General features: G+C 34.0%; 8 protein-coding genes and 2 long non-coding RNA genes across 15 annotated transcripts; 6 read left to right on the top strand and 4 right to left on the bottom strand.

The window, feature by feature from the left end:
• Positions 1-27,355: 27,355 nt before the first annotated feature.
• On the top strand, positions 27,356-30,720 carry robl (dynein light chain roadblock). Its single transcript, XM_089648801.1, has 4 exons — positions 27,356-27,540; positions 27,618-27,696; positions 28,281-28,381; positions 29,637-30,720. Exons 1-4 carry the CDS (start codon positions 27,538-27,540, stop codon positions 29,745-29,747), a joined length of 294 nt encoding a protein of 97 aa, XP_089504927.1. The 5' UTR covers positions 27,356-27,537; the 3' UTR covers positions 29,748-30,720.
• Positions 30,721-33,771: 3,051 nt separating this feature from the next.
• Positions 33,772-50,514, bottom strand: LOC149410398 (uncharacterized). Of its 3 annotated transcripts, none has more exons than XM_089648798.1 (9): positions 50,162-50,514; positions 47,581-47,705; positions 44,102-44,211; positions 43,241-43,373; positions 42,773-42,930; positions 40,877-41,029; positions 38,232-38,485; positions 36,618-36,776; positions 33,772-35,738 (listed from the first exon to the last, which is right to left on the bottom strand). In XM_089648798.1, exons 1-8 carry the CDS (start codon positions 50,385-50,387, stop codon positions 36,622-36,624), a joined length of 1,314 nt encoding a protein of 437 aa, XP_089504924.1. In that variant the 5' UTR covers positions 50,388-50,514; the 3' UTR covers positions 33,772-35,738; positions 36,618-36,621. The 3 variants fall into 3 exon arrangements, with proteins under 3 accessions (XP_089504924.1, XP_089504923.1, XP_089504926.1); XM_089648797.1 differs by having other exon boundaries at positions 33,773-35,725; XM_089648800.1 differs by having other exon boundaries at positions 33,774-35,725; positions 36,618-36,755.
• A 13,769-nt stretch (positions 50,515-64,283) lies between these two features.
• Positions 64,284-956,888, bottom strand: LOC149410399 (uncharacterized). The gene is given in 13 exon segments (XM_089648756.1): positions 64,284-69,553; positions 164,281-164,443; positions 203,710-203,796; positions 204,315-204,396; positions 239,979-240,095; positions 240,825-240,955; positions 240,958-241,072; positions 251,078-251,224; positions 252,989-253,105; positions 389,511-389,674; positions 514,666-514,704; positions 829,031-829,278; positions 956,591-956,888. Coding segments are annotated over 12 exon segments (1,344 nt in total). The 5' UTR covers positions 829,143-829,278; positions 956,591-956,888; the 3' UTR covers positions 64,284-69,483.
• On the bottom strand, positions 83,497-84,839 carry LOC149410400 (uncharacterized). Its single transcript, XR_016305030.1, has 3 exons — positions 84,557-84,839; positions 83,627-83,696; positions 83,497-83,525 (listed from the first exon to the last, which is right to left on the bottom strand). It is a non-coding gene; the product is annotated as an uncharacterized LOC149410400 (long non-coding RNA).
• LOC149410401 (solute carrier family 25 member 35-like) lies at positions 85,856-91,315 on the top strand. Its single transcript, XM_089648621.1, has 4 exons — positions 85,856-86,523; positions 87,330-87,656; positions 90,014-90,156; positions 91,092-91,315. Exons 1-4 carry the CDS (start codon positions 86,285-86,287, stop codon positions 91,277-91,279), a joined length of 897 nt encoding a protein of 298 aa, XP_089504747.1. The 5' UTR covers positions 85,856-86,284; the 3' UTR covers positions 91,280-91,315.
• Positions 137,212-138,585, top strand: LOC149410402 (52 kDa repressor of the inhibitor of the protein kinase-like; the record flags this gene model as incomplete). Its single annotated transcript, XM_089648917.1, has 2 exons — positions 137,212-137,833; positions 138,041-138,585. Coding segments are annotated over 2 exons (1,167 nt in total), but the record flags the coding sequence as incomplete, so codon positions are not given.
• Positions 664,146-670,602, top strand: LOC149410403 (serine protease gd-like). Its single transcript, XM_089648918.1, has 2 exons — positions 664,146-664,872; positions 670,506-670,602. Exon 1 carries the CDS (start codon positions 664,161-664,163, stop codon positions 664,851-664,853), a length of 693 nt encoding a protein of 230 aa, XP_089505044.1. The 5' UTR covers positions 664,146-664,160; the 3' UTR covers positions 664,854-664,872; positions 670,506-670,602.
• On the top strand, positions 673,555-674,669 carry LOC149410404 (uncharacterized). The gene is made up of 3 exons (XR_016305046.1): positions 673,555-673,987; positions 674,183-674,253; positions 674,338-674,669. It is a non-coding gene; the product is annotated as an uncharacterized LOC149410404 (long non-coding RNA).
• On the bottom strand, positions 806,408-812,913 carry LOC149410405 (uncharacterized). 4 transcript variants are annotated; one of them, XR_016305040.1, is made up of 3 exons: positions 808,982-812,913; positions 807,856-808,005; positions 806,408-807,272 (listed from the first exon to the last, which is right to left on the bottom strand). XR_016305040.1 is itself a non-coding variant. In XM_089648578.1 (3 exons), exons 1-3 carry the CDS (start codon positions 812,112-812,114, stop codon positions 806,963-806,965), a joined length of 2,217 nt encoding a protein of 738 aa, XP_089504704.1. In that variant the 5' UTR covers positions 812,115-812,913; the 3' UTR covers positions 806,408-806,962. The 4 variants fall into 4 exon arrangements, 2 of the variants coding, with proteins under 2 accessions (XP_089504704.1, XP_089504703.1); XM_089648578.1 differs by having other exon boundaries at positions 810,358-812,913; XR_016305041.1 differs by having other exon boundaries at positions 806,408-809,832; positions 810,358-812,913.
• Positions 937,647-939,713, top strand: LOC149410406 (uncharacterized). Its single transcript, XM_089648471.1, has one exon. The coding sequence runs from the start codon at positions 937,811-937,813 to the stop codon at positions 939,440-939,442; it is 1,632 nt and encodes a 543-aa protein (XP_089504597.1). The 5' UTR covers positions 937,647-937,810; the 3' UTR covers positions 939,443-939,713.
• Positions 956,889-1,139,457: the final 182,569 nt, after the last annotated feature.

Raw genomic sequence — 1,139,457 nt, forward strand, 5'->3', positions numbered from 1 at the left:
TACCACCAAGGACCCACATTCCACCTTCATCACCCTCCGGCAGGAGGCAAAACATGTCATTATCTCATCTGTCGCTGAGCGATATTCAATTCATTTCTGGAGGTGTTGGGATTGGACCATCAACTTGGCTGCTCTCGAGCTGGTCACGTTGATGGATGGGATTTGGACGGAGACCAATCGAAAGCAACACATGTTTTGTCTCTAGCTATTCCCGAAAATACCTACTCATAGAAATAACTCACAAAACTAACGATCCATAGTCAAATCATTAACTTAGAATCTTGTGCATCTTGAATTGAATAGTCTATAGTGAATTTCATGTACTTAATTTGTAATTAATTGTCTCATTATATTAGCACATTATCAACTGCAGCAACCGGAAACGTTTGGGCGAGCAAACAAGGTAGGAAAAGGTAGTTAAAATCAGGGTAGTCGGTCATTGTCTTATTTTCAAACCATACAGAATGTAACACGCCTCATCTAAAAAGAACCAAAGTTACCACAACCAATTAAAAGGATCCTTCAATGAATTAATCCCTGTCGAAACAAAAAATTGACACAACGTGACATATTAATTCGTTAAGATTGAAGGGTTGATAAACCGCGGGAAGTTGTAAATAAAACCAAACGAACAAAATATTAATCCGTTAACGAGAATAAGGGGAGACGGGAAAACATTACAGTGATGCCGTTGGACCAGGAGGTGGGGTTTTAAAATGTTTTACATTCTGTTTGGTTCAAGACAATGAAAAAAATATATATAAAAAGCTAGGGCTAATAGTTCAGTATTTTAAATACAAAACTGCGAAAAGTAGTGAATTTCTACAGTAATAGTTGAGCTATACGTAAATTTATCGGTAGGGTAAAAATCAGTTTATTTAAAATTCCAAATAAAAATATCCGAGCGAAATTTTATGATGTTATCCAACCTCCGATAAGACACAGTGAGTAAAGGTATTACATTGTGGAGGGAGAAAATAGTTCCTTCAGTAGTAGACCTAACACCAGCGCATTAGTTTATTTGCTTTAAATGCTAAATATCCGAAATAAAAATATCCGTGAATTATAAGCCGAGAATAAATTAGGTTATTTAAACTTCAAATAAAATTGTATCCGTAATAAAAATATCCGTGAATTTATCAGTAGGGAATAAATTAGATTATTTAAATTTTAAATAAAATTGTCAAAGAAAAAAATTTTGTATTGTCATCCAACCTCCGATAAGACATATTTATTAAGGCCGAGTGTAGACCTGTCAAAATCAACTATTTTCGACACACAAGAACTCTGTTGTTCATTTCCAAAACAATATTTTTTCTAACTAGAATTTATTTTAAAAACGTTTGCCTGAAAACAGTAAGATGGCGGTAATGTAAATCTTCGTTATCATCGTTATAAAAGTTATGAATTTCAGTTACCAGATGGCACTATTTTTTTGTATTATTACGCATTGTAAAAAATATACCTACATTCCTCTTCCTAGCATCCCATGTTTGTATTGACATAAAAAAGATAGTGCTATTTATTTGTCTTTGAGAAAGGAATGAAGCAACCGCAAACAACGCATAACGCTGCTTGCGGTTGCTTCTTTCCTTTCGTTTCAATGTGTTTATAAATTAATACTGTCACTTTTTCATACAACATTTTACATTTTATCTTTGGTGACACCTATAGCGGAGCGGGTGGGACTTCAACACTTCTCATTTTAAGCAGCCATATAATGTTGGAGATTTATTGCTTTCCCTACTTGAGATAGACAATAGATAAGCCGCCACCATTCTCGCCTTTACCGCCGCCGTTATAGACATCTGTGGGCCATATAGCCTGTCCGTGTTTCCGTCACTGAATCGCCAAAGACCATCGCCCTTACAAGAGAATCATCTGGCGATTCCTGCAACCCCGCTGCACAACCCCCGCGTCCCTACGCCCTTGGAAGTAAGAAATCCAACTGAAGCCGCGCCCTTTGTCTTCTGTCGATACGCAGTAATATTTTCAACAGTGAAATGACGATGAAATTAAAAACCGATTTACTTAGAAAATCATCGAGTGAAGAGTGCCTCACGTACCGTTAATTTACCCCCCCCCTTCCTTTAATCATAGCTGGTTGATTTTAATTTCTTTGTAATATACAATTACATTTTTACAGCATAACATCCCTTTACTACTTTGTTTTATTGCAAATCATCGATCTTTTACCATGTTCACCAATTCATTACTACGCGGATGACAAAACAGTTCATGATAGATTTTTGTTTTACAAGCCCCCGAAGGGCACGAGGGAAGAGTTTTTTTTATTAAATCTATTTTTTTAATTGTTTTATCTACCTATTCTTAATCAAGGTGTCAGATGTTTGTTTAAATAGGCAGAGCTTGGTATGTTTATTTAATTTTTAAATTTGTTTTAAACACTCGAGAATTTTTTGGCATACAAATATGGCGTGTTTGCAAAACATCTTAGTAATACTATTAGGTACTACCTAGAGTACTTATAGAACCTGAAAATACAGACGAGCCAATTTTGTAGAAAAAACTCCAAGTTAGGACAAATAACGGTAAAAGGTCTGTGAATGTTTTTTTTTCATGACCAGATTTTTTCATTATTACTTCGACGGTCTCCGTGGTCGAGGGGTAAGGCTCTCGAAAAGCAATCCGAAGGACGCGGGTTCAAATTCCGGAATATGCAAATAAATTTTATTGATTATTTGGTTTTATTTCACAATTTAATTAAATATAATATATAGAATATTTGTGGCACGTTCCATAGTGCAAGATACTCTCAGTATCGCCCTGGTGTAACACCACCATTCAGAATATTAAGCTAGCTTGGAATGGCTTTGGCCGTGTTTGGTGACCAGAACTGAATATCCTGGTACTTCCCCACCTTCCTCTTCCTCGTCTCATTCCCCTCACCTACCTTCAGTCTCGCAACATTCTCCAATTGGGGATAGGCCATAGTCTCACTCACTCCAGACGGGAGCGATTGAGACTCTTGTGTGGTATTCAATTCAAAAATGTACTGCTAGACGTAAAAAGTAGAAGAAAAAAATAATATAACTGGAAGTGGGTGTACAAGCGTGTCTCCTGGGCCACGGAAAAAATATCATTGTGGTCCTGCCCCATGGTTGACCTTGGTTAATCTCGGTAAACCATGGTTATCGTAATAAATATTTAGAAAAAAAAATCTACTTATTTAGCCCTGAGGGGTTTTACATGTAGGTAGTACAATTTTAACATCATTATTTAAATTTAGACCGCAGAACGGGTATTATTTATTGAATAAGTGAATCTACCTGGCTATTTGCAGATTTGGTCACCAAACACGGCTAAAGCCATTTCAAGCAACGTTTCAACGAAAGATCTGTTTTTGAAAAAATAATAAAATACACAGATTTGGGAAATGAGTTCAAAAGAATTTGGCATTCTCACTATAAAAATATTACCATTTGTAATTTCGGCTACTGGCATTATACCTAGCTCTCTTATAAAAAATTTAGGCGTATTAGATCTATCAAAAAATTTATATATAAAAATGCAAAAGTCAGTCATTTTAAATACATGTAGGATTACAAAATATTATCATATATGGCTTGTAGAGCATTGACAACATGGTCAGGTTCTCTAATTTTCATACCGCGTTGAATTCGGCTATCCGCTAACTCTGGCAAAAGTGATTCGTTGAAAAACTTTGTCAGGCGTGGTAACACTTTTAGCTCAAATTCATTGTCAGGATATATTCTTATTACTTCTACTCCACTTTCAGAATAAATTAAAATGTCACAGAAGTCCTTTCTTGTAATGAATAATTGTCCTTGAACTTGAAATGAATAATTATGTGACTTCTTCAACACAAGTATTCCATTCTCCACGGCAACGAAGATATTATCTTCCAGAGCTGCGTCAAAAATAGTTTTGTTTCCGATTGAGGGCAGGCATTTTACTTCCGCTATACCATTTTCTCCAACCAATCCATCTGGACTTGCCCCCAAGTATGGCCATTCCTTTCTCACAAAAATACCACATGGCGACACTTTTACCTTGTATCTTTCCTCGTACAAGTCAATCGCAGTCTTTTCTTTGATTCCAAAATATTATCATATTATTAATATTTAATTTTTAAAAATATGGTATAATATCATATAATTTAATAATAATAATATTTTAATATAATTAAAATTATAATATATATTTTAATAATTATCATATATTATTTATTAAATTACATGATAATTATTTAAATATATATTATAATTTTAATTATAATATATATTTTAATAATTATCATATAATTTAATAAATAATAACTTAATAATATAATCTGTTTGAAAAATAAACAATAACCAAGACTCCGACCATGATAGCGCCATCTGTTGGGATATTTAAAAGAAGCTTTTAGTTCGATGTTCTACCGTATTAAAATTTTCAAATAGGCGCCACCAGACGGCCTATTTTAAAAGTCATTTAAAAATCTAGTATTCTTTCTTAAATTATAGTATAAAAAATATTAAATTAACTTTAAAAAATGGAAAAATATAATACCAATAATTTATCGTTTAGTTTTGTTAAATAAACGTATCCAAAGTTTTATAATCTGCATTTTAAAAACAAGAACAATTAGTGTTTATGAAAAAATTAAACTACGAACCTATTTTATTTATTTTTTAGTTTTTTTTTTCGTACGTTTAAAAAAAACCCCTTCAGGTATTTTTTGACGATATTCAGCCTTTAATAGTATTTTTTAAAACGCACGTATTACGGTCTGAAAAAGGTCATATTTTCGATTTGATTTTGATAATTACTAAGCCTATGTTAATTTAAAAAATGTATAAAAAAAAATTTACTTGTTGAAAACACTATCATTATCGATTTGCTTAATAATATTATCATTATTTTAAATTAATAAACAACTACACTCGGCCTTAAAGGTATTACATTGTGGAGGGAGAAAATAGTTTCTTCAAGTAGTAGACACAAACCCAGTTCATTCTAGAGGCTGATGTCCAACCTCCGATAAGGACTGAATTAACAGATAAAACTTTTTTTATGTTTCCTTATTCATTGAAATTATTTATTAAATGCATTTAGGATTTTTTCGACCACTATGCTAGGCACATGCCCGTGTCACTTTGGGGGTAGAAAACCAGGGACAACAAAAAAAGAAATCACTTATGATAACAGTTTTTTTCAAGTTCAACTTTGAAATGAGACGGAAGGGAGAGTGCAATTTAAACAAAACATTTTATAGTCAATAATACGTACGGTGAGAAAGTTAAGACGGTTGTAAAATCTAAACAAAGATGTATTGTACTACTAGACCGGAGCCTCTTCCCGGGGGGGACAAAACCAAATAATAGCTTATTACGTCACTTACTATGAACTTGACCATTTATAAGTGGGTCGACGGAACAGATTTATATTATCTTAAAATGTTAGAAAAGATTCAGTGAACAATAAAAGTGGGCACTGGTAGAGTATTTATGTTTCGTTACCTAACGGGTATTCTTCCGTGAGAAGAAGGCCGTGTCCTTGTGCAGTGAATATCTACAATAAATTGATTCAATTTTGATATAACCTAACTTGCTAATTGAATAAAGTGATGATGAGGACATTACGGCGTGAATCAGTGATAAAGTTTTGTAAATAAAACAATTAAATTCCTCTCAAATTAAACAAAATACATGTACTACAATAATAAACGGGGGGATCAACATAATTAATAAAAATAATAATCTAACTCATCTTAAGCACAGTTCAAATGTAAAATCGATCGGGGCCTTCAATTCAAAACGGTTGAATAATAATAGGATTCCTGAAACGTAATAGAAACACGAGTGTTAACATTCTAATAAAAGTTGCGTATTATGAATAAAGGGTTCGTGGAAAAAAAAATATGTATACATATAAACATATTTATACCTAGGGTTTCCCTGATAATTTTCAGACTCCCCATCGAATCAACATTAATTACCTCGGTAGTGTCATCAACATTACTAAACCTTTCCCTGTCCCGATTTTCGACCAACGATTAAACTTCATAATTGGAGAATTAGATAGTTTCGCTGTAATAATATCACACAAATATTAGCAAGCAGAAATGGTTTTTTTTTCCTGCGCTATCGCGTGGACGAAGACGCCAGCGTGAACTGAGCGGATCAGCGCGGCATACTGAAAGCTTCACTCTTTCGCGGTTTTATGCAATGTAAAAAGGAATGACAGACAGGGTGAGAAGACATGAGAGACTCTGGGATGAAAAGAGTGTAATTCGCTGTTGGAGGCGTCTAGCTGAAGGTAACCTGCGAGGTTCCTGTAAGGTTATGTGGAAGAGATGTTCGCGCGATATTCCGTAGGAATAAACCCGTTAAAGTTCTATCAAATACTCCAATGGCGTCGACCTGGAACCTGATGTAAGCCAACGCAATCTTGGCTTAATTACAACAGATTCTAAGAGGTGAAGTGTAGGTCTGACAGCACGTGGAAGAAGGGCTTCATCAGACGAAACTTACATGACACATTTTCGCGGCAGCATCGTGATATGGGATGCAATTACTTTCCCCATTTAGAGACAGTAAAGTAGGTTCACAGAAGTGAATACGCTGGAACAATATCTGGAAGTGTTGGGAAGTCTCAATTCGTTTTCCTTCAGGCGTGGTGGGTTCTGGTAGGTCACGGTACCTTTGAGAAGTGGGTCGCCAGCTATTAGAGTATAGCCTAAGACACTCTGAGGTCAATGTTTGAGTTCTGATCACCATTCACCGTTATTGTTTGGCTAATGTAAGACAGCGTAGTTTGAAAGAGATTTCATTTGTATAGTTTACCCCTTTTTCCTTCCCCTCCCCCTCCACACTTCTTTTTCCTATAATACGACATAGTTGTTCAACAAAACTCTTATCAAAATATTAGTAGCTACTACAATATTAGGCTCCTTGAGTTAGCTTTTCACGAAAGCGGCGCTATATAAATTATTCAATAATAATAATTATTATTATCAGGCGTCCTGTAAGGAGGAATAGGAAATAAGGCACACGGTTTTACGAGAAATAATTTATCAAATAAATTGGTAAAGAGATTATCCACTCTAATTAGACGGAACTGAATTACCGTAAAACATATAGGTACACTAATAGATTTTTCATATAGAAGGAGTCCTATTCACATGAATTAAAACATCAAAACAAATTACCCAACGCTTAAAAATGCGAAATAACTCTCAAGATCTCGGTTACTGTATGCTCAGTCATAAAACAATTAACAACGGCAGGAACACACAAAAAGTTAACAAAAGGGCCCCATAACGGACCTACCAGAGGTTTAACTGATAGCGTGCGGCCAAGGAAAAAAAAAAAAAATAAGAACGTCAAGTGAGACAGGGGCGGATTGGGAAATCTTTCGTAGAAAAAAAAATAAATATATATAAAAAAAAATATAAAAATAAAAAGTAAAAGGGATTAGGAATTTTAACAATTTTAGCAACAAGAACAGGGCAGTGGGGAGCAAGTGAAACCTAGGAAGGTTTGAAAAAAAAAAAGTATTATTGGCGAGTTCAAACGTGTTCTGCTGCTAAGTTGATGGAACAATAATAGCTGACAATAGCTTATCTCCGTATCTACTCCCACTATTATTTTTCCAGAAGGGAGCTGTGATGGACTCGCCCTGGGATAAATTTTTTTTATTGTTGATTTATTATGGTGGGAAAGAAATTTTCAGTTGGTCTCACGACATAGGAGATTACCAGATGTTGGACAACTGATTTTAAAACAAGTGTTTAGATTTATTAGGGTAGAGAAAAAAAATAGGAACATGACTGTATCGTCAGAGACCTCCGTGATGGTGGTTAATAATAGTAAGCCGAGCTAAAATGCTGGTGGGCCAACACGCCACTGGACTGGGGGTAGTCAAGTTTCATCCTTTGAACAAAGAGTTAGACATTTCACTGGAGGAGTAACAATTTATTGGTTTTGAGACGATTTAAAATTAATGTGACAGGTTCTAGGGCCATAATTGATGTGTTCCTTTAGTGCATTTCTGTCTTTTGAAAACAAAAAGCTTAGAAATCGCATATGGTGATTTGGGGGGTTGGTTTGAGAAGGGGGAGTCTGGATTTGAAAGCGCGGGGAGACGGTCAAGGCAGTCAGCGTTGAAGGTCGGAAGAAGCAAGTCGATAGTCGTGGTTAAGGAGCGCGGGCGGGTAGTCAGTTTTTGGGAGTCTGGATTTGAAAGCGCGGGGAGACGGTCGGGACAGTTAGCGTTGAAGATCGGAAGGAGGAAGTCGATAGTCGTGGTTAATGAGACGGTCGAGACAGTTAGCGTTGAAGATCGGAAGGAGGAAGTCGATAGTCGTGGTTAGAAAAAGCGGTTCAAGACAGTTAGCGTTGAAGATCGGAAGGAGGAAGTCGATAGTCGTGGTTAATGAGACGGTCGAGACAGTTAGCGTTGAAGATCGGAAGGAGGAAGTCGATAGTCGTGGTTAATGAGACGGTCGAGACAGTTAGCGTTGAAGAACGGAAGAAGGAAGTCGATAGTCGGTGGTTAGAAAAAGCGGTTCAAGATAGTCAGTTTGAAAACGTTGGGAGGCGGGAAATACAGTCAAGGGGGCCAGAGTTTCAAGGTCTGGGAGACGGTCAGGAATAATCAGGATCGGTCAGCGTTTTAAGATAGTCGAGTTAGTAAAACCTAAGAAGCGCGTCAACAAGAATTAATCGTCGGGACGCGAACACGGCTAAAATCATTTAGTGTAGAAGGTGCGGTTTTCTAACAGCATGAGTTTTTTCTGCATGTGACTGTGTTTGTTTTTTTTATAATTATTTGGATTGTTGACACTAAGATGTATCGGTAAGTCTATTATAATCTAATTATTAACACTTATTTCCTTAATGTAAACCGAATAATCCAATTGTATTTTGAAGTAAGGGTATTTAACTTGAGCACTATAGGTCCGGACCTGTTAGCAAGGGAGGCCATAAATCACCTAATGCGTTGAAGTGACCGGGTCTTGGCGATTACAAAAGGACTAAGAGCGGTTACCCTGAAGCCGCTTAAGATCATTCAACAATAGACATTGTTTATGAGCTAGACAATTTTGTTTTCTGCAATTTAAGATGATTTAATAATTCTCCAGTAATAATATTTAACGATTAGGTTATACGGAATTCATAAAATATATTTAATTAAATATAACTTATTCAAACATCACTCTTTTCATTCATTTTGAATCGGGATAACGCAGCGGGTTACAGCTAGCCGCCGGGAGAATTCATCTGTCTGGCATTCCTATTCTATGAAGTGAGATTTTCATTTTTCATAAGTTTGACGGGGACGGAGTGTACGAATTTTCCGTAGGCTGTCCTATCTTACCAAAGCGACAAAAGCGAAGGGAACGAAATTTGTAATTTGGCTTGCCTAATAGGGACTTTTTGTGTTAGCAAAGTCGATAACCCTGGATACCGAGATAACGTCTATTTTAGTATAGCAGCGCCGGCTTTTTCCCCTGCTATTGGTGTGGTTGAGTTATTCCCGTAAAAGCACCGGTTTCTGTCGAAGGTGTTGGCGGACCAGCCTTAGATAGTCACCCGGAATAGACCCCTGTTTCGAGTATTTTCAGCTGGTGAGAGGACGCTTTCACTGAGTTCAGATCGAAGGGAACGAAAATTGCTAATGGGCTTTCCTACTTGAGTTAGCTGGTAGACGAAGGAACAAAGCGGATAAGGGCTATGCTATTCTTGGCTGGCGTGTGAGGAGGATTTTCTCGCTGACAGAACGAAGGGATCGTGACGAATATGAAGTTGTTTCGGCGCTTTCTGACGTCCTTCCTGTCAAATTCAATAAGTACTTACCCCACTATAGGAGGAGAAGTCATCCAGAATTAGGTTGGAAATTGACTCCGACTGAAACCGTTTGAGCTGACGGAGATCGGATGATTTCAGATTCACGACCTGATGATTCCAGTATCCCTGATCCTTAGCGCCGGAAGTCGAGGATATCAATTTCTACCATTCTTTGATATTTGAAGCGAACGGAGGGTAACCAACGATAGAGCGAATGACCATGACTTTGAAGTGGGGTAAAATCTCCCGTCTAGGAAACATTCGTTATGTCGGATGGACGCCCTCATCCAAATTAAATATTGACATGACTATTTTGAGTGTGGACGAAAGACTTGAAGTATGTTCTGTATTGTACATATGATAAATATGTGTCATTACCTCTACTGGAACGAGAAGCTGTATAGACTGGAGCCAGGAGCTATTTGGAGTAGCGTGACTGCAGAGGCGAAGTCGAACAAACTGAAGCTGAATTCATCATTATCCTTACGAGCGTAAACCAGAGGGGTGTTCACGGGACTCCCGAACTCCTGACGTTGCTGATGCAAACCACTTCAGTATATGTTTATGTTTGAGGTTAGTAGAGTGGACTCCTAATTTTCGGCATGCTGGCGAAGCTCAACTCATCATCGATTTGGGGGAGGTTGACGCGACCTAAACCTCGCGCTACCCACGTGGCCCAAATGGTTCCTGACACCAGGCTATCATGCCACCAGACCGGAGCAGCTCCTTGTACCTAACGGTATAAGATGAATCTTCATCATTCATCATCAACATCAACATCAACAGCTACCACCAAGGACCCACATTCCACCTTCATCACCCTCCGGCAGGAGGCAAAACATGTCATTATCTCATCTGTCGCTGAGCGATATTCAATTCATTTCTGGAGGTGTTGGGATTGGACCATCAACTTGGCTGCTCTCGAGCTGGTCACGTTGATGGATGGGATTTGGACGGAGACCAATCGAAAGCAACACATGTTTTGTCTCTAGCTATTCCCGAAAATACCTACTCATAGAAATAACTCACAAAACTAACGATCCATAGTCAAATCATTAACTTAGAATCTTGTGCATCTTGAATTGAATAGTCTATAGTGAATTTCATGTACTTAATTTGTAATTAATTGTCTCATTATATTAGCACATTATCAACTGCAGCAACCGGAAACGTTTGGGCGAGCAAACAAGGTAGGAAAAGGTAGTTAAAATCAGGGTAGTCGGTCATTGTCTTATTTTCAAACCATACAGAATGTAACACGCCTCATCTAAAAAGAACCAAAGTTACCACAACCAATTAAAAGGATCCTTCAATGAATTAATCCCTGTCGAAACAAAAAATTGACACAACGTGACATATTAATTCGTTAAGATTGAAGGGTTGATAAACCGCGGGAAGTTGTAAATAAAACCAAACGAACAAAATATTAATCCGTTAACGAGAACGTTGAGGGAGGGGGAAAACATTACAGTATTTATTTTGCACTTGCACATTCTACACTACTACAATATGAAATCGTGGTTTGCGGGGGGGGGTGCGTATAAATCATACCTACGTCCACTTGTGACAATTCAAAAAATATTAATAAAAATCATATTTAAAAAAGCCATATAACTATCCAACAATAAATGTTTTCCAAGGTTTCCCGGTTCCCCTTCTCACAAAAATTTATGACAAAAATACTCGTACATTAAGAACTTCAATTACATAAAGATTTATTTGATAAAAATAATATTCCATAATTAATTTTAAGCTAAATAATTATTTATATTGGAGGACTAACCGTACCACTAGTTCGAACTACAACAGCAAAACATCATTATTTATTTAACGGTATAAAATTCTTCAATAAATTACTCCTGGATATATCTGAGGAAAATTATGACAGTTACAAAGAAAAACAATTTAAAATTCTCTAATACCAACTTATAAATTTTCTTATTGTTTTAAATTATTTATTTATTTATTTTATTTCAGGGAAATCAACAGTTTACAATGTGGTTCATTTATACACGTGTAATTTACCTAACTGAGAAACCAATTGCAGATTTCCGCAATATTCTATTCTATTATGTATGTAAAAATTTAAAAACTATACTTACAAGAACTAAAAAATATTAAATTTATCGAAGAAAGCAAACACTTAGTGGCTTGACATTATACAAAATGAAACAAATACTTTGTTTTAAACCACTTTATTTTTATTTATATTTCGTTGACCGGTTTGGATTGAACCCAAATATTGTATAAAATAAATATTAAGTGGTTTAAAACATAGTATTGTTTCATTTTGTAAAAAATATAAAGTTATTCAAGAGGGAGATTATTATAACATGAGATTATTTTAACTGGAGATTATTATAACAGGAGATTATTAAAACAGAAGATTATTATAACGTAATACTACATAATATATGTCATTACATAATATAATAACATTTTATGCAGTTTGGTACACGTTTAATACATTTTTAATATAGTTTTTATATTTATTTTGGTTACATTGAAGATAGAATCAGAGAGAATGTTATTATACATATGTTGAACATATTCTTCTAAGACAAGCATTTTTATTTTACTAGATTACATGAGCGTGTGTGCCGTGTAGGTACTTTCAAATCAATTCTGCTTAATAAACTCCACATATTATGTTTCTGCTTATCATTCCTTGGTATTATTTATAACTAACCTGTTTTTATTACTTTTATTGTATTTTCTTGTAAGGCTATTAATAGTTTTTGTAATAATATTTGCAATATAAATATGTAAAAATATATTGTTGTCCTCTCCTAAGCACAAGCATCTTACTTATCAGAAAATTGATTTAAATATTATTTAATATTATGTTGTAAATATTGTAACACTAAAGATGTTAAGAAATAAAAATAAAAATTTTTATTTTGAACTTAATGGTATTAATAAGTTTAACTCATTAATTAAAATATTGCAATTTGAGGTTGAACTAATTAAGTTATATATAAAAACAGATATTATTATATTGAATACGTAACGACAGAAGTTCTGCGTCGATGGTATTGTATCCTCGTGACCAATCACGAGTAGATATTATTTTGTATACATAACGATGGCCGTGCTGCGTCCACGCATTTCGTCGATAGTATTGCGTCCCCATGGCCGTTGGCGAATTTGTACATTTTTATGTATTGTTTGAGTCCTTGGTGAAGCAAAACGCCAGATTTGGCAACATTCAGTTCATTTACAACGTTGCCACTTAGCACTCAGAACTAAAAAGCGCCTTGCGCGGGTGGACATTTTTGTAAGATGGTTTACAGTGGACGGTAAATTGATATCCCGACCTAAAAATGTCCGACCGCCCTCTGCAATGGAGCGAACTGGCGCGTTATGAAATGATACATTTTTACTAAGGATATCGTTGTAAAAAAAATTGTCGCACGCCTGCGCCCAGTAGGTACGTTTGTATACAAGGTGCAACAAGATATTCATTCAAACTTCTCACTATCAATAGACAGTTTGTTGTCAGGTCTGGTGTGTTTCTGGATGTCAAAAAAGTAAAACATAAATATATATACATATATTTTTTATATACCGCACAAGAGTCTCAACCGCTCCCGTCTGGAACAGCGAGACTGTGGCATCCCCAATCTGAGTACTAGGGTGAAGGTATTGGGGAGGGGAAGAGGATGAGGAAGAGAAATGTAGAAAAGTACCTGGCTATTTATATCTGGTCACCAAACACGGCAAAAGCTTGGAAATAACGTTTCCATTCGGAATGGTGGTCATACACCAGGGCGATACTGAGAGTATATTTCACTCTAGAACGTGCTGCAAACACACTTTATATTATGTTTAATGTATTAATTGTGAAATAACACAAACAAATAAAAATTTATTTGCGCACGCCGGGTTTGACCGTCAGATTACGGGCTTCGGATTGCGAGTCGAGAGTCTTATCTCTCAATCACAGATGCTGTAATTAATTAATTAATTAATTAATTCACTATGAACGTGAAAACTTCACTAGAAAAGTAAGAAATATTTTGTGTTGTTTATTTATTTGTTAATTTATTTATTACACCTAATAGACGTTTACATTCTTGTTTAATAGTTGAGTATCGCAGTTATTATAAATTCTTCAAAATTAAAACAATAGAGAAAACAAAATAGAATGAAAAAAAATAAAATGTTACAACAAAAGCGTATAATAAAATAAGATACATTGGTAAAAATGATAAGAAGTCTCACATAAGTAGATATTCAAAATAAACAAAAGATTGCAAAAATTATAGATGTCTATTTGTCTCGATATATAAAAGAATTAAAATAAACAATATTTATATTGATTATTTTTAAGGTGAAATATATCTCCCATATCAGAATAAGTCATGTAATCCTAAGGGGTTTAATAATATAAGGGGCATAACAACGGCCTAAATTTACCTTTTGAAACTCTCAAAACAAATCCAAGAGTCTTAAGGGCCTTATATACGGAAGACGTAAAAATTAAATCGACCTTCAAAACGCCATGTAACAAACAAATAATATACACTCGGACGCAAGAATATATTATTCAGTATGGACGTGAAACCTTTATTAGAATAGTCAGCAACATACGGCAGACGTAACAATTAAATTAGAGTGAACGGATGTGAAACCTATATTAAAAGGAACCTTCAATATACAAAAAATATACACCCGGACGTGAGTATGTACGTGACGCTAGAAATGTATGAAAGTGTAATAAACATCAAAACCTGCATTATTATGAATATTAAAAAAATATGATTTTAGCGATTATCGTGAGTAAAACATAGTGCAATATTCACAAAAACAATCTAAAAAAAAGAACTAGAAGTGCTGGACGCCCAAAGACGGATTTACGCACGGACGCAATAAATGTTGTGGGACCTATATATATATCCGCACGTTTTTTTTTTTTTTTAATTCTTTATTTTGGCTTTCACCCATTAAGAGTGATCTTGGCCATACATTACAACATTTTTCTTATTAATAAATACAACAAATTACAGGATAAAATTGACATGATTGACAAAACAACATTGATAAAACAACATAACATAACATAACGTAACATAAATAAACCAAACATAACATAAACATAACATAACATAACATAAACATAACATAAGCATAACATAACATAAACATAACATACTTAACATAAACGGTACAGAGCTGGTAACAGTAGATTATCACAAAATTATAAAAATAGGAACTTGTGTACAATATAAGTGGGCGCTTTTCGTTATTAAACCAAAGATTTTTCTAAAATTAGTAGCGTTTTTTAAAAATAGAATTATGAAATTGGCAATCTTATAAACCAACACAGCATATGGGAGTAAACAAATGTGATTATAAAACATAAAGATAAACATAACACAAACATACTATGAACATAACATAAACATATCATAACATAACATGCACATAACATGAACATAACATATCATAAACATAAACCTACCATAAACATAACATGGGTGTAACATAAACATAACTTAACAAAAACAATACAGAGCTGGTAATAATGGGTAATTACAAAATTATAAAAATAGGAACTGGTGTACAATATAAGTGGGCGCTTTTCGTTATTAAACCAAAGATTTTTCTAAAATTAGTAGTGTTTTTTAAAAATAGAATTATGAAATTGGCAATCTTATAAACAAACACAGCATATGGGAGTAAACAAATGTGATTATAAAACATAAAGATAAACATAACACAAACATACTATGAACATAACATAAACATATCATAACATAACATGCACATAACATGAACATAACATATCATAAACATAAACCTACCATAAACATAACATGGGTGTAACATAAACATAACTTAACAAAAACAATACAGAGCTGGTAATAATGGGTAATTACAAAATTATAAAAATAGGAACCTGTGCACAATAGTAGTGGGCATGTTTTGTTATTTAAAAGAACAGATTTTTCCAAAATTAGAAGCATTATTTTTTTTAAAACAGTTCTATGATATGAATATAAACAAATACAATAAAAGAATCAAGAAAAATATACAAATGCATAAAGAATAGTGTTTTAACAAAAATATGCAGAGTTGGGATTAGTAAAAATAGATGAAAATAGGAACCTGAACAAGTGAATACAAATGAAAGTGAAAGAAATTTGGTTTATATTTATTATTATGGTCAGATATTAAGGCCATTTTTATAAATAAATTTTGCCAACAAATGGTAAATTTCAGGAGTGTTTAAACTAAGAAGGCAGGGAATACTGGTAGGCAATTTAATATCAAGTTTTACCAATTCATGCATGAAGTTTGGAAATTGGTCATTGATAGGACACTCAAAAAAATTATGGTCCAGAGTATCCTCTGACCCACAATCACAGTACGGCGAACTGACTATGTGGAACCTGGCAAGATGGCTAAGACAACAAGTGTGACCCAGCCGCATTCGGGTTAAGGAAGAAATATATTTTTTAGGCATGGTAGTGTATTTGTGAAACCAGGGCTTAACAGGAATAGAAGGTTGAATTAATGAGTACTGGTGACCTTTTATCAGAGAAGATTTTTTCCATTCAGAAGACCATTGGAGTTGGTACTTAATTTTTAGAATAGGGAAATGGTCTCTAACCGGAATAGGGATATCACTTAACGGACCATGGGCAGTGGCTTCCTTAGCAATATGATCAGCCATGTCATTCCCAGTAATACCGAGGTGTCCCGGTATCCAGGCTAGGACCACTGATGCATGAACCAGTGACATGGAATGCAGTAGGTTCCTGATCGAGCAGATTAGAGAGTCGCTACTGGAATTGAGTGGGGATGCGCTTATTTTTTGTAGTGAGCTAAGCGAGTCTGAAAGGATGAGTGCGTTTTTAATATTTAATGATTTGACGAGTTGAAGAGCTTCTATGATAGCTATGCATTCAGCAGAGAAAATGGAGCATTCTTTGGGAAGTTTGTGTGGGAAACACAATTTTCTGTGAGGAACATAGACACTGGCCCCGCAATGGGAGTCCTGACTGAGTTTGGAGCCATCTGTGAAAAATTTTATGTAATTTGGCCAGTTGTTTTCAATAATTGTGTTAAATTCTGCATTATTTAATTGAGTTGAGTTTTTAATGTTTTTTTTACTTATTCCTATAAATTGATGGACTTTCGGATAGAAAGTAAGGCTTTCATAGGGGTATGAGTATAAGGGAAGAGATTCATTGAGATAGGTGTTTGTAGATAAATCCAGGAAAGAGTTGTAGCAATCATAAAAAAGGGGAGGGGTATGATTTTTCCAAAAGTGATTTGAATTAACCTCATACTTTAAGGATTGAAGTATAGGAATCAAGGGATGGGATGTTATTGAACATGTTTTGTAAACATATTTTTCTGCTAGGCATCGCCTTCTTATATGTAAGGGAGGTTCGCAACATTCCACTTGCATTGCGTTGATTGGAGAAGATTTCATGGCTCCTAAGACAAGGCGAAGTGATTTTGACTGGATTTTATCTAATTTATAAGAATTTGAAGTGGACATTGGATCAAACAGACAAGATCCGTAATCGAGATGGCTTCGGATGAGGGCATTGTATAGAAGTTTTAATGAAGCTGGGTGGGATCCCCACCACACTCCTGCTAGAAATCTGAGGGGATTGATGTTGCTTTCACATTTTGTAACAACGTGATTTATATGAGAGTTCCAAGTAAGCTTGGAGTCCAAAAAAATTCCAAGGAATTTAACTTCCTTCGAGATAGGGATCACTTCATCGCCAAATATTACCTGAATATCCGGAAGCTTTCGTCGACGAGTGAAGATGACAACTTTGCTTTTGGCAGGGGAAAGTTCAAGACCATTACTATTTAACCAAGCCAAGAGTTTTCTAAGAGCGTTGTTAATTGCTGATGCTGCCATGAAAAGATTGGCAGATATTTTGTAAAACGTTAAGTCGTCAGCATATTGGAGTATGTTGCACATAAAATTAATAGATTTTTCCAGATCGTATGTGTAAATATTATACAGAATCGGGCTTAAGACAGACCCTTGCGGGAGTCCTTTGAATATTTGTCTTATGTGGGGAGAGGATTCGGATCCATCTACAAAAACAGTTCTTTCGGAGAGCAAATTGATAATGAATTGAACTAATTTAGGAGGAATGCCAATCGCCAGTAACTTTTCTTTAAGAATGGGTATATTTACATTGTCGTATGCTCCACAGATGTCTAAAAATACTGCAATACAATATTCGTTTTTAGATAACGCTAATTTGACATCTGTAACAAGAGAGGAAAGGTTGTCAAGGGTACTTTTACCCTTTCTAAATCCAAACTGGGAAGGGGGAAGAATATGATTTTTCTCTACAAACCAGTCTAATCTATTCTTAATCATTCTTTCAGCTACTTTGCAAAGTGTTGAAGAGAGAGCAATCGGTCTGTAACTTGAGCCTAGACTTGGATCTTTGGTACTTTTGCAAATGGGAATGATTTTTTGAATTTTCCAGTCCGGGGGAATAATACCAGAGTCCAGAAAGATATTGATGAGAGAGAGAAAGTAGGAAAGGGAATCGTCATCTGTGTGGCGGATGAATATGTTCAAGATTTCGTCATTGCCCGGAGCTGAGTCTTTTAGGTCTTCCGTGGCTCTTTTTAACTCGTCTATGGAAAATGGAGCATCTAGCCAAGATGAAGAATTTGGGGAGTAAGATAAAACAGGCACTTCGTCAAGATTAGGTACATAAGGGGGAGCAATTTTGTTAAGAAAGTCAGAAATCCAAATACCAGAATTGTGAGATGACTTCGGCAGGGAAAAGGAAGACCTAAACCTGCGAATCATGGACCAAACCTCCCCCGCCGGAGTAGCAGGGGATATATTAGTGCAGAAATTACGCCAGCTGTTTTTTTTTTAAAACGGAATGTACGTTTAGCAACAGCTTGGGCATTCTTGGCTTTCAAGAAATTTTCCATTGTCATCTGTTGGCAGTATATCTTATTGGCCGCTTTCCTCTCCTTCAGCACTCGAAGGCATTCTTCATCCCACCAGGGGGGAGGGTGAGCCTTCGTGCTTACAGGGGATGATTTGGGAATAGACTTGTCTGCAGATTTTAGAATGGAATCAGACCAAGATTTGTAAGAGGAGGTGCAGTTATCTGAAGAAGGGGTAGGCAGGGAAAGGGTGTGACCCTGGACAGATTCTCTAAAATGGCACCAGTCGGCTTTTTTTGTGATAAATTTTGGCTTTCTTTTAAAGAGGTTAGTATTTAACCCTTGAGCCAGATTTATAATAATTGGATAGTGGTCACTGCCGCAGGGGTCTGATGAAGTTCTCCAGGAAATTATTGGATATATACTTGGGGAACAAAGAGTTATATCCACCGCACTAGGGCTCTGCCCAGGTAGACTTAACCTTGTTGGGGATCCGTCATTTAGAAGGCACATGTTCAAGGAGTCCATAAGGTCAATTATTTTGATTCCTGAGGGATCCGTTGATGAAGAACCCCAGAGAGGGGAGTGGGCATTGAAGTCACCCAGAATGACCAGGGGAGAAGATATTTTTCTAAACATGTGGATCCATAATGAAATGTCAAATGGGGTAGAAGGGGGAATGTAGAGGGATACAAACGTAATATTAGAGACAGTAGCTGCCACTAACTGGAAGGATGAATCTGGGGGTTTAATGGAAATAGGGGTGAAGGACAGGGAGTTTTTGATTAGAAGGGCTGCACCACCCTTCCCATCAATGCGGTCGTCCCGCAGACATTGGTAGCCACTCACCTTGAAGAGCTGAGATGGTTTAAACCAAGTCTCAGAGATGGCAGCAATAGAAATTGTGTGTAATTGTAGAAGGCGGATGAGGTCAGCCTTATTGGAGAGGGCGCTTCTACTATTCCACTGAAGAATCCCTGCTGTCAGGGCAGCCATTGAAAACAAGAGAATTTAAGGAGGAGAGTATAGAGGCAGCGTTGGACGGAAGGGAATTATTGTTATTAATTATAGAAATAAGTAACATGATGAGAGTTTGAATAATATTAGAATTGTCATTAGAAATAAAATAAAATAAAAAGACTAATGCAAACTGTATTATTATAAGACTGAGCATTAATAATAAACTACCTATACAAATAATATCAATATACAGGACACACTCTGCTGTTATATCCACTTTTATTGGAGAATTGAATAATATTATTTTAAATAATAAATGTACAAATAATTTTCTAATTGGCGATATTAATATTAACATTGCTGAAAATAATCACACTATTGAAAAGGACAATTATATTAACATGATGACCGCTTTAAATTTTAAACCCTGTATTAATAAATATACTAGAGAATTTAATAATCAAATACCATCATGTATTGATCACATATGGTGTAATTCCAACTACATTGATAATCTTCAAACAATAATATGGAGAAACAACATAACGGACCATCATACATGTATTCTTAACCTTAACATAGAAAAACAAAACATTAATAATAGTAATAAATCTAACATGCCTAAAATATCGATAAACCAACAAATACTTCATGAAAAACTGTCTCACGAAACATGGGAATCTATATTCTGCACAGAAGATGTAAATAATAGTGCTTTAAAATTTCATGACACCTTACAAAAGCATATAAAAGATTCAAGCTGTGAAATACACAAAAAAATATATAAAAAAAAAATTCAAAAAAATTAAACCATGGATTACCCATGGTCTAGTGGTTTCCATTAGAGAAAAAGAAAAATTATTTAAACTTACAAAAAAATTCCCACTAAATAATTCGATTATTTTACACTTTAAAAAATACAGAAATAAACTAACGGCACTAATTAAAATGACCAAAGAAGAATTCTACAAACAAAAGATGTTAAATTCAGGTAACAGTGGTAAAAAAATTTGGAAAACAATAAATGAAATAATTGATAAAAAAAGAAAGACAAGTGACATTTTAAAGCTGCACATTAACAATAATATGATGCAAGTTTCTGATAACCCAAAACTATGTGCGAATGCTTTCAATAATTTTTTTTCAAATGTCGGAAAAAATCTCGCAAACGAAATTACTAACAACATAGATAATACCACCACATCAGGAATTCCAGTAGCTTCATTAAATAAAACGGTAAAAACATTCGAAACGATAACCGAACAAGAAACTGTTGTTATAATACAAAACCTAAAAACTGAGTCCGCACCAGGTTTTGATGGGATAACCGTTGAAATTCTGAAAAAAAATCTTAACTTTTTGAAAAAACCCATTACACATATCATAAATAATAGTCTTAAAAAAGGAATCTTTCCATCTATTTACAAAAAAACTATTATTTCACCGATTTTTAAATCAGGTGATACTAAAGAAATTAATAACTACCGACCTATATCAGTATTATCAAATATCTCAAAAATTTTTGAAAAGGTAGCAAAAAAGCAACTGCTAAAATTTATTGAAACTAATAATATATTGAGTGACCAACAATTTGGATTTCGCGAAAAAATAAGCACACGGGACGCAATCATAGATTTAACAACAAAAATACATCAAGCACTAGACAAAGGCAAAAAATCTCTTGCAATATTCATAGACCTAAAGAAAGCCTTCGACAGCATAAGTCACAAAAAATTACTCTACAAGCTTAACAAAATAGGAATTATAGATAATGCCAAAATGTGGATAGAAAGTTTCCTGAACTCTAGAAGTCAATATGTAAAAATAAATAACACTCTCAGTGAACCGGACACAAGTGACTTTGGAATACCACAAGGCACCATATTGGGCCCTCTTCTATTCATATTATATGTTAATAATATCTTTAAATTACCATTAACAGGAAAACTCATTTCATATGCAGATGATACTGCAATTATATTTCAAGCGAATTCATTGAATGAACTTGAAATAATTGCTAACAATGATATCAATACGTTAAAAGAATGGTTTGATAAAAACTTATTAACATTAAATATTGAAAAAACATATTATATAATTTTTAGTATAAACAAAATAAACCCTTTTATTACATTAAATATTAAAATACATTCAAAAAAATGCATATCAAAAAAATCTACTTGCCAAAATAATGACTGTTTATCCATAGGAAATAAAAATGAAATTAAATATTTAGGTGTAATAATAGATAGTCAACTTAAGTGGAAAACTCATATAAACAATATCATAAATAGATTAAGAAAACTCATTTACATATTTATTAGTCTAAGAAATATACTTAACTTAAAAATTCTTAAAAATATTTACTACGCTCTAGCCCATTCAATAATACAGTATGGTATCGTTGCGTGGGGGGGAGCTTACAAATCATCACTTTTACCGCTGGAAATCACTCAAAGGCTGTTAATAAAAATTTTAATAAAAAAACCACCAGACTACCCAACCTTACAACTTTTCCAAGATTTTCAAGTCCCATCACTAAAAAATACATATACGAAAAATACGCTACTTCAAATCCACAAAGATCTGTATAAGAAGTCACACCATGCCATGGTTCGTGTCGAGAGCAATAGGCAAAATACAATGGGTCGCTTATGGACTCCATTAATGCATACCAGTTTTGCACAACACTATTACACGTACACTGGAGTGGTATGGTTTAATAAATTAACGACTGAGATGAGATTAGAACCGGATTTTAATAAATTTAAAAATAAAATTAACTTCACTACAATAAATAATTTAACGAATTAGAATGACGATGATATCTCACTAAATTATTTTATAAATTATTATATAAAAAAACCAAAATCTCTTCACTTTATATGTTTTTATGATTCTTTTTTTCTTCTATTTACATATGTATGTTAAGTTTTTATTATTTTCCCTTTACACACGAGTTTTAGACTCTTGTAAAGGTAAACATGTTAATTTTTATTGAAATATGTTCTTACTATGTAAATTTAAACATTATACTGTATTTTATAAAATAAATAAAAATATTAAAAAAAAATAAAAAAATAATAATGTTGTTTGAGGAATTGGGATTTGAATCAGGGATAAAGGAATTGCAGTTCAAAGAATTGGTGTTAGGAAAGACGGTATTTTGTGGAAATGGGGAGCTGATGTTACCATTTGGGAACAAGAGCTGGGAGTTATGGCCAAGATGATCATATCCGGGGGATTTAAGAGGACGAGAAGCAGATTTTTTTTTATTTTTATTTTTTTTTTATTTATTTATTTAGACGCCGTAAAAGGCTTTTACAATATACATGAGTTATGTTTACAGTGGTTCACAGGAGCGAAACAGTATTATGTTAAACAGAATAATTACTGAGAAATTATGTTGAAAATTAAACAAGAATAACATCTGGTATACATAGGTACAATAGCATTTTTATTTTCAATCCGTACAGTAGTTTAGTATTGAGGTTATTGTTACCTTCAATATTGGATTTGGTTGAATTTGCTGAGAACTAAGAGTTAGCTCTATTGAAACAGGGCTGTCAGTAAGACATCTCATAACAATTTTGGGAAAAATTATAGTTTTGATTAAGTATATAAAATTATTAGATAACACTCTTCTGTCTGATATCTGATGTAAGTGCATAGTTTAGGTTCTGTGATAACTTATGAATAGAATGGTATTATGCCTAATAACTTTGATAATTACGACAGAGGTATGTTATTATAGCCTTCTTATAACTATATTCCGTGCAGTTGAACACACCTACTACTTCTGAGAAAGCATTGCCAACTGCATGCAATCTAGGTATAAGCGAGTTTCTAAATGACTCAGTCCTGATATTGTTATTGAAATTAAAAAGAATTTTGGATCGAGTGGTTCTAGTGGGTATATGGAAGGTAATTAGGCTTAATATATCAGGGCTGTCTATAATACCATTGACAATTTTAAAAATAAAAGTCAAATCGGAAATAAGTCTTCTATCTGAGAGTTTAAGTAAGTTTAATTCTTTCATCAAGTGATTGTAATTTATTGATTCTATAGGTAGACCGAGTTTATAATTAATGTATCTTAGGAATTTATGCTGAATTTTTTCAATAGAGTCGGAGTGGATTTTAAAGTAAGGACACCAAATAGGAGAATTATATTCGATTTGACTTCGAACAAGTGAGGAATATAAGATTTTTAGTGTTGAAATATTTTTAAAGTCTCTGCCATTTCGGAGAATGAAGCCGAGCATTTTTAGTCCTTTGTTGGTGACTGTTTCTACATGTGAAAGAAAGTTAAATTTTGAATCGAAAATAATGCCGAGATCGTTAATTTCACTTACAGAGGCGAGAGAAACATTATTAATTTTGTATTGATAGTTAAGGGGTTGTGTTGTTCTAAAAAATCTTATAATGTGGCATTTACTAATATTGAGATAAAGTTTGTTAGTTTTGCACCAATCTTGAAGTTTATTTAAATTTAATTGAATTTGAATACAGTCATTTATTGTTTTTATAATTTTAAATAGTTTAAGGTCATCGGCAAAAAGTAGCACTTCAACATTTTTATCAAATACAGTAACAATATCGTTTATGAAAAGGAGAAACAGTATTGGGCCTAAATGTGACCCTTGGGGTACACCGCTAGTAGCTATGAATTTGTGTGAAAGGTTAGAATTATTTTTTACTTGTAGATTTCTATTTGTTAAGTAGCTTTTTATCCATTCCAATAGTTTACCCTCAATTCCGATTTGACTAAGTTTATTAAGAAGAATTTTATGGTTAACTTTGTCAAACGCTTTTACAAAGTCTGTATATATTGAGTCGACTTGGGTTTTGTTTTCGAGTGAACATGCTATAAAATTTTCATATAAGGAGAGATTTGTTAGTGTGGATCTGCCTGGCATAAATCCATGTTGATTAGTTACAATGATGTTGTTAATATGTATGGAGATTTTATCGAGGATAAGTTTTTCAAACAGCTTGGGGATAGTTGAGAGCATGCAGATGGGTCGGTAATTAGTGACATCATGAATATCGCCTTTTTTAAATACAGGTGTTAGATAGCAATTTTTCCATAGGTCGGGGAAGCATCCAGAATTTAATGATTGGTTAAATATATGACATAGTGGATTGGCTATTATTGATGCACAGTTAATTAGAAAGGCAGGACTAATTTTGTCATTACAGTCTTCCTGTATGACGAGTTTGGAGGAATAATGTTTTGAGTTAACTGGGGTTGAGAGGCGACTTCAGCAAAAGATTTTTTAGAGGGAGCTATTATTTTAGAAGCGTGGAAGTATGATACGCTATTGGAAGCCATATAACTTTTAATGTTTTTTTGGCGTGAAAGTTCTGGGCAGGATGGATTTATGGCTGTGTGAGAGCCTGAGCAGTTGATGCAAGTAGGGGGGTTGGAAGGGGAGGGGCATTGCTCTGCTAAATGACTTTCTGCACATTTAAAGCAGCGAGGAGAAGAACGACATGATTGCTTGGAATGGCCGAACCGACAACAGTTAAAGCACTGAATTGTCGGGTATGAATAAATTTCCACTGGGAGAGAGTTGTGGAAAAGGTACACATGAGAGGGAAGAGATTGACCTTCAAATGTAAGAACTACAGTTTGGGAGGGTTTCCAAACTATAGAATCGGAAGTTCTATCTTTATAATTCAGCCGCCTAGTCTTTAAAACTTTCCCCGAAGATACTGGGATAATAAGTTCCGTGATGAGTTCTTCCTCGGATAGGTCTGTGGGGATACCTCTCACTAGACCCATGCGGGAGACATTAAATGAAGGGATGTAAGCCTTGTATTTTTTGGCAGAGAGATAGTCAATGGAATTTATAAATTTATTGGCATTGAGTGCAGTTGTGAACTCTACACAAATGCGGAATCTTCCTTCGGATCTGATACCACCTGGGGAAATGCCAAGTGGTTTTTTTCCAACAAATTTACCGAAATCAAGGGGATGCAGTGAGTGGCCTTGTGTGTTGTTTTGCACATACACGATGAAGGGGGCTTTTGCTGAAGTTGGGTACAGTGAAGCGAGTGGAGGAGCGACAGTCTCTACAGGAACTGTAACCTGAGAAGATTCCTTTTTCGGAAGGACGCTAACTTTTCGTTTTTTGGGAGTAGAGGAATCAGTAATTATTTCAACCTCGCTAGCAATGTCATTATCAAAATTAACAGGGTCAGGATCAGGGGGGACGGGATCTGGTGGTTTTTTACCCATGGCAAAGGCCATTGGGGCAAAAGGAATGTATATTAATATAAAATAACACTTACTGGACTTGGTCAGCAATAAAGGCACTCAAAGAGGACAAAAAATATAGTTTTAACCGAAAAAAGGCAATAAAATTAGGTTTTTTCGTATTCGAACGGAAAAAAGACAAGTGAGTTCTTCAACTGTCAAAGTTCGAATCTATCCGCACGTTACGCAACTTCTTATAAACCACCTTTTAACGCCGATGCAACCAGTATCTCGCAGTGAGTAGATTATTTATGCTCTCGCAACATTTCATGCTAGTTGCCAGTTGCGCCTCACAAGCTGTCAGTTTTCAAGAAAATAGCGATAATGATATGTCAAATTTATTTAGGAGGTTGAAAAATTCCATTGCATTCGTAACTATAAGCTTCCTGATGGACGAAAAGACATAACAAAAAATTTTGGAGCGAAGTAGGGAACAAAATAGAAACTAGAGGCAAACCCCTCTCACGATCATAAAACCAGAGCCAAGCAAACAGACATGCTAAATATATTCCTAAATGTTATTCTACCTTTGGAAAAAGAAACTCTGAATTTTTAGCAATTAAATTATATAATAAACTCCCTCTCAACATCAAACAAAGGAAAACGAAAAATAACTACATTAAATCAAATCTTGGCTTAAGGAAATATCGGAAGAAGAACTAGCTAATATATTTAAAACATCATTTTAGTTGCTGAAAACGTATACTAACATATATAGTCCCCCTCAGCACAGGATCTCCTAGTGAGGAGGACTTCAATGATCTGTTTTAATTTTTTATATATATATATTTTATTTCATGTGCCATACAAAAATGTACCTAATTATTTAAAAAAGTAACTAAATAAAAAAATAAATTATTATTATTATTTGAGTAGAGCCGCGTCGGGAGAAGCTTGGCCGCCAACCAATTTGCAACCTGCTGTCTTAGTTTGGTTTTAGTTTCCTCCTAAGTTAAGGGCCTAAAAGTTACAAAGTATGTTAAAAAAATATATGTGATGCGTGGTAGATGATTTTGATCAGTGAATTAATTTCGATCTACATTCTTTGTGGACGGTGCAGGCAATCATGAAATTAGAAGATTTTTCGTTAATGTGGAATTTATATAGTATTTCCTTAATTTAATTTTGTTATTTCTTCATTTTAACCATTTCATGCTTTTAAACGAGTCACGCTCGCGCGCTAAATGCGTTCCAATTTCTGCTAGCCCGAGTGACGTTCGCCGGTTTCGACTTGCAGCGTTCTATTTTTAGCTAACACAAGTAACGCTCGTGAAAGTTAGCTATGTATTTTACTCAGTGTGGCTGCAGTTGAGATCGGTCGTGTTTTTGAGCTGCTTATTTCGTTCTTATTTATACTTTAATTAAACAAATGCAAAATACTTTTTATTAAAAAAACCCTACTATTAAGTTACAAAACACTTTTTATCCCTATTACAGTAAATTTTTAGCACTCTGGTATACTCCTTCCTAAAAGTGGTTTTTAAAAAACATGCTTCGTCTCTGGTCCAATATTATTGTTTGTGGTCTGTGATTCAAGTTTGACAGTGACAGCTTGCGTCACGAAATCCCTAGTCTGTGAAACATTGTGCAGAAAAATTAAAAATGGCAAGTAATAATCCTAAACAGCACTCAACATACGGTTTCCTAATGATATTATTATAATTCCGACGTATTTCTTACAGGCTACTGAAATAGAAGATACCTTAAAGCGAATTCACGCCCATAAAGGAGTTGTCGGTACAATCATCGTCAATTCGGAAGGTTTGTTCGATATTAAATGTTTTTTTACACTGTCCGTTGCCATGGGTGTTGAATGCATCGATATTTTTTCCAAATGCTTCTTAGAACCAATGTCTTATATCGGTATGCACTCTTTTTAGGGAACAAAATAAGAGCTTCGTTTAAACTCATTTACATACAAAAAAAGGTTATAATTTTTTCCAATTTTCAAACTAGAGTAAACAAATTGACCCCTTCTGAGATGCTTATAAAATCTTATATAGTTATAATAGTATGTATCAGATAGGACTTTGACAAGAATCATAACCTCAATCAAAATTTACTCCTACATTACCAGGTTGCAAATAACCTGACAATATTTGAATCACTCCTACCATCAATATAGTGAGAAAATGTTGCTTGTACAATGATTGGGTGCTAGCTAGCAGATGATTGAACTCGTGCAGCCTGAAAATCAAAGAATTTTGACCCCTGAGCTACCCAGCAGAACGATAAATAAATGCTACCTGTCTTACAAAAACTCTTAAACTTAGCTTAGAATTTGAATGCTCAGCTTACTTACAGTTTTTGATTCTCTTTTAATTGATTATTTTAAACATTTCCAGGAATACCAATAAAGACTTCTCTGGATAATGCCACAACTGTTCAGTACGCTGGCCTAATTAGTCAACTGTCAGACAAGGCCAGGAGTGTCGTGAGAGATCTGGTGAGTTATGAGAATGATTCTCCAGAATTGTCAATATTTCGCCTTGTGTGACCTGAGTTATAAAGGTTTCTTTTGCATTAACCCAAACATGACTTGGTCAGGGGGTGTTGTTTCGATAGCAATATTCCCAACGAGATGGATGAGGAGCTCTGTAAGGCTGAATTACACCTGCCGAGTGCTCGGCCAAGCAACTTACGGAAGAGCAGAGGTGATCGCATGTAGAAGAGACAGCGGTCGAGTGAGTTCATTGAGATAAGTTTCAACTGCTGTTCACATGGTTTCGCGATGGAGGAAAAGAGAAAAATTAAGAGTTATACAACAAATGTCACGCATTCCTAAAAAACTCAACTTTTTCTTTCACTGAGTAAGTGGAGTCAGTGCCGAGTTGAGTATGCATTGGAGGGGGTACTTACTTTAGAGCCTTGCTTTTATCTACTCTCACCTAAATCACTCGCCCACTACTAGACCGAGTACTAATCACATCAGCCGATGTAATTCAGGCATTACCATTGGGCAAATTTATTACAATTATTGTTATAAGATAAATTTTTACAGGTATTTCCCGTGCAAAGGGATACATTGGTTAGGATCATAGACAAACAAATTAATGGAAGAGACAATCATTGAAAGGGGAACAAACTGACTTGTGCAGAGCGCGGCATGACCGTCCTACTCTCGGTGATTAGTCAATAAATGAATTTGACAGTATACAGGCAACTGACATTGTAATATAACCATTCAGTCCTCAAAAATAAAATGTGCTTATAAATTACTAGTTCTTTTTACAATGGTGCACAAATTGCTGGCTGTGTAAAAACATAATCAGGCGCTCTTCAGTGGTCAATGTACAATTGATGTCATTGTTTATTCAAAGCATTCTCGACTTGTGCCAAAGATAGGGTCACATTGTTTGTCTCCAGCTCTTCGAAATGATACCCAGATTTCAAATTACGACAAGTCTATGCTTAGGATTTAAAAGGCTAAGATGGGAGTGGTTTATTTTTATTTGTCTGCATCGTGGTAATGTTTAATCAGCACTCTCTGTCCAAGATCCATTTTTTATGTGGAGATGTTTTTTAGGAGAGAGGAAATAATCTATTATAAAGTTTTATGGAATTTCTTTGTCCAAATGTAGTTATTATTTTTTTAGTATGCTTTGCAACAGCTTCCGGGCTGCAGCCTGCCTTGATGATATTTAACCTCCGATAGGAAGCCAAAAAAGCTTGCAATATAAAAGCGTATTATTTGTTCACAGGACCCGACCAACGATCTGACCTTTCTGAGAGTGAGAAGTAAAAAACACGAAATCCTCGTTGCTCCAGATAGAGAATTCATACTCATGGTAATACAGAATCCAACGGATTAGCAGCAAGCACCAAGCACCGAGGCTTTAGGATATACTATATTATCAAATAATTAATTATTATTACAATGTATGCACTTTACTAAAAAATATATTCTGATTCAAATCATTCTTAGGTTGGAGTGTTTCAAATATGACCGTTACGCAAGGCAGCTGAAATTGACATTAGCAGGTACCGTTCAGTTGTCGAAATGACGCTGATTTAATGGTCATCAATCCTCAACCTAAATTTCCTTAGAATGATTATGAAATTTACAGAAATCAAAAGCTTTTTTATGTTTCCATTCATGAAATGTAGGTACTCTTCGCACTAATGGCTATTTCTTAATATTAATTTTATGCTACACTAATAGTTTATGAAAATTATATTGGAAGATGTCATCATACATTTTGTTTGTTGTGATTTGTTACAACTTTACATAACAAATAAAATTGTTTACTTTTCTTCTAAAAAATATAGTATCAGAAATTTGGACAGAAAATCTACGACACCATTTCTTTTTTTAGATATCAGCATTGTTGATGAAAGTTGACAGCTTAATTAATGGAGTCAGCATATTTTTGTAATGTTTTAAAATTCCATTGCTGTATAATTTTTTTTTTAAATATTTTAGCAGACCTAATCAAAAGATTTTGAAAACACTATACTCATTTAACCAGAACTTTTTTTACTTCTCTCATTCATACATGTATTCTAAATTCTTCGGTTATTTTACTTGGTCATTTATTGTGCATTAAAAGTAGTGCACAATTGATTTATATACGGTGTTCGAATGACACTATAATTTAAAAGCTGTCATTGTTTGTGATAACGTCGAAAAATTTAATTATAATTTATGTTAATTTTAAACTAATAAATAATATTTTTTGTCATATTTATTTAATTCTTGATTTATTAGTAAAATAATATTATTTGTGCAAAGAACATTAAAATCTCAATTTGATTTTGTTTGCACAAAAAATTTCAAGTTCTGTCAGATAATTGAGGAATAAATATAATATTATTACTAAAATAAATTATAATAAAACAAAGTTTTTTTAAAAATAATATGCATTTATTTTATTGAAGTTTTTACACAAGAGAAAATACCCACAACCCAAATCATGCTGGAACCAGAAAACGTCATCATTACCTTCAGCGTAAAAAACTGCAAAAAACGAGTCATTGTCTTCTTTCGTCGGTATCGCCCTGTTAACGCCATTTGAGCAATGAACAGAGATCTGCAGAAAGGCATTTTTAAATGACGACTATAACTGGAAGGAAGATCACCATTTTTTTTGTGAAACTGCCTCTGTGAAAATAGTATCTTACATACACACACTAAGCCAATTATTGAAAAAAATAAAAAAAACTTTTGAAATGTAAAATTATAGTATGAAAAACCACAGAAATTAGCAATAATAGCCGTTGTATATTTTTTAGATGATTTGTAATCTGAAAACAAAGAACATCTAACTTTTTTAATCAGCATGCTGGTGTTTGATGATTGCTTTATTTCTGTTAAATTTTAAATACAAATATAATATACAGTGAAACCTTATGTATCGTTTTGAAAGGACATATCCACTCGAGCGATTTTTGGCATATTATGGCTAGTTTGCAAAATATCTTGAGCTATAGCTTGCCATATTATGTCTGGTTTGCAAAATATCTTGAGCGATAGCTTGCCATATTATGGCTAGTTTGCAAAATATCTTTAGCGATAGCTTGCCGTAATGTGCTAAATTTATCTACCTTTAGTAGAACATTAGCTTGCCATATTATGGCTAGTTTGCAAAATATCTTGAGCGATAGCTTGCCGTAATGTGCTAAATTTATCTACCTTTAGTAGAACATTAAAAAAAATTCTAACCTCGCCATCTACAGTTTTCATTAGTAGAAACCTGATACAATAATTAACCCATTTTTCCAATATATTTATCAAATCGATGTCTAAATCGCCGATTCTATACGCAATCAAATTTTAATATTGTTTATTCTCAAGTTGACGAAAGTTTGTTCTCAAAAGTGCGCTTGCCAAAATGACGTGTTTTCTTCGATTTTTATATACCAGTGTATTCGTAGTTGAATTGTCTATCCCTTTAACAAGTTTTCAACTCATTAAAAATAGTGTGTTTTGATTTTTCCGCCTCATGTATTTTACATTGTGAAAAGGGCTTTCTGTGTAAAACGATTTATTGAACTAAATAAAGCAAGAATTGATATTATTCTTATTGATAATTGTAGACAGTGAATGTATCTTTCAAATATATTATCAGTTCTTTGTGGTAAATGTATTAAATATCCTAATTTAGTGCATTCAATTTTGACAGTTCGCGAACACAAATTCCATTAAATATTTTTCATGGAAAACTTTCGAACATTTTATCTGTGATTATCAAGTAGGCCATACAACATACAGAAATAGAAAATATCCTATGTTGACATGAATAAGTACCTCGTACTGCAATTTCAAAGAAAGTGATATGCCAAATCCGCAAATTTATAATTTTTTTATAAATCTTCAATATATAGGATGAACGGAAAAATATAAGTGGATTCACTGGCTACACATAGCACTATATGTAATCAGTTTATATCTCTCCATATTAAAATTCAGAGGTATGATTTTTTTAATGTGGGTGTAAAATTTCCAAATCTAACGCTCTAGCTGAACTCGTTTTTCAATTATTAACACGATCGCTCGAGTGGATATATATATGTATTTTCAAAAATAAAACAGTAAAACATGTACGTTGGGTTAGGTGAATCAGAGTGTGTAATATGAGTGAGTTCATAAGAATAATTTTTGCGAAAATTCTGCAGTTCAAGCGCAAAATTAAATATTTTTTAAAAGTTCATTGTTACAATTTGGATAAATAGCATTTTTTGTCATTTTGAGGCAAATCAACAACTGTCAAAAGCATGAAGGGAACATCCCTCTGGTAAAATTCACAGACAAAAAGAAATACTGGTAAAACTTTATGAAGGTTTTTTTTTCTATGGTTTAAATTGAACTTCCAAAGTATAAACATGCACAGGTAATTTAGCAGCTAAAAGCTATTTTTCAATGAATATTTTATGACAACGCTAATGATTGTAAAACCTATCTACCACGAGGCAGAATGGAACAAGTCATATTTGATTTGAGATGTTCTTAGCCAAAAGTACGATTGTGATTAATTTTTGGGTTATTATCCCATGTTACGCTTCATCCTTTTGCCAAGATCCATCATCAATGTGTGGATTGTGGTGAAGTGTGTATGTAGAAGGGATGCATATTGCACGAGTCAATCCTCGTACAGCTGGTATTTCAGTATAACAATCAGTTATAAATTAATGTGATTTTCGGCATTTAGTTTTGGTGTAGCAGTGACATGTTACAAGTTTCCCCTTCTGCCATTCAACAGTCAATTTGTTATAAAGAATGAAAGCATGGAAAAAAGCAATAAATGAAAAAGATAATGCTGAAAAAAAAGATTTTCATTAGACACATTGAAATATTCTTTTACATAAAATATTTAGTAAGAAAAGTTATATTTGAAGTTTTATTATCAGCATCACTAGCGTTTTTAGTTGTTTATATTTCTTTTCACCTCCAACGTAAACTTACCTGATTTTGTCATTTTAGATGGGCATCTATTTTTAAATTATTTTTGCATACTTCGCAGACCCTTTTTACACTTTTAAATTATTTTCATCGAGGTTTACTCAAAATTATGAATATATGTGTATTGAAACTTTGCTGACGATTCGAAGATCAAATGTTGAACTTTCACATTACAGAAGACAATCAAATACGTTTTTAGAAAATGGTTTAGATTAATTAATTCAGTAATTTTTAGATTCCATAGATAACGCTCAGTTGTTTGTCTTTAGTAAAAAAGCAAAGAAAAACGGGTAAAAAAATATATTCAGGAAGACGAAAATGCGCAGTAAATAAAATTGTAAATTTGGTTAGATTACTTTTATTAGTGAATAAATTCTTATACATTATTTGATTTAGAGAAAATTACACTTATTATTTTTTATAAAAGCGTTGAAACAAATTATTTAAAACATTTGAAAAAAAAAGAAGAGAAAACACATTTTGTTCATTCATAAAAGGGGTTTTAAATGCTGACTTTTATCAACTAAGTTTTATATAATATTATTAAATATAGACTAATTTACCATTGGTGTACAAAGAAATACTGAGAGATGTTTATTTTAACGCTGGAACTGTTTATTACCTATAATTAATTTATTTAACAATGTACCTCGCTATAAAAGCCAGTTAGGTCTAAAATTAAATGATAGATGCCTTATTAGTAAAAAGTAGCTTAAAAATGTTTATTCTTTAAGACTGTTTTTTTTTCTTTGCATATTTAACTTACGTTTGATGAGTTAGTTACAGGAGACAATTTAAAACTTTTAATGACGATGTTTAATTAATTTTCGACAATAATTTGAATTTGTAATGTAATTTAAGACCAAGTCATTTTATCAGGCATTGTTTTTGAAAATGTTTGGTATTTTAGATCAAAAAAGCAAGTTTACATTATATTTTTAGAGTCACTACACTTATGTCTAAACATTTTCACTGTCCGATCGAAGCTCTGAAATGATTTGTACATTTCGTTCCACTTTAAACTAAGTCATATTTTTATAAACAATTTAATTTGTCCATTGGTAAAAGATTGGTAGTTTCAACACTTCATACAACCTCTGCGATCAAAACTTTCAGAAAAAACTACAGTTTAATTATATGTTGCAATATTAAGACAAATTTCTATAATTCAAAGTTTAAAATTCGTCGAGGTTGCACGGCATTTCTTACTAAAAACAGTTTTTTTTTATAGACATCAATGGTTTACAAGATAAACATTCTAAGACAATCTAATTTGGAGTCACACATTTTATAAAAACCTCAAAGTTATTATTTATTTTAAAGAAAACATGTAATGGTTTAATTATGAACTACGCTCAGGGAAGCTTATGTAATCCACAATATTGACTCAAGATTTCATTATTATTAACAAATACGAATGTTATTTAAAAGATAACATCTAAAAATAAAAAAAAACCTTCTTTCAAGATTTTTTTTAGATTTTAAATTATTAAAACCATCATTAGTTTTTTTTCCATTTGAACATTAATTCTATTTGATGCAATGTTTATAGTTTAAATTCCGTTTAGGATTACAAAGTGCTGCTTATATGAAATAACGTTTTTTTAAACACAGATTGCACTTTTTTTTATTTTTAATCATCTTTGGTGTTTTGTCGTGTTTTACTATGTATGTACTTCAATAATTTTAATTAAAAACTTTTGCCAAATTGGCAACATTCATATTATTATAAAGAGAACATTATTTCTAACACATAGAAACATTTAAAAGTGAAAATTTTATTTAATACTTAGAATTAAAAAGCTCTAAGATAGAATTTTTTTTAAACGTCAGATGAAAATAGTTGTTATGTATTATTAAAAAGTTGAGAACTATAAAAGGAGACATTGTTATAGAATACGATAGATCAACCTCCGAGGCAATGAGAATTACCCTATTATAACCAGCGGCTTATCAATGACAAACTCTAGGGCAGGGGCAGTTCACACATGAACATTATTACAGCACACAATAAAAAGAAATGAGTTATTTTAAATGCTATTCAAAGGGCTTATCCTATGCATTCTATACCAATGAATAAAATATAAAGTAGTCTAACACTGATCAAGACATGACTACTCTAGGGAACTTGAATAAAAGCGCCACAATGTTAAGTAGATTTTCTTATACAAGGGTTATTACTTGTGGCCATTCCAGTCCCTAGAGCGTGTATGTTCATTGGTGGAGTTACCCCTTAGTGTGGATAAAGAAATGGTGGTAGTAAATTGATTACCACGCCACGGGCACGGCAAAAATACTCACCCGATCAAGGTGTTGTCCAGGCGCAAAACTTACTTGTACCACTTGTCACGCGAGTCCTTTAGTCAGAGGGTTGGATGCCTAAACGTCTGCCTGTCGAAGGAAACTAGAATTATAACAAACCAATGGCAATAATTGTTAGTGTTGTTCTTCTCGCACTTCTTCTTACTTACTACTACACTTAGTGGATTATCTCTAGTATTATAAATAATAGGTAGACGAATAGCAATAATAGTGTCGCCTAATCGCTGGAGCCAGTGAGACTATGGCATCCACAATTGGGGTACGTTGTGAGGCTGAAGGTAGTGGGGAGGGAAGTACCTGGCTATTCAGATTTGGTCACCAAACACGGCCAAAGCCATTTCAAGCAATGATTCAATCTTGAATGGTGGTCTTACTCCAGGGCGACAATGAGAATATCTTCCACTCTAGAAGGTGCTGCAAGTATACTATGTATTATTTTAAATGAATAAATAAATTGTGAATTAACACAAATTCAACACATAGAATTTTCTTGCGCATGCCGAGATTTGAACCACTAACCTCCAGCTTGCTAGTCGAGAGCCTTACCCCTTGACCACGGATGCCGTTAAAGTTAATCTAGTTACTGTTTACTGATGCACTAATTGTACAAGTTACTTGAAGGAAGGTTGCTGGTAAAAAGACACAATAAGAAAGCAGACATATCCATATATACCTCGGCATAATCATGCCATCTCTTTCATACATAAGCACAAGATTCCCAACTGCCAGTGGAACTAGGCATCCCCAATTGGGGCCAAATATGGTCACCCGACATTACATGCCTCATCTTCAGAAAGGGAAACCAAAGGCACTGGTGCACAGTCAGGAAACATGTCAACCGCGTGCCCAATATTTGTACACACTGTTACTATGACTTGTTCTTGAGTGTGGAATGATTTATCAGCCTCTGTGTTTCCTCCCTCCTACAGCAATTTTAGTTAGCAGTAGTATGAGTACTTACTCGGCTATTTATTGGGGCGCGAATACGGGCTGGAGCGGTAGCGCACGTCACGCGACACGGAGGGCGGGCGGCGCAAGGACTCGCCGCGCGAAGCCGATAGCCCCTTGTAGGAGCGATGGTGAGACGAAGAGGTGCTGCCTGGTAGAGGAAACAAACAAACTGTCAAATTAAATGGTAACATAGAACCAGGATTAAACAAGAGGTCGCCTTTTCAATTTTTAAGCCTACGGGTCCTAGCACAGCCATATATTATCAATGATTTTATTAATAATTTTAGGTTATAGTAGCAATATCATAACTCTCTTGTTCCAAGTTGAAAATCTGTCGACGTTTATTAAAAAGCATCCAATAAATTTGATTTTAAAATTTTTATGTTTAAAAACTTTATCTACTAGCGAGCAGGCTCGATAGCCTAACCATATTTTGGTCGGTTTCGATGTCATGTAAATGCGCTTGCGGTCAACGATAATATTGATAAAAACCTTAACCCTTCAAGCCTCGGAAGGACATTAATAGCCACAAATATATTCCATTAGAGCCCGCTTAGGAACAGATCTGACCCAGGGCTTTTTCTATAATGCGGAGCTATTTGATCTGTTCCCCTTTATAAAGATAAATAATTATTCTGTTCAGTTTGTCTCAAATATTTATTGTATAAACGGTGTCTAAAAGTACAGCTGGATGTTAAACAAAATGTCAATAATAATTATTATTCATACCATCAGTATTATAAGTATAAAAAGAGAAGTGACAGTTTATTATTACTTCCCGAAACAAAGGAATATGCTTTCTGCACAAATGCTTTCTAAATATCGAATTCTCTCAAAATTATGGATATTTTGAGTCAAAATGTTTCAGTAAGGGTTAAGTAGAATGTTGGGTCGGTAAGGGTATGGAATCGACGTAAACTGAAGACCCTTTGCAGAAAAGTAAAATTCGCTTTGCAAAGCAGCAACTGTGGGACTTTTCTGTGCAGAGTCTTCGGTTTCTGTAGATGACTTATCCTTACCCACCCAATGTTACAACAACTTCAAAAATAAGAAATGTGCAGCACATTTGAAATACCTCTGAAGCGTTGCAAAAATCCATGAGAAATTCAATTGTCGTTCGGACTACTTTTAAAAATATTTAAAATCCTGAAGAGTTGAAAAATTTAAGGCGTTAGTGCTAGATCTCCTGACGTATATGCATAATAAATAAAAAGATTGATAAAAGATGTATGTAGGTCTTGACACAACAATATGCATCTATCTCCCTCTAACATGATTCTGGATTTCCCCACCCAACCTGTTACCCAATTAGATGTCCCTATCTGACAGTGTGGAGTACCTACAACAGTGAAATTTAAAATAATTTATTTATACATAGTCATTCTGTTAAGAAAACTGGTACAGTGAACATGTTCTCTCAGTGTGTATAATATAATATCGATTCGCAATAAGACGTGTTTAAGAAGACCGGGGGTAAGTCAGAATCCCTTCCCAATTCTAACTAACTGTTAACCAGCTATCACAAGTAGTTGTCAATTTGAAAAGTTAAAATTATTGATTACAAACTGATTCACATACAATATTGCGACCACAGCAGGTATCTTTGCAAGTAATTGAAACATACCTCCATATTCATGCTCTGGGGGCGGGTGGGCATGGTGCCTGGACGGAGGCTGGTAGTGATAGGAGTCCTGCGGAGCCATGCCCTGAGGCGGGGCGTGCTGCGGGGCCCCTTCGCCGCGGTGGCGGTGGTGGGGCGGCGGGTAGTGGTGCGGCTGGTACTCGCCGGGGTGGATGTGCGGGGGTGGGGGTGCCTCCTCGTAGTAGTAAGGATCCTCGTCTCGGCCGCCGGGGGAGCCCTCGTAGCCTTCTTCATAGCTGGGGACAAACCAAAGAGATAATGCACAACTTTCCTTTAACAAGTAGTTTGAAAGAAATCTTTAGTGGGAATCTGTGTTTCGGATATAACACCAAAAACATACTAACTTACCTCTTCAAAGACAATGTCCAAACTGCTCATGATACTAGAACCAAAGGGCATAATTTCTCACTTACCTTTTGTTAAAACAACTTTTGGCCAAAGTAATTTTAGATAATTTGCAACAAAACTATACAATACATTGAATTTTCAACGGTATGATGCTAATTGTATTTTATTTTAAACTTAATATTGTGTTATTAATTTTGTTACAAACTTCTTACATTATAAAAGGCGCCTGCTCCATCACTAATATAATAAATAAATAAAAGCTCAACGAAAAAAAACAATAACAATGAAAAATCATTGAGCCATTAGAAATTTATAAAAATTTTAGTAGATCAATTAGTTGATGAGTATATAAAGCCTGGAAGTAGACCATCTACTTCCACTCCATCAGAGACCAGGCTCAATGGAAAATTCCAAGTCTGGTCTGCTCGAAAAGGGCAGCAAGAGGTGGCCGACGGGAAACTAGTGAATACTGTGACACAGTTCCTAACAAGCCACGTATGCATTTGGGCAACTGTTTACTAAAATACCACACATTAAAAATTACAAAGATAAGAATATGCCAATTTTTCTTTTATTAACATTCTTACATGATAATAAATATATATTTCGTAACACATTTCGGCTGGGTATTTTTTGCGCTGGCGCTATGCTGAGTCCGGGCGAAAATAAAGGTCCAGTGCGAATTACTTTAATTTGTTTTAAATCGCTATATCTTCGAAAATAATTAAAATATTTTAATAAAAATTTCTACATAGCAACTGAGCATACCCAAGCTATAAAAGTACTAAACGAAAATCGATTATTATTTGAAATGCTCAATTAACCTTGTAATATGTTCATTACAGTCTGCCTATCGGTATTTGCTCGTACCTGCTTTCTTTAAATACGCCTAAAACTTTTGGACGCGAGGCCTACTGCTCACAGAACTACTAGTTTGATGGATACAGTACAATAAAAAAGATAACAGAATAATATATACTGGCATTTTGTTAATTAAATTACTATACGACAGATTGCAGTACAAGATATCTTAACATTTGAATACGATGAGGGGTTATTTTTATTTCAAATTTCTTTCAAGCTTTTCGGTAGACAGTCACAAAAAAAAACAATATATACGATCTGACAATTAAAAGTGGACGCTACAATTGTTTAAATGGCAATACCAAGATGCTAATAGAAAAATTTGAAGCACACTATGAAGAAATAATTGAGCACTTAGAACTGATAGCACCCGAAGAATGGGGTGAGTTTAGTATAGGGTCGTTCTTGAACGAGCCGCACAACTGAACAACTCTTTTTGATGAACTGTATTCTTACGACTCCCGGTAAACGGTACCGCGTCTCAATATTCAGTTACTTTTTTTTTATCAGGAGACACTATAAAGTATTAATTGTTATTACATACTCAGACAAGTGAACGGCGACTTGAATAAATATACCTACACCCACTAACTACCTGCATCTTATTTTTCTCGTGGTACGAAGACGAAGGCGTACGACAAAGAGTCGTATAATCATTCATACGCTGGGAGCTGTATCGGGCGAGTCGTATCAGACGAGCATAGTATTCTTCCGTTCAATTGAGTCAACTCTTTGAGCCGTACTGAAAATGCGGTTCTAAATTAGATAAGCAGGTAACTACCACCTGTAGCCGCTCTTGATTTTTGGATTTCATTTCAACGAGTGCTGAAAAACCAAATGTAAAGATACGACGATCCAAACAACAACAGAGATTTAATTGCTGTTGTAGCCAATCGAGGATATTGACTCCAAAGTGCTATCCAAAATGCTGACAACTCTTATCTCAGAAAATGAGGCTGTGTGCGAGGTCGTTTTTAGATCTATTAAAATTTCCTCCTCTGTCAATGTCAGGTGTGTACCTTGGAATCTGGCTTAAAGTGGATTAATGACCCACTGCTACATTTGATAATCAAGTGATGGAAAATGATGCGGAAAGCAGTTCTAATGTCCCTTTTCCTGCAATTGCAATGATATTTTTAAATTAGGTTTAAAATGATAAACTTTTAAAAAGGATCACTTACTCATACTCAGTACGCTGCGTTACTGTATACCAGCATATCACTGTATCCCTATGTCGCATCGACCACTATGTACGAATGCGACTAATATTTATTTGAATGTGTAGACAGGAATTATTTAAAGTGCAGTTATAAAACAGTTTTGGGGCTGGTTTCTTCACAGCACACCTGAGACTTCTTGCGACCCACAGTTTGGCAAACACTGGAATAGAGTGTAGAAGTATGTTTGTTTGTTACCCGTAAGTTTCCTCCATAGCGACCCTAGCCTTGTCCAGGATGCTCATGATCTTGGTCTTGGCGGGCATGACACGTGGGGAAGGTTGCGGATTACGCACGCTGCTCACTCCGCGCACGCCGCCACCCCCGCGATGCGTCACGTGTGCAGGAGGCCTGCAAACAAACACGCATCGCGTTAGTTCCACATTACACTCGCAGTCAGAATTCTAACGGAAGTCACAATTCAACTAATGGCATTTAAAAAAACGCAAAAGGCAGCTGGAAAAAAAGGATTTGGGTTAATGAAATTCTAATAAAATCATACAAATTGGAGTCTGCAGGGCTAAGATTGCCCCGATGCAATCTCTCTCAATAGCCAACCTCCGATAGGAGAGAGCTTTAGCAGAAGAAAACCACTAAAGATGGTCATATAAATTTGCATTACGGCTGTTGTTTCCAATCCTACTGATCAACTAACTGAGGAGCCGAAATTTCGGCTCAACACTCCTCAACTGCACAACTCCGCTCTTCCCAACGCAACTCTCCGATCAAGCTGGAAGAACCAAACAACTGGACTAACTTCTGGCTCAGTAAAAGGATTTTGCGTAAAAAGTGTGAAAAATTACAGATTAGCACTATCAAATGTCATTCTGTTCAGGTGCTATTTTTCATATTGCGTATTACCAATTTTACTACCATTTTTAGTATGAAATTAATATGGACAGCGAAGATGAAGATATTAATCATATTAATATACCGTAATGGACAATAATATAGAGTTACACAGGTGGTGACAACCAAATATTGAATGATTTCAACAGTTTTCGAATGTCGAAAATGTCGGATGATGTTGTAAACATCACAATATTCATTTTCTCATTCTGCGTGAAGTTCTCGATACAATTTGGTTTGTATTTTGTCCTTCTTGCTTTGTTTCATGTTAACATATGAAGGAGAAATGTCAAATTAATATATTAAAAAATTAAATTAGTGTATTAATAATAAGCACAATATTAACACGTCGATATTAAATTAGCGTTGAAAGTTTTTACTTTGACATCATTTTATTGTTTATGAAAGTGGGCGGGGCCACTCAAGATTATCAATGATAAAGATGTTTGGAAACAGACGAATCGAGCGTTACTGAACAAACCGCTTGGCTCAGATTGATCAATCGAAAAGTTGGGAACAACGGCCGTTAGTTTCCATTCATGACACAAGAAAAACTCACTTTCATTTACTATCTATGGAACCTTTTCTGTTTCTCATTCGCAGGATGGCTTTACGAGGTTTAACAACTTGAGCGATAGCTATCCAAATTTTGCAATCAGCTAATTAATATGTTTAGCCACTAGCTTGTTAACACGTTCCTCTCATGGAATATTCCAGATAATCTTCTGTACTGCGAAGACTGCATGTAGACGCCATTTTAAATTGTTTTCTAAATATTGAACATATGTTAATAATAATAATAAAAATGGCATTTGGTGTGTGACTACAGACATGAGTAATATTCAATATTCCCACAAGTAAGTATAAATCTGGTAACTAACATATAATTCACAAGTTTATAAATTTTCCTAGTTTATTTTTAAATTTTTATCAAAATAAAATCATGGGATAAACGCAGGGCCGGCTCAGAGACAAATGGCGCCTTGGCAAGTTCGCGCCAGGAGCGGACTGCTCCTATTGCGCCTGAGCAGAACCGGACCTAGATTCAAACCACAGTAAGCAGTTCATATATTTCCGGATTACATGCGGAGGTATTTTAGAAGTTGCGGTTGAAACCCAAACTGAACGTTCGGAAATCTTTATTTAAATACGCTATCGCTCGAGTGGTTAACTAGTAATAATAATAAAAGCGCTGGGGTTTGCCTTTCAATTTACCAAGTCTTTAATAGAACGGTGTATACTTACAGTGAGTGAGGTGCATTATAGCGGGTCTGCGGGGCGTTGAATCGCGGGGGCATGGGGGGCTTGGGGGGCGCCGGAGGGGGCAGCGCGGGGTCCAGCATCATACGCAGCTGTTCTTGACGAATTATGTCATTGCTGTCCGGTATCAGATACTTGCGCACCTAGTTAGAAGAAGAACACATTCACGTTCAGCGTTATTATCCTAATAGGGAGAAACATTGAGGACACTGCAATACTTTTAATTACTTTTATGGCAGCACCAAGGGTGTTACTTTTAATAGTATTGTGGGGCTCCAGCCCAGAGGTGGCTCCCAATACTTGAGCCAGTCTGATATACTCGTACTTACTCCAAGCATTTCAAACTACTGTCATATTTAATATTTTAAATGATTCATTTTTTTAAATTTGAGAATTCTTTTTTTACTATGAAAAAAAAAAAAGATTTTTAGGCAAGGTAGTTGGTTGATTTACCTCAGCCAGGGCAAAGGCGATGCGGGCGTGGGCTTCAGCCGGGGGCCCCAGGGCACTGATCTCCACGTGCAGGTCATCCGAGAGATGGGCATACTTGGGGTCCAGGGCCTGCCGCAGTTCCTCTTCCTTCTGCCTGGAGAAATAAACAATATGTTCATTACATTACATTGAAAGTAGTTAGTTTCATTGATATGTTTGATTCAAGGCCAATAGTAAAGTCAGATAGAGACAAACAAGCCAGCGAAATCAAGAGAAGATTAGAATGGGCCGTTTAGTTTCAGAAAACTTAGCCATGTCCTGAAAACAGGAATATCACAAGTTTATTTGTGTTGTTCACAATTAATTCACTCAAATTAACATATTATATTTAAAGCATGTTCCAGCGTGAAAGATACTCATAGTATCGTCCCGGTGAAAGACCGCCATTCAGAATTGTAACGTTGTTTAAATAGCTTTAGCCGTGTTTGGTGACCAGACCTGAATAGCCAGGTACTTCCCCACCTTCCTCTTCCTATTCCCACTACCTTCAGCCTCACAACATACCCCAATTAGGGATGCCATGGTCTCACTAGCTCCAGACACTTTGTAAAAAAAGTCATGTATTTGCGGCATGTTCCTGAGTATATTTTTCAGTGCCGCGCTGGTGAAAGACCAACATTCAGAAGTGAAACGTTGCTTGAAATGGCTTTAGCCGTGTTTGGTGGACATATCTGAATAACCAGGTACTTCCACACCTTCCTCTTTCCTCCCCGCTACCTTCAGCCTCACAATATACCCCCATTGAGTTGGGACTCCTGTGTGGTATTCACATAAAAATAAAAAAACCACCATCGCAAAGATTTAACATGTTGTTTGTCTTACCTATCCTTCATGGACCCTCTGCCCAGCACTGCCATTTTGCACATTGTCTCTTCTTGCAGGCGCTTCATGGAGTTACCCTTGGGACCCAACAGCTTGCCAACAAAGTTGAACTGCAACAAACAACAATAATTAATTTATGTCCCTGACGAACTTGTGACTCTGTGATGTAAAACAAAATAAAAAAATTATAATATCACATCAAAGTATTTGCTTCGTAAAATGAAAATATGCACAAGCGGGAAACCCTAGAATCTACAGCACTTTTGGAGTCAATTTTGTGGTATAACTTGAAATTAACCTTTCCCTTACTGTGCTAAAAAAATCCACGCGTTCCGGTGCTGTGTAGTCAAAATAAGCGAAATATCAAAATAAGCGAAATATCAAAATAAGCGATTTAATATAGGAAAAATATGCATATTAATAGCTAATCGCTTATGTGAAAAGTGATAAAAATTGTAATTTAATTGCTGAAAACATGAAAAAACCATCGGCAGATGCTAAACAAACGTGCGAGGAGTCCTTATCTAACGATGGCCCGCGACCGACTGGCTGCAGGTGCTGGATTGATGGGCCATGGGCGCTGGACTCACACACACAGCTATGCGGTCGTAGGTATCGATGGTCTAAAAACAACTGCGGACGTGTGGATTTCTCATGTTCCCGCGTAGCGAACTAAAGCGGGACATCAATAGCGTGTCATTTCCTCGCACACTCTTCGCGTAGCAGTGTCACACGGTTGATAGTATTGGTGTATTTGTTCCCGATTTTTAGCAAAACACTCTGATTTTAATTGAATTTGAAAACAATGTAAAATATAATTTTTTAATTCGGTGCATAAATGTATAACAGAGGAATACGTAAAATCTGAACCCAGAATTTATTAAAGATATATCTAAATAGAGTTATTAAAGTTATTAGAAGCAATGTGTAGTAAATACACACCAAAGATAAGGAAAGGTTAAAATGAAGTTTTGCTACCCTATCACTATGACATTTTTCGACCAATTGAGTATGGAATTTCTGGGAGCATCTTACCATCCTTATCCTAAATTCCTATTTCCTTTACCAATTAGTTTTGAAACACAATAAAACTCTAAGCTACTTTAGTGTGAGAATTTTTTTTTGGCTTATTTAAATTAACTTCATATTTACATTCAATCTTTGTATTGTATAAGCCGTTTGTTTCTTACAAATAAATAAATGAACTATTTGACAACATCTGCGTACTTACACTAAACTTATCAACAATAATAATAATATATTATGGTGTGTTAAATCTATTGGCACAACCGGTAGTTTTTATCAACTAAAAGTAAACAGTGTTGTGCACATTTATAAACATAACGCAAATGATGGGCTTTTCAACTTCTAAGACAGGCAGACGAAATTGAGCATTTTTTTATATTAATAATTTTTCTGGTACATTCATTGGTTTAATTTTACAATAAAGGAAACACTTTTTAAAAGAATAATACATTTAGCAGATTAACCAAAAAATCCCACATAGGCAACGCCAGTTGGTCTTGCACTATTTTACTTGGCCATGCCGCGTCTTCCTCGTGCGTCCAATAATAAATTATTATTCCGGTTTCTTATATCTCGGTAATCCAAAATACATAAAGTGAGAACATGATTTATGTATCAATATGCGCCGGCAATAAGGCAGGTAATAAATTATAAATCGTTTACTTGTTCCTTTAACGGTTTAATTTTATATGAATTTTATTACATCCTTATTGTGTTCATATTTTATACACCCAAACATTAAAATACCTTTAGGGCAATTCGTACACGGAGATCCTTATAAGTGACTTGAGTTGTGTGCGCGTAGCTTGTGAGTATCCGACGTACTATTTTACTGGTGTTCGTACACGATACTAAGCGACGACTATGGGTTTGATGTAGCGTGCTACTCAAATTGCATTCGCATCTACTGCTCGTTTCACAGAAAAGACGCCTGAACATGATTTGAATGTTAAATTTGTTCTGGAGGTGGGAAAATATCTATAATTTACCGGAAAACATTGGAAAGGTTTTAGCGGAGAAAGCGTGAATTACAGTTGGAAAGAAAAAATCAATTTGACAATATTCTCATGTAGTTTTCGTTGTATGGATGAACCCAAAATCTTCTTTTAGATTGTTTTTTTATGCTTTTAAATATAAAGAAGAACAATATCTTCATCGCTAGTCACTTGACATTGTATTTATTCTACGGCTGCACTTGAACAAATTATCAAAATTCGGGTAGCGCCGTGTACGGAAATCAGCTTAAAAGAGTAGCATGTCGGTAGAATACTTGTGGTTGCGTGCCAGAAGTAGGTTGCAAATATCTCTTTGTACAAAGGGCCTTACTGTGAAAATTAAATTATAATAATACATTTTATGATTCAACATGGCAAGCGAATTAATAATTGTAACTAGCTGAAGTCCCCCGCGATGCCCAGTCTTTACAGAGTTTTTCAATATCAGATGTAGAAAGTAATTTTCCTCTTATTTCGAACGTCAGGTGTGGGGCCGTTCAAGTATTACGTAAGCAGATTTATTACAATTATTTACCCCCTCTTCCCCCTTGTCACCCAAAGTAAGCAAAGCTCTTACCCCCCCCTCCCATGCTTACGTAAAAATAGGTACCTATATGCATTTTTCTGTTAATGTATTCTGTTTTTTAAGCGAGTACCTAAACATATTAATTATTTGTGGGAATCCCCGGATATGTATTCGGTTTTCAAACATAGACAATGTGTGGGTTGCCAATGTGTAAAAAAAAAATAACTACTGCTGAGTGCTGACGTAATCACTATCTCGACCCCCTCACCCCCCATGTCATCAAAAATAAGCAAAGCAAAGACCCCCCTGCCCCCCTTTAGTGCTTACATAATACTTGAACGGCCCCTGTGCAAAATTTCATCAAGTACCAAAATTCTGCTTTGGGGTGGAAAAAGGAGTGGTTTTTCGAAATCTCATGTAGACAACAATTTTCCTTCTTTTCGAAGGTCAAGAGTGCAAAATTTCATAAATCTCACAGTAAAATTGTAGATTTTTTTTTAAAAACAAAGCCACACAGGGACACTTCTTTATACAGCACTAGTGGACCCCACAATACTTCACTATTGCTAATTTTCCTTGCCTGAAAAAGCACTCCACACAGCATCCACAAAGATGACTAGGTACTGAGGAAAATAATTTTCCTCGGGGCCTCCTGTGTGGGGTTAATGAAAAAAATAAAATTATGTGTCCCTGTTGTAATTTTATTTTACTTCTGGTAAGATTGATCAAAGATTGCAATTCGTTCTTGAACAGTCATTTTACTTGTGTGTGTTAGAATCGGAAAGATTTCTTCAAATCTGGAAAGAAATATATAAATTATGACAACACGTTGATTCCTCAACCTGTCTCGTAACTTTACCGGTGCTGAACAGTCCTGTCTGTTAAAGGAAGAATAGGGATATCTTGCGAGGAGTAACATAATATGTGCTTACCTTGGGGTGTTCCCGCACAGGCACCAGGACCTTGACGGAAACCTTGATGGGCTTCTCCCTGTAGATGTCCACATAGCGGAACTCCTTCGTCGGGACGCGGCCTAGGGATTGAACCCTGGACACCTCTGCAAAGGACAAAACACACTGTTATACCACACCGAATTTTGGGAATAATTTAAAGGGACTGGGCTACCTATAAGGAATAAGATGAAACATGGGAGATTTTATTTTGCAAAAACAGTTAAAACCATGTATGATCTTGTGAGAAATGTGGAGATCCGCAAAGAGTGCAAGGCTGATGTAAGCGTAATGAGTAAGATCAAGAAAGGGACGCTTAGATGGTTTGGGCATGTAGAGCGAATGAGCGAAGAAAGGAGTGTAAGGAGAATATAAGATGCAAATGTGAATGGTAGCAGACGTCGGGGACGCCCGAGGAAGACATGGCACGACCAAGTGAATAAGATACTTGAGTCGGGCCATGTCAAGAGTCAGAATAATAGAAGAGTATGTATGAGACGATTTATGAATGCGAATGAGGCAAGGAGTGTGTGCCAAGACCGAGTTGTTTAGCGGTCCGTCTTCTGCCTACCCCTGCAGAGAAACGTCGCGATGGTTAGTTAGTATACAAACCACGACACATGGGAAAAAGGGTTACATGTAGGTACACACAGTTAAAAATTACTTCATGCTCGAATTTGTTGCAGGACATATGTAAGATATCCACATTTCCTGCGAGGCATTTAATTAACCTAGAGTCTTCCCAGGGGCATCACCATCGGTAAGTTAGTTCTGTACCTGGGAAGAATGGAATTATCCAGGACATAGAATCCTAAATTAGCCACAGTGTCTTGTATTCATAATATAACGTTCAGAAGCTCATAAGCCATCAGCAGTAATGCGACATCCCTCCTAGAACTAAGGCTGCAGATGCCCAACATTCCTGAGATAGATGCTGTAGAAACCATGGGTAAAAACCAAACTATCTCATGTATTTGAAAAAATTCCTTCGTATTATTCAACTATTAGTACATAGACGGTGCCCTCTGGCCCCCATACTTGAGATCCACTCTTGAGAATGCTACGCACTAAGCGAAAGTAGCCCTATAACTGCAAGGTTGGTCAACTTCTTTGAATTGTGTATGACAAAACCCAACCCAGCCCAAGATGCATCAGGCACCATGGACCTATGTCGTGAGTGCTTACCAGAGCCATGAACAACAGAAATAAAAGTATTTTTACGATAATTATTGTTAGTGTAGGTTTGGCCATTCGTACACGGATATATTGACAAGCGACTCGGAGTTTTGCGGGCATAGATATGTGCCGCTTGTGAGTCCGCCGTACTATTTTGCTAGTGTTAGTACACAATGCTTCAACTACAAGTTTGATAGAAATGACGTCCGAACATGATTTGAATGTTAAGTTTGTTTTGAAGGTAGGAAAATATCTGTTTACATAATTGCAATTTACAGGAATATGTCAGAAAGGATTTAGCGGAGAAGGCGCGGATTGAGGTTGGAAAGAAAAGTCAATTTGACATTATTCTCATGTAGTTCCTTGGCGGCAGCGAAAGTCCTCCAATTAAAATTTATTTTATTGTATAGTGAATCCAAAATCTTCTTTTAGATCGTTTTTATGCTTGTAAATATAAAGTATAACTATATTATTGTTTTCGTCGCTATTAATTTAATTAAAAATTATCAAGTTTAATATAATTCGAGTAGCGTCGTCTACGGAAATCAGCTTTGAAGAGTAGCATATCAGTAGGCTACTTGTTAGTTGTGTCACAGTCATCTAGCTTGCAAATATCTTTTTGTGAGAAGGGCCAAAAGCTAAGAAAGCATTTTATCAGAATATTTATTGTCTCGGAATGGAGCAAGGATATTCTTTATAAATAGATTTAAAAGACAGAAAAGATTTAGATCATTACATTATTTCAACATGGGAGTCAAACCACCAAAGTTAAATGTGTGGATTGCGGCTTTTTATGTTTAGCAGGTGTTAGTTAAGACTTGTTTCAAGGCAACAGTTGGCACTGCTATTTCACACATTTCAGAGTGTGTAAATAGAATTTCAAGCCAAAAACCAAGATCAAACAGAAAATTGAAATTCTAATAATAGAAAATGAAATCTCTAGTGCTGCGCGCTAGCACTTATTGAAATAATGTTTTTGTAAATATTGAAGCTAATATGGAAGAACAATTGATTACTAACAAATATGTGACAAATTTATTATAAAAATGCAAATTATAAACACGCAGTATGAATGATAATCATTATTATTAGCGGGCGGGAAGTGAAATAATGAAAATAGCTTTGATAAGAGAAGCTTTGAAGCAAAAATTTGATATTTTAAGTTACAGCGAACGCAGTGCTGAGGATGGTGGTTAGATATTAGGCCTTAAAAAGTAATATCCAAAACAATTATTCTATTACATCTTTCGTCAGTTCGCCTTCGTTCCGCCAGCAGGCGTCGTTAAATATGATGCATGGGAATTCACGATACCTTCGCGCGTTTGGGTCGAAATGACAACATGATAACGCTGATAAATCTATGAAGATGAGGTTTACGGCCACTTACCTTGGTCTATAAGTTTGATGGAGATCGGGAATTTCTGCTGGTCTATCTTAAGCTTCTCTCCCAACAGCTCGCGCATGTATTCGCCGGCTTTGTCGGCGACCACATTAATATCGTCGCCATCTTGCTCGAGGTCTTCATGTTCGACTTTATGGACATGTTCTAGGGGAGCGTTTCTTTTGAAATCGCTGCCGGCGTACCCGTTCTTGTCGTACTTTTCAGCCATCATGAGACCGCTTGAGATCACTCGCTTATGTTTGTCACAGAATTTAGAGAAAATTCAATTACAATCGAGCGACGAGCCGGCTTCTCGACCAAACGCCAAAAAATTACAAATGCGTAGGCGGCTCGGTTGGTGAACCTGTATTTTCTGGAATAGACAATAATATTGTTGAAAGGAGAGCATAGACACCGGAATACATTACAAAATAATGTAGGAACCTAAGCGGAAAACAAGAACGTAGCTAGTACCTACTCCATTAGTGATCCACTATGACGATAATGTTAAATACACTTTGAATTACCAATTTATAACTGTTTTCATTATTATTGCTAAAACACATATCAACAATAATACACCTATATTATATTTGAAAATTAATGGAAACCATTAAAAAATTATAGACAACTAACATTTAACAATTTTACACTAAACACAAAAAATGATGAAAAAAAAAAAATCACAAATAAAATTAGGAAATAGATTGAACAACCAAAAAGGATCTATTACAATATATATTTTTCTTAAATTATAAAATTTTATCTTCACAGTACACATATAATACACAACCGGACAAATTTCTTTTTTTTAATTTCCGACTTTATGTCCGGGTTAAATCTTCCCCGTAGGAAAAACTAAACCCTTCCATACACTTTTCCACAAATGATCATCTAGTCAATCAACATTATGCAAATGCATTATATAAGCAAAATAAATACAAAACAATACAAAAACAACATGTCAACTCACCAGAAATCAAATGGGAAAATAATTCACCGACTCCAAATATTTTCATATCAGAGGGTTCGGCTCGGTAGAACTCCTAACAGGGCCTATAAATCCTACTGATCCCTCAGCATAAATATTTTAAAAATTCTTCGTTATCCTACATGTATTTAAAATGACTGATTTTTGCATTTTTATATATAATTTTTTTGATAGATCTAATATGCCTAAATATTTAATGAGAGAGCTAGGTATAATGCCAGTAGACGAAATAACAAATGGTAATATTTTTATAGTCTGAGAATGCCAAATTCTTTTTATCTCATTTCCTAAATCTATGTATTTTCTTATTTTTTCATTAACAATGATATAAGTTATTTTTTAAATGTTGTCATGTAAAACTATATCGGGTCTATTATGACTAATCGTTCGGTCTGTTAGTATAGTTTTATCTTAATATATTTTATAAAATTTGTTTTCTAAAAATGAATTTAGTTCGTATTCATAGTATATTCATATTCATTATGTTCGTATTCATAGTATAGTATGGGACTTTTTTTGTCGGGCTCTCGGAGCAGCCTGACGCGTTTTGGTCGGTCTCGTCTTTCTTCGACAATTACAAGTGAAATTTCATATATTCCGCCCTTAAAAGTGTCAATAAATGTTCCTTACTGTATTTAAGTTGCTTAAGTGTACTAAAAACTAATTTTACTGTGACCAGTGTGGACGTATAACGACTTTAAGAAAAGGTGACAAATAATTTTGTTAATCCTAAGATGTGTGAATTCCTGTGCCTATAATACGAGATCAGTGCTTTGAACATTCACCAGATGTGATCATCCCTTCGGCCCTTGCCCCTTGCCCCTCGTCCACCCGCACCAATACTGCAAACCCCGCTGTCCGACGCATACAGTGCTTATTCAGTGCCGTTATAGAATGTGGGCCATATGACATTGCTTAGGCCACAGAATCATCGTTTCTCGGAATCTACCCTGAACCCGCACAAGAAAAGAGTCATTTGGCGACTCATGCAACCCCTGCCGCAACCTCCGCTCCCCACCGCTCGTGCCCTTCCGCGCGTGGAATAATGACATCGGAAATGAAGGATGAAATCGGAATGAACCCGCGCTCTTTGGTTTGCTGTCTACATGGAGTGTTTTAAAACAATTATATAGTGATAAAATAACTATTTTTAGTGGTAGTTTATTTGTTAAGTTAAATGTTATATTAAGCGTATAAATATGTATTATTTGTTTTATGTGTGTAACGATATGATAAGTTGTATAATTAAGATGTTTAAGTAGTACTTGGAAGGGAATGGCCGACAAAGATGTCGATGAGGTTCGCTATCCATCACATCGCCAACCCTTCGGTGGCGCAAAGAGGAGGACGGAACGTGATCAATGTCGAATTGGTACATGGAACATTAGAGGAGGAATGGAAAGAAAGATGAACGAACTGTGTGATACTATGGTGAGCAAATGTTTGGACGTACTTTGTATAACAGAGAGTATGAAAAAAGGTAGCGGTACAATGCAGCATAATGATAGGCTCGTCATTTGGTCTGGGAGACCAGATACGGAGAGGGCTTGTCAAGGTGTTGCAGCGCTACTGTCTCCCAGAATGATTGAATGTATGTTGCAGTATGAATGTGTAAGTCCGAGAATAATGTGGATCAGATTTAAAATCGGTTTGACAAGGGTGTTTCTTGTTATTTGCTACGCCCCTGTTAATTCTGAAAGCGATGAAGTGAAAGATGATTTTTGGACTGGTGTGAATGTTGTAATGAGACTAAAAAATATGAACGAAAGGATTATAATGGCAGGCGATTTGAATGGGTGGGTGGGAATTAGACGTGACGGATTTGATTCGGTCTTAGGTATGTTTGGGGATAAAAGAACGAATGACAACGGGAACAGAATGCTTGAAGTATGTTTAGAGTGGAACCTGTTTGTGTCGAATACTTTCTTCGATCATAAAGGTATCCACCAATATACGTGGGAAAGAGGAAATGAGAGGTCAATTATTGATTTTGTAGTAATTGACTCTAGGTTGAGAGCTGTTACCGAGGACACAAGAGTTTTCAGAGGGGCTGAGGTCGAAACTGACCACTTTCTTGTAGTGTCGAGAGTAAACCTCTTTCGCGGTTGGCGCTCTAAAGTGAAAACGGTACCAGCTCCGACAAGAGTCAAAATAGAAAAACTGCAAAACGATAATGTGAGAAGTAAGTATGTGAATTGTGCAGAGATAAGATTGAATGCGAAGGAAATGGATGGTCTAAGCATAGACGAAACATGGAACCACATAAAAGTATGTCTTTGTGAATCTGCTAGGGAGGTTTGTGGAATAAGTACGCAAGGTAGGAAGAAAGGTGATGCATGGTGGGATGATGAGATTAAAGCACTGGTCTCAGAAAAGAAGAAAGCATGGTTGTGTCTGATTGCGGCTGGCAGTGCTTCCAGCGAAGAGAAGTATCGAGCGAAAGAAGTATATAAGGAATGTAAGAAAAAAGTAAGAGTTGGAGTGAAAGAACGAAAGAAACGCCTGGAAGAGGAAGAAGGAATGAAAATGACAAACCATTTCCAAGAAAACATTAAGTTGTTTTGGAAAGAAGTCAAAAGGTCCCGGAGTGGCCCAGAAAACGGAAGCATGAAAGTGATAAAATCAAAAGATGGAAAAATGTTGACGAATGAGGAAAAAATAAAAGAGAGATGGATGAATTATTTCGAGGAAGTCTTCGAAAGCGAAGTGAATGACAGTGATTCCAGTGGCGAATCAGATATGAATGACGATGGAGTGAATGTTACCGAAATTAGCATGGATGAGATAGAAAGCTCGATTAAATGTATGAAGAATGGTAAGGCTGTTGGGTTTGACAATATTGCTGCTGAATATTTTAAAGGAGGTAGCCGTGTAATTCTCACATGGTTGTGCAATCTTTTTAACCAATGTTTAAAGGAAGGTTACACGCCTTTAGATTGGAGAAGGGCTGTGATCATGCCATTATACAAAGGTAAAGGGTCACGTATGGAATGTGGGAATCATAGGGCTATTAGCCTGCTTAGTTCAGTTGGCAAGCTGTATGGTAGAATTTTGATTGAAAGAGTAAGAAAGGAAACAAAGGATAAAATATGGGATGTGCAAGGTGCTTTCATGAGTGGAAGGGGGTGCATGGACCAGATCTTCTCATTGCGTATGCTCACTGAGAAGTTTCTGGCAAAAAACCAGAAACTTTTCTGTGCCTTTGTAGATTTACAAAAAGCATACGACCGAGTCGACAGGAAAAAGCTATGGAAGGTGTTGTCCAAGTATGGAGTGAATACGAATCTGATTCAGGCAATTGCGTCTCTGTATGAGGGAAGCGTTGCATGTGTTAGGGTAAACGGTGGTTTTACGGGGTGGTTTGATATCACAAAAGGTGTTAAACAAGGCTGCGTAATGTCACCGTGGTTATTCAATCTATACATGGATAATTGTATGCAAGAATTGAAAGAGGTGGGATTGGGCGCGAATTTGAATAATTTTAAAGTATGTTGCCTGTTGTATGCTGATGATGCGGTGCTGATTGCTAATAGTATAGATGATCTACAGTCTCTCGTGTCTAGGATGAACGAAGTATGCATGAAGAATGAGTTAATGATGAATGTAAGTAAGTCTAAAGTAATGGTGTTTGAAAGAGAGAGTACGAAAACAGTGTGCAATATAATTGTGAATGGGGAATACTTGGAGCAGGTGGATGAGTTTGTGTATTTAGGAAGTATGTTTACGAGAGATGGGAAGGCTGACAGAGATATCGAAAGAAGGGTAAATGCAGGTAATTCCGTTAATGGAGGACTAAACGCCGTAGGCGCTAACAAAAAATTGTCCAAAGAAGCGAAGTTAGCAGTCCACAACGGAGTGCTGGTACCTACCTTGATGTATGGAAGTGAGGCATGGAACTGGCAAAGAAAGGATGAAAGTAGATTAAATGCTGTTGAAATGAGATCCCTGAGGCGTATGTGTGGTAAAACCATGTTTGATCGTGTGAGGAATGTGGAGATCCGCAAAGAGTGCAAGGCTGATGTAAGCGTAATGAGTAAGATTAAGAAAGGGACGCTTAGATGGTTTGGGCATGTAGAGCGAATGAGCGAAGATAGGAGTGTAAGGAGGATATATGATGCAAATGTGAATGGTAGCAGAAGTCGGGGACGCCCGAGGAAGACATGGCACGATCAAGTGAATCAGATACTCGAGTCGGGCCATGTCAAGAGTCAGAATAATAGAAGAGTATGTATGAGACGATGTATGAATGTGAATGAGGCAAGGAGTGTGTGCCAAGACCGAGTTGTTTGGCGGTCCGTCCTCTCTGCCTACCCCTGCGGGGAAACGGCGTGATGGTTAGTTAGTTAGTTAGTATTACAGTGGGTTGCCATATTAATAGGGACAGTTCCAATATTTCCTGATTTTTATGTTTACGTTGTCTCTACTTCTAAATAACTTGGATATGATGTCCATTCCTTCGTCATTTTTGTTACTGGTATCACCACTGACACTTTTAAGAAGTGGCAACACTCGCAAAGTGCCACATCCCTCGAAAATTTAAGGTTTTTTCCACGTGGCCAGCGTTTTTGTGAAAATGCGTTATTGAAGTTCTGGTAAATAAATATACATAATAATTATATTTACGAGTTTTAACAGTTTAGTTGTACAAAAATGTAAGTAATTATTAGTTATCTATTAATTTTGTAATTTTTTTTTTCATATCTTATTTCAGTGAATAGTTTTTCCATATTGAGTCCAATGTTCTGTTTTTTCAGTATGGCTCGGTCTTCAGACACGTCCCCAAGAAAATGTCCGGAAGTAAAGACACTAGAGGTGGGTGAGTTCTGCATTTTTCCGGAGGCATCCGAGGACTGCTTCCTTTTAAAAGAACTCGAGTTCTTGGAGTGGGTCCCGGGTCCGAGTTCTTGGGTGCGGACTGGGTACTGGGCGACTACCGGGACGCACGGGTCCGGCCAAGGACTCGGCACTCGGACTCGGATAGAACCCGCGAAAGAACTCGGACCCGTAGCAGGACAAGGACCCGCACAAGAACTCGGACCCACACGAGAACACGGAGTCAATCCCGTCACCCATCGCACCCGAGTCGCGAGTTGTGCAGTTTACATTTTGGCGAAGTTCAACGAAATCCATTCGTGTCTTGTCGTGTTCCAGCTGATTGGGCTACGGCTAATGCGAGGCCGTAACGGATGTAGTATTAGGTTCCAAGTTCCAGATGATAATTTTAGCACACGCGTAAGCAGTAATAAATCAAATGTAGTAACATAAATTTCGGTTGTCGTTGAGAATTTGTCGTTTTCATAATCTCTGTCCATCGATATAGATAAAGGTACTTGGTCGAAGCCTCTATCAAATGAAACTCAGTAAAGGCGAGATGTTTTAAAAACAAAGTCAGGAAGTAGTTAGGTACAGCATTGAACTATTAAAATTTTAACAATTAACAACATGTTTTAATATCTATTTATTCCAGTCCATTTTTTTTTACTTTTACAATACATACACACTTTGTTCAATATATTATTGTAGGATTTGTGTATATTATATACTTGATTTGTATATTTTTCCTTTTGGTTTCACAAATATATACATATATATGTCTCAGGATCATTAAAAATAAACATTTGCCAGAAATTTGCCTTTCGAATGAACACTATTACGACATAGCTAAAAAAATTTAACAAAAGATAGCCATTTTAAATAAACAATTATTGAATAAAATAATCTTGGTACCTAATTTATCGCTTGTCTGAATCTTTCCAATACCAGTTGACAATCAGTTCCAATTTTTAAAATCAAAGCAAATCCATATTCTAGAGTTCATTGAACCAGAGTTACGGATACACAGACAGACACCACTGAAATTTGTATTTTTAATAACACAAAAAATAAAAATAGTGAACGATAATTAAAATAAAACTTTAAAATAATGTCAGTCGATATTATTATTTAACTAATTAGCTCATCGGTTTAGAAAAGCAACTCATAACCCCAAATAACTCCAATAAGTACTAGATATTAAACAATAAACAAAACATCCACTTACTGTAAAGCAGGTAAACAGAAGATGTCTTCACCACCAGAACTTACCACTCACTGCAGGACTCGCGAGGCCGGTGGTGGAGGGAGGCATTCGGGTTCGAGACCCCGAGTCCGAGTTTTCTGGGAGTTGTTGATTAGAGGCATTCGGGTCCGAGTCCAAGTCCTTAGAGGCATTCTCGGGTCCGGGTTCTCTGGGAGTCGTTGATTGGAGGCATTCGGGTCCGAGTCCCAGACCGAGTTCTCTGGGAGTGGTTGATTACGAAAAGGAGTGGGAGTAGGACCCGCTTCCCGCAAAGGACTCGGGCTCAAGGACTCAATCCGGCTGAACCTACACATCGCTAAAAGACACTACTGTTAAACAATCAGCATTTCCAAAGGGAAATAGCAGCCAATACAGGTATTTTGAAGTCTGTGGTTAACAGAATAAATTAGAAAATCAATCAAAACCTGCCCCTTGAATTGAATCATAGTGGGAAATGTGGCAGAAAACGAATCACTACACCTCGTACTGACCGCAAAATCAAAGACGTCTGTCTCCAAAACCGCAAAAAGAGTGTGGCTCGTCTGACTTTGATGATCAACAAAGAAGATATCGAAGTCTCCCAAAGGAGAGTCCAGAGGAGATTGGTTGAGGAGAACCTCATTGGTCATTGGCCAGCTAAAAAACCTCGCCTCACAGTAGACATGAGGAAAAAACTACTGGAATGAGCCAACGCACACCAAAACATGACTATAGAGACCTGGAATATGGTAATTAACATTTTTGTGCTTTTCAAGCTTTAAAAAAATTCCATTAGTCTGATTATGGCCTTTTTTAGGTGTGCTTCTCTGACGAGTCAATATTCCAAATTTTGTTGGACAAATCATCGTTCGTCCGACGAAGTCCAGGAGAGAAATTTCATTCGGACTGCCTTGTAGAGATAATCAAACACCCTACCAGTATCATGGTGTGGTCAGTCATCTCTTCCAAAGGGATGGGGCGCCTCCACATCGTGCAAGGGACTATGAGGCAGGATCAGTACAGACAAATACTGGAAAATCGATTACTGCCTCAAGTCGGAGAATGGTTCCCTGGTGACCAGGAATACGTCTTTATGCACAACTCCGCACCCTGTCATAAAGCCAGGACTGTCACTGCATTCCTTGCTGAAAAAAATGTGCAGGTTTTACCTTGACCGGGGAATTCCCCTAACATGAACCTTATTGAAAACCTGTAGGAGCTCACCAAGAGGAAGATTGCCAAGGAGGTGATCACAACGAAGCAACAGCTCATCGAAACCCTCATCCGGGTGTGGCATCATTGTCCTGACCTAAATATAGAATACTGAAAAATTGTGTATTAAGAGTATTCCACGGCGTGTACAAGTTGTTATTGCGGCTAAAGGCGAAATTACGAAATATTAACTTTTTGTTCGATAATGTTTAAAAATAATAAAAAAAAATAATAATTGCAGATTAAGGACAAAAACGATTTATAAATTTTCAAAATTCAATATCCTTGTTAATAAATAATAATAACCGCACCTAAAATCATAAACATCTGTGTTTTATGAAGACAAAGTGTGAAAAACACATTTTCCGTAGGTGTCCCTATTAATATGGCAACCCACTGTATATTACGGCAGTCAATCAAGTTATGTTTCATTACCAAACTTTGGTGAATTATTTTTAAAACTTGATTGTGCCTAAATGTATACTCGGTGGGTGCTAATATAGAACATTCCGATATAATATGTTCTATAGTTTCCGGAAAAGCCAAACATTTTCTACATAAATCATCAATTTGATTTGTATCTTTGATTATATGCTTCCTATAATTTTTAGTATTAATGACTCTATCCTGAATGGCAAGCATAAATCTTTCTATTTCTGCGCTCAACTCTCCAATACTCATCCATTTGTTTGACGAAAATTTGTCAACATACGTTTGGTTGAGGTAATTGAAGTGTTTTGCGTGTAAAATTTTATTTGACCAGGAATCTAATAATTCCTGGTTGGGATTTATAAAAATGTTGGCATTCTCGTCGTATAAATTTAAAGGTGTAATGTTTCTATCTGCCTTGCAAATTATTTTGTGCATTTCTGAGCTATGAGTTTTCTTATGGAAAAAAGTTCTTAGCATTTCTGATTATGTTTCAAAGAAGTTATTTTGACTATACCTCTACCTCCTTAATTTCTAGGTAAATTAATTCATTCTAATGGTGAATTTGGATAATGGCAATTAAACTTTGTTAGCGTAGTTCTAATTAATCGTTCTAAGTTATCTAAATCTGTATTGGACCATTTAACTATGCTAAATGAGTGCGTCGATAGAGGTATTGCCCAAGTATTTATTGCTTTTACTAAATTTTTAGCAGATAAATTGCATTTTAAAATTTTCCTGATCCTAGTTTGAAATTTAATCATAATATCATTTTTAATACTAGTATAGTCTAATCTATTTCATTGTGGGTATCCCAAATACGGTTCCATGATAACTCAACACAGTGACAATTCAACGATGTCATTAGAAACGATGAATTTTTTTTAACCTAACCTAACCTTACCTACTTAAGCCAGTTAATAAAGTTTTTGTTTCATCACTTTCCATGACTTTTTAAAGATGTGATGAATTATAATTCATGATAATTATCATTGTGATGATTTATCCGGTCACCCCTAAATACATACATCATCCCTTTTCACACTAGTAATTTGTAATTTTCTAAATATACTCTCGTCCCCATCTACAATTTTGCCTTTCTCCAAATGGATCGCTTTACATTTATCTAAACCAAAAGTCATTTTGATATCATCTGAACAGTTTTTAACTACCTCGATCATTTTCTCTAAATTTTTTTCAGAATTCGAAAACAATTTTATAACATCCATAAATAATAAATAGTATTACCCTTAATTTTTATTCCAAACTTGCTTTTAATTAATATTTTAGATAGAGGATTCAATGCCAAAACCAAAGAGGACTCAATGAGTCTCCTTAAAAAATTCCTCTTTTAATTTTAAATGCCCGGTATTACTATGTTTTTACCTTTTAAATTGATAAGTTACTTGGTATTCGAAAAGGACATAATATTTTCCAAAAAGCTAATAATAATGGGGTTAATTTTATATATATTTAATACTTTGACCAGCCACGAGTGTGGGACACTATTGAAAGCCTTTTGGTAGTCTATATGACAAGTATGTAAATTACGTTTTCGAGTTTAAATCTGTTTTAGAATTACAGAATCAATAACTAATTGTTCTTTATATACCTGTATATATTATATATTATGTTTTCTGCGACAACCTTTTTGTTGTTCAGATAAAATATTTTTTTCATCTAAATGAGTAAATATTAAATCTCTCAAGCAAGAGTAATAATAATAATAATGATAGTTTTTGTAATTACCTTTAATTTTAATTTCATTACTTTACTTTACAATATTTCTTTTAATTTATTTTATTTTGTTTCTTTTATTTTGTTTCTTTTATTTTATTTCTTAATATTTCATTTAACATTTCAATAAAATTAATTTTATTTGCAAATAATTTGTAGCATAAAATTTTAAAATGGGGGCTCAGCACGTGTAACCATCCAGTGCGGCTCGCATTGCCAAATAATATTGTTTAAAAAATTCTAATACATCGATATAAAAAATAAATTGGGTTGGTACCTAACCTAAGGCGTCACCCTTGAGATAATTTTTCACCCTTCACGGCAGTCGGACGCGTCCCCCAACGCGTCCTTCAACCGTTCTGTTTTTATTTAGTATTTTCTAGGGAAATGTAGTAACATCCCTTGAAATTATTTAAAAAAAATCACTTAAAACATTTTAAATAAACTTAACAACCAGTTATTAGAACTTTACAGTAATGTGATTTGAGTGCAGTGTGGATAAAAGTGAATAATTGAAAATCTTGTTAAAAAATATTCGACTCGCGGTGAACGAACGTGGGACGAGGGTCGGTAACTGTACGCCAGATGTTTTCAACGGAATTCTACGCAGCTTCGTCCGAGCAAGTGTTTCGCTATGCCCAGGGTAATTTATTACCCCAACCGTCGCTTTTTATTGCAATCACCATGAACAGGATTATAGATTATATGGAGACGAATGATGGATTCGCCGAACGTAACAGCGGTGCTGCCATGGTCTGGTATCTATGTGAGGATATTGTGTCAGCTCTTTATTAGCAGCAGACACATACCTGGAGGGATGACGAACCTCGTGCTCGTGGACGCGGTGGACTCTCTCGCAGCAGCAGCTGGTCCAGTTTCTTCACCAGCTAGGATTCTTGCTGCAGAGTCTCTATCTTATATCTTCGTGTCACCTGTTCCTGTACTTCATTTTACTTAACTTTCTTTTCGTAAAATTTATATTTTTGTAATACCTGCATCAACTGTAAAGCGCCCCTGAGGGGTGCATCTCACAAAAGCGGCGCTATACAAAATATCCAAGAAATAAATGATTAGAACAGCGCTACACAAAAATACAAATCACTAGAATATTATTAATAGCAGTGGTTTTGACAAGCGGCGCCAAAATTAGTATTAGACCTACTCCTGGTTCTGGTACCCTGATTATAAATTACAGCAAAGAATACTCTTGGAAGTGATTTTTTTAAAGATTAATACTCTATTTACCTACCCTTTAGTTTATTATAGAAAAATTATTATATGTTTTACTATTTACTTTAAATACACTGCGGTTATAAAATTACGCTAAATAATATTAATTGTTAAAATATTATATCATAGTACTCCGTTATTTATTTTTTAAATAAGTAAGGGTGGAATTGTTGTTCACTTTACCCTTGTATGATTTCGAAGTGTGGCCAGACGTATTTTTTATTTAAAAAAAACATATGAGATGTCACGACCTAGCACAGTCTCCTTTCTTCGTTGTCTAGTAAGCTACTCCAGTCCAGTGTTATCATATTTACAAAAAAAAATTAACTTTTTCACAACACACACGGTGTTCGGAAACTCATAGAACAAGCGGAACATTAGTTAATCCAGATTACATACAGTTTGGGACGCGGGTTTGGGTACAGCCGCCCCGCTAACCATGTTTTGGATAACCAACACCTCTGCCATAAGTCACCCCAAGTGGTTTGCTAGGTTTGGTAATTTAGCAGGGGTACTCAGGTTCATCGGTTGAGGTGTGTTCAGGATGCGCCTGCCTTGAGATGCTGGTTTGGGGAGACCCTTTAATAGATCATTCGTTCGTCACTCCTGGACAAACTGATCCCTAGATTCCTACCCACCCCTCACACCTTTTTTCCTTCCCAGAAATCCCTCTTTTTCAATTCCTTAAAAGAACCCTCCACGCAGAATCTCCAAAGATGAAACAGGACATGAAGACACTTATGTAATAATTTCTCCAAAACTGAAAAAAGATACCTACATAAACAAAATCGACAAATGAAAGTTGCTATGCTTACAAAACCAGAACAAATAATATTAATAATATTTGGATGATTTGTATGGCGCCGTTTTTGTGCACAGTCATCTTAATGAACTACTCGCGTATATTCCGAATGCTCCATATGTCGCCAGAAATGCCCTACTCACAATCTGATTTTCAGAATAACTTGCAGTAGAACATGTTGAACCGCCAACTGAATTATTATTATTCCGACGACCCGACAAAGGGAATAAATATAATTCGGCTGGCGATTTTGCCTACGCACCATCCAATTTTCAGAACCCCAGCATGCTGTTCTGCGAGTTGTTCTGCAAATCGGATGGTGAGTAGGGGCTTCTAAAGCCGCCAACCACACATATATATTCAGAATCGGCTTTTGTTCATCTACATGAATATAGGTATGTATATTGTAAGCCATAATATTTTTTACTGAAGTTCCTTACTCTAAAACCACATAGGTCCAGTATAATCAGTTACGGCCGTTGTTCCCAATCCTACTGTTCATCTGTCGAGCCGAAATTTTGGCTCAACACTGCTCAAACGCGCAACACCAAGCTATTTCCAACGGAAAGGTGATGACTGAGCGATCAACCAATTTAAGAAAGCCAAACTACTGGATTAAACTTACCTCAGTAAATGACTAGTTATAAAAAATGTCGACAGAGTGAACACTATTAGCGAAGCCAAGACACGGTGGCATTTAAGTCAAGGTAACACTTTTTAACATAATACATATGTTTTTTTTAAATACGGGTTTATGTATTACAGTATTTAAGATAATCAACCGTAAAGATGTTTGGAAACAGGCGAATCGAACGTTACTGCACAAATCACTTGGTTGATCGGAGCCTGAGATTGATTGTTCGAAAAGTTGGGAACAACGGCCGTTAAATCTGCCGCTCAAGCCTCGATAAGCCACCGAATAGTTTATTTTTTAGACGCTGAGGCGCTAGCATGACTTTAAATCAAATTTTTAAAGTAAGGTAATAATTGAATACTTCCATATCTCCGAAATTTCCGTAAATTGCTAAATTTATATGTATGGACTATTATATTCGTCGAGCGATGAGGAATATTGACTTTATGTTTTGATTATCAATCTAAAATAGTCTGGTAAAGGATGTTAAAAGTTTCAACGTCATAATAGTTTGTTTTCAGCGGTTAATTTCACGAATAATGCACAACCCTATCAAAACAAATACTATTTAAAATTAGTATCAGCAACAAGTTGATATTTTCGGTTCATAAAATAAACTGCCGTCGTCGTTGACATTTTTAAAGATCGCGTTGATTTCCCGATGAGAGTAGAAAGCATAGATATACCTACTGCTCACGTAGATAGTATTTTGGTTTTAGAAAGAAAAAAGAAACAGGTTCCTTTATTAAAAGCGTAGACAATCCATGCAATACTGGTGATATACAGTCTTGCGATCTCGACTTTCCAACCAAGCCGACCTTAAAATCAACTGATATTTCGGGCCATAGCTGTCTACATTCACATAACGATTATATGGAAAGTTGTCCCTTTTCTAGATTTTCTTGTATTATTCTGCGTTACATCGTTCCACGTCAACAAATACAGCAACCTGAGCTGTTGAAGTGACAAAGACTGGGACTGGGTTTGTAGTCAAAATGTCGTTTTTGTGTCTTATGTTTTTTATTTTACAAATAATAAGATTTACATTTTGTCACATTGAGAAAAAAGGTACATCAATTCTTAACATGTTATTTTTTACATACCCTACCGACTTCCTTTCATAAGTTAATAATCGTTTACTCACACGATATTTTTCAAATATGTACTTGTACATTTAAAAGTATTTATGTACTTGTACATTTAAAAATAAACAGTTCTTGTGCAAGTATAATAATTTATTGGCTAAAAAGGTGCATAAACTTTTAGAAAATTTATTTATTTTATTATTACGATGCTTAATGGTATCTTAATTGTACAAAACGAGGCCATTATTTTTTATGGCGTGTTGAGATTTCGTGCAAAATGGCGTCCTAAAAAAATTACAAAAAACATATATTATGTGGTGTAAATATAATTTGTATGCATTTACAGCATGCGTTCAAATGTAGTTTTTTTAAATCATTGAAAGCTCTTAGATCTTATGTGTAAGTAGGTTTGAAGTAAATATTTATCAACCATTGTTACAATTTAACTTTTTCTCGTTTTGATAGATGTCTTCTTAAATTTTTTTTCATATTTAAATATAAGATTATTATGAAAAAAATTAAAATAATTTTTATTTTATTTTGTGTTTCTTTTAGAGCAATGCAAATTTTAGCGTACTTAGATCTACATATATGATGTAATATTAATAAATTGTATCTACATTAAAGTTAGTAGGTTTACAGAAAAAAAAACATTCAAATATTCGATATACACAAGTAAAAATAATTTTTCACAAACAAATAACAAAAATTCGTGGTGTTTAGTATGAATCGTGTCACTTATCGGTTTCATACCTACCAAATTTGAAAAGCGTGTATACAGGCAGCGTTGTACAAAAGCAGATTTTAGTTGTGATTTATCAAAAATGAAAGAACCAACTAAACACAGCGGCTTTGCGCACGAGTCTAGCAGCCACTAAGATGAGTGCCAGCTATACTCTCGGCAGAAGCATTCAAAAGATACAGGTAGATTTAAATTTGATGCACGTCATTTTGACGAACATTAGCTATCCACGGTTAAATAAAAACAATTAGAACTTGAAACGTGAAACGGATCAACGGACAAATTTTAGTAAACACAACATATTCGTTGTATCCGCAGTTACAAATACAAATTGTTGACAGCAGTTTTACAAGTATGCGCAATATTATATTTTGTTGGACATTTGCGATACCTTACCCTCTCCATACGATGGTAGATGTGAAACTAATGAGATCCTACACCACTAATAATCGATGTGTAAGTTTTAAAGTTAACAATAGGATTTTTATTTTTTTTACAACACAAAGCATTTGGTCCCGCATTATTTTTGGGACAACCCTTTAAGTGTTTAGTTTTTATTTTTGCCAAAAATTATTCGAAGAATTTTTACTTTACTTGATAAAATGACGTTTTTGAAAATCGTATTACATCTTTCACTGTAATTTTCAAGTCATATTTTTACAAGTAAATAATGCATTTACTATTATATTATTGTAAGTTTAAATCTCGGGAGTGCGTGTTAGTAATTATGAGCATTATGAGCATTGTGCACAATGTAAAATAAATCAATATACTTAGATCGACATATTTAGTAGTATGCCAGAAACCATTGCAAGATAAACCCAGCCCATATAAAACAGTGTCAAAATCAAATTAAATCTCAAACGTGCGATATAAATATAAAACCATTTAAAAAAAGAAAGAAAAAGAGAAAACCCAGAACTTTTACCTAACTGTCAAATTGTAAAAAAACTTGGTAGCCAGTTATTCGAAACGTTGTAGATTTGGTACCTACCCACATATTTTCCAATAATTATTTTCATGTTGGTAAACTGGTAAATTAGTGTAAAAGGGATGGTACAAACTTTCAAATTGATTCGAATTTTGCTTTAATTCTTTCAAATTCGAAGTAGATTCTTACATGGCATTATTCACTTTTATAAATAAATCGTTGATTTTCAATAATTACAAGGATGCTGATTAATGGTGACGTAAAAATCAATATTCACAAATTAAGCCATTTTTGATTTACTAAAAATGTACTTTGAATGCGGTCTTCGATTCTGCATATTAGTGATTAATTTTATTATTATTCATGAAATAGCTAAGTTAATATTTATTTAATAGTGACTTATAATGAATTTAATTTAATTTTTTAAATTGTCATCTTACTTTAAGAATTGACTCATTTTACCAACTAGTTACTTTTCATAATTACAATGTACCAACTATTTTATGGTGTGACAGATACTCGCATAAATATTATTAGAATAAAATACATCGATGATTTGATAACATTAAACATAAAGTTAGCAATTCAAATTTCACTGACAAAGTAATAACAATCAAATAGATAATTTTGTGATTATTTTAAACTCAAGAATTTCTTTACACATTATGGTGCATTATTAACGTAATATAAAAATATGCACATATTATCATCTAACTTAATTAATATTATATTCATAACAGTAACTAATTACTTGATGTATTGTTTTAATCTCAATTAAAACCACTGATAAGCTAATTTAAAATTTCGACATCAAGTGTTATTTACATCGTTTTTTCACTATAAATCGTACGCCATTTAAAAATAAACAAATCAATTTAGGCATCTATATTAAATATATTGTCAATAAAAATGGCAAAAAAGATAAAATTATTTTTATATACAAAAATCTAAAACACATTTTTTGCTGTTGTTTTTGGCTACTAATCGTAAAAGCTCGTTTAAAATGAATATATTATTTAAAGACAACATTCAGCTACATTATAATGTAATGTAAAAAAAATTTAAAATGTATTTTTTATTTTTTTTTGAAACACCTAAATTTACAGTTTCTTTGGCAACATAATCACAAACAGTATGCACACTAAAACAATACAATGGTTTAAACTGTTTACAATCTAATCATATGCATTACATAGGCCCGGTATATCAGTTGGTCCGTATCCCTCCCCATCATTCCCCGCTCAAATTTGAGCGGGCTAAATCGGTCGTCAAGCCTTGGTAAGCCGCAGAATAGTTCCCTTTTTAGATGTCGAAGCGCTAGCAGTATCAAATATCAAATATGACGTTTACGTGAGAAATTTATATGAATTGCCTAATTTTATCAGGGACTGTTATATTCATAGAACGATGAGAGATATTGACTTATCGGAAAATCAACTCTTAAATTAAACCAGCCTAAAACATTTGACATTTTGAAAGCTCTTGATCTCTATGATAGTAGAGAGCATAAATATACCACTCACGTAGACAGTAATTTGATTTTACAAAGAGAAAGAAGCATGTTCCTCTATTAAAATCATAGACAATACATGTAATATTGCTGACTTACGACCTATATACGGATTATGCTCTAAGCCACGTTACGCTTGACATTCCAATCGAGCTTAAAATCAACTGATATACCTGGCCATAATAAAATATGTACCTTCTTGGAAACTTGTAAAAGCTGAGCTTGTAAAAACATCGAATTAGGATTATATTAATTTTCATTCCACCTTCAACTCAGTTTACTTCAAGTAAAAAAAGTTTGATTCCTTTTTACTGCAATGTTTGTATTTTTTGTTGTAAAATATCTTTTTTGTCGCTTTCACAACGAGTTTCAATGTAAAATATTTGTGTTTTTGATACTCTATAAATTTGTTGCACTTATTATCCGGTTTGACCCTGCTACAGGCAACTTTTTTCACTCCAAATTAACTCAGGGAACACAATTTAAAGTTTGTTGGGTACCTGTGACCTGATACGTAGCATTTTCACAAAAAAATAAATGGAACATTTAATGTTAAGTTTTCTAATTCTGGTCATCGTTCTAAAAAATGTGCAATAATTTCGTTTTTTCATTTACAATTATTGATTATAAAACGATCTAAAACAGCACATTCCTAAACGGTTGAAAATGGCTACAACATCATCACTACGTAGAAAACACTACTGACTCCATTTTCACAAAAAAACGAACATGTTACTTTGGCGGAAAATCAAAAAGGACACATTAAAATTATTCTTAAAACATTAAAAAAAATACAATCATTACGGTAATTTTTTTCGACAGTAAAAAATCTGTGAGTTTCCCTCAAATTTTTGTAATTTATTATTGTTTTAATGTTTTACATAACCGCTTTAATCTGTTATGTAACAAATTGTTTAAATGGAAATATACATCATACATATGGGGATGTGTGGTAGGCATGAATATAGAGGGGAAGGGAAGGAGACGGATTAGGAAGTATTGCTAAAAGTATTTCTTTTTAACTTAGCATACGCTCAATTTCGATTAGTGAAAGCGACTGTAAATTAATACCTATTATAATCGCTATCGCATATGCACCTACATCTTGGGTTAAGTATTTATTTATTTGGCAAAAGTAGTAGGTCTAGGAAACATAGATGTAACAAAACTTCAAATGCAACATTGTCTTCATATTGTCAATCAGCGCCATTTAGTTTTTTGTACATTTTTGAAAGGTTGAACGCTGATTCTATGTCTGTTTCAGCTTTGAATAGAAAAGTACAACTGTACGGAGACGATCAATAATGTAAATTTTCCATGTGTTTTTACTTTATTGAAAATGTGCTTTGAAGTACCTACGATTGACGGAATTTCAATTGACCCGTTATTATTTCCATCCTTACATTAACTACTTAATGCGAATACAGTGATAATCTTTTGATTTTACTTTCCATAAATTGGACTATAGCGATGTAATGCATTTATAAGTAAAACAAATTTCGTTTCGCGATGAAACTCAATTCCAAAGTGACCGATAAACCGCAAAACCATCACTCAGCTTTGTCAATGGCGCTCGCTTCTTCAATCAAAATACACACCATTCCCCCCGCCAATGGGAAGACTCAATTGATTGTCAATCGCTTCAAATGTCTCAGTAAAAAAACAATTAGCAATCGTCAATCGCATCAATGACGTAAGTATTGATAACTAAGCATTGCAAATGCTCAATATGGAAAGCGCACTCACTGAGTGCAGATGTTGTCAGTTGATCACAATTTGTTATAAAATTGAAACGAACATAGAATAGGCGTTCAACGGGGATCTTTCAAATGTCAAAGAAACAAAATGGTGCAGATTGCCCATTTGAAGACAATGTTACATATGATTTTTTTCGAAACACATTAAAATTAGTTCTGGACAATCGCAGTGAAAGGGTTAAAGTGTCTGGTAGTTGTAAGGACACTGTTGAATGAAGTTTCGCAGGAGATTTACGCCAAGTTGATGTTCACCCCCACACCTGTGACGTAGTCCTCTCTCAGAAGAGGAACGAGGGTCTGTCTGTAACAAATAGAAACAGTTTTAATAAATAATCAGACAAAAATATTTATTTATATGTTTTAGGTACAAATAATACTAAAACATGATCGGAAGTCTCAATTTTACTGGTCCCCTTATTTGGAGAAAAAATCTATCTAAATTGTCAGAGCGTTTGGTTCTGAGAATTGATTTATGCCTGCATATAATATATCAATTTATTGTATAACCAAAACCCCTGCTATCATAGGTCACCGTGGTTCGTTATGCTTGGTGGTTTAGCACTTTTAGCAGGGGTTCAAGGCGTGAACTTTGTCTACACGGAGAAAAATAAGTATTGATGATTTATTAAGAATCTCTTTTAATTATTGGTAATCCGGTTTTAAACTGGATTGCAGGCATTTAACGAATGAATTAACAGGATTCCTAAACATGTGTTCCGACATCGTGACAATGTATTCGAAATTTACAAGAATTTTATCAGGAAACCTGTTATTTTATTCGTTAAAGGCCTGCACCCCTATTTTAACCGGATTATCAACAATTTGAAGAGATTTTTAATAAATTAGCAATACTCACTTTTCTTCGTGTAGGTTTTGGCGGCACCATATTGTTTCGGTTCAAAATTTAAAAGATTCAAAATTCAGGTGAAGCCGGTTAATGAGTACCTAACTTGTGGTATAAAATAAGGCTGGTATTTTAGGCATATGAGATATTTAAGTTCGTCAAGTTGCTCTCTGGTAGAAGCCCTGGCACATGGACCTAAAAAGCCCTGGACAGAGCGTCTGTGCGATTTTGTATGAATGGAATTGAAGCCAAAATCTAGGGTAAGGGGAAATTGCCTGGTAGCCATCTTGAATGACTAACTTTTGAACTGATTTGTATACAAAGTGGTGCATATTGAACTGTTATTATTTTATTTATGTGTTGTTAATGCAGTTATAATTTCTTATGTTTTTTTGCTATTTTCATACATCTTCCCCCTCACGTCCAGGGCTTGTTAAGTCCATGCCCTGGAATGATATTCCTAGTGATAGCATTACTAAAATGAATAATACGTCGGCCACTGAAAAGAGATTTGTGGCAACACTGACAACCAGGAAAACATAATAATATTATTCCATATGTTAAAACCATGGTTAAAACACAGCCGTATAAAGCGCACACCACACATTTCCAGGTCTTGTATCCAATAACCTTCTAGTATATTTTTCCTTCAATGGGATATTTATTCATGCACGCCTTCTCGATGCTTCATGACTGACGCTGAGGGATTCGCCGATCGCAGCTACGGCGCCATTTTGTTTTATTATTTCTCGTTCTCGTACTATGTTATATTTTCGTGTGAACATTTCGTTACGAGGGGCTACATGCGCCGGCAGGTCCGAGCAGCCGGCGCTCGAATATATGTAGGTACAACATGCATTTGTAAATAGGTACTTTAATTTTTATCTGAAATGTAGGGAAGCCATCCATTGTGGAGAATTATTTAATAAAAAATTAACCTTTATAAGTTAATACTCAAACAATATTGTTTTTTGTGAAAACATGCCTAATTAGTTGACAAGGCATGCCAACACGTTCAAAAATTATCCAAGCGTATTTCAAGCACGAGGGGAAAACTTAAAATGTATGAATTATATGGAGCACTGGAGGATATATGTGATTATCAGTGGATAACAGTGGTACAGCTGTTCACAGCAAAACAGCTGTAGAAGTTCATATCGGTAGCATGGTAACGGGTTGTTTCGTTGGTTCGTTCATGTATAATAAAGCATTAATATTTTGTCTTCCTTTTTATTTATTAAATCTCTTCAAGAACTCAAAAGAAAGAAATTCTTCTTATAACCATTTCCTTATGATTCTTATTTTTATTTTTGTGTAGCGCCGTCTTTGTAAAAAATAACCTCAAAGTCGATGAGAACTGAGGTGTTAGGTATTATTAGTGCCTTGGCACCTTAAAAATTCAGCAAATAACATTTACAAAACATATGAAATGTTTCACGGTCAAGAAGGTTAATGGATGATCGTTTAAAAATATATATTTATGCTAACGCAGACCCGGTAGATAGTCTAAATTCTGGATACATGGGTTCTAATTTTGAAAATGACAATTAAAATAATTTTCTATCGAAATTTTACATTATAGATAGGTACTGGGTCGCTTGTTTGAAATCTTTACAAAATCAGTTCCATTCTGAAAATGACACTCAAATTCAAAAACAAATTCGAGTTAATTGAACTAAAGTTACAATCACTGACAGAGTGACAGACCCACAACCGAAATTAGTGCGATGGACGCTGTAAACTTTGGCCATAGAAGGAGGAAGCGCAACACGGCGTGATACCCCAAAAATAAAACACGGTAATACATTTGGCCGCGAAAATCTCTAAATATTCGTGATATTAGAATTATACCTAAGTAGGTACTATCTTAAAAAAATAACACGAAAAAAACAAAGTTATTTTACTATTATACTTATGTATACAGGATTTTCCACTAAGAGGTGAAGGCAGTGGCGGCCAGCTAATATGTGCTCCCGAGCGCCGAACAACCAACAAGATTTCCGACATGGCTAATCACAATACGAAACTCGGTTCGGTTATAATATCTCATTCAAAAGGTACCTACTTATTAAGCGCGCTTAACTTGCAGACCGACTTTGACTTGTGCCTATGTTCGTAGCAGTTCGTTTTCGATTGCGATCCAAAATTTAACTGCTTTGTCGCATATTCTGTGGAACAGTCGAAAGCGTGGGTCCATACCATTACATACTATTCTTTGCAAATAATACCATATCAAGAACGGCGTTCGGAGTTTTACCACCACATCAGAAGGAACGGTTTATTCAGTAGAAAGTTAAACTAAAACGCGTATGTTTGATATTATTGTCGATATCGTTGTTTCAATTTACCATCTGCTATTTTTCAGCGAATGTTACGCTTCTTCGATACAAGCATACAGGATAAAACTTGTCATTAAGAGATGAGTGATGGTCAGATTACTTATTATCAGTTCAGTCAGTACTCGCCGTTGCCAGGCATTGTCTCTTGAATTTAAAACTTTTCTTACTCTGAGAAAGTTTTGAAGTTTAATTGCAGGTTATATCGATCTTGTATATCAATTATTAATAAGGCATATCAATTGCATGTTATACTAATTTATGATTACTTTTGTGTTTGTTCAACGTATAAATTAAGAATGAGTTTGAATGTGGAATACATTAAGAATAATAGGTCGAGTTTTGAAAACAAAGTGATAATAAAAAATGCCGGTCCACCTAAAACCCGAACTGATAATAAAATAAGAGTGCAAATCTGGATCGAAGAAGTTTACTCGATCATTTAACAAAACAATGTATAACAAAGCTTGTAGCTCTGTGCATGTGATCAATTGAATAGTTTATTTTGTTTTACGTGTTTAATTTACGATGTTGATTCAGTTTGGACAATCAGCGGTGTTACTGATGTAACTCACCTTTCTGAAAAAATCAAAAAACATAATTCTTATCATTTACATTTACAAAAAGTTTTGAGCTTAAAGGTTTTAGGAAAAGTTGACATCAGAATGCAATTGGATTCAGGCTACCGTGCCTAAGGTAAACACCATAATGAGCCATTTAATAAAAATCGATACAGGTCAAATTTCCCAGAACATGATTTCAATGTGACGCTTAAAACGTATGACTTCCTAAATAAAGTTCAGTACCTAAAAGGTAAACTCTGTGCAATTTACGCCCGCGACGATTTTTCAAAAGCTAACGGCGCTTTATCAATTTTACAACTTTTTTATAGTACTTGTTTATTAGAAGACTTTCCCGAGACTGTGAAATTACTAAAACTTTTGTGCACCATTCGTGACCTTTGGAATGACCTCAGTTGAAAGCTAAAGATGTTTCTCAACGTTAAAAAGAATAAAATCTTTTAACACGTTGAGCCAGGACAGACTGAACGCACTATCAGTGTTAAGCATTGATAGAGGTCTTTGCTAAACAAAATGAACAGAGAATAGAACTTCTTTATAAATAGGTATGTACCTTTATTTAATTTATTTTATGACTTAATGTTGTAATCCGGTGAACCCCCACATATTTTGACCACCGGCCGCCACTGGGTGAAGGTACTTTTGAAGCTGTCATTTTTTGACATTTGACAAGTAGAAACTACGCACTTAATAAAAATGGAACGATACACGCTTCAACAACGCATTGAAATTATTAAAATTCACTTGAGTGAATCAAATGCAAATCATCTTGAGTGATGAGGCCCATTTCTACCTCGGTGGCTTCGTCAGCAATCAAAATTGTCGCATCTGGGGCTCGGAAAACCTAAGTGTTATTGTTGAAAAGCCTTTCTATCCTCAACGTGTGACTGTTTGGTGCGGTTTATGGTCCGGCGGAGTCATTGGACCTTACTTTTTCGAAAATGAGGCTGGAGCAACAGTTACGGTGAATGGATTGCGCTATCGAGAGATGATTAATGATTTTTTAAGGCCGGAATTGGATGGTATTGATCAGGAAATCCTAAATAGATGGAACTGAGTTTTATTTCGTATGTTAACTGCTGTAATTTTTTTCAATGTCATCCAATTTCAGAGATATGCGTGTGCGTGCGCGTGTGTATGCGTGAGTGCCACTAAAAGTTGAAAGAATGCATTTCCATCGACAACGAGTATATTTACCGAGTTTCAGCTTGATTTGATGTCGGGAAGTGAGTGGGTTAATTTCCACATCCAAGATTACATTTCATTAATTCATTTTATTTAATCATTCATTACAGAAAACAAAATCTAAATTCAAATGGACGTAGGTATTTAAATATCATTTGAAATTAGGTACCCATTATTATAATATTTTAGGTTCACAAGAGCAGAGGCGTATCTAGCCGCTTGAAATTTTCGCGGGAGATTGCAATGCATAGCGTAAACATTTTATAGTTTCCCGCCGTTTTCTATATTCCACAGATTGGAAGCTGCAAAACGTCCCGTCACGCGCCGGGTATTATGTCTGCGGATGTGTCAAGGATTTAATATTTCCCGGAATTGAAAATATTGTAAGGATTGTTTTATATAAACGCGTGTTCAAATACACCCAAACGTGCTGTAGCATTTGAAACTTTTCGCAAACAAACGAATAAAGATGGCGACGATTGAACGGCTTACGGAATATGAACGTTTGTTTTAGATAGATTTTTTTCAAATTGATAATATTATTTTTATATTTTTATCGTTAGATTAGATTGAACTGTAAAATGACACTAGAAATCATGCCAACTTGGAGTGTATCACTGAACAGTGCCCTTATAATACCGACACATAAATTATAATAATTGGAATAAAATAACATTGTTTTTAATACCATTTTATTGTATATATTTTCAATATAACCTTAATAAAGATTTCGGTTCGGTATTGCAAAGTTTCTATAGCGAAACAACAAAATATAATCAGAATGTAATGGATTATGCACCAATTTTCATACAGACCAGTTCAAAAGTTAGTCATAGAAGATGGCTGCCAGGCAATTTTCTCTCCCCCTTGATTTGGCTTCAATTCCATTCATACAAAATCGCAGCAATGTCCAGGGCTTTTCGCGCCTACGCTAAATGTGGGTATTTTCATAGATACAAAAAAATCACGCTTTAAATATAGTATGCATTGTCGTAATTGTCTATGGTTTTGCCCAGTATGACCAACCTTCAGAAATCTAAATTTATCGATATTTACTCAACCGCCAAAAATAAAATTGAAAAGATCTGTTCCTGAATCTGACAACAAACATCCTATCTTAAAATAATTACAAATCGTAAATAATAATTCAATTCGTGTTCTTTTGTGCTTTTGTGGGGGGATTTGCCCAATTTGAATTTTCGAAAGAGAAATCTCAAATAATATAATCCTTTGTCTATTGGTCTTGTTAAATCGGACGAAAATTTCTTTATTTCGCGCTGAAATTCGAACCCTTTCATTTTGCGTAATGAGGCGAGCCTTTGAAGAAAAATGGCGAACGTCAGGCAAAAAAAGAACGGCGTGACGTCACGGTTAGAGAAAAAATACTTTAATCGAAAATCAAATTAAGAGATTTTTAAAAGTAATTTATAAGTGAGTCATTTCTTGGCGTTATTGAGAGATTTTTTGAAGTAATTTATAAGTGAGTCATTTCGTGGCGTTATTGAGAGATTTTTTTAAGTAATTTATAAGTGAGTCATTTCGTGGCGTTATTGAGAGATTTTTTTAAGTAATTTATAAGTGAGTCATTTCGTGGCGTTATTGAGAGATTTTTTGATTTTTCATTTAGGAACGAGATGCGTAGTATAATTATTTTTTTAATTAAAAATAATGATTTCTTATGTCTCATGTGTCTGTGTGTAACTCTTGTTCAATGAACTCTAGAGCTGGGTTTTGCTTTATTTTCATAACTGCAACTGACTTTGGGAACAACGACACCCAACCAGCATAGCTTTATTAATTGATAACTCCGGACTTAAAATGTGTATTTCTTTTGTTTACATTTATGACCGATGCCGTAATTTTTCAAGTTTACACACTTTTGAAAGGTAAATTTCTGATCGTAATATATTTTAATAAAACTTTCAGCTTCACAAATCCTGCAATTATAATATCCAAGGCTTTAAAAATATATTACAATTTTTTTTAAATGTGAACACCGCACAAGAGCCGGTGAGACTATGACATCCCCAATTGGGGTAGATATTTTGCAAGGCTGAAGGCAGTGAGGAGGGGAAGGAGATGTGGAAGTACCTGGCTATTCAGATCTGGTCACAAAACACGACTTTAGCAATTTCAAGCAACGTTTCAATTATGAATAGTGATCTTACACCAGGGTGATACTGAGAGTATCTTCCACTCTGGAACGTGCTGCAAATATACTATTTATTATTTCGAATGATTTTACCCGGGACCTCCGGATTACTAGTCGAGAGTAATCGACCACGGAGGCCGTCAAAATATAAACTCAAAAAACGCCCACACTGCATTTCTTTTAGTCTTATATCCATGGCTAATAATTTACTGATAACTCGTGGCGGAGAGATTCTGGAAATTTAATTTATTTACATATTCTATTTTTATTTGGCTCTTCCGAGGAAATAAAATTTTGTTGTTAAGCTGTTACGTTTGTTATTTTTCAATTTAAAGACGCCCATGAATTTTTTGAGCTTTGAAAAATATAATTTACACTGAAAGTTTTTTCCATAAAAATATAATTAAATATTAAATACACCCCCTTTTACAAATGGAGCATAATTTAAATTTATTATATATTTTTGAACACTAACTCCACACCTCAGGGCCTTTGTAATCTTTGGGATGCTATGTGGAGGGTCTTTATGGAATATAGCTACAAGAAGGGTATAATAGCATATTTCTTTAATAATTACTAGGTAGACACATTATTATTCTAACTAATTAAAACTCGAAAAACCATAATGAAAATTGTGATCTAAATTAATAAACGTTAAAGAATACTCTTTCGTATTCATAAATAAAAAATACAAGAAATATAAAACTTACACATTATATTAGAAACACTAGATCTCAAGGTCAAAAACATGTCCAAATAGCAACTACAAATTCAACATTTGGGCAAAAAAGCTTCCTGTACTATGGTACTAAGCTCTACAGCAAAATCCCACTCTTATTCAAAGCTCACCATATTATAACGTTTAAATCTCAAATAAAAAGCTGGATGCAAAACATGAGGAAATTAGAAATAGATAATATTCTGACTGAAATGTAATACATTTATATATTTTTTAGAAAAAAACATTGCTTAATATAGAGGGTATCCGGGGGTAAAGTGTGCTAACTTTGGGGGGCACATGATAGTACAAGTAAAAAAAAAATTTTTTTTCGAGATTCCAATTTTTTATGGTAGTTTTTCGATTTGTATGGGAAAAAAATGGAAAAATATTTTTGTATGGGAAACAGAACATTGGACATTTAGAACTACCACCCAGGACCGGTCAGTAGCTGAGTTGACATCACGTTTGGCTACCACCCAGGCGTCGCATGTTCGGTTCCTCGGCTGGCTAAGTCCTCCATCACAACACAAGCAATATTTTCCGCTTACTGTGGTGGTAGTAGGAGAATTTCAAATATTGTCAGGTTATTTGTAACCCGGGAATGTTCGTCTATCTTTAAAAAAAAAAAAAAGTTATCGCACTTTATTCCTTTTACCTGTATATATATGTGGGAACGTGTTTGGCGTATTCCCGGCATCCACCGGTACCGAAAGGCATTGAAACTAGTTCCTTAGAGCATCTTCAATTGAAACTCCAGTATAAGAGTTTAGTAAGGACGAATTAAAGTAGATAAAAATGCTTTTAAAATGTGACTATACAGGTGCAGAGTAGTGGAGAGTCTCTCAGTATCCCAATATCCATTAAGGTGAAGGAACGTCATTCAGTAATTATTTGAACATTGTTTGAAATAGCTTTAGCCATATTTGGTAAGCAGATCTGCACAGCCAGGTAGGTACTTCCAAGATTTCTTCCCCTCTCGCTCCATCCAGTTTCACAAACCACTGAATACACTCAAGGAATGCCTTCCGCGCAGATTTGAATGGAAACCAATGTAGCAACTGACTTAGAACCTTTTGGTTTTAGCCATTTATAACGCGTTCTATTTCTCTTACACTTGCACGACTTCGGATATCGCCTTCCCATTTAGATTTAATAATGGATTTCGTAAAAGAAACACACACTTCTTCTGATTCTATGCTTACAATATTAAGCTTCAACTGTAATGTATTGGGGTTACCATAGTACCACTGGTACCGGGTAGTTAGGTTAGGTTAGGTTACACAAAATTAATAAAAAACATTAACATTAATCTCAATAGGAACGATGGCGCTAAGTTTGATAGTACTTGTTATTCGGTACATGGCGCTTACACCAAAACAAAACGCCGAAAACCACATTAATATCACAAATTATTTCACACCTGCCCTGTTGAGCTAAGACCCTTACCTTTTTAATTATCTATGTTTGGTTCTGTTTCATGTTTCGTTTACATTTATCACTATTTATTATCTTCTTCTTCTATAATAATGAATTAATTAATCACGATTATGCTAAAACGATTGTTGAACACTAGATTAAGTCACAAATACTATTTGGAGAACTTTTGAGATAAAGAAAGTTCCGCAAAAAAATCTCAGAGAGTTACTGGTTATTTTTATGGGGAAGAACGTTCTGAAAAATCTGCTAGCGAAGTGTTGAAAATAATTGAAGACCGACCAAGAAACGTCTCGGAAAAGAAGAGAGAAAATTGAAAAAGAAAAATAATCATTTTATTCGGTTTGAGAAAGCTTTCTGCACAAAAGAAGGTAATAAATTTAATCAGTTGTTCCTCAGGTAGTGTTTTCATTAAAAATGTGCAGTGAATAGTGCAGCTTCTGAGTGCACTTCGCATTGATTTCAACTAACTCGAATCGGGACTTTTATATTGAAAGTGTGACGGTATTAAAATGTAAAAGAATAATTAAAATTGGAACTTCAAGGTGGAAAATTTTACAACGTCTTCAAAGAATGATATGTTATGATTTGCAACTTTTTATTATGTATTCAAGAATGATGTGCGATTTCCACCTTTTTATAATATATTCAAAGAATGATGTGTAATTTGCATCTTCTTATAACGATTTGCAACTTTTTAAGATGTATTCAAAGAATGATGTGTGATTTGAAAACTTTTTATAATGTTTTCAAAGAATGATGTGTGATTTGCAACTTTTTTATAATATATTAAAAGAATTATGTGTAATTTGCAACTTTTTAAGATTGTATTCAAAGAATGATGTGTGATTTGAAAACTTTTTATAATGTTTTCAAAGAATGATGTGTGATTTGCAACTTTTTATAAAATATTAAAAGAATAACGTTTGATTTTTATAACGTATTAAAAGAATAACTTGTGATTTTCAACTTTTTACAAAGTATCGAACTATAAGTTGTGATTTGCAGCATTTTACAATGTGTTCAAAGAATGATTTATGATTTGCAACATCTTTTAATTCTCTCCGTGTGTAATTCCGTCCGTGAGTAATTCCAGCTGTGTAAAATTGGCGATATGTGAAATTCGCGACTGTGTAATTTCGTAACGACTCCCAGTTAAAGTTGTTAAAGCGACATAAGACTCTAATAATAGGGGTTTGCTCGAATTATTTCTGATGAACGTATTACTAAAATCTTAAATGTTTCTAGAGGAATCCCTACGGACGTAAGCTCTATATATTGAAGATTAATAAAAATAGGACCTTTAGGTTAAAATATTTTATTTAAAACTTTATAAAACGTTTTTCAACTAAAAAATTAGCGGTAAGCACCAGATTTAATTTTTAAAAACGATGAACTAGTAACTTCCCGAGGTATCCCTCTAGAAACATTTGAGATTTTAGTAATACGTTCATCAGAAATAGTTAAAATAAACCCTACGAAAATATCGCTTTGGCCTGCTAGGGCAAAGTCGACCGTAGATCAATCCATTACAGAGGACCACGCGCTGAATATTGTTTTTACAGAGTTCATCAGTTATGTCGTTGAGATTCCCACTTAATTTTAAAGATTTGATGGGGCAGATTCAACCGCAGAATGTCCAATTAACGCTGTCCACTTAAGTCGTTAAGGTTCTGGATTTATTTTATGGTATTGTCTCGTCTTAAGCAACGATTCGATTTTGGATGGTGGTTTTTCAACAGGGCGTTGCTGAGAGTATCTAAGACGCTAAATGAGAATATAGGAGTTTCATTAAATGTGTGAAAAGGTGGTGTTATTGTCAAAGAATGGTTTATTTATTTATTTTTATTTATTAATCTTAAGTTAGCTCACATCTTCGTGTGTGCTAATAGTTTTATAAACATATAAACATGTACATTGTTTGGCAAACATAATCTTTCTTTAAATATTTCAATAAAGTCACAAAAAAAGAAACATTAATAATTGAGATAGACATATTTTCTTAATTCATTTTTGAACTTATTAATATTTTCTATCACAGCAATTTCCTTCGGGATTTTGTTATAGAGTTGAACGGCCTGGTACATAAGAGATTTTTGGGTGCTGGTTTTTTTTCTTGTTGGCAATCTAATTTGCTTAGAATTTCTCGTCCCGTGTCCGTGTATCTCGTTATTGTAATTTATTTTTCTTTTCAGTTCCTTAGACATCATCCCTAAGTTAATTTTATGTATAAAAATAAGTACATTCAAAAACACAGTTTGCTTCACCGTCAAAATATTCAGCTCCTTTAACATGTCTCTTATCCGTGTGTATATGTTGCGCTTAAGAATTATTTGCATTGCTTTATTTTGCAGTATTTGCATTTTTTTGTAACTGGTTGATATTATTTATTTGTGTAGATGACCAATTAAACCCCAGACCTATGAAAAGCATGTCATATTTTGTAACTTTTCTGTAGGGAAACATATCTGTACAATTCATTGAAAAAATTGTGTAAGTTGTAATGGTTTCTAAATATTAAATCAAAACAACACTTTAATTTGGTAATAAAAATGAGATTCTAAAATGTTCTTTTTAATTTCAACAAAACATAAAAAAACTTTCCACGTCAGTTTTTGCACACCCTACATAAAATAAAATACGTAAAATACACTTTATTTACCCAAGCGCGCTAAGAAGGTAACGTATGGCCCAAGAAAAAGTGAACTTCCTGTTTTTAAGAAACTTTCCCACTACTTACTTAAGAAATACTTAAGTAGTTCTATTTACGGGGTAAACTACTAAAGCACAATAAACATCTTGATGGATGTACCTCTGTAATTATCTCGCCTAGTTTGGCAAAGAGGGAGTTAAGTTTGAGCATTAGGGGGTCTTGTTAATAGACTTTAAAAACATGTAAAAATGGTACTACCAGTGCACTCGAGTTTATAATTCTTTGAAAATTAATGGCTAAAGTTTAGAAATCTAGGAAACTACACTAGGAAACTTTAAAGAAGCCAATTTAATATAGGACACGCAAGGGTATGCATGTACAGGGTTTTCCAATAAGAGGTGTTATTTTGATATTCAACCGTAAAAGATCAATGGTTTCGTTGCTTGTGTGGCACGTAGCGCCGTCCTGTTGAAAGTAAACGTTGTCCAAATCAATAATATCCAATTCCGGCCATAAAAAATCGTTAATCATTTCTCGATAGCGCAATTCATTCACCGTAACTGTTGCTCCAGCCTCATTTTCGAAAAAGTAAGGTCCAATGACTCCGCTGGACCATAAACCGCACCAAACAGTCAAACGTTGAGGAAAGAGAGGCTTTTCAACAATAACTCTTGGGTTTTGCCCCAGATGCAACAATTTTGCTTGTTGACGAAGCCACCGAGGTGGAAATGGGCCTCATCACTCAAGATGATTTGCATTTGAGTGAATTCTCAAGTGAATTTTAATAATTTCAATGCGTTGTTGAAGCGTGTATTGTTCGATTTTTTTTAATAACGTAGTTTCTACTTGTCAAATGTCAAAAAATGACAGTTTCAAAAGTAACATCTACCGAAATAGCGGGCTATTCAAAATAACACCTCTTATTGGAAAACCCTGTATATATTTTATATATACTTAATCCACTTACGTTGAAAGAGGTTAACTTGTATGTGCTTAACGAGATCCCATGCACTTCTGCCTATCAGAACGTGCCAACAGAGCGACTCAATTCTGCTTTGACCATCGACGTTTTCAACGTCACTTACAGACAGTTCAGGAACTATATTTTGACGTATGCCACAAAATAGTAAAATTACATCCACGAACTTTTATACTTACATAACATTTGCGATCTTTTCCGTAATATATTGGTGCAAAACTATTTTATGGAGAACATTAACCTGTTGAATGTGGGACGAAATTTCGGAAACGGCGCGAAAATTACCTCGATGTGTTCTGCTCAAATATCTTAATGAAAACTAAGTATTTGCTTTTTTTTCGATTGTTTTCTGTTTACCAGATAATGTAGCTAATTATTCAAATATAGTTCATGATTATATCGTAAGACGTTTTCCCAGAATAGCTAACTTTATCTGAAAAATTAATAAAAAATTCCCCCGTTCGGGAAACAATTGTCAAAAAAATTATGTATATGAATATAAACGGATTTTATTATTTCTACACAAACCTGAATAAATAGCCTATATGAAAAAAAAACAAACCAAAAGTGTTTTCAAAGAAATAATGGCATTTACGTTGTTTTGAAAATGTAAAATATTTTAGGCTTTTCAAAAAAAAATGTCAAGCCAAGCGTGCACTTTAGAATTTTTTTGTGTCGTATTGTATAAAGTTATGAAAGCAATTCTTTCAGTTTTTGGTAGTTCATACTATTGTTGTTACTAATAATATTTTTTTATACTAGAAACCTGTAAATAAATAATGCTAAAAATATATTTATGCACTATGATGTAAATTTTCGCTGTCACTTTACTAACCTGGTTTTTGACACAATTATATTGCGAAATATTATAAAAATTACATCAAAATAAACTAGATAGAATTACCTTTCTAATGGAACCTCACACCTATTATTTCGATAATGAATTTATATCCAAAACAATGCTAATATATACAATATTTACCTCAGACAGTTGACCAACTTCAATACATCGATATCCAAAATGGCCGCCATTTTTGTATACAGATATTTATCGAAATACAGAGTGGTGCAAAGAATCATGATTCAATGAGAATAAAAATAAATTTTAGTGATATTTTTTTTCATAATATTTATTTCAATTTTATATAACATAAAATGCATTTTTTCAATTTCAAGTAACTGGGTGGTTCAATAAAAATAAAAGTCGGAGATTTATGTTTCATCATATTTATTTCAATTTTATATTACATGAAATACATTTTTTTATTCAAGTGCTGTGGGGTTCAATAAAAAAATGTTTAGTAAAAAAAGTTTTTTTTCATCGTATTTATTTCAGTTCCTCTTATATTATGTTCTCTTATGTTCCTCTTATGTGGCCGATTTGAAACCTGAAACAGTAAACATTTATTGTTACACTAATGTCTTTCAATTCTGGAAAAGATGAAGCGTACAATCAACCTAATATAACTACTACTAATACAAAACATACCGTCATGGCGATCGATGCGGTGTCTTTGGTGGTTCTGCCCCCTGCATCATGTTGTATTGTGGTCTCCATTCTGCAAAGCGATAGAAGCAATCAGACATATACTTGTATTTATATAATTTTTAAAAAGATATTTATAATTGCATACTGTTTTTTTTATCATATATAAAAAAAAATCTTATAATTTTTTTTAGCACATCCTGTACACCTGATCTAATTTTGTGATATTTATTACGATTTTTCATAAAACAATAAATAACAAAAAAAATATTTCCGTAAATAAAACAATAGTTTTACATTTTCTAGTACACCCTGCTGTGGTGGATTCTTTTGTATGGAGATTGCAATATTCACATATCACTACAGGTGGCGACACTAGTCATTTTTCAAAGCTTTCGTAAAATTCCGTAAACACATACATTCAAACAAATTGGAAATCTTGATTGTATTGGTGTCAATTGCTGAGATGCAAAACTTATTTTTTTATAATATTTTAACTAAATATTGACTAAACAATGATTTTGAAACACAATGCCAATAGTTTTACCTACATAATGACATATGAATCTCTACAAATAATATAATATTACGATGTCAATAATGATAAACAAAAACGAACTTTTTATAAGCAAGTTTTTTTTGACATTTTCGGCCAGTAATTCATTTTTCATAAAATAAACACTAAATATTGACAAAACAAAAGCTTTTATATATTCTCTCAAATGGTTTTTCTACACAATAACATGTAAATCATTCCAAATAATGTAATATATGACATAAATAACTTGATTCAAACACAATAAATTTTCAGAGCGAAAACACTTCCAGTTTTTGACAGGAATTTTACGTATTTGTCTTTTGCAAAAATGAATTATATTTATGAAAAACACATGACTTGTTCAATGAACTATGCATAAAATCATGTTTACTTACGTTTCTTTGGGAAATTCGTCGTATAATACAGTCTTTACTGTAGCAGTCCGTCCACCAGCGAACGTTGAAAAAGATGCACAAAAAAGATGACAACGGCTTTTCATAGAGAAGTCAATTTGAAAGCTACCAAAGAGGCTACACTAATAAAATAAAAGGTATCTTCTAGACTGATATTAGCGCAAGCGATTTTGACCTTGTTCTTCATACAGTTTCTCTATAGATAAGGGTTAAAATAGCACTTAAAAAAAAAAAACCAAGCAAAAATATTTCTCGGATGCCGGCGTCCGACTCACAGTCGAGAGGTTAATAAATAAATAATTTTAATATTAAAATATTGCAAATAATATTAGCGATTTTTAAACGAAAATTGGAAACCGAAAAATCAGAAAAAAATAGACGGTCACATGAGACTTGAACTCAGGACCTTCGCCTTGAAGGGGGCACCGCTCTACCAACTGCGCTGATGCGAACCTATTTCCTTCATCCATAATTAACTGTGTCATACTTCGAAAAATAATCACCAACAACATCTTCAATTTTCTCACTGCAAATTTTTCTTGGCTGCTATCTTTATGTATCAAATCGAACTAAATGCCATCTAGATAGTGTCTTGGATTTAAAAATTTGCGTTGAGAAAATTGAAGGTTTTACCCAAATAAATTAGATACACGGAGAAAAATGATGAAAAATGCACAATTTCACGATAAAATAATTGGTCATTTAGAATATATCGCGAACACGTGTTCATTTGCTAATAAATATCATGACAGAATGCGACAGTATAAGTATTTGCATGAACACGTGCTCCGCCGTCCTCACAAAACATTCGATTTCAACTGTTAGAAATTCATTCGTTAAAGGCCAATAGTCCCATTTTTTCATACCAGTATTTTAAATCAGTAAGTATTCTCCGTGTATTCAAATACATTGCATTGTTCAAATGCATTGTTCATTTATTACCCACGACTCTCTAATTTTGTCGCTGATACTAAATACATCATCATACAATGTCGCAATTCGATGTATTCAATTCGATCACAACTAAAACTTAACATTGGCGATAAATTTCGTTCAGTTATATTATTGGAACCAAATAAACATTAAGTCACATGGCCAGCATACTTTGACGGTGCAAAAATGACAAAAACATTAATTTTATCTCAATTTCACGTAATAAGACGATGATAATAACGCGTCGTTTATTTGTACGTCATTTAATTGTACAAAAATGGAATCTTTTAGCTGTTACGAAAGATAACGAAGTATGTGTTATTTACAATAATCAGTTGGTAAAGAGATTATTTGTTGTGTAGGCGTGTGTTTACGTGCGATCAATTCTGTTCGTTATGAAACTAATTTTACATCAGTTTATGAGTTGAATTCAAGTTATGCAGTGAATTAATTAAAATTAGTGATACGATGTACATTTTATGATTAAAATATTTCTGATTATCTAACCGTAGTGTTTGGTGTCTTCCTTTGGTGATGACATTCAGTTACAGTACATTTGATTACAAGATAATGTATACGGTTTTGTTTTCTAAGTTTAGGTGAATAATTTGATGTTGTCAAGTGGCACAGAATATTGTTTAACAGTGGTATTTAAGTTGCACTTACATTAGTATAATAATAATAAATGCTGTGCACCGCAGTGGGATCAAATTTAAAAAAAAAACGTGAAAATTTACCAAAAATCCAATTTCATAAGTACAGAATTGAAAGCGCACTATGGATTTCCTCATAGGCGGTACGGCGGCCATGAGCGCAGTACTATTCAGCAACCCCCTGGACGTGGTGAAGACTCGCATGCAACTGCAGGGAGAACTCAAAAGTCGGGGCAAGTACGCGGTGCATTACCGCAGCGTCCCTCATGCCATTTACATGATAGCCAAGAATGATGGTCTACTCGCGCTGCAGAAGGGTCTGGTGCCTGCGTTAGGATTTCAACTTGTTTGTAATAGCACAAGGTAGGCATTGCTTATTGCTTATTCCTCTTCATGAACTATTTGGAAACCAACCCCAGTAGAGACTGACTTCCTGAAGGTCAAGCGCGATCAAATCGATAACATAACAATATCGGATTGATAGGCTTAACTGACTATTTTATATGGATTTTTCGAACACAGTTACGCTCTTTAGGCTTGTCGATAGCCAAGCCAATATTAATATATTAAGACTTAAATTAGAAACGGTGGCAATCGCCTACGAAAAGTCGAATAAAGTGACAATTTGGAATTGAAATTAACTCACTTTAATATACGTTGAGTCTTCATGTACTTTTTGGCACTAAAAGGGAGTTATTTGGTCAACGAGGTCATTTAGGTCATCGAGGATAAATATATTGTGAACAAATTTCTGAGTTCCTTCTCTATAAGTTCGAATGGATTCAATTGCTCTCTTTTTTTCATAAAATTATGAGCTTCTTTAGTCTGCCTCTGTTCATTAATAAGTCAGTTATTTTGCGTGACAAACGACATTATTAAAATAAGATGTATATATTGACAGAAACTCAGTGACAGCCAAGACACCACGCTTCATAAAGCTGATTTTGTCTACTGGCTGTAGAAGAATTTTCTAATAATTGATGACCGTGCCTGCACGTACTACCCAACGCCGGCTTATAACTATAGATTATGAATTAAGTGAATATAGATATAGGGTTTTATCGATTGATCGCGCTAGATCCTCTGAAAAGATTTTCAACCACCTTCTTTCTCTTAATGTCCACGAAGCCACAGTCCCACTGACAAATCAACATATTTTTTCTGTCCAGATTAGGTCTTTACCAAACCGCAGAAACCAATAACCTAACCAAGGGTCCCTCCGGAGAGACTGACTTCCTGAAAAGCATATTCTATGGGTCCATCGCTGGCGTGATCGGTGCATTTCTCGCCAGTCCCTTCAACCTGGTGAAGACCCACATCCAGTCTTCCTCCAGCGAGTCCATCGCGGTGGGCCACCAGCACCACTACTCCGGTACCAGAGGTGCCTTCAGAGAGATCTACAGAAGCAATGGGGTTTGGGGGTTGATGAGGGGGTGGCAGTGCTCTGTGTTGAGGGCTGGGGTGGGGAGTGCCATTCAGTTGTCGACGTTTTCAAGGTAATTATAATGATAATTAGTCAACTTTAGTAGCAGCGAGAAACTGGGGAACCTAAATCACATAGAGAAACTAGAACCCAATAGAAATTTAAAAAGACAACACACATTTGATAGTAACCCCCCATTGCGATCGTTTTTTTTTTTAAATTTTACATAAAAAAATCAATTATGGAAAGCTCAAATACATAAAAGTTATTTTACCAAATCTACTCCGAATTATCTCAACCCCGTGTAATCAGCAGGAGGAATCCCAGTGTGGAAGACATTAAAACATGCACTTCTAATTAATGCTTTAAGTATTATGACAAAAATGAAATTATAAATCTTTTAAGAGTCTAATTTAGACAACTACTATTTTGTTTAACTCTTAAACCCTACCTGGGGTACTGGAGTACCCCCCTGGTGTTTAAAATATCAACAATTTTGACAATATTGCACTGTTGCAAAAATCGCTCTAGCTAATCTACTCTCAATAATTGGTGCGTAAGTACGTCGGTAAGCCGTGACTGCCCGGCAAGTGCAGTCGCGTCCACAGGTGTTCCGGGGTACCCCAGTACCCCGTGGTAGGAATAGTGTTAGTTCTTTCTTTCAGTTATACTTGAATTACTGAAGTTGTTTTTCGACATCTCTCTGGTAAGTTTACACATTATTTATTATTTACTTTACTTTTTGATAATGGTTAGAGTACAGTGTTGATTGGGAGGGCCTGCGCCCAATAACGAGACATTCATGGACTAATAATGTGTTATGAATGTAATGACAGTGTATGCAGTGTAATGAGGTGTCTGCATTGTTTTCAGATATGGTATCCCAGACTCGAAGTCTTGGGGGGGGGGGTGAAATTGCAGCTGCTTTGTTGGTTTCTGACGACGAAAAGCTAAACCTAGGAGAAGATTCAGAAGATGAGCCCGAAGGTGTTATCGAGGAATTCCGGGACCATTCTGAAGTCGCATCTCATGAAAACGGTGATCAAGATAGTGTGGAAGGAGATCCAGAGTATTTAGTGCCTGACAATGATGGGGCAGGTATAAATGAAGAAGATAGGCGCTTGGTTCGTGTGCTAGATTCTCCATTAGTTCTGTACAGAAAAGGTCATAATAATGTCATGGAACTGACTGCTCCCTTACAAAGTCTTAACAGAAACCTGACATGTAACAGTTGGTTCACGTTTATACCTACGGCCAAGAAGTTACTGGAAAAAAGGATAAAATTAGTTGGAACTGTAAAGAAGAATAAACGAGAAATTCCTCCTGTCTTCTTGGACACAAAAATCGAGAGCGATGCACCTCAATGTTTGCCTACGACGGACCTCTCACACTTTTGTCGTATTGTCCTCTGAAGTCAGCAAAGAAGAAAGTTGTAACCATGCTGTCCATCATGCATGACAGCCCTGACAAGGATAATGAAGTGTATTTTCCAGAAATAATACATTTTATAGTAAAACCAAATGCGGGGTGGATGTGTTCGACCAACTTTGTAAGAAGTACTCTACGTCCAGGAAGACCAAAAGGTGGCCCATGTGTCTTTTATACGGGTTGCTAAATGCCGTTGGTGTCAACTCTTGGGTCTTATTCAAGCTGCCAACTAACATTGATAAAGAGAAAATAACCAAGCGGCGTGAATTTCTTAAGAGTTTGTCGATGGCACTCATAAAGCCTCATATGAGAGCAAAATTACAATAGCCAAATTTACCCCGGGATATCAGAGAAACTATACATGCAGTATTGAATATTCATAGTGAAGATCATAGGCCGGTCCCTGATAATCCCAAATCTGGTCGTTGCTGCTTTTGTCCGCGCACAAAGGACAGAAAATCTCGATCTGTCTGTAACACTTGTCGAAGCCATATTTGTGCTGAGCATCAATACAAAATCTGTCCTTCATGTAACGACAAAAATGTATGTTAGTTTTTATTAATAAATTTTACTGTCTTTTCTTATTACTTTGCCATAATAAAAATAATATTTAAAAAAATATCAAAGACTTTTATTTTATAATTTTTTTTTTGCGCGGGGTACTTCAGTACCCCGTGGTAGGAATAATTACATTCCCAGAGTGGTAGGGTTTAAGAGTTAAACAAGAATTTTTTCAATCTTCATACGGAATTTATCTGAGCAGAATTATAGTCAAAAACGTATACGACTTCCTACAACGTAAACATTTCTTGCTAAAATCTATTATATTTACTTTGGTAAAAGAATAACATCAAATGAAAGCCAACGAGCAATTAATCCCCTCTGAATAGTCCGTTCAAAGACCACTTTCAAGCCCATATAAAACTTCTAAAAGAAAAACGAACATAAAATATTTGCCATCATATTAATAACTTTTCAAAAGCCGTTTAATGTCCTTTGCAGATCTAAGGATTTACTGAAAAGTCACGGCGTCCTGCTGAATTCTCCCATAGCCTCCGCTTTTGTCGCCAGCAATGTAAGCGGTTTGGCGTTGGCTATGTTTATGTGCCCCTTTGACTGTATGTCTACTAGGCTTTATAATCAAGGTAAATCGTTATATTTTTATCAGTTTGTCTTTATTTATATATTTTAAATTGAAATGATTTACATACAACTTTTTATTTAAATTGTTTAAAGGTTATACCCATCAATAAAGAAGAAGATAGTTTTTATTAGATGCAGTTGCAAAGTTTGTAAATGATGTAGGTATAAAGTATAAATTTAAAAAATCACAGACCTCCTCACTAGGGTTTCCTGTTCTGAGGCGGTCTGTAGTTTTTAAACTTTTGTATTTAGTTTCAAGTTGTCTTCACATCGTCTTCGTAATGTTTGTAAGTTGAATATCACTTTGTTCTCTCAGCCATGTATTTACTTTTGTTTTAAATATATACATTTGCGTTATTTTTTTTGTTTGTCTGGTAAAGCATTGTATAATTTTGTAGGATAGAATTTAATATTTATCTGTCCAAAAGATGTGTTCAAATTGGGAGTAACCAATATATTTTGGCTTATTGCTCTTGTTGAGTATTTATGTTGGGCAGTGGAGTATTTAGATATACTGTATTTAGTAGTTATTTATTTTTATATTAAACCTGAATATTCATTTAACTTAAAAAAAAGTCAACAGGTATCCCATATAAATAAAAGTCAAATTTATTAATCTGAGACACTATCTAGGTTGCAAACAAATTTATTAGAACTTTGTGATCATTTTAAAATGTAGCTGCCAAAAATACGGGGAAAATTATTTGCAAGATGATATTGTTAATTTTGAATTTGAAATATGACGTTTAATGACCAGATCCCAATGGACTAATAATTGTAATATCATAGATATTAGTATAAGAACTCACCAATAGATGGCGCTATATTTGAGTCAATATAGCTATAGATGGCGTTGGATCTTGAGTATTATAGAGACTGAGTGTATGATGGATAAGATGCGAACCTCAAAATTTAAATAATTTTGATTTTTTTTCAGATACTGATGCATTAGGACGGGGTAAGACTTACAGCGGAATTATCGACTGTGGGATTAAAATAGTCAAATCTGAGGGGGTGTACGGCCTCTACAAGGGGGTGGGGCCCTTGTACCTCAGAGCCGCCCCCCACACTGTGCTGTGTCTCATATTCTGGGACTATCTTAAGAAACTATATGAGAATGTTTAGAGAAAACACATTTTTATTGTTTTTATTTAGTAGATGATTTTTATTTAATATAATAAATATTAATTTGAATCCAAACCAATGCTGCCGCCGACTTACCTTTTGGTACCTTTTGGTTCTGACCAATTTAAAACAAGCTTTATCTCTCTTACGTTTGCCTGACATAATATAAAAAAAGAATGTAAAAATATCATTGTAACCTAGTAGTCCAAAACTTCCGGCAACGAACAAAAAAACATTGGCAAAAGTACTTAAAAGCTATTTCCTCAGCAGTTTTATTAATGACTGACACATTCTTTCTTTGGAACTCCAAAATAACTTCTGCGTTTATTTATTTTAATGTATTTATGTTGTCTTGTCTTTAATTTAATGTTGTCTTTCCCGAAATGAGTTTTGTAAACTCACTGGGAATAATACATTATAACTTATTATTTTGTGATGTATTATTTTGTAATTAATAAAAATAAATAAATATGTGAATAATGATGGTGAAAGACAGTTCCGCATTTGAAATTTAAGCAGAGAACGGGTCAAACTTTTGGATTCACTAAATGCATTTTTGTCAATATCGTATTGACATAGGGCTTTAAGAATCAGTATAAAAACATCGGTATTTAAGCTTATCGATCCAATATTGCAAAGTTATCGATTTAACTGTGTTAGACCCCCTGAAGTTCCTAGCTGATATATAAGACTGATTATATTTTATCATCCTTTGGTGGAAATCTATATTTCCTGCCAATAGCACCCACTGTAGTAGCATGATTCGGGACATACTTAGAAAAAGCCCTTAGAATTTTACTAAATATCTCGAAACTTTGACTTCTTGTCCTAAATTTCGCTATCCTTACATAGATTCCATACCTAATGCATTTATTTTTTTACGTATTAGGAATGTATACCGTTATTGAACAGTTGATATATTTTTATTTCTTTGTAATTTTTTTTTGTTAACCTTCTGTCTGTCGTGCACAAGTGTACATTATATTAAAAAATTAGGTAATTAAGAGACGAGAACTGAATAGATCTAAGAGCTATCGAACCTTTCTCTTCCCCGTCTCCTTTCCATCCCATACCCCAGTTGACATAAAAAACTCGTCGAAGTGGAAGTCCGAGAAAACATGGAACGATTAAGTTAATGAACGAGTGTGTGCATTGGCATAAATGTGACGTGTTCAATCTTTTTGTCATAATCCTGTGGGGAAATAATTGACAGATTGGAAGTAATATATAACTTAATATGTATTAGTTTCTCGGAAAGTTAATAAAACCACGCTAAAATAATAATAAGTGTTTTAGTATCTTTCCCTTCTTTTGTAACAAATAAAGATAATGATATCTTCACTGGGATCTCACGTGCGGAGGATTTAATTTGGATATTATTAAAATTTTGTAATATAGATATTACGAAGCAATTTAAAATATATTAAGAAGTGTTTTTTCTGAATTAATAATAAATATATTACATGGTGTTTTTAGTGCAGTTGACTGATTTCAGTTTCAGTCTGTAATTAATGTCAGTATATTATCTATTTATGTTCTCCCAAGTATTCAGCTTTTTATTTGAGATTTAAATGTTATAATTTTGTTGTGAATTTTGAATGAGAGTGGGTTTTTTTTGTAGAGTTTAGTACCATAGTATGGGAAGCTTTTTTGCCCAAATGGTTTTAACTAGTGTTTTTTAATGTGTTTTTTGAAATGTTTTTTTAGCTGTCGTGAGCTGATGAATAAATAAGCAACGTGAGGTTGTGTACGCCACAAAAACACCTTAAATCCGAGATGCTAAATCCTTTTTCTCCAGTAATAAGTTTCAACCCTTTTTGGTATGGCAGCCAGGTTGTTCAACGCATAAATAAATTATGGCTTACGCATTCCAATATCTATGGACTGCGAATGCCAAATATAAAAAAGGTATTCAAAATAGTGATAAATAAAATATATACTTTACCCTAATACAATATACCTACATTTATGTGTGGCAGCTGAGATTTTTGGATTTGAATAAGTTACGGATATCAAAAATATTACGTATTTTAACAGTATTTGTTATCTGCACCTTACCTCAATGCGATTTTAAAAAGGTCTCAGATCGTAGAGCTAAATGAAGGACAATCGTTCAAAAAATTAATTTTATTTAGTTCCATGCGACAATGTTATTACCAAAAAAGCGAACCCGGGAAGGAACTATGTAAGAAATATGACGTCTGGAATGTTCATCGGTTCGCCGTGCCAGATGATGGGGGCTACGTGTCGTTTCGGTGTTGCAAGCTAGTAGATCTTGCCAGAAACTAAAAATTAAATAAGCAAGCATTTTCTACCTTACTAATGTAATCAGAAATCTTAATGTTAAAAATGAGGGATATCTTACAATCAAACTGACATGTTTTGTAAGATTTAATTAAAATACAATATTATTCGACGGCCGGCATAGTCCAGTGGTAACGCATTGGACTGCCATTCCGAAGGTCGCGGGTTCGAACCCGGCGTGCGCAAATAAATTTTATTTGATTAATTTGTGTTATTTCACAATTAATTAATTAAAATAATATATAGTATATTTGCGGCACGTTCCAGAGTGGAAGATACTACCAGTATCGCCCTGGTGTAAGACCACCATTCAGAATTGAAACGTTGCTCCAAATGGCTTTAGCCGTGTTTAGTGACTAGATCTGAATAGCCAGGTACTTCCCCACCTTCCTCTTTCCCTTCCCCACTTACCTTCAGCCTCACAACATCCCCCAATTGGGGATGCCATAGTCTCACTGGCTCCAGACGGGAGCAGTTGGGACTCTTGTGAGGTATTCACTATAAAAAAAAAAAAATAACTGAACAAACTTATGTACACAAAAACATAGTTGGGCATTAAAAAAAACAGCGATGATGGAAAAAATATTTCCAATATTATATTTACATGTAGAGAAAAATAATTTCCTAAGGGCCTGTGTCATCTTTGGGGATGCTGTGTGGAGGGTTGATTTGGGGAAAGGAAGGGGAGGAAGTTATAGCAAGGAAAAGGTTACGAGGGGTGGGTAGGAACCTGGAGGTCAATGTGTGTTGCCAGAATTGGTGTAGTAGTTGCCACTACGGTGCAAAATGATCGAGAGAAGAGTATTTCATTTCTTAATATTTAATTTAAATACGTTTAATTTAACTTAAATTCAATACAGTCCATTTGATTAACATACATATTTTGTCTTACAAAATTGTAAAATGGCAGCCACAGCACGGGTAAGTACCTACCCAGTGAGGGTCACCTTACCAAATGATCTTATTCTATATTTAAAAATTGTGGGTCAGCAAAAAGCGAAAAGTAGTCAACCGATATCGCTGAAAATTAAAAATATTGTTCTTATTAGTGCCAAGAGTGTTTAGAGAGTGGTTTGAATGGTAAAAAAGTGGGTGTGTCAAGCCTACGCAAGACAGAAGTGAAACTTCTAGTATTCCTCTCTCTCTATTTTCAAATTTAATTTATTCCTCTCTCTCTATTTTCAAATTAACCGTATGAACCACAATCAATTACGTATTTCACTCGTATTACACTCACGACGCAGTATACTAACCAAGCAGCTGATGCTTGGCGTGGCGCAGTTCGCTGGTGTCTGAGAGAGAGGAAAGAAGAGAAGAGAGAGAACGTTCGTGAGCGGCTCCCCCACCTCAACAAGCGCATATGGTGAGAGAGGGACAGTGAACGGTGAGCGGTGGTGGGGGTACCCGCATTTTCGTGTCGATCCTGACTCGGTTTTACTCCGTCCCCGAATCCATTACGCGCCTAAAGAAGTTTCACTTCAAAAAAGTCGGGGACGCCCGAGGAATACTTAACGCAATAACTCTGCACCGAAATGAGATACGGAGTCAAATAAAATTCGATGTGATGTAGTTTTTTAACAGTAACATTGTGGTATACACTAGTGAATGGTGAAAGAAGTCGGAGACGCCTAAGAAAGACAATAGCAATCATAGACAGTCATAGTTCTCTCATATCTGTGGTAAGTTGTGTAGTGACTGAAATAATAAACTTATTTTTTGCCAGAGCCCAATTTTTCTGACTATCAGTTATAAAAATATATTGTTGAGACCCTTCAAGCCTTGGAAGGATATTACTAACCACCTTATTATATTCCATTAAAGGCTGTGAAGGACAGATCTGACCAGGGCGTCCATCCACGATAAAAGTAGGTTTATCTTTTTTTCTTTAATGCATATTAAAGATACTCATATATGTGATTTGTTCACATTGGGAAGATAAATAATTATTCCTCTCAGTTTGTCTTTAATATTTATACATGATAACATGGATAAAATCCAAAAAATATCAAAGCGTAATTTCGGTAATACAAATTGGCGGTTTTTTCATTGCTAGTTTTTTTATTTTTATTTTTTTTATTATTTTTTTTTATTTAAGTACATAAAACAGGCATGGTGCCCAAGAATTTACATACGTGGATGTTTAAATACATAATAAAAACAAAATGATAATAACAAAAACAGTAACAAAATGAATAAGTTAAATATGCAGAAGTAAATAACAAATTAATAAGAATGGGTAAAAGGTAAATACAAATATGTTCATAAACGATTTGTTATTGTCACACCTGTACTGGTGAGACACTGATTAGGTAGGTACAATGTTGCTTCTCTTTAAATAAAGGGCTTCATCACAATATCAGCTTAATATGATTAAAGGTAATACATTTTTTTTAAGTGTTTTAAAATTTGTCATTAAAAATGTCTATTTCATTATTAGAGCCATGTATAATGTTATAATTTCTTAATGTTCGCGGTACAGGGGAAAAAATATCCTGTATTTGTATGATAGGCTTTAATATAGAAAATGTCTTTCATCCTCCTTGTTTATTTTCTTGATGGAATATTGATGTTAATTTGGGATAAAATGTTTGGTGTATCAACTGATGCATGTATAATTTTGTATAGGAGCAGTACGTCAGAAAGTTTACGTCTGACCGTCAGTGAGTGAAGTTTGTAGTGCGAAATTCGGTCAAATAATTATTTATGTTTTTTTACTGTATAAATGGCATAAAAACTGAAGTGAATGTTTTCTTACTAATTTCCTACAAAAAGGGAATGTGTTTTGTTAACATATTCATGTAGGGTATTAGAATTATTCCTTTAGAAATATCAATGTTTAGTTCAAATACAGACACTTCAAAGATAATTTAAATACTAGTTTCTTAAATATTATTTCTTTTTACGACAACTTCAAAAGTAAGCAATATGAAGTACATTTTAAATACTTCGGGAGTATTTCGAAATTAAATGAAATTTCACCGTGTTATTGAGACTTGTAGGTTATTTGAAAACCTGCTGATTTTAAACGTGATTTATTTTTTGGGGTATTATGCCGTGTTGCGCTTTCTTTTTCTAAGCATGTTTATTAAAAAAAAAATAACATTCTCGCCCTATAAATGCTCCTGTCAAAATAGAAATCATGAGCACCATACAAAAAGCATATCGTGCGTATTTTAGCTTCTCTTTCATTATAAAGTATTGACAAATCTGAACTCATTCAATAGCACGTGCCATACGTAAATACTATGCTATGTTGGTTTAATCTGTTTGAACAGTCAAGTATTTGAAAGGTAAGTAATAGGGTTCGTATTTGAGGTAGTAAAACCATATTTTTCAGTGGCGTGTCGTGAAAGAGGATAATTTATGATTAATTTAATTCCAATATCACTTTTTATCTGTTCAATGATTGAAGCCGACAAAATAAAAAGGATTTTTCAAGGATCGTTTAATTTTGCCGTGATTTCATGAATTTAGTTTATTGGATTAAACTTACAACTGTGTATCTATATATCTATATACTATATAAAGAAGACATATAAAAATATATATGTTTAGTATTGAAACAGTTTTGGATAATATCTACCATTTTTCCCATCATATACCTACTGTCATACCTACTATCCATTTCCTTCCTTAAAAACAGCATTACCCACACTTGAAACGAAGAAGATGATTTGTTGCATTGTAAATTGTCGCTAGTACAGCATTCGAATTCGTGTCGTGTAGCAAGAAGGTGCAATCGTAGTGTCCTCGTTGTATTATTCACATGCTTTGTGCTAAATATCAAAATCACATCTCCTTTATCTCGTTGTGGAGGAAATTTCACCCGAACAGTGCAAGTGCCCTATTGCCCGGATTCATGGGAATTCCAGGTAGGCTGTTTCCTTCATTCCACTTTCTCGTGATTTATTCAAAACCAATTGAATGAGCTCTTTACTGTCGTTTTTATTGTGGATGTGATTTACGGTTCATTTTACGTGTAATAGAACACGTTACACTTCTGGAGCCAGAAAGAGTATGTTCTGAGGCTTAAGGATAATTGTCTTTCAAAAACAAACATTTGTCAATTTTAAATTTATTTATTGGGCACGGGAAAAGTAGAGAAATACTTTGGCTACTAATATTTGGCCACCAAATACGGCTAAAGCCATTTAAAGCAATGTTTCAATTCTGAATGTTGGTTTTACACCACGGCTGAGGTATTTTCCACTCTGGAACGTACCGCAAGTATACAATAATTATTTTTATTGAATAAGTTGTGAATTATCACAAATTCATCAAATAAAATTAACTTGAAGACGCCGGGATTTGAACCAGTGACCTCCGGCTTGATAGTCGAGAGCAAGCTGCCCCTCGACCATGAAAGACGTTAAATAAATATGTATCAGCTAATGACGGACGATTTTCACAACCGAATCAGCGAATTCCAACCCTTCAGCAGTAAATAAATACAGATCTCGTGGCGCAGATCAGAGATTCAACCCTGATTGATAGATACAAGGCGAGAAGTCTCAAATCATCCCTTAAGCCTCTTTTCCAAGCAGAAGAAAATATCATAAGATTGGACTATCTGCAAATTGAATCTGTGAGTCATCAATACTCCAGTAAATAATATTATCTCTTCCATCTGTTGCCACTTTCCGGGGGTAATGTCGATTGGAAAATTGGCAGGGAGGGTTGGGGGGAAGGGTAAGGGGTTGTATGTTGGTGGAGGAATCCTCCCCAAAGAGGTTGGGTGGGGGATTATCGATTGAGCAATCACGACGGATTGAAATATAATATTTGTGCATTGGAATTTTTGTGATGTTTTTTCAGAGCGTTGTACCTGAACTTTTGATTTAAGATGAGAAATTATTTCTACATGTTAAAAAGAAATGTGAAATTGGGAAGATTAGCATTTTTTGGTGTCGGTTTAAGGTATTCATAATCACCACCGAAATTACTATTTTTAATGATAATAATTTCTAATTATTGACGACAATATAAGCGATTCCTAAACGAAAATTTGAAACAGAAAAATTAAAAAAAGATAGGAATCAAACCCAGGACCTTTGCCTTTCCTTGCTCTACCATCTGAGCTAATGGGACCCTATCTCCCTCGGTCATATTTAACTGTATCATACTGCGAATAAAAACTACCAACATTGCAATAATTTTTATTGGCCGCTATCTTTATGTATGATCGCAAGATTCAATCCGAACTAAATGCAATATAGACGGTGTCTTAGATAAATATATCTTATTTTGGTGTTAATGTGCGACATCTGTTAATTTTTTGCAAGTCTAAGATGAATACTTTATTTTTTGGAATAAATTTATAAGTAAAACCTCAAATTATTATTTTTTATTATTGAAGACAATATTAGCGATTCCTAAACGAAAATTTGAAACAGTAAAATCAGAAATGTCAAATCAGTCATGCACCTAATAAAGTCAATTAAAAACATTTTCCCACATTTAATACTTCTATATATTTCGCACTCTGTCAATCGATTGTTACATATTATGGCATACTGGCTTGGGGAAGCGCTACAAACACTGCAATCGACCCAATACAAAAAATTCAAAAGGCAATAATTAAAATCATCTTTCAAGTACCATTCTACACAAATTCAAGCGAAATTTTCGAAACATTAGACGTCATGTCAATAAGACAACTTTATGCCAAATCTGCACTACTAAATTTCCTCCAACAGAAACTACACATTCCAATGCCACCTCAAACAACAATAAAAACAAGGTCGACAACAAACAATACCCTGAACATACCGATAACATACACCACACACGGACAAAGACACTTCCAGTATTACGCTACAAATATTTTTAATTGTATGCCCACCACTCTGAAACAACTACTATTGGGAAATACATACATAAACATTCACAAAAAACTGATTACAGCCTGGATCAAAAAACAAGATATCCATTTTATACAAAACATTATAACACCAAACCAAACATAATCATGGATGAATGTGTATGTATGTATGTATGCATGTGTTTACTTATATGTGTGTATGCATGCATATATGTGTATTTATCATATTATATATTTCTGACCGGTCAGTGGTTGAGTGGGCATAGCGCTTGGGTCTCATCCGAGCGTCGCGTGTTCGATTCCTCGGCTGGCTAAGTCCTCCATCACAACACAAGCAACATTTTCGGCTTTCTGTGGTGGTAGTAGGAGATTTTCAAACATTGTTGGGTTATTCGTAACCCGGGAATGTTTGTCTTTCTTTTAATTAAAAAAAAAAGTATGTATACATGGGTGTATGTATAAATGTGCATATAAATAAATAATTTTTTCCTTTTTCTTTGAATAACAATGTACAATAACAATTTAAAAAAAAAAAATTTAAAATCCCAACTTACACTTATATAAGAAAATTTAACCAATGCACATAAATGCACGTACCATTTAATCGTAACTACCTAAACACCTCAGCACAGGCTCTCCCAGTGAGGTGTTCACGAAACATATAATATTACCCACCACAGTGTCACCTACTCAAACCTACCTCACACCCAGCATAAAACACCATATTAACAACAGTTCTAAATTTATGTATTATATACAAATGTTAATATTTGGTAGACACTGTAATGTATGTATAGAAATAAATAAAATAGAAAATAGAAAAAGATACGGTCACATCTTTTTCTGATTTTTCTGTTTCAATTTTTCGTTTAGGAATCCCTAATATTGTCCCCAAATTTGAGGTATTACTCATTAAGTTATTCCAAAAAATAAAATAATAATTTCCTTCGATTGTCAATATCTGCAAAATCCTCATGATCAATATTCTACCTTTCAGGTCTGTCGATGATTTACATTTTAGAATATTACAAAATTATTCCTGAAATCTAGTAAGTCTGCTGCTCTTACGTGCATAAAATTATGATAATTAAACTTTACAGTGCACCCTTCAGAGGCGATAGAATGAGCAAAAGATATTCTAAGCTACTTCCTTGTATATTATATTCTCGAAGTTGGCAGGTAAAGTAAAGTAACCCCTCAGAGCTTTGAGCAGAGCTTTCTCTAATGAAATATTGGAAAAAAATGCAGCCTCCAAGGAATTGGAGACGCGAGTGTAATTATAGGAAATGTTATTCAGCAACCAATAACATTTCCTTATTTCTTTAACTCCACTGAGAAATATTACGGCTTAAACATATATTCAAGTAGATCATTAAACGCTGATTCGTAATGTATAAATAACTTTAACTATTATTTTACGTATTATTTATAAATCGTCATTTAATCCATTGGAATCCAAATTATTGTGCTAAAAAATTAACCGAATTAATTTTGTACCATTTTTTTTAAATCCGTAGTATTGTAATAAATCTAATATTACTTTTAAAACCTACTTTTAATCGTTATAATTTATTTCTGTATTGGATCAAGTTATATAAAAAAATTATCAATATTTTTTATATAACTTGATCCAATATATAATTTATTTCTGTTATATAAAAAATATTGATATATACCTACTTACTGTAACTTGATCCAATACATAATTTATTTCTGTATTGGATCAAGTTATATAAAAAATATATCAATATTTTTAACAATGGCCATTCTTTCTGACTAGTAATTATTAAGTTCTGATTTTGGATATGGGAATTTTACGCAGTTTTGGGAATATTTATCACTTTTTACAGGTAATTTTTTTGTTACGTCCTTAAATAAGCGTTTTCTGAAAGGAATAATATCGTATTTTCAACCCCCTTCGTCGTAGGTACGTACATACGTGAGTACCAAAAGGGATGATACATAGAAAAGGTATCCTTTTCAAGTAGCGGGCATACGCGACAAAAATGCCAAAAAGATTTTTAAAGTCAAAATATACATAATATAAAATAATAGGAACACTGTAACAGAATTAAATCCTAAATTAAATTCGAATTAGTTACGTAATGTTTTAGGTCTCAGGTCACGGGTTTAAATTTCCGTGTGTGCAAGTAAATTTTATTTGATTTATTTGTGTTTTTCACAATTTAATCATTTAAAATAACATATATTATACTTGCGGCATGTTTTAGAGTGGAAGATACTTTCAGTATCGCCCTGATGTAAGACCACCAATCAGAATAGAAACTTTGCTCAAAATGGCTTTAGCTATGCTTGATGACCATAACTGAATAGCTAGGTACTCTCCCACCTTCCTCTTCTCTATCTCTTTACTCTTCCCACTAATTTCAGCTTCAAAACATATCCCTATTGAGGATGTCATAGTTTCACTGGCTCCAGACGGTTGAGAGCAGTTGGGACTCTTGTGTGATATTCATATTAAAAAAGGTTAATAAAGAAGATAGGAATTGAGATTTTATAAATAATTTAAGTTTTAAAAAGTAGATATAAAATATTTTTCATCGCATTGATTTAACTTCGATGATCTTTATAAACTTGGGCGTCAGACTGTAAGTTTTTAAAATAACAGAGGGCACCACTTCCGTTTACAAAATACCAAACTGTGCAGTCAACAAGCTAATAATACTAGATGTTCGAGAAAACTTGACATGCATTCAAATAATTATTTCTCACCAGTCGAAATTTCCTATTGATTTTTTTTCGTCCAATTTTAAAGCGACCGTAATTCCGTTATTTTTTGCTTCCCCGACTCCAAATAAATTGCTCAATCGATTCTAAAGATAAAATACAGTAATCAGTCCAAGCATCCCTTCGTGGGATTTGAACGCCAAAGAAGTCCTTTGAAAGAAATACTAAATAAGCCGAATATTCCATTACAATGAAGGTTAATAATGATAATCAAATTATTCAGCAAATGGTGGCTATTTTTTTAGCAACAAGAGTCCAAACTGATCCCTGCTTGACAGCCAGACGTTTGGGAGCAGCATCAGAGACTGGCATCATTCATTGGGGTATGTTGAAAAGCTGAAGGTAGAAAGAGATGCGTAAAAAGAAAGTTGGGAATGTACTTGACTATTTAGATTTGGTCACCAAACACGACTAAAGCCATTTGAAGCAACTAAATAGAAATCTTTCACCTGGGCGATATTGAAAGTTTCTAATTCGACGGAACAGTCATTGTGAAATAACACAAATTAATCAAATAAATGTACTTGGGATTTGAGCCTGTGACCTCCAGATTCGTAGTCAATAGACTTACTCTAGACCACAAAGGACTACACGGAGAAAAATTGTTATGGCTAATTTATTTAGGACGGGTTGTTTAGGAGAATTTGAAAAGTTCATCAAATTTCAGCGTTCATTTTCAAGTTCTGTGAAAGATTTTTTCAAGTTCTGTTTTTATTTCAGTTTTGTCAAGCAACTAGCCTACAATGATATAATAACAGAACTTGAATAGGACTTTCACAGAACCCGAAAATGAACGTTGAAATTTGATGAATTGTTCAAATTCTTCGAAACAACCCGTCCTAAGAATCTCTTTCAATTTTTGTTAATTCGATTAAAAACAGGATTTCAGGCCATAAAAATGAATTTACAGGTTTCTTGATAACTTTATTTCTTGATTTACAGGTACATGAAAATCTGAATATTTTTGCATTACAACGATTTTTTTTGCAAAGTAATGATATATTATCAAGGCAAATCGATGAAACACTCTAAAATTGATGTTTCACCTTCGCATTTGATATAATACGTACGCGCTGCAGGACTGAAGCTTCGTTTACACGAGAAGTAAATTTTTCCCCGGCCTAGACGTTTTACGTTAGTGTCGTCACATCGACGGTCGTCTTTCACTATAAACAAGATGACAATAATGTTAGAATAGCATGTATATACTTCCTTGTGAAAACTTAATGTCCGTTTTAATCGTTTCGCATTCAAATAATGGAATATGATATGTATTAAAAGCGGAAGCTTAAACTCTCTATAAGCACACAAAATGCATGTTTTTTCACTGTATATCACCCATAAAATCGCAGATTTAAAAAAAATGATGCAACACCTGTATATCGAATTCGATCTGTCCGACCACTAACCGAGTATTTTAAGATTTCCTTTGATTTGACGGTACAGAACATCCTTGAAGTTGTGAAAAACGAACACATAAAGAAAATATGCGTTGACTATATACAACTAGCGCACTATATATCTGATTTTTTGTCAAATAATCAGTTCCAATTTTAAAACATTTGGGGAAATTCTTGAAGACTAATTTAAATTACTTAAAATCAGTGCAAAATTCTATGATTAAATTACTGGTTTAAAAAAATATTTTTCACGGAAATTCACATTTCATTTTTGTATCGAAACATAAATATCTTGCCTGTGCCAAATAGAAACAAAATGGGGCAAAATATTGATTCAGCATTTATCTTACGCTGAATATAAAAAAGAAATTGGAACATGAACACAACACTAGGTTCACAAAGAATGAAGGCATGCTTGTTCCAAAATATATGAATAAATACGGACAGCGAACCTTAGAATATAATGAGCCGAAAATGTTCAACATTTTGTCAAGTAACATCGAAAATTGTAAATTCCCAAATAGATTCAGATATATGCTGAAAACATGGCTCAAAAAAACATCATTATCAATCAATAGTTGCTATTTAATTGCATATAGATTTAGTGTTGTTTTAGACTATTTGCGCCAATAATAATAATCTGATTATCTTGTAAGTAGCATCAATTTAATGAAATTTATAATTAGTAAAAATGTTATGTATACATATTTACACTGTAATTTAACATGTATATCCCATTGATTGAAGTTTAATGGGATAATACTTTAAAGAACAATTAATAGAAAATACTTATCGCTTATTACAGTCATTTAAAACCGAAAAAATATCAGTCCAGGAATAAAAAATAAAGAAAAACACAAGAAATGCGATAGGGGCTTGTTTCGTGACCAAAAAGTCTGGAAAATTTGGCCTCAAATTTCCAATACAAAACCGTTTCTCATCATCGTTATAAAATTCAAATGGGTTAACGTCTGGTGATAATTCAATGTCAAACATATATAAAAGAGACAGAGTGGGTGCTATTTAAAAAAAAAATATAATAAAGAAAAGATATAAATTAGTAATATTTTACATTGCATTCTGAATTAGTTAATTTAATTACCCAGTTAGGAGAGGAATATTCTCGGGTTTAACTGGAGAGTGGGGAGCTAGTTTATTTACTTATACAATATTTAAATTTATAAATATTATTTAATATTTTTTAATGATAAACTAAAATTTATGATAAAAGGTTTTTATGCATAGCATAAAGGATAATATATTATTTTCAAGCCATAATTAGTGGCCTGAAACATATACAGAAGTTGAAAAAATCTTCCGAGAAAATAAACATTTATTTGTACGACACAATTGCTTCAAAATAGTAGCTTTGTCTAGTTACAATAAATATCCAGTAATTATCTAAAACACTGTACATTAAATTAAATAGTGAAAATACATAGAAAATAGCAACAGAATGGTAAAGGAAATAGAAAAATAATATATGTGAAAACCATTGGTAAAATATCAATCAGTCTGTTGGTTTTGGATAAAAATGTAATATTAATATTTTGCAGGTAAATCGTTTAGTAATTGTAATGCGTTTAGGTACATACATATTCCCTGATTATATAGATCTTACATTCGCGTTGAGGACAGTTCGGATTCTTTAAAAACAATTTAAGATATCATTTTCATAATACGTCCCCGATTGGACCTTAAATGGGTTAGTTTCGACATTAGTTTCCTTTTAAATCTACAGGAAAAGCATTTTTTGTTTGTTTTATTCAATGCAGAATAAAAACCGCTACGCTAATTACAGTTTTAGCGCGTTAAATCGCATCGCGCTAAAAACCCCTTATGAGAAAAAGGCTTGAAGATCTCGAGAGCATCTACGTAGATATTGGCAGTGTCGAGGGCCAGGCTAATTTTTTTATTAAATTCCCCTCACGAAATTATACGGCCCATTCGCCTTTTCAATAACGCTTATCTTTTCGCCTGAGTTAATTGGGTTACCAGCCGAGAGAAAAGTTACAGCGAAAATAATATTTTTTGATAATTTCCATCGACATTATTTTTAAATAATGGTGGAGTATTTTAAAAGCGTCACTTAATTCTGAATTTTTTGAAAATTTGGGGTTGTTTTTAAAAAGAAAAAAAGGACGGCCAATTATATTAAAATAAAGCAGTTTTAAAATGGAAGTTTGTCACAAATATTATTATGTCTGGATTAACCTGTCACAAGAATTAGTTATCCAAAGCAAAAGGTAACACAATCCAAAGTCTGAATAAGGACAATTTTTTCTCCATGTTTTTAAATGGAAATATTATAAATAGTATAAATATTAAAGTAAATAAATAAAATAAAAATTTTAATAAACAAATATTTTTTTTTCTTTATAAATTTTTATGAAGTCATTTTCAATTCATGTAGGATTACGAAAGATTTTTAAAATATTCATGTTGAGGGATCAGTAAGATTTATAGGCCCTGTTAGGAGTTCTACCGAGCCAAACCCTCTGATATGAAAATATCTGGAGTCAGTGAATTATTTTCACATTTGATCTCTGGTTAGTTGACGTGTTGTTCTAATATTATTTTCTATTTATTTTGCTTATACAATGCACTTGCATAATTTGGATTTACTAGATGATCATTTGTGGAAAAGTGTGTGGAAGGGTTAAGTTTTTCCTATGGGGAAGATTTAACCCGGACATAAAGTCGGAAAATTAGAAATAAAGATTTAATAACGAGAGTAAAAATATTCTATATCTCTAAAAATGACGAAGTTATGAAATTTCAATGTGAACTTAGATAAAATGAATGCAATGATGTCTCGTGACGTCACGATTACAAGATTCAGTAAAATTCATAATTCGAATAGTAAAAGTTTTTCGGCCGGTTGCAAACATCAACATTTTGACGTCTTATATCTTTGGTGCTCTTCGGTATTTTTCAAAAATTCATATGAGTTTTATACTCAGCCTGCTTGAATTATTTTAACATATTAGTAAAAAACTTGAATTTTAGCTGAGCAGGAGACGACCTCATTTTCTAAAAATTAGTTCCATTTTTGAAAATGGCAATAAAGAACTCCAGTCCTTTTTATTTTTTTTAATCGATAGTGACATGAAGTTAGCTAAATTATTAAATTTATTTAATTAAAATAATTTAAAAAAATTAATTTACTCCCCCAAAACGAATCAAATCTGTGGTGAGTCTATGTGACGTCACCATTTAAAAAAAGACCACGTTTTATTTCAACAGGCACTGCATGTGTATGGTGGTGTCGAGAGCCGAGACGTTTTTTATTCTTAAGTTTAACCACTAGGATAAATGTCAGCATCTCGTCATTACTTTTATTGTATTGTACATGTTCAAACGATTAAAAATACACACATGACCGCACCTGACAAACAATTCATCAGTGTTGCAAAACTCGCATTACTATGAAATAATGGCGTGAGGTCATCAAGCTAACCAATAAGAAAAATTCTTCCAATTTTGAAAATGATGGCTCAATTCAAAGCAAAAGTTTTAGAGATTATTGAAACCGAATTACGCAGAACAGACTCACAGCCAAAATTAGCATTTTCAATTTAATTTGCGTTACGTATCAGTATTAAATTAATCAGTGTTGATTAACTATTATGTAGCATAAATAAAATTAACCGTAAAAAGCTGTATATCTATTTGGTGGTGTTCAATAACTCTCTGTCATAAAAATGTTACCAGTGGAAAATAAATGCATTTATTTGAACCCAACGTCCTTAAAAAAGTTTTAAAGTCATTCCCGGTCATTACCTACCAAAGAAACACTTCTTTTTTATTCCCAAAGCCAGCAATCTAACTTTCTCCATATTTATCTTTCTTCACTGACAAAGGTAAATCTTCATTGTTTTTTCCTTCTCTTCCCTTTCCTTCGTCATTGCACTTCTTGGAACTCCTGCCACAAATTGTGCTCATTTTAGCAAAGTTGATAAAAATTCGTACAAACTTTCAACATAATCCCAGATTTTGGAACATTTAAAATGATTTTGAAAATAATTTAAATGTCATTTATATTCACATTGTGATTTAGTAAACATTTACGCGAAATCAGTCAATTTACCTGTTGAAATTCAATCAGTGAAGACAATACAAGCGTTTCTCAAACAAAAATTTGAAACAGAAAAATTATAAAAATATACGGTAGCATCGAGAAATTAAACTCATGATCTTAGCCTAACCGGAACTCTGCTCTAATTGCTAATACGTCCCTATTTAAATGCATTACCAACATAATCTTCATTTTCTTAAAGCATATTTTTGTTGGTAGCTATCTTTATGTATTATCACAAGATTCTTCTCGAACCAAATACAATATAGTTAGTGTCTTGGATAAATATAGCCATTAGTAGTTTGATGTGCGACATCTATTGACTTTTCTACATTTCTAGGATGTCGCACAATAGAAAAACCTGTAATTATAATATTTAATCAATGAAAACAATAATAGCGATTCTCAAACGAAAATTTCAAACAGAATATTATATATATATGGATTTTTACAGATGAGCTGACTTACGTAAGAAAAATTCAGTTATATAAACTCAGTTAATTCACAAACAGATACATACAATTACAAAAAATCTACTCAGAAAAAGGATACAATAATTTGCTTACTTTTAAATAAATATTAAAAAACCAAACAGATAAAAAAATAAAAATAAATAAAGTTACAAATTTATATAAAAGCTCACTCAAATGACAATTAATAAAAAGAGAGGCAACATAAAAAGGAGAAACAGAAAATAGATTTTATTACTAGCCCAAAATATTTTTTCTGAATCCGTATAAATTATCTCAGAAAATGTCTACTTTAGAACACTCAATTTTATTATATAATCGGCACATTTGGGTCAGAGGGCAAAAATAGGCGATATTATTTTTAAATGTAGGTGAAACATGCGCTATAGCGTTAATTTCAATATTGCTAAGACATAATGTGTTATCAAGATTTATTATGAATTATTTTGTGTAAACATATTAGAGTAGTCAGTTTCCTTCTAATTTAAGTGCATTGATCTCTAAGTATTCACGACGTACGCCGTATGATCTAAGATGGTAATGTAGACTACATTTCAAAGATAAGTCTTTTTTTAAATGATTCTACAATGTTTTCATATTTGCAGTAATGTGAATTTATGTTGATGTTTAAAATTGCGTATTCTATCTCCTTATTTATTACTGATCTAATTTATGAAGATGACAGTCGATCAGATTTAGGTTAAGATGACAGTCGGATATATAATTCTGGAATTCCAGAAACTGAGATAAGACGTGGCAGAGATGAAATCACGGGAACTAATTAACATCCCTAACTCGGATATCAAAGGGACAGATGTTTTACTAGACACTGTGCTACCTTCCCCCAACTCTAATGCTAAGGGCGGAAAGGTAAAGGGTACTGTTGAAGGGGTGATGAAAACTTCACAAGGGTTGAACAGATTTTTGGAATATTTGTTTGCGAACTAGACATTTTATAAGTAATGTTAATTTATTTGTTTAGTCCGATATAACCATAGACATTTACATTCATAGACCAGCAAATCAGGGAAAGCGGAACAAACGAAGTTGCGCGGAGCGAGGGAGACTGCGTGACCGTCCCCCTCTCTGTGATTTGTCAATAACTGAATCTGACAGTACACAGGCAACTATAATATCACCATTCAGTCATTTTCAAAATGGCGAGCAAATCAGGTAATCAAAAGTTCGGACTTGTATCCAAAATTGATTATTTTGTTACATTATTTAAATAGACACTTTTAAAAATGTGTTATAATTTACCTCACTAATTTTTAGCGTCGTTTCGCAAGGCGTTTCGTTTAAAAACGAACATAAAGATTCTGCGTAGAAAAGTCACACACCGAACTGCGCTGCAAATCTTTGTCTTATTTTACTTTTTGCTCAGTAAATAATTATATTTTTAAATTTCAATGTGATTGAAATATTTGACGATCATTGTACGACTGATATCATAGTTTCAAAGCATCCTAGAACCCTCCTGGTGCCAAAAATATGGTCACGTGGTTTGCCTCCAGCTCGTCGAAATGATAACCAGATTTCATATTAGGGCAAGTCTATTAATTTGGATGTCTACGGATTTAATCGATCAAATAAACCTTCAAATTTCCTATCTCTTTTCCTTCTCCCGCTTTTTTTAGCCTTACAACAAACACAAATATTCTTGCTAACACAGTACAGTTGGGAGCAGTTGGGACACTTGTGCAGTATTCATATTGAAAAGTACAGGAATGTTTGTATTTATGTATTCAACTCCAGTAATAAATTTAAGTCTGGATTATATTGAAAAATCCGTGGTCGAGGGATTAGGCTCTCGACTAGCAAGCCGGAGGTCGCGGGTTCTTATCCCGGCGTGCATTTTATTTGATTAACTTAGTGTTATTTTATAATTTATCCATTTAAAATAATTTATAGTATGTTTGCAGCACGTTCAAGAGTGGAAAATACTCTCAGTATCGCCCTGCTGTAAGACCACCATTCAGAATTAAAAAGTTGCTTGAAATGGCTTTGAAACAAATCTGAATAGCCAGGTACTTCCCCAATGTCTTCTCCCCCATCTCCTTCCCTTCCCCATCTCCTTCCTTCCCCACAACCTTCAGCTGAATTATGTGCTAAAATTTAATATTTCTCTCGTTATCCATTTATTTATTACATTACGTAGATACATACATACGTATAGTTAATGCACAAAATAAATGTCAGTCCTACCCAATCGGGATTTGGCTCAGTTGTTAGCGTTGTTAAATCTAGTTCCTGGGGAGGAAGGTTCAATCCTCAAGAAAAAATAACAATCTCTTCATAAATTTAAGGCTTGATTTTTTTTTCTTTTTTCAAGTTTTAAGTTGTCAATGAGTTGAATATTGAAAACACCCATTACTTCTTTAAATAAAAAAAAAACGCTGCGTAAATTATGATGTTTGTATTTAAAAATGTTTTTTGTAGCTTATATTATACTTAACTGATTTCGATAAACTAGCTTGAACCATATTTAGATCGTCTAACTAACTCCCCTTTTATCACAGTTCCAGACTTGCTCGACATTTTCATCCCTTCATTACTCGTTTTCCTTCCCTTCCCTATCCCCTGGCCGGTTGCGGTAGGGTCCTCAGAGCGCGATCATCCCTCTTGTCTCGCTGATGGATCGCTTGAGCTGCCACCAACCACCCTCAGTCGGGTGCTAAGTCGTTTACAAACACTCCGGCTGTTTTTCTAGGTCGGTGATAAACTACCGCGCAAGTTTAAGGACTGGGCTTAAAACTTTAAAGCAATACAAAATACTGAAATCTATTTGTATACAGAATCTAAGCATTGGTTTTATAACACTATCCCTTACATTATTTGTCACCAGTGGTTATCAGGTTTAAAAAAATAATTTTACAAACTGAAATGCTTCGTTAGATGTTTTGTAAAATCATGTGAGTTTGATTTGAGCAGAACACATCTTGGCCTTTAAAACTATAGATAATTTAAGATATGTCTTTTCCAGAAAAAAATAAAGTTTCAGACCAATGATGTTAGAATATATATAGACGCGCTCTAGTAATCTCAAAAAGGCAAGCAAAAAGTATGTCAATTGGAGTACTTTCGTAGTTTTAGTACTAAATTGTAAAGCGTCGCATAAGGTTGTGTGCTACCTCTATATAAATTGCCTTAAAAAGTGCCAAGAGGCCCTCGAGTGTGATTAGAAAGCGTTTTAATTAATTGGCAAACACTAGTAAATGCCAAGGAACAACATTTTATTTATAAATACAAGCATGTTACTAATGTTTTTCGATTATTATAAAAAATACAATTGTTTTTGTTAGAAGATTTTATGCGTCGTAGAGAAAATGCAAGACTAATTAGAGTCAGTGCTGTCGCCCACTAAACATCACTGTTTAAAATACTCTAATCACTCTGTTTATTTATATGTTTGCGGTAAAAAAAAATACAATTGCTCTATTATGGCACTTGACACCTCAAAATCCGTCAGGCGCCTAGGCCCTATACATTAGTCGGCCTTGGCGTAGTATTCCAAGCAACTTTTAAATACAAAAATGCCGCCCGGTCCTATAATTTATTCCGTACATACACATATATTTTGATAGTTGCGTGAGAAATGTTTGAGTTAAAAATTTACTGGAAACAATGTTCTTGCTTGCCACATTTTATCTTAATTTTGTGAGACCATAGATAGTCTATTATAATTGTATGTTAACCTCACTTATCATGATAATATATATAAACGCATTGCAGTGCGAAATATCCAACTTACAAACTCCTTTTCAGATATGGTTTTACTGTAATGTGGCTAATTGACGTCGTTAGATTAGGATCGATAATCTTTCAATGATAGGTATGCTTTCTCGATTAAGTGCGATAATATCCTTAATTATAAATGCAATATTCTCTTGCAACATTTGTAAACTAACATTTGAACGAAACCCAATCAACCGATAACTCATCCAACTTCAATTAAACTAACCTAACCTAACCAAATCTGACCGATAATAGCGTAAACTAACTAGCATTATTAATCCCTGCAAACCAAAGCATGACACAGCGGTTTAGGAAATTCCTCATGATAAATGATTGCAGATTCCTGCTATACCGACTGTCGCCCATTCATCTAGGTACCTGAAAGCCGCGCAATATAGTGGTGACCGAAACCCAATATCCAACTGCGCTATGCCAATGTGTATCCAATAATTACTATCTAATTAAGATACTGGAATCGATTGAAATTTATTTATGGTAATTTGTTAAATAAAGGCATTCTTTGGTGTCAATCATATTCATTACCCACTTCCTTTCCTTTAATAAAAATAAAACAAAGAGATGCTTCGGTCAAAATCTGTTATTTGTTGAGTTTGAAAATTTGAAGAAAAAGAAAAATCAGAAAACAAAAGAACAATGGTACGGTAAAATAGGAATCTACTAATGTCGCTCTATTGACAAATAAAATAAACTGGTTACTATGGTAAAAGAGGAATCTTCTGTTATCATTATATCGATAAATTAAAGCTGAAGAAACAACTATTGTAACATGTTCTATTACACGTAAATGAACTGTAAATCAAATCCACAATGATAATACGATAATGTAAAGCTCATTCAATTAGTTTTGAAAAATCACGGGAAAAGTGGAATGAAGGAACAGCCTACCTTGAATTCCCAAGAATCCCGGCAATAGGGCTTTTGACGAACTTGCACCGTTCACGGGGTGAAATTTCCTCCAAAACGAGGTAATCTTTAATATGATTTTGATATTTGCAAACAGGGCAAAAAGCATGTGAATAATACCACGAGGATACAACGATTGCGCCTTCTTGCTACACGACACGAATTCGAATGCTGTACTAGCGACAATTTACAATGCAACAAATCATCTTCTTCGTTTCAAGTGTGGGTAAGGCTGTTTTTAAGGAAGGAAATGGATAGTAGGTATGACAGTAAGTATTTGTCTTTCCTTCCATCGAAATATAATGAAGGAATTTCTGTTTCTCTTTCTTCGGTTAAAATTTGCTCGCATCTCATTCTGTCTTATTGTTCTTAGTTTCATCCTATCTATTATGCCTCATTTCTTGTTTGAGAGTACGTAATCTTCTATTCAGAAATTTTTTACTATGGATAAGATCCGTTTTTCCTAAAGCCATTAGTCAGTTAGTCTTTCTCAGTGTGTTGGTCTTCTAAAAACATTTGTTCCTCTTTTGGCACATTTTTTTCTCTCAAACAAGTACAGCTTACAAATTCTTGACATTTACTTGCAGCTATGTCAAAAATCTTTCTACTCTGTACTCTGAACTCTTCTAACTTTTCTTCCTTAAGTTTCTTCAAAGACTTTTTCAAATTATAACACTTCGAGAGATAACTTTTTAGTAACTGTAAGAATCTTTTGTGTGTGACAATTGGAATAGAAGATTTTATCCACAATTCTTCAATTTTCGTTCAAACTACTTCGGCAATTTCCAAATACGTAGGTTTTTTTGTTGTGTTATTCCTTACTTTTAAGTCTTGTCTAACCCATTCGTAGAATTTCATCACATTTCCATACGTAGGTAGGATATTCTCTTTCAACTCTGCACTTACACCAAATATCGGACATTTTAAATTTTGTCTTCTAGAAATCAGTTTAATTCTCTTAAAAAACGTTTATCAATAAGTACTCGTGAATATAATTGACGCGCGACCTTTCACCTGAGACAATTAAGGTGGAAACACATTATTAAAACCCGACGCGACCCGATGAAACGCGATGCGTGTTGAGTCGAATCAAATGTATTGTTTTCTTATGACCAGAAACACACTATGAACATCCGACATGGCGTCGCGTCGGATTCATCGCGTCGTTTCCACCTTTATCCACAGTAGTTTAAACAAACAAAAAACAAAACAAAACCCTGCATTTCATAGATTTTCAAGTGCCGCCCCCCGCTTCGTCCCGCACTTTGCACCTCTGTCACAGCGCCAAAGTATATTAAAATAAATAAATATTTGATTGCAATAGCTATTTAACTATATTTAAATATGTTTTTAAATAAAATAAACCTATTTTAATAAATTCTGTACTATTTTCCAGGCCGCGCAAATATCCCCTAAACTGTCGTTTCTGAAACAAAATATTGATTCAGCATTTATCTGATTCTGAATATAAAAATAAATTGGAACATGAACACAACACTAGGTTCATAAAGAATGAAGGCTGCGTGTTCCAAAATATACTAATAAATACAGACAGCGAACTCTAGAATATAATGTGCCCAAAATGTTGCAAAGTAACATACAAATTGTAGATTCCCAAATGGATTCAGAGATATGCTAAAAACATGGCTCATAAGTAGAAATACTTTATACTAATCATTACTATCAATCAATAGTGATTATTTACTAGCATGTAGATTTTAGTGTTATTTTAGACTGTGTGACAACAATAATAATCTGAATATTTGATACTTAATAAGTATCAACAAAATTACGTATATTTATAATTAGTATTAATATTATGCATACATATTTACAGTGTAATTGAACATGTACATCCTGTTGATAAACTGCTTAAGAGGTAGCTAGCTACAAGCCAAAAAATGTGTATATTCTTGGCATACCTTATATTGTAGGTATTAGGCATTAAAATCGCTTGAAAAACGGAGTCTAGAAACGTTAAATTTCAAGCACAAAACTGGTTTTTATTTATTTTGAAAATAATTTTATTACAAAGCAAAAAGTTAATCAAGTGAAACTGTCACGGATAATCTTAGCCAGGGGTGCTCAAACATGAACTGCTGGCGATCTACCTCAATATTATTAGATTCCGATCGATCGACTCTGAGAGGCTGCAAGTATGTGTGATGCAGGATTGTCGTCTATGTAGGTAGGGTGTATCGTGGCGCAGGTATAAGTGTATATATAGGGACGTTGCATAATTGCATGGCCACGGATCCACATAGAATTTGAAGGAACGACAGAAATTAGTTCGCAATATGTATTTTTTTTAGTCAAGGTATGTGGAGGTCTGCACTAAAAAGTCAATGAAAAAACTTATATTTATTCAAAAAGTCGTATCGCCTTCAAGTTACAACTCGGACTGACTTGGACTGACTGACTACTGACTCCCACTATTCTGCTCCCACGGCGCAGTTTATATATCGGCACTCAGTGGAAAGGTCCAGAGACAGTGCATACCCGCGCTCCACAGCACGTGGAACTTTCTCAGCTCACAGCGAATACGAAATTTGCCAGCTGTTCCAGAACACTCCGTTCAGTAACTCAGTCCGCTACAAGCTACAAATAAATAATAAAAAAGAAGGCATGAAAAATAAGAAATTTTTCTCGAGATCGACTCAAAAAGCACTCGCGATCGACCGTTTGAGCACCCCTGATCTTAGCTATAATACTGTATTTTTTAAAAGTTGTTTCCTTTACGCGTTCATACATTTCTATTGAAAAAATTTTTTTTTAGTATTTGACATTTATATTTTTTAATGAGTAATTTTTTATTTTATTTGTATTTTACTCAAGCGAAACGATAGGAAAACCTTCAATTTATCTAAAGCATATTTTTTGGTATTCATAATGTACACCAATTCTTTATAAAGATTAATCAAAATAGTGAATTACCATTAAGCTTCGCCTTAATTGTGCTTTAACGGGAAGAAACTTCATGAAAAATAAAAAATAAATTGGTTGTTGGTTGAGCAATAATTATTTTGTTTAGATATTTAAAATTAAATATAATTATTAACTAAAATGGAGGTTGGGTTGAAGGGATTGATTACTCACGGACACACTGACCGCAGATTCCTGATCATCCTTCATACCATTTTCCTTCTCAGAACTTAATTTATTTATTTTACCTTAAAAATACTTTTGTATCATCACAATTTATAAAATTTAAAAGTGTCGGCACGTAAGCCACATATAAAAGGTGTTGAAAAACAATCAGCGACCACATTAAATAATACTTAAGCATCAGCTATCTGAGGCAGTTTAGGAGTAATGATGTAACCCCCTTTTGAGCACGTGTGGCGGTTTAGGGGTGCCCCCCCCCCCCTTACACACGGAGTCAGTCAGGCGGCGAGTGTTTTACCTGGAACGTAATTTCCGGTTTCGCCTAAAAATCCTATCTTCTCCCTGTGGAAGGAACCTACCTGTATGATTAATGATACTGGCGTAATATTATGGCACCAGCGATGTAAATTGAGCTAGATGAATTTTATACTAACATTAACTAAATTGTTTCAGAACATAGTTACATGAGAATTCCACTTTCTGGGAATCAGGTACATACTCGTACCTCCTCTAAACATAGCTTTACTTCGAAAAATAAATAAACTGGTCCAATGTTTGAAATTACCGCGACTGTTTTTCTCTAGCTCGAATTTTGGACGTTTTGCTCGAATTTTGGACTTTATAACTGATTCGACTAAAGTGTTGTTTAATTTTTTCTCAGACCTTTTCGTTTAACAATGTTATTTTGAAAAGACAAAATTATATTGTCTTTAATTCGACCCTGTTTCTCATTCCTTTTGCTGAGGTAATGCGTAATAATGAATCAAAATTAATAAACTATCAAGGATGTAGGGGTAAGACATGTGGAAGACAACGGTTGGGAAATATCCGGTTATTCAGAGTTGGAGATGGAAACCTCGCTTGAAATGAATTTAGCAGTGTTTAGTGACCATAACTGTATAGCGAGATACTTTCTTATCGCCCTCTTCTTTTTACTTTTCCTCACCACTATCTTCAACCACAAAATATACTCCCAAAAGAGGTGCCATTGTCTCACTGGCTCCGGATGGTCAAGAGCAGTTGGGACCTTTGTACGGTATTCACATTTAAAATAACACAAGAGGGTAACCAAAATAACTACATATTTTGTGGACCTATGTACCCGAAGAAAGGTAAATTATATGTTCCTTCGAATGAAATGATGAAACACATTCCAATATTGTAAATCTTTCCTGAAAATTTTTTTAATTTCATTGGCTTATCTGGGGCCCAGGAGTCTAAAAGTCTTAAGTTTATTGGCGAAATACGTTTAATTTCAAATCGAAATAAAACACACTCCTACTAATTTTTCGTTCAATGTTTCAATCTCATATTTTTAAATGTCAAGGTACTTGTTCTGCAAACGACCGACCATGACGTGTGAAAATATAAATTTATTTGATGTACATTTAATATAAGAGATTCGGATATTTTTTTATTTTTCAGTGTACGGAGAGGAGATTTTTTCAATATATATTAATGTCACTAAATGGTATATTTTAAAATTTTTATATTTAATTAAGTTTATTTGAACAACAAACAGTGTTACAATTTTTATGTAAATAATTAAACTTTACATGTTTGCATTAACCAGTGAAGTTTCCACATAAAATTCACGTTACATACAGAAAAAACATAAATAAACAGAATAACATAAAACACCTTAGTGAAAATAACTGAGATAACTTACATAACAACATTATGATTATGGCAATGTCATCAGTATAAGATATTTTATTTCCGTTTACCTTTTGTATGATTGCGTAATTTATGCATACAGATGATAAATAGTAAAGGTCCCCGGACAGTACCCTGAGGTATCCCGAAATAAGTTTTTTTTTTGTTTTAATTAATCGTTTTAGGTTTTTATTTTTGATACACTACTGGGACAATCTTAAATATTATAGATCATTGGTTTGGAGCAACTACGAAGGGTTCGAAGCTCGACTAACTGACGGGGGAAAATTCAAGTTCGGAGTCGAAACTAGAAAACGGAAATGTGTTTTCGCATTGACGAGTGACAAGTTCAGGAGTTGGATCTGATTAAGTATCAAGTATCGAGTGATTTGTTGGAGTTTATGCTTTACTTTTAATATTCAATGGATCCGGGAATCGCGAATCGTGTTACGTTTGTAAGCTAACTGTGTAAGTATAGGCAAGTCGATATCATATTATTAATAAAACATTCAACAACAGGGGACGTGATGTAAAATTTTCATCTAGTAAACACAATTAAACAACCTAGTGTGAAAGCGAGAAGAAAGGGAAAAGTTGGAATAACATGTACATCGCGTTAATTAATAAAGTCTATTGAAAATTATTAAGACTTTCCGAAACTTTCCACGTCGGTTTCAGAAAAAAACAACTTAACCTTCTCTCAACCTCCTACGTAAAAATATAACATCCACTGTAGGGGCAGATACCGGGCATATTTAGCGATAGCACTTTTGTTAATCTCTTATTTTAACTTGACCCAAACAATTTATCTCATTTTTTTTCGTTGTAGTTGTTGTTATTGTTGTTTATATATGTTTGTGAACGTTACTGGACAGCTCGTATCTATTTTTTGTTGTTTTTATTTCTTTTGTAAACATTAATAATATAAAATGTAATCACACAGTCTAAATATTAATTTCATAGAGTGGGATCGCAATATTGTACGCGAATCAGTTTGTGGTTATATTGTGTACTATAATCAATATTTGACACAGCTATTGGGGTAGTCATAGTTAAAAGTTAGAATTGGAAAGGATTCTGACTTACCCTTGGTCTTCTCGATCGATATTTTGGACTTGAGGGACACTGCTTGGTCATTACTGCACAAGCTTGCGTAATATACTTGAATTAAACGCACAAAAATAACATGTTCACTGCACCGGTTTTCTTAACAGACTGGTCATAAATAAATATAATCTATCAATTTTAAATTTATCAAATTTGTAAAATTTCTCCTTGCATTAACTTTGTGTAGTATGTAATGTGTTCTAAATGGACACGGTCCGTTCAAAATGACCTGATATATTATTTTGTCTGGACCGGAGGCGTTATAGAATTGAAAAGTTTTTGTTGAAGATCAATGAAATAATTATCAAGAAACACCATCACGATATTTAGAAATTGATGCATTGCGTGTTCACAGGTGATTGTAGACGATCATACTATGTTCCTGGGCAATGTGGTTAATAGTAACACCTAAGTAGTGAACGTAGTTAGAAACTATTGGGAAAAATTCAATTTAAAGTTCGAGCGAGCTTTACACGTCGTTCTTGTAAACACGCACCTGATTATCTATAAGTATATTATTATTATTATTATTATTTTTTTTTTTTTTTTTTTTTTTAATTATTGTACGACAGACAGGTAAGTCCAATTATGGTACAATTTTATTAAAACTAACAATACATGTACATATATTTTTTAAAACATGGTATAGTGATATTAAACACATCTATATCCGCTGGTAGGGCATTTAGTAAGGTCATACCTCTTGTCATGCTATGTCGGGCAATGACATCTGTCCGACCCTGCGGTATACAGAATAGGTCGTGGCTACGATTTCGACAGTATTTATCAGGAACGAATAATCCACAGCATGACAGGAGATATGGGCAATCGATAAGGTTTTTTAGTAACTTTAATTCAAATACCATGAGTCCGGCATTACGCCTAGTCTCCAGGCTTTGGTAATTTGTCTCCTTTAGCAGTTCCACGTGATGCATGAATTTCGGATATATTCCGTATGATCGCATGTAGGAATTTTTACCTTAGGAATAAGTATATACCTTAGGAATTTTTTTTGAATTTGTTCAATCATATTTATGTATTTAAGTTGATAAGGTATCCAGACAGTACTGGCGTACTCCAGCTTGCTTCTGACCACTCCGTTGAACATGGAGGTCATTGCTTCTTTGTTATTGAATTGTTTGCAAGTTCTAATTACAAAACCAAGAGTTTTGGAGCAAGCCGAGGTAAGCTGGACTATGTGGTTTGAAAATGTCAGCTTGGGATCAAAGATCACCCCAAGGTCCTTGATGATGTTTACGCGTGTAAGTACTTCACCATTCATTCTATACTGGCAGAATACCGGATTTCGTGAACGACTATAAGTCATAACAACGCATTTTTTAATATTGAAGTTAAGTTTATTTTCTACCGACCATATCATGATTGAATCGAGGTCGGCCTGCAGTTTCGAATAATCATAATCTGATTCGATTTCCTTCATCAGTTTCATGTCATCTGCGAATAGTACACATGAGCTGTGACGTATGCAATCCTGAATGTCATCAATCAGAATGAGGAATAACATGGGACCGAGATTCGATCCTTGAGGAATTCCTGACAGAGCTGCGAACTTATGGGAGTCGTATCCATTTATATTTACATACTGACTTCTATCTTTTAAATACGACGCAAAAAATGTCAGTAAGGGTTGATTAAAACCTATTTTATGCATCTTTTTTATAAGAATATCGTGATCTACTCGGTCAAATGCCTTTGCGAAGTCCGTGTAAATTACGTCCGTCTGATGCCTACAGTCTAGGCCTTGTGCTACCCGTCGAGAGAAAGAGAGTAAGTTGGTTACCGTTGATTTCTTCGGTAAAAAGCCATGTTGATTACCTCTTAAGAAAGGCGTGATTTGTGGACTGATTTTATCACAGATAATCATTTCAAAAATTTTTGGAATTGTTGACAGTACTGCAACTGGTCTATAATTTCTGACGTCAGTCTTTTCATCAGCTTTGTGAATGGGGCTGACCCTCGTTAGTTTCCAACACTGTGGAAATGTGGAAGACATGATGCAGAGATTAAATATGTACGCAAGGGGAACACAGATATTTGGAGAGATTTTTATAATTATTGAAGGAGGAATACCGTCCGGACCAGTAGCCTTATCAGGTCGGAGATTCCGGATACAAGTTTCTATTTCCTGGATGTTGGTCAATCCTCTATTTGTCTATCTGTACGTCTATCTAATCTATTTGTACGGTAAAAGCATTTTCTTTCAGAAAATAAAACTTTCTAGTCAAAAAGCTTGTTGTTCAAACCAATATTATATTATTATGGTTTATTATTTTTTTTAAATACCTGCCTTTATCATTTCATTTCAATGAAGTTAATTTAATTATATTTTATTACATAATTTTTCATAAATTGTGAAATGGGGGCTTCACCACGGTGCGGCCCACATTATCAAATAATGTCCGAAAATAATATCTTTAAGGCGATGCCATACGTAGTAATGCAAAATCATGTGTTTTTGGTTTGAAAATTTGGTCATTTTTTAGATACATCTTTTTATAAGCCCAGAAAAAAATAATGTATAAGGCTTATGAAAACTGCTTTAAAGTTCAAAATCTCCTACTTACAAACCCATTTTCGGTTATATTTTTTTGTATAATGTGGCAAATTAAGTTATTTATAAAATGATCGAAAAAAAATAAATATTTATGCCTGAACATCCACAAAATAAAATAAAAGGCACTTTTTGGCCATGTTTTTTTCTTGCATAAATCAAAACAGGCGGATGGTGTCAAGCGAGAATTTAAACCTTATCGTCATCTACGTAAGGGTTGTTATTGATAGCTGCTCAATTTAAAATATTACACGACGTAGTGCATCGCCTTAATATAATAGAGACGGAAATATTGTATGCGAATGAGTTTGTGGTTTTATTGTGGACTGTAATCAATATTTGACACAACTATCGGGGTAGGTGTGGTTAAAAGTTTGAATTGGAAAAGGATTCTGACTTTCCTTTGGTCTTTTCGATCGAAATTGACTGCTGGTTTACTGCACAAGCATTCGGAATAGACTCGAACATGTTCACTGCACCGGATTTTTTGACAGTCTACTGATGTATAGTAAATTGTTGCCATGTCACTGAATATTACTCCACACTGTCAGACAGGGAAAGGTAATTGGGCTGAGAACTGCAGGAATATGTGTTTATTTTTTTATTTTTTATTATTTTTTTATTTTATTTTTTTTTTATTTTTTTTTTATTGTACAACAGAACATTCGTTCCAGTTACAGTACAATTTTACAAACAGTATAATTTTACATCATATCAGCATTTGGGTAAGTGACTCTTCAATAATTGTTTTAGGTCGTTTAAAGAACAGTCATTTACATCCAAATTCTTTGCTAGTTCGTTCAACAGCACCACTCCCCTCGTCATGCTATGCTTTGCCAGGACGTCGGTTTTGCCTTTTGGTACTCTAAATAAGTCATGGTATCGACTTCGGCTGTAGTGGTCTGGTACATATAAATCATAGCATCCCAAGAGGAATGGGCTATCAATAAAATTGTTCCAAATTTTGAAAGATATAGTGGATAGGCTTGCTTTCCGCCTAGTTTCCAGACTCACAGAATTGGTTTCCTCAAGTAAGTCGATATGGTGCATGAACCTGGGATAGGTTCCATGCGTCCGCATATAGACATACCTGAGGAATTTCTTCTGGATTTGCTCTATCATTTCAATGTACTTCTGGTGGTACGGTGCCCAAACATCGCTCGCATACTCCAGCTTGCTTCTCAGTATGCCATCGAACAATGCTAACATAGCATCTTGGTTATTGAACTGCTTGCATGTCCTAATGACGAATCCAAGAAGTTTGTAGCAAGACTGAGTGAGCTGCGATATATGGCCAGAGAATTTCAGTTCGGGATCAAAGACGACACCGAGATCCTTTACGGAATTTACACGTGATAGTGTTTCGCCCTTTATCTTATAATCGTAAAGTATAGTGTTTAAAGAGCGAGTGTAAGACATAGTGACACATTTTTTTGTATTGAAATCTAATTTGTTTATCAACGACCATTCAGATAGTGCATCCAGATCAGCTTGCATTTTAAGACAGTCTTGTTGGGAGCTTATTTCCATTGGAATTTTAAGGTCATCTGCAAACAGTAGACATTTACTATTCTTAACATAGTTTTGGATGTCATTTATTAGTATTAGAAACAACAGCGGTCCGAGGTTAGACCCTTGAGGAATTCCAGATTTCGCTGAGAATTTTTTTGAATTATGTCCATTTACCGAAACAAATTGTTTTCTGGATTTTAAATATGATGAGAAAAAGTTTAGTGTTGGTAGGTCGAAGCCTAGTTTAAACATTTTCCTCAGTAAGATATCATGGTTAACACGGTCAAATGCTTTGGCAAAGTCGGTGTAAACTACATCTGTTTGGTGCCTTGAGTCTAAACCGGTGGCTACCAATCTCGAGAAAGTAAGCAGATTTGTGACTGTTGATTTCTTTGGAAGGAAACCGTGTTGATTTTCTCCAATGAATGGCATAATCTGGAGACTTAATTTACAATCATTTTTTCAAATAGTTTTGGTAGCACTGATAATACGGCTACCGGTCTGTAGTTTTTGACGTCTGTCTTGTCACCAGCCTTGAAAATGGGACTGACTCGGGTCAGTTTCCATATCTGGGGGAAAGTAGAAGTCAAAATACTGGTATTAAATATATGACAAAGAGCTTCACTTATCATTGGCGCTATGCTAATGAGAGTACTGGAAGGGATTCCATCCGGTCCTGTAGCCTTGTCAGTCTTCTTGTTAAAGGGAGTTGCTTAAAATGCGTCAACGTGTAATGATGATTAAAAATTGACTCAAAGGGTAATGTACGGTTTAATTGCCTTGTTACAGAACTTACCGCCAAACTAATAACACTTGCCAACTAGTTCAGTATGTTTATCACAAGTTACACGATAGGCCATTTTAATGAGTGTAACTTTGTTATGAGTTATCAGCGTTATAGCTATTCAATTAAGCCAATGTTACATTCACAAGTTTGGAAGTTAAGAACTCCATGTGCGGTGGGCGGTCTCGGTGTGCCGCCTAATAATCCCATTACTTAATAAACCTACTTTATGCCGCACAAACTATATGGAAAAATGCAGGGCCGGAATTACCCAATTACACCCAAATAATTATACACAATTAAGAGGAAGCTATAAGCCAAAAATGTCCATATTCTTGCTTTGCCTATTATTGTCATGCACAGGCATTAAAATCGCTTGGAAAACGCAGTCAAGAAAAGCTCGATTTCAAGCGTAAAGTCAGTTTGAATGTATTTTGTAAATAATTTGATAAGAAAGCAAAAGAGTTAATCAAAGTAAACTGTCACAGATAATCTCAGCCATAATATTTTATTTTTTAAAGTTATTTTTTATTTTATTTTATGCGTTCATACATTTCAATTGAAAAAATGCATATTTTAGTAGTTGTATTTGTATTTTAAATTGAGTAAATAAAAAGTTTATTTGATTTGTCCTCAAGGGGAACGATAGGAAAAACTTCAATTTATCTAAAGCATATTTTTTGGTATTCATAATGTAAACCAATTCATTATAAAGATTAATCGAAAATAAGCATTTAGCACTTAGCTTCGCCGAACAAAAACAAAAAAAATCGCCGAATATTTTATTTTTTAAATTGGCTATACTTTGGCAGAAATATTGATGTATTCAACTGCACGGAATTTAGTTACAAGAATGCCAATGACATTAGGGACACACTACAATACATAAATGTATTCTTTATAGTATTTAGGCATTATCCACAAAAAGCAGCAAGGCTTTTAGCTTCTTTAACATCTGTCGGTAATTTATTAAAAATGTTAAATCCTTTAAAATTTAAGAATTAAAAATTTTAAAATTTAAGAATTTTACTTTTAGAAGTCTAAAATCTCCACAGTTTCTTATGGGCGTTGAATGTAGTAAATAAATGAATGTGTAAAAAATTATGAAGTCCCGAAAGCCCTTCTGGGCGGAAGGAGAGAGGCTCCTCTGATTACCTCTCACCCCAGAAGATAGGTGGAAACTTGAGTGGCAACCGGCCAACGTGGGAAATGCCAACCTCATACAGGACCCCACCGAGAGACAGCCTGGGTTCTCATTGCCTCGCAAAACCTGCTCCGCCATCAATAGGTTTAGGTGCTCCCATATCCGCTGTGCCCACATAATGCACAGATGGGGCCTTAAAGAGTCGGTGATGTGTGAATGTGGTGCAGTGCAGACCACCGAACATGTGGTCAATGAATGCTCGCTTCATTTATTCCCCGGTGGGATTGATGAGGTCCACGTGGCGACGCCTGAGGTCCTAGACTGGCTCGCAGACCTAGATGTCCCCCTCTGACCTTTCCACCATACAAAAGAAGACCACAGTCTTAAAAAGGCCTTGAATCCCGATTCATACAAATATTGAATAATAATTAATAGATCTGTAAATAAGGACGACATAATTAGCTATTCTACTTTCAAGTCTATCACTTCTTTGGTCTGCGGTCGATACAGTGAATAATTTCATTTGGGCTTTTAACAGTGGGCCTAGAAAAAGCTTGAGGCAGTCCAGCTCTGGACATTGGGCGATGGCGGAGCCGCCCAGAACTAACTTTCAGCCGGAGTTGTGAAACTTTGACAATATGACAGAATAGTTTTAGCCTCAGTTCGCAGAACCCGGGGGTGTTACCTTAATTGAATTGGTCTTGTTTATTTGCTTATTTTTGGACAAACATATCATTTACACGTACATGTTCGCTTATATACGACAAGTATCACCTTCGAAAGAGCTTAAAATCTGTGTTAAAAATTAATTAAAAGACACAAAAAAATTTAATATAAAAATATCTAGCAGTACCACCCGGTTTGACTCGTGATTTAGGAACACGTACTCCGAATTTATAGCTAGATAACGGTGACCGGGTATGTTATCAAAATGACTATTCAACACACCTCCAAAAAGTGGTATGAAGTCATGAAAAGTGATGAAACAAAAACTTAAGTTAAATAAGTTACATAGGTAACTATTAAATAAAATAAGTTACATAGGTAACTATTAAACCTAGTTTTTGTTTCATCACTTTTAATGACCTTTGTTTCATCACTTTTTAAGATGTGTTGAATTTTCATTTTGATGTAATATCACGGAACCCTACATAACATACTTCCCTTGAACACTAAGTTTTTATGCTTTTAAAAAAAAGTGTGTGTTTTTGAAACATTTTTGAATTTTTTATTTATTTTTTTATTACACATTTTTTTTTTTTAAACATTTTTTCCAATCATTTTAGCCGAGTTGAAAAATAAATTACATGAAATTCCCTCGATAGAAATAATCTAAAAAAATATTCTCCGAAATGTGTAAAAAACACATCTAGTTCTGTTATTTAACATGTTATAGGTGTAAAAAAATTCACAGTGTTTCTTTAAATGCTGCTTAACACATTTTGCTTTATTTTAAATAAGTCGTTTTTTATTAAATATTTTCACAGCAGTCGCTTACGAGTATTGATTATAATCGTTTATTTTTTATGAGCGCACTCCCTCTATTATTAGAATTTACTTATATCCCTTTCACACCATCATCAGTCATCTTCTTTTTCTTTTTGAATGCTTATATCGAAGGCTTAAAGTTCGGTTAAAAAACCTGTTGACCATATATTTAGTGATATTTTAGACAACCATATGGATATTTCAAAGCTCCATAAACTAATGGTATAAATAATAATAATACACTTATCGTCATCTACTTACATGACTAAATTTGGAACCAACCACTCTATTAGTGGTTGTTGCTGGGATATGCCCCATATAGCACACTCGAAGGACCAGTCCAAAACTATGTTAACCACAACGATACAGGACAATTCATTTTTAATGCATCCGTTAAACTTGATAGACAGTATTCCTCAATGTTTAAACCAGGGTATCGATTTTCCAATCCAGGCCGTACGCATCGAAAGTTCGTACATTGGACGATATTTTTATTCTTGAGTCTCGTCGAAGGTATATATTTATAAACGCCGAACATTAGAGTCATTCTACTCGAACTCGAACTCGAATTCATCGAGAATCGAGGCCCTGGGCTTCTGGAATACAAAAAAAGCCCAGATTGGATTATAGTATAAAAAAGAACTCACCCTTCGACAGTGCCAATTTCTGGATGCATATTCGCAATAATTAAATCCACAATTGTGGTTATCTTATACTTCGATCCTTCCTGTCTGAGATACTATTTTATACTAAGCTCTGCAGAGATCCAAATGAGCATAATGTTACTTTATTGACATCTTGCAACAGAACCGGTCTTGGTGACAGTTGCAGAATTTCACATTACTTATCCACCAAGTCTTTGCGAATGCATACCTACCAATTCCATCTATATCGCGTGAACTAACTTCTCACAATACAACCCATTATCTAGTAACCTACAACTTCCAGTAACAAACAAAAACACATTGGCAAAAACTCTTCGAGGATATTTTATCAGCAGTTTTATTAACCAGTGACACAATCTTTCTCTGGAACTCTTGAAATACTTTTTAACTGTCTGTGCTAAGTCCCTCTTTAGCGTATTTTAAAATCCATCTACACTCTTCTTAGAATTCCCTTTTAAATTCGTATTCTTAAATAAAAATAATTTCCTACTATTTGTATAACGTTGTCTTTCACGAAAGGAGTTTTATTAAATTCAGTAGCTGACGTTTACCCGGCGTTGCTCGGGGTTGTGAATGATTTGGAGTACGGTTTTGAGTTATCGAATTCAAGCGAACATTTTAAAATGGTAATACTTGCATTCTCCGTTGCATACTCAATTCAGTGTATGGGTAAAGCGTTTTTCCCGGACGTCCCTTACTTTTTCTACCATTCACTTCTGTATAACATGTTGTTACTATTAAAAAACCATTATATCGACTTTATTTCGACTACGAATCTCATTCCAATGCAGAGATAATGCGTCCAGACTTCAGACCAAATTCTGAGACCATTTGATTCACTTACTTCTGGCACTAACAAAAAAAAACGTAGAACGTACGTAAAGTATAGGGTTTTCCAATAAGAGGTGTTATTTTGAATAGCCCGCTATTTCGGTAGATGTTACTTTTGAAGCTGTCTTTTTTTGACATTTGACAAGTAAAAACTACGTCATTAATAAAAATGGAACGATACACGCTTCAACAATGCATTGAAATTATTAAAATTCACTTGAGTGAATCAAATGCAAATCATTTTGAGTGATGAGGCCCATTTCCACCTCGGTAGCTTCGTCAACATGCAAAATTGTCGCATTTGGGGCTCGTAAAACCCAAGGGTTATTGTTGAAAAGCCTCTCTATCCTCAACGTTTGACTGTTCGGTGCGGTTTATGGTCCGGCGGAGTCATTAGACCTTACTTTTTCGAAAATGTGGCCGGAGCAACAGTTACGGTGAATGGATTACGCTATCGAGAGATGATTAATGATTTTTTATGGCCGGAATCGGATGATATTGATCTGGATAACGTTTACCTTCAATAAGACGGCGCTAACGAAACCATTGATCTTTTACGGGAAAAAGTTTCTTTGAATATCAAAATAACACCTCTTATTGAAAATCCTTGTAGATTTTGAGTCCATATGGGACAAATAAAAAACATTCATGTTTATGTATAATTAAGTGAGGTTGAAGCCAATGGATACCTAGTTGCATTTACTTACAAATCCAGGACAGTCCGTGCAATTTGTGCATAGTTTGATAATAGTCGGCATACTTCATTGTTATACCTCCCATTGATTTTATTATCTATGGAACTATCAATACACAATTGGGCTGGGTGTCTACTATATTGAAAGTATCATTTCGTTTTTTCACTAACAGGCTTAGTACTCTGACTATTAATTTCTCCAACCCTTGTGTGGGAATGTGACATACGGTATAGGGTAGATAGGTACCTTTGTAAAATTATTGAGAATTGTTGAAATTCCAGTCCGCACCCATATCAGTAGCGGGTCGGGCCCGTATGTGAAATGGCTTATTAGGTTTATATTGAAAACGTTAATAAGGGATGATGAGATGCTTAATTAATTGCCTCCCTTAACAAGGATTATTTTAATTAAATCATTTGGTAATGAAACGATGCGTTTTATTAAAATGCTAATGCAACAAAAATGCTTGTAATTCAGGATGATTAATGTGTTTTTTTTTTATTACTGTATTGTTGTTATTTCACAGAGAAAAATTCCTGATAAAATATTGCAAATTTTTTAAAAACGTCTTTGTATTCGTGTTAAGAATGGAATTGTAAGTCATTGACGAATGAATTGATAGGTATCCTATAAAACTTTGATAAGAATACCAATATTTTGTCACGATATCCAAAACACGTGTTCATAGAAGTCCTCAAAATTTTGCATCTCGTCTTGAAATATTATCAAGACCAATGCAGGTGGATGAGCACGTGTTACGATATTATTACGAATTTATTAGGAAGCAGCAAACAGTGTTTTTAACTGAATGACTATTAATTTGAATACATTTCCAATAAATTAGCATTACCTATTTTTCTCAGTGTTGGATATAATTTCAATACCGCTCACAAAATATCGGTAGAATGAGTACATCTAAGTTTTTATTATCCAGTTAATTTGTTTTAAGATATTTACGTAGGTGTTGGTACTTACGCCGCATGACAGAGATAACATGTCGGCTGTACCCGAACGATTACGAGTACAGCCGATGTTTGCCGAACCCTAGGTAGAGAGCTCAGTTCCTGTTGCTTCCCTTATCAGAATAACCCTTAGAACGGACTATGTACTGCAAGATATTCATTGTAATTAACTTAAAATAATAAAGTAACTCGTAATATTTGACGACCCGAAATAAATTATTGAAACCACCGACCTGGAGTATATTCCATGCTAAGAAGACAATTAAAAATATTCCAGCACACAACAATTAACTACTGCAAATTGAACAATGTATTACAAAAAGCGATGTAAAAAATTAAAAGGTAAGATAAAACAACGTATCCCGTGATTTTAGAAGAGTCTCAACTGCATCTAGAGCCAGTAAGAATATGGCATCCCCAATTGAGATATGTTGTTGGGTTGACGGTTTTAGTAAGGGGTAGGAGATGGGAAAAAAGGAAGGTTGCAAAAAACCTGGATATTAAGATCTGGTCACCAAATGGCTAAAGCCATTTCAAGCAATTTTACGATTCTGATACCACTTTGCAATGTGCCGCAAATACGCTGTTTATGATTTAAAATGAATAGATTGTTAAATAAACACAAAATAATACAATATAATTTACTTGCACTCACCGGGATTTGAACCGACTACATCCGGTTTCGTAGGCGTGAATCGTAATCGTAATCACGGATAAAAATGATTAAGCCGATTTATTAAAAATCTCTTCAAATTTTAAATTCTGGTTAAAAACGTGATTGCAGGCCTAACTTATGAATTAACAGGTTTTCTGATATACTTTTAGTAAATTACATTAATTATCATGATGTCAAAACGTATGAACACACGTTAATACTGTACCAGCCAAAATGATTTTGCTTATAATACTGTAAAACTAAACAAATACATTTGGCCAAATGTTTCACTGAATTGAGTCACTAAATAATTCGGAATGAATTGAGTGAATGTCAATTACGAGTATAATGAAAATTGATTGAACGAGGAAGAATTGATTCATTTGCTTCCATTTTACACAAAGTATTCCGTGGAAAGTGTCTCCTTTAAAATTGATTCTAACAATTCCATTTTGCAGAATAATACAATAAAAACAACGCAAATTTTAGCCCAGTGTAATAGACTTGAATTAAATATAATAGCCCATGAGTGAATCTAAAACTTATTTAGATTACAGTTGTTAATTACTTTGAAATGCCATAATTATCAAAAAAGATTTGTTTGCCGCGAGAAATCCAAGCGAATATAAGCGCTGGAAAAAACTTGTAAATCTAAGCTGTTTTGATAAATACATTTTAAGAATATTTTTTCCATTTTGTTTCACTTACTTTATTTGTAGTTTTTAGAGATATTTCAAAGCTCCATAGATCATATTGTGAAATGGGTTGCAAGCTGAATATGTTGACATAAATAAATAAAAAAATATTTTTAAATTTTATGATGCCAGGGCTCACCGTTCACGATTTTTACTGGTTCAGATATTTAAATTTAATAAATTTATAAATACTGGCTGTTAAATGAATATATCAAAGCTCCGTAGCTCACGATGGAAATAACGTTTGGAGATGAAAATAGTTGCATTGAGTTAGAAATTCGACACTGCAAAGGCTGTGACAAATTTTGTGACTTCAATGTTCCCCGTCGATTAGTTCTTACTGATAAGAAAAATATTTTCCGCTTTAAAGTACAGATAAAAATTATTTTAAGATTAGTTATGGGACTAACTACCACACATATTCCTCACTGCCCAGAATACTTACGGAGGGAAATAATTAAACCGAGTCAGTGAACATCTTTAATTTATCACTTAAACATTGTTAATAAGGCAATTTAGTTCTGTATAATAAATTCTGTATAATTCTTACTTTTACAATTCATATGTAAAAGCTCCTAAAAAGGGAGGTTATAAATAAATAAATATCACCTGCGGACAAAGAACCTTAAAATTTTAGCTATTAAGTTATACAATAAACTCCCACCCAGTATCAAAAAATCTAGATCAATTAGCAAATACTCTAAATGTATATGAAAGCCAAAAATATTTTTGTTCTTACTCCTTCCATAATTGTAGTCAAGCAACTTCTATCGTGCAGATTGTTTATCTTGTCTGCGCGAGGCAAGTAATTAAAAGTTGTTTCCTATACAAGTTCATAGTAAACTCACGAAAAAACAAATTATTTAGTGGTTTACGCTTATATTTTTCATGACGTAATTAACAATTTAATTTAATTTTTGATCAAGAGAAACGATAGAAAAAGTCTTCATATATAAATAGCATATTTTTTGGTATTTGTAACCTATACGAATTCGTGGTAAAGATTAATCTAAATATTGATTTTACTAATAGCTTCACCTTAAGGCGATGCCATACATAGTAATGCAAAATCATGTGTTTTTGGTCGCCTAGAAATGTTCAAATACTTTAATTAAATACTGCGAGTAGAATACATCTTGACCTTTGAAATTATCGAGTATTTTTTACATAAGTCTTTTTATAAGCCCAGAAAAAAATTATGTATAGGCCTATGAAAACTGCTTTAAAGTTCAAAATCTCCTACTTACGAACCCATTTTCGGTTATGATTTTATCGTATAATGTGGAAAATTAAGTTATTTATAAAATGATCGGATAAAAATTAAATATTTATGCCTGAACATCAACAAAATAAAATAAAAGGCACTTTTTGGCCATGTTTTTTTCTTGCATAAATCAAAACGGGCGGATGGTGTTAAGCGGGAATTTAAACCATATCGCCATCTACGTAAGGGTTGTTATTGATAGCGGCTCAATTTAAAATATTACACGACGTAGTGCATCGCTATAAGACGAGACGATACCCTAAATACGACGTAAATGAAGAAACATGAAAAATTAAAAACTCTCAGCCGTGTGTATTGGACAGAACTACGATTGAATTTTCTCTTGCAAATCTCTAAAATGAAGTGGGAATCATTTTAAATTCTTTATAATAATATTATTTGCACCTGAAAAAAGCACCCAGTTTTCAAGTACATTATAATTCGCAGCTTCAAAACCTTCCATAACCCCGAGAAATGCCAGGTACACGTAAGCTAGTAAAAAAACTAAAAAAGATACAAACCAAAATTGATGAACTTCAAAATAATGGCTTTACAGCCTGCTGTCGTAAGGTCTATGACAACTTATTATTAGAAACATCGCTCAGAGCTGAGGATCCAATGAACCCTTAATAATGAGGTCTTGTTCAGTTTTTAAGCAAGTTTCAATTCCAAATATTGAGGCCCGAGGCGATTAAGACTAACACACTTTAATTTAATTCAATTATATTTTTCTTTGAATCTGAAACTATTCGTGGTATGCTTCTTTATATGTATATGCCTTCTGGCATATAGTTTTGGACAAGTGCCGATCAAATATGTACAATTTTTTAAATTCTTGTTAGTTTTACTTTTTACCGATCTAGAGTGGTAGATACTTTCAGTATCGCAAGATTCTGGAGAAAGACTACTATTCAGAATTAAAACGTTACTTGAAATGGCAGGAGCCGTCTTTTGAAGCTAGATCTGAATAGCTGGGTACTTCCCTAATTTCCTCTTCTCTATCTCGTTCCCTTCCCCAAGGAGACAAGACCTAAATAAACCTCATAAACCTCAAACGACAAAACCGAGATACGTATGACGTCACACGTAGCCCGTCAGATTTCTATCGCTTTTGCGGGTTATTTCAGTTAGAAGGTGAACATTCATAATGATAAAAACTTGAATTCTTTATTGGGGATGACATAGTTCCACTTGCTCTAGAAGGTTGGAAGTAGTTCTGAATTTTGTGCGATCAAAAAAATATTATTTGACCTCCCCATTATAAGGTGATAAATATTAATTACATAAAGAATTTCACGATATCGTTCTGTGTCTAAGATGCATATAATATTTTTACAAAGGTACTCGTTTCAAAGCATTGAATCTCTTTCTCTATATTATTTATAACTAGCTGTACCCTGCCATATTGCTGTGGCTCAGTCTATCTGTGCAGATAGGGAAACAATACCGCGAGTTGTTTTTACATCCCACATACGGCGCTGTTCTTTAAAAAAAGCACGTTTATACTACGGATAAAGGATATATTAAAAAAAACATGTTTTTATCTGTCACAGGTGACATTTATATAATATAGGTATATAAAAACACAAGTTTATTTGAATGATACATTTTGTCAAAATTTCAAAGTAATCGAAGAAGAACTTTCGGAGATTTAAGATTTTGAACTAACGAACATTTACATTTTTATTTATATTGATATAAATAAAAATGACAAAAAATACAACTGACAGAGGGTTCAATTAAACAAAAAGTACAAACAATTAATACCAAACGTCCAACAATGGCGTTCAACAATTTGTAAACATAAAACTAAAAGTAAGTATGTAATACAACAACAACAATAAAACAAAAAAAGTACAGCTTGGGTCAAGTGAAAACAAAGGATTCTAGAAATTGATATTGGTAAATACGTTGAGAAACTTGCTACTACAGTGGATGATATAACATAATCGACACATAAGAGTAATAGTTCCATGGTCGACACATTCAAACAAGAGGTTGGGAGGAGGTTAAGTTGCTTCTTTGGAAAGGAATATGGAAAGTTTCGAGGTTTCTTTGTAGACGTAGTAAGTGATTGACATTGATTTTGACTGTGGCCAAGAGAGAATTTATAATTCTAATTTTAAATGTTCTATGCATTTCTTGTAATCGGTAAGCAGTATGGACAAGGTAAAACGTAAATTTTCACATTCCATTTATTATTTCTTATATCGTTGCTGTCTTCTTACAGTTTCTCAGACTTATAACTTTTCTTCCGAATAATTTCACGACACTCACTTGGCATTCATTCATCTCTATTATTTACGGATGAGATTTTCGCAGACGGAATTTCTCTAACTTTGTGATATATCTTGTTCTGTCATTTGCAGTTGAATGCGAGAAGCGAGGGATCCTGGTTGTTTCGTAAACGATGACACGTTTCAATAGTATACTTTTTGATATAAACTTACTAAACATAAGAAAGTTTTCCTCACAGGAACTGTCTTTCGCCTTGTTTTTCAAAGAGCCAAAGGAATAATTCAAGGGATTGGAATTCACTACAGAGGTACAGAAATGTTATTAATCAATAACATTTAATTAAATAATTTAAACAAATGGTATATTTACAACACGGTTCCAAAGGGGTAAGGTTATTCCAAACAGCCCTAAAGTGAAAACATTATTCAGAATCGACTCGTTGCTTGATGTGGTTTTTGTTATTAAATAACTAAAACCCATATACAGAAGCGTAAATTTAACGTACCAATAAAGTGAACTTCCAGATTTACCCACCGATGAAATTACACACGGAAAGAATAACACCTATCTAAATTAAAGCCACTGGAATAATACACGTCAAAAAAACGTAACATAATGTTTTTTTTGTTTTAAATATGATTTTTTTTAGCGTAAATATATATACAAATATATATACTTACGTTTAATAATTAGTTATCATTTGTGCTATGCATAAAAACCTTGTCTTCTAAACATTAATTTATCATTAAAAAAAATATATATATTTGACAGTCAAAATATTTCACCAACAAATGTAGTTTTAATATGTCTCGACGCCATCTAGTGGGAACTTTAGCACTAACAAAGCCATTCCTACAAAAATATGTTGATTGTTTACAGGTGAAAAAATATAATAAGCAGTAATTGTTGATTGAAGTACTAGGACATATTGAATTATTTGGCTGTTGGGAATAAGCCGACGTAGCTCAGTGGTCCAGAGCACCTGACCGGACATTAGAAGGTGCGGGTTCAATTCCCGTTGGCGGCATTTATTTTTACTCGGGAGATATTTTCAATTTGTATGGATATTTCAGACGACTAATTATTGCTTATAATTATTTATTAAATATATATACATTTTTTTTGAAACATGTTGGTTTAAATTGTAAATGAAGCTCTAACATTTATTATAATAAATTTTATTTTAGAAAAACAAAGTATCAATTGAAATTTTACGGGTAATTTAGTTCTATCTGCAAAAGATAAAACACTAAATAAGCAATATGATTTCATTTGCGTTTTACTTCGAGCCCGAATCCCGTGGGAAAAAAAGTTCCATTTCCAAAACAGGTGAAATCAGGAAAACAAATATAAAATAACATTACATGCAAAAACAAATAATCAGATGGAATACTGTTGCTATGAGTTTAGCAAATTTTCAAAGCAACAATGTTTTTTTCCCAAATGTTTCTGACTTTCATCTTTCAAAGGTGAGGCTTCAAGCTAGGCCATCGTTTCAATTTATGGAGAGAGGGAAAATGAATTTATGTATCGATTTAGTTTAAATTGGCAAATTTAAAAATTATACGCATGATTGGAGTCGAATTTATACTCAGAAGAGATGAGATGTTGAATGGAGGAAGCAATTTTAGATAAGGCTTGATAGAAGAGAGGATATTTGTTTAGAGAGGGACAACCAAAAAATATGTGATATAAAGTTCCCACATCTAGACAACAGAATGCATAATCTGAGGAATCAAGCACGTGAATTTTAAAATGGTGAAAAGGAATGGAGTAGTGTTCAATCTTCATTAAAATCTTCTTCTTCTTTATGTGCCGTATCAGGTCCCCCCGACGTTGGCGATCACTCTAGAAAATGTCTCTTTGTCTTGCGCTGCCCGGAATAGCTCCTCCACACTTCTAATGCCGGTCCACTCTCGTATATTTCGCAGCCAAGACATTTGTCTCCTACCAGGCCCTCTGTGACCCTCTATCTTGCCTTTCAATATTAACTGGAGCAAGTGATACTTCTCCCCTCGAAGTACATGACCCAGATATGAAATTTTCTTGATTTTTATTAATTTAAGCAGTTCTCTCTCTGCTCTAGCCCGCCTGAGAATTTCTGTGTTGGTGATCATGTCGGTCCCAAGGGCGGATCCAGCTTTGGCGCCAGGGGGGGGTCACGTAGTCGTGGTCAAGTTTTTTTTTTTTTTTTTTAAAGAAAGACAAACATTCCCGGGTTACGAATAACCCAACAATAACTCCTACCACCACCTCAGAAAGCCGAAAATACTTGCTTGTGTTGTGATGGGGGACTTAGGTCCGGTCAGTTACAGTTACAAGAAGTTATAATTTAATTTTGATAATAATATATACAAGTAAACAGTAGGTATTGTTGAATATGGTAACACTAGGTATATCATTAAGATTGTCTTTTGCTCCGCAAGCCCGGGCGGCGTAGGCTCGTGTAATGTCAATTAATAATTGTCAACCAATTGTCAACTAATTGTCAACCAATACAGTACAGATTACAATTATTAATCGTGTTCTTATTTCACCACAATATAACATGGTGTCAGGTGTGTCTTCAACATAGTATTGTGTGTAGGAATCTTGCAACTTTTTGAATTTCCTTTTCCTCGTTGTAGTTATTCGCCATCATATATAAAAGAAATGATTGCTTAAAACGTTTCCACTCGCCAACCATATCCGTAGCATTCTGCATTTGCAGAATTTGACTCGACATTATTATTGTAACATTTTGCTTGTCACGACAAAATAGACAAATAATAACAGCTTGTTGACCGTTATTTCTTTGCTTCCTGGTAAAGAATTTGAATCGTTCCACTGTAATATTCACTGTAGGTATGAAGTGTCTATCCAGTCTATCGAAGAGTAGAATAATGCCTTCCAGCGTGCTCTTCTTAATAGTGAGGCCGAATGAATTAAAAATTTGAACTCCTTTAGGACCAATCGTGTGCAGCAAATGTTATTAATAAATGTAAGTACTGTACTTCCATATTTAAGAGGAATATAAACGCTGGAAATATTTCGATTCTTGTACTTTTTCTTGTGCTCTTGTACTGATTCTTGTACTCATAATGGTATTATAAAGGAACATTTTGTGACTTTCTGTGATACTTACGATGCTCTTAGACGTGAAGAAAACAATTCAGGTGATATAGAGCCTCGATTGACAGGTGTAGCATTGGCGAAAATTGTTGAAAATCTGTGTACTAAATTTAATTTAGATTTAACTAGGTGTGTGGGTATTGGAACTGACAGCTGCTCGGTTATGGCATCAGATACGAAAGGTGCAGTGCAAGAATTGAAGAAAATAGCCATTCACGCCAAACGTTGCCCATGCAACAACCATGTACTTAATAACTCGTTGGCTAGATCATCCCAAGTAGTTTCTTGTCGCAATACTTCTGGCACAATGAGAAAAGTTGTAGCTTTTGCCAATGCATCCGCTAAGAGGCATGAAATTTTTAAAAAAGGATTCGGAGTTTCCTTGCAAGGTATCTGTGAGACACGTTGGGTAGAGAGGCATGATGGGCATCTTCAATTTCAAGGAGACAACTTGGTCAAAATTTGTCGCGCTTTGGAGAAGATTTCTACTTGGCAAGACAGTAAAACCGCTACTGATGCGCATTGCTTGCTGCAAGCATTGCGCAGTTCTGACTTTATTATATCCTCCATCTGTTTAAGTGATATATTAGGTGGGTACTTGCCTATATTATTTTGTTTCTTATTGTTTGGATAATGAACATACGTACTATACCTACTTGAATATTATATTGTTATTTTGTTAATTTTTTTGTGTTTCAACAAAAACAATTTTAACTACCATTTATATTAAGTCATAGATCCTTAATTTATTCACCCATAACTCACAAACAGTCACATACTAACTTTTTATTTTTCAGGTACTACTGTATCTTTAAGCAGAATACTGCAATCGAACTCCATTGATTTAAAAAAAGCTGCGGACGCTATTAACGATACTTTAAGTGTTCTACAAAATAAAAGAGAAAATGTGGACATAATTTACCGACAGCTTTTTGAAGAGGCTAAAGAAGTAGCTGAGCAGCTAGATGTAGAAATTAAATGTCCCAGAATAGTGTCAAGACAAATACATAGGGCCAATAATCAACCTGCTCAATCTGCTGAAGAGTATTTCCGCAGATCCATATACATCCCTCTTCTGGATTCAATAATAAGTGACCTACAGGACCGTCTGTCTCCTGAAATCCTTAATTTTTTTCAGCTAAGCGTTTTCATGCCAAAAAGCGAATACAGTAATCAAGACATTGAAACTGTGAAACAACTAGCATCCGATTATACATTGTTATTAGATAATACTCCAGTTTCTATCATTGTAAATGAATATCGGCTGTGGATGATGAAGTGGCAGCGTAGCCAGGACATACCGCAGTCGATTTCTGACATTATTTTAAATTGCGATATTTAAGAACACTATTACTTATATTGGAACTTATTTTTTTTAACTTAGTAAACAAATAAAAGTAAACACTTTATTAATAAAGTTTAGTCGTTCCGATTGAGGTTAGGTTTTGCTAGACGCTAGACGTTAGTCGAAACAAAGCGCGCGCAAGCGTCACACGTGGTTACACGAAATGTGTCATAATAATATGAAAGGTGGCGGCCGAAGCGCGCGCCGGTGGCGGTGCGCGGTGACGCGGTAACATTCAAATTTTCAATGCGTTCGTTCCCGAATAATGCGTTTGCCGTCAAACAAAGTATTATATTAAATTAATTAAATATTGAAAGTATTTAAATAAAATTTATATTGTGACAAAAAATATATAAAAACATTATGTTTAACAATTTTAATTAGTGGTCCACCTAGGTCCTGGATGGGCCCAGGACCTAGGTCATGACCCCCCCTGGGCTGGGGCCCAGGGGGGGGGGGTCATGACCACCGTGACCCCCCCCCTGGATCCGCCACTGGTCGGTCCATGGGACTTTGAGTATTCTCCGGTGAAGCCACATTTCAAAAGCCTCTAACCTGTTCATGGTATTTACTTTCAAGGTCCATGTTTCACATCCATACAACAAGACCGACCACACATAACATTAAAATAAGTAAGAAAATTTATTTTTTGTATAAATGGGGGAGTTGTTGAAAGCTAGGTTTTGATGGGATAGTACTTTGTGTTGAGGCGTAGCAGAATCCCTTGAATTCACTAGCGATGTGCCAATACTCTGACCAAACATTGCGGGATCTATCTTTCAAGATGGAAAAAAATGTTAGATAAAGGTATGTGGTTTACGAGGGTAACAAAAAGATTAGGTGCTCCTTGTTTTGCCAAGCAACATAGTTCTGTTTTTTATTTTACTTAGTTGTTTTCCTAAATGCCACATGTTATTTGAATTTTCTGTTTTTTACGGAAATGAATGAATGCTAATCTTGAAAGTGGAAATTAACCCACTTCCCGTCATCCGATCGAGCTGAAACTCGACAGATAGACTCATTGTTGATAACAATGCATTACATATTTTTATGGCATTCTTTGGTAGTAATCACAAACACACGCGGACTTATATGCATTTCTCTGCAATCGGATTATATTACTGCAATTAATGTAAGAAATAATTGTCGGTTCTACCCGATCGGCATTTGGCAAAATTTCTAGAGTTATTGACTTCAGTTCCTCTGTAGAAAGGTTCGATACTGAGTCACACTATTTATTTTAAATTTTAAAATACATCTAATAAAATGTTTTTTTTAACAAGGAGAAAAATCAATGAAAATACGTTTTTCAAGTAATTTTTTTATAAATTTCAAATTTTAGTATTTTATTTGTGATTCAAACTCTGAACCGATTTAATATGACAGCTTCATACAATGTAAATGGAATGGTAAATGGAACATTGTTGTTCCAAGGTAATGCAATTTAAACCATCAACTCGAAAGGACATACGAAATTCCAAAGTTGTGTCTGGAGGAACTTTAGCCAGAAAGGGAGAGATAATGAATGTCCACTGTGTAGGTATATATACATTACGGCACGTGCATGTAAACCAGTGTCAACACGTGCAAACCAAATCATGTCACATTAGCAAATAACACGTGAAACGCAAAAGTTCCGTTCCAATTATTCCTTTCCTAACTAACCACAACTTATTTTGTTTTGGACGACAGTTGCTGTTTGCAGGTGGGATGTTCATTCATGTAACTTTTTGATTAAAACTTGTGTTGAAAATTTCAGCATTGTTGGTGAATGTTAGATTTTTGTTTTTAACGTAATTTTTTTATTCATCACCATTCATAATTGTTTTAAAAATCACCGCACGCATCTGGTACGTAATCAAATCCAGATATTATACAAATAAGAAACATAAATAAAATTCTGAATAGTTAATATTTACCCTTTGCTTAGAGTTAAAGATTAACTGGAACCTTGCAGCGTCTGAACTTCATAACTCATAAACCTGTGGAAGTAAAAAGAAAAATAAAGATTAAGTTATGCGTTCCATCCTCTTCCCTGATCAATCCAACCGAAAAATATACACATATCATAGACAAGTACAATACTCAACAAATTTTTAAAATTTATCCATCCAAAAAATCCGTGATCCACTCCAACCCACTTAATAAGGAAAATAATGTTGTGTGTATAAAACAGCTGTCGATCACTCAAATATTTGGTAGAGTTTTTATCAACATCAAATTTGCAGAAAGAATACAAAAAATCCGTACCACTAGAATTGGCGCTACACTGTACTTGGTGGTGATACATACTAAAACAACTTTTGGTCAAATACATAATTTGTATCTTTCTTTAATGTTCCACTAGTTTTAGATCTAGTCTTTCACTTTCTTAGATAAACTTGAAATATTATTAAAATGTTTTTGTCGAAAGAAGATTGCCAATCATCCTTTGTCCTTCCTTAAATAATAAGATTTTGTGTTAAAAATAGGGTGTGACACTAGTTGACTTTACATTTACTTTGTTTTGTTCTTGGGAATAGTTATTTATTTATGGTTCAAATATTATCAGAATGCATTCTCAAAGTACCCAACTGGATTCATGTAACGTGTTGTTTTCCTTTTCTTTGTTCTCCTTGTAATCTTTTGTGTTTGTGTATGAAGTGATTATTTTATGTTGCTTCGCTCAAATGTGTAAAGTGTCAACCTCGATACAGGCTATTAGTCCTAGGCTTTGTGTTCTGTGAGAAGCAATAAATAAATAAACTGTTACACTTAGAATATAAAACTACAAAGAAAACCTAAAAGAAAACACTCTACTGCAAACTAAAACTTAATGGAAAATCTTCAATGGATTTTCTTCATTCTTTTTAAATTTGGTTATGTTTGTTTTCTTCCTATTTGTATTTTTGATGTCCGGGGTGTTGTTATTTTTAAAAATATGAAATATAAAGGCAATATTTTATATCGTGCTTTTTCCATTATTTTACCTCAAAGCTTCTGAAGAAAGAAGAAAGAACGAGTAGGCGGTGCCAGTCAATATTGCGAGGGGAATGTTTCTAATATCGTTTCTCTCCACTGGTGCTCAACTATTTTTGCAATTTTTTTACAAAAAAGGAACTCAAAACATACCTATACACAATTAAACATGTAACAAAACACTCTGTGATAGCTCATGTACCATTTAAATCAAACAACTGAAATAAAGTACCTCGGTGTAATTATAGACCAACATATGAAATGGAACTAACACATGTGTGAACTTGTTAAGCGCATTAAGTTGAGAAATATTTTTAAGTAAGATAATTTAAAAATATATATATATATATATATATATATATATATATATATATATATCCCGCTACATTTGTTGCGTCCGACCCCTAAAAACTCCATAGCATTGCAGCGTCCACCGACTTACAGCGTCCGATATACGGACGCTGCAATGTTTTGACCTCAAAATTGGCCAGAACGATGCTTACCCCATGTAGAATCGTATGGCAAAAATTTTTGTGGAAGCAAAAAATGTCTCAGAATGTCTGGAAACGAATATTGAACGTTTGACATTTTGCCGACAGGTTCGCTACACGATGTATATATCGAGCAGTGTATGTTTTTATTCATTTCTACGATCTTGCCGCGTCCACGAAGTAATATAATTTTCGATACATAACGACGATCATGCTGCGTCTACGCATTACATCGTTAGTATTGCGTCCTCAAGACCGATTACGAGTAGATATTATTTTATATACATAACGACGGTCATGCTGCGTCCACGCATTACGTCGATAGTACTGCGTCCCCGTAGCCGCTCATGAGAATATACTATTTTTAACTCATAATGACAATCATGATGCTTCCATGCATCACGTCGATAGTATTGCGTCCCAGTGAACGATCACGAGTAGATATTATTTTGAATATACAACGACGGTCATGCTGCATCCACGCATTACTTTGATAGTATTGCGTCCCCCTGGCCGATCACGTTGAAAAATTATTATGAATACATAACGACGGTCTTGCTGCGTCTACGCATTACGTCGATAGTACTGCGTCCTCGTGGCCATTCGGAGTACATTGTTAAATATTATTTGAGCGTTTGGTTGAGTAAATCATCAGATTTGGCAACATTTGGTTAATTTACAACGATGCCGCTTGATACTCAGAACTAAGAATCGTCTTGCGTGGTTTTTAATGCATAACGACGATTTTGCTGCGTCCACGCATTACTTCGATAGTACTGCGTCCCCATGGCCATTCACGAGTACATTTTTATAAATTATTTGAGCGTTTGGTTGAGTAAATCATCAGATTTGGCAACGTTGGGTTAATTTACAACGATGCCGCTTGACACTAAGAACTAAGAAGCATCCTGCGTAGTTTTTAATGCATAGCGACGATCGTGATGCGTTTACGCATTACGTTGGTAGTATTGCGTCCGTTGTTGTTTTTTTTAAAAGAAAAAGCGTTTTTTTGGGAGCGAAACCCGGTCGGCACAAAGTATAAAAAATAAAAGTGGTGTTTACAAAGTTATTGTTTTATTTTAAATTAAATATTGTTGTCAATTAAACAAACAATTTATAAGTTCCCGAATATTATCTGAATATAAAATAAATCTTATAGAATAAAATAAAAACCTCAAGATATGAATTGAAATCTAGCAAGAATATCGTAACACAAATTGTGAGGATTATTATTAATATATTCATAGAATTATAACTATATATTTTATCACACCTTCATAAATGCAATGAAAACTTTAACTTAAATGAAATCAACAAAAAATCAAAATATAGAAGAATACGTATGTGAAACATACAGCGAATGCACTAAAATCTAGAACAATATAATAAATCTACTAACAATCTTGCACTTAAACATAAGGAGTATAATTTGAAACATGGACGAACTTCTGGTATACCTATGTTTTTAACATTATGTCCACAACCAGATTTTTTAATACTATCTGAGGCACACTCGCATGCAATACATAAAAATATACCAAGTATTCCAAACTACAAACAATATGTCACAAATTATCACAAAAATAAAAGTAGTGGAATTGTAGTCTATGCTAAAGAAAAATTTACTGATATCAATAATAACGAAATACCAATATGTAACGCAAACTGTTTGTCAATTAATGAATCTAAATAATTAGCCAATTAATATAATCGCATGTATCGAATACATAGCTCGTTATACCCTTATAATCCAGTAGGTACCCAAGCGATTCCTTCAGAAACTTGATCAGGGTGCTTAGGCTGTGAACATCTTGGAATAATTATCGATAATAACATCAAATGGAAAAGTCAAATAAACTCCACAGTAGACAGAATGAGAAAACTCATCTTTATGTTTTTTAGACTTAGAAATACTGTATCATTAAAAATACTTAAAGGTATTTATTTTGCACTTGCACATTCTACACTACTACAATATGAAATCGTGGTTTGCGGGGGGGGGGTGCGTATAAATCATACCTACGTCCACTTGTGACAATTCAAAAAATATTAATAAAAATCATATTTAAAAAAGCCATATAACTATCCAACAATAAATGTTTTCCAAGGTTTCCCGGTTCCCTTTCTCACAAAAATTTATGACAAAAATACTCGTACATTAAGAACTTCAATTAGATAAAGATTTATTTGATAAAAATAATATTCCATAATTAATTTTAAGCTAAATAATTATTTATATTGGAGGACTAACCGTACCACTAGTTCGAACTACAACAGCAAAACATCATTATTTATTTAACGGTATAAAATTATTCAATAAATTACTCCTGGATATATCTAAGGAAAATTATGACAGTTACAAAAAAAACAATTTAAAATTCTCTAATACCACCTAATAAATTTTCTTATTGTTTTAAATTATTTATTTATTTATTTTATTTCACGGAAATCAACAGTTTACAATGTGGTTCATTTATACACGTGTAATTTACCTAACTGAGAAACCAATTGCAGATTTCCGCAATATTCTATTCTATTATGTATGTAAAAATTTAAAAACTATACTTACAAGAACTAAAAAATATTAAATTTATCGAAGAAAGCAAACGCTTAGTGGCTTGACATTATACAAAATGAAACAAATACTTTGTTTTAAACCACTTTATTTTTATTTATATTTATTTATTTATTTTTTATTTATTTATTTCTATACATACATTACAGTGTCTACCAAATATTTACATTTGTATATAATACATAAATTTAGAACTGTTGTTAATTTGGTGTTTTATGCTGGGTGTGAGGTAGGTTTGAGTAGGTGACACTGTGGTGTGTAATGTTATATGTTTCGTGAACACCTCACTAGGAGAACCTGTGCTGAGGTGTTTGCGTGGTTTTGATTTAATGGTACATGTATTTATGTGTATTGGTTAAATTTTCTTATATAAGTGTAAGTTGAGATTTTAAATTATTTTTTTTTTTAAAATGGTTATTGTACATTGTTATTTAAAGAAAAAAAGGAAAAAAATATATTTATACGCACATATATATATACACCCATGTATACATACATATATATATATATGCATGCATACACACATATAGTAAACACATGCATAAATAGATAAATACACATTCATCAATGATTATGTTTGGTTTGGTGTTATAATGTTTTGTATAAAATGGATATCTTGTTTTTTGATCCAGGCTGTGATAAGTTTTTTGTGAATGTTTGTGTATGTATTTCCCATTAGTAGTAGTTTCAGAGTGGTGGGCATACAATTAAAAAGTTTTGTAGCGTAATACTGGAAGTGTCTTTGTCCGTGTGTGGTGTATGTTATCGGTATGTTCAGGGTATTGTTTGTTGTCGACCTTGTTTTTATTGTTGTTTGAGTTGGCATTGGAATGTGTAGTTTCTGTTGGAGGAAATTTAGTAGTGCAGATTTGGCATAAAGTTGTCTTATTGACATGACGTCTAATGTTTTGAAAATTTCGCTTGAATTTGTGTAGAATGGTACTTGTAAGATGATTTTAATTATTGCCTTTTGAATTTTTTGTATTGGGTCGATTGCAGTGTTTGTAGCGCTTCCCCAAGCCAGTATGCCATATGTAACAATCGATTGACAGATTGCGAAATATATAGATCTAAGTATTGAATGTGGGAAAATGTTTTTGATTGACTTTATTAGGTGCATGACTCTTTTTAGTTTATTAGTAATGAAAGTTATGTGGTCAGTCCAGCGTAAGTGTGAATCAATAATGACCCCTAGGTATTTTGTTTGGTTTACCCTTTCTATACGCTTGCACTGGCAATTGGGTGAAGTTTGTTCACAGTCATGTAGAAACAGGTCTATGTTAGGTGGAGGTTGACCTCTTTGTGTAATACTGTGTGTGATGTATTTTGTTTTTATTGTATTAACGGTAAGAGTATTCAAGTTTAGCCATTTTTTGACAACTGATAGACTTTTTTCGGCAATTATAAATACATCTTTCCATGTGGCTGCTTGACAGAGAAGTACTGTGTCGTCAGCGAAGGTCACGATTTTACCTTCAATTTCTATGTCACATAGTTCGTTTATGTAGATGAGGAACAATAAAGGGCCGAGTACACTCCCTTGTGGGACTCCGTACGTGATCAAAAGTGGATGACTTGTCTTGCTGTCAATTTTTACTTGTTGCGTTCTGTCAGACATGAAGCTTTTAATTAGATCGAATTCTATTCCATTAATGCCCATGTTTTTTAGCTTTTTGAATAGTTTTTCGTGTGAAATTGTGTCGAAGGCTTTACAAAGATCTAAGTAAATAGATACAACTTTTTTCTTTGTGTCTAGATTTTTTGTAATGAAGTCCGTTACAGTAGCTATTGCATGTTCTGTGCTTATGTTTTTCCTGAAACCATGTTGGTTGATCGAGAGTATGTGATTTGATTCTAGATAGTGTTGAAGCTGTATTTTAATAGTTTTTTCAAGAATTTTCGAAATGGTATTTAGTAGCGTTATGGGTCTGTAGTTGTTTACATTATTTTTTGGTCCTGATTTGTAAATTGGAATAATAAGACCTTTTTTTAGTAAGCTAGGGAAGATTCCTTCTTTTAGACTAAGATTAATTAGGTATGTGAGTGGTTTTAGTAGTTGTTGACTTAGTGTTATGATAGTTTTAGAGTCAACACCATCCGGTCCTGTAGTTGTGTTATTCTTTAATGATTGAATTATTTTATTAGTATCTTCTAGCGTAACGTTATGTAATTTGAAATGTCTGTTGTAATTATCATTACTGATGTTTGTTGTATTGTTTTGAGGTTCCTGGATATCTCTGAGAGGGAACGTAGTTTTTATATTTTCAGCTAGGCTAACACCAATATTAGTGTAGTGTTTGTTTATAAAATTGAGGATACGTGTAGAATTCTCGTGGAAGTGGAGTTCTTCATCATCAATTAGTAATTTTTTTATGGTATCGTCTTTGTTATTCTGTGAATGCGTACTTTCCCTCAATATTGACCATACGGTTTTAGGGTCATAATTAGCTGTTATCAGTTTGTTTCGGTAGTATAATTCTTTGGCTTTACGTATTGTAAGGGAACAAATATTTCTGTACCTTTTATAGAAGAAATAAAGTGAGGTATCATAAGGATTCAGTTTAACTTGTTTGTGTAGTTTGTCCCTTTTTTTAATGCTGTTTATGATGCTTTGAGTAATCCATTTTTTTAGTCTAACTTTGCGGTGTGGAATAGATGTGGATGTTTTTATGGTATTTTGTATAATGAGAGTTTGTAGATATGTTAAAAAATAATTCCAGGCTTCTTCTGTTGAGTTAATTTTTGTAAGATGTTCCCATGTCTGTTTTTCTAAACATTGTTTTAGGTTTTCGTAGTTAATTATTTTTTTTGCAGTGTTATTTTGGAAAGTTGATTTCATAGTTGGGGAAGTCAGGCCTATCATTGTTGTGTAGTGATCTGTGATTGTTGATTCGTATACTGCACTACTTATTGGTCTTTTTGATTTAACCATAATGTGGTCTATACATGATTCTGAGTCTTTGGTTACCCTGGTAGGAGTATTAATGGTGCTTATAATGCCATGTTCCAGGAGCATCAGTTGGTATTCAATGTTTTGAGGGTGACCATTTGGAAGTATGTTTATGTTTAGATCACCAGCTATGATGATGTTTTTGAATGAAGTTAATTTTTTTAGGTGAGAATCCAGAGCCATTATAAATGGTGTAATATTGGGTATGGATGGTGATCTGTATAGGGCGAGGATACATGTATTACAGTCGGTGATTATTTGTAGACAGTTTGAATTTACTAAGTCAATTTCTGAAACAGAAGCGTTAATACTATCATTTATGTATACAACAATGCCATCATTTTGATTTTTATTATTTAATGTGTGAAATGAAGTATAATTATTTTTGTGTTTTTTTGTAAAAGTTGTTGAAATCCAACATTCTGTTAGGATTATAATTTTGAAATCTGTTTTAAAGTTACTTAAGAGTATGTCAAGTTCATCATAGTTTTTGTTCAGGGATCTTATATTTTGGTTAAATATTGTAAGAGAACCTGGGGTGTTAATAATAGAATCACATAGTTTTGTATCATTGGTTGTGTGATGTTGGTGTGTGCTATTTAAGTTCATTGTGAGTAGATCAGCCATGGTGGTATGTTAAATAAGAAAAATGTTATTATGAGGTCTGAGTGACCTACAATAGTTACATCATTTTTTTTAAATCATTTTCATTTTTAATTTGCATAATTTGGTCGACCGGTTTGGATTGAACCCAAATATTGTATAAAATAAATATAAAGTGGTTTAAAACATAGTATTGTTTCATTTTGTAAAAAATATAACGTTATTCAAGAGGGAGATTATTATAACATGAGATTATTTTAACTGGAGATTATTATAACAGAAGATTATTAAAACAGAAGATTATTATAACGTAATACTACATAATATATGTCATTACATAATATAATAACATTTTATGCAGTTTGGTACACGTTTAGTACATTTTTAATATAGTTTTTATATTTATTTTGGTTACATTGAAGATAGAATCAGAGAGAATGTTATTATACATATGTTGAACATATTCTTCTAAGACAAGCATTTTTATTTTACTAGATTACATGAGCGTGTGTGCCGTGTAGGTACTTTCAAATCAATTCTGCAATAAACTCCACATATTATGTTTCTGCTTATCATTCCTTGGTATTATTTATAACTAACCTGTTTTTATTACTTTTATTGTATTTTCTTGTAAGGTTATTAATAGTTTTTGTAATAATATTTGCAATATAAATATGTAAAAATATATTGTTGTCCTCTCCTTAGCACAAGCATCTTATTTATCAGAAAAGTGATTGAAATATTATTTAATCTCTCTCTGGTTTCAATCCTGGGATTGGTTTGCAGCAATTTTATCTAATCTCCTCTTCCATTCTTCCCTGTCTTGTGTGGCTCTTTTGACTTCTGCATATGATGAGCAGCGCACGTCCACCAGCAGGTCCTCCAGGTACTCTCGGCGTGGTCGTCCCCTAGAGTTGATCCCCTCGGTCATACCCTCTATTATGACATGCAAGAGGCCTTCTTATCGTATAACATGGCCGATCCATCTTGCACGCCTTTCGGACAAGGTCCTGAGCAGGTGCCTTCCTCTTTCGATTCTTTGGAGAACCTCCTTATTTGTAACATGGTCTCTCCAGGAAATTCCTAACAGTCTTCTATAGGACCACATCTCAAAAGCCTCTAGTCTCCGTTTATCTCTTTCGGATAGGGACCATGTTTCGCAGCCGTACATCAAGATACTCCATACATAGGTCTTGATGAGGAGTATTCTCAGTTTTTTGTCTATATTATTGGATTCTATTATTTTCGGCCTTTTATTGAATGAAAGCCTAGCCTGATGTATACGGCTGTTGACCTCGCTCTTAGACCGACCGTCCCATGTTATTTTGCTCCCGAGGTAGACAAACTCCTTGGTGTTCTTTAGTGGAACTCCTGCCATCTCTACTCTCATCTGATCTTGCGTTGGCCTACAGTCAGCAGCTTTGTTTTGTCTTTATTTATCATCATTATTATCAATTATTTAATATTATGTTGTAAATATTGTAACACTAAAGATGTTAAGAAATAAAAATAAAAAATATTTTTATTTTTAACTTAATGGTATTAATAAGTTTAACTCATTAGTTAAAATATTGCAATTTGAGGTTGAACTAATTAAGTTAAATATAAAAACAGATATTATTATATTGAATACGTAATGACAAAAGTGCTGCGTCGATGGTATTGTATCCTCATGACCAATCACGAGTAGATATTATTTTGTATACATAACGACGGCCGTGCTGCGTCCACGCATTTCGTCGATAGTATTGCGTCCCCATGGCCGTTGGCGAATTTGTACATTTTTATGTATTGTTTGAGTCCTTGGTGAAGCAAAACGCCAGATTTGGCAACATTCAGTTCATTTACAACGTTGCCACTTAGCACTCAGAACTAAAAAGCGCCTTGCGCGGGTGGACATTTTTGTAAGATAGTTTACAGTGGACGGTAAATTGATATCCCGACCTAAAAATGTCCAACCGCCCTCTGCAATGGAGCAAACTGGCGCGTTATGAAATGATTTATCAATCATGGTATGAAATCATTTTTACTAAGGATATCGTTGTAAAAAAATTGTCGCACGCCTGCGCCCAGTAGGTAAGTTTGTATACAAGATGCAATAAGATATTCATTTGTTGTCAGGTCTGGTGTGTTTCTGGATGTCAAAAAAATAAAACACATATATATATATATACATATATTTTTTATATACCGCACAAGAGTCTCAACCGCTCCCGTCTGGAACAGCGAGACTGTGGCATCCCCAATCTGAGTACAAGGGTGAAGGTATTGGGGAGGGGAAGAAGATGGGGAAGATAAATGTAGAAAAGTACCTGGCTATTTATATCTGATCACCAAACACGGCAAAAGCTTAGAAATAACGTTTCCATTCGGAATGGTGGTCTCACACCAGGGCGATACTGAGAGTATATTTCACTCTGGAACGTGATGCAAACACACTTTATATTATGTTTAATGTATTAATTGTGAAATAACACAAACAAATAAACATTTATTTTGCGCACGCCGGGTTTGACCGTCAGATTACGGGCTTCGGATTGCGAGTCGAGAGTCTTACCTCTCAACCACAGATGCTGTAATTAATTAATTAATTCACTATGAACGTGAAAACTTCACTAGAAAAGTAAGAAATATTTTGTGTTGTTTATTTATTTGTTAATTTATTTATTACACCTAATAGACGTTTACATTCTAGTTTAATAGTTGAGTATCGCAGTCATTATAAATTCTTCAAAATTAAAACAATAGAGAAAACAAAATTAAATGAAAAAAAAATGTTACAACAAAAGCGTATAATAAAATAAGATACATTGGTAAAAATGATAAGAAGTCTCACATAAGTAGATATTCAAAATAAACAAAAGATTGCAAAAATTATAGATGTCTATTTGTCTCGATATATAAAAGAATTAAAATAAACAATATTTATATTGATTATTTTTAAGGTGAAATATATCCCCCATATCAGAATGTCATGTAATCCTAAGGGGTTTTATAATATAAGGGGCATAACAACGGCCTAAATGTACCTTTTGAAACTCTCAAAACAAATCCAAGAGTCTTAAGGGCCTTATATACGGAAGACGCAAAAATTAAATCGACCTTCAAAACGCCATGTAACAAACAAATAATATACACTCGGACGCAAGAATAAATTATACAGTATGGACGTGAAACCTTTATTAGAATAGTCAGCAATATACGGAAGACGTAACAATTGAATTAGAGTGAGCGGACGTGAAACCTATATTAAAAGGAACCTTCAATATATAAAAAATATACACCCGGACGTGAGTATGTACGTGACGCTAGAAATGTATGAAAGTGTAATAAACATCAAAACCTGCATTATTATGAATATTAAAAAAATATGATATTAGCGATTATTGTGAGTAAAACATAGTGCAATATTCACAAAAACAATCTAAAAAAAAGAACTAGAAGTGCTGGACGCCCAAAGACGGATTTACGCACGGACGCAATAAATGTTGTGGGACCTATATATATATATATATATATTACTCGCAAGTCCAGTCATTAATTCAGTATGGAATTGTAGGATGGGGAGGTGTATATGAAAAAAAAGTAATTTTGATAAAAAAATTGCAACATTGTTCAAAATTTTCCAAGTGCCAAAAATTGAAGACATCTATAAAAAAAACTCAATATTATAAGAATTAAAACTTAATCCATCATTAAGACATAAATATAGTATCGAAATTTTTACACCACTAATTATATTTAAAAAGAGATAAAAATATTTTGATAGTCTTCCCGAAAAATAAAAAAATAAATAACAGAATTGATATTATTCAAGAAAAAATGTAAAATTATTTTTAAAAAACTGAACACTCGTAATATCATTAACAAAACGCAGTAACCTAATTTCGAATCATATTTATATTTTTAAATGTTATCACACCCTGTATTATCATAGACTTTATGATATTACTTTTTACTCCTTCACCAAACTCAAGAGCTAGGTCTCTTCATTGGTGTAGAAATTTAAAAAAACATGTATTTCTCCATTTGTTTTCTTATGCCATTCACTATGCATTATTGTAACAATATTATAAATTGGAATGTTTTATATGCCATGTATTTAAAATGAATACATTGTGAAAATACTTTATGTAGTAATAATTATTGTGGAGATATACATTAAGTACCTACCAAAACACCTGCTATCGATAATATATATTTATAATTTTTCTGTAATATTTTTAAAGACACTGTTAGATAAGACATTTGCTTATAAATATTCTCGCTTAGTATTCGATTTCAAATATATTTGTTTTTCGATTTTTGGGGTAAACTATTAAATAAAAAGAGAAAACGTGATGTTCTGTCTTTCTGAAACTGTTAATATCATAGGTCTGACAAGTATCATTTGGTTACATATACGGCGCAATGTGACTCGACGGCCATTAGTGTTTAGTGGCGAAATAACACAACATGACTCGTTGGGAAGTTAAAAAAATATATTGGAAGAATTAAAAAGAAAAACAACTTCATACTGGTGTAAAAAATATAACTTTTTGAAAGGTTGATTCCCACCTAACACAAAAAAGCTTGTTAAATCTTCATAGTATAGTAGTTGAGATCATTTAATTTTATTAAGATGTGGTCGGGCCAATGGGGTAATTTAATTGATTTTTAACAATAAGACTAATCGGTAAGTGCATTACATATATTTTTTATATATATTTTTTAATTATAACAAGTAATTCAGAAGCTTTGTAGTTAGTGATATCAATTTAATAAGAATATATAGGATCTTTCAATCAAAATGATACCTTTTATCAATATTTATCATTGACAAGTTTGTCCTAGAGGCTGAAAGCTTATACAATAAGTGTAAAGTGTTCTCCAATAGTATCAGGAGCATAATATTCATTTTTGCTTTTATTTATGATCGTCTGCAAAAATTCAATCCCGCAACGTCAAAATTGAAAACAGAAGTGGACCTAAGATGGAGCCTTGCGGTACGCCAGAAATTATGTGAAAAGTCGTCGGATCGAAATATAATTTTCGAAAAATTTGTGTAAGAAAATACTAAAAAGCTTATTATTCTGAAACTCACATATAAAGTATTGTTTATTAATGTATTATTCTGCCCATAAAATAATAAAAATATCATTTGAGAGACGCTGGCGTGGCACAAACAATCTTGGGAACGACTGAAGCGAGGTGAATCATAATCAGTCACGTGTGCACGTGGATACGATGCAGACCTACATTTATTCATTTAATATGACACGTATTACATTATTATCCATATCAGGACAGAGAAACGGGAAGAAAGAGAGTTGTCAATGTGGAGAAAAAGCTCTTCAGATAATGTCATTTCTTTTTTGACAAATCGCATAGCTTTCGAGACAGTATTTACTGAACTGTCAAATGAATGACAAATTGCAGGGTGAGGTTCATTGAGCAGATGCTAAGACAGGATTTTGGCGGTCCATTTTCTCTGCCTACGCTTCAAGCGAACGACATTAAATTCAGTTTTTTCCCCAACGATTCTAGCTCTCACCCTTTAGGAGTATTCAAGGCCATCATTTAAAGTTATGGAGAGAGGGAAGGTGAATTTATATATGAATTTTAATGAAATAATAGGCAAATTTCCTAATTATTTGAAAGATTTGAGTCTTATTTAGACTCAGTTCAGAAGAGATGAGATGTTGAACGGAGGGGAGGCAATTTTAGATAAGGCTTGATAGAAGAAAGGATATTTGTTTAAAGTTATCTAAAACATATACAATCTAAAGTTCCTACTTCTAGACCATCACTAGGGGAGTTAAGCAAGTGAATTTTGAAAAATTTATTAAAATTAGATAAGTATTAAAAAATATAAATATAAATATGTATTTGAAAATATGTGTAAGATGATGTGTAAATAAAGTATTATTATAAATAATAATCTCAGTGGTGTGTCTCTATGTAGCTTTGGTTCAACAACCTCAAAACTGAGATTTGCTTGATTTATATAATTGGAACTGATAAAGAAGTAACTTTTTTTTATAAATTAATAATTCTGTATTTGAAATGTTTTATTTTGATTTGTGTTATGTGAAACTGCAAAACAAGTCCTAAGTGCTGCCAAACGTCTGGAGGCAGTGAGACTATGGCATCCCTAATTTGGATATGTTGTTACATGTTATTATGTGAAAATAGTGGGGAGGGAAAGGATATGGGGAAGAGGAAGATGGGAAATTACCTTGCTATTTCTAAATACCACCTGGATTTCTGGTCACCAAAAACGACCAAAGTCATCCAAAGAAACGTTTCAATTCTTGATTATGAGAGTATCTACCACTCTGGAACGTGCCGCAAATATACATATGAAATGACACAAATTAATTAAATAATATCCATTTGTGCACGCCGGGATTTGAATCCGCGACCTACGGCTTACCAGTTGAGAACCATAATTCCTAAGCCATGCTTAGGTTGTCAAATGTGTACATATTTTGTTAAGTTTTTTGACAGATGTCCTAATTTTTTAGGTTTACTATCGGTGATCATATAAAATGTAATTTTCTGATCGTCATTTGAAAGGTAATGATCCTGAGGCAAATACATGGTGTCCGGGGATATAAAGCGCTAACTTCTCTGCTGTTTTTATGATGAAAAACTTTTTTCGAAATTCCAATGTTCATTTTCCATAGAAAAATATTTTTTTTCCTTATAAAAATTTCAACTTTTCTTGCCTTAAAGCGTTGGAATTTCAAAAAAGTTAAACCCCCCAAAGTTAGCGAACTTTATTCCCAGACACCATACATATATTTTGAACCCTTCATTTTAACAAATACTACAATTATAAATTCCGAGATTTTCACGGGTCTGTGCTAGATATAAATATTCAGAGACAGGTAAGGAACACCTTTGCCGTCCATGGCCCATAATAATTAATGTTATTCTGCTGTGCACGTTGAGATGATCGTTATCTTGTTCTCTAATTAATTGGGGACTTTTTCTACAGAAAGCTTTCAAAATTAACATTTAGCAAATATTTAAGTACAGCTTTTCATTATTTATTTTAATTCGTTCCACTTTGTTCTTTAACTGAGAAACAGAGCATAATTAACCTTATTATCTAAATATTTTAATATTTGGTAGCTTTGAACAGCGTTCCTGAGGGGAAATATATAATAACCGCACATGAAGATCTTTAACGAATAAATTGACAGAGTTTATAACAAAGTATCAGTTAAACGCAAGTGTTTTTTGAGGACAGCGGAAAACGTGTTCATAAGAATAATACTGATATTGTCGCATTCCGTCATGATATTCATTAGAAAAAGAACAGGTGTGGTCGATATATTCTGAATGACTAATATTTTATCAGAAAATTGGCATGCTATCACTTTTTTAACAGGATCATTCCGTGTATGGCATCCCCATTGGGGGGATGCTAAACTTAGTGAAGAAGGGCGGAGGAAGGTGGGGAAATACCTGGCTATTCAGATTTTGTCACCGAATTTAGCTAAAGCCATTTCAAACAACGCTTCGACTTTAGTTTAAGATTCGAAAAAAGTGGCGCAAGCGAGAAATTGTTGAATCTGAATCACGTAGAGAAACATAAAAAAATTGGATTTTTTCACATCAAAATTTGAAGGTTGAACAAATTTTGGAGCCGGAGTCAAAATAAATACAAAGAACCACGCCGATGAGACGCACAACAAATGTCAGAAATTCTAATTATTGATTATTTTACCGTAACTACCCAGGCCGACTTCTTGTCTGAATCAATTAATTTATTTTGAAGCTTTAGAATTCTCGCAATAAACTCTACAATATTTCTAATCTATAAAGCCATTGTTCTCCAGGATTCCTGAGACGTTGCTGCCGTCTGGTCGGCGTCGCTAAGTCCCGCATAAATCTCTTTAAAAACTCAAAATATAGCCTCCAAGTAAAGCCTACCCCAGGTGGATGACAGTGAAAACCTTCCCCCGGTAGGGAAAATTTTAAGCCGGCTGTTCTTTCGTACAAATCCCACCCCCAAGTAACGATTCGATAAACACTCTCGCTTGTTGGAAGGAAAGTGAAACTTTTAAATACAATAAACTTCAAATAATAAGGGACTCTTTCTAATGCGAATACCTACACAAAAATACATTTTCAACATTTGAAGAAAATTAAAATATTTTTGTATTTTTTGTTTCGAGTCATTGGGACTATATGGCTTTTTCACTTTGTGGGGCCTAAGGAAAGGGGAAATGGAGGGAGATGGGCTAGAGGAAGGTTAGGAAGTGTTTAGTCACAAAATAAGGTTAAAAAGATAACAAAAAAAAAGATTTTGAGTTAATGTCACTCACAAGGACGAAACGGAGTATTTTTAAATTGTTGCCATTTTGCGCAATTTTACTTCTAGAGCGTTTTACACTTAGAAACTGAGCGCAAACCTTAAAAATTTGATTTATAGCGCTATAGAGTAGTTACTAAGTTATTCTACTTAGATTTTTAGATGAACTGTCCAAATAAAAACAAATTTGTAAAAATGTAGCAAGTCATTGCACTGACGTTCTACAGCCTAGATCTGATATAATATGATCCTCAACTGTCTTTTTGCATGTGACTCTTTGAAGAGATGAGTTTTGAGTTCGTTCAAACGCTAGTCTATTCCAAGCTGCTCCTTATTTTAGGAAGCACAATTTTCAAAATTCTTAACTACTGGCGATGACGATTTTATTTCATTTTCAATGCATACAATATAATGCAAATACAAATAAAAACAATTTACAAAGAATACAACACCAACGGTGTACCAAAAATTGCAAGAATAGTACTAGGCGTATGTCAGACATAAAACAAAAGACAATAAAGTATGGGTCAAGTGAAGTCAAGCGACAACAAGAGATTCGCTAAATTTATAGAAAAGTTCTTTAAAGAAAAGTTCTTTAAAAAAGTTCTTTGAAGAATTTAAAGAAAAAAAGGTTAGGAACAGAAAGACAATTGAACATGTTCTTAAACTTTTTAAATAAAATACACAAAAATATTCAATTTACATTAGAAATAGGTATAGATAAGAGTTTAAATTTCTTAGATTTAAATTTAACAATACTAGGTAATAAAATAGATTTTAATATTTTCCGTAAAGATACGTACACTGATATTGTCATTCATAATTCATCAAATCATCCCTTTTCTAAAAAGGTCGCAGCTTTCCATTCTATGCTTAATAGATTAATTTCGATTCCTTTGTCGGATCCTAATTATATCTCAGAATTAAATATCATAAAACAAATAGCATCTAATAACGGCTATCCTAATAAATTGATAGATGAAATACTAAATAAAAAAATTAAACATAAATTCTTTAAACTTTATATTTATCCTATTTATAAAGATACAAACAAACAATGGCGTAGAATTCTATTTGTAGATAATGATACTTCCAAAATTATAAATAAAAACATCCCCTTCACTATTCAACCGGCGTTTTATACGAATAACAAATTAAAAAAATATATTCTTAATAATAAAGATATTGATAGTCAAACTAAAAAATCAGGTGTTTATAAACTCAACTGTAATGATTGTAATTCCTTTTACATAGGAAAAACTAATAGAAACTTTAAGATCAGAATTAAAGAACATCTTAGGGCTTTAAAGGGAAACTGCGAATCAGAATTTGCGGACCATTTATTAAATAACGACCATACTTTCAATATTAATTCAGGTTTTAAAATACTACATTCTGGTTACAAGGTATCTCAAATCAATAATTTTGAAATCCTAGAAATAAGAAAACACGTGAATATGAAAGCAGATATTATTAATAAACAAAAAAATTTTATAAACCCCATTTTAAATATTTTCCCAATTACCCGGTCTTTCCCGTCTAATGACATTTTAATTCCTACTTTGAATAACCCTCCCCCACTCTTACTCCTCCCCGCTCCTTCTACCTCTTCTTTCTAGACCTAATTTTAATTATAACTTTAGTATACTTGTGCTCCTGATGAAGTGAACTTGGTTCATGAAACATGTTGAGATTTTGTATCGAAATAAAGTGATGTAAACAATGTTATTTGTGTTTTAATAAAAAAAAAGAAAAGTTCTGTAGACTATTGCTTAATATGTAGGGAATTTCACACAGAACAGATTGGGAGAAGGTTAAGTTGGTTCGTCGGTAAGGAATATAGACGGTGATTGATATTGATTTTGATTATGGCCAAGAGGGACGATTCTATATGGTTATTTATAATTTTGAAAATATTTTATATAACATGTAATTTTTGTCACAAAGATTCATTTGATGTTTTTAATTTTAAATATTCTAGTCGGTAAAAATTGTAGATAATTTGGTTCTATTGGATAATGCCCGAGTTAGTCTTTTTTTAACTGACTTAACCCTTATTTTTTGATTGTTCTTAATTGATGCTGACACGTAAGAGTGGATATTCGGTAATTGTTGTTTAAGGATATTTTGTTATTAGTAAAATAGTAATGATGGAGGATTCGTTTGAAATAAATTGTCAATAGGGTAACACGTGTTGAAAGACGAAACCATATAGTCACTGGTGGACTCCAAATGTAGGTCAATTGCCCATCATTTGTCCTGTGTTAAGCACAAAGATTTTTAGTAAAATAACCCTCTCTCCTATAATCTAAAACTAATAACGTGCCGTCAGTATGAAACTAAATGAGGTATTTGTCATTAACCCAGTCTCCTCTATTCAACGCGTTTCAGAATGCTTAATTGGGTTATGTTATTGGGAGCGGTTATTATTTGTTTAGTCGTATAATTATTATGGGATTAATAATGTTGCAAATACATGAGGGAAGTGATTAAAATTATACAGGTTGACTGCTACAAAATTGATCTAAATTGTGGATGAAAATAATCGTTATTGGTTGAACCGCCAACAAGACTGATCACAGACTGCAGATTGCTTAATTTTTTATTTGATACGATAACTTTACATATTTTAAAACATTAAATATAATAAATAAATAAAACTGGGATGAAATAAAATTACGACAAACAGAAAAGACGAAAATATAATTTTTTGAAAAATCGGCCTAAATGATGAGTTACAATTAAATAAATAAATTTAATAAATGACAATTATTTTATAATTAAAAGTGCATTGAAATGGTATGTGTATTATGAATCTGTCTTTTATTATTCAACGTTATAAAAACTTTGTTCTTTAATCCAACTTTTGATTTTGTATCTGATATATTTTTCGCGAGATATTCGAGATGGTTGAATGCTTTTATTGCCTGTGTTGTGTCTTTGTTGTTAAGTTACCGGTCTGTTAAACAAAATGATGAGGTTAAAATGGGGACTACGACCACCACAAAACTACCACTCACATTCTTTGAAATTGAAAGTTTTTTGCGTGATATATCTGACATTATTTACTTTCAATAGTTTAATTTTAAAGCCTGCAAATAAATATATTTTTAATTTGAAATATCAAAGCATAGCGAGACCAGATAATAATAATAAATAAAATGTATATAAATATTTCATGTACATTAGATGAGATGTCCGGGGTAAAGTGCACTAACTTCGAGAGGTGATTCTAAATGATAGTTCAAGTGAAAAGTTTTTTTGACTATAATACATATGTTTTAAATTTTCAACCTAGTTGCGCCATCTCTTTGGCCTGGCTTCCCATCTTCATATTCCTCCCAAGGATTGTTTCTTAAACTGCTGTAAATTTTAAAAATGTCCTATAAAATTGGTTTGACTGAGGATTGAACCTTCCTCCCCAGGGACTGGAGTCAACTGCGCTAACAACTGCACCAAATCCCAATTGGGTAGCACTGACATTAATTTCGAATACTGCTGTGTCACCCAACTTCAGAGAAATGCTTAAATGACCGTGTGTGTTTACTAAGATATGGCTTGGCATCACGTTTATAACAGGATTTCAACAAATCTTTCATGCTAATTTTTCTCCGTGTATAAACATTAAACGTAAATAAACACTAGGGGATTATTGATTCAACGTGTCCACACACGTAGAATATATAGTTGGCGTGGGATTGTTTTTATACTAGAATATCTGCTACATCACAATATAGATCTCATAACTTTGTTCTGATTTCCATTCTTTTAACTTGCGTTTCATTGCTAAAAAAATTACACACAACAGATAATATTTTCCAATTCAGTAGCCGTTGCATTAAAATATTTTTATAAGCCAAATATTCATTCGTTGTGCACCAAATAAAATTATTAAAAAAATATCGCAACAAAAATTAAAAATACGTTGCTCGAAGCCCCTACCGACAAAATATAATTCATTTTTAAAGTGCCAGTCACTCTCTTTTATAGAAGTGTTTTATTTTTGGGCAATTCCCAGAGTAATTATGCCGCGTTTGCGTAATTTTTAATGACATGGCACTTAAAAGGACTTTCCGATTCAGTGCTAAAAAAAGGATGTTTCGTTTTGGCATTTTTTGAAATGCGTTTTTAATGCGAAAATGTATAAATTTGCCTAATGTGATTACATTAAATAATCATATTCGTTGACAAATTTGATGAAGTGAAATTCTTCCTAATTATGACACGTGTCATTTTAAATTTTTACGAAAATTTTGCGATACATGTAAATTTATCGAAAATTTTATTCGAATTGTCAATATTTTTATCGACCTGATTCAAACTGTATGTACAAAACATACATGTCGAAAAGAAAGATAAAAAGTAAGGATTCTGTTACAAGAAGAATTAAATGTTCAGCGCTCATACCGCGAAACTTTGATAATAATAATAAACTGTAATATTTAAAAAAATCAACCTGTAAAAAAGAAAAGTTTATATTATAAATTAAATCTATTTTAAAACTTTTTTTTGTAAGACGGACGATTGAACCATCCTTGTTGGGAACCCAAGATCTGGAGTCAACCTCGCCAAATGCCGATCGGGTAGGACTATAGGTGAGGCGTATTTATCGTACCCAGTAAAAGTACCGGGTATTTCCATGCGATACTTTGTACTTGTGACAGATCTCTAAAATACCTGGTTCCAAAATACTCATGAGTATTTTATACCGGGACCAAATATTTTTTATAGGTATTTTTGGTAGGTATTTTTGATGGGTATTTTCAGTAGGTATTTTTGATAGGTATTTTCGATGGGCATTTTTGATGGGTATTTGAAAAAATAATTTTGGGGAATCACATAATATATGATGATTTTGCCTGTGCGGATTTTTTTTTAGCGAAGTTCTGTCACAACCCCCCCCCCCAATGGATTTCAAAATTTTGTGGGGAGTACTTATTTGAAATTTTTTTGTGGGGAATAATGTTTTTCATAAATTCTGTAACAACCCCCCCCCACGGATTTCGAATAATAAAACGGGGAATCAAGCTCCCGTAGAATATTTGTGGGGAATATGTGGGCAGAATTTATGCGAGTTCATTAGAATTACTTATTCTGAATCAATAATTTTGAGTATTTTGTCACCGGTATTTTTTTGTACCTGTACTCATTGTACCCAGTAACGAAAAGTACTTATAGGATCCACCTCTAGGTAGGACTGACATTTACCATATTGGTATATTTTCATAATTTAGGAGGAGGGCTTGGGTACCGCCGCCCCGGGAATCATTTATTGGATAACCAACACCTCTGCCATAGGTGGCCTGAAGCCTGGTGGTTCTCTACCTTTGGTGATTTGAGATGTGTTCAGGATGCGCCTGCCCACCAGCTGCATGGCGGGCCAGATCGGGAGAGGCTGGTTTTTGTAGACCCTGTGACCTCTCCAACTGGTCTTTCGACCCATCGGTCCCCAGATTCCTACCTACTTCTCATACTTTTTTCTTTCCCGGAACTTTTTCTCCTTCCTTTCCTTAAAAAAGACCCCCAATACAGCATCCCCAAAATGATATAAGGCCTGAGGATAATTATTTTTCTCTGGGCCTCTTGTGTTGGGTTAATGTAAAAAAATACTGCTGTAATGTAATCCGATTTCAGAGAAATGCATATATGTTCGCGTGTGTATGTGATTCCCATCACAATTAATAGAATGGATAATTATCGACAGTGATTCTATCTGTCGAGTTTCAGCTCGATCGGATTTTTAAAAAGTGTTTTAACTTCCTTTTCAAAAATTTGTGTTAAAAAGTGTGTTCAATTCCTTTTCCAAAATTTGTATTAAAAAGTGTGTTCAATTCCTTTTCCAAAATTTGTATTAAAAAGTGGTTTAACTTCCTTTTCCAAAATTTGTATTAAAAAGTGGTTTAACTTCCTTTTCCAAAATTTGCATTAAAAAGTGGTTTAACTTCCTTTTCCAAAATTTGTATTAAAAAGTGGGTTAACTTCCTTTTCCAAAACTTGTATTAAAAAGTGGATTAACTTCCTTTTCCAAAATTTGTATTCAAAAGTGGGTTAACTTCCTTTTCCAAAATTTGTATTAAATCATTCAATTCATTTCTGAAAACAAGATTGAAAAGAGATACATTAAAAAAAATCAATTAATTTAAAAAAATAAGGTTTTCCTAAAATTTTATTTAATCGTTAATCACTGTATGTAAATTATCGCGCTATGAAAGACAGTCAATTTTTTTACATCAGTTCAGACTTGTATTAGAAATTCAACAATAGGTCATTGGACAATTAGTTGGGACTGATAGCGATTTAGCTTACTTACTCCCCACTGCGTGTAATTTCGATTAAGTGGACCAATATTAATGATTGTACATTAAGTTTTCTCCCGACCGCCTTCAAACTTTGGCCAGGCATTAGTTCTACCCGACAAAACACAAATTTACCTGTAATAATTCATAAAATGACAGCGGTGAGTAATGGCACTTTGTTTCTTTGAGGTTTTAGGTTCTTCCGCTGGATGGGGCATCGTGTGTTTTACACAATAACAATACATACAGATCTTTCAATTTGTTCCGCAGATGCCAGTAGACGAAAGCGGACCAAATCCCTACATAAATTCTACCCAGTCAGGCGATATCCCGGTCGTATCTCGGGAATACCCGGGAAAATCCGGTCAGATTCTAAAACAGAAGCAGTAACTGTTGAATTATATCTGTGGAACCTTTGCAGCACATGGCCGGCACTAAATCAGCCGGGATTTATCCGCGCAGGAATTACAGAATCGATCTGCCAAGCGACGGAGTAACGTGCCACAACGCATAGCCAACTGTAGCTCGCGCGGGGTGAAATGTATGGCACCGTAGTAGCACGTTACCGCAGATGATGGCAAATCGATGCGAGCGTATTCATCATTGGGGATACGTGGTCAACTCCGGATTTGCAGTTTGCGGCGGCAATTATTTCCAACAATGACGTCCTTATAGCTGGTTGCGCAATGTTCAAGCTCGGAACGTGGAGATTGATTTTCAGCTCTCAAAAGTTTACAAAAACATAAAAGGTACTAGTAAATACCTACCTATGCATTTATTGTATGGCACGAGCTAGTGAAATGTTATTTAATTCAATCTCCAACTTATTCATTCGCAATGAGAACCGATGTTGTCATATTAGTTCTGCAGTAAAGCAAAACACTTAATATTTTTCAATAAAAAGTAAAATGAAACTGTAATTTGGATTGTACCTCGAAAAAAATGATAACTCTGGGCACGGGCCTGGTTTATTATGAACGCGACTTAAAATAGTCAATAACATTTTTATAAACAATATTATCGGTGATAAGTCGACATTCCTAGAACGACCGCAAATAACTAATGAAATTTATAATCAAACTATTCGGGTTCAGTAGGGTTGTAACAATCTTTCCCAATATTTTTAGGTTAAATTGACAATGTGAATTAGTCCTTAAAAACATACAGTGATATTGTTAAGTGTAAAACTGCGCTATGTTTAAAACTGTGCCAAGCACGTAGCGTACATTAACATACTTGTAAATATTACATTTCTCTCCTGTTTTTTTGTGTAAAGTTATCCTATTTTGGTATTTGGTACTGTTTTACATTCAATCACTCGATTGTGATTACCTTACTACTTTTATTATTTTTTTTATACATTAACTCCACACGGGAGACCCTGAGATTTGATAGTTAACATTGATTATTGATAAACGTGGTTGGCAAAAAGTTTTATAATTTCACTACAACATAGATGAAAAAAACGTGTGTTAATTGAAATGTATAACGATGAAAAAAAGGTAGGTACTCACTCTGGTGCGGGCCTGAAGGCGGGCTGAGGCAGGTGCTTCGCCTGCGCGGCCCGGGCCCTCGCCAGCAGCCCCATGACAGTGCGCTTGGTGGGACTCATGGAGGACCGCGGGCCCGAGCCGGCCAGGAGCGCCGGCCTCTTGCGGCCCATCACAGCGCCAGGAACTGCAAAAAACCAACAAAATTATTTGTAAGCCATCTTGTTTTGTGAGGTAGAGAGAGGCGTGACACACCGGCGCATGCGCAGAAGGTGAATTGACGATATTAGTGTGTGATATCTGCGATTAGTATTGCTGATGAATGATTAATGTTTGAATACTAGTTATTACTTTCAGGAGTGTTTAGAAGGTGATTTGAATGGTACCAGAAGTCGGGGACATCCGAGGAAGACTAGGAACCGAGGAAGATACTACATGAGTTAAGTGAAATAAATACTAAAAATGTGGAATGTTTCAAGTCTTTACAATAATAGTATTTCCACCTTAAAAATGCACTCAATTTTCAGTTACATTAAAATTCACAATCTCTAAACTTTACTCCAAGCTATTAAAAACCCCGCACAATGCCGGGCACACGTCAGCTAGTTCATAATAAAATTCCATTATTTTTAAACTTTATGATATTTCTGAAAAAATAAATGGATTCCATTCTCAGAATTTTTTATTTTAATAGGAAAACCTTGCTCCTGGTGTACTGTAAAAGTCCATTGATGTGAATCATTCATTCTTGACACGTGATTCTTCGTACGAAGCGCGTGTTTTTTATTGCACTTAATTAAAGGGCTATCGTCCGTTGTCTCATGACCTTAGAATTTCTCAGATTCTAGAATCCTTACTTCTCCTCGTACCTCGGCACTCACCATGGAAGGGCGAACCTATACACTAATGACATCTATTGGAGAACTCTATAAACAAAGAACACAACAGCCATCTGTGCCACGTAGCTTGAACTATCACATGCAGCAAAAAGTTTTTCAATCGCACTGAGGCTGTAAAACAGTTCTAGACCATAGAAATACACATATAATAAAATATTCCATGAAATAGTCGTTCAGAAAATAAATGTTGAAATCATTCTTGTTAAAGACTATTCATCAACTTTAAAACGCGCTGCTGTCTGAAATGGCTAAAGTTTCTTGAAAAGATCTTTTTAAAGAAATTTTCTTCACGCTATCTTCTGTCCTTCTTTCTTCGTGGACAGAAAAACAATTTGGAAAATGTTTAATGAATTCCGATTTGAAAAAAAGCTGATGCCGATAGTTAGTATTAGACCTTCCGGCTCCTGCGTCCCAGATAGACCAGATTTTAATTTATTTTTTATTTTTTACATTAACTCGACACGAAGGAGAAACAAATCCCTCAGGGCCTATGTAGTCTTTGGGGATGCTGTGTGGAGGGTCTTTTTAGGGAAAAGAAGGAGACGAAGTTCTGGGAAGGAAAATGGTATTTAATTTTTTATTAATGTAAAACTGCCCAACTACTCCCAACCGTCTGGAGCCTGTGAGACTATGGCATCCACAATGACAACCCCAGGGTATTTTGTGAGGCTGAAGGTAGCGGAGAGGGGAAGGATATAGGGGAGAGGAAGGTGGGGAAGTTGCAGGCTATTCAGATTTGGTCACCAAACACGTACAAAGCCAACGTTTGCAACGTTTCAATTCTGAATGGTGGTCTTACACCAGGGCGATATTGAGAGCACAAAGTAATCATTTTTTTCTCAACCCCCTAAACTCCCACTCCCCCCTGCTGGAGAACCTTCGTTTAGGTAAACCCCAATCTTACATATCCAATATCAATGATTGAAATACACAAATCTATTATTATTTATTTATTTGTTTACCCGGTTCTCCTTGAAAAACACTCGTAAATCTCCGGAAAATCCCAAAATATTGTACGGCCACGCAGTTTAACCTTTCCCTCAGAATAAATCTGCGGAAATTTTAAGTAATTTTCCGAGAAATTGATATGTTTTCTTTCATTTTCGGTGATAGCTGGTATCCGAGGAAATACAAGAAAGAAGTATTTTATTGATAATTCATTCTCATAGATATTTCTTATTTTAGGTGTATGAAATCAACAAACGATTTTCTTCTATCCACAGACCAAATAAAGAATGGACGTGACCAAATCCTTTGTCCTATCACAACAAATAAGTTGATTTCAAGTAGATTTCGAGACATATAGGACTGAGGCAGACAACTCTTAGATCAGCAACATCATCAGCTGTAGGCAGACTGATGGAACCTAAGCGCAAGCCAAATACTAAGTTTGGTGATCGCGCTTTCGGAGTATCTGGGCCGAAGGCTTGGAATAAACTCCTTCCGGAACTAAGATCCATAACAAGTCCAACAGAATTCAGGTCTAAACTAAAAACTTACATTTTTAAGCTGTCATACCCTTAAATTAAATATTCCATTCCTGAGAGAAAGTTCAGTTATATCCAATTTTGTCCTAAATCCTGTATATAAATTTCGCTAATAAACAATTAGTTAATGTAATAATAATATGTGACCTACCAGGTAAGTACTGTGGTACTGTATATTATCTCCATATATAGTAAGTAATAACATAAATCATTGTAGAAATGTATTATATATTTGTACACGGAAAATAAAATAAAATAGCGGTCACAGCTAGAAATCGAACTCAGGATCTCTTGTCTTAACCACTCGACAGCAGGCTCAGTTTATAAAAGTTTACAGCAGTTTATAACAGTTTACAGTAGTTTATAACATAAGCCGTTTCAAACAATTTACAACACTTTATAACAGTTAACAGCAGTTTATAACATATATACAAATAACCAGAGATGTGCTTTATTTCAAATAAATCCATTTCAAATGGAAATGCAAAATGTGTATTTTCCATTTTGCATTTTAAATGCTTTTCTAAAAACCATTTGCATTTTGCATTTTAAATGCTTTTCTCAGTACATTTTCCATTTTAAATGCATTTTTTGCAACATTCTTCCTACTATCTCCACTCATCTTTTTTTCATAAGCCCCAAATATCAGTCAGTCCTCAACCTCGCTATAAGAGATAATTTACATTTGTCAAGTTGCTCCCTGGTAGGAGCCCTGACAATTGAGTGATACCATTACAAAAAATACTGATTCAAATAGTGAACATGGCTGACGCTGTAATATTAAATGTTAGATAGCAGTTTCTATGTTTTTACGTCGGCAACATTAGTCCCGCGCAAATTTTTTGTGGTTTCATAATCTGTAGTCGTGGTGTTTTTGGATTTACCATCATGTAATATGTTTGTTCTAGATTGATGTCCATTATTAAATGACAAAATTGTTTAAAAATTCTATTATTTTAATTGTTTGACCTGAGAAACCATTTTGCATTTTCAATGCATTTTGAAAATAGGTATTTTGCATTTTGCATTTGAAATGCTTTTCTAAAAACCATTTCGCATTTTGCATTTTCAAATGGAAAAGTTTTGACCCATTTCCATTTTGCATTTCAAATGGTTTTGGGTACCCATTTTGCACATCTCTGCAAATAACAACACAATATTAAACTTAAGTTAAAAAACAATCAGTATCGTACCATTGGAAATGCGTACTTATAAATTTGTATTAATAAAATCTTTCATATTAGGTTTGTCTTGGTTGCTGATCCATATCTGAATAATATTTAAAGTAAGTTGAGTTCTGTCTATTGGCATGTGGAAGAGCATTGTATAGCTTTGGTGGGATAAGGACCTAGTTATTTAACGTCTTATTTGTCGATATCATATTCCAAATTCAGAATTGACAATTCCATATTGCAACTAATTCCTTCCAGTTACCTTTTGGCAGCTACCTTTGTAACCTAGATAGTATCAAGGATAAACACATTAATCATATTGTTGAATATAAATTAATATTGTTGCATGAGAATGTCCAAAAATATTTCAATAAACGCTGATTTATCGGAATTGATTGGAATAATGAAAGTGATTGACCTGTTATAACAGTGCCTTTAATTAACATTGTCAGAATCGGAATTACAGGAGGATTTTTTTCTTTTTCTCCGATGTTTCCGTAGCTGTCTGGTCTGTGCTTGTATATTGTGTATCTGATGCCACCTAGCGCCGGACATAAAACTAATGAGACGTCTCAGGATCTATAAAGTACTGGGAATAAAACGAGCGACATTAAATACGGAGATGAACGGCAACGCTATTCTATTAGCCTAGGGCTGGAGGTAGGACACTCGGGGGAAATATATATATAACGGAAGATAGTTTGAAGTCATTTTAAAACTATTGTATATAAATTAAAGAAAACGGTAATTGACAACCTGCGTAAAAGAGTGTTCTTCTGATTGTATTCTCCCACAGCGTAAAAATGTGCATTAATGCAATGTATGTTATTAACTGTTATATCTGCCTTACTTTGCAGATTTAAGTGTTGGGAACTCTTTGTTTGAAAGTTAAAAGTTCTACTTAAAATTGTGTTTATTTACGTTATAGTTGCGATAATAGTTCTACGCTGTTCACTACCCGAGGGTTGGTAATTCTCTGGTTCGAGAAGCTTGTTCCCTGTCAATCTCAAGTCACAAGTATTTGTTACACTCTAGTGACATCTGTCGGACTCTGGAGTAAGCTTTCTGACTAGCGCCATCTATCGCTTAAATACTCAACTTATTACCATACATAAATTTTGATCGATATGGATAGAGGTAATTAATGGTAGAAGAAGTAGGGCCATGTCCCGGCCAGGGGCTCTATTCCTGAATCGAGGGCGCTCGTAATCGCCGTCGAAAGTACGTACGTTGGTCGTCGTTGCTATTCCCGAAATTGGTCGAAGGTACATACTTTGACGCCAAACGTCAAAAGTCATTCCACACAACATCTACTGGGTGCAACCAGTAGAAACAGGGCAGCGAGTGGTAGGTTGTTGGCGTTTCTATGGAATTGGCTGTCAAAATATAGTCTAGCTGTCAATTTTTGTTTTACCGCGCGGATTCCGCAAATGTAAAAGTGGGTGAAAATTTCCCACTTACTAAGTCTTTATCGGAGCTTACAAGCTAAATTAAGAGTTGCTTTTGGCAATTTGTAATATGACCCGCAGCCATTTCTGTTTTGAATAACGAATAACTGTTGTCTGTTTGACAGTCACACCATAGAAATCCCAAAAACATCAGGAACATAGACAATATTCACAGGGGTGCCAATATAATCATCTCTTCTACCAACTTCGACCGTTCGACGCTCAAGAATACGTAAAATTGAAACATTCGAAAAAGTTAGTCGCGACGACTAGTAGTTTTTCACTCGAAGACGGCGCATACGAAAACGATTGATCGTTTAACTCCAGAATAGCAGGCCAGGTTGGCGTTCAACATCGGCGCGTGAGATTTTTACCAAAATCCATTCCTAAAATTAGATTCAAATTTCATTATAATTGGTTTACTTATATTGTATTTTAAATTCGTTTCATCTTCTTTATAAAACTGGCACCCTAAGCAATTAAATTACCTTGATCTGCATTCTTTCAATTTTTAGTATTCAGTATATCTACCTGCATTTTGACTCACCATCTAATCATCACGAGAATTATTTTTACCGACTTACTAATTGTTCTTAGAAATTAGTTGCATCTTGAGTATATTTCTTTTATTTGCATACTTAGTCTCATGCTAATATAAGTAATTAAACAATAAATTACATTTCTAAAATATGAATCTTTTATTTAAGATTACTACCCTTTTAATTTATACACTTAATAGCATAAGTTCATCTTTGTTACATTGGCGCACAGCGTGGTTTGGTTGCCATCATTTAAAATAAATCCATCATAAGTGCATTTATGCTTTTTTTGGCGCCTCAACGTGTTTTAAAATGTTACGTATGGCTAACTTATATTTATTAACATTTTTTAAATGTTTCAAGGTTAGGTTAGGTTAGGTTCGTTATTTTCAAATCTGAAACCATTGTCATCCGTTCCATCTTTTATACGAAGGGAAGTTATAAATTTTACATGAACAAACACCTGACCCCACAATTCCATGGTCAGAATCTCTGTTAGGTTACAACCACAAAACCTCAAAACAAATTTCAACTTTATCGCAAAAAGGTTTCGGCAAAATTTATTTTTATTTTTAAATCATATTTCATTCTATATTTGACTCGTAAACCTTTTACAAAGACAAGCAAAGCCTAAATAAAAATAATATGTAGGAATGTAGGTGTGGAGTTGAGGCGCGGAACAAAAACACTTTGTTTTTAAAAAAATGTGGCGAAATAAGGTAAAAAGCAAAAAGCTTCCGTGAACGATGACGGCAATGGAAGATAATGTGATGTAAAATTTGGAGCATCGCAGCGAGATGAAATTTTCCACTGAAATAATTTAACACCACTGATAAAGAAATCACAAGATTGGTGTAAGATCAGTAGGTAAAACAACAACAAAAAATGGCTTTTCGTTGACAATTGTGGGTGCTTAACACACATTGACAATGAAAAAAAATAACGTTTGTGATGTTGAGCACCAAACACTTTTGAATTATTATAATTAGAACTATTTATGCTTATGTATTGTTTACCAACGTGTGTTTGTATAAACACACACGAATTAAACACATTTTTTGGCTACTTTATAATATAACTAGTAGCCTATGTCATTTTGCAGTTCTCCAACTATTCCTATGCAAAAAATCACGCCGATCGGTCACTCTGTTGTAACGTAAAAGCAGGACAACCAAACACACTTTCGCATTTATAGTATTTAGTTTAGGTATGATTCTTTCTGAACTCTTTTCTACCAATAGTCTCGCTGCTTTAATTTTCAAAACACCTACTTGCATCCTACCTCTATGCTGTATATTCTTATGTTTTCAACAATTATTGTATTTGTTTTATAAATTCCTACCTTGGGCTTAAATATTATACTATTTTAAGGTATCTTTATTGACTGTACTTTTTTCGAGTTGTTTATTTCCGCTTAAGTTTGTATATTTGCTTTATATTTATTAATTTTTATACTGATACTTGTAATTTTGATTCCATTTGAAAGAAGTATAATTTTTAATACCTTCGACTTATGTTTTGTAAATTCCCACCGTTCCAAAATTACTTTTATAACTAATTGGAATTGTTACATAGATAAATATACAAAGAATAAAAATAGATTGGATTTGGCTTTACGAATTTTTTACAGTATGTCAATTTTCTAAGCCATTGAAAATAATTTTGAAAACACAACCTAAATTCTACCACGAGCAGTGGAGTTTTTGTATTATACATCCATAATAAATAAGAAAAAATGCCATCTCTATGCTTTTCAAATGTTCAATAAGAATAAAGATTACGATAAAAGGATTCTTGTAGTAAAAAAAGTTGTACGCAGATAAAAAAGACAATTGCTAATTTATTGAGAATTTTTTCAAATTATTGGTAATTCCAGTTAAAAACGGGATTGCAGGCCTTACGAATGAATTGACAGGTTTCCTGATAAACTTTTACAGTGTTACTGAAAACGTAGTGTAAATATTACGCAGCGCGTCGAAACAGTGAAAAACTTGACTTATTATCATAGCGTTTGTTGGGTTAAAACGGTGTTAAACCATGATCGAGGCCGGCTTTGCTACATCAGGGTTGAACAGGCGTGTAAGAATCTTATTAGTAAGACAGTTAGTAAATTATTAATACATTATTATGATTTCGGAACGCGTGTTCATGAAAATCCAAATATTTTTGCATTACGTATTATATCGTCGTTATATATTATCGAGGAAAATCACAGTGATGGCAAAAATCTTTGTCTGTCGTTCTGTCGTGTAACCACATAAAAATCTTTGTTTATCGTTCTGTCATGTAGCTACATAAAAATCTTTGTCTGTCGTTCTGTCATGTAGCCACATAAAAATCTTTGTGTGTCGTTCTGTCATGTAGCCACATAAAAATCTTTGTCTCTAGTTCTGTCGTGTAGCCACATAAAAATCTTTGTCTGCAGTTCTGTCGTGTAGCTACATAAAAATCTTTGTCCATCGTTCTGTCGTGTAGCCAATAAAAACTTTGTCTGTCGTTCCGTCGTGTAGCCACATATTAATCTTTGTCTGCAGTTCTGTGTAGCTACATAAAAATCTTTGTCTGTCGTTCTGTCGTGTAGCCACATAAAAATATTTGTCTGTCGTTCTGTTGTGTAGCCACATAAAAATCTTTGTCTATCGTTCTGTCGTGTAGCCACATAAAAATCTTTCTCTATCGTTTTGTCGTGTAGACACATAAAAATCTTCGTCTGTCGTTCTGTCGTGAAGCCAATAAAAACTTTGTCTGTCGTTCCGTCGTGTAGCCACATAAAAATCTTTGTCTGTCGTTCTGTCGTGTAGCCACATTTTTTTTTATTTATTTTTTTTTTATAGTGAATACCTCACAAGAGTCCCAACTGCTCCCGTCTGGAGCCAGTGAGACTATGGCATCCCCAATTGGGGGATGTTGTGAGGCTGAAGGTAAGTGAAGAAGGGAAAGAGGAAGGTGGGGAAGTACCTGGCTATTCAGATCTAGTCACTAAACACGGCTAAAGCCATTTGGAGCAACGTTTCAATTCTGAATGGTGGTCTTACACCAGGGCGATACTGGTAGTATCTTCCACTCTGGAACGTGCCGCAAATATACCTACTATATATTATTTTTAGTAATTAATTGTGAAATAACACAAATTAATCAAATAAAATTTATTTGCGCACGCCGGGTTCGAACCCGCGACCTTCGGAATGGCAGTCCAATGCGTTACCACTGGACTATGCCGGCCGTCAATAAAACTCATTATACTGAATAGAGAGCTAATCTCGTCCATTCTGTGACTTTGGTTTTCCCCATTTAACAACGAGAAGAAGCTTTCTACGATTAGGTAAATTTGCTTAAATTATACAGAACTCTGTATAATTATAGCATTTTACTTTACCACCAGTACCTGCCCTATATTCTGTAGGTATGAAAATGTGGCATACATATTGTAAATTTATAAATCAGCTTTTTTCGTGGTTTGCAAGCATCACATCTCAAACGTGACATCAAGCGTTTGCCTATATTACATTTTAACTAGCCATCCTTGATTCATTGCAGAGTGAACCATTTTACGCCTTTACGTGCTAGGTGATTTTAAATCCTTCCTCTTGAATACATGCAATGAATAAAGTCAAATTATCATTAATTTTACAGATTCATTGCAGGATGAACCATTTTACGCCTTTAAGTGATAGGTGATTTTAAATCCTTCCTCTTGAATAAATGCAATGAATAAAGTCAAGTTATCATTAATTTTACAGATTCATTGCAGGATGAACCATTTTACGCCTTTACGTGCTAGGTGATTTTAAATCCTTCCTCTTGAATACATGCAATGAATAAAGTCAAGTTATCATTAATTTTACAGATTCATTGCAGGATGAACCATTTTACGCCTTTACGTGATAGGTGATTTTAAATCCTTCCTCTTGAATAAATGCAATGAATAAAGTCAAGTTATCATTAATTTTACAGATTCATTGCAGGATGAACCATTTTACGCCTTTACGTGCTAGGTGATTTTAAATCCTTCCTCTTGAATAAATGCAATGAATAAAGTTCAATTATCATTAATTTTAAGGGAAAAAACCATTAATATTATTATTTATTTATTTATACCCATTATTTTAAAGGTTTCAGATTGTTCAAATTCTCCGAAACAACCGGTCCTTAGAATATGATTACATAAAATTATTCATGTTAAGCTTGAAACTACTCATTGTTTGAGCAATATTCACATTAAATAGACGCAATTTAAGAAGCCATAATGCATTCCATCTTGAATTAGGTAATAACAAAATTGCCTACTTTAACTCACTTTCTCGAACGTGTCGGTTGTAAGGGAAGTCGGGGCGGAACGGGGAAGATAAGCTTTCTTACATTCTTTGTACATTTATTCACTTGTTTTTGTTAATAGAAATTAAAGCTGAACTTATGTAAATGATAATTTACCCATTCTGTCTTACTCCTGGGGTTTATGGATTGGTTCATACCAGGGGCAGAATGGGGTACTAATTATTGGCACAGTTTACTGATTAGAAAGCTGTCACCGTCACTGTTTAGAATGACATGTGCCACTAGAACACCAATCTTCACTGGACTTGGAGTAGGTAAGTTAGGTACAGGATACAGTGCAGCATAGCAAACGTCACGAAGTTGTGAGCGAAGGTTCCGCCTCTTAAGAAACAAATACTTTAAATTTTTTTTCGCCATTTACTAACATGACGCCATTTTGTAAATTGCGAATTTCTAAATTCTTTAATCAAAATTGTGTAATGTTTTTAAAATAATAATAAATAATTGATTTGAAATATCATGGACACTAGTGGTGTTATTAGAGATGTTGTTATTTGTTTTATCTTTTCTTCTTTTTCTACATCTTACATAATTTCCTATTAGGCTGTACGTATTTTTTTATTTTTCTAATGTTTAGCATCTCTACCTAGTAACCATACCCATAATAGCTAAACCATCTGCACGTTCTTGCTGCTACATAAATTACCCCGCAAATTAAACTGTTTCCCATTGAAGCCTCCAACCTTCACCTTTACATTCCCCCCTACCACAAACCTAACTAAAACCCCCCAACCACAAACCTAAGAGCAGGGTTGACAAAATAAGTAAACATACCAATTTTGGTTATCGTTGCGTGGGTGCGTGCGTGATTTGAAGTAGTATTACTGCGTAGTTCGAAAAATTATTTAAGTTAAATGAACTTTTAATTTTCTTGATTGAAACTGATAAATATAAATCATATCAGACACACGATGAAGTAGGAAAAAGCGTTATTCTAGTAATTAATAATTATTTATTTTAAAAGTGAATTATTTGTTTTGTTCAATTTTTTGTCAGATTTACTCAGGTAAATTCAGATTAACACAATTTTAATAGAAAGCTTAGATAAGATGCGACGTTGTACGAATAGAACACTGAAAACACTCTTGTCCAGGCCGTCGCCCAGTGGCAGGGCGCGCCCCTACACAATAGATGGAGAATTTCCCTCAAGCTACCGTAGTACAAGTGCTAAATTTGTTATATTTCATTTGGTTTTAAACTTCATATCATGTTATTTATTTATTTATTTAGATGAACGCTTTTATATAGCAGAAAGATTATTGCATTCACCGCTCTGTTCAGCTGAAATAAACCAACGATTTACAGTTGCTATATTATCTCCTTTTAATATTCTTAGTATTATTACAATTGTAGTGGTACGCCACTAGTTGATTCGAATGTTATTCTAGAAGTATCGGCCTTTATTTTTTTAATATTTATTACTGTAGGAACTGGAATGTTCGCGATTGTTTTATTTTCCACCTATATATTGGCGACAACGTGAACGAAATGGTCAGTACATTACCAGAAACCGTGACATCAAGATTGAATTGTTTTGCCTACGTGACGCGCTAGGAAATATTCTCGAACCTTCCTTTCGCAAATCATTCCGTTGTATTTTCTACGTTTATTTATTTTTCGGATATGTTATAATATACCGCTTAAGCCAAATGAGTAGTTATACATTAATATATAGAATACCGAATATAAGTACACAATTATTAGGTCTCTATAATTTGTCAACAAAAAAACTTAATTGTATTTTAAAGAAAATTGACAGTATTTGTTTCATGGGTTTGCGCTAGACTACAATAATATGAAAATTTAGTTTAGTACACGGAGAAAAATGAATAATTCTAATTTTATCCTAATCTTTTTAAATAATTTGTTATTCCAGTTAAAAATGGGATTGCAGGCCTTAAGAATGAATTAACAGGTTTCCTGATAAACTTTTAGTAAATGACTAATATATTATCAAGATGTCGGAACACGTGTTCATAAAAATCAGACGGACACCCCTGCTAATAAGTCACCAAACGTAGCAAACCACTTGGAATGACCTATGACAGTGGTGTTGGATATGCAATAAATGGTTCATGCCCAGGGCGGCGACACCCAAACCCGCCTCCCAAATTGTGCATTGTCTTTGGGGGATCAACTGTATGGATCTTGCTCATCTTGGCAAAGAGAATGTCGGGGAACCAAGAGTAATCATTATTTTATAACACCACCAAGCACGTTCAGACTATGTTATTATGCTAACTAATACGAAACATTTATATTTTAGCATGCCCATATTTCAGAGCCTTTTTAGCAACCCTATTCCGGCGAAAGGGTAGCGATAAACCGCCCTCAAGGTGAATATTTTCCCTCCAGGGGAGCAGAAACGTGTGGAAGGAAATCTTGAAGGGTTGTTATTTATCGAGCGTGTCACTCAACAGGGCCCCAGAGGCGAATAAAACCTCGTGCATTCAGCCTTCCAACTACCAGCCCATTTGCCTCTTCTACACGCTGCTCAGGAGTTCGTTTATTTATTTAAGGATGCCTTAATGCAAAATAGAAAGCCTCTTTTCAACGGTTTGTCCGAATAAAATAATCCTTAATAATTATGCAGTAATACACTAACCTAAAGTTGCTACTCGTAAAAACACACACGTCTTTGTCTCTGTATAATTATGCGAGTTTGTTTTTAATTTTTTGTTGAAAATTGTGTTTTTACTACACAACCAATTAAAATTATTTCATTTTATTAATGCTTATATTGCAGATACTATGCATACATTGAATTTTTGACATTATTATATTACATTGACATATTTGCAGATACACCATCAGAAAAATTGATTTCAAATATTCGTGAATAAGTGTTGTCTTTCTTATCTTCTATGTTGGTGTAGTACTTAAATGTATCTTTCTTATCTTGAATGTAAATTTATGGTATGGTGTGGTACTTAAATTTGTCTTTCTCATCTCTAATGAAGTTGTAGTTAAATTTATGGTATGGTGTGGTACTTAAATTTGTATTTCTTATCTTTATATAATTTGTAGTTAATTTTGTGGTATGGTGTGGTATGGTTTTGTATGGTGTGCAATGGTGTGGTTATGGTGTGGTACGGTGTAGTATAGTGCGGTTTGGTTTGGTATAGTGTGGTATGGTGTGGTATTGTGCGGTATGGTATGGTGTAGTCATGGTGTGGTATGGTGTGGTATGGTGTTTTTTTTTTTTTTTTTTTACAGTATTACCGCACAAGAGTCCCAACTGCTCCCGTCTGGAGCCAGTGAGACTATGGCATCCCCAATTGGGGTATGTTGTGAGGCTGAGGGTATTGGGGAGGGGAGGGAGATGGAGAAGCGGAAGGTGGGGAAGTACCTGGCTATTCAGATCTGGTCACCAAACACGGCTAAAGCCATTTCAAGCAACGTTTCAATTCTGAATGGTGGTCTTACACCAGGGCGATACTGAGAGTATCTTCCACTCTGGAACGTGCCGCAAATATACTATATATTATTTTTAAATTAATTAATTGTGAAATAACACAAATTAATCAAATAAAATTTATTTGCGCACGCCGGGTTCGAACCCGCGACCTTCGGATCTGTAGTCAAAAGCGTATACCACTAGACCACGCCGGCCGTGTGATATGGTGCGGAATGGTTAGGTATGGTGTGGTATGGTATGGTATGGTATTTTGTGGTATTGTGTGGCATAGTGTGGAATGGTGTGGTATGGTGTGGTATGGTGAGGTATGGTGTGGTGTGGTATGGAGTGGTACTCAAATTGGTCTTTCTTACTTTAATGTAAGTTGTAGTTAAATTTATGGTATGGTGTGGTACTCAACTTGTCTTTCTTATATTTCATATATTTCTCAGTTAAATTTGTGGTATGGTGTGGTATTTAAAGTGTAGTATGTATGGTGTGGTATGGTGTGGCATAGTTTGTATGGTGTGCTATGGTGTGGTTATGGTGTGGTATGGTGTGGTATGGTTTGGTATGGTGTGGTATGGTGTGGTTATGGTGTGGTGTGGTATGGTGCGATATTGTGCGGTGTAGTATGGTGTGGTATGGTGTGGTATGGTGCGCTATGGTGCGGTATGGTGCAGTATGGTGTAGTATGGTATGGTAATGACTGGTATTGTGTGGTATGGTATGGTGTGGAATGGTGTGGTATAGTGTGGAGTTGTGTGGTATGGTGTGGTATTTAAAGTGTAGTATGTATGGTGTGGTATGGTGTGGCATAGTTTGTATGGTGTGCTATGGTGTGGTTATGGTGTGGTATGGTGTGGTAAGGTTTGGTATGGTGTGGTATGGTGTGGTTATGGTGTGGTGTGGTATGGTTTGGTATGGTGTGGTATGGTGTGGTTATGGTGTGGTGTGGTATGGTGCGATATTGTGCGGTGTAGTATGGTGTGGATTGGTGTGGTATGGTGCGCTATGGTGCGGTATGGTGCAGTATGGTGTAGTATGGTATGGTAATGACTGGTATTGTGTGGTATGGTATGGTGTGGAATGGTGTGGTATAGTGTGGAGTTGTGTGGTATGGTGTGGTATTTTGAGGTATTGTGTGGTGTGGTACGGAGTGGTAATAAAATTGGTCTTTCTTATATTTTATGTAATTGTATTTAAATTTGTGGAATAGTGTGGTACTTAAATTACTATTACTTAAATGTTCCTTTCTTATTTTTTATATAAGTAGTATACAAATTTATGGTATGATGTGGTAATTAAATGACTAGTACTTAAATTTGTATATCTTGTCTTTTACGCAAGTTTGTGGTAGCTACGAAGTTTTGACACAATCTTGAAAATTTCAAACGAATTTCACAGAGCGTAAATTGAGCTCTGTGACATTCAAGCAAACAATACAATCGTTGTACATGACGTATTGTTAAAAACAGACCTAGAAACATATAGAAAGACGACATATTTTACGACAAAACTACTTGTCGAAGGTCCTACGTATAAAAAATTCTCTCTACTTTCTATTCAAACTTACCAGAAATTCCTTAATTTTCACTAACCCAGTCGGTGTTCGTTCACGTGTATTAAATGCCATCTATCCCTTTTGATCTAGTGATGTCTCTCCTAACCTAACCAAGAAACCAATTTACCAACTCACCGCCTTTTGATTTTCCGACACGCGTCACCGCGAAAGACGCTTTTGGATACAACCCTTTTTTATCTTAATCTTGTCTAAAGTATCTTGTAGGATCATGGTTGACCACTATACCGTCACTTTTAGAAATATATTATATACTGGGTTGTCCGTCATAATATTTGGTCCACTTAGACCGGATCAGGCCGGGTCGTTTTACCCTAAAGCCAAAGCTGGACCAAACTTCTTAACCCCGTCCAATAATTTAATTGAAAAATGGGGTCTAATCTTATTTTATGGCAGTTAAAGCTTCGCTTAGCGCTTAATTCGTTAAAGGGACGATTATATGGTTTGGAAATGTAGAGCGAATGAGCGTAGAAAGAAGTGTATCCACTCGAAAGGTGTTGTGTTATTGTTAGGTGCAGTTAATAATATATAATAATAATAAAACTTAACATTTACATAGCGCAGTTTTGTGTTATTTAACTTCAAGTGAGCTTTACTATAACAAACTTTAAAAATAATAATTTAGTATTCAGTGGTCATGTTCTTAAGATTACTCCTACAGTGCGCCTTACCCATACAGTTCAAATAATATAACACAAACATGTATAGTACTATATACAAAGCAATGACAAGAGAACAAAAAATAACAAAAACAGTGCTATTATAGCACAGAAAAAAAACTAACATGACAAAAAAAAATGTACTGTATCTAGTTAAAATATGTTTTATACACAGACATAGGAATTAATCATATGTCTATGGTTTTATATATAGTCTTAGATGGAGGTGCTTTCATCCGAATGGTTCCGACTGCACCCGGTCGTAGCCGATCATAGGTCGGCAGCTCATCAGTATTTCTATGTTGCAGCAGCATAACCAGGGGCATTTAACTAAGCTTTGGCCATGAAACTCATTTGAAAACGCCACGCCCACCTCAAAATTCTTATAGAAAACGAATAATATGGCTAAAAGCTCAGATCTCATTGGTGAGAACAGAAGGATTGGTTTGATCTCTCGCTCTCTACCATAATGACTCGTGTAACAGAAAGAGATGACGGAATTATGCCGTTTGACAGTTTTCAAATCATTCAAACAAAATGACAGTGGTTTATTTATACACGCGGGTTGTCATTTGCTGCCGAAATACTATCATTTCCGTCGAAAATATTGCGTGTTAAAGTTGTTCGTGATAAAAATACAATATAAGCCAGTATAGTGTTGGCGAGTTATAAACATATTATATTCAACCTACCTACGTAAGTTCAAGTTTAAAGTGAATTAACAGTTTTAGGTTATTCGTTCGGTTTTTTGAACAATGCTTGATACTTGACATATGTCTTCCTCCACAACGTATAAATGTTATTTATTATATCGATAAACTTATTCATGTTATTGATTAGTGTTATCCTGTATTATCTTATTGTTTTGGTGAAATTAAAGATTTTTAAACATATGTAACCATGAGTTCATTAGGCTGAAAAATGTCGGAATTTTTCGTCGTACTGTCGGACAATCATGTTTTGGAAATTTTCTTCAGTGTTTTTGCAAATTTCTTGTCATTTTGGGTGTCTTCTTCTCAGATTAACAAGTTTCATCTTAAGGAAATGCACTGTAAAAGTTTATTTTCTTAGTCAAGTGAACCTTGCCCTTGGAAAACATTTCGACATTTTTCTGCTTCAAGGACATTTTTATTTTTATAATAGTTTTTTTGGGCTAGTGAGTGAATAGAGTAGGCTGAGAGCAATTATGTTGTCTATGGTCGCATCTTTTTTTAAATGGCCTTGAGTTTCCTCTACCTTGTCTACTGCTCTGCTCCGCACGGTAGGTACTGCTTGTATATCTGTGGTTAAGTACTGTATAATTCTGTTGGATACAAAAAGCCGGAAGATATCGATCTAGAGAGTGGTATATTTATGAGCATAACTTATAGACTCAAACAGAACTGACGTGTGTCCAGTAAGATTTTAATTATCTATGATAGTAAACTTCTCGTAATCTTGAAAGAATCAAGCTTTATTGAAAACTCCCATACGCTGTATACTTTATACCTAGTAAGACATTACAAAAGTTCACCTAAAAACTAAAAACTAACGTAAAAGATGTAAATCTGATGGACATCATCACAAACAATAGATACAAGAGTTTTTTTTTCAAAATTAAAATCTTCGGAAAACATTGCGCAAGTATTTGAAGCCACTGTGGCTTTGGTACAATAATTAGGCCTATCCGATTTGCAAAACCCAACATGTCGGGTTCCTGCAAGTCGGATCGTGTGTAAACAAAACCGCTGACTGAATTTTTTGCTGCTTCATTCTGACCACAGATTTCTTATTATGAAATATAATTAAAAAATATATGGGTCTAATAATAGAGTGTCTAATAGTCTTTTAAGTCGATGCTGCAAAGTTGTTGGCTGTAAAAAACGTAGACAGAAGTGTTTTCAAATCCTCAACAATCTTTTCAAACAAATGAAATCAACTATGTAAATTTCTGAAGTAAACTTAATTTATCGAAATTATCTGAAAGGTGAAAGCTATTTGATATCCTTTTATTGTATAAAAATGTTAATTCAAGATTTGACTGCATTGACGCTATAAATTTTTTGTCCTCGTGCCTCCGAAGTAAACTAGATGAAATATACATTCCATTAAAGTCCATTAAATTATACATTAAATCCGATTCTGATGGAGAGAATACATGGACTGGGCAATGAACTAATATAACAATCTTTTTATTAATGATATACTGCTGTTTTCAAATTTATTTATAATCGTCACTTAAAAGACCAATGGACCTTAATAAATAAATAAATCTGTAAAACAAAAGGCTTAATTTGAATCAACTTTTCACAAAGGACGAGTAATCTGGCTTTAATTTCTGCAATTTATATTCTATCGAATAAAATAACACAATTCTACACAATCTACAAAGCACGAGGTTAACACAGGGCCAAACCTTTCTGTAATTCGATTGCGTACTAAAATAATGGCCTTTAACGCGAGGTACACATTTCAAAAGGTTTGTAGATAATTTACATCTCAATAACGTCAATGAACCCCCTACGTTTGATGATTTCCTGGTACCATTATTGGGGTATAATTGGATTTTCCAAAAGGATGACGCGTTGGTTAATTTCGAAATCGAATTTATTATGATAGCACATTGTGAACTGGCCAAATTGTTCGTCGAAGATTAAAAATATTATTACACGGAGAAAAGTGACTATTATTTAAAATCAATTTTGGTTAAAAACGGGATTGCATGCCTTGCAAATAAATTTACAGGAAAACTACGAATACATGATTATAATATCGAAACACGTGTTTTTGCATTACAACGAAAATTCTTTGTGTTGACAATATATATTATTAAGGCAAATCGTAAAACATTCTTAAGAGGAAGCTACAAGCCAAAAATGTGTATTTTCTTGGTATACCTTATATTGTAGGTAATAGGAATTAAAATCGCTTGAAAAACGGAGTCAAACTAGTTTTTATTCATTTTGTAAATAATTTTATAAGAAAGCAAAAAAGTTAATCATGTGAAACTGCCACAGATAATCTTAGCTATAATACTGTATTTTTTAAAGTTGTTTCCTTTACGCGTTCATACATTTCTATGAAAAAAAAAAAATTAATACTTAAAATTAATATTTTTTATTTAGTCATTTATTTTTTATTTATATTCTTCTCTAGCGAAACGATAGGAGAACCTTCAATCTATCTCAAGCATATTTTTTGGTATTCATAATGTACACCAATTCGTTATAAAGATTAATCAAAATAGTGATTTAACATTAAGCATTTAGCATAATAAAACTATTGAATACTAATTATTTCCTTAGTTATAAATAATTGAATTCCTTTGTACAACAGAACTCTCTATGATAACTTTTATTGTAACTGCTTTTATTGTTCATACTCAGTTTTTATGTTATGTACTTTACACTTATTATTGTACTCCTGAACAACTTACCCATAACAATGTATACATGTAAAAGCCTTCAAGGCGTAAATAAGTAAATAAAACAGATTGTACTGAAGCATACATTTTCGACAACAATTAAAACAGTTTCAGCAATAATGTCCTGCTTTGCTAAAAAACAAGTAACATAATAATGTTGAGATACTATTATATTTGTATTACTTGTGTCTATCTTTGCGTCTTGTCTTGTTTCCTTCTTTTTTTTGTATTGTCTGTCATTTGAGTAAGTATTTATAATTAATTTAAAATAAACAACTATGTTTAGATCACTATTTTAAGTAAGAATGATCAACGTGTTTCAAAATAAAAGGTTTGGTTTGGTTTCACGATGGAAACAAAGTTGGTTATTTTCATTTAATTTAAAAGGTCACTGCAAATCTACTTTGATTCTAATCCGTTTCTCACCACGGTGCGAGTACTTCTTGGGCGTACTCAATTTCTTCTACCATTTAAAAACTCCTGACACTAAATAAAATTAACTTTGAAATTTTCAACGATATCTGTCGACTACTTTTCGAGTTTTGCGAGCACAAACATAACAGGCTGATTTTTATATATTAAGATGAGAAAACAGTTAGAATTTAACTCAACCATTTGGAATAAATTTTATAATATGAGATGTTGTCCTGCCAAAGACCGCCCTCTATGTAGTGAAGTTAAAATCTGAAGTTGTATGTATTTTTGGATCGGAATAATGAAAAAAATAATTGAAGAATTGAAAATTTTCACAAATAACTGATTTAAAATAATATATTAATATTTGAAACTGTTATTTTGTGGTGGAATTCCATTATAAATATATTATAAGAAAACAATTTTAAACTTTTTCCACTTGTTTTTATTTGACCGTGACCGGTTTCAGCCTGTTAGGGCCATCTTTAGACTGGTACAATTTTTGTCTTAAACTAGGGTTTATATACATAGGCAAATTACACTGAGGGGAGGGGTTAACATATTAGGTTGGTTTGAATTATGAGGGGTTTTTTAGTGAAATATGATATTTCCCAAATAAGTATTATACTATCAATTTAAGGATTTACCCAACATAAGGTTACCAGCTAATTGTTAACTATTAAAATCAAATGAATTTATTTATAGAACTATGATAATTATGCCTATTAGGAATCTATTGTGTGGTTAGGTAAAAATATTTTAATGGATTTTATATAATTCAAATACATATTTAGGATAGGTGACATACTGATTATAATGGATATAGCAGCGGAGATTTAGCAACTGATTCTAATTTTGTGTTCATAACATTGTTGGCGTTTACTTTTTTAGTTAGGCGGGTTATCTCTAATGACTCTAGCCTATCTAATTTATGACCTTTGTCGCAGGTATGTAAAAATTTTACATTTCTATCCTTGTCAAACGAGTGTTTATTCTCAAGTAAGAGAATCTCTCATTTCCACTTGTACATACTGCGTTCAATGAAAAGTTAACATTATTAAGGTCAGTCTAGAAATTACAAGTCCTAGGGACTCTAATCAAATCTGGATGTTGTGCACTCCAATATGATCCCTACTGTTAAGGGGATGATGATATCAACATACTTGTAGGGGGAGGGTAACGGGCAGTGCAGGAACACCCATTAGGTCGGGTTTTGCGCGAGTTAACCACCCAAGACGACCCTCACCTACAGGAAGACATCGCAGCACGCCCATTACAACCAGCACTTCATCTCGCCTAAAATAAACTATTAAACCTTAATAGTTTATGGATAGCAGTTGCATCCGGACAAGGACAATCACCGGGACGATATACTCTAATCACAATCCCTGAAACGACATATCAACACGTACCCTTCTACGGCTACTTGGAGAAGACCATTAATAAACAAACGAACATTTAGATGAACTTAAAACAACACGCGGCCACACGCGCAGCAATCCCAAAACAAAGGATCGATTTAAGAAAGACCACGTGTTCCACGTGCACTGGTACAATAACCCCATTATCGGAATGACACATTGACACTTTGACACGCAGCCCGAAAATAGGAAGATGACGCCCCACTCCACCGCACCAGCATGGACTATATAAACCCCAACTCCAGCTTCCAGACGACTCTATTCCGTGTATCGAATCCAAGCACTTGCTTGTCGTATTGTTCACTTAATAGTTTCCCTTTGAAATTGTACTTACATATTTTAAGTTGTACTGTTTAAATTAATTAATAAAGGATAAATCATCCACAAGTTATATTCTTTTTTTTTAACACTAAGAAGACAACAAAAGTTAACTGGCGCCCAGTACGTGGGTCATTTCGAAGAAGCTGTTAAACTTGGCCGTAGCCAGGACTTCTTAGATATTCTTTAATATCTCGACGCGAAGAGGACCACACACCAAACAAATTCGTTAACTAGGCAATGAAGATCATCGCATCAATACTTCTGTGAGTACATTTTTCAATTGATCGTCTATCCCATACGTACGATAGATCCCTTCCCTTCCTTATCCAAAAGGTTAGAGAGAAAACTATTTTTTTTTAAATTAAAAGTCACTTCGTATATTTCTAATTTATTAAAATGGCACAGCCAAATGAGAGGCCCGCTCCCCAATACTCGGAATCGATATTGGAGTACAGTGGCTCTCCCCAAGATATTAATTTATTTATAAAATCAGCCAGGGGGTATATTACTCGAAACGGCAATACGCCAAATAATGTTGAGAAAATAATCTCAAGATTACGTGGGAAAGCACTTCACGTAATTCTCATGAGCGATCATGATAACAATATTGAAACAATATTAGAAACATTGAAAAATGAATGTGGGGACAATAAGTCTGTGACGTTATTACAAACAGAATTGATAAACTTCAACCGCGGTCAGAAGGATTTCTCCTCAACGATCCATGAGATCAACAAAATTCTCTTTTCGATTAAAATTAAAATTTCCGATCAATATGGAGGGCCTAGTGCTCACATATTGATGGAACCATACAAAGATACGGCTCGAAATACTTTATTAAACCTCATGCCAACGCACATTAAATGCGCAAACTTAACAAAAAATTATGATGCCCTGTGCACAGAAATAAGAATGTTGGAGGCCCATGGCGAGCTCCACCAGCGGTCTAAACAAAATCTTGTGTTTCCACAAGCAGGACCATCTAATTTTATGCGGCCAGGACAACAATCAAATAAACCTTTTACTCCGCAAACGCAAAGCTCGTTCAAACCACATAATAATTTTAATCACAATAATTATAATAATAAACCGTGGCATAATAATAACCAAACGCATAATAATAAGTTCGGACAAAACCGCCCGTGGCACGGAAATAACAACAACAATTTTAATACGCACCAGACACGTGCCGGTGATGTCAGTATGAGAACGGCCCCAATGTCCCGACCTCCTAAAGGCCCGGTCATCGACCTCGGCAACGGACGTACGGCGCAGGAGCTATTCTATACCGACAGCAATGATCAGGAACGGCCGGATTTTTGGGAAGACCAAGAATCTCCCCGAGAAACCTAATCCACCTGAATCATATCAATAATGGCCTACCATATATAGTAGCGCCATTAAATATGAAAATTCTGATTGATACGGGAAGCTCCAAATCATTCATGACTAAAAATGTATATAATAGATTGTTTCGTGACTGTAGATATATAAATGAAGAGTTTACTGTACAAACAGCGCACTCTACGACCGCCCATAGAGGTACAGTCGTGACGCCATTTTGGAGAAAAGTATTCGGCAATAATAATGCTGAAATGCGTTTTTATATTTTTGACTTTTCCCATAAATACGATGTGTTAATGGGAATAGATATGTTAAAATTAATGAATGCAACATTAATTTTAAACAACTCAAATAATATTTTAAAAACTCCAACCAAACAAGTTCAGTTGTTCCATGTAATGGATATGAGTAAACTTGATGAGTTATTGGAGAAAAATAGGGATTTATTCTCTGAAGAACTGGTAGTTAATTGCTCACCTCATGTAAAACATGAAATAAAATTACTTAAAGAAGAGCCCGTGTACCAACGCGCTTATCGATTACCGTACGAACAGAGGCTTGAAGTTGAAAGACAAGTCGCTCAACTTCTGAAGGATGGAATCATCCGACCAAGCGATTCGCCTTGGGCAAGCCCTGTCCACATCGTCGAGAAAAAACTCGACCAATCGGGTATAAAAAAGTGGAGGATGGTCATAGACTATCGGAAACTCAACGAACAGACACGTAGTGATAAGTTTCCGCTCCCAAACATCGAAGACATTTTTTCACAGTTACATGGTAATAAATACTTTTCAACTTTAGATCTGACAAGTGGGTACCACCAGATCAAAATGTCCGATCAAGACATAGAAAAGACAGCATTCACTATTCCTAATCAACACTACGAATTTGTTAGAATGCCATTCGGATTAAAAAATGCTCCTGCTTCATTTCAGCGTATGATGAATAATGTATTACGTAAATACATAGGGAAAATATGTTTGGTATACTTAGATGACGTTATAGTATATGCCAACGACGAAGAAGAACACCTCAGGCGCTTAGAAATAGTTTTCAACGCCCTGCGGGAAGCAAATTTAAAAATAAATATCAATAAATGTGAATTTGTCAAGGAAGAAATTAAATTCTTAGGCCATATTCTTAATGGTGATGGACTGCAACCTGATCCCGCAAAACTTGATGCTATAAGAAAATTTCCCTTACCAAAGACAGTCAGGGATATAAAATCTTTTCTAGGACTAATCGGTTACTACCGTAAATTCGCCCCAAATTTAAGCAGAGTGACGAAACCACTCACAGAATGTACCCGAAAAAACGTAAAAATAAATAACCAAGACGAAAAGTTTTTAAATGCATTTAGGCTATGTAAAGAATTACTGATGAATGCCCCAATATTAAAATATCCCGACTTTAACGAAGAATTCACTGTAACCACAGATGCAAGTAACATTGCTCTGGGGGCTGTGTTGAGCCAAAAATCTCAACCTATTGCCTATATTTCTAGGACACTGTCGAAAACGGAAACCAAGTATAATACGACGGAAAAAGAATTGCTTGGTATACTATGGTCCCTCCAGCAATTCCGTCCGTATATTTATGGTAAACATTTTATTATAGAAACGGATCATCAACCGTTAGTATGGTTAACCAAATTGAAAGAACCCAATGCTAAACTTACTAGGTGGAGACTTAAACTCCAAGAATATGATTATACAATTAGACATAAGCGAGGTTGTAATAATCATGTAGCCGACGCACTTTCAAGGGTCGAAATTCATTATAGTGAGGACGGTGAGGAGCACGATTCATTACGAGTAGAAGCCACCTCGGGTGCCCAGAGTGTCACTGACACCGTGCATAGCAATGTGGATGACCATGAGGGTGGAATCCCAATTCGTAACGAACACCCACCCCCGCGTATGAATAGGATTTTTATCGAATTAAGCGATATTGAGAAGAATAGTTTAAGAGCTAAAGAAAAAGGTACGGACCTTGTATGGTGCATTCCTTTAGCAAATGCGGAAGCGGTATTTTTAAAATTGATTAAAACATGTTTAGATAAGGATAAATACGCAGTAATTATAAATAATGATAGACTATATGAGTGTTTAAGCGAATGCTATAGAAAAAATATTGATAAGAACTCGTTAAAATTAATACGTTTCACAAATGTTAAGATTGAACCCATAAATTTAGAAGAACAAAAAGAAGTAATTCGTTCGACGCATATCGAGAACCAACGTCATATGGGCCTAGATGCCTTACTTAGTAAAATAAAACGGACGCACTATTTCAATAACATGCGGACCAAAATAAAAGATTTTTTAAAAACATGTATAATATGTCAAAACTCTAAATACGAAAGACACCCAAAGTCTGCCCCATTAGAGGCTACCGTTACCCCCAATTTTCCAATGGAAATATGGCAGATTGATACTTACCATTTCGGACGTCAAAAATTCTTAACCATTGTAGATAGATTCTCTAAATGGGCATCTTGTACTTTAATCACTGTCGACAACAATGTCGCCATATGTGAAATACTTGTTAAAATATTTTCGTTAATCGGTATACCGAAAGAAATACATTTAGATCGTGAAACCACGTTCACGTCCACTACGACACGAGAGTTATTAGAAACGTACAATATTAAAACACATGTGACTACTACTGGTCATTCACAATCAAAAGCTGATATAGAACGCTTTCACTCCACTCTGACAGAAATATTGAGATTAATACGCACGGCAATACCGAACGTAACATCCGAAACCCAAATTAATTTAGCCTTGAATGCTTATAATAATAACATACACGGTGTAACTAAACATACACCAAACGAGGTACACTTTTGTCATGGGAACAGAGTACCACAACCTAATGGTGTGATTACCCAAAGCTACGTAGCCGACCACGCAAATCAATGTAAAGAACTCAAAAAATTGATACATGATTTACAGCATAAAACAAAAAATAAAACACGCGAACGAGTAAACAAAACACGTACGCAGCAAGAAATGTCCGTGGGACAACAGATACTTATAAAGGTTACCGCACGGGGTAAACATAAAAATAAATTTAAAGGACCGTTCACTATTACTAAAATACTACCACATAATGTACTTGAATATAAAAGTCTGAGAGGCCTAACAACAATTCACAAAGACAGTGTTAAATTGTTTCAGGCTGACGGCCATGACGCAAGCGCTACGGATCCGCCAATTAGCAGACAATGAGCACTTCATCGTCGCGCCCCTGGGAAATGCACGAGCCGTCGAAGGACAGTGGCACGTCATTCATACCCTAGATTTATCTAAACTAATTGAACAATCGCAACAACTAGGAATTAATTACGATAAACTTATAAAATGTAACAATGTAACCTTACCACACGTAGGATTAGAACGTTTGAAATATTTAATAGATCATAATAATCAGATAATTGATAATTTAGTTATAAATAGGAATAAAAGAGGCCTAATAAACGGACTCGGTTCAATAATTAAAGGAATTACGGGAAACTTAGATGATAATGATTTGGATAAATTAGTGCAACGAATTGAAACTAACCAAAATATAAATGAAAAGAGAATCTCGTTGAGTTCAAGAACATTGGAGGATTATTACGGCAAACTAAAAAATATTTCACATAATCAATTGGTACTTTGGTCTCAAATGAGCCATGACCATTATGAAGATAAAACAGACTTGTTGATTACACATTTGATTTATCAGACGGAAACTATTACCGAGTTAATAACTAGAATTACGGAAGCTATCACGTTTGCCTGTCATGGAATGTACCACCCTAGCATTATAAAACCGAAGGTATTTATGGAATCTATTTCACATGTAAATCCTGAACAACTACCTTCTAAAGATTTTGATATTATTCAACGCTTTTTGCAAGTTAAATTCGTTAAAGTTAAACAAACTTTACACTTTATTCTCTCTCTAACTTTAGTAGAACGCACCGTTTATATGTATAACGAAATAATTCCCATCATTTCCAAAACTAACAATAAATGTTTCCAACCCCACCTCCTACCGAGACGATTATTGAGAGATGGAAAGCAGATGTATAATGCACACAAGTGCCAAGTTATTACAGACAGCCTCAGCATATGCAACAAGGAACTCAACTCTATTGATGACTGCACAACTACCGTACTAGAAAACCACAGCGAACAAAACTGTAGTCTACGCCAGATTATATGTCCAGAAGAATATACACATGTCATTGGAGATAATATGATGTACCTGTTTCGCAACGAACCAACAGCATTACAAGCACAATGCCCTCAACACCAACAAAATATAGTAATTTCCAAATCTGTACTTGTAACAAATGACGAGTGCAGTATACAAGGCAAAACCTTCACTATGGGAAGAATCGTTAACCAAGAAACATTACTCATCACATATTCAAAGGAAGAATTACATGTACTAAAACTACCCATCCTACATGTAGATGAAATACAAGAACCACGCAGAGAATTCGATATCCCTACCACCACGACGGGATTTGAAGGAACTATACACATCACACTTACCAGCTGCTTGATAATTACGGCCATCGGATATATCCTTTGGAGAAGATATAAACCCTTCACAGTGCGAAGGAGTTTCAATTTTAGGGGGGGAGAGTTAACCACCCAAGACGACCCTCACCTACAGGAAGACATCGCAGCACGCCCATTACAACCAGCACTTCATCTCGCCTAAAATAAACTATTAAACCTTAATAGTTTATGGATAGCAGTTGCATCCGGACAAGGACAATCACCGGGACGATATACTCTAATCACAATCCCTGAAACGACATATCAACACGTACCCTTCTACGGCTACTTGGAGAAGACCATTAATAAACAAACGAACATTTAGATGAACTTAAAACAACACGCGGCCACACGCGCAGCAATCCCAAAACAAAGGATCGATTTAAGAAAGACCACGTGTTCCACGTGCACTGGTACAATAACCCCATTATCGGAATGACACATTGACACTTTGACACGCAGCCCGAAAATAGGAAGATGACGCCCCACTCCACCGCACCAGCATGGACTATATAAACCCCAACTCCAGCTTCCAGACGACTCTATTCCGTGTATCGAATCCAAGCACTTGCTTGTCGTATTGTTCACTTAATAGTTTCCCTTTGAAATTGTACTTACATATTTTAAGTTGTACTGTTTAAATTAATTAATAAAGGATAAATCATCCACAAGTTATATTCTTTTTTTTTAACACTAAGAAGACAACAAAAGTTAACTCGCGCAATGCTTTCGCCTTACAAATCTTTGACGAGATAAATAGTGATGGACGATCTTTCGACAGTATTATTCGACATTCGGCAGATCATTTTTGAAAACAATTTCAATCGATTTTCTTGGTTGAATCTGGCCATGACTATTGAATAAATAATAGTAGTTTTGTGAACGTAGACCTCGCGTTCAAATGTGTTCTTGTAATTTTATCTTGTATTTAAATCAAATACAAAATTTCAACCAAAGAAAAAAAAAATTAAATCGTAAGTATTTAAATACTTACCCACATAATTATAAACACGTAGATTTAACATTTCAAAAAAAAAATCTTTACTGGAGCGTTAAAACGGTTACCATCTTGAACCGGAAGCTAAACGTAACTAATAAATTTACAGAAAGATTAAATACCAAATGGTAGAGTTGAAAAGTTTAAAAATTACATGTGTTCCGTAACGCCAATTGCTTTTGACAGGCCGTGTACTAACCAATCGTATCGTCAGGATTTGAACTGTTTAGTTTAAGTTCGCACAAGTCAGCTAAAACGACGGAAAGCCGTGAGCCCAGCCAGTTGCACAAAAACGGTTCGACCTGTCAATTATCGATCCCCGGTTGTGTTATCGGAATAATCATAATACGTATTTATTATCGCAATTTAATCTAAAATAACGAGTGATAACGAACGACAGTTCAGTTCCAGTGCTGACAGATGAGGCTGATGCAGATTTCACCATCATTTCACCGGTAAGTTGCTTGTGAAGTAACGTTACGCATTGTGTTTCCGCATTCGCCTGTCAAAAACCGTATAATTAATTGATTTGTTATCTGTGTGGAATAGCCCTTGAGTCGGCTATTCCAACCCCTGTTCGTTTTTCGAACATTTTTGGTGCCGAAACTAGGGAACTTTAAGATTATAATCTATCTATGCCAAAACGGATATATGCTGTGGAATGTTTCTTAAATTTTGAATAATAATCAATTCGAACAGTAATTAGGTAGGTACCTAGCTCTTGAGTATTTACGACCTACCGCGCATATAATTATAATAGATTAAATTATTATCATTTATTTCGTTTATTTACGACCATAGTATTTACGATTTCATAGTATTTACGACCTACCGCGTATATAATTATAATAGATTAAATTATTATCATTTATTTCGTTTCGTTTTTAGGTACGTTTCCAATCGCGTTTATTCAACATGGCCCCAGCCATTCAAACATTGCGCCGGAAACGGACATTAGCGAATAATAGGTTAGTCAAGACACATGAAATAGCAAAAAGCGCTTTGCACGATGCAACTAAGTGCAACTTATTGTTAGCGCATTATACTACTCTGGAAAAGATAGTTCTTGAATTTGAAACGTCTCACGCGGAAATATTAGCTTTAGATGACACAAACGAAATTGATGAGGATAAAATTCGTGAAACCTTTGACGAGATGTATTATCAAATTGTCGAAATTTACCAGGAGTTAACCAGTCAGCCTCTCGATTGTAAGACCGCGAATGCGTGCACAAACGTTAAATTACCAAAAATAAACATTCCAATATTTTCTGGAAATGTCAAGCAATGGCCCGAATTTTACGACATGTTTAACGCTCTGATTCATGAAAACAAATCTTTATCCAACATCGAACGCATGCAGTATTTGTTCTCATGTTTATCTGGAGAAGCTTTAGGGTTAATTCGGACATTTCCAGTACAAGGAGCTCACTACGTTGAAGCATATCAAAGATTAATCGCGCGCTATCGTAACGCGCGTGAACTCGCCTTTACGTGTTGGCGGGAAATGCTAAATTTAAATTTTCCGCCTAACGATCCTTTTGAATTTCGTCGCGTGTTCGATGTATTTAATGAGGATTTAACAATTTTAAAAGAATTGGATCTCCCAATAGATAATTGGGACTTCGTGCTTTGTTATTTAATTCTGTCGAAATTAGATTCACCTACAAGATGCGCATTCGAACAACTGCAGTCTCCTACCGACCTGCCTTCATATTTGAAACTCAAAGAGTTTCTTTATAACAAATGCGAAGCTCTTGTACGAGACTTACATTTTTCGACTCGCGATAGCAGTACTATTGACAAACCTCTTGCACGGAACTTTAATCAGGCTGCCAAAAAACGCACTTCAGCGCTTCTTTGCGATCTTAAGAAAGGACAGCCTAAAACAAATAGGTCCTCGAACTCCACCACTTATCTGAAATGCTCCTGTTGCGGGGAAGACCACTCCATTTCCAAGTGCAAGGTATTTGCACTCAAGTCAGTTCAGGATCGCCTACAGTTTGTTCAATCACACCGTTGGTGTTTCAATTGTCTTCATTCTTCTCATTATCTTAAAGATTGTAAATCTTTGTTTACATGTCAAAAATGTCAGCAAAAACATCATACTTTGCTCCATCGAGACGAAAACGCTTCTTTGGAAGATCAGTATCAACACTCCACGGCGTCTACGGACCAGGAGCCTTCTTCCGACTCTAAAATTCAGGTCCTCACCAACTTAGGAGACAAGTCCATAGTACTATTGTCAACCGCCAATGTTGGCATTCGCGATTCATCCGGCCGTTTCCAAACCTTTCGCGCATTGATCGATTCGGGCAGTCAAGCTCACTTCATCACCGATCGTGCTGCGGAGCTCGTAGGCATCCCTCGTCAAGCCAGTTCTCAGAGAGTTAGCGGCTTAGGCCAATCTTCCGCAACCACGTCAGGAGTCATTCAATTAGAGATCGGTGTTAAGGGACGGGTTCTCTTCAACATCAAGGCACTTACGCTGCCAAGTATCTGTGGCAACATGCCAACTGTTCGTCTAGATAAGTCATCGTGGCATCAGTTGAGAGACTTGCCTCTTGCCGATCCTGACTGTCACAAACCGGGACCGATTGATCTTCTTCTGGGTGCTGAGGTTTTCTCTTGTCTTCTGAGACCTGGTAATGTGAATGGTGGTCCACGTCAGCCATCAGCTTTCAATTCTGCATTTGGTTGGCTTCTTCTAGGTTCAATTGGTTCGGACACTGCTCACGAAACGAAATCTTTCATCGTTACTAACGAGGACCGGCTCCACGAAGAGGTCCAGCGACTGTGGGAGTTAGACACCATTCCCCAGTCTTCACACCTCACTCATGAGGAACAACTTTGTGAACAAATGTACTGCACTGACCACTCACGGGACGGATCTTCGGGAAGATACATCGTATCCTTGCCTTTCCGAGAAAGTGGAAGGGATATCTCTTTTCCAGGGTCGCGTGAGATCGCTTTACGTAGATTCCATTCACTCGAGCGCAAACTCATAGCAAATCCAACCTTACGTGAACAATATTCTGCTTTCATGACTGATTATTTACACAGTGGTCACATGACTCGTGTTCCTGGAAAAGATTTGCACAAGGGAAAGTATCACATACCTCATCATTGCATTCTTCGTCCAGGCGGCACTAGCATTTACTTAAGAGTCGTTTTCGACGCCTCAGCGACGGATGTTAACGGATCCTTGTTAAATGATACCTTGCTTATCGGTCAAAAGCTTCAAAAGAACCTGCTGGAGCTTTTGCTAAAATTCCGTATACCATCGGTAGTGTTTACTGCTGATGTACGACAAATGTATCGCCAAATATTGGTTCTAGAACCAGATCGCGCTTTCCAAAGAATATTTTGGCGTTTTCATTCGTCGGAACCCTTCCACGAGTACCAACTAAACACTGTAACCTATGGTGTCTCCTCCGCCCCATTTTTGGCCTGTCGTACTGTCAAACAGTTGACCAAAGATGAAGGTTATGATTTACCGCTAGCGCGTCGTGTGCTAACTTCGGATATTTACATAGATGACATCGTTACCGGTTGTAACAGCTTAGAACAAGCTCAACAAACGAAAACCGAAGTTATCGAGCTGTTTAAACGAGGTCAATTCGAATTGCGGAAGTGGGCTAGTAACAAACCAGAATTACTCGCCGATCTGCCTCCGGAATACTGCCTCAATGACTTGGTGTCCATGGATGTTGATAACTCTCACATTCTCAAGGTATTGGGATTAAAGTGGGAGCCACGACATGATACATTTTCATTCGAAGTCCTATGCCTCGATCGCGAGTGCACTAAACGCACTATCCTCAGTGAAGTCGCTCGGGTTTTTGACCCTCTCGTTTTTCTATGCCCTTTGACGTTTTTCGCCAAATCCCTAGTACCAAAGTTGTGGGTTCTAAAGGTTGGGTGGGATGACACCCCCCCTGTTAAAATTGTTCGTCAATGGGATCGTTATACTAAACAATTACCGCTCTTGAAGTCGTTCAAAATCCCTCGATGGGTGTCATTCCCTCACATGGAGTCGTGTCAACTTCATGGCTTCTCAGATAGTTCGGAACTTGGATATGGCGCGGTAGTTTACTTGCAAATCATGGATGTTAACGATAAAGTCCAAATATATTTGGTTTGCGCCAAGTCTCGAGTCACCCCCACAAAAAAGATTTCATTGCCTCGCCTTGAACTGTGTGCGGCAGTTCTTCTAGCAGATCTATTAAAATTCGTCAAAGATTTATACGTACCATTGCTTCAGATCTCCAATACCTTTGCGTGGTCGGATTCAACCATCGTGCTCGCCTGGTTACGTTCTCTTTCGTGTCGCTGGAAGACTTTCGTGGCTAACCGTGTCAGTCACATTCAAGATGCCCTCGAAGGGACTTCCTGGCATCACGTGTCATCTGGAGATAATCCAGCGGATGTCGCTTCTCGTGGTCAATCTCCAGCCGATCTGATCGATAACACGTTATGGTGGGCGGGGCCTTCGTGGCTGATCCAGTCATCCGATTCTTGGCCGTTGTTCGATGGCAATTTCGACGAAATTGAACTTCACTCTGAGGAACGAGTTCGATCTTTATTTGTCCAACAGGACGAAAATCTGGTGGACCTATTATTAGTTAAATTTTCTTCGATTCGGAAGATCCAACGCATTCTCGGTTACTGTCTTAGATTCATATACAACCTACAGAATAAAGAATCTCGTCGTTTGTATCTTCCATTAAACCGTGCCGAAATTCACACTTCACTTTTGACAGTAGTTAAACGCACTCATCATGTACATTTTAATAATGATATCACACGTTTGAAAGAGGGCAACCTTATGTCGAAACAAATGCGGAAGCATAATCCCTTCATTGACGACCACGGTGTGCTCAGGGTGGGTGGCAGGTTATCTCAATCTGGGCTCGAATTCGAGTATAAACATCCTGCCCTATTTCCTCGCGAATCTAAGCTTACTTCTCTTGTGATAGACGCTCTACATCGAGAACATTGTCATCCAGGCCCCGACGGCGTTGTTCGTATCGCTACGGTTCGTACATCGAATGGTTCTCTTCTCACGAGACCATTACCCAAATTGTGTCCATTGCCTAGTCAATGTGACTAATCATTTTCGCTTCCGCGGCGCATTCTTTCTTATCATTTTCATTATTATTATTAATATATATTTTTTTCTTTTTCTTCTCTCTTTTCACTGTTTCTTCGTTCACGCAACGTTCCACAGCATTGCCCGTTTTGTTTCTAAATTTTATTTAAAATACACGTTGTTGTATTTTGGTGGGCGGAATGTTCCGTAACGCCAATTGCTTTTGACAGGCCGTGTACTAACCAATCGTATCGTCAGGATTTGAACTGTTTAGTTTAAGTTCGCACAAGTCAGCTAAAACGACGGAAAGCCGTGAGCCCAGCCAGTTGCACAAAAACGGTTCGACCTGTCAATTATCGATCCCCGGTTGTGTTATCGGAATAATCATAATACGTATTTATTATCGCAATTTAATCTAAAATAACGAGTGATAACGAACGACAGTTCAGTTCCAGTGCTGACAGATGAGGCTGATGCAGATTTCACCATCATTTCACCGGTAAGTTGCTTGTGAAGTAACGTTACGCATTGTGTTTCCGCATTCGCCTGTCAAAAACCGTATAATTAATTGATTTGTTATCTGTGTGGAATAGCCCTTGAGTCGGCTATTCCAACCCCTGTTCGTTTTTCGAACAACATGTTTGGTGATTTTTTTAAATACTGTACTGTTAGCTCATGCCAGTATTATGGTTATCGTGCATGATTTATATAAGAATAAAAAATAAATATTTTGTAGAACAAATTAATAATAAAACATGAGGGAAAAAGACATGTTATGGTAAAGAAAAATATTAAAAAAACACACATTATTATAGAAAATATATAAGAAATTAAAATAAAGATTAAACTGATTGATAAAAAGATACTTTAAAGAAAATAAAAATACAAATTAAAATTTTAAAAGTAAGATTAAAATAATACAAAATTATAAGAATTATTTTTAATATATAGTTATTTTTTAACGCAGTTTAAGCATGGTACGTGCTTATCTAGAAATGTAGCTATTTAGTACCCTACCTACGACAGGATAAGGGGTTGGAACATTTACGGAGCGTCGTAATCACGCGACTGTCATCTGTCAAAGTGACAGATCCCGTACATAGAAATGATATTCCGCGGCAGTCCCCCAAATGATCTGATCCTCTCTCTTGAAGAAAATTATAACGTAATGAGTACATTCCACGCCCAATTTATGCGCGCATAATATAGCGTAATGTGTCTGGCCTAAAGCTGCTGAGAAAATATCCTCTTAGAATTTTTGCCAATATTTTTTTGTGTTGTGTTGGGTATATGCGTGTATGGTGAGGATGAATTCCAAATTTAGTCATGTGAGTAGATGAAGATAGGTGTATTTGATTTAGAGATCGTGTTTTGTGCTGGTGTTTGTCGGAATAAGGCAGGTTTAGTGTAGAATGGCAGTTGTGTTGTCATATTTTGGCAGAATCGTAAAGGTAAGTATTAGTGTCTGTGAGTATATATCTTTGATATATGTATCCCAAGGTAGATGATATACATTCCTTACAGTTCTATTTTGTTGTCTATTGAGATTGTTATTAAATATGATTCAGAAAATTCGGCACTCGTAGCCCCTTCTCTACCCAGTTTACCGTAATATCGTCTAGTTTGGATATTTCCGATCTAACGAAGTCACTGTGACCAGCTGAATGGTGTAGCTCTAGCAATCCTAACTTACAGTTCGATTGCAATGATAATAATCATGGCATGTATGTATTGTTAGCTTGCATTACGTCAGTAAATTCGACAGATTGAGTTTCGTCCCATTTGGGTCACATCCTTGCGTTGTGTATATGGGAGATCGACAACTGTTGGAAATTACGTCAAATTTAATAAGATTTTCAATCTAAACATAATAACAGTTGTTTTTGAGAGCGGAAAAACGCATTGAAAGGTTATCTGGAATATTCTCAAAAAGTCGCAATTTCATGATATGTTTTGTAAAATTTCACCTCATGGGCGCTTATCAAAGCAATAAAATATCCATTAAACCTAACATAGCCCAAGCTAACCTCACCTAACCTAACCTAACCTTACCTAACCTAACCTAAAATTGCACGAACTTTGAATTACGCATATCTTAAAAAAATATATATTTGGCCTCAAATCATAACCATGAAATGTTTAATCTATCGAACTTTTACTCGAAAATAATTTCGAAAATTCACAATAATGAAGGAACTGAATAGACCCTTCAGTGGCTAAGTCGGCATCGCGTCTGGTTCCCACCCAGGCGTGGTGAGTTCAATTCCTCGGCTTGCTAAATTCTCCATCACAACACACGTGGGAGATTTTTAAATATTGTCAGATTATTCTTAAACCGGGAATGTTTGTCTTTTTTATAATTTTTTTTTTACGTTAGCTCCACACAGGAGGCCCTGAGGAAAATAACTCAGCCCCAAGGCTTATATCATCTTTAGGGATACTGTGAGGAGGGTATTTTTAATAAAGGAAGGGGAGGACGTTTTGGGAAGAAAAAGGTATGGCAGGAGTGACAGACGTTTGAATCCATCGGTCAATGCAGTGATCCGAGAGTGTCCTGCTGTAGAGGTCAAAGGCTCCCCCCCAACCAGTCTCTCCCGATCCGACCTGCCGAACAGTACAATTCCTGCAGGCACCCCTGTTAAGTCACCAAAAACGTAATGAACCACGGGGGGGGGGTGACCTATGACAGAGGTGTTGGTTAACCCACCCCAAAATTGAATATTTGATTATAAAATATTGTCAGATTATGTTATGCTTTTTTAAGTTGTATTTTCTGCTCTTCCTCGTTCTGGTAATCACATTCCTGAAAATCTAGAAATAAAACAAGGTTTTACACCCCTTTACCAAATTATCATCCCTTCTGCGAACTATTCCCACTGTTTGCTTTGCTTCTTGCCTCAAAATCATATGAGGCACAGCTACTAAAACAATATTATTCCAAGGCCCGCAATGTCAGGCCTACCACCCTTGCGCTAGTCGGAAGTTGAATAGAAAATGATTAATAATTAGGTTTTCTATAGAATGGGGACTGTAATGGAGTATGGTGAGGAACTGGAAGTGATATTATGATGTATCAAGGACTTTGAATGGAAATGTTGGCTTTTGTTTGATGCTTCACAAGTCGTTTGTTCGTGTTTAAATGAACAATAGTGAATTGTTTAATTATTTGATTTAATGAGTTAGTTGCAAACAGTTGTTGGCATTTCACACGATACTTTATATCGTACAGATCCCCATATGGAAAGTATGTTGGAACCCATATGAAAAATATATATTTTTATTATAATGTAATTTAATTATCCTGTTACAAAAATATCTATAATTTGACAGTTAAAATAAAATCAATAGCCAAAAAACCAGGGATTCAGGAAGGCGCTTGGGGACTTTCTGAGTGAATGTTGTAGTGTTCGTAGCCTGTAAAATATATTGCATAATTTTTACTATCAATACGATAATTTTAAATAAAATATATTTAAAAATTTGTTTGATGAACAAATCAAGCTAGTTTCTTATAATAATCTCTTAACCCAACCCTAAGACTAGCTAAGGTTTACGGAGGCTTGAGGTAAATATAAGGGATGGTAGTGGAGCTTCATTAATGCATCATCCCCAGTTTCCCTCGTAATCGCTAACGAGCCCACAAAGGAATGTCTAATCAATCCGGCCATGCAGGGTAAGGTGCTCATGCATGGGATGGTCTTAATCCAAGGGTGTTACGGAATGGAGGCAACCGGTCTGAGAATTGAGGTGTTCATAATGTAGAGTAAATTTATATTAACGAATAGGAGATATAAGCCAGTCTGCTTGCTGGCTGAGGTGAGATTTTTGGTTGCATGATAACTGTAATGTTGTTATTTGCTTCAGTTAAGATTGTTTTGAGAGTTAATCATAGATGGCGGTGCTTGCTCTGTTGAAAAACGAATGGTTCCGACTGCATCCGAGGATAGCCGATTCATAGGTTGGGAGCTCATTAGTGTTTATAGTCCCCGGCAGAATAACTCATAGGACGTGTGCCCAATAAGACTTTTATTGTAATTATCAACGATAGTAAACTTCTTGTATTCTTGAACGAATCGAATATTTATTGACGACTCCCGTTCTCAAGAATATTTAATACCGAGTGGCATTAGAATAGCTCAACACAATGACAATTCAACGCGCCTTTTGTGGTGTTTGTATGAATGCGTGTAAGTGCAAGCAAGATACTATAAAAGGCGATGCATATTAAATATCCTTACTAATCTTTTGTAAATAGCAGCTCCCCAATATATATCACTACAAGATCACGTATCATTATTTTGTACGACCTTCACCCGTTACAATAATACTCCAGCCACTATACTACATTGGCATACATTACACCTTTAAAAAGTTATTAAAAAACTAACCTATAAACTTACGAGGAAGCTACAAGCCAAAAATGTGTATATTCTTGGTATATCTTATATTGTAGGCTTTAAAATCACTTGAAAAACGGAGTCTAGAAACGTTCGATTTCAAACAAAGTTTTTAAAAAGTTGTTTCCTTAATGCGTTCATACATTACCATTAAAAAAAAATTGTTAACATTTATATATTTTATTGAGTAATTTATTATTTTATTTGTATTCTACTGAAACGAAACGATAGGAAAACCTTCAATTTATCTAAAGCATATTTTTTGTTATTATTTATGTTCACCAATTCGTTATAAAAATTAAACAAAACAGTGATTTGGCATTAAGCTTCGCCCTAGTTTTTCGTGACTTTATATCACTCGGCCGCCGTGGCAAGTACATTGATTTTGATTAATTTGTGTTATTTCATAATTTATTCATCAAATATAACATGCAGTATACGTGCGGCACATTATAGAGTGGAAGATACTCTCAGTAAAGCCCTGGTGTTCGACCATTACCCAGAATTGAAACGTTGCTTGAAATAGCTTCAACCATGTTTGGTGACCAGATATAAATAGCCAGGTACTCCCCCACCTTATTCTTCCCATTTCCTTCCCCTCATCATAAAATTGAACCTCACAACATACTTCAATCGTGGATGGCATAATCTCACCTGCTCTAGACGGTTAGTAGGAGTTGGGGACTCTTTTGCGGTATTCATATTAAAAAATAAGTTTTTAAAGGTGTTACGTTTCAGAGAAGGTCGAATATGAGAATAAAATTAGAGGATCTGGGTTAAAGTCCTTCCCGTTTCCTTTTTTCTTTGTCTTTGTCTGTTTCTTATTTTCATTAAGATATGTTGATATAATCTTCTTTAATGATTGAATATTACAATGAAGTTCATGAGCCGAATAAAGTTTTGCCTAATAAATTGAATATTCTTACTAAATAGAATAGACTTATCGAAAAAGTCAATAGATGTCTCGTATAAATAAAATCGGATAGGTATTTCTAAGACACCATCTAGATTGTAAATATGTGATACTTTGCAATAATAATCGAATTTGGGATTTAATTGAGGATAATAGTAATTAAGTACTTAATTCTTAAATTAAAATGTCAGATTGATAAAAAATACTGATATTAAAAATAATGATGTTTGTTTATTTCCGCTGAACAGCGGTGAATGCAATACTCTATTTGCCATATAAATAATTATATGATATTAAATTCAAATTATATAAATGGTAAGCATATTTAGCACTTTTAATACAGTGACTTGAGGGAAATTCTCCATCTATGGTGCAGGAACGGGCTCTGCCTTTGGGCAACGACCTGGACAAGAGTATTTTCCGATCTCCGGTAGCTCCTGACTCGTTTAGGGTCATCAAGGCAGCAAATCCACGCACCTTTCCCTTTGCGAACAGCTGTGAGACGCTGCATCGCCAAGGGAGGCCGAACAGCGCCCTGTGTGCGTGGTTATACTGTACTCGGTTTTTAAGACGCCTTCTGGTGTACCTTGTCCATAGTTGGCTAGTGTAAAAGCTCATGCAATACGTCTGGAGTAGTTGCTTCTTCACCGGAAGACTGGACTTGTTGAAACTCCTGACGAGCATGTTGGCTCAATACTCTTCTTTGGCGTTCTATGCCAGTTTTATTATTGAGGTCATCAGTGACAACATGCCCCAAACATTTTATTTCGATGCAGATTTTGATATTGGCTCCGTCGAGACAAATGGGTGAAATGACAGCTGGACCAATACTTGCTTTAAATATCAGCAGTAATCATTTTTTATCATTGTACATTAGACCATGACTCATTAGGTCAATTGGTAGAGATGCCAGTCCCGGTAAAACTACAATATCTGTGTTCAAATTTCAGATGCGACCGTTACCTTTTAAAAATTATGTGTTTCTTTTATATTTTCACTGGGAGATGTTCAATTAATGATTCAATAATAATATCCAAACAAGAAAAGGGTAACTATGTTTATGTTTACTAACCTGATGGAACAGAATGAAGGGCAGACGGTTTGAGCCCGCGCAGGGCCGGGTGTAGGGCGCCGCTTACCACTTGGTCACCAGGGCCGCCTGGAAAATATTAACGATGCATTAAGAAAAAGTAGAAAATGATAAGGTTAATATAAAAAAAATAGGGACACGCTTAATTGTTTTGTTTTAAAAATACTTTGTTGTAGTTACACAATAATAATAAATAAATATAATAATGCCGTAATAATACTGCATTAATTATTATAAATTATAACTAAATAAACTATAAAAATTATAACAACTGCATTATAAATATTAAAAATGAACCTATAAATTGTTTCTTATATTGCCAGTTTATACTTAACTAAGACATAAATAAAAAACTAACATAAAAAAACAAAATTTAATTATTATGACGAAAAATGGTGTGAAGAAAAGACTAAAATGAATTATTTTCCATTTTCGGAAACTGAAATACTTACTTCTAATTGTAACCTAACTGATAGAAAGTGTTTTTTTTTAATATTAAAGGTGCTAAGCGTGTTCCTATTTCCTGTATATTTACCAATACTTTAAGTCTAGCTTTAAAATGAATTAAACAAGGGGTGTTTCCTTACCAATGAGATGCGCTTGGCCACCATTTTGCGCCAAGAGATGCGCATGCGCCGCTCCTGTCACTACCACGCCGTGAGCTGACATCTGTTGGTAAAACAAATAACATTAAACGGAAAAATGTCAATTTAATTTATTTGTCTATACAGCGTGAATACAGGGGAACTATATCACCACCCGGTTGGGCATTGTTGTGTAGTGGGTGTAAAGGAGGAAAAACGGATGCCGGTAGCTCGCTCCACAAAAACGAATCGAAAAACCGATCTGTTATCATGAAGCCTACATCAACTAAGAACGGATGTTTCTGTTATTTAAATACAGTGATTGAAGTAAAACGAGACGCTCGTTATGTTCTACGTGTTCATAGATGGCGCTATTTAATTATTTTTTTTAAATATGATTTTTGCAAGGTATTGCTTAGCAATGTTAAGAAAAATTATTTGTTTGCGCCCGTAATTACGCAAAATGAATATAAAAAAAACAGTTTTGTCAGTAAAAAAACTCAATACTTTCAAGAAAGGCATACAAATACAATATTTTATTTTATTTTATAAATATAAAAAAATTAACAATTTTGATGACTTTCTTAACTACCACACTAGGCTAATTCCCGTATTCTGGCAGTCGCACATGATTTATGAAATAATAACAATAATAAAATATAACGCATAAGGAAATGGTTATGGTAAAACAAAAACTAAAAAAGGAACTTCATTCTAGAAACCATATTAGAAATTCAATAATGTATTGAATCATCGATACAATATTGTAATTGAATGTCATTCTTGAAAGAATTGAGTTTTTAATAAACACAAAACTATTTATTTATACTCATACTACGTATGTAGGTACGCCATCTACAAACGCGTAAATTATAACGTACGTTCTTGGTTCCGCAAATTCAGATCAGAATTCTTACAAGGCCTCTTCTAGGATATGGAAACATGATAAATAAGATTCAATTCAATGTACCTGCGCGTTCAACACGCTCTTCTGTCCTGTTCAGGGTGGATCAATGCAAAACGAACTCTAAGCAGAATTCTTGCCTGAACAGACAATGCAATAATTACAATAGTGTTTTATCCAAGGTGGATATTTTCAGTTGCAAACTTACCAAATACAAGAGGTCCATAAAAGAATATTTCTCTGATGGTTTGTGAATAATGTTACGTCTCTGTTGTTTATATTTCTATTATGATTTGATTTATATCTACAAACTCTTTCCATGGCTATAAATGTATTGATAGATGTTTTGTTTTGTAATTTTTTCGTTTTATATAATCTTTTGTTTTGTATAAATTTTTGTCGATTGAATTGAACTGTCGATTTCCCGAAAATTAATAAATAAATAAATGACTTGGTATTCAAATTTATAAAATAAGTAAAATTTACGTCAAGAATATACAGTTGAAAGACCCTTTGAAAAAAATAGTTGAATTACTTATCTAAAATCATTTTTCGCATAAAACGCTGCTGGGGCCTATGTGGGATTACGGATCCCGAAAAGTTAATTAAGTTTCATAGTTCATCAAACAATCTTCAGTATGGCATATCACTAGCTTATTTTTTGGCAAAATTGAGGTTTGAATATCATTATATTACATAGAAAAAGTAAAGCTGCTTGACTGGAAAAAGTCACTTTCTTCAGTTACTGAGATTTTTATATCAGATATTTTCTATCAAGAATTTATAGCTGATTGAAGTATAAAAAAACACAATACAGTGATTATCTCAGAACTGAGTTTTTGTGAGTATAAACAATGTGAAATGATGGAAATAAATAAGAAATAACAAAATTGGTTTTTCCAAATTTAAGAAATAACTTTTTTTTAAATACAGGTATCTAACTTATTATTTTCTAACCAATATCAGGGTACAATAAACTGTGGGAGTCTTTCAAATGAGTTTTGATAGGCATGTAAGCATATATTTAGAGTACCTAACCAAAAAAACTTTTTAAAAATGTTTTCTTATGCATTCGGGACTATTTTATTATTTTAGAATTCTACTATAGCCTTTAAGTGGGAATACAGCAGCTTCTGTCCGGTAAAATAAATGCTTAATGTAATGTGGGAAGTATTTGTCCAGTACCTACCTGGTTAATGGTTAATGTCGTCTGGAAAACAATTTTGTAAATTACCTCCCTCGTAGCTAATGGATTGCTTGCCATATCGTGTACAAATATATTGTGTTTATGTAGTATGTTTTCATGTCTTGTTAAATGTGTAGACTTGTAATGTGCTCGCAAATATCGATAACTGATGACAGATATAGTCAATATCGTGTTGATCTTCATAAATTCAATAATATTTGTTTTAATTTTAACATCGGCTTTTTTTCGGATTTACTGCCTAAATTTATAAGTAGCATCATGTCAATAATATTATTAACGGTTCAATACGAATACATATACACACTACTCACACATACGAACGAACACCTATACACTGCACACGTCACTCGGAAATTATTGAATATTCGTACATACCACATATTTATCTGAAATTACAAAGAAACATATCATAAGTACCCACCAAGAAATATTTAATATCTGTAAATTGTTTCATCGCTGTAACCAATTTACTGTTTGTTTCTATAATATAAAATAGGTAAAAAAATAATAAATGTAGGGTTATGTTAGGGTTTTATCGATCGACTGTGGTTAAAAATATGTTGGTAAGTTTTAAATGTACGTAGTTAAAGGGATCTACACATCTAGGGATTTTCAGTTCATTGGCTTTAGAAATACACACGAATGACAGCCGCCATCTCGTTGACAGAAAGTGCGGAGTAAGTGACAGGAAACATGAACAACTAGTGACTGGCTACACTGGGGTCCTTGCAGTGACAGGCACAGTGGCGGGATAGGGATGGGGTGCGACAATGTCACAGCGTTACAGGCGGTGACTGTAAGTGGGTAGTAATTAGTTGCGCCACGGAGACACTTATTAGTTTGCTTGTACGTGGCAGGGGGGAGGCAGGGGTATTGAATGGAAAACATTTAAGTTAATAAATACATTGTTTAAATTATTTACTTTTGTAGTCAATTGTAATAGATTTTTTTAAACACGATTTATATCTCTTTTGTGATAACGTTCTTGATTCTCTTATTAATGCCATACAAGACAGAAAGAAAACATTACACTAAAAAATGAACAAATCAAAAACACAGAATTTGGTATTTTCAACTGTTTAAAATATGTGAAAGATAAAGTTTATTTTTCTGAATATGATGATTCCATTGTGAATGTTTAATTGTAGTATTTTCATTCTTCTATTTATTTATTTACTAACGCCCTTTTTCGGGGAATTCATGAGAATATTAAGAAGTATACATTGTTTAATGTAGAAAACTGTATTGCTTCTACAACATTTATATTTGTTTAAACATACTTTGAAGATGTCCACTGACTTCGTTCATTTAGAATTTTACATAGAAATACCAAGTCAGGAACAGTTCTTCTGTCTGACAATTTGAGCATATTCATATAATTTAACAGAGTGTTGTAGTTCAACATAATTGCTGGAATACCCATTTTAAAATTCATAAAACTTAAGAATTTGTTTTGTATTCTTTCAACTGCTTGTACATGTATATTATAATGTGGGTTCCAGACAGGAGAATTGTACTCAAGTTGACTTCTTACATAGGCAAAATTTAAAAATTTAATACACTTTATATTGTTAAAATTTCTGGTTATCTTATTAATTTGTCTACACTGTATAATTGTTTGTAATCCTTTATTTTTGCAAAATATGTTTTATTGGGTATTTAAAGGTAATTGTACCGTAAATAAACAAATTAATAAATAATTGATTTTAAAAACAGCCAAAACTAATTTATCTGTATTTATAACATAAGAGATTTTTGTTTTTTATAAATATTCAATTCTTTCAAAATTAGGGACTTGTGAAAATGTTTAAGTAAGTTTTTTTTAATATTTTCATGTTTATTACTAAGCTTTTACAATTTTGTCTAGTTTCTAAAAAAGTACCTATTTGTTTTTATGACAAATCCAAAAATAAGAAATTCGTAGCACATTTAAAATACCTCTGAAGGATTCCGAAATTTCTTGAGAAATTCCATGTTGAATTGTGGCAATTATTTAAAAAAAATCTGTTTGCAATAAGTAAAGTATATTACATCTTACCGTGTAGATACTGCTAACTTATTGAATAATATTTCTCATTAAATCATATGTTTAGATCAAATTTTTAATAACGAGTGTTCGATGGTAAGGTTGGTCTCCCCTGGCTTTAACTGCCATTGCGGGAATACAATTAAAGTTGTAAACAACTGTCTTTCTGTTGCTTATTAAACCGCCTGAGAAATAGTCCGTGTTGAGTATAATATATGTAATTATTACATTATTAGTCGTACCAGTTGTCCTGTTAGCAGTACTCCTTGCACAGGTACAAAAAAACATGATTCGGAAATCACAACATTTGTAAATAGGTAGATACTTTACCTTTAAAGTCTCTGGCATATTGTACGTTATATTTCTTAAAAATGCTGTCGGGAAGTCGGATAATTTGTATGTATTTTGTATTTGTATTGACGAAATTTTATGAAATTACATGGTACATTTAAAACGGTATATAGGTGTAGTAATAATAATGATAATATATTTTAATTTTTAGAATAAATTATTGAGTAACACCTCAAATTGTAATATTCAATTATTAAAGACAATTTTAGTGATTCTTAAACGAAAATTTGAAAAGAAAAATCGAATCGGTTCTAGATAATGATATGTTAAATTAACAGATTGGTATAAATATAAATAGCAGTATAAGCATTAAATAACAACCAAGTTCTAATAAACAGTCAGATCAATAGTTTAACAGATATAGGTAGGTATATGATGTATTACACAACTACAATTCTTAGCAAAACAAGAGCTTCAGTAGGGCATCAATATAAATCAACAGTATCGAATAGCCATTTTCTTAGATTGTATTTCACTTTAGCAGTACAAATGATATTATTTTGAATTGTCATTGGCAGTTTATTAAATATATTGGGTACAAAAGAGTTTAGGGTTCTTTCACTTTTGATTTAAAATATTTCTCCAATAGTGCTGTAAACAAGTATTACTGCTTTTTTACATTTTCATTGTGCGACGGATTGTTTTTTTTCATCAAATCAACCAGATTGTTAACAAAGTCCACGTACTACGATCATAATATGTTGGATATTGGGCTGTTTAAACATCTATCAACCAGTAATACTGTCGTATTATGGCTGGTGTACACAGTACGCATGCAAGTTATTGTAAGTAACGTTTTCAACAAACCCATTCTTATCTCCCGTATTATATATTATGAGCAAGAAGGTAAAATTCCAAGAAATCATGGTAAAATCAATTTCTCACCCGTGTCTAATAGCAGACCAATTGTAAGACTGAATCAAAGTTTGAAAATGGAAACAAGTACTCATTAAAACTATTTTTATTTTGCTTTTTGCGAAACATAACATTTCTCTTGAAAGACTTTCTTTGTAAGAAACACTAAGGACGGGTTGTTTCGGAGAATTTGAACAATTCATCAAATTTCAACGTTCATTTTCGGGTTCTGTAAAAGACTTATTCAAGTTCTGTTTTTATATCATTGTAGGCTAGTTGCTCGACAAAACTGAAATAAAAACAGAACTTGAAAAAATCTTTCACAGAACTTGAAAATGAACGTTGAAATTTGATGAATTGTTCAGATTCTCCGAAACAACCCGTCCTAAACTATTTTATTTGATATTATTTGACCTTTTGGTTTTAAAATTGTTTACACTTGTTTTAAAATCATTTTTTGTTATTCCGGGGCCTCGATTCTCGACCAAGTCATTCGACTCGAACAACGAGTGTTTCAACCCACTCACTGTTCGAGTGGAACGACTTTTGACGTTTGGCATTTGAAATTATATAATTAGAACTTCGACCAATGTATGTAAATTTGACAGCGATTACGAGCTGCCTGATTTAAAGAATCGATACGTAGAGAGCGAACATTTACCTGTTAAGTCTGTACAACATTATAAATAATTAATTATTTTTAAAAATAAATAAATACATTCCCGGGTTACGAATAACCTGACAATATTTGAAAATCTCCTACTACCACCACAGTCAACGGAAAATGTTGCTTATGTTGTTATGGAGGATTTAGCCAGTCGAGAAATTGAACACACTACGCCTGAGTGGGACCCAAACGCGATGTCAACTCAGCCACCGACCGGTCAACATATTAAACCTGCAGCATAAAGAGAAATTGGAACATATTTATAAAGTATGTATTTTAAAAATCAACCCATAAAAACATTCAGTACATCTATTTTAAAACGTCTTTTAAAACTTCTTTTAAAACTTCTTTTAAAACTTCGAAACCAAAAAAAAGACACTTGGTTTGACTGAGGAATAAACTTTCCTACCCAGGAACTGGAGTCGACATCTCTAACAACCTCGACAAACGCCGATCGGGTAGGACCGAAATTTATTTCGTATATTAACTTCTGTAATGTTATCAGATTCCAGAGAAATGAGTAAAAGTCTGCGTGTGTGTACATGATTGCCACCAAAGATAGAAAGCATTGTCATCACATCAACAACGAGTATATCTGCCGAGTTTCAGCTCGATCAGATGTCGGGAAGTGGGTAATTTTCACTTCCAAGATTACATTTTGTTAATTCAAACAAGAAAAGAAAATAAAATTTAAATAGATGTATTAAAAAAAATCCTCATTATGTTTCACTCTATTTTCAGTGCTAGCTATTTCTTATCAAATCAATAATCCTGGATAAAATACACAACTCTTCAAAATAAGTCTGTTCAATCCCTACGATACTCAACCAATCGAGAAAAATACAAATACAGAGGGCGCTCGGTTGTGGATTTCCTCCATAATTAAGATGGCGGAAGGTCTCTCCGGCACCGGAGCAAACAGCCTTTCCACCAGGCCCTCCTCTGGTCTCCGGGAAAACATCACCACCACACCCAGGAGGCTCTTAGTTTGTAGGGTAGTTTACGCTGTCCCTTAGGGTGGTATAACCTATACCAACTGGTAGGGGTAGATATTGTTGTGGAAAAGTTTAAGACATCTTTACAAAAATATATTGTTAGCTATAAAATTTAGCGTTTTATAACTAGTGTTTATCTACCTATTCTAAAACTACTAAAATTATATTGAACTAATGTAAACCTGCGTACTAATATTTGGACTTCTCGACATTGGGACGTAACACATGAAAAACTGCAAGACCTTCTTTCATATTTGAAGTTAGTTTATTGACCATTTTAAAACCTTTATAATAAATATTGTTTTGGTTGCCGATAAATTTGTCTTAGGAAGCCTGAAGTGTTGCAGCTTCTCGTAGTTTATCCACAGACAGTGCTTTTGTTTGTTTGTTTCAACTGGTAATTAATACCAACCCTTTTGAATTTGGCAATTTTTTTTCTTTTTTAAATAAAGATAAATACAACGATTTTACGGAGTAAACCTTGCCACACACTTACGGTCTTACTAAAAGACGAGGTAAAATTTTTATTCAATTGATAAATGACCGTGTATGTTGTTGTTTATCTATTGTGTAAACTTGAAATAATAATAATTTTGCATCTAATTTTGTAATTTTAAATGTTCTATCTATTTCTTCATTTTGAAACTACATAAAATTACCTGTTAGATTTTTGTATTTGAAATCTATTTTAATATTTAAAAATTGCATTATTTTAATTTTAAGTATTAAAAAAGTTTAAGAAAATTTAAAACAGACATTTAGATTCACAAGGTAGAGAAATTTCAGCGAATTAAAAATAACAGTTATTTTATTTAAAAAAATAGCAACATTGTCTCTTCACTTTTTGTCTCGATCATATTATTCAAAATTATTATAATAAATACCAGAGAATATAAAAAAAACTGACATATAAATATGAAATAAAATAAAATAAAAAATTGTGTATAACTACATATGCAGAAGGCATTTACGTTATAAAACAGCATCTCTTTCGCGGAATAAATAAATAAAAATAATAATTTAAATTCACGCCATAAACGTTAATTAAAAAAATAATATGTCAGAAAAAAAATCGCTTTTCCGATGACTAAAACATTATTTCCAAAATTACATTATTAATAGATTAAAACTGCCAAAAACACAAATAATAGTAAAAATATTAAATTATACTAATATAATAGTGAATTGGTTATTAGAATAAGTATTAACAAAAACGTAATATCAATCTTACATAACTCATTCGCGTTTCATGAACAATGTTGTTTTGTCAACAGAGTACATTTTAAAACCAATTATTAGAAAAGTGCGTTTAAAAAAACCGGGTAAATCATTTGGTTCTAAACAAACTTATTTAAACACAATTTACGAGGATTCGAACAATGTTTTTAACTAACACAATAAAATTTCTGATGACTTGACAAAAGACAATATTTTTGGGAAAATATTGTGTAAAATAAAAAGTACGACGAAAAAAGTTGTGTTAGGAATGTCCAAATTTTACTTTTTTCATACAGAAACATTGAAATATAAATTTGTCTATTAGAAAATACAATTCCCTGAAACCGTTTTGTCATTTCACCCCATCGCGCATCGATCCACAGACTTCCCTTCACAAACCAACTCGAGGCAAGCTTAACCAAACATTGTTCATTATTATTTTCCTGACAGATCTGTTGAACTTTTCACTTTCAACTTTTTAAACAGAGATTTAAACAAACTGAATGTGGGGACAAATGCAAAGGGAGAGACAATTTATTAAATGTAAGTATTGTTGTTACAGATTTGTTGAGTTGAGATATTCTGAGTTTTGACACGCATGAATAATGAATTCAGGTGAAGTAACCCAAAATGATGTGTTTGGTTTGAAAATTTGATCATCTGGAAATATTATACATGCTGTCAATACTGGGAGTATAACACAGCTTGCCATTTGAAACAGTAGTACATTTTTTCTTTTCTGTCAAATTAAGTTCTTTAGATTATGATAAGAAAACTTGTATATATTTGTGTTTGAACATCACAAAATAAAATAAGACATGCATTTTGGCGATATTTCTGAGTTGATTTTAAATTAATTATACTTTAAAATTAGTCTCATTGCTTTATTCTGGATTATTTGGAGCTTTTTAAGCCACCTACATTACAACGAGAGAGAGAATCCTAAAACAGTAGTCTAAGGAAGGGTTTCTTCATCAAATTTCAACGTTCTGTGAAAGTCCTATTCAAGTTCTGTTATCATGTCATTATAGACAAGTTGCTTGACATAACCGAAATAATAACAGAACTTGAAAATTATCTTCGAAATTTGAAGAATTGTTCAAATTCTCCGAATAAACCCGTACTAAGTGTGGTTCGACAATTGTTCTATGCGCTTTCAGAATAATTTCTTTATTGACATAGTGTAGATTTCACTTCAGATATATTTTTTTAATAAGAATCCCTTTTGTGTTAACTATTCCTTCTCAAATAGCGCATTGCCTTTGTCCTTAATGATTTATCCGGGGTAATCTTGGCTAAAGAGGCCAGACTCCATAAGAAGTGTAACTAGGTAGAAGTACGGGGAGAGGAGAAAATGAAGGCGGCCTCCATTATTCAAAGACAAAATCATATTAGACGAACAAAGGACGTAGATTAGGGAGGAAACGCTTCAAGAATAGCCGAGTGATTTATATATGGTCTGAGAAAGGGGTCGGGAATCTTTTAAATACATAGAAGATCAACACTTCAGGCAGTGGCGGCTGCTGTAAAGGAGCACACAAACATGTGCATTGTGGAGTGAATTGCATACATTAAAATCAACAAACATGCTTTAAGCGTGTAAACTCGGCCAACCGGACAAATTGGCAACTATTGCAGAGCACTACATTAGACTCTAATAACGGCGGTTTGCTCAAGGTTCACATTATTAATTAATTTCAACAAATTCGTAACGATGATGCATATTTTTTAAATCGATACCTACGGATTAAGTTATTTAAATTTAAGATTAATAAAAACAGTACTTTAAATTTTATTTTTCTAGACGATGAATCGGTAACTTCCCGCGGTTTTCGTCTAGAAACATCTAAGATTTTGTTAATGCATTCATCAGAAATTATGAAAATAAACCCCACGGATAGATCAATTTTATAGGCCTGCTAGGGCAAGTTCAACTATAGGTCCATCCATTAGGCCGGGCCGTGCTCCAAATATTTGTAGCGCGGTCTTATAATTAGCTGTACTAATAAAATATTTTAGCAGTGCATATTTTAACGTTGTTATTGCTTAACAGGTTTTGTATCGATGTATTTTCTTTCTTTTCTAGTCTCATAAGGTGTAAGGCACGTGCCTTTCTATGATTAGAGTTTAAAAATCGTACACGTGACAATAAAGTAAAACTGTTACAACTCGGATCGCTTAATATTTCAGACTAAAGCAATGCAAAGTGAATGCACATGCATTATTGATATGGAATTTAAGTTTTTGCTCTTTTGCACCACATGTTAGCATTTGCAAATCTAATAAACAACGATAGAAAAGTCAATGATATTGAATGTTCTCCATAAAATGACGGAGAAGATCACACATTTGAAGTACCTGTAAGTATAAAAGGTCTTGGAGCATTTGTACTATTCTGTGACATACGTCAAAAGAAAGTTGCTGATTTGTCTGTAAGCGAAGATGGAAAAGTCGATGGTCAACGCAGAATCCTTAAGGCGAAGCTTAATGCCAAATCACTATTTTGATTAATCTTCATAACGAATTGTTGTACATTATGAAAACCAAAAAATATGCATTTAGTTTAATTGAAGATTTTCCTAATGTTTTGCTTGAGTAGAACACAAATAAAAAAATAAATTACTTAATTCAAAATATAAATGCAAACTACTAAAAAATATATTTTTTCTATAAAAATGTATGAACGCATAAAGGAAACAACTTTTAAAAATTCAGTATTATAGCTAAGATTATCTGTGACAGTTTCACTTGATTAATTTTTTTGCTTTCTTATAAAATTATTTACAAAATAAATAAAAACCAGTTATGTGCTTGAAATCGAACGTTTCTAGAGTCCGTTTGTCAAGCGATTTTAATGCCTATTACCTACGATATAAGGTATACCAAGAATATACAAATTTTTGGCTTGTAGCTTCCTCTTAAGCAGTTGAATCGCTATGTTGATTGGCGAGTTCTAATAGGCAGAAGTCCTTGCTTTGGGAGTATGAAAGTGCACGTGATCACCTACGAGTGTAGTTGTTGGGCACATATAAGTAAACCTCTTTCAAGATAAGTGGATTAACCTGGTTTACCTAAAAAATATTTTTCAGCGGGCTTCTAAGGTGTTGAAATCGATCATTCCTGTTATTAACAAGGATGGATATAGGAATTGATCAAAGTTATGAATAATACGTAAATTCTCTCATATATAGATAACCTCTCTTGTACTTTTTCTAATTCTAAGATATGATTTTGTTTAGAAGGGGCCCAAATAATATTCCAGAATATTGCGAACAAGGGCTTCATAATATATGTTATCGTATTGCGATTCCGTTAGTAAATGGTCTCGCATTTCGAAGAACAAATCCAAGCATTTTGTTGGCGCGGGAGACAATGTTAGATTTTATTGAGAGATTTGCTTCGAAAATCACGCCAAGGTGATGAATCTCATTTTTGCGTGCTCCTATATATTAACTAATGTGGTAAGGGAACATCAATGTAGCTTTGGATCGTGTATATGTGTCGTGTGTTATCGATTCTTTCAACTCTGATCGAATTCACATTTAAGAACGACCACGAACCACTACTGACTTAGAGCTTTGATCAATCTGTAGTGCCTTTTTCAGACACCTTTCGAATAAATTCACAAAAATCATAAAATTAAATCATAAATTCATAAAATGATTGCATAAATCATATTGTTCGATCTTACTGTCTATAAGAAATTGCAGAAATTTCTTTGTGTATTATAATTATTAACTTTTTACAACGGTTGATAGTGAAAGAAGTGAAAAACTCAATTTTATTTACGAAATTGAAAGTAAGAATTATGAATCTTTTCGTAATTAAATTGCAAGATTTGTGAATCAGAACTTATTTACAAAATCCTCTTTATTTTTCAAAAGAAGACGTTTACATGCACCGACAACTAAAATTATTAGGTTTAATGCGAAAGGTGACTTTGACACCGTTGAATGCATCTCCCGTTAACATATGTATCTGTATTCCTTCACCTAATTACCTGTTTCTGTCTGACAGTGTGGAGTACATACCTACATCAGTGACATTGCAACAATTTAGAGTAAATTACCAGTCTGTTAAGAAAACCTGTGCGGTGAACATGTTCCCTCAGTGAAGCTTGTGAAGTCATCACATATAATATCGATTTGCAGCAATACTTACACCAAAATCTAAGGGTAAGTCAGAATCTCGTTCCAATTCTAAGTGTTAACCACAGCAACCCAATATTTGTGTAAAGTATTCATTACATTACTTTGTGAATAAAACCACAAACGGATTCGCGTACATTATTTACGACTCCAGTGACATTTAAAACACCTCTCGAGAAGAACTTCACCATTATGAACTATAATTTTATGTGGTAACACCCACAGCGTTATATTTTTGAAATGTCACACGTTGGCGTTGTTCAAAACAAAGAAAATATTATTTTAAAACAAAACAAAACTAGCGAAATTTACTACAATTCGGCGTTCATTATAAATACGAATTACGGTATTTGAATATTTACAAATTAATGTCGAAGCATTTGTTGGAAACAAGTTTTTATACTGTGAGATAAAAGCACGAACACTTAAAAATGTTATCTGAATTAACTTTATAAAATTAACGCAAAACACTTTTACCCTTTTGAAAATTTGATGTTTTATCTAATGGTTGGAGAACCTTGACCTTATAAGCCAGATGTCATAGTTGATATGTATGCTTTTTGATTGTAATCGTTTTATAATTTTTTGTGTTAAATTTTTCGTTAGTACATGTACCTTCGAAGCATACAAGATGGAATATATTATTTCACAGCAATAACTTCGTTTAAAATATGATGCATAGACTGGACAATGAACTTATAGATGTGGCGGATATTTTTGATTTAAATTTTGACACGTTTAAATCCAAATTAGTTTAGCACTTTTTAATTGATGAAAATAAAGAGTAATCATATATTACTCATTATATAAATTTCAAGGGTTCTTTAAAGTGGAATTTACTTAATAATAACATAACATGTATATTTTTTTATGCTTTATTTTTTAAATATTTCATTATGTTTGTTTTACTGTCATTTTCATTTTAGTTTATAATCGTTCTGTAAAAGTCCAACAGGGCCTTTATAAAATAATACCGCAAAAGAGTCCCAATTACTCCTCCCTAACCAGAGCTAGTGAGCCCGTGGCTTCCCCGATTGTTGTATGTTGTGATGGTATGAGGAGGGGAAGAGAAAGGTAGGGAAGTAACTGGTTATTCAATATGGTCAACAAACACCCCTAAAGCCATTTCAAGCAACTTTTCAATTCTTAATGGAGGTTCTTAATCGGGGCGATACTGAGAGTATCTGCCGCTCTGGAACGTGCAACAACTATATTATGTATTATTTTACATGAGTTCAATGTGAAGTAAGATAATTCAGTTGAATCAAATTTACTTGCGCGCGCCGGAATTCGGACCCGAGATTCGAGTGCTTTACTCCTTTAGAATCGAATGGTAGTAACTAGTAACCTGGATGTCCTTAGAAGAGAATGTATTTTTCTCACTATTTTGCTTGTTACGTGGCAGATCTTCCCAACATTCTTCTTCCCCGTCTCCTTCCCATTCCCACTTCCTTTAGCCTCACAATATACCAAAATTGGAGATGTTATAGTCTGACTAATTCCAGACGGTCGGAACTTGCCCGGCATTCAAAATTACATTTTTTTAATATTTACTGGAGGCCATGGGGGTCTATGTAATATTTGGGATGCTGTATAGAGCATATTTTTGAGGACAGAAAGGAGTAAACATGGATCTTGAAGAAGCATATGTTACAAGAAGAAGGAAACAAAGAGGCCGACATATCGTTTCACAGCCGAGCTGTTGATCTCAAGAACGAGTCGAAGAAGCGACCGAAGAAAAAGCGACAAGTCGTAGACGCTAGTTCGTCGGAGCATCTTCCATTGTTATACCAATGGAACAAGTACAGCATACCTGCCTGACGCTTGTGCTCTAAATATAAAAATCCATTTGCTATGACAGAGGAATCTACCAAACGGACCGTACGAGTCAAGGGTTTTTTCAGGAATTTTTATGCTCCAGACCAGAAGAAAAATTCAAAAATGGGGCGCATTTGCAAATTGTATTTGCAGGGTCTGCAGTTGTTAAGTATCAAAATGTGTGCGAGTCCTGTACAGTGCGCCCAGCTTCTGAGAGGCTTGACTATGTCTTCGATGGAGTCCCTATGCATATAGCTACAATTAGAGACTAATATCTCGTCGAAACGTTCCACTATTAGAACGCCATAAACCGTGCTCGTAGACCGGATTCGGTAGTTTTAGTTATAGCGTTGGGAGAATTGGATGTCAATTGGAGGTAAAAACGCTAAACCTATTTTTTGCTTCTTGTCTCATCTAAATATAATACATCAATGCCTCCATGCACATTTTCATCAAACAAGTTCTCAATCGCTGATAAAAGGCTGCCAGGTACATGTTATTGCGACCCTTTATTGTTGAATGGAGGCGCATGGATCGCAGGTTGAGTATTCCTAAGTTTACAGGTAGAGTTAATTAGAAAGGGATTTACTGTGCGGATAAGGGACGGAATTATGATACAGCAATCCAACCGCCATTAACATCTAAGTGTTTATACTTCCCTGATTGTCACCAGCTTAATTATGCAATTAAAACAAGAATAACGGCGTTAATAGATATTCCTGACTGTTGTAACATTCTACACTCTCTAATAGAATATTTAAGTACCAAGCAATTCAAAATGATAGTGATAGAGCTGTTTGTCACATTATAACATAATTATGTGAACTCATAAATGGTTCAACGTTTAGTAAGAAACAATTTATACGGGGTGCAGCAAAACAGACAGTGCTGTTTTGAAGGGCCGGTACATTCCGTGTGGTGGGGGTCTCATTGTGTCGGGAGGGTCGTGCCGTTTTCAGTCGTTACCATAGTTTGGTCGCCATCCGAAAGTTTCTTGAAAATGGCCGTATTTTTGTCGCCTTCACTTCGTCACTTCTATCTCTGTGGATTTCAGTGAATCAACAAATGTTTCAGTACTGGGCTGAAAATAACCCAAGGCAACTTTACGATTGACCTCTTCACTCTCCAAAAATGACCGTGTGTAATTTCAAAATTTGGGGTTTTTGGGCTTTATTTTTTTGAGGATAATAAGCCTACCGTGCTTGTCAATGCTCAATGTTATGTTTCCATATTGGAAAAAATTCATTGAACCTCAATTGCAAGAATTAACGGAAGAAACAGATCTGGGAGACATCTGGTTTCAGTGAAGAAACTGCGAAAGATATTCCCTGCACACATCCTCTCTCTCGCTGACCTGATTTGAGAATCAGGGGGCTACCTGAAGGAATCCAATTCGGGAGAAAATCGCCGCTATACCAGGTTAGATGTACCAAAATTCGTCCTTTACCAATGTATCGCTGCTTTGGGCACTGCCATCATCTGTCTGATGTTATCTTTAGGACTTGATGTATAAAACGCCATGATTTTCCGAATAAAATAAAATAAACCTCATTTTTGTGAGTTGCTCCGTTTTTTAATAGCCCTTCAAAACTGCACTGTCTGTTTTGATGCACACTATATCTCATTCAAAAAGAAATGAGAACAACACAAATATATTTATAAACTCCCTTATACCACGCGTACTTTGCAGAAGCAAAAGATTTAATATCACTGAAAGAACTTACAAAAAAGCTTTTGACATATTTTATTTTTTTTATTTTTTTATTTATTGGTAAAGGTAAGAGACAAACAGCTTATACATAAAATATAAATATAAATATATACATGTTAAAAACAGTCAAGCCAAAAAAGTCTCCTATATTAATATTGATTGGAGATGGAGTTTTATTGCATAAAAATATATATATATAGGTCCCACAACATTTATTGCGTCCGTGCGTAAATCCGTCTTTGGGCGTCCAGCACTTCTAGTTCTTTTTTTTAGATTGTTTTTGTGAATATTGCACTATGTTTTACTCACGATAATCGCTAATATCATATTTTTTTAATATTCATAATAATGCAGGTTTTGATGTTTATTACACTTTCATACATTTCTAGCGTCACGTACATACTCACGTCCGGGTGTATATTTTTTGTATATTGAAGGTTCCTTTTAATATAGGTTTCACGTCCGTTCACTCTAATTCAATTGTTACGTCTGCCGTATATTGCTGACTATTCTAATAAAGGTTTCACGTCCATACTAAATAATATATTCTTGCGTCCGAGTGTATATTATTTGTTTGTTACATGGCGTTTTGAAGGTCGATTTCATTTTTACGTCTTCCGTATATAAGGCCCTTAAGACTCTTGGATTTGTTTTGAGAGTTTCAAAAGGTAAATTTAGGCCGTTGATATGCCCCTTATATTATAAAACCCCTTAGGATTACATGACTTATTCTGATATGGGAGATATATTTCACCTTAAAAATAATCAATATAAATATTGTTTATTTTAATTCTTTTATATATCGAGACAAATAGACATCTATAATTTTTGCAATCTTTTGTTTATTTTGAATATCTACTTATGTGAGACTTCTTATCATTTTTACCAATGTATCTTATTTTATTATACGCTTTTGTTGTAACATTTTATTTTTTTTCATTGTATTTTGTTTTCTCTATTGTTTTAATTTTGAAGATTTTAAATTAACTGCGATACTCAACTATTAAAATAGAATGTAAACGTATATTAGATGTAATAAATAAATTAACAAATAAATAAACAACACAAAATATTTCTTACTTTTCTAGTGAAGTTTTCACCTTCATAGTGAATTAATTAATTACCTACAGCATCTGTGGTTGAGAGATAAGACTCTCGACTCGCAATCCGAAGCCCGTAATCTGACGGTCAAACCCGGCGTGCGCAAATAAATTTTTATTTGTTTGTGTTATTTCACAATTAATACATTAAACATAATATAAAGTTTGTTTGCAGCACGTTCCAGAGTGAAATATACTCTCAGTATCGCCCTGGTGTGTGACCACCATTCCGAATGGAAACGTTATTTCCAAGCTTTTGCCGTGTTTGGTGATCAGATATAAATAGCCAGGTACTTTTCTACATTTCTCTTCCTCATCTTCTTCCCCTCCCCAATACCTTCACCCTAGTACTCAGATTGGGGATGCCACAGTCTCGCTGTTCCAGACGGGAGCGGTTGAGACTCTTGTGCGGTATATAAAAAATATATGTATATATATTTATGTTTTATTTTTTTGACATCCAGAAACACACCAGACCTGACAACAAACTGTCTATTGATAGTGAGAAGTTTGAATGAATATCTTTTTGCACCTTGTATACAAACGTACCTACTGGGCGCAGGCGTGCTACAATTTATTTTGCAACGATATCCTTAGTAAAAATGTATCATTTCATAACGCGCCAGTTCGCTCCATTGCAGAGGACGGTCGGACATTTTTAGGTCGGGATATCAATTTACCGTCCACTGTAAACCATCTTACAAAAATGTCCACCCGCGCAAGGCGCTTTTTAGTTCTGAGTGCTAAGTGGCAACGTTGTAAATGAACTGAATGTTGCCAAATCTGGGGTTTTGCTTCACCAAGGACTCAAACAATACATAAAAATGTACAAATTCGCCAACGGCCATGGGGACGCAATACTATCGACGAAATGCGTGGACGCAGCACGGCCGTCGTTATATATACACAATAATATCTACTCGTGATTGGTCACGAGGATACAATACCATCGACGCAGAACTTCTGTCGTTACGTATTCAATATAATAATATCTGTTTTTATATTTAACTTAATTAGTTCAACCTCAAATTGCAATATTTTAATTAATGAGTTAAACTTATTAATACCATTAAGTTCAAAATAAAAATATTTTTATTATTTTTATTTCTTAACATCTTTAGTGTTGCAATATTTACAACATAATATAAATAATAATATTTAAATCACTTTTCTGATAAGTAAGATGCTTGTGCTTAGGAGAGGACAACAATATATTTTTACATATTTATATTGCAAATTTTATTACAAAAACTATTAATAGCTTTACAAGAAAATACAATAAAAGTAATAAAAACAGGTTAGTTATAAATAATACCAAGGAATGATAAGCAGAAACATAATATGTGGAGTTTATTAAGCAGAATTGATTTGAAAGTACACGGCACACACGCTCATGTAATCTAGTAAAATAAAAATGCTTGTCTTAGAAGAATATGTTCAACATATGTATAATAACATTCTCTCTGATTCTATCTTCAATGTAACCAAAATAAATATAAAAACTATATTAAAAATGTATTAAACGTGTACCAAACTGCATAAAACGTTATTATATTATGTAATGACATATATTATGTAGTATTACGTTATAATAATCTTCTGTTTTAATAATCTCCTGTTATAATAATCTCCAGTTAAAATAATCTCATGTTATAATAATCTCCCTCTTGAATAACGTTATATTTTTTACAAAATGAAACAATACTATGTTTTAAACCACTTTATATTTATTTTATACAATATTTGGGTTCAATCCAAACCGGTCGACGAAATATAAATAAAAATAAAGTGGCTTAAAACAAAGTATTTGTTTCATTTTGTATAATGTCAAGCCACTAAGTGTTTGCTTTCTTCGATAAATTTAATATTTTTTAGTTCTTGTAAGTAAAGTTTTTAAATTTTTACATACATAATAGAATAGAATATTGCGGAAATCTGTAATTAGTTTCTCAGTTAGGTAAATTACACGTGTATAAATGAACCACATTGTAAACTGTTGATTTCCCTGAAATAAAATAAATAAATAAATAATTTAAAACAATAAGAAAATTTATTAGGTGGTATTAGAGAATTTTAAAATGTTTTTTTTTTGTAACTGTCATAATTTTCCTCAGATATATCCAGGAGTAATTTATTGAATAATTTTATACCGTTAAATAAATAATGATGTTTTGCTGTTGTAGTTCGAACTTCGAACTAGTGGTACGGTTAGTCCTCCAATATAAATAATTATTTAGCTTAAAATTAATTATGGAATATTATTTTTATCAAATAAATCTTTATGTAATTGAAGTTCTTAATGTACGAGTATTTTTGTCATAAATTTTTGTGAGAAGGGGAACCGGGAAACCTTGGAAAACATTTATTGTTGGATAGTTATATGGCTTTTTAAATATGATTTTTATTAATATTTTTTGAATTGTCACAAGTGGACGTAGGTATGATTTATACGCACCCCCCCCCCCCGCAAACCACGATTTCATATTGTAGTAGTGTAGAATGTGCAAGTGCAAAATAAATACCTTTAAGTATTTTTAATGATACAGTATTTCTAGTCTAAAAAACATAAAGATGAGTTTTCTCATTCTGTCTACTGTGGAGTTTATTTGACTTTTCCATTTGATGTTATTATCGATAATTATTCCAAGATGTTCACAGCCTAAGCACTCTGATCAAGTTTCTGAAGGAATCGCTTGGGTACCTACTCACGCACTCTACACCTCCTTCATTGACTGAACTATAAGGGTATAATAGAGCTATGTGTTCGATACATGCGATTATATTAAATGGCTTATTATTTAGATTCATTAATTGACAAACAGTTTGCGTTACATATTGGTATTTCGTTAACATTGATATCAGTAAAAATTTTTTTAGCATAGACTACAATTCCACTACTTTTATTTTTGTGATAATTTGTGACATATTGTTTGTAGTTTGGAATACTTGGTATATTTTTATGTATTGCATGTGAGTGTGCCTCGGATAGTATTAAAAAATCTGGTTGTGGATATAATGTTAAATACATAGGTATACCAGAAGTTCGTCCATGTTTCAAATTATACTCCTTATGTTTAAGTGCAAGATTGTTAGTAGATTTATAATATTGTTCTAGATTTTAGTGCATTCGCTGTATGTTTCACATACGTATTCTTCTATATTTTGATTTTATTTAAGTTAAAGTTTTCATTGCATTTATGAAGGTGTGATAAAATATAAAGTTATAATTCTATAAATATATTAATAATAATCCTCACAATTTGTGTTACGATATTCTTGCTAGATTTCAATTCATATCTTGAGGTTTTTATTTTATTCTATAAGATTTATTTTATATTCAGATAATATTCGGGAACTTATAAATTGTTTGTTTAATTGACAACAATATTTAATTTAAAATAAAACAATAATTTTCTAAACACCGCTTTTTCTTTTTAAAAAAACAACAACGGACGCAATACTACCAACGTAATGCGTAAACGCATCACGATCGTCGTTATGCATTAAAAACTACGCAGGATGCTTCTTAGTTCTTAGTGTCAAGCGGCATCGTTGTAAATAAACCCAACGTTGCCAAATCTGATGATTTACTCAACCAAACGCTCAAATAATTTATGAAAATATACTCGTGAATGGCCACGAGGACGCAGTACTATCGAAGTAATGCGTGGACGCAGCAAAATCGTCGTTATGCATTAAAAACCACGCAAGACGATTCTTAGTTCTGAGTATCAAGCGGCATCGTTGTAAATTAACCAAATGTTGCCAAATCTGATGATTTACTCAACCCAACGCTCAAATAATATTTAACAATGTACTCCGAATGGCCACGAGGACGCAGTACTATCGACGTAATGCGTAGACGCAGCAAGACCGTCGTTTTGTATTCATAATAATATCTACTCGTGATCGTTCACTGGGACGCAATACTATCGACGTGATGCATGGAAGCATCATGATTGTCATTATGAGTTAAAAATAGTATATTCTCATGAGCGGCTACGGGGACGCAGTACTATCGACGTAATGCGTGGACGCAGTACGACCGTCGTTATGTATATAAAATAATATCTACTCGTAATCGGTCTCGAGGACGCAATACTAACGATGTAATGCATAGACGCAGCACGATCGTCGTTATGTATCGAAAATTATATTACTTCGTGGACGCGGCAAGATCGTAGAAATGAATAAAAACATACACTGCTCGATATATACATCGTGTAGCGAACCTGTCGGCAAAATGTCAAACGTTCAATATTCGTTTCCAGACATTCTGAGACATTTTTTACTTCCACAAAAATTTTTGCCATACGATTCTACATGGGGTAAGCATCGTTCTGGCCAATTTTGAGGTCAAAACATTGTAGCGTCCGTATATCGGACGCTGTAAGTCGGTGGACGCTGCAATGCTATGGAGTTTTTAGGGGTCGGACGCAACAAATGTAGCGGGATATATATAAATATATATATATATTTTTTAGGTGAGGAGGGGAGGAATAGGAATTTAGGATGAGGATAGGAGATGCTCTGGATACATTCCATACTATAGTATTAATTTTCGATCGTACGAGTTACTTCTAATCGATATTTGTGAAGTGTATTGCTAAAAATATCTATGTTTTGAAATTTAGTATTATACTGGGCACATATACGTGGAATTGGTGAATTTTTTCTAAAGTTAGTTCTATATGTAGGTAAATGAAACAAATGGGATTGCCGTGTTGATCTTGTTGGAATATGAATATTTATTAAATTCATTAGCTCTGGTGAGTCGAGGCCATTGTTAAGAATTTTAAATAATAAAATTTGGTCAAAAACCAAACGTCGTGTATGAAGTGAGTTGAAGTTGTGGTAATTAATAGAATCGGCGTAATTTGAGAAATGTAAGTTTTGTTTATAATTAATGTGTTTAAAATTTTTTTTTTGAAATCTTTCGATTCTTTCAATGTGGGCTTGGTAAAAAAGAGTCCAGATCGGTGTGCAGTGTTCTATGTGGGGACGGATGAACGCTGTGTAAAGGGAATATAAAGTCTTAAGGTTGCGGAAAGGTTTCGTTAAACGTATTATAAATCCTAGCATTTTGTTGGCTTTGTTGATGATTGCATTAATGTGTTGAATGAAGTTTAATTTCACATCCAGTATTACCCCAAGGTCTCTGATAGAATCTACTTCTTTGATTTGTGTCCCGTTTAATGTATAATCAAAGGAAATTTTATTTTTGTTACGTGTAAATGATAATTTATTGCACTTTGAGGTATTTACTACAAGTTTATTTGATTCACAGTAGTTAAAAAGACGATTGAGATCCTCTTGAAGTTTAATGCAATCTTCGATTGATTTGATAACTAAGTAGATTTTTTTATCGTCTGCATATGCTAGGTAATTGGCGTGTAAAAAACATTTGTGAATATCATAAATATACACATTAAATAATAATGGCCCTAAATGACAACCTTGAGGTACACCAGAGGGCACGGAAAAGAAACTGGACTTAGTTCCCGCAACTGATACACATTGAAGTCTGCTCCGAAGGTATGAAGTGAGCCACCGAAGTTAATCACCATGGATTACTTTATCGAAGGCCTTAGAGTAATCAGTGTAGATTACATCAACTTGGTTTCTATTGTCCATATTGCTCCTTAAATATTCCGTGAAATTTACCAAATTTGTTTTTAAAAATCTTTGTTGATTTACTTTTTCTTTCTTATTTCCCGATTGTAAATTTTAATTTATTTGAATCTCATTGACATCTCCCTTTTTTACGTGAAACCTCACAAGAGTCCCAACTGCTCCCAACCATCTGGAGCCAGTGAGACTTGACATCCCCGATTGGGGTATGTTGCGAGGGTAGTGGGGAGGGGAGGGAGATGGGAAAGACGAAGTTGGGAAAGTGCCTGGCTATTCAGATCTGGTCACCAAACACGGCTAAAACTATTTCAACAACGTTTCAATTCTGAATGGTAGTCTTACATCAGGGCAATATTGAGAGTATCTTCCCATCTGGAACTTGCCCCAAATATATTATATATTAAGTATTAGTAATTTTAAAATAAATAAAAATATATTTTTTTATAAAATTTACTTGCGCACGTAGGGATTTCAACTTCCGACCTCCGGCTTGCTAGTCGAGTGCCTCACGGAAGCCGTCTGATAAACACCGTATAACTGCTTTGTAATCTTTTTTGGTAAAAATGTTTTATTCTGTGTGAAATTAAAATTACCATGAAAAACTTCTTTTGTTTGAATATGAAAAAATCAAAAGATACGTATTAACATTTTTTACAAATTTGATAATTTTCAAATGGCGAAAGGTTTTTGAATTTTTGTATAACAGTACGGTATTTTGAATTGATTAATCGGTTATTTTTATTAAAAAAATATGTTACTTAAATTTGATAGTGTTATTATTAAATTCTTGCAAATATTGTAGTTTTTGTTATTATTGTGATAGTTGTTTCGGCGTTCAAGGTCATTTTAAAACTGTGGTCACGGCCACGTTGAGATGACTTATTTACATGATTCTATTTACCTGCGCCAAATCAAAAATTTTGTGAAGTCTAAAATGATTTATTACCGGATAATTGTGACAGTAGATTCTCTATTCTATGACGTACTTTGAAATCTGTTTTCCCCACATGAAATGGTAATGCTTTCGTAATTGATAAATAAATTAAAAATAAATAAATAAATGGAGGTGTACAAATTAAATTTCAACAATTTATGGATATATGATTGTCTAAAAGAATAGTTTGAAGTTTAGATTTATTAAATCCCCCTTTATATCTTCTACAGTTTACTTCTAAATATTCCCTAATACGCCGCTGCAGCGTTGATGTAAGGTTTTTTTTAGACTAGCATCATTTTGTTTCAATCCTTAAAAACACGGTCATTCTTGCGTTTCGCGTTTAGTTGCCAACTTCTCGTTTCTTCGGATAACATTTTCCATATCATAGACCCGGTTGATTTGATTATGCATTCCGTATATGCTTTGGTAAATCGATTTAAAGTATTACTCTGATAATGCTGCAATAGGGTTTTACTGCTTTTTTCTACATTTTACGTCGCGCGGCCCCTTCTATATATGTCAAATCAACCAGATTGATAATAAAGTCCGCGATCGCCGTTTTAATACGATCGTAATACGTCCCTAATCCTGGGGGTCGGGCAGTTTAAAATATGTCAGCCACTAATACGATTTATGACCGGTCTACGCGTGATTATGAGTAACGTTTTCTACTAACCCGTTTTTATCCCTTCGTACATTATCTATTGTGAGTAAGACGGAAAGAGTTGATAGTTAGGCAGAAAACGAAAGTATAACGTCAGTTTGGTCCTTTCAATCTTAACTTCACAGCAATTCATGTTTCCCCCAGTTCGTAGGTATCATGATGTTATATTCTCTTCGAACAAACTAACTTCGTATTCATTGAATCATCTCGGTTACACAGACAAACGAACAGAAGTCCTGGTTCACATTACAAACAACATGCCACGACAACAAATTTATTATACTTTGTCTTTGTAGCAAACACTAACAGTTGAGACTTGCAACAGAACAATGCTGGAACAAGTCATGATATTCCAGGAACAGGAAACCTAACGTGTTCAATACGAGTCATAGAACAATAGAGTACATTACAACGGTCTGCATTATCAAATTAATATTGCACGATTTCTTGGTAAGTTGCTGAAAGAACTATGCATTTTTTGAATTTGTGCCTACATCTGCGAATACGAACAATGTATTAACATATGCACATTTTTTGAGAGATTAGAACCATTATACATCTACAGTAAAAAAATCATGTTTTTACCTGTCACAGGTGACACCTACATTGACACCTACATAAAATGTAGGTAGGTATATATATAAATAAAAATACACGCATATTCGAATGCAACGTTTTGTCAATATTTTAAAGCAATCGGTGAAGATCTAAGAAGAAGAAGGAGATTTAACATTTGATATTTTCGAAAACGAATATTTACATTTTTATTTATTTAGATTAGCTCAACACAAGGGAAATTAAAAATTATAAATTAATGTCACCAGTAAAATATTATGTATCTGAATCATCGATGTAGCTACTTATTGGTAAAAGGTTATTAATATATATTATATTGTAAATGCTTCGTCAATTATAGAAAAATGGTCACAGTCACCGATCAATATTATAAGAAGCAAGTTGATTCTGTCGAATGCTCCATGATGATGAGTTCTTCCTGGGAAAACAATATTTGTTTAAGCCAACATAATTCAATACAAACAGCACGTGAAACAACAAAACAAAACAACGTGTACAACTCTACAACGCAGAGTAAACGGGACAAGACGCTATTTGAGACTACACGACTCCTACTCTAAGCACGACTCACGCTGCTAGCCCAAGGCGAAACCTCGTATACGATATCCTACCGATACATCCTTTGATGTAAGGATACCACCTTACCAATCAACTGAACCAAGTCACATAATGCCTCAAAACATCCTGTGCACTAAGGTTTAGAGATTAGATCATTATTAGTTCTAAAGTTACCTACCAGGTAAGTATGGTACTGTATATTATCTCCATATATAGTTAGTAATAACATAGATTAAGTTACTTTGGCAATGAGTTTTATTAAGGTAGAAGGTACTTACAGAGGTTGATGAACATTCACTTGTTGGGATGCTACTTTCACTATAGTTTTGGTTTAACAAATTTTATTTATTGCGTTGCGTTTGTGATGATTTTCTGATTGATATGCGATGCGTTATAGGCACAGACATAGGAATTAATAGACGAGAAGATAATGGCGAGGGGTAAAATCAACTGTTGAAGAACGAAGGGAGTAAGGCTGACTGTGATTCGTCAATAAATCAATCTGACAGTAAATAGGCATCTCGCATTATAATATCACCATTTACTTCTTAAAAGTAAAATCTGCTTTAGAATGAATAGACATTTTTACATGGGAGCGCAAATTACTCGCCACGTTATGAACAAATTTGCGAAGTCCAAATTCGGCAAACAAAATTCGGTTGCATTTTCACAGTCGAATATTTCGTTTAAGTATTTAGTTAAGACACTTTTATAAATGTTCATAATTTACTTCCCAGCAACCAACCAGCTTTGTGTTTCGCGTCCAGACGTTTCTCGATGTGATAGTATATGTTTCTAAAACTGATCTATATTATACGATGTGAATATGCTTAAAATAAAGTAAAATAATGCTTATATATGGAATGTAATACGACAATTGGGTTTATTCTCTTTTTCAAATCTATTTTTACAAGTTTTCATAGTACAAGTCAACATTTTGCCGTGTTATTTCGTAAAATGAACCGATGATGCCTCGACCATAGTTCGCACAAGAATGATGACGTCACGTTTTCAAATTTCACTTGAGGCCATATGCGAGCCCAGCCGGCTCAATGGAACCGGTATGGGGAGTGGGGATAATACGCTTTTAATCACTTAGGGCAGGTCTACTAATATTCATATGTCTATGGTTATAGGTAATATAATGTTCCATTCGCGTCACGGCTATTGGTTTTGGACTGAATGCCCGGGAACGGGGGAGATGTATCAATGAGAAGAGAAAGGGGGGTCTGGAACAAAATTCATTTCCAGTAAACCAATTCTCTATGAATCAACAATTAGCCATTATTGGCGTAACCATTATTTTTATTTCTTGTAAAGCAATCCCGATGAGTTACAAAACTCATTGTAGGACGAGAGGAACTTACAATACATGGGTAGGAGTTAATAAGTACAATTTTACATTGGTATTTTGATATCAAAATTATTAGTTTCACATTAACAGTAAAAAAATAGAAAACAATCATAATTATAAGTTTCACGAACCAAACAGTACACAAATAGAAAAAGGGAGGTTAAGTAGAAAAAAACAAGAAAAAACATAAACAGCCAGGGATGTATACAATACACACAAGCACAAAGCCAAGGTAGGAACACACTAATACATTGGAATAAATAGATTATTTATTTATTTATTGACGCCCTATTGGGATTTTAAGTACATAAAAATTACAAATTTCATTTTTAACAACAGTATAAAACATACAATAGAAAATCGAAATAAAATATAATGATTTCTCATACATTATTTACATTTAAAAAATGGTGGACTAATTTGGCTATGTATTGAATATATCAGCGACATCACTTAGTTCATTGCCCAACCTATGTATTCTTTCTAACACAGAATTCGTAGCGAAGTTATTGTTGTAGAATAAAATATTCCGTCTAGTATATTTTGGAGGTATATGTAAAGATAGCAAGTTTATAGTGTCAGGGCAGTTTAACCTTGAATGAACAATTTTATATAATAAAAGGAGATCAAATATTTTTCGCCTTTCAGATAATTTCGATAAGTTAAGTTTACTGCGTAAATTGACATAATTGATTTCAATAATAGGAATACCAATTTTGAAATTAATAAAACGTAAAAATTTATTTTGAATTTTTTCAATTTGTAAACAATGAGAGTTGAAATGAGGACACCAAATGGTTGCATTGTATTCAACCTGACTTCTAACCAGAGACGTGTATAGTAATTTTATAGTTTTAATGTTATTAAAGTCTTGAGCGATTCTGAGAATATATAACAATTATACTCGATTGCAAACACAGGGAACAGGAAAGGAGAGAGAAAGAAACAAGACAAAATACAACACGACAAGAATTAGGTATTTTCGTTTTTATATGTTTTTAAAAAATATTCTCTCAAAGCATTACTTTGAAATTTTTGTATATTACTATGCTGGCTGTTTTTATACATATCAGGAAGAGAGTTATAGAGTGTGTAGGCAATATAGTCAAGAGATTTTATCCCATATTTTGTAGTGCTATTCCGAGGAATGTGATTATGGATGTCTTGATTGTAAAGTAACTCGATGTTAGTATGGGTTGATTGTTGAGTAATTATTAGGATAGTGCTTGTGATTCAATGTTTGGTAAGGACTGTGATTGGAGGGATCACATTGTATCTGGTACTTGTCGGCTACACCAAAACTAAACGCCGAAAACCACATAAATTGAACTAATTATCTTACAGAATTACTGCTGAAAAATATGAATGCTTGCAACATTATCGGCAACAGGGCATTGCTCTTGCATACATAATAATATTTTACATTCATTGAGGAATGAGGTAGGAAGTGGAACAAGGCATAATAATCTAAAAAATAACCGTGATTATAAGGTCGTTAAAATGTCAAATTATATCTCGGTGGTTTTTATGTGAATACATGCACAAGAGCTCCAACTGCTCACGAATGATCACCATCTGAGGAATATTTTGGAGCAGAAGAGAGTTGGGAAGGAAATAAGATGGGGTAAAGGAAGTTTGGTACGTATCTGGCTATTCAGATCTGATAACCGAACACGGCTAAAGCCCATTAAAGCAATATTTCGATACTAAATTGTTTGACCAGTAGGTCCAGCACGGATGATCGATAAAGGCCTGTGTCAATACGATATTGACAAAATCCGTCATCTATGGCCGATATTTGCGAGCACGGTCAACGATTGATAAGAAATATTCGGACCGACGATAGAAACATTTTAGGGCAGCCTCCATAGTATCAGATAAACTTCGGTTAACTGTCAACATACAAAAATAGAAAATAAAACATTTTTTAACTTATTTCCACTTTTTTATTTTACCACTACCGGTTTCATCCTATTATGGACATCTTCAGGCTGGCAATATATTATAATGTCCATAATAGGATGAAACCGGTAGTGGTAAAATAAAAAAGTGGAAATAAGTTAAAAAATGTTTTATTTTCTATTTTAATAATATATAATTCCACCAAGTATAACAGTATAATAAATAAAGTCATGTCAACATACACATCTTTTTTAATAATTCGACCGGTCAGTGGCTGAATCGGCATCGCGTTTGAGTACCACCCAGGTGTAGTGTATTCAATTCTTTGGCTGGCTAAGTCCTCCATCACAACACAAGCAAAATTTTCCGCTTCCTGTAGTGGTTGTATAAGATTTACAAATATTGTCAGATTATTCGTAATCCGGGAATGTTTGTCTTTCTTTAAAAAATAAGTAAATACAAAAAAAAATAACGTTGTTCGTTACGCAAAATTACGGGCCTATTAACGAACGAAGTTGAACTAACGAAGCTCTTAGAATTGAAATAATTTATATTATTATTGATATTGTAAATACATAAATAATTAGATATTATAATGGTTGTGTGTGGTGGGGGTGGAGATTTCGAGGGGAGGAGTGGGAGGTATCAAAATAAATATATATATGGAGTCTTACAGGGTGCTATTATTTTATTATTTTTTTGGTAAATTAATGTTTTAAGACAAGATTTTTTATGCATAGCACAAAGGGTAACAATTATTTTTATAAGCAATAATTATTAGTCTGAAACACTCATCCACATTGAAAAATCTCCTGATAAAAGATACATGACGCCAACGGGACTTGAACCCGTATCCTTTTGTATTTTTTATCAGGAGATTTTTCAATGTGGATGAGTGTTTCAGGCTAATAATTATTGCTTATAAAAATAATTGCTATAATTTTTTTTAACATATTGATATGAGAGGTCGCCAGAAGAAGAAGAAGTAAAAAAGATCTATTCTTGTGGGTTGGGGTGGGTGAAGTGTTGCCACTCCGGTCTTAGCCCCTTTAGTAACTAAGAGAGGCTCACAGATAAAGTTTAACAGTTCACAATTACAGAGCACGTCTGCGTCGGGTCGGTGCCTAATTAGAAGGAGAATAAATTAGTTAAATTCGTTTTCAATGTCTTCATGACAGGCCGCTGTTGATCGCGGTCAGTTACTTTTCTGGTAAAAGCAAATGGTAGTTACTCAAAATATCCCCCGGGGGTCTAGAACAGCGAATATCGGATCGATAGGCCTAACTACCGATGATTTAGTTCAGTTGGTAGATCGGCGAGGGTCATGGGTTCAAGTCCTAGATCTTTTTCTGATTTTCAGCTATTCCGAGTACAATTAATTTTGTGGGTAGCAATAACTCACCTCACCTCACCTCATACTTATGACAGGTCTTATACAAACCTAGTATAAAGTAGCTCAACTATTGTTATTTTACTGACAGCCCTGAATTATTAATGCCAAGTTGCGATGCCTACTCAGCTATTACAAATACAATTAATTTTGTGGGTAACAATAACTCACCTCACCTCATACTTCGACTATGACAGGTCTTATACAAACCTAGTATAAAGTTGCTCAACTATTGTAACACTGGCATATATTTCTTTTGAATTATGCATTGTCTTACTGCACTTATATTTATAACTGCATCACTTGCAATAGTGTTTTTGTTTACGCATAATTGTTTAATTTTTTGCCATTATTATGCTGTTTACTTACTGTACACTTTTAATTCGATTATCACTGTATTGTAAAAGCCATTATATGGCGTTTGAATAAATAAATATAAAGTGATATGTATCAATTCCATGAATGTATATGTATTGCTTGTAACTTAGTTATTTTGTCCCGAAGATGTTCTGATCCCAGACGCATAAAACATCAAATGATGCAACATCGTAAACATGTTGGTAGATGCATTGTTCTAAGCAAATTTAGATAATACGATAACTGACATGTCTGCAGTCCGTAGGACGCATTGTCTCATCACAATATCGATATGTGTTATTTACTAATCCCCGGTATATTGACGTCCCCTGCATCTAGTTAACAGGATGCTATTCTGCTGCTGAATATGCATGGAGATGTAACATCAAATCACATCAGTGCATTCTGGCTAACTAAATATCTGGAATTATACAATCCACCTATATTGAAAAGTGTAAACTTATTTGTGCTTAACAATTTTACTCGTGGAAAATTCCATTTAGTTTTGTATACCCTGAGAGCGAGGAGTGATCATATCCTTTCATATCAGGTCTGAATCAACAGAACGACTCATCTGTTTAATGATTCTGAATTGATCATTAACATTTTCAATGTCACGGACTACGTACATTTCGTAAACTTTCTTTTGATGGATGTCACAAAACAGTAAGATTGCCCCCATGACCTTTTTTACTTACATGTACCCAAAATTTATGATTCTCTCCGTATATTGGTGCTTAACCGTTTTGTGTAGAACATGAAAACAAAAAATAAATAAACATGCTTTAATGACATCATTTGTATGAAAAATGTTCTTGAAGATACATAAAAATAAATAAACACACTTTTACGACGTTATTTGTTTGAGACGTGTTTCAACTCCCATAAAAATTGTAAAATATGTTTGGGTCCACTTTAGAATATTGATCATTCAGAGTTAAAATAAACCATAAACCCGAATCTAATAGAAAATGTAATTTTTTAAAGGTTCAAAGGGCTGGAAATAGAATGGAAAGGTGTTGAAAACAAAGTACAAGCCGTAGATGAACTTATAAGTTCATACAATAGTACAGGCTAACAATTTTAAAGATAACATTTGAATGTATGTGTACCGTATACCGAAAGTATCGAAAGCTTAAAAAAAAGTTGATGTTAGCAAGAAAACATTAAATGGAGGATAAAAATAGTGTTGTAATTGTCACAAATTTCTAAAGAGAGCGAAATTATTAAGGAAATCCCAATCACAGTCATGGTCCATACGAGAGTTATGATACCAACCCTGTGGCTAGTAACTGGCGACTGACAATTTGACGGAAGCACCCTCCCCAATAAAGACTCTTTACTCTCTATAGAAGCCTGAGTAAATCTGGCTTCCAAGAAACTGGGTGTCTTGTATAGGGCTAGCATATTTTTCAATGGTAACCAGCTGCTAACCCTAAACAAATACAAATAATGCCCAACAATTGAACTTGGGAGCCACCTCTGGGCTGGAGCCCCACAATACTTGATAAACCTACTTGATTTTGTGCAAAGCAGGGCGGTCCGTCTGACTGATCCCATTGGTGCACCAGTGCATGTGCGTGAAACTCGACGTACACATTTGATGTTGACTTTTTTTTTTTTTTTTTTTTATGTGACACCTCACAAGAGTGTCCCTGCCTGTGCAGTGCACAGACAGGGGAACTATGTCACCACCCGGTTGGGCGGCGTTGTGAGGCGGAGTAAGGTAGGGGCTGTAGGAAGGGATTTGTTAATGCGGGCCTTGAAGAGGCTCGGATTATAGGAGGGAGGAAAAACAGATGCCGGCAGCTCGTTCCACATACGAGCCGACTTACACAAAAACGAGTCGTAAAAACGGCCCGTTCTCATGAAGCCAACGTCAACCGTGAACGGGTGTTCAGTTCGTGTCCGTCGAGTTTCGCGCACGTGCACCGGTGCATCAGGAATCAATGCTGCTAGCTCCTTGGAGCAGGCTCCATTGAAATACCTGTAGAACAGACACAGCATGCCTACATTGCGTCTATGCATCAGAGAAGGCAATCGGTCTGTTAACAACGGATTGTCAATCAGACGGATCGCTCTCCTTTGCACAGATTCAAGCAGGTTTATCAAGTATTTTGGGGCACCAGCCCAAAGGTGGCTCCCAAATTCAATAGTTGGGCGGACTTGAGACTTGTACAGGGTCAGCAGCTGGTCACTGTTGAAGAATCTCCTAGCCCTGTACAAGACGCCCAACTTTTTGGAGGCCTGATTTACTCGGGCTTCTATGGATCCCCGATACTTGAGCTGGTCTGATATAGTAACTCCAAGCATTTCAATGGAGTCTTTATTGGGGAGAGTGCTCCCATCAAATTGCACCAGACAGTCATTGATCTCCCTCTTTGCCGAAATCAGACACGCTTGGGTTTTTGAGACGTTGAAACTGACCAAGTTGGCCTTACCCCAGGCACGAACCATCTCTAGGTGGTGGTCAATTTTTCGCTTCAAAACTTCCCGAGCTGTTCGGACATCATAGGTGGAAGGGGGCCTGTCAAAAAGATAACCCCCGTGAACGGTGCTGTCATCAGCGTAGCAGTGAATTGGTGCACATTCAACGAGATCGTTGATGTGCAATAAAAACAGCGTCGGAGACAGCACAGATCCTTGTGGCACCCCCGCATTGATTTGGTGCGGTGAGGAAGAAGAGCCGTCAACCACGGTTTGAATTGTTCTTCCCCTCAGAAAGTCCGCAATCCAACTATGCAGGGTTGGGTGGATCCCATACGATGGTAATTTCCCGATAAGCGCCCGGTGCCAGACTCTGTCAAAGGCTTTGGAGATATCCAACCCAACGGTTTGGGTTTCACCAAAACGTTCCATGTACCGCCCCCAAATATGCGTTACATATCCGAGTAGATCGCCACACGATAGGTTTTGACGAAATCCATATTGCCGATCGCTTAGGATATTGTTATTCTCGAGATATGTGAGCAATTTGTTGTTAACCACCCTTTCTAATACCTTCGAGAGTATGGAAGTGATGGCTATGGGGCGGTAGTTAGAAGGGTCGGAACGGTCCCCCTTTTTTGGGATTGGGTGGACGATTGCCTTTTTCCAAAGATCTGGCACCTTTCCACCTTTGAGAGAGAGCCTAAATAATTTCGCGAGCACTGGAGTCATTTCTGCAGAACACCTCTTGAGGACCAAGGCAGGTATTCCGTCCGGCCCACTGGCTTTGTCGACTTTCAGCTCGTTCAAGACTCGGAGAACCACTCTGTTCCGGATCTTCGGTTCCTCCATTTGAAAACCGCAGTGCGGAATGGAAGGGGGAGTCTCTCCGTTATCTTGAAGAGTTGAGTTTTCCGCGAAAATTTTGCCTAATAATTCAGCTTTCTCGCGGGCCGAGTTAGCCAGCCGACCATCAGGCTTGGTCAGAGGTGGGAAAGTGGTTCTGCAGAAATTTCTTCCGATCGAGCTAGCGAGTGACCAGAAAGCACGGCTACCAGTGGGGCAGTCAGCCAGCTTTTTCGCAATTCTCTGGTCGTGATCGCTCTTAGCTCTATTTAGAACTCTCTTACAATCCCTTGCCCGTTTTCGGTATTCCGAAAGGTTATGCATGGAGCTAATCTTCCGGAGTGCATTAAAAGCCGTATTTTTGAGTCTGACAGCTTCAGCACAGCGATGGTCAAACCACGGTTTTGTGCCCGCTCCAGAGGATTTGACGGAGAAGGGAATGTAGCAATCCATTGCTGATGTGATTACTTCTTCTACCTCGCGTGCACAAATTGATGGGTCCTCGGAGCTAAAGCATACAGTACTCCAAGGAAAGGCGCCGAAGAAAGACCGCATGCCGTCCCATTTTGCTGCCCTGTAGTGCCATACCTTCCTCTTTACATGTTTGTCGGGTTGACGGTTCATGGAGGATGGGACAGAGGTGGTAATCAGGCAGTGGTCAGAGGATCCTAAGGGCGCTGTCACCTCCACTCTGTACCCGAGTGGCTCACTAGTGAGAAACAAATCGAGTAGGTTGGCTCGATGTGATGGGATGTCTGGTATTCTGGTCGGAGATTCTACGAGTTGGCTTAGTCCATGGATAAGGGCAAAGGAATCCGCTGATCTACCGGCAGAGTTTGTTGGGCCCGAGAACTTCAGCCATTGTTCATTATGAACATTGAAGTCCCCCAGGATTACAAACTCGGCCGATGGGTAACGGGGCAAGAGAATATCTACAGTGTCACTCAAGTATTTAAACAACTCAACAGTGTCTGATTCGGCAAGGTTTGGTGAGCGATATAGGCACGCATAAATTCTCATCATACCGGTGAGATCCACACGTACCCATAACACTTCGTGTTTTGCGCTCTCGATATTTGCGAGACGAGCGCAGCTGATGTCAGCACGGCTGTAAAGGCAGACACCTCCTTTGGGCCTGAAAAGGCTTTCCAGATGATATCCTGGGCAGTTCAGATAGGAGGTATCTGGGGGCTCGGCAATCTGTGTTTCCGTAAGGAAGAGGAGATGGGGATTTTGTGAGAGAAGGTGGTGGTGGATGGGAGTTAGGTTGGTGTGCAGACCGCGAATGTTAGCGAAATTCACCTTCATCCTCGGTCCACACTGAGGACTCCTACTGTTCGCTGTCGCTGAGTTTATATTAATTTGTTGTGAGTTCATAGTTTTTAAGTTTGTTTTATTTGTTTGTGGGATTTAGGATGGGTTGGAAAGGATTAGTTTAAAAAGGTTGGGTGGGGAGTTGGAGAGTGGAGCAACTGGATACACCAAATGTAAGGTATGTTCTTCTGACTGCGGTTCTAGGCAATGGGCAGGAGAGTCCGGCTGTGGAGGTCACCCAGTGCGCCCCAAACGCTAGATGCTGGGTCCTCACCGGTCACGAACCGGCACAACATCAGCGGAAGGGTTTTTTCGCTGACTGATGGGGCAGCCCACCCTTGGTCGTGAGCCCAAGGGTCGGGCCCCTGTACTATCCAGCGGCCCGGACAGCGATAACCGGTTTACTGGATCTCCCTCAACCGGCCTCTCCCAGCCCGGCCCGCCCCGCAGTGAGTAGGCCGACCCATTCATCAGTGTGATCCAGAACGCACAACCCTCCATGAGCCCGGGCACCCCTGCTAAGTCACCAAACGTAGCGAACCACTTCAGGTGACCTGTGGCAGAGGTGTTGGTAACCCAGAGTATGGTTCCCGGGGCGGCGGTACCCATTGACCACCTCCCAAATTAAGTACTTGACGAGAACGGCCGCTTCTTCTACTGGTTTTTGTGTAAGACAACTATTTATGTATATATATATTTTTTGAAGCCTACCTGTTGTTGATTAGCCACCATAGCTTGATGATGCACCGCTTCTTGTTCTATGGCCGCCATGGTGGCCGCTGTGTCATGTCCGTTTTGGTGGATCTGCACTTGGTGGTGGGTCTGTTGCTGGTGGTTTGTCTGCAACCCCTGGTGGTTCTGCTGTAGCTGTTGCGTCTGGTGGTTTGTCGTCTGCATGGCCTGATGGTTTGTCTGAATGCCCTGGTGGTTCGTTTGCAGGCCTTGATGGTTCGTCTGTAGGCCCTGGTGATTTGTCTGTAATAATGAAAGTTGAATAAATAATATATTGAGTTGATTCAAGTGGAAATGTTAAAAGTCCTTTTTTCTATATTTCTTGAATAACATATAATCCTTTAAAAATGTCCTTTATAACAACATTCTATTATTTAGGAGTTCCTCAAGGATGGATCCCAGAATCACCTTTATTTATTTATTTAATTTATAATCTACATATGTTACAGACAGAGGGTTAATATTAAAAAAATAATAACGAAAAATAAATAATACCTACACCGTTATTTGGACAGCATTAATCGGTATAATATGTTAGAATAAAACCATAAGTTTTGTAAAACAACAAAATCCAGGAGATAGTGAAGTTTGTGTCAACAATTGGAGTCGTGTGCAAACAAAATATTATCGATAAATACTTCCACTTTATAAAAAGCTATTGTATTATATTATTTATGTAAAATGACACTAAACTGCGCTACATAAATGCCATGTCACTATTATTATTGATTTTCAACTAGTCTGCTGGGAAAGTTGTTAAAGTAACAACGATGTTAGTGTGTCTATACCTGGTGGTTTGCCTGTAGTCCCTGATGATTCGTCTGCAAATGGTTGGTTTGTATCGCTTGATGGCTTTGCTGCAGCGTTTGGTGGCTTTGCTGAAGGGTCTGGTGGTTTGGCTGTTGCGTGGTCTGCTGTTGCTGCTGTGACTGCCTCTGTTCCACGGGTGCCAGAAGGGGGAGTGTCTCTTCACTGCCGCTCTGGGAGGAGTCAGGTGGAGTCATGTGCTGGCGCTGGGTAGACAGGATCTGCATTTCCCACATCTGCTCCTGTCGTATGTCGTCATTATAATCCTGTGAACAATAATGAAGTTTTGATGTTAAACCTAAATTCAGAATTTTTTTTTTTCAATGCTACTATTAATCTTTTTTAAGAAACCGCCAGGTTTCTATTGGACTTTTGAAAATATTCCGCATAAACTAATTGAAGCCATTGAAATTATCATATCCCCAATAATTGGGGATTGCTTAAAGGAGTGGGAAAAGAAATGAGATGATGGAGAGAAAAGTTGGGATAAATCAAAGGTAGACTACAGCCATTTCTAGTAACGCTTCCATTCTGAATCTTCAATCCGAATTAATCATTTCACAAGGGCGCTGCTGAAAGTATCTACTACCCTGGTCTCCTATCGTCATTAGTTTCAAGTGTTTCAATTATACCCAACATTAATGTTGAAACTTGCGTAAAAGCGAAACCATGTCAACGTTGCTGAAATATTAATCAATGCTGTTGTAAATACAAATTAACATTTTTTAGTTTCCCAAACACAAGGGGTTATTTCTGTGAAAACAAAAGAAATATCGCAGCAAAAATGTTTTATCAAATATTCGTTTCATTTAAAATATGTTTGAATGTACGGAAAACAACAATACGCTGAAATCCATTAAAACGATATTCATTGCTTGGGACATAAAAAATGACGAGAAATTCAATAGAGAGCATAGAAGCTCTAAAAATTCATATCCGTCAATAAAATGGTTTCATATTCTCGCGTTAAAATATGAAATACAATGCACTCACATAAACAAATATAATAAATCCTGAAAAACGAATAAAAATACATTCAAAACAATGCCGACTTATCATATTTTACGCAATAACGCACCAGGAGCGCAGAAGAGGAAAAAAGTGATATAAATATAAAAGAGACAATGATAACAGTACAACCGGCTAGGGAGCAAAATCCTCTCTTTACGACCTACAAAGGCTGGTGTATAAGTCATTAGCTAATTGGTGCTTTATCATTCGCTAGAGGGGTGAAATGTCGACTTGTTGAAATATTTCATACAGGGGATGAGAAATAAATTAAGTCTGTGTGTTGAGTAATTGCGTTTTTCAATTATTAAGCAAATTTTTGCTGGGTTTTTTTGATTCCATTAATTACGGATTTCTTTTCTGTCAACAAGCAAAGGACCACGCGATAATGCTACAGTGATAATGAATGACACAGTAAAATTGTAAATATTGAAATAAAAAAAATACTCCGAACTATAGCGCTACGTTGTAGCCTTCGTGGCAGCCAGACGAGTCCTAAAACGCAGCCTCCAACCGCTCAGTTTTTTTTTTGTATTTTCAAGGGAAATGTGGCAACATCCCTTTGAAATTATTTTTAAAATCAAAATTTTAAATAAACTTAATAACCAGTTATTAAAACTCAATAGTAATTAGATTTGAGTGCAGTGTGTTCAAAGTGAATATTCGAAAATTTTGCTCAAAAGTAGTCGAAATTCGATCGCGATAAACGAACGTCGATCGGTAAATGCACCAAACCACAATCTAAAAACTCCTAGCACTAGTAAGAATTTCATCGCAATCGGAAGAATGGTATAGAAACGCGTACGGGACAAACAAAGAGACATTCAATTTATACATAATATACATATTAGTTAGTACTACTTTGAAGACTGTAGAATCCATAAGACTTTTATGAAGGCATATTATTTTACAGCTTTATAGTGCAAACCTGACTTATGAACGAGCTATTTTGTTAATAAAACTAAATGGCCAACGACCTTCCTCCATTTGCAAGAGCTTTAAAAATAAGAATCTCGTAAGAAGCAATGTCACGTACCGAGTTCCCCCTACCAACCAAGTCACGCATACCTAAGGCGATAACGTCTTCATGAAAAGACAAAATCACGCACTTATGTTAATAGGTAAGCCTGGAGTGATACTTCCTCCAAGGAATGTAGTAAAATGTTTGATTTAATTAATAATGGAAAGATTTGACGAACGCTTAAACAAAATAGAAGCACAAAATAAAACGTAGAAAGTTCTGCCATATTGCGATTAGTTGAAAATCGAGTGTTTTGATTTTATTTTTATTTTACATCAACCCCTCGTAGAAGTCCTGATGATAATAATTTTTCTCAGGGCCTCTGTCATAGAGAGAAAGATCTGCGAAGATAAAAGGTACGAGGGTTAGGTAGGAATCTAGGGATCAGTGTGACCATGAGGGACATACATAATATGAATATATCCCTCCCACTGCAGTGCAAGGCGGGTTAGACTAGTTGGAGTTGGAGAGGTTAAAAGGTCTCTCCAAACCAGCCATTACCGATCTGGCATGCCCGCAGCTTGTGGAAAGGCGCATCCTGCAATACACCGCATAAACCCGGGCACCGCTTCTAAATCACCAAACGTAGCGAAACACTTGGGGATGACCTATAGCAGAATTATCCAATAAATGGTTCCCAGGGTACTCAAAACCGTCTTACAAATTCTAATAAGTTAAGTAGGCTTTGATGTTTGATGGTATTCCACCAAAATAATTTACAGAAAAAATACCACATTTTAATCGTACATGGATACTAAAATAAATGAACACCAATCCCTCGCGTCTGGACAATATAATACAGGTATTATTATAGTTGCAAAATCTGTTGGATTTTTTTAGAAATATTCTCGCTTGACATAAAATTTCATGTTTTTGAACTTTGAAATGCAAAAAGAATGCTTGTTGTTTTCTCTTTCTGAAATCATGTCTGACTACGATCAAGATATATAAAAAGAAGAGTGACACGTGTGGGTCTGTGGACTTGTTTTTTAAGTAAATCTACAATTTTATTCCGAGATTGTTGAAATTTGTCACACTTGACCAACAAAACATGAGAAAGGTCACTGTGCACTGTCTACATGAGATTTCTAAAAACCACCCGCAGCTCTCTTTCACATCCCTTAAAGCAGAAATTTGATACTTCTTGATGATATTTTGCACACTTGACGTTAAAAAATGAGCAAATTACTATCTACGTCTGATTCCGGGCAACGCTGGAAACTTCAGTGAGTAGAAAAAAATATGTGACGAGTTTTGTGAGGACGTGTCACTTGGTGGCAGATATGGCACAACGTGACACAACAGCTATTAATGTTGTTTTAATTGAGTATTGTTAATTGATTGCTTGTTCTCTACGTTGTTTTAATTGTTTTTTTTTATGAAATCTGCAAGACAAAAGCATAACGACCACGCTGTTATGCGTGACGGCTGAATCGATCAAGAGTTAAAACAAGTCAAAAATCGGCTTTTAAACTGAGACTATTCAGATGTCAAAAAATTAAAATGGTTCTTAAATAATTAAATGTGATAATTTTGAAGCACCCCAACCAAAGATCTCACCGGCAAGCTTTCAAATATTTGACACAAATTCAAAACGCTTTGATTTTGACACGAATATTCCATACAATCACAATATTAGGTATTACCTCTCAAATTATTCATGGCGTCGTTTGCCTCCACACCTCGTCCGATTGAATCTAGATTAACTGATACAACTCGAGTTATGTCAACACTCGCAGAACTAATACGACAACACACAGTAGTAGAGACAAAGACCATAATACAGAGACAGTTACCATAAAATAGAGACAGATACCTTAATATATAGAGACAGATATCAAAGAGACAAAGTTAGCAGTAGGGGAGAAAATAAATACACATTCGTGGAGACATAACTCATACATTTAGAGACAAACAGTAGCCACACAGTGGCGTCATTTTTTAGCCACACAGTGGCGGAAAATTATTTATCAAGTCATGGATGTATTTTTGCACTTTAGTTCAATACAATTACATTAGTGACGAGATGCTCACATTATACCTAGTGTTCTTCAATGTTATAAGCGGGTAATTTTAAGAATAAAAAACGTCTCGACTCCCATACAAAATAAAGCTCCGGTTGAAAAAAAACGTAGGCTCTTTGGAATTCCATAGGCTTGATGGAATTTTGGGAGTGCCGAATAATTAAAACTTTGAAAAATATTTTTAACCATGAAATCGAAATTTTTAAATAAAAAAAATCGTAGTATTTAAGTTAGAACTTCATTTTTGATAAAAAATAAATAAAAAAGAGACTAGAGTTCCTCATTGCTAAGCCCATCGACTATATATCAAATTTGTTTTAAACAACGAAATAAACACAGATAAGATTTTGAAAGAAAGTGTTCTCGATGTGTTATTATAATTTCGTTATGAAAGTGGTACTAAATAATAGATGTACCAACAGATGGCACTGATTAAATTTTTGAAAAGCGCTGCTTTTAAGTCACAAACACAAACGAGTCGTCTCTTGTTGAACATTACGCATACATGTACGTTTGAATGTATAAAATAGAGTCAATATTTCAATTTGACGTGTACATCATTTTGCATACTTAGTTCCCGCTTTTGACACGTTATAGTGCTGCAATTGGTGTTTGCGTTTTATGGTTGGTACATTGTGCGTATTTTTGAAAGTGAAGATTGATTTATTGCAATAATTTCATTCACTTTAATAACATTTAAATTTCTATGCAAGTTAGTGGTACGCCACTACTTGAGTCGGACGTCATTCTAGAAGTTTCGGCCTTTACCAAACAAGCTTCTTGGATTTTCTTTTATTTTTTAATATTTGTTACTGTACCAACTGGAATGTTCGAGAACGTTTTATTTTTCACCTATATAAGCGACAGCGGGAAGGAAATCGGCAGTACAGTACCAGCAACCTTGACATCGAGATTGAATCATTTGCCTACGTGACGCGCTTGGAAAACATTCTCGAACCTTCCTTTCGTAAAACATTCTGTTATATTTTCTACGTTTATTTATTTTTCAGATGTGTTATAATAAACCATTTCAGCCAAATTCGGTAGTTATTTATTAATATTTAGAATACGAAATATAACTTCACAAGTAAGGAAGATTAGTCAGTGCTTATTTACCTATATGGATGGCACGCCTCTGATACACAGTAAGTACTGCGCTCTCTAAACTACGTACTAAGTTCAATATTGCTCTCATAACAAACAAAGTTACTTTACAACCAACTTTCATTGTTACACTTTATAGCGTAGCTCACCTCCTAAGTTAAGCATTGACATAAAGTACACAAAGTAACCCCGTAATTGGAACAACGTAGCGCAAAATGTTATGACAATAATAAATTTGATGAATACTTAATATTCGTATGCATTTATTATATCACGCCTGGTTTTATATGGCATAGAACATAATGAGATGCATAGCAAGCCCAACAGAATTCAGGTCTAAATTACAAACTTGCTATCGCTTTCATATACGATTGTCTCTTTCATACTTTTAGACATACGTTCATCACACTACATTTTTGATATGGCTACATGGTTGACATTTGTTACATACAAACGGGGCGTTTCTACGACACGTCATACATATAGGCGAATAAACACTGCCCACTCTTCCTTACTTGTGTGGTTATATTTCGTTTTCTAAATATTAATAAATAACTACTGAATTTGGCTGAAACGGTTTATTATAACACATCCGAAAAATAAATAAACGTAGAAAATACAACAGAATTTTTAACTAAGAAAATGTTTTCAAAAAGGTTCAAGAATGTTTTCCATGCGCGTCACGTAGGCAAATAATCAATGTTGATGTCAAGGTTGCTGGTACTGTACTATCGATTTCCTTCCCGCTGTTGCTTATATAGGTGAAAAATAAAAGTGTTTCCTCGCTCATACAACACGGGTCTCTTCAAGATTCTCGTTCACTCTTTCCTCTCCTAAAAAAGACCCTCCAAAGATCGTCCCCATAGATAACATAGCCGATATCTGAGAGTATCACGAGATTAATTTTACACAGGATTCCACACGTGGATGTTTACTGACATCATTGCGCGAGTAGATCGGGTAAAAGTCTTCTGCAGTTTTTGCACGGAGGGCGCTTCTAGTTGTAATTCAGCCGTTGCATTACTCGAAACGACCAATTTTCAAGGAAGACGTGAAATTCGTAATAATATTCGGTACTATCATGATTGTTAGCATTCGCAACAAAACAATTTAATACCTTAACCCTCCGAAAAGGTCTGCGAGTGTTGTAAGATTCATAGAAGATGAGTAACAATGGTTGTATTTATAATGTATGGTGTATGTATAACGTTGATGCAAAAGTACTCAGGCAGATACCATTGCATGCGTACAACATATTTAGAACAGTTATTCGACTAATTATGCTGACGTCAGTAGTTGACTGGCTATCGCGACAACACGTCATTGATGTTGAAGAAATAATATCAACTGCTCAAGAAATTACTGAATTATATTAGCTTAAATAACGCCTTATGTAGTAAAAAATCCTTATCCCATTACCACTGCTGACGAGTTTTGTCCTCCGTTGAACCCCAATATTTTGGTATAGAATTTTTATCATCCGTCTTCTGTTGAACTCGATCATTTAAGTAATGTTCCGCCATCCAGGTGATAGGCAGCCACCGATCGTCACCCAGTGAATTCTATAAATCAGCATATTGGTGGACATTGGATTCTTTATTTCAATGAATTCGGTACAACTTTTCACTAATAATAACAACATGTTTTGTGTTATTTCACTTCAAGTGCACTTTAAATGTAGCAATAGTGCGTGTGAAAGCAAGTTACTCAGTTTTTTACTGCTATGTAGTTATGTCATTCATTACACAGATCGTTATTGGCCATTTATTTTTTATGCGTTTCGTTGTTCGCTTTGCATCAAGAAACAGGAACATTCTATACTTTTGTACGATTAGTATGAACATAAGAGTTCTTCGTTTTTATATTAACATTTCTAAGTGACGTATAGTGAGAACAAACATGGGAAATTAATACATGTTCACCAATTCACATAATTCTGTATATGTATGTAACCAAGGTAACTTGTCCATCAGACCTTAATTTCGATTAGATCGAAAGATTATTTCTTATATCTAAGAGCTCGCACTCTAGGTTCTAGCTAGCTATACAGATTATTTTAATAATAAGCGTGAAATTGTTTGTAAGCCAGCCTAAATTCATATTTATCCAAGTAATTTTTAATAGTTCGTCTGCATCCTGAACAGTTTTATTTCTAATATCCGGGATGAAAAAATAGGTTTTATGGCAAAAGGCTCCATAAAACTACCCCTTTATATCAGAATATCGAGGGCTGTTACGAATGAAATAAAGGGTTGCAGATTTATCGATAGCACCAGCAAAATAGTTTCAGGTTTTATTAATACTCAGTTCAAAAGATTCAATTCAAACGCCAGATCACATGTAAGCGATATTTTATTCAAATCTTTTCTGATATTCAAGTTATACGTGATAAATTCATTTAATGGAAGTTATAAAAAATATCAAAGACATCTGTATTTTGAAGTAAACATTTTTTATACGTCCAAGCTTTCTTAATAACGAATGGGAGATTTTAGAAATCAGGTGTAGAAGTGTTTTAAAGCGAAAAAAAGAGATCAATTCGATATCCCTTGCTTTCATGTGATATTGCACCTTCGGACAACAACATAAAAAAAAACAAAGCAGAATCGATACCATAAACAAGGCTAAATCGCCCTACGATTATAATTTTGACACATTTTATTTATGCCATGTCATCAAAAATAAAACTAATTTCGGTAATCAGGGCTGTCTATTTAGTTGTTATGACCATTTATGGTCAATATATCGGAGTTATGCTTATATTATTAATATATGTATTTATTGGTTAGTAAGTATGTCTGATAGTTGGTTGGGCATGTATTGCAGAATAATGTTACATTTTGTCTGTTTCTAGTCGGTACATGGAATTAAGTAGTGGCGACGATGGCAGGGCAGTCAATTACGTTGTTAATGACTTTGTGTAATATGGCCAATGTATCAGTGTTTTCTTCTTTATACATAACAAACATACATACACACATACATATTGGTATGAATCACGCAATTTATCCACGGAAAATTGAATTTTTACTGAAATGTTTGCAGACACGATTGTACGTTTTGTGTTTTTTTTTTCCGAAATAAATAATTTAAAAAAAAACATTTTGCATCCAGTTGATCGATTTCCTAAAATGTGTATTATTTCTTATAGCCTGCGGAGGTTTACGGATTGAGATGGATTTGAGGACGAGCCCTTCGAGAGGGTTGTAGGTATTACCTAAATCCACCCCCAGTCTGCACCCACCCTTATCCCTATACCCTACGGAGGGACAGTGTTTACTCGGATATATATAATAAGACACTCAGCCGAGGGTTGGTGATCTCCGTGAACATTGGACATGTGGATCAATTGTTTGGAAAATTCCGGGAATTCTGAGAGAAATGCGAATCACATCAATATATATATATATTCTGGATATATATCCAGAAGTACCCAAATTGTTTGGAAAATGCGAATCTTCTAAACAAATGCAGTAAACGGACGGAAACATGGAAACTTTAGCGGCAGTATTGTACATTACAGCACTGTGACCATATTGTACATTACAGAAATGTGACCATATTGTAAATTACACTACTTTGACCATATTGTACATTACAGCACTGTGACCATATTGTACATTAAAGAAATGTGACCATATTGTACATTACACTGCTGTGACCATATTGTACATTACAGCACTGTGACCATATTGTGCACTACAGAACTGACCATATTGTACATTACCGCACTGTGACCAAATGTACATAAAGTTATTTATATGAACAAAACAAATGGTTTTGGCACAATTGTGCCTTCGAAAGGGGTTGAAATAAACAAGGCATTATTATATAAATGAAAGCACGGTTAGGTTATTCGGAGACCTGTTGTCGTGTACGCTTACAAAATGATATATAAATTACGAGTAGAAAAAAATGAGAGCAGAGAATTAAAATAAGGTGAAAGCACACATTTTCACAACATGGATACATAATTATGTTGTGTTAAAAAATTAGTATTACTTTCCGAAAGCAGGAGGTCAAATTTCGTCACACAATAACTGACGTGTACTCAGCGTTGTTGGGGGTTATCCTTAGGAAATAGACATAACATCGCGAAATTGTCTGTACGCTTTTTTAAGATATACAATTCCAGAGTACCTTATTTTGATGATTCCCGTAAGGTTAGCAATGTTAGCCCAAGAAAAAAATATTTTTATCGACTTTACAAAACATCGTCTTTTCTCTACTTTCTATAAATATAATATACACGTAAATAAAATATCTAAATCATATAGAAAACTCTATCAAAATCAGTCGCTTAGTTTAGAAGAACTAATCGCACAAACAGATATACGCAGATAGCTTTAGTATTTAGAGAAGAGTTGGTGGAAAAAAATACTTTTAAGAAGAATGCACAAGCCAAAGATGTGTATATTTTTATTCGGTGTATTCGGCATGCGGCCCTCGGGGATACTACAAACATCCAAATGGCCGCCTACGGTGAAAAGGTTCCCCATCCCTGGTCCAGAGTAAAGAGGTCTACAGATTCTGGCAATTACTAATTAGATTCTTACAAACCCGTTAAATGTTGGTGTGGTAAAGCTGGCCTTGAGCCTAGTTTAAGACCGTTTTAACCAAACAAACACATTGTTAAGTCAAGTTTTTCTCGGCTCTGACCTTAAGCACCGCGGAATATTTACACCTCGTAGGTGAGAGATGTAATTATTACGTTAATATTAACGTTAATAGGTGAGAGGGTTATGTATTTACAAAGAGACGAATTGCGATAACTGACTAAATATAACTAGGAACCCAACACTTTGGAAATAGTGTTAAGTATTCCATTATTTAAAGATATCATTTAAAAACAAAAATTACACAACGGCAAATTTTTGGGGCTTTAGAACATGTTGCGCATCCTCATATCAACATTTCATAAAGCCTTGCACTACACATCTTCAGGCAATCAGTAAAGAGAGAATGTAAGAAAGTGAAATACTGATTATATTATATCTCATCAAAATAAAGGAAACCTTTTTAATTTTGAGAAAAATCGGTTCGTGTAAGTCTTCGCTGATAATTTACAGTTTTTTTGACAATTAGACCCCAATATTGCAGAATTTTGAACTCACCGGTACTAGAAACCTCCTGACTTCAGCCAGTGCGTATGCAATCCTGGCGTGCGCTTCTGCAGGAGTGGCGAACGCGCTGATCTCCACGTGCAAGTCCTCCGACAAGTGCGAGAATTTGGCGTCTCCGCTGGTTCGCAATTCTTCTTCCTAAAAGGACAAACATCAATACCATATTAAAAAAATGGGATTTTGCTACAACCTTAGGCTTCTTATAAATAAATCAATAATCTAATCTTCTGTATTTGTTTCCTCATTGGTTCTTTTGCTAGGAAAATAACAAAATGTCCGAAAAAATTTAAAGTATAAAAGTTTTAAGTCCGAAAGAGTAAATACACACGTAAAAAATAAGAATATTCTTAGGACGGGTTGTTTCGGAGAATTTGAAAAATTCTTCGAATTTCAAAGTAAATTTTCAAGTTCTGTGAAAGATTTTTTCAAGTCCTGTAATTAATTCCATTCTGTCAAGCAACTAACCTATAATGATATTACAGAATTCCAACAGCACTTTCACAGAACCCGAAAATGAACGTTGAAATTTGATGAATTGTTCAAATTATGCGAAACAACCTTAGTATGCTTTATATCACCACAAATAAAGGTTATAGGCATACACATTTATTAGCAAACGGAGTCTAAAACCGGTCTATTTCAGCCCAAAGGTTGTTTTTATTTATTTTGTGAATAATTTTAAAAGAAAACTTGATCAATGGAAACTATCACATATCCTCATAATCATTGAATTGTATTTTTTAAAAGTTCTTTCTTTAATGCATTCACACATTTCTATTGAAAAAATATTTTGCTAGTAGTTTACTCCTATATTTTTAATAAAGCAAATGACATTTTTATTTACTCAAACAAAACTATAGGAAAAGCTTTAATTTATTCAATACATATTTTATTATTAATAATGTAAATTTGTTCGTAGTAAAGATGAATCGAAAACAATGATTTTTCAAGATCTGCAAGTCATTTATCTCAAAACTAGCTTCCTGGAGTTACAGTTACTGGAGCACATTTATTTATTTCACATTTCGGCACAACATGTGCCATTCACATACTAATTTAACAGATAATAGTACAGCAACATAAGGAATGCAACAATATAAATGTAAGTATAATGGTATAATCAGTAAATAGTAAGTAAGGTTAAAAGTATGAAAAAACAAAGAGATATTAATATAATATAAGTAGCAATCTGTACTATAGTAATAAGTCAAAGTAAGAAATTATATGTAATAATATACAATGAAGTAGTATAAGGAAGAATGAATTGCTTATAAAATGTCTAAAAGGCATTAAGAGTTTGTAAAAAATAAAATAAAATATATTAGGTATATACTGTTAGAAAATAAAAGGAATAAAATATGTACTATTATAATATGAAAAAGAAACAAAAGTAATAAATTACGTAAATCTACCGGGAGACTTGCGTGTATAATAATAATGTGCGACACTGCTTGACAGTCCGATAAAGTTTTACATAGTACCTATGATGACTATGATATATAATGTACTGATATCAGCTTCTACCTATCGAGTACTAGTAGTTTTTAATCTGAAGTACATAATCATTATGATGGTATGGTATTAATCGACTATTTTTGTTTTATGCATCTTTTATATGATAATAGACAATCAGCATGATCCATGTTGGAATATTCATTGCCTAATCTGTGCAAGCGATGGATTATTGAATTGCCATAAACACAGAATAGGAGCATTATTCAAATATTGTCAAATTATTCGTTACCTTGAAATGTTTGTGTATCTTTTTTTCAAATTGACCAATAATATTCACAAATTTAGGGTAAGGTCTCTGTTACAAAAGGGTTCCCAGCATTTTAAGGGCTTTGGTAGCAATCTCGGAACTATAATAAAAGGTTTCGTTGGATAACTGATTGAACCAACCTTTTGTCTGTCCTTCATAGATCCTCTGCCTAAGACTGCCATTTTGCACATGGTGTCTTCCTGTAGTCTCTTTAAGGAGTTTCCTTTGGGTCCCAGGAGCTTGCCCACGAAGTTGAACTGGAAAAAACGAAACAGAATTGTTAATTCACTTGCCTGTTTTGATTTACACAAAACCTCCTACCAGAGTAGATACAATACAAAAAAACTTCAAAAATATCTTTTAAGAAGGACCTCATCGCCGCGCCGTGGCGATTGTAGGAAGGGACCAAGATTTCTTTTACGGGTTATGACATCTTACCACCCGGAGAGCAATATATAAAATTTCAAAATGATCATAGAGTACTCGTAGTAATCAAATGTATAAACACAAAATAATTTAAAATCTCCATAGGTATGTACCAATATATAACTTATGAGAAATGAATGTTTACTAGTAAACTAGTAAACGATAGTAAACTTCAGGACATATGCGGTTTCCTGTCACATTCGTATTTTACCTTAATTCGAGCTTGAAAATGATCCGAAATAGTTTTTTAATGTTGAAAAGTTGTTTATGTTTCTGCAAATGTTATTTTTTTAAATTAGCTCCACGCAAAAGGCCCTGATGAAAATAATTTCCCTAAAGGTATTTTCTGGATGCTGTGTGGAGATTCCTTTTAAGGAAAGGAAGGGGAGAAAGGTCTGGAAAGAAAAAAGGTATGAGTAAGAATCTGGGGGTCAATGTCTCCAGGATTGACGAACGTATAAATCCATCCCTTCCACTGTGGTGCAAAGCATTGGGTCGAGAGAGAGAGTCCTCGGAGAGGTCTAAAGGTCTCCTTTAACCAGTCTTTCTCGTAGGCGGGCAAACGCGTCCGCCGCCAAGACCTAGACAAACCTCACCCCACGAACCCGGGTACCCTTGCTAAGTCATCAGACTTAGCGAACCACTTAGGGTGACCTATGACAGGGATGTTGGTTATCCAATAAATACCAGTGGTACCAATACCCGACACTCAAATTGCCATCGTGCTTAAAGAATTCATTCGTTTCGGCGAAGACAAAGCATCGATATTTTTTCTTTTGTTAGGTTTCAGCAATATCTGGTGGGGACCGTTCCCATTATCCCCCGACGAAGAACCGTCACTGCCTCATTGTATGGCAGTGCAAGTAAGGAATATTATGCTACCTACCAAATATAATAAACATAAAATAAAATTCATTTAATTGAGTTTATAAAATAATTAAAAAGCTTTGTACATTGTACAAATCCACCGAAAAATTATTACAAACTCAACTTTAATGTTCTATTCTAATTGTTCTTTATTTTTAACAAATTTGTTTTTGTCCTTTAAAGTCTTTGTCTCGTAACGTAATTAATTTTTTCTGCGAGTATAATTTATAGTAAACACATTTTATTTCAATAAAATGATATCCATGGCAGAACTTTTTGTAGAGGATTTTATCTTAGCTTTTGTGAATATTTAATTTTGTAACAGTTTTGTGATTATTCCACATCCTAATGTCCTTTTCACATTGTTATTTCCTTTGTCCTCTTCGTTCTTAAGGAATTAACAAGAAAATAAGAAAAAAGAAATAAGCAAGTGATATTTAATTGTCATAAACACACATATTCGTAATTTTGTCGTCGTTGATATTGCTTCTTATCTAGCTACTCTGATAATTATTCTCGTGAAAACACCATTAAATCGTTTTAAGTTACATCCTGTTACCAATCCTGTCTGATTACGTCTAAAAGGGATCCAAATGATAATCTAGTCTCCTTCAACGGAAGCAATCTTCCGAACAGGCCTTCCATTGATATGCTTGGTGTAACTATAAGTGACCAGCTCAGGTACGGGGGCTCCATCGAAGCTAGAGTAAAGTTGGCCTCTCAGAAGCTGGGCGTACTGTACAGGGCCCGCAGATACTTTAATAGTACACAACTGCTCACCCTGTACAAATCGCAAGTGCGCCCTACTGTCGAATTTGGCAGCCATCTCTGGTCTGGAGCCCCAAAATACCTGAAAAAAACCCTTGACTCTGTGCAGAAACGGGCGGTCCGTTTGATAGATTCCCCAATCTTAACAAACGGACTGCAATCTTTAGAGCACAGGCGTCAGGTAGGTATGCTGTCCTTGTTCTATCGGTATTACAATGGAAGATGCTCTGAGGAACTAGCGTCATTGATCCCTTCGGCACCGGTGCGTAGTCGGGATACACGCCAAACGCGCGCCCAACATTTGTACACAGTTGACACTTGTCACATGAGAACGGGTCGCTTCTACGATTCGTTCTTAAGTTCAACAGCTCGGCTGTGGAACGAACTGCCGGCCTCTGTGTTTCCTCCCTCCTACAACATGGGACTCTTCAAGACCCATGTTCACTCCTTCCTCTCCACAAAGAGACCCTCCACACAGCATACCCAAAGATGACATAGGCCCTGAGGGAAGTTATTTTCTTCAGGGCCTCCTGTGTGGAGTAAATATAAAAAAAAAAAAAAAAATCCCTAAATTAAAGATTATCGTGTGATAAAAGTAAACATAGTCGTGATGTAAAAATATAACATTAATTGTGATTGTATGAGGTGTACATCTATAAACTGTAAGTGATCCAAGTGATGCAAGGCGTTGTTCGAGAGAGATTTCTTGGAGAGGTCAAAAAGGTGTATGAGGTGAACACCTATAAACTGCAAGTGATCCAATTGATGCAAATCGTTGTTCGAGAGAGATTTCTTGGAGAGGTCAAAAAGGTGTATGAGGTGAACACCTATAAACTACAAGTGATCCAAGTGATGCAAAGCGTTGTTTGAGAGAGATTTCTTGGAGAGGTAAAAAGGTGTATGAGGTGAACACCTATAAACTACAAGTGATCCAAGTGATGCAAAGCGTTGTTCGAGAGAGATTTCTTGGAGAGGTCAAAAAGGTGTATGAGGGGTGTATAAGTGATCCATGTGACAGAATTAAAAAAAAAAATCATCAGGTATGGCTTTTTTTCATCTCACAGCGTATTCCCAGTGATTCACGTCTGAATGAACTTTTTTTCCAATTACATACAGTCAATTTTAAAAGCCATTTGGCATCAAACAGCGAACAATGGAGAGATGAAGTTTTTATTAAATTATGCGTTAGATAACCATTGCCAGACTCTATCTTTAATATAAAGTCGTCCAGGCGAACAAAATATGATTATTCCATGTTTTTAGGAAATGGGTTGTTTCTTATTTTGCATAAGTAAACATATACAATTACCAACTTGAGTAAAATTAAAATATCTTTACATTTTATTAAACGTAATAAGGCGCGTAGAAGTGTCATTATGATAATGCGTGCATGAAAAGCGCAATTTCCCAACAAAATAATAATATATTGCCTCACAAACGGTTGTGTCCCAAATATATGACGTCGTAGATAAGGTAAATGGGAAGTTTACGACGCGAATCTTTGTCTTAAACAAGGAATTTTCCTCCAGGGCTGCTTTAAACCAAGATTTGTTCGCTTTTGTCGAGAATTCGCGTGCAATGTTTTGTTTTTCAGGAATTTTCAACACCTCCGTATGTATTTAACGCTAAACATTATTATTTGAGCCGCCTTTCAGCGTATATTTCCCGAAAAGGCTATGAAATAGAATATTCCGGGTCCTGTTAAATCTTGAATGATTCCTGAAAACGTTTTCAGCTGGAATTTGAAATGCTGACTGAATTTTAACAATTTTCAGCGGCACCTCTTATCGTTAACGTTCTTTCCAGGCGTGTTAATGTCCTCTGGAGACAGGGTAGGTCCACAGGGTATCAAATAACTAGAAAGACTCATATTGATTAGTATCATCTCCAATGCGTGAATATAATTAAAAGAAATAACTTATTTACTTGCTGAGGTCCCCGGTGTTGCCCGGGCTTTGCGCAGAGTTTTTTGTACTCAAATTTAGCCAGCTTTGAATGTGATAATTTTCGTCTAGAATTTTTCTTTGTTTCAAGATTCTGCTTTAGAGGCGGGAAAAGAGAATGGGGGTGGTTTTTACAAATCTCACGAAGACGGTCAAGTATATAAAATTTCAACAATCTCGGAATAAAACTATAGATTTTTATATAAATCAATTCACTCAGCCCTCCACAGCAAATTTTATGCATGCCTACATTTTTTGATTATTGCATTGTTAACATCATTGGGTTTTTTATATAGGCACAGTAAAATTATAAGATTATTATTTTTTCTTCTATTATTTAAATTTATCTACATGAAATTTCATTTTCATTTTCGGTAATAAATGATGGAAAATCTTGAAAAAAATGTCCCACTTCTCGACATCCGATCGAACTCGGAAACTCAGCAGATAAACTCGTTGTCAATGACAATGCATTTTATCAACTTTTGGTGTCAATCACGCACACACACGTGGACATTCACGCATTTAATTTAATTCATTAATTTATTTTCAGTAGTTAATACACGAAATAAATGTTCGTACTAACCAATAAGGTTTAGGTGTTAGCGGTGGGTTCCTCCTGTGGGAGAAGGTTCAATTCTTAGGACGGGTTGTTTCGGAGAATTTGAACAATTCATCAAATTTGAACGCTCATTTTCCAGTTATGCGAAAGATTTTTTCAAGTTCTGTTTTTATTTCAGTTCTGTCAAGCAACTAGCCTATAATGATATAATAACAGAATTTGAATAGAACTTTCACAGAACCCGGAAATGGACGTTGAAATTTGATGAATTGTTCAAATTCTCCGAAACAACCCGTCCTTAGTTAACGAAATAAATAAAATACATTTCAAAAGTTTACAGTACTTAAGAACCAGTCTCTGGGGAGAAAGGTTCAATTCTCAGTCAAAAAAAAGATTTCTTTTATAGTATTTTCTATAATGGTAAAAAACTTTGTTTTCACGGGTGATTTTTTACATAACTAAAATTCCCCGGTAAAAACCTTTTGCTTTTGTTTACTGATACATTTATTAACGGAAAAAATACGTAATTTTTAACACCTTGGAGTTAATATATTATCCCTTTCAAAAGTATTTTTTTCAACGTTATTATTACACACGAGATGCAAATTTCCGGAGCAAGATTTAAGGCTTTTAGGTAAAATTGCGAAGCTAGAGAAAGTTAAGAAAGGAAGTAGATGAGTTGAAGAAAAGTTTTAATGTATTGCAGAAATGTTCCAACTAGCCAAATTCAGCTGCGCGAAAACGAGGAAATAAAGAAAAAAAAACAACATTTAACTAGGCTAAAAAGTTAGTGGAAAGATAAGAGATGGCAAAGAGCACGGTTAGGAAGTATTTTCTTATGAAGTTCTTTTCATAAAAACATTACTTAAACATTTTAACAATTTTATCATACCTTTTTCAGATTGTAATTACCGCGCGAAGATTACTGTAATATTGGTAAAAAGTTATTGTTTTGATACTGCCTAACAGATTTCGGTACAATGTGTAATAGTGTTATTGGTATTTAGTTTGGGTAGTCTTAAGATATTTCTCTAGATGGCGGTAGTAATGAAAGACGACAGAGACAACATGTCGGCTGTACCCGAATGATTACAGGCCGGCAGCTCAGTTCGCGTTCCTTCCCTCGCTAGAATAACTCAGAGTCTGCCAAAGATATTAGAAGAACGAGATGTGCTATGCGCAGTTCGTACTGAGTGGAATTGTTTTGCCGAGTGTCGCCGATTTTGTTCACCAATACTACTGCACACCTTCGCTTGCGCTAAGGTATCCGCACTAATACATAGAACAGATTTCTGTGCGTACACGTCCCGATACCGTTCAAAGTACCCTAATTAGGTAGTACTCCGGCTACGGTCCGGCGGCCAACATAGCATATCTCGTTCTTCTAATATCTTTGGAGTCTGCTGAAGAATTGACGTTTTTCCTGTGAGATATTCATTGTAATTATCTCTCGATAATAAAGTAACTGGTACTTTCCGAAAATTTTATAAGATAATTTGATCTTTTTATGATTTAGTTTTTGAATTTTTAGTCAGATCATAAAACCTTCTAGCTCTTTCAAAATTCTACGGTTAGAATCCAAAGTTGAAATGGTACCCGAGTTTCCCTGCCTTACTCCAGAATAAGGCAGAAAGGGATGTACGTACTTACAATTTTAATGCCTCCTGCCTATCTACCCCCATCTCCTATCCAGGATATAGCAGCCACAGTAGGTAACCAGGAGCTGGCTGCAGAGTGCGAGCATTACGAATTCATCGAGAAGGGATGATGAGGTGTTTTATTCCTTGATTTTATTTTCGGGGATGTTTTTTGGTTTCGATCGCGAGAGGTGGTTGGAATTTTAAGATAATGTTAATAGTTGGAAGCGAAGGATTTTTAAATACGTGATAAATAATGTAGGATTGAATGAGAATACATAATATGAGTAAAGGACCTCACGTGTCAAAAAAGTAAGTCTCTTCTTTCAAATCGAAACCAAAATTTCCTCTGAAATCGTAAAATTTGCTAGTAGGTACCAAACGTCAATAATAAACGCAAAGATATCATCTTTTAATAAAGAATATTTACTGAACCATTAAAACAGCCACCATCTTGAATTGGAACCGGAACGCAACAAACAAATTTATGGACAGATGCAACGCCAAATGGCCTAGTTATAACAAGACTTAAACAGTCAATGAATAATTTAAAAAGCTGGAATCGATAAACAAATAGATTTATGTTAGGGTAGGAAGGTTGTATTTTTTTTTTTTTAATTTCAGATATTTTTTTGGTTTGAATGTGGATTAAACCGGTCCTACCCAGTATCTGGAGTCGAGAACTCTACAAACCTCGCCAAATGCATAACGGGTAGGGTTTTATAGAAATGCGTAAATGTCTGAGTGCGTGTACGTGTTTTTGCCACCAAAATTTGATAGAATGCATTGTCATCAACAACGAGTCCATCCGCCGGGTTTCTGCTCGATCAGATGTCGGGAAGGGGGTTAGTTTCTGTTTCAAAGCATTAATTCATTACCGAAAACAAAGTAAAATTCAAATAGATATATTTAAAAATGCGTTACTAATCAACTTATTCCAAAGATTTACAGTGAATTAATATGCACAGTATTTTCTTGTTTTCAAATTTTTTTATTCTATTTAAAAACCTTTATAACTTGCTTCATGTTTATTTTAACCGGATCGGCTTCACTTTACAACGGGCTTCTTCAGACTGGTAAAGGTTTTTTATAAAACAAATACATTGTATATAAATATATGTACAACATCTATATCAGAAATGAGAGTTTTTAGATTTATACAATACTATATGTCTGAACAGATAGAGAAACAATGGCGGGTTTTGCTTTTAAGTCCCCATGTTTTACCACCCATGTTTTTACTTGTCACAGTTGAAATTTTTATAATGTAGGTAAATAAAACACGCGCGTATTCGTGTGCAACGTTGTGTCAAAAGTTCAAAGCAATTGGTGAAGAACTTTCCGAGATTTAAGATTTTGAAAAAACGAACATTTTAGTACGGGTTGTTTCAGAAAATTTTAACAATGCTTCAAAAGTTAATTTTCAAGTTCTGTGAAAGTCCTGTTATTATATCAACATGGGCCAGTTGCTTCACAGAACTAAAATAATGATATAACTTAAATAGAGCTTTCACAGTCCTTGAAAATTAACTGTGAAATTTGATTATTTGTTCAAATTTCAAAGTTAACTTTAAAGTTCTGTGAAATTCCTAGTCAAGTTCTGTCACTAATTCCGTGCTGTGAATCAACTGGCCAATAATTATATGATAACAGAACATGAATAAGACTTTCATAGAACTTGAAAATTAACTTTAATTAAATTTGATGTATTGTCAAAATTCTTTTTATTTATATAGATCGTGCTTGAATGACTTTGTGGATAATGGTAGTTAGAGACAATGAAAGATGTTAATGTAGGATGGTATCACTGTCTCTTTATTATGTAGACAGTATTGGTGTATATATCACGTTGGGCTGCATGTCAGCTAGGTCACACCACGTTGGGATGTGGATTTGTACTCAGGATGCTGTGGTCAGCTGGTGGTGAAGATCTATTGTTATTTCAAAGTTTACCGCTACCTGTCTTGACGTGTTGCTTCGCTAAGGTGTAAATTTGGCGACTGGACATTACTTTCGACACAGGGTGAAATAAGAAAGACGAACGTCGTCGTTATTTTTTTTAATGTGTAAACATTACTCAATTTACTAAGATTAACTTATTGTAGCTTGAGAACCTCATTGTAATATTGAAGAAGATAAAAATTAGTTTACTTCAAGGTAATGAAAAAAAAAACAACAATCTTATATGCATCATCTCTGGAGAAGCAGTAGACTTAAAATTAGTTAACTTAATATTTGAAAAAAAAATTTAAAAAATAGTGGACAGGATAGACATCTTTGGTCAGTTATTGTATAGATTTTGCTCTGCAGGAAAGTGACAATGAAATTCAGTTATCTGTGCATTAAACAGCTGGATTCATTTGAATTAAGTTGTTTGACAAAAGGAGGGCACCACTATTTCTGTTTGGCTGATTTACGACTAAGCGATTAAAATATTTTTTTCACAAGACAGTGACAGTACTTTTTGAATTACAATGCGTTAATTCAATTGATTCTAAATTCTACTCTCTTGAGAGCTTGTCGTGACAGATCATTATTTCATGGTGCGAATGCAAGTGTTATTGTGCCGATTGCCATCCGCTGCCGAATTTGGAGATTAAGGAATCGCTGCCAATCTCAATGCGAGTGATATATTCGGTGAGTTTTTTGTTTTTTTTTTTATATTTGGTGGCTGGATGATAATTTGTTACGTTTCCTGTAGAGTGAATTTTACTATCAACCCATTTTTTCATAGGGAATTAATTATTCTGGCTAACAAGCCAGATCATCACCAATCTCTTTTATCAATGTGATGTAAACAATAAGTTGTGTTAAGCAGAGCTCACAAAACAAATTAATATACATTTTCGAACCATCCTCCTTCTCCCTTGTCCCCCCCCCCAGGGTTGAACCTCCCCCCTTAGGGTGGAACCTACATGGGGGAATCCTATAGCTATGCCACTGTCAACAAACCTTAATGAACATACGAAAGAGACAAATCACACCAAAAAGATGGCATTTGATATTGATAAAAATTGAATGAATAAAACATATTTTTTCAATGCATTAAATTTTAATTTTATGTTGAAGGTAATTAAGCTCTGTAAATCAGGACTGTCTATAATTCCATTAATATTACACTTTTATCAATGATAGTTAACATAATCGACATGTTTACAAACCAATGGTTTCTTCGTACATGACGTGTTTACCCTGACGATGAAACAACTGGTTTCGAAACATGTCGCTTATTTTTATTATATACTAAAAGTAATTTATTTTTAATCAATTAAAATGACGCCAGAAAAATGAGATTTCGGGCAACAATTAATTCAGTTCAAACATATTATGTATCAAATCACTTCACATGCCTAAGCTAATTTCCTTCCTTTTATGCCGGCGCCAGACATGTCTTCAAATAAGTGAACACTTATTTGAAGACTTTGCTCACACATTTGGTCACTTATGTGTGTCTCTGCCAGATATGTGTTCAAAGATTTGATCACTTCTTTGAGCTCACAGTTTTCAAATAGACCTCACATAACATGGACGACGATTTGGTCGACACAGTTTGCTTATATTATTATATGTAACCGTGCTAAGAATTTTGTATCAGGTGTTTGTATCGATTATTAATAAATTACATAAAGAATTATGTAGCAAAAATGATTATTTATTTTATTATTGTAGAAAGCAATCACTTTGTGGTTTGACATATTTAATAAAATAAAATACTTTTTTCTTTTAAAACCACGATATTTATTAATTTAAGAACCGACCGGTTTCGCTTTACTTAAGCATCATCAGGGTACAAATTAATACTAAACTAGTTGTAAGTTTAGTATTAATTTGTACCCTGATGATGCTTAAGTAAAGCGAAACCGGTCGGTTCTTAAATTAATAAATATCGTGGTTTTAAAAGAAAAAAATATTTTATTTTATTTATGATTATTTATTTACTTAACACAGCTAACAACCCCCCATAAACGTATGGAGGGCATCAAATGCAAACCATGAAGGTTTGTAAATATCCTGAACACTAGATCCAGTTTTGGTAGATTCTTTTACTTTCTTCAAGCAATCTCTGTACTGGGTTAGTAAAGTGTTTCTTTTGCGCTTTAATTCCTCGATAGCGCAAGGTATTGAGAATTTCCGTTGAATACGGCTCCAGGCGTCATTAATGTTATTTTTGTTTTTATGCCCTTTTCGTTTTGTACGCACGCGGCACGACAACTCTCCACGGCGACGTTCACGCTACTGGCCTTCGCGCCTGTGTGGCAGGTTTGCAAACATTTTGACTTTGATCCCTTTGATGTGCGGCAAAGAAACCGACACGGAACGGCAAAGCGCACTTAAGTGCGCAAATAAGTGAACACAGTATCAAATGCCCGTGCCACACATGTGAACACTTATGTGAACACTTCTTTGAACACATGTCTGGCGCCGGCATTATAACAATCTCAGGCGAAATTACGTAATGACATTTTATGGACATACGTAATAGGTACTACAACTATGTAATAACTAAAAAAAATCTAACTGTATCTTATTGTACTGTGTATGTCTTAACAAATAAATAAATAAATAAAAACAACCCATCTTCATGACATCTTCAATAAATACAAAAAACTTTTTTGGGGATATATTTTTAAAAAGTCCGCAACATGGTAGACTAAATTTATTTATCAAGACTATTGCATTATTTGTTACTCCATACCTTATTTTATTCCAGCCGAGTTGTAAAAGTTATATAAATAAACAAGACAGAATTAATTCGGACCACACAGTGCGCTAAAACATTCAGCAGTCGTAAATAGTCTGACACTTTTTACATCCCCCATTTCCCCTATCCATCCCGTCCACCCCACCCATATACCCCGAGGTAAAAAGGCATGAATCATTCAGCAGTAAGAGGCTGTATTTCCCGTTTAGACAGGGCGCAAGAACGGCCAGGAACTGTAAGGTGGTATGTAATATAGAAACATGGTTGTTCATGTCCAGTTACTAGGTATTGAATTTGAGAATTTACAAGTAGCAGTGACGGTTCTTTACCTGGGGACGATAGGGATCATCCCCACCAGGAGGTCTAGCACGGACGATCGATAAACCCTATGTCAATACAGTATTGACGAAATCCGTCATCATTTGGTCAGTTAGCAATATTTGCGAACGCAAAAAAATTTAGGTAATGTCATTTGTTACGCAAAATATTTTGATTATTAATGAATGGGGGGTGAAGCTCTTAGAGTTGAAAGAAATGTAATAAATAATATTAATTAATTCATGTAAAACGCGATGAAACGATTTCGTTCTAGTTTCGAGAAACAATTTTTTTTTAGATGTTATGACCTCATGAACTAATTACCTCCCTTTTAGTGTCAAAAAATACACGTTGACTGCTAACGTATATTAAAGTTAATATTACAATCCGACATTGCCAATTTATTAGTATTTTTAACTTTTACATAGCCGTCTCATGTTTAGGAATGACAATTTATAGAGAGATGCGCCAGTGTTGCCAGCGTTCATCGATTTCGATGTATTGCATTATCAAGATCTGTCCGGATATCATTAATCGCTACCGAGCTCGGGAAATCGATATAAAATCTTCGGTAATTAGTAACTTTTGCAGAAATATAATTTAAAACTTATTTCAGATCGATTTCATGTTTAATCTCTTCCAGAGCAAGTTATTGCCGCTTTAAATTGTATGCTTTACAGTTTAGATAAGAGTGAGCTAATTTATCATTTAATGTAACTTAAATGAAATTCTAGATGCAAACTGCGGTAAAACTATATAAAGCTAAATAAAAATCACGGAGATCGAAAAGGAGACAAGACCGGGTTGGGCGTTAGTTTTAAATACGTATATTTTAATATAGATTTGTTTTCTTGATTGAATGGAATTTTGGAAATGAAAATTAACCCACTTTCCGACATCCGATCGAGCTGAAACTCAGCATATAGAATTGTTGTCGATGACTATAGATTGGTGGCAATCACGCATGCACACGAAGACATATACGTCCCCGAGGAAAAAGGTTCAATCTTCAGTCAAACCAAAAAAATATATCTTAAAATTGTCAAGCAAGAGATGACAAAACCAGGTCGAAAATTAAAAATAACTGTATTCTTGTAAAAAAAAACTTTAAAATATTGTTTAATTGAAATGATTGTACGTCAGATTAATCATATATTTAAATTACACTTTGAGAAAGGTTTTCAAAAAAGTTATTAAATATATCTACATTCCTCTTGTCATGACATGCTGTACTAGAACAACTGTTCTGCCATGTGGTATCTTGAACAAATCAAGCTGACGACTACGGCTGAAGTTTTCAGATACGTTTAAGCCATAACATTATTAGAGGAATGGGCTATCAATAATAATTAAAAGTAAATTAAAAGTGCAAGATTTGCAAAACGTCTCTTTTCCAGGCTAAATCTATTTGTTGCCTCAAGTAAGTCCATATGGTGAATGAACCTCGAATAAGTTTCAGGCGGAGTCCGTACTAAGATAGCATAACAAGAAAGTAAAGCTTAAATGAATAGACATTACGGACGGAAAACTTTGGAAAACACTTAAATCTAGTTATTCACCAGAGAAACCATTTAATCTAACATTCTAAATTTTACTGAATATTTTCGTACTTTCATTACCTTTAACCAATTGTCATTTATTAAAAAAATATGAATTATTTATTTAACCCTTCAGGCTGTAAAATATTTTTACCTACAAGTTTTAACGACACGGTGAAATATCATAAAATTTCGAAATAATGCTTCCGCGGCATTATTAACATTTTTAAGTGGTCCTAAAAAGAAACTCCTTTTTAAAAGGTAGATTAAATTATCTTTGAGATGTTTTTTTTTTGAAATAAACGTTGATATTTTTAAATAATAACATTTTAATAAATAACACGAAAATGTTAACAAAAAATTTTACCGAAACATTTTGACTCAAAACGTCCATAAATTTGAAGGATTTCAATATTTAGAAATCAGTAAGAAAGAGAATCAGTAAAAAAACTATCACTTCACTTTTTATAGCGTTAATACAATTAAAAAAAAACGTTTCAACTATCTCGCCCATTTGTAATTATACACTTTGGCAATTTTTTATTTTATTTGTATATTTTTTTATATTATAGAAACAAACATTACATGATTTACAGAGATGAAACAATATACAGGAATAAAATACTTCATGTTGGGTACTTATGATATGTTTCCTTGTAATGTCTGCTAAGTGGTATGTTTATTCCTTAATTAACAGGTGACGTGTGTAGTATATAGGTGTGTGTGACGTTTGAAATGTATGTGTGAGTGTTTGTTTGTGTGTGTCTGTGGTGTCGCGAAGCTGCGACTCCACTATATATTTTAGAGGTGGTGTGATATGCCACACGCCCAAAGGACCAGTCCCAAACTACTCCGAATGATAGGTTATGGGACGATTTATGCATCCGACAAACTCGATGGACAGTGCAATAATCAAAGGTATAAATCTGGGCTTCTGGAGCACAAGATAAGCCCAGATTGGAAAGCAGGAAAGATGGACTCACCCGTTGATGACTATCACACGTCTCCAGGAGTTTTGGTTGATTTCACTTCACAAAATATATGTACAATCGTCCTGTCTGATATTAATTATCACTCCGAACTCTGATAAGCAACTTTTTTTTTTTTTTTGTATATATTTACTCCACACAGGAGGCCCTGAAGAAAATAATTTCCCTCAGGGCCTATGTCATCTTTGGGGATGCTGTGTGGAGGGTCTTTTTGTGGAGAGGAAGGAGTGAACATGGGTCTTGAAGAGTCCCATGTTGTAGGAGGGAGGAAACACAGAGGCCGGCAGTTCGTTCCACAGCCGAGCTGTTGAACTTAAGAACGAATCGTAGAAGCGACCCGTTCTCATGTGACAAGTGTCAACTGTGTACAAATGTTGGGCGCGCGTTTGGCGTGTATCCCGACTACGCACCGGTGCCGAAGGGATCAATGACGCTAGTTCTTCAGAGCATCTTCCATTGTAATACCGATAGAACAAGGACAGCGTACCTACCTGACGCCTGTGCTCTAAAGATTGCAGTCCATTTGTTAAGATTGGGGAATCTATCAAACGGACCGCCCGTTTCTGCACAGAGTCAAGGGTTTTTTTCAGGTATTTTGGGGCTCCAGACCAGAGATGGCTGCCAAATTCGACAGTAGGGCGCACTTGCGATTTGTACAGGGTGAGCAGTTGTGTACTATTAAAGTATCTGCGGGCCCTGTACAGTACGCCCAGCTTCTGAGAGGCCAACTTTACTCTAGCTTCGATGGAGCCCCCGTACCTGAGCTGGTCACTTATAGTTACACCAAGCATATCAATGGAAGGCCTGTTCGGAAGATTGCTTCCGTTGAAGGAGACTAGATTATCATTTGGATCCCTTTTAGACGTAATCAGACAGGATTGGGTCTTTGAAACATTAAATTCGACGAGATTATTTTTACCCCAGGAGGAAATACTCTCGAGATAACCGTCCATTCTCTGCTTCAAAGCCCTCCGAGCCGTTGGAGTTTGTGTGCCCTTTGGGGGCTTGTCAAACAAAAAGCTATCATGAACTGTACTGTCATCCGCGTAACAATGAATCGGTGCACATGTCAAAAGGTCATTGATGTGCAACAAAAACAAAGTTGGAAACAGAACCGATCCCTGTGGGACGCCAGCATTTATGGAGTGCGAGGAAGAGGTGAAACCGTCAGCAACCGCCTGAATCGACCTATCCCTTAAAAAGTCAGCAATTCACGTACACAGGGATGCGGGAAGTCCGTAAGAATGCAATTTGTTGACAAGTCCTCGGTGCCAGACCCGGTCAAAGGCCTTGGATATGTCTAGTGCGACCGTTTGGGTCTCACCGTGACGTTCCAGGCACCGCCCCCAAACATGCGTCACATACGCGAGAAGATCACCGCACGAGCGGTTCCGCCGGAATCCGTATTGACGGTCGTTGATAATTTTGTTCTTCTCGAGGTATGTGAGCAGTTTGTCGTTGATCACACGTTCCATCACTTTGGACAGAACTGATGTGATCGCTATTTATTTATTTATTTTATTTATTATTTTATTTACGCCCTAATGGGCTTTTACATGAAAATATACATTTACATTGATTACAATAATTGAACATAAGAAGATAAATGGAGTTAATTGTAAGAAAGCAACACATATAATAAAATTTTGTGCAAATTAGCAAAACACTAATAAGATGGATTCAATATAAAATATACCCAAGCATGAAATAGTAAGTAAAAGAAAGTTCAACATAAAAAGTAAGTAAGTGGGTGTGTTTAAACCCAGTATTAATTGTGAGTTTAACAAATCGATAAACCAATATAAATTAGAGTGTAACTTACTCGTGAGGTAAAGAACATTATAACAGAGATTTAAAAAAAAAAAAAAAAATAACAAAATAAGAGTTGCACCTGTAAAAAGCAAAAACTAATAGAATTTAGCAATATCGACATGAATAAGAAATAATAAGATCTGAGATGGAACATAGTGTTATGTATAAAAAGTAGTTAGTAGGTATATGCATACAATTATAAGTGTATAGTAGAGCAAATAAAAAACAAACAAATATGGATATAATTTACTTGAAAGGTTTCGAATGGGAGAAGATGTAATAAAATTATTAAAGCTATAAAAGTTAATTATTAGCCGATAGAATCGAAATAAGTTGCCTTTTAAAGCTCACAAAATTGTCAAAACCAAACATATCTATAAGTTCACAGTATTTATTCGCAAGGTTGTGAATTCTAGGAATTGGTGAAAAAATAGAATAATTAGTGTTGAGGTTCTTGTTAAATTTAAAAGTATCTTTACTGCGAGTTTGCCTAGCAGGAACATTAATGCAAATAAGTTCCAACAAATTAGGGCTGTCAATTAAAGATTTAATAATTTTGAATAAAAATAGCAAATCAATTAACACTCTTCTATCAGATAATTTAAGAAGTTTAGTTTCAGCAAGCAAGTTATTGTAATTTATAAATTCGATTGGAATTTTCATTTTAAAATTAATGTACCGAAGGAATTTATTTTGTACCTTTTCTAATGATTGAGAATGGACCTTGTAGTACGGTGACCATACGGTGGAATTGTATTCTAATTTGCTTCGTACTAACGAGCAATACAGATGTTTTAATGTTGACATACTTTTAAAATTTGCTCCCATTCTCAAAATAAAACCTAGTATTCTCATCGCATCGCTTGTTATTTCATCGATGTGTTCGTTAAACTGTAGACTCTCGTGGAATATAACACCAAGATCACGAATCTGTGATACACGAAGAAGATTAGCACCATTCATAAAATAGGAAAAATTAAGTGGATTTTTGCCTTTGTAAAAACTGATAATCTGGCATTTACCTAAATTTAGTTGCAAATCATTGACAGAACACCACGCACATAGTTTATTAAGGTTCAACTGCAAAATTGCGCGATCGTCATCGTCTTTGATTATTCTGTATATCTTCAGATCGTCGGCAAATAACAGGACTTTAACATTAGTAAAAATATTAACAATATCATTGATAAACAAACAAAATAATATTGGGCCCAAGTGAGATCCCTGTGGTACTCCGCTCGAGGCAGCAAATGTATAAGAAGTAAACGAATCTATCTTGACTGCTAAGTACCTTCCTAATAGATAACTCTTAAACCATTCCAACATGCTCCCTCTTATTCCCAACAATTTTAGTTTACGTAATAATATTTTGTGGTTTACTTTATCAAATGCCTTACTGAAGTCAGTATATATGGAATCAGTTTGATGTGATGCATTAAGGGCATTAACAATATCATTCGTGTACAATATCAAATTGGTAAGAGTAGATCTACCTTTAATGAATCCATGTTGAAGGGGAGAGATGGTTCGATTGATTCGGGATATCAACTTATCTAGTACTAGGCTTTCAAAAAGTTTGGGTAAAGTAGACATTATACATATTGGCCTATAATTTGTTACTTCGCTCTTATTACCTTTTTTGAAAATGGGCGTTAAAAGACTAAACTTCCAAAGGTCCGGGAATACACCTGATGAGAGTGACTTTGTAAATAACTTATGAATAGGATATGACAATGTATGCATACAATTTACTAAAAACCTGGGCGGAACATTATCAGGTCCTGCGGATTTTCGGGAATCAAGACTCTTCAGCTTAGATATAATATCGTCTATGGTTACATTACAGTCAGATATATCAAGAGTTTCAACCAAATCAAAGCACGAAATATTGCTGTCTTCACTTGCATTAATGTAAACGCCGCTAAAAAAATCAGCAAAAAGATTAACAGTTTCCTGAAGATTTTGGGATAATTTAGAATCGAATGACACACTACTAGGTATGTAAGTACCATTTTCTTTTTGGGATTTAACATATTTCCAAAAGAAATTTGAGTCGTCCATGATAGAGCCTTCGACATCACTAATGTAATTTTTGTAACATTTTGCGGAGAGCTTATTGCACTCTGCCCTCAATTTTTGAAACGCAGTATAATCGATGGCCAGGCGACTTTGTTTGAATCTCTTATGAGATAATTTTTTGAGGTAAATTAAGTCTATCAGGTCTTTTGAGAACCATTTTGGGTATAGAGTTTCTCTGTAAGTCGTTAAAGGAACAAATTGTTCAATTGCAGAATTAACGATGAAGTAAAATTTTTTAAGGTGTACATTAATATCATCGTCGCTATCAAAGAATGACCAGTCAGTCTGTTTAAGGAAATTTGAAATTTTAACATAGTCAGCTTTTTTGAAATTTCGAGTTTCTACTACCTTTTTTACGATAGGAATTGGTTTAAGATTGGACATGCATATTTCTAGTGGTGGATGGTAAACATCGACAGGTAATAGAATTTCGGTACTTCTCACAACACAGATGTCAGACACATTTGACAGTGCCAAATCCAACGTACGACCTCCTATATTAAGAACATTATTACACTGTGTTAGACCTAAGAACAGTGCCATATCTCTAATAACACGAATATTAACATTAGAACAAGAATTGACAGAATTCATATTACACCAATCATAATGTGGCAGATTGTAATCACCAACTAGAAGTAGTTTAGTATTAGGATATTTAGCACAAATTGATTCAACCTCGTCGCAGTGATTGCTGTAGCTTTGGACATCAGAATTCGGAGGTAAGTATGCACATCCCACTATTATTTTACCTCTAGAAGTGTTCACATTGACAAATAGTTGCTCGATGGATGTGTTTTTTGTGGATATTTTTGAAGAACTGAGATTTTTTGAGATAGCAATGGCTACACCACCTCCTCTCGTTTTGGCACTTGTTTTAGAATTCCTATCCATACGGTAGATGTTGAAATTAGGGAAGCCTAATTCGGCGGAATTGATTCCTGAGTCGAGCCATGTTTCGGTTAAAATGAAGATATCACTGCTGATAGTTGCCGCCGAAGTCAGCAACATGGGAAGTTTAGTGCGGATCCCTCTCACATTTTGGTAGTAGCATTTTATTTTTTGTTGTTTCAGTTTTTTGGCGCACATTCAATAATTTTAGGTACAGAGTTCACATATTTGATAGTTATATTGGTTTCACCGTTGTTCTTCCTCGTCTCGAGTTGTTGGCGTAAATCTAGAAGTTGAGTCCTCTGCAATGGTGTTTGGTCGTTACTGGCCTTTATACCGTTTTTCAGTTTTGCGTTCCTGGTCAAAACCTCACGAGCCGAGACAGAGTCATTGAATTCGACCTTAATCGGTCTAATTTTGTTGGACTTTTTTAGGACTATGGGGCGGTAGTTGGCCGGGTTGGAGCGGTCACCTTTCTTGGGAATAGGGTGAATTACCGCTTTTTTCCAACCAGAGGGCACAGTGCCACACTTCAGGGACATTTTGAAAAGCTTTGTCAAAACTGGAACTATTTCCGCAGCACACCTCTGCAATACCAGGGCAGGTATTCCATCAGGTCCACTAGCTTTGTTAACATCGAGCCCCCGTATGACGTGGAGTACATCCCAATGCCGGATCCTCAGCTTTTTAATATAGAAGCCGCAGTGAGGAACCGACGGCGGAACAGCACCCCCGTCGTCGAAGGTCGAGTTTTCCGCAAACATTTTCCCTAAAAGGTTTGCCTTTTTGGTGGCGGTGTTTGCTAGTGAGCCGTCAGGTCTGGTAAGAGGTGGCAAACTGGGTTTGCAAAAATTTCGACCTATTGAGCCCGCAAGCGACCAGAATGCTCTGCTGCCATGCGGGCAGGCAGCCAGCTTTTTGCTGATCTGCAGGTCGTGTTCGAATTTTGACCTATTGATGATTCTCTTGCATTCCTTTGCCGATTTGTTGTATGCTGATCTGCTTTCGGGCGTTCGAGATGTGTTGTAGGCTCGGTAAGCCGCGTTTTTTCGTCGAACTGCTTCGGAGCATTGTCGACTGAACCACGGCTTTGAGCCCACACCAGTTTCTTTAGTAGTCGATTGTATGAAGCCATCCATCGCCGAATTGATGACTTCACCAATCTCCTGGGCACATCTTGAAGGGTCCGAAGTCCGAAAACAAACAGCTGACCACGGAAAAGCATTGAAATGGGCCCGCATACCAAACCAATCTGCTGACCTATAGTGCCACACTTTTCTCCTCAGCCTCTCATTGGTTGGTCTGAGGCTAACGGGGATTGATGTCGTCACTAGGCAGTGGTCAGATGATCCCAGAGGCGCTGTGACGTCAATCTTATAACCGTGTGGCACAGTAGTTAAGAATAGGTCTAACAGATTGGAGCGGTGAGTCTGGACATCAGGAACCCTTGTAGGCTCCTGAACCAATTGCTCTAATCCGTAGCAAATGGCAAAGGATTCCGCCTGTCGGCCAGCCGAGTCCGTTGGGCCTGAGAACTTCAACCATGGTTTGTTATGAACGTTGAAGTCCCCCAGAACAACAAACTCGGCCGAAGGGTAGCGGGGCAAGAGATCATCAATAGTATCGCTCAAATTTTTGAAGAGCTCGGAAGTGTCTGATTCGCTATGGTTCGGTGAGCGGTATAGACATGCGTAGAATCTTGCCGTACTGGCAAGATTGACGCGCACCCACATTACGTCGAATCTGGAGTTTTCCTTACTCAATAGTCGCACACAGTTGACGTCAGCTCGACTATAGAGGCAGACTCCTCCTTTCAGTCGGAATTTGCTTGTGAGGGTAAAGCCCGGGCAGCCCAGATAGGAGGAGTCTGGCGGCTCGGCTATCTGAGTTTCGGATAGGAAAAGAAGGTTGGGACGTTGGGACAAAAGATGGTGATGGACGGAATTTAAATTTGTGTGCAGGCCGCGAATGTTGGCAAAATTTACCAACAGTTTTGGCCCGCACCGGGGACGCCTGCTACTCGCCGCTGTAAAGATGTTAAGTTTGTTTTTATGTATATTCATGATTTTAATTTTTTTTTTGTTTTTTTTGTTTTTAAGGGTATGAAGTGAAAGGAAGGTCTGGAATGGAAAGGTATGAGGGGTGGGTAGGAATATGGGGTTCAGGCTGTCCAGGAGTGATGAGCGTTTGGTTGACTGACCCCACTTGTCTGATTTTACATGTGTCGCAACAATATTTTTACTATGGTGACATTTTTGGGATAGGTAAAAGGGTAGGTAGGACATTTGCAGGATTTTGTATTGATATTACACTTGTCCATTAAGCCTGTGGATGCATACCTAATAATCCCCTATATATTGCGCGAACAGTCTGTATGTATGCGCATTGAACAGTTTATATTATTGACAAGATGCCACGTTTGAATTTGGGCAGTGAATCCGAAAACATGTCAATGTTAGAGTTAAGACAAATATCGATCTTATATTTTACACAGGTTCCTATTTTTATAATTCTGTGATAACCTACTGTTACCAGCTCTATACCGTTTATGTTAAGTATGTTATGTTATGTTTATGTTATGTTTGATATATTTATGTTACGTTATGTTATGTTTATGATGTGTAATCAATTTTATTCTGTAATTTGTTGTATTTATTAATAAGAAAAATGTTAATTTTGTATGGCCAAGATCACCCCTAATGGGTGAAAGCCAAAACAAAGAATAATAAAAAAAAAATATATGGCATCAAGTAAAAATATTTGAGACAAACTGAGTAAGTCTGAGAATAATAATTATTTCTCTTTCCAACGACGAACAAATTACATATCTCCCCATTACAGAAAATAACTTTTATAATGTATTTACGCATCGGTCAGATGTGTCCTTTAGATGCTCTGAGGTCAAAATGAACAAAAAAAATACAATTGGAATATAATTTTACTCAAATGTCACTATAAGAGCATTAATGTTAAAATTCCATAATAATACATTTACCTCTTTTAACTGCAACAAGAGGACAAACCACCCCCTTCCCTACTTGTCTAACCATCTTTACACCCAATTAAACAATACACCTTTCTCCACAACCCACCCACATTTCTACCCTTCTCTGATTCTGACTTGATACATTACATATTGAAAACTATAAATTACGTGAAGACATTCGCCCTGGCTACCTGGCGTTTCAGCCAAAAGGGAAAAAAACTTCCCTTAACATTATCCTAAGGTTTTAGTACTTGATAGTTTGGGAATAAATGGCACTGCGCATTTTCACAAATTGAAAAGTAGAAAATACATTAAAATTTCATGTGAGTGATATACACTCTAGGAGTCGTGCTACCTTGGGTTTTCTAAATGATGCGTTACTTAGGAGGGTTCTAAAACAGACTTTAATAAGTTGGGGATGATTGTTTTTTAATGATATGTTTTATTATTTGATTCAATTTTGGGTTATTATGCTTTGTTGCGCCGCTTCCCCCTTCTTTAGTCAACGCTTTGAACAGCGTTACATTGTCTGTTGTGAGGAAGTTTGTTTTGTTGTGTCTCGGTCTCAAACAGATATCTGAACATGGAGTTGGAGAGCTTCTTCCGGGAACATCAATAGATGTCTTTAAGTGTCTGATTTACACTTCAACTTCACTCAAATTAATATGTACGTACATATATATATATAATCTGGTTGGGACCTTTGGAGTTTTTCCGGCACACCTTTCAGAATCTTAATAATTGCCGCCAGTAACGTTCGGAATTGCACGCATTTTCCTGTTCGCTATACGCTATTTGCTGTTCGCTGTTTGCTGATCGCGTTTGGCTGATCGCTGTTGGTTGATCACTGTATGCTGCTCGCCATTCGCGCCGCTCGCAGTGACAAGACATTAACCTTTCCATTAAATTTTTTTATTAACCTTTCCATTACTGTGCTAAAAAAATCCACGCGTTCCGGTGCTGTGTAGTCAATACATATCTCAAAATAAGCAATATAATTTCGGAAAAATATGAATATTCATAGCTATTCGCTTATATTTATTATATTTGTATCAAAAGTGATAATAATTGTAATTTAATTGCTGAAAACATGAAATAACCATCGGCAGATGCTAAAAAAACGTACGAGAAGACCATATCTAACGACGGCCCGCGACCGACGGGCTGTCGGCTGGCACAACAGGCGCTGGTTGGGCGCTGGACGCACACACACAGCTATGCGGTCGTAGGTATCGATGGTCTAAATCAAAATAAAACTGCGGACGTGTGGATTTCTCATGTTCCCGCATAGCGAACTAAAGCGTGACATCAGTTGCGTGTCATTTCCTCGCACACTCTTCGCGTAGCAGTGTCACATGGTTGATTGTATTGTTGTATTTGTTCCAAATTTTTAAGAAAAATCTCTGTATTTTAATTGAATTTGTAAACTATGTAAAATATTATTATTTTTTGAATTCAGTGCATAAATAACGGAGGAATACCTATAATATGAACCCTGAATTTATTATATTTATAGAGTTATTAAAGTTATTAGTAGCGATGTGTAGTAAATACACACCACAGATGAGGAAAGTTAAACGAAAATGTGCATAAGGGAGTTGATTGGATCGAGACCAATATAACAAATATCCATTAGTAACCATTTTCATGTTTATGGTGGAGGTCGGGTCTTGGAGTTTCGCATTACGATTCTTCTTGTGTAATTCATACCCTCTAGCATTTCTTTTTCTTGAATAATTATATATATCAGTTGACTATTTACACGTCGAATGTTTATATATCATACAGTGTCCAAGATCATGACAGATGTGTAGATTGTCTCATAAAGCGGTTGTCTATGTATGTATCTATTATTCAAGCTTTTTTATTTGATTTTTGACCTTTATGTTTAATATTTCTGCCTACTAAATCAACGAGATATCTCATTCTTCTACCAAAAACTTCAAAGGACTTCACCTGTTGTTTAGCACTCAATATTTCAAGTTTGTATAATTATATTCAATATTCTACTTGGCGTTGAGAATGCTGAGAATTGTGCTAAAGAATTCCGAGAATTTTTGTTGTACCCTGAAGTTCATTTAGCTGTAATGTAGATTGGGCATAGCAATATGCAGAGTGACTCAGTCACTTGGGACAATGAAATTTTACATAAATATTTTAAAGACGAGGCTGCGCAATACGCTCGATTTCAAAAGTCACGAAACATTATCTCTATTTAATGTTTCCAAGGATAGTAAATAGAAGACGGGTTAAGGCAGGGGCTGTGGGAAGAGGGTCTTGAAGAGGTGAACGAAGAAAAAAAAGATGCCGGTAGCTCTTTTATATATGAGCCGTCTTACACAAGAACGAGTCAAAGAAGCGGCCCGTTCTCGTAAGGCCAACTTCAACTGTACGGAGATAAATGATCCCGTTAAAAAAGTGATAGCATACCAACTAACCAATAAAATAATAGTTATTCAGAATTTATCGCGAACACGTATTCTTTTCCTAATATATATCATGACGGAATGCGACAATATCAGTACGTCAATATCAATATCAGTATTTGTATGAATAAGTCTTCTGATAAAACCTTCGCTTTTGATTGATTCTCTGTTGGGGAATCTCTCAATTCATTCTTTATTGGCCTGCAGTCCCATTTTTAACAGGAAAACGAATAATTTATAATAACATAATATTGTTAGTATTTTTATGAACACGTGTCCTGACATCGTGACAAAACATTGTTATATTACTAATATTACTAATACACACTGACCCCTAGATTCCTACCCACCCCTCATACCTTTTTCCTTCTCAGAACTTACTCTCCTTTCTTTTTTATTTATTTATTGGACAATATGTATAGCGCCGCTTTTGAGAGATATCACCTAAGGGGCGCTTTACAGTTGATGCAGGTATTACAAAAAATATAAATATTACAAAAATAAATTAAAATAAGTTAAATAAAATGAAGTACAGGACCAGGTGATGCAGTACAGAAACAAGTGACACGAAGGTGGAGACTCTTCAGCAAGAATCCTAGTTGGTGAGGAAACTGGACCAGCTGCTGCAGCAAGAGAGTGCACCTCGTCCACCAACAGTGCCAGCACGAGGTTCGTCATCCGTCCAGGTATGTGTCTGCTGCTAATAGAGCGCAATATCCTCTCATAGATACCAGACCTTGGCAGCACCGCTGTGACATTCGACGAAGATAGACGATGGAGACTCTGCAGCAAAAATCCTAGGTGGTGAGGAAACTGGACCAGCTGCTGCAGCGAGAGAGTCCACCGCGTCCACCAACAGTACCAGCACGAGGTTTGTCATCCGTCCAGGTATGTGTCTGCTGCTAATAGAGCGCTGAAACAATACCAGACCTTGGCAGCACCGCTGTGACGTTCAGCAAGTCCATCATTCATCTCAATGTTATCTTGTTCCTGGTGATTGTGTTAGTGGTGCAATATGCCTGCAATAAAAGGTGACGGTCGGGATAATAAATTACCCTGGGCACTTGTTAGGGCCTTCAGAGTTTCCAAAAATTCCGTTGAAAACATCTGGCGTACCTACAGTTACCGATTCTCGTCCCAAGTTCAACTTCAGCGAATGTCGAATATTCTTTAGCACAATTTTCGATTATTCATTTTTAACACACTGCACTCTAATCACGTTAGTATAAAGTTCTGATTACTAATTGGTAAGTTAATTTAAAATGTTGATTGAGTGATTTTAAAAATAATTTCAATGGGATGTGTCCTGATTTCCCATGAAAATACTAAAAAACAAAGCGGTTGGAGAACGGCATGGCGCGCCCGGCTGCCACGAAGGGCGCTACAAAAGATCCTCCACACAGCATCCCCAAAGATGAAATATGTTCTGAGGTAAATTATTGTCTTCAGGGCCTCCTGTGAGGGGTTAACGTAAAAAAAATCCAACCTCTCGGCCATTGGGACCTACTTATTCTATAATTTTTTTCGATCTCATATTTCAAATTCAGAATTAACGATGATATCTCCATATATTTGACTTCTATCTCTTTGAATGATTACAAATCTGAAGAATTTGTTTGTTACCTAGATCGTGTCTCGGATAAACATATCGATTTTTATTTATAAATTACATAGAGATCCTGGGTTCGGATTCATAGTTGAAACCGCTACCTTTATATTTTTCTACGTCTTGTTCTGTTTCATGTTTCGTTTAGATTTATTAGTGTTATCATTTTCATCAATGATGGGTATAGCAAAAACGTTATTCCAATAAAATTAAAAATTTATTTAACTTTTATAAAAACTCAATAGGTGTCATATAAAATAAAAATTGGAAATGTTTATCCTAGACACTATCTAGGTTATCAACAAATTCATTAGAATTTTGTATGTAACCATTCAAAAATAATAAATTTATTTTATTTGAAATAACTTTAAATTTTAATTCTAATGGAACAGTGCATTGGTTTGCGATACGGGGTTGAGCATCGAAGCGATGGAATTTGTGGATAGCATACCAACCCTTACTCCATAGCCAATATACTCATTAATGAAGCCCGCTAGCGGTGTTTAATTGCAATTTTGGAATAGATTAAATTGATTGACGGGGTAATTATTTTGATGTATGCCGAGTTTGACATGTGCCATTCCGGTGTGGATGGTGGGGGTGTATAGGAGAAGTGATTATCGTGTTTAGGGGGTGAGATAGCGTCATTGAAAATAACTGAAAAGGTCGTTGAACTTATTTATTTATTATTTATATATTTATTACTAGCTGTAGATAAATATATAAATAATAGCACGTGTTTCTTTTACGACCAGCAGATGGCGCTGTTTTTAAAAAAGCACGTTTTTATTTTTTACCTGTCGCAGGTTACATCTACATAATCTAGGTATGCGTATGAACACTTAAATTTTTATTTCATTTAGATAGTTATATCAATTAATTGATACATATGAATAGTACAAATTATATATTAATATAGTACATATTTATAATACTTAGCTACTAAACTACCTCAGAAATAATCTTTTGTATTTGTATTGTTATAAATTTAAGATGTCCACTGACCCGGTACAATTGTTTCCCTACATAAGTATTCTGGGAAATGAGGAATACATATGGTAGTTAGTACCAGAATTTCTGCATATCAAAACATCGAGGTGGCGGAATCAAATTAAAAAGTTATTTTTATTTGATTATTTAAAGTTGTTTCACAATGAATTAATTTAAAACTATATATTGTAGGGTGTTTGTGGCACGTTTGAAATTGGTATCGTATGCAATATCAACACCCCTGCCATGGGTCACCCTAGGTGGTTCGCTACATTTGGTGACTTAGCAGGGGTGGCCGGGTTCATGGGGTGAGGTTTGTCTAGGTCTTGGCGGCGGATGCGTTTTCTCACTTACTGCGTGGCGGGTAGGATCGGGAAAGACTGGTTGAGGGAGACCTTTAGACCTCTCCATCCGGACTCACTCTCAATACATAGCCTTACATTGCAGTGGGAGGGAAGGAATCAAACGTCCGTCACTCCTGGACACATTGTACCCCAGATTCCTATCAAACCCTTATGTACATTTTTCTTTCCCGGAGCTTTCTCTCCTTCCTTTCCCTAAAAAGGACCTGAGGGATAATTTTCTTTAGGGCTTCCTGTGTCAAGTTAATGTAAAAATAAAAATAAAAACGTTTATAACTCCCAAAAATTTTTTATAAAAATTTAATATATTATTATAAAGCTTAAAAGGCTTGAGGCATTTGAAACCAAACCACAATCTATATACAGAGAGAATCCTCCCAAATAGAGTTTAAATTTAGCGTATTTTCTGGCAAGTGTAGTTGAATCTGGCTACTAAGACTCTAAGAAATACAGATTACGGGGAAAGTGGAAACGAAAAGAGATTAACGTAGAAGATCAGAGAAGTTGAGACGTTAATGCAGGTTGGCTTAATTACTTATGAAAAACCTTGTGATAGATTATCGTGGTTAATTAAAACCATCTAAAACAAATATTTTATTAAAAAAAATAGGTACAATCTTCAATCGAAAATATCTTCAAAAGCACTTATTTATTTTCTTTTGGATTTTCATTTTATATTACCCAGTTTCTTTGTAAAAAAATAAATACATTCATAAAAACCGTCATGCATCATTAACCACCCCCTTAAGGGGGGGTGGTAGATCCCCGTCCCTGCTTCAATACAGGCCGCTTTTGATCATCGTTATGTTTCCCATTAAACTTTTTAGAATATTGATGTTTTTGTTTTTTCGACATATTATTCCAACTATTAATGTGATTTTGTTCTAAGTTATCGTCTGTTTTCGGCAGAAATGTCATTACTGTATAAAATAATAATCCATCATCCACATAAATAATATGTTTTTAATTCCCAGTGTACACTTGAGAGTCTAGAGTCGTTTTAACATAAATGAAGCATAAAGTTAGTTACATAGTTAAAACTATTTGAGTCTTAAAAGGAGTAACCATTTGTTACTTATAGCAGGGCGGGAAAGTGTTGGATAGTCTCAACTAAGCGAAGCGAAATCCTGTTTTAACTCGAAGATTTAGCATTTAATTTGTAAATTTGTTTGTTACATTCCAGATCCAATTTCAAGATTATGGCATTTTAATAGCTCAGCAAAGATTCTTTTTTCAAATGTGGACACGTTATGTTTTTTTAAAATTATATTGGTATATATCTCTTGCAATTCTTTCGATATAAGATGTAATTTTGGTTTTCATTTAAAATAACAGAAAATTTTAACATCTATAGTTCACTTTCCTTCCTTACTTTGTTCCTTTTAATATATTATAATAAAACAAATAAAAAAATTTATTCCAATTAATTTTATTTTGACCGTAACCGGTTTCAGCTCGTCAAATATTTTTTTTATTTTTTTTTTAAATTTTTTTTATTATTTTTTTTATTTTTTTATTTGTTTTATTATAATATATTATAATGGAATTCCACCACGAATTATCGGTCTCAAAAAAATAAATATTAAAAAAATACTTTGTTCCTTGTTTCCTTTGTCGATGAGTCTAACGTAATAAAAACTTTATTTGATTTTAAATAAAACCTGCTATTTTGATGGAGCCACGCATGTGATATAGTATGTAGTTTGCTCGAATTAATTTAAGAGTTGAAAAATATTTTACTTTTGAAAATATTTTCACAGATTTAGGAAGGGCGTTTATGTTGTTATGATATTATGGAAAATATATAAATGAGTGCAGTTCTACGTTTCTACTAATCTTTTAATTTCCTGAGCAAAATCAAGTCGTACGAATTAATATCGGTTAAATTTATTGAATTATCAACAAATATATCTACATTGTTAACTAAATACATAAATAAATCCTGTGATACCACCTTACCAGTTTCTATAAACGTCAGATAATAGAAATATGTCAAAAGGTTTATACTAGATATAAAAATGTAATTTTATAAATAAAGAAACGTATTCAAAAAAAGATAGAAGTACTCTTTCCAATTTAATTATCTATGAAAATTTTATCACCAATGTTTTTAAAGAAAAAAAAACAAGTAGTCATTGTTTGCACTGATTTTAGAAAAGCCTTAGATAGAATTTGCAATAAAATTCTTATTTGGGAATAAGAAAATCTTGGTAAAAGCGGCAACATATAAGTCTGATTTATGAGCTCTCTTACTGATAGACAGCAAATTGTTAAAAAAAATCTTCGCAGTAAGAAAAAAAAGTTTAGTGGAGTCCCACAGGGTTCACACCTTGGTCCAATCTTGTTTAAAAATAATATTACAAAAATATTTCATGATGTATTTATTTCACTTTTTGCTGATGACCTAATTTCTTTAGAATTATTCATAATTTTTATCATTGTTATATTCTTCAAGATAATATCAACAAATTGTTAATTTGGTGCAATGAAAATAGAATTTACTTAAATACTCAAATTTTTAAATAAAAAAAGTCTGATTTTTTTCAAATAAAAAATCCAATGATCTTTAATTACAACATTGATAACAATGCTCTTGAGACAAAAACACAAATTAAAGACTTAGCATCACTTTTCAATCAAATCTTTCTTTCGCTAACCACACAACGGTAATCTCTAACAAGGGCTTACAAATTTTGGGATTTATAAGCATGTTAACTACAAATATCAACTGCATTGAATATATAAAACAGTTACAATTTGCCATAAGTCAAATTGATTATAATTTTTCAGTCTGAACCCATCTTACAATATTCATGTACAAGGTGTTGAAAGAATATAAAATAAACTATTACGTTTTCTAACTACAGCACTCTGTTAAATTAAATGAATATGGTAAATTTTCGAACAGAAGGATTATTACTGACTTAGTACGACTTGTATTTCTATATATAATTGTAAATTATGCATTTGATAGTCCAGAATTGCTTTCATTGATAAGCTTTCGGATTTAACTACAATTAACTAGGAGTCAGGAATTATTTCAGTGCGGAAATTCTGGGACTAACTACCGTATGTATTTCTCATTGCCCAGAATACTTATAGAGATAAATAATCAAACCTAGTAGACGTTTTTCACTTAACAAATACAAAATATTGTTACTGAGACATTTGAGTTATTTATAATAAATATGTACTGTATTAATACACATTTTTTTACTATTCATATGTAAAAGCCACAGTAAATAACTTGTTCATATGTACGCCTACATGATTTGGAAATGAAGATCAGATGTATAAAGCAAAGAGTTCGCACGTGAATGAATTTTAATAAAGTAAATAGAATATTGTGATTACAACAACTTTTATTACCGACTTCATTAATTCAATATCCTTAATTCACCCTTTCATCTATGTTATTATACGTTCCTACATAAATATCTAACATCACCAACTAATTTTGACACAAGTAAAGCTCGTCTTAGATGATTCAACAACTATCTTTACAAGAATCTTGTAATAACTTATCCGTGGAACTAAATACGTTAACTGGGGATCGGGGTCAGGCTATCAAGCACGTCTTGCTGTAGTGAATAAAGGACAAGTTTGAACGGTAAGTTTGTACTGGTGTAATCTAGTGATGGTCACAGAAGCAGTTCTGAGATAAGCCTGGTTTTGTAAAGTCAACAAAGGCCTAGCGGCGAAGCTTTGCCTCAGATATCAGGGAATATCTGGGAAACTGTGTCACAGGTGAGGACTGACATCAAAGGTTACCACAGGTTAGTTTGCAAAAACCTCTTGAGCGATCGTTTGTCATAATGTTTCAACTTTATAGAACCAATAAAAATATTGGATTAAGGGTAAAATCAAGATGCAATCATTGTCTTTAAACCGCAGTAACAATTCATAGGTTTCCATATCAATATTTTGAAATTAATTAAATAAAATAGCCTAATTGAAAACCTAAAACCCATCGCTCGAGTAGATATACGTGCTAGATACAAGCATGCTTGCTAATCACATCTCCTGTTACTGTTAGCTGGCTGATATGGAGGTCCCAGAGAAATAAGAATTGAACTGCATTTTTTTCGCTCTGCAAGCTACTGGCAGAGCTCGTTCAGATATGCTGCTGTCCCTTTCACTCAACTCACCATACACCACGTGCCGCTTGCACTCAAACACCGTGCAATTGAATGGCATATGAGTTACTAACATACTAGTTACTAGTAGCGATACGATACACATACACATGCCACCGACACGCTGAAGACCGCTATTGGCATGCTTTTTAGCGATTTACTAGCATGTGTATGCAGCTTAGTGAACATTCTATTTTTTGTCAACCAATTCGAAGAACCAATAAAGTTAATTATTATATTTAAATAATTTATTAATTAATAAAAATATTAAAATTAAATAAGTTTCTGTATTTGTTATTTTCGTTCAAAACTTACGGGATCAAAGAGAATGCCAAAACACTTTCCTCATTGTACTTCTTGCCCGCATAACCCAAACTAAAATCAAAATATGTTGACGGCCTCTGTGGTCGAGGGATAAGGCTCTCGACTAGCATTCCGGAGGTCGTGGATTCAAATACCGGCATGCGCAAGTAAATATTATTTAATTAATTTGTGTTATTTCGCAAATTATTCATTTAAAATAATATATGGTATATTTGCGGCACGTTCCAGAGTACAAACGCACTGGTGTAAGGCTACCATTCATAATTGAAATTGCTTTAGCCGTGTTTCTTCTTCAACAATACTCTTTTATTTAAATTGAGTCTAATAATAACACTCAGAATGAATCATTGTTAGTTTAACTAGTTGAGATCAATATTTACTATAGTGTCTAAAAGCAAATTACGTATTACCAACAAAGCATTTGTATTCACCTTAATTGGTTCAGTAAGGGCTGCTTGCCAACGATATTTGAACCAAATTAATATTATACTGTTCGTTTTGTGTTATGTCAGTAACAAAGAGAATAATAATTAGTTATGTAGATGTTACGATAACAACTGTGCTATAAATATTTTACGCGTATCTCGTGACGTTTCGTTAACATTTAGAAATCTGCGATTGATAAAGTAAATTATTTTGATATTTTTAAAAACCTTTTTTGACCAATCTAATTTATTTTTTTTGGAACTGCTATTTATTTCAAGGATAAAAATAATTTCACAGCGAAAGATTAAAAAAAAAATTGCCTTGTGTTTTTTGTATTTATGTAAACATATAATACCAATAATATCAACAATTCACAATGAAATTATAAAACAGAAAATAAACCTTTACATATTTTCGTGTAGAGTTGTTGATATAATGGCACTTAATCATTTGCGTACTGAAACGCAAGCCGAGCTACGAATCACGGGAAAGGAACGAATCAACTGCAAGCCATTTGCGGTTGCTTCGTTCCTATCCCATAAGCCGAGGTTCGGCTCGCCAGTTCAGCTCAATGTGAGTATTGTGAATACCGTTTATAACCGAAATATTAATAATTTGAAGAGATTCTTAATAAATTAGCTATACTCATAATTCAGTTTGAATCTATTAATTGGTCCAGACTTAATAATAATATTGGATTCAAAGGAATTTAATTAAATTATTAATTTAAAATAGTTTACTGTAGAAAGATACAGTAAACTGGTTTGTGTATTGGCTTTGTCCGTTTTTGGTAGACTATTTTCACTACACCATCTTGTGATATGTCTGTGAATGTACTTGCTGTATGTAATTTACTTGAGAAATAATTTTGGTAATACGTTGTTGATTATTTTATTCATAAATATCATCGTATTCAAGGTCCATTACTATGTCGCCATCCGGTTAGGCAGCGTTGTAAGGCGGGTTAAGGAAGGTGCTATTATTATTGTTCATGCAGGTCTTGACGATGCCAGAATAAAAGAAGGAGGAAAAACAGACGCCGGTAGCTAGTTCCATTTCACAAGAGCATCCCTGTCTGTACAGTTTTGGGATTTTGTTTCATGATTTTGGGAGACCCGAAAAATTCTAACTTCGCAAATTATTAATTTTAACCACAAAACCGGCATTTAAAAAAAGCCTCATTACTGATAAACATATATAAAAAGGAGAGTGAAGTTCCTTATTCTAAAGCTTTTATATTCCATGCTTATGCTCGATTTATATATGTAAGTAAGTAATTAGCAATTAAATTAAATAGAAGTAAGTAATATTACAATTAACCAAGATATTACTGATAAAATAATTCTACCGTAAGACGGAAAATTAAATGATTTAAGATGTAAGAAATGAATGGTGATATTTCGTGAATAAACCTTTACAGTATTATTTATGAATACGAATTCAGAAGCTCGGTAAAGGCTTCTCCGCTGTTTTTAAGGCTGCTGTACTTTGAAGCTCCTTTTTTCAATTCGTGATAAATTGAGAAGGAATTGAAACCACGGTATGCTGATAAATTACTTGGACTTTGAATATATTATCTAACCTCTCTAAGCATTCAATGATAAATTGGTTGTCTTGGGGTGAAAAAACATCCGAGTGTCGACTTGTCAGATTTTTTTAAAGCATTTTTTCTCTCTGGTTTTGAAAACTTAATAATTTTATAAGGTTTTACGCCCAGCCGGGCTTTTACATGCATTTTAAGAGGAAGCTAAAAGCCAAAAATGTGTTTATTCTTGGTATGCCTTATATTGACACAAATGTAGGTAATAGGCATTTAAATCGCTTGAAAAACGTAGTCTAGAAACGTTCGATTTCAAGCACAAAAGTGTTTAAAAAAAAAAAAAATTGTAAATAATTTTATAAGAAAGCTAAAAAATTAATCAAGGGAAACTGTCTCAGATAATCTTATCTATAATACTGAATTTTTTTAAAGTTTTATAGTGATTTGTTTTTGGGATATTATGCCGTGTTACGCTACCTCATTCTTTAGCCAACGTTTCGGACAGCATTGCAGTGTCCATCACCAGTTCAGATGTGTAATCAGATTATACATCTGCCCTGATGATGGACACTGCAATGATGTCCGAAACGTTGGCTAAAGAAAGAGGTAGCGCAACGCGGCATAATATCCCAAAAACAAATCACTATAATACTTGTGTGAATATAAAATAATATTAGTAAAACATGTAACGGTAACATAAAATATTATAGAGACTAGAACAATACTACATCTAAGACAAATCATTAAAACTACATTACCAACGCTACTGTAATTTGTAGGATTCAACAAAGTGCTGGCATAACTAAACTTGTTGCCCAGATCATGCATCCTATTGGTCAGTGAGGGTGTGTGATAGTTGGTTGTGTATGTATTGCAGAAGAATGTTATATTTTGTCTTGTATTCCTAGTCGGCACATGGAATTTGATAGTGGCAACGATGTCAGGACTGTCAATTAAGTTGGTAATGAGTATGTGTAACACATCCAGGTCTGACATAATTCTATAATTTATTTTAAATATTTCGTATCCACGAATATTTGATCAAAAAGGATCGACCAATGGTTTCTTCATTGACTTTTGATTGAGTGAAAACGACTCAACGTTTCAGTCCAAAAAGTTTACTTCATTAGTGTTTCAATCGTTAGCACATTATTGCCACAAATGTAACGTTTTTTGTCTTCATCCAACAGTAAGTATAACTATTTTCTCCCAGTTAATAGGCTATCTTTGGGATCATTACGAATATTTTACGCAAGAGTTTATAGTTGTTAGGTTTATCGGTAATAATAACATAATAAACTTATATATAATTTGAAAGAATATTGCGAAGTACGTATGCAGAAGGAGTTAATGTAGAATGCAATCAAGTCTAAAGTCATAGCGTTGAAAGAGAGAGTACGAAAAGTGCAATATGGTGGTGAATGATAAATACTTGGAGCAGGTGGACGAGTTCATATAGTTGTGAATGATGAATAATTGGAGCAGATGGAAGAGTTCATGTATTTGGGAAATATCTTAACGAGATCAAATTTAATAATATAATTATTAATATTATAAGTTCTGCAAGTATTTTTAGGTTTTTGTTATTGTTACAGCTGTTTCGGCTGTCAAGGCCATTTTCAAACTGTGGTTATAACCACATTTAGACGACGTATTTATATGATTCTGTTTTACCTCCTCGTAATTAAAAAAAAAATAATAATTAAAAAACTCCTGTGCTTTCTGATTGTTATAGAAAATTTCCAACCTGACGGACGTTGCTGTATCATATTTGAGATTTTAATTTGTTAACGGGAAAGGTTAAAAAGCACGACTCTAGTCGTATTTTGAAGGAGAGATATCCGATGAATGTTTACGATTGTATTAATATTCTCAGCCGCCATTTGGCGACCACTGGATGGGGTGTTACGTTTTACTGCCGCACTTAAACAAGACGCAACCGCTTGGAAAGGTAGCAGCGATCGTCAAACTACACCCCATTTATGGAAGTGCACAGATGTTAAACTATGAATAAACCTTCGTATTCGAAACCATTAACATTTTAAATTGCGACCTTATTCTTTTGTGCGGAGTGCTCAGTAAAATATGTTTGTAATAGGAATGATAATAATATAGAGGTTTGATACGCAGTTGCATGTTTAGGTTATGACACATTTTTTATTTTTAAATCTGAAATAACTAACTAACCATTATACTAATCATTTTCTACAAAAATAGACAAATAAAACAGGCCATGAAACCGATAACTTTAGAATATCGGTTCACGGTTGCGCTGTTGATAGCTAGACAGATATTTATAAACCAAATCGATATGCGCTGGCTACACCGACGCATCTGTCTATGTATTGACATTCCTAAACGTCAGACCGCTATATAAAGTAAAAAATACAAAAAAAAATGACAATTTCGAAATAAAATATTGCCCGCATGTACTCTTTGACACCAAAGGGGAATTAATTAATTAGGTCTTTAATCAAAACTAACAATCTTTGTTTCTCCAAGCTCGAACGGAATCAATTGATAGTATCTTAAATAATTAATTAAATTCATGTATTATGTATACAACTTTTTATCAATTCTAAGAGCTCAGTTAGTTAACCTCCATTTATTAATACACTGGATATTATGCACAACGAAAAACATTATCCAAAAAAGTCTTTCATTTTGACAGCTTATCCGAGACCTTTTTGGAAACGTAAGTAAAATATCATAAACATCATTTAAAAAATAAATTAATTAAGTTACACTTTTCACTCAAAATCACCCTCAATATCGCTCTTGTGAAAGACCATCATTCAGAATGTGGTTGGAGACGATATCTGAATAACCAGGTAATTTACCACCTTCCCTTTTACATCTCTTTTTCTTCCCTAGTCCAGTCTCATGACATATATCAATACGGACATAAGGACATCACTGTCTTCAAGTGTATGAATTTATTATTGTGAACGGATACTTACAAAAATAATTGCTTCTTCATAACAAAACACGTTCTCCTTACTAATAAATGTTTTTTTAACTTTAAAACAATATACGTGATAAAAAACCAAACATTATTGGTTGTTTATCAGTTGTGTGAAATTTAAAACTCGTTTATTAGTAAGGCCCATATCTTTATACTAAAATCTATTTTAATCACGAAGTAGTGCATAGGACGGCCTGGAGGCCAACGCCTTCTCTATTATGATCACAAAATCTATCTGATTCTCGAAACCTAACGATTCTCGGTACTATGGAGGGGCGAACCTATATACTAACGACATCTGTCTGATAAGTGTATAACCCCTAAGATCCTTCTGACATATTGTACTAACATACACAATTTGCAAGAGTGATTTTTGTTGGAATTTAAAAATCCCTTTAAATGATAAAACATACAGTGATTTTGAAATTCTAAAAACAAAACAAAAAAATACTCAGTCCTATTGAATTTACAGGGTTTTCCAATAAAGGGTGTTACTTTGAATAGCCCGCTATTTCGGTAAATGTTACTATTAAAGCTGTCATTTTTTAACATTTGACAAGTAAAAACTAAGCCATTAATAAAAATGGAACGCTACACGCTTCAACAACGCATTGAAATTATTAAAATTCATTTGAGTGAATCAAATGCAAATCATCTTGAGTGATGAGGCCCATTTCCACCTCGGCGGCTTCGTCAACAAGCAAAATTGTTGCATCTGGGGCTCGGAAAACCGAAGAATTATTGTTGAAAAGCCTCTCTATCTTCAACGTGTGACTGTTTGGTGCGGTTTATGGTCCGGCGGAGTCATTGGACCTTACTTTTTCGAAAATGAGGCTTCAGCAACAGTTACGGTGAATTGATTGCGCTACTGAGAGATGATTACTGATTTTTTATGGCCGAAATTGAATGGTATTGATCTGAACAACGTTTGTTTTCAACAAAACGACGCTACATGCCACACAAGCAACGAAACCATTGATCTTTTACGATTGAATATCAAAATAACACCTCTTATTGGAAAACCCTGTACAATCCTAAGTTTGCTGTTATGGTCAACTCTTTTTGAGAGACCTGTGGTGATCACATACAACAAGAAAAACAATCACAACAAAGCTTGTAATGTATTTATTTCAGTATTTACGATCAATTACCAGTGTAGCTTGTTTTACAGATATTGAGAAGGCCAGAGAAGTGAAAACCAATAAGAAGACTCGTTGTCTCTGCCGCTAGCTTTTACGACCATCGTTAAAGGTACTATTTCGATTTTTCGCACTGAACTGGATGTTACGATGGAGCTTTTATAGCCCTGAATACTTCTAAAGAGGCCTTCCATGGAGATATTACTAGTTATTTTATAGAAGTATGGACAATTGTCTGTTTTAGAATATTGAAAATGTAATTTAGGAAAAACATCAACTTGTTAAGGCGAAGCTTAATGCCAAAGCATTATTTTGATTAATCTTTATTACGAATTGGTGTACATTATGAATACGAAAAATAAGCTTTAAATAAATTGATGATTTTCCTATTGCTTCGCTTGAGTAGAATACACATAAATATATAAATTACTCAATAAAAAATATAAATGCAAACTACTAAAAATTTTTTGTTTCAATAGAAATAGAAAACAACTTAAAAAATACAGTTTTATAGCTAAGATTATCTGTGACAGCTTAACTTGATTAACTTTTTTATTTTCTCATAAAATTATTCACAAAATAAATAAAAACCAGTTTTTGCTTGAAATCGAACGTTTCTAGACTCCGTTTGTCAAGCGATTTTAATGCCTATTACCTACGATATAAGGTGTACCAAGGATATACACATTTTTGGCTTGTAGCTTCTTCTTAAAACACAATATATTTTTACTATAATAGAAGTATTTTGTATTTATGTATTCAAAAAATATTTTTTATTTTTGTTTTGACTGGGGATTGAACCTTCCTCCCCAAAGGACTGACTAAAATAAGTGAACAGCGCTAAGTACGCCAACAAATAAGCCAAATCCCAATTGGATAGGACCGACATTTATTTCGTATTTCAGAAAAATATGTTAAAACCCGCCATAGATTTTATGCATTGTCATTGACAACGAGTGTATTTTCTGAGTTACAGCTCGGCTGGATTTCGGGAAGTGGGTTAATTTCCACTTCTAAGATTCCATTTCAATCATTGTCTTTTAATTTCATAAATTTATCTTTTAAAGCTTAAAAAAATAATTGGTTTGACTGAGGATTGAAGCTTCCTCCCCAGGTACTGACTAAAATGAGTGAACCGCGCTATAACTTAGGTCAAATCCTAATTGGATGATACAGAGATTTATTTCGTATTTTAACTGTTTTATTTTTTTTAACTTCATCCAATTTCAGAGAAATACGCGTGTGTGTATGCTTAAATGCCACCAAAAGTGGATAGAATGCATTGTCAAAGTAATTTATAACTTTTTGGAGTAAAGTCTTGAGGTTGTTAATTCAAGTATACTGGAAAACTGGATGCATTTTTAAGATAGAAATTAATAATATTGAAATTAATTAAAAAATAGTTTACGGGGGTCCTCGACTTTTCTACCATTCTCTTCCATGTCATACATTCTCCTTACTCCCCTTTCTTCTTTCATCTCGTACGTCATATTTTACAAGAAAAGAATATTTGATTAATTTCACCATTCCATGGCTTCCTCGGATGTCCCCGACATTGTCTACCCTTCAAATTAAACACTCCTGTCACTAACAGAAACAAAATTTGAAATTTTCATTGAAATCGGTCCAGTAGTTTGGGAGTCCATAGGGAACAAACAAATAAACATTCTAATATTGAAGACAATATTAGTGATTTTTAAACGAAAATCTGAAACAGAAAAATCAGAAAAGGAAACGGTCACATCTGGGACTCGAACCCAGGACCCTTGTCTTTCCGGGACAATGCTCCACCTACTGCGCTAATGGGACCCTATCCTCTTCGGTCACTTTTAACTGTATCATACTTTTCTGATTTTTCTGTTTCAGATTTTCGTTTAAAAATCACTAATATTGTCTTCAATATTAAAATATTATAATTTGAGGTTTTACTCAATAAGTTATTCCGAAAAAATAATAAATAAACATTCATTTTTATTATTTTTTTAACGATAAACTAATGTTTATAAGACAAGGTTTTTACTCATAGCACAAAGGATAATAAATTATTATATAATAAGCAGTAATTATTGATTGAAGTACTAGTACATATTGATTTATTTAGCGTGTTGGAAATAAGCCGACGTGGCTCAGTGGTCCAGAGCGTCTGACCGGACATCAGGAAGGCGCGGGTTCAATTCCCGTCGGTGGCATTTATTTTTAATCGGGAGATATTTTCAATTTGTAATGAAATTACAGGCGACTAATTGTTGCTTATAATAATTCATTCATTTTTATATTTATTTATTTTATTTACTGCTAAAAGCAATTGCTGGACTTACAACCAAGATTTATAACTAGTATCCTACAACTATGACTTATTATTTAGCTATCAACTACGTAGGTAATGAGACGTATAATTAGCGACTAACATCTGAGATTTATGGGCAGTAACTTACCACTTAAAACTAATACTGACGGTTCTGACTTACTACTACATATTTATAACCAAGTAGGCCGTATTACATAACACCTACTGCCATATGACTTATAACTGGAGACTTATAACTAACGCACTTAAAAACACGTTATGTTTACATATAGTTCTACTGTTCCCCAGTTCTACAGCCTCCTTCAGGAAGGCTTTAGCGACAACATCATTAGCTGTGTTGTTGTCAGAGCCTTCTCGCATCTCACAGTGGAGGATTACGCTACAGTTAATTAAAATCATCAGATACACACCATTAAATGTGATACCTTTGGAAAAGGCACCGAAGGGTAGGAAGGTGAAGATGTTAATGTTTTATTTTGGCAACAACAGAAACACTTTGTTGGAGAATCCTGCATTTTTTGTCTATGTATTCACGATGATCACAATGTGAGTCAATACGATTCATCCAAATCGTTGCGGAAAACCATTTTGATGGTAGACACTAGATCCGCCATCAGAATCCATTTACTTGTAGTATTTTTAGACCAATCAAAACGAATATTTCACAATCTTTTCTGAACATCAGAAGTCAATGGACGGTTGTCACATTTTTAAAATTGTTTAGGAGAGAGCAAATAGTATTTTTTTCCTTTGAATATTGTATGGATATCAGTTCTTTTATGTTGGTCTAACTTAGTTTTACATTGTCGTAGGACAACCGTCTTTATACCTCTGTGTAGATACTGAAAAAAACTGAAAAGGTCTCATACATAACTCATTTTCACAAAAAACTAGATAACCGACCTTTGACTTCTGAGGTACAGTATTTTGCTTCTTTTGTCTCCCCAATTGATTTTTGACACCTTTCGAACGATTAATGTCATACATACATTTCTCATATAATTTAATTAGTTCCATTCCTCAATATATTAATAGGAAAACATATAAAACTGCTTACTGCGATTTAAATTCAGTGAATTCATATAGATTTCACCGTTTATCCCATATTTTTAGGTTATATAAATTTGGCACATTATAGCAAGCGATTGCTCAAACATTTTAGCAAACTTGACATAATATGCCAAAAATCGCTCTATTCGCTCACAAAATTTTGTAAGAATTAAAAACTTAATTGATGTAAGAGCAAGAAATACAATATAGTTAAGGAATTTTAGAACAAAATGCTAAATATTCTCGATGTATAAAAAATAAATGTAGTATACGAACTTGTCGTGCCTTTATTGTGGCGTGACGGGTAGTATACAGTAAAGTATATACGTAATCAAGTACTGGTATTTATTGGGGAGCTGCTTGTAACAAAAGATGGACTCTACTAGCATGCGTCGCCTTTTATAGAATCTTGCAAGCATACTATATCGCTTGCACTTATACACCTTAACACAAACATCACAATAAATAAGTATCAAATAGAATTAATAACATTATTAATGCCGTAGAAATGAGATCCCTGAGGTACATGTGTGCTAAAACCGTGTATGATCGTGTGAGAAATGTTGGGATACGCAAATAATGCAAGGCAATATGGCTGATGTAAGCGTAATGAATAAGATTAAGACAGGGAAGCTTAGATGATTTGGGCAAGCTGAGTGAAAAAACGAAGAAAGGAGTGTAAGGAAAATATATGACGGAAATGTAAATGGTTTCAGAAGTCGGGGACGCCCGAGGAATACATGGCACGATCAAGTGAATCAAATACTTGAGTCGGGCCATGTCAAGAGTCAGAATAATAGAAGAGTATGTATGAGACGATGTATGAATGAGAATGAGTCATGAAGTGTGTGCCAAGACCGAGTTGTTTCTGCCTAACCATGCGGGGAAACGGCGTGATGGTTAGTTGGGTAGTCAAATAAAGAAAAAGAGGAGCAAATAAATAACTGGCGTTCTTATATGGAAAACAAAAAACTTTTAAATAATTCAATTTAAAATTATTTTTTTGACTGTTCGTAACGAAATCCTTTTTATCTTGACCATTTTGCATTACATCTGTCTGTAATTTTGTTTGCATGTGCGGTTTCCGGTTTAAAATGGTGGCTTTAAAGATTCAGTAAATATTATTTTTCAAATGTTGTATTTATTTGGACTTTCTTTTTCGCAATTTTTTAATACCAAGTTTGAATATAGATTTCTCATTAAGATAGTAACGTTTCTTCCGAAAATTTGTAAAATTCCTTATTTTAAATTGAAAACATATATTTTGTAAAATAATTTTTTTATAATTAAGTAGGTGGGTATTTAAGTACCTACTTACAAATTTTATGATAAATAAATAAGAGAAAATTTTAAACACAGGTACTTTTTTGAAATGCTAATTTGCCACAGAACTATCTAGTTACTAGTACATACTAGGACAAAGTACTCGTACTATAATATATCATACATCAAATAATAACGTATAATGAACTCTAACTTTGAATTTGGGAACCAACACCTCTGCCATAGGTCAGCTCAAGTGATTCGCTACGTTTGATGACATAGCAGGGGTGCCAGGTTTTACGGGGTGATGTTTCTCCGGTTTTAGGCGACAGAAGCGTCTACCCATTAACTGCCTGGCAGGTCAGATCGGGGGAGACTGGATGATGGAGACCTTACGACTTCTTCAGAAGGATACACTGACCCCCTGATTCCTACCCAACTCTCATACTTCCTCATATGTCCTTCCCAGAACTTTCTCCCCTTCCTTTCCTAAAAAGAACCTCCACACAGCATCTCCAAATATGACTCCTGTGTGAAGTTAATGAAAAAATACAAAATGACATCCTCTCAAAACAAACCTATTTCCCTAAACTCTCATTTCTCCACGAAATATATAAATATATTTATTTTTTTACACCCTCAATATAATAATCATTTCATTGGACTTCAGAACTTGCACCACATAGATCTCTAAAAATATCACATTATTAATGAAAAAAAAACATAAAAAGTGGCGGAAGTCCCCTCGCTAATCTCCCTCTGTTTCCGCTTCGTCTTATTTACACTCGTACCTCCACTACATCCGCATCCGGCAAACATCATTACAGCGTCATTAGTGCGGCCCTACACGACGTGACTTAAGAATTAACCGTGGCTGCTGCAGGTTCAAGTAAAACCGGCCTCACATGGAAAGCCCTTACTGCCTTTGGATGAAAAGCAGCAATTAAAAACTGGGCCACTAAGCGGGATTTGTCGCTGAAATTCAGTGCAGTGTTCAGCGCACAAAAACGTGATGCATGTGTGACACAAAACAAAATCTAGTTTGCTCTTGATCAGAAGCGTTTATTACGTTGTCAGTACGCTTGACCTCAACCTTCCTGTTATCATGGTCGAAACCTTTCTTAGGATTCCAAGATGACACGCCGCGTTACCGTCATACTTGAAGTATTTTTGAACAAATTATCTTCATATATATATGGTTTTCCAATAGGAGGTGTTATTTTGATATTCAAAGAAAATTTTCCCGTAAAAGATCAATGGTTTCGTTGCTTGTGTGGCACGTAGTGCCGTCTTGTTGAAAGTAGGCGTTGTCCAGATCAATACCATTTAAATACTGAAGACAATATTAGTGATTTTTTCAAACGAAAATCTGAAACAGAAAAATCAGAAAAGGAAACGGTCACATCTGGGACTCGAACCCAGGACCCTTGTCTTTCCGGGACAATGCTCTACCAACTGCGCTAATGGGACCCTATCCTATTCGGTCACTTTTAACTGTATCATACTTCGAATAAGAACTACCAACGTTGTCTTCATTTTTTCACCGCACATTTTTATTGGCAACTATCTTTTATGTATGATCGCAAGATTCAACCCGAACTAAATGCAATCCTAGACAGCGTCTTATAGATAAACCTATCTTATTGTTTTTATTTTTAATGTGCGACATTTTTTTTATTTTTTTTATTATTATTTTAATATAGATCATAGTTACATTAATACATACATATTTTGCAATATATCATATTTAGGTACATAGTTGGTCATGTATACCTTATCAGAAAAGAGGAGCTCTTGTGCCTGATAAGGGAGCCACGATTCTTACTTAGATTCAATGTTATGTGTAAAATATAAATATATATATATATATACATATTTATATATATACATATTTTTTTTAATATAAGTTTTTTTGGAAAAAAAGTTTGATTTTATTTATTTGTTCTTGTTGGTTCGTAATACAGCGCAATTCGGAAGGGAGATTATTGTAGTTTTTTATGGCTTGGTAAATATAATGGTTTTGCGTTTGAGTTGTTTTAAAGATTGGCGTAATAAATTGATTTCCATTTCTCATCAGTTTGTAAAATTCTTGATATTCTGTGTTATTTTTTTCTTTAAACATTTTTATAATTGAAGTTTGCTTAAATATATCATCAATATTTGGTACTGGAAACAATTTAAAAAGCAATTTTGTTGGGAAAGTAGAGTTTTTTTTAAGTATTACCTTTATAATAATTTTTTGTGAGACTTTTACTGAGTGTAGGTTGTTTTTATAAGATCCTCCCCAACCTATGATTCCGTAAATAAGTAGGGAGTGGACAAGAGCATAATATACATTTTTGAGTATTTTCACATTTAAAATATTTCTTAACCTAACAAATATATATATACATTTCCTTATTCTCTTTACTAACTCCGTAATATGGCTTTTCCATTTCAAATTTTCATCGATGATCACACCAAGATATTTAATTTCAGAAGAAGAGTTGATTACAGTACAAATAGGATTAAGTAGTTTACATTTGACATTGTCACAATTTTCATTATGGATTATGATATTTACTTTGTGTTTAGGTATTTTTTGTAGTGAAAATAATACATATGTTGTTTTTTTGGCATTAAGTGTGAGTAGGTTATTATCAAACCATGATTTTAAGATATTAATAAATTCATTTGCAAGTTTGTTAACTAGTTCCCATGTTTGACCTTTTATTAATAAGACAGTATCATCAGCATAAGAGATTAATTCACCTTTGATTTTCTGTTGGAAAATGTCATTTACATACATTAGAAATAGTAATGGTCCGAGGACCGTGCCTTGAGGAATGCCAAATGTACTTGTTAGTGGTGTACTAAAGGTTTGGTTTAATTTTACAATTTGAGGTCTCTCTGTTAAGTAGCTTTCTATCCATTTAAGAGCTAAGTGGTCAATGCCATTTTCTTTTAATTTTAATATAAGTCTTTCATGGGAAATGCTGTCAAATGCTTTCTTTAAGTCAATAAAAATTCCTATACATTTATTTGATTTGTCCAGGGCACTCTGAATACTAGATGAAATTTTCGCAATGGCATCTTGGGTACTTTTTCCCTCTGTGAAACCGAATTGATTTTATTGACATCTATTGACTTTTTCTGCAAGTCTAGAAAATGAATTATTATTTTTCGGAATAACTTATTGAGTAAAACCTCAAATTATAATATTTAAATACTGAAGACAATATTAGTGATTTTTTCAAACGAAAATCTGAAACAGAAAAATCAGAAAAGGAAACGGTCACATCTGGGACTCGAACCCAGGACCCTTGTCTTTCCGGGACAATGCTCTACCAACTGCGCTAATGGGACCCTATCCTATTCGGAATAACTTATTGAGTAAAACCTCAAATTATAATATTTAAATACTGAAGACAATATTAGTGATTTTTTCAAACGAAAATCTGAAACAGAAAAATCAGAAAAGGAAACGGTCATATCTGGGACTCGAACCCAGGACCCTTGTCTTTCCGGGACAATGCTCTACCAACTGCGCTAATGGGACCCTATCCTATTCGGTCACTTTTAACTGTATCATACTTAGATGTGACCGTTTCCTTTTCTGATTTTTCTGTTTCAGATTTTCGTTTGAAAAAATCACTAATATTGTCTTCAGTATTTAAATATTATAATTTGAGGTTTTACTCAATAAGTTATTCCGAAAAATAATAATTCATTTTCTAGACTTGCAGAAAAAGTCAATAGATGTCGCACATTAAAAATAAAAACAATAAGATAGGTTTATCTATAAGACGCTGTCTAGGATTGCATTTAGTTCGGGTTGAATCTTGCGATCATACATAAAAGATAGTTGCCAATAAAAATGTGCGGTGAAAAAATGAAGACAACGTTGGTAGTTCTTATTCGATATGATACAGTTAAAAGTGACCGAATAGGATAGGGTCCCATTAGCGCAGTTGGTAGAGCATTGTCCCGGAAAGACAAGGGTCCTGGGTTCGAGTCCCAGATGTGACCGTTTCCTTTTCTGATTTTTCTGTTTCAGATTTTCGTTTGAAAAAATCACTAATATTGTCTTCAGTATTTAAATATTATAATTTGAGGTTTTACTCAATAAGTTATTCCGAAAAATAACAATACCATTTAATTCCGGCCATAAAAAATCATTAATCATCTCTCGATAGCGCAATCCATTCACCGTAACTGTTGCTCCAGCCTCATTTTCGAAAAAGTAAGGTCCAATGACTCCGCCAGATCATAAACCGTACCAAACAGTCACGCGTTGAGGAAAGAGAGGCTTTTCAACAAAAACTCTTGGGTTTTCCGAGCCCCAGATGTGACAATTTTGCTTGTTGACGAAGCCACCGAGGTGGAAATGGGCCTCATCACTCAAGATGATTTTTCGATGGAATTCTAATAATTAATAATAGTGAATTTTAATAATTTCAATGCATTGTTGAAGCGTGTATCGTTCCATTTTTATTAATGGCGTAGTTTTTACTTGTCAAAAAATGACAGCTTCAAAAGTAACATCTACCGAAATAACGGGCTATTCAAAATAACACCTCTTATTGGAAAACCCTATATTTCAGAGCCATCGAAAGGAAAACGGTCATATTCCCACAAAAGTACGGTGATAGAGAAGAACGCTCAGGATTCCATAGAATGCTGAATTTGGTTGGCCAGTATGGGTGCCACCGCCCCGGTAACTATTTATTGAAAAACACTTCTGCAATAGATCAGTCCTAGTGGTTCATCACCTTTGGTGACTTAGCAGAGCAGCCTGGGTTTATGGCGTGAGGTTTGTCCAGGTCTTGTCGGTGGTTGCGTCAGCATCTCTAATGCCTGGCGGTCCCATCTACCTTATAGAAAATGCCAGTTGACGAAAACCCTGTGACCTCTCCAGCTGGAATCTATCAACCAATCGCCTTACACATAAGTCCATAACTCATGGAAACGCATACCCCCACATTCCTACCCACGGACGTTGGAAGAAACATCTAATTTTGGAAAATATTTCATAAAATTTAGCGTAAGGAAAATGGCGACTTTTTAATTTTAACGAAAACCTTCAAACTTATTAAGAGCGTAATCCAAATATTCCAAAAATGTGTAACTACATATTGCCACACCCTATTTCATAATGTTTTTCTTTTTCTGCATTTTAAAATATTTTCATATGAAGCTGTGCATAACTCGAGTGCAGGATGAAGTGTGCACTTGGCCAAAGTCAAAAGCTGAAAACATGATGTTTGTATGGAGATGTCTGCTTTGAAAAATAATGTTTTTTTTTTCGCGTTTTGTCGCAGGACGTTAATATGCAATGGATCCTTAAATATACAGTCACCGTAATGAAGAACATACGAAGAATTTTTGTGCATTTAAAACGTAATTTATACATGAAATTTTGATGGGAAATAAATAAGTTTGACTTTACTATTTGTTTTATTTAAAAAGAGGGAATTTCACCAATAATTTTTGAGAGATATTTTGAAATAAGGGATTTAATAATTTATGAGTTCATTATCAATAAACAAAAAACATTATCATCCAGTCCCATCTTAAGCATGTTACCTTTCACCCTCCGTTATCTCTCCTCCTCCCACTCTAATCCTTAATCACGTCTCCACCCCCACTTCAACACTTAGTAATATATTATATGTCGAGTTAGTACATTTTGCCCTGCGGATGGATTATTTGTTCCGAAACCGGTGGGCGTACACAAACAAATATAGTGGTTTAAACAAAGTAAGTTTGTTTAATTTATTTATAATGGATAACCACAAAGTTATAGCTAAATTTAAAAGCATGTTATGGATACCTCATATTGGGGGTAAGTTAAGGGGTGGGGAGGGAAAAAGGTCGGAATGGGAAGGTTAGGCTGTTAATGAACTTAAATAACTTACTGGTCACCTTATCTTTCGAGTCTGAAAGGTGGTCTTTCATAATAGTGACCATTAAACGTGTACAAATCTCAAGTATGCGCAACAATTGAATTTGGGAGCCACCTCTGGGCTGGAGCCCCTACTATACCTGATAAACCAACTTAATTCTATGCAAATGAGGACGGTCCCTCTGCTTGACAACATGTGTTGATAGACCGATTTTGATCAATGCACGGAAAAAATGAGTATTTTGCTAATTTATTAAAAATCTCTTCAAATTATTGTTAATCTGGTTAAGAACGAGAATACAGTCAGTTTCCTGAAAAACTTTTAGTAATTTCCTAATACATCGGACATTTGTTCGTGCACCTAAATTTACCTCGAAAATATATAAAGACGAAATGCCAAAATATTAGGATTTTTATGAACACGTGATCCGAAATCTTAAAAAACATTTATATTTTACTAAAAGTTTAGCAGGAATCAATTCATTAGTTAGTGCCTGCAATCCCGGTTTTAAACGGATAACAAATAATATGAAAAGTTTCTTAATTAATTAGCAATACTCACTTTTCTCCATGTGTCTGTTCTACAGATATTTTAATGAAGCCTTTTTTTTTTATAGTGAATACCTCACAAGAGTCCCAACTGCTCCCGTCTGGAGCCAGTGAGACTATGGCATCCCCAATTGGGGGATGTTGTGAGGCTGAAGGTAAGTGGGGAAGGGAAAGAGGAAGGTGGGGAAGTACCTGGCTATTCAGATCTAGTCACTAAACACGGCTAAAGCCATTTAGAGCAACGTTTCAATTCTGAATGGTGGTCTTACACCAGGGCGATACTGGTAGTATCTTCCACTCTGGAACGTGCCTCAAATATACTATATATTATTGTAATTAATTAATTGTGAAATAACACAAATTAATCAAATAAAATTTATTTGCGCACGCCGGGTTCGAACCCGCGACCTTCGGAATGGCAGTCTAATGCGTTACCACTGGACTATGCCGGCCGTCTAAGCCTACTCCAAGTAAATAAAATAATATTTTATTTTATGTATTTCTTCTCTTTGTTATTCATATTTATAGTTGGGCAGTCAAAACATTTCTTAAATAATGTATATAAATGTATAATCTTTTATAAATAAAAAAAAAAAAGAAATAAAAAAAAAGTGCTCCCGTGCATAAAACTCAGCGGTCACGAGAGGAACACCCGTTCACAGTTGACGTTGACTTCATGAGAACGGGACTCGTATTTGTTTTAGACGGACGTGGAACGTGCTATCGGCATCTGTTTTTCCTCCTTCATATAATCCTGGCCTCTTCAAGACCCACATTAATAAATCCCTTCTTACAGCCCCTACCTCATCCCGCCTCATCCAGCATCCGCTTTGATGATTATTCATGCCAAAATGCGTATTTCCAAACGTGTCCCAATTTCTCATTAATCCCTACAAAGGCAGGTTGAACGTATCCATTTCAACTGATACATTCAGTTTTGAAGGAGGTTGTTAAGTTAATCTTTGTTTTAAAATCTGTCAATACGGCTTAAATATAACTGACGTAATACTATAGCATAGATGATATTGTTTACATTAGATGAGCCTGCCACTATAAATATAAATAAAATTATTTTACATACCGCTGGGTGCTTTGTTACCAAATTTATTAAATACTAGCTGACATGTACCTGGTGTTGCTAGGGGTGTTATACTATAATTACGTAGTACATTTTTTAATTTAAATTTATTTTTTTTAATTTTTTTTTTTTCATTATATATATTTTGTTTAATTATAATTCCGTAGTACATTATTTTGATGTATCTCATATGTTTTTATTTATTTATTTTTTTTATTTATATATAATTTGTACATTTATTTATAACAATTACAGGTAATAAAGCCTAAGACGTTATAATTGTACCATTTATGCAGTGTATATGCAATGCCAAAAATCTCGCAAATGCGCTATAGGACACAAAAAAAAAATCTAATTTTTTATCTACCGCATTCAAAAAGTACGTAGCTCTCCCTACAGGTGAGTTCATTAATAAATTAGTGCGGCTTGCTCTACTATATAGAAGATTGTGATGACGTCCTCGAGAGTGAGACTCTGGTACAAAAAAATTTAATTGGGCCAGTATCTCATTATTAGATAAGTGACCGTTTATTAGTTGGAAAAAATATTTAAGCAAAGCAATACCTCTACGTGTCTCTAGGGAGTGGTAATTGGTCATGCCTAATATATAAATCGATGGGTAAAGCCAAGGGTAACGTCCATAGAGCCGCGAGAATAAAAACCTTAAAAAATTTTTATGGACTCTTTCAATGCGTAAAGTGTATGTTAATTCATGTGGAGCCCAGATGATCGAGTTTGATTCAAGTACACTTAGGACTAGTGTGTTATATAATAACGTCAGTGTTTTTGTGTTACGAAACGGATATGAGTTTCTAATTACGAAGCCGAGAAGCCTGTATGCTCTGCTTATTAAATCATCGATGTGTTGGTGAAAAGTTAGTTTGCTGTCGTAAATAACTCCTAGGTCTTTGATTTGGTTTAGGTGTTGGAGAATAATTTCATTGATTGTATATTCAAATACATGCGGTTTCTTTGATCTTGTATACGAGACGATATTGCACTTGGGTGTACTGAAGTTCAAGCCATTTATTTTGGCCCAGTTTGAGACGCAGTCAATATCACATTGAAGGAGAATACAGTCAAGATGATTTTTTATTGAGCGATATAGTTTCAAGTCATCTGCAAATAGTAAATACAGCGAATGTGTGATGACTGAACCAATATCGTTAATAAAAATCAGAAACAGAAGTGGTCCAAGGATGGACCCCTGAGGAACTCCAGAAAAAACTATGAATTCCAAAGAACTGGAACCATTATAATAAACAAACTGTCTACGATTTCGAAAATATGAAGCAAAAAAACAGAGTAGTCTTTTGGAAAAACCAAATGAAGCTAGCTTATTTAGAAGAATGTCGATGTCAACCTTGTCGAATGCTTTTTCCAGGTCAAAATAAGCAACATCCACCTGTCCCCGATTGTCGAGAGTTTGTGATAAGAAATCTGAGATGCATAAGAGGTTTGATGTTACTGACATCTGGGGTCTAAAACCATATTGACGGTCATCAAGAATTGGATTAACGTGATTAAGTATATATTTATGTAGAATTTTCTCGAATATTTTCATGATGGAACATAGAACGGCAACTGGTCGATAATTCCGGATATCGCGTTTGTCTCCCTTCTTGTAGATAGGGGTTATTTTAGTTAATCTCCAGATGTCTGGGAGAATCCCGTTTTTTACCAGCGTTAGCAATGTAAGCGCCCGAAAATATTTTTTTTACGACTTGTTTACAAAACATCGATTTTTGTATTCTTTTTACAAACATAATATGCATGTATTATAATATATAAACCTTCCGAATGAAAATTTCTAAATGATAGTAAAAACCTTATCGAAATCCGTTGCGTAGTTTATAACAGACATATAGAGATTTATGACAGACGCGGATAGCAACTTTATTTTATATTATTTAGATACTTAAGGCGATGCACTACGTCGTGTAAAATTTTAAATCGAGCCGCCGTCTATCAAAAACACGCGAAATTCACGGTACCGTACCATTGAAGAAGTACTTGAACGAAAATTACAACAAGGATCAATCTAGTGTTTTTTTATCATAGCTAAACAAGAGTTTTCATGATTAGTTAATCCCTACCAGCTGGGGTTTGAGCTATATATTGACATATATTCATTTATTTATTCTAATCACACGAATAGTGATAAATACGCCATAATATATAAGGTTAAAAGTAGCACTTGCAAGGTTTTAGCAGTGGCAAATGTCATATTTTTGAAAGGGGTAACATGGGTGACAAATGTCGTGATGGGGTTTAGTAATAAGAAACGTGGGATGAATCAAAAAATAAATTATTAGTACTGATGAATTTAGATGCTTGTTTTAGATAATTATTCATATATGTATCGGAAAAGTTGGACCTCCCCATCCTTTATCAAATCTCTTCTACTTCGACTCTAGTTTTATCTGATAAGCCATTTCAAATGGTATTTGGATGGAATGAAAGTGTTTCTCTGAGGGTCACTAACACGTATCAATGGCATAAGCAGAACACCTGAAATTCCCATGTGTGTCGGAAAATGAAAATATTTCTGTGTAATTAATTGTCTATGTTCAAATATTAATCCGATATGACAGGAAATTTATTTGCTTAGCGTATCAAATTAGAGAAATAATTCGGGTACTTCTGTTTCGGGGGTTTTGAGTTAAGCTTGGTTTAAATGATTTGAGATTTTCTGATGTACTATGACGCTATCCGAAACTTTGGCTAAAGAAAAAAAAGCGTAATGCGGCACAATAATTCACAAATGAATCAAGATAGTAATATAGTTCAATAAAAAAATAATAATATTTGGATGATTTGTGTAGCGCCGTTTTCGTGCAAAATCACCTCAAGGGCGCTAAAGAATAATAAAAAAAGTAATCAAAAACAAAATTTGAACTGAAGAAAAGTAAAATTTTACTCATTCAAATCATTGATTTACACGACAACTCACCCGAAACCCAACAAAATGTTTCTCTACAAAAATAATATATTATATTTTCTTTTTGCTACTTTTGGTAATAAACCATATTTTCTTCCTTTTTGTTACCAAAAATAACATATAATTTTCCGTTTTGTTACCAAAAAACACATAAACTACTAGAAGGTCTACATAAATATTTCAAGAAGCCACACAAGTGACATTTATCTGAGGTCTCAGCCGTTTAAGGTCTCCAAAGTATTAACGCCCCGGGTCTAAGCATGACAAGTCTTTCTGTTGGAGAGGTCCCATAGGACCTCATCTAGGAACTCCACTGAACAGTTCAACAGAAAGAAATGTGTTATGAGTGTGTTTATATGTCCAAAATAAGCGCAATTTTTTCTCACTGATGAAATATATATTTTTTATTGTATGTTTTGATACAAATCTTTATAATGATTTCAAAAATATAAACAGGAGTATCTACCAAAAATTTTATAAATCGTAATTCGAGGGTTTAGAATCCACGAAACTTAGTTTTTAGATAAAAGCAAATAATGATTGGCTTGCTCATATGCCCAAATGTATCTCTTTAATGTGTTTTATATGTACAAAATAGAGTTTTGTGTCACTAATAAAAATGATTATAACTACATAAAACATGAAATTCCCAGTGGAATTTTAAAATCAAAGAAATCATAAAAATATGGTACCAGATCTATAAAAATTAATTGATCGAAAATTCCCAAAGCTAATAAAAATACGCGAAGAAAATGAAATGATGTTGGTAGTTCTACTCGTACTTATGAAATACGTTATAGTTAAATATGACCAAAGGGTATAGGGTTAGATTAGCTCAGTGGTATAGCAAATCCCCGGCAAGGCTAAGGTTCTGGTTTCAAATTGCTATATGCGACCGAAACTTTTCCTGATTTTTCTGTTTCAAAATTTGAGTTTGAGATTTTGTCTTTTCAATGATCATTACATGTTTGGGATCAAAAAGTCGAATTAGCGAAATCAGTGTTCATCAGTACAGATAACATTTCTAGGCATTGAGAAATCTACCACATTCCAGTCAAGGAACTACGCAAATCAAAAACGTGTGTCAAAACCCATAAATTAACCCACCTAAAATGCCACGTTTTGGAACTGAGCCTAAAATAAATCATTTTTAAAAGCGGTCTTTTGGGACTAAGCGCTTTTTACTTGACTTATTCATTTATTATCATCATAATAATTTCATTCATCTTTTCCTTGCGGGTAGGGAAACCATTGATTCAGAAAACAGACTTCAGGGTATCTAACACGGTCATATTATTTATCGATTGTGTCAATAACTTGTCACCGTTACCGAGTACGATTGCAGATAGTTAACGCTCAAACAACAGTTCACGTCAAAGAAATTATATACACTCAGTAGTTATAATCTATTGTTTCATTGGCGATATGCAGTCGAGCTCGGGAACGAAGACAAGTTACCGACATTATCGATAAAAACTTTATCGATCGATCGTGCTAGATACCCATACGTAGAAAAAATGTGTATTGCTAATTAAATATAAAATCCATCATTGAAAATAATATAAAGATAATATTAATAAATCTAAATGAAACATGAAACAGAAAAGACACAGAAAAAAAATAATACACAATTTATTTTATCTGTTTTAAATTCTGTAAAACAACCCGTACTTTATAAATGTTTGACAATAAATGAACACATTATCACTGAATTGTGCTATTTAAATGAATTTTTATTTTCGTTATTAGGGTTCATAGAACCACGAAGTACTTTTCCTTACAGTTTATAACATATTTATACGTGTTCGCTTACTGAACGTAGTTTCGTTATGCAGTCTCTATTTTAGGAAAATCTCACGTAAAAACATCCAACGTTCGCCAAAAAAAATCCATATTATTTCAGCATAATTATAGACGGCCCTGATTTATTAAATCTAATCACCTTCAACATACCAACTAGAACTAGTCGATCAAAATTTATTTTAAGTTGCAACAACTTGTCACTGCGCAAGTTTCCATAATAATCTCGAATGTGTTCACTTCACCGGTTTTCTAATCAAACTGGTCATGTATAAATAAATTTTTTGTTATGTCACTGAATGTTGGTACTCCACACAGTCAGACAGGGACAGGTTATTGGGTGGATGAATTCAGTAACATGTGTTAAAGGGAGATGCATATAGTTGTGTCAGCAAGTCCATTGCCCACTGGAAATTAATAGTAGTAAAAATAAAAGCAATTCAACTGGGAATTAACGGTTTCACAAAATTAATATAAATACCATTACCATATTTCTCTCTTTGTCGCATTAGAATAGGTTTGGGTTGAACTAAGTTGGGAAAGGGTCGAAAAGGTTCTGTTTTAGCAGGTGTTAAGGCTGTTTGTTGTTTGTGTTTCGGATAAAGCTACTGTTTTATGGGAATAGTATAATTCTAGTGATAATAGTTATGAAATCACATTGCTGAAAGTAATTGATACTTGTGTAGCACTACTAGAGGGGTGGCGTATTTAGTATTTTAGTGGATGTATACCACATTTATAAGTGTTTATCATTTGTTTCCTGGTGACTGATTGAATAAACAAACAGCATCGTAAAATAGTGAACAGTATTATTTGATATTTCCGTACGTACGTAGGAAACAAGGGTAGTAGCTTACAAAGAAGTTCTGATAGGAATCGAAACATTTGAAAAAAATTATAAAATAAATTAAAATAAACTTTTGATCGTGAGATTCGCTTCCATGACGCTTAATCCCCAACAATTTATCCACTTCATTTATTTTAAGTATATTTTATTTAGCTTTAAATTTTCTATATTTTATATTTATTCTAAAACTATGTACATCAACAATATTCTATTACCTACTTACTCAAATTTGGACTTCACAACATTGAGACATTACCCACCAAAAGACTTTTAGCTTTCTTAAAATTTAAAGGGATTTCATTGATTATTTTAAAACCTTTATAATAAATATTGTTTTGTGTCCCCGATAAATTTGTCTCACGAAGCCTAAAATCGTTGCAGCTTCTCGAGGGACAGCCGTGAACTGCACCATTAATTAGTACCAACACTTTTTAACAAATAAATTGCTAACATTTTAATTATAACTTATAATACAACAACAACAGTGACACGGTGAGCACATCAAATATTCGCTCTATACAAATTAAAAGAAAACCAGTGAATTTCTATACTCAAAAGCAGCGAAAAGTATATTAAAACGTGGCTTCAATTGCCCACAAGTGTAACTGGTCTTACATCTTTTAAAAAAGTGATTTTAAAGTGTCAAAAGTGAAAACAAAATAATAATTAAAAGTGACTCAGTGCGCATATCTGGAAGATTATTATTGCTACCTGCCTTGTCAAACTTACTGTCTCGCAGTGTATTGCCTACATAAGTACTCATAGAAATATTGCATAGGTACTCGGAGTAAACCAACTTTCAGGGGAGTGAAACCATTGCAGTTAAATAATTAAATAATAATAATAACTTTTTTCTACTTGCAATCCAATTTTTACCATAATGGATGTCGAAGCATTGATAACAAATGTAGAAAATGCTGTGGCTGCATTTAATACCTGTTTAACGGATCCAGCAAATAAGTTCACGAAAGACCAAATAACAAAACTAACCCCAATTACAAGTCATTTCTTAATAGCTATTGGTAGATTGGCGCAAACGGTGTCTAATAAAACTGCTAGTCTAGAGGGTGAATTACGGGCTTATAAGGAAATCGGAATAAATATCCCAGCCCCACAAAACAACCTCGACATTTGCGAGGTAATTTCTGAAATTAATGAGCGTAGCGAAAGAGCTAAAAACATCATTCTTTGTAATATACCCGAAAGCACTGAAACGACTGCGGCCAACAAATTAATAGATGACAAAAACAAGGTAACGGTTTTAATCTCTGCTCTCGATGATACCGCAAACCGTGATATGCTACGTGTTTACCGCATTGGAAAACCAAGTGTTGAAAAACCAAGGTCCCTTAAAATAGAATTCAATAACTCCACAACATCCAGAACATTACTAAGTAAACGTCATCTTTTAAAAAACAACACAAGGATATACCCCGATGCTACAATTTTTCAACAAAAACATCTAAAAAATCTAAGAAAAGAACTGGAAAAACGAAAGTCAAATGGCGAATATGATATTACTATAAAATGTGTAAACGGAAACCCTAAAATAGTGCAAACACCGCCAAAAAACGATGCAAACTCAAGATATACTACCAGAACGCGCAGGGACTACGCACCAAATTAAATGAACTACGTTCTACAATATCGCTACACCATTACGACGTATATGTGCTGACAGAAACTTGGCTCGACTCGGAAATAAAATCAACAGAACTCGGACTTAACAACTACAAAATTTTTCGCTGCGATAGAAACTCTAAATCCAGTTCCAAAACAAGGGGAGGCGGAGTACTAATTGCAATAAAGAAGAAATTGATGTCAAGAAAACTCAAAACAAAAAATAATACACTCGAACAACTATTTGTACAAATTGATACCACTGTAGAAAAGATAATAATTGCAACTTTATACACACCGCCACTATCTGATGCCGGAAACTATCGAAGCCACAGCGAAGACGTTGAAAATCTACTCTACAAATACCCTTACTCTAAAATTATTATTCTCGGGGATTAAAACCTCCCTAACCTAAAATGGAAAACAAGTGATAGTGGTTTCATTGTTAATGAAAGTCAAAATGATCGTGCACGTGAGATATTAGATATGACAATTTTTTTAAATCTTTTACAACATAACTTTATATACAACATAAATGATCGTTTACTAGATCTAGCAATATCAAATTATCCTAAATTGTTCATTGAGAAATGTAATGATCCTCTGTTACCTGTTGATAATCATCACCCCCCTCTTTATATTAAGTTAAATATATGTGGCGTCGAGCCGAAACCCGTTGAAAAAACTCTCAACTACAAAAAAGCAGATTTTGAATCTATAAATTCTCATCTTTCGCATGTTGACTGGTCTTTTTTGTCTGACGTTAATACCGACGATTCCTTAGAAAATCTATATTCAATATTCTCCACCACTATCAAATCATATGTACCACTATTTACTCCTAAAAAACATACATATCCAACTTACTTCTCATCAGAACTAATAGCCTCACTACAACAAAAAAAAATACTTCATAAAAAATTCAAAAAAACTCTGAAGAAAATCGACTATACAAATTTCAGTGAAAGTAGGAAAAAATGCAAAGATCTCTCTAAAATCTGTTATAAAACATATATAAATTCTATCGAGAACTCAGCCTTAAACTCGAACAATCTCTGGAAATTTGTTAAAAAAATAAACAACGACAGCACAGACTATCCTCCAGAAATGCACATGGACGACAAATACGCCAACAATACGCAAGACATTGTAAATCTTTTTTCTGATTTCTTTAAAAATGTTTATGATGATGAAACACTAGAAGAAAATATTCCTTCATACACATTAAAAAAAACCACACATTTAACAGACTGCTACATCACCGAAGAATCTTGCAAAAAAAAATTAAGTTCCTTAGACATAAACAAATCTGCAGGCCCGGACTCCATCCCGCCAATTTTTCTAAAACAGTGCTCCTCCGTATTGTCTAAACCACTAACCATTTTATTTAACCACCTACTATCCTCTGGATATTTTCCCGTCTACTGGAAATCCAGCTATATTATTCCAATATTTAAAAAAGGTGACGAGACTGACATTTTAAACTATCGACCAATATGCATACAATCTGTATTACCCAAAATCTTTGAATCTTTAGTTTTGGAAGAAATATATCCCACACTAACAAAGTTAATAAATGACAAACAGCATGGCTTCATTAGAGGTAGATAAACTACAACAAATTTACTACTGTTTCAAAACTATATATTGGAGTCTTTTTCTAAAAATAAACAAGTTGTCTGTATATATACTGATTTTTCGAAAGCCTTTGATAAAGTGTCTCACAAAGTACTGATCCAAAAACTTCATGCTATAGGAATCAGAGCAAATATGTTAAGCTGGTTAAGTAGCTACATATCTGGTAGAACTTTACTTGTTAAAATAAAATCTTTTTTATCTAAACCATTTTTGGCCACTAGTGGCGTACCGCAAGGTAGTCATCTTGGCCCAATTTTATTTATTGTTTTTATAAATGACATAGTCAACTGCTTTAAAAATGTCAATGTACTGCTATTCGCCGACGATATTAAATTATATAAAGAAATAACTTCCTAAAACGACTGTCAAGTTCTTCAATCTAATATAGACATGCTAAATAACTGGTGTTCACAAAACAATTTATATTTAAATGTAGAAAAATGCAAAATTTTGACCTTTTCCAGAAAAAAAACATCACAATTTTTTGGCTATTCAATAAATAAAACAAATTTAGAAAGAGTAAAGGAAATGCGAGATCTTGGCATAATAATGGATGAGAAACTAGACTTCACGGCCCACATTCAACAAACTGTGAATAAGGGTATGAAAGCATTAGGTTTTATATTAAGAACAATTAAAAACTTTGAATCTTTACAAATCATAAAACTATTGTACATATCCCTTGTTAGAAGCCTGATAGAACATAACTCCATAGTTTGGTCGCCCTTCTACAATGTACATATTCATAATGTTGAAAGAATTCAAAGAAAATTTCTACGCTTCGTCAATTTTAAACTTAACATCCCTTTAGAACACATAAATTACCAGTCATTATTGAATCATTTAAATATTCCGACATTAGAAAACAGAAGAAAAATAAACGACCTAACCTTTTTATTAAAATTATTGAACTCTAAATTCGATTGTTGTGAACTCCTGCATTTAATAAATCTACACATACCTACACGAACAACTAGGCAAATATCAACATTTTACATACATACATCTCATTCCAACTATAGTTTTCACTCTCCAATACAACGTTTACACAGTCTTGGTAACAAATACTTAAATAATATAAATGTATTTGACAATAATTTGAACTTGGCCAACTTTAAACGGAGTATGTGCGAACTATTTTTACCTAATTTGTAAACTATTGTTATACTTTCTTATTATCATTATGGTTGATTTTGTGGATTTTGGAAGATTTTATATTTTTCGTCTCACTTACTCTATCCATACCTATATTTTTAAAATTCTTATATTTTATGTAACATATTTTGTCAACTCTGATATTTTTTTATGTAACCTGTATTTTGCTAACACTGATTTTTTTATTTTTTTTAAATTTTTTATATGTAATCTGTATAACTAAAAAATAAAGATGTACATTATTATAGGTAAAAGCCCTATGGGCGTTTAAATAAATAAATAAATAAAATAAATAAATAATTAAATTGAGTTATTATAGATTAAATTTTACCGCACAATATTGAGTTGGATTGTAGAATTGTTATATCCTAGTATATCTGCCACAGCACAATATAGACCTTACGCCTCCATTCTGAATTATATCCATTATTTTTATGCTACAGTTGGGTTTTAAACCAAATTCCTTATTTAGCTCTATTTTTACCTTTATCTAACTGAAGAATTAAACTAATGTAAGGTTTTAATTTGCTATCGATAATAATTCTTCTTCTACAATATTTAGATAGTCATTGTTTAGATTTTTAAGTATGTTTAGTTTTAACCCAACACCGTGAAATTTCATTAAAATTGATTAAATTTCATTAAATTTCAGTTTATTAAGTGGAATAAAGTTTTTTATTTGTTTTATTATAATATATTATAAATTTATCCATTTAGATATTTCACGAAGTTCACTTAAGACGGGCTGTTTCGAAGAATTTGAACAATTCGTCAACTTTCAAAGTTGATTTTCAAGTTCTGTGAAGATTTTATTCAAGTTTTGTTGTAATTTCAATTTTGTGGCCAGTTCACAGAATTTGAAAATCATCTTTGAAATTTGATGAATTCTTCAAATTCCATGAAACAACCCGTTCTTAGTATGTTTGACTTTGCGTCTTCAATATTATTTGCGTATAAAAGTATGTATATATGTATAAAAGTTTCTCAATTGCAAAAAATAGATTAAATAGTACTTTAGGCACTTCACTTTATCTATAATGTATTTTATTAAAAGGATCGGACCCAAAATAGATCCTTGAGGAACTCCTTGTAAAATACTTGCTGTTCTTCAGAGATAAGATCTCTAATTTTGGTTCTTTTTTAATATTTTTTGGGTTCTTTTTTATAATCAATAAAACACTACAGCCACTAATTTATATATTCTTCAATTTAATCATCAGTCTTTCTCTGTTTATTGTTTAAAAGCACGTCTAAAATCAACTGTCGGGGGATCAAGAATCGGGTCTCATAAGATTCAAATGAAGAAAAGAAAGCCCTAGATTCAGTGGAGAACAATAAAAATATACAGACTATTAAAAAGGGATCTCCAAATACATTTAAGTTTATTTTTAATGTTCTATACTCAGTTGTGTTAAAAGATCCACATAAACAGAAAGCTAAAGATCCTCTATTAGCCTTTGTCGAACTAATGCTTCCACTTTGTTCTAAATCACTTAGCAGAAAACTTAAGTTGTAACATTAATGCTGAGATCTGGCTAGCATAAATAGTACAAGGAGGCTGCCGAATATAGGGGACCCGACCCTCTGGATATAATGGCTCAATGGCTGGACCTTAAATACACTACTCTACGATATACAGTGCATAAGACTGGTCTAATCACTATAAATAAATACAGAAATTGATTGTAATGATATTATTTATTTAAGTTATCATTATCCAGTGAAGCTAGTTTTAATAGTTTTTTTTATACATGGTTGTACTTGGACCATCTGACAGAGATAGTACGTCGGTTATACCAGAATTTTTCTGAGTGCAGCTTGAAGCTAGCCGATTCCTACGAAGGGAGCTCACTTAGTGTAGCGGATTCCGTTAGAATAACTGATAGTCTCTGACGGACGTATGTCCTTCTAGAGATTCATTATAGTTATCCACAATAATAAAGTACTCGTAATCTTTGACAAACCAACGCACTTATTGAATACTCCCGATCTCAAGTGCATTTTATACCAAGACAAAAATTATACGGTACACCAGTACATTACGTTGATTAATTAAACTTAGGTATTTTCAATTGCATTTAGCTGCATTTCATGCTCGTTAAAAATTAAGTTTGGCCGTGAATTGAAGGCATTTTCTTTCATCATTTTAAACCTATGACTAAGGATGGGTTGTTTCAAAGGATTTGAACAATTCATGAAATTTAAAAGTTCTGTTAACATTTTAGTTTCGTAAAACAATTGGTCTATAATGAAGTACTAACAGAATATAATAGACTTTTCAGAGTACTTTGAAATTGCTTTGATATTTGATGAATTGTTCAAATTTTGTGAAACAACCTTTTCCAACAGAATGATCGCTCAGTTCAAATATTGCTCATGTTTTACTAATGAAACTTAGCGCAACTTTTGCCCTAGTGATGGGGCAGAGTTTTTTTATATAGTGTATATTATTGCTGCATCTAGTTTATTAATTAATGTTTTACAGTGGAATAACTTAATAATTAAAACCTCAAATTGTAATATTTAATTCCCGAAGACAGCATTAACGACAGATGTGAAATAGAAATGACAGAATAAGATTTACTCGCATCTAGGAATCGAACCAGGATATATAATTTTCATCCCAGACTCGAAGAAAAGTCAATAGATGTTGCACATTAAAATAAAAATAGAAATATTAATTATGTATCACTATCTGGATTAGCATTTTAATATTGCGGGTAAAATCTTGAAATTATTCACATAATATAATCTATGAGGCAAAAATATGCGTTACGAAAGTGAAGATAAAATTGGCAGCTCTTGGTCAAAGTATGAAACAAGTGATGACGTAAGATGATGTAATTGAATTAACTCAGTGGTCAGAGCAAATCTCCGGCAAGGAAGAGGTCCTGTCGTCGGTTTTGTCTCTAGTGATCTAATATATGCGTTAATACGCCTTTCACCCCGCATGCCACTTGAAGTCCCGAAAACCCTTCTGGATGGAAGCAGAGAGGCTCCTCCATTTAGCTATCACTCCAGGAGATGGAAAATATGAAAACTTGATTGGCAATCGGATGACGTAAGATATGCACATCTCATACACGTTTACTTTGGTCCTCCATCAAAATGGTAAGTTGCTCCCACCGCCATTGTGCCCACATGGCATAGATGGGGCTTTAAAGCTTCTCGATATGAATGCGGTGGGAGCAGAACACCGAACATGTGGTCAATGAATGTCCACTCCATTAATTCCCCAGAAGGATTCATAAGGTCCAGAGGGCAACTCTTGAGGCCATCGTCTGACTCGTAGACCCAAATGTCTCCCTCACCATGCGAAAGAAGAATAATCTTTCCAGCCTCTATGCAATGCAAGTCCTCTGATATTTATCAACTTTGGTCATTCTCTTCTTCACCACCTCACAAGCCTACAGCACTCCGAAATTTCTGAGTGTCATAATTTCACTTGCTCTTGGCAGTTAAGATTTTTCCTTTAAAACAGCAATTAATAATATTTGAACAAAGGATTATCTAGTGACTTCTATGTCTGAGATAAAACATATGTACCATCGCTAAGAGGTCCACCAGCGTCCAGGTAGGTATTAGCCATAACTCTTAGTTTTAATGACAGGTAAAGGAGATGAATCTCCCGATTCGGTAATCGGAGTTTAACTCGAGAGGAAGTTTAGTTTACAGCAGTATTTGGTGGCATCTTAGAGCGAATCTGTCCGGTGTCATGTTGTAGGTTGAAGGAAGGTTTGGGAGATTAGCTAATTGTGATAGGTGCCTGAGATGCCCAAATCACTAATCGTCATCATTATCATAAGGCCTTCACAGCGGAATGGTGTGACCATTTAAATATTAGTTTGAAAGTAATAAGTGTATACTGACATCGGAATACGTGCATTTGCCCTGATTTTTAGGAACAAGTGTTCCCACATCGTGATAATATATTCGTAATTTACTAAAAGTAAACATTTTAATTCATTAGTTAAGGCCTGCAATCCAATTTAATACGTAACGGTAACACCAATAATTTGAAGAGATTCTCAATAAATTAGCAATACTCAAAGCAACAATTTTTCAATATACAGGATGCCCGCGGGTAAAGTACACAAACTTTGGAAGGTGATTCTACATGATAGTACAAGAAAAAATATACTAGCTTTTTAGTAATTTCAACGTAGTAGTAAAGGTAGTTTTCCGGTACAAGAGTTGAATTGTTTGTATGAGAAAAAACGTAATTTATCTTTTTTACTTCTACCATCATGTAGAATCACCTCCCAAAGTTTGTTCCCTTTCCCCCCGGACCCCATGCGTAAGTACACAATATATATGTTGGCATTCCAATATTTTATTTGGTTCTTAAACAGGATCTCATTTTGCTTTGTTATTTACACATTATGTTCTTAAAATTACTTTCCTTTGCTGTTGCACACGCTCATAAGGCTATTTATTACTTAATAAAATTATGATTTGTCAGAGTTACAGTTTATGTCTTATTTATTTTATAAATAATGGTATAAAGTATAATTTAAGTACACTTTTTTTCCCAGTCCTCTTCACTAGGGTTTCCTGTTTTTTTTCTGTAGTTTAAAAAAAAAAATGTATATACTTTCAAGTCGTCTTTACATCGTCTTCATAATGTTTGTAACTCGAATATCACTTTGATCTTTCAGCCATGTTTTTACTTTTGTTTCAAATATATTCATTTCCGATATTTTTGTTTGATTTGGTAGAGCATTGTATAATTTCGTAGCATAGAATTTAATATTTCTCTGTCTAAAAGATTTATTCAAACTGGAAGTAACCAGTATATTTTGGGTTATTGCTCTGGTTGAGTAAATAAAAATACAAAAATATTAAAGATTGCTTAAAATATTTAATAAATCATTTTGTTCCCCTGACGAAATGTATCTCAAAGTAAATAATAAAATTTCATGCTTCAGTGAATAATTTAAACCTTTGATGTCCTGTTTTAATTTTCTAATAGTGATATTACTGCCTGATCAAAGAATGCAAATATTATTTTAAGCCGTCTCTTGTGTTGGCTTCGAAACGTATCAGAACAATCGCTTGTTTTAATACGTTTCGAATAATGAAGTTACTGTAGGTGTAGGTACTTATATGATTTGAGATTTTCACGGCCAAAAGTGTGGCGCTACTTCCTTCTCTAGCCAACGTTTCTGACAGCGTATTTTACATCATCAGGGCAGACGTGTAATAAAAAATAACCCAAAAATAAATCATTATAATTTCGGTTGTCTATCCTACAGCTAAAATAAAGTATTTTAACAGAAAATTATTTTAATTGTCATTTTAAAAATTGGAACTAATGATGATGTCAAGAATTTATACCATCATTTTACAAGGGTCTGCGTTAGTATATTATATTAGTTAAAAATACCAATCAATTGACATTGTCGAATTAAAATATTATTTTATGTTTAAATTGGCAGTCTGCAATCTGCATGAGTTAATCACTTCATAAGGTCTTGAGTCATAACTAGCAACATTTGTTTCTCGAAGCTTAAACGGAATGAATTGATTGGATCTTAGATGACATATTTAAGTCTACGGATCTTTTTTACGATTTCTTACAGTTCTAAGAGCTTAGTTAGTTCACCCCGTTTATTAATAAGCTAGTTATTTTGAATAACGCACGCCATTTTCCAAAAAAAGTTGTGCAGATTAAGCTTAACCGACACCTTGGAGGCCGCGTTATAATGCGGCTTTTGTAAACGGACTGTCGGAATCACATTCCGATCGTGCTCGCAAATATCGCTATCTGACCATAAAATCATATTGACAAAGGGCTTTATCAATCGTCCGTGATTCTAAATAAATATAAGCATTAATTAGTCTCCTGAAATATCAATACAAATTGAAAATATCTCCCGAGTAAAAATAAATGCCGCTAACAGGAATTGAACCCGTACCTTCTGATGTCCGGTCAGGTGCTCTAAACCACTGAGCTATGTCGGCTTATTTCCAACCTGCCAATTAATTCAATATGTACTAGTACCTCAATCAACAATTACTGCTTATTATTTTTTTTTTCCTGTAAACAACCAACTTTATTTTTGTAGGAAAGGCTTTGTTAGTGCTAAATTTCCCACTAGATGTCGTCGAGACATATTATATCTACATTTGTAGGTTTGTTTGATTAATTGATTGATTGATTTGTTGTTTTGATTGTGGTACTAGTACATATTGAATTATTGCTCATAATTATTTGTTATCCTTTATGCTATGCATAAAACCTTGTCTTATAAACATTAGTTTATCACAAAAAATAATAAGTCCGTGATTCTGGTCTATTTTTCAATGATATTGAATAATTATTTTTAGGTTAATTATTTAACATCATTCAGAAACACAGTTGTTTATCTCGTGAAATCACAAAATAAACACATCCATTTAATCAGGATAGTACAGAAGAGGCTTTGTCCACCGCAGTACAGTTTTAGCACGTGCTTATCCCGGAAATAGCCGGATTTCGCGGGCGGAAACAGTTAACATCATACAACAACCTACATACAAAGTACCTCGCGAATTGCAACAAAGTATTATATATTGTACTTTATAGGGTTAGTACACAAGCCTGTAACCAGCGGCTAGCGTATCGGGGTTGAGAGTTCCATTTCTTCAGGCAGCTAGCGGGGGTTTTATTGGTAACCATCCACCCCTAACTATTCAGCCATAATAACAAAGTATAGCCAGTGGCGTAGCAAATTCAATAAAAAAAATATATATAGATATATTATTTTAAAACTAAAAAAATAAATTAATTTGACTGAGGATTACCAACCTTGCCAAATGCCGAATGAGTAGGACCGATATTTATTTCGTATATTAACAGATGTAATGTCATCCGATTTCATAGAAATGCGTAAGTCCGCGCAAGAATACTTACTGATAATAAAATATTGCAAATTTATTAAAAATCTCTTCAAATTATTCATAATCCTCTAAAAATTGTACGGCAGGCCCCTAATTTATGAAATGACAGGTTTCATATTAAAATTTTTGATTTTTTTAATTATTTTTTTTTATTCATAACAATATTTTTTGAATACAGTTTTTTACATGCTTTTCGACTACCACACTAGACACATGTCCGTATTATGGTAGTAAATAATGTACTAACCATTATATATTAACAGGACAAACGTAGGTGCATGAACACGTGTTCCTTTTTGTACTCATTTTTCTCGAGTGCATACATGATTGCCACCAAAAGTAGATTGAATGCATTGTCATCGACAACGAGTCTATCTGCTGAGTTTCAGTTAGATCGAGAAGTGGTTCAATTTCCGCTCTCAAGATTTGCATTCTTTCACTACCGAAAAAAAAGTAAAATTCAAATAAATGTTTATAAATCTTACCACAGACAAATACTACTTTCTTGCAAATTTTCGCTGAGAATAGCTAAATGACTATTGCGAATTCGCTCGGGATTTCATAAGCCAAGTCATTAATCTATGCATATTATAAGCCTTTTAATGGATAAAAACAGACGACGTGTTTTCAAGAAATCCAACATGTAATATTATCATTATTTCTTTAGTAAAGTTGTACTTATTAATAGGGGTACCGACAGATGGCACTATATTTGCTGGCCTCAATTTGTTCTAAAAAGCTCTGCATATTTAAACACTAACACAAACAAATCTTCTCCTAAATGCGCACACAGCACATATGTTCATATTTTCTAAGGTGTAAAGAAAATATTGAATACTCTGGAGTGAGAGTGAAGAGCTTCTCCGAAGGTGGAAAGTTGAGTGGTAATCGGCCGACGCGACCACTGAGAGACCCTGCCTCGTAAATTCTGGTTCGCCATCTATAGGATAAGGCTCTCCCACAGCCGCTGTGCTCATAGTTGCTAAATAAGATTCAATTCAATGTATCTGCGCGTTCAACACGCTCTTCTGTCCTGTTCAGGGTGGATCAGTGCAAAACTAACTCTTAGCAGAATTCTTGCAGACTATGCAATAATTAAAATAGCGTATTATCCAAGGTGGATATTTCCAGTTGCAAACTTACCGAATACAAGAGGTCCCTAAAAGAATATTTCTCTGATGGTTTGTGAATTGTCTCTATTTTTTTATATTTCTATTATGATTTGATTTATATCTTCAACCTCTCTCCATGGCTATAAATATATTGATAAATGTTTTGTTTTCAAAATTTTTCGTTTTAAATGATCTTTGTTTTGTATAAATTTTGATTTCATATTCCTTTCTTACAAAATTTTAAATTTGTTATTCCTTACTATGCACTCTCTGTAGAGGTAAAGTCAGAAGGAGGAAATTCATATTTGGTTTTATTTTGGGTATATATAATACTTATGTAAAAACTAAAATAAATGTAAAATTAAAAATAAAATTAATTAATAAATAAATATGACGCATATATGGGGCGTAAAGAGTCGGCTCTGTGTGAGTGCAGACTAATGAACCATTCCTTCCCCAGCGGGATTGATGAGGTTCACAAGACGATGTCTGAGACGTAAGACTGGCTCACAGACCTAGATGTTCCGCTTTGACCCATTACCGAGCGATATAAGAATTGAATAATCTGACGTAAGCTACATTTGGAGTACTTAGTTTCTGCTTTTGACACTTTATATTATTCTGCGCACGGCGCTGTAATTTGTAGCTGGATCTTCGCGCCTATTTTTGATAATTTGGAATGGTTTTTTACAAATAGTTTAAAAAATATTTTTATGTGAGTAACTTAGGGTTGGCAGTTATGTTTATATGGAATCCACGCCTTTGAGTGTAACCATGCTATTATTTGGTTTTACACAGAGCACAGGTGTTTGACAATGATTGCGCGTTACATAGAGTTGCGGTAAGGCTATTTCGAAACACAAAGCAGAAAACGTGATATGACATAGGAAATTAGGCTGCTGCAAAATGTTTGTTATTGTTCTATGACATGTGGCTTCGTTATTGTCACATAAACTAACCAAAAATTCAGTTTATTAGAATATTGTAACAGAACTACATTATCCAAATATAAAAACATATTATTTACATATTAACTTTTCTGTAAAACACCCAATCGGGCGTGATAAAGGTTTGCTAAATACAAACCACAAAATCTACAAAAAACCTTATATGTATCCATCGACACCCTTATTTAAGGAAACAAAATTAATAGACGTTAAACAGATTTATATACATGCACTCATGATGTACTATACCAGATGTTCCCAAAGTGGTCTATATGGACCCCCAGGGGTCGATATCGGCTTGCTGGGGGTCTATGTCAGCGAGAAAAAAATTTGGGGGTCCACAAGATTCAAATGGGGGTACATACGAGCGGACCCCCATTTACCTCAAGTCAAAATTTAGGAGTTCTGTAAATGACACAATGGACCTAACACACATATAATAGACTGCGAAATTACTTATTTGATATTTGCATTTTATATTTCGTAAAGTTGTTAATTGAGGTATATAAATAGAGTCTACATTCGTTTTCTCGTCAGAATTAATACATTCAAGCAAAACATTGCGCATTGGAAGCCGCGAATTTTCCTAGTTCCCCAACTTGTTTTTGAAAAACGTCCAGGATAATAATGACGTTTAACATTTAAATGTACTTTACACAGACTTCAAAACTAAGTTTAAGGACATTTTGATTATCGGAATGGAACGTTGAAGTAACGGAAAACATGTGACAAGAAGAAATGACCGGAATAAGCACTGACAAAGGACTTAAGGGGCAGTTCCTGTAGGGCCAGCTACAGAAAGAAATTCCCGTTGCTTATCCTGCTTCATTTTCATTTGGTGTAATACCTCACAAGGGTGTCCCTGTCTGCACAATTTAAATACAGAGCAACTATACCGCCACCCGGTTGTTGGGCAGGCAAGGGAAGGGAATCTTTTTACTAAAAAAATAAATGATTATCACATGGGACGTTAATAGTTTTAGGAAAATTCAATATTTGGCAGGCAGGGGGTCTACGGAAAAAAAATATTTGGCAAGTGGTCTACGGGGAAAAAAAGTTTGGGAACCTCTGTACTATACGAACAATCTCAAGCTTCATAGTCTTGTAGATCACAGTTAAACACCGAGACTAAGATCAGAACAAAGGATGATAGTACCAAAAATGAACACATCGTTTGGACAACGTTTCCATGTATTTCTGGCTCCTAGGTGTATAATGGGTTTAGCAGTAATGCAGTAAGATTAAAACAGGCCCTCTTCAAAATCAAATTACCATATGGCTCATAGAATGTGGCAGAATGAAATCGGAAAGCTTCCTGAAAGAAATTATTGTCTGACTGAAGAAAGACCATTATGTGATTCATTCCGACTTGATCCATATTAGACAATTTGTACAACATTGTATAGTTGTTTTTATACTTTATTTTATATGTTTTTATATTTTCTTATTTATTACCACCATAATACGGGCATTTGCCTAGTTTGAGGTATTAATAAAAAAATAAAATAAATCATGCCTTACTACAAACTGTTCATGTTGATTTTATAAATTTCAACAAAGTTACAACACATTGCATTGTAACTACTTTTAAATTACATTTAGTGCTTATTTTATACTCTTGTTATTGTATACAATTAATTTTTGAATTTATTTGAAGAACAGAACTCCCTATGACATTTTGTATTGTACTTGCTTATATGGTTCACACTCAGTTTGTTATATTATGTATTATACAAATATTATTGTATTCCTGAACAACTTATTTATAAAAATGTATAGGTGTAAACTGTTGTAAAATGAAATAATTATTAAAAATAGAGGAAAAAACTTTAAAAACTTGTGAGTTTCCCTCAACTCTGAAGCGAGAAAATCTTCCTCTCGCATGCTCTTAGATTATAAACACATTATATATTTTCAACAGCAGGAAGAAAAACAACTATTCCTTGTTCACAACTATTCTCCATACTAAGTGAAGTTTGGTAGTTATATTTTGAATTTAAGTGCAGTTTCTGAAATCTGTAATCCCGCTGCTGCAGAATTTTCTCCTGGGAGATTTCACGAGATCGTGTTTGAAATTTTTGAGAGAAGGTATTTCGATACGATGTAAGAAACAGTAGGAAAAATTATGGTTTTTCGAATTCGTCACTAATATAACAACTACGCAATTTAAGAAAGAATGCAATAAGCTGAGATCCTTGAGGCGTACGTGTTGTACGTCTCATGGAACTGGTAGCCAATATAGGTGGGATATGTGGAGAGACTTAAGAGAGCGAGGAAGGTAAAGAGATGGAAAGAGGAAGATGGGAAGTTCTTTTCTATTCAGATCTGATCCACAGCTAAAGCCATTTCAAGCAAAGTTACGATTTTGAATATTGGTCTTTCACTAGGGCAATACTGAGAGTATTTTCCACTTGGAATATGCTGCAAAATGTGTCATATATTATTTTAAATGAATAAATTGTGAAATGACACAAATTAAACAAATAAATTACAGTGATTCATTTTTGGGGTATTATGCCATGTTGCTCTACCACCTTCTTTCCAACGTTTCGGACATAATTAAAGCTTCTATTGTCTGAAACGTTGGATAAAAGAGGTAGCGCAACGAGGCACAATACCCCCAAAATAAATAAATTTAATGATTTTGTATTTAAATATGTTCAAATAAAATTTACTTCCTCCTACGTCCTCTTGAAAAATCTTAATATTTGAAATTTTTTATCAATTTTACCCGAAGTATTGTAATATATTGAGCTTACTTTTGTCATATCGAAAGCAGCTAAGTTAGATGTCGAGCACGTCTCTAAAGTATTCTTTATCTCATCATCATCATACTAATTAATAACATTATATTATGATTAGAACCTACTTACCTCCTTAAAAGGCTTAATAACATGAAATTGAAGGCTGCTTGAATTTAAGGCCTTGAAAGCCTCTGATCTGCATATTAGATCTGCTGAAAACACTGAAGAGACGACTAGATAGAAATGTATATGGTCTTGCCCGTGTGACCGAAATAAGCTCAATTTTTCCTTACATCTGCTTGTTGAAATTGTCAAGCGCGCTAACTGAGCCAAATCCTGATATTTATTATTTTTTATTTTTATTGAATATACAAACACATTACAATAATTTATAAATGTAGATATTTCGAGGCTGATTGCGAAAAAAATTGAATTTTTTAAGGAAAACTGCCCAACTCAATTGAGAAATTATATCTCGTGTTTGAGTTGGGGAGTGTTGAGAGTCATTATGGTTTATAAGTTGTAAAAATTCACTAGTTGATGTAGCTAAAAATTAACAAATAGTTATAAAACTAGATGATAAATTTGATAACACAATATAATTAAGAAAATAAGAAATTTAATTACAAACTAGAAAATATAACTTAAATAATATAATAGTTATTAAATTTTTAATTTTAAATTTAAATTTTTAATTTTAAATTTAATTAAATTAGTTGTAAATTTTTCAAAGACCGAGCTGGCAATCTTGTATGAAATGGGTACTTAATAAAATGCAACAACAATAAACGCATATTAGGAAGCGCATAATATAACTTTAGAGGATATGTAAAAAAAATATATATGTAGTTTTTTTTTTAAAATATTAAATCTTGTTTATATATATTTTTTTATTGATCATTAATCAATTTTCCTAAATTCATAACGTGAATTTAGGAAAATTTAATCAATAAAAATTACAAATGAGTTCATATAAACAATTATTTGAAAAATGTATCCAATGAAATTAAAACTTGTGATTACCGTTGGGTTTATCTAAAAGTTTTTTGATTTGTGATTTGAAAGTTTTGTAATTTTTTTCAGTTTTAATTTTGTCCGGAAGGGCATTAAACAATTTTATACCTTGATAAGTATAATGGTGTTGACCAGCACTAGTTTTACATTTAGGAATTTCTAAGTTACCACGTGATCTAGATCGGTTACTTATTTTTGAAGAAATTGTTGAATTGAAATGGTCTTTATGAATTTGTAACAGTGCATTCTTTTTAAAAATTTTGCTTAAGCTAAGAACCCTAAACGAGTCAAACAGCTGCTTTCAAAAGGGGGACTTGAGGGACTTTCAAAACTAACCTTTCACCTGTAGAAAAGGTTTAGAGGTTAATTTTGAAAGTCCCTCCCCAACCGATTATACCATATTGTAATATGGATTGAGCAAGAGAAAAATATATCATTTTAATCATACTGGATGATAGGATTGTTCTTAATCTAATAAATATATATATTAGTTTTCTTACTCTAGTTACAGTATTTTTAATTTGCTCGCTCCATTTTAATTGACTGTCAACTATAACACCCAGATACTTAATGCTATTTTTTCCCGTTATGGGTGAACATTTCACATGATTACATTCTTTTTTATTTTCACACTCGGCAGAGTGGATTTTAATTCGAACATTATTTTCGACGTTTTTTTCTTTCAATGAGAATGGGATAAAATATGTTTTCTCAGTGTTTAGTGACAGGCAATTTTGGTCAAACCATATTTTTAGAGTGTTTATGTTGGAATTTGCTATCCTCGTTGTTTCCTCCCATGTTTTTCCCTTTGTTATCAGTACAGTGTCTTCTGCATACGATATGATATCTCCAACTATTGGGAGTGTGAACATATTATTTACATAAATCGTAAAAAGGATTGGACCGATGACAGTTCCTTGCGGAATGCCAAAAGAGGTGGTTTCAGGTTCACTTAAGGTATTATTTATTTTAACGTATTGGAGTCTCTCATTTAAATAACTTTGGAACCATGATAGCGCTATTCCATCTATTCCAATTTGCTTTAGTTTTTCTATTAGTTTGGAATGTGATATGCTATCGAATGCCTTGCGGAGGTCAATGAAGATACCGAGGCACTTTTCTCCATTATCTAACTTTTGCATGATTGTCGATGTTAGTTTAGCAATTGTACTTAAATCCCAATTATACTTAACTGATATTTATTTCGTTTACTAGCTATACCCCGCCAAGAGTTTCTGTGGCTCAGTCTGTGTGTGCAGATAGTGAAACAATAGCGCATTTGCTTACTTACAACAAATGGCGCTGTTTTAAAAAAAACCTGTTTTTGCCTGTCACAGGTAATATTTCTACAATATAGTTATATAAAAACACACGCGTATTCAAATGCAATATTGTGTCAAAATTTCATAGCAATCGATGAAAAACTTTCGGAGATTTAAGATTTTGAACAAACGAACATTTACAATTGTATTTAAATAGATTGTCAATTTTGGTGATGCTGTATGAAGAGTCTTTTAAGGAAAGGAACGAGAGAAAGTTCTGGGTAGGGTACATTTTTTTTGGTGGGGGGGATATGAACCTGGAGATCTGTGTGTCAGGAGTAACGGATGTATGAGTCCACCTCTCCTGCCGCGGTGCAAGGCGATGGCTCAAGAGAGTCCTGCTGGAGAGGTCAAGAGGTCAGTAGGTGGGCAGATACATCTGCCGCCAAGACCTAGACAAACCTCACCCCAGTGTAGCCATCGACTTTTAGTGACATAATATAACAGAGGTGTTGGATATCAAATAAATCGAGCCATAATCGGCAGAACAGCGTAAGCGACAATTTGTAAATTATACAGGAGAAGGTTTTTTTTAATTAACTTTCTTAATTGATTCCAAAAAGGATTTAGGTTAATGAAGATTAATAATCTTTGGTTACTGCCTGTATGAAATGAAAATACTTTTTATTTGAATGCTTCCAGTTGTCGAGATAGTGGCGGTAACGCTGTTTTGCCTGTAACCCTAACAGATTTTTTTCCCTCTGAAATGTCGCTTACGCTATTTGGAGTAGATTTTTTTTAAATTTTTTATCATGCAATAGGCCATAAGTAACTACTAATAAAAAACATATATGTTTTTAAAGTAATATTTTTTTAATTATCTTGCTTGTACTTTACAGGGAAAATTAAGATTAAATGTTATTTTCTAAAAACAATAAAAATAAAAATGTTATTTCCAAAACAATAAAAATAAAACAAAAACATTTTAACAAATAATAAACATAATAGATACAACGTATATATTTTTTTAATAATAGCCCTTATATCGGCAATTTTTCAAAACTTTGTTAGTTTGAGCCACATTTTTCAAAACTATTCACATGTCTTCCTGGTCGGATTCAGGTAAGGTATCTTCCACTGTGGATCCATGTGGCAGTTCCAAAAATTCATGCCTCATCCTCTCAGGAATAATACCTTTCTCGCAGAGACCTTTAAGATCCCTATACTTGATCTCCGTATTTTCGACTATAACACAAATTTACGCTTTCTCCATGGGGAGTGGTTAGCACCTTCTCGAGGTCAAAACTTGCGCACAAAATATCACTATCATTTTTGCTTTTAGCCTGATCATTAATGAAGATCTCTTTGCATTTTTCCTTTTCGCTGAGGTGACTTTTGTAAATATCCATTTCAGTTTGCTAAAGCTTCTCGTCACCGGACAAATTTTTCACTTTCTCACATAAAGAACACTTGTCCTTTTTAGGTAAATAAAAACCCAAGTTGAAATTAGTATTAAATATTTTTCTAAAAATATTCATACTCACAATGTTACTATGCCCAGATTCATCTAATGAATTAACATTTTCAATGTATATTTTATACACGGTTTTCACATTACGCAAATCGGCAGGAAGATATCTTTTCGAAGATTTATTTCGACATTAGTGAGATGGAACAGCGGGCAATTGTGTAGTAAACTTTATTACCATGTCCTTTTTTTCTTGGTCCGTTTTATTGGATGGATCGTGCTTTCCTCTCAAATCGGCCTTAGAAAAATTATTTTCTAAAATATTATTGCATGCATGCCTGATAGTCATTTGCCCGATGTCAAGAGTTTTCAAAATAAATTGCTGACAGACTTGAACTCTTTTCCTGTTCCAATTTATGAAATATTTATATGATGTATTTCTTCTGCTATCATTTTTAGCCCTTTTTCTTTTGATTGGCTGTTTGTTTATATACAAAAGAAGCCAGTCCCTCTGCCGCTGGTTGCTGGCCATGCCCCAATAAAATGCATGTATGTTAAGGCGATCTTCTTCACTGAATTGAATGGCACAGTTGTTGCCACATTTTTTATTTAGACACGGATTTGGTTTAACACTTTTGTGCTGTCCATTACATTTTAGTCCTCTCCTTCGCACTCTCTTTGGGACTAATTTTGATTTCCTTAACCCAGCATATCCAACAGATAAATGTGGATCACTAACACTGCCAATAAGTAAGCTTTCATCGCTCATTTCTGCATCTGCATCATCTGAATCAGGCTTCCAATACTCTTCAGATGGTTCGAAATCTAAACATAATTCAGTATCGGAGAATTGAACAATTGGACTTAAATGTGCTGTTGCTGAAGTGTTCCCATCACAAACATCTATTTTCTGATTATGGGGCTCCTCGTCAATACATAAAATTGTTCTTAAATTATTATCGGGGGGTTCCAGAATGTCCATCGAATCACTTTCGCTATCAGTGTAATCTACTAGACGGACAGTAGTCAAAGGTTTCGGTAATGTAGGTGACATTCTTGAATCACTATCTATCTTTGGCAGAATAATCGGTAAACCTGAAGAGGTATTGGCTATAGACTGTAATGCTATTTCTACCATCTTAGGCGTTCGAGTTTGTGGAGCCATCTGCACAAGAAAAGTATTTTGTATTAGTTTACTTCATAACACAATGACATTTTACCCCTTAAACGCACAGTGCGTAGTAGGTAACAGTAATTATACTAATATTATTTAACTAATTATACTAATATTTAAATACGTAACGTTAAATTAAACAGATTTACCTTGTAGAAATTCTGCTGACACGTTCGCACTGGTCATCCGATGGACGCTAACTGACAAAACTGGAACATTCTCTACCGTTCGGCGTAAGAACGTAACCGACCATATTGTCGCTTACGCTATCAAATGACGTCGGTTGCGCTGTTTTGCTCGCCTACAAGATTTGTAAGGAAGTTCATACGCTAAAAGGCACAGGTACCAAAAAAGCGTCAGGCGTATAAGATAGAACTGTTATATTTTTGTCGCAAACTTATTAGGTAACATTGAACTGCTTTTGTTAAAAATCGTAATTTGACAAAAAACGTCGCTTACGCTGTTCTGCCGATTATGGCTCGAAATGGTTCCGGGGGCGGCGGTATCCACACACGCCTCACAATTTAATATTTGATGACTTCAGTTTTCTTTCAAATCGGTATAGATGTCATTTCTAGTGTTAATTTGTTCAGTGTGTGAAGGCATTTAGCGATGGTGCCAAGGGCTGTGGGCTGTATAAAGAAGAGCCTTCACCCCCCACTTTGGGGTCTGAGGGCTAATTAATCATAAAACATCCCTTCAATAATAAGGTCGAGTAGAGAATATCAAAAGGTCGAAAAAGGTGAAATATGAAGGAGATTCAGAAATATAATGGTTGAAGTATTAAAAATAGTTTTGAACAATTTATCACATGAGATAATTTTAAATACATCTATTTGAAGTTCACTTTTGTTTTCTGTGTTAAATTAATGCAAATGTTAAAGGCGGAAATTAACTCACTTACCGACATCCGATCGAGCTGAAATTAGGCAGGTAGACTCGTTGTCGATGACAATGAATTTTGTACAATTGGTGACATTTAGGCATTTCTCTGAAATAGAATCACATTACAGCAATGCGAAATAAATGGTTCAATCCAGAATCAAACTGTTGGGAAGTAAGAGCTTCAAAGATGCACTCATAGAGGGCAGTGCATAGAGCTTACTTGGAAGTCCGCAAGATGGCAGCTAGTAGCCAGTAGTCGCCAGGACCAGTTAGAATGCTCCCAAACAAACTTAGGACGGGTTGTTTCGGAGAATTTGAACAATTCATCAAATTTCAACGTTCATTTTCAAGTTCTGTGAAAGATTTTTTAAAGTTCTGTTTTAATTTCAGTTTTGTCAAGCAACTAGCCTATAATGATATAATAACAGAACTTTAATAGGACTTTCACAGAACCCGGAAATGAACATTGAAATTTGATGAATTGTTCAAATTCTCAGAAACAACCCGTCCTTAGTGTCTCAGATCTCAATTAGCCAGCTTCTAATTAGGTTGACTATCGAGTCACCATTGTAATACATAACGTATTAATAAATCACTGATTTATCACAAAGAACCAATTATTTATAATCTCCTTCCACGACGAGTTGAAAAACTGTTTGTGGGAACACAACACAAACCATTTTATTTTTTATTTTAGAATACATTTAAAATAGATGTATTCAATAAAAATTATTCAATAAAAAACCTTGCTTTTCACAGGTTGATATTTTAAAAGCTGTACTTAAGTAGATAATAAAGTTTTTTTAATTTACGGAGTTCTACACACGAGTCCCAACTGCTTTCATCCATCTAGACCCAATGACACTATTGCATCCACTATTTTAATAATTCTATTGGGTTATGTTGTGAGGTTAAAGGTAAAAGGTAGTTGAAAGGGGAAGGAGATATGGTAGAAGAAGATAGGGTTGTAAGTAACTATTTAGATTTGATTATCAAATACGGCTTAATTCATTTCAAGCTACTTTTCAATTCTGAATGGTTGTACTATTATCCTGAAAGTATCTACCACTTTGATGACTCTTATTAAATCTATATTTATGCTCTTATAACTTGTATATATAAACTCGACTCCTATTAACTTTTATATGACTTATTTATGTTTGATTTCAATACAACTATTTTTTATACTGACAATTCGTGATGGAATACCAAGTCCTGTGTTCAATATCTAGATGCGACCGTATCTTTTTCTGATTTTTCTTTTTCAAATTTTAGTTTGAGAATCGCCATTATTGTCTTGTCGGTGCACGGGTGCATGCGTGAAGTAATGCGTATTCCCGCGTGATGCGTAAAATTATTCGAGTTCAATGACCACTTAATTTTCAAAATAGGAACTTATAAATAGTATAAATCATATTAGACAGGCGGTAAAAGTAAGTAAGTACCAATGTTATTTTATTGATCAATAATTCTTTATTTAAAATATTTATTTTAATTATAGTTGACAAATACTTATATGAATTGACTGGGTGTCCGGGGGTAAGCTGCTCTAACTTCGGGAGTGATGATGGTAGAAGTAAAAAAACTTTTACGAAATTTCATTATTTATTTTTCTTGCCTAAAAACTATCTTAAATCATTAGAATTTCCAAAAAAAAGGTATATCCCTTTTTTACTTGCACTATAATTTAGAAGTTAGCGCATTTTACCCCCGGTCACACTGTATAGTAAAAAAACAACGCCCGCGGTTTCACTGAATTAGGGCTTGTGAGCATACTTTAGCGGGTCGTTCATATAGCTTTTCGTTCGTACTCACACATTATTTTAATGGCTGTCCTTTTAATTTAGCTTATTTATAGGAATTTTATTAAAATTTAAAATTCAATGACCTCCGTGGTCGAGGGGTTAGGCTATCGACTAGCAAGCTGGAGGTCACGGGTTCAAATCCCAGTGTGTTAAACTAAATTTTATTTGATTAATTTTTGTAATCAATTTGGGAGGCGGGTATGGGTACCGACTCCCCTGCCATAGTTCACCCCAAGCAGTTTGCAACGTTTGGTGTATGTTTGGTGACCAGATCTGAATAGCCAGGTACTTCCCCAACTTCCTCACCCCCATCTCCTTCTCTTCTTCACTTCCTTCAGTCTCACTACATAACCCGATTGGATATGCCTTAGTCTCATTGTGTGCGGAACAAAGTTAAAAAAAAAAATACTTGCTTCGCTATAATCCAAAACATTTTTTTACAAAATATAGATCTTATATAATTATAACGTTACTGAAAAATAGAGAGGTTAGAATTAATTATGCATTAACATAATAAATTGCGATATTTAAATGAAAATCCACAAAAGCCGTCCCATTGAACCGATTTGGGGTGATAACGTATTACTGACATTAATTAAATCATTCTGCCTAATGGATTTTAATTGAAAACATAATTTATAATACGATTTTGTTGATACTTGATACAATTACTCGATTGCATGATTAATTATGTTCAGTTTAATGCAAAACTCCGTGGCTGAGAAGGTAAGATACCTGCTTACACGTTACAAATCCAGATGTCACGGGTTCAAAATAATTTAAATTAAAATAAATAAATGTCGAAAGAAGGGAAGTCAGCAGTTCAAAGTGAAGTGCTGGTACCTATCCGATTGTTACTAGCAGATGAATGGTGAAAGAAGTAATTTTTTTATGCGAAACCGCACAAGAGTCCCAACTGCTCTAAACCTTAAAAATAATTTTAAGTCATTCTTAATAAATTAGCAATACTCATTGTTCTCCATGTAATTTCGTTTGTCTGTCTGTACACTAGGCTTTGTTTGTACCATTTTCAAAATTTGAACTGATTGCATTAAGATTTCAGACGAGTGATAAAGTAACAACCCACTAACAGTTTTTTACAGCAAAATTCTAAATTGGAAGTAATGTGAGGAGAATTCAGATTATCACGTGATTTTTCACGGTTCTACGCTACAATGCAATATTTGATATATTATCACCGAGAAAAAAGAGTAGGAATTAAGATTGTAAACCACGCAACTAGGTTTTTTTAAATTCTTAGCCTTGAAAATGAAACAGAACAAAAAAGCCTACCACATAAAATATCATTAGCTGAAAATTATAGCAAAATATTTTTTTATGGTTAGTGTTTGGTGTTACTTCAGTTAAAAAACGTAACTGTCGGATAAGTCAGGATGTAAGGGTTATTTTTCCTTCATAAAAGCCTTCTTTTTATGGTCTCAATTGGCTTGGAATCCTTATAGAATCCACTAATTCGAACTTAATTCCTTTACCCCTGGATGATCACTGTTTTTCTTCTAAAAGGGCGTATGAAAAAATGCGCGAAATTGTGGAAAAGGCGCGAAAAAACTGAAAAAGCAGTGAAATGTCGACCTAATAGCGGCGTGTGGGGTTATATTTCAGTTTTTATGTTAATTTCGCGGTGTTTTGGGTAATTTTATGACCTGTGAAGTCTCATTGGATGCGGCCATCTCTCGAAGATACAGAGTGAAAATTTGAATTTTTAATAGACGTATTTGTAATTCACGCATCGTAGGCGATACCAAGATTACAATATATTTTATATACATTACTTGAAAACTCCAGCACAAGAATTAAAAACGTTTTCCTTTCCCTTTAATGTTGGCAGGTTTTTCCTTAAGAGGAAGCTACAAGCCAAAAATGTCTTTATTCTTGGTATACCTTATATTGTAGGTAATAGGCATTAAAATCGCTTGACAAACGGAGTCTAGAAACGTTCGATTTGAAGAAAAAAGTGGTTTTTATTTATTTTGTAAATAATTTTGTAAGAAAGCAAAAAAGTTAATCAAATGAAACTGTCACAGGTAATTTTAGCTATAATACTGAATTTTTAAAAAGTTGTTTCTTTTAAGCGTTCATACATTTCTATTGAAAATATATGTTTTTTCGTAGTTTATATTTATATTTTTTATTGAGTCATTTATTTTTTGATTTGTATTTGACTCAAGGGAAACGATACAAAAACCTTTGATTTATATAAAACATATTTTTTGGTATTCATAATGTATACCAATTCGTTATGAAGATTAATCAAAATAGTGATTAAGAACTAAGCTTCGCCGCAATTGCTTTATATCGTCCTCGGTTTGTCCCCATCTTGAATATGCTGTGTATTTTGTTTCCTTTTTATTCTGTCCATATTGGTTCTCTAAAGGAATTGCTAGGAGGCTTAGATTAAAAAGAGGAAATTACTCATATGGTCAAATTGACCTAACTCCAAGGACGGGTTATTTCATAGAATTTGAACAATTCATCAGATTTTATCATGAATTTTCAAGTTCTCTAAAGATTCCATTCATGTTTTGTCATTATATCAATATTGCATAGTAGTTCCAAATAAGTGAAATGAAAACAGAACTTGTTTAAAAATTTACAGAACCTGAATTTCAGCTTTGAATTGTTCAAATCCTGTTAAACAACCCGTCCTAAGCCATTCTACTTTAAAAGATCATCGGAAAAAGTGATCTAATTTGTTTCATCAAAATTGTACAATATTATTTATTCACCTACTTTACTACAACTCATCCCTTACTACAACTCAACTGATCATGGTTATAATTCACCACTGTCCAGAATACCTAGAACGGGTTGTTTCGGAGAATTTGAACAATTTGAAGAAATTTCTAAGTTAATTTTCAAGTTTGTGAAGGTTCTAGAGCAGTGGTTTTTGACCTTTTTGGATGTACCGAACCCCACCAGTTACATATGCGCATTTACCGAACCCCTCCTAATTTGAAAAATTAAATTAGATTTTTACAAATTCAAAACATGGTATTTTTTTTATATAAAGGTTCAAATTGAAAAAAAAAACAAAGATCAAAACATTAAATTTTAATGGTTAAATCAAAAAATGAAACATATTAATTACTATTTACATTAAATCAGTGTGACTTTTGCTGTTGCCTTTCAGAAACCAATTCAGAAATTCGCGGCTTTACCTTGGCAAGTGCCAGTCTCATGTCATTTTCACAACAAAGTTTGGTATTCCTCTTCTTCGTCTTTATATCCAGCATCTTCGAAAAGGATTGCTCGCAAAGATCTGTTGTAACAAACGGTATAAAAATCTCCAAAGCTTTCTTAGCAATAACAGGGTATGTTTCCATTTATTGACACCAAAACGTTGAGAGCGATGTTGCTCTGAAGAGTTGCTGTTAAACCTGGCTCTGCTGAATTTCAATGATTTCATCAAATATAAGTCGGGGGTCTTGACCTCCACCGAACCCCCGAGACTGACTCACCGAACCCCTGAGGTTCGATCGAACCAAGGTTAAGAACCACTGTTCTAGAGTAAAATTCTTTGAATAGAAGTGCTGTGAAAGTTCTTTAAAAGTTCTTTAAAAGTTCTGTTATTATTTCAGTTCTGTGAAGTAACTGGCCTACAATGATTTAATAACAGAAATTGAAAAGGATAATCAAATTCTATGAAACAGCCCGTTCTTAGACTTGTCAACTCAAGTCAAGACCATGATTTTTTCGGTAAAAGTCTAAATGATTTTTGTCGTTCACTAAACAAGTGAAGAAATATTATGTATATAAATATTCTGACTCTTGACTTGACTGGTCACTTCAAATTTTTTCTTTGATTATAGATACCATTGTTTACTCTTTGATTAAGATTTTTTAAATAAAATTTCGTGTTATTGTTTTGTAAATCGGATCCGTTAATAAATATGATCTTAATACTACGTAATCCTTTCATGACAACTAATTAGTAAGTGTACATAAACCTTTCACTATTTTAAGGAATTTTGTTGTTTCGGTGTCTTGAAAATACGGAAAAAATACAAAAATATCACATCAATTTAACTATGAAATATAATATTTTACTACATTGGTCTAAAAATGTGGCTAAGCCGTGCGCGAAACATGAGAAGCAACTAATGTGTCTAGAATGAACGAACTATGGAATGTGATTTGAGATTTTAGTCATGTATTTTTGGAAATAATTTTTCTGCCTCCCTCGTTAGCCATCGTTTCGGACAGCATTTGTATCCATCATCAGGGCTAATGTGACAGATCTGCTTATTCTTTGTTTATTCGCCGAAAACAAAATATTTAATTCATTCATTACACTGTCTGACAGAAGAATTATCTCAAACCTGGTTGTGATGTACAGAATCATTAACATCTTAATTGACAGCCCTGCCATCATTGCCACTTTGAAATTCCATGTGCCGACTGGGAACACAAGAAAAAAGTAACATTATTCTGCAATACATACACAACCAAATATCAGACATACTCATTAACCAATAGCACGCATGATTTGGGTAACAATTTTGGGGGTAATATTGAGGGCATTATCACTTTGAAGATTTCTCAAAACCATGGTTGAATCCTGACTGTCAAGTTGCTACTCATTAACCAAGTGACATAAGCCGAATTCTAAAAAAATTACCAAGTAAATTGTATTTAATCTTTATCTTCCTTTTCCATTTCGCGGTTAGTTAAATTTAAAGAAAAAATATTTTAATTAAATTGTAACCCCTTTTACGCCTGTCTTCATTCGTAAATAAACCTTTGAAGTCACATTTATTATTTTTTGTGCGGGATTTTTTTAAATAGGGTGTTTTGTTTTGTTTCTCGTTTTCTTTTTTATTTTATCTCCAGAAAAAAACCCTTAGGGCCAATGTCATCTTAGAGGAAGCTGTGTGGTAGGGCTTTTTAGGGAAAAGAAGGAGAAGAAGTTCGGGGAAGGAAAAAAGTATGAGGGTAAGAATCTGTCTGTTAAGGAGTGACAGACGTTTGAATCCATCCTTTCCGCTGCGGTTCAAGGCGATGGGTCGAGAGAGTCCGGCTGGAGAGGTCAAAAGCAGTGCTAATATTAAAAAGAAACGTGAAATCATATGTTGTTGTAGCCGAAAACTTTTTGTTTTTAGAATATTTTGCCTTTGTCGAATTTTTCAAACTTTGCCTCTACTTAAAAGTCACGAACCGCCAGTGATCAAAAGGTCTCCCTCAACCAATCTCTCCAGATCTGGCACACCACTCAGAGATGGGCCAACGCATCCGGCGCATAGACCTAGACAAACCTCAGACCACGAACCACACGGTACCCCTGCTAAGTCACGAAACGTCGCAAACCACTTGGTAACCTATGGCAGTGGTGAAGGTCATACAGAAAATGGTTTCCGGGGCGGCGGTATCCATACCTGCCTCTCAATATCACAAATCGTAAGGACGAGCAGTAGGTACCTAATGATGAATAGATAATCAATAATTATCCGGCGTAAGCAAGATAAACGGCTGTTTTTCAGTGACGTTTCAAAGACATCACTGTTGGAAATGCATATATGCACCACTACATACACAAAAACTGATATTTGAGTCAAAAATTGCGCATCATATTTAGTGGGCTATAGCATAGCTTCATTCACTAATTAATTAATTTATTTATTCATTCATTCACGAAAAACAAAATTAAAATTCAAATAAATGTTGATAATTAAAATCGTCAACATCTGGCATAAATTTGAACGAAAGAATACACATTTCAAAAACAGAAATATTAATTAATTCATTTAAATAAAACAATTTTGGTGACTGCATCTTCTGTTGTCTGAATTGTCACAGAAATTAGTTCCAATTTAGAAAATGACTTTTTAATTCAAAGCTAATCCAAGTTCCAGAGTGACTGGACCATTGGACCGGAGTTACAGATAGAATCACAACCAAAATTAGTGTGTTTAATGCCTTGGTTTAGGTACTGAAAAATAACACAAATAATGACCAATTAAAAACAGAACTACGCTCAAAAAAATTGGATTTAAAATATTACCCGATTACCATCTTCTATATTAGTTTGGAATTTCGAGGTAGAAAATTTATCTGCACAAAATTTCCTGAAGGAAAATAAATAATTCCGTTTGTTTAACAATCTGTGCATAATGCGTGGGGGAGGAGAGTTGCAAAGCCAGTCACCCGTACCACTAACTTCTGAGAGAAGGGGATATTTACACCCGCCAAAGTTCTATTATTGCTGGCGGCCCTCTAAACCTGTCCTAAACCGAGCTCATTAATGTCTGGAATATTCAAATAACTCCAAATAATTCTTCAAAAATACGTTTTTTATTGGCAAATTAATTTGTTCAACGGAAAGGAGTGAAATTAGTTTTAGGAAAGGAGTGAAATTAATAATAATAATAAGCATTTTATTCTGAACTTCTGTTAGGTACATTAATATTAGAAATGTTTTGTTTATTATAATATATCCCGAAGCTCAGTTTGCCTCTTAGAATAGGCCTCCTCTAACAATTTCCATTGGGACCTGTCACGCGCTACTCTTCTCCATTGATGTCCAGCCGTGAGTTTTAGGTCGTCTTCCCATCTCATGTGTTGACGTCCTCTACTTCTCTTGCCATCTCTGGGATACCAGTCAGTGACATTTTTACACCATTTCTCTTGTGGGTCTCGGATCATATGACCTGTCCATCTCCATTTTTGGTGGTCTATTCGGGTAACTATATCGGCAACATTAGTTATCTCCCTTATTTTGCTACATCTCACTCTGTCCTGTTTTCTTATTCCTGTCAAACTTCTCTCCATGACTCTCATGGCTTCTCTCATGGAGTGAAATTAGTTGCAAGTTGATATTTTTAGTTCTACTTTTGAAATATGAGATCGACAAAAATTACGTATAATATGTATAATAATTAGGTCCCAATGGCCTAGTTGTTAAAGGCTTTGTCCCGGTAAGACAGAGAGATCGTAGGTTTGATTCCCAGTTGTGATCGTTAACTTTTTATTTTTTTGTGTCTTGTTCTGTTTCATATTTAATTAAGATTTATTATTATAATCAGTTTCATTTAGATTTAATATTATAATTTTTCTCGAACGGGAATGTTTTTAAGTAAAACTTTTATGCGAAGTAAAAAAAAAAGTGGAGATAGAAATACCGGCCTAACTATTAAAATATCTTCAAAAAGTCTTATCGAAGTTAGTAGATTTTATGGGAAAAACTAATAGCTTTTTTGTGTGGAGAAATACAAAGAAAATCTTATAAAATGTTCGTGAGTAAGGTGATTTCTATTATCCACTAATAACAAAGCACGGAACAAATTATTTCTAGCAGTGAAGTTTCTTGCAAAAGAAAACTGATAAACGTTGAATGGAAAACGCTAATTGACTTTTTCACTCCCAGGAACCAGAAAGATATGGAACAACTTTTGAAAGGGGGGGGGGGGTGACTTTAGAGCGGATATCAGCCATTTTCTCGCTGCCACTTAGAAATTTTTTAATGATTTTTTTCGAGCAATAATGTTTCGAAAATAACTGTTAAATTAGTTGGTTTCTTTCAATAATCATACATATTCATGGTACTTCTCCACTTCACCGTCTCTTTCCCCTACTCACTACCTTAAGCCTCACAGCATACCCCAAATTAAGGATGACATAGTCTCACTGGTTCCAGAATATAGTTCGACAACTACCGTACGCAGAGGTCGTGTCCGCCGCGCTATTTGCAATGTCGCCAGAACGTCTAATATTACTGCGTATAAGTGGGCCTCCGACTTCAAATTATGTCGCTACATAAGGTGCCGACAGGTCTCCTGGCCAATGGCTAAATACCGGGGAACTATTAAAAATATTATCCCTGAATATTGAAAGAACATCTCTTTTTTTCACTGACCTACATGTTCCCCTCTGACCCTCCCTACCATATAAAAGAAGAAGAAAACTGGCTCCAGATGGGAGCAGTTGGGATGGTATTAACATAAAAAGTATCGATCGATATAAACATTACTACTTGAATATTCCAACTCTTTGTTTGAAAATGGCATATTAAAGTCGCATTTACTCCGAAATGTGACGTCGATCACCACGTTTTAATTTTTTTTGTTGTATCGCCTAACATATGTAAATAAAAAAATATATATATTTGGATATTTTTCATATGTGCAATAAAAGCGACCATTTTTTTTCCGATACAGTCAAAAACAATCCGGCTCCGAAGGACCACAAAACTGTTTACGTCTGAGTGGCGGTAAAACGGTAATGTACTTTAAAATGGAATGTTAATTGTATTTGAGATGTGAAGCTTATTATACGTAAGCTTATTGATATAAATTTTTAACAACTCTATTTATATTATAGAGTTGTTAAAAAGTTATATCAACATGTGGTGTGATCAAACTAAAAAATTGTTTCGAAGACGAAAATTGATCAAAGTCATTCCATTTTACGGTATTTTAAAAGTTTAATATAATAAGATAATTTTCACAAGAAGTGAGAATATTTTTTGCTTACTTTGGCACACAGGCGCGCCCACAAAACATTTCTATCGGTTTATCTCTTCAGTGCCAAAAATGAAAATCCACTTCAAACAAATTTAATAATATTACATCGAAAACAATATCTAACTATAAAATATAACATCCTTTGTAAGTTCACCTTTCGACGTTGACCTCAGTTGTTCGCTTTGACCCCTATTTTACCTTTCGAAATACCCTCAGACCCGATATTGTACCATTACCTTAATTATCTATAATACCTGTGGTAGTTTGTACCCCATTTTGCAATAGGACCTACAAATCCCCAGTAGTGGGGTAACTTTAGTTTGGAACAAGGTGGTTAAACCTCGACAAAGTGAACTTAACTTCAATAATTGCCTCAAAGTTGTTTAGTATTCTGATTTACGCTTGGAATTTGATTACGTACCTCAGGATTTTGTAAAGAAAATCAGTAATTTAGTACCGAAATACATACAAAACACGATGATATCGTAATGTAAGTAATCAAAAATAATATTTAATTATTGAAGACAATACTACAGATTCCTGAACGAAAATTTGATGTGATTCGATGTGACCGTAACATTTTCTGATTTTTCTGTTTTAAATTGTCGCTTAGGAATCTCTAATATTTATTAAAATACTTCTGTTACTCTTTAAAAAATAAAGTTTAATTTTAACAGTTTTGAGCACAAAAAAAACTAAACTGACATTCTTTTTCCAAAAATTTCGCATGTAAAAAACAAATAAACATCATTTAAATTAAGTCAATTTCGTTTTGTGATTTATTTCAACAATATATATTCTTTTGGTTACTTCCATCCTTTGATTATATAAATGTTTCCATTATGTAAAAATCTGACGCAATATCTCCATCTTGGTTGGCGTTCTGTTTAATCTTCCACGTCTTACATCATATGTCTGTTTTGATGTAGGCGTTCTAACCGTGAAACACTGCTTTATCAATAACGCAGAACGCAGTTAAATTGAAAATTTAAGGTAATAAATTTCAATTACGAACATTTACTAAGAACAATAAACAGAGTGATAACCGATGAAACATATTGATAGATGTAAGATTCTCAGTAGGAATACAGCAGACAGAGGGTTAAAATTCAGAAAATTACCAAGTAATGACAAACCATACCTATATACAAACCATCCAATAATGGTGTACAATAGTATGTTATTTCAATCGATCTGCATAGGGGTAAATATATAATAAATGATTCGTGCTGTTAATTAATACATCGCTTATAGAGAAAAACTCATGTTTAGGGAAGGAGTTAATTAGATAGAGAGATAGAGAGAGAGAGAGAGAATTAATATATTCTTTACTAATCTAAGCTGGTGCTTGTGTTGTGAAAAGAAGTACTTTGGCGAAAACTGTGCTTATGGTGATTACAAAATATAAAACGTTTAATTAAAGTAAGCATACAGAGACTGTGCTTTAAATTATAAAAATACGTTAACAAAAAAATAAATATGTTTTAATTTAAAAGTTCTTAAGGCAAAGCTTAATGCCAAATCACTATTATGATTAATCTTTATTGGTGAATAAGAATAATAATAGACACTAAAATCGCTTGAAAAACGGAGTCTAGAAACGTTCGATTTCAAGCAAAAAACTGGTTTTTACTTATTTTGTAAATAATTTTATAAGAAAGCAAAAAAGATAATCAAATGAAACTGTCACAGATAATTTTAGCTATAAAACTGTATTTTTCAAAAGTTGTTTCAATTATGCGTTCATACATTTCTACTGAATTTTTTTTGTAGTAGTGTATATTGAGTAATTTATTTATTTATTTGTATCCCACTCAAGCGAAGCAATAGGAAAACCTTCAATTTAACTAAAGCATATTTTTTGGTTTTCAAAATGTACACCAATTCGTTATAAAGAATAATCAAAATAGTGATTTGGCATTAAGCTTCACCTTAATGTTAGTAAGCTTGGAATGCTATATACCTACTTGTTAGTATGATTAAAATAAGAAGAAGAAACTTAAAGAAAAATACTTTTGTACCTTTTTCAAGTTTGATAAGTCAAATAAATAATATAAAATTATAAATAAATAAATAAATCCTCTCTAAATACATACGTGCCGACAACGATTTACATGAGACCATATGACCATGGGAGGGTTTTAATATCACCATGTTTCTCTTGATCACGGATATGCGAACAATTGTTCGAAAGGTGCAAATTGGGAGGACTGAACGCCGTACCATATTAGTTTCAATAGTTAATGTAACTAGGTTCGAAAGACAACAACAAACGAACCACTGTTATGTTCGTAGTTGTGAACATTAAATCCTTGGTACAAGTCGGTGAGTTTGTGTACTTTGCAAGTTTGTTCACGAACGACGGAAGGCTGATAAAGACATTGACAGACATAACACGAATGCAGGCAATGCAATTATTAGTAGAGAACTGAATGCAATAGTCACTTATAATAAGTTCTCAAAGGAAGCGAGGCTGTGAGCCTGTGAGTCTGAGCGGATGCCGATTGCGGTGAGGCGTGAGATTGGCAGAGGAAGGACGAAATGCGAATGGATGCAGTTGAAATGCATTCAGCAAAGCGTGTGGGTACAACCGTACGTGACTAATTTGTGATTGAATACATTTAAAAGAATGCAAGAATCTACGTTATTTATGTTCATTTATTTAACATCCCGTGAATTTTTGCTTATTGTATTATATACAATGAAATAAGATTATACAATTTAGAAGCCATCGCAATCAAGAATGACGTTAATATTAATTCTTGCACAATTTATAAAAAAACGATTGATTCTATAGTATTTAATTTGTTCTGTTAACCCCCGCTGAAGGTTTTTCTCCTTCCCTTACACACCCTTTCTTCTAATACGCTGTCTCGTTCTATACTACTTGCATCTCTTTCATTTGTTGTATTATTTTCCTATGTGTATTTAATAACCCTTCTGGGCGGAAGGAGAGAGGCTCCTCCGATTACCTCTCACCCCAGAAGATAGGTGGAAATGTCCACCTCATACAGGACCCCACCAAGAGACAGCCTAGGTTCTCATTGCCTATTTTCATGTTCTATTTTCCTATGTGTATTTAATACCGCTTCTGGGCGGAAGGAGAGAGGCTCCTCCGATTACCTCTCACCCCAGAAGATAGGTGGAAATGTCCACCTCATACAGGACCCCACCAAGAGACAGCCTAGGTTCTCATTGCCTATTTTCATGTTCTATTTTCCTATGTGTATTTAATACCGCTTCTGGGCGGAAGGAGAGAGGCTCCTCCGATTACCTCTCACCCCAGAAGATAGGTGGAAATGTCCACCTCATACAGGACCCCACCAAGAGACAGCCTAGGTTCTCATTGCCTATTTTCATGTTCTATTTTCCTATGTGTATTTAATAACCCTTCTGGGCGGAACGAGAGAGGCTCCTCCAATTACCTCTCACCCCAGAAGATAGGTGGAAATGCCCACCTCATACAGGACCCCACCGAGAGACAGGCTGGGTTCTCAATGCCTCGCAAAACCTTGTCTGCCATCAATAGGTTAAGGTGCTCCCATAGCCGCTGTGCCCACATGATGCACAGATGGGGCCTTAAAGAGTCGGAAATGTGTGAATGTGGTGCGGTGCAGACTACCGAACATGTGGTCAATGAATGCCCGCTCCATTAATTCCCCAGCGGGATTGATGAGGTTCACATGGCGACGCCCGAGACCCTAGAATGGCTCGCAGACTTAGATGTCCCCCTCTGACCCCCCCACCATAAGAAAAAAGAAGAATGTGTATTTAATTGTATTAAGTTGATATTCAAGCCCTGACGAAGCCTTGTTGGCTGTTTACATTTTAAATTCAAAGTGATGCATTGAAAAATGTGTTTTTTTAATATATTAAGTTTAAAAATGACGTCACGGGACACCTGACAGATGTGAAATAAGGAAATTGATTTCTATCGAAAGAAGTGAAATTAAAGTTAACAATTCTTTATATTTTCGATAATAATTTATTTTTTATTTTAATATAAAATTACTACCTACACAATAATTTTTTTAACATTTAGATAGTTATACTATGCGGTAAAGTCGTATCGTCAGTTGCATCGTAAATTCAATAAAAAAAATATCACAGATAACTAAAAATATTAATATTGAAAAAAGCCTTACAGCACAAGAACAAACTTTTGGAATGAAGAAAAAAATTGAGATTATCTCCAGAACAACAAAACACCCGATAAAGTTTACTCTTCGATGAGCATTCCCGCACAGAGTTTTGGCGGCCGACAAGTCACGAAGCTGGCCGAATGAGCGTCGTTCCGTTCAATGAAGAGTCGGTTTTACCTCAACATCAAAAAGTGTTTGAATAGTGTGTAAAAATGCACTCAACTATTTTTTACTCACCAATATTTGTATTACGGACTTTTAAACCCAAATACGAAGAAGCTCTAACCGGACTCAGCTGAATACGGTCAATAAGTAATAACAGCTCACATTTCTTCTATTCTAACAGTGGTTCAAAATTCATTGCTCCACATTAATATCTCAATAAACACGGCCTTAAATCACACCGAGCCAAACCCTCCCTGCAAAGATGGCTGCATTAAAAAAGTTTTGAATTACGACGCGACGTTAATAAAACGAAAGCACGCATAATTTTTGTAGGTTTGGAGGATTCTTCCCCTATTTACGTTCACTATTTGGGAGGCGGGAGAGGTAAGCTACTTTTGGTGACTTCACAGGGGTGCATGGGTTCACGGGGTAAGGTTTGTCCAGACAAAACCTTAATCGAATCGATAGACGTAATTAACGATTTCCGAGCACGGTTGCGCTGTTGATACCCAGACTGATATTGATAGCGCAATAAATTATAAATCGACATACGCTAGCAACACCGGAAGTATTATTATCTATGAATTGTCAAACATCGTACAGTTCCTTATAATTATTAATAAAATGGAAATGTTGAGTTGAAATACTAACCTGTGCATTTTTTGACACTTCAAATGGGGTTAAATTAAATTTAAGTTAATGTGGTCTTTATCGAAAACTTGTTATGTGTACAAATTTTGTTTCTGCAAGCGCGATCCAATAACTCGCCGCGTATTCGAATTCTTCCAATTCTAAGAGCTTCGTTTTCATTCTTGCATAGCGAACGATACTATTCAAATTCAAATTCAAATTCAAAAAAATATTTATTGCACAAAAAGAGTACAAAGGGTATAACTTATAGGTTACATCCTATTTCTTCCAGAGATAGAGATGATATATAATATTAATATATGATATATAATATTAATATAGACAAAATATATAATATTCTATATTGAAAAAGATGTGTATATTGACAGTTAACCGAAGCATATCTGATGCTATGGAGGAAGCGCAATTTTTTTTCATTCATCATCTGTCTGGATATTTCTTATCAATCTTTAACCGTGTTCGCAAATATCGCTAACTGACCAAATATTATAAAATTTGTCAATGTCCTTTTGACATAGGGTTTTATCGATCGTCATTGCTAGACCTCCTGGTCTTGGCGGCGGATGAGTCCTCCCACGAACTACGTGGCGGGCCTGATTGAGAGAGGCTGGATGGAGACCCTTGCACCGATTCAAGTAAATTACAATATACGCCCTATGACACGAGATCAGCGGCAAACAGTTCATTGTTTAGGAGGCGGAAATTTTAAATTTTCGTTATAATTTGCATCAATATTTTTGTCAATGTGAAACGCGGGCCTCTCTCAAAGTGCCAGCGGGCCGCGGCTTGGGCATCCCTGCTCTAGACACTCATTTCCTTTCATTTGAATATTGCATTTTTTATTTTATTTCTACCTCATCCTCTAACTTTCTTCAAAAACCATTAACCATACAACACCCCACAATATGTGCGATAGTCCCACTGTGTTTAAACAGTTGCCACCCTTGTGTTACAAAAAATGAACAAAGAACTTCAGAAAATATTATTACGCGCCTGAAAAGATGGGAAAAACACCTAGCACTACACTGTACGTAAACTTCATAGACGTGTGATCTATTATACCGAAAAGAAAACAGAACATCGAAATTACATTAAGGCCTTTTGATATATAGGCCCAAACAAAGCAATGAAAATTTTTGTCTGTGAGCAGACTTCAATATTTTTTTTATTCCACCAAATTCGGAATAGTATATATTCTGATTTGTATTATTTAAAATTTTCAGGGGCGTCTATGGCAATTTTTAAACAAAAATACAAAGCGTGATCTTCTCGCTTTCTAACACTGTTAGAATCATATATCTCACTGTAATACAAAATTAGTATCACTTTTATGAGTCCGTATCACGCTAGAGAAATATTTCCCAAAAAGACTCTAGGGAGACTCTCTAACTCTTGGAAGACGGCTAATATTTTGTAAATATCTCAAAGCTAAATATAATATTGAAAATTGAGTTTGAAATAATTGACAGCCATCTACAACGTCAACGTTTTCATGGACAATATTTCTTTTTACGCTGCACATTGTAGTGCACCTAAAGGTAGTCATGATTCAACTGCTATTGTAGTTGGTCGTACCCTAAGGGTTAAATATCTTTGTCTATGATTTTAAATAATAATGTAATATAATGTACGGAGATATAAAATTTAATAATCGATTGACTTACTGTAGTTATGTAAATTAATTAAAAAGGTTTCTTCGACACTAAAAAAAAAAATAATTGTACTTCATCTTGAATTTTGTTGAATTGCTCAAAAAGTGGGATAATATTGATATTAGACACGCCCACAATAAACTTCTATCGATTCATCTTTTCAGTGTCGTGAACCCTTTTGTGAAAATGAAATGACACTGAACAAGATATTTAATATCAAGATTTTTATGACTTCACCATAAAAAAATTCAAATTCAGAGAAAACCATTTTTCAATAAGAGTCATATCTAGTACCGTTAGACTATTCCCTTATCAAAAACATGTTTTTTTGTTATCGCTCAATGCAGAAAAAAACCTTTCGAAATTGTTTTCTACTATTCTTCAAGTCCCTTTTCTTAGTCCTTCTTTACATATTTTCACCCTTAGAATTCATGCTGACCCGGTGGAATTCCCTAGGGGTTGGTCGGTTGGCGAAGAGCTGAAGAATAATAATAAAAAGGGGTATGCAATGCCTCCCTATAACTTTAGCACTAATTCAGCATCCCTTATTTTATATCCTCGTCCATCCGTAAACAAAAAGGTTTTCTTCACATTTGCACAAAAAGAAAAAAACATTTGAATATTTAGACAAATTTTCCTTGTTTATCAATTTTCTGTTTTTCTTTAATTTTAAACTAACGGTTAAAAGTTCATTAAAATAAATAACATATCACGTTAACAACACATGAACTGAACTTTTGAATCATTAAGGAAGATGATAATACAAATAAATCTAAATGAAACAGAACAAGACACAGAAATGTAAAAAAGGGAACAGTCTCATTTGGGAATCGAAAGCAGCATCTCTATCTTACTGAGACAACACCTCTAACTACAATATTAATATAATAAAAATCAGATGTGTTCTGAGACACAATATTTAAGTAAGGTTATGTTAGACACTATCTAGGTTACGGTTTCATGCTAACTCAACACAGTGACTATTCAACACACCTTTAAAAAGTGATATAAAGTCATTAAAAACGACGAAAATTAACCTAACCTAACCTAACCTAATCTACCTAACCCAGTTAATAAAGTTTTTGTTTCATCACTTTCCATGACTTTATATAACTTTTTAAAGATGTGATGAATTATCATTTTGATGATTTATCCAGTCACCCTAGGTTACGAAGAAGTTACTTAGAACTTAGTAATCATTCGAAAAGATATCAATTAATATAAATAAAAAAGCTGATATGCTTATCCAAGACATTATCTAGGTTAGGTTAGGATAGGTTAGATACTATATAGGTTACAAATAAATTCTTTAAAACTTAGTAATCATTCGAAAAGATAGAAATTAATTTGAATAAAAATAGGATATGCTTATTCGATACACTATCTAGGTTAGGTTAGGTTAGACAATATCTAGGTTACAAAGTAATTCTTTAGAACCTAGTAAATATTCGAAAAGATAGAAATGAAAATAAATTAAAATCGGATATGCTTATCCGATACATTGTCTTGGTTAGGTTAGGTTAGGTTAGTTAGTTAGATAGACATTATTTAGGTTCAAAATAAATTCTCAATAATCTAGTAAATATTCGAATAGATAGCAATTAATATAAATTAACAATGGATATGCTTATTTGATACACTATCTAGGTGAGGTTAGGTTAGGTAAGGTTAGATTAGGTTAAGTTAGACACTATCTAGTTTAGAAAGAAATTATTTAGAACTTTGTAATCATTCAAAAAGACAGCAGCCAAAAATATGTAAAAAAAATGTTGAAGATAGTATTTTTAACTCTGAATCTCAAATAAGGGATCGACAAAAATGACGTAATGAGATCTCAATGGCGGAGTGGTTGGAGGTTGTTTCGGTAAGACAGAGATTCTGGGATCAATTTCAAGTTGAGACCCTCACCTTTATATGGAAAAGCTAAAAACCAAATTAACTAGATATAACTCCGATCTACCCACTGTAACGACATTTGGTGAGCGGAATCGAAACAGCAGCCAAATAAAAGCACTACATAAATGAAACAAAAATAAGCAATTCTCAACTAAGAGTTAAATTAATATTTCCTCATCAATAATCCTAAAAAAATTTACAAAATCCCGGGCCTGAACGCGTAATTTACGCAATTTTCCTAATATTACTTCCAACAGGACGCAATGAAATTTGACTTAGTTACAGAGATAGCAGAAATGCCGGAATTCTGCGTAAATTCAAAATAAACCATCTTTTACTGGAACAAATGGTCGCACAGCGGAGGTATTAGCTGGGATTTATAAATATTTCAATCAACAATATTTTAACGCTATCGAAGAAGTAATCACTTTGTGGCTTTGACATTATAGTTAAATGAAAAGTTTTTTTGTGATTTGTTTTTGGGGTGTTATGCCGTGTTGCGCTAACTCCTTCTTTAGCCAAAAGGTCTCCTTAAACCAGCTATAACCGAAAAGTCATGGTGAGTGGTAAAAACGAAATAACTTTTCATTTATGATTTAAGATTTTCACGGCCAAAAGTATTTTTGTGATTTGTTTTTGGGGTGTTATGCCGTGTTGCGCTAACTACTTCTTTAGCCAACGTTTCGGACAGCATTGCAGTGTCCATCATCAGGGCAGATGTGTTATTGAATAACACATCTGCCCTGATGATGGACACTGCAATGCTGTCCGAAACGTTGGCTAAAGAAGTAGTTAGCGCAACACGGCATAACACCCCAAAAACAAATCACAAAAATACTTTTGGCCGTGAAAATCTTAAATCATAAATGAAAAGTTATTTCGTTTTTACCACTCACCATGACTTTTCGGTTATAGCTGGTTTAAGGAGACCTTTTGACCTCTCAAACTGATAGGAGGTGGGAACCATTTATTGGATAACGAACAGCTCAGGTAGTTTGCTACGATTGGTGATTTAGTAGGGGTTCCCGGGTTCATCGGGTGAGGTGTGTTCAGGATGAGTCTGCCCAGTTTGGGAGACGCAATGTTTGGGGAGACCCTTTTACCTCTCCTACTGGTTGGTCTATATTCTCCTTACACTCCTTTCTTCGCTCATTCGCTCTACGTGCCCAAACCATCTAAGCGTCCCTTTCTTGATCTTACTCATTACGTTTACAGCAGCCTTGCACTCTTTTCAAAGAGTACTTCAACTGAGATGTCTAAAAAACAAAAAATTAACAAAGATATTGTCAATAAGGTATCAATTTGAAAATAAATGTGTTGATATATTTAAAAAAAATGAATATTTGAAAAATATTGTTTAATTGGCTCTAACGCTTTTTATAATTTTTAAAATTGTCATGAAAAAGTTTCAGAGGTTAAAAAAAATGTCTTGCCACCTTTGTAACAGTATTTTCTAATTCTGAGAACTAATTCACAATTAATCATAATTTAAAAAAATCAGACAATGAACACTGATCCGATGCAGTAATTCCAAAAGCTGATCCGATAAGAAAATATACAAATATATTATCAGAATTTCCAAAAAAATGTTAAAAGTTATTCTGAACGTGGTTAAATTCAATTTATTCAAACCTATTATCGCGGGACCTCAAAAAATGACGGAGGAAAGAAAAATAATGAAATAAATCTGACATTTGAAACCACCTCTCATAATGTAATTTTATTCTCGCATTTTCCTACAGCCATATTTAACTTATCTCCATATTATCTCTAAATACATTAAACTTTTCTTCTCAAAAGTCAAACACATTTTGGAAAAAGTACGAACAAATTTGCAAACCATTTTTCTCGAAAGAAAAAATTCAAATGAATTTGTTAAGAGTTCCTCAGAGCATTGACACAAATAACACTAGATGGGACCCTCGCCTCGATTCATTCTGTAACAGAAGAACGATAAAATTATCATGGAATCATTGATATGCAGCGGTTCCTACTCTCCAGCAAATACAATAATTATTTCCTGAACTGTTCATATTACGTCCTGCGTTAACAGTCCTAGTCATTTAATATCATTCTGAAAATTGTTTGTTTATAGTTAACTTTGTATATTATCTTGCAGGGCAATGTTTTGGCCATTAACATTGCTGCAGTTTATTAGAGGGTAGGTGGCGAGAGGTAAGATAGACGAACATGTGTAACAGGGTGGGAAGGAAATAGATGTATGCCTAGCAATATTGTCGTAATATTGTTAGCCGAGTGAAATCACTGCCTAGACAGGGCAACACGTCGGCAAGAATAGGCAATACATGTCAATCTTGTGCAATTTTGATCGACAGTAAATTGTTCGTTATAATAATCATAATAGTAATTATTAATTATTATCCCTTGTTTTTATTATGAAGGAGATGTTATATTTTCGGGAGTTCAAACCATTATTTATTTATTTATTATAATATTGATTACATGTTATGCTTTTGACTGTCCAACTAGGAAGGATTCCCGTTTTGGGACAGTTAAATTTACAGGTTTCAAGTTATCCTAGACGAATACAGGATTTAAGACTATATAAAGTAAGTATGTTAAAACGAAGATACATAAAAGATACATAAAAAGATACATAAAAAAAGATACATAGAGGCGTTCGTGATAAATTAATTACGATATTATTTGATCGCATTTTCAAAAAAATACATATTTTTTACATTAATTAAGTTTATTGCTAGCATACAGCAATTTTCAAATATGTTGGAAGTATTGATAAAAAAACTTTAATTATAAATAATAATAAAAACACTGTAAAACATTTTGAATATTCCACTTCGACTTGCCGTCCCGCTACAAATTAAGCAAACAAAAGCAGGACTAATAATTGATGTTTATCAGTGACGTTTTGCAATTACATCACTATAAGAAGTACGCACATATATGTCAAACATACAAATTAGTAGAAGATCGAAGTCCTCCATCCCAATCGAATTTCGAAAACCCGATTTTTATCGGAAACTTAAGCCCCGATTAGGCTAAAATTTAGATGACAAAACACACCCCCATGACATTTCTTGTATTCTTCTTTGTACTATGGCACAGTATATAGAAGAACCGTCGTACGTCACTTCTTTTCCCAGTTCCTATAACAACATCTAGAATCAAATGGAAATCTAGGTTAAAAAAACGACATTTGAAATGTTCCACTGTGCGTAACAAGGGCCAATCTTGCGTGATATTTACCATCGGAACTACGGATAAAAGTTTTTGTATTTACGACTTTTCACTCAGGAGCGGCTCACTCCTCCAGGTCGCACTACATCCCGCCGGGGAATGGCCGAGGAAAGAGAAATCATGTATTTCGTAATAAGAAAACTTCTTTCCGATACGATAGCTTTTCACTCATAAGTATTAACGAGACGTACACCCATGCGAACAAATCTGAAAACTTTGCTTTGGGAAACTTTTAAAAATATCTCATTTGTGATAAACTTTAACAAATATAGTATAGATTATATTAGTGATTCCTAAATCGAAAAAATGAAATAGAAAAATCAGAAAAAGACAACTTAAATATTACAATTTGAGGTTTTAATCACTAAAATAATAATAAAAAAAATTCATCCTGTACTTGCAGAGAAGTCAATAGATGTCGCACATTAAAATTAAAATGAGATATGTTTATCTAAAGACGCTGTCTAGATTGCATTTAGTTCGGGTTGAATCTTGCGATCATACATAAAGATAGCATCTAATAAAAAATGTGCGGTGAGAAAAATGAAGACAATATCGGTAGTTCTTATTCGAATATATATGATAAAGTTAAATATGACCGAAAGAGATAGGGTCCCATTAGCTCAGTTGGTAGAGCGGTGTCCTGGGTTCGCGTCCTAGATGTGACCGTACCTTTTTCTGGGTGACCGGATAAATCATCACATTCATAACATCTTTAAAAAGTTATATAAAGTCATGGAAAGTGATGAAACAAAAACTTTATTAACTGGGTTAAGTAGGTTAGGTTAGGTTAGGTAAGGTTAATTTTTTTTTCATCGTTTCTATTGGAACCTATTTTCTGATTTTTATGTTTGAGATTTTCGTTTATGAATCACTGATATTGTCTATTGTAATAATTTGAGGTTTTACTCATTAAGTTATTCCAAAAATTAAATATTCATCCTAGACTTGCAGAAAAGTTAAAAGAGGTTGCACATTAAAATAAAAATGATATATAAATAAATGTGGTTCGGGAAGAATCTTGCGATCATGAATAAAGATAGCAGCCAATAAAAATAAAAAAGAAAATGAAAATATTGTTGGTAGTTCTTAGTAGTTAAATATGACCGAAGGAAATGGGGTCAGATTAGCTTAGTGGTAGAGCAGCGCCCCGGCAAGGCTGAGGTCGTCGGTTCAATTCCTAAAAGCGACCGCATCGTAATTGTCTTGAATCATTGAATTTATTTACCTATGATAGCTCCTCGTTCTAAAATCTTATATAACAATACCAGGACTGTGCTTCAAACACTCGTTTGTACATAAATTACACGTTAGCAATACTTGCAGATGCAGAGGTGTCAGATCTGTTTTACTCTATGGGAGGTAGGTAGGTACAAGAAGGATATATAATGATATATTTTTAATCAATATTAATTTAACTTACGTCTACTTATATATTTTGCAAATACTTGTATCTCTTACCTATTTGTGTTCTTACTTTCTGTGTTATTTTAAATTTTTGTATTTAACTGTGACATGCAATAATTGTTACTTATGGCATATTCATTTAGTATCAGTCGATATTAAGGCGATGCCATACGTAGTAATGCAAAATCATCTGTTTTTGGTTTGAAAATTTGGTCGCCTAGAAATGTTTCAGATGCTTTAATTAAATACTGCGAGTAAAATACATCTTGGCCTTTGAAATGATCGAGTATTTTTTAGATAAGTCTTTTTATAAGCCCAGAAAAAATAATGGAAAGGCCTTTGAAAACTGCTTTAAAGTTCAAATCTCCTACTTACAAACCCATTTTCGTTTATGATTTTATTGTATAGTGTGGCAAATTAAGTTATTTATAAAATGATCGAAAAAAAAAAATATTTATGCATGAACATCCACAAAATAAAATAAAAGGCACTTTTCGGCCATGTTTTTTTCTTGCATAGTGGGAATTTAAACCTTATCGCCATTTACGTAAGGGTTGTTATTGATAGCGGCTCAATTTAAAATATTACACGACGTTGTGCATCGCCTTAAATAAATAAATTATATATTACATGTTTTTAACTAAAATCAACTTAAAGATTTATTTTATCCTGTTTAGAAGACCTTCCTGGTTGAGTATATACGATCCTCGGCTACAAAGCTGGAGGTCGCGTGTTGAAAATCCTGGCCTGCGCCATTAAATTTTATTTGATCAACTTGTATTATTTAAAATTTAATGTTTTAATTCAAAATAATACATAGTGTGTGTTTGGGGCACGTTCCAGAGTGTAAGATACCCTCAATATCTCCCTGATCTCCACTCAGAATCGAAATTTTGCTTGGAATGGCTTTAGCCATGTTTAGATATGAATAGTCAGGTACTTCCCCCTTCTTTTTGCCTCAGAACATACCTCCAGTCAGTCAGTAGCTCTTGTGTGGTACTCGTTGTGTATTCGTTCATCCGATTATGCTTGTAATCTGTGACATTATTGTGTATGGTATATTGACAAATCATCGTGTATTGTATATTAATAACGTGGATATTAAATAAATAAACATTAGCTAGTATTTTCAGTATTCATTTTATTTAAACATTTACCACCTAATTCCGCGGTAACACGGAAATAATTACATAATACTTTTGATTGGAATGAATAAAAAAATATATTATAATTATATCCGCGCCTCACAGATGTTTACCGAACCCATGCACCCCATGAGTTCGCAGCTTTAATGCGCCACAGAATAGCCGGGACGAGTCAGCGCTACCAGAGGTCGGACAAAACTCTTGTCCAGGCCGTTGCCCAGTGGCAGGGAGCACCTCTACACCAGAGATGGAGAATTTCACTCAAGCCACCATAAAGTCCTAATGTGCTCATCAATGTATTCATTTTGTATTATTCTTATTTTTATTCATTTCTTTATTGATTTTCTTTTTATGTATTAACTTTAGGCGATGCACTACGTCGTGTAATATTTTAAATTGAGCCGCTATCAATAACAACCCTTACGTAGATGGCGATAAGGTTTAAATTCCCGCTTAACACTATCCGCCTGTTTTGATTTATGCAAGAAGAAAACATGGCCAAAAAGTGCCTTTTATTTTATTTTGTGGATGTTCAGGCATAAATTTTTTTTTTTTTTCGATCATTTTATAAATAACTTAATTTGCCACATAATGCAATAAAATTATAACCGAAAATGGGTTTGTAAGTGGGAGATTTTGAACTTTAAAGCAGTTTTCATAGGCATTATACATTATTTTTTTCTGGGCTTATAAAAAGACTTTTCTTAAAAGTAGTCGATTATTTCAAAGGCCAAGATGTATTCTACTTGCAGTATTTAATTAAAGCATCTGAAACATTTCTAGGCTACCAAGTTTTCAAACCAAAAACACTTGATTTTGCATTACTACGTATGGCATCGCCTTAAATGTAAACTTTTATGGCAGGCAGAGCATTGCACACACCGCTCTGTCCAGCTGAAATAAACATTATTATTATTATATAAAAATTGTATAAAGTAAACTTTTCTGTAAAACTTAAGATTTCGCAAGCAAAATAAGAAAAAGTTTTCGTGGAAAACCTTCAAGAGAAAGAAAAGTCAAGCGCGCCATTCATTACGCCTGGAAATCTTCAAAACGAGATTAAATCATTCCTCCCTTCCAAGCACTTACCTACTTACAAACAATGCCATAAATTCTGCCAAGCACTTCACTCTCTATCAAGATTACAAAACTCACAAATTTTACATTTCTTCTGACAGTAATATAATAAAACTTATAATTTTTGATGTTGGTAAATATGTACTTATCTCTTTGAATTGAATCCTTCGAAATTTTTTTATCTCGTAAAGTTTAAGACTTCATTTTATTTTACAATTTGTCTTATTTTTCCGGACACCCGTTTGCTTTTAAGTACCCATGCAAAATTGTAAGAAAAATAAAAACTATATTACCCTTGTACAGAAACTTTCATACAAAAAAAGTAAGTACAGTGTCCGTAAAAAAAACTTTACGCAATCCCTGAAAAATCTTTTATATTTCTGATCAGTCGGATTTTGCGTAAAAATAAAAGAAATATACTTTTTGTCGCGAAAATCCTCATACAGATTTTATTACGTCCCATAAAAAAATTACGGCCCTAAAAAGAAAAGTGAATTCATTCCTTCGCGATTTTCAATGTTTTTTTTGTTGTACTCTGTAGAGGGAGATTACATTTCAACCTTTTGATAACTTTGTTTTGGTTCGGGCGTAAATTAAAAAAAAGTTTTTTCTTGACTTATTGGAGATGGTATGATTTACTCACTGCCATTTTTGGCAGTAGTTAGACAATTAGACCTTTGACATGGTTCGACTTACGTGTTTGATTCACTTGGTCGTGCCATGTTTTTTTGACTTCTGCTACCAATCACATTTGCACCTTATATTCTCCTTACACTCCTTTCTTTGCTCATTCGCTCCACACGCCCAAACCATCTAAGCCTCCCTTTCTTTATCTTACTCACTACGCTTACATCAACTTTGCTCTTTCTTCTTTCTTATCTTCCCCTCCCGACTCATCCTTACGACATGAGTCTTATGTGATGCATTACGATACACTGGCTCTAGGTATGTGGATTTCTTAGATGGTATTGAAATGATATGAAAAATTGAGAATTTCACAGATATGAAAATTTAATCAGAATTATTTTTCCATTTACCTTTTTTATTTTATTTTGTATAATTAAAGCAAATACAGGAATATTTTAATTATACACGATATTCATTGAACATTTCAATTACCCAGTTAGTTGAGAAATCTCCGATTCCGTAATTCGCCATTTCATAATTGAGTTTATTTTTGTTACATCGTAGATCTGATGATAGTAAGGCTATAAACAATAGAAGTTAGATCCATAGTTAAAAATTTGGCAAAGTGCACGTAGCGTATTTAAAAAAATATAATACAATGTTTTGTCATGTGTCATAATTATATTAATTATCACTAGTTAGATAGATATTAGTTCTTAGCTAGGCAGAATTTCAGTTTCAGCGAAAAGATATTTACGATAAAATGCGTTGAGCCCTGGAGATTTTTGTTCGTTTGGTTTAGAATCCACCCGCGCTCATTCTACAAATCATACCTCCAAATATTGATACAAAAACAGATAAACTGTCAACTGTAGTTTAAAGCCAATTAATTTACCTATATTTCTTAATTTATCTTAAGTTTGTAGTTTTGTAGATCGCGTGAAATTTGATGGTTTAAAATTGTTCTTATTAAAATGTATTTACAGTTCGATAAAACTAAAAATAAGGTAAAAAAATATATATATGAAAATATTATGCATTACTAAAAATATTAATTTAAATTATATAAATATCTAAAAACAACAACAATGTATTTATTATTTGTCACGAATCACTTTAACTGAATAAGTATTAAAAATCACATAAGTTACGATATTAAATCCTTCATTTAACGATAATGCACATACCGTACCAAAAATACATTTTTGCCACGTGCAAATTAAACATCACTTTCACATCTCATTTTTAAATTAATGTCTCAGGCTGGCCGCATACATACGTTTTCCGTATTCGATTTCCGAATTCGTTTTCCGTATTCGGAATTCCGTGAGACTAGCGCAAACGTTCGTTTTTCTTCATTCGGAATGTATAAACGTCAGTACCAGTGTTGCCAACAAGGGCGATATATCGCCATTTAGGCTACTCAGAGCGAGAATCGGCGCCGAAAAAATCTAAAAGGCGACTGGTCGCCAATTAAGCTACTTCAAAAACATCAATTTTTAACATGTCCCGAAATTCTCTAGCCACACCCCCCCCATGAAATTTATTTTTCTGGGGACAAATTTTATTTTCACGTAAAAACATCAATTTTAAACATGTCCCACCTAACAGCAAATTCGGCTACTTTACGCTACCTTATGTATGAGAAACGGCGATATTAGGTCAAGATCCGTTGGCAACACTGAATTACTGAACGGAAATTTCCGAACGTTTGCGTCGGCACAAACAAAATGTATGCAAGAGCTGCGTTCCACATGACGTCATTAGGTTTTTTCCATTCGGTTTCTCCGAACGCGCCGGTTTGCATTCGGAACGTGCGTAAGAAATTTGTTCCGTTCGGAACTAAAACGAACGTGTGCGGCAGTTAATGTATTTTCTACTGATTCCGTGCATTCGGATGTCCGAACACGGAAAACGAATTCGGAAATCGAATACGGAAAACGTATGTATGCGGCCAGCCTTAATACACGATAATTAATGGAATTTGTGTAAAATAAACATTCAAAAAATGCATCAATGAATTTCCCCGCCAAAACATGTTTGTTATAAATCAAAAAACATACAACACATTTTTGTATCTCAACTTAATATATTTTAAATCTCATTGATTTATCTGTAAGCAAGTAAAAGAAATGCATAGATTTATTTAAGCTGATTAAATTTTCATTTTATTTTCTAGTCCAACGAAACAAATCAGCAATATTTGTGCCACTCGAGACAATATCTTCATCGTGAAATATGGTTCCATTGATCTTCCTAGAAAGTGAAACCTTTGATGTTACATCACAATGGATGACGAATGTACCTACTGTTCATTTAAACCACCTGGACGCAATGGGCTAATGCCCTGAGGCATGTTATATTTACACCGATGATCATTTATTACATATTAAAATTTAAGGTCTAGCGCATTTAGTTATTCCAAAAATTAAATATTCATCCTAGCTTGCAGAAAGAGTCAATAGATGTCACACATTTACATAAAAATAAGTTATAATTATCTAAGACGCTGTCTAGATTGCATTTACTTCAAGTTGAATTTTGCGATCATACATAAAGATAGCAACCAATAAAAATTTGCCGTGATAAAATGAAAGATAATGTCGGTAGTTCTTATTCGAAGGATACAGTTAAATATGACCGACGGAGATAGGGTCCAATTATCTTAGTTAGTAGAGCGGTGTCCCGGAAAGGTAAGGATCCTGGGTTTACGCTGGGTTTCCAAGTTTTACGCATATAATAAGTACATATTATTATTTCGATAATGTAATTTTTTTTCAAAATTCGGTGTCACGTATTTATTTATTTATAACATAACACCAAGTAAGAAACTTATAAAATTGAAAAGATTGTAATTCAGATAATAAAGTTTGTGGATAAATACAAAAAAATATATTTATTTTGATGAAATAATTAAATCTTCAATACTTCAAATGCATTTTTCTTTTGTTTAAATTTTTGACTGAAGATTTTCAAGTAACTAACGGTTTTATTCGAAGTTAAATTTCTGATTTCTCTCTTATTTGTCAACAAATATTTCATAAATCCTAGATTTTTCACGGGTTTAGGCTACTTTTATAATACCAAATAATAATTGGGAATTGATAAATTAAGTGAAATAATTAAAAAAATGTGTGAATAAATAAACAGGATTGGTTTAATATTAGCGCGATGCTCACCTTTCCAACAAGCTGCATTATCATGTATTGATCTTTGTTCTATGTTCCGGCACTAATAGTAAACTCGGCTCCGGTAAGTGGATTACTTTAAGCCGGCAATCTGGACAAACAGCGCAGCAGTAAGGATACACTATTATACACTAAATACTACACCGTACACTAGAAACTGGGAGAGGAGAGTGAACAACGGTCATGATAGACGTTAAACGGTCTAATGGAACAGAAGAGAGGAGATTGATACATGGTCAAGATGAATACAAAACCGTACACAGAGAGAGGAGAGTGACATGCGGTCAAGATGAACACTAAACGGTTCACTGAGACAGGAGAAAGAATAGTGACACACGGTCAAGATAAACACAAAACGGTACACTGAGACAGGAGAGAGGAGAGTGATACATGGTCAAGATGAATACAAAATGGTACACATGGAGAGGAGAATTACATGCGGTCAAAATGAGCACTAAACGTTACACTGAGACAGTATAGAGAAGAGTGACACATGGTCAAGATAAACACTAAACGCCACACTAGGAGAAGTTATAGGAGCGTAATACACGGTCAAGATGAGCACTAAACAATACACTGGAAAAGATGAGAAGATAATGACACAAGTTCAAGATGAACAGTAAACGGTAAACTGGAAAAGTGGATGTAGAGTGACAAGACTGCAAACTTTTGTCTTACTTTAGCGAACTTTAATTTCCTGCGCATGATCAGGTTCAATGTGTTCTTCGGTGGTCAATGCACGACTGATGTCATAGTTTATTCAATGCGTTCTTGAATCCTCCAGGTGCCAAAAATATGGTCAAGTGGTTTGCCACCAGCTCGTCGAAATGATGCCCAGAATTCATGCTAGGACAAGTCTATTAATTTAATGAATGTGGTTCACAGCTGCATTGCACTGTATTTCCATAATCTCGTTTTCAAATACCGTGAATTTAGATTTATTACATTCCTAATACGTATATTTACTGTGTAATGTCTATTATACACATGTACAGCAGATGGCCATGCAAATTTGTCAACATATATCATAAAGCCGACATGATTCCGTATTGTCGACTGTGCTTTAATTTGCTTCTCATTAGTGTGTCTCCTTCCTCAGAGATACATCGAGAATTCCACTATTTTCTCATAAATTTATTTAATCTGTCAGTAATATAATTCAGAATTACCAAGGCAATACGATTGCAAATTCTTTTATCATAATGTCTGCTTGTTATTTCAGAAATATTTGAGTGTAAAATTGAAACATTAAATCACTTAGGAAACAACTCACTACGCATTAAGTACTTAGCAAATTTTAACACGTTAAAATTAAAAATGAACGAAGTTCAGAAATTTCTCATTTTTTAATAGAATTTTAACATTGTTGGGTTAAGTTGGGACGACATTCGCGGTGGAGGGAAAAACATTATCAATATGATACGAAATATTGTGAACCTCGTATTATATAAATAAAAAAATATTGAAAATATAAACTCATTCATCTGGTAAAGTGTGTTCAGGGTGCGCCTGCCCACCAGCTGCGTGGCGTGCCAGATCAGGAGAGGCTGGTTTAGTTGCTCCAACTGGTCTCTCGACCCATATCCTTGTGCAGCAGTTGGAGAGATATATTCAAATGTCCGTCACTTCTCGATATACTGATCCCCTAGATTCCTACCCAACACTCATACCCTTTACCTTCCTAGAACTGTATCTCCTTCCTTACCTTAAAAAGACAGACCACACAGCATCCCAAAATATGACATAGGCGGGAAATTATTTTTCTTAGGGCCTTCTGTGCGGGGTTAATGTAAAAAAAACTACTGTCAAATGAAAAATCTAATATTAATAAAGCAGTCTGACAAAAGATTGGTATCTGATGTTAATTTTCTTAAAAGATGTACAAGTAACGAAATATTTGGAGTTACTCGTAGACTCTAACCTCTCGTGGAACTCCTGTGCTGAGAATGTAAAATCCAAAATTCACCCTTTAACCGGTGTACTCTGTATCTGGGACAGCATTACCAAGAAAAAATAACCAAAATACAAGTGATTAAAAATAGAACCGTAATGAATATAGGTATATCATTTACCATGGGATATACATGTCAAAGACACAAGTACTTCCTTTTACGATTCGGCCAAAATATAACATCATAACTCCCACTCTACAAATAATTCAACACTTCTCACACACCAACACTAAACCAGTTTCTAATTCTGACATACACCAGTACAAAATACGATCACAAAGTCAAATACACTTATCGTCATCTACTTACACGACTTTTAGAACTGACTCCTTACAATACATCGTATATAAGCAATACAACGCATTACCTAGTAACCTAAAACTTACAGCAACGAACAAAAAATAATAGCAAAAGCTCTTAAAAGCTATTTCCTCAGCATTTTTATTAATGAGTGACACATTCTTTCCTTGGAACTACAAAAAAACTTCTGTGTTTATTTCTTTTAATATATTTTTAAAATATTTTTCATTTAAATGTGTTAAGTCGGTCTAGTCTGTTTTAAAATCTACGTACACTGTTGATTAAAATAAAATTAACTCCCATTTAAATTCGGTTTCTTATGTAAAAATAAGTTTATTTTCTTATTAATGTTAATTAATGTTATCTTTGCAAAAAAAAAAATTTTTTTAAACTTACTGGGAATAAAATATTATAAATTTTATTGTCATTATTAATATACCATCACTAAATAAATAAAATCATCTACACCTCTGCATTGGTGCAATTGATTTCATGTCATGTTCTTAATACAGTCAAACTTACCTAATAAAAGTACCTTTCACTGCAACAATAATGTCAATACCAATTCGTTTATAAACTTCCTTATAAGAATGCTTAGAAAACCAACAAGCGAATTTGTAGATATTTTTAAAATCATCGAAAGAACTAACAAAAAAGCTTTCCACAAATCTTTTGACAATAGTTATTAGTTAACATTTTATTTCCTACAGCATGATTGCAAACTTTAGTTATGAAATTTATTTATCATATTATATGTTCACACTACATAATTGTTTCGTAATCTTTTTGTTATTGCATCTCCATTTGGAGTATGCTATGAGACTTAAGGGAGTGGAGGAGCGTGGAAGAGTATGGTTGGGAAGTGCCTGGATATTTAGAGCTGGTCATAAAACACGGCTAAAGCTATTTCAAGTAACGCTTCTAATTTTAAATTTGGTCCCAGGGCGATACTGAGAGTATTTACCACTCTGAAATGTACCGCAAATACACTAAAAAGATACATAATATTACACGCGAAAAGTTTCGTATCTACGACCTCTGAATTCGCATTTTTAACGGTTGTGTAAATTTAGCAATCCACAAATTAACGCTTGGTTAGATGAGGCAAGGTAAGATTAGGTAAGGTTAGGTCAGGTTAGGTTAGGTAAGGAGCAGTAAGGTAAGGTTAGGTAGGATTTAGTAGAATTAGGTTAGATTTGACACCACCCCAATTAACATAGTATAATTCCAACACTAGAAAAAAATAATTAAAATGGACAGAGACATACATTGATAAAATGTCTGAAATTAATATTCCCTAAGCTGCCCTGATAAAAAGCAATTAAAGGTTGCCATAAAACCTCCCCCGCAGCACAAAACGTAATGAGGTCGTAAAATATTTAATATCGGTCCGGCTCGAAGGACCGATTTCGGAAGAACACTTAATGCTCAAGAAGAACTTCAAAAGGATTTCCTTCGCACACAACGTGTTTGGAAAATGGCCTTATTGAAATAGGGTGAAATCCGAGAATTTTTTTATGACATTTCATATGGAAAGCCTTAGGCTGTGTAGGATTTACTGTCATAAACGTATATTCATACAAGTGTGGTAGGAGTTTCATATTTTAGATATTATACTGAAAAACTTTATTCCTAATTTCGAAATAGACAATTAAAATAATTTTATTTTAGGAATAACTTTAAGAGTAAAACCATAAATTGTAATACTTTAATCATTGAAGACAATATTGGCAACGTTCAAACGAATATTTGAATAAGTTATGGTTGCATCTAAGGACTGAACCAAAAACTGAATATAATGTTGGTAGTTCTCAATCGGAGTAATCTATGATATAATTAAAAATGACTGATGGGGTCAAATTAGCTAAGTGGTTAGAGCAAAGGTCTTGGGTTCAATTACTGGTTGCAACCAATTTTTTAAATTTTTTTTTGTTTCAAATTTGCGTTTGAGAATGCTAATATTTACTTCAATGATTAAAATATTATATTATAGGATGAAATTTTTCACATAATGAGTTATCATTTTGAAAATGAGACTTAAATTCAAATTCAAGATGAACCAGAGATACAGAAAAACAATCCAAATTAATGTTTTTACAAACAGAAATAACTACTACTCAAATAATGTTTACTTGTTGCATTTCGGTATGTTTTAAAATCTACATATAACCTTATCAAACCACACCTGAACCAGTTGTTTAATACAGTTTTATTATGTTATAAATAAATCAAGTAAGACTGGGTTCGACGGTTAAATGTATATGTTTTGATGTGAAACTGCACAGGGGTCTTAATTATTCCCAACTGTATGGTGCCAGTGAGATTATGGCATTAACAATTGGAGATGCCATAATCTCACTGGCTCCAGACGGTTGGGAACAGTTGGGACTCTTATGCGGTATTCACATAAGATCTCAAACATAGACATATGAATATTAGTAGACTTGCCCTAAGTGATTAAAAGCGTATTATTCCCCACTCCTCATACCGGTTCCATTGGAGCCGGCTGGGCTCGCGTATGGCCTCAAGTGAATTTAGAAAACGTGACGTCATCATTCTTGTGCGAACTATGGTCAAGGCATCATCGGTTCATTTTACGAAATAACACGGCAAAATGGTGGCTTGTGGTATGAAAACTTGTAAAAATAGATGTGAAAAAGAGAATAAACCCAATTGTCGTATTACATTCCATATATATAAGCATTATTTTACTTTATTTTAAGCATATTCAAATCGTATAATATGGATCAGTTGTAGAAACATATACTATCACATCGACATACGTCTGGACGCGAAACACAAAGCTGGTTGGTTGCTGGGAAGTAAATTATGAACATTTATAAAAGTTTCTTAACTAAATACGTAAACGAAATATTCGACTCTGAAAATAGAAGAAATTTATTTTGCCGAATTTGGACAAATTTGTTCATAACGTGGCGAGTAATTTGCGCTCCCGTGTAAAAATGTCTATGCATTCAAAAGCAGATTTTACCTTAAGAACTAAATGGTGATATTATAATGCGAGATGCCTATATACTGTCAGATTGATTTATTGACGAATCACAGTCAGCTTTACCCCCTTCGTTCTTCAACAGTTTATTTTACCCCTCATCTTTAATTTCTAGTCTATATATTCATATGTCTGTGATCTCAAAGTATCGCCCTGGTGTAAAACCACCATTCAGATTCGAAATGTTGTTTGAAATAGATTAAGCCGTATTTTGTGACCAGATCTGAATAGTCAGGCACTCCCCCACCTTCTTCCTCCCCATCTCATTCCCCTCCCCATACTCACAACATTCCGCTATTGGGGATGCCATAGTCTTTTAAGGGAAATTTACCAACTTCCTGATGTCCGATAGAGCTGAAACTCGGCAATTAGTCTCGATGGCAATCACGTACACACGGGGACATAAACGCATTTCTCTGAAATCGGATGATATTTCAGCATTTAATATACGAAATCGGTCCCACTCATTGGGCATTAGGCGAGGTTACAATCCTTGGTCAAACCGTTTTTTTTTAGTTTTCGAAAAAAAAATTAATTTGTTTTTAGGTGGTTGTTTTTTTTGTTAAAAATATGTTTTTTACGGCCAATTTCGTAATTTAATTGACGGACCTAGTATTTATTTTCAGTGAAAACTTCAAAAAACAATAACATAAAGGAGATAAGAACTACTTGCTGGAGTATTTACACGCCAGTGAGAAACATGTGAACTCGCCCTCTCGTAATCGACCTTAACTTTTCAAACTTTCCCCGCCTTGATTTGGTTAAGTTGTCCTCTGAGCTATCTCGCGAGGCCATGTAATACGGGCTCCACGGCCGAGTGAAGTAAGTAAGTTAGTAGTTCCGAGGCACCGTGTCACAGTGTCAGGCGTTCCGGCGTTCCGGAACGACACATACCGGAACCACGTTACCCTCTACATTAATTTTAACCCTTTTGAGTTTCACGGGGTTGTTTTTTATTACAAATTTTCTTTGACAGATGCGGAATTATATGTGGAATGAAATTCAATACTAGTATATGAATTTTTATCATAGTTTTTAGTTATTTTCTAGCATCACCAGCAATGATTTTCACCATATTTACTGTGTGACTCGTATTTTTTTATGTAATTAGGACCGAAAGAGTATCCTGGAACCGGTGGAATAATGTCATCCTAATTTGGGAAATGGCGCGAGGATGAAAAAATAAGGAATTGAAGGAAACGCGATAGAAAAAAGGATGGCTGGGAAGTAATTGATTATTCAGGACACCATGCTTATCTAAATATACTTCGAGAAACACGGAAATACTGAAAGTACATATAATAATGTAAATTAGAAGTGCCTTACATTTAAATTTAAAAAGAAACTGTATATCGCTATCCCATTTGAATTTCACGTGATTATTTACGTGTCATAATAATATTATTTCGTTTAGATGTTACATTGTGAGAATGAATTTAAATTATAAAAACATATTTACGCTCATGTTAGGTTTGAAACCAATAACCTCCTCCGGCTCCGCCGCAAAACAACATTCATTTAAGTGATAATTAGAATAAAAATATTAAAATAAGCGCAATTGAGTTTTACAATTTATTCTTACCAAGCATTTATATAAAGGATTCAATTGAATAAGGTTCTTTTTAGATAATTGTTGTGAGCTCAACAATGCTTTGTATTCTTTGTTTTCTCAATCATAAATAAGTTAATGTCTTCATCATCAAAAATCTTATTACGTGAACGCTGTCGATCTACTGTCTGTTAATTATAAACGTTACAAAGCGTCACTCCCTAATTCGCTTCTGCGCATAATTTCAACATCCATCCCAAACTCGTCGCTTTTGCTGGAATTCATTGTGAGGCGGTTACTGATGCAATCACACCATTTATTATTTAAAACTCGAGGCAGAAGGGAATTCACGCGTAGGCGTTGGAACAATAGACGAGTACGAAGAAAGAGAAGGTAGAAGGAAGGGAAAAGGGTTTTGCTGTGTATACAGATCTATACAGACCCCAGCTCCGGGCCCTGTGGGACTCCCATACTTGTTTAAGAAGGTTCTTATTAAAGCGAAATTGGAACATAGAAAGCCTCCGGCTGGAAAGAAACACAGAAAAGTACTTACAGATGAGATTGGAATGTTCTGGATAAATAACTGAACTTGACGGATCAAGTCTCAACATAAAAAATGATTTTAAATCAATTTTGTGATAAAAGTCAGATAAAGTCAAATTAAATTTCATCTTGGAATAAATTTTATGTATCGTTTTTATGTTATTTCAATAATTGAAAGGAGCTTCTCAGTATTGGGTGCTATTAAGACAGTAGGTTTCGTTTTTTTCCGAATTCGTAGAAGGAAATGTTTTTATTTTATTTTTTATTTAACATTATTACTTAAGAATTTTTTAAACAGACGAACTCGAAATGTTTGCAGATTATAATAGGAGGCATGCGATTAACATTTATAAATTCAACAATACCTAAAGTTGCTTTTTGTTAAATCTTCCTTACTTTGCAGATTTAAGTGTTGTGAACTCTTTGTTAAAAAGTAAAAGGTTCTACTTATAATCGTGTTTATTTACGTTACAAATAATCGGTCTGGATTTAGATACACTGTTCATTACCCGAGGGTTGGTAATTCTCTTGTTCGAGAACCTTGTTCCCTGTCAATCTCATCTCCCAAGTAATTGTTATACTCTAGCCACATCTGTCGAATTCTGGAGTAAGCGTTATGACTAACGCAATCTATCGCTTAAATACTCAACTTTATTACCATACATCACACTTTTATATGTGATTACCGCACAACAGTCCCCACTGCTCTTTTCTAATCGGAGCAATGATTAATATGGCCCAATCGGGGTATGTTGTGAGGCTGGTGGGAAGGAGGAAGGGAAGGAGATGGGGAAGAGGAAGATGCCCTTGAATATTCAGATATTGTCACTATACATGGTTTAAGCTATTAAAATCAACGTTTGGTTCTGAAGCATAATATTTCATCATCGAAGAAAGCAAACCCTTTGTGGCTTGACATTATACAAAATGAAAAAGTTTTTTGTTTTAAACCACTTTATTTTATTATATACCTATACGTCGACCGGTTTTGGTTGTTCTCAACCTTCTTCAGGACAATAAAAATTTAATTTTAATTTTTCTGTCTGTCGGGAGAATTATGTCAGACCTGGTTGAGTTACACAGAGTCATTAACAACTTAATTGATAGCCCTGCAATCGTCGCCACTATTAAATTCAATGATTTTTTGTATTTCTTTGGCATTCAAATTTGGCTTTGCAAATCACCTCTTTTGACAATGTTCCCCGTTATTTTGACTCCTCCCTCCGTTTCCCTCTCAACCCCTTCCCCCTCCCTCAAATCCCTCCCACCAAAGAACCAAACTAAATAAAACCCCATATTTCTGCACTTAAAAGTTAGTTTTTAAAATAGCTAGTTAATGACACGGACGTGTCGAAACCGTTCGCTAATTTTATAAAAAAATTTATACGTAAAAAATGTACATTGTGAATAATAAAAAATCATTAAAAACAAAAAAATCCATGAACTAGAAATATAAGAAAAAATGTAATATTTTTCTGCAATACATACACAGTCAACTATCAGACACCCTCACTAACCAATAGAATGCATGATCTTGTTAACAAGTTTAGGGGTGATATATTTACTGACTCCATTTATAGAATTAAGCGTAATCTATACCAGCACATTGTTGAATTAAACAAGTTGTAGTGATTTGTCTTATGTGTGGTATTATTCTAATTTCTATTTTATTTTAGGTTACTTTTGCATGTTATACTAATATTTTTTCATATTTAGTTTATCAATTTAACGTTATTTCATGATTTTAAAACTTGGTATATTATTTTCGATAGCTCACTAGGTATATTCTGTTCTAACAATCCATTTGAAAGCCCAGCCGGGCGTAAAACCAAATAAAATAATAAAATAAAAAAATAATTTTCAATTTTTTTGCATTATTAATCCACTCGTGTTCCTTATAATTTAATACGGTGCCTTCAGTAGTAATAATAATTTCAACAGCTTTCTCTCGTCTTCAGCAGAGTGTGTACTTAATAATCAGAGCCTACTTCCGCCCTTACAACTTCCTATATTTAACTTCCGGCGAAACCTCGCGCTGGAGCCTTACGGGACCCTATCGACGCGAGACGGGGCTAATTTGCCGCACTAAATAAATCCATCTCGTTTCACTGTTGCTCAACCCCTAACCTCCCCTTGTCTACAATAGTCTTTATAGTGCGGTAATGAAGGGTTACTATCAGTAGCGTGCCCTAAGAAATGATTAATGTAGAAAAAAAATGTGATTAAAGATTTTCATGGCCAAAAAAGAATTATCGTGATTTTTTTTTTAATATGTTGTGATGTACTTCCTCATTCTTTAGCTAACATAATGCTTTGGATAGCGTTTCAGTGTCTATCATCAGGAAGATATAGTAGTATTCACTATAAAAAAAAAAAAAAAAAAAAAAAAAAAGTAGTATATGATATAAGAGTGATACTATATATTATCTTAAGAGTGATACTATATATATTAACTTCAACTCCCTTCATACACGACGTTTAATTTTTGACCAAATCTTATTATTTAAAATTCTTAACAATGGCCTCGACTCACCAGAGCTAACCAATTTAATAAATATTCATATTCCAACAAGATCAACACGGCAATCCCATTTGTTTCATTTACTTACATATAGAACTAACTTTAGAAAAAAATCATCAATTCCACGTATATGTGCCCAATATAATACTAAATTTCAAAACATAGACATTTTTAGCAATACACTACACAAATATCGATTAGAAGTAACACGTACGATCGAAAATTAATACAATAGTATGGAATGTATCCAGAGCATCTCATATCCTCATCCTAAATTCCTATTCCTCCCCTCCTCACCCAAAATATATATATATATATTTTTTTTTATGCATAAAACTCCATCTCCAATCAATTTTAATAAAGGATACTTTTTTGGCTCGACTGTATTTAACATGTATATATTTATATTTATATTTTATGTATAAGCTGTTTGTCTCTTACCTTTACCAATAAATAAATAAATTATAATGTAATTTTATATAATATCAAAAATAATAATTTATGTTATGGATCTCTCTGTAATTCTGGTTTAATGTATTTTAGAATTTGGATTTGCTATGAATTTGACCGATCAGTGGCTGAGTTCGTATTGCGTTTAGGTCCCACCCAGGCGTCGCGCATTTAATTCCCCGGCTAGCTAAGTCCCCCATCACGACACAAGCAACATTTTCCACTTAATTTAGTACAACGTTCTTCTCAATATTCTTTGTGTAATAGTAAAAAAAAATTAAAATAACTTAAATGTCATTTTCAAAATTGAATCTAATTGTACTAAAGCGTGAAGTACCTACCCATAATAAAACAAATCCATATATTTTTGGCATAAATCTTTTAAGTACTTCCTTAGTGTCTACCTACCAATTTTATTTCTTATCCAAAAAATATTTTTATAATTAATTCTATATGTATTTTATATACAGATTTCATTTTTTAAATAACTTTTCAGTGTTTAAGTGATTTTTGCGTGTATGCGCCTTTTCAATTTTTAGAGTCACAATATAAAACAAAACTTATAAATCTAAATAAGTCATGAAACAAAACACAACACAGAAAACGAAAAAGGTTTCTGTCGCAAATGGATATTGATAGTTTGATTTCCAGTTGCGATCGTTGCTTTTTTATTTTCTGTGTTTTGTTCTGTTTCGTCTTTCAATAAGATTTGTACTTTTACTTTATTGAATAAAAAAATAATTTTGCTATGCGTATCCATTTTTGTTATTGGTCGAATAGTTATGTAAAAATCATTACATAGGACGCCACTGTTTGTAAATCTGCCTGGGGTGGTTTATATGGGTGGGTTACACCTTTCTACCGGTTTAACGTACTACACCTGAGATTTCTTTAGTAAGGGGACTTTGTGAATTTACGAAATAAGTAATGCGTCAATTATAAAGTAGGCTGTTCCATATATTAACCCTCTTCCTAAACATAAAGTTGATAGCTGTTCTAGATAGAAATAGTTAACTATTTCGACGTAGGGGTAGGCAGATATGGTGGGAAGACACCAAATAAAATTAATAACTATTTTTATAAAATTCTACATGATTTAGTCCGGTATTGCTAGAATAAGGAAGTTGAGTCCATTTTTTTTATTTTTTTTATCAATGTTCGCATTCAAACTTAAATACTATTATTATTATTAAGTTTGTTTTCATAGTTAAATTAATTCTCAAAGTTTAAATTTTATAAAGCCCACCAAAACGAGCGGAATCCGAGCGGTAAGAGGCGGGGTGTGGGTGTGACGTCATTCAAACTGTCCAAACCACGTCGTTTAAACATTTTGTAAGGAAAAAAATTTAATTCTTCAATAAGGAATTCCAGTAATTTTTTTACCAATGTTAACCGTCTATTAAAATTGATGTTATTAAAAAAAAAAGAAAATTGATGAAGATTTCGTAGTTAAATTAATATTTTAAGTTAGAATATTTGCTTTTCCCGCCCAGCACGGTATTGAAGACGCTATTTGTTGACCGCCGCGCAGAAAAATAACGGTTTACAGCCCAGTTCACTGTGAGACTTATCTGCGAGGCGCGGCGGCCTGAAGTGTAATCACATGTAATGTGACATGTATAATAATAAAAACTTCTGAGCGATGCAATAAACAACATATTATTATAAAGCACTATACGAATATGTATCTGTAGAAATCCATTTCATATAATAATAACAACAAATACCTACATATATTTGACAATAGATGGGAACTATTTTTTTTCACATAGATCCTATTGATAAAGCGGTTTCTCCGGGAATGCAGCTGGTTTTCAGCAGTGCCTTATTAAATGGTAAACAAAAGATGAAATATTTAAAAGCCATCACCACATTATAATATATATTATAATGAGTAGAGAATAATTATCATGTCATGCGAAATCAATAAATATACCTGCACAAAACTAGTTAGGTTATGGCGAAATGTCAGATGGGTAGAATACGCAATTATTATTATACTGTAAAAATGTATTATATTTATCGTAACGTATAAATGAACACAATTAGGTAATAATTTGATATACTTACTTGGAAGCTTTAACTTGATTTGACCCAAACAAACGTTTGGCCTATACACCTCTCTCATCTAAACCGACCATCTCTCATGTAATAGAAAGAGATGCACCATACACACAGCGGTGACCCGTTCTACAAGCAACGACACATGTGACGTCAGAATTCTTTCGACCAATCGTGGAGCGTATACAGTTTATTGCTATTTAATGCTTTTTCAAGAACGTTTAACTAATTCTAAGAATAATAATATAGAAATATATTGTAGACCGAGGCTATTCGGATCATTTTTTATGTTTTCTTGAACAAAATTAAAACTAATGCATTTTCGAAAAAAAAATTTATTTAATAATAAGCATTTGACATTTTTATATGTTTTTATTTTAATGATCATAACATAAAGTAACTTTAAAAAAACATACGACTATTACTGTAGACCTCTCCACTGATCCGAATCACCACATATATATGTGGTGATTCGGATCAGTGGTGGGGCTACTCGGATCAAAACCGGAAAAATAGTTAAGTATGAAAAAAAAACAAAAACCAAAAATAGGTTTTAGAACCCATAACTTATATGAAAGTATCATGACACTTATTACACTCTTATTGGCTTACACACCGCAGAAATAAAAACTTTCTTGTCGTAACATTTTTCGTGGCACCATTCTTCGCAAGAAGAACATTGAATCCAATCTTCCTTTGGAGGATGTACAAAAACTTCATTGCAATAAATGCAAAACCACTTTCTTGAAGCCCCAGCCGATGAAGAAGCTGTTTTTGGAAGATTTTTTAACTTTGAGTCCCGGGGTACCTTTTCCTTGAACTGTAATTTTGTGCGGTTTTTGGCGAGAGATCTTTTGTTTTCCTTTGCGTTCGAGGCTTTTATTTTTTCTTCAGTATCTTTACGCAATTTGGAAACGTTTACTGGAGATGTAATATGAAAAATTGGCACCTTTTCAGGAGGATGTGCCAACTAAAATTGTCGTGTATGGGATTCCGTAGTTCACAGCAGCACTGCGTAATCCCATTTCACCGGATTTTACTTTCCTAACGGTTTCATCCATTCCAATTTTCGACCATGATTGATTAGTCGTCTTTTTCACATAGTTGCGCACCATCTGTTTCAAATAAAAAAAATAAAACAATTAACGCATCGAATTTTAAAAGCATTAAAATATGATCCAAATAGCCCCCCCACCGTCGGTATGTTTAACCTCACATTTATTAATATGATATTTACTCAAAGTAAAGTACAAAAACATACAAAATGCAATTTATTGCGCTTTGATTCTGTTTACTGTGCATTTGATTGATACATATATAACATATGAACATGACTGAATAGCTTACCTTTTCAGAAAAAACACTAAGAACGCAGAGAACAATATTACGTCAGGCATTTATTTGAGATTTAACTTGGATGATCTTCACACATATCGATTTTTAGCAGTCAACCCACGCAATCTGTAATATCGGTAATTTTACTATTATGACATACGGTAGATGGGGACGCTGTGTCCAATTTTTTTCTTTGTCATTTGATTACAATAGCCGAGATATATCCATATTGCTTAGCTTGATCCGAATAACTCACCCGATCCGAATAGCCTCGGTCTACTATTTAGAATCGATATTTTTTGATCTACATGAACATATTTTTTATCAGTCAAAATATTTTTCACTCAACTTTCTTATTGATAAGCTTCCAGATTCCACAACGTAATAGAAGAACTAGAAGTCAGGATTTCTTTAAGTGAAGAAATTCTGGGACTAACTACCATATATATTCCTTTTTGCCCAGAATACTAATGGAGGGAAACTATTATGCCAAGTCAGTGGACATCTTCAATTTATCTTTAAACAAATATAAAATTTTATTAATGAAGCAATTCAGTTATGTACAATAAATAATGTATATTTCTTAATATTCATATGTAAAAGCCCCGAAAAAGGGCGTTAATTAATAAATTCATAAATTCTGTTTTGACTGGTGCCTCTGGCTTTATTCATATCTCACCGTCGTTAGACCTCTGTTTTACTGTCAAAACACTCTAACCACTGAGCTAATGCGACCTGATTATTTTCCTTCGTTTTTATCGATCGCATATCGTAAATAGATTAAGCTCAGTAGTTAGAATGTTGTCCTAGTAAATGTGAGGTTCTGGTTTCGATCCCCAGTTGCGAGCTTTAACCACTGAGCTTTTGAGACCTGATTATTTTTAGTCATTTTTATCTCATATCGTCATTAGATTGAGCTCAGTTGTTACAGTGTGGTCCTGGCAAGATAGAAGTGCTGGGTTCAGCCTCGAGTTGCGACCGTTAGGTACCTTTTTTATTTTCTGTTTCATGTTTGGTTTAAATTTACTAATTTTATCTTCTTCTTTAAAGTTTACATAGTAAATTGATGCGTTCAACCTTCAAAAGAACTTCCAGTTAACTAATCGAACACTTTTTTTCGAATAAATCTCATATGAGTATTATTGTATTAATGACTGTATAGTTGAGGATTATTATATACGGAAGTGTCGCCCTCTGTTATTTTTAAAAACGCATCAGTTTTAAACTGCGGCAGCAGGTTTTTATCTGCTAGTTTTAAGGTATGAAATAATTAGGCTTGGAAATCTCTACCGAATGTTACCTTAATCCTCCAGAATGAATTTAAGTTAGACTGCTATATTGTAAAATCTCTGTGGGCTTTAAAGGGTTAAGGAATAAGCACTAATAATCTAGTTGGAGTTATTCGCTAGGACGGCGGACTTGAGTTATAATGGAGTTCAAATACTATAATTTATTAAATGTTGCCTCTTGAAAGGGTGATTTATTTTTGGTAAGGCTCATAATATATCGCCACTCTATTTGTACTTTCTGGATGACCTTCGCATATGGAAGATGTAATTTAGAGTTAGTGACTTTAAAAAATATGTGTTATCTTTATCATCTAATAAAATTATGAATGAAATAATTAAAAGCACTTTGTTTTTACCACGAAAATTTTTATTAAAAAATCAACATGTTTCGAGAACGATGTTTTCTTCATCAGGACATTAAATGTACTAAAAACTAAATTATCTTGTATAGAAAGACAGGCGTGGGTTGAAATGGAAGTAGGTGGGGGAGGGGGAGAGAGGTGGAAATGTGAGGTGCTTAGAAGATCAAAGACAAAAAATTACAATGGAAATATGTTTAAGATAGGGTTATTCACAAAATTAATTTGATAATTAATAATATTTAAATTTCTTTTGATATTTTTCCTAATTTCTAATATTTCTAAAAGATCCAATGTAAACCACTAAAGTAAGTGGGTACAAGTTTTGAACCAGTATTTATATCAAATGAATGGTTAAATTCAATTAGATGGTTAGCAAATTCCTGATAATTATTGTCTCGTTTCAAAATTTCTGCAAGTTTTACCGATGTAAAAATGGTTGCAATCATTACAATTCGATTGGTAAACTCCGGATTTTTTAATTTTTAGGTCTTTGTCATTGTTTTTTAAAATATAATGTTTCAATTTATTATTTGTATAAAAAGCTGGCTGTTTTGTATTAGGAATTTTTTTCATTATTAAATTGGAGATTTGATGATTTACAGACAGTATTTTTCTACATTTTTCTACTTTCACCAAGCAAATAATAAAATGATGTGTTTTCTTCATCGACTAATTATCAAATATGTTTTAATTTGGGTGCCGCCTCTGTCATAAGTTACCCCAAGTGGTTCGTTACGTTTGTTGATTTAAGAGGAGTGGCTAGGTTCATCTGTTTACAGGATGTGCCTGCCGACCAGCGGCGTGGCGTGCCAGATTTGGGAGAGGGTGGTTTGGGGAGACCCTTTGACCTCTCCTACTGGTCTCTCAACCCATCGCCTTGCGCCACAGCGAGAGGGGTATATTAATTCGTCCGTCACTCCTGGACAAGCTGATCCCTAGATTTCTACCCACCCCTCATACCTTTTAACTTCCCAGAACTTCCTCTCCTTCCTTTCCCTCCACACAGCATTTGTACTTTCTTCTTCCGATTTCTGTTCTGATGAAATGGTAAACAAATTAGCTAATATCACTATCTAAGCCTAATTTTTAAATACATCTCTTTGAATTTCACTATTTTTTTCGATAATGAATACATGCAAATCATAAAATCGGAAATTAACCTATCTCAATCCGATTGAGCTGAAACTCGGCCGATAGACCCGTTATCAATGAGAAAGCATTCAATTTTTGGTAAAATCCAAGTATACACACGCTAATATATACGAATTTCTATGTAATCAGATGACATTACAGCAGTTAATGTGTGAAATAAATGTCATTTGGCGTGATTTGTATAGTTGTTGACTCCAGTTCCTGGGTAGAAAGATTCAATCCAATGTAATAGATGTATTATGATAAAAAAATAAAATAGGTTATTTAAATTATTAAGCAACATGTTATCACTCGTTTACAGGACTTCTCATTTTAACATTTTAGTACCTAAACTTGGGTAGCTGTAGGTTGCTGAAGTTATAGGTGTTATATAGCATTTAAGAGAAAACTACAAGCCAAAAATGTGTTTATTCTTGGTACACCTTATATTGTAGGTAAAAGGCATTCAAATCGCTTGACAAACGGATTCTAGAAACGTTCCATTTCAAGCACAAAACTGCTTTTTATTTATTTTCTAAATAATTTTATAAGAAAGCAAAAAAGATAATCAAGTGAAACTGTCACAGATAATCTTAGCTATAATACTGAATTTTTTTAAAGTTGTTTCCTTTACGCGTTCATACATTTCTATGAAAAAATATATTTTTTGGTAGAATATATTTATATTTTTTATTGAGTAATTTTTTTAAATTTGTATTCTCTTCAAGCGAAACGGTAGAAAAACCTTCAATTTATCTAAATCATATTTTTTAGTATTCACAATGTACACCAATTCGTTATAAATATTAATCAAAATAGTGATTAAGCATTAAGCTTCACCTTAAATTACACAGTAAGAAGTATATGTTTTCTTATTTGTATTTGGAGGTAATTTTGTTTATAACTAGAAAGATTTTTTTAAACAAAAAACTATTAGTTTTTATAAAGAAGCGGTTTTGATTTTACATGTATTGTAGGGAAGCACTATTGTATACTGTTTTCCTCGACCCTTTTCAATGTATAACTAATGTATATTACACAATGGGTATACATGTATACAACTTCCTAACCCTTGTTAAGGAACATCTTTCAATCCGCGTACATAACTAATTACTGTATTCAACTAATAAGCCCCAGGATAATCTCCGAAACGTCCCCTTCATTATTTATAACATAAATCTGAATCATTGGTAATTTTTTTCAGTCTTTTTCCCCACTTTCCCCCAACAGGGATTTTTCAACCCTCGTTTCCAGGTTATATTTTGTCCCGCGTCGTAAACTTGAAACAAATGGGTTATATTTAAATAAAAATGGGATAAATTGCGCAATGGATTTTGAGAGAATATTTTTAATGGTGTTGATGCGTAATGCATAAACCCTGAGTGTAATTATAAAAAATGTATAATCATTTCAAGAGTTCGAATTTACGAAATTACGAAATAGCTTAGGACGGATTGTTTCAGAGAATTTCAATAATTCATCAACTTTGAGATTTGATGAATTGTTCAAATTCTGTGAAACAATCCATTATGCAGGTTAACAAATTATTATAAGCATTAATTACTCGCCTGAAATATCCATACAAATTGAAAATTTGCTCTGGACCACTGAACTACGTCAGCTTATTTCCAACCCATCAAATACTTCAATAATATGCAGTAATTGTCGATTGAAATACAATTATTTGATGGGTTGGTGATAAGCCGACGTGGCTCAATGGTCCAGAGCACCTGACAGGACGTCAGAAGATGCGGGTTCAATTTCCGTCAGCGGCATTTATTTTTACTCGGGAGATATTTTCAATTTCTATAGATATTCCAGGCGAGTAATTAATGCTTATAATATTTTTTTATCCTTTGTGCTATGCATAAAAACCTTGTCATATAAACATTAGTTTATCATTAAAAAATAATAACATTCTGCAGGTGATTACATTCTTAAAAGGTTTCTCATTTGCATTTTTTTCATTGAATTTAACTTCAGTCCAGAATTGTATTATGCTATTATTAATAAGTTTGTACAATTATTAATTTTCCATTGGTTTTCAATAAGAGAAATTTGACTATCGGAATGTTTAAATAATGCTATCTCTTTGTTCACTCTTAACGTATTAATGACGCTAAAAACATTTGGGAAGTCTCTGATGAATTTCTATTATACCTAAGTATATGTACGAGAGGAGGTATGAGCGTGAATAGAGCAAGGAGCTTGTATCTGGACAGAGTTGTATGGTGGTCCAAATCATTTCAGGTAAACACTTTTCCTTAGTAAACACCACTTTTATTTTTAATACATAATGCCGACCGGGTTTTACTACAACTGTAGCTTCTTCAGGGTATTAAAATGATAATCTACAAGTAACATGTGTTATCAATATATTAAGCTTTCACACATTTCCTGTGGAAAAGGTGGTAGTAGTAGGTGGAGGATTGGCAAATTGATTTTCAAGTATTACGTGACAATTAAATACGTTGTTGATTACACTTATTGCGTGGACATGGCATTAGATACGAATTCACAACCAAAACAATACATAAATGAATGCTATATACTGCAACATTTTTGTTTGTTTTATCATTGATTAGCGATAATACTATCATAAATTCGCTAACAACTAAAACGTTTAACCGCTCATTATACACGTAAAACTATTAAAGTCCCATCGATTTTAATCTGCGACTAAAAAGTCGTATATTTAGCTGAACATTACCAGTACCGTGTCGCCGGCGCGCAATCTGCATCCCCTTCAGACTCACTCTACATTACGGCAGATACTTAGGTGCTATCTCCCTCGACCGACGCTTCCTGCTTCAGAGGCATCCGGCTTATACAACCTTTGTAGGTTCGTGATATCGGATAGAAGGGTGGCTGGATGCATTATGGATATTTGAGATTTGAAATATGGTTCTAAAAGAAGCGATGGAATTTTCGATTGGGAAGAAAGATTATTTCTACCGAAAATTAAATATCTTATTTTTTTCCGTCACCATCTTCGTCATCAAAAACATCTCAAAGGCGGTGCGAGGAAAAGCTGGGTCTGAAATGAACGTAGTGCGCAAAAAAAGGACCCAAAGCGCATTATCGAAGCGATGGATTCTCGAACTGAATAAGAGAGAAGATTTTGAAATTTTAAGCAATTTTAATGTTCTTCTAATGCTCATAGCTTTTCAGCATAATATTGTTGTTGTTGTTTTTAATTGAAATTTTCTTCAATGTTAAGAAACTTCTAATACTTGTAGCTTTTCAGCAAGACATTGTTGATGTTGTTTTTAATTGAAATTTTCTTCAATGTTAAGAAACTTATAATACTTGTAGCTTTTCAGCAATATATTGTTGTTGTTGTTTTTAATTGAAATTTTATTCAATGTTAAGAAACTTCTAATACTTGTAGCTTTTCAGCAAGATATTGTTGATGTTGTTTGTAATTGAAATTTTCTTCAATGTTAAGAAACTTATAATACTTGTAGCTTTTCAGCAAGATATTGTTGATGTTGTTTTTAATTTGATGTTGATGTTGTTTTTAATTTTCTTCAATGTTAAGAAACTTCTAATACTAGTAGCTTCTCAGCATGACATTGTTCTTAATGTTTTAAATTTTCTGCAATTTTAAGAAACTCTTAGATTTTTTTTGCAGTTTTTTATTTTTAATAATGCACAATATTTGTTTAATGAACTGAATTCGCTTTGAATTTAAGTGTCTTTTAAAAAATATAAAAGCTGCTATGAAGAATATAAACGACCACTACACAAAAACATACTACTTTCGGTTGTCTATACTGTGCGTTAGTTAGTTCTGCGTGAAATCTGGTTCAATAAACTCAAATTTGTATTGAATATAAATGTAATTTTCAAAATTAGAATCAGTTTTGTGAAGAATTCAGACAAACCACAATGTACCTCCCTTAAATAAAATATTAAATTATTTAAAAAAAATTTCGTCTGACTTGTCAAGAATATAGACAATTAAGACAACAAGTACACTAATAATACTTTATTAGTATGTATACATAAGTCTAATATTACCTTACTCGTCTACTTTATTCAATTGTATTCAGAAAAAAGTTTATTTTATTCCTTCCTTAAATCCAAAGTCTACAAAAATGTTCGTCTTCCTGAATTTTTGCTATATTATGATTTCAAAAAGCTATTTTTTGGTAATTTATAGTTTACGGCGTGGTTTCGTCAGTAAATTACCCAGTATCTCCACCCTTGCCTATAACCGGGACCTTATCCACCGTGACTCGAAACTAGCCACCTTCTACCGCCACAGCCTTATACCAAATATCCTTTGAAGAGTTAGTCGTAAAGATAATAACGGGACTACTTCCCAAAAGCTGTCAGATATGACAGGGAATATGACTGCTAAATTATAGGACGAATTTAAAGGATGTTGTGAAACTAGTGAAGAAAAAAAAACCTATATTTTTTAACAGTTTATTTTATTTAAATAAATAAATCCACAAAATGAATCTTATTTACATAAATTTAAATACGAAATTAAACTTTGTTTAATATTGAATGTAGAAATTTTGACTGTCTCTGTGGTCGAGAGGTAAGGCTCTCGACTAGCTAGCTGAAGGTCGAGGGTTCAAATGCGTGCGTGCGCAAGTAAATTTGCGTTATTTCACAAATTACTCATTCAAACTAATAAATAGTGTATTTGCAGCACGTTCCAGTGTGGAAGATACTCTCAGTATCGCCCTGGTGTAAAACCAACATTCTGAATTGAAACGTTGCTTGAAATGGCTTTAGCCGTATATGGTGAACCGATCTGAATAGTTAAGTACTTCCCCACCCTCTTCTTCCTGGTATCCATCCACTGTCTACTATCTTCAGCTTCACAACATACCCCGAAGGGGGATACCATGTTCTCACTGGCATTAATCATACAGGTTCGACAGCCGTATTTAACAAACTAAATAAGGTGAAATTATAAATTTGCAATCGGGGTAGATATGGTTAACAGTTAAAATCGGAAAGGAATTCTGACTTACATTTTCTTTTTGTTCGAAATTATGGCCTCGAAAGACGCTGCGGTGATCACTGCACAAGCTTCCGTAATAGACTCGAATTAAACGCGCTGAAGGAACACTTAACGTATACACTTCACAGGATTTCTAAACAGAATCGTGATGCATATATGATAAATTGTTGCAACGTCAGTCATCTAGGTATGAAGGTACTTCATACTGTCAGACAGGGACAGGTAGCTGGGTGGAGGAATGCAGTAACATATGTCAAAGGGAAATTGATATAGTTGCGTCAAAACGAATGTTAAAAATGTATAACTTTCCAATATTATTCAATGGAAAAACTAATCAAAATCGTGGAAAATGACAAAAGCATTGTACAAACATTGGCGAGAACGCCCAATAGCTATTTAGAAGATCTTGAATTCTTTTTGAACACTCTGAATAAGGGTTTAAAAAGTGTTCCTGAGGTCGGACGTTAAACGAGTAATCTAAAATAGTAATAAAAAAATACTTCACTGTCACTTGCGCGTTGTACACGCTCATCCTGCTTCCTGATGTATTTCATAAACAAAGCCATAAACATGTCACAATCGTAAACATAAGATCGAAATGGCTAAAGCAAATCGAATTCAAAGGAAATCTAAGGTTGTAGTATCATCAGTAAAGCACAAAAGGTTGAAAAGGACAGGGTTTGATTTAGGTTTTACGGGTAATTAGTTTTACTACCCGTTTCCCACGCGTTTTGGAATGAATCTTGTATTTCTTCATTTTCTGTTGCCACGTAATAATGTTTTACAGTCAAACAATTTAGTTTTAAACTTCACTGAGAATCTAATCAGAAATAACAAATGTATGCATAACCTATTTAACCTACTCCTTACATTATTCACATTCACACATCATCTCATAAATAATATTTATTACTAGCGTGGTCCATCCCGTTAAAAATCACGAGATATTATAATTGCAGCCTTTCAAAAAGAAATGTCGTTAATGTTATTGTTTCTACTGTCGTGGTACGAAAACACCCAATGGTAGGCAGGAAAACTTCAATTTATTTAAATAAAATATAAAAGGATATTTACTATCGGCCGCGGCTAAATTTGTGTACTGGTAGGTACTTCTATACCAATTAGTTCTACCATACTCCTCTGTGATTTTCAAGATCACAGACTTAGATCAAGGGCATTTTTCCTCATTCTGCAGGTATTCCAGTATCTACCACTTCTCACAATTACAAAAATTTACTCACATATAAGATACATTGATTTTCACATATAAATAATTATTAAAATATACAACAAATAAAAATAAAATTATATGAAAGACAAATATTAAAAAAGTAGAAGACAAAAGAGACACAAAAATACATAATATTTTTTTAGCAATAGCAAAACATTTTTTTTTGAAAACGTATGAATTATCAACGAAAATGTCTACTTCAGCACACTCTCTCTTACTATATAGTGACAAATTTGGGTCAGAAAATAACAGATATAATTTTTTTACTGCATTCAAATGAAACATGCAATGGCGTCTTGAACAATTGGAATTGGGAACATTTATTTTAATATTGCTAAAACATAATGCAGTATCAAGATCACCGTGAATTATTTAGTGTAGATCAGTCAGTTGCCTTTTAATTTTAAGTATTTTCATCTTGAAGCATTCAAGACGTATGTCGTATGATTTACGTATGATGTAGACCACATTTTAAAGATAACAGTCTCCGGATTTTTTTGAACTGTTATCAAATTATTATAAGCAATTATTCAATTGAAAAAATCTTCCGAGTAAAAACACATTTCACAGACGGGTATTGAACCTATTCCCCATGCCTTCTGATTGCCGGTAAGCTGTTCTATCACTAAGCTACGTCAGCTTATTCAAAACTGCAAAAATCAATTTGTACTAGTATTTTTCATTCAACCTCAGTTTTCATCTGAAAAACAACCGGCTTTATTCAGTTTCTGGCTAATAATTATTTCTAATAATAATTTGATAACTTTTGTGCTATGCATAAAAAACACTGTCCTGTAAACATTAATTTATCATAAAAAAATTATAGTAACTAAAGTTGTTCGAAACGTTGTCTCAAAACGAAGGAAGAGAAACACGCGTAATTACGCAAAAAAATAATCAACATAACATAGTGTTTTGTTTAAAAAAGTTCCCTTCGATTAAATATTTCATCATTTTTATATTATCTTCTTGGTTCTAACGATTTTTTAAATTTACTTCCAGGTCGCCATCAAAATCTTCCTAAACGCCAACTTTATTCGAAAACAAAAGCTCCCCTCGAGTACTTTAGCGGAGCAGGTTCCATTCAGGATTCCAGACCATTAAATCGAAACGAACAAGCTGTTTAAATAGATATAAAGCCGTGTAAATTACTTTGCCATTTTTCATAAGCCATAAACAAAAGAACCTTACCATTTTGCTACGAGAAAACATCGTAAAAAATTCAATTAATTTGGAGACGGATCGGCCTGAAGCAATCTAAATAATTCTTCGCTGTTTTTTTCACCTTTACGGAAAGATAATGTGAAAATTATTAAATGTTGCATAAATTAATTTGTTCGTATCGCCGGGAAAGAGAAACTCAATAAACAAATTAGTGATAAATTGTGTTAAAAAGCATCTTAAAAAACAAACTTTGATCTTGGAATGCTTATATCTTATATTTTTGTGTATTCCTTATTTTTACTTACTATTTTATATCATATTGGGATATAAAGAAAGTACCTACCATAGATAAACTTTTTTTGGTAAAAGAAACTATTTATATCAGGCACCACTTATGTTTAATATTCTTCCAAATGATATTAAGTGTACCAATTCCTTAGTTAAATTTAAAAAGTTAATTAAGATTTTTGTATTGACAGACGATTGTCTTAATATTTTTTCATCCTTGTCCTTTCTTAAATAATAAAATTTTATAAAGTCCCATTTGCTAAAAACTGAATGTCACCCTAGCTATCATTATTATCTACTTTGCTTCTTTTTTAGAATAATGATTAGTTATGATTCAAATATTGTTACAATATACTGTCAAATCTGATAACACATCTAATACATATTTTTTCTTTAATTTTGAAATATTTTGTGTTTGTATGTAAAGTTACTTTATGGTTGTGATTACTCTTATGTTTGCTTCACTCAAATGTAAATTGTTAACATTGATATAGGCTTAATCCTAGTGAGGTTGATTTTTATGTGAAAAAAACGTGTTTTATGAATAGTGAGATGCAATAAACAAATAAATATATAGATATACAATTAGAGACGCTACTGCGTACTAATATATCGAAACATGTTCCACTGTTATCCACTATTAGATTCGGTGATAGAGTTGGAGGTCAGTTGGAAGTAAAAATTCGCTTCATGTCTTATCTAAATATAATACATCAATGGTAGTATACAGAAGGGATAAATCAATAGATGTTTCGTAAGACATGATTTGAATTTCAAATAAGTATGGAGGCCGTACTCTTGAATACTTGGTACCTGTGATCTTCAACAAACTAAATAAAAACATACAAATTGTGAATAATGAGAGACCCTGCCCTAAAATCATAAAGCTGTGGTTAATAAATGATCAATCCATGTACCTTTTAACACCTTAATGTAAATTCCCAAACTTTTTGTTTTTAGTGAGGTGCATTAGATATATTATGTATTTACAAATTACTCTGCAATAAAATAAAATCTGTGAAATGTACCTACTTAGAAATAAGACTTACTCATGTACACATAATCATACAATGTTATAGACATAGACTTAAGATATTTTGATTCGGTGGATCCTGCAGACAAGCTGGCATGTGACAGCTTTGTTGGTCTACCTATTTTGTTAAATAAAAAAAATAAAAAAATAAAAAATAAAAAAAAATCAGAAAAGTATTTTAATTGTTCTTGAAATTTGTATTTCTTTTGTTTAAATTTCTTAGGGTTGTAAATTCAATTTTCAAGTGGCTGTGCTAGTTTCAGTATAACATCATATTATTTTAATGTGACTTGTGATGGCCCAGCATTGTCTTAAATAATATCATTATAGCGTCATTTTCTGTTCCACGTCGAATAATCCCGCTATTCTACTCCATTGTCTAATAGTTGGCTCCGAACCAACAAAACACTTAAAAGTTTGACCATGATTAATGACTTTATAAACGATTAGCTCGGTGAGCGAGCGGTGTAGGGGGATTAGCATTCTCCTTAAGTGTTCCACCTCCAGACGTCTAGAGTTCAATTACTGCAACCTATAAACCTAACACAGTAGTCTTAACTGGCAGATAAAACCCTCGCCCGTCAGCCTGAAAACTTCAATAATTGTTTTTGAAAATAATAGAGGGCACCACTTCCGTTTACAACAATCCTAAACTGTACAGTTACTAAGATAATAATATTATCAGATGTGCGAATATACTTGTCTTGTTTGTTTGGGAAGGTAAATATATACAGGCAAGGCTTGAGAAAAACGTAGGAAGGACTTTAATCTCTTCTGCATTTCCTAAATTATTAACAGTATGATTGACTTATCTACTTTGTTGCAACCCATCCCTTTCAATATCCCTTCCCGTAGACTCCCGAAAAATAATGATTTGCTTTTCTTCAACCAACACTCCATAAATTATGGATACCATTTGTCAACTCAAGTCAGGACTTTGAATTGTTTGGTATAAGACTAAGGACGGGTTGTTTTGGAGAATTTGAACAATTCATCAAATTTCAACGTTCAATTTCGGGTTCTGTGAAGTAATATACAAATTCTGTCATTAGATCATTATAGGCTAGTTGTTTGAGAAAACTGAAATAATAACAGAACTTGAAAAAATCTTTCAGAGAACTTGAAAAATAACTTTGAATTTTGAAGAATTTTTTTAATTCTCCGAAACAACCCGTCCTAAATGATTTTCGTCAGTCATTGCGCAAGCAATATTTTATATTGATATGGTTCAATCAAACCCTTGTTCCTGTCCAGACTTGATATTATTTATGTTGTTTTTGTGCTCTATTTTTGTAATTTTTTTAGTTATCCTGCATTCTAACACTTCTCCTTGTACTGATTTCGTGTAATATGTGATATATTGTAATTGGACATGATTTGTTAGTAAATATATAAATATATTTAATAATATAGGATTGAAACATAAAGATTGGTAACGGCAGGATGAATTGCATTTATAATCATATACATATTTTGTAGACCAGAATAATAAAAAATATGAAATGAGTCCTACATACATGTTTTGTAGAACAAAAGAACAAAATTAGTCCTACATACATATTTTGTAGAACAAAATAACCAAAAAGAACAAAAATTAGTCCTACATGCATATTATGTAGAACAAAAGAACAAAAAAGAACAAAAATTAGTCCTACATACATATTATATAGAACAAAAGAACAAAAAAGAACAAAAATTAGTCCTACATACAAATTTTGTAGAACAAAAAAAAAATTAGTCCTACATACATATTTTGTAAAATTTGACATAAAACATCAATTTCGGTGTTTTTTTGCCACAAACAATTTTGTAAATAATGTACAAACATAGAAAAGAAGAGAAAAACTAAAATAATACGTTAGCACGTAAAGTTAAATGCCCTTTGTACAGCATACTTATGAAAAAATAGGTTGGTAAATTTACGTAAAAATCAAGGATTAAAACCTGCAATACATAAAAAATAAAAACATCTTAGTAAGTGATGTTTTTTTGTTTTAGTTTTAATATTGTTCTTAATTTGTTTTTTTGGTTTTTCGTTTGTTTTTGTATTGTTGTTTGTTGTTTCCGCAAAATGATTGAATCTCATATTGAGTAATATTTTATGTGGCTAGTATTGAGTTATGGAGGGTCACTGAATCAAGTAACTTTAGACGCTTTAATAGCGATTAATCAACCCATCTCACACTGGGGAGACCGAGTATGTAGCGCTGATTAAATAGTTACACGTGCTCACGAAATCCACGAAAACCACTTGCATCGTGTTAAGTGGTAAGTTGGGACATGGGCGTATCAATAACAAGAGGATTAGCGTGTGCTGTGATTAAAGCTAAGCCGGCGAACATGCACTTTGCTAAGTAATTATACAGGGTGTCCGGAAACTCGTAGTACAAGCGGGAAACTGGTGAATCTACATCACATTTGGAGTCGATTTGGTAGTATTTTTTTTTTATTTGAGCTTTCGTTATCGAGTAAATCGAGTTTGAAGTTGATTTTTTTTTTTTTTTTTTTAATCAAATTCTTATAAATTATTACTGAAGATCAAAGTACCCAACTAATTAAAACTATTTGAAAGTAAAACAAATGAAGAAACTCGGATTTGAAGCATTATTTTGAAATTACCCTTCATTTAACCCGGTGTAATCATAAAATATTTCTGCTCTGCAGGGTTAAAACGTCTGTTATTCAACCCTAAACACCAGAAAAAACTTTAACCCTAAAATAGCCGAAAAATATTTTTTTTTGGTTTTTTTTTTTTTTTTTTGAAAATGCTCAAATCAAAACACTTTATGTTTTTTTGGGTTCCCCTTGTGGTGTAGATTCTCCAGTTTCCCGCTTGTACTACGAGTTTCCGGACACCGTGTATAAGCGAACGCTCAGTCTTGCTTAGAACCTAGAACGTCTGAGAACAACACTTCGTGATTAGATAATTTATTACAAATTATTTTAAGCGATCATTTTTATACCATACAAATTGAATAAACCTCCCAAGATAAAATAAAGGAATTAAACCTGCAGCCTTCTGATTGCCGGTCATGTTTAAATCACTATACTTTACAATTATTTTACAAGCAATAATTGTTCGCCTGAAACACTCATCCACATTGAAAAATCTCCTCATAAAAGATACATGACGCCAACGGGACTCGAACCCGTGTCCCTTCGATTTCCGGTCGACAGCTCTGACCACTGAGCTATGGCGGCTTATCTCTTATCCGCGAAATAATTCAATATATACTAGTGTTTCATTCAACAATTACTGCTTGTTACATTTTTTCACCTACAATTGTCTACATTTTTAGGTGTAAAATTTGTCTCGACGCCATCTAGTGAGAGAGTTAGCACTTACAATGCCTTTCTCATATAAAATAAAGTTGGTTGTTTTTTTTGTTGCATAAAAAAATCTTGTCTTAAAAACATTAGTTGACCGGAAAAATAATAACTATACTTAACGTTTGGTTTGGAATTATAATCTTTTGAATAAAGTGAATATTTTGATTTTTTATCCAGGCTACGATATGTTTTATGAGAAAGTTTGTAGTCAATATTGTTTCAAAGTAATGGGCATACCGTTAAAAAGTTTGGTTGCGTAGTATTGAAAGTGTCTTTGTCCGTGTGTGGTGTGTGTTATCGGAATTTTCAGTTTTTTATTTGTTGAGGAAATATATGCTATAAAACTGTATTTTTTAAAAGTTGTTTCCTTTTACGCGTTCATATATTTCTATTGAAAAAATACTTTTGTAGTAGTTTGCATTTATATTTTTTATTGAGTAATTTATTTTTTTATTTGTATTTTACTCAAGCTAAGCGATAGGAAAATCTTGAATTTATCTATAGCATATTTTTTAGTATTTATAATGTACACCAATTCCTTATAAAGATTAATCAAAATAGTGATTTGGCATTTAGCTTCGCCTTAAGGACAAGTTTTTCTTTCAACTTATTTTTAATTTTATACGCATCAATATTATATATCATTGAAGAAAAAGATCATACTTATAAATCTAAAGGAAACATGAAACAGAACAAGACACAGAATAATACAAAGATAACGGTCCCAACTAGGAATCGAACTCAGGATCTTTTGTCTTACCGGGACAGGCGTCTTAAACCACGCGACCATTGGGACCTATTTATTAAAAGTCATATTTGTTGATATCATATTTCAAATTCAGAATTACCAATATCATCTTGCAAATAATTTATATTTTTTTGTGTCTTGTTCTTTCTCATGTTTCGTTTAGATATCTTAGTATTATATTCCAATATTGATTAAATTCAATCAATTAATTTTGATTGTAGAGAAAGTTCGGTCCATTCGAGCGATTTTTTGGCATATTATGCCAAGTTTGCAAAAGCGTTTTGAGCGATCACTTTGTGCCCATAAATATGGGATGAGATGGGAAAATCTAGGTGGATTTGTGGAATTTAAACCGCAGTAAGCAGTTTCATATGTTTTATTTAATATTTTGACTAATGGTATAAATTAAATAATATGGTAAATGAATGACACCAATCGTTCGAATGGTTAATCGTAACGCGATGTGTAACGGTTTAATGTGATTAACCGTTATATATTCAAAAGTGATTATTTGCTGAAAAAAAATATTAAAAAATGTTGTGAATGGATTCTTGAAATAATAACTACTTCTTTACAACAAAACACTGGGACTTTATCAAGACAAAAACTATTATAATCTGTATTGCGTAGGACGGCCTTGAGTCCAGCGTGCTGTCAATTGTGTTATCAAAATCTAGCTCATTCTTGAAACTTTACTGATCCCCCTACCTTGGTACCCACCATTGAGGGGCAGCCACGTATACTACCGACATCTTTCGGATAAGTCTTTAACCACTATAGCCATCTATATCTTGTAGCATGAACTATGCCCAAAATGGAGATTAGTTCAAAATCAATTACCAATTATTTAATAATTTTATGATGTTTTGTTTCCTACCTTGGGATGATCTCTGACCGGTACCACCACCCTGACGGCCACTTTTATGGGCTTGTCTCTCGTGATGTCCACCATCCTCCTCTCGCAGGACCCGCCGCCCCCTCCACCGCCCCCAGCGCTGCCACCACCGCCCCCTCCGCCGTTACCGCCCCCGCGACCGTTGTCTGCAACAAGAACACACAGGAATATTAGGGATATTAGTTATTGGGAAGTGTATAAACATGATGAAAAATGACGCAGATAAATATACATCTAAAAATTAACTAGAATAAATAAAATTGACGAATTCAGAGCACCATGTATGTCTAATTCTAAAGGAAAACTATAATTATTGGCGAAACGACAATATGAACAATTCAACTAATTTTAAATCTTGAATTCAAGTTCTGTGGAAGTTCTATAGAGGCTTGTTATTATTTCATCATGGGTCGGTTATTTCACAGTACTTGGAGAATAACAGAACTTGAATAGAACTATCACTGAACTTGAATATTAAGGACGGGTTGTTTCAGAGCATTTGAACAATTCATCAAAATTGGACATTAAAACAAGGATATTAGTCTACAATACCACTGTAGCATCCCATCTGAATTATTGTAAAAGTGTAATCTTTCTGAGTAACAAAACCAAAATGAAGAGAATGGAAATAATCCAGAACAGAGGCATGAGGTCAATACTGTGTTGTAGCAGGTACACCAGGATAAAAAACATGCAACGTCAACTCAATCTTTTAAGTGTGTGGCAACGATTAGTTTATAATACCTTAGTGTTTATTTATAAGTTATAAAATAAAATGTTACCTGACTATATGTCAAAGAATGTTAGAATTAATAGTACAGTTCATTTATATCCTACGAGAAACTGCAACGATTTTAGGCTTCCTAACACACATTTATCGGGAATACAAAACAATATTTATTATAAAGATTTTAATGTTCAATGAACTCCCGGTAATTTTTAAGGAAGCTAAAAGTCTTGCAGTTTTTTGTGGATTATGTCTCAATGTTGTGAAGTCCAAATTTTAGTATGTAAGTAGTAAATAATATTATAGTAGTCCTAGAAAATAATAAATTAGGTGTAAGATGTAAAATTTTATAACTAAATAAAATGTACACTAAAAAAATTTTTTTCAAAGTTAATTTCCACTTTCTGTGAAAGTCCTATTGAAGTATATCGACATGTGCTAATTGCTTCACAGAACTGAAATAATCATAGAACTTTCACAGTTCTTGATAATTAACTGTGAAATTTTGTGAATTGTGCAAATTCTCTGAAACAATTCGTCCTTGCTTTATAATTTGATGAGTGGTTCAAATTCTAGGAATCAACTCGTTGTTCGAAAGTTCAATGTTTTGACTTTTAGTTAAGAAGTCTCCTCTCGCTACTTTAAAAAGTTTGGTTAATTTGATGATCCCATATTTTTCAGAGGCATTCTCTATATCTTCTACCTTAATTTTGCTATTTAAATATTATCTTCTTATTTCATGACCTATAAGGTCCAAACCACCCATTTTCCATTTTCTTACCATTTATCCTGCACTCTACAACGTTTTTATTTCATTTTCATTCCAATTTCCTCATTCGTAGTGTTACGGCAATTTTAGATTTTACTGCATTTATGCCAAAGTTCTTTTACCCTTCTCTGCATTCACCCAGTGCATTGAAAGCACTTTTTTAGTTAAAAAAATACATCCTCCAAAAAAAATATTTTTAATGGACTTCGATTTGTTTTCCGTAAACTGTCGAGTCACTGTATTGATCAACAAAAAAATCAACCCATAGAACTTTTTTATTATGTGTAAAATAGGATCTATCTACAAATGTATTTTAAAACTACAACTTAACCAAGGTTTTAACTGGATTCGAAAATTCTTTCAACTTTGCCAAATGACATTTATTATCTGCTGTAATATTTATTTATTTATATATAATTTGTACATTTATTTATAACAATTACAGGTAATATAGCCTATGACGTTATAATTGTACCATTTATGCAGTGTATATGCAATGCCAAAAATCTCGTAAATGCGCTATAGGACATAAAAAATAAATCTATTTTTTTATCTACTGCATTCAAAAAGCACGTAGCTCTCCCCACAGGAGAGTTCATAAATAAATTAGTGCGGCTTGCTCTACTATATAGAAGATTGTGATGACGTCCTCGAGAGTGAGACTCTGGTACAAAAAAATTTAGTTGGGCCAGTATTTCATTATTAGATAAGTGACCGTTTATTAGTTGAAAAAAATATTTAAGCAAAGCAATACCTCTACGTGTCTCTAGGTAGTGGTAATTGGTCATGCCTAATATATAAATCGATGGGTAAAGCCAAGGGTAACGTCCATAGAGCCGCGAGAATAAAAACCTTAAAAAAAATTTATGGACTCTTTCAATGCGTAAAGTGTATGTTAATTCATGTGAAGCCCAGATGATCGAGTTTGATTCAAGTACACTTAGGACTAGTGTGTTATATAATAACGTCAGTGTTTTTGTGTTACGAAACGGATATGAGTTTCTAATTACGAAGCCGAGAAGCCTGTATGCTCTGCTTATTAAATCATCGATGTGTTGGTGAAAAGTTAGTTTGCTGTCGTAAATAACTCCTAGATCTTTGATTTGGTTTAATTGTCGGAGAGTAATTTCATTGATTGTATATTCAAATACATGCGGTTTCTTTGATCTTGTATACGAGACGATATTGGACTTGGGTGTACTGAAGTTCAAGCCATTTATTTTGTCCCAGTTTGAGACGCAGTCAATGTCACGTTGAAGGAGAATACAGTCAAGATGGGTTTTTATTGAGCGGTATAGTTTCAAGTCATCTGAAAATAGTAAATACAGCGAATGTGTGATGACTGAACCAATATCGTTAGTAAAAATCAGAAACAGAAGTGGTCCAAGGATAGACCCCTGAGGAACTCCAGAAAAAACTATGAATTCAAAAGAACTGAAACCCTTATAATAAACAAACTGTCTATGATTTCGAAAATATGAAGCAAAAAAACAGAGTAGTCTTTTGGAAAAACCAAATGAAGCTAGCTTATTTAGAAGAATGTCGATGACAACCTTGTCGAATGCTTTTTCCAGGTCGAAATAAGCAACATCCACCTGTTCCCGATTGTCAAGAGTTTGTGATTATTGAAAAATATGATTGCCAAAAAGGTTGATAGAATGTGTAAATTATGGATGTCGAGAAATTGGTCAATTTTCACTGCCAAGATATTCACTAATTCTTACCGGAAAAAAAATCTAAAGCATTCTTCAACAAAATATGAGGACATCAAAAGTTAACGCCGTTTGAACTTCTATCAAATCAAACTAGAGAGATTTTATCTCAAAACCCTTCCATATAATACAACAACTCACACTCTGTTCATTTAATACAGTGTTCCATCAAAACTCCCTCATATATAAATATCTTAGTATAAAAGGAGGGCGCAGAATCACAGGGGTCTATTTACAAAAACATAGTTCTGAGATAAACGCAAATAAAAACTATGCCCACTATCTCGTATAACGCAAGCTCTATCTGGTATAACGGCTGTATACAAGAGATAGATATACAAGAAGAAAACATGGCCAAAAGTGCATTTTATTTTATTTTGTTGATGTTCAGACACAAATATTGAAGTATTTTTCGATCGTTTTATAAATAACTCAATTCGCCATATTATACAATAAAACAATAACCGAAAATGGGTTCGTAAGTAGGAGATTTTGAACTTAAAGCAGTTTTCGTAGGCCTTATAAATTTTTTTTTTTGGGCTTATAAAAAGACTTATCTAAAAAATACTCGATTATTTCAAAGACCAGGATGTATTCTACTCGTAGTATTTAATTAAAGCATCTGAAACATTTCTAGGCGACCAAATATTCAAATCAAAAACAAATGCTTTTGCATTACTACGTAGTGCATCGCCTTAAGTTGAGCCCCTGTGATCCAAAACCCCAGAAAATAAAACCAAGAAACTTCGCGTTTCCAAATATTCGATACTCATTTCGTCACATGAATCGCGCAGTTTGCTACGTTCGTTCATTCTCCCGGTCGTAAAGCATGATCCTTTTGTCCAGAAACGATTTCTGAAAATGTGAAAAGTTTTCGTATTTATTATATGGATTGAACGGTCTGAGAACTGAGCCGGGAAAGAGCAAAGAAAAGTACTTAGAATTGAGTAGGTTACTTTAACTTAGTTTCATGTGATAAAGACGGTGGAACGACGTTATGAATTCATTAAGTTTTATTGTTTGTTTTATTTTATACACGAGTATACATCACATTAGGAGCCGAGTGTAGGGGTACCAAAGGCGACGAACGGCTTAAAAATAATCAATTTTCAAACATACTTATTTCAAATTATTATAAGCAATAATTAGTCGCCTGTTATATCAATACAAATTGAAAATATCTGCCCGCGCCTTCTGATGTCCGGTCAGACGCTCTGGACCACTGAGCCACGTCGGTTTATTTAAAATATTGATGATATTACAGGCGACTAATTATTGCTTATAATAATGTATTATCGTTTGTGCTATGCATAAAAACATTGTCTCATAAACATTAGTTTATCATTAAAAAAATACAAATTTCAGTTGTGGGTTTGTCTATTAATGATAACTGGATAATAAGATTATAAGATTCAAAAAACTCGATTTTTTTTAAAATTTAAATATTGTCATTTTTTTAATGATAAACTAATGTTTGTAAGAGAAGGTTCTTTATGCATAGCACAAAGGATAACAAATTATTATAAGCAATAATTAGTCGCTTGAAATGTCCAAACAAATTGAAAATATCTCCCGATTAAAAATGAATGTCGTATAAAGTTGGTTATTTACAGGTGAAAAAATAAAATAAACAGTAATTGTTGATTGAAATACTAGTAAATATTGATTTGGCGTGATGAAAATAAGCCGACGTAGCTCAGTGGTGTCAGAGCACCTGACCGGACAACAGAAGGCGCGGGTTCAATTCGCTTTAGATTTACTCGGGAGATATTTTCAATTTGTATGGATATTTCCAGCGACTAATTATTATTGCTTATAAAAATTTGTTATTTTTAAAAATGGAACTGATTTTATCATAGATAAGCGATAATGTACCTACATATAATTTAATATATTACTGACTGTCATCAACAGAATTAGTACCCACATGGCGCACACATTGCTGTAATCTTTTTAAAATCAGAAAGGCTTGTCTTATAAGGCTGTGTTCAACATTTAATAACATTCTCTCTGATGTAGATATCTTCAATTGTAACGAAAACAAATAAAAAATATCCATCAAAAATGCTTTCATATTACAACTTAATCAAATAACATAAAATTTTATTAAAAAATATTATATACTGAAATATTACATATGTTGAGCCCTCTCGCAATATTCGACATACCACCAATTTGGGAGGCCATAGTAAACGGCGCTGTACAAACCATTCAAATATTATTATTATTGTTCACATTACGAAACATTATTTTGAAGTCAATATTATTTTTAAAAGATGTCAGTAAGTTAAGTTAAGATATTTATTTTACGTAGTTTTATGGTGTCTCCATAGATGTTTCCATAGGTGTCTCCATAGTTGTAAGAAGTAGTACCACATGATGGAGACAACTGTCTGTAGTTCCAAGTTAAGATATTTAGTTTACGTAGTTTTAAGGTGTCTCCATAGATGTTTCCATAGGTGTCACCATAGGTGTCTCCATAGTTGTAAGTAGTAGTACCACATGATGGAGACAACTGTCTGTAGTTCCAAGTTAAGATATTTAGTTTACGTAGTTTTAAGGTGTCTCCATAGATGTTTCCATAGGTGTCACCATAGGTGTCTCCATAGTTGTAAGAAGTAGTACCACATGATGGAGACAACTGTCTGTAGTTCCAAGTTAAGATATTTAGTTTACGTAGTTTTAAGGTGTCTCCATAGATGTTTCCATAGGTGTCACCATAGGTGTCTCCATAGTTGTAAGAAATAGTACCACATGATGGAGACAACTGTCTGTAGTTCCAAGTTAAGATATTTAGTTTACATAGTTTTAAGGTGTATCCATAGATGTTTCCATAAGTGTCTCCATAGTTGTAAGAAGTAGTACCACATGATGGAGACAACTGTCTGTAGTTCCAAGTTAAGATATTTAGTTTACGTAGTTTTAAGGTGTCTCCATAGATGTTTCCATAGGTGTCACCATAGGTGTCTCCATAGTTGTAAGTAGTAGTACCACATGATGGAGACAACTGTCTGTAGTTCCAAGTTAAGATATTTAGTTTACGTAGTTTTAAGGTGTCTCCATAGATGTTTCCATAGGTGTCACCATAGGTGTCTCCATAGTTGTAAGAAGTAGTACCACATGATGGAGACAACTGTCTGTAGTTCCAATTTAAGATATTTAGTTTACATAGTTTTAAGGTGTATCCATAGATGTTTCCATAGGTGTCACCATAGGTGTCTCCATAGTTGTAAGTAGTAGTACCACATGATGAAGACAACTGTCTGTAGTTCCAAGTTAAGATATTTAGTTTACATAGTTTTAAAGTGTCTCCATAGATGTTTCCATAGGTGTCCCTAAAATGTAAATGTATGGTTACCCTAAAACCCCTGGTTTTAGGGTAACCATATATTTGGTAGGCAAATGTTAGGTGATGTCTTAATATCAGAATCGCTTTCATTATATTCATGGGCACTTTGCATAACAATTTGAACTACTGAAGCTATCTTCTAAGAACTACATTATTTATTATATGGCACCAAAGCAGGGTACGGTAACTGTCATAACAAGGTTTATGGGTAAATTTGTAATTGTGGTTATAGAATATTACGATGCTAACTTTATGAGAAATTCACGAAAATAATAAATAATAAAGCTGCCTCGATCACGGTTGATAGAATATGTAGATTAATTGTGTTCGTGAAGGTATTTCTGAAAGAAGGTTAAATTCAGTAAACTCCATTAATGGAGGATCAAAGGCGGTTGGCTAGAGCTAAATTTAGTAAATTTTAATGTTTTCCGCTTCATGGCAAATGAGGATCTAAAGAAAATGACGCTGACAGCAAATTGTCCAAAGAAGAGAAGCAAGCAGTCTACGATGCAGTGCTGGTACCTATTCTGAAGCATGACAGTGAGACATGAAGTACATGAAAAGTAGACTAAATGCTGCACAAAAAAATCTTACTAATCTAAAATTTGTTCAATTATTCGTAATCCAGTTAAAAACGGAATTGCAGGCATTTAACGAATGAATTGATAGGTTTTATAACAAACTTTCGAAATATTTTATCGTGTTGTTTTGCATTTCTTTATTATATATTATTAGAACAAACGGAGATACATTTTTTTATATTAACTCCACACAGGAGGCCCTGAAGAAAATAATTAATAATTAAATAATCTTTGGGGATGCTGTGTGGAGGGTCTTTTTGTGGAGAGGAAGGAGTGAACATGGGTCTTGAAGAGTCCCACGTTGTAGGAGGGAGGAAACACAGAGGCCGGCAGTTCGTTCCACAGCCGAGCTGTTGAACTTAAGAACGAATCGTAGAGCGACCCGTTCTCATGTGACAAGTGTCAACCGTGTACAAATGTTGGGCGCGCGTTTGGCGTGTATCCCGACTACGCACCGGTGCCGAAGGGATCATTGACGCTAGTTCCTCAGAGCATCTTCCATTGTAATACCGATAGAACAAGGACAGCATACCTACCTGACGCCTGTGCTCTAAAGATTGCAGTCCGTTTGTTAAGATTGGGGAATCTATCAAACGGACCGCCCGTTTCTGCACAGAGTCAAGGTTTTTTTCAGGTATTTAGGGGCTCTGGACCAGAGATGGCTGCCAAATTCGACAGTAGGGCGCACTTGCGATTTGTACAGGGTCAGCAGTTGTGTACTATTAAAGTATCTGCGGGCCCTGTACAGTACGCCCAGCTTCTGAGAGGCCAACTTTACTCTGGCTTCGATGGAGCCCCCGTACCTGAGCTGGTCACTTATAGTTACACCAAGCATATCAATGGAAGGCCTGTTCGGAAGATTGCTTCCGTTAAAGGAGACTAGATTATTATATGGATCCCCTTTAGACGTAATCAGAACACGTGTTTTGTTACATTATGAATGTACTCAAAGTTTATTAGGAATCTGTCGGCAATACTAATTTTCTCCGAGTGTAGAAATAAGATCCCTAAGGCATGTGTATGTGTGTGATGAGTAAGATTGAGAATTGACGCTTAGATGGTTTGGGCATGTAGCGCGAATGAACGTAGAAAGTAGTATAAGGAAAATACATGACATGGATGTGAATGGTAGAAGGAATGTCGAATGTCGAGGAAGTATGTCGCTCTCCCGGCGAAGTTTAATGTCAAATCACTATTTTGATTAATCTTTATAACCAATTTGTGTACATTATGAATACCAAAAAATATGCTTTAGATAAATTAAAGGTTTTCCTATCATTTCGCTTGAGTAGAATACAAATAAAAAATTAAATTACTCAATAAATAATATAAATGTAAACTACTATAATATATATTTTTTCAATAGAAATGTATGAACGCATAAATGAAACAACTTTAAAAAATACAGTATTATGGCCAAGATTATCTGTGACAGTTTCACTTGATTAACTTTTTTGCTTTGTTATAAAATTATTTACAAAATGAATAAAAAACAGTTTTTGGCTTGAAATTGAAAGTTTCTAGACTCCATTTGTCAAGCGATTTTAATGTCTATTACCCACAATATAAGGTATACTAAGAATATACACATTTTTGGCTTGCAGCTTCCTCTTAAGTTGCTTTTAAAAATACACTGTGTTTTTTTTTATCATACCTATAATATAATAATAACAGAACAAAACATATTTTTAATAATTTTCGTAGCATATTTTGTGATAATTAGGAGTAATTTGGGTAAATGCAGGTAACTCCATTAACGGAGGACCGTATGCAGTTGGAGCTAACAAAAAAATGTCCAAAGAAGCGAAGCTAACAGTTGACAATGGAGTGGCACCTACACTGATGTATGGCAGTGAGGCATGTAACTGGCAGAGCAAAGATGAAGTAGATTGAATGCTGTAGAAAGGAGATATCTGAGGCGTGTGTGTGGTAATGAAATGTAGACGTCCGCAGAGAATGCAAGGCTGATGTAAGTGAATGAGTGAGATTGATAAAGAGACGCATAGATGGCATGAAGATATGACACGATCAAGTAAAGAAAACGTCATAAAAGAAATAGGTCATAAATCGGTAGAAATTCAGAATGCGGTGGCTTGAATTTTAGTTAAATAAAATTAGTATTATAATGGTAGGTACGAAAGCGGAGCCATACAAATGATCCAATAAATAAATAGGTAAGTGGAGTATGTGAACAGTGTGAAGAGTGTGATGAAAGGCTTTAAATCACAGTGAGAGAAAAACAGATAAACCATAGCTGCAAGAAAATATGCAAATTATTTATGAAAACGGACATGCTAACGACATCTGGCGGAGAAAGAATTGATCCAGCTTGCTTGCGGTAGGCTCCTGTAATAGTTGAAATTATATCGAGGTTCTAAGACGAAAGCAGAGAGGTCGTAAAATCGTCTAGGACTAGACAGGGCTTCCCCTTTTCTAGGCCTAAAAATAAACAATGAAGGTTGTCAACCAATAGATCTAAACAAAGAGCTATAAAAATTTTGAGTAACCAATCAGTGAACGAAGGGGGGTGTGTCTACGAAAGACAAAGGATTGAACCTTGGACCCGACATTAAAAAAGATAATTAATTGCATTTCCGTTCCCACAAAAATTAGAGGTGAACGCACTATGGCATAAACACTGACGTTCAAGGCGACAAACTCTAGGAAATGTTTACAATAACCGAGACATTTAGGTGATGGCGAACCGTTGAAATCGAGTGCTTTGAAGATTTTACAAATTGAAAAACACACGCACGAAAATGCAATGGAAAATTTATAAACGTGATAGTATAAAAAAGGGACGGGAAAAGCGAAGGAAAATCACTGGCAGAATTTTCAACTGTAGTACAATTATTTATGATAGAAGGAGGGTGTCATGTTCGATAAAAATCGTACTAAAGAGAGGAGTGAGTGTTGGAAACAATGGAAATTAATCGTTATCAATTTAAGATGAAACGGACATATTGGTAAATCAATCTTGAATGAAAATCTCGCAAAAAAAATACACATTTTAGAAAAGTGCGGCGATCGAATGGAAGGTTAATACAGATATTTTGGACTGCCACGAAGGTCCTAGGGACGTGAAAATCGAGTAGCAGAAGAAGACAGTAAAACTAAACATAATATCGATAGATTAGATTCAGGAAAAGTAGACATTTTCATAATTATTAGGTTAGATATATATTAGAGTTACCCAATATTACGGAGGGATCGAAACAAGACAAAAGGTTGGCGGTCTCATGTATATTTTGAAGGGTAAACAATCGAAATCCGAACATGATTTTTATTTACGTTAAGGTAATAAACGATTGGAAAAGCGATTAACTTTAACGTTGGTCTTATGAAGTATTTAGATTAGTCAAAAGAGATAAAAATTAATAGGTTTGAAATTAAACTAAATTTACGAGTCTGGTACCAAAATTTTAAACGTAAACAGGTGTCCAGACATATAATTTATGTGAAATCTTGTAAGTGAGGGATGGAGGATGGGGCGGAGATTGGATCAGGCAATAAAAGTGACAGATATCCCAGAGTCAAATTAGGTATATCTCCCATAGAAGTGTGGAAAACTATATATTAATTAATAATAGATGAAGTATGAAATGTTCCTGGAGACCACACACATCGGGAAAAGTGGAGAAAAGATAAAAGGTAGGGTAAAGAACGGAGATAAAGAATAATCCAAGTGGAAAAAAGTGATACAATTCGAATTTATCCGTGAAATTAATAAATACGACTTGGAAAATGAGTAATTATAAGAGTTATGAGAAATGACATAAGAATCAAGAAGAATTTGTGCAAGAAAACGTCGCGGATAAAAATAAAATTCAAAGATAAAGGAAAAACTCAAATCTGCGTCATGGAGATAGAAAGTACGAGTGGAAATGGAAAAGCTCATATAAGTAACAATAAAATTGAGTAGAATTCAGACGAATCGAAATTCAAAAATGCGTAGTAAAGATTTCAGCATGGATTTAAACAATTCCGCACGAGATGCATAAAATTGAGATCTATATATATGTTATTGAGGACGGACCTATCGCGAATTGAGAAAAAAAAAGGAACGCAAAATCATGAGATTCTAACTACATTTTTGTATGAACAGAGGACAAAGGGAGCTTGGGCGATTAACACAGACTTACCTGATTCGGACCCTATCGATTTAGAATTGTGAGATGGAAACTGAACACCGCCTTGAGCCGGAAAGCAGAACATCTTATGTAGGAACGATCGATATTGATGGAAGGGGTGTTTGGATTTACGAGTTGATAGGAGATAGAATTAAGCATCAAGAGAAATTCAGATACGTCTTTTGGAACCTGAGAGGGGTATAAAAGATGGAACTCATCAGTCAGGAGGGCAGTCGCGCCGAGGGTTTGAAAAGTTGTTACATGGCAGTACTACGTCTATTGGTAAAATTCTAGTGAAATAATCTAAGTGTTAAATTCTGAACAAGTCCCTGGATTTAGAAAGTTTTGTAAAAAGTCTTAAATTCAGTTTCTAAATTCTGAAAACCCCACCAGTGAAGTTTTGTTAAATCAGTTTAATTTGGTTAAACAGTGAAAATAAATATAATTTAAACTCAGTGCTTAAAAGTGTTAAGTGAAGTGCAAAAAGTGAATTGTGAATTAATTAAAAATTTAAAAATAATTATTTAATTCAAAGTGAAAACATTCAAATTAAATTTAAGAGTTTGTTATCGTTAATCTAAAGTGAACGTGATCGCGTATTGATATTTAAAAATAGATTATAATTTAACGTCAATTTGGTTAAAAAATAATAATAATAGTAATAAATACTTCATCTTAGGTTAAAAGAAACACAAAAACAAAAAAAAAGGATTCGATAATAATAAACGTTTAAATCTTTGTTCTAAAATTAACAGTTAGAAAAAAATTTAATTTATTAATAGTCGAGTAAATTAAAAGTTTGCACAATTTGGAATAAATTTTCTTATCAATTTATATAAAAAGAAGTTTAGAATTAATAAATTGTTCAATTAAAATCCATCGTGCGTATAGCGACAGTGTTAAAAGTGTTTGTCGTTTTAACCGGAATTGTAATCATCAGTCTATCATTTCGAAAAAGAATTTGAAACAGCTATCATTGAAAAGCCTAAACTAGAAAGGTGTTATTAAATCAACGGGTTTTCTGAATTAGGATTTCGTTCGGAAGAAAATTTAAATATCAGCTAATTTATACGATTCAAGCGAGAATAAAATATTAAATAGGAATAAATAGTCGAAAAGATTTATTTTGAAATTAGTTGGAAAATACAATTAATTAGGTAGGATTTCTTCATCAAGGTTGTTGTGTACTACCCGACCGGAAATACCTTGACGTGGGTGAGTTTTCCTTTTATAAATAATTTTCAGGTCCCAGGAGACACAGAAGGGCTGTGAAGTGGAAGTATATCAATTGAATATTAAATTAAAACAACAAAACAAAGAATTACACATTAATATATGTATATTGTATATTTGTATATATATTTATAAATATAAAATAAAATATTGTATATAAAGAATATATATATGAGTATTGTAATTATATATATGTATTTTATTTATTAATCGAAGCATCGAAATGGTAGCGATTTTTAATACCTACCCGAGGACATATCTATATTATTGAAAAAGAAAATATGTATTTATTAATATTCCAGACTATGTAGAATCATATATTTTATATTTATTTATTAATATATGTACTCTTAGTTAACATATTTTGATAATCGAGATATGTGTACTTATATATGTATATTTATTCTTCAATTAAACCTAGTAAATTTACTAAATTCGGGAAATGAAATAAATAGTTTAACTTCAATAAAGGAATTAAAAATATTTAAATTAACTATGCACAATAAACGGTATCATAACTGAATCAGTAAAGAGGCACAAATGACTTCTAAGGAATTTTAAAATAAACAAATCTCACATTTAGGTTAGTGTGTCAGGAGATGTTTATATTATTTGTTTACAAAACAAAGGATCACTGGAGAATTGGGTCAACCGCATAGTTTGAAAACGACCTTGGCCATAATTAGTTAGTCACAAAGGATTTTATAAATTACCCGAAACAGCTGGAAGATGCGTGTTCTCAAATGCTTATCAATCACAAACGACAATTGAGAAATCACGGGTTAGCCAGATTTATATCAAAAAATTACATGAAACATTTGAATACCATTGATTAGATAATCGCACAGTTTTTATTAGTTACCTGAAATAGCTGGAAGCTGCGTGCTTACAAATACTTATCATTCACAATCGACAATTGAAAAATCACGGGTTAGCCAGATTTATATCGAATAATTATACAAAACAATTGAATATTATTGATTGGGTGCTCATACAAAACCCCATCAGTTGCCTGAGATATTTGAGGGTCGAGTACTCTCTAATGTGGCAATCAACCACTTGAAACAATTGGAAAATCACGGGATAGGATGAACAAAAATTAATGTTGAACCCTGGAGGTAAAATTTAAAACAAATACAGTTCATCAATAGGAGGCAGTGGTCGCTCCTACAACAAGACCATTAACCAAACCAAATAGAGATGACGATTCTCTTAAATAAAAACGTCAAAACCAAACAAACAAAAGCTTGGAGTTCGATAGCTCTCCAAAACAAACTATCAAATATGACCTTATTCTACTAGTATTTATTAGTATCACCTTATTAGTACGTATATATTCGGTTACCAAGCTAAGAATTGTGCAGAATTCTTTGTGCGAGATCCGAGCTTGGGATGCGAGGTAAATAGCCTTGTATTGCAAGTTATAAACCTTTCCCAAACTGTATGTATACATATATTTATTCGTATGTACTGTCTATTGGAGGATGCGGACCTGCATACAGCTTGCATTTAGGTCGGTAGACCACTCTCGCATCTTCTCTTAGACGTGGAATGAGGATTCACGACCCGTAAGTCCACACAAACCGTGAGTATATGATTGTATGTAGGACGAAACCGGTTCGCCCTAAGTAAATTGTAGTCCAAGGAGGTGTCGGAATTTGGGGGTATCGGGACCCGGGGGGAAACTTGAATGCAGTACATGATGACGTGGAAGGCTTCTTGGGACACGATAACTTAGGTATCAATCAAGGAGCCGTGTCAAAGGATTGTGCAAATTTCTAGTCCACTCCCGATCATCTCGTTTACTTGATGGAGGATTGGAGCCAAATTATGCCAGCAAATGGGCTATTCCGAGTTCGTCAAATATGCAATTAACTAATTACATTAACCTACTAAATCAATCTTTACATGTACCTTATAGCAGCAGAATCATAAAGGAGTGGTGCCACACAGACACAAAAGTTCACCAAAATCAAATTTACTAACAATTAACCATTTGAGTTATATTAAATTACCTGTCCAAATAAACATGTATAATATCTTTTATCAGCGTTTAACTACGATTTTGTTAGGGTGCAGGGAATCAGAATAATTACAATAGGAAAGTTAGCTCATTCAGAAAATTCATTTAAGTCTAGGTTTGCAATAGAAAGACTAATTCAACTTTGAACTCAACACCTCGATCAGAACCAAGAGGGTTACCACAAAAATGAAAGTAATTAAAATCCTATATCATAAATCAAAAAAATTACACAACGTTTGATGGAATTTAATTACAATATAAATACGGGTATATTTGCGTTCAAGATCGTAAATAACGTATTAATTAGTTAAGTACATATGTCTATAAAGATATATAGTACAAGAGAGCTTTAAGTAGCTTTCTGTAGATATCAAAGAAGAGGGTCCAATTTTCATGGAGGCTTATGTGTTGTAGGGGAGGAATTTTCCATCCCTGCGAACACATATGCAAAGCCTTAGAAAAAAAAAAAAAATTTAAACATCGGTCATAGCCAAGAGAGAAGAAAATTCTATATTGTTTGAAACAAAATAAAAGAATGGCGAAAAGGAGAAAACATTACAAGAGGGAGGGAAGCTAATTTCAATAAATTTTTAGAAAATCCTTATTAAAACATCAAACTACAATAAAACACTGTTCAAATAAAAACAATAAAACCCTCTTTCAGCCACGATTTTTTGTTGACTTAATCCGCTTTCATTTTGAGCTACGAGTTCACGTTCCACAATAAATAAATAAAGTGGGAATTCCGTAGTAAATTCCGAAATATTATGAGCGTCCGTTGCACTGACGGAGCAATGTTCCACTGCACCGTTTCCACAAAACAAACATTCCAAAGATCATAAAGTGTTGAAAACGAAGCTAAAAGTAAATTTAAAGCTGTAGTTGATATTAAAAATATATTTTATAAATACAAAAATAATTACACGAATGTTACAATAGTAAATAATAGTGTTTAATTTTGAAACAGCTTAGGGACTATTCCATATTTCACCTCGCTTGTTCTTCTCTTTCCTTCAAAGTCTTACCTACCATCAAGAAAGAAGAAGATTGAAAAAAAACTACCTAATTAATGTTGTCAATGTTGGTTCATCTTGTCTTGCTACCTACAATCGGATCATTAATCTCGAAATTTGGCCATTTAGGACGGGTTGTTTCTTAGAATTTGATCAATTCATCAAATTTCAACGTTCATTTTCTGGTTCTGAGAAAGTCCCATTCAAGTTTTGTGGTTATATCATTATTGGCTAGTTGCTTGACAGAACTGAAATTATAACAAAACTTGAAAATTATCTTCAAAATTTGAAAAATTGTTCAAATTCTTGTTCTTCTCTTTCCTTCAAAGTCTTACCTACAATCAAGAAAGAACAAAATTGCTATAAACTACCTACTCGGTAGTGTGATGGAAAGTGTTCTACTTTTATAACGTCGTCGTTGTCAATGTTGGTTCATCTTGTCTTGTTACCTACAATTGAATCATTAATCTCGAAAATTGGCCATTTAGAATCGGTAAATTCCATCCCTAAATTCAGTATCGTCAAAAGTAAAAGGTTCTTCTTATAATTGTGTTTATTTTACGTCATAAATATTAGGTCTGGATTTAGCTACACTGTTCATTACATGAGGGTTGGTAATTCTCTGGTTCGAGAAGCTTGTTCCCTGTCTCTATAACCTCACAATCATCTGTTACACTCTAGCGACATCTGACGGACTCTGGAGTAAGCTTTATGACTTGCGCCATCTATTGCTTAAATACTCAACTTATTACCATACATCACACATTTTAAAATACATTTGTCGTTAAACTGCTGCTCCCGTTAACGTGCGTAAACAGCTAGTCATACACATGAAATGACAGCTTGTCTATTGGTTCTACCACATCCGGTTTTAAGTATTTACATTTCTTCGTAAATCTAGATACATTAGTAACAGCTACATTTTACTTAATTGAACACATTTAGATTTTCAAATATATATAGATTGTTGATTTATTAACCACAGCATTGCCATTTTTTGTCACTTTGGCGCAGAGTTAATTGTAGAGACGGTTTATGTTCGTTCCGTCTTTTTTTAAAAGATTTTCAGTTTCAGAGCAATTTAAATCAGTACAAATATGAAAACGATGACAACCAACCTCTGAGAGGGCAAAAGACAAAGTGCAAGCACAAGCACACAAATGAGATGAGTAAAAGAAATGCAGCAAGACTCCGCTTACAAAAAAACCTAGAGTCAAAAGTTGTTAATTTAATGAAGAAATTTTGCTAATAAAATTTGAAAACGATAATCACAAATAAAATATTAATTAATTTATAATTTGGACATAGGTAAGTATCTATTCATACAATATATGAAGAAAGTAAACAGTAGATCATGTAATTTCTGTTTTAGTAAATGAGTCACTCAGTCGTATTGACGTTATCATAATAAATTAAACTGAGCGTATGTACCCTCACCCCTTAATTTGCATAATAATAATATATTTGAATGTTATTGAAATCTTGTTTTGGTCGTAACTTTAAAATAATTTATGTGCAATAAAATTTAATTTGTGTTGATTCACAATTAATTCACATAATGTTATATGGTATATTTGCGGCAAGTTCCAGAGTGGAAGATATCCTAAGTATGAAAAACAATAATTCAGAATTGAAACTTTATTTTAAATAACTTGAGCCGTGTTTGGTGACCATATCTGATAAGGTACTTACTCTTTCCTACCTTCTTCATAGTCTCACTGGCTCCTGAAGGTTGAGAACAATTAGGATTCTAGTACGGAACTCACAAGAGTAAATATTGGTGACTTGCTGTTTCTAAGAACAACGAGTGCAAGTAATGACTCGTTCAAGCACTGTCGATAAGTGACCCCCCATCATTATTATCTACTTAGATAAACGGGAGTTCTATGCCATCAAGTGCAAATTCTGTCTGTGACTGCTGCAAACAATTTCCACACAATTCCACTACTTCTGGTTCCCTTTCCTCAGATGTTGTCTTTCATCTGGGACAATCCATTAATGCTTTATTCTACCTTGAACCACCACCAAAATTCCACATAAATACAATAATGGAAAATTAAAATGATTTTTTTCTTAAACACCACTTTTCTTTTCTAAACTGCCGACCAGGTTTAGCTTCTTGAGGGTAGTACAATACTCTACTAAAATCTTAAATCTACAACGTGTGGTCTGTTTCAATGAGGCGGTAAGTAAATTCGGAGAAGCCATTTTTATTTTTTCCTCTCTATCTATTTCATCAAATTTGTATCCCGGTCCGCAAAACAGTGGGAAGTGTGGAATTTTTCTGTGGAACAGGTTTCCCGCAAATAGCCTGTCAACCACGTACTCGTGGGACTGTAGGACTTTAGGTACAAACTGCCATCGTAAGTGAAATGTGGAACTGAAAACAATTTTCAGAAAATTTGATCAATTTGTTATATTATATCATCATTGTTGTATTTCATCGAAAAAAATTGCGGAAAGGGATGTACAGATAATCAGTTAATTGGATCAATTTAATTTGTGCTCACTTCCGAGAGCAATATCCTTGCGAAAAGGCACTGAGAAACAGCCTTTTGTCATGCTTACGTTTACATAATAATAAGAAATCACTAGCGAAAAAGGGACCTTATTTTTGTTGTAAGAGGTGCTCGATTTTGAATATTCAAATGTTTTTCGTAAAACGCTGAAATATCTAAAATATTTTTTTTTTTTAAATCACAATATTTTTTTATTCTGAAGTATGCTTAATGATATTTGCCAGCAATCTGTGTAAGTATCGAACAGGGTTAAGATTTCCATAATGAACCAGCCAACCTCCGATAAAGAGAAACATTCAACTTAAATTTTTTTTTTTACTTGTTTATTCCAGATCTCGGGAGGGTGGTGCAATCCCACGAGCTCCATATTATACATAGAATATATAAAAAAATATTGTAAGATAATACATACACAGTAAACGAAAACAAAATAGAATGATAATAATAATAATACAAAAAAATAATGAGACTAAAGTTTTTTAAAAAGAAAAAATATTGAAAAAAAAAATATATGCATGAATAATTTTTTTTATCTATGACATCAGGATTTGGCTCCATCGCTTGTAAATAGGTCCCTGCCAGAAGTGCAGTGCTGCCATCACAAGACCGTTTTCACTCGCGGCTAGTCGTGTTCGAAAGCTGGTGATCCGTTTTTTCATTAGTGCTCGGAATCCGGGAGCACGCCCTTCTACAAACATCTCAGTGGCTATTAGCTTGTGACAATTGAAGTTTACACATTGTCCACAGCTAGCTCAGAATAATACTTAAATATATTGCTGTTTTATACTTACCTCTTCAGCCGTATACTCGGCCTTCTCACCAATTCGGGTTGTTTGGGCGGGGACTAGGGAGGTGAATTTAATTAATAACATCTATTAATTATGTATGAGTCTCTATTATAATTGGGTTTATCAAGTGTTAATACTAAATCTAAATTATACTTAGATCTACTTACATCTATAACTTAACTAGTTGTCATATGGTTCGGATTACTTCTCCACTATTCACATTGTCATTGTTCACGGTTACTACACTGTTTTCACTGAGTTGGTTCTGTTCGTTGGCCTTAGTAAGGCCGAAGTCCTAGGTGGCAGCCTCTGCCGTTCTGCAGCTCAGGCCCTCCCGGCCGCGTCTGATCTCCGCACTTTCTTCGTCTCCCGCCCGACATTACGTCGCCGGGCGGAGGATAACACTTGAAAATCACTTTCTCTAACTCGACTGTAACTTCTTCATCCGCCGCCCAGCATCACACCGCTGGGCGGGGAGCGCGTACTTCACCACCACTCCTGTCTCGGTCTCCTCTCTCTCCCCTCTCGATCTTGACTGTCTTTCTTTCTTGAGCTCGTAGGACCTGTCGCCCTACCCCGCACTTCTCACTTCTTTCTTTACAACCCCCGTCTGTCAACACTTTTGTCTTTGGGCGCACACTGCGGGACATACTTAGTTTAACGTTCAAATTTATTTGTGACGAAATTTGATTCGTCACAAGCTTTAGCATTTACAGTGGCATTTGATGCACAGTGATCTTCTCTGTCGCTCAATATCCATATCATCATTGAGCTCCGCTGTTACGATGTGTCCTAAGTATTTGACCTCCGGTTTTTCAGTTATTTTTGTGCCGTTATAGATTTTAATTTTTTGTTTATGGTTTTAAAGTTTAATTTGTAGAATCCTTCATTATTTTAGATTTTATTTTTAATAATATTTATTATTGTAAATTTAATGTAACTAGTAGTTATAGTAAACCTCAGGTCCAAAAAAGAATTTTTATATTTTTCTCTATTTTAGTAAATAAAAACCAAAATTTCCTCTGAAATTATAAAATTTGTAGGTATGTAGTTAAATTTCTACTTACTTAATTTATTAAATATTTATTTTATGAAAGAATTTTAAAATTTAAATAATGAATTAAGGAACAAAGAAAAGTTGTTTTAAAACTTTTTCATGCGGGTAGGTACGGGAAATATTGAAAAAAAATCGAATAAGACAGTCCAAATAAACACGACGATTTCAAATAAGAAAAAGGATGTTTACTGAACCATTAAAACGGCCACTACCTTTAAACGGAAGCGGAACTTACAAACAAATTTAAGACAGACAAAATGTTCAGTCAATACAACGTTTTTTTTCCAACTATAAAATGGTTAATGTATTAAAAAAAAGTTAAGTTATTATTACTTCGCTTCACAGTTGTTTTGCTTTTCAAGGCATTAGTTTGATAGAGGGTTTTTTAAACCACTTAATATTATTCAATTTATTGGAATAACCTTTGAAGGTTGTATAAATGAACTTTGTAATCACACAAATATGCAGCCAACGAATATGGGAAAAATGACGTAAAATATTTAGGTGTAAATAGCTTAGTGGTTCAAAAATTGTTCCAGTAATACAGAGGTTTATGTTTCGATCCCGAGTTTCAACCGATGTTTTAAATTTTATGTGTCATGTTTTTTTTTCATGTTTCGTTTAAATTTTCATATGTAATCAATCATACATAATATTACAAAAAAGGTTATATTTTATTAAAAAAAAATATACGTATAAGTTAATGTTGAATAAATCATTGAATAACAACTTGTCATAAATGTCGCAGATGGCAGTAGTGGCTAGGGGCAGAAAAAGGTCAAAAGTTGATCTCTTTCATGAAAAAAGACTCAATGAAAAGTGATTCAATGATAGATGGATTGTAAATTTGGAGACGGATTCATTCTCCTCTGTGACCTGTGACTTTGTAGATCTATGATCGCTTCAAGCTCTATGGGGGAGAGGTAGGATCACTCACACAAAACGAAAAATAAGTTTTTAAAGATGGATTATATACTACTCGTATATTTTTGTGATTTTAACGTTTTGTTTTACAATTTTTTCTAAGTTTTTGGTTCATACACTTGAACAGTAAAAATGATATAAAGTACATATTTATTATTCGGTTCCATGATAACTCAACACAGTGACAATTCAACACACTTTTAAAAAGTGATATAAAGTCATTAGAAACGATGAATTTTTTTTAACCTAAACTAACCTAACCTTCTTAACCCAGTTATTAAAGTTTTTGTTTCATAACTTTCCATGACTTTATATAACTTTTTAAAGATGTGATGATTTATCCTATCATCTTATTTTTCATATTTAAAATGCTTATTAATTAATATTTTTCATTTGTTAAGTGAAAAATTAAATTTGTCCACTGACTCGGTACAATTATTTTCATTCATTCTGAGCAATAATTAATACATATTGTAATAAGAACCAGAAGGAACTGAAAGCTTAGAAAGCAATTCTGGACCATCAAATGCATCACTTAGAATTTCATATAGAAATACCATGTCAGTGAAAATCCTTCTGCAAGACAATTTAGGCATTATTTTAAAGAGTGTTGTAGTTCAACAAAAAGAGCTGCAATACTTATTTTAAAACATTTTTCGTACTTTCAATAGCTAGTACAGTTTTATTCAGTGGTTGATGAAAATTTTCACACTTGAGCTAAACAAAGGAAGGTATTTTTAAATCTCTTATATATGAGATTTAGAAACACCATCCCATCTCTATCATCAACAATATTATTTTGTTTGAAACACCTTATTTTTTATATACGCCAACCGGTTTCGTTGTTACGGTTGTTATCATTCCTTCCTAAAGGCAAAATATAGTAACTTAACATTACAAAATAATGCGTGAACATAATACATTATTGAGTGTTGAAGTGGGGGTGGAGGCGTGACTAGGGATTAGTAAAGAGTGAGGGATAAGAGATAGAACGGACAGTGAAAGCGAACATGTCTAAGATGGGACAGAGGGATAATATTTTATTAGTTTATTGATAATGGACTCAGTATTATTAAGGGATTTCTTTTCTCTGTCTTGAGCAAGGAACGGATGTTCCAACGCCGGCCGGCTTGTATAAAAAAATATAGTGGTTTGAACAAAGAAACGTTTTATTTATAATGGAAGATCACAAAGTTATAGCAACATTCAAAAGATTATTTATAAATTTTATTTTGTTTGCGTTGAATATTAAAATAAGTCCGCTTACAATATTAAATAAGTCAATTTTCAATATTAAAAAAAACCGTTTAAAATATTAACAAGTTTTTTTCTGTCTGCCTTCAAAAACAGTATTTCATTTGAGGATACTTTCTAATTGAATTCATGTTTGAAATTGAACGTCAAGAGAGAATATTTGATGATGGCTTAAACAATTATGATTTACATTTTTCTCCGAAGTTCTACCGTGTAGATTTTCGCTTTAATATAATATATCGGGTGCCATTTGGAAATTTCCTTGAAACCATCTACAGTTTCTACACCGACTTGAAAGATATCGCAAATTTATGTTATACTATTTAATTTCTAGCTAGATCTAGCGTCATTGATTCCTTCGGCACCGGAACACGGAGAAAAATGAGTATTGCTAATTTATTAAAAATCTCTTCACGTTATTGGTAATCCGGTTAAAAATGGGATTGCAGGCCTTAACAGGTTTCCTGATGAACTTTCAGTAAATGAAGAACATATTATCACGATGTCGGAATTCGCACTGTCGCATTTCTTTGTTATATATTATCAAGGCAAATTCACGTGCGTGAGCGCGTGAATTTACTAAAAGTTTATCAGGAAACGGCATGCAATCCCGCCTTTAACTTGAAAACTAATAATTTGAAGAGATTCTTAATAAATTAGCAATACCATTTTTTCTCCCTGTATATGGTCGATAAACACGTCAAACACACGCCCAACATATGTACACGGTTCACATTTGTCACATGAGAACTGGTCGCTTCTACGACTCGTTCTCGAGTTCACCAGATACGATTTGCCGGAGACTGTGTTTCCTCCCTCCTTCAACATGGGTCTCTTCAAGAGCTGGTCTATATTAATCATTTCACTTCTTCCTCTCCTAAAAAAACTCTCCACACAGCATCCTCCAAAGGTGACATAGGCTCTGAGGTATATACTTTTCATCAGAACCTCATGTGTGGAGTCAATCTAAAAAAAAATACACACGAAAAAGTTTCTTTTGAAGAAAGAAATCCGAAATTAGAAAAGATTCACCAATTTCCTGTTAGTAATGGAAATTTTACTTATCTTTGGGTAAACGAACACGCATACAGCATACAATTCTATCGGTTTTCTCTTCAGTGGATCTGGGTGTGTGTAAGGCTGGTTTTATAAACATTATACCGTACATACATTATACGTCGATCAACAGCTGTCATAAGGAACGATGTTGAATAAACAAACCTTAATACATATTGATATGTTAATAATACATTGGTTTTCATGTCGAACGCAAGTGACAGAAACATGACAAAGGTTTAACCCTCGACTCAACTCCTGTGGAATACATTTCCACGTCTGATTGTAAACATCGTACTTATAAATACATCGTGTAAAGGTTCAAATTCAATGATTTTGTTAGATTTTATCATTTCAGAAACTGTTTCTAAGAAGGATACCGTTTTATGAAGTTATGAGACAAGCACGTAATTACAATTTAATACAATCAGTACTTATGGAAAGTAAGAACCTTTTTTGTGCAGGTATAATAAGCCTCTACGTAGGTACTTGAAGGTTAAAATTACCTACGTCACTAGGATCCCCCACGAAATCGCGAAGCAAGGTTCGGGCAATTAGAGCGATCGGGTTCAAAAACAGAGTTCTCTTTATTCCTTCTTTCTAATTCGACTACCATAATACGGACATGTGTCTAGTGTGGTAGTCGAAAAGCATGTAAAAAACTGTATTCAAATATATATTTATGAATAAAGAAAAAAAAATCATATAAATAAATAAATATTACAATTTGAGGTTTTACTAACTAAGTTATTCCAAAAAATAAATGATATAATATTGTTAATTTATTCAAATTATTAGTTATCCGGTTAAAAACTGGATTTAAGGCCATTAATGAATGAATTAATATGTTTTTTGTTTCTTAATAAACTTTCACCAAAGCATGAATGTGTTATCGCGATGTCGGAACACGTGTTCATAAAATTTCTAATATTCGCACATTCGTCATTTTATATTACCAGGATGATGTGCATGTACTAAAAGTTTAATAGAAACCGGCCTGCAATCCCGCGTTTAGCTGGATTTTAGCCAATCAGCAATATTCATTTTTCTCCGCGTACCCCTGAAGAAAATATTATGAGGGTTTAATAGTAACTATCAAAATGGCAGTTTTAACGTATTTATCAGTCCAAAATACACTGACGGCCTCCGTATTCGAGGCGTAAGGCCCTTGACTAGCAATCCGGAGGTAGCGGGTTCAAATAGTAAAATCAGAACTAATTTTTATTCAATTATTTGTTTTGTTTCACAATTAATTAATTAAAATAAAACATTGTTTATTTGCGGCACTTTTCAGAATGGTAGGGCAACAATCGATTCTTTGGAAGTAGTTGGAAGTCTTGTGCGGTATCCACATAAACCATTAAATATAAAACTAGTTAACCAATCAATCGAGAAAGCCTTGAAATTTGTAAGGGTTTGCTTAACACCCCCTAGGTCGACTAGTATTTATATTGACCCAGGTTTCGAATTACCCAAATATACATTGATCCGTTTTAACACCCCTTGGGTAAATAATTGTAAGGGTCCCTCCGAGAGTAAAGCCATGCGGCGGTAGTAATTTCTTTGACCTTCGTCTGGTGAATTGTTCGTTGTTCGTACTGAAGGAAGGTTCAATGTTTCTCCCAGGTACAAGGCGAATTATTTTATGATTCTTTACACAGATAACTAACTAACTAACTAACCATCACGCCGTTTCCCCGCAGGGGTAGGCAGAGAGGACGGACCGCCAAACAACTCAGTCTTGGCACACACTTCTTGCCTCATTCACATTCATACATCGTCTCATACATACTCTTCTATTGTTCTGACTCTTGACATGGATCGACTAATAATAAATAATTTTACACAGATAATCTTGATTAACCCTTTGTAAGGCAGTGGGAGAATAATTATAATAATAATGTGTTTATTTCGGAGTGCGGGGAAGTTTTTGCAATCCCACACATCCCATAAAGCGCATTTTCAAGAATAATAAAAAAAAAATTAAGGCCCCGTAGTAATCGTTCAAATATGGTTTGAATGGGAAATATTTAAAAAACGATAGTGTTGAAAATATTTAATAAAATACGATTCGTTTGAAAAAGAGAAAAAATCTCATCACAAATGCTTTAGTTGCATTTAAAGATACACTTTGAATTTTTTCATGCTTATAAAAAATTAAATAATAGAACAAAACGTGTTTTAATAATTTTCAGAGCTTACTGTGCGATTTTTTTCTATCGAGCGAATTTCATAAAATTAACGTTTCGGCATAATAAATGTGTAGATATTATCTTTAAAAAAAATATTAATTTTTTTTGGAAATTGAAAACTTCATCTCTTTTAAACCTGCTACCCGGGCTTCTTTGAGGGTTGCAAAACCCGGTACCCGCCCTTCCGTGAGCATGTTGGAAGCACTGCGGTATATTAGTACGCAAATAATCGGTATATCTCCATCATTTGCAAACGTAGTGAAGCAATATCCTTTTATTCGTTTATCCAGGTTATTCGTTTTATTTGTTTTTTTTTATAATTTTTTTTCACAGATATTAATAATTAATTGCTTTTGCATTTATTGTCTACTGTAATATGGAACGTTTATAACAATGCGTCACGGGAAAAAAATACTGTGTTTACAAATAATACTACATTTTGCTGCTCCCAACCGTCTGGAACCAATGAGACTATGGCATCCCCAATTGGGGTGTGTTCTGATGCTAAAAGTAGTGGAGTGTGGAAAATAGGGGAAGAGGAAGGTGGGGAAGAACCTAGCTATTCAGATCTGGTCATGTGAATGGTGGTCTTTTACCAGGGCCATACTGAGAGTATCTTCCATTCTGTAACTTGCCGCTAATTAATCAAGCAAAAATGTTCTTGCGCACGCCGGGATTTGAACCCAAAATTTCGGTATTAGTCGAAAGCCCTACCCCTCGCTATTTCTAGTAGTAATTAGTTGAAATAAAGTAGTATTATACCTATATAGTATTATAGTATTATAGTATTCTAGTATAATAGTATTATAGTATTATAGTATTATAGTATTATAGTACTATAGTATTATAGTATTATAGTATTATAGTATTATAGTATTATAGTATTATAGTATTATAGTATTATAGTATTATAGTATTATAGTATTATAGTATTATAGTATTATAGTATTATAGTATTATAGTATTATACCTATATAGTATTATAGTCTTATACCTAAACATACAAAGCCTTATATCACACCATGAAGAGCTCCAAATATTATTAGAGGAGAGAAAGCCACAAATGGTAATGTTAAGTGAAACACATGTCACAGAAGACATTAAAGATAATGAAATCAATATTCCTGCAGTACAATACTATAAGAAGATAACTCATATAGCAGACATACGGGTGGAGTAATTCTATTAATCAAACAAAATATAAAATTTTAAATAATATCCAATGAACAACACAATAAAACAGCGTGGATGTTGGCGATAAAAGTAAAAAGTGGCTTAAAAAAAGGGGTCTACTGTATTGTATACCGTTCACCTAATTCGAGTATGAGGGATTTCTTAACGTACTTCGAAAAATGGTGTTCAGAGAACATCAAAGAAAGACAACCGAATATTATAGTAGGAGATTTTAATATAAACATGAATAAAAATGCAGACACACAAAAAAACTTAAAAATATCATTGAGTTCAATGGGATGAAACAACTGGTAAAAGATCCCACTAGAGTGACTCTGACATCAAGTACATTAATTGATCTGGTGATAACAAATGTATTTTAACTACAGGTAAATCTTTTAGATTCACCCAGAATCACAGATCACTCCATAATTCAAATTATAGAGCAAAATAGAAATACGGAAAAACATTTTGTAAAAACCAAAGTTTACAGGAACTATGCAAAATATGACGAAGAAGAACTTAGATTACAACTCGGAGCACAAAATTGGAATGGAATAATGGAATTAGATTTTGATATGAAGGTAGAAACACTCATAAAAAATATAAAATATTCAATTGATAAAATTGTACCAGAAAAACAAACTAAGAACCAATTAAAAAATAAATGGTACAACAATAAACTTAGAAGCATGCAAAAGGAAAGAGGACAACTGGGAAAACTTCAAAATCTATAGAAACAGGTATACCACTCAATTAAAAAGCATAAAAAATTAATACTACAGAACTAAAATAGAGGAAGACAGGGGAGATCAGAAGAAAATGTGGAAAACAATAAAATCTGAAAAATGAAAATAACAGTATTGCATATGAAGACATAATATTCCCCCCTGGAACAGATGGGTTAAATATAGCCAATAAATTCAACAATTATTTTATAAAAAGTATTGAAAGTATTAACGAGAGTATTCCGAAAATTTTCTTTAATGTTCATGATGAAATTGAAGAAAGAAATATAGAATAGGAATTTAAAAAAATAACAAAGGAGGAATTAAAAGTTATTCTGAAACAAATGAAATCAAAACCCAGTCCTGATGGAATAACAATACAATTAATAATTCAATCATTACCAATCATTGAGAATTACTTACTTAATTTTATAAATGAATCTATCACCTTAGGAAAGTTCCCTCAATCATGGAAAATATCAAGAGTCATCCCAATACCGAAAATAAAAAATACAAAAAAATGTGAAGAATATAGACCAGTGAACACGATCCCTAAGTATAAACAAATACTTGAACATATAATAAAAAAACAACTTGTTGATTTTATAGAAAAATGGAATATATTATGTGAAGAACAGTGTGGATTTAGAAATAACCAATCTTGTGAAATGGCTCTCAATCTAGTTCTGGAGGACTGGAAACAAGACTCAGATAAAAATAAATATGTGATCGCGGTTTTCCTGGACTTTCAGAGAGCTTTTGAAACGATAGATAGAGATATAATTAATAAAATACTATCTAAAAATGAAATAAAAGGAAAGGCATTGAAATGGTTCAAGGATTATTAAAGTAATAGATATCAAACCACAAAAGTGGGTGAGACAATATCCAAACCAGAAAAGATTACATTGGGAGTACCACAAGGGTCGGTTCTCGGACCTATTCTTTTTATAATAACATTTCACGCTCATATTCAAAAGATCTGTAAATCAGCCACTAAGATGTTGGGTTTTGTCATACACAATTAGAAAGACTCGACCAACCTTGCAGTAATAAGGCTGCCTTACTTTAGCTTAGTGCGTAGCATTCTCGAGAATGGATCTCAGGTATAGGGGCCAGAGGACACTGTCAATGTACTAATGGTCGAGAAGATACAAAAAAAGTTTTTACGATACCTCTACATGAGATAGTTTGGTTATTACCCGTGGCTGTTTCCAACAGCATTTATCTTGGGAATGCTGGGTGTATGCAGCCTTAGTTCCAGAAGGGATGTTGCATTACTCCTGATGGCGTATAAGCTACTAAACGGTTTAGTATCAATACCAGACATTCTGGCTCAAATAGGATTTTATGTCCCGGATAATTTTACGCGAGGCCGCCAACACAGGCTTTTGATTCTTCCTAGGTGCAGAACTAACTTACCAATGGTGATGCCCTTGGGAAAAATCACTAGGTTTATTAACTGCCTCGCAGGAAATGTGGATATTTTCCACATGTCCTACAACGTATTTAAACGTGAAATATTATTATTCAAAACTTAAAATTGTAAATCTAAATTTGAAACTTTTTTCTTTGTCCCACTGTAAATGTACTTATTTGTTATTCAATTTTTTGTAAATGTTAATTATCGATATTGCAATGTTCTGGTTCATACTGTTTTTGCAAATAAACAATAAATAAATAAATAAAAATAAATAAATAATGTACATTAATGATTTGGTAAAAGTATTGAAACATTGTAAAATAAGATTATTTGCAGACGACGCACTGATATATACAATAAGAGAAGATTATGAACTCATAATGAACCATATAAATGAAGACCTACATAATATATCAATATGGCTGAAGAAAAATAAACTTAAATTGAATGTAAACAAAACAAAATTCATGAACATTGAAAAACGAGTAACGCAAACAAAAAAAGACATATTGATAGACGGTGAAGTATTGAAAGAATTATTTGAAATGAAATATTTGGGGGTAATAATTGACTCCAAATTAACTTTTGCTCAAAATAAAAAAACAAATTATTAAAAAAATTGCCAAAAAATCTCACTGTTGGGAAGAATAAGAAGATTCCTTAACACAGTTTCCAGTAAAAATGTGTACAATGCAATTATTGTACCACACATAAATTACTGTAGCAGCATTCTATTCTTATCCAACGACGGTTTAATGAAACAAATGACAATTCTTCAAAATAGAGCAATGAGAACCATATTGAAGAAAAATAGATACACGAAAATTAAGAACATGTTGAAGGAGTTAAATATCTTGTCATTTCAACTAATTATTTACATTAATACCATATTTTTAATCTACAAGATAATCAATGGCCATACGTCTATTGAATTCCTAAGAAAAATTGATAAACTACAGAACAAACACACACATGAGACGAGGAAAAGAAATGAATTTAGACTCCCCTTCAGGAAAAAAACACAGAGTCAAAAGTCATTGATGTACGGTGCGTTGAAGATATTTGGAGAGCTACCAGAAGAAATAAAATCAGAAGAAAACATGAACACATTTAAAATTTAATTACGAAAATATGTGATTGATTCATTTTAAATGTGTTACTATAATTATATGTATATGTATATAAGGATTGTGTTAGGACATAGATTACTATGTACCTACTTAAAATACCGCAATAAACAATAAATAAACAATTATTTAAATAATTTGTGAGTTTTAAGAAGTACATAAGCGGAGTACGGAAATTTCACATTGAGGTATGTGTATAGTGTACACTATACAGGGTGCAAATGAAAGTAATACATCCTCCACACGTCTCTCAAAGCCTCTCCAGACCCAGAATCCTGCGTCTGAGAGGTGTTATGTAGCTATCCAATTACCCCGTGGACCAATGGCGACTCACTTAAACATCTCCAGGGTTCGGGTTGAAACCTATTAACCACTAGAGAAGGGATGATAATTATCAACCCCTGAAGTCTGTACCTACAACTACCGTACACACATTCTAGCACAACTAATCTTACTGAAGGATCTTTTTACTTACGCGGGAAAGCTTGACTAATTGGGAGGCTTTTACTCTGTTACTTTTACGAACATGCGGCCTCCTCAGCCTTACTAGTTAATTTTTACCGCAGGTAAAATGGATTATTATTTAAGTTGTTCAGAGTATCTACTAGGCATATGGTTAACTTGACAGAATTTATCCAATAAATTTAGCTGTCAAATTTAATTTATCAATATCGAATAATGTTCCTCAATTTATCGACAATTTTACCGAAAATTTCATCAACGTTTCAAATAAAATTGCTGTACCTACGACTACGGGTAGCTTTTCATTTAGAAATAGCAAATTTACCGAATCACTCGAGCGATTTTTAGCATAATATGCCAATTTAGCAAATTCGTTTTGGGCGATCGCTTGCCATAATGTGTCTAATTAATAAAATCTAAAAATATGGGACAAATAATTTTATCAAGATGAATTCATTGGCTTAAAACAACAGTAATCAGTTTCATAAGTTTCTTTATTAATATTATGAAGAATAGTATTAATTGAATAATATGGTAAACGTATATATAAATGATACTAATCGCTTCGGTGGTTAATGAATCAATATAATATATTTACGAGGTGTCGGTGGGTAAAGTGCGTTAATTTCGGGAAGACAAATAAACAACTATTTTCATGGCGAAAAAATTCTTTAGTAGACATAATATTTTGTGCCGAAAAAATTATGAGAATCACATCGCGAAGTTAGTGCACATAACACACCTGTATATTATGTAAAGAATAGTGTCTCGGTGTCAGTTTGTTTTTTAAACGAATAACATACTGTTTTATTAGTATATTGATGTTATTTTTCACACTAGACCTTCAAAACAGGGGGAAGATAACTGACTAAGTGAGATTTAAAAAAACCACCCCATCATCTCTTCTCACCATTTAAAGCAGATTTTTGATACTTTTTGATGATGAAATTTTGCACATTTGACGTTAAAAATAAGAGGAAAATTACAGTGTACATCTATTAATGCTGGCTCGACAAACGGGATTTCATCTAGTATAAATAAGAAATGATACGTAGATTTTTGTAATTATTTGCGCTCACATGATCTCTGGATTCATAGTCAATTGTCTTAACCGCTGGACCACGAAGGTTGTCATTTTATTTATTGTTTACTTTATCAACGCAGTGTTTAGGGACTGGTGCATATTTATTACACAAACTAAATTGCCTCAGTAACAATCTTTTGTATTTTTTCAATGATAAAGTAAATATGTCCATTGGTATAATTATTTCCCTCCATAAGTATTGTTGGCAATGAGGAATACAAAAAAAAAAAATATATATATATAATTTTTTTTTTCTTTATTCATAAAATATATTTGAATACAGGTTTTTACATGCTTTTGACTACCACACTAGACACATGTCCGTATTATGGTAGTCGAATATGGTAATAAATATGGTAGTTAGTTCCAGAATTTCAGCACTGAAATAAATCCCGACTTCTAGTATTACGTAGTGGAATTCGAAAGCTTGTCAATGCAACCAATTATGGACTAATTTTATATTGAAATATTATGACTGTTATTTAATATGATATATAATTACAACGTGAAACAATTTTGAATTTTAACATGATATATAATTACAATGTGAAACAATTTTAAACCTTAATATGATATATTTGGCGATCAGGTGAGAGGCACGAAATAAAAGTCGTTCGTGAAGGTCACAGTGTTTATTTGAGTAAGTTTGCCGTGATGAGAGTTGATGTAGGACTGGTGTTGTATTCACCGGTTGCTGGCTGTGATGACAGGTCAAGCGCGGGTCAGTGAGTCGACGCCGGGCGCTGGTGACCGGGACTCGATGATTTTTTTTTTTTTTTTTTTTTTTTTATAGTGAATACCTCACAAGAGTCCCAACTGCTCCCGTCTGGAGCCAGTGAGACTATGGCATCCCCAATTGGCGGATGTTGTGAGGCTGAAGGTAAGTGGAGAAGGGAAAGAGGAAGGTGGGAAAGTACCTGGCTATTCAGATCTAGTCACTAAACACAGCTAAAGCCATTTGGAGCAACGTTTCAATTCTGAATGGTGGTCTTACACCAGGGCGATACTAGTAGTATCTTCCACTCTGGAACGTGCCGCAAATATACTATATATTATTTTATTTTAATTTAAATTAATTAATTGTGAAATAACACAAATTAATCAAATAAAATTTATTTGCGCACGCCGGGTTCGAACCCGCGACCTTCGGAATGGCAGTCCAATGCGTTACCACTGGACTATGCCGGCCGTCACTGGCGAAGAACGTGGTCTTCAGGTACTCCAGTGCTGACGGGAAGGCCGAAGGTGCGGTGGACCTTGTAGGCGGTTGAGCGGGAGCTGCGTAGACCAGTGAGGATGCTGCGTGTCCTCGTGGTGGTCATGGTGCGTGGATGAAGCGCTGGTCAGAGACGCTGGAACCAGGGCGCTGTAATCCGTTGTAGCGCTGGCCAGGGACGGTGGCCAAGGCGCTAAGATGATGTCCCCATGGAGTCCATGATGTGTACGTGCAAAGCCGGGAGTATTGTCCTTCGCGCAAAGGTGCGCGGATTATCACTCGTGAGATTTGTAAACTTGGCGGTAGATAGATGACTGACTGACTGCTCGCTGCGTCGGGCTTATTTATACTGTACGGCTGGCGGCGACAGTAGGTAGGTGATATTGCAACTAAATCGGAGACACTCGCTCAGTCTGGGTCTTTCGGAAACTTTCAGTCGCGCTGCGTTAACGCATAGGTGATGACGCATAGGCTCGAACCTTCTGGCGAGTTGTCGTAATGTTCCAGACTGACTTGCAATCGTACTGTCGCAGGTAGCAAGTAGATGCTTGTAGCAGCTAAGTTGCTTTGTTTACAATTTAACTGTCAGTAGTAACTCGCAAGTAGGTACCTAAGTAGGTCAAGCTGTTTATTATTAATGACGCTACAATTACAATGTGAAACAATTTTAAACTTTAAAATGATAAATAATTATAATCTGAAACAATTTTAAACTTTAACATGATATATAATTACAATTTGAAACAATGTTTAACTTTAATACGATATATAATTACAATGTGAAACAATTTTAAACTTTAATATGAAATATAATTACAAATTAAACAATTTAAAACGTTTTTTCCGCTTATGTATTTTAATTTTATTTAAGTTTAATATTGTTTCAACAAAATATCATTATAATGGAATTCCACCACGTTTTAAGATATTCATAGCTAAAACAATATATTATTTTCAAGTATTTTTCGCATTCTGCCCGTTTAGCCAAATCGTACAAATTACACGTTTCTTCCTTCATTTCTTCAATACTAATTAATCATCTCCCTTAATCTTTCTTCTTTCGTTCGCTTCATCTGTCCAGTGGTTTCACTCCATCACTTCAATCTGATCAAGCGAGAAATAAGGGAAGAAATGAATTACATAACAGGGAATAAATAAGAAAACAGGCTGGTTTGAGGAATGAGGAATGTTTTAGTGGAAGATTGATTCCAAAGCATTCAAAGTAATTAATACTATTCATGTTTACAATAAATAATGATTTATGATGTACATAGTTCGGTTGGGGTGAGTCACGGAAAAAAGCTAATGAAATTGATGAGATGGGAATTGGAACGATGTTAGGGATTATCCTCCCCCTCGCTAAGTACTCCATCATTGCTCGAGTAATTGATAGTTCAACTGACTGTGTCTGTGAATGAGTGGTTACGATCCTGGGCAACGAATCAGGAGGTCGCAGGTTAAAATCCTGGCGATTAATAAGTGTTTTTTTTTAAATTTACTATCTTAAAATAATATGCAAGGTGTCCACGGAAAAGTGCTTAAGGCGATGCCATACGTAGTAATGCAAAATCATGTGTTTTTGGTTTGAAAATTTGGTCGCCTAGAAATATTTCAAATGCTTTAATTAAATACTGCGAGTAGAATACATCTTTATCTTTGAAATAATCGAGTATTTTTTATATAAGTATTTTTATAAGCCCAGAAAAAATAATGTACAGGTCTATGAAAACTGCTTTAAAGTTCAAAATCTCCTACTTACGAACCCATTTTCGGTTATGATTTTATTGTATAGTGTGGAAAATTAAGTTATTTATAAAATGATCGGAAAAAAACTAAATATTTATGCCTGAACATATACAAAATAAAATAAAAGGCACTTTTTGGCCATGTTTTTTTCTTGCATAAATCAAAACAGGCGGATGGTGTTAAGCGGGAATTTAAACCTTATCGCCATCTACGTAAGGGTTGTTATTGATAGCGGCTCAATTTAAAATATTACACGACGTAGTGCATCGCCTTAACTTTCTGGTTAACAATGTTGCATCGTGCATGGAAAGAATAATATTTTTCCATGGAAAAATATTTTGTTTCGGAATAAACAATGAAATTTCGAAAAATGTAATTTTTCTTTATTACTGTAGAATCAGCTCCCGAAGTTAGCGCATTTTACCCCCGAAAACCCTAAATCATATTGTATTTGTGCCAGGTTACAGAGTTATACACGGTGTCCGGAAACTCGTAGTACAAGCGGGAAACTGGAGAATCTACACCACATGGGGAACCCAAAAAAACATAAAGTTTTTTGATTTGAGCATTTTCAAAAAAAAAAAAAAAAAAACCAAAAAAAAATATTTTTCGGCTATTTTAGGGTTAAAGTTTTTTCTGGTGTTTAGGGTTGAATAACATATGTTTTAACCCGGCAGAGCAGAAATATTTTATGATAACACCGGGTTAAATGAAGGGTGATTTCAAAATAATACTTCAAATCCGAGTTTCTTCATTTGTTTTACTTTCAAATAGTTTTAATTAGTTGGGTACTTTGATCTTCAGTAATAATTTATAAGAATTTGATTAAAAAAAAATTAAAAAAAAAAAAAAAAATCAACTTCAAACTCGATTTACTCGATAACGAAAGCTCAAATAAAAAAAAAATATACTACAAAATCGACTCCAAATGTGATGTAGATTCACCAGTTTCCCGCTTGTACTACGAGTTTCCGGACACCCTGTATATACTTTCAGTATCCCTAGTGAATTATCGAAATCGATAATCAAAAAATTGCTTGAAATGGAAATAAGCCGTGTTTAGTGACAAGATTTGAATAGCCGGCTACTTCTCAACCTTCACATTCCCCATCTCCTTCTTTTTCTTACTACCATCAGCCTCAACAAATACCCCTATTAGGGATTCCGTAGTCTCACTTGTAACTTTGCGCGATGCTCACATAAAAAACCAAATTTTCTGCTTACAATGGTTTTGGGAGAAATTATAACAATATCAAGTTATTCGCAACATGGGAATGTTTCTTTGGTTTAAAAATAAAAAAAGTTTTTCATTCCAATTTCAATAATCAGTTTGTAAAATATAATTATTTCGTAAATTTATCATTTTTATTTCGAGTATAGCTCTATCATTATTATAATAATTTTATACACAACTTTAATCACTTAATTGTAATTATAACATAATTATCTTACCCTATCTACTGTGTTAATATAATGAAAATTGAAATTATAAATAAAAAAATTGCAAAAAACTACGGTTTTTGGGGTAGAAATATTAAATTACATACTACAAATTTGTGTTCCAACATAAATCAGTCATTTGTATTCTATATTTACGCCCTTATAAAATATTTTACAAATCAATTTTATTTTATAGTAAATAAAGAAAGATTATTTTTCATTTACTCTCAAATAATTGCTAAAGTTATTTCTAAAATCACGAAAAATTGAATATTTTATGGCCTATAATTTATAATTTAAAACACAAATAAATAAAGAACCACATATCTCTACTAAATATTAACCATACATTTTGATTAAGAATAAATTCATTTTGTTTTTTTTTATTTTTATTTTGGTCTCAAATTCTAATAGGTTTTGTATGAAAATGGCCGCGTAGCCGTTCCTCTTAATGAGTAGAATCAATTTATGAAGTCAACGAATTCATTTAAATTCAACGATACGAACTCATTTAAATTCAACGATAGGTCTTCAACAGTTTTTGGGCCTCAATATATTCATCAGAACGCGTTTTATCGGAAGCTCGATTGAAAATAAATAGTGAATGTGTGGAATGAAATTGAAAAAAATTCGATTTGGAAACTTGGTACAGGCAATACAAGCGGGCCATTGATATGAGAAACATTTACATTGAGATAAAACAACATTTACAGGTGTTTCTTTTATAGATAGACTCTTTTATTTGATCCGAAAAACACGCCAAAAATACGGTTAAATAATTATGAGAGATACATACGTCATTCGAACGTAAAAACAACTTCAGGTGTTTATTTTTGAAATAGAATTTTTTAACTGTATCCGCAAAAAACGTGCCTCAAACAAGAAAATTGTTTTTTAGGCATCTGCGTGTTACTGTTGTGTTTGGTTTAAATTAAAACAGGATATACGAGTAAAAATAATTTATTTCATGATCTCACAGTCTATATAATCTATAGATGGTAACGTGTATTTTTTTATAAATACCGCACAATTTAATACTCCCAACGGTCCGGAGCCTGTGTGCTTACGGCATCCCCAATTGAGGAATAATGTAAGGCTGAAGGTGTGGAGAGTATCTGGCTATTCAGATATGGTCACTAAACACGGCTAAAGCCATTTCAAGGAAAATTTCGAGTTCTGAATGGTGGTCTTACACAGGGCGATAATGAAATTATCTACCACCATGGAACGTGTCGCAAATATCATCAAGCATACTAATTTAGATTGTCTGTGATGTGCGTTATTCTTGCGTGAAATTATTCACGTTAAAATTTGCTTTAAATTTAAGTGTCATTTTCAAAATTGAGTTCCAACTCCAATGCTGTGTTAAGAATAATTCAGATAAGCAATAGAATTTGGGAGACGATAATGGGTACTGTAGTCCCGTGAACCATTTATCGGATAAGCAACATCTTTGTCATAGGTCACCCCAAGTGGTTCGCTACGTTTGCTAACTTAGCAGGAATGCCCGGGTTCATGGGGTAGGGTTTGTCTAGGTCTTGGCGATGGATGCGTCCGCCCACCTACTGCGAGGCTTGAGGACGATTTGATCTCTCCAGCCGGACTCTCTCGACATATCGCCTTGCACCGCAGTGGGATTCAATATTTCTACCCAACCTAAACTCAATCCTCATTATTTTTTCCCTACCAGAAATCGCTCGTCTTACTTTATTAAAAACACCCTTCACACAGCATCCACAAAGATCACATAAGCCCCGAGGAAAATTATCTCTCTCAGGGCTTTCTCTCTGGAGCTAATGTAAATAAAAAATAAATGAGATTTAAGATTTTCACGGCCAAAAGTATTTTTGTTATTTGTTTTTGGGGTATTATGCCGGAGATTGAGATATTGGCTAAAGAAGGAGTTAGCGCAACACGGCATAATACCCCAAAAAAAAAAAAAATAAAAAAAAAAATAAATAAATAAATGGATTAAAGAACAAAAAAGACAATATTACCAAAATGTCATAGCATAAAATAAAATAAAACCTACACGTAACACACAAAACCAATATAAACACACATCACTCACAAACACACAAGATTATATATTAAATGTATTATTTTATCTTACATTGTAGATTGTATTTAGATTATATTTTCATATTATAAAATGAAGGCCTCAGCACGGGCAAGCCACCCAGTGAGGCCAACATTACTGGAAAACTTTGAAATGTAAAAAGATATTGTACCAAATAAAAAAAATACAAAAAAAATAAAAAAATTACCTACCTAAATTATAATATTGGTCAGAAAATTATTTTAATTTTCTTTTTCGATATAGGAATGATTTTTGACGGGTCTGCGCTGGTTGATTCGTGATATACACGAAATGACGATAATTAAACTTTAAAATTTAGTATATCTCATAGATCTTAACCGTTCAGCCGCCGAGGTCACCTAAAAGCATCATCCGCAACGAAGTATTAATAATAAACCTGGTGTATTATAAAATATTTCACATCGTTCATAACAAAGCACCGTGGCTCCGAAGTGCCTAGTTAACCACACACCTCATTGTCCCAATATAAATTGAGCTCCGAACTTACAAGCTGTTAAAAAGTTAACCGTTTGGTTAAAGCCAACCTCGGCCATATCCCAAACGGCAGTTAAAACTTTTAAAATGAACAACACCATTACTCTAGGAAACATGATGTTGGTCCCAAGGAGCTAACGCACCATGGAGACAGTTGTAATATCAATTATTAGTTAGTTACAGAATTTACATGATTAAATGATTTCGGAGTAATTTTAAAACCGTTTTTAAAGACAATATTAACGAATCTCAAACTCTAAGCATTGAACCCATCATACATACGAGTGCACTCTTTCGGAGCGCTTCTCTGCCACCACATGGGAAGTTTATGGCGTAGACTACGGCAATCAAATAACACAATCATCACTGCCATGGTTGCCTGGATGGAGTCCCCCCTGATGGCCCACTTGAGACGGGAGATGTTCAAATATCCTCCATAAACAGCTGCTTGCAAACATTTTTCACTTCTATTCCGCATTGCGTATATGTGTATTCTTATTATTTGGACTGAATGTATTGGATTGCACTACCCCTGCATACATTCTGGAATTAACTCTTAGTATTATTATCAACGCATTACCTAGTAATGTAAAACTTTCGGCAACGAACAAAAAAACATTGGAAAAACCTCTTAAAAGCTATTTCCTCAGCAGTTTTACTAATGACTGACACATTCTTTCTTTGGAACTCCAAAATAACTTTTATGTTATCTTGTCTTTAATATAATGTTGTCTTTCCCGAAATGAGTTTTGTAAACTCACTGGGAATAATACATCATAATTTTTATTTGATGTAGTCAAATTAGCTCAGTGGTCGGAGCGCTTCCTCGGCCAGAAAGAGGCCCCCGTTTAAATTCCTAGATTCTACTGATTCTTTTTGTCTTTTCTTTTTCACATTTTTCGTTTGCGATAAGTTAATATTACAATTTGAAGTTTTCCTCATTAAGTTATTCCATTCTAAAATGGTAATTAGATTTGTCTACGACACTCTTTTAAATGATTTGATATAATGCTTAAATTGTTGGACTGAAGGATTTTATTTATTTATTGTTTTGGTGTTTAATTCGTAGAAATCCATTTAATTTTTTTTTAATAAAATAAATCAAATTTAATAATGTTATAATAACTATTAAGTTCTGCAAGTATTTCTGTTATTTTTACAGTTTTTTAATATGACAGCTGTTTCGTCTTTTGAGGCCATTACCAAACTGTGGATATGTCCACACGGCGACGACTTATTTATATGATTTTAGCTATCCCCACCCATTTAAATTTCTATAATGTTAAAAAATGATTCATTAAGAATAAAAAAAAAAAAAAAGGACTGAAGGATCTTCACTGACTTGATATTTATATATAAAATTCTAAATAATGCATTCAATAGTACAGAATTGCTTGCATTGATAAGCTTTTGGATTCCATTACGTAATACTAGAAGTAGGCATTTATTTTAGTGCAGAAATTCCGGGAATAACTACAATATTATTTAAAGTTTTTTCCATAGTAGTAAATTCTTGGGTGTTTTACAAAGTGTGTTTTTTATATAAATAATTTTATTTGCTATATTGTTTCATCAAAAATACATAATTCTTATAATATTCGGTACATATGATTAATTCGTACCGTCGTTCTTACAATAGTTGCTGATGTTATGGTCAGCATAATTGCACTCCAAGCAGTTGATCGGTGTTCGATTATATGCAGGGCCTCGATTTTCAAGGAAGACATTCTACACGAACCACGAGTGATTCGACCCATTCGTTGTTCGATTGGAATGACGTTTTGCGTATGTAAATGTGTACCGTCGATGAGACTCAAGAATAAGAATTTCGACCAATATATGTACTTTCGACGGCGATTGTGAGCGGCTAGGATTGGAGAATCGATACCCAGGGGCAATTATTAGTATATTTATTTTATTTTATGTTTTGAGATTTTCAACAGGTCTGCGATAGTATTAAGTAATATTAACGTGTATTGGCGATATGCTCTAGACTGGTAAATACTCTAAATGTCACCTTGGTGAAAAACCACTAAAATTCGATATCGAAACAGTAATTGAAAAGGATTAAAAATAGTAAGTGAACAGATCTGAATAGCCAGATATTTTCCAACCTTCCTCTATTCCATCTCCTCCCCTTCCCCACTTCTTTCAGCTTCACAATAAATAGCAAATCGAAGATGCCTTAGTCTCAGCTTTGAGCAGTAGTTGTGACAGCGGTTTTCACATAAAAGAAAAAGAAAAAATCTGCTCAAAGCCAAGGAGCTTACAGCTCTGCCAAGGAGAATATTAAAATGCTGTCAAATTTAGTACATAACTACTTCGGTAATCCATCCTTCTCACATCCGAATCCAACTATGTCGTGAGCTTGAGTTTAGTTAGAAAGCGTGGAAAATTTGTGTAAAAAATAAGCCAAAAGTTTGTTAATTAGTAAGACTGGTTAGAACAACACAACAGCCAAAGGTTAAAGGATGAAAACTTAACCCATCCGTAACGGGAAAGTGTGTGTTAAGATTAATATAGTAAATTTATTTGCTAATAAATTATGATTCAGTGACGTGCTTAGAACCCTCGTAATGGTTATTAATAGTTCTACAAATCAATTTTTTTAAATTTAACCATTTGATGGTTATTAATACTTCTATCAATTAATGATTATTAATAATTTAATTTATAATTAATAATTCTATCAATCAAAGGTAATTCATAATTCTATCATCAATGGTTATTAATTATTCTAACAATCAATGGTTATTAATAATTCTATCAGTAAATGGTTATTAATAATTCTATCAATCAGTGATTATTATTAATTCTATCAATCAATGGTTATTAATAATTCTATCAACTTACAAAAAAACAGTTTAAGTATAAAAATAAAGAATACTTTTCACGGTTTTAGAAAAATATCGTCACTTTGGACAGGGTTCTAACTTCACTTCTTGATATGAGGTGTGCAAACTGTGGCAAATACAATTTCTCATATTCTAATTATGAGGTTGAATTTTAAAGGAAAACATTTAAATAATAGGTATAGGTACTTAGCATTTAAAAAAATAATATTTAACCGTGCATTTAGAACCTTATGCAATCAGCTACACGGAGAGAAATCGATTTTTGCCCTCACGATAAACTAACAGGCCTTATTAGTAAAACATCAATTAAAGAATATTATATGGATTTGCTTTGGTAATATATCGTGAAAAACAAATAATTTTCGTTGTAATGCAAAAGTATTCGGATTTTCATGAACACGTCTTCATCTTCTTTCGTATGGAGGGGGGGTCGGACGGAACATCTAGGTCACTCAGCCAGTCTAGGGCTTCAGGCGGCGCTCTGTGGACCTCATTAGTCCCGCTGGGGAACGAATGCAGCGGGCATACTCACCTGTGAGTCATATGGGCACAACGACTGTGAGAGGACCTTATCCTATTGATGGCGGACCAGAGTTCATGACGATATATTCGTAATTTATTAAAAGTTTATCAGGAAACCTGTTAATTCATTTGTAAGGCCTGCAAACCCGTTTTTCAGCGGAATTACCAATAATTTGAATAGATTGTTAATAAATAAGCATCATTCTTCATTAGCATCATTCTTCATTCATTTTTCTCCATATAGGGTATAAAAATTCATTGCATTCTTGCGCAGTATTCACATAAAATACATGATAATGAACATGATGCACACAAACAATACACTGTTATATATTATATTGTTAAATTATTTAATTTAGTTAGAAATTGAACAAATTGCGTGTCCGTAATAAGTATTGTTAGTTATTTGGAATACTTCGAATGTCTGATCGTGTTCTTTCAGTCAACCACATTAAAAATCTTTTGACCAGCCAATTCAAATGATTAGGGATGTTGTGTGTGTTTATGTTGAAGTTAATGAATATGTGAGGTGCCAAGTAAAATTGATTCACGTCTATTTATTTGTTTTGAATCATTAACTGTTCTTTTGGAAGTAAGTAAGGATTTTTAAACATGATTCTAATAATTGTTTTTGGATTTGCTTTAAGCGGTTTGGGGTAAGTGTAAGAATAGAAGACGGTTTCGAAATGTTCACCCCCTCTATCACGTTTCCCATGTACCACCTCCTTCTCCCCCGTTGCCTTAAAGCCTTGTTCAGTGATTCAATCGGAAGCTTATGGTTCAGTGAGGCTCTATGTAATGTGATTCCCCATTCATATAATATGTAACACGAAATACATCAATTCGGAAAACACGCAGTAGTTTTGCCTTATTTTAAGCCTTCAGGTTTTAAAATATGTTTACCTACAAATCCCAATGACACGGTTAAATTTTTTGAAGTTGTCTTAAAAAGAAATTAGCTTTGAAATGTATTTAAAATAGATAACATTGATATTTCTAAAAAAATAATAATAATGTCAAACATGAAAATGATAACAAACTTGTGGGGTCATTTTGTCTCAAAACGTCCATATTAAACACATTCCTTTTGTGTATGAAATTAGTAACCAAATCTGTCAGTTCATTTTTTATGCCTTTTATAAAAAAAATTTTCGACTGTCAATTAAAAAATTCTATGATATTATTATCATACACTTTGACTTTTTTAAAATTTTATCCATGTAATAGTGTATAAATATTTGAGACAATTTGAGATAAATAATTATTTTTTTTCCAATGAAGAACCAATCACATATCTACACGTTATAGAAAAAAGAGATAAAAATACATTTGTAATGTATGGACGCACCGGTCAGATATGTCCTTCAGAGGCTCCAATGGAATATGATGTTTGTGGCTAGTAATGTCCTTCCAAGGCTTGCAGGGTTAAAACTCACCCGTCAGTACCAGGAAGTCAACGAGATGAGACCTGGTATAAATACGGTTTCAGTGATTCCAAGGAAGTATGGTATCAACTCACAAAATTATACATGTACATACATATAAATTAATGTTTATTTGTTTTTCCCGTACGCATTCCTACACCATACATCCGATTACATCACCCACCAGTCTCCCCTTAGTATTCCGTATTTGCTGTCCCTCAACAACTCTCGCGTATATTCAATTCTAGATAAGTTTATGGATTAGAATTACTTTGATATATGACATGTCCTGTCCCCTTATAAATAATCACAACAGTTTAACCATATATATATACAAAGCACTCTTTTTAGGGTGAATTTCCTAATACAAAAAATAAATAAAATGTTTCCACCTGGAAAATGCAACCAATTGTCAGGTACTCTAGTATTCAAAACTTTATTTATTTCACGCCTATTAAAGCTTTTACACACATACATATAAAAAATATTTACGAAATTATACAAGTAAATAGTGCAGGAAACGAATATTTAAAACAATTGCAGAAAAATAAATATAAAGTCAAAATATCACTGAAATTGATCAACACCAAACATAAAAAATCCAAAATATTTTTTTCTGTTTCAGTTGACAACATTATTATGTGTTAGTCAAATTAAATACCTTTATTAAAATATTCCACTACTTGATGAAAAAAAACTTCAATAGGGTATGCTTATATATTGAAATTGATGTACTAAATATATCAACAACATCGTAGTATAGTATCTAGTATAGTATAGTACCCCAAACCATTTGTAAACAACGCTATAGCAACGCCAGGTACACGTCAACTAATATAATATAATGTATACAACCCACGACTCTTTCAGTAATAAAATAAAATAAAACTAATGAACTTTGATCCCAGAACTGAAGTATCAACTAATAATTTCTAAAAATTCCTTTTTCGTGAAATAATCATCACGAGAACTCTTATAATGATGGTCTTCACGTCGTTATGACGAAATAGATAAAACGTTATCGTATATTTTTTGAAATAAGTAATATTTCTACCTTTCTTATTTAATAGATTAATTTCATACAAAACGTATAATACCCGAGGGTCCGTTTTCTCTAGCTACAAATTCGCCACTCCGGCTATATAATGTATTGTGCACATTCGAATAGATACAGGCGAATAGAGGCCTTATCTGCTTTTGAAGCGGTTCCGACCAAAGGAATCTTCCCTAAGCTGCGAGAAATAGAAAACCACATTTTCATATACCTACCTACCGGGTGGTTAGAAATATTATAACGTTATATTATGTACGTACATAAAGTACAGGGGGGGTTAAAGTGTTTTATGTTATGAAATTATTATAACAAAAAGCTTAAATTATGTTTGCTGTTTTATGGTGTTTACTTTGTGCAAGACTATAATGTTTTTTGCTAAAATATTCAATCATGAAAACACAATTCATAGAGGACACAAGTGTAGGAGCAGTCTAACCTTCAATTTTTCAAACTCGAGTTATTGAGTTCTGTTTGTGCTTTGCCGATTATTATTAGTTTAATTCATACATATCTCCCCCGTTTGTCCGATCCTTTTGTCATCAGGAGATAAAACGAGGGCCTGGACAATTCTACCAAATCCGCGTGGTGCGCAAAATGAACCAATTTTTCGTAGAGTTTTTTTTTTATGTATCTGAAGGAACAAATATATACCTACTTTTCACTATATATCTACTTCCATTCATTTTGTTCCATTCATTCCAAACAGCGGCCCTATATTGCAATTCCAAGAGCTATCGAAACACTACAATTTTTTTTTAATATAAATATGCAAAAAATTTTATACAAAACATGCTAGATTGACCATAAAATTAGATGCCAAAAAAATATATCGCTACCCCAAATCAACAATCAATTTTTATAAAAAAACTTATTATTCAGTTTGAACAGACTTATATGATTTAAATGAAATAAATTGCACAATAGGGATATGTATGGAAAACATAACCTTATAAATGTCTTAAAAATATGTTAGTTCTTTCAGTACAATAGCACATAAATATCTGCTAAGTACTTATTTTTGTAAAAAAAATGGTTTGAGAGAATACAAACTTTTACCACAGATATTTCAAAATTTTATCAATTAAAAGACCCCTATATTTAATATTCATGGTGTACTTGTGATTCTCTCACGTTAATTGCTAAAAATATGAAATTAAAAAAGTTTAATTTTATTTCCACTAATTTTTGTTTTAGTACGTTACAATACGATTTCGCTGCCAAACTAGATAATATTTGAGTTGTCTCGCTATTGATTCAAAAGCAGAGAACAATAATTGATAATTAAATTATATCTCTAACTCAAAAACGGCCTTTTTGACTTGTCCCCTTATAGAAGCAAGTCATCGTATTACAATCTAGAGGTTTTCTGAAGTCGTTAACATAGCTCGCTTAAGTCATTTAGATAGCGGTGCAGATATATTCAGAAGTTGCATATAATGGAACATTGTTCAAAATTGAAAACCACTTTTCAGGGATATTATTATATGTTGAAAATAAATAAAATGTTAAAAATATTTTCATATTATACGGAATTATTTACCTACAAATATGTACAGATTTTTTGTTTTTTATAAAATTTGCCATTTCCAAATTTCTACCAAAATGACATGTTTTTACTCGTGAATATGGCGGCATTCACATCAAGCAGGACAACGACGGTGCCAGTCGTCATACCGGCCAGTATCGTTTACTACGTCACAGCCGACGTTGTAGCCAGTTTGAACCGTTTCAGAAAATGCTGTTTTAGATCGTTTTTTCAAATCAATTAAATTATTAATGATACATATTTTATGTATAACAGTGATTAGAATCAGAACAATATACTTTAAATCCACACATTTTGAACGCTATTTATAAGTTGTTCTTTAATCATAATTATGAGGTTAGAAGACAAATTACTAATCAGTTTTTTACTAGGGCGATACTAAGACCATCTCCACTTGAAGAGAACTGGCGTTAAATAAAACTTTAAGGTATTTTAAAAACAAATACACTATTTTTATGATAATGTCAATACATTTTTAAACGAAATGAAATTCGCTCGATAATAAAAAATCGCAAAGTAAGATCCGAAAATGATTAAAAAACAAATTTTGTTCCGTTATTTAATATGTGATAGGCAAGAAAAAATTCACAGCGCATCTTTTAATGCAACTAAAACATTTGTCGAGGGATTTTTGTTCGATTAAAAATTTTCACCATTTTCGCTTAGTTATTATCGTTTTTTTAATATTAGCGCGCTCCGTCTAACATTCATATTTATATATCTCCCTTTCAAACCATCTTTGAACGCTTATTACGGGGCCTTAACCAGCGACACAATCATTCTTTGGAACTCTCTAACTTCTGTACACCATTCTTTAAAAGTATTTATGTAATATTTTTTAATCAACTGTGTTAAGACTGTTTTAAAATCTTAGTATATACTCATCATAGAAAAACATTCTAAATTCTTATTCTTATTTCAAAATAATTTCTTCTTAATTGTATAATATTGTCTTTCCCAAAATGGGTTTTATTTTAGTCATTAGGAAAAATATAGATCGTGTTAAACCATACAGAACTAAGTCAAAAAAATTACTTTCGAAAAAACAATGGTTTTGTGTATAGTTTTATCGCATAAATATACAACAATACGAATTGTTAAAATTCTCCGAAACAACCCGTCTTAAGCCTACTGGTGATGATATGGATTGTAAGCCACACAGACCATCAGGGAATAATTAATTCCCTATGAAAAAAAGGTTGATTACAAAATGCACTCTGCAGGCAGCGTAACAAATTATAATCCAGCCGCCAAATATATAAAACAGAGAACTCACCGAATATATCACTCGCATTGATATTGGCAGCAATTTCTTATTCTCAAGGTTAATCTCCAAATTCGGCAGCGGACGGCAATCAGCACAATAAAATTTGAAATAATGATCTGTCACGACAAGCTCTCAAGAGAGTAAAATTTTGAATGAAATTTTAATTAACACGTTGTAATTCAAAAACTGTCACTTTCTTGTGACAAAAATGAAATCTTTTAGTCTTAAATCTACTAAACAGGAATAGGGCGCCTTCTTTTGTCAAACAACATAATTCAGATGAATCCAGCTGTTTAATGCACAGGAAACTGAATTTCATTGTCACTCACCTGCAAAGCTAAATTTATACAATAACTGACCAGAGATGTCTATGCTGTCCACTATTTTTAATTTTAATTTTCAAATTTTAGGTTAACTAATTTTAAGTCAACTATTTCTCCACCTACATTTAAGATAAAGGTTTAACTTGAGCTTTGAACATACATTTATTAATCCAGCACATTACACAGGACAATTAAAAATAATTTAAAAGTTAGTTCACTCTGTCTGGTTATATCATATGACTATTCTCTTTGATTGAATTCATAAAATGAACTAAGTGCTTTCTCCGAAAAAAAAATTCTGAATCAAGTTCTTATCAAAATCTTAATCATTTGCATTTTCTAATCTTGTGGAACATATTTTAAAAGTATGATTTGTGATTTTCACGGCCAAAAGTATTATAGCGATTTGTTAAGCCTTTACTCTAAAGAAAGAGGTAGCGAAACATGGCATAATACCCCAAAAAGAAATCACTATAATACTTTAATAGTGACTTTCTTCTTTGCTTGAACGATTTGAAGCTTTTTGTGATACAGTTGGGATTCGTGCATGTATTACATGTAGGTATTATACATTTAAATTAAATATATAAGTAAATACTTTAAGGGGAAAGATTGCGCGGCCATTTTCACAAAAAACCTAAATTGTTTTTTAGGCCAAAATACACAACAAAACTAATAAATTCTTTTATTAATCAAATATAAATAATATTATATAAAATAAAACATCTTAAAAAGGCGTTTTTTAATTAAAAAATCTCCCCATAAAAGATACATGACGCCAACGGGTTATTATTAATTATTTCGCGGATAAGAGATAAGCCGCCATAGCTCAGTGGTCAGAGTTGTCGACCGGAAATCGAAAGGACACGGGTTCAAGTCCCGTTGGCGTCATGTATCTTTTATCGGGAGATTTTTCAATGTGGATGAGTGTTTCAGGCGAATAATTATTGCTTATAAAATAATTTTTACCCTTTGTGCTATGCATAAGAAATCTTGTCTTAAACATTAGTTTACCAAAAAAATTATAATTAATTTGTGTTATTTCACAAATTACTCATTTAAAAATGTATATTTGTTGTACGTTCCAGAGTAAAAGATACTCTTCAGAATAGAAACGTTGCTTGAAATGGCTTTGGCCGTGTTTGGTGACCAGATCTGAATAGCCCGGTACTTTCCCACCTCTTACTCTTCCCCGTCTCCTTACCCTACTTGCTGCATTCAGCCTCACAATATACCCCAATTGGGGATGCCATAGTCTCACTGGCTCCAGACGGTTGGGAGCAGTTGGGACGGTTCCACATTAAAAAACACGTATCCGTACTAGATTTTTGCTACACCATTTGATAAAAAAATAATAATTTTGTTTGGCCAAGTATTTTGGTATTAAATAAAAATTTGTGTTTTGTTTACAAAAGGTCGGGCAGCCGTTCCTCTTAAAACGCCAGATTCTTTGTTACCATTCGGTAGGTACATGTTTTCCTTTTCGGTGGAAAAACGTATTTATTTTCAATAGAAGAGATCTTATGTCGAGATTTATATAATATATTATTTTTTAGATAGTTTGGCCACAGGTTATTCCGTATTCATAAATATTGAATAGATAAAAAACACGTTTTTATTTATTCAAGCATGTTTCTGGAGACCGCGACTGGGCTCATATAAAAATAAAAAAATTAAGTCATCATTTTCGGAACGATTTCAGACGATCCGAAATATGTTTCATTTCGAAAACAAGGTAAATAACAAAAAAGGTTTTGTATTAAAACTTAGTTAATACTTGATTCAATTGCTTTGATTGATTTTTAAGCTATCTCGAATAAGCTCAAAAACCTCACACGATTCATAAATCAAATAGTTACTTGAAAAAATATGTACCTGTAGATTGCGTACACTTAACCTATGTGTGGAGTAAGTATACGCATACCATAGTATAAGTAAACGCAGAATTAAATCAATCAGTTTTATATCTACTCTAGGGTGCAATACGACCTATTCGGAAGCAGTCTTACCCACATAATTATTATAATAAAGCAAACCAATAATATTTTTTCCTTTGTTTAATTTTTTGTGTGGTGGGACAAGTTTGCGAGGGTGGAGGTACGACGTTAATTTGTTGCGTACACTTTCTCTCTTCTTTAAAGCATAAATTTATAATTTTCCAGTTTACATTAATTTCATAGTAAAATGTTCCGCGTTTATATATAGAGATTGAATATGTATATTTTTGCTTTAAAATCAGGGAAACCCCTGTACACTTATCCCACCACAAAAAACAACAGTTTAAACATTAATGGTTTTCTGAATTACCTCCTTGCTCCCATAAAACTAGCATTATTCTACCAAAAATTGGCAAAGACCAAAAAGTTTTTACACAAAAATTTGTTACATAATAGCATCTATCGATAGCAGAGGTGAAGCAAAAATGAAATAATTAAAAAAATAATTAACCTGCCTTATTTTTTCTACTTGAAGCCTACCTACTTCAAGGCAAATCAAACGCCCACGGAGAAAAATGAATATTGATAATACTGTTATAAACGTGATTGCAATCCATTTCCTAAAAAAATATTAGTCCACACGTGTTCATGCAGCTGTGATTTTACTGTTAAATATGATAATGCTTCAATATTACAACATTTATGAACACGTGTTCCGACATCCTAATGACATAGTATTTTACCATCAGTTTTGTAGGATACCTGTCAATTCGTTCGTTAAAGGCCTGCAGTTCCATTCTTAAAACAAATAATTTAACAATATTTTTTTTTATTAATTAGCAATATTTGAGGAAATTCGATCTTTTGAGGAAAGTGCGCAGTTGAAGCAAAATCTGAGTTATTATGAAACATCTTGAAAATTTTATCAACCTTGAAATTTGCATGTTTTGATTTTACTTCTCTGCAAGAAACACTAAACCGAGCATAGAATAATTAATAACAGTCTTAAAAAACATTTTATGAGGCCATAAAACAACATCTTAAGCGAAAATTAATTAAGAATTCTTAGCTAATTGGATGCAAACTTAAACAATTAATTTCAATAACACGCACTTCGGTGGAATCTTAAAGTCGTCGTTAATAATATAAATAATAAAACAAATGTTCATCTCAGTATCAGTTTAATGAGATGATTTATGTGACGAAAGAACATCATTATTTAAGAAAAAATGTACAGATTAGATTACAAATGAAAGAAATTAGTTTTTTTTACACTAACTCACACATTGTGGGAGGTGTATGTTCGCGTTTAGTTCAAATAATTAACGACAATATTGATGTTGAAATAACACTACATGGAATGTGGCGCTTTGCAAAAACACGAGTCTAAGTAAATAAAAAAATGCAATACCAAACAAATGCAAAATAACTAAACTTGTTTAGGAATAAAGTATTTCAACAACGTACCGATTGAAATAAAGAAATTAAAGGATATTATCATACTTAAACTAAAACTGAAGTTAAACTTTCAGAAATAATTGCCTGTTTTTCCCTTTATTTATATTTATTATCAGTCTATATTCACCCCCACTGTATTTAGATATTTCTTATTACTCTCTTAATTGCTCAGTAATTAGAATGTAACAGAATCTTATATATACAACTACACATAGATAATCCAGAAGTTTCAATTGTTATTATTATATATATATATATAATGTTTTTCTATTTTCTTTATAATTAGTTTAACTAGCTCACCAAGAACAAGAACCAGTTTCTTTCAATCTTGAGATTATAAATATATTTTGTAACCATATCTACTTATATAACATCACTGTACCCATTTATATATATTAACCTTTTCCTTACTGTGCTAAAAAAATCCACGCGTTCCGGTGCTGTGTAGTCAATACATATCTCAAAAGGCTGGCGGCTGGCACAAACACAGCTGTGCGGTCGAGGTATCGATGGTCCAAATCTAAATACAACTGCAGACGTGTGGATGTATCATGTTTCCGCATAGCGAATTAAAGCGGGACATCAAAAGCGTGTCATTTCCTCGCACATTCTTCGCGTATTAGTATCACACGGTTTGTATTGGTGTATTTGTTCCCGATTTTTAACAAAAATCTCTGATTTTTAATTGAATTTGAAAACTATGTAAAATATTATTTTTTAATTCAGTGCATAAATGTATAACGCAGGAATACCTAAAATCTGAACCAAGAATTTATTATATTTATAGAGTTATTAAAGTTATTAGAAGCAATTTGTAGTAAATACACACCACAGATAAGGAAAGGTTAAATAAATAAAAAAAACAAACCCGCCTACCGGTATATTTATGTATGACAAATTTAGTGGTGTATTGATTGGAGTACTTCTGAGCGGCCTACTTAGAAGTCGCGTGTTCAAATTCCGGTAAGAACAAAACTTTTGAAGGAAGAGAAATTTTTCCAAATGATATTTATAATACGATGGAGATAAAAAAACATTAAAATTTGGCTAAGTAACAATTATGAAGAGAGCATAAGTATAAAAAAACACTGGAGATAAACAGGTTTAAAAAAAACAAAGTTATGGTAAAGTAAACATGAAGATAAGGAAATCATAAAAAATATGGAGAGAACGCTAGTATAACTGAAACAACACAAAGGAAATTATAGAAAATCATTAAGACAGAGTAAGTACAAAGCAATCAATAGTCCGCCTCGCAACAGGAATCCCTGTGGGAGAACGTACAGTGAGGAGAACTTTCAATAATAAAGAACTTCTAAATGCTTAATTAGAAATAGAGAAGGGGTAGTCAAATCGCTAATTCCTAAGATCTGAACTAAAGTCTTCTGAAACCATCCCTGTGACAGGTAGGGGTGGCCAGGGTGCGGGAATCGGGTGGTAGTGATGGGAGAGGAAACGTTGGGTGTTGAAGGGTGGAACTGATTGAAAAACCACTGGGTGGTTTAGTGGATTCTAAAATTGGGAGATACGTGGGAGTTGGCCGGCTTATTTAAGGGCAGGGGCGTGCTTGTGAATAATATAAGTGAAAAGTAAAAATTCATTATTTATTGTGATCACGTTTGAAACCCTTCGGGATTTTATTGTGACTCCATTAACCTCTCGTGAAAGACTTTAATTAATAACATCATTTATGTATCTTTATTTAGATCACGTCTTTCTACGCTACGCTCTAATGAATTTTTTATTATTTTTTTTATCTATTGAAATATTAATTTTTAACCTCTGATATGCCAAGAAAACCTCCGTGGAATTCCCAGTATCTCATCGCACTTGCCTCGATTTTATGGTATTTTGAACCTTAAAAATGCAACTGGTATAATAAAATCTATTTTATTCGCTTGGCAAGGAAATAATTTATCTTAATATGGACTATCGTTTCGTCACTTTGCAAATATGTTTATTTTTTATATTATATTTTGGTAAAAAGCAGTCACTTTGTGGTTTGACATATTAATTGAAATAAAACAACAACTTTGTTTGTAACCACGATTTATGTATTTTTTTTTAATACCGACTGGTTTTGTTTAACATCTTCAGGGTAAAATTAAACTAATTTTTTTTTAATACCGACTGGTTTCGCTTAACATCTTCAGGGTAAAATTAAACTGATTATTGAATGATTGAGGGTATAAAATTAAACTGAACAGTTTTATACTCTGAGGATGTTTGTGTTAAGCGAAACCAGTATAAGTATTAAAAAAATTAAAATATATAAATCGTGGTTACAGACAATGTTTATTTGATCTGTGAAAAAGCGCTTTGCACAATTCCACGTCAAATGTCATAGTTCCGATGTTAAAAAGTCACAGTACTTTATTTACTCACGAACAACTAGGCAAATATAAATATTGTACGTACATACATCTCATTCCAACTATAGTTTTCACTCTCCAATACAATGTTTACACAGTCTTGGTAACAAATACTTAAACAATATTAATGTATTTGACAATAATTTGAACTTGGCAAACTTTAAACGGAGTATGTGCGAACTATTTTTACCTAATTTATAAACTATTGTTATACTATCATTATGGTTGATTTGGAGGATTTTGGCAGATTTTCTATTTTTCGTCACACTTATTTGTATCCTATAGCTATATTTTTTAAACTCTTATATTTTATGTAACATATTTTGTCAACTCTGATATTTTTTATGTAACCTGTATTTTGTTAACACTGATTTTTTTAAATGTAATCTGTATAACTAAAAAAATAAAGATGTACATTATTATAAGTAAAAGCCCTATGGGCGTTGAAATAAAAAAATAAAAAATTATCTACTTGAATCCTCATATGAGTTTTTACTAAGAAGAATGCTTTATCTCTTATGAGAGAAAAAATCCTTTAATGTTTGTATCTATCGTTGGCTGAATAATAAATATATAAACATGTTATCTGGCAAGACGGAACAATTTACAAAATATCATTTTACAAAACAGAACAAAGTGATTTCGAAAATAGTGTCAGCCGGCGCACGTATCGCGGGCGATTGCCGTTTTACCCCTGGAAATTTTTCATTTTACTCCCGGGTTAAATATTATATTTGATACAAATTCTAAGAAAATGAAACCATTTCCTTGACGATGTACTTTTTAGTCGAAAATATGAAACAGAAATCTGCTTTTCAACCCAGGAACACTTATAAAATGTTAAGCTTTCTGAAATGTTTAAAAGTGGGTTTTCAAATTACATTTATTTATTTAAATGGGTTCTACAAAAAGCAATGTTTTTTATTAACATTTATAAAATGTTAAAAAAGCGTGGCAGTTAAGAGCATTTTCTGTTAGCGTAGGTATATTAGCAAAACCTACTGTACCATAATGAACTGTCAAAGTACAGAAACACCAGAGCTTTTTTAGTAATCCCGGAGAATTACAAAAATTTGTATTTCCATAAAAATTTAAATGATTTAAAACATTAATCAAATAATCTCTGTGAGAGAAAACAAAGAGAACGTTATTTCATTTACAAAAAAATATCACATAATTCGAACGTATTCTCTGGTCGAGATAAAACGCAGTTATTTTATTAGAATTAAATTTGCCAAGATGAAAGTAAAAACCAACACGCGGACTTCAAGAACGCCTTTCTAAATTTATTAGACTTGAAATAAATCGTTCATTCTTATTAGCTACGATTTGATCAGTCATCAACAATTTTAGGAAATAATTATAATGCAAGTACAATGAAATTTTCATAAAATTAAGACAAAATGTTGTAAGTAAGAAACTCTTTCATGTTTCCAGTAAATTGATTATTCAAAGATGACAAGAGACGCTTCGCTAACTTGCCTTACTTGAGACGAATACGGAACGCTCTAGATGAGACAACTTACTGCCAGTAAGTTGTCCTTAAACTTACGTTCGTTATCTCGCTTTCTCTAATGGCGCTAAAATTCTTGTATTAAGTAATTGTATTTTTTATAATTTGCAAATGGGCCTCTAAAGTGTGACCATTGGACTAGTTCAGTGAAACCACATGAATTTTTTCAGTAACGAATCTCAACTCTAATAATTAATCTCTTCATTTTCGTCGATAATTTATATGGATTCAGAAAAAAATGTTCTGCTGTTGCTATTTGACCTAATTATATTATGTATTACATGTAGGTATCTCTATTTGTGTCTCTCGTGTATCTTTTTTTTCTCTATTGTTTCTTTTTGGGTATCTATTGTTTCTTTTTTTGTCTCTATTGTTTCTTTTTGTGTCTCCATTGTTTCTTTTTTTGTCTCTATTGTTTCTTTTTGTGTCTCCATTGTTTCTTTTTGGGTATCTATTGTTTCTTTTTTTGTCTCTATTGTTTCTTTTTGGGTATCTATTGTTTCTTTTTTTGTCTCTATTGTTTCTTTTTGTGTCTCCATTGTTTCTTTTTTCGTCACTGTTGTTTCGTTTTGTGTCTCTATTGTTTCATTTTGTGTCACTATTGTTTCTTTTTGTGTCTCTATTGGTCCTTTTTGTGTTTCTATTGTATCTTTTTCTGTCTCTATTGTTTCTTTTTGTGTCTCTATCTTTTTGTTGTATTTCTAATGTTTATTTTTGTGTCTCTTTTGTTTATTTTTGTGTCTTTATTGTTCATTTTTGTGTCTCTATTTGAGCTTTTGATGTTTTTTTTGTGCCTTTGTCTTATTTGTTACTTGAGTAAGCTTTTACATTATTTTTTATTATTTTTTTAATATTTACTTTATTGTATGCAAATTAATATATCGTATGTTTGTGTAGATTTTTGTAAATCTATTTGTGTATAAACTGAGTTTTTATAACTGGATTATTCTAATGTAAGTGAGATCATCTGTAAAAACCGAGCATAAATAAATACATATGATCTGTCTAGCATTTGAACGAAATAATATCATTTAAGTGGCAATTAATTATGAAATAATGCAAATTTTATTATAAAATTTATTAGTTCATTTTAGTCGAGTGTGTAGGTAGACAGTTTCAATAAAATAATGCAAATGCAAAATTACGAAAAAAAACTCTGAATATTCCGTATTGCTCGTAATAAAGTTGGTTTGTAAAAAATCGGAATCGATGTTTCGAATAATTTTGTAATTTAAGCCAACAATAAATATTCTCCGATGCTAATTGAAAACAAACCGATGTGGCCTCAGAGTTTAGAGGTAAGAGCGGAGGTCTGGATCAATAATTGTTCTATCGAGTAATTTTTATTAATTGCGTTATTCGGATGTTTTGCTTTTGTATTGTCAAGGAAATACAGTAGTTTGTCTGCGGTTATTCTGGGGCTGGTTTGTTGAATATTGGTAACAAAGCTGAAACATTTTGTTGTTTGTAATGTCATTGCTCCGGCGACATAAAGTTTTTACAAATTGGCAAAAATTATTAAGTACTCATAAATGTAACTATTATCTGGATTTCTTTTAAAATAAGCAACTAAATTTTAAAACATGTATTTAACCCTTGGGACCTTCTAAGACTCAAACAGTCCCAAATGCCGTGCGCGCATTATACTCTCCTAAGACCATATTTGTCCCAGAACGACCGCACATTATTAAAATGCATATATCTCTCTTCCTCTCATCTAAAAATCAATTATTTCTTTTATGTCAGAAAGAGAACGAAATAGTGCTTGTTATTGTCTTTGAAAAAATGGAAGCTTGTAGAAGGTTCGATCCGTGCAAATCAACAACGTCTCAAGGGTTAATTTGGAAAACTTTGAAACGGTATTATGAGATAAAGTATTGGGAATAATATTCTAGACTCAAAGATATAACTGGAAGAAAATTCCGATTTTATTGCCAAAAAATGTTTAATAATGTATCATTCATTAGAAGTATCAGAAAAAACTTCGATGAAAAATAAGTTTACTAATTTATAAAAAAATTGTTGCATCATACACTGACTGTTCTTCATCTTACTAATGTAGGTAGCTTTGAAAAAGGCCCAAATAATCCCGAATAGAGCGATGAGACAAATTTTGAAGTGAGAACAAATAATTACAAGCAGTAATTATTTATTTGAAAAACCCATGGTAAATGAAAAAAAATCCCGAGAAAGAATAAATCAAACTTATTCCAAACCCGCCTAGGGTTTTTGTGGGAGACGGCTTGTATGTGGAACGAGTTACCGGCATCTGTTTTTCCTCTTTCATATATATAATGTGGACTTCTTCAAGACCCGCATTAACAAATCCCTTTCTTAAGTTTCACGCACGTCCACGTGCACCGGGGATCAAAGCTGCTAACTACTTAAAGAAAGCTCCATTCAAATACCCGAAGAACAGACTCAACGTGCCAAAATTGCGTCTGTACATCAGAGACGGCAATCGGTTTGTTAAAAATGTTTTTTCAACCACATGGACTGCCCTCCTTTACACGGAATAAGGTTTATCGAGTGTTTTTATCACAGGTAGCTCCGAAATTCGATTTTTTGACGTATTTGAGATACGCATAAGTTTAAACACAGTTACTTTTTTCCCCATCACTCCGGAATTCGAGCTTTTTACAGTATCTTTATACAGGAGGCTCTGAGAAAAAAAAATCCCTCAGGGTCTATATCATCTTTGGGGATGATGTGTGAAGGGTCTTTTCAGGGAAGAACTTATGAGGGATGGGTAGGAATGAGGGGCCAACGGGTCCAAGATTGATGAATTTATGAATCCATCTCTCTCAATGCAGAGCACGGCGATGGGTCGAGAAATTCGGGCTGGAGAAGTCGAAAGGTCTCCCACAACCATTCTCTCCCGATCTCGAAGACCTAGACAAACCTAACTCCATGAAGCCGGGAACCCCTGAAAATTCACTAAACGTAGCATACCACTTGGGTGACCCATAGCAGGGGTGTCGGCTATTCAATAAATGGTTCCCGAGGCAGCGGTACTCATACCTGCCACCTAAATTGAAACATGCTGCATCATACTATAAAATGAACAAACGCAAAAATATTGCATTTAGTTCCGGTACCAGGAATATTTACCAAAAGGCTCTAAAAATCTGGCTTTTATTAACTGCTTTGTAAAAACTGCTGATGGAATACTGAAAATTTACGGGCGTCACAAATATTTTCGTAAAAAAGGCTTTTTGTAAAAAGTTATTTGCTATCAACAAACCTGCATTGAAAATCTCACCCCTTGCCATCCCGCCGTTCCGCTAATTGATTTTATCGCGCGGTACTTCCTTTGTGGGATCGATTGGGCCGTTTTGTTAAAACAACGTTTATCAATGTTGACGAAGAAGTTAAAATTCTGCTGGCACGCAAAACTTCGAGCAATCACTCCACAATGTAACTATGAATTTTAAGCGCAGTTATCGAATTTTTGAACGAAATAATCGATGAAAATTTTAAAGCAATATTTTTATGACCGTACTGCAGGTTTTAACGAGCTTACAAAAAGTAGCCATCTAATCAAAAATTTGCAAAATGTGACAAAGTGAGACACTAAAGATTTTTGCAATTTACCTTTCTCATTATTCTTATTGAGAGTTCACTTAGTTACAATTTTGTTACAAAAAATACAAGATTTCAAATTATGACAGTATGTAATTTTTTTTTCTAATTATTCTACTACTTCATAAGGAAAAAAAATGAAATACAGGAGCTCGTGTTTATGGGAGGAGGATATGAAAAAATTCTTAAAAGGCGATGTGCTAACAATATTCAAAATCTTATTAAATAACCATAAACGTAACTCAACATGCAAATAAACATAATTCAATATTCAAAGAAACATCAATGTACACACTTTTAGAGAACTAGTATTATAACCATAGTCAAAGTTAAAAAAAAATTAAATACTAGAGAGTATAGATTAAGTTAACGTATATTAAGATTATAATACATCATTTTCCAATTTCAGAGAGTTAATTTGCTTTTTGAATTGTTCATAGTTCAAAGTTTCGGTCAACCTTATTTTGTTTTTGGACTAAAATATATTATACCATTTCACACCTAAATACACATAGTGCTTAACCGTGGTCGTTCTAAGCATTAGGATAACTGTTAGGTCCCTTGTTTGAATCTATTGCTTATGCTATTTAGTTGCGCGTGATGTTTTAATTGAATAGCCTTAAAGGTGTACCCTTTCCCCACTTCGCCCCCCTTGTTCCCTTTCCTGTTAATCCAGGCCAGACGACATATCGTCGTTGATTTTTTGGAATATAGCATCGTCAAGTGAAACATTTAACCCGCCTCAAAGAACATCGCTGTTTTGGACAAAGTGTCTAAAGGAATTGCCTTAATTATATTTGAAATGATGTTTATAAAAGGAACCAGCGACTACGGAAGACCAGTCTGAGGGGTAAGTCTTTTGGCCTTTTCCAATCATTCCTCTCCTGTTAAGTTTGTTAAGTTCTTTGCCGTTATTTTGTACTGTAAAGTAGCTTTAAAGTCCCCGCCCCACAAAATAATACCATCCCGCTATAGTATTAATGCATAATAAACAATTTACAACAAATATTTTAGATGGAGCAAAAAATATGTAGAATCGTAAAAGTTTCAAGTTATATGTAACTACTTCTGTATATAGCCTAACATTCAACGGGGCTGGACTTCACTGCAACAAAACAAATATATGATATTCCGTGAATAATCATCAGAACAATTTTCAGAAATCAAAATATTACTGCTGTATTTTTTGTGCACTCTGTCATTGCTTTATTCAGGTGTTCAACTAATTTGTAGCTAGGTACCTACAATTCTCTTTATTCATTGCTACTGTTTCATATGTTTTGTACTATGCTATTGTTGGATAACAATTTTTTACATTAACCCCACACTATGTCAACTTTGGGGTTGCTGTAAGTGAAGGAGATGAAGTTCTTAGAAGGTAAAAGGTATGAGGGTAGGGTAGGAATCTAGGGATCAGTGCGTCCAGGAGACAGACATAAATAAGGCGATGGGTCAAGAGACCAGTTGGAGAGGTCAGAGGGTCTCCCCAAACCAGCCTCTTCCGATCTGACACACCACGCAGCTGTTATTGAGAATGCTCACGTATGATCAGTATGCAATGTCACTGTTACAAATGTCACTAATAGCAATTGCTCGATAGTAGCATGCTTTCGTAATGAGCAAGTCTATCTGTATCTTTATTCCTAAGAAGCTTTTTTGCGAAAGCTCGCTGACGATTCCGACGAATCACTTGCTGCGTGTAATTATTTACCCCTAATGATAGCTTGCCTCCCAGTTTGTGCTAAAACTCTCCGGAATAATGTTTAAATGTGGATTTATCAGGAATTTGGAACATTTGCCAAGTTTCATTACCGAAATACGTTTTAACTTGAGATTTAAGCGTCCGGTAATTTATTTTCTCATTCCAACAACTCTCACAACAGTAGGCCCAGAGGGAATAACTTCCCTCAAAGGATCAGAGGATATTTTTGAGAAAAAAAAGAGGTAAGCCTGGTTCTTGAATGTTTTGAGGGATAATTAATACACAGTTAATACACAGTTACACAGGTCACAGAAGTCAGCGTATTGTTCCACAGCCGAATTAATAAAATGAATACGCAAACGAGTAGTTGTAAATAATTTGATAGATAGTCTATATCTTCTGGAATGTTATAAGTTGTTTGTATTGCATATGCTATGCATACCACATGGCAAAATAAAGGCCAGTACAGCACGACACGAGTATGATGTTCTAATACAACATAATAGTATGTATTAATAATGAAATGAAAATACGCAATATTGTATAGAGCCAGTTTAATATTGTATAGAGCCAGTTTAATATTGAAACAGTTTTGTGATTATTTCACACCCCAATGTCCCATTCAAATTGCCATTTCCTTTTTTCCTCTCCCAAAGTCAAACCTAGGAAAAAGAAAAAATTAAGTGACATGCAATTGTTAGTAACTCACATTTGTAATTTGTTTTTTTTTTTAATTCGTAATATTGTCGTCATTGATCGTGCATCTTATCTCGCTGCTCGTTTAATTATTCTCGTGAAAACGAAATTAAATCGTTTTAAATTGCATCGCCAAATTCCATATTGTCGTGTGGTGAAAGTAAACAGAGAAGTGTTGTGAAAATATCACATTAGTTGTGATTGTATAAGGTGTACACCTATAAATTGTTAATTATCCATGCGATGGAATTTTCAAGAAACCGACAGGACTCAAAACAAACTAATATTATAATATTCGCTGTGATTTTCACAATCGAATGAACTTCTTTTTTATTTAGAAACAGTCCATTTTGACTGCCATTCAGACATCAAACAGAGCCAATAACGATAATTCCCTACGTAGCCGTAGATTTAGTTCAAATTGTACAAGAAGATGCCCGTCAATAGATGAAACTGGTCCAGTCATTAATACAGTATGGAAGAAAGCATAAAGTTGTTTTAATCCAAAACAAATTTCATATAAATATTAATATGATGTATTACAATACATATGCAGACAGAATACAATTTTCTACTTTGTCAGATGCAACACCAACTGCAATCAAAATAAATTTATGAAAAGGACATATAACTGCTACAATGATAAAATTGAAAATATAGTCATACATGCTGATATATTCACTGCTAGTTGCTTTCGTTGCAGAATTTCATGAATCACATTCTAGTTGCGAATAAAACAAATTCATGATCATTAAATTAATTGTACCAGAAAGAAACGAATTAATTGTACAAAGTGGTCCAGAAGCTAATCCTCAAAGTAATCCTCAATAAACCCTTCACATATCCAACAAAAACGTTATTTGCAGATTTCGGGGTGCCCCGGGAGAATATCTTCAAGAAAAATGCAATTATCCAAATTTATCACAAAGATATCAATACAATATCAAAATTCCAAAATGTAATACCAAACAAATGCAAAATAACTATACCTATTTAGGAATAAATTATTTCAACAACCTTCCGATTAAAATAAAGAAATTAAAGGATATTAACAAACTTAAACTAAAACTGAAGTTACACTTTCAGAAATAATTAACGAAATAATTGCCTGTTTTTCCCTTTTTTTATATTTATTATCAGTCTATACTCATCTCTACTGTATTTAAATGTTCCTAATTACTCAATAATTAGTATGTAACAGAATCCTATATATGTACAACTACACATATAGATAATCCTGAAGTTTCAATTGTTCCTATTATATATATATATATAATAGGAACAATTGAAAATTGACCGGTCAGTGGTTGAGTGGGCATAGCGCTTGGGTCTCACCCGAGCGTCGCGTGTTCGATTCCTCGGCTGGCTAAGTCCTCCATCACAACACAAGCAACATTTTCGGCTTTCTGTAGTAGTAGTAGGAAATTTTCAAACATTGTTGGGTTATTCGTAACCCGGGAATGTTTGTCTTTCTTTTAAAAAAAAAAAATATATATATATACTTACCATAATATTATTCTATTTTCTTTATAATTCTATTTTCCTTATAATTAGTGTAACTCTATCACCAAGCACAAGAACCAGTTTCTTCTTTGGTAAGATTGCGATTATAAATATATTTTGTAACCATATGTTCTTATATAACATCACTGTACCTACTTATATATATATCAAATAAAAAAAATAAAGTTATTTTCATTGGAATTGCGGAAATATGACCTCTTCCTTCTCTCTTCTTCTTTTATTCGGGCTTCCCAACATCTTTTACCATTAAAACCTTTGAAATTTTCAGCGATATTGGTACAGTAGTTTTTGAGCATATAGGGGATAAACAAACAAAAAACGGAAAACGTTTTTATATATCATATTTCTTCTACCTATATTACTTAATTCTGCTTTTTTATATTTTAGCTTACATTCATTAAGCACTTCGTTGTATATTTCTATATCAACCATAGACATATGAATATTAGTAGACCTGCCCTAAGTGATTAAAAGCGTATTATCCCCACTCCCCATACCGGTTCCATTGGAGCCGGCTGTGCTCGCGTATGGCCTCAAGTGAAATTTGAAAACGTGACGTCATCATTCTTGTGCGAACTATGGTCGAGGCATCATCGGTTCATTTTACGAAATAACACGGCAAAATGTTGACTTGTACTATGAAAACTTGTAAAAATAGATGTGAAAAAGAGAATAAACCCAATTGTCGTATTACATTCCATATATAAGCATTATTTTACTTTATTTTAAGCATATTCACATCGTATAATATAGATCAGTTTTAGAAACATATACTATCACATCGAGAAACGTCTGGACGCGAAACACAAAGCTGGTTGGTTGCTGGGAAGTAAATTATGAACATTTATAAAAGTGTCTTAACTAAATAGGTACTTAAACGAAATATTCGACTCTGAAAATACAACCGAATTTTTTTGCCGAATTTGGACTTCGCAAATTTGTTCATAACGTAGCGAGTAATTTGCGCTCCCATGTAAAAATGTCTATTCATTCAAAAGCAGATTTTACTTTTAAGAAGTAAATGGTGATATTATAATGCGAGATGCCTATTTACTGTCAGATTGATTTATTGACGAATCACAGTCAGCCTTACTCCCTTCGTTCTTCAACAGTTGATTTTACCCCTCGCCATTATCTTCTCGTCTATTAATTCCTATGTCTGTGATATCAACCTATCTCTGAACATTATATTATTTAAAACTGTTATGTTCTTCAGATAAATAAATTGAAGAGGAAGAAAATAATAATAAATCTAAACGAAACATGTAATGAAACAAGACATAGAAAAATAAAAATCAATAAGATAATGGTCGAGGGATTAGAGGCTCGTGTCAGTAAGACAGAGATTCTGGGTTCAATTCCCATTTGAGACCGTCACCTTTTTTTCTGATTCAATGATATATTACATTGATGGGTAAAACCATCAAAGACATTAAAAGAAGTATTTCAATAAATTTATTTTTACTAAGGATAAAATGAGGTAAATGACAGCATAGTAAATCGGAAAGAGCGGAGAAAGCATCAACGCCAACAAAGACTCCATTGAATGCTTCTAGAAACATCTCAGACCGGCTCAAGTATCGGGGCTCCATTGAAGGCATTTAAACCTGGCTTCTGGAGAGCAACTGGCATTTTGTATAGGGTAGTGTTTCTCAACATGGGGCGCACGTCCCACTGCGGCAATTGGAAGGTTGACCAAAAAAACTCTCATGTTCCGCTAAAAATACATTTATTAAAAAAATTCAAATGTGGTGAATTTGTGGCGCAATCTGTTGGTAACTGCGTTTGAGGTATATTAAAGATTTTTTATAGATATATTTTTTCAAATTATAACTTTTTGTTCTGTGAACAGTAAGTAGACCTCGCGTACAAAAAATTAACTTCAAATACAAAACGGTTATTATCGACTTGAAACAGGTTTTTGCTACACTCAGTCAAAAATCGACAGTATATTAATTTTTTGATTTCACCTTCAACCGAGAAAAAATTCCACCTGCGGCGCTTTCATCCTTGTTTTCGAGAGAAATGAAATGAATATTTCAATACCCATAGCATTAAAACATACCTAATTACTTTGGGATGAGATAGTCACACAGAGAACTAGCGCAGAATGTAATATGTAAAAATCTCCAGTGATATTCGAAGATTGTTTTTCTTTTGCATACATTTAGGAAGAAAAAGATTAAAAAATAACATAGGTTTGTTATATTTTTTGTAGTTTATTTAAGTGTACCGAGGAAAAAATGTTCTTAAACTACTGGTTTAGACTAAGCGCACTTGTAATATGAAGTTGTGGCAGCCATTTCTTTTCAGAATTCGTTAACTATAAAATTATGATTATGACAGGAGAGGGCAAGGAGATTTTCGAAACGTTTTTTTTTTTAAATATTAACTCCGTGTCCATTCTTACCGCGAAGAGTATTTCCAAGAACACGATAAATTTGCTCTGAGTTGGCAGATTGCAAAGCATGAGCAAAATCAGATGCTAGGTCAGCTTCTGCAATTTTGAGTCGGCTTCTTCAGTGGGAGCAGATTCTTGTAAAGGGAAAGCCTCTTCAGTTACATAGTTATTCTCATCTACGCTTTGACTGTCGTCCAAACAGGCTTTCTTCGTCTTCAGGAGCTGATTCTCCCAGAGAAAGACTATCTTCTTGGTCTAAGATTTTCAAAATATCGTGACTGTTTAATATATTAGACCATGACATGTTGGTATCTGAAATAATGCCAAAATAAACATAAAATGGACGAAAAATTAACGAAAGTAAAAACACATAATCTTAGTTAAAAGTTACACAAAGCCTAAACATACGTCTCGCAGGCGTACTATACCTCAAAAACTCAAAAATGGCTGGACTTATCTTAGTGATACAGGTACCATCGGCGAGCTCCCGTCGGCCACTGGGTTGGTTAAAGAGCACGAGGCGTTAACTTCAACCGTTAGAAAGGGAAATAGAATTTTCTGTTTCAGATTTTCGTTTAGAAATCACTTATATTGTCTTTTTTTTTAGCAAATTTATCGTGTTCTTGGAAATACTCTTCGCGGTAAGAATGGACACGGGATGTTTGGTCAACAAATAAGGGTCAATCATCTCACAGAACTTCAGCTATGAATAAAGTCTGCACCTCTCAAGGACCAGCTCAAATTAAAAATTAAATCTATCGGGCAATTTCCAATCAAATAGGCGGGAAATCCACGAACAATTGAAGAATTCGAGATCTCGACCTGTTGGCAGTTCTACGTTTTGCTTTGATGGCCCTCTGATACTTCTATTGTACAAGCCAAAACCTGCAAATATGGTTTACCTTTTATCTTCTTGTGATGAAAATGCAATAATTAATAATTAAAGTGGCAAACCAGACATGATTCATTTCTAGAACCAAACAAAAGGAGGAATAGATTCATTTGATTAAATGTGCGCCTCAATGTCGTGCAAACGCAAAACTAAAAGATGGTCAGTGCCTGTATTCTATGGCATCTCAAACATGACTTTTGTCAATTCTGCTGTAATTTATGGCCACAACATGATCAAATAAACTCTCAAAACAAAGGAGAATTCATTAAGCAACTCAGCACAGATTCGGTCAAGCCTTGGATTCAGACTTGCAGCTCCGACTTAAAAATATAAGACAAATTCTCGCAAAACCTACTGATTCAGGTAATAAACTTCAGGCACGAGAACCAGAGCCCAAACAAACATAAATACTGAGCTTTTTGCTGCTTAAAAAAATAGAATGTCGAAATTAGTGTGCTGTAAGTGCAAAAAGTCAGTATTTTCTGAGCACAAAGTTGATGTCTGTGTAGATTGCTCTAAAATTAAAGCTAGTAATTAAAAGCATGATTACTTTTAATGTTTGTCCTATGAATAAGAAATTAATGTTAAAAAAATATTAGATTATTTAAAAAAAACATATGTTAAGGTTGATTTTTAAGAAGATGATTTTTTTGTTTGAATATAAGCATAATGATTTGATGCGTTGTATTAAATATCTGTGATAGTAGTTTTTATTGATAAAACTGTATTTTATTATTAGTTTATATACCAAACTTAACTTTCCATCAAATAATAGGGCAAAAGTAGGTATATTTTGGCTTACAGGCTGTCATTTACATGTGTACGGCGTACACTGTACGCCTCTGAAACGTATGTTAAGGCTTTATGTACCTATAAAATAGATTAGGCTTCTAGGGTTAATAAATATAATATTTTTGTGTATAACCTGCAAAAGTTATTCAAATAGATTGAAATAACATATCCATAAAAACAACAAAAATGTACGTTTTGACCAGAAATATTCCTGGGAAGGCTTTCAAACTAATGGATTGGATAGAATATGACTGCTAAAAGGCTTTTTTAATAAAATGAAAAAAAAAAATCACGATTTACACTTATCAAATCCCGATAGTCCAGAAAGTATTGATACGATTCCTGGAAATCCTTTTTGAAAATGCCAATCATCACTCAATCCTCGAACCCTTAAGATTTTTCCATTCTTTCTCCAAAAATCGCAAGGATTAGCCCTCGTTGATATGAACATTTTCAGGGACTTATAACTTTCCTACCCGTACCTGGATTATAAAACGAATGAGTGGCAGCAAATGATAAGGGGAAGGGATGTTCGCTTAAGGGATGGAGGAAAGAGCGATAGGGGTGGAAATAGGGATGTGTTTTTATAATTTATTCCCTTATGTAATAAATTATCTAAATTAAATACCTTCTTCAAATCCATTTGCTCTTAATTTTCAAAAGAGATCAAAGAGCCTTCTTACAAATAAGGTATGTTGAAAATAGAAATACCAGATACAACATATTGATTGGTTAATGGTTGAGTTGGCATTGCGTCTGGTGTCCTACCCAGGCGTCGTAAATCGAATCCCTTGGCTGGCTAAGTCATCCATCGCGATTCGCTTAGCCATATCCTTCCCCTCCCCGATATCTTCAGCCTCACAACCAGTGGCGGCTCGTGATCTTTGGGTGTACTAGAGGGCTAATATTACAAAAAATGGCATTATTGATGTTGTTGTAGTTGAAAAAGATTTTTTATTTTATTTTCGAAAATTCGATTTTTTGTGTGAAGATTTTCAGGAAATGCGTGCGGCCAAACTGAAATTTCCAGAATTTTTTTTTTAACATAAATAATGCCATTTTTACATACCCTAATTTGAGATGACATAGTCTAACTGATACAAAACGATCGGGAGCAGTTGGGACTCCTGTGCGCCGCTCACATAAAAAGGTTAGTATTTATTACTATTTAAAAAAAGTTGTTAATTTGAAGCATTGCAAAAAAACATACTTCAAATTAAGGAAAGGGTTAAAAAGTTTACTTTTATATTCAAGACAGAAAGTTAGAACTTTGAACTCCAAAACTAAAATTTATGAAAACAGATTTTTTATTTTTTTCAAAATATCTTTGTTTCTGTCAAAAATTCTTTTCGCTGTATCCCTTAGGATCCGGGGGCGGAAGAAAAACGGAAATAGACATCCTCAAAAGGAACTTGGATGGTTTCTTTTGTCGATAAGTTTTCGCTTATTTACCGACTCAATTCTCAAAATATACGGAGTGGATATACACTAATAATATTACATGAATACAGTTCGGAGAAATCAAATAAATAAAATATGATCATATTTTGCTGCATTGTGAATAGATTGAATCATTGGTGTATTGGGACTTGCTGTATAATATAGGGTTTATTTGCTTCTTTTCGAGAAAGGAAATAGAATATTATGTTTATAATATGTTATCTTTTGTTCCAATAATACAATTTTTGTACACTAATATTATTCTTTAATAAATTGCAGAGGGTTTGTATTTGTTGGTTGAAGTTTAAGATTTATGATTTATATTTATTTATTGGTTAAGGTAAGAGACAAACAGCTTATACATAAAATATAAATATAATATACATGTTAAATACAGTCAAGCCAAAAAAATCTCCTATATTAAAATTGATTGGAGATGGAGTTTTATTGCATAAGGTGAGGAGGGGAGGAATAGGAATTTAGGATGAGGATAGAAGATGCTCTGAATACATTCCATACTATTGAATTAATTTTCGATCGTACGTGTTACTTCTAATCGATATTTGTGAAGTGTATTGCTAAAAATATTTGAAATTTAGTATTATATTGGGCACATACACGTGGAATCGGTGATTTTTTTCTAAAGTTAGTTCTATATGTAGGTAAATGAAACAAATGGGATTGCCGTGTTCTTGTTGGAATATGAATATTTATTAAATTGGTTAGCTCTGGTGAGTCGAGGCCATTGTTAAGAATTTTAAATAAAAAGATTTGGTCAAAAATCAAACGTCGTGTATGAAGGGAGTTGAAGTTGTGGTAATTAATAGAATCGGTGTAATTTGAGAAATGTAAGTTTTGTTTATAATTAATGTGTTTAAAATTTTTTGTTGAATTCTTTCAATGTGAGCTTGGTAAAAAGGAGTCCAGATCGGTGTGCAGTGTTCTAGGTGGGGACGGATGAACGCTGTGTAAAGGGAATATAGAGTCTTAAGGTTGCGGAAAGGTTTCGTTAAATGTATTATAAATCCTAGAATTTTGTTGGCTTCGTTGATGATTGCATCAGTGTAATTTTTAAGGTAATAGATGATTGTAGAAGAAGATAATAGTAACAAATGTAAACGAAACATGAAACAGAACAAGACAAAGGAATTATTTAAAAAATAACGATCTCAACTGGGAATCGAACCCAGTATCTCTGACTTACCGGGACAACATCTTTATCCACTATAGGAACCTAATTATTATACGTCATATTTGTCGGTCTCATATTTAAAATGTTATGCGCAACTAATTTTTAAAATATTTTCGGACACCTATTTCTAGTTGAGACCGTTATCTTTTTACTTTCTCTGTCTTGTTCTGTTTCATGTTTCGTTTAGATTTTTTAGTATTAACTTCTTTTTCTGTAATTTTTTTATTATTTTTTATTTTTATTTTAGTGAAAATTCAAAACATTGTACATAAAAAATATTATGTTGAATTTAAAAATAGTAATGGTTAACCAAATTAAATAATTAATAAGCAATAATAAGTCGCCTTAAATATCAATCCAAATTGAACATATCTCCCGAGTAAAAATAAATGCCGCCGACGGGAATTGCCTTCTGATGTCCGGTCAGACGCTCTGGAACACTGAGCTAAGTCGGCTTATTTCCAACACGCAAATAATTCAAAACGTACTAGTACTTCAATCAACAATGACTGCTTATTATATTTTTCACCTGTAAACAACCAACTTTATTTTGTGGGAAGGGCTTTGTTGAATTATTTGGAAATAAACCAACGTAGCTCAGTGGTCAAGAGCACCTGACTGGACATCAGAAGGCACGGGTTCAATTCCCGTTGGCGACATTTATTTTTACTCGGGAGATATTTTCAATTTGGATTGATATTTCAGGCGACTAATTATTGCTTATAATTATTTTTTATCCTTTGCTATGCATAAAAAACCTTGTCTTATAAAGATTAGTTTATCATTAAAAAAAATTATAGTAATGGTATTTCTAAACTTCTCTAGGGTGTCCTGTGCTGAGGCTGATTTAAGTTATTTGACCTCTATATTAATTTTAGTTTGAAGAGATAGTTCCTCCTTATATCTGGGAGAAGGATGTTGTGGAGTTTTTTTGATAAATAAATGTAGTTTGTTTGTCGAATGTGGTTTTATAACTTGGATTGCTTTAGAAATGAGATACTGAGGCGAATGTGTGGTAAAACCATCTATGATCGTGTGAGAAATGTATAATAAAATATTTATTTTGTAAAAACTAAAAGGTTGCAGAAGCGATAAAGAAAAAACAAAAAATGTTTTGCGTAATAAATATTATAAGGTTAGATGTAGGACAAAATAGGTTAAACGTAGGTACACACAGTTGAAGTCAAATAATACCTCGTGCTTAATCTTGTGGAATATATCTACAATTCCTGCAGGGTAGTTAACTAAGTACTTCAGCATTTGTAAGGTAGTAACATCTTCTTCCATTCCTCACACCCTCAGCCTCGCAACATACCCCTATTAAGGATGTCATAGATCGGCTAGTAGTTGGGACTCTTGTGCGGTGATAAATTTTTTTAAATGTAATTATTACATATCTCTTTCGTTTAAATGTTCATCTCACCAGTATTATTACTTTAATTCCAACTACCTAAAACCTTCAGCTGTAGTCGTCGCTACGGCTTGTTCAAGATACCATAAGGCAGAGCAGATGTTCTAGCACGGCAGAACATAACAAAATGAATAATGTCAGTGAGGAAATTTATAAATCAAATGTTAAAATCAAATGTGAAAAAGCCTTTTTTATATACAGTATTCAAAAAATATAAAGAACCTTAAATTAAAAATCTTATATTTACCTACTGTAAATGGAGAAATAATAAATTTAAAAACAAAAATAACCTAGAATATGTATGTAACACTTAATAAAAAATAATGTTTTTTGGTGTTTTCAAACAAATTTGTTTTGATTATTACTCGAAATATTACGTGAGCATAACAAAGAATAATTAATTTACATTTGTAAATCCATTGGCTTCCATGTTCGTCGATATATCCCATTCAACTTATATGGGGAGAGCTTTCAATGGAAAACATAAAAGTTCAGAAAATGCTTTGCCAAATTAAATTTTTGAATAAAATACTAATAAGTTCTATTTGTACGGAATAAATTGTATTGAAAGCATTCAAATCATTTCAGGACATGGAGAGTCCTTATAAATGTGGAAATATTTGAAAACGCGGGTATTTTCAAGTTGAACTTTGGACGCTCGGACTTCTAATAGAGCAATGTAATAATTTATTTATTTATTTTCGGGTAGTATTATAATGTAAGCCCTTTTTCATATTATACCCAATGTCAGGGACGTATTTAGGCATAAGCGACCCAGATAACTGCCAAGGGCGAGAAATTTTAGGTTTTTTTACTTATGACCAAATAATAAAACTTTACCTAAAACATGCGAACATCTTCGCACATGCTCTCCTAGTAAGGTTTTCACCAAACACTTTTATTAACCAATACTGATATACTCATTTAAAATTAAAATAAAATTGATCGCGGAATATGAATTATTCGTAAAAACGTTAAACCAACGAATAATATTTTTTTTTTGAAAAAATTCAAAGAATATCCGAGTTCCAGTTCAATGTGACAGAGTGACACAAGCCATTCACAAAGGAAATTAATATTTTTGATAAACTGTTTCTGGTATTATTGGTGTGTAAAATATGTTCATAGAGTCAGCAGTCAGGCCGGCTGCCGACTCAAAATTTAGATTAGTACAAGTCTGTTAGGCGGAGTGTCAGTTTATTGTCAACTGTTTTTGTTATCAAGTGGTGTTTGATATAGTGAAGTATTTTTAAGCCGGGGGAAGCGAAACTTCACAAAATCAAAACACTACATCAATTTAACGACGTTATTCATGAAATCACGAATTTTTTTCGACTGCAGCGCTTATTTTGTGTGCTACCGACAGAAAACTGTTTGGGAATTTTAGCAAACCCAAATAAGGTCCTGCTCAATGCCATACATGGTATGATTCAATTTGGCTTTAAGAGGTCATAGCCAAGTGCCTGTGGTTTAATGGGATCATAGTTATGGTGGACTTAAGTACATATCTGGCCATTATCATCGTGTAAATAATAATAATAATATTTAGATGATTTGTATAGCCCCGTTTTGTGTGACAAATCACCTCAAGTTATTATTAAATATATTTCTACAATGATCCTTCCTATTAATAACCAAAGACTAGAAACACTATTATCAACTTATGGATAACAAATTATATCCACCGGTTTGTCGATCAAAAATACAAAACTATATGTACAATGGTTTTGATCAACGAATGTGATACTGCTAATGGACATACATTAAAATGTATTTACATTCTGTACAGGCAGATAATATAGATAATGGACCATACGTACCCGGGAGGTCACTTGAAATCATCAATGCTCATTATCTATTAGAGTAATTTAAAAACAGTTTCCACGCATAGGACATAATTGAAACACATGTTATCGGAAATAACTAATTCTGGTATTTATCTTTTTAATGTATATTTATGTTCTTTAATGAGCCTGTTTAGGAGAGGAAAAGAAAGTATTATGTAGGGCGGTTCAAAAGTACAAGGATTTTATTAGAATTTATCTTCCCAAATGTGATTCGTTTCTTGGTATGAGACAGATTGATAAGTATGTATTTGCTTCAAATAATGTTAGTCCAATAAAAGTGTGATAAGGATATATTGCAGGCAACATACGAATGCTATTCTCATGCAGGTAAATTTAGTTTAAGGGAATGAGAGCATAAAAAGGTAAGTTTATAGTTTGGACCTGAATTCTGTTGCTCTTGTTATGCATCTTAGTTCGGGAGGAAGTTTATTACAAGCATTATGCCCAGATACTCCGAAAACATCTCCAAACTTAGTATTTGGCTTGCGCTTAGGTTCCATCAGTCTTCCCACAGCTGATGATGTTGCTGACTAAGAGTTGACTGTCCAGCTCAATTTGAGCTGGATGGTGTTCTGTCCTGTACAAATTGTACTGGATTCTTTCAGGGCACTTGAGTCAGTGAAGGTTACGAAGGTGTTCTAAAATGTGCGTTGCAGTAATCGAGACGTGGTAATGATGCGTATGGTGTTAGAATGAGTTCACGTGTTGAGAGTACTACTAATTAGTGAGTTGATGGATTCGCACGTAAGGCTAGCTTATTTTATTTTTTATTTTATTAATACAAGACTTAGAGGGTACATATAGTTTTTGTGATATTTCACCCTCCATGCTAGGGATGACCCTGTGTTATGGAGGATGAATTTTACAGTTCTTGAGAGAGTAACATTAATTAAACAAGTAAGTATAAATAGAAGATCTACAATCGTAATGGTTATTAAATGCAATGAAAGTATGACATTTATTTGTTTGATTATAACTATGTAGATAATTATAATGGTGGAATGGATTACATGTATAATCAGAGTTACGCAAGTAAGGAACGTAAGCGTTGGTGTTGAGGGTAAGTGGTGTACATATGACTTGTTGTGGTTATGAGCACTGATGAGTGAGGGGTTAGTTTCACTTTTGGTTATAGCTATGATGTTTTTGTATTTATGGATGAACCTGGTAAAATGATATGAATTATTTGAGTAAGTGGTGCCATAGGTGTTTAAAGATGATAATGGTAGAGAGAAATTTTTACAGTATCCATACATAGTTCTGTCATAACAGAGTTCAATGACATTTTTATTGGTGTAGATGGTGACTTTCTGGTACTTAGGGTCAAATTCAATTGTATATAAATAATATTTTGGTATTGCGGGGTAGTAAGCAATGTTTACATAAAGACTGTTGTAATAGAAAGATATAATCATTAAGTAATATTTAGAGAGAAAGTAAGAATTGTGGCTATAATATGCTGTTTATGTATATTTATAGATAATGAGAGTGGTGTGATTGAAGAGAATTACGATTTTGGCAAGACTAGGAAAAAATAAGCCTTAGATTAGACTGTTTGAAAAACTTCGCCTAAACGTTGTGAAGTTTGGGGACAGAGTATTCTAGCCGCTAGGTCCACATTCTTCTTGTCTTTTACGATACGTAATGGACAGACCTGCGGTTGAATTTGCCCTATCAAATCTCTAAAATAAAGTGGGAATCTTATTTAATTTATTTGGAAACATGATTAAAAAAATTTTCTCGTGCCTATATATCGTTATTTTAATTGATTCGTGTTCCTTTTTACCCCCTTGCTAATTTGTAAACATACTATGACAAAGCAACTTTACTAGACAAAAATAAATAAACATAATCTAAAGTTCGTGCAGGATCACCAAACCTTTCAACCGGACGATGGAAATAAACTAAAATATTTGAATGTAAGGAATATATAGTAATATTTCAATACATTATTAACCTATAGCCTTGAAATTAATTCGTTTCTTGCAATGATTAGATAATAAACATACGCATTCAATTAGCAACGTCAAGGTCAAAGTTTATTTGAATGGAAACCAATGTCGCCACTGACTTAGTACCTTTTGACTACTAGATTGAGACAACAGTAAGTTAACTCTAAGGACGGGGTGTTTCACAGAATTTGAAAAATTCATCAATTTCAAAATTTAAAAAAAAAAAGTGAAAGTTCCATTTAAGTTCTGTTAATACCTCATCATGGGTCGGTTGGTCTACAGTACTTGTATAGTGACAGAATTTGAATAGCACTTTCACAGAACTTAAATATTAACTTTGAAATGTTATTTCAACACAAGAAGCCACGAAAAAATAATTCCCTCAGGGCCTATATCATCTTTGGGAATTCTGTGTGGAAGGTTTTTTTTTAGGGATAGAAAAGATAAAAAGTTCTGCGAAGGAATAAAGTATGAAGGGTGGATAGGAATCTGGAGGTCAATGTGTGGAATTGATCCGAATTGATCCCTCCTACTCTCACTGCAAGGCGATGGGTCGAGAGATAGTCCGGCTGGGCAGGTCAAAAGGTCTTCCTCAACCTCTTGATCCAGATCCTTCCGTGGGCAAACGCATCCGCTGCTAAGTCTTAGACAAACCTCACCCCATGAGCCCGGGCACCCTTGCTCAAGTCACCAAACGAAGTGCACTACTTGGGGTGACCTACGGCAGCAGTTTTGGTTATCCAATAAATGGTTCCCGAGGTGGTGGTACCCACACCTGCCTGAATTATTTATGTGTTTTTGTTATTTGTTTTTGGGGTGTTATGCCGTGTTGCGCTAACTCCTTCTTTAGCCAACGTTTCGGACAGCATTGCAGTGTCCATCATCAGGGCAGATGTGTTATTTGAGGTTGTGTAAAAATGTGAGCTTATGTATGAGGTTGTGATACCGTGTTGCCAGCTCCAACCCTCTGAGCTAACATTAACGAATTATTTTTTATTTATTTATTTATTTTTTATTTATTGAAAGTGCTTTTTTTCTCTTCGTTTAGCTCTGGTGTAGCCGTCAATTACCGGATACCAAGAACTATTGAGCTTAGCTCCATCGTCTCTATTAATGTTTACGGGATTTTTATGTATTTCAATGGCCTCCGTAATCAGCCGTGCTCTATAAGTTTTGGGTCTCCCCAGGATTTCAGGAACAAATCCAAAGTAATGCCCGGTGTCAATCAAATGCTCGGCAATTGCCGATTTGTCAGGGTGGCCGAGTTTACAGGCTCTGAAGTGTTCTGAAATCCTTTTGGAGATAGTTCGCTCTGTCTGGCCTACATAGACCTTGTCACATCCGGAACAGCTGAGTTTATATACTCCATCTGTTTCCAGAGGAAACTTAGTCTTTGCAGACCTCAGTAAGTCCTGTATCTTTGTTGTTGTTCCGAAGACAGTCTTGATATTTTCTTTTCTCAATAGCCTGGCAATTCTGTCTGTCACATTGTGCACATAAGGCAGGAAGGCACAACCTTTCGACTCTTGTTCAATTCTGTCTTCGTTTGGTGCAGATTTGGCTCTTATGATTTGCCTTGTCTGACTTGCTGGGTAGCCGTTACGCTCCAGTGCATCGGTCAGCTTCGTAAATTCCGCTCCGATTTTATGTTCTTCACATATTCTGGTCGCTCGGGTCACCAATGTATGGATAAGTCCTCTCTTCTGCGCTGGGTGGTGGTGCGAATCAGCGTGTAAGTACCGATTCGTATGGGTTGGTTTCCTATATACAGTATGCCCTAGGCTACCATCGCTTTTTCGCATCACCTCCACATCTAGAAAAGGCAGGATTTTATCTTCGTTTTCCAGTTCCATTGTGAATTTAATTTTGCTGTGGAGAGAATTAAGATGGTCCAGGAATTCGTTTAGTTTCTCTGTTCCATGAGGCCAAATGGCGAAGACATCGTCGACGTAGCGCCACCATACTTTAGGGACAGCCGAAGCTGTGTCGAGTGCCACTTCTTCAAACTTCTCCATAAAAAAGTTCCAGCAAGCTCCAGCAAGTCAGACAAGGCAAATCATAAGAGCCAAATCTGCACCAAACGAAGACAGAATTGAACAAGAGTCGAAAGGCTGTGCCTTCCTGCCTTATGTGCACAATGTGACAGACAGAATTGCCAGGCTATTGAGAAAAGAAAATATCAAGACTGTCTTCGGAACAACAACAAAGATACAGGACTTACTGAGGTCTGCAAAGACTAAGTTTCCTCTGGAAACAGATGGAGTATATAAACTCAGCTGTTCCGGATGTGACAAGGTCTATGTAGGCCAGACAGAGCGAACTATCTCCAAAAGGATTTCAGAACACTTCAGAGCCTGTAAACTCGGCCACCCTGACAAATCGGCAATTGCCGAGCATTTGATTGACACCGGGCATTACTTTGGATTTGTTCCTGAAATCCTGGGGAGACCCAAAACTTATAGAGCACGGCTGATTACGGAGGCCATTGAAATACATAAAAATCCCGTAAACATTAATAGAGACGATGGAGCTAAGCTCAATAGTTCTTGGTATCCGGTAATTGACGGCTACACCAGAGCTAAACGAAGAGAAAAAAAGCACTTTCAATAAATAAAAAATAAATAAATAAATAAAAAATAATTCGTTAATGTTAGCTCAGAGGGTTGGAGCTGGCAACACGGTATCACAACCTCATACATAAGCTCACATTTTTACACAACCTCAAATAACACATCTGCCCTGATGATGGACACTGCAATGCTGTCCGAAACGTTGGCTAAAGAAGGAGTTAGCGCAACACGGCATAACACCCCAAAAACAAATAACAAAAATACTTTTGGCCGTGAAAATCTCAAATCATGTTTATGTGTTGTTCAAATTTGAAATTTAAATTACTATGAAAGTTCTTTTCTAGTTCTGTTATAATTTCATCACGGGCGGATTGATTTACAGTAGGTACCTGGATAGTAACAGAACTTGAATAGGTCTTTCACAGAGCTTGAATATTATCTTTGAATTTTGATGAATTGTCCAAATTCTTTGAAATAATCCAAAAACACTATCCTCAATCAATTACTCTACATCAACTCTGTTTCTCTTGTACTGTCTGACATCGTATTCCCCATTCCATTTGATTTAGTGAGAATCAAAATTTCTGATTTTTAAAATCTAAATTAAAGTAAAGAATGGTCAGACTTTTGGATTAAATCCATTTCCCGTGTTCTTCTTTGTTCTAAGGTTTCACCGCTTTGCAAAACCAATAACGTTTTAGTTTAGCCATTTTAATATCCTGATAATATTTTATTTTTCCACGGAACTCAGCCCACGAAAGGGAAAACACGAATATAAATTATTTGAAAAAGTTTGAAAAGAGACAATCAAAAGCCGCACCAACTTTACAAACAATAATTCACAAATCAGAAATCGACAAAGAACCTAACGACATCATTTCAACGAATCAAAAAAAAAAAAGTGGAGTGAACCGTTTTGGCTTTCTAACTCTGATGCACACTCACCTAAATTAATGCACTACGGGCCTTACTAATAAACGTGTTTTATTGAATTTTACACCAACTGATAAACAACCTCCATTGGCGGCCTCCGTAGTCGAGGGATAAGGCTCTCGACTAGTAATCCGAAGGTCGCGGGTACAAATCCCGGCGTGCGCAAGATTTGATTTGTGTTATTTCACAATTAATTAATAATATATAGTATGCTTGTGGCACATTCCAGTGGAAGATACTCTCAGTATCGCCCTGGTGTATCGATCACCATTCAAAATTGAAAACGTTGATCGAAATGGCTTTGGCCGTGTTTGGTGACTCGAGATATGAATAGTCAGGTATGCCCCGACCTTCCTCTCTCCCATCTCTTTCCTCCCCCCCTTACCTCCAGCCTTACAACATACCCCAATTAGAGATATCATAGTCTCACTGGCTCCAGATAATTGGGAGCAGTCTTGCGCGATATTTACAAATAAAAACCATTAATTTAGGGTAAATGTAAAGATGTCACAATGTCACGATCAAGCAACTAATATAGCTAACAAAATAATAGGCATTAGAAATGAAATAAATAGTGGTTAGAGGCATTAGCATGAACTTTATTTTAGTGATTTGCCAGGGCAAATTCAACCGTAGGTTTGTCCAATACACTAGGGCGGCGCGTCGCATATTTTTGTGCACGGTTTCTTCACTTACGTCATTAAAATTCCGACTTTATTTTAGGGTATTGTCCCGTCTTAATATTAAAACAGATTCCCAATGAAGGTATTGTAACGCTGTCCAAAACATAGACTGCAGAAGGAGGTAGCGCAACACGGCATAAAACCCCAGAAACAAGATTTTTTTAGCGCCTTTATCTTGTTATTACTTTCTCTTTCACCTATATTTCAGAGCGTCAAAATTTGCACGGTAAATAGGGGAATTTTTCAGAATTTTACAAAAAACGTGAACAGGATTTTATCGCTCTGTTTGTGGTACTCAATCCACTTTTTGCCCTTCCTTTTTCCCTGCCCCCTTTTATTCATGCCCCCCTGGCGCCGATGTTATTGGAAATAAGAAAAAAAATGATCTACGTCGAAATTTTTGCCAGAATGCTTTGTGCGGAGTTTGTATCAGTTAAGTTGAATCATTTATATTTGGTAAAATAGATGTTTTCATTATTTGTTTTTTTTTGTTAACTATGGCTTATTGACAAAGTTGAAGATTTATATAAATTCTTACAATAAATTTTATTTATCTCTGACCTGTTTAGGCTTAACCTATCATGTGTAATGTACAAAAATACAATCCATTGGGAAAAAACACTCAACCATATAAATATTCAACAGTTTCTTATAAGACTCTGGTAAAAACCAATACTTTTCGATACATAACTAGTTGATATTCTAGACTCTAGAGAACAGCAAAAACTAATTTTCGAAGATAACTTCTGTGTAGTTTGTATGTGAAATGAACTTATTTGCTTTAAGTCTTTAAGTATACATTTTATGTATGCAAGACACTATCTAGATTGCATTTAGTTCGCAAAAAAATATGCCTTAAGAATATGAAGATGATTTTGGTAGTACTAAGTTGAAGTAGTAGGAAGGATGAGCTTAAAGGTAAAGCAAAGCCCTGGCAAGACTGTGGTCCTGGGTTCAATTCTTAAATGCTTCTAAATCTTTTTCATATTTTTTTTAAATGATACACTAATGTTTATAAGACAAGGTTTTTATGCATAACACAATGGATAATAAATTATCATATCATGATATTACAAGCGACTAATTATTTTTTATCCTTTGTGCTTTGCATAAAAACCTTGTGTTATAAAAATTATATTTTATCATTTAAAAAAAACAAGTCAAAATATTTCACCAACAAATGTAGATATAATATGTCTCGACGCCATCTAGTGGGAAAATTTACCACTACAAAAGACTTTCCAGCAAAAATAAAGTTGGTTGTTTACAGGTGGAAAAAGTATAATAGTAAGTAATAATTGTTGATTGAATTATTTGGCGGGTTGGAAATAAGCCGAGGTGGCTCAGTGGTCCAGAGCGTCTGACCGGACATCAGAAAGCAATTCCCGTCGGTGGCATTTATTTTTACTCGGGAGATATTTTCAATTTGTATTGATATTACAGGCGACTAATTATTGCTTATAATAAAATCTTTTTCTGATATTACTGTTTCTTATTTTAGTTTGATAATAACTTATAATTAACCATCATAGTTTGAGGTTTTACTCATTAAATTATTCCTAAAATAAATATATAACATGGAATTGGAGTAATTTAGACATTGCTTCAATATTTTCTAGATACAATTTAGCGAAGCTAGCAATCTACAATCGAGTACTAATACCCACCCTGGTGTGTGACAGTGATGCATAGAACCGGCAAAGGAAAGTTTGAAGTACTCGTAGACTGAATACCGTAAAAATGAAGTAAAAATGTGATAGTGTAAAAAATGTTCATCTTTGCAAATAATGCAAGACAACCAGGTTGATGTGAGCGTAATAAGTATGATTAAGAACTGGACACTTAGATGGTTTTGGACATGTAGAGCGGATCAACGATGAAAAGAGTGTAAGGAAATACATAACGCGAATTTGAATGGTGAAAGAAGTCAGGAACGTCCGAAAAAGACGTGGCACGATCAAATGAACAAAATTTAAGTGTCGAGCAATGTTATGAGTAAAGGATGATGTGTCAGATGAAGTATGAATATGAATGAAGTAAGGAGTATGTGTCAAGACCGAGTTGTTTGGCGGTCTATTCGTTCTGCCTACCCCTTCGGGGAAACGGCGTGATTGGTAAGTTAGTATAGCTACTGTACTGGACATCTTGCCAGTGACATCGACTGTAAATGCCGGTTTCCTCTCGGGGGTACCTTGGGTAAGGATTTGCAATGAAACACTATTTGCGAACGTCGTCGGACAACTGACTGGTTGTGCCAGTTGTTTGCGTATTTATTGAGTTCAAATTCAACACGTGTTAATGTACAGCAAGCATTCTTATCTCTAAACAGGATGCATGAGAGCATTTAGGAACCAAGAAAAATAACCAAATTTTAATTACTACGGTTAAATCCCATTTGACACATGATACGTGTCCTGTGATAAGCTTAAAATGTGTGATAACAGTAAATATTCATTTCCTTAATTATTTGGTATATCCATCTGCTGTCCGGTACAGCTACACTGACTGTATTTACTTGTAAAAACGTATTGCAGTGAAAAAACTAGTTAATTCAAACGAGAATTTGACATAAATCATCAACGCACAGTTTAAAAAATACAATTTAATTAAAATGACTTCAATTATATTTAGAAACATCACTGGTTTATTTTTAACCAAAGTAAGCCATTTCACGATTGATGATTTGTTGAATAATTTGATGAGAATATTGTTGACAACACATACAAAAGTTTTTTTTTTTTTTTTTTGTATTAGGCAATTCACCCTAAAAAGAGTGCTATGTGCCGTTAAAGTTAGGGGAGATGGTTATAATTTTATGGGAAATCTATACGGGAATAGGAAATCTCAAATATTGAAGTCATTCAAGTCTATGAACTTGTATAGAACTGAGAAAATGCGAGAATTGTTAAGAGAAAGTAAATAAGGAATACTAAGGGGAGATTGGTGGGTGATTTTTATAAGTAAACGATAAATGCCTTTGAAAGATGAATGATTTTTACAATTAAAGAAAACATGATCAAGAGTCTCATTTTCCATGCCGCACTGGCAGAGTGGACTATCTAGGACCCGGATTTTAAACAAATGGGATGCAATGGAGCAATGACCAATTCTCATTCTCGAGATACAGGAAATAAATCTTTTGGATTTTTTCTTGCCGTGGAACCAAGGTTTACTTGGTATATGATTTTGTATTCCAGCATAAAAAGCACCAGTTCGGGTTTTCGTATTAGACCAATTTTCTTCCCAGGAGCGAATCATATTGGATTTAAGAATTGGGATGGCGTCAGAGATAGGAATTCTGAAATCTAAAGGATTAGAGCCAGAAATTGTTCCAAGTTTAGCTAGAGAATCGGCTTTCTCGTTACCCTCAATTCCCAAATGGCCAGGGACCCAAACCAATATTGTCTCGAAATTTAATTCATTTAAAGATTTAAGGGTGTTTCTGATATTATAAATAATAAAGTCTTCTGGTTTATGGATATTTGAGGAAATTTTCAACACTGCGCTTAGTGAGTCAGTGCACAGTAAGGCTCGTCGAATATTGAAAAGCTGGATTTGGCTCAAAGCTTGTTCAATTGCGAAGCATTCTACAGTAAATATAGAAATTTCTTTAGGCAATTTATAAGACAAATCTAAATCGAATTCGGGAATGTGTACCGCAGCTCCACAATCTTTGTTATCAGACTTAGAACCATCTGTGTAAATGAGTGAAAATTCTGGAAACTTAGAAGATGTAATGTTTTTAAATTTTTCCTCAACATTTTGATTAGATGAGGTTTAAATATCAGTTCGGAAGTCTGAAGTTATAACATTGGGGATATAATTGATAGAATCAAATGGGATAGTGAAAATGGGAAGGATAGGATCTTTTTGTAGATTTTGGAGGGAAGAGGACAGAGATTTGAATGAAAGAAAACTTTTTAGAAGGAGAGGAAGTCGATTTTTATCTGTCGATCTTTTTTCGTTATTTAAGTTATTGAACAAATAATCAAGGCTTTGTTCTAAAGGGTGACGCGATACAGAAAAAGATTTAAAAATATATTTATCAGCCAGGAATTGTCTCCTCAGAATTAAGGGGGGATCAACACATTCTACCTGGAGAGAATTAATTGGAGAAGATCAGAGGCGGCTCGTGACAGAATTTGCCAGCAGTGCATTTCACAAATAATGGTAACATGTAAAATAGGAAAATAAAGTGATTTAAAGGGAACTACATACCCAGTACAAATACTTCATTTGTAGAGAAAATCCATTCGTCGCTCTTTCATTTGAGAAAATTCTTCAATTAGGTACAAGATTATTAAAGTCTGGTATAGACGAGATCATCATTGAGACGATCTTGGGACATAGTATTCCTCAGAAATGTTTTTACACGTTTCAACGTAGAAAAACACCTTTCGCACTCGACAGTTTTGTCATCGGAATAGTACAAATTATTTTTAACAGTTTCACTATTAAAACACTCCACCAAGTTACACTTGTGAAATAATTGTAAAATTGATATTGCTCCGTCAGCATTCGCAAAATCATCTCTAGTTTGTTGGGAGTAAATGAACTTTGGTTACTTTTGATAAAATCAATGTTAACCGCAATGTTTTCATCAGCACTCATTTTTAAAAAGCTTTTTGCAGAGCAAAACTCGCAAAAACCGTTAAAACGCCGCGTCAATCGCCAAAACTGAATACTGTCAAGTTTGCAGATATGTAGATCGCGCCGGTAACGCTAGAATATTATAACATTGTTAATTAGTTCGAAATCTGTCAATCCTAACTAATGCATTCCAAACGTTTTACGCATGTTTAAGGTATTTGATAAAGATCAGGATATTTCGGCGCATGCGCCGATAATGCACCGACCACCTTCTATCTCCACTGCTCTAACACATCAACAGCCGTTATGGGTCTCTACCTGTCTCGCGCATTTCACGGTTCCGGCCTCTAGAGATAGTGCCTATAGAAGGTACATGGCATGCCTCGGCAAAGCGAAATATGCACGGGTTGATACCTATATTACATTGTTTTTCGCATGCGCGGGAGTCTAGTACAAACTTTGATTGGTAAGAATATTATAATGATCTGGCGGGAATTCTTCGTAAGTGGATATACGATTTTACATTTCTGACGTATATCGATGTTTGGCAGTGCAGTGCACAAATGCACTAAGGCAGGGACCGCCTCTGGAGAAGATTTCATCGCTCCAATAATTATTCTGAGCGCTTTCGACTGAATTCTTTCAAGTTTTTTGTCCAAATATTTAGGGAGAGGATCGAAAAAAAATGTTCCATAATCCAAATGGCTTCGCACTAGAGCACCATACATCAATTTAAGAGTAGTAGGATGAGATCCCCACCACACTCTGGAAACAGCTCGCATAATATTTAGCCCCTTTTCACACTTAGCCGAAATGTTCTGAATATGCGGGAGCCAGGAAAGTTTATGATCCAAAAGTAGTCCAAGAAATTTAATTTGCTTAACGATTTGAAGAGGGACATTATCAAAGCAGACAGAAAAGGGGGGTATTTTTCTTTTGCGCGTAAAAACCACTACTTTGGTTTTAGACGTAGCTAAATTCATCCCATTTGTCAACAACCAAACTTTAATATTATGTAAAGCCAAATTCAATTCCTTCGCAGCGCGCGATAGATTTTTGTGTGATAAATATATAAGGAAATCATCGGCAAAATAAAGTCGCTTGATAGATGAAGGAATTACATTGTCTAAATCACTTATATATATATTAAATAATAATGGACTGATTACGGACCCCTGAGGTAACCCCTTCCATAGTTTGCGATTTATTGTTTTTGAGGAAAAGTGGATAATAATGGATTTGTCTGTTAGTAAATTAATAATAAATTGAACTAGTTTTAAGGGAATTTTTATTTTAATTAATTTTTCTTTCAAAATGTTAATTAATACATCGTCGTAAGCTGACGAAAGATCAAGAAATGTGGCCAGAGTGCAAGAATTAAGGGACTGAGATATACGGATGTCTGTTGTTAATACACTTAAATTATGTATGGTTGATTTCTTTTTCCGGAAGCCATATTGATTAGGAGAGATAATTCTGTTATTTTCAACAAACCATTCCAATCTGTTCTTTATCAAATGTTCTGCTACTTTCATTAAACACGACGAAAGAGCAATAGGACGATAGGATGAGATTTCAGATGGATTTTTGCCAGGTTTTAAAATCGGAAGAATTTTTTGAACTTTCCAGACTTCAGGAATAAATCCCGTTTCGAACATGTAATTAATTAGGGATAAAAAATATTCAACCGACATGTCTGAGAATGCTTTAATGAAACTATATAAGATTCCATCAGGGCCAGGAGAAGAGTCTGGAAGGGAATTGATTACTCGATTTAATTCACTTACTGAGAAAGGAGAGTCCAGCCAGCTAGAGTGAGATGGATAAGAAATAAAGGAAGGCATTTCCTCACATCTGGCAACTGACGGAGGAGCTATCTTATCAGCAAAACCTATAATAATTTCTTCTGGAATATGTTTGGAACGCTGGGGAGTATATGACGAACCGAATTTTTTTAAATTGGACCATACGGATGACTGGGGAGATTCAGGAGACAAGCGTTCACAGAATTTTCGCCATCCAGACCGCTTTTTGTTTTTCAAAACGCGTTTCGCTTCTGCCTGGGCGCGTTTCACAGAAAGGTAATTTTCGAAAGACATACATTTACGGAAAATGGAAATTGCTTCTCTTCTGGATTTGACGACACTAGTGCATTCTTCATCCCACCATGGGGTGGAATGTTTTATCTTAATGTTTACATTACGTTTTTTAAGTGTTTTTTCTGCAGCTTTTATTATCATGTTAGGAAATAATTCACATTGTAAACTAGTGTTGACAAGGGAAGACTTAGATGCTTGAACAATGGAGTCTAATTCTGAAGAAAAATTTCTCCAATTCGCGTCTTTCGTTTTAAATTTAAAACTATTGTTTATCGAAAAGGAATGCGTGGAAGATAGATGGTGGAAGGTAATTATTATAGGAAAATGGTCACTGGAAAGGGGATCTTTAAGAATGTCAAAGAACATATGGGAATCACCGAAGATGAGCAAAGAGATAAATCGACTGCACTTTTCCGATGTTGAGGGGCAGTGAAACGAGTTGGAGATCTATCATTTAGAATACATAAATTATAGGTATCCATAAATTCTAATAGATTATGGTCAGAACGGTTTGTTAACTCACTGCCCCAAGAAGGAGAATGAGCATTGAAGTCCCCAAGTATCATATACGGGGGACGAATCTGGGATATAAATGTTGACCATTCGTTTTCAACAAAAATTGTAGAGGGAGGGATATATATTGATAGTTATGTAATATCAGATACAACAGCTGCTACTATCTGAAAATTATTGGGGAGAGTGTTGAAAATAATTTGTTTAAAAGGGATAGAATTATGTATAATAAGAGCAGTGCCACCTTTGCCATCCAGTCTATCATGTCTTAGACAATGATATCCAGGAATCTTAAATTGGTATGAGGGTTTTAACCACGTTTCGGAGATGGCAGCAACTGAAATATTATGTTCATCAAGTAACTGTACAAGATCAATTTTGTTGGCGAATAGACTTCTACTATTCCATTGAAGTATTTTGCTCAGTTGCGGATACATCGGGAAGGCTAGAGAGTAAAGATTTCATATAATCGGCAGCGTTGGACGGTACTTTATTGTTATTTAAAAGGATCGTAATTAATAGGGTAATTAAAGTTTGAATAAAAGAAGAATTTTCAATCATGACTTTAGGTAAGATATCGGAAGTGGAACAGTTTTTTAAGGCAGTCCCATTGGGAGCCTGGGATTTATTATTCCCATTCGGGTTAAGTAAAAGATCATTATGTAGTTTTTTATCGAAAGAAGGAATAAATTTTGGATTAGATTTTATCGGTTTGAAAATTGTTTCTTTGTGGGAAGATGATAGAGGGGATTTAGGGAAAGAAAAATGAAAGATAGAAGCGTTAGACGTTATCTCTGCAAAAGATTTTTTCGTAGGAGAGAATAATTTAGAAGCCTGAAAGTAGGAAATGTTGTCTGCAGCCATTGACTGTTTGATATTTCTCTGTCTAGATAACTCTGGACAGGCCACACTAACAGCAGTATGGTTGCCCTTACAATTAATACAAATAGGGTTATTCGTTGTATTTTGACACTGTTCAAAGAGATGATCCTCTCCGCAATGGAAACAACGAGGAGGGGAACGACAAATAGGTTTTGAATGGCCAAAACGGCAACAGTTGAAACATTGGATCGTCGGGAATCTGTATACTTCAACGGGAAGAGCGTTATAATAAATAAATACACGGGATGGTAATGTTTGACCTTCAAAAGTGATAACAACGGATTGGGAAGGTTTCCATATAGTGGTGCCGGTGGAAGTATCCTTGAAATTCAAACGACGTGCTTTTAAAACTTTTGGAGTTAATTGAGAGTCATTAAGAGCGTCTACTATTTCTGTTTCTGATAGATCGGTTGGGATACCTCTTACTCTGCCCATTCTGGTTAAATTGAAAGTAGGTATGAAAGATTTAAATTTATTATTTGAAAGAGAACCTATTTTTTTAACAAAATCATTAGCTAATGTGGCGGATTTAAATTCTATGGATAGTTTGTATCGACCTTCCGGTTTTATTGATCCATTTATAATACCGAGGTTATTGAGTTTTGAGCTAAAAATAAATTTACCGAAATCCAGGGGATGAATTATTTTCCCCTGTTCAGTCCTTTGGACATTAACAATAAATGGAGCTGAAGATAAAATAGAATACATAAGCTCAATGGCTTTTGCTTCTGTAGGAATGGTATCATTATAACTTCCATGAGAGATTGGGGATTCGTTTGTTTGTGAAAGAGATTTAATTTTAGGAGGTACATTAAGACAAAGCGGAGGTCGTCGTTTTCGGGAAGGAATGGTTACAGAAGCTTGGTAATCATCAGAATCGTAGACGTCTGCAATCTTAGAAATAGACTCAGGGTCAGGAGGTCGATTTTCATCCTCCTCCATTTCAACAAATTAAAAAAAAATGAAACAATAAATACTATTTAAGAAATAATAAATGGTAGAAATAATACACGCAACTGCGTCGCAAACTAATAATAGAAACAAAAATAATGAATACGAAAATGTAACAATAAATAAATCTTATCTGTACGCCGCGCCGCCGTCAGTCAGCCGTCAAACACAGAGCACTGGAAGTAAACACGACTGCACACTACCGAGGTTCGGTGACTACTCCCATACAAAAGTTAAATAAAAATAAAAATTTTGTGACAAATAATAAAAGTAGATAAACAAAGTATTGCCGCTGAGTTGAATAAAATATAGTTAGAACAATTGGAGGATGCTCATAACTTTCAAAGTAAAGTTATTTATAATTAAATACTTCGGATCTATATAATTAGATTGGTTCTTATTAACTACTTCAAAAGGAGGAATTATTAGTTTATTCTTCTGATTACGTTTTGCAGAGATTGGATTAATAAATCAAATATCCTGGAAATTATTTAGGGAGGAAATAATTAAAACTTGGAAATGAAACAAATATGATTTTGTCAACTTGGAAAAAAAAATTGTTTTATTTAAAAAAAAAAAAAAAATAATATTTAATAAAAAATCATAATTTTATTATCAAATTCCGCAAGCATTTTTAAAAATTGTTATCGTGACAGCTGTTTCGGCGTTCAAGGCCATTTTAAAACTGTGGATAGGCCATGTCTAGAGAACTTATTTATATGGTTTTATTTACCCCCGCCCAATTTTAATTTTTATGATGTCCAAAACGATCTGTTACCGATTTTTGTTGTTTGTTTTTGGGGTGTTATGCCGTGTTGCGCTAACTCCTTCTTTAGCCGACGTTTCGATGATGGACACTGCAACGCTGTCCGAAACGTCGGCTAAAGAAGGAGTTAGCGCAACACGGCATAACACCCCAAAAACAAACAACAAAAATGCTTTTGGCCGTGAGAATTCTAAAAACTTACCTGTTACCGATTTAATCAAAAAGTATTTGTTTTATAAAATTTGAACAACGTATCACATTTAATTTTTGATTTTCAAGTTCTGTGAAGGTTCTATTCAAGTTTTGTTAATATATAAAAATTTTGACAGTTGTTTCACAAAACTGAAATCATAACAGAATTTGAATAAAACCTTCACAGAACTTGAAAATCAACATTGTAATTTGATGAATTGTTCAAATTCTGTGAAACATCCCGTCCTTAATGTAGTTCTACGACTGAAACGAAAACGAATGAAAAATTATTAATATCGACAATGCAGATTATTATGTTTGTACGTACTAACTTAAAACCTAAAACCGTTCAAAAAATATACCGTTAAAAAATACCGTGCGATGATTTTTTATCTTTGAAACGTAAAAATAAAATGAGTTCGTTTTGCAAAACCGATTTGAAGAATTTAAATAAAAAGTAAATAAGTATAAAACTTTCTCATGTTGTTAAAACAGGTCGATGTTTGTTATAGTTTGATATCAAACATCGAAAACGATGTTAATCAACATATAGGTCACTTTATATTACTAGCGGAAAACCTATAGCAGATTTGATTGAATATTAAGATAATACTATTTTTTTTTCAATTTTCTAAAGTTTTTTCTAAAGAAACGTGAAAGACACAGAAAAAAAAAAGATAACGATCTCAATCGAGAATCGAACCCAGGATCTCTTTCTTATCGGGACAACATCTTTAACCACTCGAACATATGAATCTAATTATTAAAGTAATGTTTATCTTGTCAATTTTTACACCCTTTGTCTTGTCAATGTTGATAATTTGAATGCGTTTATACTAGGTCCCAGGAATCACCGTTTCTATGCCACTGAATATACCATAATAAAGATTTTTCTCGAGCTTTTCACTGTTTGTTGATGCAAACAGTGTGCAGGAAATTAAAATTCCTTTTTCCAAGAATAGAAAAAAGCACCTCAAGGAAAATAGTAAAGCGGAGTTTTGAAAGTCAATCAAATGCAAAAATAATACACTCCCGACTCAGTAGCGAGCTTTCCTCGCCATACTGAGATAATTAAAGCGCCTTTTGTAGACCAATTCAACTAGTAATGCATTATTCAAGTTTACCGAGCTCATACACATCCCTATGCAAATAATGACTAGCAAAGGATGTAAGGAAAAATAACGAATTTAGAATCAGTCAGATGTAAAATTATTTTATTTTATTTTTTAATGTGCTCGCTCTTTTCGTACTGCCTTAATTATGATTATACATTTAAAAATAGCTAACCGTATCACTGTTTCCCGCAGGGGTTAGCAGCGACGATACCGCCAAACACCTTGGTGTAGGAACACACTCCCGGCTTAATTCACATTTATACATCATTTCATTCGACAGGAATGGCACCAGCCTATATATCGGAATTATGTGTCAGACAAAACTTAAGAGATAGACAGATCTAGATGTCAGTAATCGTCTAATCGAACTTTCTATGTCAAATCGAGCCGTTTACTATAATCGCTCTTTTCGTGTAACAGGCCCGCTCATTTGGAATAAACTTCCCTCAGCTCTTACTAATCTCCAGAATTTAAACGGGCTTTAAGAACAAAATTATTTAAGAAATCTTACCATTCATTAATATAAACTTCTTTTCAATATTTTATAATAAGCCATATTATAAAACTTCCGGTAATTGTTTGGTTTCGTTTTGCTTTTTTTAAATGTCTGCTCAGAAGATTCTCATTTCTGAGCACAAACTGCCTCCTGTTTTATGTTTTCGTGTTCTTGTTTTGTCCTGTCCTGCTGTTATTGTTATTCTTTGTTTTGTCACCGCTTTATATAAACTGTATATTTAGTGTTATATTCTTAGATCTGTATTGGGTAAGGCAAGCTGTAGGAATAATTTTAAGAACATGACCACTAATTATTTTTTTTAATGATAAACTAATGTTTATAAGACAAGCTTTTTATGCATAGTACAAAGGATAATAAATTATTATAAGCAATAATTATCCGCCTGTAATATCAATACAAATTGAAAATATATCCCAATAATAAATGTCGCCGACGGGAATTGAACCCGCACCTTCTGATGTCCGGTCAGACGCTCTGGACCACTGAGCCACGTCGACTTATTTCCAACTCGCAAAATAATTCAATATATACTAGAATTTTAATCAACAATTACTGCTTATTATTTTTTTTCACCTGTAAACAACCAACTTTATTTTTGTAGAAAAGTCTTTGTTAGTGCTAAATTTCCCACTAGATGGCGTTGAGACATATTATATCTACATTTGTTGGTGAAATATTTTGATTTGTCAAATATTATTATTTTCTTTAATGATGAACAAATGTTTATAAGTTGTCTTTACGCTTATATTTCTAACACAATCATACATGGTTTTACCATACGTATTACTCTGGGATCTCACTTCTACAGTATTCAGTTATTATATGCAATTATTGTTCATACAAACAAATACAAATTTTATATAAGTAGATGAATGCCTTGGAACATAACGTAGAATCATCTCCTTTCGGGGATTTTTGAATTTCTGAATACTCTGCACATTAAGTAAGTAACTCAATTATTTTTACACCACCTCCACAAAAGAGTCTCTGGGAAAAATAATTTCCCTCAAGCCTTTCTAAGGAAAGGAAGGAGACGAAAAAGAGGAAGATCAGGGTAGGAAAAAGGTATAAGGGATGGGCATGAATCTGGGGGTCAGTGTGTCTAGGAGTGACGGATATTAATATAACAAATTTTAAAAACACATTGTAAAAAAGGCTTTTTTTTGGGTAAAATTTTTAATTTACACCGGCAAAATTTATGTTCCAAAGTAAATCGGTCGCGCGTAATTTAAATTTTATTTTATGCTGAATGGTATTTGCAGTAAATAGAGCCAAAATATTTTTAAAATAATTAATATTTACTCACAAATAATTTTCAAAGTTGCTCCGAAATCATGATTAGTTTATTCTTGAATGCCATTTATTTTAGTATTTAAAATACAAATTAATAAGCTAGCACTTATCCGTACAACATATTTACAATACATTTCAATTAATAAATAATTGTTCAGTTTGATTAAATATTCTGGTCTAATATCCGAATTTAAGTTTCGTATGAAAAGGTTTGCTCAGCCGATTCCCTCTATATAATTCAATACTCTTTATATTAATTAAAAATGATAATGTATTAGATAAGTGATCGAGGTAAGCGAGAGTAAAAAAACAGCAGATATATATTACAGATATATTACACACGAGTTTTAGACTCTTGTAAAGGTTAACATGTTAATTTTTATTGAAATATGTTCTTACTATGTAAATTTAAATAATTATACTGTATTTTATAAAAAAAAATATAATAATAATAATAATATTGCCACATAGGTAATGTACAATGCGCGCAGTTGGTCGTATCGTGTCGGGTTCAGAAAAAAGGATTATATCCTCTATAATGAAACTTGTGATCCCAATTGGGTTGCCCCGAATTAGACACAGAGTAACACACAAGTTCGTACTCACCAGCACGTTTGATTATCTTGACTATGAATGTAAGTGGGGCCAGCGCTTTGATGAGGTAAGATAATTGGATCACAGGTTAAAATATTAATCATGTTAACACTAATCACTGCACAACCACAGTGATCGTCACTTGCAATGATTAGGTTTTCCACAGCGTTTACGGTGGATAAATATCAGTAGCTACTTACAAGTGAAATTCGTCGAATTCTCACGTGGTGTGAAAGCTTAAGCCGTTGGCAGACTCGTTGCAGCAATACGCATTAATGCACAGATCCAAAAGTACAGGTTTGAATTCTGGCTCTGCATTTGGCTGGGCGTGACCAATGGCGTGACGAAATAGGTAGATGGGGAATGAGAAAGTCGAAAATTTACCCTGAAACACTTTACGTATTGAGCTGTGCGATTAGTATAATTCATTAGCACTAATTATTCTTAATTATCGAGGCAAATGTTAATTTTAACTGCTCCCTAAACCCTCAATAAAACTAATTGGATTATTAATATAATCTGTATGTAACGACTCGTGATAATCTTAACACTTAAATAAAATAAATCGAGTGTCTTGCAAATTAATAATTATTACTTTCTATATAATTCATTAAATCACTTGAATAAAAAAAGAAAGAAATAGATTAAGGAACTGGGATTAATACAATTCTTTCAATTATTATCCTGTTAAATATTTGAGCTACTATGCCGTTATGCTATTTCTTCTCATTTATCCAACGTTTCAAACAGCTTAACAACTTCCATCATCAGAGCAAATGTGCATGTAAATTGTTGTGACATTTAAAATATAATAATTGGGGTACGTTGTGAGGCTGAAGGTAATGGGGAGAGGAAGAGGATGATGCTAAAGTACATGGCTATTAAGATCTGGTCACAAAATTCGACTAATGCAATTTAAATCAACGTTTCAATTCTGAATGGTGGTCCTTCACCAGGGCGATACTGATTTCTTCACTCTGGAACATGCAGCAAGCATACTATATTTAATTTAAAATTAATAAATTGAACGACATAAATAACAAAATTTACTTGCGCACGCCGGGATTTGAAAACGTGGTCTCCGGATTGCTAGTCGGAAGCCTTACTCTCGACCACGAAGGCTGTCAAACGTGTGAAAAAAATTGTGTTTATGTATTTATTTCATGGCTAATTTGTACAGCGCGGATTTTGTGAGACATCACTTCAGGGACGCTTTACAGTTGAAGCAGATGTTACAACAAATATAAATATTACAAAAAGTAAGTGAAGTCGAGTTAAGTTAAATGAAGTACAGGTACAGGTGACACGAAGATAGAAGACAGAGACACTGCAGCAGGAATCCTAGGTGGTGAAGTCATCTGTCCAGGTATGTGTCTGCTGCTAATAAAGCGCTGACACAATATCCTCACATAGATTCCAGACCTTGGTGGCACAGCTGTAACGTTCGGCAAATCCATCATTCATCTCCATGTAGAAAAGATACTTTGATAATATTCTTTTTATTTATTTATTTATTTATGTCTATTCTTGAATACACATTTTACAATTTTTTACAGTGGTTTATATTGTAGTACAGAGAAAAAAGTACAGAAAAATAGGTATAAAAAATAAAGAACATAGGTTGATGTAGGTAAAACTGTGTGTGGTTGATATTGTATGTTACGTGAACACCTCACTAGGAGAACCTGTGCTGAGGTGTTTACGTGTTTGTGATTAAGTGTGACAGGTATTTATGTGTTGTAGTAGAAAGTTATTTTTTTTTTTTTTTTTTCACAGACATATTGAAACATGAAAACACACATATATATGTGCGTGTATGTAATTTTTGGATAATTCTTAAAGAACGTGTATAATATTTAATTTTATTTATCATATTTTGGTTATGTTTGGTTTGGAATTATAATCTTTTGAATAAAGTGAATATCTTGATTTTTTATCCAGGCTACGATATGTTTTTTGAGAAAGTTTGTAGATGTATTTGTAGTCATTAGTTGTTTCAAAGTAATGGGCATACTGTTAAAAAGTTTGGTTGCGTAGTATTGAAAGTGTCTTTGTCCGTGTGTGGTGTGTGTTATCGGAATGTTCAGTGTTTTATTTGTTGATGACCTGGTTTTTATTATGGCTTTTGGTTGATTTGTAATATGAAGATTATTATGGATGAGATGTAGGAGAGCAGTTTTGGCGTAAAGTTGTCTTATTGACATGACGTCTAGAGTTTTGAAGATTTTGTTTGAGTCTGTGTAGAATGGTACTTGCAGTATGAGTTTTATTATTGCCTTCTGAACTTTTTGAATTGGGTCAATTGTTATGTTTGTAGCGCTTCCCCAAGCTAATATTCCATAAGTGGCAATGGATTGACACAGTGCAAAATATATTGATCTGAGTATTGTTAGTGGAAAAATGTTTTTGATGGATTTTATTAGGTGCAAGACTCGTTTTAGTTTATTAGTGATAAAATTAATGTGTTCAGTCCATTGTAAGTGTGTATCAATAATAACTCCTAGGTATTTTATTTGTTTTACCCTTTCGATGTGTTCGCATAGGCAATAGGATGATGTTTGTTTACAGTCATGCAAAAACAAGTTCAAGTTAGAAGGAGGTTGACCTCTTTGTGTTATACTATGTGTGATGTATTTTGTTTTGACTGTGTTAACGGTAAGAGTATTTCTGTTTAGCCATTTTATGACAATTGACAAACTTTTTTCAGCTGTTGTGAATAAATCTTTCCATGTGGCTGCTTGACACAGAAGAACTGTATCGTCAGCGAAGGTCACGATTTTACCATCAATTTCAATGTCACATAATTCGTTAATGTATATAAGGAATATTAGTGGGCCAAGTACACTCCCCTGTGGGACTCCGTACGTGATTAAAAGTGGTTCACTTGTCTTGTTGTCAATTTTGACTTGTTGTGTTCTGTCAGACATGAAACTTTTCATTAATTCCAATTCTACTCCATTAATGCCAATGTTTTTTAGCTTCTTGAAAAGTTGTTTGTGCGAAATTGTATCGAAGGCTTTAGATAAGTCCAAATAGATTGAAATTACTTTTTTTTTGGCATCTAAATTATGTGTAATAAACTCGGTTACAGTGGCAATTGCGTTTTCTGTATTCTTATTTTTTCTAAAGCCGTGTTGGTTAACTGAGAGTATTTGCATGTTTTCCAGATAATGTTGCAGCTGTTCTTTTATTGCTTTTTCAAGAATTTTTGACAACGTGTTTAATAGTGTAATGGGTCTGAAGTTGTTTACATTATTTTTAGGTCCTGATTTATAAATAGGAATAACCAGACCCTTTTTTAGGATGCTCGGAAAAATTCCTTCTTTCAGGCTAAGATTAATAACGTATGTTAGTGGAGTAAGTAGTTGTTGGCTTAGTGTTATTATTGTTTTAGAGTCTATTCCGTCAGGACCTGATGTTGTGTTATTCTTTAGGGAATGTATTAATTTTTTGGTGTCTTCCAGAGTTACTCTATGTAATTTGAAAAGACTGACACTATTTTTGTGTGTGCACTGAGTCGGAATTTTTTGAGGTTCTTGATTATCGTTACTAGACGACTTTTGTTTTATATTTTCGGCTAGGCTTGCTCCGATATTTGTGTAATGTCTGTTTATGTAATTAAGGATAAGTGTAGGATTTTTGTGGAAGTCGACTTCTTCGTCGTTGATAAGTATTTTGTTTATTTCATCATCTTTGTTTTTTTGTGTATTTGTACTTTCCCTCAGAATAGACCAAACGCTTTTCGGGTCAAAGTTAGCAGTAATCAGTTTGTTTCTGTAATATAATTCTTTGGCTTTTCGTATAATTAGAGAACAAGTATTTCTGTACCTTTTATAGAAAGAGTTCAGAAAAGTGTCATTTGGGTTGCGTGTGACTTGTTTGTGTAGTTTATCCCGTTTTTTAATGCAATTTATTATGCTTTGAGTAATCCATTTTTTTAGTCTTATTTTGCGGTGCGTGAAAGATTTGAATGTTTTTGTGGTGTTTTGAGTGATGAGCGTTTGTAGGTATGTTATTAAGTAATTCCAGGCTTCTTCAGTGTTGTTAATTTTTTTAAGGTGTTCCCACGTTTGTTTTTCTAGGCATTTTTTTAGGTTCACGTAGTCAGTTTCAAATTTTGTGATATTGTTTTGAATTGTTGGGTTCAATGTCTGTGTGGTCAGTCCTATCATTGTTGTGTAGTGGTCTGTGATTGTGGATTCGAATACTACGCTACAGAATTTGTTTTTGGATTTGATCATTATGTGATCTAAGCATGATTCCGAGTCTCTGGTAACTCTGGTTGGAGTGTTGATGGCGCTTATTATGCCATGTTCCAGGAGCATCAGTTGGTATTCGATATTCTGGGGATGGCCTTGTGGAAGTATATTTATGTTGAGGTCACCAGTTACGATGATGTTTTTGAAGTGGGTAATTTTTTTTATATGAGAATAATAATAATTCTTTATATGGTGTTTTGCGTTTAGTTTTGATAACGAGGACTTATCCACTTCGTCCCTATAGACTGTAACACTATCCAAAACGTTCGATGAAGAAGGTGGAAGCGAAATACGGCATAATCTCCCAAAATTTCATTAAATAACAATATTGCTTTTTTTCTGTGACAATTTCAAATCATATTCAACCTTCAGGATTCCATTGAAATGCTTCATCGAGTGCATCAGAGCAACTAGCAAATGTTAATAATTTGTCATCGTTTCCGAGCATGACTGCAGATTGCCAACGAACAAACTACAGTACACAATAGCGAAGTGTCCTTAATTTATTCGACCTGAACTGTTTGTATATTAGCGGTATACAATCTTGCTCGGGAACGATGACAAGTTATCGTCATTGTAGATAAATCCTTTATCCATCAACCGTGATAGATTTGCTGACCGGCTCAAGTATCGGAGCCATATAGAAGCCCGAGTAAATCTGGCTTCCAATTAACTGGGCATTTTGCATAGTAACAAATCTCTAGTACATCCAACAATTGGATTTTGAGCCACCTCTCGGCTGGAGCTCCACAATACTTACAACAAACCTACTTGATTCTGTGCAGAGGACGGTCCGTCTGCTTGACAATCCACTGTTAACAGACCGATCGCCATCTCCAATACACAGACGTAATGTGGGCATGAGTCTGTTCTACAAATATTTTAACGGAGGGTGCTCTCATGAGCTAGCAACATTGATCCCCGGTGTACATGCGTTAAACTCCGTTCACAGTTGACTTCATGAGAACGGGCCGCTTTTTCGACTCGTTTATGTGTAAGACGACTCGTATGTGGAACGAGCTACCGGCGTATGTTTTTCCTCCTTCGTATAATCTGGGCTTCTTCAAGAATAGCATTAATTGATCTTTTCTTATAGCCCCTACCTTAACCCGCTCCACAACGCCTGTACAGACGAGTGCGACCTGTGAGGTGTCACATACAAATTATGGTCCAATCGTCAATTATAAATTATCGTTCATTTGTATTTAATTACAATATTAATAACACTAAATACGTAGGTAATGAATTAACCTAACCAGGCAACAAATCAGAGCTGAATCTTTTAGCATAATGCCTTGATTAACGACTACCCCCTCTAAACAATGATTAATTCTCCAAAATTAAACCCTTTCTTAAAATAATATTGCGAGAGGATGCTAATTTTAAAATAAACAGATTTTTGTTTACATTCAAAGGATGGCTCTAGGTAATACATGTAGTGAAGGTTTACTGAAACAGTGTTTTGTCAACAAATAATAATATAAACGATAATTTTGAAAAGCGATTTGTAAACTCAACGCTAATTATTTGAATAAATCTTGAAATATTACAGGTGTACATTACTATTATCAAATACCCTATAATATTAATAATACATAGAACATCTTTCCATACATTCTGATGGCAACATTCTACATTAGAGCCTCCTAGCGGTATGAGTTGTGCGCCTTGGTTTTCATTCATACAATTTTGGATTTTACGTGAAATATATCTATTTTACGTAAAAAAATTATAAAAATCAAAAAAATATTATTTAACCTATATCCGACCTTTTTATGCTCTTACATAAAAAATATTAATGTGGCTATTAACTCTGTCTTTGATGGTTTGGGTAGTTAAATATTTATTATAAATTATTGTAAGAAATTTTACAGCAAAAAATTGATATAATATGAATACATAAAAATACAGTATATATCAATATTTTCAATTATTGAAAGCACATTTTACAAAAACATTGACGATGAGTTATAACTTTAACATGAACACAGAATGCTACAATAAACTAACACAGCTTTGCTGAATCCTTAAAATAAATAAATTTTTCACGACTTGGGAGTTTTTAGGTTGTGTTAATTACTACATCCGTAAACTGCACAGACAGAACGTACTATTTGGAGTACTTATCCAGCCAAGGAATTGAACTCACTATGCTTGGATGAGATCCAGACGCGATGCCATTTCAGCCACTGACCTGTCAATTAGACTAAATTAAAAAAAATTATATTAATATGAAAAATTATAAATTTTATAAACATTTATTAAATAAAAAATTATTTAATAAATGTTTATAAAACTATTAGCACACACGAAGATGTGAGCTAACTTAAGATTAATAAATAAATAAATAAAATAAATAAATAAATATTATTAATTTTAAAAAAATAATTCATACCCACCGTGTTTTGTCTATTAGAAAACAATGACTATTTTTGGGCTCGTGATTTCGTATTTTTTCAGTGAAATAAACAAATGAAAACTTCTCCTTTCGGTTTGAAAAAATATTTTTGATATCTGTGACAGAAAAAGCGCTGTAAATATGAATCGAAAAGATTTCCCGGTGGACGGCTGTCGCGAATTTGATTGTAGATTAATTTACCTGCCAGTACTTGTTTTGTCACTGTTTATTACATTTTCACCAGTACTACAGAGGTTTGCTTGTACAAAATGAGGGCACATCACGCTAGGTCGGGCCGGCGCGAGTTAATGACATTATTTGTTTGTACTCACAAATAGTGACAATTCGACTAACCAATGTCAAAGGATTTTATGAGTATAAAATAGTGGCCGAAATAGGGTTCAGTTAAACATGTTTATCCATTTATCTTTTAGTAATTCTTCATAAAATTATTAACTGTCGTGTACCTACGAGTGAGAGACGATTGAATGCTTAATGTTCCAAGTTTCGCTAATCATTATTTTGAAAAATCGTCCATTCGAAGGCTACACAAAATTGGTAATAAGATAAATAAAGTTCAATCATACTTATACTTACACGTGCACCTATTATAGCTGTGTTAATTTAGCTATGGCTGTACCCAATCTGGCGTAATAAAGGTGTGCTAATTACAAACATGATTTATTGTTAATGTTTATTTTAACAAATATCAATACAGTTACTTTACATTGCTCTGTAAACACTTTCATAGTATCTTAAATACTTATTTTGTACTCTTGTGATAATATTCAATTATTGAATTCCTTTGTTCAACAGAACTCTCAATGATAACGTGTATTGTAACTGCTTATATCATTCATAATAATAATAATAATAATTGGATGACTTGTATAGCGCCGTTTTTGTGCAAAATCACCTCAAGGGCGCTGTACTAACTTTTAATACATTTCTACTGTGATCTATGTTATTACTTAACTATTTATGGAGAAAATATACAGTACAATACTTACCTGGTAGGTCACTTGAGATTAACACTTAATTAACATTATCTAATTGTTTATTGGCGATATTTAGATACAGGATTTAGGACTTAATTGAAAAATTGAGTATAACTGGACTTTCTCTTAGGAATAGTATATTTAATTTAAGGGTACTCAGTTTATTATGTTATTTACTATACACTTATTATTTTACTCCTGAATAACTTACCTACAGTATTATTAACATGTTAACCCAGTGTTTCCCAGCCTTCTTCATGCCATGCCCCTCCGTAGTCTTTTCAAAAGTCAGATGTCCCACCAGCCGGCATCTTTTTTAATTAAATAGCAGGTTAATTTTCAAATCATATTGTAATATGTTTGTAAACATATGAACCCCTAATTAAATAAAATAAAACCTATTCTAATACATATATTATAACTGAAATTATTACAAAGCACAAATTGAAAATATAATTAAGTAGAATAAAATTAAAATTAAAACAATAATAAAACACAAGTTAAAATTGAAATTTAGTACAAACACACACATATCTTGACGCCTAATTCATAATTAAATTCATTTACGCTTGCTACAAAGAAATTTTATGTCCGGATCTAACTTATTTAATTTCAGTCTAAGGTCCCCTCTATTAGTTATATTTTTTATTTGGTACAATATTTTTTACATTTCAAGTTTTCCAGTAATGTTGGCCTCACTGGGTGGGTTGCCCGTGCTGAGGCCTTCATTTTATAATATGAAAATATAATCTACATAAATAAAGAGAAAATAATACGTTTAAAATATAATCTTGTGTGTTTGTGAGTGATGTGTGTTTATATTGGTTTTGTGTGTTACGTGTAGGTTTATTTTATGCTATGACATTTTGGTAATATTGTCTTTTTTTTTCTTTTATTCCATTTTGTAATTTTGTGTGTGAATTTATTTTTACTTTCCTCAATTTTAATTTCAAGTTTTACACTGTTGAAAGCTTTTATAGCATGGTATTGGTAGTCTCTTTGTCCAAAACTTGAATTTACTGTCGGAGTTTTTATGTTTTCTAAATCCAATATATCCAATCGATTTCGTTTTTTAATGAGTAAATCGCTTATGGTGCTAATTTTTTTTTGTATGACTGATGAGTATTCCCCTTTATATGTGGTTGTGGAATGCCTACGTGTCTCATCTGGGAAGTGTGGTGCTCCAACTCTAATGCGTAATGCCCCACCGGTGTGGCGTACGCCCCACCCTGGGAAACACTGGGTTAACCCCTTCAAGGCGTGAATAAATAAATAAGGTGACAACTTTATTTGTCTTATTAATCATCAGGCCTTTTTTATGTTAGGCAGATAATATATCGCCATACATTTTTGTAAGATCGTCCCCGCTATATTTACTTTTATACTATTTATGAATTCGTCCCTGCCAGCGTGCACTTTATTCGTTCCACTTGAGACGTAGTTGAGATCCACTACGGATTAATAATAAAATAATATTTATATAAAACCTTTTGCAAAACGCCCAGTTTGTTGGAAGCCAAATTCACTCAGATTTCAAAAGAGATCTCAACTGGTAAACAAAGGGTAAATAACCAGTAAAACTGTAAAGAATAATCACTATTTACAAAATTACTAGCATTTCATTTATCTTAGTAATTTGAAAGATCGGTAGTCATTCTTTATCGTAGTTTTATACACCCAAGAAAAATAAATAAAAAATAGACCCGTTAAAACAATTTCTTTTTACTATACTTAATAAAAATAGATTCATCATAATATAAATAGATGTATTAAAAATACACACGTATTTTTTTACAGTTTGATTGAGGATTGAACCGCGCTATTAACTGAACTATTTGGGAAGGACTGACATTTATTTGGTATATTAACTGCTGTAATGTCATCCAATTTCAGAGAAATGCCTATATGTTTGCGTTGATAGAATGCATCGGATATTGGAAAGTGGGTTATTTTCCACTTTTTTAGATTCCACTTCATTCATACATTCAATCAAGAAAAATATTAACTATTTTTAAAAACTAATTAAATAATATGAAGACATTTAGGATTATTTAAGCTGTTAATATATATTTTTTATTGCCATCCGTTTTTCCGAACGGACTCATTTTGCATTGACGTTTTTAAACGACTAACTAACTATCATTATGCCAAAGATAAAAATCATTGTCATCGGATTTTTATTAGGAGGTAATTGACTAAAAATATCGATATAATATTCCTAAAGTCAATCTCGTTTTTCGTACGATCCTGCTTAGTTATCGATGTGGCCATGCTGGGCCCCCAGAATAACAAATCAATACTATTATTTTTGATTTAGCTGTGATTTGGTGCGAAAGAAAAACCACGTTATTTAAATTGCTTGTTAATTAAAATCATTTTCATTTAAATACTACCGATTAAAAACTTTTCATGGTTTTAATAACGTCATTATCGCAATTTTCCATAATCAATAGGCGGCAACACGTTGCGTCTTCCACCCCATCTCTATTAGGGGATGATTCGTTTAGTTTCTCGATTCCGCCTCCTACTACCCTTAAATACCACAGTTTACAAAAAGGGTGGCTAGATTTGCGTTAGAGGAAGATTGCTGGAGTTTTTTTGGGCTAAGGAGAATCGAAGACCTTATGTTAATTTGAAAGTATAACAAGCAATGGTTGAATATTATATAATAAAAGCAAGTAGACTATTTTTTGTAATATAATACTTTTAACGGTTAAAACAACAAACCCCAACTACCGTTACGAATATCGAAGCGAAGACATGGACAATCGTATCGATGCTTACCAAAACAATAGGTAGAACTTGTAATGTTTTCGCCTTTTCACCATTTTCTTTTATTTTTATTTGTTTAAAACAATATAAAATTTTCTTCTCTCTTGGCTATGACCGACATTTAATTTTTTTCTCTAAGGCTTTGCATATGTGTTCGCAGGGATGGAAAATTCCTCCCCTACAACACATAAGCCTCCATGAAAATTGGACCCTTTTCTTTGATATTTACAGAAAGCTACTTAAAGCTCTCTTGTACTATATATCTTCATAGACATATGTACTCAACTAATTAATACGTTATTTACGAACTTGAACGCAAATATTTCCGTATTTATATTGTAATTAAATTCCATCAAACGTTGTGTAATTTTTTTGATTTATGATATAGGATTTTAATTACCTTCATTTTTGTGGTAACCCCCTTGGTTCTGATCGAGGTGTTGAGTTTCACAATTTAATTGGTCTTTCCATTGCAAACCTAGACTTAAATGAATTCTCTGGATGAGCTAACTTTCCTATTGTAATTATTCTGATTCCCTGCACCCTAACAAAGTCGTAGTTAAACGCTGATAAAAGATATTATACATGTTTATTTGGACAAGTAATTAAATATAACTCAAATGGTTAATTGTTAGTAAATTTGATTTTGGAAAACTCTTGGGTCTGTTTGGCGCCACTCCTTTTTGATTCTGCTGCTATAAGGTACATGTAAAGATTGATTTAGTAGGTTAATGTAATTAGTTAATTGCATATTTGACGAACTCGGAATAGCCCATTTGCTGGCATAATTTGGCTCCAAATCCTCCTGCAAGTAAACGAGATGATCGTGAGTCAACAAGAAATTTGCACAATCCTTTGACACGGCTCTTTGATTGATACCTAAGTTATCGCGTCCCAAAGAGCCTTCCACGTCATCATGTACTGCATTCAAGTTTCCCCTCGGGTCTCGATACCCCCAAATTCCGACCCCTCCTTGGACTACAATTTACTTAGGGCGAACCGGTTTCGTCCTATATACAATCATATACTCACGGTTGGTGTGGACTTACGGGTCGTGAATCCTCATTCCACGTTTAAAAGAGAATGCGAGAGTGGTCTACCGACCTAAATGCAAGCTGTATGCAGGTCCGCATTCTCCAGTAAACAGTACATACGAATAAATATATGTATACATACAGTTTGGGAAAGGTTTATAACTCGCAATACGAGGCTATCTACCTCGCATCCCGAGCTCGGATCTCGCGCCAAGAACTCTGCGAAGCTCTAGGTCTGGTAACCGAATATATACGTACTAATAAGGTGATACTAATAAATACTAGTAGAATAAGGTCATATTTGATAGTTTGTTTTGGAGAGCTATCGAACTCCAGGCTTTTGTTTGTTTGGTTTTGACGTTTTTATTTAAGAGAATCGCCATCTCTATTTGATTTGGTTAATGGTCTTGTTATAGGAGCGACCACTGCCTCCTATTGATGAACTGTATTTGTTTTAAATTTTACCTCCAGGGTTCAACATTAATTTTTGTTCATCCTATCCCGTGATTTTCCAATTGTTTCAAGTAGTTGATTGCCACATTAGAGAGTACTCGACCCTCAAATATCTCAGGCAACTGATGGGGTTTTGTATGAGCACCCAATCAATAAAATTCAAATGTTTCGTATAATTATTCGATATAAATCTGGCTAACCCGTGATTTTTCAATTGTCGATTGTGAATGATAAGTATTTGTGAGCACGCATCTTCCAGCTGTTTCAAGTAACTAATAAAAACTGTGCGATTATCTAATCAATGGTATTCAAATGTTTCATGTAATTTTTTGATATAAATCTGGCTAACCCGTGATTTTTCAATTGTCGTTTGTGATTGATAAGTATTTGAGAACACGCATCTTCCAGCTGTTTCGGGTAATTTAATAAAATCCTTTGTGACTAACTAATTATGGCCAAGGTCGTTTCCAAACTATGCGGTTGACCCAATTCTCCAGTGAGCTCTTTATTTGTAAACAAATAATATAAACATCTCCTGACACACTAACCTAAATGTGAGATTTGTTTATTTTAAAATTCCTTAGAAGTCATTTGTGCCTCTTTACTTTTATTGTGCACTATTAATTAAAATATTTTTAAATCCTTTATTGAAGTTAAACTATTTTTCATTTTCCGAATTTAGTAAACTTACTAGGTTTAATTGAAGAATAAATATACATATATATTTAAGTACACATATCTCTATTGTCAAAATATGTTAAATAAGAGTACATATATTAATAAATAAATATAAAATATATGATTCTACATAGTCTGGAATATTAATAAATACATATTTTCTTTTTCAATAATATAGGTATGTCCTCGGGTAGGTATTAAAATCGCTACCATTTCGATGCTTCGATTAATAAATAAAATACATATATATAATTACATTACTCATATATATATTCTTTATATACAACATTTTACTTTACTTTTATATAGATAAATATATATACAAATATACAATATACATATATTAATGTGTAATTCTTTGTTTTGTTGTTTTAATTTAATATTCAACTGATATACTTCCACTTCACAGCCCTTCTGTGTCTCCTGGGACCTGAAAATTATTTATAAAAGGAAAACTCACCCACGTCAAGGTATTTCCGGTCGGGTAGTACACAACAACCTTGATGAAGAAATCCTACCTAATTAATTGTATTTTTCAACTAATTTCAAAATAAATCTTTTCGACTATTTATTCCTATTTAATATTTTATTCTCGCTTGAATCGTATAAATTAGCTGATATTTAATTTTCCTTCCGAACGAAATCCTAATCCAGAAAACCCGTTGATTTAATAACACCTTTCTAGTTTAGGCTTTTGAATGATAGCTGTTTCAAATTCTTTTTCGAAATGATAGACTGATGATTAAAATTCCGGTTAGAACGACAAACACTTTTAACACTGTCGCTATACGCACGATGGATTTTAATTGAACAATTTATTAATTCTAAATTTCTTTTTATATAAATTGATAAGAAAATTTATTCCGAATTGTGCAAACTTTTAATTTACTCGACTATTAATAAATTAAATTTTTTCTAACTGTTAATTTTAGAACAAAGATTTAAACGTTTATTATTATCGAATCCTTTTTTTTTGTTTTTGTGTTTCTTTTAACCTAAGATGAAGTATTTATTATTATTATTTTTTAACCAAATTGACGTTAAATTATAATCTATTTTTAAATATCAATACGCGATCACGTTCACTTTAGATTAACGATAACAAACTCTTAAATTTAATTTGAATGTTTTCACTTTGAATGAAATAATTATTTTTAAATTTTTAATTAATTCACAATTCACTTTTTAGCACTTTTTGCACTATCCACTTTTAACACTTTTAAGCACTTCACACTTTACTTTTAAAGCACTGAGTTTAAACTGTATTTATTTTCACTGTTTGATTTAATTTAACTGACTTATTAAATTTCACTGACTCTAGCACTTGTATTTTTCACAAAATTTTCCTAAGTCCAGGGCTTATTTAAAATTTAACACTTAAAGATTTTTCACTGTTAATCCTACCAAAGACGTAGTACTGCCACGTAACAACTTTTCGAATCCTCGGCGCGACTGTCTCCTGACTGATGTGTTCCATCTTTTATACCCCTCTCAGGTTCCAAAAGACGTATCTGAATTTCTCTTGATGCTTAATTCTATCTCCTATCAACTCGTAAATCCAAACACCCCTCCCATCAATATCGATTGTGCTTCCATAAGATGTTCTGCTTTCCGGCTCTAGGCGGTGGTCAGTTTCCATCTCACAAATCTAAGTCGATAGGGTCCGAATCGGGTAAGTCTGCGTTAATCGCCCAAGCTCCCTTTGTCCTCTGTTCATACAAAAATGTAGTTAAAATCTCATGATTTTGTGTTCCTTTTTTTTCTCAATTCGCGATAGGTCCATCCTCAATAACATATATATAGATCTCAATTTTATGCATCTCGTGCGAAATTGTTTAAATCCATGCTGAAATCTTTACTACGCATTTTTGAATTTCGATTCGTCTAAATTCTACTCAATTTTATTGTCCCTTATATGGGCTTTTCCATTTTCACCAGTACTTTCTCTCTTAATGCCGCAGATTTGAATTTTTCCTTATCTTCTTGGATTTTCTTTTATCCGCGACGTTTTCTTGCACAATTTCTTCTTTTTTTCTTATGTTTTTTCTCATAACTCTATAATTAATTATTTTCCAAGTCGTATTTATTTATTTCACGGATAAATTTGAATTGTATCACTTTTCTCCACTTGGATTATTCTTTATCTCCGTTCTTTACCCTTTCTTTTATCTTTTCTCCACTTTTCCCGATGTGTGTGGTCTCCAGGAAAATTTCATACTTCATCTATTATTAATTAATATATAGTTTTCCACACTTCTATGGGAGATATACCTAATTTGACTCTGGGATATCTGTCACTTTTATTGCCTGATCCAATCTCCGCCCATTCTCCATCCCTCACTTACAAGATTTCACATAAAACATATGCATTGACATCTGTTTACGTTTAAAATTTTGGTACTAGACTCGTAAATTTAGTTTAATTTCAAACCTATTAATTTTAATCTCTTTTGTCTAATCTAAATACTTCCATAAGGTCCACGTTAAAGTTAATCGTCTCTCCAATCGTTTATTACCTTAACGTAAATAAAAATCATGTTCAAATTTTGATTGTTTATCCTTCAAAATATACATGAGACCGCCAACCTTTTATCTTGTTTCGATCCCTCCGTAATATTGGGTAACTCTAATATATATCTAACCTAATAATTATGTAAAATGTCTACTTTTCCTGAATCTAATCTATCGCTATATGTTTAGTTTTACTGTCTTCTTCTGATACTCAATTTTCACGTCCCTAGGACCTTCGTAACAGCTAAAATCTCTGTATTATCCTTCCATTCGATCGCCGCACTTTTCTAAAATGTGTATTTTTTTTGCGAGATTTTTCATTCAAAATTGATTCACCAATATGTCCGTTTCATCTTAAATTGATAACGATTAATTTCCATTGTTTCCAACACTCACTCCTCTCTTTAGTACGATTTTTATCGAACATGACACCCTCCTTCTATCATAAATAATTGTACTACAGTTGAAAATTCTGCCAGTGATTTTCCTTCGCTTTTCCCGTCCTTTTTTATACTATCACGTTTATAGTTTTTCCATTGCATTTTCGTGTGTGTGTTTTTCAACTTGTAAAATCTTCAAAGCACTCGATTTCAATGGTTCGATACCCCATAAATGTCCCAGTTATTGTAAACATTCCCAGGAGTTTGTCACCTTGAAAGTCGATGTTGACCCTAAAGTGCGTTCACCTCTAATTTCTGTGGGAAAGAAGAAGCCATTAATTATCTTTTTTATTGCCCGATCCACAGTTCATTCCTTTGTCTGTATTTGGTGTACGCCTCTCCGTTCACTGATTGGTTACTCAAAATTTTATAGCTCTTTGTTCAGATCTATTGGTTGACAAAATTCAATGTTTATTTTTAGGCCTAGGAAAGGGGAAGTACCAGTCGTCCTAGACGATTTTACGACCTCTCTGCTTTCGTCCCGGAACCTTGATTTAATTTCAACTATTACAGGTGTCTACTGCAAGCAAGCTGGATCAATTCTTTCTCCGCCAGATGTCGTTAGCATGTCCGTTTTCATAAATAATTTGCATATTTTTTTGCAGCTATGGTTTATCTGTTTTTTTTCACTGTGATTTAAAGCCTTTCATCACAAACTGCATTTTGGCTCGCTGCTCGCCCTCAGTTCGAATCCAGCGGAGTAACGAGGAGTATCTTACGGACACGGAGCGACCCACTGCCGGATCATGGTGATGTAATGAATTTCGACAAGTAAAGAAATAATCATAATATTTAATTTTTCTCTTATGAAATTTGGTTTATCACATAGCTTAACTAAATGACAACATGTTTGTTATGTTTAAACAAACTGGCGCCCTATAAATTCACTAACTACTATCTAAACTTAAAGATACTATTTTGGTGACATTTTTTGTAAATTACTATCAGGAATCATCTTTGAGTTCCTGCCACCCTTGAGATATAAAATTTAATGAAATGCTAATAGAGTACTTTTATAAATTCACGCTTGAAATAAATTATATTTCGTTTACTAGAACCTGGTCTTTCATTTATTTTTGGATATTACTATTATTGATCTATTATATAATTGCTAAATTTTCCGATCAACGGGTTTTCACCAGAATCAATAGTTATAATCCATACATACATAGTTTTAATTCTTACATACTATATTCACAAAGCAAGAAGAATCCATAGGAATTATTTTTCTTGGATTTAATCGTGCTGTTATAAAACGATACCCACTTGTAACCACTATCCTATGTGCCCAGTAGCTACAAAAACTAATCCGAGAGTTAATAGTTAAAAATAAGTTGATCATTATTTCTTTTGGTTAATCACTTATTTTACTTTAATTGTAGGAATTCACGGTGACCTCTATAGATGGATCGCATCATACGTCAATAATCGGCACCAAATCACGGTTGTCAATGGTTTTGCATCTTGCTTAACGGAAATCGTCTCAGGTGTGCCCCAAGGGTCGCATCTTGGACCACTCTTATTTAATATTTATATAAATGACATTTACGTTTGCTTTAAAAATAATTACTTTGTTTTATACGCGGATGACATGAAAATTTATAAAGCTATACAGTGTTTATCCGATTGTATGGAATTGCAAAGCGATCTTGATAATTTGTGCATATATTGTGAATCAAATTTATTGTCCTTAAACATATCTAAGTGTCACTCGATTACATTTACTAGAAATAAAAACAAAATCATCTATCCATACAACTTGAATAACAAACCTTTACAAAATATGTCTAAGTGTAAAGATCTAGGTGTTTACTTAGATAGCAAATTAATTTTTGACAAGCACATTGAACACATTATTTCAAAATCCTACAGAATGCTAGGTTTCTTATTAAGAAAATGCAAAGTTTTCAAAAGTGCTAAGACTCTGAAAATGTTGTTTTGTTCATTGGTCAGAAGTCCACTGGAGTATGCTTCCACAATATGGAATCCTCAATATAAGGTTTACATAGATTTAGTAGAAAGTATACAGAATAAATTTTCGAAACATTTACTCAAGAAATAAAACAATACTACAAATAATATATTAACTTTACAAAAAAGACGCACATTGTCAGACCTGTTGTTTCTACATAATCTGCTATATAATAAAATAGATAGTCCCGAATTGCTATCCGTCATTGGTTTAAATGTTCCAACGAGGCGTACCAGGCACACTACACTATTTCATTTTGAAGCCAACAATACCAATGCAGCAAACAACTCATTAATTACTCGCGCAATCACAACATACACCCATTACGAAAAATTACTACATTTAGACATCTTTCATGATTCCTTTCTAACATACAAAACTAACTTATTAAATTTCTTAGCATGACGTATTTCAAAAATATTTTCACATCATTTTTCAAAACTCCTATGTATTAACAGTCAATTACAATTCGTGAGCTTATTTTATTTCATTTTATTTTATTTCTTATTTTATTTTATTTCACCCCCATACACACAAGCCCTGCTTATTTATGGGGGTACATCGAATACTTATATTATGTAATTAATAACCTACTATATTGTGTAATTATATTATGTAATTGTTATATTATGTAATTCGTGTATCTTTTTTTTACTAATAAAAAAAAACTTAAAAAAAAAAAAAAAATTATAATTCTGTTTTCAATTAATATATTATTTTTATTATTATCCACACACTTCCTTCCTTTTATAACAATCTCAGGCGAAATTACGTAATGATATTTTATGGACATACGTAATAGGTACTACAACTATGTAATAACTAAAAATATCTAATTGTATCTAATTGTACTGTGTATGTCTTAACAAATAAATAAATAAATTACTTCGTTTGTGAAACTCTAATGTACCTACTGTAACTGTATCCTGATCCATAATAATCACACTGATCCACATTCCGACACTCTGATTCCTGCTTCCAGCTTCTTGCTTCCTGCTTCTTGCACCCTGTGACACAATAGTCCTTATCTGTTGATATTTGGTTAATTATTTATTTGAAACTCCTAAACTTGAATACAATGAACGGTATTCTGTACAACAGAATACGGCAAAACAAGCTTGCAGAGAAGGCAATTTAAATACATTTTTGATTTGCGTAACTATTAGTGGCAATCACAAAAAACCCAGGAACCACCAGGATCTCTTGGGATGGAATCTCGGACAAGCTTCCAAATATTCCCTGTGACCCCCTAACAATTGATTTGGTGTTAAATGATTTTTAGTCTAAATGTATTTTTAGGAAAATGAATACATACTTTCACATTTTTGCAAGCGATAAAATAATATTAAATAAATAAAATTTGAGTTCTGTTTTGAAAGAACTCTTCGTAGAGCTATTCGAAAATAAAAACCGTCAAGTACATTGGAGTGTAAATTACATCTGAGATTCAAAATAAATTTAAATACGAGTTTTTTCGTTTCTGACGGTGTCCTAGGAAGAGGTGACCTCTGATTGTTTTTTTACTATCAAGAATGATCGAGTTTTATTACTGGCGTAACGTTTATTTTTTTGACTGCATTATTTGATAAAGAAAATTAGTTCGTCCAAAACATTTTTCAAAATAATTTATTTAATCATTGAAGAAGAAGAAGGCGATGATCTGAGAGTCCTGATAGAGAGGTCGTAAAGTCTCCCTCAACCAGTCTCTCTCGATTCGGCCCGCCACGCAGTTGGTATACAGAGGCGTTTTTCGCCAAGACCCTGACAAACATTCTTATTATTAACTTGCCACTTATGTTAAATTTGTATATTTTGAACTAACGCCTTATTGTAATTTTGTTACTGTTCATGTATTTAGTAAAAATGCTCCTTCGGTTAGAAGTAAAAAAAGCGATTACCCTAACTTTAACCCCCCAGGGTAATTTGTTCGGTCTTGCGAAGACACAGCTATTTCCTCTAGAGTTGATTTGTTCGCTTCTGGGGAACACCTCAAATGGTTTCATAGAAATCATTGTATCTCCCTTACTATCAATATGATAAATGTGAACTAAACGGTAATAAAAAGAAAAAAACACCATGTTTTATATTCAAATCCAGAAATTAACCACAGAATAATTATAATGTATTCTTCTATTAAACCAAAGGTTACGAATTATTTATTTTTATTTATTTTATTTCATTTAAACGCCCATAGGGCTTTTACATATAATAATGTACATCTTTATTTTTTTAGTTATACATTTTATATAAAAAAAAATACATATAGATTACATATAAAAATGTCAGATTTAGCAAAATATAGGTTACATAAAATATAAGAGTTTAAAAAATTAGGTATGATAGAGTGCAAATAAGTGCGACAAAAAATATAAAATTTGCCAAAATCCTCCAAATCAACGATAATGTTAATAAGAAGGTATAAAATTAGTTGATAACAATAGTTTACAAAGTATGTAAAAATAGTTCGCACATACTCCGTTTAAAGTTGGCCAAGTTCAAATTATTGTCAAATACATTTATATTTTTTTAAGTATTTGTTACCAAGACTGTGTAAACGTTGTATTGGAGAGTGAAAACTATAGTTGGAATGAGATTTATGTATGTAAAATGTTGATATTTGCCTAGTTGTTCGTGTAGGTATGTGTAGATTTATTAAATGCAGGAGTTCACAACAATCGAATTTAGAGTTCAATAATTTTAATAAAAAGGTTAGGTCGTTTATTTTTCTTCTGTTTTCTAATGTCGGAATATTTAAATGATTCAATAATGACTGGTAATTTATGTGTTCTAAAGGGATGTTAAGTTTAAAATTGACGAAGCGTAGAAATTTTCTTTGAATTCTTTCAACATTATGAATATGTACATTGTAGAAGGGTGACCAAACTATGGAGTTATGTTCTATCAGGCTTCTAACAAGGGATATGTACAATAGTTTTATGATTTGTAAAGATTTAAAGTTTTTAATTGTTCTTAATATAAAACCTAATGTTTTCATACCCTTATTCACAGTTTGTTGAATGTGGGCCGTAAAGTCTAGTTTCTCATCCATTATTATGCCAAGATCTCGCATTTCCTTTACTCTTTCTAAATTTGTTTTATTTATTGAATAGCCAAAAAATTGTGATGTTTTTTTTCTGGAAAAGGTCAAAATTTTGCATTTTTCTACATTTAAATATAAATTGTTTTGTGAACACCACTTATTTAGCATGTCTATATTAGATTGAAGAACTTGACAGTCGTTTAATGAGGTTATTTCTTTATATAATTTAATATCGTCGGCGAATAGCAGTAAATTGACATTTTCAAAGCAGTTGACTATGTCATTTATAAAAACAATAAATAAAATTGGGCCAAGATGACTACCTTGCGGTACGCCACTAGTGGCCAAAAATGGTTTAGATAAAAAAGATTTTATTTTAACAAGTAAAGTTCTACCAGATATGTAGCTACTTAACCAGCTTAACATATTTGCTCTGATTCCTATAGCATGAAGTTTTTGGATCAGTACTTTGTGAGACACTTTATCAAAGGCTTTCGAAAAATCAGTATATATACAGTCAACTTGTTTATTTTTAGAAAAAGACTCCAATATATAGTTTTGAAACAGTAGTAAATTTGTTGTAGTTGATCTACCTCTAATGAAGCCATGTTGTTTGTCATTTATTAATTTTGTTAGTGTAGGATATATTTCTTCCAAAACTAAAGATTCAAAGATTTTGGGTAATACAGATTGTATGCATATTGGTCGATAGTTTGAAATGTCAGTCTCGTCACCTTTTTTAAATATTGGAATAATATAGCTGGATTTCCAGTAGACGGGAAAATATCCAGAGGATAGTAGGTGGTTAAATAAAATGGTTAGTGGTTTAGACAATACTGAGGAGCACTGTTTTAGGAAAATTGGCGGGATGGTGTCCGGGCCTGCAGACTTGTTTATGTCTAAGGAATTTAATTTTTTTTTGCAAGATTCTTCGGTGATGTAGCAGTCTGTTAAATGTGTGGTTTTTTTGAATGTGTATGAAGGAATATTTTCTTCTAGTGTTTCATCATCATAAACATTTTTAAAGAAGTCAGAAAAAAGATTTACAATGTCTTGCGTATTGTTGGCGTATTTGTCGTCCATGTGCATTTCTGGAGGATAGTCTGTGCTGTCGTTGTTTATTTTTTTAATAAATTTCCAGAGATTGTTCGAGTTTAAGGCTGTGTTCTCGATAGAATTTATATATGTTTTATAACAGATTTTAGAGAGATCTTTGCATTTTTTCCTACTTTCACTGAAATTTGTATAGTCGATTTTCTTCAGAGTTTTTTTGAATTTTTTATGAAGTATTTTTTTTTTTGTAGTGAGGCTATTAGTTCTGATGAGAAGTAAGTTGGATATGTATGTTTTTTAGGAGTAAATAGTGGTACATATGATTTGATAGTGGTGGAGAATATTGAATATAGATTTTCTAAGGAATCGTCAGTATTAACATCAGACAAAAAAGACCAGTCAACATGCGAAAGATGAGAATTTATAGATTCAAAATCTGCTTTTTTGTAGTTGAGAGTTTTTTCAACGGGTTTCGGCTCGACGCCACATATATTTAACTTAATATAAAGAGGGGGGTGATGGTTATCAACAGGTAACAGAGGATCATAACATTTCTCAATGAACAATTTAGGATAATTTGATATTGCTAGATCTAGTAAGCGATCATTTATGTTGTATATAAAGTTATGTTGTAAAAGATTTAAAAAATTTGTCATATCTAAAATCTCACGTTCACGATCATTTTGACTTTCATTAACAATGAAACCACTATCACTTGTTTTCCATTTTAGGTTAGGGAGGTTGTAATCCCCGAGAATAATAATTTTAGAGTTAGGATATTTGTAGAGTAGATTTTCAACGTCTTCGCTGTGGCTTCGATAGTTTCCGGCATCAGATAGTGGCGGTGTGTATAAAGTTGCAATTATTATCTTTTCTACAGTGGTATCAATTTGTACAAATAGTTGTTCGAGTGTATTATTTTTTGTTTTGAGTTTTCTTGACATCAATTTCTTCTTTATTGCAATTAGTACTCCGCCTCCCCTTGTTTTGGAACTGGATTTAGAGTTTCTATCGCAGCGAAAAATTTTGTAGTTGTTGAGTCCGAGTTCTGTTGATTTTATTTCCGAGTCGAGCCAAGTTTCTGTCAGCACATATACGTCGTAATGGTGTAGCGATATTGTAGAACGTAGTTCATTTAATTTGGTGCGTAGTCCCCGCGCGTTCTGGTAGTATATCTTGAGTTTGCATCGTTTTTTGGCGGTGTTTGCACTATTTTAGGGTTTCCGTTTACATATTTTATAGTAATATCATTTTCGCCATTTGTCTTTCGTTTTTCCAGTTCTTCTCTTAGATTTTTTAGATGTTTTTGTTGAAAAATTGTAGCATCGGGGTATATCCTTGTGTTGTTTTTTAAAAGATGACGTTTACTTAGTAATGTTCTGGATGTTGTGGAGTTATTGAATTCTATTTTAAGGGACCTTGGTTTTTCAACACTTGGTTTTCCAATGCGGTAAACGCGTAGCATATCACGGTTTGCGGTATCATCGAGAACAGAGATTAAAACCGTTACCTTGTTTTTGTCATCTATTAATTTGTTGGCCGCAGTCGTTTCAGTGCTTTCGGGTATATTACAAAGAATGATGTTTTTAGCTCTTTCGCTACGCTCATTAATTTCAGAAATTACCTCGCAAATGTCGAGGTTGTTTTGTGGGGCTGGGATATTTATTCCGATTTCCTTATAAGCCCGTAATTCACCCTCTAGACTAGCAGTTTTATTAGACACCGTTTGCGCCAATCTACCAATAGCTATTAAGAAATGACTTGTAATTGGGGTTAGTTTTGTTATTTGGTCTTTCGTGAACTTATTTGCTGGATCCGTTAAACAGGTATTAAATGCAGCCACAGCATTTTCTACATTTGTTATAAATGATTCGACATCCATTATGGTAAAAATTGGATTGCAAGTAGAAAAAAGGTTATTATTTTTATTTAATTATTTAACTGCAATGGTTTCACTCCCCTGAAAAGTTGGTTTACTCCGAGTACCTATGTAATATGTCTATGAGTACTTATGTAGTTACAATACACTGCGAGACAGTAAGTTTGACAAGGCAGGTAGCAATAATAATCTTCCAGATATTTGCACTGAGTCACTTTTAATTATTATATTACTGTTTTATACAAAACGACAAAAACGAGGTTGCAAAAATGTTTATGATACTTTTTTCTAGATGAATATATAATTTTAGTTCAGTGTTTAGAAAATACGTGAGGTAAACCATCTTGTAAACTGTTTTATGTTAGCATTCAAAATTTTAATTTATTCAAAAATATCAGTTTATTCGTAATAATAATTTTTTAAGCGTCTTTAATAAACTTTTTTAAATAGTTTATTATTTTTCGATGCGTTCAGAAATATTTATTTATTTTAATATCAACGGTATAAAATAAACCATATACAGTAAATTATAAAAAGTGACATCAGAAAATATACAATTAACAGAAATTCTAGATGGATATAAAAAGTTAGAGATACAAGTACATGCAAAACTTATAGGTATATTTAGGTTAGATTAGTATCGATTGAAATATATGATAGTATAGATACATGATATAATATATTCCATTTATTGGGATTTTATTGCGATGTGGAAATACAAACAAATTCTCGGACTATCCAGCAGCGTCTTTAGGAAAAATAACAGTCACTATGTCAGAGGCCTGAGTGGTTAAGATTGCTTAATGTTCTAAAACTACAAAATTTACGCGATCTTTTTCTAGAAATATTCGCTTCCTCCGTATGGAGGTATGAGTAGTAAACATGACTGGTTTCCATTGGGTAGGGCGGGGAAAGGAGAGGGGTGAGGGCAGGGGCTGGATTTGCGGTGCTCAGATAGATTGGGACATAAAACTGCGCCCAGCTAAACGTAATTATTCCGTGATGTCGCGTCGCATTCGACAAATGCATATTCATTGGCATTTGCATATTAAACCGACCAACCAACTGGGAGACTGCACTATTGCGCTCTCCGCGTATACACTTCTGAACCGTGCACTTATACACAGAAAGTCATGAATTTTAGGATTTTATTCGTTTTTATTGCGGTTCTAAAAGTTGATATTTACGACTTGCAGGAAAATAAAAACCTAGTGAATAATTTAGTACAATGGTTTAGACTTGAATCCGCACAAGTGTCCAAACTGCTCCCAACCCTCTGAATCCAGTGAGACTATTGCATCCCCAATTTGGGTATGTTGTAAACTAAATGTAGTGGTTTTAAGTAACGTTTCAATTCTGAATATTGGTTGTACACCATGGCGATAATGAGAGTATCTTCCACTCGGGAACGTGCACTAAATATATCTTACATTATTTTAATGAATGATTTGTGAAGTACCACACATTAAGCTTGCAAGTCAAGAGCACTACCCCTCGACCACGGAGACCGTGGAATAATTATACTTCTTATGATCTATACTACTAAATTTAATAATATGTAAATGAAGAATGAAATCCTCAGCACGGAAGATCCTAGTGAGGATATCATTATCCCTATTTGTTACAAGAAAGGAAGAAAATACGCACTTATTATTGTATTAAATTATTTGGAGAATATTTTGAGTAAAGGAAGGAGAGGATGTTATGGGAAGGAAAAAGGTATGAAGTATGGGTAGAAATTTTTGGGTCAATGAGTCCAGAAGTGGCGTATGAATCCACCCCTCGCACTATGGTGCTAGGCGTTGGGTGGAGAGAGTTCGGCTGGAGAAATCAAAGTGTTTCCCCCAACTAAAGACGCACCAGGTCAACTATATGAATTCGGGCACCCCTACTAGTCACCAAATTTAGAAAACCACTTGTGGTGATCTGTAGAAGAGGTTTTGATTATCCAATGAACGGTTCCCGGTGCGACAGTATCTACTCATAATCGCCTCCCAAATTAAACGTGATCCCCCTCATTTATGCCATGGCGTTTGTTTGGTTAAAACGGTTTTAAACCAGGCTCAAGGCCGGCTTTGAAGACAAGATCAACTACTCGAGTGAATCAAGTACCTTCTTGTGCAGGATAACAACACAATAGTATATCTGAGGCGATGTAAGAATTCATTCGCTGCGTTTTGTGCCAAGATAGAGGTATGTTAAATATGTAAGAGACGATACATTTATCTGAAGTAAGGGGTTTTTGCCAAGACAGAGTTATGTAGCAGTATATATTTTCTTCAACCCTTCGGGGGAAATAGTTAGTTAGTTGAAGGAGAAGTCGGGAGAAATAAAAACAAGATTATGAAAAAATTGTGGCTGTGTGTACCTGAAAAATGTCTCTAAATAATGCAAAAAATATTTTTTTAGTTGCCTACACGTCATAATATAAAACACAAACCAACAAAAGTACATTTCCGTACTAAATATTTGTTACACCTTTTGATAAAAAAAAAGTATTAAGTTTGATTTGGTATTTTGGCCTCAAACCAAAATTTAAGTTTTGTATGAAAAAGTCCGCGCAGCCGTCCCTCTTAACTGATGTTTGATTGATGTTTGACAATAGACAATTAGCGAGACTACGCGTATAATTTATTTATAAAGTACAAACCACAAAAAAACTTTGCAAAAGATACAATAATAAGTAGGTTTGTAAAAAAAAACAACAAAAAAAGAGAAAAGAAAGTTTCAAATGAAAACAAGAGATTCGAGAAGTTTATTAAAGTTCTGGTGGTTATCACTAAATTTGTCCAGAATCTCGAACTTTTCTCACCGGGAACTGGCTCTTAAATTGTGAACTTTTAAAAAAGCTTTAAGAACTTTAAAAAAATGGTTTGACTGAGGATTGAACCTCCCTCCTTAAGGACTGGAGTCAATCGCGCTTAATCCTGAGTCCTGATTGGGTAGGACTGATATTTATTTCGTATGTTAACTGCTGAAATATCTTCCAACTTTAAAGAAATGTGTATATGTCCTCGAGTGTATGCGTAATTGCTATCGAGTTGACAGAATGTATAGTCAACGACAACGAGTATATCTGTCGATTTTCAGCTCGATCGGATGTCGAGAAGTGGATAATTTCCTCTTCTAAGATTCGCATCGTTCAAATGCGAAATTTAAAAAGATTTATTAAGATAATTGACTTTTTTTCCAAATTCAAACGTAGTTTTAGGTAAAAGAAATAGCGTTATTTGAATGGAAAAATTAATATTCTCCTTTGGAAAAATACTTTTGGATATGAAAAAACCAATGGAACTCCTGAAGTTAGTGCACTTTAACCCTGATAACTCTGTGTAGTCGACACATTCGCGCAAAAGGTTAACAGAAGGTTGCGTTGGTTGTTTGGAAGTATAACGTTTGTACAGAGGCGGTTTTAGGAATCCAGGCGTGATAGGTAACGCGAAAAAAATGTGTGACTAATCTTTATTTGATATTGTGAAAAATTCCCATACATTATTATCTATATCAATTTGTAAGTCCGCGACTCTAAATACATATTATGTTAATACAGTAAATTGGAAATAACTACGCAATCCATGTACTTACGGAAAATTATTTTTCAGAGATTACATTTTAATGTAGTTGTACACAACAGTAAAGTAAATAAAATAAGAGTTTGAAACGCCTGCCCGCAGTATCCAAAGATACTGGGTGCGAAGCAATTGAAAAAAAACAATGTTCCACACACAACAGGCTTATAAAATGAAAGGGCTAATATTCATCGTGCTGTCTCTCTCGCGGACATGACCTAAGCGTCCCCAAGCTTTCTTCCGTACCTAATTTTTACTTCGACGAAAGATATAGTGCTAACTAACTAACTAACTAACCATCACGCCGTTTCCCCGCAGGAGTAGGCAGAGAGGACGGACCGCCAAACAAGTCGGTCTTGGCACACACTCCTTGCCTCATTCAAATTCATACATCGTCTCATACATACTCTTCTATTGTTCTGACTCTTGAAATGGCCCGACTCAAGTATCTGATTCACTTGGTCGTGCCATGTCTTCCTCGGGCGTCCCCGACTTCTGCTACCATTCACATTTACATCGTATATTCTCCTTACACTCCTTTCTTCGCTCATTCGCTCTACATGCCCAAACCATCTAAGCGTCCCTTTCTTGATCTTACTCACTACGCTTACATCAGCCTTGCACTCTTTGCGGATATCCACATTCCTCACACGATCATACATGGTTTTACCACACATACGCCTCAGGGATCTCATTTCAACAGCATTCAATCTACTTTCATCCTTTCTTTGCCAGTTCCATGCCTCACTTCCATACATCAGGGTAGGTACCAGCACTCCAATGTGGACTGCTAACTTCGCTTCTTTGGACAATTTTTTGCTAGCGCCAACTGCGTTCAGTCCTCCATTAATGGAGTTACCTGCATTTACTCTTCTTTCAATATCTCTGTCAGCCTTCCCATCTCTCGTAAACATGCTTCCTAAATACACAAATTCATCCACCTGCTCTAAGTATTCCTCATTCACAGCTATATTGCACACTGTTTTCGTACTTTCTCTTTCAAACACCATTACCTTAGACTTACTTAAATTCATCATTAACTCATTCTCATCTCGTTTAGTCTATGGCACGCATAGGGACAGAAGATGCCAGACATGGGGACATTCTTTAAATTGACTCAGCGAATCGTGTGGACTTGTGAATGAAAGCTTCTATTGGAGACAACAGATGTCACTGCTCGTCACTAGCCGCTGCCGCTTGCAGCTGTTTCGCGGTACATTTCAAATAAATTTAGAATAAGACCAGTTATTTTGATGCACATAATTTATTGTTATTGTTGTCTTATAATTTTGGAGGGTCAAACACCAATTGATCTAAGGGAAGAACCGCAACTGATTTTGTAGATAAAGTTATTTGACTTTAAGACTTAGTTTGTTTTTTTTTTGGCTGAACACGTTTTTTGTCATAAATCCTTTGATAACTCGTATCGTCATTTCAAATATATTGGTATTATGCCACCATCTCATTGTGTACTACTAACAGCCATTCTAACTACCGGCGAAAAGCATTTCGAAATATTATATAATTTAAAGAGATCAACTTGGAAGTAAATTTTATTTGATTAATTTATGTTATTTCACAAATTACTCATTATAAACAATACATAATAATAGTGTATTTGCGCAACGTTAAATATCGCCCTGGTGTTCGACCACCATTCCGAATTGAAAAGGTTGCTCTATAGGGCTTTGGCCGTATTTTGTGACCAGATCTGAATAGCCAAGTACTTTCCCACCTTTATTTTCCCTATCTCCTTTCCCTTCCCACCACTTTCAGTGTCACAACATACCTCGATTGGAAATGCCATAGTATCACTGGCTCAAGACGGTTGGGACTCTTGTGCGGTTTGATATAGAAAAAGGTAACATAAGGTGTCATCTTGGGTACGGTAAACTTAAATACTATCGTTACCCACAGATTTGGTGCGGAAGTGTATAAAATATGATAGTATTTCTTAAACGTTCCCTGAAGCTTTTGCATTTTCATATTCTGTTTGGATTTCAACTGGGAAAATGTTTAAGTACGTTTTATAATATGAGATTCCGCCATGATTTCTGCAAAGCGCATTGCCTGTGGCCCGTGGGTACCTACTGGCTTACCCCATTCTATTTTATTTACCCAGCATCCCCCGTACAGGGGTGAGATTCATATTTCCCCGCAACAAACATCTCAGCATTTGTTTGAGATTTTCACGAATTTAGCCAAAAGAATTAATAATTATTTTTTGGGTAGTGGGCGGTACTGGACGTCTACATCAAAACAAAATGCAGAAAACTACACTCATTTCACTAATTATTAAGCTGCAATACCGGCTCTAGGAGGATTAACGCGCTCAACACGGTATTAATTTTTATTTTATTTGGTTTTATGCACAGCAGTTATACAAAAATTGTGAGAACAGAATTAGTAATAAGCTATCGAAAATTATACAAAAAGCTTTTAAACATGAAGTAATGTAATTTTAGTTATGAAAACTTAAGACGTGTAACAATGACATAAAATAAAATACAAACTAAAACAAAAGTAACTACATAGGATACATCACAAGTACATTAGCTACGATATATTTAATTTAACGCATACCAAATATCTTCCGATTTTACCAAAGTTTCTCGTAAACTCTTCAAGTTTTTTAATTCCATAAAAAATATATGTTATTTTTGAAGATATTATCTGTACATTTGTTATTCCGAAACGTTAATTATGTAAAATTTCCTACATAGAAAAAATTCGCAATATAAGCTCCGAAAATGATTTAAAACACGTTTTCTTCTGTTATTTAAAATGTTATAGGCATGAAAAAATTTACAATGTATCTTTAAATACAAATAAAGCATTTTTCGAGAGATTTTTGATTTTCAAATGAGTTGTGTTTTGTTAAACATTTTCACCATTTTCTCTGAATTACTATCGTTTTTTTTATATTCCCTTTCAAACCATCTTTGAACGCCTACTACCGGGCCTTAAATCTATAAACGGAGTCAATAAATTAATTATCAATAGAACCCCTTAACTTATTGCCTGGATCATGCATCCAATTGGTTAGTGAGTGTGTTTGATAGTTGGTTGTGTACGTATTGCAAAAAAAAATTGTCTTGTAATCGTCGGTAATTGGAATAAGAATAAAATTTGAAAATAATTAATTTATAATCTTACGAAGACTCGACGATGGATTCTACCCTTAGGCCTCTGGCATATTCTGTCATAAGGTCAGAGTATTTCCGCTGTGCAATAAAATCCAAATAATTTAAGTATTTCTGAACGTATCCGAAAACTAAAACTTGTTTTTGAACGGTGATGAAATACAATTTCAAATTCTATTAATGTAAATTAACATATAATTTTTTAAATATAAACATTAAAATTTTTTAAAATTGGCTCAACTTTTCTCAAAATGCGATTGCGAACTTTGGTTTCATAGAGGAATACTATTTAATTCCTCTGTGGTTAACTTTCAGGTTTGAATATAAATGTGGTGTATTCTCTTTCCATGAGATCTATATGAGATGTTCCCAAAAACGAACAAATTAGCATGAGGGGTTAACTGTCATCAATACCAAGTTTTAATATAAATACATTTTTTTTAATGATTGTAATTTATTTTTGTAACATCCTTTATTCTATCCCGCTGCTTGGCAGTCTATGTCAGTACCTATGTAGTTTATATGCCTCACAGACGGGAGGTAAACACGCGGCTCCGCGAGGAAAATTAAATATTTGCCAAGCGTTATAAAATACATCAGAAATATCGGAGCAGAGGGAATATTAAGACGTCACGTCTTAATATCGTTGTGAGACAAATTCCAGGATTTTGATATGAGTTCCACGAAAAATGAAATAGACTGGAAATGTTTCATTGAACAACTAGAATGTATTATTTTGTACGAAAAAAATACTGTTCTAGAACCAATTCTACCAATGTGTCCTGTGCAAGTGATTGCACAATAAAAGTGACAAGTTAAGTAAAAAGTAGTTAAATTGGGCTCTGTTTTCAAGGAAAGTTTATTTGAAGGTTTGCACGAGACGCTCAGCCAAACGCTTAATTGTTCTCGCACATGGTGCAGACGACGAGGAAAACGACGAAGAAAATCTCGATGCTGTTCCATTATGTTATCGTGATCTAGATGTATTTTAGCTCTCTATCAAATTTTATTAAGCTGACAAGCTTAATAGTATGATAGTTGTCTTCTTCTGTTAATCACATTTTATTCCAAAGCTGAAACGGACGCAGAATTGGCATTTAACGGGGACCTTTTGTCTGTCAAAAAAACGAAATGGCAGAATTTGATGATATATTTGATGGCCCATCTTTATTGTGCACGCTGGGATTTTAACCAGTGACTTCCGGATTCTTAGCATGGATCAAATCCTCTTAACCACGGAGGCTATCAAAAACACAAAAAAATTATGCTCAACATCATAGATCGTGAAACAACAAACACATCAATCGTAAGATCATCATTTCTCTCACGTAGACCCAACGTATCAGAGTTCTAAATCAGGTCCACAGTAGAATCATTGCGTAGATAAACCTGGCCATCCATCCCGCCCCTCCTCTTGCCCGTCTCCTTGATCCCACTGGGGATCGAACTGCGGCGCTGCCTCTGTCTTGTAATTGAAATAGACTATCCAACACCGAGAAGGTGAGAGTTGATTCCACAGAACAGATTTATTCTAGAATTGTTATCTGTAACAATCATCAAACATACTAATTTGTGGTGTGTCTGTAAATGATTGTTACTCTGTTTCAATGAACTTGGATTCCCTTTGAATTTAAGTTTCATTTTCAAAATTGGAACCGATCGTGTCAAGATTAGGGTATTTTCACTTTTTATTATTTTCGAAAAATTAAAGATAATTATTATTAAATATTAATTATTTTTATATTATTCTTATGTTGACTAATTAATTTTCTATAAGGATTTAAAATTTGCCATATTTGATTTGCAGCCAAAACGACATGTTTGTTTTTTTAATTTTAAAATGGGTTGAAGCGTATATCCGGCAAAAAAATTTTTTTTTTTAATTCTCTAGAATTTAGATTCAGAATAAAAAATATGTGTTCGAGTTCTCTTTATAGGCAGTAAATGCATCAGTTTCAAATGAAAAACTTGATTAAATAGGTAACGTTTTATACGTTAGTAGTTTTTCATCGTTTTAAGTGACCAAGGTCACCTTTTAAGGTGTATTGAATTGTCATATGTTGAAATGTTATCATGGAACCCCGACACGCCCACAACACACCTGTCTATCGATGAATATCTTCAGTGGTTGGTACAGTGGCAGATTTATCTGCAGAGAGGTGTCGATGGAGGTGGAAAGAAATGGGCCAGTCGTTTGTTTTGTTAGCGCGAGGTGTTTTTAACGTGGTGATAAGAATGATTGGTGTTGTGGAGCACAAGATAGATTTTTTTCGTCTCTCTTGACTTCAGTAACTCAATAAATGCAGACAGTTTAAAATACTATGTTGTTTCCGAGCCCTATATAAATAAATGCGATTTTTTTTTCGTTGGTAATCTATCCTTTACAATAATTTTATGTTTTTTCTGCCATAAGGTAGAAAATAATTTTTGTTATTTGTTTTTGGGGTGTTATGCCGTGTTGTGCTAACTCCTTCTTTAGCAAACGTTTAGGACAAAGTTACAGTGTCATCATCAGGTCAGATGTGTCTAAACGTTGGCTAAAGAAAGAGTTAGCACAACACGGCATAACACCCCAAAAACAAATAGCAAAAATACTTTTGGCCGTGAAAATCTTAAATTAGAAAATAATTGATTAAAAATTCACAAAGTTTCATAAATTTTTCTCATATTGTGGTTGGAATCTTTGGTTTCATAGAGGTATATTTAATTTATATTGTTGTTAACTTCTAAATTTGAATATAAAGCGTGGTGTTTCCTTTTCTAACACTGTTCAAACCATATATTATCTTACCATGACAGTGGTAATATAAGTGAGATAATAATAATAATAATAAGTGAGACACAACGATTTATATCAGACTATATGAGCTGTTCCTAAAAGCGAACAAATTTACTCACAGGAAATAGCGGCTTGTTCCCAAAACCGAACAAATTAGCCTGAGGAGTTAATATTAATTTTTAAAATTAAAAGTTCATTGAACCTGAATAATTTTACATACCTAGGAATGTTTTATATTACGCATGCATGCACCGACAAAAGAAATGAGTATGTTTAATACATAGATGCATGCACCGACAAAAGAAATGAGTATGTTAAATACATAGATATATAAGTCAAGTGTTATGGTTTTTAGAATCAAAACGTCAATCGAAAATAAACATTTATTGTGGTGCTCTAAATCTGTTAGTGAAAACACTCAAACAAATAAACGCTCACACATACAAAGTCGTACATACCGCTATCCTCTTCGTAGGAGCAAGAAGATCGATAAAGTGCTGGAAAAGAATAACAATCTAATAAATAAACAACAAAAAAATAAATAAAGTTTTTTCAAAAATAATTCATACAAAAGAAAACACAACATAACTATGCATATTTTTAAATCTGAGTGTGAAGTCAGTGCAAATTATTGAAAGGGCTTGGATAAAAAGCGTGTATCTATCGATGGATTGATGGCCTAGTTGCCCCTCGACTACGAATCCGGAAGTTACGGATTCAAGCCCCGGCGTGCGCACATACATTTTATTTAATTAATTTCGTTTTTTTCTCAATAATTGATTCATTAAAAATGATATATATGTAAATGGTATGATTTGAGATTATCACGGCCAAAAGCATTATAGTGATTTGTTGTTGGGGTATTATGCCGTGTTGCGCTACCTCCTTCTTTAGCCAACGTTTTGGACAGCATTGCAGTGTAAAGTACCTAAACAGTATTTTATTTCGTAGGTGGTAATTCCTAATCCGTTTTGAATCCTGACCATCTTTTTTTACTGAAACTATAATCCAAATGTGCATCATCATTAATTTTGAAAGTTTTTGCACCTTCTTTGATCGCGTTGAAATTCATCTTACTGCGATTCAAGCATCTTACAGACCGTGCTATTAATTTTCTCATAACTTTTCAAAATATTTAAGATTTCAACGCCTTTCAAAGCAACCAAACCACATTCAATTTATGAAAAGAGACAATTTGATTTCAGATCAAACCATTATTTTCCAATTTAACTTTTCCAGCATAAATCACAGATTAGAAATGTCTATTACTTGAATATCTGAAAACTTCAAAGACATTAATAATATGATGTTTTTTAATTAACTTCTCAACTGTAAGAAGTCAAGTAAAAATCAAATGTTCCCGTCTGGCATTAATAAAGTAACTGAAAGGTTTATGAATAAATTTACAGTAGTCAAAACAAGTCAAGTCATCGGGGTTTTGCAGAGTTTTCATAAATCAGATTTAGATGAAAATTCTGCTTTAAGTCGTGGAAAAAAGGAATAGGGGTAATTTTTGGAAACTTATGTAAACGGTGTCCTCTCTCTTGTTTTGAATGTTATGTTTGCAAAATGTCATCAATTTTGAAATAAAACTGTAGATTTGCATAAAAAACAAACGTTAATAATTTTTTAAAAATCTTTATTTAAAAAAATATAATGATACATAATTTACAGAAGATTTAGTGATTATTTCACCTTATATTATACATAAGATATACCATCATAATAAAGCTAGGCTTGTGTGTCTATGGGATATGTCATTTAGTTCGTTAATTTTTTATGTATCTGCATAAATATTCAGTTTATATTTTCATTCTGTATTTTAACATGAATTTTAAAATCCTTGTTGTTATTTATATTCCGGGTACTTTGTGGTAATGAATTAATAAATTTTACTCCAAGATATTCATACTTGAATTACTCCATTGCTTTTTTTTTACATTTTGGAGTTGGTAGTATTGACGTTTGTCTTAGTAATGTATTGTTTTTAAATGGTGCATTTTTATTTAGAAAATTATCTTTGTAAATTTGTAATGGTAGAAGTAGAATGTATTTAGTTTTCTAACTCTAAATTCTTTAAACAATAATTAATTTTTTATATATTTTTATTTATTAATTATTATTTTTTTTACATACATGGATAGTTAAATAAAATATTGAAAAATGTATAAAAAATATTGAAATAAAAGTACATAATTAAAAAAAAACCCACGAAGGCGAAGCCTGAGTGTGGGTATTATAAGTATTTTTATCTTATTTCCATGGTTTAAGTTCTGATGCATGGTTTAAATTGAATCGTTGTAATATATAAAGCGGTTTTGTACGTTTTTTATAAGTTCCAGGCCATCCTATAATGCCATACTGTGTTAGTGATGAAGCAAGTATGTCATTCTAAGTAAATCTTTTTGTATATGTCTTAGACATCTAAAGATGGATGTTAGTTTCCTCACTCTGTCTTTGAGTATGTTTATGTGTGTGGACCAATTTAGGCATTGGTATTATATTTCGCCTACGTATGCCTACGTATTATATTTCGGTTTTGCTTTCTTTCACTAAACATAAATAAATAAATTAATTAATAAATAGACAAATTTAGTCGTGGAGTTGCAAACCCGGCACTGGAAGATATTAGGGAATAAACTGTTAGGAACACCTTGATTATAAAAAATCATTTTTTTACAAATATCTAAATAAAAACATTATCTTTTAATATTTAGCAAAAAATATTAATATTGTGTTTTTGGTACTTTTTACGAATTTCAAACACTTTTTGGGACTAAATTCTTCGTGTTGGTACTTAGCATTGATATACACCTTATTATTTTCATTAAAGTGAGTAAGATATCTCAGTTATTTTCATTAATGTGTTTTTATATTTTTATGTTTATTTATGTTTTTTTCTGAATATAACAATAACAATATGTGGAAAATGTAAAATTTAAATATTTATATAAATTTGTAAAACTATTTGTTTCTCCAATACACTAATAAAAATAAAATTAAATGTCTTATCCTTTCCTTTTGATTTTCACCTACAAAATTATTTTTGTCCACGTACCTAATTCTTACCTCGCTATGCCGACTACAGTGTGTGTAGTTCAGTTGAATTTCAAAAGACATCCTATCAACACCAAAGCTGTGTATGATTACTGAGCTAATATTCGTCGTAACGATCCTGAAAAGCCACAGAGGTCGTAAGTTTGTGATGAAAAGTGAACTTAAATAAACCAGAGCAATTATAGAGCATAATACGGACATGTGTCTAGTGTGGTAGTGGAAAATCATGTAAAAAACTGTAAAAAAAATTAAAAAACGCGAAAAACGAAAACCCGGTAATTCGGCATTCCAGATATTCCTATTCTTTCCCCTGTGCGACGGTGCCTCTACACTCCCCAACACTTTATTTTATAAAATTTTCATTCTTAAACTACCGCCGAGGAGATAAACCGACAGAAGCGTATTGTGGGTGTGTCCGTGTGGCCGAAGAAAGTTAAAATTTTCTGAACCTCTGTGAAACGACGATTATTTTTGCAAATGAGTCCACAGCATCACCAGTTGTAATATATTGACAGGGTGAAAGGAGTAGAGAGGGAAAAAAGATAACACAGCGAAAACATGGAGAAGTACATAACTCTTCTGGTCTGGTCACCACACATGGCTAATGCCATTTAAGCAACGTTTCGATTTTCAATGATTGTCTTTTACCAAGCATAACGTCTTTAAGACACTGTGAGCATTTTCCGAGTAACTTTAGGTGAAAAAATATGCTAATTAATGTTGAAGATTTTATTATAAGTGCCTAGTCTTGATTTTGCGTATGGCTTTATCTTGTAAAATATAAGATTAATTCTAGTTACTTACTTTCAATGAAAAAATAAATTAATATCGAGTTACACTGAAACCAAATATACCAACTCCCGCTATCACCCGCCCTCGATTCTTGTGGCTAATCAATTGTCGATTCAACTCAAATTCCACATCAAAGGAAGCAAAAAATAATCCAACCTTGCATCGTAATATCTCCTCGTCTGAATAAAGGCGCACGAATTCATCGCGGCGCGTGTGGGTTAAATAATTGATGGATTCGGGTGGGTGGATGGTTTGGCTGATTGGATTGATTGGCGCCGACACCGGCAGCTGAAGGGTTAACGGTTTTTACAATTATTTGATTAATGTAATGTGAGTCAGCCCGCTTTTTTGGGTGAGTACTTATTATTGGGAAACATGATATGTATTGGGAACAATGGAAAAGGTTTTGTGGTAGAATAATAGAATGTAATTGGAACTGGAATTGATGCCGCAAAAATGTTAAGCAATATCTTAAATATTTTACCTAAGACCCAACAACGGTGAAAGTATTTTTAACGAGCTATATATTTCTTATTTTCGAAGTTGGTAAAATCAGAAAACAAAAAATTATAAACATAATAAAACTATCTTTCAGGTGTTTGTATTTGAAGTAATGAACATCGATATTTCTAAAAAAATAAATTGGCTCGAAACGTCCATAATTTTAAAAGAATTTGGTAGTAAAAAAAACACAATCCTTTTTGTAGGAAATAAGTTAAAAAACTGTAACTTCACTTTTCATGCCTCTTAGACAAAATAATATATAAATATTTTTTTAAAACTTTCAACTGTTTCAGAAACAATTTGTAATTATACACTTTGACAATTTTTTGGAAATGATTACGTGTAAATATTAGAACCAAACTGAGAAGAATAATTATTTCTCTTTCCAACGACGAAAAAATTACATATCTCCGAATTATAGAAAAAAAACTTTAATGCTGTATGGACGTCCCGGTCAGATCTGTCTTTTAAAGGTTCTATGGAATATGATGTATGGACGTCCCGGTCAGATCTGTCCTTCAGAGGTTCTATGGAATATGATGTATGGACGTCCCGGTCAGATCTGTCCTTCAGAGGTTCTATGGAATATGATGTATGGACGTCCCGGTCAGATCTGTCCTTCAGAGGTTCTATGGAATATGATGTTTGTGGCTAGTAATGTCCTTCCGAGGCTCGAAGGGATATCCGCGGTGGTCAAAGTAGCTCCCCGATTAAAAAGTCGACCAATATTACAAAATTCACATAAAAATGCTCTATTTAGTTCAGGAATAATATTAGAAAAGTACCCTACTAGAGAAATGAAAAGGTAGGTACTTTCCTTTTAATATTGCAATACTTGCATGATGTGCAGTGTGCAATACGTGCACTCTTCCGCTGCATTTAAAAACCCATTAAGTTCGTCCGAAACACGCCATCGACCTACTCACAATGCTACACGAAAACTTGGCAAGTTGCATGGAACCACTGGCGGTTCGTGGTCTTTCAAATAGGGAATCAAAAATTCATGAGAAGATATATTTAATCAAAATGTACTTATTATTGTAGTCGCTGTAATCTAGCGAAAGCACAACAAAATATTGCAAAACTAGCGACTTAGACAATATGGTATTTGCCGAAACTTTCGTAAAAGTAGCTAAGGAATATAGCGTCTTATCTAAAAAAATGGTTGAATTTAAATATAGATAAATTTATCTATACGAAAACATAAGTATAGATACATTAAAATCTCTTCATTTTACTAGTAAATTTATAAATAAGATAATAGTACTATAAATGTAAGTATGCATAAATCATTTCGTACTAACAAGGGTCTAGAATTGTTTTAAATATAAATGTAGTCCTGACGTGTGCGGCTAAGGAGGCTAAACAATCAGTTTCCTCACACAACCGTTGATTAAGGGTGGGTCCCCTACAATAGATGTCATTAGATGTCGAAAAAATAAAAATGTTCAAAACATTACTACAACTACTATAGAATGTTAAATCACAAAATATAACTTAATAAATAACATTTAACTTACATCCCTATTGTGCCCAAAGACCGTGCCATTCGTACGTAGCATTCTAATTGAACAACGAGTTATTCTACCCACTAGTTGTTCAAGTGGAATGACTTTTGACGTTTGGCGTATGTAAATGTGCAGTGTGCACCTTCTACAAGACTCCTTTCGACGGCGATTGCGAGCGGCCTGGATTGGAGAATCGATACCCTTAATTTGGCATAAGTTTGCGATAACACGGCCAGGGCGATTGTAATATTTAGATTTTTTTATGAATACTTTGTGCTGATTCTATAACGCACAAAATGGGAATACCGACTTGACATCTATTTCGTTCGAGTGAATTTTAATTGCGTACTGTTCATAATGTGCTGATATTATTATAACGCAAATTTGTCTTAGATAAATATTTTTTTTCATCTTTGAATGGGAGTTCATCGCATAAACGCACTTAAGAGAAAACCGCCACTGCATGGAACATTGAATCTTCCATGCATATCTCTATTGGTACTTGCTACTTCTCACGTGAATCCCTTTCCGTTCAACGAGTTCAGAAAACTGGCAGAAAACATCTCATGACTTGAGGAGAAATTTCTTTAAAACTCTATTTTTATTTATTACTAGCTGACGTCTACCCGGCGTTGCACGGGGACTTTTAAATGGTTTGGGGAAATGTTTTTATGCTATGAATTCTAGAGTAGGTACATGACATCTGGTTGCATTTTTAAGGTTGAAATAATATCATTGTATTGTAAAAAGTACTTGTTTCAGACCTCTTTTACCATATATAATAATTGATTCATGTCTTCCTCGGGCACACCCGACTTTTTCTACCATTATTTTCATGTAGCATCATGAAATCTACAGTGTTACTGTTCAAAAACTACATTATGTTGACTTTAATTCTACTCCTTATCTCATTCCAGTGCAGAGATAATGTATACATATCTCAAGGTCAAAAACTTATCCAACAAATAACTACTAATACAACTTTTGGGCAAAAAAGCTTCTTATATCATAGTGTTAAACTCTACAATAAAATACCACTCTCACTCAAAAACCTCAACATTATAACATTTAAATCTCAAATAAAAAGCTGGATACTTAATATAGGGAGATCTGAAATAGAAAATATACTGATATCAAACACAGACTAAAACCGAATCTACTAAACTGAACTATACCAAAAAACACTATCTTACTTATTTTAAATTTATTTAAAAAAAAAATTATACTACATGATATATGTTTATAATTAAATTCATATGTTACTTTTTTGTAATATTAATTTCTTATAATTAAATTATAATATGTAAATGACATCCTCAGCACGGGAGATCCCAGTGAGGATATCATTATCTCTTTATGTTACTTAGGACGGGTTGTTTCGGAGAAGTTGAACAATTCATCAATTTTCAACGTTCATTTTCGGGTTCTGTGAAAGTTCTATTCAAGTTCTGTTATTATATCATTGTAGGCCAGTTGCTTGACAAAACTGAAATAAAAACAGAACTTGAAAAAATCTTTCACAGAACTTGAAAATGAACGTTGTAAATTGATGAATTGTTCAAATTCTCCGAAACAACCCGTCCTAAGAAAAGAAGACAATAAATCATCATTATTATTATTATTATACAGTATTTCACGAGCGTACCCAAAACAAACCACTCTCGAAACGCACTTGGCACTAATAAGAACAAACTTTTTAATTTCCAGCGAAATCGGATGAATCTCGTCATCCTTTTAGAGTACAGAGATTTGGGAAGATACATGTACAAAACGTTTTAAGGTTATTTACAACTACCGAGAGTACCTAATTAAATGTATCAACTGTTTAAGAAATTTCATTCAATAACACCACTCCTTTTTTCATACTATGCTGTGCTAGAACATCTATTCTGCCGTGTCTTGAATATCTTGAATAAGTTGCGGTGACGACTACGGCTGATATGATGATTTGCATATCATGTGATTTCTAACAGCAAGCAATAATTAGACGCCCGAAATATCCATACAAATTGAAAATATTTGCCGACGAGACATACGAGATATTTCAATCAACAATTACTGCTTATTATATTTTTTCACCTGTAAAAAACCCAATTTATTTTTGTAGAAAAGGGTTTTTTAGTGCTAAATTTCCCACTTAATAGAAACACTACTTATAATAATCTGTTATCTTTTATGCTATGCATAAAAAACCTTGTCTTACAAATACTAGTTTATCATTAAAAAAAAATAATAATTTTGTTTCTATGCAAAATTTGTTCGTTGTCTTAAGCAAGTAATAAGGAAGGAAGGGCACAATTTTGCCCATTTTCTATTTCACACCCTTCATTTTAATTGGCACCTGATTTTCAAGACAATTTTCAAACAAGCTTCTTTAAATTCACATAGCAACACAAAACACTTTAGCTGGGATTTTTAAACCGAGAAACTTCTCGAGAAAATTGCATTCATAATGCCATGTATTATTTATTTTACAAAAAGCACTACAAAATATCACATCCGAAGGAAACAACATTGTTAGACGTTTTCCCTGCCTCGCTAAACTCTGGTTAGCAAAGGAAATAAACACCCTAGACAGGTCCTGCAGTTGTAATTAAACGTCCGAGGTACTCTTCTAATTTTGAAAAATTTAGGATTATGTACAAGTTATTACCCTTAAATTAAATATACCATTCCTAAGAGAAAGTTCAGTTATATTCAATTTTCCAATTATGTCCTAAATCCTGTATCTAAATTTCGCTAATATACAAATAGATAATGTTAATCTCAAGTGACCTACCAGGTAAGTATTGTACTGTATATTATCTCCATAAATAGTTAATTAATAACATAGATCACTGTAGAAATGTATTATAAGTGTGTACAGCGCCCTTAAGGTGATTGTGCATAAAAACGGCGCTATACAAGTAATCCAATTATTATTATTATTATAAGCAATAATTAGTGGCCTGAAATATCCATACAAATTGAAAATATCTCCCGAGTAAAAATAAATGCCACCGACGGGAATTGAACCCGCACCTTATGATGTCCAGTCAGGTGCTCTGGACCACTGAACTACGTCGGCTTATTTCAAACACGCCAAATAATTCAATATGTACTAGTACCTCAATCAACAATTACTGCTTATTATATTTTTTCACCTGTAAACAACCAACTTTATTTTTGTAGGAAAGACTTTGTTAGTGCTAAATTTCCCACTAGATGGCGTCAAGATATATTATATCTACATTTGTTGTGACATATTTTGAAATGTCAAATGTAAGTATTTGTGTTCAATAATAAACTAATGTTTATAAGACAAGGTTTTTTATGCATAATATGATTATTATTATTTCTGTGCTATTCTTTAAAAATCTTGTCTTATAAACATTATTATATCATTAAAAAATAAATGGATAATATAAAAAAGATATGGAATATTTTCTTAGTACTCCTCAATAGGAGATGCAGGTTTTGGATAGAGGATTTTCAGCGTCTTCTGTATTTTGACTTCATGTTTAAGGCAGGATATTTTCGGTAACATCTATGGCGATTCATTCTATTTATTATTAGTTTTATTTGTGGAACGCCATTTTAATTAAAGTTTTTCTTTTCTGAAGTTTTTAAAGGCACTGTAGTTTGATTTGAAGGCAAAATATATAAAAATCATAAACAGTTTTTTTAATGCTTATAACTGCCAAATCTTCTACTTGAAAAGCTCTTATCGAATATAATTTTATTGTATAATATGGCGATCTCAGTTTTTGAGATAATAATTGGAAAACATTTCAATATTTATGTGAACGAACTTCACAAAATAAAATAAAGAATGCATTTTAGCGATGTTTTTCGCATTAATCAAAAGAGGCGGCTGGTGTTAAGGAAATTCAACCTTATCACTATCTGCATAAGAAGTGCATGATTTAGTTCAATTCCTACTGTCGAGATGGATCGCTTTTGATGGAAAGTGTAAAGTTTCCACTGAATTTTATGTTTATGTGAATACCACACAAGATTCGCAACTGCTCCCAACCGCCTAGAGCCAGTGAGACTATGACATCACCAATTGGGGTGTATTGTGAAACTGAAGGCTTTGAAGAGGTCGGGAGATGAGGAGGAGGAAGATGGAGATACACGGCCAAAGCCATTTCAATCAACATTTTAATTCTGAATGGTGGTACACCAGGGCAATAATGAGATCTTCCACTCTGAAACGTGCCGCTAATATACCTTGCGTACTGGACACCTACGCCAGTGACATTGACTGTAAAATGCCGGTTTCCTCTGGGGGTACCTTGGGTAAAGATTTTCAATGAAACACAACTTCACAAAAATTGTCGGACAACTGACTGATTGGGCCAGTTGTTTGCGTATTTATTGGGTTAAAATTCAACAGTTTCTACACGTGGTAATATGGAGCAATTATTACAGAAATATTATAATGCGACATAGCGCTGAGAATTAATTTAATAATTACTAAGGTCCCACAGTTTTGTCGTGCGAGTAATTCATTCTTGAAATGGCGATATGATACTTGTACGGTGATTTAAAATCTTATCAAGATGACTCATCTTGCGAGATAAGCCTCAAAGGATTCGGCATCGTCAAATGTGTGATAACAGATAAATATTCATCTCCTTAATTATTTAGGTACATCCACAATAACACAAATTATTCATTTAAAATTTACTTGCACACGCCGGTATATGAACCCGGGACCTCCGGATTCCTAGACGAGAGCCTAACTCCTCGACCACGTCGGTCACGGATAATTTGGTTTTTATTTTAAACTTAATAGCCAATCTAGTATATTTGATGGCGATGGTTCGCAGCGCATTCGCATTTTGTGGAAATCCAAAAAGAAAACCACTTAAAATAATACAGTTTTCCACAATTCATTTTCCTGGGAAATCGCCTCTCGGGAGAAAACAGCTGTGACCAAAGTCTTGCGGGGCTCTTACTTAGAAATAATAACTTTCGAATGCAACGTTTAATGTGATTGAATTTACTGCAATTATTGTTCTCTTAGCTGCTGCATATTTATCACAACTTTGTGATATTTATTTATTTATTAAACGCCATAAAAGGCTTTTACAGTAATGCGAAACATGGGATTATAAGTACACAGTTCAGGGCTGTCAGAGACTTGACAATTAGAAATAGCATTTTTCATTAAAATAATACATCCACAAGCAGTTTTTATTGATGCTATACATATACATTTCACATATATGTATATATGTGGAATGTATATGTATAGAACACCATATATATGTTACACATAAAGAAGAACACAACAGTCAGTATGATGCAGTACAAACAGACATTTAACATTTCACAAACATATCAATTACATTCATAACCAAGTATTTTTGCCTTGATGCAAGACGGTGAGGTTTTGAAAATATCAAAAAGGTCTGTATACGTGTTGGCAGTGCGGTGAAAACGCGCCAACGGTGAATGATACAAATAGTTAGTGCTATGATTGTCACTGTGGAAAAGATGGTGGAGTCGAGTTGATTTAACAGGGACACGAAAATTTATAACACTTAACATTTGAGGGCAGTCTATGAGATTGTTCAGTAATTTAAAAAGTATAAGAATGTCATTAATAGTTCGCCGGGTAGAAAGAAGTGGTAGTTTTAGACCAGACATTAATGTATTATAGCAGATATCAATTACAGGCTGTCTCAATTTGAATTGAACGTATCGAAGAAATTTTCTTTGTACTTTCTCCAAGCGGTGTAAGTTACAGGTATAAATCGGAGACCATACAGGAGTTGCATATTCTAGGTGCGATCTCACAAGAGAGCAGTAGAGTAATTTAATTGACTCAATGTTTTGAAAAGTCCTTGTGTTACGCATTACAAAACCTAGAATTTGCATGGCCTTATTGGAAATTGTTTCACAGTGACGATCAAAGGTAAGTTTTCTGTCAAAAATAACACCAAGGTCTTTGATAAATGGTACTAATGCAATTTCATTATTGTTAATTGAATACGATATGGTTATTGGAGTCCGTGAACGGTAAAAACACATGTGGAAACACTTTTTTACGTTTAGGAATAATTTGTTTATTTCATACCAGCTAGCAAGTCTATCTATATTATGCTGAAGGATAAGTGCATCATTTAAACATTTTATAATCTTAAAAAGCTTTAGGTCATCTGCAAATAGAATGAATTTGACATTTTCGAAACATAAAGATAAATCATTTATAAACAATACGAAGAGAAGTGGGCCCAGATGAGAGCCTTGAGGAACTCCAGATGTTACTTTAAATTTATATGAGACTTTATTATTTAATTTTACCATCAGTTCGCGGTTACAGAGGTAACTATTCAACCATTTTAGGAATGATCCATGTATACCAAGGGCTTGCAGTTTCGCGAGAAGGATATTAATATTTAACTTATCAAAGGCTTTTGAAAAGTCAGTATATATTGAATCTACTTGTGCACGAGACGTGAAAGCTTCACAGATATAGTGTTCATACAATAGAAGATTGGTTGTGGTAGACCGACCGGTCACAAAACCATGCTGTTCTGGAGTAATAATATGCCTAAACTTAACAGCAATTTTATCTAAGACAATACTTTCAAACATTTTCGGGGTGGTAGACAGTATGCAAATTGGTCTATAATTTAAAACACAATTTTTATCACCTGATTTAAATACAGGTGTCAAGTGATTAAGTTTCCAAGGATCAGGATATATTCCAGTTTGAAGTGACAGATTGAATATGTGTTGAAGTGGAGCTGCTATAAACTGAGCGCATTCCTTTATGAATACCGGTGGAATTTTGTCAGAACCTGACCCCTTCTTACAATCTAGAGATCTGATCTTTGTATTAACATCATCCAGAGAAATGTGCCATGTTGATATGTCAGTTATATTGGTGTATTTAAATTCAGGTATAGTTACATTATCATTTTTCTGTTCATAAACACTTGAGAAATGATCAGCAAAGAGGTCAACTATTTCTTGATCACTGTCAGCATGTTTTCGCCCTGAATACATTGATCGAGGACAGCCGTTGTTGTCTTTAAGAGAATTCACATAATTCCAAAAATGTTTTGGATTTGACTTGATAGTCTGCTCTACATCTGTAATATAATCTGAATAGCATTTTTTAGATAGACTTTTACATTTATTTCGTAAAACAGAAAAAATTTTATAGCAGTCAGTGGAGTTATCGGATTTAAAGTTAATGTGGGCAATTTTTTACATTGAATGAGTTTTTTTAGTTCAGTACTAACCCATTTTGGGTAACAGTCGTTACGTTTTACAATAGAAGTTGGTATGCAATTTTCAATAGTATCATAAAGGTTTGAATTGAACACATTTGTTGCTTCTTCTACGTTTGTAGACATAAAAATGCGGGACCAATTGAGCGAAGAAAGATATAACCGCACTTGATTATAATCGGCTTTCTTGTAGTTTAGTTCGTGAACGGGAGGTTGGGGACTAAGGAGTTCAATGGGTGCCAAATAAATGGTCGCTTGTAAAGGGGGATGATGAGAGTCAATGGATACTATTGATTCACGCGATTCGCTGACATTACTATTATTTATGTTTGATATGACAAGGTCAAGAATTCTGTCATTTATATTTTTAACATGATTTAATTGTTTAAGGTTGAGAAAGTTGATGATATCAATGATTAATTGGGCTTTAGCAGAAATGGGATTTGAAGACTCGGTGGGTTGTACCCAGTTTACATTTGGGAGATTAAAATCCCCAAAAATTATTAATTTTGCATTAGGATATTTCAATTTCAAAGATTCAATTTCATCACAATGTTTACAATACACATCAGCACTAACTTGGGGGGGGATATACACACACACAATTATTATTTTTGTTGCTTTGAGTTTCACTAATATAGCTATTTGTTCAATGTTTTTATTTTTTAGTTTTAATAGTTTTGAATGGAACATCTTTCTGATCGATATTAAAACCCCGCCGCCAATAATATTTTCACGATCCAGCCGGTAAACATCGTAGTTGGTGAAGCCTAATTCAGGGGAAGATATATTTTCATGAAGCCAGGTTTCTGTTAGGCAGTACACATCGTTATTTATCGTTGGAATATTACACCTTAGGGTGTTGAGCTTGGTACGCAAACCTCTAACATTTTGGTAGTAAAATGTTAGTTTCGTGGGGAGTTTTTTGTATTTACAATAACAGGTTTATTGTTCTTATATTTGATTGTGAGACCTATTTCACCGTCTCGGGTTCTTTGGTCTAGGGTTAATCGTAAATTGGCGAGATAATTTCTTTGGGCTGGAGTTTGGTCGGAATAAATTTTAATGCCAGGGTACTGTTATGCTATTTTTTTTTCGCAAAATATCAATGGCTTGGGTGGGATTGTCAAGCATCACTTTTAGAGGTCTGGGTTTGTCCGTTTTTTTTATCCCCAGACGAAAGGTTGTGATGTTGGCCTTGGTGATGGTTGAGTTTATGGCCGTTAGTGTATTTGATATTTTTGTCGTGTCATCTGTAATTTTTTCAATTTGAGAGCAGGCCAAGCTTTCAGGAAAGTTGAAAATAATAATGTTTTTCGAACGTTTTTTTATGTGTTCATTATTTCAAGTATTTATTTAAATTGTCTCAAAGGGTGTTAAGGGCTGTACTTGACATACTTTAACCAGTGATGACAGACATTATTTGGAGAAAAAATCTTAAGAAAATTTCATTTACAGTTTTTACTCCAAATTATGTCAGAATCACTGGTTTAAGTAAGTGAAGTACGTCCCTAAACCCCCCGCATATTACGTCTTATGTAAGAATCACTGCTTTAAGTAAGTGAAGTAGGTACGTCTCTTAACCCCCGGAATATTATGTCTAATGTCAGAATCACTGGTTTAAGTAAGTGAAGTACGTCCCTAAACCCCCCCGCATATTACGTCTTATGTAAGAATCACTGATTTAAGTAAGTGAAGTAGGTACGTCCCTTAACCCCCGGAATATTATGTCTAATGTCAGAATCACTGGTTTGTAAGTGAAGTACGTCCCTTGACCCCCCGCATATTATGTCTTTAGATTGTTTCTTGCTTTTATTGTGTCATCGCCTTACCTTCGTACAAATTGTGGGATTTCAATGAGATTATTTAATATATTTTTAAATTATTGAATAAAATTTAATAATGTTCTTATTCTGAATTTTTTTTATTTTTCAGTAGTTATTAAAAATACTAATTTCGTTTGTGGGTCTGTAACTCTGGTTCAATGAACTCTACTATATGAAACTCTGATGAGAAATTTATGTAATTTTAAAATTTTTAACCAGTTTTTATTTTTTTTTAAAGGAAGACAATCATATCATATTTACGAATAACATTATTACAGTCAAAATTTTTTAAATTCCCACTACCACCACGTTAAGCGTAAAATGTTGCTGGTGATGGAGGACCCAGCCAAAGAATTGAATTCACCACGCCTAAGTGGGACCCTGACCCGATGCCAACTCAATCACTGACAGGTCAAAAATTTGTTAGGACAAATTTATCCAACGGAAAAATATTATTTGTCGTTATTAAAATTGGAGTATTTTTACATCAAAACTACACAGGAGGTATTGAGAAAAAAATTTCCCTTAGGGCATGTCATCTTTTGGGATGCTGTATGGAGGGTCCTTTAAAAAAAGAGAGGAAATTTTGGGAAGGAAACTTAGACGGCAAAGCACTAAAACACATTATTATTATTTGTCAGACTGCAAAATAATTCTCATCACTAAAGCACGTAGCGTAAATTGGACACTAGATCATAAAATATAATTATTATCATTTCATATTATCACAAGTCCTCTGCAGCTGCGACGATATTCTATTTTGATAGATAGCCCGTCTGTTTGGTTTGGACATCTCGTGGAATGCTGCCAAACCATGTGGCATCTCGTATCACGGTACCCTCGCGAGAGAGACAGTGGATCTGCCACTGGCCAGATGAACGTTAAGACAAAGCTTAATGGACCCAAAATTAGAAATAAGATGCTGAGATACAGATAACTGAAATGCGGACTGAAAACAAAAACTACTGAAAGACGAATGGAATGTAGTTATATAGTGTGGGGCAGAAGTAATGTGAAATGGTATAAAAAAAGTAATAAACTTAGAGACTTAAATTTTTTATTATGATCTGTTTATAATCATAAAAAAGTATGTTTACGAGAGATGGGAAGGCTGACAGAGATATTGAAATAAGGGTGAATGCAGTTAAATCCATTGATTGAGGACTGAACTCAGTTGGCGCTAACAAAAAATTGCCCAAAGAAGCGAAGCTACCAGTCCACATAGAGTGCTGGTACCTACCCTGATGTATGGAAGTGAGGCATGGAACTGGTAGAGAAATGATGAAAGTAGACAGAATGCTGTAAAAATGAGATCCCTGAGTCGAGTAATGTGGAGATTTAAGTGTAATGAGTAAGATCAAGAAAGGGACACTTAGATAGTTTGGGCATGTAGAGCGAATGAGCGAAGAAAGGAGTGTAAGGAGAATATACTATGCAAATGTGAATGGTAACAGGGGTCGGGGACGCACGAGGAAGACATGGCCCGATCAAGTGAATAAGATACTTGAGTCGGGCCATGTCAAGAGTCAGAATAATAGATGAGTATGCATGGATGTGAATGAGGCAAGGAGTGTGTGCCAATACCGAGTTGTTTGGCGGTCTGTCCTCTTTGCCTACCCTTGCGGGCAACGGCGTGATGGTTAGTTAGTTGGTTAGTTGTATATAATCTATTTTTTTCATTAGGTTTTGAATACCACTTCATCAGCAATATACTGATATACCTAGTCTATTTCTCAGGTTTTTGGCTGATTTTCTTGCAGCATCAAGTTGCAACAATTGGGTTACGAAAATAATGTGGGACATCTGTGGTTCACACAACTCGGATTTCTGTGAGACCAAATTTTTTTTTATTTTTTTTTTTTTTATTTCCTTTATTTTTTCCCAATTTACATATTTCACAATACAATTTTTTTAATAATATGAAAGGGAACCCACTAAGGCGCAGCCTGTGCGTGGGTAATATAATTTAATACATCAGATTTTTGTACCTAAAAATATATAACAGTAAAAATAAAATAGAAAACAGTAAGCATAATAAAGAAAAACGGTAGGATTATAATTAAAGTTATTCTAAAAGATTGTGCAAGAGGAGCATATTAAAAATAAATCGAAGTAAAAATAAAGATTGTAAGATAATATATATGAATTAAAAGAACACAAAATAAAATAATAATAACTATACAGAAACAAAATAGAAAAAAGTAAAAATTAAATGAATAATGCTTCAACATTTGCATTGTACAGCCACAACTTTAATTCTTTTTGGTATTGCGCTAGTTTAGTTGTTACTTGAATTTTTTTTGGTAGTAGATTAAAAGTGCGAGGTCCAATAAAGCTACTGTGAGTTTGCATTAGTTTGGTATTGGTTTGTGGGGTATAAAATACATGATTTCTTCTAAAGTTGATTTTGGGTTCATATTTTTGAAATTTATTTTGGTTTTTCATGACGTATTTCAGGCTTTGAAGTAAAAATAGTTTACGGAGATTGAATAGTTGAGATTCTTTGTACAATTGATCAGTCGAAAATGTCCTCTTTTTATTATATATAACCTTGATAATATGATTTTGTACTATTTGTAGTGGTTTTATAAATGTATCTAGTGCGCCACCCCATCCTAATATACCGTACATAATTGAGGATTGCACTAGAGAAAAATAAATCATTTTCAATTTGTCAACATTGAGTACTTCCTTAAGTCTATAAAATATGTACGTCAGATATCTTAATTTAGAAACGGTGTTATAAATTTGTGGTTGCCAGTTTAAATTTGTGTCAATATATATATCCAAATATTTGATCTTTTCAATTTTTCCAATTTCAAAGCAAGAGGTGCATGTTACTTTATTACAGTTAGCATTATGTAGTCTAATTTTAAGGTTATTGGGAGGTTTGTTTTTACTGTTTTTATAAAAAGTTAGGTAAAATGTTTTACTATAGTTTAAGAAAAGTCTATTACAAGTTAGCCATGATAAGACATATGAAATACATTTTGTTGCATTTAAAAAAGTTTCAGGCCAGGATTTTCCATTTATTATTATTGCTGTATCATCAGCGTAAGATAAAATTTTACCAGGGATTACAACATTACATAAATCATTAATATATATTAGAAACAGAATTGGGCCAAGCACAGTCCCCTGTGGTACTCCATTTTTTATCACTGTTTCTGTGCTATAAAAGTTCCCTATTTTTGTTTTTTGTAATCTGTCTTTGAGATAGTGAGTGAGAATTTTTAGTGCATCTTTTTTGAAACCTATTTGATTAATTTTCTTTATGAGTAGATTGTGATTTACAGTATCAAACGCTTTTCTTAAGTCTAAAAATATAGCTAGACTTTTTTTTATTTTGATCAACAGATGTGTATAATTTTTTTGTCAGATCGAATATTGCATCTTCAGTGCTTAATTTACTTCTGAAGCCATATTGATTTTCGGACAGAATATTGTTTTGTTCTAGGTATTTCATAACTCTATTTTTGATACATTTTTCAAATATTTTTGAAAGGTTTGAAACTAAGGAGATAAATCTGTAATTGTCTAATATGTGCGTGTCACCCGATTTGTGAACTGGTATTATAGTGGAGATTTTAAATTGTTCTGGGAAATACCCTTCTTTTAGGGATATATTATAAATATGTTGCAAAGGAGTTAAAATATATTGTTTTATTTTTTTTAGTGTATTACCTGATAAATTATCAATTCCTGAAGAATTTGTTGGTTTTAGGCTGTCAATGTGTTTTTCAATTTCATTAGTTGTGATAGGTGTAAAGTAATCTAATGAGTTGATTGAATTGTTTGTTGGCACCAAAAGCAGAGACGATTCAACGGGCGCTGTATTAGCAATCTTACTGGATGATTCAAGTACTTGGTCTACGACATTTGTGAAGAAGTTGTTAAAGTTATTTGCAATGTCAGATTTGTCAGTTATATTGAGATAAATGTTCCCTGTTCGACTTATGTTTCTTAGGGGTAACGTGATATGGCCAGCGCGCTAGCCAGATTTAAGCATGTGTGACTTTTTTCTGTAAGGTTACTTGAAGGAGAAAATTTTAAAACATCGCTCCAACACTTTAGAAGAGCTGAATCGTCAGTATACCTATTGCTGTTGAAGGAAGCCATCTTGCTGAAGTCGAATTGAAAAAAACTAAAATTATATGCAGAGTTAATTAGTTTTTTTATACCTCCTCAAAACCTGGTCATTATTTCTGCCCCACCCTGTATTAAAAGCTAAACTTATGGGCGTTTTACAAGATGTTTTTTTTCATACTGATCCCCATATGGAAACTATAGCGGAAAAAATGTAAAAAATCTTTGCTTTATTCGATCATTATTTGCATTCTTACGATTTTATGCACACGTAGGGAAATAAGTAGGGCCAATTTATTGAGAATCTCTCCTAATTATTCGTTATCCAGTTAAAAACGGGATGGCATGCCATATACGAATGAATTGGAAGGTTTCTTGATAAACTTTTAGTAATTACGAATTTATCAAAATTATCGCATTTTTTCATTACATATTATCAAGGCGTAGGTGCATGACAACATGTTCCGATATATTAGGAAGTTTATCAGGAAACTGCCTGCAATCCCGTTTTGAACTGGATTACCAATAATTTTAAGAGATTCTTAATAAATTCGACTTTCTCATTTTTCTCCGTGCGGACAGTACGGCAGTAATTTAGTATTTTGTATTAATAAGTCAATGGTGCAAAATTTCTTTTATTCAAAATGCTTTAAAAGTTGAAAAAAAGGGATGGGGCTTTTTTTCTAAATATCATTTAAGCAGTGACCTTCCTCTTATTTTGAAGGTCAAGTGGGCAAAATTTCATCAACCTCGGAATTAAACTGTAGATTTGTATACAAATTAAATCTATGCCACCCACTCTTCCTTATGTAAGTAGATAAAAAAAGTTGCCATTAGATACAAAATAATATTTTGCAACAGTAAAAGTCGTCGAAAAATGGCAATACCTTGAACATAATCATAATTCAAATGAAAGCATCTGTCATTTGCTTTTGCCGTACAAATCATCAAAAATATAAGTGAAATTTGCAATACCTTTTATAACTTATAAACGTTCACAATCAGTAACTGTTGGGAAGTGAGAGCTTCGCAGATGCACTCATAGAGGGCAGTGCATAGAGCTTGCGTGGAAATCCGCAAGATGGCAGCTAGTAGTCAGTAGTCGCCAGGACCAGTTAGAATGCTCTAAGACAAACTTGGTGTTTTCAGATCTCATTTAGCCAGCTTCTAGTTAAGTCGACTATCGAGTCACCATTGTAATACGCGAAGTATTAATAAATTCCTGATTTGACACAAATAACCTATTCTTTAAAATCTCCTTCCACGACGAGTTGGAGAACTGTTTGTGGGAACACAACAGTAACAAATAAATATTTTAGCATTCTAAATAAATATTTTAAATATCAAGTTTTTTTTTGGATTTTCTAGTTTCTTATTTTCCATGAAGTGGTGAATCATTTAAATTTACTGAATTTAAAGTTAATGTTCTTTATACAAATCGAACGGCGACTTTTCGTCTCACAATTTTTACTTCAAATGGGTGGTTAAATGTTACCCGGTTATTATAGACTATTAGGACTTGTATTTTTTCGGTAGGAAAAATTTGTTACTTAAAAACCCGACTAAAATTGCATGTTTGTGTTTATAATACTCTATCAAGTAATGTCCACCATATTAAACCGTACGATAATCGGTACCTTTCAAAATAGAACACCTCCTTTTTTTCATCTCGAATGCACACAAAAAGACATACGCAAAGATATTAGAATATATTATCTTTGGACAAACCATATGGAAATTGGACAAAATGCTGTTTTATGCAACATTTTTATTTTTATTATTCATTAAAATACTTAATTACTGTTTTTTTAAGCACTATGCGATCAACAGACTAGGCACACGCCCGTGTTGTTGCGATCGGTTGTACATACACTACCAGAAGATTATTTTATATGTGTTTGTCAAATCAACTCAAATTCCAAACTATAGATACATCTATTTGGATATGAGGTCTATGCTGCTGTGTAAACATAAGTATATGCAATCGCAATTTGGCTTACGAGACGAGTTATCGGTATTCATATTTAAATAATCTCTAATGGCTAGCAAATTTGTATTTTTATTGGTACCAGGCCTGTGATTCTGGAGTTAAACGTTCAATCGTTTTCGTATGCGCCGTCTTCGAGTGAAAAACTACTAGTCGTCGCGACTAAGTTTTTCGAATGTTTCAATTTTACGTATTCTTGAGCGTCGAACGGTCGAAGTTGGTAGAAGAGATGATTATATTAGCACCCCTGTGAATATTGTCTATGTTCCTGATGTTTTTGGGATTTCTATGGTGTGACTGTCAGACAGACAACAGTTATTCGTTATTCAAAACAGAAATGGCTGCGGGACATATTACAAATTGCCAAAAGCAACTCTTAATTGAGCTTGTAAGCTCCGATAAAGACTTAGTAAGTGGGAAATTTTCACCCACTTTTACATTTGCGGAATCCGCGCGGTAAAACAAAAATTGACAGCTAGACTAGATTTTGACACCCAATTCCATAGAAACGCCAACAACCTACCACTCGCTGCCCTGTTTCTACTGGTTATACCCAGTAGTTGTTGTGTGGAATGACTTTTGACGTTTGGCGTCGAAGTATGTACCTTCGACCAATTTCGGGAATAGCAACGACGACCAACTTACGTACTTTCGACGGCGATTACGAGCGCCCTCGATTCAGGAATAGAGCCCCAGTAGTCTTTAGATAGTGGTATGAATGCTAAATGAAGTCTAGGGCGCTTGCAGATGATTTAACGCGTCATCTCTAATAAAACTACCTAGAAGAATTATAGGTGATATAAAATGTACTTTTTTTAATGGTAACAATATGGTATACAGTAGTGAATGGTAGGAAAAGTCGAGGGTGCACGAGAAAGACGTGGCATGATCAAATGAAACAAGTACTTATGACTGGCAGAAGAAGTCAAAGACGCCCAAGTAAGACATAGCATAATCAAATGAAATATATACGAGTACTTATGTATCATAAAATGTGGCATGTGATGAACCAAGAAATGGGTGTAACGAGAATGTATGAGGTGGAAGTTAATAGCAAAAAAAGTCGAGGACGATATGGCACAATCGAGGAAAAGAATACTTATTACAAAACATAATATTATTTCTGTCTTCAAGGTGCAACGCCGGGTAAACGTCAGCTAGTGTGTAATAAAATGTCAGCTAGTGAATAATAAAAAGTCAGCTAAAACATCAATTTATGTGTAATAAAACGTCAGCTAATGTGTAATAAAACGTCAGCTAGTGTGTAATACAACGTCAACTAGTGTGTAATAAAACATCAGCTAGTATGTAATAAAATGTCAGGTAGTGTGTAATAAAATGTCAGCTTGTGTATAGTAAAACGTCAGCTAAAACATCAACTAGTGTGTAATAAAACGTCAGCTAGTGTGTAATAAAACGTCAGCTAGTGTGTAATACAAAGTCAACTAGTGTGTAATAAAACATCAGCTAGTATGTAATAAAATGTCAGCTAGTGTGTAATAAAATGTCAGCTTGTGTATAGTAAAACGTCAGCTAAAACATCAACTAGTGTGTAATAAAACGTCAGGTAGTGTGTAATAAAACGTCAGCTAGTGTGTAATAAAACGTCAGCTAGTGTGTAATAAAACATCAGCTAGTATGTAATAAAGTGTCAGATAGTGTGTAATAAAATGTCAGCTAGTGTGTATTAAACCTCAGGTGTGTATTAAAAAATAGTAAATCGTACAACAGTTCCCGTAAAATTTTATATTTTTAATGTCTTCTAATGAATCTAACGTGAGCACAAAATATAATGTATATTTAGATGTAAATTATTATACCTTTCTACATTCTTTGCATATCCCTTCACGAATGTCGTAATTACCGTGATGAATGGCTGCGCATTAAAGTTTCAAAGTCACGCTTAATATTAAGGCACGCATAAATGACGGATGAATAAAATAAATATTTAATCTTCATTAAGTAAAACATTAATCTATTGTGAAGAAACGTTTCAGAAAGAATTTTCTGGACTAAACCACAATAATTCACGTGGCTTTTTCACTCTGCTTTATGGTGAAAATTTACAGCAATTTTTCTAGACACAAAAAAACAATTATAGGAGGAGCTGGAAATAAAAAGAAAATTTAACGGAGTAGAGAAGACGAACAAATGATATAATATTGTGTTGTTGAAATCATAAAGCAATGTACAATTTTGAATAGATTTAACGAGGGTTCAGACAGAAAATAATAAAAGTACAGGGTTATGCATAAAAAATAATTTTCAATTAACTTTTTAGTATAAATTTTAAAAAAAAATGCTAAAATCATGTTGAGATTAAAAGTTCTAAAAAAAATAAAGACTGGCAGTCCGTATTAGATTTTAATACTTGAATGTGCAGAATCAGCAGCAATCGAATGCTTGCCGCCTCAGCGTCTCTTAAGACTCAGGATTTTTAAGTTGTATAGACTGCGTCCATGTATACTCGTATGTTATGTATGAAAAAATATTTCAATATAGAAGTTGACTTAAATTGTATGTTCGTAACGTAATAACATGAATGTGAGTTTTAAAGAACTTTATTTCACAAGTAAATTTGTTTCTTAACATCTCCCACCTTTCTCCCTTCCCCATTTTATTTATGTATTTATTTATTTGAGGAACATAAATAGTCTTAGTAATACAATATACATAATAAGGATAACAAAAATAAAAACCAATATTAATGTTCACAGATTCAGAAACATAAAAATAACCTGTAAACTAGAATATTTAATAAAAATAAAAACAGAATAAAGCAGCAAATAAGAAAAAATAATAATACGAATTTAAAAATACTATAATAAATAATTTTAAAATACATTCAGATTCGATCGAAAAAACTCAACGTAAATTCCTACGAAACATTATTTTTAAAGTCAGTATTCCCATAGAAAAAAGGATTATATATAGAGAATGATAAATTATATATAAGCATATGGAATGGTGACCGGAAAACTCATTAAAATGACAATTCAACACACCTATACAAAGTGTTATAAAGTTATGGAATGTAGGTTACATATGTAACTATTTAACCTAGTTTTTTTTTCATCACTTATAATGACTTTATATCACATTTTAAAGGTGTGTTGAATTATCATTTTGAGGAGTTATCATTGAAAAGGAGGACACTTATACGGAGAATTAAATCCAATGTTCAATTTTTTTATGTTCAAAATTGTAAATGAGAATAATAAAAGCCCGGATTTACTATCTAATTGGCTTTCATATACGTACGAGAGCTTCTCGTTCTAAAATATTGTTTGAATGTACCAATAACAATAACAGGACTGAGCATTTCAAATACTCGCTTGTATCTATTCTCTGTCCACGATAAGAACGACCTGTTGGAGTACCAAATTAGGTTCGTTCTGCGCATACCAACCCCCCGCTCCTTTCCTCCGCCATCGCTCGGCTATCTCCGGCAATCTTCGCTGACAATTCGTTATACGTTAGTGCCTGCGCTTAGAGAAATTAACCCATTCAGACCCTGCTATAAAATGGATGTTCAGCCGATATGTCCGAATTCATTATCACCAATTACGAAAAACAAAAAAGGACAGGTAAACATTATTTATGTGTTATTTGTATGACTATTCGATTTACAACAATGCATTTTTATAATTCAAGGATATAGATAGGTAATATATGTATAAAATTTGTGAATGTTGGTGTTGATCGGTTTTTTTTATGTTTATAGGTGGTGCACAAACCTCAACGGACAATGATAATAAATATGTATCGAAAAAAAATTTCGGAATATCGATCACATTGTTGATGAACTAGAGGACAATAATGATAATTCGTTAGCTTTTGAAATTTCAAATGAATCATCTGAGGAAAATTATTTTTTTTTTTAATGGCAATGATGATATTTTCAACTTTGGATTGATTTCTTAGCCGATTTGATAAATCTGATGCCTAATAAAGTACAATATATGTATTGTAATACTATCATCATCATTATTTGAATGTATTAAAATGTTTTAATTTTTAATTTTATTTATCGGTAGGAAAATAAATTAAATAATTAATTTATTAAAATAGTGGGTCTGAATGTGTTAACGCTCGACCTTTTAGGAGTGGGGTGAAGGGGCGGAGACATGCGCGTCCACGGGTTGTTCTAATCTTGGACCGAGTATAGATTACAATTTAAAGTTAGTAATAGATACGCAGATGTGGTGGATCTATTTAACTGCACGAATGTAAGTAAAAGAAGGCTATAATATCATATCTTTTCAATCAATATTAATTTAACCTAATCCTTCTAGAGTTTCTTTTCGTTTTATATATTCTACAGGGTTTTCCAATAAGAGGTGTTATTTTGAATAGCCCGCTATTTCGGTAGATGTTACTTTTGAAGCTGTCATTTTTTAACATTTGACAAGTAAAAAATACGTTATTAATAAAAATGGAACGATACACGCTTCAACAACGCATTGAAATTGTTGAAATTCACTTGAGTGAATCAAATGCAAATCATCTTGAGTGATGAGGCCCATTTCCATCTCGGTGGCTTCGTCAACAAGCAAAATTGTCGCATCTGGGGCTCGGAAAACCCAAGAATTATTGTTGAAAAGCCTCTCTATCCTCAACGTGTAACTGTTTGGTGCGGTTTATGGTCTGGCGGAGTCATTGGACCTTACTTTTTCGAAAATGAGGCTGGAGCAACAGTTACGGTGAATGTATTACGCTATTGAGAGATGATTAATGATTTTTTATGGCCGGAATTGGATGGTATTGATTGGGACAACGTTTACTTTTAACAAAATGGCGCTACGTGCCACACAAGCAACGAAACTATTTATCTTTTACGATTGAATATCAAAATAACACCTCTTATTGGAAAAGCCTGTATATGACTTCTTGTTTATGGTATATTTAAATAAAATTTATTTTATTTAATTTTTATTTATTTCTTATTTAATTTTTTATTTATTTATTAATCTTAAGTTAGCTCACATCTTCGTGTGTGCTAATAGTTTTATAAACATATAAACATGTACATTGTTTGGCAAACATAATCTTTCTTTAAATATTTCAATAAAGTCACAAAAAAAGAAACATTAATAATTGAGATAGACATATTTTCTTATATCGTTGATATTATAGCTAAAACTCGGTTGCCTAAAAGTGTTTTTTTTTTTTTAATTTTATGCCTGTATTATAAATAATTTGTGAATTCTTATGAACCCTGTACTTCTAGAAATTATATTTTCCGCAGCACTTCAAACAGATATTTATGATTTATGCGACTTCCAAAGAAACTGAAATATTACGACATTTATCACAACGCTGTCAACCTGCTTTTCAACGAATTAAATTTTGTAAAGTTGTCATACAATCGACCGGAGACAAACTTGGTCGGCCATTATTTCTTCTGAAGAGAGTTTATTAGGTGATCTGTAGCCTTACATGTCAAACAACCAACCTTGGAGCGGAGAACTCCTTGGCTCTCTACTTAGAGGTGACTAGTTCACACCCGTGTTGGGCAAATATAATTTATTACAAGAAACTCAAACATTACATGATAATATCAATAACTTTAAATAAAAACTCGTATACACAGGCCCAGAAAATAAAAAAGTTAACGGTCCCAACTGGAACTCGAATCCAGGTTCTCTAGTCTTACCGGGACTGGCACTTTACCAACTGAGCCATTGCCACATCATTACAATTTAGGAGGCGGATAAGAGTACCGCTGCCCTGGAAACCATTTATTGGATATTCACCTCTGCCATAGGAAATCCAGAATGGTTCTCTACGTTTGGTAACTTAGCGTTTGTCACCGAGTTCATGGGGTGAGTTTTGTCAGGATCTTGGATGCAACTGCCCACCAATTACGTGGCAGATCGTATCGGAAGATTCTGGTTGAGGGAGACCTTTTGACCTCTCCAGCTGTACTCTCTATTGGAACATCGCCTTGCACCGCAGTGGGAGGGATGGATTCATACGTCCATCACCCTTGAACACAATAACCCCCAGATTCCTACCCACCCATTCTAGCTTTATTTTTCCTAGAACTTCATCTTATTCCTTTCATAAAAAGACCCTCCAAACAACATCCCCAAAGATGACGTAGACCCTTAGGTAGATTATTTTCTTCAGAGTCTTTTGTTTACAGCTAATTTAAAAAAATATATTAAACTAATACGTTCAATTTTTGATTTAGGTAAAAATCACATACTGAATATTGGTAATGCAGTTTAAGAGATTTGTCTTATTATGAAGAAATTTTCTAGTTTATATTGTATTTTATTTTATTTTTACATATTTTACTAATATTTTTTTTAAATACATAAATAGATTACACACCATTGGTAACTTGAATATTATTTTTTTCTTGTGTTTTGTTTAGTTATATAATCTTTTATCTTCTATCTTATTTTTACATTCTACTGTAACTGTTAATAACTATCATGTTTTAAAATGGCACTTGTCCCGTTAATTGTAAATAAATAAATTATTCTGGGTAGAACTTTGCAATCACAACAAAAAATGGCTGCCGAAAAGTATATGGGAAATACTTGAGAATATTTTACCAAAGAAATATTTAGAATATTTTCCCAAAGAAATGTTTGAGAATATTTTCCTAAAGAAATACTTGAGAGTATTTTCCCAAAGAAACACTTGAGAATATTTTCCCAAAGAAATGCTTGAGAAATTGACCGGTCAGTGGTTGAGTGGGCATAGCGCTTGGGTCTCACCCGAGCGTCGCGTGTTCGATTCCTCGGCTGGCTAAGTCCTCCATCACAACACAAGCAACATTTTCGGCTTTCTGTGGTGGTAGTAGGAGATTTTCAAACATTGTTGGGTTATTCGTAACCCGGGAATGTTTGTCTTTCTTTTTAAAAAAAAAATAAATAAATAAAAATAAAAAAATAAAAATAAAAATTGTACGTGTTTGTTGTTATTTCTTGGGTTTTGTACTTATGAATGTAACTGAGTATAGTTTTAGAATATAGTTGTTTAATTGACATGATGTTAAGATTGGTGAAGATTTCGTCAGTGCTAGTTCTTACAGGAACTTTCAGTATAATAGTAGGACTTAGCCAGCCGAGGAATCGAACACGCGACGCTCGGGTGAGACCCAAGCGCTATGCCCACTCAACCACTGACCGGTCGTACAATAGAAACATAATTTTTTTATTTTTTTTTTATTTATCTATATAAAGTTTTTTATAAGTGGTTTTTCGATGCCTGTCTCACTAGGGTAAACCTGTGTCGAGACAGACATAGAGTACATCGATATATATACATATAGTTGAGTGAATATCAATAAGGGTAAATACAAAATATAGAAATAATACAAAATAATTTCAATTATCTCATTGTCAAAAACTTATCCAACAAATAACTACTAATACAACTTTTGGGCAAAAAATACCACTCTCACACAAAAACCTCAACATTATAACATTTAAATCTCAAATAAAAAAAATGGATACTTAATATAGGGAGATCTGAAATAGAAAATATACTGATATCAAACACAGACTAAAACCGAATCTACTAAACTGAACTATACAAAAAAACACTATCTTACTTATTTTAAAATGATATATGTTTATAATTAAATTCTTATGTTACTTTGTTGTAATATTATTTTCTTATAATTAAATTAAAATATGTAAATGAAATCCTCAGCACGGGAGATCCCAGTGAGGATATAATTATAAGAAAAGAAGACAATAAATCATTATTATTATTATTATTATCGCTGTGCACCGCAGTGGCAGGGACGGGTTCAAACGTCACTCCTAGATACACCCTCCTTTCTTTAAAAGACCCCCGACACAACATCCCCAAAAATGATGTAGTAACTATAAATAATATAATTTTAGGATGCTGACAGCAACACAACGCGCATACGCCCAGTGTGGCGACTAACAAAATGCTGCTAGCGTTCATAATTCGATTATGAACGCAACACATAGACATATGCCCCAAGAGATATTATTTTCATTAACGTCTTCTGTATGAAGCTCATTAAAAAAACGGACACGAAGTGAAGCAGCCTTTAAAAAGCAAGTTTTTTTTTTGCTATCAGTATTATAGTTAATACCAATTTATTTATTAACGTTTTAAGACATACAACTGGCAGAGGAAAGACGAAAGAAGGCCGAATGCTGTAGAAATGTGATCCCTGAGGCGTATGTATAAAATGTGAGAAATGTGGAGAATCGCAAAGAATACCAGACTGATATAAGCGTAATGAGTAAGATTAAGAAAGGGAAGCTTAGAAGATGCTTTGTATTTGTAGAGGTTATGAACGAAGAAAGGAGTATAATCAGAATATATGACGCAAAGGTGAATGGTGGAAGAAATCGGGGATTACCAAAGAAGACTGGAAAGTTCAAGTGAACCAGATACTTGAGTCAGGCCTTGTCAAGAGGCAGAATAATAGAAGAGTATTTATGAGGTGATCTATTAATGTTAATGAACCAAGGAGTATGTGCCAAGATCGAGTTGTTTGGGCAGTCCGTCCTCTCTGCCTACCCCTGCGAAGAAAAGGCGTGATGGTTAATTAGTTATTTAGGTTTAAAATGAGCACTATTATAATATTTAAAAATAATGAATTACTTGAATTAAATATAATTTATAGAAAAACGCCACTGAGCATCAACACCCTGTTGATATTTTAAAATGTCTTAGCACGTAGATGATGTTAGATATACATTATGCAGCCTCCAGCATTCGCTAAGAGATTCAGCACTGTACCCCATAGCTCAGCACCTAACTCAAGGCGCGAGGCAACTGACAAAAGCTACCTTCTCCAGGAGACGAGATCCTTCGATAGTGCTCGCGCTGCTTAACATAAAGAATCAAAAGCCTTATCTGTGCACTCAGCCATACACGAGATTCCTTAATATTTAAACGTAAGACGAAAGTCTCCGTGAGAGTATGACGAGGAGATAAACAGGATTTTTCGCTTAAATAAGATAATACCTTAGTATTTCTTTTATTTTCGTGTTTTCCGTCTAAAATCAGGCCACTGACTTCAAAGCTTCTCATTGGTTCATTTCCACATTGGATTTAGGCGTACCATTTAAACCCTTTTTTTAGAAACATAAAACACTCCAAAAAATTTATATTGTATTTTTTTTTATTCATTACATTACTGCAATGTACTGTATAATTTTCTACTTAAGATTTCTGTCACAATGAATCTTTAGCAGCACATAATATGTCCGTTCTATCAGGGACTATAAATAATATTACGTGGGACGCAGCTGGAAGTGAGCTCCCTACCTAGAAATCGGCTAGCACCGACTATACTCGTAATATGTATTCGGGTACAACCGACATGCTATCTCCGTCGGATACTACCATCTATGGAATACACTCAAAACTACATTAAATGGGTAGTAATTATCTTAGATCTACACACTCTACCGACAAAAACGTTACACAATTACTTAGATACATTTAAATAGTAAACATATTATGCAGTGAACAAACAAATTTCGTTTGTCTGTGCTGTACGAATCCTGCGTGAAATCTGGTTTAATGAACTCAAATTTGATTTGAATTTAAGTGTCATTTTTTAAATGAGTACAGATTGTGTGAAGAATTCAATGCTTTTTTAACTGGAAAATACAATGACGTTCAAGAATATATTGTATGTCTTCATAATATAATTTTTTTATACCTTTAGTGAGAATTAAACATTTCTCTGAATATAAGTAACTATCTTTGGAAAACTACATAATATAAATATATTTTTTTAAATACACATTATTTTGTAAAATCATGTGAATTGGCGTTCAATAAATAAGCATTCATAAGATCTTTGCAATTTCCACAACCCTCAGAGAATGAAAAAGAATCCTTTACTTTCTGATCATAACATAAGCATGGCTTTAAGATACAGCATAGAGAAGACTAGGTGAAATACGTGAGTCTTGTAACATTTGAGACGATATATGAATGATAAATAGTGCATGAAAAACGATAGCAGTACCACGTTTGCCCTGATCTCCCCTGCCTAAAAATTGTGCCCTTGGAATAACAAGGTTCCATTTGACATTACGCTTCAAAATTCTAACAATTTTTTTTCTATTTATTTTAAAACCTTATTTTAAATATGTCCTATTTTTATGTTAGTACGCAGATAATTGGTCAGCAAAATTCTATTTAAAACACATCCCCTACTAAAAAACATATTTTAAATTTATAATACTTTTATAAGTAAAGTCCTTTATATTTATTTATTAGATCAGCAAGGTTTATTTCCAAGTTACGAGCAACATAACTTATTAATCATAGTAATAAGATTTCATTTACACATTTTTATGGGCAATTTAGTTAAAAATATTTGAGTGGCAACATGATTTTATTTGCATTGTACTTCGAGCTCGTTCCCTAAAATAAAAGGTTTCATCTGCCAATTTTATTGAACTTGGAAAATAAATTAAGATGGATAACATATTGTAAATTTAGTACACGTTTAAGAACACTGTAGCCAAAAAACAGAGCATTTAACAAACAAAAAATAATAATTAAAATAATCAGAAAAACCTTAATAAACCTTATTTTATTTATTTATTGCTTAACTCACTAAAACTAAGCCTGTATCAAGGTTAACAATTTACATTTGAGCAAACATAAATTAATCACTGCGTACTTTATAAAAAAAACTCATAATACGTCGAAATGAAAGAAAAAATATATTACAGGAGTGGCCAGCTGGGTATTTTGTAACAATATTTGAACCATAAATAATCATTAACCATTATTTCAAAGAAGGACCAAATAAAATGATAGAGACTGATATAACTAAAGTTACATTCTGTTTTTATCAAATGAAATTTATACAAAAACTGTTGCTCTGAATTTAGCTGACTTACGAAGCAACAAGGTTCAATCTATCTTTTTTTTCCAAGTTTTTGACCAGATGCAACGTTGTTTGCAGAGAATATTCTGAAAGGTAAATACAGTTCAATTATTATACATTTTTCACATTCGCTTTTTGCTTTTAAGTCCCAACTGCTCTGAACCATTTGGAAAAAGTGATACTATGGCATCCTCAATTGTGATATGTTGTGCGGCTAAAGGAAGTGAGAAGGGGAAAGAGACGGGAAAGATGAAGTTGGGAAAGTATCTGAATATTCAGATCTGGTTACTAAATACGGCTACAGCCATTTCAAACAACGTTTCAATTCTGAATTCTTACATCAAGGCGATACTGAAAAAATCAAATAAATTATTTTATTCGTTATTTAAAAAAATTAAATTAAATATCTCAATTTAATGCAGATAGAACCTTGCTAACCCAAAGAAACAAAATATTGGGTAACATGTATAGCTAGTCAGACTGTTTAAACTTCCAATGTGACAAAAAAAAACTGTGCTTTCCACAATATTGTTCAGGCTACGACAAGATATATGGCTAAATAAAGAAGGCAGAAGTGTTGTATGGGCGATGCCGCGTCTGATAAGTCTAACATGACGGATTTTGGAACGGGGCTGTGTGTCGCTCTGATAATGCCAGCGAGATAAGGGAGGCAAGTGGAATTTACTGGGGTTTCTCCGCTTAGGGAAAGCCTGAGGTGGTTTTTAAAGAAACCGATCAAGATTTACAACAAATAAATCGGTGAACACGCCAGATACGCGATTGTAGCTGGATATTATGTAACATATCATAATATAAAGCTACAACTACTTAAAAAAACATTAAGTTGTCTTTTCAAAATCTTTGTATGAAAAATAAATATTTACTAATTTCTTGGGGTTAAAAAAGTAGGTAACTATATTTTTGGTTTTTTGAGTTGGAGATGATTTTAATTTTTATGAATTATAATAATAATAATAATAATATTTGGACAATTTGTACAGCGCCGCTTTTGTGAGATATCACCTCAGGGGCGCTTTACAGTTGATGCAGGTATAACAAAAAATACAAATATTACAAAGATGAAGTGAAGTAAAATGAGGAACAGGAATAGGTGACATGAAGATTGAATATAGAGATTCAGCAGCAAGAATCCTAGGTGGTGAAAAAACTGGACCAGCTGCTGCAGCGAGAGAGTCCACAAACAGTGCCAGCACGAAGTTCATCATCCGTCCAGGTATGTGTCTGCTGCTAATGAAGCGCTGACACAACATCCTCACATAGATAACAGACCTTGGTAGCACCGCTGTGACGTTCAACAAAGATAGAAGATGGAGACTCTACAGCAGAGTCTACCGCGTCCACCAACAGTACCAGTACGAGGTTCATCATCCGTCCAGGTATGTGTCTGCTGCTAATGAAGCGCTGACACAATATCCGCACATAGATAACAGACCTTGGCAGCACCGCTGGGGCGTTCAACAAAGATAGAAGATGGAGACTTTGTAGCAAGAATCTAAGGTGATGAAGAAACTGGACCAGCTGCTTCAGCGAGAGACGTAACCTCGTCCACCAACAGTGCTAGCACGAGGTTCATCATCCGTCCAGGAATGTGTCTGCTGCCAATGAAGCGCTTACACAATATCCTCACATAGATAACAGACCTTGGCAGCACCGCTGTGACGTTCGACGAAAATAGAAGATGGAGACTCTGCAGCAAGAATCCTAGGTGGTGAAAAAACTGGACCAGCTGCTGCAGGGAGAGAGTCCAACGCGTCCACCAACAGTGCCAGTACGAGGTTCGTCATCCGTCCAGGTATGTGTCTGCTGCTAATAAAGCGCTGACATAATATCCTCACATAGATTACAGACCTTGGCAGCACCGTTGTGACGTTCGGCGAGTCCATCATACCTAGTCTCTATTAATAATAATAATAATATTTTGACGATTTATACAGCGCTACTCTTGTGCAAAATCACTTCATCTCTCCTAGTCTGTTTTAGTCTCTTCTAGTTACTTATTGGCTATTTATGCCACTGACTGCATCTTTTCGACCCTTTTAGACCTTTTCCTGGCTCTAATAAAATTAAAAACCAACAAAGAAATTCAAAACTAATTTTTTTTCTATTGTGTCGTGGTCCAGACTTATGGGGCTCGCTGATCGCAGGCTATCATAAACAAAATCTTGAACCAAAATCAAAGTGAAGTGTATATCTGTCATCTGAAACAAAAAACATAAAAAAAAAACAAAAATATTAAATAAAATATGGCTTCTCTGTTTTGTAGGTAGATATCCTCGGTTGAAGAGGTCCCGTAAATCCCGAACTAATGACACCACTTGACACTTGAGGGGCCAAGCTCCAGTCGCATTAAGAGTCTTTGTTCTGGCTTCACTTTCCAAATTTAATCGGTTTAAAATGCTATAAAAATTGCAAATTCCGGCTAAACGGTAAAAGTTACGCGCATTTCGCGAAATAAGAAGGTAAGCACTATATAAAATACGGATGCTGAACACTGTTCAGCAATCTCTTAGCAAGGGAAACCTTCTGAAAGGATTAAACAAACCGGAGCGGTTAAATCACGTCCGCTCTTCTCCAACTACCGAATTGCCCACATTCTAATTTACGACACAGACAGTATAACGAAAACATCAAGTCTTGGTGACAATACTGTTCTGAATTTTGATTTTAGTGGATCATTGTCTAAATTTTAACATCTGAAAGACATTTATTCAAAATCCTGCTTGGTGGTAGCGAGCCATACGAATAGACACCCGATACAAGGTAAATAAGGGCTCATCAAAAGCATGGCGGTAATCAGAGAATACGCAATGAAAATTGCCCTTTTGTTAAAAAAATGGGTAGTTATTTTGTTGTAGGGGATAGAATAGGCTGCCTCTTGTTATCTTTCTTTCACATTCCTTTTCCAGATGAACTATGATGTTTGCCAGATTCTGTAGAACTTGGGGAGGTACCACCTATGTGTCATAGAGCTTCAGCAATAATAATATGTGAACGTTAAAATCCGGCAAAATGCGAATCGTGCACACATTTCAGAACAGCTACAGATATTCCTAATACAAAATCGATATTTTTCTATGCATTTTACAATGATTTTTCAATTGGATTTATCTATTCAAAATCTATAAACTTATTACCTACTATTTTTTTAACAATAAATTAGTAGGTACCTAAAAATAACTAATAAATGTAATACAGAAAGGAGTGTAAGGAGAATATACGATGCAAATGTGAATGGTAGCAGAAGTCGGGGACGCCCGAGGAAGACATGGCATGACCAAGTGAATCAGATACTTGAGTCGGGCCATGTCAAGAGTCAGAACAATAGAAGAGTATCTAAGAGACGATGTATGAATGTGAATGAGGCAAGGAGTGTGTGCCAAGACCGAGTTGTTGTTTCTATTCATAATATAATACAAATACGAGAAGTTCTGTGAACTGCTCATGCGCACTGATGGAATAAAATGGTACTTTTAAACACAGCTACCATCTTGACAGAATTGACCGGACACGGAACACACAAACAAATTTATATACAGACGAAATGAAAAGTAGTCTAGTCTAAACAGGACTTCGTGACAAGTTTTATACATACATAGTGAATGACCACTTGGAATAACCAAATGTTGCTTTAAATGGCTTGAGCTAAATACTTTAGGAGAACCGATTAACAAGTTGTTCCTAACATCATTACATCCCCTTCTTTTTATCAGAATTTTCCTTCCGCTAAACAAATCTGATAGTATTAATACTCTTGCGTCTGGACGATGTAGGCCCTTTGATTGGTCATATTTAAATTGTCTGTTTCGGTTAAATTCCGCTAACTTGAAAATTAAGACACGATTTCATACTAAAATAGGATCACCAGATTTCTTCAAAAGCATCGTTTCTGCTCATATAATTTTTGGATAATATCGAAGAAAATATGTTTTAGAAAGTTCGTAATCCATTGGATTAATTACATTACAATGAAAATTATCCACAGTTACGTGACTATGTTTGACGTTTATAAAAAAATCACGCGTTCCTTCAATGGCCGATACGCACGGCTATAGTAGGCCGACAGAGCGCAGAGCCCTATGGCGGTATAAAAACGAAGCAAATGAATTGCGCGAATATTTAAATATGCGGCTCACAATATTTAACTACTTACGATTAACAAGCGTTTAATAAGAAGATTTCTTCTGGAAGCTTATCACTTTGTAATGGCATTTTTCATTATTATTTTTACTTTTTTTGCTTATTAATTATATCTGATTTCATATCGACATGCTTTCTAATTTCCAAAATTTCTAAATTATTTATTTGCGGTGCTTTAAATCCTGTGTGAAGTATTTTAAGACCTGAATTTTTTATCGAAAGCGTGATCATTATTCAAAAGATGATTTGCAAACTCAGATTCACTATTTACATTTAGAGCCCTGCGATAATCTTTAGTTCTGACTTCAAAGTTTCTATTGGTTCTACCTTTGTAAAAGAAATTACAATTATCTCAATTGAGTTTTTAAACTCCTGATTTTTTTGGTTGAATTTTGCTATCTTTATTATTAAGAATATATTTCTTCATTTTGTTATTAGTGTAAAACGCCAGTTGAATAGTACGAGGATTGTTTTTATATATAATTTTAGAAGTATCGTTATCCACAAATAGAATTATACGCCATTGTTTATTTCTATCTTTAGAAATATCGTTTGAAGAGAATATGTTTAATTTTTTATTTAGTATTTCAACTATCAATTTATTAGAATAACCGTTATTAAATGCTATTTGTCTTATGAATATATTGTTTTATGGTTATATGCTATTTGTTTTTTTCAGATCTTAAAATACTTCACTATAAATAATTTTGAAATTTTAGAAATGAGGAAACATGTTAATATAAAAGCAGATATAATTAACAAGAATGTTTTTATAAACTCTCTTTTAAATATTTTCCCACTTAACTGGTCTTTCCCGTCTAACGATATTGTATTTCCTAATTATTATAAACCCAGCCTACTCTTACTCCACCCCCCTCCTTCCACTTCTTCTTTCCCAATTGCAATCTATATTTAATTTTTGACTTCGGTGTATACACAATAAAATGTAAACATTATATTTATTTATTTATTGGACAATTTGCATAGCGCCGCTTTTGTGAGATATCACCTCAGGGGCGCTATATTGTAATAATCTAGCTTTATTTATTTGTTTATTTATTGGATGATTTTTATAGCGCCGCTTTTGCGAAATATCACCTCAGGGGCGCTGTACAGTTAATGCAGATATTACAAAAAGAAAATATATAAATATTACAAATTGAAATTAAGTTAAATAAAATGAAGTACAGAAACAGGTGACACGGAGATGGAGAATCTGCTGCAAGAATCTTAGGTGCTTGACAACTAGATTTTTTGTTCGTCAAGATACGATAAAAAATAAGAAATGTTTGTAAATAAATGTGTAAAAATGATCTCAAAGCGATCAAATTTGTAAAACATTGTTAAGTTGGTATTTTTTCCTTCTATGTAGACAGCATTTTTTAAAGACTTCATTTTATGTATACCGCCTTTTATCTGCTGTTGGATATTTTATGTATTCGACATACATAAAACACATGCGCAAGTCACATCCATCGCAGATATTGTGTTGACGTTTCATTTGATATCGATCACTTCGGCAGATTGTGATTATTGTTCAGTACGATACCCCCTTGAAGTATATGTCTTTCACAGTCTCCTCAGCCCTACGAGGAGAGGAGAAGCCTTTACACACCTTTACCATAGAAGCGGACAAACTGAAGAAGACCGTCATCAGGGGACTCCCAAAGATGTCACCAGGTGACACTGTGGAAGACCTGGAGAAGCAAGGCTTCTCGGCAAGGACAGTGGTCGTGATGACCACCCCGGGAACAGAATACCCGCTTTACCTGGCCCACTTTGGCCAGGAAACAAACATGGGCCACCTGAGAGCCGCAGTGGTCTACCTATGTCATTGCAGGATAACGATGACGTACTAATTCTATCTATAAAAAACACATTCGATAAACGCGTTTTATTTTATTTTTTATTCATCTCATATTCAAGTGTAATAAATAAATCGAAAATTCTCAATAGATAATGTTTAAATATTAAATGTTATAAATGAGGTAAATAAATATGATGTAGTGCGATTTGGTAAGCAATATTTTCTGTCAATCCGTCTTTGCCAGTATGAATAGATAAAGAAGATAAGATAACACACAACTTAAAAACGAATAACGAACCTTTTTCCTATGAAATGTGGTGTAGAGAAGCTAAAATTTGTGGTAATGTGTATTTTTTTCAGGTCCAAAACTATCCTATGTTTCAAGCAATAACCAACCATACGCATTAATAAAAATTCTTTTTTCATCGGTTTATCGGTTTCGGAGATTAGCGTGCACGAACAGAGTGAAACGTAATTTATATCTATTAAGATTAGTTTATTATTATATAATATCTTGCTTTATTATTATATTTTTTTATCAGTTGCTGACGTTGCTGTATTAATATGTAAATGTGATACATAAGTTAGGATGCAGCCGAATTTTCCAATTGATGTTTTTTTACTGTCATGTTTATGACTCTCGGTATCTGTGTATTTTTACTGTGTAAACAAAAATAAAATTACCACAAGTTATGTTCTATTTTATTTATAAATATGATTTTAAGAGAGAAACAATTGATTTTTTTTGCAAAACCAAACTCCTGTCTATTGTCGTCGTAATGCTTCAAAATGTCAACGAATGCAGTTCAGTTTTACGCCAGTTACTAATTTTAAAAGGCGTTAGTTTTGCTGGGGAAAGACTGTTCTCATTAGATCTATTAAAATTGTTTCCATACTTACCAGACTGTGTTAGATTGAATATCAGTAATTCGCGAGGATACGGAACTACTACGAAAATACCGGGCGTAAAAGTCTTTACTACGTTCGTGTGAGATGCGACTAGACGTGAGATGACTACAGGTGAAAAACTTAGGACTGAGATTTAAACAACCTATTTTAGAACTCCAACAGTTATGGTGAATTGAACAAATGGAACAAAAATTGAACGATGTGACAACTGAAAGTAATTGTACTTACCGCTTCGACTGGTTGGTTAGAATTAGACATCAGATTATACATTACGCACTTTCGTATTAGTACTGACAAGACTACGACTCTGGTGACAGATACATCACAAACTTAATTATTACAAAACATAATATCTAACATATATTTCAAATTCAATAAAAAATATCCTTACAACAAACGATGACAGATAATCTATATATGGTATAAGTTTGGGTCCCTCTTACGTCGGTTATAATCTGATGCTTTTTTATAAAACCTTTTATTTCATTTTTTTTATAATTGAAAACTTTAAATAATTTTTATATTGTAAAAGCACCCACAAAACTAAGCATATTTGTTTAAAAAAACAACACTCTAATAATTTTTTTTAAATAAAAATTGTATCCCAAAAAAAACTAAGATTATAATGAAGATCATACTTTCAAATTGTGTTTACTCCAAAACCCCCTCCCCTCCACACAGCATCCCCAAAGATGAAATAGGCCCTGAAGGAAATTATTTTCTTCAGGGCCTCCTGTGTGGAGTTAATATATATATAAAAAAAAACATGTAGGTATTAGTAAATTACAAACTTTTGGCACGATTTATTTCAACCCATTGGCCTTTTTTGTAAAAACCTCAAGGGTACTGTGTTAGATATTAGGTGTTATCAGCGCATTGGCTCCTTGGCGCCTTGTCAAGTCGACGCCTGGAGCAGACTGCTCCAATTGCTCTTGTATAGGGCCAGCCCTGAGAGTAGTTCTGTGAAATTGTTTCGCAGAAATTCAAATTTCTACAGAACAACTGGGTCTTGATAAATCAAAACCAAAATTTCCTCTGAAAAAATCATAAAGTTTGTAAATTGGTACATAAATACCTATCTACTTTATTTTTTACATGATTTTTATTTATTTAAAATTTACAATTCGTTCAAAGAAACGTCACTTTCCCAAGGACAATTCATTTTTAAAACTTTTTTCATACATGTAGGTACTATAACATTGTAAAAACGCAAATAAGATAGTCCAAATAAACGTGAAGATTTCAATTTTGAAGAATAATTACTTAACCCTTAAAACGGCCACCATATTGAACCGAAAAAGGCACGGAAAAAAAAATTACAAAAATGATCTAGTAACAAACGGTCTTCGCTGAGCTTAGTCAATTACACTTCAACACATCGCATTAATTACACATCAACGTTTTAGTAAGACAACCTTATAACATTCATATTATTTATATTAAATTTAATTTAATCAAATATACATTATGTGCGTCTATTAATACTAAAATGAAAATTTAAACTGTTTCCGTATAAATCAAAAGATTAAAAAAAAAACCCCTAAAAAGTTTTTTTTATCAATTATATATTATAAAATTTCTGTTAAAACATTGAAAAAGTCAAAATAATTTCGGTTTTACCAAAGATTGTACCTTTCTTCCCGGGCAGTCTACCATGTTAACAACCTCACCAAATGCCGGTCGTGTAAGATCGATATTTATTTCGTATTTTAGCTCCCGTAATGTCATCCGATTTCGTGTGTCTACGTGATTGACACTTAAATGCATTGTTTTTGACAACGAGTCTATCTGCAGAATTTCAGCTCGATTGGATATCGGGAAGTGCAAGATATGCATTAAATAATTACCGAAAACAAAGTGATGTATTTAAAAATTATAAAGACAGCAAATATATTAGGTTAATACGAAGAAAAAATCTCTCTGATGGATGGACTTTGAGATGATAAGCTTTCAACAAGCGTCATTTTGATAATGACCTTTGGAGCACCAAAAAATCCATTTCAGATAATCAAATGAAAATTAAAAAGTTTAAATATTTTTTTTGTATTTCGACTAACACTACTTACTATTAAGGAATAATGAAAAAAATTCAAACCCATTTTTCGATCGTCTTCAAGAGAGAAGTAATGAAGTTTTGCATACCTGAAAAAAAAGAAAACACAACTAATTGTAATCGATTAATTAATTTATGTACAATCTTCATTATCAGTCAATAAATTCTAACATACGAGTACTAATTTCAGTAGTCAGTACATGGGTGGTATTTTTTAGTCAATGGTGGTAATGCACAAAATTATTCAAACTGTATTTATTTTTCTTTTAGTTTGTTGAGGAAACAAACAGATACAAATATATTTTCATACATGTTACATATTTGCATGAACCAATGTAGTTTTCGTATAAGATTCATTTTGTATTACACAAAAAAAATGAAATGATTAAAGAAAAATATAAAGTGGATGTTACCAAAGCTTGTGTGAAATTTCATGTACACAACGTAAAAGCTCCGCGGGCATATAAAATGGTAAAAAAATAAATAAAATATCATTGATGAAGAAGATCATACTAATAAATATAAAAGAAATAATAAACAGAAAATAAAAAGATTACGGTCACAACTAGGAATCGAACCCAGGATCTCTTGTCTTAGTGGGATAGTGTCATGACCACTCGACCATTGGGACCTAGTTTGTCGATCTCATCTTTCGAAATCAGAATAAACAATATCATCTTGCAACTAATTTTTCCCACATTTTTGACAGCTTCTTTTTTAAATGGCCACAAAATTCTAATCAATTGGTTTGTAACCTAGATATGGTCTGGGATAAACATAACCCGTTTAGAATTATATGAGATACCTATTGAGTTTTACTAAAAGTTAAAATGAATATTCAGGAACAACTTTTCTTTGATTCATTTTTAAGGTTGTACCAATCAATGTAATATATCATTGAAGAATATGATAGTTCTAACAAATCTAAACAAAACATGAAACAGAACAAGACACAAAAAATACAAAGATAACGAACTAGAAATCTAACCCAGGATATTTTGTCTTACCGGGACGGCGTCTTAAGAAATACCTAAATAAATAAACTTTTAAAGTTCAATGAAATTTTCATTTTCAAAATTAGAACCGACTATTAAAGAAGGGCTTTTTTACAGAATTTGAACAATTCATTTTATTTCAAAGTTGATTTTCAAGTTTTGTGAAGGTTTTGTTTAAATTCTGTAATATTTCAGTGTTGTGATACAACTGAACAATAATGAAATAATAACAGAACCTGAAAATCAACTTTGAAATTTAATGAATTGTTCAAATTCTGCTAAACAACTCATCCAAACTATTATACTATAAACCATATAAAAAAGCGATAAAATAGGTACCAATTGTTTGATTGAAAAAAATAAAATAATTGCACACAATGTTGACGACTTTCACACGAAAAAGGTGAAACAGAAAAGACGGAAAAATATTCAGTCGCAACTAGGAATTGATTGGAAGATCTCTCCTTGCCGGGAAAGTGCTCTGACCACCGAGCTTACTCGACCATATCAATTTAAGTCTTCATTATTATGATTATCATCTTCATTTTCTTAATGCATATTTGTCGGCTGCTATTTTTATTCTGGGTTAATTTCCTAGATGCGACTAAATATTTTTCTGTTTCATATTTTTCGTTTGTCAATATTGTCTTCAATGATTAAATAATATGATTTAAGGTTTTACTTTTACTGTTTTTATATTTCACTATAAAAAAATATTTTTAATTTATGTTAGCAAGTCTTGATTTGTAGAACTCCATTTGAATTTTAGGTTTTTCTTGTAAATTCGGTAATATTTTTATTCAATTTCTCAAAAACTGTTTATTTATAAACAAGTCCGTTCTGCTGTGTAATTATTATAACGCGTGACAGCTGTTTCACCTTCCGAAGGCATTATCAAACAGTTTGTCAAATGAACTGCATTTTTGTATTGTAATTTGTATTTCTTTTGTTTCACCGTTTTAAATTATGTCGTAATTTTTCAAATTTACTTAAGTTCAAAATGCAAAGTTCATAAATACTTTCAATTTTACAAATCCTACATTTATCATAACATCCCCTAACGTTTCACGGGTCTGTGCTGCATCATATATATTGAAATAAATGTTCCTGATTCCCATTGTAAGACGCCATAGCATGTTTAACCTCAATAATTTAAGAATAATACCGCCTATTTTAGCCCTCTGACCCAAATGTATCAGAGGGAGGTCAACTTTGCAATAAGATGGAGTGTGCTGAAGTAGACATTTTCATCGATAATTTATGCGGATTCAGCAAAAATGCTCTGCTCTTGCTAAAAAAATGCGTTGCGCTAGTCATGTCACGTATTAATTGTATATCTTACCTCTTTTGTACTATTTGTCATTTGAGTGAACTTACATGTTATTTATTTTTTAATTTTTATGTTTGATTAGTTTTGTTTTTGAATCTTTTTGCATACATCTAATGCAAAATAATGTATCATGTAAACGAATATATTTTTAAAAATTGTATGTAATAATTTGTGTATCAACTTAGTTATTAACTGGATTGTTCACACATAAGTGAGATCATAATATGCAAAAAGGCATTACAAAAAAGCCAGTATAATAAAATATATATAAACGTTAAAACGTACTCTTAGAGATTCACTGATGCGTTGAAGAGTTAATTGTTTTGGAGATTTAGTTATTAATTAAATTGAAAGAAAGTTTGAGAAAAAAGAAAAAAATAATCGGTTAGTTAATAGTCTAGCTTGAAGCAGTCTGTCTCCCCTCGCCGCATAATTTTTATTACATTTCTACTCCACAGGAATAAATTTATCGCAAAATTTTAAATAAATCATCTCGTAGCCGAGATAAAAAACTCCAACTTAATTTGGGTAATTTTTTTCACCAATGATTTACAAAGTTCTCTAAGGCAAAAGAATTAGAACACCTGGCTTGATAAATTAAGAGATAAATTTACCTGGAAAAATTCCTAAGAACAGCTTGCGAATTTACCCCTTCATCCCCGCAATGCGGAAAACTTTTATTCGGCCGATAACATTGTGTTTTTTTAATGCGCCCTGTAAATTAACCCTTTCAGACCGTAAGTAGGTATATTTGAAAATACCTTCAAAGTTAATTTATATCAATTAAGTAACTTTTATAATTATTAATTAAAACTATTTAATCAAAAGGGATCGAAATATTTAAAAACAAATGATTTCTTCGTCAGAATAAATATATGATGAACAAATAACAAATTAAGAATAGAATGACCAGTGTAGACTAATCAACCACAGAAAAAAATACAATGAACGGTGATTAAATAGTTATTATTATTTTAAAGAAAACAATGACGTAAAATAGTCTAATATATCATTTATTCTTGTTTTTGAATGTTTTGTTTTTCTCTTGGAACATTTGTTTCGGGCTGCGAGTTTTTTGTGGATGAAATAATAGATTGGGGAAAGGAATGAAACTATGAGAGGGTGCCACCAGAATTTTGAATTGCACTACTTTGTATTTGGTACTCCCTATGTTCCCTCTCTTTGAAGCATAAAAATTCCAGAACGAATTGCACTTAACACGGAATTGAAATCGCAACATGTGGACGGTTGCGCGGTAGAAAAGGTACTGACCGGTAATTTCCGTCTTCTGGTGATAAATTATGGGACGGGAACAAGGGATAAGTAAGGATTAATCATAAAGAAAAATCGTTTTTATGCCCGATCAATGTTTTTAATAAAAAACATTCATAAATTAATAAGTACAATGGAATCACAATAAAATTTATAAAAATACACAAATACAATTTTATCTATGGTTACTAATTTGTCTCTGCATGTTTGTTTATTCATAATTTGTTAATTTTCATTATACGTTTATCCTGACGAAGAAACCATTAATTTATACATGTCAATCATTTCTGTTTAAATAGTGGTAAACGCAAAATTATTAAAGTGATTTAAATTCAAAAGACGCCACAATTCGGTTTTTTTGTAGATTATTAAATAAATAGATTTTCTAAAATTTATCATAAGGGTATGCAACATTATAAAAACTGGCGGTTTATGAATTTTAACTGCTTGTTTAGGCGGTAACCAAGTTCAATGATTATTATTTTTGAAAGAGTTAATTTTTTGACGTAACGTGGGATCAATAGGGACTTCTTATGATTTGCCATATTAAGAGAAACACCTTGTGAGATCTAATTTTCTTTTGAATGAACTTTGCAATAATTTTAGAAAAATATAACAATTAAAAAAAAAACGATGTCAAAAAATTTTCAATTTGAGAAACACGGCACATGTTCGTATAATCAAGCATTAAACAGTTTTTTATCATTGCCAGTTTTAACACCCGTCTAAAGGAAACCGTCAGCGGGTTTACGTTGAGGAGTTAAATTAAATGTTAAAAGTTAAGCATTTAAAGTGGTTTAAGTTTAAACGTGTTTCACTAATACGAGAGAATACCAGTTTTGCTTTGCCGTCAAGTTTACTGGGGATGAAGTCAAGACAAGCGCTTTACTTGGAAGTTTTCTTAAACTACTGTCGTAAAAACACGTGTTTTTTAAAGTTTTTTTTTTTATGTCACCACACAAACTTCAGCTTAATTTTACACCTACAAATGTTATTTCACGTGAAGGGATTTTGCTTAAATGTGGAAAGGTTAACGGTGTTATTAGATTTGGACCTTTATTTCTATATGGTGTAACTACCTAATACCTAGAATAAATAAAGAAATGTATTATTTTATTGATGGAGAAAATAGTAGGTACTTATACATCGAAATGAAACTTGAAACAGAACAAGATACAGAAAAATAAAATAGATAAGGGGTCACAACTATGACTTGAGCTCAGGATCTTTTGCTTATCGGGACAGGCGTCTTAAACCACCCGACCACTGATTATCCCAATGGTCGAGTGATTTAAGACGCCTATCCGGTAAGACAACCCCAATGTTTCCATTAAGAGCGCGGCGGTTTTGATTTGAGGCCAAAATACCAAACTGAATAATATATTTTTTTAATAAAATTTTATAGCAAATATATAATACGAATATGTTCTGCTCTATTTATTTGTGTTTTAAATTAGAAAATATAGGCAATTAAAGAATTTATTTTTTCTTTGACAATTTTTGTGAGATAATAGTAATTATAAAAAAAATTATCTCCCCCAAACAACTAGGTATACTAATACAATGAAACCACAATATAATTGTTTTAGTATAGTTGTATGGGGGAGATATTATTTTTCGATGTTTTTTGTGTCAGAATTCAAAATTGAAAAAGTTGAAATTGAATTGAAAATGAATTTTGATCCCATTAAAAATTAGTCGCTTACAACTATCCCGCCTACCGAGATAATCCAGCTATTTATATTTCAGTATTTAATATTTTATTATATTAGCATACTAAAATTGGTTAATTTTTTTAGTGATTACCATTACATTACAAACAATTGTCAAACTTACATTTAAAATCGTAAAAAATCGATTTCTTTAATTTCCCATATTTTGTTATTTTAAAGACAAATAAATAAAGCATATCCGTACTTAATTTTTGCTAAACCATTTGATTTACAAAAATAATTAATCTAGTTGTCTCGGTATTTTGGCCTTATATCCAAATTAAAGTTTTGTATGAAAAAGGCCGCGCAACCGTTTCCTTCAATATACAGGATTTTCCAATAAGAGGTGTTATTTTGAAATTCGATCGTAAAAGATCAATGGTTTCGTTGCTTGGGTGGCACGTAGCGCCGTCTTGTTGAAAGTAAACGTTGTCCAGATCAATACCATCCAATTCCAGCCATAAAAAATCATTAATCATCTTTCGATAACGCAATCCATTCACCGTAACTGTTGCTCAAGCCTTATTTTTGAAAAAGTAAGGTCCAATGACTCCGCCAGACCATTAATCGCACCAAACAGTAACACGTTGAGGATAGAGAGGCTTTTCAACAATAACTCTTGGGTGAGGTGGAAATGGGCCTCATCACTCAAAACGATCTACATTTGATTTAATCAAGTGAATTTTAATAATTTAAATGCGTTGTTGAAGCGTGTATCTTTCCATTTTTATTAATGACGTAGTTTCTTCTTGTCAAATGTCAAAAAATGACAGCTTCAAAGTAACATCTACCGAATTAGCGGGCTATTCAAAATAACACCTCTTATTGGAAAACCTTGTATATTATGCCTCCCATGATAATTACAATATTTCTGTAATTGACGCTGTCAAATATGACTGTATTTTGAAATATGACATGTTTGCGAAGAACTAATATTAAATTATTATTATAACAGGTTATTTTGTTAAGGAATTATAAAAATACATTTTTCTGGCAGTGACAGGTTTCGTTAATTGATTTTCAGATTTTTTCTGTCGCAAACATTTTGGTGTTGAACAAGACAAGACAATAAATCATTTTTGATTAACAAACTGATAAACTTTGACATTGTCAGATTTCAACATGCTTACAAATAAAATTATTTTAATTTAATAAATCATAGAAAAGACGTTCATAAAAGAATTCACGAAGAGTTATAATTTGAAATTTATTATAATTATTAATATCCTTAATTATTTTTTCTGATTTAAATTTTTTAGAAATAACTCAACCATAAGTATAAAAAATTTAACTTTGTGTATGATAAAATCAAAGAATGGTAATAATTATAAAAGCTATTACATTTAATCGTGTTCGCTTTCCTCTGATAATGTTAACCTTTCAAGCCTCGAAAGGAAATTACTTGCCTTTTTTACATTAGCTCCATACAGGAGGCTCTGAGGAAAAAAAACAGCGATATGTCATCTTTGGGGATGGTGTTTGGAGGGTGTAAGGATAGAAAGTTCAGGAGAGGAAAAAGGTATGAGGGTAGGGAAGGAATCGGGGATCAATGTATCCAGGAGCAGACGAAGTCTGAACTTATCCCTCCCACTGTAGGAAGAGGTGATGAGCCGAGAGAGTCCGACTGGAGAGGTCAAATGGTCTCCCTCAACCAGTCTCTCCTGATCCGGCACACAAAGCAGCTCTGCTAAGTCACCAAACGTAGCGAACCACTTAAGGTGACCTATGGCAGGGATGTTGGTTATCCAATTAATGATTATCGGGGCGGTTGTACCCATACCCGCCTCCTTAAATAAATCTATCATCGAACCTTTCAAAATTATCGGCGTTTCTTGCCAAAATGTTTCGTAAGGTTTTTTTGAAATATTTTCATTTTGTTTGCTATTAAAATCTAAGAAACATCAATATTTATTACAAACGAAAAAAATTAAAGTATAATTTATAAAATAGTATTTGTTTTTACGATAACTTCGAGAGTAATAAATATATGGCACTTGTAAAATATGTAGGAAATATTCCACGAGATATTAATTTCACTGTCACGTCGCGGTTAGGACTTGTAGGTAAAATATTTATACAGGGTTAACTAGCACCAGAACAATTTTTTTCAGATCTAATTTACCTTGTTGAAACTAGAATCATAGTTATTGAATAATGCAGAATTTAAGAACTTACAGATTAATGAAATTCAATTCTTGCATATTCTGTTTTCAAATGTTTCTGACTTTCACCCTTCGAGGGTGTTTTAGGCCGTCATTTCAAATTACTCAGAGAGGTGAAGGGAAGGTGAATTCATACTATTAATTATGAATTGGCAAATTTCAAAATTATATGATAGATTGGAGTCGAATTCAGTAGAGATGAGATGTTGAATGGAGGGGAGGCAATTTTAGATAAGGCTTGATAGAAGAGAGGATACTTGTTTAGAGAGGGAAAAACAAAAATATGTGATAGTAAAAAAATGGAATAAAATACCAACAGATTATAAATGTCACACAAAAATAAACAAATCTAGACATACATATCTCCGAATTTTCTTGAAACGAGCTCCTTTGAAATCATTTGATAGCATTTCTGAAACTTCATTAGGAAATTTGTTAAATAAACAAAGAGCGTTTCATTCATATAATAAAACCTGCAAGATGTCAGCCGTCTTTCCACTTTAACTACGATATCTGGCTTCAAAAGATCCGACTTCTGAGAAAATTCTCGACCTGTGGAGCTTTCAGGGATTGAGAAATTGGACGGTAGCCAATCGGAGGTCGGAAAGATACTACGACTGTACGTGCTGATAAACAATGCAACAACAAAAAACTAACTACAAAATAAAATTAATTATGAAAAAAATCTGAAAAAAATACTAATTATTAACATCTGCAACCAAAATGGCCGAAAATTACTATCTACATAAAAATAACTACCTTACTGCCGTTGTTCTCAACTTTTCGAATAATCGATCTCTGGCTCCGATCAGTCAAGTGATTTGTTCAGTAAGCTTCGATTTGCCTGTTTCCAAACATCTAACCGTTGATTATCTTAAGTGTCTTCGCCCACTTTCATAGACACTAAAATGACAACAAAGTAAAAACTTACAATTTTAAATAATTATTATATTTATTATAAATGCTGTTTTTAAATACTGTAATACATAAACTGATATTTTATACATTTTTAAACAAACGTATATAATATGTTAAAGTGTAAGCTTTATTTTAATGACACCGTGTCTTGTCATCGCTAATATTTTTCACTCTGTCGACACTTTTTATAACTATTCATTTACTGAGGCAAGCTTAATCCAATACTTTGGCTTCCTTAAATTGAATGATAGCTCAGTCGTCACCAGTCATCACCTTTCTGTTTAAAAGCGCGGAATTGTGCGTTAGGGCAGTGTTGAGCCAAAATCTCGGCTCAACAGTTGATCAGTATGATTGGGAATAGCGGCCGTTATTAAAGGTTTAAAATAATCAAATGAATGACGAATGTGTAGAAGGTTCTTCCGTTTTGTGGCGGAATTTAATAATAAAAGTCTTGTAATTCCTCGTAAGTTTACTTTAATTTCATTGCCGGCAACCCAAGTGTTTACTAATAAAATTTAACGTTTTTATGTACGTTACTCTCCTCTCTAGATGATGTTTGTTATGAGACAGGTACCAATAATCGTTGGTAATTTAAATAAAAATAATTAAATTAATGCTTAAAACAATACACAGAATGAACATAAAAATACATGATAAGTACAAAAAATGTATGAACAAATTATCCTCCTCAAGGCCTCCGTGTTCAGGGGTAAGGCTCTTGACTAGCAAATCCGAGGTCGTGGGTTCAAATTCCGGCGTGCCCAACTAAATTTAATTTATGTTATTGGACAGTTAAATCATTACAAACAATATAATACATATTTGCGGCACATTTTGGAGTAGAAGATGGAGTTCTCAGTAACGTCCCTGTGTAATATCACCATACAGAATTTGTAACGTTAACAGTTTTTGGTGACCAGATCTGAATAGCCAGTTACTTCCCCGTGTTTCTGTCCCTAATCTCCTTCCCATCCACCTACTACTTTCAGCCTCACACATACCCCAATTGGGAATTCCATAGTCTCAATGGCTCCTTTTTTTACAATAACCCCAGAAAGGAGGCCGTGAAGAAAATAATTTTCCTTAGTGCCTATGTCATCTTCGGAGACGCTTTTTGGAGGGTCTTTTCAAGGAAAGAAAAAAGAGGAAGTTTTGGGATGGAAGAAGGTATGAGGGGTAGGTAGAATCTAGGGATCAGTGTATCCAGGAGTGACGGACATGTAAAACTATCCCCACCGTTTCGGCGCAATGTGATAGATCCCGAGACCAGTTGGAGAGATCAAAGGGTCTCTCCAAACCAACCTTTCTCGATCTAGCACGCCACGCAGCTGGTGGGGAGGCGCATCCTGAACACACCTCACCCGATGGACGCGAGCACCCCTGCTAAATCACCAAACGTAACGAAACACTCGGGGTGACCTATGGAAGAGGTGATGGTACTCCAATAAACGATTACCGAGGCGGCGGTTCCCAAACCCGCCTCCCAAATTATAAATAATATCCTTTGCTGTATTAACATATTTTATAGAACCGGAGAAATTTGTAAAATTCGTATTTAAATAAATAGATTCATTCTGTTGCATTTATTTTATTTATTACTCAACCTTGTCTGTTTGCCAATATTTTTTTTTTATTTGAAATTGAATTATAATTGAAACCTAATTATTTTTTTATGGATGTCATGACACCTTGTGTTACATTGCCTTCCAGCATGGTTTAAGTCATGTGTTACAACATAATGAATAAATCTGTTAATTTCACATTTTATTAAAGAATTTTATTGATCAATTAAAACGGGAATCGAAACTGCATCGCAATGAACAAATTAACAAGCAGATAAAATCCAAATGTTGTATTTAAAACATGAATTCCCTTTGCTCAGTCAATAATATTAATAAAAGGTATTTTTCAACAATTTTCTCTGAATTCGCCTGAGTCGTTTTTGCGTATCTTTTTATCTAAAGCTATTCTACTTGGTCACTGCTTTGTTTTACTTCTCTATACAGTAGTTCAGTGTGCAGTAGTCTCTAGTAGCCTGGGGTGTTTGAATTGAAATTATAGTTAAGTAACAGACTGTAGCCGAGAGCTTAATGGAACGGTGCAGAGTGGACGACTTTGATGCAGCTTTACTGGAAAATGAATTTTAGATGGAAGCTAATGGAGCGTCTGTTGGATTGCCCTTAGCTCAGAAAGTGGAATCAGCTAGAATAATGGCTTCTGTGGTCGAGGGTAAAGCCATGTAACAAAAAAAAATACAAAAATGCGATGTGGGCGTGTTTTTCTATCCAAAAGTCTGGCGTGAAACGGGCCTAACCTAAAATAATGTCGAAATCTTAAAAAAGTAAGCGAAGAAGGCGTTTACAAAAATATGCGATGCGTGACACCGGTGTATTGGACGCACTTACAATCGAATTCACACTGGCAGGCCTAAAATAATGATCTTTCCATGGGTTTATTTAAATTATTTCTGAAACAATTAAATCTGGTGCTAGTTGCTAATTTTATAGATATTATAGTTAATTGAAATGTGAGCCTTAGGCAAACCCTCTTCATCAGAGTTTTGTGTCTTCTAAAATTTCAGATTCAGTTTTGTGTCTTCTAAAATTTCAGAGATTCATAATAATTACAATAGCGTTTTATCTAAGGTTGATATTTTCAGTTGCGAACTTAACTTCAACATCTTATTTCAACACGTTCTTGTGTCCCGTTTAGGGTTGATCAATGCAAAATTAACTCTAAGCAGAATTCTTGCCAGAACAGACTATGCAAAATTACAATAGAGAATTATCCAAGGTTGATATTTTCAGTTGCAAACTTACCAAATACAAGAGATCCATAAAAGAATATTTCTCTGATGGTTTGTGAATAATGTTTATGTCTCTATTGTTTATATCTCTATTATGATTTGATTTATATCTACAACCTCTCTCCATGGCTATAAATGTATTGTTTTGTAAATTTTTCGTTTCATCTGATCTTTTGTTTATATTTTTTTTTAATTCGTATTCCTTTCTCACAAATTTAAATTATGCTGTCTCAGTTAAAGTCACAAGGAGGAAATCCATAATTGGTTTTATTTTACTAAATAACACTTATGTACAAACTGATTAAATGTAAACTGTCGATTTCCCAAAAATGAATGAATAAATTAATAAATCATTATGAAATTTGAATGGGATGCCGGTATAAATTAGACGTTCATCCTCTCCCTCCTCAAGCGTCTTGTTTGAAAACGAAAACGAAAGAATATACTAGAATGGTGATCAATCTCTCGCTGTGACTAGCTATACGTTATAGAGCGCTAGCTAAATGGGCTAGACTTAAAAGGTATTAAGTCAATCGTGACATTGGTTTCCATTAAAATCTAAATTCTTAGTATTATTATGTAATCAGTGGGTAAGGCTTTTGACTACGAATCCAGAGGCAGTAAGTTCGGTCGGTGACGAAGCGGGAATGCTGGGTTATAGAGGACGCTCTCGCTTACTTTCAAAAGAAACATTGCCATCTCATATCTATGTATGAGACGATGTATAAATGTGGATAAAGCAAGGAGTGTGTGCTAAGACACATTTCCCCTCTGGAAGAAAAACATGATAATTAGTTAGCCAGTTAAACCATATTTAAGTCCATAAAAAGTATACTGTTATTATTTTATAATTAAAAAGATTCTCAGGAATTTGTTGACTGATAGAGGCATTCAAGCGCAATGAAATTTCGTTGTATATAGATTGGAAACTGTGAAGGATAACAGATCGCTTGTGTAGTGAATGCGGTAGGTATAAGGAACATTGCAACTGCTGGTTAATGGATCAACTGCATGCAGTGGGAATTAATTGATTGTGGGAGGTGTATGTTCACGTTTAGTTCAAATAATTGACGGCGATGTTGATGTTGAAACAACACGACGGTGAATGTGGCGCTTTGCAACAATACGATTCAAAGTGATGACGAAATTAACGAAAAGTTTCGTGCTGTGTGGAGGGATTTTTTATGGAAAGGAAAGAGAGGAAATTTCCTGGAAGAAAAAGGGTATTAGGGGTGTGCAGGAATCTGTGGGTCAACGTGTCCAGGACTGACAGACAGATAAATTCATCCCTCTCACTGCGGTGCAAGGTGAAGGGTCGAGAGGCGGGCTGGAGAAGTCAAAACGTCTTCCTCTACCATTCTCAAAAACCCAACGCGACAGACACTATTATATTATACGTATGGGCGCGGCCTAAATTATGTGCTGTGATCTACTTGCGGAACGATAGTACAAAATGATGCTACTGATAGGTCAGACGAATTGTCAATGACTTGTCAATTGACAACGACTGTCAATGTGACAGATCCCGTAAAAAGAAGTGATCTTCTGTGCTTAAATAATGTTAAAGGAAAGCTTCCGCTTGATATGTACTACAACATGTAGTCTTTATAGATCACGCACAAAAAAAGCTTTGAAAGTTCTGCTTAGTGTGATACAACACTTATTTTGGTCGAAAGTTGATAGTTTTAACCTTCTCAGTACCGAGTTTGATATATTTCATCCGCTCCCAAGGTGGTTACATAGCTTTACCGCTTCAATATTCCAATAACTTACAATTTTTTCTATGGAAGAACACACGTAAGTACTAAACGTCACGCGGTTTCTCCGTAGTAATGAACAGAGAGGATATTCCACAACACAAAAAGATATCATCGTGATTATTGTTTGGGTTATTACTCAGTGTTGCGCTTTCTCCTTCTTTAGCTAACGTTTCGCACTGCCTCAGAGCGTCCTTCATTACATCTGGCCTGATGATAAAACTCTATATACTTCACTAATATCGTCTCATTCGCATATTGGCACACACCTTATGTTGTGACTTGCTATGGCCCCACTCGTACGTGTTGATTCACTTGATTGTACCACATGGTTTGATTTATTCTGCCGTTAGTTTACAAGTCGTAATATTTATTTTATTACTAGCTGACGTGTATCGGGCGTTGCACGTGGACTTGTGAATGCTTTGGAGGTTGTGAAACTGGGTGCATTTTAAAGGTGGAAATACAGTTATTGTACAATAATAAGTATTTGTTTCAGTCGATCGTGCCATGTCTTTCTCTGGCATTCTCGGCTTCTTCAACCATTCACTTCCAAGTCATACATTGTTCCCTTCTTTTTTTATCCATCAGTTAATCCTCATTTTACCACAAAATTATATTGATTCATGTCTTTCTCGGGCGTCACGTAGTTTCACGAAATGCACATTGCCATTGCAAACTTCATTCGACTTTGTATCTCATTCTAGTGCGGAATTAATGCGTTAAGTTTTCATCGCGCATCCCCGACTTTTTTATTTTATTTTTGAGTTAGTTTATACAACATTTGAATATAAGCTAATATAAACAAGATAATATTTCATTTTGTAACATTAAATATTTTTACAATAAACACAATATTTCTTTTTAAATAATTAATTCTTCCTTCATTCTTCAGACTTTTAGGCATTTCATCATAAATCTTTAGTCCTTTATATATTAGACAGTTCTGTGATTTTGATTTCTTCATATTTGGCAATCTAATTCTATTTACATTTCTGGTTTCGTAATTATGAACATCTCTACTAAAATCGATTTCATCCTTAAAATATTTTGGCGTTTAGTTGTTCATGACTTTATGCACAAAAATTAACACATTAAATAACAGTCTCTTTTTTATTGGAATCCAATTTAGTTGTTCTCTCATTTGATTAATGTTTGCGTATTTGCCTTTTCACAGTATACGTCTCATAGCTCTATTCTGTATAACTTCTAGTTTGTTCAAATTTCCTTCATTGGCCAAATATAACATAATAGAGCAATAATCTAAGTGTGTATTATTTCACATTCACTACTGTATAAAATAGTATTTATTTCGTCTCTATATCTCATTCCCGCGAAGAGATAATGCGTAAAGTTTTCCTCGGACCTCCAGATTTCTTCTACAAATCAAACTACTCTAAATACTCTTGGCACTAATAAAATAAACATTGAAATTTTCACTGAAATCGATCCAGTAGTCCTTGAGTCTATAGGGGACAAACAAAGAGACATTAATTTTTATAAATACAGGGTTTTCCAATAAGAGGTGTTATTTTAAATAGCCCGCTATTTCGGTAGATGTTACTTTTGAAGCCATAATTTTTTGACATTTGACAAGTAGCAACTACGCTTTTAAAAAAATGGGACGATACACGCTTCAACAACGCATCGAAATTATTAAAATTCACTTGAGTGAATCAAGTGCCGATCGTCTTGAGTGATGAGGCCCATTTCCACCTCACCCAAGAGTTATTGTTGAAAAGCCTCTCTATCCTCAACGTGTAACAGTTTGGTGCGGTTCACGGTCCGGCGGAGGAGTCATTGGACCTTACTTTTTCGATGGTATTGATCTGAACAACGTTTACTTTCAACAAGACGGCGCTACGTGCCACACAAACATCAAAACCATTGATCTTTTACGATTGAATATCAAAATAACACCTCTTATTGGAAAACCCTGTATAAATAGATGAAAGTTTTTTGTAATGTTAGTTTCATTTCCAAATTTCAATTGGTGGACACTGATTTTTTGACACTAAGGACGGGTTGTTTCAGAGAATTCGAACAATTCATGAAATATCACAGTTTATTTTCAAGGACTATGAAAGTTCTGTTAAAATTTTACTATTATATCAGTTCTGGGAAGCAACTAGTCCATATTGTTATAATAACAGAACTTCAATAGCACTTTCACAAAACTTTGAAATTATCTTTGAAATTGTATGAATTGTTCTAATTCTCTGAAACAACACATCCTTAGGTGTTAAGCATTACAAAATAATAAGTATTACGAATTATTTAATGTGATTTTAACAAGACTAGAATTATTGCTTCTTAAAGTGCAACGCTGTAAATAATTAACGGAAAAACTTTTAATTTCTCGTTGAAGTGTTGGCACGAGCCGAGTTTATTATTATTCCAAATAAATCAAATACTTTTACAAGGTACTCGTATTAGCTTCGTGCTGCAAATTACAAAGATAAAACTTGATTATTCGAACTTTTTCATATAAAAAACGTCGTTAGCCAACCATCTTGTGGGAAATAATTTCAAACGTGCATCCGCGAACGTGGAAGTTTTGCAAATTGTTTATCGGTAATGGGAATATTTTCAATTTGATAGTGTATTTAGATAAAACAACCACTATGGCCCGGTATATCGGTTTGTTTAAAGCTAGACTTGATTGGATTAAATCCATATATAGATCGGAAGCCTAGATATTGGTAATAAATATAATTTGTTGTCTTTGATTTAAATAGAGGAATGTTCTTAACTCTACGTGAGTGGTACATCTGTGCTATCTATTAATTGTCATCTGAGATCGAGAGCTTTAAAATGTTAAATGATTTAGGCAGGATTAATTTGCGAGGTGATTTTTTGATAAAGTTACCCACATCAATCAGCATGGTGCTGATTGAATTTTAAATATTATTTATTTACTAGAGTCAATGCACTATTCATGAAAATATGACAAACAAACCGCTGGTAAACACTCTCAGAACGTTAAAAAATCCCTCACATAATACATTACTTGACTATTTGTCTATTTTAGATTGATTATCAATTCATATCATCAACATCGTTCATCGCTCGATGAATATAATAGTCCATACTGATAAAGTGAGATGGAAATACTTAATTAATCACGTAAACGTCATATTTGAAATTTGCTAATATTAGCGTCTCGATGCCTAAAAAAGGAACTATTCTGCGGCTTACCAAGGCTTAAGCTAATTTTATCGAGGAAAGTCACACGTAGCGAGGATACGGACTAATAATAAAATGACAATATCGAATTGAAATAATAACTATGATAAATATTGGCAGTCTACGTAGTTCATGAGGTCTTTCATCATAACCAACAATTTTGGTTTCTCCAAGCTGGAAGAGAATCAATTTATTGCGACTTAGACGAATCAATTAAGGGTATGGATTGGGCAAACGATATCTTTCAATTCTAGGTTAGGTTGGTTAGTTCACCTCCATTAATTAATGAGCCAGTTATTTGACATAACGAACAACATTACCCACAATGTTTTTATATATTGATAGCTTATCTGTCACCTTGGAGGCCCAGCTAAAAGCAGCGGCTTTTGTCTATCGACTGTCGAAATCATAATCTGACGGTCCTCACAAATATCGACCATAGAAGACGGATTTTGTCAGTATCGTACTAACATAGGGTTTTGACGATCTACCGTGCTAGATACCCTGGTGCTAATAACAAAGAAAGCTTTGAAGTATTATTTTTTTTACTAAATAGAGTTAAATTATCTCTTAATTAATATTTAAAAATAACAACACCATCTACTTAGTAAAAAATTTGCTCTCCTAAAACTACAAATAAGTCCAGACAACTTTTAGAATAGAACAAACCAATTAGAGTAGATGTCTACCTGTAGTAATTAGTATTACTAATTACCAAACTTTACTGTCAGGCCTGTATTAACGTCGATGCTGACATCATTACTGAATCCAACAACTGACTGCTTTTGTAAATTATGTTTGAAAATTTCAAACAAAATAGAACGCAGCCACGGATTTCTGAATATTTCAAATAATTTTTGTGATAGCATTTTGAAAATTATCCTTTTTAATTCATGATTAATTCACATGAGTAAATAAATGTAAACGCATCAAAAGTAAAGGGTATTTTGTGCTGTCCTTTGAAACTTTTGAATATTATTTACAAAGGCATTCCAGAATACGTTGGCTCTTTGGTGAATAGAAAATAAAGGTCGAAAGTTAGTATTTTAGACCAATGACTAAATGAAATTCAAATTAATAACTTATGCGGTAATCTCAAAAGCAACTAAATTTTCGAATATCTTAATGAGTAAAACCTCAAATTGTAATATTTAATCGTTTAAGAAAATATTAACCACGATCAAACGAAAAATATGAAACAGAGAAGACAGAAAAGATTCAGTTTGGTCTTAATGCCTCCAAACGGTTGGGAGCAGTTGGGACAGGTGTCATAAAAAAAACTATCCCAGGACCTCTTTCTATATTTATCCAAGATATTATCTAGATTGCATTTGAAGTTCGGCTAGAATCTTGCTATCATACAAATAAATAGCAGCTAATAAAAATATTCGAGAAAATAATTAATGTTAGAAGCTCTCAGTCGATGAGAGAAACAGTAATGAAAACGATGTTTTTTTAACATTATTTCCATACGGGAATATGTCATCTTTGGAAATGCTGTGTGGGGGTATTTTTGAGGAAAGGAAACAGTGGCCATGGATCTTGGAGAGAACCATGTAGTAAGATGGAGGAAACACACAGGCAGCCAACTGCCCTGTTGTGAAACGACCCGTTCTTATATGACAAATATCCCCCGTGTATAAATGTTGAGCGTGTATTTGGCGTGTTTCTTGACTATGCACCGGTGCCGAAAGAATCAATTAGGATGGTTCCTCGGAATATATTCAATTGAAATAATGGTAGAATAAGTATAGCATTCTCACCTGACGCCTGCGCTCTGAGAATTTTAATCCGTTCTTTAAGATACGAAATAAAACACAAAAAATTACCATTCAAAATATCTAAAAAAATCTGTTACATACTTTCAACAAAAAATACGTTATTTTCATTCGAAAAAATCGAGAATCTTCATAATCTGACCCGTCAAATCTGATTTGAAACAAACCATCAAAAACGACCACACAAATATCAATAAAAATAACAGCCTTCTCGACCGTTCTCCACACTGAAGAGGAAAAACTACAGAAGTTCATTCCGGGCGTGTTTTTATACCGGTGTCCCAGAAGTAAGTGCAATTTTAACTTACTTCGGGTAAAATGGATCAAAATTTTTCGAACATAGAAATTCTTTCTCACAATCTTTGACTTTATTATCCTTCAAAATAGAGTCTTTAAGCCGCGAATTTGATCAGAATACACGCGCTAGATACAGGCATACCAGTTACTTACATCTCTAGTTGCGTGCGCGTAGAAGGAGGTCCCAGAAGTATTCCACTAGCACTGGTAGCTGCGTTAGTTCATATCAAAATTCCGAGTTCGTAAATCCCAACCTAGCCATTTTAATCACTAAAATATCAACTTGCACACAGCATCAAAATAGCGCACTTTTTCACTGTGCTAGCTACTGGGAGAGCGCGTTCTGACATGCTGCCCGTCAACCTACAAGTTCCCCGCCTCACCAAACACAGTGTGATTGAATGGCATTCTTGCTACTAGCATGCGAGATACTAATCGCTACGAGCATGCTTTTGAACGAGTTACTTTGTATCTGCGGCTTTATAGTTTTATTATTTTATTTTTTCTTACAATACACTTAAATACACAATATACCATTAAATAAATGTAATTAAAGAATTAGATTAAAATATAACAAAATATTTATTCCTTGCTACAAATAATATTTCTTTATTGCTGTTTCCGCCATTCTACTAGCAAAGTAAGTTCCCTTGTAGGTGCGCTATCTCACTCGCTCGCGTTATTACCATTATTAAAGTTGCGTGAGAAAGTAGAATTAATCTACGTAACTCTACTGCAATCATGGCCGCTCGTATTACGCGAATTCAGTACAATCCACGCTCTATGAAGAATGAAGAGTTTTTTTCAAATTAACTAAATTTCAGTGCCGGCAACCCGGGCGTTTAGATAAGTATTATGATAAGTATCAATTAGATAAGTATTTGCAATAACATTTATAAATACCTGAAAAATAGCAATAAAATGGTAAATTTCACCTTTCAACCCACGTTTTGTTCCGCATCATGAAATTCTGAAGTTAAATTTTTTTTATTGGCCTGTGTTGTAGGAGTCGCAAGGTGTTCCGTAATTTGACCCATCATTTTTATTTGTGATGGACCACCCTTCTAGGAATTATCTGTTTTCGTAGTTCTTTACCTTTTCACAGACCGCTTCACAAATCCGAAACGGGCTGGAATCAAAGTGCGGGCTTACTTTAAAAATATATCTTTCACTTTTCCTTTTTGGAGATGATCCTCGTGGAAACAAGAGTGTGATGATCTCACGGTATTTTTGTTTCTCTCAAAAGGTAACTTGTCCATTTGGATTGTGATTTTTAGCTAGAACCGTAGGTAACACAAGAAATACAAAAATATTATGCACTATGTTATGAATAGTTTAGTTTGTGTTTTGGAGAAAAGTTCAGTGAATCAAGTTTTAAACTCGTTGTATGGGGATGTTACAACAGTTGTTTAGCAAACACGTGTCAATGGAAAAGTTTCGCACAAAGGCAACTAGCGCAGAAAGTGTCTGAAACTAAAGTTAAGTCCAATTAACTCTAAAATCGCAGGGCTTTTAACTATCCCGCAGCCAAGTGGAGGAGTAGGAAACTAACTAACTAACTAATCATCACGCCGTTTCCCTGCAGGGGGGTAGGCAGAGAAGATGGACCGCCAAACAACTCGGTCTTGGCACACACTTCTTGCCTCATTCAAAATTCATACATCGTCTCATACATACTCTTCTATTATTCTGACTCTTGACAAGCTCTCACTCAAGTAACAGATTAACTTGGTCGTGCCATGTCTTTCTCAGGCGTCCCCGACTTCTGAGGAGTGAGTAGTACCCAAAATTACTATCCTACTTATATTAGCTAAAATATTTTACACATCATTTAGTATTTTACGTATTTCTGCAAAAATACATAAGTTACCATTAATAATTGGGATTTCTATCGTTTAAAAGCCCATAAGAAGAATGCATGGGGTCGTCGGAAGACCCACTTGGTTACAGACGTTTTATTTGGCATCTTGGCCTGTCAAGAGTTAATAAACATGATATTTCATTATCGAAATGGCGTTGGGGCCCCCATCCGCAGTTGAACTGTTTTCTAATACTTATTGGAAACCCTGTATAAACCATTGTCAGTATCATTTTTCCCATAGCACACATTATTTGTAATATCCTTCTTTAAACTTTACGTACCTGAAGGTAAAAATCACGTTCATTCCGAAGGGGGTTACTAGGGTCCCACATAAAATCGCGAAGTGACCTATCTTTTTATACACTTTATCCATTTTACCCTTCCCATAACAAATCAGATATTAGTTACCTAGTGCCTACTGTTTTAACTGGACATCGCCCATTTTAGTTCAGCAGTTAGTCTTTAAGTAATGCAAACCGGTAAAAAGGTACGAAAGTGAGCGTGACTCAAATATTTATTTATTATTGTAGCATTCCAGTGAAATGCACCTTTTACTAGTGGAGATCCCAAAGGGAGAAAAATAGTAATCGAGAACCAAATAGTTTTAATTGAACAAACTAAAGAGTATATGTGATAATAAAACAACAAAGATATCACATTAAATTCTAGTTAGGGGTAACCGTATTACCCCCCTTCGGAACGGGAGTGTTAATTTACTGGTAAACTGAATAGAAAAAAATATTAATATAAACCTGTATTTATAAATTGAGCAAAACAACCCCCCTAGCAGGTGCAGCCTCTTCCCGAAGCGTATTAAATAAAACAGCCCCTTATTTATATGACAACATAAGGCTTGAGTCAGTTTACAGTGCGCATCTCCCAAACATGATAACTTAATCTTAAACGCCGCCTACACTAAACAAACTCTAACCCTCATTTCAGGACTGTGTAATTTTCTGTATAATATTCACATTACGAAAAACAGTAGCTTTCTTACGGCATACTTTTGGCAAATGGGTATGCAAGGTAAAAAAAAACTTTAAAAATAAATAAAAAAGTTTATTTATTTTGTATCCAAAATTTGTGTGTGATGGGGTATCGCGGGCTGGCCTGAAAAATGCTAAAGTAAACAATTTCCAAATTTTTAATTTTTAAAGCCACAGCCTCCGTGATCGATATGTAAGACTCTTGACTGTAAACCATAAGTATTTAATTAATTTATGTTGTTTCACAACTAATTTACAGATAATACATAATATATCTACGGCACGATTTAGTGTCGAAGATAATCTTAGTATCGGGCTGGTGAAAGACATTGACAATTGAAACGTTGCTTGAAATGACTTTAGCCGTGTTTGGTGACAAAATTTGAATCCATTTTCCCTATTTTCTTCCCCTACCCACTACCTGCTGTAGTATCACTGGCTGAAGACTTTCAATTTTGGAGGTGGGTATGGGTACCGCCGCCCCGGGAACCATTTATTGGATAACCAGCACCCATGCTATAGATTACGCAAAGTGGTTTGCTACGTGTGGTGACTTAGCACCGTTGCCCAGGTTCATGGGATGGGGTTTGTCTAGGTCTTGGCGGCAGATGCGTTTGTGCACTTATTGTGTGGCGGGCCGGATCGGAAAAGACTGGTTGATGGAGACCTTTTGACTTCTCCAGCCATATTCTATCGACCCATCGCACCGTGACGCAGAAGGAGGGATGGATCCATACATCCGTGACTCCTGGACACCTTGTTACCCAGAGTACTACGATCCCTCATACCTTTTTTCCTTCCTAGAACTCCTTCCTTTCCCTAAAAAGACTCTCCATACAGCATTTCCAAAGATGCTTACATAGATTTGTGGAGCTCATTTAAAAAAAAGGTTTGGAGCAGTTTGGACTCTTGTGCGGTATTCACATAAAAATATATATTTCTAACAGTCTATCCATTCTGGAGTTTAGAGGTAATGAGTTTCGTGGACTACCACAAAGAGCGCTTTACTCCATCTATTGAAAGACCATTCCTCTTCGGATCCCATGAATTTTACCTACGTGCCTGAAAACTTTATCCGTAGTCGTCATCCAAGATACCGCACAGCAGAACAGATGCTCTAGCAAAGCATAGCATGACCTGAGGAATGGCGCTATTGAAAGAAACTCCTAAAACAGCAAATGTATAAGATTATCAACTCTTGTAAAATACCTTGATCAATTGAATATACGACTAAGCCATCTCCACAATAACCAATAGTATTAGACATTCATTTAACGTGGGCTGATAAAATTACTAAATAATCTTATTTTCACTAGCGCTAGTTCCACAAACACTGTGTTGTTTGCTGCATTGTTAGCATCCGAGTCAAGTCACTCAGTCTAAACGTTCAAATGGATTAACGTAATTCCGATTTAGTTGCATACGCTTGAGTGTTTGCTGCGGTTCAAGTCAGTGATCATGAGGCTGGATTATCTTTGATGAGGTTGTTATTTGTTGAATTGTAGTTTACGGTTGTTAAAGAAAACAGTATTACATTAAATTATATTGTGTAGACTAAATTGGACATTATTCCATAATTCCCGTTTATCCATATGCTTACCAACTGTAAGAAACGCCGAGGATAATTTTTAAATTACAAACATTAAATTCAAATTTCTTTCAAAAATTATAAATAACCGTGTAGAATCGTCTTTCTTTGCTACAATCAAAAACAATACCAATCACCGTCTACTTACTAAGAAACCCTGAAACTTTTCATATTCCTTTCCAAAGAACCTTTTCCCAATCTCTTGTGATAATTTGTCGACTATGTAGTGGCATAATACCGGACGTATTTCTTGAATCTCTCATTTTCACTTGGGTTTACCCAAACTTTATTGTAAAAGATTTTGATTTAGATGAAAAAAGTTTCGTGAAAAAATCAATAAAACTAATAATTCCGAAAGAAAAAACAGAAGAGAGACAAATTTCCTGGAAACGACAAATAGTTGAAAAGATAACAGGAAAGTTCACAAAGTCAGATTAAATAACAGTAAGCAAATCCTAAGAGATTACAGCACTGAAGACCAACAGAAAAACAAAGTTCATTAAATATATTCGATCTATAGATGGAGATTTATAAATGTAATCTTTTTATATGCCAATGAGGCTTTTACATTTGGTTCATTGGGGTTTTAAACACTGGTTTGCAAAAAACAATTTCTCATATTACAGTGATTTACAATGGGATAGTATTAAAAGAAAACAAATAATAATTAACTGAAATAATATCTTGAAATAAATCAATTTTTTTACATAAAAAATGGTATCGTTGGTATATTAATTTGCTGAACTATGTGGGCAAGGAATTGGCGAATTTGATAAATAATTTTGTTTAACATTGAAATGGGTCATTATGCCTAGTGTGTCCAGTAGGTACTGGAGGTTATCCACCGCTTACCCGCCCTGTTATAAGTAACAGAAGGTTACGCCTTTAGAGCTCTCGCGAGGACTCTAATTTTTGTTGTTTTTGTTAAACTACTCAACTTTTATTATTTAACTAATCTAGACCCTCAATGTCCCTGCATAGTGGTTAGACTGCAGAATGCTTTCAATATACACAAGAAACATGGTTAGTTGCATTAAGATATGTACAGTAATAGATGTAATGATATATGGCTTAAATAATAACAATGGAGAAAACTGTTGTTGAAGACAAAGCCATCTGTAGAAATGTCAACATAGAAATATAAATTAAAAAGGAGAAAAAACACTCTCTACCATTTATTAGTGTCATAATTGTAAGCATTTGAAGACAGAACAAAATAAAACATATATAAGTAATATTTTAACGGAGAGAATCCCACGCGTCAACCGTCTTAAATTGACCAGACTCAGAAGTTTGCAACAGTTGAGCTATGAATTTACAATTTTGAAAGTTAATTAGTTCAAAGGGAAAATTTAACTTAACATTACTAACATTTTAATGTGAATTTCATGGTAGACTATTATTGAATATACAACTGTTAGAAGTCCAAGGATTCTTTTAAATCAAATAAAACAACAGTAAGAAAGTTCCCAAGAGATTACACCACTGAAGACCCTGCTCTAGAACGTCTGCTAACCTGACATAAATAAACATACTTACAAAAACGCTATTATTGTTTTGGTTCTAGACCCTAATTTATTCCCCCCGTCAAGTTAGGAGTAGTTTACTTTGGAACAATTTTATTTTACCAAAATACCATCTAGTTTTCGGGCCAGTGGGTGTAGATTGTGTAGAGTGCAATGGGTGCATGCCTTAGAAGAAATATCTTGAGATCTTCTGATATTATGGGAATATTGGACAGCTAGTATTATTAATTATAAGCAACAATTGGTCGCCTGAAATATCAATACAAATTGAAAATATCTCCCGAGTAAAAATAAATGCCTCCAACGGTAATTGAACCCGTGCCTTCTGATGTCCGGTCAGGTGCTCTGAACCACTGAGCTATGTCGGCTTATTTCCAGCCCGCCAAATAATTCAATATGTACTAGTACCTCAATCAACAATTACTGCTTATTATATTTTTTCACCTGTAAACAACCGACTTTATTTTTGTACGAAAGGCTTTGTTAGTGCAAAATTTCCCACTAGATGGCGTCGAGACATATTATATCTACATTTGTTGTAAAACCTTGTCTTATAAACATTAGTTTATCATTAAAAATAATAGCTGGAATTATTTTAATGTTAGTTTAATCTGTTTTAACAATGACTAAAAAGAAGTTTATAACGTTAAATTCTGTATTATATCTGATAGTATCTTTCTTTCTTTAGAGAAATGCATACATATCGGCGTGTGTACGTAATTGTCATCGACAATGAGCGTATCTGAGTTTTAGCTTGATCGGATGTCGGGAACAGTGGCGGCTCGTGACTTTTGGGTGTACTAGAGCGCTAATATTATTAAAACAGGCATTTCTGATATTGTTGTGGTTGAAAACATTTTTTTCTATAAATTGATTTGTTGTATGAAGATTTTCAGGAAATTTCAGATATACTGAAAATCTTCATACAAATTTTGTTTTTTTTTTTTTTAAATAAAACATCGGTTACAGCTACAACAACATCAATACAGCCATTTTTTGTAATATTAGCACTCTAGTACACCCAAAAGTCACGAGCCGTTACTGGTCGGGAAGTGGGTTCATTTCCGCTTCCAATATTTTCTTTAATTGATTCATTACCAAAAACAAAGCTAAATTCAAATATATGTTTTTGTTATTTGTTTTTTGGGTGTTATGCCGTGTTGCGTTAACTCCTTCTTTAGCCAACGTTTCGGACAACGTTACAGTGTCCATCATCAGGGCAGATGTGTATCGTTGTCCGAAACGTTGGCTAAAGAAGGAGTTAGCGCAACACGGCATAACACCCCAAAAACAAAAAACAAAAATACTTTTAGCCGTGAAAATCATATTTCACATAGATGTAATTAAAATATCAACCCCGTATACATAAATCTATTTTAAAATATCTTTAAAACCTGCTGTGGTTTGGCTGAGAATTGAACCTTCCTTCCCAGGGATTCAATCGCACTACCGACCTTGCTAAATGCCGCTCTTGTAGGACAGAAATTAATTTAATATATTTAATAACTGCTGTAATATCGTCCGATTTCAGAGAAATAGCGCTAATATAATAAAAGAAGAGTGTTTGTGGATTTTTTTGTTTTTTATACAAATCTACAGTTTTATTCCGATATTGATAATATTTTGCACACTTAATCTTCAAACCAAGAGGAAGGTATTTGTATTCATGAGATTTTAAAATACCACTTCCATCCTCTTTTCCCACCCCTTAAATCAGAATAAAGGCCGGCAACTTTGGGAACTTCAACTAGCATAATTAAATTAAACAGCATAATCCTAATTATTTTATGTCACAATCATAAAGACAAGCGCACCTTGATGAAAAACGAAAACGAACAAAAAGACAGCCAGCAGTATAATTTAGTTGGCGGCGGAATGACTACAGTCTGCATTCAGTGTTGGCCTCTCGCAAACACCGCGTGAGCTAAAACAACTAACAACTTTACCTAGTTGCCAGAATTGGGTTTAATACTTAATGAGGTTGCATACATCGGGATACAGGTGACTAGATTGGTTTGCCATGGCTGAAAATGAATGCATTGGATATTAGTAGTAAAAAAAACCGTAATTACGTAATTTGATTCGTGCTTTTGAAATGTTTTTTAAGTCACACTCTGTTTAAGTCACACTGTTTCAAGTCACACTATGTTAACTTACACATACCCACAAAAACTATTCTACTATTCTAACTATTCTACTCTATCCCACCACAGTGTGCAGAACTGTGCAACTACATTGATAATTCTCCGATACAGAGGTTTCACACTATGGTAATACTTAGGTGATATTGATATGTTTGATGTTAACTTGGTGAATTTTGTGGATCATATTAAAAACCTATTCAAACCTATTCTTGATTGTCTCTTTGTAAACCTATCTGATCACTGTATTTTTAAATTTTTCGTTTCTTGTATTTTTATGTGTGTATTTTTCTTCATTGTTATTTTATTTTTATTATTTCTTCCTCGTGTTCTAAATTATTCACCATTACAAAATTAAACCATATTTAATTATCTAAAAGCCCTACGGACGTAGGAATAAATTAGTTGAAAAAAATTAAAAATCAAATAAATGCTGTGTTTAAGTCATACTGTATTTAATGTTTAAGGCTGATGTAGGCATAATAAGATTGAGAAAGTTGTGCCTAGATGGTTTGAGCACATTGAGTAAGAAAAAAGTGTTTGAATTTGAATGATAAAACTAGTCGGGCACAATGAATTAAATACTTGAGTGGAACCATGTCAAGAATCAGAACAACAGAAGGGTATATGTTCATTAGACAATTTATGAATGAAATGAAGCAAGGAGTGTGTTTTGGCGATCCAGCGTCTCTGCCTATCCCTGCGGAAAAGGGAGAACATGTGGTTGTTAGTTAGATAGTAGCACTGTGTTAACTATTTCCGTTTTAAAAAAGTTATAATTATTAATTAAATTCTTCGACTTTATAAAAAGAGCCACAAATTGATTCGCAGACAATATTTGCGACTACAGCTAATATTAATCTAATAATCTTTTCAGAGTGGTGAATACTATCAGTATCGCCTTAGTGAAAGACTAGAAATGGCTTTAGCCATGTTTGGTGAGCGATTTGAAAAGCCAGGTGCTTCCCCACCTTAGTTTATCCCAACTCCTCCCCCCCCTCTACATTTAGCTTTACAACGTACCCCTTATTAGGGATACCAAATCTCACTGACTCAGGCTAGCCGGAAGCAATTAGGACTATTGCGCGGTACTCAAAAACTCAATTTTTTTTCAAACCGATTACGACGACTTGATGTAAATATTAATTATAATATGTCGTGGAAACTTATAAGTTAATAAGGAACGTCCCCTTTCGTTGTTTGAATACAATTGACCAATGTGTCCAATATTTTCAAAGACCTTATTTTACAGTAAAGGGTACATCTGGTGTGTTCCATATCCCCGGTTACACAGTTTTACTACTACGCTACTTGTGTTGTAAAAGGGGTTACTTAGGTACAATATCCCCTGGAGTATTTTGTAGAAGCTTTTCAAAAAACAGGACGTCTTTAACCCCGTTTTACTACTCGACTTCAAAGGCAGGTTACAATTACTGTAAGATATACTTGTTTACTGCCGAGCTTGAAAATAAAACTGTTCTTTTATTTAAAAACTTGAGAAAAAATGCTATTTCTGAAACAATTATTCTCTTAATGGAACATTTACTTTTGCACATGGAGAAAAATGAGTAATGCTAATTTATAAAGAATCTCTTCAAATTTTTGGTAATTCCGATTAAAAATGAGATTGCAGTCCTTACGAATGAATTAACAGGTTTCGTGATAAACTTTTATTAAACTACAAATATATTAGCATGACGTTGGAACATGTGTTCTCGAAAATCAGAATATTTTAGGATTTAGCATGCACGTTGCCTTGACAAGCAAATGATTAATCGAGTAATTAATGACATGTCTAATGCGCTACAATAGATTGCAATAATTATTGCAATCTATTGTATTATAATTGATGATTTTAAGTATTGGAAGATGCGTCCTGTTCACAAAAAAAAACAAGGAATTGAGAATATAACAAACATCCACGTAGCTTTACGTGGATTGGTGGCAACGTTATTTATGAATTTCCGCGTTTGTTTTGAACTTGACTCGCTAGAGGTTGACTGCTTCTTTGACTATTATATTTCACAAATGGTATTCTCGGCATGGAACGTATACTATGCTATCTACAATAATATTATCACTGGAGTTGCATTCAGTTGAATTAAAAACAGGTCGATTTTCAATTCTATTTTTTACAATCGTAAACAATTTTATACCTGCAACAGCACCCAAATCAAAATACATAGAAACGATATTTCGTAAAATTTCGAGTTTTAACATAGTAATTCTGGTTTATTCTCAAATTCTTCGAATGGTATATTGTCATTTTTGGTCTAATGTGATAAAGCGACCATGTTTTTTAAATTTATTTATTGTTTAAAATATTTACAGTGTTACAAATTATTACATCAATGAAATTGCCATTGCGATGTAAATAGATATTAACACTCCAATTAAAAACAGTGTTCACATCATGCGTAAATTAAAGTTTATTTTTACTAGGTGGAAATGCCACTAGTGAAAAAACATAAATAATAAAGAGCAAAATAAAATATAAAACGTAAATAAATAGTACATGTTATAAAGAGTAAATATATAGTACCCACAGAGAATGTAAATATATAGTACAGAGAAATTAAATATATAGTACAGAGAAAGTAAATATATATAGTACAGAAAAATTAAATATGCAGTCAGAGAAAGTAACTATATAGAACGGAGAAAGTAAGTATATAGTACAGATAAATTAAATATATTTTACAGAGAAAGTAACTATATAGTACATAGAATGAGAAAAAAAAGTATTTAAGTAGGGTGACTTGGTCAACAGTGGATCACTTTTTTTTGGAGGCATATAACTTCAACATCAGTTGAGGCATTGTAATGAAAACTTTCACAATGGTTCATTGTTTATCATTCTTGTAAATTGTAATAGTTTAAACTCCGCCATTAAATGGGAAGGAAAGTAATATGTACTTATTTGCGATGAGGGAAAATGATCCACTGTGGAGCTTGGTGGTACACAGTGGATCAACCTATATTTAACAGTGGATCAAGGATGGGATTTCTTTTAAATAAAAAAATAGTACTAGAAATAAATCAGTTTTTATTATTGAAAGAGAAGAACAAACAAAATATCCCATGGCTAGATAAAAAATAACTGGATTTAAAAAGAAAAAAGAGAACGAAAACAATAATCTAAAGAAGCAAAATAATTTTTTTAATTTCTTGAAATAATTTTTGAGAATTTCTTCTTGTTCATTAGAGAACACCATATTCACTTCATAGTTAGGAACAAATCGCATATTTACTACATTGGGCGAATTATTATTTTTTTTATATACCGCTGTAACGTAGTAAAGGCAATTTTTGTATGCTTTGCCGCTCCACGGATGCTTGAGCCTTCTGAAATTAGCTTTAATGCCTCTTCTATTTCCGCCTGTGTATGTTTGCCTATTTTTCTTTCTTTCGTCCTTTTTCGAGGCATCCTATAAAACAAAAAAAAACAAACCATCAAGACAAATCAGGCATCAGTAGTACCTACACAGTGGATCGTGATCCACTGTGTAAGGTGATCCACTGATCCACTGTAGAACAACACTCCATTTTTAACTAAACATATTATTCTGACTTTACTCTTTTGAATAAGACATATTTCTGGGTGTTAACACATGTTGTAATAACTACTGATAACAACTAAAATATGCAAAAATGTATCATGGAAAAAATAATGAAATGGTACGCAAAAATATACTTACGTGATTTTTTTTCTCATACCTCAAAAACACTAAATACAACACCACACGTCTATTCGCCTGCGGAGCCGGACAAGTACCGACTTGTTTAGTAGCATGAAGGAACACCTACCTAAGAGCCGAACACAGATGCAAACACACTAAGAACTTTCGAGATATTGGAGTGATCCACTGTACCATACCGATCCACTGTAGACCAGGTCACCCTACTCTTATTTACAATAATATCATAATAGCTATACATACAAGCATAAATAGAACATGTTTTTTTTATAAATATACGAGACTATTATTTATAAAGTTGTCTGTATCGTTACATTCTACGGCATTATACAATCTCCACATTCGAGATGTTGGATTGAAAAAGGCAATATATGATATTATATTAGTATTATTATCTTAATGACTGTATAGTTTAGGATTGTTGTACACGGAAGTGGTGCCCTCTGTTATGTTCAAATACAACCGTTGAAGTTTTCAAACCGCGGTAGCGGGTTTTATGTACTACTTGTTACTAAGGTGATGCACTACGTTGTGTAATATTTTTAATTGAGCCGCTATCAATAACAACCCTTACGTAGATGGCGATAAGGTTTAAATTCTATCCGCCTGTTTTGATTAATGCAAGAAAAAAACATGGCCAAAAAGTGCCTTTTATTTTATTTTGTGGATTTTCAGACACAAATATTTAAATGTTTTTTTTAAATTTTATAAATAATTCAATTCGCCACATTATACAATAAAAACATAACCGAAAATGGGTTCGTAAGTATGAGATTTCGAACTTTAAAGCAGTTTTCATAGGACTTATACATTATTTTTTTCTGGGCTTATAAAAAGACTTGTATTAAAAAATACTCGATTATTTCAAAGGCCAAGATGTATTCTACTCGCAGTATTTAATTAAAGCATCTGAAACATTTCAAGGCGACCAAATTTTCAAACCAAAAACATATGATTTTGCATTAATACGTTTGGCATCGCCTAAAATAACATAAGATGACATATTTTATGATTCCTTAAATAACGTATATAAGGAAGTTTAATGTCATATTACTTAAACAATGAGTGATTTCAAGCTTTTTGTGAATAATTGATAATAAACATACAATTCAATAGTTTTTTTTTGTTGTTGTTTGTTTTTGGGAAACGTCGGCTAAAGAAGGAGTTAGCGCAACACGGCATAACACCCCAAAAACAAACAACAAAAATGCTTTTGGCCGTGAGAATCTAAAAAAAAAAAAAAAAAAACTTACCCAATTCAATAGTTTGTCTTCTTTTGTAATGTAACAAAATTTAAAATGTTATAGTTCGTCATAAGATTAGAGTAAGGCGTTTAATCCACATTTGAACGTTAATAGTTTTAGAAATTTTTTTTGGACCGATTCAATAGAATTTGTATATTTCATGAACTGTGAGTTCCATATTCAATTTTTTTTATGTTTCTTTTGGTAAAGTTGTTATTTGAGAACATACTGTATTTGAAATAATTCCAACTTCGGACTCGATTTACTTCGAAAACGAAAAGTAAAATAAATAAAATAAACGACTTCAAATTCTTTATTTTTTTATGTTAAACCGCACAAGAGTCCCAACTGCTCCCAACTGTCTGGAGCGTAGTGAGACTGTGGCATACCTTATTGGGGTATGTTGTGAGGCTGAAGATAGTGGGAATGGGAAGGAGTTAGGGAAGAGGAAGGTAGAGAAGTTCCTGGCTTTTCAGATCTGGTCACCAAACACGGCAAAAGCCAATTTTGAATAGTTGTCTTACACCGGGGTGATACTGAGAGTATCTTCCACTATAGAATGTTCCGCAAATATACTATATATTATTTTTAATGAGTAATTTGTAAAATATTACAAATTAATCAAATAAAATGTACTTGCGCACGCCGGGAGTTGAAAACGCGACCTCCTGCTTGTCTCCTGGAGATCATAGATTTAATTTTTTTTATGGTAAATATCGTTCAAGAGTTCCAACTGCTCCCGACCATCTGGAGCCAGTGAGACTATGGTATCCCTAAAATGGCGTATGTTGTGAGGCTGAAGGTAGTGTGGAGGGGAAGGAGATGGGGGAGAGGATGGTGTGGAAGTATCTAGCTATTCAGATCTGGTCATCAAACACGGCTAAAGCCATTTCAAGCAACGTTTCAATTCTGAATGGTTGTCTTACACCAGGGCAATACTGACAGTATCTGAATCTTATTATAAAATTATTTACATGATAATAGTGTGAAATAACACAAAACAAATCAGATAAAATTCACGACCTCCAGAGCCTTACCCCACGACTACGGTGGCCGTCAAATTAGTCAAGTAGATGACAAATTTAATTAATATTGTATTTAAATGGGGCTGTATCTATCGTCCGTGCTGGACGTCTTGGGCTCTCCTTAATATTTTTAATTTCTTTGTAAGTAAAAGGCTTCAGAGAGGTTCAGTTTCATTTAGTTTGCAAGGAGAATTATTCCCCTGCGCTTTACAGTTCAAAACAATTTCTAAGATTTCTCTTCCTGGGGGAGTATGATTACTTCCCGTAGTTTCAATACCCTTTTGTACCTTTAAACTTCCTGCTAGGCATGCTAGTAAAAAAACTGTCCACGAATCTAAATAAATTCATTTAAAATTTACTCAACGATCAAACATTGAAAGCATATTGTTTATCTTTAAAATATTTTTTTATTTTTCAGATCTGGTCACTAAACATAGATGCGGTATCAACATGTGATGCGGTCTAAGGCTATTCGTCCACACTGATATAAGTATCCGCTACTCGACGATTCAAGTATCATGGGGGATATTGATACATCTGCATGGAGTTTCGTGCACAGACACAGGTTGTCAATACTACATAAACTCGTCGACGACGCCAGTCTCCCAGCTTGTTCCCACTCATGTCCAAGTGTCAACTACAGGAAAGTATTTGGTTGTAACGTTGTGAGTGAGATTATGAAATTATTTTAGTTTTTAGGTTTCAAGAATTTAACAATGATTGCAGGCAACGAAACGCGGGATTTCAGCGACATATACGGACTGTGCGCAACAATTAGAGTACACAACATGAGTATCGGATTCTTGCGAATCCCCGTGGAAGGAGGGTCTAACTTATCTTTCAAAAATACTGAATTAAACATGCCATAGGTTCAAATAGTATTCTACTTGCATTTGTTTTTCCTCCTTCATATGATCCGAACCTCTTCAAGGTCTGCTTTAATAAAACCTTTGCTCCAGTCTTTACTTTAGCCAACCACACAACGTAGCCAAACAGCTTGGCGACATAGTTCTCCTGTGTTTACACTGTACAGACAGAGGTGCTTTTGTGAGGTTACACCTAAAATGAAATAAAAAAACTTATTTCATCCAGTTTAAGTTCAGGCGGGAGCTTTTTCGTGTGCTTGGTCTATTTTGGACGTTTAGTATAGAGAGGGAAACACAAAATGCACTGAGAAAACTTATAAATAAAATTGTTTTCTTTGGGGCTTTTATATGTACGACGTTTCCAAATTTTGTTCACTTTTGTTGAACGTTTTTTGATTTATACTTTTTCTATTCACGTCAGATCAAAATACATAAAGACTTGTTGTTGGTATAAAATATATAAGCAATGCAGTGGCTTAAGTCGTGTAAGTATTTCCGCGTAATTCACTCATAAATCTCGAGCTAAAGCTGAGTCGCGGTGATGACGGAGCATTTACTAAACTTAACCTTCCCCATACCAAGCTGAATAAGTTAATCCACAACAACTTTACTGTACGAATCTTAGAGTTATAAATATAAATATACAAATTTAAACGAAGAAAAATAAGTTTCTAGTAAGACAGGCTGTTCGAGGAACGAACAAGGGTTGGGCTAGCCGTATTTTAAAGGGCTATTCCACACAGATAAAGCATGGATAAAACCTTCGGCTTATGACAGGCGAATGCGATAACACAATTTGTAAGGTTAATTCACAGTCAGGTTACCGGGTGGCGAACAAAATCTGCATCTCGAGAATCATCTGTCAGCACTGGAACGGTGATTGTTGTACAGTAGCACTCGTTATGTTGAATTGGATTGGTTGGGATAAAATATATTTAAGGGATTATTCCGATAAATAATCGGCGATAGTACACACATTGGTTTTGACAAGACGAACGTTTTGATGCGATTGTACGGCTCACGGCACTCCGTGATTATAATTGAAGTGTGTGAATTCAAACTGTACTGTTCAAAATCTGACCATACTATTGGTCAGCACACGGCCTGTCAAAAGCAAATCGGCGTGACGGAACGCAGGCTTCATATCCAAAGGTCGTCGTGGAAAAAACTTACTGATATGAAATACTGTTAATTTATTAATAATCTGGTCAAATTTTTCGTTTTCCTGTTGAAAATGCAACTGCAGACCTATAATTAGTGATTTGAAAGAGTTCCTAACAGATTTAGCCAAAACCGATTGATTTATGAGGACGGCGGAGCACACGGAGATATTGATATTGTCATACTGATATTGGTAAATTTCCGTCATGATATCTATTAGGAAAAGAACATGAATTCTCGATATATTCTGAATAATTAATATTTTATCAAAAAGTTCGCATTCTCTCACTTTTTCAACAGGATAATTTTTCCGTGCAAGATTCAAATCCCGGCTCTTATAAAAAATATATTTATTTGTGTGTGTTTATCCCCATATTTTGTTCCACGTTCAACTAAGTAACTAACAAACGAACCATCACGCCGTATACTCCTTGCTGCATTTTGTTATTTCGACTCTTGGCAGACCTGACTCAATTATTTGATTCACTTGATCTCGCCATCCTCGGGCGTCCCCTACTTCTTCTACCACTTACATTAGCGTCATAAATTCTCCTTAAATGCCCAAACCATCTAAGCGTTCCTTTTTTAATCTTACTCATTACGCTTACAATCAGCCTTGCATTCAAGGATTGTTAAAACTCTCATACTTGTGAAATACCACCATTCAGAATCACAACGTAATTGAAATTGATTTAGACATGTTTGGTGCCATCTCACTGTGCATCGGTTATTTTCTATTATGGCGACGGTTCACAAAAGTGAGAATTATTACTGCTAATTGGAATTTGATTTAAAAAATATCTTCATTATCAGTCCCGGCTAGGTGAAAGACCACCATTCCGAACGTTGGAATTATCATTTTTAGTGACTGGATCTGAATAACCTTCCCCACCTTCCTCCTTCCTATCTCCTTCCCATCCCCAGACCCTTAATCCTCATAACGTGCCATATTATCACTGTCTCAGGACGGTGAGGAGCAGTTGGGATCCTTATTCGCTTTTACGAAGAAACGTATTTCAGTTTGAAGAGGTTAGGTAAGTCGCTTACCACATTGGGAACGGGAAGGTTAAAACATAAATAACAGCGGGTACTTTCATGCAGACTGCTTCCATCTGCATAATATGATAATAAAGTGTATTAGAATAATGTCCCGAGATGAGACTGGAAGAATTCAGCTTCCAATGTGCCGTGTAAAATAACATAACCATAGAATTACCGTCGTGGACGGGTATTTGAAGAACAATACAGGCATATCGTGTTACCAAGATGTCGACAACGTTAAGGTTAGTTCGAACTAGAACATTAAATAACTTTCAGACGATAATGTCCAAAACCTTGACATGGAAAAAAACTAAGACAGTTTATTAGTGAAATAATAATAACTGATTGCCTATCGATCAAGCTGGTTAAAAAATAAGGGTAGGTAGAGAGTGAGGAACGCCACGCAAACATCTTGATAATTAACATGACGAAGTTAATTTGCAGAGTTAGGCAATGGAGAAATTAAATTCTCACAACTCTTGAAACATACTTCTGTTCTTTATTAACATTTATTCTATTTTCTCGAAATGTCTGAAAGTATATTCTAATTCCTGGAAAATCCATTATATTCTGTCCACTTTCGCATCATGATAACATTATGTTCTACAAATAATTATAAGCAATCATTAGTCGCCTGAAATATCAATACACATTGAAAATATCTCCCGAGTAAAAATAAATGCCGCCAACGGGAATTGAACCCGTGTCTCCTGATGTCCGGTCAGGTGCTCTGAAACCACTGAGCTATGTCGGCTTATTCCCAACCAGCCAAATGATTCAATTTGTACTCAATTAACAATAACTGCTTATTATATATTTCCACCTGTAAACAACCGACTTTATTTTTGTACGAAAGGCTTTGTTAGTGCAAAATTTCCTACTAGATGGCATTGAGACATTTTATAACTTCATTTAATGGTGAAATATTTACTCCATTATTACTCGGGAAATATTTTCAATTTGTATTGATATTTCAGGTGACTAATTATTGCTTATAATAATTTAATTTCTGGAATGTCCAAAACTAACTTCTTACTCCACCCACTTTCGCGTCTCTTGACTCTCTACGTTCATCTTATAAACGTTCAATAGTTAAAGAAATGTGTTGAAACTAAAACCTCAACTTGAACCTCACAACTGTTGAAACATCCTCCAGTTCTACATTCATACAGTTTTCCTGGAATGTCCGGGTGTCCCTAAATTCTTATTTCATCCACGTACGCGTCATAATAATAATATAATATTATCTTAACTTTCTACGATTTCTATTCACGTCAGGCCAAAAGACATAAAGTTCTCACAACTCTCGAAACACACTTTCGTTCTACATTCACATGCATACAGTTTTTCTGGATGTACGGGTGTCCTCAACTTTCTACTAACGTACGCATTATAATGATAATATAAAATTTTCAAAAGAAGCAAACACATTGTGACTTGACATTTTAAATAAATGATATAAAAATACTTATTACTTAACATCAGGACAGTTCCTGTATTTAATAGCATAACTGTCCTGATAATGGTACGGAGGTACTGAAACCGGTAGAAAATAAAATTTATCAATAAGGTGACCTAAAACCAAGTATTTTCATTTAATTTATTTATAAAAATTTAATGTTTTCTTGACTTTTAATTATTTTTTGTTATTGGTATTTTAGCGAGTGGTACATTTACATCATTAATAGTAAGGTGTACCTTTGCAAACACCCATACGATTAATTTATTGACTTGATTTACCGTTCCGAATATTATTGAAAATTGATTCGGGTGTTCAGGGTGCTAATCAAATTAACTAATCTTTATTACTGCTAAGATTGGTTGTGTTTGAAATCGATGTACGAAGTATTCAGCTATTTTTTGAAACCAGTAAAGACAAACCTGATTTGGTGAGTATAATTAATTATCGCGTACCCAATAAATACGATACTAGACTAAATGTTCTATTTCGTGTAGTTGTTTCTCGCACTATTTTAAGGTGCAATGAAACATGCACTGTTGGCATTTTTAATATTAATAACATTGGTTACTAAAGCAAATATAGGTACACTCAGATATGCAATAATACTAATTTATTTTATTTATTTATTTATTCCTTTTAATTTACACACAATACAATATGATACAAGATATAATTAAAATATTTTTAGTGATTATAGATTATTGTTCCTTATCAGGTCGAAATTTTTGGTTCCTAACTAGGCAAATTGCCGTTCCAAGGAACCAAACTATGTGAAAGTAAGTGTGTGATTTGTCTATGTCTATAATATATATCATTAATTTATTAATTTGTGATGTTTAAACGTTAAAATCTTATGATAGAATCGAACTTGAGCAGTTAATAATATGTTTGATTTAATTAACCAGTATGTTTCAATTGTGTAGGAGCAATAATTAGAATAGTGGAAGATATATATACCTAGTGTGTAATTAATCTATGACTATACTATGTCTATTTATTTTGTGACGTTTTTTAACATTTTTTCAGATTCTCCTATGCCCAGTCCAATCAACCATTTAGTTATTATTGGGCCTATGTAGGAAATATCACAAGATTTTATGTTTAATTCAAGGAAGAATATTGTGACTTAATACGTGCCTATTTAAATTTTTTATAATGTTGGTAATGCATGTAAAAGCCCAAAGGGCGTCAAAAAAAAAAAAAAAAATGAGAAGTCCTGTGTTATGAAAACATTTATTTTCATTAGCTCCACCCAGGAGTCCATGAGGAAAATAATTTCCCTCAGGGTCTATGTCATCTTTGGGGATGCTGTTTAGCTGGTTTTTTAAGTAAAAACTACTCGAATCCCTGGTTGACGTTGTTAAAACGTCAATTAATGTCCTATTAATCTGCCAATCTTGCTAAGTCACTAAATGTAGCAAACGTAGGGGTTATTCACTAAATGGTTCTCGGGGCGACGGTACTCATACCCGCCTCCCAAATTGTAATTGTAAATGTACATTATTTTAACCGTTTAATATCTTTCCATGTTTGTGACTTTATATTTATTTTTCTGAATAAGTAAGTAAATTATATTCTCGCAAAGGTGAGATTGATACGAAGTAATAATTTTCACAAAACTGTAAAAATCCACAGATGAATTTTTTTAACGATATTTGATGATTTTTCTTTTTCTCGTAGTGAAATACGAAAGCTTTGAAAGTTTTATCCGGAAACAAATTGACTTTCCTAATCGAGCTATGCCAGCAAGAGAGCAGCTATCAAATTACCTAAATGATTGATTGATGGAAATCTAAACATTTATGATTTCAAACACACCCAGCACTATCCACAACTCGCTTGCATATTATGATAAATAAATATTTAACTTACCTAACCTACATTATCATTCTGATATCGTGTTGCGTTTCCTAATTATTTTACTAACTTTTTAGTATTCAACGCCCAGATTTGTTGAATAACGATGGAATGAGGACGCTTTTGCATACTACTCAAAATGTATAAATGTAAAACAAAATGCTTAAACAGATTATGATGTAATAGACTACATGATATAAAAAGTGGACGTCTTCTAGCGCGAGTTGAATAAATAAAAATAGTTCATGAGGTAATATTTTTTTGACATGTATTGTGGTGAGTAACTTATAACTTTATTACAATTAGTAACTTGACGGTTATAAATTAATTTATTTTACATCATGTCTTCTTGTTATATTATAATATTATGGTTTTTGTTTTATAAAATATTATAATTCTGTTAATTTGTTATAATTATATAGTATAATTGATCGTACTTTTTGGTATTATGGCGTTTACCTGAGTTAATATAATGTACGAGATCTATAATAAATGTACATATTGTACCTACGAGAGTAAAAAACGAACCAGCGCATCATATTGGAACCTACGAGACGAGCGGCCAAATATGCGCTGACCCACTAGGCCGGTCCGTTCTCAGTTGCAACTGGACGTTTGTACGGGTCTGATGTAATGCGCTGGTTAGTTACAGTAGATCTCTTACATTATATTAACGAAGTGATATGCCACAGTATAAACACCACCTTTGTATGAATGATAATAATCAAGTGTTGATTTCCCGAAGATGAACAAATAAATAAATAAAATTGGAATACTTAAATTGGAGCAGTCAAAAGATAGTATCTATATAACCTTTCTGAATTATAGGAATAGTTATTATCGTTGTGTAACAGTCAACCTCGCGTATGACAAAGTGTTTTTCTAATTTCCCCTTATATAATACGGCGGAGTTAAAACAGGACTTTGCTACGATCGGTGAATAAATAGATGTGTAATAAAAATTAACGCAAAAATAGGCTCTCAACAATATGTCTAAGATACAACCAATATTTCCGACAACTACCAAGAAGATATGACAGCCTAGAGAAGCTAGCTGCGGTCATAAGGGTGGTACAGGATTCAGACGTGGCGACGGGCGGAGGTCTCGCGATGTCAAGACCGCAACAGGCACCCGGCAATATTGGCCTCCAAGCTGTCAGGGAAACGGAAATGCTTTGTCAGGGGATTTACCCATTGATCGGAAGGTTGAAGGAACCAAAATGCTAGCCAGAAGTTCAGGACCTCAGACTAATCACTCACTTATAATAGATGAATGAAAAAACTCAGATTGGAACCAGATTTTATGCATTGACGTTGATTACATGATGGTTATCTCAGTCACAGAGAGCATAGACTGTTCTATCTCCCAGCCTGCATGACTAACTTGTCAATGATAGGGAGGTGGGGAGAGCAATTTTGCTGTTGAACAGAATAAATTCGGTTATCGACATTTTTAGCATCAACGAAGCTGCCCTTAAAATGAATGCTCTTGTACTACTAGTGTAGTTTGTAATATTTTGCTCTTTTCACCATTTTCTTTTACTTGTTTAAAACAATATAAAATTTTCTTCTCTCTTGGCTATGACCGATATTTAAATTTTTTTTTCTAAGGCTTTGCATATGTGTTCGCAGGGATGGAAAATTCCTCCCCTACAACACATAAGCCTCCATGAAAATTGGACCCTTTTCTTTGATATCTACAGAAAGCTACTTAAAGCTCTCTTGTACTATATATCTTTATAGACATATGTACTTAACTAATTAATACGCTATTTACGAACTTGAACGCAAATATTTCCGTATTTATATCGTAATTAAATTCCATCAAACGTTGTGTAATTTGTTTGATTTATGATATAGGATTTTAATTACCTTCATTTTTGTGGTAACCCCCTTGGTTCTGATCGAGGTGTCGAGTTTCACAATTTAATTGGTCTTTCCATTGCAAACCTAGACTTAAATGAATTCCCTGAATGAGCTAACTTTCCTATTGTAATTATTCTGATTCCCTGCACCCTAACAAAGTCGTAGTTAAACGCTGATAAAAGATATATACATGTTTATTTGGACAGGTAATTTAATATAACTCAAATGGTTAATTGTTAGTAAATTTGATTTTGGTTTGGTTTTGGCTTTATGATTCTGCTGCTATAAGGTACATGTAAAGATTGATTTAGTAGGTTAATGTAATTAGTTAATTGCATATTTGACGAACTCGGAATAGCCCAATTGCTGTCATAATTTGGCTCCAAATCCTCCTGCAAGTAAACGAGATGATCTTGAGTCAACGAGAAATTCGCACAATCCTTTGACACGGCTCTTTGATTGATACCTAAGTTATCGCGTCCCAAAAAGCCTTCCACGTCATCATGTACTGCCTTCAAGTTTCCCCTCGAGTCCCGATACCCCCAAATTCCGACCCCTCCTTGGACTACAATTTACTTACTCACGGTTGGTGTGGACTTACGGGTCGTGAATCCTCATTCCACGTTTAAAAGAAGATGCGAGAGTGGTCCAGAAGACCTAAAATGCAAGCTGTATGCAGGTCCGCATCCTCCAGTAAACAGTACATACGAATAAATATATGTATACATACAGTTTGGGAAAGGTTTATAACTCGCAATACGAGGCTATCTACCTCGCATTCCGAGCTCGGATCTCGCACGAAGAGTTCTGCGAAACTCTAGGATTGGTAACCGAATATATACGTAAGAATAAGGTTATACTAATAAATACTAGTAGAATAAGGTCTTATTTGATAGTTTGTTTTGGAGAGCTATCGAACTCCAGGCTTTTGTTTGTTTGGTTTTGACGTTTTTATTTAAGAGAATCGCCATCTCTATTTGATTTGGTTAATGGTCTTGTTATAGGAGCGACCACTGCCTCCTATTGATGAACTGTATTTGTTTTAAATTTTACCTCCAGGGTTCAACATTAATTTTTGTTCATCCTATCCCGTGATTTTCCAATTGTTTCAAGTAGTTGGTTACCACATTAGAGAGTACTCGACTCTCAAATGTCTCAGGCAACTGATGGGGTTCTGTATGAGCACCCAATCAATAATATTCAAATGTTTCGTATAATTATTCGATATAATCCTACTAACCCGTGATTTTTCAATTGTCGATTGTGAATGATAGGTATTTGAGAGCACGCATCTTCCAGCTGTTTCGGGTAATTAATAAAAATCTATGCGACTATCTAATCAATGATATTTAAATGTTTCATGTAATTTTTTGATATAAATCTGGCTAACCCGTGATTTTTCAATTGTCGTTTGTGATTGATAAGTATTTGAGAACACGCATCTTCCAGCTGTTTCGGGTAATTAATAAAATCCTTTGTGACTAACTAATTATGGCCAAGGTCGTTTTCAAACTATGCGGTTGACCCAATTCTCCAGTGAACCCTTGTTTTATCAACAAATTGAACAAGGTAAACATCTCATCTGACCCACTAACCCAGATGTGAGATTGTTTATTTTAAAATATCTCGCGCTCTCCTTGTGATTCAGTTATGATACCGTTTATTGTGCATAGTTAATTTAAATATTTTTAATTCCTTTATTGAAGTTAAACTATTTTTCATTTTCCGAATTTAGTAAATTTACTAGGTTAAATGAAGAATAAATATAAATATATATTTAAGTACACATATCTCTATTGTCAAAATATGTTAAATAAGAGTACATATATTAATAAATAAATATAAAATATATGATTCTACATAGTCTGGAATATTAATAAATACATATTTTCTTTTTCAATAATATAGATATGTCCTCGGGTAGGTATTAAAATTCGTTACCATTTCGATGCTTCGATTAATAAATAAAATACATATATATAATTACATTACTCATATATATATTCTTTATATACAATATTTTACTTTACTTTTATATAGATAAATACACAATATATATATATATATATATCAATGTGTAATTCCTTTTTGTTGTTTTTACTTTAATATTCAATTGGCATACTTCCACTTCACAGCCCTTCTGTGTCTCCTGGGACCTGAAAATTATTTATAAAAGGAAAACTTACCCCAATCAAGGTATTTCCGGTTGGGTGTACGCAACAACCTTGATGAAGAAAAACTACCTAATTAATTGTATTTTTCAACTAATTTCAAAATAAATCTTTTCGACTATTTATTCCTATATAATATTTTATTCTCGCTTGAATCATATAAATTAGCTGATATTTAATTTTTCTTCCGAACGAAATCCTAATCCAGAAAACCCGTTGATTTAATAACACCCTTCTAGTTTAGGCTTTTGAATGATAGCTGTTTCAAATTCTTTTTCGAAATGATAGACTGATGATTAAAATTCCGGTTAAAACGACAAACACTTTTAACACTGTCGCTATACGCACGATGGATTTTAATTGAACAATTTATTGATTCTAAAATTTCTTTTATTTATTTTTATAAGAAAATTTTTTCCGAATTGCGCAGACTTTTAATTATCTCGATTCTTAATAAATTAATTTCTTTTCCGAACTGTTACTTTTAGAACAAAGGTTTGAGCATTTGTTGTTATTTCTTTTCGAACTGTCTAGATTGTGTTTATTTTAAACTAAGACGTAAATATTTATTACTATTATTATTATTTTTTAACCAAATTGATGTTAAATTATAATCTATTTTTAAATATCAATACGCGATCACGTTCACTTTAGATTTCCGAAAACTCTTAATTGAATTTGAATGTTTTCACTTTGAATGAAATAATTATTTTTAGAATTTAATTAATTCACAATTCACTTTTTTGCACTTCTCACTTTACTTTTTAAGCACTGAGTTTAAATTATATTTATTTATTAACACTGTTTAATTAAATTAAACAGACTTATTAAAATTTCACTGATTTTAGCACTTGTACTCTTTCCGAAAGTCCAGGGACTTATTCAAAATTTAACACTTAAAGATTTTTCACTGTTAATCCTACCAAAGAACGTAGTACTGCCACGTAACAACTTTTCAAATCCTCGGCGCGACTGTCCCAAAACTGGTGTGTATTTTTATTTTATACCCTACTCAGATTCCAAAAGACGTATCTGAATTTCCTCTGATGATCGATTCCATCTTTTACCAACTCGCAAATCCGAACATCCCTGCCATCAATATCGATTGTGCTTCCATAAGATGTTCTGCTTTCCGGCTCTGGGCGGTGGTCAATTTCCATCTCACAACTCTAAATCGATAGGGTCCGAATCGGGTAAGTCTGTGTTAATCGCCCAAGCTCCCTTTGTCCTCTGTCCATACAAAATGTAGTTAAAATCTCATGAATTTGCGTTCCTTTTTTTCTCAATTCGCGATAGGTCCGTCCTCAATAACATATATGTAGATCCCAATTTTATGCATCTCGTGCGAAAATTGTTTAAATCCATGCTGAAATCTTTACTACGCATTTTTGAATTTCGATTTGTCTAAATTCTACTTAATTTTATTGTCAACTATATGAGCTTTTCCATTTCCACCCGTACCTTCTATCTCCATGTCGCAGATTTGAGTTTTTCCTTTATCTTTGAATTTTATTTTTATCCGCGACGTTTTCTTGCACAAATTCTTCTTGATTCTTATGTCATTTCTCATAACTCTTATAATTACTCATTTTCCAAGTCGTATTTATTAATTTTACGGATAAATTCGAATTGTATCGCTTTTCTCCACATGGATCATTTCCTTTCTCCGTTCTTTACCCTTCCTTTTATCTTTTCTTCACTTTTCCCGATGTGTGTGGTCTCATGGGAAATTTCATACTTCATTTATTATTAATTAATATATATTTTTCCACACTTCTATGGGAGATATACCTAATTAGACTCTGGGATATCTGTCATTTTTATTGCCTGACCCAATCTCCGCCCATTCTCCATCCCTCACTTACAAGATTTCACATAAATTATACGTCTGGACATATGTTTACGCCTCAGATTTTATGTACTATGGTCGTAAATTTTATTTTATTTCAAACCTATTAATTTTAATCTCTTTTGCCTAATCTAAATACTTCATAAGCTCCACGTTAAAGTTAATCGTCTCTCCAATCGTTTATTACCTTAACGTAAATAAAAATCATGTTCAAATTTCGATTGTTTATCCTTCAAAATATACATGAGACCGCCAACCTTTTATCTTGTTTCGATCCCTCTGTAATATTGTGTAACTCTAATATATATCTACCCTGATAATCATGTAAAATGCCTACGTTTCCTGAATTTAATCTATCGCTATATGTTTAGTTTTACTGTCTTCTTCTGATACTTAATTTTCATGCCCCTAGGACCTTTGTAGCAGCTAAAATCTCTGTATTATCCTTCCATTCGGTCGCCGCACTTTTCTAAAATGTCTATTTTTTTTTGCGAGATTTTCATTCAAAATTGATTTACCAATATGTCCGCTTCATCTTAAATTGATAACGATTTATTTCCATTGTTTCCAAAACTCACTCCTCTCTTTAGTACGATTTTTTCGAACTCGACACCCTACTTCTATCATAAATAATTGCACTACAGTTGAAAATTCTGCCAGTAACTTTCCTTCGCTTTTCCCGTCCTTTTTTATACTATCACGTTTATAAATTTTCCATTGCATTTTCGTGCGTGTGTTTTTCAATTTGTAAAATCTTCAAAGCACTCGATTTTCTATGGTTCGCTATCTCATGAATGTCTCAGTCATTGTAAACATTCCCAGGGCTAGTTCCCTTGAAACGTCGATGTTTACTCTATAGTGCATTTACCTCTAATTTTTGTGGGAATCGAAATGTCGTTAATTATCTATTTTATTGCCCGATCCAAAGTTTATTCCTTTGTCTGTCGTAGACACACTCCCCTCCGCTCACTGATTGGTTACTCAAAATTTTATAGCTCTTTGTTCAGATCTAATTGGTCGACAACCTTCAATATTTATTTTTAGGCCTAGAAAGGGGAAGTACCAGTCGTCCTAGACGATTTTACGACCTCTCTGCTTTCGTCCCGGAATCTTGATTTAATTCCAACTATTACAGGTGTCTACTGCAAGCAAGCTGGATCAATTCTTTCTCCGCCAGATGTCGTTAGCATGTCCTTTTTCATAAATAATTTGTATATTTTTTTTTGCAGCTATGGTTTATCTGTTTTTTCACTGTGATTTAAAGCCTTTCATCACAAGTTGTTTTAAATGTATTTATTTGTTCACTTACATTATTTTATTACAGTTTACATAATAAGTACCGAATATACAAGGATGCTAATAATCAGTATCTGTATGGGATCAGCAGTAGAGATTCTCAAGGAGGATACTGTGGTTCCAAGCTTAGCGGCAGTATTGTATACATATTAGGTTAGTCGTCGTTGCATCATAATTTTATGCTGCGTATACATTATACGTTAGCCGAGCCTCGAATGATGGGAAAGGAACGAAGCAACCGAAAGCTGCGTTTCGCCCCATTTGCTTTGTTCCTTTAACATATACACAATTGAGTGAAAATGAAAGGATACTACATGAAGTGCACTTAGATGCAGTTAAGACGACACAAAACCCTAATAGCGGGGGTTTTCTCTAGGCTCACATTTAAATTAATTCCGACGAATTCGCAAGGATGATATATTTAGTATATAAACGTTTTTCAACTATAAAATTACCGGTAAGCAACAGATTTTCTTTTTCTAGACGGTGAATTAGTAACTTTCCGAGGGATTGAAACAGCTGATATTTTAGTAATACGTTCATCAGAAGTAAACCAAATAAACCCCACGGAAATGCCGCCACCCGCCGAATATTGGTTTTACACGACTTTAAGACTTATGTTAAGATTTCCACATTATTTTGGAGATTTGCTAAGGCAAATACAACCTTGGGTCTGTCTAATATACAGGGACGCGCTTCGAATATTTTTGTACACGATTTCTTCACCTAAGTCGTTAAGATTCCGACTTTATTTTAGAGTATTGTATCATCTTACGACGAAAGAGACTAAACAGAACAGACGTTGATGATGAATAATGCAATGTAAATAATGGTCAGTGACTGAGTTGGCATTGCGTTTGGGTCCCATCCAGGCGTTGTACGTTCAATTCCTCCACTAAGTCCTCCATCACGACACAACCAACATTTTCAGCTTAATGTGGTGGTAGTAGTAGATTTTCAAATATCGTCAGGTTATTCGTAACCTGGGAACGTTTGTTTTATTTTTTTAAATAAATAAATTTAAATTCAGATATTTTAAAAACATTACCAAATAAATTTACAACAATAATCTATTTAGGACATACTATACTATTTAATGTTGTTTAAAGAATGATTAAATATATCTTCTTTTTTGTTGTTTGTTTTTGGGGTGTTATGCCGTGTTGCGCTAACTCCTTCTTTAGCCGACGTTTCGGACAGCGTTGCAGTGTCCATCATCAGGGCAGATCCGGTAGATCACATCTTCGGATCTACCGGATCTGCCCTGATGATGGACACTGCAACGCTGTCCGAAACGTCGGCTAAAGAAGGAGTTAGCGCAACACGGCATAACACTCCAAAAACAAACAACAAAAATGCTTTTGGCCGTGAGAATCTAAAAACTTACACAAATATATCTTCTGTTTATAAATCTAATCCAATAGAACCATCCATTTTGTCATACGCTAGTCTATACGCTATACGATATGCTAGAATATCGGTTTTGACGTGTGGTACGTTTTGAACACGTAGTGACGACGACTATGGATGAAGTTTTTAGCCACGTATAAGCCATAGCACTCCAAGAGGAATGGGCTCTCAGTGGAGTTATGCACTATATTAAAACCAAGTATTGCAAGATTTGCCGAACGTCTGGTTTTCAGACTAAATCTATTCGTTACCTCGATTCCATTTTATGATGCATGAACATCGGATAATTTTAAATTTAAAATTAAATACAGTCGAGTGAAGAGATATGTATGCTATAATCTTTGCCAGAAGATTTATTTCTTTGGAAAATTGGAATACACGTCCACATTTAGTAAGATGAAAAATGAGAAACCAGATTGTTGTAGAAACGTAAATAATGACTAACCCTTTAGGCCTATGTCATATTGTCCGTTATATTTCTTAGTAACGCTCTCAGATAGTCGAAGAATTGATAAAATCCAAATTAAGTTTTAATTTTATTGTTAAAAATAGTATGTTTATTTTTAACAACAAAATAAAAATCAAAACTAAAATTAAAAAACTTATTATTTTTAAATATTGAATATCATAATTCTATATATTTTTAAATGGGTCATCTTAATATATTGAAAAAAAATTATCAAACAAATGTATTATATAAATTACTGCCACCTCACTTTTTTGTCATTTCATATTTTATTTATTTATTAATTAACGCTCTTTTTCGGGGCTTAATAGTTAATAAAAAAATTAGTACCTTCGATTTCATAGGGGTGTACATCCCCGGTAAACTTTTTTGAATAAAAAGCCTGTTATTTTCTCTTTCTAGCACCGTTTAGTTCATTTTTCTAACTATGACAGAAAAGCAGACAGCGAATTCTATAAGACCATACAAACTGTTCGGAGTGAACAAATTGACTCTACGGTTAATAGGTGTATGTTTCCAAAACCGAACAAATAAGATTGAGACTTTTAAAATAATTTATAATAATGGCGCAGCTTTACATTTCAAAACTTAAAAGCCCATAATAACTTGATAATGAAAAACATCGATGTGTTTGTTATCAAAAATTGTAAAACGATGAGATATGGCTTTCAAAATTTGCAGAGGTTTTCATGTTTTAAATTACTAGGTTAACACAAATAGTTAATAGTTAATAGGTTAACACAAGTAATCGCAAGCATTAAAGTTTTCAAATATCAAGTAAAGTAGTATCCACTAATACAGTAAAGGCTGAAAGTGGTAAAAGAAATATAGATCATGGGGGTATACACACTTATAATCTCCTTCCCGAATGTCTCAAACTCCAAATTTATATAGGCGCTGATAACACCTAACCTAACTTAATCTTACTCATAACGCTTTCATCAGCCTTGCATCCTTTGCGAATCTCCACATTTCTCAAGATCGTACATGGTTTTACTACACATACGCCTCAGGGATCTCTAATTGCACCTAGCCCTGTGTTCACCTATTTATTTAGATTTATCTACAAGCACGTAACATTTGTTTTTTTAGAAAATCGTCTTCTATTCTCCATTCCTTTGCTATTATTTCTTTTTAACCCGCCAAAAATCAATCAACACAACATATTTTAAATTCCCAACATCATCTCTCTTCCGGTTGATATGGTCATCTCTAACTTTGAACTAGAAACTAAATATTGGCGTAGTGGCTTATTACTGACCAGGAGTATTTCGTTGCCAAGCTTAAATAGTATCGTCTTCTTGCAGCTCCCCGTAAGCATCGTTGATGGACACTTGGCAAACCAGGAACGCGTCAAACTAACCGATGTTGACAGTTAACAGAATCCGAAATAATTCAACTGGCGGGTTCGGAAAACTCAATTATGTTATGTTCTGTGGCACGAACAAGATTTAGAGGGAGTGGTAACCTGTGACCACTAAAAGCATTTTGTAGATGATTCTGTATGCTTTAATGATCAGGGCTGTTTTCAGATGAAGCGTAATCGCTTCAACACCTATAATGAAAAAAATATTGTATTTCTTTAATTTGTATTTATGTTGAATTGTGTATCATTGTTTAAATTTTTGACGGATTTCGTAATTTCTCAAGTTTACTAATGATGTTCGAAAGATAAATCTCTAATTTGTCATAATATTATGTTATTAAGAAAATTGATAATATATGTTCGTGGAAACTAAAAATAATAATAAATACTTTCAGCTTCACAATTTCTACATTTATGTAGTCCCAATGTATATAAAATCCAGCTTGTGCTCGCAAAACTCGAAAAGTAGTCAACAGTAAACCCTGAAAGTTTGATTTTATTAGTGCCAGGACTGTTTAGAAATTGGTTTGAATGGTAAAATAAGTCGGATGAATACTTAACGCAATATCTATGCACTTGAATGAGAAACGGAGTCGAATTAATGTAGTTTTTGAACAGTAACATTGTGGTACGCAGTAGTGAATTGTGAAATAAGTCGAAGACCCACATTAATATAATTTTTTAAACTTTATTTGGCTTCCGCAGAATTTCAAGCCCGCAAAATAAACAATTTTATAATTTGGGAGGTGGTTATGGGTACCGCTGCCCCAGGAGCCATTTATTGGATAACCAACACTACTGCCATCGGTCACACCAAGAGGTTCGCTAGGTTTGGCGACTTGGTAGTGGTGTCCGGGTTAATGGGGTGAGGTTTGTGTGGGTATCGGTGGCACCCACTGCATGGTGAGTCGGATCGGGAGAGACTGGTTGAGAGAGATCTTTCGATCTGCCACCAGTCTCCAGCCGGACTCTCTCTCGACCCTTGGAGAGATGTAAGGGATGGATCCATATGACTGTCACTCCTGGACACATTTACCCCCAGATTTCTATCCACCCCTTATACATTTTTTCTTCGCAGAACTTCATCTCCGTCCTTTTCCTAAAAAGGCTCTCCATACAACATCCTGAAAATAATATTTCCTCTGTGAATCTAATTTAAAAATAAAAAATAAACTCTACCGAAATACGAACAAAACGTATTTTTCCAAAGCGCCTCTAAATCGCTCCATTTGAACAAGGTCTCATGTTGTTCTAAGTGCAGTCTAAAAATCCCTAGACCCTTTCATTTGAGCCACACATGTCACATTACCTCACGATTGACAGATTAATAGAACATTAAACGACGTTTTACACGACTTTCAACGTCAACCAGGGATTCGAGTGGTGATGTCGCTGTAATCAATTTTTTGTTATTTTCCAAGCAAACGTTATGTTTTTTTTGTGTTCTTTCAACTTATGTCTCGAGAGTTAACAGAAAAATGTGATAAATTTGAAAATTTTCAAGAAGATTTTTTTGTGTATTGGCAATGCTCTGTTACATTATTGGATAGTGATCGTTAAGCTTGATGAAACTTACAAAATAGAAATGTTAACAATTTTCGCAAGGAATAAATTGATTTGATTAAATGAGAATATTTAAAATGAGATAAGCAAAAAAAATAAATTATTACTCCCATCAGAAATAAGGCGAGCTAACTAACTAACCATCACGCCGTTTTACCGCGAGGGTAAGCAGAGAAGACGGACGGCTCAACAACTCGGTCATGGCGTACACTCCTTTCTTCATTTACATTCATACATCGTCTCATTAATACTCCTTTATTATTGACTCCTGTTATGGCCCAACTTAGGTATCTGATTCACTTGATCGTACCATGTCTTTTTCGGCGTCCCCGACATCCTCTAACATTCAAATTTTCGTCATGTATTATTATCAAACTATTTTCTTCGCTCTTTCACTTTATATGCCCAAACCATCTAAGCGTCCCTTTCTTAATCTCCACATTTCTAACACGATCTTAATTGGTTTTACCATACATACGCCTCAGAGATCTCTACAACATACTTACAGTCTCTTTCAAAGGGAGGGGGGGGGGTTGGGCGTGAATTTTAGTTAACTGAAAGTATGTTGCCTGTATGCTGATGATACGGTGCTGATTACTAACAGGATGGAAGATCTGCAGTCTCTCGTGTCTAGGATGAACGAGTATGTATAAAAAATGAGTTAATGATGAATATAAGTAAGTCTAAAGTAATGGTGTTTGAAAGAGAGAGTACGAAAACAGTGTGCAATATAGCTGTGAATGAGGAATACTTGGAGCAGATGGATGAGTTTGTGTATTTAGGAAGTATGTTTACGAGAGATGGGAAGGCTGACAGAGATATTGAAAGAAGGGTAAATGCAGGTAACTCCATTAATGGAGGACTGAACGCAGTTGGCGCTAACAAAAAATTGTCCGATGTAGCAGGCCACAATGGAGTGCTGGTACCAACCCTGATGTATGGAAGTGAATCATGGAAGTGGCAGAGAAAGGATGAAAGTAGACTGAATGCTGTAGAAATGATAACCCTGAAGCGTATGTGTGGTAAAACCATGTATGATGAATAGACGATGTATGGATGTGAATGAGGCAAGGAGTATGTGCCAAGACTGCCATGTTTGGCGGTCCGTTCTCTCTTCCTACCCCTGCGGGGAAATGGCATGATCGTTAGTTAGTAAAAAAAGGTTTTCTTATCCAAAACTTCTATAAATTTTTTTATATTACAGAGTAGTTACCTAAAGAACAAAGACAACATCTTCATGTTAATAAAAGGAAATCCTACTTACGCCCTGAAGCCCCGATCGGTTCGAAGTTGTAATGAAGAAAACATGTAGCCACTTCTCAGAAAATCATATACAAAGATACTTGTATATATGATTGTCACTCACCTGTAACAAGGAGAAAAATACAGATTATTACATTGATTTTTCAGAAAAAGCAGCCAAGTAATAGAGGGAAGAATCAAGAAGATTTATTATTAGAATTACAAGTACACACCGAGTTCTACAACATTTTCGGGGGTGATTATTTTTGAAAAACTAAAAAAAAAATTTCATTAGTCCCCAACCGACAGTAAATTGGAACATATTTCTAAATAAATAACCGCTAAAATTAGATTTGTATTTAACGTCTCTCAGACGTTATCCAAAACCGTGCATTATGACTTGCAACAGTATTGCAACGATAACATTAGACAATTTTTTTCCAGTAATTTCTGATCGGTTTCACGCTAATTTGTTAGCTTTTGAGGATACCTTAAGAGTTCATAGAAATCATGATGAGAAACATGATCTCAACTGTGTTAGAAAGAGAAAACAACACACTTTTTATTAAATATATTCAATTCAGTTATTTATCTTCAATTAACTAAAAAAGAATTAAAACATGCACCAAACATGCATCTATAATAAGTTTCCGACAGCGATTTCAGAAAAATTTATTAAACTTCGTAATTTTTTTATTAATTACTGAAATATGTTTGAAGTATGTTTTTTTTCGTTTTACTTAATCAGTCAATTTTATTAAAAAAAACGTAGGGCGTGCCATTTTTAAAACTTGTTTAAAATTTACATTTCAAAAATTATACGTTTAGTTGTTTTTTTTACATTAACCCCACACAGGAGGTCTTGAGAAAAATAACTTCCCTTAGTTTCTATGTCATATATGGATGTTGTGTTCTATTCTGTGGAGGGGGGAGAAGAAGAACAAGAAAGGTAAAAAATATGATGGTTGGGTAGGAATCTAAGGATCAGTGTGTTCAGGAGTGACGGACATTTGAATATATCCCCCCCGCTGAAGCACAAGGCGATGGATCAAGACAGACTAGTTGGAGAAGTCAAATGATCTCCCCAAAACAGGTTCTCCCGATCTGGCACGCAGGCGCATCCTGAACACACATTACCAGATGAACCCGGGCACCCCTGTTAAATCACCGACCGTAGTGAATCACCTGGGATGACCTATGTATGGCAGAGGTACAGTTCTAAAATTGATAAATTATAGTTAAGAACCACGTGGAATTACTTGTGTTATTCTTTATAATATGGCTTCAGCACTTATTTTACCTCGTATTATTACAGAGGAGTACTAATTATTTTACAAGCAATAATTATTAGCCTGAAACACTCATCCACATTGAAAAATCTCCTGATAAAAGATACATACAAAAGGGACACGGTCCCGTTGGCATCATGTATCTTTTATCAGGAGATTTTTCAATGTGGATGAGTGTTTCAGGCTAATAATTATTGCTTACAAAAATAATTGTTACCCTTTGTGCTATGCATAACAAATCTTGTCTTAAAAAAAATAATTATTATTATTTGACAAGTTCTAGTATCTTCACCAAAAAATGTAGACAATTTGTCTCGACGCCATCTAGTGAGAGAGTTAGCACTTACAATGACTTTTTCATATAAAATAAAGTTGGTTCTTTCAGGTGAAAAAAATGTAACAATCAGTAATTGTTGAATGAAACACTAGTATATATTGAATTATTTCGCGGATAAGAGATAAGCCGCCATAGCTCAGTGGTCAGAGCTGTCGATCGGAAATCAAAAGGGCACGGGTTCATGTTCCGTTGGCGTCATGTATCTTTTATCAGGAGATTTTTCAATGTGGATGAGTGTTTCAGGCTAATAATTATTGCTTGTAAAATAATTGTTACCCTTTGTGTTATGCATAAAAAAATCTTTTCTTAAACATTAGTTTACCAAAAAAATAATAATTAAGAGGAGTACTATGTTATTAAACTGCTCAACAATTTACAAAATACTGAAGAGTGTGTTTAAATCGTGTTGGTATTAAAAAACGTTTTCAAAAAGAAATTCATTGCAATAAAAAAATATATAATTCTACACCGCGGAACTTCCCTTTGATCAGCTAGGAAGCTCACTAGTATTCTTTAAATAACCTTCAAAGCCCAAAGCTGTTTTTTTCCTGAAAGAGACATTATTATAATTTGTTTTTAAACATATGCCAGAATGTTTGAAAAGAAGTTTCGCGAAAGCAGCTCCGAACGAAACATGGATCTTTTTATTTTGGTTGAAAACTTTGGTGTGAAATTTACGAGATTGGTGACCGAAATAGTAAATGGCACATTCTTACTCATTTGCGAATGTTTTCATTTTTATAAATTTCTGGCGGACCCGGCAATGCTTTGCTATCGCGAATATCTTCCTTGGGCGTCTCCGATTTCACATTTACTATTGTATACCACATTGTTACATTAAAAAAACTACATTATATCGACTAAATCGACTGTTATACGACTCATTTACCCATCTCACATATTTTTCAGGCGGTTCAATGAAAAACGAACATTAAAAAAATTCCCATATTTTACTGTTCTGCAAACCTTTGGGGCTTTTTCTGGGCAGGGTCTGGTTATTTCGATGTGCGCTCTTCGGCGGTCAATGTACGATTGATGTCGTAGGTTACTCAAAGCATTCTCGAACACTCCTGGTGCCAAAAATATGGTCATGTGTTTTACCTCCGGATGTGGATTTCCATGGTCCTTATGCCTAATATGTCAAGTGGGTACTCTTAAATTGACGAATGAAGTACTCTTTTAAGTATTATGATGTATTTTAAAAGATGATCAATGCCTCATAGAATGGGGATTAATGAGACAGCGCTTATACACAAATAAGTTTAATATAAATTGTTGTCTTACTCAGTACTGCAAAAGACCGATGACTTTTTATCCTCAAAGTAAGAAATTTTTTTGTTGAATTAAGTGAGATTACTAAATCACGTATATAGGTTTACCTTGGAATTGAGCCCAGTCCCATCATTTAACAGTCCAAGCCCATCTAGGGTATTGTGCATCCAGTGTTTAACCAAGTGAACTTAGTCAAGCGCGCACTTTCAGTGGATTAAAACTTTGCCAGTTTTAACTAGAACTCTGGGAGAAGCAGACGAAGTAGAAGATGAAGTGGTGAAGTATGGAGGATAAAGGGTTTGACCTAGTAGTCGTGTGTAACTACTTAAGTACCTATTTATTCTTCTTGGAATAGGTTAAATTAGATAAAACCGTAGTAAAGATTTAACTTTAAAATTAAACCAAAGGTATTTTGCTCGTAGCTATGTCACGTATTTAAACCTCCTTTGAAATGGGATCTTTACACGCTATGCAAAAAATATAACTATAAATGGACTTTCTGCACAAATTTGTAGCTCGTTGTTTTGCCGGGTGGTTTTTGAAATAGTGCTTGACGTGTATTTGCTAATTTTTAACTTTGCATCGTTTTACATAATACTGTTACATTGATCAAATAGGCAAAGCTAGCAAAATGCAAAGAATTGCTGGTGCTTGGTAATGTTAGTGAAACAGACAGAGGAAGGATGAAAGTAAACTTTATACCGTAGAATTGGATCAGATCATCGGAAAATATGTCGCAAAACACAACTGATGTAAGCACCCACTGATTGCGATTAAGAAATGGACAGTTAGTTGGGGACGCTCGATGAAAAGGTAGCACAATAAATCAGATACTTGAATTGGTTCATGTCAACAATCAAAATAACAGAAGAGTATTCACGTGACGATAAATAAATGCGAAAGAATCAAAGTTTGCTCCCCGGAACAGAATTGTGTAAAATTCCACCATCTTTGCTTACCATTATGGAGAAATGGCCCGCTCGAAATATCACAACAAAAACTTAAGCAGCATGTAAACTCATAATAAAAACGATAAACTGACAGCGCGCTTTTAGCACAAAGCTCCTAAATCTCGGTGTGAATGGCCAAGCGACATCTCACACGTCATAAAAGTTTCAACGCCTAAACTTTTATACATCTCTGAACGAGGCTTTAAACTTTTTTGGATTCACTGCCAGTGACTTGACAGCATCCTTAGCGTAATAGTGTAAGCATTTGACTTTGAATGTAAAGGTTGTGGTTTCAATTTCAACAAGTTGTGACTTACCCTTTTTGAATTTCACTCATACCTGTTTAGTCACCGGGAGTCTCACCATCGTGTTGTTAAAATTTTAATAAACAACTCCTCTTTTAGGTTACAGCCCTCGTCTGTTGGTTTAATTTATTGATTTGAAAGGTTTTAAACTTGACTAAATCTATATACATATTGCAGAGATCTGCTCAGCGCACAAGGAAAAATCATTTCCTGTTACTATTTGAAACTTGAATCTTCTTCAATTTCAAACGACAGAGCGTGCAGGTCCTTCAGACTACCGAAGAGGCATTTCTTAAAAAAATATCAGATAATAAAATCATCATTTGATTATTCTATATTTATAATCTGCACAATATTTTTTATATAAACTATATAAAATGGCTGCCCGATCGCCCTCGATTTAGCAGGCCACTACAACCAGTCAAACGCAGTATATTTGTTAACAATACTGCCAATAATAATTATTTCGTTAGCTTTCTAACTCAAAGGCCTCATACACTATGTGTCGTATTGTATCATGTTACTGCTGCCACTACCTAGTATTTACATATAAACTTTACATTTCTTATTAACTAATTTAAGTCTGTATAGCTTAGGAGTAGGAATATTCTTATTTTTGTACTATTTACTTGCTGTTATAATATGTCAAATGGATATGGTTATATGTATTTTTACTATTACTTTTGTGAACTTGCAATCTTCAGAATATTATTTTTTTATTAACTATGTATGTAAAAGCCCAATGGGCGTATAAATAAATAAATAAATAAAAATGATTTTAATAAATGTTACTAAAAAAAATTGTGAATAAATAATAAATGACATTAAATTTTATGAAATGTTATAACTCCTATAATTGCCACACACAGGATTTGCCTTTTTGGGATTTTTTGCTACATACTTGACTCTTTCGCTGCAGCAGCTGGTCCAGTTTTTTCACCACCTTGAATTCTTGCTGCATAGTCTCCATTTTCTATCTTCGTGTCACCTGTTCCTGTACATCATTTTATTTAACTTAATTTCACTTTATTTTTATAATATTTATATTTTTTGTAATACCTGCATCAACTGCAAAGCGCCCCTGAGGTGATATCTCACAAAAACGGCGCTATATAGTTGTCCAATAAATAAATAAATACTACTTTATATTTTTATTTGTACAACTATTCTAATGTAATATTTAATAACTATTCTAATGTTGTATTAAAATAAAAAATATAAATGAAACAGTGAATTTACTTAGTGTGTTTGTGTGTTAATTTTATATCAATCGTTGAAAAAGATTTGATGTGATAAATCTTATTATATGGCATTTACTTTAGTTCGTTATCTATCGTTTTTATAAGTCTAAAAAGCTTTCGGTCGTCGGCAAAAAGCAACACTTTAATATTATTATCAAATACACCAACGAAACATTAATAAACAGACCGGTCAGTGGTCGAGTTGGCATCGCGTTTGGGTCCCACCTTCCACTTCACTTCCTCGGCTAGCTATGTTCTCCATCACAACACAAGCAACATTTTCTGCTAACTGTGGTGGTAGTAGGATATTTTCAAATTTTGTCAGGTTATTCGTAACCCGGGAATGTTTGTCTTTCTTAAAAAAAAATACTGAAAAAGACTATTGGACCTAAATGTAAGCCTTGAAGTACACCGCTTGTACCACGAATTTGTATGAAAAGTTAGTATTATTTTTTGCTTGAAGAATTCTATTATTTGTGTAGCGTTCGTCCATTCCAAATTTGCTAAGTTTTTTTATAAGAATTTTATGGTTTACTTAGTCGAATGCTTGTACGAAGTCGTTATATAAGCGTCCTTGAGGTGATATTTCTCGGAAATGTTGCCTTAAATTTTAGACGAGCGTTATTATTATGAATATTGTTACAATACGCGTGCATCTTGTGCCTTGTCCGAGTTGACAGGCCGAGAAGTAGGAAATACGCGCCGTCTAGAACAAGTAACCGCGAAGTGAGCGCTGGCTGAGGGCCAACTCGACTAGTGTCCGCTATAGCCACTGGCTGTATATTTAGGTGTTCTCTCGGAGTTATGACTTATGGAACTGGTGGACAAGCGATCGGGGTAAAAAAATATACACTATTTGGTTTTTACAAAAAACTTCTAAAAATTAATCTAACCCTAACCCACCCGCCGCTTCATCGCAGGGGTATGTAGAAGAGACTAAGAGAAATATTACCGATAAAAACATGATAACACGGAACACGAGTTAATAAAAATCGTAAAAATTTCGCATTGCGTCATAATTATATCTTATCAAAACACGTATTCCGATATTATTTAAAATTTACTGAATAATTATCAGGAAACGGCCTACAATACCGTTTTAAACCGGATTACCAATAATCTGAAGTGATTCTTAATAAATAAACAATACAAATTTTACTCCGTGTAACTTCTCAGTCTTGCACACTCTCCCTACTTCAGTCACATTCAGATGACATCGTCTCATACGTACTCTTCTGTTATTCTGACTATTGTCATTACCCGATTCAGGTATTTTCTTGGTTCTGGATTATGCCATCTCTTCCTAGGGCGTCCCCGATTCCTTCTACCATTCGCGTCATATATCTTCACTATAGTTCTTTCTTCGTTCATCCTCTAGTTTTGTCTATTTTCATCCTTCCTCTTCCAGTTCCATGCCTCACTGCCATACATCAGTGTTGGTACCAGAACTTCACTATGCACACATTTGATTGAAAACACTTTGCCTGACATAGTATATTATTATTATTGTAGGTGAAATGCCTACAATTTCTTGGTTCGGGAGAAATTTTGGTTTTTGATAACTTTTTGAGGTTTTGTTCAATTGAAGATTTAATTAGTATTTAGTACTAAATGTCGGTGATCAACTGGTCTAAAACGTTAGATTTCTACCCAGGCGTTGCGGGTTCAATCCTGTACTTCAATGTACAACCAAAATTTTTCGCTTGTAATGATGACAAATAATGAGATTTTCTCTGTAAAGTCCCGCTGAAGGACTACTGATCAGAATTGATTTGATGTCTGAAATGGCTTTAGCTGTGTTTAGCAGATCTGAATAGCTATCTAGTACCCACTTTCTTCAGCCACAAAAACATATCCCATTTTGCAATACCATACTCAACTAGTTCCGAGCAGTTGGGCCTCTTGTTCAAACTTGCATCTTGGTTCCATTTACTAATGTAACTAAACAAATTGCGGGTTGATTCTAAAATAAAATAAAATACTTCTAAAATAAAGGTGACTCTTACCCATAACCTTCGGTTACCCCATCTTGTGCCAATTTTCCTTCCAGTGGGTTCTGTTTTTTCTACACAATGGAAGAAAAACGATCTGGCTTTTTCCGTCGAACATAAATAATTTATTTTAATGCGAATTTATTTTAATTTCCATCTATCGACCGCTCCGGGGTTAAAAATACACGTTTCTCTTCGTTTAGAAACGCCATCTGTATAAATTAAAAAGTCCGAAATGATTTATTTTATTGGCTTTCAAAATCTCGGATTTGGAATGAGCGTGGATACCTGAGCCAACTCGTATAATGTCTTTTGTGCCTAAAGAATGAACATTTCAAAGATTGTTTTTATTAGTGTAAGGAGTGTTTAGAGAGCAGTTTGAATTGTTGAAGTCGGGGACGCCCGAGGAAGACTTAACTCTTATTTCTGCACTGGAATTAGATAGGAAGTCGAATTACAGTCGATATAATACAGTTTTTTAACGCTAAAAATATCAATTGAATGGTGGAAGACACTACTGAAATAATTATTTGTGATATAAATGGCGTATGTGATGAAAAAAGAAAGAGGTGTGAGGACAATGCATGACTTGGAAGTGAATGATTGAAGAAGTCGAAGACGCCCGACGAAGTCATGGCACGATCAAGTGAAACAATTACTTATTATAATACAATAAAAGTATTTTCAATTTTTAAACGCATGCAGTTGACAGATTCAATAGAATTAAAAACTTCAAAACTTTACCCAAAACCATTCGCGAGTCTTCGAGCAACGCTGGGTACATGTCAGCTAGTTTTATTATATATTTCAGTCGAACAAAACGGTTTATACAAAATTCTATCTGCCATATATAAAATAATACAAAATAAATAAATGAAATGAAAAAAGGAACAATCTCGACTTTGACGTTTGTAAATGACAAACAACCTTAACTGGCAATGTTCTTATCGACATTGATAAAAACATCGATACATTTAGCATGTATTGATTCGGCAGCTTAGTTCGTCTCATCGATTCTGCTTAGTTGTCGATAAGACTATGCTAGGACCATAATAAAATATGTCAGTGTAGCCGAAAAAATGCGACTTTTTATTGCGATATCGAAAAACCATCACTAAAAATCATCTTAAATTAATATATTTACAACAAAATTAAAAACATGGTTGAGAGAACAAAGTGATAATCAACTTACAAACATTATGAAAGTTTTGTTAAGATAAATAGAAACTAAATACAAAGAAATTATAAATAAAACCACAGACTGCCTCAGAACAGGAAATCCTAGTGAGAAGGACTGTACACACTTATATTATGCAAACATTATGCTCCATACCGAGATCATGTAAAAACTTTCCCCAGAAGAAAATAATTGACAAACTGAAATTGAAAGCTCAGTTTATCGTACTGATGCTGCTTAGTCGTCGACATATCTCCCTGATACAATAGTGAATGTCATTAGCCGAAAGAGCACAAGCGATTTCCAATGAATGATTTCTCTTTTCTCAGAATGCAGTAGAATAATTTTCAACAATTCCTTTGGTGCGCTGTAATAATTATTTTAAGAGCACAATAAAACCATCTTCAAAGAATAACTTCCAATGTGCCTTGTTCCCGTCACCGTCCCTCCTTCCCACGAGAATTCATGTTTTATGGTCCGTACCAGACGAATTATATTAAGTGATAAATCGTAATATCGTGTTTAGTGTTAACTTTATGTCGATTGCACACTTTTATTAGGCCAATAATATATCTATTATTATTAAAATAGTTATTGCTTCCGTGGCAGGCTGTAAGCTCTCTTAGGACCGCCCAGTGTGTGAGTTGAAAATATGGAGAAAGATAATACAAATTTATTTATTTCTTAGAGACAACATGACATTTACGAAACATGATTGTATAGCAGAAATAGTTGATAGAAAGTTCAAAATATCTCTGGAAAAACATTGATAAATATATAATACAATACATAACAACTAATTTTAGTAAAAACAGATCTCAGGGTCAAAAACAAATCCAACAAGCAACTACGAATACAACATTTGGACAATCAAGCTTCTTGGGTTTTCCGATAAGAGGTGTTATTTTGAATAGCCCGCTATTTTGGTAGATGTTACTTTTGAAGCTGTTATTTTTTGACATTTGACAAGTAGAAACTACGCCATTAATAAAAATGGAACGATACACGCTTCAACAACGCATTGAAATTATTAAAATTCACTTGAGTGAATCAAATGCAAATCATTTTGAGTGATGAGACCCATTTCCACCTCGGTGGCTTCGTCAATGTCTGGTGCTCAGAAAACCCAAGAGTTCCTCCTTTTCCTTAACGTGTGACTGTTTGGTGCGGCTTATGGTCCGGCGGAGTCATTGTACCTTACTTTTTCGAAAATGATGCTGGAGCAACAGTTACGGTGAATGCATTGCGCTATCGAGAGATGGTTAATGATTTTTTATGGCCGGAATTGGATAGTATTGATCTAGACAACGTTTAATTTCAACAAGATGGCGCTTCGTGCCACACAAGCAACGAAACCATTGATCTTTTACGATTGAATATCAAAATAACACCTCTTATTGGAAAACCCTGTACTATGAGTTTTAAGTGCTTGACTCCCAGAGATTCGGACTAAACATAATCATAATCATAAAAACATTAACATTTAAATCTTAAATAAAAATCTGATTACAAAACATATGGAGATCAGATACAGAAAACCGCACACCCACACTAAATACAGACTGAAAAAGAAACTACTCAAACGCATTAAAAAAACTACACATAATGTATTCGTAAATCTTTCAGTAACTATTATGAAGTATCTTTATTCAAATAAATATTTAAATGAAATCCTCGCCACCAAAGATCCAAGTGAGGATATCATTAACACTATTTGTTACAAAAAAGGACGACAGTAAAACGTTAATTATTATTAGTCTAAAGCCATCATATTAAATTACACTTATTTTGTTTGTATAAATATTATGAAATTATTTCTACTAAAATTGCCTACAACATTCGGCGAGTGACAGAGAGCGGGCCAGTAGGTTAAAAACTGGATTGAAGGAGGAGACTGAGGAATGTTGTCGGAAAAGGGACACAATACTTCACTACATCAAGGTATTGCATTCGGAATTAACTTTTAAACTGCATCCATGGGAATTTGATACCCTGGATTACGATACTCGTGAACACATCGGCGGAATTATATCTGATAAATTCAAAACTCAGGAAAATAAACTTAAAAAACTTGTCGAATCTAAAAATAAAAATGTAAAAGTCAATGAATATCAAAGTAATACAAATACGGAGTTTTATATAAAAACTATTAACCTATCAGGTGAAACTTTTGAAGAAAATGAAATAAATTTACTAGATAAAGGCTTCAAATATAAAATAAATTCAGATATCACTAAAAAACAAATTGAATGTTTGGCAATCGACACAGAAATTTCTCTGTCTAAAATAAAAAATAACGGCTTACCTAAACAAATAACAGCGGATATATTGAGAAAAACTTTGAAATCAACCAGTAAAAATAAAAATAAGTTCAATATAAAAGAAACGGCAATTTTAAATGATATTAAAGCCAAAATTAAAAATAACGACCTCACAATTACTAAAGCGGATAAGTGGAATTCCGTCGTTATATTAAACACAATTGATTACTTAAATAAAGTAGAAGCATTCCTAAAACCAGAAGACTTTGAAATCTTAAAAAAGGACCCAACGGACAAAATTTTAGTAAACGTGCGCAACCTAATAAATAATTGCCAATCAATATTCCCAAATAAATACGCTAGAAGAAGTGCAATGGTGATGAATCCAAGGGCTCCTGCATTATACAGACAACCTAAAATTCACAAGGATAATATCCCCATACGTCCCGTTGTTTCTTTTATAAACGCCCCAACGACAATACTCGCCAAAAAACTTAACTTTCTTTTCAAACAACATACTAAATTCTCCCCAAAACATAGCGTTAAAAATTCTCTCGAACTTATTCGATCTATTTAAAATTTGTGTGGAAACCAACTACTTTGAGTTTAACAATAAATTCTATCAACAAAACGACGGATTACCAATGGGATCGCCCCTCAGTCCACTTCTTGCAGAAATATTCATGGATTACATTGAAAAACAAATTTTAAATTCAATCTTTAGCAAACACATCATTTACTATGTTCGTTATGTTGACGACATTTTGGTCTGTTGGAAAGGCACCAACAGACAATTAGATCTTTTTGTCACATTTGCTAACTCCATCAACCGTAAAATCTGCTTTACGGTTGAAAGAGAGTGTAATAAGAAAATTAATTTTTTAGACCTAACAATCGGTAGAGAAAATAATAAACATACGTTCGAAATTTTCCGTAAGCCTACGTTTACAGATACGACCATTAATTATAAATCTTTACATCCATGGTCACATAAATTATCTGCCTACCACTCAATGGTGCATAGGCTTACTAACATCCCACTCGACAAGAAAGCATACGAGAAGGAAAAAAATACAATCCTAACTATTGCTAAAAATAATGGCTTCAAGGGTAGAGACATCGAAAAAAATAATTAATAATAATAAACACAAAAATAACCTTAAATTAATTTACCCAGCGACTAATAATAAGACGAATAATAAATTCGGGTGTTTAGAATTCATCGGACAGACATCTAATAAAATTGCCAAAGTCCTCAAAAAATGTGGCTTAGATATTGCCTTCCGCACAAATAACAACTTAGGATCATCTCTTAAAAACTCAAAAAGTAAGGTACTCAAATTACAAAATAGTGGCATTTATAAACTCCAGCGTGACGAATGCAACGCTGTTTATGTTGGACAAACGGGCCGGTCCTTTAACACTAGGTTCAAAGAACATATAAGATCTTTTAAAAATAATAATAAAATACAATCTCAATTTGCCAAACATCTCCTAGATGAAAATCACTCACTTAATGATAATAATAAACCAACTCCGTTACACGTACAAAATAAAGGCCGTAAACTGAATCTTTTAGAGCAGTTAGAAATTAACAAAAATTCTAATAATCCGAAAGCTATTCTAATTAATGAACAAACCAATATAATTCGTTCACCCCTACTAGATATCTTCAAACGTAGTGCAAATACGAGTGCACATTGAAGTACTTAATTATACTATTAAAATAACCCTATGAGTCATCGTTTGGGAATAACTAACATTAAGACATTCAGTCAAATTTAAACATTACACTAATTGGGGAAACTTTACTAGGGTAATAACCATCAATAATTTCTAACATTTTTACACAGAAATCAATTAATAAATCAGTAATTGAAATTAAAATACCTACCTAGAAATAATATAAATATATCGTCTGTAAGTGGGCTACCCACAGTTTGATAATGCCTTTAGAGGGCGAAACAGCTGTCACGCGTAATAATAATTACACAGCAGAACTTGTTTAAAAATAAACTGTTTTTATAAACCCAATAATAATATTATTGTATATATAAAAAAATAAAAAAATAAAATGGAGTTCTACAAATTAAACTTAATAACAATAAATTAAAAACTGGACTTCAGGCCTTTAACGAGTGAATTGACAGGTTTCCTAATATAGTATCACAAACCACGAATATATATTATGGCGATGTCGGAACACGTGTTCATAAAAATTCTAATATTTTCGCATTTCGTTATTGTGTACTATCAGGACAAACTCAGGTGCATGAACACGTGTTCCGGTAAATTATGAGAATACTAAACATTTATTTGGAAACGGCAGACTATATCGTTTTTAACAGATTTTTAATTAATCATCAATACTCTTTTTTTTCGCGTACCCGTATACTTCATGTTTGGGTTTTCACAAACTTACATAAATTCTTTATCAATTATCACAATTTCGCAATAATTTTTGGTCATTCAACAAATATGTTCTAACTGGTAATATTTTAAAGATGCGCTTACATAACATCATATCCTTATTTTAAAAGGTTCATTCTATCTTGTGAATTTGACGTACCGTTATAATAAAATTACACATGTCAAAAAAAAACTGTTTTTAACACGTAGGTTTAAAATTTGAATGTTAAGAGTGTGCTAGACAAATTTCATATCAGAACAAAAACAAAAGTTAGTTAACGTTAGGTTTTGACGTACTGTGTAGTTTCAATACATATATCCGTATCTAACGGTGTAATTTTGTTACGTAAAATTACAGGTTTGTGGAATTTTATCCTGAGACAAGGCATATTGAAGAACCTTTGAAATGAAGATAGGTATATTATATTCTCATGAACACGGTTGATAGTTTTAGCATGAGAATGCCTCATTTTTACGACTCATTCTTGTATGTTCTTACTCACTTTTCAGGAACGTTGTTCACTCTTTTTACAAACATCTATTTCTGAATGTCACTTTTGTTTTCGGGAATCTTGGAAGCGGAAATTAACCTACTTCCCGCCAACTATTAAATAGACTCATTGTCGATGACAAAGCATTCTATCATCTTTTGGTGGAAATCATATTCGCATTTTTCGGAAATCTGATGACATTTTGGAAGATAAAAAACAAAATACTTGTCGGTCCAACCAGATTGGTATTTGGCGAGGTTGGTAAAGTTGTAGACCTGGGTAGGAAGGTTCAAAATCAAACAAAAGAAAACTTCTAAAATTGAATCAATCAATATGCGACAGTTTAAAATATATGTATTACAGTTAAAAAACTTTGTTTTTTACGGGTTGATATTTTTCTCATTTATAACCTCCTCAAACATCATCATCAGATAACCAAGTTAAATCGGAGAGTATTAATGTAACTGCACAAATAAGAACACACTTAAGAAAAAAAAACACAGATTCTTTTGAGGACAAGGTTACGCTGAAAGAACACAGAAAGCATGAACATAAAGAGAATGCCTGTTGGCGATAGGAGGCAAAAGTTAAAAATGTATAACATTCAAAGCTTTTAGATTCTAGACAAGTTCTTCGAATCCGACTCTATTTCAGATGAAGGAATTTGAACACCCATTTATCATATCATTTTGTCTTTCAGTTGGTTCTTTATTGTGCTGAAACATATTTGTTCTCGTGATAATATAATAACATTAATACTTCAAACAAATTTATGACGTTTTGCTTTGAAGATGTCTTTGAAATTTTATCATGTGTTACGAATCATTGGTTGAAATTTAGCCAAAACGTTATTTATGGAAAACCAAATACAGTCGTCTAGTCAAAGGAGTCAAATGTAAGATGATAATATAATATTACTTGTGCAGAACCGTGAAAATTATGAAAAAATAACATATTTAATTTTTTCTCGTTGTGTTATTTTTAACAACTACTGTCAATGAGCATTAAATGTTTGTTGAAATTCACGCAAATTACCCCATGACATTTCTGTGCTCCTTTTTTATGAGATGTTCACGTTTTGACAATTGTTTTTTTATAAAACACCTAGCGCAGACCCGTGAAAAATCACTCATAGTTTGAATATTCGACATATCAGTTCCAATGTAGAAAATAATTAATTAATATTATATAATAGGTAGGTATAAAACAACTCCAATTTTAAAAGGTATGATGACACTTAAATTCGAAATTAGTAATTTTATAATGAGCCTACCGTACGTAAGATTTGTAAATGTAAATTTAAACAAATATATATTTAGTAAAATTAATAATTTCGGTGAAATCTGTCTGCCTTTAACTCCGGCGCACATTCACTAGATGGAAACAATAGTTTAAAAGTGTTGTCAATATATATATAGTAAACCCGGGCTATCTATAATTATATAGACAGCCCTGATTTACTGAGTTTAGCTGGAACTACTCGATTCTATTTTGTCGATTTTTTGTTGCAACAACAACTTCAAGACTGAGTCATTTACATACTCACTTTTACCTAGATTGCATTCAGTTGGCAATACTTTCGCGGAAATCTTAGATGTGTTCAATGACACGAAATATAGTTACTAGAAGGCTATAATAACATAACTCAATAAAAATAATAATTAAGGTTAGAATATTAATATTATTCTGCATGGATTCCATAGATAATTTCTCCACTATAATGATGATAGTATTAGAAATGAAAATATTGCTTAGTTATTCGTAACACCAGAATATTCTCTTTTTTTAAACAATCGGACAAAAGAACTGCTTTAACAGAAATGTGTCTCCAGTTTGTAAAATCCATAGTAAATACAGTCACGGATTACGAATTAAAACAGCTTAAAAAAATGTACACTCCTAAATGTTTTATATGGGGAAATCGTTCGAACCACTGAGATGGTCCACATTTCAAGAAAATTTTAAAAGTTTTGAAAGGCTTTATAAATGAAAATAACTAATTTTCCGCCTTTTAGAAGAGATTTTAACGCTCTAGCGACCGCAACTAAAAAGGCATGTTTTGTAAGTCGCAATTTCAATGGACAAGATGGTTTGCAACACAAGACCCTCTAAAACAAACTCTCATCTTGGAAGTTGAAATGTTGTGTTATTTCAAGATCCGCATAACGCAGTTGAAGTTTAAGTCAAGAATAGTAACGCTCGAGAAGACCATTTCAAATTGGTAAATCCATTGTTTAACCAAACACTAGATTGGTTCCTTGAACTGCTGCAAGAACAACGCCCATCACATTTTGCATGTACCCAACGAGTAGTGATAGATTTGTACGTCAATATTAATAACCGCACTTAATAATGCCGGACACACATCGTAAGACTAACAAACAATATCTTAATAAGACATGGGTATTTTTTATTTATTTATTAAGACATACACAGTAAGATACTGTTAAGGATATTTTTCGTTATTACATAGTTGTAGTACCTATTACGCATGTCCATAAAATATCATAACGTAATTTCGCCTGAGATTGTTATAAAAGGAAGGAAGTTTGTGGATAGAAAATAATAAATGAATTGAAAACAAGAATTATAATAAGCTCACGAATTGTAATTGACTGTTAATACATAGAAGTTTTGAAAAATGATGTGAAAATATTTTTGAAATATGTCATGCTAAAAAATTTAATAAGTTAGTTTTGTATGTTAGAAAGGAATCATGAAAAATGTCTAAATGTAGTAATTTTTCTTAATAGGTGTAAGTTGTGATTGCGCGAGTAATTACTGAGTTGTTTGCCGCATTGTTGGCTTCCATATGAAAAAGTGTAGTGTGCCTGGTACGCCTCGTTGGAACATTTAAACAATGATGGATAGCAATTCGGGACCATCGATTTTATTATTTAGCAGATTATGTAGAAACAACAGGTCTGACAATGTGCGTCTTTTTTGTAAAGTTAAAATATTATTTGTAGTTTTATAAACCTTATATCAATAAGATATTGACAAAATCCGTCATCTATGGTCAGTTATTTGCGAGCATGTTCAGAATATCATTCCGACAGTCGGTAGATAAAGGTCACTGCTTTTAGCGCAGCCTCCAATGTGTTGGATAAGCTGTCAATTTCCAATTTTTTTGAATGATCTCTTTTGTATAACTAAACATAAAATAACTGGTTTATTAATGCGTGGAGGTGAATTAACGAAGCTCCTGAAATTGGGAGAAATCGTATACATGACCCATACGAAGCTCTAAGAAACTAAACTTGTTAGTTATGTCTTACTACAGACCTGCCGAACTAATTAACTTCATTATTAGTGTTAAAAGTATACGCGGACTGTCAATGCATATTATAGTAATATTTCAATTCGACATTGTCAATTTATTAGTATTTTTAACTTATTCGTAGCCGTTTGACGTTTAGGAATGTTAATTCGTAGACAGATGAACCAGTGTTGCCAGCGTTTGTCGATTTCTTATTTATTGCATTATGAAGTGCGGTATAAAATCATTGGTAGTTACGCCTATTCATCTGATATTTTAAAGTTATCGTTTTGAACTAGACCGCCAGTACCTTGTATAGCTTTCGCTTCGTTGATGGGATAATTATTTTAGTCTAATAGCCAACTAAAAAAATATATGTGCGTCATCTGAAAGTAGATGGATAACCACTTCGTAAGAACAATGATCATTTAAAAAATTGATTTGTTGGAGGGGTAGAGAAAGATTAAGTAGTTTTGATAATTTTTAACAATTTTTTTGACCAAATTCCGATATTAGATTCATACGTGAACGGAAATGTTTTGTTGCGAAAAGGGTCGATAAGTAGTGATTATTCTTATTAATTCATGTTCTCCATAAGACGGTTATGCAACAATATGTTACGGAGAATATCACAGATTTTGAGGTGCATGTAAGCATAAAAGGTCGTGGGGGCAGTTTTACCATTTTTAATAGTTTTGTGTACAAGATAAACTTTAATTCCTAGATCGTTCTGAAAAATCTTTTTTAATTCAGCTGTGATTAATTTGGGAGGCGGATATGGGTACCGCTGCCCCGGGAACCATTCATTGGATAAATAAAACCTCAGCCATAGCTCACCTCAAGTTGTTCGCTACGTTTGGTGACTTAACAGGGGTTCCCGGGTTCATGGAATGAGGATTGTCTAGCTGTCCACCGACTGTGTGGCGGGCTAGATTTGGAGCGACGGGTTGAAGATTGATCAAATACTGCAGTGAGACGAATGATTTCAAAAGTCCGTCATTTCTGGATACACTGACCCCCAAATTCCTGCCCATACCTCATACTTTTTTTTCTTCCCAGATTTTCATCTCTTTCTTTTCCTTTAAAAAAATTTCCACACAGCATCCCCAAAGATATAAAAAGGTCCTTAGAAAAAGAAATTTCCTAAGGGGCCCCTGTGTGGAGCTAATGTTAAAAAAACGGAATAATCATATCGATGATACAAATAAATTTAAAAATACGATGGTAACAATTAAAAAAAAATAACTTTTAAGAATACTCCAGGTTAATTATAAAATGTAAAACAATAAAATTAATGTGAATGTCCGCTTTTTATCATACTTTTTTTTCTTAAAACTGCACTTAACACATGTGTGCGCTAGGTTATCGATACATGGATTCAATTTATTTGATTGCTTACTAACGAAGACACATGTCTCATCTTTTATATTTTAATTCAATGGATATGCACCGTTGAAAATAAATAAAGCGGAGTTCCAGCCATCCTCCGAGCAGCCCATTAGTTACGTCTGCAGCATCACCGCACACCAACCGACGTGTTTGTGAAGAGGAAATGATAGATGAGCATATGAAACTTTGTTTATCTGCTTTATTTGTGTGTCTAAGGACATTGTTGAACAGCTGTTTTGAAGTCATCTTTAGAATCTAATGTTACCATTACAATGCTCCCTGGAATGAAAATAAGGTATCTACTTCAGTGGTGACTCGAGCAAATGCGCATGCATGGTTTCGAGGATTATTTTCCTCGGGGCCTTCGTGAAGTTATTGTAAAATAAATTACCTGAATTTAAAGGAACACCTCGAAATATACCCATAGGTTCTGCGCACTGAGAAATAAATCAAAGGACTCTCGACTCCTGACTCGCATCGCTAGTTGCTAGAAAGCTTCAACCAGTGTTGCCAGATGCATGGTTTTTTCTATGTTTTCGTGGTTTTTCGGGTTATTAATACCTCTGTGGTTTTTTACAGTCAGCATAAACATATAAATAGGTCGCAAGGGGGAAATTCTTAAATTTGCAATCTATTTCTTCGACTTCAATAAGAGTTCACTTTGCCTCTTTATCTAATTAATATATGTATCCATATTTTTAAGAAAGACAAACATTCCCGGGTTACGAAAACTATATATTTTCAACTACAACCACAGTTAGCGGAAAATGTTGCTTGTGTCATGATGGAGGACTTTGCTGTGGAATTGAACGTAAGACGCCTTGGTCGGACCTAATCGCGATGCCAACTCAGCCACTGACCAATAATTATTACTATTTTATTTTTTTAATTTGTTTAATATTTGTGTTTTTTACAATAAATATACAATGTTTACATTTATACTACACTTCCGCTAAAAGCATTTGCTTGTGGATGGAAGAGGAGTGTACATTTTCGAAAAAATTATATAACTAGATTGCAAAGTAAAAAGAATTACAAAAATAGAATCCATACAAATTATTGTATTTGGAAGGAAGAAAAAATATATATTATGGAGGATAAGTAGAGTATAGTGGGATAATTTGCGAGATTTTCAAGTGAAACTAGGGAATAATTTGTTTTGTTAACGATTTCACAAAAATATTTTTTTATACAGTTCAATATTTGTTTTTTATCTTTATTGCTTCTAATTTCTTCCGGTAATTTATGAAATAAATGTTTTCCTTGGTGGGTATAATGGTGCTGGGCAAAAGAAGTGTGTAGTTTAGGGCATGCAAATATATATTTAAGTCTGGTTCGATTTTCAGTTATGAACGAGTACTAAATTTATCTTTTTCTTTAATAATTTGAATAATTGTTTTTTTTTATAAAGAAGTGTTTGAATGTAGGAACTTTGAATTTTTCAAATACGCGTTCAGCGGGAAAGTCTGGAAGATTTTTTAGAATTATTTTTATTATGACTTTTTTAACAATATCTATGGGGGGTCAGGCTAGTTGTGTAAGCTGCTCCCCAATTGATAATGGCATATTGAAGAACAGACTGTACTAATGCATAATATATTGAGTATAGATTTTTCATTAATAAGAAATTTTTGAATCGTAAGAAAATATAAATTAATTTCCCAAATTTCTTTATTGTACGACAGATGTGATCTTTCCATTTAAGGTTTTTATCAATGATAAAAATATAGATAAAAACATATGTTTTTATTAACCCTGATGAAGGTTCGGGTTGAACTGAAACCGGTTGGTTACAAATATATACAATAAAGTGGTATTCAAACAAAGTTATTTTATTATGATTATTTTCGTACTCTTCTTTGGATAAATTATTTAGGCTAATACCTAAGGACGTCTAAATTGTCATCCTTCGATTGGGATAAAGTGTTAAAATTTGGTAACTTGGTAATATAATTTAGCTATGTTCTGTAAATCACCCAATCTGGCAAAAGAATGGTTTGCTATATACATATATACTTTACAATAAACTGTTCATTAACAAAGTTACAACACGTAACTGCTCTGTAACTACTTTCATAGTACCGTAAGTACCTACTTATTTTGTACTCTTGTTATTATATAAAATTATTGAACTCCTTTGTACAATAGAACTCTCTATGATAACGTGCTTATATCATTCATACTCAGTTTATTATGTTATGTACTATATACTTATTATTGTACACCTGAACAACTTACCCGCAAAAGCTGACAGGGCGTTGTGATGGATGAGTAAACTAAATAATCTTAATCTTATAATATATTTTTAGATGTAAACATTATGTATGTTAGTTTTAAGTCACTAGTTTCAAGCCATTGTTGTAACACAAATAGCAGTATTACATACCGCCTGACACAAATAAGTATTACTTGTAAATCACTAGCTATAAAAAGTCTTAGACTAAATCGTTAGCTATAATTCTTGATTGGTTAAATGACTTATTATAAACCTTTTCTGCAAATTATTAATAAGGTTATATTAATTAAGTTGTAGGGCGCCCTTGAGGTGATTTTCCCTCCAAAACGGCGCTCTAGAAATAATCGAATCATTTTAGAATTTATTATTATGGTAACAAGAAGATTAACAGATAATTTATATGAAACCCTGGAACGGAGTGCTTTACTGCAATACCGCTAATGCTCTCCATAGAAATAAATCTTAATCACTCGCAATCTATGCCAAAAATTTTTGGCAGAAAATCAGTAAGCCGGGATGAATCAGCTACCGAGATGAATGATTTAATTTCAAACAAGATGCTCTTTTCCCATTCTCCCCTCGTCTCTTCTGACCGGTCTTTGATCTGCGATGGTCCAAAGAGGAGAGACGAGATGAGAGAGACGAGACTCAGTATGCCAAGTGTCAGATTGCTGAAGCTGACAGCTCTGAAGGATTAGACAAGCCATATGTTATAAGTTTGACGTCACGACTCACGAGACGTGGGACAACACGACATGCGAGACTAACAAATCAGGGAAATATGATATTTTTATGGTTTTTGAGTTATGACAAGACGTTTAGTTTGCCTAGAAATAATGCGAGGGTTTTTTAATTTCGTGGTTTAAAAGCATCAACAAATATTTATTTTCTTCCATAGGTACCTAATAATAATAAAGCGCGCTTTTTGTGAAAAATCACATCAATGTATAACCGTATAACGAGTTCCTAAGCTCTATCTAATTGTATTATTTACAAACAGATACAGAAAAACAAACTGACCTGACAGATGAAAACACTTTTATTAAAAAGATTATGAATTTGCACGCTACAAATACAAGAAATTGATTATAAATTTGCTATTTTGCCCTTTTATTATCGATTACATTTATTAGAATATTAGTGAGGAAAAACGAGTGAATATTTATTTAGGACTCTTGTGGATTGGAAAATTCCTATGAAATGATCTTTAAAAGCTTATAATTTTTTTACACCTTTAGTTTAGTTTACAATTTCGCATAATATGAAGTTGAAAGGTTTTTGACTTTATGGATATGACCATCTAAAACGGTGAGTTTTAAGTTAACCTCTACATTCTGTCAAGTCTGTGATCATTCTTAAATCATGTGACAGTCCGTTTCAAGCTTTAGGTTCTGACACTCCGAAAGAATGCTCACCGAATCTGTAGTTAACAAACTAAAATCTTAAATATTATCGTATGACTTTTAATTTATTGTACTGTTCAATTAAAAATATGCATTCGTAAAAAGCATTTACATTGTATGTGCCTTACCATAATTACGATATTAGCACCTACGTTTGTGTTAAACCACTTTATTTTAGCACATCGCTCTACCGGTTTCAGAATTTGGGAGGCGGGTTTGGGTACCGCAGCCCGGAAACCATTTATTCGATAACCATCACCTCTTCCATGGTTTATCCCAATTGGTTCACCACGTTTGGTGATTTAGTAGGGGTGCCCACCAGCTGCGTGACTCTGCTAAATCATGTCAAATATGCTGAAAAGCAACAAATATATGACACTGCTAAATCCAGTACAAAATTCTATGGTTAAGTTATTAGCTCAAAAACATATTTTCTCACAGAGACGAAACATATCATTGTTGTATCGGAATTTAACGATATTACCTGTGCAGGCCTTATTGTGGTACAAAATATTGATTCAACATATATCTGAGTCTGATTATAAAAGGAAAGTGGAACATGAATATAGTACAAAGTTTACAAAGAATGAAGGAATGCTTGTTCCAAAATATAATAATAAATACGGACGGCGAACCCTAGAATTTAATGTGCCAAAAATGTTTAACATGTTACCCATTAATATAAAAAATTGCGATTCTACAAATAGATTGAGATATATGCTGAAACAATGGTTACTAAATAGAGATAGTTTATATTAATTTAGGTGTGTTAATTGTATAGTTATAGTAATAATATTATGTGTGTATGTATGTAATTGATCATTGCAGTTTAACGTGATTGTAGCTTGAAAACCAATAAAAAAAGTCAAATATAGAAAAGCAAAAAAATTGCGAAGAGAAATACAGTTTTTCTTGATGCTATTACCGAACAGCAAGAAGAACTCTTTGAATGACTTATTTTCTATAAAAGGGTATTTTTTCCAATAAATACTGCAAAACTCTACTCCCTCTACAGTCCTCGGGGATCAAATGCAGTTTGATATAATATTTGATATAAGTTATTGCTGCCGGAGTCGGAAATGGGAAAATCACTGAGGTAAGACAGGCGCTGATGACGCTCTATCCTCAGCGGTTACTCCGGGGAGTTAGGGAGATAAAAAGTTTTTACAATCGTTTGAAGAAGAAATAACAACAAGGAACAGAAATATAATATATACGGCACTCTACTTGGTTGTGGGTTGTGCTATTTGGTACATATTACATCGATGGCAATTGAGTCTTTTTGTCATTTTTTGTTTTTAATGAGAAATTGAAATTGAAACTAGATTGAAACTAGAAAATTGAAACTAGAAATTGTTACATAGTGAATGCCAAAGAAATACAAAAAATTGAGTCTTTTTAGGCCCATAAAGTCATTCTATCTCATTTTGTATTACAGTGAGTAAGATTAAGTACTATTAGAAAGAGATAGCACCATGCTTCGTTTGTATTTACAATTTTTCGATAGTTTAACATTATATTTCAAAAGTCATCGACAGCCGTTGCTTGCTTGCATGTTTGCGAAAGATTTGTTAAGGCCTGTAAATTTTGTACTCACTATTTTTACATGAAACTCCCAAAAGTGAAATGATTGAAACCTAAATAATATATTTGTATAATTTAATATTTTTTTATGATATATTTGAGAGAGTACAGAGAAGATTTACAAAAATACCAAGAGCTTTAAAAGACTGGCAGTGTGAAGATAGACTCAAGGAACTAAGATTACATACGTTAAAAGAAAGAAGAGAAACTTGATTGAGACTTTCAAGATTTTATCAGTACATTATAGTTGCCCTGGCATCCAACAAATCTTAATCACCAACAATAACATAAATCTCCGCGGACAATCAAAAACAAACATGAAACATCTTATGTATCTTATCCATGGAACCTTACTTAAAGGGACAATACATTTCGCTATCAGTATCAGGTATTCAGACTACGACCGGATTGTGATTTCTGCTGGTTCAAGGCCATGCACTCGCTCATACAGGCCATCTGTGGTACATCATTGATAAGTAGCAGAAGGGCTATCTGCTGATTGGTGAACTGTGAGTTGCTACGTAGAACAAACTTCTAAAACATGTCATCGATTCTACTAATAAAAACTTATAAAGCTCGATTGGATTCTTATTTGGAGAGAAGAAAGGATTAACTTATTCATAATTTAAAACAACTCAATAAGTGTTAAATTTATTGTGAAATCAGATATAAACGCCTCAGCAGAATGTTGCAAGCTCATCACATCACAACACTATTCTAAAGAAATACATCTGTAATTAGGTAGAGAACCAGGTGATTTGTGTAAACAATTATTATCACAAACAAGTTTAGTAGACAATGTATGAGTATAGGTACGTATGTACTAGCAACATTTTACTTTAAGAAACATCTCAAAAAGATCTGAGACCCGTCCATCCATCTAAGTTCTACGTTTTACTCATACTTGTCTCTTCTCAGACATTATCTCGAACAATAAAACCGATCTGCTATTGTTGTATCACAAAGAACTTCCCGACGGCTAATAAGATTTGGCGTAACCCTCTCGTGGTGGAGCGGAGAAATCACAAGAGTTATTATTATAATTGTGAGGTGAAATGGAAGGCTTTGGTTTGGCTAGAGATCTGGGAGTAATAAAGCTAGAGCAGAACCAGAGAAATCCATTATTTCACTTGTTCAGATTCTATATCGGTGATTTGCAGTAATGCTGTTCGTTAGTAATACGTCAGTCGCGCTATGTCGTTTAATCTTCCCGTAATCAATATCTCTAACCCAACCTAACCTCCCCTAGTGAAATTACTATCCTTCATGCATAATTTTAAGTTTAAAGTTTTGGTTTTTTTTATTCCTACGAAGCCTATAAATACACAATCTACAATATATTATCAACCCTTAAATTTTTTTTACTAAAATACATCTATTTTAAAATGTCTTATAAATTTATTTTTTTAGTTTTGACACACATTTAAATTTAATTAAATCCTTGTTGATTGTAATATTGTGAGTCTTGCAATATTATACAGGGTGTCCGGGGGTAAACTGCGATAACTTTAGGGGTGATTCTACGCGATAGTACAAGTAAAATGGCAAATAATCGTTTTCGAAATTCCAACGTTTTAAGGTAGTTTTTAGGTAAAAAAAGTTGAATCTTCTGTGGAAAAAAACATTAGAATTTCTAAAAAGTTTTTTTTATTTTTACCATCATGTAGAATCACCTCCCAAAGTTAGCGCACTTTACCTCCGGAAGCCCTGTATAGAATAAACAAGACACAAACAACGCGCTCCGCAGAATTGCATTCTATTTTCTCACGTGGTGACAATAACAACTAGTAATTATTTCTATATTATCTCCGAGGGGTTTAATCACTTGACTGTCTGGAAAACAGATCGTTGGCTGGAATATGCATGTCTCCGACTATTTTAATTAGGTAGAGGTACCCGGCTAGTCGCTCCTAGTGATGACAATTACTAATGAATTCTCCAACTGCGATTCTGGATTTAATTAAGACAATTGTAATGCACCTACTTAGAATAACTCAATTGAATTAGTCCTTTGTATTCCTTTTATTTTAGTTTTGCATTATTTCCGGAACTCCGGACATTTATGACTCATACGCCTCAGGGATCTCATTTTTTTCAGCATTCCGCATACATTCATTTTTACTCAGTTAGTTTTTTAGATTTCCAAATAAGATTAGTCATAATTTAGTAGTTCTTTAAAGAAAATAACAATAATAATTATAAATTCAAAATAATAATCACTTAGTTTTAACCACTTTTTATTGTTAAAGAAACCAACACGTTTCGTAAGCAATGCTCACTTCATCAGGGTATACTGAAGTGAGCATTGCTTAAGGGTATATCAGGGTATACTGAGGTCAGCACTGCTTACGGGTATGTTAGGGTATACCGAAGTTTTTTTTTTTTTTTATAGTGAATACCTCACAAGAGTCCCAACTGCTCCCGTCTGGAGCCAGTGAGACTATGGCATCCCCGATTGGGGGATGTTGTGAGGCTGAAGGTAAGTGGGGAAGGGAAAGAGGAAGGTGGGGAAGTACCTGGCTATTCAGATCTAGTCACTAAACACGGCTAAAGCCATTTGGAGCAACGTTTCAATTCTGAATGGTGGTCTTACACCAGGGCGATACTGGTAGTATCTTCCACTCTGTGATCAATGCTTACGGGTATATCAGGGTATATTGAGGTGAAAATGGCTTACGAGTACATGAGGGTATACTGAAGTTAGCATTGCTTAAGAAACATGTTGGTTTCCTAACCAGTAAAAAAGTGGTTAAAGTAATTATTTATTTCGAAAATCTTTAATTTTTTTTCTTTCGTTTTATTTTCTTCCTTTTCTGTAACAAATAGAAATAACGTTATCCTCACTGGGATCTCCCGTGCTGAGGATTTCTTTTTAAAATAATTCTAATTTGGTTGTATGTATATTTCGACGTAATTATAAATTATTGTGTAGTATTGTTTTCTGATAAATTAAAAAAAATAATTACATAGTTTTTTCTAGCGCAGTTGAGTGATTTCGGTTTCTGGCTGTATTTAGTGTCACTATATTATTTATTTCTGATCTCTCTTTGTTTCGTATCCAGCTTTTATTTAAGATTTAAATGTTATAATATTGTTGTAAGTTAGTTTTGATTGAGAATGGGATTTTCCTGTAGAATTTAGTGCCATTATAAAATAAGCGTTTTGTTTTTTTCAGAAATACTTCTTTGTTGTTGCTTGCTGGATGTGTTTTTGACCCTGAGATCTATTGTTTCTTATATATTATTTGTTGTTGCTTGCTGGATATGTTTTTGACCCTGAGATCTATTGTTTCTAATATATTATTTGTTGTTGCTTGCTGGATGTGTTTTTGACCCTGAGATCTATTGTTTCTTATATATTATTTGTTGTTGCTTGCTGGATATGTTTTTGACCCTGAGATCTATTGTTTCTAATATATTATTTGTTGTTGCTTGCTGGATATGTTTTTGACCCTGAGATCTATTGTTTCTAATATATTATTTGTTGTTGCTTGCTGGATGTGTTTTTGACCCTGAGATCTATTGTTTCTAATATATTCTTTGTTGTTGCTTGCTGGATGTGTTTTTGACCCTGAGATCTATTGTTTCTAATATATTATTTGTTGTTGCTTGCTGGATGTGTTTTTGACCCTGAGATCTATTGTTTCTAAAATACATGTAGACGTCATATCTTGTGTTTTGTATTTATGGATATAAAAAGTAGTGTTTTCCGTCACTGCTAGTTCTTGTAGATTATTGGGTTTTTAAGGAAAGATTAATAATTATATGTAAGATACAAATATAAAAAAACGGAAAGGAATGGAATATTTTTTATGGCCCTCCTCACCGAAAACCTCCAAACTATGTTTTGGATAGAGGATTTACAACTTTATATTTCAATTTCAAGATTTGAGTAGAGTATTTTCAACAACTTCGATGGCCCCGGTATATCAGTTACTATTAAGCTCTGCTTGGTAAGATTATTGAGCTTAGCACGGCTTAGCACATAATCCTTATATGGGTCATAAGCATAGATATAACCAGTATTACACGTTTTGTCTATGATTTTAAAAGTTGAAGGAGGAACGTGTTTCTTTTTTCTATGCAAAACCATGTTTCAATGTCAACAACCGCAGTTTATTTTTAGGCAGATTTAATTTACTAGTTGATGCTTGATAAACATCCCCACTTCAATCATCATATGTGACTATAAAAATTGAAACAAACATTTGATTTGTTGGAGTCAATGTACTATTGGTGAAATTATGATCTATGATCTATAATCTATTCTCACATTGGAACTTAAAAACCGTCATTTATACAGTGAAATTTGGTACTGTCGCCCTGGAAACTTTTAACCAACACCTCTGCCATAGGTCACCCTAGTAATTTGCTACGTTTGGTGACTTAGCAGTGGTGCCCGAATACTTGGGGTGCGGATGTCTACGTTTGGCGACGGATGCATCTGCCCACCTACTGTGTGTCAGTCGATTAACCCGGTTTAAATAATATTTTTTTATGAATACCGCACAAGAGTCCCAACTGCTCCCAACCGTCTACAGCCAATGAGACTATGGCATCCCAAATCGGGGTATGTTGTGAGGCTGACGGTAGTGAGGAGGGGAAGGAGATTGGAAAGATCTGGTTACCAAGCACGGCTAAAGCCATTTAAAGCAACGCTTCAATTCTGAATGATGTTCTAACACCAGGGCGATACTAAAATTATCATCCACTCTGGAACGTACCGCAAGTATACAAAATATATTTTGAATTGAATAAATTATGAAATAACACAAATTAATCAAATAAAAATTAACTTGCGTGGGTCGGGATTTGAACCCGCGATCTTCGGCTTGCTAGTCGAGAGCCTTACCCCTCGACCACGGAAGCCGTCTTTATTATTTGGAAGATTATATAAGGAAACAAAATAAAATAAAAACATTTAAAAAAATATAAAATGGAGTTCTACAAATTAAACTTATTAACAATAAATAAATAAAGAAAAATTTAAAAAAAACATTTTATAAATTATTAAAAAGTAAATGAAAGCAGTAAAGAAGAAACAAAAACAAAAAACCTCGTTAAAATGTGCACTTCTAGAGTGCTTAATAAATACAGCTTTATACTTCAACAGAGGCTCATTAAAAACATCGGCTAACATACCATAAGCGTTACTGATGTCATAATCTATTTATGTCATAATTGTAGCCTGAAACCGTAGTATAATTGTCACAATAATACATGCGAGGGCTTTTATGTACTTACATCAGTTTTTTACATGATATCTCACTTTTGTGGTTATAAAACAACTGTTAGTTCATTTACCGTTAATAAATAATAACTAAACATTTTCAAGTAGACAGAATACAGGAAGAAACATTTGCAAATAATATATGAGACTAAAATGATAAATACCGCCACGAGATAATGACTACACTGTTTATTAATTTGCTGATACAATTCAACAAAGCGTTTAATCGTATAAACTATCATCCATTTATTTTGTTCACTAATTAACACAGCTGCTACCAAGCATCAGATTTATATTTAGGAATCAAAATGGTTTGTTGTTAAGTTCTTCAATCTGGAAGCTAATGGGCGTTTTACACTATGCTTTTTTTCGTCCAGTTTCCATTCGGAAATTCGGTGTGAAAAAAGGAAGTTATCTAATTCGGTACCGATTTTAGATCAGTTTAAGATAGCGGGCGTTATCGGATATCTGTTGTAACATGTGTTTATTTCCATGGAAGTAAGAAACCATCTTACTTCCATGGTTAATTACTAATTGATAACGTGTATTACTTATTTGCATTAGTATTATTTGCTGACGGCAACAACAAAGGAAAATGACAGATGCTTTTGTGTGATCTATGGTTTTATTCAAGGTAATGTCTTTTTTGACGATTTAGTTTCTACCGTCACTAAATATTATTTCCTCTCTAATGGCTGTATAAAAACGTACGTATAAAAAAATAATCTCGTAAAATAAATATTTTATGAGTACCGATATAGTTTCCATCTCTTTTTTCCAAATGGAAATCTGTGTGGAAAAAAGAAAAGCAAAAAAAATCACTACGTTAACTCCAATACAACGTATGCAGCTTTATCAATTGACATGTTAAATATTCATGTTATCGAAAAATAAAGATGTTTGTTCCTATACTGTATGTTCCATATTTTTCAGATAGATCAATATTTTTATGTTTACATTTTTTTCCATTTTAATTATTACAACTATGTTAAGAAACCTATTTAGCTACGTTGTTATATTTCTAAAATACATATCATTATATCTTTCATATTTCTTCATATGCACCCTCTATTGGTGTCTTAATTTAGCAGTGTTCTGTAAATAGCCAAATCTGGCAAAATAAAGGTTTGCTTTATATACACATATGTGCTTTACAATAAATTATTCTTGTTTATTTTTAAATATCAACAAAGATACCACACATTGATCTGTAACTGCTTTCATAGTACCTTAAGATTTTGTATCCAATTATTGAAATCCTTTGTACAACAAAACTCTCAATGATAACTTGTATTGTACCTGCTTATAATATGGTTCATACACAGTTTATTATGTTATGTACAATAAATTTACTATTGTATGTACTCCTGAACAACCTGCAAATGTAAATGCATTTAAAACCCTACAAGGCGTGAATAAATAAAGAAACAAAATATATGAATAATTTTAAAAAAGTCCATAAAAAGTTCCGGTGTTGGAACTCGATCGAAGGACCATACACCTTATATTAAACATTATACATTTGTCCTAACTGCTACCTGGAGCCAGTGAGACTATGGACCTGTGGAATCCTCAATTGAGGTTTGTTGAAACTAAAATTAGTGGGGAAGGGAAGAGGATGGTGGGAAAGAATCTGACTATTTATATCTGGTCACCAAACACGGTTGAAGCAATTTCAGTTCTAAATTACAGTCTTTCACCAGGGCGGTACTGAGAGTATCTTCATCTCCGGAACGTGCCGCTATAAATGATATCATTTGTACCTACATAGTTTTTTTTATTGATTTCTACTTAAATACTTTGGTGAAGAAACAAGAGCATTAATATATTTTTTTAACTATCTAATTAACTTGTAAATCACAGCGAAGGAAGATTGTAGCTATTCGTTAATCACGACTTATTTACTTTGACAGATGGCTTCACTGAATATGAGCAGAAAATGGCCACCCAGAGCCAAAAATATACCGCAGCTAAGACGATAATAATTGACTCTTTCCTCCTCATTTTATCTCGATTCGTTCTTCACCTCACGTTCTGGATTCTACCAATTCATCTTGAGTTTTTAATTTTTTTATTAATATTAACTCTATTTACATGCAAGAGTCCCGAAGTCATTGAGAATACATGGTATATATTTAGATGAAGTGAAATGAAAAAATAGATTCCACTTTTGTCCGACCAATTAGTCCGATTTGTCTCCAATGCTCTGCCGACTGACAGGAAACCACAAAATCTGGTCTGCGGTGCGCAAAATCTGGTCTGCAGTGCGCACCGATTATCTCTAATGGAACCATTGACATAAATACAAAGACACATTATGTTCATACTAATCGAACAAAAAATATAGCACGTTTCTGTTTCTAGATTGAGATCGAACAATGAAACGCACAAGAAAAGAATAGCCACATGGTATATATCTGAATAAATGAAATGGCTATAAATAATATCACAGCTAAATGGAATGGAACGCATTAGAAAGAGATAGCCATTCAAAGAAAATGTGTACAGGTGAAACAGCTATATTATTTTGAACGCACCTCGTTTCTGTATGCGTTCCTCACGACACCAGTTGCGGGTTTGCGGCCCACTGACGGGTGAGCATGTCCGTGGCAACCGTGACGTCACAGGCGAACGACGAGCAGTTTTGTATGTATGTCCGCTGAATAAATCGCGTGACGTCATGCTCAGACTGCTCGCCGCGGACATGCTCGCACGTCAGTGGGCCGATTTTCCCCTACTTCTCGACAAACAAACGAGCGAGCAGAGTAGTATAATACGACGTACGTACTGTCACTAGGTTGTCCTGCATACACGTATGTGTTTCTGCGTTTGCTGTCTTGCTCTATTTTATTTGATGCTTAACGTTTTCAGGTAGCAGAAAGAATTGTGAATAATTGAATTTATTGAAATGATAAGTGATTTTTGAGTACATGTGAGTGGAAAGAAACACCATTAGATTTGATTTTTGCTGGAGAATGATTTGTACACATCTCAAAAGAACAGGAAGGCATTTTTTCCCAAAAACAAAAACCTTGAGCGACGCGTTTGTGGCAGCCGGTGACAGCTTCTCTGACCGACGGACTTGTGTGCGATACAAGTTTCACAAGTTTTTCCACTGGACCAATATCAGTGAAACCTATCTTTATCTTAATGCCAGAATATGACTTCATGAGAGAAAGACAAACATTGCAGGGTTACGAATTGACACCTTTATATTTTTTTATTAATGACTGAACCGATTCCTGTAATTTTTTACTAGTTTTGAAATAAACGGTACTATGGTAACATGAATGGTAAATCGTTTGTAAAGTTTTGGAAATAATCACAAGAATTATCATGGTACATATGATTTGTCTTCATGCAATATCTGATTAGTGATTATATACGTAAATTTTACCGGGCGGGGTTAGTACTCGAGTTAATATTAATGATTTGAGGTAAAAATAAATATAAACGTAAAAAAAAAAAATTATGTGTGTGTGTATGAAAATGTATGTGCAATGTGTATTCATATGTCTGAATTTACTAATTATCATTTCATTTCATGTATAACTACCACAACACGGGCATTAGCCTAGTGTGGTAGTTAAAAAATCATTTAAACATTTATTAAATAATAAAAAATAAAAATAAATTGTGTTAAATAGTGGAGCATTGTGAGTGCGCATTGATTAAGTTACTAACAATGTTTTTACTAAATGACAACAGGGAGTTTATGACAGGCGTTTGGTGGAATATATAATTGGAGTTGCATTTGAAATTTGGAACTGGAATTGGAATTAGAATTGCAATCGGAATTGAAATTGCAATTGAAATTGGAATTGGAAATTTAAAATGATTTCCACCTTTAACAAAAGGTTTAAACATTAAAAAATAACATGCAATATTTATTTGAAACATCCTACGACTATCAATTTAGTGCAAACATATTTATTGTGCAATGACGGAAGATTTAGCTAGCAGCGAGTCGAACCCGCGATGTCCTTTAAAGGAAGCTACAAGCCAAAAATGTGTATATTCTTGATATACCTTATATTGTAGGTTATAGGCAGACAAAAGGAGTGTTGAAACGTTCGATTTCAAGCACATAACTGGTTTTTATTTATTTTGTAAATAATTTTATAAGAAAACAAAAAAAGTTAATCGAGTGAAACTGTCACAGATAATCTTAGCTATAATAATGTATTTTTTAAAGGTTGTTTCCTTTATGCGCTCATACATTTTTTATTGAAAAAATATTTTTTTTGTAGTTTAAATTTATATTTTTTATTGAGTAATTTATTATTTTATTTGTATTCTACTCAAGCGAAACGATAAAAAACCTTCAATTTATCTAAATCATATTTTTGATATTCATAATGTACACCAATTCGTTATAAAGATTAATCAAAATAGTGATTTGGCATTAAGCTTCGCTTTAAGCTACAAACCTCTCAACACAGTCAATGCACCAAATTTATATAAACTATTCATCCAACAGATCGGTACTTTGCACTGTATTAACTAACACTATACTCCTATTATGGGAGCCCTTCATTTATGCACTGACGAGAAATCATGGCCGAAATAATGTGCATTTGCATTATGCACAAATTATGCAGCATTTCCACAATGCTATTCCATAGTAATACGGTAGGCAAAAGGTATTGACTGTGTAAACCAAGCAATATTCTGCTCGTAAATAATATTTATACTACGCTAGGTACTGAGAGTATGAACAAACTCTGGAAACTATTCGCAAGGTCCAAAATTGTTTAACAGATAAATATTACATAATATCTATTAGGTAGGTACATATTATATTAATTTTTGTGTAGTTTTTGTGGTTGGTTATATATCTGTTAGTGATAAACAAAGTTTTTTATTGTAAAAACTAACAAATATATTATAATCATTAAAATGAGGTGAAGTAATTTTTTCAAAAAACCGGGTGGTGTTAAGAGGAAGCTACAAGCAAAAAATGTGTATATTCTTGGTATACCTTATATCGTAGGTAATAGGCATTAAAATTGCTTCACAAACGATTTCAAGCAAAAAACTGGTTTTTATTTATTTTGTAAATAATTTTATCAGAAAGCAAAAAAGTTAATCAAGTGAAACTGTCATAGATAATCTTAGTTATAATACTGTAGTTTTTTCCTTTGTGCGTTCATACATTTCTATTGAAAAAATATATTTTCTAGTAGTTTGCATTTATATTTTTTATTGAGTAAATTATTTATTTTATTTGTATTCTACTCAAGCGAAACGATAGAAAAACCTTCAATTTATCTAAGTCATATTTTTGGTAGTCATAATGTACACCAATTCGTTATAAAGATTAATCAAAATAGTGATTTGGCATTAAGAGGCGCGAAATCTAGCATGATCTCTGGACGCGGCTATGTACATAGCTTGTGGTAGTTTGTAGCTAAGCAAACTGTCGGTATTTCAGATTGCTTTTATTGCATTTACCGCCTTTATCTAAAGTTGAATGTCATTGTCCAATCATCGTCAAATTGACTCGCAATATATTAGCATACCACATCGTGTTTTGGTAAAATACTGAGAAGACGGTTAGATGGAGCGTGAACATGTGAATAATAATAAATAAATAATAACAAAGTAAAATAAATATTACTGGAAAAAAAATAAATAGAAAATCGTTTATGTGATATTGGCGATGTCGCGATAAATATCTGAAACCTGGTACTGCTAGCATACTGGAAGTACACCACATCGCTCCCTCTTGGCCCCCGACCCGTTTGCACTGTTTACAGGCCCCAATACAAATATATGGATCGGTGGGCTGTCGGCATACCGCACTCGATTTTTTTAGATTTTTTACCGATCCGCGGTACGACTGTCTAAAGGTATTGACTTTTTTTAACTCGGAAATTAAAACGTCCAAAATGCAAATAAGAAACTAAGCTAATAAATGGGGTGGCAGAATAATATCTGTAAACCTGGTCATCCCAAAATAATTCCCATAAAGATAGCTGCATTAAACTTTTGACATTGCGCCACTATTTTACAGCCCACACAAAGTTCCTAGTAATTGCTGAAATAACTTCAGAGATTGAGATCGGGTTACAAAGCTTCCCTCTAGGGCTGAAGAAACATAATATACATATCATTTTTGCTATGTTTATCAAGAAGCTAAAGAACAAGCGAAGACATTTTTTCCAAGTTTTACAAGTTCCTGTAGCCAAGATGGCATCGTACGTTACCTTCGAAAATTGTGATATCTTCATGTTTATGAAATGTTTACCTTCAATTTTAGTTATTTCTAAAAAACATCAATTTAACAATGTTTTATCGATATACTTTACTCGTATATCGTGAAGAAACGTTTGCTGTAATGCAAAAATATTCGGATTTCAACAAGTGTTCCGACATCAAGACAATATATTCGTAATTTACAACAGTTTTCAGAGATTCTTAATAAATTAGCAATAGTATTTTTTCTCCGTGCATCAATGATTATCATTACAAAGGGCGATGCATTGCGAAGTAAATCAAAATCATGTTTTTTCCACAATGATCGGAAAACATTTTAATGTCTGTACCTGAACTTTAGAAAATAAAACAAAATTTGTATTTTGGCGATGGCGATAGGCGGATGGTTTTTTTTTTTTTTTTTTTTTATATTTACTCCACACAGGAGGCCCTGAAGAAAATAATTTCCCTCAGGGCCTATGTCATCTTTGGGGATGCTGTGTGGAGGGTCTTTTTGTGGAGAGGAAGGAGTGAACATGGGTCTTGAAGAGTCCCATGTTGTAGGAGGGAGGAAACACAGAGGCCGGCAGTTCGTTCCACAGCCGAGCTGTTGAACTTAAGAACGAATCGTAGAAGCGACCCGTTCTCATGTGACAAGTGTCAACTGTGTACAAATGTTGGGCGCGCGTTTGGCGCGGTTAACACCGTGGGGAATTTCAACCTTTTCACCATCAGCGTAAGTTATCTTCGAATGTTACACGCTGAATTCAATATTTTCACACGTTGCGTAGGTAGCATTAAAAGAATTCATGGAAACCATACTTAACTAATATTATATTTAATGCTATTACCTATGTATTGCTTTAGTTTATTAAAAAAAATAATCAACTTCTTTCTAAAATTTTTTCTCAGAGAATTGTTTAAATATCTCAAATATGACGGCAACGCTGGCGTGTCATCTTGGTATGCGAAGGAAGTTTTGGAACTTGGTTACATGAAGGTTAAATAAAGTGTATGCGTTCAAATAACCTCTTTTCGTTTTCATCGCTTCCCTGCATCCCTGCAACTATATAATCCGAGGCTGGAGATACAGGAGAGCAACAAAGTGGTCGATAATAAAACCAACCACCCCACATCGAAGTACCACCCTTTCCCCCACCCGCTTGAGGTAAAGTTGCTACTTTGTGAGAATACCGGCATCAACGTATTATAATCCATATGTAGACAATTTGCATCCAGTTTATGATACAAATCAACCCGAAAAAAACAAAATTTTTTACTATAATACATCTAGTTATATTAATAAGTGCCACATGCTTACTTGGGCTGTGCATTGATAAACACCTAACTTTTAAACAACATATTCAAGATATTAAAGATAAAATCACCCCCTTAATTAGCGTATTTAGCCGGATATTATATCTGTTACCAAACATAATTAAAAAAGTCTATATTATAGCCTCGTACACTCACATTTAAATAACTTGATTGAAATCTGGGGAAATGCACGTGAAACATATATAAATAAACTACAGGTAACACAAAACAAATTGGTTAGGCTCATAAAAGCCACAATGTCAGACTCAAGATGTCAGGTCAAAATAGACGGAGAATTGTCGGAAGAATTTACAGTATCACAGGGACTTAAACGGGGGGACAGTCTGGCTCCCACTCTCTTCAACATTGTGCTCGAACATGTAATACGAAAAACACTAATAGACACTGGCTCCAATATTTGTTTCAAGAGCAGTCAAGTTGTCGGATATGCGGATGACATCAACATTGTCGGAAGATCAATTTCAGCCATTAAGGAGGTCTTCGACCCTTTAGAAACAGCGGCGCGGGAAGTAGGACTGCGAGTTAATGGTGACAAAACAAAAATGATGGTACAGAGCAGGAACCCCTCACACAGAAGAAGAAGTAGTGCACTATTTAAAGACAACTACTCATATGAAGTGGTCGATCAATTCACCTACCTGGGCTCCAGCCTGACAGAGAACAATGAGGATCCAGCAGAAATCAGAAGGAGAATCACAGCAGCAACAAAACATACTTCTCTTTGCTGCCAGTGTTTAAGTCACGTAGTGTCCACAGAAAAACCAAAATAACCATATATAAGACCATTGTAAGAACTGTATTGGCATATGGATGTGAGGCGCTGACACTGACGGTAAAGATGGCTGAAATGCTGGATACTTTTGAAAGAAAGGTGCTGAGAAGAATATGTGGACCCGTGAAAGAGGGCGAACAGTGGCGTATCCGGCACAATATAGAATTGTACGATATATATAAGGCCCCTAGCATCTCTGCACACATGAGACTCCTCAGGCTGAGATGGGCTGGGCATGTACAGAGAATGCCGGATACACGCGTCCCAAAAAGGATTCTGACTTGTCACCCAGGTGGAAAGAGAAAAGTGGGAAGACCCAGACTGAGGTGGGAAGACGAGGTAAGAGGGGATGCAGCACAGCTTCTCCAGGTGACAAACTGGAAGTCAGCCGCTGAGGACAGGAGGAGTTGGAGGCGACTGTTGCAGGAGGCCAAAGCTCGATATGGGCTGTAGCGCCATCGAAGAAGAAGAAGAACACAAAACAAAGTAATCAAAAAGCTATTTCATTTCAAACCTAGAACATCAAAAAAATATATATATATGGAAACAAAACTATTAATATTAAGAAAATTATATGAATATAATACATGTCTCCTTATATACAAAATAAATAAAAACTCATACATACAAATACAGATCTCATTAAAACGTCCCAAGTACACATAGACTTTACACGGCAACACGATAAAATACATTTAGACACCATACATACTCATTATGGCAAGCAATCCATTGGTTTCGAGGGGAACAACATATATAATTGCCTCCCAGACGAAATTAAAAATGAAAAAAGTGTAGGTATATTTAAAATAAATTGTTGAGTTTTATGCTCAATCAACAAAACAATGAAAGTGAATAATATCGTTATGTAATATATTTATGTGTAATGTATTCGTTATTTCTGGTTAAATAAGTGAAAATGTAATTTTCTTTTTATCTAGAAAAAAAATTCTAATAATAATAATTTTAGTAGTAAGTAAATGTCACTTGCGCCATTAATTCTAAATAAATAATTTAATTAGTTGAGTAAATTATTAGATAATTTAGTAAATTGCAATAAATATTCGCTTAAATTTTACTGTTTCAAATTAATAATATATTACTTTGATCAAACACAATATCGCAGTACTTTAGACATAGATTTTTTTTAATGACATCCACATGAATAATTCGATATCAGCTTTTTGTTTGTCGACGATTGTCAGGAATAGTTCAATTGAATTATTTATCAAAGGACATTGCGATATGTCGCACATGTTGAGATGTTGCGTTTTATTGCACCATGTTGCAACATGTTGAAGCACTGTAAAGGGAAGCGCAAATGATCACCGATGTGTAAATATTATCGGGGATGTATTATTTGAAACAGTTTTTGGATGACAAATTTCGAAATTATCAGCTTTATTCAGAGTAAAGCAAATTAAATTTTTAAACAAAGCGATATATTGTTTTGCACAGTTTCAATAATTTTGGCCAGTGAAAGAAGTGTATTTTGGAAATGTATTGCATATCGTGTTCCCCCGCAAATGGAATTTTTACCGATTTATAACAAGTTTCTCATTAACTTTTAAAGTTTTTAATTTCCAAAAAATTGTTATTATTTTTGAAGATAATATCTATACATTCCTTATGCCGAAATGTTAATTATATGAAATGCTTTGTAAGCTCAAAAATTCAAAGTGTATCTTTAAATGCAACTAAAGCATTTTTTACTATATTCCAAAAGAGTCGTGTTGTGTTAAATATTTTTTCTATTTTCGTTTAATTATTAGATTTTTTTAATATTAGCACGCTCCCTCTAACATTCAAATTTAACATATCTCCCTTTCAAACGCTTACTGCGGGGCCTTAATTCACAAGACGATGGACAACGTCGTGTAACATTTGGAATTGGGCCGCTAACGATAACACCACTTCAGTAGAATGGCGATAAGGTTTAAACACCAGCCGCCTGTTTTAATAAAGCAGGAAAAAAATATGGCTTAAAAGTGTGTTTTATTTTATTTTGCGAAATTTAAGCACAAAAATCATATTGTCATTTTCAAAAAAACTTAATTTGCCACATTATACAATAAAAGCTTAACCGAAAATGGGTTCGTTTGTAGGCGATTTAAATAGAAAACAGTTTTTAGTTAATTTCTAAATATTCGTAGTATAAAATAAAGTCGCTATGCGCGTCTGTCTGTTTGTGAGCTTTAGTTCTTCTAAAGTACGCAACAGATTTTGATAGAATTTTCACTATCGTGTAGAAAATTTCTTCCGGAAGGTTTATATATATAACACATGCATATTATACTTATAGAAAGTAGAGAAAAGTCGATGTTTTGTAATCAAATCGTAAAAAATATTATCGTGCACTTTCATGGCTAACGCTGGCTAAACTTTATGAGATACATCAAATGAATGTTATACGGAATTGTATATCTAAAAATGGGCTACGGAAAAGTCCGCAATTGCATATGTCGATCTCCTAAAGATGTTTATTTATTTATTTTAAGACCGCAATGAGTTTATTAACTCCTGGGAGTACAATGCTTTATATAATATACTATATTCTGTATTGTATACTTTTAATAAAAAAACCCCGGGAACGCCGGGTACCCGTCAGCTAGTAAAACAATAATGTTTTTTGAATGATACTTTATTCTTTTGGAGCTTTTTAAAAGACTTTTCATTAAAAAATGCTCGATTATTTCAAATGTGTTCTACTTATAGTATTTAATAAAAGCTTCTTAAATATTTTTAAGCAATAAAATTATCAAACTAAAAACGCACGATTTTGCATTACTGTAAGTTTAAAACAACAATCAGATAACAAATTATTGTAAGCAATATTTAGTCGCCTGAAATATTCATATAAATTGAAAATATCTCGAGAGTAAAAGTAAATGCCGCCGACGGGAATTGAACCCGCACTTTCTGATGTCCGTTCAGGTTCTCTAGACCACTGAGCTACGTTGGCTTATTCCCAACAAATCAATATGTACTAGTAATTCAATCAACAATTACTGCTTATTATATTTTTTTCACCTGAAAACAGCCAACTTTATTTTTGTAGGAAAGGCTTTGTTAGTGTTAAATTTCCCACTAGATGGCGTCGAGACATATTATATCTACATTTTTTTGTGAAATATTTTGACTTTTCAACTATTTTAATTTTTTTAATCATAAACTATGTTTATAAAGCAAAGTTTTTTATGCATTTCACATAGGGTAATTTCCGTCGGCGGCGTTTATTTTTACTCGGGAGATATTTTCAATTTGTATGGATATTTCAGGAGACTAATTATTGCTTTTAATAATTTGTTTTCCTCTGAACTACCCGTAAAAAAACCGTTTCTTATAAACATTAGAGTATCATTAAAAAATAAAAATCCAGGAGATTTTTAATAATACGACTTGCCAAATCGGATGAAGTAACCGTGACCAACGGGATTCGTTATTTTCGTGATACAAGTATTTTTCTCGTTTAATAATATCAAATAGCTCGGAAACAATCATAAAATTAACGATATACTGGATAGCCATATTTAATTCAGAATTTATTAATAATGGCTTGAAAAACAAATAAATTGTCGTCCGAAATTCCTTCCAACAGTCGGTAGAACATTTTATACCGTGAGGAATAAATTATCATACAGCCATGGAGATTGCATGTCTTAAAACCAAAAAAAATATTTATTAACTTGGTACATGCGTTTACCTTCTGTAAATGAATTAGAGAATTGTTCCGTTATTGAATTAGAAAAAGCATGCTTTAAATTCTAAAACATGGATTAATTAAAAAACAAAGTTTTTTTCAACAATAATACATCCTTTTTTATTAATTTACAAGCTATTAATACCCCGCTACGCGTTGCTGTGGCTCAGTATTTCTGTGCAGATAGATAAACAATAGCGCGTGTTGCATTTACGTCCAATAGATGGCGTTTTTTTATTTTAAAAATGGAGGCTTTTATCTGTCAAGGTAACATCTATATAGCGGTGACCGGGTAACTCGTCAAAATGACAGTTCAACACACCTAGTGATATAAAGTCATGAAAAGTGTTGAAACAAAAACTAGGTTACGTAGGTAACTATTCAATCTAGTTTTTGTTTCATGACTTTTAATGACTCTATATTACTTTTTAAAGGTGGGTTTAATTGTCATTTTGATGAAATATCATGGAACCATATTCACCTTCTCCCTTGGTATCATTTTAAATAATGGCCTGTGTCACCAGTTTTAGAAAAATTCGTATATTTCGACGAATTTATGCGTGATTACCACCAAAAGTGGATATCATGTACTGACATCGACAACAAGCCTATTTGCCGAGTTTCAACTCGATTGGATGGCGGGAAGTGGGTTAGTTTCCGATTCCAAGATTTGGGTTCATTCATTACCCAAAATAAAAGTGAGTATTTTAATAACGAATAGATTATATTTTAGAAAACTTTATAACATTTAACATTTAAAATGCATGTTTTCCTTGGGCGTCCCCGATCTCTTCTACCATCCAAACCAATCTCTAAGCACTCTTGGCACCAATTAGTAATATGGTCGAGTGTTCGAGTCTTTAGAGCACAAACGTACGATCATTGCTTTTTTATTATATATGTACCATATATTATACTGTACATTAGGGTGGAGTGACGTTGTATGGGACTTTTTTTTTTAAAGATGCCAGTACTGTAATAGCAAAAAAAAGTTGCCTTTATATAACACCTCTTTCGTCTAAAAAAATCAACTCGATCGAAACATTCCTTTATTCAACAACCAGTACATTTATATTTAGAAAAAAATTGTATGAAAAAAGTCGCTGAAAACTCTGCCAAGCATTATAAACAAGCGATATTCATAGCAAAAATACAATTTTATTAGGGGTTTTATAGTTAATAAGGTGCATAACACATCTGAAAATAAAAATAAAATTACCATAGTTTCAAGGCGGGGTCTATTTTTGGTTTTTTTGAAGAGGATTATTGATTTTTTATTGTTTTTTTCGTGTTTTTGAGAAACATGTTTTTTTTATTAAATAAAATACTTTAACAAAGAGAATTTTTTTAAACATTATCGAAGTTTTATAATATTTATCGTGTTTTGAAATGAGATTTGGTGTGAAATTCGGGCATTATATGCCTAGATTTTATTGTCGCCCGAATGAATCCATCTCTTGCTTTAGGCCCAACTGTAGACAACGATGCCTGGGTAACTAATTTGATGCACCTCTCGACTGCTTGAGTGTGGCAGGGAAATCTGGGAAATTCAATACTGTCCTTTTCTTCACCGAAATTATTTATCATTTTGACTAGGTCGTCATTACTGATTTCGGATAGTACCGGTGGCGGTGTAACTTCGCATTCCTGCCAGTTGATAATATCGTAATATTTACTTGCTGAAAAGTTTATTGTTGGAATAATAAAGTCTCTAACAACAGATGGACTAGGACATCTATCTCGCGCCTTTAATATTCGTCTCAAACCCAATTTTCTTACAATAAGGTTGTCATCCATTATCATGGATAGTAGCAGATTTTCCGGGTGGCAAAAATAGGCGTTTCTTTGAATTACTGGATTAATTATATCTCGTAGATCGGTGCTCAAATATCGGGTGAGTTTTATTATAGTCATGTAATGCCCCATCTTTACACGACGGGTGCCTCTTTATCTCAAACCATGTCGGAGCATATGCTTTAACAACATATTCAGCAAGAATTTTTAGGTTCACTGAAGGGTTAGTTGTTCCTATATATAATCGAAGTGTTGAGTTTGCTGTCGTCAACCAGCGTGAGTGACAAATACTACCTGGATGACGGTTTGCTAAATTTGGTGGGCAGTGACCTGTTGTAACTGCAAAACATATTTCGTACAAGTATTTTTGGTCCGTGCTCAAATTTTTCAATTCCTCTGTGTTGAGTTTGTGCATCTCAAAGTGTATTGGTGAATAATTTATTACGGTGTTTTCAGAGCTGCTTGAAAGAAGTTTTCCAATAGGTCCTGAAAACCCTTTAGGTCCTGTTGTAGCACCATCTAAGTGTTGAAACAAGTGGCGAAGGGGAAGTTCGTTTGCATGCAGCTGACAGATAAACCATTGTAACGGATGACCAAATTCCAATTCCATGAATCTAATAGTTCCATTTCTTTTGCCTGTATTGACAGCAGTCCCATCACATCCAATCGCTGATAAATCATTCAAATTAAAACCGTTCACTTTTAAATGGTGTAACATGCTCTTTGCGATGTTTTTGCCAATTCCTGATGATGGTGTAACATGTCCAACACATTGAGACCCCGGCTCAGATAAAATGGAATAATGTTCTTCTGAAATCGTTCTCCGATGATATCTATCCCCTATTTTTTCCTGAGACAGTGTTTTATCCTTCCTTCCATCGAAATATAGACCTCGAATTTTTGTTGACTCCGACGACATCTGCCATGTTTTTATTAAAGAAGTGCGACACGTTTGTCTAGCTCGTCTGAGTTTGCTCATATCAATCACCATTTTAGAGTCGTCTTCGGTTACTATGCCAAAATCTTGTAATGTAGCACTTGCAACAGCTGGTGCCGACCTGTCTGACAAACCATACTGATCGCAGATTCTGGCCAAAGTGGGGAGTTTTAACATCATACGGGAATTTTCTGGAGGTTGCGAAGAATGTGAAGAAAATTATTGGTTTTCATCAAAAAAGGGTTGACGTGGTTTTGTCGCTGATGCTTTAGATGAGCTGACCTTCGAAGCAAGTTCAGATAAACGAGCTTGCATCCTCATTTTCCGATGTAATTTTTTTGTTGTGTCGGTGTCTATTGCTCCCAGCATCATTTTTCTCGAGGATCTTTGGTCTTCAAGGAATGCTTGTTCTTTGGTGGGTACCTTGCGCGTCTTTTCGCAGGAACACATATTCAGATTGTTACATTTGCATGAAGCAATATCGAAAAGTTTATTCATTTTGATTTTATAAGAATTTAACGTAACATAATAATGCATACTTTTTTCTGGCCAATTTTTAAGTTTAAAGTATTCGTTATAATGATCTTGGATCAGTTTCATCACTCGATTGTGTGAAACAATGGGAATAGAAGCGCGCTTCCAAATTCCTTCAACGATTGCAGATATAACACATTTTATTTCGAATACTGACGGTTTTTTTGTAGAGTTAAGATTACGCTCATATCGTAAGAACAAATAAATAATGTTTAATCACTTCTGAGACAGTAGGTAACAATTGAGAGTTCATTTCAGTTGGTGCCCCGAATATTGGACATAAAATTTTGCTTCTCGTGTAATTTGCATTCATTTTCACAACAATTATATGTGTTAAAATTTAATCGAACAAGGATTCTAACACGTCTACGGTCAGCGGTAGCCGAAACGAAACTAGATGCAAGTCGCATCTAGTTTCTGCGACGAAACAATAGGAGCGAAATTATCCCCCCCCACCTCCACAGCGCTCACAAACTCACTAGTTTAAGAGCAATTTATGCAGTGTTTTTTTTTTATAAAACATGTAATGTTCAATAAGGTAAATGCAATTGAAAGTAATGGATATTATTTTATATTTTTGAGACAGTACTCAGATTTTGGGAAAAAAAGGATAAATTTACGTTTTTTACGTTACGAAATCGCTAGGTTGTTGAATGAAGACATAAGTTTAGATTTTTTTAAGTATTTTTACGAGAATATGAATGACATGAAGCATCTTTTGGCAGCTATTACAATACCGAGATTTGATTTTTGCAATGTCACTCCACCCTACTGTACATTTCACTTTCAAACTGTGTGTATTGTGCGGTTATCCATTCTACTTTAAACATTCAGTGTTTAAAGAAACGCATTCAAGCGAAGCCATTATTTGGGAAGAAATGTCAACAAATGTACCAACCGAAAATAGCCGTGTGTTCAAATTAACAAAATTCTCTTCAAGTTTGAACTAGTGCCCTAAATTCAATTCTGTCTATATTTCCGATAGATGAGCATGGATAAATAAAATGTTCACCGTTTCGTAATTACAACAATTCACAGAACGTTTAGGAAGTTTGACAGAACGGATTAGAGAATGAAGAACATGTGCCTATTTTTGATATTCTTTAAATACTTTTCTAGTTAGCTACAGAACTCTAGCGCCCACGAAACAATACAATATTCACGGCAAATTTAAAAACATAACAAATGTCAAACATTATAAAATTCGGAAATTCTTTTTCAATTTCACTTGTGTTTTCGGTAATGAACAATACAAATCTTGAACTTGAAAGCGGAAATTAACCCACTTGCAGACATCCTATTGGGCTGAAACTCTGAAGATAGCCTTGTTATCGATGACTTTGTATTATTTCTACTTTTGGTGGCAATCACGCATACGCAAGCGGATATTAACGCGTTTCTCTGAAATTGGATAACATTACAGCAGTTAATACACGAATGTATGTCGGTCGTAAGTCATAACCAACCGGGATTTGGTTCAGTTGTTAGCGCGGTTGGCTACAGTCAAGACACTTTAAGGCGATGCCATACGTAGTAATGCAAAATCATGTGTTTTTTGTTTGAAAGTTTGGTCGCCTAGAAATGTTTCATAGGCTTTAATTAAATACTGCGAGTAGAATACATCTTGGCCTTTGAAATAATCAACTATTTTTAGTCTTTTTATAAGCCCAGAAAAAAATAATGTATAAGGCCTATGAAAACTGCTTTAAAGTTTAAAATCTCCTACTCAAGAACCCATTTTCGGTTATGATTTTATTGTATAATGTGGCAAATTAAGTTATTTATAAAATGATCGAAAAAAAATTAAATATTTATGCATGAACATCCACAAAATAAAATAAAAGGCACTTTTTGGCTATGTTTTTTTCTTGCATAAATCAAAACAGGCGGATGGTGTTAAGCGGGAATTTAAGCCTTATCGCCATCTACGTAAGGGTTGTTATTGATAGCGGCTCAGTTTATAATATTACACGACTTAGTGCATCGCCTTAATAGTTTATAGAAGTGAAGAGCGTCCTGCGAAGGAAGGTTCAATCCTTAGTCGAACCAAAAAAAAATAATGTTTTTTTTTTAAACTTAGAAAGTTTATTTGTATGCGTTCAAACAATGACATTTTTAAAATACTGTTCAATTGTGTATTTGTTTATATTATTATTGACTGAGTGTAGTAACGTCCTGTTTTATCTCGTGGGGCGTTATGAATTTTGTCACATTACACATTATTTTTTTTTATTTTTTTTATTTTTTTTTTATTGAATATATAAACACATTACAATAATTTACAAATGTAAATATTTCGAGGCTGATTGCGAAAAAATTAGAAATTTTTAACAAAAAATTGCCCAACTCAATTGAGAAATTATTTCTCGTGTTTGAGTTGGGGAGTGTTGTGAGTCATTATGGTTTATAGGTTGTAAAATTTCACTAGTTGATGTAGCTAAAAATTAACAAATAGCTATAAAACTAGATGATAAATTTGATAACACTATATAATTAAGAAAATAAGAAATTTAATTACAAACTAAAAAAATAAAAATATAACTTAAATAATATAATAGTTATTAAACTTAGAAAAAATAAGATATAAAAATAAAAGTGTACTTATTAGGTACGAAATAATAGTAGGTAGGTACAGTACTGGTAGTAAATTGTTCAAAGACCGAGCTGGCAATCTTGTATGAAATGGGTACTTAATAAAATGCAACAACAAATAACGCATTATGTTTGTTAAATTCCGGTTCCGATGAAAGATGGTGGCCTTCTTAACCTGTCGTGCGCCACAATAGTCAATAGGCACTCGGCGTGTGTAGCTATTCAGGAGAAAATAGTTTAAATACCTCTTCTTCAATTATAAAATATATATAATGAAATTATCTGTTAAGACCCCGTAGTAAGCGTTCAAAGATGTTTTGAAAGGGAGATATGTAAATATGAGTGTTAGAGGGAGGGTGGTTGTATTGAAAAAAACGATAATAATAAGCTAAAATGGTGAAAATGTTTAATAAAACACGAATCGCTTGAAATAGAACAAAGTTTAGTTACATTTAAATATACCTACACTGCAAATTTTTTCATGCCTTTAACATATTATATAACGGAAAAAAACATGTATTTAATAATTTTCTGAGCTTAGTTTGGGAATTTCATACAATTAACGTTTCGGTATAACTAACGTAGGTATAGATATTGCCTTTCAAAATAACTTTGATTTGGAACTTATAATAAATCGATAGAAATTGGGAATACGGGGGCTTGATCAAGCACCAACTGCTGACCCTTTACAAATCGCAAGTGTATCCCACTATTCAATTTGGCTGCCACCTCTGGTCTGGAGCCCCAAAATACTTGAAAACAACCTTGACTCGATGCTGAAACGAGCGATCCATTTCATGGATTTTATCTTCAAAATGATTGCAATCTTTAGAACACAGGCGTCAGGTGAGAATGCTTTACTTGTTCTACCGGTATTTCAATGGGAAATGCTCTGAGTAACCAGCTTTATCGCTCCCTTAGTCACCGGTACACTATACAATAAGTTACATACTACATAGTGGATATACGTCACATCAGAACGTTTCTACGATTCGTTTTTAAATTCAACAGCTCGGCTGTGTAATGATTTGCCGACCTCTAACTAACTAACTAACTAACCATCAAGCCGTTTCCCCACAGGGATAGGCAGAGAGGACGAACCGCCAAACAACTCGGTCTTAGCACACACTTCTTGCCTCATTCACATTCATAGATCGTCTCATACATACTATTCTATTATTCTGACTCTTGACATGCCCTGTATCGTATCTGATTCACTTGATCGTGCCATGTCTTCCTCGGGCGTTCCAGACTAACTTACTGATGTAAAATATTACTAACTTATTAAGAATATCTTTGAAGTATTTGTAATATGGTTAAAAACGGGATTGCAAGAAAGCGTGTTAATATTTTTATTGTACATTATCAGAACAAATCCAGATGCATGAACACGTGTTCTGAATTATTGGGAATGTACTAAAAGTTTAATAGGAAACGGCATACAATCCCGTTTTAACAAGATTTTAATAAATCAGCAATACTATTTTTTCTCTATGTGGGTTTCCTCCCTCCTACTAGGTCTCTTCAAAACCCAGGCTTACTTCATCCTCTCCTCAAAAAGACCCTTCATACAGCATCCCCAAAGATGACATATGCCCTGAGGAAAAGGTGTTCAAACACAAAATGGAAATTCAAACTAAAATTCAAAAAAATATTTATTGCATAAAAATACAGAGTACAAAGGGTATAGCTGATAGGTTACATCCTATTTCTTCCAGCTAACCCAACAAATACACATTATAATACATAACCCAGCAATTAGATGTTAACAAATGTATGTAAATAATAAATAAAAAACAAAGGTATTTAATTTATGTAAGGTATTCATTTAAGGTGTAGTGACATTTGTTTAAAATAAATGTTTTCAGTGATGATTTAAATTTAAATATGTCGGTTATTTGTTTGTTGCTACATGGAAGGTTGAAAGAAAATATTATGATGGTTTGCAATTGTTTTTATATTATGTTTGTCTTTCTCTCTTTTTAATATAGACCTTCCTACAACATTACCTGCCCATTCCCCGAATTAACTAATTTAAAGTAGGTAAATTATTAACGACCAAAACCATTCTGCGTACCAATATCGCCCTGTTCCCAGAAATCTCAATTACACCGACCTAACTTGAAGTAATGAGAACAGGTCCATCGATTTCTCGGCTCATTTATTCGCCAGCCATTTGGAACCGATTGCTAATTACTTCTTATTAAATTTAATTGTGTAATCAATGCATAAATGAATATTGATAGCGGTTAGAATAAGGTCATTTTTGAAATAGGTTTATTAATTTTTGAAGTGTTTCAAATTTCATTACATTAATTTGATGGCCATCAAATCGACGATTAAAGCAATTTTGAAAATTTTGTCGGTCCCATTTTGACCAGCTTTGCGATAGAAATTATACAGGGTATGCGGGGGTAAAGTGCGCTAACTTTGGGAGCTGACGAAGGTAGAAGTAAAAAAAATAACTTCGAAATTTCAATGTTTATATATCCCATGCACAAATATTTATCCATGGAAGAATATTTATTTTCCAAACAAACAATACAACTATTTAACCTAAAAACTACTTTAAACCATTAAATAATGAATAAAATTATGCAGAATCTCACCCCATAAAGTAAACCCCATAGTATAAAAGTAATCATGAATTAAAGTTTGCTAACAAAATAATATAGAAAATTATGCAGAAGAAAATCATTATGCTAATCTTAATTAAAAAACATTATTATTATTTTTTTAATTAGTACGGTTTTATTCAATATTTTTATTATATGTAATCGTATTATTGAGGTATGTTATTATATGTAATCGTATTATTGAGGTATGTTATTATATGTAAGAATATATTTTCAATTTGAGTGGCGGGTTTGGGTACCGCTGACCCGGGAACCTTATGTTGGATAAACAACACCTCTCCATAAGTGATCCCAAGTTTTTCGCGACGTTTGGTGATTTAGCAGGGGTGCCCGGGTTTGTCGGGTGAGGTGTGTTCAGGATGCGCCTGCCTTCCAGCTGCGTGGCGGGCCAGATCGGGAGAGGCTGGTTTGGGGAGACCCTCCCCAACTTGTCTCTCGACCTATCACCTTGCGCCTTAGTGCGAGGGATAGATTCATATGTCAGTCACTGCTGGACCTTACCTTCCCACAACTTCCTCTCCTTTCTTTCATTAAAAAATACCCTTAACACAGCATCCCACAGAAATTAATTTCTTCATGTGTAAAAAAAAGTAAAATATAGACTTCTTGTAAGAATATTTCGTGCAGTTGAAGAGATTTAATATTTCTGTAATAAAGTATTGCCAACTGCATGCAATTTAGGTACAAACGAATATCTAAATGACTTACATAGTCATGATCAGAGATGTGCAAAATGGGTACCCAAAACCATTTGAAATGCAAAATGGAAATAGGTCAAAACTTTTCCATTTTAAAATGCAAAATGCAAAATGGTTTTTAGAAAAGCATTTCAAATGCAAAATGCAAAATACCTATTTACAAAATGCATTGAAAATGCAAAATGGTTTCTCAGGTCAAACAATTAAAATAATTATAGAATTTTTAAACAATTTTGTCATTTAATAATGGACATCAATGTAGAACAAACATATTACATGATGGTAAATCCAAAAACACCACGACTACAGATTGTTAAACCACAAAAAATTTGCGCGGGACTAATGTTGCCAACGTAAAAACATAGAAACTGCTATATAACTTTTAATATTACAGCGTCATGGCCCCATGTTCAGTGTATTTGAATCAGTATTTTTTGTAATGGTATCACTCAATTGCCAGGGCTCCTACCAGGGAGCAACTTGACAAATGTAAATTATCTCTCATAGCGAGGTTGAGGACCGACTGATATTTGGGGCTTATGAAAAAAAGATGAGTGGAGAAAGTAGGAAAAATTTTGAAAAAAAAGCATTTAAAATCGAAAATGCATTGAGAAAAGCATTTAAAATGCAAAATGAAAGATACCCATTTTGTATTTTGCATTTCCGTTTGAAATGGATTTATTTGAAATAAAGCACATCTCTGATCATGATATTGTTGTCGCAATTAAAAATAATTTTCGATCGTGTAGTTCTAGTAGTTCTAGCAGTCCACAACTTGTTATGCTGGTACCTACCTTTATGTATGGAAGTGAGGCATGGAACTGGCAAAGAAAGGATGAAAGATTAATTGCTGTTGAAATGAGATCCCTGAGGCGGATGTGTGGTAAAACCATGTTTGATCGTGTGAGGAATGTGGAGATCCGCAAAGAGTGCAAGGCTGATGCGTAATGAGTAATATTGAGAAAGGGAAGCTTAGATGGTTTGGGCATGTAGAGCGAATGAGCGAAGATAGGAGTGTAAGGAGAATATATGATGCAAATTCGAATGGTAGCAGAAGTCACGATGAAGTGAATCAGATACTCGAGTCAAGCCATGTCAAGAGTCAGAATAATAGAAGAGTATGTATGAATGTGAATGAGGCAAGAAGTGTGTACCAAGACCGAGTTGTTTGGCGGTCCGTCCTCTCTGCCTATTAGTTAGTTAGTTTGTTCTAGCTGGTATATTAAATGTAGTCAGGATCAAGAAATCAGGGTTGTCTTTAATTCCAATTAAATTTTCAAAAATTCAAGTCAAGTCGGAAACGTGTCTTCTTTTTGAGAGTTTTAATAAATATAATTCTATCATCAAGTGGATGTAATTTGAAGTTTCTTTAGGTAGACCGAGTTTATAGATAATATATCTTACAAATTTGTGTTGATTTTTGCCGAATTGAGGAGTTGTGATGCTAAACGGAGTGGGGAGGGGAATGGGATAGATCTGGTATGATCACTAAACATATCTAAAACCATTTAGGCAAATTTTAAATGCTGTAGCGTGGTCTATCACCAGAGCGATACCGAGTAAATCTAACAAACTTACAAGCAGATTGTAATTGTAGTGAATTTCGCGCTATTACTAATACTTATAATTATATGTCCCAATGCTAATGCCAAGGTTACAGGCGAATTAGTTTGCGTATCTGGGAAGTACGTATACGAGAGATAAAAAGGATGATAGAGATATTGAAATAAGGCTAAATGCCAGTAACTTCATAAATGGATTACTGAACGCGGTTGATACTACCGAAAATAGTCCAAATAAGTGAAACTAGCAGTCCAGTGCTAGTACCTACACTGACGTAAGGAAGTAAGGCGTGGAATTGGCAGAGGAAAGATGAAAGTAGGCTGAATACTGTATAAATGAGATCTTTGAGGCATTTGCGTGGTAAAACCATCTAAGATCGTGTGAGAAATGCAAGACAGATGTAAGCGTAGTGAGTAAGATTAAGAAAAGGCGCTTAGTGGTTTGGGCATGCAGAGCGAATGAACGAAGAAAGGAATGCAAGGTGAAAACATGACGCAAATGAGAATGGAAGCCCATTGAAGATATGATACAATCAAGTACTTGGATCGGGCCACATATACAGTCAGAATAACAGAAGAGTATGTACGAGACCATGTATTTTATTTATTTAGGTATAAATGTGAATGAGGCAATAAGTGTGTTCTAAAACTGAGTTGTTTGGTGGTATTTTCTCTCTCTACCTACCCCTGCGGGGAAACGGCGTAGTGATTAGTTAGTAAGTTAGTTTGCAATAAATTAGCTGGATGATCTGGTAAAACCCATACTAACCAACCGGATATGTTTGCAAACAGAACATTAAACTGCACTTGAAAATATTACAAACGATAAGTATTGTGGTTAGAACCTCTGATTGCAAATTTGTAATTAATAAATTTAATCGGTTTTGGTTTTGTTTGGAAACCATGACAAGAATATGACTAAATAATATGAATAAATTATGTATTATTTTTGTTTTTATTGCAGAAACAAACAGTACATAATTACATAAACGACAATAGTAACAAAGTTACACAAGTTCATACAATTATTGGTACCAATAACATGTCGCTGATATACAGGGTTTTCAAATAAGAGGTGTTATTTTGATATTCAATCGTAAAAGATCAATAGTTTCGTTGTTTGTGTGGCATGTAGCGCCGTCTTGTTGAAAGTAAACGTTGTCCAGATCAATATCATCCAATTCCGGCCATAAAAAATCATAAATCATCTCTCGATAGCGCAATCCATTCACCGTAACTGTAGCTCCAGCCTCATTTTCGAAAAATTATGATCCAATGACTCCGCCGGACCATAAACCGCACCAAACAGTCACACATTGAGAAGAGAGAGGCTTTTTAATAATAACTCTTGGGTTTTCCGAACCCCAGATGCTACAATTTCGCTTGTTGACGAAGCCACCGAGGTGGAAATGGACCTCATCACTCAAGATGATTTGCATTTGATTCACTCAAGTGAATTTTAATAATTTCAATGCGTTGTTGAAGCGTGTATTGTTCCATTTTTATCAATGACGTAGTTTCTACTTGTCAAAAGTTAAAAAATGACAGCTTCAAAAGTAACACCTACCGAAATAGCGCGCTATTTAAAATAACACCTCTTATTGGAAAACCCTGTACATATGTGGTATATTATACATTTTACTTAAGTTAAGTTGGTTAGTATGTTAAGGAAGGAGAGAGGTGTGTGAGAGTGTTTGTGTATGTAAACGTGTGCATGTGTGTCTGTGGGTGTGTGTGTTATATGTGCGAATTCAGTGTGATAAAAAGTTTTTCTTAAAGAGAGGGAGAGAATCAAAAAATATATCGGTATTAATGCTAGTTTGAATTGAGTTGAATGTTTGAAGGATGCGAGAAATGGGGGAATTGGCTCCAGCGTTTGTATTATTACTATTTGTGTAAAAAAGGTTGGTGTGGCGAGTTTTTTTTTAGATGGGGTGTTAAAATTTATTCGGGATAGACGTTCTGGACAGTCTATTTCGTTGTGTATTATTTTATGGAGAAATGTCATGTCAGCTACCGTTCGCCTGGATTTTAGGAATTGGAGAGTGCAGATATAATTATTGTTGTATTTTTAACCAAGGTACTCAATAAATGTATTTTGTATGCGCTCTATATTATTGACATAATTATCCAGTGTACTTCTGACTAGTGATAGTAAAAAGGTAACGGTGTCAACTGGTAATCCAACCTAGGATCTCTTTTTTACCGAGACAACGACTTTAACAACTAAACCATTATTTTATGTAATTTTCGTTGTTCTCATGTTTTAGTCCCAATGGTACAATTATTTTTATTTTTACATCCCATTATTTTAGTTGCTAACCCTGTACAAATCTCAATTTCGCCCAGCAATTGAATTTGATAGCCACCTCTGGACTGGAGCCCCATAATACTTGATAAGCCTACTTGATTCTGTGTAAATAAGGGCGGTCCGTAACCGTTCATATAATCCGAGTCACTTAATAACCCGTATTAATAAATTCCTTCCTGTAGCCCTTACTTCAACCCGCTTCACAACGCTACCCAACCGGATCGTGACATAATTCCCCGTCTTTACACTGTACAGACAGGAGTGTTCCTGTAAAAACATATAAATAAATAAAATAAAAATTATATTGTCTGCAACCGTTGAATCCATAGAAATGTGATATAGGTTCGTCGCCAATTATTTACATAGGTACGAGTATTTTAAACATAGGCCCCAGAAAGGCCAGCAAATTTGATGAAAAAAAAACGAAATTTGATAAATTTCAAAAATGACCATACTTCGGGTATACAGACACGCCCACAATACACTTCTATCGGTTTATTTATTCAGTGTTCCCTACCAACTGCAAAGGTTCTTTTCAAATAATCCTAATAAATACACTGGACACTAGAATCGAATTTTTCGTTTTAAAAAATAACTGTAAAAATATATTATAATAAAACAAATATGAAACTTTTTTCCACTTTAATTTTATTGACCGTAACCGGTTTCACGTGGACCAGTCTGAAGATGGCTTTAACAAACTGAAAAAGGTTACGGTCAATAAAATTAAAGTGGAAAAAAGGTTTCATATTTGTGTTATTATAATGGAATTCTACCATGAATTGTCAGTTTCAAAAATAGAAATAACTGTAAAAATTATTTTAAAATGCGGGTAGGTGCTTTATAATAATTTGTTTATGGTACAGGTAGTCAATAACTCTATAACCTTTATGGGTCTGCCCTCAGCACTTCGAGTACCTCTTTTGTTTATGATATTCTCAGTAATATATCAAATTATTCAGCAAGGCATAATTATATGCTACTCGTGTTTCTACGTGAAAACATATCAGAGATCAACAACATTTTCAGTCGGATTTTAAATTTTAGATATGGGTAGAACAAAAATAAACAAATGTTACATATCAAGAACTAAATTATATATAAGAGTTTCAAGGAATCTTAAATTAAATTTTAATTATTTTAACCAGCTGTTTCAGAGTTTCAATTCATTTTGAAGAACGATTTTTTTTTGTGATTTAAAATAACTTAAGTTATATTTATATTTAAGAGATTGTTTTTATTGATATTACATAGGTTCTTATATCACGATAGAAGTAAACGCCAAAACCATAGAAATATGTTTTAACATTTTTGTAAAATGTGAAATCGCACAAGAGTTCCAACTGCTCCCACCCATCAGGAACTAGTGTAGTTGGCGTCCCTAGTTGGGGTATGTTGTGAAGCTGAAGGTAATGGGAAAGGGTAGGAGATGGGGAGGAGGAAGGTGAGAGAGTAACTTGCTATATGTAACTACCCGCAAGCAGGTTTTGCCAGCTTTTAAATTTTTATTGCAATTTTACATGCTAACTAACTAAATTGTTACCAATATGTTTGTTTTCGTTTTTTTATTCTAATTTTTTATTTATAGTAGGTATCGATAAAAATGAATAAATAAAATTATATCGGAAAATAGCAGTGTTAATCTATTTTATTTAAAGCGTGATGAGAAAGCAGTAATAAGTAGTTCTTATTTTAGACGCCGAGGCGTTAGCAGTGACACAATCATATAAAATTTGATATTTGCGTAAAAAATTGAATAATTTTATCAGTACGGACTTCAATAATTCATTTGTGCGATTGAGAATGACAATAATATTTATTGGCACAGGATAATAAAAAATCTATCTACCCACATTTTGTATTAAAATGTAGCAAACAGAGAAAAAAAAACTTATAATTAGATTAATTATTAAATTACAACATTTAAAAAAAAAATTAAATGCCATTATACTAAAATGTTGGCAACCCCAAATTTCTACCAAAACCCCTTCCATTCATTACTCCGCCAACCACAGCAATTATCCCTCTGTTAATCTTTCGCCATACAGTTTAGTTATCGATGTACCTCACAGGAGCTAACATTGAACTGGCGAAACAACTTACTGTACATGTTATACTTAAGTCCTAACCTCACATTTGACGTTTTTAATAAACAATATTATAAAGTTACAAAACGCGGATCAAATATTTACCGAGGGCATTAATTCTCAACTTGCTAATTAATCTAAACGCCGCGAGAAGTGTGTTACGAATATATCCGCGTGTTCTTGTGTACTTATGACACTTCAAATGATTTGTTATATTATTTCGATGTGTTATTAACACGGAAACAGCGAACATTGAAATTCTTTACCAGTTTGCGTGCGACACGCGCGCAGGAATAGGTGTCGTATAATGCGACAGTGACAAGTTATTAAACAAGTGAATAACATTGAAGTTTACAGGTGAAAGACAGCTCAATTTTGTGAAATCTTGCATTGTTTCGACAGTAGGTGTATTTGTGATAAGTTCTGTTCGTTGAAAAACAGTGTTACGATTTAAATAAAAATAATGCAGTTCAACAGAAAATTCACCAAATTTTAAATATTTGACACTTTTTGTTTGACAGTTGACGTAAAATGGGTGTGTTTTTTGGGTTTTGTGTTATTTTTGGACTATTTTTGAAGTTGACAAGTGCACAAGGGCCTGTTTCGCCTTGTCCTCAAGTATTTCGATATGAAAACGATGGTTATCGTTGGTTTGGTACCATCGAAGCACCGAATCCTCCACCTTATGGATCTGAAATGACCATACAGATCAGGATGGCTATCAGAGCTCGTCTCCCATCTACTTACGTCGGAAAAATAGAGTTAGCAGATGATAGAGACGTGGTTTTGCAAAAGATAGCTCAAACTTGGCCCATCAAGTACAGAGTAACGTTTCCTCTAATCTCTCCACTCCCTACTGTCATGAAGATCGTATTTGCCGGAAGAAGACTCTGCTCTGGTGATCCAGTTTACGGAAGATACATCACAGCCATAGATCTAGAGCATACATTGCATTCCGGAGCTTCGGCCATCAAGAATAGTCCAAGAGAAAAGCTGGTTATCGGTGGAGCCATTCCTACAATACTTCCCTCACAAACTTATAAGGACTTCAATAGTAACCAAAACAACCAAAATAATCAGATTATTCCACAAAGTGCTCAGTATCCCGCTATTGACGTAAGGACTACGTTTTCTGGTGATGATGAAATTGTGTTCAACCGGGCCGAACCTCCAAAACCGGTCATTACTCAAGCTCAATACTACGAAGAGAGCGTCTGCGGAACCACAATGATAGAAAACCCTCTTATCTTACATGGGGACTTCACTTCCAAGGGAGATTGGCCTTGGCTTGTAGCAATGTTCCTGAAGAAGCCAAGAGGACTTGAGTTCATCTGCGCCGGAAGCCTGGTCTCGGAAAATAAAGTGGTAACAGCTGGACACTGCGTGAAGAAAAAAAACGGATACAGAATTAACTCTGATGATCTAGTGCTCAAAATAGGTGTTCACAACATCCAAGACTGGACTGAAGAAACATCAGTAACAAAATCAGTCTCAAATATTAAGATACACGAGCAATACGACGTTGGTGCAATCCTCAACAATGATATAGCAGTATTGACACTTGTTACTCCAGTAACATTCACAGACTACATCAGACCTGTGTGTTTATGGACGGGTGATTCACATCTTGAATTAGTCGTTGGAAAAATTGGATCCGTTGTGGGATGGGGCAAAGACGAAAAAGGAGCACCGGCAACACCAGAACCGAGAGTTGCGAAGGTCCCCATTGTTTCAACGACCACATGCAAAGCCTCGAAGGTGGAGTTTTTTAAGCTTACATCAGACACTACCCTCTGTGCTGGGGCGAGGGATGAAAGTGGTCCATGCAACGGAGATTCTGGGGGAGGTCTCTACGTCAGACACGGAGGCAGATGGGTGCTTAGAGGGATTGTTTCCAAGTCTTTGAAAGACCCGGAATCGTACAGCTGTGATCTGAAAGAGTTCGTCGTGTACACAGATGCTGCCAAATTTGTTGATTTCATTAGATGACAAATGGTGACTTAATCAGGTATAATATATCTATCATTCATTGCTTCAATAATACTTCCTTGGTGTGTTCATAGGGTTAGGTTTGTCATGGTATTAGTGGCGGATGCGTCTGTCCAACAACCGCGTGGTGGGCCAAATCAGGAGGGGCCGGTTTAGGGAAACCCTTCTACCCCTCTAGCTGGACTCTCTTGACCCATTTGACTTGCATTGCAGTGGGAGGGTTGATTCATTCGAAGTTCCTAAAATATGCTACATATTGCTTATTTTTTAAGTTGTCACAAAAAATACCATTTAAAAAATTCAAAAAATTATCTTCAAAATATTTGTATTTCAAATAAACATTGATAGTTCTAAAAAATATTTTTTTAACATAAAACATTAAAATTTTGAGACATTTTTATGCCGTTCATACAATTATTTTTATTTTTTTTAACTTTCAACTGTCAATTACTTCCAATTACTAGTAATTTGAAATTTAAATTTTTTTGTCCATGTTAGTTTGACTGAGAAGAACAATTATTTACCTTTCCAGTGACGAACAAATCACACATCTACGCATTATAGAAAAAGATAAAAAAAATTATAATCTTACGTCCTGTACTGTCGTTCAAAGCCTCTGTAATGATAGTGTATGTCTTTCTGAGGCTTGAAGGGTTAAATTCAAAGTCAATAATTATAAAAATCTTTTCACACAATAAATATTCATACATAAATAGCTACAGGATGTCAGGAATTTAAAAAAAGATGTACAACCAAAAAAGATTTAACTGAGGTATATAGACATGTCATTAAATATTTCGCATTGAAAGTGGCCAAAGATATTTAAAAATATTTTTTCCTCGTTTGACAAGTTCAAGGATTAATTTCACATGTTTCAAACGTAATTGAAGCCGCATCATTCGATAAAGATTTATAAATTTATTGTTATAAAATTTATCACGATGATAGGCGTGGTGGTTTTAGGCCAATTTAAACCAAGTGCAAAGGTCAATTCGTGAATACTACATATTTTAAAATATCAATACGTAAAATATTTAAAAAATACTAGTTGTTACTAATATACCCGGCGTTGCTAGGGGACTTATAAATGGTTGGGTAAAGATAGGTAACGTTTTGAGTTTGTGAATTCTTGTACCTGACAAATTGGGCGCATTCGGTGGAAATAATATTATTGTATTGTATTAAGTATTTGTATAACTTGATTGTGCGATGTCTTCCTCGGGCGTCCTCGATTTTTTCAACCATTCACTTCCAAGTCATACATTCTCCTAACACGTCTTTCTTCGTTTATCACGTACTCCCATAGACATATGATTAATTCCTATGTCTGTGCGTACTCCTCATTTTACCACAAATAATTATTTGATGCATGTCTTTCTTGGTCGTTCCCGACTTTTTTTATAACTCACTTCACTGTATATTGAAATCCACATTGTTGTCCATGAAACTTATATTATGTTGACATTAATTGCACTCTGTATCTCATTTCAATGCAGATTTAATGAGTTAAGTCTTCCTCGGGCGAACACATCTTGTAATTTTCAGCAAAATAGGTCAAGTAGTTTTTTAGGGACAAACGAATAAACATTCATTTTTATGCATGGTAATGTTGTAAGGCTGAAATAATTGGCATTGGTGGATGGGTGGGAGCAGGGAAAGGAGAAGGTTGGGACGTTTTTGGCTATTCAAATCTAATCAATAAACGTAACTAACGCCATTATTTTCAACAAGGTTCGATTGATGCAGGAACAAGATGCAAATATACCATGTTTTAAGTTATTTTATTTGTATTAGTATTGAAACCAATTTGAAAAAAATCACTCCTATGAATTAAACACACAGCCGCAAAATTTAAATTATAAATTTAAAAAAAAAAATTAAAGAAATACAAACATTGCCGGGTAACGAATAACATTAAAATATTTGAAAATCTTCTACTACCGCCACAGTAAGCGGAAAATGTTGCTTGTGTTGTGATGGAGGACTTGGCCAGCCGAGGAATGGAACACACTACGCCTGGGTGGGACCCAAACGCGATGTCAACTCAGCACCGACCGGTCTTATTGAACAAGTGTACAGAAATTACAAAGGGTTGAAGTTATAGTATGAAGGTATACCCCAGTTCTTACAGCTAACCCAATTCACAAGAAATAGAGAAATGCTATAATATGTATTAGTGTTTCAATATACAAACAAAAGTATTTGATTTGTAGCGATATTGTTAAAAGGTAATGTTTTTAGTGATGATTTAAATAAGAATATATCGTGTATTCGTTTGATGTTTCGTGGAAGGATTTTATATACTTATAATAGCCAAGTAGTAAGGTCCTTTTTGAAATATCGTTTTGTTTGCTTATGGTATTAATAAGTTTTCTGCAAATCTTGAAAAACTTCCCAGCAAAAGAATTGACCACTTTTCGACGAAGGTCATCAGCAATTTATAATTTATCAGAGATTCAACCGATTTAGATTTTGTTTGGAATAAACGTTTGAAAATATGACTGACTTCATCACTAATTTAATATTTGTATCTAAAAAACTGTCTATCGCGTCAAACCGCGAATTCATAAATATTACGAGAAACAAGTTTTTCATTAAAATTCTCAAAGCTGTTTGAATGATATTGGCCAACGTTTTTTTTTATGTGTACCTATTTGCTTATTCAATTAGCTTTATTTTTTTAATGATACAACGTACAATACTTGCAGAGACATCCGTGGGAATTTTCGGGATGCTACTGCAAGTCTAAACATTATTATCTTTTTATTAAAATCGTCCACATTAATAACGTATAAGGTACAAAAGAAATAGCTTTAAACCCTTATTGCAGGAAGTAGCGTTAACCCAACTAACAAAAAAAATTGACAGTATAAAGTTTAAATTTTATACTTCAACCTAAATCGCGAGTCAAAATTTAAACGGTTGGTTTACTTCTGTAAGCACATGCGTAGAAAACAATTACCTATATAAAATTCAATTGTTATATTTTTTATAAATATAATCTTCAGTTTATATAAATGAGAGTGTCTGTGGCAGGCGTCGAGCTGGCGAGGTGGATTTGATTTTCAAACAAACCCACATTTTTTCCAAGATTGATTACATTTTTTCACACTTGTCCATCAAAATAACATGTACTTTGATGAACGCGTCCTTTTTAAAATGATTTGCCTATACGAGTAGGTACCTACTTATATTTTGTGGTTCATTTCTGTACATATTCCTTTTTTGTACACTTATCGGCTAAATGAATATTATATTACTACCGTTTCGATAGAATTGTAAATTAAATCTTCCGGGAAGGGACTTAACTATGTAGGTACCGTATTTCTTATAAATCTGCGTAGGTTCATTAAGTACATGTTCGTGGCTTGAGGCGAACAATTGCAAATAAAAGCTTCTCAGAAAAATACATATTTCTAGAAAAAGTCATCACAAAATTTTTCCCTTAAGAGTTATTTTCTGATATTTTATGTTAAAAACTAAAAACACAAATAAAAGATTTCCGAAAAACATAACTAAGAGCGATCGGTACTTATTAGTGTCGCCTTTTTGAAAGACCATCATTCAGAATCAAATTTGCTTGAAATTATTTTAGTCGTGACCAGTTCAGAATAGCCTTTTTCACTACCTTTACCTTTAGCCTCACAATTTTAATTTTTTTTATTTAAATTCTAAACAAGAGTCCCATTTCTTCCAACCGTCTGAAGCCAGTGAGACTATGGCATCCTCAATTGGGGTTTGTTGTGAGGGTGAAGGTAGTCGGGAGAGAAAGGAAATGGGGTAGAGGAAGGTGGGGAAGTACCTGTTTATTCGAGTTTGACGATCGATAAAACCGTATTTCAATACTATATTGACTTAATCCGTCATCTATGGTCAGAATTTTGATTTAATTTCACGTTCCTACCATTAGCTCAAGTTTCCCTAGTTTGTATTATGGTAACAATCATACTACGGTTTCACGGTACAATCCTGTTATAAATAGATTCACACTATTGTGTAATGATGTTTTTAATATGACCATCGAAATATAAAAGATGATGAGATGATATTAATGAGATCACCGCATAAAAAGATTACTGTTTTTTTTTCTTTGTTAACTTTTATTATCTTTAAACTATGGACTATCAATAACTTTCATATATTTAAATAGCACTTTTGGCGTTACTTCTAAATAAATAAAATTTTCCGAGAGAACTGGAAAAGATGTTCATTTTAAAGTTAAGGATAAATCCTTATCTGCCCCTTTGATATATTCGACAACATAAAAAAATATGGTAGGTTCTCTAATAATGTGCTTAAAAACGGTGACCGAATAAATCATCACAATGATAATTCATCACATCTTTAAAAATTTATATAAAGTCATGAAAAGTGATGAAACAAAAACCTTATTAACTGGGTTAAGTAGGTTAGATTAGGTTAGAAAAAAAAATTTCATCGTTTCTAATGACTTTATATCACTTTTTAAAAGTGTGTTGAATTGTCACTGTGTCGAGTTATCATGGAACCCTTAAAAACATGGTAGGATTTATAATATTGTACTTAAAAAATATGGTAGGTTCTCTAATACTGTTTAAAAAAATATGGTAGGTTCTATAATAATGTGCTTAAAAAATATGGTAGGTTATCTAATAGTGTGTTTAAAAAATATGGTAGGTTCTGTAATAATGTGCTTAAAAATCAATCCTTAACTTTTGTAAAGTTTGAATTGTAAAAAAAATTGATGGGTTAAATTAATGTGGATTTATTAAATCACGGGCGCGTTCGGAAGGGTTGTTGGAATTTTAAGGGTGGACTAATTAGATCCATGAAGGGTAGTTAACTCACCCGGCGGCAATATGTCGATTAAATATTACCTTTTAAATGGAAATTTACATTATTTTATCGGCTGAAATGTCCGGCACGTTTAAATTAATGGCCATATTAGCGTGATTAATAATTCTTCGAAAAATGTAAGCCTGTAATTTATTGTAACTTGATTGTTCGGTGGACTGTCTACTAAATTGCAATGAAAGAACTGTTAGTTTGTTAAGATGTCTTGGGATCAAATCCCGTCACAGCGCAAAAAAAAAAAAATTTTATTGGAATAATTTTAAAGAGATTCTTGCTGGTGTAATGTAATGTAATGTACCACGAAGTAATTTAAAATCATTTGTTTTGAATATATTTATCTTAGAGACCACTTATATACTGTAATTAAAAATGCAAGAAGAACACATTTTGACTTAATGAGTATTTTTTATAATCCCATAAAGTATCAGGCCTATAAAAACAGCTTTAAAGTTAAAAATCTGCTACTTACGAACCTTTTCTCGATTACTGTGTTATTTTGTAATTTGGAAAATTAAGTTCTTTAGAAAATGGTTGTAAAACATTTAAATATTTGTGCCTGAACTTCGCAAAAAAAAAACACGAATTTTGGCGATATTTTTTTCTTGAACAAATCAAAACAGGCGAATGGTGTTAGCGGGAATTTAGGCCTTATCGCCATCTACATATAAGGTGTATTTTGTTAACGGCCCGATTCTAAATGTTACACATCGTGGTGCATAATGAGCATATTTTTACTCTAGTAAAGAAAGAGTCGAATTTTGTTTAGATGTTGTCAAACTAATATTTTTTTACTTAATAAGACATTTTTCTTTTTCACAGATGATTCACGTGCAAAATGTCACAACTACTTCCCTGATATACGTGCGGAGAAGAAAGAAAACAAAATATACCGTCACCAGATGGATATGATACGAACACAATTTAAAATTCGTCGTGAAAACGAAAACCTTAAGTACTTAGAACCTATTATAGATTACAACTCAAGTGCACTCAGAAAAGAGTGTTGTTAATTTATTAAGAATCTATCATTGAAAAAGAAGAATGGGTGTAACCCATTGAAGTATTATATTTAGATGAGAAGATGAGAAGCAAAAAAAAGGTTCCACTTTTTGACCTCCAACTGACTTCCAACTCTCCTCGCTTATCGTGTTCTAATTGTGAAACAAGTTTTGACAAGATATCAGTACGCAGTAAAACGTCTAATTATAGCTCTATGGTATAACCTTTAAAATAAGTTAAAGTTAATCTTAAATATATATATGCAATTCGGTTAAAAAACGGGCTTGCCGGCTTCCTGATAAACTTTGAGTAAATTCCTTATATATCGGTTCTTATTAACATTCCTATTACTATTAGTAACACGTGTTCAAGCACCTTCATTAGCATTAGCCTTGATAATATATAATTACTCTTATAAATATTATATTATGAATGTTAGGATTTTTTTTAAAACATGTTCCTAAAACGTGATAATACAATCATATTTTACTAAAAGTTTGTCAGGAAACCTATCAATTCTTTCACTAAGGGCCTACAATCTCATTTCTTACCGGATTACCTATAATTTGAAGAGATTATTAATAAATTAACAATACTCATTTTTCTCCGTGTGCCATTAGTAAAAATAAATTTGAAAGCTTAAAGCAAAACTCAAAAAGAAATACAAGAAAGTACCATTACCCTAATGGCTTTATTTCACAGTTAAAAATAAATTCTAAGAGCTTAAATTTTTTGACAGAATTTTCCTAAATGTGTGTGTATAGGTACGTGACTTGTAAATAACAAAAATAATATTCTAATTAAAACATTTAGTATTGTTTAGTATATTACATTACATGGAAACATCCGTTCGTGCTTTCTCAGGGATTTTAAGTGTAATAGATCGTTCCATGTTATTGAAACTACCTAGAAAATAATTATGTGATAAGGTGTTTCCTTACGTATGTACATTGTGTATGTACATTTAAATTATGTTTACACGGTATCCGGAAAACATTTGAAAAAATTTGGAGTTGATTATGTGGTAAAACATTTTTTGATTTCAGCTTTCTTATTCAAGTAAATGATTTTTAATGTCAAATTCGAAAAATAAATCGGTGCCTTTGGCTGCCGAAAAACATTGAAAAAAATCGAGTTTCCCGCTAGAACTACGAATTTCCGGACACCGTGTACACAATTTATGTATTTTGAAAGAGGTATTGAAAAAATGCAAGTTATTAATCATTTATTTCATTACAAAGCGTTGCGAAAAGGGATTTATTTTCTTAATATTTTCACGTTCAAATCGAATCCTTTTCAAACACCTTCAACAGCCAACATTTTTCATAAGTCTTACACAATTATTAGCCCTGAAGATGAGCTCTGTAATACTACCAGAAACGTTCACCTAGAGCCAAAAGACAAAAGGACCAAATTAATAAACTTGCATTTAAAACAAAAAGTTTTTAAATAACATGTAATAAGAGGTATTATCACGACCAAACGATATAAAAATAATGATATATGTAACGATAAAAATTTTACAACTTATATTTGTACTAGATATATATTTTTCATTTAATTTTCTACCGTTATTTAAGATATGAATGTAAATATGTAGTTTTAAGTTATTTGACCAGTATTATGACGTACTACAAAATATTATTATAAAATTAATGTATATTACTTTTAAGACTTGTTGATAATAATATATTACACTAAGCAAATGTTATAATTTTAAAACAATGAATTCAATGCTGACAACAAACTGATCAGACTATGTATAAGTTATGATAAAATAAATAATTATTTCAAAAATGTTATTTACAATGTTTTTATTGACTGTTTTTATACTGAGGGGAAAGAATAATAATTGAAAAAAGGACTAATTACTAAATTAAAATTAGTAAATTGGAAGACCTGCCATCGTCACCACTATTAAATTTCATGAGGGTGCCACTTGCTATACAGCGTAAAGAAGAGGAACTATGTCGTCATCTGGATGGGCTGCGTAGTGAGGCATGTTAAGAGGAAGCTACAAGCCAAAAATGTGTATATTCTTGGTATACCTTATATCGTAGGGAATAGGCATTAAATCGCTTGACAAACGGAGTCTAGAAACGTTCGATTTCAAGCACAAAACTGTGTTTTATTTATTTTGTAAATAATTTTTTAATAAAGCAAAAAAGTTAATTATGTGAAATTGTCAAGGATAATCTTATATCTATAATACTGCATTTTAGCGAAAAAATATATTTTTTAGTACTTTTCATTTATATACATATTTTATTGAGCAATTTATTATTTTATTTGTATTCTACTCAAGCGAAACGATAGGAAAACCTTCAATTTATCCAAAGTATATTTTTTGGTATTCATAATGTACACCAATTGGTTATAAAGATTAGTCAAAATTGTGATTTGGCATTAAGTTTCGCCTTAAGGTAGCCTTCAATTAATGCCTTCGCTGTAGGAAGGCATTGATTGAACTTGAAGATACCTGGATTACTACGCGAGGAAGGAACACAGATGCCGGTAGCTCGTTCCACTTCACAAGCCGACTTCGAAAACGAGTCGAAGAAGCCAACATCAACTGCGAACGGGTTATTTTTTAAAATTTTTATGTGAATACTGCACAAGAGTACCAACTGCTTTCAACAGTCTAAAGCCAGTGATGCTATAGCATCCCCGATTGGGGTATGTTTGTAGCAGTTCACTTTTGCCCCGCTACCGTTTTAAGAAGATTTCACAAACTCTATCCAAGACCGCCTTCATCTATGGTACTCTTGCTCTATGGTTTGTCGAGAAAGAAGCGCAACCGATGATTTCCAGAAGCCAGTACCCAGGGGGGTATAACTCCGACACTTTTTTGGTTTTTTGATGACGTCAGTTCCAGACTATCCAATGAAAAGCCGTCCTGGTTTGATCTCTCACTCTCTCCCGTGTAACAGAGAGAGAGAGGCTACGCTCCATTTCCCCCGGAAACAATGTGACCAATGTGACGCCATTATTGCGTCATGGTTGCGTCCTTCTGACAGATCGTGACAGATTCAGATTGTTTGCGTGAGTGGTTTATTTATGTTGTTTGCTTTCGTGAATTCATGAGTTGTTGTTGTGTGAAAATGTCTAAAATTATGAAGCTGTGTTGTGTGTACAGACAGACAGACCACTCGTCATAAATACCCAAAATACGGAAGTTACAAAAGAAACAAAAATGCCAAATGGATCCCTTCGAAGATGCGCACTGCTGACTTTAAATCTACCCAGCATTGGTAGTTATGCAGATTTAAGACAGTATCGAACCCGTTATGACGAAAATACAGGTGTGAATATCCCTTTGTTTGTCTTCAGTGTTCCATGTAATGTGTAACTTAATTTCACCTAAGAATTGAATTTACTTTTAGACCCCGTCCGCGTTCCACCAGGACGGTGTGATGTCATAAAAGACCATAATTACTTGCAATATGATATGTTTAGTTCAGGAACTTTGGTTAACCCGATAAATATGTTTATTTCAGAGCTTGATAACATCTTACCGGGTACCAGCGGTGTGTTCCTTCTGCCAAAAAGATCATGGAATATTACAAAGGTAAATCTGTTCTATGTTACTTGTTATCCAATATGCAGATCTTTTCTTCCTTTCCTCTTACCACTAAGATCATTTTGTTTTCAGAAATCAGTGTTCCTGTTCCTGTGGGACCCAGCGGCAGTAATTCAGCCGTTACACGGAAACACAATGCTCCTCTGCGTAAGAATATTTATAGTTTTTTGTACACATTTAAGATGTGTTTTGTGCTCATGAATTCTGTAAGCATATTATTTTTTGAATAACTTCATGACTAAATCCTCAAATTGAAATATTTAATAATTTAAAACAATATTAGCGACTCGAATGAATATTTAAATCAGAAAAAGATTTAGTCGCAGACTTGGTACAAATTTAAGATGTGTTTTGTGCTCATGTTTTCTGTATTCATATTATTTTTTGAATAACTTCATGACTAAATCCTCAAATTGAAATATTTAATAATTTAAAACAATATTAGCGACTCGAATGAATATTTAAATCAGAAAAAGATTTAGTCGCAGACTTGGTACAAATTTAAGATGTGTTTTGTGCTCATGTTTTCTGTATTCATATTATTTTTTGAATAACTTCATGACTAAATCCTCAAATTGAAATATTTAATAATTTAAAACAATATTAGCGACTCGAATGAATATTTAAATCAGAAAAAGATTTAGTCGCAGACTTGGTACAAATTTAAGATGTGTTTTGTGCTCATGTTTTCTGTATTCATATTATTTTTTGAATAACTTCATGACTAAATCCTCAAATTGAAATATTTAATAATTTAAAACAATATTAGCGACTCAAATGAATATGAATGAACCAGAAAAAGCTTCAGTCGCAGACTTCGTAATCATTTAAAATGTGTTTTGTGCTTATAAATTTATTTGTTTCTTTCTGTTATCTTACTGAAATAAAATAAAAAATACTTTACAACATGTAACAAAGTTTTTCATTTTTCTTACAAAGCGCCGTCCTGAGAAAATGTGCCGTAAGGAAAGATACCTTATAGCTCATTTTCGCAGGACCGCACTTTGTGAGTTAGAGCCTTGTCGTCCTGAGAGAATCTGTTAACATTTCTAAAATTTATTTTTAAAATAATATTTTAGGCTGATGAATAGCACAATATTGTCTTCCCTGGGTGCCTACCTAGGTAAGATCATATTGTCTATGGCCACGCTTTTTTTTTTTTTTGTTTCCTCTACTTTGCTGAGTGGTTTGTTTATGCCTCAATTCTGGATGTGACGTCATCGTGGACAAAATTTCTCCCCACTAAAGGCCGAAGTTATCAATCTAGTGATTGGTTTATTTATGCCAGTACCAATCGGACAGTCTTTGAGTGAGGTCGCGCCAGCAGGAAGGATTCGGGCAACTGCTCCAGACGACATAATTTACGGAAGACGCTGATGGCGGATATAGCTAGTTGAATGTAATCGCTGGTCATCATGTCTATCTCATAAATTTTTACAGTTCTTTCCTAAGAGCTGTATGGCGCCCATTTCTGTGAATCAGGTCAGATATTAATCTAGTTCACAATGTCACATTTTTAACTATTTATTGCTACCATTAAAATTCCTTCCGTGCGAGCAAATCTTCGACTTGCAGCTCACCCCTTGAGATTATGCTAATAATGTCAATTTTGAGTCTCTAGTTCTATTTGATTTGAATAAATGTAAATAAATCACCTCTTTTATTCAATATCAAAGCAATCCTCCTTGTCTCAAACTAATCATGTTACAACGGCCCTAGCGTGGTTTAGTTGTACAATGTACATGAGTTAATTGCATTACAATGACGACCAACGAGTCATAAATTAATATTAGCCAATATTGCAGTTACATGTTGTGAGGCTGAAAGCGATGGGGAGGGGAAGAAGGTGAAAAATAGGAAGGTGGGGAAGTAACTGGCTATTCAGATCAGGTCACCAAAAGTGGCTAAAACCATTTCAAACAACGTTTCGGGGTAATACTGAGAGTATCTTCCACTCTTGGAACTAGCCGCGAGTTTCCTACATATTATTTTTAATGAGTATTTTTGAAGTATGCAAATTAATTAAATACAATTATCTTACGCACGCCGGATTTTAACCCGCGTGCCAAAAACAAGCTTGCTAGTAGAGAGCCTTACCCCTAGATCACTGAGGCCGTCTAAGGAAGAAGTTACTGTTAGCAATTTCTTCCTGCAAAAGGAGTTGCAATTAGGTATTAATGTGTTTGCTGTAATCAGTAATGCAGTTTATCTTGTTACAAGTTAAATACCATAGATAGCTTTGCCTGTCATCGCGGATCCTACATAGAAATGCACACCCTACTTCCAGGTACCCTGTGCACATACACAATACACATCCCTCGCCCACCGGCTATCCAGACCTCCTCGGTGTCAAATACAGACGGAATGTCAATTAGGTGGTCGGTAGAATGGTCACCTATTGTTGGTGGCGGAACAATAGGCGATCAAGCGGATAGAAAATTCCAGGCAGGCCTCAAAGCCATAAACAAACAATCTTTTTTTCGGTATTTTTGTTCCTATACAAACGATTTGCTGAATCTGCCAAAATCTTTATCATTTATTTTGAGAATATCAGAATGTTTAGAAGTGTAGTACAAGAGATTTATTTTATAATTTTTATAAGTGCATATTGACATAAAAACAGACAAACACACACATACCTCACAATACAGGACATCACGTACTGATGTTACGGAAGGCCTTCTCTGTTTCAAGTTGACAGACGGCCAATTCCTCATGATTAAAGTTTTCTGCAATTTTCTTTATTCCACAGGAAAATGCGGACGAATTCTCAAAAACTAAGGCGCAGCTGAATTTCCCTCCCAATCCCAAAACAACACAAGCAGACACGTATGCTGTGTTCTGAGAATGAGGATGACAAACATTCAGTTTTGGGTAAAGAATAATTCCTACCGAGAAAATATAAGACCTTTAAGTTTATAATACCGGTCGGTGGCCGAGTTGACATCGCGTTTGGGTCCCACCCAGGCGTAGTGTGTCTTCTGAAGTCCTCGATCACAACACAAGCAACATTTTCAGCTTACTGTGATGGTAGTAGGAGATTTTCAAATATTGTCAGGTTATTCGTAATGTAATATGTTTGTTATTTTTCGGAATGACTTTATTGAGTAAAACCTCATAAAGATAGTTGCCAATAAAAATGTGCGGTGGAAAAAAATGAAGACAATGTTAGTAGTTCTTATTCGAAGTATGATACAGTTAAAAATGACCGAGGGGAATAGGGTCCCATTAGCTCAGTTGGTAGAGCACTGTCACGGAAAGACAAGGGTCCTGGGTTCGAGTCCCAGATGTGACCGTTTCCTTTTCTGATTTTTCTGTTTCAGATTTTCGTTTAGAAATCACTAATATTGTCTTCAATATTTTAATATGTTTGTCTTTCTTTTATACAAAATTAAACAAATAAATAAATTATATAATATAACATTTTGCATTTAAATTATATAACATTTTAAACAACCATATTAGGTAGAAATTGTGAGGCGCATTCCTATGTCATCGACGTTCTATTTGTAGAAGAAACAGTAACTGTAAACTCAGTAAATTTAAATGATTCACCACTTCATGGAATATTTTTAGAAAATCAAAAAAAAAATTACGAAAAGTCAAGCCGTAAAAAATGAAGTTTTTTTTAATAAAAAAAAAAATATTCGTATTGATAGATGAGTTTTAATACATACATATACACATTTTTTGCTTTGACAGAGGATTGAACGTTACTTCCCATGGACGAGCTCTTAACCGCTGTGAACTTTAAAATTGTCTTTTTAAAATTAAAAACAAATAATGGTTGTGCTGAGGATTTAACCTTCCTCCCCAGGGGCTGACTAAAATATGTCAACCTCGCTATCACTTAAGCCAAATCCTGATTAGATGGTACCAAAATTTATTTCGTATTTAAGCTGCCGTAATTTTTTATACTGTCTTCCAATTGCAAGTGCCACCAAAAGTTGATGCATTTTCATTGACAACAAGCCTATCTAGCAAGTTTCAGCTCTATCGGATATCGGCTAGTGGGTTAATTTCCACTTCCAAAATTCAAGTTCATTCATAAAATCACACATTTTTCAGTTATTCGTTTTTGATTAGAATTATTATATATTTTTATTTTTTCTATATCAATACCACACAAGAGTCCCATCTGCTCCCAACCGTCTGACATCCCCAATCGGGGTATGTTATGTGGTGAGGCTGAAGGTTGTGGGGAGGGAAAGGAGACGGAGAAGAGGAAAGTGGGAAATTATCTGCCTATGATAATCTGATACCAAACACTGCTAAAGCTAATTCAAGCAATTTTTTTCATCTGAAGGGTGGTCCTTAACCGGGTGATAATGAGAGAATCTTAAAACTATTTATTTATTTATTTAAGCCTTGAAAGCTTTTATATGTATTCATTGTTACATGAAAGTTGTTCAGAAGTACGGTAATAAGTGTATACTACATTACATAATAAACTGAGTATGAACGATAAAAGCAGGTATAAACAAGTTATCATAGAGAATGCTGTACAAAGGAGTTCAATAATTGTATATAATAACAAGAGTACAAAATAAGTACTTAAGGTACTATGAAATTAGTTACAGAGCAATGTGTTGCTTTTTTTTCTGATATTTATTTTAGTAAACATGAACTGTTTGTTATACAGAATATTTTTAAAAATTTATTTAGCACACCTTTATTACGCCAGAATACGCCAATTATAATGTAACAGTATTTTTTAATTAATTCATTGTGAAACAACACAAATTAATTAAATAACATTTCACTGCGTACGATGGGATTTGTTTTATTCTGCGAAAATCGATGAATTCATTACACGAATTGATTTGAACAGTCTGTACCGGAACCATGACTAAAATCTTTTAAAAACGTCTTTATTATTTCCTTTTGAAATGATTTCTAAAAATCTCCTGAGATATCCTTATTCAGTTCCCTCAAATCCCTTTCACCTCCGTTCTGAAGGACCTCTCGAGCAAGTGGGGAGGATATTGAAAAGGCGGTAGCATCTCTCCCTTAGTCACCGAATAGACAAACCGAGGGAAGTTTGCTGTGGGTGTGTTCTTGTTCTAGAAGTAAGCTCAATTTGGCCTTACTTCTGGTGAAAATCTGACCACCTTTGAAAAGTGATAAAAAATCATCAAAATTGATGAAATAAAAATTATGTTAAATGAGTAAGGTTTAAAGTTCTTGCTTTTAATGACTTTATATCACTTTATAAGGTGTGTTGAATTATACAAATCTACAATTCTGATATGGATGAAATTTCGCACAATTGATTTTTAAAACAAGAGAAAGGTCTGCATTCGATTTTGAAAAACCACCGCCGTCCACATTCCAAAGCAGAATTTCGATACATCATGATAAAATTTTGCACACTAAGGACGGGATGTTTCACATAATTTAAACAACTCATCAAATTTCAATGTTGATTTTCAAGTTCTCTGGAAAGCTTTATTAGGTCACTAATAAGAACAAACTTTGAAACTTTTAGCGATCGTATGTGTTTTGAAAGCACAAACATACATAGGCTGAATTTTTAAACATTTAAATTATAATGTACAACTTTTTATGCATATATTTACTTAATTTAATTTTTAATTTTATGTTGATAATTGTTATTTACTTTTCCTTTTAATGTTGATTATTGTTACTTAATTTTTCTTTTAACGTTGATTTTGTTATTAACTTTTTTCTTTTAATGTTGATTATTGTAATATACTTTTTTTAATGTTTATTACTGTTATATAATTTTTCTTTTAATGTTGATTATTGTTATATAAATTTTTATTTTATTGTTGATTATTGTTATTCACTTTTTCTTTGAATGTTGATTATTTTTATTTACTTTTTTTAATGTTGATTATTGTTATTTACTTTTTCTTTTTATATTTATTATTATTATTCACTGTTTCTTTGATGTTAATTAATGTTATTTACTTTTTCTTTTTATATTTATTATTATTATTCACTTTTTCTTTGATGTTAATTAATGTTATTTACTCCAGACAGGTTTTTTCTCTCTTTTTTGTATTTATTGTACTTATGTGTATTACGTTGATTAATTTTGTTCCTATCTTATATTTTATATTCTTTTGTTGCCATATATATTTCCAATACGTATAAATTGAATTGCAAATCTCATAATTATTTTGAATTTTATAATAATAGGTTAATTTGAATGCACTATGTAATGTAATTAATTTGTGCCATTTTTTATGTAAAAGCCCGAGGGGTGTAAATAAATAAAATAAGAAGAAAATTAATGTCGAATTATAATTTCGAAAAACTAAAACTTCAACTTCTTATTAAATATTTCAAAATTCTGAAATTATTTAATGAAAATCTAAACAATTTGATTGACCTGTCGGGGTGCTAAGAAGTTTTTTTTTCAATTGGTACCTATAATAGTTAACACTTCTATGGATTTTCTGTTCAGTGTCCTTAGCCAACCCTATCCAAGTTAGCACTTAGGACTCTTCTAGATATTATTATTACATTGTTTTCTTTCTACCCTCGTCAGCTGCAGATTTTAAGTATTATTTAATAATAAAAACTGATTTTTTGTTTGGAGCTAAAATGAAAATATTAGTAAAACACGCATAACCCATCATGACCTATCATTTAAATTATAAAAAAACTTTAATTAAACGGATGCATTATATTTATTTGTTTTAGTGTTATTTTTATTGAAATTAGTTGGGTAATGGTTTTTAATATGAGATATGCAAGTGCATGGAAAAAAGTAGTTTTTTTTTTACATTAACTCTACTCATCTTTGTGGAAGCTGTGTGGAGGGTCTTTTTGAGGAGAGGAAGGATGTCTTGAAAAGACCCGTGTTGTAGAAGGGAGGAGACAAAGAGACTGGAACAAATCTTAAAACGAGTCATAAAAACATTCTGTTCTCATGTGATAAATGTCGAAAAAAAATGTTGACTATGCACCGGTGTCGAAGGGATCAATGACGCTAGTTCCTCCGAGCATCTTTCATTAAAATACCGGTTGAACAAGGAAAGCGTTCTCATGCTTGTGTTCTAAAGATCCATTTGAAGACAGGGAAAAGATCCACAGGAAGACCTTGCGGAACTTTCCCGAATGTAATTACTTAGATTGTAAATGATCTTATTTATAAAGATATAAAGAAACTATGTCAACCTTAAATATAAATATTGTTTAATGATTGAATTTACTTAAATTTTAAATAGTTAAAGATATAATATATGTTATGTTTGCCAAATTATGTTCATTTTATTTCTAGATGAAGTCCGCAAATAAAGGTATATCGACTTTTTGTTATACGGCTGTATATCCTTTTTGCATACGTTACCAGGGAAAATAAAATGGCACAACAGAAATAATCCTTTAAGGGATCAATTGGAAGAGAGATCAACTCTCCGGGGGATCAAATACGGATGTGATCAAATATCGAGTGTCACTTTTACACTTTACAAACGGAATGTTTTTTTCCATAAAATCTTTATCCATAAAAAAACATACATATTTTATAAATAAAATCACATCATTGACCACCTAAACTCCTAAATAATATGTCAATACAGCTGAAGAAAAATAAACTAAAAAATTGGACATAAATAAAAGAAAGTTAATGAACACAGTAAAACGATTTAAACACTGTTAAACACCAATATGAAACATAAATATTTATAGACCGACGGAAGTATTTGAAATTAATTATATAAATAAATATATAAATATACAACGCAATAATTTTTTTAAATATTAATTACTGTAGCAGCATACTATTCTTAGCTAACAATGAATATATTAAATAAATGACAATACTACAAAATAGAGCTGTGAGAATTATTCTGAAGAAAAATAGAAAAACGAAGATCAAGGAAATGTTAAAAGAGTTAAATCATATCTTGTCATTTAAACAAATTATTTTTTTCTATACAGTTTCATGAATCTATTAAATAACTAATGGCCGAAGATCAACTGAATTACTGAGAAAAATAATTGAAAACCTGTAGCAAAAAAAAACACATGATACGAAGAAAAGAAATCAAATAAAACTATCATAAAGAAAAAACAACCAGTGAAAAGTCGTTGAGGTGTGGAGCATTGAAGACATTTGGTTAATTACGAGATGAAATTAAATTATTCGAAAACAAAAACAAATTTAAATTGAATTTACGAAAAATGTGATCAATTTACATAAATAAGTGTTATAAGTATGTATTGCACTGTGAAAAGGTAACTATGATTCTGTTTAAAAACCAAAAACAAACTCTTAACACAGTAGGCTCCATGGTCGTGGGGTAAGGCTCTCGATTAGCAAGCCGAAGGTTACGGGTTCAATTACCAGCGTACTAAAGTAAATTTTATGTGATTGATTTTGTGTTTTTTCACCATTTATTCATTAAAAATAATATATATAGTATACTCTCAGTATCGCCCTGGTGTAAGACGACCATTCAGAATTGAAACGTTCCTTAAAATGGCTTTAGCCATGTTTGGTGACTATATCTGAATATCCAGGTACTCCCCCACCATCCTCTTCCCCTTCTGACAACCTTCAGTCTCACAACATACCCCAATTGGCGATGCCATAGTCTCACTGGCTTCAGATGGTTGGGAGCAGTTGGGACTCTTCTGCGGTATTATTGAACTTTACATGTAAAATTAAACCGAGACAAACGTCCATTTCACACTGAAAATTGTGAAAATTTCACTAATTCTCGAAGAAAAATTGACTTTCTCAGATGTGAAGATTGTGCAATAAGCGTGGCTTTTTTTGGAAAGGTGTTTTTTAAAAGGGAAGTCAATACCGCAAAAGAGTAAATAATCAATACTGCTCCTAACTGTCTGGAACGAGTTGGACTATGGAATCCACCAGTTTGAGGTATGTTCCGTGGCTGATGTTGAAGTACCTACCTATTCAGATGTGGTCATCAAATATGACTAAAGTTACATTAATATGCGTTTCGTTGTCTTTTACCTGGGCAATACTAAAGTATCTTCCACTCTAGAAATGTCGGTTGACTAGTATCTAATAGTTCTGCAAGCAGTAGACCTCGCGTCCAAAAAGTAATTTTATAATTTCTCTATTTTATCCGAATTTGAGTAAAAAATATGAAGGTTCAGCTAATGATGATGTTGGTAAATAAAATGTTACCGTTGAGAAATAATGGTAACGTTTTATATTGAAAGCTTTGATATTAACAATGTGTTTTGAAAAAAAAATAACGTAATAAGCTACATTACTGATCTTACAAATAATAATAACAAATTCGAAGAAAAGTAGTATAATATGAAAAACATGAATTTTCAATACATCATCCCAATTATTTTATTTATTTTTCGTCTCTATGAACTATATTTTATTATATTTTAAGATTAAAAAAAGCTTTTTTCGGCCTAAAACCTTCGTCTTAAAGATATTTGTACACAAATACTTACATTACATTACAATCTGGCAATCTAATTAAAATGTTGGCATCTTCGCGATAAAACTGACTTATCGCTACAATTTATTTACGTTTGTTTATTTTTAATTGTCTGACGAAACTCGTACAAATCTAATACTTAGGACGGGTTGTTTCGGAGAATTTGAACGATTCTTCAAATTTCAAAGGTAATTTTCAACTTTTGTGAATAAATTTTTCAAGTTCTGTTATTATTTCAGTTCTGTCACGCAACTAGCCTATAATGATATAATAACAGAACTTGAATAGGACTTTCATAGAACCCGAAAATGAACGATGAAATTTGAAAAATTCTTAAGTCCATTTTCAAGTTCTGTTATTATTTTAATTCTGTCAAGCAAATTGCCTCCAATAATATAATAACAGAACTTGAATATGACTTTCACAGAACACAAAAATGAACGTTGAAATTTGATTAATTGTTCAAATGTTCTAAATACGATCTTTAAAAATTCAAATATTAAATGACTCTGAACAATTTTTTCATTTTGAAACAATATTTTTTACTATTCAGAGTTATCCAGTAATGTTGGCCTAACTGGGTGGCTTACCCGTGCTGAGGCCTTCATTTTATAGTTTAAAAAAATAATCTACATAGTAAATTTAAAGAGAAAATAATGCATTGTGAGTGATGCGTGTTTTATATTGGTTTTGTGTGAAATTTTGGTAATATTGTCTTTTTTGTTCTTTAATTCATTTTGTAATTTTGTGTCTGAATTTATTTTTGTTTTCCTCAATTTGAATATCAAGTGTTACACTGTTGAATGCTTTTATAGCATGGTATTGGTAGTGTCTTTGTCCAAAGCTTGTATTTACTGTCGGAGTTTTAATGCATTCTTTGTACGCTTATCTAACTGGTCTGTTAGTGATATTTTGTGTATGTTGAAATTTGTTTTTTTTTTGTCAAAAATGTAGTTTGGTAGTGTTTTAATGTATACATTTGCGTATATCTAGTACGTCACAGCTGTTGAATATTTGGTCTGTATCAGTCAGTCTATGTTTTTTTAGTTTTACCTTTAAGATCGTTTTCTGTGCGGTTTCTATGTAATTGATAGCCGAGTTTGTTGCTCCTCCCCAAACAATAATTCCATATTCTATTATTGATTGGCAAAGTGCAAAATATATTGTTTTCAATTATTTTATTTTATATATGTTGCTTATGTTTAGGAAAATGTGTATTGTTTTGAGGAGTTTATTTGTGATTTGCTTGATGTGAGGTATCCATCTAAGGTTTATGGTCAATTACGATTTTTAGATACTTTATATGTTCTGTTTTCCTAGAGGAGGGCAATCGCAGATGTTGACGCAAATTTAAATAATAACGTGTATTTGTTTTAATAACGTGTATTTTATGGTGTTTTTGTTGTTTTTTGGCTGTCCCGTGCTATTTATACTGTATGTTGAAAAAGCATATGCAGATAGCTCAACCCACTTATCCATTCCAGCAATTTTGAAATAACGATATTGAAGGCTTTTCTATTTTTTGTTAAGGAATACATTTTCTGTAACGATTTGAAATAATTTTTTTTATGATAAATGAAATATATTTTTTTAAGCCGACGCTTACCGGTTTCGAACCGTTATTCCGAATAAATATATAGTGATTTAAACAAAGTCAAATTGTTTCATTTATTTATAATGGATCACCACTAAGTTATAGCTTCTTTCAATAGCGCAAAATTTTGATTTTCCTAAAACGACATGTTGACATTTTGCCGGCCAACGTCGGTGAAAGCTGTCATACCAGTAAGTAGCATTTTTTTGCATTGAAACCGTTTCAGAATGTACGGTTTTATATTGTATCTTAAATCACCAATTATGAATCAAAATGCTAAAATTCCAGATTTATAGAAAAACGATCAAAAATAGAAAATTAATTTTTAAAAAATCCTCCATTTACTTTTGACGCTATTGTATAATACTGTATAATATAATAATATAAATATTGTATAATACTGTATTATAAATGGTTATCGCCATAAAAAAATTGCTGAACGATTTCATAAGAACTTTTTGGATAATAAATTAATATTATGTAATATGATTTCTATTTTTTTTAGGAGTTGATAAGTTATGTAATGCTACGTATACATACGCGAGCCGACGAACTGAAACGCGGCTTGCAGTTTCTTCGTAACTTTCTCGTAATTCATGGCTCGGTTCGCTTATCGATTCCCAAATGTATACGAACCACTACATTACTACTTTACCCTTAAGATAAATTAACAAACCTTAGTAATAAAACACTTTGATTCGCCTTGATTATACAATCACGACGATACAAATAAAAATACATTGCACAATTTGATGACTGATAATTTATACTTACAATTTCCTAACAAAGTATCCGTCTAAAATTATAATAATTGCATTTTATTCCGATACTCAGTTATTTAACAAGACGTATAAATAATCATCCAAAAATAGGTTTGTCGATTGATAATTTCGTAATTTACTAAAAGTTTATTAAAAAATTCCGATAATTCGTATCCTAAAATGTTAATTTATTCGTAAGGCTTGCAATCCCATTTTTAATAACCAATGAATTTGAAGGGAATTTTTAATAAATTAGGAACACATTTTTCTCCGTATTAGAAATATAATTTAGCCTCTGACGGTTGATAAACCATGAAGTTCACTTACAAAAGGTTACCCAACCGCCCTTAATTCAGTAAAAATCTTGCGTGGATGTAATTTGGAATATTTTTTGTATATTTCCAAATCATCAGCATATATTATTTGTAGGATGTTATGTGCTTTCAGAGGACCATGCGGTAACGTTGTTATTACGAAGGCAGATTTTAATAAAGGTTCTTGAATAAAATGCTAAGAAACAGCGAGGTCTTATAAATTCTCGTAGCGTTTTGGGAAAATTTCATTTGGAATTTTGGAACCCTTTTTTCAGAAGTATACAATATCTTTTTTAAAAATGTTGGGTGACTTGTCTATGTGAACGATAGGATTACAAGGGCTGTACATAATAGTTGTAGCTTTAACAAAATTAATGACCGTGTAAATAAATCGTGTAGCTTACATAAACAAATTTAGATATAACCATGCATGTCAAGTCTATTTTTATTTTTTTATTTGGCAGCTCACAAAAGAGCCCCTGTCCGTACAGTGTAAGGACAGGGGAACTAATGAGGCTGATTTAGGTAGGGGCTGTAGGAAGAGATTAAGAGATATGAATGTGGGTGTTGAAGAGACCCGCATTATATAAAGGAGAAAATACAGATGCCAGTAGCTTGTTCCATATACTAGCCAAAATGAGTCGAAGAAACGACTCGTTCTCATGAAACCGTCAACAACTGTGAACGGGTGTTCCGCTCGTGTATATCGAGTTGGCGATCAATGCGGCTAGATCTTTTGATGAGGTTCCATTAAAATACCTGTAAAACAGACTCAGCATGCCCACACTGCATCTGTTCATTAGAGATGGCAATCGGTTTGTTAACAACGGGTTGTCAATCAAATGGACCGCCCTCCTTTGCACAGAATCAAGTTTTTTTGTCAAATATTGTAGAGCTCTAGCCCAGAGGTGGTACTCAAATCGAATTGTGTGGCGAACTTGAAATTTGTACAGGGTAAGAAGCTGTTAACTATTGAAGAACAAAAAAATTGGACCCTGTTTTTCACGGAAAGTTTATTTGAAGGCTTGCACGAGACGCTCATCCGAACGCTTAATGTGCAGGACGACGAAGAACACGACAAAAAAACAGGAAATTGGTCAAATAAGTCGTAACAATAATTCCGCGTTTTTCATTGTGCATCGCTCTGTTTACAACATATATATATGTAGTAAATTTAATTTCTTTGTCCTCCTCTCTAGGGTGACCTGTGCTAAGACGCACTAAAGTTATTCATTTCTGTTTTATTAGTTTTCTATGAAATTTTTTTAGAGATTTTTCATTGATCTCCTTCAGCCAAATTTTTATTCCTGATTTGTAATCATTAAACTTTTCTATTCGGTTTATATCAAGGAAAGGATGTCATGTCAAATGTCAACGCATAATGACATTTGACGCTGGAGAAGCAGTAAACTAAAACTTATTTAACTTAAAATTTTATAATTAAAGTTTAAAAAAGTGGAAAGGATAGACCTCTCTGGGAATTCTCGCATAGATTTTGCTCTGCAGGTAAAGTGATAATAAATTACAGTCATCTTTGCATTAATCAGCTGGATTCATCCGAATTATATCGTTTGACAAAAGAGGGCACCACTATTCCTGTTTGGTCGATTTAAGTCTAAAGATTAAAATATTTTTGTCACAATTAAATGACAGTACTTTAGAATTACAATGTGTTAATTCTTTATTATTCTAAATTCTACTCTCTTGAGAGCTGGTCGTGACAGATTATAATTTCACAGTGCGAATACAAATATTATTGTGCCGATTGCCTTCCGCTGCCGAATTTGGAGATTTAAGGAATCGCTGTAAACTCAATGCGAGTGATATTTTCGGTGATTCTTCTGTTTTTATGTATTTGATGGCTGCATTATAATTTGTTACCTTTCCTGCAGAGTGAATTTTGTAATCAATCCATTTTTTATAGGGAATTAATTATTCCCTGATGGTTTGTGTGACCAAGCCAGATCATCACCAGACGCCATTAAAAAAATATGGCATATTCACATTGTGACATTACATTCGTCCCACAATGTAAACAAAAAAATTATGAAATTAATATCTAAGATACTTTATTTGCTTTATAATAGTAAATTAGTTGAGTAAATGTAATTTTATATGAATAAACATATTAGTGGCTAAACATGAAGAGACCCCTCTAGCAACAGAAAGGGTTGACAAAACTTTGTGATGAAGTAATGAACTCCGGATGTTTCAAAGATTCCTGTTTGTCCCATCTTATACTTATTTCACAAAAGAAAAAAGAATACGAAACTTATTAAAACATTTTCCAAATGGCTACCCTAAAATGTACCAAAAATCTTTATCATGTTGTATTATTTGTGAACCAAATACCTACAGAATCACTGAACAGAAAATTCTTAGAAGAGATCAACACAAATTCTAAAGAAAATTGCTTTCGAAAATATATTATGTAAAAAATGTCATTATCTATGCAGATGTACACCCCGGGGACGCAATTATATGGAGGTTCCTGCATTCCTCCACTCAAATACCGTCTTTCCAATTACCTGTCCCTGTCTGACAGTGTAGAGTACCTACATTCAGTGACATTGCAACAACTTATTTATATGTATATGACCAGTCTGTTAAGGCGATGCACTACGTAGTAATGCAAAATCATGTGTTTTTGGTTTGAAAATATGGTCGCCTAGAAATTTTTCAGATGCTTTAAATAAATACCGCGAGTATAATACATCTTGGCCTTTGAAATAATCGAGTACTTTTTACATAAGTCTTTTTATAAGCCAAGAAAAAAATAATTTATAAGGCCTATGAAAACTGCTTTAAAGTTCAAAATTTCCTAATTACGAACCCATTTTCGGTTATGGTTTTATTGTATAATGTGGCAAATTAAGTTATTTATTAAATGATCCGAAAACATTTAAATATTTATGCCTGAACATCCACAAAATAAAATAAAAGGCACTTTTTGGCCATGTTTTTTTCTTGCCTAAATCAAAACAGCTGGATGGTGTTAAGCGGGAATTTGAAGCCTTATCGCCATCTACGTAAGGATTGTTATTGGTGGCGGCTCGATTCAAAATATTACACGACGTATGGCATCGCCTTAAGAAAACCGTTACATTGAACATGTTCCTTCAGTGCGTTTAATTCGAGCATATTACGGAAGCTCGTGCAGTGATAAACACGCAGTATTCCTTACATCCGTAATATCACTAAGTCACAATCTTTTCCAATGACAGCTACCCCAATAGTTGTTTCAAATATTGATTACAGTCCATAACAAAACCACAAACTGATTCGCATACAATATTATTAACATTACAAAATTATTTTTATAACATATATTCGCATAAACAGATAAAAATGATATATAGATCAAAATTTGATATCCGGATACAAATGAAATATATAAATCAAAATGAAATATACATATAATAATAAGATATACGGATACAAATATAAAGTTGAAATAGAGAGATAAAAATGAGATATACAGATTAAAATTAGATATATAATTACAAATGAAATATGCAGTTAAAAATCAGATAAAGGTACAGATAAAAATTAGATATATAATTACAAATTAAATATGCAGTTAAAAATGAGACATACAGATAAAAATTAAATATATAATTACAAATGAAATATGCAGTTAAAAATGAGATACACAGATAAAAATGATATATACAGATAAACATTACATATATAATTACAAATAAAATATTCAGTTAAAAATGAGATAAACAGATAAAAATGAGACATATAGATAAAAATTAGATAGTTATTTATTTATTTATTAATTTTCGGGGAAATCGACAGTTTACATCAATTTCAGTTTGTACATAAGTATTATAAAGCCAAAATAAAACCAATTATGGATTTTCCTATAAAAATGAGATACGTAGATAAAAATGAGCATACTTCACGCACTAAGACACGCCCACAACACGTTTCTATTGGTTAACTCTTCAGTGTAAAAAATATAAAACGAAATCATAATAAGAAGATTTCGGTGCGCTGTAGATTTTCTTACAGTAGAGTTTCTGAAGGCTTTGTCGCAAAATGTATACATGTATACATAGTGTTCGAGTGGTATAAGCGGGAAATTGGTAAATCAACAACACAGAGAACCAATTTGAAGTCCTGAAATGGGAAAACCTACTTAAATTTTTTAATGACATTTCGTATTTCTTGTTTCATTAAATACTCCAAAAATCATAAGCTGTTATAACTGCGTTAAGAACACAACATTATGATAGCTCATTTTTTATGTGAGTACTGATTAATAATACCAACTGCTCTCAATCGTCTGGAGTCAGTGAGACTAAGTTATCCTCAAATGTCTCAAGGGTATGTTGTGAGGTTAAAGACAGTGGGGATGGTTAGGTGATGGTGAAGAGAAAATGGAGAAGTACCTGGAAATTACGGTCACCAGACACGGCTAAATCCATTTCAAAGCAACGTTTTAATTAAGAATGGTGGTTTTTAACCAGGGCGATATTGAAAGTATCTACAACGTGCCTCAAATATATTATGTATTCGATGAAAAAAAAGTGATATAATATAAATTAATCAAATAAAATTTACTTACGCACGTCGGGATTTGAACCCGTGCCCTCCGGATCCGTAGCCAAGGAACGTTACCATTCAGTCACGGAAGCCACCATCAAGTTTTTTTAGAAAGGTGTTATTAAAAATAATTCTTGAATACATAGTTATTTATGTTCTTCTGTCAAAACAGATAACAACGATCAATAAAAATTTTCAACTTTATCAGTTCAAAATAATCAATAATGGATTAGTATAATTTATTTTTTATGAAATTGGGTTGCTTTTAAGGCTGTTGTTTCTTCCCACCTTTTCTCAAGAACCCCATTTCTAAATCCACGAATAGAAATTAAGGCGTGTTTATCAAGTTTATTGAAAAAATATGATATCACAAAACTAAAATGTTTTTTTTCGGCTGTACCTTTACATTTATATTAGCTCCGCACAGGAGGCCCTGGGGAAAATAGTTAAATGATAAAATTTTCTTTGGGGATGCTGTAGGGTGGATCTTCTCAGAAAAGGAAGTTCTGAGAAGAAAAAAGGTATGAGGTTGGATAGGAAGCTGGGGGTGTGCGTGTCCAGGACTGACAGATGTATGAATCCGCCCATCCCACTGCGATGCAAAGCGATGTTCTGAGTCCAAGTCACCAAACCTAGCGAATCACTTGGGGTGATTTATGGCAGAGGCGTTGTACATTCTACTAAATATATATATTTTTTAAATGAATAACCATTACGTCGTTTCCCGCAGAGGAAGGCAGAGATGGAGGACTGTCAAAAAGTCGGTCTTGACATACACTCCTTACTTCATTCACATTCATACATCGTCTTATACATAACCTTCTGTTATATTGACTCTTGACATGGACCGACTCAAATACTTTTTTCAGCATATCATGCTAGATTTTCTTCAGGCGTCTCATGCCTCTTCCATCATTAACATTTGATTAATATAATATTTTCCTTACACTCCTTTCATTGTTCATTTTTCCTACATCCCTAAACCATCTAAGCGACCCTTTCTTAATCTTATTCATTGCACTTACATCAGCCTTGCATTATATGTTGTAATCTTCACATTACTTACAGCACTTAATCTACTTTCATCCTTCTGGTGCTAGTTGCATGTCTCATTGCTATACATCAGGGTAGGTACCAGCACTCCATTGTCTACTACCAGCTTTGTTCTGATACTTTGATACTTGTTTTTTTTTTTTTTTTTTAAATTAAATGGGTTCCAAAATAACCAATAAAATATAACCAATAAAATATAACCATATTTTAGTCATCGAAACTATTTTCAGCTTGCAATATCATTTCAATTATGAGCATTTAAACTTTGAAATATCCACGAAACCTTCATAAATAGGGCAAGACGCCGAAGCAATTGCTTATTGGACCCTCTTCAACAGTTTAGACAGAAAAAATAAATTTTGAAAAAATAAATTTTGAAAAAATAAATTTTGAAAAAATAAATTTTGAAAAAATAAATTTTGAAAAAATAAATTTTGAAAAATTAAATTTTGAAAAAATAAATTTTGAAAAAATAAATTTTGAAAAAATTGTTTTAAGCTCTAGCAATGCCGGGTAGTATAAGTGACAAAAACAATAAGTATACGAACCATATTCCCAAATGTTTGATTGTGTCCGAGGAAAAAGAACTGTAGTGCATACCTGAAATCAAAGAGAACTGAGAATTAAAAATCAATTATTACAAGTTGCGCACAAGAACATTAACTGCACACAGGAGGCCTTCAGGGCCTATTTAATATTTTCGGATGCTGTGTGTAGGGTCTTTTTATGAGAGGAAGAAGTGAATGTGTGCCTTGAAAAGACCCATGTTGTAGGAGGGACGAAACACAGAGGCTGGCAAATCTTTCTACAGTCGAGCTGTAGAAAGCGAATCGTTTTCATGTGACAAATGTGAACCGTGTACCGTGTACAACCGTGTCAACGTGTATATGGATCAATGACTCTAGTTCCTCGTAGCATCTTCCATTGGAATACCGTTAGAACAATGACAACATATCTACTTGACGCCTGTGCTCTAAAGTTTGCAATCTATTTGTCAAGATAGGAAAATCTATCAAACGAAGCGCCCGTTTCTGCACAGAGTCGGGATAGATGATAGTAACAACTAACTAAAATATACTCGTATATTCTGCATATATTATATAAAGATTTTTAAAAATAGAAGCTTAAAGCAAGTGTCATTTGTTTATTAATGTTAATTTTCGTCGTTGTTGGATATCGTTGCGTATTTGTCGCCCCCTCGTAATAATTATCAGAAAACAGTATAAATTATCAACACTAAATCATCATAATTATATTAAATAAATATTGCATTTTATCGAGAGTAATATAAAATCGTTCGTGTTGTGAAATAATAATAGATTTACATCTATAAACTATAATGCTCACAGAACATTCGAAGTCACAGAACTTCTAAATGAAGCAAGATCATCAAGGTAAAGGCCTCCTATTCCCAATCCTACTTTCCTAGTGATTAACACGATTGTTTAATCATTGATTCGGTACGCAAATAAATAAAAACAAATCTTCGCTTGTTCGACTTTGTTTTTTTGTCAAGTAGTTTATACTAAATATTAGAACATCTCAATCAAAACTTCTTTTTATTAAAACAATTATATTCGAACTGAGTTGTTTAGATACTCGCTTGTACTTATATTGCATGCATTTGCAAATACTTTCGCAGAATTTTTAGATGTGTTCAACTGCACAGAATATAGTTACAAGGAGTCTATAATAACATACCTCCGTAATAATAACAATTAACGTTGTCATAATACTATTATTCTACATAATTTTAAATGCAAATTTTATGAAACATTTTAATCACTTTGTACATATTATCATATCAAGTTTGTAAAAGCCCGTATATGGGCGTACAAATAAATAAATCAACAATTATTTTACTGAAAGCTTATAAAAGTAAACTCAAAACACAAAATAAATAAGCTGTAGAATAACTATCCACATATTTCATTAAAGTGATACATTTAACAAATTTCCATAGAAACATTTAACGTTTATCAAAATTATTTGTGTTGAAACATCAGTAGAATCACTTATGTTTCCGTGTAAAATTTGTTAACGTTAATTGAAAAACTCGCCCTGGGGTGTGCTTTGTGCAAAAGCGATGTTGGCTAACTGTTTAACAGTAAAGACTTACTTTAGTGAGTGGGTATTAAAGTCACTTTTATCAATTCTTATTGAGGGAACATTTATGTTAAAAATAACTATTTCAATTTCTCTTTTTTTTCCTTAATGTCGGATTGCAAAATCTTGGAAGCCCACATCCTGGCGTCCGATCGAGCTAGAACTCGGCAAATAGACTTGTTGTCGACAATAATGCAATCTTTTAACTTTTGGTTAACATACACGCTTTTCTCTGAAATTGGATGACAGCAGTTAATATACGAAATAAATGTCGGTCATACCCAAATGGGATTTTACGCAGTTGTTAGCGCGGTTGATTCCAGTCCGTAGGGAGGAAGATTCAATCCTGAGTCAATTTTTTGTTGTTGTTGTTAAAAACATCTATTAATAAAAATAGATGTATTATGTTATATTAACACTATATTTTAAAGAGGTTGATTTTTCATACGTGATATTTGACAAATTTGTGTTTACGATGATTATCAACGAACGAAATCCTTACAAAACAGCCTTTTCTAATGTGACATTATAAATTTTATGAAAATGGTAGCATTGTTATTATATTTCTAGATTTACCACAAAGATCAACATGGGTCAATATTTACCGGAGAAATTACCGGGTTTGGGACTTTTTAAATTTATTCGGTTTCTTAATTTTGTTTCTGAACAATAATATATTGTACCATCTCACACCTAAATATAAATAGTGTGTAGCAGTTCACTTTCGCCACGCTACATTTATAGTTATCCATAACTCTATCTTCAGACCGCCTACTTGTTTATGGAATTGTTGGTCTACGGTTTATCGGAGCAGCAGCGCCACTGACGGTCATCGAGGAAGCCAGTACCAAACGGGCGAGAGTCAAGGAAATACTTTACAACTGGAAGGATTGGAGCGATTGTTCCAAGCGACATTATGGGAGGAATCTTGCATACATTTTGTTCCTGTTAGCTAGCTATTGTAATCGCTGGTCATCAAGTTATCATTTACAAATTTTGCAGTTCCAACCTAAGAGTTGGATGGCGCCCTTTTAAGAAACAGGTCAGATTATAATCGTTGTAATCCTTAGTCACTAATTAACTTAAAATTGCTACCATTAATTCCAACTGTGCTTGTGATCATTTTAGAGGTCTTGTTTTGAAACTTTAAATGTAGACTCATTATATCAAAAAAATTAGCGTCCTTGCGAGAGCTCTGAAGGAGTACCATCAGTACCTAAAACAGAGCGGGGAAGTGGTGGGCCTCCTCCAGAATGTGCTTGTGATCTTTGTTCTCAGCACACACCGTGAGATATTGTTATCTATCCTAAATTTTGAGTCTCATGTTCTGGTTAAATCTAATCGTAAATAATTAACTATAATAATATAATCGATGTTTAGTTCTTTGCCAATAAGTGATTTCTTGTGACATTCTAAGTTTTTTCAATATTATCTGTCATTCCTACCTCACACTATGGTATTTGTTGTTCTTAACTTATATTAACTGTTATAATGGCATCATTGGAAAAATTAATAAAATTGATCTTATTGTGTTACAATGGCGTTCAACGTGATAATTTAGTTGACGCAATTTAGTAACGTTACAAGTTGTGCTGAGCAGTAGTAGTTCTAAGCATTGGGATAGCTATAAGGCTCATTGTTTTGAATCTATTGCTTCAATTCGGTGATATTTGTTACATTAAATTCCTGAAATATCTCTTAATTTATTATCACTTGTTTCTCCGAATTTTAATTGCATAAAATTATGCATTCTCCAAAACCACGGTGAGAAACCACACCACTAACCAAAAGCTTGAATATTGAAAATCTACCCGTTATTTCGTAGAAGCTATACACATTTTATCTATTGGGGGTGTTTTTGATATAACCTCTCTACAGCCTACCAACTATTACTTGCCTACCACCCAGTTCCTACAATATAGCCTGCAAGCTACAATCTGCTACTGTGATGCGTATTACCACATTTAGTTCCACAGATAGGCATCTACACTGAATGGATAAAATTATAGAATGTATGTTGAGCTCGAAGTAAGCTAATTTTTTTCTTTCTTCTGGAAATTATCAATAAAATTTATCAGATATTTTGGCATGTCTGCATTCTAATGGAAGTTTTACACGACGCTGATTTTCATTCGGTTTCCACGGTGACCGGATAACTCAAAAAATGACAATTTAATACACCCATAAAAAGTGCTATAAAGTTATGAAAAGTGATGAAACAAAAACTAGGTTAAATAGGTGACATATGTAACTATTTAACGAAGTTTTTGTTTCATCACTTATCATAACTTTATAGCACTTTTTATAGGTGTATTGAATTGTCATTTTGAGGAGTTATCATGGAACCTTGTTCCAAACCTCAAAAAATGGTCCTTTTCGCATTTTGCGTTTTGTTGTTTCTTCACGTTTCTTCATACGACATTTGTAATGTTATTGACCCGGTCTGTTCTTATTTGCACATAATTCCGGCCCATTCGATTGAGCGTCCCGTATTTACTTTGGTAAATCAATTTAAAATATCCGTCCCATAGTGTTGCAAATGGGTATTACTGCTTTTTTACATTTACTTTGCGCGACAAATCGATTTTTGTCAAACTTCGCAAAAAAACTTCGGGCATCCTTCATATTGCCAGCGTTGTTCTTGCGCTATACTCAGAGGACAGCCGATATAAATCTGACAGCTACTAATCTGTAGCGATTATGAGTAATGTTTTATATTATCCTGACATCATAGGCCCGTATAATATTATAATATTTATACCACGATTATGAGTAAGACGGTTAATGATCGCGTTCGCCAAGCTAAAGAAGACGCTTTTAAAATTATCATAATCTGGTGTGCACGAAGTTAGGTCAAATTTCCATGTTTTCCAGATAATAGATCCAAATTTAGAACAGATGATCAAAATCATAATTATATTTACTTTAAATTTATATAGATCGCTGAATCATTTTGTAATTTTATTTCCAGTGCACAGAGAAAAATAAACTTTACGTTAATTCCTTTAGAAAACAGCATGAAGGTTAGTTGGAAATGATTTCATAATAAGTGTTTTTTTAACCGGTTTTTCAGGAGTTCCAAGAAACTAAACGGGCAATTAAATAGGGTTTAAGGGCGGTTTCGGCATCACTTCCCATCGCGTAATCACAGACCCTTAACAATGACGATTATGAGGGTAGATTTATGGCATTTTAGCACTTCCCTTGGAGGCCAAGCCCTTCCGATAGAGCTGGGGATGATATCCCTGATAAGGGATGTTTGTAGTGTCATTCACGTGTGGTGCGGTGGCGAAGAGTTGACACTGCTTTGAGTCATGTTATTTCGGATTATGAATGCTATGAGATAAATATCACCTACTGTTTCCAAATAGGCATCTCTTATTTTTAAAAAAACACGCCAGAAGATTCTGTCAGCATAAAAAGGGCTGCATGTCTGTGAATTTATGAATATGTAACTATTAAAAATCCTTTACATGGCACACTTAGTATACTAACGAGCAATAATGAGGACTTGTTCATTATGCTTTTATGAAAATACCCCACAAGAGTTTGAACTGCCGGGAGTCAGTGGTTATATCGCATCGCCAATTGTAAAATATCGTAGAGCTGAAGGTCGTAGAGAAGCCTATCATCCCGTTGGAGGAATTTCCTAAGACCGCTGACGGAGCGGGCGAGTTTTGTCGTAGAATCTAGTCCAAACTCCATCGAGGGCGATGGAGTTTGGATTAGATTCTACGACACAATATTGGAGTTCAACCGAGGACAAAACTCGTCAGCAGTAGAAGCGGATAAGGGATTTTTACCATATAATTGGCTCATGATTTATATGACAAAAACTCAGCAGTTATATGACAAAAACTCTATGGCAAGGTATGGAACCACTCTCATAATCTGACTCCTACAACCTTGAACAAATCTATCAATAATCATTTTAAATTAATTTCGTTCCACGCTCTCTAATTAATATAAATGTCGAGATACCCTTTATATCGCCAATGTCAGTCATTTAACAACTCAAAATTTTATAATCATTTTTCACTAACTGACCCTTTATCAGATCTCGTTCGGTCCAGTGAAAATAATCTCTACGTGAAGGGATTTTTTATACATAATATTTAGTTATAAAGACCCCTGTTTACTCCCACCTCCCACCTCCCACATCAAACATGCAGGAATGTTTAATATACCTTTCAACGCCAGCCTCGGGGCCTGCCCACTATAATGGGCAGTGGGAACTTGTATAGAAGTGGCACACGTGTGACCAAAAAGCAAAAAGGACTAATAGCAATACTCTGAACAAGACCGTTTTGCCATTTTTTATCCAATTTAATCTGTAAAGGTTTTAGAAACAGGATGATGATAATCAAATCCAAATGAATTTACTTAATTTATTGACGTTACCCCATTTGTTCAAAACAAATCACCATTTCAAGTAATTTTGACCGTTTTCATTGATTTTAAGTACGAATATATTCAATTTGGAATTTATATCCACAAATTCTGCCATTAGATGAAGGTTCTCTAATATGTATAATTATAATAATTACTGTACTGTTTTGTGCTACAACTTAATTTATGTATTTATTTGATATCATAGAAACAAAGAGTACACAGGTAAAAGTAATGAGACAATTTACAGATTGAAATATTTCATGTTGGGTACCTATGATATGTTTCCTATCATGTTTTGTATGTATATTCAGTATTCAGTAATTACCAGGTGACATGTATAGTGTATAGGTGGGTATAATGTGCGCAATGTACAGTTTATATTATTGACATGATTCCACGTTTGAATTTGGGCAGTGAGTTCGAAAAAATGTCAACGTCAGAGTTTAGACACATTTTGTTGAAAGTATGAAGAGCCCGGTTAATTAGCGAATAAATAATAAGTGTATTAATATGCCTTTATTTAAGTATAAAGCTGTACTAATAAGCATTTTAGCAGTGCATATTTCAAAAGGTTAGTGTGAAACAGTTTTGTTTTGTTTTTGTTTCTTCTTAATTCCTTTCATTAACTGTAAATTATATATTCTTTTGTCTTGTTTACTTAAATAATCTTATTAATTTTATTTTTTCTCTTCTTTCAACGTCATCTGTTGGACATAAAAGCAACACGCGATATTGTTTCTCTATAGTCGTTTTATATGGTCGGTCCAAATTCAACTGTTGACAATTCGCGTTTTTATAAACAATTTCCTATAGTAAGAATTCACTTTAAGCCATTTATGATTATATTCAATTTTACCTCAAATTGTGGCAAAATATTTTTTAATAAGAGATTAGACTAAAGGAAATTTTAAACTGTGGAGTGATACTTTATTATTTTTGGAATAACGTAATGAGTAAAACACCGAGTTTTAATATTTAATTATTGAAGATAATTTGAGCGATTTTTAAATGAAAATTCAAAAAAAAAATCTGAAAAATATACGGTCGCATCGAAGAATTGAATCTAGGACTTTCGCCTTGCCGATCAACTGAGCTAATGGAACCCTATATTTTAAATAACAAACATCGAAAACATTTAATAAATTTTAGTGTGTCCTAAATTATTTTCATGTTTGAAAAAAAACAAATGTAAGGTCAAATTTTTTTTGACACGTATAATCTTTCCATGTGTAATTTAATGCATGTGTAATTCTGGTAGTGTAATTCACCACTATTGTGAGAATATTATGAGACTGAAGCGGTGTGTGAGTAGGATATGTGGAAACAAAGGATTGGCTCTTCAGATTCAGTCACCGAACATAGCTAAAGCAATTTCGAGAAACGTTTCAATTCTGAATAGTTCTCCTTCATCGGGGCTATAATAATAAGAAATCTACTATTTTGGATTCAGTTTCTACCAAATGTATATTGAAATGGTTTTAAAGTCTGATTATACTGATTATATACAAAGGTTTAGTTACGTTTTTGTCGTCCTGTATATGTCCGTCCGTCCAAACCTTTTACTTTGATTGACGTGTTGTAAAGATTGCCGAACCCAACTCTTAATATTATACCTACCCCAACACACCTCCCTCACTCGCTACTCTCCTGATAGTCCACCCCCTCCCACACCATGGCTCTCGAGAGGTCCGGCTTAGGACGGCTTAGCTGAGGTGGCGATAAGTCCTTTATAAGCCAAGGTCTTTTCCATTCTGCGCACACTGCCCAAAGGGTGGATGGAATGGCAAAAATTAAACGAAATAAAATAAATCTAAAAACGAAATGAAGGTATACGTTTCGGAAACAATTAAATTTTGCAATATTAATTAGTTTTCTTCTTCTTTCGTATGGCGGGGGTGCCAGAGGGAGACATTTAGGTCTGCGAGCCATTCTAGGGCCTCAGGCGTCGCCATATGTACCTCATCAATCCCGCCGGGGAATTAATGGAGCGGGCATTCGTTGACCACATATTCGGTGGTCTGCGCTGTACCATATTCACACATCGCCGACACTTGAAGGCCCCATCTGTACATTATGTGGGCACAGCGGCTATGGGAGCACCTTAACCTATTGATGGCGGACCAGGTTTTGCGAGGCAATGAGAACCCAGGTTGTCTCTCGGTGGGGTCCTGTATGAGATGGGTATTTCCCACATTGGCTGATTGCCACTCAAGTTTCCACCATCTTCTGGGGTGAGAGGTAATCGGAGGAGCCTCTTTCCTAGAAGGGCTTTCGGGACTTCAAGCGGCATGCAGGTGGGAGATTCTTTAATTAAACGACAGAAATAAGGATTCGACAAGAGGTGGCCAAAAGCGGTTTCAAAGATGATTTCAAAACAAAACAAAATGAACAGAAAAACATACACCAAAAAATTGTGATAGTAGATTAAATTTGTTGATTGATCAAAAGCAAAAACGATAAAAGTTAATCTGGACACCCACGGCAAAGCCATTTGCTCCCAAACCACTTGGCTGAATCGATTTAGACGTGGCGCAAATTAGGTAGCCACACACAACCGGGCTGAAGAGCCGAACATCGGTCCTTCGGCTTGGTAGGTTGTCAAATATGTATAGGGGCCAGTTGTTTTATTTCTGGTGACTAAAGAAATTCAAAGAGAAAACTTTCGCAGTAATATTTAGGAATGGCATCACTATCTGCGTCGTATTAAGTGAACAACTCGAGTTTGTAAACTGAAATCGTATATGAGTACTTAAAACAGGTTATTTTCTATCACAAAATTTCAACAATAGGATTATTGTGTTTTGTTGTGCGCTCAAAGCTAAACTCAAATATGGTAGGTATTCCATAAGTTTTACAAAATGACGTGTTGTTATACCATGAAACAGTCTTCGATGATTTACCTTTAACCTCCCATATATTGGAATGATTATATTCTTATCCCTGCGACTCTTGATCATCTTTATTTTCCCTTTATAGAATGAGTTTCATTTTTATTTTTTCATTATCAATATAAGTTTTTTTACAGGTGTTTTTCGATGTCTGTCTCACTGTGTCAAGACAGACGTATTGGATACATAAATTAGTGCTTGCATATTATTTGATACACATAATATTTCATTACATTATATGACAATGTGAAAATGATAAAAAATAAATGATCAATTGGTTAATCAGCATCTAGTTGGAGTACATACTTATAAATAAATTTTTATAAATTTTTTGATCATTACTGTTAACATGTACGCATGTATACGTAGATGTATATTACATGTATGTAAATACTAATCACGTTACAATATGTTACAATATCAAGGACACTTGAGGGTCAGGAAGGTGCAGTGCGCCTTGCAGGAGTACCAATTTGTTACTTATAGCAGGGCGATAAAGGATTTGGTCCTCTCAACTGTACTTAAAACAACGTACCTGGGTACTTTGTTTCTTCGTGTGCATTGAGTTTTCATTTTTTTTTTAACTTTTGAATTTCTTTTAAATATTTTTCATTTTATTCTGTATTTCTTCGTCATATATTAACCGTATCTTTCCAAAAATATACTTCGTATTTCAAGATAGACGACGTTTGTCAAAGAAAACATGATATGTTCCACCTAGGGTTGCCAGCTCCCGTTTTATGAATTAGATGATTTGATACGATTAAATAAAGGACATATGATGAAAATAAAGGACACCAATATTTTTTTAATAAAATGCTGTTATGGTATCAGTAGTTACATTTATTAATAAAAAAAACAATGTTAATACACAATGTTAATCGAAGCCATGTAAGTAGTACGACCTTAATTAGTCATTTTGCATTTAAAGTAATAAATAAAGTTAATACATGGTATTACTTTTGGCTTTTACAGTATGAATATTTAACTTATTTCGATTTTGGTCCACGTATTCGTACACAAGGAAAAAATCCTTTCGGCTTGGGCATTGGAAACGGGGATGGAAAATACATATTGTATTATTTTTAGCAGATTCTTGTTTTCATCCGTAGATTTGAGAATCTGAATCCAAATTTCAAGAACATATTCTTATCGTCTATAATTTTCGTCAGGAGAGGCTTTAATATACAGAACTCTTCATACAATGCATCAAGGTTAATATTAGGTATCTGTAGTTTTGATAACATGATGCACAAATCCTGGAACTTAATTTCTTTCGTCAGTGTCAGCGGCTGCAAACAATGGATATTACTGTTTTCTGAGAAATCGAATCGCGATTCTATATATGTCAGTACATTTTGATACCACTCCAAAAATATAGTAGTGTATTTTTCAGCCTGAGAAGTAGACATTTTTCGAAGAATTTGCTGGACTTCCATTCCAAAAAAGGCATCTTCAATTCGATTTACTTGCGTACAGACGAAATAACACGCTCTCTAACGTCACGCGTCACCTCACCTAGCAGAGGAAATAGGCGCCGAGCAATATTTGCCCGACCGTGTTCCGCATTTCGACTCAGCCGCCCGCGCCGCACCGCCGCCCACCGCCTCGCAGCACATCGCGCGAAATCACGCTGATTCATTTATTTTTTCCAAATTAAACGACAAAGTATTGTCCTCTATTGAAAATTTTAAATTAGAAGACATGATCAATTTTTGGGTCTGAAATAGAGGACGTCCTTTAAAATAAAGGACGTCTGGCAACCCTAGTTCCACCATACCTTTAAACAGTTTCTTAGTGATTGCTCAATTGTGCATAGGTTACTGATTATTCTGCTTACATTTAAATTTATCTATACCCTTTAAAAGTAGAAATATGTAGCTTTATTTGCATTTCGTTACATTTAAACTGCAATGAACACAATGAGTGCCATAGAGCAACATGTTCAAATTATATTAATAGTAAAACATAAAGTTGTGTTTGTGACAAGATTTATTAGTATTTTCTTCTAAAACTATTGTTTTTACATTAACTCCGCACGTGACGCCCTAGGGAAAGTAATTTGTCTTTTTATGTGGAGCATATTTTAATGAGAAGAAGGAGATCTTGAAGCGACCGAGCCGAGCTGAACTCAAGAACGAGTCGTAGAAGCGACCCGTTTGCATGTGACAAATGTCAACCGTGTGTTGGTGCGCTATTGGCGTGTTTCCCGACTATGCACCGGTGCCGAAGGGATCAATGATGCAGGTTCCTTGGAGCATCTTCCATTGAAATACTGTTAGAACAAACACACCATATACACCTGATGCCTGTGCTCTAAAAAATGCAACCCGTTTGTTAAGGTAGGGGAATCTATCAAACAGACCGCCCATTTCTGCACAGAGTCGAGGGTTTTTCGAATATTTTATAGTTCTGTACCAGAGATATAAAATATTAAATTTCAAAAAAGTTATTCCAATAAATTGAATATTTTTTGTGTCTTCCAGATTTTTTAATAGTTCAAAGTTAACTTAATTTTAAAAGTGCAATTTGACACCAATACCAAAATCGCATAGATCTGAGAGCAAACAAGTCTGACGGCCGGCATAGTCCAGTGGTAAAGCATTGGACTGCCATTCCGAAGGTCGCGGGTTCGAACCCGGCGTGCGCAAATAAATTTTATTTGATTAATTTGTGTTATTTCACAATTAATTAATTAAAAATTAATTAAAATAATATATAGTATATTTGCGGCACGTTCCAGAGTGGAAGATACTACCAGTATCGCCCTGGTGTAAGACCACCATTCAGAATTGAAACGTTGCTCCAAATGGCTTTAGCCGTGTTTAGTGACTAGATCTGAATAGCCAGGTACTTTCCCACCTTCCTATTTCCCTTCCCCACTTACCTTCAGCCTCACAACATCCCCCAATTGGGGATGCCATAGTCTCACTGGCTCCAGACGGGAGCAGTTGGGACTCTTGTGAGGTATTCACTATAAAAAAAAAAAAAAAAAAAAAAGTAGAAAAAGGCAAGATCAGATTTTTTTACATAACTGTAAAGTGGAAAAATCTATCCCTGACCTGAACATAAGACCCTTATGGGTTCTACACACTACTAAAAAGGAAACTTAATTTAATAAAGTATGCCATACGGAGCCTGAAAAGTGTATGGCAATATAGTTGAATTATGACAGCGGCAGGTGGCGCTAGTGGCCTCCGGAAACCGCGGAAAAATTACTTTCCCGCCACACAGTAAGCGGAAATCTTTTTATGTGACCCACTGAAGAAATAAACAGATAGACTGTATTGTGGGCGTGTCTGTGTACCATACGTAATAATTATCACGGCGATGCATCTCAGGGTGGGATTAGGCCTCTTTTATAAATGTTCAAGAGTCTCAAATGCTTCCAAGCGCCTGAAGCCAACGAGACTATGGCATTCCCGAATGTGGAATGTTGTGTGGAGGGGAAGGAGATTATGGTGAGGAAAAATAGGAGTAACAGGTTTCTCAGATCTAGAACAAACATGGTTAAAGCTATTTCAAGTAACGTTTCAATTCTAAATTGTTGTCTTACTGAGACTGAGAATATCTTTCGCTTTGAAACGTGCCGCAAGTATAATATCCATTCCTCCAACTGCGGTGGGTTGAGAGAATCCGGCTGGAGAGGTCAAAAGGTCTCCTTCAATCGGTCTCTTCCGATCTGAGTGGGCAGACGTATCCACCCCCAAGACCTGGACAAACCTAACACCATGATTCCGGTTACTCATGCAATGTCACCAAACGTTTATCTTGCAACTTACTATGGGTGACTTATGGTAGAGGTGTTGGTTATACCATTGATGATTCCAGGGGTAACGTTAACAATACCGATCGTCCAAATTGTCAGGCGTTCATCTGCAATCCTTTCAACGTATCTATCCCATCGCTTTTATTGGTTCCTACAGAAACTTTCAACGGCCTCATGCTAAAATCCGCATTCCTCTAATACACACTACGAAGTATGGAATTAAATCTCTTAACTTATTGCCTACACACTCTATAACTCTCTTCTAGATATGTGTTTGAAAACAGAGCAGCATAATTCAATAATTCAAAGTAAGGCTTTAAAAGAATATTTTTCAAAAACAATAAAAACGAAAATACGTAACTCTTGTACGTCGTGTTGTACTTTGTTTTGTTTTGTGGCGATGGGTGGAATCATCCAGATTGTCTCGCTATTTGTAAACAACGCGACCTACCTATCTACTTGCGAGTGACTACCTACTCGGGACGTCTAGAGCTACCTACGACAATACGTTGCGAGTTGGTCTGGCACATTACGCTAACTCACTAGAAGGTTCTAGCCTGTTGCCTAGGAATAATAGCAGCGCCAACGAAAGTTCCAGTAGGACCCAGACTGAGTGAGTGTCTCCGTTTTACTTGCGATCTCGCCTACCTACTGTTGCACTCGGCCGTTCTGTATAAAAGGGCCCAACGGAGCGAGCAGTCAGTCAGACATCAATCAGCCGTCAACAATTTGCAAGTCTATCGAGTGATAACCCGGGCACCGCACCTCTACCCGCGCGTTAGGACAATATTCCCGGCTCCGCGGGATATCATCATAGCGCCTTGGCCCCGGCCACCGTCCCCGGCCAGCGCTACACCGGATCATAGCGCCCTGATTCCTGCGCATCTGACCAGCGCTTCATCCGTACACCTAGACCAAAGCAGCATTCTCCCTGGTCTACGCACCTCCCGCTCAACCGCCTACAAGGTCAACACACCTTCTGATGTGCCGCACCTTCGGCTTTCTCGTCAGCACTGGAGTACCTGAAGACCCACGTTCTTCGCCAGTGCTTGACCGTCAACGAGTCTGGTCACCAGCAGCGGTGTCGACTCACTGACCCGCGCTTGACCAGCACATCACCGCCTGCATCCGGAGTGTACATCATCAGTCCTAAGTTAACTCTCATCACGGCTACCTGACTCAATAAAACACTGTGACCTTCACGACCTCTTTTATTTGGTACCTCATAACCAGATCCTTAAAGTTTCTTTCTCTCTCCTTTTCTATCCCCTGTATTTAAAATGGAGCATAATCTATTTTTACTTATGTATTAGTGGGTAAATACCTTCTTCTAAATTCCTACCTTGGCTCTATGCTTATTTGTATATCCTTGTCTGTTTCCTTTTTTATTTTTCTTGTTTGTTTCTTTTTCTATTTGTATACTGTTTTGAATGTGAATCTTATAATTATGATATTTTTCTATTTTTGTACTGTTTCATATGTGATTCTCATAATTTTGATATCAAATTACCAATGTAAAATTGTACCTATTTACTCCCATATATGTATTGTAAGTTCCTCTACCAAGAAATAAAAGTTATAAAAAAATAACAAAAATAAAAAAGATTTTTGAGTTATGAATCATTTTAATTCTGTGTGATCATTATTTTCTAGCGTACCTTATTTGTCAATTTTGTTTGAATGTTTGCTATGGATTAGGCTCTACGTTGATAGGGCAACAGTGATAATTCAATACACCCTTGAAAAGTAGTATAAAGTGATTTTGAAATTAAAATTTTGAAAAAACTAGGTTTCGTTAGGTTTTGTTTATAGAACAGTTTTATTTCATCAGTTTTATTGATTTTATATCACTATTCAAAAGTGAGTTAAGTTGTCACAGTCCTGAGTTGCGGTGGAACCGGCATGGCACCACATATCATAGCAGTAGGTAAATGGTTTTATTTTAATTGCCCAAAAGTTAGGACAGTTTTATCTTACTTTGAGTGAAATTGATCAAATATTTGAATGAATATAAATTGTTTCTTGAATATAAAATCAATTTGTTTGTCCAATCTAGGACAAAGGAATAGAACGGTCTTATGTAAATTTGCCACATCAGTTTTCTAGGAATTTTCTGTCCAGTGATGTAACCCGTCGCGCAACGCCACGTATGCAGCATTAATATTTAATAACATTTTGGAGTTAGCATGTTTTAGTTGTCAAATTAAGAAGTTCCGGAGAGTAACACGCCTTTCTCATAATCTTTTTCCCTTTGTTTCGATTTGTAAATAATGAAATAGGAAGTTAGTTCCACGTAATACCCGGAAATCATACAGTTATTAAAAAGAGAACCTGTGGAACTATGGCATCCCAGATCGGGGTAATTTGTGAGGCTAAGAGTGTGGAGAAAGAAAGCATATAGGGGAGAGGAAGGTTGACCAATGATATTCGACAACAACGTTTCGATTTCGAATGATGATCTTTCACCAGAGCGTTACTTAAAGTAGGTATCTATTACTCTGAAAGATTCTAAGACCCGGTTATTTTAGCCATGGTAGAGCTAAAGGAATGAACTTAATCGTCAAAGTTCATCAATCGTTCAAGTCCAGAGGAAACTTATGGAAACAGATGGAGTGTATAAACTCAGCTATTCCGGATGTGACAAAGTCTATGTATGCCAGACAGAGCGGACCATTTCCAAAAGGATTGCAGAACACTTCAGAGCTAGTTAACTTGGCCACCTTGACAAATCGGCAATTGCCGAAAACAAAACAAAATGAACAGAAAAACATACACCAAAAAATTGTGATAGTAGATTAAATTTGTTGATTGATCAAAAGCAAAAACGATAAAAGTTAATCTGGACACCCACGGCAAAGCCATTTGCTCCCAAACCACTTGGCTGAATCGATTTAGACGTGGCGCAAATTAGGTAGCCACACACAACCGGGCTGAAGAGCCGAACATCGGTCCTTCGGCTTGGTAGGTTGTCAAATATGTATAGGGGCCAGTTGTTTTATTTCTGGTGACTAAAGAAATTCAAAGAGAAAACTTTCGCAGTAATATTTAGGAATGGCATCACTATCTGCGTCGTATTAAGTGAACAACTCGAGTTTGTAAACTGAAATCGTATATGAGTACTTAAAACAGGTTATTTTCTATCACAAAATTTCAACAATAGGATTATTGTGTTTTGTTGTGCGCTCAAAGCTAAACTCAAATATGGTAGGTATTCCATAAGTTTTACAAAATGACGTGTTGTTATACCATGAAACAGTCTTCGATGATTTACCTTTAACCTCCCATATATTGGAATGAATATATTCTTATCCCTGCGACTCTTGATCATCTTTATTTTCCCTTTATAGAATGAGTTTCATTTTTATTTTTTCATTATCAATATAAGTTTTTTTACAGGTGTTTTTCGATGTCTGTCTCACTGTGTCAAGACAGACGTATTGGATACATAAATTAGTGCTTGCATATTATTTGATACACATAATATTTCATTACATTATATGACAATGTGAAAATGATAAAAAATAAATGATCAATTGGTTAATCAGCATCTAGTTGGAGTACATACTTATAAATAAATTTTTATAAATTTTTTGATCATTACTGTTAACATGTACGCATGTATACGTAGATGTATATTACATGTATGTAAATACTAATCACGTTACAATATGTTACAATATCAAGGACACTTGAGGGTCAGGAAGGTGCAGTGCGCCTTGCAGGAGTACCAATTTGTTACTTATAGCAGGGCGATAAAGGATTTGGTCCTCTCAACTGTACTTAAAACAACGTACCTGGGTACTTTGTTTCTTCGTGTGCATTGAGTTTTCATTTTTTTTTAACTTTTGAATTTCTTTTAAATATTTTTCATTTTATTCTGTATTTCTTCGTCATATATTAACCGTATCTTTCCAAAAATATACTTCGTATTTCAAGATAGACGACGTTTGTCAAAGAAAAACATGATATGTTCCACCTAGGGTTGCCAGCTCCCGTTTTATGAATTAGATGATTTGATACGATTAAATAAAGGACATATGATGAAAATAAAGGACACCAATATTTTTTTAATAAAATGCTGTTATGGTATCAGTAGTTACATTTATTAATAAAAAAAACAATGTTAATACACAATGTTAATCGAAGCCATGTAAGTAGTACGACCTTAATTAGTCATTTTGCATTTAAAGTAATAAATAAAGTTAATACATGGTATTACTTTTGGCTTTTACAGTATGAATATTTAACTTATTTCGATTTTGGTCCACGTATTCGTACACAAGGAAAAAATCCTTTCGGCTTGGGCATTGGAAACGGGGATGGAAAATACATATTGTATTATTTTTAGCAGATTCTTGTTTTCATCCGTAGATTTGAGAATCTGAATCCAAATTTCAAGAACATATTCTTATCGTCTATAATTTTCGTCAGGAGAGGCTTTAATATACAGAACTCTTCATACAATGCATCAAGGTTAATATTAGGTATCTGTAGTTTTGATAACATGATGCACAAATCCTGGAACTTAATTTCTTTCGTCAGTGTCAGCGGCTGCAAACAATGGATATTACTGTTTTCTGAGAAATCGAATCGCGATTCTATATATGTCAGTACATTTTGATACCACTCCAAAAATATAGTAGTGTATTTTTCAGCCTGAGAAGTAGACATTTTTCGAAGAATTTGCTGGACTTCCATTCCAAAAAAGGCATCTTCAATTCGATTTACTTGCGTACAGACGAAATAACACGCTCTCTAACGTCACGCGTCACCTCACCTAGCAGAGGAAATAGGCGCCGAGCAATATTTGCCCGACCGTGTTCCGCATTTCGACTCAGCCGCCCGCGCCGCACCGCCGCCCACCGCCTCGCAGCACATCGCGCGAAATCACGCTGATTCATTTATTTTTTCCAAATTAAACGACAAAGTATTGTCCTCTATTGAAAATTTTAAATTAGAAGACATGATCAATTTTTGGGTCTGAAATAGAGGACGTCCTTTAAAATAAAGGACGTCTGGCAACCCTAGTTCCACCATACCTTTAAACAGTTTCTTAGTGATTGCTCAATTGTGCATAGGTTACTGATTATTCTGCTTACATTTAAATTTATCTATACCCTTTAAAAGTAGAAATATGTAGCTTTATTTGCATTTCGTTACATTTAAACTGCAATGAACACAATGAGTGCCATAGAGCAACATGTTCAAATTATATTAATAGTAAAACATAAAGTTGTGTTTGTGACAAGATTTATTAGTATTTTCTTCTAAAACTATTGTTTTTACATTAACTCCGCACGTGACGCCCTAGGGAAAGTAATTTGTCTTTTTATGTGGAGCATATTTTAATGAGAAGAAGGAGATCTTGAAGCGACCGAGCCGAGCTGAACTCAAGAACGAGTCGTAGAAGCGACCCGTTTGCATGTGACAAATGTCAACCGTGTGTTGGTGCGCTATTGGCGTGTTTCCCGACTATGCACCGGTGCCGAAGGGATCAATGATGCAGGTTCCTTGGAGCATCTTCCATTGAAATACTGTTAGAACAAACACACCATATACACCTGATGCCTGTGCTCTAAAAAATGCAACCCGTTTGTTAAGGTAGGGGAATCTATCAAACAGACCGCCCATTTCTGCACAGAGTCGAGGGTTTTTCGAATATTTTATAGTTCTGTACCAGAGATATAAAATATTAAATTTCAAAAAAGTTATTCCAATAAATTGAATATTTTTTGTGTCTTCCAGATTTTTTAATAGTTCAAAGTTAACTTAATTTTAAAAGTGCAATTTGACACCAATACCAAAATCGCATAGATCTGAGAGCAAACAAGTCTGACGGCCGGCATAGTCCAGTGGTAAAGCATTGGACTGCCATTCCGAAGGTCGCGGGTTCGAACCCGGCGTGCGCAAATAAATTTTATTTGATTAATTTGTGTTATTTCACAATTAATTAATTAAAAATTAATTAAAATAATATATAGTATATTTGCGGCACGTTCCAGAGTGGAAGATACTACCAGTATCGCCCTGGTGTAAGACCACCATTCAGAATTGAAACGTTGCTCCAAATGGCTTTAGCCGTGTTTAGTGACTAGATCTGAATAGCCAGGTACTTTCCCACCTTCCTATTTCCCTTCCCCACTTACCTTCAGCCTCACAACATCCCCCAATTGGGGATGCCATAGTCTCACTGGCTCCAGACGGGAGCAGTTGGGACTCTTGTGAGGTATTCACTATAAAAAAAAAAAAAAAAAAAAAAAAAAGTAGAAAAAGGCAAGATCAGATTTTTTTACATAACTGTAAAGTGGAAAAATCTATCCCTGACCTGAACATAAGACCCTTATGGGTTCTACACACTACTAAAAAGGAAACTTAATTTAATAAAGTATGCCATACGGAGCCTGAAAAGTGTATGGCAATATAGTTGAATTATGACAGCGGCAGGTGGCGCTAGTGGCCTCCGGAAACCGCGGAAAAATTACTTTCCCGCCACACAGTAAGCGGAAATCTTTTTATGTGACCCACTGAAGAAATAAACAGATAGACTGTATTGTGGGCGTGTCTGTGTACCATACGTAATAATTATCACGGCGATGCATCTCAGGGTGGGATTAGGCCTCTTTTATAAATGTTCAAGAGTCTCAAATGCTTCCAAGCGCCTGAAGCCAACGAGACTATGGCATTCCCGAATGTGGAATGTTGTGTGGAGGGGAAGGAGATTATGGTGAGGAAAAATAGGAGTAACAGGTTTCTCAGATCTAGAACAAACATGGTTAAAGCTATTTCAAGTAACGTTTCAATTCTAAATTGTTGTCTTACTGAGACTGAGAATATCTTTCGCTTTGAAACGTGCCGCAAGTATAATATCCATTCCTCCAACTGCGGTGGGTTGAGAGAATCCGGCTGGAGAGGTCAAAAGGTCTCCTTCAATCGGTCTCTTCCGATCTGAGTGGGCAGACGTATCCACCCCCAAGACCTGGACAAACCTAACACCATGATTCCGGTTACTCATGCAATGTCACCAAACGTTTATCTTGCAACTTACTATGGGTGACTTATGGTAGAGGTGTTGGTTATACCATTGATGATTCCAGGGGTAACGTTAACAATACCGATCGTCCAAATTGTCAGGCGTTCATCTGCAATCCTTTCAACGTATCTATCCCATCGCTTTTATTGGTTCCTACAGAAACTTTCAACGGCCTCATGCTAAAATCCGCATTCCTCTAATACACACTACGAAGTATGGAATTAAATCTCTTAACTTATTGCCTACACACTCTATAACTCTCTTCTAGATATGTGTTTGAAAACAGAGCAGCATAATTCAATAATTCAAAGTAAGGCTTTAAAAGAATATTTTTCAAAAACAATAAAAACGAAAATACGTAACTCTTGTACGTCGTGTTGTACTTTGTTTTGTTTTGTGGCGATGGGTGGAATCATCCAGATTGTCTCGCTATTTGTAAACAACGCGACCTACCTATCTACTTGCGAGTGACTACCTACTCGGGACGTCTAGAGCTACCTACGACAATACGTTGCGAGTTGGTCTGGCACATTACGCTAACTCACTAGAAGGTTCTAGCCTGTTGCCTAGGAATAATAGCAGCGCCAACGAAAGTTCCAGTAGGACCCAGACTGAGTGAGTGTCTCCGTTTTACTTGCGATCTCGCCTACCTACTGTTGCACTCGGCCGTTCTGTATAAAAGGGCCCAACGGAGCGAGCAGTCAGTCAGACATCAATCAGCCGTCAACAATTTGCAAGTCTATCGAGTGATAACCCGGGCACCGCACCTCTACCCGCGCGTTAGGACAATATTCCCGGCTCCGCGGGATATCATCATAGCGCCTTGGCCCCGGCCACCGTCCCCGGCCAGCGCTACACCGGATCATAGCGCCCTGATTCCTGCGCATCTGACCAGCGCTTCATCCGTACACCTAGACCAAAGCAGCATTCTCCCTGGTCTACGCACCTCCCGCTCAACCGCCTACAAGGTCAACACACCTTCTGATGTGCCGCACCTTCGGCTTTCTCGTCAGCACTGGAGTACCTGAAGACCCACGTTCTTCGCCAGTGCTTGACCGTCAACGAGTCTGGTCACCAGCAGCGGTGTCGACTCACTGACCCGCGCTTGACCAGCACATCACCGCCTGCATCCGGAGTGTACATCATCAGTCCTAAGTTAACTCTCATCACGGCTACCTGACTCAATAAAACACTGTGACCTTCACGACCTCTTTTATTTGGTACCTCATAACCAGATCCTTAAAGTTTCTTTCTCTCTCCTTTTCTATCCCCTGTATTTAAAATGGAGCATAATCTATTTTTACTTATGTATTAGTGGGTAAATACCTTCTTCTAAATTCCTACCTTGGCTCTATGCTTATTTGTATATCCTTGTCTGTTTCCTTTTTTATTTTTCTTGTTTGTTTCTTTTTCTATTTGTATACTGTTTTGAATGTGAATCTTATAATTATGATATTTTTCTATTTTTGTACTGTTTCATATGTGATTCTCATAATTTTGATATCAAATTACCAATGTAAAATTGTACCTATTTACTCCCATATATGTATTGTAAGTTCCTCTACCAAGAAATAAAAGTTATAAAAAAATAACAAAAATAAAAAAGATTTTTGAGTTATGAATCATTTTAATTCTGTGTGATCATTATTTTCTAGCGTACCTTATTTGTCAATTTTGTTTGAATGTTTGCTATGGATTAGGCTCTACGTTGATAGGGCAACAGTGATAATTCAATACACCCTTGAAAAGTAGTATAAAGTGATTTTGAAATTAAAATTTTGAAAAAACTAGGTTTCGTTAGGTTTTGTTTATAGAACAGTTTTATTTCATCAGTTTTATTGATTTTATATCACTATTCAAAAGTGAGTTAAGTTGTCACAGTCCTGAGTTGCGGTGGAACCGGCATGGCACCACATATCATAGCAGTAGGTAAATGGTTTTATTTTAATTGCCCAAAAGTTAGGACAGTTTTATCTTACTTTGAGTGAAATTGATCAAATATTTGAATGAATATAAATTGTTTCTTGAATATAAAATCAATTTGTTTGTCCAATCTAGGACAAAGGAATAGAACGGTCTTATGTAAATTTGCCACATCAGTTTTCTAGGAATTTTCTGTCCAGTGATGTAACCCGTCGCGCAACGCCACGTATGCAGCATTAATATTTAATAACATTTTGGAGTTAGCATGTTTTAGTTGTCAAATTAAGAAGTTCCGGAGAGTAACACGCCTTTCTCATAATCTTTTTCCCTTTGTTTCGATTTGTAAATAATGAAATAGGAAGTTAGTTCCACGTAATACCCGGAAATCATACAGTTATTAAAAAGAGAACCTGTGGAACTATGGCATCCCAGATCGGGGTAATTTGTGAGGCTAAGAGTGTGGAGAAAGAAAGCATATAGGGGAGAGGAAGGTTGACCAATGATATTCGACAACAACGTTTCGATTTCGAATGATGATCTTTCACCAGAGCGTTACTTAAAGTAGGTATCTATTACTCTGAAAGATTCTAAGACCCGGTTATTTTAGCCATGGTAGAGCTAAAGGAATGAACTTAATCGTCAAAGTTCATCAATCGTTCAAGTCCAGAGGAAACTTATGGAAACAGATGGAGTGTATAAACTCAGCTATTCCGGATGTGACAAAGTCTATGTATGCCAGACAGAGCGGACCATTTCCAAAAGGATTGCAGAACACTTCAGAGCTAGTTAACTCGGCCACCTTGACAAATCGGCAATTGCCGAACATTTGATTGACACCGGGCATTACTTTGGATTTGTTCCTGAAGTCCTGGGGAGACCCAAAACTTATAGAGCACGGATGATTACCGAGGCCATTGAAATTCATAAAAATCCCGTAAACATTAATAGAGACGATGGAGCTTAGCTCAATAGTTCTTGGTATCCGGTAATTGACGGTTACACCTGAGCTAAACGAAGAAAACCTCTTTAAAAATTATACGTTAATGTTAGCTCAGAGGGTTGGAGCTGGCAACACGGTATCACATCTTCATACATAAGCTCACATTTCACCACAAGAGAGATTGATTGATAGGGATAGAGATATCGTTTTTGTGGTTTGTGACACAACCACACAAGCGTTTTTGTCTGGCTTGTGCACTCAGCCAGGCCCCGCTACTTTTGCCGGCCGGAGGAATCCCGCCGGCCCACTGAACAGGCGCTCGCGCCCACCCAACTGCCTTTATCAAGGCAATCTTTCACGCAAGACACTCGACTTACGAAGATCCACGCTGGCCCCCACAAACCGCCCGCAAGCACCTGAGACGTGCTCCCTTTTTAAGAGGAGTCACCGCTCGACACAGATGACCATGTTCCCGACCCGGATGCTCCCCATTGACCACGAGGACTCCCCGGTCGTGGTACCGCCCGGCGCTCGCCAAATTGCGCATCGCACTAAGACCGGGACCGTGCGCTATACGGTCCCCGCACCACAGCCCCGCCCCGAGGACCCAAGGACCCGGAGACCATCCACCACCACGACTGCCACCACGCCCGATGAAACGGAGATGACGGAGCCCGCAGCAGGCCCCTCTTGGGCAGCAGGACCCAGTCCTGCCCCCACGCGCCCCCCGATAGGCCCAGCGTCGGCCTACGTGGCGCCCCCGAGACCGCAGCAGCCGATGGAGACGGCTGCCCCCCAGGATGGAGGCTGGACGAGGCCGTCCAACCCCGTGAAGAGGCCCATGTCCCCACGGGGACCACAACCGCTCCAATGTGGCAACCGTTTTGAAGAGTTGCCCGAGGTAAGCGAAGGCGCTGGCGCGCCGCGTATGAAGCGTGCCAACACTAATTCATCTTTCTCTCCCGCAGGTACCGGCAGGAGAGACCGCGTTCCCCCGGTTGTGATGACCCTGGGGAACATGACGCACGCGCAGATCACAGCTGCGGTGCAAGGACATCTGGGGGCTGGTAAGCATTTTACTTTCAGGTATAACAGGGGCGGCACGGCCAACATCTTCGTGCGCACGATGGAGGACCATCGCGCCCTCACCAATGGACTGCGGGCGGAGGCTCGCGGCTTCCATACATTCACGGCCGAAGCAGAAAAGATGAAAAAGGCCGTCATCAAGGGCCTGCCGCTCGTAGAAGTGGAAGATATCAAGGCAGACCTGGAATCGCAGGGATTCCCAGCAGTGAAGGTGGTCAAGATGACCGCCTCAATAGAATATCCCATATACTTAGCGCACTTCAATAAGGAAGTCAACATGGGACAGCTGCGCGCGGCCGTCAAGTACCTGTGCCACTGCCGAATTCGACTCCAGAAGCACAGGAGCAACCACCTTCAGCACGGCACTCAGTGCTACAGATGTCAAGACTTCGGGCATGGGTCCCGAAACTGCTCGCACACAGCAAGGTGCGTAAAATGCTTACTGGAGCATGCTTCGGCAGAATGCCCCAAGAAGACGAGAGATGAGCCCGCCGCATGCTGCAACTGCTCAGGCCCGCATCCCGCCAATTACCGAGGCTGCCCCAAGCGGGTAGCGTACGTCGCCTCAATACAGCAGCGACCTGCCAGAAGGGCCCAACGCCCGCCGGCAGAACAGAACCCGAGCAGGCCACCTCCTCAGCCGAGGACGGATGGACGCACATGGGCCAACGTAGCCGGAGGCACCGCCCCCGCCCAAGAGCAGCGCGAGACCGCGCCGCCCCCACAGCCACGCCCACAGCAGGAGCCCGTGCGCGCGCCCACCTCTTCAGATGACAACCTGGACCTGATGGCCCTGCTCCAAGGCCTCCTGAGGATGCGATCACAGCTCGCCCGCTGCGCAACAAGAGCAGACAAGCTCGTCATCCTGATTGAGCTCCTAGACACCCTCGATGCCTAATACCGAGACGGTGAAAGTCCTCGTATGGAACGCATTTAGCGTGCGCAACAAGACAGACGAACTGCTCGCTTTGGCAAACGAATTACACACCGACATTATTCTCCTATCAGAATCTCACTTGAATCCAAGCGTACCGCTGAGAGTGCAAGGTTTCGAGATTTATCGTGACGATCGACAAGGAAGATCAGGCGGAGGAACCGCAATATTCGTTCGGCAATCTATGACGTCCACAAGAATACCTACTCCGAAGTTGAAGCACGCTGAAGCCACGATTATCGAAGTCACCATAGAGGGTAGAGCGCATACCATCATCTCCGTATACTGCACCCAACACAACCTAGTGAGAGAAGATCTCAATAAATTGCTCAATCTGGGACCGATTGTTGTGATGGGAGGCGACTTGAACGCCAAACACAACTATTGGAATAACTACAGAGGAAATGCGAACGGAAATACCCTCTTTACACACATGCAGACAAATACCTATTCGATAATGGCGCCCGACAGACCTACGTACTACTCGCAACGATCTAGATATCCGAGTACACTGGACATAGTACTCGAGAAAAATGTCAAGACAATATCTCCACTGCGCACACTAGACGAACTGTCTTCGGACCACCTGCCCGTGAGCTTTACTATAGGCGGCACAACTTCAAGGACCCCCAGAAAACAGCGAAATTACAAGGATGCGAACTGGGAAGGATTCAAAAAAGAAGTCAACGAACGAATTCATCTCACTTCGGGAACTCTGCGCTCGCCACAAGAAATCGACGAAGCTACAAGCACTCTCACAGAGATTCTTCAAACAGCACAAGACACACACATTCCTCTCTAAGAAATACATTCATACACGATCAAGCTTCCCGAACACGTTTTATCGCTCATCAAGGACAAAAATCGCCTGCGACGCATGTACCACCGCACGCGTGACGAATACTTCAAGACAGCGTACAACTGCCTGCAGAGGGAAATCAAGACCGAAATCGCAGAACTCAAGCGCGAACTTTGGGACAAAAAAGTTGCGTCGCTCACGCCGAAGGATAATTCCCTATGGAAAATGGCGAGCGCGCTGAGACATAAAGATTACACAATTCCCCCGCTACAGAAATTGAACGGCCCCGGGACGGCGCTTTCGCTACAAGAAAAAGCTGAAACACTCGCCGACGGGTTCGAGAGAGCTTACGCCGCTACAGACGGCCTTTCCGACCCGGCTACGGACCGGATCGTAGCTGACTCTCTACGAGATTTGAACGAAGCGGAGCAGACAAACGCTGAAGATATTCATTTCACAACGCCGAGCGAGATTGCGGTCACAATCAAGCGACTCAGAACGAACAAGGCGCCGGGAAGCGATCAAATACACAACATTCTACTCAAACATCTTCCTCAAAAAGCCATCATCTACACAACAAAATTGTTCAATGCCTGCCTCATGACCGGGCATTTCCCCCAGATTTGGAAATCGGCGACCGTGCTGCCTTTCGCAAAGCCGAATAAAGATAGAACGCAACCGACAAGTTACCGGCCGATTAGCCTATTATCTACGCTGAGCAAGGTATTTGAACAAATTATACTCAACAGGCTTGTACCACACCACGACGACAACAAGACTTTGCCAGACGAGCAGTTCGGCTTCAGAAAGAGGCACTCCACGACCCATCAACTCACCAGAGTAGCGGAATTTATCGCAAGAAAATTTAACGAACATCGCTTCACCGCCGCTGCGCTCATCGACCTAGAGAAGGCATTCGACACCGTATGGATTGACGGGCTCGTGCATAAGCTGCACCGCACTAACACGCCCATATACCTAACGAGACTGATACAGGAATACCTAAAGAATAGATCGTTCAGAGTGTTCATAAGGAACGTGCTATCTTCAATGCGTGAGATTCCAAAAGGCGTGCCGCAAGGAAGTTTACTGGGACCATTTCTCTTCATTCTATTCACCTACGACATCCCCCGAGACGAGAGATGCAATCTGTCTATCTACGCAGATGACGTCAAACTATACGTTTCTTCGCTGAAAGCGAACATGGCCGCGATTTACCTACAGAGAGCGCTCGACGCGCTCGTAGAGTATTACAAGAAATGGCGCCTGAAACTGAACGAGGCGAAAACCGAAGCCATCATGTTTACGAGAAAACGTATAAATAGAAAACCTGACTTCAACATCGAAATGGGAGGACACAGCATTGAATGGAAAGATGAAGTTACATATCTCGGCCTGACCATGGACTCCCGCCTCAACTGGAAATCTCACCAAGCGAAAATGCACGCGCGCACGCGACAAGCGATCGGCATGATGAAGCCAATTTTCAATAGACGGAGTCCGCTACTTCCCAAAACCAAACTCCTCATCTACTACTCGCTCATTCGTCCGGTACTCTCTTATGCGATTCCCGTATGGAGCAGCATCTCACACACAGACCACAAGAATCTACAGACACTTCAAAATCTCTGCATTAAAATCACATACAACACGAGACTCAGAACAAACTTGAAGAGATTACACGAACGAGAACAAATTCCAACTCTATACGAATTCACACACAGACTGACTGAACGCTTTTACAAATCACTCACACTTAGTAAAAATCAACTAATACGAGACATAGGACAATACAATGCTCCGAGCGACCTGACATTCAGATACACACATAGACTACCAAAACACATCCTCATGGACCATGACCACATATGGCACATACCAGAACTAGACGCGGACGAATAGCGAGCAGTAGGTATTTCCTAAACTCCCGACCTTCTTCCCAAATATATAATGTTTATATATCTATTTATATATTTATATAATATTTTATAATTTGTATGTATATGTATGTTTATTTTCTATCTTCCCATAAGTATATATTAACATAAAAACAGACACACACACACACATCTCAAAAATGCAGGACATCATATACCGATGTTACTGAAGGCCGCAAACGTTTCAAGTTGACGTTCGGCCGCTCCTTCCTGGGTAAGGTTTTCTGCGATTTTCCTTACTCCCAACGGCAAATGCGGAAGGACTCCAACAAAAGGGCGCAGCCAAAATTTCCCTCCCATTCCCAACACAACACAAACAGACACGTATGTAGTATATGGCCGCTGTAGGTCGCCGCTGGTGCTGATGCTGGATGATGATACATGCAATTTTAGTAGGGTTTTTAGGTAACAAATTTTTTCCCTACCGAGAAAATACAAGGCCTCTAAGTCTATAAAAGCCAGGTAATATTTGAATAAACCCATATGAGGTAAAAATTGTGAGGCGCATATGACGCCGTTCTATTTGTATAAAGAACATTAACTTTAAATTCAGTAAATTTAAATGATTCACCACTTCATGGAATATAAGAATCTAGAAAATGAAAAAAAAAAAAACAATCTCAAATAACACATCTGCCCTGACAATGGACACTGCAATGCTGTCCGAAACGTTGGCTAAAGAAGGAGTTAGCGCAACACGGCACAACACCCCAAAAACAAACAACAAAAATACTTTTGGCCGTGAAAATCTTAAATCATATTTGAATATTTTTTTTTATTTTTTTATAATATTTAATTTTTATTTAATATTAAATTTACAATTACATGTTATTACATTACATTAAGTTTATTTTCTTTTTATTACAGTACATCGTGATACACCTTTTTTTAGAGCAAATGCTCGTGTTAAAAAGGCGGAGAAACGCGTGTAAATAGTAATTTAACATATTTTTTCAGAGAGTGTAATGATAATGAAAAGAATTTTTATTTTTTAATAAAACAAAATAAAAATTTTATATGTAACAAAATTTTATCAAATAGAAAAGAGAAAAGGATGTAAAAGAAAGAAAGAGATAATAATAAGAAATAAGAGAAAAGGATTTCAATATAATAATAATTGAGAGATTATGTCTTTTTAAGTATAAACGATTTTAATATGCTATTGATATAGTACTTTTATTGAGCTTTTGAATTTTTTATAATTCATTTCCAATCTTAAGTTAAGAGGTAATTGGTTAAACCATTTAACACCAAAATATTTATAAAATTGTTGGGCTGTGGTGGTGTTACAGCGCGGGATAGTTATAGAGCCAAGAATACTTTGTCTATTGCTGTTCGAAAAAGTTATTAAGTTGTCAATGTTGAAACAATCTTTATGTATTTGAAAAAGAGTTATTTTTTTATAAATAGTATGAAGTGAAGGGACTTTAAATTCTTGAAATAATCTAATTGTGGGGTAATCATACGGTTTTTTCAAAATTATTTTTACTAATATTCTTTGGATGATTTCTAAAGGTAAGAGAGAAGTTTTGAATGCTCCACCCCAACCAACAATTCCGTATTGTAATACTGATTGAATTAGTGAAAAATAGATGGTTCTTAATAATTTAAAATTGAGTATGTTTCGTATTCTAAGAAAAATGTACAATAATTTTCTTAATCTTTCTACTATTGCATTGATTTGTAATTTCCACTTTATGTTACTATCTATAATTACACCTAGATATTTTACATTATTTTTAACAGTAAGTACAGAGCAGTCAGGTTTACATAAATTTGAAATTCTATTACAATTACATGAGTGTATACTTATCATTAAATTATCAGGGAATGAATTTTTATTAATGGTGAAAGGTATTATAAAAGTTTTTTCAGTATTAAGTGTTAACAAATTTTTATCGAACCATTTTTTTAGTATGTTTATATCTAACTCTGCTGTTCTTTGGGTTTCATTCCAAGTTAATCCGTCAGTTAAAATTGCTGTGTCGTCAGCGTATGAAATAAGTTTAGACATAATTGAGAGATTCAAAATATTGTTTAATTTCATCAACATTAGTTCGTTGAAATTGACTCAAGTTGTTACAATTATTGGATGGTGACGGTAGATCTTTATTATCAGTGTTATTTATTTTAAGTGCAAATTTTTCAGTATTATCAGTGTTTTTTTATTTTGAGTGCTAATTTTTCACCAACTGACCCAAAATAACTATTAAAAATATTTGCACATTTCGTTGGATCCGTGTTTACATCGTAAAGTTTGTTATCAATATCTGTGATTTTGTTTATGTTAGATTTTTTTGGTTTTTTATTGATAATTTCATTTATAGTTTGCCATATCTTTTTATTACTGTTGCCAGCAATATTGATTTTTTCTTTATAGAAATCTTCTTTGGTTTTCCGAATAATGTGGCATAGTTTATTTCTGAATTTTTTAAAGTATTCGTATAGTTTATAGTTTTCTGGAAACTTTTTATGTTATTTATAAATTTTTTCTTTATGTCTAATTGAAATTATGATTCCTTGAGTGATCCATGGTTTTAATTTTTTTAATTTAGTTTTTGGAGAGTATTTTATAATGGGAGAGGAAGATTTGATGTGCTTATTCAAGATTGCTTCAAAATTTAGTGAACATAAGTCGGTGTTATTAGAGGATAGAACAGTTTCCCAATTTTCAATATTAAGGTTTTGTTGTAATTTTTCGTAATTAATAATAGTTTTTGGAAAATTATTGCGGGAGTAATTATTCACATCTATTTTATCAGTTTTAAAAGCTACAATACATGTGTGATGATCAGTAATGTTATTTTTCCAAATAATTGTTTTTATTTTTTCAGTTTCATTAGAATTACACCAGATATGATCTGATGACATGATGGCCTTTGTCCATGAAATTCTCTCGTATATTTTTTTATGGATGGTTTAAAATTTAGTTCCGTTAATGTGTTGATATATTCAGTTTTTTCATTATTTCTATTATTTTCAAATTCGTTAGATATATCAATATTAACATCGCCTACAACAAATGCATTTTGAGAACAATTAGTATTTATAATAGATTTTAGATTCTCGGTGAAATTAATAATGCTCGAGTTATGTGTTCTATATAATGCTATTATATCATAAAACGTGTGTTTTATAATAATTCGAATATGAAGACAATTTACAAGATTGATATGAATTTCATTAACGGAAATATTCTCATGAATAGATTTTACAAAAACAATGATTCCGCTGTTTTGATTTATTTTGTAAGTTGTGACAAAGTATTTGTAACCAGGTAAATTATAGGTACCTGAGTAGCCGCTAATTCTGGCTTCAGACAACACAATACAATCCGGTTTATGAGTGAGTTCATTTAATGCAAGTGTAAAATGATCAAAATTTTTCGAGACACTTCGAATATTTAGGTGAAGGATTGTTAATGCTTTTAGAGGATCTATTTCTAATAAAGTGTTATTACATTCAACACTAGTTAGACAAATATTTTCCGAAATATTAAAAGATGAGTCTATCTCTTCAAATAATGAGTCAGACATGGTAGTGTTTTAAGAGTATAGAAAGATAAATTTTTGATTTTGACATTATTGTATTGTTGAAATATAATTGTAGGAAAAAATGTATTTGAGGAGAAAAAGTGTTCGCCGAGTGAAACATTAGTTTCAGCAAGAAAATAAATATTAACAAAATTATTAGAATAAAAAAATTAAAAAAAAACACAATGGTAACAAAAAATAAATTGGTAACAAAATCTCTTATGAATCTCATGTATGAATTTATACATGCAATGTAATTTAATTCTACTAACATATTTAAATAGTTATCTTTATCGTTAGAGGAGTAGTCATTAGCGATATTTACGTTAATATCTCCGATGAGTATTGTTTTTTTGTTTCTATGATGTTGTAATATTATTTTTAATTCTTCTATATATGTGGTTATAGCAGAAGAGTGTGTCCGATAAATAGCAATGATATTAAATGAATAATTCATAAAATTTATCTCCAAGTTTAATATATTGACATTGTTTACCATTATTTCATTTACACTTGTGACAGCGTAAATATTTGATACAAATATGGCGACGCCGCAAATTCTGTTAATTTTATATTTTGTTGTATAGTACGAGTAACCCGGTATATTATAATTAATTTCACTCCATGAATGCATTTCTGATAATATTATACAGTCAAGTCTATTTAATTGTTTAATAGTTATTAGAAATTCTTCGAATTTTTTTTCCAAAGATCTAACTTTCATGTGTATTATTATTAGGCTGGCTGTAGGTTTTATATCTATAAAATCGTTTGTATTATTTACCGTGTCAAAAATCCTTACGTCTATTTTATATGAATTATCTATTGCGTTTATTATAAAGTCGTTCATGTTGAGGTAGTAATAAAAATTAACAATAATGTTGGCGCTGGGAATACACTTCACATTTGCAATTATAATATTACTTGTGTTGACTTCTATATTATCACTGCGTGTTAACACTTTGCGGGAGGACTTTTCGCAATATTTTTTTGAAATATTGTGCAATTTATTTAGGTTTTCGTTAGACTTGTAATTAATAATATGCATCATTAATCGTAATCGATGCGATCCCTCGCAATTTTCAGCATTTTGTTTCTATAGTTGCACCTAATACTGTTGGCTGCGTGGTCCGTGGTGTTTTTTTCTCCATATTTAGAATTTTGTCTGGTGCATTTTACACATGCTGGTACTGTTTTTTCTCTTCCCGGACATTTTGAAAGGATGTGGTCGCCCATGCAGTGTGGGCAAATTGGAGGGCTGGTTCGGTGTAGGCATCTTTTAGCCGTATGCATGAACATACAGCAATGAAAACATTGAGTTAATGGATCGCAATCTTCAATTTTTACTCGTTGAAACTGTATATTTAGTTTACCGAGTGCAAGAAGACTTTTTCGCATTTTGCCACTGGTTTCCATGATGTAGCTAGTGAATTGGCGCTGCTTTTCGTTTATGTTTGAGTTTTTTTTCTCCGTTATAAGTGTGATTTTGTTGTCTTCACTTTCCTTGTAAACATCTTCAATTCCTTCATTCTGGGTAATTATTCCGCAAACTATTTCGTCTTCAGTAAGATTGGATTTTAATCCTTTTATTATTATTTTTGGTCTTTTCTTTTGAATTTTATTTACCACCAAATCGGTATTCAGTTTTTTTTATTTCGGCTGTTAAGGTATTTGCATATTCCTTTTTTGGGCATGATATTATTATTTTTTCTTCTTTTGTTTTTCTCAAACCATTTATTCCTATCTTTATGTTACTTAAATTTATTTCTTTTTTTATTATTTTTTCAATTTCTTCTGCTTTAGCATTATTTTTGGTCGACGAAATGATGATTGAGAATCTCTCTTCTTCTCGAGGAGTAACTTTGGTTGTTGATACTTTCTGGGCATATGATGGTGTTGTTGCGCTTTTCATTATTTTTTCAAAGTTTCCCACAAGCTGGTCGTTTTTTTCGATAAGTTTGTCTTGTAGTTGAATTATTTGTTGTTGCAATTTTAATATTTCAGATTTCACTTCATTGTCAAGATCGATAAATGTGATCGATAAATATGTAATATATTTGTGACACGTTCCAGAGTGGAAGATACTCTCATTATCGCTAGTAATTGAAACAATGCCTGAAATGGCTTTGACCAGATCTGAATAGCCAGGGACTTTTTCAATGTACTCTTCCCTATATACTTCCTCTTCTCACTACCTTCAGTCTCACGGCACACCCTACTTGGGGATGCCATAGTCTCGTTGGCTCCAGACAGATGTCAGCAGTCGTTTCGGGTTTCGGGTTGTTATAAATGTTCAGTCTTGTGGGACGAACTGTCAATAATCGATGCTAATTTCCATAAAGTTCGTTTAGTTATTAACTAAAGCTTTTACATTCCATTAGTTATTTATTTATCAATTATTTATATATTTTAGATGTGTCTAGATATCTATCAAAGCTTTTAGAACGATATAATAACATCAGAACACTCTCCGACCAACACTATTATAAATAATAAAAAATGCTCTTAAGGGTGTCATTTGAACACTCATTAATACAGATGGGTATACCTAACTCTGTATAGAATTAATCTAAATCTCAAATGTCTCACGGGAAATCAAATTTAGCAAATGACTCTCTATAGGAAATGAACAAGAAGTCATTATTATGTATGTTTATAATGCTTTTTTGCGCCATAGCCCATCTTTCAGCTGTCAAGATCAGCTGTGGAGAGGTGGCCATCTTGTAAAAATACCATAGATAAATTATTTGAATGTACACAATGGATAAATATTCCAAAACTCGATTAAGTAGACTCTCGGAATTTTACCTGTCTCAAGAGGGTTTTATTTTATCAATCTCATTTCAAAGGATTGGAGTTGAATGGATTTGACGGGTATGGAAAAAGTTCTTAATGAGACGTCGAATTAATTATTTTATATACTTTTTTTTTAAACAGACATTAAGAAAAAACAATTTATTTGTGAAAAAAAAAATTCGATTGAGAATTATTTTGTATTTTTTGTGAGGCAGTCGTTGACATCCAAATCAATAGACTTGTCTTAAAACGAAATCTGTGCATCATCTCTTTGAGCTGAAGGATATCCATGTGACTGTATTTTTGGCGCGAGGGTTCGAGAGTGCTTAGAATAAACTACGACATCAGTCGTACATTGACCACCGAAGAGCGCATATTGAAATAACCAGACCCTGAGCAGAAAAGTAAATTTCGCTAAATCGAGGCAAAAGTTTGTAGCGCAGTCCATTGTAGGACTTTTCTGCGCAGGATCTGGATGTTCGTTTTTAAACAAAACGCCTGGCGTAGCGAAGTTAAAATTAATTGAGGTGGGTAAATTATAAGGTCTTTGTTTTAAACGAAATATTAAATTTTTGAAACGAGCGCAATCTTTAGTTTTCCTACTTTGGGATTAGCAGTTAAGTTTTTTACGCAGCCAGCAATTTACGCAACGTTCAAAAAGGATTAATAATTCGTAAGCAGATTTTATTTTCAAGGACCGAATAGTGATCCCTATTACAATGCGAGTTGCATGTATACTGTCAGATTAATTTATTGAAAAATCACAGAAAGAGATAAGGTCACGTCGCGTCCCGCGCTCTGCGCAACTTGCTTTATGCCCCTTTCCCTGATTAGCTGGTATATTAATGCATATATGGTGGCAGTACAAAATGGTGCACCGCAGGACTTTCGAGAGTACATAGTCCTAGTACAGTACATAGTACTAGTACAGTACATAGTCCTAGTACAGAACATAGTCTTAGTACAGGATATAGTCCCAGTACAGTACATAGTACTAGTCATATTACATAGTCCATCCTATGATGAAGACTAGCAGAAGAAGAAGTAAAAATAGCTTTAAACATCTAGTTAATAAATAGGTATAAGCTCAACGTATTAATAACCCACAAGAATCCCAACTGCCCGAACCCATTGATTCTATTGTATTCCTAGTTGTGGCATGTCGTAAGGTTGAAGGGAAAAGTTTTTCTTGAAAATGTTAAAATTCAAACAACAAATCACGTCATAGTAGAATGTTTTCCCCATCAATTTCGATTCTCGATGCCGTAGATCGGCTTGATAACCTCAGCATCCTACTTCTACTAACTCTCCTCCATCATACGAAGAAGCAGATGAATTTAACATCCTCTATAAAGTTGGATCACTCTCAGAAACACGTACTAGTTTACACGTTGCAGTTACAGTCGATGCCATACTTGCATGATGCATAAATCAACACTTAACCTTCTGGTGCTCGCGTCCGCGGTGTTTGGACAGCACTTCAAGAATATACAAGCATATCGATCAGTCAGAAATTGTTATCAAATTTAGTCCTTCCGCGCACACATCCTACTCCCTTTCCACTCAAACAGGTAGGTTTTCAGTTGCAATGTGGCAGTTGTCGTGTTTTTAATCATATTTTTGCTATTGTTCGGTTTCATGCCGGCGAAAATTAAATCTCAAATATGAAGACAAAAAAGTATTTTTATTTATTTTATTTTTGGATAACTGACAGTTATAATAGACATAGTTATGTGGTGTGGTAGCCCTCCATGAAGAAGGTTCTCGTTTTTACCTGAAGGGCGTGGTTTTGAAGATATAAGGACTGGAAGTTTCGCCCTCTAGAAATTCCTAGAACAGTCCAGAACATTCAGAGAGTTTTAAGAGCATTCCAGAACATCTCAGAACATTCTGAAATGTTGTGAAACATTCGGAAATTGTCTGGAACTTTCTGGAACATGCCGGAACATGCCAGATCATAATGAACTAAAAAAGAGATTACAGGTCGTTTCAAGATAAACTTTTAGTAAATTCGTAATCGTGACAATACATTAGTATCTCTGTTTCTGTTCTGTCTGTTTATGCGCTTAGTTTTTCTAAACTATACAACGATGTTTGATAGGGTTTTCACTATCATTTATAGTATTTCTTCGGCGTTCTTAAAAATTCGATTTTCTGGAGGCTAAGCATCATGTGTATAAATGTGAATAGGTCAGACGACAGAAGACATTAAATAAAATAATTTTCATTTAATAGTGTCCCCCGGTGACACAGCAATGGTAGAAGAACAACAGCCTCCCTATGAAGCCTCCATCAATCTCAAATCATTTAAAGAAGAACTTAATGATTTGAAAGTTTATTCCATTATTCGCGATTTTCTTTTTCTCAGATAATCGAGAAGTGTTTTTGAGGTGAGGTATAGAATATCGCATAAAGAATTATTTAGTAAGTCGAATAAGGTATTTTTCAAAACGATTGATGGTCGTTTGTTTGAAAACAAATCACAGGAAAGTTGTTTGAAGGATGCGATACAAAATAATATCAGTTTCCGCCTTCTTCCCGACCCGATTCATTGTCATTTTTGATAAATTACCAATTTCCTAGTCCCGTGAATTTTTTTACAATGTAGATTTCTAAGCTACCACTCGTCCATTCAGATAAATATTTTTTCTCTGAATTGAACCATTTTAGTCAAACAATTTTATGCGTAAACAAGTTAGTGTCTGGTACAATGACTATCATTCGTTCTGAACCAATCATAGTTTTTTAAGACACATTTTGGATGGTTAATTTTTCAAAAAAGCCAGAAATTGTAAAATTGTTTTGGCAAAAGTGAAATTGTACAGAATTGTAATGGATTGTGTAATTATGTTAAAAGTTTTGTGGATTTGATTGGATTTTGTTTGTTTCAGTGAAATCCTGATGTGTTGAAACAATTTTAAACTTTTATCCATTTATTTTAGTGTTAATGTTACCAGTTTCAGCTTATTATAGCTATCTAGACTGTATCTATCTATACAGTCTGAATATGGCTACAATAAGCTGAAAGCGGTAACAGTTAAAAATAAAATTAGTGGAAAAAAGGTTTAATTTGGAAATTAAAATAAAAAAATTGAGAAGATTGTTTGTGGGTTTGCTTTTAATAAAAATCTACAATTGTTTTATTCTGAGATTGAAGAAATTTTGCACACTTGACTTTCAAAATAAGAGGAAGGTCACTGTTTATATGAAATGTTGTGTTCCCACAAACAGTTCTCCAACTCGTCGTGGAAGGAGATTTTGAAGAATAAATTCTTTGTGTTAAATCAGGGATTTATTCAATACTTCGCGTATTACAATGGTAACTCGATAGTCGACCTAACTAGGAGCTGGCTAAATGAGATCTGCAAACACCAAGTTTGTCTGGAAGCAGCCTAACTGGCCCTGGCGACTACTGACTACTAGCTGCCATCTTGCGGACTTCCAAGCAAGCTCTTTGCACTGCCCTCTATGAGTGCATCTGTGAAGCTCTTAGCTAACTCATTTCAAAGAAAAATAAATCACGGGCAACGCTGTGTTCCTTTAGCTATTATCTGTATTTTCTGTTATTTAAGTTTGAAAGAGTGGCTTCGTTTTTTTTATACAAATCTATAGTTTCATTCCGAGGCTGATTAAATTTTTAGCACTTTACCTCCAAAATAAGGGGAAAGTCACTAGATTTCGAAAAACTATCCTCGTTCACTTTTCTCATCAGACTTCAGCTAGCATTATTGATATAGCAACACGATAAGAATATTAAAATGTTGAAGTGCCCTTGTCTCTATAAAAATGCTCTAATAATAATTACGTGTAATTCATAATACATCTTCAAAGGATGTTACTATTACTTATAGGAGTGGAGCATGGACTCATAACACTTAATAATAATTGGATACTTTTTATAGCGCCTCTTTTATTGAAAATTCACCTCAAGGGTGATGTAAAATTTTTTTCGAGATCCTAGGATCTATCCAATTGTATTATTTACAAACAGATACAGAAAAACATAATTAACTAGCAGGTCACTTCAGATAAACACATTTTTATTAAAAAGTTTACGACTTTGCACGCAGAGGACGCTATAGTAGGTAAATACTAGACATTGATTTTACATTTGATATTGTACACTCTTACAACTTACTGTTTATATTACGTTTATTAGAAGATTTGTGGAAAAAGTACAGTTCATATTTATTTTAAAAGATTGGAGGAATTAAGACTCTTGAGAACTCAAGAAATTGTCATTGCCATTAGAAGAAAATAATTATTTAAAAACGTCTTATAATATACGATGTTTACTGATAGGATATAAATGGGACAAAACAAACTGAAAGCGATCGGTACGAAAGTTGTGGAAAAAAATATTATTTCTTTCTGTTTGTTCTCCATAGCGATGTGAGAGCGTGTCATTTCTTGTTTTGTCCCTCGTTGGGACAATCAATCAATATCACTTTTACACTCAGTAGAAGTTGCTGTTTCTCAAACTTTTACTATAAAAACTATTATTTTTTAAACAGGGTATGTACGTTCTTAATTATTGGTTTGTGTTTCTAAAAACCTGTAAACTGTTGAATTTGGCAGAAACCTCTAATCTGGAGCCTCAACTACCTGAAAAAAAACCCTTGACTCCGTACACGACGTCGGGTCCGTTTGATAGATTCCCTCCCCTTAAGAAACGGATTGCAATCTTTGGAGCACAGGCGTCAGATGGATATGCTGTCTTAGTTCTACCGGTATTATGATTGAAGATGCTCCAAGGAACTCACGTCTTTGATCCCTTCGATACAGGTGCATAGTTTGAAAACACGCTAAACGCGCGCCCTACAAATGTACACGATTGACATTAATTTGTCACGCGAGAATGGGTCACTTCTATGACTCGCGTATTGATCGACTCGTGGATTGATTTGCCGGCCTCTGTGTTTCCTCCCTCCTCCAACATGGGTCTCTTCAAAACACATGTTCACTCTTTCCTCTCATCAAAAAACCCTACACACAGCATCCCCACAGATGACGCAGGCCCCCTATTTCTAGATCTCCTGAGCGGAGTTAATAAAAAAAAGTTACTTCTGGCACACGGAAACGCCAACAAACCAATTCTGTTGGGATATCTGTTTTAACAGTAGACCTCGCAACCAAAAAATAGATTTTCAATTTTTATTTATTCAATAAATCACAACCAAAATTTACTCTGAAATCAAAAGATATTTAAGTAAGTACTTATTTATAAATCGTAGTATGTTTTATGTAACCATGTTTAATCCAAATTAGGTATTACACAATTTATCCAATGAAAATCATTTTACAAATTTTCTTCATGCAGGTTGATACCACAATATTGATAAACTGCGAAATAAGAAAGTCCAAATAAACACGACGATTTCAGATTAGAAAAAATAATCAGCACTGAACCATAGTCCAAGTTAGCCACTCAGTTGTAAGAGAATATAACAAATTTACAACACATTACTCTGTAAATACTTTCAAAGTTTTATTTTTAATGATAAAGTTTAAGAAACAAGATTTTTCCGTGACGTATTATTTTTAAGAAATAATTATTAGCCTGAACATAATTGCTTATAATTGCGGGTCCAATTCCCGTCGGCGCCATGCTTTTTTTCTTGGAAGATATTTTCAATTTATATAGGTTTTCAAGGTAATAGTTATACCTTAAAAATAATACTTTCATAGTTTCTTAAGTACTTATTTTGTACTCTTGTTATTAAAATATAAAATTACTGAACTCCCTTGTACAACAGAACTCTTTATGATAACTTGTATTGTACCTGTTTATATGGTTCATACTCAGTTTACTATGTAATATACTATATTATTGTACTCCTGAACAACTAACCTATAATAATGTAAACTTGTGAAAGTCTTCAAGGCGTGAATTAGTAAATAAATTAATAATAAAGTGGACGCTGGAGATTTTTAAAAATGCAAACAGAAAACACAAACAAATTTGAAGACAGATTAAATGCCAAACGATCAAGTTCAAACAAGACTTTGCTACTCTCAGAAAATTATAACAATACTTTCAAAGCGAACAAACAGATTTAATATCGTTTATAGATGCTTGACTAATTAATATATGGCCAATTAAACAAAATAGTAAGAAATCGCTTGTTTGCTTTTATTTAGGTGCGAAATTTCATTGTTTTAATATGAACGCTGTAAAACATTTTCAAATGCGTAAAGCATTGGCATTTCATTTTCCATTAGCTCACTCAGACGGGTTAACTTCAAAATGTTCAAGGTGGGCCAAAGTAATGTCATAATGTGAATGTGCTATAATTTTTGCAAATGTTGTCAAATATCATTGTACTTTGTCATTTATGTTGAAGACCGATATAGAATTAGTAGGCACCAAGCAATGGAACGATGTACGACAGAAAAACGCGGAATAATTGTTACTGCTTATTTGACCAATTTCCGATCTGTTGTTTTAGCGCAGCGTGAATTTCGTCGTCGTTTTCCTCGTCGTCATGCATCACGTGCGCAAACAATTAAGCGTCGCGTGTAAGCCTTCAAATAAACTCTTCCTGAAAACAAAATGATAGTTCACAATTCACATTATGATATTACTTTTGCTCCACCTGCGTTAAAACAACAGACCTGAAATTGATCAAATAAGCAGTTACAATAATTCCGCGTTTTCAGGAGTACATCGCTCAACTGCTTGTTTTCAACTAATTCTTTATCTGTCTACAGCATAAATGTTAAAGTACAATGACATTTGAAACCATTTGCAAAAGTTATGGCACATTCACATTTTGACATTACTTTTGTCCCACTTGTAAATTCCAATTTGCAAACAAAATAATGATAATATTATTCAGTAAATATTTTGTAATCCATGACCTAGATGCAGTAAATTTAATTTCAGAATTGACCAGATTGGCTTAAAATAAACAAGTGGAAAATTGTTTTGAGCTGCGTGTAATATAAATATTTTTGAAAATTCGTGGCAAAACCACTATTCAAACTTGCTAACTAACTATCAGTCATCGTATTTTCCGTAGGGGTAGGCAGAAAGGATGGAATGTCAGACAGCTGGTCTTGGCGCATTCTACGTGATTATCTCCTACTATATCTACAGTATTTTGTTAATCCAACCCTTGACATGACCCAATGCAAACATTCCATTTACTTGTTTTCCCAAGACTTTGCCCTATATTACAAAAACAGATCAACTCCGGTTATGTAGAATTCTGTAGAACCGGTTGCTTGCTGACTACGAGAGTACCGTCTAGAAATTTTCAAATTACAAATATTAAAATAACGTTGTTTCCCCCAATAGCCCCAAAACTTTACAAATTTCTTTAATCTCTTGTTTTTACTAAAGTCCTCTTGTACCTTTATTTTCTCTCTTGTTGTTTTTAATCACTTATTGTCTTATTTTTACATATTTTTGTACACCGTATTGGACGGTAGATATTTATTCTTTATATTTATTCTTGTATTTTTTAAATGTTAACCACCTGCCAATTGTCCTTTCTTCAACAATGTCTAACATCAGACTTACAAAAATCATTGAATCGTTATCAAACAATTTCTTCCATTCTTGAAGCAAAAAACCGCACATCTTCCATACTGTAAATATTATCGTAATTATTTTGTTTATAGAATTACTCCCTTGAACTTGTTAACAAGTATTACGATTTATGATCAAAGATTACTAAGATCGATACTTATTCATTTTAAGCTCTTATCTATGAAATTCCATAATTTTACCATTTATAGGTTTATGCATACTACGTCAATTTGTTTTAATTGTTCCCATTCAACATCACGACTTACTTTAATCTGGCTTCCAAGAAACTAGCCATCTTGTATATGGCTTGCTTCATCTTCAATAGTACGCCCAACGATTAAATTTAGAAGGCACCTCTGGGCTGGAGCCGCACAATTCTTGATGAACCTACTTGATTTTGTGCAAAGAAGGGAGGTCCATCTGATTGACAATCCATTGTTAACAGACCGATTGCCGTGTCTTATACACAGACGCAATTTAGAACGTGTTCCAAGGGGCTAGCAGCATTAATCGCCGGTGCACAGGTGCAAGTGCGTGAAACTTAACGTACTTCATGAGAACGGGCCGCTACTTTGAATCGTTTTTGCGAAAGACGGTTCATATGTGGAACGACCTACCGGCATCTGTTTTTCCTCTTTCAAATAAACCGGGCCTCTTCAAGACCTGCATTAATAAAGCCCCTACCTTAATCCGACTCACAACGCTGCACAACCGGTGGTGATACTGCTCCCCTGCCCTTGTCAGTTGGCACATAAAAAAATGCATAAAATGAAGTGGTGTTCAACGAAGCATCTTATCATTTTTTTAAATATACCTAACAACAAAACCTACATTGATTGTTAACTCTATATATTAATCGAGCTATATAAATATTATAACCAGTAGAAAAATATCAATTCCTGAAAATACTATACTTGCAAAATTCCTAAAATTAGGTATGCCACATTCCCACTGATTTCAGGCAGTTTGGTCTTTTGCGGTTATGAAAACCTTCAAAAACTACTTCATATTCATACCCAAAATATACTTTATATGTTATCATGAATAGTAAAAACGCATGATTATTACACATCCTTTCCTGGAAACTTTTAAAATTTAATACATTTCGACGAAATTCTGTGCACAGTTTGATACTTTCTACCAGGATAACAGAAATGTTGGAAAGTCTTGTTTATCCTTGATGTAATATAATAAAGCAAACCAAACACAGAATGATTTGTCTCTCCATCTTGGTTATTCATTTATGCAGGCTGAATTATACAATTTACTTCACTAGGAGAATATTCTCCAACGGTTACATGATTCATTACATCAAAGTCAATCCTCAGGAGTAATGGTTGGTTGGACGTGTGTTGACTAAATACAGCTGAATGCTCTCGAGTTATGCCGAGATCCCATGTCTTATGTATGAGGGAAGTATTCAAGGAAATGGACTAAGTTTGACATTGTTTTAATCAATCTGTGTCGTTTGTTTTATAAAAGACCATTTGCTACGTCGTTCAACGCGCCCAGCCACTCACAACTTGCAAATAAATTATTTAATTAATAAACCAACTAGGAAAACACATGCGTCAAATCAATTGTGACCAGTAGTACCTATATTCGAGTTCCCTTTTCGAGGTATCGCCCAGTTTCTTTTAATTATATGATAATTATAATAAAGCAAATGGTAATAATACTTTTCTTATTGGATTTATAAGAACCTCCTACTATCACCACACTAAGCGGAAAATGTTGCTTGTGTTGTGATGAAGGACTTAGCTAGCCGAGGAATTGAACATGCTTCGCCTGGGTGGGACCCGAACGCGATGCCAACTCAGCCACTGACCGGTCTTGATAATAGTTTGTCTAGTATACAGGGTGTATCGGCACTAACCCGACAAACTTTAACCAGCTATTCCTTAGCACATTTGGAGTAAAAAACGTTATGGGCACTTTGCTGTCCGGTAGCATTTTTTTTTCAATTAAAAACAAAAAAATTAAAAATTTCCACACTACATCACTGTCATTGGCATTGCTTTTCGTGTTCAACAGCTGTTATAAGCAAATATGTCGAAAAGCGTCTTCGCTCTTTCGCACACACTAAATAATAATAGTTAAAAATGAGACGAATGGTGCCGTGCCATTTCGTTGTGATTGTAAAAGTGCGCCAATATAGGTACACACGTGCATTATTCAACGGAATTCGTATAAAATATTGCCAGATGGGTTTTCAAACTTTGACAAAGGATAAAACAGTGGTGACATGTGGTGAAAATATGAATAATAATTTTTTTATGAAAAAAAAATGTTACCGGACAGCAAAGTATGCTAATCCAAATATGCTAAGGAATAGCTGGTTAAAGTTTGTCGGGTACGTGCCGATACACCCTGTATATGTCCACGTGTGTGTGCGTGGATGTTAATAGAATGCATTGTCATCGACAACGCGTATATCTGCCGAGTTTCAGCTCGATCGGATGTCAAATCAAAAGTGAAAATCAAATCGATGTATTTAACAATAGTATTTAATTTCATAGTGTTCATGTCACTCTATGAAAATCTTTTTTTTTGTATCAGATCCACACTATAACGACAACTTTTTGCAGTAATTTTAATAATATTTTTGCAGTACTGACATAGGTATTTCAAAATTGAATAAATTAATGATACCGACCATAGATTTTTGCTTTGTTAAATGGCCTTGAGTTGATTATTTCTCCAAAATGGCGCAATCAAAATTATCCGACCACTATCGTAGTATTTTTATCTACAAACACAGAAACTAATTAATTCTGAATTACTCTTAATAATTAACAGTGACAGACAGGAGATTAATTCTAAGTATTTGAGAGTTGGCGAATCGATTGCCTAGTTCAATAATAACCACATACTTCACCGATAGAGAGTCCATTAATTAATGATCGGAATCAATCACACCATATTAAACTCTAATTATTATTCACGACCCATCACACAATAATCCTTCAGCACTACTTATTTCTCTTGAATTTTATAGTGGCTTGATAAACTCATCACTAACAAATCAAAGTTTTACAAACTAACAAACACATCACTTGATTAAATAAACTCTCTACTCAAATGAGAAAATCCTTTTGTAAATTTTTAATTAACGTTGTAGTATAAAGGTAGTTGATCGTCCTTTACCCAAAATGAAAACTGTCACCATCTTCTACCAATTCTCTGTACGTTTACACAATACACCGTTAATCATACATATCATAAATAAATACACAATTTTAGCTTTTATTTAAAAAAAACCAAGCACACCCCAAAAGGGTGTTTTTTTTACCATCGAAAAAAAATACGGTAATGATTACATTTTCATGTTGACGTCCATTTTTTCTATAATAATAATAATAGAATTTATTCCAGAATGTATGCAGGGGTAGTTCAATGCAATACATTCCATATTTGAAATAATATACATAATTAGCTTAAGAAAAAAAAAATAATACATGGGAGATTCCGATAGGCACAAAAAAGCGGAATTTAAGGGAAAAAAGATAAAATATGAACACAAATCGAGTGTAAGCAGCCGTTTATGGAGGATATTTCGACATCTCCCGTCTCCAGAGAGCCATCAGAGGAGACTCCATACAGGCAACCATGGCAGTGATGATTTTATTACTGTACCATTTTTGATTTGACACCAAAACGATGTTCGTTATTGATCGTGCATATGTTCTATTTCTTGCATTTTATTTATTGAAAAAACTATCTGTACCCTGCCATGCAATGCTGTGGCTTAATTTATCTGAGCAAGAAGAAAAACAATAGCGCATCTTGCTTTATGTCTAAAAGATGGCGCTGATTTAAATAAATATTTATTTTTACCTATCACTGGTAACATCTATATAACATATGTAAATTAAAACACACGCATATTCAAATGCAACTTTGTGTCAATATTTCAAAGCAATTTGTGAAAAACTTTCGGAGATTTAAGATTTTGAAAAAACGAACATTTACATTTTTATTTATGCAGATAAGTTGGATGGATAAAATAAAGTATACTACAACAAAATCACGAGCCGCTATTCTCAGTAGGGAATTCCTGTGTCAAGATGTGCAGCAACCATTGATAGTAAATACTATAGCAGCAACACAATTATGACAAACAATTTTTGAAAATACATGTATACTTAATATAAACACTGTGGTTATACAAACAAAAATTGGGCTGTACGTTTAATGTTGGCAACAACAAAATTCAACTGGCTAACAGCCACAACCCATACTGACAATGTATCAACTGTGGTGGCTGAACAGCCACAACCCACACTGACAATGTATCAACTGTGGTGGCTGAACAGCCACAACCCATACTGACAATGTATCAACTGTGGTGGCTGAACAGCCACAACCCATACTGACAATCTATCAACTGTGGTGGCTGAACAGCCACAACCCATACTGACAATGTATCAACTGTGGTGGCTGAACAGCCACAACCCATACTGACAATCTATCAACTGTGGTGGCTGAACAGCCACAACCCATACTGACAATGTATCAACTGTGGTGGCTGAACAGCAACAACCCATACTGACAATGTATCAACTGTGGTGGTTGAACAGCCACAACCCATACTGACAATGTATCAACAATGGCAGTTGAAGAGCCACAACCTATACTGACAATGTATCAACTTTGGTGGCTGAACAGCTGATGATATTTACTATAACATATCATTTGATTGCAATAAGATAAAAATATTTCAATGTTAAGTTGGAGGTAAAAAAGCGGAAACTATTTTTTCACTTCATATTTCACCTAAATATAATACATCAATGGTTGAAGCTTACATTTGAAGCGTTTGCAGCTCTGTGCTTGATTATATCACTCTAAACTGCAACGAGAATTCGTCCTACATTACCATCCAACTTACTGTAGAGGAAATGGAATTTAACAGACCCGAGGGAAAAATCCAGGAAATTCGCATTTAATTTACTGTACATATTCTAAAAATTTACACTCTCTAGTAAAATTAAAATAGACATTTTAACAATTTTACTAAATCCACCACATTTTTCTTGGAAATCTATGATAGAAACTAATTGATAAAAACATTTTTTTTTAAATTTGAGCACTGTGTTTTTAAAATTTTAAGTCTTATTTTTGTATTTCTTGTGTGCAATTTCACTATTTATTTTTTCTCCCTTTTGTTTCAAATCGAATGGGCGTTAAATAAATATTTATATGACACACGAAAATGTAAAAACGATAATAATGTTATTAAATAAATAAAATGGTAGGTTTACGATAAATTAAATGTGAGTTAACATGTGTAACTTTTGGGCGGTACTCACAACATAACAATATAAAAGTAAATGGTACAATTTTGCAAGCAATACGAATGCCTTATTGTAGTGTTTGTAAATATATATTATTTACTACAAATATGTTTAGTTTTGAAACAGTTTGGGATAATACCTCCCATCATTTCCAATCATATACCATCATACCTACTATCCATTTCCTTCCTTGAAAACAGCCTTACCCACATAGGAAAGAAGAAGATGATTTTTTTTTGCACTGTAAATTGTCGCAAGTCAGTACATTATTCTCATTTGTGGCACCGCACATTTTTTATTGGCAACTATCTTTATGTATGATCGCAAAATTCAACCCGAACTAAATGCAATCTAGACAGCGTCTTTTTTTAGATAATTATTTTTTTATTTTTAATGTGCGACATTTATTGACTTTTTCTGCAAGTCTGGAATGAATATTTATTTTTTGAAATAACTTTATTGAGTAAAACCTCAAATTGTAATATTTAATTATTGAAGACAATATTAGCGATTTCTAAACGAAAATCTGCAGTGAAAAAATGAAGACAATGTTGGAAGTTCTTATTCGAAGTATGATACAATTAAATGTGACCGAAGGGGCTAGGGTCCCATTAGCTCGGTGGTAAAGAGCCGTGCCCCGGCAAGGCAAGGGTCCCGGGTTCGAGTCCTAGATGTGACCGTATCGTTTTCTGATTTTTCTGTTTCAGATTTTCGTTTAGAAATCGCTAATATTGTCTTCACTAATTAAACTAGGAAAATATCAGTTTACCGCACTTGTTTATAATGTTTAGTCAATATGCCAATAACACAAAGCAATAAAGACATTCTTAATATTTAAATTTCTTTCTCCGGGTATACCTTCCAGTAGCACCTTTCTTCTTATCAATCAAATCTGCCCACTATCCTGTTTATTGAATAAATACATAACTGATCCTCAAAGCGGGTTTCCTTGAAAGTATTATTAATCTCTGCCATAGGTATTGAAAATACTAGATTGGTGTCTTAGAAACTACTGTGAAAGTATTTCCATTTATTTCAAAGTGAAAGTATTTCGTAGACGAATATCATAAATTAATATAACTATACAAATTAAAATCTGACAAACAACAACATAATTAACTTTGAGATTGTTGAAATAATCGTATGATTATCATTTTTTTTCATTTTAGGAGGCGGGCGTCATTTGGATAACCAACAAATCTGCCATTGGTCACTCCAAGACATTCTCTATGCTTGGTGACTTAACATTGATTTCTGGGTTCATGGGAGAGGTTTGTCCAGGTATCGGTAGCGAATGCTCCTGCAGGACGGTTGAGGGACACTTTTGACCTCTGCATTCGGACGATCTCGACACATCGTCTTGCACCGCAATGGGAGGGATGGATTTATCCGTCCGTCACTCCCGGACGCAGTGACCCGTAAATTTATACCCACCCCTCACACCTTTTTCCTTCTCTAGTTTTTAAAAGACCAGAATTCCGAAAGACGTCTTATGCCTTGAGGGAAACTATTCAACGTTAAAAAAGCACTATGGTCAAGTAGATAAATATTTTCAGATTTTAGTGGTAAGTCAGCAGGTACATTCCGAAAATGCACACTATTCCAAACTATATAATTAAGTATCTACATGTAATATCCTTGATACAAGTGTATGAGCTCACCCACAAATGACAGTAGATTAGCCTATTAGGAAGTTGTTGTGAAGTAAGAGATTCATAGATGCACGCACAGATGGCAGTGCATAGAGCTTGCGGGGAAGTTCGCAAGACGGAGCCAGTGGCCAGTAGTCGCCAGGGCCAGTGGTAAGGATCCCAGAGAAACTTACTGTTTCAGATTCCAATTAGCAAGCTTCTAGGTTAGGTCCACTATCGAGTCACCATTATAATACGTGGATTATTAATAAATCCCTGATTAATCTAAAAGAACAATTTAATTATAAACTCCTTCCAAGATGAGTTGGAGACCTGTTTGTATGAACACAACAGTTACCCATAGATGGCGTAAGAAAAAGGATAATAAATAAGGCCAGGGTCAATATTATTCCAACCGCCAGCTAATTAATATACCAGAACCATTGTTAATTTATCACAATATATGTGGAGGAAGTGAAACACGGCACAATAACCCAAAAAAATTATCACTATTGGAAGGGGTCATCTGTTTTAATCTTTACCATTGATTTGTATGGAAAAAAAGTGAATATCTCAAGCGATAACGCTATATCAATAGAGTTCCCATATACTACACACCTTCTAACTTCACGGGCATATTTCGTCTAATATATATGCATGTTCCCGTTTAACATAATGAAATTGATATCGGAAGATGGGAAGATAGATCGGGGGTATGGGCATGGATTTATATGTAAATTGGTGAATGTACAATTTTACTACGACGGATTACTTGTCTAAGGAAATTTCAATATTGTGTTTAAGGATATGTAAATTGCTACACAATATTGTAAAATTGTAAACTAATTGAATTATTTGACGCTACAATATTTTTGTGAACATTTTCTTCAAGTAGAGAGGACTATTCATTTTTTAGGAGGTTTTGCATATAGTGAATACAAAAAAAATTAAACAGTATGAAAATTGTTCATAATTTTACTGCCTCGGTAACATTTATTGTACATAATAAACTGCCTCGGTAACATTCATTGTACATAATAAACTGCCTCGCTAACATTTACCGTACATATCTAAACTGCCTGGGTAACATTTATTGTAAATAACTAAACTGCCTCGGTAACAGACTCGGTTTAGAAAGCCTTATCAACATCCGACAGAACAGATAATGATTGAAAATAACTTATTAGACATAAATAAACTGTTCATAAAGAAGATCATCTACAAAAACTGCATAAAATAAATTACCACATACCATAACTCACTCGCAAAACACGAGAGCAATCACACACAAACAATTACAAGTACCGTATATCAAATCAAATTTCGCTAAAAGACATGAATCTTTCCTGGCTCCTCACATATTCAACATGTTCCTAACCCAAACTAAAACTTACGTCTTACCAAATAATTTGAATTGGGTGTTCAAAAGATTTGTAAACTGGTCGATTGTAAAAGAAAGAACAGATATTAAAAATATTCTAAACATCTAATGCATTTTACAAACCATACTGCACACAAATTCTAACAAATTTACAAAATTTTACAATTAATTATAATACGAAATACTCATTTCATATTTTTATACATAATTTTTCAACACATATAGTACTAAACTTATTTTTATATAACTCATTTTTTTACTACAAGTTTTCTTATTATTTTTATTTTACTATTTTTTACTAAACATTTGGTTTATATATAAATTGTTAATTACCAGCCTCAGAACAGACTTTGTCTAGTGAGGAGGGTAATGAAAAAAACATCTGTACAGAACCAACCTTAAATAAACGCCCGGGTTGCCGGCACTGAAACTGAAACATTGATTGTACATAACTAATGTGCCTAGGTAGCATTTATAGTAAATAATTAATTTGCCTTGGTAACATTTGTTTTCTATTCGTTAAGTAATAAATTCAGGATGTGCCACTGAATCCGGGTAGTTGGCGATTTGGCTAAATTTTAGAGAGCAATTTTTACACTTCTGATTTACCGAACAATCATTTACTGTAAATAAATGCTTGTTTATTAGTTATGTAAAATTAAAAACCCTTTTATTAGTAGTCCTTTAATGTACAAAATAAATGTGGGCACTGCAAACTATAAACAAGTTGTGGGTACAAAATATCACAATCTAAATATATGGATAAAACCATTTCAAGTACCCAATGTTTTGATTCTGAATGATGTTTTCGGATATTGATTCCGCAGAAGAGTTACAATTGCTCCCAAATGTCTGGAGACAATGAGACTATGGCATTCCCAATTGGAGTATGTTGTGAGACTGAAGGTAGTGAGTGGGGGAAGGAGATGGGAGGAAGAAGATTGGGAGTACTAGGCTATCCAGATCTGGTCACCAACCACAGCCAAAGCCATTTCAAGCAACGTTTCAATTCTGAATTAAGGCGATACTGAGAGTATTTTCCACTCTACAACGTGCCGCAAATTTATTTATTTATTAACGCCCTTTTTCGAGGTTTTTACAAGAGAATATTAAGAAATATACATTATTTACTGTACATAACTGAATTGCTTCATTAACAACATTTTATATTTGTTTAAAAATAAATTGAAGATGTCCACTGACTTGGTATAGTTGTTTCCCTCCATTAGTATTCTGGGCAAAGAGGAATACATATGGCAGTTAGTCCCAGAATTTCTGCACTGAAATAAATCCTGACTTCTAGTATTACGTTGTGGAATCCGAACGCTTACCAATTCTAGCAATATCGGACTATCAACTAAATCATTTAGAATTTTATATAGAAATATCAAGTCAGTGAATATTAAGAAAGGGACGCTTAGATGGTTTGGGCATGTAGAGCGAATGAGCGAAGATAGGAATGTAAGGAGGATATATGATGCAAATGTGAATGGTAGCAGAAGTCGGGGACGCCCGAGGAAGACATGGCACGATCAAATGAATCAGATACTTGAGTCGGGTCATGTCAAGAGTCAGAATAATAGAAGAGTATGTATGAGACGATGTATGAATGTGAATGAGGCAAGAAGTGTGTGCCAAGACCGAGTTGTTTGGCGGTCCGTCCTCTCTGCCTACCCCTGCGGGGAAACGGCGTGATGGTTAGTTAGTTAGTTAAAGTCAGTGAAAATTATTCTTTCTGATAATTTGAGCGTATTCAAATAATTTAACAGAGTGTTGTAGTTCAACATAATTTCTGAAAAACCCATTTTAAAATTTATAAAACGAAAGAATTTGTTTTGTATTCTTTCAACAGCTTGTACAATGTATATTATAATGTGGGTTCCAGACAAGAGAATTGTACTCAAGTTGATACTTATGTTATTTTTAATGAATAAGTTGTGAAATAATACAAAATTTAACAAATAAAATTTACTTGCACACGCCAGGATTTGAATCTACGACCTCCAGATTGCAAGTTGAGAACCTTACCCCTCGACAACGAAGGCTGTCAAAATGTCCACTAACGAAACCACAAAACAACCCTCAGCATTAAATTTGTAATAAAACTACTAACCCGTCAAACAGGACTACATTGCCGTATAAAATACCCCATCAACGTCAAGACAAAGCAAATATAAATCTTTTTGAAAACAATATAAACAGTACAAGAGCGGAAAATTTGACTACAAAATCCTACGACTTAATTAAATTAACCGCAATTATTGTTGTTCTTGACGTTCAACAACCCTTACTAAGAAGATAAAGAAAACCGAAGGAAATAAAGGACTAATAACTGTTTCGCCTTGATCCCATTGTCCTCTTCTGCGGTAAGAAAGACCAACAATAATAATAACATTAGAACAATGATTAATTTAGCGCAGTTAGCTCTTTCTTAAACAGCTAATGTTTGTGATTTGTGAGATTGTTGTTGTACCGGAGTAGATCGTTGCAGAGCTATGAATATATGATAATTTTACAAGTGAATTTAGATAATTGATTTGAAACAAATGTTCCGTTTAGCCCAATGGCACAGTGTTCAATCTCATTTACATTCGCCTAATATTGTAGATCTCCGTCTCGCTTGAATTTCGTAAAAAGTAAGTTTTGGATTGGAAATTTTAGCATCGTTTTGACAAATGTTTGGATCACGAAATACGTACTCAAGGCACTTCTTGTGTTATTCTTGATTCTGTGTGCGAAGCTTTGTGGTCGTCTGGGCTCTCAATATTATGAAATGGACGGTGATCGGACTCTTGATTGATCCCCTGGTCACTTGATCCCCCAGATACTTGATCCCTCGGACACTTGATCCCTCTAACATTTGATCCCCCAGACACTTGATCCCTCGGACACTTGATCCCTCTAACATTTGATCCCACAAAACATTTTTTTCTGTTGTTTTTCCTCCTTCATAACGTATGCCGAGAGGATATGCCGTTGTGAAATAAAAGTTGATAAACTTATAATTTTTGGGTTAAAATCTGCCATATAAATGTTTTTGCTAACAATGACACAATTTTTTGATAAAATAACACGTCCTTGAAGGAGTATGCAGAGAGGGTACACCATAATTTGGGGATCAAGTTTCAGAGGTATCGACCAGCAGAGGGATCAACTGTCGAGGGGGATCAACTGGCAGAGGGTTTGACTGACCGGGGGCACAAATTTTTTCAGAAAGATTTTTTTTCAAATTTCAGGGGATCAACGGAGGATAAAGAGTCATGGAATCGAAATGGACGGTGTGGGAGCGAGGCGGCAAAGTACGGAGCCGTGTCACAATTCCTTATCGATAAGGTATAGAGAGTCGGTGGTAGTGCATAGGTATAATATACTAAGGGCCTTACTAATAAACGTGTTTTAAATTTTACACAACTGATAAACAGCCATCATTGTATTGTAAATTGTTATTTATCAGTTATGTTGTATTCAGAACACGTTTATTAGTAATGATGTGTGTATCTACGATGTAAACCAATATTGTTTTACTACTTACAGAAATCAGTGATTTTAACAAAATGAATTTCTTTTTCAGTGTAACCCCGGGTTTGTTTTGACAGTAGTATTATTATGATATTAGATAAAAGAAAAGCAAAACAACTCTTTTCTAAAAGAGCACTATCATCAGATAGGCAACTTTTGGAAGAAGCTTTTTGGGTGACCTGGTACTTTTGTGTCTTTGCAAAAAATAACACGGCCGCAAGAAACTGTGATAGTTAATAATTAATACCAGTAGCCTGAACTTATTTATCATGTTTAAAGGGGACAATATCAATTTAAAAATTGAGATTTGGCGTAGTAAAGGTTACATTGTTCTATCTGTGTGAAAATCGGTGACCTGACAACTCAACACAATGATATTTCAACACATTTGTAAAAAGTGATATTGAGTCATGAAAAATGACGAAGCAAAAACTAGGTAAAATCGGTTTACTTTTGGTTTAAAGGTTAGTTCTTTTTCTTGGCTTTAATAAATTTATATCATTTTTTAAGAGTGAGTTAAATTGTCACTTTATGAGGAACCCTGAAAATCCCACATCAACTCACCTTTTATTAAGGGTGCGTTTTTTTTGTGAAGAAAGACAAACATTCCCGGGTTACGAATAACCTGACAATATTTGAAAATCTCCTACTACCACCACAGTAAGCTGAAAATGTTGCTTGTGTTGTGATGGAGGACTTAGCCAGCCGAGGAACTGAACACACTACGCCTGGGTGGGACCCAAACGCGATGTCAACTCGGCCACTGACCGTTAAATTTATTTCTTAATATTTCTTAACGTCAATAAATAAATAAATATTGGATACACGTTTGTTTTAAATGACCTATAGAAGTTTCCTTTCCTAAGCTTTATTCAAAGAATATGGAATTTTATTTTTCAATTATGATTTTTCTATAAGCCAGAACAAGTTTTCAAAAAGGTTTTTATGTACATGTTTCTTTATATTTCACCATTAACAACAGGCCTACAAGAGTCCAAAGGGTTTCGCAAGTTAAGTTTGCCATTTAGCTGGGGCTACGAGTATAATATAAGGGTAATAAATACACGCCCTCCACAAACGTCTTCATTAGGTCTAACTTTGTGAGAAACGACTTTATTCCGAATTACCGTCGTGTTTTTACGTTTCATTCTTACTTTCCATTACTTACCAGAGCTTTGAGCCCAAGCTGAAATTAAATATTAACTTTAATTCCTTATCATTGGAAGGTGATTTTTTTAACCATTTGTTTCATAACCAACACTTCCACCATAGGTCACCTCAAATGGTTTGCCACGTTTGGTGAATTAGCATGGCTCATGGGGTGGGCCGCGTGAAGGATTCGTCTGCCCACAAGCTATGTGGCGTGCCAGATCGAGGAATGCTGATCTAGAGAGACCCTTTAACCTCGTCAACTCCTGGAAACACTGATCCCTAAATTTCAGTTTAATGAACATTTTTTTGATATCGGTACTGTTATTAATATCAACTCAGGGTAGAAAGCCTGTGCAGTGAACATATTCGATTCCCTCAGTGTGTTTCGTATCCAACCTGGATGTTATGGAAGCTTTTGAGTGAAATAATTCATATCTTCTGTGAGTGAAACCAACCATCAACATCTTTGAAGAACATCAAAGGGGGAAGTCGGATTCCTTTCTTACTCCATGTTAACCATCTCCAACCATAGTTGTGTCAACTTCAAAGTTCATAATAATATTTTACATGTATTGATATGTTGACGATATAAACGACCGGTCGGTGGCCGAGTTGACATCGCGTTTGAGTCCCACCCAGGCGTAGTGTGTTCAATTACTCGGCTGGTTAAGTCCTTCATCACAACACAAGCAACATTTTCAGCTTGGTAAAAGTGGTAGTAGTAGGAGATTTTTTCAAATACTGTCAGTTTATTCGTAACCCGAGAATGTTTGTCTTTCTTTTTAAATTAAAAAAAATATATAATATGTATGTTATTTCTGCATGATGTTTTGTAAAATTTCTACATGTATTATGTTTGTAAAAGCCTTTTGGGTGTTAAATAAATAAATAAATAAGGTTCCTAATCTCATACCAAAAAACCGACCAACTCCTTGATCAACATGAGCTTTGAGTATTTTATGAGTTTATAGATTTGAATATCATTTGACCGTGTTATTTATTTTTTCCGAGTTTTCAGTCATTGTTTGTAAATATTATTTTCAATTAAAACTAAACTATACTATCATTAAAAAAAATTTATGATTATTCATCAAAATATCAACAAAAGAAGATGAAAAATCATGGCAGATACAAAATATTGTAAAATTTCGAACCATTTTCCGTTTATTCGAGAAAGAAGATCTGACGAAGCGCTCACCTGAAATGAAAGAAAGACAAAATTAAAATCAAATACATTGTGAGAGAAAGAAAAAAAACTATTTATAACACACAACAGGGTGAGAAATTTATAGGCAGTTAATGGCAGAAAATGATTATAAATTGAAGTTGAACACTGATATTATGTAATAGAATCTAGTCCAAACGCCGTCGCCCTCTGTTGAACTCTATTTCTCGGTCAGCGTTTTTTGGAAATTATTTAAACCAGGTGATATAGTCGTTACACTGTGAATTTGTGGAATTGTGAAAAATGAAATTAGTTGACTTTCGCTTCTTGAGTGACCTCCTTACGTCGATTTCAAGAAAATATTTTTTTTTTGTGTGTAAAATGCAAAATTTCAAATGTAGTCTATTTATTTCAAAAACATATGGCAAAATATGTGCCATGAACATAGGTATAAAGTTACAAGTACCTACAAAATATTAAGTGTAATAAAATATAAAAATACAAAAGGTAAGAGAAAAAAATGTTAAATTGACATACTGAAGTATTTTAAATTATTTTTCATTGATGCCAATCTCTACAAACCCATAAATAACCGTTATTATCAAATTAAAGGTGACTAACGTAGCGTAGCTATCTGTGTGTTGTCAGAAAAACCAATTAATTATATTATGGTTCAAGAAAATCAATAATCTCTTTAGTAAAAACTTTAGTAAGTACAATACAAATGTAACAGTATCAGATAATAAACAAGTCAGATATAATACCTGGATTAAAAACAAGATATACAAAAGACTTCATAAACATTGTCATATCAAACAACTATACTTTGCATATGCATGAATTAAGAGTTTGCATCGATTATGTAAGTTTCATTTATGTATTACATATTATAATATATAATCAAAAAAATAATGTACTATACAAATAAAATTCAATCTAATCAGAAAATAAATCATGAAATACATTTCTTACATATCGCTCAATCGATCTCATAATTAATTATCTTGTTACAACTGTGTTTTTCAAAATTTTATTCATGGTGTACGTTAACAGTTTGCAGATTTTATTATATAAAATTGTAAACAACTTCACCTTACTGAATGTTCTGAATTATTAAATGGAATTGAATTGAAAATACCCGCGCGGCACACTCAATTGTCATTTATTTTTAATGAAAAACATTGTAGACGAATTCGAATTAAAATGCTTTTATGTAAACGATTGTATTCAACATAGTATAATAACATTCTCTCTGAAGTAGATATCTTCAATTGCAACAAAAATAAACGTAAAATCTCTGTTAAAATGTATTCTTATCTCAAATAAACCAATGTACCTACATTATGGGGTAACTCTTGTTGTAATTTTAAATTGAATATAGTAGCTTTACTGTATTATTATTAAATATATATTGTGTTAGTATTGTAATGAAATCTTTAATTATTTTCTAAGATAAATTAACGAGGTAATGAATGTTTGAAAGAAAAAGCATAATTATGCAGACGTATAAATGGATGTGTCTGCTTTCGTATAACGTCTCTTTACCAGTGAGCGTCCTTCAATCAACCTATACAAATTAGTTCGACAATACATAATAATACTAATAATATTTGAACGATTTGTATTGCGCCGTTTTTGTGAAAAATCACCTCAAGGGAAATGAGTTACGATTATATTATTGCTAACCATATATGGAGATAATATACAGTACAATACTTACCTGGTAGGCCACTCGAGATAAACACTTTAACATTAACTAATTGTTTATTAACCAAATTTAGATACAGGATTTAGGACATAATTGGAAGATTGGATATAACTGGACTTTCTCTCAGGAATGGTATATTGAATTTAAGGATATGACAGCTTAAAAAGGTAAGTTTTTAGTTTAGACCTGAATTCTGTTGGACTTGTTATGGATCTTAGTTCCGGAGGGAGTTTATTCCAAGCCTTTGGCCCTGAACTCCGAAAGCGCGATCACCAAACTTAGTATTTTGCTTGCGCTTAGGTTCCATCAGTCTGCCTACAGCTACTGATGTTGCTGATCTAAGAGTTGACAGCCTCAGACCAGTGTTTTCCGGGACGTATAGTTCAGAGATGTAGGGTGGGGCCATTTCATTGATGGATTTAAACACCATCCAGCACAATTTGTAGTCGATTCTTTCAGGGCACTTGAGCCAGTGAAGGTTACGAAGGTGTTCTGAAATGTGCGAATATTAAAACCCCGGTTATGAGCCGTGCTGATGCATTAAACACTGATTGAAGTTTGTCAATTTGAAATTTTGAAATCGACGCATGAGACTACGTAAGAGTTGATAAGTAGTTTTGTTGCTTCTGTAGGAAGATTTCTTCGGACAGATTTGAGTTGTCGTAGGTGAAAAAAACCGGTGCTTACAGTCCTATTTATTTAATGTTAATAGAATTTAGTGTAACTAGTTTCCCCACACTATATAATTATTAAGTAATCATCCTGAAAGATAACTAAATCTCTACCAGAAGTGCCACACTAAAATATTACAAATGGAACTAGTCCACCACAAATTGGTGCAGTCAAGATCCCCACAATAACAGATTTGAAAGAAGGCTAAATTCAAAACATTTTCTTGAACAATTTGATCAATTTTACAAATTTCGAATGGTTTTGACTAAAACTAGTTAACGTGTACCCAGCATTGCCAGGGTTTATCCTCAGGAGATACAGATATACCATCTTGGACATTTCTGTGGGTCTTTTTAAGATATACAATTACGTAGTATATTATTTTGATGTATCACATAAGGTTTAGCCAACGTTAGCAATGTAAGGGCCGGAAAATATTTTTGTACGACTTAATTATAAAACGTAATAATGTATTACATGTATAAACTTTCTGGGAGAAATTCTCTAAATAGTGGAAACCTATCAAAATCCGTTGCATAGTTTATAAGATCTAAGCGCACAAACAGATAAACGCGGATAGCGGTTTTAATTTATACTATTTAGAGAATATTGACAACATTAGCGTCCATGGTCAAGGGGTAAGGTTCTCCAATAGCAAGCTTTAGGTAGCAGGTTCAAATCCTGGAGTGCACATATAAATTTTGTTTTATTAATGTGTGATATTTTACAAATTACTCATTAAAAATAATATAATGTATATTTGCGGCGCTTTCCAGAGTGGAAGATACTCTCAGTATCGCCCTGGTGTAAGAAAACTATTCACAAATGAAATGTTGTTTGAAATGGTTTTAACCGTGTTTGCTGGCCACATTTGAATAGTCAGGTACTCCCCCACGTTCCTCTTCCAATCTCATTCCCTTCCTTACTACATTCAGCCCCACAACATACCCCAATTGGGGACGCCATAGATTTTCTGGCCTCAGGCAGTTGTGAGCCGTTGGAACTCTTGTACGTTATTCACGTTTCAAAAAATCAGCTTTCTTTTTCTAGTAAATATTTTTTCATGTTATTGTTAAAAGTTGGAAGATTTCTTTATTGTGTTTTCAGTTTAATCGAGTCACATCTTTTTAAATCGCACAGAAAATAATATTTTCTGAGAAAATGTCGTATTTGCTGCACGATCTTTGGATAAACGAACGTTGTGTACAATCGGTTCTCCAAAGTTGGGAGTGGATAGCGAATGGTGGTCGGGGCGTGTGCTTTGTAAGGGACAGTGGAAATTAATTTTCTCTGGTGGAAATGGCTGTGAATAGAGTTTTGTAAATGAATTTCTGGTCAGAGAATATTCTTCTGTCTTCCAGCTGTGGTGTCTTGTGGAATATTGCAGAAATAAATTTTCAAATATTGCTACGCGAGTAAACGAAAGAAGTAAATATGAAAAATTCTTATTATTAACAGTTCTGAGGTTTAATCAAATTACTTGGACAGGCACAGACAAACTGTTCCCTAGATTCCAACTTAACCCTAATTCCTTTTACATTCCCAGAACTTCCTTTCCTACCTTTCATAAAAAAATCCTCCACAAAAATGAAGTATTTTATTTTTATATAATTTTAGAAATTCTTTGTCGAATAACCTAAAATTGTGAAATTGTACTCGCTACACAGAGAAGAAAAGCATTGATAATTTATTAAAAACCTCTTCTAATTATTCGTAATCCGGTTAAAAACGGGATTGCATGCCGTTTCTTGATAAACTTTTAGTAAATTTATAATGTATCGGAACTCGTGTTCATGTATCTGTATTCGCCTTGGTAATGTATAATAACACAAATGTTCAGACATGGTGATAAAATGTTCTAAATGTACTGAAACTTTATCAGGTCACTCCAACTGGTTCGCAACGTTTGGTGATTTAGCAGGGGTTCCCGGGTTAATTGGGTGAGTTGTTTTCAAGATGCACCTACCCACAAGCTGATCGGGAGAGGCTAGTTTGGGGAGACCCTTTGACCTCTTCACCTGGTCTCTCGACACATCGTCTTGCGCTGCAGTACAAGGAATATATTCATATCCTGGACACACTGATCCTATCCAACCCTTATACATTTTAAGTTTACAGAACTTCCTCGCTTCTTTTCTTTAAAAAAGACCCTCCAGACAGCATGCCAAAAGATGACATAGGCCCTGATAGAATTTTTTTCCTAAGGGCCCCTTTGTAATAATAATATTTAATTTTATCTTTAGTGTTAAAAAATAATTCTAATTAATGGTAATTTTTATCATTATTAATCATTAAATCGAAAAACTCTAAAAACGAAAACTTCAAACTGAAAAATTAGTATACAGATAGGTCAGATGTAGGAATTGAACCCAGGACCCAGGATTAATTATTTATTCTGTAAAAAATCCAAATCGAAAAAGAGAAAAAAAATTTTTACCCTCACGATAAATTGACAGACCTTAGGTTTAAATAAAACATCAATTTAAGCATGTTTTATCGCCTTGTTACCTTGATATCATACCATCACCATGACGATACTAAGAAAATTCGTTGAAAAGCAAAAATATTCGGATTTTTAAGCACACGTGTTTTTGAGCATACTGAAATTTATATAATATATTCGTGATTTAATAAAGGTTTATCATGAAACATTTAAATTCACTCGTAAGGCCTGCAATCCCGTTTTTAACGTCTAAATATTCAAATTTCTATTGGAACCACTTTTCTTTAATAACTTTTGGAAGTTATACTTATAAATGTAATATATCATGGAAGACAAAGATAATACGAATAAATCTAAACAATAAATGAAACAGAACAAGACACAGAAAAATAAAAAGATAACGGCCGTAATTGGGAATCGAACCTAGGATCTCTGTATTACCTATTGGTACCTATTTATTAACGAGAAATTACAATTCTTTAGAAGTTTTTAATCGTTCCAAAGATGCTGCCACAAATACGGAAAAAAATAGTTGCCAGATAATATTGTTAATTCGGAATTTGAAATATGAGATCGAAAAAAATGCCGTTATAATTAGGTCTCAATGGCCGAGTGGTTAAGGACGTTTTCCCGATAAGACAGAGATCCTGGGTTCGATTCCCAGCTTAGAATATTTTTAGTTCTATTTCATGTTTCGTTAAGTTGTATTAGTATTATCTTCTTCTTCAGTGATAGATTCTTAATAAATTAGTAAAAGTATTTTTCCTATTGAATATTTCGTTAAGATTTATTAGTATTATCTTTTTCTTCAGTGATAGATTCTTAGTAAATTAGTAAAAGTAATTATCCTACTTCACGTTTCGTTATGATTTATTAGTATTATCTTCTTCTTCAGTGATAGATTCCTAGTAAATTAGTAAAAGTAATTTTCCTATTTAATGTTTGGTTAAAATGTATTAGTATTATCTTCCTCTTCAGTGATATATTCTTAATTAATTAGTAATAGTCATTTCTCTACCTCAAGTTTCGTTAAGATTTATTAGAATTATCTTCTTCTTCAGTGATAGATTCTTAATAAATTAGTAATAGTCATTTTTATTTGTGAAATAATGGCATGGTAGAGTTATTTAGCTTTCATGGACGTGCATAATTTATAAGCAAAAAAGGTTCTAACTTTTTAATTCTTACATGGTTCCCTCGAGAAGATTTTCTTCGCCGCCTTACTTTTCCAGGAAATACAGAAAAGCTGGAATTTTTATTTCAGTATTCATTTCAAAGACTACCTCGGAATATTCAGAGTTAATATGAGTAAGTTAATTTAATGTTGTTTCGTGGGAAGAATTTCAAAAAGCTCATTATTTTTAAACATAACGAAATTATTGTACTTGCTTTCAGACGAAAGCTTTTTCATGTCACGCAATGAAATTTCGTGATGATTTGAACCCACTTTAGTAAATTAGTATTTTTTAAATCACTTTTTTAAATAATTCTTGGAGGTTGGAGATGAATAAATCATTTTATTTCAATTTTAGTCGAAATAACATTTTGTAAATATCACAGAACATTGATATATATACAACTACTATACTACTACTATAACTTATAATATATAATTGTTCAGTTCTGAACGGTGCTCTTACACCAGGGCGATACTGAGAATACTACCGAACGTACCGTAAATATACTATATATTATTTTAGGATTTAGGATTTGAACCGCATAAGAGAGCCAACTGCTCCTAAACTCTGTGATGGCTTATTCCCAAAGATAGTGGTGAAGGTAAGAAGATGGGAGTGAAGAAGATGGAGAAGGATCTAACGGTTTTTCACTGTTAATTTATGCTATTAACTATATTTTAATTAAGGTTACGATTATAAATTGCAATTTGTTTCAATTCCACTTGTTTTCTTTTGATTGTAAAAATATAAATATAACTTTGCCTTCCTCATCTAATTATGTAAATGGTTCTGCAAAAAGTCCCCTCTAATGAAATAAGCAAAAACGTAAAAGGTCAAATAGAATCAAGACCGGCTACGTTTTTTGTTGTTATCTGTTTATATGTGATTGTGGGTTCCTATTTGGGGTTGCTATTTTAGCAAAGACGGAGGAAAGGACAAATAGGGGGCTTGAAGAGAGAAGCGAAGGAGGTGGGTCGCATTTGGTTATTATTTTTTTTGTGTGTATGTTAGAACTTTTTCTTTATTAAATTATAAAACATTGTATACAGGGTGTTAAGGGATGTACTTGACTTCCTTTAACCAGGTCTTGAATTCAGTTCGAAACTAAAAACATTCCATTTTATATATTATATTATAAAATCTTTTTCATGTTATTCTGACTCTCTCGACATGGCCTCCAAGTATCTGATTCACTTGATCATTCAAGTCTTCTACCATTCACATTTTCGTCATATATTTTCTTTAATCTTCGATCATTTGCACTACATTCCCAAATCATCTGAGCATACGTTAATATTACTCATATAGTGTTTTTTAATGTTTAAAATTCATTCTCATCTACTGTTGTCATTGCAAGCAATTTAAAATTCTCATCATTAAGCTATCTACTGTTGTCATTTCAAGCCATTTAAAATTCTCATCATTAAGCTATCTACTGTTGTCATTTCAAGCCATTTAAAATTCTCATAATTAAGCTATCTACTGTTGTCATTTCAAGCCGTTTAAAATTCTCATCATTAAGCTATCTACTGTTGTCATTTAGCGCTTTAATTTGTGTCTGCCACTATTCGTAAAACTAAATTAATTTTATAAATGAAGTTTTCGTATTGTTTTTGGAAACTCAATAAACATATTACTGTTCTCTATTTCTGAATACAAACATTATGATTTAGGTCTTTCCTGTCCTATGAGATATCCTCAATCAATGTTCCCAGCTGTAGTAAGTCAGCAAATGCCTTTATTACGAGCAACTAATATACATAAATTTAGCTCATAGCTAATGATACATAAAATTGAAGTACCTGAGTAGATTTATTTATCAATTTATAACAGAACGTAGATTTCGCAACCCTTATTCTAGGGTCCGTGGCACGCAACCATTATTTGGACCCCTAAATACTTCACAAAGGGTGGGAGATGAAATTGATTAATGATAAAGATGTACCTTCTCTTTTTATAACGCTGACCATTGTTTTGAATTTATCTAGATAACTTCCGAACTAACTTAGGTTAGTATTATTAGAGGCACAGTTTTTTGAAAAAAAAATACTTGCTAGTTTTGAATTCAAACATAATGTATTTAAAAACAAAATCATTAAAGAAATATAGTAATTTCATATTGAGAAATTTGAATACTACTCTTCCATAAAATATATATTATATATAGCTTGTAGCGATAGCTTGTGTAAGGAAGAGGACCGCACAGTACTTTATGGTAGTTATTTATAAGTAGGTAATTAATAATATGATATAGGTATTATGGGTTGTAGTTAGTACATTACAAGGAGAAAGTAAAAAATTGTTACATTATTTGTTTGGTATATGTAATATAAGTATAATTAGTTAGCAGATAGGATTTGAAAATCAAGTATCGGACACTATTGTACTCTCAAAACAAAACACGACGCAAGACATCAGAGACAAACATTATCGTATAATTGATTGTGATTTTGGTCACCCTGAGTAGTTCGCTACGTTTGGTGACTTTGCAGGGGAGCGCGTGTTCACGGGGTGAAGTTTTTCCAGGTCTTGGTGTCGGATGCGTCTGCGCCAGGTAGACCCTTTAGCCTCTCTGGCAGGACACTCTCGACCCATTGCCTTGCACAGCAGTGAGAGAGTAAATTCGTACATCTGTCACTCCTAGAAACACTGACCCCTAGATTACTACCCACCCCTCATACCTTTTTTCCTTCTCAAAACATCATCTACTTAATTTCCTTGAAAGGCCCTCCACACAGCATCCCCAAAAATGACAAAGGCCCTGAAGGAAATTATTTTCCTCAGAGCCTAGTAGAGCTAATTTAAAAAAATAATTGTGAAATTATTATAATAAAGCGTCGTTTTCGTGAAAAATAAGGGCGCAATAAACACAGTGAAGCTTGAAAACTTGTGCTAAAAACATATCATAATTTAAAAAAATTATTTACTCAAATTAAAATATTTACCATCTATTATTTAACTGCTCAATTATTTGTTACTCTCTTTCCTACTAAATGACTGGTACCAGAAAAGGGAATTATTTCTCTAAAATTGGAATGGTTTTTTTTACTGATCACAAATATGAATGAATTGAAAATTATTATATTGTAAAATTGTTTCATATCTATTGTTCTAGTGAGGTTCTAGTAGACATTGTAAAAATCTGTGATTTTAATAGGAAGATGCCTATCCTAAAAGCACTGACTACAAACCTTCAACTAGAAATGTCTTCCATGTAGACTTATATTGAAATTAATGTCATCGCTGACCTTAGTACATTTTGGTTATTAGATCAAGACGGTCAATCAACACTGTTCTCTCGCTGCTTGACATCGTATTGACGAATTCCATTAGGTTTTGAATTTGTTTCTGAATTTGAAATGTAAGCAATGGATTGTCAGACTTTTGAATACATTTATTTGCTTTACCGATAATACCTTCATAGGTACTTACTTAAATACAACATTAAGTTATACACTATTAAGTTTTCGAAAACTGGTTTTTCCTTTGCTTTCTTTCCCAATTTTTTTTCCAGGACACCAACTTTACTGATTTTGTGGGTATATAGAAACACTACCTCCGGGTTGTATAACTCTTGTTCAACACAGCAAACTTAACTGCGCACAGCCAATCTGATAATGGAATTGTGAAGTAAAAGAAGTGAGGGAAGGAAATAGAAAAAAAGACAAAAGATTTTTGGAAGAAGAATGAACTGAAAAAAAAAATCGAATTGTTTATATGTTTTTATCGGCGTTAGATTTCTGCAATAAAGCATTGTTCACACGGGGCGTAAATTATGATGCGAAGCAATTTTCAGCATTCTGATTTTGAACGAAATCTCGCATCTTACGTTAGTGGCTTCTGTAAATTCTCTAGATATATTGAAGTTACCTAAAAATATACACTTAGGTATTTCAAATTCGTTTTCCATACTAACGATTTATCATTTTTTACGTTATAAGTTAACACCATATTAAACTTGTAGACGGTTGACGCAACTATATACATCCCCCTTTAACATATGTTCCTTAATTCCATCACCCAACCCGTTAACCAATTACTTGTCCCAGTCTGTTAGTGTGGAGTACCTACATCAGTGAAATTTGAAACACTGTACATTATCAGTTTATTAAGAAAACCGGTACAGTGAATATGTCACTTCAGTGCGTTTGATTCTTCTGCAACGGAAGCTTGTACAGCGATGATCACGCAGTGTCCCTCAAGTCCATAATAACGATCGAAACGACCAAGGGTAAGTCAGAATCAATTACAGTTGCAACCGTTCACCACAGCCATTTCAATAGTTTTGTAAAATATTGATTGCATTCCACAATAAAACAACAAACATTGATTGGCATACGATATTGCGACTACAATATCATTTTATTATGATTTATAACTAATTCCTTCCAAGTAGGAACTAGGTGTTTTTCTTTTCGTTCTTCTTTGATTTATTAATTTAGTTTCAATATGCATTGCAGGTACCTACTGACCATAATATTTGCCTAATTTCATTTTTCCATAATATAGAGAAGTCCATAAGCAGATGAAAATTAACCGAAATGCTCCACAGTCGAAATATTTATTAATTAATTTTGAAAGAAACATTAAAAAGAGTGCATTTTTAAAACAAACAAATCCTTTAAAATTCTTATTAAACGTGTATTTGAAAATCCGTGCTAAAACGAAAGCGTCACGTATGGTTGAAATATGAACGTCAAACAGACAGCTTGCTTCTGACGAAAAAAAACGCCTGTCACTCGATGGAAATGGCCGAGTGCCAACCCTCGCGCAATAAAAGTCTCAGCGCCGGCAATTTGCCTCCCTTGCGAATGGGACTTTACAGTGCAAAAGAAGAAAAACTTGCTAATCACGTTTGTGTAACTGAGACAGTGCAGTAATAGTTACAAGAGTCGATGTAGGGTGAGAGGGCTGGGTGGGGGAAGGGTGGGAAGGGTGGTGAGGAGGGTGAAGGACGGGGGAGGAGGCTACATCCCTGTAATTATCTTTTAATTAAACTCTCTCCCTGTCTGCGCTCTAAATGTACGCCCTAATAGATCGATCCAGATTGAAGAGGAACATTGAAAAAGAGCGCATGTCAAATTTGAAAAAAAAAAAAAATTTTGTATTTTTTGTATAATGCTATCGATCTTCAGGTACATAAAAATATTTGGTTATTTTTGATGGATCACTCTTATAAAACCCAATAACGCTTTATAAGCCACTTGAAAATACTGACATAAGAGCGGTATAGCACTAAATATTTACAAATAGAAAATTAGACATTTTTTTGTTTTTAGCATGAGTGTTTATTGCTATTGTGTTTAATTCGAAAAACTTCATTATTATATTTCAATTTAAGTATATATTATTGAAATACTGTTAAAATTGATTTTTTTTTTAAATATTTATTTTGATATATTTGACCAACATTTTTTTTAAACTTTATTTAATATAGGCCTCACTGGGTGCTGAGGCTCCCATTTTAAAATTTTACGAAACACAAGCAAATGAATAAAGAAAAAAAAAAATTATAATTGGCCGTGAAAAATAAATGTTAATTTTATAGTATTAGTAAAATTCTTTCAGAACTTAATAATCACACTATCAAATTAGATTTTAAATATAAAAATGTATTTTCAAATATTAGAAAATATCCGGTGCATTATGTTTTCAATGGAAACCACTGGTACAAAACTAGTGTATGGAACCATCTTTTTACCTTGATGAAATAGAGTTGATATTTTTTTCCCTTTTATACATGTTTTTTTTTTGTTATGTTTAAAGAAATATTCGTATTTCACTTTATTAAATTACGTACACATCAAAAAGAATTTAATATTATTGTTCAAGACCTGTAAAATTATATTATTATGTAGGTAAATTTTGATTTAGCTCACTATTCTTTAGATAAAACAGTTATTTTCTTAAATATGTTCATTCTGTTTTCTGTTGTTGTAGTGGTACGCCACTACTTGACTCGAACGTTATTCTAGAAGTTTCCAAACAAGCTTCTTGGATTATCTTTTATTTTTTTAATATATGTTTCTGTAGCAACCGGAATGTTCGAGAATGTTTTATTTTCCACCTAGATAAGCGACAACGTGAACGAAATGGTCAGTACAGTACCAGCAACCGCGACATCGAGATCGAATTTTTTTTCCTACGTGACGCGCTTCGGAACATTCTCGAACCTTCCTTTCGTAAATCATTTTGTTGTATTTTTTACGTTTATTTATTGTTTTCGGTTGTATTATTAAAAACCGCTTCAGCCAAATTTCGTAGTTATTTATTAATAAAAAGAATACCGAACATAACTACATATCTGGGTTATAGTTAATCGTTTTTAATGCTTTTTTCTGTATTATTTTTTTAGTTTTATAGTTGATGAAAATTATTATAATATACTCTTTACTGGTGTTGGTACAAGATGAGCTATTCTACGAAATGCACCGGTTAGTGAGATAATTTTTTCTTCAGTTTTTTGTATGTGCTGATTAAAATACAAAAGTATATCGATTTGAAGTTCCAGGAATTTTTCACTAGGAAAAAGTATGTACAAATAGTTAAATATGAAATAACAAGAAAGTATGTAACAACAAGAAAGTATGTAACAACAAGAAAGTATGTAACAACAAGAAAGTATGTAACAACAAGAAAGTATGTAACAACGAAAAAGTAAAAAGTTAGTATATATACCAAAATTATATATATATGATTTTCGTATAGATGTACATATATATATGAGGCGTGTTGAAACAAAGACAGAAATCTCCACTCCTTTTCATTTTGAGTAAAATGCAATAAATGTTTTTTTTGTATTTTTCCAATACCGTAACTATAAAGTATAGTTTTTGTTAGTAAATTTTTCCTTAAGTAACACTCTGTGTACATTTTATTGCGATTAATTGGTAGATTATTGAGTTATTTTCAATTAATAGATGGATATTGCTGCTTTTGTTCTGGAAGGTTGGACACTGCCGGTTTTGTTCCAAACACGTGTGGATTGCTAGTTTTGTTACGAACTGAAAAGGCCATTTTTTTTAGGTTACAGTAAAACACGGAAATCAGTAATAAATATCATTTTACATATGACAACGCAAGACAATTTACATATTGGAAAGACAATATTTACAGAATGTATGCAGCGGTAGTGTAATGCGATAGATTCCATATTTTGAAAAACTAGGCAAAGTAACAACACATGCAAAGTAACAACGGTACAAAAAATAAGAACAGATCAGAAAATAAATTAATGCTAATATGTAACTCTTAAAATAATTAATTACACAAAACAAACAAAATAGTGACGAATAAAAGACACAGTTTCCTGACATCATAAATAATATTATTATTTTCTGGAATTTCTGAAATATTTTCTAATGAATTCAATTTTAAATTAAAAAAAATAAAAAAGTATCTTATCAAGAAATTATTAATTAAGTATAAAATAATATTGAAAAATGGTCATAATAAAGAGCAAAAATTGTTGAGTGAGCAGGAATTGTTTTGCCGAATATCTGAAAAAAATTGAAAGCAATTCTTTTCTAATTTTGTACCAAAAATTTCCCATTTCACTGAAGCATAAACAAGGTGTAAGAAGGATATTTTTTTTCACTGATTTATTTTGTTTTGGATGTTTGTCTGTATTGAAATATACAATAATAATACTTGGTTTTGATTTGGAGCAGTCGTGCTGTTTTGCCACCAATCTTTTGAATTTTGGTTGCATTATTTGGCTAGAGCTGGCGCCACGTCTATTTGTAAATGATTTGTGATGCCATTAATTAATATCATCGATTGTAAATACACTAGATACGTTTTCAAAATAACATTTACATCTTATGAAAAGTTAACAAACAGTTTAACTTCCAAACTTCGCCATTAAAATCAGCCAAATTCTTTTTTACGGAAGTTTTAGCAATCTACTCAAAAACCTTCCAGGAAAGAAAGGTAGTTCTATGCGAGTGAATTATAATTCAACTCGGTTGTAGGGAGGGTGAGGTGTTTTCACTCCCAATCTGCTAGGCGCTTTAAAAGTTTCGCGAACTTTGCGTCGCTTTTTATATAGGTATGTATATTTACCTCCAAAATAAAATGTGTTTATTTGTTAAGTCGTTTTCCTTTAGCTGTTCCTATTCATGTATTTTTCTTTATGTATCTAAAAGCGTAATACATACTCCTTTTATCCTACTCGTTTTTTTTTTAAAGTGTGTTTAATAGTATATTCACACACCTCTTCACTTGAGATTCCAGTTCCTGGTGCGGCTGTAAGTTGTTGTGTTGGTGTTAAATCATATTTTTTTAAGATTTCCTCATCTTCATGTTTGATGATTTCCTCGAAACATTTTTATGTTTCTTGATTTCTTCGTGCATGTTTGTAGAACTTATCCTTATGTTTGTTGATTTCCTCATCTTTAAGTCTGTAGAACTCATGTTTATGTTTGATGATTTCTTCATTTTCATTTTGGTTGATCAAGGATGGTATAGTTATGGTGATAAATTTTTTGATATTGCTTGTGATTTTCTCACATCTATGATTACTTCTTGGTATTTTTTATTATTTGGAAGGGCAATTTACAATTTCGCTCCATGAATTTTAGGTGGTTGTCCTTTTGGTGTATTTGTCAGTAAGATAGGTAGTTAAATTTATCTTCGTTACCTCATTGCCAAAAATTGTGACTGCCGATCCAAATTCCCTGGTAGAGAAGGCTCTTCCACATCTTGTGGTCGTGCGCTGAAAGGAGAACTAAGAACACCGACGTATCACGACGTTACTGACCCCTGTGATATTTGATCACTCCGACGCACCGGTGATCTTCTTTTGCCACTTTGCCAGTGGCTATTTCTCCAGGTTCAAGTTCTCGTTTTGACAATCATTGTGTGCAAAGTATCTCAGGATTCGTCGTAGACAGATAAGTTTTGGATACATTGTGAATGCCTTGCTCTTCCAGAATGCGAAAATCAGCTCAAGGATGAGTCTCATCATTTACCACCGACCCTGAAACCATTAATTAGATAACTTATACCTCTGAGGCGCCTGGGTTCATCAGGTGAGGTGTGTTCGGGATGCGCCCGCCCACCTACTGCGTGGCGTGTCAGATCGGGATAGGCTGGTTTGGGAGATCTTTTGACTTCTCCAACTGGTCTCCCAACCCATCGCCTTCTGTGGGAGGGATATATTTAGGGACACATGTCCTTCACTCCTGGACACACTGACTCCTAGACTTCCTCCCAACCCGCAAACCTTCGACCTTCCCAGAACTTCCTTATGAAGACACCCATATAGCATCCCTCGAATCCCTCAACTATGACAAAGGTCCTGTGAGAAATTAATTTCCACTTTTTATAAATATATCTATTTTATATATTTTTTATATTTCTTGGTGGTTTTTGGTAATGCCCCTGTCACCCCATATCGTTTTTCGTCACGCTAATCCTCCTTTGTCTTATATACAAATGCATAGGCTTTACGACATAGACGTACAACTGGAGCCTTTAATAAAAATTACATGAAATGAATATTAACCAAACAAGGCCTACCTAGGGTAATTTAAATCAATCGATGCCTCGGGTACATTACGGCTTATCAGGTAACAAATAATAACTGTAGCGAGGTGCGCGCAAATTAAACAACAGGGTCAAATAACAAAACAATTGGGAGTAGTGTCGCATGACGTGTAATTGAAAATCTCCTGATAAAAGATACATGACGCCAACGGGACTCGAACCCGTGTCCGGAAATTATGACCGGAAATCGAAGGGACACGGGTTCGAGTCCCGTTGGCGTCATGTATCTTTTATCAGGAGATTTTTCAATGTGGATGAGTGTTTCAGGCGAATAATTATTGCTTGTAAAATAATTGTTACCCTTTGTGCTATGCATAAAAAATCTTGTCTTAAAACATTAGTTTACCAAAAAAAAAAAATAATTTATATAGAGTAAATTTTATACCCTTGTACGTCTATGATGTATGTGGACTGTGTTATATCTAACTATATACGAGTAAATTTTATGCCCTTTACGTCTATGATGTATGTGGATTGTGTTATATCTAACTATATACGAGTAAATTTTTTGCCCTCGTACGTCTATGATGTATATGGATTGTGTTATATCTAACTATATACGAGTAAATTTTATGCCCTTTTCTATATTGTGGCTTCTATTGTTATGTTGATAATATTGTAAAATTCACCTGCTAAATTATAATTAATATTACGTAATTCACTTGCTGACGTGTAATTCATATTGTGTAATTCACCTGGTGACATGTAATTAATATTGTGTAATTCACCTGGTGACATGTAATTAATATTGTGTAATTCACCGGCTGACAAAACGATTTCCGTGAAATGCTTTTTGTAAGTTCTTTCGGTACTGATTTAAATATCTGCTACTTCTGCATATTGTTTACCTATGCTGTGTATGCGTGGTGTAATAGAGTTTATAAAAGTATTGATAATTGGTATTGATTGAAATTATTGTTGCAGTGAAAGATAGTTTTAGTTCGTGACACATAAAATTAAATCAATTGCAATAATGCAGGTTTGTCAATAAGGAAATTGATAATTTTAAAAATAAAAAAAGATATCAAATACCAATCTTCTGTCGGACAACTTTAGAAGTTTTATATTTTTCATTATAGATTCATAGTTGATATTTTCAATATGAGTTTTAAGTTTTTATTTTATATGTTTTAAAAATGTGTGCGGTACTTTTTCAATAGAATTTAAATGATCCTTGTTATTCGGTGACCATATAGGTGAGTTGATATTGAAATAAACTGGCAAGAAAAATCATCCTAGATTAGTAAAAAAGGTCTCCACAAAAACAAGATTTCGAACAGTATTTTCATTCAACATGAATTCGCGATTGCAATTTTTAGCCCCCTTTGGGCTTTTCTGGCTTGAAGAACTATGTATTTGGTATCGTTTTTCATTATGTCTTGGTGACATTTGGTTTACGCCCATACACTTGGTACTCGTATGTAGTATTATGGGGTGGCAAAAAATAATAAAGTACCCTACTAAAAAAGGCAAAAACCGTGTAATATGTTTTCCGTCAAGTTTCTTGGTTAGATACTTCATTCAAGGCATGTGGCGTTAAAGGTTTTTATAAATATTCCGGGAATACAACAAGGACCCGCATAAGGACTCCTGGTACACTACGTACCAACGTATATGCTTAAGTGCTTGGAGCAAGGGAGTACGTTTGGTAAGTGTGTTCATGAATTAAGGAAAGGAAAAGAAATAAGAAAATTGGCTGATAAATGCAGTAGTTACGTCTAAAAAGTTCGCAAAGTTAGCAAGGCTAGCAATCCGTAATGGAGTTATGGTACCAAGCCTGATAAATTGGAGGAGACAAGAAACTGAGAGGAAGAAAAAATAATACATTTATTGAATTAGATAACAGAGGCAAAGTTTTCTGTAACAAAATATGTACAATCGTATTACGAATGATATGGCCTTAAAATAACATACTTAACACGTTAACAGATTAAAATGTGTTGTCTGTGTATCTGTGTGCTAAAAGCAAGTTCAATTTTTTCTTACCTCTTTTGAAATTGATCAATCATCTTATAATGTCAGTTGGAAACGTCAATTTTCCTTCCGTATATATCAGCCTTATAAAAATAAAATCTGTTCGGTGGGTCTTTTCAAGTTGTTTTTGGAAGTGATTATCTGAAGAGATGAGATTAATTTATAAATTGACATCAAGTTAATTTTGTAGAACTCCATTTTAATTTTAATCTTTTTCTTTACGTTTTCGAAAATATTACTAATTATTTAACAAAAAAAAACAGTTTATTTATAAACAAGTTCTGAATTGCTGTTTCGCCTTCTGAAGGCGTTATCAAACTGTTTGATAAGTTTCGATTTCGATTCGATAAAAAAAATCGGTTAAGTATAAATGCCTCCGTGGTCGACGGGTAAGGCTCTCAACTAGCAAACCGGAGGTCGCGGCTTTAAATCCCGACGTGCTTAAGTAAATTTTATTTGACTAAATTGTGTTTACTCACAATTTACTAATTTTAAATAATATTTAGTGTATTTACGGCAGCTTCCAGAATTGAAAATACTCTCAGTATCGTCCTGGTGTAAGTTCACAATTCAGATTTGAAATGTTGCGTTTGGTCGTATTTGGTGACCAGATCTGATAGCCAGGTAATTCCCCTCCTTCCTCTTTCTCAATCCCTTACCTTACTCACTAGCTTCACAGCTTCATATCATACTCTAATTGGGATTCCATAGTCTCACTGGCACCATACAATTGGGAGCAGCTGGAACTTTTGTGCGATTTCTCAAAAAAAGTGAGAAAATAAATTTGCTATAAAGAACTTTACCATATAATACTTTTGTTTTATACTTTATCATTTTCGTACTTCGTAACGTGAGTAATTTAAAGATAAAAATATGGTCTATGTTGTGAGGGATTCTAAAGATGTTAACAACCACTTTATGAAACTTCCGAAATCTAAGTATTGGTCCTTACTACTTAACATTCTGTAAACTTAAGCCAAGGTAATCCCATTTCTAGATAAATGTTATCCTAGTATTAAGGGTTGTTAAGCTTGTAACTTGTAATTTGATGATATTAAATGGTACTTGCCTACAAACTATTCTAGATTAGTGGTAAACGATGATGAAATTAGTTTTTAGTCTAAAGTAGTTCATTAGAATCTTGTTAATCGACCAAGTAAAGTTTTTAACTTCTCTAGTTAATTTGTTCGCGTTTCGGAACAGCTCATAGAAATCACTGTGTCTTCCTTACTCCTATAGTTAGAAATATGAACTAAATGGATTTAGAAAGAAAAAAAGCTTTTCATTCATGTAGGTATAGACGATAACAACAATATTATTTATATATACTCCTCTATGAAACTAAAGGTTCCGACCACAATTTGAGAGAAATTTATGAAATTTTGTGATTTTTTACAATTTTTTTTTGCGTGAAACGTTAAAAAGTGAGGTGGCATTAATTTTTATAGTACATTTTCTTTCGTTTTAAGTGATATTAGTTCAGTGTTTAGACGAAAAAACATAAGATGGGCCATTATTAAAACGTTTAAAATTTTACAAAATACATGTTTATTTCTATTTATGAAATTTGAAAAACTGTATTTCATCGGATACGTTCAGAGACATTTCTGCCAGCATCTTTAAGAAATTTAACGGTCAATATGCCAGAGGCCTGAAAGGTTATCCGTATGTTCAATGAAATAAGGTCGACTAATATTATTTGTAATGATAAACTAATGTTTATTAATAAAGTAATTATTAATAATATAATACACGTATTAAGCTTGTGTATACGTGATTGCCAGGTTGATAGAATGCATTGTCATCGACTATGAGTCTATTTTCCAAGTTTTAGCTCGATCTAATGTCAGAAAGAAGGTTGGTTTCCACATCCAATATTTTTTATTTTTTATTTTATTTAATACATGTTACATTATTTTGAAATTTACATAAAGTAGATATAATGAATCACCATACTAGGCGGCTGCCTGTTTCATGGTGACCAATTGAGTGTAATTACTTTGTATGAAATATGAAATCTAGTGTAAACATATGAAATTAGTAACTATAGATGAAGCTAAAATTTTGGAAAAATTGTAATAAAAAGTAGAAGATAGAAATTAGAAAGAAGAAAGAAGTAAATTAGCATTAGATTGTAAAAATGTACATAATTATATATATAATTTTTAATATGTGTGCATGCAAGCACACATGTGTATATAACAGCAGACATACCTATATACATATAACAACACATGTATACATACACCCATATGACGCATCCTCACGCATATAAACAATATATACACCTCTATCTTAGTTTAGTTATAAATGGATATGGTTAAATGTATTATTACTGTTACTATTGTGAACTTACAATCTTCAGAATATTCTTCTTAAAAACTACGTATGTAAAAGCCCAATGGGCGTATAAATAAATAATATATATTTAAAAATACAACAGTTGTTGATATAACACACAATTGGATATTTATTTCGCTTTGTTTGGCCTTCTGACTTCCAGCTTTGGACATACACACGTCCTTCAAAAAATGTTTCCAGATTGGTCAATTTTCTTTAAATTTGACTTCTACTAATCTGTCTCTAGAAAATATATTCATTGATTATGGAGATTGTGACAGCAATGTCGACTACTTCAGACTTGCTTCTAATCCACTTGTTAATCTGATTAAAATTAAGTGTAATTTTAAGTCACGATAATGACAGCGTGATTAATTAAACAGACTGATAATAAAAGTCAATTTAAAGCTCTGAAAATCAAATAAATTAATCGAGGATATGTCCGTATTAGAAGCACCTTAATTCTATCTAAAATAAAACGTAATTGTTCGAAGTCTTAATGCGAAGGCTATTCAATTAACAGATTCGATTAATTGACGAACAATTCTCAGAGAAAACGTATTTTCTATCGCAAATTCTGTTCGTTTTTCTTGTGTTTTTCGGTTGAATTAAGTCTACTCCATTGACTTTAACGATGTCGTCTGAATTCGGAAACAAGTCACGTAAAATAGTTAAAATAACCCTTAAAAAGGAGATATACAAATTCCTGGCTTTACTTTAAACGTTTGAGAATTCAATTTTCCTATTAAATGCAAAAGTTTATTGATATTGACACGTCCATCTTTTATCTGATGTTATTCTATATTCTGATGTGTTATTTCTAAAATTATATATTTTATGTAGCCGACAAGCTGTTTATACTAAAAACATACATTAAATAACAAGGGATATTTTTTTAAGCAAATCGTTGTATTAATTTAGCTATGTGCCTACTGTAAAACACCCAATCTGGGGTAATGCCTGTATTGAAAAAAATCAGTTTGAGTGATTTATTGAAACCCCGACAAAATGCGACAGTATTTGTATTTTTATAAGCACGTGTTCCACCGTCCTCAAAAAAAAATCGTTTTACTGATACTTCGCTAGGAAATCTGTCAATTCCTTCGTCAAAGGCCTGCATTCCCGTTTTTAACAAGAATACGAATAATTTCACTAAATTTTCAATAAATTTGCAATATTTTATATCACTACGTTTTTTCCGTGTAAATGAAATCATGCTTTACAACAAACTGTGCATGTTAATTTTTATAAAAATCAACAAAGTTACTACACATTGTTATGTAACTACTTTCATAGAACCTTAAGAACTTATTTTGTACTCTTGTTATTATATAAAATTATAAAACTCCCTTTCACAACAGAACTCTCTATGATAACTTGTATTGTACCTGCTTTTATCGTTCATACTCAGTTTATTATGTTATGTTCAATGCACTTATTATTGTACTCCTGAACAACTTAGCTATGACAATGTATAAGTGTAAAAGCCTCCAAGGCGTCAGTAAATTGATAAATGAATAAATAACCATCAGGTCTGTACGTTGATTTGTTACGGTTATATCTTTTTACACAGTTATAATAATTCTACAACTTTCGAGAATAACACTTTGTAAAATCAAAGCAATCATAAACCATTCCATGAAAGAAATAATTCTCTCGTTTAGTATTAACCCTTCAAACTCGTCAGTTATTAATGTGATTAGATTCTATTTTAGTGATAAAATGAGAATCGGATCCCAAACCAATTATCGGGACCCATTGAGTCCTAGGATTAACGAAGATAATCCTGAAACTTTAGGGATACGTTTTTTTTTGCCGTGACATTTTGTCATATTGTGGGAGTTTTTCTCATTCATTTTACAAACAATGTTCAAACGATTTCAAACGCTTTGAAATATTCGAAACATTTTCGGTAAATTAAAAAAATTATATCCTTTGGAAATTCTAAAAAACGCTTATTTCAATAATTTAATTTATTTGTCTTCTTATTTTGTGAAAGACCATATCAAGGTCGCACTCTGATATTATTTTATGGTATAAAAAGTTGTGTATACTATCGGTGGGTACCTATTTTCCGGGTGAAAGCACAGCATGCATAAATGTTGATGTTGTTTTTATCCAGACCGAAATATTATGTTAGATTACATTTATTCTGTGTGGGTTGTTTCAATGATGTAGACAAGTGATTATAGGGTTTAATAATTGCGTAGTTCTGAAATCTCTTTCGTTCATGGATTTCATATTTTATTGGGATATTAAGGATTGTATTATTGTTGATTTCGAATGTAAATGAATATGGTGATTGGATTTGGAGAGATTTTAAGCTGTTTATTGGTTTATCCACACTGCTTACCACTCCCAAGAAACGGTGTTATGTTTAGTGAGCTAGTGAAATTATTCTTTAAAAAATCAGTGCTCATTTCAAATTTAACTCTTCTAAGAGAAACTGTATTTTGTAATCCAGATACTGGCGTCAATTTGGGTTGAGATTGGAGATACCCAATTGTCTGGATTTTATGGAACTGCGGCAACCAATATGGGGGATTTTGGGGAAGAGAAGGAGATAGAGAATCTAGTCTAGCCATTCTGCCATTTAACTCTTCCTTCTAAACGCATCTTATTAATTCCTTCTAGTTTAAACTATTTCACTTTTGAAAATAGTAATTGGTGGAAATTTAAGTAAATATTAAAATTCATAAGTTATTAAATTTGAGAATAATTTGAGGGTCTCGATCATCGATGAGGTTAAAAGATTATATCATAGAATGACATAATTAATAGATTTTACTTACAATAATCTTCTATTTGATGCAATTTGTTAATAAAAAATACCTTAAAAGAGTAATGCCCTTTATAAATGTGAATACAAGAAATCATAGTTTAGGTAAAAATCTTTTTAATACTGTGCTCACTCACTTCACACTCACTCACACTTACTACGCTGCGTGACTGAACACAAGCGTCAAGTCGAAGTTGAGTAGTTTTGGTTTCAGTCTGTATTTGGCGTCAGTATGTTATATATTTCTGATCTCCCTATGTTTTGCACCAGCTTTTTATTTGAGCTTTAAATGTAATATTGAAGTGAGTTTTGAATGAGAGTAGGATTTTACTGTAAAGTTTCGTAGGTACCATAGTATATGGAAGTTTTTTCCCCAAATATTGTATTTGTAGTTTCTTGTTGGATGTGAATTTTATATCAGGGTAAAATTCACATCCAACAAGAAGAGAGTAGAGTTTTAGTTTAGAGTTCTAGAGTTTCGTAGGTACCATATTTATTTATTTATTTTTTTATTTAATATTTGTATGTTTTTTTACAATAAATATACAATTATACATATTATACAGTGTTATCAAGGTAAATAATAATAGCTTTTCCTCACCATAAAGAGACGAGGCTCTTGTGTTTGGTGAGTGAATCCTAGCTCAATTATATGGAATCATGTAAGTAAGTAAATAATATATTTGCAAAACCAAAGGGATAAGTAAGAAATAGGCAAGATTTATCAATAAAACAGTTTTAAGATTTGAAGGAAATAATAATAAGAGTAAGGTATGGACTTTTATAGTAGTTTTAGGTAATTTTTTAATTTTATTTTAAATTCCTGAATATCTTCAATATTTTTTAGATATAATGGAAGGATGTTAAAATATGTTATACCTAGATAGAGATAGGTATTTTGTGTGTGCTTTGTATTAAGTTTTGGGATTTTGATAGTTTTTTGATATCTTGCTGATGAATTGAATTGTAAGTTATTTAACTGTATTTCTTTGTAAATTTGTAGAATTGAATATTTTTTATATATATTGTATATTGTGGGTACATTGAACATTGAAAAGAGAATCTCAGTAGAAAATTTGGATGGTTTTTTCAATATTACTTTAATTATCTATCTTTGAACTATTTTAAGTGGATTTAATATATTGTTATAAGTTCCTCCCCAGCCAATAATAAATATATAAGTAATAATACCATAGTATAAGAAGTTTTTCCCCAAATATTGTATTTGTAGTTTCTTGTTGGATGTGAATTTTATATCAGGGTAAAATTCACATCCAACAAGAAGAGAGTAGAGTTTAGTTTAGAGTTCTAGAGTTTTGTAGGTACCATAGTATAAGAAGTTTTTTCCCCAAATATTGTATTTGTAGTTTCTTGTTGGATGTGAATTTTATATCAGGATAAAATTCACATCCAACAAGAAGAGAGTAGAGTTTAGTTTAGAGTTCTAGAGTTTCGTAGGTACCAAGTATAAGAAGTTTTTCCCCAAATATTGTATTTGTAGTTTCTTGTTCAGAAGAGAGAAGGGTTAGGTTAGAGTTCTAGAGTTTCGTAGGTACCATAGTATAAGAAGTTTTTCCCCAAATATTGTATTTGTAGTTTCTTGTTGGATGTGAATTTTATATCAGGGTAAAATTCACATCCAACAAGAACAGAGTAGAGTTTAGTTTAGAGTTATAGAGTTTCGTAGATACCATAGTATAAGAAATTTTTTCCCCAAATATTGTATTTGTAGTTGGATGTGAATTTTATCCTGATATAAAATTCACATCCAACAAGAAGATAGTAGAGTTTAGTTTAGAGTTATAGAGTTTCGTAGGTACCATAGTACCTTTAAGAAGTTTTTTCCCCAAATATTGTATTTGTAGTTTCTTGTTGGATGTGAATTTTATATCATGGTAAAATTCACATCCAACAAGAAGAGAGTAGAGTTTAGTTTAAAGTTATAGAGTTTCGTAGGTACCATAGTATAAGAAGTTTTTTCCCCAAATATTATATTTGTAGTTTCTTGTTGGATGTGAATATTACCCTGATATATCTAGTGTTTTTGATAAAAGTGTTATTTGTATTTCTAGTGTTTTGTATGTAAGAATAAAGGAGCATTGTTTTACAGTAGAGCTGTTCAATTAACATGTTATCGAGTTTGTTTGAGATTCATTACAGGCTTGTAGTTCCTCAGGCCTGTAGTTTTAGTTCACCAAGGTGGGACGTAGGTCGTAGAAGTCACCCTGATCGTATTATTAAGGTAAATACAGACAAGTTCATTATTTGCTTCGAAGGATAAGTAGTTGTTGCTCTGTTCCTCCCGTTGGGAGATTTAACTCGAGGGATTCATGTTTAATCCGGTTTCATTTCTCTGGTTTCCACTATTTTGTTGGATAAAATGTTTCCGGAAAGCAAAATTCAATTGTCGACTGTAATCAAACTTTCTAAATTTATTAGACGAAGTCTTGATCGAATTATTCTGAGATATGAAACTATTACATTTTACTTAATAAAAATACATCAAGTTTAATAAATGTTTTGGTTGTTGGCAACTAATACGAAATTTAATTTTTTAGTGGCATTGAAATTTTATCAAACGTAATTATTCATTCAAATCACATTAATTATTGTATTCAAGTATCTGATATATTGAAATAATTTAAATTTTTTTTCACCATTACCGGTTTCAGCGTATTAAGGCGGTCTTCAGACTGATACAAATATTCATTAAGACGAGACAATACACTAAAATAAAGTTGGAATCTTAAAGACGTAAGTGAAAAAGCCGTGCACAAAAATAAGCGACGCGCTGCCCTGGTGTATTGGACAGAATTATGGTTGAATTCGCCCTAGCAAATCTCTTAAATACAGTGGTAATCTTAACGACATAAGTGATAAAGTCATGTAAGAACAATATTCATTGTAACGGAACGACCTAAGGTCGAGTTTTCCCTAGCAGGCCTAGAAAATTGATCTTCCGATGTACATATTACTAGCATCGAGGAATCTCTCGAGAAGTTACTAAATCATCGTCTAGAAAAATAAAATCTGGTACTTTATAAAGCTTTCAAACCGTTTTATATGAAACATATAAATACTGAGATACGGTTTTTATTAATCTTAAATATAAATAAATTACATCCGTAGGAATAGGTCTAAAAATATACACTCGTAAACAGGGTGTGAGGACGTGTCAAGGACATACTTAACTTACTTAAACAAGTGATTACTGATAGTATTTAGAGTATACAACATGTACTGGTATTTTTCATTCAACAATTATTACTTACTAGAGAGTTTTCACTAGAAAACAGCGAACTTTATTTTCGTAGGAAAGGCATTGATAATAATAAGTCTCCCACTAGATGGCGTCAGATACGTTATTTATTAAATTAAATAAAACACACACTTTGTAATACACATAGACATATGAATATTAGTAGACCTGCCCTAAGTGATTAAAAGCGTATTATCCCCACTCCCCATACCGGTTCCATTGGAGCCGGCTGTGCTCGCGTATGGCCTCAAGTGAAATTTGAAAACGTGACGTCATCATTCTTGTGCGAACTATGGTCGAGGCATCATCGGTTCATTTTACGAAATAACACGGCAAAATGTTGACATGTGCTATGAAAACTTGTAAAAATAGATGTGAAAAAGAGAATAAACCCAATTGTCGTATTACATTCCATATATAAGCATTATTTTACTATATTTTAAGCATATTCACATCGTATAATATGGATCAGTTGTAGAAACATATACTATCACATCGAGAAACGTCTGGACGCGAAACACAAAGCTGGTTGGTTGCTGGGAAGTAAATTATGAACATTTATAAAAGTGTCTTAACTAAATACATAAAAAAAATATTCGACTCTGAAAATAGAAGAAATTTTTTGCCGAATTTGGACTTCCCAAATTTGTTCATAACGTGGCGAGTAATTTGCGCTCCCATGTAAAAATGTCTATTCATTCAAAAGCAGATTTTACTTTTAAGAACTAAATGGTGATATTATATTGCGAGATGCCTATTTACTGTCAGATTGATTTATTGACGAATCACAGTCAGCTTTACCCCCTTCGTTCTTCAACAGTTGATTTTACCCCTCGCCATTATCTTCTCGTCTATTAATTCCTATGTCTGTGGTAATACACCACTTTTTATTGAATTAATAACTGACAGCCAACCAGGTATCGCTTACCTCAAGCTTCTTCAGGGCTGTATCGAACGCAATACGCAATGTTACTCAAAGGCCGCAAAGCAGCTTTCTGACCATGGAGGGATAAGAAAGCTAGTATTTACCCGGCCGGCGAGTACTGAGCACATCGCGCACCCGGACACAGTATTTACGTGGTATCCCCTCCCCGGCTAGAGAGCACTGGGCACATCGCAAGCCATGGACCCAGTATTTACGTAGCATCCCCTCTCTTTTGCCCAGGCGAAGCTAGGCCAAACAGTGAGCGGCAACGGTCAGCCAATCAGCGTAAAGCCACGATAAACCTAGAAATATTTCTCTTTTCATATATAATTGCGCAAATTAATGTTAGATTTGCGTGCGTCTCGCCGCAACAATGCTAAATAAAAATATACAAATTGAAAGGCTGGACTCGCGTCTATGTTGTAAAGTAATATTGAAATATGTAAACATTAATATTAAGTAGTTATAAGGATTTCCTCACACCAATGTCGGTCTGAGGACCCACTGATTCATATTGTACAATTTATTATAAAAACATTAAAAATGCTAGGGAAAAACAGTTTTCATGAGATGAAGCGGCGTAAAGAGTACTTTTGAATAAATAATTTTAATATTGACTATTAAAGTCATATGAAAACACACGAAGCTGCACAAAAATGCACCTCGTTTACGCGGGGCGTTTTCAGACGCGCGCACACCGATGTGTGCACGCCCCCGCTAGTCCTATATATACCGCGCGTAAAGCGATCTCAAGTCTCTCTCTTCCGACATCTACTCTGACCGCTTCACTCTGGACTGCTTCTCCCGCTGGAACTACTACAACCGCCTTTGACTTCTGACCTCTCACTTCCTTGGACTACCTACTGCTCTTTCCTTGGATACACGACATCACAGCAACCGGAAAAGGCCCTGAACATAAAGCAGCTCACCGACTAGAAGATTCAGCACCCCTTATTTACAGTCAATGTAAAGGACTTGCGTCTGATACAAGGGCTATCATATTATAATAAACCTAGCTGAGTTTCAGTCATAAATTCAATAAATGTTGGTCTATTACAAAGTGAGTGTTTTTTTTGAAATACCTAAATTAAAAAAAAAAAAAGTGGGTGTGTCAAGCCTACGCAAGACAGAAGTGAAACTTCTAGTATTCCTCTCTCTCTATTTTCATTTCATCATCTCTATTTTCTCTCTTAGGTTAGTTTGAAAATTAGAGGTTAAATAATTCAACGACGAAGCATGGATTTGCTTTTTCTAATATTTTCTTATAGATGAATGACGTTCGATTAATGTATAGTTCCAAAAATTTTCAATTTATTCACAAGTATACAATATTACATAAATAACAATATTACAATTAAAAATTACAAAGAAATTACAATGACAATTTACCAATCATGTGCCATTTTCATTGTCAATTTCATGAATATCATTTCCTAATGTCGTGATAATTGGGTTATGGTAACTAAAGTGCGAGATATATACATGAGCACTTAAATCCTTAATGAATCGTGCAAAAACTGCATCGATTGTTGTCCCGTGTCGGGAGAGAACGTTCGTGAGCGGCTCCCCCACCTCAACAAGCGCATATGGTGAGAGAGGGACAGTGAACGGTGAGCGGTGGTGGGGGTACCCGCATTTTCGTGTCGATCCTGACTCGGTTTTACTCCGTCCCAGAAAATTCATTACGCGCCTAAAGAAGTTTCACTTCAAAAACTTCTGAGAAAAAATACATGCCGCCGATGGGAATTGAACCCGCAGCTTTCCGATTGCCGGTCAGCTGCTCTACCAATTGCGCTACGTCAGCTTATTCTTACACTGCCAAATTATTCAATATGAACTGTCCCGTAAACTTTAGTTTATCATTAAAAATAATATAAATAGTTTTTTCGTTTTTACAAAATCGACGTTAAGAACCCAGCGGTGCAATAATAAGATATATTTTTAAGTAAAGCTCCTATGTATTATAAAGTTGCTAGATTACATAAAATACAACATTGTAAAAAAAGTGACAGCTGATTACGTTTTATGCTAGAGGGCATAATATTTTTGGAAAAGCTGTTTTAAAAACGAATATTTTTAATGTGTTTACGTCGCAAAAGATTTTGTAAAATCTCATTTTAAAATATTAACCACTTTTTAAAAACAACTAATTATCACGAGTTTACGTCGCTCCAGCAAAAAATATTTCTGTTTTATAATTAGGATTTAAAAAAAAAACTTTCTATTGGTTAAAAAATAATACACGTAAAAAAACCACAGAATTCCAAGATTCCATGAATTCGACATATAATCTATTTTCTAATTTTTTGAATACGTAGGTACTAAAGAGTGATGGATACTCCCAGTATTACCCTGGTAATAGACTACCATTGAGAATTGTTATTATAATATGGTTGTGTTGGCTGTGCTACAATCATTATAATGTTCTGGATTCATACAATATCACTCTGAGTTGGATAATATAGTTTACTGTTAGAGTTAGAGTTCAGAGATTACGGATGCGTGTTTACTAGTTGCGAGCTGGGATGTGAGGGATAGGTGAAACTAATACATGGGCTTCTATACTACTATAATACATGCATCTCGATCTACACTGACAGAGTCAAACACCTGATTTTATTGTCCCACAAGAATTGAAACGCTAGCAAAATTCTGGTGAGTCTTCTGTTTATATGTATTTTGGTGGCTGGTTTATAAGTTGTTACTTCTCGTGCAGAGTGAATTCAATAATCAATCCATTTTTTTCATAGGGAATTAAAATATTCCCTGATGGTCTGTGTGATTACCAGCCAGATCATCACCAGTTCTATTGGTCCCTGTCAGATAATTTATTAAGAATCTCTTCAAATTATTTATATACGTATATTAAATTACGAATATATTTTCACGATGTCGGAATATGAGTTCAAGAAAATCCGAATATTTCCGCATTTCGTCATGATATATTATCAAGGCAAATGTACGTGCATTCGTGTGTTCCGACATCGTGATAATATATTCGTAAACTACTAAAAGTTTATTAGGAAATCTGTCCATTCGTTTGTTAAGGCCTTCTATACCATTTTTAACCGGTTTACCAATAATTTGAAGGGTGTCCGGATAACTCAAATATAATATAAGATAAAAAATGACAATCCAACATTCCTTTAAAAAGTAAAATCATGAAATGTAATGAAACAAAAACTAGTTTCGCGTGTTTTTTTCATCGCTTTTAATGACTGTATTTAACATTTTAAAGGAGTGTTGAATTGTGATTGTGTTGAGTTATCATGTTAACAATTTTCAGAGATTCTTAGTAAATTATCAATTCTCTTTTTTCTCAGAGCATTTTTATTTAAAGAAACGAATAATTAATGTCATTTAAACCACCAAATAGTTCAATCTTATCGAAGAAAAAAATATATTTAACATTTTTAGATAAATCTTCAATAAATTTCAATAAATAAATCCAATAAATTTAATTAAAAAACACACAACAATGGGTATTTAACAAATCGTGAGAGCAAAAATTCAGTTGTTGTTTTTTTTTTTTTTTTTTCATTTGTTTCAATCATTAATCACCATTAATTACTGTCTTTCGAGTGAGTATTCCAGTTTTACAAATAATTTCCACAAAAGAATTCGGTGACCGTAAAATTATCCCAAAGGAAAAGATTTATGTATTTATTCGCGAACGGAATAATTTATTGTTTATTTGCTGTTAGAAGAAATAACTTATTTGTTTAGGAGCGAAATTTTTTTGAGTATTTATTTAAAAGGTTTACCAAATTAAATTAATATATTTTCTCAGCAGGCCCTGAGGAAAAGAATTTCCCTCAGGGCCCATGTAATCTTTGGATATGCTATGTGAAGGGTGTTCCGTCACGCCGATTGCTTCTTACAGGCCGTGTGCTAACCAATAGTATCGTCAGAATTTAAACTGTACAGTTTAAATTTCGCACACGTCAGCTATAACCACGGAGGGCCGTGAGCCGAGCAGTCGCACAAAAACCATTCGAGCTGTCAAATCTCGACCGCCGGTTATATATCGGAATAATCATGATACGTTTTTTATCGCAATCTAATTTAAAATAACGAGTGCTAACGAACCACAATCCTGTTCCAGTGCTGACAGATGAGGCTGACTATGCAGATTTCACCATCGCCACCCGGTAAGTTGATTGTGAATCAACGTTACGCATTGTGTTTTCGCATTCGCCTGTCACAAGTCATAGAATTCATTTATTCGTTATCTGTGTGGAATAGCCCTTTAGTCGGCTATTCCAATCCTTGTTCGTTCCTCGAACAAAGGGTCTATTTTAGAGACAGGAAGGAAAGATTATGTTTTTATTGAAAAAACTATTTTGGAGGCGGGTTTGGGTACCTCCGCCCATGGAACCATTTATTGGATAACCAACACCTCTGCCATAGGTCACCTCAAGTGGTTCGATACGTTTGGTGATTTGGCAGGGGAGTCCGTGTTCATCGGGTGAGGTGTGTTCAGGGTATACCCACTAGCTGATCTACTAGATCAGGGGAGGCTGGTATGAGGAGACACACACACGACCTCTCCAACAAGTCTCTCTTCCCATCGCCTCGCGTTGCAGTAGGAAAGATGTATTCATATGTCTGTCATTCCTGCACACACAGATCCCTATATATACGAGTATATAATGTCTGTAAATATCTGTGTCAAATATCAAGTATATTTACAAATAAATAACAAATCAAATATCATCGATTTTATTAAAAGTATTATGTATTTTCAATTGTACGATACTGATTGTCTTATATTTTTAAATAAATATTGTGTCGTTATTTTTTTGTAAACTGCTAATGTTGTAAACTGCATCTGCTTTCAACACAGGATTTCTTAGCGAGACAGGCACAGTACATCACCAATTTGACGTAATTAATAAAATTGAATAAATAAATAAAATAAAAAATAATTATTCCAAAATGCTATTTCAACTAAAAACCTAACGATTCAATATTTCTCAGTGAAGGTATGAAGAGAAGCAAAATTACAATAAAAGATATATATTTGTTTTAGACCACTTTAATTTTAATTGCACTCTACCGGTTTCGTCAGGAGAATATTAAAACTAACATAAGATACAAAATATTGACAGATATATACACAAAAAATATAATTTAGGTGTTCTAGTGGGAGGTTAACAAAGGGGGACGGGTAATTGCGGGAATTCCGGCCGGCATAGTCCAGTGGTAACGCATTGGACTGCCATTCCGAAGGTCGCGGGTTCGAACCCGGCGTGCGCAAATAAATTTTATTTGATTAATTTGTGTTATTTCACAATTAATTAATTAAAATAATATATAGTATATTTGCGGCACGTTCCTGAGTGGAAGATACTACCAGTATCGCCCTGGTGTAAGACCACCATTCAGAATTGAAACGTTGCTCCAAATGGCTTTAGTCGTGTTTAGTGACTAGATCTGAATAGCCAGGTACTTCCCCACCTTCCTCTTTCCCTTCCCCACTTACCTTCAGCCTCACAACATCCCCCTATTGGGGATGCCATAGTCTCACTGGCTCCAGACGGGAGCAGTTGGGACTCTTGTGAGGTATTCACTATAAAAAATTAAAAAATAACAGAGCGGTTTACTGGAAATATAAACACTCAACACCTAAATTATATTTTTATGTATACATCTGTCAATATTTTGTATCATAGGTTAGTTTTAATATTCTTTTGACGAAGGAAGGGTGCTTCCGAAACCGGTAGAGTGCAATTTAAATTAAAGTGGTCTAAACCAAATTTATATCTTTTATTGTAAATTATGACGAGCCCTAAAGTAAATACTTATTACAAATAAGAAGCAAAATTAGTTCACTTATCAGTAATAACAGAATTCCATGCTTCATTCACATCCATTCGTAGCCTCAAAATTTATCTTATATGAAACCATCGCCTTGCCGGCCTCCTTGGTTGAGTGCTTACTATCTTCGGCCACAAATCCCAATTTCACGGGTTTAAATACTGACTTGCTTCCTTATCAACTGTCGCTAAGAATTGATATTTAACTTTCTGTATTTTTAAATTTTTTCCAGAGTTTGTCCCGGTGCCGTACCATCGGTCAAAATCCATGAGGAAGAAGATGATCCAGGGGTTATTAACGCTAACGCCAAGATGAAGATCAATCTGCAATGTCCAACTTACTTCTATAGCCCTAGTCCTTCACCGAGTCCAGAATCCTCTCCGCAACAAAATCCGGTGCCAGAAGCCAGCGATCAAACCAAAGACAGAAATGATTGAAATAGAAATAGAGAGCATTGATCAACAAAAAAAAAATAATGAAGATAATAAAAGAAGTTGAAATAATGACTGTTGAAGAATATCGGTCTACCAGCCCCGATCTTTCACAACCAGACATTAAACCAGGAAAACCTTTTAAACAAACAAAACCAACAAGATTTCATTCTAAAAGTCCAGATATTTTACAGCCAGACCCGGTAGACATAATGAAACCATTTGAACAAACAAAATCCTCAAGTCCAGATATTTCATAACCTGAAGTAAATCCCGTGAAACCAGTGGACAAAGTGAAATCTTTTAAACAAAGAAAACCAACAAGTGTAGAAGACTACAAGGGATTGTTGAAGAAAGCTCCGTCACGGAGGCTGTGACGGAGCACGGCCACCGTGGTCTTGATTAGCAAGCTGTAGGTTGCAAGTTCAAATCCTGTTATACGCAAGTAAATTTTATTTGATGAAATTGTGTTATTTCACAATTTATTCATTTAAAATAATACATAATATTCTAGCAGCATGTTACAGAGTGGAAGATACTCAAATGACTACAAATACTTCGAATAACTTTAGTGGTGTTTGGTGACCATATCTGAACAGCCAGGTCCTTAATAACCACTACCTTAAGCCTCACAATATAACCCAATTGGGTTGAAATAATTTCACTGGCTCTAGACTCTTGCGATTTCAAATAATTAAATCTTTTACATAAGTAAATAGTAAATTTATTCTATGTTCTAATTATTTATTCATTTAAAATTATATATAGTAGGTTTATTTGCGGCAAATTCTAGACTGGAAGATACACTCAGTATTGCACTGGTAAAAGATTACCATTCAGAACATGGTGCTTCCCAACCTTTCTCTTCCCATCTTCTTTCCCTCCTAACTACCTCTAGCCAAACATACTCCAAATTGGGATTGTCATAGTCTCACTGGCTGAAGAAGGTTGGGAGCAGTTGGAACTTTTGTACAAAAATAAAATTTACCAAAGCAACATAGTCTTTTTTCTGTTTCAAATTTTTGTTTAATCAAGCTAATATTATCTTCAATAATTCAATTTTACAATTTGAGATTTTACTCGTTAAATAAAAGTTTCCAAACCTATTCCCCATCGCATTTTCATTCCCATTCCCTACAGCGTCACAACACACCCCTATAATTGAGGTTGCCATAGCTGTACTGGCTCTTATGCGGAATCACATGCTCGTTTAAAAAAATTTACAGCTCTCCTACGGTTGTTGTCAACGTTTCTCATCCAAAAGCTGCCAAGTATGTTATTCTCATCATAAATTTTCCTGTCAGCACAAAGTTAAAATGGATTAAAACTGAATTACGATATTCTCACACACAAGTACTAACTAACTATGGGTGACTGCTGAAAAACAAGTTCGTCGCACTTCTACACCCGTCATTAGGGCAATTATAAGAAAAGTCATTATGTAGAGTGCGATTACTGTGAAACTTATCGGGAGCTGCATCCACATTATTGCATTTCGTTAACTTTACTTAAAACGGAGTCGACCGGATTTCCTCTAGCAGGACCAAGAGCTAACTAGATCTAGAAAGTTAGGTGGCCAATCAAATTAATTAGCGATGGCGAAATGGCGGAGAAATACATAGTACGGAGAAATGAAAGAGAACTGAGCTGAATATCCCGCTAGGATTTAATTTAATGCAGAATGTGGTTTGAAAATTTGTACAGCGAAAGTTTGTACGCCCAGTTTTGTTAGCTAGGCAGCTAGCAGAATGTTTAAAAAGTTTTTATTTAACGTTTAAATGCTGTTCGATATATTTTTAAAATTTTTATTTCAGTCGCACTAACTAAGGGGATGACATATGTTTTTTTTTAATTCTTTGTAAACAACACATATGCTCATACGGTAGAAATCTTTGTATCTTCCTTATTGTTGTAGTGAAAATATGATTTAAACAGTGTTAGAAAGAAAAAAAACCATGCTTTGTATTTAAATATAAAAATTAATCACAGAAGAATTGAAATGTTCACCTCTATGCAACCAAAGGTTACGAACTAAATTTAAAAAAAATTATGAATCTTCGTGAATTTTTTATTAATTATTTTTGTATGAAACGATAGAAGAGTGAGGTGACAGTAACGATTATTATACATTTGTCTAATGAAATTTTTTCGTTATCAATAATTTCAGTATCTAAAAACGTAAGGCGACCAATTTTTAATAATCATTTTATAATTGTAATTTTTATATTCGCATTAAAAAAACTTTATTTATCAAACATTGTATTTTTATTTTTAATAATAAAATTTGAAAGCGTATTTTATCACTCTTCAAAAGCAGTTATAAGATTTTGAATAAGTTCGCAAATATTGCATTTATTGCAAAAATATGGCAGAAGCCTGGGGAATTAATGAGAAATTACTAAATTAGTTTTATATGGTAGCAAAGAATCATGAAAAATGTCATGTGTTTTCGTAGTGGGTACATGTTAATAGGTGAGTTGTCCGCTGCATTAATGTTGCTATATATAAATATAAAGAATGGTATTGTGCCTGGTTCGCCTAGTTGGAACGTTTAAAACAATGGCGGAAAGCAATTCGAGACAGTCTAATTTAACATTTATCAGATTATATTATGTAAAACGATAGATATGACAAAAATTAACATATTATTTTTGGTTTTGTTGTGTTTCTTAAGAAAATGTTTGAAAAATGACTCTGCATACTTACAATAAACCTATGTTTACCTTATACGGCGGATTCCATATTGTATAACGATACTCCAGCGGACTAATATACTTTGATTTATTTACCATCGCAGTGTTGGTATTTTGCCATTACTTATTGTTTTTTTTTCTATAGATGCAACTGACATTATTTTTATTTTTTTTCTTTAATATTTTGTTTTATAATACATATCATTATATTATAAAATCTATTTATTTTTTATAAACCTTACGAGTAAATTATTTTCCTGTTTTCAGACTTACTGGTTTGCAACAAACATGAATAATTGTATGTTTATACGAATGTACAATATACATACTTACTTTATAATTGAAACTTTGCTTTATTTACAATATCTGGTGTTATTATTTGGATTGGATGTTAATCTTCTTAGTATTAGCATTTGATTTTTATTTTTTGTATATAGTTATGCTATTATTCATTTTTATGCTACACTTACATTTATAAATTATCGCTTTCCTCTGTAAAAACACGATAGGGCGTTAATTAATAACAAATAAATAAATTATTTGTTTGATGTGCTTAAAGAAATTAATTTTCTATCTAAATAAACACTTAGATCTGTACGTGTACTTGTAGATTGATAAGGTGTGTTGTTCAAGTTGTAAGAATATGACATATTTTTGATTTAAAAATTTAAATGTAACAAAAAATGTATGTTTATTTCTAATAATTAAATTTAAACGCGTATTTTATAACCTTTCAAAAACAGTTTTTATTTTTCGGATACGTTCAGAAATATTCCATTTATTTGGATTTTATTGAGAAGCGGAAATACTCTTAACAAAAATACTCTTAACTTTTTGACAGCATCTCTAAGAAATATAACGGTCAATATGAGACCTGAAAAGTTAAAAATAATACATCCGCATCACCAATATCTACTCTTTCTTAGTAAATAAAAAAAAAACAGTTAATATAATTCTCCAAGGGGTTGAATGAGAAAAAAAATCTTAACCCTTAAACAGCATTCTCTACTGTTGTTTTTGCTTGTTGACATTACAGGTTTAAGATGTTACTACGTGTTTACCGCTCACTCAACCTCTAAAACAAATATGTAATGCACAAGGGTTTAGTACCACAGTAGTCTGCGAAGTTATGTCTTCATTTTGGAAATCTCCCAGCGAGTTCCACAGCCTCTATATGTGCGCGAAAAAGGCGTAAAAAATAAAAGTGTCTAGTCGTCAGACGTGGCGGGAAAAATCACGCGTCGGCCATTTTGTGAAACAGTTTCCTGTCGGAAATTCGTGCCGAAATCTCCTCAACACGTTCACCTTCCGGCAGGTAGTTATTTTCCTAATAGGTTTTGCAACGAAGTCCTATTAAAGGCGTTATTTAAGGTGTTAGAACATGTGTTGGTAATTTTACCACCTTTAACGAAGCACTAAATAAAGCAAAATCATGTGTTTACATTAGAAAATTTTAACGTTTAGAAATATTATAGACGTTTCATTAAATACTGCAAGTAGAACATATGACGTTATTTGAAACGATAAAGCAATCTTTTTATAGGCATAAAAAATAAAGTATCATTCCTGTAAAAAACTGCTTAAGGCGAAGCTTAATTTTATTTTTTATTTTTATTTTTTTATTTCATTTTATTAACGCCTAGAAGGCTTTTACATATACATGTTATGGGTTTTGTTGTTTAGTAGCATTATAAAATATTTTAATTACATAGCATAATAAATTGAGTATGAACTTACATAACAATGTGTAGGGTTATTGTTATGGTGTTATTATTTTATAAACATAAGCAAGCAAAGTTTATTGTACAAAGTGCGTCGGTTGAATATTTTACAGAACATAGGTTAAACTAATACATAAACTTGAGAAAAATATAACAGATATAGGTAGGTAGTTAAGTAGATACAATTCAAGTATATAGTTACGGTGTTATTGGAATTTGGACAATGAGTTCGATAAGTTTATATAAATATAGTGTAGTTACAAGAGTACAATAATGTAAGTAGGTAATACACACAAGACAAGTAAGTTTGTTATTATTATTATAAAGATAAACACTACAGTTTGTTGAAAAACCATCTTTGTAATAATCAATCTTTATTTTGCCCGATTGGGAATTTTACAAAACAAAGCTTAGTTAATGAAACAATAAAATATGCGTTTGAAAAAAAATTATGAATCTGTTACAAACATTCTAGTATACTGTATTTTAGTTTGTATACTGATTGGTGATGATAAACATCAATTGAGCTATACTTATTACCGAGTATGTGAAGTCTTTGAATAGGTGAGTTTTGAAAATAATTGTTAGCAGATATGGGAACATTATATAGAGCGGTCTGTCGAGTGTCGCGCGTAGGTACACGGAGCGATATAAGACTCGTCAAATCAATGGCGTCCAGTCTGCCATTCGAAATTTTGAAAAGAGATACTAAGTCGCATATTTGATTAATCTTTATTACGAATTGGTGTACATTATGAATACTAAAAATATAATTTATAAAAATTGATGGTTTTCCTATCGTTTTCCTTGATTTGAATACAAATAAAAAATATAAATGTAAGCTACTAAAAAAAATATTTTTTCAATAGAAATGTATAAACGCGTAAAGGAAACAACTTTAATATATATACTCCGTTTGTCAAGCGATTTTAATGCCTATTAACTACATTCGTGGCAATATAAGGCATACCAAGAATATACACATTTTTGGCTTGTAGCTTCCTCTTAAAAGTGCAAAATGTCGTACTTAAAAACCGCTATTTTATTGAAAAATGTAAAACTAAGTTAAGTTCTTTAGAAAATTATTACAAAAAAAATATTTTTTCCTGAAATTTTTTTTGGTAATGTTTATTTTTCCACAAATCAAAACTGGCGGCTGGTATTAAGCTGGAATTTCAACCTTATCACCATCTACATAAGGACTGCGTGATTCCAAATGTTCCACAAATCATTAAAAATATATTTTTATCTAGTTTCAAATCACATTAAGAAAACCTATAAAGCATTCCGAAATTATATGATTCATTCCACCTTTATTTGTAACTTGTAGGTATGTTATCGAAGTCATGAAAAATGTCGGAAAAACAGAAAAACTTGTATTATACAAAGTGTAAAAGCGAATGAAACAATGAATGCATGCCGAGACAGATTTGCATGGCGATCGATCATCTCTGCCTACCCCTGCGGAGAAAGGACGTGATAGTCAAGTATGGACGTCAGGTAAAGTATATTAGCTACATTTAAGACATTAACTAGACATGTTTCACCGTTTACCATATTCCTTGCGAGAATTTCTGCTGAAAATCGGGCAAAATCAGCCAAATGAAGATGTATTCGACAACCACGTTTGGGACAAATTGCCGCTTGGAACGCGTGCCACGAGGCTTAGGCAAGACTTGTAATTTACGTTGAGGAGTAAAACCAAGGTGATTTCAAGCTCTATGACCCATTAGAAGGGTACCTGATGCTTCTCCTGTTAAATGGAGAATGCCTGTAATAATTACCTTCGTGAAGACATACCATGTGTATAGTGACAATGTCAGATGGTTTATTGTAAGACATTTGTAAATGCTTTGGACAGGATTGTTTGGAAATAACAAGAGTCAAAATAGTGTAATATGCTAACAGTTCTGTAGCCCACCTGTATTCAGACATAATATTATTCTCTTTAGTTCTTTTGATTGTCTCTTGTAGTGGATGATAGAAGAAACCAGGTAATTTAGCATAATATAGATTTAACCAATCGAGTGATTTTTGGCAAACTATGGCAAATTTTGCAATAACGATCGTTTGTCATTAAGTGCCAGTTGTATAGAACCTAAAACTATGCGATAAATAGTAAACTCTTGGTGAATTCAATGGGTTTAAACCGCAGTAAGCAGTTCATATGTTTCCAAATTAATTTTTTGAGGAAGGATTTTAATGAAATAATATGGTAAATGATTAAGTTTACAAATAATCGCTGGAGTGGTTAATGTCACCCTTTGAAGATGTTTATAGTCGTTGATCACCCAGCTCAGTTACGCAGCTAAATACTGTGTAAATATTCCGATTAAAGGTATTTAATCTTAGACAAAATAATGGCAGATCGTTAAATCTTCATGGCTTAAGGGTGCATTGGAGATTAAAATTATGTTCGAAGCGTTTTGGTGTTTAATTTGAGATGGTGGCAGATATACAAGTGATAAAGCAGACAAATTACAACAGTAGACCTCGCGTCCAAAAATTACTGTTCTTAATGTTGTCTTATTTAATAAATCATAAACAAAATGTCACTATCTCAATATAAATTATTTTTTCAAACATTCTTAAACTGTATGTACCATAAAACTAATTATTCCGAGTTGACAGTTTGTAGTAGGACCACGCTATTTAACTCTGACAGGATACAAAGGTAGTATTCAAGATGATTATCATCTTGAACAGGAAACATAACGTAACGACGGAACTCTGTTTTTCGTCCCTCCTATAACATTGGTCTCTTCAAAACCCATGTTCACTCATTCCTCTCCTCAAATAAGCCCTCTACACAGCAACCCTATAGACACAAAGGGAAATCACTATCCTCAAGACTTCCTGTGTGGAATTATGGTAAAAAACAGACAAATGAAATGGCAAACGGTCCAGTGAAAACAGGACTCAGTCAAAACTCGTTAAAAATATACCAGCTGGAGATCGCAGAATCAAATCCCGGCAAGCGCAAGTAAATTTTATTTGATGGATTTGTGTTATTTCACAAATTATTAATTTAAAAATAATATAAAGTATACTTGCGACACGTTTCAGGATGGAAGATATTTTCAGTATCGCCCTGGTGTGTGTAAGACCACCATTCAGAATTGAAAAGTTGTTTAATAACTAGATCAGAATGGTTGGATACTTTTCCATCCTGCTCACTCCCATCTCCCCTTACCTTCACCACAACCTTCAGACTTACAACATACCCCAATTGGGGATGCCTTAGTCTCACTGTCTCCAGTAGGTTGTAAGCAATTAGGATTCTTTGCGGTTTCACATAAAAAAATAAAATAATGAATCTTTTGTTATAAAAATAAATTGGAAAACTTAAGGGTTTACATACAAATGAATATTTATTTGAAAATGTAATTTATTGAGGGCATTGAATAATAAAATAAAAAGAACTTATATTTCAATGAATAGCTATTAGCTACGGATGTTTTCCTTTTATTTTTTATTAACAGCCAAGCGTTTTATGCTAACTATAGGACACCATTTTCAGATCTTCAAATATTCAATAAATTAATAAACTAAACAAATTTTATCTACCTGTAATTATGAAAGTACAGGTAATTTCTAAATAATTTTCTCCATCTCTAGCCGCAATCTCTCGACCCATTCCCTATCTCCGCATTGGGAGGGATGGTTTCATTTGTCTGTCACTCTTCCCCCCAGATTCCTACCCAACCATCATACCCGTTTCCTTCCCAGAACCTCCCCTTCTTTCTTTCTTTATTAATTTAAATATAATTCATTACTCTATTGATATCCAATTCCTCCTACAATACTATGGTTTATGCGTGACATAACTTGTACAAGATACCACACCGCAGAACAGAGGTTATAACACAACATAGAAATGAAGTTAAATGAAATTTCTGGAATAGTCTCCTCTTAAAGTAACCTTAACACTTTATCGTATAATTATCTTCCTGGATGTCAAGGGTGTCAGAAGATTGTTCTGTAAATGGATTAAAAATCTGGAATGCAATCCAAAAAATAAAAATAAACCCTCCACACAGCATGCGCCCTGAGGGAAATAATTTTCCCCAGAACCTTCGGTTTGAAGCTAATGTAATAAATAAGGATATTTATTTATTTATTTTCTTCAATATTTAATCAATGAATGTCAAAAAGCAGTCCGTAGAGATAAGGTCAAAGTTCCACGGTTTTATATCGAGTTCAGTTTGATTTCAAAATCATATTGTGAGCTAGTTAATTTTTACTAATCCTAAATTGACACATCCTTTTTGCAAGCAAACTTTTTATCTACACGATAATCTAAGATGCAAATATATGTGTCATACATAAAACATAGGTAATTAACGTGTAAAGGTCAGTCAAACAACTTACACGAAACTCATCTGTACCAAAAAACGCCCTGGCGCCAGGGGTAAATGACCGACGAAATGAATAGCCTTTTGTCACCTTTTAGTGTGACTACACTAAAATACAATACAAACAATCTATTTGCACTTTAGATTATATAGTATCAAATGGATGCCACCAATAGCTATCGCAAATCATTATTAATAATAGGAAAATTATAATTGATACTTATTTTTAGGAAACATGATTAAAACATAAAAATAAATGCCGCCAACGGGAATTGAACCAGCACCCATTTGATTGCCGGCACTTAGGACGGGTTGCTTCGGAGAATTTGAACAGTTCATCAAATTTCAACGTTCATTTTCAAGTTCTGTGAAAGATTTTTTCAAGTTTTGTTTTAATTTCAGTTTTGTCAAGCAACTAGCCTATAATGATATAATAACAGGACTTAAATATGACTTTTACAGAACCCGAAAATGAACGTTTCGGGTGAAATTAATGAAATTTGAAGAATTTTTAAAATTCTCTGAAACAACCCGTCCTTATTAGTGTGTTCCGTTTGCCTTCTGATTAGTGCAACCGAATGGCTATCTATAGCTAAGGGTGTTGGTTCAATTTCAGTCGGCCGCATTTATTTTTTCTCGGAAGATTAATATTGATTTAAAATATATGATGGTATTGCCTTCGTGTACCTACATTTTGTGCAGTTAAATAGATCAGCCACATCTGCGATCTATTACCAACTTTATATAATCAAGGTACAAGCGAGTGTTTTAAATGCTCAGTCCTGGTATTCTTACATTAAAACATGAATTTGGAACGAGTAGCTCTCGTAGGTAAATGAAATTAATGAGGTTGTGTTAAATCCAGGCTGTCTATACTACAAATAATTGCAATTATTTAACATATAAATATATATTTGATTATGTAAGTAAAATCTGTGGGTGCCAGGCAGATAAATAATTGAGGGTGCTGCAATGGTGAATTAATTTAAATGGCAATATCAAAATGTTAAATATTCAACAAATACTTTAAAATTTGGTTAGGTAAGAAGCTATAACTTTTTCAACATTTCCGCCTCCGACTATATTATTTGCAAAATCACACTTTAACATTAACCCAACACAGGAGCCCCTGAAGAAAGTAAATTATGTCATCTTTTGGGATGCTATTTGGAGGGACTTTTTTGAAAAGAAGAAGATCTGGGAAGGTAAAAGGTATGGGGGTTGGGAAGGAATCTAGGGATCGGTGTGGCCAGGAGTGACGGACATACGAATATTTATCCCATTTCGGGGCAAGGCGATTGGTCAGGAGACCAGTTGGAAAAGTAAAAAGATCTTCCAAAACCAGCCTCTCCCGATCTGGCACGACACGCAGCTGGTGGGTAGGCGCACCCTAAGCTCATCGTATGTACCTGGGCACCCCTGATAATTCACCAAACGTAGCGAACTACTTGTGGTGACCTATGGCAGAGGCGTTGGTTATCCAATAAATGGTACACGGGGTTGGAATGCCCAAACCTGCCTCCCAAACTCATAAGATAATTTGATCTTAACAAGCTCTATCCGCCCCATAATACTAACGAAATTATTTGAATTTGTCTCAGCGTAAATTGGGTGAGGTTAAATTAGGGTTTAAATCATTCGGGTTATGTTAAGTTATGTTAGAGTTAGGATTAGTCGGGTTAGGTTAGGTAAGGTTAGGTCAGGTAAGGGTAGCAAACTTCGGGTTAAGTAAGGTTAGGTTAGGTAAGGTCTGGTTAGGGTTAGAAAACCTCGGGTTAAGTTAGGTAAGATTTAGGTTAGGTCAAGTTGGGTTAGGTAAGGTTAGGTAAGGTCAGGTTAGGTAAGGTCATGTTAGGGTTAGGAAACTTCAGGTTAAGTTGGGTTAGGTTAGGTAAGGTTACGTTAGATTAGGTTAGGTTAAGTATGGTCATGTTAGGGTTAGAAAACCTCGGGTTTAGTAAGGTTAGATTAGGGTTAGGATAAGTTGGGTTATGCTAGGTTAGGTAAGGTCAGGTTAGGGTTAGGAAACTTCAGGTTAAGTTGGGTTAGGTTAGGTAAGGTTACGTTAGATTAGGTTAGGTTAAGTGAGGTCAGGTTAGGGTTAGAAAACCTCGGGTTAAGTTAGGTTAGATTAGGGTTAGGATAAGTTGGGTTAGGTTAGGTTAGGTAAGGTCAGGTTAGGGTTAGGAAACTTCAGGTTAAGTTGGGTTAGGTTAGGTAAGGTTACGTAAGATTAGGTAAGGTCATGTTTGGGTTAGAAAACCTCGGGTTAAGTTAGGTTAGATTAGGGTTGGGATAAGTTTGGTTAGGTAAGGTTAGGTAAGGTCAGGTTAGGGTTACAAAACTTTGGGTTCAGTTGGGTTAGGTTAGGTTGGATTCGCTTCCCGTTGAGATTAAGGATGTAGGTTAAAGTGGCTTTCGAAGTACACAATAATAAACTCAGGGTGCTCGGTGGTAAAGCGCGGTGCGATTACTGCAGAGAGTAATGCTACATGACAGTACAAGTGAAAAAGAAAAAATTACTTCATTTGAAATTCCAAGGTTTTAATGTACTTTTTATGTTAGTAAATTAAATTGTTTGTATGAAAAAATAAATATTCTTCTACGGAAAAATATTTTTTATGGAAAAATAAATTTGACATTTCGAAAAAAGTAAATTTGTTTTTTTTACTTCTACCATCATGTAGAATAAATTCCCGCACACACTATCACCGTCCCCGGACACACTGTATATTACCAATTACTAAATGAAAACTGTTCATCTATTTCTCAGGCGGAACACGTCCATTCCGTGCGAGCTTAGCGCCGATCACGAGAGCTTAGGTCTGTTAAATAGTTGTGTTGTTAACTACGAAATAATGGTCTAGATAATATGTGTTATTAGTTGAGTATTTTTAACATTCTGCCGGAGTGGATCGTTTGATCTCGGTCTAATTGCGCCATCATCTACCCCAACCTCAACTTTTCGCTAATCGACGTAATATAACGTTTTCACGCTATGGCATTGGTTGCCAGGGGTGATTTATGGCGTCGAGAATGAGGCTTCATTCTTCCGGGTATTTTACGCTCACTATACAGGGTACGCCGAATAAACTCGAATAATATGAAAGCAAAAAAATACGCGTAACATTTGGATAGATGTCTCTTCTATCTGGAATTTCAAGTGCAGCAGTGAATTATTTATAAATATTTAACTAATAATCATGCATCGCACGATTATATATGGTTTTATCCCAAATAATCCACAGAAATCTCATTTCTAGAGCATTCCGTATACTTTTAACTATGCTCTGTCATTTTATGTTTATAAGACAAGGTTTTTATGGATAGCACAAAGGATAACAAATTATTATAAGCATCAGTTACACGCCTGAAATAGCCATACAAATTGAATATATCTCCTCTGTCAGTTATGTTCCTCACTGCCATAAATCCAGGGCCAGACCTGAGCCAAACGGCCTGGCGCGAGTAATTTTTTTGGCGCTATATGTCAAAACCAGTAGACGCCTAGTTAGGTAATCAAATAATCAATAATATTTTGATGATTCGAAGTAGTACGCAAATGGAAATGGATAGCTGTAGTATGTTTATCTTTAAATGTTTACAAAATCCAATAAATTCTATCACACCCTGTACTTTGTTCTGAACTGTAGAATCTCCCTTAACGTCTTGAACCTTATAAAGTGACGTCTTAATACACAGTTATCGAAGGGATCGATTGGGAGACGGTAAAGGGGAAGGGCGGTACAGGGAAAGGGGGTTGTTTTCGCCGCTAAGGGATGCTGCGAGCAGAATTGAATATCCAAAATCAAAACCATCCCCTCGAAGGTATTTTTATAAAAGTCACGTATTTTTCAAAAGGGTGCTAAGTTTGACAAATAAAGATGAAGATGTGATTGAGTTTATGCAGCGGATGTACTTGAATAATGGAGGGTCGAAGATGATTTATGAAGCCTAATGAATAAGGAAGATAATAATATTTCATGAATTAACCAAATTTAGAAGAAAAACTGAAAATTTATTAAGAAAATATAATTTTTAAGATATTTAACATAAAAAATTGCAGCTTTACGTTAGTTGGAAAATTGTCAATGTAATGAACTTGGACCTTGGAATGTCTGTAATGTATGTGAAGCCTGGAATGACGTCGATGATTTATGAAGCATTATCAGTAAGGGAGATTTCAATATTTGATGATGAAAAAAATTTAAGATTTCAAGACCTAAATATCAATATAATAAATAAATAAATATCAAGCCGTCTCACTGCAGGGGTAGGCAGAGAAGACGGACCGCCAAACAACTCGGTCTTGGCACACACTCCTTGCCTCATTCACATTCATACATCGTCTCATACATACTCTTCTATTATTCACTTGGTCGTGCCATGTCTTCTTCGGAAGTCCCCGACTTCTGCTACCATTCACATTTGCATTGTATATTTTCCATTCAAGACCTATTACTAGAAATATTACAAAATCGCGATAATTTGAAAATTCTAAAATAATATTTATGTTGAAATTTAAAGCAGTTTTTACAAACTGATACTTAATTGTTTTGTGATACTTAATTTTTTTTGTCATATAAATTTTTTTTGCGATACTTAATTTTTTGTGATATTTAATTTTTTGTGATACTAAATTTTTTTGTGATACATAATTTTTTTGTGATACTTAATTTTTTGGTGATACTTAATTTTTTTCTGGATACACGAAAGACTGTTCGGTTATTTCAAAGGCCAATATGTTTTTTACCAATATGGTATTTAATTAGAGCATCTAAAATAATTCTAAGAGATCAAAATTTCAAACTAGAAACACAATTTTGTAGTAGCAGTATTTCGCCTCTATTTACTGTACCATAGAAGACTAATCATCCATTTAAAACACAAAATGTTTCTTTATTTTAACATTTGGGAAAATAGATATACAAAAAAGTTTATTTAAAGTGTAATTAAATAAAGGATTTTCCAATAAGAGGTGTTATTTTAAATAGCCCGCTATTTCGGTAGATGTTACTTTTGAAGCTGTCATTTTTTGACATTTGACAAGTAAAAACTACGTCATTAATAAAAATGGAACGATAAACGCTTCAACAACGCATTAAAATTATTAAAATTCCCTTGAGTGAATCAAATGCACATCATCTTGAGTGATGAGGCCCATTTCCACCTCGGTGGCTTCGTCAACAAGCAAAATTGTCGCATCTGGGGCTCGGAAAACCCAAGAGTTATTATTGAAAAGCCTTTTTATCCTCAACGTGTGACTGTTTGGAGCGGTTTATGGTCCGGCGGAGTCATTGGACCTTACTTTTTCGAAAATGAGGTTGGATCAACAGTTACGGTGAATGGATTGCGCTATCGAGAGATGATTACTGATTTTTTATGGCCGGGATTGAATGGTATTAATTTAGACAACGTTTACTTTCAACAAGACGGCGCTACGTGCCACACAAGCAACTAAACCATCGATCTTTTACGATTGAATATCAAAATAACACCTCTTATTGGAAAACCCTGTATATCCGTAGTTTTAGAACACGTTGTGGTGACGTTACCTGGCAGCCTACCCCTCCGGGAAAGGAAGTAAGGATTTGTTGGTTAATTAAAAACCTAAGTAATTGAAACTTCAGTTAACTCAGTTACTTCTCCGTGAAAGTCTTTAGAGCCCACTGAACCACAAAGATTCTATTTACATTGTCGTTAGACTTGTTTTCTTTAGTCAGCTGACTGCATTTAAGTCGTCGCTTGGCGTTTATGTAGCCAGTAAAGTGCATTTATATCGTTGGTTGCCTTTCTTTTTGTCGTCCTAGCCAGTTTAGTAAATATTGTGGCCCGCCTTTGTCAAGTAAGCCGAGAGCCACGTTCTCCCTACTGTATTATGCCGCACCATACTGTGCTCAGAGTTTGTTCAAGTTAAATGAGGCATAGTGCACACTGCACGTTGAACTGAACAAACCTGTGATAATACAGCTACTAGGTGATATTATCTATGTTCATTTATATCGTTATAATATTATGTTCTTTATATTTAAAATAAAATTATAAACTTTTAAAACACTTTTATTTTATATACTGAATGCCGACCGGGTTTTGCTACGGCCGTATAACCGGGCAATATTCGACTAAAATCTTAAGTCTACAATTAGTAACATATGGTACAAATATATAAATTTATTATTTCTATTTTTTTTTAATTTATTTATTAAATTGAGTATAATTACATTTAATACAATATAAGATATGGGTAGTCCCACAAAGCTGTGACAATCAGCTTGTCTGTAGGTTCTACCATTTAATGTTATAATATAATACACATTAGCTTAAGTTTAAATATTTATTTTTTTCGGAATAACTTTATTGAGTAAAACCTCAAATTGTAATTTTAAATATTGTCTTCAATATTTTAGTTCAAATATTAATACCAAATATAATATTTAATAAAGATAAACGCTTTGTTCATTTATTAACCAGTTTTTGTCAGTTTAGGGCAGGGTTCCTAATTATTTTTTAAGTTAAAGTTTTCGTTAAATTTGTTATAAATCACAGGTATCAATTAGTCAAGTGTTCTGCTACCATACTTATTTGATATTAGTGGATATCTTTCACATAGGGTTGCAAAAAATTGGGCTAAACTCCTATGGAGAAGGTAGTAGGAGTAGGTATAGGATTGGGAAGAGTGCTTTTTGTAAATAGGGAACAACGTAAGCATCCGACTTTTATTTAGGTTCATTTGATTTTTGATAACTTTGTTATTAATCTCTTTTGCTTTCCGTAATTCCTGTGTCTTTAAGTTATCCAGTCCGAAACCTATTCCGTTTTTATGTAGTAAGTAGACCCCTGTATTTTTATTAAACGTATGGTCTGTTTGAATGAGATGGTTTGAATACCAATGTGGAAAATCTTGACTTTAAAAATAAAATTATGTCGTCAACTTACATTATATTATAACCTTTCGATTGCAGGACCTCATCACAATTTGATTATATTTTCAACTAAAAAATAATCAATATTTGAAAGTGTTTCAACAGTTTCACCCGACTAAGAGAAGATTGTGCTTTCTTCAGATATACAGACATGTACACAACACACCTCTATCTATTTATCTTTTCAGTGCTCAAAACTTTTATCTGAGGGCATTCCGCAAGGTACAACTTTAGGGTCACTTTTGTTGTTACAAGAGCCACTCTGTATCAACGGGCACATTAGTGTGTACGTATGTATTATGGATGTAGGTTAGTACACAACTAGCACAATAGACCGCTTGGTGGAGCCAACTTATTTATCTGATTGTTGGTTGGAATTTGCAATTTATCGGCTATTAAAAGCAATCGTGATTTAATAATACGGAATAGCGCACTTTATTATTATCACTCTAATGTTGCCCTGATCTTAGAATTCCACATGAGAAGCCAAATGGTTTTTGTATTTGGATTTTGAATGGGTAGTTGGTGGTTTCTAATCTGTTGTAGACCTTTTAAAAGTGCTAGTTTGTTTTTTTTGTTTTGCTTTTTGGGATTTATATGAATTCAATGTAAGTATTTGTTTATGATGTTCGTCAAATTAATATTTATTTGGTTTTATTATTCATCTCAGTGTTTTTTCGGTTATTTGATTTTTTTTCTTATTTAAAAGTAGTTGTTGTTACTTTCGGGATAAAACTGCTAAAATAATATAATTTGGAATCGAAAAATTACGTGTTGTTTGAAGAGACTTTAAATTTGTTTTTTGACCAAATCTGTATAAACACAGGTTTTTTAATCATTCAATTAGATTTTAAAAGCAAAGTCTTGATGTGAGAACCAATAGAGGGATCAATCAATCAAGCAATCTGATCCTTAAAACGTTAAAAAAATTTGGGTGTGATCTTCTGTTGATTATTTTTCGAATCGTATTAAAATTAAAATTATTTTCTACAGTATAAAACCCACCTAAATCTTATAATAAGAATAAGAAAAAAATGCGGTTTGGGCATGTTTTGTTATTCAAAAGTCTGACCTTAAATTTTCAATTATTATTATTAAATTGAAATAGGATAGCGATTTACAATATTAGGTAAGTTTGAGAGGGACAGATCGCTTGCTAAATGGGCTAGAGTTGTATAACAAATAATATAGCAATAAAACCATTTCAGCGTGTTTCGTGATCTAAAAGTTTTGGATTGAATAATCGACACAATATTATATTTTTATGCCTTTCTTGTAAACATTGAGTTTTTAAACAAAATAAACTATTTATTCATATTCATATTGTTATAATTTGTTTTAATATTGTAAAGCAATACCTTACGATAAGCGCAACTAATTAACTAACTAACGTCTATAAAAACATAGAATATAACGGACATTGTTTAACCTTAAATGTCTTTTGCAGAAATGTGTTTCACCACTATTATGAAATTCAAATGCGATGGCGATATACGATGTCAGATCATGTACCGCAACTACCTTACTCAAATGCACAGAGAGCCACAAATGTTTTAAATGAATAAATCACAAAATGCTTACGGAGATATTATATATATTAAAAATTAAATTATTTACATTAAAAAAACTTTTAACTTCAAATTTAACTTTTTTTTTAATTTGTAGAAACTCCAGTTAAATCACATTCATCTATCTATAGGTACTATATTTTTTCTTTATTTAACCACCACTGTTTTGTAAACAAAAATTTCAATGCCCACGCACAGGATTCGCCTTTGTTGGTTTTTTTTGTTAATGTCTTATATTTTGTAAAATTATATGTGTACCTATATGAATCAAAAAAATTTGCTAATTAAAAAAAAGACAGAAAAAAGGCATAAAATTCCTGAAATATTTAAAGCATTACCTGAAGACATAAAAAGAAGACATGTATTTCAATAGTAAAACATAAGTAAAGTCTTTATTCCTCAGTAGAACACGAAAACCAATAACCAACCAATATATGAATGTAAAGTTTTATGAAATATACATAACTACACAAATTTACATTTGTATTTATTTTATTTACATTTACACATAAATTTTTTTATTTATATTTGTATTCACGTTTCATTTACATTTACATTTGTATTTACGTTTCATTTACATTTTCATTTACACAACTACATTTGTATTTACATTTCATTTAAATTTACATTTACATTTGTGTTACATTTATATGTCTAAAGTTCTCACAGAGATTATTGATTTTCTTACAATTATGTATATTTTTCTTTATGTCTTTTCCTGAACCATAAAACATAAGTTGTTATTCTGACAACAAACAGAAGCTACGCTACTTAAGTCACCTGTAAATTGATAATAACGGTTATTTATGGGTTTTTACAGATTGGCATCAATGGAAAATAATTTATTGTATTTCACTAATACATTATTTTAGCATTTTTTTCTCTTACTTTTTGCATTGTTTTTATATTTTATTACACTTTATACTTTGTACTTGTAACGTTCTACCTATATTAATGGCACATGTTGTGCGGTATGTTTTTAAAATAAATAAATAAATATGCATCACATAAAATATTTGTTGCCGGGAATAAGCTTAATTTAAATTCATACTGCAACAAGCATTAAGTAATAATTTAAACTTAAGTATTATAACCAAAATTTACTGATAATATTTAATTTATTCAAAAATATAAAAATGAGAGATTTCTTGCAGTCAAGCAGAAAATTAATCGGTTTTGTAAGAAGTAAGTAAAAAAGAATAAACAAATGTAGAACAGAATATATGTAAGGGAAGTGTAAGAAAGTCAGATGGTGTGCTAAAAGGTGCTGGCTATAATCGTTTACATTCAATTATATATTATTGTAGGCATTTCTAGTGTTTTTATTTGTTACATGGCTAGAAACAAAAGCAAGTTAGTGATGACAATGGACTCCATTCAAATCTACATGGAAAACATTTCTAGTGTGAATTATTCATTCAGTGCCGACCGCGTTTCTACATCCCTTTCATTATTTCATTACAAACTTGTCATTAGTTAAAAATTCTAACCCTTTCACACCCGCGCGCCCTCTGTGAAACCTCTTTCTGACCTCTGGAATCCCACAGAAGAAAAATTTATGACGCGAAATTTCTCGCAGAATAAACCGCGGAGAGATAGAAGCTCAGTAGTTTATCATGCTTATAGAGCCTACTTGTTCATTTGGAGGGGAACTCACAGCGGACACATTGGTTCGTATATCATATTATGGTGAGCCACCTATACAAATATTTAATGCCCCAACGCTCGAGTCTGGCAAAATTTGGCGAACGCCATTTTTTTGACGCAAGTTATTAATGAAGTTTTTACAAGTTTAGGAAATGAAAATTGCGGTTGAAATAGTGTGTAAAGTGAGATTTAGGAGCATGATTCTGTAGTAAGTTTGAATGATTCCTGTCGATTTCAAATACATCTATTTAAATATCACTTTTGTTTTTGGTAATGAATTAATGCAAATCTTGAAAGTTGAAATCAAAAATTGTCCAACGAAGCGATTTTAGCAGTCCACAATGGAGTGCTGGTACCTACCCTGATGTATAGAAGTTAGGCATGGAACTGGTATAGAAAGGATGAAGTAGACTGAATGCTGTTGAAATGAGATTGCTGAGGCGTATGTGTGGTATAACCTAGTATGATCGTGTGAGAAATGTGGATATCCACAAAGAGTGCAAGGCTGATGTAAGCGTAATGAGTAACATTAAGAAAGGGATGCTAAGATGGTTTGGGCATGTAAGGCGAATGAGCGTAGAAAAAAGTGTAACTACAATATATGACAAAAATGTGAATGGTAGCAGAAGTCGGGGACGCCCGAGGAAGACATGGCACGATCAAGTGAATCAGATACTTGAACCAGGTCATTTCAAGAGTCAGAATAATAGAAGGGTATGCATGAGACGATGTATGAACGTGAATGAGGCAAGAAGTGTGTGCCAAGACCGAGTTGTTTGGCGGTCCGTCCTCTACCTTGCGGGGAAATGGCGTAATGGTTAGTTAGTTAGACGATAGTCGATATATGTTAGTACTTATTATGAAACACATTATCGTGATACTTTCATCTTAGAGCTAGGGGAAATTAGATAAATACCAGGAAAGTTTAAATATTTTTCTCAAAACCCATAACCATAAGCAGCCTACGCGTAATAAGCTCAAAGTTATGTAGATACAGAATGTTTTTTTTAGGAATGAATACCTACAGGGCCATACAGCAGACACGCAACTTTTCTCCAACTTTCATATGTTCATATGTTCAGCAAACTCCCCCTAATAATTATTAATGGAGGTACCTACTCTCTGTATTATTAAACTTCCAAACTTCTCCGTTAAGGATTTGCAAAAGTTGAAAAAGCTGTAATTTCGGTTTTTTGAAGCACGCAATTATTTATCGACACTTCAAAGTAATTCAAATAATTTATGTTCCCTGATGCATATACTAAGTTGCGAATAAAAATAAACAGAGAACTTTAAGCGTGGAATACACAAGCCAAACATATTTCCAGTCTTAGTATATTTTATATCATCACAATTATAGGTAACAGACAACAAAATCGCTTGGCAAATGGAGTTCGGAAATGGTCGACTTAAACGCAAAAGTTTTCGTTTTATTTATTATGTTCATAATTTTATTGAAATATTTTTAATTAGCCTGTCGTATTTATTAAAATATTGCTTATTTATTAAGAATATCTTCAAATTATTCGAATTCCTGTTAAAAACGTGATTGCAGGTCATTAACGAATGATTTGGTAGGCAACCTGATAAACTTTTAGTAAAACACCAATGTGTTTTCACAATGTCAGAATACGTGTTCGTTACATTTTCGCATTTTGTCATTGCATATAATTAAGACAAAATGAGGTGCTTGAACACGTGTTATGATTACGAATTATTACATTCTTACAAATTTTCTAAAAGTTTATCAGGAAACGGCCTGCGGGCTTGTTTGAAACCGGATTACCAATCATTTAAGATATTTTTAATAAATCAACAATACTCATTTTGTGTGGGAATGCTGTATGAAGGGTCTTTTAAAGGAAAGAAATGAGAGGAAGTTCTGGGAAGAAGAAAGATATGAGGGGTGGGTCAGTTTCTTTAGAAGTGACAGATGTCTGAATACATCCCTCCCACTGCGATGCAAGGCCTTGGGTCGAGAGAGTTCGGCTTGAGAGGTCAATGGGTCTCCACCAACCGGTCTCTCCCGATCCGGACCGCCATGCCACTGAAGGGGAGACGCATCTGCCGCAGAGACCGGTGATCGCATTTTAAATTAATTAATTAAGTCTGTGGATCGTGTATACAATTTCTTTCAATTCTCAGAGCTTAGTTAGTTCATTCATTAATAAACAAGTTACTATGCATGGCGAACGATAATATCCAATGACGACAAATTTAGTCAATATCGTATTGGGCTTTATCGATTCTCTGACCTACTGAAGAATATTCCACCGTGATGACAATATTGAAAATGGCAAATAAAAGCCTTTTCAAAACTTAACATAAAATAATATTTCCCACAACATTTTCTTGTGTTCTGTGAAGTTGCTTTACTCAACTTATATCAGTATAAATTCTTTTGAAAATCGTTTGTATGGTTTTACGGAGCAATTTTCCAAGAAGTAATCCACTTTCTTATTTTGAGAACACTTGCTCGTATTCCCGTGTCTTTCGATACGAGTCTTTGAACTTTAAGAGGCGATAAAAACCTTGATAAATTAATGATTATGTATAGATATTGGAAAATACAACCTGGCGTGGAAACCTTAAAGAGAAGCGAATGTGGGAGGCGAACAGATTGAAGAATCTGAGAGAAGGTATTGGAATGAATAAATTATCAGGAAAGTTCCTAAAATTAATTTCAAAATAGATGTTTTGTGAGATTATTCAATATTATAAAAGTGGTCCCAATACAAACATAATTGGTAGGTGATTTCTTTTTGTTCAAGGCAATTCACTCTAAAAATAGTGCTTCGTTTTATTTAATGTTCGTGTGGTTACTTGTAAGCCACAGTCTCCTCTCTGACATTTTTTTCTCATCCTCAATGACACATCCTGCAATGTTTGCTCAAAGTATTGACGTATTGCTAGTCAATCCATGGCAGCCTGCTATGTATATCAATACAAAGTATTGACGTATTGCTAGTCAATCCATGGCAGCCTGCTATGTATATCAATACAAAGTATTGACGTATTGCTAGTCAATCCATGGCAGCCTGTTATGTATATCAATAAAAAGTATTGACGTATTGCTAGTCAATCCATAGAAGCCTGTTATGTATATCAATTCAAAGTATTGACGTATTGCTAGTCAATCCATAGAAGCCTGTTATGTATATCAATAGAAAGTATTGACGTATTGCTAGTCAATCCATAGAAGCCTGTTATGTATATCAAGACAAAGTATTGATGTATTGCTAGTCAATCCATAGAAGCCTGTTATGTATATCAATACAAAGTATTGACGTATTGCTAGTCAATCCATGGCAGCCTGTTATGTATATCAATAAAAAGTATTGACGTATTGCTAGTCAATCCATAGAAGCCTGTTATGTATATCAATTCAAAGTATTGACGTATTGCTAGTCAATCCATAGAAGCCTGTTATGTATATCAATAGAAAGTATTGATGTATTGCTAGTCAATCCATAGAAGCCTGTTATGTATATCAATACAAAGTATTGAGGTATTGTTAGTCAATCCATGGGAGCCTGCTATGCATCATAAAGAACTGTCCCATCAAGATCGTGGTTTAATAAATTCTCCCATTTCTCCAAAAAATATAAACATTGGACATTGTTCCGTTCGTGCTTGACTCCTCAGATTGTACATTCTCTGGTCTAAGAGTCTGAACTTTAGATCATATATTTTTTGGTTGTCCCTCTCTAAACAAATATCCTCTCTTCTGTCCAGCCTTATCTAAAATTGCATCCCTTCCATTCAACATCTTATCTCTTCTAAGTCTAAACTCGACTCCAATCTTGCATATAATTTTGAAATTTGCCAATTTATACAAAAATAATACATAAATTCACTTTCTCATCCTCCAAAGATTAAAGCAAGAAACATTTGAATAAAAAGGACGCGTTATTTCACAAAATTTGAACAATTCATCAAATTTCAAAGTTAATATTCAAGTTCCGTGAAAGTCCTATTCATACTTTGATATTATCCAAGTACCGAAAAAAAAACCAGTTCATGATGAAATAAAAACTGAGCTTTCACAGAACTTGAATTTTAACTTTGATGAATTGTACAAATTCTATGAAACAATCCATCATAAGAGTCCCAAATGTGTTGGGACAGTATGACCATGGCAATATCGACTTGGGGAATATTGTGTGACTGAAGGAATAATCCGTAGTCGAGGGGTAAGACCAAAGATATTAGAAGAACGAGATATGCTATGTTGGCCGCCGGACCGTAGCCGGAGTACTACCTAATTAGGGTACTTTGAACGGTATCGGGACGTGTACGCACAGAAATCTGTTCTATGTATTAGTGCGGATACCTTAGCGATGCCTTAGCGTAAGCGAAGGTGTGCAGTAGTATTGGTGAACAAAACCGGCGACACTCCGCAAAACAATTCCACTCAGTACGAACTGCGCATAGCACATCTCGTTCTTCTAATATCTTTGGGTAAGACTCTAGCAATACGGAGGGCGCAGGTTCAAAGGTTCGCAGATCGGGAGCAGTTGGGACTCTTGTGCTGTACATTTTCGCAGAGTAAAAAATAATATATTAGTAATATTAGAGAATAAAACTGGGAATATAGGTATAAGGTATATAAATCGCTTGGCAAACGCAGTCCGGAAATTTTCGATTAAGGGAAAAAAATTAATTTGTTTATTGCGACTGTTCACTATAAAACAGAAAAAAAATAAAATTAGGAATATTTTTTTATTTATTTCTATTAAAATTTTATTTTTCAATTTAATTTAAAATCGTTATGTAAAAGCCCAATAGGCGTTTATAAATACATAAATAAAATACATCAAACATTGTTATTACTAAATATTCGTATGTTTGTTTACAGGTGGTCTTTGCAATTTCATAAATCCTTTTACGTATCTCAAGTAGCAAACTTATTCCTGGGAATGCTTTGGCCTCAGGCAAGTTACATCAAAGAGCCACAAGATTTTATTTAAAAGGTGTACGAAAAACCACCTTGGTATATTTGTAGGAAGTGTCGGTTACAGCAGAATGCTTTCCTGTTGCAAATATAAAATAACGCGAAATGGATAGAAAATCAGAAAGGGACTTTAAGAACGTTTTATATATATATTTAAATTCTGTCTTCTTAGGAATACATATAAATGTAGTGTTTTATTTAATTCTCGAAAGAAAAATACGATATTCTACTCCTAAATAACAATCTTTTAAAAAGGGTAAATGTAATTAGAGATCTTCGAGTTCTATAAAACAGTGAGCTTCACTTCCAATCTCACATAACCCGTAGGACGTATGACGTTCAAAAATCATTTTTTTTTATTTTTATAGTGAATACCTCACAAGAGTCCCAACTGCTCCCGTCTGGAGCCAGTGAGACTATGGCATCCCCAATTGGGGGATGTTGTGGGGCTGAAGGTAAGTGGGGAAGGGAAAGAGGAAGGTGGGGAAGTACCTGGCTATTCAGATCTAGTCACTAAACACGGCTAAAGCCATTTGGAGCAACGTTTCAATTCTGAATGGTGGTCTTACACCAGGGCGATACTGGTAGTATCTTCCACTCTGGAACGTGCCGCATATATACTATATATTATTTTAATTAATTAATTGTGAAATAACACAAATTAATCAAATAAAATTTATTTGCGCACGCCGGGTTCGAACCCGCGACCTTCGGAATGGCAGTTAAATGCGTTACCACTGGACTATGCCGGCCGTCATCTAGAGTACGTTTCAACAGTATGGAACCCACACTGTTCTATAAAAGGTAGAAAAAGTTTTTGAAATATGTTTCTTACCGCGTGCGAAATTATGAAAACTATGTCTCCGTGAACCTTAAAACTCTGATATTAGAGACCTACGGCCGTTGTTCCCAATCCTACTGATCAACTGTTGAGCCGAAATTTTGGCACAAAAGCACAACTACGATTTTTTCTAACGGAAAGTTGACGACTGAGCGATAAACCAATTTAAGGAAACCAAACTACTGGAACTGGATTATTTTTATATTTTCTTACACTATATGCTTATGTTAATGTTAAATGTTGTTCCGTATGTTTTTTAAATAAATAAATTAAGCTTGCTTCAGTAAATGACTAGTTATAAAAAGTGTTGATAGTGTGAAAAATATTCGCGACGCCAAGACACGGTGGCATTAAACTTTTCAACACTTTGTGTTGAGAATAGTTTGGGGCTTGATGGAGTCTTCAAAATAACAGACGCATGGTTTTCGTTTTTACTGCACAAACTGCATTTTTACTTTATTTAATGTTACGAGATAAAATTATTCCCGACCCGGACAAAACACTTTTACAAGTAGTCAATCAACCATATTGACTGCCTGCTACTGTTTTTAGAGAGAAGAAGTGAAAAAAAATACACTCGGCGAGGCTTTTTATAACCTAGTCAAAATAACACACATTGACAATCTAATTATCCAAACAAATACAGTCGTAGAAGCCAATGGTAATTAAAACACCTGTTTTATCAATAGGCCCAAGTTTTACTACTGACCGCTAGGTGCTAGGCAGTGCCTTGTAAAATAAATGGTTGTGCACTTAGCTAATAGCTTGTACATTTTAAACATATTGCCACCGCCGGGATGAGAAAAAAAAAAACTGGTGGGTTTTTTTTCGATATCAATACAAAAAACTTTCAACGAATATTAAAATAGTTCTTTATAACTAAACTACCTAAACCTGAAGGGATCGGGAATATAATTTAAAACAATCAAAAATATAATCCTCATACAAATACATAATCCATAAAATTAATCACATTATTCCATAAAATTAATGAACCCATAACCTGATAAACTATAAAATTGATAAAAATTCATAAAATTAATAACATTTACACATTTAGATCACTTAATTAACTAATATTCTAGCTCCCGTATAGAGCAGTTCAAAAACTGAAGTCTGTTTTTTTTTATATGAGTTCATACTTGACTCTTTTCTTTTAATAGAACACAAAACACTGTAATCACTGCACTGTGTAGACCGTTCACTCTGCATTCGGTCCAGTGGTGATCATCCTGTCAAGGGTGGTACATGTTAACTCAGGGGGTTGAGTCTCATATTAAGGGTGCCCTGTCCTGGTAGGCAGCGAATACCCCTGGTCCTGGTTGACTGGAAGCCCCAGTGGCTTCTGGATATAGGTTGGTCAACCACAGCGATGCTCTATGGTCAGTAGTCCTGTGTGGTAGTATCGGTTCAGCCTTGGTTACATTAGGCTGTGACCTTGGGAAGGTCTGTAGTTTGCCGGGTCGGGAGATGCAGATCCTGGTTTGATTCTATAGGCATCAAACATATTTTTGTGATAGGTCGCACAAAAATGCCTTGGGACGTCTTGAGGGTAACCACCCTCACTACGCCATCAGGTCCTGGATGAGTTGCTGTTATGCGCGCCATTCTCCATAATGCAGGAGGCAGATTGTCCTCCTTCAAGATGACCAGATCGTCCTTTTTTATGACTTCTTGGCTGCTGGCCTGCCATTTGGTCCGTTTTTGTAGTTCAGCAAGGTAATCTCGTTTCCATCTACACCAGAAAGTTTGAATTAAGGCATTTAATTTTTGATATTGGCTTAGTCTGTTCTCTGGTAGCTCGCGGACGTCTACTTCAGGGATGATAGAAGCCTCAGTGCCCATAAGGAAGTGGTTGGGGGTGAGGGGGAGTAGGTCGTTGACGTCATCAGACAAGGAAGTTAAAGGACGGGAGTTCAAACAAGCCTCTATCTGACAAGTTAAAGTATATAATAATTCAAACTGTAATGGATTATTTTTGGTAATTCTATATAAATGAAACTTGGTAGATTTAAACTGCTGCTTCCCACAGCCCGCCGTGATTTGGCGCCCTAGGAGGAATGAAGTTCCAAACTATACCTTTATCTGCTAAAAACCTATGAATTTTGTCATTGTTCAGCTTTAGACTGGCATACAACTCTTGAAGCTTGTTGGAAGCTCCTCTGAAGCTAGTTGCATTGTCAGAAAATATTTTTTCAGGTTGACCCCGCCGGGCGATAAATCTCTTTAAGCAATTTAAAAAAGTATCGCTTGACAAATCCGTTACAAGTTCTAAATGAACAGCTTTAGTAGAAAAACAAACAAATATGCAAAGATACGATTTGATAAGTGGAGACTTCCTCAGCGCTCCACTCTTCATGTCAATAGGTCCAGCATAATCAAGCCCCGTCACCGCAAATGGTCGACTGGGAGTGATTCTTTCAACAGGTAAGTTTCCCATAATCTGCTGGCAAACTCGAGGTTGGTATCTAAAACATATAATACAGTTATGTAAGACTAGTTTAACAGTATTTTTTCCTAGTATGGGCCAGTATTTCAAGCGTATTTCTGCTAACAGCGCTTGTGGCCCGGCATGTAAATGCACATAATGATAATGTCTTATGATTAATTCGGTTAATTTGTGTGTAGGCGATAATATTACAGGTTGCCTTTGTTGATGTGATAAGTACGTAGCTAGTTTTAGTCTACCATTTGCACAAATTAAACCATCTAATAAACAAGGATTGAGGGCTTTCAATCTACTATTTTTGTTTACCATCCTGTGATTTTTCAAGTCCTTTAATTCTCTTTTAAAGGAATGTTCTTGAGATGATTTCAGCAGACATTTTAAGGCTGCTTCTAGTTCGGTGACAGTTATATTGCCTCCGATTTTATCTTTAGGATTCCGACAATTATTTATAAATCTCAACGCCAAAGCGGTAATTCTCTTCAATTTGGTTAGCGATGAAAATTTTTCGAAAATCTCCCATTCTTGAACATTAGCTGCCAGTAATACATTTTTACTCTTAACCTCAGGGGGATTCAAACAGGACACCTTGGATAGTGGCCAAGCGCTGATCTCTTCTGTCAACCAGCTTGGTCCCTTCCACCAAATTGAAGCGTTGACTAACCTTTCAGCTGTGGTACCTCTGGACAGTATATCCGCTGCATTTTCGGCCGATGATACGTGTCGCCACTGGTTTGGATCGCTGATATCCTGTATTTCCGCTACCCGGTTAGCCACAAAAGTGTTCCACCGCGCTGGTTGACCCCTCAACCAGCATAATGCTATAGTTGAATCGCACCAGTAATGAGTGGCCGATTCCTCTATACTTAACTCCAACTTGATATTTCTAATCAGTTTGGCTAGTAGCACAGCACTGCATAGTTCCAACTTGGGCAGTGAAATACATTTCAGTGGTGCTACTCTAGACTTAGAAGTAAGTAGATGTGCATGTCGCTTACCCTCTTGATCAGTTGAGACGACGTAAGCGCAGGCTCCATATGCTTTTTCCGAAGCGTCGCAGAAACCGTGTAATTGTATATTCCTTGGCGCTCCGTGGTTAATTCCCCTCGGGATTTTCAATACATTTAGTTGTGATAGTTCACCTAGATAGGCCCTCCAGGGTAGTAAAATTTCATCAGGTAGTGTGTCGTCCCATGCTGCTTTTGATTGCCATAATTTCTGCATAATTAATTTGGCCACCACTATTATGGGGCCTAGGAGACCCAATGGGTCAAAAGTTGAAGCTATGCACGACAATATCTGACGCTTACTTTCCGTCTTACTTGACGGTCTTTTAATTTCATATGATAAACAATCTGATTCATTATCCCAGATCAAACCTAGGATCTTTTCAATTTTGGAATTGTTAGTGATCATTTGTTCACCATTGCTTTTCCCAGCAATTTCACCCTGGCCCGACCCAGATGACAATTCCGAAATATTCGATCTCCACTTCCGCAGGGTCATTCCGGCGGACAGTAAAATATCATGTACCTGTTGCTTCAACCTGACGCATGCGTCCAAGTCGTCCTCTCCGGTCAACAGATCGTCCATGTAGAAATCGTTTTCTATGACCTGGCTTGCTACGGGAAATTTAATGCGATTGTCCATACCGATTTGCCGTAGACATCTAGTTGCCAGGAAAGAGGAAGGTCCCAAACCGTAGGTGATTGTCTTCAATTTATAATGCCTGAGTTCCTCTTCTGGAGAGTCGCGCCATAAAATCTTCTGCAGGCTGCGATCCTCTGGGCGTACGTTGATTTGACGGTACATTTTTTCTATGTCCGCCGTCATGACGTATCTATGTTTCCTAAAACGTAAAAGATGAGTGTATAAATCTTTTTGAATAACAGCTCCTACCATTAATGCATCATTCAGGGAAATACCGGTCGACGTTTTAGCCGATCCGTCAAATACTACACGCACTTTAGTAGTGCTGCTCGCTTCCTTTATTACCGCATGATGCGGCAAAAAATAGGAATGGTCCTTTGTTTTCTCACATAGCTCCATGTGATTTAATTGCTCATATTCTTTCATAAATTGAGCATACTGAGATTTCAGTTCAGGATTCATTAAAAATTTTCTTTCCAAACCTTTGAATCTTTTTTCCGCTGTGCCTAATGAGTCACCAAGTTGGTTGACACACGGCCGGCGCGGCAAACTCACTACGTATCTACCATCGCTCTCTCGGGTGTGCGTGGCTACAAAGTCGGCTTCACAAGCTTTCTCCTCGTGGTTATAAAAACTTGGAGGCATCACCTCTTCCATTTTCCAAAATTTTTCAACTTGATTTGACAATGTATTTATTGATAAACTACAGATTTCTGGTACTGGCCTTTTTTTATGGTGAGCGTTGATCGGGCCCGAGATGATCCATCCTAATTCTGTCCTTTGGAGAGTAGGTCCGGTATCCAATCTTAGCCGATCATTCTTCAAGATCTCCCAAAAACTCTCAGCGCCCAACAGTATATCAATTGGTGCTGCTATGTTGAAGTTTGGATCCGCCAATTCCAATCCTGGCGGAAGCTTGAAATCCTTCCTGGCCACCGTTGCTTGTGGTAAATTTGTAGTTATTTCCTGCAATATTAGACATGTGATATCTTGTTTATAATTTGTTTTTAAAGATTTCATTTTAATTGCAACCCGTTTCTTTATATGGGTCACGTTGTTATGTATACCCGACACGGGTTTGTTTATGTTTTCACACTTCAAATTCAATTTTATTGCGAACTTTTCGCACATAAAATTTGATTGGGCTCCTGAATCAATTAATACCCTTGCTTTATGCATTTCATTATTGCGATCCAACACTCCTATGATTGCTGTCGACAATAATACAGTTTTTTCCGCCTTCACCAAGGTGGAGTGGTTGGACACTGAAACTCGTTCAGTTTCCATATGGTCGCCGCCTCCAGGGCGAGCTTCACCATTTTTATCGGAATCATTACTCGGATGATTCTCCTTATGCAATAAGGTGTTGTGGCTATCGCTACCACATAGCTTGCATTGCATATTAATTTTACAATATGAGGCCGTATGCCCTAACCTCAAACATTTGAAGCAGGCCCTACACCTCTTTATCATTTGGCTTCTCTCTCCTGAAGTTAACTTTAAAAACTTTTTACAATAATAAATTTTATGTCCTTTATCGTGACAACATATACAATTATTGTGGGCGGCTGCTAAGAAAACTGATTCCTTTCTAGGAATGTTATTGTTGCCGCCATTTGTTTTCGGGTAGGTAACATTTTTTTTCGATTCTGTATGTAACATTAATTCTAAAACTTGCGCCCTCGACGTTAGACACTTGAGAAATTCTCCTAACGTTGGTAATTCTTCCTGTAATGTTGTTTGTTCCCAATGCTTTCGCGATATTGCGTCTAATTTATTAGAAACTATATAAATAATTAATGCATCCCATTGATCAATTTTTAAGCCTAAATTTTGCAGAGCCTTTAGGTTCACATTAGTCTCATCAATTAAATAGCGCATGGCTACCGGATCCTCTTGTTTCATTTCTTTAAGTTGAAACAAAGCTTGTATATGCTTATGAACGGTAGTTCGTAAATTTGCAAATCTTTGTTGCAACAATTCCCAGGCTGACACGTAATTTAAATCTGATACTTCGAAATTGGCGATCACTTTCGCTGCATTCCCCTTTAAGCAGGATTGCAGATAATAGAATTTTTGCACATTATTTAACGTTTGATTATTATGCACCAGTGTCTTGAATGTCTCTAAGAAGTTTACCCATGTTTTTTGATCACCATTGAATTCCCTTAATTGGAGGTTAGGAAGTTTTATTGCTACCTTGTTTTGCTCAACGGATTGTAACATTTCTTTTGCTTTCGCTAAAATCGAATAATATTGATTCTCAAAACTTTCCCTTTGGGAATTATTCTCGATGTCGTCAGAATCTGGTAGAGATTCTATTTGATCTTGAATTAATTCAAACTGGTTTAATACGTTTTCAATTTTTTCATACCTAATTTGGATCTCGTTTACCGATAAACTATTTATTGAATCCCCGAACCTCGTGAGTTTACCTTTTAAAACTCCTCGTTTGGCGATTAGCGATTTCATATTATCCATCTTAATTGCGTAAAAACCAAAAAAAAAATGTTCCCTTTAAAATATTTTCTGCGCAATCGTATTATAATTGAAACCACAAATAATGAAATAACCAAATCCAGCCGTACCTTGACAAATTCTTACAAATAATATGTTTGAGCTACCTAACCTTAAAAAACCAACAATAATAATACACAATGACTTGCATCTATGCTGTAGGTAGCCGTTTTTTTCTTTTCAAATTATTATATTAGCAAAATACACAGTAAAACATAGCTTGTTTGAACTTGGAAATGATTAAAAAGATAGGAAGGCACAAGGTTACTCATCTGAATTTCTTCTGGAATTGGCATCAATTTTTTCCATCAAAAGCCTTTTGTTTGGTGCTGGTTCATTTTTCCGATAAATCCTCTGATTATATCCATCCGCTCGTTAGGACCATGTTGAGAATAGTTTGGGGCTTGATGGAGTCTTCAAAATAACAGACGCATGGTTTTCGTTTTTACTGCACAAACTGCATTTTTACTTTATTTAATGTTACGAGATAAAATTATTCCCGACCCGGACAAAACACTTTTACAAGTAGTCAATCAACCATATTGACTGCCTGCTACTGTTTTTAGAGAGAAGAAGTGAAAAAAAATACACTCGGCGAGGCTTTTTATAACCTAGTCAAAATAACACACATTGACAATCTAATTATCCAAACAAATACAGTCGTAGAAGCCAATGGTAATTAAAACACCTGTTTTATCAATAGGCCCAAGTTTTACTACTGACCGCTAGGTGCTAGGCAGTGCCTTGTAAAATAAATGGTTGTGCACTTAGCTAATAGCTTGTACATTTTAAACACTTTGTTTTTAACATATTACATATTATGATTGTTTAAAAAAATATAAAATATCAGTTTATACGTATTTACGGTATTAAAAAAAATCATTATACAATAATTAATTCATCATATTAATTTAACATTGATAGTTTTTATATATATTCTTTGATATCATTTTATTGTCTATGAAAGTGGGCGGGGCCACTTGATTATCAACGGTAAAAATGTTTGGAAACAGGCGAATCGATCGTTAATGAACACATCACTTGGCTGATCAGAGTCTGAGAGTGATCGTTCCTACAACGGCCGCTAATAATTATGATATTTCACAAAATTATTGCTAGCCCGTACCTATTACAAAATATTAAATTCAGATGTCCGTTAAGAGTTATTCGATCTCCGGCCACATTTTATATTCTTAAGTTCAATACTAATTATCTTCAAAATGTATTTATAAGAAGAAGCGTTAGCACGTTAAATATATTATGCCCAGACATTGATTTGTTTAACAAGAATCTCACTAACTTCATAACATTCAATCGAATGTGTCAGAATACTTATTATTTTATTGATATTTTTATTTATCCCAATTCCTTCTTTTTTTCTGTTTTGCTTTCAGTTTTAATTGAAAGAATGTGTTTAAATGGCAGAATAACAGCAGTTTGAATTGAATAACAGCAGTTTGAATTGAATAATATCACTTTGATTCGTTGTAATTATTGATACCCACTCCGAGTTTAAATGTAAACCAAAAAAATGTTTAAAACATTTTTTTTACCTTTAGGTAGTTGCACTTTATCTTAATTGCTTCTTTTTTTCATAAATTTCAAATTTCGTTATTTTATTGGTCAATGATTTAAACGGTTCGGTGATAACTCAACACAGTGACAATTCAACACACTTTTAAAAAGTGATATAAAGTCATTAGAAACGATGAAAAAAAAATTAAACCTAACCCAACCTAATATACTTAACCCAGTTAATTAAATTTTTGTTATATCGCTTTCCATGACTTTATATGACTTTTTAAAGATGTGATGAATTATCATTTTGATGATTTATCCGGTCATCAATATAAACAATTCTTAACCCTGTAAAATATTAAAGTTTAAAGTCTGTTAATAATGCAAATAAATATAATAAAAGGTTTTTTTTTTTTTTTTTTTTTTTTTTTTTTTTTTATTTTTTTTTTTTTTTTTTATTTTTTATATATTCAATAATATTATTATTGGGTTTATAAAAACAGTTTATTTTTAAACAAGTTCTGCTGTGTAATTATTATTACGCGTGACAGCTGTTTCGCCCTCTGAAGGCATTATCAAACTGTCAGATCTTATCAAGACAGTTTGATAATGCCTTCAGAGGGCGAAACAGCTGTCACGCGTAATAATAATTACACAGCAGAACTTGTTTAAAAATAAACTGTTTTTATAAACCCAATAATAATATTATTGAATATATAAAAAATAAAAATTAAAATGGAGTTCTACAAACTAAACTTAATAACAATAAATATAATAAAAGGTTATTTATAACATTTTGAAGTTAACAACATTAGACATGTAGTGTAGATTTAATTAATCAATCTAAAGACAATAATGTTTTTTTTCTCAGTATGAGTTGACTTGCTACTGGCTGTTTTTTGCCTAATATCTGTACCTGCGCGTTCAACACGTTCTTCTGTCCGGTTTAGGGTGGATCAATGCAAAACGAACTCTAAGCCGAATTTTTGCCTGAACAGACTATGCAATAATTACAATAGCGTATTATCCAAGGTGGATATTTTCAGTTGTGAACTTTCCAAATACGAGAGGTCTATAAAATAATATTTTTCTGATGGTTTCTAAATACTGTTATGTCTCTATGGTTTATATTTTTATTGTGGTTTGATTCATATCCACAACCTCTCTCCATGGCTATAAATGTATTGATAAATGTTTTGTTTTGTAAATTTTTCGTTTTATATAATCTTTTGTTTTGTATAAATTTTTGATTTCACATTCCTTTCTTAAAAATTTAATTTACTTATTCCTTATTACATTCTCTCATTAGAGGTAAAGTAACAAGGAAGAAATCCATAATTGGTTTTATTTTGGCCACATAATATTTATGTATAAACTGAAATAAATGTAAACTATCGATTTCCCGAAAATTAATAAATAACGACGTTCAATAATGAAATCCCTTCATATTTCATGGGTTGGCGCTAGTAGATTATAATATAGCCTAAATGTATTCAGGCTTTATTATAGTGTTTGTTTGCCCAGGCTCTTTTGATTGTCTCTTGAAGTGGATGATAGAAGAAAACAGGTAATTTAGCCTAATATCGATTTAATGGCATCCTTTGAAGATGTTTATAGTCGCTGATCGCCCGCTCAGTTACGGCGCTAAATACCGTGGAAATATTCCGATGAAAGGAATTTAATCCGGGACAAAATAATGGCTCATCGTTAAATATTCATGGCTTAAAGGTGCATCGGAGATTGGAATTACGTTTGAAGCTTTTGGTGTTTCATTTGAGATTATGGCGGATATAAAATGTTGCAGTAGACAAATTACTTAGCAGCACAAATATGTCTCGTATTTAATAGGAAAGTGGGTACTTAAATACTTTCCTACTTAATAATAAATCTTTTATTTTATGTACAATTTTTTTAAATCTATCTAGCTAATGCTTAGAGTATATTCACTCTGGTTAAGACAGAGAGTATCTGCCTTTCTGGTAAAAACTAAGAGTATCTACCACTCTGGTTAACATTGCGAATACCTACTACCTGGTAATACACAGAGTGGTAGATGCACTTTGGACAATACTGAGAGTATCTACCGCTCTGGTTAATACTGAGAGCATCTACCACTCTGGTTAAAACTGATTATCTACTAGATTAATGGTGAGAGTATCTACTACTCCAGTTAATTATATTCTACCACCAAGTAACATAATTATTTTCTCAAACGCTCTACTTTCATTTAATCCACCGTTGTAGCATTTACTTAAAGCAAACACTGCAGTGCAGAAAACACCAACAAAATCCACAAACCCTCCAGGATTAGATGAGGAATTAATCATTCATCGGCTCTTTTGTTCCGTCGTAATACAGCCCCGTAAACCCTTACACGCCTACAAGCAAAGGGATGCTGTGGGGTGGTGGAGGGTGGTGGAGGGGCCGCTGGCAAACATTGCCAGGTTAATTGAGTTGTTTTTCTCGGGGTGGACGACCATCCTGGACAGTCGGACAGACAGTGGGAGACGTGCTAACTGATGGAGATTGCCGCCCACTCGGTTTTGTATGGGAAAGTTTGGCGCCCAACGTGGGGCACAATGTTAGAATGATTATATTATGGTATGATTGTTGAAATAAAAAAAATAGAAGATTTCTCGTTTAAGATACCAAATGTTGTTATTTATTCCAAAAATGGAAATAGCAAAGTATAATATATACAGGGTGTCCGGGAGTAAATTGCGCTAACTTCAGGAGGTGATTCTACATGATGGTAGAAGTAAAAAATATAAATCTCCATGTAAAAAACAATATATTTCCATTGAAGAATATCTATTTTCCCATGCAAACAATTCATTTTTTAAACCTAAAAACTATCATAAAACATTAAAACCCTGTATAAATTGACACCCTGTATATAAATATTTTATTGTGAATACTGCACAAGAGTGCTCCTAACCGTCTGAAACCAGTGAGACTGTGACATCCGCAATTTAGTTATGTTGTAAGGCTGCAGGTAGTCGTTTTGGAAATGGGGAAGAGTAAGGTGGGGTTTTACCTGGATATACAGATCTAGTCACCAAACACGGCTAAAGCCATTTCAAGCAACGATTCATTTCAGAATGATGGTCTTACACCAGGGCGATACTGATAATATCTTCCACTCCCAAACGTGCCGCAAGTATACTTTACATATATTAAGGGGATACCATAGTCTAACTGGCTCCAGACGGCTGAAATTTGTTCGTGAGTGTGGAAGACTGAAAAATAAAAACTTACCTTCAAGAAAATATGAGCGTAAACTATTTAAAAAGTTTTTATTTCATTAGAAGCATTTGATAAAATTTCTGTTTATTCAATTGTCACAGTTTCCCTTTGATTAATTTTTCTCTGACATAAATTTTTTCTCAAAATAAATATGAACCACTTTTGCGTTTAAATCGACCGTTTCTAGACTCGGTTTGCCAAGCGATTTGTATGCTTATTGCCTATATTCGTAGTGATATAAGGCATACTGAAAATATACACATTTTGACCTGTGTATTGCTGTTAATCCTGATATATTATTTTATCGCATTCAACAAAGTTATAATATTCCGATGTACTCTATGGCAACTCGGATAGGAAAAATCATTTTCCGCAATAACTGTCTGCCTACTCCGGGGTTGCGTGACAAGACGTCACTAATCATCTTATTCCAAACAATTGAATGGGGGAGAGAACAGCAAAAGAACAATAGCAAGAACAAGAAGTAGCCAAAAGAAAAATTATTCTGACATGTTATTAGATTTATAGGACGGAAATTACCGCTTGCGGTTAAAACCCTTAACACGGCAAGGGTTGGGGGTTTAGAACTCGGCTAAGTGTATGAGATGTCAGACCTTAGAATTTATTCAGATGCAAATGCTGTGCGGGTTAAATTGTACGAACCCTTTCAAATGAAGGGATTTTAATATATTACTTTTAACAAGCTGACACCTGTGAACACTGATCTTTGCCACAGACGTGTATCTAATACCAAATTCTGACATTTGCCAAACATTCTGATGGTAACAGGCAATATATCTTACCATACGACTGTCTTTATTTTTCTCATACGTAAACAAATATTAAAGTTATATTAAAACACAAATAACTTTGTTTACCTCACTTTAATACATATAACCTATACATGTTTCATGAACAAAGTTCACCTCATCAGGAGCAAGTATATACTAAAGTCAAAAAATGAAATATAGATTACAATTGAACAGTGAAAGAAGGGTAAAACAACTCCGCCCACTCTTACCCCTCCCCCCACTCGATGGTCGAGTGTTTTAAGACGCCTGTTCCGGTAAGGCAAGAGATCCTGGGTTCGATTTCTAGTTGCCACCGTTATCTTTTTTAAAATTTTTCCGTATCTATGTATTTTTATGTGTTCTACGAGTATTTCAAGTTTCATTTACATTTTTAGTACCATCTTCTGCTCAAAAAAAAAAAACAAAATTAAAAACATGAATAAATTAAAATAAATGTTCGTCCTTCAGGGAGGTCTTTGCATCGTCTGCATCCATCGCTCATGCAAAAACTTTTTTTATTAATTTGACATTTTCTTATTCTCAGATGAAAAATCTATTCACCCGAATTTTTCTAAGCCAATTAAAAATTCACGAAAGAAACTCATTAAAACTTATTTTTGCTTACCAAAAACACACTTTGCAGTGTGTCAATTCTAGCTGTATTCCCGGGTGTGATATTATTTATAAAAATAACAGTGTCTGTGGCAGGCGGGCGGCGTAGATTTGAATTGTGTACAAATTTACAGTTTTATTTCGAGATTGTTGAAATTTTTCACGACATTTAAAAAAATACGTGAAATATATTTTTTAATAAATTTATAAAAATGGCCGTCGCGGAACGAACACTTTGCGATTTGAAACATCGAAATTGATTTTCATTGAAGGAAGTGAAAATTTAAGTAAAAAAACCTTCTTTTAAATTTTTATAATTAAACAATTATCTTATTATTATTAAAATATAAAAAAATAAATAAATTACAATTTTTAAAAAATTGTCATCATGTAGAATAGGTCCATGCTAATTTTAGTGAGAATAGAAGTGCAAATATATCGCACAGAGTTTTGGCGGCCGGGCGGAAAGAGCCGACGAGTCACGAGGCTGGCCGAATGATTTTGAAAGAGCGTCGTCCCGTCTTGGTTCGCTTGCTACTAAAGAGTCGGTATTATCTCCCTAGGTGTGCTAAAAGAATTTCACATCAAAATCTCTTATCTACTATAAAACCTTATCCAAGTCCTATAAATAAAAGATGTAACGGTGCGGAATGCGTACCAATTTTAAGGGTAGATTACTTGACACATTTTAACAATAGTTACTAAGCTATGACCGTCCGAAAAACGTTTAATTTTGTTGCAAAATAGCTTTGAAAACCCCATTTTCATCCCAGCAATTAATCTGCTTTCGAAGCGTAATGAATACACGTCGGCAATCACCATTGAATATAAAATAACGGTTTTTTCATTAGTCATCGGTAATCACTAATCGCAAAGTGAGTGGATTAAAGCACAGTTGTGAATAGAGTCGCGATCATATTAGCCCCTTTAGCGGCAAGAACGTTCGTGTTGCAAAGGCATCAATTTATCTTTCAAATTGTACAACTATTATTCAAAAGCTCCGTACTACTTGCTAGACATTCACTTCTCCTACAATGGTGGATTACAAGAGCTTCAAAAATACTTGATGTATCTGCAAAACTGTTTTGTAAGAGGTTATTAACTCTTCAGGCCTCTTGCATATTGACCATTATATTTCTTAAAGATGCTGCAAAAAAATCAGAGAATTTTTGTGTATTTCCGATTCTTAATAAAATCCAAAAAAACCTCTTAGAAAGTTCTTAAATCTAATTTAGAAATAAATATACATAATTTTTTTTAAATCAAACAAAATTTTTATACAATAAAAGATATAAATTTGTTTTAGACCACTTAAGAAAACTACTTAGACCACTAAAAAGAAAAAAAAAATATTAAAACTTTAGTTTTAATACTCTCCTGACGAAGGAAGGGTGCTTCCGAAACCGGTAGAGTACAATTAAAATTAAAGTGGTCTAATACAAATTTATATCTTTTATTGTAAATTATGACGAGCCACAAAGTAAATGCTTATTACAAAAAGTTTTATAAATTACTCACCTTGCATTTTTTTTTCTACACACAGAACTAAAATTACTGATAAAAAAAGACAAATTTATTTAGCATTACAAACATTACACAATAAAAAATTAACAAAGGTTTTTTTTTCAAATTGCAGTCGGAACCTTTAGTTTTGTAGACATGTATATTTTAATTATTCTGTGGTTAACTTCTATATCTCTAAATAGTATAAAATAAAGTCGCTATCCGCGTCTGTCTGTTTGTGCGATTTCGCTCTCGTAAACTACGCAATAAATTTTCACTATCATTAAGTGAATTTCTTCCGAAAGGTTTGTGTATTTATTTATTTATTAATCTTAAGTTAGCTCACATCTTCGTGTGTGCTAATAGTTTTATAAACATATAAACATGTACATTGTTTGGCAAACATAATCTTTCTTTAAATATTTCACTAAAGTTACAAAAAAAGAAACATTAATAATTGAGATAGACATATTTTCTTAATTCATTTTTGAACTTATTAATATTTTCTATCACAGCAATTTCCTTCGGGATTTTGTTATAGAGTTGAACGGCCTGGTACATCAGAGATTTTTGGGTGCTTGTTTTTTTTCTTGTTGGCAATCTAATTTGCTTAGAATTTCTCGTCCCGTTTCCGTGTATCTAGTTATTGTAATTTATTTTTCTTTTCAGTTCCTTAGACATCATCCCTAATTTAATTTTATGTATAAAAATAAGTACATTCAAATACACAGTTTGCTTCACCGTCAAAATATTCAGCTCCTTTAACATGTCTCTTATCCGTGTGTATATGTTGCGCTGTATTAAGTAAATTTTTAGTATTTGTAAAGTGTATTTGTATATAATACATACATTTTATATTTATTTTTGTTTTGTATTCAAGTCTGAAAAAAATATTTTTATGTGTTTACATTTCTAACCCTGAGATAAACCTTGTGAGATACATCAAAATAATGTACTATGGAATCATATATCTTAAAAAGGCCTACAAAAAGTTTGTGACGGAATATGTCTATCTCTTAAGAGTCGTAAGCATAACCCTCAGTAACGCTGGGTATACGTGAGCTAGTTTAAAATAAAGCTTGGTGTTTTCTCTTTCTAACAACGTTTTGTTCAAATTTCTAACAATGACGGTAAGGAAGACATGATTTTTATGAGAAAAGCGAACAGATTGACTCGGGTAACAGCTTTTTGTTCCCAAAACAGAACAAATTAAGCCTATATTCGCTGCCTATGTGAGTAGCGAAAAACGTCTGCCGGGTATAAGTATTAGCTTTCGCTACCAGCGCTAAACTAGAACCCCGCCTCGTGTACGCAATACCCTTTCGCTGGTTTTGCGATTATTATCGCTTTCCACTTCAATATTAAGATGCTCCTTTACTGATCACGGGTGATTATAGTGTATGTATTTATGGGTGGCACGATTGTGACTGACTAGACGCAAATTAACAACGCTCCACTACCCATGGCAGAAGCGAAATCCGCCTAGGTTTGAACAGTGAGTCGAATATATATGTTTAAATTAGCAATTTTAGATCGTTTTAAAATCTATAATTAAATGAAATTTAACATTTTTAGTGCGAAAATCCAAAACTACATAATTATATTTTGCTCATTTATAAAAATATTTATCATATTTTTAAATAGAAACAGCCTTATGTCTTTTTTATGCTAGAAAAGAACAAGCAGTATGTATATTATACAATCGTCTAATTTAAATAGTCATACGACTTGTAAAGTCATATTTTTACAGTTACAAGTTTGAAATTCACTCTCATTTTCACTTGAATTTTCATTTCGAAAATAAAATATTTTAATTTATTTGTTTAATAAAAACAAACAGTAAACTGGTTACAGTGATGAAATAATTTACAGATATTAAATATTACAAGATAACCTATTATATGTGATATGTTTCCTTGTAACGTCTGTGTCGTGTATTTGTAGTAATAACCGGGCGACGTGCAAAGTGTATAGGTGTGTGTTTTTGTATGAGTGTGTGTATATACATGTATGCGTATTGAAGAGTTTATATCATTGACACGATGCTCCTTTTAAATATGGGCAGTGAATTCGAAAAAATTTCGACAAATAAAATTGCATATTTCATAATATATGTCTTTTTAATTTACAACTTTTGTTACATACGTTCAATTAATAATATTAATATTTAAAAAACAATAATAATGTACTCTAAATGATTTATACATTATTATTACTCCTTTCGGAAAAATAACTCTAACTTTCACGGTACAATGTTTTACGAAAAAAAAGTGGGTCATGACAGAAACGATATTGTAAATTTATTTATTTTATATATGTTGAAGACAATGACAACATATTATCTGATAAACCCCAACATACCGAAAGCTCACTCAACTTGCATAACATCCATGTGGTAGTAAATGATGTTGTGACTTTTATCAAACAGCTGGATACCAGGTCAAATTCGGGGCCAGATATGATTCCCTCAATATTACTTAAAAACTGTATTCATGTTCTAGCTCTTCCTATTACTATAATTTTCAATTTATCCTTATCTACAGGTTGTTTTCCTGAAATTTGGAAAAGTAGCTTTATAACAACTATTTTTAAAAAAGGAGATAAATGTCAAATTGAAAATTATAGACCCATATGTATTATGTCATCACTACCTAAACTTTTAGAAAAGATTATATTAAGTAAAATCATGCATCAAATTAAACCAATTATATAAACATTTCAACATGGTTTTATGCCAGACAGATCTACGTCATCTAACTTATTGCTTTACGAAAATTTTATTTCCAATGCACTGTCCAAGGGTCTTTAAGTTGATACAATTTATACTGACTTTAGCAAAGCCTTTGATAATGTTTCTCATCGCATTTTATTGGAAAAATTAGAACACTTGGGAATAAGCGGCAACTTTCTCGAATGGCTTAGAAGTTACTCATCATACAGAAAATTATTTGTAAAAATTACCTCCACAACTTCTTACACTTTTTTTGCCTTAAGTGGGGTCCCCCAAGGTTCCCACCTCGGACCAATTCTTTTCCTTACTATTTATTAATGACATTTCACTAATTTTCGATAATATTCACTTTCTTCGATCTAAAGATGTTTAAATCGATCGGTAATTCTTCTGATTGTTTAACTCTACAAATGAACTTTAATAAACTTTATGAATGGTGCATCGTAAACAAATTACATTTTAATATAAACAAATGCCAAACGATCAGTTTCCATAGATCTAAAACCCCTTTATTATTCGACTACTCAATTAACAATGGCAATCTCAAAAGAGTCTTTAAATTCAATTACCTTGAAGTTATTTTTGACTCCAAATTACGCTTCTTTAATCACATTAATAGCATTACCAGTAAGGGATTATAAATGCTTGGATTTATTCTCAGAATCGCTAAAGACTTTAATAGCATAAAAACTATAAAATTACTCTACACGTCTCTGGTTAGAAGTCAGGTTGAATACAATTCAACCATTTGGTGTCCTCATTTCAACTCCCATTGTTTACAAATTGAAAAAATTCAAAATAAATTTTTACGTTTTTTTTAATTTCAAAATTGGTATTAATATTATTGAAATCAATTATGTCAATTTACGCAGTAAACTTAACTTATCGAAATTATCTGAAAGACGAAAAATATTTGATCTCTTTTTTTTATATAAAATTGTTCATTCAAGGTTGGACTGCCCTGACACTATAAATTTGCTATCTTTACATATACCTGCAAAATATACAAGACGGAATATTTTATTTTACAACAATAACTTCGCTACGAATTCTGTGTTAGAAAGAATACATAGGCTGGGCAATGAACTAAGTGATGTCGATGAAATATTTAATTTAAACTTCAAAACATTTGAAACCAAATTAGTCCACCATTTATTAAATGTAGATAATGTATGAGAAATCATTATATTTTATTTCGATTTTCTATTGTTTGTTTTATACTGTTGTTAAAAATGAAATTTGTAATTGTTATGTACTTAAAAACCCAATAGGGCGTCAATAAATAAATAAATACATTAAGGATCCTCCCCATGAAAATCTGTGCTGAGGGTGTTCTCGAGATTTTTATATATTTGTTAATTATTGAAACAGTTTTGTGTTTATTCTTCCAATGTCCTATTTTAACTGGCTTTTCCTTTTGACCCTTTCCTAAAAGTATAACATTGGAAGTAACAAGAATTAAAGAAAACCCAGTGTTATTCATTTGTTATTAAGCCCCCGCATTCACAATTTCTACCGATTTATAAAAAGTTTCTCTTTAACTCTTTAACTTCCAAAAATTATATAAAGGAGTTTTCAATAAGAGGTGTTATTTTGATATTCAATCGTAAAAGATCAATGGTTTCGTTGCTTGTGTGGCACGTAGCGCCGTTTAAAATAAAAATTAAATTAAACGTTGTCCAGATCAATACCATCAAATTTCAGCCATCAAAAATCATTAATCATCTCTTGATAGCGCAATCCATTCACCGTAACTGTTGCTCAAGCCTCATTTTCGAAAAAGTAAGATCCAATGACTCCGCCGGACCATAAACCGCACCAAACAGTCACACGTTGAGTATAAAGAGGCTTTTCAACAATAACTCTTGGGTTTTCCGAGCCCCAGATGCGACAATTTTGCTTATTGACGAAGCCACCGAGGTGGACATGGGCCTCATCACTCAAGATGATTTGCATTTGATTCACTCAAGTGAATTTTAATAATTTCAATGCGTTGTTGAAGCGTGTATCGTTCCATTTGTATTAATGGCGTAGTTTCTACTTGTCAAATGTCAAAAAATGACAGCTTCAAAAGTAACATCTACCGAAATAGCGGGCTATTCAAAATAACACCTCTTATTGGAAAATCCTATATTATGTTATTTTTGAAGATAATATCTATACATTTGTTATGCCGAAACGCAACTTCAAATCAAAATAAAAAAAGTAAACAACGAAAATATTTTTAAAAACATTTTGTTCTGTAATTTAATATGTTATAGTAATGAAAAAAATCACAGTGCATCCTTAAATACAAGCAAAGCATTTTTCGAGAGGTTTTTGCATTATTTCGAAAGAGTCGTGTTTTATTATTTTTTTATGATTCGAATTTTCGTTGTAATTGAGAGTGTTTGTCATTTCGCTGTTCCTATCAATAATCTAGTGAAATATTCATTAAATACATAGAGCTATAATTAGAGGTGCTACTGCGTACTAATATCTCCTTGAAACTTCTTCCACTATGATAAGCGGTGCGCGTATACCGGATTCGGTAGTTTTAGTTAGAACATCGGGAGAGTTGGGGCCAGTTGTAGATAAAAAATAGAACTTATTTTTCCCTTCATCAATGTTGTATTATTTGTCAAAGGACAAAGACAAAAATATAAATATACAAAGACAATAAGAAAGACAAAAAATACCTATATTTACTATGATTAATGTTAAAGTTGCTACTTTATGTTTAATTTTGTGTTTTTTTTCTTCTTTTTTTTTGTGTATTCTTTCAATTATGTAGGCACGTGATTATAGAGTTTAATTACGTATTACTTAACCCTTAAATGCATGATTTATTAATTTTTCTGGAAAAAAATATATTTTGTAGATATTTACATACATATGCAAGGAAATATAAAGGATTTTTTTTTGTAATTTTTTAATGATATTTGATTAAAAAAAATTGTTGCAGATTTACAACACCATGTATTTAATAAAAAATAATATAAACAATTTACGTATGAAAAAAAAAATAAAAAACCTAAAAAAATTTCTCAAAACTAATAAGTTTACCGGAAAAATACGAGTTCTTGCATATAAGTATTGTACGAATCTACTTACCTAAGAAAATCAAATTAATAACAGCAAAACCAAGCTGTAATTCTAACCTCCAACCAATTTTCGAGAATCTTCACTTTGTTGAAAAAGTGACATTTGACATTCGCGAAAGAAAAAAAAGGTGATGCCACTCGATAAAATATATTACCGTGAACTTGATCATTCTAAAACGGCATACATTAAGTATACACCAAAGAGTTAAAGGTGGTTTGAACGGTATGTTGCCGTTTTGCAACAGTATGCATTTAAGGGTTAAAATGTATTTGTCTGCGGATGATATGATTTAATGGGATGGGTGTAGTTTGTTGCAGTTATGGATATTATTGTTGATTGATTGTTGACGAGGAAATATAAATATTACATTTAAGGAAGTGAAGTTTTGCAGATTTAGTGTAAAATTGTCTAATTTATTTTTATTTATTTACTCACTCGTTTTATACGCCCACGGGGCTTTTACATTCTGTACATTGAAATTTTACAACTTTGTATATAAGGGTTATAAACAATGGTTGAAAAAATAATTTCTTACATTACAGTGGTTTAAAATTGATAAAAAAAATATTATGAACTGAAATTTTCAGAAATAATATCTTGACATCAAAAAAATTGTTTAAAATTTGTTTTAAAAATCGAATTTGTTACATTAAAAATATCGACATCACTATTATATTCATTTGAGAAACTATTTAGGCCAAGAATTGGCAAGTAAGCTTCAAAATTTGTTTGTAAATGGTGACATTAAAATAGGTCCTTATGACTAGTTTTTCGAGTAGGTACTCTTAAATTGACCATACTCAGTTAAGTATCGAACTCTAAATTTAATAAAAAATTGAAAATTAAATCAAAATCGTTCTTTATTACAATTAAATAATATATGTACACACGGGTGAAAACTCATTACAGCAGTTGTAAACATGGATTACTGACATACTTCTTAATCCACACAATAAATTTTTTGTTTACAAAAACAAATTTAACATTATATTTAAGAATTTCAATTTGATAATCCGTGACTGTAACCAGTTCACAAAGTAATCAAAATACTGAAAAAATAATATCAATTCATTTTGCGCTATTTAAAAAATGATTAGCTAATTAATATTCCCATAGTAATGAAACTATTCGTATTAGATATTCATGGATTTTCTTTGTAGTCAAATTTCTCGCGGTGTGTTTCCGAGTTCACAGCTTGCGTGAGGATATTATTTGCAGCAGATGCAGATTATAATTTGTTACTAAGCCCCCGAATTCCCAATTTCTATCGATTTATAACAAGTTTCTATTTTACTATTTAAGTTTTTAAGTTTAAAAAAAATACGTATGTTATTTTTGAAGATTAATTATATGAAATTCCCTTGATAGATAAAAATCGCAAAGTAACCTCTAAACAGTATTAAAAACCCGTTTTGTTCTGTTATTTAATAAGTTTTTAAGTTCCAAAACGAATGTATCTTATTTTTGAAAATAAAATCTGTACATTGTTATGCCGAAACATAAAAAATATGAAATTCCCTCGATAGAAAAATAATGCAAAGTTATTTTTATTAAAAACAGGTTTTGTTCTGTTATTTAATATGTTATAGGCATGAAAAAAATCACAGTGGATGCAAGTAAAGCATTTGTCGAGAGATTTTTGCTCTATTTCAAATGAGTCGTGTTTTATTAAATATTTTCACAATTTTTGCTAAATTATTAACGTTTTTTTTATATTAGCTCGCTCCCTCTAACATTCGTATTTACATAACTCCCTTTAAAACCATATTATTACATTTAGTAAAGAGGCCTTACACACATGAATTAATATGATTTTCCATTTAATTTCTGGAATTGCTGTATTAGCAAAACTTATTATTTTGATTTGTTACAGTAACATCCGACCATAAGACGAGAAACATATTATTAAATATTTACGGCTTTAAAACTCTATAGAATGATCTTGTGTTTATTGAACTGGTCAGGTTAATAATGAAATCTTTTCATCGCGTGGAAATATCTTCCTTACATTTCAAAAAAAAAAATCGCAGTCAAATTTTTGACGGGTTGTTTCGAAGAAATTCAAATGAAACACTGTCATCAAATGTAACACTGTCATCAAATGTAAAACCGTTATCAAATTTAACACTGTCATCAAATGTAACACCGTTATCAAATTTAACACTGTCATCAAATGAAGATTCAGCGCAGTTTTGTTTTTGATATGAAACATCTTTTGGCAAGCCTAGGGGGGTAAAAACAACTCTTGTTTCACTAAAGTGGCAAGACGGGACGACGCTCTTCCACGGAACGAAACTCATTCGGCCAGTCTCGTGACTTGCCGGCTCTTCCAGCGCCAAAACTCTCCTCACTAAAATTGGCAATGGATCTCTTCTAAATGAAGATAATTTTTTAATTTGTAAAATATTTATTTGTGTATATTTCAATAATAATAAAATCATTGTTTTATTACCAAAAATATGAAGACTTGTAATATTTTATTTTCACTTCCTTCAATAAAAACTACTTTCGTTATTTCACTTATTGACAGTTGACAGGTCTCCGATATATCCTAAGTCCATTTTGAACAAATTTTTACCAGCAGAAGAGTTAAGCATATTGTTAAGCTTGTCCGCTAATCACAATTTGATGGAAAGCTGAGACGCACCCATAATCGGCATTGAACGGGCACCTTTTTAAATATCTAAAAACAATAAGGCGCTGAATAGCAATTTGATTACTACGTCATACGTTAATTTCGGTGAAAAAAATGGGCCTAACTGTTTTTTTGTTTAAATTTATAATTTGACAAAATAAATTTGCCAGGTGATAAGGTGTAAAAAACTGATAAAACAGATGGCAGGATATTCGAAAAATTTATGATCAACATCTGCCCTGATGATGGACACTGTAACGTTGTCCGAAACTTTGGCTAAAGAAGGAGTTAGCGCAACACGGCAAAACACCCCTAAAACAAATAACAAAAATACTTTTGGCCGTGAAAATCTTAAATCATAAAACAATTCAGCGTCACGAAACACAGTAGGTACATTTAATGAAATAATGCCACTATTCTTGAAAAAAATTAGTGCAGTTGATCGGAGTTCGATTTTCGTCGGTGGCATTTTTTAAATTTTAATTTTATGTCCTGAATATTTTATATGCTAGACTTGCACCGCAGTGGAAAGGATGGATTCATACTCCATCACCCCTGGACCCATTTACCCCCATATTCCTACCCACCCCTTATGCTTTTTCCTTCACAGAACTTTCTCTCCTTCCTTTCCCTAAAAATTCCCTCCATTTAGCATCCCAAGGATGACATAGGCCTTAAGGGATTTTCTCTTCACGGCTGTGATTTTTCACGGGTCTGCGCTCCTTAATAAATTAATAAGAATGTAAATAGGACAACTTACCGTTTTTATTGTAATATCCAGAATTGTGCTGCGGCTGCCCGGGACCTAATTGCGACCCGTTCCTCTGATCGTCTGGACAGCTGATCTGCCCGTTGGCATCGACTGACGCCATGCTGCCTGCTGACGTTACACTCAACAACACTCGACGCAAACTCAACCACACTCAACCAACACCAACACAACTGGGTCACAACACTTCACTGGTCTTTATCACTACTGTTTTACTTGTTGCGCTTATTTAGAAAGTTCTGAAATAAGAGAAATTTATAAATTAATTATTATTTTTAGTTTTAGTATAGTAATAACTCTATTGGTAGCCAATTCCTTTTGGAATGCTATGGCTTATAATACATGTCGTAGTCGTCTTTACGAGATTGATCAAGATACCACACAGCAGAACAGATGTTCTAGCACAGCTAAGATTTCTAAAACAGCAGATAAGTCTAATTACTTTTTTTCACAAACTATCTTCCAAAATGTTCAAATTAGAAATCCCGTAGATATCCTAAATGAATGATTAATCAGTCTTACAGTGAAATATGATTTAAGATTTTCACGACCAACATTATTTTTGTTATTTGTTTTTGGGGTGTTATGCCGTGTTAAAGAAGAAGTTAGCGCAACACGGCAGAACACCCCTAAAAACAAATAACAAAAATAACAACAAAAAAGTCTTACAGTGAATTGAATTATAAAATATTAAAAATATTTTCAGAAATACAATTTTGACCACCGTAAAAGAGTTCTAACTGCTTGGAGCCAGCGGGATTATGACATCCCAAATAGGGGTTCATTGAAGCAGAAAAGAGGGAGAGGGGATAGATGTGGGTAAGAATACATTTTGAACTACCTGGCTATTCAAATCTAGTCACCAAATACGGCTTCAGTAATTTTAAACAACTTTTTTATTCTGAACTAGCTGAACCTCGCCACGCATTGCTGTGGCGCAGTCTGTCTGTGCAGATAGAGGAACAATAGCGCGTGTTGCTTTTGCGTCCAACAGATGGCGCTGTTATGTAAAAAAAGCATGTATGTTAAAAAGATGGCGTTGTTTTTTAAAAAAAAGCATGTTTTTACCTGTCATAGGTGACATCTATATATTATTTAAAATAGTATATAAAAACACACGCGTATTCGAATGTAACTTTGTGTCAAAATTTCAAAGCAATTGATGAAGAACTTTCGGAGATTTAAAATGTTGTTTATACAGAAATAACAGTAATCACCATAATAATTGCAACTACCGCCTATTGAATAACTACCACTCTGAAAAGGGGGTATTCATTATGTCTAGAGGTCAACTCATTTAGCACCTTAAAAGTTAATAATGTGTGAGAATAGGTTACCTTCAAAAGATTTGTCAGCAGGTAATTTTAAATGTCTTCCCGGAAACGCCAAAATGAAAGTACAAAATTTTTGCTTAGCAAGAGTAGGGGCGAAAATGCAAGAAGAGTCAAGGCGTGCCAAGAAGAGTCAAAAAGAGTCAAGAAGAGCATAGAAGAGTCAAGGCGTACCAAGATAAGCCAAAAAGAGTCAAGAAGAGCAAAAAAGAGCCAAGAAGATCCAAAAAGAATTATGAAGAAGATGGACATAAAAAAACGCACAATCAATTCCTTTTTTCCTGTCCATCCTAAATCCCAATATTGGCTTATAAAGTTGCCATATATACCAGTCAATTTAACTCCAACCTCCTTCGCAAACTCAGAGCACGTGTTCCAAGTCCTAATAAATCAGTACCCCCTGGTGTACCGGTATCACCAGGACAGGAGTGCTCCTGGCTAAGGTTGTAAAACTCAAAAATTTAATTATGTGAAAATTTCAACTATCCATTTTGAATGCCAACAATTTAATCTTGTTATTACCGAACAATTTAATAAAGTGAATATTATCTAATTGTCACGGTTCTTAAAAAAATTGCGCCTAGAGAGTTTTATATAATACGATACATCATTTTATAAAAATATGTTTCTTTATATTTTGTACTGGAATAAAAATACCGAAAATTCGGTAAACGAGAATTTCGGGGAATAGTTATTAGAATTAAGTAGCAGGGGAGGGGGTTATTTCTGACAAAAACGACGCTGTATAAATTATCCAATCACTTACGAACCATTAACGGCATAATTAAAAAACCTTTTACTCGAAGGTTCGGGTACAACCGCAGAGAGCTGACCTCCGAGTACCGGGATGGGTGATTGCTTTAAATACCCCACTACGTAAGCTTATATAATAACGGTCTTTACTCATTTAAGGGGAATTAATTTTAAAAGCTTTTCAATATGCTTATATATGTATTAAATAATATATATTTATATAAATACTAACTCTGTGGTAATTCTCTGTTTTTAACCCCGGATAGCTAACGTGCTTTTGTAGTTCAATAAACTAACCATTCGACTTTTTGACGAACATTGTGAACAGGGATTACACATTTTTGCCCGTATAAAAACTAAAAACTCTCAAAAAACGCATACACTACATTATTGCATCAGTGATTCACTCCAATATTGTATTTGTATACCTTTTTTGAAAGAATTGAGCTTTTATACAGGCAAAACCATTTATTCATATTCATATTGCGTATGTACGGGCGCAAACAAATAATTCGTCTTCGTATTTTAAAGCGTTACTTGCAAAAGTGCATTTTCATAAAATAATTAAATTAACGCCATATATATATGACAAACTCGTATACATACGCATAGATTATAACGTACGTTACGTATACCTAACAACATACGATATCAAAATGTATCTTTATTCGAGTATCTAAATCACATATCTTAAGTGGCAGTACCTTTAACAAAAAAAATCCATTCACTTTTCCACACTAAATACAGAGATTGGGAAAAATGTATTTTTTCTTTGACGTTGTCAAGAGAAAAGACATAAATCAACGATGAAAGTTCAATTACTTATTTATTTGGTAGCGCAAGTTGAACAAAATCATTGAAACCATTGAATACAAAATTCGACAAAATGACGTGAAGTCAGTAGATGTCACAAAAACAAAACGAATTAGCGACTAAACACAACCGCCATAGTCTAGCGACCACTAGTTGACATGTGGCAGCTATAATCTCGGTAAAAGAATTCAAAAGATACACTTAGATTTTCATTAATTTGATGCTAGTCATTTTGACGAACGTTAGGTATCCAAGGTTAACAATTAGTAACAAATTATTTTCTTCTTTCTATCTTGATCTTTAGTGATGTTGTGTCAAGGGCCTTTTGATGGAAGTTAAACTTGAAGAGACCCACGTTGTTTGAAATAAAACAAAAAAGCTGGAGATTTATGCCGTTGAAACAATAACGACCCGTTTAGCATGTTTTTACTCTGCTTACCGGTGGCAAAGGGATCAACGACCTTAGTTCCTCAGAGGATCTACCATTGAAATACTGATAGAAGAAGAATACACAACTTTCTTGAAAAATATGAAGATAGTATGAGATGTAATCTTAATCCAAATCGTTGGCCTTTGGTAAAAAGGTCTTATAAATTAGTGTCATCAGTTTAGTTTTTTCATCAGACAACACTTCTATTGATTTTTTGTTCAGTGTTTAAATTTGATATCATCATCGATCATTCAATTTAGCGCCCCCTACTCGACCATCCATGACGGATGAGCATATTGAGACCACTCTATCCAATAACATATTCGGTGGGTAGCATTTAAATAGATCGAAATATATAATATTCATACTGTGCTACAATTATATATAATTTTCATCAACACCTATGTTTTTATTCAAAGAAAATTGGACAGGTAACATGCGATTTAAAAAAATATTTATTATTCAGTGTTCTTCTTACCGGCTGCGCCAGTATTATTTAGTGATTTGTATGAGAAGTAGGTAACTAAGTAACACTCACGTTCCTCTTACCGGCTGCGCCAGTATTATTTAGGGATTTGTATGAGAACTAGGTAATTAAGTAACACTCACGTTCTCTTACCGGCTGCGCCAGTTGACTTGGGCGAGGTACCCCAACTGCTTAAGAAGGCCCTTGTCTCACCAATTCTAAAGAAACCCCAACTAGATTCTGAGGATTTAAGTAATTATCGTCCTGTGTCAAATCTACCGTTCATCTCAAAAATCCTAGAAAAAATTGTGATTAGGCAGATAACCGCCCATCTGGCGAAAAATGAACTGCTGTCAAAGTACCAATCAGCTTATAGGAGGTACCATTCTACAGAGACTGGATTACTGCGCGTGTTGTCAGATTTGATGCTTGCAAATGAGTCAGGTAAGCTAGCTTTGCTATCACTATTAGATCTGAGTGCAGCATTTGACACCATCGACCACAATTTCCTGATCGACAGACTGGAAAAAACTTTTGGACTGGGTGGTGAAATTATTAAGTGGATAAAGTCATACCTCTGTGGCCGAACCCAATCTGTACAAGCGGGCGGTAAAAACTCTCCCTACGTGACCCTGACTTCTGGAGTCCCCCAGGGTTCAGTCTTGGGGCCCCTACTTTTTATTCTTTTCATCAACGATGTTGCCAAAATTATAGATTCATTCGGACTTCTTTCCCATTGCTATGCTGACGATCAGCAAATCTATTTCTACTGTGCACCGAATGAGAAAGACAAATTAAAATATATTACTGTTAAATGCATTGGTGCCATAACAGAGTGGATGTCTTCGAACAAACTTAGACTAAATCCATCCAAAACAGAATTTCTCTGGACAGCAACAAAAAAGCGCCAGTCAATGTTAGACAAAACTCCTCTCATTACTTCGGGCTGCAACATCATCCCTAAAAATGGCATTAAACTCCTAGGTGTTCATCTAGATGAAGATCTCTCACTCAAAGCCCAAATTAACAAAACAGTAAGCGCAGGTTTCTTTCACCTGCGTCAAATCAAATCTATAAAAAGAAATATTCCGGCTAGCGCCACAAAGATGTTAGTAAACTCCTACGTTGTATCACGACTTGACTATTGCAATGGCATATACGCAAGTCTCCCTAAAATATACACTGACAGACTTCAGTCTGTTTTCAATGCTGCAGCAAGGCTGATAACTGGTGTTCCCAAATATTCCCACATCTCACAACATTTGCGGAACCTTCATTGGCTTAAGTGCCCTGAGAGAATCCAATTCAAACTCTGCTGGATGGTTTTTAAAGCCGTACATGATATGGCGCCACCCTACTTGTCGGAACTCTGCATTCCAAACGATGTTAATGTTAGGCAAGCAACGCTTCGATCAGCATCTTCAACAGCCATAGGTAGACTTTCAGTACCTATGCGCAATCACAATACCAATTTTGGAGACCGAGCTTTTGCAGTAGCAGGCCCAACAGCTTGGAACAAACTCCCTTCATATTTGCGAAAGATCGACAGCTCATCTGAGTTCAGAGCAAAACTAAAGACTCACCTTTTCAACTTGTCGTATCCAGAATGATGACCTTTTTTATTGTTTTATTCATCAGTAGTATTTCATTGCTCAGTCCAGGGGATTTTCTATTCGACTTTTCTTTCACCGTTATTAACCGTTTATTACGCGTAAACAATTTTTTTAAATATTTTATAACTGACACCACGCGCAGAAATCATAACAATCGGTATTTGTAAATATAAATTAAATATGTATGTTAGTCGTAAATCTCTAGTTTAAGCCGTAGTTGTAAGTCGTTTTGTAGCGGTATTGTGTAAAAATGCCCACTTGGTCATAAAAATATGTATAGCGTCATTAGTTAAAAGTCTTAGTTGTAAATCACTCGACATTAGTCTTAGTTATAAGTCTCTCTCTATCTATGAAACTTAGTTATAAACCAAAAGTAATTAAGTCTAAGTGATCAACGCATAAATTAAGTTGTTAAGCGCCCTTGAGGTGATTTTCTCACGAAAACGGCGCTATATAAATAATCCAATCATTATTATTATTATTATTTAGGGATTTCTGTGAGAGGTAGGTATACAGATAACACTTTTTTATCTCCTTATTTTTGACATTTTGTTTGAAAATATCCATTTTAGTAACAACTAATAACTTTGATAATGGTCAGGTAAAGAAAGAGAAGGTCGAGAGGTAAGGCTCTTGACTAGCAATCTGAAGGTCTCGGGTTCAAATCCTGGCGTGCGGAAGTAAACATTATTTGATAAATTTGTGTTATTTTACAATTTTATTATTTAAAATAATAATAAAATAATAATTGAAACGTTGCTTGGAATTGCTTAAGCCGTCTTCGGTGACCAGATCCTTCCCCTCCTTATTACTTTTAGCCTCACAATATATCATAGTCTCACTGGCTCCATACGGAAAAAAGTGAGTACCACTTTTTAAATCAAGATACTGTTAAAAATGTGACTTCATGATCATTTTTTAATAAAACATTAGTCATTCAGAATATATCTGAACACGTGTTCACGCAGGTGCCCTTGTCCGAATAAATATAATGGAAGAGATGCGAAACTAATTTTACTATGAAGAACACGTGTTCCGATTTCCTCGTAACTTATTCTTGCTTTCCTGACAGTTTGCTATAAAATTCATCAAATCATTCGTTATAGACCTCCAGTCCCAATTCCAACAGCAAAACGAACAATTTGATTGTTCGTTTTCAGATTTTTAATAAATTAATACTAATGCATATCAGAAAGCTGTCTACGTGCAAACGGTTGGGAACAGTTGGGACGCTTGTGCGATATTCATATAAAATAATATATATTAAACAAATTGTGTTTTCTTGCTAAAGATAATTTCAAGATGCGGTTATTAGTTATAAAGAAGGATGGAAATTTCTTCGAGAGTTTCAAGCGAGGAAAAATGAAGAAATCTCTTCCCACAGTTGCGCAGTCGGGTTTGATGGTTTTATAATTAAAATTCAACGGTTCAATGTTGTCGGATAAAAGCGCGCGCCACCTGCAACAAAGGAAATCAATTTGTTAGATAAAGAAAGAGATCAAATAAAACTTGGTAGTTATAAGAAAATGCAAAGGAAGTATTTAAATGGTTTTGAGTTGGGACATATCTACTTTTTTGTAACTGCTATTTTTACATAAGAATTTTTCAATTAAAAAGCTGAAGATGTTTTATACAAAAAATTTTCGTTTTAATATAATTGTTTATTGGTGTATCTCAAACTAACACAAAACCTCAACCTCAACGGTTCGTAAATTTAAAAAAAATGTATAAAAATTTCACAATCATGTCGAATGCGTATGGGTAGTATAAGAGTACGCACTCTGCTTTCAATCTGCTCTCGGGTGCAAAATGAACCTATTTGGTGTCTTTCTTAGTAGAATATTTAATTGTAAAAATTAAACAGATAAAATAAGTATACTATTCAAAAACATCTTTTATGTAGAGGTGTAAGTGTGCGCACTCTCATTACCGCAACTCTTACTTCCCGCACACTTAGCCTGTCACAAACATATAAAAAAAAGTATGTGTATGAGAGTTTTATCTTTGCACTCGTACAATCAACATTTTTTTTTGGTTTTAGGCATTTCACCCTGAAAAGAGTGCTTTGTGACAATCAACATTAATGAGATTGTCAACGACTACTGACATAATTGGTTATACGAAAGCAACTAGCGAAAGCTTTCGATAAGGTTGATCACCTAGTGCTCTTAAGTAGGCTTGAAGAAATTAGTTTTTCCGAAAACTTAATAAAACTATTTGCTAACTATTTAAAAGAAAGGGAACAATTCGTTTCCTATGGTGGTTTTAACTCTAACGCGTATCCTACAAACTCTGGTGTGCCGCAGGGTTCCAATTTAGGACCCTTATTGTTTCTAATTTTTATAAATAATATTCGGGGAAAAATCAAATTCGTCCGTTTATTACTTTTTGCAGATGATATTAAACTGTTCTTAAGAATAATATCATTAGAAGACTGTAAAAAGCTCCTGGAAGATATAAATGCAATTATTGACTGGAGTATTGATAGCAAACTCGGTTTCAACTTCCAAAAATGCTCAGTTATGTGTTCTACGAGGTCACAAAAGATCGTATATTTTAATTACAAAATGAAAGATACATCACTGAAGCATACGGTGACTTATAAGGACTTAGGAATTGTGTATGACGCTCGCTTAACATTTCACGCTCACATTGAAAAGATCTGTAAATCAGCTACAAGAATGTTAGGTTTTGTCATACACAATTCAAAGGAACTGACAAACCTTGCAGTCATTAGGCTGCTTTACTTTAGCTTAGTGGGTAGCATTCTCGAGAGTGGATCTCAGGTATGGGGGCCAGAGGACACTGTCTACGTACTAATGGTCGAGAAAATACAAAAAAAAATTACGATACCTCTATATGAGAGAATTTGGTTTTTACCCATGGCTGTTTCCAACAGCATTTATCTCGGGAATGCTGAGTATCTGCAGCCTTAGTTCCAGATGGGACATCGCATTATTGTTGATGGCTTACAAGCTTCTGAATGGTTTACTATCAATTCCAGACATTCCGTCAAAAATAGGACTTTATGTCCCGGATAATTTCACGAGAGGCCGCCAACACAGGCTTTTAATTCTTCCCAGGTCCAGAACTAACTTACCAATGGTGATGCCCCTGGGAAGACTCACTAGGTTAATTAAATCCCTTCCAGCTAACTAAGATATTTTCCATATGTCCTACAACGACTTTAAGCAAGAAATATTGTATTTGTTTTAACTGTATACTTATGTATAATTTTTTTTCCATATTTTGTTTACCGCTTTTGCATATGTTTTAACTGTATACTTATGTATAAAATTTTCTTCCATAATTTGTTTACCGCTTTTGCAATGTATTGGTTTTTTGTACTGTTTTTGCAAATAAATAAATAAATAAACAGAGGCGAATCAAAGAAAAGAATGGGAAAATAATTTACCTTTCAATTTTCGTTTTCTATGCAGGTTTCACTGTGTACTGCGTACACACGACCTACGACCCACACAAAACGCTACAGATTTGAACAATAAGCGTATGTAAAACACATACGGATTCGTCGCAAATGTCACCGCGTACACTTACCCACGGTTGGGACCCCAAAAAATCTCCATCGCACAAGGCATTTATTTTTTAAATACCCCATCGCTAGATTTATAGCTACTGTGACACTCATAATTAGGATATGTTTCTTACCAAATCTTATTTAGTCTTGGCAATAGCCGGAATAACAGAAGAGTATGTGTACCCGAGTCTGTTTAATATCTCAGATTAAGCTATTTACTTATATTAGGACGATTATTACAATGATAACCCCGCATAAATACGGATACAGCCTACATAATACAGCCTCCGCAAGCTACAACAGCTCGGCTTCACAGTTGCCATGGCAACACGCCTGTACCGGAAGCCCGTGATAGTGCCGGGAGACCGGAAGCGGTGTGCTCTGGCGTGAGGATGCGGAAACCGGCCAATATTAAAACCTGCTAATGTTTCGCTACCGCCGTGAGAAGCCTCGCGCAAGCCGTGTGCGGGCAGCTGGCTTATTTATGTTTTATTTGTTTTTTTTACTTTGCATGAAAAGGATGCCTGATTGTTAATTTGGAAACCAGTATGTTTCAGTTTCCATTCCGAAGTGGAAAATTGTTATAATTCGGATTCAACGGAGGTATTTTAGTTAAATAAATACGTTAATTAATGTCCATTATAGTTTCGTATTACGTAAAGTCAGTAGCATTCTCAAAATATTTCTGGTAAGCCACTCTGATACATTTGCATATCCGACATGGATGTGAAAAATATAATTGTGATTTTGTTGAATAAAGGTAACGAAGAACACCTAGAAGTGGAGTACATCACTTATGGGACGAATAACGTAAATACCCAAAATAATATATGGGCGTTCCGCAAGGATCTTTTCTCGGACCAATTTTATTTATTCAATTAGACAATCTTCCAAGTATCAAAAAAATATATTTATCGGTAATACGGCTCTTTACGGGTATTTAAATTCCTCGATTTACTAAAATTATTCGTTTTTCGCAACATTAAGATTGTTAGGCACCTAGTTGTTGATGCCCAGGGAAGACAAATCAAGATCAAGTGGACTAGTTTTCAGGTACTCTAAAATTAACAACCTCAAACTTTACCCCAAACTATTTATAAATCTTTGAGCAACGCCGGGTCATTTAATCAGCTAGTAATTTATATTAAATAGTCTTATATTAAGAACGAGACGATCGCTACCAATTATCAGAAAATATTTAATAAAGCTATTTTCAGTGAACGTTTATTCCTAAAAATAATATATATCTCATCTCATAATAATATTAATCTTATTATATTCGAATTCTTATTAATATGAACTTTATTTATAAACCTACCTATAATCTATTGATCAAAAAACTCTAAAAGTGTGATTTGAAGGAAAACTAACTACGCACATTTACAAATTTAAAAGACCTAAACTTTAATCAGGCTAATGAAATTGGTTGAAATAAAGATTTATTTTTTATGATAAACTAATGTTTATAAACTAGGTTTTTATGCATATCACAATGGATAATAAATGATTACAAGCAATAATTATTAGCCTTAAACACCCATGCAAATTGAAAAAAAATCCGATAAGAATTAATGCCGCCGATGACAATTGAACCCGCAGCCTTCTGACTTCCGGTCAGCTGCTCTACCGTTGCGCTACGTCTTTAGAATTAATCTAAAATTTCTATCTACGACAATGTTTGATCGGGCAATGCCGGCACTCTAACAACACATTTCTACTAGTTATCTCTTCAGTGCAATTGATGGACCGTTCCTTCCTCAGTATAAAATAAATACTTAACTTAATTTTACAAAATATTAAGGAGTAGAGGCGTTACAAGGTATTAGTCACGTTAGTAAGAGGGAGGAGAAAGGACGGTGAGTAAGAAAATGTCTAAGATGGGGCCAATAAATCACTTATAATATAGATTAATAATCCAATAAAATAATTAATTTATAAAATAAGTATTTTGATAGGTACCTACTTTATCTCCTTTCTGTATCATTCCAACAATTAGTACCAACTTTGAAAAACAAATCAGATTCCAGTTCTAGAGGTCATTTAACATGAGTTACGCAGAAATACAGAGATTCTACCACCGAAAAGATTATTTTATAATTTTAACGCACCACCAGTTTCGCTAAAGTGATAAACCTCTAAGATTGACTAAAAGATATAATATACACGTCAAATTGAAGAGGCTCCTCCACAGCCTATTGGTGATGGGGTGGATTACTTGGTGTAACCTTCCCCGCCCTGTGGTAATACTGTCACACGCAGGGGTAGGTGAAATGTGCAGATGGAATGACCGCACTGCACAATTATTATTATTAAAAAAATAATTAAAAAACTTTGTTTTTACCACGAAAATCTTAATTTTTTATATAAAGTCAACATGTTTCGAGAACGATGTTCTCTTCATAAAAATTTCTGCATGTAAAAATGGTTACAATCATTGCAATTCAATTGGTAAACTCATACTAATAATAAATTGAAAAATTATATTCTAAAAAACAAGGACAAAGACTTAAAAATGAAAAATCCGGAGTTTACCAATTGAATTGCAATGATTGTAACCATTTTTACATAGGTAAAACTTGCAGAAATTTTGAAACAAGGATTAAGGAACATTTGAGATGTCTAAATAGCAATAATTATTCGGAATTTACTAACCATCTAAGCACCTCCCCTTTCCACCTCTCTCCCCTCCCCTCAACCCCCCCCCCCAACACTACTTCCTTTTCTACCCACACCTGTCTCTATATACTTGACAATTTAGTTTTTAGTACATTAATTGTCCTGATGAAGAGAACATCGTTCTCGAAACATGTTGACTTTATATAAAAAATAAAGATTATCGTGGTAAAAACAAAGTGTTTTAATTATTTTATTAATAAAATGGTGCCACAAAGTGAATTTGCAAAATTTGAAGAAATTATTATTATTATTAAAAGAAAAAACAACATAAATTAGAAATTCTTAATAATAAATAAATAACCCCGCCCCCATTCACACATGCATAACTTTTCATGTTTAAATAATAAAATTATACAAAATTTTAAAAATTAATTGTAACTTCATTTCATCACTTTTTGCTTTTGACGCTCACATTTTAATTACATCTGACGAAAATATTACTCGAATCGAATCGAACCATTAGATTCGATTTAAAAATTTTATAAAACGTTTTTCAACAATAAAACTAGAGGTAAGCACCAGATTTTATTTTTCTAATCGATGAATTAGTAACTTCAATGGGGATCCCTCTAAAAACATTTTAAATTTTATCAATACGTTTATCAGAAATAATTAAAATAAACCCTACGGAAAGATCGATTTTCCAGGCCTGCTCAGGCAAAATCGACCGAATGCCCGTCCATAACGCTGGGCCGCGCGACAAATATTGTTTTTACACGACTTCATCACTTATGTCGTTAAGATTCTAACTTTATTTTAGAGATTTGATAGGGAAAATCAACCGCAGGACTCTTCAATACACCAGAGACGCGAGTTGCATATTTTTGTGCACGGCTGTTTTACTTACGTCGTTAAGATTCTGGCTTTATTTTAGGGTATTGTCTCGTCTTAAAGCTAGTAAGCGTTCAAAGATAGTTTTAAAGGTAGATATGTAAATACGAATGTTAGAGAGAGCGCTCTAATATTAAAATACGATAAAAATATTTAATATTAGAAATTTTTAGAAATAGAGCAAAAAACAAAAAAAAATCCATTTAAAGATATCCTGTAAATTTTTTCATACCTATAACATATTAAATAACAGAACTAAACTTGTTTTTAATAATCTTTTGAGATTACTTTGCGATTTTTTTCTATTGAGGGAATTTCATATAATTACCGTTTCGGCAAAACAAATGTAAAAATATTATCTTCAAAGATAGCAAATATATTTTTATGAACTTAAAAACTTTAAGTGTTCAAGATAATATGTTATAAATCAGTAGAAATTCGGAATGCGGGGCTTTTTAACTCCGTTTGAGAATTCATTAGAAGACTGTGGAAAGCTTCAGGAAGATATTAATGCAATTATTGACAATAAACTCGACTTTAACTTCCGAAAATGTTCAAAGCACAAGACCATAATATTTTAATTCCAATTTAAAGATACGTCTCTGAAGCATATGGCGAATGACGCTCGTTAAACATTTCATATTGAAAAGATCTGTAAACCAACCACAAACGTGTCTGGGTTTCGTCATATGCAAAGGAATTGACCAACTTTGCAGTTATAAGGCTGCTTTACTTTGACTTAGTGCATTGCATTCTCTAGAGTGGATCTCAGGTATGAGCGCCAGGTAGATATGTCGAGAAATTACAAAATAAATTTTTACGATAACTCTACATGAGAAAGTTCGGTTTTTATCCATGGCTGTTTCCTACAGCATTTTTCTCGGGAAAGTATCTGCAGTCTTAGTTACAAGAGGGATGTCGCATTACTGCTGATGGCTTATAAACTTCTGAACGGTTTATTAGTAGTATCAGACAATTATTTTATTTATTTTTTTTACTGTACGACAGACAGGTAAGTCCAATTATGGTACCATTTTATTATAACTAACAATACATGTACATATTTTTCTTAAAACATGGTATAGTGATATTAAACACATCTATATCCGCTGGTAGGGCATTTAGCAAGGTCATACCTCTTGTCATGCTATGTTCGGCAATGACATCTGTCCGACCCTGCGGTATACAGAATAGGTCGTGGCTACGATTTCGACAGTATTTATCAGGAACGAATAAGCCACAGCATGACAGGAGATATGGACAATCGATAAGGTTTTTTAGTAACTTTAATTCAAATACCATGAGTCCGGCATTACGTCTGGCCTCCAGGCTTTGGTAATTTGTCTCCTTTAGCAGTTCCACGTGATGCATGAATTTCAGATATATTCCGTATGATCGCATGTAAACATACCTTAGGATTTTTTTTTAATTTGTTCGTTCATATTTATGTATTTAAGTTGAAAAGGTATCCAGACAGTACTGGCGTACTCCAGCTTGCTTCTGACCACTCCGTTGAACATGGCGGTCATTGCTTCTATGTTATTGAATTGTTTGCAAGTTCTAATTACAAAACCAAGAGTTTTGGAGCAAGCCGAGGTAAGCTGGACTATGTGGTTTGAAAATGTCAGCTTGGGATCAAAGATCACCCCAAGGTCCTTGATGATGTTTACGCGTGTAAGTACTTCACCATTCATTCTATACTGGCAGAATAGCAGATTTTGTGAACGACTATAAGTCATAACAACGCTTTTTTTTAAATATTGAAGTTAAGTTTATTTTTTACCGACCATATCATGATTGAATCGAGGTCGGCCTGCAGTTTCTAATAATCATAATCTGATTCGATTTCCTTCATCAGTTTCATGTCATCCGCGAATAATAGACATGAGTTGTGACGTATGCAATCCTGAATGTCATCAGAATAAGGAATAACATGGGACCGAGATTCGATCCTTTAGGAATTCCTGACAGAGCTGAGAACGTATGCGAGTCGTATCCATTTATATTTACATACTGACTTCTATCTTTTAAATACGACGCAAAAAATGTCAGTAAGGGTTGATTAAAACCTATTTTATGCATCTTTTTTATTAGAATATCGTGATCTACTCGGTCAAATGCCTTTGCGAAGTGCGTGTAAATTACGTCCGTCTAATGCCTACAGTCTAGGCCTTGCGCTACCCATCGAGAGAAAGAGAGTAAGTTGGTTACCGTTGATTTCTTCGGTAAGAAGCCATGTTAATTACCTCTTAAGAAAGGCGTGATTTGTGGACTGATTTTATCACAGATAATCATTTCAAAAAAATTTGGAATTGTTGACAGTACTGCAACTGGTCTATAATTTCTGACGTCAGTCTTTATTCTTCATTATGATTCGATGTCGAATAATTTCACGCGAGGCCATCAATACAGGCTTTTAATACTTCCCAGGTGCAGAACTAACTTCCCCTGGGAAGATTTAGTAGAGTAATTAACTGCCTCGCAGGACATATGGATATTTTCCACGACCCTTTCAACAAATTATAATACGACATATATGTAACCTTTATTTTTCGTACATTATCTATGTTGACTTTGGCAATGTATTGCTTTATTTACTATTTTGGCAAAATAAATAAATAAAAAATTGTGGTTATGAAATGTGGAGATTTAAGCGTAATAAGTAAGATTAAGAAAGGGACGTTTAGATGGTTTGGGCATGTAGAGCGAATGAGTGAAGAAAGGAGTGTAAAGCAGAGGCGGATTAACTGTTGAGAGCGCCCTAGGCAAGCACCTCATCGGCGCCCCTCTAGCGACCACATATTATAAATTTTAACAAGTACCTAAAGTAGCCGAATTTGTAGTTAGGTGGGTTTTACGTGAAAATAAAAATTTCGTGGGAGGGGGGGGGGTGGCTAGAGAATTTCAAGAAAATAAAATTTGTCCCGAAAAAAAAAATTCATGGTGGGGGGGGGGGGGGGCTAGAGAATTGTTTAAAATTGATGTTTTTACGTGAAAATTATGTTTTTAACTTGACTCTGAAGTAGCCCGACCAGTCGCCTTTTAGATTTTTTCAGCGCCGATTCTCGTTCTGAGTAGCCTAAATGGCGATATATCGCACTCGTTGGCAACACTGCCAGCTATCTTTTTTTTACATACCAAGTTTCATCACAATCGGTTCAGTAGTTTTTTTGCATGAAGAAGTAACATATACCTATACAAACACACACATATACACTTTCGCAGTTATAATATTAATAGGGATAATTAATAAAACATAAAAAATTTAAATGATCAATTATTTATGTAAAGGAATAAGTACTCACTAATAAGTACCTACCTAGAAATGCCTAGGATCCCTTTGTGTTTAAATTACGAATTTTATTTTATGCACTTTTCAAATGTCACTTATGTGTTGTCTTGGTTACACTTAAACAGCATTTATTTATGAACAGCATTTTGTACTCGCTAAGTGGCTGACTGAGTGACTAATAAAAATAATGTAATTTTTTAATATAAAAAAGGACGACAAATAAACTTTAAATGTCGTTTCTTTGTACTTCAGAGCAACGCATTGTTTTATTTGTCTTATAAAACGATATTTTTAGTGAAGAAAAATGGAAAAGTTACGATTCACATTTACAGTGTTAGCAGCATTGGGTGGAAAAACCGGTGTGAACTGCATAACTTCAATCGAGTCACCCGATGAACATTTATTTGATATTCCTGATGATTTGAAACTTGCAAGAAAACACACCGCCATAACAACTACGGACGTTTTTACTAAAATTCAGAATTCTCTAAAGAAAAAACATCAAACACGGAAAATATTTATTAACCGGTATTTCAATGGAAGATGCTCCAAGGAACTAGCATCATTGATCCCCTCGGCACCGGTGCATAGTCGGGAAACACACCAAACGCGCGCCCAACATATGTACACGGTTGACATTTGTCATGTGACAAATGTCAAACGGGTTGCTTCTACGACTCGTTATTGTGTTCAACAGCTCGGCTGTGGAACGATTTGCCGGGCTCTGTGTTTCCTCCTTCCTACAACATGGGTCTCTTCAAGACCCACGTTCACTCCTTCCTCTCCTCAAAAAGACCCTCCACACAGCATCTTCAAAAATGACAGAGGCCCTGAGGGAAATTATTTTCCTCAGAGCCTCTTGTGTTGGGTTAATGTAAAAAAAATATAGGAATTACTATTCTTTTTCCTTAGCCTTCCTTTTATAAGCTGCACCACTAGGTTTCTTCTTCAATTCACTCATTATTTGGGTAATGAACTAAAACGCAATGTACTAATTAATTCACACAAATACCGCTGCGAGTACGTAATCAATAGAAGCGCGCGTAACCGGCGACATCCAAGCTGAAAGTGATGAGTGTGACTGTCACCCCGTCATCCGTTCGGAAGTCCGGTGCCGGCCGCTTAGCCCCTGCCCCCGCTGCGCCCTTTGCCCTGCAATCTAGCAACGCCCGCGAACGAATCCACGAGCGAGCGGTCTTCTATTAAAAAATCATGCGATGGAGGCATGGAGGAATAATCAAGAAGGCGAGTATGCTTTGGAAGCTCTGCATCTCTACAGAAGTAAATAATCTTTTATATTGTGTAAGCAGGTGCATACTTACTTACAAAATTAAGTTTATATATATATTTTTTTAATTCTAGGGGCGCCCGCCGGCGCCCCTTTGTAACTGGCGCCCCTAGGCACGTGCCTACTTTGCCTTAGGGTTAATCCGCCACTGGTGTAAAGAGAATATATGACACAAATGCGAATGGTGGCAGAAGTCGGGCATGCTAGAGGAAGACATGGCAAGATCAAGTGAATCATTTTGGCCATGTCAAGAGTCAGAATAATTGAAGAGTATGTATGAGACGATGTATGAATTAGGCAAGAAGTGTGTGCCAAGACAGAGTTGTTTGGCGGTCCGTCCTCTCTGCCCACCCCTACGGAGAAACGGCGTGACGGTAAGTTAGTTAGTTAATAAATATACTACTGAGTCCTGATTATTTTCCATCATTTTTATCGATCTATTTGTTTTAGATTTTTTTAATATTCAATTATTAAAAATTTATTTCAATAAATAAACAATTACCAATATAATTTATTTTTTTTAAATATTTTCAACACTTTTATTTATCAAATTTTTCAAATAAAAGTACTTTTATTTATTTAGCTGGCAGTAACTTTCCCGCAGAGAGAAATGCATTCTCTTCCGCTGTACAAAACTATTTCGTAGCATTTAGCGTCAACAATTCAGCGACAATCAACGAGTTAAAAGCTAATTAAAGCTTGCTAGCTCGGTAGTTATATTTTACTTTGATATCTTTCCAGTTCAAATGCTGCTAATTGTTTTAGGTTAAACGTAATACAGCGAATAGAGGATTGGAAATATATTGTTCTAGTTTTAGGTGTGAGGATTTGATGAATGGATAGTTGTTGGAAGAGGAAACTTTTAATTAAAATTGTGGAGAGTTAATGTGTCTTTATCATTTAAATGTAAAGCTTTCGTTCGTTTGGTTTATTAGTTGAACAATAGGAACGTGTTTGAATTAAAAAGGCTTGAAGTTATCGTTCGTGTTCTTAAATATTAATAAATTACGACTCAATTTGGTTGGAGAGGTTTATTATATTGCATCCAAAAAATAAACTTAGAAAACACAAGCAGAACGTTTTACAAAAGGAAAGTTCGAGATATAATTTCAAGCGCGTAACGTAGGCAATTAACTCGCTCTTGGTGTCAAGATTGCTGATACTGTACTGTTGAGCTCCTTCCTGCTGTCGCTTATATTGATGAAAAACGTTCTCGAACATTCCAGTTGCTATAGTTACAAATATTGCCAAACAAGCTTCTTGGCAAAGGCCGAAACGTCTAGTATTTTCTATAATGATATAATTCTATACTGAAGTAGTGGCGTACCACTAGAGGCTGTAGAATATTTTAAAGCATTTCTTTCCTGAACACTCTTTTATATACGTAAAACATACCATTTAAGATACATATTTATATGATTTGTCTAATATATCTATATAAGTATAAAAAAATAATGTTTCTTTGTTTTTTCCCCTGTAGACTCAAAATTTTTTTAGAAGTTTGTTATTATTAGGGTCATGTGTGTTTAAAGATTGATTTGAATGGTAGTAAAAGCCGGGAATGCCCAAAAAAGACTTAACGCATTATTTCTGCATTAGAATAAGATACGTGGCCGAATTAAAGACGGTATAATATAGTTTTTTAATGGTAACAATATGGTACACTCTCTCTGCGACGCCCGAGGAAGACACGAATTAAATAATGATGCGCAAGTAATGAACAAAGAAAGCTGTGTAAAGAGAATACATAACATGGAAGTAATGATTGAAGAAGTCGAGGACGGCCAAGGAAGACATGGCACATTCAAATGAAACAAATACTCATTACAATACAATAATGTTATTTCTACATTAATAATGCACCCAGTTTTCAGTAACACTAGAATTCAAAGCCTTCAAGCATAACACTGAGCAAAGCCGGGTACACGTCAGCTAGTTAAAAATAAAAATATTTATACTTTTCAAATATTATGATTGTCTCCGATCAATTTTGTTTTCAGTGACTTCATTTCACCTACATAAAGTTGATAAAGTTGTCAGGTTATCATCTTCCTCTGGCTATTAAAGCATTCTTTTGATCTGTGATTTCAGAAAAAAACCTTGTCCTCCCGTCTTGTGGAACTGTGGAAATGTCAGAACCTTATGTCCAGTGATGTGGATAATTTCCATTAAAGTAAAACTAGCCGTCAAAGGTAAAAAGCCAAGATCTGGTGACGGCCAACGGGCAACGAGTTGCCGTAATGATGGCTTTGGACCGTTTTCCAATTATTTTAGCTTGTGTATTTGTCAACAGTTCAAAACGATTTCAGGTTAAAGCGAGGATATTTTACTATTAACCGGATTAGATTTCTGATTGTTTTTTTTTTAAGTTATCAATTCTAACTGTTTTAAGTGAACTATCTCTGAACTATCCAGAGAAAGTGGAACCACGTCATTCCCAAGTTCGTTGCGTTGTTAAACTGAAGGGAAGGAGATGGGGAAGAAGGAGGTAGAGAAGTACCTGGCTATTCAGCTAATTTCTTCCACCATAATACTCCAATTTTGCTTGTTTGTGTCCTGTGTACGAAAAAATCTGGTTTAATAAACTAAGAAACACGGTTTTGCTTTGAATTTAAGTGTCATTTTTAAAATTGGAAATGATTGGAAATGTTTTGATAGAAACATATTTTTAATTGTCATTTTAAAAATTGAAACTGATGCTTAAAATATATGACATATTCGTGAATATTTTTCCTCGAATTTTCTAGCATCAATTGTCCTTGTTCTGATTTGTTTTTTTAACATCACAAATCCTACAATTTAATATATCGTGATTAATTTTAAATTAACTTCTTCAGAATAAACACTTATACGCTTACTAATAAACTTGGTGAAAATTTTATTCAATTGATAAACCACCGTGTATATGAAAACCTTGCTTATATGCAAACTGACATAAATTAGCTCATGGAAAGATATAAAGGAGATTGTTTATTTGTTGTCTCAAATATTAATAAAAATAATACAAACTAATATTTTGCTGGGATACTCACGCACAAGTCTGCAAAAATTTAATGTTGCCAGTTCTTTCGCAGCGCAGTCAAAGACATTTGTATTAGAAATAATTTAAAATGTAAATTATTCAATGAATTAAAACACCGCACCGGAAGTGATTTTTACTGGTAAGACTGTTACAATTTATAACAACTGGTCTTCAAATCGTTTAAACATGCAAAATATTTCAATTGTTCAATGCTTCAAAGTCCGAAGTCGCCTGGCAAAGCTTTTGTTATTTCCAGTAGCTTAACATAAGCTTTCTCTAAACGCATTCACATCGCGCGCAATCGACTTTAGTCCTTCCTTTATCGTGTCGAGGTTCCATTTCGCTGCGTTTGACATTTGAAATCATCGAAGCTATTTCATATGCAGACTGCAATTTAAAAATAACCTCGCATTTTAATATAATATCTTAAGGCTCCGTAGTAAGCGTTCAAATGGCAGAAGAAAATGGTTTAAAATGATGATATATAAAAACAAATTTTAGAGGAATCTCTATGATATTAAAACTATTATAATTAGGAATGTAAGCGAACAAATTTAATGAATTATAAAATAAAAGAAAGTGAGAATTTCTCGACAAAAATTTATTGACGAAGTAAAAATGTATTTTTGGTATTATAGTGATTTGTTTTTGGTGTATTATGCCGTGTTTCGCTAACTCCTTTTTAGCCAACGTTTCGGACATCATTGCAGTGTCCATCATCATGGCAGATGTGTAAACATTAAAGTCATACCTGAATTGGCGGAATCCCTTATAAGATATGGAACAACTTCATGGGGACATTCAACAAAAACAAATCTTCTTTCAAAGTCATTACTATACAATTCTGTAAATTTATTATCTGTTCGTGCTTTATTGTGACTTAAAATTGCGAGTCAGCATACATCTCAATCTGAACATAATAAAATAGTGACACATGTTCATAATACAAGACTAATTGCAAACGATGGACTTGTAGTTCCCAGATACCTGAATAAATACGGTCAAAGAACTCTAGAAAACTTAGTTCCAATAATTTACAAAATGTTACCAAACTCAATAAAAAGCTGTGAATTGACTCACAGAAGGAAATATATGTTAAAAATATGGTTATGTGAAAGAATTTTTTTGTACTAATGTAATTACGTGTATATTTTATGTACTTGTTAAAATTGTATATGTATTTTGCTATGTTATGGCCGCGGCCATCTAGCAAGGGTAGAGGGGGTAACACAAGTTGCTACAGCGTGATTGTATTACGTAACAATTTATAAAGTAATTGTTAAAAGAACTCGTTGACAAACTGATATCAATCAGTTTAACGGGAATTAATGGTAAAAAACTGTATTTTTGAAATTTAATAAATAAATAAAAACAATGTGTTTTTGGTTTGAAAAGTTGGTCGCTTAGCAATATTTTAGATGTTTTAATTAAATATTGCTAGCAGAACACACCTCGGCCTTTGAAATAATTGAGCATTTTTTTATAAGCTAAGAAAAAAATGAAATGCCAGGCCTATACAAAACTGCTTTAAAATTAGAAACCCTTTTCAGTTATGGTTTTATTGTATAACGTGGCAAATTATTTTTTTCTACTCTAGCGATTTTTGACAACTGACAAGTTAGCAAAAACGTTATGAGCAATCGCTTACCATAATGTGCCAAGTTTATAGATACTAAAAATATGGGATAAATGGTGAAATCTAGGTTGATAAATTGGCTTAAAAACCTCAGTAAGTAGTTATATATGTTTTCATGTTAATTATTTTGAGGAGCGGTATTCATTGAATAATACGGTAAATGTATGTATATATTACACCAATCGCTCGAGTGGTTAGAAAATGATCAAAAAACATTTAAATATTTGTGCCTGAAATTCGCTAAATAAAATATAACAAACTTTTTGCATTGTTTTTCCTTGCATAAAATATGAGGAGTGTTATTGTAAGCTACCCAATTCTAAATGTTTCATGCCTGTAAGATGTTAAATAATAAAACTAAATTTTAATTTTTTTTTAATTTTAGGAGTATACGATGCCATCTTTTAAAGTTAATTTCTTCATTCCTGTAGCATTTAAAGTGAAGTGTAGCATATAATGTCCATACTTGCAAAATGTTAAATAACATAAGCAAATGTGTGTTTTTTTTTTTAATTTTCAGAGTGCACTGTGCTATCTTTTAAGGTTAATTTGTTCATTCCTGTAGCATTTAAAGTGATCATTTTCGTACTTGTAAAATATTATAACGGAACTAAATATGTTTTTTATAATTTTCGGAAAAAAAACATGATATCTTTTAAAGTTAATTTGTTCATTCCTGTAGCATTTAAAGTGAATTTGTTCATACCTGTAAAATGTTAAATAACAGAACTAAATTGGCTTTGATAACTTTTCGAAAATACTATATTAAAGTTAGTTTTTAGATTTTCACGGCCAAAAGCATTTTTGTTGTTTGTTTTTGGGGTGTTATGCCGTGTTGCGCTAACTCCTTCTTTAGCCGACGTTTCGGACAGCGTTGCAGTGTCCACCATCAGGGCAGATCCGGTAGATCCGAAGATGTGACGTCGGCTAAAGAAGGAGTTAGCACAACACGGCATAACACCCCAAAAACAAACAACAAAAATATATTAAAGTAGATTTTTTCATACATTAAAGTGAATTTGTTCATGCCTGTAGCATTTAAAGTGAATTTATTCATACCTGTAGCAATTAAAGTGAATTAGTTCATACCTGTAGCATTGAAAGTGAATTTGTTCATGCCTGGAGCACTTAAAGTGAATTTGTTCATACCTGTAGCATTTAAAGTGAATTTGTTCATACCTGTAGCAATTAAAGTGAATTAGTTCGTACCTGTAGCATTGAAAGTGAATTTGTTCATGCCTGCAGCACTTAAAGTGAATTTTTCATACCTGTAGCATTTAAAGTGAATTTGTTCATGTTTGTAGCATTCAAAGTGATTTTTTTCATACAATCTTTAAATACTACAGGTATGAACGAATTCGCTTCAAAAGATTCCATAAAATGCTCAGAAAATTATAAAAAAAAAATACAAAATTAGATCTTTTATTTAATATTTTATATGTAGGAACAAATTCACTTAAATTGAATTGAATATTCGATGGCGTTATAAGAAGCAAGTTGGATTATGCTAGTGGTGTGTGGATTCAGCACCAAACTAAATATATAATTCCTCACGTGCGTCTATATGCGGATGCATGGAACTTATCCGAAGTTCATGCACCATATGTAATTAACCCAGTAAACAGACGTTATGCAAATCTTGCAATAGGTACTTAGTTTTAATATTATAATTCATAACTCTATTGATAGCTCATTTCTCTTGGAATGCTATGGCTAATGCGTTCCCGGAAACTTCAGCCGTATTTGTCGCCATGACTTATTCAAGATACCACACGGCAGAACAGATCTTCAAGCATGACACGAGGAATGATGCTTTTGAAAGGAATTTTTGAAACAGTGGATAGATTTAATTACTCTTTAAATAGCCTTCAGACTTTTTTATAATGTAAATGGATTAAAAATATGTAATAATAATAATGTAGCGACGCTAAGAGAATATTCTGGAACGCTCGCCAAAGTAAAACGCATTGTAGCGGGAACACTCTAGACACAATGCGAGCGTTTGGCGTTTCTACCTACAAGGTCTGAATGTTCTCGACGCATCGGGTGGCTTTATAATGAGTCGCGCCGAGATGTACTCAGTCAGTCATTAATTAGCAGTTTTACGAGTAATCAAGCTGGGATCTAGGAGATAAAATAATAATACTAAATATGTTCATAGATCGATTGATTTGTAAAAAGTCCGAGACTTTCAAACGCATATCCCAATTAAATATCCCGCAGGCAAGTGGGGGAGGAGGTAGTACCCAAAATTACTACCCTCCTTATATTAGCTTAAATAGTTGACATATCATTTTAGTATTTTACGTATTTCTGCGCAAATACATAAGTTAACCATTAATAATTGGGATTTATATAGTTTAAAATCTCATAAGATAGAAATATGCATGGAGTCGTCGGAAGATCCACTTCGTTACAGACGTTTTGTTTGGCCTGTCAAGAGTTAACAATATGTTTACAATTAAAATAAAATAATTATCAGTGATAGATTTATTCTCATAGCACATGAAAACTTTAATTCAATCTTATCAAGATTAAGTGAAACTTTTTAACTACTGAATTTTTATCTACACCTACAAACTCGATTTTTCCAATAATTAGACTGTTAAATTTTTATTTATTTTTTATTTGGAAAAATTTCATATTTTATTTGTATTTATTTATTAGTTTTCAGCAACGAATTCCTCTGACGTATTTACTGAGTAAACAGTTTTCAAATCAACCGACAAATACAAATAACAGCTTTTAACTTCAACATGAAATAATTTTATTCCGGGAAATGCATAAAAAATTTATTTTGTTGTAAATAAAATGAGTTTTTAATTTATATTTGACGATGATTTAATGAAACCTTAGAACTGGGATATAAATGACTAAAACAGGTAAATTTGGTTCTAAAAGTAAAAAAAAACATTTCAGCTTACAAACTATTATAAAGAATTGTTGTAGCACATTCAAAGTTGTAAATAATCTCAATAAATCATTATTCAGAATCGAAATGTTACTTTTTTGTTTAAATACCGCACAAGAGTCCCAACTGTTACTAACCGTATAGAGCAAGTGAGACTACGACATCCCTAATTGGGGTGTGTTGTGAGGCTGAAAGTATTGGGGAGGGGAAGCAAATGGAGAAGAGTAATGTGGGAAAGTACCTGGCTATTAAGATCTAGTCACCAAACACGGCTAAAGTCATTGGAAGCAAAGTTTCGAATGGTGGTCTTTCGAGTTTGCCTAAATTATTAAAAAACTCTTCAAATTATTGGTAATCCGGTTAGAAACGGGATTGGTGGCCGTTTCCTGTTAAATATTAGTGAATTCCTAACATATCGGAATAGGTATTATTCATGCACCTACATTTTCCTTGTTAATATACAATGACGAAATGCTGAAATATTATGAAATTTATGAACACGTGTTCCGACATCGTGATAATACGTTCATACTTTCTTACAGTTTGTCAGAAAACCTATTGATTCATTCGTTAAGGTTACGAATAATTTTAAGAGATTATTAATAAATTAACAATATTTTTTATAAATAGATGACTACACATATATAATTAACTAACGGGATTTGAGCCCACGACCTCCAGATTCGTAGTCGAGAGTCTTACCCCTTTGAAAAGACTGTAAACGTGTTTATTGAACAGGTCTGAATAGCCACATATTTCAAAAAATTTCTCTTATTTTTTGCAACAACTCCACACAGGAAGCACTGAGGAAAATAATTTGATGTCATTTTAATGTCATCTTTGTGATGCTGTGTAGAAGGTCTTTTTGAGGAGAGGATGAAGTGAACACAGGTCTCGAAGAGGTCGGAAAATCGTTCCACAGCCCAACCCTTCTCTTTTCATCCAGAATTCTTCTTCTGTTATTCTTTATTTGTTTCGTAAATATTATATTAAAGGCATTTCTGAGAACTAGCTGCACTCTGGGAGACATCCAGAATATAAATCTGAGCAGGGACCCTTTTTTCAATAGAATCAATCTGTGTAACAATCCTTGTCAAATAAACAGTTCTCTTTGCTCAAGCCAGTTTGAATTCTTATGTGGTATTCACATAAAAATGATGAACACGGTAAAGGTATTCTATTTAATTTTAGCGTTGTGAGATTTTAACCTGTACAGCAATTTTGCGAGATATTTCTCCCAGCTTCATACGGACTCGAAATTCATGCTATCTCAGTTTATATTACGGTGAGATATATGATACAGTGTTATAAAGAGAGATAACCACGTTTTCAGTTTCTACCCAATAAATTACCATAGACGTTCCCGAAAAAATTGAAATAATTCTGAAAATAGGCTTTAATAACTATAACCTTTTGGAAAAATAACTCTAACTTTCCCGGTACAATGTTTTATGGGAAAAAAGTGGGTCATGACAAAAACAATATTGTAAATTTATTTGCAGATTTCTTCAAGAGTGTATATGTTGAAGACAATGACAACATATTATCTGATAAACCCCAATTTACTGAAAGCTCACTCAACTTGCATAACATCCATGTGGTAGTAGATGATGTTGTGACTTTTATCAAACAGCTGGATACCAGGTCGAATTCGGGGCCAGATATGATTCCCTCAATATTACTTAAAAACTGTATTCATGTTCTAGCTCTTCCTATTACTATAATTTTCAATTTATCCTTATCTACAGGTTGTTTTCCTGAAATTTGGAAAAGTAGCTTTATAACACCTATTTTTAAAAAGGAGATAAATGTCAAATTGAAAATTATAGACCAATATGTATTATGTCATCACTACCTAAACTTTTAGAAAAGATTATTTTAAGTAAAATCATGCATCAAATTAAACCAATTATATCAACATTTCAACATGGTTTTATGCCAGACAGATCTACGTCATCTAACTTATTGCTTTACGAAAATTTTATTTCTAATGCACTGTCCAAAGGTCTTCAAGTTGATACAATTTATACTGACTTTAGAAAAGCCTTTGATACTGTTTCTCATCGCATTTTAATGGAAAAATTAGAACACTTGGGAATAAGCGGCAACTTTCTAGAATGGCTTAGAAGTTACTTATCATACAGAAAATTATTTGTAAAAATTACCTCCACAACTTCTTACACTTTTTTTGCCTTAAGTGGGGTCCCCCAAGGTTCCCACCTAGGACCAATTCTTTTCCTACTAATTATTAATGACATTTCAATAATTTTCGATAATATTCACTTTCTTCTATTCGCCGACGATCTAAAGATGTTTAATTCGATCGGTAATTCTTCTGATTGTTTAACTCTACAAATTAACTTAAATAAACTTTATGAATGGTGCATCGTAAACAAATTACATCTTAATATCAACAAATGCCAAACGATCAGTTTCCATAGATCTAAAACCCCTTTATTATTCGACTACTCAATTAAAAATGCCAATCTAAAAAGAGTTTTTGAATTTAATGACCTTGGAGTTATCTTTGACTCCAAATTACACTTCTTGAATCACATTAATAGCATTACCAGTAAGGGATTACAAATGCTTGGATTTATTCTCAGAATCGCTAAAGACTTTAATAACATAAAAACTATAAAATTACTATACACGTCTCTGGTTAGAAGTCAGGTTGAATACAATTCAACTCTCATTGTTTACAAATTGAAAAAATGAACATTAAATTTTTTCGTTTTATTAATTTCAAAATTGGTATTCCTTTTATTGAAATCAATTATGTCAATTTACGCAGTAAACTTAACTTATCGAAATTATCTGAAAGGCGAAAAATATTTGATCTTCTTTTATTATATAAAATTGTTCATTCAAGGTTAGACTGCCCTGACACTATAAACTTGCTATCTTTACATATACCTCCAAAATATACTAGACGGAATATTTTATTCTACATCAATAACTTCGCTACGAATTCTGTGTTAGAAAGAATACATAGGTTGGGCAATGAACTAAGTGATGTCGCTGACATATTTAATTTAAATTTCAATACATTTAAAGCCAAATTAGTCCACCACTTTTTAAATGTTAATAATGTATGAGAAATCATTATATTTTATTTCGATTTTCTATTGTTTGTTTTATACTGTTGCTAAAAATGAACTTTGTAATTTTTATGTATTAAAAGCCCAATAGGGCGTCAATAAATAAATAAATAAATAATTTACTTAAAATCATATCAGAAATAGAAGAATGTGTTCTGGTTACTCTAGGGGTTAAATACGTCATAAAAAACATCAGAGGCCCCAGACTACTCTAGGGGTTAAATACGTCATAAAAAACATCAGAGGCCCTAGGCTACTCTAGGGGTTAAAAAGGAAATAAATAACATGAGAGGCCCTAAGCTACTCTAGGGGTTAAATAAGTCATACAAACATCAGAGGCCCTAGGCTACTCTAGGGGTTAAATACGTCATAAAAAACATCAAAAGCCCTAGGCCACTCTAGGGGTTAAATAGGAAATAAATAATATGAGAGGCCCTAAGCTACTCTAGGGGTAAAATAAGTCATAAAAAACATCAAAGGCCCTAGGCCACTCTAGGGGTTAAATACGTCATAAAAAAACATTAATTGACGATTCCGATAAGCGTAAAAAGGCAGCGATCCCCTAAAAGTTGTGAACTCAATAAATTCCTAAATAAATAATATTTGTCTACCTTTGTTGAAGTCCAAAATCAGCATTTTCACAGACAGTTGTTTGGTGAAACAGATCACGTCTTCAAGTCGAAAAAAAGTTCCAGTGTGACAAGATATACCTTTGAAATCAGAACAGTAGGGGAACAAAATGTTTACAAGTCTCTTTGAGGGGAGAAAAGACGATATACGCTGGGAAATATATTTATTTAATAAGTTCTTGTGAACAGACAGAAAGAAGGCAAGAAATAATATGAATGCTGAACATTTTACCGAGAAAATTTCAAGGAATATAACACGTAAAACGTTGACGAAGAAGTTTGTAGTTTGTAGGACGTTTCGCGTTCAAAGTCATATTTATTGCCCTGTTTTTTTGGTTTATACGTTTTGAATGAATTTTTGCATTTTGTAAAAGCTTGTCACTTTTCATTTTATTGGGTGCAAAAAAAGTAACCACTGTTTTTGAAGACGGTCAAATAAAAAAAAAATATATATATATTTATATATATACTTCAATAAAAAATCGTGCGTTTTCACCAGGAGAAAGAATAAATTGGTAAATAAATAAAAATAAGTATTTATATTAGATCCAAACAAAAGGCCTTGAGTAAAATAATTCCCTTCAGGGTCTATATCCTCTTTGGGGATGCTGTGAGGAGAGAAAGGAAAGATAGGAAGTTCTGGGAATGAAAATAGATATTAGGGGTGGAATCTAGGGTTCAGCGTGTCCAGGAGTGATGTACGTATGAATTCATCCCTTCCAATGCAGTGCAAGGCGATATTCCGAGAGAGTCCTGCTCAAGATATCAAAGGGTCTTCAGACAGGTGGGCAAACTCATCCGCCGCCAAGTCCCGGACAAATCTCACCCCATGATTACGGTCGCCCCGCTAAGTCATCAATAATCAAAATAGCAACCACCTACCAATAAACTACGGAGTTCCGCAAGGATCCATACTAGGACCACTTCTGTTCCAAATTTATATAAATGATATCTCCCAATTAGTTTTAAACGGTGATATTTTTTTATATGCAGATGATACTGCAATTTTCTACTAGGGTAAAGATTTAAACATCTTACCAGAAAATGCACAGAGTGACTTAGACAAAATTAACAGTTGGCTCCAATTAAATATCCTAACAACGAATTAAAGTCACCAAACGTAGCTTCCACTTGAGGTGACCTATGGCAGAAGTGTTGGTTATCCAATAAATAGTTTCCGGGGCGGCGGTACCCATACCCGCCTCCTGAAATTCTATTAAACGATATGAGTTGTTCGCAAAAGTGAACAAATAAGCCTGAGTTATATATGAGTTAATTAATTATCGATTTCTCTATTTAAAAATAATAATAAACAAGAAATCAGTCAAACTTTCTCATTCAAATTGACTGCATATTATTTCGCGGTCTTTCAGCTAACAGTTGCTCACAACCGCTGAAAATATACTGAAAGACGTGTGAAATGCAAAAGAAATTCACTAGGCGAGTGCAGAAGCAATAATAATTACTTCATTGCGTCACGTCAGCGGCTAATTTGCGTTGGACATGCGCCAAACCGAGGCAATTATTTAAGGAATAGACCACTCCTCAATGGGTGATGTATTGACGGAAGATGAAGGTAATTGGCCGATGTATGGATATTAAAAAATACAGCAAGCTGCTGATAATGATGTAAATTCAATAAATTATTTATTCACGGCAGTTGCCGGTAAGCTTCCGAAAGATGTATAATCATTTAGCGGAGATGACAAATTGCTCTTCGGCCCGCTTGTTTCGGTCTACGCTTTATTTTATTGATACTGTTTTAACTCGACTGACTAGCGTTGTTGATATTGCCAATATTTTACAGGAGTTGGACGTATATATTATAGAGTATTTGCTTAAAACGATCCAATAATACACAACATCGATATCGAATGTAAAATGAATTCATCGAATTTAAAACAGGCATTCATGTGTTTGTGTACGTTTCATCCCACATTTTAACATCAAAACAAATAATTAACATCTCTCCATTTCATAGTTGAGATGGGAAAGATAAAAGGGCAGCTAGTTACTTGTACTGGAGCTTATTTGACCACATTATGGCTAATTTGCAAAACCCCCGCTTACGCTTGCCAAAATGTAGCCAATTTAAAAAAGATTTATACGAGACAATTTTTAAGAAGAGACATATTAAAAAATATTTACACAGAAAAAGTTTTCCCCATTTTTCAATATATGTCTCCCATCTCTACACAGTGCTTTAAAAAAGATATTTACACAGAAAAAGTTTTCCTCATTTTCAATATATGTCTCCCATATATGTACAGTGCTCTAAAAAAGATATTTACACAGAAAATGTTTTCTATACAGAAATTTTTTCTCCATTTTTCAATAGACGTCTCTCATCTCTATACAGTACTCTAAAAATGATATATAAGGCAATGCCACACGTAGTAATGCAAAATCATGTGTTTTTGATTTTAAAATTTGATCGCCTAAAAATGTTTCAGATGCTTTAATTAAATACTGCGAGTAGAATACATCTTGGCCTTTGAAATAATCGAGTATTTTTTAGATAAGTCTTTTTATAAGCCCAGAAAAAAATAATTAAAGGCCTATGAAAACTGCTTTAAAGTTCGAAATCTCCTACTTACGAACCCATTTTCGGTTATGATTTTAGTGTATAATGTGGACAATTAAGTAATTTATAAAATGATTGAAAAACATTTAAATATTTGTGTCTGAACATCCACAAAATAAAATAAAAGACACTTTTTGGCCATGTTTTTTTCTTGCATACATCAAAACAGGCGGATGGTGTTAAGCGGGAATTTAAAACTTATCGACATCTACGTAAGGGTTGTTATTGATAGCGGCTCAATTTTAAATATTACATGACGTAGTGCATCGCCTTAAACAGAAAATGTTTTCCCCATTTTTCAATAGACGTCTCCCATCTCTATACAGAAAATTTTTTCCCCATTTTTCAATAGACGTCTCCCATCTTTATACAGAAAATGTTTTCCCCATTTTTCAATAGACGTCTCCCATCTCTATACAGAAAACGTTTTCCCCATTTTTCAATAGACGTCTCCCATCTCTATACAGAAAATGTTTTCCCCATTTTTCAATATATGTCTCCCGTCTCTATACGGTGCTGTAATAAAAACAAAATTCAAATTCGAAATATTTTTAAATGCTCTCTTGTTGTTGCAATAAAAATTTCTGTGAATGTTTATTTTACACAAATTATGTTATGTATTATATATCAATACATTCGTTATTGAATTCTCTCTAAATTTAAAGTTATTTCAAAGTCTTAAAATGAAAAATATTAATTTTATTTGCACCTGTCGAAAAGTGTTATTTTTCGGTGACATACCTAAGTTATCGTTAAATGAAAGATGTTAGATCGTGATATGTAATTTTTTATTGTCAGTGTTATTTAGAGAGATTCATAACAAAGAAATAGATACAATTTAAATTATTCTATGATAATTTTTAGTCTGATAAATTACGATAAGCTTCTAACGACAGTTCACAGTTTATATGTTTTCGTGTCGATATTCAGAGTGATGATTTTTTAAGGAGCGCGGGCGAATTCAAAACCAAACATACAAAAATCTCGAGCGCTCGACGCATTTTATCGTATAGATTTCGGCGCTACAGTGTTTAACCCTTCAGGTCTCGGAAGGACATTACTAGCCACAAACATCATATTACATTAGAGCCTCTCAAGGACAGATCTGACCGGGGCGTGCATACATTATAAAATTATCTTAATCTTTTTTGTATAATGCGTAGATAGGTTATTTGTTCGTCATTGGAACGATAAATAATTTTTCTTTTTTAGTTTGCATCAAATATTTTTACCGAATTACATGGATAAAATAAATAAAAAAATGTCAAAGTGCATGATTACTAATCGGCAGAAGTTTTTCATTGACGTTATGAACGGCATAAAAAATGAAGTGACAGTTTTCTTACTAATTACACAAAAAAAGGAATGTGCTCTATAAATATTGAATTTTTACAAAATTATGGACGTTTGATATTAAAAATTATTAATATTTTGATTTTCATGTTTCAAATTAAAAAAATATTTTTTTTAAGTATCAATGTTCTTTTGAAATACAAACATTTCAAAGATAATTTTATTCGTTTCCAAAACGGTATTTCTTTTAACGACAACTAAAAAAATAAGGAATATGTAAAAATTCAAAAAAAACTTCCATTAAATTTAAAAAATATCGAAAATATTCAGGAATTTCACCTTAAATTAGAAAAATTACCTTAAACTATTATAAGTCCAAAATACGTTCACTAGTTACATCTAGAAGTAATATTGTTTAAATCTTGTGTTGTTTCTTAATAATTTATTTACCTTAATACTAACATGTACATAATTGAACTAGAATTCCCTCACAAAACACAAGAGCATTGTCTCTTTATGATGAGGAAAGGCTACTTTAATTTCTATTGTTTTATATCTTGTTTATATCCTGTATACTTATCTATGTAAAAAAAAATTTTTTTTTCAAATATTAAATAAATAAAAAATAAAAAAAATGTAGCACCTTTTAGATACCTGGGGAGCATTCCGAAATTCCGTGAAAATTCACCATGTCGTTGGGACTTGTTGGTAAAATTATTTTATCTTAAAACCTGAAGGGTTAATGCGGAAGAGTAGCTATCTAGCAACGTGTACCTAGGTGCTTGATTGTAATAAATAAGCACTTATCGGGTTTTCCCGGAAATTGCAAAACTTTGTTGGAATACTCAAAACTGTTGTGGAAATTTGCGAATAAATTTATCCAGGAAAAGTTTGACTCGTGCGTTCTAGTAATGGATAGCGATCTGCGAGAGGTTTTATGGCAACGCTCACACATTTTGTACATATTGCAAATGTTCCACTGTTCTACTGTTTCAATGTTGGCTCATTGTTCCACTCTCCATACACAGAATTCTCAGAAGTATTCTGCTCTGATGTTGCATGATTCAATGCTGATAAAATGCCAAAGCGAATTCCAATTTACAAACAAAACCCATTTGAGTGTGAAAGAAATGATTTATTTTAGAATGTTTTTCGCTTGTGCCTAGCATTTACCAGCGACTAAAATCATTTATTTTTTTAGCAATATAAAATTCAATCCAATATCTACTTTATTTTATTCATCAGTGTTAAGTCTTTATGCATTCACTCGGAGAAAAACCGATTTTTTCACTCGCGATAAATTAACAGGCCATATATATAACAACACATTTTAATAATACACCATGGTCATAACGATACAAATAATTTTCTTTCTAATTCAAAAATATTAGGATTTTCTGACATCTTCCGACATCATGATAATATATTCTGTAATTTCAAAAATTGTATCGGAAAACAAATAATTTGAAGAGATTCTTAATAAATAAGCAATAGTCATTTTACAGCGTTAGGATTTTTTTACATCATTGACCGATAAAATAACAACATTCAAAATTTAAGGCCAAAAAACAAATTCAATATTATTATCAATATTTTTTACAAATATTAGTATTTGCGAAATAGTCCAAAATGCTGCTCTGCGGGTTTTAATTTCAAGTTAATATTATTTTTTTGTGAAGAGTCATTAAAGTTTGGGTCAAGTGAAGTAAACTGAAAACAAGGTATTCGAGAAATTTTGTAAAATACAAGAACCCATCGTCAAAAAATATGTCCGAATTCTTACCACAAAGCTTACTTTTTATAGTATTTGTTTCACTTGAATACACTATTTCTGCCTTGAGCGTCCTCGACTTCTTATACCTTTTCTCTTTATCACATACCACACTTAGTATTTTATCAATTTTATCGTGTCGTGTCTTCCTGGGGTGTCCTTGACTTTGTCTTCCTTCGACTAATGTATATTACATTATCACTATTAAAAAACTACACGATATCGACTTTTATTCGAGTCCATGACTTATTCCTAGTTTGAGATAATTGGTTAAGTCTTTTTCGGGTGTCCCTCACTTTTTCTACCATTCTAATCACTCTATAAAGACTTCTGAGACTAATAAGAACAAACTTTTAAATTTGTAGTAGTGTTTTTTTGGGAAAAACAAAGAAACGTATTAGATAGATTTATCATTACATAAATAATGTTGTATATAACTACAAAAAAACACAAATAAATAAGTTAAAGCTCTAGGAAATATTAATTAAGCTTTTGTTCCCTATCTCACATTTATTCTGTGTTATGTGATAATAGAGAAAGTTAATGATAACCCCAAATCTTACCACAGGGACCATTCAAGGACATTACAATAAAAAATACAATAATAGTAGGTAAGTGGTAGGTACTAAGAGCGTGGAATCATGCTAAGAGCATTCCTATAATATTCCGGTAGATATTTAATGTTGATGCCTCACGTAGGTACTGGGAAGTGAGCAGGTACGGGTTCAGCCGGGCACATATCATCACAGACCGGCTATAATCGTTTATTCCCCCCGCTCTGGGGCAAGAGATGCTTGGCTATGTGTGGTCTAGTGATGGTAGCACTATTATTTCTGGTGTTGGTGATGTTCGAATATTAATGATTCGTTCTTCGAATCATTGTTGAGCTTGGGTACTGAAAAGTGACCGTGTCTAGTGATGGTTGCTCTATTATTTTTGGTGTTGGTGATGTTCGAATATGAATTATTCCTTTATCGAATCATCGTTGATCTTGGGTAATGAGAAGTGAGCAGTGGGGAGCAGAAACGGGTGCAGCCGGGCACAAACCACTCTGATAAATGGATGTTTACAGATTCACAGACTATGTGCGATCTAGTGATGTTAGCTCAATTATTTCTGAAGTTGGTGATGTCCGAATATGAATGATTCGTTCTTCGAATTATTATTTTATTGGGTACTTTAAGTGAGCAGTAGAAAGCAAATACGAGTGCAGTCGGGCATATGTCATCACGAACCAGCTATAACAGTTTATTGCACCCAATATGGGACAAGGGATGCTTGCAAAGTCACCGGCTGTCTTGATTCGGAGGTACCAGTAGTAAGGTGGCAAAGTGATGCTAATTCTAATTTTGTAATGTTGTAGTTGGTGTTGTCCGAATTCGAACGAACTATAAAATAGTGAATATTGTGGAAAACGCATTAAGTGTAAGCACTGCATACAAAAACCATCACGTTCAACTCAATTTCTATTATTTCAGATCAGAACAATGAATAGGTATGTCATATATTTTTAAAGGTACAAAAATCTGTTAATAAAATCGTTGTTAGCTATAGTGCTATCATCTTATCACAAAGATTCAACGTAATACTTGAAATTAATCGAGCTCACTGACTCAAACGTGTGTCACCGATATGAATCGTAATTTTCGCAATCATACAGGAAAAAATTAGCTTTTAAATTAGTATAAATCGATTTATACAACGGATACTTACCGATTAAACATCATTTCGCTGTGAAATATTAATTGAATCTGATCGAACTTTACATCACTAATGTCCTCGACACCAGTATTCTACATTCCGATGGTTTGTACGGGTCTACGAAGCCGCACGTCTACGTTTTCACTGTTCTACGATGCCTCGCTACGGCAGTTAGGGGGGTAGGACGGCAAGCAGGTACCGTTTTGTCGGATAATTGAGTTTTTAATTGCGGGTTTAATGTAAAATATGTAATGGTAGTAATGGTACCATGGTGTCAGGTAGAAGGATCGTAAATGATCATAAAGGTTTAAAAAAATGTTTAAGATTAAAAGCGAAGTTATAACCTTCGCGCTTATAGGTGGCGTTTATTATTTGATTAAAATACACTTTTTGAAAGTTATGCTTTGTAATATTAACAATTTGCAATAATAACAACTTTTTATTATTAAAAACTCAATTCTTTCAAGAAAGGCATACAAATACAATAATATATCTGTGATTCTATCCAATATTGAATTTGTATGCCTTTCTTGAAAGACTTGAGTTTTTACATGAACAAAACTATTTATTCGTATTCATATTGTATGTTTACGGGCGCAAAAAAATAATTATTCTAATTATTTTAAAGCATAACTTGCAAGAAGTGTATTTTAATGAAATAATTATATTAACACCACCTATGAACGCGTTCTTATATTATAATAGTTTTATTTCAGAAAACCTCAGACATTCAAATCAATAGACGAACCAATTAGGGTAAAAGGAACAAACCAAGTTGCGAGGAGGGTGGGAACTGCGTTGCGTACACAGGCAACTGGAAACGTGGTATTGTAAACACCACCCAGTCCTCAAAAATAAAACATTTTACCAATTACTAGTCCTTTTTACAATGGCTAGTTAATTGATGGCTGCGTAAAAAAAATAACTACATATCATATAGCCGTGTACGTAAACCAACTTTAAAGAGTAGCATATCAGTAGGCTACTGTGGTTGCGTCACAATCACGTAGCTTGTAAGTATCTATGTGTACGAAGGGCCATTAATAGTGTTCATGTCTCTTTGGTAGTTCGTGCGCTCAAAACATACACACTTTGGTTATTTAGCTGTCACATCTTTCCATTGTTGAAAGTATGTTGAAACTCGGTTGATTATCTGAAACCTAGCAGCTAGTAAATTATCTGAAACCTAACAGCTAGTAAATTATCTGAAACCTCGAAGCTAGTAAATTATCTGAAGCCTAACAGCTAGTAAATTATCTGAAACCTAGCAGATAGTAAATCATTTGAAACCTAGCATCTAGTAAATTATCTGAAACCTAGCAGATAGTAAATTATCTGAAACCTAACAGCTAGTAAATTATCTGAAACCTCGAAGCTAGTAAATTATCTGAAGCCTAACAGCTAGTAAATTATCTGAAACCTAGCAGATAGTAAATTATTTGAAACCTAGCAGCTAGTAAATTTTGAGAATAAATATTTAGAAACATTGAGTTATTTTTCATAAATTTGATTTTGTGTAGATTCATGGATAAACATTATTTTATATCGTTCGCTCACCTTATATAATTTTGACAATTTCGGTTACTTGTTTGAATTCGTCGGTCATTACATTGATTTAAAAGGTTATTAATCTGAATTAATAGCTTGTTCAGTTGATTTATAGTCCTTTTTGACATTGCTTTTTGTATTTTTCGAAATTTATTCTGAAACCTTACAAATTTGTCGTATAGTATATAATATAGTGAGTCTTGAATACAAATTAAAGCATTATTACGTATTGAAATAATTATTATTGAAAGTAATATATATGTCTTTGCGTTCTTTGATCTTTACTGTGAATTCATTAGCAAATTTGCTATGTAAATTTTATTGAAGTTGAACGCAAAATACATTAAAATTCATATATTACCTGGTAGGTATAATAATAATCGATGAAATCAAACAGACATCGTTTGCTAGTAACAGAGTACGCACAGGAGTACCAACAGTAGGACTATGTAATCCCCAATTAGACAATGTTTTAGGCTGAGAAGGGTGTCCAGTGGAGGAAGTCATTTAAAAGGAAGATTGAGAAGTCCCTGGCTAATCAGATCTAGTCACCAAACATAGACTGATGCTATTTCAAGGAACGTTTTTGTTGTGTTAATATATATATAATGTTGTCTGAAAATATATAATTAGTCTCAATGCCGCTCAACAGATGTCATTTGAGTGTGCAGTTCCAAGTTAGAATATATAGTTTAGGATTTTTAATTTATTTATTGGACAATTTTTATAGCGCCGCTTTTGTGAGATATCACCTCAGGGGCGCTTTACATACGCGGTATGATGCAGGTATTACAAAAAATATAAATATTACAAAAACAAACTGAATTTAAGTTAAGTAAAATGAAGTACAGAAACAGGTGACACGAAGATAGAAGATGGAGACTCTGCAGCAAGAATCCTAAAATAGAATAGAATTTTAAGGTGTCTCCATAGGTGTCAGTAGTAGAAGGTAGTAGGTAGGTCTGTTAGTTGATCTACAGACGAGGATCTTCTTAACTTAAGTCATCCTATATAACAAACGTGAGTCCAGTAATCTCAGATGAACCTAAGTATTATTAAAATCTCTCGATCATCTGGAGTCTTAAAGTGAACTGATAAATAATATCAAAAAATGTATTCGTATTGAGCAAAATAGGTATATTTTTTTTAAATTCAAAGTGTTCCAAACGGTTTTTATTGGTCCCTACATATTTCTAAAAAAATCCTGAGCCGGTTTTACAAGTCGATGAATAAATTAGAAGGCAATTAACAGTATATCATACTTATGATTCAGATTGATGGTTTTACACCAGGGTGATACTGAGAGTATCTACTACTATGAAAAGTATCCTAAATACGCGGAAACGAGAAAAATCACGGGATATTCTAGGACAATAATAATATATTATGATTAAACGCTCCCATTGCATTTCCTTTTAAACTGTTCCTCGAAACTTCAAAAGTTTAACTTTCAGAGCAGCATTACATGAGATGCAAAGAAAACCGCCCAAGTACAACAGTTATATTGAAAAAGTTTTATATTGTATATTCCACTTTTTCTTCGAGCGAGTCCAAATATTCTCGAACTAGCCGCATCATTCGTTCATAATTAAATTTTCAACCGTGCGCTTCAAAGTTTTTTGGTTCGAATCCTTCAAAAGTTACGGCTTTTTGTACTGGATAACAAAACTCTTCAATGGGTTTAGTTTGTCCATAAGTTTTTGTTTGGCCATCAAATGGAAAATAATTTCCCTTGTAACGTTAATAATAAATGCTACTAAAGAAAAGCCACTGTCTATGGCTTTTTGGTTGTCAAAGAACATTCAGGACAAACTTTATCCTTTTGATTAAACTTGATTACTTGCTGAAAAAACTACCAAAATAATCCCAGATAGAGGTTGTATGTAGGTCATTGAAGATATTTCTTTTTTTTCTCACACATATTGTATTAAAACAAAAAAGACAGAACATTCTTGAACGATGAAGTCAAATGCGACCTCTCTCTGGGACTAGTACGATGTGTTTGTTAAATGAAAAATTTTGAATAATCGATTTTTTCAAAGCCTGTCAAAACGATTGAAATCTGGGAGTACGCGTGACGTCATAGGTACCTTGATTTTGTCGAATTACGGTTGGGCCATTTCCATTGACACTAGTCGGTATTAAATGAACATTATTAGCAAGAATAAAAAATAATAACAAATGATCCTAAATGTTGTATTATCTTAGTTTTTGTTCCAAGTAGAGATGATTATATCCGCACTGAGTATTTTATTTACACATTAAAAAAAATATTATTCGATTAATAAGAAGTGTTTTTTTAGTTTGGATAAGTTATTTCTGTTTTTGGTGGCAGTATGTTATTTATTTTTTACTTCGCCGACCAATCACAGGGCGTTTAAGTCTCTTTATGGTGTTATCAATGTGAACGTGTTTTTTTAAGTCATAATATTTTTCACTCAAATTCCTAATTAACGTCTGTCCATTCCAAATTCAGGTAAGGGTTTTCTGAAATCTGCGATTTATGTCATAAATCCACAAGAATTGAAAACGCTACTCTGTTACCCTATCATCAATACATTTTTTCTATCAATGTCTTTGTTCTTATTTTAAATCAATGTTCACTGAATAACTTATAAATGGGTCATGACGAATTTCATATATATATATTTAGAATGATGTTCTCGGTTTACCCGCGTAACGTAGTCCTTAAAAGGACTTTTTTAATTACTGACATTTCGGACGTTAAGGACTATGTTACGCGGGTAAACCGAGAGCATCATTCTACATCTTACACCCGTGAAAACCTTAACCATAACATTAACCCTTTAACAAAAGTTCCTGTATTTATATAATAATAAAAATAATAATATTTGCCAAATTTATATAGCGCCGTTTTCGTGATAAATCACCTCAGTGTTTATTCCGGTGTGTGGGAAGGTTAGTGCATTCCCACACATTCCATATAGAGATACAAAAAATAAGATCAAAAAAAAAATATATATATAAGAAAAATAACAACACCAAAAAAAAAACAGATGAATTGAACACAAAACAGAATAAAATGATAAAAATAAATATGTAATATATACAATAAATAGCTGTTTCCCAATTAAATATCCCTGTCTAACAGTGTAGAGTAACCACACACATACATCCGTGACATTGAAATAATTTATTGTAAATTATTAGTCTGTTAAAAAAACAGGTTCAGTGAACATGTTCCTTCAATGCGTTTGTCTATTACGGAAGCTTGTGCAGTGATTACCAGCAATATCCCTCAAGGTCACAATATCTATTGTCAACAAGACTTATGTATATACCAAAGACCAGAGGTAAGTAAGAATCCCTTTCCAATTCAAATTTTTAACTACAGCGACCTTAACTCAATAGTTCTGTCAAATATTGATTACAGTTCACAATAAAACCACAAACTGAATCGCAGACAAGAGTTGCGACTTCAGTCACCTTATGAGGAGTAAAATATAATTTCAAAGATCGCACAGTCGAAATGATTAAAAACATTTTTTGAAAATAATACAAGAATAGCACAAGAGTCCAAACTACTCCCAACCACTTGGCGCCAGTGAGACGATGGCATCCCCAATTGGGGTATGGCTGAAGGTTTTTAGAAAAAGAAGGAGGTGGAAATGAGGAAGGTGGCGGAGTACCTGGCTATTCAGATCCGGTCACCAAATACGGCTAAAGACACTTCAAGCAACGTTTCAATTCTGAATGGTGGTATTACACCATGGCGATACTGAGAGTATCTTCTACTCTGGAACGTGCCGCAAGTATAGGTACCATATATTATTTCAAATTAATAAATTGTGAAATAACATAAATCGATCAAATCAAATTTATTTGCGCACGCCCGGATATGATCCCGTGACCTTCGGCTTGCTGGTCAAGAGCTTTACCAATCGACTAGGGACACGTGTTAAAATAGGCAAACATTATTAGTTTATTCGTTCCAGGTTGTAAAATTAAAATATATCCGCGAAAATAACAGTTTTCAACCGTTTAATTATGCATTTAACAGCTTTCCGCACTGGCGACCAATATCACGTTAAAGTTTTACGGATTATGTAATTTGATAAAAAATTTAAATGAAGGCTACCTTATATTAAAAGTTTATTTCTTTCTATCGATGTTGATAAATATTCTCAATTCTAATCTATATTTTTTCTAACATTGCTATCTTAATATTTACCTAATTCTGTTGTCTAAGATTTTAAATACGAGTGAAGGATATTTACTACTAAGTAGAAAATAAAACATGGAAAATAATATACAAATGTATTTATGTAAAAATAACAAAGTAGAATTTTCTATTTTATGAATATTTATCGCATATTATATATATTACTCTTTTGTAAAAAGTCATTTCCAGTTTTTACCCGTGCTGAGGCCTCAATTTTACAATTTATTAAAATTCAATAAAAATATAACTTTAAATAATAAATTGAAATAAAATAAATAATACATAAAACAAAAATAACTTTTGTAATCAAAAACATAAAAAAATCGGCAAATATTACGAGATACGGTTGTATATAATGAAGTGGATATTGCAATTTGTGTCAACAGAGTAAAACGTATATACTCGTTTATGTTTATTTGTTATTTGTTTTTGGGGTATTATGCAGTGTTGCGCGACCTCTTTCTTTAGCCAACGTTTCGGACAGCATTGCAGTGTCCATCATCAGGGCAGATGTGTAATTACACAACATTAATTAATTAATTGCGCAGCACGACATAACACCCCAAAAACCAATCACTATAACTCGTAGGATTCATTATTTTATAAAATAAATTTTTGTAACATGCGTTTTTTGTTCATAAATTTAAATTGAAATATAATCACAAAAATATGTCGCCTCAAAGTGGCCAGCCACAGTTAGAAAATCGCCTTAAATACCGAAACAGCAGTTACAATACTAAAAAAAATCATGGTTTTTAATTTTGTATCAGAAATGTTTTTTGTTACCTCATTTTTTCTCATTTCATCATCAAGTAAAGGATTGTTGAAAGCTTTTATTGTCTGGTATTTATGGTGTCTTTGTCCAAAGCTTGTGTTAACCGCCGGAGTTTTTATGCTTTTGTAAATTTTTATTTTCAATGGTAGTTAGTTGAAATTTGTTCTATTTGTCAAAAATGTAGTTTATTTGCGTTTTTGCAAATAATTGGCTTTATCTAGTACGTCGAACATGTTCTTACATGTTACACTATGTAAAAACACATTTTTAAAAATACAATAGATATACTGAAATATTTTATTTTATTTTTAAAGAAAAACATTCCCGGGTTACGAATAACCTGACAGTATTTGAAAATCTCCTACTACCACCACAGTGAGCTGAAAATGTTGCTTGTGTTGTGATGGAGGACTTAGCCAGCCGAGGAATTGAACAAACTACGCCTGAGTGGGACCCAAGCGCGATGTCAACTCGGCCACCGACCGGTACAAGACATTTTTAATATATGTACAAGAGTCTCAACTACTCCCAACCTTTTGGAGCAAGTGGGACAATGGCATCCCCAATTGGGTGTTGTGAGGCTGGAGGAACTAGGAAGGGAACGAATATGATAAAGAGGAAGGTGGTGAAGTACCTGGCTATTAGAGGAATGTCTGAGGAAAATAATTCCTGACAGCCTATCTCATCTTTAGGGATGCTGTGTGGATGGTCTTTTTAGGAAAGGAAGGATGGGAAGGAAAAATGTTCAAGGGGTTGGTAGGAATCTGGGGGGGCAGTAAGTTATTCCTTCCACTGCGGTGCCAGAAGATGTTTCCAAGGAGTTCTGTTTTAGAGGTCCAAAAATCTGTCTGGTCTGGGATAAACCTCACCTCGTGAACACCTCTGCTAAGCCACCAAACGTAGCGGATCACTTGGAGTGACCTATGGCAGGGGTGTTAGATATCCAATAAATGGTTTCCGCGGCGGCGGTACTCATACTCGCCTCCCAAATTGAAATCTGGTCACCAAACACGACTAAAGCCATTCCAAGCAACGTTTCGATTCTGAATTGTGGTTTTTCAGCAGGCACGGAGAAAAATGGGTTTGGCTAATTTATTAAAAAATCTCTTCAAATTATCGCTAATCCATAAAAACGGGATTGCAGGACTGGCTTATTTCCTGATAAACTACTAGTAAATTCCTAACATATCAGAACACATTCATGCATTTGCCTTGATAATATACAATGAAAAAATTCTGAAATATTAGAATTTTTATAAACACGTGTTCTGACATCGTGATAATACGTACGTATTTTACTAAAAGTGTATTAAGAAACCTATAAATTCATTCGGTAAGGGGCTGCAATCTGAGATTCTTAATAAAATTCCAAAAATTTTATATCAGTAAGTTTTCTCTTTAGGGAGATACCTAAAGTATCCACCACTGTTAAATACTAAAAATTATTCACAAATAACTTACTTGCGCAAACCGGGGTTTGACTTAAGATGTAAGAAGAGGTTATTCACTTGTAGGTTAAAAAAAAAACTTCCGCTTTTCAAAATATGAATGATGAATTCATTAATTTTAGTAATTCGTTTCACTTTGGTGCGCCAGCAATTCCGTGTGGTCCCAAGTCCCAAGTGTGGGAAGCTTCTAAGTGAAAATGTTCTAGTTCCAATTATTTTTCTGAAAAGCGTTATTTCCTATATTTGTACACACGATGACTCAACTCTGACGGTCATTTTCACATATTAAAATTTACCAAACACTAATTTAAGTGAAAATGTTCTCTTAGGCCATTCGCACATGGAGATGTTTACACGCGACTCGAGATTTGTGCGCGTAGCTCGTGAGTATCCTTCATACTATGTTGCTAGTGTTCGTACACGATGTGACGCGTCGACTACGGGTTTGCAGTCAGTTGCACGCTACTGACGTCAAACCCTTAAAATGAACAAAACACCTTTTGCATACAATCCTAGGAATCGCTTCCTTGCAAATAGAGTACTGGATGCATGGAACAAACCACCACAACTTGTCATCGATCTTACTAATTTAAACCAATTTACAAAACCAGATATGAGCGCATCAGCAGAATGTTGCTTGCTCATTAAATAATAATAATAAACAAAAAATATCAAGAGCAATAATACAAATAATAATAGGTACATAAAAGTACGGCAGTGAGGCATGGAACTGGCAGAGGAAGGACAAAAGTAGATCAAGTGCTGTAGAAATGAGATCCTGAGACATACATATGACAAAACTATATATTTATTTATTATTAATTATTTTTTCATTACTTTTCATAATTTTATAGCACTTTTTATAGATGTGTTGAATTGTCAATTTGATTAGTTATCCGTTTACCGAGTAATACATATCGTAGTTGCACATCAAATATTGACGATTTTGACAAAAATTGGTTAAATATACAGTTTTTTGCATTTTTTTTCTCCACTATATGATATGATAATAACAAATATTTAAGGCGATGCATTACGTAGTAATGCAAAATCATGTGTTTTTGGTTTGAAAATTTGGTCGCCTAGAAAATTTTCAGATGCCTTATAAATACTGCGAGTAGAATACATTTTGGCCTTTGAAATAATCGAGTATTTTTTAGATAAGTCTATGAAAACTGCTTTAAAGTTCAAAATCTCCTACTTACGAACCCATTTTCGGTTATGATTTTATTGTATAATGTGGCAAATTAAGTTATTTATAAAATGATCGGTTAAAAAATAAATATTTATGCCTGAACATCCACAAAATAAAATAAAAAGCTCCTTTTGGCCATGTTTTTTTCTTGCATAAATCAAAACAGGCGGATGGTGTTAAGCGGGAATTTAAACCTTATGGCGGCATGATTTAAAACATTACTCGACGTAGTGCATCGGCTTAAGGTATATTTATGGTATTTGGTACGGTTTAATGTTGTGATGTTTTCATGTGTGAAAAATGTGGAGATTCTGATTAAATGCTCAGTTGGTTTGGGCATGTAGAGCAAATGAGCAAATAAAGTCGTGTAAGGAGATTACATGACGCGAATGTGAATGACATAAAAAGTTGGGGACGCCCAAGGAAGACATGGCATGATCAATTGATGACGAGACATACATAATAACTTTACGAGTTAGTTGCATTCCGAGTTATTCCGCAAGTAAACCAAATGCTTAAGTCGAGCCACGTCAAGAGTTGAAATAATAAAAGTGTATGTATGGGACGATGTATACATGTGAATTTGGCAAGGAGTGTGTTTCAACTGTTCTAAGACCGAGTTGTTTGGCAGTTCGTCCTCTCTGCCTACCCCTGTGGAAAACACTGTGGTGGTTAGTTAGTTATTTAGTAAAATAGATAGTAAAACAAATCGAGCTAATAGAAAAGAAATTGATCTCTCAACATCAGTTCTGTCCAGTCTGTGTCTGAGACAAGAATAAGCATAGTTACTTATCAGTGTATTATTATCTTTAAAAGTATATTAATATAAATACTATGATATACCAATAGGAGAATAAACCATGCCAGAGATTTGTATCTTTTCATCAGCATTAATTCTGGTCCAGATCAAGAGATATGCAGATAGCATCCTGAGTGACTCACAGCTGCTGTAATGGTGGAAGGTACTGACTTCAAATAAATCTATTTAGAGCTCGAGTATTATAAACTGCCGACGCTAGCTTGAATAAACATAGCACGAGAATTTCTCATACTGTCCGTCAAAGCATCTCTCCGAGTATCTTAGCTGCATTCCTATATTCAAAGCAACCACTCAAAATGAAAACTGTATAAAATGTTTATAATGTTGTTGTGTACGTGAATATTTGATACTGGTCACTTCAGGAGATTGTATCGAGCTATTTTTGGCAAGTTTGCAAAAACGTTTTGAGCGATCGCTCGTCATAGTGTGCCAAATGTATAGAACCTAAAAATATGTAATAAATGGCAAAACCTTGGTTGATTTGTTGACTTTAAACCGTAGAAAACAGTCCAAATGTTTCAATACTAATATTTTCATGAATTATATTAATTAAATAATATGAAAAGTGTATATTGTATACAACGAATCGCTCGAGTGAATTAGTAAAATAACATTAAGTAAGTACGTATTAGATGATCTATGACCGATTATGTATTTATTTGGTAAATCAACAGTTGAATTTTATAATTTTTATACATTTTACCAAAAATATAAACAAATAGAGATTTGGTATGATTTGAGATTTTCACTGCCAAAAGTATTATAGTTATTTGTTTTTGGGGTATTATGCCGTATTGCCCTATCTCCTTCTTTAGCCAACGTTTTGGACAGCATTGCAGTGTGCATCATCAGGGCAGATGTGAAATCTGATTAACTGCGCAATACGGTCAAAATAAAAATCACTAAACTACAGATATATCATTAAAAAATATAATACTTGTAAAAAAGTCAATAGGGGTTCCGTATAAATAATCTAGGTTTATATGTTTATCCGAGACACTATCTACTATCTAGGTTATCAAACAAATTTTTAGAACTTTGTAATCATTAAAAAAGATAGCTCCCAAAAATATGAGAAACATTTGTTGCAAGATAATATCGTTAATTCTGAATTTGAAATATCAGATAAACAAAATTACTTATAATAATGAAGTCCCAATAGTCGAGTGGTTAAAGACATTATCTCAGTAAGACAGAAATCCTAGGTTCGATTCCCAGGTAAAACGATTGCCTTTTATTTTTTCTGTGTCTTGTTCTGTTTCATGTTCAACGGAACAGAATTATATGAAACAAAGTAAATGCGTGATGGAATTATAGGTATATTTAAGTCTGTTAAAGCAAAAACTTTGTCCAGAGTTTGTTTGCATGTGAATGTGTCAACTTTCAACAGGACAGAAGAGCGTGTGGAGCGCGCAGGTACATAAATTGAGCTTATTTAGCAACTCCGACATTAAAATTAATGTGACGCCATCGTACACTTAAGCCCTTACAGATAGGTTGCTGGCAAGTATGAATACTTGTCACTTGTCTAAGAATTTTCATAATCATGCTCTTTAAAGGGTTATTGAATCAATTTTAAAGTGCGTAATAATTATATTCTATAGAGATGGACAAGCCTGATAATTCCAGAGCGGTAAATATTATTAATTCCGCCCTGGTGAAAGACCACCATTAAGAACCGAAACGTTGCTTAAAATGGCTTTAGCCGTGTTTGGTTACCAGATCTGATTAGCCGAGTACTTCCCATACTTCGTCTTCCCTCCAGCTCAATTCCTTCCAGACCCGGCAAGGCTAAGGTCCTCAGTTCAATTCCTAGATGCGAATCAAAATTTTTCTGATTTGTTTCAAATATTCTTTTGAGTGTCGCTTATATTGTCTTCTTTGATTATTTACGCCTAATAAAGGTTGTTAGTAGTAACTCATTTTAGCTTATAACTTTTTGGGGTAAATTATGAAACACCTCAAGACAAAATAAGCACTTAAGGGCTTTTTCGGTAGATAGTTTTGTTTACTTTTGGTATTACGAAGTTCTGTGTAAATCTTTGGGTTTCGTTCTTGTTTCGAGTGTTTTAATGGAAATTTGCTTCAAGATTTGCAAACCCATTACAGATTTGATAATTCTGCAATTCGTTGTTTTAACATTAGTGTTCACTTATAGCAGCTATATTTTAGTCCACGATCGCAGTGGCGTTCGTTTGCACTGAAAGCACTCATTTATCTCACTTCTTCCGTGAAGTATTTAATGTAGGTATAGTGTGGAGTGGATCAGTTGGAAATATGACGAATTAATCATACTGGTAGATTCAATCTAACGAAGTTTACCACATTCGATACCAGGAGCTTTAATTACCATTAAAATTACATAAATATGATTGGTCCGCCCAGGAGAGTGATTAGCACTTAATGCTGAGTATTTGCAGTCTTCGTTCACCTCGGTAATGCAGAGTATGTGCATTCTTTATTTGCCTGGGGAATGCTCAGTATTTGCAGCGATTTTTTCATGGCGAATGCTGAGTATTTGTGGTCTTTGTTTACCTCAGGAACGCTGAGTATTTACGCTCTTGTTTACCTCGGGAACGTTGAGTATTTGCAGCCATTGTTTATCTTTCTAATGCTGAGTATTTGCAGCCACTGTGTATCTTTCTAATGCTGAGTATTTGCAGCCATTTTTCATCTTGCTAATGCTGAGTATTTGCAGCCATTGTTCATCTTGCTAATGCCAAGTATTTGCAGCCATTTTTTATCTTGCTAATGCTGAGTATTTGCAGCCATTGTTCATCTTGCTAATGCTGAGTATTTGCAGCCATTGTTCATCTTGCTAATGCCGAGTATTTGCAGCCATTGTTTATCTTGCTAATGCTGAGTATTTGCAGCACTTGTTTACCCAAAGCCTCCTAGATCGAAGGAGGTTTTGGTTAACCCTGGGAATGCTGAGTACTTGCAGCCTTTGTTTATCTCGGAAACGTTGAGTATTTACAGCTATCGTTAATATTGCTAATGCTGAGTATTTACAGACTTTGTTCTCGTAGTAACTAAAGTCATTTGAAAAATATCCAGTTAAATAACCTTATAAGTAAGCTAACCTAGTTAAATAGGCAATTATTTGATCAAATGATTCTGCACATAGGAAGTATCAAAAGTTCTTTTTGGCAAACTCGTGTGATATTATCTGTCTATCTATCCCAGCGATGCTTTTAATATTTGATTTTAGGTCCATTTTGCTCCTCTCAAGATATGAAATGTCTTTCAAGATCCTAATAGTAGTATCTTTTGGTTAGACTGATTTATTTTTCGAGTGTTGGCTTATTAATTGAATATTTTTATAATAAAATTAGCGACCGCCACTTTGTTTACAATCAGGAACTGAAAGTCGTGGGCGACCGTCATACACCCGTCGCTTTAAAAAATGAAGAAATTGAAGAGGAAACATTTGATTTAATTTTACAAACGCACCCATTTGATTATAAGACCAGCTCGTTTATGAATGTTCCTACAAAATAAAAAAATTATAAAACGTTTAAATGCTGTTCCCAAAGTAAACTTTCGGGAGGTCTATCACGATTGCATTAAAATATCAACATTGCGTCGATAAAGGTTTAAGTCAACATTATAGGAAACTAGTTGAATTTTGCTAGCATGTTTACGATCCGAATTGACGTTTTTTGACAATTATAATCGACTAAATGGTAGCTAAGTAGGTTGATTTTTTAAATATATATATTTTTAAATTATGTATTTTATTGAATACTAGTTAAAATGTACCAGGCGTTGCTCAGGGACTTGTGGATGCTTTGAGGTACAGGATCAGTAGTTGTGTACTGTTAAGGTATCTGTGGGCCTTGTACAATACGCCCAGCTTCTGAGAGGTTAACTCTGGATTCTGGCTTCGATGGATAATTGACCTGCAAAAGGATTGTTCAATCTTCCCTTCATTAATGAATGAAAATTTAAAAATATATAACTTGACGTTATATGATTTTATACTTTTGTCAATTAAGACATTGAACTAAAACAAAAATAAATCTCATTTTTTTACTAAATTACCGAAATTCCAATAAGTTTCCTTAGGATGGGGTATTTCACAGAATTTGAATAATTCATCAAAATTCAACGAAATTTTCGGGTTCTGTGAAAGACCTATTCAAGTTCTGTTATTATATTATTATAGGCTAGTTGCTTGACAGAACTGATATAATAACAGAACTTGAAAATATCTTTCACAGATTGAAAATTAACTTATCTTGAAGAATTGTTCAATTTATTTGAAACATCTCATCTTTAGTATATTTGGAAAACACTGCACTTCCTACGCAAACCAGAAACTTTACCAGTTTTTCAGTTCTGTCATAAATTTTGCTAAAAACACGAAGTTAATAATTTAATAACACGTAATTCTTGTCTTAAATATTTTTTAAAAGAATTATTTATGGTGAAACTATGAATTTCGAATTTTAAATTTCGCTCTTGTAAGTAAACAAATTCGTGAATAGAGTACTTTACGATACGCGTCTATTCCTAAACAAAAGATCATAGATATACTCACATATTATGTGCTTTGTAAATAAGTTTTATAACTCGTGATCGGTCTGTAGCAAGAAATAAATATGGGTTCGCATGAAGCAGATACTTTGTGACGTGACATTAGAATTTGAAATAAAACAATAATTTAGTGAACACCACTTCAGCAACTTCTTCAGGGCTTTATTATACCTTGAGTATAAAAAATAAAAGTGATGTTTACTAAGACATGGTTTTATTTTTAAAATAAATTATTATTATTTTATGCCTACAACCAGGGACGTGCATTTTGTATAGACTGAAAAGCTGTGCCTACCAAAAAATATGTAAAAAAAATCTATAATATACAGTTCGATAAATTATGATAAAAGTCTGTTTTTTTCATAAATTTGATCATTTTTAGGCATCTACCGTACTGACAGTTATATTTCTTAAATATTCAGCGAATATTTCTGAAAATCGGATACTTCTGAACGAATCCGAAAACTGTAAATAATTTAAAATTTACTGAATTTCCTTTTTTCGTCTAAACATAATACGTCAAAATACAAAAATAATTAATAAAAATTTCACAAAGCTTCATATTTTTTTCTAAAATTGCCTTTTTTCAAATTGTCTTTGTATTAAGATTTACGCTCCCGTATAATTTGAAAATTTTCTATAAAACAGAAAACCGCCAAACTGTTCAGTCCTTCAAGACTTAAATAATTATTTTGTCATAAAAAAAAAAATAATAATTTCTTAAAATCGTTTGTTTAATAAAAATGTGTTAATTGTGAACAAAATCAATTTCGTTTTAAAGTCTTAGTAAATGTGTTTTTTATCAAACAAAGTCTTACTAAGAAATTTCGGATTGCGATGAACAACAAAAAAAACTGTCAAAGAAGCGTCCATAGTGAAGTGCTGGTACCTACCCTGATGCATGGAACTAGCAGAAGAAGGATGAGAGTAGACTGAAAAATATACAAATATGTACTAGAGACGTACGTGGCGTTAAACCATGTATGATCGTGTGATGAATGTGGAGTTCCGCAAAGAATGCAAGGTTGATTTAAGCGTAATTAGTGAGATTAACAAAGACACGCTCAACTGGTTTGGGGATGTAGGGCGAATAAACGAAGAAAGGAGTGAAAGGAATATATATGACGCAAATGTGAATGATAGAAGCATTCGCAGACGCCCGTAGAAGATAAAGCACGATCAAGTGAATCAGATACTTCCGGTAGTTATAATAATAGAAGAGTACGTATGAGACGATGTATGAATGTAAATGAAGCAAGTTGTGTATGCTCTCTCTGCCTACCCTTGCGGGGAAACGGCGTGATGGTTAGTTAGTTCGTTAGCATTTCAAGAGTGTATTGTTCATATTATGGCCTCAAGCCTCAGCACGGGTAAGCCACCCAGCGAGGCCAACATTACTAAATTGTACTGAGAAATGTAAGATATTGTACCAAAAAAAAAAAAAAAAATAGTCTACTGTTAGTTATTAAGTTAAGCCACATTAAATTTTTCCGTCCAGTTTTCTTCTTGAAATAATATAACGGTATCATCAGCAAAACTGATTATGTTTCCTTTAATTTTAAGGTTTGTGATATCATTTATAGATAATAAATAGAATCGGTCCCAGTAAGTTACCTTGGGGGACGCCATGGATTAATGGCAATAGTTTACTATTTTGCTTGCCAATCTGTACTTGTTATTCTCGATCTGTTATATATGTCATCAACAGGTTCATTGTCGTTAAATTTAATTACATTACATTTAAAAACAAACATTTATTTGCTCACGATACCAATGTACAACCTCTGTATTTGCTGTATCTTCCGCTCGACCACGGAATTTGCCAATTACCACTAAAACTAAAACGAGTACAACCATAAAAAGTGTATATTTTTGCATTTCTTATTATTTCTTCAGGAATATTAGTACAGCATTCATCACTTCTTTACCAGACAGTACTACTGTCGGGATTGAGAAGAGGGTGGCCTATTGACTAAGAAGTGGAACAAGATGCCGTACATATTGGTTGGTTGGTTGGCTCAGGGGCAGTATTGATCTTGCTAACGAAGCCTCCGCGACGAACCGAGAAAGCAATTAAAGGGGGTGGGCAGGAGCGAATGGGATCATAGTTATTCACAAATTAACCGTTTAAGTTGTCACTTACCACAGTACCACATCACGACTATTTCAAGATGCCACTATGCAGTACAGATGTTATAGTACAGAATAGCTCGACAAAAGGAATGGTGAAATTAAAAGAAATTGCTTAAATAGTAGATGAACTTAATTACTCTTTAAATAAACTCAAAAATGTTTTATAGGTACCTATCATTAAAATAATTATAAGCAATAATTAGTCGCCTGAAATACTAATACAAATTGAAAATATCTCCCGACTAAAAATAAATGCCGCCAACGGGAATTGAACCCGTGCCTGTCCTGACCGGATATCAGAAAGCACAGGTTTTAAAAACTGGAACGGACAGCTCTGGAATCTCGCGATTCACAAACCTTTTTGGTAGGAAAAGTTTCAGCTCCCAACGTCATTTCAGACGCAATGTTTGAGGCTTATCTTTATATATATTATATATAGGTTCATCATGGCCTTTTTCATCTTTGCAGATGCTGTGTGGAGGGTATATGTCAATGTATTTGCACTAATACACGGCAAGACGCCATTTTAAGAAATAAATAATTATCCAAACGACCTTTCATTTTCTACATTGTTTTTTCATATCATATATTTATAAAAACAACACACAACCGATTTTCAGTTGGTTTTTGTTTGTTTATACAGGGTGTCCGGAAACTCGTAGTACAAGCGGGAAACTGGTGAATCTACATCACATTTGGAGTCGATTTTGTAGTATATTTTTTTTGATTTGAGCTTTCGTTATCGAGTAAATCGAGTTTGAAGTTGATTTTTATTTATTTTTATTTTTTTTTAATCAAATTCTAATAAATTATTACTGAAGATCAAAGTACCCAACTAATTAAAACTATTTGAAAGTAAAACAAATGAAGAAACTCGGATTTGAAGCATTATTTTGAAATCACCCTTCATTTAATCCGGTGTAATCATAAAATATTTCTGCTCTGCAGGGTTAAAACATCTGTTGTTCAACCCTAAACACCAGAAAAAACTTTAACCATAAAATAGCCGAAAAATATTATTTTTTTTTTTTTTTGTGAAAATGCTCAAATCAAAAAACTTTATGTTTATTTGGGTTCCCCATGTGGTGTAGATTCTCCAGTTTCCCACTTGTACTACGAGTTTCCGGACACCGTGTATATTTAAAAATTCCTTTTTATCAATAATCACTAATTTATGAACTTTACGAAAAACTTAAATATACAATATTTAAAATACACAAAAAACAAGAATAATAAATATTTATTTTTAATTATTCTATCTTCCTTTATCTGCATTTCGTTCGGCTCCGAAAAAGTTGCTGTACGATAATTATATAGAACTTGTACAAATACGGCTCTGTAATAACTAATTTAGAGATATTTGAGATGTAAAACTCTCGTGTTTGAATTGCGCCGAAATCTTAAAGTTGTAAAATATTAATTATCCCGTTTTGTCGGTGTTTACCCAGGAATTGGCCACAAATTGTAGAAGTTAGGGTCACGCGCCCCCACGGTACGCCTCTGTGTATTTCTGCGCCCGCTTTTAAATAGCCTACGGACGCCACTGATAAAATTGAGACTTGTTTCTTCGTATTAACTACAATCATTTTAATGACTATTCTACTTTGGAGTTTGTTAAAATTTTACCTGGATTTTAGAAATATGTTGAATAACATCAAAATTTTAAGGTGAAAATATAACTTTTCATTTGAATTATGTCTGTTTGCAATAACGTTGTATAATTTCAAAAGAAAATCACGGGCAGGCACTAGTATGAGGTAATATAAGTAGACAAAAGAGAATGGTAGAAGTATTCGGGGACGCCGGAGGAAGACAAGGCACGATAAAGTTAACCAAAAATGAATCAGGTCATGTTATGAGTGAGGATGTTATCTTCTTTATTTGTAACAAGTAGATATAATGATATCCTCACTGGGATCTCCTATGCTGATGATTTCTTTTACATATTGTTAAAATGTAGTAGAATGGATAATATAAAGTAATCATAAATATATTAAATAGTCTTTTTTCTGAAATATTTTAGATGGTGTTTTTCTTTCAGTTTGTATTTGGTGTCAGTATATTATGTAGATGTAAGTATGAATTAAAATTAAGAAAAACAGACAATAATCTGCCTACCCCTGTGGAGAAACGGTGTGATGATTAAAAGTAATTATTTTTCAAGCTCGACAAAATTCATCAAAGTGGAAGATACTCTCTGTTTCACCAGGGTGTAAGACCACCATTTAGACTTGAAACGTTGCTTGCAATGGCTTAAGCCATGTTTGGTGAACAGATCTGAATAGCTAGGTAACTCCCCCCTTTCCTTTTCCCCTCTCATCTCTTTCCACTCACATCTCCTTCCCCTCCCCGCTATCTTAAGCCTCACAACTAAGATTCTTGTGCGATTTCACTTAAAAAAGGGTAACATTTAGAATATCCACTACCTCATCAAATATTAAAAAATTGGTTCGATAACAATATCCTATCAGAAATAATTGCAAGCAAGCATCTTCAATATACTTTTTTTTATTTCTTGCTAGAGCAATCTCGTTTAGTTACAATACACATTTTATGACGGGAAAAACTTATAAAATATAAGTGGGATTAATATGTAAAATTTAGTCTAACTCAGTCCAACTTTAATATATTTATTTAGTGTATAAATAATAAGATCAACATCTTAAATAGAAAATACATATTTGTGGACTTGTCAAATGAATTAGGAAATTCAAAAATAGTCTTGAAAACCTAAAAAGTGTGTATCATGCAATCGTTAAATCTAAATTTTATTATACCTAGTCAGAACAGAAATTGTCTAGTGAGTCGGGTAGCGCACATAATTTGTAAACAAATATTGATGTCAATAAACGCCCTGGTTACCGGCAATAAAAAATAAAAATAAATTAAAAAAATAGTCGTTTTTATTTATTTTTTAAATGTTATCGATAAATTTATTTTTTTACATTCTTGTGAATTTATCAAACTAATTAGTATTTGCATATTTAATTTTCTTAGAAATATTAAAAAATTCAAGTAAATTGTATTTACTTTCTTGTTGTTAGTATTTACAATATTAAATTTTGTATATTTGTTGTAAAAACAACGTATTTTAAATAGCTAAATAAATAATTTTAGTTCTTCATTAAGAGCGGAATCCTCGGATTCATAGAACTTAGTTTACTAAAATCCTAAACAAGGAGAGATTAGTTTACTGAGAACTGTTTGTGTTACCTTGAACTTCATATGTCAAACTTGGTTTATTACTAAGTATTAAGGCCTTCAAAGGGCGAAAGTTTTTCATTTTATAATGAGACCAAAATAAGCTGGTGGAAAAATATTTTGTCAAAGTAATGACAAAAATAATAGCTTTCTAGTTATATACAGTTAGCAAATTATTATACGCAATAATTATAAGTCTGAAACAAAAATTAAAATTGAAAATATTTTCCGAGAAAAAATTAAATGCATTTATTTTTTCCCGAAAGATTTTTTCAATTTATATTTGTATTTAGTAATTATTGCTAATAATAGTTTTTAATCCTTTGTGCTTTAATTTGAACCTTGTCTCGTAAACATATGTTTACCTTTAATAAATATTAATTTACAGTGCGGCAAATTTTATCAAATTATTTTGCTATGGTAGATCGAAGTGATCGGATTAAAAAAATCGTAAAACATTCGTCAAAGAAAAAATGTTAAATGTTTCGAGGCTGAAGATAGTTGGGAGGGGATATAGGTAAAGGAAGATTGAGAAATACCTGGGTATTCAGATCTGATCACAACTTTTAAATAATTCTATGAATCAATATTTGGAATTTGAAAAACATTTTTAAGGTTTGAAATTTTTTTATTAAATATTTTTTGTGTAGAACGAAAAAAAATTAAGTGACAACTTTAACAATTTGTTTCTCTAGTTTATTTTTTTTTTCGGTTTCTTGTTTATGGTAATTACAGTTTACACGATAAAAAACCATCGGTAAGCGACTTTAACACTGTATGTATGTTTGTGTTAAAAAATGTAGTATTTTTAATTGTATAGTTCGATTTGTAATACTAAAATCTGAAAGAGTCTTTCATCTGCTTTCGAAAACAGTATTTTATTTTGAAATATATTCGAAATAGTGAATTTATCTGGAACCGAACTTAATGTGAAAACATCTGTATTCTGATAGTTCACATATTACGAGAAGTAAATTTCAACTTACCACAGTAGTTTTGTCACAAACTTGACGTTCTAAAATGGTTTTCCATACGGCACGGCGTCAGAGACGTACACAAAGTTTCGAAATCAACATCTCAACGTTTCTTTTTTAATTAAAATAACAGAGGGCTCCACTTCCGTCTACAACAATCAAAACAGTACAGGCTATGAGATACTAATACTATCAGATAGATTTACTTTATTTTTGGGGGTTTGCTTTTTTATATTTGCTTCAGATTCACATTGCAATTCTAAAACAGATACTGTCAATTGGTTAAGACGCCTGTCCTGCCTGTTTTTTTTATTTTTCTGTGTCTTGTTCTGTTTCAATTTTCTTTACAATATACTTATTATATTTTTGTTTATACATTAGCCATTCGAATAAATATTGAATTATTTGGCGTGTTGGAAATTAACTGACCGGACATCAGAAGGCGCGGGTTCAATCGTTCATACTCAGTTTCTTATGTTATGTTCTATACATTTACAATTGTACTCTTGAACAACTTACCCATAACAATGTTTACATATAAAAGACTAAACCAATAAATAATGCTTCATTCATTCCTAAAACGTGTTTTGCAATTTATTTGTGTGTTTCATTTGTGATCCGTTCGCAAGGAACATAATAGGCATAAGTAATAATAATTGCTTTTATATACCAATGCATCTGCGTGCATTTATCTTTGTCTGAAAACTTAACTCATTCTGTCATTTTAAATCGAGCGCTGCAATATCTGGTGCCAAAACGATCCGATTCAATGAATTAACATATCTGATATAATAAAGCTATTCAGAATGAGAAACATAAAGACCTATTTAATTCAATTGACGAAACTTTTGCTTTAATTGTTAAAATAAATTATATAATAATTTAAAGTAAATTGCCGCAGTTTCTGCCTAATTCATGTAAAATTTGTTAATTTAGGGATCACAAAAAATCTTAAATGCAACTCGGCTCTGTACATTTAGTAGGATAGCTGGAGGCCTTGCACGATCAAATAGATAACTTTACTATATCGGATCAGCAGGCTTAACGTTGCGCTGTCGGTAGCCAAACTGATAACAACATGAAATAAATAAAATAAAACAGAACTTTGAAGATTTTTCTATACATAGATTGACATTCCTTAACGCCGAACGGCTACGTAAAATCTATATAAATTAGGTATTCCAAGAAAATCCGTGGACTATAATTTGTTATTAAACTGGACTAATGTCGTAAATTTATCAGATCGCAGAAAAATCTGTGATCTATTAATATTATATAAAATAATTCACTCGGTCCTGGATACCCCTGATTTAATAGAACTAATACGATTTCATTGCCCCGGTCGCGCTAACAATAGACTGACTCTACCATTCTACTATAATAACACACATACATTATCACATTATTACTCACCAATCAGTCGATTACACATTTTGGGAAATGAACATGCTAACATCGGCGACATTTATTTCTTAAAATTAGCGCAATATAAACATGCACTCAAAAATTGATTTTCCATAATGTTACTTTATATAAGCAATATGGACATGTTGAAATGAAATGATGATATTTCTCATTGTTCTTTTTTTTATTTTTGGTTGTGATACACAAAAAAATTGTATGTTATTTTTAAGTTTAAAACTACTATTATTGTATGATATTATTTTTCTTACTTTTGTACTCTATTATATGTTTATTTATAAAAGGCAGTATAGCCGTTTATGTATTTAAATAAATAATATAAATAAAAATGTTCTTTTGTTCAAAATCTCAAATCTCCAAAAGTTCTTCACAGATTGCTTTGAAATTTTGACACAACTTTGCATTCGAATACGTATCTGTTTTTAAATACCTTTATTATATAGATGTATCCTGTGACATGTAAAAACATGTTTACTTTAAAAAAAACATCATCATTTGTTGTTGCTAACGTAAAAGATGTATCTTTATCTGCACATACAGAGCCACAGCAACCCTTGGCTTGGTACAGCTATTTGTGAATAAATTGACAATGTTGAATTGAAATACCAATTTTAATATGCATTTATTTATTTATTTATTTATTGATACATTACTCTACAGTACTTTACATTTCAATTCAGCAAGGTTGGCCTCACTGGGTTGTTCACCCGTGCTGAGGCCCCCATTTTAAAATATACGAGTTTATACATTTAAACAAAAAACAACATTAAAATAAAGATAAATTTACATCAAAAATAAAGATTAGAAATTAAAATCCAATTCTCACACCAAAATAAAAACATTAGAAGAGAATGGAAATCGGCATTTACAATGATCTATGTGCTTGTGCGTGCCGCTTGCCTTATACATTTTTTGTGTTGCGTGTGTATGTTTTATTCTCTTATGTTATAGAATTTTGGAAATATTGTCTTTTTTGTTCTTTAATCCATTTTTTTTATTTTGTGTTTGAATTTATTTTTATTTTCCTCAATTTTTGTTTCAAGTGGAAGACTGTTGAATGCTTTGATTGCGTGGTATTTATGGTGTCTTTGTCCAAAGGTAGTGTTTACCGTCGGAGTTTTTATGTTTTTTTTTATGCGCTTTTCTGACCGGTCTATTAGTGATATTTTGTGTTTGTTGGGGATTGTTTTTTTGGTCGAAAATGTAGTTTAGTAGAGTTTTAACATATAATTGGCGTATATCAAGTATGTCACAGCTTTTAAATATTTGGTCTGTGTCGGTTAGTTTATGTTTTTTGAGTATTACCTTTAATATCGTTTTCTGTGCGATTTCTATTTGAGTGATAGCTGCGTTTGTTGCTCCTCCCCAAGCAATTATTCCATATTCTATTATTGATTGGCATAGTGCATAATATATTGTTTTCAATTGTTTTATTTTATATATGTTTCTTATATTTAGGAAAATTTGTATTGTTCTGAGGAGTCTATTTGTGATTTATTTGATGTGATGTGTCCATCTAAGATTCTGGTCAATTACGATTCCTAGTTACTTTATTTGTTCTGTTTTTTCTAGAGGGGGGCAATCGCAGATGTTGGTGTTTATGCATTCGTGTATTTTTATGGTGTTTGTATTGTTTTTTGGCTGTCCTGTGTTGGTTATGCTGTACGTTGTGAATTTTGTTTTCGATATGTTTAGTGTGAGTGTATTTGAGTCCAACCATTTTTTCACTTGCGTGATTCCTAGATTCGCTATGTTATAAACCTTATTCCAATCCTTAGATTTAAATAGTAAAACTGTGTCGTCTGCGTAACTAATTATTTCTCCATCTATTTCCATGCTGCAAAGTTCATTTATGTAAGTTCAAAGTTCATTTAAGTTCATTAGCAGTCCGCCTCTGCTTTTGATACTAAAAAGGGAGTCCATTCGTTAATAAGGGCTTGAGTCACAACTTGTTATATTTTAACAACTTTCTTTTATCCAAGCCTAAACCAACGTAACGTCATTGGCTCGAGTGGATTCAACTTGCAGCGCATACGACTTCTTTCAATTCTACGGGCTTTGTTGATTCATCTCCATTCAAATAAGCCAGTAATTTTGCATAACGAACGACATTATTTAAAAATATTTTTACATTGACAGCTAACCGAATCATATCTGGCTCTATGGAAGCTGCGCTAAAAGTTATCTATCGGCGGTCACAACATCTTATCAATTGTTGATCGTGCTCGCAACTAACTGACCATAGATGACGGATTTTTTCAATATCGTATTTATATAGGAACATTCAAATATATAACCTTAGGACGTACAATGTAATTAGGCCATGAAAAAGGACAAAGCCAATTAATACACAAAACAGTAAAATATAAGAGGAAATGCGATATTATAATGGAAACTGTTGTCATCATCAATTGATAGATTCAATCTGGATCGCAGGAACCATATTAACATACTAACCATATTGACAGCTCTGACAGATAATATAGGCCCTGACGAACTTTTTCCTTAAGGCCCCCTGTACTTTATACGAGTATTAGAAGTCCATTAAATGTGCTATGGAAGGGTACTTAAATCTATTTAACGTCAAAGAAAAGGATTTGCATAGTAAAAGTATTGTAGTTTTAGTACGAAGATCCATTAAAAGGGTTGTTGTAACTTTTGTGAAGAAAAGTTATATTCATGCACATTTTAACCATAGTAGTGCATGATGCAATATCAATAGGAGTTTTGCAGTGGAACATAAAATGAGGTGTTAAATAATGCACAAAAGGAAAATTATGTTGTGAAGAGAGAATAAAATGAACAGGAGGTCTAGCACGGACGATCGATAAAGTATGGGTCAATACGACATTGACTGAATTCGTGATCTATGGTCAGTTAGCAATATTCGCCAGCACGGTCAACGATAGACAAAAAAGCCTGCTAAATCTAACGCGTTTCTTTGACTGTGATATATGCAACTTTAGAAAAATAATGTTGTTCATTTCACAAATAAAATTACTGGATTATTAACGAACGGAGATCTTAGAATTGAAAGCATTCATATACGAGGCGAGTTTATTCCGTTCGGCGCAATGAAGTTGCATTTGTTCGGGCTCGCAGAAACGAACTTTGTTCACTTAAAAAGTTATGGATAAAGAAAGACCTCATTAACTAATTAACTCCCTTTTTAGTGGAAGAAAGTAAACACGAATTGCCAATGCATATTTATGCTTTGATATTTTTACTCTCTGTGATATCACTGTGCTCAGAAATAATTGTTATTTTTTTAATTTTATTTTGGAGTTGGGAAAAGGGATGTTTATCTGAATTTTCTATTATTTTTAAATAGTGATGTTTTTATTAAGAAAATTATCCTTGAAAATTTATGATGCATCGTAGAAGTATGATGCATTTAGTTTTCTGACCTTAAATTCTTAAAAGAAGTTGATGGGTATGTATATTATGGTTTAAATAGAATTGTTTTTAATTTAATTTAATTGTACTGTGTAATGCGGTTGGGTGTTTTTTTATAAGTACCACTCCATCCTATAATGCCACATTGTATTATTGATTGGCGAAAGTCAAAATTATAAGAACATAGAATATATTAAAAATAACATTATAAGAATATATATTAAAATGAGCTATCGAAAATTATACAAAAAGTTTATGGGCATATTCGCAAACGTTTGTTAAAGTTTCAATAATATTTATTATTTATTAATTCGGTTATTATAAATTTTATTTTTGAGTTTTCACACATTTATTTTAATTTTTATTTTTATTGCAGAAACAAACAAGTACCGGGTTACTAGAAGTAATTCTGGGACTAACTACCACACTAACGGAGGGTAATAATGTGCATTAAAAAACTAAGACAATGTAAACAGCACAAATCCTAAAAACTACACTATGAAAAGAGCTGGTATTGTTGATGAGTGTGTCTGATAGTTGATTGTATACGTGTTGCAGAAAAATGTTACATTTGGTCTTGTGCTTCTAGTCGGTGTATGGAATTTGGTAGTAGCGACGATATGAGGACTGTCAATTAGGTAGTTAATGTGGTAGTGTATTACAACCAGGGGGTCTAGCACGGTCGATCGATAAAATCCTATGTCAACACGATGATGACTAAATCCGTCATCTATGATTATCAGGCGGCTTTATGAGCGAGTAGGGTCAGCAATTGATATAATACATTCCGACGGTCGGCAAACAGAAGCCCGCCTAATTTAGCCTCCCTACTTGGGTGTCAAATTAACTTCGGTGAGCTGTCAATAAACACAATTTTTTTAATAATGTCGTTCGTTATGAAAAAAATACTGGCTCATTATCGAATTTAGGAAGATTACAAAGCTTGTAGAGTTGAAAAACGTTGTATTTTTTTAAGTACATAAACCTCACAGGGAGGATGCCATATTTGGGGCTGCTTTGTGGAGGATGTCGTTCTACAGCCGACCTGTTGAACACTCGAACGAATCGTAAAAGTGACCATTTCTCGTATGACTAATGTCAACAGAGTACATTTTTTGGGCGCGCGTTTGACATCAATGATTCTCGTTCCTCAGAACATCTTCCAACGTAATAAGGGTAGAAGGACATCATACCTACCTGACGCCTGTGCTTTAAAGATTGCAATCCGTTTGTTTGGATCGGGGAATCAATCAAAAGGACCGTTCAATTCTGCACAGAGTCAAAGGTTTTAATCCAGGTATTTTGTGGCTCCAAACCAGAAATGTCTGCCAAGTTCAACAGTGGGGCCCAATCACGATTTTTTGTGTACTAAATGCAGTTTTTGCTGGCCCTGTATAGTACACTCAGCTTTTGAGAGGCTAACTTGACTCTGGTTTCGATAGAGCCGCCATGCCTGAGTTGGTCACTTGTATACGCTATCGATTGACTATATTCGAGCTGAGAAACGAAGTATGAGACCTCATTGACCAATTAAGTCCGCTTTTAGTGTCACAAAGTACACGCGTTCTGCCAATGTTTAATAAATTGAGCGCATTTGATATCTTAGTGAAAAAACGACGTAAATCGACGATAATCGATCATTAATCATTGCTCACACGCGTGATGAAATGTCGAATCATCGCCAGTGTTCCTATTGTGTCGCGGATGCTTATATTATTTATTTCGTTGTGAATATCGACTTGGCTATCGACACGCCTAACGAGCTCAACCGTAATCGGTAAATCGTTGTAACAGCATCGTCAGCTAAGCCGTGGATCCGATATTGTTGATTCCATTACAGTTGATACCCTGACGGTTAGTCTCCCAACAGTTGGCCCGCCGACACTTGATCCCCCGGACAATTGACCCCCAGGGTAATTGATCGGGGGACAGTTGATCCCTCCGCCAGTTGATCCCACGGAAATCGGACTCGTTAATCCCTTAAAAGATTTAAGTGAGTATGCAGAGAGGATATACGGCCAATATACTTATATCTGCAGATGATTTGAGAGGAAATCCGCAATTTAAATATTCTTAGAAAGCAATAATTCCGTAACCTAGAAGTAGCATGCAGTGAGGATATATGGCCCAGTAACAAATTACGACGTAATATCTTTATTTTCTACTTACATTCAATATAAGTAAGTGTACCGAAAGGGTACGCAGAGAGGATTTACGGCCGTACAAGTCGATACACTTATATGTGCAGGCGTCTTAATTGGAAATCCGGTACACAAATATTTTTACTAACAATAATACCAAGGAGATGAGGGATCAACTGTCAGGGGGATCAACTGTCCGGGAGTCAAGTGTCCGGGGGGACCAACTGTCTCAGGTCGGAAAAAATATGGTTAAAGTTATTGGAAGAAACCTTTGCTGTCTAAGACCTAACCATAGCAATAGAAAAAAAATCAATTAAAAATGATATAAGTAGGAGTTTTTCAATTATTATAAGGTTATTTGAAATCTGAGAATGTCTCCCATTATAAAAGAAGAATATGAAAAAGGGGTGAATTTAATATCACATCATCACATAAAGAAATTATAAAAATGTAGCCAGTTTCTCTGCAATCATCCTTAAATACCCGCAGTCCTATTTTTCAAATCAATTCCGCAGAAATACACATTTGACTGGCAAAGTCTTCTATGACAAAAGACTCTAAAGAAAAGGGGAGGGGAGAAAAACCCACCTCTCCTCTCCCCCTCCCCATCCCCTCAGCCAGCCCCAGGCTGGGTATGGGAAGTTTTCACGTAATATATTCCTGAATCGAATTCCATGCCCCGAGTAGTGGAAATGATTGATTCCAAATTTAACATCGTTGTAACAATTTTATAGGAATTCTGTTTGAAAATAGTTGATACAAGCTTGTCTATTACATTTAGTATCATGAGAAGATATCCAAACAAACTGAATATTTTTTTGAAATATTAAGGTTGATATAGCAAATATCTAGTGCGGATGCGAGTTGTTTTACTTATGTGTGTTTTAAATTGTAAAATACATGCTATTGGAGAACTCGGTTTTACATGATTTTAGAAGCAATTTTGGCAATCATTTGTGAGTTAATGATAATTATTTAAAGAATTTTTGTTAAATGAATTGCTATGTAAATAAATAAAAATTATCTTTATGTGTTAAAATTTATATTACAAACGACCGATTTACATTGGATACCAAATTCGTCGTGTATAAATTTTTCGTGTGTAAATCTATCGTGTATAAATCTGCCGTGCATAAATCTGTCGTGTGAAAATTTGTCGTGTGTAAATTTGTCGTGATTAAATTTGTCTTTTATAAATTTGTCATGTATAAATCTGTTGTGTTTAAATTTGTCTTGGTTAAATTTGTCGTGGGTAAATTTGTCGTTTATCAATTTGCCATGTATAAATCTGCCGTGTATAAATTTGTCGTTTATAAATAAAAATTTTGTCCCAAAAAAAATCAACCTGTAAAAAACAAGAATTGTTGTTTTATTATAATACATCCATTTTGATAGTTTGACAGAGGATTGAGCCTACAATTGAGGAACTGGAACCAGGAACTGGAATCAAAAACTCTAAAAACCTCGCCAAATGCTAATCAAGTCGGAGCGCCATTCATTTCTTATATTAACTACAATACTGTTGACCAATTTCAGAAAAATGCGTACGCATCCGCGTGTGTGTAAGTAATTGCCGCCAAATAAGTTTAAGTAATGAGTTATAGACAAGTCTATCTGCCGAATTTAACTCAATCGGATGTCGGGAAATTTGAAAAACAGGGATGAAATTCGACGTATTTACGTAGAAACGAGAATGCGTTAAGAATTCAACAATGTTTTGTTTTATATTTCATTAGATTTGGCAAGTTATTATATTTTACAACCTACAATAATGCCTCTTAAATCATGAAAAATCATATTCTTTAATGGCCTGTATTTTACAATTTTAAACACAAATAAATGAAATAAGTTTAATGTTTCTGTACATTTAGATTTTTTTCTAAATCGTTCAATTTGGTTGGGCCTTTTTGCCTCAAATGCAAAATTAAAAAGGCTTCCTGCTAACGAGGTAGACCCTACAACCAAATTCAATAGTAGGTCCACCTACCGTGTTTTCTCTTTGAAAGCTAGGCACAATACTCGCATTGCCAAATCGTACAAATTGAAGAATTGACGTTTTTCCGTCTCAATGGGCTAATAGCACACACTGGAGCAACCGAGGGAATTAACGATAAATTCTAAATCATTGAAAGATACCATTAATTTTGTCTTTCCCTGCACCATTCATGCTTTTTAAGGTTCGTAATAAATTCTTTTATTTTTTATAATATTGAACAACAACAGGTGAAAAATATATTATAAGAAGTAATTGTTGATTGAATTACTAGTACATATTGGATTATTTGGCGTGTTGGAAATAAGCCGACATAGCTCAGTGGTCCAGGGCACCTGATCTGACATCAGAATGTGCGGGTTTAATTCCCGTCGGCGGAATTTATTTTTACTCTGGAGATATTTTCAATTTGTATAAAAATTTCAGGTAACTAATTATTGCTTACAATAATTTGTTCACAATATATATTTCTTAATTCACATATATTTTTTAATTCATATTTATTTATTATACACCACAAAATGTCACATTTTACGGGGCTTGTTACACTATGGAAGCAATTACGTTTTTTTTTTAATCTTCAGTGTGCAAAATTTCATCATCCCAGACAAATCAAATCCAAGCCGCGCGCCAGCCAGCCCGCCGCAAAATACATTCTTTTATAAATGTACATATTTTTTTTATTTATTTATGGTTTTTATTTCAATTACTAACCTCAATAAGGCTAGCCTGTGTCTAAGTCAATAATTAAAATAACACAAAGGTATATATATGTATGGAAAGAACAATATTGTAGTAAGTAGTCCAATAGTATATATAACTAAAATAATTGTGTTTTAGAATTATGTATACGTTTTAGAATGTTACTTAATATAAAACCGAAATTATACTGTTCGATTTTAATTTTCGAATTCGGAAAAGAATTTGAATAACAACCCTATCACTTATTTAAAACTCTGCTCGATACATAATCTGAACTCGTTAAAATAAATATAAAGAAATTTATACAGAAATCTCCATATCAGGCGCTGAATATGGATTTGTTTCGTTCTACATTTAAAATTAATCTCTTCAAGTTTTGTAACGGTAGAGGATACGGCTCAAAGAACGTTAATTTTAACAAACAAAGTTAATTAAAAACATACTTTATAAAGCACGACAGAAAACAACTGCTCCCGGTGTCATTGACCACGAACTTGCTTTACTTAATTGTATGATGCTAAACAACACTGAACATGAATTAAAAGAAAAACGATGTCCTTTACAGTAAATGAGAGGAATGAGAGGAAGTTCTGGGAAGGAAAAGGGTAAGAGGGGTGGTTAGGAATCTAGGGTCTGTGAGTCCAGGAGTGATGAATCATTCCTCCCACTGCAGTGCAAGGCGATGGGTCGAGGTCTAGAGAGTTCGGCTGGTCAAAAGGTCTCCTTAGACCAGTCTCTTTCGATCCGGCCTGCCATGTAGAAGGTCGACAAACGCATCCTAGACAAACCTAACCCCATGAAACCTAATGCTAAATTTCCAAACGAAAACATATTATTTATAAAGCACGACAGAAAACAACTGCCCTCGATGCATCATTCAAACGGTGTCATTGAGTAGTGTCATACAAAGTAAAGCCAACGCGTCCCCATTCAGGCAAAAGTCACCAACACACATACACAAGTTTTGAGATAACCAAATTTTGATTATAAAAAAATAGTCAAAAAAAAAATCTTATTTTAAGGGCCACATTTTTTTTTTGCATTATTCAATGTGTTACTAAAACACCGTTTAACGATTGGATACAGTTTTATTTATTTATAAGGCTGTATCTCTTCTCACTCACTCTCTCTACTTATTTTGTATCGGATTCTCTACTCTGCAGATCGTTAACATCTCATTAGCAAGTAAACCCAATCAATCCATCCAATCTCCTCGCGAATTAAAGTGCCGCTAATCAATCAGTACTCTTTAATCTTCCCGGGTAACGCCGGGCGGAGTGACACGAGGCAGCGATGGGAATCTAAATTAGAGGGATTTCCACGCATTGTTAGATGGTAAATCGATACGTAATTCATGGCAACATTTATAATTAGTCAATGTAGCTTACGCTATTTTTCTTTAAATTTTGAAGGTGTGCCCTTCTTCTTCGGTGATATATTACATTGATGGGTATAACCTTCAAAATTTAAAGAAAAGTTGTTGCGATAAAAAATGAATATTCATATATATAAGCTTTTAGAAAAATTCACAGTAATCCCATTTAGTTTTTTTTCCGAGACACTATCTAGGTTATAAACCAATTCTTTAGAACTTTTTTATAATTCAAAAAGATGGCTGCCAAAATACGAAAAACATTAGCAACAAGATAATATTGTTGATTCTGAATTTGAAATATTAGATTGACAAATATGACGTATAATAATTAGGTCCCATTAGTCGAGAGCAAAGATATTAGAAGAACGAGATGTGCTATGCGCAGTTCGTACTGAGTGGAATTGTTTTGCCGAGTGTCGCCGGTTTTGTTCACCAATACTACTGCACACCTTCGCTTGCGCTAAGGTATCCGCACTAATACATAGAACAGATTTCTGTGTGTACACGTCCCGATACCGTTCAAAGTACCCTAATTAGGTAGTACTCCGGCTACGGTCCGGCGGCCAACATAGCATATCTCGTTCTTCTAATATCTTTGGTCGAGAGGATAAAGACGTTGTCTTTACCGGGACAGAGATTAAGACAGAGATTACAGGTTCGATTATCTTTTTATTTTTGTGTCTTGTTCCGTTTCATGTTTCGTTTAGGTGTTTTTAGTATTATCGTCTTCTTCAGTAATTTACGTTTTATTATTTACAGAGAGCCGCCAGAGATGCATTTTGGGAAAGCAACTACAGAGGGTCTAGCACAGGGGAATCGATTAATTTACAAAATTGAATAGGCGTAACTGACGACGATTTTATATCGATTTCTTACACACGGTTGCTCTTGTTGAGCATATCGACAGCCAAGTCGATATATACAATGAAATAAATAAGAAATTACCTTACAATAGCAACACTGGCGGTGTTGTCTAGATTCCTAAACATCAAAAGCAATACATCGATTATTGTCAATTTACATTTTTTTTATTAAGATACCATAAAAATATTTGATACGTACACTGACTTTAATACAATTGGCAGTACGCATGTACATTTTGACACTAAAACGGAATTAAATTGGTAAATGAGGTTTTCCACTACAACTGATGTTTAAAGTAATTTTAAATAACAAAAGTGATTTTTAGCATATTTTGCCAAGTTTGCAAAAACGTTTTGAGCGATGGCTTGCCATAATGGGCCAAATTTATAGAACCTACAAATATAGGATCTTCTTCTTCAATGGCGCTACAGCCCATTTCGAGCCTTGGCCTCCTTTAACATGAGCCTCCACCGCCCTCTGTCCTCGGCCGTCGTCTTCCAATCTGCAACATGGAGTAGTCCTCTGGCATCTTTCCTGACATCGTCCTCCCATCTCAGCCTAGGTCTGCCCGCCTTTCGTTTGCCTCCCGGATGTCCTGTTAGAACCTTCTTTGGTACACGTGTGCTTGGCATTCGGTGCACATGTCCGGCCCATCTTAGTCTTTGGAGCCGTAAATGAGTAGAGAGTCTGGGAGCTTGGTAGATGTCATATAGCTCCTTATTGTGGCGGATTCTCCATGCCTCTCCCTCTCGCACCGCTCCTAAGATTCTTCGAAGTACCTTTCTTTCGAAGGTGTCCAGCCGTTCCGCAGACTTTGCTGTCAGTGTTCCCGCCTCACATCCATAGGCCAAGACCGTTCTAATAATTGTTTTGAATTAAATTTAAAATATAGGATAAATGACGAAATTTTGGTGGATTAATTGGCCTTAAGCCGCAGTAATCAGTTTTATATGTGACTGATATTCCGAGACGACTTTCTGAATTTCGTTTCGTCAGGCTTGAATAGATTCAATTGATCGTGTACATGGCGTCTTTTAATTCTACAAGCTTTGTTAGTCTGCCTCTATTCAAAAATAAACCAGTAATTTTGCAAAACGAACGACATTATTCAAAATTTTGTGTGTATTGACAGTTAACCGATGTTTATCTGATACTTAAGGCGCTGCCGCTAAGTTAAGCGGTTTTTGTCTACCGGCTGTGGGAATATTTAACGAAGAAAATTTTCCGACATAATCAATAAAAACCGATGTTATTTGAATCTAGCTAGATACAGGGTTTTCCAATAAGAGGTGTTATTTTGAATAGCCGCTATTTCGGTAGATGTTACTTTTGAAGCTGTCATTTTTTGACATTTGACAAGTAGAAACTACGCCATTGATAAAAATGGAACGATACATGCTTTAACAACGCATTGAAATTATTAAAATTCACTTGAGTGAATCAAATGCAAATCATCTTGAGTGATGAGGCCCATTTCCACCTCGGTGGCTTTGTCAACAAGCAAAATTGTCGCATCTGGGGCACGGAAAACCCAAGAGTTATTGTTGAAAAGCCTCTTTATTCTCAACGTGTGACTGTTTGGTGCGGTTTATGGTTCGGCGAAGTCATTGGACCTAACTTCTTCGAAAATGAGGCTGGAGCAATAGTTACGGTGAATGGATTGCGCTATCGAGATATAATTAATGATTTTTTATGGCCAAAATTGGATGGTATTGATCTGGACAACGTTCGCTTTCAACAAAACGGCGCTAAGTGCCACACAAGCAACGGAACCATTGATCTTTTACGATTGAATGTCAAAATATCACCTCTTATTGGAAAACCCTGTAGATGGACTGAACTTCCAACTTGTATATATCAATATCCCAATCACGGTTGCGCCGTCGATACCCGAACTGATATTGACACGAAATATAAGAGGTAATCGTTGTCAAACACTACCGCATCTGTCTATAAATTGACATTCCTAAACGTCAAACTGCTACGTTAAAGAGTCAAAAAAAAATACAACAAATTTACAGTGCCAAACTGAAATTTTAACTTTGATATAGGTACATTGAATGTCCGCAAGTAGTTTATGACACCAAAAATAGAGTTAATTAGTTAATGACGTCTTTAGTCACAACACATTTTGTTTCTCCAAGCTGGAACAAAATCAATTGATCGCGTCTTAGATGAATTAATTAAGCTTGGGGATCTAATTAACGATTTATTCAAATTCAAAGAGCTTCGTTAGTTCACCTCCATTCAAATCATATTATCAAAAAGTTATGTATGTTGACAGCTTATCTGACGCCCTGAAGGCTGCGCTATAAGTAGCGGTTTTATCTGCCGACTGTCGAAATCATATTCTGACCGTGTTTGCAAATATCGCTAACTAACCACAGATTACGAATTGAGTTAATATCGTATTGAAATAGGGCTTTACCGATCGTCCGTGCTAGACCTGCAGATCTGTTATGCCAACACAATTAGTCAGCAAACGTCCTCATATATTTTATATTTAGAAACGTCAAATTATAATGTTTGATATAAACGTTCGATACCAGGCACCACCCCTCTCTCCCTCTTGTCAACAGCCCACCGCACCGGCACACAATTGACACCCAGTCAAGTCACCTCATTATACCAATTTTCCAGCTCACAACACGATTTGGAGAGGGATTTAAATTGACAGATAATCATTGCCTCGCTGATTCAAAGCGACCTTTATTGCAAATACATCCACTTTCAATCAGAATCGACATGCTGCGGAGTGGAATCTACTGTCAGTATTACCAAGGTGACAAAACATTTCGATAATAATCAATCTATATTAATTGAAGACTAGTTGAAGCACCCAGCGTTGCCCAGGTTTCAATCTGCCTTAGGGGATAGGAAATCTTACACGGAGAAAAATGAATATTTATTTATTCATTTTTGGGCAATCGACGGTTTACATTTAATCAGTTTGTACATAAGTATTATATAGTAAAATAAAACCAATTTTGGATTTCCTTCTTGTAACTTTAACTGAGACAGCATAATATGGAATAATTTATTTAAATTTGTAAGAAAGGAATATAAATTTAAAAAATTATGAAAAAAATAGATTATTTAAAACGAAAAAATTACAAAACGATACATTTATAGCAATAGAGAGAGGTTGTAGATATAAATCAAATCATAATAGAGATAAAAACAATAGAGACATAAACATTATTCACAAACCATCAGAGAAATATTCTTTTATGGACCTCTTGTATTTGGTAAGTTCGCAACTGAAAATGTCAACCTTGGATAATACGCTATTTTAATTAGTGCATAGTCTGTTCAGACAAAATTGTTAAATGCTAATATATCCCGTTTTTAACCGGATTACCAATAATTTGCAGAGATTCGCAATACTCATTTTTTTCCGTGCATGTACACAGTGATTACTCTGATTTTTTAACGTCAATCGCTTACTCCAAGCCATAGACATATGAATATTAGTAGACCTGCCCTAAGTGATTAAAAGCGTATTATCCCCACTCCCCATACCGGTTCCATTGGAGCCGGCTGGGCTCGCGTATGGCCTCAAGTGAAATTTGAAAACGTGACGTCATCATTCTTGTGCGAACTATGGTCGAGGCATCATCGGTTCATTTTACGAAATAACACTGCAAAATGTTGACTTGTGATATGAAAACTTGTAAAAATAGAAGTGAAAAAGAGAATAAACCCAATTGTCGTATTACATTCCATAAGTAAGCATTATTTTACTTTATTTTAAGCTTATTCACACCGTATTATATGGATCAGTTTTAGAAACATATATATACATCACAATGTAGCGATTCTCAAGTGTGCTCATCGTTGTTTACTGGGGTAAGTAAATTATGAAACATTTGTAAAAGTGTCTTAACTAAATACTCTGAAACTAACTACGACTCTGCAAACAGAAGAAATTTACTTTGCCGAATTTGGACTTCGCAAATTAGTTCATAACGTGGCGAGTAATTTGCGCTCCCATGTAAAAATGTCTATTCATTCAAAAGCAGATTTTACTTTTAAGAACTAAATGGTGATATTATAATGCGAGATGCCTATTTACTGTCATATTGATTTATTGACGAATCACAGTCAGCTTAACCCCCTTCGTTCTTCAACAGTTGATTTTACCCCTCGCCATTATCTTCTCGTCTATTAATTCCTATGTCTGTGCTCCAAGCCTATTTTTTTGCTTTTTTCTATGAAACTCGTAAGATTTCATAGAAATCGTTGTCTTGAGTAGAGAGAGTTCTGTTGAAGAGGTTAAAAGATCTCGCTTAGTCAGTCTCTCCAAATCCGGCCATCCAGTCATTCAGAGGCATCCGTCGCCAAGCCCTTGACAATCCTCACCTCATGAACCCGTGCACTCCTACCAAGACACCAATCATAAGCGAACCGCTTGGGGTGATATATGGCAGAGATGTTGATTAACCAATAATGGTTTCTGGGGCGTCGGCACCCATACCGTCTCCCAAATTGGAAATTAAACTTAAATTCAAAGCAATCCGATTTCATTCAACCAATGGATTGGACATGCTTGGTGTAACTCTGATATGATAAGCTTGGTGTATGGCAGCCACTTCTTGTCTGAAGATCCAAAATACATGAAAAACACCCTTGACTGTGTGCAGAAACAGTTCGTTCGATAGATTCCCCTTATCAACAAACGGATTGCAATCTTTAGTTCACAGGCGTCTCGTAAGTATGTTGTCCTTGTAGTACCGGTATTACAATGGAATATGCTCATAGCGTCATTGACCGTTCGGCACCGGTTTATATTCTATAAACAAGATAAAAAGCGCGCCAAACATACGTACATGGTTGACATTTGTCACAGGCTGTGGAACGATTTGCTGGCCTTTGTGTTTCCTCCCTTGTGGGTCTTTAAAATTCTTCTTTTCAAAACCCATGTTCACACGTTCCTCTCCTCAAAAAGACCCTCCACACAGCATCCCCAAAGTTGAAATATTCCCTATAGGGAAGATTATTATAGGGAAATTATTTTCCTTGGGGCCATCTGTGTACATAGTTTCTGTGAGCAATTCTAAAAAATAACGAAATTCAATATTTTTTTATCGAAATTGATATTTTAATTGAACTTTAAAAAGCTTATGATAAATCTATCACTCCGCCTGTGGCGCATTTCAGACCCTCCCCTCTGTTAATGTCACCTTCCAAAGGTTCAGCCGGAATTCTTTTCCCAAACTTTCCTACTTTACGGCAAGTGGATGGTGTCGCCGCTTTGGAGAGATACCCTTTATACCTTGCTTTGCGTATCGCGTAAATTGAGTTTTCCGCGGGTGGATTACGGAAAATTGCGCATAAATGAAATTGATGTCAACGTAATATTGTAATATCACCTGCTTCTGTTTTCGTTTTTCATTTTTTTCTATTTTTTTCTCAACCCCTGAGACACGTTTTACATTATGAAAATATTTATATTTTAGTTACCTATATTAGATACACGCCGTTAGAAAGAAAGTTGTTGGGAAAAATGGCAATTTTTCCTATCTTCTAACCACTTTCTCTTAAAAAAAATTTCTGGTTACTAAAATTCTCAGTAAGAGCGGAGAAAAATGGTTGACATTTTTAATGTTGACGTTAGAGTAATGCGATAAGATATGAAATAAAAAAAGTCTGTTATGAAAAGCAGGACTGAAAAAAAGAGTTCTGATACCAGCCCTGATGTATGCTAACGAGACTTATGAAATAGAATAAGTAAAATCACATAGAATCCAGTCGATATTAAAACATTTAATTCAGGTCGTGTTTTTTAATTACATCACGTACTTTTGTAAGTGATCGTGGAATTTCAATAACAAATAATTCTGTAGAGATGCGAGACATCTCTTGTTAAAGTATGAAACTACTAAGTTAGCTTTGTGATTAATTAATTGGCCATATTCTGGCCAGCGGACGTTTGCGGGTGTTTGCAAATTGGCCAAAATGTGACCAAAAACGCCCCAGTATTATTGCAATAGACGTCAATAAATGATAATACTTTGAGGATTGTGTTGTTGTATTACGTTGCGTATGTACGTTCTGCTTACCCCAAGTATGAATATCATGATTGATGATAGAAATTGATGAAAATGACCTGTAATTTATAGTAATTTCCCCCCAAATTGCACAGCTAACCGAACCGGTTAGTACTAACCTTAAAGTCACTTATTGAAAATGTTTTTTTATTTCTAGTGTGCAAATGCGTTGATCTACTGCTGTAAAAAAGTCTGGAACCTTTTCACACTCCACGACATTGTACATGTTAAATGTGTAAAAAAAGGAAATAACTATGGATAAATGAAAATATAAAACTTTCAATAACATAAATTGTTTTATAATATATTTAAACAATGAAACCTGTCAATTATTTTGATAAAATAATTATTTATTGTATTTAAAATAAAATTACACAAAAATGTAATATTACATTATTGCAGAAATAAATAAACTTATGATTTGAGATTTTTCTTCCTTCTCTTTCAGCCAAGATTTCTGTTAGAAACGTTGGTTATAGAAGTAGGTAGCATAACACAGAATAATATCCCAAAAGTAAATCACTAAAATAATTAAACTTGTTTACATCTCTATTCTAATAAAAATTATCAAGGTTTTTCGGAACCAACCACATCAGAATACAAAGTACTTATACTGAAAATAAATAAATAAACAAAATTGATGCAAAGAAAATCTTAAAATTATTATATAAGAAACTGGGTAATGATATTTTCATATATTACATCGATATTATAATAACATACATATGGTATTTAAACATAACTAGCATTTTTAAACTCAGCGGTCATTTTATAAATGAAATTCTGCAGTCCTAAAATTGAACAATACAAAACATAATTATTTAAAATAAAATACATCAACTCTGCTTTCTCCACTCATCTTCTAATAAACGTTATAATATTAACAGTTAAGAAGGATAAAATTAATAGCAAAAAATGTAAAATCAAAACAATGTGCAGTGTCAAACATCATGTGTTCTCCAAACTTCCAATAAAATTACTTTTTGGCGTCATTTTTAATGTGATACTTTGTTTAAAACCACTTTTTATTAATAATAATAAACATGTTTCAAATCCAAAGTCTCCTACGTCACGATAGTTAAAATGTTTAAATAAAGTATTTACTTTGTGGTGTCAGTTTTTTACATGATACTTTGTTTAAACCACTTTTTATTAATAATAATATACATGTTTCAAATCCAAAGTCTCCTACGTCAGGATAGTTAAAATGTTTAAATAAAGTATTTACTTATTGGTTTCACTTTTTTATGTGATACTTTGTTTAAACAACTTTTTATTAATAATAAACTACATGTTTCAAAGCCAATGGCTTCTTCGTCACGATATTCATAATGTTTAAACAAAGTATAATTATTTATAGCCAGCCAGGTAAGTTTGTTTTCTGTATCTTTCTCTTTAAAATAATAATGATGCAAATTTGTTTTTGAATTATTCTTAAGTACACTGGAATATGCTTCGCCAATTTGGAACCCACAATATAAACTTACATCGAAAACATTAAAATGTATCTCACTTCCAAATTCAACAATAACATTGTATGTACATACAATCACATTTGCAACAAAGGCGAGTCGTAGCATATTAAACAATAACATCGACTGTACCAAACTCTGTATCTATTTAATTTTAACATGCATTTGAGACTTACACAACATACAACGCTATTACACACGCCCCTTGATGTAATAAGTTGATGCGCACGCTGGATAAATGCACCATCTAATTCGCCAATTAATCTACATACATTCAATGATATTTGTCTTACTTCGACATATTTTCGGATTCTCTGCCCATATTTAAAAGGAGCATCACGTCAATGATATAAATTGCTTAATGCGTATACATATACACACACATACCTATGAACTATACATATTACACGATAGTAAGACATTACAAGGAAACGTATCAAAGATAACCAACCACCTTGAAATATTTAATATCTGTAAATTGTTTAATTACTGTAACGAATGAACTGTTTATTTCTAAAAAATAAAAAATATTTTTATGCGAATACCGTTCCAACTGCTCCCAATCGTTTGGAGCCAGTGAGACTATGGAATCCAATTGATGTATGTAGTTAGGCTAAATGTAATGAGGAGGTGAAGGAGATATGGAAAATGCCGGTGGGGGAGTACCTGGCTATTCAAATCTGGACACCAAACACAGCCAAATCCATTTCAAGCACAGTTTCAATTCTGACTGGTCTTACACCAGGGCGATACTGAGAGTATATTCCACCCTGGAACGAGTCGCAAGTGTGCCATATATTATTTTTAATTAATAAATTGTGAAATAACAAAAATTGAACAATTTTTTTCAGTTATCATGTGACCATTGTGGTAACTGTACACAAATTATCCAAAATAATTAGACAGAGCCTACGAAGTCATATTTGTACAGCACCATTGAGGTGATCATTGTGGTAACTGTACACAAATTATCCGATTATTATTAATTAAGGATAATTTGTGTACAGTTAGGTACTACAATGATCACCTGGTCAAAATAATTAGACAGAGCTTACGAAGTCATATTTGTACAGCGCCATTGAGGTGATCATTGTAGTAACTGTACACAAATTATCCGATTATTATTAATATTGTTATCAAACGAGTAATTTTTATTTTTCGATTATCTTCTAGTCTGTTTACCTTAGTGCAATGTGCATTTCCAGCCGGTTGAATCTAAAGACCTGCACCGGGACTAGACGAGAAATGCAGTATATTGAATGCATTCCAAATGCAATCTATTCCAAAAGCTAAACACCGGATTGTTTACGACTTCGCGAGAAATGAGGGTAATAAAGGAGAACTCGTGTTTTCACGATGATCGTTAGCTTCCTGTGCCATTATTCCACTAAGGAGGGCGTTGGTTAAGTGAACGTATTCTATTAAAATTTCTTTATGTTTGCAAGCTTTGCTGATTTTTTTAGTATCGCCCTGGTGATAAACCATTATTCAATATCGAAACGTTTGCTTGAAATGGTTTTAACTGAATTTTGTGACCAGATCTTTAATTTAATTCATTAATTCTCTCCTTTACAGCCCTGCGTTATTGCAATTGATTTCATTTCATGTTCCTTAAAGAGACGCGTACAAAACTATCTTTCACTGCAACAATAATATCATTACCAATTCGTTTATAAACTCCCTTATACTGCTCTTAGATAACCAACAAGCAGAAGTTGGAGATATTTCTAATAGCACCGAGAAAACTTACAAAATTGCGAAAAAATAAGTAGTAAAAGTTAGATATCGTATTAGTATATCTGTAAAGGTTTTTTTTTAAATGCTTTATCTTGTATTCAATGATACTTGTAAAGCAAATAAATAAATTTAAGTAATATTAACCAATTTAATTTTACAAGGAATGTCCTGTCCTTAACTTAAATACCAACATTTTTTAAAGACGTAGTTTTTTATTGAAGAAAGCAAACACGTTGTGGCTTGACATTATGCAAAATGAAAACAAACACATAGTTTTAAACCACTTTATTTTGAGGTATATTCGTCGACCGGTTTCGATTGGACTCAATCTTCTTCAGGACAATAAAATATAATACTGAACCAGCACTAAGTGTTTGTTTTCATTTTGTACGTAGTTTTTTAGTAAATTTTTTTTTTAAGTCATACAAAATGATCGAAATCTGGCGAGGTACGCATGACGTCATACCTACATCGGTTGTTAATTCCCACACAAATCGGAATAAAATCAACAAATCCCAAAAAATAATAATTTTTAATCTGTATTTAAAGTTGGTGACCGTGTGTAAGTTCACACAGGGCGACATCGCGCAAAATTGTGCACATTCTTAATGTACACAGTCGACTGACCCGTAGAGCAGCTTTCTAAGTTCAGTCAAAACCCGTCGAACAATTACAGGACTTTTAAATTTCGATTAATTCATTCTTCTGTTTGATAAAACTTTTATATATTATTCAGAATCGGCGTTTAGTGATTTATATCTTTGTCTCAATAATATATATTTTTAAGCCATAATATTTTTCATTCAAGTTCCAAATATGAGGATGATATAGTCCCACCTGCTCCGGACAGTCGTGCGGTGTTCAAATAAATAATGAAGATTGTCTTTCATCAGGGCGATAACGAGAGTATCAGCTATATCTACTGAAATTCAGTTTAATCGATTAACCTAAACTGGTTACCCGTTCTAAGAATTATTAAAAGTTAACTATTTTATTTCTGTTGCTTTCATCAACAAAGGTCTTAGAAAGTAAAGCCTTTAAAGGTCCATCGATTTAGGTCCCGTCTTGAATAATTAAAATGATTTTAGTTTATATTGTCAACTGATTTCCTCGGAACGTAAGCGAGCCATCTTTCTTATAAGTGATAAACCATGATAAAAAATACATCCTCCGATTTCATCGTAAAATCAATCAAAATGGAAAAGTTTTTTTTCATCAATTCCACGAAGGAAGCTCTGAAGAAAATAATTTCCCTCTGGGCATGTTTCATCTTTTGTGATGCTGTGTGGGTGGTTTTTTTTAAATTAAATAGAGGAGATGAAGTTCTGGAAAGCAAAAAGGCAAGAGGGGTGGGTAAGAATCTAGAGGTCAGTGTCCAGGATTGGCGAATTAATCCTGTTGAAGGGGTCAAAGGCCTCAACCGGCCTCCCCCGATTCGGCACGCGGATTTGAACGGACATACCTCACCCCATGAACTTGAGTACTCCTGCTAAGTCACCGACCGTATCTTGCAACTTAGGGTGACCTATGACAAAGGCGTTGGTTATCCAATGAATGGTTCTCGGGGCGGAGGTACCTATTTATTTTTATTTTGGCGATTATATAAAACATGGTACATAAAAAAAAAATGGTAGATTTAAGTAAAGTATTGTTATTTCTTAGTCTCCTCTCAAGGGTGTCCTATGCCGAGGCGGACTTAAGTTATTTAATTCTTTTTTTATTTGGCTTCTGTGTCGTTTTTAGTGTTTTTTAAGAGTTTTTTCATTGACCTCTTTTAGACAAATTTTTATTCTTGATTTGTACTCATTAAACTTTTTTATTCGCCTTATATCTGGGGGAAGGATTTTGTGGAATTTGTTGTAAAAAAATGTAGTTTCTTTGTCCGAAGGTCATTTTATAACATGAAATGTTTTATAAAAATAATGTTGGTACCTACTTTATCGCTTGTCTGATATGATTCAATACATAATATCAGTTCAAATTTTGAAAACTAAAAGTTTTTAATTTTACGCATTACACAGGAATACGAAGGATTATTTCACTCACAAATGTTACGAAATTAGAATGTTTAATTATGCGTGATAGTCTATTTATTTTATTTATGTCTATTCTTGAATACACATTTTACAAATGCTTACAGTGGTTTATATTGTAGTACAGAAAAAGGTACAAAAAATAAATAACTAGTTGATATGTGGGTGATATTGTATGTTACGTGAACACCTCACTAGGAAAACCTGTGATGAGGTGTTAACGTGTTAAGTGTGACAGATATTTATGTGTTGTAGTAGAAAGTTTTATTTTTTTCACAGACAAATATTCAAACATGCAAACACACGTTTCTATGTGAGTGTATGTATTTTTGGATAATTCTTAAAAAAGTGAATAATATTTAATTTTACTTATTATATTTTGGTTGTGTTTGGTTTGGAATTATAATCTTTTGAATAAAGTGGATATCTTGATTTTTATCCAGTCTACGATATGTTTTTTGAGAAAGTTTGTAGATGTATTTACAGTCAGTAATTGTTTCAAAGTAATGGGCATACTGTTAAAAAGTTTGGTTGCGTAGTATTGAAAGTGTCTTTGTCCGTGTGTGGTGTGTGTCATCGGAATGTTCGGTGTTTTATTTGTTGAGGACCTAGTTTTTTTATGGCTTTTGGTTGATTTGTAATATGAAGATTATTACAGGATTACATACATACAGGATTACATACATACAAGAATATTACAGGAGAGCGGTTTTGGCGTAAAGTTGTCTTATTTATTTAGTCTGTGTAGAATGGTACTTGCATTATAAGTTTTATTATTGCCTTTTGAACTTTTTGAATTGGATCAATTGTCTATGGTAAAATTTTAGATGCACAGAAAGCTTGGTGTTACCTCTTTCTAAATATTTTTATATTATAATAGGTTTGTCTGACTACAGTAGTAAAGGAGATATAACAAGTTTTACGAGGACTTTTCATTTGGTGACAGATATTGCACTACGTGGGTCGAGTGGCTATAAATCTATATACCTCACCCCCGAAGCCTCTGACTAACTGTCAGAATACAGATTTCGCGATTAGATTCCAGATAAATTGGCTGATTCTTAACTTATTTCAAAATAAAATACTGTTTTTGAAAGCCAATAAAATATTATTTTAGATTTTAGCATTTTAAATCAATACATGCAATTAAAAACTATAACACTTTGAAGAAAACATTGATAAAGTCAACTGAAATTACTACTTTACACCAAACTAACAAATATATATTAAATTTATGAACGTATTATAAAAGTTGTTGTCACTTTTTTTCGTGTCACATAAAAATATTTATATATGTATCTTATATTTTTTCAAGCCTATATTTTTCAATTGCTAAATTATTCAAAATTATTTAAAGTTTTTCGTGGTCTGTTATGGTAATTTATTTCTTTCTCTATTTTCTCTTTCTAACACTGTTTAAAATGTATTTCTCATTACAATACAAAATGAGAGAGCATAACTTTTTTGAGACCGTGTCAGGCTGCGATATATATCTTCCAAAAAGACTACGGTTGTTTTTTTATCTGTAAAAAATATCTCCTAAAATTGCCGAAGAGGTTAATGTTATTTTGCGCTAGGTTTTGCCAGGAATCTAAAAGAATTAAATTAAATTTTATAATAAACCAGGCTGTATGTACTACCTGCTGTACTACCAACTACCTTAAATCCTCTACTCTAGGACGGCTTAATTAAAAAATACAATTTTTAAATCTAGTGTCGGGGGCACTTTGCTGAGTAAATTTAATTTTCTTTTTCAATTTAATTTTTGAAATTGATTACAGGTGCGAGAAGCTACGGTAAATTCTGTTTAAAAAATGCTCCGGTGATGCGATTATTTTTTAATGCAATCTTGTGGTGAGTTATTAAAAATATATATCAAGATCACTTCATGAGCGAAAAATAAATTATTTCTAACCATTGACCAATTTAGCAGAAAACTTCTATCGGTTAATATTTTCAGTGCGTCGAACACACATATTTATTAATGTCTCAAATTTAATAGTTAAATACCACAGTTCAGATAACGAAGGTGACTTAGAATGGAGGATATCACCCTGGTGTAGGACCACCTATAAAATTGAAACTTTGCTTGAAATGGCATTGACCGTGTTGGGTGACTAGATCTGAATAGGCAGGTTCTTCATCTCCTTCCCCTCACCATAACTCTCAGCCTCGCAATATACCCAAATCGAGTATGCCAAAATCTCACTTGCTCTAGACGGTTGGGAGCAGGTGAGACTTTTGTGCGGTATTCATTAAAAAATATAAAAATACTAAATTAACTTTTAAGAGAAGTTTTAAGAGAAAAATAAATTAAAATCAAGTCACAAAAGATGTGACAAACAGGATTTCCATTCATATTAATTAAAAATTTGGGGGCGAAAAGTCAGAAACATGCTTGGACGGTTTGAAAAATTTCGTTTTAATTTATCCTACATAATTACGGAAAATTTCTCGTTTAATAATTCTAAAAAAATAGATCACACGCGATATTTCAATTTTAGTAGATATATTGGGCTTTAAAAATATATATATTAGACTAATAAAATTTATTGTGTACACGAAATTTAATCATACTCAATAGGTCAGGGTTGTGTAAATATGTGTAGTAATAAAATATCGCAAACTTTTCTTCTCTGTGATGATAATTCGGTTAGTAAAAGTAATTGCAATAAATCGCTATAATTTATACTATCATTTGGAAAACATAATTTATGTGCTTCAAAATTAATGCTCTTTCAATTTTGTTTTTAAATGTATGTTGTGTAAACGTAAATGTGACCAGAGAGGAATTTTATTCAAGAATGCTTCCAACTAGCGAAGGGTTATATATAAATGTGTAGTTTCAATGTGAGTCAACAGATGTCGTTAGGATATAGGTGTCTCCATAGGTGTCAGTAGTAGTACAACATGATAGCGAGAAATTTCGGACGTTTGGATTTAATACCCGAATGATTACGAAGATAGCCGATGCTAGCCGATCTACAGGCGAGCAACTTCAGTGTGCGATTCCTCCGATTTAGATTAACTTAGAGAATCCTATAGAACGGACGTAAGTCCAGGTAGATGTTCATTGTAAATACGACGCGCTGATAAATAGATCCGTTATCTGAGAATGAACCGAAGCGGTATTAAAAATTGTATTGCCAATAAGAGGAATAACAGTACACCACAGTTATTAGAAGTTTGGACGATATTAATACAAAACCGAGACATTTGAGTACTTTATTTGTAATTACGTCAATGTGGGATACGAACTTCATCTAATCTTCAAAAAACGACGGCCAGATATTTTATAAACTAAGTACTATGTGGAATGTTGTAGATTTTTATAAGTGACTTCCACAACTCGCAACCCTAATATTAACCATCATTCTACAGATTTGTTGGTTATAATTTCTAATTGTATCCAATACAACGGCAATATATTATTTAATTAGAGCTGTCACATGCGGTTATCTACATGAAAATCTGATGCTAGTAGCGCTATGTCAGCATCGGACTGTGGTTCACATTTCGTTTGTAATTTAACAGGTAGATTGATTAAATGGATGAGCGATTTAATTATGATTGCGCTGATTGTTGCGATAGAATGTTTGACTGAAAGTCATGAAGATTTGGGTTCGATTCTCACAGCAGGAGGAATTTGTGATGATAATATACCTTTCTATTATATTTGTCATCAGTCTGGATCGTGTGATGATAATAAATCAAATTTGGAGGCAGCTATAGGTACCGCCGCCCCGGGAACCATTCATTGAATAACCAACATATCTGCCGTAGGTCGCCCCAGGTTATTGGCTACTTTTGGTGACTTAGCAGGTTGCCCGGGTTCATGGGATGAGGTTTTGGTGGCCGATGCGTCTGCCCACTAGATGGTTGAGGGAGACCCTTTGACCTGTCCAGCCGGACTCTCTCGACCCAACGCCTTACACGTTACTCCTAGACACATTGATCCTTCCAGACCAGATTCTTATCCAACATTTTTTCATTCCTAGTACTTCCTTTCCTTAACCATATCTTCCAAACAGCATCCCTAAAGCCGATTTAGGCTGTTACAGAAATTATATAACTTTTTGAAGATAAAATAATAATTTAACTATTGAATTGGAAATAAATTATTTTTTTAAACCGGTTTAAAGGCGTCGTAGCGCATAAAATGCAAATACTTATCAATTAATTAAAGCGAGATTTTTTTATCATAAATATGCCTAATAACATTTTTGAGTTGTTTAGCGACACATTTGAACAAAACCAAAAAATCAAAAGCACAGTTCAAATTCTTAACCACAGTGAAAAAGGTAATAAGTGATACAATTATCAATTGAAATCGGTTAGATATATATTTCGGCGTATCGCTCCAGAAGAAACATTTATCAATTGAAATCGGTTGGATATATATTTCGGCGTATCCCTCCAGAAGAAACATTTATCAACTGAAATCGGTTAGATATATATTCTTCTGAATCTTCAGAATGTTTTTATTTATTAACGGACATCGTCCAAATTACAAAATAATAACACGAATACAGTAAAATGAAAAATACAGGAGTAGACAAAGGTACATGAAAGCAAAGACATAAGGCAGATATAATATAAGAAAATAAAGTCGAATCAAGTCAAGACTACGCCGTGGGTCAGGACCACAGGACACTAATAATATTCCGTCACTTGTTTAGCGACTGGCGAAAATCATTCAGACTTATCCCAAAAAAGTTAAGGTTTAAGTTGACCAGTCTACACATTCTGGACAATGGTGAATAATATCCATAATTTGTCGAATGATGGTTGAGGAAGAGCAGTTCATCATTTCTGAGTCTGTGCGAGATGATATTGAAGGGAATGAATTGCAGTAGAGTAGGTGAATCAATAATACCATTTATAATTTTGAAGAAGCAAATAAGATCATTTCTTTCCCGACGGACTTCCAAAGGAAAGAGGTTTAGAGTTAGTTCAATTTCATCATATGAGTATTTGCCTTTTTCTAATCCTAGCCTCCAAGCAATACCTCTTAAGAACCGATGTCGAACAGATTCAATGCGTCGAATGTGGACAGCATAAAAAGGAGACCAGATAACACAAACATATTCAAGATGGGGGCGAACCAAGGAGCAGTAAAGAGTTCTAAGGGTATTTACGTTTTTGAAGTCCGAAGTGATTGTAGTGATGAAACCAATTGAGGGATTTATTAACGATTGCAGTTATGTGATCCCGAAAAGAAAGCTTGCTATCAAGAGAGACACCAAGGTCTTTAATAGATGTAACAGTTATTAAGCAAATATTATTAAGTTTGTATTCGAAGACAATCGTTTTTTTTGATCTATAGAAGGACATAATTTTGCATTTATCGACATTTAGTTTCAAACAATTAATTTTACACCTATCATTGAAAGAGTCAATATCCGATTGGAAAAGAAGGCAGTCATCGTGATTTTTTTATTATTTTTAGAATCTTATTGTCGTTCGCAAAAAGCCAAAAGCGTGTATGAGAGAAAATACTAATAATGTCGTTTATAAATAAGTTAAAAAGAAGCGGATGTGCTCCTTGAGGAACGCCGGACGTTACTTCAATAATAGTAGACACAAAGTTTTTTTTAATTAAACTCTTGTTTTCTATTGCTTAAATAAGAATTAAAGAAGCATAGCGAGGGGTTTCTAATACCGATAGCATATAGTTTGGCCATAAGGATTGAGTGGTTTACTTTGTCGAAAGCTTTAGAGAAGTCGGTATATAGAACATCTATTTGTGAGTTATCTTCTAGGCTATTGACGATGGAATTGGTAAAGGATAGTAAATTAGTAGTAGTAGATTTAGCAGATCTAAATCCATGCAATTCCTCGATCAGTACGTTTTTAAAGTTAGATGTGATTTTCTTCGTGATTATTGACTCAAATATTTTAGGAATATGGGATAATATCGATATGGGTCTATAGTTTTCTACGTTCGACTTATTGCCTGATTTGAAAATAGGTCTGATAAAAGAAACTTTCTAGGAGTCCGGAAAAGTGGCAGATGATATTGACAAGTTATATAACAAACAAATTGGCTTACATATAGTAAATTAACATTCCTTCAGTAATATTTCTGGAATATCATCAGGACCAGTGCTTGTTTTGCTGGGGAGATTTTTTAAGGAGTTAAAGATATCTACAAGTGTGATTTGGCAATTATTTAAATCAATAGTATTAGTATAGTTTAGTGGAGGGATAGTGCACGAGGTATCAGAGTAGACGGAGGAGAAGTGTTCTGCGAAAAGATTAGCAATGTTCAGATCGTTGGTTGCATGATTTTCATTAAATAACATACTTGGAGGGAGATCATTATCATCAGTACATTTTTGTTTAAAAAATTTCCAGAATTGTTTAGGGTTAAGATTTAATTGTGTCTCAGTGAGTTCGATGTAGGATTTGTAGCACCTAACAGATTAGATTTTGGATAGTTCTCTTAACTGATAAAATTTTTGATAATATGCTAAGTTGTTCGTACATTTGAATAATTTGTGTATTTTCTTTTTCTCGATTATCAACTTCTTTAGTTTTATGCTGAACCAAATGGGAAACTTAGGCTGGGAATAAGTTCCCTTAGGTACAAATAAGTCTATGGCATGAGTTATACATTCGTTGAATTTAAATGTAGCATCGTTAATATTGATGTTCGATTCAAGAAATGTACAGTCAGTTTGGGCGAAATATCTGTTCATGCTAGTATAGTCACCTACTTTTTTTATACTTGTCTTCAAGCCAGATTAATTGGTTAGAATTAAAACAACGCAGACATAATTTTACCATAATTATTCCAATATTTTGTAGTCCATTATCTGTTAATTATTGTGGAAAAATTAACTAAATATGGTGTTAATTAAACGAAATGCGTGTTTGCACTTCTGATTTCTAACACTTACATAATTTAACTTGGTCAATCCAGCTGGGAAATTTGCAAACGAAGCATGTTACATTGCCCATTTAGCTACCAGGAAAACATAAAACAAAACATTCACCTCCGTTTCTTTCGACAAACTAATTTGTTCAGCAAAACCAACAGTGGGCAGAAAACTATTTCTTATTAACGTTGCCGCAACGGATTTAACTAGTTGGGAAACTGGAAACAATAGCGTTGTAACTTGTAACAATACATTACATTACATAACGGAATAATACGGTTAAGATGTGAGGGATTTTTGGACAATGGAGGGTCTTTTGTCAAGAAGTCCAATGCAAAACCCTCTGGGTACACCCACCAAACTTTGTATAAAGGTCACTCAAAAAAACATTCATGAACAACCATTAATCAACAATGTGGTATAAAATCTTTGTTGAATTGAAAGGATGTGAATTCATGTACAGGATGTCCATAAAAGTATGTCCCAGTTTAAATGGTATATTATAAGTGTTGGAGTGGGAAGATGACTTTCTTGATCGTGTGTTGTTCTGTCATCTAAGTGGAAAGGTGAATACCCATATTTTGTAATAACAAAGTTCTATGCGAATTTATTTGTAACCTAGATAGTGTCTCGGATTTACCTATCCCATTTGTATTTAAATGTCTTGTTCTGTTTCATGTTTCATTTGGATTTGTTAGTATTTTTTTCTTCTTCAATGATTAAATATTTAATTGATCGATATAAACTTCAAAAGATATACAATTTTTTAGCATTTATACGATACTAGTATCTTTAAATACACAAATCATATTATTTAAAAAGAAAACAGGCATTACAAATCAAATAGAAAAAATTTCCAAAGAGCCATAGATAACAAAATATAAACTTTACTTTTTTTATGATAAACTAATGTTTATAAGACAAGGTTTCTTATGCATAGCACAAAGGATAACAAATTATTATAAGTAATAACTAGTCGCCTAAAGTATCCCGAATATAATAAGCAATAATTGTTGATTGAAGTAATAGTACATATTGAATTATTTGGCGTGTTGGAAATAAGCTGACGTAGCTCAGTGGTCCAGAACACCTGACCGGACATCAGAAGGTGCGGGTTCAGTTCCCGTCGGCGGCATTTATTTTTACTTGGCAGATGTTTTCAATTTGTATGGATACTTCAGGCGACTTATTATTACTTATATCTGTTAAAATATAAATGTAAAGTTTTTCGGCGCAATTAAAGATTTCTGCTACTTCTGCATGTTGATTATCTAAGTTGTGTAAGCGTGGTTCGAAAATCATTTAGTTTTGACATTATTATATGCATGAACTAATCGTTGAATTAACGATCTACCAACAATTAATTCAGAAGGACTTTAATAAACGTGAATAGAAAACAAGGCGTAATTAACTAGTTGTGACCGGTCAGTGGCTGAGTTGGCAACGCGTCGGGTTTATTTACCCAGGCGTCGCGACGTGAGTTAAATTGAATTCTTCGGCTGACTAAGTCCTCCATCACAACATTTCCGCTTTTAGTGATGGTAGTAGAAGATGTTCAAATATTGTCAGGTTGTTTGTAACCCAGCAATTTTTGACTCTCATTTTCTCCACTCGAGCGTTTGGTGTCATGTATATAATATTATTTAAGACCATTCTTCAAAACGTGGAAACATATGAAACTGCGTACTGCGGCTTAAAGCCAAATAATTCACTTTGATTTCATAGTCTATCCCACGTTTTCAGGTTTTATAAATTTGGCAAATTATGCACAAATCACTTGAGAGTTTCTTCAAAACAAACCTTGGAAGGTTGTATTATTTAAAATTTGTTTGTAACACTTATTTTTTATCTGTTTTCTACAATAATATTTAGGGGTCATTAAATGGTCTTCACGGAGCCTAATTGTACGAGTTTTTGAGTTTTTTAATGTGTATATTTATGAATTTATCAAATTGTTACCCTTAAATAAAGTCTTTTGAGTCTATTTTAGAGTGCTCAACAAACCTCTGGAATAATTTTTGACAGCTATTGTTTCGGAATCCTCAAGTGGTACAACAGACGTGAATATGAATCCCCAGTTACGAGATATCGTAATATGACACCAAGAGAAATGACGTCATTTTGCCACTTTGTTTCTTTTTTGGATATATGGCCGAGAAAATAAAACTAATTCTTTGAAATTTGTTTCTGAGACACGGAAGAAAATACCTAAACCAAATCTGTCTTCTATTTTCAATTCATGGATAAAATGAAAATTTCGAGGTCGAAGATATATGTACAGTCGAACACAAAATCTGTGTTTCCTATCCGGTGCAATAATTTCTGCGTTCGCTAAAACTGTAAGAACTTTTTCCACGACAGAACTCATCTTGACAGTTCACAGCGATAAACTGAGCGTCCATAGCCACGAACAATGTTTCAACAAAGGGAGGAGATGGAATGTGGACGAAAACAAAAATGTTTGACATATTATTTGTGGAAATAGTCAGGGTTACCCCGCTAACGATCACCGATATTTTCTAATACGTTATATTTTGAATTGAAAGATTGTAAATGCATATAAATTAGATTTCTTGTTATTAAATCATATTCATTTTACTACAAAAGTCTTTTTAAATATTTACACCCGGAGCAAATAGAAAAGAAGGTGGTATTCAGTGAGAGAAGTTCTTAAAATTTAAGATTGGTTGGATTTAAAGTATGTGAAATTTAATCACATGGGTACGTGCATTGACTTTTTGTCGTGTAAATGGTGTGACTTCTGAATGAATTTTATCGTTTCATAAAAAATAATAATTTCTGTTTTCTGTGCGTGCTGCGTAACTCTGATTCAATGAACTCAAATTTGCTGTGAATTTAAGTGTCATTTTCAAAATAAAAACTGATTCTGAGAATTCAGACAAGTTCTAATTTCAACAAAGTAATTAAAATGCGCCACTTGTGTTACCGGATACATAGGCCTAACGGGGTGAAGCTATTTATGCAGCAATTGTCATTTGGTAACAGGATTGGAACTAGAACAGTATGAAGAGATGAAGATTCAATTTGCGTTCTGTTGGAAATTTCTTACTAATTATTTCTCGATCTGTACAGGCAGAATGATCCACAGCATCCCGTAGCGGGGTACAGCTAGTCTTAAATATAAATAACTTTCATCTATGGGTATCGGTATAACTTTCATCTGAAAAAAATGTATTATATTTCCGAATTCCTCGGAATTCATTTAAATGTGAGCCTCCAGCAATATGCTTAGGGTCAAAGATCTTGTGTTGCCTAAAGCTATTAAGTTGTGAGATTTAGAAGTTGACTAAATAAGCTCTGCTTAAAGCTGACAAGATAAAATCTTCCATCCTCCATTATAACTGTAGAGCAAGCAAGTCCTTCCGACTACCAAAGAGGCATTGGGCCTTTTTAGTGTAGATATTAAAAATCATCAGTGTAATATATTTTCTTAAACAAATGAATATAGAGTTCAGAGCTGATAATACATAATATGTTGTGAGTGTATATTACAGTTCTGTGACAAAAAACAAAAGGCGTGTGTAACTTTAACGATACCAGAGCTCACCGTTAGAAAGTTTTTGGCTGTGACATCAGACAAATAGCCTTTCTTAGTTAAGATTACGACTTTTGACATTGAGTATTCAGTCCTTCTAAAATTAATGTCAGCGTGTAGGAAGTTTGTGAATTAAATTGTCTACCCGATGGCAGAGAATTAGTGTTTATGTTTGCATAAAGCCACTGATCAGAAAGTTACTGGAAGCGTGTTCAGTACAGAGCTGAAAGGAAACTGATGACGACTTTTTGACCCTGGACTTCTAGGGGTCTAGCACAGTTAAATCGAAAACTTTACAATATCGAATCCATAGGCATAACTACCGCTGATTTTATATCGATTATTTCCTGAGAACGGTCGCGCTGTTAATAGCAAGACCGATATTGATTTTTTTTATTTACTACTATCGCACAAGAGTCTCAATTGGTCTTAACCGTCTGGAGCCAGTGAGACTATGGCATCCCCAATTGGGGTATGTTATGGAGGCTGGATGTAGTCAGTAGGGTAAGGAGATGGATAAGAGGAAGGTGGGGAAGTACATGGCTATTCAGATCTGGTCACCAAACACGTCCAAAGCTTCTTCATGAAACGTTTAAATTCTGAATGATGGTCTTACGCCAAAGCGATACTAAGAGTATTTTCCACTCTGAAACGTGGAAAATATACCATATACTGAAAAAATGTATGCAAACTATATGCCGCAGATAATTTATAAATAAGAAATCAATATACGCTGACAACACTGGTAAATTTTTTTATGAATTGACAAGGTTGAACTGAAATATTAACCTAAATAGAGTCATTGGGCCCGAACAGATTCAACTCACTGCGTATACAACTTCTTTCAACTCTTAATTTTCAACATTTATCCAATTCAAAAATGTGAGACACTTCTGTGTCACTTGACAACACTTAAAAATAGGGTAAGGTAAGGTTGAAGTTAGGGATGATTGCCCATACTTCAGGCACAGAGACATACCCAAAATACACTTCTATTACTTTATCTGTTCAGTGTATAAAGTCTTATCCCACAATATGTGATCAATCACCGTCTAAAATTGTGCGAAAAGTTCCCAGTCCACAATAAATCCCTCCTTTGCGAATTATTCCCTCAGTAAAGTTGGTTCCATGGTTGAACTGAATTTAAAAGCTCGCGTTTGGGAGAAAAACTTTAAACAGGGATTATAAACATTTAGACTTTTGAATGCATATAAAAGTATATTAAATTAAATTTCTGAATTGCGTACAGCAAGGTAAATTAACATATGTATATGTATATTTTAAATATTGGTAGTTTGTGGCAGCCCTGGCTGACAGGTATGCCAGTCAGGGCGTATGACATACCTGTCACGTTAAGGGAGCTAATTAGTATTTTAGTCTCGTCTCATATCCGGTTTAATTCACCGGATGTGACGAGAGTGATTTATCTACCTGTTTTGTTTACCTGTATTTTAATTAATTTACCTGCCTTTTGAAAATACTTACACAAACAGAGGTATATTTGTATTGTAAATAAATCAACATTATTCCTAGTGTTGAAGTGCAAAGTTGTAATTTAATCTGAAAGCATTTAATACGGAGTGTTGATACCAAGTGTGATGAAACCTTACTGGTTAATGCAAACATGTTAAATGAAATTATTTATATAAAATAATATGTATAACTGTTTATTTCCAAACTAACTAACCATCATGCCGTTTTCCCGCAGGGGTATGCAAACAACTCGGTCTCGGCACACGCTTCTTGCCTCATTCACATACATACATCGTCTCATACATACTTTTCTATTATTCTGACTCTTGACATGGCCCGACTCAAGTATCTGATTCACTTGATCGTGCCATGATTTCCTTGGGCGTCCCTGACTTCTGCTACCATTCACATTTGCATCGTATATTCTCCTTACACACCTTTCTTCGCTCATTCGCTCTACATGCCCAAACCATCTAAGCGTTTCTTTCTTGATCTTACTCATTACGCTTACATCAGCCTTGCACTCTTTGCGGATCTTCACATTTCTCACACGATCTTACATGGTATTACCCACACATACGCCTTAGGGATCTCATTTCTACGGGGGTTCCATCGAAGCCAGAGTAAAGTTGGCCTCTCAGAAGCTGGGCGTACTGTACAGGGCCCGCAGATACTTTAATAGTACACAACTACTGACACTGTACAAATCGCAAGTGCGCCCTACTGTCGAATTTGGCAGCCATCTCTGGTCCGGAGCCCCTAAATACCTGAAAAAAACCCTAGACTCTGTGCAAAAACGGGCGGTCCGTTTGATAGATTCCCCAATCTTAACAAACGGACTGCAATCTTTAGAGCACAGGCGTCAGGTAGGTATGCTGTCCTTGTTCTATCGGTATTACAATGGAAGATACTCTGAGGAACTAGCGTCATTGATCCCTTCCGCACCGGTGCGTATTTAGGATACACGCCAAACGCGCGCCCAACATTTGTACACGGTTGACATTTGTCACATGAGAACGGGTCGCTTCTACGATTCGTTCTTAAGTTCAACAGCTCGGCTGTGGAACGAGCTGCCGGCCTCTGTGTTTCCTCCCTCCTACAACATGGGACTCTTCAAGACCCATGTTCACTCCTTCCTCTCCACAAAAAGACCCTCCACACAGCATCCCCAAAGATGACATAGGCCCTGAGGAAAATCATTTTCTTCAGGGCCTCCTGTGAGGAATTAATATTTTTAAAAAAAAAATCTACAGCATTCAGTCTACTTTCATCCTTTCTCTGCCAGTTACATGCCTCACTTCCGTACATCAGGGTAGGTACCCATTGTGGAATGCTGGCTTCGCTTTTTTGGACATTTTTTGTTAGGGCCAACTGCGTTCAGTCTTGCATTAATGGATTTACCGGCATTTACCCTTCTTTCAATATCCCCATATTTTAGTTCCCGAATATACTAAAATAAAATAAATACAAATAAAAACTGTAAGGTAAGTAGTAGGACTAGCAGTCCGAGGCATTACCGGTTCAATCTTCCGCTATCTAAGTTCACCATCATTGCACAAGCAACATTTTCCAACTATAATGATGGTAGTAAGATAAATTGAAATATAATTTATTCGCAATCTAGGAATGTTTGTCTTTCTATAAAATAGTATACTTGCGGCACGTTCCAAGAGTAAGATATTCTCATTGTACAGGGTTTTCCAATAAGAGGTGTTATTTTGAATAGCTTGCTATTCGGTAGATGTTACTTTTGAAGCTGTCATTTTTTGACATTTGACAAGTAAAAACTACGTCATTAATAAAAATGGAACGATACACCCTTCAACAACACATTAAATTTATTAAAATTCACTTGAGTGAATCAAATGAGATGAGGCCCATTTCCACCTCGGTGACTTCGTCAACAAGCAAAATTGTCGCACCTGGGGCTCGGAAAACCCAAGAGTTATTGTTAAAAAGCCTTTTTATCTTCAACGTGTGACTGTTTGGTGCGGTTTATGGTCCAGTGGAGTCATTGGACCTTAATTTTTTGAAAATGAGGCTGAAGCAACAGTTACGGTGAATGGATTGCGCTATTGAGATATAATTCATGATTATTTTATGGCTGAATTTGGATGGTATTGATCTGGACAACGTTTACTTTCAACAAGACGGCGTTATGTGCCACACAAGCAACGAAACCATTGATCTTTTACGATTGAATATCAAAATAACACCTCTTAGTGGAAAACCCTGTATATATCTATCGCTCTGGTGTAAGACCACCATTCAGAATTAAAACGTGTCTTGATATGGCTTTAGCCATGTTTAGTGACCAGATAAATAGCAAGGTACTCCCTTACCGTCCTCTTGCCCATCTCCCTCCCCTCCCCACTACCTTCAGCCTCACAACATACCCCGATCGGGGATACCATAGTCCTACTGGCTCCAGATGGTTGGGAGCAGTTAGGACTCCTGTGCGGTATTCACGTAAAAAAAGACACAAATATATTAAAATAGAAGATAAAACACCAAATTTAATACAGCAGAAATATTGTGATCATGAAGTCAAATTATGAAAAAGATTAAGAAAGAAACCATTTGAATGACAGTTGGGCGTAGAACCGCTTATTCCATTTATTTATTGTTTTGGTGTTTAATTCGTAGAACTCCATTTAATTTTTTTTAATAAATTAAAAATAAATCAAATTTAATAATGTTATTATAATTATTAAGTTCTGCAAGTATTTCTGTTAATTTTACATTTTTTTTATGTGACAGCTGTTTCTTTTGAGGCCATTATCAAACTGTAAGAACTTAATAATTATTATAACATTATTAAATTTAATTTATTAAAAAAAAAAAAAAAAAAATACAACGCTTATTCCATCTTGTATATCTAGGTTAACTTTTTTTTTCATCTAGTAACGTCATTCCATCATTAACTATGAAGCTTTATAATTTAAATTAGACTTGGGTGAAAGTATAAAAAAATACAGGATGCAATTTTGTAAGTTTATCTGACTTATTTAAATCGCGTGCGTAAAGTTATTAAAGGTAAAACAACATCTGATTGTATTAATACTCCAACGTCTGGACGGTGTAGGCCCTCTGATTGGTCAAATTTAAATTGTCTGTTTCGGTTAAATTCCGCTAACTTGAAAATTAACACGATTTGAAAATTATGACACGATTTGAATATTAAGACACGATGCTCATATAATTTTTGGATAATATCGAAGAAAATATGTTTTAGAAAGTTCACAATCCATTGGATTAATTACATTACAGTAAAAATTATCCACAATTACGTATTGAAATTTGACGTTTATCATTATTCACGCGAAAGACACATTGTTCAGTGCTGCCAGCGTATATCGATTTCCAATCAATGCAAAAAGCCTTTATAGCCAGTTAGTGTCAAGCAATGTACAATGTCAGTGTAATTTTTTAAAGTTAGATATATATATACAAATATATAATTATAAATATAATATATTTAAATCCACCATTAAAAAGCCGGCTGCTAAAATAACCAGTTCCACTCGATACTTAAATACGTAATTAATTATTTTTTGATATTACAACACCGACCCAATGCGCCACCATGCGCTGTCAATGTTTGATATGTGTCATATGTGATAATTATAGAATTATTGACGTGATAACCAAGAAATTTGTTTACAAACTACCTGTGAATCGCTAAAAAGAAATATTTTGTTTTCAGATTATTATTTCAATTTAATTACTATGGCTAAAAGGAATGTGGACAATATTTTACCAGAATTGGTCGAATTTCGGAATGTTCGAATGAGAGGGAAATTTACCAAGCGAAGCGATAGTAGTGTATTCTTGAAGTGTGCTCAATAATCCTAATTATGTGCTTCTAGAACAGAATTATTTCGGCGTCATATCAAAAGAGTGTCATATAAAAAGGTAAACTGTTACATTCTTGCTGTCATACTGGAAAAATAATACCACAAATTTTAGCTTATTATCCAGCACCGAATTATTGACAGGAGATTGTAGTCAATCTAAAAACTTTAGGAATTTTATTTGTCAATACAAGAGTGCTAATAGATTTGCCTCAATTGAAGCGCAAATAGCTAATATCCCAGGTAATGGTCCATATTGTTTAAAAATTTCTGGTTAGGTTTATCATCTCACTTCCAGAAGTATACAAGTTGCAGGTGAAATACCTTCCTATGCTCAGCTTTATCTATACGATCCTGATGAGGCTGTTAGAGTGCGTATGAGTCATCCATCTAATGCCGATTGCTATAAAAATATAATGCAAATAATTGATAGTGAAATACGCCAAATAAGCCCTCATCAGTATAAGAAACTAAAAGAATCTGTCGAGGAAGAAGAAATACGCATTGCGGCTGAGGGTGGGCAGGTGAGAGATATACGTCTATTATTTACACGTTCATCAGAGGTAAAATGCTCCAACCAGTTCTCACGATATCGCCATGGTATACGTAGCAGACAGACGGGAATTTGCCATCGGGTATAGATATCGCTGTTTAACCTAAAAATGTTAAGGACTTCAAAGGATGGCAACTTTATCAAAGCATTTAGATCCTATGGTTTTCCCACTACTATTTCCATCAGGTGAATGTGGTTGGACCCCCGGCTTTAAGCATCATGCTGATTTCTGTACTGCTCAATGTCATACTGTAACTGCTATGTAGTTTTATGCAAGTAAATTAGCAGTGCGAAGAAACATATTTAATCCAATCCATTATGCGGGTAAACTTTTTCAACAGTATTTAATTCATGCTTACATTATTTATCTATTATCATTATTTATGAATCTGGTCGCCTAGATTACATTAGGAAAAACCAACGACACCTCAGAGTGGAATGCTATCAAGGTTTGCAAAACCATGTAAGAAATTTAGCCACTGATAGAGGAGTATGTGCAGGTAATACAGTCATTCTTCCATCTTCATTTACTGGTGGACCACGCCATTTGAATAAACTTTATCAAGTTTCAATGGCTATGGTACGTAAATTTGGTCGTCCTGTCGTCGTCATAACTTTTACATGCAATCCCAAATGGCCAGAAATACCAACCGAATTGGAACATTATCAATCGGCCGCGGACAGGCCTGATATAGTAGCCAAGGTTTTCCATCTAAAAGTCAAGGAATTTATTCATGATATGACTGAGAAACATGTTTTTGGAAAGGTAATTTGTTGGGTGTATACAATTGAACAGCAAAAAAGAGGACTACCTCATCTACATGGTGTCTTTACACTTTGCAGCGAAGATAAGTTGTATACAGCTTCTGATATTGATAATGCCGTATCTGTAAAACTACCCCATCCGAAGAATTCGGCTTTGTACCGTATTATTTAAAAAAATAACATTCATGGACCATGTGGCGTACTTAATCCAAGGTCAGTCTGAATGGTAGACGGTAAGTGCTCTAAAAAATTCCCCAAATCATTTAAAGATGCTACTGATAATAATTCCGCAGGCTACCCAGATTACAGGAGACGTGATAATTTTTCTGAAAATCACGTTATTCGGGATATACGTATCGACAATCGATTTGTTGTTCCATATAATGCATTCCTTAGCAAAAAATATGATACTCATATTAATGTTAAAATTTGTTCCTCTTTGGATAGTATTTATTTATCTATACATGATCAATCTCACTCAATTTTACTTCTGGCTATACATTTTCCCGACAGCCAATCTGTTTATTTTGTCTCTACAAAATAAACCTGTTCCTCCCTCCCCTCTGGGCGGGAGGAACAGGCTCTCAGGGAAGCATCTACAAGGAACACCTCTTTAACAGCGTGGTTCCAATTTAATCTTCAAGATATTGAGGGACGCTCTATTCTCTATCAAGATGTACCAAATAACTATGTCTTTACAGCTGGTAAAAAGTGGACGAGGCGACAGCGGGGAGGCGGAAACATCATTGGATGAATACCTTCAATTTTTCCTAGAAATATAGAACTGTATCATTTACGGCTGATTCTTATAAAGGTGGCTGGAGCTACATCCTTTGAATCTTTGCGAACTGTTGATGGCAATTTACTATGTAGCTACTTTTCATGATGCGGCGCGTGAACTGAAGCTCATTGATGACATACGAGAATGGTCGCAGTATGACGGAGGCTTCATTGTATTTGACGCCTAAAATTCTTAGACATCTATTTGTTTTAATTTTAATACAATGTATCCCTTCGATCTTCGGCTGAAGATTTTTTTCATCATGGTGTTGCTGAAGAAACAGCTATTAATCTTTGTCTTTTAAACATACAGGATATTCTCATGAAGGAGAATTCATCTTGCAGAATGCAGGTCTTACCTGAACCTGATGAAAGTTGCAGTTTTGGACAAGTATCTGATTTTAATGTAATTTCTGAAAACACTTTAGGTGAATTGATGGCTGCCAAACTCAATGACGTACAACTTCAAGCATATAATTCTATTTTGAATAAGTTTTTTTCACATGAAAATGATGACAATAAATTTTTCTTCATTGATGGCCCAGGCGAAACAGGGAAAACATACCTTTACTAAACTTTAATTCACACTCTAAGACGAAAAGGTAAAAGAGTTTTATCAGTCGCTTGGACAGGCATTGCAGCACTCTTGCTTCCAGGTGGGGTAACGTGTCATACTGCTTTTAATTTACCCCTCAATTTACAGGACAATACAACATGTAAGGTCACATCAAAGAATGGGAAAATTATAACGGAAGCAGATATTATAATATGGGATGAAGCACCGATGACAGGTGTAGCTTTAGAAGTAATTGAGCGTACTATACGTGATATCATGGGAAGTGATTCTGTCTTTGGTAACAAAGTTATTGTTTTGGGCGGAGACTTTCGTCAGATCCTTCCAGTGTGTCGACGTGCTTCACGAGGACAATTAATTGCCGCTTGCATAAAAGCAGCACACTTTGGTACCATTTCAAAACTTTTCAATTAAAAACAAATGTCAGAGCTTTAGAAAGTGAAATTATATTTTCTAAATGGCTTTTGGACTTGGAAGATGGCAAACTTCCTTTTGTAGAAGGAACATTAGAGTCATCTGTGCTTATTCCCAATGTAAATATTTGTCAAGATTCACTATATATACGGTGAGACACATACAACTGCTGATGCCTTAGGGTTGAGTCAACGTACCATATTGTGCCCTAAAAATAGTCATGTTTATGCAATCAATGAGGATGTACTTCAACGGAAAGCGCCCCTGAGGTGATATCTCCCAAAAGCGGTGCTATAAAAATTTCAGCTGTAACTTAATTCAAGCCAAAATCATTACAGGGAACAAAAAAGGTACAGTACATTTCATTCCTAGAATTTAAAACACTTTGTCGGATGTTACAATATAATTCAATATGTGCAGGAAACACTTTCCAGTCAAATTAAATTAAATAAATCTCAAGGACAAACTTTTGAACGGGGTGGACTGTTACTTCCTGAACCAGTATTTTCTTATGGACAGTTTGAGCGCAGTCATCGTTATATATACAAATTCTGACTGATTGGTATACGGATAATATTGTTTATAAAGAGATTTTTTCCTAATGAAAGTGTATAATATTATGTTGTAGATTGTAAAAAATAAAAGTATAATAAATTGTACTTGCTTAAAAAGTTTTGTTTTTTGTGTCCCTTGAAATGAAAATGACTCAATTTATCCCACCTGTAAGGTTTTCGCGAATTAAGAGAGTTTTGGTGTATTTACTTTGACAATCGTTAGGTAAGATCGTAATATTATTTTACCAAAGTTATATGTAGATAATATTGCAATATGTTGAAATTTTTTTATTTTCGAATTACATATAAATATTTTGCAATTTAATTTCGATTTAAAAATTAAATCATTTCGGTGGTATGGAAGAGGAAACATTTTTCTCATTGAAGAGATTTATGTTGGGGTGAGGGATGTTTAATGGTGCAGAATGTCTTTCTATTATATATCTACCCAATGATCTAATATCTACCTATTAAATGTAACTGTTAGTATCACATAAACTGGGCGAAGCCCAACCAAGTGCCGCCCGCAGGTCCTAGCAGCAAAAACCCGCGGAGCGGGTTTTTAACTGCTAGTAAGGTATGAATGAGGTAACTAATTTATCATCACAACGAGCAAACAATTTGGTCTTGGCACACACTCCTTGCTTCATTCACGTTCATATATTATCTCATCTCATAGATAACCTTCTGTTATCATGACTCTTGACATGGCCCGACTCGACAAGTAATTCGATCATTTGATTGTGCAATGTTCTTCCATCATTTACATTCGCGTCACATATTTTCTTTACATTCGTTTCTTTGTTCATTTGTTCTGGGGTCTAGAACAGTTAAACCGTTAACTTTACAATATCGGATCGAAAGGCGTAACTACTGACGTTTTTTATGCCGATTTCCCGAGCATGCTCGCGATGATTGATATTCGAACCGATATTGGTAATGCAATAAATCAGAACTGATATACACTGGCATCACTGGCACATCTCACAATGAATTGGTATTCCTAAACATCAGACGGCTGCGTTAAAGTTAAAAAAACTAATAAATTAACGACGTTGAATTGAAGTAATAATTTAAATGTATATTGGCAGTTCGTATGTATTTTTCGATAGTAAAAATGGGGTTTTATAGATAATGAATTCGAATCTGGAACGGAATCAATTGATTGCGTCTTAAGTGAATTTGTAGCAGTTCATTTTTGTCCTGCCACTAATTATCAAACTTCTTGCAAGACCGCTATGTAATCTATGGGACGAGTGCTCTATGGGCCTTTCTAAAAGGAAGCTCGAGTCATGATTTCCGAACGCCAGTACCAAACGGGCAGCCAGGCAGTGTGGTTGCGTCTACAGGGAGGATAAGAGCAAGCGCTCCAGTCGACAGATTTCCGGGTGACGCGATGACGTAATCAGAGAGATAAATTTTTTCACTGGTCATCAGGTTGATCCCATTATAAATTTGCAATACTTTCCTAAGAGTTGCATGGCGCCCTATACCGGTGGACCAGGTCAGATATTTAATGTCTTTACACTAAGTCACAGATAACTTTGGCTACCATTATAAATTCCACCCGTGCGAACAATAATTCGTATTGCCGCTCACCCCTGATTTTAATCTAATTTTGTTGTAAGAGAGATCTGTAGCTCTATGCGATATTGAATTAAATGTAATATTGAAATTCTTTTCTCTTTTATTTCATTATCGTAGCAATCCCGATGTTGGTTTTCCATACATGTTACAACTTACCAAAAATCGGTGAGATTGTACATGTGGTTTTTTGAATGACGCAGGCGGTATTATAATTATCCATTAAAACCTGTTACAAATTAATTAAGTATATGGATCGTGTTAACGATTTATTTCAGTTCTAAGAGCTTAGTTAGTTCCCTTCTATTAATAAATAAGCCAGTTATGTTACATACCGAACGACATTTTCCAAAAAGCCGTGCATATTGACACCTTGTAGGCCGCGCTAAAAGTAGCGGCTTTTGTCAACTGTCTGTCGGAATTATATTCTGACCGTGCTCGCAAATAACGCTAACTGGCCATAGTTGACTATTTTATCAATATCGTATTGACACAGGACTTTATAGATCGTTCGTGATGGACCTCCTTGAAGGTCAAAAGGTGACTCCTGCTATTCTCAATTTTCATTGTACCCGTTCCAAAAAATACAGACTAACAGAAATGTATACTGATGTGAAATGGGTGCTCCACTTTATTGTCCACATTAAATTTTATACTCAACAATTTAATTATATTTATTCAACTCTAAACTAGCATTTTCGTCCATCAGTGTTACTTTAAAAGCCATTGAATTTCCCTTATTAATTATCCGCCCATTTCAAATATATAATTCTTCGTCCCCCGGTACTTAGTAAGGGTGGCAATTAAAAGCACAAAGAAAAATAGGCTTTGTTGAATGTAGGTATTGGGTGACGTGTCAATCCGTAAACTTTACCGACAAAGCAACTTTTCAATCGCGCTTTCTTTTGTTTGCTTTTGAACAAAAACAAAAGACTTTTTCCGTTTTCTAACAAACAAAATGTTTGCGAATATTATTTTTAAACACACTTCGAAACTTAGTCAATTTATTATGCTGCGCCATTGCTTCAATACTCAGACTACTTTTAAATTGGCAGGCGGGTATGCATACCGCCGCCCCGGGAACCATTCATTGGATAACCGATACCTCTGCCATAGGTCACCCCAAGTGGGTTTCTTTTTCTTTGGAGTGTCCGGGTTTATGGATGATGTATTTTCAGATCTTGGCAGCGAATGCGCTCGCTCTACAGCTGCATTGCGGGCCAGATCAGGGACTGTATCGGGAGAGGCGTGTTTGACCTCTCCAGCTTGTCTCTCTCGACCCATCGTCTTACACTGCAGCGGGAGGGATGGTTTCACACGTCCATCTGTCCTGGACATACTGACCCCTAGATTCTTACCTACCCTTCATATCTTTTTCCTTTCTAGAACTTCCTCTTCTTTGTTTCCTTAAAAATACCCTCCACACAGCATTCCCAAATAGAAATTATTTTCCTCAGGGCCTATATCCTCTGTGTGGGGTTATTGTAAAACCAAAACTTATTATTTTAGTTGAAACACAACAAAATATTAATTCAACTCATTTACGTAATGCAAAATTATTGGAAGATTATTAGAAGTATAGAAATATATACGGATAACAATTTTCCAGTCAGATTTAGGTTAAAATGAAAACCTAATATAGACACAATAATAATAATAATAGGCAGGAGAATTTATTTTTTTAGTACACTACAGCCCAGTCAGCCCAGTAATCAAGTTTGTGACATCGAGCAAGGACAGTTTGTTAATGGTTGCGATTGTTGTTGATACTTGTTGTTTTACCGCAAGCATATAAATAAACAGGGTAATTAGACTATTTTAAATAACAAAGCTTACTTAGCGACAGCACTGACTTCATAATGAAGTCAACTTGAGTACAATTCTCCTGTCTGGAATCCACATTATAATATACATGTACAAGCTGTTGAAAGAATACAAAACAAATTCTTACGTTTTATAAATTTTAAAATGGGTATTCCAGCAATTATGTTGAACTACAACACTCAAATTGTCAGACAAGAGATTCATTTGATTCATTTGATAGTTCAGTATTGCTAGAATTGATAGGCTTCCGGATTCCGCAACGTAATACTAGTCAGTACTTATTTTAGTGCATAAATTCTGTATATGTATTCTTCTTTGCCCAGAATACTAATGGAGGGAAACAATTATATCAAATCACTGGACATCTTCAATTTATCTTTAAACAAATATAAAATGTTGTTGCAAATGAAAATTCTGTTATGTACAATGTACAATAAATAATGTATGTTTCTTAATATTCATATGTAAATGCCCCGAAAAGGGGCGTTAATTAATACATAAATAATTAGCCTGTACTTTAGTGGACCGTGATGAAATTGTTGATTTTTGTTATATGTTGTTACAGACATACTTTAAGGAAACTTTAGACCTGCTTAAACTCCAGGATCAGGAAGCTCCGATAGAGTTCTTAGATGTAATATCAATTGTAGAACCTGATTCTAAAGTGGATTCTGATGGTGACGAAGAAGTTTAAAATAAGTTTAACTTTTATTATTTATTGATTCTTAAATATTGTTTTTTTCCTTTTTTCTACTCATTCAGTATTTAAAATTTGTTATTTAATTACTGATTTTATTTTTGATGATTCTTTTTTACAAATAAAATGTGTGTGTACAACTGTTTTTTAATCATACAATCCAATGCAATTAAAAGTTCTAAATACCCACTATGAATAGTAGATATATCGCCACATTGGTAAAAAAACTTTTGTTATTTCTTAGACTGTTTTGGTTTAGTGTCAATAAAATATTATAAACTAGACAAAGCATACTCATATGTAAATTAAAATGAATCATCAACATAAAAAGGTTTTTTTTCAATTTTTTTTCCAGAAAAAAAGCGCAATTTGCGCCACAATACGAAGTATGTCAAAAATATAAAAATAAATAGTAGTATATCTGTGTGTAAGGATATAATGGCCAACCTTATGATTCCAGAGATAGCCTCATTTTTAATATCAGTGCCATACACATTTTTCGTAAAAGAATGATATCTCCTTCATTTGTACATGCAATTGCCTCATACGAAATTTTATAGCATAGCTGCTGATCATAGCAGAGCAATGATCAGCAGAATCTATTTCTAGCCAAAAAAAATACCCTTGAAAATTCAAGTCTCTATGTCTATGAAAGGCGATTTTCAGCCCACTGTGCGGCGTTGACGTCACTCCGGGTAACGTTGGTGGTGAGTGGTTTATTTATGCGTTGTGACAGCTGTCTTGCCAGATAGTTGCGTTTTCTACGCCATAATGACGTTGTAGCCAGTCGGCACCGTTTCGGAATGTGCACATTAAAATTGAATGAAAATATTAAAATCACATATTTTTAGTACGGTAATCATGATCAGAGTAATAAACTTTATTTTTTCCATATATTTTCAACGGTATCACACTTTGTGAAAATATCCCACCATTTAATTATTTGTACGATCATAAAACCGGAATAGTTTCATTATTTATGGCCGTTAAATCGTCAACATATTACACTTTTCACATAGTTATAAACCCTACATTTTCGAACATCTTAACCGGTCGGTGGCCGAGTTGACATCGCGTTTGGGTCCCACCCAGGCGTAGTGTGTTCAATTCCTCGGCTGGCTAAGTCCTCCATCACAACACAAGCAACATTTTCAGCTTACTGTGGTGGTAGTAGGAGATTTTCAAATATTGTCAGGTTATTCGTAACCCGGGAATGTTTGTCTTTCTTTTAAAAATTAATAAAATTAAAAATATTTAATTTCCAAAGCCGCATCAATTTACTTCTATTATATTATTATTTAACACGATTAAAAAGTTTAAGACCAAAATGACTCCAAATCCTTTAAAACCAAAAAAATATAATCATGGAACAGGCCCATTGTTAAAGTAACATAACAGTGGGTAACTAACTAACTAACCATAATACCGTTTCTCCGCAGGGGTAGGCAGAGAGAACGGATCGTCAAACTACACGATCTTGGCACACATTCCTTGCCTCATTCACAATAATATAGACCTCTCTATTATTCCGTATCTTGACACGGCCCTTGGCTTCTTCGGGCGTCCCTGACTTATTTTGCCATTCACATTTGCTCAATATATAACAATACAAAGTGTACACTCCTTGTACACTTTGCACGATTTCCCATACGCCTCAGGGATCTCATTTCTATTGTATTCAGTCTAATTCCGTTCTTTCCTCTGCCAGTTTCATGCATCACTGCCATAAATCAGGGAAGGTACCAGCACTTTATTGTTGACTGCTAGGTCGCTTCTTTCGTGTTCCGTATTAACCCTTCTTTCAATATCTTTATCAGCCTTCCCACCTCTCGTAAACATATTTCCCAAAATACACAAACTCTTCCACCTGCTCCAAGTATTCATAATTCACAACTATATTGCCACACTGTTTTCAAACACCATGACTGTAGACTAACTTACATTCATCATTTACCTTTTCTTCGCACATTCTGTGTTCATTACACGAGAGACAGTAGGCATTTCATACTGTTAGTAATCAACAGCGTATCATCAGCACACAACATACAGCATTACTCAATGTTGCGCCCAATCCCACCTCTTCAAATGTTTGCATACGATTAATGTACGAATATATATTGAATAACCACGGTGACATTACGCAACCTTGCTTAACGCCTTTCGTTGTGTCAATAAACCCGTAAAACAAAACGGCGCCTTAGAAACTATTCAAAAATGTCACACCCCGTTACCTCAATAAAAATATAAAAAACAATTCAATTGAAGAAATGAAGAAAGAAATATTATAACAACATAAGCAAAATTTACAGCATTTTAATGATATGGATATTTTCACAGCTTAAAATAATATAATTCTCATTTACAGTCTGGGTTTTATGACAGTTAAATTTGATGTTCCCATAAAATGACTTGACAGCTGTCGTGAGAGTGATTGATAAATACAAAAGCGAACATAATAATGTAAGGGGATATAGACGTGTACCTCAGAGTATGTAATAATAATATTTGGATGATTTACAAAGCGCTGTTTTTGTGAAAAATCACCTCAAGTGCGCTGTACAAATATGTAATACAATGATGACCGGTCGGTGGCCGAGTTGACATCGCGCTTGGGTCTCACTCGGGCGTAATGTGTTCAATTCCTCGGCTGGCTAAGTCCTCCATCACAACACAAGCAACATTTTCAGCTTACTGTGGTGGTAGTAGGAGATTTTCAAATATTGTCAGGTTATTCGTAACCCGGGAATGTTTGTCTTTCTTAAAAAAAAAAGATCTATGTTGATAGTATATAATGCTCAGAATTGAATATGAACATGAATATTTTATTTTTATTTTTATTTTTTTTTAAAGGTTAAACCAATCAATTGAATATATCATTGATGAAGAATATAATGCTAATAAATCTAAACGAAACTTGGAACAGTACAAGACACTGAAAAATAAAAATATAACATTTAAAACTAGGAATCGAACCCAGAAATTGAATAGATTTATTAAGTTGATAACCATACAGCCAGTGAAACGATGTCATCCCCAAAAATTAATATGTTTTAGTTTTATTTTTTGTTTCGTTTTATAATCTTTATTTAGATGTATGTATGCAAATGGATGTATCATAATATGTCTTAATAGATTTTTTTAAATTATATGTACCTATTTGTGTATTAAGTGTGCTTTTACATCTGGATTGTTCTCATGTAATGATATCATCTGTAAAAACCAAGAATAAATAACGTTAGATATCTCGTAACGTTTTTCGTTCAGTCTTATCACTCAACTGTGGGTCAATTTTTACTATCAAGTTCATGTAATGTTATTATTGAATGTGAAGATAAATGCAAAATGAAAAATAAATTTATTCATTAATTTGTTGTGACATCATTTTTTGATTTAAAAGTTTGAACTGAACCATCAAAAAAGTTGTATTAATTTCTCTTCACACTTTTAGATATTTACTTTTGGTAGTTAATAAATGTGTGGGTCACGAACTAATCATTGTTATTACCTACCAGTAAAATATTTGTTATTGCATCTCTGATTCATGTCGAAATAGCTGTTACCAAACAATATGATAAGTTGGCTTCGCGCTCTTTTTACCCAATTTATCTACCCAATTTCTGCCGATTTATAACAAGTTTCTCGTTAACTCTTTAAGTTTATAAGCTCCAAAAAAATATATATGTTATATTTGAAGATAATATCTATAAATTTGTTATGCTTAAACGTCAACTATATGAAATTTAATCTAGAGAAAAAAATCGCAAAGCAAACTCAGAAAATTATTTAAAATACGTTTTGTTCTGTTATTTAATTTGTTATAGACATGAAAAAATTCACAGTGTATTTTTAAATGGGACTAAAGCATTTTGTCGAGAAATTTTTGCTCTATTTCAAACGAGTCGTATTTTATTAAATATTTACACCATTTTGCTTAATTATTATATATATTTTTTAATATTACCGCGCTCCCTCTAACATTCGTATTTACGTATCTCAATTTCAAATTATCTTTGAACGCTTACTACGGGGCCTTAAGCTAGGATTTGAGCCCGAAACACTTTTTTCAATGGCCTATATTCAATAATTTTAAACACAATAGCATATAACTTAACAAAGTATTTTCTATGCACTTTATTAAAGACAATAACTTTCAGTTTATTTAAGTATTTGGCTTCAAACCAAAATATTTTTTTTATGTAAATGGCCGTGCAGCAGTTCTAAACGGTGACTGATCAAACAAAATCCGTTTCTTTTCATATATACATGATTGTCGCTCATAATAATTTTGGTTTAAGTATTTTCATATATTTTATCTATAATTACTACCCTTAAATCACAAGAATACTATATAAATTAGACATTTATTTAATCATTAAACAAATAGTTTTTAACATAAAAAAAACACAATCTGCACATCCCACTAGGGCATTCCTGTATAAAGATGTGCAACTTAATTATTAGCATTAAAATTATAGTATTAAAACGTTCAAAACGCCCGAAAAATTCATTTATATCTGGTTAGCAGAAATGCAGAATTTTTTGGCGATTTGGCTATAAATTTACCAAACAGTGTAGAGTGCTGCAAAACTACTATCATTATGTCAATTTTGCAAGTGACTGATGAGATTATATAACTCGGTTTTTATTTTGCAAGTTACCGATGAAATTATATAACTTGGTTTTTATTTTGCAAGTGACTGATGAGATTATATAACTCGGTTTTTATTTCCAATCTCTTAGACACAATTTCGCAAGTGACTGATGAGATTATTTACGTATTCGTACTTTTGTTGTGAATTTCAAAACTAATTTAAAATATTTTTTCTATGAACACATGGTGACCTTTTAGTATGAGTACCATCTATTGGATAACCAACACCCCTGCCATAGGTCACCCCAAGTGGTCCGCTTCGTATGATGACTTAGTAGGGCTGCCCGAGTTCATGTGGTAAGGTTTGTCTAGGTGTTGGCGGCGGATGAATTTGCCCATCTATTGCGTGGCGGGTCGAATCGGGAGAGACTGGTTGAGGGAGACCTTTTGACCTCTCCAGCCGGACAGTGAGAGGTATGAATTCAAACGTCCGTTACTCCTGAACACACTGACCCCCAGATTCCTATCCATCCCTCGTACATGTTTTCTTTCGCAGATCTTTGTCTTCTCTATTTCCTTAAAAGAAAAAACCTCCACAGAGCATCCCCAAAGATGACATAGACCCTGAGGGAAATTATTTTTCTCACGGACTCCTATGTAGAGCTAATGACTTTTTTATGAACACACGGAAATACTATGATCTTAGTATTTCCGTGTGGTGTTCCTTTTACGACCGCAATATTAAGTATTCAGATAAGACAGTATTTGCTAAGATAACTTCTCGTTATATGAAGCTCCCAGTTGACAGTGTTTATTTATAATTCACTTTGGTTTTTATCTCGGCTGACGTGACTGCAACGGCATCTGAAATCTCGCCGGCAGTGTGAGTGAAAATAACACAATTTACTCGCAAAACAGGCGGAATTAATACAATAATTATTAGTACTCGTGTTTAAGTGTTTGTGATGTGTAAATAAATCGAAGCTAAAACATGGTGGCTTTTAAGTGTTTTTGGTTAGTTTGCGTGGTCCAATTTATGTCTATTTGTTTTTGCAATGCGGACATCTACTGTCAGTTTGAAATATCAAAGCCCGGCGTGCTGGAATGTTCGGCCTTGGGGTTGATGTTCAACGATTTGTCTTCAGGCGCCGAATTTGGAGAGGGTCTATCTTGGACTTGGAATGAAGTGGAATATCTCTGGATAAAAGATGCTAACATCATGAGCATTGGGCCAGAAGTCTTGGCCAAGTTCAAGAACCTACAATACTTGGATCTATCATACAATAAGTTGGATGTTTTGACAGATAATATGTTTCTTTCACTGACGAATCTTCGCAGCCTGAAGCTGGCAAATAATGTCATATCAAAGATTGAACCTGACGCTTTCGCCGGACTGGGCAAGTTGAAAGAACTTGATCTCTCCCATAACCTTCTGGTCTTAGATGAAACTTTGGAGCCTAATTTCGAAGTTTTTAAAAGCCTGCGTATTCTTGACGTATCCTACAATATCTATGTTGACTTCAATACTTTGAAATTTGGGCCAAGCTTAAAGACTCTGAGAGCGAAACACATGGTGATGTCTAACGAAACTTCAATGGTGTTAGATGGGAATTGTTTCAGGGAAATACCGCGTTTGAAGAATTTGATTTTATCGCATTCTAAACTAGAGACCATTCCAGATAAACTGCTGGATCCTCTAACAGCTTTGGTGATGGTCGATCTATCGCACAACAGCATCACTTCTCCGAAGCTCCCCACCAGACTGTTTGCTCGTAATAACACACAATTGTACAAGCTTGTACTATCGCACAACTTTTTGACAAGACTCACAGATCAAAATACATTTGCTTTAAATAAAAACCTGAGGATTTTGGATCTTTCTTACAACAATTTGACAATCTTAAGTACGAGATTGTTTTCTTCTAACTCGAATCTGGTAGTATTATCTATGAAGAAGAATCGGTTAGCTCAAATACCTGATAAGCTATTCGACAACCTGTTAAATCTTCAAATGCTAGACATTTCCGACAATATTTTAAGCAAACTGACTCAAGTAGTATTTTCTAAAATGACGAAGCTACACACCTTGTTTTTATCTGGGAATTTAATTAAAGTTCTCCATCCTAATACGTTTCAACTGAACGTCCTTCTGCAAGAGCTTTCGTTATCGAACAACTTATTGGAGGCGTTTTCCGTTGAACTAATCGCTAAACAAAGTAAACTGATGACCCTGAACTTGGCCCGGAATAAACTAAAGTCTGTGAAAAAGGACTTGTTATCTAGTTCTACGGCGTTGATAGCTCTGGATATCTCTTGCAACAATTTGACCAACTTGCCGGAAGGATTCTTTGAGGGAGTTAAGGCTCACACGAGCACCGTGTTTTTGAGTGGTAATCCATGGAAGTGTCCTTGCATCGGCGATATCTTGGGCGCTGCGGATGAGCACGACGTCTTCACCGATTCTCTATTGTTCACCGATGGTGATTCTCCAGCCTGCATGTACAGTGGACCAGTCAACTTCACAAGAATCTGCAATGATTCTGAACTTCCTGAAAAAGATTCTACAACTTGGCAGAGACTTCTCAGCTTTTACCCTAAAACCTGTGGAACAAAAAAATTATAAATCATTTTAATCAATATGCAGTAGTGCTACCTATGCCCTTATAATGATATCGGGGTCTCATTTTGTACGAGTGCAGTTGAGTTATAAGAATTTGACCAACATTATCAAAGAATATCAATATATTCTTTGACCTTAATTTTGAATAAATAAATTGATCAACTTGTTAAAAAAATAAAAAACGATTGATGATATTATTTTATGACGAAATTTTGTCCATAATTTTAATCGCAACAAAAGTTTATTATTGTTAAAAACCTCTCATAGAATAAAATAAAATATTTTCTTTAAAAAGATTGTTAAAATAAAACGTCTGTTGTTTTAAATGTGTTATTATTTTGATTATTTGCTCTATGATATCGTGTTTCTTTCCTTTTTCACATGTATGGACCATTGTATATTACATTAAGGGTATTCTGTAAGGCTGAAGAAATTATTAGTGAAAGGAGATGGTAAAGGTGAACGTTTGATTCGGAAAGCTGGTCTTTCTATTTATTTATTTATGTTTATTCTGGAAAAAACAGTTTTACAATTTTATAAAAATAATTACATTGTACATGTTGCATTAACCAGTGACCACGTAAAATTCATGTTACATACAGAACAAAATATTATTTAATGAGTACTACTCCTGTCATAAATTCTCAGTATTTTTTATATTAATTACAAGAATTTATTTATTTTCGCATGCCGGGATTGAAACCCTATGAAGAACGAGGTATTTATGAATAATGTGTTAATGATGAATCTAAGTAAGTCTAAAGTCATGGTATTTGAAAAAGAGAGATAACAAAAATAGGGAGCGATACAGTCGTAAATGATGATGAATTGGAGTAGGTGGATGAGTTTTTGTATTTGGGAAGTATGTTTCTAAGAGATGGAAAGGCTGGTAGAGATATTGAAAGACGGTTAAATGCAGGTAACTCCAATAATGGAGGACAGAACACGGTTGACGCTACAAAAAAATGCCCACAGAAGCGAAGCTTTCAGTCCACAATGGAATGCTACCAAACCTGACAATGGTGAGAATGACAGCGAGGCATGGAAGAAAAAGTGTGAACAATGACTGAATGCTTTAGAAATAAGATAAGATAAGAATCCGTTACTTCTATTCCGATACTATTGTGGAAAGCGAACACAGCAGCGATCTCACATTAGAGTACCTTATATTGAGGAATCGTTCACCCTTAGCAGACGATATGATTGACACCTGACCAGACTCCAGCACTGCGACGGACCAAGCTAGCCCAAACCGATGCAGTGTGTTGCTGGCTGCCGAGGTTACTAACCACCTTCTAGTTAGAATATCAATATTAAATTATGTATGTTAAGTAATTGTAAATATACAAGTTTTTTTTTTTTATATTTACTCCACACAGGAGGCCCTGAAGAAAATAATTTCCCTCAGGGCCTATGTCATCTTTGGGGATGCTGTGTGGAGGGTCTTTTTGTGGAGAGGAAGGAGTGAACATGGGTCTTGAAGAGTCTCATGTTGTAGGAGGGAGGAAACACAGAGGCCGGCAGTTCGTTCCACAGCCGAGCTCTTGAACTTAAGAACGAATCGTAGAAGCGACCCGTTCTCATGTGACAAGTGTCAACTGTGTACAAATGTTGGGCGCGCGTTTGGCGTGTTTCCCGACTACGCACCGGTGCCGAAGGGATCAATGACGCTAGTTCCTCAGAGCATCTTCCATTGTAATACCGATAGAACAAGGACAGCATACCTACCTGACGCCTGTGCTCTAAAGATTGCAGTCCGTTTGTTAAGATTGGGGAATCTATCAAACGGACCGCCCGTTTCTGCACAGAGTCAAGGGTTTTTTTCAGGTATTTTGGGGCTCCAGACCAGAGATGGCTGCCAAATTCGACAGTAGGGCGCACTTGCGATTTGTACAGGGTGAGCAGTTGTGTACTATTAAAGTATCTGCGGGCCCTGTACAGTACGCCCAGCTTCTGAGAGGCCAACTTTACTCTGGCTTCGATGGAGCCCCCGTACCTGAGCTGGTCACTTATAGTTACACCAAGCATATCAATGGAAGGCCTGTTCGGAAGATTGCTTCCGTTGAAGGAGACTAGATTATCATTTGGATCCCTTTTAGACGTAATCAGACAGGATTGGGTCTTTGAAACATTAAATTCGACGAGATTATTTTTACCCCAGGAGGAAATACTCTCGAGATAACCGTCCATTCTCTGCTTCAAAGCCCTCCGAGCCGTTGGAGTTTGTGTGCCCTTTGGGGGCTTGTCAAACAAAAAGCTATCATGAACTGTACTGTCATCCGCGTAGCAATGAATCGGTGCACATGTCAAAAGGTCATTGATGTGCAACAAAAACAAAGTCGGAGACAGAACCGATCCCTGTGGGACGCCAGCATTTATGGAGTGCGAGGAAGAGGTGAAACCGTCAGCAACCGCCTGAATCGACCTATCCCTTAAAAAGTCAGCAATCCACGTACACAGGGATGCGGGAAGTCCGTAAGAATGCAATTTGTTGACAAGTCCTCGGTGCCAGACCCAGTCAAGTACAAGTACCTGTAAGTAACTTTGATGGCGTTATTATTTTATATATAATTTACTTCTAAGCCCATACGTAAAAGTAACGGAATAGAAATGATAAAAATGTGTATAAACTTTGGCGAAAATGCCTTCTGGCATCGAGTTCATGAATCAATCCCTTCGCGAACCATATTACATTTCCAGATAAAATTAACCTCTTAAAGGTAGACTAACATTAATTACACATTGACCCATCTCCAGCTCTCGCAGTGGCAGGCAGATGATTCACAAATACGAAGAATCGGATGAAATTTTGTGTACTTGGAACAACATGGTTCTATCTGCCGGTTGTATGAAACTGAGAAAGTGAGGTTCAAAACTTGAATCAAGGATAAAATACTAACATTTGAAATCGTTTAATGTTTATATGAAAAACTTGTTATTCTAAAAATAGATTAAAGATAATATTGTAATAAATAGATAAAAAAAGTTATTTTGTAATGATGAAACAATGCTTAAAAGACATCGCACAAACGATAACAAATAATTATAAGCAATAAGTAGTCTCCTGAAATATCCATACAAATTGCTTGCAAAAACTATGTTAGAACAACAAAGGTTTTTTAAAAGATCTATGTTGCTCTTAAAATGTAAATGTATCCTTGTGGTTCTAATAAATACATATTTAGTGTTTTATCTGTGAATTTACAAGGAATTTTTATATTTTAGATTTTTTTTTTTTTTATGTGACACCTCACAAGAGTGTCCCTGCCTGTGCAGTGCACAGACAGGGGAACTATGTCACCACCCGGTTGGGCGGCGTTGTGAGGCGGAGTAAGGTAGGGGCTGTAGGAAGGGATTTGTTAATGCGGGCCTTGAAGAGCTCGGATTATAGGAGGGAGGAAAAACAGATGCCGGTAGCTCGTTCCACATACGAGCCGACTTACACAAAAACGAGTCGTAAAAACGGCCCGTTCTCATGAAGCCAACGTCAACCGTGAACGGGTGTTCAGTTCGTGTCCGTCGAGTTTCGCGCACGTGCACCGGTGCATCAGGAATCAATGCTGCTAGCTCCTTGGAGCAGGCTCCATTGAAATACCTGTAGAACAGACACAGCATGCCTACATTGCGTCTATGCATCAGAGAAGGCAATCGGTCTGTTAACAACGGATTGTCAATCAGACGGATCGCTCTCCTTTGCACAGACTCAAGCAGGTTTATAAAGTATTTTGGGGCACCAGCCCAAAGGTGGCTCCCAAATTCAATAGTTAGGCGGACTTGAGACTTGTACAGGGTCAGCAGCTGGTCACTGTTGAAGAATCTCCTAGCCCTGTACAAGGCGCCCAACTTTTTGGAGGCCTGATTTACTCGGGCTTCTATGGATCCCCGATACTTGAGCTGGTCTGATATAGTAACTCCAAGCATTTCAATGGAGTCTTTATTGGGGAGAGTGCTCCCATCAAATTGCACCAGACAGTCATTGATCTCCCTCTTTGCCGAAATCAGACACGCTTGGGTTTTTGAGACGTTGAAACTGACCAAGTTGGCCTTACCCCTTAGATATAATTTTGATGAGAAAAAAAAGTGAGAATTTTGATGCAAACGTCCATTTTGACCAAAATATCAGATAGAACCTTGTTGCTCCAAGGGCACAATTTCAATTTATTCATCGGTACGGCCCTCTCCATTAGCAGTTAAGTGAGGTCCGGGCCAGAGAGGGATGGACTACATCCATCTTCGTCTATTTTGATTGTACGCCATTATCATCAAGTTAAAGAGTTATATTTCGGTATTAAATGAAACGTTACAAATGAGGCGTGAGTTCTGATAGAGAGAATTAATGGTGCCTTAAAGCTCTGTGTTGGATTCTCATGTATTGATAATAGATATTGTCTCATTACAGACATGGCGTGATAAAGTTAATCAAATATTTTAGTCTGATCTTGTCAAGAGTTATAATAGCCGATGTCTGTACATTGAAGGCAGGTGGGCTATGTCGCCACCCGGTTGGGCAGCGTTGTGAGGGTTAAGGAAGGGGCTGTTGGTAGGTATTTATCAATGTGTGTCTTGAAGAGGCCCGGATTATATGAACAATATATGCCGGTAGCTCGTTACACAAAAATGAGTCGAAGAAGCGGCCCGTTCTCATGAACCCAACATCAACTGTGATTGTGTGTTCCGCTCGTGTATGTCGAGATTCACGCACGTGCGCCGGTGCACCGGGGATCAAAGCAGTTAGCTCCTTAGAGCAGGCTTCATTAAAATATCTGTAGAACGGACTCAGTATGGCCACATTGCTTCTCTGCATTAGAGATGGCAATACGTTTGCTAACGTAACGGATTGTCAGAATCAGGTTGATTTGGCAAATATCGATCCTTCGCGCAATGTAAATGTAAAAAAGCAGTAATACCCATTTGCATCACTATCAGAGGAATATTTTAATCGAAATATCGATTTACCAAAGCAAATGCGTTACGCATAATCTAATTCGCAGGATATCGAAGCATTTCAAAACATACTGGGTTTACGACACTAAAAATTTTATCTGAAAAAACTTTGCAACAAAACGCGAAATGCGAAAATGACCTTGTTTTTGAGGTTTGGAATAAAGTGGTGCCAGTTTATAAAAATCTTGCATGGATATTATTATGAGAAAAAATTTTAACGCGAGCTGTATACGGCCCTTTACATCGTATAGTTATACGGAATTTTAGGGAATCTTTTTTAGTAAGATTGAAAAATTATAAACTAAACTAAGGACGGGTTGTTTCGGAGAACTTGAACAATTCTTCAAATTTCAAAGTTAATTTTCAAGTTTTGTGAAAGATATTTTTAATAAAATAAAATACTTTTTTGTTTTAAAACCACGATATTTATTAATTTAAGAACCGACCGGTTTCGCTTTACTTAAGCATCATCAGGGTACAAATTAATACTGTATTAATTTGTACCCTGATGATGCTTAAGTAAAGCGAAACCGGTCGGTTCTTAAATTAATAAATATCGTGGTTTTAAAACAAAAAAGTATTTTATTTTATTAAATATGTCAAACCACAAAGTGATTGCTTTCTACAATAAGATATTTTTAAGTTCTGTTTTTATTTCAGTTCTCTGAAGCAACTAACCGATAATGATATAATAAAAAAAATTGAATAGGACTTTCATAGAACCCGTAAATGAACGTTGAAATTTGATGAATTGTTCAAATTCTCCGAAACAACCCGTCCTTACACTTTTTAAATTACACTGAATCCATTAAATTTCACAACTTCAACTACCTTCATACACGATGCTTAATTTTTGATCAAAACTTGTTATTAAAATTTTTGAATAATGGCCTGAACTCGCCAGAGCTTACCAATAGAATACAAATTCATATTCCGTCAAGATCAACACGATAAAACATGCAGATTTGCTTACATGTAGAACCAACATTAGAAAAAATTCTCTTGTTCACGGTGTATGTGCGCAATATAACGTAACATATCACAATGCAGAACCTTCAGAATATCGAACACAAGTAACTTATCGTAAGTTAATACGTGAGTATGAAATGTATCGGGAGCATCCCTATCCTTATCCTGTATTCCTCTTCTTCTCTCCCTTGTCTAAAATCAGTTTTAAGACACAATAAAACTCCGTCTAATCTGAAAGTATGTTGCCTGTTGTATGCTGATGATGCGGTGCTGATTGCTAACAGTACAGAAGATCTACAGTCTCTCGTGTCTAGGATGAACGAAGTATGGATGACGAATGAGTTAATGATGAATGTAAGTAAGTCTAAAGTAATGGTGTTTGAAAGAGAAAGTACGAAAACATTTTGCAATATAGCTGTGAATGAGGAATACTTGGAGCAGGTGAATGAGTTTGTGTATTTAGGAAGCATGTTTATGAGAGATGGGAAGGCTGACAGAGATATTGAAAGAACAGTAAATGCAGGTAACTCCATTAATGGAGGACTGAACGCAGTTGGCGAAATTGTCCAAAGAAGCGAAGTTAGCAGTCCACAATGGAGTGCTGGTATCTACCCTAATGTATGGAAGTGAGGCATGGAACTGGCAGAGGAAGGATGATAGTAGACTGAATGCTGTAGAAATGAGATCCTTGAGTAGTATGTGTGGTAAAACCATGTATGATCGTGTGAGAAATGTGGAGATCCTCAAAGAGTGTAAGGCTGATGTAAGTTTAATGAGTAATATCAAGAAAGGGGCGCTTAGATGGTTTGGGCATGTAGAGCGAATGAGCGAAGAAAGGAGTGTAAGGAGGATATATGATGCCAATTTGAATGGTAGCAGATCGGGTCGCCCGAGGAAGACATGGCACGACCAAGTGAATCAGATACTTGCGTCGGGCCATGTCAAGAGTCAGAATAATAAAATAGTAATTTACGAGACGATGTATGAATGTGAATGAAGAAAGGAGTGTGCCAAGACCGAGTTGTTTGGCGGTCCGTCCTCTCTGCCTACCCCTGCGGGGAAACGGCGTGGTGGTTAGTTGGTTAGTTAGTTAGTTAAAACTCCGTTTTTATGCAACTTTAGTATAAGAACTTTTTTGGCTTTATTTCAATTAACTTAATATTTCTCTTTGTATTTCGTCTCAATTTGGTTGGCGTGTATGGGACCACCGCCCAAGGAACCATCGGATAACCAACTGTTCTGTCATAGGTCACCCCAAGTGGTTTGCTACTTTTGGTGACTTAGCAGGGGTACCCGGGTGTATGGAGTACAGGTTTGTCTAGGTCTTGTCGGCGGATGTGTCTTCTCACCTACTGCGTTGAGTTGGGAGACACTGTTTGAGGGAGACTCTTTTAGATTTTCTAGATTTATACGTCCGTCACTCTTGGACACACTACCCACCAGATTCCTATCCATCCCTCATACCTGTATCCTTCTTAGAACTTTCTCTCCTTTGTTTCCTTTAAAATACCACTACACAGCAACCCCAAAGATGATATGGGCAATTATTTTCCGTAACATAAAAAATAAGCAAATTTTATTTTTAATAAATTTTTTTTAAATCTCAGTGATTTTAATAATATTCTAAGTTATTTCGTTGTTGAAATATCTTCGATATCAGAGCAGCGTAATTCCTCGAATTGTTAAATTTAATAAGATGAAAGGATTCTGTTTGTTGTTGTAAGTAAGAATAAAGCAAGCTTTTAAATTATGAATATTTCTTTCAACATCCTCATAACATCCGGGCTAACATCTCCGCTGGACCATCATTTGATATCTACTTGCAAGTTAACATCTTCTTCGCAACAGCTGATCCATACTACTTATTACATCCATATTATTATCATTAATTAAGAGAATATTACGGGATAGTATAAATTCTCGATAAATCAATAACGCTTTTGAAAACAGTCTTACGTTATAACTGGTAGGTATCTACTTATAATTTTTTATGATAAACTAATGTTTATAATATAAGGTTTCTTATGCATAGCACAAAGGATAACAAATTATTATAAGCAATAATTAGTCTCCTGAAGTATCCCGAATATAATATGCAATAATTTTTGATTGAGGTACTAGTACATATTTAATTTTTTGGCGGGTTGTAAATAAAATAACGTAGCTCAGTGGTTCAGAGCACCTGACCAAACATCAGAAGGTACGGGTTCAATTCCCGTTGGCGGCATTTATTTTTACTCGGAAGATATTTTGAATTTGTATTTATATTTCAAACGACTAATTATTGCTTATAATTATTTGATAAAATTGAAAAATCTTAAAATTCAGTTCCAATTTTGAAAATGACGATTAAATTCAAAGCAAAGTTCGTGGAACCAGATTTTACGCCGGAATTCCTACCGCAGAAAGGCGTAAACATGGGTCTTGAAGAGACTTATGTTGTAGGAGGGAGGAAATACAGATGCTGCCAATTCGTCCCACAGTCGGGCTGTTGAACTCATGAAAGAGTCGTAAAAGCGACCCGTTCTCATGTGACAAATGTCAAACATGAACAAAAGTTGGACGGGCGTTCGGTGTATTTACCGACGATGCACTGGTGCCAAAGTGATCAATGAAGCTAGTTATTCGGAGCATCTTCCATTTTAATACCGGTATAACAAAGCCATCAAACCCACCTGATGACCAACTAGCAATGAAAGGAGCGAAAGCACCACTTGTAGGATCCGAGCCGGCCGTAGGAGTATCAGCTTGCCACACAAAATTACATATTGATAGGTGGGTCAAATCCCAGCGCTGCAAAGAATGGGAGAGGGCACCTGGAATGAGACAATCCAAAGTACTCACAAAAGGACCAGACCCTAGACGAACCAAGAAAATACTCGACATGGACAGAAACTCACTGAGGGAACTGGTAGGACTACTAACGGGACACTGTCATCTCAGGAGACACATGCAGATATTGGGAGTGGAAAACACCAATAGATGCTGGAAATGTGAAGAGGATGAAGAGACTTCAATTCACCTATGGTGCCAATGACCTGCACTGGTGGGAACTAGGCTCAGAGACCTGGGGAGACATACAGTAGAACCAGAAGACATAGTCACATACCCAATAACAACCGTGGTGAACTAGGGACTGGGTTTTTGTTAAAAGATTGAGGTAAAATGGGAGATAGCACTTGGCCTATGGCCTATCTGATGCCTGTGCTCAAAAGATTGCAATCTGTTTATTAAGGTAGGAGTTTATCTCTGGTCCGGAGCCCCTAAATACCTAAAAAAAACCCTTGACTCTGTGCAAAAACGGGCGGTCCGTTTGATAGATTCCCCAATCTTAACAAACGGACTGCAATCTTTAGAGCACAGGCGTCAGGTAAGTATGCTGTCCTTGTTCTATCGGTATTACAATGGAAGATGCTCTGAGGAACTAGCGTCATTGATCCCTTCGGCACGGTGCGTAGTCGGGATACACGCCAATCGCGCGCCCAACATTTGTACACAGTTGACATTTGTCACATGAGAACGGGTCGCTTCTACGATTCGTTCTTAAGTTCAACAGCTCGGCTGTGGAACGAACTGCCGGCCTCTGTGTTTCCTCCCTCCTACAACATGGGACTCTTCAAGACCCATGTTCACTCCTTCCTCTCCACAAAAAGACCCTCCACACAGCATCCCCAAAGATGACATAGGCCCTGAGGGAAATTATTTTCTTCAGGGCCTCCTGTGTGGAGTTAATATAAAAAAAGGAGAATCTATCAAACGGACCGCCCGTTTCTGCACAGAGTCAAGGGTTTTTTCATGTATGTTGGTGCTTCCGACCAGATGTGGCTATCAAATTCAACAGCGAGGCTCACTTACGATTTTTACAGGGTCAGCAGTTGTGTATTATCTGCAGTTTCTACGCACCCTGTATAGTGCGACTAGCTTCTAAGAAATTAACTTACATAGGAGGAAGCTACAAGCCAAAAATGTGTATATTCTTTGTATACCTTATATTGTAGGTAATAGGCATTAAAATCGCTTGACAAACGGAGTCTAGAAACGTTCGACGTTTATTTATTTCGTAAATAATTTTATAAGAAAGCAAAAAAGCTAATCAAGTGAAACTGTCACAGATAATCTAAGCAATAATATTGTATCTTTTAAAAGTTGTTTCCTTTATGCGTTCATAAATTTCTATGGAAAAATTTTTTTGAAGTGAAATTTCTTTACGCGCATTATGCATTTTCGAGGACCGGAGTAAAACCGACTCATGACCGTCACGAAAAACCGTGATCATTTCGCTATAGGAGCCTAGCTAATATTATATACCTAGTTTAGGTCACTCTCCAAACTCAGCTTCGCGGTCTAGAGGCAGAGCTCCCGACTGTCGTCGTGAAGAACCGAGGTTCGATCCCCGCTTTAACTATTTTTTTTTTCTTTTTGTGATTTTTTTAATACGAGGAAAAGTGATAAAATGCTCTCGTGCTGCGACTTTGTCAGGCATACATTTAAAAAGATATCTACATGATTTGTAATAATGTAGTAAAAATTACATAAATTTGTTAATTTTAACCAAGAGTCTCCCGAAATGTCTAAATCCATTTAGTGAGACTCTAGACTGGCAGGTGTTCACTCGAGTAATTGGCTAGAAATAACGGTCGGTACCTATATGATATTTTGGTCAAAATATAGCTTACAAATCGAGCCGGTAGAGTCGCTCGGTATTTTGATTAATTATTTTTATTTTGAATCATTAAAATTACTAATCAAGGCCGATAACGCGACTAATTACCCTCGCAGACGTGCGTGACAAGTTTTTTTAGTAAAAAACACAGCCGTAAGTGAGTTTTTCAAAATTTAGAAATGTTTTTCAAATTCAGACTCCATACGGGCATGAGACTGTTAAAATACGATAGATCTTTTCCAAAATGGACAAATATACGGAAATATTTTGAAAAACGACAGATATGACTTCACACTGCCGATATATCTTCGATTCGACCCTATATAAAGCGTTAACGAGACGTTATGTGATATTATTCATTTGCGTGTTTGAAAATTTGCGCGGGACAAGTCAATTGAGGAGTACACGTTGAATACGCGGTTCTCGTCGCGCGAGATACCTCTCCTCGCGGTCTAGAGGCAGAGCGTTCGACACTCGTTATGCAGGACCCGGGTTTGAATCCCATATTTTTATAACTTTTAATTTTTTTTATCTCATGCTTCTTATAAATATGTCAATATTACGAATCTAGTTAAACGTTTATTTGTTAACAACACGCCTATAAATAAATTTATGCTTTTTAAAACTATAATATACAGCATTCTGAATAATAATAATATGAAATGAAAAGAGAGAGAGAAGAATACTAAAAGTTTCACTTCCGTCGTGCGTAGGCTTGCCACACACTGTATTTTTTTTAGTAGTTTACGTTTATATTTCTTATTGAGTAGATTATTTATTTGTATTCTAATCAAGCGAAACGATAGAAAAACGTTTAATTTATCTAAAACATATTTTTTGGTATTCATAATGTACACCAATTCGTTATAAAGATTAAACAAAATTGTGATTTAGCATTTAGCTTCGCCTTAATTCGACTCCGTATCTCATTTATCGGGCGTCCCGACATTTTATACAATGTAAACCACTTTCTTAACACTCTTAGCACTAATAATTACAAACTTTGAAATTTTCAGCGATATCGGTTGACTACTTTTCGAGTAAAATATAAAAAGGCTGATTTTTAAATATAAATAATCTGTAGTTTGATTTTGCATGTTAGCATAATTTACTATCACTTAAAAATATTCTCCATTATGATTTTCATATTATTTGTTTTTCTATTTGAAAAAAAAAATAACATTGAAATCTCGCTCCACTGATATGAGTATTTCTGCACCTAATGACATTTAGAGCGTAGGCGGAACCGCTTGCTCCGGTTACATAAAACTATAAAACAGCTGTCATAATAAACGCATTGCAATAAGAAATATAATAAATCTATCTCCAGTTCTGAGACACTTTTAGTATCGCCCTGCTGCTGGCGGTATACATTAATTCACGTGCTATCAAAACTTCATTCTATTAGATGATTTTGGTACTGAGATTAGACTCCGTCCCTATCCGTACATTGTAAAGGAAGGGGAGCTATATCGCCACCTAGTTGGGCAGCGTAGTGAGCCGGATTAAGGTACGGGTTGTAGGAAGAGATTTATTAATGCGGGTCTTGAGGAGAACGAGAGTCTTGTTGATGAAGAAGGAAAAACAGATGATGGTCACTCGTTCCACATACGAGCCATCTTACACAAAAACGAGTCGAAGAAGCTTACATGAACTGTGAACAATATTAAGAAGAAGTTCTACAGATTTGTTTTTTTTATACCAAGATGATGAAATTTTGCACACTTGGAAGGGTCCCGACATTTTCTCAACGACGGTATAAGTAAATTGATTGTTTACCTCTACAAGACCACTTATTGTCTGGAACCCCAAAGTACTTGAAAAAACCCTTGACTTTATGAAGAAACTGACTCTTCTTTCTTAACAAACAGTTTGCAATCTTTAGAGCTGTAGTTATCTTAGTGTACAAATAAAATCTCGTTTATTATTCACAATAAAATGCTGGCGATATTTAGGTCAACTTGGCTGGCGGTTTGGAGACGGAATACTATTGTGAATAATAAACGAGATTTTATTTGTACACTAAGATAACTACAGTGGTGACCTACGACGTGATTGTGTTACCCCGACTCACCGGTAACCCCGTCTCAAAATGGGTGATCGGTTGAGGCACCATGGAGCTGCGTGCACCAGACCATCTCCGCACCAGCGCGGATAATAGTGCCCACCATAGTTACCTTGAGTGTATCCTCAGCTTGTGTTGTGAACAGTGTTTGTAATTTATAATAATTTTGTTTTTATAATCATTTTTTTTTTTTTTTTTACCTGAGAGAATAAACAACTACTGTACAGTGGCCCTGAACCCAAGATAAATGCAACGATACCAGCACCAACCCTTCTTAAGACCATCAATAAGCAAGATCTGACTCAGCTTTTCTTTATATCGCGGCCCTCAACCGTGCCGCTGGAAGGGGAGTCCTGTAGTGGTGATTTTTTCCAAACAAGATTCTTGGATGTTCTTTTATTATTTTTCATTTTTGTTTGGAAAATTCTACATAGTAACCAAATTGTTCTAGAATCTTCTTTAACTTATAAAAGCGGCAGCGTGAAGGAACTCACCAGTATTCCGTCTCCAAACCGCCAGCCAAGTTGAACTAAATATCGCCAGCATTTTATTGTGAATAATAAACGAGATTTTTATTTGTACACTAAGATAACTACAGAGCTACCAGTATTTCAATGGAAGATGCTTCGAGGAACTAGCGTCATTGATCCCTTGGGAACAGGTGCGTAGTCGGGAAACACGCCAAAAGCGAGCCCAACATTTATCACATAAGAACGATGTCGGCTATATATATGACCGCTTCTGTGTTTCCTCCCACCTACAACATGGGTCTCTTCAAAACTCATGTTTACTCCTTCCTCTCCTCAAAAAAAAACATTCATACAGCATCCCCAAAGACGACATAGACCCTGAAGGAAATTGTTTTCCTCGAGGACTCCTGTGTGGAGAAAAATATATTTGTATATTTTCGTTCTTATAATAAATTTATGTACATTATTGTTAGTTCTTACGACCTAATATGGGTTTTTCTACCCGGCTTCGCATTTCCATCAACATATTTTAAGACGTATCATTATTTTTTCTATTTAATTTAAAAAATGGTGTAATATATTATTTTCCCTGCAGTTAAACATTTATATATCAAAATTATGCTGTAATTGCAAAATTACACCTACAAATTATACGCAGAAAAACCTTTGTGCGTATTACATAACGCTAGAGCTCATCGGCCGACAGAATTTGTAGCGACATACAAACAATGACAGATATAATACTCCGCATTATCGTGTTTTAGAGGTGCAACAAAAAATATGTTGAAAATTATTTGAGTATAATATTGATAATCCTACAAGTAATCAGGTCTTAGTGGCCGAGTAGTTAAAGGCGTTCTCCAGTTAAGACAGAGATCCTGGGTTCGATCCCAAGTTGTGACCGTTTTTTTTCTTATTTTCTCGGCCATGTTCAATTTCATATTTCATTTTAGATTTATTAATATAATGTTCATAAAACAAAATATTAACGTTGCTGTTGTTTTACGTTTTGAATTAATTTATGTGGGAAGAAGATATAATGCTGGAAATATATAAAATTATGAAAACATTCTAAATTCATTTATTCTCGTTGTATATTTAATTACGTATATGAAATAATGTTATTTTTTAAAATAAATATTAGGATTTAAGCATTAAAAAGTTTTCGTAAAATATAAAATAATAATTTTCCTTTGTTTGTCTCGTACGTGTTCCTATACCATTCATTCGTTTAAAGAGTGGCTTGAATGCTAAAAAAAGTCGGGTATATCCGAGGAAGACTTAACGCAATATTTCTACACTGGAATGAGACGAATTAATGTCGAAATAATGTAGATTTTTAACAGTAACAATATGGAATTCCTGATATCACAAGAAGTGAATAGTAAAAAGCGTCGGGGACGCACGTGGAAGACAAGAATCAAATCATTAATAGTGGTAAAAAGTAAGGTAAGAAACAGTTGTGAGAAGAATGTATGTTTTTGAAGTGAATGATTGAAGAAATTGAGGACTTCCGTAGAAGACATTGCACGATCAAGTGAAAAAAATACTTATTAGATAAAATAAAATTATTTTATTTATTTATTTATTTGAGGAACATAAACAGTCTTAGTAATACAATATACATAAGAGGATAACAAAAAAAAAACAGACCAATTATTAATGTTCACAGATACATAAAACTAACCTGTAAACGATAAACCTATAATATGCCTACCATAAACAGCAATAAATAAAAGTGATTATATCTATACTTAAATAGACTTGGGTTGGAACGGGAAAGGGGAGGAGAGGGATAAGGAAAAGTTGCCTCGCAAGTAATATTAAAATATTAGGTACAATCAATTTAACAGTCGTTAATATGAGTTAGAATGTGATACAATGAAATTCTGTGGTGATAGTAACTAGCAGTGAATATGTCAGCACGAGTGTCTATATTTGCAAATGTATTATTATAGTAGTTACATGTCCTTTGCATAAATTCATTTTGGTTGGAATTGGTATTGCATCTATCAATGTAGAAAAGGGTATTTTGTCTGCTGTATCGAATTGGCGCATGGAAATTTATTTTGTTCAGCAACTCCGGGCAGTCAACTTTTGAGTTAATAATTTTATACAAAAGCATCTAATCAAACCCAAACCATTTATAAGTCTCCGCGCAACGCCGGGTACCAAATATGTTCAATTTTATATTTAATCACCTACCAAATATGTTCAATCTTATATTTGAACACCTACCAAATATGTTCAATCTTATATTTGATCACCTACCAAATATGTTCCATCGTATATTATACCTACCAAAATGATCGTAAAAGGTAAATAAAAAGTTTTATGATTTTATTAACATCTCAAATCGGAAAACAGTTTAATAAATGTGTTTATTAGCGATTTCAGAACAGAGCGTAAATAAAATAAGTCGTAATAACAGCAGTTTGATAAATTTTCTTTTACTGTTTGTACGTTATCAAAATTCTAAATCAAATGGCTTGTGTTTTCAAGATTACGTCAATCCTTATACTAAGACGACTTTTTGTTTTTTAAGTACATTTTATTAAGTATATCTTTTCTAAAACTACTGTAATAATATTTTATGACCTACGTCCTAATATTTGGACTTCACAACATAACACACGGAAAACTGCAAGAATATTGGATTGCTAACATTTAAAGGGAGTAGAACATAGAACATTTAAAAACCTTTATAACAAATATTGTTTCGTTTTCTCAATCATTTTTTTCTTGGGAAGTCTAAAATCGTTGCAGCTTCTCGTAGAATAGCAGTGGAAAGAATTATTAATACTTGTACTTTTAAACATTATGTTTTTTAACTTATTCTTAAATACTAGAGTAATGTAAACTAAAGGTTGCCACACACTTAGAATATTGATTTGGCATTGCATTGTTCTTATCTATTACTTCCATCTGTTACAGCTTAATAGGGTTGTACCTACGTAACATTAAAAATTATCTAGAATTGAAACAGCTGTTTTTTTGTCCTTAAAATAGATGATTAGTTATATTTTAAGATTTAAAATTAAATGACGAAAATTATTTCATCAACGCCTCAATAAAAATGAGATACAAATATGAAAAAATTGTCTTCCACTATAATGTATTAAAAATGAACGGTAATTATGCAGAAAGTAGGTATGCACTTAAAAAAACCCTTTGCAGTCGTTAGATTTAGATAAATATGAAAAGTATTACAATTTCCGAAAATGGAAAATAATGAATTCTAATTTCGTTAAAATTTAATTCGATTATTACGTGGCGTTATTGTGATTGATGTTAAGTTTTTATTTTCTCTAATTTAACCCAAAATATGAACCTATGATCCTTAAATATGTTTTTAGGTGGATTAGAGATTTTCACGGCCATAAGTATTATAGCGATTTATTTTTAGGGTATTACGCCGTGTTGCGCCGCCACATCCTTCTGTAGTCAACGTATCGGACAGCATTACGGTTAACAGTTGTGTATTGCGTATTTACACATCTACCCTTATGATGGACACTGTAATGCTGTCCGTAAAGTTGCCTAAAAGAGGAGCAACATGGCATAATATAAAACCCCAAAAATAAATCACTAGGTGAATAAAGGTTCTAACTTAAGTAAGAACTTGGGGTTAAATTTAAAAAGAAACTATTTTATTCTTATTATTTCAAAACATGGTGCGAATATAAGACATAAAATTATCAGCTTTTTGAACGAAACAGCTACGAAAATTAGTTTATTATTTTCCATTATTAGAAACTGAAATATATACTTACTTCTCATTAGCGTCTAACCTATTTAAAGTGTTTTAAAATAAAATGTCCAAATTAAACGAATCCTACTTTTTAAATATTACTAAACGCAAAATTAGCAATGTTTTTCATCCACTTAAGAATCCAGTAAATGATGGATTATTTTCATGTGCATATTATCACAAACATCAACATGTAATTGTTTAAAATTTCAGTCTATATTTTTTATAGACTATATTTTCAGTCTATAGTCAATATTTTAATACAGAATAATATCAAATTCCAACATACCTTTTTGTAACAAATCCAGCGGCCCAGTAGTAATTCGCCGCGCGTATCAAAACAAACACTGTTCACCTTTAAAAAACAAAACCGCAAAAATAATAATAAATCACAAACAATTTAGTATTAAAACTACCTTCGAGATGCAAACTCAACAGTCTGCAGAGTTCTTAAAGAAACCGCTTACAAACACTTGCAATTAGATTTATATCTTTGAAAGTCTAAAATATTGGGTTTTCTACGGAAAACTTCGCGAGTGGAAAAACGACGTCGGTTTTTGACGTCGGTTTTAGACACGGCGTCGGATCCTAGCGACGCTCGGAGTAGAACTGAACGGTAGGCGCGTTGTTTGTGACCCGGTGAGACGAGAGGGGCGTGGTGGGAGGTGGGCGGTCTGTGGAGGAAGGTAGAAGTGAGGGAGGGAGATTGCCCCCTGTTCCGCCTGCACAGGTATTTTCACCAGGATCGGGACAAGTCTTGCGCTAGAACCTTCTATGATACATAATCATTGCCAACATTCATATGAATATTATTCCTTCATATTTTGTAAATATTTATATAAAAGCTGTTTGGAATTATCAAAATGCATAAAACAACTAGCTGACTTGCGCGGGGACTTGTGAATAGTTTGGGTTAAAGAATTGTGGTTGTGATTTCTAGTGTACCTCACAAATAGATGCATTTTTAAGATGAAAATAAAATTATTTTATTGTGATATGAATTTGTATAATTTGATCATCCATGTCTTCTACGGGCATCCTCAACTTCTTCAACGATTCACTTCCATGCCATACATACCGCAAATCATTTTCTGATTTATGTTTTTCGCGAGCGTCCGAGACATTCTAAACCTTTCACTTCATGCAGTATCATGATACCCGCAATTTTTCTATTAAAAAACTACACTCCGTCAAAAACCTTATCTCGACTCCATTTCTCATTCCAGTGCAGAGACCGTCTTACTCTGTTGTCCGCGACTTTTCCTACCATTTTCTACAGTATACAGCAATGTTACTAAATTATTATAAGTAATAATAAGTCGCCTGTAATATCAATACAAATTGAAAATATCTCCCGAGTAAAAATAAATGCCGCCGACGGGAATTGAACCCGCGCCTTTTGGTGTTCTGATGGGTTCAATTCCCGTTTGCGGCATTTATTTTTACTCGCGGAGATATTTTCAATTTCTATTGATATTTCAGGCGACTACTTATTGCTTATGCATGTTGAGTCTGGAGCCAGTGAGACTATCGCATCCCCAATTGGGGTATGTTGTGAGGTTGAGATGGGAAAGAGATGAAAAGGGTCAGGTGGCTATTTATATCTGGTCACCAAACACGGATAAAGCCATTTAAATTAACTATTCATTTCTGAATGGTGGTCTTACAGCAGGGCGATACCGAGAGCATCTTCTACTTCTACCTTACCTAACTTAACCTCACCTAACTATTGAGTTTTAAAATGGTTGGTAATTTGGATTTTCACGGCCAAAATTAGAAATGTGATCTTTCTTTGGCAAACGTGTCGGACAGCATTGCATCCAGAGATGTGCAAAATGGGTACCCAAAACCATTTGAAATGCAAAATGGAAATGGGTCAAAATTTTTCCATTTGAAAATGCAAAATGCAAAATGGTTTTTAGAAAAGCATTTCAAATGCAAAATGCAAAATACCTATTTTCAAAATGCATTGAAAATGCAAAATGGTTTCTAAGGTTAAACAATTAAAATAATTATAGAATTTTTAAACAATTTTGTCATTTAATAATGGACATCAATGTAGAACAAACATATTTCATGATGGTAAATCCAAAAACACTACGACTACAGATTATGAAACCACAAATAATTAGTGCGGGACTAATGTTGCCAACGTAAAAACATAGAAACTGCTATCTAACATTTAATATTACAGCGTCATGGCCCCATTTTTAGTATTTGAATCAGTATTTTTTGTAATGGTATCACTCAATTGCCAGGGCTCCTACCAGGGAGCAACGTGACAAATATAAATTATCTCTCATAGCGAGGTTGAGGACCGACTGATATTTGAAACTTATCAAAAAAGATGAGTGGAGATAGTAGGAAGAATGTTGCAAAAAAGCATTTAAAATGGAAAATACATTGAGAAAAGTATTTAAAATGGAAAATACATTGAGAAAAGCATTTAAAATGCAAAATGCAAAATGGTTTTTAGAAAAGCATTTAAAAGGCAAAATGGAAAATACCCATTTTGCATTTCCATTTGAAATGGATTTATTTGAAATAAAGCACATCTTTGATTGCATCACACATTAAAAATCTGCTATGATGATGGACACTGTAACGTTGTCCAAAGGGTTAGCTAAAGAAGGAAGCAACACGGCAAAATACCCTAAAAATAAATTGTGATAAGTTTGTTAAATTTATTTAGCATGCACTGAAAAATTTATACATATTCATACTATGGCATATTGAAGCAAAATTAATTGAGAAAAAAGAAATGGATAATAAAACTAAGACGTAAATGGAGAGCGGGAAAATATAAAAGAAATTTTCTTAAAAGAATAATTCGTTAAATAAACAAAACTTTATAATAAACCCAATGACTTTCTCCAAAAATATTCAAAAGATTCGTCCTTATTTGTTTCTAAGGTAATATAAATGTCATCATTTTAAGACGAAGATAATATTGATAAATCCAAACGAAAGACGAAACAGAACAAGACAAAGAAAATTAAAAAAAGTTTAATGTCGCAACTGGGATGATTAAATCCGTTGCTCTAGGGTAAAGGGGTGTATGTTGGTAAAAGTGAATTGTTCAGGAAACAAATGAAAAAGTTAGATATTTTTCTTATATAAACTTCCTACTTTGTCGACTTATGTACTTCGAAAGAATCTTGGAAACATAATCACCTTTCTCGTGATGCATATTGAAAATGTGTTGAATGTTGTTCAAAATTTACAAAAAAATATCCCGTGGAGTACTCAGTTATAAACTTTAACTAAAAAGTTGAACTACAATATACATATACGACTTGTATTCATATTTTGACGATAATTAAATAGCGCAACGTTGTTATTTGGTGCACTTATTAATATCTAGTTAAGATAGTTTTGAGAGTTAGTCATAGATGGCGGTGCTTGCACGTTGGGTCCCGAATGGTTCCGACTGCACCCGAGTATAACCGAGGATAGGTCGGGAGCTCATTAGTATTTCTATGCCCCGGCAAAATAACTCATAGATTCAAACAGAACTGACGTGTGTCCAGTAAGACTTTTATTGTAATTATCTATGTTAGTAAACTAGTCTTGAACGAATAGAGCAATTATAACAGACTGCTGTACTCGGTATATTTAAAACCGAGTGAGAATACTTACACTGTTAATCCCAGATATTATAAAAATAGTCATAATTAATAAAATATTTTTAATTAAACTTCAATAATCAATAAGCTGCTGCAGTAACTTAAACATGACTATGATCAGAAATTTATCTGACAAGCTATTTTCTTTATAGTTGTTTTTCGCGGTTGATTTGCATAAAAGATATTATCTTGAATTATTTCCTTTTACACAAGCCTAACATCACATTTTTCAAAGCAGTTGATCTGCGTAAAAAAAGTATCTTGAATATTACCCTTCACTCCAACATGATATCACATATTTCTCTCCATTTTCGTATTCCCGCAACCCGCTTATAGAAAGTAATACCGATTTTTCCCTTTATTCAAATGAAGCTAAAAAAATATATCATTCGAACTGTATACTTAACTCTTCCATTTGAGCAAAAATTTGGGATATATATCTTTTTATCCGAGATCCACAGAATTATTATATAATATAACCATCAAAAGTTATTCTAAAATAAAATAAGTTTATTTGAATTCAGGTATTTTATTTTAGTTTACACAGAATACAAATAAATAACAAGACACAAATACCAAACATCCAATAACGATGTACAACGATATATGAACATTAAACAATAAGTGCGTAAAGCAACAAAAACAACAAGCACGAGGAAGTAAAGTTAAAAATATAGTCAAAAGTAAAGTCCGACATCAAAATTGATAAACTTGTCCTAACATGAAATCTGTTATCATTTCGACTAGCTGAAGGCAAAACACGTTACAATATTTTTGGCACCAGGAGGGTTCGAGAATGTTTTGAAAAGTTATTAAATCAGTCGTACATGGACCGCTGAAGAGGGCAAATTAAATTTCCAGACCATGCGCAGAAAAGTAAGTAAAGTAACGCAAAGGCTTGCAGCGCTGCCTACTGTGGGACTTTCGCGCAGAATCTGAATGTTCATTTTCAAACGAACTGCTTGATGTTACGACGCTAAAAATGAGTGAGGTGGGTAAATTATGAAACAATTATAAAAGTTTACACTAAATAGTGCAACAAAATATTGTTTACCCGATTTGGGATTTGAAGTTAAGTTTTTTCTGGTAAATCGTAAACAGATTTTACTTTCGAGGACCGAATAGTGATATCACAAATCGAGTTACTTGTGTACTGTCTGATTCATGAATTGAAAAAGCAAAGAAAGGTATCTCCCGCGCTACGCGCACATGGTTTGTTCCCCTTTCCCTGATTGGCTTGTCTACCAATTTGAATTTTTTTTATTTTTTTTTATTACAATATAATACATTACAAAATGATAAAAAAGTTATAATGTATTATTCCCAGTGAGTTTAAAAAACTCATTTCGGGAAAGACAACATTAGATTAAGAACAAGACAACACAAATACATTAAAATAAATAAACACAGATGTTATTATGGAGTTCCAAAGAAAGACTGTGTCAGTCATTAATAAAACTGCTGAGGAAATAGCTTTTGAGAGATTTTGCCAATGTTTTTTTATTCGTTGCCGGAAGTTTTAAATTACTAGGTAATGCGTTATATTGCTTCTGGGCAATAAATTGTAAAAAGTTAATTCCAAATTTAGTCGTGTAAGTAGATGACGATAAGTGTATTTGATTTTGTGATCGTATTTTGTGCTGGTGTATGTTGAAATTAAAGACTGGTTTAGTGTTGGTGTGTGAGGAGTGTTGAATTATTTGGATAATGGCAGTTGTGATGTTATACTTTGGCAGGATCGTAAAAGGAAGTATTTGTGTCTGTGAGTATATATGTTTGACATGTGTATCCCATGGCAGATTATATATATTCCGTACGGCTCTTTTTTGAATGACTTGTATTTCGGAACTTTGTCTTGAACAATGTCTATGGTCATGTTAAAATAAGAGATTGTAAAAGTTCTGCTAGGTATCGCTAAATATGTCCAGAATCTTGCCACTACAGTGGACGTTACATAGTTATGTTATTTTAAGTCTGATCATATTGATCACGCATTGAACATTAATTTTGTTTAAAATGTAGTATCAATTTTTTCTTGGTTCTGACTTCTGAATGAGTTACAGTATAAACTGACCCTAGAGTAATAAAAAATGTTTGCAGTATTCTATCGCTAGCAGAATCGCAAACAACTACTGCTCTCTTTGAGTCCTAATAAAGCATTGCAATCTCATGTAACATACCGTGAACATGTGATACACCGTGAAAGCTTTTTCGTCAAAGAGCTGAAGGCTTAGTTCATAATATTTTAGAGTTTAATATCGGAGAAATATCCCTGCACTGATGATATTCAAATACAAATACGGTAAATTTGGATTCCGAAAGGTATAAAATCCTTCTGTCTGTCAATGGGCAAAATTAAATTGGGGTATGTGATGAGGCTGGAGGTAGTAAGAAATGGAGGGAGATAAAGGTGTTTGAAGTACCTGGCTATTCAGAGCTGGTCAGCAAACACTTTCAAAGCTAATTCAAGCATCATTTCAATTTTGAATGATGATTTTTCACCAGGGCGATACTGAGAGTAGCTTTCACCCTGGACCTTTCCGCAAGTACACTACATATTATTTTTAATGAGTGGTTTTTAAAATAACACAAATTAATCAAATAAAATTTACTTGCGCACGCTATCTTGCTAGTTGAGAGCTTTACCCCTCGACCACGGGTTATATAACATCATCAGATTTGAAGAATTACAAGTAATCAAAAAAATAAATTGAAATGAACAATGATTACATGAATACAATGAATTTTAAGAGATACAAGAAAATCTAAAAATAAGCAATTGAGAATAATTTTGTATGGCGTGGTATTGAGTGAACTTGGGCCCAGCGCCCACTCAGGAGTGGCGCTTGGTGCTGTTAGACTGCGGTCACCACCGTGTTGGCGGAGCCCATTAGCCGCATCCTGACTCCAGTGACCCGGTGTCGCTGGCAAATCCATTCAGTTCTAGTTCCGTAAACATTGTCAATGCTCTGCTATATATTCTGCATCCAAATATAATTCTGCAGGCGTTATTATATCAGATTCGGAGTCGTTAAGTAGAGCAAGTTCTGTAGTCCGGAAGTGCATCAATGTACGCAGACATAGTACACTATGATAAAACGTATATATGCAACACTGAGTAAGCTTAAACATATTATGATTTATAAATAAAATATACTAAATCTTCATAAATATATCTAAACACTAGTCATTGTAGGTGAGCTTATCCTAGTTAATTTAAGGACGAAATGCGAATACATTATAATTTTTATGAACAAGTATTCTGATATCCTCATAACACATTCGTATTTCACTGATAGTTTTTTTAGGAAATCTGTCAATTCACTTTTTAAAAGCCTGCAGTCCAGTTTTCAATAACATTTTATGCTTGCTTTTTTTTAACCCATTTACGCCCAAGACTAAAGTAATCGTAGAAAAAAGAATAAATTCATTTTATGTAGTAGGAAATAGAGTTTTTTAACAAAAATAAAAAAAAATTTTTTTTTTTTTTTTTATTTACTAGAAAAAAAAGTGCCGTGCTCAAATGGGGACACTGGGCACATTCAGTATGGTATTTCTCGAAGGATGGTTTTTCAATACACAAAGTTTTTTTGCATTTTTTGCACTCCTAACGTGCCTTACTATGGCAAATAGTGCATCGCAACTATTTTGTCAACTTCTCCGGAAAGTGGCCAAAACCATCAAACTGTAAATTGAGCACTAAAGAGGCTGATGGGTGAAATTGTAGCTGGTCCATCTTCACGTCGTTACTAAGTATGTGTAGATCGAACATGTATGTAAATAACACCCAAAACCACTTCTTGCCTCGTATTGAAGTTCGATACGTTGAAATCGACTGATCGGCTTGATCGACACCGTCCATGCCTCTGTTGTAATTCATAAATACTTGAGGAATATTTTCATCGATTTTCTTCTTTTCGATTGAGCTCGGAAGAAAATTATCGTAGTTTGTTCCCATTGTACAAACGCTGTTATCCAGCCAGCGAACAAACAATATTTTATTGACCGTGTTGAACCGGTAGTCAAAGTCAGCACGACTTTTCTTTTTCATCTCCTTGACAGGTGTGAGAGGAAATTTGCAGGTCCTACCCTCACGTACAGTTCCTGTAGCCAGATTCCCATAAATCCCGCAGCAATGCATAGCTAGTGAAAAAATTATCGAAGAACACAACATGGTCTCTAGGATCTGTGTTTATCTTGTTCAACAGGTTTTTCACAACTCGTGTACTCAACGGCTCATTGGTGGGTATTTGCGACTTGCCGCAATAAATATCAAAATTGTAGCAGTAGCCATCAGCACTAGCGAGCATCCAATTTTTATAACCGAAACGTACAGGCTTACCTCGAATAAATTGTTTCGATGGATGACGTCCAAAATATTTCATCTATTGACAGATTTGTGTGAAACACTCCCCATTGCATAAATTTCTTCATGAGAACCTCAGCAGGGGTTCGCATCTTGAACATTTTATCTGATGTTTCAGCAGCTACAGTATTATCACAAAAATGTTGGTACTTTTTGATATCTAAAAATCTGTTTCTCGTCATTGCCTTAGAAACAATAGGTACATTACAGTCCTCGTCTAAAGACCAAAATAGACGTTCGCGAGGCAAAGTGTGATAACCAGATAGAGATAGAATGCCCAAAAATGTTTTCAACTCACCAACGGTAATATTGATATCATGTTTATTGTTTTGTGATGCATACAAATTAGAATATTGAAGAATCATATCGATTACTTCCTGATCAAAAATCTTCTCAAAATTTGAAACAGGATTTTTACCTTTGAGATCAGTAATTAGGTTTTTGCATCGTTGTTGTACATTATTCTCATCAAAAGGCATGTGATCGTAGCTAGGCTCGCATTTACGCCAACGGGGCCCAACATTGCATCGTTGCCTTCTAGCGGAATTCGACAAAGGCTCTTCATCAGAACTGTCCCAATCTTCTTCGTTTCTGTTTACAAAAACTTCAATATTTCCAGGAATATCTCTTGGCATGTCATTGGTAATAATATTGTCTTCATCGCCTTCTTCTTCGTCAGTGAGGATACTTGTTTCTGGGGGAAGAGCAACGATATCAAATTCAACATCTGAGTCCTCTTCTGCCATAATAGCATCAAGGGCCTCCTGGAGTCCATGATAGTTATCGCTTACTTCAAATTGCCGTTGTGACATATTTATGTGCAGTCAAAACTCTGTAAAAAAAAAGAATATTTTACTCTTTATGTGCCCACTGTCCCTATTTGGGGACACCAACAAAAAAAGTAGTTCACAGTTCAGTAAATTATATATTTTACCTTATCAAATTTTTATTCCAAAGTAAACAAAGTTTTCAATAAGATTATGTAGAAAAATTAAAAATTTACGAACGTAAACATATAAAAAAAATACTTACATTTGGTAATCACCGCGACTCTGAGATTCCCTTTATTTATGACACTAAAATACTTTTTATAAATGGTGTTATCCAAAATGTTTGATATAAAATGTAAGACACATCAATTAACTCGACAATAATGCACTGTTAGCAAAACTTACCACATTAATAACAAAATGGTGGGTAGATTTGAAGGCGTCCTCGTTTGGGCACGGCAGGCGTAAATGGGTTAATACCGCACAACTGCTCCCAATCGTCTGGACCTAGTGAAACTATGGCATCCCCATGTTGTGAAGCTGAGGGTTGTGTGGAGAGGAAGGAGATGGGGTAGAGGACGGCGGGGATTACCTGGCTATTCAGATCTGGTCATCATAAACGGCTAAAGCCATTTCAAGCAACGTTTCAATTCTGAATGGTGTACTTACACCAGGGTGATACTGATAATATCTTCCACTCTGGAATGTGCCGCAAATTTACTTTAATTTTTTTTAAGGAATAAATTGTGCAATAACACGAATCAAATGAAATTTACTTTCGCGCACAGGAATTTGATCCCGCGAACTTTGGCTACTTGTGTTTTTACATATTTTTTACTTAAATTATATTGTAGGTTTACGCGAGGCTTGTGCAAAAATACAATGTCAAGCAGTAGTGGAGACGAGAGTTCGTCCAGTTTCGCCTAATTACAACCGTAGTACATAAGTAATACGGTTGTAATTAATATATAAAATAATTAAATAATATATTAAATAATAATTAAATAATTATAAAAAATAATAGAAATAAAATATAATAAACAACCCGTTAAATACAAAGTTTTAATTTACTATCATTATTATACCTCCATTATTATTAATGGATGTATTTAAAAACTGATTATTTTTTGTTACACTGAGGATTGAATCTTCCTGCCCAAGGACTGACTCTTAACCCTTTCACACCCGCATTATTGTTTCCACACATTTAAAATATGTTATGCTAGAAAATAATTTGAAAATTATTGGTAATTTTTTTATTAAGTCAATTTGGATTAACATTGGACGTCAGAAGGTATTTTTTAAATAAAAAGGTAAATAATATACATAATACAAATAACTGTTTCATGTCAAAAATGCACGTTTAAGGTTTGAAATAATAAAACTTTAATTCATTCAGAAATAAATTAATAATCTTTAAAAAATTGTCATACTAGTCGAAAACATGTCCGTCACTACCAGTGTTAATTTGAATGAACATTTAAATTCATTTACGATACTCTGGCAAATGACTGTGAACAGTGAATTGAATTGATGTTATTTTTATAGAACACATCTTTATGCGTTAAAATATTTGCAATTCGACAAGAAAATATTGATATCTCACCTCAAATTAAGTAATCAAGGACGGCAGAAATTGGATGAAACTCACAATCAGCAGATGTCAAAATATTTATCGTTTTTGTGGCGGGAATAAGGATTACAACTGAAAGGAAAAAATAAACGCCGCAGAAAAGATTACAAGCTATAAGAAAACAAAAACATGGCTTTTACGGTAAAAGAAATCACAAAGTTCGTGCTAATTTGAATTAAGACTGTGGCTCAAAGGTTAACTATATATTTTTTTAATGTCATCCCTTTACCCCAATTGGCGTCCGCAATTGGGGTATGTTGTGAAGCAGAAGGTATTGAGAAGGGAAGGAGATAGGGAAGAGGAAGGTGGGAAAGTACTGCTGTGAACTTTTAAAATATGTTTTAAAACTAAAAAAAATAGTAAAATAGGTACGACTGAGGATTAAACCTTCGTCCCCTGGGACTGGAGTCAACTGCGCTAACAACTGAACCAAATCTCGATTGGGTAGGACCGACATTTATTTCGTTTAACTGCTGTAATGCCGTGCCAGTGCGATTATGGCATGTTGTAAGGATGGTAGTAAGAAGGTCCTGGCTATTCAGATCTGGTCAACAAACATTAAATCGCGGAAAATATATTGTGGTAGCACATCGCATGCGAACCAATTTTGTGGACTGTAATCAATATGTTATGGTGACTTAACAAGTTGACACAACTATTAGGTAAGTGGGTTAACATTTAGTAACAATTGGGAACTGACTAACCCCTGGTCTTTTGGAACACGTCTTGTCAGAGCACATATGTAAACTTTACAGTTTCTTTTAGCAGACTCGATATTTATACACTTCGAGGGTCAATCAACAGTAGACACTGCTCGGCTTGTCTAAGGACGGGTTGTTTCGGAGAATTTGAACAATTCATCAAATTTTAACGTTCATTTTCAAGTTCTGTGAAAGATTTTTTCAAGTTCTGTTTTTATTTCAGTTTTGTCAAGCAACTAGCCTATAATTATATAATAACAGAACTTGAATGGGACTTTCACAGACCCCGTAAATGAACGTTGAAATTTGATGAATTGTTCAAATTCTCCGAAACAACACGTCCTTAGTAGAGCACATGTAAACCTTATTGGTTTTCTTAACACACTCGATTTTATTAATACACTCCGAGGGTCACTTAAAGGTTGTACTGCACGGCTTGTCTTAGTAGAGTGGCAAAGCAATTATGAATTGTCACTTAGGTAGTACCTACCCCACAGTTATTAGATTGTTGTTGTCAGAACGTGATAGATAATTGGGTAAAGGAATGAGGAGAGGGAATGCAAGAACATTTGTAAATGGGATATAAATAGTTGTGTCAACAAATATATATTTGAAAAATTAGAGCCTTCATCAAAGTTATCCTTAAACTGAGTTCATTTTGATAAGTTTCACTTTTGTTAAAAAAACAACTAATCGCATAACGATCAACGTCAAACCCTTTTTCAAAATCTGTCAACAAGTTTTGAAGGCATTAAAAGTTACATGGGCGATGTGGTCAGCGTGAATTTGAACACGTTTCCAATAAATTATAAACGTAACTGCTGACCACATCGTGGTCCTGACGTGCGGCGGATTTCGAATTGCTACGTGATCAAGTCAGTGCCATCGAGCAACTACAGCTTGCAATTTGTTTAATAATTATATTTAATTTAGCTATTAAATTTTATATTTTATATCTATTCTAAAACTCTTATAATAATATTCTATTACCCATGTACTAATATTTGGACTTCACAACATTGAAACGTAACACACGAAAAACTTTTAGCTTTCTTAAAATTAAAATAGAGTTTATTGAACATTTTAAAGCCTTTGTAATAAATACAGTCTTTTTCCGATAAATTTGTCTTAGGAAGCCGAAAATACATAGTACACCGAGTGTACTATCTCTATAATACTAAAATATGGTAGCTTTCCGCGTCTGTCTGTTTGTACGCTTAGTTCTTCTAAACTACGCAACGGTTTTTGAAAGAGTTTTATCTATCATTTAGAGATTTTTTTCCGGAAGGTTTATTCATATAATACATGCAAATTACATGTATAGAAAGTAGGGAGAAGTCGAGCAACGCCGGGTTACTAACTCATTTTAACATAGTGTAGAACCATTTTAGTTTTTATCTCATAAATAAATACTAGGGTATTACAAATGTTGCTACACACTTAAAATATTTAAAATTGTTTTTGTCCTAGTATATCTGCTACAGCACAAAATAGACCTCATGCCCCCGTTCAGAATTATTTCCATTATATTAACTTATGTTTTATTGTTAAGAAAAATGATACTTGAGCAGTGATTCAGGTAAGATGCTGCAGCAGTGGTGTTGTAGACCAATTTCCTTATTTTAAGATCTAATTTTCAACCTAGAGGCGGCGTGTGTAAGTGATACTCCATGTTACTGCTGATTTGTGTGTTATTATAAACAAAGTGATAAGACTATTTTAAACAGTTAAGCTACAGCAATGACTTCTTAGTTTGGCGGTCACGCGCCCAGACCTGTACTCAAGTCATAATTTTATTTTATTATATGACGTCACTGATAAACTATTAGCATTTATTTGCTTCGGTTGAAGTTGATCTTGAACACAGAATAAATTTCACTGACTGACCAGTCTGGGACCTAGGAGTCGATAGGTTTATGTAATTTTTCGACGACGGTTTTCTTCCGAACCGCGAAGTACGTACTTATAGATCTATTGGGATTTTATTTTCAATGTTTGACATCAAATTGAAAACTATATCACATTGTAAAATTAAGCAGCTGTTTTTTTCCTATTCAATTCAACATCAGAAAATGTTGAGGGGAAGATAAAAAGAATGTTGGAAAGTACTTTGCAATCCAAATCTAGTCACTAAAAACATTTTCGTGTCTTAAGGAAATTTGTCAATAAATTCGATTCTTTATCGGACGATAAAACGTGTTGACCAGGCAAAAATTCCTGCATTTTTTATTAAAACCTATTATAATAAGATTCGTTTTCGCTTAACATAGAAATTTAATGGTTGTTTCCTTTTGAAAACATACCCTTTCAAGCTTAATATTTTATTTATACTTTCAAAACCATAATAAAACCTTTATACTTACTGAATAAATAATACACACTAGAAAAGATATTTATATATATTGCCCTTCTAAGGGGCTTTTAAATTTGTATAGTAACAATACATTATACATATTTGATACTTATACACAGTGTCATATAGTATTAAGTAGGTAGGGTGCCAAATGTCAGCCACCTTTTTTCGTGAACCTTATGAATTTTCTCAAGAAGCGTGGGAAGACGCTGTAACTGTCTTCTACTAGTAGAAAGAGGATGTCAACTCCCTTGTTAAATTAAATAACAAACTTTTAATAGGGCAAATCAACGTCTGCCTGCAAGAAATAAAATAATAAATATATAAATACCTCGTAAAGTATCACAAATCATTATTTTTGAAGCGAGAGAAATGAAGAGAATTTTAACATTTCTTTTTAAAAGACCGATCAACTTCCAAGGAAGTAGCTTCGACGGGGTACTTCAGTAGCTATCAACTGCGAGGAACTTTCATATGTCCCAGGTGCCGACTGGAAGCTCCATCCAACATCCTCAGGCTGATGATGAAGAGATTCTCTGTCCAGTAACGAATTCTGCCTCTGTGGGTCCTTCCTCAGAAACTTGACCGGTCAGTGGTTAAGTTAGCAACGCGTTTGGGTTCCACCCAGGAGTCGTAAATCGTAAATAATGAAAATCTCCACTGACTCTGTATAATTATTTCCCTCCATTTGTAGTATTCAGAGCAGAGAGGATTGTATATGGTAGTTAGTCCCAGAATTTGTGCACTGAAATAAATTCCGACTTCTAGTATTACGTACTGGAATTCGAAAGCTTATCAATGCAAGCAATTCTGGGCTATGAAATACATTTTTTTGAATTTTATATAAAAATACCGTGAAATCATTTTATCTGATAAATTTAAGCATTTTCATATCATTTAAAAGTATGTTGTTGGTCAACAAATTCGCTGGAATACCCATTTCAAAACCTTGAAATAGTAACAATTTATTTTTTATTCTTTCAATAGCTTGTACATGAATATGAATGAATATAATTAATGTGGGTTCCAGACGGGACAATAACACTCAACCTAACTTCTAACCAAGGCAAAATATAACAGTTTAATACATTTAAAACATATTTTTGAATTTTTGGTTAACCTAGTTATAAATCCTAATATTTGTAAGTTAGTTGTTAGAGATTTTCGTTGTGGTTAAAAAATAGAAATACTTGATTCAAAAGTATTTAGTTAAAGATCACTGGATGTTTTATTTAATGGAAAAATACATGAATGAAAACCAATGTCGCCACAGTACCGTTTTAAAATTTCATAATTATGAAGAAACCCATTTGAATTTTAGGCAAGGAATAGTCTAATAGAATCTAACCTCATTGTGGGTGGTTTACAAGATGATTATTTTTCAAACCGATACCCATATGGAGACTATATTGGAATCCATATGAAAAATCTTTCCTTTTAACGCGATCATTATCTTCAAACTTGCAGATTTTTAGAAAAAAATAATTTATTTGGACGGTTCGAAATCGTCACGAAATAGACGCCTAGAAAATAACAACATATTTATGTATAACATGAAAGAATGGACATTTATACAAAGACGAGTTATGTTCATACTAATCGAATTACAAATATTGCACGTTCCTGAAATCGAATAACGAAACGCACGAGAAAAGAATGGCCACAACGAATTTGTGTAAATGAATGAAATGGCTACATATAACATCATAAATAGGTAATGAACGGAACACATTAGAAAGAGATAGGCATTCAAAGAATATGAAACGGCTATATTATTATGAATTCTCGCCTCCTTTCTTGCCTCCTCTTTTCTTGCCTCCTTGTGTTATATTATGTTATACTGAGGAATAATAATCAAATTACTTTAAAGGTTCCACGATAAATTAACGCAATGACAATTCAACTCACCTTTGAAAAATATGTAAAATAATTTAAACCGTTGAAAAACTAACCTTTAAACCTAACACACATAACCTATTTAACCTAGTTTTTGTTTCATCACTTTTCATGACTTTATATCACTTTTTAAAGGTGTGTTGGATTATCATTTTGATGAGTTATCTGGTCAACGACTTTACTGAACACTTTGTATTATTTGATTGGTCACTCTTGAAAAGTGAACATTAGACATAGCATTTCAATGCTATGTGATTTTTGAGTGCATGCGAATGGCAAGATTTGGCACAAATCACTCTCGAGCTTTTGCTCACATAAGGATTTTTTTCAAACAAAGAGCCTAGAGCGGCATATTCGTTTTAGCAGGTGATAGCTTGTCTGATCGACGTGCGATACTAAACGCAGTAAATGACCAGTTTGTCCACTGGACCCAGTTCAGTGCAACCACGCGCCCAGTCTCGGTAACCTAACTTCCCTTTTAATGCATCTAAGCATGAAAGCATCTGTCATTTGCCTTTGCATTGCCATCAACAAATCATCAAAAATACACGTGAAATTCACAATACCAAACAGAAATACACGTTCACAATCAGTAATAAACACACTATATAGTCTTTTTGAAATTCAATGAATTGAATATCTTGATTGAATGATTAAATGAATGAATGAAAAGGAATCTTGGAAGTGGAAATCAACCCACTTTCCGTCATCCGATCAAGCTGAAACTCAGCAAATAGACTTGTTGTCGATGAAAATGCATTATTTCATTTAGTAGTATTCAAGGGCATACACGCGTGCAATTTCGCATTTTCCAAACATTGGATGACATTATTTAAAAATTTTGAGCAGTTAATATACGAAATAAATGTCGGTACTATACAATTAGGATTTTACTTAGGTCTTTGCGGTATTGACGGAGTAAAATTATTATTTTTTGTTTGTTAAAACTTTTGTTGAAACGTTTGTTGAAACTTAAATACATAAATATTCACGGCAGTTCAAGATCCAGTCCCTGGTGAGGAAGGTTCAATCAAATAGAAATTTGGTGTTTGCCGGCACAAGAAATGGCGCAACTAGGGTAAAAAATTGAAAATTTGATATGTTATAAAGTTAACCCAAGTTAAAGTTTTACATAAGTTTTGATAGTATAAGCTTTCCCAAACTCAATAACATATCCACACACAAGGAAGCCATTAAATCTGTTTTCGCAGTAGAAAACAAAATAATCATTAATTAAGTTTATTTTATAGCAGTTTAGGAGATACCTACACGAAGCGTTCTATTCGAAAAGTTTACCCAACTCAACTTATTATACCTATCAAAAATATACTATCAGAGCTTAAATTTGTTTTTTGTTTATTCCGGCCAATCATAAATTGCGTTGGATTATATTGGGTGTGGTTTATTTTTACTCATGTAAGCCAATATGGATTTAACCGATAGATGTACGTTGTTGATGTTTACGTTGATCTGAAGTAAGTTCAATTTTTACTTACTTTTTGTGAAATTGACCAAACACTTTCAAAGATAAAAATTATTTCTAAAGCAGAAAATTTATTTTATTGCCTAGGAGTTTAAATTCCTTATATAAATTGGCGACATCCGTTGTTTTAAATAATATTGATAATTGGATAACTTGTGTAGCGCTGTTTTTTGTAAAATATCATAAATCTTCCACTATAATTGAGTAAGCAATATACATCTAGCTATTTATAGCTACCTATATCTAGATATAGGATGTACTTATAAGATATACCCTGTGTACATTCTGTATACTTGTACAGTAATTTTTTTTTTTTTTTTTTAATTTCTGAAATGTGTGGAATATTATCGTGCCTTTATTGTAGCGTATTGGGTAGTATGCAATAATACTCTTAGGTGATCTATGTACTGGTATTTATTGGGGAGCTGCTTGTAGTAAAAGAGGGCGGACAACTAACGTGCATCGCCTTTTATAAGATCTTGCAAGCATTCTATCCCGCTTGCACTCATCCACATTCATACAGACATCACAATTTCAATTTGAAATGAAAATGTAATTTCTAAAACTAACATTTAAATCCTTTTTAAAATTACCTTAAAAATGATGGAGGACTTAGTTAGCCAGAGCAGCTAGCTAGAATATTGAACCCGTAACGCCTAGATGGGAACCCGACGCATTTGTCCACTGAGCTACTAACCGGTACGGTTCCTACGATGAGCCTATCACTTAACAGGAGATTAGCTGAATTGAAACGTGTGTTAAAGAAAGCTAATATCAATTTACTTTTATTAAAATTGATCAAAGATAGAAATTCTTTTATGAAGAGAAGTTCAATTTCGTTGACCTATTTGGGGCCTTATGTAAAATGATAATCGCATTTCCAAGGGGCTGTATTCTTATCATTGGAGTCAAACCCTCTGCACTACCTACAATGTACTAAATGTATTTAAAATAGATATAATAATAAACAGACGCCTCCGTGGTTAGGATCTTTGGCTACGGTTTAAATCAAAATAAAATAAAAATGCACGCACTATTAATAAAAATATTATAAACGGTGTTGGAAAAATGCAAGAAAAGTGCAAGCGAGCAACTGTTAAATCTACATCACATCAAAAAAATTCCATCTTCGGACTTTATTTACTCTAAAACGAAAGCTAAAAGCTAAATCAACAATAGGTGTTTCACAAATTCAACTCCAAATGAGAAATATAATCACCCGTTTTAATATTTAATATTTAATATTTGGCTAATTTATATAGCGCCGTTTTCGTGAGAAATCACCTCAAGGGCGCTTTTATGTGTATAATTACGAGTTTCCAGACACCGTGTATTGTGTATTACTATGGTAGATTCTTTCAGAATAATAGTCCCGTGGAGTGCCACAATTCAGAATAGAAAGGTTGTTTGAAATGGTGTATGAATAAATAAATATAAATGTGATCATAGCTGTATAGCCTTCCTCTCTTCACCACCTTCAGCCTCACAACATACGCTGATTGGGGATAACATAGTAATGACAAAGGAATGACATTAACAGACGGGAGCAGTTAGAACTCTTGTACGGTACTCGCATAAAAAGACGGGGGCAGTCAGGACTCTTGTACGGTACTCGCATAAACAGACGGGAGCAGTCAGGACTCTTGTACGGTACTCGCATAAACAGACGGGAGCTGTTAGGACTCTTGTATGATACTCGCATAAAAAGACGGGGGCAGTCAGGACTCTTGTACGGTACTCGCATAAACAGACGGGAGCAGTCAGGACTCTTGTATGGTACTCGCATAAAAAGACGGGGGCAGTTAGGACTCTTGTATGGTACTAGCATAAAAAGACGGGGGCAGTCAGGACTCTTCTACGGTACTCGCATAAACGGACGGGAGCTGTTAGGACTCTTGTACTGTACTGTATAAAATATGATTATTTTAAGATCAAGCTGATAGTTTGTTTAAGCTTAATCATAGGACGGTTTGTTTAAGCTTAATCATAGGACTCTTGTATGGTACTCGCATAAAAAGACGGGGGCAGTTAGGACTCTTGTATGGTACTAGCATAAAAAGACGGGGGCAGTCAGGACTCTTCTACGGTACTCGCATAAACGGACGGGAGCTGTTAGGACTCTTGTACTGTACTGTATAAAATATGATTATTTTAAGATCAAGCTGATAGTTTGTTTAAGCTTAATCATATTAGATTGATTTCCAACTTATCAAAAAAATCCAAAATAGAATAAATGAATTAATTCAATTATAATAAAAAGATTTAAAGGACTGTTTCTAGCAAAGGTTTAAGTAAAGTGATTATACAACTTCTCGATTTCGTTTTCGAAGAATAAAGAAAAGTTTTACCTCTCAAAGAAAACTCCTTCAAAAAGATCTCATTAAGCGACAAGAAATTCTTACCTTTGTGATAGCACGAAATGCTCAGATAATTAATTGAAATAGCCTATTTACCGCTTTCTATTATTGTTATGTCCAAAGGATTACGTGCTGAAGATTTATAAAATCCTCACAAACTTAGCCATGTCTAATGCTTGCCTTGTAATTCCTTGCCAGCGCTTGGTCCAGTATCGATGTTAGGGCCCAAAAAATTCCTAAATTTAAAATCACTTTTTTTTTCGTTCTCACATCAATATGAATGGAATAATGACAGTATTAATGTTTTATTTTTACGTTGTCGTAATAAATTTGTGTATTTTATTTTACCCCTAAAACAGAATTAATGATAAAATCACCCCCTTAATTAGCGTATTTAGCCGGTTATGATATCTGTTACCAAATAAAATTAAAAATGTTTATATTGAAGTTTCGTAGATTCACATTTAAATTAATTGATTGAAATTTGGGGAAACGCATATAAAACTTTCATAAATGAACTACTGGTAACTATTATAAGTATTCAAAAATATACTTCACTTCAAATCTAAAATATCCACAAAAATTATATATGGAAACAAAACTGTTAACAATATGAAAACTATGTATATGAATAAAATACAAGTCTATATAAAAAAAAATGATAGACTCATACATACAAATACAGAATTCACTAAAACGTCCACATACATATACACACTTTACACGGCAACACGATAACATACATTTAAACACCATACACACACTATGGCAAGCAGTCCATTGGTTACGAGGGGGGTAACATGTATAATTCCAGACAAAATTAAATCGATACATTTAAAAAAAGCGAAAATGTAATTTTCTTTTAACTGGAATAAATTTTTTTTTTTTAAATATGTTTTTGCAGAAAGCGTCCGTGACGTCACACTTGCTGACGCGACATTTATAGGCGGTCCCCGATGACAATTTCATTAGCAACTAGTAGCGGTTTCTACGTAGGAGTGAAATTCAGACCGTTTAGGTATTATTAGCGATTTTTAACATTTTAATGAAACAGATCAGAACGAAAAAATAATTCTCAAATATTTTCCACGTTTTTAACAGTATCCCTTGTGAAAATAACTCATCATTGTACAGAAGCAAAACTGCCTTCCACAAACAATATATTACAAACTATCATTTAGTGGAAAATTTAGTAAACATAGATTAGCTTGATGAATTTACAAAAGACCTTTCGTCTCTTGGACAGGCGTGTTCTGACATCGTGATAATAATATATTCGTTATTTCCTAAAAGTTTATCAGGAAACCTAATTCATTCGTATTTTAACGTTAACCCCGCAAAGCATGCCCGGGGAAAATTATATCCCTAAGGGCCTATGTCATCTTTGGGGATGGTGTGTGGAGGGTTTTTTTAGAGAAATGAAGAAGATAAAGTTCTGGGAAGGTCCAAGGTATGAGGGGTGGTTAGAAATCTAGAGAACAGTGTGTCCATGAGAGACGGATGAATCATCTATACCTTCCGCTGCGATGGATCAAGAGAGACTAGTCGGAGCCTGCCTTTTCCGATCTGGCCCGCCACGCAGCTTGTAGGCAGGCGAATCCTGAACACATACTCACCCGATAAACCCGGGCACCAAACCTAGCAAACCACTTGGGGTTACCTATGGTACAGGTGTTGGTTATCCAATAAATGGTTCTGGTATCCAAAAAAATTGAAAAGGCCTGCAATCCCGTTTAAACCGGATTTCAAGAATCAATCATTTCAAGAAATTCATAATAAATTATCAATACTACTCTCCGTGTATGTACGGGCGCAAAAAAACAATAAATTCATTTCAATATTTAAAGCATAATTTGCAAAAAGTGTTTGAATGAGCAGTTTCTGAATCATTTTATCCTTAAACGGACAATCATTTCCGATTTTACATCTATATACAGGATGTCCGGGGTAAACTTACTTCGGGAGATAATTCTACAAAAAGATAAATAACTTTTATCGAAAGTACATTGTTCATTTTTCCATAGAAGAATATTTATTTTCCCATATAAAGAATTCATTTGTTTTACCTATAAAACTACCTTAAAACGTTAGAATTTATTTTTTACCTCTACAATCATACTCAATCATATTTCCCCCGAAGTTAGCGCACTTTACCCCGGACACCCTGTATATATGTATATTTTGATTATTTGCAGAACATATCTCGTTAGTGAGTTAGTTGAAGTTTGTTGATTTGGGACAATGCAGTGAAGAACAATGAATTAAGTTGGCAATGTTCTTGACAAAGTCTTATCATTTTGACGTCAAGTTTATTCATAAGCCGTGGACTGTGTACTATTGAAGTTCGTTCATAATAAATACTGTTCAAATTATTTCTAAGAAAATTCTCTCCTTTGAGTCAAGGATTCCGAGAAATAGTTTAATGGGGAAATATCTGTGCTAAAGAATGGATGATTTTTTTGTTGTTATTGTAATATACTGCTTCGTATGTAAAACATATAGTTTTGATATCAAAATACCAATGTTAAATTGTACCTATTACTTCCCACCTATTGTAGGTTCCTCCCGTCCTACAATGAGTTTTGTAACTCATCGGGATTGCTCTAACTCTGGGGTTATGTTGTTAGGCTGAAGGTAGTGGGAAGGAGATTGATTGAAGAGGGAAGTAGGTAAGTATCTGATTATCAGATCTGATTACACGTAACGATTCTAAATTGTGGTTTTTACCAGTGCGACTTTTTTATGTGAATACCGTACAAGAGTCCCAACTGCTCCCAAATGTCTGGAGCCAGTGATACACTGACATCACCAGTTGGGGTATATTATTAGACTGAAGGTAATGGAGAGGGGAAGAACATGGAGAAAAGTTTCACCAAACACGGCCAAAGCCATTTCAAGCAATGATACAATTCTGAAAGGGGGTCTTACACCAGGGAGAGAGATATACTAATTATTATTTTAAATTAATTAATTTTGAAATTAAAATTGTGTAAATTAATCAAACAAAAATTACTTGCGCATGCTGGGATTTGAACATGTTACCTCCGTATTTGTAGTCAAGTATCGAGGCCGTCAAAAAACGTTTTGTTGAGCTTAGAGAAGCATAAATAAATTTTATAGCAATATTTGTGAAAAGTTAACTTAACCCTTTGAAACCTTTAATAATTTAATCCTTCTTTGTAGCAAGATGGCACACGACGTTACCTTGCTCCTTTAATTAATATCTTTAAGCTTACAATACACCAGCCGTGATTATTTGGTCAACTATCCCGCAGCCAAGTGTGGGAGTAGGTAACCCTTATATTATCTTATACTTATATGAAGTTACCATTATTAATTGACTGATAAATTGGTATTTCTATAGTTTAAAAGCCCATAAGACAGAAAATGCATAGGGTCGTCGGAAGACCCACTTAGTTACAGACGTTTTGTTTGGCATCTTGTCACATTTTCCAATAAAAAAGTCATTATCTTGATTATCAAAAAGTGCCTTTTATTTTATTTTGTGGGTGTTCAGGCATAAATATTTAACTTAATTTTTCACATTATACAGTAAAATCATAACCGAAAATGGGTTCGTAAGTAGGAGATTTTGAACTTTAAAGCAGTTTTCATAGGCCTTATACATTATTTTTTTCTGAGCTTATAAAAAGACTTATCTAAAAATACTCGATTATTTAAAAGGCCAAGATGTATTCTACTCGCAGTATTATATATGCCCGCGACAACGAGCTGGCTACAGATGTATCTTCACAAATTGACATACTTATGGAGAAAATGGAAAAAAAAATAGTAACAAAATTGGAAGCTTTTAAATCGGCAATTATAAAAAAAATTGTCGATGAAAACTTAGAGAGTAAACCCTCGAGAGATTTCATCAGCCGTCAATATGACGATCTAATTGCTAAAATGGAAACCATCACTAAATTGGTTTCCGAAGTAGAGTCACTAAGGAATACACTTGTTGAAAAGGACAAACAAATAAAGTGTCTGGAAGTCAGATTGGCGGAAGTTGATCAAAGATCACTAGAAGATTCACTGGAGTTTGCCGGCCTCATTCCAAAAAATGACGAGCAGCCCTCTGATGCTATAAAACGGGTGGCTTCAATTGCAGGAGTGGACATAAAAGGAGAAGATATAGTGGAAGTGAGGAGGATACCTGATAAACGACCGGGAGTCCCCCCAAAAATACATATTAAACTAAACAATAGACAAAAGAGATACAAACTTCTTACAAACAGGAAAGTTTTAAGCTCAGCCACCGCGCAGGATCCAGAAAGTCAACGAATCTACATCAGCGAAATTCTCAGTCCTCATTACAAAGACCTTCTATGGAGAACAAAATCAAAGGCGAAAGAAAGGGGATATAATTATGTGTGGTACAAAGATTCAAAAATTATGATTAGAAAAAAAGAAGGAGAAAAAATCATCTATATTAAACACGCTGATGATCTGTTAAAAATGGTTTAGATGCTTCTGGAGAGCTCCAACGTCGGTTAGTTATTGGCCCGATCACCCTTCATAATCAAACGGTAAGGAGAAACTTTACATTTATTGTTTCGAACTACAACAATAATTATCCACTTAATTCTCTATCTGCAACTAGGGTGAAACTCCCGGTAACTGCCAAGGACAGTGGAGCTCCCATAAACATATAAACTATTTTTTTTTAATTTTCGTATAATTATTATATCAACATGCCTTTATCAATGGAATTTTTTGATGAGGAATTACACAACCAAAACCTTTCTTACGCAACTTCAGATACTAATATGTGTAAACGCCTGATTGGAAACTCTGCCAATACAAAAATTATGCACCAAAACATAAGATCTATAAATAAAAACTTTGACGAACTCTCAATTCAACTTCACCACATAGATATTGTTTTTGACATAATCATTCCGACCGAGTGCTGGTTGTCAAACACATATACACCTAAAATCATAAAAAATTACACATCACACAATTCAACTACGTTTGATAATCAGAACGATGGGATTTTTGTTTACACAAAAAATAATCAAAACTTCAGAGTAACCGAACTTGTGATGGACCAAGGTCCTTCCCGAGGTAAATGATATAAACCGTCATAGTAGAGCCATCTATCGGAACAGACACATATGAATTACAGGGAACTGCATGCAAAGGTGGGAGGTTTCCTTTAGGGTTGCAACGAAAGGGTTGGATTACACAATCATGGTCACATAAAAAAGGGGGGCGCGACTTTCTGACAAGACAAAGGAAATTACAGATAGGGGGTGTGTTTAGGCTTTGATTTATGTGGCATCGACCTTGGAAATATTCTCACCAAATGATTAGGTGAACGAACGGAGTTAGATTCAAGGATAAATCACTTGAAATTTGAGGGGTTCAAAACCTTTTTTTGAGGCGTAGCATCACCCGGACGAAGCGAGATTTGGAGGCAACAGGTCTGTTACTCAAGGATAAAAGAAGTAAAAAGGTTGTCGACTTCTGGCACTCGAAAATGTTGATTTTGGGAGAAAATTCGAACATGGTTTTGCATCATTTAGACGGTAATAATCGTTATCGAAAGTACTAGATTTTACACGTGGCTTATGGAGGACGAAAATACATTAAAATTAATAGATAAACGATTAGCAGAGGAATTATGACCAAGTACATACGGGTTTGTTATGAAGGGAACTTGAAACCTCTGATTAATGTGGGGTGAGAGGAGAGACAAAGACAAAAGATAGGCGTGTGGCAGAATCATTAGGGTCAACACCCATAATTGCAGAGAGGAATCGTGAAAATCCAGCAATAATTCTTGGAATAAAACTGGCCGAAGAAATAAACAGGTTATCAAACCGATGCGGTCTCGGAAGGAAGGCAAAGGGTAAGCAACATGATGTGTACTGGGACATTTCAACTAGAACGAGTACCGAAAAGGCCTTAGGAGGTTGGAATAATCAGTGAAAAGTGTGATTGTTATACTAAACCACGGAAAAGAAAGGTGAATAAATGTGAAATGTAAGAGACGACCTTACGCAAGGGATTTATCATACGGAGGAATGGGAATGTTTGTCAGAAGTGATCGATTCGGAAGGTAAAGGGAGGGACGGACGTATACACCATTTAATTCGACAAAAGGCGAGTTGCGAGTTCTATTTTCACACGGAAGAAAGAAGACTGAAGGTAGGCTGTAAAAAATATCCACGAAAACGGAAAGTTAAGAGGAAAATTTTGACTAGTTACGCGTAAGAGGATGTCTTAGCGAACTAAAAGAAAGGTCATCAGAACACACATCACGGACCAAATAGAAACGCGAAAAAATTTAAATTAAAAGAACAGGTCAATTCTGACGGATTAGAAGGCACCTACCAGATGAGGCGAACTTGAGAATTTCACCAGTACGGGCCTGTGTTGTGAAACAGCAAATGCCCGTTTTTTTCTGAGAAACGCAGAAGTATAGACCTGATAAGTTTTAAGTGACACAGAGGATATTGGGCGAGAAAGATAGGGCCGTAGCGCTTCTATAAAGGTGGGATTGCGATGACAAACGTAATTAATTACTGTTATAAAACGTCGTGCGGGGGCACAAATGGGATAGTTCGTCACAAGTCGCCGAGGACCTTTAAGGAAGTATACGCGCCGCGCTACGAGGAATTATCACTTTGGTAATTTATTCTGAACTTAGAAATTTTCTGGTCAAAACATACAGTTCAATTCAGTGTTTGAAGAAATTAGACTCAGTGTCCTTGACGTAATATTAAATTCAGGTTGAAAAGTTTAATTGGTTTAAATTCAGTAATTAAAATTAATAAGCTTTAAACTTCCTTCTCAAATAGAGAAGAACTCAATTGCTATGATTTAAATAAAGTCACGGATTATAAATGAATTGTGATTAAAATTAATAAACGCTAAAAATTTCCTTCTCGAATAAAGAAGAACGCGATTGCTATGATTTAAATAAAGTCACGGATTATAAATGAATCGTCACTAAAATTAATAAACGCTAAAAATTTCCTTCTCGAATAAAGAAGAACGCGATTGCTATGATTTAAATAAAGTCACGGATTATAAATGAATCGTAGCTAAAATTAATAAACGCTAAAATTTCTTTCTCGAATAAAGAATAACGCGATTGCTATGATTTAAATAAAGTCACGGATTATAAATGAATTGTGATTAAAATTAATAAACGCTAAAATTTCTTTCTCGAATAGAGAAGAACGCGATTGCTATGATTTAAATAAAGTCACGGATTATAAATGAATTGTAATTAAAATTAATAAACGTTTAAATTCCTTCTCGAATAAAATAGAACGCAAGTGTTAAAATCTCTCGTTGGGGCTTCGATGAAGCCTCGGACTAAAGTCAAATTATAACTGAAAATCTATATACCTAAGTATCTTGCTATCGCGTGTTGGGCTCGATCGAAGCCGTGTTACAACAAATTTTTTTCAATAACTACTAGGTTATAGGGAGGGAAGATCGAAGTTCATTCATTACGGCAAATAACGAGGGTAACACAATCAAAATTAGGAAAATAAGATTGGGGATATCTCAGGTGAAGAAAAAAATATTAGGTATAAACTTAGGGCAAATCTAGTGGTATTCGCGAACACCCCGCCAAATGGCAACGGTTGTGTAAAACTCAACCTGGATGTTGTTATTTAGCGGATAGGGGCTTGGTAAGTTTTTTTTATTTCCAATTCAATTCAACCAAATTCCCAGATAGACTTGGAACGCGCGATGCTGATATTTGCCGACTGACAGTTACTACTAATCCACTTTAATATGTACATAAAACCAACATGTCAATTTTCAGGATTCCCCGACAGTATCAATATTATTACCATCAAGCCTTACCCCATTCCCAAATTTACCCCTCGACTAAACTTCATAGTTGGTAATGTCTGATAGTGTCGCTGCAAATCCGTATCTCACAAATACGGACTAGACAGAAGGATTTTTTTCTCACGCTATCACGTGAGAGGGGTTGCCAACGTGGGCGGATCGGACCAACGGAGCGCTGGGGGGGCTACTCCCTCTGAAGGGGCCGTGTAGAGTTATTGGGCGTGAAAGTGGAATGGAAATAGTAATGCTAATTGGTAATGAACGGGAACATGGTCAGCAGTTGGGGCGTATAGTCTGAAGGCACTTTGGACATCTGTGAAAATCCACGTGGGAGGGCGACGGCGTGAAATACGTGGGAATAAGTCCGCAGCGCTATCACATTATCCAATGGTGTCGACCGGGAAGCTGATGTAAGCCAACTGGAACGCTCCCTTGGCGGAATTACAGCAGCTTCTTTGAGGTGAACTGTAGGTCTGACGGCACGTGGGAGATTGAGCTTCATCAGGCAAAACCTATACGACACACTTTTCGCGTTAGTATCATGATATGGGATGCAATTACCTTCCCCATCTAGACTCAGTAAAGTAGTTCGTCCGGAGGAAAGGGCGTTGAAGCGATTTCGGAAATGGCGTGATGACTTAATTCGCTTTCTCTTGGACGTGAACGGATCCGATAGGTCAGGGTACCTTTATGAAATGGGTTGCCAGCTATGGGGTATAGTCTAGCCACGTTGGAGTCAGCGTTTGATTTCTGATCACCATCCACCGTTCTCGTATTTGGTCAGTGGAGGAGCCAACGTAATTTGAAAAAAAAATATTTCGATCATATAGTTTACCCTTTCTCCCCCCCCCCCTCTCGTCCCTTCCCTATAAAAGATAAAGTGTCGAGTAACAAAATTAAAATATGTTAAAATAGATGGTGGCGACCTCGGAGCTGAGATACCGAAAGCCGACGCTCTATGCATGTCAATACTGTACTATACTAATTTGTGCAATAACGAAACTATTTCATGTTCTCGGATTTATTTAGGGTCAGGAAGAAAAATTGCAAGCGATTACCACTGTATTAGAGTTAGGCGTACTGCAGGGGACAGAAGTAGGCTAAACACGCGGTCTTATAAGAAAGTTTAAAAAAAAATTCAATGATAAGGGGATCATTCACTCTAAACGAACCAGGATTACCACAAATATATGCATCAATAGCCCGTTCATATCTCATATGAATTTCAAAACCAAAAAAAGAAACACAACGCTGAAAAAGGGGCATTATTGCGAATTAAATCTTAAGATCTTTGCCGTATGTTCCATACGGGGGTCGAAAGGCTTAGCTAAGGTTTCCTCTTAAGGTAGTCCTGTTAAAGGGCGCCACCAACAGCTTAAAAAAATCGAAGGACAACGACTAGGATGTTACAACATTTTGCAGATCAGACAGGAAAAATAATCATTATTTTAACGTAGGTATAAATGTAGAAGGATGGAAACATTACAAACTAAAAATTCAGGATGCAAGTTGCACACAAATAGAATACAACAATGATACAGTTATCCTCGCTATATACCGTTCGCCATCGACTCGTAACATCACGCCATTTTTAAACAGTCTTAGTTTCACACTTTCAAATCTTTCCAATACCAAAAATATCATAATAATGGGCGATCTAAATATTAACATACTACCGAGCAACCAACACCACCAAAGCCAAGACTATATCAACATGCTAGAATTTCATGGATTAGTGAGTACCGTTAACTCACCAACAAGAACGACAAATGGATCTATATCATGCATTGACCACATTATGGTAAAGTCAAAAAAACCATCTAAAAGTATCATCTACAAATCAACTATCACGGACCATTATTCAACTATCTTTGCACTACAAACAGCTATCCAAATAAATAAATGTAGTCTGCCTTTAGAAAACAATAAAATCAACTTTCAAAATATAATAACCAATTTAAAGAACAAATCATGGCAAGAACTCTTCCAAATTAAACAATCGGAGGACGCATGGATATACTTTATTAACTATTTGAAAAACGAATTACACCACCATACCCTGACGATGACCAAAAATATAAGTAACAAATTGAAACCCTTGAAACCATGGATTAACCACTCCATTATAAATTGCATTCACAAAAGAAACACGCTACACAAAAAAAAACAAAGAAAATCCGTATGACCAACTAACATTCAACTATTATAAAAAATATAGAAACATGTGCTGTAACGTCATCAGAAAAGCAAAAGAAATTAACTACTCAGAAAGAATTAAAGAAAGTAACAATAATCCCAAAAAATTATGGGAAATACTTAGAGAGGCCACAAACTCGCAAACTACAAAAGAGAAACAGAGCGTAAATAAACTTTCTATTGATGGACATATTGTTGAAACCACAAAAAATCCTAAGCTCGTTGCTGATCATGTAAACATTTTTTTTTATTAATATCGGTCCAAATCTTGCTTCTCAAATTGCCCAGAGCGGAATCACCCAATCTACCGATACAGTGGTTCAAACAAATAACATAAATACAAAAGTTCTATTCCAAACTGTGTCACAGGAAGAAATTCTCAAAACAATTAATTCTCTAAAAAACACTTCTTCTGCTGGACCAGACGAAATTTCAACCAAAATCCTTAAAACGCTGTCTTCGGAGATAACATTGCCACTAGAATACCTTATAAACCTAAGTATTACACAGGGCTACTTCCCCTCTAACCTAAAACAAAGTATCGTAATTCCCATCTACAAATCTGGAAACAAGTCAGATATCAATAACTATAGACCAATTACTTTACTGAATAGCTTGTCTAAAGTTTTTGAAAACCTTATTAATACACAACTTTTAAAATTCATCGAGAGCCATAAAATACTTTCAAAAAATCAATATGGTTTTCAAAAAAACAAAAGTACCTCAGACGCCATTGCCAGGGTGACAGACTTCATTGTAAAAAGCCTTGATAAAGGAAATAAATGTATTTCAATCTTTTTAGACCTCTCTAAGGCTTTTGATACAATATCACACTTTAAACTAATTAAAAAACTTGAAAAAATCGGCATCACGGACAAAGAGCTAAACTTTTTTAAAAGCTACCTAAATGGACGCAAACAACAGGTTAAAATACATAATACCCTCAGTAACCAGCGCTCAACTGACTATGGAATTCCACAAGGAAGCGTATTGGGACCAACTCTGTTCTTACTGTATATAAACAACTTTTGCAACCTTGAAATTGAGGGAAGCATTGTTAGCTTTGCCGACGATACTGTCTTACTGTTTGAAGACAACAATTGGTCAGCTGTATTTAAAAAAGCTGAAAAAAATATTAACTTAGTTAAAAAATGGTTAGATATAAACACGCTTACCCTTAACACGAAAAAAACAAAATATATCACTTCAAGCATCAATACTGCAGGCCAACCTAATGAAGATTACTCCATAAAAATACATAACTGTACGAATTCCAATGTATGCAATGAGTGCCCCTGTATAGAGCGAACTCCACAGATGAAGTACCTCGGCCTCACCATTGACCCATACCTCAAATGGAATACACATACTCAGATCATTGCGAATAAAATTAGGAAAACAATACATTTCTTCAGATCCGTAAGGAACTTCCTTAACTTACAAATTCTAAAAACGATTTATTTTGCTTTAACCCAATCTATCATTGAGTATGGTATCATTGCATGGGAAGGGGGTACTTCATCAGCTCTAGATCCTGTTGAAAAGGCGCAGAAAACAATTATGAAAATTATTCTCAAACTTCCTCAAACTGCAAACAGTAACTTAATTTTCAACATAATGAGAGTATTTGATGTTCGACAGATCTATGTAAAAACTATCCTCATGCATCTCTTTAAAAACAAACACGTGCTTTACGAATAAAAAAAACTTTAGACTTACGCGTAATTCGAACAAGGACATGTTGCAAGTTCCAGCACTTTCTTCCACCTTTGGTCAACGTAGCTTTGGCTACTTTGCCACAAAGATCTTCAACATGCTCCCGGAAAATATTAAAGAGAGTCAAACACGGAAAGAGTTTAAAAAAATGTTAAAATTTGGATTTATTCAAATGATCGAGCCTACACTGGTGCCCTCACCCAAACGCCTTGTCATTGACAGTTATTGCAGTATGTACGGTGCTAAAACTTACTATATACGTATTGTGTAAATGCAAACAATAATGAAAAGTAACCAAATGCCTTGTCACAGTGAGTTATTATAGTATGTATTGTGTTTAAACTTATTCTATCTGTATCTTAAATATGTAAACAATAATTTAACCTAAAATAATGGATTGCTGTATGGGAACCCATATTAAACATTTACATATTAGCAAACCATAGACAAAATGGAGAAATAATTAACTAAAAATTCTGCCTCAATACAGGTTCGCCTAGTGAGGCAGGTTATGCACAACCTAAAATATAGTATATTATGCCATTTCTATATAACACTCTTACATTGATAAATATTTTTTCTTATATTAGAAACTGCCGTATTATTGTAACATTATTCTTTCAAAAATTTCATTGTTTCTAACTGACATATAATTATACAACTTACTAATGATATATTATATATATTCTGTAATTTTTTGATGAAATAAATAAATTTAAAAAAAATAAAAAAAGTATTTAATTAAAGCATCTGAAACATTTCTAGGCGACCAAATTTTCAAGCCAAAAACACATGATTTTGCATTACTACGTGTGGCATCGCCTTAAAATACATTACAGTAAGCAGAAATTCAAATACAGATTATTGAATTGTTATCCTTACTTCAGGTTTTAAGCGATGCGGATATCAAACAAGAGGTACTTTTTTCAAAGTTTTTCCGCCGGAAAATGTTTATCAAAAATGACAGTAACGCTGGGGTGATGTCATCTTGGGATTGGAAAGAACTGTGACTACACGAAATAAAGACTACAAGAACAGTTTCAGGACAGGGACTTTATATTTGAAGGTCGCATCTTTTTTATTTTCTCTTTTCGTATTTGCATGTCACAGTCGTGGAAAACGACAGAAAAAAACATAATTTAAAAAGCAAACTCGTAAATAATATAAACGTTTTAAAAACACCTCTAATCTATTTTTGTCATCGCGCATCACGTTTCAATTCGTACCACAACACATGTGGATCATATGAGAGTAAAACAAATAATATAGTATATTAGTCATACTATGAGGTGCGATGTAACATTAAATTTATACTTGTTTATGAAATAGATTTATTGGGAAGATTATTGTCATGTAAGAGGAAGAAGAAACACATCGTGACAGTGTCACAAAGTTGTTACGACCTGCAGGAAGAAAATTTAAATAATGATTACCTCTAATAAGAATGGACCCTAGAAGAAGACGAGGAATAAAAAATAACTTTGACCAATTTTTGGTATTCAAATCTTTTTTTATGTAAAATTCTGGTACTAACTACCATATGTATTCTTAATTGCCCAGAATACTTACTTATCGAGAGAAATAATTACACTGAGTTTGTGGAAATCTTTAATTTATCACATGACAAATTCAACAGATTTGTACTAAGACAGTTCAATTATGTGTAATAAATGTGTATTGTATTAATATAGGGTTTTGAGGGACGTACTTGACTTATTTATTTTTAACCAGTGATAACTGACGTTATTCGGAGTAAAAAATGTAATTAAAATTTTGGAATGCGTCGACTTTTTGATTTTTTTTTAAACAAAAAACATCTAAAACATTAAAAAAGTCAGCGGATTCCAAAACTTAATTTTCATTTCTTTTACTTCCCTTAACACCCTGTATATAATTTTAACTTTTCATATGTAAAAGCCCCTAAAAAGGGCGCTCATAAAGTAATAAATTAATAAAAGAGTCACAACCGTCCAGTAAGATCATGGCATCCGCTGATGGTAGTGGAGAGGGGAAGGAGGTGGGTAAGAGGAAGGATGGTGATTACCTGGATATTCAGATCTAGTTACCAAATACGGCTAAAGCCATTTCAAGTAAGGTTTTAATTCTGAATTGTGGTCTTACAACAGGGCGATACTGAGATTATTTTCCACAATGGAACGTGCCACAGTATACCATATATTATTTTTAATGAGTATATTGTGAAATAATACAAATTCATCAAATACAATTTACTTGCGCGCGCCGGGAACTTCGAATTGCTAGTCGAGAGCCTTACCCCGGAGGCCGTCAAAAGTTTGACATGAACCTTAAAAGCTAGTGCAGTATGGTAGTCTCAATATAACTGGTTTAATCAAAGTCTGTACAAAAGTCATTAACTTGAAAAAAAATCACTTCCTTTCTTTAAAAATGAATATTTTAGTGCTGCGTCATAACATCCATTCATAAAATCTTTAAATAGATCCGGGTCCAGGCGTGCCCCTGCGGAACGCCGCGCGGAACTAAAGCTATTAATAAAGGCTAAAACACAGCGAGAACTACTCAATTCTTGAAGCCAATATTGTCTAGCGACGACTGAGTAATGGTTTTATGTTTGATATAAGATGCACTAGGAGAGAATGTCAACCGTCTGCCGACAACGTATCCTAAGATATTTTACTTGCCAAACTAAGATCACAAAATTGGAAAAGCTCTTAATCACTGGACAAGTGGAAAGCATGAAAATCCGATTTTTCGACTGACCAAATAATATCAGAAGCGTCAGTTCTTGACTTTCCGTGCAGCACAGAACCGGAGGATTGGAGAAGCTTGGTTCATCAGGTTTGGTACCGTGGGATTGAATGGCAACAATTAAAACAATTAATTTGACAAAAAAACACAAACGAATGCTCTTTAAAGGGTGTGATTTTTTTTGTCAAAACAACAGAAAGAAGTAATTACGCATTTCAAAATTATATTTTACAAAATGCATCCCAAGTTAAACTGTCTGTTACTCTTTTGTAAGTGGTTTTGTTTACTCCTAATCTCTCTGACGAGATCGGTCTACCGTAGGTACTTTATGATTTATCCACATTTTTTTAATATATTTATCAGTATATGGATTTAATAATAATCAATACGATATTGATGAAAATCGTCATATCTGGTCAGTTAACGGTATTTACGAGCACGGTCAGAATATGATCCGATAGTCGGTAGACAAAAGCCGCTACTTTTAGCACGGCCTCCAAAGTGTCGGATAAGCTGTCAATATGCACGACTCTTTGGATAATGACATTCACTATGCAAAGTAACTGGCTTATGCTAGCATGGGGTAAACTAACTAAGCTCTCAGAACTGAAATCATATACACGATCCATAGTATAGTATTAATATTACTGGTCAACCTCCTGATGATGCCTCCATCAGAATACACTCGTGTTTGAATTCCGATGAATGTTGTCAGTGCTCCTACATTGAGCGCTCTACTCAGATGAAGTACCTCGGCCTCACCATTGATCCATATCTCAAATGGAACCTTCATACCCAAATAATTGCAAACAAAATTAGAAAAACCATGCACTTTTTTAGAATCATACGAAACTTTCTCGGCTTTCAAGACCTGAAAATGATTTATTTTGCAGTCTGCCAATCTATTATTGAGTATGGTATCATAGCATGGGGAGGCGGCACTTCATCTGCACTAGACCCAATCATAAAGGCTCAGAAAACAATTTTAAAAATAATTCTAAGGCTACCTATAATTACAGACTCAAATCTAATTTTTAATATTATGAATGTATTCGATGTTCGGCAGCTATATGCAAAAACTATCTTAACTCATCTATACTCAAATATAAATAATTACTACATAAAAAGTTCAAATACACGATGTACTCGAAGCAATAACAAAATCTTATTACAAATTCCGAAAACACATACTACGTTTGGTCAACGAAATTTTAAATACTTTGCGACAAGACTCTACAACATTCTTCCAGACAGCATAAAACAATGTGATTCACAAAAAAATTTCAAAGATAATGTAAAAATTTGGATTAAAAATAAGAATAGGGCCTTTACCGGTGCATTCACCCAAATTTGCAGTTATTGAAGTCACCACATTACCACCACATTATTGAGCGAATACTTCTTAGTACAAGTATAGGTATGTTCAATGGTATTAGGAACTAACACAAATAATTCTGCCTCAACACAGGCTAGCCTAGTGAGGCGGTATTTGAGAAACCACAACTGTGCTTTTATTTTCTATTTACCTTCAAAATATTATGTTTGTATAAATAGTTCTTAATTTTTGTTAAATTTATAACCTTAAATATAAAAGTTACAAATTAATGTACACCTTAATATGTATGTATAGTTGTAATGTGTAAACTTTCCTAAATTTTTTAAACTTCCGATTTAGTTGTCCGGGTTAAGTCTTCCCCAAAGGAAAAACTTAACCCTTCCACTCACTTTTCCACAAATGATCAGCTAGTCAATCAACACTATGTAAGTGCATTATATAAGTAAAATAAATACAAAACAATACAAGAACAACAACACGTCAAATCACCAGATATCAAATGGGAAAAAAAAATTCACCGTCTCCAGATATTTTCATATCAGAGGGTTCGGCTCGGTAGAACTTCTAACAGGGCCTATAAATCCTACTGATCCCTCAACATAAATATTTAAAAAATCTTTTGTTATCCTACATGTATTCAAAATGACCGACTTTTGCATCTTTATATATAAATTTTTTGATAGATCTAATACGCCTAAATTTTTAATTAGAGAGCTAGGTATAATGCCAGTAGCCGAAATAACGAATGGTAATATTTTTATAGTCTGAGAATGCCAAATTCTTTTTATTTCATTTCCTAAATCTGTGTATTTTCTTATTTTTTCACTAACAGATTTTTGAATATTACAGGAATTTGGAATAGCAACATCAATGATATAAGTAATTTTTTTAATTTTGTCATGTAAAACTATATCGGGTCTATTATGACTAATCGCTCGGTCTGTTAGTATAGTTTTATCATAATATATTTTATAAAATTCGTTTTCTAAAAATGAATTTGGTTCGTATTCATAATATGGTACTACATTACGGCAGTCAATCAAGTTATGTTTAATTACCAAATTTTGGTGAATTATTTTTAAAACTTGATTGTGCCTAAATGTATACTCGGACGGTGCTAATATAGAACATCCCGATATAATATGTTCTATAGTTTCCGGAAAGGCCAAACATTTTCTACACAAATCATCAATTTGATTTGTATCTTTGATTATATGCTTTCTATAATTTTTAGTATTAATGACTCTATCCTGAATTGCAAGCATAAATCCTTCTATTTCTGCGCTCAACTCTCCAATACTCAACCATTTGTTTGACTTAATTTTGTCAACATACGTTTGGTTGAGATAATTGAAGTGTTTTGCGTGTAAAATTTTATTTGACCAGGAATCTAATAATTCCTGGTTGGGATTTATAAAAATGTTGGCATTCTCATCGTATAAATTTAAAGGTGTAATATTTCTATCTGCCTTGCAAATTATTTTGTGCATTTCTGAGCTATGAGCTTTCCTATGGAAAAAAGTTCTTAGCATTTCTACCTGATTATGTTTCAAAGAAGTTATTTTGACTATACCTCTACCTCCTAAATTTCTTGGTAAATTAACTCGTTCTATAGCTGAATTTGGATGATGGCAATTAAACTTTGTTAGCGTAGTTCTAATTAATCTTTCTAAGTTATCTAAATCTGTATTAGACCATTTAATTATGCCAAATGAGTACGTTAATAGAGGTATTGCCCAAGTATTTATTGCTTTTACTAAATTTTTAGCAGATAGATTGCATTTTAAAATTTTTCTTATCCTAGTTTGAAATTTAATCCTCATATCATTTTTAATACTACTATGGTCTAATCTATTTGATTGTGGGTATCCTAAATACTTATAAACCTCATCCCTTTTCATACTAGTAATTTGGAAATTTCTAAATATACTCTCGTCCCCATCTACAATTTTGCCTTTCTCTATATGGATCGTTCTACATTTATCTAAACCAAATGTCATTTTGATATCATCTGAAAAGTTTTTAACTACCTCGATCATTTTCTCTAAATTTTGTTCAGAATTCGAAAATAATTTTATATCATCCATAAATAATAAATGCGAAATTGTACTACTCTCCCTTGTATTACCCTTAACTTTTATTCCAAACTTGCTTTTAATTAACATTTTAGATAGAGGATTCAATGCTAAGCAAAACCAAAGAGGACTCAATGAGTCTCCTTGAAAAATCCCTCTTTTAATTGAAATGCCCGGTATTACTATTTTCTTACCTTTTAAATTGATAAGTAAATTGGTATTCCAAAAGGACATAATATTTTCCAAAAAGCTAATAATAATGGGGTTAATTTTATATATTTTTAATACTTTGATCAGCCACGAGTGCGGGACGCTATCGAAAGCCTTTTGGTAGTCTATATAGCAAGTATGTAAATTACGTTTTCGAGTTTGAATCTGTTTTAGAATTACAGAATCGATAACTAATTGTTCTTTACATCCCATATGTTTTCTGCGACAACCTTTTTGTTGTTCAGATAAAATATTTCTTTCATCTAAATGAGTATATATTAAATCTGTTAAACAAGAGGTTAAAATTTTGTATATTATAGACGTAATTAATTCATCTATTGATTCCGTTTCAGCTTCGAGAAACAAATGTTATTAGTTATGGTTAATAACCTCATAGTACCTCCCGATAAGTATATGCGGACTGCCCATGTGTATTAAAGTTAATATCTCAATTCGACATTGTCAATTTATAAATATTTTAATGTTTGGCGTAACTGTCTGAAGTTTAAAAATGTCAATTCATAGGGAGATTAGCCAGTGTTGCTAGTGTACACCGATTCTGTTTTATCGCGTTATCAAGATCGGTCTGGATATTAACCATCGCAACCGTGCTCAGGAAATCGGTTTAAAATCATTGAAAGTTATCGAATTCACTGTGAGACCCTCTGATGAGATCGCCAGCTTCAGGTGAAGCTTAATGCTAAATCACTATTTTGATTAATCTTTATGACGAATTGGTGTGCATTATGAATACCAAAAAATATGTTTTAGATAAATTGAAGGTTACCCTATCGTTTCGCTTGAGTAGAATGCAAATAAAAAATAAATTACTCAATAAAAAATATAAATTTAAACTACTAAACTTTTCAACAGACCAGAATTTACGTATGAACGCGTTAGGGAAACAACTTTTAAAAATACAGTATTATAGCTAAGATTATCTGTGTTATAATCACTTAATTTAATCGAGTTTCACTCGATTAAATTGTTAGCTTTGTTATAAAATTATTTACAAAATAAATAAAAACCAGTTTTGTGCATGAAATCGAACGTTTCTAGACTCCCTTTTTTAAGCGATTTTATTGCCTATTACCTACCTACAATATAAGGTATACCAAGAATATACACATTTTCGGCTTGTAGCTTCCTCTTCTTTCGAGAGAACGAGATTATTCTGTTGTGATTTTTGGTGGATTTTATTATTCTTGCACCAATCTTATACTTCCATATCATTGAGTAAAACAAACAAAATAAAGAAATCCACGCACATGTCCGATTCGTTTTGCGTGAACCGCGTCAAATATTATAAATATCCAGCGTGGGCGTCGGCGTATTTTGTATAACGCCCCCCACAACTTATCTGTGTATTATTTTGTATTCTGCCGTTGGTGTTGTTGTGTGGTCGACGTGTATTTTGGTTTCTTGTCAACCCATTCCACGAGATGCATATTTTCGATAGCCGCAAGCCGGTTAATACCCACCTATATTGTGTGTGACAATGTTTCAAGATGTTTTTTTTCACCTCATATGAAATTAGTGATGCGGAGATTTGGAACACCCAATGCTCTATTAACTCTGAGTAGGCAATTAGTGAAATTCGTATCTCCCTAAAAACTTTTAGGGAGACCTTAGAATACTGTGGAGTTCAAAATTAGAATGAGTTCTATTCTGTAGGTCCCAAACACGGTGATGAGCTGGACGTGTTGAAAGGATACCAGATGATAGGATACCAAAAATTATGACCCCAGTGGAAGGGTTATAGAGTTAGACCAAGGAAGAGGTTGAAATACTGAGTAAAAGAGGATTAGAGGCAGGACGGGAAGGACTAAGGACTGTCTTGAGGCCAATGGCGAGGGACAGCAGCCAGCGGAAGCATTTGTGAAAAAGGCAAAATCCAACTCAGGGTTGTAAATAAAATTATTAATGAAACTTGAAATTCTCTCCAAAATCAAATTTTATGTACCAACCAGAAATACACGACAAAATGTTTCCCTTCTCTGCGACATTTTTAAAACAAACTATCGAGCGCTCACAAATGTCATCAACTGCGTAATTATGTTAATAGATATGGGAATGTTGTCGACATCATTTAGGATTAATTCTTCCTAAAGCGAGATCATTTACAAATGTATTTGTAGTACGAAGAACGTATTATGAAGCACTTGTTCGGAGTATCTTGGAATATTGCTCTATTATTTGAGCCCCTTTTAAACAAAACCATATCCTAGAAATAAAAAAGTACAAAAGAGGTTTATGCGTTACCTGTATATGAGGGAATATACATACTATCCGTCCCTGTATCCATCCAGGAATGCTTGATTTCAACTGATTGCAGAAGCCCGCCGAAAAATATTTTTAAGTAAACATTCAAGTTTTTCTCTGGACCTGTCCTTAACTCACCCACATTGAAAGATAAGAACTCATTATAACATTGACATTTTCAACGTCACTCACAGACAGTTTTGCAACTATCTTTTGACGCATGTCACAAAATAAACTACCCTCAAGACTATTTCTTATTTTCTCTACCTTTATAATATGTTCTAAATTTGTAATCTTCTCTGTAATTGTCATGTCTCTGCTTTACTTGCAGATTTCTGTGTTGGGAACTCTTTGTTTTAGTAAAAGATTATTTTATTATAATTGTGGTTATTTACGTAACAATTTGTAAGTCTGGATTTAGCTACACTGTTCATTACCCGAAGGTTGGTAATTCTCTGTTTTCTAGAAGCTTGTTATCTGTCAATAATATCCCACAGGCAATTGCTACACTCTAGCGACATCTGTTGGACTCTGAAGTAAGCTTTATGACTAGTGCCATCTATCGCTTAAATACCCAACTTATTACAATACATCACACCTGTTAATATACTGTTAATAACCGTTTTACGTAGACCATGAAAACTAAAATATATAATTTTGTAGGGATTCCGTATTAGTGAGGAAATGAACTCTTCATAAATTATTGTTATCCTGAAACACACATATAAATTTAAATAATCTTCCGAGAAAAAATAAATGCCGCCAAAGGGATTTGAACCCGCAATCTTCCGATTGCCGCTTAAGTGGACTAGCCGCTAAGCTACGCTACTACTAGCTTATTTTTAAACTGCCAAATAATTCAATAAATACTTGTACATATTTAATTAAGTAATTATTGCTCATTAGATTTTTTCTCGGAAGATCTTTTCAATTTATGCGTGTGTTTCAGGCTAATCATTATTACTTATAATAATTAGTTATTTTTTGTGCTTTGCATAAAAAACCTTGTCTTGTAAACATAAGTTTATTTAAAAAAAAATAATATCTTTATAAACACTTTGCTGAAATTGTGACCGGATAATTCATCAAATCACAAACCAAGCAACCAAAATGCTTTGATTAATAACAAGAAGGACAAAAGACTTCACAAAAAATTTCATTATCAAATAACTATACTTTGCATACGTACGAAGTCACGTGTGTGTAACTCAAGCATTATGCAATGTAACTTATTGTATAAATCAATACGATGTTCTTGCTCTACCGTTGTTACTACGGCAAATAGTTAACACGACTGAATTATATTAATTTAGTGTAAAATTTTAGCACTGAATAAATAAATAAAATCTAATTAAAAGCTATAAATTAAACTATTTAATTAATCTTTATCAAGCGCCTGCCAAATCCACACAAACAAATATAGATTAATTCGTAACACAACATCATTATATATACAACATCGTAATATTTCACTCCCACTCTGGGACTGGGGCAATTTTTTACATCAAATCTAGAGATAAATTCAGGGAAAATTTGAATAAATAAATCTCCTGTGAATATTAGCCAAGATAGAAGATTACAACGACCTTGAAAGTAATCGGGAATAAAATGCTTAGGTGACGCTGATTTATCTATGGTTTATTTTGCAACTCTTGTGAATACCAGTGGGAGAGAAAACATTTTAAATATGTTGCTGAAAGTAATGAAATAAATTAAATTTTAAATTTATGCGTAATATTATTTATTTTCTTATTATTTTGGTGGCGCCATCTTCTGGTTAAGCTAGACGACAGATATTTTAAAAATATTGTGGCCAGGGGGGTATAACGCCGATCTAAAATTGGAACCGTGAATATTTATTAATTTGCGGGATATTGACAGTTTACATTTAATCAGTTTGTTTGTTTGTTGATTATGGATTTCCTCTTTGTGACTTTACCTCCACTGAGACAGCATAATATGGAATAAGTAAATCAAATTTGTAAGAAAGGAATATGAATTTAAAAATTTATACAAAACAGAAGATTATATAAAACGAAAAAAATACAAAACAATACATTTATAGCCATGGAGAGAGGTTGTAGATATAAATCAAATCATAATATACACGGTGTCCGGAAACTCGTAGTACAAGCGGGAAACTGGAGAATCTACACCACATGGGGAACCCAAATAAACATAAAGTTTTTTGATTTGAGCATTTTCACAAAAAAAAAAAAAAACCAAAAAAAAATATTATTCGACCATTTTAGGGTTAAAGTTTTTTCTGGTGTTTAGGGTTGAACAACAGATGTTTTAACCCTGCAGAGCAGAAATATTTTATGATTACACCGGATAAAATGAAGGGTGATTTCAAAATAATGCTTCAAATCCGAGTCTCTTCATTTGTTTTACTTTCAAATAGTTTTAATTAGTTGGGTACTTTGATCTTCAGTAATAATTTATAAGAATTTGATTAAAAAAAAAAAATCAACTTCTTACTCGATTTACTCGATAACGAAAGCTCAAATCAAAAAAAAATATACTACAAAATCGACTCCAAATGTGATGTAGATTCACCAGTTTCCCGCTTGTACTACGAGTTTCCGGACACCCTGTATAGAGATATAAACAATAGAGAGATAACATTATTCACAAACCATCAGAGAAATATTATTTTATGGATCTCTTGTATTTGGTAAGTTCGCAACTGAAAATATCAACTTTGGATAATACGCTATTGTAATTATTGCATAGTCTGTTCAGGCAAGAATTCTGCTTAGAGTTCGTTTTGCATTGTTGAACGCGTGTTGAACGCGCAGGTACATTGAATGGAATCTAGTTTAGACACTCTGAGGCCATACTGGATTTTGATTATAATATATCACGCAAGGTACAATTCCATTGTTCTACCTTATTCATCAATGTTTGAACCTGCATCAATAATTTATTGTCTTGATGAAATAAAAATGCTTAACATGTAACTGAGTTTTTCATTTTCTTGTCGGGAGGTAATAATATTTTGACATTTCAAAACTTTTTAGGCTAATAAGTAAGCTCCAAATGATAATTGTACTGTCTATATATTGGCATATCTATGGTTAAATAGCGGACCAATCTACTTCATACAAAAAGCTCGAAGATACCAAGTGAGTGCTTTGAGTGAAAAACTCAAATAGATAACACAAGAACAATTAATAAAGTGGATATTGACAAGGTGGCGTTGATTTTTTTTTAATTATGGATGTATTCGCGAAAATTCTATATTTACCCTTTGTATTCGTAGATGATAATCTTAGGTTAGATTAGGTTATGTAGATTAAGTTAGATTAGGTAAGGTTAGATTAGGTTAGGTTAGGTTAGTTTCATTGTGACATGTTGAGTCTGCTGACTGACTTGTATACCTATTAATATAATAATAACAAATTATTATAAGCAATAATTACTCGCCTGAAATATCCATACAAATTGAAAATATCTCCCGAATAAAAATTAAGTAGGTAGTAACAATAAATAGCTTAGTGGTTCACAGCACCTGACCGGCAATCAGTAGATGCGAAATCAATTCCCGTAGGCGGCATTTATTTTTACTCGGGAGATATTTTAAATTTTGTTTGGATATTTCAGGCGAGTAATTAATTATTGGTTATAATCATTTGTTTTCCTTTGTGCCATGCAAAAAAAAACCTCGTCCTATAAACATTGTATATCATTAAAAAATATTAATATAATAAATTGTAGTGACATTTTACCTGTTTCTAATTGGGAGCATTTTGGCAAAGGAACATTACTGTCTGTTACTGGAAACATCTTGACCGGTAACAATTTAACTGCGGATATTTTAACTGGGGACATTTTAACTGTGAACATTTTGAAAAGGAACATTGTACATTTCAATTGAAGACATTTGAACTGTGAACATTTTTAAAGATAAAATTGCTACAAGGAACATTACTACTTAGAACAGACATTTCGCAGACATTAAGTGTGGCGTCTTCTTTTACTACGTGTTTCAACAATTTTCCACGGTATTACCTACTCAATGGAAAATGTAGATTTTTTCATTCCTCGTAATATGTCCAAAAGTAAACATTATGGACACTAAGTGAACATTTGGTTTGATTTATTTTTGTTTTGTATTAATATGTTTGCTTTGTAGGGTGTGTTTTTATAAGTTCCACCCTGTGATGCGATATTGTAATTTTAATTGGCAGAAATCGAAATTCGTTATTCTAAAAAAATCTTAATTTTAATAACTCTTAAACATCAAAAGATAATGTATGGTATATTTTTGAATATGTGTATGTGTGGGGACCAATATTTTTTTTTTTTTTTTTTTTTTTTTTTTTTTTTTATATTTACTCCACACAGGAGGCCCTGAAGAAAATAATTTCCCTCAGGGCCTATGTCATCTTTGGGGATGCTGTGTGGAGGGTCTTTTTGTGGAGAATGTGAATGTGTGTGAATGAGAGAGTGTGAATATAAAGCATTAGTATATCGTAATGCCTAATTAATTTATAATGCATAAAAATTTAGTTTTTTCAGATTTTACATACTTGTACATTATTCATTTTCGACATTTTAAACTTTGACGGTCTAGGTTGTTGAGGAGTTAAGCTCTTTACTAGCAAGCCGAAGGTCTCGAGTTCAAATCCCGGCTTGCGCAAGTTAATTTTATTTTATTGATTTGTGTTATTTCACAATTTAAATATAATAAGGTATATTTGCCTCGCGTTTCAGAGTGGAAGTTACTCACATACATGAGTATCAATTATGGTTTTAGCCGTGATTGGTAACCTGTTCTGAATAACCAAGTACTTCCCCACCTTCCTCTTCCCTATCTCTTCCCCGTCCTCACTACCTTCAACTTGAATCTAAACATTTACAGTCTTTATACAAAGTGCAGCAAAAACACAGCTTAACGGTTGTGAAGTGATTTTTTTTATTGTTATGGCTGTGAAGAGATAAATAGATCAAAGTATATTGTAAGCACGTCCGTGTGTCTAAATTTAGCTCAAATTTTACTTTGTCAGTCTTCAATCAGTTTCAATGGCCTATCAGGGTCTAAAGTCGAAAGGTTTTACGCAAAACTGTTTTCTTTCAAATCGATGTAGTTTGAATTTCTAGGGATGTATCTGTTATTTTGTATAAACCAGATACGCATTAGAAAAAACACCCATGTGTTTCCATAAACCAAAGTTAAAACCTTTCACGGACGCCAAACTAACACTAGGAAAATTGCCAGTATTTGTATTTTTTACCTGTCGCTGAGAATAAAGAGTTTAAAATCGTTCGATTGCATAATCCCTCCGTTTTCCGAAAACCCTTTTAAATCCAGGTAAGACCATTTACCCTGTAAAGTTTTAATAATAGCCGTCTTTGATCTTAATACTATCAAAGTCTTCCGATCTGCGGTAAGATGAGGGCGGACAGGAGATTGAAGAGTCACTGAAGATCACAAACGGATGCTGCAGGGTCCACAAAAAGGTTCACCGAAGCGAACAATTAAATTCATGGTCCACCGGTAAAATCATTTTCTAAAAACCACCACTACTAAACGTATTCTGCTTTGGTCGAACTCGTCCATTTTCTGAAATAGCTAAAACTTTCGATCGGTGAGTTCTAGCGTTATGAAATTTGCACAGCTTTTTAAATGCGGTTTTAGGATCAACACAATATTTTTCAGCTCGTAAAAACCCATCATTACCTTTGGATGATTAATATAATTGATAATTTGAAATTTTGTAAGTTTTGTATTCGTTAATTGTTCGATAACTTTTACTGTTTATGCCAATCTTGTCAGATCCGTATTCTTCAATTGTTCGATAACTTTTACTGTTTATCCCAATTTTGTCAGATCCGTATTCTTCAATTGTTCGATAACTTTTACTGTTTATCCCAATTTTGTCAGTTCCGTATTCTTCAATTGTTCGATAACTTTTACTGTTTATCCCAATTTTGTCAGTTCCGTGTTCTTTAATTGTTCGATAACTTTTACTGTTTATCCCATATTTTTATGTTCGACAAATTTGGCAGATTATAGCAATCGATTGCTCAAAACGTTTGAGTGGAAGAGAGAAATTATTTTTGAAATGTCGGTTTTTATGAATCTTAATATGTTAAAAATTCAGCTTACCTATGTTTGTGCTCACAAAATTCGAAAATTAGTCAAAATCAGTGGATTGAATAGTAGAAAAAGTCGGGGACGCCCGAGGAATACTTAAGGCGAAGCTTAATTCTAAATCAATATTTTAGTTAATCTTTATAAGGAATTGGTGTACATTATGAATACCAAAAAATACGCTTTAGATAAACTGAAGATTTTCCTATCATTTTGCTTGAGTAGAATACAAATAAAATAATCTATTACTCAATAAAAATACAAAATATTTTTTCAATAGAAATGTATGAACGCGTAAAGGAAACAACTTTAAAAATATAAAGTATTCTAGCTAAGATTATCTGTGGCAGTTTCACTTGATTAACTTTTTTGCTTTCATATAAAATTATTTACAAAATAAATAAAAACCAGTTTTATACTTCAAATTGGACGTTTCTAGACTCCGTTTGTCAAGCGATTTTAATGCCTATTACCTACAATATAAGATATACCAAGAATATACACATTTGGCTGCTTCCTCTTAACGCAGAATCTCTGCACAGGAAAATCGATGTAATGTTTTTAACAGTTACATTACGGTACACTGCAGTGAATGGTGGCAGAAGTCGGAGACGCTCGAGAAAGACATCAGCAATAGCGAAGCATTACGGAGTTCACTATTCTATTTATATAAAAAAAAATTATTTATGCCCTATATACTCCAAAACTATTAGACGGATTTTGCTGAAAACTAAGCTAACTAACTTAGTTTAGCACTAATTTAATAAAGTTTTTTTTAATCTATATTACACGTATTTTTAAATGTCTTTTGAAATTTAAAAAAAAGTGTTTTTTTGCGAGCGAATCTTTTTCTAATTCTTCTGTTCCACATTTTTCATTTAATAGATGTTAATATTATCTTCAATGACGAAATTATATTATTTAATAATGTTAGAGAAAGGCTACGCATTGTGTGTCAGGATGCCGGTGGAGGGAGATGGTAAGGTGAAGGCCATGATTTGCCTTAAAGTTGTTAATCTTCCTGTGCGCCGAGAAAGATTTCGGCCGCCCCACTTTTCCAAGGAAACAATCGCAATAAAAGCCCTGGCGTTAATGTGATACAAGTCTTCACGCTACAATGGGCCTGACAGGGTTGCCTCTACTCGATTAAAAAAACATTGCAATCAATAAAATTGAAGAAACTGTCTTTGTTGAAGTGATAAATATAATATTTATTTTTCGGAATAACTTTATTGAGTAAAACCTCAAATTGTAATATTTAAATATTGAAGACAATTTTAGTGATTTCTAAACGAAAATCTGAAACAGAAAAATCAGAAAAGGAAACGGTCACATCTGGGACTCGAACCCAGGACCCTTGTCTTTCTGGGACAGTGCTCTACCAACTGAGCTTATGGGACCCTATTCCCCTCGGTCACTTTTAACTGTGTCATACTTCGAATAAGAACTACTAACATTGTTAGTAACGACGGATATTACCACGTTGTGCGGTTTTGAAACGAGATTATAGAGGTGAAGGGCACGTAGCGCGCCGATTATCTCAGAAAAAGTTGTAACATAAGTGTAAAAAATAAAAGAAGGGAGGAAATGAATTCCAAAATACAACATTTATTTCTACATCTTTTAAATAACATAAGAACTCTTTAATTAATAGCAAATATCTCAGGCGTGTGTATCAGCCGAAGGTTGAATGCACGATTGGAAATTTAAAGTTACATTGAGAGAGACAAAAAGGATGGTGACATTTAAAATTTAACTAACCTGATGAATGGTAATAAGGGGCGCCAAGCATTGCCATCGGCAAAGCTAATATTTATGTGTAGAACGATGGATGACCAAGGCAAATTGCTAAACTGCGTCGTCATCATAACTCGTAAATTATGTCGTGTCGGCCCATGAGTTTCGTAGGGGAATAGGGTCCCATTAGCTCAGTTGGTAGAGCACTGTCCCGGAAAGACAGAGGTCCTGGGTTCGAGTCCCAGATGTGACCGTTTCCTTTTCTGATTTTTCTGTCTTAGATTTTCGTTTAGAAATCACTAAAATTGTCTTCAATATATAAATATAATAAATTGGTAGCTGATGTCATTTGTCTTATTTAAATCATTAATTCCCTTCTTGACAGCTCTGCATTATTGCAATTGATTTAATTTCCAGTTTTCTAATATAATCATACAAACTAAAAATATCTTTCGCTTGGACAATTGTAGCAGTTATTTCAAGCCCGCTACAGAGTAATAGCATTATCAGCAGTTCTGTCTGGCTCGCTTGAGAGCAATGACAACAATCAGTACCCATCTCTAGTTTACGGCTGTTTTGAAGGATGGCAACTTCGCCACAACATGACACGGGCGGGCGGTCAGCTTGGCCTCTGCCACGCGTTAGTATTCAACAGGCAGCGGTTCCGGAACGTTGTGGAACAGAGAGGAGAGACGAACCAACTCATGGGCCGACACGACATAATTTACGAGTTATGATGACGATGCAGTTTAGCAATTTGCCTTGGTCATCCATCGTACTACACATAAATATTAGCTTTGCCGATGGCACTGCTTGGCGCCCCTTTTTACCATTTATCAGGTTAGTTAAATTTTAAATGTCACCATCCTTTTTGTCTCTCTCAATGTAACTTTAAATTTCCAATCGTGCATTCAACCTTCGGCTGATGCACACGCCTGAGATATTTTCTATTAATTAAAGAGTTCTTATGTTATTTAAAAGATGTAGAAATAAATGTTGTATTTTGGAATTCATTTCCTCCCTTCTTTTATTTTCTACACTTATGTTACAACTTTTCCTGAGATAATCGGCGCGCAACGTGCCCTTCACCTTTATAATCTCGTTTCAATACCACACAACGTGGTAATAACCTTCGTTTCAAATAATGTAAATACAAATTCTTTTATAAACTTCATAATACATAGCTTTGGTTACCAATATGCAAAAGTATCAGATATGTCCTCTATTATATATTTCCTTCATTATGATTAATATCAAGTTTCTACTCTGGGAGTACTAATAATGGTAGATTTGCACTCTAGGTGGTCCTAATGAAAGTTCACCATTTTGAGTCGACTTTGCAGAAATTTAAAATCATGAGATTTTTGTTTGACAATTCGATTGCTTAAAAATAGTATAGACGATTTAATTAAATCAATACCGTGTGTAGTACACATCTTGGCCTCTGAAATAATCAAGCAATTTTTTCCATAAGTTTTTTTATAAGCTCAGGAGATGTGGCAAGTTAAGTTGTTTAAAGAATGATCGAAAAACATTTTAATAAATGTGCCTAAGTTCACAAAATAAAATAAAACACGTTTTGGCGATGTTTTTTAATTTAAATTTAAACCTCATTGGGACAAGATCTAAATAGCCAAATTCCAATTTGTTCCAACCTTTCTCTACCCTATATCCTTTCCCTTTTCACTCTCTTCAGCATCAAAGCATGCTCCAATACGGTATTTTCACTTTTTTTTAATTCTCGAAAAAAATTACGTCAGTGAAGATATTTTTATGTTGACGAATAAATTTATAACAATTTCAAATTTTCCATTTTGGTTTGCCGCCAAAACGAGATAAATTTCGTAAATTTGGCGGCATTGACGTCACGTCGGGCAATATTGGCGACATCCGTCTGTCCATAGCCAGTGGCGGTTTCTATGTCATAATGACGTTGTAGTCATATGGAACCGTTTCGGAATGTGCGGTTTTCACAATTAATAAGTTTGAATGAAAATGTTCAAATTAAACATTTTATCACGACTATTAGAATAAGAAAAATAAAATTTAAATCTGTCAAAAGTTATTTATAGATTGTGAAATTACCCCGATGCATAGTCGCACTTGTTCGCGCAGTATATATGAGAGTAGGTAGATGTGAATTCGCAAAAACTTGATTAATAGGAAACAACATATCAAATCCTGCAACTGTCCTACCTACCCAATGTGCCCATCCTAAAATGTCACCATGGCTGGAATAATTGTTGCGAAAAGAAAAAATGTTAAACTTACCTTTCAAAGTGACGGTATGGGTCGAACGTGACGGACGGAACGGACTGGATGGAAAAAACGGACGGGATGGAAGGAACGGACGGGACGGACGTTTGAATTAGTGGAGACTGCGGATTATTATTTATCTGTAAAATCATATTACTTGTGATAGTATGGGATGGACATGCCGGACGGGACGGACGGGAAAGAAGGGATGGAAGGGACGGACGAGACGTACGGGACGGATAGGACGGATGGACGTTTGAATTAGTGGAGACTGTGGATAATTATTTAAGGGTAAAATCATATTACTTGTGATAGTATGGGACAGACATGCCGGACGGGACGGACAGGAAAGAAGGGATGGGAGGGACGGACGAGACGGACGGGACGGATAGGACGGATGGACGTTTGAATTAGTGGAGACTGTGGATAATTATTTAAGGGTAAAATCATATTACTTGTGATAGTATGGGACAGACATGCCGGACAGGACGGACAGGAAAGAAGGGATGGGAGGGACGGACGAGACAGACGGGACGGATAGGACGGATGGACGTTTGAATTAGTGGAGACTGTGGATAATTATTTAAGGGTAAAATCATATTACTTGTGATAGTATGGGACAGACATGCCGGACGGGACGGACAGGAAAGAAGGGATGGGAGGGACGGACGAGACGGACGGGACGGATAGGACGGATGGACGTTTGAATTAGTGGAGACTGTGGATAATTTTTTAAGCGTTAAATCATAATACTTGTGATAGTATAGGACGGTTATGCACGAGAAGGATTGCGGATTATTACTTAAGTGTAAAATAATACCCAGACGGGGAGGATTGATGTGTAATATCAAGAAGACCGCGGAATACAATATTGTGAACGTAATATTAATTTGACTAGTGAAGCATCCAGAATCTCGAACACTTTGTGGCCCCAACTGTGACGGATGAGTCCTTTGTTTCCTATACTATATGGGTAAATCTCATGTTCCAGAAGCCCAAATTTAAAACATTGAAGAAAATTTCCATCAAGTTCAGCGGATGCATACAAATTAACTGTCGCAAATAATATAACTGCAGTTGAAATAGTTTTGGGACTGGTCCTTGAGGTGTGTTGCATAGGGCTTTTCCAAGCAGCATTTTCTAACACCAACTCATACAGCGGAGTTTTTTTTTTTTTTTTTTTTAATATTAACTCCACACAGGAGGCCCTAAAGAAAATAATTTCCCTCAGGGCCTATGTCATCTTTGGGGATGCTGTGTGGAGGGTCTTTTTGTGGAGAGGAAGGAGTGAACATGGGTCTTGAAGAGTCCCATGTTGTAGGAGGGGGGAAACACAGAGGCCGGCAGTTCGTTCCACAGCCGAGCTGTTGAACTTAAGAACGAATCGTAGAAGCGACCCGTTCTCATGTGACAAATGTCAACCGTGTACAAATGTTGGGCACGCGTTTGGCGTGTATCCTGACTACGCACCGGTGCCGAAGGGATCAATGACGCTAGTTCCTCAGAGCATCTTCCATTGTAATACCGATAGAACAAGGACATCATACCTACCTGACGCCTGTGCTCTAAAGATTGCAGTCCGTTTGTTAAGATTGGGGAATCTATCAAACGGACCGCCCGTTTCTGCACAGAGTCAAGGGTTTTTTTCAGGTATTTAGGGGCTCCGGACCAGAGATGGCTGCCAAATTCGACAGTAGGGCGCACTTGCGATTTGTACAGGGTCAGCAGTTGTGTACTATTAAAGTATCTGCGGGCCCTGTACAGTACGCCCAGCTTCTGAGAGGCCAGCTTTACTCTGGCTTCGATGGAGCCCCCATACCTGAGCTGGTCACTTATAGTTACACCAAGCATATCAATGGAAGGCCTGTTCGGAAGATTGCTTCCGTTGAAGGAGACTAGATTATCATTTAGATCCCTTTTAGACGTAATCAGACAGGATTGGGTCTTTGAAACATTAAATTCGACGAGATTATTTTTACTCCAGCAGGAAATACTCTCGAGATAACCGTCCATTCTCTGCTTCAAAGCCCTCCGAGCCGTTGGAGTTTGTGTGCCCTTTGGGGGTTTGTCAAACAAAAAGCTATCATGAACTGTACTGTCATCCGCGTAACAATGAATCGGTGCACAGGTCACAAGGTCATTGATGTGCAACAAAAACAAAGTCGGAGACAGAACCGATCCCTGTGGGACGCCAGCATTTATAGAGTGTGAGGATGAGGTGAAACCGTCAGCAACTGCCTGAATCGACCTATCTCTTAAAAAGTCAGCAATCCACGTACACAGGGATGCGGGAAGTCCGTAAAAAGGCAATTTGTTGACTAGTCCTCGGTGCCAGACCCGGTCAAAGGCCTTGGCTATGTCTAGTGCGACCGTTTGGGTCTCACCGTGACGTTCCAGGCACCGCCCCCAAACATGCGACACATACGCGAGAAGATCACCGCACGAGCGGTTCCGCCGGAATTCGTATTGACGGTCATTGATAATTTTGTTCTTCTCGAGGTATGTGGGCAGTTTGTCGTTGATCACACGTTCCATCACTTTGGACAGAACTGATGTGATCGCTATGGGGCGGTAGTTGGCCGGGTTGGAGCGGTCACCTTTCTTGGGAATAGGGTGAATGACCGCTTTTTTCCAACCAGAGGGCACAGTGCCACACTTCAGGGACATTTTGAAGGTTTCGCGACACTACCGCTTTCATCGGGCAATTGCAGTTTTTATGTGGTATTTATACATTTTTTGTTAAGTATCGGTTAGTGGCAACCCTGCCTCCAGTCATTAATCATCCTCCTGAGAAATCCTGGTTCCAGCAGCCACAGCCACAATGGCCCGTACCTTCAGCCGCGGTACAAAGCCTTCTTTTGATATTACTTATTAATAACAGCGGACATTAGGCGACGGGTAGGGCCGGCCTTGTGTTGGGCCGTTTTGTCGGCAAAGGGAGGTGAGAAGGTTAGGCCGGTTTTGACGAAGTGGTAAGGGTTAATCGTGGGGCTCGAAACCATCAAATATTAATAATTTATATATAACTACATAAAATACATAATACTACACACTCACTGACCAATAGTTTGGGGGTGCTATTGATTTATTTATTGACTCCATTTATAGAATTAAGCATATTCTAAACCAACACTTTGTCGAATCCTACAAATTAGAGTAGCGTTGGTAAATTAGTTTTGTTTTAATGTTTTGTCTTAAATGTAGTGTTGTTGTTATTTCTTTTTTACTTTATGTTACTCTTACGTTTTACTAATATTGCTTGATATTTAATTGTTTTTTTTTATTTAGTTTTTTTTTATATAGTTTTTTATTTTATTTTTTATTATTTATTGATATTTTCTCATTAATAATGATAATAATAATAACACGACATTTATTTAGCGCAGTTTAGTGTCATTTCACTTCAAGTGCGCTTAACTACTTATAATGACAATTTTACAATTGTGTATTTTGTACCTACTTTGCAATGAATTACATCTATTTACTGTCAGTATCTCCTGTATAATACATATATTCTCCTATGTACACTGCATCATGTATCAATTTTATGTAAAAGCCTTTTTAGGCGTATATATATACAGGGTGTATCGGCACTAACCCTACAAACTTTAACCAGCTATTCCTTAGCACATTTGGAGTAAAAAATGTAATGGGCACTTTGCTGTCCGGTAGCATTTTTTTTTTCAATTAAAAACAAAAAAAAAAAAATTTCCACACTACATCACTGTCATTGGCATTGCGTTTCGTGTTCAACAGCTGTTATAAGCAAGTATGTCAAAAAGCGTCTTCGCTCTTTCGCACACACTAAATAATAATAGTTAAAAATGAGACGAATGGTGCCGTGCCATTTCGTTTTATTACACACGTGCATTATTCAACGGAATTCGAATAAAATATTTGCCAGATGGGTTTTCAAACTTTGACAAAGGATAAAACAGTGGTGACATGTGGTGAAAATATGAATAATAAATTTTTTATTTAAAAAAACGTTTCCGGACAGCAAAGTACACATAAGATTTTTTACTCCAAATATGCTAAGGAATAGCTGGTTAAAGTTTGTCGGGTACGTGCCGATACACCCTGTATATAATAAACAAAATATTAATTAAGTTGATCGATTTAAAATCTCTTCAAATTATTGGTATTCAAGTTAATAACGGGATTGCAGGCCGCTTCCTGATAAAATTTTAGGAAGTTCTTAATAAAATCGTATCACGTGTTCATGCACCTGCGTTTGTCTTAAATATATATAAAATGACGAAAGGCGAAAATGGTCGGATTTTTAAGAATTCGTATTTCGACATCGTGACAATATATTGGTATTCACTAAAAGTTTATCAGGAAACCTTTCAATTCATTCTGTAATGGTCTGCAATTCCATTTTAACCGAATCTTGAATAGTTTGAAGAGATATTTAATAAATTAGCAGTATTTTTTATCAGTGAGTTCCTCCGTGTAAAAATACTGTTTGTAACATCTTTATTTTCACACTTCTTGTCATAATTATATGAATTAGAACTACTCAATCTAAAATTATTTTAAATATTCATTTTTATGTGCGAAATATATTGACTTTTCTACAAGTACAAGTACAAGTTTTAAATAAATATTTTTGAAATAACTTAACCCAAGTTCTCAACCCCTATTCTCAAGGTAATGCCATGTTCCTAAAAGTATTCAAAGCAAAAAAGTGATCTTTTGACGTTTCACTTTGGCCGCATTTCCTTCAGTGAAACGGTGAATCATTATGAATAATGGAGCGTGTGTTATGAAGGGAGAAAATATAAAAAATTACTGCCCTGCTGCAAAATCTGGCTGACCAACGACTGTTATATTGTTACACACATTTATGTAGAAAATATATTTACGTGAGAACGTCTTCAAAATTGTTGCCGAGTTTGGAGAGACAATCGTGCCCCAAATGAGCTACAGTTTCTGTCAAAGTAATCTCAAACTTCGATAACTCGGCTGAAAATAAATGTGTACATGGTGAAAAAATTATTATTCTCTGATTTGTTAGGAAATAATGAAAATTATTCGTAATCCGTTTAAAATCGGGATTGCAGACCCTTAAAGTATGAAGTGGTAGATTTAAAATACGAATGTAGGTATATCAAACAGAGAAAAATTAGTACCTATTGCTAATTTGAATCTCTTCTGAAGGCCGTTTCGTGATAAACTTTTAGTAAATTCCTAATATATCGGAACACGTGTTCATGTACCTACATATGCCTTGATAATTTATAATGCTGAAATGCGAAAATATATGGATTTTTATGAAAACTTGTTTCGACATCGTGATAATATATTCGTATTTTACTAAAAGTTGAACAGGAAACCTATTAATTCATTCGTAACGCACATAAGATCTCGTTTTTAACCGAATTACCAATAATTTGAAGAGATTCGTGATAATAATAATTTAGCAATGCTCATTTTAGCGCAGCAATCTTAGTCTCGGTTTAAAAAGGGTGAGAGTTTATGCCAGCGCCGCTCGGAGATTCGTTGACGTCGTGAACTGCGAACGCGCAGTGCTAATCCACGATTTTCAACTTTCCGGATTCGACACGTGTCCATAAACGAAATCATACTGGACTTACTATACAGGGCCCGCCGATACTTGATAGTACATAACTGCTAACCCTGAACAAATCGCAAGTGCGCCCAGCGGCTTAAGTAAGCAGCCACCTCTAGTCTGGAGCCCCAAAATAAATAAAAAAAACCTTCCGTGCAGAAACGGGCAGCCTCTTTTATTCTTCCCTCCTACAATACGGTTGTATTCAAGACCCAGATTCACTCCTTGCTTTCCACGAAAAGATCCCCCATACAGCATACCCAAAGATGACAGGCCACGAGGGAAATTATTTTCCTCAAGTCCTCCTGTTTGGAATTAATGTAAGAAAAATGTATATTTATTAATTAACGTAAGTATATGTATTTATGTACATGTAGATACGTTAATTATTTTTATTTGTTTATTTATTTTAATAACTAGTTGACGTCTACACGGTGTTACTTGACTTTTCTCTGTACTTTCTGTAGATATATATAAAGTCGCTATAGTCGTTTGTCTGTTTGGATTTCGATAGTTGGTTTTCACTAATCTATATATATAGATTAGTGAAAGTATCAGATACAACAATACTACATGTAAACAGTGCACGGTTTTGTTTCTGCTCCAGTTTAAAACATAAATAAGAATACTTAATTTTATACCTGTGCGTATAGGAAGTACTAAATTACAAGTGCAAATCGAGTTTTAGTGTAGTGATAGAATTCCAAGTGATTCCAATCTCGCAGTTAAAAGATATATCAAAAACAAAATAAATATAAATCTGTCAATCGAACTGTCGATTCGTTAGTTCGCACTTGCTTCTAGTGTGTGTGTAAGTAAAGTTACCTTCACATTTACGCATACTATCCCGAGTACGTGATCAGGGCAGCTAAACTTTTTCATATTTTATATTTCTGCTTCGTTCTACTAATTATGGATTCGTGTGATCCCTACCATTTTATTACGATGGCAAGTAATATAATAAACTCTATGAACAGTACCATTATGGATCCATCGAATAAATTTACCAAAGAGCAAATGGCTAAATTAACTCCTAAACTTTCGGAACTTTTGGGGAATATTAGTGTTGTTGGTGCGAAAGTGGGCTTCCTGGAAGGAGAGCTGAAGGCCTATACAAACATCTCACAACAGAAGCCACCTCAGGTCCAACCTCTACCTAACACCATACAAGACCTACCTGGAATTTGCGAAACACTAGCGGAAATGGAGGAGAGAAAATTACGTTCTAAGAATCTTATAATGTTTAATGTACCTGAGTGCTCAACTGGTACTCAAACTGACTGCATGAGGGAGGATAAGAACAAAGTTTTGAGCATTCTAAGCAAAGTTGAAAATGTTGATACCTCTGAAATAAAAATGTTCCGTTTAGGTAAAAAAGAAATGGATAAAATACGTCCGATCAAGATTGAACTGTCAGATCAACATCAAGTGAAACTGGTTCTTCAAAAAAAGGCGATAGACTACAAAAGTTTCAGTATTAAAACCAAAAAAGACTTAACATGGGTTCAGCGCCAAGAAATTCAAAATGTATGGAAGGAGTTAGAAAACCGGAAAAATAAGGGAGAAAATAATTTAACCATAAAATATATTAACAACTCACCTAAAATTATCAATGTTCAACCAAAAAACTCCAGCCATATAAACGCCTCATCTACTACCAGAACGTCAGGGGCATCAGAACAAAATTAAAGGAGTTCAGAGTAAATGCTCCATCTTTCTCAAATGATGTCATCATACTCACTGAAACATGGCTAACATCATCAATCTTCTCAGCGGAGCTAGGACTACATAGGCACCATGTCCACCGAGCAGACCGGAGTCAGAATACCAGCTCCAATACAAGAGGAGGTGGTGTCCTGATAGCGGTCCGCAAAAATATTACTTCGAAAGCACTCAAAATCAAAAATACTGATGTGGAACAATTGTTCGTATTGTTAAGTGGTGATTTCAAGAAAACTATTATTGGAACTGTTTATATTCCTCCTAATGCCAACATATCAATCTATAAAAAACACTGTGAAGATGTTGAGTTAGTAAAAACAAAATATCCAAATCATCAAATAATTATTTGCGGTGATTATAATTTACCTAATTGCAATTTCAACGTTTTAGACAGTAATTTTAATTCAATACCAGCAACCGCCTGCGAACAAGTAATTCTAGATATGTCTTTACTTTTTAATTTAACCCAATATAACCATGTACGTAATATTAATAATCGTGTTCTTGATCTAGTTTTGTCAAATGAAAGCAACGTTATTATAAATGAATCATTAGAGTCTATTCTTCCGATAGACAACCACCATCCCCCACTAGCAATACTTATCTCTTGTACTAAAGAAGGCAATCAAAATAATTCAATTCCTACGTATAACTTTAAAAATGCGAATTATCGGGACATAAATGATCGTCTCCACAAGGAAGATTGGTCATTTCTTAAGGAAGGCGATATTAATCAAAATATTGAATCTTTTATTACTTGCTGGATAAAATTATTACAGATCTCATCCCACTCATTCATTTTAAAGAATCAAAATATCCGAGATGGTTCAACAAAGAACTTGTTCAATTAACTGCCCTTAAAAAGTTTTACATAAGAAATATAAAGAAGACAGGTCTTTATCAAATTATATTGAATTTAAAAACGTTAGAAAAGATTGTAAAATCTTATCAAAAATGTGCTACAATTCTTTTATTAATAATGTTGAAACTTCAATAAATCATAATGTAAAGTATTTTTGGAACTATGCAAAATCAATGAAAAATAACAACTTTGGTATACCCGCCAACTTGGAATATGCAGGTAAAAAGGCCAAAGACACTAAAAGTATCGCTGACCTTTTTGCTGATTTTTTTAAAAGCGTTTATGAATGTGAGACACCAGTTTCTGCTAGTACAGTATCAAATTTTACTACTGATCATAATCTTAATTTATCTTTTATCCACATAGAATATAATGATATATTGACTGAACTAAAATTACTAGATCAAAGCAAAAGTGGTGGACCAGATAAAATACCTCCTGTATTTTTGAATAATTGTGCTACCAATCTGGCGTATCCTTTATATTTGCTGTTTAATCAGTCTTTACGAACAGGATGTTTTCCTACTAAATGGAAATTCAGCTTTCTTACACCTATTTTTAAAAAAGGCGATAAACACGAGGTGATTAATTACAGACCGGTGTGCCTTTTATCAACAATTCCTAAAGTTTTTGAAAAAATTCTTCTTAAAAAAGTTATTTTCCGATTAAACCACGTCATTTCTCCTAAGCAACATGGTTTCTCTACTGGAAAATCTACCCTTACTAACTTGTTAACCTATCAAAACTATATATCTGATTCCATGTCTAGTAAATGTCAAGTTGACTCTATTTATACCGATTTTAGCAAGGCGTTCGATAAAGTCAATCATGAGTTATTGCTGAATAAACTCCATAAATTCGGTATAGGTGGTTCACTATATAAGTGGTTTAATAGTTACTTGACCGACAGATTACTGGCTGTTAAAATTGATGGCACATTTTCATACAAATTCACTGCTACGAGTGGTGTTCCCCAGGGATCACACTTAGGACCAATCCTGTTTTTATTATTTGTCAATGATGTATTGTATATTTTCAATGATGTTCAAGTGTTAATGTTTGCAGACGACCTGAAATTATTCAAAGCAATCAGAAACATTAACGATTGCCATATATTGTCAAATAACTTGTCAAGATTAATTATATGGTGTCGTGATAACCGCTTGCAACTTAACATAAGCAAATGTCAAATTATGAGGTTTCATCGAATAAAGTATCCAATATTTTTTGATTATTCCATTAACAACATGTCGTTAGTATCTGTCTCGGAAATTAATGACTTAGGTATTTGGTTTGACACGAAACTTAACTTTATCAAGCATATTGAAATAATAACCAATAAAGCTTTGAAAATGTTGGGATTTATTTTAAGGGTATCTAGTGATTTCAATAAGGTAAATACTTTAAAAACATTATATATGTCACTAGTAAGGAGTCATGTAGAATACAATTCCACGGTTTGGTCCCCAAATTATGAGGTTCATTCACATGCGATTGAAAGAATCCAAAATAAATTTTTAAGATATGTAAATTTCAAAATGGGCATTCCTAGAGAAAACCTAAATTACGATAACTTACTTTATTCATTAAATTTAATAAAATTATCTGATCGCAGAATTATTTCCGATTTAACCTGTTTGTATAAAATCATTAATTCAATGTTTGATACCCCTGATTTATTATATGTAATCTCTTTTCATACTCCAAGCAGGTCGGTTTCAAGACAGTACCTACCATATTATTGTAGCAATTCTATGTCAACGTCCCAATATCATACTCCTATGCGACGGATTCAACAGCTAGGAAACAAATATTCAGATGTTGTTGATATATTTAGTACATCAATTTCAATATATAAGCATACCCTATTGAAGTTTTTTTTTTCATCGAGTAGTGGAATATTTGAATAAAGGTATTTAATTTGATTTGACTAACATATAATAATTTTGTCAACTGAAATAGAAAAAAATATTTTGGATTTTTTATATGTTGTGCCTGCATTCTGTGTAGATCAAATCAAGTTGAGTGATATTTTGACTTTATATTTATTTTTCTGCAATTGTTTTAATAGTCGTTTCCTGCACTATTTTCATGTATAATTTCGTAAATATTTTTTATATATATGTATGTAAAAGCCTTAATAGGCGTGAAATAAATAAATAAATAAATAAATATATATTTGAGAAAATAATAATCCTATTGGAGTGAACAAAGTGTTGTTTTAAAGTGTTGTTTTTGTTGTTTTAATACGGTACAAGTCATTCTTGATTTCAAGTGCGTATATCAAAATAAATATAGAGAATATACCAATATGTTTTTGTGTTACCACAAACAGAATAACATAAATAATATATATATTTGCGACAAATTTCGGAGTTGTAGATACTCTCAGTATCGTAAGACCTCAATTCAGAATCGTAACGCTGGGGTTTAAATGACTTTGGTCATGTTTGGTGACCAGATATTTACCAGCCTTCTTCGTCTTCCCCATCTCGTTCCCTACATACTCCCTTCACCTTCACAACATACCCCAATTGGGGAATACATAATGCCGCAGGCACCAGGCAGATCGGATTCCTTTGCTAAACACTAGTAACAGTCACGCAGATTATGAAACGTTTAGTGCGGCGTTTCCCAAAATTAAAATGATTCTAAAAAATCCTCAAAAAGTGTAGCCCAGTCATATTATCCGCCAACATCTTCAATAAAATAGTGTTATGAGAAACGCAAATCAAATTAAATCACCGCAGCTTAACTCGTAAGTTTAGATAATTACCCTACTCAGAGTTTCTGATAGTGTGGAGCACGCCACATCGCGTGTTTTGGGATGAATTCCCAAATCATTATTTATTAAAATTTATTTGTAAGTCTAACAAATTTTGTTTTTTTTAAATCACATACCAGCCAATCAAGTAAAGGGGATCAAATCAAGTTGCGAGGAGTGCGGGAGGCGGCGTGACGGTATCCCTTTCTGTGATTTGTCAATAAATAAATCTGACAGCATACAGGCGACATTGTAATATCACTACTCAGACATAGAAAATAAAAAGTGCTTACGAACTACTAGTCCTTTTTACAATAGCGCGTATATTATCTGGCTGCATAAAGAACTTATCTACACATCCCAAACACTTTTACAAATGTGTTATAGTTTATGCACCTAACTCATTTTTAGCGTCGCTTTGCCAAACGGTTCGTTTAAAAATGAACATTAACATCCTATATAGAAAAATTCCACGATGCAAACCTTTGCCTTATTTTATCGAATTTTACTTTTCTGCGCATGGTCTACTTATTTCAATGTCCGCTCTTTGGCGGTCCATGTATCGAAAAAAATTGCTAAAAAACACTACTTTATGATTGGACATTAATCTGCTTAAATGAACTGCTTGTTGAAATGTCACCACTGAATAAAAAATCCCGAGAAGTTTGATCTATTGCTTTTGAAATATAACTGATGTCGCCAATAGATTGACATAAAATATTCTAGATTTTTTTAAATGATTTCTAAACAGAAGGCCCTGAGGAAAATAATTCACCTCTGGCCTATGTCGTTATCTTTGAGGATGCTGTATGAGGTTGATTTTGAAGAAGGTGTGTTTTTTTATTTATTTAAAATCAACGGTATTAATAAACCATAAACAATAATTGTATGTAACCGTTAAACACAAGCAAAAAAATACTGGAAATAATCTTAAAAAATAACAATTAACCGTGGGATATTGTCGTACAATGACATCAGAACATATAAAATGAATAAAAACACTTGAAGGATATTAAAGTAAGAAATACAAGTAAATGCAAGACTTATTTGATTGAATATATATGATAATATAGCCTTCTTGTACGTACACTCCGGGCAGTTAAATAGATCCGCCACATCTGCTTATCTATTACGAACTTCATGTAATCTAGGTACAAGCGAGTGTTTTGAATGCTCAGTCCCGGTATTTTTACATTTATACACGATTTAAGAATGTGAGTAGGTGTATGAAATTCAAAGAGGTAAAGTAAATAAGGGCTGTCTATATATAACCATTTATAATTTTGAACATGAATATTAAGTTGAATAATAATTCGATCTGAGAGATTTGATCATTTTAATCATTTCATCATATACCTAATTATAGTTTATGCTTTCAAGGGGAATAGCTCTTATGTTGTGTTGTAAGATGGATGAGACAAGGGCTGCAAATGGGTCCACAGCCGAGATGTTGAACTCAAGAACGAGTCGTAGATACGACCCGTTCTCACGTGACAAACGTCAACCGTGTACAAATATTGACGCGTTTGTTGATAGTGCACCGGTGCCGAAGGGAGCACGAGCGCAAAAAAATGAACAGAGGGCAAAATAAGATTGATTTCTAACAAAGGGGGGAATCTTGTTCATGTTGTATCAATGTTTTATAAAAAATCTGTTTTGGTCCAATAATTCCAGAATGAAAGTACCGCAGTTACTCATAACTAAATTACTATTTTTGGAGAAGGCAAAGAAAACAGGAGGATTTTCGAATTATTTATCTTCAAAAAAACATCCGCTTGATAAAAAGTCAGTTTGTGATGTCTGGAATTACTGGCGTTAGTATTATCCCTCGGTATTAAATGTACGGGAGTCTTTAATAAATGTTTGATTCGTTCAAGATTACAAAATGTTTACTATCGTAGATAATTACAATAAAAGTCTTACTAGACACAAGTCCGTTCTGATTGAGTCTGAATCGAAATTCAAATGAGCTCCCGAATTATGAATCGGCTTTCCTCGGGTACAGTCGGAACTAATCGTTCCCGACAGTGCAGGTACCGCCACCTATGATTAACTCTCAAAACAATATTAACTGGATGTTTATAACTGCAGCAACTAATGAGATTACAATTGTGTTTCAGTTACTATAGCTTTGCAAAAAACACAACGGAAAGCATTTCGTTAGTTTTTTTATTTTAGAGTCATTTTTTTCTGACAATAAATGCTTGAACAATAAATTGGCAAAAGAAAAAAGCAAACTCGCGCAAGCTTCATTGTAACTGTCAGAATGTGTGTCACGAAGTGTGACATCGTCACGTGACAATTGTCTGTCACGTAATCCGTGACATGCCTTGTTACTGTCTCCCTAATGTCGTTATAACCTAAAAATACGTTATCGTAAGCTTTATCAAAAAACCGAGTTCTTTATTTTTGTCCTGTTAAAAATCTGGCAAACACAAACAAAACGTAACATAGGATATTTGTCATGAATTTGTACATTTTATTTCTTGAATATAACTATCTGGTATTATTTATAAGTTATATGTATACCCCACAAGAGTCCCAACTGCTCTTGATCTTTTGGAGCCAGTTGGGCATCCCTTTGAAATGGAGTATGTTGTAAAGCTGAAGATAGTGGAGACTGGAAGGAGATAGGAAGAGAAAATAAAGGAAGTACCTGGCTGTTATCTGGCCACCAAACAGTTTTTTTTGTTTCATTAAATTTTATTCAACTGCACCATTCCTCTTGTCATGCAATGCTGTGTTCGAACATATTTTCTGCGGTATGGTATCATGAGCAAGTCGTGGAGACTTTCTTTATATTAGCTCGCACGGGGGGGAACTTCCTCATAGCCTATGTCTTCTTTATGGATGCTGTGTGAAGGGTCTTTTTAAGTAAATAAAGAGGAGGAATTTTTGGCAACAAAATAGGTATGAGGGGTGGGAAGGAATTCGGGGTTCAGTGTGTCCAGGAGTGGCGAACATAATATGAATCTATTTCAGTGCAGGGCGATGGGTCGAAAGAGTCCTGTCGAAGTCCCTGTTGAAGAGGTCAAAGCATCTCCCTCAACTGGTGTTACCTAACCCGTATTAGATGGGTCAGACGCAAACGCCTCCAATACCTAGACAAACCTTAATCCGGGAACCCCGCTAAAACTATTTCAAGAAATTTTTCTTGATAATTCTGAATGGTCTTCAACCAGGGCGATACTGAAAGCCGCATATTATTGTAAATTAATAAATTGTGAAATAACACAAATAAATCAAATAAAATTGACTTGCGCACGCCGGGACTTGAACCCTGCGACCTCTGGATTGCCAAGGATCGAAACCACTCAACTACGAATGCCGACAAATCTTGTAATTATCTCCCCTTATACATTTTTAGTTTTATATCAAGATCCTTCAAATGCATTTAATCAATTTCTTTTGCAGGATCTTGATAAAGATTTGAATTTTATATCAAGACCCTTCAATCTAATATGTAATTTATTCATAAATTTCGTGTCTCTCCTTTCTTCCCTTCTTCCACTTTTCTGCTCTGTACACCACTCCTCTCTCAAATTAAATTTGAGTCTTGATTTAATTTTCTCTTCACGATTTATCATCACTAATTATTCTTAAAAAGTTTTGTTTAAGTTATTTCAAATACAACTGCAGAAGATAATAGGATCTTATTGGAGCCGAATCAAGAATGAAGTATCTGAGAGTTGGTTTCATGTCCAAATAATTGAACTGAGAATGCTACTTCCATAGTAATATTGCGGCTGCCTTAGAAAATTCTGCTCCGCGGTTTAGGACCATTCAAACGGCAATTTAGACCCTCTGTGCTGTCTGGAATAAATAAGCAGCTGACCGCCGCACAGTGGGGAAAATAAAATAATAATGGCTACAAATAAAAATAAACGAAATAATGTAAAAATATAAAAAACACTAAAATAAGCATTTTTGTTGAAAATCGAAGCTGCGAAAGGCATTCTGAAAAACGGCGTAAATTAACTCTCATTTTTTTATTTAGTTTAAAATTTTTGTTAACATAATAACAATTATTATATATTCAAAACAAAACAATTCTATCACACGTCGAAACTGAGTAGTTCCGGTTTCATAAACGGTTACTATAAACCGTTTAAACATAACGTTATACACTACAACAAAAAATAAATAAAAAAATTCTGCATAAATGGACTTAACCGTGTCCAATCCATATCCAACTTGAGCCATCGCCTTGCACCGCAGTGGGAGGGATGGATTCATACGTCTGTCACTCCTGAATACACTAACCCCCAGATTCCTACCCACCCCTCTCCTAAGGACGTCCTGTGTGGAGAAAGATAATTGGGGATGACTACTCAACACATTGATCTTCAGCTTCCTGCCCACCTCCTATACCTTTTTCCTTCCCAGAACTTCCTTTCCCTAAAAATACCTTCCCACACAGCATCCCCAAAGAGATGACTTAAGCCCTGAGGTTTTTTTTTCTTCCGGGTCTCCTGTGTAGAGAAAATGTTTTTAAAATATGGGGATGGCATTCACGTTATTTTACTCACCTCTACCCTGTGTAGGTACTTCATAACGTTATTACTTAGTCCTCATCATTAAATGTTCCTGTTCTGTGGTTATATAAATACTATTTATTCCAGCTCCTGATAAAGTTTTTTTTTTCAAAATTTTATATAAAATTCCTCTTCTTTAAATTTCTGAAGCCAGGTTGTAATTTTTTTTATCATTCCTTTATCATTATTGCTGGTGGAATTGAATTATAAATAGAGCTGTCGGAAGAGGTATTGATAGTTTTTCTTCAATGATTTATTAAGTATTTCTTCAAATGATATAGTCAATTTCTTTTTTTTAAATAATTTAATTCAAATTTAATAATATAACTTTTTTTTTTTTTTTACAGTGAATACCTCACAAGAGTCCCAACTGCTCCCGTCTGGAGCCAGTGAGACTATGGCATCCCCAATTGGGGGATGTTGTGAGGCTGAAGGTAAGTGGAGAAGGGAAAGAGGAAGGTGGGGAAGTACCTGGCTATTCAGATCTAGTCACTAAACACGGCTAAAGCCATTTGGAGCAACGTTTCAATTCTGAATGGTGGTCTTACACCAGGGCGATACTGGTAGTATCTTCCACTCTGGAACGTGCCGCAAATATACTATATATTATTTTAATTAATTAATTGTGAAATAACACAAATTAATCAAATAAAATTTATTTGCGCACGCCGGGTTCGAACCCGCGACCTTCGGAATGGCAGTCCAATGCGTTACCACTGGACTATGCCGGCCGTCATAGTCTTGTATAACTATTAAGTTCTACAAGTATTTTTTGGTTTTTGTTATTGTTACAGCTGTTTCGGCTTTCAAGGATATTTTCAAACTGCCTTGAAAGCCGAAACAGTTGTAATAATAACAAAAAACAAAAAAAAACTTCCAGAAGTTAATGTTTACACTATTAAATTTGATTTAAAAACATAATTTAGTTCGACGAATTAAACACAAAAGCACTAAATAAAGTTCTTTAAAATGTATATATGTACATTTTGCTGACGTGTACCCGGCGTTTCTGGGTGTTATCCCAGGGAGATACACATATGTATATACAGTAGCGGACGTTTCTGCAGGTCTTTTTAGGACATGCATTTCCGTGGTACATTATTTTATGAGATATTATCTCATAAGGTAGCCAGCGATGGCAATGAAAGCGCCCGATTTTTTTTTTGTTTTACGACTTGATTACAAAACATCGACGTTCTTTCTTTTTTTTTCTTTTTTTGAAGGCTTTCCTTTACAAACATTCCCGGGTTACGAAAAACCAGACAATATTTAAAAATCTCCTACTACCACCACAGTAAGCGGAAAATTTTGATTTTGTTGTGATGGGGGACTTAGCCAGACGAGGAATTGAACACACTACAACTGGGTGGGACCCAAACGGCATCGCATTTCTCAGCCAATGATCGTTCTATAAATATAATATATATGTTTCATATACATAAACCATTGGAAACCCTTTCAGCAACCGTTGCTTAGTTTGGATAAACTGAGCGCACAAACAAACAGATGCGGACAGCAACTTTGTTTCATACCATTTAATTAGAATAGAATATTATGTTCAATCTTTGTTTTAACATTTCAGTAGTCTAGGAGTCAAAATACCCTTTATAAATTGACGACTTCAGATTTATTTCAAATCTTCACCAATCGTATTCAAGGAATTATCATTTCAACGGCTTTAAAATCCTAGACAAAATCTTCAGAACCAATCGCACTAAAGCCGCAATGGGAATACTGAAGCAAATTATCTTCCTCGAATGCATTTAAATGCGATCTCTAAGCTCTCAGAGGATTGACATTTGAATATACGATGGTCAGAGGAGCTTAATGTATTTGTCTATTATTTCAGATACTACTTCGACTATAGTGATTATTTTTTGTGTCACCGAAAAAAGTCTCAACTGTTCCTAACTGTCCAGAGCCAGTGGAACTACGACATTCCCAAATACAGTGTATTGTCGTGCTTAAGAGAGTAGGGAGGAGAAGTAGAAGATGAAGACAAAGCTAGGGAAGTACCAAGCTATTCTGATCTGGTCACTATCATTTATAGTATGGTTTTTCATCACGACCATATTCGACCATGATTCTAGACCAGGATTCGTTCGTTTTTAAAGACTCTGCGTATAAGCTTAAACGATTATTTAATTAATTCGTGAAATAATTGTAAATTGAAATATATCGTGTTTGACAGATTAAACTTATTTCAAATTAGTCAACACCGTCGCTACAAAATTACAAAATCGTATGATTTAAAAAAAAACAAAAACCAGCGAATGAACAATCCAGAATAGATGTTCGAGAAGAAAATATTTTCAAAAACAAACCGCCTAAACATAAACAAGATTATGTCTCTAGCAAATGTATTCCAAGCACTTTTATAATGAAAACGCTATTTCTGATTGACTATCCCTGAATACCATCTTTAATTATTTATTATTAAAAAAAATGAATTTCTGCCTGAAAAATATATCTGTATAATGATTGGCGTCTATTTTTCTAAAGTTGAAGGTTATTTTTTAAGTATTATATTTGACTTTGCGAGCTACAATTTCAAAGTAAATTACAGTGGCAAATTACACATCGCTAGAGTTCACCATTCGAGAATTTTTACTGCCACAGCGCGATTCTTCTGTACAGTTAAGATTCACCTCTTATAGTAGAGTACTTGATTAGCGACAAGACATTTTAACACTATTGCATATTTTAAAGAATTATTATTAGATTGGTACTCCAATGTAGGGTTTGCAAATCTCGCACTTTTTCCAAATCCCGCGGGATTGGGAGATATAATTTACAAATCCCGCGTGATTTTTTATTGAGGCATATTAAATTATATAATGCCAACATTCCACAAACCTTTTTTGGCATCTATCATCTTTGGTAGGTATTATTATCATTTTAAAAAAGATATTGAAAAGGTAACATGCCAACTATTCTAAAAAGACTTTGATAAGAATAAGATTTAAAAAAATATACACTATGGAGAGACCTGTCGCCCTGGCGTGAATGAACATTTTTATGCACTGCAAAAAAACTCTTTCTGCTGCAACACCAGTTCGTGGGACTGTCATCAAGAAGGTGTGTTCTAACTGAGAGTATTTCCCTCTGATATCTCTGTTCTCAAAAGGGTACATATCTTTCGTCAAAATCGATTCCAGGTTTTAAGTTTCCAAGCTTAAAATGCGTTTTTAAAATCTCTTCCCAATATCATGTTTAGTTTATCTTTCATTGTCAAAGATTTACCACTGTTTATTTATATAAACAGCATACTTTGGAAGTAAATTTTGTATTTTTTCAAATAAAAATTTTTTTTCAAATCCCGTGGGATTGCTGAATAATTATGGGATTGCGAGATTGCAGGATTTTAAACCCTACTCCAATCTTAAGAAAAACGATTCAATTACTTTGTTTTTACTACTCTGAAAAAAACGGAGACAATTTGCTTACTTAATAATCTATGTTAACATAAAATAATCAATAATTAACTTCAAATCACCGATTTTCTTAGCAATATTGACATTAAATAGCTGAATAGACGTAATTTAAGGAGTCACAATGAATAATGTAATAGCAATATTGCCTACTTTAATCCACTGTCTCGAAGGTTCAGGCAGCCTCGCATATTTATTCATCTGATATAATGTCATAATGTCATATTGTTATTAAGAACGTTGTAATTAACCTTATTTTTTTCTCTATTTATATCATCATACATTTATATTTTCTTATTTCTCTTTATTGTATATTTATAGTATTATAAAGAACCTCTGCCTAAGGTTAGACAAACCATAAAGCATGTTTTAACGTTGGTAATCTTAATTCCTTGTTTATCTTCATTTTTCTTCATCTAAATTTTTGTAAATCGTCATTGTACTATCTCTATTAGATCTATATCTTCGCAAAATATGATTCCATATTATTTGGAAAGCATTTTTCTTGTTTACGTTTTTGTTATTTGTAATTATTGTTTAGAATATGTAGTGAAAGATAAATCATAAACCATTTTTTTACATAAACCCAACACAGGAGCCCAAATGAAAAAATTTCCTGGCCTGTGTCGTTTCTGGGTATGCTGTGTGGTGGGTCTCGTTGAGGAGAGGAAGGAGTGAACATGGATCTTGAAGAAACCCATGTTGTAGAAGGAGTTGAATCGTTCCAAAGCCGAGCTGTTAACTTAAGAACGAGTCGTAGAAGCGACCCGTTCTATGTGACAAATGTCAACAGTGTAAGAATTTTGGGTACGTGTTAAATATGCATCCTGTGAAAAATACTCTGTAAATGTTCCAAAAGAATAAATAAAGAAGATAACTTCATCTCATTTAATCTAACATCGGATAATTTGTTTAACACGGTTCGTAGTTTACTACATAAGCAATTAGTACCTTTGGATTATAATTAATGAACATTAAATATTTTATTAAATTTAACGAAATTAATAAAATAATAGCAATTCATTAATCTGGAAGAATAAATTTAAATGTGGCAAATATTTCACTCGTTTATATAATGTGTTTAATTCTTGGAACTTTATTTATTTATTTACTTTAATGTGGTATAACTTAAATGTCTCATAATTGTAACAGCTGTGTCGGTGATCAAATCAATTCTTAAAAATATTATATAAAATTATATTTTGCTCAGTTTTTATTGGTGAAAACATAAAATATTAGATATGCTATTAGAAAACGATAAGCGATGCGTGTAGTCGGGAGTTGGTAGTCTTCGGTAGTTAGAGCATTGGAGGTCACTTGGAGGTAAAAAATGTGAACCTATGTTACGCTTAACCTATCTAAAAAAATAAATATATATACGTGGTTAAAACAGGATTCAGCTTTAATGTCACTTTAATCACCACGTTGATTTTCTAATAACTTTGGCAAATAAAAGTCAGTTCATTTTTAAAAAAATTAAACAAAATAAAACATTTTAATGATTATAAACATGTTTTCAAATTCGAATAAAATATAATACTATTAGTACAGTAACAAGACGACGTAATATACAATAACAGTATTTATTCTAAACATCATTATATTAGCTTTAACTAAAATAAACAACGAGATTGTTAAATCAAAAACATAAAAAAATGCTCATCAATAAAAAATTCCAATAACATAACGTAACTCCCAACCCTGTTATACATAAATTATTACGTGGATAACTTGTGAATCTACCTCACACTTGAAATCAATTTGTAATGTAACTTTTTTTTAATTTGAGCTTTACATAAATAAATAATCATTATTATTCGTGCGATTTTTAGCATGTTATGCCAAGTTTGCAAAAACGTTTTGAGCGATTACTTGCCAAAATAAAAAAAAACCTAAAAATATGGGATAGGTGGATTCATTGGCTACCACACTAATTAGTTACATATGTTTCCATATTAATATTTTGAGGAATAGTATTAATTAAATAAACAATATAACAAAGGTCTAAGGTTATGCGGGTAAAATCTTAATTAATTAACTAACTAACCACTACGCCGTTTCCCCGCAAGGGTTGGCAGAGAGGAGGGATCGCAAAACAACTCGGTCTTGGGACACACTTCTTGCCCCATTCACATCCATACATCGCATCGTCTCATACATACTCTTCTATTATTCTGACTCTCAACATGGCCAGACTCGAGTATCTGATTCACTTGATCGTGCCATGTCTTCCTCGGGCGTCTATATCAAATCGCTCGAGTGTTTAGACGACACCATTGGCTAATGTAGACACTGTTTTGCTAATGTAACTGATATTTTTAATATGGCCTCTATTGAAGTGCATATAAAGCTGTACAAATTAAACACATTAGCAGTGCATGTTTTAACGAGGCCACTGCATAAAAGGTTTTCTGTTCACTTTTTTTTTTCATTTACTTTGCACTAATCAAAATAACTAATATTTTTATCTTTTGTTTTGTTTTTTTTATATATAATTTTTATCTGTCTACATTTACTTTTTTTAATGATAAACTAATCTTTATAATAAAAGGTTTTTATGCATAGCAAAAATTATTATAAGCATTAATTACTCGCCTGAATATGCCGCCGACGGGAGTTGAATCCGTCAGTTAACCTTCTGATGTCCGGTCAGGTCCTCTCGACCACTGAGCTTTTCAGGCGAGGAGCTTATTTCAGGCGAGTAATTAATTCTTATAATAATTTGATATCTTTTGTGCAATGCCAAAAAAAACTTGTCTTACAAACATCATTTTTTTTTTTTAAATAAAAATATTTGAGAAGCCAAAAATATTCTCTAACAAATGTAGATATAATATGTCTCGACGCCACCTAGTGGGAAATTCAGCACTAACAAAGATTTTCCTACAAAAAAAATTGGTTGTTTACAGGTGCAAAAAATATAATAAGTAGTAATTGTCGATTGAAGTACTTGTACATATTGAATTATTTGGCGGGTTGGAAATAAGCCGACATAGCTCAGTGGTCCAGAGCACCTGACCGGACATCAGAATGTTAACTGACGGGTTCAATTCCCGTTAGCGGCATTTATTTTTACTCAGGAGATATTTTCAATTTGTATGGATATTTCAGGCGTGTAATTATTATTAATTTTTTTTTTGTTTTTAAAGAAAGACAAACATTCCCGGGTTACGAATAACCTGACAATATTTGAAAATCTCCTACTACCACCACAATAAGCTGAAAATGTTGCTTGTGTTGTGATGGAGGACTTAGCCAGCCGAGGAATTGAACACACTACGCCTGAGTGGGACCGAAACGCGATGTCAACTCGGCCATCGACCGGTCTATTAATGCTTATAATAATTTGCTGTCTCTATTTTATATTATTTAGGTTATGACTGTCAATAAATAACTTACTAAAAAAACAAATTTAATAATAATTAAGTGAACTAATGAAAAAATATATGCCAAGTGACTATTTATCGAAATACATACATCAATCAATACATGTCTGTTTATGTAAATACCGCAAACTGACACTTCTCGGCAGTTCGGAGCCAGATCGTCTATGCCCTATGGCAACTTACCAACATACACAAAATACCCCAATTAGGGTATTTTGTGTGGCTGATTCAACTTGTCACCAAACACGGCTAAAGCCTTATCAGGCAACTCTTCGAATATAAATGGTGTCTTTCACCACAGCGATAGTTCGATAATACCAATCTACCACTTTGATATTAGACCATCATTTTGACGATGGAGTGGACAAATGCAGGGTGTCGGGAAACTAGTATTTCAACTGGGAAATTTATAAATCCTCAATTTATACATATTTTGAAGTATTTTTTTATTTTTTATTTGGGATAACGGTTATGAGAAGTCCGAAGTTGGGTATCTTAATAAGTTGAGTTGATACGATTCATTTCTATAAATCTGGAGGTCGCGGGTACAAATTAATGTAAAATAATTTATGTAGTATATTTGCGTCACGTTCCAGAGTGGTACTTATAGTATCACCCTGGTGAAAGACCACCATTCAGAATTGAAACGTTTGTAGGGCAAATTATAGGGAGTTTACATATCCCGAAAATAACTACAACATTATTTTTACCTACATTCTTGTGAGGCTGGTATCATTGTAAACCTGCGCACGGTACCTCGCTTTTTTTTTTTGATTTTATGGATTCTTTCGTAATCCTCTAACTAGCTAGGGCTTATAACAATACCCTTCATGTTTCTAACTAACTAGTACTGCGGCTGATTAGCCTTATTACTATCACCATCTGATGGTTGTATTTAATTGACTGAATTTATGTTACATTAATAAGTTTTATGAGGAAAAATTCTTAACTGGATAAAAAACCTCATACAAATGACAAGAAATAAGTTCTGAACTTTTTACGCTGTTTGACTTTGTGATTTACTGAATTTAAGTATTTCATTTTTTCATGTTTTGGCTGCGTCCTTTTCGCTTCGGTGGTCCTGCAAAAAAGTTTATGAGAGAATTAGTGTGGGAGAAAAAACACATTTTGTTATATTAAAAAAGGATACTATTTCTTCGTCATCCCTGTTATTTTTCTCATGGAGCTTCACGGTGTGATCTCCTTGAGGAGCTCCATTAGGATAATCAGTTTCTCTGTCTTTGATGAGCAGGAGGCCAGTTTTTCGCGTACCCTGATGAGGCCTCGCAGTAGGATCATTATTTTCTCGTCATCAGAGGATCCGGTGTTTGGCGCTTGGCGTTGTTCCGGTGTAGCTCTTGGTGGTTCCTGTTGTTCAGGAGCCTGTTGCTGGTGGTTGCTTCGGCCCGCTACGTCCGCCCAGGACCGGCCGTCAACTCGGGCCGCGGGTCTCTGTGCCCGGGGCTCTGCCTCTTTGTGCCTCTGGGCGTTGGATTGCTCCTGTCTGCGCTGGAGAGCAGCTACGTATGCCACCCTGTTGGGGCATTTGCCGTAGTTTGCGGGATGGGCTCCGCCGCAATTGCAGCAGACGGCCGACTCTTCTCGATTTGTTTTGGGGCACTCCGGTGTGGCGTGACTTCCTTCGCATTTGACGCAGCGAGCGACGTGTGCGCAATTTCTGGACCCATGTCCGAAATTTTGGCACCTGTGGCACTGTGTTCCGTGTTGGAGGTGGTTGCTTCTATACTTTCTCAAAGTAATCCTGCAGTGGCACAGGTAGACCACTGCGGCTCTCAGGTGGCCCATGTTTGTTTCCTGGCCAAAGTGTGCCAGGTAAAGCGGGTATTCTGTTCCCGGGGTGGTCATCTTGACCACAGTCCTTGCCGGGAAGCCTTGATCCTCGAGGTCTTGCATTATCTCCTCTGGTGACAACTTCGGGAGTCCTCTGATGACGGTTTTCTTCAATTTATCCGCTTCTGTGGTGTAGGTGTGGAACGGCTTCTCCTCTCCACGTAGGGCTGCTGTCAGTTTTTTGTGGGCTTCTACTGAGCTCACCACAACGCTGATTTTGCCTCCTTTGGCATACCTGAAGTTGAAGTTGGCACTTCCAATGTGCCTCTGTACTTCTTTCGTGATGTCGCCGTGCGTCATTGACCCTATGGTCATGATTACGGGCGGGACTCGAGTACTCTTCCCAAGAGTCGTAGCAGTCGTTGGTCTTTGTCTGGTGGGCGCCTGGTCTCTGCTGGTGGACGCCACTGGTCCTGGTGGCGTCGGGCGTTTCTTCGTCGGTGGCGACGGGATATCCTGGGCTGGTTCTCTTACTTGGTGTAAGGGTTCGTACTTATTCTCGTGAACCACGCGAAAAATGGGCTTTGGGGGGGAATAGGGGCGCTTTGAAGCCGTAGCCCTCGTCCATTCCTCTACCATGGGTGATGTGGCTCTTGGTGAGCCGGTTGCCGAGCCGGAGCTGGTCTGCGACGATCCAAACTTGAACTCAGGCTCATGAGTGTCTGGGTTTATTCTCCAGCCAGTGGCTCCCTCCGGCAATAACATAGGCAGGGGCTTTTTTCTCTTGAAAGTCGCTGTTCCTCTTGGTGTGCGGTGGTAAGGCATTTTGGAGTTGGTTTATTCTGAAACGAGAAAAATTTGAATTAGTTGCGTAATTTGCAGAATGCCTTGAGAAAGGCAGTTGGGACGACGTATGTGAATTGCGAAGTTTGCCTTGAAAAGGGCAGTTGGGGCGCGTGCGCCTGCTCCAGGCCGGCTGGATATCTCCGGCCGGCTGTAAGGTGTTGGGGCCTGGCTGTGTGAACACAAGCCAGACGGAAGCAGTTTTGTGGCTATATTACAAGCCACGAAAAATCCTCAAACTGCGCAAAATCCACAAGCTACGCAAGTCTTCTTTTCTATTTCTAATATCATCTTGCGCGGTACCTCGCGCGGCTTCTTTCTGTCTCCAGTAGTCTAGCCGTCGGGTTAGCCCGAAATCTCCTCTAGCGTACGCGATATATTTGTTCATAAAATTATTATAAGTGAGTTTTGTTAAAATATAAAAACTAAATTAGAATTATCCAAATTTTCATCATTTCACACTGAGAATAATCGTGACACCCACTTAAAAACCCACTTCAAATCACCGTCAAACCCACTTAAACTGGCGATGATAACAATCCCTCCAAACGTTCATTGAAGTATAGTCGTGTTTGGTGACAAGACTTAAAATATACACTACCTTCAGCTTCACAACATGCCCCTATTGGGGATGCCATAGTCTCACTGGCTCCAGACGGTTGGGAGCAGTTGAGATTACGTACATAATTTGTTACGCGCATAAGAGTAACATTTTCAAAATGTCAATATCAATGTCAATCTAACGAACCTAATCAAGTCCGAGCGGCACTTTACATGAAATTTGTATAATTCCAAAACCGTCAAAATATAATAACATGAATAAAACATAGGCCCACTTTAAATCTCTCTTATCCGTCTCCGGGAGGGCGCATCTATAATTCACAGCTGATATATCCTGGCACGGCGTACTGGCAACGCAATTGGGGATGGCTTCCAAAAGAAAATATATTTAAATCCCCAAAAAACTTACCCTAAACTGTTAGTGTGCCTAAAACATGGCCTAAAGTGTGATTATTATTTATTTATTAATTTTCGGGAAATCGTCAGTTAACATTTATTTCAGTTTGTACATAAGTATTATATGACCAAAATAAAACCTCTACTGAGACTGCATAATAAGGAATGAGTAAATTAAATTTGTAAGAAAGGAATATAAAATCAAAATTTATACAAAACAAAAAGATTATATAAAACGAAAAATTTACAAAACAATACATTTATCAATACATTTATAGCCATTGAGAGATGTTGTAGATATAAATCAAATCATAATAGAAATATATACAATAGAGACATAACATTATTCACAAATCATCAGAAACATATTATTTTATGGAACTCTTGTATTTGGTAAGTGCGCAAATGAAAATATCAACCTTGGATAATATTAATTATGAATGCAGATGTGATACCGTGCTGAGCACACTAATCCTCTTAAGTCCGGCACTTCAGTGATAATTAGATTAGATGAGACAATAACCTAAAATCGGGGGCTTAAAATCACAGGGGCCTAACCAAAAAAAAGTTTTGTTTTATGTTAAGCTTGATTTCGATAATGCCATAATCATATTTATTTGTGCCACGAAACTCTATCTCGAATATATATGGGCATATCAGTTGATCATACAGTTGGGCATATGAGCATTCCAATTTTTATTTGCGTTTATCTGAAAACTATGTTTTTGTAGATAGGCCCCTGTGATCCTAAACCCTCAAAATAAAGTCGGAATTTTAACGACATAAATGCAGAAGTCATTCACAAAAATTTGCGACGCGCGGCCCTGGTGTATTGGACAGAACTACGGTTTAAAACCCTCAGAATCCGACCAACTACAATAGCAGCTCTGTGAAATCATGACTTCCTTCAGGTGCACTGCAATGTGCAGTGTGCAGAACTAGGTTTTAGAAGTTTTGAACGCATTTTAATACTGTCCATGAAAATTCCTTAGTAAAATATTGATATTGTAGATGTCTGTCAATTATTTCATATATAATTTTCAATATTATATTTGTCTTTGAGATATTTACAAAATATTACCCGGCTTCTAAGGGTTTTTGCCCAAGCAAATCTCTAAAATAAATTAGGAAACTTAACGACATAAATCGTGTAAAACCAATATTTGGCAGGCGGCCCGGCGTAATCGATGCACATACGGTTGAATTTGCCATAGCAGGCCTAGAAAATTGATCATTCTGTGAGGTATATTTAAATTATTATGAAATAAAAATAATATGATTTGTTTAAAAACCACGAATTATTGTACATTTTATTATTACCGACCGGTTTCGCTTGGTAGAAGCATCCTCAGCTTTCAAAATTTAACTATATAGTACTTAATAATATTACTTTAATTCAATAAAAAAATTTACAATAATTCGTGGTTTTTAAACAAATCGTTTTATTTTTATTTTATAATATGTCGATCCACAAAGTGACTGCTTTTTGCCAAAATTTATTTTAAATCTTCATGATATACTTATTACTAAAATCTCAGATGTTTCTAGAGGTAAATTTCTGGGGAAGTTACTTATTCATCAAATAGGGAAATAAAATCTGGTACTTACTGGTAATTTTATAGTTAAAAAAACGATTTTTATTAGATTTTCAGACCGTTTTATACCAAATATTTAAATGGTAAGGTACTGTCAAGTACAGAGTAGCAATAGAGCACTAAGTAATTTCACCAACGTAAATTACATCATATCATATTGTTTATGCAATATCAAAAAAAAGAACAAAATCTTGGGCAAAGCCAGATTGTAACCGATTACTCAAATGTATTTATTTGTCATGGATAAATTAACGGTATTTAATGATTTCCCTTTGCCGGGAGATCTCTCGGTCTTCGACCCCTTATGTAGCAGCTTAATTTGTATTTGAAGGCCCTCTTATTTATTTACTTAGAAGCGGGCTGGCGACATCGTTGTGCCCACATGATGCACAGATGGGGTCTTAAAGAGTCGACGATGTGTGAATGCGGTGCGACGAAGACCACCTAACATGTGATCAACAAATGCCAGCTGCAATCATTCCCCGGCGGGATTGATGATGTTCACAAGGCCACGTCTGAGGCTCTAGACTGGCTCACTGACCTAGATGTTCCCCTCTGACCCCCACCATACGAAAGAAGAAAATGTAAACGCCATCATTGTATGACAGATAAATAAAATATAAAATATATTAATTTTAATTATTTACGAACCGAGATAAATACAAATACATTTTTATTCATTTATCTCACTAGGCTGATTTTGTTCTGATGTGTCGGTAACTAAGCTAACCATAGTATCTTAAAGGAAATGATAAGATTAAAATAAATTATAAATTTAAAGAGATAAATGGAAATGAAAGAAACAAAAGGTAGAAAAGGTTATATAGATGAAAGAAAATAAACGAATTAAGAGACGAAATGAGAAGAAAGGAGAAAAATACATATTGTTATAATATTGTGGAAGTGATCTGTCCGCAGTATTATACAAACATTTGTATGATTATGCTGCACAAACCTCGGAAAAGTTTTGTGTGTTGCATGTAGTGATCGGATAAATCATCAATAACTCATCACATCTTTAAAAAGTTATATAAAGTCATGGAAAGTGATAAAACAAAAACTTTATTCACTGGGTTAAGTAGCTTTGGTTAGGTTAGGTTAGGTTAGGTTCAAAATTACTTTTTCATCGTTTTTAATGACTTTATATCACTTTTTAAAAGTGTGTTGAGTTAGCATGGAACCATATTTTCAGGTACACTACAATTAAAAACCTCAAAACTTTACTCCAAACTATTCATAACCCCGAGCAAAGCTGGTACACGTCAGCTGCAAGCACACACTCAAGATCTGAATTTGCTTGGTAGGTTTTTATTCAGTCACACATATATAAAAACATTATGGATGATTACAAATACAGGGAAAACAAAATGAGAGAAAAAAAGAAACAAGACGAAACAAAACATCACAAGAAATTAACGTATTTTAATCATTAAATGTGCTTTGAAAAAATCTTATATAGCATAACTACGAAATTTTCGATTATGCTGTCTGTTGTAATACATATTTGTAAGATAGTTATAGAGTGCGTAGGTAATATTTTCAGATATTTTACTCCATGTTTTGTAGTTCTTGTTAGTAGAGGAATACTGATTTTATGGTTATTACGAGTATTGTGGTTGTCGTTGCCTTGATTGTAAAATGGCTTGATGTTAGTGAGGGTTGATTGTTGAGTGATTTGTAGGATGATGCTTGTGACTTTATGTTTGGTAAGGATTGTGGTGATTGTTTATTTTGTTTAATTTCACGCTTGGAAATAATCGTGATGTTCTTATGATAGATTAGCGGAATAAAGATCTACGAGCAGCGAACCAACCTTTTTAGTGGCCAGTACCAAAGTACCTTTTTCTTCAATCATGCATCTTCCCATCGCATATTAAAGCGGCAGTGGGGTGTCGGGTCCTACCTTTGCCTTCATAAAGAATCTATAATTTTTCATTAGCAGGTTCATAGGTCCAGGTGCAAAGGTAACGCCGGATGATTTAAATATTCATTTTTCAGTTAGGCGAACAGCTGATGGCTTTGGTTTATTAAGGGCTGTTAGAGGATGACGAGCGTTGCTCTATGAACTTTAGATGTGGTCCTCGATTCTCGAAGAAGTCATTCCACTCGTTGTTCGAGTGGAACGACTTTTGACGTTTGGCGTATGTAAGTATGCACCTTCGACGAGACTCGAGAATAAGAATGCGAGCAATGTATGTACTTTCAATGGCGATTGCAAGCGGCCGAGAATCGATACCCTCTGCCGTAGATACCTGGTTCTCAAAATACCCGAAGAAAAAATGCATGCATCTAATCTGACGGAATTGGACGGCCTCCGCGGTCTAGGGGTAAGGCTCTTGACTAGCAAGCCAGAGGTTGCGGGTTTAAATCCCGGCGTGCACAAGTAAATTTTATTTGATTAGTTTGCGTAAAAATAATATACAATATATTTGTGGCACGTTCCAGAGTGGAAGATACTCTCAGTATCGCCAAGGTGTAAGATCACCGTTCATAATTGAAACTTTGCTCGAAATTGCTATACTATGTTTGGTGACTAGATCGGAAAAGCTAGGTACTTCCCCACCTTCCTCCTCCCCATTTCCTCCCCGTCCCTATTACTTTCAACTAATCTAAACTTTTACAGACTTTATACAATGTTTAACAAAAACACAGCTTAACGGTTGTGCAGTGATTTCGTTATTATTAAGGCTGTGAAAAGATAAATAGATCAAAGTGTGTGGTATGCACGTCCGTATGTCTAGAGTTAGCTCCCCATTACCTTCAATCTCACAACATACCCCAATTGGTTATTCCATAATCTCACTGGCTTCAGACGATTGGGAACAGTTAGGACTCTTGTACAGTTTCACATAAAAAATAATTTTAACAGGTTTACCCACCACAATTATGGTGGTAAGAGCAATTAAAATGTTGTCAGTTTTTCGTAATCTGGAACCTTCGTATTTTTAAAAGAAAAATTACGTTTTCAATTCAATATCAATGTTTTTTTTTAATTTTTCCCGCGGAAAAGGCATAATTGTAACTTTTGCAATTTTAAATAAGACATCGTAGTGAACTGGAATTTTGCAACATCTCTACATTTTTTTGTTAAATTATTATATTTTTTTGGCTTATAAGCCAAACCAAAACAGGGGGTGAATTATTTTTACACCCTCAGCAGGCGGCATAGGTACAAGTGCGCCTATGGAGGCAATAATTAGAAAAAAAATTGCAATTAATACATAACGTTGTCTTTGATACTGAATATTCATTGCCAATAGGTTGCATTGAAGCCACATAGTTTGTCCTAGTCTTACATTGTTTCTGCTTTTCGTTTCAGCAGATATAACAGGTCTGAGATTTCTCATATAAATATATAAAGGCACAATTGTGCCTCTGACGCTGCCTGCTTATAGATTAAACTGAAAATAAATTTGCATACCAGAGCAAAATTGATAGTTCTTTGTAATTGTTAAGTTTGTTAATAATATGACATTAATAAGGTTTTTAATGAAACAAAGTGATTGGCTAGGCTAACAAAACAGAAAAGGTTTTATTTCATTTCAGAGACAAGTTCACACCGTTAGAGACAAGTACATAAAAAATGGTATTTTCAGCATATTATAACAACTTTTTTCGTATATAAATATCCATCCTTTTTTTAGCTGTGTTGAGAGGAAGCTACAAGTCAAAAATGTGTATATTCTTGGTATACCTTATATTGTAGGTAATAGGCATTAAAATCGCCTGAGAAAACAGAGTCTAGAAACGAGTTATTTATTTTGTAAATAATTTTATAAGAAAGCAAAAAAGTTCAACATTTCTATTGAAAAAATATTTTTTTTTAGTAGTTTGCATTTATATTTTTTATTGATAAATTTATATATTTATTTGTATTCTACTCAAGCGAAGCGATAGGAAAACCTTCAATTTACCTAAAGCATATTTTTTTCTATTCATAATGTACACCGATTCGTTATAAAGATTAAACAAAATAGTGATTTGGCATTAAACTTCGCCTTAACATTGCGCCTGTTACCTCTACTCGGGTGCTAAAAGGGTCGAGGATTGTGAAGATCAATGAAGTATGGACAATCGTTCATTTTTTTCACTTTATTTCAAATATACGGGACTAAATTATCAGAAATCGCGGGAAGGAAGGAAGTACGCGTCTATAGAGGGTGGACACTCAAATCGGAATGAACATAAACAAACCACCCACGGATAAAGTTCCTAAATCGGCCGCAATTGTTTTTGGGGTCGTCTAGGTATTGCCAAAAGTTGGACCTTGCCAGAAACTAAAATTAATCTAAGCAAACAGTTCCTACACTTTCATAGCCAAAGTAGACATGTATGTAGTATATGGCCGCTGTCGGCTGCTGGAGGTTCTGAAGCTGAAAAATATGATGCTCCAAAACATGCAATTTTAGTAGGATTTTTAGGTAACAAATGTTTTCCCTACCGAGAAAATACAAAACCTCTAAATCTATAATAGCCAAGTAACATTTTAAACATCTATATGAGGTAAAAACTGTGACTATTGTTCTATTTGTATAAAGAACATTTACTTTAAATTCAGTAAATTTAAATGTTTCACAATTTCATGGAATACAAGATTCTTTCATAGCCCGAGACGTCTTTTAAGAAATAATTAATTTTGTAAAGACAATCTGTTTTTTTAAGCAGTGTTTTTTTCTGGCTTCTTGTGATTTTAACCGTGTATTATTTAATGGTTTTGGATTCAGTTGTGTCTTCTTTCATGAATATATGAAGAGTAGGTACATAGAGGGTTATTATTTAAACTAGTTTTGAATACAAGCTAATTTTTTATATAATGGTATGGATTCAAGGGATTATAATTCATTACTATTACAGCGCCCTTGCGGTGATTTTGAACCAAAACGGCGCTATACAAATCATCCAAATATTATTACTATTATTATTTATTCACACATACACACACCCACATCTACACACATACACACACACCCTCACCCTCACACACATACACACACACACACACCCACCCTCACACACAAACTCACCCTCATTGTAAGGGAAATAATTATACTGAGTCAGTGGGTATTTTTAATTTATCACTTAACAAATAGAAAAGATTGTAACTGAGGCAGTTTAGTCAAATATAATAAATACTGCATATTTTTTACTCATTTTTAATTGTCTATGATACCAATGCCTGTAATAATTTCTAAAACCCTTTAAACTGTTTACCACTCATTTTTATTACTCGTTTGTACTGTTTTTTAGTAAAATAATTTAAATTTAAATTTAAAAAATCACTGATGCCTTAGAACAACCCATTAAGACTGATCTACTTATTTATTTAAAATAAAACTGTTAAAAACATTATTTAGTTACGTAAAGTTATCATCTAGTTACCTTTGAAAGGTAATTAAAAGCTTAAGTTATTAAAAACATACTTTATTCAGATATAATTACTAAATCCGGAGATTGAACCATCTGACTGGAAAGCTTAAGAAGTTTGCTAAATAACTCTGGAATAGATACCACGTTAAATTTTCTGGTCTATGCTCCGTTAACCGAACAGAAAATCATTAGTGTAATTTAAAGACTCCGGTAAAGAAAACTGATTATATCAATTTACATACTACTACTGGCCCCAAACAGGTCAATTATAATAATTATTTATTTATTTATTCAAACGCTATGGCGCTTAATATATAATGCCTTTTACAATACAGTGATAATCGAATTACGAGCGTACAGTGATAAACACTATAATAAGTTAAAGAACAATTGATTTGTAAACAAAAACACTATTGCAAGTGATGCAGTTATTAATACAAGTGCTGTAAGACAAAATAAGTGCTGTAAGATAATTCAAAAAAATATATATAACAATGTAACAATAGTTTAACTACTTTATACTAGGTTTGTATAAGATCTGTCATAAGTCGAAGAACAGGGTTTTCCAATAAGAGGTGTTATTTTGAATAGCCTGCTATTTCGGTAGATGTTAGTTTTAAAGCTGTCATTTTATGACATTTGACAAGTAGAAACTACGTCATTAATAAAAATGGAACGATAAACGCTTCAACAACGCATTGAAATTATTAAAATTCACTTGAGTGAATCAAATGCAAATCATCTTGAGTGATGAGGCCCAATTCCACTTCGGTGGCTTCGTCAACAAGCAAAGTTGTCGCATCTGGGGCCCGATAAACCCAAGAATTATTGTTGAAAAGCCTCTCTATTCTCAACGTGTGACTGTTTGGTGTGTTTTATGGTCCGGCGGACCATTGGTCATTGGACCTTACTGTTTCGAAAATGAGGCTGGAGCAACAGTTACGGTGAATGGATTGCGCTATCGAGAGATGATAATGGATTTTTATGGCCGAAATTGGATGGAATTGATCTGGACAACGTTTATTTTCAACAAAATGGCGCTATGTGCCACACAAACAACGAAACTATTGATCTTTTACGATTGAATATCAAAATATAACACACACCCACAGTAACAACACGACAAAATACAATATTCTACAGCAGCACACATAAGCGTAACTACATTGCTCACTCTCCGATACAACGACTTCACACCATGGGAAATCATTACTTGGGTGATGTTGACATATTCAATACCAACTTGCCAAGTTTTGTGGATCATTTAAAACATTTATTTCAACAATACTCCTAAACACATCATGTAAACCAACAAATAGCTGTAATTTTCTGGTTTTTGTTTCTTGTGTTTGTATGACTTGTTGCATAGCTTTTATCAAATGTAGTTTTATTCTTATTTTTTATGTTTGAAAGTATTTGTCAAATTAAAATTATACCAACCATGTAAAAGCCCTCTGGGCGTTAAATAAATGAAAATAAAAAAATAACTCCTCTTATTGGAAAACCCTTTATATACTATGATAGTAGTCAGTAGTTAGTTTATTGTTACCCACAAAATGAATTGTACTTGGAATAGCTATAATAATCGTAATATGGATTTACCACACACACGCCTCAAGGTTCTTATTTCTATAGCATTCAATCTACTTTCATCCATCATCTGCCAGTTCCATGCCTCTCTTGCAATCATCAGGATAGGTAGCAGTACTCCAGCAGTCCATTGTGAACTGCTAACTTCGCTACATCCAAGTTCAGTCCTCCGTTAAAGGAATTACCTGTTTTTACCTTTCTTTCAATATAACCTTAATCACTGTGAGTTGTACTGTAAGTGAAATAACTTTAAAAAATTGTTTATTTTTTGGAATACCAATTAGTAAAACCTAAAATTGTAATATTTTGTTATTGGAGACAATACTAACGATTCTAAAACGAAAATTTTAAAGAGTTAAATACGGTCGCATCTAGGTCACCCATTATTTTTATGTTTTAAATTTTCGTTTAAGAATCGCTAATATTGTCTTCAATAATAAAATATTACGATTTGAGGTCTTACTCATTGTAATTCCAAAAAATAAACAATTTTTTAAAGTTATTTAATTTACAATACAACTCGCAATGATTAAGGTTATATTCAAATAATAATAATAATAAATTCTTTATTCCAGGATGTGGGGAGGTTAGTGCAATCCCACACATCTCAAAGAAAATTAAGTGCTGAGGATTTTATTAACATAATTATTCAATTTTATTAGAACGTATAATATGAAATAATTATAAATAAATGATATAGTGTTTTTTCTGGAAGAAGTATACATAAATTACTTGATGTTTTTAGTGCAGTTGAGTGATTTCGGTTTTAGTCATTCAGTCAGTATTCGGTATTGTGTGATGTTATGATATTTTTGTGGGTTTTCAATGAGAGTGGGATTTTGCTGTAGAGTTAAGTACAATAGTATAGGAATATTTTTTATATTAAAACACAAATAACTTTGTTTACATCACTAAAATATATAAATACACATATATGTTTATACACCCTCTATATACACCCTCTGCATGTTTCATGAACAAAGTTTACCTCATCAGGAGTAAGTATATACTAAAGTAAAAATTAAATATAGATTACAATTGAACAGTGGAAGGAGTGGGGAGGGGGGGGGGATTTGGGTGGAGTTTTTCAGAATTAGGAATTACAATATTGTTAGACGGGAAAGACCAGTTTAGTGGGAAAATATTTCATATATATAAGAAAGTCTTAGCTTAGCGAAATCGATAAGTTAAACAAGTGTCATAAATGTGACAAAGTTTTCCCGATACGAATGATTTTATAAAACAAATATTTTGTTTCAAAGTTGAAAATTGCTCAAAGTCTCCCTATTTTTCGGTATTTGAAAATATTTGATAAATTTCAAATTCAAAAAAATTAAACTTACTTCGGGCGCACAAACACGCCCACAATACAATGTTATCGTTGTATCTCTACGGCGGCTCGGTAGCTCAGCGGTAACGGCTCTGGTTTATTATTTAAGGCGTTTATGGCTTTAGATAAACTAAGTATCTGAACTGTATTTAGCTTATCGCCTTCTCCCTTGCAAAGCACCTAATCGAGAATCGATAATGCTGGATCGAGGACGATGGTGATGTATGGATGGAGCTGGATACGAGGATGAAGGACCATATTTTTCCAGACGCCAAAAAGATACGTCAATGTTACCGACTTATCTTTTTGTACATATAAAGAAGAAGTATTCTGCATTGGACCACATCTGAAAATTTCTTTTTTTAAGACATATTTATACTAAGTATTATGCCGTGTTGTGCTACCTCCTTCTTTGGCCAACGTTTCGGACAGCATTACAGTACCCATCATACATCTGCCCCGATGATTGGCGTTAGCGCAAGCCGGAATAATACCCCAACAATTTCGTTTGTTGATGCATGGGTAAGTTGGTAAGTAAACAACCCAGTGAGGCCAACATTACTGAATTAAAATATGAAATACTGTAAAATAATGTATCAATAATAAAAAAATAAAAAATGTGAATTTTTTTTTAAACTGATAATTATTAAGTCATTCAAAAAATAAATAAAAATATTCATACTGGACTAAAAATCAATAGATGTCGCACATTAAAATAAAAATATTAAATATTTTCCAATACACTATCTAGATTGCATTTAGTTCGAGTTGATAATATTAGGTATAAATAAAATATATTATATCAATTATTTTTTTTTAATTGGAATATTTTTTTTACTAATAACTTTGAAGGTTATACCCATTTATGCAATATTAAATGGGAATCGAACTAACGATCTGTGTTTTACCGAGACAATGCCTCTTACCACTCGGCCATTGATATGTTCATTGTTCATCCGAGACACTATCTAGGTTACTTATAAATTCTTCAGAACTTTGTAATCATTTAAACAAATAGTAATAAATTATGTAAAATAATTAGGTTACAGTGGCTGAGTGTTAGAGGTCCTGGGTTCGATACCCAGTTAAGACCGTTACCTTTTTATTTTTCTATGTCTTGTTCTGTACTTCTTCTTCAAAAATAATTAATTATTCAAAATGCGTATTTCTTTTGTTTAAATGTTTGACAGATGCTTAGAAGAATTAATAGAGTGAAGATACTTTACTGAGAGATGCGCATGGTTTCACTGAACTTGGTCCAGTGGACGTGGACATGCTTTAGCGGCCCGTTCATATACACACTCTTTTAAGAATATGGTAAAAATATTGCCCCTTATAATATATACAGGGTGTATCGGCACGTACCCGACAAACTTTAACCAGCTATTCCTTAGCACATTTATTTGGAGTAAAAAATGTTATGGGCACTTTGCTGTCCGGTAACATTTTTTTTAATAAAAAATATACTATTCCTATTTTCACCACATGTTACCACTGTTTTATCCTTTGTCAAAGTTTGAAAACCCATCTGGCAATATTTTATTCGAGTTTCGTTAAATAATATTCGTACGTACCTACATTAGCGCGCTTTTACGATCACAACAAAATGGCATGGTACCATTCGTCTCATTTTTAGCTATTATTATTTAGTGTGTATGAAAGTGACGGAGTGTGGATTTTTTTTTATCATTTTTTTGTTTTCAATTGATAAAAATGTTACCGGACAGCAAAGTGCCCATAACATTTTTTACTCCAAATGTGCTAAGGAAAGGCTGGTTAAAGTTTGTCGGGTACGTGCCGATACACCCTGTATATGAAGTTTTAGTCGCTAACAACGACCATTAAATTTTCTTCGCTTAATAAAACATATTATAAATGTAAGGTTTTTGTATCCAGTACTTGATACACTACAATCTACACATCTGCCTTGATGATGGACACTTTAATGAAACGTTGGCTGAAGGAGGAAGCGTAACATGATATAATAACCCAAAAATGAATCACGGTAACAGATGTTAAGTTATTTAACAGAATACGCCATCTACCAGTAAGTAATCACAGGGTAAGATAAATATTTCGTTATAAAATCGCATATGCCCGAGAGAGCTTGGTTTACGAGAACCAAGCAATAACGGCCGTGTGTGTTTTAACAACGCTACCAAAACACAAAAGTTACTTACACCAACCAACAGTCAAAGTACATAAGCGAAATAAAATTATTTTCCGCAGAGGACAATATTCTTGCTTACATAATGGTATTGTTGCCATGTCATAAAACCCACCAAAATCAAATCGCAACTTCTTTCCCTTATCCTATTTGGGTCGGAGAACCATTGCTTCGATAAGGCATCTTTAACCTGGGCTAATTCAGCGACCTCTTAGCATTACAGGTTTAACCTCTCCTTGCACAACCTCAGAAGTTGCTTTCCACAACTTAACTTCTTTGGAATATTATTTTGGGAGTCCAATGTTTTCAATGTGTACTATTTTAGCACCGATCTGAGGCTCTCTCCAAATTGGGGGTCAATGTAAAAATAAAAAAGAACCCTGGCCATTCTGTGTGGAAGTCTATACATTAGAGAAAAAACTACAATATTCTATTAGTCTTTCTAAAAACACAAATTTATGATTGTACCGTATTAGCGTATTTTATCAGACTTAAAAATATCTTGTATTTTTCTTCATCTTTAAACACCATAATGAGGCCTAACTTACCTTGTTCATGTCTACGACCAAAATAATGCATAATTTAGGGCCCTAGTCTATCTTCCTTACGTTTTCGCTTGGCCGATCTTCAAGTTCTCAGAGCAGCTCGAGTTTCAAAGACAAGAGGCCTTAGATACGATGTAGCCCGTTGATTAAATTATAAAAACTTGCTGTGACCACGAATGAACAAAATTATAATGAATTAGAACCAACTAAGAAAAATCACCGGAAAGAAATGTATTTAATTTTAAGAAATGAAGAGGAATTTTTCTAAGGAAATTATATTTATTTAATGTACACATCTTTTCAATTGATTTTTTTTTAATTTAAAAATTTCTAGGCGTTTTTAAATATATTGGGAAAATCAACTATACTAGTAATAACAGAGCTTGAATTTTAAAGGCAGCTTATTAACAATAGGATTGCTCTCTCCACTGGCTTCACTTAACTTTAGTATTACTAAGTTCCCTTAAGACTACGTAGTAAGCATTTAAAAAGAAGAAGAAGATGGTTTGAAAGCGATTATGTAAATACTAATGTTAGAGGGAGCGAACATATATTAAAAAACTATTATAATTTAGCAAAAATCGAGTAAATATTTCATAAAACGAGAAGAGCAAAAAACTTTCAACGAATTTCTAAGAAGCATTTACAGAATTACTGTGAATTTTTCATTCACGTAACGTATTAAATAATATAAAAAATGTGTTTTTAATAATTTTCGGAGCATTCTTATAATTACCGTATCGGCTCTAGAAATGAGTACCTAGATATTATCTTCAAAAATAACCTATAATTTTAAGGAACTTAAAAACTTTAAGTGTTGAAGAGAGATAGATATTTTATAAATCGGTAGACATTCTGAAAGCAGGGAATCTATTGCAGCATTTTGAAAATATACATTTATCCTTAAGTAAAACCATAATCACTCCTATGGATACAAAGAGATTCATCATTGAATGGCCAAAATTCTTCCATCTTTAAAAAGAAAACTCCTACGTTTTGGTCACGTGCGTCGCGTTATGGAACAATTATTAATACAAGTTACCTGAAGATAAATAATTATCATTTTGCTAATTGTTGAAACGCTCCATCGTTAGTTATATTGATTAATCTTCCACTCCTGTGATTCGATATTAATTGTTACCATTTTAAGTTTAGTAGTTTGCAACTTTACCGATAGAAGCGCTGTACGTGGGTCGTAAATTAAACATGGCGGCTCTTTCCCCCAAAACTAGTTGTCAGTTTGACCAACTCCTAATAAGAAGACAGAGGTGGATTAGGGATTGAACTTTGGCAAAGTAATGATATTGATTAAAATATAACACGTACATTTTGCAGTCAAAGAATAATGACAGAAGAAAATCCTGAAGAACCTCGAAGTCAACCTTCCCGTATAATTTTTCAAAGTTTAATTTTTTTCTTCTGATATCAAGATGACACACAGCGTTATCGTAATATTCTAGTTATTTACACATTTTACTCTGGAAATGTTTGGAAAATAAGTTTTCCTACTTACCTATGTATTTTAATAAATTACTGTAAAGAATAGATTGCTGGCTAATTTGTTCGCTTTTTTGTTGTCACCTTACTATCATGGTGAGAAATATGAAGAATAGAAAGAGAAAACACCACGCTTTATATTCAAATCTAAAAAAAACCACAGACGAATCAAAATGTAACCAAATTATGACATTTTTAAAACTTTGTGTTTGCATCTAAAAATTTTATATTTCAAAAAAAAAAATAGGATAAAATATGTTTATTTCTAAATTAAAATTTGATCCTTTCATCATCTTTCAAAAACAGTTTTTAGTTTTTGGGTTTGTTCTGAAATATTCCATTTATTTGGATTTTATTGCAAATTGTAAATACTGCGATCTTCTGACGGGTACGGGTACCACCACCCTGGGAACCATTCATTGTATAACCAACACCTCTGCCATAGGTCAACCCAAGTATCTCGCCACTTTTGGTGACTTAGCGGTTGTGTCCGGTTTCATGGGGTGAGAATTGTCTAGGTTTCCAGCAGGACTCTCTTGACCCATCTGTGGGAGAGATGAATTCAATCGCCCGTAACTCCTGGACACACTGACTTCCAGATTCCTAAACACCCCTCATACCGTTTTCCTTCCCAGACCTTCCTCTCCTTCCTATCCTTTAAAAAATATCCCCCACACAGCATCTCCAAATAAGCCCTGAGTGGAATTATTTTCTTCATATATAACATATTAAAAATCAAATAAACTAAGTAACTTCTTTAGTATTTGCATATTCATATTGTGACGTCATTTTAATTTTAAAAAATAACCATGTGTACACCAACGATAAAAAATGACGAATAAAAAACTACGTCCTGCTCCACTTTTTGTGCAAAATACCAAAAATTCAACATAACATCTTTTTTTGCAAGAAACCTCCGCTGTTGATGAAAAATAACAAGTTTTTCCCAAAATTCCACAGATAAATTAGGCTAATTTGGCCTAAAAATAACGCAAAATTTTCAAGTCCATATTGTGTTCGGATTACAGGTTACAGGTATTCACAGAATATGATATTTTCAATATGGAAATTACATCGATTGGGTTTTTCATTAAATATTATATATAATATTCATTAATGCCCAATTCGGATGGCGTTTAATTGCGCAAATCGTAGGCAGGGCGTAAGACATTCGTAAGACAGATCGGCAACTATTAACAATACAATCATTTCCCTACCCCTGGGATGCCCCTGCCCCTGTCCCTGCATGCCTTCACTTGTAACTAATGTGTTTTGGATCTATCGATAATAGTTTAATTAATACGATTAAATTATATTTGGCGTAAGTTTACAGCGCGTGTAAATACAAGCTGAGTGTAAGCCCCAATTGAGCTAATACTTACAACATGTTGATTGAGCAGTAATCATTTAAATTTTTATTAGTCGCCATTTTTTTTCTGATAAATTAACGTGTTAAATGACAAGAAGAATAATATTGAGAACTTATAACCACAACCTTATTTTTTGTGAATACCGCACGTGTGTCTTAACTGCTCCCAGCTATCTAAAGTCAGTGAGACTATGGCATTAACATTTGAGGTATGTTAGAATGCTGAAGGTAGCGGGGCCGGGAAGGAAAAGGGGAACTATTCAGATTCAGTCACCAAACACGGATAAAGCCATTTCCAGCAACGTTTCAATTCTGAAAGAGCGATACTTGGATTAGAGTATCTTCCGGTCCAGAACGTGTTGCAAATAGACTATCAGCATTACTAATAAAAAATACATTTCCCAACTTTTAACATTGTTACACATTTAATAAAGACTGTACAGTTTCTATTTTGAATTATTACTAATAAAGAATGTCTTTAACTGGTTTGAAAATAACTGGCAACATATCATTTTGGCAGACTTACGCATGCGCCGTGCAAATCAGTTTCCCGGCAAACCTGATGGTTTTGATTTGTGATGTGTGATTCAAATGACGTTTTTTTTTCATAATTTCTATTCTAATAATAATATATTTTTATTCCATGATGTGGGGAGATTAGTGCAATCCCACACGTTTCATATAGATATACATATTTTTTGTACAATAGATATGTGAAAACGGACAACTAAGAAGGGCGTGGTCGTGAGTGAGCTTGGGCACAGCGCTCACTCAGGAGTGGCTCTTATTCTCTTGGATGATGATATGAAAAAGATAAAAAGTGAAGTGCCAGCTTTCTTGCGAATTCCTTAAATAAAAGGACTGTGCTATTTTAACATTGAATTGTATGAAATATTTCGAGATTTTGATTAAAAATGTTTGTTTTGCACTTTTTTACACGCATGAAATTAAGATTGCAATTTTTAAATACTAAACTATATTTCATATATATGTCAAAAATGCTTGTTTTTGCGATATCTACAAAGATATTTAGGTATTTATATTAGTTTGTAACATATTATAAATTATAGATTATAACATATTGTACATTAAATTTTAATAACCTTAGAAAAATTCCGCAAAACAGATGCACAACCCTCTTTGGCTGGATAATCAATGTATTTATCTTTCCATGAACTATTTTATGTCAGTTTCTATTATTAGTAATGTTTTTATATACACGGTCGTTTATCAATTGGATAAAATTTCTACTACATTTTTTAGTAAGGCTGTTAGAACCTAAATTACTAGACTAACTACCCGTTTTCGCCCGAAGAGGACTAGATAACAAAGCTTTCTCTCAAAGATCACAGTTCTTACACTATTCGTTTACGTCTCTAAAGCTATTCGTCACTTTTACTTCACAATTATTTTTAACAACAACAAAAATGGTGTAATGCCAAACAAGTTGCAGGACCTTCTCAGGACTTTCCAGTAGATACATGAAAAAGGCGGAACGGTGTGAGTTCGATAACATCGTATGCTGCCTTGCATTTATTCTACAAACCAAAATGACACTCACTTGCAAAACGGATCGTCATCATTTCAACTAGAAAAGCGAGAAGGGTGTTTAAACAATTAGTTGAAATAACTTTCTTTTCATTTTTTTAAATTTAATTAAATCAAATTTAATAATTATTAAGTTTTGCAAGTATTTTTTATGACAAAGTAGAGAAAATTATTTATTCCCCGCTTCTAAGTATTTTCACAATATATTTTTTTTAATGATAAACTAATGTTAATAAGACAAGGTTTTATGCATAGCATAAAGGATAACAATATATTATATATTTTAATTGAAACAGGAAACTAACTTTTTTTTCGTTATAATGCTTTCGTTCTTGATTTGACCACAGGCAGAGGACATGTAACTAATTTTAATGGGACCCTCCTAACAAAAAATTATTTGATTTTGGAGGTAGCTTCTAAAAATTAAAATACTAGTTTCATTTTATATATTTTTTACGATTTGGCCTCAAACTGGGATGGATTATAGATGATTCCGATTTCTAGAGTGGATTTTTAGATTTTTGGGGAACAATGTTTAATTTTCAGCATCTAATCTGACATCGCCTAACCTTTGTTAACTAATAGTAGGAAGGTAACTCAAAATTTATTTTCTTTCATGCGGTTTACGAATAGTTTTAAATATTTTGCTATATCCATTAGCTGCGCTCATAATAAGGTATTCGCTGGAGACAAGCCGATATGAAAGGCTCACGAGTATAATGGAGCAAGTCAATAAAACTGTGATGCCGCTGCATCCACCATAAAGCCCCCGTACGTCGTAAAGGCGGCAATAAACAAGCGGTGCAAGTAGCTATTATTAAATTTATGCTTGGGCTAGAATGACGAAACATCAAAATCATTGGTCTTACCAACACGTTACTGCTTCATTATTATTTATCAAATGCTATAAATATATTTTAAGTAGTCGAATACCTCAACTTAGAAATTATTAGTTTTAAGTTATTTTGGACATCTGGTAATATAATAGCAAAACTGTTCACAATTCGTGTTGTTTACTGTAGTGTTGGTCAGTATATGTAGTTTTGATTCCACTACACAGAGTATGTATATTTATTTTGGGATATTTGTGACAATAGTAATACCAAAGGACAGGGTTACATGTAGACCGTTTAGGTCTAATACTCGAAGGGTTACGATTACTGCCGATGCTAGCTGATCTACAGGCGGGCATCTCAATAAGTGTTCCTTCCCGCCAGATAATAACATAGAACTTCCCACAGAATGGACGTAAGTCCAGTTATAGATATGCATTGTAAATATCTCACAATAATAAAAAAATTCGTTATCTCAGACAAATTGAAGTAATTATTAATATCTCCAGATCATCAAGTGTATTGTAAATTAGGAAGAGAATTAATAGTATATTACATTTACTTTTAAAAAATAAAATTCCTTTGTAAAAGTTCTGTTTTTGCTTTCAGTTATCTAGCAGTTAAATGGCACTATATTACAATATTAAGAAGAAGAAAACAAACAAGTTTGATATTTGCAAAGCAAAAAAAGCAAAGATTGAACCAATTTTCAATAAATATATAGTTTAAAACGGCATTACAGAAACTGGATTAATAAACGATATGAATTAGAAATGAGGCAGAAAAGATATTTGGCATAATAACCTAGTTGCGATTCCCCTGTCTTCCCACTGTATAGACTGGGGCGCTCCAGTGAGGTGTCACATAAAAAAGACAAATAATACATTTACTTTTAACATTTTTTTATTTACTTAAACGAAATTGTGTTATAATGATTACACACGGAGTTCCACAAGGAAGCATACTAGGGCCCGTTCTTTTCACAATTTACATAAATGAACTTTGCAGCATGGAAATAGATGGAAAAATAATTAGTTACGCAGACGACACAGTTTTACTATTTAAATCTAAGGATTGGAATAAGGTTTATAACATAGCGAATCTAGGAATCACGCAAGTGAAAAAATGGTTGGACTCAAATACACTCACACTAAACATATCGAAAACAAAATTCACAACGTACAGCATAACCAACACAGGACAGCCAAAAAACAATACAAACACCATAAAAATACACGAATGCATAAACACCAACATCTGCGATTGCCCCCCTCTAGAAAAAACAGAACAAATAAAGTATCTAGGAATCGTAATTGACCATAATCTTAGATGGACACATCACATCAAACAAATCACAAATAGACTCCTCAGAACAATACACATTTTCCTAAATATAAGAAACATATATAAAATAAAACAATTGAAAACAATATATTATGCACTATGCCAATCAATAATAGAATATGGAATAATTGCTTGGGGAGGAGCAACAAACGCAGCTATCGCTCAAATAGAAATCGCACAGAAAACGATATTAAAGGTAATACTCAAAAAACATAAACTAACCGACACAGACCAAATATTTAAAAGCTGTGACATACTTGATATACGCCAATTATATGTTAAAACTCTACTAAACTACATTTTCGACCAAAAAAACAATCCCCAACCAACACAAAATATCACGAATAGACCGGTCAGAAAAGCGTATAAAAAAACATAAAAACTCCGACGGTAAACACTATCTTTGGACAAAGACACCATAAATACCACGCAATTAAAGCATTCAACAGTCTTCCACTTGAAACAAAAATTGAGGAAAATAAAAATAAATTAAAACACAAAATAAAAAAATGGATTAAAGAACAAAAAAGACAATATTTCCAAAATTCTATAACATAAGAGAATAAAACATATACACGCAACACAAAAAATGTATAAGGCAAGCGGCACGCACAAGCACATAGATCATTGTAAATGCCGATTTCCATTCTCTTCTAATGTTTTAATTTTTGGTGTGAGAATTGGATTTTGATTTCTAATCTTTATTTTTGATGTAAATTTATCTTTATTTTAATGTTGTTTTTTGTTTAAATGTATAAATTCGCATATTTTAAAATGGGGGCCTCAGCACGGGTGAACAACCCAGTGAGGCCAACGTTGCTGAATTGAAATGTAAAGTACTGTAGAGTAATGTATCAATAAATAAATGTTGGTCCTTAACAAAAATCCTACATTCAAACATCATATTTAACTATCTGAACATCACTCGGTTTCCCCGCATGGGTAGGCAGAGAGGACGGACAGCAAAACAACTCGGTCTTGACACACATGCCTCATTCACCATCATACTCTCATTGCAGCATACATTGCCCTGGTTTTCTCAACGGCTTAATATTGTGCTCCAGTATGGGCTAAAAGCGCCCACACTTCCATGGTAGACGTTCAGCTGGATGCCACAATGCGAACCATCGGCGGGCCTTTAAAATCTACTCCTCTCTCTTGGCTCCCCGTACTTGCAAACATATCCCCGCCAAACATCAGGCGAGAAATTGCAACAATGAAGGAATACAAGATGGCGCTGCAAAAAAGCGCAATACATATGCACGAAGATGTCGTCTCCCACCCGGCCAAGTCGCGAAAGCCCTTCTGGGCGGAAGGAGAGAGACTCCTCCGATTACCTATTACCTCTGGTGGAAATAGTAGCCAACGTGGGGAATGTCCACCTCATACAGGACCCCACCGAGAGACAGCCTGGGTTCTCATTGCCTCGCAAAACCTGGTCTGCCATCAATAGATTAAGGTGCTCCCATAGCCGCTGTACCCACATGATGCACAGATGGGGCCTTAAAGAGTCGGCGATGTATGAATGTGGTACAATGAAGACCATTCATTCCCCGGCGTGATTGATAAGGTTCACATGGCGACGCCTGAGGCCCTTGAATGGCTTGAAGACCTAGATGTCCCCCTCTGACCCCCACCATACGAAAGAAGAAGAAGAAGATCGTCTCATACGTATTCTTCTATTATTTTGACTCTTGACATGGCTCAACTCAAAAGTATCTGTTTCACTTGATCGTGCCATGTCTTCCTCAGGCCTCCCCTGCCCATTTATGTCAGATATTTTAAGTCCTTTCTTCGTTAATTCATTTTAAATTCCCAGAAAATCAGAGAATCCCTTTCTTAATCTTACTCATTACGCTTACATTAGCCTTGCATTACTTGCAGATACAAATAATCTCTGTAAAATCTTTATTTGTTTCAATAATTGATTAAATAGTTTTCCTCGTACTTGCACCGCTACAACCCAAGATCCATCACATGCCATATTGTTCGGTGTACAATGCATGAACTGTTCCCAAAAGACGTGGCAGGCATCAACAAAATATAAGGTCGTTCCGCAACTTGTTAACGTAAGACAGAGGCAATTTCCTGCCTGGTCTCGTGGGGCAGTCACGCTGATTTCGCTTGCATTTTTCATACATCCCATGTAAAGGCTTTCCCGTACCCTGTTCGCTGTTCCCCGTACCGTAGTACTCGTATTAACACGTAGTTAGCTGGAGTTTGGTTGGCTTGGGTCGGTTTTACCTAGGTAAATCATTAGCTGTTACCTGACTGGAGGGCACTTAAGGACAAACGTCTTATCTTGTCTGAATTCCAGATGTAAAAGGGATACTGAATACATTACTATTATGCAAAATCATATTGTGTTTTGGGTTTGAAAATGCGGTCACCTTAAGATGAATTTATTGAATAATTCGTGTACAATCTAGATTTCGCTCGACCTTCCATATTTTATTTTATTTTTTATTCTTCATCACAAGCACCCGCTAATCTGCCAAAACAGTTTGTCAGCAGGTCAATTTAAAAATATCAATTATAACACTAAAGCAAACGTATAACGAGAAGCCACAGTATAGAAAATAGATAAAGAAGTATAACATGTCAAGTGAATGCAACACAAAGGCATAAAATATATGGGCAGATAGATATAACACAGTGAACATAATCCTAGACAAACACATACTTTAAAGGCACACAACATACTCAAAGAATCTCAAGAGCATATTTATACAAGTGGAGTATCTGGCTATTCAAATCTGGTCACCAAACACGGCTAAAGCCATTTCAAGGAACGCTTCATTCACGAATGGTGGACTTACTCCAGGGCGATACTGAGAGTATCTTCCACTCTGGAACGTGCCGCAAGTACACTACATTATTTTACATTAATAAAGTGTGACCTTAGGCTTGCTAGTCGAGAGCCTTACCCCTCAACCACGGAGGCCAACAAAATGAATAATTATTAAGAATCTCTTCAAAATTATTCGTATTCCTGTTAAAATGGGATTATAGGCCATTAACGAATGAATTTATGTAGTGTGGGGTGCTCGGTAGAAGGCCGCGGGTTCAAATCCCGGCGTGCGCAAGCAAATTTTATTTGATTGGTTTGTGTTATTTCACAATTTAATCATCTAAATAATTAAGGGTACATTTGCGGCACGTTCCTTTCCTTCCCCATTACATTCAGCCTCAGTCTTTACCGTAAACCGATATTCGATAGTCTCACCAGCTCCAGACGCTCGAGAGCAGTTGTGACTCTTGTGTGGTAATCAAATAAAAATACAAATAATTTATCAAATTTTTTGAGTACAGAGTCTCTGTTACTTGACGGATAGCATTATTGAGCGGTGGTGAAACAGATATTAGACGACACTCAAAGCTCAGCGCTAATCAGCAGTTTACTCAGAGAGAGTGAAATACCTCCTCAAATTATTTATAATTTTTTTTACCAAATCAGTTTTTTAGCAGGAAAATTTGTTAATAATTTATATGTAGCTGTTATTCCTTCGCTGATAAACATTAGAATTTGGCCTGGCTGAGAATGCCGTTCGCAGGTAACTCAAGGTATGTAAAGAAGATATTAAAATCCCGAGGAACGAAATATTCCCGAAAGATTGTTTCGCGGAGATAGAAATATGACAAACGGCTGGCAAAGGCGGCATCAGAAAGTGTGACAACAAAACATTATAAAATAAAAATAAATAATATTCCACAGTGTCGCCCTGGTGAGTGAGAGACCATCATTCAGAGTTATCCAAGAAAGTCACTGGTTTATCTAACTTTTTTGTATTGGCTGATCCAGTTACGAAATGCTATTTTTTACAAATAGTTTAGTATTGTTTAGTTTTAAAATTTTGATCGTTATTAGGTCATTCTTATGAGAGTTCTTTTAGAACTTAAATGTATTGTGCCATCGACCTCCCCTCTGTGGGGGTGGTTAGGCCCTTGTCCCTGCGTACGACCAGAGATTTCTCTTCTTTTTATGTTTTACACCATTTAACTATTATTTTGTTTTGATTTATTTATTAGTAAAAACGTATTCATATATTTTTCATTAAACGAATTAGCATTTCTTATAGAACTACTATCATAAACGGCATAATTTTTCATCTCATCACCTTTATACTAATTTCTACTGTGCAGGGACACAAAACATCTGAACAAGTACCCATCTGATACTTATACAAGGGGCGGGAAAGCGGTAGGCCCTATAAAAAAGACCACCTTTCAGATTCAAAACGTTGGTTGAAAAAGTCTAACAGTAATTGGTGACGAGATCTGAATAGACTAACCAGGTAATTCCCAAACACTCCTTCCCCATAATCATACGAACCACAGATATGCAAAAACTGTTTGACGACCTTCGTGATTGAGCTGTCACGATCCTTGACTTTGTTTTCTTAAATTACGTTTCAGGAAATGACCTTAGATCTGAATAGCAATGTACTTCCCTGCCTCCCTCATCCCATCTCCTTCCCTTTTCCACTACCTTCACCCACTTACCTTACTCTTACCCACTAGCATCACTAAAGACCCCAATTGGAGATGCCATAGTCTAACTGGCTTCCGAGCAGTTATGACTCTCGTGCAGTATTCACAGATAAAATTTTTGCAAAACACGTTGATAAATGAAGATTTTTTTGTATTTTTTCACAAGGCCGTGGGGAGAAGGAGATGGGGAATAGAAAGGTGGGGGTCACTAAATACAGCTATAGCCACTTCAAGCAATGTTTTAATTATGAATAGGTGTCTTATACCATATATTGTTTGAAAAAAAAAATTCATCCAATAAAATTTACTTGCGCGCGCCGGGATTTTTACCCGTGACATTTGAATTGCTAGTCGTGAGATATTTATCCTTCTACCACGGAGGCAGTCAAAGATACCGTGTCTCATCAGGAAAACAGAAAAAATCTGTCGATTTAAAGTTTATCGAGAGTATCTGTATCTAGGAAAATAAACATTTTAAATAAATACCAATAAAAACTGAATTCAGAAATTTGTACTTCAGAAGTATCGGTGCGTGAACTTTATTAATTTTCCTGGCAATTTAATGCGATGTATTTATGCGGAACATTACGGAACAGGGAACAACTTGTTACCGCTTCGTTTAATTCAAAATTTACCAAAAACGTTGTTTTCATTATTGAAAATTTAATTATAATTATTGTTAATATTTATATAATTTTTCGCGTCGTGCGTTGTGTGGTAATATTTTAAATAACAAAAACTACTGTATACTTACCAACTTTAAATCAAAATAAACATTATTTCAAATACATATTTTGTTGTACTCTTGTTTTTAAAGCCACTCTGATATACACAAATGAAGCGGTGAGTGCGCAGTAGAAGAAACGACAATAAAGGCGGAGAGAGAGAGGAGGCGGAAGGAGCCAACGAGTCACGCTGGCCGAAGAGTCGTTCCAAAACGACACACAAGAATCAGCCTTTCCCGCACAGAGTTTTGGCTGCCGGAAGGAAAGAGCCGTCGCGTCACGAGGCTGACCGAAAGATAGATTGCAGGAGCCACAAGCAAGAGACAATTTAGTAGTACGTAAGTTTTAACAAATTAGACATTTTTAAACTTGATGTACAAATTTACTAAAATAAAATTAGTATGAAAATAAAATCTCATATTTCCATATTTGAATTTTTAACATTATTTTTTATTTTTTATTTTTTTTTTATTTAGTTAGTTACATTTTTTATATTATAATTTTACTGGTCTTCCATTAAAAGCCTTAGCTTGTGGATGGAAGAAGAGTTAACATTTCACATATTATGTACAAATAAAGTCACGTGTACAGTTAATACAATGCAGTTAATACATTTCATATAATTATAATTACTATTTACTATAATCATGTATTTCAATATATATGTATGTGTAGGTAATATAGACACATGGCAATCAGACCCGTTAACTAAAATATGTAAACATATATGTATTCAGTAAGAAGAAAAACAAGTAAGATTTTTAGTGTGACATTCTCTAAAATACTTTTTGATGGAGTTCAACAATTGAATTTTGTTCCTAATGCTTCTGATTTCTATTGGTAGGTTATTGAAAAAGAATTTTCCTTGGTGAGTATAATGGTGTTGTGCAAAAGAAGTGTTTAATTTGGGGCACACAAATACATGTTTAAGTCTAGTACGATTTTCAGTTATGAATGCGTATTTATCTTTTTCTTTTATAATTTGTATAATTGAATTTTTTATAAATAAGTTTTTAAATGTTGGAACTTTGAATTCTTCGAATATGCTGTCAGTTGGGAAGTCTGGAGGTTTTTTTAGTATAATTTTTATTATTAGTTTTTGAACAATTTCTATGGGGGTCAGATTAGTTTTGTAAGCTGCTCCCCAACTGATAATGGCATACTGAAGAATAGACTGTACTAATACGTAGTATATTGAGTATAGGTTTTTCGTTGATAAAAAGTTTCGTATCCGTAAGAATATATGAATTAACTTCCTAACTCTTTTTATTGTATGGTCGATGTGATCTTTCCATTTTAGGTTTTTATCTATGATTATTCCAAGATATGTAATTTTATCCGCTATTTTCAGAAGTGAACATTTTTGTTGGCAGTGATTAGTATCGTGTTGTGCGAGAGAATGATTATGTAAGAATATTTGAAGATTTGGAGGTGCAATGTTAGTGTTAATTTCGAAAGGAATGACATATGTTTTATCACTATTTAACGACAAGAGGTTATTGTCAAACCATATTTTTAGATTATTTATGTCTTCTGTAGCTTTTAGATTAATTTTTTCCCAAGTTTTTTCTTTTATTATAAGGACTGTATCATCAGCGTAAGAGATAATTTGGCCATGCAATGGTTGAATAAATATGTCGTTTACATACAAAATGAACAATATTGGTCCAAGCACGGTGCCCTGTGGGATACCAAAATTTGATGTTTCTTGGTCGCTAGTTTGGTCATTTATTTTAACAAATTGTGCACGATTGTTCAAAAAACTTTCTATCCATTGGACGGCTTTATCATTGATGTTATTTAATTTCAGTTTTTTGATAAGCTTTGCGTGTGAGATACTATCGAATGCTTTTCTTAGGTCTATGAATATTCCTGCGCATTTATTTCCTTCATCAAGTGCAGAGTATATAAATGATGTTACATTTGCTATTGCATCTGGTGTGCTTTTTGTTTTTAAGAATCCGAATTGATTGGAATGTAATATTTTATTGTTTTCTAGAAAATCAACAACCTTTTTTTTCACAATCTTTTCAAATATTTTTGCTATATTCGATATTAGTGATATCGGTCGATAATTTGAAACATTTTGCGGGTCGCCGGTTTTAAAGATAGGGGATATTATAGATTTTTTATAATTTGTTGGGAATATGCCTTTAGTCAGACTGAGATTGATAAGGTGGTTTAGTGGTTTCAGTAGATACATTTTCATTTCTTTAAGAATTTTCACAGAAATGTGGTCAAAACCTGGAGAGGATCCGTCTTTCATGCTTTCTATTACAAGTTGTATTTCAGTTTCGGTAGTTTTTTTAAAAGTGGATAGTGTATTTTGTTTTTGGGTATTAGTTGTTATAGTTTTTGGTGTGTGTACAGATTTAGTGATTTAATCAGCGAGATTGTTTCCTACTTTAGAGAAGTAAGAATTAAAAATGTTTGCTGTTAGTTTTGGGTCTTTGGATACATCTATGATATTATTTTCATGTTTTAAATATTTTATAGAATTATTTTTTTTCTTATTTTCAATTGCATAATTTACCGTTTTCCAAATAACTTTTAGATTGTTTTCTGAAGTAGAGATTATTTTTTTTAAGTAGTCGTCTTAACTTTTTTTAATTAAAGCTGTTAATTTATTTCTATATTTTTTGAGAACTATCTTAGCATTTTCATCGTGTGGATTTTTAATTGTATTTTTATATAGCCTTTCTTTTTCTCTGATAGATTTTATTAGGCCACAAGTGATCCAAGGTTTTATACGTCTGAATTTTGAATTCGTGTATAATGAGACCTCTGTTGTGGAGGTTTCAATATGATCCATAATTTGTTTTTCAAACATATTTGAGCATTGTTCGACATCGTTAGATTGTAGTATCGTACACCAAGTTTCTGTTTTCAATTTTTTCTCTAAAGTGGCAATATTTGTGGTTTTTTTAATAGTAATTGGAGCCTTAATTTGTGATTTTATTTCATTATCATACAATAATAAGCAAGTGTGGTGGTCAGTAATATTCGTTTGCCAAATCATTGTTTTGATTTTATATAGGTTTTGTAATTTTATGTTTATCCAAATATGATCTAAGCAAGACGATTTTTGTCCGTGCATTTCTCTAGTATTTTTGTTTATGCATGATTTAAAATCTAATTCAGTCATACAATTTAGGAACTCATTTTTGAAAATATTTTCTGATTTTTCGTTAATGTTAATATTAAAATCACCCGCGATAAAACAGGTTTTATTTTTAAGCGGTAGTAATATATTTTTCAGTTGAGTTATAAAATGTGAAATATTTGATTCGTGTGTTCTGTAAATGGCAATTATGTGATAAATATATTTATCGAGTTTAATTTCGATTTGAATACAGTTAGTCAGTAATATTGGGTGTTCTAAAGTCGTGACAATACTGAATTTGGTGTGAACGAATATTGCGATTCCACTATTTTTATTGATATTTATTTTAGTTGGGATGTATGTATAGTTAGGAAGTTGAAAGGCTGGTGACTCATCATTTGTAAATGTCTCTGTTAATATTATACAGTCTGGTTGTAATATTAGATTATTGATTTTAATAATAAATTCATCAAAATTTTGAAACATACTACGAATATTTTGGTGTAATATGAATAAACCGTTAAATTTGTGTGGGAAAAATTCATTACATGTCTCTGTGCTTGCACATTCGTATTCATGGATTTTGTAGAAATTTTCTATTTGGCTAGCTATAAAATCATCCATTTAAAATTAATTTAAATTCATTATTTTCAATTGTTTCACATACCTTTTAGCTGTCATCCTTTTAGTGTCAGTGCAAGTTCAATCCGAATAGTTTCACAATCTGGATAAACTGATGATATGTCTTGGATAAACCTATCCAATTTGATTTTCATGCGAGGTATTTAACTTGGTGGACTTTTTCGCCGGTGAAATTTATTATCTGTTGGAGTAAGCACTTTTAAGTTTTTTGATCAATTCCAACAACAGAAGTGAATAAAAAACAATTCGCAACCGATATAACACATCTAATTTTTTTGGTTTGACATAGAAAAAACAAGTATCTTCCTTCCCAGGACCGACATTTATTTCGTATATTAACTGCGGTAATGTCATCCGAATTCAGGGAAATTCATATAATGTCCACGTGTGTACGCGATAGCCACCTATAAAATAGTGATAGAATGCATTGTCATTGATAACGAGTCTTCATACCGAGTTTCAGCTCGATCGGATGTCGTTAAGTGGGTTAGTTTCCGCTTCCAAGATTTGTATTCATTAATTCATCCGGAATCAAAAGTGAAATTCAAGTGGATATAATATATAAAAGTTAGGTTTACTTCGGGCATACGAATACGCCTACAACACACATATTTCTATCTATATCTTTCAGCGCTTTACTAAGCTATTATAGAAATTGTATTTTTCAATTTTGATTTCGTTTGAAAAATTCTCAAAAACTTACAAACTTCTGGAGTCCCCCTCGCGGAGTAAAACTGTTTTGTATTTTCTATTTGAATTCCTCCTTTCAATATTTTTTCTATTAACATTTCGTTTTAACTTGTGCTTTCTATGCGTTGGTTGAAACGCTCGCTCACCGCTTTCTCTGAGTACAATAACAATGTTAAATTTCCTCAAATATATTTTTAATATTTTCAGTCGATATTAGATAAAATGAATTTTATCAATTTTTTTCAAACGGGTTTAATGAAAACCATTTTGGGTAGAAGATATTTAACCCGGTAAAGTTTTTGAGAGGTTTTTGACGTGCGTGTTCTACGAAAAACAAAATAAACCTTCTAAAGATGGACTGCGATTTGTATTCAGAATGATGGTCTGAAGTGGAATCAATAACAAAATTCTTGCGGGCACAAATGCAAGACTTGGGTTCAAACTTCTAATGCCGGATCTACTTAGCCGAATAGACTGAAATTGAGGATAATTATTCAGAATTATGGAATGAAGGTGAATGAATGACAAAATCTGCAGAAAAAAGCATGTGCGGAAATACCATCATTCTTACGCCAAATAAATGCAAGACTTTGGTTCGAACCACAGACATAGGAATTAATAGACGAGAAGATAATGGCGAGGGGTAAAATCAACTGTTGAAGAACGAAGGGAGTAAGGCTGACTGTGATTCGTCAATAAATCAATCTGACAGTAAATAGGCATCTCGCATTATAATATCACCATTTACTTCTTAAAAGTAAAATCTGCTTTTGAATGAATAGACATTTTTACATGGGAGCGCAAATTACTCGCCACGTTATGAACAAATTTGCGAAGTCCAAATTTGGCAAAAAAATTCGGTTCTATTTTCAGAGTCGAATATTTCGTTTAAGTATTTAGTTAAGACACTTTTATAAATGTTCATAATTTACTTCCCAGAAACCAACCAGCTTTGTGTTTCGCGTCCAGACGTTTCTCGATGTGATAGTATATGTTTCTAAAACTGATCTATATTATACGATGTGAATATGCTTAAAATAAAGTAAAATAATGCTTATATATGGAATGTAATACGACAATTGGGTTTATTCTCTTTTTCAAATCTATTTTTACAAGTTTTCATAGTACAAGTCAACATTTTGCCGTGTTATTTCGTAAAATGAACCGATGATGCCTCGACCATAGTTCGCACAAGAATGATGACGTCACGTTTTCAAATTTCACTTGAGGCCATACGCGAGCACAGCCGGCTCCAATGGAACCGGTATGGGGAGTGGGGATAATACGCTTTTAATCACTTAGGGCAGGTCTACTAATATTCATATGTCTATGGGTTCGAACATTTAATGCCGTTATCTCAGGATCTACATAGCCGAATGAACTGGAATTTTAGATACTTTCTGATAATAATGGTCTGAAGGTGGATAAATAACAAAATCTGCAAAATTTAACATTTTCGAAAATATCATATTTCTCAGAGCCGCAAACGGAAAACTTAGGTTCGAACATTCAAAGCCATTTTCTCAGAATCTACGTAGCCGAATGTACTGAAATTGTGGATAGGAATTAAGGTCGGAATGAATCTAAAGGCGTTATTATAAGACTTGAGTTCGAACATAACAAGCTTCAATGGTACCAAATGGGCTGATATTTTGGAATCGTGATAAGAAGGAAGGTCAAAACGATAAAAGTCAAAAAATCTGCAAAGAGTTGAATTTCTGCAAAAATCATCATTCTTATGGCCACTAATTTCAGACTTGGGTTCTAAAAGCTTTTTAAAAGGTTTTAAAAGCCATTTTTTCAGGCATTATGGTACCAAATGGACTGAAATTTAAGAAAAGTGATAAGAATCATGATCCAAAATGAGTCATAAAAACTGCATAAAGTTAAATTATTGCAAAAATCAACATTCTTATGGGCACTGATTTCAGAGTTGGGTTTACACATAAAAAGACATTTTTTCAGTGTCAATGGAACCAAATAAACTATAACATTGGAAACAAGATATGAAGCATGGTCCGAAACGAAACGAATCACAAAATCTGCATAAAGTTGAACTTCTGCAAAATTCATCATTCCGATGGGCACTGATTTGTGACTTGGTTTCGAACTTTATAAAAAAAAATTCAGGCTCTATGGGACCAAACTGACTGAAATATTGGAAAAGTGGTAAGAATCATGGTCCAAAATGAAATCAATCACTTAATCGGCTTAAAGTTGAATTTCTACAAAAATCATCATTCCTGTGGGTACTGATTTGAAACTTGGGTTCGAACGATATAATCCATTTTTCCAGGCTCCAAAGAAACAAACGGACTGAAATACTGGAAACGTGGTAAGAATCATGGTCCAAAATGATATCAATCACTAAATCTGCATAAAGTTGAACTTCTACAAAAATCATCATTCCTATGGGGACTGATTTGAGACTTAGGTTCGAACTATAAAAGCAATCTCATACCTGATGCATGGAAGGCAAAGAGTACTAATATTCTGCGTATGCAGGTAAACAATTGGCTTCTGGTCTTGGGGAGAGTTGAATGCGAGAATATGCTAAAAAACAGTAATTAAATTGTAAATTTTGTTTTTCTTTACATTCTTCTTTACATTTTAACTTATATTGGTATTATATTAGCATTACAGGAACTGTATTTTTACATAAAGAAAGTTCGAAAATTGTTCAATTCTTCGTGATATTTTTCCTTAAAGGAAAAGTTCCTTCTTTACTTTCATTTTTTATTTTTTGTTATTTTTCATTTCCTTGTTTTATATATTAATATTTCTTTAGTTTATTATATCAGCTAAACAATAGTAAAAAAAAAATGAATATACATTTGTATTACTTTACCAACAGAATTTCTTCAATTCAGTTTCATTTTCAAATTCATTTTCTTGTTTTTATCTATTAATTCAGCATATGTTATGTTAATTCAGTTATTATGTCAGCTAAACAATAGTAAAATATGTCGTGATATAACTGGAAGTATTCTAGAATATAAATATACATATGTATTTTTTTTTTAACAACAGAATAGTCAACACTATAATGTACCATAATTTACATGTAAAAACATTATCATATTGGAATTTCCTAAAACGGGCAATCGCCTAGTTGGACATTTTAAGTTCATTAATTGTATTATGTAATATTTACAAACAAACAATAAATAAATAAATAAATAAAATTATTTCAGGCTCTATTGAACCAAACCGACCGAAATATTGGAAACGTGGTAAGAATCATGGTCCAAAATGAAATAAATCACTAAATCTGTATTTATTTTATTTATTTATTTATTTATTAGATACAAATAATTACACACATATTAAGGAAGCTTTGGCTGTCCAACTAGGAAATTTTCCCGTTTTAGGACAGCCAAATTGCCTGGTTTAGTTAACATTTGTACACGCTGCTGTTATAAATTATATTTCCATACTTTACATTAATAGTTACGCTAGTAATATAGTCTATATACATATATATTTATCAAAGTAATCAAAATAAAAACTTTTTCAGACATATTTGTACACCCGAATATTAGTTTTTTTTAATGAAAACACCTAATAAATTTTATCAAGGTACATGTAATAATATGCAATTAAGGAACACTGTATCAGGGTACATGTTAACATATTGGATTAATTCAATTTATAGTTAAAATATAAGAAAAATATTAGGTGGGTTTCTTAATTTGATCGCTGTTACTGTGCTGTGTATTAATTTACATAATCAAGGTACATATAATATAATATACATAATCAAGAAAAATATAAATAAAGTATAATGTTGAATTTCTACAAAAATCATCATTCTTATGGGCACTGATTTGAGACTTGGGTTCGAGCTGTAAAAGCCAATTTTTCCGGCTCTATGGGACAAAACGGACTAAAATTTTAAAATAGAGATAAGAAGCATGGTCCGAAACAAAATCAATCACAAAATCTGCATAAAGTTGAATTCATACAAAAATTATAATTCTTATGAGCACTGATTTGAGACTTGGGTTCGAACTTTGAAAGCCATTTTTTCAGGCTCTATTGGACAAAACCTACTGAAATATTGGAAACGTGGTAAAAATCATGGTCCAAAATGAAATCAATAACTAAATCTGCATAAAGTTGAATTTCTACAAAAATCACCATTCCTATGGGCACTGATTTGAGACTTGGCTTCGAACTTTGTAAAGCATTTTTTCAGGCTTTATGGGACGAAAATGAATGAAATATTGGAAACGTGGTAAAAATCATGGTCCAAAATGAAATCAATAACTAAATCTGCATAAAGTTGAATTTCTACAAAAATCATCATTCCTATGGGCTCTGATTTCAGACTTGGGTTCGATCTTTAGAAGGCTTTTTTCAGGCTCTATGTGACTAAACGGACTGAAATTTTAAAATAGTTATAAGAAGCATGGTCCGAAATGAAATCAATCACTAAATCTGCTTAAAGTTGAATTTCTACAAAAATCATCATTCCTATGGGCACTGATTTGAGACTTGGGTTCGAACTTTATAAAGCATTTTTTCAGGCTCTTTGTGACGAAAATGAATGAAATATTGGATACGTGGTGAGAATCATGGTCCAAAATGTTATCAATCACTATATATGCTTAAAGTTGAATTTCTACAAAAATCATCATTCCTATGGGCACTGATTTCAGACTTGGGTTCGATCTTTAGAAGGCTTTTTTCAGGCTCTATGTGACTAAACGGACTGAAATTTTAAAATAGTTATAAGAAGCATGGTCTGAAATAAAATCAATCACTAATTCTGCAGAAAGTTGAATTTCTACAAAAATCATCATTCTTAAGGGGACTGATTTCAGACTTGAGTACGATTTTTAGAAGGCTTTTTTTCAGGCTCTATGAGACCAAACTGACTGAAATATTGGAAACGTGGTAAGAATCATTGTCCAAAACTAAATCAATCACAAAATCTGCATAAAGTTGAATTTCTACAAAAATCATTATTCCTATGGGCAGTGATTTAAAACTTGGGTTCGAACTTTAAAAGCCATTTTTTCAGGCTCTATTGGACAAAACTGACTGAAATATTGGAAACGTAGTAAGAATCATGGTCCAAAACGAAATCAATCACGAAATCTGGATAAAATTGAATTGTTGCAAAAATCATTATGGGCAAAGATACCTGACTTGGGATCGAACTTTAAAAGCCGATTTTTCAGGCTCTATGGGACTAAACCAGAGGTTCCCAAACTTTTTTGTGTCGTAGACCCCTTGCCATATTTTTCTGTTTTTGGTAGACCCCCTACTTACCTGATATTGATTTTTTCTAAATTTCTAACTGTTGTGAAGTTTAGTGTCAAAAACTTAAAGTAAAAACACATGTTCAGTTTTATACATTTATTAATTGAATTTAAATTAAAACTACTCCAAATAAAATTTTGTATCTGTTATATAAAATAAACGTAACATAAAATAAACTAAGCGATAAGTAAATGTTTTTAGTGGGAAGGATGAACCTGATGCTTTAATAATAAATTATCAACATTTGGCGTCAATTTTGTAAGGTTTAATCTTAAGTCTCCTCGGCTAATGATGTCCAGTCTGTTTCTTTTTTTCGTTAGGAGATTGTTAACAGCGCTGAACCCCCTTTCTACTAGGTATGACGATGGAAAGGAAATTATTTTGACCAGCTGTTTTAACTTTTAGAAATTTAGAAAATGCTAATAATTATTATTTGGCTCCCTCTATTCCCTAACGAGCTGAAACCAGGTCGAGAAGAGTCATCTTTTTTCATGTAGTTTTTATTTCCTTTAAAAATTTTAAAAGAAATAAATTAATTCATTAAAATCGTCTATTCCACGCCAAATTTCCTCGCTATATTCCATAATACAGGATAAGTAACGGGTATGTTTTTTTACAGCCAGAAGTGCTGATATCCGTGCTTAAACTGAACATTAAGTTCTTCGTTTGTACTTATTTCAGTCAGTTCCTCTTGTTTTATGACATTCGTTTCTTCTATGTCACCATATGGGTTAATTATCTACGATGGTATTACCATAGTCAAAACATCCTCAAACCTAGTTTCAAAATCTGAATAGAGGGCATTTAAATGTTGAACGTAGGTTGAAACTTCGTCTTCTTGGCAGTTTGTCTGTGACAAATTGGGGAACTGGGAAAATTCGCCCCGTCCAATATTTTGCTTCATTAGTTTAACTCTGGCAAGAAACGCTGATAAGATGGACTTTGTTTTTATCAAATTTAGACTGTCGCCTTGTAACTGCAAATTAACCATATTAAATTTTGTAAACAAATCTGTTAAATAGGCGATGTCTGTTTTCCACTTCATTAAATTGTCTTTTAAAATTTTATCTTTAGTATCCAGAAATTCTAAAATAGTCTCAAAAAGTGCAAAAAATCTTGTCAAACATAAGCCTTTTGACAGCCAGCGTACTTCAGTGTGAAGGAGAAATTGATGAAAGTGTTCGTCATTTTCTTCACACAACTGCGCAAATAACCGCGAATTCAACGGGTTGCTTCGGATTCGGTTTACTGCATCAATGACTAATTGAAGAGATTCATGTAATCTAACACTCAAATTTTTAGCAACTAAATGTTGTTGATGGATGACACAATGTATTGCTAACACCCCTGGCACATTTTGTTTTAAATAGCTTATAAATCCACGATAACGTCCAACCATGGCAGGTGCTCCATCTGTAGCTACTGACATTATATTTGATAAAGGGATTGCCTTTTCAATGAAGTAATCCTTCAAAACATGAAATATTGATTCACCTTTAGTGTCGGTTGTCAAAGTTCTTGCGAAGAACAGTTCTTCGTAGATTTCTTGATTCATAATAAAACGAACATATATACATAAAGAACATACGAACATATGTATGAACAATAATAATGCTTCATTACCAGGTAAAGTTGACTCGTCCAGTTGTATAGAGAAATGGGTCGTTTGCAAATAATTACACAAGAACTTTTCAATATCAGAACTCATTTCATCAATACGTCTTTTAACAGTATTGTTGCTTAGGGGAATTCTTTTAATGATATCAGATGCAGGTTTATGTAAAACAGTTTAAAAACCTCTTCAACGACTGGCAAAATTAACTTCTCTCCGATAGTATGCGGTTTTCCGGATTTTGCTATAAGTAGCGAGATATTGTAAGATGCCCATCATCATCGTTTCTTTGTGACGTTGAAGCGAACATTCTGTCCAGCCTAGGTCTCTTCTGAAGTTTATCTTTGAGTGTTTGAAAGTATTTCAAATCTTTATCTGTTTTATCAGGGTGACATCTTCTCAAATGATCCTGCAGCTTAGATGGTTTCATAGCGTCATTGCCCAAAACTTTGTTGCATAAAAGGCACATAGGCAATTGTTTGTCCGACATTGATGGAATAAAGCCAAGCTTCAAATAATCAACACTGTACTGTCTACATTTCTTTTTAGATTCGAACATAGCATTAATCATCTGTGTCCAAAATTAATCTTTTTAAATAAAACATAAAGTCCAGCAGCTGTATATTAAAAAATCAATGTCAAATTTAAATTGTATGGTTTTAGATTTTATGGCAGGCATAGGCGTACAGCCATTATAAATTAATGTGAGAAGGGGAGTGTTATGAATGTTACCTAAGGTTTTGGTATGATGGAACTTTAAGGAAATTCGAAAGTAACATGACAAAAAATGTTAAAATAAAATATTATACAACGAATAATAATAACAAATTTTTATGCGATTTATCTCTACGTACATTCGACTGTCATGTGTAAAAGTTCACTGGTTCCACTTTAGCAATAATACAAAATTTAAATTTTAATATAGAGAAGTATGTACAGTGCAATATCCATAATCCGAACCTCCGTAATCCGAACGTTCCAGTAATCCGAACTGGCCCACAGTGTAACGACCAATGGACAAAATGACATTTTTTTTACTTTTTTGTGAAGTTATTTGGTAAGATATATGTATTTATAAAAGAATAATAAATACCTAGCAAGGTCATAATTAAGTAAATATTGACACACGTGACCGGCCAAAATATGTAGTTTGATTCCAAAATATATTTTTTTAATATGTTAACATTTAAATATGTAAACATTTAAATTCTATGAAAAAAAAACAAAGAAATGAGAGTGTGTATTGGAAATTCTTCAAAATACACGCACCTGTACAGTTTTGGATTTCTTATTTTCTTAATTTATCTTTCAAAGTGGTAACATATTGTGTGTTAATAATAAAATACATATATAATATGTATGTACAGTTGTCTTTTTTTAGATTTTTCCGAAAACATTCCATAATCCGAACTTTTCGGTAATTAGTTCGGATTACGGAGATTGCACTGTAATTATAATACCGATTGCTAAAAATTTGAAAAAGAAACTATTGAGGAGTACCTACTCGTATAATTTTGCATTATTTGAATATTAAACTACTAATAACTGAAGTCATGATCGGCGTAATTTATCTATCTTTGCTAAGTACGAGTACAAAACTAAAATTTAATAAAAAATAATGTACTTACTTTTCTCCGGCACTCTCAAACAAAACAACACTGATTCACTATAATTTGTGTGATAAACTACCATTTTAGATTTTTTTTAATATTTTCTTAGCACTTTCCTTTTCAAGATTCAGGAAACGAATAAACGTATTTGTCTCACATTCGTATTTATAGAGTGACGAATTGAACAAGTCAGTGAAAGTTCGCGAAGCTCTAAACTAAAATTGACAAGAATTTTTACTGCGCGTATGCTTGTAACAAGATGATACTGGTATATCATTATGTGCAGGTTTTTACAAGTTCAAAATGTATTGCAACCACAAAGCGAATGCCTACATCCTACAATTTACACAATTTTATAAAAATATATAATTTTTTTTTACTTCATAGGTACTTTTATAAATAATGTATATGTCTTAATATTTTAAGATAATATAATGTAAGTATTTACTTAGGTACTATCAGTGTATGTTGATATCCACTATCGTGGAACCCCATTTTCATTTCATGGACCCCCAATTTTTTTTTTCGCTGACGTAGACCCCTTGCAGGTTGTCATAGACCCCTGGGGGTCGATATAGACCACTTTGGGAATCACTGGACTAAACGGACTGAAATTTTAAAATAGTTATAAGAAGCATGGTCCGAAATGAAATCAATCACTAAATCTGCTTAAAGTTGAATTTCTACAAAAATCATTATTCCTATGGGCAGTGATTTAAATCTTGGGTTAGAACTTTTAAAGCCATTTTTTCAGGCTCTATTGGACCAAAGCGACTGAAATATTGGAAACTTGAGACTTGGGTTCGAACTTTAAAAGCCAATTTTTCAGGCTCTATGGGACAAAACGGACTAAAATTTTAAAATAGAGATAAGAAGCATGGTCCGAAACGAAATCAATCTCAAAATCTGCATAATGTTAAATTCCTACAAAAATCATAATTCTTATGAGCACTGATTTGAGACTTGGGTTCGAACTTATAAAGCCATTTTTTCAGGCTCTATTGGACAAAACCTACTGAAATATTGGAAACGTGGTAAAAATCATGGTCCAAAATGAAATCAATCACAAAATCTGCATAAAGTTGAATTTCTACAAAAATCAACAATCTTATGGGCACAGATTTCAGACTTGGGTTCAAATTTTAAAAGCCATTTTTTCAGGCTCTATTGGACAAAACCGACTGAAATATTGGAAACATGGTAAGAATCATGGTCCAAAATGAAATCAATAACTAAATCTGCAGAAAGTTGAATTTCTACAAAAATCATCATTCCTATGGGCACTGATTTGAGACTTGGGTTCGAACTTTATAAAGCATTTTTTTCAGGCTTTATTGGACGAAAATGAATGAAATATTGGAAACGTGGTAAGAATCATGGTCCAAAATGTAATCAGTCACTAAATATGCATAAAGTTGAATTTCTACAAAAATCATCATTCCTATGGGAACAGATATCAGACTTGGGTTCGAACTTTAAAAGTAATTTTTTCAGGCTCTATTAGACAAAACTGACTGAAATATTGGAAAGGTGGTAAGAATCATTTTCCAAAATGAAATCAATCACTCAATCTGCATAAAGTTAAATTTCTACAAAAATCATCATTCCTATGGGCAGTGATTTAAAACTTGGGTTCGAACTTTAAAGGCCATTTTTTCAGGCTCTATTAGACAAAACCGACTGAAATATTGGAAACGTGGTAAGAATCATGGTCCAAAATGTAATCAATAACTAAATATGCATAAAGTTGAATGTCTACAAAAATCATCATTCCTATGGGCACAGATGTCAGACTTGGGTTCGAACTTTATAAAGCATTTTTTCATGCTCTATGGGACTGGAAGTCTGCATAAAGTTGAATTTCGGAAAAAATTCAATAGGCATTTTTGCAAGATATGGGTTTTAACCCTTAAAGCCATTTTTTCAAGCTCTATGGTACCAACCTGGCTGAATTTTTGGAATTATGTTCTTAAGCGTAATCATTAATAATATATGCATAATGTCGCATTTCTGGAAACTCCATCATTTTAACGGGCATTATTGCAATTCTTGGGTTTTAAATTTTAAAGCCATTATTTCAGCCTCCATGAAACTCACAACGGACTGAAATTTTCGAATCGCGATGTGAGAATCTTGCTTCTAAGCAAAATCAGTAACAATATCTGTACTGGACAGGAGTCCGCACAAGACTGTAGATTTGGGCGCCGGGTGCAAACCGTGTCTTCGACCGATGAGAATGCTCCTTTACGGTCGATGATGATGATAGTTGTATACATTATGGGAATCTGCCTCCCGCACCCGGTGCTCGGTGAATGTTGTGCACTTGGTGTGCTGTCGTCTCTGCTCGCTTCTGGCGTTTGGTGGTTTTCCTAGGCAGGGCCGGCTAGTCTTGAAGAGAACGCCAGAAGATTTTGAGCAGAAGACTAGGCGAGGTGACTCAGTTGGAGGGCAGGAGTCACTAGTAGAAATAAAACTTTTGTTTTTGATGGTAAAGTTGAACTAATTTTATTTTATTTTTGTCGCTGCTTAAGGTCGACTCGCAGCCGACATTTGGCTATCGACCGAAAAGGGGTCGGGATTTTACCCGCGCCACATATGCGTACATAAGCTACCGCCAAATATTGCACATTCATTTTGTCGGTGGGTTAGCTGAAGGCAGACGCTTGAAATTGAGACTTTGCAAGCTCGCCTGTATTACAATTACATAGTTTATTACATAATAGTTATAACAATATGTATCTTGATAACTAGATTTTTAGTTTGCCAAAATACGACAAAAAATAAGAAATGTTTGTAAAATAAAATTGTAAAAATGATCTTGGAGCGATCAAATTCGTAAGAGGGTTATGACAGTATTTTTCGCAGGATCCCAGTAGCATACCGCTCCGAGAGAGGAAAGATCACTTTGCTACGAGGATCCTGGATTTTTGTAGAGACAAATTTGTTAATTAATTATAAAAAATGGTTACATTAAATCATTAAAAAAAGGCATTTTAAATATCTCCTCAGTGGTAGCATATCGCAAATAGTTTTTAGTTGACTATCACTGAGGAGATGTACAAGTGAAAACAGGTATTATTAACATTTTGTAAATTGTTATTTAGTTAGTAAAATTTGTATACAAAAAACTGAACATCGTGCCGCTCGGCCGGGGTACGTGCGCGATACGGTATCGATGGTTTTCGGGGTCAGAATTTTCGGGCAATTTTGGCTGAAACGGGATACAAATGAGCAGTGGCGGGGAGTGAGGAATTCGCCAGTGGCGTGGAGTTGGCACATTTTATAAATTTAAACATATTTTTGAAAAATGTTGCCAACAATAGGACGTACAATCAAATTAGACTACCAAAGAAGGACAAAGCGAATACCCAGAATAGTATATTATATAAAGGGATGAAATAATATAACGCGCTGCCGGAAAACCTTAAGTCTGCCCCAATTGAAAAGTTCAAGATGTTGTGTAGGAGCCACATCAAGCAAGAAAAAAAAACATAGTATATTTGTATGTAATAATTAATGAGTCATTTGTAAACTTAAATGTACAAATTACTAAAATAAAACAATAAATAAATAAATAAACAACGTCCGTTACAATATCCGTATAAAATTGCATTTCTTGAAAATTCATTTTTCTAAAAGACACTAATGCAAGACTTGGGTTCGGCCTTTGAAAGCCATTTTTCAGGCTCTTTGGGACTGAACAGACTGAAATTTTGGGAATCATGATCATGGTCCGAAGCAAAATCAGTAACAATATCATCATGAAGTTGCATTTATTTACAAATCGTAATTCTCAAAGGCACTATTGTAAGACTTGGGTTTGAACTGTAAAAGCCATTATTTCAGGATCTACACAATACATACGTATTCAAAATAATCGTCTGAATGTGAACAATGACAAAATAACCAGAAAACAGCATTTGTGGAAATATCAGCAATCTTACTGGCGCGAATTTTTTATGCCGTTTTCTCAACATCTACTTGGCCGAATCAGCTGGAATTTTCAATACGTTTTGAGAATCATCGTCTGAAGGTGAAAAATGACAAAATCTCCAGAAAATAGCATTTGTGGAAATGTCAATAAATGCAAGTATTGTGTTCGAACTTTTAATGCCGTTTTCTCGGGATTTACATAGCCGTATGGACTGACATTTTACTTTGAATTATGATCTGTATTGGAATCAGTGATAAAATTTGCAGAATAAAACATTTGTGGATATATCATATTTCTTACGGTCATGAAGCAAGGCAAGACTTTTGTTCGAACTTTTTATGCCGTTTTTTTATGACCCACATTGTCGAATGGACTGACATTTTGGATACGTATTCAAAATTATAGTCTAAAGGTGAATGAATGACAAAATCTGCACCAAATAGCAAATTTCATCATTCTTACGGATACAAATGCAAAACTTGGGTCCGAACTTTTTATGCCATTTTTTCAGGTACTTACCTAGCCGAATGGACGGGAATTTTCAATACGTTTTAAGAATTATGGTTTGAAGATGAATCAATGAAACAATTTCCTTTTTCGAAAATTCATTTTTCTTACGGCCGAAAATGCAAGACTTGGGTTCGAACTTTTAAAGCCGTTTTCTCAGGACTATATATAACCAAATGTCAGTAGCTGTTAGTTGGCCAGCCTTTAAGTGGTCAGCAGCGAAAGCCAGCAGTTATTGGCCAGCTCTTAGGTGGTCAGTTGCGGTGGCCAGCTGTCATTTGATTATTAGGACTGGCACTCGAATATGCCCTTCCATTGTAATGTCTTGGTAGAGGTACGTCCGGCTCAGGTGTTGGAGTGCCGGCAGTAAGTAGCTCGTTGTACCTGTTCGTAATTGTCTGTTTGAAGGAAATACAGCTTTCTTTTGAGAATTAGGAATGGTAATTAAAGTTATAGAAAAAGATCGCGTGTTTAGATGTTGCTTCGACCAGTTGTAAATATTGAATATTAATATTGAATATTAAAAAACATTTTGTTAGTGAGGTATTTATAGAATCTTCTACAGGTGATCGTGTGACGTAAGCGTCAGCTTGCAAAAACATGTTTACAGTTTTCAATGCAGGTGTTTTATTGCGCCAAGAATATTATGAGTCACTTTTGCGGCTTAAATAGCCTGTTTCACCTTTCATCTTTGTCAATATTATACTTTGGTTTTGGAAAATAGGGTCAACGAACTCGCAGGTGTGGGATTTAGCTAGAAGTTGATACTTCGATATTTTATTTATTTATTTATTTATTTATTTATTTATTTATTTATTAGATACAAATAATTACATACATATTAAGGAAGCTTTGGCTGTCCAACTAGGAAATTTTCCCGTTTTAGGACAGCCAAATTGCCTGGTTTAGTTAACATTTGTACACGCTGCTGTTATGAATTATATTTCCATACTTTACATTAATAGTTACGCTAGTAATATAGTCTATATACATATATATTTATCAAAGTAACCAAAATAAAAACTTTTTCAGACATATTTGTACACCCGAACATTAGTTTTTTTTATGAAAACACCTGATAAATTTTATGAAGGTACATGTAATAATATGCAATTAAGGAACACTGTATCAGGGTACATGATAACATATTGGATTAATTCAATTTATAGTTACAATATAAGAAAAATATTAGGTGGGTTTCTTAATTTGATCGCTGTTACTGTGCTGTGTATTAATTTACATAATCAAGGTACATATAATATAATATACATAATCAAGAAACATATAAACAAGGTACATGAAAACATATTGTATAAACATTATCAATCACAAAAATTATCAATCGCATTGTATAAATCAGATGCATGGTAGGAATTTTTTATTTAACTGCCAATAACAATGAATAAATGTGAGTACAGAACATTTTTGTTTATCTGTTGGTCATCATAAGTTCGCTTTCGACTCTTCCCAAGTCTAGAAGCCAATAATAAACTAATTTACGCAGAATGCTTATGCTTTTCGATTTCCATAAATCGGGTAAGAGGTTGAATAATTTTGGACCAAGGTAATAGAATTGTCTTTGGGCAAAGGATGTCATAGTAGTAGGTGGAACAACTGGATTCCTCCTTGAATGTCTAGTGTCGTGATAATGATCAATGGAAGGGTAGTGGTGACGTTGTTTTTGAGTGTGTAATATAATTTTTTTTATGTATAGTTGCCTGACATCAAGAACTCGTATCTCTTTGAATAATACATCACTGGGGTACCTAAATGGTTTTTTTAGGATGACCCTTAGCAGTGATTTCTGTGCTTTTGCTAAGGGATCCAGTATTGTTTTGGTACATCCGCCCCATCCCAAAGATGCATATTCAAGTAATGAGTTACACAGAGCATAATATAAACATTTAAGATCTTTTATGCAGAGAATATTTCTAATGCCCAGGAAAAGATGAGTAAGTTTTCTGACTTTTGTGGAAATTGAGTCTATATGTAGGTCCCATCTCAGAAATTTGTCTATCATAATTCCTAGATATTTTATACTATCTACGCATTCTAGGGTGTTACAATTACAAGTAGTTAGGTTATTGCAGTGGTGTATAATAATGTTTTGTGTTTCTTTCGGTTGTCCCGCTTGAGTTGCACTGAAGCGGATGAATTTTGTTTTCTCCGTGTTGAGTGTGAGTAGATTATTATCAAGCCATTGTTTAACACTGTTTATACCAGCTTCTGCTTTACTGTGAACTTCATTTCAGTTTTTACCTTCAAATAACAAGACCGTATCGTCTGCAAAGGTAATAATGTGGTCGGCAAGGGAACTGTTACATAACTCATTAATATATATATTAAACAAAATTGGCCCTAGAGTACTTCCCTGAGGTACACCAAATTTAATATTTGCTGAATCGCTTAGAGTATCATTAATGTTCACTCTTTGGCTTCTGTTTTCTAAATAACTAACCATCCACTTTAATAGTTGACTCTGTATTCCAACGCAATGTAGTTTTTTCAACAGAATTTTATGTGATATAGTGTCGAACGCTTTGGCTAGATCCAGAAATAGTGCAGTACATTTAATTCCTCCATCGATATTATTAGAGATGATTTTTTCAGGTTAGCGATAGCGTTTTCTGTGCTTAAACCTGGTCGGAAGCCGTATTGTCTATTAGAAAGATTGTTATTATCTTCCAGATATGTGCTAAGGCGATTTTTTACAATTCTTTCAATAATTTTCGAGACAGAATTTAGCAAAGAAACTGGCCGGTAATTATGTACATGCGATTTGTCACCATTTTTGTGAAGCAATATAACTACTGAATGTTTTAAATGATTGGGGAATATTCCTGATTTAAAGCTTAGATTAGAAATGAACGCGATCGGTATTGCGACTGAGGATTTAATAAGTTTTAACAGATTTGATGAGACTTTATCAGGACCACAAGCATTTGATGACTTAAGATCGTCAATTATTTTCATGACTTCGTTTGTCGTTGTTTGTACATTGTCTATTTTATGACCGAAATTAGAGGTAGTAAACTTAGCGAGATCAATTTCAGTAGTATTAAGTTTATCAAGAATTTTTTTCGCAAGAGTGACTCCCACTGAAGTGAAATAATTATTGGCAAAATTTGCCATAATTTTTGGGTCTGAACAGTTTATATTATTAATGTACAACGATTTAATTTCGGAAGATTTATTAATTTTTGTTTTAGATATATTACGAAAAGTTTCCCACAGACGTTTTGGCGTACAGTTATTTTCGTAAATATTTTTTTTATAATAATTTTCTTTGGTCGATTTAATTAAATGTTTACATAAATTCCTATACTTTTTATAATGAGCTTGTACTAAAATATTTTCAGGACATCTTTTCGCCTTTTCGTGTAATTGATTCCTTCTGTGAATAGATTTGACAAGGCCAGGGGAGATCGAAGGTGTGAGTTTTACTTGATTATTTGTTATGTGTATGTGACTAGTGTGTTTAGATATATACGAATGTAATTTTGTGATAAATTCATTCATTGCTGAGTCAGTATCAATTTGGTCTAGAACGTTTTGCCAGTTTTCTGATCGAAGTCTTCGACTAAGTTATTGTAATTTGTTCGAGGGACATATTTAATTTTAGAATCAGTGAGAGGTTTGTTTTTAAGACAGAGAGCTGTGGTGTAGTGGTCTGAAATTGTAGTGTGAAAAACAAATGAGTTGATTAGGTTAACATTTTTAACATTGATATGGTCTAGGCAAGATTTACTCATGCCCTGTTCTCGAGTAGGGCTATTAATTGTCTGAATGAATCCATTTTCAGTAAGCAGGTATAAATAATCGTTATATTGACGATGGTATTCGGGAATAGTATTAATATTGAGATCGCCTATGATGATTTGACGTTCTATTTTTTTTGAACTATTGATGATTGCTTGAAGTGAGCTCAAAAAAGTGTCGATGTTTTGGAAAGCGGGTGATCTGTAGATTGCAAAGATACATAAGTTGTTGTTCAAAACAATTTTCAGACAGTTTGCTTGTGATAATAAAATTTCATCTACTTGTGCTTGTATTCCGTCTCTGATGTAAACAACGATTCCACTTGATTTATTTAAACTTATGTTAGTGTGATATTCAGAGTAATTTTGTATAATTTTGGAGGTGTATTCTTTATTTATCCAACATTTTCATTTCATTGATATAATTGATATTTCAAATAATGAATTTTATAAAATGCAATAATATCATGCTTCACGTTCGATATAGAACAGTTAACCGTTTTTTATTAAGTACATTTATCTCTTAGTTTATCATTGAACGGTTGGTGGCCGAGTTGACATCGCGTTCGGGTCCCACCCAGGCGTAGTGTGTTCAATTCCTCGGCTGGCTAAGTCCTCCATCTCAACACAAGCAACATTTTCTGCTTACTGTGGTTGTAGTAGGAGATTTTCATATATAGTCAGGTTATTCGTAACCCGGGAATGTTTTTTTTGTTTTCTTTCTTTAAAAAAAAAATATTATTTTATTTTCATATGTTTTGTAGTCAAACATCAAAACTTGTTTTTGTTGTAATCTATTTTAATTATTAATTCATTCTTTCCGTATATTTTCTTTTTTTTGTCTCTTTTTTATCTTTAGTTTATTTAAATATTTCCTTTCCTAAAACGGGTTTTTCCCTTAATGGACAGACAAAACATTTTTCAAATGTATATAATAACCGTACTATATAAAATAAAAAATAGGAAAACTTTTTTTTTAAATGATATTACAATAATAAATCTACTGCTAAATGGGTGAGCTGTCTTTAATATAATAAATAAAAAATAACTCATAAATCATTGGCTCTAAAACATCGAAGCATCAAAGATAAAAATATATCATTGTATATATTTGAGAACAAAGCAGTAACAACAGAAACTCGGTTTCTCCCATTCAATACATTCAGTGCTTAAAGACTGTCATTATGGGGTTAATAATAAATTGGTAAAAGTATCTTTGGGACACCAAGTGGGTCCTTATCGATAAATTTGATACTTTCGGCTTTAGGGGAGTTCTGCTTGTACTGGATATGATATAAAGCAGGGCTGTTTGAACACGGCCCGCGTCGTGATTTTGTGCGCCGTCATTTTACTTCCCTGAGCGGCGACCGGCTGCACTTTGCGACTTCTTCTTGTGGGGCTACTTGAAGGAAAATATTTTTAAACATCTGCTTTACACCTTTGAAGAACTCAGGGATCAAATTTGGGAGAAAATCGCCGCTATACCTTTCGAGACGTGCCAATATGCTGTCAAAATCTTCATAAATTGCCTCCATCAATGTTTCGCTGCTAGGGACATCATCTTTCTGATCTCATCTTCAGGACTTGGTGCATAAAACGGCATGATATACTATGTAAAATAAAATTAACCCCATTTCTGTTGCGCCGTTTTTTTTAATAGACTATTAAAACTATACTGTCTGTTTTTCTGCACGCTGTACTACTGTATTAAAACGAAGTTTTCAAGATTTGCGTAACGTCTGGTGTCTGGGCTAAATCTGTTCTATGCCTAAGTTCCATGCGCCCGCGCATAGATCATCCGAGAGATTTTTTTCTGAATTTGTTTCGGCATATATATATATATATATATAAATATATATATATATATATATATATATATATATATATATATATATATATATATATATATATATATATTTTTTTTTTTTATAACACTTTTTTATTTAACAAAATAGGTAGACGAACAAAGCTGTCACATGCCAGCTTATCTGCAGGATCCACCGAATCAAAATATCTTAAGTCTATGTCTATAACATTGTATGATTATGTGTACATGAGTAAGTCTTATTTCTAAGTAGGTACATTTCACAGATTTTATTTTATTGCAGACATTCGCAAAATATATTTCTAACGAGTAATTGTAAATACATAATATATCTAATGCACCTCACTAAAAAGAAAGAGTTTGGGAATTTACATTAAGGTGTTCAAAGGTACATGGATTGATCATTTACTAACCACAGCTTTATGATTTTAGCATATTTTCATATCTTTTTATTTAAAATACCTTACGCCAAGTTCTGAACTTTTGCATCAAAACAACACGACATAATAACTATTGCAGCATACCTAAGGGCAACTACAATTCTCACTCCCCAATTCACCCTAAGGTGAACCAATAGTTCAATTTAAGGGGCGGTTATAGGTAGCGCCGCCCCGGAAACCATTTGTTAGATAACCAACACCCCTGCCAAGTGGTTTGCTACTTTTCTCCTTCCTTTCCCTACAAAGAGCCCCACACAGCATCCCCGAAGATGACTAATGATGGAGCTAATACAAACAAAAAAGTTAGGTTATATCTACAAGTTTAATATTACTTTGATGAATTTTGTGGACCACGTTAAATAATACTTAATACCTTATGCTGTCCTTCTAGAAACTTATCTGATAAATGTATTCTAATTATGTTCAAAATTATTTTTCATTTTAAAGTTGTACCTATATTTTGTAAAATCCCTTTGGGAGTTAAATAAATAAATACAAAATGAAAATAAATTTCTAAATTTATTTTGTTCTACTTCTTCTTTCGTATGGTGAGGGGGGTCATACGAATCATACAATCAAGTCATCTCCCCCCTCTTCAAGAGTTATTCTATAGCCTTAGGCGTCGCCCCGTGGACCTCATCAATCCCGCCGGGCAATGAATGCAGCGGGCGTTATTTGACTACATGTTTAGTGAGAATATTGAATGCAGCATATAGGGTGAGATTCCCACGATGATATATCACTCCCTATAAGAGTGGACACGAGAAGAAAAAGAATTTTGTTCCATGTGTAGCATTGAAAGAACTTCTTAATGTTTTTTTTTTCTTTTTGGTAGTGAAGAAAGAAGTTAGTTTAAATTAGTTAGAAGGAGGAGAGAACGATTCGAAGTTTTTAGATATTCAGGTCTAGTCGCGCATTTATTTTTCTGGATACCGCACCAAGATGTTTTTTGTTGCGGCCCTCGAATAACCTAAGGTTGAACAGCCCTGGTATATAATATAAATATAAAGGGTGTACGGGCCATATGACCGTATGACTGTAGGGAAAAGCCTATAAAATAAACACAGGAGCTTAACGATTTGTACGTGGCTACAGGCTACCCTAGCTCCACAATCTACAATTTGGTCAACTTTTGGAAAAATTTTATTTAAGCTTCCGAACTGACCACCCATAACACTAACATTACTTTACTGAGAGATTCGCAACGTTATTTCAATCCTAAAAAAATATTTATCAACCAAACCCACAGAGCAGTTATTATATTTATTAATTTATTTTACACTCCTTGAAGGCTTTTATATGTATACATTATTATAGGATAGTAGTTTAGGAGTAAAATAATAAGTGTGCAGTACATAACATGATAAACTAAGTATAAACGATAAAAGGTTGATATTATTACAAAATAAAATGAACAGTTTGTTGTATAGCATGTTTGTTTAGAAAACCTTTATTTCGCCAGATTAGGTGTTTTAGACTAGTCGACAAAAGGTGCACATAAAGAAGTATGAATGATATGTATCGAAATTTTGTGTAGGAATTTATGGTATGAAATTAATTTATTTGATGGGAATGGCTTCAAAAGTGTTTAGTTTAATTTTTTTTCAATTTAAAGAGGATGGACTAATATATCTGGTTACGAATAACCTGAAGTATTTGAATTTCTCCTACCACCGTTATATTAGGTCAAACACGTTGCTTGTGCAATCTATCTTCTATTTATATAAAGGAGATTGTCTGTGGTGGGAAGGCGGCGTGGATTTGATTTCGGGATTGATGAAATTTTTTTGCACACTTTCCTTTAAAACAGGAGAGAAGTCACAGTCTAACCCTCGACCACGGAGACAGACAAAAATAAAACTTTGTCTAAAACATGCGAACATCCCAGCACAGGTTCTCCTAGTGAGGTGTTGAGTGAGTCACTCACGGCCGCTTCCTTAACCTACCCCAAAATGTGGCCCAACTAAATACCAACACAGTTCTTCAGACTTTAGATAATAAGATGTCACGTAAAATAAGACAACTTAAGAAAAACATATCACTGAAGAAAAAGATAATATTCATAAATCTAAACGGAACATGAAATAAACGGAACATCAAGACACAAACGGTCACAACTAGGAATAGATCAGGATCAGGATCTTTTGTCTTACCGGGACAAGCGTCTGAAGGTTCGATTCCTAGTTGTGACCGTTATCTTTTTTTATGTGTCTTGTTCTATTTCATGTTTCGTTTTGATTTATAAACACTATCTTCTTCTTCGATGATATATTACATTGATGGGCATAACTTAAAAAATAAGTTAAAAGAAAAAGTTGTTCCTGAATAAGAAAATCGTGGCTAATACGAATCTGCTGAAAAAATTCGTAATTTATATCACGACTTTCTAACTTTCGCGAAACATTTTGAATTCAGTAATCAGCAATAATTCTGAATTAAGAAATGAGCAATCATTTAAAAACACTTTCTTTTAAAGTTATATCACGTTTAAGAATAAATCTCTCAATTAATATTTCAAAACTTTTAATTATTAATTTATTCAAACTCTCAGTCGACTTTCTAAACAAAATAATAATTGGATCATTCAGAAATGAGCTCGAAATTTCGAAGTAAAATTTATAAAATTGTGTAAAGGTTGTTCAAAAGAAAACTACATTTAAATAAAGTTTATTTGAAAAATTTATATTTTAATAAGTATAAGTATATTTTAATAAGTTCTGGATGATGAGTACTTCTAGCAAGTGGATGAGTTTGTGTATTTGGGAAGTATGAGGTTTACGAGAGGTGGGAATGCTGACAGAGATGTTGAAAGAAGGGTATATTTAGGTAACTCTATTAATGGAGGACTGAACTCTATGGGCGATAACAAAAAATTGTCCAAAGAAGAAAAACTAGCAGTCGACAAAGGAGTATTTATTGAATGTCAATGGTATAAATATACCACAATATATAAATCATGTACTAGAACAGAAACTCTAAACAGAAATAAAAGTAAGAGATACAAGTACATGAAAAACTTATAAGTACACTTTTTTAAATTAGTATTGATAGAACATATATAGCCTTCTTGTACCTAAGATATATAACCTTCCGTGCAGTTAAATAGATCAGCCTTATCTGTGTATCTATAACTAACTGCATGTAATCTAGGTATAAGCGGGTGTTTGAAAGGCTCAGTCCTGGTATCGTTAGATTTAAACATGTTTTTGGAACGAGTGGCTCTCGTAGGTATACGACATTCAATGAAGTTAAGTAAATCCTGGCTGTCTATATTACTATTTATAACTTTTAACTTTTAAATTGTTGGTACCTACCCTGATTATGACAGTGACGCATGGAAGTGGCAGAGGAAAGACGAATGTAGACTGAATGTTTTAGGAATGAGATCTCTGAGACCTATGTGAGATAAAATCGTGTATGATAGTGTGAGAAATGCGGAGATTTGCAAAGAATTCAAGATGTAAACGTAATGAGATTGAGAAATGGACGCTTAGATGGTTTGGGCATGTAGAGGGAATGAACGAAGAAAGGAGTGTGAGTAAAATATATGACGCGTGTGTGAATGGTAGAAGAAATCGGGGACGCCCTAGTAAGAGATGGCACGATCAAGTCAACCTGATACTCAATGGCTAGAGACGGTTGGGACCAGTGCTCCAACTCTTTTCAACTCAACGCGATTTCATATAAAAAAATAAAAACGAATGAGTGCCAGGGCCAAGTTTTTTTAACGGTTCGTCCTCTCTGCCTACCCCTGCGGAGAAACGGCGTGTTGGTTAGTTAGTTAGTTTGTTAAAAAGCCCGTAAGCGTGTCATACTAGATTTCAAAATAGAACTGCCAATTAAGGTTTATTCTCAATTTAAATCCATTTCCGTTTCTGTTCCGTAATTAATTTCGAAATTTGAATCCAAAATTAAATACTTGCGGGAAAGTTTGCATCTGAAGTACTGACTAAAATTGTTAAAGTTTTCTCCCGTTTTAAAAGGGGTTATATACAATTATTTTTTTTATTTTTCCTCCCGATTGCCTTACTGAAAAAGACGTCTTAATTTTGAAACAGGAGTTGATTTTATTATTCTGTAAAACTTGTGTAATCAAAGATAATTTCAGATGTCTGTTACGATGTGCGCAAGTTATTACTGAGTGAAATTATTCACTTTCAATTAACTCACATTCAAAATTGCAGCTTGAGTAAAAAATAAGTTTGTAAAAATTCAGAAAATTATTTCTATTCAATTTTATACCGCCGCCCTGGGAACCATTTATTGGGTAACCAAGGCCCCTGCCATTGGTCACCACAAGTGGTAAGCTACGTTTGGTGACTTAGCAGGGGTGCCCGGGTTTATGGGGTGAGGTTTGGTTAGGTCTTGGCGGTGGATGATTTCGTACACCTACTGCGTAGCGGGCTGGATCGGGAGGGACTAATTAAGGTACTCTCGACCCATCGCCTTGCACGGCAGTTGGAGGTATGGATTCATACGTCCGTCACTCCTGGACACATTGACCCCCAGACTCTAACCCACCCTTAAGGCGATGCCATACGTAGTAATGCAAAATCATGTGTTTTTGGTTTGAAAATTTGGTCACCTAGAAATGTTTCAGATCCTTTAATTAAATACTGCAAGTAGAATACATCTTTGCCTTTGAAATAATCGAACTTTTTTTAGATAAGTCTTTTTATAAGCTCTGAAAAAAATAGTGTATAGGCCTATGAATGGCCTTTAAAGTTCAAAATCTCCTACTTACGAACCCATTTTCGGTTATGATTTTATTGTATAATGTGGCAAATTAAGTTATTTATAAAATGATTGAAAAACATTTAAATATTTGTGCCTGAACATCCACAAAATAAAATAAAAGGCACTTTTTTGCCATGTTTTTTTCTTGCATAAATGAAAACAGGCGGATGGTGTTAAGCGGGAATTTAAACCTTATCGCCATCTACGTAAGGGTTGTTATTGATAGCGGATCAATTTAAAATATTACACGACGTAGTGCATCGCCTTAAACCTCTTTCCTTTACAGAACTTCGTCTCCTTCCTTTTTCCTAAATAATGACCCTACACATTGCATTCTCAAAGATGACATAATTATTGTTTCAACCTCATCACCTGTATAGCGCTAAATAAAAAATATTTGAAATGTGTTTTTATTACGTTTAAATTTTCGATAGATTTCGTGATTTTTCAAATTTAAAGAAAGTAAATTTCTGATCGTCTCTCTAATTTGTGATCAGTTAATATAATAAGCAAACATATTAAAGGTAAACGTTATGTTTACGAAACAAGGTTTTTATGCAATGCACAGAGGATAAATAATTATTATTTATATTTGTGTTTCAGGCTAGTTAATTATTGCTGATAATAATTTGTTATATTTTTTATGTTAACATCGTCCAAGAGTTCTAACTGTCTGAAGCAAATAGAACTATGGAATCTGTTTGGTTTTTAAATGACAATATGCATGGTTCCTATTGGAATTTTATGTATCCAGTTCCTACCTACCTCCAACGATCACCTTCCTGGAAAAGGATTTGAAATTTAAAACAATGACAAGAACACTTTGCAAATTTCAGGTGCATTTCATGTATATAATCTTTGAAAAGAAGAAATTAAACTAAATTGAATGTACTCATACATTCGTTGTGTTGTGGTCACAGTTATTACAGTGGATCACATGTTGTGTTGTGCTTGAACTAACTATATTGTTGTGTGCTGCTTCGTGGTGGGTGATTGGTCTCCTTTTTTCCTTCTTTCATACCTTGTATGATCATCTAATTCCAACAAACATCATTAATTTTTTTCCGCTTTAAATTCATTAACAGACCATTATTAATGTTCATCTGAAACTGTAATTCAGGAGCAGTTTCGGATCCAACAGCATCCCCAATCCCCATCCAAGGTGTACGTTTTTAGATTGAAGATAAAGAAAATGGGGAAAGGGAACATTGGGAAACATCTGATTATTAAAAACTGGTAAAGCAACAAAATTTCAATTCTGTATGGCGGCCCTTCACCAGGACGATTCTGAGAGTATCTATCACTCTGAATGATAGAAAAAATGAGTATTTCTGATTTATTGAAAAAACTCTTAAAATTATTCATAATCCGAATAAAAACTGGACTGCAGGCCGCTGTCTGATAAACTTTTAGTAAATTAATAATAATATCACGAGTAATGAGATGCGAAAACTGTTTAAAAACATGGTAAACCGTGGGTTTCTAGACTCAGTTTACAAATCCCTTAAATTAGGCTTGCGTCTGTAAATGACATCAATCCACGTTTATTGAAGCATGTAAAGCACATCCCTGTTGCAGGGAGTCGGGTGCAGTGAGATGCACAAATGGGTCCGCAATCCGATCCTCGACTAGATTCCCGCGATCTGAGTTGTGAGGTCCCGCATGAAACATACCCATTTCCATCCACTTCAACTAACCTCACCGAATCCTACCTGACTCAGGACCGTATCTAGTCCTAGGCAATCTAGATATCTGCTCAGGGCGTAAAATTCTAGGAGGCGCTAGATATAACGATGTTCTAAACCTTACGCAACAAAAGGGCCATATAATATGTTTTTCCTCCACACAGGAGGCCTTGAGGAAAATGATTTCCCCCAGGGCTTATGTCATCTTCTTCTTATGGCGATTCTTTGTGGAGGGTATTTTTAACTAACGGGATGCGAGTTCTGAGTAGGAAAAAGGTATGAGGGTAGGAATTTCAAATCATTACTAATTGTGTCCATTGGTCCAAATGGTCATTATGTACAGAAGAGAAAGAATCCCTTCCCACTGTGGTGGAAGGTGTTGGGTTGATAGAATCCTGCTAGAGAGGTCAAAAGGATCTCATCGGGTCTTTCCCGATTCAGCTCGTTACCCGTGAATCCGGGCACCTCTGCTTAGAACTGTCATACCCTCAAATTAAATAAACCATTCCTGAGAGAAATTCCAATTATATCAAATTTTCTATACATGTCCTAAATCCTGAATCTAAAGTTCGCTAATAAACAATTAGTTAATGTTAATCTTAAGGCGATGCACTACGTCATGTGATATTTTAAATTGAGCCGCTATCAATAACAACCCTTACGTAGATGGCGATAAGGTTTAAATTCCCGCTTAACACCATCCGCCTGTTTTGATTTATGCAAGAAAAAAAACATGGCCAAAAAGTGCCTTTTATTTTATTTTGTGGATGTTCAGGCATAAATATTTAATTTTTTTTCAATCATTTTATAAATTACTTAATTTTCCAAATTATATAATAAAATCATAACCGCAAATGGGTTCGTAAGTAGGAGATTTTGAACACTAAAGCAGTTTTCACAGGCTTATAAAAAGACTTATCTAAAAAATACTCGATTATTTCAATGGCGAAGATGTATTCTACTTGCAGTATTTAATTAAAACATCTGAAACATTTCTAAGCGACTGAATTTTCAAACCAAAAACACATGATTTTGCATTACTACGTATGGCATCGCCTAAAGTGACCTACCAGATAAGTATGGTACTGTAAGTTATCTCCATATATAGTTAGTCATAACATAGATCACTGTAGAAATGTATTATATATTTGTACAGCGCCCTTGAGGTGATTTTGCACAAACACGGCGCTATACATAAATCATCCGAATATTATTATTAATATTTGTCAACAAACATAGCGAGCCACTTGGGCTGACTTATGGTACTAGTGTTGATTATCCCACAAAGCACTCTTCGTAGGGTGAATTGCCTAATACAAAAAACTAATTGTTTTCCAATGAATATTTATTTATTGCTGGTTAATTCTAGGAGACGGCATTTCTCCAAAGTTCAAAACAATGGATGTAAAAAGTGTGATTTATATTGATTTTAAAAAAACTTACATCGCCATATTTACAAAAGATCTTTCGACGCCTAGACCCGTATATATGAAGAAAATCGATTTGAAAGTTAATCTTTGATTAATTTAGATACAAAGACTTGCTCACAACACAATTCTATCGGTATTTCTCTTTAGTGAAAGTTTTCGTATTTTGAACAAAATGATGCAAATCCATAACTGCATGAAGCAATTTGTTCGTAAATAAAAATAATTGAAAACAAGTAGTTGGCCATACCGTGAAAACTTTCAATTTAATGACCTATGACATTCAATGTGCGTTATATTATATTGAGTGCTCTGAAAAATATGTTTTAAAGATTCTATTTAAGGTCCGCTACAATTATTTTAGTAAATAAGGTAGTTGAAAACCTAAATACGGCCCTGCCTGACCTCACAAAACGATGAAACGTAACGGGTGTGATGATGGAAGGATCTTTGAGGCTGTTCCGATGACGTAATCCTATTATGTACTCGTCCAATCTGCATTTCAAACTCTGTCGGGAGAATCAATGACAGGCGAATACTGCCTTTGCGCAATTCGCCGTCTAGTAAATCCACTGTCAACAAGATGGTCTCTGCTGGCACTCATTCCTCCATCATTGCACAATCAATATTTTCCGCTTATAATCATGTTTTTATGTTAACACCGCACAAGAGTCCCAACTGCTCCCAACCCTTTGGAGCTAGTGAGACTACGGCATCCCTAATTAGGGTATGTGTTGTGAGGCTGAAGGTAGTGTGGAGAAGGAGATGGGGTAGGGGAAGGTAGGGGAGAGTACCTGGCTATTCAGATCTATTCTGAAAAGCCATTTCAAGCAACGTTTCAATTCAGATCGGTGGTCTTACACCAGGGCGATACTGAGAGTATCTTCCACACTGGAATATGATGATATATATTATTTCAAATGAATAAATAGTGAAATAATACAAATTAATCTAATAAAATTTACTTGCGCACGCCGGTATTTGAAACCGCGACCTTCGGCCTACTAGCCGAGATCCTTACCCTCTCGACCACGCAGGCCGTCAGAAGGAATTTAAATGTTTGATCTATTTTAAATAAGTCGCGTTTCATTAAAAAAAAATCACATTGTCGCTTACGCCAATGAATTGTAATCGTTTTTTTAAATATAAGCGCGCTCCCTCTATCATTCGTATTAATATTCATATATTAAGAACAATTACAAACTCTGAAATCATTAGGAATTATATTAAGAACAATTACAAACTCTGAAATCATTAGGAATTATATTAAGAACAATTAAAAACTCTGAAATCATTGGGAATTATATTAAGAGCAATTACAAACTCTGAAATCATTAGGAATTATATTAAGAACAATTAAAAACTCTGAAATCATTAGGAATTATATTAAGAACAATTACAAACTTTGAATCGTAATAAATCATATAACTGCTGTACATATCCCTAGTAAGAATCTTAACTGAACATAACTCCATAGTTTGGTCGCCCTTCTACCAAATTCACATTCATACTAGGCACTGGAGGGCTAAAATATATACGATAAAATGCGTTGAGCGCTGGAGATTTTCGTACCTTTGGTTTAGATTCCATTCACATTTAAAAAATCATACCTCCGAATATTGATACAAAAACAGATAAACTGTCAACTGTCGTTTAAAGCCAATAAATTTACCTATATTTCGTGATTTACCTTAAGTTTGTAGGTTTTTTCATTTAAAATTTAGTAAAAGTCAAAAGGTGTCACATATAAATAAAATTCGGATGTGTTCATCTGAGATACTATTTAGGTTACAAACCAATTTTTTAGAAATTTGTAATAATTCAAAAAGATAGTTGCCAAAAATATGGCAAAAATAGACAAAAATTTACAAAAAATATTTATAATTATAACGTAATTAGGTCCCAATGGTCGAGTGGTTTTCTCTGTGTGATCTCTGTCTTATCGATGTCCTTATAAGACAGAGATCCTGGGTTCGAATCCCAATTGAGACGTTATCTTTTAATTTTTCTGTATCATGTTTCGTTTCGATAAATAAACAACAATCATCGTCGTTTTTCTCTCTGTCTCATTCATACATAATCGATTGTCTCTATCATACATTTAAGCATTAGATCCCTTACACTTATTAAATCTTTATTTTAATAAATACCCTGTAAGCAAATCAGACAGATGGACAAATTAGACAAAATAACCGGCGTCCATTATATGTACGTCCTGTTTCCGGTCTAGAAACAGGAAGTAAGTAAGACTGGATCTCCCGAAGCATCCAATTTTCTGGGTGTCCCCCTGATCTTGTCTAAAACCATGCTCCAGTGCCTTCGCCTCTCGGGCGGAAAATCCAGCCTTCACTATTACGTTTCAAGTTAAATTTTTAAATGAACCATCTGAAAAAAAAAACACATTAAAAAGATTTTCTTGGAGTTATTTTCGCTCCCGTGATGAATTGTATTTTCAGGCACCCTAGGAATTTTTCAATAGGATATTTGGCTTTGTCTTCAGGTAGTACAAACTTCAGAGTAATCTGTACTTTATGACCGTGAACGTTAGTTTATTTATGGCACGCAAAAATTTATGTTGAAAGTAATGGAAAATTTTTGAATTGTTTATCAATGAATCAAGAACAATATGTAAGTAGGTGAAAAATCGTGAGATATTATAATTACTGTAGCATTTGTGAGGCTGAAAGTTTATGCAAAGGACACATCAAAACAAGAACAACTATTGATGCAGATTGATGGATCGACTTTGTGGATATTTTTTATGTTATTTTTTAATCATCTTTTTCCAAATTTAATATTTTATTAGACTATTTAGTATACAAGTTTTACAAATGTGTGCCACCCCAATTGATTTTCAGGCGATTCGTTTAAGAACGAACATTCCGACCCTGTGCAGAAAAGACGCACAATGGGCAGCGCTGCAAACCTTTGCCTATCTTTAGCGATCGTTGATTTTCTGTGCACGGTCTTATTATTTCAATGTGCGCTCTTCGGAGGTCCTACCCTTACCGATGCTAAAATATGATCACGAGGTTTGCCTCCAGCTCGTCGAAATGATGCCCAGATTTCATGTGTGAGCAAGTCTATTAATTTGAATGTCTATGTTAATTATGAAATTGAAAATATGACTAAAATTGACTTAAAACGGTCAGGTCAAAATGGTCGAGTAGTTAGAGGTCACGTTCCGGTAAAACAGATATCCTGGTTTCAATTCCCAGTTACGACTGTTACCTTTTTTTTAATTATTGAAGACAATCTTAGTGATTTCTAAACGAAAATCTGAAACAGAAAAATCAGGAAAGGATACGGTCACAACTAGGACTCGAACTCAGGACCCTTGTATTGTCGGGACACCGCTCTACCAACTGAGCTAAGGGGACCCTATCCCCCTCGGTCACTTTTAACTGTATCATACTTCGAATAAGAACTACCAACATTGTCTTCATTTTTCCACCGAACTTTTTTATTGGCAACTATATTTATCGATGATCGCAAGATCCAACCCGAACTAAATGCAATCTAGACAGCGTCTTTTTAGATAAACCTATCTTATTTTTTATTTTTAATGTGCGACATCTTTTGAATTTTTACAATTTGAGGTTTTACTCAACAAGGTTATTTCGAAAAATAAACCTTTTTTTTATTTTCTATGTCTTGTTCTGTTTCGTTTAGATCTACTAGTATTATCTTCACATAATATCACATATTTTTTTATGTAACAAACGAAACATATCGTATGATATATGAGCACGCCATACCTATAATTTAATTTACCTGTTCTCACCTGTCGCCTAGCTTTGTCGCATTATTTCTTACCAAGTTTTCATAAATTCGTGTACGGTGAAACCACCGTAGAGCGTATGGTGTATTCCTATCTACATGGTGCATATGCTATGTACATTAGGGTGGGCCTTCAAAGTTTTTTTCGAATACGTCAGAAGACTCAAAAGTTACAAATTCGAATACTGATTTCAAAAATTTCACCATGCTTGAAATTTTCTGCTTTGCTTGAAAAAAAATTTTCACCAGGACTTTATATTCAAAAAATAAAAATTTTCTACTCCATGTTCAATAGTTTTGACTTAAGTTTAATAACTGTAGATATTAAAATGAAACGCTGCGCGCCATTATTCATACAAAACTTAATTTAATTTTTTTTGGCAACCAAACTGATTTTTTTTTTAAATCAACGGGTTTAGTAATTTGTTTAAAAATTCAGTTTTCTATGCTTTTCAAGGCTTGCAAATTATTTGTTAGTTAATTGTCTTCGTGTAATTTTTTTTCACTATATCATGTAAATAATATAAAATTATTGAAAATCATTGTGAAGGGCTAAAATGTAATTTAAAAATAACAGATTTGCGATTAAAAACAAATATATTGTATATAAATTAAAATTTCATCCCAAAAAAACGCCTTTTGGGAGTTTAATTTTTTTCATTGAACCTAAATATTAGATAAGATTATTTTTCAAAGTTGCCTTCAATCATGGTGAATCGAATTTATTAATTTGGCTTATGTTTTATAATTTAAAACATCAAAAAGTTTTTTTTTAAATTGCTCTCACGCGTTCACGATGTTTCGTTACCTCAGTTAGACAAGGTTCTAATTGACACTTTTTCGAAAATGACCTTTAAATACAAACCATTTATTTTGCTCAAACCAAAATAACTTTCAGAGACATCTGTGTTGTATGACGTAGTTTTAACATCTAGTTGTTAATGCTTCCATTTATTTTACAAGGTTTTAACTTTACTTTGAACCTTTTTCAATTGCCATTTTGTTGTATATGACAGTTGATCGTTTTTACGAGGCGCAGTGTAGTTCGTCACTTTAGTTGGATAAATCGGCTTACCATGTTCTGAAGTGTGAAAGTTTGCAAACATGATTTCTCATAATCTATTTAACGATTAATCCTGTGTAAAGTATTTTAATTTCTTATATTTTAAATGAAAATATTTAATTAAAACATGGCCTTTTCCTGTTTTATTTTTTATTATTAGGTTTTTCAACAGTGATTCATACCAAAGCTCTCGCTAATACAATTACATTTAACATTGATTAACACAACATTGATGACATAATGGATAGTATGTTTCACAGTATATTACACCAAACAAGAACACCGTACACCTACATACATACATGTTTACACACATATATGCACATATACATACATACACACATACACATACATACACACCCTCATATGCATTACATTCATACATACACTCACATAATTTCTAGGGAAATGTGGTTAGAGCCTTATGCAATAAATTATTATGTCCAGCTTATCGTATATGGTTCTATCTTATATGGTACGTTTCTATAAAATGTGACAAACAGAAGATTCAACCCCAAAATTACAAATCGCTAAATAGTCGTTGTAAATTTTACACCTTTGAACAAGGTAAAGTGAAGTTAGAACCCTGCCCAAATGAAGTGACGATTTATTAAATCTTTTGATTTGAAAAAAATGTCATCAGTTTGGTTAGGTATTTTGATGTCAAATTCTAAATTAAGTTTTGAATAAATTCATTTTATACTTTGTTTTTGTGTATAATTTAATATCCATGATGCAGACAGAGGGACAATTAGACTCATCATAAAATATTTTTGCTATGAGAGCAGGTTTTGTAAGTGTCCAGTTTGCGACACTAACTATCAAATAAACGACAAAAAATTCCCATTCATAGACGAACCACCCTAAAGTACCTATGTACTGTCAACCCTCGGTAGGGTGGGGTGCGTCGCACCTGCGGATAGACCGCAAGATGAGGTTCTTTGAGTTATGGGAACTTGGTATAAGGCGTCACCTGGTGTTAACATACGTACAGAAATAAGCTAAAGACCAAGGTGCATACAACATCTTCCATATGGCAATTAATCTATGTATATTGCATAAGCAGAAAATTTTGATCGTTTTATTTATTTATTTAAGCGACATAAAATGGCTTTTACAACACAAGGATACATCGGATTATAAGAACACAGTGGTATACATGAGAATATTAGTAATAAAGTCATGTGTACACAAAAATGATATTGGAAGTGATACAGTTGTTAATAGAAATGCAGTGAGACAATACATAATTAAAAGAATTTAAAAGAAATATCTACTAGTGTAATAATAGTCGAATGAATACTAGGTTTGTATAAGACCTGACATAAATCGAAGTATGAGGTATTTAGATAATAATTAAAATAAAATAAATTCCATTAAGATATAGAATGTTATAATAACAGAGAATATTCAACAGAGAATATTCAACAAATATTCGTGTTGCTCGAAAATAAAAATGCTGGCAAGTTAATATTAGGATGTGTATATTTCCCGCCACCTTCTAATTCACAGCTTTATAAGAATCACGTGGAAGATGTAGAAATTTTAAGGTTTAAATATCCTAGTGCTAAACTTGTAATAATAGGTGATTATAACTTGCCAAATATATGTTGGAACCATGACGACCCCGAATTATCTGGTGTTAATTTGTCAACTACAAATCTCAGCGAAAGAGAGATTCTGGGTATGTCGAATTACTTATCAATCCCACAATTAAACACTATCACTAATATAAATAGTCGTCTTCTTGATCTAGTGTTTTGCAGTGAGCCCACTGCTACCGTATGTAAATCCTTGGATGAACTATTGCCTGTAGACCTCTACCATCCTCCTCTTGATATAACTATTCCATTTATTAACAACACTTATCTTAAAAATGTCAAGTCGCATTATAATTTTTATAAAGCAAATTTTCCTAAAAATTCTGATTTCTTAAATTCAACAGACTGGTCTTTTCTGGAAAACACAGATATTAACAATAATGTCAATACATTTTATTCTATTCTTAATGATGCCATTGCAAATTTTGTGCCCATTCGACATAATAAAATTTCTCATTTTCCAAACTGGTTTAGCCCCGAATTGATCACATTAACATATAAAAAGAAAATTGCTCATATAAATTACAAGCGATCCAGAATGTCAAGTGATTACAATAAATTTCAATTGTTAAGAAAGGAGTGTTGTAAAATCTCAAAATTGTGCTATAAAAATTATATTGATAAAATTGAAAATGATATTCGTGTAAACATAAAACATTTTTGGAATTACACTAATTCTCAAAAAAATAATAACTTGGGTATTCCTCCTTGTATGAACTTCAATGGGAAAATTGGTTGTAATGATGAAAACATTGTAAACTTATTCGCCGATTATTTTAAGTCCGTATATGAAGAGGATATACCTAGCAACGAAATTCCCCAATTCTCATCAAATCTTAGTCTGAATATATCTGAAATACGCATAGAAATTAATGATATCAAAAAGCATGTAAATTTGTTAGATGTTAGAAAAAATGCTGGACCTGATAATATTCCACCGGTGTTAATTAAGGAATGTTTAAACGGCCTAACTGTTCCACTTTTCCTAATTTTTAATCAGTCTCTAGAAACAGGTTGTTTCCCTGATACATGGAAACACAGTTTTCTTACCCCTATTTTTAAAAAAGGGGACAAAACGGACATTACAAATTATAGACCGATATGTATCCAATCAGCGATACCCAAACTTTTTGAAAAAATTGTACTCTCTAAGATAACTTCCAACATACAAAAAATTATAACTTCCTACCAACATGGCTTTTTTTCAAATAAATCTACTTTAACTAATTTACTAATATACGAAAACTTCATATCCAATTCTTTAGCAAACAGATGCCAGGTTGACTCAATATACACTGATTTTAGCAAGGCCTTTGATAAGGTGTGTCACAAAATATTAATTAATAAATTAGCCACACTTGGAGTTTATGGTAGTTTATTAAATTGGTTTATTAGTTATTTGTCCAATAGAAGTCTTAGTGTGAAAATAAATGACACAAATTCATACACATTTATAGCCACAAGTGGAGTGCCACAAGGCTCTCATTTAGGACCCATTTTGTTTATTATATTCATAAATGACATTGTTGATATATTTACTAACATAAAAGTATTACTTTTTGCTGATGATTTGAAACTTTATAAAGAGATTAATAACATAAATGATTGCATTATATTACAAACTAATTTGAGAAATCTTTTTGAATGGTGCTCTATCAACAAACTTGCATTGAACATAAAGAAATGTCAGTTCATTAATTTTTACAGAATAAATAATCCAATATTTTTTCAATATACATTAAATGATAAAAACTTAAATTGCGTCAGTGAAATTATTGACTTAGGTATATTGTTCGATAGCAAACCAACTTTTGTGTATCATATTAATAACATTATCAATAAGGCTCTTAAGACTCTTGGATTTGTTTTGAGAATTTCAAAAGACTTCAATAATTTAGGCACATTTATCATGTTGTACAAAACCCTTGTTAGATGCCAACTAGAGTATAACTCTACATTATGGTCTCCCTTTTACAATATTCATTCCGATAATATTGAAAAGATTCAACATAAGTTCTTGAAGTATATAAACTATAAATTGCATATTCCTGTAGAAAACATTGATTATAACTACTTACTAGATAAATTGTCCTTATTAAAACTTTCTGAAAGAAGAATAAACACAGATTTAATAGTACTACATAAAATACATTACAAAATTGACTGTCCTGATTTACTCCAATTAATCAGCATCCACATACCCAAAAGATCTTGCCGAAATTTACTACCCTTTTATTTTTACAACACAAGGACACTGTCTTATCAAAATTCCCCAATTCCAAGACTTCACAGTCTCGGAAATAAATACTCTGATCTGGGAGATATATTTCATCTTAAAAATAATCAATATAAATATTGTTTATTTCAATTCTTTCATAGATCGAGACACAAATAGACATCTATAATTTCCGCAATATATATATATATATATATATATATATAAATATATATATATATTTATCCCCTCTCGTACTATGTTGATCTCGCGCGACGGTACGCCAGGTATTTGTTGATCCGTTTGCATTTGTTGATCCACCCCGGATATGTTGATCCATTACCCAAGCTGGCATACATATGTAAATCCCTACAGATCAACTTGTGTCATCGAGATTTAGCTGTAAGCCACGCCCATTTTTCGGTCGCATATACATTTTACACGATTTATTTTGTTGATCTATATATTTCTGACAAACTTGACGGCTTGCATGCGTTGTAACTTAACCGCCAATTTCGCGCGCGTTGTCGTACTTTTTAGATCCTGTTAGTACATCCATATTCTATGAAAATGACTTTATACTTACAGAGGATAGACTGCCTCACGAGTATTTATATTGAAATGGAACTTTCGCAAACGTCAAATCCATGCTAAAAAAATCTTTTGAACTTGATTAAACAAAAATTGTAAATTTAATACATCATTTACTACGTTTCGTGACTTAGCAGGGGTGCTCGGGTTCATAGGGTGAGGTTTGTCTGGGTCATTTTATAAGAGAAATTTTGAACTTTGATTTAATAAAATTTTATTTTAATGTATCTTTTACCATCTCTCCCGACGTAAGTTTCTTGTAATGATTAAGTTGAAACAAAGCGTAATATCCATAATATGTGCCTATTAAAATTGCGGCGATTAGATTGGTGAGAATTAAATTTTACAAATTTTAAATTATGGTTGCTAAAAAATCTATTCTAATTTGTTTATTACTAAACATGGCTAAAGTCATTTCAAGCACCGATTCCAACCAACGATGTTTTAGTATATGTTCGTCAATCAACAAGAGCCATAATGTCTGTACATCAGAGCCCTCGAGAACTATTACAATTATGTGTACCGCCGCCCCGGGAACCATTTATTAGATAACCAACACCCCTACCATAGGTCACGGCCAACGTTTAGCGAGATTGTTGTTTATTTCTTATATTTTTTACAACATATCCACTCAGGAGGCCCTGAGGAAAATCGTAACCCTCAGGGCCTATGTCATCTTTGTGAATGCTGTGTTGGGGGAATTTTGAAGGAAAGGAAGGAGAGTGGGTTCTGGGAAGTAAATAGGTATGATGGGTGGGTAGTAATCTGGGGTTCAGTGTGATTGAGTGATATACATAAGAATCCAACTCTCCTACTGCGTTGCAAGGCGATGCGTTGAAAGAGGACTAATCGATCCGGCCCACCACGCAGTTATTAGGCAGGCGCATCCGCCGCCAAGCCCCTCACATACCTCACCCCATAAACTCGGGCACACCTGATAAGTCACCAAACATATCCAACAACTTGGGGAGACCTATGGCAGAAGTGTAGGTTATCCAATAAATGGTTCCCGGGGCGGCGGTGCACATACCCTCCTCCCAAATTGTAATAAACGTCTACTTTCAAATGTAAAACATAATTTAAAACGTTCCTAAATGACGGCCTCCGTTATCGAGGGGTAAGGCTATCGACTAGCAATCCGAAGGTCGCGGGCTCAAATAAATTTTACTAAAATTAATTTGTACTATTTTACAATTAGTGTTTGGCAACCAGATCTGAAGAGCCAAGTACTCTCCCAACTTCCTCATCTCCTTCGAGGTTCACAATATCTTCAGTCTCACAACAACCCCAATTGAGGATGCCATAGTCTCACTGGCTCCAGACGGGAGCAGTTGGGACTCTGGTGTGGTATTCAAAACTAAAAATCTACAGCTAATTTCGAGAAGTTGAATAAAGTGTTTTTAGCACGGCAAAATGGCAAAATTTCAATATTATTGTAACAATAGCAGACTAACATGTAGACTAATATTAGACATTAATACATCAATGAATAACATTCATTTTACATGACCACCCAATGAGAAGCTGATTTTTTTCACAGTTTGTCTAGAACCGAACACGTGCATGTTATACTAATACCAGCTAGAGGATAGCGTAAAACACTTCAATATTTTTTTATTTAAATATTGATAATTCTTCGATGCTTCATAATAATGTTTCATAAAAAAATACAAATCAAATCACACCACATCCAGACAAAGAAGCCGATATGTTTTTATACACAAAAAAGGTTTATTTGGATATTCTCTGTATTAAAACTAATTTCGTTAAAAAATAATACTTTATTGTGAATTTGATCAGACCTAAACTTCGTTGTTAAGATAATGCAGCTGCGTGGCCGCCCGCGCCGCGATATATCCATGCCGGCGTTCTTTTGTTATAACGACACCCTGATTAGAATACATTTAATTGTTTTGTCTTTGATTTTATAAATATTTTTAATAAATTAAAAACGGCTATGGAATTCCACGTTTTGCCACCGCGTTTCCGGATACTATTGATTACTTAACACGGCTAAATATTTCAAAACGACTTATTAACGATTCCAGAATGTACTTTATTTATTACTGTTTTAAAAATGTATCTGTTTCTTTAGACAATTTTTTTTTTATAAACTGCCTATAAACTACGTTTTATTACTTATCCACTGGAGCGATCTCTGTCATATTTTAGACCGGTCGGTGGCCGAGTTGACATCGCGTTTGGGTCCCACCCAGGCGCGGCGTAGTGTGTTCAATTCCTGGGCTGGCTAAGTCCTCCATCACAACACAAGCAACATTTTCAGCTGACTGTGGTGGTAGTAGGAGATTTTCAAATATTGCCAGGTTATTCGAAACCCGGGAATGTATGTCTTTCTTTTAAAAAAGTAGTTTATATTGTTTCCGTTTTAATGTTTTCGGGGGATAATTATACCAGTACAACTCAATTACTGTCAAACTTGTTGTAAAATCAGATATGAGCGCATCAGCAGAATGCTGCCTGCTCATTACATAATAATAATAATAATAATTGACCCCGTACTACAAATAAACCCAAGTTTTTTTAAAGTTTCTGTGAGTACAGCTCCCAAGTCTTGCTCAAGTGCATGTCCGTCCGTAACACTTAGTCAATGTAATTATTTGTTCGTTGTCCTCTTTCCTAATGTGAAGTTTATATTTTGATTTTAATTAATATATTTACACGTTGTTTGGGGTAAAGTTTTATCTCATTCATAAAAAAAAACTTTTTCTTCTTCTGTTTTTATCGAGATTAAAGCAAACTATGATATTAACATATATTTGTTTTTCTTTTTTTATTACATCAAGTAGTTACGGTTCGTGATTAAACAGATTTTCTTGAGGATATATAGTGTATTACGTTAAAAATAATTGAAATTTTGAAGAGTAAGTTTAAACTAATCCTAACTAAATTAAACTAATACTAACCCCGGGGTCGGGGTCATTGCAGCATTTCACTCAATTGGTTTATGAGAATATAGCTTAATTTATATGAGATTGAAAAAAAATCATATACGAATTTGGTGGGCAGTTAAATTGTCTGACGTTGATTATAAGTATTTTTTTCGTAAACTTTATATGCAAGACGTAGAAAATGTTAAAGTCAAATTGGTTCAATTGGCTTTGGTCTCCTCTACCGATGAAGCAAGTGATTTCATTGTATTTCATTAATATTCATTGGGCCTCTGTGAAAAATTCTTCACATAAAATATAATCGAAAAAATTGATTAAATATAATTGCATTTGTAACCACCTTGTGGTGTTTTTTTAGTATATTCCACTGAAAGATGCCGACTTCCGGTCATATTGTTTAAATAATATTAAATGTGAGATAATTCTTTTAAATAAGAAGATTTAATTTTATTTAGAGAACTTTAAAATCTAACGATTTCCGGTAAGATGTGACAATAATTTAAACAGAATATTAATATTTAAAAAATAATGTTTATTCGATTTGAATGATTTATGCCAATCATTGGGACTTTCTTTTCAAGAGTTATGTGATTATAAAGTTTACGATTTTTTTAAAATCCTAATAAAAAGTGATAATCGATAAAAATTGTGTGAATTCATTGGTTATAACTTATAATATAGATCATTTTGTATGTCTCCATATTCAAATTCGGAGGTATGACTTTTTTATGTGACACATCTCACTAGAGCGCCCCTGTCTTTACACGTTAAATACAGAGAAACTATGTCGCCACCCAGTTGGGCAGCGTTATGGGGCGGGTTAAGGTAGGGTCTGTAGGAATGAATTTATTAATGCGGGTCTTAAAGAGGCCCGGATTATATGGAGGAGGAAAAACAGATGCCGATAGCTCGTTCCACATGCGAGCCGACTTACGATAAAACGAGTTGGAGAAACGACCCGTTCATATATAAACAGGCTCTAATAAAATACCCCTAGAATAGACACAGCATACGCACATTTCGTCATACATGATTTTACCGCACATATGCCTCAGGGATCTCATTTCTACAGTATTCTGTCTACTTTCAGCCTTCTTCTGCCAATTCCATGCCTCATTTCCATATATTAGGGTAGGTACCAGCACTCCATTGTGGACTGCTAGCTTCGCTTCTTTGGACAGTTTTTAGTTAGCTCCAACCGCGTCCAATCATCCATTAATTACCCATTATAACCAAGAACCCGGCCTCCCCTACTAAGTCACGAAGCGTAATCAGGAGAGATGGTAAAAGATACAGGTTCAAAATTTCCTACATAACATTATTCCTTTTGCCGCCATTTTGGATTTTTGTGGTCGAAAGGTATCCCTCAACCAGTTTATTTCGATCCGGCCCGCCACGCAGTAGATGGGAAAACGCATCCGCCGCCAGGACCTAGACAAACCTCACCCTATGAACCCGTGTACCCCTGCTAAGTTATGATTTTTTTATGGATTTGTTTTTGCGAAATTTTCGTTTCGATCTAAATACGCATACATTTCTTATAAACAATTTAAGCAACACACGTCATTTTGATTTGAAACGGTACCATTTCACAGTCATTTCATGCGATATTCGACTCTAGAGACTAATACTTTGAGTTCAATATCACAAAAGATTACGGAATCACATAAAACCTTGTGATGAACAGTCCACCGATTGCCCCTTGATTGGTTCATCTAGTAAAACCATATATAGGGACACAGATCAACTTTGTCTAATAACTTCTTACCTGGATCAACATACTACGGGAATAGATCAATATATATGAGATCAACATAAGTATGCCAATTTGGGTAGATCAACATAAATTATGCATCCGATTTCCATACAAATTTTGAAAATTTTATTAACAGTATATCAAATGGTTTTTCTGGCAAACTGGCAACATTGATAATTATTGTACCACTGTTGTCAATTCATTCAGATGTATTCCATAATAGCCAAGTTATATGGTGTTAAAGGTGGATCAACTTAGTCTAACAACTTCTTACTGGATCAACATAATACGGGAAGAGGACAATATATATATATATATTTATTTTTATTTTGAATATCTATTTATGTGAGACTTCTTATCATTTTTACTAATGTATCTTATTTTATTATATGCTTTTGTTGTAACATTTAATATTTTTTCTTTTTTCGTTGTATTATGTTTCCTTTATTGTTTTAATTTTGTAGAATCTATAATAACTGTGATACTCTACTATTAAACTTTGTGGTGTGTAAAAGCCCATTAGGGCGTGTAATAATAATAATAATATTTTATTTGAACAGAATATTAATATGTATAAAAAATTGATCTGTTAACATGTCACTTTTGATACCCTATTCTTATACAAAATCGTGAACAGTCTTGTTGATTCATCATATCTCCTAGAAAAGATTGCATTTCGTTGCCCTGAACACAACACCAGATCGAACGACTTATTTAGAACACCACACTGTAAAGCCAAATATGCGCAAAACTCTTTAATAGGACGTGTCTGTAAAACTCACAATGCCTCTAGAGATGTACACATTTTCAAGTTTAACTTGAAAACATATAAAATGCAACTTACTAAACTGATTAATTCTTTATTTTGTGAAATAATCCCATCATCTTTTTGAAGTGAAACTTCTTTACGCGCGTCATGCAATTTCGAGGACCGGAGTAAAACCGACTCATGACCGACACGAAAAACCGGGATCATTTCGCTATAGGAGCCTAGCTAATATTATATACCTAGTTTAGGTCACCCTCTGAACTCAGCTTCGCGGTCTTGAGGCAGAGCGCCCGACTCTCGTCATGAAGAACCGAGGTTCGATCCCCGCTTAAACAATTTTTGGACTTTTGTCTTATCGTTTTTATAACTTTTAATTTTTTTTTAGTCAGCATTAATGATTAAACTCTGTAAATTGATTAATTATTTAATATTTAAAAAAAACATTAAATAAAAAAAAAATTATTAAGGTTTTAGCGATTTTCGTAAAACATAAATTTAAAACCGTTTGAAAAGTTAACAATTATGACATTGACTAAATAAAAAATTATAGATTTAGATACCCACCCCCCTTACTGATAAACGTGTTTTAACAACCGTTTACGGTACATTAATGGTTGTTTATTAGATGTGTAAATTTAATTATAAATGTATAAAATACGTTTATTAGTACGCAAAAGTTTTGACGTAAAATACTGCACCTAAATATAGAAGTTTTTAATTTCAATAATTTTTACACCTAGTCAACAAGTAGGTAATATATTAAGAAAAAACGATTCCTCTAAAAGGAATACCAAGGAATAACAAGATTAAGAAATATTATACAAGGTTTGTCAAAGTGAGGTTAAAAATTAAAGGGTAAAAAAATATGTAAAGAAACAATAAATAAATAAATTCAAACAATCTCGGTAGTGCGTCTCTGTGTAACTCCGATTCAATGAACTCTAGAACTGGGATTTGCTTTGATTTTCAAAATTAGAATCGACTGTAGAAAAGAACGATTGAAAAAAGGAGGTACTTAAAATTATTTATCAATTTGTAACTCTATATTTGAAATGTGTAATTCTTTTGCTTATTTTTTTTACTGTTGTCGTAATTTTTCAAGTTTACTAAGAGCGTTCATTCGTAACGTCCTGTGATTGGTCGGCGCGTTTTTACAGGACGTTCTTACAGACTCCCTATATATTTTTTGTAAATACTTTCAACTTCAAAAATGATTCAAAGTGATGACATTAACATAAGGTAAATATAACCTATAAGAGTTGATAAATATTTCACAATATAGTAGTATTGTTGGAATAGGATTGTTTAATATATTGGCGAGATTATATTAACAGTGAAATATCTCGCACTTTAGTTACCATAACCCAATTATCACGACATTAGGAAATGATATTCATGAAATTGACAATGAAAATGGCACATGATTGGTAAATTGTCATTGTAATTTCTTTGTAATTTTTAATTGTAATATTGTTATTTATGTAATATTGTATACTTGTGAATAAATTGAAAATTTTTGGAACTATACATTAATCGAACGTCATTCATCTATAAGAAAATATTAGAAAAAGCAAATCCATGCTTCGTCGTTGAATTATTTAACCTCTAATTTTCAAACTAACCTAAGAGAGAAAATAGAGATGATGAAATGAAAATAGAGAGAGAGGAATACTAGAAGTTTCACTTCTGTCTTGCGTAGGCTTGACACACCCACTTTTTTTTACTTTATTGTTTTTATTATAATCATGCGAAAACTGTGTTACTACTAACTGTCTTTAATTGTTTTTATAACATTTTGTAATTCCTTATAATGTTCATTCTATATATTTCTTTGTCATTTATAAATATATTGTATAGGTGCAAATATTGAATCATCGACTGGAATTAATGAAACATTATTGGTCTAATATTATAAATAATTGCTGTTTATTCTAAATATATAAATGACTGTATGTTTTCTAAATAAAATAAAATAAATGTATTACATAGCAAAATATTAAAATAGAGTAATTAGTGGTGAGTTTATTATTACCTTATAAATTAATTCTACTTAGAAGAGCTGGGCAGGTATCACAATTTGACTTTAATAATTCAGGGCTGTCAGGATTTAATGATACTTTAGGATAAGAAATAATATTTTTTAATAAAATAATACATATGATAGCTAACACTATAAAATATCTGGAGTAAATAATTTAGATGTAGTAAAATATGATATAAGACCCACGCAGAAGAATTTTATCATGCCTAACATTGATTATTGTGATTGAGGTATGTTATTATCAGAGATGTGCTTTATTTCAAATAAATCCATTTCAAATGGAAATGCAAAATGGGTATTTTCCATTTTGCATTTTAAATGCTTTTCTAAAAACCATTTTGCATTTTCAAACGGAAAAGTTTTGACCCATTTCCATTTTGCATTTCAAATGGTTTTGGGTACCCATTTTGCACATCTCTGGTTATTATAGCCTTCTTATAACTATATTCCGTGCAGTTGAATACATCTACTACTTCTGAGAAAACCTTGCCAACTGGATTCAATCTAGGTATAAGGGAGATTGCAATTAAAAAGAATTTTGAATCGACTAGTTCTTGTAGGTATATGAAAGGTAATTAGACTTAATAAATCGGGCTGTCTATAATACCATTAACATTTTTTTAAATTATGATTTGGTTATAAAAAAGTCTATGTGTAGTCTACGCATAGTCTATGTGTTTTCTACTATTTTAATTTTTTTTTAATTATTTCTTGCGCATGTCAGATTTTGAACCAACGATCATAACCAACCGAACAAGGAGTCAACGTGTGCGAAATCCAAATCAAAACAAAGGGAAGAACTATTTGCATTCCAAATCATATCTACTACAACTTCTGACAGACCACCGACTGAAGCCTGATATAGGAAGCCATTTCGCCCCTCGCAAATAAAGTCATTCCTATGTTTATTGCGGCAAACCTAAACCGAAAATAAAACAAAACTTCAATATGAAAAGTAACTGGGGAGATATTTATATTGGCTTGTGAGATAGAGAAATACCCGAGAATCCAAACCTCGGAACAGGAATAATGGAGTTAGTAAAAAGTTTTCCCTGCACTTAATAAAATTCCTTACCAGCGCTAGGCCAGGCGAAGAAACACCACCCAGGTATGCTATCTATCTACGAACTACATTTTTTACTTCCCGAAACCAATTCTCAAACATTCGTGATTCTGTAATATTCTTGACATTATTCCATCCATAGATGGCACTAGATTAGAGTATTCGGTTAGTATTAGATGGCTTTAATCGCCTGCTAATCAAGATATCACACGGAGAGAAATGAGTATTGCTGATTTATAAAATCCTGTTAAAAACGGGATAGCAGGCGGTTTCCTGATAAACTTTTAGTACATTCATAATATATCGGAACACGTGCTCATGCACCTGCGTTTGTCTTGATAGTGCACAATGACGAAATGCGAAAATAATAAAACTCGTGTTTCACTGAGATTTCATTCGCGTTTTACTGATAGTTTGTTGGGAAACATACCAATTTGCAGTCCCGTTTTTATCCGAGATACGAATAATTTGAATAGATTCTTCATAAAAAAGCAATATTTTATATCAGTTAGTTTTCTCCATGCAAAGCCCATTTTAAATCCATCACAATAAAGACCAAAGTCTTTGGTTAAAAATCGTAGTTTTTGTTTTATTACGAGATGAGATAATCCCGGAGATAACAGGCACAAATACTTTTCAGTATTTATACTGAAGAATGAGAGAAATTTATTTTAATCAAAAGGCAAATATATATAATCCAGTACGGATGTGAACTACACATTGTATTTTAAATTATAAAATGCTGAACAGTAAAGAAATCATTTCTTGTGTTTTAGAGGTTACTTTGACAATTATTTGTGAGATAAAGATAATTAATATTTTTATACAGGGAATCCGGCGGTAAAGTGCGCAACTTTAGTGGATGATTCACTTTAGAACTAAAAATTGTAATGTTTTAAGGTAAAAAATATTCTTCTGTGGAAAAATATTTTTATATTGGAAAATGAACATTGGAATTTCGAAAAGAATTATTTAACTTTTTTACTTCTACCATCATGTAGAAACTCCTCCCGAAGTTAGCGCCCTTTACCCTCGGACACTACGTATATTTTCTTATTATTTTATTTGGTCCTTAATTAATCGACCCAAACCAAGGGTTTTTTGCAACGTTTCTTTTTTTATATTAAATTCTACCAACATAATAATTGGTCGGGCAAGATTATTTTTTTAATAATTATTATTAACTTAAAAAAATTTCAAAATACCCACTAGAATCATGAATAAATCACATTTTTGAATGGCCTATATTTTATAATTTAAAACACAAATGATTAAAATAGGTAGCACTAGATATTTTCGATGACTTTTGATTTTTTTTTCAGTTTGGTTCGGGTATTTTCTCCAATGTTAAGTTTTGTGTGAAAACGATTGCATAGTAATGTCAGTTGGATAAGTACGGTTAACATTTTGCAATGTGAGAATATTGTATTTTTTTAGGATTCAAATTTTGCTGTGAATGATTTTGTTTCCTCCCTCGTGTATCCTAAAAATTATCTTAAATAAATTACTCTCACTCTTATCATTCCTTTAAGATTTTCCACACAGCATCCCAAATGATGGAGGAAGCCTCAAAATTTAGTGTGAAAACTTCATTTCAACAAAATTAAAAAGAGAAAATATGATGGATACCTATTACCTACACCTTTTTTATATGCACACCGCACAAGACACCCAACTGCTTCCTACTCTCAGGAGCCAGTGAGACTATGGCATCTTTAGTTGGGGTATGTTGTGAGGCTGAAGGTAACGAGGAGGGGACGGAGATGGGGGAGAGGAAGGTGGGGAAATACCTGGCTATCCAGATCTAGCCACTAAACACGGCCAAAACCATTTCAAGCAACATTTCAATTCAGAGAGGACTTACATCAGGGCGATACTGAGAGTATCTTCCACTCAAGAACGTGCCGTGAAAATACTGTATATTATTTTCAATGAATTAATCTTAAAATAAAACATAATAATCAAATAATATTTACTTGTACACGCTGGAATTTAAACCAGCAACCTCCGGATTGTAAATCGAGAGCCTTACCCTCGACCACGGAGGCATTTGTTTAAACTTTATCGCTTTTGTTAGATTTCTATGTTACTAATGGTTTTAACAGTTAACAGTTTTAATTCAACTTTTGGAAGCTGTTTTTTTTTGGTATTTTTGAGCGGCACAGCGCCAGTTGCGGCGCGCGTGTATGTTTACTATTCTCCTCGGCGACATGATTCGGGCGGAATTTCATGCTGAGAATGTGTACGTACGGTTTGCCGTGGCGGGGTGAACCTTTATTATCGCCAAGGTGGGTGTCCTATGTACAGTAACGCCTCGATAACGGAGCCGAAACGAACACAATAAAGGGACATTTCTACAGTGGAATATAGAAAAAAAACAGCGAATATTCAGAAAGTTTGTGTTTTTTACATGAAACCAGATCAGCAAACTAGTACGCCTTAACAACCATTTTTAGTTGGTAAGATTTAAGAATAAGTTGGTGAAAACGTTTTGAGCGATGTGCCAAATTTATAAAGGAAGTTGAGTGATAAATATTATGGCTTAAAAAACATATTATATTCATATAGAATATAGATCAAAAAGCGCTAGTGATTATATTTATAAATAGAGTAGAATGTAGAATGTAAGTAAGTCTAAAGTAATGGTGTTTGAAAGAGAGAGTACGAAAACAGTGTGCAATATAGTTGTGAATTAGGAATACTAGGAGCAGGTGGACGAGTTTGTGTATTTAGGAAGTGTGTTTACGAGAGATGGTAAGGCTGACAGAGATTATTATTTTTTGTTTATTGCAGAAACAAACAGTACATAATTACATAGATGACAATAGTTACAAAGTTATAAAAGTTAGTACAATAATTGGTACCAATGACATGTCGCTGACATATATACATATGAGGTATATTATACATTTTACGGTTAAGTTACATTTTTAAGTTAAGTTAATTAGTGTGCTGGGGAAGGAGAGAGGTGTGAGGGTGTGTTTGTGTGTGTGTACGTGTGCATGTGTGTCTGTGTGTGGTTGTATGTGTTATGTGGGCGAATTCAGTGTGCTAAAAAAAATTCTTAAATAGAGGGAGAGAATCTTAAAATATATCGGTATTTGTTCTTGTTTGAATTGAGTTGAATGTTTGAAGGATGCGAGAAATAGGGGAATTGGCTGCAGCGTTTGTATTATTACTAGTTGTGTAAAAAAGGTTGGTGTGTCGAGTTCTTTTAGATGAGGTGTTAAAATTTATTTGGGATAGAAGTTCTGAGCAGTCTATTTCGTTGTGTATTATTTTATGGAGAAATGTCATTTCAGCTACCGTTTTACTTCGCTTTTCGAGGTAGTACTGTACGAAGTAATGTCACGAGTATATCTAGACCAGGTGGGACCGTCATATCACACATTCCATATTGGTGAATTCTCTGAAACCCGAACGAGGACGAATTTCATTCGAGTTTTTCGTTATATTTTTAGCCGGTATATTTCCTACCTGTAATACTGTTTTTCGCCGGTATGAACCGGGGAGATATCACCATTACATTTCAGGACTCGGGAAAAACTAAACGGTTTTTTAAATGTCTATATTTCTATCACAGAAAAGGTTTTTCCCAAGTAACACTTCACCTTCAATTCACGATTCCATGGTAATTCAACACACTTTTAAAAAGTGATATAAAGTCATTACAAACGATGAAAAAAATATTTTTTTTAACCTAACCTACTCAACACAGATAATAAAATTTTGTTTCATCACTTTTCATGACTTTATATAACTTTTTAAAGATGTAATGAATTATCATTATGATGATTTATCCGGTCACCGTTTTAATATACCCCTTTTACATAGATGTCACCTGTGACAGGTAAAAACATGTTTTATTGAAAAACAGCGCCATCTTTTGGATGTAAAAGGAAAACGTGCTATTATTTCTCTATCTGTACAGACAGCCTGAGCCACAGAAAGGCGTGGCGGGGTACAGCTAGTAAATAAATAAAAATCATTCGTAACTCGGTGTTCAGTTCATGGTTCTAACGTAAACGTTTTCACTATCAAAGTCATTATCAAATTATTAAAAACAGTTGTAATGATAAATTCCTCTCTTACTAAAAGTTTAACAGGAAACATATCGATTCATTTTAACCGGATTACGAATATTTTGAAGAGATTCTTAATAAATTAGCAATATTTTTTTTCAATAATTTTTTTCAGTGTATATAGGAAAGTAGGTGCAAGTAGAATCACTTTAAAAAGATTCTTACGTGTGCAGTAATGGACCGCATCGTAGGACTACTGCGGGGTAAGAGGGAACTGCGGACAGATGTTCAAAACTATTTCGAACCAATTTGAACCACTATCGGTGTGCACAAATATATTCAAACATAGGGTATTTGAAATGATTTGTCTGTTTTTGGCACAGAATAACGAATTCAAGAAGTGCCTTGTGGACGTGTTTCTTGATCCAAATACTTGCTTGATCAAGGCTTAAATTTCCAATACAATACTGTTTAAACGGAAACATTTGTTTTCATTCAAATTTGTAAGGAAGGCACTCCCAGTTTTCTTCTTTCTTCTATGGTTCTAGGTATGAGAATTGTTTTTTTCACAAGCTCTTTTGACTCCTGAGGTGTTGTATTATTCTATTCATTATTATCATTCTTATTCCGGAAGCTGGATAATCGGATATTCACTGCCCCCATTTCAATTTCCTTTGAGAGAAGCTCGGTGGTCTGGACCTAAATCATAGATCAGATCTCTCCCGACCTCCCTAGCATGCACCCCGCTGCATGCAATCCTGCACAAGACAATACCTATCTCTAGCAGCAAGGGTGCTCTAGGTGCAGACAGTGGCGGATCGTGGTCATTCCCAAGGGAAGTTCAATCTGACTTTAAATAAGAAAAATAAGTTACCATTCACTTTCAATCTGTTAGTTTAAGGACGGGTTGTTTCGGAGAATTTGAACAATTCATCAAATTTCAACGTTCATTTTCGGGTTCTGTGAAAGACTTATTCAAGTTCTGTTTTTATATCATTGTAGGCTAGTTGCTTGACAAAACTGAAATAAAAACAGAACTTGAAAAAATCTTTCACAGAACTTGAAAATGAACGTTGAAATTTGATGAATTGTTCAGATTCTCCGAAACAAACCGTCCTTAGTATGATTTGTAAATACTCACATCAAATAAGGAATATCTTTAAAAACTTAACTTCGTTGAATTTAATCCAAGTATATAATTTTTTTTTTCATAAAGTGTAAAGTGTAAGTGTTTCACAAATCCATAGTTTTGTTGAGAGATTGATGAAATTTTGCACACTTGACGTTCAAAATAAAAGGAAAACAACTGTCTACGTCTGATTTAAAAATACTATCATCTATAAAGATAAATGTGGGTTTATTTTCTGTTGTTTTAGAATTGATCACATTTTGCACACTTGACCTTCAAAATAAGAGGAAGCTCAATATGTACATGAGAATTTAAAAAAAAACACTTAAATTTACTTCCCCCCCCCTCTTCCCTTAAAACCCAATTAAGCCCGGGCAACGCCGGGGAGATCAGAGATCAACTTATGATAAATTAATAAATTTATTCTTAATTATTGAAGACAATATTAGCAATTTCCCAGGATTCGAGTTCAAGTTCTGGGTTCGAGTCCTAGATGTGACTGTATCCTTTTCTGATTTTTCTGTTTCAGATTTTCGTTTAGAAATTGCTAATATTGTCTTCAATAATTAAATATTACAATTTGAGGTATTACTCAATAAAGTTATTCCAAAAAATTAAATAATTTATTCTTAATAAGTCATAAATTATTTATAACAAATGCGGGGAAGTTAGTGCAATCCCACATATACCATAAAGTAAATACCTACTCGTAGTTCTCACTCAAACATTTTTGGCATATTAATTTATCAAAAACGTTTTGAGAGGATAAATATATGATTTTTTTTTTCTTTTTGGTTTTATGTTATCTTTCGTAATCCTCTAACTAGATAGTGCTTATATTCATGTGTCCAACTAACACGTACTGCTGCTCATTTGGCCTTATTACTATTACCATCTGATGGTTGTATTTACTTGACTGATTTTACGTTACATTAATGTGTTTTATGAGGAAAAATTCTTAAAATTGATAAAAAAACCCCATACAATTGTTTAAATCTAGGTGAATTCATTGGCTTTAAAGCGCAGTAAATAGTGTTCATATAATATTTCCATATTTATATTTACACTATTTAAATCAAAGATATTAGAAGAACGAGATATGCTATGTTAGCCGCCGGACCGTAGGCGGAGTACTACCTAATTAGGGTACTTTGAATACTATCGGGACGTGTACGCACAGAAATCTGTTCTATATATTAGTGCGGATACCTTAGCGTAAGCGAAGGTGTGCAGTAGTATTGGTGAAAAAAACCGGCGACACTGGGCAAAACAATTCCACGCAGTATGGACTGCTCATAGCACATCTCGTTCTTCTAATATCTTTGATTTAAATCCATGTTTGTCTCTTTGTTGTTGCCACTGTTCGAGAGTTCACTACACGAGTCAGTGCATATTTTCAGAAAACCGCCACTGGGTACAAGTGGCTACATGTTGGTATGGGATGGGAGACGGTGCCTATCCTCAGGATCTTTCCTTGAATATTATGTGTTATTTGTCTTCCAACTTTTACAAATACCGTACCCGGCTTTGGGCGGGCTAAATGGAGTTTCTCAAAAGAAAACCGGATCATCATTAGTTTATTGTATTAGGTTGATGGCAGAGGCAGTCCGCTCCCGGTCAAATGGTCTTTGACCTCTCAAAAATTATTTTGAATGTACCTCACATAGTTATCTGGGTAAAGGTAGGTAGAGACAATGAAAGATGTTAATGTAGGTATTACCGTATCTTTATTATGTAGACAGTATTGGTGTATACATCATGTCGGAATGTGGATCTATGCTCAGTGATGGTCTGGTCAGCTTGTGGTGAAGATCGTCTTTCAGGTTCTCCAATAAGATGCTCGACACCGTGGGTGCTGGAGTTGAATGGATGACTAATTACCCAGACAGATACTCTACAACGATTAACGGAGGAAAATTATACGCCGCAAGTATAGTGTTGCTACAATATATGCATCAAAACAATGCAATGCTTTTTTCCAATCTCATGCAATTAAGGATTGACCTTTACCAACTCTCCCCCATCATACAAAGAAGAAAATAAATTATTACAAATCATCCATTGCACAAACGCACACACATTGTGTTTCATTCCTAATAAGACAGTAGTTGTTCCTCGAAGCCAAAATGTTTCCGTAGCTTACGTTCCTCCAAGGCTGCATCCGGAATTGGCCGAGTCGTGAAGCCATTTTATTTATAGCTACAATTTTGCCGCGCAGTGCTCCGAATTCAAAATGAGGAACAAATTGGCGGGAAGCTGTTGCTTCGGGCGAGGCCATAGACACGTGCTCTATGATACATGAATGGAAAATGGACGTTAAAGTGAAAAATGCATGTTACTATCCTTTTAGCATTGTAGGGTATGTCAAACTAACAAATCAACGTGCATTTTGGTAATAAAATGTAGACAAAATATAAATTGAAACAAAAATGTTCATTACTATAGCAACATCAATTGTAGAAAAATCATAGTTGATTCAAATGTGAGGTTATGATCAACTCTTTAATTTTACATGAAAACACGTAGACAGGAAAAACGGCTTTCTTTGTTCTAAACTGTTAATCTAATTAACACCTCCCTAATTAAGAATAACTCTAGTTTAGGAAGAGAGTAGAGCTTTAAGTTTTAAATAATTCATTTTGGGAATACTACCATACATATGAACTTTAAAATTATAAACATACGTTTACAGAATAACAGATCTCTATACGCTAAATATTGCAAAAATAAATAAAATATTAAAATAAATTAGTTGGGCTTTTTCACATGGTTTTTATTTTAATTTTGACCGCTTGTCAACATGAATGTTATATTATACCTCAGTGTATAAACTCAGTGTATGATGTCCTGCGTTTTGCGATGTGAGTGTATGTATGTTCTTGTAACGATATTATATACATATGTATCTGACTGTATCGTACCTCGGCGATGTTATTATCTGGTTATTATTGAATTACTCTCTTAATTATGATTTAAATACTCTCTTAATTACACAATATTTAGTAAGTAACAGCATCCTATATATTCTTATGTACACCTACACATATAGATGATCCAGAAGTTTCAATTGTTCCTATTATATATTCCTAGATGCTATTATATACTTATCTATTGCAAAATGTTATTCTATTTTACTTATAATTAGTGTAGCTCGCTCACCAAGCACAAGAACCAGTTTTTTCTTTGGTGAAATTGCGATTATAAATAAATTTTGTAACGATATTTAATTTATATAACACCACTGTACCCACGTATATCTATATTAAATAAAATAACTGTACTTTCAAACGATAGTATTTGTAGCTTAAATAACTCTAGTGTTATGTTTATTTTTGTAATTATTTAATGTAATATAATGCATTGTATAGGTTTATACTGTTTCAGTAAACTTGTAAAGTTGTCCATCTCGACTCAGGATTGCCTTCGTGAGAAGTAAATACTTTGGGGTGTGATTATACATTAAATGAAAATACATACTCTGTTTTTAAATTGTTATCGTTCAAAAATAAAATCAACTAGGTACGTAGGTAATATAATAGTATTTAGTCACGAGCGGAAGCGGAAGAATCTAACGATTTTCCAGTATTTTACGACAACACTTCACAAAAAAATTTATTTCGAATAATGTCTTTACTCTACGTTCAAATGGCCGCTTCAAACTCGCTAAATTCCATTTTCAAACGCGTCCAGTTCGTAGTCTCTGGTCAGTAAAGTTGTCTTTGGCTATTTACTCACCTAAGTGCAATTTGTCTATGTCTGTGTTCCGGACTCCGGAGGAACTTTTTTGGTTTGTCTTTGAAGTGTGATTTTAATTATGTTCAGGGGTCAGAAGTGAAGTCAAAAGTGGGTCAGAAAAAAAGACACGGAAATCTCTATGGCTATGTGACGTATATTTTGCACAATATACATGTTTATATGCCGCTGTCAAAAGATGAAAATGTCGAAAATTGTAAGGTGGAAACACATTATTAAAACTGGACGCGACCCGATGAAACGCGATGCGTGTTGAGTCGAATCAAATGTATTGTTTTCTATAGACCAGATCACACTATGAACATCCGACGCGACGCCATGCGCGCACACGCCACCCGATCCAGACGTGCCAGGTCGGCAGGGGCGTATAACTCCCGCATGACCTTGTAACCCTGATGGGAGGAGTTATCCTTTACCCAAATTCTTATAGACAAAGCTGTTGTGGCTGAAAGCTCAGATCTTATTGGCTCAGAGCAAAAAGTTTAGTTTGATCTCTCGCTATCTACCATAGCGACTTGTGTAACAGAAAGAAAAGCTAAGCATGTGTTATGCTGCGATAAAAATTAACGGTAATTTCCAAGACGCCATTTCGAAAGTCGAAGTCAGTTGAAGTTTTTAGCGTAAATATTTTGAATTTTGAAAATCGTCTAACCCATCTAAAAATAATGTTGCGTGCTAGAATTCTTCAAGGTGATAAATTAATGCCGTTTTGTGTTAAAGGTTGCTCAGACGGACTCGATAATCCGGTGCTAGCAAGAAGCAGCAAGAAATACGTTTGTTTGTGGGTGTCATTTCGCAATTCAAAGCAAAAATATGGTACTTTTGGGATTAAAAAAGAATGCTTGGCAACGCTTAATCTTCCAGTCATCATATAATATCCTGTCTATCTCCACCAACTGAAAGAAGGACCCGAACCCGTTGTTAAATACAGGTACTAACCTCTCGTTCTTTGATACAATGTTCTTGATTCCTGAATGTACTTCATTGGCTAATAATTTAATTAATTTTCCTTTTCAGACCTATCCATATTCCGACGCGATCTTATACCACGTATTAGGATGCTAAAACTGCTAAACAAAGTCACGATTACATCAAACAAGGTCATTTAAACCTCTCCAGAATGGCATCATGTAAGTATTCAGATTTAACCAGCATTTTCCATAACGTTTGCTGACGATATTTTGTGTAGATATTCTTGTATTTTTGTGCAAGGTCAAATTAAATCCTATTAAGTTGTTGCAGTAAGACAGAAATCCTGGGTTCGATTCCTAGTTGAGACCGTTACTTTTTATTTTTCTGTGTCTTGTTCTGTTTCATGTTTTGTTTAGATATATTAGTATTATCTTCTACTTCAATGATAAATCAATGCTCAATACATCGGTTGTACTGACCCTGTTTTGTATTATTGTCAATTGTCTTTTTGAAAATAAAAAGTATTTTGATGTGTGCATAACTGTGGGTTTTTTTTATTTTCCTTTTCCTGCATTCCAATATTTTTATTTTTAAAATATATTTTTTTTGGGCTAGTGAATGAAAGATGTTAGCTGGGTGCAGTTATACTGTCTATGTTTGCACTTTTTTAAATGGCCTTGAGATTTCTTTATGGTCCACAATATATTTACCTGTCTGGACCAAACGACTGTTTTATCTGTGGTCGTCTGTGGTTAAGGGGGTGACAAAATGAGGCCATACAAAAAGCCCGAAGATATCGATCTAGAGAGTGGTTTATTTATGCAGGTCGGTGTGTTGCCCATGGTGGGGGTAAACACGCCACCCGACGCGGCCTGTGCAGTATGTTTCTAGACAACACCCGACGCCACGTCAGTCGTTCGAGAACTGTCACAGAGCATATACGGAATTTATGCCAATTTATTATTATTTTGGATTTATTTAGTGAAATGACCGACAAACAATTAATTGAGTTGGTAAAACGATATCCTGTTCTATATGACATGAGTTTAGTTACATACAGGGATCATACTGTGAGAAATAATGCATGGGAAGAAATTGCCGAGCAAATGAATACACGCGGTAAGTTTTATTAAAAATATTATTTATTATACAAAACAAATTGATATTGTATACGCCTATATCATTGTAGTAACTTTTGGGAGAGTAGCATGTTTTTAATTTTGTCTACCTCTCCTCACAATATCAAGTTGCCACGGAACGGCGCCTTCAGTACTAAAATATTCCTTGAATTTGTTTCTTACTGAAAAAGCATACTGTGTGGAATTTCTACGAATGAGATTTAACTGCTCAAAAGCTGTAGATTCTCTCAAATTTGCCTGTAGTGAATCATCACAGTCTGAAAGCAAATCATCCGTGCCTAAATAATTATGTAAGCAACATGTTGCCAGAATAATTTTATCGACCATGTTCGGTTGAACTGCCATAGGACCAGCAAAAACACGCCATCTTGATCTCAATATGCCAAAGGCATTCTCGACTATACGTCGGGCACGACTAAGCCGATAATTGAATATTTTATTGGGTTCATTGTTACGAACATCATTCTTGCTGTAGGGTAACATTAAAAGTGGTTTCAAGGGAAAAGCTTCATCTGCAACAATCACATGTGGCAATGGTTCTGAATTTAGAGTTAATGGTTTGGGGGCGGGAAATTTTAACTTTCCATCTTGTATTAATTTGCCTAAGACGGACTTTTCAAATATTCCACCATCACTGTTTTTACCATATGATCCGACGTCTATGACTAAGAATCTATACTTTGGATCTACTAAGGCCAGTAATACGATTGAATTTGTCCCCTTATAGTTCCAATAATTCGAGCCACTATTTATAGGACAAGTAATGATCGCATGTTTTCTGTCTAGTGCCCCACAGCAATTGGGGAAATTCCAATAATTTCTAAAACCATTTTCAGATTCTTCCCACATTGCAGTTGTAGGTTTTGGCATATGAATTGGTCCCATTTTCTTCCAAATTGCATCACAAACGTTTTGTACTATTTCTCGTACGGTACTGAATCCCATTCGATAGTTGAATCCTAACGATCTGAATGAACTACTCGTAGCTAAAAACCTATTACAGAAAATAAATAATATGATTATCTCTTGTTTCAGTGGAAGACATAAAAAATAAATGGGGAAAATTAAGGAACTGCTTTACCAATGCATTAAAAAGACATCGCAAGAAGAGTGGTCAAGCAGTAACTAATATAGTTCCTTGGAAATTTGAAAAACAAATGGAATTTCTGTTGCCACATATTAAAGGGAGATCCATAGTTACAAACTTAGGTGATACATATGTTGACGATTCAACACAAGATTCTGAATTGCAATTTTCTGAAGATTCTGCAATTTCACCTCCTCCCACCATTCTGCATACAACAAGGACCTCTTCAAGGGCATCTGCTGCAATTTTTACTCCGAGACGTACAAACAAAAGTGATAGTGACAATAATTTATTAAAAGAAATGGTTGATGTAATGAAAGCGTCGCAGGACATGAGACAGAAGAGATCAGCAACTGATATGGACGAAAATGACTATTTCTTTTTATCAATGAGTAAGCAAGTAAGAAAGTTACCTAAAACAGACCAAGCTGAAATTAAATTTCAATTACACAAGCTTATACACGATTCGGAAATGAAAATGTTAGATAATCGTGAACGAATTCTGAATACTTCGATTAATGAAACTGAGAACAAAATAATTCAAAATAAAAATAAACCATTGATTGTAAAACCAGGACAAAGTACATAAACACGCATAACAATACCAAAAGAAGAAAACACAGATGAATAACCAAACAACAAGTGATTCTATGTACATTTATAATTTAAATACAAATAATATAATGTCAAATCCAATTTTCACTCAATATAGAAATGACGATAATTCACTACATATCAGTTCAATATGAAGTTCCACAAGTACTCATTGACTCTGAACAATCGCAGGAAGAAAATTTAAATTTGAAAAAATTTTATAACAATGTTGGTCACAATGATATTCTAGAGTTATAATAATTGTTTTTTCTATTAGGTACTTACCTAAGACAAATAGCAGGTCTTTCTTTACTGCTAATGGCTTCGCGAAATGTCATGTCTTTCTTGTGTATGTCACTTTGAATAAATTCGTGTATTTCTTCAAATTGTGTTTTAGTAACCCGAAAATACTTTTTTTTTTTTTTTTTATTATTTTAATATAGATCATAGTTACATTAATACATACATATTTTGCAAAATATAATATTTAGGTACATAATTGTTCATGTATACCATATCAGAAAAGAGGAGCTCTTGTGCCTGATAAGGGAGCCACGATTCTTACTTAGATTCAATGTTATAATATTATGTTATGTGTAAAATATAAATATAATATATATGTTATGTGTAAAACCCTATAATATATATGTTATGTGTTACCCATAATTTGCATCAAATCTTCTTCAAAGTCTTCATCTGACTCGTTGTTTATTAAATTCATAGTACAAAACCATTCACTTCCAGTACTTCCACTGCTGTTAGGGCCTGTTCCCACTTCCGTTTTAAAAACGGATGCCCTAGTGGCTGTAGTGGATGTATGGAGCTGTTCATACTTGTCCGACACGATTTGAAAACGGATCCGACATTTTTTGTCGGATGGATCGCCAGCGCAGCGCGTCCGTTTTCAAATCGTGTCGGAACACGCTCGCTCATAGTGTTGTATGGAGCTGTTCACACTTGTCGTCTACTCGTTCCGGCAGAGTCCCCGCCACACCCCGACCCCTCCCGCCCGCTCCCAGTCACAAGGAAGCAGGCACGCTGCGTGCTTTTTTTTTTTTTTTTAACATTATTTCTGGCTTTCACCCTTCAAGGGTGTTCTTGGCCATCATTTAAAATTATTGAGAAATGAAAGGTGAATTTAAATATTAATTTTATTTAAATGGGCAAATTTCAAAATTATAATGAAAATTGGAGTCGAGTTCAGACTTAGAAGAGATGAGATGTTGAATGGAGGGGAGGCAATTTTAGATAAGGCTTGATAGAAGAGAGGATATTTGTTTAGAGAGGGACAACTAAAAAATATGTGATCTAAAGTTCCCACATCTAGACCACAGAATGTACAATCTGGGGAGTCAACAACGTGAATTTTAAAAAGATGGGAAGGAACGGAACAATGTCCGATCCTCATTCGAATCAGTGAAGAAATTTATTTTTGGAAAAATGAGGGAATTGCTGAAACCACGGTTTTGATGGAATAGTTCTTTGTATTGAGGCATAGCAGGCTTCCTTGGATTGACTAGCAATGTGCCAATACTCTGCCCAAACATTGCGGGATCTATCTTTGATAATGGAAAAAATGTCAGATAGGGGAATGTGGTTTACGAGGGTAACAACAGGGTTGGACGCTCCTTGTTTTGCCAAGGCATCCGCAATATCATTACCCATGATACCAACATGTCCAGGAATCCAAATCAGAGTTACAGTTTTACCAGAGCTTTGAATGGAGGCTATCATCTCTCGAATAAGGCATACAAAGTGATCATCAGGATGAAGAAGAGGACTGGATTTAAGTTTTTGGAGGGAACTGAGAGAGTCAGAGAGAACGAGGGAATGTTCGAAATTATTTTTGATTATATATTTGAGAGATTCTATTATTGCAATGCACTCGGCTGAAAATATTGAAAATTGATTTGAAATTGAATGAAATATTCTGTCATTAGAATTATTGTGGTAAACGTTAATACCTATACCACAGTTAGGAGAGTCGGGAGATTTAGATCCATCAGTAAATAAAAGAAAAAAGTTGGGCCATTTAGATGAAATAATGTAATTGAAAATATTATTGACAGTTCGGGCCGGGAGATTGGAATCACTTTTAAGGATTCCGATCCCTTCAAATATTGTTGGGGATAGGGTGACGTGACTATATTTTTATTTGTATAAGGGAAGTAGACCATTTTGGATGATGTGAAGTTCAGAGAGAGACTTAAAATTTTTACAGATCTCAGGAAGAGGTTTAGTTGAAGCTCTGATTGTAGATGAATGGGTTGAGTCAATGAACAACGAGACGCTGGGGATAACCTGATGACATTTAGAATTTAAACATTTAAGAACAAATTTGTCAGCAAATAGTTGACGCCTTAAATAAAGAGGAGGATCAGAACATTCTACTTGAAGGGAATTGATGGGTGACGATTGCATCGCTCCAGTTATAATTCGCAAAGATTTAGATTGAATTTTGTCTAATTTATCAAGTACATTTTTTGAGGCAGTACTAAAAAGTGGGCAGGCATAATCGAGATGGCTTCGAATAAGTGCGTTGTAAAGCAACTTAATGCAAGTAGGGTGAGCTCCCCACCAAACGCCAGATAAAGATCTGATGATATTTAAATTATTAATATGGGAAGACCATTTAAGTTTCCTATCAAATGTTACTCCCAAAAATTTTACTTCAGTAGCGTTGGGGATTGGAGAATTTTTAAATAAAATTTGAACGGGGGGGTTTTTATGGCGGTTTGAGAAGGTGACACACTGAGTCTTTTGGATTGGAAGTTCAAAACCATTTAAGGTGAGCCATGTGCAAAGGGCATTCATGGCTTCGTTAAGATATTTGACGGCGAGAGGGATGATTTTGGATAATAAGAAGAAAGCTATGTCATCTGCGAACTAAATAACTTTTACTTGTGGGGGAATAGTGACATGCATATCATATGTGTATATATTATACAGTAAGGGGGACAATACATCGCCTTGTGGTAAACCCTTCCAAACAGACCTACTTTGAGGAGAAATATCTGGAAGTTCAATGAAAAATTTTCTATCTAGAAATAGATTAATAATAGATTGGACAAACATGGGGGGAAGGCCAAGGCCTAGAAGTTTTTTTTTCAGGATTGGGATGGAAACATTGTCAAAGGCGCCTTCTATATCTATAAAGACGGCAAGACAAACTTCCTGTTTAGAAATTGATAAATTAATATCAGTGCTGATGATGGCAAGGTTATCTTGAGTGGATTTTTTTTCCTAAATCCAAATTGAGATGGAGAGAGAAGCTGTTTACTCTCGACAAAAAATTCTAATCGGTTTTTAATTAATTTTTCATAAAGTTTACTGAGGGTGGATGAAAGAACGATTGGCCTGTAGTTGGATCCAGAATTTGGTGATTTGTTTGTTTTTAAAATAGGGATGATTATTTGACAACTCCAGTCATCAGGCATTATACCAGTCTGGAAGATTTTGTTTAAGATGCTTAAGAAGTGGTTTAGAACATTATCATTACTATTTTTGATTATGCTGTAAGGTATACCATCTCTGCCTGGAGATGAGTCCTTGACTATTGATAAACAATTTTTTAGCTCAATTGAGGTGAATGGAGAGTCTAGCCAATGATTAGACATAGGAGTATTATAGATAGGCGTTATTTCATCTAAGTTAGGTACAGAAAGGGGGGCAATTTTGTCCAAGAATTCATCTATCCATTTAGAATGAGACGCTCGAGGAGATGGTGAACTGAAGGAGGATCGAAATCTTCGGATCATAGACCAAACTTCCGAAATTGGAGTGTTCGGAGATACTGAACTGCAGAAGTTGTACCACCCAGATCTTTTTTTTGACCTCAATACCCTTTTGGCATTGGATTCAGCGTTTTTGTATATAAGATAGTTCTCCATAGTCATATTGTAACGATAGGAAAGAGATTTAGCTTTCCGAATTCTTACTACTTTGGAACATTCCTCATCCCACCAGGGAGTTGGAGGGAGTTTTTTTAAAAGAGATTTAGTTTTAGGGGGAGGATTTGATTTATTTATTGCAGTTATGAGCATTGATTTGAAGTTATTATAGTCATCTTTGACGGAAAATATATTGGTGTCGGGTAAATTTAGTAGGAACTTGTCCATATGAGAGTTAAATTCATCCCATTTGGTGTGTTTCGTTTTAACCTTTGTCGAAATATGAGACTTGTCCGATTGGAAAGAAGTTTGATAAGTAATGGTGATCGGGAAATGATCACTGGAGCAAGAGTCGGTGGACACCACCCACGAGAAGAGAGAAGCCAGACTAGTAGAACATATCGAGAGATCCACTGCACTGGTGTTTGTGCTGGGGCGTGAGATCCTAGTAGGAGATCCGTCATTCAAAAGGAAAAGGTTGGATTGATCTAGGAAATCCATCACACTTCGACCATCTTGGTCGGAGAAAGCAGAACCCCAGACGGGGGAATGGGCATTAAAATCGCCTAATATAAAGAAAGGAGGGCTTAGTTGACTTACAATTTGCAACCAAATTTGTTTATTGAAGTGGGCTGTTGGGAGAAGATAGACTGAAATAAAGGATGTGTCCTTTATTTTAGCTGCAACCATTTGGAAGTCAGCATTGGGGGGTTTGATATTATTTATTGGGGAAAATGATATGGATTTCTTAATAAAAAGGGCAGCACCGCCGCCCGAACCTTCCGGGCGGTCGTCGCGGAGACAGGAATACCCTCCCTCATTAAAGTGGGTGGATGGAGTAAACCAAGTCTCCGAGATAGCAACCAAAGAAATAAAGTTGGAATTTAATAGGTTAAGGAGATCAGATTTGTTAGAAATAGCACTTCGGCTATTCCACTGAAGTATTTTGAAATCTTGAAGAGTCATTTTGAATAAATGATTTTAATGTGGATATAATAGTAGCAGCGTTGGACGGTAGATTAGTTTTAGAAGAAATAAGGTCAATTAGAAGCATAATGAGAGTTTGGATAAATGAAAAATTGTCTTGGGAGAGTTTTTCAGAAAGTTTTAGAGAGTTGATTGAGGACGGATTATAATTATTTGCACACCCATTTGTGGCATTTGAAAGAGGTGAACCATTGGGATTTAAAAGCAGTGAGTTGTGTTATTGCTGATCGTATCCAGGAGCCGGTTTAGAGATATCGTTTTTGTATGTGAATTTAGTTGAACGAGAAGAAGTTGTTGTAGAAGAGGGAAGAGGGTTGGATGAGGAGTTGCTGAATAAAGCCTCAGAAAATGATTTTTTGACAGGCGGTAATAGTTTAGAAGCCTGCAGAAAAGACAAGTTCTGAGAGGCCATAGAAATTTTTATATTTTTTTGGCGAGATTGTTCTGGGCAAGAAGTGTTGATAGCTGTATGTGAGCCTGAGCAGTTAAAACATTTGGGTGAGGAGGAAGAAGGACATTGGTCAGCTGCGTGGTTTTCTCCACATTTAAAACATCTGGGTTGAGATCTGCATGCAGCTTTGGTATGACCAAAACGGCAGCAATTGAAACATTGAGTGGTGGGATAAGTATACATTTCAACTGGTAATGAGTTGAAGAATAAATATATATATGGGAGGGAAGAGATTGACCTTCAAAGGTGATAACTACAGATTGGGAGGGCTTCCAGGAAATTATACCCTCAGAGGAGTCCTTGTAATTTAGCCTCCTGGCTTTTATGGGATTGCCAATGTGTTGGGGGGTTGAAAGTGAAGACAGAATTTCTTCGATGGACAGATCGGTCGAGATACCTCTGACCAGGCCCATGCGAGTGACATTGAAAGTAGGGATATATGCCTTGAACTTTGAATTAGATGAAATGAAGATATTTTTGATGAAACTGTTGGCAGCTGACCCTGAGAGGAATTCGACGGAGATTCGGAAGCGACCCTCGGCTTTTACACCTCCAGGCTTGATTGAAAGGTTCTTGCTATTTGATAGGAATTTGCCAAATTCAAGAGGGTGGATGGTTTTTCCTTGCTCAGTTTTTTGGGCGTATACTATGAATGGGCCACGGGAATGAGGAGAATAAAAGTTTGTTGGAGGAAGTTGAGAAAGTGCTCGTGGGGATTGTGAAGTCGAAGGAGAGTCAAGTTTTATTGGGGAAGAAGGAGTAAATTTCCTTTTTTTGGTAGAAGTCAAAATGACAGAATCACTGTCAGAAATTTCTCCATTTTCCCCGTCTGGGGGGTCTGGAGAGGGATCTGGGGGCTTTGTAGGGGGTCCAGGAGGGAAATCTTCCTCCATTATTCACAACAGTAAACAACTACAATATTAGTATGGAAAATGACAGAAGTAAAAAAAGTTTATAAATATCTGGAAATCAGCAGCGAAAAGTGATTCCTGGAAGATCAGGAGGGAGAAGAAACCTCAAGGCACAACACACTACACTTTTTTTTTGCCAGAATACAAAAAAAGAATGGTAAAAATTAATTTTAGATAGAGCAAAACAAAACAACTGATGACAGCCAAATGTTATTCACGCTGCGTGCTTGTATTTGGTTATTTTGTTAAGTAAATAAATCAAAACTACAATAATGGATAAGGAAATAAATTTCGAAAATTTAATACCACTGGTCGAAGAAAGAGTATAGTAATATTTTATTTTTAACTGAATAAAAACAAAACACTTGGTGTACACAACTTTTGTATATCAAAATTTATATTTTAATTTTTTAAAGTTTATTTTTTTTTAAATTTTAAATCTTTAATGAGATGCACGATGCACTGAAGAGCGTATTAGTTTAATAAACACATAATAAAAATATTTGATTTGTTATTGTTTTCTTACTTTAAAATATCGATAGCCTTTCTTCGGGACAAATGATAAATGAGAAATGACACTCTCTCAATTTTGTATTTTGATATGTTAAGCTCTCTGAAACTCATTCCAGTAGATGGTTAAAGGAAGTGATAGACATTCTCTTAAGCCATTAAGCGCCCTTGAGGTGATTTTCTCATGGTGAAAACGGCGCTATATAAATAATCCAATCATTATTATTCTAAAATAATTAAAGAACCTTAGTTCATCACTTCTCAACTCACCAATTAACACTTGGAAAATTCCTACAGAAAATCTTTCAGCTATGATTGGGTGCACCCAAAATTTTCTTTTCTGTTTTTTTTTCTTCTTTTTAATAAGTACCACATGACAACAAGAGCTTCATCGTCGTCCATTGCGCACCATTACTGAAGAATGATCAAATAAAATGTTTTGGTTGAATCGACAATTATTTGTTTTCGTAGAGTATGATCCGGTTTTAAAACGGATCCGTTTTTAAAACGGAAGTGTGAACAGGGCCGTAAAGCATCCGTTTTTAAAACGGGACTCGCCTCCGATTTTTAAAACGGAAGTGGGAACGGGCCCTTAGCTAACTGTATTCAGAAATTGTTAGTATGTCGTGGCGTCGCGTGTTGGTAATGTGCACGGTGCATATCTGATGTCGAGACGTGGCGTCGCGTCTCGTTTTAATAATCTGTTTCCTCCTTTAAGTGCGATGTGAAAGGATATACGGACACTACATCAATTCGACATAGGTTTCCGAGTTTTAAGGAGTGCCAGATTCTGTTTCACGAATGGTCAATAAGGATTAATAGATTAGAATTTATTCAGAACCCGATATTGACGACGTACGCAAGAGTATGTGCATCACATTTTGCAATCGATTGCAAAAGATCGAATGGTGCGTCAAGAAAGCGCGCATTGCCAACACTTAATCTTCCAGGTACGAATCTCTCTTTGGTTGTTCCTAATGTATTGTATACTTTATCTTAATTTAACCTCAGAATTGAATCTATTTTTGTTTTTAGACCGTACCTGTGATGAGAGTATTGTGCCAAGATTCTACAGCGCGTATAGTGATGCACTCCAAGATCATGATTACATTTTACAAGGTACAAATGTCTTCTATATTACATCGACTTACCTTATTAATTTTATTCATATTATTATTTAACCAACGTTTTTATTTCAGAGCGTAATTTCTTCCCCAAACCCAGCGGTGTGCTGTCAAAAGGGTGTCAGAAGATAGTGAAGGTACATATCTGTTTTATAGTAAGTGGAAGGAAATAGTGTTCTATGTTTTGTTTTGCTAATTTGATAAATATTTTTATTTCAGGGCGCAATTTCTTCCCCAAACCCAGCGGTGTGCCCGTTGCCAGGTTTTTTACATACTTAACATCATAATGAATATTTTTCAACACCTTTTTTAAAATGTGTTTTGTACTTCTACATTCTTGTATTTCCTGTTTATGTATTTTTATATTGTCTTGGTACACCTTCTAAATGTGTTTCATGCTCGTATACTATTGTATTTCTTGTTTCTGTAATATCTATATTAATATACAATGTATATGAATCATTTCTCAAAAAAAACTTGCATTAAAATTTATATTTTATGCGAAACAACCAAAGTAAGAATCGTCTCCCTTCTTATCAGGCCAAAGAAATTCTCTTTTCTGATGAGGAATACATGACCTTACATATAATATCTTGTAAAATATATATGTATAAATTTAACTCGTATTAAAACGAAATACAAAAATCTTCTGTTTTTTTTTAATTTTTTTGTTAAAACGCAGAGAAATATCAAAATTCGATACTGTCGAAAAAAGAACATTTCATATTTGATAATCTTATAAATGTTCTTATTCTTCCTTTATTTAAAGGATTTTAAGTCATTTTAGTTTATTTTTACGACAGGTTGATTGTTCATCTCAGAACAAGATTTTAGGCTAGTGAGTGAGGTAGGCTCCGTATGAGAATTATATTGTCTATGGTTACGCCTTTTTTATAGTTTACTCTATCCTAGTCGATGGTGAGTATGACGTGTGGTGACGTATTTTTTGCAGGAGCAGTCTTATCATGGGCTTTTATCTATGGTAAAATTTAGGACCCATGGGCTCAGTACAAAAAACCCGAAGATATTGATCTATTAAGATTATGTTCAGTTCTTGCCTTCAAGGTGAGAGCACGCCAAAAATTCGAACCGCAGTAACCTTTTTTTAAAATCGGTATCGGATCAAGTTTTTGCAACCCCCAAAGCGCCATCCGGTGTAGTTTTTTTACGGGCTTCCCGCCTGTATTTTTGTTTTAAGTGTTTAGTTATTTTTAGTTCTATTAATAGTGATATTTGTGTTTTTTTTTTATTAAATCGGTGGTTCTAACCATATCTCTCTGTATCGTTTATTGATATAGGGTGTAATCTATTCTTCCGCACCTTCTGTGTATTTTCCAGTTCATTTGACTCTTTTTTGAGCAATTTACTGTAAGTTTAAGTTTTTAAGTGGGTTTCCCCAATTTTTTTACTAATACTGTGTGCATACAATTGTGGACGAAAACGTCACATACTCTATTCGACGCAGAATTTTTTTCTGCGTCTAGTGATTGTTTTGTTTTCTTCGTGCGAAGTGTACTTTTGGTTTTATCAGTGTTTTTTGTTTACCACGTGGATAGAAGATTCTAGAACGATCCAGACAAAATCTTCCACGAAGATCATAAAGCGGATTAGAGGATCGACTGGATTTTAGAAATTCCCATCGACTTAGAGATTTTTTTTTGAAAATTAATGGTCAAATTTAATTTTGTTGGTGCATAGTGACACATCCCTTTTAATAATAAATTTAGTTACTTAATCCATTTGCAGGGGAGGACTAATCAAGAGTGAAATCAACTTTTTAGTTTTTATTTTAATTTTAATTTTAGTTTTTAGTAAAGTGGAGGTGTACTAAAAAATTACTAATTTTTAATAAAATTTGCATATGAAATATTTTCTATCCTTAAAATCAACTTTTTTCAGTTTTGAGGGCAGTTTGGACAAAAAATTTCCCCATTTTTGGTTTTTTTTTTCAAACTTGGGATTGATTTTCATCTACCCCATTTTTTCGTTTGAAATGAATTCCGATCTGGCAAACCGGTAGGACCCTCTGGTGACCGTCAAAGTGAATTAATAAAGAGAATTATAACCTTGCAGGAGGAGATTTTATGCTCCAGACCTCCAGTAGCAGGCTCCTCCAATGGTAAAAGGAGTACCAAGAGGAAGTCGACCTCCAAAGAACAAGGACCCGCCATTCCCTGTGACTCTGACAGTGGGCAAACATCTGAACAAGATGATATTCGTTGAAACCCTTTATGGTAGACTCCCAGGAGATGGCCTCCATCGCGCCTACCGCAACACCAAACGCCGAGAATAAAAAGAGAGTCCGTTATAGTGACTCCCTTGACAATCAGGAGTTCAAAGCCATACTAGCCCTCGCAAAATGCCAAAAAATACGCGGAATCTTCATGGACGGTAACAAAAAGTTAAATAAGGCCGACAAAAGCCTCCTGAACTCCACTTTGGACGACCTTATGTCTGACATCACTCGTTTGATGTTGGAACTCAACACACTGTCTACCCGGAGCTCCACCATCGATGAGATGTTAAGTGCCCAATCCGCTCTGGCTTCTAAATTGGATCGAGCACTATTATCACGCCCGTCGACAACTACGGCCCCTTTCCCGAAGGAAGCTTTCTCGTACGCTAGTGCCGCAGCAGCTTTGCCGCTTCAAAAAAAATCCTTGTGAACGGGTTTGAACGCCCGATCCCCCAGTAGCCCCTTACAGTATTAGTTTACCCCGACGTCCCTGAGGAAAAAACCTCGGAGGACACCTGGAAAAAACTAGAGAAGGTGCTGAACCCCAAAAAGGACGACTTTCAGATCGTGCGATCCCGTAAGATCAAAGGTGCAGGTATGGCGTTCCAAGCAAAATACAAAAAAGGTTTCTAAAATATCAAGAAAGCTGAAGCGAAGCTCGCTGCTAGTGGTCTAAAGATGGTGAACCCTTTGGGACGATTACCGAAAATTGTAATTTATAACGTGCCGAAGGGAGAGCAATCTGCAGACCAGGAGCTCTTCACTGAGGTTTACATGAATAATCTCGCGGGACACACGTCACTCTCCATGGAGGATCACCTTCGAACCATGCGGCGAGTTTTGCTTTTCGGCAAGCGCGACATCACGACGATGAATATGGTGGTGACCTGTCATCCCGATGTCCGCAAAATCCTTATAGACAACGGGATGTGCTTCCTTAGGTGGAACGCCTGCCGTACCCGCGACTATACAGGTGCCACTCGTTCGAAGCATATTTATTTTTACTTCTGTCGATGAAATCACTTTTATCGATTAATATTTAGTACGAATCTGTTTACATTATAAATACCAAAAAAATATTCTCTTAAATATATTTGGGCATGTAGAGCAAATGAGCGAAGAAAGGAGTGTACGGATAATATACGACGCGAATGCGAATGGTAGCAGAAGTCGGAGACGCCGGAGGAAGACATGGCACTATCAAGTGAATCCGATACTTGAGTCGGGCCTATGAATGTGAATGAGGCAAGAAGTGTGGGCCATGACCGAGTTGTTTGGCAGTCCATCCTCTCTGCCTACCCCTGAGGAGAAACGGCGTAATGGTTGGTTAGTTAGTTAAATTAAAACTTTTCCTATCGTTTCGATTGAGTATAATTAAAATAAGACTCTTAATTACTTCACTAAAAATATGTTTCCTTTAAAAGTATTTTCAGTTAGAAATTTATTTTATTTATTTATTTAAACGCCCATAGGGCTTTTACAGATAATAATGTACATCTTTATTTATTTATAATTTTTATACAGATCTTATATCATATATGATAAATATAGGTTATATAAAAAAATATCCGAGTTAACAAAATATAGGTACAAATAATTGAAGAAAAATAGAGAATCTGCCAAAATTCTCCAAATCAATGATAATGATTATAGAAAAGTATAAAAATAGTTTGTAGAGTAGTAGAAATAGTTCGCACATACTACGTTTAATGTTTGCCAAGTTCATATTTGGCATATAGATTTAATAATAATGTGTTTATAGGCTGATAGACATTCAGTACCGTTAGTGTTCACGCAATATTTATTCCCTGCACTGTGTAGTCGGTTCATTACTGAATTTATTTCTGCTTTGGTACCTGCAATGTTACAATGGTAAGGTACCTTCTGACGAACCGTTCTACTAGGCACATGAAAGTCGATCAACCTAAGGAGTTCAGGGGAGTCAAACATGTTATTAACAATTTTATAAAGAAAAAAGAGGTCAGAACATATTCTTCTTTATTTTAATGTGGCAAGGCCCATGACTTTCAACAGAGAGGTGTAATTAATGTTTTCAATAGGAATACCTAAGCTATAATTTATGTTACGTAAAAATTTATGTTGGATTCGCTCGATAGATTTTTCATGAATATTGTATTCCAAATGGTATTCTAAATGGATTCCAAATGGTTGAGTTGAATTCTAAATGGCTTCTGACAATGGATGAAATGTAATCTGACCTCTTATAAGAAGCAACTTTTTCTTAACTGCCCTACTCAGCAAGAATCAGTCGAGGATTTTAAGGTAAAAGTCACAAAAATCAAAAATGCATTCCTGCCATCCTAAAGTGAATACATGTTTCTTTCTATTTTATTTTGTCTAAATACAAATACAAAAGGGTGGACTCTACCCGAATGAATGTCCGGAGCCAGTGAGACTATGGCATCCACAATTGGGATATGTTGTGAGGTTGAAGGTATTGGGAAGAGAAGGAGATAAGGAAAGGAGGAGAGGAAGGTTTGGAAGTTATTTGCTAATCAGATCTAGTCACCAAACACGGATGAAGCAATTTCAAGCACAGTTTCAATTCTGATTGGTGGACTTTCACTCTTGGTGATACGGACAGACACACAGATTGCAGAAGCCATATTAATTAAGAAAATGTAACAAATAATAAAAATGTAATGATGTGTGTTTTTAATTAATAAAAATAGACATTTGTAAACTTCGTTGTACAAATGGCAAAAATAAAATTAATAATATGAGGTCAGGTCTACAGCTACCAAATTTTTTTGAAAACATCGGACAAAAATAATTTATTTTGTTCTCCATCGGCCACGGAAAATTTTTCATGTTTGCCCAAACGTTTGGTTCAATGTTTGTTGCAATATTGTCGCTGGAGACCTAAGATGGATGACAAGAGAAGATAGGTTACTGAGACGACGCGCGTGATTGCACTGAACTAGGTCCAGTGGACGTACTTGAGATTTACTGCGTTTAGTATAGCACATAAGTTTTTTGGTCAGACAAGCTGTCATCGGCTGCCATAAACACGTCGCTCTAAGCTATTTTTTATGAAAAAAATGCCTTCCTGTGATTTTGAGTGGTGCACAAATCATTCTAGAGCAAAAACCAAATCTGGGTTGTTTTTCCATTCTCATGTGCTCAAAAATCACTTTTTTATTTCAATAAATACAATTAGTCACAAGGCTTTTTGCTACTTATTCACACATGCGTCCGAAGACCATCATAATATAGCTGTTTCACCCGCACACACATAGTCTTTGAATAGCTATCCCTTTCAAATGCGTTCCGTTTTACGCTAGGCAGGCTGTTATATGTATCTATTTCACCTATTCACACATCGTAATTGACTAGTATTTTTTTTTTTTTTATTAACGACAATTATAATTACAAAGTTAAGTATATTATTCGCAGTCCTCCTCACTAGGTAATTCCTGTTCCGAGGCGGACTGTAGGTTTTTGTATAGGTGTTGTTATAATATTGGCCTCGTTAAATTAATGATACTACGAAATATAATTGATAAGTTTTATTCTTTAGAACACACATCACTGGTAACAAAAATGACCACCCTCGAATTCCGTAATTATTTCATTGTTGTTGTTGATCCGTTATTTAGAGAGAGAAGAGAAAGAAAATGGGCTTGCAAGCCTATTTATAAACTAATTCATTTGAATGTATTGGTACATAATCACAATTATTGCCCTTAGGGGAGACATCTGTCGGATATTGTAATTACTCAATACAGATACAGGTGGCATTTTCGTTGGTTTGATTCTTGGCTAAAGTCGGAACATGCTGCCACAGCACGGAAGAATTTATTTTTTTTTACACATAAACAAAAAAAATATTTTTTTAAAAATAACCATAATATAAACAAAAAATAATTTGAAAAATAAACATAATATAAATATGGACAAATTAATTTGAAAAACAATAATGAGATGAATGTGAACAAAAAGTTCTAAAATAAGAGAATCATAATATGAACAAGTTAATTCGATGTTCCTAGGTCATCCTTCAGGTAGGTTGCTAATTCTTCTCCTTTTTATGACTGCTAGCAAAAATTTGATGGTCCAAGGTCATCCTTCAGGTGGTTTGTTGATTTTTCTCTTGTTTATGACTGCAGGAATTTATTTATTCAGTCCGGGGGGTACATCGGGCGTCCCTGTAGCAATGCTTGAATCCCTTTCCATGGGTAATAAACATATTTTGCTGATAGGTCTCTTCAATGCTCCTTGTGCGGTTTTGAGGGTAACCACCTGCACTTTCCCGTCAGCTCCAGGGTGAGTAGCTAGGATCCTGGCTAGTTTCCACATATTAGGCGGCAGGTTGTCCTCCTTTAGTATGACCATGTCGTCCCTTTCAACAGTCCTGGGGCCCTTGTCTTCCTTCCATTTGGTACGTCTTTGTAATTCTGCAAGATATTCCAGTTTCCACCTGCACCAAAATGTTTGAATCAGTGCATTTAATTTTTGATATTGATTCAATCGATTATATTGTATCTCCCGAATATCCTTCTCAGAGATAGAAGCTATCCCTCCGCCAATCAGGAAATGATTTGGAGTCAAAGGATTCAGGTCAGTCGGATCGTTGGACAGAGGAGTGAGCGGACGTGAATTTAAACAGCATTCTACCTGACACAATAAAGTATATAATTGTTCAAAGGTTAAACTTGAACTATCGGTTACTCTTTTTAAATGATATTTGGCGGATTTCACTGCTGCTTCCCAGAGTCCAGCGAAATTCGGTGACCGTGGTGGAATAAATCCCCACAGTATTGACAAATCAGCTAAATATTTTTGAATCTTGTCATCAGATTTCTTTAACTTATCATACAATTCTCTCAGTTGATTATATGCTCCCTTAAAATTGGTCGCATTATCTGAATATATTTTAAAGGGTTTGTCCCTCCGCGCAATGAAACGTTTTAAACAATTTAAAAAGTTGTCAGTGGTGAGGTCCGTTACCAGTTCCAAATGCACAGCTTTCGTTGAGAAACAAACAAAAATGCATAAATAAGATTTCACCAATGGAGTCTTCCTGGTGATACCGCTTTTCATCATGATAGGACCTGCGTAATCAATCCCGGTAACCTCGAACGGCCTGCTAGGTGTTATTCTGTTTTCCGGCAAGTCACCCATGATAACTTGACTGGTTACTGGATTTTTTCTGAAACATACTATACATTTATGTAATATTTGCTTAACAGTGGTTTTTCCGGCAATCGGCCAGAACTGTAATCTCACTAGAGATAACAAAGTTTGTGTCCCTGCATGTAAATGTACATAATGAAGATGTCGAATAATTAATTCTGTTAACTTATTATTTTTTGGTAAAATTATTGGGTGTCGTTGCTGGTATGATAAATGTTTCACCTTTGTTAGCCTGCCCCCGACACAAATTAATCCATTATTTATAAATGGATTAAGCGACAAAATAACGCTACGTTTATCCAGTGAACATTTATTACTCAAAGCCCTGAACTCATCCTTTAAATGGTAGCGTTGAATTATTGCTATTAGACGATGCAATGTATTGTCCAGCTCCGGCACGCTTAACCTCCCGGTTAATTTACAGTTTTTTGTGTTACAATTATTAAAGAAACGCAATATATATGCAGTTACTCTCTTTAGCTTGTTGAGAGAGGAAAATTTTGAAAAGATGTCCCACTCCGTGACATTAGTAGACACGCATACCGCCTTGGTTTTTATCTCTGGAGGATTTATACAGGAATTTTCTGGCTTCGGCCAGCGATCGGCCTCTCTTATTAGCCAATCTGGACCCTTCCACCAAATATCTGCTTGTAATAGTTTGTTTGCTGTAACTCCTCTTGATAAAATATCAGCGGCGTTTTCCTGCGATGAAACATGTCGCCAATGGGCGGGATCGCCGGCCTCTTGTATCTCGGCAACCCTGTTGGCCACAAAGGTATTCCATCTAGCTGGCTGTCCTCTTATCCAGCATAGTGCGATGGTAGAGTCACACCAGTACAATGTATCCACCTCAACCATGTTGAGCGCTTCTTTGATGTTTTTTAATAATTTCGTTAACAGCACCGCACCACAAAGTTCCAATTTTGGCAGGGATATGCTTTTTAATGGCGCTATCCTGGACCTGGAAGATATTAACTGAGAGTGCATCTTACCCTCGGCGTCCCTGGTTACTAGATACGCACAGGCTCCGTAGGCCTTTTCCGATGCGTCGCAAAAACCATGGATTTGTAGGCCGTTTTGACCCCACAAGATTCTTCTCTTTATTTTCAACAGGTTTATTTGAGATAAATTTTTCATGTAATTTTCCCAATCTTTTAATATTCCCTCGGGTATTTCTTCGTCCCAGGAAGTCTTAGATATCCATAATCTCTGCATAATTAGTTTTGCTACAACCGTTACTGGTCTTAGCAGTCCTAAAGGATCGAACGTTGAGGCGATACTTGACAATATCCGCCGTTTGCTTTGTACGGTACATACTGGTTTTTTCACTACATATGAAAAGTAATCAAACTCACTGTTTCAGATTAATCCTAGTATTTTTTCTTCTTGGGGTTCTTTAGATATCAATCCTTGCATATCTTGACCTGGTTCGGAAGATAATTCTGCCGCGTTCGATCTCCATTTTCTTAGATTCATCCCTGCAGATTTTAGTAAACTGATTACCTGTTGTTTTAGAAGGTGGCACGATTCAACGTCATTTCTTCCCGTTAATAGGTCGTCCATGTAAAAGTCGTTTTCAATGACATTGCTTGCTATAGGAAATGAAAGTCTATTTTCAATACCTATTTGCTTCAGGCATCTTGTCGCCAGGAAAGATGACGGTCCTAATCCATAAGTCACTGTCCTTAGCTTGTAATGCTTCAAATCCTCATCCTGTGAAAAGCGCCAAACATTTTTCTGTAGATTGCGGTCGCTTTCCTGCACGTTTATCTGACGGTACATTTTCTCTATGTCCGCAGTTATGACTACAGGATGTTTTCTGAAATGTAAAATTTGAATATTTAAATCCTTTTGTATGTTAGGTCCGACCATCAGAGCATCATTAAGGGAAATACCAGAAGATGTTTTTGCCGATCCATCGAACACCACGCGAACTTTAGTGGTGGTGCTTGACTCCTTCATCACCGCATGATGTGGTAAAAAATATGATCTCGCATCGCATTCGGATTTTCGGCACTCTTCCATATGACCCAATTGTAAATATTCTCTCATAAACATGCTATATTGACATTTCAATTCTTTATTGGTGGAAAATTTTCTTTCCAATGTATGAAACCTTTTTTCAGCCATTGACAAAGAACTCCCTAGTTGGTCTATACAAGGGCAGGTTGGTAAGGCTACCGTAAATCTGCCCTCCGTGTCTCTACTATGACACTCTGTAAAGTTGACTTCGCAAGCCTTTTCTTCAAAATTCTGAGGTTTCATGGCATCCACCTCTTCTAGTTTCCAGAATCTTTCCATCTGGTTACCTATTTTATTAATGGCTAGATTACAATTAATTGATACTGGCCTTGTTTTAGTGATGATGTCGATCGCTCCGGAAACAATCCAACCGAGTTCAGTCCTTTGAATAGTTGGCCCGCCCTCTGTTAAGCGTATTCGATCATTATTCATTATTTCCCAAAAAACTTCCGCACCCAACAGGATGTCAATTGGAGACGTGACATTGAAATCCTTATCCGCTAGTTGCAAGCCAGATGGGATCTTCAACTCTTGTTTCTTGAAGGTCATTTGGGGTAGGTCGGTTGTTATAGCCTGCAATACTAAACAAGAAATTTTCTTATTATAATCAGTATTCACTGCTAACATGTCAATTGTAACTCTTCGATTGATATGTGTGATGCGATTTTGTATTCCAGACACCGGCGTATTTATTTTTTCTGTTTTTAATTCTAATTTTTTGCAAAACTCTCTCTTATGAAATTCGATTGGGCGCCTGAATCCAATAATACCCTCGCTTTGTGTAAACGGTTGTCGCTACCTACGATATTCACGATCGCTGTAGATAATAAAATTATCTTTTCATTTTTATTTAACACCGTATGATTTGCCACTGATGTCGAGCTGTGTGCCTCTTCATTTGTGTTTCACTATTTAATTCATTAACATGTATCAAAGTATTATGTTGATCACTTGCACAGATTTTACATTTGAATTTATTTTTGCAATCTTGTGTAAAATGTCCTACCCTCAAACATTTGAAACAGGCTCGGGCCTTTCTTAAAAATTCTAATCTTCCCTGGATATTTAATTTGAGAATTTTTTTACAATAATACACTGGATGATTTTCTTTACATAGGATGCATCCGTGTTTGTTTGCTATCAATGAGACAGACAAATCTTTCTTGCGATCATCACGTGTTGTAACATTCTTGTAGGTAGGTCTTTTTTCTTTCAAATTTGCGAACTCCAGTACCTCAACACGTTTGGTTAGACATGTAATAAATTCTTTCAACGTTGGGAGTGCACCATCTATTGGCTGCTCTTCCCAAAATCTACGAGTTGATCCATCCAATTTATTAGATATTAAATATATCATAATCGCGTCCCAGGAATCAACATGTAATCCTAGATTTTTTAACGCTTCTAAATTTATATTAGCCTGATCAATAATATGCCTTAACGCGACTGGACATTCTTGTTTCATATCTTTTAACTGAAATAAGGATGCAACATGCCTATGAACTATTATTTTTTTATTCGCGTACCGTTCCTGCAGTATCTGCCACGCAGATTCGTAACTGTCGTGCGATATGGTCAAGGAGGCAATCAATTTAGCTGCGTCTTTTTTAAGGCACGATTGTAAATAAAAGAATTTTTGAGAATTGTTTAACGTATTATTTTCATGAACTAGTGCTTTAAAGGTCTCAGCGAATTTAGCATAGTCAGTAATTTCACCATGAAATTCAATAAGTTTCAAAGTTGGTAATTTAATTTCACATTTTTCATGATTTACTGAATTCAATAAACCTTTTGCTAATGCAAGTACAGAGAAATATTGATTTTCAAAGGATTCACGTTGACTTACGTTTTCTGCCTCGTCATCCGAAAGTTCTTCGATTTGAGATTGAATTTTTTCAAAGTCATCTAACAATTTTTCGACCTTTTGATAACGTAATTCTAGTTCCGTTTTATCGAGTGTCTTTAAAATATCATTAAACCTTGTCAATTTCGCTTTCAAAACTCCACGCTTGTTGATTAACTGCTTTAACTTTTCCATCTTTAATGGTAAATAATAAACAATTTAACTTTTAACCTCAAACAACTGACAGTTTTCGAATGAAAACACGGCGGTGTTAGTAAAAATGCTTGCCAGTGCCAGGGCTGAAAACTTTTTAAATCAGAAATTCGCTGAAATTATTTTGTAACGAAATTTTACCCGGTAAATTTGAACATTCGCGTGAATTATTTTTAATTAAATAAATCCAATGACAAAACTCTTACAATTGAGATGCTCATTTAACAATAATCGTATCAATTTGCAATGTAGGTAGCTATTAAAATTTTATACAACTGAAAAATCAGAAACAACAATAATTTTTTTTCAATCTTCGTTGCATATTTAAATATTTCATTTGGGATAATTTGAAATAGGAAGGATTCGGGATTCGGTCACAGTTTTGATAGGATGGCATTGGGATACTTATCTGATGATGATCTGCATCTTCTTGGTTTTTTGCTGGTTCATATTTCGGCTCTTTCTTGTGCACGATGCGGCTCGATTGGACCATATGTTACAATAATGGCCTCGTTAAATTAATGATACTACGAAATATAATTGATAAGTTTTATTCCTTAGAACACATATCACTGGTAATAAAAAAAAACGACCACCCTCGAATTCCGTAATTATTTCATTGTTGTTATTGCTCCGTTATTTAGAGAGAGAAGAGAAAGAAAATGGGCTTGCAAGCCTATTTATAAACTAATTCATTTGAATGTATTGGTACATAATCACAATTATTTCCCTTAGGGGAGACATCTGTCGGATATTTCAATTACTCAATACAGATACAGGTGGCATTTTCGTTGGTTTGATTCTTGGCTAAAGTCGGAACAGGTGTAGATCGTGAATTCCTTGTTAATTTCTACAAAAAAAAATTTAAAAATTGTCTTCACATTTGTACAGTTCATAATTTTATTGATTTCCTCATCTATTTTTTTTTATTTTTTTTTTTTTATTTAATACCTCACAAGAGTCCCAACTGCTCCCGTCTGGAGCCAGTGAGACTATGGCATCCCCAATTGGGGGTTGTTGTGAGGCTGAAGGTAAGTGGGGAAGGGAAAGAGGAAGGTGGGGAAGTACCTGGCTATTCAGATCTAGTCACTAAACACGGTTTAAGCCATTTGGAGCAACGTTTCAATTCTGAATGGTGGTCTTACACCAGGGCGATACTGGTAGTATCTTTCACTCTGGAACGTGCCGCAAATATACTATATATTATTTTAATTAATTAATTGTGAAATAACACAAATTAATCAAATAAAATTTATTTGCGCACGCCGGGTTCGAACCCGCGACCTTCGGAATGGCAGTCCAATGCGTTACCACTGGACTATGCCGGCCGTCGATTAGTTTTGCGTTTCGTTATTCGCTTTGCATCTTCTATAAACTGGAACGTAATATATTTTTCTTTCGATTACTATTAACATAACGAGCATTTGTATTTATACCTATCGATGCTGGAGAACCGATTTTACATAATCACATTTTTCTCTCGATTTCCATATCTCCGGGTTGTTTATTTGTCTCCTTTTTGTTAGTGTGGTCACTGGGTTTATTGATGTATCTTGTGTACGACGTCGATGTATTTTGTCTATGTCTTGCAGCGGTTCTTACTGCGTCGTAAAACGGTCAGAAAAGTTCCAGTACCGCGCTGTAGGTAAACTAAGCACGTCCGCAGTGCCCAACCGGTCTATCCTCATGAAATATTCACGGTGTAGACAAGCCTTAGGATTCCTTCCACATGTTCAGTATTTGCCATCTACCAGGGAGTCTAGCACAGTGGAATCGATAGCTTCACGATATCGAATCGATAGGCCTAACTACCGATGATTTTAAACCGATTTCCTGAAAACGCTCTTGGTGATCGATATCAAGACCAATCACAATTCATATACCCTGTCAACACTGGCGCATCTCTCTATGAATTGACATTCGTAAGACGGTTGCGTACAAGTTAAAAATACTAATAAATTAACAAAGTCGATTTGAAATATTAACTTTCATTTACACTCTACTTTTTGACAGTAAAAAGGGAGTCAATCAATTCATGAGGTCATAAGTCATAACTAACAACTTTTATTTCTCAAAGCTGGAACTGAATCAATTGATAGAGTCTTAGATGAATTAATTAACTGTCTATGGATCGTGTATTCGATTTCTTTCAGTTTTAAGAGCTTAGTTTTAACCAATCAATTTTATTTTATTTTATTTTATTTTTATTTATTTGTTAAGACATACACAGTACAATAAGATACAGTTAGATATTTTTAG

Source organism: Hesperophylax consimilis, chromosome 28 (assembly GCF_061612785.1).
Source record: "Hesperophylax consimilis isolate HC1 chromosome 28, BYU_Hcon_1.0, whole genome shotgun sequence".
Classification (NCBI taxonomy): Eukaryota; Metazoa; Arthropoda; class Insecta; order Trichoptera; family Limnephilidae; genus Hesperophylax; species Hesperophylax consimilis.

Coding starts and splice junctions, on each gene's coding strand:
- robl (XM_089648801.1), top strand. Junction 27,697..28,280: donor AATCATCGTCAATTCGGAAG/GTTTGTTCGATA, acceptor AAACATTTCCAG/GAATACCAATAAAGACTTCT. Junction 28,382..29,636: donor GGAGTGTCGTGAGAGATCTG/GTGAGTTATGAG, acceptor ATTTGTTCACAG/GACCCGACCAACGATCTGAC.
- LOC149410398 (XM_089648798.1), bottom strand. CDS start 50,387: ATGATGGCTGAAAAGTACGACAAGAACGGGTACGCCGGCAGCGATTTC. Junction 44,212..47,580: donor CTGTGCGGGAACACCCCAAG/GTAAGCACATAT, acceptor TGTTTGTTGCAG/TTCAACTTTGTTGGCAAGCT. Junction 36,777..38,231: donor CCCAGAGCATGAATATGGAG/GTATGTTTCAAT, acceptor TTAATTTGACAG/TTTGTTTGTTTCCTCTACCA.
- LOC149410401 (XM_089648621.1), top strand. CDS start 86,285: ATGGATTTCCTCATAGGCGGTACGGCGGCCATGAGCGCAGTACTATTC. Junction 87,657..90,013: donor CAGTTGTCGACGTTTTCAAG/GTAATTATAATG, acceptor TGTCCTTTGCAG/ATCTAAGGATTTACTGAAAA. Junction 90,157..91,091: donor TACTAGGCTTTATAATCAAG/GTAAATCGTTAT, acceptor ATTTTTTTTCAG/ATACTGATGCATTAGGACGG.
- LOC149410403 (XM_089648918.1), top strand. CDS start 664,161: ATGTTCCTGAAGAAGCCAAGAGGACTTGAGTTCATCTGCGCCGGAAGC.
- LOC149410405 (XM_089648577.1), bottom strand. CDS start 812,114: ATGGATAATATGAAATCGCTAATCGCCAAACGAGGAGTTTTAAAAGGT. Junction 808,006..808,981: donor CGTCTCAACTGATCAAGAGG/GTAAGCGACATG, acceptor TATATGTTTTAG/ATACCAACCTCGAGTTTGCC.
- LOC149410406 (XM_089648471.1), top strand. CDS start 937,811: ATGGTGGCTTTTAAGTGTTTTTGGTTAGTTTGCGTGGTCCAATTTATG.